The 1153433-nt window shown below is 39.2% G+C and overlaps 5 protein-coding genes across 7 annotated transcripts; 2 read left to right on the top strand and 3 right to left on the bottom strand.

Annotated features, from left to right (window-relative positions):
• Positions 1 to 256990: 256990 nt before the first annotated feature.
• Positions 256991 to 257656, bottom strand: LOC308622723 (large ribosomal subunit protein uL13-like). The gene has a single exon (XM_081244356.1). It carries the CDS (start codon positions 257446 to 257448, stop codon positions 257020 to 257022), a length of 429 nt encoding a protein of 142 aa, XP_081100482.1. The 5' UTR covers positions 257449 to 257656; the 3' UTR covers positions 256991 to 257019.
• A 96255-nt stretch (positions 257657 to 353911) lies between these two features.
• On the bottom strand, positions 353912 to 1015312 carry SUGCT (succinyl-CoA:glutarate-CoA transferase). 2 transcript variants are annotated; one of them, XM_081244435.1, is made up of 14 exons: positions 1015182 to 1015312; positions 1005406 to 1005457; positions 1004663 to 1004736; positions 1000550 to 1000635; positions 999637 to 999687; positions 993563 to 993683; positions 955213 to 955304; positions 933255 to 933398; positions 891584 to 891679; positions 792976 to 793047; positions 781979 to 782076; positions 737194 to 737296; positions 458958 to 459021; positions 353912 to 356186 (listed from the first exon to the last, which is right to left on the bottom strand). In XM_081244435.1, exons 1-14 carry the CDS (start codon positions 1015279 to 1015281, stop codon positions 356023 to 356025), a joined length of 1317 nt encoding a protein of 438 aa, XP_081100561.1. In that variant the 5' UTR covers positions 1015282 to 1015312; the 3' UTR covers positions 353912 to 356022. The 2 variants fall into 2 exon arrangements, with proteins under 2 accessions (XP_081100561.1, XP_081100562.1); XM_081244436.1 differs by lacking the exon at positions 353912 to 356186 and adding an exon at positions 433141 to 433190.
• Positions 861791 to 862376, top strand: LOC308622283 (dolichyl-diphosphooligosaccharide--protein glycosyltransferase subunit TMEM258-like). The gene has a single exon (XM_081243648.1). It carries the CDS (start codon positions 861802 to 861804, stop codon positions 862039 to 862041), a length of 240 nt encoding a protein of 79 aa, XP_081099774.1. The 5' UTR covers positions 861791 to 861801; the 3' UTR covers positions 862042 to 862376.
• A 156-nt stretch (positions 1015313 to 1015468) lies between the features above and the next one.
• Positions 1015469 to 1019255, top strand: MPLKIP (M-phase specific PLK1 interacting protein). Its single transcript, XM_081244366.1, has 2 exons — positions 1015469 to 1016111; positions 1017141 to 1019255. Exons 1-2 carry the CDS (start codon positions 1015773 to 1015775, stop codon positions 1017339 to 1017341), a joined length of 540 nt encoding a protein of 179 aa, XP_081100492.1. The 5' UTR covers positions 1015469 to 1015772; the 3' UTR covers positions 1017342 to 1019255.
• Positions 1019256 to 1041082: 21827 nt separating this feature from the next.
• On the bottom strand, positions 1041083 to 1153161 carry CDK13 (cyclin dependent kinase 13). Of its 2 annotated transcripts, none has more exons than XM_081244907.1 (14): positions 1151834 to 1153161; positions 1122983 to 1123645; positions 1117199 to 1117369; positions 1115672 to 1115811; positions 1113409 to 1113579; positions 1081553 to 1081742; positions 1080131 to 1080187; positions 1068201 to 1068302; positions 1068030 to 1068107; positions 1055436 to 1055552; positions 1054725 to 1054856; positions 1048723 to 1048928; positions 1044786 to 1045238; positions 1041083 to 1044141 (listed from the first exon to the last, which is right to left on the bottom strand). In XM_081244907.1, exons 1-14 carry the CDS (start codon positions 1153063 to 1153065, stop codon positions 1043291 to 1043293), a joined length of 4563 nt encoding a protein of 1520 aa, XP_081101033.1. In that variant the 5' UTR covers positions 1153066 to 1153161; the 3' UTR covers positions 1041083 to 1043290. The 2 variants fall into 2 exon arrangements, with proteins under 2 accessions (XP_081101033.1, XP_081101034.1); XM_081244908.1 differs by having other exon boundaries at positions 1041085 to 1044141; positions 1044786 to 1045058.
• Positions 1153162 to 1153433: the final 272 nt, after the last annotated feature.

Genomic DNA, 1153433 nt, shown 5'->3' with positions numbered 1-1153433 from the left:
TGCAAGCATAATACCAGGCACTGGGGAGACAGTGGCAACAAGGTGAATGCTGACCCCGGCTCACAGCTCTCAGCGCAGGCAAGACTGCTGTAAAATAAGCAGTCACAACACAGTGAGATGTTGTGATAAGGATGCCTGGGCATTATGAAAGCATAGAAGAGAGGGATTCAAATAGGATGTGGCATTTAGAATCCAGAGGATAAACAGTAGTTAATTAGATGAAGAGAAAGAGGAAGCATTCCAGAAATACAGAAGAGCAAATAGAAGCCCAGAAGTGTGAACAAGAGAAAGACTTCACTACATCTAAGGGGAAAAAAGAAAAAAAAAAACCAAAACTAAAAACATCTGGGCCCAACTGAGAGAGAAAGTGAGCAAAGCTGAGACAGGCAAAGTTGGCTATGGCCAGGTCAGGATAACTTTGTTAAATTAAAGTATTTGAAACACATCCTGTGGATGGTGGGAAATTAAGTGCCCTGTCTGCGCGCGCGCGAGCGCGCGCGCGCGTGCGTGCGTGCGTGCGTGCGTGCGTGTGTGTGTGTGTGGCAGGGGGTGGGGACCAGGCAGGGAGGTGAGAGTGTCAGATTTGCTTGACAGGATTAGAACTCTATTTTAGGAAATGGATTGGAATTCAGGAGACCAGCCCTAGGGTGATGGCGGTAGAGAGGTGGGCTGACATAGGATTGTGATGTAGAATGCTTCAGAGCAAGCAAGTTGTACCTACTTGTGCAGATCAGGGTCCAACACCAACACAGGTGAAGTTTCCTCTAGACCCATGGTCCTTCTCCTGGGGTCTTACTGGTCCATGGACAGTGTGGGGAGGGGAGTCTGTAACCCCCTGTGAAGCCTCAATGACACGTTGCTATAGCATCTATCTCCCTCTGCCCTTTGCATTGTGTGGTCTGGGGGTGGGGTGTATCTGTTGGTGTGGTTTTTCTTTTTCTCCTGCGAATGTTCAAATCTGTTCTGTACTACTAGGAACTTAGTTTGGCTTGTAGAGATAGACTCAAAAAAAGAGCCTGGGGAGCTACCAAGCTTCACCCCCCATTTCTGCAGAACAGAGCCATCAATAACCTGGACGGCCAATGGGAGGAAACGCATGACCGGGGGCCTGGTTCTGAGCTGAGTCTTGGTGAAACAGAGCTGACAGATGCCACTGCTTTCTGCCAAACGCCCATTCCAACCCCATCAGTGCATCATGTAGGGATGAGCGTGCAAGAATCACGCTGAAAACAAAGGCAGCTGGAGGCCCGCCCGCAGGCTGGTGCATGGCTGTGCTCGCTCCAGGGTGGGCTGGGCTGGGCAGTCTAGTCTGGTCCAGTCTGGCCTCATACCCTCCTGGCCCCCTGCACCGAGTGAGGCCAATGGCAGGGGCCCTGCAGCTGGCCTGCCTCTATTGGAGGACAGCGTAAGGAAGATCAGGCACTTGGCCTTAGACACAGAGGCCCTGCAAACAAGTATACCCCGGGCAAGTGACAGAGGTTATTCATAGGAGCCCGGAAGAGGCAAGTCCATCTAAGTCTGCAAGTGTTTAAACACAGATACTGAGCACAGCAGGTTGCCATGAAAAAGAGAGATATTAAAAGCAACTTTATGTTTGTCCATTTGAAATTCCCTACTGACTCTCAGTACGGCTGACTTGCTGCTGGCCCGGGAGGGTGGCCTTCCCAGGCAGCTTATGCCCATGCAGCCCGGGGCTGGGAGTTATTAGAGGCAGAGTGGAAGGCTTTCATCTTCCACGACTGTTCATTAACACACCGTTAGCACCCTGTAGTCCACTTGCGTGCGCCTCTCTGGTCCCAAACAGAGGGCAGATGGCATGTCACTCCCCAAGGGACTCCAGGCTTCACCTCGCTCAGCTTTATCCACTGAGCTCCGAGATCTGGAGAGGAGTCTGCTGTGCTTTTCCAGCAGTCCCCGGGGCTGCAGAGAGGCAGTTTTGGAATCCCTACATAGCAACCTGCTAAGGGGTGGGGGCTTGATCCACACAGGCTCTCCCTGGAAGGAATGATGTTCCAGATCTACTGCCTGCCGTGGAGCCTGTCCACAGCCGTGGGGCGGGAGGTGAGGGTTGCGGCGGGGCCGGAGCCGGACCTGGGCTGGGGGGAGTCGGGGTTGGGGGAGTCTGTGTGCCAGAGGCTGCCCAGCTGCCTGGCCCCTTGTGGGCTGGGGCGCATCCCCCAGATCTGCTAAGCTCTCTCTCCCTTTCCTATCAGCACTGCTGTGCTGTCAGAGATAGTGGAGACAGGGCAATCAAGACGCTGATAGCAAAGCAAGGACATTAGGGCCACCACGGCAGAGGTGTGAATAGCATGACCTGGAGGAGGCTGAAGCAGAACAGGTAACAGTCAGAGCAAACTCAGTAGATGCCAGAAGCTCCACCCACTCTCACGCAGAGCGGCCAGTGAGGATTTGGGGGTTTCCTAAACAGGGCAGGACCTCGAAAGAATGCTGATAAGGGGCCTATCGCGGAGCGGCAGGGAGGGTCATTTAGTCTGGGTCTCACATTTAGATGTGTGATTTTATCTCCAAATGAACCTGTTTATCTAGTCACTGATACAGTGACCAAGTTGAAAGAAGATGTTCTTTAAAACTCATCCCATTAACAGATTCTCTCTCTCTCTCTCTGTATACACACACACACACACACACACACACACACATGTATATATATATCTCCTCCAGTGCATGCAAAGTCCATATTTTCATAAGTCTTGGGCTAACTTATAAATAGCATAATATACTTCATTTTGTTTTTTGAAATTACTAATTTGCTAAATGTAAGCATGGAAAATGGCCCGCAGTTTGTACAACACTCTGTTGGTATATCTTCCTCTTTTAATATACCCGGAGGGTCAAGAGTGGAAGTTACTGATGTCTCTCTTGAACCCTGAGAGATCCTGGTAATTCCTCCTTCCTACTCCCCCGAAATAAATTAGACATTTTTCATTGTATTCAAAATTAAGGTAATACCCATCTATATTTAGAACTAACCAACTAATGCATTAGTTGTGAATCTGAAAACACCAACTTGTGACCAACTTAGCACAAAGCTGACCTATCCCTGTATGGTGTGGTGGGAAGATCACTGGAAATAGAAACAAAACAAGACACATCTGTTCTGGCCCTGGCTTTGCCAGCTACCCAGGTGTTTGTGTAGGTGACGTCATTATGCTTCCCTGGGCCCCAGTTTTCTCACCTAGGAGATGATGCTGCAAATACACCACAGGGAAGGAGTAAATTAACTTAATGTGAAACCCCTTGCATGGGACTTGGCACACGGATGCTAGTTTCCCCCACTTTTTCCATTTCTGGAACTCAGTTTTCTGTAAGATGGTGGCTTTTCAAATTTTAACACCCTTCTATTTTCACCGATAATTGATTTTATCTATTTTAATTAATACTAGAAATACCAAAAAGAAATCCAACTGCTGCATTGATTGCAGTGATTTTTTTTTCCCTCTGTGCCACAGATGATGCTACCCATCCATGGTTCCCTAAAGGCAGGGAATTTCCGAAGGAGATCCTAATCTATGAAATTATAGCCATAGCCCATACACCAAAGGCAGAAATGATCCTCCCATACAGGGGCAATCCCCAGAGGTCACTCCCATCAGAAAACAAGTTCTGATCAAGTCCTCCTCCCACCCGGCCTTACCCGGCAAAATCCTGGGTAATCCTCAAGGCCTACCTCAGAAGTTTCCTTCTGTCACAGGCCTTTGTGCTCACCCTCTTCAGAAGTAAATGCCCTCCCGTTCAAACCAGTAGCACCCTACGGGGTATCACTGGTGATAGCCAGTGATGACATGTAGGCTCTGGCTGGTGTAGGTGAGTGCTTGGAGAAGGGACCAGCACTCACCTTGGTTCCTGTGACACCTTCTCCTTGCTTCCCTCCACACTGCACACTGCTCCTGCAGTACACCTCCAAGGATTAGCTGTCTCCAGGCCTGCAGATCAAGAGAAATACAATGAGGGTCAAAAATAAGAAACAGGGCTTCCCTGGTGGCGCAGTGGTTGAGAGTCCGCCTGCCGATGCAGGGTACACGGGTTCGTGCCCCGGTCCGGGAAGATCCCACATGCCGTGGAGCGGCTGGGCCCGTGAGCCATGGCCGCTGAGCCTGCACGTCCGGAGCCTGTGCTCCGCAACGGGAGAGGCCACAACAGTGAGAGGCCCGCGTACCGCAAAAAAAAAATTAAAAAAAAAAAAAAGAAACATATAAGTACTTTTTTCAGCTTTATTTATTAATTGACAAATAAAATTGTAAGATATTTAAAGTGCACATGATGGTGATTTGATATATGTATACATTGTGGAAGGATTCCCACTAGTTCAGTAACTGGTTACATCCATCACCTCACATATTTATCTTTTTTTTTTTTTGGTAAGAACATTTAAGTTACTGTCTTAGCAAATTTCAATTACATAATGTGTTATCAACTACAGTCACCATGTTATACGTTAGATCCTCAGAATTATTCATGGTACAATTGAAAGTTTATATCCTTTTACCAACCTCTCCCTACTTCCCCCAGCCCCAGCACCTGGCCTCCACTTTTTAATCCCTGTTTCTATGAATTTGACTTTTTCTTTTCTAGATTCCACATATAAGCGATACCATGCAGTATTCATTTTTCTCAGTCTGGCAACATATATAATTTAAACATATGCAATGTCATGATGGCTTTATTAGGATAGAGAAAATGTGATGCAGTAAACTTTTCTACAACGACGTACAAATAACCTATTGATAGCAGGCGCAAGAGAAAGGATGTTTCCTGTTTGTAGGTTCAACACTAAAGAGGCCAAGATAGATTATAAACTATACGTGTACTTTTTTAAGAGTGCAAGGTGTTGGGGCTTCCCTGGTGGCGCAGTGGTTGGGAGTCCGCCTGCCAATGCAGGGGACACGGGTTCGTGCCCCAGTCCGGGAAGATCCCACGTGCCACAGAGCGGCTGGGCCCGTGAGCCATGGCTGCTGAGCCTGCGTGTCCGGAGCCTGTGCTCCACAGTGGGAGAGGCCGCAGCAGTGAGAGGCCCGCGTACCGCAGGAAAAAAAAAAAAAAAAAAACGAGTGCAAGGTGTTAATTAAAAGCACTATTGCATAAACGGTTAGAATAAATGAGACATTTCAAGTAAGGAAGATAAACGAGTGAAGGAGAGACAAGTGAGATTGCGACAGAGGGACAGATACAATTTACTGACGTAAAAGATACTCACTGAATAAAGCCCAACCTTTCCACTTTTGTGTTTAGAAAAGAGGGTAGAAGCCAGAAATGGACATATGGTGTCCCCAAGGAGGAGAGGAGACAGATGCACTCTAAGTCATGCTTTTGATACAACAGGTGATCAAGAAATTTATAATTTTTTGAATTAATAACCAAGACAACTCCAAGGCCAGAGAGAAAACGTTCGCAGCATTTTGAAGGCAATGGCGAAAGACAAAAGACTATCAACCTTATGAGAAAAAGTCAAAGTTTAACACCTGGAAAAAACATCATTCCTTTAACCCTGAAGGCACAGCAGACTTTGTAGAAAAAGTCCCTTTGGGGTGTGGAGTCTCGTACCCCTTCCCCTATTTCTCTAGTCAGGAGACCAGGGCCAACTCTTACAGGACTTGAAGACCAGCCAAACTGTCATTTTGACCATAGTGAGAGGGAACGAGGGAGGGCTGGGGTGGGGGCGTGGCAGGGGGAGAGTGTCCCAGGGTTTAAGGAAGATTGAAAAGACAAACGAGAGAGAAGGGGGCTGCAGAAAGCGGAAGAGAGAGCCTTTGGAAAGAATGGGATTGACTGGGAAAGTGCAATGCTTCGCTATGGGGCTTCCTGGGGATGCAGAGCATGAAATAAAGAGAAGTATTTACATTAAAAACAATACGTAACATGTCTGTCAACTACCCGAAATGTATGCCACCACCATTTTAGGGGATGTTTGTCATCTTAAAAGTACCTACAGCTGCCTGGGAGGTCCCAGGGCCTGAGCATGGAGTGCATGACCCTCCAAGCTTCAACCTAGCTCCGTGAGCAGGGAGTCTTGTTTACCCCCATTTTCCAAATGCAAAGTAAGAGAAAGCTATCAAGAATTATGAGGAGATGGGCCTCCCTGGTGGCACAGTGGTTGAGAGTCCGTCTGCCGATGCAGGGGACACGGGTTCGTGCCCCGGTCTGGGAAGATCCCACATGCCGTGGAGCGGCTGGGCCCGTGAGCCATGGCCGCTGAGCCTGCACGTCCAGAGCCTGTGCTCCGCAACGGGGGAGGCCACAACAGTGAGAGGCCCACGTATCCCAAAAAAATAAATAAATAAAATAAGAATTATGAGGAGAGAATTCCTAAAATGTCCCTCTCTGGCATTTGCAGGTAACTGGACATTCATTCAAAGCCCCAGAAATCAGTGTGACCAGACCCAGTCTACCTTCAGAATCTGTGCATCCGGGGCATTGCCTCTTACAGGTCACGTCCAGCCTGGCTGCTCCAAGGCAGGGAGAGGTTATGCACACACACTTGAGTACCTTGAGGTGAAATATCACCAGTTTTTTCTTTTTTTTTTTTTTTTTTTTTTTTTTTTTTGCGTTATGCGGGCCTCTCACTGTTGTAGCCTCTTCCGCTGTGGAGCACAGGCTCCGGACGGACGCGCAGGCTCAGCGGCCATGGCTCACGGGCCCAGCCGCTCCGCGGCATGTGGGATCTTCCCGGACCGGGGCACGAACCCGTGTCCCCTGCATCGGCAGGCGGACTCTCAACCACTGCGCCACCAGGGAGGCCCTATCACCAGTTTTAAGTAGAGAGAGGGAAAGGTGATGCCTAAACTCCCCTTGCCCTGTTCCTACCTGAATTTCTGGCGGCACTGAGAGAACAAGGATGAGTAAGCACCTCCTACCTTGTAGGAAAGTAGTTCTCCACCCTGGCAATCATCAGAATCCCCGAGGAACATAAAAACCCCCGATTCTCAGGCCCTCGTGCAGAAGCTCAGAGGCACCAAGTCAGGAAGGCGAAGGCAAGGAATGTGTATTCTGAAGAGCGAAGAGGTGATTCTGACACCGAGTCATGTTTGTGAACAAAACCGCAGTCCCGGGGACAAGCTGAGAACAACGTTAACTTCAGTGAAATTAAACAACAAAAACTGTGTTTTTTCCAACTGAGCATGACCCGCAGTATCAAAGGGGAAGGTAAGAGCTGACATGTCTCAGCTGCTGAGTTTGTTCGAGGCACTGAGGTAAGCACTTTATATAGATTCCCTCATTTAACTGTGATGATAAATTTATGAGGTACTACAACTATTATCCCTCTTTTACCAATGACGCAACCAGAGCTTAAAGAAGTTCAGTCATTTGGCCAAGGTTAACCATTAATTACATTCAAAATATTCAAGGGAATAGAAATAAAACCTGAAAGGGACTAGTAAAGCATCTGTGAAATTGAGACCGACTCTTCCATTAATCTGAGTTTTTTTTTTTTTTTTTGCGGTACATGGGCCTCTCACTGTTGTGGCCTCTCCCGTTGCGGAGCACAGGCTCCGGATGCACAGGCTCAGCGGCCATGGCTCACGGGCATAGCCGCTCCGCGGCATGTGGGATCTTCCCGGACCGGGGCACGAACCCGTGTCCCCTGCATCGGCAGGCAGACTCTCAACCACTGCGCCACCAGGGAAGCCCCTAATCTGAGTTTTTGAGGCACATTCTTGAACTCCAGTTATTGAATCTAACCAAAGGTTGGATTTCTCCATTTGTAAGGTGGGTGCAGACTGACCTCATTCTCTGCAATAAGCTTGCCTTCTTGAGATGGTTCAGAAGAGTAGAGGGTACACTTTATGGTGTTTGAAAGGCATTTATGCAAAAGCCTGGTCTGAAGTCAAGTAAATTTCATCTGAGAACAACCCTGGTTTAAACTAAAGCAAAAGAAGTGAAACATTGACCTTGTTTGGAGGACTGGTTAGATAATCACACTTTGGAAATCTTGTTTTGATGACTTTAAAAAAGGTAGCAGAACCGATCCCTAGTTGACCAAGTACGTGTTTATCCCGTTAGATTTAAGTGGGTTCTAAAGGCTTGAAATCAAGTATTTCCTAGCTGAGAATGGTGCTTAGGGAGGGTTGTCTTGGCAATGAGAAGATTTCCTAATGTAACCCCAAATCTGTAAAGCTATAAATAGATCATGCCTTAATACCACCAGCACTTTGCTTGAAAAAGGGCTAAATAGGTGCTATTTACTAGAGGACAAATTTCCAAGCAATGACAAATAAAACAGCAGCCCCTCCACATTCTGTGGCATCTCCTTAGGAATTCCAGTGGCCTCTAATCCATCAGATCCTAAGTTACGTTGGCTAAGAACGCCATCCTCCAAGGTAGGGTTTTGGCAACTGGAACAAAGCCAGTGAATACTTGTAATAGCCCACTTCAGAGAGCAGATAGAAGCTAAAATTTACTGGAAGCTTCCTTGGAATAGACAAATCCTTTGGAAAGGTAAAACTAGTCCAGTAAAAAAATAAAATAATAAATAATACTAATTTGGTTAAGCTAAGGTAGAGCAGAAAGTTTTCTGCAGTCTAGAAGTCTGGAAATGTTGACTGACACCAGGGAGCCTGAGGATTTTTCAAGAGATAAGCCCAAGGATGAGTCCCCTGCCATGGTATTTATTCCTATTTACTGTATTTAAAAATACAATAAATTACACCTTTTTTCATTCCCAAGTTGCTAACAGAGATGCCAGAGACATTTGATGTTAAAGGTGATATCATTTTTGCAGCATTGTGGTCGAGAAACATGAGCTTTGGAATCAAGCAGATGCATCTGTTGTTTTTTTTTTTAATTCTAGATTTTACCCCTTCAAATGTGTACATTTATGGTTATTTACTTCTCTAACAGTTAATCATCTGATCTGTGAAAAGAGACAATAATACAGAGTTATTTAGGGTTCTGATACAGCAATGCCTGTGATGTGGCTATACATTGCTGGCAATTAGTAGATGCTCAATAAACATCAGTTGCCTTCTGTGGTTTCCTGAGCTGCTTCCTCTTCCATTTTACCAACACTGCTGCCCGCCACCCCAGCTAGATACCACATCTGAGGGCTCCAGAAAAAAAGAACTGCGTGTGCTCCTGAGGTTTCAGGCCTATGGAAATAGTAACAGAATTAAATGAGGTGACAAATTTGAACTGGGTCTGAGCAAAGATATTCTCCTGCAAAAGCTTCCGTTTCATTTTCCTCCCATCTCAAATTACTCAGAAAAGTTGCTTTTGGTTACAGTATAACACTTGGAATTTTTAACATTTAATGTTTAGTTAACATTCAGCCATGTTTAAGTCATCTCTGGGATAAATATATGTATATATATTTTCAAGCATTTTAAAATAAGTGTGATACGTTTTACTTCTCACAACTTTTAACATATGTTATTCAACTTTGCTTTCATAATTCATCTTCTTCTGAAAAAGAGAAGGAAAAAAATTACCTTAGGACTGAGACAAGACAAGCAAAACTTCCACTCTAGGAAAATAATATTAGATTTGACATAAATTAGATGCTTGCCAGTAACTCAACCACACCTGTCAAATAAGACGTTAAAGTATGAAATAGAATATTAACAAAAAGTCAGTTTCGCTAGTGATTTAGCATAAGATTTAACTGTGTTGTAACCGAAAGGAAGCGGAGTCTGAAGGCAGATCTGTTTTAGTTGGAGAAATATATATCCCTCTTAAAAAGAGATTTACCAATGGAATTTTCACTGTACTTTTCTCCAAGTAGCCTTTGGAAATAAAGAAAAAATGTAGCTCATTTCCCTGCAAAAAGAGTACTTAGTTTACAGTGCTCTCATTTAGCAACACCCTTCAAAAGTTACTGAGTACAAGTAAAAACAAGTAAAAATACAAACAAGAAAACAATCCCAACACAATGTGATACAGGCTTCTATAATTTTATCTGTGATCCCGTGGGATTAGCTCTGAGGACACCTGACCCAGGGCACAGTGAGAACTTGAATATTTCAGGTCATTTCCAAACACATTTTTGTTACTCCTGAACTGGGGCTTCATTCCCCTAGGACATACAACCAGCGTTTCTCAAGCTTCAACATGCATATGAATCACCTGGGGATCTTGTTAATATGCAGATTCTGATTCCATATGTCTGCATGGGACCTGAGAATTTTGCATTTCTTTTATTTATATTTTATATTAGAGTATAGTTGGTTAACAATGTTGTGTCAGTTTCAGGTGTACAGCAAAGTGATTCAGTTGTATATATACATGTATCTATTCTTTTTCAAGTTCTTTTCCCATCTAGGTTATTACAGAACATTGAGCAGAGTTCCCTGTGCTATACAGTAGGTCCTTGTTGGATATCTATTTTAAATATAGTAGTGTGTACATGTCAATCCCAAACTCCCAATTTATCCATTTCTTATCAGCTCCCAGATGATGCTGATGCTTCTGCTTTCTTGACCACACTTGGAGTAGCAGGGGTGTAAACCGCACTGCTGACTTATGCCTGCCGTTATAGCCTCTCCTAGAATTTGTCCCCAATGTTCTAAAATAGCATAGAAAAATTTGTCAAATACAGGCAGGCTTGTGTTAGTAAATAAGTCTTAGTAATATTAACAATGGGAAAAAAATGCTATTCATTTATTTTTCTCTTTGTTTCTACAAATGTGTGACCTTCAAATACAGGAGGCAAGTTGGCCAAGTGAACTACATTCTTTTTACCAGGGTTTTTTACTCCTTTGGGTTTTCACTTCAAGCCACATGTACTATGCCCAGCACTATTTTTCTCCGCAGATTTCCTTGTTTGTGCTGGGATGACAAGCCAGATTTGCTTTAAAATATTAGGTAAAAGCTAAAGTAAGTGTTGACTTTAAGAAAACATTGGGATTTACTGATACAAAGCCTCCATACCCCTTTGGAAGGAGATATATAAACAGACACAATGCTTTTGAAGAGCAATCTGGTAATATAAGCCACACAATTTTTTTTACCTTTTGTGCTAAAGACATCCCAAAATATACAGGAAAGCTTTCTACACAAAAAATGTTCACTGCAATGGTATTATCACTCACAGCAGAAATTTGGAAACACGCCAAAGTTCAAAAAATTATGTAATGGTGAAATGTGATTTCACACAACCACTTAAAGGAATATTATTTGGTTTCTGAAAAATGTTTTTGAAGCAGTTCTTACAACTTGTAAAATACAGTATCACATTAAGAAAAATGTAGTATCATATAGGCAGTTTTCACAGTTATGAGAAAAGAAAAAATGCCCATGTATACAGATATACGTTCTCTGTGATATGTGGCGCAGCTTAATTGCACAATCCCCGAGAGTGTCGATGGAGCAGCAGTTTATGTGGATGGTGCTTCCTGGGGTGGCAACTGAGGTAGCAACCCTGTTTAGAACCTATAGAGGGAAAGAGTCTGAAATGAGCACACCAGACATCAGCAGTCTTTTGTCTTTGGAAGATTATATGACGGTTTATTTTTTTCCCTTGATTTTCCGTATTTTTCTATAAAGAGCCTGCTTCCTTTCATAAGTGAAAACAATAACAACAATGATATTGAAAATTAAAGACAGACCTGACAGTTTGTTCTCCCATCTTTTCTTTGCTGGATTTCCCTCTCAAAGAACATCAAAATGCATTCTACAGATCTTATATGGTAATGATTGTTGATGTTCATTTAAATAAATTGGAGGGGGTTTTCCCCTTTATTTTTCTTTTATCCCTAAAGACACACGGCGTAAGACTGGATCTTTTTTCTCTGGATTATGGTGAAAAAACTTGATTGAGTCCTAGCTATGTGACAAGCACACAGAAGAGTGTTTCCAAGGCTGATCTCATGTAATCTCAGTTTTGTATTGTAGGTAATACTATCATCACCAGTTTCTAGACCAGGAAGGAAAAAAATATATATACTCACTGGTTTGACCATTCTCTCCTGACTTTTTCATTTTATTTCCCTCTGGATAATGGTGGGTGGGAGGTCACATTAAAAGGGTGAGTCTGGGGGAAAAGGTTGCTGAGGAATCTTACGTGTTTTAAGAAATTAAGACACGGAATTCCCTGGCAGTCCAGTGTTAGGACTTGGCGCTTTCTCTGCTGAGGACACAGGTTTGATCCCTGGTCGGGGAACTAAGATCCCACAAGCTTTGCGGCATGGCCAGAAAAAAATGTATTAATTAAAAATAAATGAATAAAAATTTAAAAAAAAAGAAATTAAGCCTCACTCTACAAGAACAAAAGAAGTTGTTTCTAGCCAGAGAGGATCAAGGAGAGTAAAGGAATTGTTCAAAAGGAGTTTGTTTGAAATTCTTTTGAACAATATCACAGCCTGATATTGATATTGTTGAGAGAGCTGGACTTGAAGACAGAAGACAAGTGTTCAAATCTCAGCTCGCTTCTTACTAGCTATGAGATCATAGACAAGTCCCTAAACTTTCTGAAGCTTAGTGCCTTTAGAAGGTTTCTTGGAAGCTCAGAGGAGGCGACAGGACAGAAGTATCTCTCCGAGGTCACTGTGATCCGCACCCTCCTCTATACATTGTGGATTTGCAGCAAGTATCTTACCTGACCAACAGTCTAAAACTTAGCATTCAGTGGTAATGAGAGGTCTAGATGAGGGGGTATCAACAGTGAAAACAGGGAGTGTGTGAGTTCTCTGAGGGAAGGAGGGTCAGCAGGAGGGCTGAGACCAAGAACAGTGTGGTCCTTGGGGAGCGCTCTCCCTGTTAGGGGCCTTGATGGAGAAACTACGAACTGAGAAGAAATGTATCATATTTTCAGTGGCTTTCAGAAAAACCACCCCGAGGAAAAACGAAGACAGAGGACTGAATGCAAGTAAAAGAGGGAGAAAGCCCTAGAATCAGGAGACCTGGAGATCAGTTAGGTCTGCACACTATAACACTGGGGGACTCTGAGTTAGTCATTCTGCTGATCCAGGCCCCAGCTTCTTCGTCTGCAGAGGAGACTAAGGCATCTATAAATTCACTGTTAGCTTCATGGTTTTGTCATGCTTGCATTTCTGGAACTTGTTGTCCAATAGTGTTATAAGAGGATCAATACAAAATATCTGGGGCATAGTTGGGAGAGCTCATGTGCCAGTTGTGAGAGCCTCTGAACACCAGTGACGTTTCTATCGTAATTAGTTATATGGGGAAAGTTATAAACTCACTTTCCCCAGGTAGAACATTTGGAGGATCCAATGATCTTGAGGGATCAGCGGATCCACTAACTCCAAACTAAGTTAATCTGTGCCCTTTGGCAAGGAAGGAAGCCATTGGTCATAGAAGGAAGGGATGCAGTACAACAGGGGGGACAGGTGTTCCAGGTCCTTAAATAGAGGCAGCTCTTAAGGAAAAATGAAAGGAGAAAGGTTTTACTTCGACCAGAGGAAAGGGTCAAAATCAAAGAAGGATTTTTATACAGTGGAATAGCCTGTGCGTATAGGAAAGGAGGAAGCAAGGGAAGTGCTTTCAGAAAGGAAGGAGGTGGAAGACTGAGCTTCCTGACAGCAGGGGTGCTTTTTGTTCACCAGGGTCAGAGAGCCTGCACCACAGCAGACATACCTAAGTACTTGTTTAGTGAATGAAGATGGTCAAGAGGGCATTGAATGTAAGCAGGACTCCTTAAAAAACTATAAAATTGTCTCTTGCAATCCAGATAGATAGAGAAACAGAAAAAAAAAATTGGGAGTAGTAAGGAGGAAAATCCTAACAACTTAAATGATCAGATAAGGTAACCAAGATAAGTCCCCTAAGAGCAGACAGACTACAGAACAGGAAGTCACAGATAAATCCCCTTATTCTCCTATATTGATTGACTGGACATTTATCTCTTTACTGTTTGGAAGAGGCAGAAACCTTTGGCAGAGCGGAGGATAATTAAAGTCCCAAGAGAAAATTATGTTCCACGAGGCCTCCATCCGAACCTCCACTGATCTCATTTCATAAACCTATTTCTATTGGTAAGAGTCTGAACACGGATAGTGGCAGGATTTCAAAGTGAAAGGCTAGAGCAGAAAGTGGGCAGAGGATACTTCTAGAAGATTTGTTTAAGCCATGGAAACTTTGGACTGAGCCCGCTTTTCTTCATCTCAAAGACCAAGTCCATGAATGCCTCAGTCTCTTGAATGCTCTTGCCTGTATCATTCTATACGCTCTTACTAGTTGGCCAGCAAGAGGAATCTCCTTATATAAGATGCGTATTTTCAACTGGCTTTCATGACTAGAGTATTGCCATAAAAATGTCCTATCCCTTTTTGCTTGGAAAGTTAAATAAAATGTTCCTTAAAAAAAAGGTTCCTTAAGCATTTCTTCTCTGAAAGTATCTTTCAATAATTATTTCATCATATTGACTGAAAGAATTTAAATAAATCTTCTTAAGATTTAATTTAACTTGTAAGCCTGAATTCAAATTTAAAACTCAGCACATCTCTGCTTTTTATTAACACAGAGATGATCTGTGAGATTCAAAATTCCGTTTTACTTTCTTTTTATCAGCTACATTCTTAAAAAACAGAAAATTTACTGAAGTCCAGAGCTCTGCCCTTCTGATTTCTAAATTTAGCTGCCGGGTTTAGAAGAATTTGCATACTCTTGAATAAATGCCAGTGAAGGGGGAAAGTGGTTTAGTAAAACTACTTATATGCAGGGCTCCTCCTAAAGTGCCCTGTGAATAGCTTTTATTAAGCAAGATTAAAATTGCTCATTATCCCAAAATAACTCCGGTGCATGTGATGTTATAAAAAAAGCATACACCGTAATCAATTTGACATTTTTGGAATTTCGAAAGGTAATTAGGCTCTCCTTCTTAAAAAAAAATCTGCTATTGTGAGCATTTCCAGTGAAGCATAATCCTCGTTTTCATAGATCCTGAAGCTTGCATTAGCTTATCTCTAAAGGCACTGATGCTAGTACATGGTCAAATACAGGGGAATTCACCTTTAAAGGGCAGAGTGATGACACAAGCTAGAAGGATATTTGAGGATAGACACTTGGGAAATTCACCACAGATGCCATTCACAGGTCTATCCCAGCATGCTGTGATTAAATGTTGGCTCTAGAGTTCAATATTCCTGGAATCAAATCTAACCCGCATACTAGAATATAGCCACCGGAAAGCTACTTTGCTTCTCTTGTCTCAGTTTTCTCCTCTATAAAAGAAGGATGATAACTAAAGGAGCCATATGTCCCAGTTTGCCATTGAGAATACCTATTTATGCTTGTTGTCAGGAGTAATTATTAGTAGTAAGTTCTTTCAACTCTGAAAAGTGTCCTGATCGGCATGATAAATTAGTAGCTAACTCTAATGCAAACCCTGGTGGGGTTGTTAGGAGGATCCGCTCAGCACGAGTCCTGGCACATAACCAGTACTGAACATATCCTGTGAAATAGGGACCATCGTGCTTGCCTCCCTCCTAAATCTATGGTGAGGACCAAAATGATACTCCATACAAAAGACTATGGCATACTATAAGTGCTCAATAAATATTTTTGTTAGTACTCATTTTGTGGTATTTTACTTATCCTGAAGTAACTGTGAGTATGGAGTTCACACATAGCTAGAAAATTGGAATTAGTCATAAAGACTTAGAGATGGAATTACAGATGATCTTCTAGATGATGTGTGCACCCATTCCCAGGTCCAGCAGGTCCACGACAGATGGGCATCTTTAGCTGGAGAGGGTCTCTATCCAGAGTCTGAACCAAATGTTCAAAATGCCTTAAATCTAAAAAAGTGAAGGAACTCCATCTGCTCCATGTCTTGTTAGCAGACCTGAACAGCGAGGTGGTCAGTCCTGATTCAGACGGAGTATGGCGGAGAAGCTCAGCTCTTTGGATCGTAACCTAGGTGTTCTTCTCACTGGTCATCATTATGTCAGATGAATTTACATATCTTTAAATAAAATGAATGTTAAAGACTGCAGCTTAAAAATAACCGTGTGGACTCTTTCAGTCTCTGGTCTGGCATGTAAGGAGCTAGGAAGTCATCACTCCATCCTAACTACAGGTAAAAAAAAAAAACTGAACGAAATGATAGATCAAAAACTCCTTTTAGGTCCATCAAACAAATCAAGTCACAGGGCAAACCACTGTCCCCCCCAATGAGAGACAGAGAGGAGGACAGACAGAATCACAACTAATCAGAGCAGAAACCCATGAGCAGGGGCAGCCGCGGGAACCAGTCCTGGAGGAGGAGAGCCTGGCCTGTGACTGAGGAATTGCTAGAGGCTCAGGCTGGACATTCGTGAGAGTTGTGAACTCTAGTGGGAGTTCATGTGAAATGCATGACTGTAAAACCCCTAGAGGATAACAGGAGGAAACTTAGATGACTTAGGGTATGGTGATGACTTTTCAATACAACACCAAAGGCACCACCCATGAGAGAAATAATCTGTAAGCTAGATGACATAACATGAAAACTGCTCTGCTAAACACACTGTGATGGGACTGAGAAGACAAGCTACAGACTGGGAGAAAATATTTGCAAAACACATATCTGGAAAAGGACAGTTATCCAAAATACATAAAGAACTCTTCAACTCAACTTCTTACAATAAGAAAGTTAAAGTTTGTATTTTACCTTCACCTATACCTTCTCCGATGCTTTTCCTTTCTTCATGCAGATCCCAGTTTCTGATGTCATTTTCCTTCCCTCTGAAGAACTCCTTTTAACATTTCTTGCAACCCAGGTCTACTGACAACAAATCCCTTCAATTTTTGTTTGTCCGAGAAAGTCTTTATTCGTCCTTCCCTTTTGAATGATAATTTCTCAGGGTACAGAAACCTAGTTGGTTGTTTTTTGCTTTTGTTTTTGTTTTTCTCTCAACACTTTATTAATTTCACTCCAATCTGTTCTTGCCTGCATGATTTTCAAGGAAAAGTCAGATGTAATTCTTATCATTGCTCCTCTATAGGTAAGGCATTTTCTTCTCTGGCTTCTTTCAAGATTTTTTTCTTTATATTTGATTTTCTGAGGTTTGAATATGATATGTTTAGGTTTTGGTTTTTTGTGCGTCCTCTGAGCTTCCTGGAACTGTGGTTTGTGTCTGACATTAATTATCAGTCATTATTGCTTTAAATATTTCTTCTGCAACTTTCTCTTTTTTCTCCCACTTGTGCTTACATTACACATATGTTACACCTTCTGTAGTTGTCCCACAGTTCTTGGATATCCTGTTCCATTGCCTTTTTAAATTCTTTTTTCTCTTTGTGTTTCCATTTTCCAGCCCAGATGTAGCTAAGTAACTACAGAGTGAGGAAGGGTCTAGGGATTCCAAGTTTGGAATCTTCCACCTGGAGATGTGGGATGAAGCTCCAGGAAGTCAAGAGGAAGGAGGCTTGGGGGGTTCTCCCATTGATGGAAAGGGTCATGACAGATGGTAAAAGCATACAACTCAGAACATGAAGATTGATGAGTGATACCCAGTCTCTCCTGTCCACCGTCACCCTCAAACACTCATATATTTTCCATAATTAACTTTTGCTAAAATATATATGGACATGTGTGCTTACATTAATACAGCCATCACCAACAGATCTCCTTAATTCTGTACAAATATCAAACATAAATTCACATAAATGTGAAATTATTCAGCTTCCCCCTTTTTAATGTGTGAAGACTGGACTAGAATAATCTGATTTCTTAGGACTATGAAATGGAAAGTCTATCTTTTGGAGACAAGGAAACTAAATCCCCAAGGTTACGTTTCATGCACAAAGCCATGAAGCTGGCTAGTTACAGTTGGGACTAAATGCAGAGTTCCTGACCCTCAGTCCAGATGCCTTTTTCCTGCACCAAAAATTGCTTTAACTCCTCACCACACACTGCCTACGGACACAACTGAAAACACCAGTACATTGTATTATCATTCAGAAAATTAGATGCTGATGTTCTCAAGGATCTCATTCAACAGGCAATACATTTTTTTTAAAGTAAAAGCTGATGTGACTTATTGTAATTAGCTAATGCGTCTGAGCCTATCATTCCTCTGTCAGACCCTCAGGCTGAATCGCTTGTGTTTTCAAGTTTTGTCATACAGCTGGTTCTACAGGAATTGCATGTTTCATGGGAGAAATGAGTTTTTGTTTTCATGTAGGGAAAGTAGGCTGATTTTCTCTCTCAGCATCCCAGGAATGGATGCATGTTGTCAGCTGGAGCAGAGAGAGTGCAAAGGATAGAGATTGCTGGAGGAGCTGGGCCTCAGGAGGCAAAACTGAAGGACATTGAGAGATTCCATTTACTCTAAGGGGGAAGTCTACGTTTTACATTTTTGCATGACTTCCAATTGTGCAAATGTTCTGGGTTGACTTTTTCTTTTTGGAAATCACCTATTAACTTCATACAGCCCTTAATTGACACCTTCAGTGTTGTTGACATGTCTTGGCAGGAAAGATGTATTCTAAGCTATGTATTTTGTAGTGAGCGGCTCAAGTTATAAACTGGGAAAGGTCAGTGGTCCTTGGTCTGTTACTAACTTCCACGCTCAGCTTCGGTGTTATGATTCCTTTGCAAATGCTTAGGAGGCATCTGTGTGTCAGACACCACATGGTAGGCGAACATTCTAGACCTCAATAAAGACTCAAATTGAACTCAACATTTCCTCCCAAATCTGTTCCATGTCCATGTTTGGTGTTTTAAGAAATGGCATTGCCAGTTACCCATTTCCTAAGCCAGAAACTTCCACGTGACCTTTGACTCTCATTCAACTCATCAATGATCAAGTCCCCTCGGTTCCATCACCTAAATATCCTTCAATTCCATCCACTCCTGTCCTCCACTGCCTCATCCTCCCTATGGGCCGAGACCATTTCTTCCTTGTGTTGCAAAATGACCAAAGCCAATGTCATGTTTAGCCTTCAGTGGTGACACTGAAAGGCTGTGCTCCTGGAAAACGGGAATGGTTAAGAAAGCACCTCACTTTTATTTTTGAAAATTCGCCCACCCTTTCATCTTCCACAAAACTTCAAAGGACCACCCCCTGCCCTGCATAGCCCAAGATAAGTCTGGTCTCCATCCTTCCTCAAGAATCCCAAAGTAGATGATTCCCTGTTCACTTGCCTTTATAAAACCCCAGGCTTTCTTCCTTTTCTTTGAAAATTTCCTCATGAATGAAAGTTCTCCCTATTGCAATAGCCCAAATAAAATCATCTCCCCAACTGTCCAGTGCATTTTTTTTCTTTCACAGTGGTTAGAAGTGTTAGGGGACCATTGACTGAAACTGCCCGCATTGGCCAGGCAAGACACTAACCACTTGCATGAATTGTCTTGCAACAAGAGGTCCCGATAAGGAACACGGTGCTGTTGCCGCCGAAAACTAACCAGGAGAATTCGGGAGGGGCCCAAAGGAGGGAGGAGACGCCAGCCCATAATATGTCCTGCCAACCTCCCAGAATCCTTCTCGCTGGAATCCATCTTGGCTGAGAGATGCATGAACCATCAGGAAGGGCCCTGAGTCAGACCAGATATGGGCCAAGCAAGATGACTGGCCAGAGACAACCCGGAAACTAACCCCCTCACCACAAAACCTGAGACCGCCAGCCACGTGGCAGAGCGGTCCTCCTGGGTTCCCTTACGCTGCTGCTCTCCTCCTGGGCGCCCCGTCCCGGTCAAGTCTCTTGCTTTGTCAGCCCGTGTGTCTCCTCAGACAATTCATTGCTGAGTGGTAGACAAGAGCCCACTCTCAGACCCTGGAAGGGGTTCCCCTTCCTGCAAGAGAAGTAGGGGAGAGCATACACTCATGGACAGAAATGTAACCATGAAAGTTAGTCTCATCTTGGACACTGCCCCACACACAAGCATTTATCAGCACACAGGGATAGAAACTGCCATTCCACCTGCCTGTGGGGTTGGTGGAGCTCCGGTCTCTGCCCCCGAGGCCCCCTAAATTTGCCCTGATGAAAGGCTCTCCAGAGACACATATGACAGTACTGTAGTGTCAGGATCTAGCCTGGTAAGGTAAGAAAATCCTCAGGGAATCATGGGAACACAGGTTCATCAGACCAGGGCCCCTCTGAAGGGTTTCAAGGCTGGGTTCGCGGGGTTCCTGCATCCTTCAAGAAGGCCAATCCGTCTATTTGAACACTGCTCATTTCAAGGATGAAAATTATTTCTATTGTTCCCTATACTAATTATCCAATCCTCCAGGGCAGGTCAAATAGTTGTAAATGGAATCTGTAGTGGCTGGTGTCTTTCATATGCTAACTACTGCCCCTCCAAGAGTGTTCATTCCTTGTTAAAGGGGTTCAGCGGTCAGTTAACCACACTCAGAGGTTAACAGATACTTTTGGCTCATGGGCAAGGTGAGCGCTGAAGTATTTCCAGATAAATTACAGGCAATATAATCATCTAGGTCACTGCAGAAATGTTCTGAGATCCTTACTTCCAGGATTGTACCTCTTTAAGTCATTCACATTGTAGCTGGAGAATGTTTTTCAAAATCACATATCTGATCTGTCTTCAGTGACTGCTGAATGATCTGAGGATAAATTCCAAACTGCACAAATGCATATAAGGCCCTGAATGATTTAGCCCCTATTTATCTTTCCAAGCTCACCTCCAACCACGTCCCTTTTCTGGGCCTCTGTCCACACTGCCATAGCGCCCCAGCTCCCAAACGACCCCAATCCCCCGATCCACCCACCCATGCTGTTTGCCCTCAGATGTATCTCTTGCCCTTCCCCTGCTCTGCTCTGTAGTGCAGTAGATTCCCCCATCCCTTGGTACCTCACAGGCTGTGGTTCTGGGGGGTTTCCCGCTCGGTTCAGCCTTTGGGATCAGTGCTGGGCGACAGAAAGGCTAGGAAGTATCCCCCCTCTGTCTCTGCCGGGGAGGGCAAGTCTGGCGGAAGATGCCTCTCTTTCTTAGCTTAAGCTTCGCTAGCACAGGCCTGGGTGATTCCAGGCTCCTCCCAGTGATCCGGGCCCTTGGGCTCCAGCAACACTGGTTCTTCCCTTTGAAACGGGATTGTGGCTCCCTGCTGCTGCTAGCCTCTGGGATATAGCGCCCTCCATGGGGTGGCTTCTCAGCCTCTCCCACCTCTTAGAGAACTAATTCCCCACGTTAAAGTCCCTCTGCTGACACATGTACATAAACAAACGTTTCTTATGTTCCTTATTGGCTTTGAGCAACTGCCCAATGATGTAATTTGGTTCTTTGACCAGCGTAGCAAATTTTCATCCATAAAGGACCTAGATGTAAATCAGGGAAAGTCTGTGGAATTCCAACGGTGGTTATTGCCAACTACCAGTCACCCCTCCCGCGGGCCCAGCCACGCTGAACTGTTTTGGTTTCTCAAACACACAAAGGTTGTGTCATCTGCTTCTCTCCATCCCCATCACTATCGCTCTGACCCAAGCCACCATCAGTTCTCTTTGGGTTACCCCACTACCGTCAAAGACCTCCCTCCATGTGCTTTTCCAACTGCCCACACTGTCGTTCAAGATGGTAATTTAACCATAAAAAACTCTCCTGCTTAGATCCCTCTGGTTGACTTGACCCTGTCCTCAGAATAAAATCTCAACCCCGTCACCTGGTCAAATGCTTGGGCTCTGCTCAAGACTCTGACCTCACTTTCTACTGCGATCCTTGGTGTTCTGCAAGGTCTGTGCCTGGAAAGCCCTCCTCCCTCACATCTGTTCATGGTTGGCTCCATCTCACAACTGAAGTCTCAGCTCAATGTCACCTCCTCCAAGGAGTCTTCTCTGACCACTCTCATGAGAGCAGCTTCCTTCCAATCACTCCCCCTCCCCTGTTTGTCTTCATGGCAATGATCATCATCCAACATGATTTGTTTCTTTGGAGACACTAAAAGTGAGCTCCAAACATATCTTAGTTACCTAATCCATCTCCATCTCTCTGGCAGGCAGAGCAATCCCTGCGGCATAGTAGGGACTCCACATATATTTGCTGAATAAAGGAGTACATGGCAGGCACGGTGAAAAATGCCAGTGAGATTAACTCACTGTCACCTTCACAGCGACCCAATGAGGTAGGTGTCCCACTTTCCCATTTTAGAGAGTGTAAGCAGACAGCCCATGTCACAGGGCCAGTGAGGGGTGGGCCTGGGCTCTGACTCAGGAAATCTAGCTGCAGAACCAGGCTGATAACTTGTATGTTACACTGCCTCTTACCACGACGCAATCTCTTAGAAAATATTTTAAATGACAATGAGTAACAAAACTATGAAGTAGAATCTAACATGTTGCTCTCATAGTGCAATTAACCCCACCAAGGTTACAATCAGAGTTCGTCTCTACCCAGACAGATATGAACATGATCAGGCAATGCCAACCACTTCCTCTCCCTGGGGGCCAGGCAGCTTCTTTTGACAGTCTTTGTATGGTACACCTCAATTTTAGAAAAGTAAAAACGTGGGGGAAAAACACATATACTTTAGGGGCATGAAATACAGGCATCAACAATGCTTTGTAAAATGTAAAGAATCCAAAATATTATTAAGAATAACAATCAAGGTAAGACAATAGATTACAATGGTTACTATATGATATTACATCATTATCAGACTATGCATTCGACTTTATTGGAAGGGTAAGATGAGAGGCAGTATCTTTACCTGAAATATGATACATTCTATATCTTTTCCTTTTCTTTTTTTTTTTTTTTGGCCGAGCTGCAGCTTGTGGGATCTTAGTTCCCTGACCAGTGATTAAACCCATGCCCTCAGCAGTGAAACCTCAGAGTCCTACTCACTGGACCACCAGGGAATTTCTGGACACATTCTGTATCTTAATCTCTGACCATCTGAGGGATAATTCATAGCTACATCCATTTTCTACAAGGTCACAACTCTTCAGTTATATGCCTGAAGAAACATTAATTGATCTTTTCTCATTTTCCTCTCCCTCCAATACTTTATCTCTACCAGAGCTAATTATAATATTATAATTATATATAATTATATACAAGTTTATATATAAATATACACATTTTATATTTAAATATGAAATATACAAGAAATATACAAGTTTCTCCTCAAACTTGTTTTAAATTAGCTACATTCCCAATCATTTATAAATGACATGATTTCAAGAAGGAAGTAAAGCTAGATAGGGGAAAAATGGTATCTTCCCCTTTAAAAGTATAGTAATAGGTTTTTGGAAATGGTCCCAAAGAGATTTCACAACATATATTACTGTCAACAATCATCCATAGGAAAGAGTCCTAATTATCTTCACCTTTGATCTTAAGAAAATGTTTTTTCTCACTATTTCTCCACACACACACACCGAACCCAATGAACATTGCTCACAATGCATGGGAAGTGACTCAGAATTCTCAGAAGATGCCAGATCCAGAAATGCAGTTTCCGCAAGATAACTGTCCCTCACTGTCTTAGTCCATTTGGACTGCTACAACAAAATGCCACATACTAGGTAGCTTATTTATAGACAGCAGAAATGTGTTTCTCACAGCTCTAGGGGCTGCAAAGTCCAAGATCAAGGTGCCAACGTGGCTGTGTTTTGGTGAGGGTCCCCCTTTTCCTTGTTAGCAGGCACCTCTCTCCTTGTCCTCACCTGGTGGAATGCGCAAGGGGGGTCTGTGGGGTCTCTTTTATAAGAACACTAATCCCATTCATGAGGGCCTCGCTCTCAAGACCTAAGCACCTCTCTAGAGCCTCATCTCCAAATACCATTACGATGGGCATCAGGATTCAACATTTGAATTTGAGGGGGACGCAAACATTCAGACCAGAGCACTCATTGAGACAAAGAGGAAAGGTGCCACTTCAACACTCAGTTTGCTTAGGAATCATCATAGTGGTGAATAGGTTTGTTCTCCACCATTGCTTTTCTCTGCTCTAAACGTTGTACATTAATGTTAATGTTGGCATGTGGAGACGTGCTTTAGTACTTAAAACCCTTAACACAAATGGTAAACCCTTAACACAAATGGTAAACACAGAAATTAAGTATAGTTTATCTGCAGTACTCCAGGTGGCTGGTTCAAGTCCGTTCCTGGACTGTGTAAATGGAAAAGACCAAACGCCGGTTCGGATTCAAAGAACTGTCCATGGGCCATGCTGACCTTATTCCTCGGCATCTGTCCTTCCCAAAACACCTGTCTTATCTTCTCACATAGGTGTAATCCTTTCTAGTACCCTTGACTTTTCTAGAAAGCAAGTCACCAACTTCTTCCATCAGAATACAAGATTTTTTAAAATTAATTTTTATTGGAGTATAGTTGGATTTACAATGTTGTATCAGTTTCTGCTTAGAGCAGTGAATCAGTTATACATACACATCTATCCATTCTTTTGTAGATTCTTTCCAGTACCCTTGACTTTTCCAGAAAGCAAGTCACCAACTCTTTCCATCAGAATACAAGATTTTTTTTTTAAATTATTCTAGCATTTCCTCTAAGATTCACCAATCCTCCCTCCCGACAATTGCCTGTGACCTCAAAAACCCACCTAGGCATAGGATATCACCTTTAGGGTTTTTCTTCCTGGCTAGCAGGGATAGAAATGGAGTGAAAGGTACAGCAGGAAAAAGTTCAGGAAGCTTACAGTCTCCACCGCATGCACATTTGAAAGCAAAGGGTTTAACAGTTTCTTGAGCAAACAATTTCCCTTCCCATCATTGTTCTGGGATTACCAGGATTTACCTGCTTTATCCTTATCTCCTGTGCTTCAGCAGGCTAATGTGAGTCATATTTACAAGGATAAAGTAATGGAGATGCATAGATATTAGGGATGTGTGTGTGTGTGTGTGTGTGTGTGTGTGTGTGTGTGTGTGTGTGTGTGTGTGTGTGTGTGTGTGTGTGTTGGGATGTATACAAAGTTTTCATTGTCTAGGAGTATGTTTTAGAAAATGTGATCTTGGGCAAATGGCAGACTTTGGTAAAATCCCTGTGGCTTTGCAGTTACATAACGTGTGTCTTTACGTATATTCTGCCAAGATTACCTGCTGAGATGACTTGTCATGCACTTTTATATTTTTGTACTCTATCTTATTCCACAAAGGAGTTGAGGAAGATAATTGAACATTTTAAGGAAGGAATCCATGTAAAATATTTCCTTTTTTACCTCTTCAGTGCTTTCTGGAAGCAGCTCTTCAGCAGAGTGGGGGATTATTGTAGAAACGTAGGATTCAGGGTGTATAGTGACTCAATTTTGCTCTCCTCTTTCACTACTTCCAAAGAGAATTTCAGATAAATAGCAATGACTGAAAGATGACAAAAGGGCAGAGCTGGCCAAGCTAATCTCTTAATTCTATATAATGACCCAAATGGTAGAAGCATCACTAATCTGACTTCCAGGGACTCTTACTAGAGCACATCTACTCTTAAGGTCCCACCAGCCTCAGCAGCCTTTCTCATCCACTCTCTGGACATCACTTTAGAAAATGCAACTAGAGCAGAGGTTATGTGACTCAGCTGGCATGAAGCTGTCTTTGTATCTGTAGGAAGCCCTTCATTTAGTAAAGAACAAGGGAAAGATAATGGCTTGAATTCCACTGCCCGCCAGATTGCTAACTTTACTCCACGTTGACCTGCCTAGAGTGAAAGTTCCTGTATGGAGCTACCGGGGGTGGTGGTGGTGGTGGTGGTGGTGGTGGTGGTGGTGGTGGTGGTGGTGGTGGTGGTGGTGGTGGTGGTGGTGGTGGTGGTGGTGGTGGTGGTGGTGTGTGTGTGTGTGTGTGTGTGTGTGTGTGTGTGTGTGTTTTTCAGGGCAATCTAAGCTCCCATGTTCCATTCACTATGCTTTTATTTTACTAAAAAGAAAAAATAGTATCTACTTACTTTTTAAATCAGTCCGTCACTTAACTATTAACACCAGAAAGTGGGAATTATTTCATGTTTGTCTGCATCTTCAGGCCTAACGGGATACCGGCATTCCACAAATATTTGTTGGAGGGAAAAGAGGGAGCTAGGAAGAAGGTAAAAAAGAGAAATTGTTAGGAAATACACATTAATGACAGAAGGTGACAAAGTCTATAGCAACGAACTGTTCTAAGATGATAATATAGGAGTTTCAAAAGTTACTTGTTGATATAATTAATTGTTGGTATACTTAATTCATCGCCCTTTCATGCAGAAGTAGTACTGGGTCCGAGGTAGTTTATTGATTTATTTAAGTGTCTACAATGTTCCAGGCACTGTTGCAGGCAGTGGAGATAGGGTGGTAAGCAAAACATTCCAGGTCCCTTCTCCGAATGAGACAATTCAGTGAAATGACATGAATAATCAATAAGGAAATATACAAACAAACATGGTGATAAGTGTCCCAAAGGCAATACAAATGGTAATAGGATGAAGGGTGGGTGTTGGTGGTGGTGGATTGTTGAGAGATCAAGGGGCACGAGCTACTTCAGATAAGGTAACTAGGTAGACCTCAGGAAGTAGTGTCTTCTGAGCACAAATTCAGAGGCAGAGAACAGGCAACCAGGGTGCTATCTGCGGGGAGAGCTTCCTGGGCAAAAAGTAAAGGCTCTGAGGGGCAGAGATGCAGGATCTGAAATAGGGCAAGAGCATGTGAAGCAACATGGGTGAAGGGGAAGTGTTCTAGGAGACAGGGTCAGATCCTAGAAAGCCACGGAGCCCATGGTGAGAAGTGTAGAGATTCATATTCATGTTGATATTCTTCATTGTTTAATTATTATCCATCTGATCTTCCACACCCATGGCTTATACCATTCCCAAGTTTCCGTTCCTCTCTCTAGTCTTGGGGGCATCTCTGGAACAGTCTTTCTGTTGGCATTCTTTCTTTTTTTCAATTTTTATTGAAGTACAGTTGATTTACAATGTTGTGTTAGTTTCAGGTGTACAGCAAAGTGAATCAGTTGTATGTATACATATATCCACTCTTTTTTAGATTCTTTTCCCATGTAGGCCATTACAGAGTATTGAGTTGAGTTCCCTGTGCTATACAATAGGTCCTTATTAGTTATCTATTTTACATATTCTTTCAGACACACCAGACAAAGTGTTATTCCCCACTCTCCCAACTGGGCTATTCCATCTTCAAATGCTACCCAATCACTAAGCAATTTAACATGTATGGAGCTGCTCCTATAGGATAAATTAATATGCAGCCGCACACTTCCCTAGATCGTGTTTCACAGTAATCTTTGTTGAAATACATAAATATTAGATGCATGAGAGGGATAATGGAAATTACTTTCAGGCAAGTACCTAGCTTCCATATTAGCAATAGGAAAAAGTTACGCATGTAAGTTGAGACACTCCAATTTATTTGGAGAAATTTTTTTCTATGGGTTGCTGGAAATAATAACCTTCAACAGCAATAGAACCACTTAGAGAAACTGCGAAGAGAATGACATATTTTCAGGATAAACTTGATTTGATACAATACATTTCGAAATGTCCATTTTAAGTATCTGCTGGAAAACTCTCGAGACAGCAAACGATGCAGGAATGCTTTTAGCTACTGCCTGCTCAGCCTGGCTCCTTTAAGCTGCTTTCTCCAGGAGAATCTCTCTTTTGGTGGCTGTTACCTGCTCATCACATGGACCCCATTTGGAAGCCTGGCTGGGACAGTCATCAGAAATAAAGAGGGCAGGATGCACAACAGCCATTTGGAAAAGTCAGGAAGGTGGTGTACAGGTCAGGAGTGGAAAATGGGAAGGTAAAATGGTCAGACTTTTTCCAACAATCAGACCATGGCAGTCAGCATTACAGGTATGTGAAGTACATGTAAAAAAAACCAACCGAACAAACAAAAAAACAAAACGAAAGTGGAGGAGGCTCTCATCAGAGTTATCTCTTTTTAAACAATATGTGTTATTTTCCTTATAACATAGCTAATACACAAGCATGCATTATATAGTTTTTTATTGTTGTTATTCTACAGAATTGGAATCACACTATACACAAAACTCTGTAGTAACTACTTTATCACTTAAGGATTTAATATGAGCATTTCCCCCATATAATTCAATATTTATCTATATTATTTTAATGATTTTATGAAATTCTGCTTGTTGACATTTATTTAACCAATTCCTTATGGCTGAATATTTAGATTTTTTTTCAAGTTTTCCAGTTACACATTACACTGTGTTAAGAATCTTGGCACGTGTTTTGATCATTTCCTTGAAACCAACTTTCAGGTGTTGAATTTCTGGTCAAGATTCAGTAGAGATCCACTGCGAGAGTTTTCTTCCTAGGTACAGGCTGTTCAGTAAATCTCAACTGATTACACCAATAATGTTTCAGGCTGTAGAACAAACAGATAAACTCAGAAAAGCAGTATTGAAAGAGCAGGTGAGAAATAAGAAAATAGCCCAGGTCCTGCTCCAGTGGGGCTCCTCAGAGATAACCAGAAAGACACCCACCAACGACTAGATAAAATCAGATGGCTACAGCTGTCCAAAGGCAAGAGAAAAGGTAACACTGCCCAACAGACCTCCAGGTCCGTTATAGCAACATACATTTACACCAGAGGTGTACAGAGATGCTCATTTCCTCACATTTCTGCCCAAACTTCGCTATCAATTTAAAAATCTTCACTTAGTGTTTTAATTTACATTTAGTTGATCACTAATGAGGTCATTAGTGAGGTCATTTCAGTATATATATTGAAATATATATATTTTTCTATTATGCACATTTTTCTATTATGTTGGTCTTTTCTTACTGATTAGAAGAGCTCTGTTATTATGTTGCAAATATATTATTTTCCTTCTAATTTTTATGAGGTTTTTTTGTTTTGCATAAACATTATTTATGTGGCTATCTTTTTTCATTATAGTCTCCTAATTTCATTTTTTGCTGAGATAAGCCCTTATTGCTCCCAGAATAACATACTTAGATTTATATCTAGTCATTTTTATGGTTCTATTTTTTTATATTTAACTCTTTAATTCATTTTGATTGTACTGCTCTAATTTTACTATTTTGCAAATAGCTAGCCAATAGTTCTAGCATCATTTACTGTGAAAATTTTTCCCTGCTGCTGTGAAGCCCTCCCACCATGATATTTTAAGCGAGCATATGTACTCAGGCCTGGCTGGATTTTCCATGATGCCTTACAGACTTGTCTACTCTGAAGCCAGAACCACACCTTGGTCTGCTCTTGGTTTAGTCTACTTTCCGCTTGGATAAATAGTGTGCTAGAAATGGGTCTTTCAAACTGACTCCCTTATCTGCCACCTTTTTCTGCCTTCTAATCTGAAGAATGGATCATGCAATGCTTCCTGACTTGTTCAGGGAGGGAAGAGATGGGGGAAAGTGTGAGAAGAAAAGGAAAGGAATTAACATTTTTTGAGTATTTACTTCATGCTTTGCACAATGCTGCATATAATAAATTTTTTTTTTCTTTTTGCGGTACACAGGCCTCTCACTGTTGTGGCCTCTCCCATTGCGGAGCACAGGCTCCGGACACGCAGGCTCAGCGGCCATGGCTCACGGGGCCCAGCCGCTCCGCGGCATGTGGGATCTTCCCGGACCGGGGCACGAACCCGTGTCCCCTGCATCGGCAGGCGGACTCTCAACCACTGTGCCACCAGGGAAGCCCCTAATAAATCTTTTTAATCTTGATAACAGTAACAATATCCTCCTCCCTATTTTGCCAATTAGGAAATCGCCCTTTAGAGAGGTTAATTTACCCAAGATCACACAATGAATAAGTGGAAGAATTAGGATTCAAACTAAAATCTATCTGATTTCAACTTTCATGCAACCCTACAGAGACGTAGCGAAAAGAGTGGGAGAAGGGGGCCGATGTCCCTGGATGCTGGTCCATGAAGGAGTGTGAGGATAGAGTCATTGCCAGCTCTAGTGCCATTGCAGGGAGAGGGCTCAGAGCCATGACACTGTTTCCAGATGCCATTTGCCCTTGCTGTGCCAGCGTCTTGCCACTGTATTACACAAAGACAGGGTGTTGTACCCACATGGTAAAATTAGAGTTCAGGGCTTCCCTGGTGGCGCAGTGGTTGAGAGTCCGCCTACCGATGCAGGGGACACGGGTTCGTGCCCCAGTCCGGGAAGATCCCACATGCCATGGAGCGGCTGGGCCCGTGAGCCATGGCCGCTGAGCCTGCACGTCCGGAGCCTGTGCTCCACAACGGGAGAGGCCACAACAGTGAGAGGCCCGCGTACCGCAAAAAAAAAAAAAAAAAATTAGAGTTCATTTCCAGCAGCCCCACCCCCATGCCCTGTCCCCTTCCCAAATATGTTTTCTTTTTATTAAACTGATAAATGCATATATTTTTATTAACATATTTTCCCAGATTCAAATCAAAATAACTACTGTATAGTAACTAGATTAGTGTGTATTTTATTTACAACACTGTATGCACTTAAAATTTTTGCTATATCCTAAAACAGGTCTGCATGATAGAGCAAATTAGTTTATCATTACATCTATGTAACAAGAAAAAGGCAACACCAGAACAGTGAAAAGGAAACAAGTGTTTTCCTTTTAATCTGCCATAGTCTTAGAAACTTCCTACCACTATACCCAGACCTTTACGTTTAGGCTCTGTCTCCTGTCTCCTGAAACATTTCTTTTATGTTTAGGCTCTGTCTCTGTTTTACTTGATGACCAGGTGGGGCTGGAGGGAAACCTTGGCCTTAGCTATGTGGCTTTGGGTAGTGTTTTTTTTTTTTTTTTTAAATATCACTGAGCCTCAAGTATTTTACCTGTAAAGTAAGAATAAGAGTAATAGTTCCTACCTTGTGAGGATAAGAGAAATCATGAAATAAAGTGCTTGGAGCATGTCTCACTAGTAAAGGGTTCAATTCACATTAATTACTGTTACCACCATTATTATTATGTATTGTTCCCATGAAAAATGAGAACAAAGCTATGAAAGAATGGGGTGCTGGATAGATAAAGGCATTAGAGACAAGCGTTAAAGGAGTCTGGCAGCGTAAGAACAATGTGGAGTTGTAAGATCTTAAAAAACAGGTGTAAATTATGCGTGTAGGGCTCAGGAAGAGAGACCAGGAGAGAAAGCAGAAGGAATGGGCCGCCTGAAGCTAGAAGTCCTCTCTCTCTAAATTTTCCTAAGCCCGATGTCTAACAAAAGAGGAAAAGTTTTGACTACCTCCAAAAAGACCCAGTCCCTTCTCTTCTGGGATTTGAAATCACTACTGTCTGTCCTTAGGAAGCTGATCCGGAGTCTGGGAAGCAGTGGGGAGGGAGGCAGAAAAGCACGAGACGCACCTCTACACATCCATTCATGCTTCACGCCTTCATTCAGCAAACGTTCATTAGAGAGTGTGAAAAGGAGGTGATAAGCTGATGTAAAAGTCACAGGAGACCCTGACTATAGGACAACCTAGTGGGAAAGAATGAGAAAATAACTAGGCAATTAGATACAGTGCAAAAACTTGTATGATATGTGCAGTCAGGGATGGAAGGGGACTCCTACAGAGGGCATTCACCCAGCATTGAAGAGTCAGACAAGGTATCAGAGGCTGAGTCTCAAGGAAGAACAGTGGAAACCAGGAGTAAGCGGCCAGGCGTGGCATTCCAGGCAGTGGAGCAATCGTGTTCAAAGGCTTGGATGCAGGAGTGATCAAGGCCACTGGAGGAATTAGGAATGAAATGCAAGTCATTATTATGGCTGGAAACTAGCGCGGGAGGCGCAAGAATGGTGAAAGGTAAGACTTGATCACAAGTGTATGGGAACAGCTCATAAAGGCTCCTGTGGACAAAGCGGATGGGCTGGGCCTGAACACAAGGATCATGGATCACGTCTAATTATTTCTGCTGAAAGGACGGCGGCAGCAGCCTTGGTGCATTATTGTAGAGTACAAGTTTTTTGACTAGTACAGTGGTTTAGTTTTTGACACCCCATTAGTCATTCTGAAGTTCTAAAATAACCTATTAATGTGTCCTGAGGAATAAGCCAGAAGGATTGAACTGTAGCTAGAGCCAGAGGTGAACTTGAACACCAACCTAGTGCCATTAAAAAAAAACCATTTTCATTGGTATCTTGAGAAAGAAAGCAAGAAAGCTCTGGGTTGCTTTGGTAGAGAGCTTCAAAACCCTTTCCCTGAAATGAGGAAACGCCAAGAGATAAAAGCCAGCTCAAATCTGGCCAATCAACACATATTAATCCTATGGCTTGTGAGCGGTGATCTCACTGTAAAATATACCAATAATTCATCTCAGGGAATTATCTTTCAGCAGGAAGTCAAAACTGCACATGTTTTCAGTATGTACTTTTTGAAAGAGGAAGAGGGAAAGAAAATATAAAAGTTAAAAGGGAGGAAAGAAAGAGACAAAGAAAGAAAAGAAAGAGAAAGAGGAAGGAAGGGAAAAAGGAAAGAAGGAAGGAAGGAAGGAAAGGTAGATCTGTATGTATTCAGTCTTGGTGAGGTTGGCACTTAAAATTCGAGCAGTGTTTTCGGTAATGAACATAACGTTTGAACATATTCTATAGTCCCCACAAAATATGGAGTTCAGCAGTTCCTCCCAGACCCCAAGGTTTACATGAAACCCACAGATGTCGCAAGGAATCAAAGGGTCTCATCCCCAAATACTTAAGGTGTTCTTCCTATTGAAGTGTACCCTGTAATATTCAGTGGGTTCCTCTGTTAGGCTGGTGGGAAGGACTCATTGTAATTGTTGGGTTATCAGCCTATTTAGGGGCCGGCTGTCCTCCACCAAATTCCTCTGAGTCAAAGAGGAAGTGACACAGTAACAGGAAAATGTCTTCTTGTAAATTTCTTTAAGCACAGACATGCTTTTCGAAGGCTAATTACAAACATCTCAACCTGTGGGTTATTGACTATTTCAAAATAAATTTAATAGAGAAATGTTTATCATTGTCCTAAAGTCATCTTCTAAAAGAGATGATCACAGAAATGACTCCTGTTTTGAGATTTTTGATTACAAGAAAGAGACTCAGTAAAGTTGCCCCAGAAAGAGGGTTTTCTCGTATAGTTATGCTAGGCTATCAGGAATCTCATTCCTCAATCTCAATCTCATGTGGAACCCAGGGTTGGGAAAGCCAAGCATCTAGGATTTATGAAAAAAAAAAAAAATTTGCAAGGGACCTGGGCCAGATGACTTGAGGACCAGCACTCTAGCACTCTACTATGAACTACCCTGAAATTCCCCTTTGTATTTCCTTAACCCTGTGTTTATTTGCTTCTCCTTTTGCTACCAGTTCAGTGATTTATTTCATCATTTCTTAGAGAGAAAAATCTGATTTGCTACTTCTATTACGTAAGAAAAATATTTTTTATAAAGTCTCTGTCTACAAGAAAATTCTATAGCTAAACACACACACACCAATTAGCAAAACATCTCTTGCATATTTTAATGCATAAAATAATTAAAATTGAAACTTCGCACTGGTGAGCCTCTTAAAAAATTGCACATAGCTTCCCCCATAAAATTCTGTAATGCGTAAGTGACTGTGCCAGGTGGGGTACAACACACTGTAAAGGTAACTGAACAGTTCTTAGGCAAGTTGACTCTTTTTCTTACTTTTGAGGTCTTAGAGACGTGCAGAGAATTCCCTTAATGAATTTATTTTCTTGTCCTGATAGAGTATACAAATTGCAGGAATATTTAATAATTGTGTTATTTGTTTGGTGTTGCTACAAATATTTTACTGTGTTATAGTTTTGCTTATATGGTATATTCTATGTATGCTGGAAGGTACTGTATTAGGTTGGATGGTATTTTAATTTTTTCTTGGTGAGGGAGGGAGCAGTATGAAGTATTTATTATTGATATGAAGGATATAAAGGCTGCTGGGAATTGGGGGTCAGAGGAACCCCTGGACTTTCTGGTTTGAGAAAGAACATGATTCTTAACCCTGCCCTGCTGATTCTAAGTACAGGTTTCCCCCGAGATCTGCAAGCAGGATGTTCTTATAAAACCTTTCGTAAGTCGAAGTGGCAGAAAGCAAAGAAGCAGTTACCTTAGGACACATCTTGCTAACAGATGCATAGAGTAAAACGAGACAAAGCACAGATGCTCTCACAGGCACAGTTCAAAGCTATGGCGGCTTGATGCTGAGTGTACTTCCTAAAGAAGGAGCTTGGTGGTGCCACTCTCGCTGCTCAGGGCATGTGCTGCCTCTGTTAATGCTTGCTGCAAAACAGATGCCGACGCTATTTTCAATTTTCACCTTTTTTTTGTAAACGTGAAAAGTCTCTTTGGATTTCTATTCGTGAAACATGTAATAAAGTAGGTCCTTCGTAAAAGTGAAGTGGCATAAAGCCGGGGATGCGTGCAATTGGAAACTGTCAGGAAGAAAACATAAAGATCCTACAGTGAACTCGCAAAAGGGATGGAGGTCTTAGATGCAACTTGGCCTCTGCCTTAGTCTTGTGGCCAAGAGGCAGAGTAATTCCAAGTTTTCAGAGAGTGGATTTGGAAACTGATCGTGACGCTGTGCTCCTGGGGGCTGGCTTGGCCCCGAGGCAGGGGCTGCGGGAGAGAACCTGGAGGGCTGCCACGAGGGGACCCAGGCCAACTTGCTGTGGAGCACCAAGGAGGGGCGCTCCTCCACCCTCGTACCCACAAGAACCACTGTGGCCTTGACGGGGAGCAACTCTGACTGCGGCAGCACCAGGCACCAAGATCTCAGCTCCAAACATGCGGGCTCAGAGATGACCACTGACAATGGCTGTAACAAATAAGGACTGAGCAGTTCTGCTTCACATGGAAGCAAGGGTGAATGACTCCCAGATTCATCTGAGTGGCAAGAAGAAGCTGACTAGTTTCTTGGTATTCTGAAACATTAAGGGCTTTATTTCCTAAAAATTGGTGTGGAAAGGAAAGAAGAAGAGAGGATGAGTCCAAATGAGCTTGAATTGCCGCCGAGCTGGTCCATGGGAGCTCACTGATGTTTACATGGGTCACTACAGGGAGGCCCTATTTTGCACCCCACAGCGTAACACGAGGTAACCCCGCTAACAGGCAGCAAATAAACGCTGATGCTGTGCACTGTAAGCTCATCTCATTGTGTCTCAAGATTCCTGGGAACCTAGAAAGACAAACTCACCAGAAGTCTAAATAAACGGAAATGTGGTGATGTCAGTGGAGTTAAGCATTTTAGACTATGTGATGGGGAAACAAAAAGTATGAGCCTGGATTTGCTGAAGGTATTTGAAAGTTTCACTGCATTATTAGGACACCGAGATTATTTATCAAACGGCCCTAATTATTACAAATCTGTCTCGCATATTACATGCTCTCATAGTATGCTAGAATTTTCCCAGGAGTCGTATCCTATGATTTTTACTCATTTATAGTGAACTGAACCATTAACTTTTAAAGGACTTTCTGTAAAAATTTATATAGCTAATTATTCATTTTGTGGATAGCTCATTCGTTCTCTTCCTTATTACATACTCATTACTTACGAGTTGATCAAAAGATGAGCAATAAAATGTAGAGACCACAGAACAATGGTTCTTGAATTGCAGTTCTCTAAAAGTCACCTAAGAGCTTTTCATTAATGCATAGTCACCCATTTTCTGCTTCCTTCCCAGTCCCCAATACCTGTAGAGACCTGACACTGTGGTCCTGGTAAAAGGGTAAGGATTCTGTAGTTTAAATAAACACCCCAGGTGGACTCTGATCCAGGTGCTCCCAGGACAGTGCTTGGAAAAAACATACCAGAGAACTTTGATTAAATAGCTTTAACAGCTCTGCTATAAAGTTTAGTGAGAAAACAGGGTAAGGAATTCCTTAGCCTTGTATTTTTGTATAAGGTTATGCATGCCCTTGTTATCTCCAAAACCAGGTAGGAAAACTGAGGTATGAAAAAATTAGTGGTTATTTAAATGATACAGAGATACCCTTGTGGGCAGAAGAAGAGAACTGCAGCCTGCGCTTTCTGGGGCCCCCCAAGCCTTACACAATATAAACTTCATACACAATAGGATGACAACCAAGTGTAGATCATCTTATTTTAGTTGGCTACAGTGAAGCCCATTCAGTCCTGCTCAAATGTCATGTGGTAATACATCCTCAATAAAAATAACAGCTGCATATCTCCTATCTTGATGTCTGTAACCCCTTGTTACAGAGCATTATAAAGTGAGACTGGAGCCTTCTGTACTACAAATGAGAGGGTTTGCTTAAGAAAGAATTACAACTCTTTAATTAATCATACTCTGGTTCCACTTTCTACCTGGAGCACTAGATCTCATTGTTTTCAAAATATTGGTCTATAGTTCTGAGAACAGAAGCAGAATTTTAGAATTTCTGCTCACATATCAAGTGTATCAGCACCTTGGTGCCCTCCAGAAGTAATCCAGCATTTGATTATACTTCCCTCAGATATTTAGACACTTTCTTTGCCCATGCTGCTTAAACAACTCTGGTTGCAACAATAACTGGATCTACTGAGGCCAATTAATAGGTACATAACTCTCCAGGCTGCAAGAGAACTAGGCGAGGCCTTATGTACTTCAGCAAGGATTGCATTGGAAAATATTTTTATTGCTTTTCATTGCATTAAATCTGGAATAATTTTTTGGGGGGGACATGGGCTGTGGCATGAGTGGTGGTCTTCATCTTTCATAATCACTAAATTTAATTTATATTTATTCATTAATTCACAAAGCAGGAAATAGGATTTTTTTTTAACTAGCTCAAATTTCTGGATATTTCCTTTCCTCTTTATTCATCCAACAATCCAGAAGATTTCTGGTTCTTCAAATAGAATTATACCATCTTTTAAGCTTAAGTTTAGAGAGTGGATGGGAAGACATTTTTCAACCGTTGCCTAATTTAAAGATGTTCTGACACAGTATTTTGCTTACTTATTTAGATTTTGGTTGCATACTTAAAAATTAATTCAGTTATCACAGTCTGAGGCCAAAAGATATTTCACATTGCCTATTACTTAAGTGGAATCCAATAATGTTTGGTTACTGAATAAAAGAACTATGAGAATGAACCAAATTTGTAATAGTAAAGTAATTGGTGTGTGGTATACTGCTTCCATGGAAATTATGTCATTTTCCAGTGCATAAAATACAGTCTTTTCTTAGGGTCCTCCATGTGAAAAAAGAAAATGATGTTAGAATGCAGAAACAACAGGCTTGCTTGCTTATTTTTATATCCAGAATCATGGTTTACAGGAAAAGAAGACAGTGAACACTGGGAATCAGCGCAGATTCCCAAAGCACACCTTGGTAATTCTGAGACCCCTCCCCTCAAAATATTCTGCATAAATTAATGCACAAAGAATTCTGAATGTATTTCTGTGTTCCCTGGAAAATAAAGTCAATCTCCTATAGCCAAAACCACAAATGGAATGGTCAGTAATATGCAAACAGGGAAGGGGAAGATTGTTCTGAAGGCACATTCTTTTGTCAGAGCTGTGATTCCAAGATTAAACCTTCTGCTGGCCTCAAGATGGAAAAGCTACCTTTGAACATTTCCTATTAGGCAGAGACCTTTGAACATTTCCTATTAGGCAGAGACCTTTTAGAAGGTCCAGGATTAGGATTTAGATTGTTCCAGGATGATAGCATTGTCTGCTTTCTGGCAGAAGCAAATACAAATCATATCTATAATTAGGCCTCAGGAGTCCCAGAGATTAAATTATATTCAGTGCACACAATGAAAAAGACACTGTGACTGGGGTCAGGAGAAATCACAATGGATCTAAATCTCCAAAAATTTTCTAAAGCAAAATATAAGATTATGATAATTGCTAAAATTATAAAATAAAATTTTATAAAATTATTCTGAAAAAATGATTAATGATGATTTGAATTTAATGAATGGACAAGGAGCAAATAACTATTAAAAAAAAAAGTCCAAATAGGTTTGGAAAAAGAACCATAAAGAAGTGTTATACCTGAAACATAAATTGAATTAAAAAGTCAACTGGTGAATTATACAGCAAATTAGACATAGCTGAAAAGAGAATTAGAGAACTTTAAGATCAATTTTAATAGATCATCCAGAATACAGCAAAAAACAGGTAAGGAGATGAATTACATGAAGGATATTAACAGGCATTAGAGAGAGAATGATGAAGTCTAAGCAAAGTATTGAAATAGTGGCCTGGTTCCTCCTGATGCTTATAATAAAATGAGAGAAGGGAGAAATGATTTACAGACGAAATTGTTCAGAATAAAAAGAAGCAAAGCTTAAAGATTTCAAAAATTATCAGCCTAACCATACTGTAAAAAACGCAAAACTGTAGCTGAACGAGAACACTAAAGGTGTGGCCAATGACTGTTTCATAAGGTGATGAGTACAGATCAGCCATGTCCACAGACTCCAGGAGTTATTCTCCAAGATGACAGAAGAATGACCTGGGAAGATAGTTCAGCGATCTGAGGTGCTGCCATTTCCATCACAGGCTCAGAGTGTATAAGCCCAGGGAGCAGAACGGCTTCAAAAAGGGGGCCCATGCTCTCTCTTTCAACAGGCCAGAAGTCCTCCACCCGAAGTTGGTGGGGCAGGGCTGCCCAGAGCCATGGGGTCCCACCCAGAAGAGGAAGGTGGCTGTAAGAAGCTTCAGTGACTTAGGGAAGAAACAGGAGAGAAGAAGAGAAGTTGATGATTTATATAGGAAGGGATGAGCATAGGGATATTATTAAACTTAGAAATTAGGTTTGGGGTTGACACAGAAGATGGTTGGAAGATTTTAATGAAAGAATTATCATAAAGCAGCTAGATAAAAATGGTTCACAACCAGTATTTTCAAATGACTAAAAAGAGGCACAGATAATTGAGCTACAGTGAAAGATAGGAATACAGAATGGAAATAAAAGTTCTGCAGTTAGATATTCCACATTATGAGGGACTGTAACTCAAAGTACTGTGGAACCTCTAGGTGGTGGAGATTGGTGTCATGCCAAGGAAAGAGGCCACCGGTCCATTGGTTACCAAATCTATCTGTAGTTCTAACACTTCCATCCACTCCTCCAAAACCGTGCCTTGGGACTCAGGCCCCTTCTCAGGAACCCAAGTTAGAATCAAACTCTTTTTTGATCTACTCCCAACTCTTTGACCAAAATAATTTTCATCTAGTCTGGAGTAGGAAAAAGTAGGTCCTGGTTGATTTTTGTGTTCTTTCAAATTTATTGATCAGTGCCTGAATCTCAGATTCAAGACTAAATTCCACACAATTGAATACTTACAGCAATGAAAATTAACTATCTACAATTACATAGAGCAAGGTAGATAAATCTCACAAATAATGTTGAGTAAAATAAAATACTACTATATGCAGTAATTTATGTGGAATATTTTGAGAGGAGGGGTCTCAGAATTGCCAAGGTGTGCTTTGGGAATCTGTGCTGGTTCCCAGTGTTCACTGTCTTCTTTTCCTTTTGCATGTAAACCATGATTCTGGATATAAAAATAAGCATGCAAGCTTGTTGTTTCTGCATTCTAACATACATGCACATACATGTATGATTTCATTTATATGAAGTACAAAAACAGGCAAAATTAGTCTTGGCTATTTGAAGTAATTTAGCCTCGGGAGAGTATAAGAACTTCTGGCATAGTGGTATGTTTTCTAAGGCTTAGCCAGTGTTAACTCCGAATTCCTGAATGCAGCCATTCAGCACTCTCCATCTGTAAGGAGTGGGTGGATAGGTGAGCTAAGGCAGTTCTCTAGGCTTTCAAGGCGTGGAAAGGTTGCAAAGAATTCAGCGGTTTTGTGTGTTTGGTTGAGAGGACATTTCTGTTGCTGGAAGTGCCAGTGGGTATACAGAGACTGGAATCTGGGTGAAGATGAAGCCATGGGTATGGTCCTCCAGAGTACAGGCAAATGGCCAGGACCAGGGCCCTAACAGTGTATGCCAGGATATTTTTGCTCCAAGTCAGGGGCCATCGGTTCTTCCTAAGAGGTCACTAACCTGATTATTAATCAAACAATTCCCTTAGAGAGCAGGAATGTGCAAATACCCAGAGGACCCCATGGGCATCCAATGTAGATCTGAAGATTATTTTATTCCTATCATTATGGGTCACCGAAAGCCACACTGTGAGCCCAGATGCTAGATATAAGCCCAGGTGTAAGGAGAGGAAATCAGAAAGACTGTGCATTTTACCTAAAGAGCTGTGCATTTATCTGTGTTTAAGGGATTGCAATGGATTAATTTTATTGCTTTGGATGGCTTTGGGCTGAAATCTAGATGTTTTTTGCTTTTTTTTTCTTAACTGATGACTGGGGCAGGGGAGGGGAAGCCACCTAAGAGAGATACAAGAGTTAAAGACTGAAAAAAGAGACCCATTTTCTTTGCATACCTGAGTAAAGTGAGAGAAAATGTGTGTCTCCATTTCACCTGAAAAGTCCTTTCCTAAAGGCTGGGCCAGCTCAGCAAGACAGTCAACATGAGAGAAGCAGAGATTAGCATTCTAACTAACTTAGACGTGACACAGGGAAAGCAGGTCCCTCTCTGTGGGTCACAGTCCTGAGAGCCTTCTGTCACATGGCTGTTGACTGTCTCCCTGCTCAGTGTCCATGTCTCAGGAGGGGAGGGGGTCTAATCACCAAAGTACAGGGAAGTGCTGATTCTCTAGTCCTAGTTCAGCCTCCATTCAGTGAGATCCGTGGGTTCTAGATTCTTGACTAGGTAACCACTGAAGTTGGTATTTTTTCAAACAAGTGTGAAATTTTCTTCAAGATAGGACATCCTAAATAGATACAGTGTCTCCTACTAGCATGGCCCTTGTTTTATCATTTTGAAGCAATTACTGTGCCTTTTCTGGCTTTGTCGGAACTTGGAAAAACAAATGCACACACCACTGTAGCATATTATTTCCACCTTGAATTATCCACTTGTTAACTTTAGTCACTAAATATTATGGGTTTGGTCATGAATCCTCTTCTATAGTCTCACCGGCACCACTTTGCCCTGCATCTTCCCTAATCCACCTTCTTATTGCTCCCTATCCTTTCCCACTGTTTTCGAAACCACAGTTTCCCTGTAGAGGGTTCTCTTTAACCTTTACTAACCTCTGTTCCATCTACTTCCCGGATTTAAGTGAGTTGACTCTCCCTTGGTGACACCATGTCCCTCAAAGCAGCTTAATCTCCCACAACCACATATCTCTCAATTAAGGGATGAGATTGACCAGCTCCCTCTTCCCCTTTGATGCTGTACCCCATCACCCCGCATCGTGCTCAGTCCCTGTTTTCTTGAGATCCTGTTTTCCAGTAGAAGCCTCTCTCACCCTTCCATGGACACACTTTCTAGAGCTTGTGCTCATCTACTGCAGACTTAGAGGTTCACAGCCTCCCTCCTGCCCATTCCCACCATCACTCAGGGAAGGTCTACAAGACCAACACACACAGTTCCTTCATATCCTTAACTTCAAACATTTTCTCCTTTCATCTTTGGCAGGACTAGAGCTCCCGTCCTCACACAAAACCCCTTTCTCTGACTATGATCATCCATTTTTACAGTTATCTTCCTCCTTTATTTTCACTACATCTAACCAAGTCACTCGGGTGACCCCAAGAGTAAGCACTACCTCACGTTTTGTGCCGTAGGCACCTCACTTACCTCACCCTAGTCCCAGCTACGATCCTATTTCACCCGGATTGTCAGGCTACTTTCCTTCTGTTTCACTTCTAGGCAAACCTCTCACTCAAAATCAACCCAGCTGCCTGCCTTCTCTGCTTCTTCATCTCCTGCTGGAGATAAACTACTCAACTGCACATATTGAATTCACTAAAAATTCAACATTTCCAACCTGAACTGAGTCCTCAGTGTTGTCACACTTCTGAGGATGGGTGTGAGTTCACGCGGCCATTCCCCACAGTGGCTATGTCCCAGCTCCCCCTTCCCTCAGCCCACTCACCCCACCCTGGGATGGTCTTGCTTTCTACTTGGCCGAAACGTAGAAGCTTGCAGTTGAGAATTCCATCAGCTTCCTTCCCCCTTTCCATCTGTGCACCCCTGTGGAAGGACAGACATTCTTCCTTGTGTCACGGTGACAGGTACACAGCACTTGGTTCTCCAAGTGTGCTTGCTGCCACTTGTGATGCTCCCTGTGCACCCTGCCACTTAGCTGTCCTTTCCCAGCAACTCCAGTGGCAGAGCTTTCCTGGATTCCATGACTGACAGTGTCTTTTCCCACTCAACACGCTTTGGCAAAAGGTAATTTAACTGCCTATAATTCCAAACACCATTTTCACGCCGATGGTTTCCAAATGTATATTGCTGTCCTAAATCTCTTGATTTCACGTTCCTGGGCCGCAACGTGCTCCATCGGTACTAACTTACTGTAACAGGCCGCCTAAGGTCTGCACGTGCTGCTTCCTCCCCCTAGAATCTCCTCTTCTTACTACACTCCCTTTATCTACATAACTCCTGTTTCTAAGACACTTTATTCAACGGCACACCTCTGGATCACCTGCCTCTTCTATGGCTGTTCTTGGAAACTGTGCATCGCCCTGTGAGAGCACCCATCACTGTGTGTTCATGAGCTGATTCCTCACCAGGAGTTAAGCTTGTTGAGGACAGGCGTATGTTCAGTACCTAGAAGAAGGTCTCATTCCTACTAGACATCCCATATACATTTTGAAGTGAATTAATAAATTAATGAACAAGGGAGCTTACTAACCATGAGCCTTTCGCCCAGGCCTTTGAACTCAGACCAGTGTTCACTTAAGTGTAAAACAGAAAAAAATAGTACTTTCTGATACTTAGTAAAAAGATTATCATGTCATTAAATGGGGGAAACCATGTGAAAGTACTTTGTGAGTAGCACAGTTGCTTCACAGATGTGGAGCAAAATATGGCATTGCTATGTTTACCTTCATAGGAGATTTTTTTTCACATCATCATGGTTTGTAATGATGACATCATTTTCAAGTGTCTCAATTTTGAGGCCATGTAGCCAAGGAGCTGCAAAATTAGATCACAGAATTATTCAATAATGAACTTGCCAACTTATGTTTTTGTAGGGTATTAACTGAGCATACTGGAAAGCTGAGCCCTACAAATCATAGCAGAAATAACCCCACATGTGAATCATTAATGTTTACTGTTTTTAATAAAGGATTATAAAAGAGATTTTAGGTTTTGTTAGGAAAAGATCAATTTTCTTCAAGTTTAACAAAATCTAAATCTATTAGAATTAAAACTCTGGAAAGAATACATTTTATGTTTAGCAAATCATAACTATTTTATGACATGATTATCTTGAGAGTCATTGAGATACTTTTATAATTCTTTGCAGTTTAAATTTAATGGGCCATGGATCTTACTTCAGAAATTTTACAGCTTATTCTTTTGACTTTTCTATGAATCAGTTGCTTATATATATTGTTACAATCTTTGCTTGTGAGGCTTTCAATTTTTTCACTAAAATAACCTAAGGAGAATTTTTAAAACTAAAATTATGTATAAAAGAAATTGATTAAGTGCCTTATTCCTTATTTTAAGAATAATAAAATGTAAATGTATCAGTAATCCTTTTCAGTTTGATTCTTTTTATTGAGCACTTATAATTATTGAGTAAGATACAGCTCCTTCCCTGCTAGCATTTACTAAGGAAAATTAACTTTGGAGCTTTCATGGAGTTCGTAATATATCAAGAGAAACAAATCTATTTTTAACTACCTATAAGTCAAATGTACTATGGAAAAGGTATAACAAATAAAGTTCTTTGGAAGGAAGAAAAAGTAATAGTTCTGCCTAGAGAAACTGAAAAGTCTCAGGCAGTGATTACTTTTAAAATGATTTCTGAAGGCAGCATAGGCATTTTGGAACCAGAAGAGGAGCTTTCAAGATATAAGAAATTTCTAGAACTAAAGTATGAGGGTATAAAAGGATGTGGTATGTTTGTAAAAATGACAGACTGCTATACTTAGAGCAGTAGTTTTCAAACTTCAGCACACAGGCTTGTTGAACCCCAGACAGCTGATTCAGTAGCTGTGGGGTAGGGCTTGAGAATTTGCATTTCTAACAAATTCCCAGGTGATGCAGATGTGGCTGTTTTGGTAGGACAGCGACTATACTTGATAAAAGTTGATACTGTCCAAGAATTTTAGAAGACCAGGTTAAAAAAAAAGAAAACGGTTGTAGCCAAATTATAAAGATACTCGATATACGAGCTCAGGCATTTGTTTTAGCTAATTGGAAACGCAGGATTGAAACTGTATTTTACAATAGACTGGAGTTGGGAAAGCCCGTAGGCCATTGAAATAAATGGCCTAGTTGTTAATAGGGGATTAGATGGGAAAGCCATCAAGGATAGATGGCTGACAGGGCCTTGTAATTTCTTGACTTTGGAAAAATGGGAGGAAGAGTCTTAGCATTTTTGTGAGTCTTAGCATTGGTTACCTGGGGATTTGGCCATTCACCAAGTTAGGAGCCCCAGGAGCAGGCACAACCTCCGGACTAGGGGTGGGTGCAGGGCAAGGGGAGGGGACTGAGAATGTGATAGGACTAATTTTAAGGTGCTAAAGCACACCCAAGGACAGGGGCCAAAGAATTACTTGGAAATTTGTGTCTCGAATTCAGAAGAGTTGGAAGGAGGTCTGATGGATATGCATGTCAGAAATAAGGAAAGTCAGGAGAGTGGGTGAGATTTCCCAGGGAAATATTGTGATCAGGAAGAGGGGAGGATTAAAAAAATAAATCCAAGGACTACCCAAAAAGCACACGGAAGAAGCCAATGTGGGCTTCAGAGCCTGGAACTTTCCAAATGTTGATAAAATATGAACTTAATATTTTGAAACAAAAGAAATTTTTTTTTGTGCTGGCTATCTATAAAATTTGGGGAATTTTCCTGAAATCTGGTATCAGTATACTTTCTTCCCATTACCCTGTTGAATGTAAGCATGCTTTTCTGAGTGTTTGTGGACTTGCTATAATACATTCTGTTCAAAAACACAGAAGAATTTTTAATTGAGGTTAGAGAGATTAGGAGGCTTGTTAAGCTATGCCAAGATATAAAGCCCTAAAAGTTTTTAAGCAGAGGATGACATCTTGAAACATTTGTTTAACAAGATCTTTTTGGCCCTTGGAGAGGAGAATGGATCTTGGAATGTGGATTGGATACAGGGAGACATCTGGCTTAGAATACGTTGGTGGAAGTAGAGAAGTGGTGAATGAAATGAAGGGGTACTAGAGATGTATAATTGACCACCTCGCATTTGGATGCACTTGAGATGTGGAGAAAGTGAGACGTTAAGAATAGCTTCTTAGTTTCACCAAATGTAAAACAGATAGCTAGTGGGAAGCAGCCGCATAGCACAGGGAGATCAGCTCTGTGCTTTGTGACCACCTACAGGGGTGGGATAGGGAGGGTGGGAGGGAGGCTCAAGAGGGAGGGGAAGGGCCTCCCTGGTGGCGCAGTGGTTGAGAGTCCGCCTGCCGATGCAGGGGATACGGGTTCGTGCCCCGGTCTGGGAGGATCCCATATGCCGCGGAGCGGCTGGGCCCGTGAGCCATGGCCGCTGGGCCTGTGCATCCGGAGCCTGTGCTCCGCAATGGGAGAGGCCACAACAGTGAGAGGCCCGCATACCGCAAAAAAAAAAGAAAAAAAAAAAAAAAAAGAGGGAGGGGATATGGGGATATATGTATACATATAGCTGATTCACTTTGTTATAAAGCAGAAACTAACACACCATTATAAATCAATTATACTCCAATAAAGATGTTTAAAAAAAAAGACTGTTAAAAAAAGAATAGCTTCTTAGTTTCTTATTTGAGGAATCAGATGGAGAGTACCACCACTGAGTGAAATGTAGGGAAGAAAAAGGTCTAGTTGACTGAGGTGAGTATAGAGACAGAACTGAGGATTAATGTAAAATGTTCAATCTGTTTTCTGAATCTCAATTGAAAGAACTATTTCAACATTACAAGGTTATCCATGAACTGTTATAAAATAACATGGAAAAAAAAACCAGGCAAATTCAGGTATGAACTTAAGTATATATTTTGACTTTAAATATTTCAATGGAAAATAAAACTTTAAAAATTTACTTGACCTCTTTTACCTATTTCACTTTTCAAGAATTGTGGGGAACATGGGAATTTTGATTAATTTGAGAACTTTTAGGCCTAGTCTACATATGTACAGTATAAGAAACTTTTAAAAATGGTAAGACTAAAGCTAAAGTCAAACTCCGGAATTTGTTAAGTTTTTCTTGATGATTTGAAAATGTCCAAATGAATGAGCATCTGATCCCTTCAGGAAGCCTGATGATAACACAGGAGAATTATTCACTCAGAACGAAAGCTCCAGAATGCGTTAGGAGCAGTTGGAAGCAGATACAATTACATCAGGTGAAGTTCTTTCATGACTGCTGGAGTTGCTCCGAGGTGAAAGAGAAATGCAGAAACTTGGGACTCCAGATGGCAGGAGATCTATTTTTAGGCCAACAGAAACTTATATTTGGTTGGGGCACTTAATAGAATGAGTAGCAGAAATGTGTTGAAAACGTAATTTATACCTGCATTTGAGAGTTCAGCATGGAGCAGATGGGAGCAGGTGCCATGGAAACAGTGTAGGTCAGCCAGCAAGCAGAAAAGAAAGGGAAAAGAGCAAATATTTTAGTGACAAGTTACTCTGAAATTTTGGATTTTCTTAATCCTTGCTGAGATATTTAGAAGTAAAAAAAGTGGAAGTAACCAGTATATAGGAAATTTCATTCTATGCTGGAAAAAAAAATTCTAATGTAAGTCAATTATTTAAAACTTAAGACTCACCTTCCCAAGGGAAAGAAATTTTTTTAAGTTATAATGGTGGTTAGATTTTCAGGCTAGTCAACAAAAAGCTCCTTTAATAACTGCTGATCTATTTTACTGTGAGTCTGAAGTTAGGTTCCTGGAAGCAAGAGATCCTGGAGAAGATGAAGAAGAGGAAGAAAAAGAGAAAAAAGGGAAGTCCTTTTGCTTTTCCAAGTGCATTTTTTTTTAATGGAAAAACTGAGAAACATCTCTCTCCAGGGCCACTCTCTATAGCCCATACTAATAGCTCAAACATCCGCAAGACTGTGTGGCTCCCACTCAAGTCTGCTTTTCTCACCTGTTCCAACGGGTTTAGGTATCTCCTCTCTCTGTGCCTGTCGAGTCCCTTTCTCCCAAGAGACAGAGCTGAGGCCCATCCAGGCATCATGACAGCTGAGAGCACATGGGATTTGAAATGAGAAAATCTGGGTTTAGCTATTGGCTATAAGTCATATGAAATTTAGAATTTGGGTGCCATCTCAAACGCTCTGCTTCTGTTTGTTTACACATTAAAAACAAAGTTGTGACTAATTTTAACATCACAGATTAGGGTGAGAACTTACTGAAAAACAAAACAATGTAAAAGTGAATTGCAAGGTGGAAACTGTAGGGTGCAAAAATTGTTAGTGTTGTTATCAAATTTTATATTAAGAAAAAAGTTGATTGAGCTAAATTATCTAAATGTGTGAATTTCTAAAGAGCCGACTCTAAAGGCTACAAGGTATGGATCTGTTTGATTTGTCAAAAAAATTTTTTAACCAGAATAAATATCTAGTTAATGAAATTTTAGGACTGAAATTAACTGAAGTGAAAAAAGAAGTTAGAGGAGAAGGTATTTTTAGCTACTGAGATCCTGCCAGGAAGTATACCACTGTGGTTACTAAATTTCCCTCTGCATAAAATTGGACTGATTGTACCTGCTTCTTGCCTACCTGCCAACATTTTGAGGCAAAGTTTGTACGTGTGTGTGAAAATACTTGGCACCCTTAATAGTAACTGAGCTATGTTATTGTTACTATTCAAGTTCATTTACCATCAAATTTAAAATCAGATGTCTGAAAAACTCAGATTAGATACAAAATATTTTACTACTCTGTAATATTAAAATTTATATTTTCAAGGTGATAGTAAGCATCATTGCAAAGTGTTTCTGATGGTTTATCGCTTACTTGTATGATTTAGTACTTTAACCAGGGGATAGGGTTGTCATCAAGCTGGGTAAGTAAGAATTATGCTTCTGCTAAGTACAGCACTTAAATTCCTGTCCCACAGAACCACGGGCACTTCATTTCCATTCTTCCTGTGCTTCTTTCCTCATCTTAAGAAAGAAAGAAATAGAAAAATGATGCTACACTTAGGAAAACCTGGTCTCTTGTAGGAAAACAAAAAATCCAAACTGGCTTGCAAGGTAACAGAACCAAAAACTGAAGGGAAAAGAGAGTGATTTTCCAAGATCACTAGAAGTCTGTTTTAAAGCTAAGTTGCAACAGGAAGGAAGCTGCGATTTCAAATAGGGCTTTAAAGTTAAGGATCCAATCCAAACTGTATTACTGTGAAGATCCTATTGTGATGGTAATGACATGGTACGTGGGAAGTGGTGGTTTTACTTGGAATGGAGAGAGAAAGAAACTTGCCATGATTGATGTACCATATGAGGGTCAAACCACAAAATCACTAACTTGCTGACTGTCCAACTAAGTGAAATTGGGTTGCTTATTTTCCTAAGAATTCCAAGTTTTGTATATATGTCTGTGTTTGTGGGACTACTTCAGAAATTGAATGCAGTTTCTTTGTGGGGGAGGGGTGTTATAATTAACATTAGAGTCACTTTCTATGGGTTTATGAGGGGTCACTAATCCGAATTAGAATTGTCCACTCACCAGTGCAATGGAAGACCACCCAAGTGGTCTTCCTTGGTTTGTGCTAAGTTTCCTACATTTTAGCAACAGCCTATTGAAGGTAGCTAATGGGAGATTATGTGTCACCAATACAAGTGTTTCACAATTTGGCTTGGGATCCAAAAGAAATAAATTTGAGGTTCCATTATTTTCAGAGCATTTATAAGACATTACTAGAACCATTACGAGGGTTAAGTATCTTTTTCATATTTCATATTCATTTTAACCTTTCCAAGCAAATTAAAGTGTATGAACACATGTGAAGGTGAGCCATAGCAGTAGCAAGTGCTTCTGAAGGATGCTCCTGGACATCCTTTCTGAGTGAAACAGGGGAGACTGGTGGTTGAATAAAGAAGGGGTCAGCATTTTTCTAAAGAACCATCATCACCAGGCTTGTAGTGCTCACTAAAGAGAGAAATGTAAGCTCGGGTTTCTCAATCCAAGATGACTGAATTTTACCAGATATGTTAACGTTCTGGTAAAATGAAAGAGCCTTCAAATAAACAAATAAATAAATCAAGATTGCATTTTACTTTCTGGGGAAAATGGCTAGGCTTCGACTGAAAAAAAAATTACTAAATATAAAATAACTCATCTTTCCAAAAGAGGGACTTAAAATCAGATCTAAGACTCTTTTAACTTTTTCCAGAATTCTTAGGAATCCACTTTTCATCAGCTCCAAAAGAACAGTTCTTTGAGAATACACTGGTGCAGACTTTTCTGAAACACAATAACCATTTCTTTCAAAATAATTTAAAACAGTTAGGCACCAATATAATGAACTATAATGGAATAAAAATTAAGAAGTCTTTGAAAATCTAATGTCTTTAATTGATTTTAATTTCTTTAGAGGCATGAAATAACAGTTAATAGAGAACTTGCTATTTAGTATTTAATGAAACAAAGCGATCATCTTGAACTTTTCAATTTCCTGTTAATACGTTTTGAATTTTGAAAAGCTTGAAAAATGCTTAATAGCTTACATCATCTTTTCTCAATGAGGGTTCCTCTTCTGAATCACAGAATACAGAAACTGAATGTAGTGACAATTTCCTCGATTCTGTCAAGGATGGTACATACTAATATTGTTCTTCATCTTCAGAGAAAAGTTAATTCATTACATACAATGCATAATTTATAGTTCTTAATGCTTAATTTTCTCCTGGGGTTATATTTTAACTGGCTTCTTATTGGGGTCTTCTGTGGCACTATTTCATTTTTTAAATTAATGAATTAATTTTTTTTTTATTTAGGCGTAAGTCACATACAACATTATGTTAGTTTCAGGTGTACTGAAACTCTCATCAAAGTTGGTATAGAGGGGACTTAACATAATAAAGGTCATTTATGACAAATACACAGCTAACATCATCAGTGGTGAAAAGCTGAAAGCTCTTCCTCTAAAATCAGAAACAAGAGAAGGATTCCCACTATCTTTGATAACTTTAAATGGAGTATAACCGATAAAAATATTGAACGTTATACACCTCAAACTAATATTGTAAATCAACTATACCTCATTTTAAAATAAATGAATAAATAAGAAAATATTGCTTGAAAAAATAAAAATAAAGAGGACGACTCTACTTTCTACAGTTTATCATGTACATTCATACTCCAGCTTTAATTAAAGTGGATTTATATCAGAAACAGTTTTAGAATTAGAGGCAAAGAGCTGAAAGGGACTTTGAAGATTATGAAATAACTAAATTTATCTCTTATGATTTCTTTTCTCACAAAGGCCACTTTGAAGGGATTAATATTTTAGGTAGCAATGTGCTCAATTTATGAAAATTATCTGTGCAAAGTGTTAATTTATAGATTTCCTTATCCATCACTGCAAAAACCAAGTTATTCAAAAATAGGTTAATTGTGCCCAACAGAAGGCAGACATTTGTTCTTTAACCTTCAATTTACTAAGAATCTTGAGATTGATCAAATGGGTACAACCAAGAAATGATGATTTTGATTTCCTTTTCATTGGGAGAACCCAGAATAAGGCTGGAAGCCTGAAATTGTAACAGAAACAATGGGGAATGTTCAAAAAATTATTCCTAAAAATTAGCAATTTTGATGATGGAGTCCAGATTGTGGGTATATTAACAGACAAAATGTACATATATAATAATAATGTAAACATTTTCTTTGCACATTCTTATATGTCATTCAAAGAATCCTTAATACTTCTCTGTTTTTTAAGGAAAAATTAAAATATAATTACTGTTATGTGGTGCTACAGTCTAATACTTTATAACAATTTGTTTAAAATGATGAAATGTTTCACCACAAATTAACAGTAACCCCCAAAATGTGAATGAATAAGCAAGATTTTTTCTTGCCTAACTTTATTCAAAAGCTTTACAACTTAAAGCTCAAGAATTAAACATCTGGAGTCTGATTTTTTTTTAAAATGAAGAGTTCACTATTCCATTCCTGTCTATGGCAGAGTAGTTTGCATCAGACACCAGTCCTCCTGCTGAGGACAACTAGAATAACTGGATAAAATATTTAAAAATATATGAAACATCATAGAGCTTTCAGGGCAAGACAACTTGAGGGAGCAAGGGACACATGGGGAGGTGAGCCCAATAGTCAAGTTTGCTTTCCCCTGGAGGCATTTGCTGATTCTCCAGCAACAGGCTAAGAGATAGAAAAGTACAGTGGGAGCATTCAGAGCCGCATTAGTATGGGAAGTCAGAACTGGAGTTCAGGGCCCAACAAAGAGTAGGCATTCTGGTGATTTTCCCAGGCTTTTGTTTCACACACAATAGTAGTAAGGAGTAACTTAAAGAAAAGGGCACATGGTGAATTCACCAAAATAGACCACATGCTGGACCATAAAACAAGGCTCAATGAATTTCAAAGAATCGATATCATATGGAGTGTGTTCTTTGTCCACAATTAGAAATCAATAACAATAAAATAACTAAAGAAAACTCAAGTATTGGAAATTAAACAGCTCTAAATAATCCATGAGAAAAATAATATGATAAATTATAAAATATTTTGAACTGAAGGATAATGAAAATATAGCATATCAACATTTGCATTTTTATTGCTTTTAATTGCTTTACAATTATATATTGTACATGTATATATATATTGTATATATACATACATACATATATATACATATATATATATATAACTGAATCACTGTGCTGTACACCTGAAACCAACACAACATTGTAAATCAACTATACTTCAATAAAAAAGAAAGAAAATATCTGCCTATCTCTAAGTGACCAAATATTTGCTTATATTTTCCCTTAAAAAGCATATGGTTTTAGATTTTGTGTTTAGGTCTCTGATCCATCTTAAATTATTTATGTGTGTGATATGAGGTAGGAATGCATATCCACTTATTCTCACACCATTTGTTGAAAAGACTTTCCTTTCCCCCATCAAATTGCCTTGCTGTCATTGTCAAAAATCTAGTGACGGGGCTTCCCTGGTGGCGCAGTGGTTGAGAGTCCACCTGCCGATGCAGGGGACACGGGTTCATGCCCCAGTCCGGGAAGATTCCACATGCCCCGGAGCGGCTGGGCCCATGAGCCATGGTCGCTGAGCCTGCGTGTCCGAAGCCTGTGCTCCGCAACGGGAGAGGCCACAACAGTGAGAGGCCCGCGTACCACAAAAAAAAAAAAAAAGAATTCTGATAATCCAATAATAAAAAGACAAATACCACTATCAAAAATATGGGCAATGATTTAAACATACATTTAACAAAAGAACATAAATAGCCAATAAGCAAAAGTGTTCAACAATATTTGTCATCAAGGAAAAGCAAATTAAAACAATGAGATACTACAACATATCCACAAGAATGGCTAAAAAAAAGTAATAATAAAAAATGATGACAACACTAAACACTGGTGAGTCTGTAGAGTGGCTGGAACTCTCAGACGTTGGTGGGGATGTACAATGGGCAACAATTTTTGAAAAACAGTGACATGTTTTTATTAAAGTAAACATCGTAATTCCACTCCTAGGTATTTTGCTCAAGAACAATGAAAATATGTTTATAAAAAAGACTCGTATGAGAATTTTCACAGCAGCTATATGTATCATAACCAAAAACTAGAAACAACTCAGGTGTCCATCGATAGGAGAATGGATCAACAGACTGTGATATAGTCATACAATGAAATGTTACTGAGAAATGAAAAAGAAAAAAGTACACAAAAAACATGGATGAGTCTCAAAAACAGTATGCTGAGTGAAAGGAGCCTTAGACGAAAAGGTATAAAACTCTAGAACAGACAAAACAAATCTATGGTGGAAAAATCAAAACAGTGGTTGACTGTGAGAGGGTAGGGACGGGGGTTGACTGAGAAGCATGAGGGAACATTCTTTGGAAAACACAGGTGTATGTATTTGTCAAAACTCAGTGAATTTACACTTAATATTTAGCATTTTATTGTATAAATATTATATCAAAAGAAAAAATACATAAAAAAGAACTTTATTTAATTAAAAAAATCTAATTATTTAGAGAAAAGTATATTAATGTGTGTAATTTACTTTTAAACGCACCAAAGAAATCCCATGGATTAGTGAAATGATGAGGATGCAGATCAATGGATATGTGATATTAATAAAGCAAGTGTAGTAAAATACTCGTATTAGCATCTACATGGTATGTATACAAGTTTGCACTACAAAATTCTTTCAGCTTTGCTGGATATGTGAAAAAATATAACAAAATGTTGGAAAAAATGAAGGCAAAATAATGTCATTTTCACACACACACACACACACACACACACACACACACACACACACACACACACACACACCACACCACAATTTACCACCAATAGACTTCACTAAATAAATTAGTAGGGGAAATTCTGAGACAGAAAGAAAATGATCCAGGTTGGAAGCATGGAAATTCAGGAAGGAAAGAGTGCAACAGAACAGGTCACTATTTGGATAAACCTAAACTATCACTGACTGAGAAAACGATATACGTGAAATGACTACATGAAACAACAGTGTTCAAGGCAGAACTGGAGTGAGTGGATTTAAAATGTTCTAAGATTCTTTCATATATTTGGTAACAGCACCAATTTATATTGGACTAAGTCAAAGTTACATTTCATAACATCTAGGGTAAACACTGTATTAGTTTCCTAGGACTGCCATAACAAATTACCACAAACTGGGTGTCTTAAAGCAGCAGCAATTTATTCTCTCATGATTCTGGAAGTTAGGAGACCAAAATAAGGTACTGGCTGAGCCATGTTCCCTCTGAAATCTCCAGGGAAGAATCCTTCCCCATCTCTTCCAGCTTCTGGTGGCTCCTGACAATCCTTGATGTCTCTCAGCTTGTGGTGGCATTACTCCAATCTCTGCCTGCATTGTCACATGGAGCTCTTCCCTTGTGTCTCTTTGTGTGTCTTCTCTTCTTATAAGGACAGCAACCATTGGATTTAGGGCCCACCATGATCCAGTATGACCTCATGTTAACTAATTACCTCTGCAAAGACACTATTTTCAAATAAGGCCAAATTCTGAGGTTCTGCATGGATGTGAATTTTGGGGAAACACTTACCAACCCACTCCAAGCACTAAACGAAAAGGAAAATATGTAACGAGCTAATAAAGAGGGAAATGTAAAATATAAAATACTTGTTAACCCAAAAGAAGTAAAGAGAAGAGATTAAAAGAGCTATTAGCAAATGGATAAATAGGAGATAGGAAGATAGGGGATTTAAATGTCAAATATCAGTAATTATATCAAATGGAAATTGACTAGACATTCCCATTTGAAACAAAGATTTTCAGACTAGGGGAAAATCTCAATTACATGTAGAGTTAAATTATCTGAAACAACTGCATTAAGGGCAGAACTGTTGTCAGTGGAGTTACATGAAATATAAGAATACAGAATGTAAAAAAATAAATAAATAAAAAATAAAAATTTTTTTAATTAAAAAAAGAATACAGAATGTTTGAGAGTAAAAGGATAAACAAAATACGATGTAAACACTAATCAGAAGAAAGCTAATATTGCTACACTAATATCAGACAAAGTAGCCTTTAAGACAAGAAGCATTATTAGAGATAGAGATATATTTCATAATAATGAAAGGATCAACTCACCAAGAGGATAAAAAACATTCTAAATGTACAGGCATATAATAATATAACCTCAAACATGTAAAGTAAAATTTAAAGAACTTTAGGACTTATACAGAAATTAATGATCTATACATCTCAGTAACTGATGAAAAAAAGACAAAAAAATCAGTGAAGATATAGAAGATTTGAAGAACACAATTAACTAACTTGAACAAATTGACACTTATAGAACAATGCAACCAGTGGTTGCAGTATACTTATTCTTTTCAAGACCACTTGGAACATTCACCAAAATTGCAGGGTCATAGCAGTGATCAAAAGATTTCAAAGTACTGAACTCATCTATGAAATGTACTCTGAATACAGTGAAATTAAATGAGAAGCCAATATAAAATGATAACTAGAAAATCTCTAATATTTAGAAATTGAACAGAATTATAATTTGTGATTCAAAAAGGCAATCTAAGTAGAAGCTAAGTAATATTTCAAAATGAAGTGAATGATAATGCAGCCATGACATAAAATTTGTGGAATACAGGTAAAGTGAAGGAAATGTTTCCTTAGAATACAGAATACAGTCCTACCTCAAGAAATGTTTCCTTAGAAGGAAATGGAACCTTTATTTATTGGCATGTATTAGTCATTTAGAAAAACTGAAATCAATAAAGAAGTAAGAAGAAAGAGAGGAAGAAAATACAGAAGAAAGAAGCAGAAAGTAATAAACTAGAAAACAAACATTCAATAGAGAAGAGTACCAAAAGGCTAGTAAATTAATAACATTTATAAAGCTTCGGCAAGATCGAGAATAAAAGAGAAAATACAAATTACCCATGTCAGAGATAATATAAAGAGAAACATTACTAGATCCTACTGACATTACAAAAATCAAAAAAAGGATATTACTTTTTTGCCAATAAATTTGAAAAGTTAAAAAAATGGACAAATTCCTAGAAAAACACAACTGTGAAACTGTCACAAAAAGAAATAGAAAATCTGTATAATTCTATATCTATTAAAGAAATTGAATCTGTAATTTAAAACTTTCCTACAAAGAAACTGAAGGTCCAGATGGCATCACAAGTGAATTTATCCAAATTTTACAAAAACAGGAAATAGAAAAAGAGAGAACACTTCCAATTCATTTTATAAGGCCAGCATAACCTTGATACAAAAACCTGAAAGGATATTTATGAGAGAGGAAATTGCAGGCCAATGTCTATCAGGAATACAGTTGCAAAATCTCACTGAAAATATTAGTAAAGTGAAGCTTGCTATACATAAAAAGGGAACTAGGTCATGACTCAGAAGTTTTATTCCAGCAATATGATGTTCATTAAACACATAGTCAATTGATGTACTTATCACATTCAGAATATAAAGAAAAAAAATCATATCATCTCAGTAAGTGGATCAGATTTAATAACAATTCATGATTTAGTTGAAAAAAATTTCTTAGCAAACTAGAAACAGAAGAGAACTTCTGTAATTGATTTTTTAAAAATCTACAAAAGGGCTTCCCTGGTGGCACAGTAGTTGAGAGTCCGCCTGCCAATGCAGGGGACACGGGTTCGTGCCCCAGTCCAGGAGGATGCCACATGCTGCGGAGCGGCTGGGCCCGTTGAGCCATGGCTGCTGAGCCTGTGCGTCCAGAGCCTGTGCTCCGCAACGGGAGAGGCCACGACAGTGAGAGGCCTGCGTACCGAAAAAAAAAAACCCTACAGCAAATATTAAATTTAATGGTAAACTATTCAAATCCCCGCCCCCCTCCATCCCAGAGGTCAAGAGTGGAACAAGGATAGTCCCATCTCTTCTGTTCAACATTTTTCTAAATATCCTAGTTAATGCAAGAAAGAAAGACAAAGAAACAAAAGGTATAAAAATTGGAAAGAAATAAATAAAACTATTATTTGTAGACAACTTGAATATAGAATATCTAAATAAACTATTTTATTTAGTAAGCGAATACTACAACCTTGCTGGACACAAGATTCAAAAATTAATAATATTTTAAAATAAACCATTCCTAAATAAACAATTAGAAAATGCAATTTGAAGACAAAATTAACACTCACCTGGCACCTCTACACATCAAATATTAGGAATAAATTTAACAAAAGATATGAAGACCCTCCATATAGTAAAGTGTAAAACATTATTGAGAGATAGAAAAATAATACCTAAATAAGTGGAATAAATGTACTCTGCATGAATCAGAAGAGCTATTATTTCACAGATGCAGACTGCTCCCAAATAAATCTATAGATTCAATGCAGTCCTAATCAAAATCTCAGAAGACTTTTCTTTCAATGAAAATTGATAAATTAATTATAATATTTATGTGGAAATGTGGTAAAGTGGCAAATATTGGACCAAGATTAGACCAGATATTCTAGAAGAAGAATAAAGTCAAAGGATTTACACTAACACATATTCAAAATTAACATAAAGGAATAATAATTAAAAGTGTGGTACTGGTGCAAAATTAGACAAATAGACCGATGGAACAGAAGAGAGAATCTAGGACACCCACCCATATGTGGATACCTGATTTATGGTAAAGATGGCATTTCAGAGTGAAAGAACAGTCTTTGCAATAAATGATACTTGGTCAATTGGATTCCCAAATAGAAAAACAAATGATTCTTGATCACTACCTCGTACCATAAACAAAGAAATCAATTACAATAGATTGCTCATCCAAATGTGAAAGGTGAAACAATGCAGCTTCTAGAAAATAACATAGATCATTTTATAATCTCAGGAAAGCAAAGATTTTTAAGATAGAATGTAAAATGCAGTACATAAAAGAAAAGATTAATAAGTTGGACTGTAAAAACTACTATTAATAAGAACTACTATACTATTTATCAAAATACACTTAGAATGAAGAGGCAAATGGCTGGAGAATACCTGTAATGTGTATATAATATAACAGACATATCTAGTATATACTGAAGAACTATAAATCAATAAGAATGTATGGATAACTCAATTTTACAACTGCATTGAGTAATGACCAACACTGATTTATTTTTTTTAAAGCACTAAGGAGGAATAGGAATAGTCTCTTCACAGAAAAGGATATCTAGTTTGCCAGTAAACATAGGAAAAAGTGTTCAACCTCAAACATAAGGGAAATGAAAACAAAACCATGGTAAGATGCTAGTATGTCCCCATCAGAATGACTAAAATTTAAAAACTTAACAATCCAAAATGTTGAGGAGGATGAAGCACCTAGAATTCCCATAAACTGCTATGTGGAGTATAAACTGTTGCAACCACCTGGAAAATTGAAAGTACCTACTAATGTTAAATATGTACATGACACAGCAATTCCATCTATAGATATGTACCCAACAGAAATGCCTTAAAAATGCACCAAAAAATCATGAAGAATGTTCTTGACAGAACTATTCATAACAGCTAAAAGCTAGGAAAAAAAATGTACTGTCCATGAAAAAAATAGAATGGGTAAATAAATTGTGGGATTATATAATCAAATACTTGATAATAATGAAAACCAATAACTTACCACTACACCTAACATGCATGAATTTCCCAAACATAATGGTGAACAGAAATGTCAGATACAAAAGGCTACATGATGAATGATTCCATTTATATAAATGTCTAAAAGAGGAAGCACTAATCTATGGTGTTAGAAGTAAAGATAATGGTTATTTGAGAGAGACGAGGTTACAGTGACTGAAGGGGTTTTTAAGGATGATGATGTTCTAGTTTTTGCTCTGGATGGTACTTACTCAGCTATGATCACTGTGAAACTACACAAGCTGCACACAAATGACTTGCACACAACTCAAGCTGCACACAGATGAGTTGTATATATTTCTGAATCTATTTCGTAGTTCAATAAGAAGTTTACTTAAAAAATAAAAATTAAATCCATAAATAATGCATTTTCAAAATACTTTTCTGTCACTTTCCCAAGTCTTTAAACTGCTTGGATATAAGTAGACTTGTTTCTTTTTTTTTTTTTCTTTTATTTAAAATTACCTTCAGACTTAAAGCAAATATATTCCTTGAAATTTGAAAATGAAAGTTGTAAATTGATACAGCCACTATGGAGAACAGTACAGAGGTTCCTTAAAAAACTAAAAATAGAATTACCATATGACCCAGCAATCCCACTCCTGGGCATATACCCAAAGAAAACCATAATTCAAAAGGACACATGCACCCCAATGTTCATCGAAGCACTATTTACAATAGCCAGGACATGGAAGCAACCTAAATGCCCACCGACAGACGATCAGATAAAGAAGATGTGGTACATATATACAATGGAATATTACTCAGCCATAGAAAGGAATGAAGTTGGGTCATTTGTAGAGACACAGATGGACCTAGAGACAGTCATAGAGTGAAGTAAGTCAGAAAGAGAAAAACAAATATTATATATTAACGCATATATGTGGAATCTAGGAAAATGGTACAGACGAACTGGTATGCAAGGCAGAAACAGAGACACAGATGTAGAGAACAAACGTATGGACACCAAGGGGGGAAAGTGGGGATGGTGGTGGTGGTGGTGGTATGAATTGGGAGATTGGGATTGACGTATATACACTAATATGTATAAAATAGATAACTAATAAGAACGTGCTGTATAAAATAAAATAAAATACAAAAAAAAAGAATTAACTAAATTCTTAGTATAGAATGAATTCCACTACTAGTTGCTTATATATGGATCTCAAATATTTCTAAGTAATATTTTGTCGTGGATTTTTTTCTCATTGATGTTGTTATTTTCTATGTTTTGTCACATTACAGAATAAAAGGTATTTAAAATGGAAAACAAAAAAGTTAACATCGTCTGCACAGTTCTTGAGGAATCCAATTAATCCAATTAAAAATGAAATGAAAACTTCTCATTTGGTTTCACTTTCCCATCTTGCATTAATACAACTGTCATGGTTTATTCCTTGTTAGCTATTCACTATTCTCCCTATTCTGTTTCTGCAGCCCAGTTAGACTTTTTTTCTTTCTTCAGTTGAAGTTTAGACCCTGCCCCATCCAAACCCTTTAGAATTTGTCTGAAATCCTTGAAAAAGGATGCTGGAAGGTGATGACTTTTGCTCTGGGTTTATCTGTATTTCTTTCTTAGGTGCATGGCAGACAGTCTGGTGGCGAGAAGGTTGGTTGATTTTTTAAGAAGTTTCAGATCTAGACTAGTCCACCACCAAAGACTAAATATTCCTAATTAATGTCTATAATGCATTGCATAGTAGTAAAAGAATATGTCCTGTACAATTATTCTCTAGAACTGAAATTCTCAAACTTTTTGGTCTCAGAACCTCTTCACACTCTTAAAAATTATAAAGGACCCCTAGGAAGCTTTGGTTTATGTGGTTTATATCTATCAATATTTACCATGTTAGAAACTGAGAAATTTTAAATATATACATATAAATTATTTTTAAAATAGCAATAATATACTCATTACATCTCAACATATGCAACACATGTTGATGGAAAATGATTGTTTTTCAAAACAAAAGTGAAAAAAGTTAACATTGTTTTACATTTTCACAAATCTCTTTAATGTCTGGCTCAGTAGAAGACAGCTGGATTCTCATGTCTGCTTCTGCATTCAATCTGTTGAGATGTAACATATCATGAAGTTTTTAGAAAACTTCACTGTATCCACATGAGTGATTGAGAGTGAAAAAGGCAAATAACGTCATATATTGTAATGAAAATAGGTTTGGCCTCGAGGATACCCGGAAAAGGTCTTCAGGACCCCCAGGGATCCTCAGACACTAGGACTTGATCTAGAAAATTTGTCATATTTCTTTTTTGACTACTGTATTTCGTCAATTTTTATAAATGTTCCATGTGGTGTTGAAAAAAAAAGGTATTGTAGGAAATTACGCCTGTAATGTAATTAATATAAATGTAATATCAATTATTTAAATATAATCTGAAATAAGTTTGCTGACCTTTGATTTATAAATCAAAGGTCTGCAAACTATGACCAGTTTTTGTATGGCCTTTGAGCTGATTATGGCTTTACATTTTTTAAAGGATTGTTAACACACACACACACACACACACACACACAGACGCATATGTAGCAGAGACCATACATGGCCTGCAAAGCCTGAAATATTTGCTATCTGACTCTTTACAGAAAGTCTGCAGACCCCTAAATAAACTACCAATTGTATTACTCAGATCAGGTATAAGCATATATATTTTTTCTGCTGCTTGGCAAAATTTTAAAAAATATCAGTTTGTTAAAAGTCTCCCAGTATGAATATGAGTTTTATGGCATCTAAAAAGTTTTAAGTTTCGTATGTTTTGACAAGTAGAGTTTTTTCCACTTCTATCCTTGAATTTTATTTGTTCCGATTTTAATATTGTCACTTAAGTTTTTAATATTCCTCCATTTTTTAATGTGTCTCTTGTAAAATATGTTGTTGGATTGTATATTTTAATATAATCTGAGAGTATCTGACTTTAAGTGGGTTCATCTGGTTCATTCATATTTGTTGTACAAGTAATATTTGCTCTTTCTTCAGTCATCTCAGTATCTCACACTCGTTTTTAAATTTACTTTCTAACTTTAACCATCTGCAATGCATGTTCTTTGATTTTCTTAATTCTCTACTAATTTGTAAGGCATATGACCCATTGTAATACAATTAGTAGTTACTAATATCCATGCAAATACTTAAAGCACCAATGTGAAGAGTAAAACTATCTATTCAAGAAATCCAAGTAAATGAGAAATAAAAATTGCAATAGCTCCCATTAATTGTCAGGGTCTGTGCAAAGCATTTGCATAAATCAGCTCATTTAATCCTTAGAGAAGTCCTTTGAGTAGGTTCTTCTGAACAGATGAGGGTTCATGGGGCTTAAGTAAACTGTCTGCAGCCACCCTTCCAGTAAGTGGCTGATGTGGAAGTCAAAGACTGTCTGGCGGCCTCTCCAGACCCACCATTAGCTATATACTTTGGGCTCTTGCCAAGCTGGGCAGTCTGTCCCAGAGAGCCCAACAGGCTGGCTCTTCCCTTGCTGCAATATTTTCTCCCATTCTACCCAGTCTAGAAGGAGTTATGGTGGATTGTGTCTGTGAGATCCACTGCTCCCACAGAAACACTTGTGGACTCCTTAGAAGTGTTGAACAGGTTCACAAAACATCCCAGAGAACTTGGGAGGAAGCTCTAGGGTTTTAGGTCTGATGGGGGCCAGAAAGGATGGTTATTCTGAGCTCTCAACACACCATTGTCCTTTAAACTCCAAATTCAAGCTACACATCTGTGTGGCCCCTGCCACCTTATTGGCCCATTTTAAGAGGGCCTTACTGGCCCTCTTAGAACAAAGGTGTTCAAATTTGCAGTATCTACCTATGTCCAAGATCTCTGTTTCTTAGTATTTTATTTTATAACATGTGGTTTTCCCTTCTTTCTCTTTTAGACCATAACCTACTTAGCATTCAAATATGCCTTAAAAAAAAATCCCACAGCATTCTAAATTCACATGGAGCCAAATAGTTTATAAATGTTCTTGTCTGACTACTCCTTATAATTTTTAAGATAATAAGAAATAAATGGTGTTAACATATAGCTTGAATTTTGTCATAAAGTCAACCCAAAGATGAAAGGACAGATTATGTCATTTACATTCTTTGTCATCCACTTGAATCATCCATAACTTTTTCAAACAGCCTACACTTGGCATTGATCCATGCAGATCCTTCAGTGGGATGGAGGAAAAGGCACCTGAGAGGTGCTGACTCACATGCTGCTCCGAGCAGCAGGCTGGCATAAGCCAGCAGGGTGGAAATGGAAGGCCTTGGCCACCCAGCAGGAGGAGCACCTATGTGCCTGCTTAGTCTTCTGCATCCAGCCCGACGTCCAGGCAGCCTCACCTCTTGTGTAAACAGAGCAATGGAAGCCTACTAGCTAATCCTTCAAGGCTCTGGCTCTTTTCGCCCTGATCGATGAAAGTAAAATTCTGTACAACAGAGTATGGAACTTTAGATCATGTATTATGGCTACAAATCACCCCTATTTTAAAAGAAACAGCAAAGGCTAGTAGGAAAGAGCTTCAGGGTTGTGGTTGGCTTGAATCTCGGTTTTGACGTTTATTAACTATGAGATTCCCTTGTGCCTCGGTTTTTCCATCTCTAAAATGGAGTAATAATAGCCCCTACCTCACAGGGTGGTTGTGAGGATTGAATAAGTTGATACATGCAAATTACTTCACGTCAGCAACATGGTGAACATTTAGCAGAAGACACAGCCATATCATTATCTTTATTTCTATTACACTTTTATTGCTTCTTCACCTCTACCCTCTTCTCCTCCTCCTGCCTGTCCCCGTCACCTGATTTTCTCAGTGACTTAATTTTTTACGTGATCTTTGTTAAGTGGCCTCATACCCTCGAGAGCAAGATGGTTTTACCAATACATTCTTACAATAAAGAGAAGGAAGGAAGGGGGAAGGAGAGAGAGGGGAAGAGAGGAAGAGAGAAAGGGAAGAAGAAAAGGGGAGGATTGTGTATGGAATTATTCAGGGCAGAACTTTCACTTACTGTTTATTTAAGGTCCTCCACTCCCTAACTTTCTTATCTAAACCCTCTGGTCTCCTGCAAAGAAGGGAGTGTGATCCCTTGAAACATAGGACCCTGCCTCCTGGGACATCTCTTCTATCTCTGGCCACAGTGCCCTGCTTTTGCCTTTCCTCAGAGGCCACACTTGATGTGTATTTGGTCACTCCTCCATCTCTAATTGACCAAGAATTCTGTCCCAGTCTCAGGATCATTCTCCAGCAAGCACTAGGCAGTCATCACCCGTCAGAGCTGGCCTGTGACATAGAGCAAAGACACCGTGGCCACCTTCCCATCTTGGTCATCCCAGGAAGCCTACTCCTCCTCTGGCCTCCCTTATGGTTTTAACCTTATTAAACACTTTGGAGAGGGAGCTCATGATTCTCTCTGCACACTTGACTTAAAGCAGAGTCTGGCTGGAGTGGGGTCGAAATGCAAGCATCACTGGAAGGAGCTCCGCAGAGACAATTAATATTTACACCCTGCTCCTTTCCATAAAGGATTTGTGGACTCTGATTAATTATTACTAATAAAGTTTTGGAAACCAGCACATCTCCCCAAAATGAGCGTACATATAATTATTTTGCCTTTGAAAAAGGGAGTCATGGAATAAAGAGACTGAAGTTCACTAGTAAAGATAACATGATTGACAGGGAGGGTGGGAGGGAGGGAGACGCAAGAGGGAAGAGATATGGGAACCTATGTATACGTATAACTGATTCACTTTGTTATAAAGCAGAAGCTAACACACCATTGTAAAGCAATTATACTCCAATAAAGATGTTAAAAAAATAAATAAATAAAATAAAAGTTTACCTTGGAAATTCTTTAAAATAAATAAATGAATGACATGATTGATGACCATGACATATTTCATATTGAATACTCTGTGTAGCTTTGGGGCCACGAATCCCAACAGCCTGGGAGTGACAGCTACTCAATTTTAGGAATCAGTCAGCAAGCATCATACTAGGCAGAATCTGATGTGGGTACCTGACATTTAATGCTGTGTAAACGAGCCAGAGGGCTCAGGAATCGCTTCTCTAGCTGTGTGACTTTTAACGAGTCATTTGATCTTTCTACTTCAAAATCTTCTTTTCTGTAAAAGGAGGGAGATATTCGAAGAAATCACTAAGAAACCTTCCTTTCTGGGATTTGACCCTTATAAATCCCACATTACAATTTTAATCATATATCTGTTAAGTTGATTGACATTCTTTAAAGAGATATTTGAAACTTTTTCTGAGCACCTCTTCCCTCCTTCCCTTAATTTCCAACTCTGTAACAGCTTTAACTCTAAGAATAGAACACGGCATTGAAATGAGCTGTATACTTCTGCATTTACATGGAAAAATTCTTATAGTGGTTTTATTTGCCTTGTGTGGCTAGATACTTAGCCCTTTAATTTCAAGGCAATAATTCATCCATTTTATTCAGTGATGAGACAAGTGTGTATCTGATTCTTTAATTACAGTCACAAGGGACACCATTCCAACTGAGCTCTGCTTCCTACTGAGAGGCCATGTTTTTTCCCTGCAAGATTATACGTGAACAATGGTTACTGAATTAAGTGAAATCACAGAGTCCCTAAAAATAGATACAGGTATATTTCTTTCTACTTGCACCTCATCTACACCTTAGCGGTTCTTCTTACAGGCATTAACTTGCTGTGGTTGATCCTTTATAGAGGTTCTTGATTTGGTTCTTCCTTAAAATTATCCTCAGGAGAAAAATACCAGAGAAACCTGAAGGTTGCGAATTAACTCAAGCATAGTATCTTTCTCCTGCTGTAACTGCCACTTGCTAACTTCCCAATTAATTCTTCGCACCCGCCCTCCACCCACCTACACCCTTGCATATGATCTTAGTTATTTGACACAATCTACTAGAATCAGTATAGTAGCACCTTGATTAGTATTCACAGTAATTGCTATTCCACAGATCCTTAGTAGAATGTACTTATTTTCTTCCAGCAAATTTTCAGGTTGCTTAAGGTCAAGCCCATTTCAATGCAGGAGGAGGTATTTAATAAACACCTTATCCTTAGACACAAATAATTCTTTGCTTTGTCGAGGTTTAATTCCTCAAATTGCATTCTATGTGGAAGGACCACATAAAAGGGATCATTGTTTAAAGGGTACAAGGTGAGTTGGTGAAAAAAAAAAAAGAAAAAGACTGGGAGACTGGGATGATCTCTGACCCAGCAGCAAAGAAGTTCTGAAATGTGGAAGTGCTTCTCCACTGGAAAAGCCTAATTCTCCATTAGTGGATGACAAAAGAGATTTGGAAGGAATTATTTTTTCTAGGGGGGGTCCAGTCCCTCTGCTTCAACATAATCACAAAAATGCCCAAATAAATGTGTGAATACATACACATGGGCACAGAGGGCAGTAACTCAGAACTACAGCAAATATGTCCACAGAATAATTCTACTTTTGATGCATTAGGAAGCAAGCATTTTAAAGACTTTTGTCTTATTTGACTTTCTATCCCCATTCTCTATCATGGTTTCTGTAAATGGTGGTCAAAATACATGTCACTAAGTAAAGATTAATAACAATAACTAAGCATTTTAATCACTCGCCTTTATTTAATATAATACTAATAAAATGCTAAAAGGTATATATTTTTACTACCCTTATTTTATAGAGAAGGAAACTGAGATTTAAAATAATAGTTTACTTGTCTGAGGTCTGTCCCCACCAGAGACCATGATCACTTAAATCACTAAGACTACCTTTTTCCAAGGTGCTTCCATGAAAACTACATTTTCCAAAAGATTTTCTTATAGTCATTGGAAATTGAAGGCTTCTGCTATTCTCATTTTAAAGGCTTGTAAAAGAGGCAAAAGAGTAACTAGATAAATTCCATACACATCCAGCAAAAATTAGATGGAAAAGAACATCATTTTATGTTTTGTCTCAATGCTCATTCCATAGGATTGGAATTGAAACAGTCCTTCCCCCCATTGTACTGAATATTTTATTAATAACTGCTGTAGGCTCAGTTGAATCACTGGCCTTTGTCAGATTTTCCCAGATCTCGTCTTGTCTTCGCTGGCTCTCATTTTGAGCCTATGATTTCAATTGATTAGGCGGTACTTTGTTGTCTTTTAGGAAGATCATACGACAGGCAATAACAAGTACAGTATTGCACAGAGTGGAGCCTACTGCTGCTTTCTCCTCTGCCATATTAGCCATTTGTTATATTTCCTGTGTTGACAGTTGAAACCCTAAAGGGTCAGCCTTTACAAACTTATATTTACTGTTCATTCATCTCAGCAGTTTATAAAAAGGGTTATTCCTGAATAATTCAATGTAAAAACCTGAGCTAAACTTGGGAGAAAAGACTACTACTGGGGTGGTAAGCTGCCTGATTTGGTTACACACAGCATAGGAAAAAATAAACCAAATATACTTCGTAATTTCCCTCTAAAAGTCGTTTCTTTCCTTTACAGAAATAAAAATTTGCCTATAATATATTCCTGCTGGGCACTCTGTTGTCTTGTGTCACTCAAAAACAATACTCAGTTTGTCTCACCTGCAGAGATTTATAGATTAATCTTTAAATTTCTGGTTAGAAATTCATATATGTGAGTGAAATGCATGTTGGCCTTTGGCTTTTCATTAAATATTTTTTCTGATTATAAACAATTATATTCTCATTCTGGAAAATATGGGAAGTGCAAAAAAGAATAAAGTAGGAAAAGAGACAAGTTATAATTCTTTCAATTTGTTGGACTATTTAAAATGAAATCTCAGATTGCTTCAGTGGGAAAAGAGGAATTCTAGAAGTAAAGACAGAGATTTTTTTTTGTCTGAGGTAGAGGAACCAAATTAGTAAGTGGAACTCAAAGAAGTATTTATTTCACATGGAATCAAGAGTCAGAAGGGTGAGCAGAATAAACGTCATTACATACAATAGAGTTATTTGGGGCTTTGCAGAATCCAGGCCCTGCTCTTGGCCACCAGCATCACCAGCAATGAGAGAGTTGGTCAAAACCAACAGTGGGTTGGAAATACCTATATCCTGGTATAGCACTTTGAAATCCACAAATCACAAATAACTGACATTATTTCATCCTCTAACAATGCCATGAAATAGAATTTATTATCCTTTTAGAGATAAGAACACTGAGTCTCAGAGAGGTTAAATGGCTTTACCAAAGCCACAGACTGATAAATGATCAAATCAGGAATACAAACTAGGTCTTCTGACCCTTGGACTAGTGATTGTTCTGTTAGATTTGGCTGCGTCTATAGAATGATGATGATGATAATCACAGTTGTGATAAAGCCAACATTTCTTGAGCTCTTATTATGTGCTTGGCACTGTTCTAAATGCTTTACATGCATTAATTCATTCAATAACACGATGGAATAATCCCCCTAAAGTTCACAGTACAAAATTCTTTCTGCGTTTACAAATATGTAATTCCCCTTGGCATTGTGCAAAGTTATCACCTTCACGGTTCTGGAATCCAGAGAATTTATGCTAGATTGTGTGAAATGCTAGACAGAAGCATGGAAGAAGCAGATGGCCACCCTCAGGCCTAGGAAGGAGAAAATGGACCCTGACTAGGGAGGGAAATCAGTATTATTTCATACAATGAAAAGGCTGACTCACATTCCAAACAAAGTAAACCTAGCATTTTTATCATCTTTCTCTAACTTGGAGCTATCGGAGAGTACAGTTGTCTTTAAATTTGATTACAGATAAAGTCAGTTTGCAGAGGATTAGTGATATTTCATTACTTTGAAATTCTTGTTCAGTTGTTTCTATGCAAAGCATTTATTGAGGAATAATATGTGAGTTTTATTTTAGCAAAAACAGCAAAATTTAGTTTTAGTCATGGGTAATAGATGTATACATAAAACCAAAACTACTCTGTAAAATATCTGTTGAAATGTCTTCAATTTTTTTTTTCCTTCTTTTGTTCCCGGCCCAGAGAGTTCTTACAGAGCCTTTGTAAGTAGGTTTACCATCTGTATGAGACACCTGTTGTGTCCAGTTTCACATCCATCCAGCCCACCTTTTCTCCAAACCTTGCTATGGAAACCAGCTGCTATCAGGTGTACCTGGTCCGACAACACCACAAATCTCTCACTTTTTGATCACAGCACAGATGTTGTGGAAACCTGCCTGGCATGTGCCTGGCAGCAACCTGGTTATACAAACGACTCAGCACTCTTGACCAAGAGTGTGGGTGTGTGTGTCTTCTATTGTGCAGGTGGGCAATTCTGAAGCAAACTCTGCAAGGCTCCTCCGAGGGTCCTGATGGAAGGGAGTCCCAGTTGCCCTCAGGGTGACCAACAGGAGAGCACTTATTTTTCTTTGCACTGGCTTGAACCCTTTCCGTGGTTCACTCTCCCCAGCCTCCACTCCGGTTCCTTGGAATCACTTCCTAAAATAAACTACGTGTACACAATCCTTGGCTCCAGCTCTGCTTTCTGGGGGACCCCAGACTAAGACAGTCAGTTTTGCAAGTGGCCCTAGAAAACAGACCCTCAGGATGAGGTTTGGATTAGGATCTCTTCCCGGTCAGATGGTGGTTAAGAGCTGCATTGCTGATACAGCCTCCTGGGAATACTCTGGGCCTGCAGTAGCCGCACAATTCCTAAGACTCTCAGGGTGGCCAAAGGGAAGAAGGTACGGTTAATAGGTGAAGCCATAGCCTACGGCGCTTGAATAGTACTGTAGCAGAGATCATCAAAGGACTGTGGAGTTGCCTGGCCTCCCTCAGTTGCTTTTCAAACCTTAAACAATATAAATAAAATGACTCAAGATAGCCAACAATCAACTCTAAACATGCCGTCAAATCAGAAGGTCTCCATGGTAGCATTTTAAGAGATCTTCATTTGTGTAGCTACAAGGCAGGCTGATGATTTAATTATAATGGTAGCCAAACAATAAAAGAGATTGAATATACCTCCTCAATAGGCCACACAGGCAAAATCAGCCCGAGGAGGAAAAGAGTAGAATCCTAAGATCTAGGATGGGGAAAATTGGGTGGATGAGCCTGAACAAAGTGAACTTCCAGATTCCCCTGTACCCTCTGGGAGCTCAAGGGCACAGGGCATATGTCATCCACTACAATTACAATGTATAATCTCCTGCCCAGTTTCCAGACCTAAGGCAGTTCACAGACACAAACCCCTTGGCTTAAGGGAGAGTTAGTCCCCTTGAGAAAGGACCTGCCATGACATCAAAAGTATGTACAATAAATATAGCCCCAATCCTTCCCAAAGGCCATGTGTCCCTAGAATAAATAATTTGGGACTCAAAGGGTAGGAGTAGGATTGGTCCCTCTCACCATGACTCCTGTGACCTCTCTACCTGTGTCCCACCTGTGGAATGTACACTCCCACCTCCTACTTTAGGGTCTCTGGGGTCAGGGAGAAATACTTCCACCTGGGGATACTCACCTAAGGCTGTGACTGCTGCCTGGTCATTTGTGGCCCAACGTGCCAACAGAGCAGCAAACCAAGAAAGGAGTTGCCATACTGGGGCGGGTAACTGACTCCTATTACCACAAAGAGCAAGAGTTGCTATGGCACAGTGAAGGCACGAAGCCTCTAGCTGCTTCCAGGCCTAACAACAACTGTAAACGGCCAATTGTAGCAACCTCGGTCAGACACGTGCCTGGCAAAGAGATTCAACATATAGGGATGAAGGTCTATGTCTCTCTACCTGGGAAGCAGTACAGATCTGCTGAACTGCTGGGCAAGAAGGAGGGAAACCTAGAATAAGCAGTGCTGTCGGGAGAGAGCGATGAGCACTTTCAGGGCTGGGGGGAGCGAGGAGATGGAGCTTTTGCTGCATCGACCTTCCTGTGACAAGGCTTTCCACAGAAAGTCGCTGGCTGCCTCCTGGAAGACTTGATAATGGTTTGCGCTTCATGGAGGGCACAGGTGGCTTTGGGCGGTGCAAAGTATGGCCACTACTGGCCTCTCTTGTGTGCCAGGGCCTCCTGTCTTCAAGGCCCATCTCTCACCATCACCATCACAATTGCACTAACTTTGCACAGACACGACCTGACTTCAGCCCACCTCAGATGCACCTCTTAGCTCTGGTTTTCTGCCTGGAGCTACTCTGATGCTGTGAGATGGTACTTCCTGGGGAGCTCTTTGGAATTCACCCACACCCAGCCCAGAATTGTGAGAGAGTTAATGTAATGCGGGGCAACACTTAATAAGTGGGGGAAGGGCAAGCTGTGGATAAATGCTCCACCTTCCCTCCCCTTGAACTATGGCTCAGGTCTGAGCCATAGTTCAGCAGCCACCTCAGAAAGTCCTGGCCCTGCCAGGTCAACCCTTGTTGACCTCCGTGGTAACGAATCCAAGAACAGACCCTTGTTGGTTTTACTTTCTTCCTTGTTTTATTCTTCCCTGTGCCTCACTCCTGATCCCTGGGATCACCTCCCCCAGAACCAACTACCTTCATGCAAACCTCTGTCTACTCTCAGCCAAGGGGGTACCCAGGTTAAGACACCACTTAATATATTGCGTTATGTCCTGTGTTAAGTGATACCAACCCAGAAGTAATAGCAATATGTTTATGCCAAATTCAATTTTCCTGATAGGGGGCACCCTACCACACACACTGTCCTTAAATCAAACTCTTAAGGTATCTTTGCATCTTTTTCATTTTAAACTGTAAGTGGGAATTTTTTTAGATGGGTTTTTATGGGTGCAAGAACCAACGGTTAAAGAAGTTCCTATGGATCACAGGTGGAGCCTTATCCTTTGGATCACTGAATCATGGGTCTCAGATAGTCAGGTGTCTGAGGCTGCCTTTCATCTGCTATAGATCGGCCCTAGCTCCCCTCTGTAAAATAGACAACTAGGGTTTGCTGACTCAAACTGGCATGGCTTGGAATCTGCTGGCTAAGGATCACATAATTTCATAGGTGAGCTTGAAATCACTGTGCAAGACAATAACAGAGAAAGAAATAGCTTTTCTTAAATATTCTGCCCTGCACAAGATTATTTAAATTTTTTTCAATGCAACAAAATATGGCAGATAAGAACAGGTGTGCTGAGATGGGAAAGAAGCAAAAAATGCTAGAGCAAATTTTTTTTCTTTTTATTATTATTGCATTCAGGGCTCAGCGTAAACTTGTGCTTTTAATAGCATAATGAGATAGCTCATGAAGGCCCACATTTTGTTTCTTGAAAATTTTCTCCTAAGTGTTGCTAAAAACTAGAAAAAAAATATTTTTCTTCTCAGATTTTGCCTTCTTAGAACCTACTTTCTGACATAACTTACCAGACAAGCAAAACAGGTATTTTTCTTAAAAGCTTCCCTCCCCATCCAGAACTGTCATGCCGGTCACATTATGCCACCTCCGAGAATGTCTTGGAGGTGCTGATGTGGGTCACAGGGGCATCATATAATAGAATCAATGGGCAGTTATTTGTACCTAGGTTACTTGAGGTAAGGTCACTTGAGACAGGATGGTAACTAACGATTCAGTAGAGATCAGGTAGGGGAATTACCCATGAAATTGAACTTGTCCACTATAAGAAAGCATATATTACAATCAAAATTTATGAACTGAGAAATTAGTCAGCTATTTTATTACTTTCCTAGGGCTACCGTAACAAACCGAGTGGCTTAAAACAACAGAAATTTGTTCTCTCACAGTTCTGGGGTCCAGAAGTCCAAAATCAAGGTGTCAGCAGGGCCAGGCTCTCTGATGCTTCTAGGGGAGGATACCTCCTTGCCTCCTCCAGTTTCTGGTAGCCCCAGGCACTCCTTGGCTGTGATAACATCACTCCAATCTCTGCCTCCGTCATCACTTAGCTGTCTTCTCTCTTCATGTCTCTGCATCACCTTCCCTCGGTGCATGTCTGTGTCCAAATTTCCCCTTCTTTTAAGAACACCAGTCATATTGGATGAGCACCCACCCTAATGACCTCATCTTAACTAATTACATCTGCAATGACCCTGTTTCTAAAAAAGGTCACATTTAGAGGTACTGAGGGTTAGGATTTCAGCATATCTTTTGGGGGCGACACAGTTCAACCCATAACAGGTGTAATCTTTGCAAGCATCTTAGAAACAATCCTGCAGTTTCAACTTCTCACAGTGAACTGCTCCCAACTTGGGAGGACTCCATTGTTCACGTGAGAGGCTCTACGTGAGGCCATACTGAAGGGCCACGGGAATGCCGGGAAGTAGGTACTAGGACTGCCCTTGCTCTTGAGCTCATGTGCTACCTGGCAGCTCTACCCAATGTAATAGAGACCATTCGATTGATACAATAACTTGTATTTTCTTACAAGAGAACAAATATTACTACAAGTTCACTTCTAATTCCTCATCTCTTGTCTTTTGTGTGGCTTTTGCATCAGCTACACTTTACTGCCAGTGGATCTAATGATAAACAGAAATCACAAATAATGTGATGGCATTCTGAAGAGGAAGAAAAATTTCAGTAAAGTTGTTTTATGATTGAATAAATATATGTAAGTATTTACAAATATGTATTGAGTGCCCATTATATTCAGAGACTTACTGATCATTTTTCCAGATACTACGCTGGGGGCTGGGGATGCAATAGAGAACAAGATTTACGATTCTTACCCAAATGGAGCTTTGTGCCTATTAATTATCTTGCTCCTTTTAATGCTGCATCAAGACAGCAGAGTTTCAAGGTGGACTGGCTGGACATTAGTACCCATGGACAAACACAGAGTTACCAGAATGTCTGTGAATTCAGATTTTGAAAGATGAATTTCAGTGAAAAAGAAACTTAAAGCATCTTGTTGATACAAACTGTCATAATGTTTGTATTTATGATACGGTCACTTCAATTTCGTTTTTTCCACTGGATCTCATTCACAATGAGTTCCTTAGGGTATAAATGGTAGTGAATACTCACTTGGAGACAATGGGATTTCTTACTGAGATCACAGAGGTCTTTAGTAGAATGTATTAGGTATGCAGTCATAACAGAGAGAAAGAAATATGCACTAAATCCAAACTCAACTTTAACACTAAAGAAGCAACAGGAATCACCATTTGACAACTTGCTGAAAGATTTCTGAATGACCCAAACCAGTCTGAAATGCAGTGGAACTTAGAAATAACACCATGATAAGCTGTAAAAAGGATACTTCGAAAATATGTATATGTATGAATTTATGTATATCTATTTATAATAAATATATACACATATTATGTACATATGCGCATTATATATATACACACACACACACATCTATGGGGTTGTAAGGGGCCAATTCTCAGAAAACATGCAAATAAGGTCATGGCCTATTCTTTTCTTTCCCAGTGTTGTCAAAAATTGTCTTCTTGCTCTAGAGTTGAATAGAGCTTGATATATTTTTTTTTTCAGAAAATTCCTGGGCTCAAGCAAGCAGTGTTAGGTGTCCAGATCCCCTTTAGAAGAATTATTTACTAAAGAATAATTGAGATCACTGCAATGCACCCAGAAACAGTAAATATGAACTGTTCTGATATACTGTCAGATACATATCCTTACCCTCTGATTCAGCTTATTGGGGAAGCAGTGTGAATAGGGTGACTAGGCTTTCCAGGGAAGTTTGCTTGGGGCAGTCCTGGTTTATGCTTGTTGCCCTGGCATAACTGTCAGTAGCACCCTGTTTTACTTCTAAAAGTGTCCTGGTCTGAACAATAAATTATTGGTTACCCAATAGACACAGAATCTGAAGACAAACTGTTAGATTTATCTAACAGATCTGTCTAAAATTCCACCTCATCCACACATCAAACAGGTCAATTAAACTCTAAACCTCAGTTTCCTCGTCGGTAAACTATAAATACTCTTAGTAACAATCTTTACTTCCTAGTGTTGTTATAAGGATTACATGCATTGATTAATAAGTACCTGGCACTGCGCGTAGTTCACTGTTACTGCCCAATAAATACTAGCTGTTATTTTTATCATCACTGCATGATGCTGTCCTGATTTAAAACAGGGAGCACAGGAGCCCATCTCCCATTCCAAAGCCACGTCTTAGAGCTGTACCTCTACCCTCCAAGTGCAGCCACCATTCTGGGTCTCTCTTTTAGTGTGTCCCCAAAGGATTTACAACCTGGATCTCTTTCCTTTGTCAGAAGTGAAGCCACTTGGCTTCTCTTCCAGATCTAGTTCTAAGCATGTCACTTTCAAATTAAACCCCATCATTGCCCACTAGTTTTAAACTGAATTTTTGAAAATAGCTTATCGTTAGATTTCACAGGAAGTCGCATCCGTCACTCTGGGATTGCCAAGAAGGAGGGTGCTGGAACTATTCCTAATCTGTCTTCTGTTCTTTTCTGAGTGGGCATTCATGCTTGTACAGACTGTGCCTTGGCCAGGAAGGCTTACCTCTGCTGGGAAGGTTAGGTGGGAAAGCAGTGAAATTGTAGCTGGGAGCGGATGCCAGTGCGGCAGTGGCACGACGATCCAGCAATATCAGAGTTCCCGCCGAGAGAGATGGCGGTGGAAATGACGCTTTAATTGTCCTCAACACTGCAGCTCAGTTCATGGAGAACAGAAAACTGTTCTTTAAACAGATGGCAAACCTGTCCATCCATAACCAGGCATTTAATGAGATAAAACAGAGCAGCCAGGGCTGTAGGTGTGTGAGTCCAGACCATTTTGGAAGACATCAATTTAATTGCTCTTCTATTTTTGTGAAAGCTGTTCCCAGATGCCTTCCTTACCCTCTATGCTACCTTCCTTCTTTATTTTTATCTTTCCTGCCTTTCTGGTGTTTGGATCACAATCAGATGGACGGTTTCCCTTCCTGACTCCCAGGGCCATAGGTTTTAAATCACGAGCATAATTGGGGCAGCCTGGTGAAGCTGAAGGCATATGGACTCTGATGCCAGAGAGACCTGGGTGTGAATCTCTGCTCATTTAGTGGAAGTTTCCTTTTCTAGAACATAATGATAGCACTTTCGTGAAGTTTGAAAAATGCCATATATGAAAACAATATCAAGTATAGTTCCTAACCCTTAGTGGGTGTTCCATAAAAAAAAACAAAAAACAAAAAACAAACAAAACAGTGGCTGCCATTATTACTATGCCCAACTTTTCTTACATGATGTTGAAGTTAGGCTCTCCTAAGCTGCTCTTCTCAATTTATTTCAGGCCTTCAGCATAAGGGTCATGCCCAAGGAAATACAATTATATGGTACTCATGACCACTTCATTACGTCTACTCACTGTCCCATCCGAATCTCTCCTGCCCCTGTGCAAAAGCTTTGCCCTTTGTACTGCCTCATGGAGGATCCCACTAGTTGATCCCAACCAGTGACTTAAGTTCTATATATTCAATTCAAAACAATTAGGTTCATTTCTATGAATGTCTACATGTGTAAAAACTGAATGCTACAGAGGCAGTGAGCTGGGCATATGTCATGGCCCCTGCCTTTCAGGTGTTACCTGTGAAATAGTTACACCTGAATAAATGTATAAAATGATCCTCTCTTGAGAAAAAAACAAGATTCTCTCTTGGATAAATAGTTCTGTTTCTATTCTGTCCTTGGATGTCTTATAGTCCCTGTGGTACCCTGTGATGTCTGTGAAGTACGAGCATCATTTCTGAAACAGTCTAGTAGCAGTTTCTGGAGAAGAAGCTCTTCCATCGTGGAGCTTTAGTACAGCTAGGAACAGAATAACTTAGCTATACCCTATTTTCCAAAGCTTAAAAATGAAATTATAAAGTAAACCAGAAGTTGAAAAGGAAAGAAAAAGTGATAACATGTGACAGTTAGCTGGGTGCCCATCTGGGAAGAACTAGGCTGAAAATGGAGCACAGGTCAAGGTCAGGAGTCAGCTGGGTAAAAGCCTGAACCACAAGGAGCGGAAGTGGGAGAGGGAGGGGACCTAGGGTTCAAGGCTGTTTGACCATGAGTGGCTCAGTGCCTGCAGATTCTATAGTGTTGTTATCCCACAAGAAGGCAAACTGGCAGCAGGGATGCCCCCTGGGCAGGTGAGACAGCAACGGGAGGGAAGCGTGCAACACAGGTGGCACGTCAGCTCTGCATGGTTTGGACAGTGGGCTGCTGCCAGACTCCTTTTTGAACATCTGTCCACTGACCTGGCAGATGTGCCACTGCTGGTCTTCATTAGGTGCTACGCACAGGGGGCGTCCAACCCAGAACAAGCCCCACCGTCCACTGCTGGTGAAGGTGGCCTCTCCCTCCCCCTGGTTTGCACCATCTCTTTAACTAGCAAAGCAGCACCCTATCATAAGGTTCTGATTTAAGAGATGACTTCATTTTAGCAATAGTGAGTGCTGTAGATAAGATATTTAAAAGCCTTATGGTTTTATTAACATTTTAAGAGTTCAAAGAATTATAGCTTTTAACATTCAGATTTTTTTCTTTTTTATGTTTTAGTTTAGGGAAGGGATTTGGGTATATGTCCTCTCTTTCAAATCCTGATCTAAACCAAACAAGAGAACCTTCCTCACACTAATTAGCTATAGCTTTATCTTAACAGTTTTAGGTTAATGATGAATTCTCTGTGAAATGGGATGGCTTTTTGCCCTAAAGCTAAGAGGAACCAGACCCAAACGCAAATGCTTTTAGGGACCAGACACCTATATAAACGGCAGAGTTTAAGGGCAATAGGGAATGGTAGAGGTGGTGGTGAAACAAAGGAATGCAGGCCCCACCTAAGGAGATTCAAATGCAACTTTTTTTTTTTTTAACGTGAAAAATAAAACTCTTCTGCAGGCTACATTTGATCAAAGGCTTTCATTTGCAAACCGTGCTTAAACGATTCGATATATTGCTTACAATCTCAATTTTTATTGCTAGGCATTTTGAAGCTTTGTTTATAAAACACATGTTGGTTCCTTTTCAAAATTCTCTTATTTCAGTAGATCCAACTTAACTTTCATAAATTTAGAACTATTTTTGCAAATCTCTATATGACCTCCTTTGTTTCCACTGACTTTACTTTTTCAGACTGAAATGTGGGGTATAGCCGGTTGAGTAGAAGCACAGTAGGCTCCGAGACATCTTGCTTGATTATATATATTCCAGTATTTGAAATTTACTTGAGAGCATAAGGTACACACATCTCAACACTGAGCAAATTCATTTATTAAACTGTTACTTTTCTGTTAACTCTTAATTCACCAAACACTTAAAGAATATCTTCTATGTGAGGTACATAGTTTTCAGGTGACTTTTATTCTACAATGAATATACAATGTGGTAAGAAATACAATGTGGTAAGTTCTATAAAGGAGGACTGGATAATTTGATATGATTAAATAAGAGGTATTTTTTTTGCCAGTTTGCCAGCCTGGCAAGTGGGAGAAAAATTGCCCATTCTACAGAAAATTCTGTAAAGCAACATCTTAGCATAAAAAATTTGGTTCAACTCTTGGTCTTCATGCATAACCCTTATTTGTAATGGAAATTGGTGTTGTGGTTTCCAAGACTGAGTGCATAGGATAGTTTCAGAGGTTAGGCACTGCTTTGGAAAGATCATGAGATATTCTACCCCAGTACCTAGAACAGTACCTAGCACACTGATTATAGATACTCAATCAGTATTTGTTGAATAACTAGGTGAACGGATCATTCAAGGTTCAGTTAAGAGGACTGGAGAGCTTTGTCTTGCTTTTGACACATGAAGCCCCTGAGGAATATGTGGGCAGTACTCACAGTGTCTGATATACATCACTGAGCTCACCAGGCTGTTTCCATGTGTGAAGAGAGATCTCTGCAATCACCTGACTCCAATTATAGGCAGATGGTCAGTGACAAACATGAGTTTACGGGGGAGTTCATTCTTCCCCTTTGGATAACTTGCAGTGTTTCATCTTATGAAATAAAACTCACTGACTGGCATTAGATTCTTCAGTGCATCCCAGAATGGCCATTTTAAGCACAGTGTGCATCGGAGTTTTAGAGTGGCAGGGCTCATTCAGTTACTTTGTGTTTGAAATTGCATTGACAAGGTCTATGCTTTCTGAATTTCCTTGTTGAAGATAATATTTGGCTTATCACAATACTAACAGGTAGTACCCGGTAGTCAGTAACAATAAGAGATATATGATATTGACCGCACTATATGTTATAGCTACAAAGCACATAGTTGTGGATCCCAGCCTGTCAGGAGATAGTTTAGATCCCAAACATTCTGTCCTGGCCTCCTCACACTATTAACATTAATTGTCATTGGCTGAGCACTATTCTTTGTGAGGCCCATGTCAGGGGCTTCATTTGCATTGTCTCTCATGTTAAAGGTGGCTCTTGCTATACACAGGTTAAGATGAAAGAGCTGATGTACAAAGAGAAAAGTGCCTTGCCCCAAATCACGTACAAAGGGTCAAAGTCCTTGGGCACATGTGCATTTCATTGATTTTGTCTTTGGTTTCAAGTCCAGAAAGTATGGTTACTCTGTATTTCATTTACTAAGACTTACTTTATCACACATAGTTACAGCACTATAAAAGGTAAAAAATAAAACAGAAATTAAGGGGAAAAAAAGCACAATAGGAGCCCACCACAGTCCTACCCTGGTGTTTACACTTACAGGCACAGAGACCTTCTGTCAGTTTTCTCCACACGAAACGCTTTTCACTTTCACACGTGTTGTTCCTTCTGCCTGGAGCACTGTTCCCTAAATAATCACCATCTTCCTATGACACCCCAATCTAAATCAGGTCACCCATTCATTTTTCCTCGGTACCCTGTAATTTTTCTTTAGAGCACGTTCTACAGTTTTAGTTGGTATTTAATTTTGTGTTTATTTCGTTCATGCTCATTTCTCCCACAAAGGTAGGAACCACATTTGTTCATGTCTTAGTCAGCTGTTATAACAAAATATCATAGACGGGGTGGAAGAGACATTTACTTTTCACAGCTCTGGAGGCTGGAAAATCTGAGATCAGGGTATTAGCACGGTTGGGTTCTGGTGAGAGCCCTCTTGCTGCGTCCTCACATGACAAAGAGAGAGGGAGAGAGAGAAAGCTCTTTGATCTCTTCTTATAAGGGCACTAATCCTATCACAAGGATCCCACCCTCATGATCTCATCCAAACCTAATTACCTCCCAAAGGCCTCACCTCCAAATATCATCATGTAGGGGATTAGGGTTGCAGCATAGGAACTTGAGAAGGCATACCTCAGTCCATAGCAGTTCACACAGGACAGTGTTTACTACCATAACACAGGTTCTCAATATTTACTGAATGAATGAATTAAAAACGTCCAGAGATCTCTATGTCCCTTTGAAAGTTGCTAAATTACAACTGGAATCCAGAACAGGGGGAGTGCTCCACCAACAAAGTAAATAAGTCTTTAAGCCAAGAGGTAAGTTCAGGAGCTGCTGAGAAACCAAGGCGACAAGTGAAAGAGCTAGGACAGCAATGCTTAGAGAACTCTGAAGTGAACACCAGTGTAACAGTGGGTTACAGCCCACCGCTGGGGCTACCACGGTGAAGATCTGACTTTTTCTTTGTCTTCTCTCTCAAGCAGGGCTAGCTACGTGATTTGTGGGGCTCAAAGCAAAAAAAGAATGCAGGACTCCTTGTTCAAAAAACAGGGGAAAGTGCCATTAAAAGTACTAAAATATAACGCCCTTTCCTTTTGTCGATGGTCTCTCTCAACTTGTTTTATTTTCATTTGCTATTTAATTTTGTTTGTTTGTTTGTGTTTTTTTAGAAAGGGTTTTTTTTTGGCTGCACTGTGAGGCATGCACGATCCTACTTCCCCAACCAGGGATCAAACCCATGTCTACTGCAGTGGAAGCGTGGATTCTTAACCACTGGACCACCAGGAAAGTCCCTTAATGTTGTTTTAAGGTAAAAAAAAATTAAACATTTTAATTATTAGCATGAATTTTACCACTGAGCAGAGTTTTAGATGTAAATATCAGAGCATTTAACTCCTACTTGAAATCACCAAAATTAGACAATTCATATTCTGTACCTTGTATGTGCACATGTATTTCACTCTTACCAGCACTGCAGAAACACTGCACAAAACCAGCTCAACTATTTTTATTTTATTTTGTGGTAAGTGCGCACTTGACCAACACTCTCCACCTCTGGCTTATGGATGAGTACGGAAGGACAGAAAGGAAAGAGATCAGAAGGTTGCCCTATTTTCCCCTCTCCTTCAATGTCATCACTTTCAGTGTATGTGGTTGGCTACTACAAGGAAGTACCAGGGCTAAGAAAGGATACACTAGGATTCCTTGGTTGGCTGTGCCTTAGAATGCAATTGCCTTCTTTCTGGTTTGAACAGAACACATGGGCTCTCGGGGATGTCAGTGTCTCCCCTTAGTTGTAAACATAACATACCCACCTTGTCCACACAATGAGCCTCACCAAACCCCTACACATTGGGATTCTGTGCTCATGAGGCATCCAAATGCTACAGGTGAATGAGGTGGTAAGGAACTCACCATCATGCTCCACTGTCCCCCTGGACTGACTTAACAAAACAGAAGTTCATAGTCAACAGTGACAGGAAGGGAAGAGCAGGAGAAGATGGTGGAGGGAGGTGGGTGGGGAAGGGAGGACCCAGACTAAGCCTGTTGTCTGAAATCCCATGTATTCTTCCTTCTGTGTCTCCATTTTTTCCCCGATCATTTTTCATTTTTCAGTGGAGATACTTCCTCCCTGAATCACACTGTTCAAAGGCAGCCTGCAATGGCCAGAAGAAGCCGCTACCTTTGGCCCACTTTTCTAGCTAAGATCAATAAGGCAGTGGCGGTCACGGGGACAGGGCACCCAGGAGCTGGCTGCTCCCCGTGGTCTTATACACAAGACTTTCGCCCTTTGTGGAGCCACTCATCTTCACTTAATGGCTTAAACTGTTTCTTTTTTTTTAAAGGTCACGTGAATTTAGGCATTAAACAAATTGCCAGATTAGCCAACATCAAAACCATTTTTTCCTAACAACAACAAAGGCTCTTGTACCTAACACCCCTAAATAAAGACGTACTTTAAATTAAACATAGATGGTTTAAAAATTTTGCCTATAAATAATTATCATTGATAATTATCCCTCACCAGAAACTAAAGAATTGGTATGTTTCCCATGTATAAACACTGACAACTACTCTATTTGCACAAAGAGCGTTACACAAGCAGAAATAGTTTCATTATTTAAATATTATTAAGAAAATCCTTTCAAAATAAAGGATTCCACTGTACTTTATATCACATGAAAATGTAAGGTAGCATGTGCAAACTGTTTAAAGTGCTTGTTAAAGATTCTTATAATAAGAAAGGCTGGGAAAAATAGAGTCACATCTTATCAAAACAATCTAAGAAATCTTAAGAATGCTGCTTTTCTAGTAATACATAAATATACACGAACATGAGCAAGAATCCAAGTAAAGAAACAGTTCTTATTCATAGGATTGACAGTTTTATTATTACACCAGCCTGAAATAACATATAATGGTGTGTGAGTGTGCACTGGAGTTTCTAAAAGCAGCTTTTAAGATAGGCTTAATGTGAGAAGGGTTCAACTTTCTTCTTTAAATTCTGGAGGATGGGGTCTCCTGGGGATAAAGGGGAAAAGTGGAGATAAACTTTTAATGCAATCTCTATTCTTGCCACAATTTGTTGTATTTATTTGTTCAGCTCTATTTATTGTGTAGCCGCCATATGCCAGGTCCTGTGGATACAGTGAGGGCCTTGACAAATACACACTCAGCCTTCAGGAAGCTCAGAGCACAGGCCAGAAATAGTCTAGCACAGAGAACGTCACAGGGAAGTAAAAGGTATTTAGGAACACTTGGTGGGGGACCCTAGCAAGAGCAAGGGTTGGGGGGGTGGTCAGAGAAGTCTTCCAGGAGGAAGAAACATCAAAATTAAGGGCCCTGGGATAAGTGAGACGTGACCAGGTCTGCAATGGGGGAGTGGAGAATGCTGAATCAGCAGAAATCCTGAGAAATTCTTTCAGGACCTGGTTTCCCCAATTTTTATTAATCATGAGCTGAGGCTCCTTTTAGATGATTTGAAGAAATCTCTAGGACTGAAAAAACTAAGTGCCTGTTATGATTGTTCTTGCATCAGTTTGAATTTTGAATGTGTGTAAATAATGATGAGGTTGAATCAGAGAGGTAAACCAGCTGGGCACCTTTAATGGGGACCAGTAAGAACCACAGCCACACCCAAAGAGCTGCACAAAAAGGAAGTGTGGTGTCTCTTCTTTGGGCCATGCTTTTGGGCGCTAGGGAATGCCATCCTTTCTGGGTGAGGGAGCTGGCAATAAAAGTAGGTTATGAGTTGGACCTGGATGTGTGTACAGGAGGGGTTTTTTCTTGATGTTATATACATCCAGAGGAACCTAAGACACACCTGTATTGAGGTGTGTGACTGTATTAGTCAGGGCTCTCTGGAGAAACAGAACCAATAGGGTGTACATGAGGAGATTTATTATAGGTAATGGCTCACACAATTATGGAGACTGAGAAGTCCTGCAAGATGGAGAACCAGGAAAACTGGGGGTATAATTCAGTCTGAGACTGAAGGCCTGAGAACCAGGAGTGCTTATGTCTGAAGGAAGGAGAAGATGGCTGTCCAAGCACAAAGAGCAACTTCACCCTTCCTCAGCCTTTTGCTCTATTCAGGCCTTCAACTGACTGACTGATGCCCACCGCACTGGGGAAGGTGGTTTTCTTTACTCAGTCTACCTATTTGACGCTAATCTCTTTCAGAAACATCCTCACAGATACACCCAGAAATGTTTTACCAGTTATCTGGGCATCCCTGAGTCCAATCAAGATGACATAAAATTAATCAGCACAATGATCCAACTGCCAACCATTGACCATCAGGTACTGTATTCCAGGCAGAGGGAATAACATATTAAAAGACCCAGAGGCTAAGAGGCACCACCATCTCCAGGTGACACGAAGTACTTAAATAAGGGTGGGCTAAGTATAAGGCAGCAAATGGTGAAGGGTGAGTCACAGAGTAACCAGCACGATTTCAAATGTGTTGAGATGTTAGAATGCTGGAAATGGAAAGCCATTTAATACTCTAAGTAATGAAATGATATCATCAGATTTGCCTTTTCAGAAGAATACTCTGGCTGCAAAGTGAAGGCTAGATTTAAGTGAAGGCAAGATGGAAGGAAGAAAAGTAATTTATCAAGGAGATGCGAGTGGCCCAGAGCTGGGAGTGGCAGTGGAGATCTTGGACTGATGCACCTTGGTGATTTACCAGATGTGTGTCTCTGGGTGTGTGTGTGTGTGTGTGTGTGTGTGTGTGTGTAGTAAAAAAGAGAGAGGTAAGGTTGACTCCTATGTTTACTGTTATGAGAACTGGGTGAATGGCTGGTGCAATCACCAAAAACAAAAAAAAGGAATATAGAAAGAGAAGTTAATGTGTATAGGGTTATTCCAGAGGTTATTACTACATCTTACATGTCTCCTTGTATGAGAAATGGAACTGAGTGTTGCCTGAATAATGACCATAGCCATTTGAAGGGAGTGTTTTGGAAAATAAAAACATCTGTAAGGGAGAATGCACTTAGATATTTGTTGCTGAAAGTCACTCTGACCTTGACTTCAATCCTTCCCACATCAACATCCATTCCCAATCCCACCCACCTAAATCTTGTCCTTCCTTTTGGAGCTCTAGGTATGAATCTAACTACTATGAAACATGGCAGCGCCTTTGAAAGGAGCCAGCTGGCTACTTCTTTCTCCAATGTAAAGCATAATGGACCTCCAAGGACAACAAAGTTCAAACAGATCTAAGCAAAAGATTAAGACTCAACCAAAGCCTTTGTTACTCATTTTATTAATATTCCTTTTTTTTAATACCAAAACTTAGGCCTAATGTCCTGAGAAGGGAAGATTCATGCATATACCCTTAATATTAAAAAGCATTTTTTGGATCAACTGGCAAGAAAGTATTGTCATAACAACATCACTAATAATGATAATAATTTTATCTGCCTTTATTTATTGTCTACTATGTGCTAGTTGCTTCTTGAACATTATTTCTATACTCATATAAACCCTACATGTTTATTATCTCCATTTGCCAGATGAGCAATTGAGAGCAACACTAAGTGGACCACAAAGGGAGTGCAGACCTTCAATTTGGTCTCCTTTCTATGGTCTAACCAATTACCTATACCTATAAGATAGTAAGAGCATATTTTGGAAATAAACCATTTGAAGTAAATAGATGTGGGCAGTGCTTTGGGCTCTGTCTTAATCTTTCCCTCAAGCCTAGGAGTTTTGACATAAAAGGTTCATGACTGTTTAGCTATGAATAGACCACAATTTATTTTTTTTTCACCTGTTGATGGACATTTGGAATGATCTATTGATATTTAACATATTTTAACATGATATTGATTTTTATCATAATATTTAACAACAACATATTAAATATCCATATGTTGTTAAATATTCATTCCATTTTATTGCTGAATTGTATTCCACTGTATGAATATTCCACAATTTCCTGGTCAATGGGCAGCTTTCTTGCATGCAGTGATTTTAGGCCCAGGTCTTTTCATTCTGTGGTGTCACAAAATAAATAGGTTTGATGCCTATGCATTGAGTTGGCAAACAGATGTAGAGAATGTAGAGGTCTATAGTCACCTCGGCCCAGAAATAACCCCTTCTCACACACATACTCCACTGGTGAGAAATACTCATGTGCCCTCTCCTCAATGCAAGTGTGTTGGAAAATGTAGCTGATTGGACAGCTGCTTCCCACCATACTCTATACTATGTAAAGAGGAGGTTGAGATTGGTGGACAGTTTTATGTCACTGTCATGGATGTTTAACCCATCAATCTTTTCCTTTAAAGTTTTTAACTTTGGAGTCATGTTTAAAAAATAGTTCTTCTTTGGGGCTTCCCTGGTGGCGCAGTGGTTGGGAGTCCGCCTACCGATGCAGGGGACACGGGTTCGTGCCCCGGTCTGGGAGGATCCCACGTGCCGCGGAGCGGCTGGGCCCGTGAGCCATGGCCGCTGAGCCTGAGCGTCTGGAGCCTGTGCTCCGCAACGGGAGAGGCCACAACAGTGAGAGGCCCGCGTACTGCAAAAAAAAAAAAAAAAAAAAAAAAAAAAAAAAAAAAAAATAGTTCTTCACTCAGGAATTAGAGAAACATTTGTCAATATTCTTCTAACATTTACATCTTTTTAAACCAGGTAGCCTAACCTTAACACCATCCAATCTCCCCATTAATATGAAAGCGCACTTTAATCAAATACTAAAATAATTCTTGGGCTTCCCAGGTGGCCCAGTGGTTAAGAATCCACTTAACCCTGCCAACGCAGGGCACACGGGTTCGAGCCCTGGTCCGGGAAGATCACACATGCCACGCAGCAACTAAGCTCGTGGACCACAACTACTGAGCCTGAGCTCTAGAGTCCGCGAGCCACAACTACTGAATCCTGCGTGCCTAGAGCCTGTGCTCCGCAACAAGAAGCCACTGCAGTGAGAAGCCCGCACACCGCAACGAACAGTAGCCCCCACTCGCCGCAACTAGAGAAAGCCCGCCCGCAACAACGAAGAGCCAATGCAGCCAAAAATATATATAAATGAATAAATAAATTTTAAATACTGAAAAATAAATAAAATAGAAGAATTCTAACACACACACTTGGCACCCTTTATGAACTTGACTGTGTTCTATTTCACTTTAGTCTTGGGCTCATACCAGCCCTTGAATATTTTAATTATAAAAGTTCTGTAATTAAAAAAAAATTCTCTGTGCCTCTCCCTCCAAAATTAGTCTTATTCTTTCAAAAAAAAAACCTTTCCCATCATATGCTCATTTATACATCAACATAAGTACCTCTCCAAATCTCTCCCTCAATCCTAAAATAATCACAGAAGAGTTTAGTTAGCAGATAGATAGATACATACATACATATATACATACATACATGACAGATAAACAGATCATAGACACATTTGGAGGATAACTCATATATTTTCAATGTTGATTTTTCTCATTTAGGAGCTTGATGTTGATATTCAAGTTTTCTTATCTGTCCCTCATTATGCTTTCAACATTACAAACCTGGTAAATATTAAATAAATACTTGCTGAATGGATCATATTACCATACGGTGCACACCTCTCATTAGATTATTCCTAGGTATTTTATATTATACTTTCGTTGCTTAATAAAAATATCTTTTTCTATTATAGATTTAAACTGGTTATTGCTAGTATATGAGAAAGCTAATCACTTAGAAGAAATGTATTATGTTGTAAAACTTTCATGACTGAGAACGTGTTTCTGTTGCTTTCATAAATGAATGATAGTTTCAATGGATATAGAATTCTAGGTCGAGAATATTTTCTTTTCACTGAAAACTACAGACATGACTCATACTATCTAATAATATTTGTTACTGAGATGTCTGAGGTCAACTGGATTTTTCTCTCATTTTGTTTAGCAACTTATTTTTCTTTCCCTGTTGGATGCTTATAGAATTTTTACATTATCAGAAATTAAAATATGTTTATGTCCAATTCCTTCATTAATTTTTTTCCTCTGTCATAACCTAAAAATCAAATTTTTAACTCAGGGAATTTTTTTCAATGATTTAATAATTTTTGCTCCTTTTTCACGTGCCTTGTGAATAATATGAATTTCTATTATAAATATGTTGATCTCCTAGGTATTTCCTCCTTGTCTCTATCTTTTCTCCATAATAATTATCTCATACTTTTCCTCTAAGCTACAGGAAATTTTTCAGTATTTGACTATTATTTCACTATTTTGTTGAAGTAGTGAATCTATGCTTCACTGCCTCTATTATATTTTAACTTGGGAAATTTAAAAAATCTGAAGTCAAGTTTTACTTTATATAATTGATGTAGTTTAGCATCAGTTAAGAAAATAATTCAGTATATTTTAAAAAACATTTTACTATTAATCTTCTAGTAAGTTTATTTCCTGGGGTGGGAGTGGTGATTGAATATTTCCTCTAAATTCCTTATACTAGTGCCTGTGTTTGGAACTAATAAATGTTTCCCTAAATGTTATTTTTATAACTTAAAGTTTGTTCCCTTCTACCAACATCTCTCTATCTTCCCTACCCCCAGCCCCTGGCAAAGTTCAACTTTTTTTTTTTTTTTTAGATTCTACATTTAAGTGGTACCATGAGGTATCTGCCTTCCTCTGAGGATCTAATATATAACACGATAACTATAGTTGGTAACACTGTATTGCATAATTGAAGTGTGCTAAGATTAAAATTTAAATGTTCTCACCAAAAAAAAAAAAATCTGAGGTGATGGAGGCATTAACTCAGTGGGGGGAATCCTTTCACAATGAATAATGTATCAAATTGTTATGCTGTACACTTTAAATATCTTACAAATTTATTTGTCTATTATACCTCAAAAAAGCTGGGGAGGGGGGAGAATGATTTTTTTTTCCTTGCAGTTTACTCATCCTTTAAATGGTAATCCCTGCTTGTTTAGTTCTGTTACTTAACACGAGTTGAAACAGAAATTGTCCCAGGACACAACTTACAGTTCCAAACAAAAGCAGAGGGGCTTTACTTTTAACAGCTTAATTGTATTCAAAGTCCATTTTCTATCTGTGATTAGTAGAGAGGGAACCGTAACCAGAAGATCCACGCTGTGACTTATATATGGTGGGAACCCGGAGTTAGCTGCGTACCACCCACTTCTCTAACTGGTGTGACTGCCTTAGTGACGTGTACAAGCTCCCACTTCACTCAACAGGCCTTCCTCACCAAATAAAGTCAGAGCTTCCACTTCCTAAAGTTCTGGCTAAAGGAAGGTTACACTAATCTTGTTTTATAATCATATTTTTTTCAGTAGCCCAAAAATAGCTGGGACATTTCTCCCTTTCTCTAATTGTAGACAACTGCTCTTAAATGGAGCTCACTGTCTCAATGTTACATTTTAGTTAGGGCACCATCCAGGCAAAGTGTAGGCAGGCTGAGGGCCAGGGCCTGCAGTTCTGAGGATGGTAACTGTAAAGCCTCAAGTTCCCTTCTGGCCTTCCCTGGCTTACTGTCATCTCCATCTCCCTTCTCTCTTACTCTTAAGGGTACCTGTGGATTTCTGTCCTTCTAAGTCCCACATAGGTTCTTCCTTTGCATGAGATAGAAGTCAGGCTGGTTGATTTTCACCTAGGTTAGGGCTCACCTGGATTCTATATTCCTGAATTCCCTCCAACTTTCTCTTTTGTGAATAGTGGGTATCCTTTCTTTTCTTCTTTTCTTTGTTTTCTTTCTTTCTTTTCTCTTCCTCTTCTGAGTGCCCAATCTGAGGTTTCTCTGTTTTTTCTAATGGAGAGATCAGAGAAGAAGGTGCTAAATATGTGTCATCAAATTATTATGTTGAACCGGAAGTCTACATGTCTGTATTAGTTTTCATATTCTAGTCCCATTAGCTTTAAATAGAGGAAGAATTTTATACCATGAATCTGAAGAAAAGAAGGAAAAAGAAAGATGGGAGGGAGGGAGGGAGGAAGGAAAGGAAGGAAAGGAAGGAAGGAAGGAAGGAAGGACCCAGACAGCAAAGCTCTCGAAACACCACACTGACCGGTGAATTTACAATGGCTAACTTTTTCTAACTGACAATAGTTAGACAGCCTATTAAAGCAGTGGAGGACACCTGGTAATATTAAAACATTTTGAAGGAAAAGTAACAGTAAAAAGAAATGTACTAACGTATGTCTAATTTCACTATCCAAGATAAACCCTTCAATCCACCAGATTCATCCTCTGGGTTTACAGCAGACCAAAGTCAACACTGACCTTTGAGAAACCTCATGTCGATGCCTTTGGTCTTTGTGGAAAACACTGGAGTAGCTTTAATTTAAAAGTTTCTCTGTCCACAGCACAATAACTTGTTAAGGTGCTGCAGACCAAGTCAACCCCTCCAGCTTTACAATACCATCTTTTAGGTTGTAAAACTGCCCTTGAAAATGGCTGGAGCAATTCTGGGCACTCTTATCAGCTCTCGTGGCCTGTTGGCATGAGAACTCTTGGAAGACAGATTGGTGTCCTGCAGCAGTTCACTGTGCTGGATGGACTCAATCCCTCCCCGGCACTCTCTCCAGCTGTCCTCCCTTCACACATGGCTACCTGGCCCTGCCCCCGGAGCTCTTCCTGCATTCCCAGTTACCTGGTATACCCTTCATTCGCTTGCCGTTTAAAGAGTTCCCGTATTAAAGAGTCAAATGAAATAAATCCTCTCAAAGTTTACTTGCAAACAAACAACACCCCTAAAAGGTTAAGTTCCAAATAGTTTACTACAGTATACTATGATGCAGATATCAAAAATGCTAATGAAGGGATTTTTAATGTACAATTATAATGATATGGGGAAATTCTGCAACATAAAGCAAAAATAAAAGGTTTACAGGGAAGTATATAATATTATATCAACTGTGGAAAAGGAAAATGTATTCAAAAAAGAACGAAAGAGAGTATACTAAAATGCTAATAGTTGTTGCCTCAGTATGGTAGCATTATGCATGATGGTTTTATTCCTTTATAAATATCTCCATATTTCTATAAAATGCATCTTCTTGGACAATTTGTATTTTTTAATGATTTAATCACTTCAGTTTTTAATAACTTGAAATGTCAAGTGGATCACAGCACTTTATAAAATTGTCTACATAGTATGATTTCAACTAAAAATAATGTATAGATGACTTGATGAAAATATGGGAAAATGTTAATAGGCAATCTCTTCTCTAGGTGAGATAATGAGTGATTGCTATTTCATTTCAAAGTTTTTCAGACTGGGCACACTGGTGGTATATTAAGTTTGATATTAGAAAATAATGCCTAAGGCAAAGGAGAAACAAGAAAACTGCTATGTTCCTAATACTCCTAGTAAACCAGTGTGCTACAAATACTTTGGATAAAAGTTAAGAGTTGTTTTCAGAAATTAAAGATATTAGCTTCACATATTTCAAGATAACATATTTCACATTCCCAGTTCACAAGTAGCAAATAGTTTCTCAAAAATATTTTTACCTCAAAGTGAAGTCAACTGAAATGAGGGGAAATCCTGTGAGAAAATTAAAAACAAATAAAAATAGAAAAGGTCTAGCCAAAGGTTCATCATAAAACAAGGATTCTGGCAGGACTCTGAAATGGAATGAGAAGGTTCATGAATATACACCTAAAGTCCAGGGCCCCCACTGCCTTCTTCTTCCACTGTTTTTTGTTTGTTTGTTTGTTTACAGCCTTTGGGAAGACATTTTGATCCACAGAGGCAAGTGAAGAATTGGATCTTTTAATTCTTTCTGCAGTGGAGATGGGTATGCTCGCTGCTTTCTCAGTCCAGGGAATTCATTGTTAAGGAACTGTGTATGTACGGTATCACCTGGAGAGGTATGGTGGTATGTTTCTTGGTGGGTGAATGACCTGAATTAGGAAATTCTGTTGCTATTACGAAAAGGAGAAGTGTGACTATCTTCCAGTAGAGTCATCAAGCCATCCAAATTAGACTTTAATCCAGACATTTGCAAAAATCTGTGTTGACTTGATGGTTCGTGTGGAACTATACGCAGCCTCTATCTAAAACAAAAGGAACAGCTGATTTATCCATTCAGGAAGAATAAGACATGATATTCAGAGGATGAAGATAAAATTCAAACAAATACCTATACTAGAGGACACCAGGCTTGGACCATAACTTCACTATGTCTATGCAAAGCAGGAAAGGAGAAAATAAATATTGAATCTACTTCTGTATCTTGTCATACCCTCAACCCTCCATGTAAAGAAATTAAGATCTTTATTCCACTCTCAGTAATTTCTTTTGGAAAAGAGATGCTTTAAGAAAATACTGGCAGTAAAGCTAAAACTTCTTTTTCATCTCCAATGAGAATTTGTTTCATGATTAATTTTGAACCATGTGACTCTAAATTGTTCTTTTATTTTTGTGTGTTCTTTTTAAAAAAGGAATTAATACATTTAGACATAGGAAAATACAACAAATCACATTTTACTATTCTCTGCATTCATACACAGCACGTTATTTTTTTTCAATTTCAAGGACAATTCACCATCAAAACATATAAATATTTAAACACATATAGACCCAAATAATGAAACTAACAATGCAAACATTAATTAATGTGCATATCCTACACACTTAAAGTTCCCCACCCCTTGAAGTGTATTGTCATTTATCTTGCATATTATTATAAATTAGAAAACTTAGTATGCCTTAACTTTTTTTCAAATTGGAGAACTTTATGGAGGGAATATTATGAAACATTAAGTGTACAACAGAGTGTATGATTTTTATTGCCAGAATAATCTGTTCACTTGCTTCAAAATTGCCAATTTTCAGCTGAAGATCTTAAGGGAGCTCAAGGTGGCTTTTTCTGTTATACTTTTAACAAAAGTCAGAAAAAAAACCCAAAACAAAACCATGAAACCTTCAATACTTTCAAGCTCAAATTTCAGCCCACTGTTTATTTTTCTTTGTGCTCCCACTGCGCTAGTTAAACAAAGAGCTTGACATTCAAAGCTGGTTTGGGAAAAGAGAGGGCACAGCCAGTTGGGATTTGGCCCAACTACCAATAAATATGGAAGATAACAGTCATCTTAACGGCTTTCATTATGACTTTATATTCATTCACTAAACTTTTCAAGATAGTAAAATGAATTTATGGGGAAAGGGAAAAAAGAAAATCTCACAATTATCCTATTTAGTGTTTAGGTTAGAGAAATTATACCTATTTGAAAGCAAAAACTTTAAATTATTATATTTCAAAATCCATTAGTTTCCAAAGAAGAATCTTCATTATACTGTTCATTTTCAAATTGAATCCAACTGCTCTACATTTCTCCTTAATACACTTTTCTATTTTATACCCCACCCCAAAAATGTCAGAAATATACTCAAATAAATAATTTAGGAAGCTTTTTAATCTCTCTTAAGAGTTTGTGTTAAATTTAGATAAACATAATAATATTTGTGAAACATTTCATCTAGAGAAGCTACACATTTTCATGACTCCATTTTAGTTCTATAATTTTTATTTCAATATTTTAAAATAAAATGCTGAATTAAAAATTAATATATTATTATTTAAACATTTAAATGATATAGAAGTTTTTTTTAAAAGTTCCTATCCCTCATCTCTTCTCCCCTCAAATCTACGAGTTGGGTGTGTGTCTTGTCACATCTCCTTTTATAATATAGAAACATACAGAAACACACACACACACACACACACAGATGGGGTATGGATCTTTATAGACAGTGCTTTACATCTGATCTGTAACTTAATTTCTTCTTCTTTTATCCTTTCATCATGGACATTCTTCTGTAACAGAATAAATAGAGCAACCCTATTCTTCTCAACAGAGGTCATGTATTCCATTTTAGGACTGTACCAGGATTTATTTAACCAAACCCTTATTGATGAGCAAGTCAGTTTTACTCTTAAACAAGTACACATGCATATCTATAAGTCACACCACATGAAATAGTCTTAAAAAAAAAATTAAGCCCTCCTGCTTCTCCTCCAAAAGATCATCCATTTTAAACAGTTTCTGGTTTTTTTTTAGACTTTTGATGGTTAACATTATAACTTTTAAACAATAAATTTACATGTGTTACTTTATGTGTTACTTGACACAGTGTTAATTTTCTTTAATTAAAGTGAATCATTTAGCACACTTACAACTACCCCTTGCTTTGCTTCCCCTTTGTCTTCATTTTATTATTTTTATATTGTTAAACTTTGTAACTTTTATATTGTTTTGATAAACACAGTGAAGTCTTCCCTGCCAGTGTTTAAAGTGAGTCTAAGATCCAAAGGCAGTGAGACAGGATCTGTGGTACTTTGACAGAGTGTGGCTTATTTGCTGCAGAGCCATATGGTGTGATGGGCCCATGAGAAGAGAACTCGGTCCTTGGTGCATGCACACAATTTTTCCAAACGTTAAGGTCCAAACGGCTCTTCTCTAAGTTTGTTTTAGCTCTCTGGGCTGAATTCAGGTTTAATGGTAAGATGACAAAGATGACAGAGCTCAGAAGCTGTGTGACCCACAGGTAAGCCCTTCTGTTTTCTGGGCCTTGTTCTCATTTACAGACAGAGAGAAACTAGTCTGCCTCTGCTAGCTTCAGCATTTTAATATTCTGAATTATTGAATATCACCTAGAAATGTGTTGCAGGTACAATGACACTGCAGCCCTAAAAGCAGAGTTCTAACAGCAGAACTTAATTCCACTTTTCTAAGTGACCCTAAGTGATTGCCAAAGACATGTTCTCCTTAATGCCTCCGCCATTTTAGTCCTTGGAGATATTTTGAAAATATGAGGCCATCACCTTTAATGGCCTCATTGGGTTTTTTGGTCTGTTTGTCTGTTTTGCTGAAAAGAAGAACACTCCTATTAAATCCTAGTGTGTGCACTTTAAAATGTAAAATTATCGTTTACCCTTTCCACGATAATCAGAGCTAACAATATAGATGAAGTAATACGTTGTACTAAACAGAGCAAACAATGTTTCGTCCGCACTTTTACACCTACAGCCTAGAATCGTTGTCATTTCTCTCTCTCTCTAATCGTTGTGGGATTAGCACTGGAGATGAAAGATGGTGGTTCAAAAGTCTGGATTGGGGCATACCAAGCAGTTACACATGTAACCCAACCAGGGCCTGTATGCAGAGTCTTCCAGCCATTCTATCAGGTCAGGAATCTTTCCTGGTAGATCTATCGCTGCTGATGTGCTTTTGACACTTCCCTCTCTCTTTCCTCACGGTGGGGGCGGGTGCCAACCCAACACTTTGGCCTTATCAGCCCCCACGGATGCTGCTCAGTGACTCTTCCTGCCAGTTCTGGCTCAGCGATTGGGCCAGGTGGAGAGCGGGAGGTAGAACAGAGCTGAGCCACACCAGAGTCCCAGCAAGGATGATCAGGAGGCAGGTGGCCATAGGAAAGGAGGAAGCCTCTGCACGGGCAGGGGTGGCAAGGAAGAGACAGAACCCGTTATTGCAAATTAGCAGGGTCTGGCCTCAGATGCTGCTGAAGTGAGAGAGAGGGGAAGAAGCTGGTGGGGAAAAGTGGAAGGAGAAAATAAAAAGGTCAAAAACTATCACAGGGAAGCATAAGAAAAATGGAAACCAGAAAAAGAGACATTTCTGCAACTGAAGAAATGTCAACCTCAGATATTGTGAATATAGTAAAAGCATTCTTCTCCGTGGCCCATTTATGCTTACACTAACATTGTTTTAACATGAAATTAGAGGTAAAGGGAGAGACCAGCTCCAGGAGGGAAATATGTACCAGTCTTGGTTATGACAGACTATTGGTTCAGGCCTTATTTAAATTCGTAAACCGTGGCTGAAAATACCTAATTTGCCTTCTTCCCTGAATTGTTAATGATTTCAATGAGTTGTTAAATATTCAGATACTTGGTAAACTCTAAAACATTCTACTGCTTGATGTAATGGCTCATCACTGCTTGATTTTATCATTAACAATATTTAATGGGCTTCTCTTTCACTCTTCCAATCTCATTTGAACCACTTTTGGAAGATTCTTTTCTTTCATTAATTATAGGATATTTGGACTCATATTTTTCTCATAGGAGGAACTGAGATTTATAATCCCATAAGGCCAGATAACTTTCATCTGCTCTAGTTACTATCAGTAGAAATGATATAAAGTTGTAACCTAATTCAATTCAAACATCCCTATCTATATTCAATCAAAATTTCTTGATGCTATGTATCTTTGAAGGATTCCTTTTTCTCTGACCAAACTGCCCAGAACAAAGGAAAGCAAAATAAGGAAAGATAAAATATATATTGTTTAAATGTATATTAGAGTGCAGTGCCAGAGCTGAGAGTGACTTTGGGGAACAACTAGGTCAATGCTCCTTGAACTTTAATTTGAGATGGGTCATCTAAAGATCTTGGTAAAATCAGATTCTGATTTGGAAAGCCCAGGGTGGGGCAAGACTGCAGTTTTAACAAATACCCAGGTGTGCTGATACTGTAGGTCTTTGAGAGGCAAGAATCTATTACAGTGGTAATCAAAGATTTTGAGTTGCAGAACACTTTCTTTTAATAAAATCTGATAAAACAACTAAAATCACACCTGTGCACACTAAAGCAACGGTAGGAGGCCCAGAGACCTGGCTGTCCTCCCACAGTCCCCAGGGGCTTTTGAGTCATTTTCTAAGCACTTTCATGGAAGATCTTAAAATCTGTGGAACATGATATGAAACTCACAGGCTAATCTAAAAAATTTGTTTAATCATAAGAAAAGTGTCTCAGGAGAGTTTAAATACCAATAAATGAAATCATAAGATTCTCTCTATCCATACATATATATCCAATAGACATACACAAAACATTCACACGAAGGCATGTGTACAGGCACTCCAGAGAACGGTTGCTGCTTTTCAGCATCCAAACTCTATTTGGAGGAAGCAAACCAGAAGATTTAAAGCTGACAGTGTCTCTCTCTATCCCTTGGCAGGTAAGCTGAGAGCAAGTGACCAAGATTCAGCCAATCACAAAAGCTCATTCCAGGGACGTCAGACCTAGATGGAATGAAGCTAAAATTCAGAAACAGCTATTAATCATTCATGGTGGTGACACTTGGAAGCAAAAGTTCAAGAATGGTGGTTTGAGGAGTTACTACTCCAGGTTAATCATGGGAAATGATTGTAAGAAAAACAGAGTGACCAACATGATGAAAGTAAAGAAATGTAACAAGTGGAACAAATAGAATATAAAAAAGTGAGAGAGCAGAAGAGCTTAAGATGATTGGAAGAAGGGTTTCATATTGGTAAGTACACAGGAATGAGGCTCACATTTGGGTTGGACAGGCTAGCCCAGCTGCTACAGGGGCTTCAGGGGCACAACACTTTGGATAGTCTCTAAACTCCATGAGGGCTGGATTTTACCCACAAACCTTTGCAAAAGGTAAGTCTTTAATATTTGCCAAATGAATGACTGATAGATACACATCCAAACAAACATATATTCAGTATTTCTTATCTGGTGCCATTTACAAACATGCAGGATAATAAGTAGAAGTTCACAAGGTGAGATTAGGACACTGACTACAATATCACCATGAACTTCAAAAGTAAAAAGAAATGAAGTTAGAAAAATCCTTCCTAAAATTTCTATGACTTTTTGACTACTGCTGGTAAAATTATGGAGAACTGTGGAACGGGAATGTATTTCCGCTTCCTTTAAGAAGCTTTCCAAATGAAAGGAAATAGAAAACTATCAAATTTGAAATAAAGACAAATGGTTGCTAAGGAATTAAAGGGACAAGATCACTGTGTTTAGTTTTTGGAAAGGGGAGTGAGCTTGGGCCAGAAGTAAAAATTCATCAAATTTTAGTCATGTTTATTTACTTATGATTTTCATTTTTATTTTAATGATTTCATTAAAAATTTTTGGTTTCCTTGTTATTTGTATGTTTTCAGATTTGTTTCTTAGGTACCCAAGTCTTCTTTGTTTCTTTTACTGTTTATAGTTTGAAAATCATTTTTCCCAACTAATGGTTAATTTACATGTAGAATACCTTTATAGGTATTTATTTAATTCTATATCTTTACCACTTCAAAAATAAAATACATGGATTTGAGAATCCCCCACCCACACACATAAAATGAAACATTTTGCAAGCAATTATTCACACTCCTACTCTAAGATTTTGTTGGTGTTATTTGGAATTTCATACCCAGAATATTATCATTTTTTTTTAACATTTTTAGTTTCTTTTGGAAGAATTACTTAAATGTTTTTCTATTGTTTTTAACTTCTCACCACATTAACAACAGAGATTTAAATATTGATTCTTTGATTGGTTTCAATTACTCACTACCCTTCTTTTTACAACACAGTCTAATCCCCATTGGTTTTAATTATTCACCATATTTTCTTTTATAATACATAATCCTCATTATTTACTTTTTTAGTTTGATTCATTCCTCAGTCAGCTGGAATACTTTTTCAAGTTTTTTTTTTTTTTTCAGAAAAGGAATGTGGGTAAAAACATTTGGAGTCCTTTTATGTCTATTATTATGACTCTATTGCTTTCAAATATGAATGATAGCCTGTCTGGCTATAACATTCTTGGGTTTCAATATGTTTCTCAAGAGTCTTGTGTTCGTTTCTCTTCCGTATTTTTCAAATTGTGGAGAGTCTGATGTCAACTTGAATTTTTTCCTTTTATAAACAAACTTCCTCCCCTGTCATCTTGATGCTTTAATTTTTCTTTAATTCAGGATTTTCTTCATCATAGTTTTAGATAAATGGTTTTCCCTGAGTTTTAAGTCCCCACCACCAAGAAAACATTCTACCATTATTTCTTTGGGAATTGCTTTTCCCGTAACTGCACTGTTTTCTCCTGTATGTATCTTTGACTTCTTAGGGATGCCCTTTATATTTCTGATTAGTACATTTATCTCCTTAATTCTTTTACTCTAAATTCTGGGACATTTTCTCAATCTGGTATAGTAAGTCACTGATGCAGTTTCCTGGAATATTCAACATATATTTTTTGTTTTCATGCCATAACCAGCCCTTGTTGATCATCCTTTTCATATGAAAGCTATCTTTTCTGATAGGTGCCTTGTTTGGAGACACAATAGCTCCCTGAAATCACAAAAATTTTTTTTAATATTTTCATTCATTTCTTGCAGTAAATCTGTTCCATAGATTTGGAGAAGCATTTATTCTTCCACAGGTTTTCTGCTCTTGGATTACTGGCTATATATTAGATATCTGGTCACCTTTCTCTTTGTTCATCTTTACAGTTTGTTTATATTTTTCTATTTTGTTTTATTTTGCAGTACTAAGAGAGTAAGGTGGTAACTGTAAAATACACTGTGCTACTCTCATACACCAAATCAGTGGGAAAATAAAAGTATAGGTTTGCAGTAGATTTATTTTGTCACTTCAGACTTTCTCTTGACTGTGGGATAAAGGACAGTTCAAGGTCAACCATGCCAGTCATCTCTATTTCAGAGGATGTATTCACTGTGACTCTTGCTGGAGACCCTTTCTCTAAGTTGCATGACTACGTCCATTAGGCACTGGATGAAGCAGCACATGTTACAAAGCATGATGTCAATGGCACACACTTCTGAGAGAGAACACTGCACGTGTGTGTCAGGGAGCTAGTATCACTGCACTTTCTCAGGGATATCAGTACTGCCCACTCACTTCGCAGCAGCTCAGCTTTGCTCAGGTACCTGTTGCAAACTTCCTGAAGCCTGTGGGGTTTTCCCATCATCTCAGACTCTTGTTCCTCAGGCAGAATTCTCTATTGCATCTGTTGACTCATAGATTGATCAGTCCTATCTCAATCCTGTCTCTCCTCACTGTGTTTTATGAAAATTCTCCTAAGTATCTGACGTGAAAATGTTATCTTCCCCTCGCTTTTAGTACTTTATGGGTTTTATTCAATTTGTATATCTTTTTAGTCATCTTAATTCTAAGTGGATGAGTTAGACAGTAGATGAAGATTTCCATCTTTTTTTTTTTTTTGCGGTATGCGGGCCTCTCACTGTTGTGGCCTCTCCCGTTGCAGAGCACAGGCTCTGGATGCGTAGGCTCAGCGGCCATGGCTCACGGGCCCAACCACTCCATGGCATGTGGGATCTTCCCAGACCGGGGCACGAACCCGTGTCCCCTGCATCGGCAGGCGGACTCTCAATCACTGCGCCACCAGGGAAGCCCAAGATTTCCATCTTTATCCTGAGTTTCTTGCTTCTCACTTTTTTTTTTCACATTTCTGACAGTATGAAAACAAACTAATGCTATTTTATTTTTAAAGCTGATCAGTGAACTTCTGAGATTAAACTGGGATCCTGAAATCAGCTCTGTCCAATAGAACTTTCTGCAATGAAGGGAATGTTCTTCTGATCTGTTCAATTCAGAAGCCACCACTAGGCTCATATAGTTATTGAGCACTTGCAATGTGGCTCATGCAACTGAGACACTGAATTTTAAATTTTATTTAATTTGAATTTAAATAGCCACATGCATCAAGCAGTTAGTGTATTAGATAGCTCAGTCCTAGGTAAACATCAATTAAGTTTCAACATCTGAAACTGGAAGTCCTAGGCCCCACACTAAACTTATAAAATCATAATCTTGGGTGTGTTCGCATGGGGGGGATACATTTTTTAAAAGTTCTCTCCATGATTCTTAATGTGCACTAAGATAGTCTTAGATGGTAGGTTTGATACGAGGAATAATGGAAATGAGACTTGGAAGGGTAATGACCTTGTGTTCTACGGAGCTTTAATACAAACTAAGTAACAATGAGTTGTGAACATTAGAAGCTTGACTACAAAATACTAAACCTTTACCACTGTCCCCCTACCTTATCTGAGACAGACGTTGCCTGTCAATCACTGTGGACTTTTCTATGCAACCCACAAACAGAATCCTCCTCAAACAGGATCTTGCAACCCCTGAGGATCAGTCCCAGAGGAGAATCATGTTTGCTATAAAGATCAGGGGTCTACAAATCTTTTCTGTAAAAGGCCAGATAGTAAATGTTTTAGGTGCTGTGGTCCATATGCTCTTTGTCACAACTCATTTTTTCAATGGAGCATGAAAGCTGTCATAGACAATACATAAAAATGCGTGACTGTGTTCTAATAAAACTTTATGCATAGTGAAGTTCAAACTGTATATAATTTTCCCATATAATGAAGTATTCTTTTTTACTTTTTCAACCATTTAAAAATATAAAAACTATTCTTAGCTCTTAGGCATAAATAAACAAGCATTGGGCTGGATTTGGTCCCCGGTGGGAGTTTGCCAACTCTCATCTAAATGGCAGCTAAGGTCTCTTCCATTTCTAATATTTTATGAGTCAAAGCCTTTTTGCTAAATATTTCCTAGAGTAGGACATTAGTATAATACTTGGTGGCTCTTTACGTCTTCTTATAACATAATATCAGGATCTGCACAATTCAGTATACAAAACACAGACATAATAGTGATAACTTCCTATGGGAAAATCTCTACAACATGAGTGATTAATGTGAATATACGTATGAAGGCAAATATAGCGATGTCTTAGCTTTTTGCCCTTCAACTTGCTTAAAAAATTTAAACATTTTCAAGTAAATGTCTACTGAATTTTATTCCAACAAAACTTTTAATTTGAAAATACTCTAGTCACGCTATTTTTTTTAAAGAACCAACATTCTATTTACATCTAAATTGCAGTTATGTTCTAAGTTAGAACAATATTTATTTCTACAAATCTACTACTAATTTTAGTTAACATTTAACTTCTTTCTATGCATTTAAAGTGGATGAATAAGTAACAAAAGCAAAAGCTTCTTAGGGACCTGCTAGGAGATCACTGTGAGGAGTGTTCCCCAAACATCAGCTGCTATCACCCAATGACCCCCATTCACCATCCTACCCCCAACCTATGTGACTCATGTTTCTAGGTCAGAAAGTGTTATTGTGATTGAGCATCAATCTCAGCAGGGCTCTGAGTTCGGGAACAACATACACTTCACATTTCCCAAACACCTAAACGTTACGCTTTGGTTATTTGTTTACCATTACTATTATTGCTGCCCATATATTTTATACTTTTCATATTTCATTTATTACACAATCAAGATAAGAGAAGACAGTTAAACATCAATATAGGATTCTAAAGCATTCAAATTGTAAAAATAAGGACACTCTACTCTTTTTCAACTAGTATTGCAGATTTTTAAATTTTGTTTTGATTGTTTTTCTAATAAAGACTTGAAACACATTCTCACACATATTGGGAGGTCAATAATAATTTTTTTATAAAGATTGCCTTCTTTTGAAAGCTTCTATTTTCTTAACTTCTAGACTTGAATTTTATTTTGCTTGTTTCTTTTTTATATATATACTACTATGTTGAATGCAGTTTCAGAAGTCTTCCCTACCTAATACTCTTGATTCCAACTTATTTAATAAAATCTTCTTCCCAAATAAATGGGAAATTACTAGCAACCTCTGACTGGGTTGTTAATTACTATCCTGGGGCCAAGTTGATGTAGCATTGTCAACAATACTAAAATACAAAACCAAATACACACACACACACACAAACTGACCTACAGATCTTAAAATAAATATACTAAAGTTAAATAAAGAAAACATTTCATTATACTTGTGAGTCAGCATCTTTCTTCAGTAAAATTTGCTAAAAGACTAAAAATGAAAAAAAAAACTTCATTAGAAGGAAAATACAGAAGCAACACTTCTCTCCATGAATTTCAGACAAAAAATATGTAAGCATTATATAAAAATAAGAGGAAGAAATGGCAATATATTTTAAATAAAATGCTTAATGTTTTGCCCTATCCTGTTTAATCTACAAGATGATATTTAAAGGGGAAATATAAGAACTTTATAGCTAAAAGAGACTTTAAAAATCCCTTTATTTTATAGCTAAGAAGCCAAGTCTGGAAAACGATGTGTTCATTAGCAGTAGGATCAGTACAGGAACACTTACAAGGTAGTTTTTTAACCTGCCTGTGGTGGTGAGTTCCATTAAAATGATTTGATTTCAAGTGGCTTCTCTGGGGTCACTTATAAGTTTGATATAAAAAACAGCTCACATTTATAGTACATCTGCTGTATATATTACTTGTAGGCTGAGATCACCAGTATGTTAGTATTTCACCCTAAGGCCCAATATATAAGTAGCAACACTCATACAGAATTATTTTACTATTTTAGCCATCAGTGGGTAGAGAACTATGAACAAATGACAACCATTCATCGTCATCTATTTCAATTTTGTTCTTACAACAGAAAATACACATTGCTACACACCAGTGTGCCTGACACGGATGACAAAGACTACGAGAGTATTTTCACTTAGGTAACAGGTATGGTTAAGTCAACACTTATTAACTGGGGAAAAGGAACAGACTTCGGAGTCTGAAATATCCAGGTCCAAAGCAAATGGTTCCCAGTACAGCCTATGGGCTCATGAATCTCTTTTCCTACATGTCAAACAAATTTATAATAACAGATAATATAGTACTATTTGTGAAGATGAATGATACAAGATAAAATACCTGGTAGAGTACCTGAAGTAATATTCACTTAACGACAGTATTCTTTCTCCCGTCTGTTACTCCCTATAGGAGGTCCTGTAGTAATTTCCTAAATATTACCATTTTGGTCTGACAGAATTATTACAACTTTACATGCTTAACTGCTACAGTTACTGAAACAAGGATGATATATAATTGCTGAATTATAAAACCATTAGCCCAAGAGATTAAAAACCATCACACGAAACTCAAACTTCTCATCTCTCAAGACCACAGAGCTGAAGTAGAGTGGGTGATTTCCCTTCTGTATCTTATGAGAAGCACAGAAATAGAAGTTTGGAAGAGTCAGACTTCAGACTTCTGGTGAAATGAAACTAGTAGGCTACTTTTCTTTTTTTGTCTTTGCAGAAAGAAGAGGTTGGGGATTTGTGCTCTAACAGCTCCTTCAGTGACTCTCTAGAAAGCCGTGGGTAAAGAATTTGAAAATCTAACTTGAAAGGGAAATAATATGAATAATAATAATATGAACATGCAATAAATAAGTAGCCTTGACTTACACACCAACCCTGACAGCTATTATTAGACCCCACTGGTTAATTAGACAAACATATTTGGCTAATTTCCGGTCAAATTTACCATCAGTGTCAACACATTTGGATAATCCTAAAAGGCTGGGAATTTACAAGTCATAAACATTTAACAAAATAGCTAAGCTTCTTAAAATACTTTTCCCATCTGTGTTAAACCACAGAAAATCTAACCGGAACAGCATTATATCCCCCAGCCTACACAAGTTTTTATTAGAGATAGTAAGTCACTTAGAACTCTATGCTTTAAAGTGTAGGGGGAGCAACACAACACAACAAAAATAAAAATAAAAAAAAAACCAACTTTGACCCAACTTCTATTACTTTTTTTTTTAAGTTTCTTAGAAGTTTTATTCATTTAGGAGCAAGTTTATTTTTATCTGTAAATGTTTTTTCACTGTCTCCCTTCAAACCATCATCTGCATTGTGAAGCCTGGCCTTTCCCCTGACGACCTAGTTACCCCATCAGTTCTCTTATGGATACTCTTATTCCCCTGCTCTGCTTAATGCACTAGAAGTCTGGGCCTTGCTCCCCGGTGCAGCTTTCTGATTACTGATCGGTTCTCATCGTTTCACTTTTCTACACTGGAAGTCCACAGGATTTATTTTTGTCAGCCTCTTCACCAGCGTTTATCATCCTTCACCACTCACCATCACCCTCCTCAACCATCTCTTTGCCTGATTCATTACCTTCTGCTCCTTTCCTTTTGTCATCACTAGTGACTTAAACATGACAGTGGATATTCTGACTCACTGCTGTGTACCTTCCTCCACTTTTTTGACCTTCCATTCCGGCAACCTCAGCCTTTAGCGAGTCCAGTCATATCCTGTGGATCCTGACCCAACGCCTCCAAGAACCCAAACATTCTTATCTTCTCTGGGCGTGAGCTGATTATAGATCACACAACCCTTTATCTCCATTTCTTGAGACACTTTTGCTTTTGCTGAACTCTCTAATTACTCAATTTCTAATGATCCCCACCAGTGATGCCTCTTGCCAGTTGGGGCTCTCTGGTCAGTCACTTCAATACTGCCCTCCCTGACAAATGAGGCACCAGATTTCTAGGCCTCCACTCACACACACATTGCTTTTCTCAATGTTTTATTGCTTATGTTCCCAAAGGATGAGTGTCTACGGGGTTCTGTCCTGGTCTTCCCAAAGTGCGCCATCGCCATGGAGCTCAGCTTGATGGGAGAGTGGGAAGGAAGATGCCCTTCTACTCACTGCTCTGAATACCCCCTTTGTCACTTAGTACTCAGAGTGACAGGATTTTAGGCTCAAAGTTCCACATTTTTCCCTCCCATGAACAAACTCATTTGCTAAGACACTTCTCCAGGAGACACCTCCCACCACATACACACAAACTACACACACTTATACACACTAAGCTAACAATCCCTTATTATCAACAACAACAACATAAGCAACAGTCTTCCATCCCATAAACTCTCCACAAAATAGCTTCCCTGGGGCTTCCCTGGTGGTGCAGTGGTTGAGAGTCCGCCTGCCAATGCAGGGGACACAGGTTCGTGCCCCATTCCGGGAAGATCCCACATGCTGCAGAGCAGCTGGGCCCGTGGGCCATGGCCGCTGAGCTTGCGCGTCCAGAGCCTGTGCTCCGCAACGGGAGAGGCCACAACAGTGAGAGGCCCGCGTACCGCAAAAAAAAATTTTTTTTTAAATACTAAAAAACAGACTCCCTGCCACAACTCCCCAAGAAGCTTTCGTTTGCTCCGTTCATACTGACATTGCATTTCTGTTTTTCTGGAGAACCACTGCCCCCCTACACACACACACACACACACACACACACACACACACACACGGAAAAAAATACTATGTCCCCAAATAGATTTTTAAAATATCTATTTGGCCTTCCTATTATACTAAATGCCAGCCACTGAGTACAAACTAATTGCTTTCCCTAGCATTAGTTAATCCATCATAAGGGTATAAAAATTCCATGAGTCAAAACAGATTCGTGGTTCCCAATCATAGCAATTCTGACTTAGTAGGTCTGGAGTGGGGACTTGACTCTGCATTTTCATAAGCACCCAACCTGCTTCTGATTCATGCTTTTTAGAATACTGCTTACCACACCCCAGCTGTTGTTGCTTGAGGACTAGCTTGAATGAGACATCAACCAATAGGAACCATAATACCATGGGTCTGCTCTTTGGGACATTTGTGCCATATGCCAACCACCCACCAGATTTATGATAGGAAGGCCTTCTAGAAGACCAACTTCCTTACATTCCTTTGAATGTTGCAGTAGACGAAGCAACTCTACTAACATCAGACTAGCCAACTCTATAAACGCATGGCTGACCCCAACCATGTCCCTACCAAGCTCCCCTTCCTCTGCTTTCTATGGCACAAACAGCACGAATAGAGGTTGAGACTGAGCTCACCGTAAAATTTCCTCTGTATGTCACAGTGATATAGTGATATATTATGTGCTTCTTTCTGATGTTTATGATTCTATTCACAGCTCAAATATTATTGCATTTATTAGAACATTCAAAATAATATTTAAAATAATGGCAATGATGAACTACCTCTTTTCTTACTGACATTATTCTTCCTTAAAAAGAGCTTACTTGTAGTGCACAAAGCACTACTTTGATAACACTTGTATCAAAACATCATGGGGTTCTTGTTAAATAATCAGATTCCTGGGTCCCATTAAATGGTCTTAAAATACTCTCCGGAAATCTGGAAATCTGCACTTTAGTACATACTCTCTGGTGGCTCCAATACCCACACAAAGCTCCCTGTGCCAGCGCCAGCCTCTTACTACTAATCAGAATCACCTGCAGAACTTTTATAACCTATTCAAGCTCATCCCTGGACTTAAAAATCAAAATCTCATGGGATGGAGAGAAAAAGAAGATGCTGTTGGAAGAAGCTCTTCAGATGACTTTTTTTTTTTTTAAAGTATGAAATTCAGGCCGAAGATTGAGTTAGTAAAACTTTCAGTTTGTGGCACATTATCATTGTTGACCTGTGCAAGGCCCCCTTTTGTTTGGTTTGATTTACTTTTTCCCCCTTCAAACCACTAGCCCTTCTCCCATTTCATGTCCTTTGATATGTATGGTTATTGTAAAATATATAGGGTTGTTTTGCGGCCTATGAACTTTTAATTTGCATAAATATAACACATGATAGATTTTTTCCTACTGTTTTCATTCAATAATGTTTTTAACAGTTACACATGTTGTTGCATGTTCAGAGTAATTCATTTGCTAATCAGTTTCTCACTGTCCTGAGGGATTACACAGCATGCATTCGCATCAAAGACATTTCATTTATCCATGTATCCACGTCCCTGAGGAGCGACATCCAGGTCGCCTCCAGTGACCCACCACCATAAACAAAGAGAAATAAGCATTTCACTGGACAACATGCTGTGTTATGACAATTTTTCATGCTTAGTTTAACCGAGAACTGCTGGATTGCCCCCCAGACTGGCTTCATGTGTTTACATACCTACTAGCAAGTAAGGCTGAGCACTTCATGTACCTGTTAGTTACTCAAGACTCCCTCTTAGGAATCACCTATCCATATATATGGACCACTATTCTATTTGATCATGTATTTTTCTCTTTTTCATTTTCTTTTTTTCTTTAAACCGTTTTATTGAGGCTATGACTGACATACAAAAAAGCTGTACATAGGGGCTTCCCTGGTGGCGCTGTGGTTGAGAGTCCACCTGCCGATGCAGGGGACACGGGTTCGTGCCCAGGTCTGGGAGGATCCCACATGCCGCGGAGCGGCTGGGCCTGTGAGCCATGGCCGCTGGGCCTGCACGTCCGGAGCCTGTGCTCCGCAACGGGAGAGGCCACAACAGTGAGAGGCCTGCGTACCACAAAAAAAAAAAAAAAAAAAAAAAAGCTGTACATATTTAATGTGTATAGCTTGATGTGTTTGGAAATAAATATATATCATAAAACCACACTACAATCTATGCTGTAAACATATTCATCACCTCCAAAAGTTTTCTCTGCCCTATTTATTACCATTTTTTGTGACAAAAACACTTAACATAAGATCTACCTTCTTGGCAAAAATTTAAGTGTACAATACAGTAGTATTATTAACTGTAGGCTCTACGCTGTACAGGAGATCTCCAGGACTTATTCATCTTGCGCAACTGAAACTTTGTACCCTTTCATTAATACCTCCCCGTTTCCCCCTCCCCCAGCCCCTGGCAACTACCATTCTATTCTCTGCTTCTATGAGTTTGACTATTTTAGATGCCTTAGGTAAGTGGTATAATGCAGTATTTTTCCTTCTGTATCTGGCTTATTTCACTTAGTGTACTGACCTCCAGGTTCATCCATGGGGTTGGAAATGGCAGGATTTCCTTTTTTAAGGCTGAATAATATTCTACTATATGTATACATTACATTTTAAAGAATAAATTTCTTTGCATGTGTGAATTTGTTAGTTTTGTATGTTGCAAATACCACTGCAATGTGCCATGTCTGTTTGCTTTGCCTACATTGATGTGATTAAACAGAAATTCTGAATATTATGACAAATACATCTTTTTCTCCCTTTAGTGTTTGTGCATTTGGGTTCGTTAAGATGTTTAAAGAGTCCTTCTCCACACCAAGATACAAAACCATTAGCTTATAAATTTTTTTAGACTGATATTTTTATCCATCATCTTTAAATATTTAATTCTCCTGTGCTTTTTCTCTCACTTAATGGAATAGTCTAAACTTATGTTTCTTTATAAAGTGAGGCAGTTTCAACACTCCTAAGTAAGCCACACTTTCTCTCTTGAGTTTTGTGCTATCTACTTCATATACTAAGTTTCCACACGGACACAGATCTATTTCACCATGAGTTGTGTGTTCCTGTGCCAACATTTTATCAATAAGACTTTACAGCTTGTCTTAAATCCTTGTGGTGCACGTCATCTTTCTCTGTCCTACCTTTTAAAAACGGATCTAGTTATTTGTGATTCTGTGTCATGTATATGAATTTTACAGTGAGTATGTAGAGTTCTTAAAAACATCCTATCATAGTTTTTATTAGAACTGACATGAATTTACAGATGCATCAGTATTAATTCATTCCACCCATGAACATGCTATTCCTTTCCATTTATTCATTCTTTTCTGTTGTTCAATGTATTTTTAAGTTTATTTCTTACTTGCTTTACACATGAGTTATGATATATTTTCTATTCTATTTATTATGATACTACTGCTGGAATAGCCGAACAGTTAATATTTCTCAGTTAATCTTGTGTATATGGTTATTTTGCTGACCTGTTATTTCTAAAGGTTGTCTGATGCGTTTGAGGGATTTTCTTTGGTAAATGATCATATAGTCTATTCATAAGTAGAGTCTGCATCATCCCTTCAGATATTTACCTCCTATTCCTTTTTCTCATCTTATTGTCTTGTCCAGGACTTTTGAAAACATCTTGAATGAAAGTGATCATAATGGGCATCTTCATCTGGTCTCACATTATAAAGTAAATTCTTTCATACTTTCTTGAGTTAAATGTTTGACCCAAGTTTTTGATACAAGGCTTTATTAACATAAAGGATGGTTTTCTTTTGTCTCTGATTTTTATTATAAATATGTTATTTAATCAAATTTTATTAAATGTGTTTTTTTCTCAATTTTTAAGATAATCATGTGTTCTTTCATGGACCATTAGTGTGGGAAATCATGTTGATTGCTTTTTGATGACCAAACATACTTGCCTTCTTGGGATAAACCTGAAGGTGATATATTGCAATATTATATATAATCATAAATATATATACTTAGAATAATATATTATAAACGTATGTGTAAAACATATGTGATATGTATTATACAGAAGATATAGACTACAATACAGATTAAATAAGCTAACCTTTATGTAGCATTTTGCCTGTATTTTAATAAATGAAATGGACTCTACATTTTGTTTCCCTATATTAACTTATCTTCTGTTGGTATCAAAGTAATACAAGTCACGTAAAATAAGTTGAGAAATTCTCCCTATCTACGTATTTTTTAAAAACAACTTGTATAAAATAAACATTATCTGATCCTTGGAAATTTGAAAGAACATATATAAAATTAACACCTGAGCTTCTGCATTAGCAACAAAGGAGGTTGAATAGTATTTCCATTTATTTAATGGCTTTTCTCTTTTTTTCTTGTGCCACGTTGGCAATATTATGATAAAGATACATATTTTAACAAGATTTTAAAATATATTTTCATATAATTGTTCACAGAATTTTTACTTTAAAACTATTATACATATAGTTATTTTCTTTTTAATTGTTTTTATATTTTTACCTTCTACCTTTTTTCTTCAATGCCAGATTTTTCCATCTTATTTATCTTAAAAAAAGAAGAACCTAGGGGTAAAACGGGAATAAAGACACAGACCTACTTGAGAATGGACTTGTGGATATGGGGAGGGGGAAGGGTAAGCTGTGACAAAGCGAAAGAGAGGCATGGACATATATACACTACCAAACGTAAGGTAGATAGATAGTGGGAAGCAGCCGCAGAGCACAGGGAGATCAGCTCGGTGCTTTGTGACCGCCTGGAGGGGTGGGATGGGGAGGGTGGGAGGGAGGGAGATGCATGAGGGAAGGGATGTGGGAACAGATGTATATGTATGACTGATTCACTTTGTTATAAAGCAGAAACCAATAAAAAAAAAAAAAAACTCCAGATTTTTCTTTAATCTTCCCTATTGTTTTTATTCTCTATGTCATTAATTTCTGCTATTATATTTAATATTGTTTCTGATATCTTTGGATTTATGGTGAAACACTTTCTCCCACTGAGTTGAACGCTTTGCTCATTTACTTTCCATATTTCTTCCTTTTGGATAAGTATATTTAATACTTTCAGTTTTTCCCTATGTGCTTCTTTAACTGTATCTAGGAAATCTTGATAGATTTTCATTCATAAAAATAATTTTGTCATTTTTAATGGTTTCTTTCACAAAAATGTTATTAAATAGTATAATTTTTAGTTTTTAAGCCATTATTTCATTATTGATATCTAATTTTATTGCCTTAAGTTTAGAAAATAGTCTGTATGATGTTGATAGCATACAACACAGTTTATGTATGCAGGGGGAGGGGTTACATGAGTGCTCAAAAATAATATGAAACCTCTGTTGAATATAAATTTCCCTATATATTTATCAGTTAAAGATCTATTACCTTGTTCTATTTGATAACCTTGAGTACTTTTTTGTATTTTTGATCTTTGTGTTTGATGTTCCTAAATTTCATTTTAATAGATTCCCCCTGCCCCCTTTAGCAATACTCTTTCACTCTCTAAGTCATTTTGACCTGAGGGCATTTCATTTTTCCTAAATTATGGTAAAATCTCTATGATTAGTTTGACAATTAATTCCTTTCTTCTACTTATTTTAATCTCATTTTAAGACTTCTATTATATGAATGCTGACAACTCTGCCTTTATCCTTCCTATCTCTTAAATTTTATTTAAAAATTTCCATCTCTTTCTCCTTTCTTGTTGGCTCCTATAATAGTTTATTCATCTGATTTTACAGAAACTTATTTGTTCAGTGGCTGTATCCATTCTACTATTCAATGACTTTTTATTGTTTCTAATCTACTATGCCATTTCATACTTAATTTTTCCAATTGGCTCTTGATAACTATTCACGTGTTTCTTTTTATCAATATCCTTTCTTACCTCTTTAAGAAACTTTCTGACTTTAAAAAGTTACTCTCTCTAGACGATTCTTCATGGGGATAGGTTGTTTAGTTTTTTATGCCTCTCAAAGGAGTTGTATTACTCAGGGGTTTGGTTATTATTCCCTAGGATCTCATATTTCCTTACCTGGCAGTATACACCCGTAGGGAGGGACTGAAGTCCAGAACTGAACTTATTGCCCCTTCCAATAAGTTTAGGGGTGTGTGTATCAGGGCTCATTGAAAAAAGCCCATCATGAAAGTCTGGGTTCATTGTTCTTTATCGAACAGACCCCCAGCCGATGGCCCTGCCGCACAGAAAATTCCTATATCCCCATATGGAAACTGCTTCCTCCCCAAAGCTACACCCCTCGCTTCTAATCACTTAAGACTTTGGTGTGGATGGGGAGGAATAAAGGAAGGAATACTCATGAGTTGACTGGGCTACTTGCTGTAATCCACAACAGTGCAGGGAACAATCCCTGGACCGCCCTTGGGAAGTGTGGCCTGTGTTCTATCTCACAGTAGCACAGGAAAGGACGTTTGCCCTGTGATGTGTGTGGAAAGGCGGTTTGTAGACAAACACACACACATAAATGCAATGAAAAGGTCTAACCCCTTGGGCTCCTAGACTTTCTTCCTCCTGGGTTGCTGCATCACCCTTTGCCCAATCCCATCTTCTCTTTCCTAGGGGTCTCTCAGGATGTAGCAATATGTCTCTTGGTTTTATGGCATCGATATTATTTGCAGCATCTACAAGAAGGGAATCAGAGGGCTATATTTGTTCGCTATCTTGCCAGAGACTAAAATCTATTCCCAGGTATTTCTGATAGGTATATTTCCCTCCATGTTGAAAATCTTTAATCTAATCTTTGTCCACTACAAACAATTTTGGCTATTAGTTTACAATAGATGGTGTTTCTTTTATTAAAATATGTATCAATGTGCTTTTGTAATTACCTGAAATCAATGTTTTTTTAAGGAATGTATATGTATTTTTTCAAGGCATCTATAGGAACTTTATGCAGATTGCATTATATTGACAGGGTCTCATATCTAAACATCAATATTACTGGATATATTTTATTTGATTATGGTGGATCATTCTTTTACTGTGTATTATTTACTTTTGCATGTTTCATTTAAGGCTTTCTTATCTACTTTTGTAAGTGAAATTTATCTCTATTTTCTCAAATTATTTTTATGGAATATTATTATTTAATAAATTGTCACATTTTCATCCAGGAATAAAAGAGATGACCACCTATAACTTTCCCTCAAATGTTGAAGGAATTAACCAGTTAATCCATCTGTGGATTGGACTACATGAGATTTCCAATATCCAACTAGTTTTGACCAGGAAAACAGACATTTCATATGTTTTTATCCACATGAATATTAGAGGGAACACTCCCTATAGTTCTCATCAAGTTTTTACTTCACTGGGAGTAAACACTGATATACCGCTATATCATTTTGATTAAATGGAAAAGCATTCTTAATTTCTTTCCCAAACCTAACACACATATTTGGAATGATATACAGATGTATACTTTAAGAACAGTTCTAGAAAAATTAAAAAAACCTATCCTTTTACTTACTAATCTTCTGGCCTATGATGTTCTAGACGAACAACACAGAAAAATTAAGTTTCATCTAAATATTGTTTGTCTTGTTTATTCCAGTCTTTCTTTCAAGGCAAAGTACATGGGAAAAACAAAATAAAACAGTGAACCAAGAATTCATGGGAGAGTCTTTTGAGTTCATTTTCTGGATGAGTGTTTCTCTACCCGAGCACCAGAACAGAGGAGCTTCCAGGAAGTTAGAGAATTGAAAAATAGGGAGAAAGAATGAGTCACAAGAGGGTCTTACCTTTTACTAAGAGGGAGATTGGATAAAAGATTTGGAAAATCACTGCAACTTACATATATGTGTGCAGTTATCATGGACTATTCTATTTCTCAAATGAAGCATGTACTATAATTATTTTGTGAGGCTATGAAACTCTAGAAATAAATAACATTAAAATGCCACAGGTTGTGTTAAAGTAAAATAATATATTTATCATAAATTAAACTGCATGATAGAAATTTGGGGATTTTAGTGATGAAGTACCCTTGGATAGAGTCCAGTATAGGCCTTCTACATAAAACATGTTTCAAAAGTGAAAGATAGAACAGTTAAGTTTCCAGGGCAAAGTATCGAAAAACTGTATGTGACCCCTGTGTTAACCTCAATTTGCTCTGTGTATAGAGGACAATTTTAAAAGGTAAGATAGTGGAGACAACTAAGTATTCACCCATCGTACCGTCAGAAAATACATTTCAGAATGTACTCACTGATTCCAGGATGGTTCAGGCTCATTAGAGCTAAGTCTCTGTTTGAGAAACCCTCCTCTCTGTGAACTTTGTTCTTGCTCTCCCTGTGGTTATGATGGCTCCCAGCCCTCCTGTGCTGAGAATCCACATCTATTGCTGCTTTCATGACCTGTTTCAAAGCTCATGTTTTAAAGAAGGATCTCCTAAATATCCCCTCCACCAAAAAATATATATATATATTTCCTACCCTATTGACAACTCTCAGGTAAGAAAGTTGATTATAATTCCTAGGAGAGTGAGCCATGCCCTTTAGAGTCCACAAAATTCTCTCTCACTTCTTAACTGTTCATTACTAGAGACCCTTTTGTGCATTAGACATCACCCTCTCCTTGAAATCCTCTTTTGAAAATACAAGTATCTGGAGAAGGTCAAACACGAGACCCTTAATACTTTAGTATGGATAAGATTGGACTATGTCCCTTTGGCCCAGCGGTCTCATCAGAGTTTTAGGTGCAAAGAGGAGAGAATGGATGGTCAAAGAAAAGGGAGACAAAGTCTAGAGTGAGATCACCTCACCATTTTCTTTCCTTTGGCCTTCCTAATTTTGCGCATAACTATATTCTGGTTTAGTGTGAAAAGTAAGATTGTGGGGTCTCTTGTTAAACTGCCTAGGTTCAAAATGAGGCTCTACTGCTTCCTGTATTTGTGACTTTGGGAAAAGTACTTCATTTTTCTATCCCACGGTTTCCTCATTTGTAGAATGAAAACAATGTACCTATCTCACAGAGTTGCTGTGAGCATTAAATGATGCAGTGCATATAAACTCTTAGGACACTGCAGGGCACAGAATCAACACTCAACATTACCTTCCTTTGCTTTTCTCTACCTTGTCTCATTCAAAAAGCGCAGCTCTCAGAACCAGGGTCCTGATGTTTAATGGACTCACAGTTGAAATCTCACTTGCCTCTCTCTTTATATATAATAATCCACACATTCATCAGTGACTAGGACAGCTATTGCCTAGGACACCTGTCCTGCTTCTTTGTGAGCATAGTTTCCTAAAGATCAAGACCTCTGTTAAGTCACAGTCTGGTTGTTATTAGTTCAAGACAGTGAGAAACTTGAGAGGAAGTGCTTCATTTACTTCAATATCTCAGTGCCCCACACAGCATCTGGAAAATGATAATCATGCGAAATGCTGGATTGAAAATATATTATTGGGATAAGAACAGTAACACTTGGGGTTTACCTTGATAATACCATCTCTCTGATAAACTGGAAGCATTCTATAAACCTTGCCAACTATAGTATATAATACTTGTTTCACATGGGTTTGAACTGGGAAATTATTCCCATTTAGGACAAAAAAAAAGACATTTATTAAATGACACTAGGTGATAGGCAGTGTGCCCAGTGTTTGGGAATTATGAAAAAATGAAAGACACAGTTCCTCCCTCTCTTAAGTACAACTGGGGCTCCAGTCCTTAAGTACAACACTTTTCTCTACCTGGTCTTAGGGCACCACTCTCCTTTCTCCATGTTATCTCACAGTGAGAATGATTTCATAATCACATATACAAGTTTTGTTCACACCTGATGGCAAAACTTATCAAGACTTTTCTTAATGCTGTTTGATTCTATTTTTTCTTACCATGAATAGCAATAGCCTCCTAATAACACTTGCTATGTAATTTGCAACAGTAACACTTGCTACATAAAGGCCGTTACCCTCAATCAAAAAGATAAAAACAAGTAGGAGTTAAATCATTATCTTTTCTTTAAATTGTGTGGTGTTATACAACCTCTGAACAACAGGGCTATCCATACTTTGCCCACTTTCTTATACCAATCATATGTGTAAAAATCTTATTTATCTATTTATTTATTTGGTTGTGCTTAATTAACATTTGTATGAGTTTATTCTGAGCTTTTCCTGGTACCATCCTTAGGGCCACAGAGCACTTTCTGGCCTTCTTTGGTGGTTAAATACACATTTTCTTTTGAAATCTGAGTTCATAGAAAATCTTCTTCCCAGAAGCCATGTGCTCTAAATGATCTTTCAGCTTTCTAGTGAGAACTGGAATGACATGATCATCTATTTCCCAAGGTCCTCCTCATTTCCTAATCACCAGCCACTGAAGGACAGTGGATCCCACAGTATGGACTCTGAAGCCAGAGTTTCCATTCTGACTCCCTGCATTAATAACTACTGCCTATCACACAGTTATAAATCTCTCTGAGTCTTTACTTCCTCATCAGAAAAATAGGGCTAATAAGTGCTTCTTCAGTTAGATTCTAAGAAGACTTGGTGATGAATGGCTGAGTCGCTTTGCTGTGCACCTGAAGCTATCACAACATTGTTAGTCAGCTATACTCCAGTATAAAATTCAAAAATTAAAAAAAAAACAACAACACGAAGCCTTGGTGAGATGATGGCTATAGAAAACTTGGAAGAGTCTGATGAATGTGAGCTCTTCCATCCCATTTTGTTGACTAGACTCAAGGCCAGAGTAACCATTCACCTGTGGATCCTTCGGCTCTTCAGTCATAAAAGATTCTTCTGGGTACTCAAGAATATATCAACTGCTCAGTATTTAGAAGAACGACATTGCCAACAGAAGACTAATTTCAATTCCAAAAGCATTTTGCTGTAATCTAAGGGGGATTCAAAGATGAGAGAGAGAAGGTTTCTGACACTAACAGCCTGAATACTTGAGTTATAATCTACATGAGTAAAGCATCAGCTGTATCTCCTCTCTGTCCCGCTCTCTCTCTCTCTCTCTCTCTCTCTCTCAGCAGTCTGTGGCAACATCATTTATTTTTATCTCTCCTCTCATTTGTCCATATCCATTTAGAACACTGTTTAACATATCAATGTACTTTTAATGCCAATGCACTTTGTACGTTAGATCTCTTTTCTTAAGACAGATTTCACCTCCTTTTACACTGCCGTCATATACCCCTAAGACTCAGGCCACCAAACCTCGGTGATAGCCATGATAGGGATTTTACTTATGTAAAACTGACTATATTAATCCAACGCCAGATGCCGAGTGGTTCATATCAAAACCCAAAGTGACAATTTAGCCTCAATGGGGTTATACAGGTGCCGAAGGTGAATGTCATAAAGTGACAAAAGGAGGCAAATGTCATAAAGTGATGAAGGAGGCAGAAATATATCTAAGAGAAGATGAAATCAGTGACATGGGGCAAGAGACCACAATGAGTGAGGAGGGGGAGATAGAAGAATAAAGGGTACAGTGCTAAAGCTGAATAGGAGAGCAAATAACCAAGTCACCAGGCTAAAGAGATGAACCAGGAAAAACACTGTCATCACAAGTTGAGGGCTCAGGGGAACTATGAAGTCAGAAGGAAATCAGGCACACAGGAGTGAGAACTGGTCAGAGGAATTAAAGAGATCAAGATTTTAAGACAAATCAGATACTTTCTGAGGTAGCCTCTTTACTAATCCCCCATTCCACCCAGTTTTTAAGGGGTACTACTCCAGACTCACTGAGGACTTGTATGAGTCCCGACGAGCTCAGCCTTAAGTATGCATACCGCCCACGAACTATCTACAGCACTTCTGAGAAGTGCACTGTAATGTCCCATTATACATCTTTGGTTGTAATTCACCTGCCTTCACAAATTTTCAAGACCTGCTTGATGAGTTTGGGATAAAGTGGATCTCACATCAAGTGGACCTCAGCTAATAACACAGTAGAGTTGTTAAGAAGTGAACATAATCACAGATACTTCTAATATTAATATAAATTTACAAACCAGATAATAGAACTCCTGGAACTTATGGTTTTCAAATCTTACTTAGAGTTCTTTGTGAATTTTTGGGCTGTGCCTTTAAGGAATCTTTGAGAAACTGAAAAAAGACCACCAGAATGGTGAAAGCCCTGCACATTATTTTATAATTGAAATGTCTGATGGACCTGGTTTTTATTGAAGATATTGAAAGGAGACAGGCTAGCTGATCTTGATATTTGGAATATTCACCTGTTAATAGAACAGATTTATTCTGTGGTATGTCAGAAGGCAGGACTGGGGGAGAAAAGAATGAACATTATAAGGAAGGAGATTAGAGATTTATACATCAGCAATACAGATATCAAATCTTTCCAACAAAGCCTGATGCCTTGAGAAAGTGTGCATTCTCAATTTAGTCTTCAGCTCAACATCTCTCCTTAAAGTTCTTATACATGCCTTCAAAGAGGCCAGGTGCTGCACTAAAAATAGACATTCTGATTTCTAGTAACTAACCCTTATTATCTTTACTCTCAACTATCATTTCAGCTCTTGCCTTACTCTTCATACAGTTTTGGGTATTTTTTTTTCTTCCCAGCTACAATTTTTCTCTTCTTGACAAAAATGATTATTCTTCCCTCAGACTCCTCCAAGTTTGACCCATCAACCCTGTCACCACTCCCCTCCAATCCACATTTGGCATTCAAGCAGAAAAAAGGAAACTACATATCAGAAATTATATAAAAAGAGCTCGCACTTAACAAGAAATTTAACACCTAGGATTTATAATCCCTTTCAAAGGTAGGACACACTGTCTTATAAAATACATTTAAATTACTGCCATCTCTAGAAAAACACATTTCTTTCTTCTGGGAGAATACTTGAAGAGAAAATCTTTAAATTTTTAGTTGTTTCAACCAAAGTAAAATTATATTTTACTTTGTGGATTGAGGATTAACAAGGCAACAGATGAAAATATATTAGGATTTTTTTATTGATGGCATGGTGATTCCACAGAGGCTGAACACTGCTGAGCAGGGATTTTCGGTCTTCTTTGGCATTCATTTTCACAAGTAAAGCACATGCACTTTATAAATAATATTTAAAGCAAAGATTGTGAATAAAATACACTACTGAGCCCTTGCTCACTTGCAGTCTGGTCTGCTTTCTTGTGTTGGGGTAATGGGGTGGGATTCGAATGACTATAATGGCACTGCATTCAATCCTGGACAAGGGAGCTTGTTTCTGTCGTGTGTGGTAGTGGGGAAAAAATGAAGGTATTATCCTTGCTTTAGCTCAGATCACCAACTATCTGTGTCACCTTAAAACAACCCATTATACTCACTGACACCGTTTAAATAAGGGATCTGTTTAAATCAAGGTAATCTAGGGTCCCCAAAAAGCTACAGAAACTATGGGAGGAAGGACGGACTGGGAGTTTGGGATCAGCAGATGCAAAATATTATATACGGAACGGATGAACAACAAGGTCCTACCTCATAGCACAGGGAACTATATTCAATATCCTATGATAAACCATAACAGAAAAGAATATGAAAAAGAATGTATGTATATGTATAACTGAATCACTTTGCTGTACACCAGAAATTAACACATTGTAAATCAACTATACTTCAATTTTTTTTTTTTTTTTTTTTGGCGGTACGCAGGCCTCTCACAGTTGCGGCCTCTCCCGCTGCGGAGCACAGGCTCCGGACGCGCACGCTCAGCGGCCATGGCTCATGGGCTGAGCCGCTCCACGGCATGTGGGATCTTCCCGGCCCAGGGCACGAACCCGCGTCCCCTGCATCAGCAGGCCGACTCTCAACCACTGCGCAACCAGGGAAGCCCTATACTTCACTTTTAAAAAATTAAAAAAAAAAAAAGACAAGAAGAAACCGTGGGAGGAGGCCAAGCAAGCCAAGCAGGGCAGGTGGAGAGGCAGAGACACTAACCTTTACCTTGCAGCTTCCAAGGCGCCAGTGGGGTCCCCCGGACTTGGTTTGCAAGAGTTAAGGGCCCGTCCGCAGGTCACCTGACAACGCTTGGTGAAGCCCCGGGGAAGCCCCAGAGCCAACGGGAAACAAAAGCCCTACACAGCAGCCCCCGCGGGAGAGGCTGGGCGGAAGCGCAAGGCCTGCCGGGACGGAAGTGGGCGGGCACCGGGCTTGCCGGGAGGCGCTGCACCTGGTAGGCTTTTTTGTTGTAAGCTTTTTTGTTGACTTGGTGCCAGGGAGTTCGTGGTTTGTTCCAGGTCGGCTGAAGCTGCCTGGGGAGCTGGACTGTGAGCGCAAGCCTAGCAAGCAGACTGCAGCTCTGAGTTCGTTGGCCTTGCGAGCAGGCGTCCCCCGGGGGGGAACCGTGACAGCAGCGGCACCCGTGGTTGACCGCTGCTGGATGAAGCCTCGAAGCACGGGGACTTGGTGGCCTTAGTCTCCTGCGCGCATCCCTGACTGCGCGGGTCTCGAAGCTGTCATCAGGCAGGCCGAAAGCAAACTGCTCGGAGCCCCGTAACAGGTGCTGCTCCACATCCTGCTCTGGTCCATGGGCCTGGGGAGGAAACATTTTCTGTATTTACGGTCTCTTCTGGAAGCTCTTGCATGACACCAGATTCACATATCTTGGGACAGAAATAATCAGCAGTCGTAGGATATTGCCAGCTGAGCAGCAGTGACAAAAGGACCATCCTGACTGTGGGGTTACCTAGGCCCTGGCTGCACCGCCTCTGTATTCAAAAGCCCTTCTAGAAAGTACTAGTGATGTATCTTGAAAAGCACTTGGTACTTCTCGGTCATAACCCACCAATCTACATAAGGAGATGTGGATATAAAAAGTTGGAGAAGAAATGAAAACGATTGGAAAGAAAAGAGTACACTTAAAGTTTAAGGAAGCAGATATGCAGAAGTAAGCAGTATGATGCGTCCAAGAAACAAACGGCACGAAGAAAAGTACCTCTCCTAGTCTCCTCTGCAACGCTTCACTTACACCCCAAAGGAAATACTAGGCTTTCTGTAGTATGCATTCACCGGGGCATTTGCACAACAATCTGTATGAATTTAGCCTATAGCATCTACAAAGGATGAAGAGTTAGGGACCAATTATAGTGGGAATTTCCTGTCAGACTCATTCTGCTTTCTCTGTGTTTTGTTTAGCTTTTGTTTGTTTGTTTGTTTGTTTTGCATATGGGTAGCCAGAAGCGGCACACATGTGTGTGCATATAGCTGAATGATTCATCTGCTGGAGCTGCTACAACTAATATTTTTAATGAAACAATTATTTATTGTGGTTAGCATTTGGCTTTAGTCAGGTGATGAGAAATGAGATAAATCTTCCAGTAAAGCCTATATTTTGAAATCCTGCCCCTGGGATTAGAGAGAGAGGATACAAACTTGCAAAATGCATAGAGGTTGGTAATGTACCTGCCTCCACCTTTTTATTCACTGTTCATGATTCTGGCTTTTCACATGGGCTCTAAATAAGTGTTTCCTCTTGCTGGCTGACTTAGCCTTGTTTGAACAACTTGTGAGCACAGAGGAAAACATTACAGTGAATTGAAAACGCATGAGCTGTTCAATAATATTTAATACCATATGTGGTTCTGTTAAGACACATTTGGGACAAAATTTCTGGTTCTGTCCTGTTTCCATTGTTAATTTCCTTAACAATGTGTCATTATTTATGTCGGTTACACCCCTTACCCTCAAAGGTCTTAGCTGACTTAGAAAATGAGTAATAGGTAGGGTAAGTAGAACTTCTCAGAAAAAGACCTGCATTTTTCATAGATGAAAAACACAACTATCTTTGGACATCTTCAGTAATTTAAAAAGTACACCCCACTGGTTGAGGAAAATAATTTAAATGATGGCCGCAAGCATGTTTAGACATTGGAGCATGAGGCAAGTTTAAAGGAATTGCAAAATAAGCTCTTAAGTTTTTATTTTTATTTTTACAAAGTTGGTTTTTTTTTTTCAATTAAATACTCCCTGTCCTGCACCCCACTCCACCTCATTTTCAGAATGTTCTCTTGCAGTGACAGTTAGCAGTGCAGTTAGTTATGGCCAAGGGGCTAACAAAATATTCCACTGGGGTTTTAGGAGCTTAATTTGTGGCATAAATCTCTGTTCTCAGGCCTGTGGTCTCAGACCCCACAAGGTTGTCAAGTGGTGCCAGAGGGCAGTAGGACTTAGTTATAAGTTTTAACTTTTATATCATTTAACATGACTCTAAGACAATTGTTTTCCACTGGATTTCAGATGAAGCTGGTAGTTCCTCAGGAGTCCCGCATATGGGTTTCCGTTAATCTTAGTAACAGGCTCAAATCCTTTTACATTCATGCTTTGTCTGCATCTGCAGCAGGGTGACGGTGGATGGAACAAATTACTCTTATTGTTTCCTGATAGCCTTGCTCATTACAAACTCTTCCATAAAAGATGGCATCTTGTGGGTGGGATTTGTAAAAAAGACAAAATAGGAATGGCTTAAAGAGATGTTGTATTAAAATACCTTTTTGTAGAAAGATCTTTGTGCGTGTGTCAGGGTAAGGTGTTAACATAAGGATTACTGAGGTCAACTTAGATATAGAGAACTTCACCTTTTATGGGTTTATAGTTCTATGCATTTTATAAGGCATATATTACATAAGGCAAAATCTGTCCTTTTTAGTGACTAGTTGCAAGCACAAGTTTTTACAAACATGAACAGTCATGTAGCACTCCTGAAATCAAGCTATAGAATATTTCTATTGATACCAAAAAAGTTTTCTTGTTCCCCTCTGTAGTCAATTCCCTTCTCTTACCCTACACGGTAACAACCACTGATCTGAGTTTTGCCCCTATAGTTTTGCCTCTTCCAGAAAGTCCTATCAATGAATTAAACATGTATGTAGCCTTTTGTGTCTGGCTTCTTTCAGTAAGCATGAAGTTTTTGAGATTCCTCCATGTTTTTACATGTGTCACTAGTTCCTTATTTCTTTTGAGTATCATTCCATTTTATGGGTATATATTTACACACATACACTTTTGTGTGGATGTACCACAATTTGTTTATTTCCTTACTAATAGATGGACTTTTCAGTTATTACTAGTTTTTGGTTATTATGAAGAAAAAGACTATAAACATTCACATACAGGTTTTTGTGTGGACAAATGTTTTCATTTACCTTATATAAAATACCTAGAAGTGGGATTGGTAGATTGTGTAATTGTATATTTCACATTATAATAGGCTGCCAGACTTTTCCACCATGGCTGAACCTTGCTGGTGATTGTATTCCACCCAGCAAGGTATGAGCATACCAGTTGCTCCAGATCTTCACCAGGGCTCGATATTGTCATGTTTGGGAAGTGTGTGTGTGTGTGGGGGGGTGTGTTTAATTTGCCGTTCAATGTGTGTAGTTATATTTCTTTACAGTTTCAGTTAAATTTGCCTAATGACTAATGATGCTTTATATGTGTCTAAGTGTGTCTATGTATAACGATGATATATATGCATGCATATATTTATTTAGGGCAAGTGTTACGATGCACATACTGTTTTACACAATGAGGACATGTTTCATAATCCCACCTTGGGGGATTGAGTTTGACACAGTGGGAAAAGTGAGGACTTTGGAATTGGGCAGATAAGGGTTTGAATTCTGAGCTGTGTCACAGGGACAGGGACCACATGTTATTCACCCCTATATCCCTCTTGTTGAACGCCATCTGGCTCGAGGTCAGTACCACTGCCTGGTACCTTGGCAGTGTTGTACCTACAGCCTGAAGGTTGGTAGAAGGAAACCATGGTTTGTCACGGGACTGACAACAGCCAGTGTTTGGACATTTAAACTTATGTTTTATCAGAGGATTAATGTTTCGTGTCAGGTTTACGTTCTCTCTAGCTGTTGTTTATGTACTCAGTTTGGCAAACTTAGCTGCAGAGCTCCACGAGGCTGTGGGAGAGTGTATATTTGTCCTTGCTCAAGCCAAGAGCACATGTAGTTCTGCTGCCCCTAAACTCAAGTAGCCCAGGTATTCCAGGGAAACCTGCCCTTTGAGATAAAGGATGAAACTGACTCAAACCCTAATCTATAAGCAGAGGGAGCTTGGATTTTGCTGATTCATTTTGATTTATGAACTATCATTGCTATACCATGTATGCTCTTCCTTTGTCAAACAACAAAACAAACCACATAAAAGCAGGTAGTAGACATCCCCATGCTCATAAAAATTCCTGTTTCTTCAAATTCAGTCCAGCATCCTGGTTTTCTGCCCAGATTTCTTTCTTCTGCCTATCTATCTAAACTAAATAAAACAGCAAAACTTTCTCTTATGAAAACCAAAATGTTTCCATTTTCTTATAAAGATTATCTTTTCTCTTTGTTCTTACCTCTCTTGTACAGCAATTTCCATTTCTGTGATTCTGGTTCTAGACTTCATCATTTCTTTTAAGACTTTCCTATAGCCCCTTATTTACATCCTTTTAATATGACCAGGTGTCTTTCTAAAGTATAGTCACAGACTCCTTGGGGGGAGAGGGGATGCCTCATGTCCCTTGCTTATAAAATAATTACAAGTTTCTTGCTATTAAAATCTAAAATCCTTCACATCTGGCCACAGATTAACTTTTTCCAATGAACTTTTAACTTAAATATGTGAAAATAATTCAAAACTCTTAAAGTATGTCCCTGAGCTACTTCATTTTGTGAGTTTAAGACCAACATTTCCAAATGCCTTAGAGCTATTCCTCATGAATGTCTCTTACAAACACTTCAAGATCAAAATGGCCCAAATCATATTAATCATTTTTGTTATTTTATCCTCCTAAAACAATCCTCTAAGGATTAGTAAATGATAGACACGTTATAAATAGAGATAAGTATAACGTGACGGTGAGCACATAAACAGAGTTTGCTTCCTAATGGCCCCGGAATGAATAGCTATGGGAATTGAAGGCATTCTGATATGATTAACTAGAATATTTCTTGTTGGATCTTGCATATTTGGGGGTGGGAAGAGTTATCTGGTTAAGCAGATCTAAAATTTTTATCATTGATTGATTGATTGAAACTGAAATTATGTAATTTGCCACTTAATGCTAGGTCCGGAAGCATCACTTGAGTGGCCTTTCTGAAGTAAGCGAGCGACAGGCAAGTTGTTTTGCATTGCTTTAATACACGGGTGTTATAGCTTGACAAATGATATCCTTCTCAATACTCCTTTTATGCAGAGCTCGTTGCTGGGTGTGAATTTGCATAGGAACGAAGGAACCTCCCAGGAACACATGGATGGAGACCGCAACTCCTTCTATTTTGAGTTTCTATATTATTAGATATTTTCTGAATGATTTCAATACATGCAAATGAAATTCCTTGCCAGGAAATGAGTACCTTCCCATGTGCCTCACCCCTCCCCAACCTAAAAGGATGACAAAAGGAGATGGTGGGGTCTTATGATGGAAGGAAAGGAGTGTGGACTGAAGATGGGCCTCAAAGCCAGAGGCTACCTTGTCTGTTGAGTGAGGAGGTTGGTCTGCATGTGACATATGACTGAGTCCTAACTCCTCTTGTGACCCAGCTATGCTGATATAGTGGTTTGTTTGGCAACAGTGGCAGAGCCCCAGGTACCATGGAATGTAAATTAATGAGGTAACATACAGTGATGATCAAGCACATGGAGTGTGTAGCCGATTGCTGACCTCAAAATCCATTTGGGGCAAGCTACTTGTCCATACCTCAGTTGACTCACCAGTAATATGAGAATATTAATATTACATATTTCCTAAGATTGTGAAGAGGATTAAGTGACTTATTATTTATAAACTGCTTAGAATAGTCTCTTGTTCATAGTAAGTGCCATATAGGTGCTTGTTAAATAAAATGAAATCTCAGGAAGACAGTGGCATATCAACCTTGATCAACTATGTCAGTGGTCGAACTGTCCTCTCTCTAGAAACTAGATTTGTTTCATGGAGATGAAAATATCTAACACTTCAGTTACCTAATATATAAGACATTGTTCTCCTAAAATACAGTTTCATTTTAAGTTTGTTTCCTTGTATATACCTGGATATTTTTAAAATTAGAATACAAAATAGCTCTGTTGTTTTATGTAAAAATCCATAACTGAGTATCCTCTGACAATTCAAACAATTTTTCCCAGTAATGGTTTTTAAACCAATTATACAGATGTAAATAAAATGTAAATGTTTTGATAGTGTTACACAAGGCTGTAGTCTTTGTGTGTACAAGTAGTCACATGTATGTAAGTCTGGCAAGTTGCAATCCCTGTTTATAATCAACACCAGAATAACACCAGAATAAAAAGGTAGACTGTTGCAGAGTCCTACCCTATTAGAAATGGCATATCACATTAATTCTTCTCTCGTTTTGTGGCCTGAAACTAGACATCGTCCCATTTCGTTAATCTCAATAGATTCTGTCAGACATTTGGTCATCCCCTTTCACTAAAACTAAAAACTACGTTTCATTTTTTAAAAATGCATTGTTGGCCTCTCCCAGTAACCATGATGAAATGGCAACACCAAGGAAATAAAGCAGCATTAGCAAATTCAAACACAGGGTTTCCTTTAATTGCTTCAGGGATCTGAAAGACTAAAAGAACTATTGTATCCCTAGACAAGGTTGGCCTCTTTAGGAAAAAGCCAGGGACTTAAATAATGAGATTTCTGCCCTTGGTACTCCTTCTCAGCAGATCATTGTTATAAAATCAAGCAGGATATCTTTTACACCTGAAATGTAAATGAAATGACATGTTATTTTTGCAAAATATGAGTGCTTTATCTAAATTATAGCTAACACATCTTTTACTAACTCACTTATCCACGGGTCATTAAACAGTTTAGATCTTTGGAATATGACCACAGATATGAAATTAAACAAAAAGGTGACCAATAACAACCACAAAGTTCATAATCTTTTTTGTTCAGGTCCCCATCGAGTCCTACTTTAAATCTAATTCCAACAAGTTTGAGAGACTGACTTCTCAACCCATGCAGATTAGAATTTGTGTGTTTTAGGAGGGTAAGGCCAGAAGACATAAGTGTAGTCAGGTCATCACCTGCTTGGCTTTGACGATACTGGAAAACCATAAAAAACATACAGCATCTCATGAAAAACATGAAGTCATTCAGTTCAAGGGTAAGTAGCTATTTATATTTCAATAATACTAAAGAATATTCTACTGAACAGATATTTTTGAGTCATTAAAAATAGGTTATTTTTAACACATTTTAGGAAGTTTCCATTTAAAAATATTTAATGGAATAAATTAAATATTTATGTGAGGGTGCTTACAGTGGTAAACTCATATAACTGAAAAATCCACTTATGTCCAGCAGCTCATTCTCTGTGGCTATTTCGTATCTGTGGTTCTAACCTAGAAACACCATAAAACATACTCATCTAATTTTTCCTAATATTTTATCCCCATTTTTAAGTCAGAAAATATAGGAATAAGATCTATATCATATAGAATAAGCTGAATTCAAGTCTAAGAGTTCATGAAATTATTTTAGAAAGACTCTGTTTATCTAGAATTTCAACTATTTTCAGTGTCACAAAAGAAAGCAAAAAGGGCTTCCCTGGTGGTGCAGTGGTTGAGAGTCCGCCTGCCGATGCAGGGGACACGGGTTCGTGCCCCAGTCCGTGAAAATCCCACATGCCGCGGAACGGCTGGGCCCGTGAGCCACGGCCACTGAGCCTGCGCGTCCGGAGCCTGTGCTCCGCAACAGGAGAGGCTGCAACAGTGAAAGGCCTGCGTACCGCAAAAAAAAAAAAAAAAAAAAAAAGAGCAAGAAGATGAAAGGTGATTTTTCCTTCCTCTACCACCTGATATTCATTTTGCAACTAATTCATACAGTCATCACTCAGTGTCTTGGGGAACTGGTTCCAGGACCTCTGCAGATACCAGAATCCGTGGATGCTCAAGTCCCTTATATAAAAATGGCATAGCATTTGCATATAACCTACGCATATTCTCCCATATACTTTAAATCATCTCTAGATTACTTATAATGCCTAATACAATATAAATGCTATGTAAATAGTTGTAAATACAATGTAAATGTTATGTAAATAATTGCTGTTGTGCAGCAAATTCAAGTTTTCCTTTTTGGAACTTTCTGGAAGTTTTTTTTCCTGAACATTTTCTATCCTTGGTCAGTTGAATTTGAGGATGCAGAACCTGTGCATACAGAGAGCCAGCTGTAATTGAGAGGCTCTGTGTAGTGCTTTATTCTTCCTCTAAACTTACCCTTGCTTGATAGAACAGAAAAACTTGAAAAGGTGCACCTTAAGTGCAGAGACAGCTAGAAGCATGGGAGCTAAAAAGGAAACCAATTCCTAGAACATACCAGAAAGAATGATGTGAATGAAGTGATGACAATGGGGGACATTTATCAACTGAAACCATATTTCAAAGATTATGCCTCAATAATATAAATTAGTACTGGCATGCCCAATTTTTGTATGGCTGAGGAAAACTTCACAAATTCAGTTGCCAACCTATCACAAACTAGTACAAGTAATATATATGTCCTCCACCAGTGTACATTTGCAAATAGCACTCCAAAAAGTTCAAGGGCAAGACAATGCAAACTGGTGATGCATTCAGATATGCCATTGGCCTTATCATTGCTCTAACGTCTCACAAGTATCCTTATTACATCTAGGTAGTATTTCTTTCCTAGAGTCAGTTATGGCCTTTAGAACACAAATGAACATCAGTAGACAGTAAACTCGTTTTGTAAAATTTAAAATTGTTCCTCTCTCAGGATATGAAATTATCCTATACAAAGTACTTGAGACTCATCAAATTAACCCTTGACACTCGTACAAGCGTGATAATCACATGTCCTTTCTCTATTGACATTTTGAGTGTACTTGAAGAGAACACAAAAGGTGATTTGAACTGTGAGACCAGTGGTATATAGTCTCATCATACCACTTGCATTCTGAAAGATGATTTTGATTTTAGTTTTTATTACTTTGTTAATGTTTCCATTTATGGGATTTTCATTGTTTGGGATTAAACTTAAGGATTTTTTTAGGCATTTACAACTGATTTGTTGGAGATGGTTAAATTTGACTGCAGGGAGTCCACATGAAAATTTCTCCTTAGAATTTGTATGAAGTTTATATTTGATTATAATTTTAATGTCTTTAACCTTTAACAGCACAAGCTGCCAGCCTAAGAAGAATGTTTTACATCATGGGGTCATTGAGTAGACTGTAGAGTTTCATTAGTACAAGCCTTGGGTAAAACTGGAATAGGTGACATTTGGCTTTGCTATTCATAATCTCATCTTTTTTTTTTTTTTTTGCTTTCTCTGAAACTTGGTACAGCTGGTATTCCTTCTGGCCTCGAGCACCCCTGTGTGATCTCCTTCTTTCTATCGACCCATACTTGTTGCCTTAGGAAACGTCTGATTTCAGTTTTCATCTCTTTGTATGAATTTAGGTCTAGGTGTTACTCACATTGTGGAGGCAAAATTGATTGATTGGTCTCCTACTTAAAGTATTTCAGGCATCACTGAAGGTGGGAGGGAGGCAGAGGGCCTTCCCAGTGACCTAGGGGTAAGGTCAGCCTTGATGTCATGAGCTCAGGTAGTCCAAGGGGGAAAAATTAAAAAGAAGGAAATCTGAACCAAACTTATCAAATATTAATGAGTTTGGTAGAACTAAATTTTTTCACAGAATTTATTGCACTAACCTTGGCAGGCTGAAAGTCAGTTTCTGATTTATTTCTTTCCTGTTCAGACGTTAATTTGATTCAGGCAAACTATTTTGCAAACCACCCAGCATTTCTATGTTTTCAAAGTGAAATTAATCATCCTTTCCACGTGCCCATCCTTAGGCTATCACTGTGCTAAGGACACTGGTCAAGGAGTGCTTTTACAAATCCCCGAGTCAGGTGTGGCTACATGTGTGCAGTAGAGATCAGTGAGGAAAAAATTAATGGCTGGAGGAGAATATGACATCGTCATCATTAGGAAAATGTTGGTCAAATAACCTATTTTGTCTTTACATAACCAGCTGCTTTGCATAATTAGGTAGTATCTTAAAATACATATTACATGAAAAGATTATTCTGATAAATTTATAAAAGTCTGGATCTGATCCTTTTACCTCACTGATCTGAATTCTTCGTAAACTAAGCCCAGCCTCCATTTTCAGCCTCACCTCTGGACACAATTTAGTCATACTTATTTATTTGAGTCCATGCTTCTCAAACGAGGTGGAATGGCATAAACTCTGAGGTAGCCAGGACAACACAAAATTTATGAAGTAACCTGGACACACACAAAACCCAAGGGACGCACTTGATACATCTTCCCAGAGCTTCAAATATTCCTCAAGGAGACATTGATTCAGGTGGCAAGCAATTTTAAAACATTATCTGTAAACAAATACCGGTGAAGTTTGGACTAGAATTCCAGATACTAATCTTTACTAATTTTTAAAATAAAGCAAAAAACGTCAAAGAAATTCTACTTTGGTAAGATTATTTCCATCCTGACCCTAATCTCGCATAAAAACTTTCACTCTATTCTTTAGCGGTATTTAGGAACAGATATCTGAGAAGTACTTCATTAGCTCCACCAGATTATTCACAGCTTCCAGAACATTCCAGATGCTTGCTTGCCTCTTTACCTTTGCTCATAAGTTCCTTCTATTTAGAACCCTTGCCCCATCTCATTTCTCTTGAGAATCCTTACTAAAGCATTGGGACTGGATCAAAAATGTTTTCTTTTCTTTTTTTTTTTTTAACGTTCCTTGAATACATCCCATCCTAATTTACAAAATAAACCTTTCTAGCCCCTTAGCATTTTAATGGACAACCATTATTATATATATATTATACTGTATTATAGTTACATACTTATTTCAATTTCTTTCCTTAGACTTGAGAGAATTTTAAGAGAAAGGACCATGACTTTCTGGTTCCTTAGATCTTTTATAGCATCTGTGTCAAGCATATATCAGGTGTTTCTTGAATGAGTAATGAGTTTGCTTAATCTAATAACAGTGGCATATATATTGGTTCTCACACATGGTGGCTTCTGTGAGACTTTAGTTAATGTATTTAAAGGTAGCAAATATTTCGAAATCAGACCTGGGTTTGAATCCCAGCTCTGCTAGTTCTTATTTGTGTGAATTTGGGAAATCATTTAATTTATCTAAACCTCAGTTTCTTCATGTTCAAAATGGGGATAATAATAACTCCCTCGTGGTGTGGTTGTATGGATTCTGAAATGCTCCATGCAAAATGTCTGGCACCTAGTAGGTGCTAAATATTGTTTCCTCCTCCAGACCTATCAATCCCTGCCTACATGATATAATTTGAAGAGTGATGAATAAACTCCTAGCTCTATAATCACCCAATCCCAATGAGTCGGAGTCTCAGAAACCACGGTCAGGAGAGGGAGTGGGCTGGTTGAGTCGAAGACTGGGCAATTGGGACAAAGGGATGAAGTAAATGAAATATCACGTCTACAGTGGAAGGTACAACGTAGGAACAAATCCAAAGCTGAAGATCTACGAGTGAGCATCCTGACCGACTATAGATCCTAAACAAGACGGAATGCGTTGAATGGAGGAGCAGGTCTGCAGGTGCCCTGTGAAGCATCAGTAGGGGTAGGCGGTCAACTTTGCTTGGAGCAGCTTTCACTGACCCCACGAGAAGAGAGAGGGTCTGTTAAAGCTTTTGAGATATTTAAAGACTTACCCAAAATACCTCCCCAAAGCTTTGAATCTCCACCCACCGTATTTCCTCCCTGGGTGATTTGTGGAAATGGCCACTTTTTTAACCTGAATTAGTCAAATCTGGCAGAAGAGCAACTTGGCATTTGACCAGAGATTGTTGTATCAGATTTAAAGACATGACGACAATGCCTGCTGTCAGTCGAGCGGAAAGCAGGAGCTTGATGGGATAAGAAAGAGGATGGGTAAATTTTGAGAGAAAAGGAAGTGGGGGGATAATTAAAAATGAGACATTGTCTAGATTCCGTTGGGATAGTATCCAGCTATGAGATACACAGTGACTACCCAGAGGAGCTGAAAGGAGAAGGCTGTAGGATTGTGCAACTGCAGACAGGCGCTGGGAACATCGCGTCACGTCACATCAGAGGGCCTCGTCAGGGCCCTCTCACTTCCTGCAAGCCCTTGTGAGGCTGGGAGCCTCTGCTTGGACCCCAATCCACCATTCATCTGGTTGAAAATAAGAGGACTTGTTTATCCACTCAGTGGGAGTGGATTAAAAGAGTTCATAGTGGGTTTCTGAAGGATCATTCCCACACGTTACTGTCCTTTCTCCCTACTGTCTGTCAGATAAAGCCGCGCTGTAGCCAGTTTGGTGTAATCCTATGTCTGCCCTTCTCCTCTCTCTGCTCTTTCATTCACGTCCTCTTTTCCCTCCATCCCCCTCCTGCTTCACAACAGTGCCACACAGAGAGCACCGCAAGATGACGCTGTGTTTTCCAAACACCAGGGCACGAAATGGTATGTAGAGCAGCAGTTCTCTTTTCAGACTTTCCCTTGCCCTAACTTCACACCCTGAGTTCCTCTTTATCCTTTACCCATTTACGCTAATCCCGTGGTTTTAATAGAAGGTTCACTGACATCTGATATTTAAATGTTCCTTCTTGAAAATATGTAAATGTCAGCTGATTAATGTAATTAAAGTAAAGCTCATGGGCACCACTTTGGAACTGGATAAAAATATTCTTATCCAACAGAATAAGGATAAGCTTGCTTGTTAACCACCAGTTCTCTTAGGAACATGTTCCCGCATGGGATCTCTGTAACTGGTGTGGTTCTTTTGGTTTGAGGCAGAGATGCTTTAAGGTATCATGTTGAGCCATGAAGGATCAGTTACCCAGAAGAACTAAGGGGAATATACGGTGTCTTTGTCATTGACACCCAGGCTAAAGTCAGGGAACAGTTCAATAAAACTAATTAATGCTGATTTGATTCCACCTACAAATGTCACTGGCATAGTATTTGCGGTCATCTTAAGAAAATGTAGTCATTCCAAGCATGGAAAAGCAAAATAGAGTACTTGTGAATTAAATAGCAAAGTAATTTAATAAGATATGATTCTTGAAAACACATTTGCTGAAAAATTCCATAATGTTACATAGAATTTAGTCATAACTTGGCACGATTCTAAACAATCACTGACTTATTAGCTTCAAAAGACGTTTACGGGGTCATCTACTTGAACTCCTGCTCTTCAGCCACAGACGTACCCAAGATAGCTCGTTTTCTAGCATTCTGCTAAGCATATTTGAGACCAGAGATTTTGCAGTTTTGCTTGTGTAAAACAGTGTGAGGTGGCTGAGTCATCCCTTGACTTTACTGAATAGCAGTGGATCTGCGCCACAGAGGTTGGAAGCGGTCTGCTCCCTCCCAGCTGCAGAAAATAGCAGGAAGGAGAATGAGCTGCAAAACAGGAGAAGGCCAGGTGGGGCTAACCCTGTGGAAAAGGCTGAGTTTGACTTGAGTTGCTGAAGTTTATTACTTGGGAGTGTTAGGAGCATGCTTGGCATTTATCAGGGATTGCTTGATCTGCTTTAAATATCTGAGCACTGCCACCCACCATTACTACTACCCACTGTCATTGGGGGATGTGGTTCCACACCCCGGCAGCTCATGCCTGTTGTTTATAATTTCGTGAAATTACTGAAAATTGCGATTTGGATCACTGGGTCTTTACCGGTCGCTTGAAATTCTTCCTGCAAGGGGATCTTGGTTCAGTTTGTGTGACCGTGACCTCCGAGTGTCCCACGACAGCCTCGATACTGTACAACAAGGCTTCTTCGTCCTTCTTGGAGGAGAGCCTCCTCGTGAACATGAGGAACACTGTATATATATATATATTTATGTATATACAGGATACACGGAAAACTATGCAGACAGTTCCAGGAGGTGTGCAGACCCCTTGGTATCAGCCCGTTGGTCAATATCTGAGTCACCTCGGGCCACTGACGTTACAGAAAGTAGCAAGTGCAACTGGCCAGACTGAAGACCTCACATTTTCTTTCTCTTTCTCTCTTTCTTTTTTTCTTTCTTTCTCTGATTTTAGAAACAGCACCACCAGGAGCAGGGACTTTCGCATATACAGTAAAAATGTACAGTATCTTCAATGCAAAGTTGGACAGGTGCCAACCCCCTCCCCCTCCCCACCCAGAAGCATCTTCATTTGAATTTAAAGGGGTGGATGAGTGACAGCAAGACTCTGTTCTCCTTCTGACAGGGCTTTGGCAGATCATTGGTTGTCATCAAACCTATTCCATTTCTTGCTCCCTGCCAGGAATTCCACCTACATGCCTGATGGCAATTAGTCCCTCGTAGGTGCTAATGAATAAAACGCAGCACGTAGACTTCACGAGGATGAAAAAGCCTACGATCCAGATCCAGAGAGTCACTCCAAGTATCAGTCCCCCACGCCGGTCCCCCGTCAGCTGTCGCTCTCACCCTGCCCGGCACGTGCTGTGCCAGGGCCGGCAAGCCCGCCCCTCCTCTGCGCACTTGGGCACGGGGAGTAGAAGGACACAACTCAGCAGAAAGCACGATTTTAGAACCTCAAGTGTTAACCTGTTTTTCTGTTGCTGTCACAGGCCATGATGCTACCAGTTTAGGACAGTCTGTGTTGGGGCATGCGAGCTGAATCTCCAAACCAAAAATGCTTTAGAAGAAGCATTTAGAGACCTCGTCAGAGAGCATTCTGCACTGGGTGGGTTTCGGGGCTTGTATTATCAGTGGTTCCCAAGACTTGCTGATAATCAGACATCTCTAAGCAGCCTTTAAAAGTACAGATTCCTTGGCCCTGTCTCTGGAGAGTCTCTGCCGGGAGGTCTAGGATAGAGTCTGAGAATCTAACTTTTAAAAAAAATCTTCCCAGGTGAATCTGATACTCATGCCGGGATCGATAGTCTGGGATTAGATGAGCTCTTGTATCCCATCTACCTGGAAAACTCCAGGACTAGGTGTTGATTGAAAGATTCTCAAAGATTGTGCTCACCATTCGTCTGCACCTTTACTATGTTTTGGTGTTTAAAACGAGCAAAACAATTCTCTTCTGTAATGTGACCACCTATCAGATATAAATCAATGTTCAAAAATTATTTTTAAATGAAGCTGTAGGTGATTTTTAATTTTTTAATACTCTTATTATAATTTCTAAATTTTATAACTTTACTGAAAAATGAACATGTATTTTTTTTAATAATAAAAGCTCAACAAATGTTATTTTTAAAGATCTGTCTGCATCCCAACAGAAGCTAATTTGTTCACAGAGAAAACTATATTTTAGTACTGTTGGTGTCTTTTAAATCCTATGTGTTTTGACTTATGCATTTAAAAATATTGCTTAGAAAAGGGGATTATAGACCTCACCAGACTGTCACTTAGATAGTCCAACTTAAAAAAAAAATGTTAAGGACCCCGATACACCAAAGACCAGTTTGTTATTCATATTTCGCATGTACACAAACATTGTCTTTCTAGGATCTCAAAATATGTTATCAAACAATTGCAGCTAAAAAGCCTTGCAGTGACACACATGCTTGCAGTTTGGTCTCCTCTGATGGTAGCAAACCAAAGAAAGTGACGAGAAAGAAATTTTTCTTCTAGTTTTCATGGGCTCCAAAAGTTAACATAGTTTGAATAGGATTCCCTGGAGCATTTAAACTCCATCATGTTTATCAGAAAGAGAACTTAATCCAAACCCTTTGAGGTTTGTTCTTCTCTAGTCAATATCTATTACAGCAAAACAATCATGGTTCTAAAGTATAACAGTGAAGCGAGGAAGAAAAGAGAGATTTTTCTCTCTGATAGTGAAATGGGCAGGTGCAGTTGAAACTGGAAGGCCATAATTAAAACATTGTTCAGAGGAGGCATGGTAGAGGTTCATGCAAGACTGCACAAATCCTCCCCTGCCCCACACGGACGAGTTCAAGGTTTTGGCAGGAAAGGAAGCCGAAGGTGCACTGCCATTCAAGAAACAGAGTCCTGGAGCCTGAACTTTAGTACCCTTGAGGGACACATGGAAGAAATTCTACACTGCTGGACCTACAAAATTGGCATGTTTAAATCCATACATTTTGAACCACCTAAGAAAGGAAAGGAAAACAAACCTTTTTAATTGAACATAGAGTTATGTGGCAGGACTTATGCATATAGTAGGTTTTCAAAGCTCTAATGGAATAAATATTATTATTTCTAACATATAGATGGGAAATTAAGCCTAGTTGCATAACTTGTCCAATGTCAGAATCAAATATGTTTTATTTTTTACTGGCTGAATTATAGGATGGACATTGACTACATCTGTATATGATCAGATTAGAACATGCAGACTGAGAAAAGTGATGAGAACAACATTGGAAAATTCCTGGCACATCCTCTCAACTCATACCTGAGGCAGATCTTGTAAATCGATCACCGCGTTTTTTTTCCTTTCTGGCCCAGAAATGTGCCCAATGAAACATTCAAGGAAATCACTACAGATCAACTAGAGTTAGCACATGGGTAACACCTACAGCCAGGGCAGCCAAGAGCGGTAGGCAGGGTGAGACCCTAGAGAAGGTAGTCAAGGGCTGGTTGATGGAGCCCCGATTTCTAGCCTCTTCCCCAGGCTCCATGGAGGGGCAATTCCATAGCAACTCTGTACACTCCTTAAAAGATCACCTAAGTAACTGAGAAGATATTATCCTCTGATAATAGTTTATTGTGTTAGCTGTTCCACTGAATCATTTACAGGCTCTACATTCAAAGGAAATAGACTGCTTTAACACAAAGGATTTAATCTCTGTGGAAGAAATGACTTACTCCTTGACTAGAGGTTAAGGCAGCTTTCTTTCCTTCTATTTTTTATTATTATTTTTTTAAATTTGGTGGAGCATTCCCACATCCCTCGTGGGTAGCTGCCTCCTCTGCATATGGGTAAAACAGCTGTCCTTTGTTATGACACAGGCCCTCACAGTGTCATGGGTTAAGACTGGTGGGAGTTGACTGAGAACTTTGAACACCGATGATGGGTGGAGGCTACTAGTAGTTCTGGGCCAGGTAATATTTTGCCAGGGTTCAAAGCCAGAAGGCCAAGACTTTTGACCTGGACCACCATCTTTCAGGCTGCAGGCCAAGGATTGCTGAGGCCTAATATAGGCAGGGAGTCAATCAGGAGAACTTAAGAGGGAAAAAAAAAAAAAGAGATTCTGCCTTTGCTTAGTTCTCCAGATTGGCTCTCCAGATGGCCCTCTTTTCTCTGGTAAATTATGCAACAAGCTGCTTCAGCCGAGTTTTGCAGACCTGGATGATCTTGAACTGATTTCAACAAGCGGGCGGACTTGTAGGGTTGCAGGGCTTTCTCCTAGTCCTTTCATCTGAGGAAGAACACTGGGGAAAGAAAGCCAGACAATTTCTGGCACCAGTCATAGAAACAGAGCAATAAACATACAGAAGCACCATTGCTGTATGTCCGCCTTCATAAAAGAAATGATTTTGAAGAAGCTAAGAGGCTGTCTCATTAGGCAAGGTTAGAGTTCATCATGATTACTCCACAAAGAGGAATTTGGCCTTGCAAATTCTCACTAATGAAATGCCAGAATCGTTCTCCAGTAATATTGCTGGAATGGAACACGAAGAAGGGTTGCTTGTCAACATAAAGAGGTATGAGGGTCTCACTCTCTGCTGTTATTAACATGTCCTGGAACCAAAATCAAGAGTGCATGCAAATGAGCCTCTGATGATTTCTTTCATTCGGAGAATGTCTCCTTCCATCGTACCCTCCTGATTGAGGCAAAATGGATTAGCGCCTCAAGCCCTGGGACTGCTCTGAGTGCTGAGGAAGGCGAGGTGGGGAGAGGCCACTCTGTGCCGTCCCACCCCCAGAAGCAGAATCGCAGCCCTGACACAGCTTCTTCCTGTCCCTGCACTGGAGAGTAGAGGCACTGGGACCAGATTTGCCACTGAGCAGGGAGGACGGCAGAGTGAGAACAGGAGGGAGAGTCAACAGACCAGGTGGCAGGGGGAGCAGATGGGTAGGTGGTGGCTGAGCTCAAACTACAAAGTGAAGAGTTTCAGGAAAGAGGAACAACCCACTAAGAGCAACTTGGGAACTAAAATGAAAGAGGAAACAAGTAGAAGATTCCATGGCAAAAAAAAATGTTTGAGATGATGAAAGTGTATAAAAGCCAAATTACAATCCACCCAGTCATCCATTCAAAGCTTGTTAGGCACCTTTCAGACCCTGCACTGTGTGTTGGAAGGCAAATAGGAACAAGATACGGTCCCTGCTCATAGTCTTGGTACCTAGGTAAGACCTTTAAAGGAGAATTAAAATATGATGTGATAAACTGCCTAAAGAGAAACATCAGGTGATAGAGGGACACAGAGGGAAGAGTGACTCAACGGGTGAAGGTTACAGGAAACGCAACAGAAGAGGAGTTACTTGAGTTGGAGCATGAAGTTGATCAGGGTTTCCCAGATGACAAGGGGGAGAGAGCATTCTCAGCAAAGGGAGCGGCAAGGCAATGGCATGGATGAATGGGTGGAAGACCCCACTCGAGGGTGAGACAGTGGTACTTCTGAGACAGTGATACTGCCTGAGAACAGGCTGTGGAGACAGGAAGTGGTCATCCAAGAATATGGAAGCAGGCTAGTACCAGCCTTACATGTCATGCTAGGAACTTTGGGTTTTCCTTTGATAGTATAGCACATTTGGAAGAGTTGGAAAGATAAAGTGATAAGTTTACTTAGTAGAGGGTAAGAGAAGGTAGGAAGGGAAAGGATTAATGAGTGTTTAAATTCTGGTTCCCCAAACCAGAGCTTCCTTAGTTTCCCTCCAAGCTTAAAGCCAATAAATACCGAGTAGAGTGCAGCCTGATCAATTTACTGACTCCAAATATAACTCACAGCTGATTTCATTATTAGTTATGCTTCTGAGAAGGACCACTGTAACCAAAGAGTGGAGACAATGCTAGTGTGAATAATTACTATTTATTTATTCAAACACTATTTCTAGGAACACATTCTACAGGCCAAGCACTGTGCCTGGCACCGGTTAAATTATGAAGAACATTACAATTGTGTTCTGTGACGTCTTGAAGCTTTTGTTGAAAAGGGAAAAACAATAAACATGTAAGTAAATACATAATTATAAATCATGATACATCAAATGAAGGAAAAGACCAGAAAACCAAAAGAGAAAATAACAGGGTAGAGGGAGAGGACCAATTTTACATGATATGTGAGTAGGAGTTTCATGAAAAGGGTAAGGTTGTAGGAGGTGGAAGGAGAAGGGTGTGTGATAGAATGAGTGAGATGACGTTGGAGAAATAGTGAGAACCAAAGTAGGCATGGACTTGTAGGCAGCTTAAGGGGATAGTCTATTATTCTCCATGGAATTGAAAACCATTAAATGGGATGCTTTAAGTTTTTTAAAGATCACTCTGGCAGTGGTGTAAATGGATCAGAGGAAGGAAAGGTTAGAGGTGGAGAACACCAGCTAGAGGGCAGTGGTCTAGGGAAGAGAAAACAATCGCTTAGAAAAGAGTTGCTCACGGAGATCAGAAAAGCAGATGAGTATGAGTATTTCTGAGGATCCAATTAGAAAAAGCAACTAGAAAGCACTCTAAAGTAGAGGAAATGTAATCTATGGAGTTGCTTGTCAGGCAATGGAAGAGCTAAGCCAATAGGGGAGAGTGAGACAACCTTGAGCTTAAACAAGACACTTTCATTCTTCTTAGCGAGAGGGACCAGGAGAGAAGGTGGCACCACTGGAGCTCCTGGGCTAGAATCACCTGCTTGAAAGTTGGAGCCATTGCAAAGATGCCACCTATCATGGGGTGGAGGAAGAAATACCCTTTTCTCTCCCTTCTTCCTGTTCTCCATTATCCTATCAATGCCCTCCATTTATGCAACACAGCCAGAAGCCATCTGGCATGGGATCTTGGAAACATAATTTTCAGGGCTCAATACCCTATAGTAGAGAACAGAGAAGATAAAAGATAAAGAGTGACTCTGAGTGCAAATAGACCCAGGACTGGTATAATATGATACTTGCATTTTAAGGTAGAATTGACATGACTTGGTGATGAGTAAGGAGTAGGGAGATGAGCAGGGAAGAAATGTCAAGAATGGTCGCTAGGTTTTTGGCTTGAGCAACTGGTACCATATGCAGAACGAGGAAGAAGTGGGAGAGAAGTAGATTTGGTGAGGAAGAGTATAAAAAAATTTCAGTTTGGGAGGGGTCAAGTGTAAGATGCCCATTAGATGTATATTCAAGAAGCCATTTAAATCAGGAAGTTGAAGTTATAGATCTTGAGCTCAAAAGAGAAGTCAGAGCTTTTGGTTTCGAAGTCGTCAACATTTAGGTTGTATTTACGGCCATGAATATCAATGAGGTCACCAAGGGAGAGAACTTAAAATAAAAAGATGGCTAGGACTTACCCCCATGAAGCCCACCATTTAGAGGGCAGACACAGGAGGAGGAATAGAAAAGGAGATGGGGAAGCCCATGTTACCAAAACAAACAAAAAAACCCTACCACTCTTTTTTTCTTTCCCAAGAGCAAGTATATTTATTTTATGATAACATAAGAATGTCAGACAGGTCACTTTACAGTTATATTTTATAATAAGAACAATAAACTAGAACTTAAGTTAAATGAAATTCTTAATATGAAATAATTCTGAGAATTACCATAAATCTTTCATTATAAAGTCTTCTGTAAAGAGTGTGATACTAAAATTTCATGTATAGCTTCATCTTTCCAAGGAATAGTTTGTAGAAGGAAATACTGAGAATAGCATACATGTATTTAGTACATTACTATTTTCAAGGCACTTAAAATTTTTTTAATTGATGTAAACAACAGTCCAGTGAGATATTTTTACCTCTCATTTTATAGATGATAAAGTTCAAGAGTGATAATATGTGGAGAATCACCATAATTTACTACTCTTTTCCATTTTAATCGATCAGAATATTTTATTTATTTGCATTTTAATATTATGCTGCAGTCTTATAAACAGATAAATATCCATTCACTGTGATAAGCAGTAAAAAATAAAGGTTGCATAGGTAGTATTCCTTGGGAGAATGACAGAATTATAAAGAACCTTAATGAGCTAATTCAGTTTTTAATCTCTATTTATGGGACTGTTCTAAATAGCAGTTTTTCCATGTATGCAAGATAATTTAGCTTATAATCAAAGATAAAAGTAAGCTGCATTTTTTCCATTATTTCAGATAGCAAATAATATTGAGAACATTCAGTGTAAGGTAAAATAGAGCTGAGGCACATTGAATGAGAAGGTATGTATTTTCATTTAGTCAATCAACGGAATCAACCTTCAAAGCAGGTGAAATTGTACTATATGAAACCAACCCCTACCACCCTTGACAGCAAAATGCCTTCTGGCTACAAGCTACTTTTCTGCTCCCTTTTTAAGCAGAATTTCTTGATTCGGTTGTCTTTACTCACTATCTCCAATCCTTCTACTCACGTCCTATCCTGAGCTCTCTCTGCCCAGGCTCTTACCCCCATGGCCTCCACCGCAACTGATTATGTCGAAGTCATTAACAACTTTCACATTTCTAAGTATGCATCAATCCTCAGTTGATCTTACTTGACCTACCATTTGGCTGACCACTTCACTTATAAGAATGAAAGGTGGTACTATTAATAACTATGCGAAGACAACAGGCATGATAGAAGACTGTGCTGGGCAAACCACGACCTGTAGTCTTCCTGTCTACCAGCAGCAGTAAACACAGGTTTTCACCCCCTGCCTGATGTATGTGTCTTACTTGGCTTTCAATGCGCCACATCTCGTTTTCTTACTGCCCCATTGTCAGTTGTTCTCAGTCTCCTGTGATGTTTCTCTCATCCACCAAACCACTTTGGAGGGCACTCCAAAGTGGCCCCAGACTTCTTTTCCTCTCTATCAAAACCCATTTGCTTGGTGATCTCATCCAATAGCCTTGCTTTCAGAGCTATCCGTGTGCTAGTGTCTCTCAGATGTATCTCTCTAGTTCGAAAATCTCTCCAAACAGAAATATTCAATTACACTGATATACCATCTCTACAACCAAAAACTCTGAACGGCCTCCCCAAACTTGTTTTGTGATCCTTCCCGTTTCAGCTAATGCAAATCTGTGCTGCTTTTGTACAGGTCAAAAAGCTTGGAGTCATCCTTAACTTCTTTCTCTCTCTTTTTCACAGCCACATCTAACCCATCAAGAAATTCCAGCATCTGTACCTCCAGGTATTTTCAGAATCCAGATGCTTCTTACCACATCTACCATAACCACCCTGGTCCAATGACTGAACAACGGTATCCACCTCCTCGCTCCTGTCCCTGTCCGCAGGTACTCTTCTCAGCTGGCTTTTGCCAGAGTGATTCTGCGAAACAAGTTGAATCGTGTCACTTATATGCTCAAAATAATCCAGATTTCTATGTCACTTAGAATACAAAGCCAAATTCCTAACAAAAAGCCTACCAAGCCCCCAAATAACATTTCTTCTCACCACCTTGTCCTCGTCCCTGATGTTGCCTTCTTCTCCTTGCTGGTCCTCGACAAGCCAGGAGTGCTTCTGACACTGGGCATCTGCTCTGGCTATTCCCTCGGCCTGAACAGGTCTCCCACCGTTTACTCACGTGACCCCTCCTGCAACTTTTTTGCTCAAATATCACTTCAGTGAGGTCTTCCCTAAACTCCCTTCTCGAAATTGAACGCCTTCATGCCTCTTCCTAGTTTTTTTCTCTTTTACCCTTATCATTATCTAATATACTGTACATTTTTGTATCTATTTTATCGTTTGTCTCCCCACACTGGAATACAAGCTCTATGAGGTTGGAGTTTTTATCAGTGTTATTTACTGCTACATCCTAGCTCTTGGAATATAATGTAGAGTATAAACTCGCTAAATATTCGTTAAATAACGATGAGTAAGAAGAGCGGGTCATAGAAAAAAAGAAAACCAGGAGGGGATTGTGTTACAAAAGCCAAGAGAAGGGAGTGTTTCACAGAGAATAGCGTGATCAATGGCATCTAGTGCTGTTGAGACATCTCCTGACATGAGATTTGACATCATGTAGTTCCCCAATTATCAATGTATTGGAAAGAGAAGTTTCAGCGAAAAGATGGAGGAAGAATACAGGCTGGTGGGAGATACAGACTGGAGCTTGATACAGACTGGAGTCGTGCAGATTGAGTGGGAGATGATAAAGGGGATATACTTCAGCGCACACAGCCAAGAAGCCTGACAGTGACAGAGCAGGGGAGGGGGATGAAGATGAGACAAACCAATGCCATCATCAGAACCCAATTCGCCAAGTTCCAAAACAAAGAACTTTCTCTGATGCTTGATCTATCCAATCATAAAGTCCTAACAACTGAATCTCAATTCAATTCACTTCCATTTCAATTGTTAGAAAGACCTCTCAATCCTACTCTTTCTTTCTGCTGTCATAGTTCCAACTCTTATTTTAAGAGTATTTCAATAGATTCCTTACCGTCAGTAAATGAGCTAGCCTCAGGCTCATCACATGTTTGGAGTTCCCCTCAGGGGAATTAAATAGGCTATGATCACAAGATTAACAGAAGTAAGAACTGAAGAAAATGGACCAGAATAGCAGGGCTAATCTTCGAGCTCTAACTCCATCAACCCAACAGTCCAAAACCACGTACAAAGAGGTGCATCAAATTTAGGTCCAACCCTTACCTAGATCAATAATCAGTGGATAATGAGCGCAGGGAAAATTGGGTGTGGTATCCAGAGTTCCAGGTGGCAGCTCTTCTCTGTATGTGGTGACTCTGCAAGCCACGGTAGGGCATTCAAGTAAAGAAGTGAGAATACTGGTTGCATGGTGTATCCCTAGATAAAAAGAAACTAACAGGAGTACATGGAGAGCTGATGACATGGAACGATGAAATGGGTACCAGAGAATAGAAAGAAAAGAGTGAATGGACACCTAGAGCTTGAACAGAGATTTCAGGCACAGATGGGTCCTGTGGGATGAAGGTAGACGGGGAGACTGTAAATCCTGGCTCTCGCCGGCACAGGACTCCAGGAGCAGGGCAGCAGGATATTTTCAGACCCTATTTTCTGAGGCAAGGAGACTCTCAGTGTATCCCCTGGTCTAGTTTTCATTGAACCAGGCTCTGACCTGGTGGAAAACCTAATCATGGATGCTGAGCTTGGGCTGCAGCAGGCTGGGGCTGACACTTGTCTTCACACCCTTCATGCTCTCCTTTAGTTCCATTCCGCCCTCTTCCGGGGACGCTAGAGTTCCCTTCCTCAGGCACATTCTGATCACACCACTTTTGTGACATCAGTCCCTTAATCATTTTCCATTTCACAGCCTGAGTCTAACTTAGCTTTCAAACCTTCATGCCCTCCCTGCCCTCATTTCCTAATCATGCAGAAAGGGCCACTCTTTACCTCATTAAGCTCATCTAATGCCTTTGCTACTGCCGTTCCCACTGTTGCAAGGCTTCTCCTTTTCCATTCTCTACCAGACAGACTCCTTCCTATTCATGCGTCAAAGTCCAGTTTACCATGTTTCTTCCCCAACCATATATATTCATGTTACTAATGAAGGACTACATCAAGTGCCATAGACTACAAGCACGTGTCTTAACACTTGAAATAATTGCTCAGTGTTTTTTTTAAATAACATTTTAAAGCTCTGAAAATGAAATGACCCAGATAAAAGTTGCAATAGAAACACTAGCGTGTAGCATCATCTTGTACTCAGGCGTTTATGCGACACAGCATGTCATGAGACCGTGGTCCCATATTTTTAAACTCATTTTTTAAAAAGACATCTTTGGAACTCATTCACAGCATCCCTGGCCTTTGTCTTAGGTGAGGGATGGGTATGTTTAAAACACTAGTTCTCAACTGGGGGTGATGTTTGTTATGCAGGGGACATTTGACAATGTCTGGAGAGATGTTTGACTGTTGCAACTGGGGAAGGGAATGCTACTGGCATCTCGTGCATACAGTCTAAAGATGCTGCCAACATTAAGTTGTTATGGAGTCATTTATCTTAAAGAGAGCTTTGAGAAGCCTGGAATGAGCGCCGTATAGGGACAGCTTCTGCCTGACGCAGAGGAGGGAGCAAAGTGGAGTCAGATGCATGAGAGCCGCTGACTGGGGCAGGAGGTGGCCCCAAGTGGACACTGCCAAACACAGCACTCCACAGAGCTCAGCTGGGAAACCACTAACGTGGTGAAAAGAAGATGGGGGTTTAATTCATTTAGATCTGTGTTATAATCCTGAATCCACCACTTAGTAATTTCATAAATTTGGCTAAGCTCTTTAATCTTACCAAGTCTTCGTTTTCTCCTCTGAAAAAGAAGAATGACCATGATCACTTCACGAGGTCATTGTGGAGGTTCAATAGAATGTTTGTAAAACTAAGCCATTGCCTAGGAAATGGTGCTTAATATTTTAAAATTTGTTTTAAAATAAATTCTTTCCATACTAAAGAATGCCGCAGTTAGCCCCAGAAATACTGACTGAAAGCTCGTTGAAGTTTGAAGTTTATGATTATAAGTTTCACTTTTACCATTTAAACTATTAAGAAAGACTTTATAGCAGTATTATTTTTAAAAGGAAGACATTTCAAAATCTACAATTTATAGGACTGCCCATTTACCAAAACAATCGACAAATTTTAAAAATAATGATTGATTGCATATTTCTACAAAGCAGAGGCGTGTGAGCTATTAAAAATATGTACTGTAGACACACAAAGTATGAATGTAGATGTTATTGTAAGAGTGGGGCAGTAGACATCTATTGTTTCGCTTTCCTAGACTAGCGTACACCTTTCTGCTGGGAAATCTTTCTTCCACTTTAACTCTGGGGTGTAAACAGGAGCTTCTCTTGGTTTATAAATCCTTCCCCCTCACCCACTGTTTATTGTTCCACGGGAAAACGTATAATCCAAGCTGGAATGATATTCTTGTCACCCTCCAGCTTTTCTGTACAGGTATGGACTCCAGATCCATATTATACCAATAAAGTCCTTTCCTGGGATTTTTGAGCTTGAGATCAGAGAGAGAAAAAGCAAGTCTTAACTCTCTCTGGTGGTGAAATTGGAACATATAAATCAGCAGGTGGATTTCCTTCAATCTGAGAAAATGAAATAGGAAGCAGAGTTGTGGGCATGTGTGTATACTGTGCTGGGTGATAGGAACAGTGAAAGACTTCTTCATTCCAGGCGTACATCTGAGGCCTGGCTGTGCACCCAGCCAAACGCCCTGCCTTTCCCCACGTGTGGGTGTGGGTCAAGGAGTTCTCCCCTTGGCCTAATCTCGTTCTATTTGGATTTCTGTCACCTAAAACCATAGAAGTCTTTACTAATTCAAGTGAGTTAGGCTTAGTCAAAAAATAAAAAAATAAAAAATACTCTCTCTCTGCAAGTATCTAACTGGAGGTTACTATAGTGAAGGCTGAAAGAGTAAAAGATTTCTTCAGATAAACTACAGTTTATAAGTTACAAGTTAGTTGTGGAAACTTTAAAAAGTTAAATAGATTAGTTAATCTATGTAAGTTTTAAGTTCAGTCAGGAGACAGAAACTACCCCGGTTTTTTTTTTTTGGTTTTTTTTTTGTGGTACATGGGCCTCTCACTGTTGTGGCCTCTCCCGTTGCAGAGCACAGGCTCCAGATGCGCAGGCTCAGCGGCCATGGCTCACGGGCCCAGCCACTCCGTGGCATGTGGGATCTTCCCGGACCAGGGCACGAACCCGTGTCCCCTGCATCAGAAGTCGGACTCTCAACCACTGCGCCAAGAGGGAAGCCCAACCCCAGTTATTTTAACAGAGAGAATCCAGTGTAAAAAGTTGTTAGTTATGTGTGAAAGAACTAAAAGAGTGAAAGGAGAATTCTAAGGTATCATGAGATGGCTACTGCAGGAAATAGCCGCTGCCCACAGGGCTGGGGGAACCAAGGGAAGGTGGGAATTATTAACACTTCCAAGCATAGAGGAGCAGCGTGCTGGGGCCAGAAGCCAGGCCTTTGAGAAGGTGTCCCTCAGCTAGTGCTGGTGCCTCTGAGGGGGCTTCGTGAGACATACTCTGTCAGTGTAGGAAACACTGCCAGCTAGATTCAGCTCCTGCTCCAGTCCACTGTCACTGCTGGGGTGAAGAAGCATTGCTCCGGTGACACTCACTGACAGGGAAAACAAGCCCTGCAGCCTTGCCGTCCCCTTCTAGCTTTCTCTATCAACAGAGGCTAATATGGAGCCCACTGACAGGCAGAAATGCACTTTCAGAGTCCCAGGCCCTGAACACAAAGCTGATCACAGAAGATGGGTTTGGAGCTGGGGGACAAGAGCTTAATAATTGGCAGTCTATGAGGATGATGAAATGTATGTCAGCAGAATTTGGGGCATATTATTGACACTAGTCTGAGAAGAACATTCCCTGAAAAGGAGTCGTTGTTTATTAAAAATTGTTTCTCTTCTTGCGGTGAAAATTCAATCTCATGAGGCCGCTGTTAGAGGTGCCAAGGTCTTGCCCCTCCCCAGGGAAACACGAGTCATTTGTCTCCATTAGGGCCCGTGTGATGCCATCAGGTCACCTTCCCAAGTTCTAGCTGTAATTATTCACTTCCAGTCTGTTCCCTGCAATTCAGATTCACCTTTTTCTCTTTCATCCTTTGCCTTCATAGAATGTCTTTTTCAGCTGTTGTCTACCTTGAAAACCCAACACATATTCTTTTCCCTTTGGGAGCATTTTCCAAACTAAAGTGATTTTTCTGCCTTCTTAGTTCCTAGTACGTTTTCTATGTTTTTCCTTCTTTTTTTTTTTTTTTTTTTTTTTTTTTTACAAATAATGGTGATATGCTTGGTAATGTGGCTGAGGTCCATAGCCAGGCTCAGATCTCTCTGAACTAGAGAAAAAATTGGAAGGAACTGGAAGGAAATGTGAAGGAATTGGTGGGGAAAACTTGTGGCCTGGGCAGAAAGGCTCACCAGGCAGTCTGCATCCCGTGGTGGGACTAGGAAGTGAAGCTGAAGCAATCCGCTCTCACTGGTACCAAGTGCCCTGTTCACCTCCAAGCTCTTGTACCTTAGGCATAGGACACTAATAAACAATCTCCAGTTCCTAACTGTTCTTGAGGAAGAATGTAAGGCTAACCTGCTGATCCAAGTTTGCTTTAATTCCAGGACTGGGCATGTTTAAGGCTGTGCTTGAGTATCATTATGGGCTTCTGGAGTTTGGCTAAATTTGACATTGCTTAGATTAGACAATGCTTTGTATCCTCATAGGTCTTTACCTAGTTCTTTAATAAGCTACTATGTGTAAAGGAATTATATCCAATCTTTCCTATGAAGATCTGCCTCCCCTATGGATTGAGAAAGAGACTTCTAATCTTTTACCAGTTCTGTTCCAGGACTGAAACTAAATTAGATCTGGATAAAATCTGAGATATTATCATATTTATATGGAATCCCCACAGTTGACTATGAACCAGACCATAATTACCAAAGACGTTCTACTCATGGTAGAATCTAGAAACTATATAGAGGGGCAAAAAGTTCTACACATAAACACTGCATTCTTCCTGGAATAAATCCTTCCCATGGAAAGATTTCTTGTGACAGGTGATAACAGTCTTCCCCAATTACTTGTAAAAGTAAGTTGACAGTACAAAATTTCTTTTGAAGATACTCTATTAAGTACATCTCAACCAATGTTTACTGTCAAGCCAGGAATTTATGCCAGACAGGTAGAATCATTTTCCTTTATAAACCTATTATTAGCATCAGATAGACAAGCAGGCTGCTAAAAGAGTTTTCATTAGCATTTGCACATTACCAAGAGACAAATATTTTATCTCCTATTCCCTCCATATATAATTCCCAGTGAAAAATATAACTACTATTTATTATGCCGTGTACCAAAGCCTGTGCTAAATGGTTTATGCTTGTATTTGACACTAAGATCAAATACTTAAATGGGTTGAAATCCATGACCTTTGATAATTTTCAGGCCATGTACTTTATGTCAAGTGTGTTCACAGTTCATTGCTTTTGCTCGAAATATTTATTGAATGCAGTGATTCCCTCTTATTTCCTTGGTTTCTCCTTTCTAGGCAAGCAGCGAGTAGTGAAATGAGGAAAGATGGTTTCAAAACATACAAAACCTGTTCCTTGTGTAGATACAGCTTAAAGAATATAAACAGATGGGTTTCTCCCACAAGGACAGGTCATCATACCATCAGGGGAAAATGAGTTGGCTGCTGCTGAGTTAAGAAGCAATGAAGTCATTGCTATGCACATAATTAAAATGTGATATTTCAAGAGGAGTGAATCCAAGGAGGAAAAAAAGAAAAATTTCAGATAATACATACCGTGGTTGTGGTTTTGAATTAATATGTGCCTGGGTGCAGAAGAAGTAATGCAAACAAATGCCAGCCATTAAAAATAGGCAAAATAGGGCTTCCCTGGTGGCGCAGTGGTTGAGAGTCCGCCTGCCGATGCAGGCAACACAGGTTCGTGCCCCGGTCCGGGAAGATCCCACATGCCGCGGAGCGGCTGGGCCAGTGAGCCATGGCCGCTGAGCCTGCACGTCCGGAGCCTGTGCTCCGCACCGGGAGAGGCCACAGCACTGAGAGGCCGGCGTACCGCAAAAAAAAAAAAAAAGGCAAAATAACAATACATTTAACTAGTAACCTTTTCCACCCCACCTTCCTCAACATACACCCTTAAAGCTAATATTATTTACTTTTGCTAAGCTCCTTTGAACTATATAAATGTTGTTAGCAGACTGGATTTAGGACAGGTAGAATTGCTTGATGCACACCATTTTGCTGTCTAATAGAAGCCGTAGTCCGGACATAATAAGACAAACCAATCCAGAAAACATGCATCCAGTTCACGCCCCTCTTGATGTTGCAATGACAGCTCTTGCATCTATATCTGAATGACTAAATGGACCCATTTAGAAAAGAAGCTCTTCTTGTCATAGCCGTTATCTGGCTTACACAGGTATTCTCCTTTCTAAGCAGACTTAGGCCTAAATAAAGAAAAGAACACTATAGGATTTTGAACAATGGATCCTGTGCCCTTCCTGTCCAGGAAGCTGCCTAGTGAGGAGAAAACAGCAGATGCACAAGCAACTGTTATCTTGGGTAAAAGAGATGCTTTTCTTGGGACCATATCAGTTTCATGTTTATAGCTCCTTAGAAGGCTATATCTATATGATGACAGGCTTTCTGGTGAAAGCTGAGAAATTCAGTTGCAAATCTGAATGCTACAAAATGTGTGGCTATTTGGCAACGGAAGGATCAAACATCTGGATCTTTGACTCAGTTTTTCCATTTTCACCCAATATTTTCATATCGTGAAAAACACCAATTAAAAAAAGCAGCCAATCTGGTGTTTTGGCTTTCTTAACAGCCAATTTGTATCTCAGAATGGTTGGACCAATTGATTGTTCTGCTTTACATGGCCAAACTGAACAGATCAAGATAAAAATAGTTGGTTAGGTAGCTGTTCCGATTTATTTCAATTGATATACTGGTATTGTGAACTCTAGCTAAGTGCTTTACAAATGCAAAATAATTTCTGACATCTCAGAATTCAGTAATCTATCAGGATGTAGATAATTGTCATTTCTCTCCAGTTCTCCAGATAAAGAAATGGCACCAGGAGTAACATGATTTTCTTTGGGAAAAACACGAGTCGGTGTGTTCATTCTCTGTTAGAACTTGTGTGTTCCTCTCTCCGTGGGGCCTCAAACTGTCCAAATGAGACCAAACTACACATGAGTATTCACAGACAGCACACTACAGTTTACTTCTGAGGCTCTGAGGAATAGAATTACTGCAAGGCTAAAAAAAGAAAAGACAGAAAAGTAAGAGAAATTGTATTGAAATTCTGTTTTACAGAGTGTACTATGTTGGAGTTTCCAAATATTCTAATTCTGGAGACTAGCCTACATTTTTTCAGGCTATCAATGTTAATATACTAAATGCATTTCATTTAGGAAATTAAGGGGTATGTAGATCAGGATAGAAATTATTGAGGTTATGATACACTTTATGTACAATTTCACTTGAGTAATACTAGGTCTAATATTAAAGTGGTAAGAGCCCTAGTCAGGGAATAGATTGTTTTTGGTAACATTTACATAATCAGGAAATGTTTTAAAAAGAAATGTAATTTATATACCTAAGTAATTCACCTTTGCATTATATATGCCATTCTTTTCCAGTAAAGATCACCTAGATCTACAAATACGAGTATAACCATTTTTGTAGGCCGGCATCTAGGTTTCCATATGATGATGATTCTATAGCTGCCTTCAAGATGACATTTTTTTTCCTTCTGGCAAGGAATATGATGCTATGGAAAGATTAAAAAAGAAAAAAATACTAAGTCAAAGAATAAAATTGAAATAATATTTAAGGAAAATTATTTTCTTTCCATGTATTTTTAAATTTTACAGCTTTCAAAATAACCCAGCATACAGTACCCCTCAGATTGACTGACTCATCTCCATGTCCACACACTTTCTTTAAAAACAGAAAAATCATTTTTGAAAATGATCAAAACATAACATTTTGCTGGAACAGATGCCGTGCCTGCGCTCTGTGCCACATTTTTGTAGTATTTAAAATGAATGTTTCAGTTTTAAACACCACGGCATGACTAATCGCCAGTGAGGAGGAAAGGAAGGTCCCAGAGGAGTCAAAGCTGGGGTCCTCCTGTACCCCATTTGTGAGAAACACTGTAGCTCTGGTCTGTGTGCACCTGGCACATGTCCGAGGGCCGCCCTTCTCATGCTTTCTTCCCAGCAAGAAGTGTTTGTGAAAATTTGACTATCTTGAGATTCAAAGAAAAGGGGGCATTTTTTAAATATCTCTGACTGATATGCATTTTGGGGGGATCTGTTTGTAATTTAATTTTGCATCTCTTATTATATTCCATGCATCCTTTTAAGTACCATCTGAATTTTTACTTTTCAGGATATACTCTGAATCTCAATTTAGCATAATATCCCAATTTATATGTGCTTTGCCAGCAAAGTATTAACAATGGTCGTTTTCCCTTTTAAAATTGGCCTGATTTGGAAGATAAATTATGTCGTGACCCAAAGTACAAAGAGTCTCTGTCCAGGAAAAAAAATACACGGTACATTATTTTTCTTGTTACATTTTTTATGTTAGTGGATTTAGTGATGGATGGATAAAAATAGATGACACGTTAAATCAGGCTTCTCCACATTTCTACAAGTTTGGAAGACCGGCTATGTGATCTTTTACATTTCACCAGGGTAAAAGATCAATAGGGCTCTGCCCTCTAATATTCTGCTGATTGTCATATTATAGTTGACTCCTGTGACTGGCACAGTGGCTTTCCTCTTCTTCTCTCACTTCCAGCTCCACATGCATGCCTCTGAAACCCGAGGAATCATGGAAGAAAACGTTTTCCAAGTAAAGGTTTTATAGGTCACTGTAGCATGTTAGGATCATATGGATATCCCAACCATGATGACAGCAATAATAAGTATTCTTCAGTATCAGGCTGTGTGCAGCAGGACTAAAGACCTCCTTCTATTTATTAATAAATATTTTGCTCATTTCTCATCTTAACACACATGTAGGTTTTGGCCTGCTATGAGCTCCAGAGTTTTTTGTTTGTTGGTTGGTTTTGTTTTTGTGGGATTTTTGTTTGTCTGTTTTGTCCTCATGGAGTTACTCAAATTCTGTATCTTCTGGTCTTTGATGGGAAATGTGGGATTCAGGGAGGGACACAATCAGACAATTCTGTCCCAATTTTTATATGTTTCTAAATGTGTAAGGCAAAATCTAGGATCTACCATTATGCTATGCCAGTCCACTGGAATCTTGTCATAATTATTAAGAGTTAATTGACTAACAAGGTTTCAATGGAAATATGGGCAGAATGTGGGTGCATTTCATGATCCACAGTGTTGCAATTAGTGACAAACCACCGATACTTCATCTTCCTTACATAAAGTGTTCGTCTAACCTTGTGTCTAGAGTATTTGTCAGGGACTCAATCACACATTACATAATACCATATTTTCCAGAGAGGAGTCATGGCTCACACCCTCAGGGCAATATTGTGAATGTATAGAAGGGATATAGCCAGGTGTGGAGCCAGACAGGGATGGGGGCTATGCATTCATATTTCTTTACATCATCCTGATTTATCATTTTGGGGAAAGTTCTATTTAAGTGGATTCTTGAATAGCACAAGAAACCCTATGTCTCTCCCTAATGGATGGTATTTATAAATGAGGAAAGGGTTGATCATAAGATAGAATATGGAAATGGAGAAATCGTCAAAACATTAACCTAAGCAGAAACTACCTAACTCTATTGTTCCCACTGAAGCTCTGCAATGTAAAATGATCAATACATTTCTAGAAAGTATTTACATTTCATTTATTTTGTTTTCTTTTCTTTTTGTTTTTTGCGGTACGCAGGCCTCTCACTGTTGTGGCCTCTCCCGTTGCGGAGCACAGGCTCCGGATGCGCAGGCCCGGCAGCCATGGCTCACGGGCCCAGCCGCTCCACGGCATGTGGGATCCCCCCAGACCGGGGCACGAACCCATGTCCCCTGCATTGGCAGGCGGACTCTCAACCACTGCGCCACCAGGGAAGCCCTGTTTTCTTTTTTATACTAGAAAAGCTTTGGGAAGCTTATACATGTACTATATGCAAGAGGAAGTCAGGAGGACTAAAAAATATGACTCTTGGGCATCTAATGACCTAAAATGCTGTTGAGAGTCAGCAATTTGAACTTATTATGGGGGTAAATAATTATTTGATAAATAGTGTCACATGAGAACATGTCACATATATTTGAGACTATCTCAGGTATTCCAGGATATCTCATATATTCCAGAATTATAACGATTTCTAATATTTTATTTCATTCTTTCATAGGTGCCTTTTCATCAGATGAACATTTTTTTTGGATTAGAAAATATAATCACAGTTAATGTAGCTTGGAAACCTTAAAGGCATCTAGAGAACAATTACATTAATGAATATGTGCATGTTTAGTAAACGCTTCAAGAAAGATAAGAAATAAGTTGGGACTTAAAGAATTACTGATTGGTTCAAGGGGAAAAGCTGAATATTTCAGGCAGTTAGAACAGAACAAGGAGGACCTAGGAAACTGTGAGATGGTAAGAACAGTAGTTGACAAAGTCAGGGATTAGGGAGTGGAGGAAAATAAGGTTGGATGGACGGGAATTCTGGAAGATCTTTAAAATGAAGTAATGCAGGAAAGATTTGCCTTGGGGACCACCCCATGCTTTGATCAAGAAAAGTGACCACCTACTGTTGGACTTAGAAAGGTTGGTCTGATGGTGATGTGGAATAAAGCAGGGAAAGGGCAGAGTTGGGCATCCAGGCCAGAAATTAGTGTAATAATCTAGTTATGAAGTGACAAAGACCTCAATAGCTAATTTTTCTTTTCAGTCATACATAGATACTTTGCTGTTGACTTATAACAGCCCGGCGTAATCAGTCACCTCACTCAACAGACACAGGGTTGAGTGAAGGCAGTTTCTAAAAACCGAACCACCTCCTAGCAGTGAGGGGGCTCTAGCCTGCAGCATTTCCAATCATATTGGACCACAACACTTTTGTTCCATGTAGCATATCCTGGGACCAGGGGGCCACTGAACATAGTAAGAAAGGCTTGTATATGCAAATAAAAGAATGCAATATAGTCTCGTGTGTGATATGGAATATAGATAAAATATAAAGATATATGGACATATAATTTCATTAGGATGGAATCATTTCATAACTGCAAGGAATTCAAGTAATTCAACCTTTGCTAATTGCCTTGGCTTTAAGGCTTGTCAGAATTCTTCTGCTCATTAAATTCATCATCTCTCCTTATGAGGGAGCATTGAGGACTCCAGTGAAGTGGTTCACCCACTCACAGCCCCCAAATCAGGCTGTTCATCATCTGAGTGTTTTTCTTCAAGCACACAAAGACACTATTTTCTTCTGGGTAGGGGCTTCCCCTGACCTCCCACCCACCCCTGTTAGGTAGGGAGTCATCCCCAGAGAGATGTGTCATTCTTGGAACGGAACATCCCTTGGCGAAGATTCACTGAGTAATCATTCAGCTAGAAGCATAAATCTACCCTGAGGGTCGGAGAAACCCATAGTGCATGAGAATAATGGGCAAAGGGAATTACATTCCAGGCTATTAAAATAGACACAGACACTGAAATGAATGTGCTGAGATGAAACAAAGGGAATTCTCCAAAATTCAAACATGGAACTCTGGGTGATCAACTCTTGCCTGGGTCGTGATTAACTCTTCAGTCCCTCAGGAAGAGATCATTCTTGCCTTTTACTCAGTACAGCAAGGTGGTTGATCTACCCTGAGCCATTTTCTGTTGACTTCATGGAGCCCATAGGGAACACAAGCTTTCTTCCTTTCCCTCTTTCCTTTCTTCCCTGCTCCCCTTCCATTTGTGGCTATCACGTTGACCCTGAAAAAGACATTAGACAAAGGATTAGTCAGAACTCAGGATTCTCTGGTGAGTCAGAGCAGCCTACCTGCAGCCAGACAGGCCTGGGGCAGAGAGCAGAGTTGGCACCAGCCCTGCTCTGTAGGTTGGAACAGGAGCAGAGAGAGCTGTCCTTGCTGCAGAGGCTGGCGGGGAAGTTACTGCTGGGTGGGCTAGGCACAGGCCCAACAGGGATCAACGTGTTCCCGTCACGATTCAGACAGACGCCTGGCACCAGGGGGTTCCAAGCTGGAGCCACCCAACAGGTGGGCAGAGCATGGCTCAGAAATTCAGACTGGCCAGGGGCTTGATTATTAAAAAGACAGGATATGGAAGGAGGGAGAACATGGACCTCTGGTCTCATTTGCCTCCCTTCTAGCTATGGGATTAGGCAAATTACTTAACCTTTCTGAACCTCCGTTTCAAATAATGTTACTAAGGCTTTTATTATTTAAGGGTGAAATGAAATAATAAAAATATCTAACATTTATTCAGCACTAACTATATGTTAGGTACTGTGCAAAGAGCCTGCTATGTATAATCATATTTAATCCCCATGGCCAACCTATGGGATAAATGTCACGATTATCTCCATTTCATATGTGAGGAAACTAATACTCAGGTCATCAGCTGATAAGGGATTAATCCAGATCTGGCTTCAAGGACCAAGAGTTTAGCCAAATGTATATCCCCTCTGAAAAATCTAACTCCCCTACCACAGCTATAGGGGTTGGGGATGATGTTCCTGGCCCAAGTTCCTAGTGTACAACTCCAGTGCTTGGGGTGAGAGAGAGAGCAAGATCATAGCAAGGCTCTGGTCTTCTTCTGAGCCCAGAGAGAGAGAGCTGGGGCCCTGCTCAGTTTGTTGGAAAGGGCACCAAAAACAAAGTTCACCTTATAAACTGTAGCACATAGAAAGGACTTGAGCACTAGGGGCCATCAATAGAAATCAGTCTTCAAAATGGGGTGCCATGTGTGTGGGCAGGTAGCAAAGGTGGAGCTCAGGGATCAGCCCTGGGGCAGTGGCCCTGGATTATCATCCAACACAATCAAGGAAATTAGGAAAGAGTAGCATAGACTGCTACATGGAAGGTAATTGAATCCTAACGCCCAGGTCAGGAGGCATGGGAAATGTGGGACAGGATAGGGTCAGTATCAGTTCAAGAGCTGGAGCTGGACTGAGCTTGCAGGTTTGGGATATCAGCAGACTCCTGTGGATTAAATCTAGATGGTACAACATTAAAATTTATTCAGGTTATTTCTTTAATATTATCATGTGTGATTTAGTGTAGTGTGCTGTAGTGTAGTATATTATAGTGCAAAATGGTGATAACAGAGTAGTACAGTAGTGTGTGGTGTGATGTAGTATTGTGCTGTGTGGTATAGTTTGTTGCAGGATCATATAGTACAGCATAAGGTGTAACACGGTAGTGTAGTGTATTGTAGTGTAGAGTAGCGCAGTGTAGTACAGAGCAGCATTCTGCTGTATCATGTGCTGTAGCGTAGTTTGTTGTAGTAGACTGTAATGTCATGCAGTGAAAGAACCACTGAGCTAGAAGTCAGGAAACTTAAGTTCTCATCTTTTCTGTGCCATTAGTAGCTGTATGGCCCTTGGATAGATCACTTAGCCCTTTTTGGCTGTAGTTTCTTGTAACATGTAAAATGGGGAGGTTGGAAAAGATGATCTTGAAGGTCAGTTCTGAAACATCCCACAGCTTGGTCTTACTCATGAGACCTCTAACAACTTTATTTTCTGCCAAGATTTAGAGGTTGCTTAAACAGACTTTCCCCAAGTTTAGAATGCCAGATAATGTTCCTGGAAGAAAGTAGAAAAGGAAAAAGCCCATAAATAGATTTTAGTACCAATCTAACATTAGGAACTAAATTAAATGAAAGGTTAACTTATTGCAATCCAATTCTGGTCATAATTCTTTGTGAAGTGAAAGGCATTCTTAGCCAAAATACTGGGAGGTCTGGGTAGCTGGAAACCAGCTCCAGAGAGTTTCCTTTGTTATACCCTTGGTACAAGCACAACTGCAGTACCTGGAGGTAAGCAATCAATTTGGTCAAAATTGCTGGACCAGATGATCCTACCTGTTATCAGTAGTCAATTTTAACTGATTTATCCGCCAGAAGAAGTATGAATTCTGTACAACATTTTCAACTGAATTATTAATTGATCTAAAAATAAATGTACAAGTTTTAAAGTTAAATCATGTGAAGAGGCTTATTGAAAAACATAGAGGTTCTTTGTCTTACTCCTTTTCCCTTGCTCTAGTCCTCCTGCCCCAAAGCACCCACTTTTGACTGTTTCATCTATTACTTCTGGTATTTACACATTTTCATATTTATTAAATAATGTTATAGTACTCTCTTTTGATTCATCAATTGTAAACATTATCTGTTGACTTCCTGTGTTGATAGATTAGGCTTTAACTCTCTAACACCAACATTCCTTCTGGGTCCCACACTCATAACTTAGTACCATATTTTGAGATTGAATCAATATTCAGTGTTAACATTATTATGCCCCAGAAAATAGGGTGTACTGTGATTCCATTTCCTTCCTTCCTTTTGTTTTTCCTTAATACAGGCCTTATTTTTGTTAATTTTCTTTGTATGTATTGTTAATTGTTTAAACATCTTCCAAAAACTTGTCTGTGAAGACTAATTTTTCACAAGGTAGATCACATCAGTTATCTTTCAATGCCTTGTTCTGTTTTGTTTTGTTTTGAGACATCTCTAGGTCTGTTTCATAAGTGTCACCCTGGGACTTCCCTTTGTCCTTCATCCTTAGAATTCCCTTTCTCCTTATTTGGGCTTCCTGTTCCCTGTGTCTCATGATGCCGTCTGTAATGACATGCTCCTTTGTTTTGAAGGAGCAATTCCTTTAGCCATTCTGTCAGATTACAAATATAGTCTTAGAGCAGGTATCATGATGATAACATGCCCTCGACACACCTGCCTTTTGAGTCACAGCGTTCTAATTTAGACTGATTTCTTCAGTTCTGGGGACCCTTTTGTCATCCTGGAATTTCCCTTCTTCATCATTATGAATATTTCCTTGCTTCTCTTCTGTGTTGACTTGTCTGTTGTCTGAATCCTTTTTCTACCTATTTATAGATTACTACCTCCTCTGGTGGAGAACTTCTTCCATTAGCTTCCTGAAAAAAAGGTACAAGGGAGGCAAAATATTTGAGACCTTGAATGTTTGAAAATGACTTTATTTTTACCCATACAATTGATTGATAGTTTGGCTAGGTATAGAATCCTAACAGGGAATTTCTTTTGCTTCAGAAGTTTAAAGAAATTACTCTATCACTTTCTTGCTTTCAATCTGATCTAGAAAAGTCAGATTCCATTTTGATTATTGATCCTTTATGTGTATTTCATTTTTTTCTCTCTGGAGGCTTCTAAAACTGCTGGTTTTGTTCTTTTTCCTGGAAGAGTTCCTTAACTTAATTTTCTAACCCACAATTGAGTTTTTCCATTTCTGCTATCTATAATGTTTTTAATTTCCAAGAGATATTTTTTGTTCTATGAATAAACACACACACACACACACACACAGAGTTGATCCTCCTTATTCACAGAATTTGTAGTGGCACTTCTGTGATCATTCATAGATGTGTAGAACTTCAAGAAAATTTGAGTAAGTGATGCACACATTCCCAGCTGAGGTCAAAAAAGGTGATACTTTGCCTTCTTTTTTCAGCTCTCATACCGTAAACAAGTGTCCTTTTCATGGTATAACTAGTGCCTCATATTCCACATTTTTGTGCTTTTTGTTGCTTATGTACTGATCAGTTGATGAAAATGTTGTCAGAGGCTCAAAGGAGTCTAAACCTGTATTTTCCCCTAGGGAACAATGATTCAGTATTCTCTACTTCAAAGTTGTAGTGACATTACAGAATATAGCCACCACTAATAATGAGAATAAACTGTATATATAATATAATATATGTCTGTGTGTGTATGTGTATTAATATAGTTTTCTTCTCCCTGCATAGTCTCTGTTTCTTCCAAGTTGCTTTTATTCTTCAATGTTAAGTGCCTCCTTGGTTATTTGATAGTATTTAGTTTCTTGATCATGATAAAAGTGAAAAACTAATAAGACGATTACATTCTCAGAGTGTGTGTGGAATCATGTTGACTTTGAGCTTCACTTTTTTTGAAAAACCAAAGTATGTCAATATCCTTACAGTTATTTTTGGTTGGTCAGATTATCTAGAGATTACTTCTTTCAAAGAGTATACTCTTTCAGTTTTATGCATAATTGTAAAACTTTTCACCTCAATTTCCCTTTTCAAAATAAACCCTTAGAAAAAATAAAAAGGACAGATAAAAATTTAAACAATGATGCTTCCCTGGTGGTGCAGTGGTTGAGAGTCCACCTGCCGATTCAGGGGACACAGGTTCGTGCCCCGGTACGGGAAGATCCCACATGCCGCGGAGTAGCTGGGGCCGTGAGCCATGGCTGCTGAGCCTGCACGTCCGGAGCCTGTGCTCCACAACAGGAGAGGCCACAACAGTGAGAGGCCCGCATACCACACACAAAAAAAAAATTTAAACAATGAATAAGTTCTTTGCAGTATAGTCATTTTGAGAAACTGTCAACAGCCTATATTCTCAATGATCAATTAAATAAGAAGAACATACAAAAAATTTCCAGTGGAATGTTACACAACCATCAACTATTATATTTACAAAGAAATGTTAACATTGAAACAAATGCTTATCTTATAATAAAAACAAAGAGAACAATGTAAAATATGGTGGGATCTAAACAATGCCAGAATACATGTATAGATGGAGTTACGTCTAAATAGTAGGATTATGAGTGACTTTTATGCTTTTCTGTGTGTTTCATCATTTATTTAGCAAGTTTCCTACCATAAGCATGCTTTAAAAAGAAGAAAAGTTTATATCTAAGAACTAAGTGCTAATAGTAGTCTGCTTTCCTTTACTCCCAGTTTTCTATAGGACATATTAGTAACCAGAACTAGGGTTAGCAACCATCTTGGTTTGCTTGGAACTAAGAGATTTCTCAGGATGTGGGTATTTCATTGCTAAAACTGGGACAGCTCTGGGCACACTGATTGCTGGTCACCTTATAACCAAAACCCTTAATGGCAGAAATATATGGCAACATGTAAACTTGTTTTGAAAACTGGATTATATTCTTCTAAATATGCAAAAACAATAAAAATCTGTTAACTCTGCACAGAAATCAAGTTTCATTGAATTATACTTACAAACACATTCAAGATTGCCTAAAAATTATAGCATCAAATATTTGGATTTGTGAAAGTTTAATTGTATTTTATGTTTTACTTTCTTTTATATTTGGTTGTATTTTATAGTTAACTGACAGAGAGGGACTATGTTGTATTGTGTAATGCTAGAAAAAGTTGGGAGCTTGCCTCCCTCTTGACTTCTTCTCCATTTCCTTCTTCTTTGCTCCATCCACCCAATTCCAAAGTCCGTTCCTACGGTCTCTTCATCTATACTCTTATCAGTGACCCAAAGCTATAGCTTCAGGTCTCACCTTTACACAGAGTCTCTCAAATTTATCCTTTCTTCTGATTTCCAGTATTTAATTTTCATCTCTATATTTCCTGTCATTTATCATATCCCAAACTACTTTTCCCTCCCCGAGTCACCAAGACCCTGCAATTCTCCATGCAAATTAATCACTCTACCAACATTCAGGTTACCATCCATTTTCATTCATTCTATCCCCTCACCATTCCCAAAGCAATCTATTGCTAAGTCTTGCAGATTTTAACTTCATAATATCTCTCTTCTGTGTCTATTTTGATAATTCCAGACTTTTTTGGCCACTGAGTGGTACTTTTAATATAGCCTCTAGCACTACTAGGAAGGCAAGCGTTTTGTTCTTTTAAATAGTCAGATGCCCATACATTACTGTCTCTCCAGGTTCAGCAAAGTCTTCCTGCATCCCTGACCTCTTGTGTTTCTGAACTTGACTTCTATACTCCAATCTAATTTTTATATCCACACCAGTCAGTGCTGGGCGTATCTCTGACCTTTGCTTTGCCCTTCTACTTTGCCAATGTTTCCTGTACTATACTTTAGACAAACAAAATGTAGTTCTGTGGACACAATCTATGCCTCTACTTGCCACCTGGATGCATGCCAGACCTTGCTTGCCTGAGTATATCAGAAACGTGCAAAGGACACCAGGAGACTTTCAGGATTTCCCATGTACTTTACCCATATATGAAAGTCAGGAAGATACATTCTCATCCTCTTTCCATTGGATCCTAGAGCAGGAGGAATATTAAGGATACAAAGAGGCTCCTGACAGAGCAGTAGAGTCCCTTCTTGAAAGAGATCCAGAGGTATTTGGAGATCCTTCTAAGTGGCAAATTTTCAACTAAGCTCCATCAAAGGTAAATCTCAAGCCAAAAGGATACTACTATTTTTTGCCTCTTTTTTTTTTAACATCTTTATTGGAGTATAATTGCTTTACAATGGTGTGTTAGTTTCTGCTTTATAACAAAGTGAATCAGCTATACATATACATACATCTCCTTACCTCCTCCTTCTTGCATCTCCCACCCTCCCTATCCCACCCCTCTAGGTGGACACAAGGCACCGGGCTGATCTCCCTGTGTTATGCAGCTGCTTCCGCTAGCTACCTATTTTACATTTGGTAGTGTATATATGTCCATGCCACTCTTTCACTTCGTCCCAGCTTACCCTTCCCCCTCCCCATGTCCTCAAGTTCATTCTCTACGTCTCTGTCTTTATTCCTGTCCTGCCCCTAGGTTCCTCATGACCTTTTTTTTTTTTTTAGATTTATAGCACCTAAAGCAGAAGTCATACCAGCAGAGTTAGGTGAATCACTACCTCCAATGAAATAACTTGGTCTATGAAACTCTGAAGCATATCATGTTGGAAGGGAGTCACAGCACTTCATAAAGTCTCTTACCTGTGAACCTGGTACCCATGATTAGCTCATTTGGTCGCCTCAGATAGAGAAAACATGTAACACTTGTATTGAGATGTCAGGATCAAGCTATGAGTCTGATTCCCAAGGGTACATACAGAAAAATCTTGCATGCATGGCAAATACAGAAGTGGTTTTCAACAGGACATTTTTTAAAAAGTAGTGGAACTCTTTCTTTAACAATTTTATTTGAAATCAAAATGTAAAGCAAAATTGGAATTATGTGCTTAACGCTGGTTAGGCATCTCTTGGTAGATTCTATTATAGCCTTTGGAGAACTCTAGTGTTCTAGGAAATTATAATTTGAAATAAATCATAATAAAGATAATCTTTGTCCACATTTCCATAGAGGAAAAATTACATATGCAACTGTACCCAAAATTAACTCTGCCCCCTTTCTCTAAATATCTTAATGATGAGTTCATGATGACTTGGATTTAATGTGCTTAAGCTGATTGGGTTGGTGGCCTAAGGCACTATTCAAACCCCCCAAATCTAAGTTGATGGGTCTTCATTGACCTATACAATGGCATAGACATAGATGCACAACCTCAGGGTCTGTGTGAGGAGTAAGAAAACCTCGGTCCTAGTGCTTTCAGATTATCCCCATGTGCATACAACAATCAAACATTTTTTTCCATAACAATAGACTGGCTTATTATTTGCAGAAACTGAGGATTGGGAGGGAGGGAGACACAAGAGGGAAGAGATATGGGAACATATGTATATGTATAACTGATTCACTTTGTTATAAAGCAGAAACTAACACACCATTGTAAAGCAATTATACTCCAATAAAGATGTAAAAAAAAAAGAAAACACCTTGTTTTACCACAGAATACTTTTCACCAAAGAAATATCCAAACTTTCAATTTCTGTAGAATTGATGTCAGGTAACAAGAGTAGAGTGTACTTGTTGCTCAGTTTTAGACTCTTAGAAATGCCCTTGCACTTTGCTTTTTAAGTAAGGAAGAAAATTTTGTGCCTTGTTCCAGAAATTGAATTTCTTTCTTTCCTTCAGTTCTTCCTTGCCATACCAACAAATGGCATATCTTTAGAAAATAGGAAAACATAGGAGTCTTCTCCTGAGAGATTGCCTACAACTTATAAAAGTTCAGTGATGTCTACAATTTATAAAAGTTCAGTGATATCTTTTATCAAGTCGGCCAAATCACCCCTGTTTGTATCTGTAAATTCTGGACATGAGTCAACAAGTTATTGTGTAGACTTGGATAACTGACCAAATAAAATGTGAATTCAAAGCCCCTTTTAATTCAATTGCCCACTGATTTCTTCCTCAATTCTTAGAGCTGATGATCCCATAAACATAATTAGTAACTTCTTTTCATTTAAATTCTACTTTAATTTTAATGTCAACAAGTCAGCAGCCCTTTCTTATTAATGTAGTTCGTTCCAGAATAAAATATAAATATCCTTTGCAGAACAGGATGTTAAAACTAAAATTTCTGCTGAAGTGACAAGATTCAGTCTTGAATCTCAAAATGAAGGACCACACCAAAATGCAGAACTCATAAAGGAACTTATGGAGAACCAATCCCACAATACCTTCATCAAACTAAGGCCAGAAAGGGGGAATCGGAGTAAGTAAAGGAGTTTTGAGGCCTTGTCTTTCAAGAGAATTGTTATGTGGCTGAGCCACTTCCAACCTTAAGGGGATTTGTTGGGGAGGTGGGGGTCTGGGAGTGGGATGTTGCTGCTTACTCTGCCTCACTTCTAGAGCCATATGAAGAGCTTGAAGCATGTTCTTGGAATATAGGTTCCTCTTGGATTGCAGCCTTTATTCATGCCTGAGAAGGCTGTATGAAGGAAGCAGTTTAAAATGGTTTATGGCAGGAAAGAGAGAGAATAGAAGACTGCATGTGGGAAGGACTCTCATTCATTCCAGGGCAAATGGTGTGAGAGGTTTTCTCAAGTACCACACAGAAAAGAGAAGTCCTAGAGCTATCTAAGTCCTACTTGAGAGGATGCTTGGAAGGAAGGAGATTCATCAAAAGAGAATGCATGGAAAGGACCCCCTGAGAACCATCATCTGAGTGGGAAGGGGCCTGCTTACCAGTCACCGGCTGAATAAAATTTGGGGGGAAAGGAGAGAAAAGGCTAACCACCCCCCTTCCCAGATGGTAGGTGGTTGTCCAATATAGGCCTTAACAGGAGGACGGGATGGAGGCGTCTAATCTTAGAATGAAAACTGAAATTATAATTGTTGTCTTAACCTGGACGTTCTAATTTCTCAATTGGCCGGTTTGCAATTTAAAGTGATTTTAGGTCTGCCTGTGACCCAGGATTGACTGGAAAAGTCTTGGTAGTAGAAGAAACAACCCCTTACCCCCAATAAACTTTAAAAGAGCAAAGGGAGACAAAGCAAAGTTGCATTTGATTACATTTTGGTTGCATTTTGGTCATGACTTTTCACATATTAATTTATATTTGGATTGTTGAACTCAATTCAATGAATATTTATTAAGTCCTTACTACAAGGAAAATTAATATTGTTTAGTTAAAAAAAAGGGGGGTGTTCTTTAGGGTCAGAAAACCTGCCTTTGAATGCCAGACTTTCACCTAACTCACAGTATTGTCCCAAGGAACTTGACTCCTCAGAGCCTCAGTTTCCTTGTCTGTTGACAGGAAAATAAATTGAGATTATTTTGAGGATTGAGTGGGATAGTGGAAAGACCAACAACTTCTTGGTATTTTGGAAAGTGCATTAAATGGTCACTCTATAACACATAGTCCTAGGTATGTACTCTTTAAGTGGGCTCAAAGAAAGAATACTGGTATTTGTATCAAGAGATCATTTCTTTGTAATTTTGAACAAGTTCTTTCTTGTCTTTGGAGGAATTACTTTTCAAATGCATTAATTAAGCAGTCTGCAGACTCCTCTCCACAGTCATATAAGGACAGATATACACAGAATAACAGTAATCGTCAGTCATATTAATACTGGTTAGCCACAATGACACACACCTCTGAAATGGTTATTCAAAAAGAAATGTTAGAAAATATCTTTTTAAACACATGTCTCATAATAATGACTACATCTTGAGTAGTGCCTAAAATAGACTGACCGTGTACTTTTTTAGTGTCTAAAAAACGTAGATTCAGCACATCCAAAACCTCAAATGACTTATTCCAGTCTGTTGAAACCCCCGTCAGTGAAAAACCACTCATACTTTGGTGAAGGATGAGCCTACAAATTCTGCTTATTTTCTTCTACATTTAAGATCCTGAGCTATAACTGTGTGAACATTAAGATGACTAATACAGACTCCCTGGTCCTCAAGGAACTTAACAACAGGGTTGGGTAAACACAGCCCTGATGAACACAGTTACAAAGAAAGACATTTTATGCCAAATTCCAGGGTGGGGTGAGGTGACAGGGAGGCAGGTAAGAAAGTACGACAAAAGTTCTAAAAGAGTCAGGCAATTATCATCCAAACTAACCATCTCTGGTCTCCACCTCATGCTTTATAATTATATGGTCCTCTGGCCCCTCCCCAGCTAGCAGTTTCCAAAAGACGGTAGAAATGCTCCACTGTGGATGACGTCATCGTTTGGCATTGCTCACTACACTTGCAAGCTAGCTGGGACAAGGAATGTGATCTAGCCCTGTCAGGAGGATGCTGTACTTTCTCTGACCTGACTGAATACTTCACGGTCCTCAGGCCCCTTTTTCATCCCTGGCCATCTCCACACACTTTTAATCATAGTATGACAAGACTCACTAACCATAATTCATATGTAGCCCCATCAATCCCTTATAGGGGGCTGCAGTACCTTCCATTTACACTCATTCAGACTCTTTCTGGTTCCCAGTCTTCTCTTTATACTGTTTATTCTCAATCTGTGCTGGAGACTTGGGAATTTATTTTTCCAGTTCCTCAGAACTCTTTCTGTCCTAATGCCGCTAAGCTTTATATAGTTCCTTTCTCTAGAACTTTGACCCTGTCTTCATTATTTGACATTTCTTCACATGGAATTTCATCAGCCAGTTATCAGAATATGTTTCCATTTGTCTTTTCACATCATCCTGAATTTTACCACTGGTCTCCTCTGTAGGGATCTAATTCTTTACTTTCATCACCCTATTACAAATAACTTTCGTTGGGCAAAGTTATTCAGTAAGAACACATTTAAACGTGCCCTTATTCCTCCTAGCAATCACTTTCCATCTTTCTTTCTATATTTAGAAAAGTCAACAAAAAATTAACCTCCTCCAAAGGCAATAGCATGTTCTATATATTTATGTGCAAATGCAAAGATTGCTCCTTAAATGTACCTGCTATCCTTAGGCATCATTCTCCCAGAGAACAAAATTCAAAGGAGTGTCTTTGGGGATACCATTTTTAAAAGGGTCATCAAAAACTGTATGTCTCCTTCCCTTGAATACTTTATTATAACCACTTTTCAGTAATTTATTCATTCATGGGTGCCCCTAATTTGCATCAAAGTATTAACTCCTTTCTTGATTCATTAAAGCTCTGATACCATCTCTAACCCCTTACCAGCATTTGACACAGTTGAACACTGGCCTTGGCTTCTTTAACACCACACACATCTATTAGTCCTCATACCTCCCAACCACTCTTTCTTAATCTTTTGCTGGTTCCTTCTTCTCTATCTAACTTGAATGATGAAGTCCTTGGGGTTTAGGTCTGGACCTATTTTCTATCCACATTTCCCCCCTTGATGTTTTCATCTTATCTCATAGCTTTAGATACCATCCATATGACTATATCTATCAAAGTAATATCTGAATCTCTCCTCTGAGCTTTTTAAAATTGAAGTATAGTTAATTTATAATACTATATTAGTTTCAGTTGTACAACATAGTGATTCAATATTTTTACAAATTAGAGTCCATTTAAAGTTAGTATAAAATATTGGCTATATTCCCAGTTCTGTACATTACATACTTGTATCTTATTTATTTTATACCTACTAGTTTGTACCTCTTAATCCCCTTCCCCTTTAATTCCCTCTTCCTAGAAAACTCTTCCCATAGTTCTTCTTATGAATGGGTTATTTTCATATTTTAGGTCTTAACTCAGATATTACTTCCTCAGAGAATGTTCAGTGATTATCCTATTCTTCTTACTAGCACTTATCACTATCTTGTACAAGAAGAAAAACCACATGATAATGTCAATAGATACAGAAATAGAATTTGGCAAAATACAACATCCATTCATAATAAAAACTTCAACAAACTAGGAATTGAAGGGAATTTCCTCAGCTTGATAAAGAATATCTACAAAAAACTTACAGCTAACACCATACTTAATGGTGAGAAACTAGAAACCTTCCCATTAAGGTCAGGAACTAAGCAAGGATTTCCCCTCTTTCTACTCTTTCAACATTGTAATTGAAGTCCTAGCTAATGTAACAAGACAAGAAAAGGAAATAAAAGTTATACAGATTGGGAAGGAAAAAAAAACTTTCTTCACAGATGACATGATCATCTATGTAGAAAATCTGAAAGAATTTTTAAAAAAAGAAAAAAAAAACCTCCTGAAATTAGTTAAGACATTATAGCAAGGTTGTAGGATACAAGGTTAATATATAAAAAATAAAAGTCAATTGCTTTCTAATATTTACATCACTAATGAAAAAGTGGAATTTGGAATTAAAACACAATGTCATTTACATTAGCACCCACAAGGTGAAATACTTACGTATAAATCTAACAAAATATGTAAAAGATCTATATGAGGAAAACTACAAAACTCTGATGAAAGAAATTGAGAAAGAACTAAATAAATGGAGAGATATTCCATGTTCATGAATAGGAATACTTAACATTTTCAAAATATCAGATCTTCCCAGCTTAATCTATAGATTCACTGCCATCCCAAAATCCCAGAAAGTTATTTTGTAGACATAGACAAACTGAGTTTAACATTTGTATGGAGAAGTAAAAGACCCAGAATAGCCAACATAATGTAGAAGAAGAACAAAATTGGAGAACTGGCAGTACCTGACTTTAAGACTTACTATGTAGTCAACTGAACTTTGACAAAGGAACAAAGGCAATACAGTTGAAAAACAGATAGTCTTGTCAGAAAACTGTGCTGAAATGACTGAACAACCACAAGCAAAAAAAAAGAAAAAGTATCTAGACACAAACATTACAGCCCTCACAAAAATTTACCCAAAATGGATCATAGACCTAAATGTAAAATGCAAAAACTATAAAAATCCTAGAAGATAACATAGGAGAAAATCTAGATGACAATGAGTATGGTGATGACTTTTTAGATACAACACCCAAAGGCACAATCCATAAAAGAAATAATTGATAAGCTAGACTTTATTAAAATTAAAAATTTGCTCTGTGAAATACATAGTGAAGAGAGTGTGAAGATAAGCCACAGACTCAGAGAAAATATTTGCAAGAGACACATTGGACTTTATCCAAAATACACAAAAATACTCTTATAACTCAACAATAAGAATATGAACAACCCAATTAAAATGGGCAAAATATCTGAACAGACACCTCATCATAGAATATACACAGATGGAAAATAAGCATATGGTAAGCTTCTCAACATCATATCTCAGGGAATTTCAAAGTAAAATAAGATCTTGCTATACACCTATTAGAATGGCCAAAATCCAAAACACTGAAAATGCCAAATGCGGTCAAGGATGTGGAGCAACAAGAACTCTTATTCATTGCTAGTGGGAATTCAAAATGCACTGCCAGGGCTTCCCTGGTGGCGCAGTGGTTGAGAGTCCGCCTGCCGATGCAGGGGACACAGGTTCGTGCCCCGGTCTGGGAGGATCCCACATGCCGCGGAGCAGCTGGGCCCGTGAGCCATGGCCGCTGAGCCTGCGCATCCGGAGCCTGTGCTCTGCAACGGGAGAGGCCGCAGCGGTGAGAGGCCCGTGTAACGCAAATAAATAAATAAAATAAAAATAAAAGTTATATTTGAACATGTTAGAATACAATTTAGAAATAGTGTTTTCCAGTTTGGAAGTAGTATGATCCAAACTGTAGTTGACAAAAGTAGTAATAATAATGGCCCTAACATGTCTCTAAGAAATTACTGTTTGAGTCTCAATGGCTTGGTCATTAATTTTTAAAATCCTTCTTATATGTTGCAACATTATGTGTACTTTTAACGTACAATTTATTTTGGGATTTTCAAAGTCTGTAAACCATTTAATGAAAAACATGAAACATAACAAATACAACAGTCAAACAACATTTTAAAACAAACGTTCTTTGAGGAAAGAAAAAAAGTTGAATTACTTTATATAGTAATTTACTTTTAAAGCAACTCTGTAGTAACTAATACCAGTCATTTAACTGAAACTATTAATTGAATCAAAGAGAGGAAAAGGACCGTGAAGAGACATTTATGTCAGGTCAATTCTTCCAGATCGTAGGTTTAAAATATTAATTCAACAATCAATTTTTTTCACAAGGAAATTGAAATGCTTGACAATTCAGTTACTTTAGGCCCTGTTTGAAGTCTTGTGTGGTCTGAATTTGTGTGGCCATTCATCAATAAGATGATTCATCAGTGGTTTTAGCTTCCAACACACCAGAAGATTTTAACTTGGGCATTGCTAAGAGTTACTCATAAAGCTGGCTTCTCTACTCTGTAAAGGAACGGAAACTGAGAATACAACCTTTATTTTATTATGTAGCTATAATTTCTTACATACTGGTGGCTTTAAAATTTTCATTTAGAAGAATAAATTGTATCTAGTGGGTCTCAGTCAGGGTTCAGTTTATATAGGGAGTTAGCAAAAGAAAGAGATGAATCTTTCAGAAATCCAGAAAGTAGGTTGAAGGTAGTAGTGAGGACCTTTGACAAGAACTGATGAAACAAACTTCTCATCCTGAGCTTCCCTGATGCTGTTTCCCCAACATATTTTAATAATGCAAATCCATCGAGGGCTAGTTCTTAAAGTTTTTCTTCCTTCTGAAAAAGTTGTTGCATTACAAGTTTGATACCCACTGGTCCAATTAATAAATCTGCAAATAATTGCTTTTATTTATTTTTGGTTATCTGTGCACTCAGGATGTATTTGTTTGATTTTTAATATAATTGAAGAAAATAATCCACTCCTAGGTAGCTTTAAATTGACAGGGCATGGACACAACATAGAAAATTTAAATCTTCTACTAGGGCTTCAAGTTTAATTATATAATTGAATGCCTTTGTTAAATGATCAATAAGTCATCCATTTATAGTTCACTCTAGTCTATTTGACAAAGGAAAATTACATAATAGAGTTCCTTCTGGCTTGTGAATCCTCCTCTTAAACCATAAGCAGCCTTACTGACAGACAGACAACATAGGAATGCACAAACCCTCTTTGTGGAAACTACCATGGCAATTTCTAGCAAACAGAGACACATTTGTATCTGGAAGGTACTAGCAATACGTGTCAGTCTGACCTCTTTCTCTAGTCTCCTACATAGTTGGGCTTGGAACGAATCCCCAGCTGTGTTATGGCTGTAGTACTTCTAATAGTTTGGCTTATGAGGTACATTTTTAAAGTGGGCTGCAGGCTTCCCTCCAGACAGACTTTTAGAGCATTAGAAGAATCCCAGAGCATCCCACACTTCACAGTCCCTCACCAAGGGCCAGGTCCTTCAAAAGAGGTATGGCACAGGGCTCTCGTGAATGTCCAAAAGAGGTTCCTCAGAGCCTGAGGAGGACAGGGGCCTCAGGGATTGGTCAGACAATGGCACCATGGATCAAGTGTGCCTTAGTCAGAGGGTAATTACATCACACAAAGCAGTGAATGAGGAAAAGCTCAGAAAACAACAATTTGCACGAATAACATGGAGATTTTTAAAATAGATTACCCAAACTGCTTTTGAGGATTGAATGGGAAAATGTGTTCATTAACATCCTGCAGGGTGTGTGTGCGGGTGCGTGCACATGCGTGGATGTATATGAATTTAGGTGTTATTAATATATTATTGGAAATGTATTGTCCTCCAGGATAAACTGGTCACTCATGAGGAGATATTCAATGAATAGTTGATAGACATATCAGAATCAAAGTTAGATCTAGTATTGTAGTAGATAAAGTTAGTAATAGTAGATAGTAGATAAAGTTATAGGATTGGATTAGATCACCAAATGAGAAAATATGGAGACTATCTAAAAAGAGTACCAAAAAAAAAGGAAGAGTACCTATGAGGATTGCAAGAGGCTTCATGTAGGAAGTGACATCTGAATTTAGACGTGAAATACTGATAATATATCAGTAGGCAGAGAGGTCAGAAAGGAAATTTCTGGCAAAATATTCAAATGTAGGAATATGTACTCAACGTTCAAGGAAGAGAAAACTGCAATTTGGAAAGTACACAGGCTGTACAGAGGCTGTATTCAAACATACTGGTGTAAAGTTAGGTTGAGGGAAAATGCCATACTTGTCCTATTAAGGTAGAGCTATTTTAAAGATTTGTTCATGCTACGACCAGTTAATATAAAAAATAGAGATATAAGGGGAAGAGAGGAGAACAGAGGAAATACAGAAAAAGATAATATATGAAATAAGAACTGGATAGTAGAAGGGAGAGAAAGACTCTAGAGGAACAGAGAAAACTAAACAATGAGACAGACAGGCTGAGATAAAGGAGAGCCTCTGGGAATTTAAGATTAGCATTCGAGGCCCCGCCCTGGTGCTGTGCTGGACATGAGGTCCTTGGCCATGTAGAGCATCTATTAATGACTGGTTAGGCATGGCTGTCGGACGGCTCTCCTCCTTAACTCGAGTCTCTCCTCTGCCTGATATAACTGTGTAAACACCACAACCTCTAAGAGAGTCATTCTTGTCTGCACTGAAGCAGAGGTGACCACGGCAGGAAAAACAACAGAGTGAAGTAAGTCAGAAAGAGAAAGACAAATACTGTATGCTAACACATATATATGGAATTTAAGAAAAAAAAATGTCATGAAGAACATAGGGGTAAGACAGGAATAAAGACACAGACCTACTAGAGAACGGACTGGAGGATATGGGGAGGGGGAAGGGTAAGCTGTGACAAAGTGAAAGAGCGGCATGGACATATATACACTACCAAACGTAAGGTAGATAGCTAGTGGGAAGCAGCCGCATAGCACAGGGAGATCAGCTCGGTGCTTTGTGACCGCCTGGAGGGGTGGGATAGGGAGGGTGGGAGGGAGACGCAAAAGGGAGGGGATATGGAAACATATGTATATGTATAACTGATTAAATTTGTTATAAAGAAAAAAATAAAAATAAATAAATAAATAAATAAATAAATAAGAAAAAAGAAAAAAAAAGAAAAACAAGTCTGAAGGTCAAGTCTGGCTCCTCATCCACAGGTTCCTCATCAAATACTAAACAGACTCGAAAGTTAGCAGTTTTGGGGTTTCCCAGGTGGCACAGTGGTTGAGAGTCCGCCTGCCGATGCAGGGGACACAGGTTCGTGTCCCGGTCCGGGAAGATCCCACATGCCGCGGAGCGACTGGGCCCGTGAGCCATGGCCACTGAGCCTGCGCGTCCGGAGCCTGTGCTCCACAACAGGAGAGGCCACAGCAGCGAGAGGCCCGCGTACTGCAAAAAAAAAAAAAAAAAAGTTAGCAGTTTTACCCAAATGACAGACAGTCTGTCCTTCCCTGTAGGAAAGAAATCTCAACCTCCAAAAGATGAAAAGAAAATTCCTTTTGCAGTATGTGTACCCTGGCTAGTCAAGGATAATAACTATTGCCTATACTTTACTCTATGGCACACAAAGAGAAGATTCACCAGCAGATTACACATGGATATTCTTGTCTTGTCACCAGTAGAGTCTCCATCTCTGGACCTCAAGTTAAAGCTGCCACATCCCTTTTCGTTGTTGTTGTTATTCCCATACACTGTGCTGGACCATGGGAAGCACTGTGTTCTGACCAACTCCAGACTGCCTAGTCTGCAGTCTGGGCAGCGTAGGGTCTGCTAGACCCAGTAATGTCATCCCCCTGTAGTTGGTGCAACTGGAGATGGGGCTCTTATCTGTGAACTTGTGTAATCCCAAGATTCAATTCACCTGATTCATTTCTGTGCTGTGTTTTCCAAACTTACTTCTCTTTGCAGGTTATTGAGACTCAGAAAAGCAGACTTTTGCTTAACGGATTACACTGAATAATAACTCTAGTCTAGTTTGCTTTCACAGAGTTAATCTTATCACATTTCACACCAATTACAAATGGTTACTCACAATTGCAGCATTCTTCCCATCCCTAAACTACAGGACAGTTTCACACTTCTCCTGATAAGTTATTTCTCTAGCAGGCCAAAATACAAAGTTCCGAGGGCCTTAAGACTGTGGATTGCCCTGTCTTTTTGAACTAGGAGGGAGTGGGTGGGGCTAGAGAGAATTTTCTGAGTGTTTTCTAAGTACCAGGCAATGAAGTAGGCTCAGTGCATATTTTATCTCATTGAATCCTCACAACTCTGCAAAGAATATATCATTATACTTATTTTATGATAAAATGGATCCTTTATAGGTTGATTAACTTGCCAAAGATTTTACAGCTAGAAAGAATATGCTCATCAGTAAAGATCAGAAATCTTTATGATGTTATCTCAGGATTCTGAATCTAGAAGCAAGGCTAGAGTTGAACAACCCCACAAAACAGGGACACCCAAACCCAGGATACCTTCTTTTGTGTGTGTGTGTGTGTGTGTGTGTGTGTTCTTGTTCTTTGGGATTCTTGTGCTGCAAACCCACAAGTTTTCTTAATATATACAAGTCTCTTTAGTTACTGGGGGAAGAAATTTCTTTATCAAGTAATCCAATATTTCAGAAAGCTTATTTGGGACTATTTGCCATAAGCCAATTTGTGTTTTTCAGGCTTCCTGACCTTGTGAGTAAATATTATTGAATTTGAATGTGTTAAAATTCTTATTGTGTATTCCCATTTTTAACTATCTGTGTGGTGCATATATTCCCTGAAGGTCAGATTTCTATGTGGTCCATATATTCCCTGATGGTCAGATTTTGGACTTTCATATGGCAGCTCTCCCTCACAGACCCTTCCAAAAATCAAACAAACACAGAAACAAACAAATAAATCTTACATTTTACTGCACTAACTTCTCAGTGGGCTTTCCCACCTATTTTCTCATCAGCTCTCCACAAATTCTTGAGAGATAAATACGAGCTTCCAACCAAAAGACAAAGACCTGCCCTGTCCATTTTCACCTGCGGTTGAAGTATAATTAGGGTGCCACTTATGCAAAATGAACTTGGTACAGAGTTCCAAATACAATACATTTTAAGGGGGAAAAAAAAGCCACTGATTTCTAATTTCTGAACGTTCCCAAGCTCTCAATTACTGAATTCATCAGAAGCCCCAAACTGCCCAGCCCTGAAACCATGACCTTGGGCGTGAGGGAAGCTGGGTTGTTGTTGGTAACTGGACGTGTGTTTTTTCCACATGCTTTTCTCAAATCACAACCTGACATGGCTTGATGTTCAAAATCATCATTGGCCTTCCTCAAACCCAGAGCACTCATCCTCCAATGTGTAGCTTTTTAGCAGCGGAAATAATAGTGCTAGGAATAATTTATTCATTCCAATAATCCCAGTGATTTTTCCATACATCATCTCAATTACTCAATTGTCTGCTTGTTAATCAGACTAGCTTCTCTCCAAGTGTGGCCTGGGGGTAGCTGTGGGTCCCTGAAATTCTATAGAAGATCCTTGCAGTCAAAACTTTTGCTTAATAATAATAAGGCATTATTTGTCTTTTTAAATTCTCATTTTCTGAAGAGTGTACAGTGGAGTTTTCTAGAGACTGCTAGAAAACCAATAGCAAAACAGATTGAATACAGAAGCAGATATAAGAACCTAGTGGTCTTCTATTAAGGAAGACATTGAAGAGATTTTGAAAAATGTAAAATCTATTTTTGTTTTCGAACATATAGTTTCTTAAAAATATGTTATTTATGTTAACATGGGATAGGTTTATTATTGTTATTTTAATAAATTATTAAACATTTTAGAATTTCTTCAGCTTTAATTTCTAATATGGTAACTATATAATTCATATAAACAAAAGCTCTTTTTAAGAGTGCAAAGTGGTCCTGAGACCAGAGAGTTTGAGAACCCCTGATCTTAGACCAAGGTAAATAATTTCTTGTCAAGGAAGGAGCCAAAAACTTGATATGAGTCTGATTAACTTTTTTTTAGAAATTTTATTGATAAAGAAGCCAGAACAATGATATCTGGAAAAACTACTCCTGTCTCCACTGCCAGCTTCCAAATACTTCCTCCTGAGTCTAAACAAACTGCTTTTGCATACTCTTTCCTAAACCCCATCCTTGTAAATATATACATTCGCTCTGATGCCTCACTGTTGGAAGAAAGTAATTTCTTTTTACACACACACACACACACACACACACACACCCTTATAAACATAATTCTCTACTTTCCTCTTGTAACTTTTCTCAGCACTCAGCTTTGTAGGTCAAGGGTTCACTGTTAGGACTTGACTTGCACCCATTCCTTATACCACCGGAGAAAATAAGGCAAGATTCAGGGGGAAAAAAAAAACTATTGAACAGTGCATAGAGGAGGGGATTTGGAACACCACAAAGTCCTTTTATTCTTGCCATTTGCACCAGACACTCTATCAGTTCACACCAACTGTGGACTTGCAGAAGGGCTGATCTTCTTTCTCTGTGACCCAGCAATAATGGCCTGCTCGCCTCTCTTACCCTCTCTCTCAGAACCTGGGAGAGAACAATGCAGCATTCTGGAGGTGTCAGGTAGCAGCTAGAGCTTGCCAACATGCTTGACACCTGAGTCCTCTAGTGATGGATACAGTAACTCCTCCTTTGGAGGTGGCCAACTCACTGGTGCCTGGAGACATATGGTGACTTCTTCCCTGCCAAAGAAACCAAGCCCCTGTGCCAGGGACTTAGCCAACCAGTGCTGACTCTCAGGCCTTCCTTCCCAGGGGACGATAAGTGAGCACCCCCCGGCATTGTTGTTTGTTCGGAGTCCAGCAGCCCTCTCTGGGCCCCCGGGTATCACCGTGTCAGGCACACAGAAAAGGAGAGAATTCGATCGATTGATAGGAGAGACATGATAGAGAGGGCAGCATCCTTCTCTGATCTCTCTGCCGATAGGAGAAGCAACACAGTGGCGCCCACGTTCTGCTCCAGCAAGTCAGCCCCGTAGGCCAGCTCAGGAAAGGGGGCGCAAAGCAAAGGGCCTGCTGCTCTCGGGGGTTAAGTGACTTCAAGTTTCATCACTCCGTGCCATAGCGAGAGATTTATGCCAGCCTGGGTCATTTTTCCCTGGAGTTCCTGAGGACGCTTGGGATCCCTTCCTTTTTTTTTTTTTCTTCTTTCTTTTAAATTTTCTTATTTGTTTCATCAAGGAAAATTAAAAATCTGCATATGGTTTTTAGAAAATCAAGCAAGTACAGAAAGTTATAAAATGATTGTAAGTATCCCATATTCCAGTACCCAACTTTTATTTTTCTACCCCTGGTGGCTACAACTAATAATTTTTTGTATCTAGGAAACAACAGTATGTGTGTGTGTGTGTGTGTGTGTGTGTGTCTCCCCACAGCACAATGATTAATAGTCCACAGTGCAGGATTTAGACTTACACTGCCTCGTTTTGAATACTGGCTCCATCATTTGCTAAGACCCTGGGTAATTTACTTTGGCATTCTGACTCACAGATGGCCTACCTTTTAGAGTTATTTAAGCGTGTAAAGGGCTTAAAATAGTACCTGGCACATAGTCATAATTAAATAAGTGCTGGGCATTATTACTTATTATTATTAATACAATTAATATAATTATTATTTACATATAACTCCTTTTAAAAAATTTACACATAAACATGATACTTTTAACTTTGTTTTATTTTTTCATCAAAATGAAATAGCTACAAGATATTTCCATGTAAGCACAGATCTGCTTTATCCTCTTGAAATAGCTACATGGCCTTTTATTGTATGCATTTACACTTCAAAAATTTAATTAGACTTCTATTGACTGGCATTTGGGAGTTTCCAGTTTTTTTCTATTATAGACAATGTTTGGAAAATTATTAATGTATCTCAGTGGTAAATTTCTAGCAGTGGGATGATATGGTCAAAGAATAAATGTATTTTTTAAATTACTTTTTCATTTTTAGCATTTGAAATTTTAATCTATTTGGAATTTATTTTTGGTAAGCTGTGAGGTAGGGATTCAGTCTTGTTTTCTTCCAGATTGATGACCAATTATGCAAATTTTATTAAATAAAACATCCTTTCCTCACTGAATTGAAAGCTTATTTGTTATATATTAAATTCTGGATATTTTTTGAAAATGATATGTTTCAGGTGTATAGTGTTATAATTTGACATCTGTATACACTACTGTATACACTACAGTGTATATACAGTATATACACTACAGTATGTACACTGTAGTGTATATACTGTATACACTACATACTATATGACGATGACTGTATCATCGTCACAAACCTAGTTACCGTTCGTCACCACACAGTTCACCTCCTTTACCCATTTCACCCACACCCCATCCCCTTCTCCTCACTAATATGATTTCTGTATCTATGAGTTGGTTTTTGTTTTATTTTATTTGTTTGTTTTGTTTTTTAGATTCCACATAAGAGTGAAATCATATAGTATTTGTCTTTTCCCTTCTGACTTCACTTAATATGATACCTTCAAGGTCCATCCATGTTGTTGCAAAAGGCATGATTTCGTTCTTTTTTATGGCTGAGCTGTATTCCATTATTGTATATATACCACATCTCCTTTATCCATTCATCCGTCAGTGGACACTTAGGTTGTTTCCATATCTTAGCTATTGTAAGTAATTCTGCAATGAACATGGGGGTGCATGTATCTTTTTGAATCAGTGTTGCTGTGTTCTTCAGATAAATATGAAGAAGTGAAATAGCTGGGTCATATGGTAGTTTTATTCTTAATTTTTTGAGGACTCTCCATACTGTTTTCCATAGTGGCTTCACCAATTTACAATTTACAATCCCACCAACAGGGTATGAGTGTTCCCTTTTATCCACATGCTTTTCTTTTTCTTTTTCTTTTTTTGTTGCGGTACGCGGGCCTCTCACTGTTGTGGCCTCTCCCGTTGCGGAGCACAGGCTCCGGACATGCAGGCTCAGCGGCCATGGCTCACGGGCCCAGCCACTCCGCGGCATGTGGGATCCTCCCGGACCGGGGCACGAACCCGTGTCCCCTGCATCGGCAGGCGGACTCTCAACCACTGCGCCACCAAGGAAGTCCCACATGCTTTTATTTCTTGTCTTTTCAATAATAGCCATTCTAACAGGTGTGAGATGATATCTCACTGTGGTTCTGATTTGCATTTCCCTAATAATTAGTGATGTTGAATATCTGGGTCTGTTTTTAATCTTTATTCTATTTCAATGATCTATATTGTTATTCTTATACACCATTTTCATCAGATGGTAAATACATTTAAAAAGATTATAAGTTATGCCAATGCCTTTAGTCAACAATGTGTTTTAGTATTGTTTTAAAAATTTATCTTTTAATTTCACTTTTTATATTTTTATTATACACTAGTATTTTATATAATGTTTAGTATTTTCCTTGATAGGGTCATGATTGGGATTTCTGCTTATAAAGATTGTTTGCACTCCTATACACACACACATTATAGATGTATATATCTCCCACAAATTGTCTTCTAGATCTTTTGTGAATTTATTTTTGTGTGTACCAGTTTTTAAGGAACTGATATTTCTTTTGGTATAAGACCTCACAGGTCTTCTTCACAAGCATTTTTTTGTGTTTGAAATGTCCAGCCTGTTCTTAACATTGTTTATTGACTATTTTGTCTTTTTAATACTGATTTGGAATTCCGGAATTGTCAAATACTGAAATCCACATGTTTACATGATCTCCAGTATCAAAATGAATTCATTATGAGAGCTTCACAATATGATTAATATCTGGTTTGATGGATATTACCTTCTTTCTGTTTTTCTGCATAATTTTGGTAACTATTCTTGCACATTGGATTTTTTCCAGATGCAGTTTAGTATCATTTTCTTAATTTCCCTAGCAGAAAAAAAAAAAAAAACAGGTATCAAACTGTGAGTCGTTTAAACAAATCAAATTGTATAGGTTGGGTATTAAGATTATCAAAGTGTGTGATCCCTATAAAATACAGTCTGAGCATGTCTCTTCTCTGCTCACAACCCTTCTAGGGCCCCTGTCTCATTCAGGCTGCAAGCCAGAGTTGTACTTGGCCAAGGGACCTGATGTGGTTCACTCCTGGCTGTCTCTCTCAACCCATCTCTGGTAACTTTCTCTCTTACTCCACACCAACCATTTGGGCCTGCTTGCTGTATTTAAACACCTGAATCCTCTCTCACTTCAAGGACTTTGCACATGACTTGCATCCTTGCTTCCTTTGGTCACAACTTTAGATGCCACCAGTCAGTGAGGCCTTCCCTGACCATCCGGCCATGCTGTTTGAAAGAACACACTTTTAGGCAAACCTTCAGCACTCTATCTCCATCCGCTGCTTTACACCTCTTCACAGCACTCATCCGCATCACTTATGGTATACTGTCTGTCTCCGCTCACTAGATCCCCCTCCATGAGGTCAGGGACTTTTGTCTGTTTTGTTCACTGCTGTCCCTCCTAGGCCTAGAACAGTGCTTGATGTATACCAGATCCTCAGTAAATACTTTTTGAGTGAGTGAATGAATAAATGAATGAATCTTTTCAAAATTCAGTGTCCCTATTCAAGACATGATATGGTTTAACACTTGAGTTTTCTTTCAAGTCCTGTACTTACATAAAAATATATAATTCCTATTTTTCTATTGTACAGGAAACATTTTTTCCAATCTATTTTTAAGTGGGTATCATTTGCACCTAGAAAGGCTATTGATTTTTTTGAGTTTTAATTTTGTAAATAGCTCCTTATTAAATGATATCATTCTAATCATTTTTCAATTCATTCTCTTGAGTTTTCTAAGTATCAGTAGTATATTATGCAAATAATGATAATTTTTGCATCTGTACTCCAATTATTATACCTGATTTATATGTATTCCTTAATTACCTTAGCTACTATTTACAGAAAATGTTAAATATGGTAGTTATAGAGGGCATCCCTGTCTTGATTCTTAGTAAGAATGCTTCTAGGTATTTCATCTTTAACATGGTGGTGGCTTTTTGTTGCAGGTATTTATACATATACATATACAAATACCCACATGCATGTACACACAGAGAATGTCACAGGAGTATCCATTGAGTTCTTTCAGTGCTCCTTTTTTTAAATTAACATGTAAAGTTGAATTTTATTAAATTATATTTTGATATATTTGAAATAATTATGTTTTTACCTTTTAATCTATTTATATGATGAATTATATGATTCATTCTTGAGGAAAAGCTATTCGATTATGCTGTATTTTTCTTTCAAGGTGGTGTTGAATTTTATTTGCTAATGTTTTAAGATCCTTGAATTCATATTTATAAATGAAATTGATCCCTAGAGTATATTTTCTCTACCATTTATTGGGTTTTTGATTTCAAATATATCACTTATCTTTATATTAGTTACTGCTTTCTAAAATTGTTTTAATCCCATTTTTTTCTGCATTCTTTCATTGATCCTTGCTTACTAATTTTCAATGGAGTCCATTTGGTTCTTGATATTTCTGATTTATTTAGTGATTTTGTAATTGGTTTTTTTTGATCCTGTATTTGTTTCCTTAGCTTTGAAATTGTATTCTGTTGTTTTAATGTTTTGTTCTTGATGTCTTTCATTTTTAAAACTTTTTGTTCTGTTTAAGTTCCAGAAAGAAAAACACTCATTTCAGGGAATTTCCAGCCAGTTCCTGGCTGGTATCATCTTACAGAATGCAAGCATTACCTGTCTTAGGCCTACTTTTCCTTTCCTCCATACTTAGCGCAGCAGAATTTTTGCGTAGTTACCATCAGTGGTGTGTGAAGCTGATTCATAAGTGTCAAATCTTCACATCTCTTCCCAACTTCACATTCAGTGATGTCACCTTGGCAGGTTGAATTGACTATGGTGGGAGTATTTACCCCATGGCAATTGGCAAATGTTACATATTGCTTTTTTTCCCCCCAGAAAGCCTATTGTTAAAACATTTACCAGCATGATCCTAGTTACCATAATATAGACATTAATACCATATAACCAGTTACCATAATATTTCTTTTCACCTCATTTATTATGAGCAAGGTCTAACGTCTATTAGATCTTTGTTCTGATAACATGCAGATGAATTCTCCTGGACATTCTGTCACCTTTTCTTGACTTTGTCCTTAGAGCTTCACTTTGGAGTCAGGATAGTGTGTGTTTTCTTGAACTTTACTTCTCTTCCCCAAGAGTTTGGAGGGAGTAAGAGAAGGCGGCGCTTTTCTCCCTCAATAAGCCACTGTGCCTGGAAGCCTGATCTTTGCTACGCCTCCACCAGCTTGGTTAAGGGGTGTGCGATAGGGTTCACTTCCCCTGGCCTGGGGCCTCTCCTCATCCTGTGTGAGTTACCTCCCAGTACAGAAGTCCCTTCTTCCACACCCCTTCAAGGTGGATCCTTAGAAAGGTATGTAATCTGCTCTCAATGTTCCCCTCCTCTGCTTTACCCACAGATCTCAAGCAGCTTTCCCCTCTCCCTCCCAGCAAATTGAGGAGTCTTGCCCAGCTTTTTGCTTTTTGACCTCAGGTGAGATTCTGGAGTGTTAAAGAGGGTCTTCTAATTTTTCAGAGCATTCTTCTTTCTCCCCATCTCCTGCCTAAATACCTACACAATCCCTCTTGTCTAAGTCTCTCTTGGTTGGGCGATATTCATGAAGTTTTATTCTGGGTTTTTTCAAATCTTTTCCCAAGACTAACTCTGAGGGTCATGACTAAGAGGCACATCAATTTCCAAAACTGCTTATCTGTTTTGCTCTTTCCTCATTCATAACTTTGCAAAGATTATGACCTAAAGTTGTGCCCTTTTTTTTTTCTGTAAGGTTTTGTGTATGTTTGATGCTGTGTACTCACTTTGAGTTCATTTTGTTACATTTTAGTAAATAGATATTATATGATCTTTTTTCTCTTTACCATATTTCCTGCCTGAAATCTCCTCCTTCTGGCCCCATTTTTTGATTATACTTGTCAAAGAAAAATATGATATGATATTAATAATGTTATTGAGTGTGTAATATAGAAATGGATGAGCATTTTTCTTACCATTCTCCATTTACTCAAATAGGGCTGATTCAAGTTCAAGAAAAACTGTGGCTTCCGGTTACATGCATATTGACTGGTTTTAATTCACAAAAGCCTTTCAAGTGACTATGAAATTCAGATTGGATTGGAATTGTTTTGTGGGGAAAACAATAGTTCATTAACTGTGTGTGATAAGATATTAGGAATTACATTTAGTTATTTTAGACAACATGAAAAGCGACCAATCTAGTATCTACTAAACCTACCTTGAAATGCACATATTTAGATCAAGTGATTTTTATGTCAAAAGTACAATTATGTATTTACAAGATATAGGTAAACACTTGCGACAGTTCTGCTCATTCCATTTCCCTTGACCAAGTTTGCAAATTTTGTAAGGATCAGAAAACCTAAAGATGCTAGTTTCCATTGCTATCAAGGCAGGCAAGACCTGTAAGCATTGCCCTAAATAATCTTTGGTACCTAGTAAAATTGGGCAGATCAAAACAAATTCTACAACAACAGAAATTTTGTACTGAATTCTCTGTCTTATACTGGAAGAGAATAAAATGATAAGCAGAGCGATTTGAAATTAGTCCACCGACCCTGAGAAGTTTGATCAACATGTGCTGGGACCTGCTTTCGATCAAGCTCTACATATCTTGTATCCTTTAATTATCATGACAACTCTGAGGTGCAGGTGTCAGGATCCCCATTTGACAAGTATGGAAATGGAGGCCCAGAGAAGTGGTGGAACTTACTGTAGATCACAGGGCTAATAAGGAGTGTTGGCAGACTTTTGGTTTAAGTCTGAACCCTTTTGGTTGTTCTATAATGCTTCCCCAAGCAGTCAAGAACACTCCATCCTTGGAAACTGCAATTACTCTCAAGAATGAATTACTTAGTTCTTGTCTCTGTGGCCTCAGAGAGTCAGACCTACGGCCACTGTAGTTGGTAGGACTTGTTCTTTAGATGCTATCTGGAGGCTGTGAGGGAGATAAAAAGTAGTCAGCAAGAGTTAATGTCAATGACAACGGACAAGGACAATTGACCTTATAACCTTGTTTTCATAGACTCACTGAATCTTTACAAAAGCAGCCAAACTAATGAAAACAGAAACTTTGTACCTTTTGTCAATGTCTGAAGCATGCACACTTCTCCGCCATGCAGGTAATGTCATGAAAGTTCACACAAGAATCATATATGACTATTTAGGTCAAGTGCCAGACTTAAGAAGTGGGTGTAAAAAGGAAAGAAACAAAATAAAACCAACCCTTCATTGTATTATTTTACCTCTATACTACTCTCCATTCGATATAGCTAATCTTGTTCATAAAATTTACTGCTTTAAATAAATGAATTATTCAAATGTTAGTCAAACTAAGTTAATTTTGGTCTATTGGTGCAAAAAAGACAGTTGTGTCCATAACAAACATGTGCACCTACCATGTACTTGGAACAAAGGACACGAGGTGAAAATGACATTTCACTGTTCTTCAGGATCACCTCTACATGTAAAAATACAGGAAAATTGTCCTTCTGTTGTTTGAAGAGAATTGATTTTTATCTTGCCTCCTCTCTCTAAAAGGATAATAATGCTCAGTGTGTGACAAGGAGAAACAGAGAAATATCAGTACTCTGAGAGTGGGTTGCCATGAAAAGTTGGCTTCCAATAACTTGATTAGAGAAACATGGAGGAAAAGCCAGATGTGGAGTCTTGAATACTTAATGGGGAATCCCACTGCTCCCTCCAGTCAGAGAGCAAGACTGAGCCAGATTTAAAGCCTGAGGGAGAGAGCCAGGGGGTCAAGGCACAGGGAGGTCTGGCCCAAAGAGCCCAGAGGATGACGACAGGATGGAGGAAATATCTGCACAGAACAGATACACCCTAAAACAGTCATCATACATTTAGCGTCTCTATTTAGGATGACCTCTTATTAAAACATTCAGGCTCTCTAGGGAAGCTCATAGACTCAGAAGAGGTATTGCTTTATTCTAGACCGAAGTCTGAACTGTTACTTGAGGGTCATTGAGAATACATTACAAGGGTGTCATCTATTCCAATGTTTTCATAATTTTCCCCCTATGCAAGGTTGACTGGGATAAAATCTAGACATAAAGGTAATGACCATATAGAGAAGGGAACAAGTTAGCTATTACCTTGCTCATTTGTTGGATAAAAACAAAAGTATCAGTGATTTCTGGCCATAAAACATGCCTTCTGATCTAAATTTTCTAAATTTGTTTTCCCTAAAATGTCAGTTTATGAAAAATTCACGTCCAAGTTCGTCTATGTAGATTTACAAGGACTTTGAGTGTTAAGATTGATGTAAAATTTTGAAAAACATTAAAACGATGACAACTTTCTAGTTCCTGACAACTGGAACTTATTCAGCACAGGTTTATTTTTATTTATTTATTTTTGTTGTTGTTGTAGGCGGGCCTCTCACTGTTGTGGCCTCTCTCCCCTTGCGGAGCACAGGCTCCGGATGCGCAGGCTCAGCAGCCATGGCTCACGGGCCCAGCCGCTCCGCAACATGTGGGATCTTCCCGGACCGGGGCATGAACCCGTGTCCCCTGCATTGGCAGGCGGACTCCCAACCACTGCGCCACCAGGGAAGCCCAGCACAGGTTTATTTTGATGAGGATATTTACTTGTGATGAGTGCTAATTATAAAAGAATAAAATTCAATCTCATTTGTAATGGGTTTAAAAATGTCATTAAGTGCAGGCATTTTCTCTCATTTCCTTCAGTGAGAGGGAGAAAACTATTTTCCTTTAGGTATGTTAAAATTATAGCCACTTGCCTTGATCCAATTGCAATCTCATGGACCAACTGCTGATCAGAAAGAGCATTTTTGGTGCCCACAATGCCTGATTCTGATTGATTCCAAAGACACTATTACAACCTAAGATTCTGATAAAATGTGCACATGGTCAGGTTTTAAGAATATTGAATTCTGACAATCCACTAGCCTCGATGAAGTGGGCATTAGCCTGAGGAAAATCAGACTCTTTCCAGTGAAAACATAATCAATCTCTTCGGTCACTGATAGAGCAAATAACCAGATGTTGATTTCCAAATTTCAACTTATTTGTAGACAGACCTGAACTTCATTGGAATATTCTGTTGAGGCCAAAGACCAGGGGGAAATCTCCTGAAAACAAACAACAAACAAATACAGTCCTTGTAATGATAAGAAAATATACAAGAAGCATTTTTTTTTCAAGCCTAGGCAAACAGATATATAGAAAAGGTATGGTGATTTTAGAAGTAACCTTATTCAGATTCGTGATGGTTTGAGATCCTTGGATGACCCTTAGTAGGTACAAAAATAAATAAATAAACAGGGAGGAAATACAACTTTAGGAGCTATTTGAAGCACCTTTATTTGAAGTTATTACTATTACAATTCAAGATGTCAAATGCCAAAAGACATAAATTCAACATAAAGTTCAGCTATCATGTAGTTGTCCCAAAGGTTAAGAGAGAGTGGCTTATCTGTAAATGAAGAAACCGTGAGGACTGTATAGCTTTTCTTGTTTTGTTTTGTTTTGTTTTTCTTTTAAAACATTACTGAGTTACATGCAGTATAGCTTTGGCTTGTGGGAGGGAACGCCAATGTGATACTTGTTCTGCCTCAAAATGCTTTTTGGATGACTTCCTAACTCCTCCTTTACTCCTATACATTTGGCATTAATTGTGCTTAAGGTTTTGGATGAAGCAGGAACCCAGAAGGGACATTAAGTTGTATCACTCAATAAAGCATTCTCTGTTCAGCCTGATGCATGGCCTTCTGGATCTTGGTGGGGTCACTGTTGGAATATCAAGGTCTGTCTGTCCTGGGATAGCAGGAGCCATAGGAGAGCCAAGATGGAGACCTTCAAGTACTGGGCCACATGGGCAAACTTGCAACTCTCTTGATTGGGAAAAAATAGCTCAAACTTGGCTATTGGAACAGCAGATCCAGTTGGCCTGAGGAACAGCAGATCCCTGGTGCCTTCTTCGAAGTGCTTTCCACCTTTAATTTAGATATTTCAAGGGAAATTTAATCCATATGTTTTGGATTCATTTGGACTTAACTCATAAATATGCTTCATCAAGTACTGCCAAGCTCTGTGTTCACCAGAATCAAGTAGTTTCATGGGACAATAGTGCAGAAGGAGGAAACTTGATATACAAGGGTCCATCACCCAAACAAGGAAAAGAAACCCTCTGGTTCAAACCACTATCTATAAATAATCTTAGAGCAGTAATTTACCCTCCAACACTGTCATGGTAAAATAAACCACTTATGACTGCATGGGGCACATACAAGTACACATACAATACATATATGCCCTTTCCCAGAGAAGTATCACAACACGTGGTCTTTCTCATCATCAGTTCCAGAAAAGTTAACGACTCTAAGAAGGAAATAGAGGGACCTACCTATTTTAGCAGCTTTTAAAGTCCTCGCAGACTCTTTTCTCAGTGTATCTCACTTTATGTCTCTTGCTTTTCTGTCTCTGTCTCTGTCATTACATAAGACTGGGGCTCTGCCAGGCCACAGGCTGAGACCCCTTTTACCTTCTGTGTATTTCTATTGGGTCAGATAATTTTGACCAACTTTACTTTCCCCAATATAAAGTGATATTATATCATTGAATATGCTTTCTTCCAAACTAAATCTCCCTTGCTCTGAGATGATTTTACAGCTTCCTAGGGGGCTGTGCCCTGCAGGCTAAGAATCCTTGTGTGGTCACTGCTCAGAAGAATGCAAAGGAGAGTGGCTCAGTGAGAAGTGTATCATAGTCCCTCCCCATTCATTATTTTCCTCTAAATATTAAAATGTTATAGGTTCAAGATGACCAGCTTCTATGTACTTTTAAACAAAAACTGTATTTCGGAGCAATATGTGATTTTAATATTCTCTGTGCTATAACGTCTGTGTTCAGAGTTTTCAAAAATAAAGAAAGGGAATTCATGGCCCATTTCCAAATCAGTTCAAATTTCTTGTGCCAATGGCACCTAATACCTCAAAGGATCCGAGGGCATCTAATAACCAAATACACTTCAGGTAGTAGAGAAGCCTTTGGCAGGGTTGTTATCTTCACATTCTCATATTATAGAAAGTGAAAGGGGAGAGAATAGTGCAGGGTGATATGTCAGATGGGATTCCCAGATTCACGCACACTGAATTCTCACTTTTCAGTGAAGATGGACAGTCGTGCCATGATGGACAAAGCCCAGCAGTGCAGAGTTAAGTTGGCCTGGGTTAATGTTCTCATAGGCCACATTCCCTGAGCATTTCTTACCTAAGACAGTGCAACAACAATTATGATGTCTGTTGGTTAGAAAGTCTGATGACATAGATGAATAATAATCAGATTGGACAATTAGATATTAATGTAAAATATTATATAACTATCTTTTAAAATGCATAGCATCTTACTCTAAATGTCCAAAGATTTTTGCCTTGTACAAAAGAATAACACTGCACATTTCCCCTTTCACAAGAAAGGACTATACATCTTTTTTTTTTAAGATTTTTTTTTATGTGAACCATTTTTAAACTCTTTATTGAATTTGTGCTTTTTTGTTTGTTTTGCATTTTTGAATTTTCTTTTATTTATTTTTTATAAAGCACGTTCTTATTAGTTATTCATTTTATACATATTAGTGTATATATGTCAATCCAAGTCTCCCAATTCATCACACCACCACCACATCCCCCCCGCTTGGTGTCCATACGTTTGTTCTCTACATCTGTGTCCCTATTTCTGCCCTGCAGACCGGTTCATCTGTACCATTTTTCTAGGTTCCACATATATGTGTTAATATATGATATTTGTTTTTCTCTTTCTGACTTACTTCACTCTGTATGACAGTCTCTAGGTCCATCCACGTCTCTACAAATGACCTAATTTCATTCCTTTTTATGGCTGAGTAATATTCCATTGTATATATATACCACATATATTTGAATCTGTTACAATATTACTTCTGTTTTATGTTTTGGTTTTTTAGCTGTGAGGCATGTGGGATCTTAGCTCCCTGACCAGGGATCGAACCTGCACCCACTGCGTTGGAAGGCAAAGTCTTAACCACTGAACCGCCGGAGAAGTCCCAGGACTATACATCTTTTATTTTCAAGCTGGAGCAAGAAAACAGGTTCAAAACAACACAGAATCAACTCACATTGTTCTTTTCCTTAGTCAGAGCGTGTATCAGATGATGCTCATTTTCCTCCCCTGTGCACTTTTACAGTCAGAAACCCTGGTAGTGAATCTTCGAGGGGCCAACACGGAAACGGTGCTTTGCCTACAACCCTAAATCCTTCCTGGTGGGTGTGGTGATTTGCTGAGGTATAACAAGCTTTCAAGAAAAGGAAAGACAAAAGATGAAAGGGAGAAGAGAAACCAAGTAAGTAAAGAATGTTGACTGGTTTCCTAGCTGGTGAGAGCCACCAAATCCCTTTCCTGGTTCCAATGCAAGACAAACAGATTCACAAGGAAGGAATTGTACCTAGCAGCGGACTGAGGCAGTCTTAGCCTGCACAGCCAAACCCGCTCAGAATCTTGGCCAGCTTACCTGGGTTACTTCACCAGCCCCATCTACCTCCTTCTCCACCCACAGCCTCCAGGCATTAAACTGCTTCTGAGCAGCTGAGCTCAGCCCTACCCTAAGCCACACAAAGCAGCCATCTGCACATCGCCATGTCACCAGTAAACCCTTCACAGTGCATCGGTGTCATCACGGTTGGCAATCACACTCCTATGTCTTTCAAAGGGCAGTTTCAGCTTCTAAAATTTAATTTTCTAATTTTTGCAACACATCTGTGAGGTAGGGAGATCCAAGGTATTTCCCTCTAATTGAATTTTTCACGTGTTAAAGGCGATTAGAAGTGGTTTCCATTCAACCTTGTGTGGGTTTCCCTTTTTAATACTCAGAAATGCCACAAATATATTATGATTGAATAAGGTGGGATGTCTCCCCTCAACTGAGGTGGATTTCCCTGGAGAGAGGCTCCTGTTAAGGCCAAGTGCCATTCTAAACTGGGAGGCACTACATTTAGTGTCTGCTCTAGTTCCTTTTCGAGGATTACCAGAGAAGAGGGGCCTTTGTGGAGAATGCTGGGGGTGGAGACGTAGTGCCAGAAGGAATAAGGTCTGGGGAGCTCTTAGGAGAAAACGGGGGAGCTGCAACCTACTAGCTCAACAAGGAAATAGCACCATCAATAAAGAATCACGATGGGAAAGATTTTAGAAAACCTGGGAACCCATGCAACTTTGATTTTATGCCCCTTGTGCTTGTATTGGGATCAGCAATTGAATCCTTGTCCTGCAGGAGACCCAGCACTGAGTCGGGAAGCTGGGGAGACCACGCCGCAGCCCACAGCCCTATGTTGAGCCACAGCTCGCCGAGGTTCTCCTCAAAGCAGACAATATCCCAATTCATCACTGGAATTGACATATATACACTAATATGTATAAAATGGATGACTAATAAGAACCTGCTGTATAAAAAAAGTAAATAAAATTAAATTAAAAAATTTTTTTTAAAAGCGGACAATTTCTAAGAGGAATGCCAAGTGAGCCCTGAGCCAGAGAAGCAACTCAGGCTAAAAGCAGACTGAGCTGTGGGGTTCTAGGACCCTCAGTTTTATAGTGTGACTGGTGCAGAGTCGCCATCACACTGAAAGGAGGTAAAAGCCCAGTGGGTTGTGGAGCGTGGAGAAACAACACCCTTCTTGGTCAGAAGAAAACCAATTATTTCAGGTCTTCAGTCCTGGGAGGTTTCAAGCTATTAAAGCAGACACTTGATGCGTATGTCCATCTGGACTCCATCCTTGCTCTTTTGGTAATAGCACCTTTATTTTCCCTGTGGAAACTCTCCCCCATTCTCAGCCCACCCCACTCCGTCTCGGTGTAGACAAGTACCCCAGCCTCAGTCAGTTAATGCTGCTGGGCAACAGTGATGGGTAAAGGCTGGAGCATGTGAACGATTTGGGATCAAAGAGAGAATTGCTTAAGACTGTGTCAGCTGTTGGTAAAGAAAAGCTCCGTTCCCCTTGGACTTGTACCTGTGAGGCTGAAAGTCTGAAGTTTCAGGAACTAGGCAAGGTAAAACTGAATCCTCCTGACGTCCTTTGGGTTCCTGAATCAACTCTGCTCCTGGACTTTCCAGGTAAGCAATCAGAAATAGTTCTTTTTCTGTTTCAGCTGGGTGCAGTCTGGTTTTCCATCACATGCACCTAGACATCCTAATACAGAACAGCATCAAGTTTAAAAAAAAAGAGCTGGGGGGACTAGTACAAAAGCATAAAATTAAAAAATGAGCAAGCAGATTAATTTAACTAGAGTGAGGGTCCATATAGGAGAGTAATGAGAAAACCATATGATCGTCTCAATAGATACTGAAAATGCATTGGACAGACTCCAACACCATATGTGATTTTTTTAAAACAAAAGACTTAAGGAGAAATGGATGGCTACTTCCTTATCATAATCAGGAACATCTATTTTAAACATCATACTTAGTGATGAAACCGTAAAGGCGTTCTAATTAAAATTAGCCACAAAACGAGGTAGATAGATAGAACAACAATTTATAGATTTGATATTTGCACAAATTCCTGAAATGATTATTTTTCTTCTTTTTTCTTGGAACTTTACCAAATGGTTTTAAAGTTCATGGGGAAAAAAAGCAGATGAGAACCGCTAAGACTTACTCTAAAAGATATTAAAATATATTTTAGTACAACAACAATACAAATGGTATATTACGGTATAAAAATTGACTGTAAAATGTATCAATGGGATTGTTCAATAAATTTGGTTTATGAAATTGATGATTTGGCAGGAAATGAAGTTAACTTTTATTTATTAAATATTTAATATTTAGCTGAACTTGCAATAAGTACAAACTTTCTAAAATTAAAAGAAATAGAAAAATAGGAAAGACAAGAATGTACAGGAAGATATTGCACAGGAAATGATTAGTAAGTTACCTGGGCTATATACAACACATCCTAGGAAGACATAGATAAACATCAAACTGGAGAAAAGAATTACAACAAATATCTGAAGCTTAATATTCTTCATATATAAACATTTTTTTCCAATTCAATAAAGAAAATATGTATTTACTAACAGAATCCTAACTAAAGGAGATGAGATGATCATTCTCAGGGCAAGAGATAAATTGTAAATGATCAATACAGGAAACAGGAACTCCTGCAATCTGCTAAAGGGAAAGAAAACTGTTTAAACCTTCCTGGAAAGCAATTAGGTCATGAGTATCAAGAACCTTAAAGAGTTCAGACTTTTTGACCCAGTGATTCTGCTGTAGGATGCATCCTGGGGATACAATCAGAGGTCTAAACACGCCAGTAAGAACAAGATAGTTCAGGGTGGCTTTACGTAAAACAACAAAAATGGACCCAACTGAATAAATAAATTTTAATACATCCATTTCAATTTTTAAAAAATCACAAATATATTTTCTAACAATTTTTGAAAGTTATATAATTTGTAACATTATAAAGAATATTATTTATTAAATGTAGGTGATATAATTATAGGTTATTTTCATTACTATGAAAGTTTTTTTCAGATTCTACATATAAGTGAAATCATATGGTATTTGCTTTTCTCTGTCTTATTTACTTAGCATAATGCCCTTGAGGTCCATCCATGTTGCTGCAAATGGCATTATTTCATTCTTCTTTATGGCTGAGTAATATTCCATTGTATATATATACCACGTCTTCTTTATCCATTCATCTGTTGATGGGCACTTGGTTTTTTCCATATCTTGTCTATTGAAAATAATGCTGCAGTGAACATAGGGGTGCATATTTCTTTTCTAATTAGTGTTTTTGTTTTCTTTGGATAAAAACTCAGGAGTGGAATTGCTGTATCTTATGGTAGTTCTACTTTTAATTTTTTGAAGAATCTCCATTCTGTTTTCCATAGTGGCTGCACCAATTTACATTCCTACCAACAGTACATGAGGCTTTCCTTTTCTCTATATCTTCACCAACACTTGATCCTCTGACTTCATTCATTTTATAGCTGAAAGTTTTTACCCTTTTACCAACCTCTCCTTATTTCCACCACCTCCCACCCCTAGCAACTACTTTTCTACTCTCTATTTCTAAGTTTGACGTTTTTTGTCTTTGTTTTTAGAATTCACATATAAGTGGTAGTGTGCAGCATTTGTCTTTCTCTGTCTGGCTTATTTCACTCAGCACAATGCCCTCCAGTTCTATCCATATGGCAAATGACAGGATTTCCTTCTTTCTCATGGCTGAATAATATTCCATTTTACATATATACACACACACACACTTCTTTATCCATTCACTAGGTTGTTTTCTATTGTGAATAATACTGCAATGAACATGGGGGTGCAGATATCTCTTCAATATCCTGTTTTCACTTCCTTTGGGTATATACTCAGAAGTGAGATTGCTGGACTATATGGTAGTTCTATTTTTAATTTTTTGAGTAACTTCCCTACTGTTTTCCCTAGTGGCTGCACCAATTTACATTCCCACCAACAGAGCACAGGGTTCTCTTTGCTCCATATCCTCACCCACGCTTGTTCTCTCCTGTCTTTTTATTTATTTATTTATTTATTTATTTATTTTGTGGTACGCAGGCCTCTCACTGCTGTGGCCTCTCCCATTGCAGAGCACAGGCTCCAGATGCGCAGGCCCAGCGACCATGGCTCACGGGCCCAGCCGCTCCGCGGCATGTGGGACCTTCCCAGACCGGGGCACGAACCCGTGTCCCCTGCATCGCCAGGCGGACTCTCAACCACTGTGCCACCAGGGAAGCCCTCTCCTGTCTTTTTGATGATATCCATCCATCAGGTGTGAGGTGATACCTCACTGTGTCTCTGATTTGCGTTTCCCTGATGATTGGTGATGCTGCGCACCTTTTCACGTACCTGTTGGCCATTTGTATGTCTTCTTTGAAAAAAAATGCTATTCATTTCCTCTGCCCATTTTTTTTTTTCAGTACGCGGGCCTCTCACTGCTGTGGTCTCTCCCGTTGCGGAGCACAGGCTCCGGACGTGCAGGCTCAGCGGCCATGGCTCACGGGCCCAGCTACTCCGCAGCACGTGGGATCTTCACCGACCAGGGCAGGAACCCGTGTCCCCTGCATTGGCAGGCGTATTCTCAACCACTGTGCCACCAGGGAAGCCCTGCTCCGCCCATTTTTTAATTGGGTTTTTAGGGGGTTTTATTTGCAATTGAGTTGTATGAATTCTTTATATATTTTGGATATCAACCACTTATCAGATATGTGATTTGCAAATATCTTCTATTCAGTAGGTTACCTTTTCATTTTGCTGCTGGTTTTCTTCACCGTGCAAACGAACAGACAAAACAGAAACAGACACCTAGATAGAGAACAAACTGGTGGTTGCCAGAGGGGGAGGGGTGGTAGGGAGATGGACAATATAGGTGAAGAGAATTAAGAGGTACAAACTCCCAGCTACAAAAGAAATAAGTCACAGAGATGTACTGTGCTCATAGGGAATGTAGTTGATACAACTTTGTATGGTGACAGATAGTAACTGTTTTTATTGCAGTGATCATTTCATAATGTACAGAAATATTGAATCCCTATTCTGTACACCCAAAATCAATGTAATATTGTATGTTAATTATAACTAAACTAAAAAATATTTTAGTTTTTTTTAATTAAAGGAAGATCAGGAAGGAATATAAAAGGCAAAACTGTAGTTAGTCATTTTAGATTGTCTCCTATTAATATAACAACCTAAAAGTGTCAGGATTTTTTATTTCCTTAATCAAATTATACATTGATTATACATAAATGTGTGAATTTTCTATGGCATGCATTTTTACTTTTCATAAATTGGATTTATTAAACATACAGATAGTCATACTTTTATATATTTTATTTAAAGTTAACCTCAAATTAAAAATGTCTTTTTCAGAGACATAATTTGAGATAGGATCACCAAGGTCAGTTACACATGAATTTTTAATGTGGATTATTTCTGTCACCTTAACGATAAAGGAGGGAGGGAAGGAATCACTCTTCTTCCAGAGGTCTCCTGATAACTGTGCTTAGACAGCATCTATGGGCTAAAAGATTAAAGATTTAAACTTTGAAATTAAGTGTCTTAAGTGTTTAACTCTCTCATAATATGTGATATCCTATTGGGTATTCATTCATTCAGTTAATCTGTAGGTGTATTAGCTAAACAAATGCTTTAACCTTTCTAAGCCTCAGTTTCATCATCTGTAAAATGGGAATTATGTGACACTATCAACGTCTAAAAGAGTGCCTGGTCACAGCAAGCACTGTGGACTCCAGCTCTGCTGACTCTCACTGGCATCCCTGGCCGATAGCAGCGCCACACGGCAGGTCAGAGAAGTAGGGCAGCGTGGTGCCAGCTCTGTGGCTGGGCCCACGTCCCAGATCTTCTTCTGCCCAGGCTGTGTTTCATTTCAGAAGAACATGACCTGGACACGCTCAGGGCAGAGGCATCTGTCCAAGTGGCTCTGATGGTTGGCCCCATGGTTAGAAATGCATTCTTTTGTAAGCCTTGTGAATCATTTACTGATAGCAGTAGTAGGTAAGGAATTCCCACGCTTGTTGCGCAGGTATTGTCTGTCACTCAAACACAAGGCCAGTGTACGTGAAGACAATTCACACCCTGGTTGCCATTGTTGGTCTTGCTTCATAATGGCCTAAAGTTTAGAATAATCTGAAGTTGAGAATGTGCTGTATTAACTGCTAGCAAACTACCTACCCAAGCGTGCAGGCATACTGCCTTGGGCCCTTTCCTGCATGTGGCCTGGGGCTGGGCTTTGGACTGGGCGGCTCTGATGGACAGAGGGAAGAACTTTGTTTTCTAAGTGATTCGATTTTTAAAGAAAGTTTTTGCTAACAATGCTACCTTATATTCCAGGAACAAGTGCCAGTATTAATGTAATCTTTAGGCAGGTGCCATTGCCCATGGTGTGTTTACTTTCCTACAAGTCCCTTTTTATTTTATTTTATTTTATTTTTTTCCGGTACGCGGTTCTCTCACTGTTGTGGCCTCTCCCGTTGCGGAGCACAGGCTCCGGATGCGCAGGCTCAGCAACCATGGCTCACGGGCCCAGCCGCTCCGCGGCATGTGGGATCTTCCTGGACCGGGGCACGAACCCATGTCACCTGCATCGGCAGGCGGACTCTCAACCACTGCGCCACCAGGGAAGCCCCAAGTCCCTTTTTAAGACCTCCAACTGAAGCACTGTTTTCAATAAGTTAGAGACTAAAACCACTTCCTCTGTTAAAATGCAAATACACATGGGGTGGGCAAAAGACATAGTATACCCTGTCTATGGTTCCTACCTTCCTGAGGACAGTTTCTGAGAGCAGGCTTCCTGGGGCGAGTGGTGCTAGTCTCTGGACAAGAGGAAATGGTGAGGAGGTAGCCCACCACTGGGGAGGGACATTGGGAGGGAGCTGAAGACCTTGCCCTTTATCTCCCATGGCTGCTCCAGGCCACACTTTGCAGCACAGGGCACAGGGGTGTAGCCCCCTCTGCATGCACCCCCTCTCGGGGGCTCCACCCGTTTCATCTCTGTCCCTCCGTGACCCATAGCAAGCCTTAGGGATGTTTGTAGGTTCTTCCTCATGGTTGAAGACATTTTCTTATTTCCTTCATAAAACCGGACGCTTGCACATCTTGGTCCCTGCCTAAGCTAGAGTTAAGGAAGCAAAATAAAAGGTCCCCTGACACTTTCATCACATCTGGGTCAGAGACAAAGTGGGGAAGAGTGTTAAGAGTGCCACACATCGGCAAGTCCCAGTATTATAGTAATCTCACTTTCTGTTTTCTCTAAAATTTGTTGAAACTTTTCCAGATTTACCGGCATAGACGATCACCTCATGGGCTGACCTTCTCCTGCCACGCTGGAGGCTGGGCAAGGGGAGTGACTTCCCAGAGAAGAGGCTGCCCTTTAGCCAAGGTCCATTGCTGCTAAGTTGTCCAGGAAATGGCCATTGCAGTAGGTGCTTTTTGAACTTTTTCATGTCCCATCAGCATCTTGATACCAGCACAGTTGGGGGCTTTTAAATATACCCGGTGGATAGGTAACTTATTCCCTTTTTCAAACTCAGATACTCTTGGCTACTCACTGTAAACTAAATACTTCTCTCCTTGGAAACCTCAGAATAGTTCTGTGTGATATCAAACGCCTATGCTGGGAAAAACAGGAACAAACAAAGCCATAAGGGACTGCCTTTGAAATGGAGCCTGGGAACCCATCAACCACACTGAGTATTTGTTTGCTTTCCTTGTTTCCCCAGAACTCACCTGGAGGCAACAGCCTGTACTTTGTCGTTTGTTGGGTTGAGGCGGGGCAAGGGAAAGGAGGCACTTTGGCTGGCTTGTCAAAGCATCCCCAACAGGAGACTGTTTTAAAAGTTCCTATCTTAAGTAACCCTCCACCTGCTGTTCCTTTCATTGGGGGACATGCCAAGGGCTGCGGCTGACTCAGCTTGGGCCCAATTCTTCTGTCATTACTTAAACCCAAAGTTCCTGGTTCCCTGGCTTTGGTGGGGAGTTTGCCCACACAGAGAGGGTAGGGACAGCACCCTGGCTAGGACTGGCTTTGCGTTAGGTGCGTCTGAGGCTCTCATTTTCCTCTGTGAGCTCTAATTTCTGGCGTCAAAGGAAGGAAGGAAGCAAGGAGTTCTCTTTTCCAGAAGCAGTCCAGTTGAGGACACATAGATCCTATGTCACTCAAGCAGGAGGGTGGAGAAGGGGACACTGACTCTCCTCCCTTGATAATGGAACAAGAGGCAGTCTTTTGAACCTTTCAGGTGAGAGCAGATGTAGTCCAGTCCCTCTAGTTGGGAGCTACTTCTTATAAGGATGAGAAAGGAAGGGACTGTTTTGGGGGTTTTTTTAAATTTTTAAATTTTTTTTATTTTTTTATGCTGAAGTATAGTTGATTTACAATGTTGTGTTAGTTTCAGGTGTACAGCAAAGTGTGTCAGTCATACATATACAGATACCTATTCATTTTCAAATTCTTTTCCCGTATAGGTTTTTACAGCGTATTGAGTAGAGTTCCCTGAGCTATACAGTAGGTCCTTGTTGGTTATCTCTTTTAAATATAGTAGTGTGTATCTGTGAATCCAAAACCCCTAATTTATCCCTTCCCCCCATCTTTCCCCTTCGGTAACTGTAAGTTTGTTTTAGAAGCCGGTGAGTCTGCTTCTGTTTTGTAAATAAGTTCATTTGTATCATTTTTTAGATTCCACATATAAGTGATATCATATGATATTTGTCTTTCCCTTTCTGACTTACTTCACTTAGTATGATCATCTCTAGGTCCATCCATGTTGCTGCAAATAGCATTTTTCCATTCTTTTGCATGGCTGAGTAATATTCCACTGTATATTTGCCTATCAAGAGATGAATGGATATAGAAGATGTGGGAAGGGACCATTCTTTACCAGGGTTTGAAATGCCATATAGGACAAAGCACAGACCTGGCTACCTGTGATTTTCTCTACTCCAGGGCTCTGCCATCAGGGTGCTGTGTTGTCTCCCTATCGCTGCAGTCAAGTCATCAAGTTACTATGTAGCTTGGGTTCAAACTCCCCAAGGAATGATCTCGTTAGTCACCATCTAGTATAGAGTGTCCTGTTGACCAGAGCTTCTCCCTCGTCTGCCAGTTGGCTGACCTCTATCTAGATGGCTGCCTTTGGCCCCGATGCCCATCCCTGGCCCACAGGTGAGACCAGGTAGTGGGACCACATGGTATGCTTCATCTGTGCATGAGGGATTGCCATGGCTCATGGCCTTGGATGGGGCTATAAGTGTGGCAAGCAGTCGGTATCATATTTTGCCCTGCAGAGGCAGTGTTGAGGTGGTGGTGGTGTGGGAAAGGGTGGTTGTTTGCTAAATACTCTAAATAATTTGAGGCACCAAAAGTTTGGCTTTGGTTCTCCTCTCATGGTCACGTGAAAGTAAGATGAGGAGCATTTTCCTAATTCCTGGGAGGGACCCTTAGCCGCTTTGGCATATGGGGAATTTACCACAGAGCTAAGCTTCAGCACCCCAAGGATGTCAGTGTCTCATGGTGAATGTGGCCCGTAGGAGGGATCCAAGGGAGTGAAAGAGGTGATACTGGACGAGCCAACGCAGGAGAGGGCTAGGCTACTGGGCGGTTGAAGCCTGATGAGAATGGACTGTGAGAACATATGGAAACCCTACAATGACTCTAAGACTTGATTGTGGGGCCTTTTGGGAAAGGCTGGGGCCCTAAACCGGCAGGGGTAAGAGGAGCCACTAAAACATGTTCTATGATAAGGAAAAGGACAAGAAAAAGTCCAAAGAAAAGGAGTAGGGAAAGAAAGAAAAATGAACTAAGGGGTAAGAACTTCAGCTTTGTGCTGTGTAGGAATCAGCAGGCAGTTCTGAGATTTCATTCACTCAGGAGTTTAGAAAGAGATCCAAAATAAAGCCCAACCCAAGAGCAATTACTGTCACTCTTAGAGCAGTGAAGAGACCCAAGAGGTCATATATACATCATGCCAGGTGGGGAGCCAGCGTGAGTGAAGTTATAAGGAAAGTGCCATAAAGTGAAGGCTTGGGGCTAAAAATGGTGAGAGCTTTAGAGCTGGAATTGGCAGAGAACTCGTGTTGTAATCCTGTGTCTTGTGGAGCAAACCGACTTGCCAGCCCAGTTGAAATCATATTCCATTATATGAGCTGCTGGCCTGCAATTGTGCACTCTAGACATTGACGTCTTGACTATAATCACCATGCCAACCCACCAGGCCATGTGTTTGCCTGTAAAAATACCTGCAAGTGTTCCTTAACTTGAGGTCTTATGGCAGTAAAAGAAGAGATCTGTTGAATTATATTTTAATATACTAGTCAATGCAATTAATATATACTATAAATCATTCAATGATTTTTTTAAAGTGGCTCTAGGGCTTCCCTGGTGGCGCAGTGGTTGGGAGTCCGCCTGGCGATGCAGGGGACACGGGTTCGTGCCCCGGTCTGGGAAGATCCCACATGCCGCGGAGCGGCTGGGCCCGTGAGCCATGGCCGCTGAGCCTGCGCATCCGGAGCCTGTGCTCCGCAGCGGGAGAGGCCACAGCAGTGAGAGGCCCGCGTACCTCAAAAAAAAAAAAAAAAAAAGAAAGAAAAAGTGGTAAAAGTGGCTCTAGTATAAATTTGCAGTTTTTCTTTACTTAGGAGCTGTTGGGGATGGTCTGCTCTCAAGCTCTGCTGACTTTCCTCCACCTATGCGGTGCTCTTCTTAACAAGTAGATCTTTAATCAAGACTCCGTTTTATTGTGTCAGGTCTTTTCCTCATAATTCCTGCTGACGAAGTTGCTCCAAGTTAACTTTCAGGACAGTCTTCATCAGGAATGGCTAATACTTTTTCTTCCTGCCAATCCCATCTGGAAATATTGACCATCTACTCTGCTTGGGGCCCTAGGGGTTGGCATTCTCTCCATTTCCCCTCCAGCTCTTCCTCTTTCTGTGTGGTTCCAAATTAGCCCTGAGTTTCCTGCTTTGTATTCTCTGCCGTTGGTGGCCATGGAACGAGTTAAGTTCTGCCCCTTGGGTTAGGTCAGAGCATCCCTGATATTAAACAGAAATACGAACTTGATGCCCTTTTTTGTGTAATGCTGGCAGGAATCCCCTCAATAACTGTAACTCGGGAATTGTTTCTGTTGAGCCACTTTATACCTCCTTTAGTGAAGGTGTTAGTTATTTGAGCTTTAAAGAGGTCCAAGCTCTTCTACCACCACCCCCCATCCCCAAATATTATACGTAGTTACTGAAATGTTCCATACACACGTCCCATTATAAGGACTACTGCTGCCTACGCCACCACTCCAACCATCATCACCACAAATTTGCTACCTTATACTTGGATATTACTTCACAGTTTTCAAGGTACTTTCACAATCTCTACCCTGTTTGATCTGCACAACCTCCTATGACCTACTCATAGCACCTGTTATTACTCTTTTTCCAAGTGAAGATCCTGAAGGTTACATGTCCCAGGGTCACGACTTGGCCCAAGAGCACACGGCCAGTAAGTGGCAGAGCTGGAAAAAACCAGATGCTCGAGGCATTCACAGTGCTCAGAGTCCCTCCATAGTTTAATGTCTTCCCCATCATTTGCCCAGCTCCGGAGAGAGCTGCTCTCTCAGCGCTGGGAACATGAAGTTTGAAAAGGATCTGAGAAATTAATCTACATATGCTAACATTCACTGCTGATAAGTTTCAACATGTCACCCCTCTCAAGGACATTGCATTTTAATGAGCTTCATTCGGTTATATAAGGTGAAGGAATACTTCCCCAAATATAAAATTGCAGGCATCAATGAGAAGTTAGCCAGGGACGTATTGGTGGAAAACGGGAACGTTCTGACATCCCTCAAATCACGTAATGTCCAGGATCCCCATCTGAAGAACTCCCTCCCTGTTCTTCACGAGGCTGCCCCACCGGGGAGGTGTGGATGTACGCACCTGCCAGGAGCTTGGATACAGGCCTCCGGCTTCCTTTCCGGCCATGCATGGTAGGGTCTGTGTTTGTCTTGAGCTCACTCCTCGAACACACATTGGCTCTTCTCGCGCACTCTCCCCAGTGCACTTTTGCTCCAGGGCTTGTCACACCGGCTGCTGTCATAGCTCTGACCATGAGAAGCAGCAGCCCGGTGACCCAAACCTTGGTGCGGTGGCAAGCAGCAAGGGTTAACCGGTTTTGCACGAAGCGAGCCTGGCTCAACCCTGTGAATCGCTTTTTCACATTTGCTGCTTGTTGATAACCCAAGCCCATCTGCTGCGCAAGTAACGATCAGCCGCTCCTGTTTCAGATGTCAACCGCCCCAGCTGTTGCTCTCTCTCTGTAAACATGAAGGGGGGAAGCAATTACCACAATATTAATATTCTGGCTTGATTTTCTCTATGCAGCGAAATGAAGACTGATGAATTCCCCTTGGGGCCCACCGTCACTTCAGCCCCGCACAGAGCACACCTACGCAGCGTAGCGCAGGCTATCGCCTCCCAGGAAGGCCCAGGTGAACCTCGGAGCTTCTGCCGTGACCCTGGCCACCTGGAAATGCCAAGGTGAACGTGGTGCATGCAGGGAAAATTGATGAGCCGCTTGGATCGTGCAGGGCTCTGAGAGTGAAGTCTACGTTGAAGTTAGGGAATGAGGCTTAAAGATACCCCATGTAGCTCGGGATGACTCTTAGATCTGTTTTGATAGAGATTCCAAGAGTCATAATTTCTTCCATCAGCATTCTTTGGTTTAAAGTAAATGTCAGACAAAAGCTATCATCAAGAACATGTTTCCCTCTCTGGTTTTTCACTGCCATCCCGAGGCAACAGGAACTGGAATGATCTGACTCATCAAGAAAGCTTTCTTCATTATTTCCTGAATTTGTATTAAGCATCAGCACATCCTCCCTCGGTCATAGGCAGGCACCCAAGCACCTCGTATGCGGAGCTCCGAGATACAAAATTTAATGTGGACCGTTTCCTGCCCTCCTCAGACTTCATACTGCCTGATACTGGGGCAAGAACTTTATTTATTTTTTTTTAGGCCATACGGCATGTGGGATCTTATTTCCCTGACCACAGATCAAAACCGTGCCCCCTGCAGGGGAAGTACAGAGTCTTAAACATTGGACCACCAGGGAAGTCCCAGGGGTAAGCACTTTACAAAAGAGGTGGAATCAGAATCGGTCTGCCTGGCTTCAGTTCTTGGCTCTGCTGCTGTCCATGTGTGACCTCGAGGTCCATGACCTGCTGGTGCCTCAGTTTCCTCATTTATGAGATGAGGATTGCACCGTTGAGAGGATTAAAGGAGTTGATAGGCATGCAGTGTTTAGAACAGGCCCTGGCCACACTCAGTGACGTATACATGTTGCTGTTGTGCTGCTTCTCATATCTGAAAGGGATTTTGTGGGATGGTGTCTGGGTGCAGGTACCGGGAAGGCCCCAGAGAAGAAGCATGTGTAAGCCATGCCTCAGACAAATGAACTCAAGAGAAGAAGAGAGGGTTTCCCTGGTGGCGCAGTGGTTGAGAGTCCGCCTGGCGATGCAGGGGACACGGGTTCGTGCCCCGGTCCGGGAAGATCCCACATGTCGCGGAGTGGCTGGGCCCGTGAGCCATGGCCACTGAGCCTGCGCGTCCGGAGCCTGTGCTCCGCAACGGGAGAGGCCACCACAGTGAGAGGCCCGCGTACCGCAAAAAAAAAAAAAAAAGAAAAAAGAGTAGAAGAGAAACTGAAGACCACAGAAAACACATGGACATAGTGATGAAGGAATAAAAGTTCTCAGTATGTTCGAAATTAATTAAGTCACCCAGGGGACAAGAGAGAGTTGGGTGCATGGAGGCAGGAAAGTGAGCTAGGGTGAGCAGGGGATTTAAGTTTGGAATAGATTAGAAAAGACCCCGAGTGATAAACCAAGGAATTGGGAAGTGTTCTTATAAGGAATGGGAAGCCTTGGTAAGTTTCTAAGAAAATAACCTAAATAAATTCATATTTTGAAAAACTGTAGGAGCAGGCAGTTCGCAAGACTAAAATGGCAAAAGCACGGGGAGACTCCTGCCGGGTAAGTCAAGGCGGGGTCTGACCCAGGGCAGCAGAGTGCAGACAAGTGGACAGGGCAATGACCAGAGGGCCGAGGGGGTGAGCGAGAAGTTCAAACAGAAGCAGACCGTGAGGCTCAAGGTCCTGGCACGTGGGAGGAGGGAGACCCCCCTGCTGGCTTAGAGGACACAGGAGGACGATGTGAGTAGCAGTGGGACTCCCCTGGGGGCTGACGTGGCATTCTTGGTCACTGTGGGGGATTCCTGAGGTGCTCAAAGGCAGGGAGCAGGGCCTTCCCTGCAGCTGTACTTGAACAAGCCGCTTCTCCCCCCAGTGGCAGGTGTGAGGCCTGAGATTCCACCCCCCTCCCAACGGAGTCAGCCAAGCACTGCCTTGCGAAGGGAGGGAATCCTAACAGACTCTTCTTAGGCATGGAAGTTTGCTCAGCTTATTCTAGCTTGCTGTAAGAGTCCTGCATTTTATAATGGACAGTCTTATTTCACGAAGCAGCTTCTTCTGGTATATGTGCACGTGTGTATGTGTGTGTGCCAGAACACAGGTGTGCATGGGTGCACATGCATGTGTATGTGTGTGTGAGGAGAGGGAGTGGGTCCAATAAGAAGAGTCGAATTTGCCTGATAAAGTGTCGTGGGCTTCTAACCCCATCCTCTCACCCATCCCACTGCTCTGGAATCTCGTTAATGGTGACTCGATTCTTTCTTTCTGTTCAGCGTAGCCGTACGCACCACAGTGGGGAACGACTGTGGGTAGAACACCTTCCCTCTCAACAAGACAGCTCTGTGACCTTGAGCGGGTTACGTGCTGTACCTGGCTTCCTCGCATATACATGATGATAACTGCAAGGGTTGTAAGTAGTATTGTAAGGATTGAATAAAATAAGGCAGGAAAGCCTCACATCTGCTAAGTGCAAAGTAAACGTAAGCTGTTATCGTTGTGACAGGATGCTGACAAACTGACACGGCTCACGGTCAGGGGTGGGGTCCGACAGGGCGCCTTCTCACCCCAGGCCATGCTGTGTGCTGGAGAAGCCTGCAGTTCCAGTTCCGCCCCTGCAATGCCTGTACCCCTCTGTGCCTGAGCTTCCCTTTGTGCAAAATGGATATGCTGACCACGCACCTTCTGCATCGACTTACTGTGCACATGAAATTGTGTAAAGTGGTGAGAATGGTGCCTGGCGTCTAATAGGTACTACTGATATTTAAGTTTAGCTGCTGATACTTCTAAAGTAGAGGAAAGGCAGAGACAAGGGGACTGGTGTGAGGGAAGGTGTCATTGGTCCTGTCATTGAAGATCAGCTTTTCTGATGACCAGGCCCGAGGACACAGCAGGACCCTAGCTGTCCCTGGAACTGGCGTGCTGTGACTATAGGCTTGGTAGGCTGTCCTTCTAGCGTCGTTTCCAAACTGGAACTAGAAACAACTCCCAAAGTACCCTGCCAGAACATTGTAGGTTGTCTCACCATGATGACTTGGAGGGGATGGCATTCCTTTGGATCTATGAATTCAAATTTCTCTTTTTAATTGAAGTAGAGTTGATCTACAATGTTGTGTTAATGTGATTAATGTTGTGTAAAGACATTCAGTTATACATACATATACATTCTTTTCTCAAATATATTTATTAAATATTACATTCCTACCCAGTCACCACTTTTTAAAGAGTTAAGAACAAGATGGGAAGGGGCTTCCCTGGTGGCACAGTGGTCGGGAGTCCGCCTGCCGATGCAGGGACACGGGTTCGTGCCCCGGTCCGGGAAGATCCCACATGCCGCGGAGCGGCTGGGCCCCTGTGCCGTGGCCGCTGAGCCTGCGCGTCCGGAGCCTGTGCTCCACAATGGGAGAGGCCACAACAGTGAGAGGCCCACGTACCACAAAAAAAAAAAAAAAGAACAAGATGGGAAGAAGAAGAGACACATGAAGCTAGCCCCAGGCCTAAGAGTTGCTGCTTGCCTGTGAACATGGGTGTCCCATTTTGAGAAATCCCAATGCACATCAATCAAAAGCTGCTAATCTTGTAAAAAAAATAAAAAGGAGTGTAGTTTTCTGGAAAAAGAGTGAAGAGAATCAACATTTGCACTATCAAAGGATTCTTTGCTTCAGGGGGAAAAGAAACCACAAAGAAAGAAAGAAAAGAAAAAAAATAAGTAAAAAAAAAAATTGAAAAGGATTCCCCACATGGTCTGTTTAAATGGTATCCTTTCTTGGTGAATTTCAACCCTGATTCAATTTGCAAATATTGGATTTATACTGCAGTGCATAAACCATATGTTCCTGAGGAGGATTAAAAACGTGTAAAGTGAGGTACCCCTGTAGGAACGATATTTAGGAGAAATTAAAACAAACCAGAGAAAAGGAGCACGTTCCTTTGTAAAGAAATCGGGTAATTGAACTCAGAGTATGTGAGCTTAAACATCAGCTGAAAAACAGCTGCTCTTCAGAGGAGGATGAGCCAAAAGAGTGAGGCTGGGAGGAAGTTGAGATGAGAACTGTTTAGTTCTTTAATGCTCCTGTGTGTGGATAAAAGGGTGAGAAGGAGGGGATCTTCTTTGGCCCCAGCAGTGGTTCCAAGCAGTTCTAGAAGCTTCTGCCTCCCTGAATATGATCTTCCTGCATGGCGGTTGGAGTGGAGGACCAGGGTCACACACATGGAGCAGTGATGTAGCAGGGTCAGCGGGTCAGGCACCTGTGAAGCCGCAGCCATAATACATTCTTCAGAAGCTGCTTTTTGACTTAATCGAGCACAATTTTCCATCCCATATGTGCAAAGCATTTCATCCATTAGCATCTTCTTGGCTCCTTTGGGCTTCTTTCTTTCCATTCAAACAAAAAAAAAATCAAAAAAATCAAAACTCCCCATACTTCAACTCATCACACACAAATATTTTGCTTCTGAAATCCACTCCATTTTCTCCTTGACGACTGGCATGTTTTAACCTGTAGAGGTTCAACCGCCCTCATCTGCTTTTGATTAATGCAAGTTCCCTCTTTCCTGGGTCTGAACCCAATCACATTAAACAAGGTACTTTGCTAAGTGTTCTGAGGCATAACAAGGGATCATGAACAGCTGTCTTAAAGGAGCTTACATTTTAATTTAATGTAATTTAACTTTAATTTAATTTCCATGTAACTGCCTGTCTGATTTTCTCAATTTCTACCGTAGAGTACCCCCTCCAAAAAAGAAAAAAAAACACCAAATGCTTCTAGAAACTTGCAAACTGACACTTTAACTCTTGTGTAGTTGGGGAAGGTGGGGAATACGTGCATCTATGTGAGTATGTGTGCACTCACACACACACAAAGATGCACGGATATCCAAAGTAACAACCTCAGATTCTATGTGGTAACCATGCTTTACTTAATTTTTAATTTTAAAAAATAATTTTTTTAGCTAGGAAATGCTGAGCAGCACTTTCCTTGAAATGGTACTTTGCAGTTAACCAAATGAATGACATAGATTGTCTTTTTTTTTATACCCCCTTCACCTATTTCTCTGACCCTGCCCCCCACCTCTGGCAACCACCAATCTGTTCTCCGTACCTGTGAGTTTGGCTTTTGTGTGTTTGTTTGTTTTTTTTTTAAAGTTTGTTCTTTTTTTTTTTTAAGATTCCAGACATAGCAAAGAGCACACGGTATTTGTCTTTCTCTGTCTGACTTACTTCACTTAGCATAATGGGCTCAAGGTCCATCCACATTGTCACAAATGGCAAGATTTCGCTCCTTTTTATGGCTGAATAATATTCTACTGTGTGTGTGTGTGTGTATATATATATACACACACACACACATTTTCTTTATCCATTCATTTGTCAATGGATACTTAGGTTGTTTCTATATCTTGGCTATTGCAATAAACACAGGGGTGTATTTTATCTTTTCAAGTTAGTGTTTTCTTTTTTTTTCTGATAAATACCCAAAAGTGAAATTGCTAGGTCCTATGGTAGATCTATTTTCAATTTTTTGAGGAATCTCAATACTGTTTTTGACAGCGACTGTACTGTTTTACATTCCCACCAACAGTGCATAACAGCTTCCTTTCCTCCACATCCTAACCAACATTTGTTAATTCTTGTCTTTTTGGTAATAGTCATTCTAACCAGTATAAGGTAATATCTCATTGTGGTTTTAATTTGCATTCCAGGTAACTGACAATGTTGAGCATATTTTCATGTACCTGTTGGCCACCTGTATGTCTTTTTCTGAAAAATGTCTATTCCAATCTTCTATTTTTTAATTGGATTTTTTTCTTCTTTTTGCTACTGAGTTGTATGAGTTATTTATATATTTTGGATATTAGCCCCTTAACATATAAATGATTTGAAAATTTTTTCTCCCACTCAGTAAGTTGCATTTTCATTTTGTTGATGGTTTCCTTTGTTGTGCAGAAGCTTTTTAGTATGATGTAGTCCCACTTATTTATTTTTGCTTTTATTGCTTTCACTTTTGGTGTCACATTAAAAAAAAAAATCACTGCCAAGACCATACTGCCTATGTTTTCTTCTAGAAGTTCTATGGTTTCAAATCTTACATTCAAGTCTTTCATACATTTTGAGTTAATTTTTGTATATGGTGTAAGATAGTGATCCAGTTTCAGTCTTTTGCATGTGACTGTTCAGTTTCCCTAACACCGTTTATTGAAAAGAATGTCTTTTCCCCATTATATACTTGGCTCCTTTGTTGTAAATTAATTGGCCATATATTCATGGGTTTATTTCTGGGCTCTCTGTTCTGTTCCATTGATCTATGTGTCTGTTTGTTATGCCAATACCAGTCTATTGTTGTGATCATGCTTTACTTTAAACAATAACAACATTTTTTGGGATCTAGAATGAAAGGGCCTTTGACCTCAAGACCACATGTAGCCAAGATGTAACTGACCATGGTGAAGATGATTTCAAAGGGGTAAATGCTGGACACAGGAAGAGTAGCAAAGGGCACTGTTGCAGTTGTGCAAGAGTGAAATGACAATGACCTAAACAAGAAAATGATTGTGGGAAGGGAATGGAGTCAAGATATATTCAAAGGTAAATTTGTAGGACTTGGTAGTTCCATGGATTGGGGGGGATAAGCAAAGTTTTGAGTCTCCGTTCACTCCCTTTTATCTGACCAGATTGTTAGGAAGATGGCATTGATGTTCATGGAGATACAGAACTCATGGACTGGAACAGGTATGGGGTGGAAACAGAATGAATTAAGTGTGGGACAAATTACATTGGAGATTACCATGGGAATTCCAAGTATATATACAGCCAGCCCTCATATATGTCGAGGAGTCTGAAGCTGAAAGGAGAAATCCCTGCTGGAAAGCAGAAGAATGACCCATCAGAGAGGTGAGTAAAATCATGTAAGTCAACAACAGAGCAAGGATTAAGGAAGGGTGAGTGGACAACTATGTCGAGAAGCATGGGTATCCCGTAGACAGGGATTGGGACATATCCACTAGATCTGGCAAAACGGTGGTTCTCCCCAGGCAGCTGCTGTGACATGTTGAGAAAGAAGACAGCAGAGGAGAGTTTGGGAGTTGGTAGAAGGCTGTTAGGCAAGTGGCCGTGACTGTAGCCACACAGATCATCACAGTAATCTTGGCGTTTGTTCTGCAACTGCATGGCCTTTAGTTACAAAAGGGATTAGAAAAGCTTGGGAGGCTGTGTAAAGGCAAATCCACGTGAATGCCCAGGAAATGCACTGAGTACAGAGCATCATTCTAGTCTCTGGTTTCATCCTAAACCTGTCTCTGTCGAAGACACACGTACACGGCCAGATATGTGTGCCCCAAGAACGTGAAAGGACTCAGATTCTTTTCAATGTAGAAAGGTAAGAATTTTAAAGATCAATACACATTGATGATCCTAGGAACATCAATGCATTTACAAAGCTCTCTCTCCCCCGCTTTCCTGGCTGTTGGATAGCAGGTTGGTAGATGACTAATACCAGCATTTTCAGGTGACAGAAGATGTAATCGAATGGTCAGGAATCCTTTATTTACAGTTACGAGGCATGAGAAGTGATATTCAGAGATGGCTTGAACTCCAGAGCCTCACTTGTGTGCAAGAGATTTTGCAGGGATATCGATTCAACTCAGTTTCTCTACCAAACTCAGTCTCTACAAATCCTTGGATCCTTTAAAATGTAGATTAAGCAGTTCTAACATATGACAGAATTATAGAGCAACTCTGTATTTAAAAACATCTCTCTGAACAGGCTGAGCTTTATTTTCAGAGAGTATGTGGTCAGTACTTCCTGTAGCAGTTGTGATGCCTGTGTGTTGATATACCCATGTGTGTTGGCTGGTTCCCTGGGTACACAGCAGGGACTTAGAAAATGTGTCGGGTGGTTCGTGGAAGGTGTGCATTTCTGAACACCTGGCTAGGGTGAGATGTAGTCCACAGCTATAGATCAACACTTCAGACCTTCTCTGTAACCCCAGATTCCCCCCCCATACCCCAGTCAGGATGACAGCTGCTGGTTGGTTCTCCTCCCATCTGAAGTGTAAGTCTCCTTCACCCATGGCTAGATGTACCCACTCACCAATTTCTGCCCCTCACAGGAACTATAAAAAAGCTCATAAAAATACAGGTGACTTAAGTGTGTGTCTCAGTTACTAGTTTTGTCTCTTGACCTCCTTGATCTGTTGAGCTTTGGGACCTTTGCCCACCTTTGCTAGATGACCTCTGACTCCTTCTAGGTAGAAGCAGCTCATCCCAGTGGTGGAGAATGTGGCCTCTGGCACTGCCTGGGCTGACTTTCTAGCTCTGCCACCTCCTATCTTTGTGCTGCGGGCAAATTGCCTAGCCTCTCTGTGCCCTGGTTTCCCAGGATCTAAACTGGAGCTAACAGTAGAACCTCTCATCTGGTTATTATGAAGGTTAAATTAGTTAATACATGTTATGTGGCTGGAAGAGTGCCAAGCACATGGCAGACAGTCTCTAGAGGCACTGTAGGTGTGGAGTTGTGGTTATTACCTAGTGCTCTAAGCTTCTCGGTGTACAGCTCCCCATTTCTGACCCGTGGGGTGGCCGAGGGAGGAGCCCTGTGGAGCCTGGGACTGGGTGTCAGCTGGCCTCGCTGCTGGCCGCCGACGGCACAATGCACACTTGAGCCACAGGTTCTCAGGCAGCTCTCAGCAGAGACAAATGTTCACTTGGGGCTCAGAATTGCTCTCCTGACTGAAAGGAGGTGCAAAGAAGAGGAAATTCAAATCATTGTTCCCCTCAAATTATCTTTTATTGTACGGTGTTTGCTGATCCTTTGAGTTTTTTTATTTACTCTCTCCTGACCCACTCCACTTCTAGGGGAAAAGAGAATTTCAGAGATGTTGTAGGATTGAGCAGGGGTGAGACACATAACAGGAAGACATGTGTCCTTCAGTTACGAGTCTTAATTTGTGAAACTTTTTTCATTTACACCAGTTTCTTAACCCTCAGACAACTGGCGTCACCCATTCTTGGATGAAACTGCTCCCTCCCCATCACTGGAGAGGACCAAGTCCAGGTGTCCCCAGTGATCTTCACAAGAAGTATAGGTGAGAGCCACCCTCCAACAGAACTCCCAAGCTGCAGGTCCCTGGTGAACCCAGACATATGTCCCTGTGGATATCCAAGCACAGAAGGCCTTTGGTGGGAAGACACCAACATCAGCAAGCCCTAGGAAGGAAAAGGAAATCTGTCTTTTCTTACTATAACTCACAGGCCCTTCTGGTAAAGGGAAATGATGGTCCAGGTAGCCTTGGAGACATTGCTGATAACAGAGCCAACAGGCTGGGGACACAAAACTTAGTAGTGGCTGCAGCAACAACAATGGCAGCTTGATTTATTGAACATTTACTATGTGCCCGCCATTGTGTTTAGTGCTTTATATGCATCATCCCACTTCATCCTCTCAAACCCCTCCTGTAGATGTTATCTAGTGAGAGACAACATCTAGTGTAGATGTCTCTTAGTGGTGGCTAAGAGGACAGGCTCTGGGGTGGGGTTTCTCAACCTCAGCACTGTTGACATTTGGAGCTGAGTAATTCCTGGTTGTGGGGACTGTCCTGTACATTGTAGGATGTTAAGCAACGTCCCTTACTCAACCCTGTAAATACCAGTAATATCCCTCCCCTGTCCCAGTCGTCACAGCCAAAAATGTCTCTAGACATTGTCAAATGTCCCCTGGGGAGCAAAGTTACCCCTGGTGAAGGATCACGGCTCTAGACTCTCAGAAAAAGAACAGAGAATCCTAGCTCCAACACTACTGGTATGGCTGTGGCTTAGTTTCCTCATTGGCAAATGTACACACCACATATTTTTTAAAATGTAACTGAAATAATTTCCGTATCATGCTTAGAACAGCACCTGGCCCAAAGGAAGTTTCAGTCGATGTTAGCTCCTTTAATTACTTGAAGTTTTACCTTTCGATATATTTTTGTAAACAGATGGAGAAACTGAGACTCAGAGAAGTTAAATAACTTATTACATTCTCAGCGGAGGTGTGGCTGAGCCAGGTTCAAATCCAGACCATCTGCCATCAGAGTCACATGCCCCCAACCTGGCTCTCCTGCAGGGTAAGTTTGGAGTCAGCCAGGCTGTAAACTGTCCAGCCAATGGCTCGGGGCTGGCTGCCTGGGGTCCTAGTGGGACACAAGCCCTGGAGCCTGGTGACTCTCCCTGACAGCAGGAGGGGCCGCAATGGCCCGAGCAGCTCAGCCAAGGCGGCCACTGCAGTTCCCTGGCCTTTGACATTGTTTGTCGGCATCACAAGTGGCCGCTATCAGGGATTACTATTTGCGTATCCGTGAATCACAGTATGCCAGATTCATAAGGGCCAGATGTCACAGCTGACCCAGACGAGGCCCTCAGACAGATCCCACGCGTTTCATGTGTCAGGCCTATATCCATTCATAAAACAGCTCCCTTCCAATCCCCAAATATAAGTCTTGAGAAAAAAAATTCAAAGTTGGATGTGCAATTCTGAGACTAGTTGCAATTGATTTCCAGACCTCACCCCGCTCCACCATCCCCAGCCCTGCAATCATCTTACACTTTTAATTCTGGGTTAATTTTTCCATGATTCAAAGCAGAAAGAGGGGCATGGTATCCATCATTCAACCCCAGAAAAGGAAAGAGGAATTCAAAGACATATGTAGGTGAACATAGCATAATATTATTTTTGCTGTTGCTAGTGTTAAAGCTACAGAAATAATTTGTGGTTGGACTCAGGGGAGATGTGTCACTAACACCCTTCCCTCTTTTTCTTTTCTGTTTTTTTTTTTTAAACTGTTTTTCGAACCACTTTCTCAGAAGCACAGCTGAGAACCCCTTAAAAACACACACACGCATTCACACCAGTCTCAGGAGTTCGAGGGGTCTGGAGTAAGGATGTGAGAGGTTCAAGTCGGCTGCCCCTGTTAAAAATTACAGCTGCACCAAAGATGATACAGAATATCAACCCAGGGCTCAGGAAACTCGTCTGGTTCTCAGGAATGAGAAAACGCATCTGTGCTGGATCAGACAGAAGGTGGAGGGTCAGGCTTCCCTCTCCCGTCACCACTCTGTTCAGAAAGAAAGGTCAGGGAGATGCCCACCGTGTCTGGTAGCATCCTGGTGGCTGGGTGCAGTCGAAACACAATGTCTGTCATTCATGAGTGGTCAAAAGACAGGGACGCATTTAAAAAAACAAAATATGCGTGAAAAATCAACCTGGCGTTTAGTGTTACTCGGTTTTCGTTTCCACTTTTTGATTTCCTCCAGGGGCTGAAATTTAATCTCTCTTTTAGCAAACTGGAGCTGGCTCCTTCTCTCCCTCTGGCTTTTTCTCCCCAGTGGGCCCTCAATGGCTATCCCACAGATACACTCAGCTGATTAGGAAGCCTGTGCATTGTCACCAAGACCTGTTGTCACCAAGGAAATGTGTTGGGGCAGGTGCTTTCCATCCACCCCTCCGCACACCTTCAGCCCTGCTGACCCTGCTAGTCTTCAGGTTCAGCACTTGTCAGGTGCTGACAGAGAAGGCATCCCTTTACAAAACACACCCACCCTGGGGTGCCCGTGCGTGCGAGCCTGTGTGCGTGCACCTGTGTGTCCCGCTGTCCCACAAGGTTCCACATTTCCCATGGGTCCCACTAGCGCAGGAGTCGAAGTGACACGGCCTCAGTAGCTGTTCTAAGAAACTCTGGCCAAGGGCTAAGCTTGCCCCTCTTCTGAGGGTGTGTCCCCCCGGACATTCCTCCCCTCCCCAAGAGGCACTTTTGGTGAGACAGCACAAACACCCTCACCCACTGTGCCCCCGCCCCTTGGCTTGATGACCTACATTACTGGCGAGCACAGAGTCATTTCTTAGTTTAACTCACATCCGGTTAGACACAGAGATATTTGTTAAGGCTACTTTGTGGCGGGTAAGAATACATCAGGGGTCACTGCAAATCCATTCCGAATCAGTCTCACAGGCCAACCCCACAGAGAGCCAGAAGGAGGAAATGACTCACTCTCCGAGTCCATTGCTGTCTGTAATTCCTGAGACTCTCTCCTGGCGGAGAGAGCCAGGGGCCGTCGCCGAGGTTCTGCTGCTACTTGAAATCAAGTCCTGCCTCTAACAGCACCCGTGCCCCCCGCTTTGCAGAGGAAGGCCCTGTCCTAATGGCATGTGTCTACACCCTGCCATTCTTGGATTGGACGAAGAGTGAACAGAAACAGCTTTCCCACCTGCTCACTTTCCTGATCACCCTTAGAATGTCCGTTGTTGAAATAAGGTAGATTTAGTACATTGATAGCAAGTGCGAATCACACATTTTCCCCAACTCACAATACTTCAGCTCTATTGTTTTCGGGCAAACTGATAGATTAAGTTGGAACTGTATAATCATGATACACCATCCTTCGTTGGCCAAAACTTAGATTTCTTTACTCACTTGTCTCTCCAACAACCTACCCATTCATTGGAAAACACGTTAAGTGCAGGATCTGCCGGAAACAGTGAGACCCAGGGCACGGACATGAAGACACAGTCCCCGTCGCTGATGGGTTGGCCGGGTGGAAGGAATTGTTAGAGAAATGACCTTTTAGGGAGGAAAAAGTAGCCTGAAAAAGAAGTCTAAGAATAAAAATTTGAGGCATGGGGGGGATTACAGGGAAGAGTATAATGTGTCCAGAATATGCACTATGCTAAGTGCATCCTGGGCATTAATTAAGTAAATCATCTCTTAATCACATGTTGTGTCAGTCAGTACAAGAGTCAGGCAGATAGTATGCTCATATTTTCATACTTCAGGGCCTCAAAGAAAATAAGTGACACTTTTAGGAAACAGAGGTTATGACAGTCACGGCCAATAAGAGATCTTTCATCATATCTATTTGGTCCTGGGAGAAAAGTCTGAACCACTGGCTCAGCACAGGGCTGTCCTTCCATCCCTGGACAGGACGGGTATACAACCAGATTTCCCAACCTCAAAGGACTGCTGTAAATAGTAGATAAAATATATGATTCTAGGACAAAGCCGGGAGCCCAGTCTGTACTTGGAGCACAGGAGTTGTGGATTGTGGACAGTAAAGGGTGTTTCTAACTTCACTGGTGCATCAGGATCACATGGAGGCTTCTTAAAACAGATGGCTGCCCCCTCTGCCCCCCAGGAGTTTCTGCTTCTGTAGGTCTGGAGAAGGCCAGGACGTTAGCATCCTTGGGCGATGCTGCTGGTCCAAGGACTGCTCCGTGGGGACACCCACACTGGGCCACAGTGCCTTTCTGTGCTGTGTCACTTGACATACCCACTCTGAGCCTTTACTTCCTTCTGCAACTGTAGACTCAGAGAGAGGGAGTTGATAAACTCATCCAGGGAAAAGATTCAGACAAGCCATTAATTTACTACCTATTACTTAATATAAATGAGGAAAGTCCAAGGGTAGAACTCATTTCAGGAGCTTTCGGTCATGAAGTGGAAAAGGGCTTGGAGGAAGGAAGGATTGATAATGCTTTTGAAATCGTACCTCTCCTCTAGGTGAGATGACTGGAAGTCTGAGAATTTCTTGGCTAATAAAATGTAGTCAATATTCCTACGTAGCAAAAAGATCACTGCCTTCACCTGGCCCATGAATACCGCAGAATTCAAGTCCCTTTTTCATCTGTTCTTCTTTCTCCCTCCCCCTCCCCTCCCCACCTAGGAGAGTACTGCCCTGGGCACTCCAGAACAGCTTTGACTGACCCTTTTGCAATAGACAAAGCATCAGTTATCGTGACATCCAACCCAGCATGGACAAGTTGCCACTGGTGGTAGGTCAAATACATTCCTCAAAATTTGATGCTTCCTCTTGAAGGTCTAAATATTAAGGTTTAAGAACAGAAAACCCTAACCCCAGTCTGTCACTCAAGGATCCTGCGATTGCCGAGCGGAGGTTTAGAAAAGAAGCTGAGACTTATTTTCTGGGAAACCACCACTATTCCAGCAAAAGCCACAGCATAGTGAGAACTTCTGAGTAAAACTAGGAAATACCAGCTATGGAAAGAAATGGCAGTATGTTGACCATACATGTAAATAATTTCCTGCCCCCCCTCCCCCGCCAGCCATCATCTCCAGGGGAAAATAAGCACATCTGTGTGGGAGAGTGTCTGCCTTCTTCTGAGCACAGGTCAGGAGCCAAGTCAGTTAGGAGAGCCCCATGGAAGCACAAGATACACAGCTTCGAGACATCACTGGCCTCTCTCTCAAGTACAGCAATCGCCAGGGATGGTCCACAAGGTACACTCCTTCCTGGCATGAGACCTTCCACATAGACCTCATTTCCAGTTGGCCCTCAATGGCGTGTGTTCATGAATATTAATAAAGGAACAAACATTTATTGAGCACCTTCGACGTACTAGACTTTGTGCTAAGTACCTTACACATAGTAATATCTTATTTAATCCTCACTCCAACCCTGCAAGGAATGTTCTACATTACCAGATGAAGCATAGGCTTAACCAAGGTCGAGCCACCTACTGAACATTAGTGATGTGATAAGATTCAATCCTGGACCTGCTTGAGGCAGAACAGCATCCAGCCATTGCTATCAACAAAAGACCTGTCTTTTCGTTTTTTTTTTTTTTTAAATTATGTTAAAATACACATAGTAGGGCTTCCCTGGTGGCGCAGTGGTTGAGAGTCCGCCTGCCGATGCAGGGGACACGGGTTCGTGCCCCGGTCCGGGAAGATCCCACATGCCGCAGAGCGGCTGGGCCCGTGAGCCATGGCCGCTGAGCCTGCGCATCCAGAGCCTGTGCTCCACAACGGGAGAGGCCACAGCAGTGAGAGGCCCGCATACCACAAAAAAAAAAAAAAAAAAAAACCACATAGTATAAAATTTACCATCTCTGCTGTGTTTAAGTGTTCAGTAGTGTTAAGTGTATTGTTGGGCAATCAATCTCCAGAACTTTTTAATCTTGCAAAACTGAAATGTTCTACCCACTAAACAACAACTCCCCATCCTCCCTCCCCGCATCCCCTGGCAACCACCATTCTACTCTTTGTCTCTAGGATTTTGACTACTCTAGGGACTTCATGTAAGTGAAATCTTACAATAATTATCTTTTTGTGATGGGCTTATTTCACTGCACATAATGTCTGCAGATTTCATCCACGTTGTAGCATGTGTCAGGATTTCCTTCCTTCTTAAGGCTGAATAATATTCTATTATATGTACATATCACATTTTGTTTATCCATTCATCTATGAATGGACACTTGGATTGCTTCTTTCTTTTGGCTATCATGAATAATGCTTCTGTAAACATCTGTGTGAAAATAGCTCTTCCAGACCCTGCTCTAATTTTTTTCTGGATATATATCCAGAAGTGGAATTTCTGGATCATTCGATGATTCTATTTTTAATTTTTTGAGGAACTGCAGTTCTGTTTTTCATAGAGGCTGCACCATTTCACATTCTCACCAACAGTGCACAAAGGTTCCAATTTGTCCATGTCTTTGCCTATGCTTGTTATTTTCTAATGGGTGTGAGGTGTTATCTTGTGGTTTTGATTTGCATTTCCTTAATAATTAGCGATGCTAAGCATCTTTTCATATGGTTGTTGTATATCTTCTTTGGAGTAATGTCTATTAAAATTTGTTGCCTATTTTCAAATCAGGTTATGTGTTTTATTTGTTGTTTCATTTTAGAAGTTGTTTATATATTCTGGATATCAAACCCTTATCAGATATATTACTTGCAAATATTTTCTCTCATTCCATAGGCTGTTTTTCACTCTGTTGGTTGTGTCCTTTGATACACTGAAGTTTTAAATTTGAATATAGTCCAGTTTATTTTTTCTTTTATTATTGTGCTTTTGATGTCGAATCCAAGAAATCATTGTCGAATCCAAGAAATCATTGTCAAATCCAATGTCGTAAATATTTTCCCCATGTCTCCTCTAAGAGTTTTATAGCCTTAGGTCTTATGTTTAGGCCTTTGGTCCATTTTCAGTTACTTTTTGTATATGTGTAAAGTAAGGGTCCAACTCCATTCTTTTTCATGTGCCTATCCAGTTTTCCCAGCATTGTCCTCTCCCTACTGGATGGTCTTAGCATCCTTATAGAAAATTATTTGACCATATATGCAAAGGTTTCTTTCTGGTGTCCCTCTTCTATTCCATTGGTCTATACGTCTGTCTTTGTTCCAGTACCACACTATTTTGATCACTGTAACTTTGTAATGAGTTTTGAAAGTCAAGAAGTGTGAGACCTCCAATTTTGTTCTTGGTGAAGGTTGCTTTGTCTATCAAAAGACCTGTTTTGAAGAGATAATAATAATAATGACCATTTATTATTAAAAATCCAGAAAGGGAATGGAGTTCTTAAACATACAAACTGTTTTGCTTGCTTAGGATCAATGAGTATAGATGTCAGAACCATCTTTCAGTTTAAGAGGATCACGTTTTATAAGAATTTGAAAATGTCCCCTCCTTCATAAGTTAGGTCAACTGACTTTAGAATTAGCCCTGCCTTGTCCCCTGTCTTATCCCTACTCTCCTGGCTACTCAGGGTCCTGGTTGAGTTTCTTGTTATTTGAGCTGCTCTGGATGGAAGCTGCACTATATTCCCAGCCTCAAAATTGGGAGTCCAAGAGCAGCAGGGCAGAGGAGATCAGTAGTAAACAGAAGGAGATTTGTGGAAGCTCCATAGAGGGTTGGGGCAGTTCAAAAAACAATGGAGTTCCCTCTCCAGTTTTCAGTTTAGAGGCAGAGGGTTAAAGCCTGACAGAACAAAAACACCAAATTCCGTAGGAAATACCTGTTTCAGTCCAAGGCACTGTGGCTGGATATGTGGCATGGAGGTGGAAACCTTTTCTCCTTCCTTAAAAAAAATACAATCGAAGAAATATGAGAAAAGCCAATACTGTTAGCGCATTGGAAGAGAGTGGTGGAAGAGAGTCCATGGGAGCCTGGAGACCAGTGGTAATGCCAGAGCTGAGGAAACATGAGCAAAAAGACAAGAACAGCAGTGATGGGAATAAAAGAAACCCAGTGGTGGTTACAGAGATGTCCCAGGGTCCCAGTGCTAACCCTAAGTATGGTCCTAATGCACCAGCAGGCTCCCTAAGGTAGCCTGAGGCAAACGGTGGAGCGTCACTCTGCTCCATAACTCTCCCACCCCCGGAAGCTCTCTCCTTCCCAAGTATTCCCTGTTCATCAGCACTGTGGTCTCTCCTTCCAAGATACCCTTGGCTTCTAAATAAACCCTCTCCTCCCCCCACCTCAACCCTTAACAAACGTTAGACACGTGTGCACATGCACACACACACACACACATACACACGTGACTCTCCCTTTTTCCTGCCTTGAGCCTGGTCTCACAAGCACCTGCTCCCCGGGTGTCGCTCACCCAGGGGATGCTAAAGATTGTCTGTCAATGGCAAACACTTGATTGACAGGTGGTCTCGGGATGCCTTCACTTGGATAAGCCAGAGAGGCATGGGGGACTTTGAATTAGAACAGGGATCTCTGACTCTGCTCAATGTATGTGGCAGCCTGGATGCGAGGGGAGTCTGGGGGAGAATGGACACATGCATATGTTGGGCTGGGGCACTTTGCTGTGCACCTGAAACTGTCACCACATGGTTAATGGGCTGCACCCCAATATAAAATAGAAAGTTAAAAAGAAAAGAACAGGGGTCTCTGGTGGAGAAAGAGTTGCCAAGAAAGAAATGAGCAACATGATAGCGGTAAAGTAAAATAATAGAACATATTTAAAAGAACTGAATAATTATGCTGTAAAGAGCCATTTGTATTTCCCTGCTCCACCTCACACGGGTCCTGTGTACTGTGTCGTTTAAGTCTGATAAGTGCACTGCACGGTAAATGCTACCATCTTCAGTTTGCTGAGGATGAAACTGAAGAGAAGAGAGAGGAGGCCCATATGCTCTCTTTTATGGAAACTATGAGGTCGGGTCTGAGCGGCGGAGATCTGGCCTCCTTTGATTAACCTGTTCTCCTTCTGTGGATAGACCCAGCTTTGGGGGAGTTCAGTCTGGGTTGATTAAAGCACAGGCATGCTGCACAGGTCTCTGCCACTGTTGAGAGAGGCGACTTCTCTCCCTCTTCTTTCTGAAACCCTTGTTGATCACAGAAGGGGTAAGTCCACAACTACTGAGTAAAATATGCCTGCTTGGTCTATTCAGAGCAGTGTCATTCGTGTCCCACGTACGAATAGGTGTGAGGGGCGTACCCTGAGGGGTCAGAGACAAGAAGCCTCACCTGGGCTTTTGGCCAAGGTGCCATTTTTGAGGGTTAACTTCTCAGGGCCTCAGTTTACTGTCTGCAGCATGGTGGAGGTGAGGGAAGAATATGGGAAAAGCAACACCCAGAAGGCATCAGGGGGAAGTCTCCAGGAGTCCCTCAACACCCCCAAACAGCCCTGCAGCAACCCTTTGCTCTCATCCAGGACCCACAGAAGGGGAAGAACGGAGGGAAGAGGGACTCCTGGAGACTTCCCCCGATGCCTTCTGGGTGCTGCTTTTCCTTTATCCTTCCCTCACCTCCACCTCCCTTTCCTCCTGTGCCAGCAACGGGCTGGCATCCTGATGACCTGGGCTGTATAATCCTCAAGGTCTTCTCCCAACCCTTCCCTCTCGCCCCCCAGTTCAGGACTTCTTGGGAAGAAAAATACAAGGATAAGAAGAACCGTTCACCTCCCTTGCAGGGTGTGTATGGATTATAAGATAATTCTTTTCCTTTCCTGTGTTCTGAGTGACCCGACAACATTCCTTCATAGCAACTGCACTTTTATATGGATTAAGAACCAAATGTTGAAAACACAACAGAAAAAGGAATCTTATTGCAGTTTCCAATATCTGACCTGCCAAGAACCAGGAGCTTCAGGGAAGCTAAATCAATTACTTAAGAAGTTTCCATCTTTTCAGCTTTTCTCAAGAAAAGTTGGAGGGAGCCTCCAACCTATCTTTCCAAAAAAAAAAAAAAAAAAAGTGCACACACGGCAGTGAACGGATAACAAAGGCATTTCCACCAATTCCACACTGGATGGGAGGGCCTGCCTAGAGATTTGCCAAGAACACCGAAGCCAACTCCAGAAATCTTCCTGGGATTGCAGTTGAAATAGCTCTCTTGATTAGTGAACTTTCCCAGGTTGGTTAAGAAATTTGCACTGTTCCCCTGTCAGCAAACTCAATTTTTTGGAATTCAGCACTTTGAAGCAAAAAAAAAAAAAAAGATCTAAGGACATGGAGTGTATTGTCTTCTTTCTAGAATCTTATTGAAAATGTGTGTTTTCTCACTTTTTAATTAATTTTTATTGGAGTCTAGTTGCTTTACAATGTTGTGTTAGTTTCTACTGTGCAGCAAAGGGAATCTGCTATATGTATACATATATCCCCTCTTTTTTGGATTTCCTTCCCATTTAGGTCACCACAGAGCACTGAGTAGAGTTCCCTGTGCTCTACAGTCGGTTCTCATTACTTATCTATTTTCTACATAGTATCAATAGTGTATATATGTCAATCCCAATCTCCCAATTCATCTCACCGCCTCCCTTTCCCCTATTTTGTCATTTTTAAAAAGCTGCATTCTACCCAATGCAATTCACCCAATGTTTGTCGAATGTCTAAGTGTGTCCGGTTTGTTGAACGCCTGATGTGAAAATTCAGAGATTCAATGTGAATTCAGGAGCTCACGATGTAGAGGGGAAGGCAGCCTGCAAAGGGAGATCTGTGGAGGTAAGGAATCCATGCTTCAAGGAAGGGAGTGTCTCTGTGGGGAAAAATGAGTCTGCTTCAGGGAGTCAGGACAGACTGGAGAAAAAGGATGAAGATGGATGCCCCTGGCTGGCAAGGGGAAGAAGTCATTCCCAAGTGAAGGGGCTTCCTTTGTGCCTCCAATTTGACGTACTTTATCTCTGTTCATCCACACACACCAGGTGGGTTTCCGGTCTTACAGAATTAGTCTTTCCATGTTATGAGTGAGGAAACAGAGGCAACGAGGGACGGTTACGTGTCCAGGGTTACAAAACCGTAAACCACGGTTTGCACAGGCGTCTAAGTCACAGTCTGGGAGTTAGATCTAGATGGAGGCCAACAGGCTTTGGTCAGAGGTGAAAGGAATGAATTCTGCTCTGAATACATCAAGGTCGAGGTATACGTAGGAATAGATTAGCTAGAAATAAGGACTGGGATTGGAAGAGAGTTGGGGGCGAGATTCAGGAGCATGGGCAGGTTGGTGACAGCTGGGGCATGTGTGAGAGTGAGTGAAATTGTCCCGGGCCGGCATGTGGTGAGAAAAGCATTTGCAGATAGAACCCCAGGGCAACAGGAAGAGCCCAAAGACGGACAGAGAAAATGGGGGAGCGGCTGAAGTAGTAAAAAGAGAGACAAAGCCATGGAAACCAAGACAGAGGAGAGTCTTCAGGAATGAACAGGGCCAGCAAATGCCATAAATGCTGCCAAGAGCTTACACGGGATGACAGCCGCCATTCGATTTGGCACTTGGAAGGTTATCGGGGACTTTCGTAGCAGGACTTTCAGTAGAGTACCGAGGGAAGAAGACAGGGGAGGACCTGGCAAGGAGGAAAGTGGGACAAGAGAGCAAAACTGGTTCTGCTCCATTTGTGGGTCTCCTTCAAGGTGGAGGAATTTTAAGAAAGTTGGCATGCAGAAGGCAGGCTGTCCGTGAAGAAGAAAGGGTTCTGGGGTAACGTAGAGGCCAAAGGTTTGAGAAGGAACAGAACCCCAAAGGGAATGGCGTAGAAGTCAGCCTTGGAGAGATAAGAGGTGATGCAAGCAAGTGTGAAAGGTACTCAGGGAACAGCCCTGCCTGCTGCGAGCTGGTGGCGGGAGCCTATGATGAGAACGAGGAATCTTTACCTTTATGTGTGTGTGTATGGCAGCACCGCGCGGCATGTGGGATCTCAGTTCCCCGACCAGGGATGGGACCCGCACTGCCTGCATTGTCAGGGCGGAGTCTTAACCACTGGACTCCCAAGGAAGTCCCAGAGAATGACCAGTCTTATAGGGCCAGCGAGGCATGGAGCTACTGAGGAAGATGGGACTTACAGGAATGAAGAAGTGCAGTGGGAGGCTGTCAGAGGCAGGTGAGATCGAGAAAGAATAACATCTGGTGTCCTGATAGCCATGGGGGAGACAGTGAAATGCCAGCAGAGACAGAGAAGTGACTTTCTGTGCCAATCGATATGGGATGCTCCCGCCAGAAACACCAAGGAGTGAAGCACATTTTACATTATACCCAGTATCCTCCGTGGATGAAGACAGGAATGTGCATGCTAAGAAAAACAATTTAAGTAGATAATTTTTTCAGACACATTCTATGTGCCCAGGACTGTGTTAATAGCTTTATATATATGGGCTATTTAAATTTTCCCAGTATGAATTGTTGCGGATGTTACCTCCAGTTTACAAATAAGGAAACTGAGGTTTTGTTAAGAAACCTGCCTCAGATCATCAAACTGGTTTGTCAGAACCAGATTTAGAACCCAGGTCTGTCTGTCTCATAACAGCACGCTCTTAAATATTACCTTTTTCCTGATGTAGAGAGATTGCTGACATAAATTGTCACAAAAGGTTTGATAGTTACAAAACCTTTCTAGAAAGGGGCTTTAATGTGATTACCCTCCTGATGCGGTGGACATGAGCTGTTCATCCATCACTTGTTCACCCACGCACTCGTCCATTCATTCGTTCATTAATTCCGCAGACATGTATTTCTTTGAGCATCTATAATAAGCCTGACATCAGGCACGTCAGCAAAGATCCCCATGTGAAGGAGACCTGATTCCTCCCTGGAGGAGCTTTCAGCCTCAGAGCAAACATGTACCACAAAGATGTCCACTTCTCTATGGTAGGCAGCATGCGGGAAGACGTTGTTTGCACCTAGGGGCACCGAGGGCAAAAGGTGGCCTTTCCTGAAGGTCAGAAAAGATTCAGAGAGGAAGTGGCCGGATCTGAGTGTCAGTGGTGAGTCAGTGTTGTGTGGACTCCCCTTGGGGCTGGGACCGGGAGCAGGGCAGGCAGGGGCAGTCCTGTGAGAGGAGGCTTGGGGCCAGGAACAGCGTAGCATGTGGAGCCACAAAAAGCCCAAGTGGGCTAGAGTGAGTTCTCAAGCATCAAGAAGCTGCCCTCTTCCTGATTTTTTGATATACCAGCATGCACCTGCATAAGTATCTGAGGACTATATTTATCTATGCCACCTCTTTAAAAATAATCTAGCTTCAAATTTAAAAAATCCACAAAATTGCTGTTTTGATCCGTGGTTATTTATTCTTTTGTAAGATGTTAAAGTAAAAAAATATCCATTGGTATATCTTACAAACCACCTGTCGTGTGCATAATAAAGTATGAACCCCCTTTGAGAGCATAGAGATGAGAGTCCAGATTGAAGGGTTCTTAAACTTTCAGGGCTCACAGAGCACTTGGAGAGTATAATGGAAACGATGTAACCCTGTGGGTACTAGCACACACCCTCACGTGTGGTATTTTGCATGTTATTTAAGAAAGTAGTGGGGGACTTCCCTGGAGGTCCAGTGGTTAAGACTTTGCCTTCCAATCACTGCAGGGGGTGTGAGGTCGATCCATGGTTGGGGAGCTAAAACCCCACATGACTTGCGATCAAAAAACCAAAACATAAAACAAGCAATATTGCAAGAAATTCAATAAAGACTTTAAAAATGGTCCACACACAAACACAAAAATCTTAAAAAAAAAAGAAGGGAGGGGGGCAGTGGTTCCTGGATGAGAGGTCGGGGTACCCTGCTGTAGGAGTAGGCGGGATGCAATATGAATGGTCGTGCTAAAGCCTGAAAGAGCAAAGCTGAATCCACCTGCTCTTCCTCTTATTTGGATCCCAGGAGGCCACCTGGTTGCACTCAATAGCCAGAGGTATCATTTCAGAAACTTTGTCATCTCAGCAACAGGAAAACGGCAGCCTTAAGAGGTCCAGGCAAAACTGCTGTATAGTGCAGGGTTCCCAGCTCGGTGCTCTGTGGTGACTTAGATGGATGGGATCGGGGAGGAGGGAGGTGCAAGAGGGAGGGGAGATATGTATACGTGTAGCTGATTCACTTCGCTGTACAGCAGAAACTAACACAACATTGTAAAGCAACTATACCCCAATTAAGAAAAAAAAAATGCAACATCAGCCTCGGCCTGTGAAGGTGGGGACTTCAGCCCTCTACTGGCTGAAGGGAAAGACTGAGTTAGCCCAGCAGGCAGCTCGTGGCAAAAGAAAAAAAGGAAGCCACCGAGGTGCACAAGCAGGGCCACTGCCCCCAGGCACGAGCAGGGAGGTAGGGGCTTGGCAAGCCGAGCTGAGAGGCAGGGAGAGAGAAACTGTAGCCACCAACCAAGAGCAGAGCGACGCTCTTCAGTCTCTTAGCTCCATTGCTGTGGCCGGGGCCCCATTAAGTGATGCCTCCCAGCATCCACAGAGAGAGGGCCAGACAACAAGTAATGCTTGTCTTCCGCTGGCCAAACAAGTCCACTAGCCGGCCACTCTGCCTCCCCCAAAAGGCCAGAGAAGGGCCCGACGGAAGGAAGAAGGAAGAAAGAAAAGCAGCAAAGAAGGATCGAGGGACACGCAGAAGAATGTGTCTGCTGCTGCTTCAAATGTGGCACCGCTTAAGCTCCCAACGCGGGAGCCAAGAGCTCCTGTTAAATGGTGAGTCAACAAAAAGCTCAGCTCGTCCAGGGACCCAATTACCCTCCACTTGGTGCCCGGGAAGGCCCAATTAATCCTCATTAGCTCGGCTTCGGTGGGGCTCTGAGGGCTCTTGGCCCCTCCAGCTCCAGCCCGTGTTGTGGTCCTGGCTCCAAGCACCCCACTGTGAACCATGTTTTCTCAAAGCTCACACTCGGCTTAAAACTCTTGCTGGTTTGACCCAAGAAAAAAGAGCCCGTGGCCCAGAGGTAATGAACTGTTCTAAGTCTGTCTCATCTTTCTCTAAAATAAGAATTCTGTCGACTGCACGAATATGACACGAATCAAGACATGCCACGCCCCCTGTCCCTTGCATACACTTACACACTCAGTCTCCTGAATGCACATGATTTGATTCTGAGTGAGAAGCTGGACCCTGTCGATATAGCCTAATTTAAATGCTTTAAGCAAAATGAATAGTATCATTAAATGGCTTCTGCCTCTTGTGTTCTGTTGGTTTAACACCTATGATGATAAGTTTGCAGCCCTTAAGCTAAGCAGACAATTCAGTACTAACATCCTGACCCTGGAAGGTACAAGGACAGGATTGACAGGTCCAGACCTCTGCAGGGATGGACACTTTGTCTTCTGACAGTTTCATCCTTTCATTTTAGTATTCTCATCCCCCACCCCACTGCCCATTTTCTTTTCCCACATTCCTTATTCGCAACCCCCAGCCGTGCCCCCCGCCCTGGCTCGATTTCAGTTTCCCGTTCCTCAAACCTTGCTCTCAGGCGGGGACCAGCTTATTCACACAGAGTCATCACAGGCCCACCGTGGGTCAGAGGTCCCTGAAGTCTGATCCCGGGACCGCCTGCAGCTGAAACACGTGGTGCGTGTCAACAGTTTAAATCCTGGGCTCCACTCATGAATCACAATTTCCAGGAGTGGGAAATCGAAATAAGCATTGTAATTGTTTCCCAGGTTATTCCTCTGCGTACACACACAAACACACACACACACACGTGAAAAAACCGCTAAGATACAACATTTGGCCTCCCGGGGCTATACGAGAAGTTTGTAAATCATACAGACTTGGCACTTCCAGGACAAGGAATGCTCTAAGAGTTGGTCTCAGCTGGGAGATGTACGTACATGTGTGGATGATAGAGTTCCTGCTGTGTATGTGAGCTTCTCACATCCAGTTCTCCACAAAAGGCCAACTGGAGAAGTTCAAGTGGCCATACCTCATCGTCCAAAGGCCAAAAGAGGGAGCTGGTACGGTAAGAGTGAAAGGGGGAAAGGAATGCTGGCAAAGGGAGATGAGACAGGAGGGATGAGGGGGAAAAGGTCTGTACTTGTTGATCTGATTTCCTGCAACTTCTGAACATGTATTAGTAGGATGTCCCCACCGTGGTGGGATTAAGTGGGCCTTGAGTATTGAATGACTAGACGTTGGGGCCCTGCTCATTTCCTTTGCCCCATGTACATTAGGCCACACAAAATAGAAGCTCAAATCTGGGACTGTCCCCTCCCCTCCCCTCCCCCATTCAAATACACTCACTTCAGGAGCCTGGAGATGAAGCCCTGTGTCATTTAGAAACTGGGTTCTTCATGGAACACAAATCAGTCTGCTGTGGCTTAACCAGTTTCTTTTCCTCATTCGATGATACAGCTGCAGGTAGGGGCTGCCACATGTTTAAAATCCAAGGCTCCTTCTGTCTTTCTGACCTGCCTTCCTTAGAATGCAGCCCCGTCCTTACGGCGGTTGTATCCTCACCTTCCCTCTGTATTCCAGGCCAAAAGAGGCAAAGGGAAAGCACGAGGAGGAAAGGTGCCACTTCTCTCAGGAAAACCCAACTTCCCCTGAATCCCCAGAAATCTGCTTCTCACTGGTGAGAACTGCCTGCAATAGCCACCTCAGTCGCAAGGGAATGTGACAAAGGGAGCTCTTATTTTAAAAATCTGGAACATTGTCTCCTTGAATAACATTGGGATGCTTTAGTAAGGAAGAAAAGACACCTGGATACTGACGAGGTAAGCAGTGTGTGCCCCACGCCTAGAGACACAGTTTATCTGGGGAAGCTGACTCTTCTCTGATGTGTATTTGCTTGTCCTCACAGCTATGACCTGAATAGCAGGAATACTAAGCTCCTTCCCTCTTTACATAATCCCCCAGCTTTTAACATGTGCCTCAAGCTCCTTGAGCCTAATTTTAGGTTCATTCAATTTGTTCTTTGGTTGAGACCCTACTTGGTGTCAGGCTTAAGGCCTCACCCAGTGGGCACGATGGGGTGAAGCTGTCTTCTGCTGTCATGCAGCTTGCATTGCAGCAGAGGGAGGGAGACACAAGGACAGGTGGGTACCACACAGAGAGAGCAGAGCCATGACAAGGGAAGTAAATGATGCAGCGGGGACACACAATATGGTGGGACATTCAACCCATGACGGGTGAGGGAGATGCTCAGAGGGTAGTAAAGAGGGTAATGGAGATGAGAGGGTGGATTTTTCTAGGCGGAATGGCCAGCCTCTTTTAAAGGATGTAGGGGACGAATGCTGGTCTTCTGGAACGTTTTGAAGTTCAGAATGTCTGAAATATTGCCTGCAATGCAAGGGCAGGCAGTCAGGCGAGAGGTAGGCAAGGGTCAGGTCACGGTGACCTTGTTGGGGCAGCATGCGCATCCGATGAAGGGCTTGAAGCAGAAGTCACAGATGGCCACAGAAGGTCACACTGCAATCTCTCTCAATTCTGGTAGCCTGTCCGGGAAGGACTGGTTTCACTGCCTTTAATCAGTCAGTTCCGATAACACCATTCTAAATGGTTTCCATCTTATTTGGTGAAATAACTGGGTGGAGAACAGATGATTTTATTTTTCAGTCTTTTATGGTAGGTACCGTGTAGACTCAGCTTCTAAAATGTATGAATCGGAGAGACCAGATCACACTGCCAGTGTGCTCTCTGGCCTGTGACATCTAAAGCCACTTCACTGAGCCATCGACACTTAGCATAAACTGTTGGCCTAGGACCTACTGTCGTGTTAAGAATCCTCCCCTGCGAGCCAGCACTACAGCGCTCCCCGACTACCTCCTTCCCTTGCCCTCACCAGCCCCTCCCAAGCCCCTCCCACAACTCGGTAGGCAACTAGCTGCTTCCGGCCAATGAAGACTCACCTTGGAATTAACCCAGTTTCTCTTCTGATCATAAGTGCAGAGCCAAACAGAAATGTCAGCGTACGTTCAGAACTCCTTCTATGTGATTGACCTAGGATGGAAATCGGGGTGGTATTGAAAATCCTTAGATACTGAATGAAGAGACAAACAGGACAGCATCTGGAAACCTACTTTTCTGAATTTCTCAGCAGGAAAAAAAATGAAGGGAGAGATGGGAGGAGAGAGTTAAGCGTGCCAGGAAATAAAGCAGGTATTTATTGGCTGCTTCGTCCTTTGTAACCACCATCTTCACACACACACCCCAGCCTTTATGTATGTTTGCACTCGTCCAGCAGATGAGCGATCCGAAGTTCAGAGAGGTTAAATGAAATCCTAAAGGATGAAGGCCCACGTCGCCCACATCATCCACCCCCTCCAATGAGAAAGGCTTTAAAATGGAAACCCAATTTGTGTACTCTCTAAGAAAACCAAGTAGGACCAGAAGACCTCAAATCAACCTGAAGATCCTAATAATATAAAACAGTCTTCACAAAACTTATGTTCACACAAAAGCCTGCGCATGAGTGTCTATAGCAGCTTTATTCATAATTGCCAGAAATTGGTAGCAACCGAGATATCCTTTAATAGGTGGATGGCTCAACTGTGGTCCAACCGTGCAGTGGGGTGTTATTCAGAAATAAAAGGAAATGAGTCATCAAGTCATGCAAAGACATGGAAGGACCTTAAATGCCTATTACTAAGTGAAAGAAGCCAGTGCAAAAAGGGTACCATCTATATGAGTCTAACTATATGACATTCTGCAAAAGGCAAAACTATAGAGACAGGAAAGAGATCAGTGGTTGCCAGGAGTTGGGGGGAGGGATGCATAGGTGGAACACAGGGGATTTTTAGGGCAGTGAACCCATTCTGTATGATACTGTAATGATGGATACGTGACAGCAGACATTTGTCAAGACCCAAAGAATGCCCAACACGAGGGTGGACCCTAATGTCTTCTTTGGACTTCAGTTAATAACAATGTATCAACATTGGTTCATCAATTATCATAAATGTCCCACGTGTCAATAACAGGAGAAACTGGGACTGGGGAGAGAGTACATAGGAAGTCTGCGTACTTTCGGTGCAATTTTTCTGAAAACCTAAAACTTCTCTGAAAAATAAAGTCTATTCAAAAAAAGTCTCTGGTATGAGTTTTTCCTGGAAGGATGACGCAGGAGCTTCAGATGCTGGTGGTGGACCTGGCAGAGGCGGGGGCTTCACAAGCTAAGGGACAGTTTCATGGACATCCATTCACTCAGTCGCAGCCTAACACTGCTTACTCGGGAGGGTCGATAAGTCCCCTGCAGAATCTGGAGGTAAGCTCTCCCCTCTGACTTGGCGGTGTTCTAGCATGTGACTAGGAATTTTCAAGGAGACATGACCCCATTGTCTGTGCAAACAAATAGCACTGTCCTCATAAGTGTAACATTTTGAGTGAGGTGACTCATGCTTACGTCAGAGTCTTCAGATGACTGGGTTTTCAGGTCATCCCACGGCATGGAGGCTGGCTGGCTGGCCGAGGAGTCTTCATGGGGGCTTCCACATCCCTGGGGACCCCAGGGGAGGAGGGCAAGAGGAAAGGCTGACAGAAACGGGCTGCAAACAGTCAGAAAAGCTAACCCTGTGATCCATTGTCTGAGAGACATGCCGAAAATGTGACTGTGGTGCTGCTGTGTCCTCTGAGCATAGATCTTCTCTGGGGACATGCTAAGAAGAATACAGGCTACCACTACCGAGGACTGAACCTTCAGCACTTCAATAAGCCCACAAGGGAGGCACCAGTGATAACCCGATGCTATAGGTGAGGAGACCAGGGCTCACAGAGGTAAAGGGGCAGGCCTAAGGCACCCACCTGGGCTCACAGAGGTGAAGGGACAGGTCTAAGGCACCCACCTGGGCTCACAGAGGTGAAGGGAAAGGACTAAGGCACCCACCTGGGCTCACAGAGGTGAAGGGAAAGGCCTAAGGGACCCACCTGGGCTCACGGAGGTGAAGGGAAAGGCCTAAGGCACCCACCTGGGCTCACGGAGGTGGAGGGAAAGGCCTAAGTCACCCACCTGGGCTCACGGAGGTGGAGGGACAGGACTAAGGCACCCACCTGGGCTCACGGAGGAGAAGGGAAAGGTCTAAGGCACCCACCTGGGCCCTCAGAGGTGAAGGGAAAGGCCTAAGGCACCCACCTGGGCTCCCAGAGGTGAAGGGAAAGGCCTAGGGCACCCACCTGGGCTCACAGAGGTGAAAGGGCAGGCCTAACGTACCCAGCCAGAGCACACTCTGGGTGCCTGTCTCCAGAGCTGGAGAGCTGAGTGGATTAGACATATTGATTTCCGCATTAGTAACCCAGCATGGCCCGTGATGAGTTTAGTCCTCTCGGGGATTATTTAGCGTTCCACAGAAACAGGAAATCCTAATGCTTTTCTTTTTCTGAGGCCTTTCTTAGACCTCCTCTGCTTCCTCTGTTCCATGCTAGTTTTCCCCACATATCTAGGCTCTCAGCCTCAGAAGAACGAAAGCTTATCCCCTTTCTCTTGGCTTCTAGGTCTACTGCTGTAACAGAGGTACCCTCCACACTGAATTTAGGGGCAGGAGAAAGGGTCCAGACATGCGAGGCCCCTGCCTGGACTGCCTGGCAGCCTGTGCCCGAATCATCCACCAAAGGCTTCCCAAGTGCCGGATTCAGAGCTAAGCGTTTTTCATGCAGGATCTCATCTCATCCCCGAAGCCTTATGATGAAGATCCCAATATCACCCCCGTTGCCACAGATGTGGAAAGTGAGGCTTGGAGAGGTGAACTGCCTTGCAAAGGGCAGAAGGCATAGCAGCACTGAGTTGACTACGTTCCAGACTTTTTTTTTTCAATCTGCCTCTTTTTAAACTTTCTATTTTCTATTGGAGTACAGTTGATTCACAATGTCATGTTAGTTTCAGGTGAACAGCAACGTGATTCAGTGATACATATACATGCTCCAGATGCTTGAGTCCCACGTGTGATAATGTGTATCTACTCAATGTAAGCAGACCAAGGAGGAATGTCAGGCTTTCATATCACAGACTCTCTGTGGTCTTTAGAGGACATTAAAAAAATCAAAGACGTCCCTGTTATGTCTATTTTCTTCTAATGTTTTCCCAGTGGGAGTTCGAGACGGCTCCACGGGAGACAACTGCATTATATTCCCCAGGAGCCCCGCAGCATGTCAAGGGTGACGTTGCCATTGCCCCGAATGTCCCCGATTCCCTCATGACCACAGAGCACAGTGTGTGCAAAACACACGGACAAACTTCCTGTATATTTTCCCCCTCCATTCCAGGCACGCTTCTTATACCACAGAATGCTATGTATACCCAGGAATTAATGAGTCTGCAAAGGGGAACTCCCCCTTCCCCCAATATAATACAAGCTTCAAACCTAGGCAGCCACAAGGCAGGATTAGCCTTTTTCTGCTCACGAGCACGACAGAGCCACCAAGACCAGGAGCACCAAAGCCCTGCGCCCGTCTTCAGCCCTGCCCCGGGAGAGGTCTTCCTTCTAGAACTGGTCCCTCCACTCATGGCACCCAGACCCATCCTTTCCTCCTTTCCCTGGGATTCTTGCCTTAAAATTCCCCCAAGAAGTCTACAGAAGGCCGTGGCAAAGGATGAAGCCTGGAGATTTTTAGAGGACCAGCCCTTTAAGGCCCTAGGTGGAAGGCCTGAACTTCTTTTTCCAGAATTGCTTCAGCTTCCAAAAGTGAACCTCTGCTGGGTTCTGGAAATAATATTAATCTTTTTTAAAAAAACACTTTTCAAGTATAAAACCTAAGAATCAGATACTCAGTATCTATGAAAGCCAGCATTAGGAAGGTGCCTTTGATATGGATACGGACTGTACAAGATTTTCCGCCTAGGTGTGTGTGTTAATGCTGTGTACATACAATCAGATCGTGTTTACCTAAATACACCCCAAATAATTGCTTCTGAAATACCATAACTGTATTTCTTCTTCGACTTTTACTTTAAGTTCTTGTCGTGAGTTTCACTGAAGATAGACAGAATTAGCATGTCAAAATCAAACTGAATGCAGTCTTTTGCCCCAGACACCAAAGTTTCCCAGAGCTCCGTGGCTGAAGGACAGCTTTTCCCCAAACCCTCTTTAGTGCTACAGAGATGGATCTGAAAGATCAAAGCTGTAAAATGGAGGCAGCCAGTGCAGATACCGGCAGAGACCTAGCAAGTAATGTAAACGGGAGATGCCATGTGAGTGTCAGTAGCAGTGGTGACCAGGAGAGGAACGAAGGCCTTTAGACACAGGCCGTCACCACTCAGTTGGTGCCACGAGCAGCCTCGGCTACGTGATATGAAGGGCCCAGTGCAAAATGACAATGCAGGGGGCTTTGTTAAGACAGCAACAGCGGAGCATGAAACCAAGCACGGGGCCCTTCTCAGTGCGGGACAGAGTGTGACCATTGCAGGTCAGGGGGCCCAGAAAGCCAGCCCTGGCCACACGGGTATGTCAGGCCAAGTTGACAACAGCAGCGCACAGAGACTAGAGCTTGCTCGCTTCTTGAGACCTTTAAACCCAGATGAAGGCCCAGCCTGGATGTTGTAGGAGGTGGCCTGGCCTGCTGAGGGGTCAGCACTCAAGGGCCCCATCCTCTGCTGCCTTTCTTGGGGTCCACCCCTCCACCGCTACCACCTGCTTCCAGACTTACCAGTGCAAACCTGTTCAGAGAGCCTGAGCTCAGCTGCACCTGAGTCTTTGATAACCTGGCAAGGAACTTTTCCAAAAGCTGCGGGCACATAGGTAGACTCAGGGTAGAGACCTAATACCTCTTCCTTTCTCGTCCTTCCATTCTGAAACAGAATGCATGTCTTTCTTACAACCATAGTATTAAATGTTTTCACCTTTTTTTATAACTCGTTGTATATTTAACTTTTTGTTTATTTTATAATTTGTTATTAATGTTTCATTTTAAAATTTTTATGCGTTGATTCTCTTAAACTTGCAAAAGAATTACATTTCAAATAGAATATACAGACCTCCAAGTATATTTAACCTTAGATTGAATAAATGCTGGCATCTGACCTATTTCTTTCAGATCCATATCTTTGTTTTAAGAAGGAAATCTTACAGATATATTTGAAATGTTCCATATACCCCTCTTTTACCCAGAATTAACCACAGTCTTGAAGTTTTTATAACTTTCCCATCAAAGGTTTTATGTTTTGACACTTAAGGAGATGTATAGTATTATTTTCTTTTTCTGTTTAATTTACCAAAATCATATATTTGCAAGTTGTTTTGTTATTCCCTCAACGTAGAATAGATCTATGTTGATACAGTAGGTCAAGGAGTATTCATTTTAACTGCTGTTTAGTAAGCCCCTATATATATGAAGGATAATTTATTGATGCCTCATGTATGAGTCTTTCTGTTTCCTTCTGATTTTTCGTTGTTTTGAACAATGTGCAGTGAGGGTCCTGCTATTTGGGTCTCGTGCGAGCAGGTACATTTCTCAAGGATCTGTATCTAGTGGTAGAGTCTGAACATCTGCAAGTTGGGAGCAGCTTGGTGATATCCACCAGGGGCTGTTCCCATTTACTCCCCACGTCAGATCTGAGAATTCCCAAACCTCACATCCTCGCCCACACTTGTTATGATGAGACACTATTTTTTTGTCCAGCCAGTGGGTGTGAAGAGACACTTCATTGCTGACTGAATCTCCATTTCCCTGTCACTGATGGGATTGATATGTATTTCCATATATGTATTGGTCACTAGGGTTTTCTCTTCTGCTAAACACTTATTTATATCCTTTGTCACTTTTTTAAAAAGTGGATTGTTTTCTCTCTTTTACTACTGTGAGGGAGTTCTTTATATTCTGAATATGGATTCTTTGTTGGTTGTATGAGTAGCAAATATCTTTTCGTGGTCTGTGGTTTGCTTTTTCACTTTGGATTGCCTTGTGTTATACAGAGGATTTTAATTTGAATGTCACTAAATGTATCATTCTTTGTTTTTACCATTTGTGATTTATGTGTCTTGTTTAGGGAATTCTTCTCTAATTCATGGGTATAAAGATATTCTCCAATGTGTTCTTTTGTTTAAACTTAACTTCATAATTTTATATGGATTATTAAGTCTTTGTCCATAAGCATGTATTTTTTTTAATTGTGGTAAAATACACATAAGAGAAAATTTAGCATCTCTCCAATATAGTCTTTGAAACATTTCAAAGTTTGCTCTCCATATTTATGTCTTTAATCCTCCTGGAATGTAATTTTCTGTATTACAGAAATAGGTAATATTTCTATTAGGTAGGATGTAATATTTCTGAGTTAGTATTTCTAACATTTTTTTTCCAAATGGAGTTTTCTCAGGATTATCTGTTTAATAGCACATTCTGTCTCCACTTACTTGTAATGCCATTTCTGTCATATGTCAATTTCACGTATGTGTATGTTGTCTTTCCTTGATCAACTTGTCTGTTTCTTCACTAATACCCTGCTGTTTTAATTGTCATAACTTGATCATGATTACTGATACCAAATAAGGCAAGTTCATCTTTGTATTGTTAGGATGTTTTGGGCTGCACTAATACTGGCATAAGAAATGGGGTTTTATAAAATGCCATATAATAATAAGTCTGAAGGAAAATGGCTAGTGCTACTTCCAACCTTCACTTTCTCATGAAGTCCCATTCAAAGACAGGACAAGGGGTGGAGGCTTAAAAGGCATCCCTTGATTTTTATTAAGAAAAAACTATCCTTTCCCAGAAGCCCTGGTAGGGATTGCTCTTTACATGCCATTGCTCAGTTGCAGGTGAAATAGACAGCCATCCACCTGTGCCTGGCAAAGAGAAATAAGATTGCAATAATCGACATATTATTGTGGCTTTGTCCATCTCTCCTTGTAATTCTGTTGTCCTCTTTTTTTTTTTTTTTTTTTTTTTTTTTGCGGTACGCGGGCTTCTCACTGTTGTGGCCTCTCCCATTGCGGAGCACAGGCTCCGGACGCGCAGGCTCAGCGGCCATGGCTCACGGGCCCAGCCGCTCCGTGGCGTGTGGGATCCTCCCGGACCAGAGCACGAACACGTGTCCCCTGCATCGGCAGGCGGACTCTCAACCACTGCGCCACCAGGGAAGCCCCCTTGCCTTTACTTTTTCTTGTACTTTTCCTTTCCTCTCATCTATTGGGGTTAAAAAAATACATATTCTATTTCTATGTTTATAGGTTTATCTTAAAATTTTAATAAGTATATTTAATGCAGCAAATTAATATTTTTACTTTTGTCCCAAACATTACAAGGAACTCAAAATCCAATAGTTGTATGGAGTATCCCCCATCCTCTATGGTGTTATTTTCTAGCATATTAGTTCCACCTTGCTTTTAAGGCTCTCTCAAAATTGTTTTTAAAAATATTTTTAACGGTCAGTACTCTTTAGCCTTTCCTCCCATTTTAACAATCCTTTGCTCACCACTGCTTTTTTGCATCCTACTCCTCATTCCAGGGTTAATTTTCTTCTAATTTGATCACACTCTTAGGTAGTTATCTCATCAAACATCTTTAAAGAAATAAGTTCCGCTCATTGTTTGTCAGAAAATGTCTTTATTTTGCCTTTTTTCTTGAATAGAACTTTAGCTACTTGTAGAATCCTACACTGACAGTTGTTTGCAACATAAGGTTATTTAGCACTTTGGAGATATTATCCCATGGTCTTCAGATCTTTATTTTTGGTGATAAGAAGTTCATCAGTCCAATTATCATTCTTTTATTTAAAATATCTTTTTTATTTTCTAGCTATTCTTAAGACCTTCTCCTTGTCTTTGCTGTTCCATAGCTCCACTACAATGTGTCTAAGTGAGGATTTTGTTTTAATCTATCCTGCTTAGGATTCACTGGGACTCCTACATCTGAGAATTGATGTGTTTCACAAATTCTGGGAAATCCTTTGCCATCCTTTTGAATGTTGCCTCTCTTCATTCTATTTTTTCTTTCTGAAATTTTATTTTTATTTTTTTTTTAATTTCCACATTCTAGTATTTTATTTTATTTTTTACTTTTGGCCATGTTGCACGGCATGTGGGATCTTAGTGCCCCAACTGTGGGATCAGACCCACAACCCCTGCATTAGAAGCACAGAGTCTTAACCACTGGACTACCAGGGAAGTCCCCCATTCTGAAATTTTAATTTGACATATTTTAGACTGCCTAAATCTATCCTGCTTATTGCTTAACTTCCCTTTTACCTTTCAGGTATTTCCAGATGCTGTATTACAAGTAATTTCCCAGATTTTATATTTTTGTTTGTTGATTCTCTTTCTACTATATTTAATGTGGTCTTTAGTCTATCCTTTGAATTTTTTTTATTGTATTTTTTCTCTTTGTAGGAAGAAGCTCAATTAGTTCTTTTGTTTAATTAGATTGTTCTTTTACACAACGTCATGTCTTTCATCATATTTTCTATTTTTTTAAATAAAATATCTAATAATTTTAGATAATCTTGTTTTCTGGTTTCTTTCAGATTGCTCTATTTCTTCTGGCTCTTGGAGGGAGGGGAGGCATTCATCCTCTTTTGACTGTCCCTGTTGACTTTCCTGTGGTGAGTAATTATTTGTATTATGTGCAATGTTTTCCTTCCAAGTATATCTTGACATTTTTCAGATTGGCATGTTTTCTCCTGAATGGTGATTTCTTACATAGAAAGTAACTCATTGTCTGATTCTAGCAACGTGTAGACCCAAACTATTGCAGACCCACCTTCAACTACAAACATACAAAAATTTTGGATAAACTATAACAACAGCACAGTTTTAAAAACCTATCTGAGAGGGAAGAATAGAAGGCATCTCTTTTTTCTCTGTAAGTCGCTTTAGCCCTGAGTCCTTAATGGTTTTGTGTTTTCAAGATACCCAAACATTCCACCTGGGCAAGAGCAGCTTTCACGTTAATTTCTGAGTTGAGATTCTGCACTAGCTACAAGTGTTAATTTGATTGTCACTGTGCATGTGGCAGGCTGGACACATTTCTTTCTTTTTCTGTTCTTCCCTGAGCCCTGGGCAGAGCAAGCTTGGTGCAGCATGCCAGGTTGGTCCTGGTGGTTTTTCTGTGAAGGTCTTTCACAGAGCGAGTAACCTTCTAGGGTTCAATGCCAGTCTCAATTCAAGCACCATGCCTCATGGGGCCAAAGTCCACGTTTCCTGTCAAGGTGTGAGCACTAGTATTTCCGCCCATGAATGGTAGGACACCTTTCTAAATCTAATTACCCCACTACCACATCAGGCTGCCTCTACGTTAGGTCTGTGCTGGCCGGGAGTTCTCTTTTCATTTCTGGCAACTAGAGACTCATTTTAATATTTATTTGTTCCCCTTGATATGTTTTAGAAACTGCTGTGTTGTTATAACTTATCCAGAATTCTTATGTTGTGGCGAAAGGTGCAATAGTTCAGTGCTCCATGTTGCTAGAACCACTCGGTGCTCTATTTTCTGTGTGAGACATCACTGCTCAGGGAAAAGAATCGCCAACCTATAATTACTTTTATAGAAGCTTATTAAAACATTGAATTTTCATAATGAAGAAAACCTGGAAATACATATGTGAGTGTGTCAGAATGACATCTACACCTCCAGGTAAGAAAAGTGTTCTCCATTGCATCAGTCACTTTTACCTTTTGTGTCTTAGTCCATGGCCACGTGGTTTTAAACCTGTGTTTCGATAATGAAACTTTTCAAAATTAACATATGGAACCACACTTTTGCTAAACTATTTACTTCTCATTTCTTGTTTCCAGGTTTAGTTTAATATTATCCTTCACTTCAGCTACCATACTTTGTAGAAAATGCGTTCTCTTGCACAGCCAAAGAAATGTAAAACAAAAATGACACACACACATGTCCCCAAAGTATCCATCTGTTCATTCACCCTTCTGGAATTTAGGAATTTTTTCATATACTAGGATGGAGACTTTTCCCCTTTAAGACTCATATATTTGATATTTTGTGGGACCTGGTAAATCCATAACATAACCTGAGATAAGTTCCAGGGAGTAAGATAACATTTGTTATTTACAATCCATTCAATCCCCTTGACAATTGAGTGTTATTTTCACTCTAAGAGAAATGGTAAAACGAATGAGAATGAAAATTAAGTGCTGGGAGTTGGCAAAATAGGACTCTTATGTTGGTGAATATTGAACACAGGGAGAATGACAAGTGACAGCCAGCTAGGAATTATATTTCATGGGAAGGTACTTCATAGCCAAATATAGACAGAGGAGATTACTGCTCATTGAAATCCTGTTTTGAAATATTCCTTAAGATTGTTAAAAGATGTGTTTGTTTTCCTATAGCCAAAGCCCCCAGAAAACCCATAGCAGTTCTATTCCTTGCACTGTTCAAGACAGGAACCGTTACCAATAACACCCCCTCAGCCAGAAACTATATTTACTGAATCAACCCTAATTACAGCTTTAGCTGAGGTTGTGAGGTCAAGAGAAGCAGTCACATCTTTCTCAGAAGGAAAACATGAGGTTGGAAAATTTGATCTGCAGAATTTGTTTTCCCACCCCAAGTATAGGGGATCTATCCAAATATACAAATAATGGTGCGTTTTCAGTTCTCTCTTGTAATCCTGAAAACTACAAAAACAGCATTAAGGCAGCTGCTAATATATGAACAGGTTGGATCTCTGAAATGCATTCATAAGTATAGGAACAAGAATGAAGGGAAAACCAGCTCAAAAACTGGGTGACAATTTAGTCCTTTGAGAGTCACATTGTAAATCAACCCAGAGGGATCAGGGTCAGGAGAGCAAAGTCGCTTTAAGACGGCAGAACTTGAAGGTTCCAGTGTATCTATGACAAGTGCATGCATGGATGACCTGTAAATTGTTGTGATTTGGCAATTTGTTGCTAAAGTTTTCATCATGAATCTTAACCTCGATCCAGTAACCTGGCAAGTTGTGCTAAAGAGATCCTTAAAGATATACAAAGTAATCACAGCAGTGTTGTTTATAGAGAAAAATAAAAAATAACCAAAGGTCAATGATGTTGGTTAAAGAATTGTTAATACTTGTTCACAATTATTTGTAATTGTTAATAATTTCAAAATCGTGTTACAATATAGTGCATGCAACCCAGGGAAATTCTTCAGTTAGCATCTTTATTTTTGTCTTCCACAGCTTCTCCCGACTTTATTAGGTAGGGGGAATTCTCCAGATGGAAACTTAGGGAGCCCCATGGTTTTGGTTTTTGTTTTGTTTTGTTTTGTTTTTGCGGTATGCGGGCCTCTCACTGTTGTGGTCTCTCCCATGGCAGAGCGCAGGCTCCGCGGCCATGGCTCACGGGCCCAGCCGCTCCGCGGCATGTGGGATCTTCCCGGACCGGGGCACGAACCCGTGTCCCCTGCATCGGCCGGCGGACTCTCAACCACTGCGTCACCAGGGAAGTCCGGGAGCCCCATGTTTTGTTTTGTTTTGTTTTAACCATTCTTAGCATGTAATTCTCAAATCTTAGCACCTGGTTGTTTTTTTTTTTTTTTTAGCACCTGGTTTTAATATAAAACTTCTCTATCTAACTCGGACCCTCTGCAGGCAAAACGTCTGGAAGGGCTGGTGGTTCTTACTCATTCTCCACTCTGTGTCCTCACTTTCCCCCATTTTCCTGACCTGTTCAGGGTTTTGGTCGGGGGGTGGGCAGGAGGAGGGAACAGGAGAGCTTCTGACTGGCTCTGTAATGAGAGGAGCCCTTCTCTTGGAGCCCGTTTGGAGGTCGAAGCTCTCTTTCTCTGGTCGGCCCTTTGCTGGCCTTTCCTGAGACCCACCCACTGGACTCGCTGAATTGCATTTCTCTTGATGGTGTCATGTGTTCCTACCACTCGGCCACTCTTTGCACAGCAGCCCACTAGACAGAGACTTTATAAAGTCCCAAGGCCCCCAGGAAGTCCTCTTGGGCTGCATTACAGATGGTCTGACCAGCTCTCCCTGACTATGAGGCCACCTCTGGTCCATAAGAAACATCCACCTTCCTTGGCTCTGAGGGCAGGTAGGCTCAGCCAAGTGCATCTAGCCCAGCTCCGCTTTTAAGTTTTCCAAGCAAAAGTCAGACATCAGCCTAGTGTATCTCCCCCACAGAGGAGAACACATATCAAATCAATTCTGAGCAGTCCTTGAAGCTTTTCTCTTTTAATCAAGAACTTGATGTGGAATGGAAAGCATCCCAGTCCCCATATTGGGATGCGGATTCTTATAGCTTCCTAACTGCTCTATTCATTGAAGTCTTTCTAAAACCTTTCTCGATCTCCATGCTTGTCTCTTTATATGCTTGATGTGAGGAAGGGGCCTAAGAACTATGAAACTCATTTTTTAACATCCCCTTTGAAATCCCCACCATGTGGAATGTCTTATTTTCACTCCTTGTCTTTGCCATGCGTTGCATATCTGTATCTCAGTGGAAACTTCATGCCACATCTGGGGATGTGAACGGTCCTTATCCAATCACTCCAGCCCCTTTGATAATGTCAGTGTCGAAGCTTTGGGGGAGACTTTGTGTATAGAAAGGGAATTCCTGAAGTTAAGTTTGTGGGAAAGGTCTTTAGTCAACTGAACTCTTTTGTTAGAGGGAAAAAAAAGTGAAGAATATGATTTCTGTTTGTGAGAGGGGGAAAGCAAAAACAGATTGGGAAGAGGGGAGAAAGTGCGTGGCTGAGTAACGTGGCTTAAAGACCAATGATCCCTAAGGAAAAGGATGTCTAATATTCAAGTGTAATGGCCTTCACACCCTGAACTTGAAGTCGGCTACGCATCAAAAAAATCCTTGTTTGGATGATTTGTTGTTACTCACCGATCAAGGAGAGAGCCTTATTTCCACATTTGGGTCTGTGGCCAAAGCAAAATAAAGGAGCAGCTGTAAGCTGAAGAGTGGAGAATGGAATTGAGAAGAAGCAGGAAGTTAGAGTCACAGGTGATCATTAGAATGTGAGACCCTGGGAAGTTGCCAAAATCCCGAGGAAAGCAATGAAATGAAAGACCAAGGCATCTTATCTAGATAATAAGGAGCAGAGAGACCCAGTTGACATCTGGCTTGTGCATACAAGTGTACATATTAAAATGTCTGGAAGATGTTAACTGTGGTTATGGCAGAATGGTGGGATTATAAAAGATCATTATTTTCTTCTTCATTTTTTTTCCACTAATATATGTTTCTTAGATTCTTCTACGATATTTTTGTAATTAGAAAAAAAGCAAAGTTGAGTTTAAAGGAAAAATAAAAGAAAAAATATGAATCAGAACCAGGTGAGTCAGGGAGACAGGAATCCATGGGCTCTACCTTGGCAAGTCCATTCTAGACGTAATGACCTGTTGGCCATTACACATTTAAATGTAAAACAGTATATTTCTATTTTGTTTTACATATGCGTCAGTCTCTGAGATTAGGTAACATGCATCCATCCTGAAGGTACTTACCAAACAATAAAAATAAAGACAAATAGTAATTTTCAAAAATGTATTTCCCTGAAGAGCCAAGAAAGCTAAGGAACAAACATCAAACTGTAGTGACTTCAATAAGGAAAATGTTCTCTTACGGGGCCGTTGGATAGCCAACTATAACCTTTCCCAAGATACGTCTTGGTGGGTGTTGGGAAGGTGGGGACATTTTGTCCCCTAAGAAGAAAGCCAGGCATAGTGGTAGGGCTGGTCCTCGGGTTCCAACCTGGCGATGGCTCTCTGATTTTCACAGAACCTCCCTCCACGTGTCTACTGTTTCCTAAGGGGTATAGAGGGGGAGGGTGGCTGCTTAGGGGGCAGGTCTTCCAAAGGTCATGGCAGCTGGTAGCCGAGGCTGTAGGTGCCAATGGGCAGAATTGTTTGCAAAGCTAGTGCTGCTTGTAAACAAGAGTGGTCCCCAGGTAACCACACTTGGAGAGATGAGGTACATCTTGCCTTGTGTATGGAAAGGTCTTACTCTCCACCTCGATCAGAAATATAGGCTTAGGAGGGGACATGCCAGTGCCCTGGCTCCTCCTGGAAAAGGGCCTTGGGTTAGGTGAGTAGACTCTCCTTTACTAGGGAATCCTAACAGATGGAGAGAAAAGGAGAAGAAAGGGGGGAGGAGAGCGGTAGAGAGGTGTCACTGGTTCAGTCTAATAAAAAAAAGTAGGTTGACAGAAGTGACACCCAGATAATACAGTGGTACAAGGTTGGGCTCTGGAGTCTGACTGCTTGAAGCTGAATCGTGGCCTTGCCACTTAATGACCAAGAACACATTTCTTTCTTTTTTTTCATTTTTCTTTTTTAAATTTTTATTAGAGTATAGTTAACGTACAATGTTGTGTTACTGTTGTACAGCAAAGTGAATCAGTTATACATATACATATATCCACTCTTTTTAGATTCTTTTCCCATACAGGTCATTACAGAGTATTGAGTTGAGTTCCCTGTGCTACATAGTAGGTCCCTGTTAGTTATCTATTTTATATAGAGTAGTGTGTATATGTCAATCCCAATCTCCCAATTTATCCCTACCCCCTTTCCTCCCTGCTAACCACAGATTGTTTTCTATATATGTGACTCTATTTCTGTTTTGTAAATAAGTTTATTTGAACCATGTTTTTAGATTCCACATATAAGCAATATCATATGATATTTGTCCTTCTCTGCCCGACTGACTTCACTCGGTATGACAATCTCCAGGTCCATCCATGTTGCTGCAAATGGCACTATATCGTTGCCCTTTATGGCTGAGTCATATTCCACCACACATATGTACCACATCCTCTCGGTCCATTCCTCTGTCGAGGGACCCCTAAGTTGCCCATGACCTGGCCATTGTAAATAGTGCTGCAATGAACATTAGGGTGCATGCATCCCTTCGATTTATGGTTTTCTCTGGCTATGTGCCCAGGAGTGGGATTGCTGGATCGTATGGGAGCTCTATTTTCAGTTTTCTAAGGAACCTCCACACTCTTCTCCATAGTGGCTGCACCAGTTCACATTAAAGAACACGTTTCTTAACCACACTCATTTGTGAAATGGGGGTCATCAGGGGGCCAGTCTAACAGGTTACTATGAACATTAGATCAGCTATTGCAGGAAAGCACTTACCACGGTGCTCAGCACAGAGTACGTGGTGGATGAATGTCAGCTCTGAGGACAGGTGTTAAGGCCTGTGGGTGGGCAGTCATAAATCTCTCTCTGCACCCACCCCTCTACCCCACTTCCTGACTTGCTTTCCCTCCTGGGTCCTCGCTTGTTGACCACCAGGCACCAATCTTCTTGTTTCTTATCTGAGATTGGTGTTCTTGATTTAATGAAAATCATCAGGTTTAGCCTATTCAGTCAATACTAAGCTGACAGGTCACCCAGACGTTTTGCACTGGTCTCCACCAGCCAGGAAGAGGGATAACTATACAGGCTGTTTTTAATTTAATCCACTCAACAAGCTCCTCAAATAGGTATTATTATTATTAGTCTATTTTTATAAAATGTGTAAACCAAGGCTCAGATAGGATAACTTACCTAAACACACATAGGAAAAATAACCCAAACTGTTTTTTTCTAATTTCAAGATGAGTGTCTAATTTTTGAAAATAAGACTGGAAAAAGATAGGTTCTTTCTTCTTTTCTCTTCTCTATGAATATGTGAAAAAAAACCCAAAATTATTTAACTTACCACTTTTTGAGTGTAACTTTATCTAAATGCCGTTGAAGAATCACTAGTTCCACAAGAAGTTAATGCATAATAGACAAGAAAGGGAAAAAGAAAAATGAAAACAAAACAAATTTCCAGGTCAGAGCAATTTGGGTGATGTTGGGTTAAACCAAATGAGAAAAATTGATTTACTGTGGGAGTTCTCAGACTCTTCCACATGTAGATCTCCAGAACTGTGGTATGAAATACTATATTACCCAAACTATTCTGGGGAGTTTTAAATAGGAAATCTTTTTTTTTTTAACGGGAAATCTTTCTGGATTAGTATTCCTTTGTAGTTCTAATCTATTACCATTTGGTGAAATTTTCAAGTATATTTGACAAATTCTGTACAGAACATTTTGAGATGATGTGGAAAAGGGGCAAAATATGATGAAAATAAGTTTCTGTGTAAGTTACTGTTGTTAATAATAGAGTTCGTGATATGAAAATCTAAAAGTAGTGATCCCAGTGAAAACCAGGGGAGAGGTTTCCTGAATCCTGTGCGTGTGTATGCGTATGCATGTGTGTCTAAGGATATGTTTGTGTGTTTTAGCACAGAAGTATAAGAGCTTTTAATTTTTGCATTATCTATTGTTTTGGTCCATGTTCTTAGAGGAACAGGAAGCATGGTATTAATAAGGTAATACAAGAATTGTTCTTGAGACATGATCGCTCTGAGATGAGGAAAGGTAGAGGGAACAGGTGTAAGTAAATAAATGACTGTAAGGAGAAGACCAGAGTAATAATTTCTCAGTAGACAAAGTGGTTTTTCATGGCTATGGCAGGAAAACAGCTGTTGTAGGGTTTCCTGGCACTCACTTCTTAAAAATTTTAAACAAACTTAAAAAAATTTTTTAAACAGTTTTAGATTTATAGAAAAGTTATGAAGGTGGTACAGAGAGTCCCCACATGCCCCAGACCCAGATTCCACTATTATTAGCATCTTACACGTGTATGATACACTTGTCACAATTAGTGAACAAATACTGATGCCTTGTTATTAACTAGAGTCCACACTGTATTCAAATTCCCTTAGTTTCTATTTAAAGTCCTTTTCCAGGATCCCACCCCGGACACCACATTACATTTACCTGTCATATCACTTTGGGCTCTTCTTGGCTGTGACAGTTCCTCAGACTTTCCTTGTTTTTGATGACTTTGACAGCTTTAAGGAGTCCTAGTTAGGCATTCTGTAGAATATCCCTCAATTGGGAATTGTCTGATGTTTTTCTCATGATTAGTCGGGGGTTATGGGTTTGGGGGAGGAAAACCTCACAGATCAATTCATTCTCATCACATCATATTTTTAAAGCTGCCAAAGAGATGGTGGCAAAGACTATGTGTTCACCAAAACCTGTTTCTATTTTTACCTAAGCACATAGCTAGCCTACATCTGTTAGCCTCCTTTGCTAAGTGAGGTCATGAACCCGGGCTCTAGCTAACAGAATCCCCAAGCTTTAACCACAAAAAGTGTTCCATGGATTTTCCATATTATTTCCTCATTCCTCACCTGCCGGTCTAATGCAAAGACTTCAGAGGAGGACTCTGAGACCCTGGGAAATGGCAGAACAGTGCGGATGAAGGATCCTGGGTCCCTGAATGACCCCGTGGAGCATAGCCCCAAGTGGCTTGCAGTATACTGGGATGGGAATAAGAAGTTAACTTTCATTAAACCACTGAGGTTTGGGGACTGTAAGAAACAGAAGCTAACCCTCCCTGAATCATATAGAGATGATCAGGGTGAAGCTCTATGCTGGTCACAAGATTGAGAAGAATTCATTTTTGAGTAAAACCCCTTCTCCTTTGTCCATCTGGCCAGTCAGGGTGTTTTCATAAAGAACCAGTCTTGGGCTTCCCTGGTGGCGCAGTGGTTGAGAGTCCGCCTGCCGATGCAGGGGACACGGGTTCGTGCCCCGGTCCGGGAAGATCCCACATGCCGTGGAGCGGCTGGGCCCGTGAGCCATGGCCGCTGAGCCTGCGCGTCCAGAGCCTGTGCTCCGCAACGGGAGAGGCCCCGATGGTGAGAGGCCCGTGTACGGCAAAAAAAAAAAAAAAAAAAAAAAAAAAAAGAACCAGTCTTATGAGTACCCATTCCCTTTAACAACAAGTCCTTCCTGTCTGGAGGACTCCCTGAAACACCAGATCTTGGAAACCGTCCTAACTGAATGCAGACACCGGGCTGAGAAGGGGTCTCTGCCCTGAGGGCTTGCTTCCTGGCAGACACACTCCCACTGCCACACACAGCCTGGGGACGTTTTGTGTGGTGAACTGTTGGCCTTCAAGGGAGGAAGCAGGAAAGAGATTTGGGGAGGTATGTGTAAATGGATTCCTGGGTTAAAATAGACAAATCTAGAAATAAAGTCACTCTGAATGTGTTTCCCACACAGCAGAGAGTTCACACTGGGTCTGCCATTGTCTCTGGGAGTTCATTGTCTGAAAGGCTCCACCAGGAATGGCCCATGGACAGTCCTGTTACCTCAGCACAGTTGAATAGAAATGGCCTGATGCCAGTGTCACTTGAAGGATAGGAAACTGAAACATCCATTCATCCCTACCTAGTTCTCCAAACCTGAGCGCTACTAAGAATCATCTGGGGAGCACTTAAAAATCTACAATTTAGGGCTCTACTTTCAAAGGTTCTGACTCACAAGGTCTGGAGCAGCGCCTGGGAATCTACACTGTAAAAACACTACAGGAGGTAATGATCAGCCAAGTTTGAAAATCTCTGATCACAACCGTTCTCAGTAATCATCTACACTAATTTATTTTGCTGCATCAATCGCTTAAAATCAGCATGTGTACACACACACTCACACACACACAAGCGTGCACACGCCATCAAACCATGCAAAGCAAAAAGCCTCCATTCACGCCACTATCAATTAATCAGTCTTCTTTCTGAGACAAGAGGCTCTTATTTGAGTTCCAGCTCTAATTCACTGTCCGTCTTTTCACTCCTGACTCCTTCAATGACCACCAGACTGCTGGGGAGAAAAAGTCTTCTCAGTGTTAAGGATCCACATCAATATCTCCTGTAATTGTATCTCTCCTTTAATTAAAAAGTTCTGCTTGCAATAATACTTGTCTTTTTGTTAAAAAAAAGAAATTCACAATTCTGGGAATCCCCTGGCAGTCCAGTTGTTAGGACTCCGTGCTTCCACTGCTGGGGGCCCGGGTCCGATCCCTGGTTGGGGAACTAAGACCCTGCAAGCTGCATGGCACAGCCAAAAATTAAAAAAAAAAAAATTTAAATTAAAGAACCCCACAGTTCTCAGCTATGTTATGGGAAATGAATAGATTTCCAGCATATGCCATGCGTGGGCTCATCTATGCTCCACATTTTCATTTGGTCCCAATTTCTCCAACCTGCTTCTCTGGGTGCTGTGAACCTTGTCAGATCCCTAAGGTATTACGTCTGCCATCTTCCTCCACCTACCAGTAAAAGAAATCTGATGATGAAAACAGAAAGGGAATTCAGAAAGCTGAGTAAAAATTTTCTTAGGGATCCTGTGGGACCGTGCAACTGTCCCTAGTTTCATTTTCCCTTGTTTAAAAAAAAACACCTCTTTAGTCATCGGTTCAAACTGATTCCTGGGATTAATGTCAAGTTTGGTAGCTTTTCCCTTCAGGGATTATCACCTCCAGCCTGGCAAGCACATCCCCAAGTCCTCTCAGTAGCCTGGAAGAAACTGGAACCCACCAGGAGAGGCTGGGATTCTTTTACAGTTTTCAGATCCGTCTTATCAATACTTATCATGGTTTTCCAGTATGAAAGTGGTGCAAACTGAGGTGCAAGTAAAATGCCCCTTCTCGCTTCTTAAATCTGATGTGAGACTGATGGGGCGGCCGTGAATTAATTAATAAAAATATCTGATGTTTCTTTTTTAAACGGTAGCTAATATATGTAATGATCAAACTTTTATTAAAGAGTCACCGGACGTTCCACCAGAATATTGGCCATTTCAACTCAATCCATTCACCACGTCGTCCACCCCAACACACACACGCACACACACATACACACACACGTACTCATATACAGCCACTTATAATTTTTTTGGAAACAATTAGATTCCCATGCAGTTGCAAAACTTCACAGAGAGATCCCGTGTACCCTTCATCCAGTTTGCCCCAATGTTTTTGTTTTATGTAACCACAGTTCAGTATTAAAACCAGGAAACTGGCATGGGTACGATGTTGTTACACACACTTTAAAAATATATATATTATTATCTGCTTCTCCAGGCAAAGGCTCCTTCTCAGAAGCCGCTGACTTTCGCCAAATCAGTATCAAGTCACAACTGCCCTCCCGTGTGAACCCAGGTTGGTGGATTCAGTCAAACGTTTTGGTTTGTCTTGGAATTAGATGACGGTTCCCCCAATTTAAAAAAATCCCCAAAGGGAAAAAAAAATCATCAAGCTAATTTCACATGGTGTGTGCTCCAGTTATCCGTTGTTGTGTAAGAAACCACCCCCAAATGGAGTAACTTAACCACATTTATTTTGCTCATAAATCTGCGAATGGGACAGGATTTGGTGGGGACAGTTGATCTCCGCCCATCTGGATGAGTCCCTCTCGGCTGGGAGGCTGGCTGCACCTGACACGGGCGAGGGCAGCGTGAAGGTGGGGCGCGGGGTCCTCTGAAAGCTCCCTCGGCCCTCTGGAAGTTTACTGCTTCAGCTGAGAAAAGTCAGAGAGCTGGGAGCTGGACCCCTGCGCTTCGCGGGCACGGCTCCCTCTGCAGTGTGGTCTCTCCTCAGGTTGCCTCCAGCACAGCAGCTTCAGGGAGGGTGTACTTCTTTTTTTTTTTTTTTTTTTTTTAATTTTTATTGGAGTACAGTTGCTTTACAACGTTGTGTTAGTTTCTGCTGTACAGCAAAGTGAATCAGCTATGCCTATACACATATCCCCTCTTTCTTGGATTTGCTTCCCATTTAGGTCACCACAGAGCATTGAGTAGAGTTCCCTGTGCTATACAGTAGGGTCTCATTAGTTATCTCTTTGATACAGAGTAGTGTGTGTAATATAGGTCAATCCCCATCTCCCAATCCAACCCACCCCCCCTTTCCCCCTTGGTATCCATAAGTTTGTTCTCTACATCTGTGTCTCTACCTCTGCTTTGCAAATAAGTTCATCTGTACCACTTTTCTAGATTCCACATATAAGTGATATTATGTGGTATTTGCTTTTCTCTTTCTGACTTACTTCACTCTGTATGACAGTCTGTAGGTCTGTCCACGTCTCTGCGAATGGCACTATTTCATTCCTCTTTATGGCTAAGTAGTACTCCATTGTATGTATGTACCACATCTTCTTTACCCATTCCTCTGTTGGTGGACACTTAGGCTGCTTCCATGACCTGACTATTGTAAACAGTGCTGCAATGAACATTGGGGTGCATGTCTCTTTTTGAATTATGGTTTTCTCTGGGTATATGCCCAGGAGTGGCATTGCTGAGTCATCCGGTAACTCTATTTTTAGTTTTTTGAGGAGCCTCCATACTGTTCTCCATATCGGCTGCAATTTACATTCCCACCCACAGTGTAGGAGGGTTCCCTATTTCAGGGAGGGTGTACTCCTTACATATCAGCTCAGGGTTCCCAAGACATGTGGGAGAGAGGCTGAAAGAGAGAGAGAGAGAGAGAGAGAGAGAGAGCGAGAGAAGCCGTAAGCTCTTAATGGTGCAGCCTCAGAAGTCATGTAGCCTCACATCCATGATGTTTTATTCATTGGGGTAGTTACAAAAAGGCACACTTTCAAAGACAGGGGATTTAGACCTCACCTTTTGTTGAAGCGTTGCAAAGTTTTGGAAGAGCGTGTGAGACCAGAAATGTTGTTGTGAGAGAGTAGGAGGATAAACAAACCAGTGGGAAAAAAAATCTAAAGAGATGTTTCTCTTTTTTTTCAAAGCAAATAACCTATGTCATGATCAAAATTTTATTAGGTAGCCCCTTGAAATTCTGTCAGAATATTTGCCTTCCTCCATTAGCTCATAACTACAGTCACAAACACACACGCACATGCACATGCACACACACGTTTACACACATGAACAGACAAAGCTTGATGATTTCAGAGCAGATAGAGACCAAGAAACCATGGCATTGAGTGTGCTGAGTCCAGGCAAATGATATTTACACACACATCCAAATTTGAAGAGAAAATGTATTTCTTTAGGTTTCAGACACTGTAATAGATATAAAGCAAAAATGAAAACCCGTTGCAAAGCTCTAAAAAACAAAAATACATGCATATGTATACCTATGCACACATGCACACAGACATCACTTTTTTTTTCTATTACTGTATTTTTATCTCTGTCCTCAGCCAAAGCTTCCTTCTCAGAAGTCAGAACTGACTCACTGTCTGTCCATGAATCCAACATCAAGACACTACTGTCGGGACTTCCCTGGTGGTCCAGTGGTTAAGAATCCACCTTCCAATGCAGGGAACACAGGTTGGATCCCTGGTCAGACAGCTAAGATCCTGCATGCCATGGGGCAACTAAGCACATGCACTCTAAGGCTGGCGTGCCACAACTGGAGAGCCCGTGCTCCGTGACACAGCCAAATACATAAATAAATATTTTTTAATGTATACTTAAAAAAAAAAAAAAAGAAAAGACACTCTTGTCCCCTGATGTGGACTCAGGCTGGTGGGTTCAGCCAAATTGTTTTTGGTTTGTCTATGATCTGGGCTGTGGCTCCCAGGAGAAGGAACTGGAATCATTAAACTAATTTCACATGATGTACTAAGAAGAACACAGTACCACATGAAGGAGGTGAGTGATTAGTTTACCAAGCCATCCAGCCCTATGTAAATGACCTGTGATAAATGACTGGTCAGCCAAAGGAGCAGAAATCATGTAGTATTTCCACAGTTTGTAGTGAAATGCCATTCGTGTTTATCATTGTTATGAAACAGCGCAGTCAACTGCATGGGACAAAACTTTCTGCAATCACAGAAGTGACTTTTTGGTTAAAAAAACAAAATCACAGTATAAGATTTTATCAGACATTCTTTACTTGGATTATCAATGGTGGCTTGCAGATGGCCTTAGTGTGCTGACAGCCGTGTAATCCGCTTATACAGATATTTACAAGAGTTCTGAATGTGGAAATACTTAAACAAGGTCGAGCTCTTTTGCCTTTTATTGAGAATTTTCATCGTAGATCCTGAGAGTCAAAGAGTACACCCACAGCTTCATCATGATACATTTCCTGATACATTTCCTGACTTCGCATTCTTTTACTGGATTTTTCTTTCAGTTTCTCTGGATTTAAGAGTAGTGTAATTGAATGGACAATCTTCTCACCTAAAACCTACATGAATCTTAGGGTAGCCCTGTCCAGAGAGAAGTGAAGTAACCACAGTATAAATGAGGCATTTGGATAGACTAATGCTTCTTGTAAGTCAAGATTATCTAATTTACCATCAAAGGCCCCAGCTAGCTGTCACTTATCATTTTTTGAGCACTTGCCATGGGCAGGTGCCATGCTGACAACTTTAGGTAACATTGCCTCTTTGATAATGACACATTTCTGTGCAGCTGGTATTATTATTCCCATTCTACAGGTAAAGAATCTGAAGCTCCTAAAGACTGAGGAACTTGACCAGGGCCACAGACACCTGGAGCCAGGTTGAACCCAGATTCGTCAGATGTGAACCTTTGCCCTAAGTCAGGCTAGTGTCCTGCCCTTGACAGAGACTGAAAAACTACACAGAAAGGCAATAAGGAGCTTTCGAGGTGATGGGAAGAGGCAGTGGAGGGTGAGCTAATCAAGTCTGGACCCTCCTGAGGAGTATAAGAAAATACTTACGAGTGATGGAAAGCTCATTGAACTAGCGCGGGAGGGTCCCTAGGCCCTGGAAAGAGGCTGGTTCTGAGAAATTTCCACACTTGAGAAGCTGGGGAATCATTATTTTTCCAGCTGAATGGCAAAGAACTGCGGTTCTAACTGTTCTTGATTTGGCTTTGCCAGTTATTGGTTGACCTGGGGCTGCACTCAAGAAAGATTCAAGAGTGGAGTATGAAGTAAAACAGGGAAAGAACATAAAACATAATTGATGAAAGGAACTGGGTGTCATTCAGGGAAAAGACAGTAGCTCCGAAGTCATATTGTAAAGCAGACAAACAAGCTGATCTGAGGTTGGACACAGCAGAAATTCTCCCACCGATGCATTCCCAGGGACTTCTATTTGTGTGCACAAGTGTACATCTGTGAGTCTGAGTCCCCATGGTTGGATAGCAGTGGGTGGGTCTGCAGCAATTCTTGTAAACTGTCCAAGTTCCATTGGCAGGGGGGTGGGACTACTTGTGCTGCTTCCTGTCCCAGGGGATTACAGTCATGCCCTCACCTCTAATTTTCTCACCTCTGATTTGATCTTATCTACTTTGCTCCAAATCTTCTGACACAGAGCTTCTCAAACTTTCACGTGCTTATGAATCATTTGGGAAAGATTGTGAAAGTGCAGAGTCTTCCTTAGTAAGTCGAGGGTGAGGTCAAAGTTGCTGTATTTCTCAGAAGCCCCTGGGGGTTATGGATGCCCCTGTTGGGGAACCACACTTTGAGTCACGGGGTTCTAAACAGTGACATCGTCCTAGCACAGGAGGATGAGGATGGTGACTGTCTCAAGAAAGCAGCATTTTTCTCTGCCTTCCCACTCTTGTTGGGCCGCTATACACCATTTTCTAGAGGTTCTAATTTGTGGCGAAGGCTGAGGAAAGGAAAGGCAGTAGGTGCCACAGTCCTGGTCTTGCTCTCTGTCCAGTGCTGCTTTCTCTCCCATCCTCTCTTTGTCTGATCCCATCTGGATGGCTGGCTTTCCTTCCTCTCCAGAGGGAATTCCACTCAAACAGCTGCTTCCTCCTGTGTCTCAAGCAGTGTTCTTACAGAAGCGTTAGACTCTAGAGCTTGGAATCGAGCATGCAAAATCAGGTGGCCTAGCCTTCCACCCTCATTAGGGGGATGTCTAAACCATTCAAAGGGAGAGAGATGCCTATTTTCCTCACCCAAACCACCATCTTTTTTTTTTTTTTATCCTTCTTAGCCGTTCATATTTTCAAACATTGGCGCAGGCCTTTGTTCAGCTGGAGACTTGGCCATCAAGACCACATTTGGATTAATTTGGTTCCAGGTCAAACAGTCCAACTTCACACATTTATCCCATGCTTTCCTAATGCTATTGAATGACACATCATTTTATTTTTCCCTTTGTTTTTCTCTTTCAACTAATTTATTTAATGGGTCCAAAATGGGGGATTAGACCATAAAAACATGTGGTATCCTAATTGGAGTTTGAAAATGTGTAAACATGGCCCTTCAGTGGCTTCGTGTTACCATCTGGACCAAATAGAAACTTCTGGCCCTTGATTCCAACTTGCCTCCATTTGCTCCACCTTGGTGCCCCATCTCATGTGTTCCTTCTCTCCAGGGTCTCTCTGCTCCAGCAAAGCTGGGCTTCTGATTTTTCAAAACCCATTTCTCAATTTCTGCCTCAAGGCCTCTGCCTGAATTAGTCTACAGAGGTGGAGCAAGTTTCCACTCTCCATTCTCTACACCTTTCAGAAGGGTTTTCAGATCTCAGCTCAAGATTGATGCCTCTAGGAATATTTCCAAAATCAACCCCGACCACTCTTCAACCTTCTGTGATCCCTAGTCCATTTCAGTGCCTTCTGATTATTTTGGCAGAATGTGTGTTCTACTCGTATATATTTATGTGGCTCACTGAGTTCTTAACAGACGCTAACTTCATGCTTCTTATGTGCTGGGTACTAATCCAGGTGCTGGGGTCACAGTGAACAAGCAGGCAACGTTCTTTTTTTCTTTTTTTTTTCTTTTTTTTTTGTTTTTTGCGGTACGCGGGCCTCTCACTGTTGTGGCCTCTCCCGTTGCAGAGCACAGGCTCTGGACGCGCAGGCTCAGCAGCCATGGCTCATGGGCCCAGCCGCTCCGTGGCATGTGGGATCTTCCCAGACTGGGGTATGAACCTGTGTCCCCTGCATGGGCAGTCAGACTCTCAACCACTGCGCCACCAGGGAAGCCCCAGGCAACGTTCTTAATATCGAAGAGTTTACATTCAGATTTCCAAAGGTGGAGAATGAGCCAAAAACAAATAAATAAACAATAATTTCAGGTGGTGAAGAGTACTTGCTGTTGGGTGGTATAAGTCTATGGGGCTGGGTTAGGGTTAGTAAGTCAGTTTACTTTTGCTGAACTCTCTGAATGCACTTTACAAAAACCTTTCACATACTGAGCAAACACTTGTAGACTCACTTTATGTAGATGTGCACATTCCAGTTTGCATGTGAATAAAACATGTTGGACCAGGTCTCAGGGGAAGGTTCTTCACGAGGCCATCCATGCCTGGGAAAATGTCACTGAGGAGACTGACCACTGATTTCACTGGTGAGAAAGGGCCATGCTATCGTTTTCAGTGTAGCCCAGAGTTTCACAAACTTTAATTTCTCATTAGTTTTCCAAACTTTAATCAGATTTATCTGGGGTACTTGTTAATACTCCAGATGATTCTAGTGCAATTGAACTTTGGACCACATAATTAAACACTGTGTTATAGCAATTTAATTGATAACAATCAGGACACGGAGATGGATGAATGGATGGGTGTAAGGATGGAAGGAAAGGTGGATGCCTGGGTGACCCAAAGATCTTTAAGCTGTAAGTTGGAAGCTGAATTCAGGGGGCATGTGATACAACATACGCTCATGACTCTACCTTTATCTGTCCTGTGGCTCTATGCCTGTGATTTGGGAAGGTGAGCTCAATTCAGTCTCCTTTCTCTAATTTTCGTGAAGAAAGAGCTTATTCTTTGAGCCCCAAATATAAAAAAAAAACTGGTTTAAACAGGGTGTGTGAAATGTAATCTTTCATTCAATTGCCCGTCACTTACTATAGTACTTGCATTTTTTGGAACCACATTTCCCACCCCCCCAGACAAGTCACTTTTAAGTCATGTCCAATTTTGCTAGTATAACAAGATATTTAATACCATGGGAATCAGAGGAAGCTTCATATTCTAACAAGACCCATAAAGAAACCATCACACATTAGGACCAGAAACTACACTTTAGGGTGTCTGAGAGGCAGTGGGATGGTCCCACTGCCGCCAAGCACCATCCTACCAGGCCCTCCCCAGTCTAGAGAAGATGGCTTAGTAAGGGCGATGTGGGAATTACAGTGCACTGGTACCAGTCTGTTCTCGCCCTAACCAAGGGGCTGGGAAGAGTATGTTTCCACTTCTGAAACAAAGTGAGGTGGGGGGGGCTCCAGAAGAGTCATTTATAATGACTGGGGTACTTGCAATAAAGGGAAATTGACATTTCATTCTTTAATTGGAGGCCTTCTGAACCTCCAAAGATGTCAGACCTTCCCTTAGGATGTTTCCATTGAAGAGTGGCTGCTAGAGCTCTTGGGGGAGCTTGATGTGTAGCCCTGAGGGGTGGCAAAGCATGTAGGAATATGCAATCTGTGACCCTCTTTTTAAAATATTTTTAAAGATTTTTTTGATGTGGACCATTTTTTTAAAAGTGTTTATTGAATTTGTTACAATATTGTTTCTGCTTTATGTTTTGGCTTCTTGGCTGCCAGCCACGTGGGATCCCAGCTCCCTGACCAGGGATTCAACCAGCAATGCCCCACAACATTGGAAGGTGAAGTCCTAACCACTGGACCGCCAGGGAAGTCCCTGACCTTCTTTCAGCCTAGAAATTTCTGAAGGCTTGAGTATCAGAACTTGGAGGAACTGTGGTGGAAATACCTGGGAAGGGCAGGATGATCCCCAGCCCACCTAGTTTTCTTCCATTCTTGGATGATGTGAAAGAGGACCCCTGCCTTTCATTGGCTCCACCTGAGGGAGCCCAGATAGTAGTGGAGGTGCTGGGTGCAGGAGCCCTGGGATTCCTTCAATAGTCACCAAGTCAAGACCTGGGATGGAGGGCTAATGGCAGACAAGGCTGAATTGGGGAGGGTGGGGGGGAAGCTTAAAAACCCACATACTCCACCCGTGGGGAAACCACTAGTAGTAGATGGGACCAGGAAGAATCAGAACAATGTCCAGAGGTACCTCTCTCCCAAGAGTGAGTGGACATGTAAGGAAGGATTCTTGAGTGCCCTAGCCCTGCTTCAGGCTCCTAAGTATCTAGGTCTAGAGGAAGAAGAGGACAGCATTGATCCAGAGCCAGATCTTGCCCCCCATCCTCTTTCTAAACAGTCAGAGTCGCAGCTCTAGCTGTAAATTGGATATGCAATTAAGGGTTTAAATTAAGCCACACTAAGTTTTAATTACCAAATGTGACCAGGAAGTTATGGAATACACCCAAGATTTTGTTAAGGGAGAAGAAAATAGTGGCTTCTACATAGCACAATTGAACACAGAGATTTAAACAAAAAATACACACGGCTATTGCATTTTTCTTTGGATCTCAGTTGCAACTCCTTCAAGACCCCATTGTCACAGAAGGCTTTATTGAAAGCAATTTTCATGCTCTCATGGTCCAATCATCCAAGAATGTTTACTTCCCTTTTCTTTGCCTGACTTTTTGCGTACTTCTGGGATTGCATAATGCACTTTCATTCATTGATCACCCCATATTTAATCTTTCTTTAAAAGTTCAAAGTCAAGGGCTTCCCTGGTGGTGCAGTGGTTGAGAGTCTGCCTGCCGATACAGGGGACACGGGTTCGTGCCCCGGTCCGGGAAGATCCCACGTGCCACGGAGCGGCTGGGCCCGTGAGCCATGGCCGCTGAGCCTGCGCGTCTGGAGCCTGTGCTCCGCAACGGGAGAGGCCACAGCAGTGAGAGGCCACAGCAGTGAGAGGCCCGTGTACCAAAAAAAAAAAAAAAAAAAAAAAAGTTCAAAGTCAAGTATTTGGTCATTTGCAAGAGAATCTATCTGGCATTGAAGGCTAGGGCTCCAGAGTGAGGGGATTAGAAGACAAGCCACAGCACTACATCCGGTTCCCTGGGTGATATCCTAAGGCATGCACACAGCAGAAATGATGCTCCAGCCAGACTCAGAGAGAAGTGCGTGAGGCCCCATTCTGAGCTCATGCTTGAGTTGACCTTTTGTTTATATTTAGTCACTCTTGTATATACTTAGCTTTATTCTGGATTAAGGAGGCCTTGACTTGATGTAAAGTGCTTTTAGAAAAGTCTTTTCAATGAGGGCAATCTCCACTGATCAAACCAGACTGTGCAGACTGATCAGTAGGTTAACAGTAAGTCAGGTTAGTGGACAACTTGAGACACGAGACCCACCCTTTATTTTTATCTGATGATTCTGTGCGAAAATCTTTGTTTTATTGTTACCAAAGTTAAAAAGGAAAAAAATATGTTTGAAAATGAAATTGTATTTGTGTTTCTATTCTTTAATTTAAAAAATAGATTATGAATCTCTAATTCTAATATTTTTCCAGATCAATAAAATAATATTTTTTTCCAGGAGCCTCTCTGAGGCTCCTCTTCTTTGAATTTATGTCAGGTGTCTAACAAACTAATGAAGATGCATGTTATAATGGATCCCTTCACTTCAGTGGATGATGATGTAACTTTCAGAAATCATTCCACCATCTTAGAATAGTCATTCTTTTTTTTTTTTTTTCTTTAAAAATAATTTATTAGTTTTGGAGCACAAAATACAGGGAAGACACAAGGGCAATGCCTGTGACGCCTTGGGCCATACTTCCCTTCCATGAAGGCCTTTTAGAACCCCAACTCGTGCTGCCCACGCATTCTCTCACATCCTAACAGCTGCAGAGTATAGTACCTGACCATGCGGGAAGCTTAGACTCCCTGTAAGCGTCGTGAATGACCCTTCCAATTAGGTCTTCCAGCTCACTTTTGCCAGTATGGCAACAGCACTGGTTGTTCGAACTGTTCATGTCCTAAAACTCTCATGAATGAATACGTCACAGGCAAATTCTGCCTGCACAGCCCTTACGACTGTCTATGCTTTTAAAAAGGCCTTTCTCAAACAGCAGTGGCTAAGGCGCCTTCGCTATACCCAGTCTTCTAAGCCCCAGGCTGCCTGTGGCACCTGGATGGCACCCCTGGGGGTCCCCCACATCCTAGGGTGGCGATGGAGGAAGGGCAGGCCAGGCCAAGCATGAAGAAGAAACAGTCAATTTTATTGGGCTCAGACTAAGAATCCATGGGTCTTGAGGACCTCTGTGAATCGGTCGATTTTCTTCTCTATGTTCTTTTCGGCCTGCTTCCGTAGCCTCATGAGCTGCTTCTTTTTCCGGTAGTGGATCTTGGCCTTCTCCTTTCTCTTCTCCTCCAGTGTAGCCGTTACTGCCTGGTACTTCCAGCCAACCTCATGAGCCAGGCGCCCTAGGTAGGCAAACTTCCGTGTAGGCTTCAGACGCACAACCTTGAGGGTGGCAGGAACCACCATCCGCTTTTTCTTGTCGTAGGGTGGCGGGATCCTATCAAACACCTTGAGGCGGTCCAGAGCGGCCTGGCCTCGCTTGGTCTTGTGGGGCAGCATGCCTCGCACTGTCCGCCAGAAGATGCGGCTGGGGGCTCGGAAGTGGTAGGGGCCACGGGAGGGGTTGGTGTTCATCCGCTTGCGGAGGAATGCCAGGTACTTCAACTTGTTTCTATAGAAATTGCCAGAAATGTTGATGCCCTCACAGCGCACAACCACCACCTTTCAACCCAGAAGCACCTGCTTAGCCACGATGGCCGCCAGGCGGCCCGGGAGATGGCCTCGGCCATCGAGAACCAGGACCTGCCCCTCCGCCATCTTCGGCAGCTGCCTGGGAAAGAAGAATAGTCATTCTTGAATCAGCCAAGATATTCAGTCAATAAGCGCCATTCCATGTGATCATTACTATGACTGCCAAACTGTGCAATCTTAAAAGGTAGGGAGAAAAAAAAAAGCAAGAAGGGTGAATATCCAGGATAAGACCAGGTATTTTGGGGCAGGAGGCTTTTCAGGTAGACTGGTCAGGTTCTACCTAAGTCCATTCCTATCTGGAAGTCTTTATCATTGTCTTAAACCTGGAGTCAACGACCATCATCCCCTTGAGAGTCTGAAACCTGAAACAAGCATATTTCTTTAAGCACCTTTGCAAAACTGCTTAATTTTCCATGAGAGCTCATTGCCTTGACCTGGCTCCTGGAATTCAAGAAAAGGGTGGAAAGTCGAGTCCAATAAATGAATAACTTTCAGGAACTTCAAACTTCATTATTTCTGATGGCAACCCAACGCGTTTTCCATTGTAAAAACCGGGGGGGGGGGGAAAGGCCAGGTATTTTGTGCTCAAGTAGCTCTTTCTAAGCGAATGAGCACACGCAGCCCTCTTTACCCTGGTTGAGAGCCTCACATTCTATATCTTGTTGGCTCAGACCGTCTTTGTTTCAAGTCCAGCCCCTGGTTGAGGGTCAGCTAACAAAAGACAGAATGAGGTTCAAATTCTTTAATTAGTTTTGTCAGTGATTCTCTGTGGTTGGCAAATAAAAGAAATACTTTCTGGGAGATCAGGTTCTCACACTGGAACTTTGGACAGGATAAAGCACTTGAAAGGCCAAGATCATTTTCAGCCCATTGTCCTAGCCTGTCTCTGAACTGGGCTTTTGCTAAGGAGCTTTGGAGCCAAAATTTTTATGTCATCCCCAAAATCATGGCCCACAGGTACCAGTAAGAATCTCTCCTTCAGAGACCTGCCATCTCAGAAGGGCTTCATGAAACAGTGAACTCCATGAGCCAATTGGGAGAAAAACAGTTTTTGTTGGTGAAGGTTTGTGAATGAGCACAGTCTGGGATACAGATTTCCTGAAATGCTCAGAGGTCGAGTCCTCCAAAGTGAGAGCGCTTACAGCAGGATGAAGGCAGCTCACCAAGGCTGCTGAAACTCGCTTAGTTAGAAGTCAATGTTGAAGGTGGAGGAAAAAAAAAAAAAAAAAAGGAAAGAAAAACTTTCAAAGAAGCATCTTTGGCATGACCATGCCCTTTCATACCAGAAAGTTCTATTCTTTAAACTCGATGTAGGTCCTTCTACGACTAACCACATACCCTGATACAAAGGCAACGACTAACCTTAAAACTATGCAACTTCCTTGATATGGCCATGTCCCGAGACAGAAATTCTTCGTATAGCACAGGATATAAACAGGATTCCAGTTTTATCTCAAAAATGGGACACTGCAAATTCAGGCAAAACCCACAAAGGAGAAGTGACCATGTCTTTCCGGCTTATGCAGCAGCTGGAGCATGTCTGGAAGGAACCACACCCGCTGCCTCTTCTCTGACTCATCCCCCTCCTCCCTCGTTAGGGAATACCCGCCTCACTTCCTGAGCAGGAATAGGTTTCATACGGAGGCACCTATTCTCTGCCCTCTGCGTCGGGGCACGGGGCAGGGAGAAGGTGTTCAATCTTAGGGTGACAAGTAATTTCACAAATGTCTCTCTTGGGCAGTCTGACTTTCCTCTAAAGGCCTCTAACAAACCCAGATCATACATTCAGTTGAGAGGGAAGTACTTGATTTCAGTTGAGGGGGAAGCATTTGATTTTCCTTTGAACTTGACTGTCTAGGGAAAAAAAATGTAATTCCTTGGCTAAAATAAGGGTACAAATGAACTTATCCACAAAACAGAAATAGAGTCACAGATGTAGAAAACAAACTTATGGTTAGCAGGGGGTAAGGAAGGGAGGGATAAATTGGGAGATTGAGACTGACATATACACACTACTATATATAAAATAGAAAACTAATAAGGATCTACTGTATAGCACAGGGAACTCTGCTCAATACTCTTTAATTACCAATATGGGGAAAGAATCTAAAAAAAAGAGAGGATATGTGTATAACTGATTCACTTTGCTGTACACCTGAAACTAACACATTATAAATCAACTACACTCCAATAAATTTTTTTAAAAAAAGTAATTCCTTGGGAGTATCACTTCTCTGACTTGAGGCACCAGATGACTCTCAAAACCATCTTGGGACCACATGGTGTTCGCTGAATGAGAAATTCAAATATCAAGACAGAATACAAGAGCAAAGAGAGAATAGAGAAAGTGGGCATTTGTTTACCACTTTTGGAGCAAACGCTCATCAATACCTGTTTCTCCCACTGGAGATACGTATTTTACGTGACCATCAGGGCTGCGTCCACCGAGGTCACCCACATCATGTCATCCGTAAGTTCCATTCCCGACCTGCCGTATCTTGGGAGTTTTCTTCCCAGTGGAAGGGAACTTGTTTTAGGCACTTGTTTTATATTCAGAGGAACACTGAGATACAGGTGATTTCTTTTCACAAGGGCAAAGCACTACACATGTAACTTGTAGAATATTCAACTGCATGGTGACTTTTCTGTGTTATTATCTGCCTCTTAATCCAACACACTGGACAAACGTTCCCAGAGGGCAGAGAAGACAGAACTTGTAGCTCACTGATGGGCCCTGACAGCTCTCCTCTTCTGTACCCTGCCCGCTGGGCCTCTGGTTATATCCGCAACGGTTACTTTCTGAACCCAGTGGTATTTGTGACTCTGCCCACGATGTCACCCGTGACTGATGTCTGCACATCAGGCCGGCCTCTTGGCTGCAACAATTACCTCCCTGTGCCCCAGTTCGGCAGCAGGGTTGGAAGTTTTCGTGCTGGGTCTTTTAAATTATTTCTTCTGCCTCCCCTGCTTTGGATTGCTCGAAAAAATAGCAACTAACAACAGTAAGGCTGTCTTAAATTTGCCCAAAAGAAATTGCCTGGGACTTTTCAGAGGCCACATTCAATTTATGAATAAATGAAATGGATCTTCTCGACCAGCCATGACAATAAGCACTGGCCTACATATTCAGGGCCTGAAAGAAGTTGAGGCAATGGGCCTAATGAGAAGCAGTCAGCGAGTCTAATGAGAATCAGACAGAAGGCCTAATGAGACATTTAACATGCTCTCCCTCTCCCTCCTCTTTTGTTCGGTTTTCATGGGAATCTGTGTTTGGGGAGCTCAGTTGCACTGGCTACAACAGATACATATGGCCCTAGTGGGGTGATCCAGGAAACAGTAGAAAGGCATGGGGATGGCCAGGGATGGGGGGAGGGTGAACTTGGAAAATATACCCCCAGGCCATGATAATGTGGCAGGGCGGTGGGTGGGGGTGGTTACTTATATTTTAATTGTATCTATGCCTTTTCCAGAATACCATAGAGTCATTGAGCTATTGGTGATGATACAGTGAACAGGCAGAGATTTCAATCTCATTACATCACTGCTTAGAGAGAAATAAAGAGGAAAAAAGTATGCAGGGCTGTTTCTGCGGCTCACTGTCGCCATTCAGAGAACAACGACTGGAATGTAGGTGCTGCACACAGGGGGATGCCCGGAATGGAGTCCTGATGAGGCAACGTTCCGTGGAACACTAGGTATTTTCATGTGTTGACCTTGGATGGAGGTGGCAGCTAGAGAAATAGCAGGAGCACAGCCCTTCCTGAGTTACAGCTCTGTGTGTCAGTTACCTGTGCTGGCGGTATGCAAAGGAAATACGTATGTGTCCGAGCCACCGTTTGAAATGTTGTCTGACCCACGGATCTATCGGTTTTGCAGTATAGCTTGGCTTTGACAGAGTAGGCAAGGTTTCTGTCTCATGATGTAGCTTGCAAGCCCAAGAAACGTGCACTGGTCCTTGTTGCCTGCCTATCCCCTGACAGTCTCTGTGGATACACGTACTCTTTGTTTTATTTGCTTGCCCCAGTTCATGGTTGAAATGCAACTCCATCCCTCTCTCTAGCCACCTATTTATTTATTTATGACAACTCTTCTTTTGCTTGTCAAGGTCTAACTTCCACTGGCCCACCTATATCTTGAGTTAAGGATCTGAAAGTAAATGACACAGTCTTGTTCTTTGGTGGCGCCACCTAGTGGCCTCACATGGCAACACAGTCTCAGCAGTTAAACGACTAAGGATTTCGAGATCCGATTATCACCTGGGTTAGTGGGGGGGGGGGCAGAGCAGATGTGCACCAGCCTTTATACGTTCCAGGTACCAGGCTCCGAATGCACGTATTTCAGCTTTTTAAAAACTTTACAAAAATTCTATGGAGTAGATGATATTATTCCTGAAACGCGGCTGTTCATATTACCTAAAATTTCCTATGGGTAGAGGACTGTGCTAGGTGCTTTACATAACATTGCCTTGTTTTTCCTAATAATGATATTATGAGGTGTGACTTACGTGGTCTTTTGAGTCTAATTGCTTGGATCTGTAATGGGCTCCAGCCCCTGCTTGCTGTGTGACCTTGAACAAATTACTTCTCTGTACCTATAGTAACAGCGATATAGTAATAGTACACATCTCATACAGTAAGCCCTTGTAAAGTGTTTTAAAAGTGTCTGACACATAGTAAGCATTCAATATGTACCAGCTAGTACTAGTTTCAATAATAGCAGCCACAGCTACTGCCTCAGTGCAACTAAACATTGCTGGACAAAACCCCCACTATAATGACTGGTCTCATACACTTCATGTCCATAAATCTCAAGTGGACACTCCACAGTGCTAGACCATCCTACATGGATTTGCTTTCCATGTTCACTTTTAAATTCCCCCAAACAACTATTTCCCACCCCTCTAGCCTCATATCATGTACATCATGACCACTTCCACACTCAGCTGATGAACTGGCCTCATTATTGAGAAAACAATTAGCTAAGAGCTTTTTCATTTATCCCCAGCCATATCTGCTGACCTACCTGTTCTCCGCCCTCTGTCTCTGATAAGGGATGAAGTTCCCATTCCCATCAAATGGTAAGGGCTCCAGTCACACACACCTGGATCTCATGTCCTCTAGTCTTTTCAAAGACTTGGCTCCTGTGTCTGCTAAATCATCACAATTTCCCTTTCTCCTGGATCACTGCCATCAGCATACAAACATGCAACCTTAAAATAATCCTGCCTCGAGGCTAAACCCCCTCCAGTTAACTCCCATTTTCTGCTCCCTGTTGTCCTAGATACAACAAGGATAAAAAACAATTCATTCTAATTAGACCTCTATTTCCACCAAATCCATCAGTCTGCCTTGGTCAAGGTCACCCATGACCTCTATGCCACCAAATCCATTGGCGGCCTCTCTCTCCTGGCTTTACCTCTCAGCAGAATTTAATGCATCTTCCCTGAGTTGCTGGGACACCAAGCTCGCTCTCCTGCTTTCACTCCCTACTCACCCACCTTCTCAGAGTAACCTTCATGTGTGGATGGGCTCACCTGAGGGCTCCATCCTAGCCCTCTTCTATCTCTATCTGTATCTTTAACTCGGGAAATTCATCCAGATTCATCGCCTTAAATATCACTTTCATAAAAGTTGAAACAAGATCTCCCCAGTCCTGCCTTTCCTTGGAACTCCAGATTCAGATACCTCCTCCTGACTTGTCATTTCCATTGGAAATATACTGGGACCTCAAACTGCCACAACAATAATTTTGATACCATCTTCAAACATGGTCCTTGTCCAGTTTTTTTTTTTAAATCGTTTGATCTTTGGTCTTTTTTGTCAGTAAGCAGCATGACTGTTGACCAGTTTGTCATGTCAAAAGCCTGGGAACCTCTAGGAGGAGACTTTGATGCTTCTTTTCCTTTCTCAGCCTTAAAAACATGCTCTGCTTCTGCCCATGGATCTCTACATGGACATTTCCCACTAGCAAAACCCAATCATTCCTTACATGGCAGCCAAAGTGTGTCTCCTAACTTAGCCTGATCTCATCCCACACACTTACAATCTACTAGCCACACAGCAGCTACAGACATTATCTGAAAATATAAATCGGATCACTTCCATCACTTCTCTCCTTTAAATCTATCCGATGGCTTCCTTTCACATTGTAACTTAGCCCACATTTCTCACTCTGGCTTTCAAAACACAACAGAGCAGAGTATCTTTAAGAAAAATGACATGAGGCTTCTCCTTAATTCTGAGAGTTCTCCAGTAACTTTCCAACAAATTCCTTTCTTAACCTAAGTTAGCCGGAGTCTTAGTTGCTTACAGTTGAAGAACTATAATTATATAACCTTGGACTAGAATTACACTGAATGTCTGGCTCTTCATAGGAAAACGTTTGGGATGTGGGTAAATTATGGACCTATCAACCAGACTGTGTACGTGCGTGCGTGTGTGTGTGTGTGTGTGTGTGAATGTGATGAGAATGTACACAGGCACTCAAACTTAATAAGAACTTGTTGAATTGCTTTGAATTTGACTTATAATTTCTCTATGAAATCTGCCTTCTCCCAAACCTCAAAAACAAAACAAAACAAAACAAAACCCTCCCATCTTGTCCTGGAGAGGAAAAGAACCAGCAAATAAAGGCCTTTAGTATGAGACTAGGGCACAAGAGGCACGTTGCCGAGGGCCCACGATACTTTTAGGAGCCCTCAAAAATGTTCTACGTTCTTTTTAATCAGAAGAAAAACATAATATAATAATAATGAATATATAATACTGAATACAACTTGTATTATATTCATCTTTATACTAAAGCAGTCATAAAGTATAATTTTTACTATTTTTTGTGGGGGAAGGGGTCCCTGAAGGCAAATATGCTGGAAAGGCCCCCATGAAGGTCACACTATAGTCCTGTTCCTGGAAGCCTTGCTCTCTGCAGAAAAGATTGGGGAAGAGGCTTCAGGATTTCTGGTCCCACTTGAATTTCACTGATTGGGGAAGGCCAAATGAAACCCAAATGGACACAGAGCAGCAAAAATAGCAGGTTTCCGCTACATTTGTTTTGTTTTTGTTTAACAGACACTTATCTAAAGCTCACTGGACGCAAGACACTATTCTAATTGCTTTTCAATCACTAAGTCATGTAATCTACTGTCTCCTAGGTGAACATGAAGTGAGTATCAAACACCTTCGCTTAACCTTTGCTAGGCTACCTCCTTGTCAAGGTGGATGTTCTTCCAGGACCGAAAGGAATGTAAACACAGAATTTTGTAACTGCAATGTAGCAGGTGTGAAATAGCTGAAAAGCAACAACCAAAAAACTGTTTTTAAGCTTAAGATATAGTGTCCAGTGTTGACATACTTATAATGTCCTCAGTGGTGTTCATCTTGTTTCAGGAAAACAGAAAGAAAAGAAAGAAAGAAAGAGAGAAAGAAGAAAGGAAGAAAGAAAGAAGGAAGGAAGGAAGGAAGGAAGGGTGAGCTGTGAGCAATCTGGGAGTATCTTGTGTCTTTCAAGGAGCTCCCTCCCCCTAGAAGATGTCCTCCAACCTACCTTAATGAAGACCAATCTCCAAGTTTTCCCCAAATATGAGGTCAAGTTAAACATGTGTCACTTCAGCAGGTCACAGCACAGCAGTGTCTGTCACCCCGCATTCTCTGGAGGTATGCCCGTAACGTGTCATATTCACATTGGGTTTATATGTACATGTGTCAGTGCCCATCAGTGATTAAATTAACTGTTACAAAAACGTAAATGTGATCCTTTTGTAGTCTTTTTCTTTTCTTTTCAATGAATTCCTCTCAGTGAAATTTCAAGCTGAAGCATCATTTGAAGCTGTGCTAAAGAGAGATCACCTGAGCTTTTGTGAAGTCCACAGTGAACCAGACTTGCTCTGGCTGGAGAACCTGATGGGAAGAAGCTCTTTGTAGACCGTCCCATCTCAATCATTGATGCTCAAAAAACCAGGGGGCTTTCTAGAAGATCCCAACCCTCAGGCTCTACCCAGACTGATTAAATCAGAGTCTTCAGGATTGTACCTGGGCATCAACTTCTCTAAAAGCTCCCTAGGCTATGCTGATATGCAGCCAGAATTCAGAAAAAAACACTGATTTCTGTTTTGTAAATAAGTTCATTTGTACCATTTTTTTAGATTCCACACATAAGCGATATCACATGATACTTGTCTTCCTCCATCTGACTTATTTCACTCAGTATGACAATCTCTAGGTCTGTCCGTGTTCTGCAAATAGCACTATTTTGCTATTTTTTTTATTGCTGAGTAATATTCCATTGTATATATACACCAAATCTTCTTTATCCATTCACCTGTCAATGGATGTTTAGGCTGCTTCCATGTTCTGGCTACTGTAAATAGTGCTACAAAGAACATTTTTTAAATTATGGTTTTCTCCAGATATATGCCCCAAAACAGAAACAGAGTCACAGATATGGAAAACAAACTTGTGGTTACCAAGAGGGAAAGGGGGGGGTGGTAAATTGGGAGATTGGGATTGACACATATACACTACTGTATGTAAAATAGATAACTAATAAGGACCTACTGTATGGCACAGGGAGAGAAAAAACAAACAAACAAAAAGCACTGATTTCATACCAACTGAGTACTAGGACTACGAACATCCCAGCCCTTTGTATCAGTGGGGTGCTGTACAGCTGTGACCTCTTCCAGGTAACCCTACGTTTCTCTGTCTTTATTCTGGGATGACTTTTTAATTTAAAGTGATTATCTACTCAACTCACTAATCCTAGTTTCAAAGTCATTTGGGAATTAGATCTTCATTGAAAAACTGTCTAGAACTGCAGAAGGGCTACTGAGAGCCCAGGGCTGGATCCCAGGACAACTGAGAGGTCCCCTAGGAGTCAGGATTGAAGTGGTCATTCATCAAGACACCAAGGGCAGCATCACCAGAAGGGTAGTCTGCACCATTGTCAAGGCAGGGAATAAAGCAAGTCAAGGGATCAACGCCAAGAATACTGGTTTAGGGGGAAAGTGAAGATAATCATTTCTGTCCAAAAAAGATTTCTTGAGGACCTACTGTGTTCCAGATATTGGGCCAGGCATTGTAGGTACAATCCTACTGTCTAGGAGCTGAGAGTTTAAGGAGGAGATATCATCAAATAATTTCAAAATTACATGGGAAGTTATGAGCAGAGTGAGAAAGGATATTTGGTCCCAAGTGATGCATGTGAGTAGAACTTCTAGAACATACAACCTTATGCAATCCTTGAGAAGTGAATGTCAGTGAAGCAAGTCAGAGATGCCCAGGAAGTGGACAAAGAAAGGGCCAGGTGAGAGATGGTGGGACCAGGACTGGACCAGTGCCATTGTGGTGAAGGTTGGTGTGAATGAGCAGAGTCAGTCAAGTCATCAGAACTTCAGGACTGATTGGATGTGTGGCTTGAGTGGGAGAGAGTAGACTCTAAATAAAAAAAGTCAGGCGCTGGGAGAATGTTGCTCTCAGGACATGGATTTTGAAATGGGTGGAGACGGGCAGTCTAAGATAAAGGCTATGAACCACATGAGGGTTGGGGTGCCAGTTTTTAATGGGGTACCAGCTGTGTGGCTCAGGATGGTGCAGCCTTGAGTGGTTAAGCTGGATGGGGCGTCTGCAGAGAGTGAGGTGGAAAGCTAGGTGCCTGTGTCCTTCACTTTGATTCTGTACTTTACTCATCACATTGACAGTTGGAATTAGTATTTTCCTAATTCAATTATTTTTGTAAATCCCCATCGGTCTGATGATTGATTACAGGTGACTATAAACTAAGAAATGATGGAGCATGGCTTAGCCTCCCCTTTCTCCTTCCCTCAGCAAACCAGAGCCCTGGAAAATCTTGGGGTTGCCTTGGGAAACGAAATGCACTCTAGACGAGGAGCTGAAGGAAGGTGGAACATTTAAATTAACCTCCAGTGGAAACCCCAGCCTACTTGTTATGGTCATTCTTGGCACCAAAGGCCTCCCATATTGGCTCAAATCCAGTAACACAAAAATGGTAAAGTTGCAGGACAGAAAGTTGGCATGGACCCTGTGGTGATTTCCCTGTCCCACTGACTCCCCTGCCTTGGAATTCTGTCTAGACTTGGCTTCAAGGCACATTCCTTCAGCTTTCAGTAGGCAGAGGTGTCCGGCTCTTGCAATGTGTACATAATTTTAAAAGAGCTAAGAACAGGCTCTCAACCACTGCTTTCTTTCTTTCTTTTTTTTTTTTCAACCACTGCTTTCTAAAGGTCAAATCTCACTGCTCCAAGTGTGAGCGGGAAACACAAATATATTCCAGATCACACAGCCCACAGGTGCAGAAGCAGAGTGCTGCAAATTTCATGTGCAGACTGGCGGGGTCCTTTCTTTGAGTCTCCAGATGCACAGGGAATGTTTTATGTACAGGAAGACAGAGGCTACACTGGGACAGCTGGGCTTTGGAGAAAAAAAGTATGGACATGTAGTTAACTCTACCACAAATCCCCATATTCAAGCCACCAAGATAGGAGGGAGAAAGGAAGCATGCAGGGGGATTTCATCCACACATTCATTCCAAAAATGTGGAGTGTTTACTATATGTCAGACATTTTCCAAAGATATTTTCCTGCCTGTGACACAGTTGCTCACACTAGAGAAATGTGTTTCTTGCCACTTAGAAATCACTATGCAATTCAGGGAGTTAGAAGATGGGCATACCGTTTGCCTTTGATTTATGACATCACCAGGAAAGTGATTTTATGACTTTCTTTTTATCTAACTAAGCTAGTCACTTTTCGTAAATGCCCTGGAGAGAAACATACCCTGAGAAGTGGGTTTCACAAACGAAGCAACCTGCCTGAAGGAGGTTGGGAAATGTTTAATTGAAGTGCAATTATTGGCCTCTCTTGTTCTCGATGAAGAATTGCCAGGAGGCTCTTGCCATGGACAGCCATGCTCTTCAAATTCTCCACAAATAGAAATGCAAACCATTTTATGTGATGGTTATAGTAGTGATGATGATAATGATGATGATGATGATGATGATGATGATGGTAGAACAGGCTAAGGAAAATATTGAAGGAGGTAAGAAGAGTGAGAAAAAAGCACAATAATCTAAAACAGTAAGGTGAGGGCAATGTTCGTGGACACTGATACCGGGGTATCATTCATTCAGAGATATTTACTGGGCACCTATTATTTTCAGGTCATGCTAGGTGGTGGGGATATAATAATAAACAAAGAAGTGGTGGGGATATAATAATAAACAAAGAAATCAGACTTTCATGGAACTTGCATTATAGTGATGGAAGAGAGAAAATAGAAACAAAACAAAACATAGGATGCCAATTGCTGAGATAGAGGAAGAGGTACGGGGGAGGCCATGTGTGTACATGTCTAGGGGTGGGTGTTAATTTGTTTAATGGTGTTGAAGAAAGAGACGCCTAGAAGATAACATTTCAGCTGATTCCAATGGCTAAAGGGAAGAGTCATTCTTTGGGCAAACAGAGCTGATTCTTTGACTTCCTCAGCATTTCTTTTCCTAGACTTGGAGCTGAGCTGGTGTACCCTTCATGTTCAGTATCCTCAGTTTCATAGGGGACATCTTTTGATTGTGGGACCGGGTGGACTGAAACACAGGGAGAATTTACAACCAGTGCCTACCTTCTGTGCTCTCCTCTGGCCACGTCCCAGATCTCCTGCTCTGTATGCTACATAGTTTCTGAGCTATTCCCTGCTTCTTCCAAAAATGTCAAGAAACCTATCCAGAGCTTGTGCACCAATCTCTTCAAAATAAGGCCATGGGGTTTGTTAATTCAGGTCAAGGAGCTGGAAAAGAATAATGGTAGGAAGCTGGCAGGCTTCCAGAGTGGGTGTAACTCTTTGGGAGAAGTGGGCCGTGAATACTTTCTTTGTTCTTTTCCCTCCTTACATTGGATTGGGTGTGTGTGTGGGGGTATTTTCATTTTTAGTATCAATGATATGGAAGAAACTGGACTCCATCCTCTTACTTGAATGTGCCTTGTTAAAGTGGGTAGATGGCTTTACCTTTAAGCTAAATGCACCCTGCACACAATTTGGAGTCTGGCCTTGGCTGTCCCTGTCCTGATTAGCGTCCCAACCTTGGGGGCAGGAGTGACCACACCATGTGAAAAAGGATGGTACACGACAGATTTCCTGAGCAGCGTACACACCTTTCTCTCCGCTTTGCCCCTTCCTCGGGTATATTTAGGTCCCACCTAATTAGATTTTAGAGTCTAGGACATAATTCTATAGTCAGGCAATTGGGTAGCTAAGCTGCTTTAGAACCCTTGTCTCAATAATCCTTTATAATTGTATAATGTTTTATTTGTTTGTCAAAGTTCTCTCCTATTTTCTCACTTGTTCTTCACAGTAGGGTTGTTAGAAAGCTTGTGCTATTTGAAAATCTCTGTTTTACAGATGAAAACTCTGGTCTCAGGGAAGCTGGGTTGCTAGTCCAAGGACATGAGAAGGTCACTTGGGAGCCCTGAGTGACACCTAGTTCTTCCGACCCTGAATCTGTTGCTCTTCAACTGCATCTTAAATGTATGGAACCCTGGGATTGGATCTTGGCCACAGGTGAAAATTCTTGCCAGTGGGAAACAAGTCACCTTCTTACCTACCTTCTACCCGGGGAGTGATTTGATCTCCCTGTACTCACAAAGGAAACTGCAGATGAAGCTGTTTCCTGTGCAGTGAGATGTGAACATCCAACAATGGTGAGAACTGGTGACACCGAGAGCCTCTCGTTTCCCACCTCTCCTCCAAAGAAACCCTCCACCCAGGGCTTGGCCACAATTCCACCAATGCTTTCTGACTCAGGAGCTCCACTGCCGAAGGAGTTTCCAGTTAAGCTACACAGGATAAGCAGAGGCGATGGGGCATCCCCTTCACCTGCCATGATTAAGCTTTGTCCTCTATGCAGTGAGCAAACATAGCACACAGAATACTGAACACATCCAGGAGTGCCATGTCGTGGGTGGCAGGGAGGGCTTCTAGGGAGCGAAAATAAGGGCGATGAGGTCCAGCTTCACTCGTGACCCAGAACCTGACTACACAAGTGCTCCACAAACCAGCCCATCAGCATCACCAGGAGGTGGGGACTAGAAATGCAGAAACTCAGGCTTCTTCTGCAGCCTCTGGAATTGGAACCTGCATTTTAACAAGATCCCCCAGCCTTGACTCCTCATCCTGTCCCCTCTGTCTCCCTCACTTTCTCTCTCTCCCCTTACTCCTCTGTTATCTTGGTGTCTGTCCGTCTAACTCATGACACTTTAGCTCTGGAATATACTTCTGGAATTCTTGCAACTTGCAGATGTTTTCTTTCCCCTCTTTATAGACAGAGAACACTTCACTAGGGTTAAACTGCCAGTAGGCGTGACTGTGCCTTTGTCTGGTTCACTGCAGAGCCAGATCTCTTCCCTCAATGACCAGAACTCTTCCATACAAGGCCTCTCTGGCCCACTCTTTCCAGGGAAGCCTTTTCAGAACAAGGGAAAAGCAGTTTCTTCAACTGTAAAACTATCTGCTTCACAGGGTTGTGGTAATGACTAGAAATTCTACACATGGAGCATCTAGCCCGGTGCCTGAAAAAAACAATGTCCTCAATAACTGACAGATTATTGCAGTGGAGATAGGGGAATGTGAATCATACCTGGGGTGGACTTTTGCCGTAAAGCTACACAACATCCAAATCTTCTTAGTATTTTGAAGGAACCATGGGGGAGAAGAGGAAGGCTCACCTTCCACTATGGAGGTTCTACGGGAGGGTCCCTGTGTGTCGGGGGGTGGGGAGGAGAGGGGGCAGTGGACACGTGGTATAACTCAACCAATCAAAACCTCTGCCTGGGGCTCTGAATCTGGAAGTGACTGGCCGCAGGGGCACGCCCAGCACCCATCCCATCGGCCCACAGGAGGAAGCTTTCCTCCGTCAGGTCAGAGCTCCCCCTCCGTGGTCACAACATGGCTGAGGGAACTTCAAAGTTCACCACTTCAAACACCATCCAAAGAAAGAAAGGCCCTTGCGATATCCACTTGTCCTGGGGTCCGTTATCACTCATTGGCCCAGATTGTTTCGTTCCCATTATTATACTGATCACGGGGCTGAAGGTGAAAGCACTGACAGATATAAACCACTTAGGGCACAGTCCTAGGACTGCAGGTGGGGTCTTTCCACCCAATCTCACAGCTCAACAAGAGGAAATAAGTCCCCTCTCACCCTCACCCCCGACCCCAAATCAATAAGGATACAAAAGGTGAAATGAGGATATATGCTGAGGAGGAAACCAAAAAACCTCTACAAAAATTAAAACTGTGCTAAAAATATTTTTATGGACAAGGTCGTATATTAACTGGAAAAAAAATCAAGTCGTAAAAACAGGATTTTCAGCATTCTTCTGTTTCTTTAATTATCTATCTATAAAACAGGATATATAAAAGAATGCTAAGAATAATAGGCTTATGGGAGATTTTTATTTTATTCCTGATGCTTATCTCAATCTTTTACTTTTTTTCTCTATAACAAACATATTTTTAAACACAAACTTTATTTCTTTAGCATCATTATTATCCTCAACATCAGTATCCACATTTTAGGACCCATCCAGTTCTACAGTATTGTATAAAATTAGTTTTGGGTTTTTTTTTTTGGTATTTTACTTTTTTTTGCCTTTTAAAAAAATTTATTGGAGTGTAATTGATTTACAATGTTGTGCTAGTTTCTGCTGTACAGCAAACTGAACCAGTTATACATATACCTGTACATATTTCCACTCTTTTAAAGATTTTTTCCCCATGTAGGCCATTACAGAGTACTGAGTAGAGTTCCCTGTGCTATACAATAGGTTCTTATTAGTTATCCATTTTATATATAGTAGTGTGTATATGTCAATCCCAATCTCCCAATTTATCCCTCACCCGCTCTTACCCCTGGTAACCATAGTTTGTTTTCTATATCTGTAACTCTATTTGTTTTGGGGCATATACTGGGAGAAAACCATATTTCAAAAAGATACATGCACCCCAATATTCATTGCAGCATTATTTACAATAGCCAGGACATGGAAGCAACCTAAATGTCCATCAACAGAGGAATGGATAAAGATGTCATACATATACACAATGGAATATTACTCAGCCATAAAAAAGAATGGAATAATGCCATTTGCAGCAACATGGACCTAGAGATTATCATACTGACTGAAGTAAGTCAGACAGAGAAAGACAAATAGCATATGATATCGCTTATACGTGGAATCTAAAAAAAGGGTACAAATAAAATCAGTTTTGTTGAAACATCTCTTTGGGATGTTATTTTCTCAGTAGCTTAGTCCCTTCTACAAAAGATGCCTTCAAGGAAAGCACATCTTCTTTTAGAAAAACGAAACCCAGAACCTGTTAGCCCTAGAAGGAGAATCTTCTACATGGGGGAGGGGTGATGAGGCAATTAAGTCTGCCTTCCTTTCCCTGGGATCTGCCCTTCCGTAAGGCCTCATCCCCACCTACCACGTCCACGGTGCTCTTAGACTTGAACACTTGTGCTCATGTTCAAACTAAACAACTGTTCATAGTTGCCTCTTTGCATAGCTGAAAACATGCTGGAAATTTTACAAAGAAAATAAAAGAATTTACCAATGAATGACAAAAAAATGAATAAACCCAAAACACCATGATGCTATTACACATACCCAGCTCTTTAGGGAGGAGAGATGGCGCTCACACAAGTTAAACCATCTAGAACAAGAGGGTGGCATCCTACTCCCTGGATCCACCCCAGCTTTCTCCAAGCTTCCTTTTCTGTTCTTGAGAGGGAGAGAGAGAGAGAGGTTTCAAAGTGTTTCAATTAACCTCTCAGTTATAAGAATGGCTTCCACATAGGCCACAGAACATCAACAAAAGTATTTATTTTATTTCTATTGGCTCCTCTGAGGGGATAATAAATAAAATGTAGAATTATGATTCCTGCTCTAAGAAGCTTACCATTTCCAGTGGGAATATCCAGCAAATGCCTGTAATTCTCGTTGGAGCCCCAAGAAGGAAGCATGGAAATGTTCTCCATTTATCACTGGGCTCATGGTTGGACGGTCTGTCTCCTGATCACTGCTTCCTCGACTCATACCTGACCCTTACAAACCAGGTGTAGTGGCATCTCTTCCACGAAGACTTCTCTGATCCCCTGCTCCAAAATCATAGGATTCCTTTTCTTCTGAATTCTCCACATATACTGTGCTTTTCTTGGGAGACATTTCACAGTTTAATAAAACGATTCCTCACTGGGGGAAAGAATGGGGGGGACACACCCTCTGAGAAGCATAAAATCATAGTGACAAGAACAATAAATGCCCTGTATTGAGAACTTATAACCTGGAATAATATAATAAGTCTTTTCACAGTATCTCACTTAGTGATAACATCATATATGCTTCAAAATGATTATGTAACTCATCAAAATCACACAGAGAGAAGGTCCCATGTTTTAACTCCTGTCTGTTTTATTTATTCCAAAGGCCCTGGTTTGAATCACCGATTCCTCCTGAGAGTTTTCAAACGCCTCCCCAGACCTCCTCTCCTTCCACCCCTCCAGCCTAGGCTGTGGCCAGCACGTCAGGTCCGTACACACTTTGTCAACCAGTGGGTTCTCGGGCTTGGTGGCAGGGCTGCCTTCTGCTCAGATGCTGAGCTGAAACAAGACTGAAGACCAAGTTTAGATCCTATTCATCTACCTTGTCCCTCCTGCTGGGTTTGTACCCCTGCAGGGAAACCTTTTTTCATCTATCTGCCACCTTCCACATCCACCAGCCCTGTGGAGTCTAGAACAATGTCTCACTCCTATCATTTCTGTATTTTTTTTTTAAAGGTGTCACATTTTATTTATTTATTTATTATCTTTGGCTGTGTTGGGTCCTCGTTTCTGTGCGAGGGCTCTCTCTAGTTGCGGCGAGTGGGGTCCACTCTTCATCGCAGTGCGCAGGCCTCTCACCGCTGCGGCCCCTCCTGCTGCGGAGCACAGGCTCCAGACGCGCAGGCTCAGCAGCTGCGGCTCACGGGTCCAGTCGCTCCGCGGCATGCGGGATCCTCCCAGACCAGGGCCCGAACCCGCGTCCCCTGCATTAGCAGGCAGACGCTCAACCACTGCGCCACCAGGGAAGCCCCTGTATGAGTTTTTTAACTAACGTTTTTGAGTATGGGAAAGAACACAGAATAAACAGATTATGGAAGTGAAAATAATGTCAAGTGCATGTGATAAAGTTTACCAGGGAAAGAGAGGCTTCCTGGAGGAGGTGATATTTTTCATTTCTTTTGGCTGGGAGGATGCTGACTTAGGAGAGATGAAGAGGAATGGCAGCCTAGTTGGGGAGGATCGCGTAATGGCCTGATGTAAAACATTTCTCGATGTTGATGAGAAATGATGGTGCTGATAGAGTTCCTGTGACCACAGAACAGATGAGCAAGAACATTTAATTCTGGGAATTTCTGTTTTCCATCCCAGGGATTATTCCTTGGGCCATTATCGCTTCAGTGGATGAAGGTACTGGCTAAAAATAGGCTACTAATGTTTTCCTTAGAATTACAGCACACGTCAGAAGAGACTAATGACCCAACGCTGCACTGTTTTCTTTTCATTTCAGTTGGCCTCAAACAAATAAACCCGATAAATATTATCACAGTCACATATGCTCATTAAGGGTTATAGTCAGTGGCTATGTTTGTTTTACTGTGTAATAGATGATGAAACCATGGTGATGAGTGGAGTAAGCTGGGTTGGTTTTCATATTTTCCCATCTTAACACTGGAGGCTGGCTCATTGTTTTTTTTTTTCACTGGCTTGTATTAGAAATAGAACAGCTTACTAAAATACTTATTCATTTTGACATGTCTTAATGCAGTCCACACTCACATCTTCCAATCTACTTCAATGATACATGATAGATGTTTGAAAGTGGTCCTTAAATATAGCGTTGAATGGGAAATAAGTACTTCCAGGGGGTGGACAACCGGTGTAAAAGCTTTCTGTTAAGAATTAGTATTCTTTAATAACTTATTAATTATCCATAACTGAGGATTTTGTTCTTAATCATTTTATGGGTTAGAGAACAAAATTTGGCTCATGCTATATAAAATTTATGTTCTAAAAAGTCAAGATATACTGTACTGGCTTACTGTCCTTTTTCTTTTTTTTTAGATTTCAGGCCAGTAGAAGAAAATAAGCACCGCAATTATTTCCTAATGAAAATACTACACATTTTCCTATCAGATCCTTATGGCCTTCATATTTTTAAGGAGACTGTGAAAAACGGTGTCTTCTCATTCCTCCATAAATTCTTTCCAAAATGGTAAAATTGTACCTGTAATCTGGCTGTCTGTAAAGTCTCCTGTCCCCTTCTTGCTCTAATTCATTATTCTGTCAACAGAGTGGTCTTTCTAAAATACAATCCGATCACGTCCCTCTCCAGGTGAAAACCTTCAGTGGTTCACCATTAACGTAATCCAAGCCCCTTGCAGGACATATATGAATATGACTATTCATATCATTGCCTCTTTTAGCTCCTTTTAAAATTCTCCTTTCACTCTGTTATTACTCCCTTCCTATGTAATTCACAGTCATCCTGAACTCTGTATGTCCTAAAACTTGCAAACTTTTGCCCTTCAGCCTACAAATAAACTCCCACTTAAAGTTCTGGTTAAATTCTCATTACCACTCCACTCAAATGCAACTTCTATGATTTTTTTTTCACCTTTACCCCCAAACATCTAGTCATTCCCTTCTCTGTGCTCCTCTAATACATTCTTCAGGCGTTCATAACATATTTCCATCACCCTGCATTTTCATTATGTTTTAATGTCTACTTTCCCCCAGCCACACCTCTACACCCCCTGCTGAGGATTTTGTCTTTTTTGTAAGTAAAAGCTCAACACTGACACAATTGCTGGCCCCAAGCAGGTCCTCCATAAATGTCCAGTTACAGCACAATTAAATGAATGAATCACAAACCACCTCTCATGAGGAAGAAACACACCCAGAACATATGCCTTTTAATGCCCTGATACTAGTTGCTGTTCCAGACAGGAGTTCCAGACCAAAGCCAGAGACATGGTTCTGAAAAGTGTCCAGGGAGCTTTAGTTTCTACTTAAAACCACGTGTGCCCAAGAGAGCATCAGGGGTGATTACTTGAATGACGCCCACCTCCCAACTTTGTCCACATTAAAGTGGCGTGAACACATACACTGTCTTCTTTGAAAAAGTTCCTTTGAGTCTCTGCTGAGAAGTATTCATTTAGAAGAAGAAAGGGTGATTAGCATGTCACCAACCAGACAACAGGGACTGTATGTTCAGCAGCCACTTCCACAGGGATTCAGGCCTGTGGTTAATTTCCAAACAGATTTCAGGGACCTGATTTGGGAGGTGAGGTACGATCTTATGGGGAAGGCTGCATAAGGCCAGAGAAATGGTGTCACACTTGACATTGATAAGGGTGCCACCAACATCATCCAAATCTTCTCTGCAGTTATACACTCAATGCCATTTTAAAATGGTAACAACCATCAGAATATAGCTACAGAAACACAGGATGACACAGATGAAAACCTTAGAGATAAATTTGTCAATACCCTTTATTATTCAGATGTGGACATAATAGTTTAGAAACAAGTTCTATCTGCATAAACTACTTGGGATATGGAGAAAAAAATTAGGTGAAAATAATACATAGAGGTGGCAATTTGACGGAGTGGACAGGCCACAAGTTCTGGGGTCAGATCATCCTGGGTTCACCTCTTACCACCTGTCTGGCCATAGGCAAGTTACTTAACCTCTTCAAGCCTCAGTGTCTTCAACTGTAAAAAGTACATCCTGCTATTTACTTCACAGGGTTGTGGTAATGACTAGAGATTCTACACATGGAGCATCTAGCCCAGTGCCTGAAAAAAACAGATGTCCTCAATAACTGACAGATTACTGCAGTGGAGACAGGGGAATGTGAATCATACCTGGGGTGGACTTTTGCCATAAAGCTACACAACATCCAAATCTTCTTAGTATTTTGAAGGAACCATGGGGGAGAAGAGGAAGGCTCACCTTCCACTATGGAGGTTCTACGGGAGGGTCCCTGTGTGTGGGGGGGAGAGGGGGTAGTGGACACATGGTAGAACTCAACTAATCAGAACCTCTGCCTGGGGCTATGAATCTGGAAGTGACTGGCCGCAGGGGCACCGCCCAGCACCCTCACCAGTCTCCTGCCCTGACCGCATCCTGTATGAGGACTGGCTATCCGGACCCCTTTGGTTCCTAGCTATGCTCTGAGTCTGACATTTCCAGGAGCTCTCTGATCTCCTCCAGCAAATTCCTCATTTGTTTAAGTTAAATCAACTTGATTTCTATTTCTGACTAGTAAGACTCTCACTATCGATACAATTCCGATAGAGGCAGACCGATTCTTACCAATCTATTTACCGCCTGCTGTTAACACACTTTGCACTATATCATTTTCTCAGTTATAACCACGTATTGATTTTCTGTGTTCATGGAGGAAGAGTAGTCTACAAAAATGAGAAATCGGGAGATTAGGATTGACATATACACTCTACTATATAAAAAAAAAGATAATAAGGACCTACAATATAGCACAGGAAACTCTGCTCAATATTCTGTAATGACCTATATGGGAAAAGAATCTAAAAAAGAGTGGATATATGTACAGGTATATGTATAACTGGTTCACTTTGGTGTACAGCAGAAACTAACATAACATTGTAAGTCACCTACACTCCAATAAAAATTAATTTAAAAAAATGAGAAACTGTGAATGAACCACAAAGTTTACTTTGAGTCACAAAATGAAGTCATTATATATACAAACCTAGGCCGAGAGCATCTTTGTATTCTCTGAGTTCAAGGGTCTGATCGAAATGGCAGTGGGAGTGGGAAAGGAGAAGCCCAAAATATCCAGTCTCACTGAGTGAGAGCCAGTTACAAAAGACATGGTCATCTAGAGCAGACATCACCTTGCGCTAAGTAACCAGTGATTCTCCAATGTTTTTAAGTTGGAGGGAAATATATGACAGATGTGTTGGCGCTAGAAACAATAAAAACAGCTCCTTAAATCACCAAGGGGGGGGGCGGTGAGAAGGTAACACAATACAGGATAAATCAGGAGGGAGTGGGCAGGACTGTCTGTTATGGTTGAGGGTAGCAAGGGGATGATGTGGTTGGTAGCAGTAAACAAGCTTGGCGGGGAGGAAGTCTTGGACCACAAGCATCAACCAAAGCAGAAAACTGTCCTGAACCCCACCCTGAAGGAAAAAGATATACAACTAGGGAACACAAGAGGGATAAAATGCTAACGGAAACTCACATGGGGCAATAACATTAAAGCACATACAAATAAATTTAATAAAACATAGGGAGGGAAATAATCACTCAGTATCCTGTGCTGAGTTCCCTGGTGGCGGTGGTTCTCAGCATCTAGGGTACATCGGGATGATCTGAGTTAAAAATGCAGATTCCTGGGCCTCTTGCCCAATAGGGGCTGCTATAATGCTTTTTGTGGGGGGCCTCGGATGTGTATTTTTAACCAGTTCAGAAGTGCTTCTAGTGCAGGTAGCATTACTTGCTCCAATCGCAGATAAGCCCGGAAAGTTTTCTTAGTTTCAATAGGTACAATGTCAGGTTCATATTGTCCTGGGGTCGGGGGGCAAGGCTGCCTTTACGTCAGTTTCAAAGATCAGGATTGCCACCCAGCTGCACCCTCACAGATTGCCACGTGGGTGGGCTTACCCCACTGATCCCTGGAGGTGACGCTGCCTCTTCCGTGGGCTGGAGTGAAGCATCAAACCAAAGAGGATGATTCTCGAGCTTTAAGAGCTAATGAATTTGCCTTGCTAGGTTTTGAACCTGTTTGGGACCTGTCAGCCACTTCTTCCTTCTAACTTCTCCCTTTTGAAATGGGACTGTCTATCTTCTTCCTGTCCCACCGATGTATTGTGGATGCATGTAACTTGTCTGGTTTCACAAATTCACACTGGAAAAGAATTGTTTCTTTTCTTTTCTTTTTTTTTTTGGCCTCACCGCACGGCATGTGGGATCTTAGTTTGCTCCTTGACCAGGGATGGAACCTGCGCCCCCTGCATTGGAAGTGCAGAGTCTTAACCACTGGACCGCCAGGGAAGTCCCTGGAGAAGAATTTTGCCTCCAGATGAATTGTGCCTGAAGTCTCACCCGTATCTGGTTTAGGTGACATTTAGGTGAGACTTTGGGAATTAGACTTTAGAGTGGATGCTGGAAGGAGGTAAGACTTTGGGGGCTATTGGGGTGGAAAGAATGTATTTTGCATATGAAAAGGTTGTGATTTTGAGGAGCTGGGGCAGAATATTACAGACGGAATGTTTACGTCCCCCTGAAATTCATGTGTTAAAGCCCTAACACCCAATGTGATGGTATGTGGAGATAGGGCCTTTGGGAGGTAGTTAGGGTTACATGAGATCATGAGGATGAGGCCCTTATGGTGGGATTAGTGCCCTTGTAAGAAGAGACATCAGAGCACTAGTTCTCTCCCTCTCTCCCTCTCTCTCTCTATCTCTCTTTCTCTCTTCCATGTGAGGACACAATGAGAAAACAGCCATCTACAAGCCAGGAAGAAGAACTTCACCAGAACCTGTCCATCTTGATCTCAGAACTGTGAGAAATAAATTTCTGTTGTTTACCATAAATTGCCATCCAGTCTATGGTATTTTCATATGGCAGTTCAAGCAGACTAAGACACATACCTAGGAAATGGTTGAGTTGGGATTTGAACCCAGAAGTCTGATTTGAGGACTTTTCCCTCGACCAACGACACTAGACTTTCAATAACCCTTTTTGCCAAAAGATATCTAGGAAGCAAGCCTTATCTTTTCTTAGAGTATGTTTCAGTCTCCAACATTTCCTTTATACCAAGGGATAGAGAAAAGTGTGACTTGATTGAAGGTTCCAGGTGCTAGGATTTAGTCTTCCTTCTGTAGCTCAGTGGCGGGACAGAAACTCCCCCACCTTTCCCCTCATGAAGCTGTGTAGACAGGCCACCAAGGGAAGGAGCAACTGAATCTCTCACTACAGGACTCGACCATGTCACCAACACCTGTGCTGAAATGAAGTTTCACCAGAGGCAGCCTGGCCCCCAAGGGGACCGCATAGCTGCCGTAAATCCAGGAGGGCCCACGGATGACACATACTCCAAGCAACGCATCAGACCACTGTGCACTGACCTCCTGTGGTCTGCTAAGTAGGGAGCACTTGGAGAAAACACAAATATACAGTTAGGTATAAAGGTAAAGCATTTTGCAACAGCATTCCTGGTCTTTAGATTAACAAGTACAATATATCAGGTTCACAGGTATTTGGGGGCCAGATTTGCATCTTGGTAAAGAGTTGGTGCATGGTTATAGGGTGGTGTGATGAACATCTTGGAAGATGTTCATTGAGTATTTATTGAGTGAATGAATGAGATGAAAGTCTCTGTGACAAGAGCTGAGCTATCCCTGTTCGTGCCAGGATGTGGCAGTCCCCTCCTGTGACCCCTGACAGGAGTCAAAGGAGCCTGGAGAGTGAGCACTGCCTGACTTGGCCCCTGGTCGACCTCTCGGTGACACTTGGGCTGGAGGGCAAAGAGAAAGGTGTTGCCGCCAATCAGGGCCACGGCGTGCATCCACATGCAGTGCAGGGGTGCACCTGGGGGCTGAGGACCAGCCTGCGTGCCACGTGCCAGCCGTGTGCCCTGGCTCAGCTGCCTCAGTCTGAAAAGGGATGCTTTCTAGTCAGTCTGCCAAGAGCTGGGAGCCTTTGGAAATCCACACAAAGACACAGTAGGACCATCCAGGACCCTGTCAATAACCCAGGGGAGTGCAGACCAGCAAGCCAGGTGGGAGCAGAAAGAACTTGAGTCTCAGGATGGCTGAGGTTTAAGGGTCAAGTGGCCAGCCCATCAGGCTGCAGAGCTAGCCTTTAGAGCACAGAAGGACAGCAGCCAGATCCAACATTAAAACTTCCCACAGAGGCAGGAGTTGGTGGCACTGAGTAGGAGTTCTCTGGTCACTTTAATGCACTCTGACCCTACATAATTTGGAGAGAAAAGCAAACACCAAGGGAACCAGAGAAACAAGACAAAGGAGAGTAACCTTGTCTTATTTCTCTATCAAAAACAACATGCTGATTGGAAGGGGTGGTTTCCATTTCTGGTCAGAGTAGCAGCTTCATAAGTTTGGGTCCTCCTCCCCCCCTCCCCCATCAACCCTAAGCATCTTGTCACCAAAGCATCCCTCCTTCCTTTACTTTATATTCCTTTTCCCATGGGCACAGATGGACCCAGGGAAAATGAGCACATGCAAGTTATGAATTTGCAAAGACTCATGACAGACTTTAAATAATCTACCCCAAGGGAAAACTAAGAGGATGGAAACATGTGCAAGGACGTTGCCATTCTTTCTAGTAGTAGTGCTCCGTCCGGTCCCTTCAACCTCGTAGCTTCGTTCTCTGGGAGACAGATCAGCAGCTCCCTCCTGCAGATGGTCTATTGCGTTTGCTGTTATTAGCGACATTGCAACCTGTTCCCTTTTCTCTCCCTCCCAGCAGCAGCCAGAGTATCGACCAGTCGGCCCTTGAAAGAGGAAAGCTGTTCCAGGCATGAGTCTGCGGTGGGTTGTCTGTGCGTCCAGGCCTCTGCCTCGTACTCACTCCATCCTGATGGGGGCAGGAGGTGGAAACATTGCTAGACAGTCTGTTTCTGAAAAGGATCAACCTGCTGCTGAAAGATTTATCGTGGGGGAACTGTGAGGCAGGAGAAGGCCTTGACTTGAGCCAAAATTGGTCATTCAGAGTTCATTCTGTAACCTGATCATTTATTTATATTTTATGCACCTTCTCCCAAGGAGAAGAGGATGCATGTGGGCCCATGACCTCATTGAATGTAGCGTGGTCAAGTGACTATCTCACCGGACAGCCTGTTAGAGACTTTTGTGTGCAACTCCTTGGAAAGTTGCTTTAACCCTTTGGGTCCTGTGTGAGCTCCAATGAGCAGGGGAAGATCAGGTTTTGCCTTCTCTACTCACATACACTACAAATGATGATACACAGCTCTTGGTTCCAGCAGATGCATGCTCTAGACACAAATGTATCTCTCCCCCTCCACTCCTGAAAGAGGACATGGCTGGTGAGAAGTGACAGAGCCTGGAAAAACCGAAGACGGGTTGTGGGAAAGAAGATTCTTTTTGTAAATATTAATGGCCTATGTTCTCGTGAGATCACATTCAGTGACATGAAACATATCAATGGCTGGCAAAGGTAGTCACAACTTGGCACTGTTCTGGAAATCATAACGACACCTTCTCTGTCCACAAAGCTTTAGGCCTGTCAGAGTGTGCTTATTCCATTTCTATCCATGGGTATTTCTGGTCTTACTTCACGCAGGAGACAATGGACGTCTAAGGAATGAGCTGCCCAAAGTCATTGGCCAGAGCTGGGATGCGAGCTTGTTTTTGGGTGCTAAGACCAGAGCTCTGTTCTTCAAGATCCCTAAAACCACCTCAGGAGGATACTGAGGGCAATCAGTAGCCTCAGGAAGCAATCTTGGAAGAAGCTGCTTGCCATTCCCATTCACCCCCTCAAGGTTAGGTGGACCCCCTGGCTGGCTCCCTGATTCAAAATGACCCTCCTTCTCTGAGAATAGCCATCAATTCATCAGGTGACCCCCTGCCCCTACAAATGAACCATCCAACTCTGACCCTCAGCTAGAAGGCCCCCTAATCATGATTAGTTCACATTGGGAGGGACACCTCATCCTGGGTTGGCTATTTAGGTTGGAACAAGGTGACACAGACTTGGGCTTCCATGGAACTTATTTAAGGCTGAGAAGGGAATGCCCATAATCTCTTATTGCTGAATCTCAGAAGCCACTCTTATCTCCCTGTCTCCAAGTCTCGTTTGGGGTTCCCCAAAAGCTTCCTCTTCTTCCTGGAGATTGTGTGGAAGACAGTGGAGGTTGGTTCAGTCAACACACATTCTCAACCAAGTCCTTCCTTGCATATGTCTTGTTCTTGCATCTAAGGGGAGCTATACTGTGGAGTTCTGGCCAAGCAGATGTAGGCACTACTCCCTGGGCTGGATTATGGGATCCAAAATAAAAAGGCAAAGATGTGCCCTTCCCATTTCTGGCTGACTGGGAAGCAGATGTTATGCCTAGAGGGGCAGAAACCATCTGGAAAACAGCTTTTTTAAAAAGCTGCACAGCTGAAAGATCACTGAATCAGGATATCAGTGGAAAGCCTACCGTAGACTTATAACATATATAGTAAGGGAAATACAACTATTAGTTTACTACCTTGTGAGTTGGGTATTCTGAGATCTACAAAAAGAAGAAGCAGCTTCTTGAGCTTAGAACTAATAGAACCTTGCAATCCCTTTTAAACATAGCAAACTGACTTAAATGATCTGAATATCTCAACTGTGACATGGGGACCAAGGAAGCCATCCATATGTAGAGATCCAGTGGAACACACTGTGTATCTAAGAAGGATGGTCCCTGAGATGACTGCTCCTACATTTTCATTCCTTTACAGATTGCAACTCGATGAAGGTATCCTGGTCAGGCTTCTTTAGGCTATTTGAAAAGAAATGTATAAAAAACCTTGGGTAAAAAAGGTTATTGTGAATATAGAAGAAATGTGGAATGATCTGGAAAACTGACCAGACACTGTAGTCAGTTTACATTCCATTTACTGCCCATTCATTCATTCATTCATGGATTTATTCATCTTGCAACTAATGTTTATTGACCACAAATAGTAATGCCAGGTTCACAGATTCATGGTAAATATGGTTTATCCCCTTTCAGAAAACTTTAACGTCTAGATCTGAAGGCAGATGATCCAGCAATTACTTCCTAAAAAGTCTGATGAGCATCTGGGTAGTTGGGATCTGCATATGTTTCATAGAAAAATGGAAAAATAGCTCAGCACGGCTAAGAACAAAAACTTTGAGCCCGCATCATCACCTTATTTATTTATTTATTTTTTGGCTCACCTAGCTTTTGTGCTTTCCCAAGAAAAGATTTGAGAGGATTGGTTTGAGACCAGTCAGGGTGAAATGCCAATCTTGGAAGGATTCCCTCCTGCCCAGTCATGGTGGCTGTTTCTGGAGTGTTTACATGACTTTGCCAGAGCTGCTCCAGCTGCCATAACAAAATACCACAGCCTGTGTGGCTTCAACAACAGAAACGTCTTTTCTCACAGTTCTGAATATCAGAAGTCCCAGATCAAGGTCGGGCAGGTTAAAGTTCTGGTGAGAACTCTCTTTCTGATTTGCAGACAGATGCCTTTTTGCTGTGGTCTTACATGGTGGAGAGAGAAAGCACTGGTATCTCTCCTCCTTCTTATAAAGGCACCAACCTTGTCAGATTAGGGCCCTACCCCATGACCTCATTTAACCTTTTTCACTTCCTCTCAGGCTCTATCTCCAAATACAGTCACATGGTGAGTTAGGGCTCTAATGTATGAGTATTAGGGGCGGGGGGACAGAAACATTCAGTCCATAACAATGACTGATTCTTCCTGCCTGGGGAACATTCTTTATGGACATTACCGCAAGATCAGGAAGAAAGTTGGGGCCAATTTTCTTCAAACGTGGCTCTTTAGGTACAATGGACTTTTCCTTCAAACATTTCAGTAGGAAAGGATGTGCTTCCCTGGTGGGCGGACACAAATAAACCACCTGGAGGGCACAGTCCTCAGGGTCTCTTCCCTGCAGAGCATCCAGCTTATCCACATTAAGGAGATACCACATATGGCCAACAGGTATTTCAAATGATGTGTCCTGATGTGCCAGGACACGCATGGCAAACCATGGAGAGTCACTGCTGGCCGAGGGGCTGGGTGTAGGGGGTGGATTAAGGAGAGGGGCACCCCGTAGAATACAAAATGTGCCTGAGGATCTACACTTGAGTCTCACACACATAAATAAAAGCCAGGGCTTCTAAGGTGGTTCTCTAATTGAGGTCAGGGTTAGAGATTCGCATGCTCGTTTGACAGAAGAGGAAACCAAAAAGAAGTGAATACACCAAAGTCATGGGAAGAGTCTGTGATAACAACAGAGTTTCCCATATGGCCCAGACCACTGCAGCCACTACCAGGACGCATGTACCAGGGTCCTCGCCCAGGGGAGGCTTTGATCCAAGGACAAACCTTCCATCCTTCCTGATGTAACAAACCTTCCTGATGTAACTCTCTGATGGTTCAGTCTTGATTTTAGCAGTGTTAGCTACTGCTCTAGGGTCCTCTCCCGAAGTTTTCCTACATATTAAAGACAACACACCTAGAAAAGAGGGAGCACTTTCAGCAATAAAATTCAGATTGGCATAGACCAAGAGCCCCCAGGGAAGGATAGTAAAAGAGTAAGAATTGTATATTTCTACATCTGTTCCCAATGAGATTTATGTCAAATATTTTTATTATTTAACAAAAGCAATCCAAAGAATTATTTTGTTTTTCAGGATGCCTTGAAATGTCATTAAAATTCACCTACAAGCGCACAGATACAACATACCACCATGTCTGCAGGGTTAGATCAAATGAGAAAACAGAGCCCTGGGCCTCCTGAATAGGAAGAGACTTGACCTGCTACAGGCAGGGTAGGGTGCGGGGAGGAGATGCTGTTGCTTATCTTAGCATTTCTGTTCCCACCAACCTGGGGCAAGCAACCTATTTTCAGCTTGACACCAATCAGGAAACGGCTCTGCTAAAATATCTCCCCTGTTAATACGAGACATATCCCTGGAAAAGTGGAGAACACCAACATGGGCCTGAGCGCTCAGATGAGAGGAAGTCATGGGAAACGCAACAGTCATTTCACAGAACACAATTGAGAAAGCAAACCTGCAAGAGGAAGTTTCTAGAAGGTCATCTGGTAACAAGTACAGAATTTCTACAGCAGTGCAAACTCTTTGGTTGAGTGATTTCATTCCTCTGTATTTACCCTAAAGATATTTTTCCGTCCTTTTTTTTTTGGGGGGGGGGTCGTGCTGAGCAGCTTGCGGGGATCTTAATTCCCTGACCAGGAATTGAACCCGGGCCCTCCGCAGTGAAAGTGCCAAGTGCTAACCACTGGACTGCCAGGGAATTCCCTCCTAAAGATTTTTTTTTTTGCGGTACGTGGACCTCTCACTGTTGTGGCCTCTCCCATTGCGGAGCACAGGCTCTGGACGCACAGGCTCAGCGGCCATGGCTCACGGGCCCAGCCGCTCCGCGGCATGTGGGATCTTCCTGGACCGGGGCACGAACCCATGTCCCCTGCATCGGCAGGCGGACTCTCAACCACTGCACCACCAGGGAAGCCCCTAAAGATATTTTTAAATGTATAGGAAAGGATGCTTATTGTTCAGAGACAGTCCTTCACCGTTCTCTCGTGCTCCTGCACACCTTGCTCGGTATGCCAAGAATGCAAAATCCTTACCACTCTTTACCCAGGCCATTTCTCAGACTTGCACTTAAAACAAGTGACCTCGAAGGATGAGGTAACGTCTCCTCCAGGGCTTGCTTACTGCTTACCCAGCAGAAGTAGATTCCCTAAGCTCGATATTCCACAGCTGTAATGCCAACCCACCACAAGCACAGTATCCATCTGGGTCCATGAAATCACTGCTGTGGGGTTTGGGGGCCAATGGAACCAATGGAACCAATGCCAGGCTGATAGTCCTGCTGTCTGTTGTGCTGTAGGTAATAAAGTTCCTCGTCTCTGATCCAGGAGTCTTGTGTCATCTGCCAGCATCCACAAGACAGCAACAAGCTTACTTCTGAGCTGGTAAGTAGGGTAAAATCAAATTCCAAACCTGACACTTAAGACAGTCTTGTTTAGTAAAAAACAATGAAACTAAATGGCTCCAAGGAAAAACTGATGAGGTTAATTATGGTACATATGTACCCAAAGTATGATGCAGGCATTTAAAATGACCTCAAGTTGCATATTGATTGACATGGAAATAATATAACAATTTATTTTTGAGTGGAAACAAAAAAACACTTGAGGCATCGTGCTAAGTGAAATAATCCAGACAGAGAAAATCAAATTCTGCATTGCATCACCTATATGTGGATTCTAAAAAAAAAAAAAAAAAAAAACAAACAAAAAAAAAACTCACAGAAACAGAGAGTAGAAAAGTAGTTGCAGGAGCTGGGCGTTGGCAGGAAATAGGGAGAGGTTGGTACGAGTGCACAAACTTTCAGCTACAAGATGAATGAGGTCTGAGGATCCAACGTAAAACATGGTGACTATGGTTGACAGCACTGTATCATGTTCTCACACGCAAAAAAAAGATAAATATGTGAGGTGATGGGTGTGTTCATTACCTAGATGGGGGAAGCGCTTGCCTAATGTATATGTGTACCGAATCTCCACAACGTACACTTTAAATATCTTATAATTTTATACGTCAATTATCCCTCAGTAAAGCTGAAATTAAAAAAGACGATCTGCCACCACTATGAATTATACCATAATTCATCCACAAAGTCTGAGAGTCGGCCCTCAATCTTGCTGACTCATGGCTACGTGGATCCTTTTAAAATCCCTTCGGTGCCTCCCTTCCGGCTCTGGCCCGATCTAGGTCCTCCCCAGCATCTTCCTGGAGATTACAATCATCTTTGAACTGGTCTCTGTCTCCATTCCACATCTCCCTAGCCCATCTATAACTCTGCTGCTACATTAATTTTTCTTAAAAAAAAAAAAAAGCCCACAAATCAGAGCATGTCACTTAAAAAAATTTTTTTATTGTGGTTAAAAGTCACATAATATAAAACATACCATTTTAACCATATATAACTGTACAGCTCAGTGCATGTCCTTCTTTTGCTTCAAATACTTCAGGGCCTCCCAACTACTGACAAAAAGTCCCCCGTCATCTGCTCCTGCCGGCCTCACCGAGTTTCTCTGATGTTGTCCCCCTCGCTCGGCCCCCCAGATTCATTCCTTTTGATTCCTTGCCCCTTCTTTATGGAATGCCCCACCCCGACCCTGTTAGGCAAACGCTTATTTCAAGATTCAGCTCCTCCGGGGAAGTGTGTCAGAACTACCGCCCCAAGTTGAAATCCCTTCTCCTTGGAGTCCCAACGAGATCCTATGCAAATTCATCAAAACACTTACCAGGGGTTTCCCTGGTGGCGCAGTGGTTAAGAATCCGCCTGCCAATGCAGAGGACACGGGTTCGAGCCCTGGTCCGGGAAGATCCCACGTGCCGCAGAGCAATGAAGCGCATGTGCCACAACTACTGAGCCTGCGCGCTACAGCCCGTGCTCCGCAACAAGAGAAGCCACCACAATGAGAAGCCCGCGCAACAGCAATGAAGAGTAGCCCCCGCTCACTGCAACTAAAGAAAGCCCACGCACAGCAACGAAGGCCCACGCACAGCAACGAAGACCCAACGCAGTCAAAAAAAAAAAAAAAAAAACCCAAACTTACTATCCTGTGTCCTATCTTTCTCTCTTATTGGCTTGTGAGCTCTCTGAGGGCAGAGACCACATCTTATTTATATTTCTATCATCCACATCTAGTCTACTCTGGACACAAAAAGACTATTTATACATAAACAAAAAAAATACAGTGAAAACTTCAGAGCCCGAGTTCACTCATACTATCAAATCTTAATTCTGAAAAGTTCTAAGTTGAGGACCCCACCTGATGGACCCACTGTGCTGCCATCAATATTTTGCTGCCCGGAAAGGAAGAAAGCAGGTGACTCCTACCTGCAAAGAATGTTGCTCTGGAAATATTTGTTTCTGTCTGACACAGGATGGCCTCCTCTGCTGCCATTAGAGGGAGAACGAACACCTTGGCAAAGTCGACATCCCTGGGACAAAAGCCATGGGGAAAAACTGACCCTGTAATGGCATACTATGCGTCATGAGATTATCTTAGGAACTAAGCATACTAAGATGCTTTAAGCCTTTTCAATAATTTATTATTAATGAAAACATTCAAAGACAGAAACAAATGGCAACCCGGGCAGATCAAAGCAGGTGTGGGAAATAGAACAAGCAAAAGCCTTCAGACAGAATGAGTGATCCAATAGGATGTGAGCCTGAAACTGGACAGCAGGTTTCTAGATTCCATTGAAAACGTATCATTTGGGACTGGACTCTAAAACACGGACCAAATGTAAGTTTGAACTATACTTCTTCAGGATGACCCTTTATCTGAAGCAGAGCATCATATAGCAGTGCTTCCTAAAAGGTTTTAAAACATCAAGACAGATCCTGTGATAGGCCTTGATAAGCCATTTCTAGCACGAGGATTTTTGCCGAGAAAGGCTCTGCAACAGCCAGTGGCGTTTACAGAGCTCCCTCTTAAGTCAGGAGCAGGACAAGCCATCCTGACACCCATGTTGCCCTGAGCTGGCCCCTCAGCTGGTTAGAGCAGGAGCTGGAAGGAAGGCATAACAGAGGGGCTGCTGGAAGGGACTGGGTCTCTGGGGGTGGCCAAGGACCCACAGGGCTACAAGCAGGCCACCAGAGAGGCTCACGAGGCGAGCTTTAAACTCCCTTAGGCCTCCATATTGGCAGCACTTAAAGTAGGAGTCTTCCCACGACCTGCAGCGGGGCTATGGCAGCCAGCCCTTGAAGATGGAGCAGCAGCAGCCTTCTTGCTACTTGAGGTTTTGCTTCCAAAAACGCTTTTGCTCACCCTGCTTTGGATTCCTCCATCTTGGTTTACTAAACATTGAGTCCTGAATCCTCACTCTACCTTTAGCGAGCACAGCCTTTCGCCTTATCATCAGCATGACTTCTTTTCCCACAAGCCCTGGAGGACTTTGTTTGGTTATCTGAAGTCCCTTTTGGCCTCAGGAGCTGCCCCTCACCTCTGAGGTGGTCTCATCAAGGTTGGAAACTCCACACTGCATCAGTTCCTCAGCTACCCAGAGCGAGAAGCACCCTCCGAACCACATATACAGAAGTAGCATATTTCACTGATGGTGACTAACGGTGCTACTGCGGTCTGAGCTCAGCCATGACAACAGGAGGAGACTGACCTTGAAGCACTTGTCACAGCTGACACAGCAAGCTCAGTGCCATTCTTTGATCCAGAGTTACGGGCACATGAAGAGGATGGTTCAGTTTGTGACCTAGTCTGTGAGTGTTGTAAATGATTTGTTGCACAAGGGTTTATTTCATAAACAGGTCAGAGATATTTAGATTATCTTACCCTATGTCGTTCATTCTAGTCTCACAAAAGTAGGTAAATAAGACTCAGAGATAGGGACAGAAAGAGGAATTTGTTCCAACCCTTATCAGGTCCATTGTTCATAGAATAGCATGTGTTTCACTTGGAAATTTCCTTAATGAAAGAGGGAAAAAAAATGGGTGGGTTATAGAGAAATCTATTGAAATTATTAAAATCACGCTCCACAGATTAGAAATAAACATTGTATCCATTTTTTCTTCATTTGATTTAAGTCGTAGGCTCTATACTAGGGAAGAAAAAGCGGGGGAGTGTCTTTTTGTGGTTATTTAATGTATTTCTAGATGAGAAATCACTGTATTTTATTTCCAGAAATTCCCATCATTTGGGAAAAGTTCTTCAAAGCTGCATAGCCAGAATTTATACAAGTATATCGTCGACTTCATTTTGATTGAGGGTGGGGATGTATGAGATCGGGAAATGGGGAGGAGGCTATTTTATTTTAATTGCTTGGGTGGGAGCGGATCTGGTTATCAGTTTCCTATGAGATGCGCTCCGTGCTGAGGGGTTCTTGCTTGTCATCGTCATTCAATGGAGATTCTGCGCTTCTCTCATGACTTACACATGAACTTAGTGACTTACAATAACACTTTGTGATCCAATCTCAACTTGCTCTTTTCCATCTGTGACAAGGATAACATTCCCAGCTCTGGGGGGCCTGGCAGCACCTTTCCCCTGCCAGTGAGACTGAGCTCTGACCCGTGCAGAAGCAGCAACTACAGGAGGGAGAGCACAGGACTCAACAGTAACAGGAGAGATTGCCCAGGGCATGTCCATTTTCACCCCACTTGGGCAACATGTAGCTTGTCTGAGTAACTCCTAAGTTGTGCTCCACGGACATTGAGCTTGGAGAAGGATATGCTCGGTCACGTCCAGGGTCATGGGATGCTAAGCACCAAACTTTCCAAAAGATGGCAGAAGGGAGGTACTACCAGATCTGATGGATCCACAAGTTCATTTTTCTAGATAACAGATAAGGAGCTAAGTGAAACATCTCTGGTCTGGTTGAAACAGCTTCTAGGACAGCTTCATATGTTTTCTCTCCATTTGTTCCTTCAGAAACTTTTTCAGCCAAACCATGAACCTCTTTCCAACATAGAGCAGTCATATTGCTCTGTGGTTAAGTTAAACTTTTGATCACTCCTTTATAAAGTCCTTAACTTCTGAAGGGGTGAAAGAGGACAACTCATTACCAGTAAGAAAATATTCCTGTCATAGGATCACTAATGGATGCCCAGAGGATGATGCAAAACCGTGTTGCTTGTTTATTAGTTTGTTTTCAATGTTTCCATTGATGTAGAATCCTCCTTGTGAGTCCTTTCTCTCCTGTTCTCTCTTCAGAGTCTTTGTGCTCTGCTTCCTTCTTCCCAGAACCCTGCCTCCCACGTAGTTGTCCAATTCACTTTTCCACCTGTAAAGTCTCCATCAAAAATTCAGGGTCCTATTCGTCTTTTAGGTTCTTCAAAATTAAAACGCTTATGATAAACCTTTGTCTTGTTAATACTACCCCACTTTTTTTTTTTTTTTTTTGCGGTACGCGGGCCTCTCACCGTTGTGGCCTCTCCCATTGCGGAGCACAGGCTCCGGACGCGCAGGCTCAGCGGCCATGGCTCACGGGCCCAGCCGCTCCATGGCATGTGGGATCTTCCCGGACCGGGGCACGAACCCGTGTCCCCTGCATCGGCAGGCGAACTCTCAACCACTGTGCCACCAGGGAAGCCCAATACTACCCACTTCTTATTGCACGACCTTGATGTTCTCTGCAAATACATCTCTATTCTCTATTCTCTGACAAAAAAGAAAGAAAAGTTTCTGAGTAAGAGAGCGTTGGAAAAGGAAAGGAAAAGGAAAAGGGAAAGGAAGGGAAAGGAAAAGAAAGGAAAGGAAAGGACAGGAAAGGAAAGGAAAGAAGGAGCGAAGAGAAAAAAGGAAAGAAAAGAAAAAGGGGAGTGACAATAGGGGGAAAACTCTGTTCTGTGACATTTGAAACTAGGCCATTACCGTGACTAAATTCTTATAATTTTTTTGATTTTCAGACACTGTTTTTTTCATAGTATCTGCAAATTAGTGACGTTGAGCTAATATAAATAACTTTTCTTTTTCATTTTTTATTCTTTATTTTAAAATGAAGGATTCAATCTCTGATAGTAGCTGCATAGACTATCTGATTCTATATCAGTTCTTTCAAAAGGGTGTAATATGTCTTTCAGAAGTAGAATTGACAAATTCCTGAAACTTAAATCTACCAAAACACAAAAGTGTTTTTTTTATTTTATCTACTGTGTTTTTTTTTTTGTTTGTTTTTTTTTTGGTACCTGGGACTCTCACTGTTGTGGCCTCTCCTATTGCGGAGCACAGGCTCCGGATGCACAGGCTCAGCAGCCATGGCTCATGGGCCCAGCTGCTCCGTGGCATGTGATATCTTCCCAGACCGGGGCACAAACCGGTGTCCCCTGCATCGGCAGGCGGACTCTCAACCACTGCGCCACCAGGGAAGCCCATCTACTGTGTTTTAATGTAGATATATAATACTTTAAAAGAAACACCATATGCAGCTCAATTAATATGATTCATAGTGTTGTCATTAGAAATTGGCCAATAATTATGTTGAGGTGAAACAATCTTTACTTTGAAAATGACCAAACATTGTTCTACTTTTTAACAATAGTAATGTATCTCTGCCTCTTTTCTCAGAGTAATTGATGAGGGTAAGACTAAAATAAATAAATTCACGAAGAAAGGAAAAAGAGAAAGAAAGAAGGAACAATGATAAAAGAATGAAAATACAATGGCCACATGGGCTCATATAGCCACACACATAAAACTTTGGCTTGAAGTCCCCGGGCAGCCAAAGCAAAGAAAGGGAGATATGGTTTGATTATTAGATAAGAAGAAATGTACTAGTTCCTCAGGGAAGCAAATGTGTTTTTCTTGTATTAATTTCACAAGGAACTCATGCTGGTGGGGTCTCATCTGGGGGACACTGAGAGATGAGTTCTACAGGCAAGGACGCCACAGAGAGTCCCCCTTAAAAATCGAGGGTACAGCATTAAAACACAACCTAATTTAGGCAATTTTTAAACCCAAGTGTGAAGCTTTCTGTCCGCCAGCTTGAGTGAAGGCACTAATGGAGTGCTTAACCTTTAGACACTCTTGCTGAGACTAGATCACAGGCGGTTTACTATTGCCTTTCCAGTGCGGGTGTGGAAGGCCAGCGATGTGAAGAGATAGTTGAAAGCAGATCCATGGTCTAGACCAGAGAAACTCAACCAACCACATTCGGGACTCTTACCACCAACCACATCCGGCTCTCCGGCAGCTGTTCCACTCATCCATGGCTGCCCCACCCCACCGGAGTTAGGCCCTAGGGGTAAATATGGACACAACTTCTCATGGGGAGTTATTTCCAGCATATAAAGGATTGAGTATGCGCCTTCTGCAAACAAGGAAGAGCATATTCTTGGGGCCTGTGCAGTGGGGATCATCCCTGTGGAGCTGCAGAGACTGAGACTGGAACAGCTCTAGGGGACGAAGCATCCTCACCCAGTGCTGCACACCACTGATGATGTTTTACAAAGTGAGCTTTGTCATGCAGGGTGACTGGGTCCCAACCAGAGGGGGCCAAGTGCCTATGACATTTGAGGCACTTTCCTAGGCTGGGCTTTCCTCAACCCCTCCCCAGAATCTGGGTCTCAGAGCCTACCCTCTCACTGGTCAGCACAGCCAACACTGACGTCCCCACAAAGATCGGATATACTTCTGCTTTTAGGATGTAATACAGTGTTTAAAATCAAGTTTAAATTTTAGTAAGTTTCCATCTGTTTCCCTTCATATACTGTCCTTTCGACCTAAATGGGGATTTTTGCACCCCAAAAGACCTTCCCAACCAAGAACTAGATAAGCAAGATCCATGTTTATTCAGACATAGTGAGACAAATCTTTTTCAATCTATGGATGGTTCACTGATAGGAAATGAATAGGGAAGTTAGTAAGACACTTCAATATCTTCACGACGACAAGAAATACTGCATAGAGTATGAAAACCTTTCTGAGAATTCCTAAAACCACTTGTTTGATTTGTCATTTAGTGGGCTGAGAGACATTGCTTCAAGGTGAAGGAAAAATAGTTGCTCTGGACAAGTCCAGGAAAGCTCTCCTGGTCTGAATCAGGATAGATCAGCTTCATGTAAATGTGATCTAAACCTGCATTTGACATCTCTTCAAGGGATCAAAATACTGAACAGCATAAAACGTTGCTGGGTTTGTCTTCACTTATTTTTAACTTCTATCCTGATGCTTTGGAATGGCTTCTAGATCATCTAGATGCACATGCCCTGCCAGAAAGAATGAAGAGAACGGACACACACTAAGGATTGCATATAACCAGAATGAGCTGTACTAGACTATTGATATATGCAAGTAATATTTCCCCATATTTATCCCATAGAGTGCCATTTAACATTATTAAATTTTGTATGCAAAAGCATTTGGAAAGGAGTGTTCCATTTAATTCAACACAGCTCTCCTTAAGGAGAACAACACACAAACATTTTCCCCTACAAATTGGCTCCAGGTAAGGGATGAAAGCATATCCTACTGTTCAGGCTTCCAGGGACAATTCTGGAGACACATTCTTAAAAGTGGAGGAAAAAAATTGATGTCAAAAAGCTATCTAATTGGAGCCTAATATTGAAGTAAACTGTGCATTAGTTGCATTGGAAAAAGTAAAAATCAATGAAGAACATCTCTGTCTCATTAGGAAGCTGATTTGGGAGGCGACACAGTCTTGCTCAGTGGGCAGAGGACCTTGGTGACAGCCTGCACTTGGCCAGCCAACACTATATTTATATCTGCTAAAAACATCTCTCACTTCTGGGTACACAAACTGAAATACTTGAAAATGAAACAAGTGTAATACGTACGTGTGGGAATAATTCAAATAATTACGAACTGGGTACAATTTGAAATCGTATAACTTAGAATAAAGAACTTGTGGAAATTTCCAGCAAAGGTGCCATAGATGCTTAAAGTACAATCCCTTTGGTTTGGTCAGTTTCTTCTTGGCCATTATTAGAAGGGGAGGAAGCTGGAAATACACTCATCTCCAGATGATCCTCCTGGAAACCTGCCTAAAAGGGCAACATGTAGATTTGAAAATAAACAGGCTGAGGCCGATTAGGGTAGAAAAGTTTCCAGGAGCTGATCTGTGACATTTCTATCTAACAAGAACATTGAACTCTGCCATGTTCCTTATCGAAAGTCAACCTGGAGCTATTGTGTGATCTGCCCAGGAAGGGCCAAGTCACCCACCTATTTCCCATCGAAAAGCATGCTATTTTCATTACATTGACGGTGGACTTTTCAACTTAGAACTCCTCAGCAGTCATGCAAGTGTGCTGCCACCCGAGCAAAACTCACTATTTTCTTGAGTGTTGCTGTTGTTGTTATTGTTGTTATAGTTGTGTGTCTTTGTGTATCAGTATGTGTGTGTGTGTGTGTGTGTGTGTGTGTGTGTATGTCTTTGAAGGAATCCACATGGTAGGGGCTGGGAATTCTTGGGGAGGAATCTATTGAACTGGGTGTCACTCAACTTGAAAGATCTGGAGACACCAACTGGCCACTTGAGGAAAGAGGACGGCAAGCACCCAGCTCGGTTCTGTCTTAGGTTCTATTGTATTTGAAGCAAGTATAGAAGAGCTGGAGTCTTCTGAGTCCTCCCCTGTCTCTTCAGCAATAAAAGGTGGGAGAAGAAGGCCATCCTAGCAGAAGCCAAGGCCAGGGAGTGGAATGACTGATAACAAAGGAGAAAAGCAAGAGACAGACGACAGGGTCCTGGAGGCACCATGGAGTCCTCAGTGAGGGACCTCTTGGTCACACTTCTTCATCTTCTTTGGAGGGCAGGGAGGGGTGTTGTGTATGAACCCATCTGCCTTCAGAGTCTTCACTTGGAGAGCACCAGTATGTAGACAAGAAGTTCAGCCTTTGAAAAAGAGTTAACTTGGACTTGGTAAACTATTTCAGTTTGAAGCCATTCAAGATTTTTTTTTTTTGGCCTCGCTTCCTGGCTTGTGGGATCTCAGTTCACCCCAGGGATTGAAAACAGGCCACGGCAGTGAAAGCCTGGAATCCTAACCACTAGGCCACCAGGGAACTTCCACCATTCAAGGTTTTGCAACTATTTCTAAATACTTTTTCACTATGTAATTGAAAGTGACCTGATATGGGGGACGTGGGGAGAATTCATCCATTTACAGTAAACCCGGATAGCGGCATTTCCTAATATCATCTGTGTGTACATAGTATCTTTCCCTTCTAAGAGAGCATCCAAATCTTCCAAGAATAAACATTCACCTTCAAAAATCCTTAGGGTAAGTTAATACTTTTCAGATGTGCCAGCTCACATGTCATATCACCATTGATATGTGTGTGACTGCTGCTGAACACTCACTGAAACACATATATATGTGTGCGAACTGATGCATTAAAGTTCTGGAGGAGAAGCAGTGTGCTAGTATGGTAGTATATACATAATAAAATATAATACTGAAAATTTCATTTAGAAAAAGAGAAAAGAATTCCCTGGTGGTCCAGTGGTTAGGACTCTGTGCTTCCACTGCAGGGGGCACGGGTTCCACCCCTGGCTGGGGAACTAAGAGAGACCCTACATGCCACATGGCATGGCCAAAAAAAATTAAAATAAAATACAAAAAGAGAAAATATGTAGAGGCATTGGAAAGATTGGAAGAAGAACAAATGGAAAGAGACACTCCAAACTTCTCCAAGTTGATGTACCATATATTTGTAATGTTTCTCTTTAAAATAAGTATTTTTAGTGCCACTAAAGATCAGTCCTCTGAATTTCCAACGTCTTTTAGATTCATGGGGCACTTGAAAGTATTACAGTATCTGGAAAGCTTGTGTATTGTGCAAGACTTTCTCGGGTTTCAAACAGTATTGTCTGGGCCTGGAAGCAAAATGGAGTATCCTTCTGATGGCACTAGTGGGACCCTCCTTGCAAATACTGATGTCATTATGTACAATGGCAGCTGCAAGAATAAATTTAGATGGGAACAAAAGACTGACATGAACACAAAATCTATATATCTCAAGTCTCAGCTCCCAAAGAAATAGCCAAGACCACTATGAGGAACAACCTTTGAGGTGGGGAGTGCAGATGAGGTGCTATGCCCTTTTGTGGGTAGTTGTTTTTCCCCACCACACGAAGGGCTCAGAATCTAATGGTTATCACTGGCCGTTGAGCAATGGGACATCAAAGGTTTCTGGGGGAGTAGAGTTACTGCCAGATTTGACACTAAATCTGTTTGTGGGTCATAGTCCAGTGTGAGTGACATGACCAACAGAATGATGGAGAAAGTTATCCATTAAATGTTGCGTTAGTGATCTATCTTGCCACTACCTTGGAACACAATCACAGGTGGCAATTCTTTTAAAAATTATAGCCGTGTTGGTAATTTCATGTGTAGAAGGAATGACATGACTATAACAAGTAGATAAACTATAAACACTATTTTCTGTTTCACATTCAGACTTGTGCAACGTCACAGTACATGAGGACCTCCAAGACATCCATGGGGTTGCTTTGTAGAAGCAAACTAGCCTAAGGGTATGTCTGTACTTGGCCAAACACAGAATGAGAAAGGATTAGCCACTTTTTTGCGGTCTTCAAAATGGCAATGGAGGCTTCACTGGCTAAAGAAGAGGCTGTCTTGCTGCATACTGGATAGGATAAAAGCTCAGACATTCCTGCTCTTATTCTTTATTCTACCAAGAAACTGTGAATGAACTTGATGCTCTACAGAAGCAAGAAGAGATATAACAATTATAAACACATGCACATACAATCAGAGCCCTAGAATACATAAAACAAAAACTGACATAGCTAAAGGGAAGAACATACAATTCATCAATAATGGTTGGAGACTTTGATACAACACTTTCAATAATGGTTACAACAACTACAAAGAAGAATAATGAGAATATAGAAGATTTCAATAACACTGTAAACTGACTAGATCTAACAGACAACTATAGACGTCACCCAGCAACAGCAGAACACATATTATTCTCATTAGCCAGACTTATCAAGAAAAAAAGGGAGAAGACTCAAATCAATAGAATTAGAAATGAAAAGGGAGAAGTAACAACTGACACTGCAGAAATACAAAGGATCATGAGAGATTACTACAAGCAACTATATGCCAATAAAATGGACAGCCTGGAAGAAATGGAAAAATTCTTAGAAATGCACAAACTTCCGAGACTGAACCAGGAAGAAATAGAAAATATGAACAGACCAATCACAAGCACTGAAATTGAAACTGTGATTAAAAATCTTCCAACAAACAAAAGCCCAGGACTAGACGGCTTCACAGGCGAATTCTATCAAACATTTAGAGAATAGCTAACACCTATCCTTCTCAAACTCTTCCAAAATATAGCAGAGGGAGGAACAATCCCAAACTCATTCTATGAGGCCACCATCACCCTGATACCAAAACCAGACAAAGATGTCACAAAGAAAGAAAATAACAGGCCAATATCACTGATGAATATAGACGCAAAAATCCTCAACAAAATACTAGCAAACAGAATCCAACAACACATTAAAAGGATCATACACTATGATCAAGTGGGGTTTATCCCAGGAATGCAAGGATTCTTCAACATACACAAATCAACCAACGTGATACACCATATTAACAAGTTGAAGGAGAAAAACCATATGATCATCTCAATAGATGGAGAAAAAGCTTTCGACAAAATTCAACACCCATTTATGATAAAAACCCTTCAGAAAGTAGGCATAGAGGGAACTTTCCTCAACATAATAAAGGCCATATATGACAAACCCAGAGCCAACATCGTCCTCAATGGTGAAAAACTGAAACCATTTCCACTAAGATCAGGAACAAGACAAGGTTGCCCACTCTCACCACTATCATTCAACATAGTTTTGGAAGTTTTAGCCACAGCAATCAGAGAAGAAAAAGAAATAAAAGGAATCCAAATCGGAAAAGAAGAAGTAAAGCTGTCACTGTTTGCAGATGACACGATACTATACATAGAGAATCCTAAAGATGCTACCAGAAAACTACTAGAGCTAATCAACGAATTTGGTAAAGTAGGATACAAAATTAATGCACAGAAATCTCTGGCATTCCTATACACTAATGTTGAAAAATCTGAAAGTGAAATTGAGAAAACACTCCCATTTACCACTGCAACAAAAAGAATAAAATATCTAGGAATAAACCTACATAAGGAGACAAAAGACCTGTATGCAGAAAATTATAAGACACTGATGAAAGAAATTAAAGATGTACAAATAGAGGGAGAGATATACCATGTTCTTGGATTGGAAGAATCAACACTGTGAAAATGACTCTCCTATCCAAAGCAATCTACAGATTCAATGCAATCCCTATCAAACTACCAATGGCATTTTTCACAGAACTAGAACAAAAAATTTCACAATTTGTATGGAAACACAAAAGACCCCGAATAGCCAAAGCAATCTTGAGAAAGAAAAATGGAGCTGGGGGAATCAGGCTCCCTGACTTCAGACTATACTACAAAACTACAGTAATCAAGACAGTATGGTACTGGCACAAAAACAGAAATATAGATCAATGGAACAGGATAGAAAGCCCAGAGATAAACCCACGCACATGTGGTTACCTTATCTTTGATAAAGCAGGCAAGAATATACAGTGGAGAAAAGACAGCCTCTTCAATAAGTGGTGCAGGGAAAACGGGACAGCTACATGTAAAAGAATGAAATTAGAACACTCCATAACACCACACACAAAAATAAACTCAAAATGGATTAAAGACCTAAATATAAGACCAGACACCATCAAACTCTTAGAGGAAAACATAGGCAGAACACTCTATGACATAAAACACAGCAAGATCCTTTTTAACCCACCTCCTAGAGAAATGGAAATAAAAACAAAGATAAACAAATGGGACCTAATGAAACTTAAAAGCTTTTGCACAGCAAAGGAAACCATAAACAAGTCGAAAAGACAACCCTCAGAATGGGAGAAAATATTTGCAAATGAAGCAACTGACAAAGGATTAATCTCCAAAATTTACAAGCAGCTCATGCAGCTCAACATAAAATAAACAAACAACCCAATCCAAAAATGGGCAGAAGACCTAAATAGACATTTCTCTAAAGAAGATATACAGATTGCCAACAAACACATGAAAGAATGCTCAACATCATTAATCATTAGAGAAATGCAAATCAAAACTACAATGAGATATCATCTCACACTGGTCAGAATGGCCATCATCAAAAAATCTACAAACAATAAATGCTGGAGAGGGTGTGGAGAAAAGGGAACACTCTTGCACTGTTGGTGGGAATGTGAATTGGTACAGCCACTATGGAGAACAGTATGGAGGTTCCTTAAAAAACTAAAAATAGAACTACCATATGACCCAGCAATCCCACTGCTGGGCATATACCCTGAGAAAACCATAATTCAAAAAGAGTCATGTACCACAATGTTCATTGCAGCTCTATTTACAATAGCCAGGACATGGAAGCAACCTAAGTGTCCATCAGCAGATGAATGGATAAAGAAGATATGGCACATATATACAATGGAATATTACTCAGCCATAAAAAGGAACAAAACTGAGTTATTTGTACTGAGGTAGATGGACCTAGAGACTGTCATACAGAGTGAAGTAAGTCAGAAAGAGAAAAACAAATACCGTATTCTGACACATATATACGGAATCTAAAAAAAGAAAACAGTCAGAAGAACCTAGGGGCAAGACGGGAATAAAGATGTAGACCTACTAGAGAATGGACTTGAGGATATGGGGAGGGGGAGGGGTAAGCTGTGACAAAGTGAGAGAGTGGCATGGACATATATACACTACCAAACGTAAAATAGATAGCTAGTGGGAAGCAGCCGCATAGCACAGAGAGATCAGCTCGGTGCTTTGTGACCACCTAGAGGGGTGGGATAGGGAGGGTGGGAGGGAGGGAGATGCAAGAGGGAAGAGATATGGGGACATATGTATATGTATAACTGATTCACTTTGTTATAAAGCAGAAACTGACACACCATTATAAAGCAATTATACTCTAATAAAGATGTTTAAAAAAAAAAAGAGAGAATGCAAAAAACCCCAGAAAATTCTACAGGATACATCATGTTAGGCTATAAAAGGAGTCACAAAAAATGTAAAAAGATTGAAATCATATAAAATATAACATTCCATAGAATGAAATAAAGTAGGAATCAATAACAAAGAAATTTGAAAAATTACAAAATATGTGAAAATAAAACAACACCCTCTTAAACAATCAATGGGGCAAAGAAGAAATCACCGGGGAAATTAGAAAATATTTTGAGATGAGTGAAAACAAAAATACATTTCAAAATATATGAGATACAGCTAAAACAGTATGTAGAAGAAAATGTATAGTTCTAAACACATATATTTAAAAAGGAGAAAATCTCAAATCAATAACCTAACTTTCTATCTTAAGAAAGTATCAGTGGGGCTTCCCTGGCGGTCCAGTGGTTAAGACTCTGCGCTGCCATGGCAGGGGGCACGGGTTTGATTGCTGGTTGGGGAACTAAGATCCTGAATGCCGCAGGGCACGGCAAAAAATAAAATAAAATAAAATAAAATAAAGGATTGAAAGGAGCAAACTAAATCAAAGCAAGAAGGAGGAGGAAAATATTAAATAATAGAACCTAAATAAATGAAATGGAAAACAGAAGAATAATAGAAAAACCAACAAAGCTAAAAGTTGGTTTTTTGAAAAGATCAACAAATATGATAAACTTTTAGCTAGACAGGCCAATAATAAAAGAGAATTACTAAATTACTCCAATTACTAAAATCAGGAGTGAGGAAGGGGGCATTACTACTGATCTTAGAGAAAGAAAAAAGGATTTTAAGGGAGCACTATAAACGACTGTATGACAACACTTTATATAATTTAGATGAAATAAGCAAATTCCTAGAAAGATACAAACTATCAAAACTGAATCAAGGAATCAAGAAGAAATAGCCTAACAGTTCTAGAGGCTGGGAAGTGTAAGATCAAGGTGCCAGTCAATTCAGCTCCTGGTGAGAGCTCTCTTCTTGACTTGTAAATGGTTGCCTTCTCACTGTGTCCTCACAGGGCAGAGAAAACCAGCAAGATCTCTCATGTCTCTTCTTATAAGGACATCAATCTCATCGTGAGCATCTCACCCTCATGAGATCTTATCACTTATCACCTCATCTAACTCTTATCACTTCTCAAAGGTCCCATCTCTAAATGTTATCGCATTGGGGGCTAAGCCTACAACATATGAATTTTGGATGGACACAAACATTTAGTCCATGATGCAAAACAAACTACTTGAATCTAGAAAATTTCTGATTGCCTTTATCCCCACTTTTCATTTTTGCTCTTTCACATTCTTCTGGTTTCTATCAGCAATTTCAGGAAATCACCTGATCCACTATCTATAAAGAGCCCATAAAGAGGAATTCTGTGGATGTTTGGCTGAGTAACACCAAACAAAGAGTCTAAGAAAAAGACAGTGTTACTCAATTCTCAAGAGCTCTTTTCTGTTTACCATTATAAGCTAAGAAGTATAAGCCTCATGATTCCCATTATTATTATTGAAATATTGAGTAACAGCATGGTCCTGTTTAGAAACAGTCAAACTGTATTAGATAGTATTTACTCAGCATTAACTAGCTACTGTTAGTTCTTAATTAGAAGAATGAGCAATGGAGTGGAAATTTTTAAATGATAATTCATCCAATGTTCATTTTGTTAGGCTTGAGTATTAGGCTCCCTGAATTCTGTGCTTCATGGAAAACACCAAAGTTGCACTGTGAAGAGGCCATTTTGGAGGCAATAAGAAGCCATCTAGTTTCATTATCTTGGTTTCTGGTGCAGCTACTCCGTCCGCTCCACTCTGAACTGGAGGTCTGCCAGTCTCACACAAAGCACAAACCCCAAAGAGCTATTCTTGCTCATGAGTGCGTTTGTTGAGTTCTATCTGAAGGGCTTTGCAGTAAAGAGAATGGTAACACTTGGAATAAATGGTGCTAATATAACAGGAAAGTTGAAAGCATGCTGTGGTTTGTCACAATGGTTATCTCTGGGAAGATAATATAGATGCGGATAACTGAGGGAAATGAATGCATTGTGATTGCATCTATTAAGTGTATTAAAGGGTAAGTCAAACAAGGCTCATTCCTTTCCCTGAAGCAATTCAAATTGCAGAAGTCATGCAGAAACCAGGCTTTACATGGGGGAATACCAGGTGGGTTCATCCCGTAAGATGAAAAACCATTCTCAGTGTGAAAGTTAAAAAAAAAAAAAAAACTTTAATAAAAGAGTCAGGATGCACTTAAGCAAAAATAAAATGATTCCAAGGGAAAGTCTTGGAATCATAAGCTCACTCATAACCCAGAGACATCACCAATTAAGCTTGGCAAGCTGTGGTCTGCTACAGTTCTCTTCCTCCTTGAAACAGAGACCACAAAGATTTCTGGGCATAAACACTAAACTTAGAGAAACTTACACGTGGTCCACAAGGACTATTCATAGCAGCATACTGTCCACGTGACTGGAGAATGGATAAATAAATTATGATGTTACGACAGAATATTATATAGCAGTAAAAATAAGTGCGCATATAACACCATGATAGCATCTTAGAAACTGTGAGTGCAGAAGGTTCACCTTGACTTTACCAAAGTATTGATGGCACAGAATTAATAAGCAACAGGCACTCTCCATGTTTCCTTCCTCTGTTCACATCACCTAGAGAGACTAATGCATTTCTTGGGCACGTAGACTGAGTTTTACGCAAGGCTGTGTATTCGAGCCCCAGAGGTGGTCTTCCCTACTAAATGTGCCCTGTAATGGCACCGAGGTGAAGCAGAGAGCTGAGGTCCTTGGACCTGGGCTGATGGCTGATGGGCTAATCCTCCCATCCAGTCCAGGGGGATATTCCTGAAGGGTTTAAACTTGGCTGAAGGCCAAGTGAGGAAGTTTATCACCAACAGGGAAAAGCCTCCATTCACAGTTCAGGGAGATCAGGGTCCACAGCCTCAAGAGTGACTTGACTGAGTGAAGATTAGAAGAGAGACCAGGATTCACTTAAGCAGAAAACGTAACTCAAAATGGGATATGCAATGCCAAATGCCAGATTATTTTAAGGATGCAGGCAACAGTGTTGGACTAGAGAAAACTGCAGATTTACAGGAGAGATTTATGGTCCCAAAGAAGAACCTTGACCAGTCAACGCTCGTGTCTAGGAAAAGGGCAGATTGAAGAGCCTTTGGTTTTTTTCTGAAGCTAGAAATTATAACAAGTATTTTCTTCCTCTTTGGATTAAAGTAAAAGCACATGCTTCTTTTACCATCATTTATTGACGGTAAGTCTCTGGCTAAGTTCTTTATATGTATATGTGCTGTGGATGAATGAATGAATGAATGATGCAAAAATGTGGTTCATTATCACCAATGAGCAAACTAAAGTCACTTTGACTTAGAATTTGAGTCAAAACTGCTTAATGACCTTGATTTTCTGATTCTTCAGAGCATTTTCCAGACCAAATATCTCTTTCATGGATTATCTTCAACATACAAAGCACGCAATTCTCTGATGGCTTCTGGCAGTCACTTTTTGCTAAGCAACTCTCATGTTTTTAATAGATACATGTATAACTGAGTCAATTTGCCATACACCTGAAACTAATACAACATTGTTAACCAACTATACTCCAATATAAAATAAAAAGTTTAAAAAAATAAAAAATCCAGGCAGGGGACCAGGGGTTCTGAGTTCCCAGATGGAGACCCCACAGGGTACACATCCTGAAGGAAACATTACTTATCTCTTTCTTTTCTTTCTACACACCCTCAGGCTAAGGAGTTTTCTTAAACTCCTTATATAGAGGCTCCAACTGAATCTCAAGTGTACCTGCCATGCTGTCTACCTCCCACCCTGGCTCACTTTCTGACCTTTCCGAGATCACGTATGAAATGACCTTGTACCAGAGTGCCTGCTCCGGGTCTATCAGTAGCCAAGGGCTGGGACTTCCATGACAGCTCAGGAAGCAGATCTCCCACTGGTAATTACTTCATGTTGCCCATGCCTGTGTAAAGCAGGCAAAAAGCAGTAAATAGCAATGGGACACACAGGGGAAGTAGAGGCCTATAAGGGCAGCTACATGTTCATTTTGCTGCAAGGTAAACGCTACTCATTGTTATCAGCAAGTTGCTAACTCCAACTTGGGGCAAGGGGCAAGGGGCAAGGGGCAAGGGGCAAGGGCACCTTTCTATTGATCAACTCCAAGCTCACTAAGCTTCTCCTTGAATCCTGCTCATTTGGGGATGAGACGAAACATACCGGCGGGTTCTTTCCAGGGAAGAGGCAGTCATGGTGGACTTGGAGACAGTGAGGAAAGCCAGAGTTCTTTGCTTCTTTACAAGCAGGCGTGTGATTTCAGTTTTGCCCGAGGCTGTTGTCTCCAGCTCCTGAGTGAAGACTAAGAACTCTGCCCCAGGAGTCAGTACCTGACCACCAAGGTGTGAACTCAAGGCGGGCTCCAAGAGCCACCTGACAGAGAAGGAGGGCGTTTCCTTCTGAAGTGCCCAGGTCTTCGAAAAGGGCTGAAGAGTTTCCTGATATCTGGGCTGGGGTGCTGGTGCTTCTTCCACCAGGGGCTCAGGTGGATGACATCTTTACCGCTGGTCAATTCCACAGAGACTCTGGGGTACGTGGCAATCATTTCACTAAGCCCCAAAGGGATCCCTGGGAGACGTATAGTCCAATTCAGAGAAAAGTTAACCTTATTCATCAAAGAGCCCTACACCCCTCTAAACCCTGGCATAAAAACCAAGGGTCTCCCCTCACAGGTGTGCCTAACCAAGAGGAAACAATTCAGGTGATAGCAAGCTTTTCTTCTTTTTATCATATCTGAGCTAATACTGGAACACCTCGAGTCTCCTTTGAATTTGCAAATTAACTGACTCTAGTGTGGTTTATATTCATATTGATCACTTCTCCAGGTTGAAGTGGAAAAGACGGTAATATCAGATTTTAATAAATGTCTGGGGCCTATTGTGAAGTTGCTCTTTTTTCCAGTCTAAAACCTTCCTTCATCTGATAATCATAAACACACACACACACACACACACACACACACACACGTCTCCCTTTCCAGCTGGGGCCCCTGCGAGTCAGGAGGGTACAACCACCACAACTCCTGGAAGCTTCTGGAAACAAAGGCCTCTGCAGCAGATGCTGGCTGGGGAAAGCGGAGGCATTTGCTCCTGCTCTTGGGCCCTGACTGGGTCCTTCTTTGCCCCTGGAGAAAGTCTAGTCTCCAGAACCACTATGCATGTGGGCGTCGGCTCAGGAGAAGGGGCACCGAGCCCAGGCTCTCTCTAGTGCCGTGGAGATTCTATTCCAGAGGCCTTGTAATTCCTCTTCCCCAGGACCTTTTTAACTCAGACAGATGCCAACAACTTTGAACTTTAGAAACACAGCGTTCAAGGACCCGTGCCTCCTGGCTCTTAGGAGGGATCTGCTTTCCACGTGCAAATGTACCCACCATTCTTTGTAACAACAACTCTTGGGAGAAAATAAACAAAAATAACAATTCCACCTTGCTAGCACCTACTAAAGCGAGTCTTGCAGGCATTCATGTTTTCGGCTTATGTTAGTGCATTTCCACCCATATCTCTAGAGCGCTGGCATTGGAAGTGCCAATATTGCCAGACCTTTGGTGGGAGATGCATGCACAGAGGCTGCCCCTGAGGTCCCCAACCAGGAACAGTGACCCTGAGGTCCACACCAAGCTGTCCACTTCCGGCCTGGTTCCTTCTTCAGAGGGGCTCGGAGCAGGAGTGCTCATCAGAGAAACAGGACTGCAATTCAATTACCAACCGAATGAACATGTTTGACTTTTCTGTTCTAAATTTCTTTCCAAGACTTTCAGAAAACAAAGCTATTAAGTATTTCAATCTTAAAGCTGCTGATTTTTCATTTACCTCTTGGCCACATCTTCTCACACTTTCTCTTCCTCTCTCTAATAACATCTGAAAAGCTGCCATCCTTTCTCTTCCACCTGAGGATTCCGGGACATCCCTGAGAGGAAACAGAAGATCTGCCAGTTAGCAACTGGGGCTGATGATTTTCTTGCAGAGACAGGGCAAGAATAGTGGACGAGGGAGGAGAAGCAAAACCATCTCACCTGCCCAACAACGACAGCAGCAAAAGTGAAGCCCAGTTCATGCCCGAGGATCTGACAAAATCCCCTGCAGACAGGAAGTCACTGTCAGATAGGCTGCGTGAGGGTGCATCGCTCCAGCCACTCCGGGAGGAAAAGTCCCATCCTCTCCTTCAGCCCTTTCCTTTTGGCAATATCAGCAGGTTGAAGGCAGGTGGCAACCAATGTTGAACTTTCTCCGGCTTCTCGTGACCTTCTTGTCAATCTCATTCACAGTCGCTGTTTGTCCTGCACGTGGCATACTTCCCCCACAGATGCGGCCACACCAAAGAAAGAAGTCTTTGTCACAGCAGGGGATGTGCCAGAGCTCTACACTTAGGAATCAAGAGTGACCAAGACATGGTTCCTTCCCCTGAAAAAAAACAACCATCTAGCAGGTGAGCTGGACCCATACGTCATTTCAATGCCAGGTCATAAGTGGCTGAATTCTAGAATGCCTAGGACACTGTGAGGTCCCATGGAAGGACCTTTAACCCAGAAGAGGAGGTGGGGGAAGGTAGTCGAGGACAAAAGTCAAGCACCAGAGAAGGTGCCCCTAGGCTGAGTTGTACAGGACAAGTAGGGGACATTGTAAGAAAAGCCATGGGGGAAGAGAGGAGCAGGACCTGCAGAAGATGAATTCAGAGAATCAGGGGAGGCCGGACTGTGGAGAGCTGAATGCATTCTGGGGCGGGCAGGGCTTTGTAAGTGAGGTAACAGGGAGTCACTGAGGTTTTGCATGAGGAAGTGAGATGGTCAGATGGATCCTTCTAGCAGGAATCTGGAAAATGAATCTGGGGGGACGGCCGGTGGTCGAGAACGCTGGGACGAGAACTGTCAATCAGTTATTACAATATCTGTGGCTAAGAGGTAATAAAAAGTGACTTAAGAACCCCTAGGGATGGGGTTATTTATGAGGTAAAATTAATAGGACTTTTTGAGTGATTACATGGAAAATCGAGGCGATGGAGGATGCAAAAGTAACTCCCGGGTGAGTGACTAGATGGATGATGGCCCCCAGCAATAGCATAGAGAAAGGAGACGGAAACTGACTTTGAAGGAAATGAGAACATCAGGCAGATTGTGTTGGGAGTTCCCAGGGGACTTCCCGGCGGATGGCTGGTAGGCACGGGGCATAGGAGTGTGGGGCTTGAAGAGAGGTCATAGTGACAGAAATAAATGTGTGAGTCATCCGCACCTAAGAGGGGGATGAGGGCATGCGATTCAATGACTCACTCAGGAATGAGGAGAGGGGAAAGGAAAAACTCTGGAAAACCTCAACAGTGAGGCCCAACGCTTTCCATTCCTCTGAATTAAATCAGAGTGTTTAGGGTCACTTTTGTCCCATCGCCAATTTGGGGGGACTTTTTCATCTATTCAGAACCCCGCCCCCAGGCATCTGATCTTTCTGACAATGCAAAGAAAACAAAAGATTTGCACCAAACAATAGTATAAGAGATTAAAAGCATTACCCCTCCTTGTGAAATTTAGACTCTAAGGGACTATGGCTGGTTGAGTATTTTAATGCCGAGGAATGAACCAGTAAGAATGAAATTTCAGGTGTAAAGTTTTGAAGGCAAGGTGGGCAGCAAGGGGTACATTCCCTCTCCTCTCCATTCTTGCCCCATCCTTTTATTCCAACCTTCTCCTTCCAGGATTCTGGTCTCATTCAGGGGATGCTGTGCATTTCACCCTGGAGAACAGTTGCAAGGTCTGTCAGAGGGAAGTGTCTCTAATACAAGTAAATCATTCTCATGCTAATTTGGGTCTCTTCTGGTAAGCATAGCCTTGATGCTAAAATAAACTAATAGAGTTTCTATATTATTCCCCTTTTTTTTCTTTTTTTAATTATTAGTTTCTGCTTTATAACAAAGTGAATCAGTCATACATATACATCTGTTCCCACATCCCTTCCCTCTTGCGTCTCCCTCCCTCCCACCCTCCCTATCCCCTTCTTACTAAAGATTTCAGGAGGGTGGGGTTATGTGGTGGAGACTATTATTTTCCATCCAATTTCATTCTCTTCTCTCTAGGCTCATGGCTAGTCAACACTTCCCACTTCCCCTGGCAATGACCAACTGACTAGGTCCTCTCCAATGGAAAGAGCCTGACACTCCTGCACATAGACCTTCCAGGATGTGGACAGGCTTCTCCTGCCCCCACTGCAGGTAGAGCCTGGGCATGGCTAGACCTCAGACTCTACCGTGCAGACGATGACAAGACCCTAAGGAACAGTGTAGTCACAAGATGAAAGAAATCTGGGTGCCTGCTTGGATCCCACTGACCTTGAACTCTCACCTTGAACTTTAGAGAAAAACAAACTTTCTGTTCGTTGAGTCTCTATATTTGGAATATCTTTGCCAAAGCAGCCTACCTCCCCTAACTAATGGAAGATAGAGGTAGTAGGTACGAAATGGGTAATAAAACCAAGATCTCCTCCTTCCTTTCAGAGGAGACTGGTCATTAAAAGAAATTATAGAGAACACTGGAAGGCCGTTTAATAATGATTAGGTGTCAAAGATATAAAGAAAGTTTACCAGATATGTGATAGCCATGCATTTTTGTCTGAAGTTGTCCCTGTGTGGGGCTAATGCTTCTCAACTCAGAGGAAGAGAAACGGAAATTGTATGATGGAGAAGCTCTTGATGTTCCTCAATGAAGCCTTTGAATAACTGTTTGAGTAACTGCTTTGCTTATTGTTGTGCCGGGTATTTCCAGGCTATTCTCAGTACTTGACAAATTCAGTCTCTGAATTTCTACTGTCTTTTCTGACTCCTTCTGTACTTGAACCAATAGCTTGTGCCTTTTTCATTCTTAGTGATGGTCAAATATGTGTCTTACATCCTACAACTATTCCAGACTCCTTAGGGTTTTGTCAATAGCTTCATATATGGATATTTTAAAAGTATATTATCTGTGTATACAACGAAACAAATGAATAATAAATGTTAAAAACCTATACTGTATCACACTCAAAAAGTACCAGTAGCATGTCTCATCTTTGCTGACACATATATACAGACACCAAATGGTGGCATGCAATAAAAATGACAGCCCACTGGTTCAATAACAGAACCATTCCAGGCTGGACGTAGCTTTGGTTTTGAGAGCGTGCCATGACTCACATGATGTTAGCAAGATTCGGTTTATTTCTCTTTATCTGCTTGGCTCTATTCTCAAAAGGACTCTTCTCTCATTGTCACAAGATGTCAGAAGCTCATGGGGCTGCATAATCTTAGGTTCGAATCCAGTGGTAACTCATAAGGGTCTTCCCTAGCCTTCTCAGAGCCCTGGGATTTACTTTAATTGGATTTGTTCTGGTCATATCCATCCCTAAATCAACCACTGTGACCAGAATGCAACACAGTGATTGGATTAGGCCTCCATTCCTAGGGCTGTAAATGGATCCATGCCCAGACTGTGTGGACTGAGAGAGAGGAAGGAGTGGGCCCCAAACAAAATATTAGGTCTGTTCCTGAAAAAAGCAGAAACAGGTAATAAACAAACAACAACCCTCTACTATGATACACTTCTTAGCTGTCCAACATTCATACACAATCTTAGTACTACTGTGTGTATATATACATATTTTTTTTCTTTCTTTAATGTCTACATTAACATACTCAGTCCCCAGAAAAAGAAATTAAAGTCTCATTTGAAGGCCTGAACCCCACTTCAGGTTTGGGTTACTGGGTGATGTGCAGTCCTCACAGCCAGGGACCCAACACACGCAATACAATACTGGAGAAAGAACAGAAAGCCAGAGTGGGTGGGAAACATTAGTAGTCACTGCTTCATTGCACATATAAACTTCTGTTTTATTTACTCATGTCATTCTATAACGTTGGGACATAGTAGGTAACTAGTGTCTGTTGAATGAATGAATGAATGAATGAATACTCAGCTGGACAGGAAGAGAAAGGACTTCCTGTCCCAGCAGTGGGAATGAGTACTTGCTCAGCTGGTCTAGCCATCCCTGTTCTTCTCTCTGAGGGTGACTCCAGTCCTTTGCCTTAGTGGCCAATCTCTCTGCCCTTTGATAGAACCTTCCTGATCTATTGTCCTCTGTGGCCATATCTTGCAATGGCATTGATGAAAATACCCCCACATAAGCCCATTTTTTTGTTGCTATTTCTCAGATCTGAGGGCTTTCTTAGAAACTAAACATTCATAAACAGTGGTTCTGGTTCCTCCTTTAGAAATGTTTTAGGTTTTACCCAGTTCCAAACAGAACTGCATAGGCTAGTATCCAAAGTCAGAGATCTTGTTGGGTCATGGTCCTTTAAATTGGAAACCCACTGGAGAATTCCTGTTTCTCAGGAATAGGATAGGTGCTCTTTCCACCCCTGAAGTCCTTCCTTTAGTAACCTTCATCTTTGTGCTGCCCCAGAACAATCTGAAACAATTGTTGAGGTAAGAAGACTCCTCTGGCACTCAGGCAGCAACCACACATGCCTTATCAGCGTGGATCATCATCCTCTTTGTCATGTAGGAAACATACAACAGGAAGAGCTTGGCAGTGATATGAAAACAGGTTTGCCTCATATTCTAATAATAACTTATGATATGGTTCCTACCTTTCTGACTTGCTTTGCACTAACTTTTGATCAGGGTAGAGAGTAAACTTTACTAACCCCACAAAGATCCAGAGTATCCAATTCTCAACTTTCTTTTTTTGTTTATTTTATATTGGAGTATAGTTGATTAATAATGTTGTTAGTTTCAGGTGTACGGCAAAGGGATTCAGTTATACATATACGTGTATCTATTCTTTTTATTATTATTATTATTATTTAGTTAGTTAGTTTTGGCTGTGTTGGGTCTTCGTTGCTGTGCGTGGGCTTCTCATTGCAGTGGCTTCTCTTGTTGCAGAGAATGGGCTCTAGGTGCGTGGGCTTCAGTAGTTGTGGCACGTGGGCTCAGTAGTTGTGGCTCACGGGCTCTAGAGCACAGGCTCAGTAGTTGTGGCGCACGGGCCTAGTTGCTCTGCGGCATGTCGGATCTTCCTGGACCAGGGCTCAAACCCGTTTCCCCTGCATTGGTAAGCAGATTCCCAACCACTGCGCCACCAGGAAAGTCCCTCTATTTTTTTTAAAGTTCTTTTCCCATTTAGGTTACTACAGAATATTGAGCAGAGTTCCCTGGGCTATACAGTAGTTCCTTGTTGATTATCTACTTTATATATAGCAGTGTGTACATGTCAATCCCAACTTTCTTATTCTACAGCTTTCATGCAGAAGGTCATCTTTCAGCAAAATTGCCCTTTCCTTCATTTTTGATTTCAGATGCACCAGCTTCAACATATTTTTTTTTTTAATTCTGGTGGGACCTTTATTTGTATTTTTTAAAAGGCCACTAAAAGTGGTTCACGTGTTCTAATATCCTGAATTTCTCCCACCAACTCCCCAGTGAAGCATCTGTAGGCATCTGGTCTGAGGTCCAAGATGCAGCAGTTTAAGAGACGGCTCCCCTACTGAATAACTTGGTTCGCCCGTTCCCTGACGTGAATAAGTTCTTAGTGCTTTACACTGTTGACTCAGCTCATCATTTTCATAATTTAGGTCTGTTACTTACTATGCCTCACTCCTGGTTTCTGTGTCAGTCAAGATAGTATCTGTGCTTAAGTTCCTAAATATAAAGTATAACAAGTAAACACATTAATCGACTCACAAAACTTGAGAGCCCAGAAGAAAGTATGGCTTTGCATATGACTTAAAAAAAGTGAGTCCTTGTCCCAGCTTTAGCAACCTGTCCTAAGACACACCAGTCACCGTGACAAAGGGAAAGCAATGTGCTCTCTGGGTCACGTGCTGGACTCCCACTCTTGGGATGAGGGCAGTACCCTCCCCAGACACTCAGGACTGAAGGGGCGGGAGGGGAGAATCCCTGGATGAAAACTGGATATGTGGAAATAGCAGTGTTGCCTGGGTTAACTCAAGAAAGAGCTAAAAAAATAATAACCAGAAAAAAAAAACTCTAACAGTTCTTTCAGTCTCTTTTTTCAAACGACTTTCTGTGATAGTTTGAATTATTATTATTATTTAATTATTTTGTTCAGCAAATATTTCTTTCTTTCCCTTTCCCGTGTGGGTGAAGTTTATTTTCCTGCCCCACTGGTGCTTAGCTTGGCCCTATGTTTTCCTGTTGCTAATGGAATGTCGGTGGACAGGTCTTCAACAAGTTTGTGCATTTTGGTTTGGCTCTTCTGCTTTGGGAATCTTCCATGAAAAGAGCCTGCTGCAGATAGAGAGGCCCTTGCAGCCTGGATTCCAGAATAAACACAGGTACAGAGGACCTGAATCCAACTCACAGTGCCAGAGGAGCCCGTTTTAGATCAGCGGCGGTCAGCCTGCAGGACTGTGAGCAGGAGGGCAAAGGCTGGCGTTATCAGCTGCCGAGCCTTGAAAGAATCATGCAGTATTATTTTGGCAATAGCTCATTCAGACATTCTCGCAGTAGATGTACCTGAATTTCTTTCTAAAAGCAGAAATCTGTTAGGAATATGGGACAAAGGAATTTATCTTGAAGTTGCCTTTACAGAGCAAGGACACTGTTCTTATTCAGATTGTATATTTACTTGGGGCAAGCTAGTTGAGATTTGGAGATGGTGTGATGGTCTTAGTTCTAAAGTGTACATTCTTTTCCACTCTAACATTGCTGGACCAGGATGTGTTATAAAATCAATGTGCATGTGGCCTTGTGGTCGATGAGAGAGTTTCTTCATTTCCTCAGCCCCACCCTCGGTGTTGCGTCCTTGAAAGGTAGTATCTTGCAGCCCAGCAACTCAGAAGAACAATAGGGTTGGCAGGGCTGGAGCAGATCAAGGGTGTGCTTCCAGACCAGGGCGTCAAGTGTTTAAAAAGCATCATTCAATATTGATAGAGTACAAGTTAACTGAAAGCAATGGAGCATTCTGTTGTGAAAATGAAAGTCCGCATTGGAATATGGTGAAGTCACCTTTTTTGGAAAATATGCTTAATGGCCTGAGTGTAGTCTTTCAGAATCCAGGTTACTGTATCATGTAGTAACAGAGCAATTATTTTCAATTTGGAAATTTTTCAGAACAATTCTTACCAACTGGCCATCTTGACCATAAAAGCAAGCGTGGCCCCATCCAGCATGGGAAATCGCACCATATCAGTTCATGATAGATGGGGCTACTTCGTCCTTGCCTCATGAAAGTTGGAGATTGTCAACCGAAAATTTTCATTTTAGTTTATCTGATATTAAGCTGCTCCTTTTGATTCTAGCTAGTCAACAGTTTCAGCTGCTGAAGTTTTCCCATGGAACAATGTTATAATTAGTTGGATAATTGGAAGTTGTGTTCCTGACCAAGGACTCAGAAGCAAATAAATCATAGATATAACCAACAATATGTCATACGAGCAAGATACAGTTACCAGAAACCTCCAGAATCATTTGAATGAGTAAAATTATGATCCCAGGCCCATAAAATGGGCAGGGATTTACAAATAACATAAAATACAGGCCTAATGTACCATAAATATGGCCAATCTGAAACCAATAGAAAGATAGCTATTGTAAACATTGAATTAAGACCTTCGTAGGATAATGTGTATGGCCTGGGTCCTCAAGGAAAGAAAAGCAATTTCTCACAGTAAGTTTAACCAATGCATTCTTTATTCCTCCGTAAATTCTGCTGCTGTAAATATGTCAAATAAAAGCCAATATTGTTTCTTGAAATGCAAGACCTTGGGGAAGACTGCTTAGGACAAAATACCAACAGATCTTAAATTTTAATTATTGATATGCTCATCTATCTCCATATATAATTAGCTGGCTCGTGGGACATGTGTGAGCATGTGCGCGCACACACACACACACACACCCTCCCTCCTCCATAATTCCTTTAGTGTCCATCTCTAAACATTGGAATGTGAGAAACAACACCAAGAAAACTCCTTTTGATGGTTCCTTCACACCAGCGGTTCTTAATTAACATGAATTTTCTTGATATTGAGTACGTCTGGAGACATTTTTGGTTGTCAAAACTGGTTGGTTCTACTGGCATCTAGTTGGTAGAGGCCAGGGATGCTGACAAATAACCGACCACGCACAGGGCAGTCCCCTATAACAAGGACTTGTCTGGCTCTAAATGTCAGTGTTGCCAAAGTTGAAAGACCCTGCTTTATACAAAGGTTCATACTGTAGAAGAAAGGTGGATTCAGCCAGTCAGCTTACTTGGATAATTCTTTTTTTTTTTTTTTGCGGTACACGGGCCTCTCACTGTTGTGGCCTCTCCCGTTGTGGAGCACAGGTTCTGGACGCGCAGGCTCAGCAGCCATGGCTCACGGACCCAGCCACCCTGCAGCATGTGGGATCTTCCCGGACCGGGGCACGAACCCGTGTCCCCTGCATCGGCAGGCGGACTCTCAGCCACTGCGCCACCAGGGAAGCCCACTTGGATAATTCTTGACCATCTATCTTATTGCTCAGCAGGAAGTGTCACTCATCAGTAGCCCTATCACAGTTAACGTGCAAAGAAAGCAGGAAACTGGATTATTTTGTTCATCACAGTGATCTTAGCCCAGTGTCTGGCATGTTAAGGTGGTTTAACGAATATTTGTTAAGTAACGGAATAAATGGATGGGAAGAGGATGAAAGAGTAAGAAAGAAAGGAGGAAGGGGGAAAAAAGGAAGTGGATGGTGTTGGGACCAAAGTTTGCTCGATTTTAGTGAACTTGCTTCCCTCTCCTTTACTGTCTTTCAGAAAATCAATAGGCACAGGTTCAGCTAACAGTTATTGTTTACTAATTACTGCCATTAATGGCATATCATATTTAACTTATTGTGTTAGTAGTAATTAAAGGACTATTATTGACAATCACTATACAATGGTTCTTGTAGCAGTTCACAAATTGAAGATTTTTAAATAATGTCATTGACTTTTTTTTTTTTTTTTCCTGGTAGGCGGGCCTCTCACTGCTGTGGCCTCTCCCATCGCAGAGCACAGGCTCCGGACACGCAGGCTCAGTGACCATGGTTCACAGGCCCCGCCGCTCCGCGGCATGTGGGATCTTCCCGGACCGGGGCATGAACCCGTGTCCCCTGCATCGGCAGGCAGACTCTCAACCACTGCGCCACCAGGGAAGCCCTGTCATTGACTTTTAATGGTACTCAAAATTTAGAAGATTATTTTCAAAAGAGCAATCACAACATCTAAAGAACCTAGGACTTCAAGTTTTTGGCAGGTTGTTGGTTTGTTTTGCGTTGTTTTGCTTTGTTGTTTATCCTCTTTGGTCTTCTGGGTTTTCCCCAGCCATAAGCAATATCCTGGCAAAAGAGTCACCCTGGCTACTTTGAGGGAAGTGTACAGGAAAAACTGGAAAATTATGCCTGCTAGCCATCTCACAGGGAAGGGGCTGGAATGGGGAGGGGGACACAATGATATATATTAATAAAGTCCAGGCTTATTTTTAACACCTATTAACAGAATGCCTTCCTTCTTTCCCTAAATCACAATCCAGTGTCAGCATGGTCTCTGTCACAAGAAAACAACCAAAAACTAATAAACAAAACCCCACAAGTTTCTCTGTCAAGGCATTTTGACTTTGTTCAGGGCCTACCGTAGTTTCTATGTGTAAAAGTCAGTCATTAAATAAATGCTAAACTATTGAATGTATTTGGGATCTACCACGTGCCATCGGCTATACTGGGTACTGGACGCAGAGGGGTAAAGAGTAAGCAGGGAAACATGGATCACCATAAATAATGCAGCGCTGACCCACAGCTGGAAGAGCAGGTGAGCACATTTGGAAGGCGATACAGCAAAGGCTGATTAGAACCGTCAAGTCCACCAAAAGAACTGCATCCGTCAGCGCACCAAAATTCTTGGTCAACATTTGGCACACAGATAGTTATTCTGACCTCCTATCCCCTCTAAATGCCCTTATGTCGCCTCTCAGTTTGCATTCCAACCACACTTTAAAAACATGAATCAACTGTCAAGTTTATATCTCATTATAAAAATGGGCCACATTTTTATAGGCAGGCATCTCAATGTCTCTTAAACCCAACACGTGATAAGTCAACGCTTTTCTGCAGATAGCAAATAGCAACCTAAGTTTATAATTCTTGCTACCCTCCATTAAAAGTTCATCTTCTCAGCCTGGGCATTTTGCCATTTTTCTCATATTTTGACCTAACATCCATCATCCTTGGTCTTAATTTTCTGTCTACAGTTTAAGATATATTTGTGGTTAAGCCTATGATTGCTTCCTGTCTCAGAGGCTTCATCTATTCAATGGGCCCTTTATAGGCCATGGAAGAGCACGTTCCATGTTGAACACACACAAAAAACCTCAACAACAACCAACAAAAACCAAAACACTGGACATCCAGGTTAGTACAAGAGCAGCTGGATTAGATCGAAATTTTCCAACTCTGGATGCTTCTCTTCTTGTCACGAGCTTCCAACAAGGAAACTGAAAAGATGAATTGCCTCTTCTGGAAACGTCCCTGATAAAGGCACTCGATGAGTCCAAACTACCTCATCACCTTGGAAGGTGCCAGAATAACCAGACAAGTGGTCTCGTCAAAATCTCTCATGAAATATCTGGAAGCAGGTAATAAGGAGAAAACAGAATTCCAGATGAAGTTATACAGAAAGAAAAGCCAAGCAAAGGCAACCACGAGTGCAGGAGAATTAGGATGTTTCAGCATAAATTTCCCTCCCTCCCTCTCCTTTCTGGGATGTTGCAGTGAGGTCAGCAGCTCACACCTCTGCCGTCTTCATGTTTCATTGCATCTAGTGACCGGCTCTGACTGTCATAAAATAAAGCAACACTCAGCAAGTGCACACTGGCCCACGGCCCGAGACCAGGAGCTGAGTGAACCCAGGGTGACATGCAGCTGCCCCGTGAGGTAGTAAGTCAAAGAAGCAGGTGGAGCGACATCCCGTTTGTCCAAGTCACACTCGGAAAGCAAACCCAGTGTCCAGCAGCTTTGCTCCCAAGTGATCTATGGCTTTCCAGACCTCAGCCTGCCCTGGGCAGAGCCCTGGTCCAGGTGACCCGAGGAGGAACTGTTGATTTTGGAAAAGGCTGGGGCCGTATTTCTGCCACAACAAATGATCGGGTCTCCACTCTCTTTGACTTAATAAAAATGTTATTACTATGCTTGCAGTACATGTTCATTTTAGAAAAAACACATAATAAAGAAAAAAGAATAAGTGACCACCCAGACATAGTTTTGTGGGATTATTCCGTTCCAAAGATTTTTTTCTGCCTAAGACAGACCAGTGTATATTCTCCAAAACTGGAACCATACTATCCAGAGTACTTTTTTAAAATGTAAATAAAACATATATACAGAAAAGTGCATTAAAAAGTGAACAACTCAATACAATCCCTATTACGTTGTAAATTCTTCCTTCTTTAATAATTCATTGTGGTTTCTACAGCTACAAACAGTCCACTGGGTTTTAACAGCCATTTGATATTTAATTAGAGGGATCTTCCAACACTTGCTTAACCAATTTTTTGGTCCATATTTTTTAAATGAGTTTCCTGATGATGCCTTTCCCATTTTCCTCTTAGACTGAGGTTGAGTGTGAGTCTTTTTCTTACTGAGTTATATACATATCTTACAAAAAAATAGTTACTTCTGAACATTTTGAAAATATAAAATAATGAAACTAGACTTCTATTTATTAAAGTTAAGAATTAAAAGTAAGAATTGACTCTCCCTCATAAGATAAATTAATTAACAACGTTTTCTTGCTTTACTCTTTCAGTTGTGGTGAGGATGCCAGACTTTTATCTCAGATTATAGTTGTAAAATGCAGTGTGTCTCAAGCATCGTCCACATACCCTTCTCATCTTGACACAATCCCGAGTCAAAGATCCCATCCAGAAATAACATCGTGGTTAACGGAATGGGCTGTGATGTTAAACAAATCTGGATTCGAGCTCTTTCTGTGACCTACTAGCCATGTGACATTGGCAATATAATGTACTGAATCTCAGTTTCAGTTTTTTCAGCTGTGAAATGGGAAGAGTAATAACGCCGATTTCATAGGGTTTTTGTGAGCATTAGATGAGGCAACTTGCATAAAAATAATAAGGGCTACATGACAACTACATTTAGGCACAGCTTTACAGTCATAATGCCTGACATGGAATGATAACTTAATACTCGGTGGCTGTATTACACTCGTATTATTACACCTGTTCTTCATGGGCTCTAATGATTAGAATGAGAAATTCCAAGCCCAGGGAGGTAAAAGCTAGATTAAGCACCACCTGCTATAGAACTTTGTCTCAGTGACATCGATTTCTGTCTGGGAGTGCGACACAGAACATGCTAGTAGGTAGGCTAGGTCAGGGTGCAGAGATTGCATTTCTGAGCTGAGAAAGCATCTAATCTTCAGTGTGCTCAGGAAGGAGTGCAGAAGCCAGGAAAGCTCCTGATCACACACCAGAAAGCCAAGTCCCCACTCTCACAAGTCTCTCTCTCTCTCTCTCTCTCTCACACACACACACACACACACACACGCACACACTCATACTTAGGACAAATGTTTCTCCTGATGAATAGATCCTTACTTCCAACAAAGAAAATATTTAACAATTGTATTCCTATTAGAAGTTTCTTTATAACTGAACTTCTAACTCCACAAATTTACCATTTTACAGAGATTGAAGTTGAAAGTGATGACATTATTTATCCACAAAAAAAAATACTGTCATCTAGGACTTGGAGGGCATTATCCTCAGTGAAATAAGTCAGACAGAGAAAAACAAATACTGAACGGTCTCACTTCTATGTGGAATCTTAAATTAAAAAAAAAAACTCATAGTAAATGAGTAGAATGGTGATTGCCAGGGGTTGGGGCATGGGGGAGAGGAGGAGAGGTTGGTCAAAGGATGAAAAGTTCCAGTTATAAGATGAGTAGATTCTGGGGATCTAATATTCAGCATGGTGACTATAGTGAACGATATTGTATTATATACTTGGAAGTTGCTGAAAGCGTAGATCTGAAATGTTCTCACCACACACAGAAAAGTGTAATTACATGGGCTTATGGATGTGTTAACTAAACTTAATTTGGTAACCATTTCATAATCTATATGTGCAGCAAATCAGCACGTTGTACACCTTAAACTTACAGAATATTCTATGTCCATTATATTTTTTAAAATTGGAGTATAATTCCATTATATCTTAATAAAGCTGGAAAACATCAAAAAAATAAAAATAAAAATAAATAAAGCTAACTCACACAGATCTAAAACTTCTCTCTACCCTTTTTATTCCTTTCTGTTACTCTGAGCTTTATTTTCAGCACATGGTAGGAATTTTTATTATTTATTTTATTTTGAAATTTTATAGCTGTTCATTGATAGCAATTCATGGGCAGAAAGGACCCCTTTAAAAAATGTAAAGTCTCATTTTTGCTTTCAGGTGAGCAAACTTAGACTGAAACTTACTAAATATCTGGCCCAACTTCTAAGAGGAAATATCTGAGCATTTATCTGGTTCTGGAATACAGCATAGAAAATTGTTTATGTTCATAGTTAAAATGTTTAGTACTTCTAAATATGTATAATTTTGGTTTTGCCTTTGTTTTCTGGAATAGGCCCACTGAAAAAGATATATCTGTTACATAAAATCATAAATGTTTAAACTCAATAATTCTACTTTTATTCCATTTTATATTAAACAATTATCTCTATCTATAGATCATTTAACATTGTTTTATTCTACTTTAATTACATTTGTTTAATTATACATTTTAAAACGAAGTTCAAGTTTAGTTATGGTTATTATTATTTATGTTTAATAATAAGCATTATTGAGGATTGAAAAATAAAATAAAAATAAATAAAAATGCCATCTTCCACTGTTACTCAGGCAAACCTGGCTGAAATGATAAACCTAAAATGTTTTAATTGTCTTATACTAACCCTGGATATCAGTGTTATCAAAGACTAGAATATGAAGCTAAAAATAAGAAAGGGGTTACTATATATATTGTTTTTTCTCCAATCCAAAATCTCTATCCTGTACCTGAAGACAATAGTATATGTCTTCATCTTCCAAATAAAAAAAATGTATTGTGGTAATATATATTAACATGAAATTGCTCATTTTTAAGTTAAGGGGCATTCACACTGTCGGGCAACCATCACCACCATCCATCTCCAGAATTTATTTTATCTTTCCAGACTGAAACGCTGTACCCCTTAAACAATACCTCCCCATTCCTCCCTCTCCCGCAGCCCCTGGCAACCACCATCCTACTTTCTGTCTCTATGAATTTGACTATTCTATATACCCTATAGAAGTGGAATCGTACAATAGCAAAGAATGTTTTTAACTGCAGTGTAATTATCTTAATTTTAGTACAGTTAACCAAGTAAATTATGTCCTTTAAACTATAGGATCAACCCATCCTTGGTACATATACAAAGACCTCATGGTTTGGCAATGGAATCTAAGCCTCGGCCTGATGGGGACCTGCTTCCATCAGGCAAACACAAAGCCCCTTTCTTTACCCTATTTAGTTGAACCCTAAACAGTCTGACTGGCGTTCTGGGTTCTGCCTATATACTTTGTGTTTCTGATGGTGCAAACTCAGTCATAAAAAAACATCTACAGTACTCGCTTTAAAAGTACTTGCTGCCACTTAACTGTAAACAGACTTGTAATTTGGCTGTAAAAATTCACGACTTGCTGAAAGGAGCTATAATAAAGTCATAATGATTGCTGGTGTGAGCACCGTCGGAGAGGCTGTGAATGGTTGGCTGGCCACGAAGCATGGTACGTCCGCTGGAAGCTGGGCGAAGAGTGGGTGACAGCCACACGGGACTGCCCTTAGAGAGGTTCACCTTTCCCGTGATCTTCAATGCCCACCTATACCAAGCGCTAATGAGTTCATGGTCGTTGGCAACATGGGTCAACACGATCAGCCTTATTGGGGGGACAGAGGCTCCCTTCAAGACCCTCGAGTCCTTTGAACACTGATCTTTCTTTTTGACAAAAGGATGTGGAGCAACATTTGGAAATGAAGGCTAGAGATGGAGGCCATTTCATGCTAAAAACTGTTCTGATTGGGAGTCTAGATGCCATCCTTCACCTTTTGTGTGACGAAAGAAAGCTTCTCCTTTCTCCAGGGATTGCCAGAGGAAGGTTTAGCCAAGAAAGAAGGTTATTTCTATTTTTTCTGAGGTGGGGGAGATATAACCAAAATGCAAATTGTGTCAGAAGTGACTTCAGGACCGGAAGTGACCTGATACCAGGGGGCCTGTGTCTGCCGTGCAGGCTTGGTGTCCAAGTAAGTTCTCATAATGAATCTCAGTCTTAACAGACCAGAGTCTGAACAGAGCTACAATCTCACCAAGACCACCGCTCTCTTCCTTCCCTGGAGCTCTTTTCTCCCCTTCTCAACTCTATCTCTCTCTCACTTTCTGTGAGTCTCTACCCAGGGGACAGTGTGGACGTGGGGTCCCCTGCACTGGGAGCTGTCCCTCAGGTGACACTCGTTCTGGCTGACGCCCATATAGATTTACTTCTCACCCCAGATACAGCTGCATAGCCCTTCAGAGGAGGAGAGTTTGACTAAAGAAAACGGCTGCCTTGGGACTTCCCTGGTGGTGCAGTGGTTAAGAATCCGCCTGCCAATGCAGGGGACACGGGTTCGAGCCCTGGTCCGGGAAGATCCCACATGCCACGGAGCAACTAAGCCTGTGCTCCACAGCTACTATCCATTTCTCACTAGTGACCTCCCCAGCCATTGGTCACTGAAGTCTGTGGGTGACTATCCCAATTCTTTGTAACCAAGCTGTGCTTACAATTCACGTCAGAGCTGGAAGTCATTTGGAATACCTACTCTGTAATGGACTTCAAGCTTCCCAAAGCCAAATAGAATATGAATCACAAGATGAAACACCTGAAACAGCAAGGTCAGAGTCGGGACACCCTCCCCCATCCCACCCCTAAAACACACACACACGCACACACACACACACACACATCCTTCCAAATGTATTTATTTCTTTATGCCCAATGGGCCAAATATAAATAATCTCTGGACTTATTATTATATGTATATTTGCCCTCGTTTATCATGTTGAATTGCATGTGCTTTTGAAAACCACCTAAAATCCTTTGAGGAAAAATAATGTACAGGCCAATCACCTCCTAAATGAAAAATCGACAAGGTGCCATTTTTCTGGCGAAGGACCCCCCCACCCCTGCCCTGCGGTTCGCACTCTGTCCCGAGTTCCTTCAGCTCTCTTGGAAGCAAGCTTCTCTGCTCCCCGTGGTTTCATGCACACAGGTGGTTTCCTGAGAGGACCCCATGCTCTCCGTGGATGAGGGCCCTCGTATTTCTTCTGCATTTTTCTCAGGGTCCCTTGGCACCGACCCAGCCCAGGCCTGGGCCAGGAATATTCCTTTGATAACCAAACAAGCTCTATCGTTTTAGCCAGCCAGATCTGCAGAATGACCTCTGGAGATCAACAGCATCAAAAACTAGTTTTCTTTCACATCTACTGGGCCCACGGTCATGCTTTAAGTAACAGTTGTTGAGGACTAAGTGAGCATCTTTGAAGCAGGTGGTGGTGAGTGAGACATCAGCATGAGTCTGGGCAGCCTGCTTCACAAAGGCCACTTTCCCCAGAGAAAGCACTGTTCTTTCCAGTGTCCTGGGCCACCAGGGGACTAGTTAAGTATGGGAATTCCCAGCTCCCCTCAGGGCCTGATGCAGAAGGCCCATGCTGGGTTCAGGAGTCTGTAGGGTTAAGAAGTCATCCGTCTGATTCTAAGCCGGGTTTTCCCAGCAAAACGGGTTAAGGATAAAGAGTAGCTTGGAAGGAAAGTCCTGTCCTCCTGGGAAGATGACACCTCCACCCCCAAGCCTGATGCCGTCAGAGCTGGGCAGGAGGTGGGTGCTCTAACCAACTCCACTGCCATTGCCCGGTATGAGCTTGGATCCGTCACTTCCTCTTCACGGTTGTAAGATGAACAAAACAACTGTCCACATTAACCTCCAGCAGGGCACACATAAGGCTGGACGTGGAGAAAAACTTAACAGTTTCTTCATGAAAACCAAAATCTCTCCTTTACCGTGAAAACACACTACAGAAACGCAAGAAAGATGAAAACTCAAATGAGCATTATTCACTCTCATTTCAAATAGGATGCTAACCAAATGCACACTCAATAGCCCTGCAACACCTGATGTCTGCAGGATCCAAACTTCTCTATCTGCAAATCGCTGAGAGGCGAGAGTGCGCAGTAGAGGCTGAGGCTTTGGTGACGGATGGACGTGGGGTGACCCCAGCCACAGCTTTTCCTCACTGCAGGGACCTTGACAAGCTACTTAACCTCTCAGGGGCCTTGGTTTTCTCACCTGCAAAACGGGAGCGATAAAGCCAACCCTCTTGGGAGGAGAGAGGAGATACGATGCCAGTATAAGAAACAGAGGTGACCAATGCCAAGAAAGAAGTGCAAATAAGCGATGAGCTTCCCCAAGAAGCTGTGAGCTCGTGAAGTCCGGGGCCCTGACAACTGTGTGCATTTTGGTCCTCCCGGTGGCTGACAGGACGCCGGAGGTGAGGAAGGAACTCTGGCAGATTGCACTGGCTACACCCCAGGCTAAGTGTTTCATGGGCACCATCTCACTTAATCCACCCAACTAGTTCACCTTACAGACAAGGTTTAGTAATCTGTCCAACATGGTGGAACATGGCCGTGAACTCCAGATTCAAAATCTGAACTACAGGTTTGCATGGGGGCAGAGAGGGGCCGGAGGAAGAAAAAGCTGGGGGCTTGAAGATGGCTTCACAGACACCATGGTGTTTGCCCTGGACCTTGCAGGACAGCAAGATTTGAGACGAGCAGAGATGGGGAGAGGATTTAAGGAGAAGCACAAGCCAACTTGGCAGAGCTAGAAAGCACAGCCTGTCCCGTGAGGACTCTCTCCTCCTGGTGGACGCAGGGCGGCAGCTCCACAATGACAGAGGCTGTGGTCCCCGTGCTGCTGTGATCCCCAGCCCTTGGGGGCAGCTGATGTGGAAGCTCCTCCTTGACTAGGCTGCCCTTTGTCTTCTGAATCAGGCTTAGTTTCTGCTTTGGAGCAGAGTGATATGTAACAGGGCACACAGCCGGGCTCGGGGAGGGAGGTACCAGGTTAAAGACTCAATTTCCTGGCCTCGCCACTCTGCGTCACCCTTTTTAATGACATTTCAACATGGAGAGGGTTTCTAGTTTGTTTGTTTGTTTCCCTCTTTAAATTAAACATACAGTAGGTGTTTTGTGTTTAATTTCCTTAAGAAAAAAGTGTATTATGGGGGTGAAATGTTTAAAAAAAACGTAGCAGGGAGTCTTGGAAGTTTATAAAAACTGTATTGTGTGCTCAAAGGACTGGGGTTACCTTTTGGGAGCCTTTTCATTCTCTCGGGAACGCCCACAATGTAGTCTTATGAGTTTTGTTTGTGGTTGTATTTGCGCCTTCATTCTTTCTCTCCTTTTCGGCCAGTGCGTTTAGTCACGCCCTGAGTCGCTGGTCTTTTTATGTGCTTCTCCGAGGTTCGCTGCTGACACAATAGCCCGGAGCCAGCAGGCTTTGGAGCCACTTCTGTTCCATCACGTCATTACCTTCACACGGTGTATTTATAGCAGCCGGGGTGCCAAGGGGGGCTTGGAGGCGGACGGAGGTCTAGGACGGGTAGGGAGGGCCTCACAGAGCACTTCTGTACTGCCCATCAGGCTGGGAGGGGGCCAGGGGTGCCAGTCTGTCTGCAGAGAGAAGGGCGGAGCTACACACTGTCCAGCTCTCCCACCCTGCCCCTCAGAGCCCGGGGTGCTGTCAGAGTGGCTGGGAGGCCACAGCTGGGGAGGAGCGGTAGGGGGGGACCTTGTGGAGGGGGGCAGGCCTGGCTCTGGACCCCTTCCCTGGCCCCCAGTGAGAGCCACTCCACTTTGATCTGACCCGTTATGGAAGTTCTAATTTTGTTTGCAGAAAGTCTTCTTCATTTACCTAAAAGGTTTGTCCCTTATCTATGGGAACTCTCCTCTCCTAAGAAATGAACCATCTCAGGGCCCCCTGAGGCATCACCAAGTTTGCTCTCTGGCCCTCCGCACCCCCTACTCCATCCCCTTCTCTGCTTCCCGCCCTTGAAATCCTCCAGGCCTTGTCCCTCACTGAAGGCTCTTGGTGACCTGCTGCAACGGTCCCCCATGGGCTCACTGCTTCTAGGAGATACAACCCACTCTCCCCAGACACTGGAGTGATCATTCTACAACACAGCTTAGATCCTGTCCCCAAACCGGGTGAAGCCCCTCTGCGGCTCAGCCACCTCCTAGAAGGTCAAGACCCATCACATTCACACAGACCCAGGGGCCTGCACACTCTGAGCCTTGCTCGCCTCTCCAGCTGCTCCTCCACCTCCCCCTCATCCCCCAGTATGGCAACCTCACGGACCCTTTACTGACCCAGTGATTGATACGTATTTATTGAGCAACTGTTATGTGCCTGGCATGCTGTCCATGCTGAATGAGAAATGGAAAGATGCCCGCCCGCATGGAGCTTGCCTTCCACAGGAGAAAAGGGGCAGAGACATGACCACACACATCAAATGGTCGGCAGGTGTTTCACAGAAAGCAAGGTAGGGGAGAAGAGAGGGGCCATTTAGTATAGGGTGTGAGACTAGGACTCTTTGGGCAGATAACCTGTGAGCAGAGACCTGACAGGTGAGCAGCTAGGACAGGATCTGGGGAGGCAGCATTCTGGGGGCCCAGAAACTGGAGATGAGGCCAGGGAGGTGCGCGGGGTTAGAGCCAGGGCAGACGGTTAGGATTTTGTCCGACTGTGAAAGGAAACTATGGGAGCGTTGGAAGCAATTTCCATTTTTTCAAGACGGCCCCCCTCCAAGTTGCTGTGTGGACCAAAGTGATAGAGGGGGATGGGGGAGGGGTGGCCTATTCAGGACCCCAGGCCTTTGCACCAAGGGGAGGGAAGCGTGGGGAAGAGGCTTCACAGCCCCGCTTCCTTCCCACCTCTGCCCACTGGCGATTTCAGAAGAGAGGAGCTTGCGCCCAGGAATGAATGGGAAGTAAGAGCGAGGGGAGAGATCCTTCCTGAAGTTTTGCTGGGAAAAGGCCCCGTGAAACAGGGCTGTGTCCAGCAGGCAATAGCAGAGTCAAAGGAGGTCCGCTCACTGATTCATTGGCTGGAGGAGATGTTGGTGATGGTGAGATGTACTACGTGTACACGTGGGATTCCACAGCAAGGGATCTGAGTCTGTGAGGCCAGGAGTCCCCTCCCAGGCCCCCAGGAAGTGTGAGGAGTGGGGTGTGAGGCCTGGCCATCGCTCTGTTTCTGCTTCTGAAGACAGTGAGGGCTCGTGGTCAGACAGCGCAAGGGTCCCCAGGACCCCTCGTGTCAGGATTGCGGTGCTCAGAGACAAGGTATGAGCATCCCAGGGCCCTGTTTCCCAGCCCACTCCTCTCAGGAAGGCCGGCCCCACAGAGCACACAGCCCTCAAGTCTGAAACTAGCTGTGCTCCCAGGGAGCCCTGCAGGCCATGTGCTTCCAGACCACCTAGCCCAGCCAGAAGCCACAGATCGATGGCCCCTGCTTTCCAGATGTCCCCCCCGGGGCCACGGTGGCCGGTCAATCCACCTACAGGTCAGGCAGGGACCGCATCCCTGCCCACTGGGCTCCGCGCTGCCAACGCGGCCTGTGGACCTGCCTCAGGTCGCGGCTTAACGCCGGGATCTCCCAGCTCCCTCCGTCACAGTGTCACAGTCAAGCTCTAGCGCGACTGCATGTCCTTCCCTGCATTTTCTTTGTGCCAGAATAAAATCAGTCAAATGAAACAATCATGGGGCATCAGGCCACAGGCTGTTTGTCTCAGCCTAACTCACTCTGACAGCCTGGGGAGGAGGGCCGCAGCCAGGGCTCAGGGTCCGGGAGCAGAAGTGGCTGCCGCCCTGCCCCAGCTGGATGCGTTCAGTACGTGCAGGCTGGGTCACAGGGCTCTGCTCAGGCTTCCTCCGGGCACCTCGCCCCTCCTGGGCCGCCCCAACTCCAGCAGAGGCAGTGAGCAGGCCCATCTGGGCTGTACCTTCTTCCCTCTGAGGTCCGGGAATGCACAGGTCACCCCATCCACCCATCCATCCATCCATCCATCAGGTCCCTGCTGAGATATTCCCAGCTGCCATCCCTAAAGGGCACCTGGCCTTCAATATTCTGTGACAGGGTTTTCAAGAAACCTATGTCCCTGCTTTAAAGCACAAGGCTGAGAATGTCATTCGTCGTTGCGTCCTATGCAAATCAAGCTTATCTGGACCGTCCGAAAACAGTGCTGCCACCCTCACGTTGGGTGTCTCTCTACTCTGTGGTTCGAACTGCATGGAGAGCCATTTCTGTATCTTCCCAGAGCCTCTCAGTCCACACTGTGGGCAGAGGAGGAGAGGAGGGCTGCTGTGGGCCAAGAGACTTGGATTTAAGAGCAAGGAAGCCCCCATTTCAACCCCAGCTATGCCACTTCCAGGATCAAATAAGATGCTTAGTGCCAAACGCTTAGATCCATGCCTTCCCAGCGAGCACTTAGGGCACCTGGTCCTGCGAGAGGCCGGCCACGTGGGAAGGCACTGGCCCCTCCCACTTCCGGGTGCCACACCCCCTTGCTTTTCATCCAAACTCTCTGAACGCTTCTTTTCCGTGTCCTTTGCCTCCTCCTCCTAAACGTGAAATTTCGGAGGTACTGGGAGTGAGTCCCAGAGCTCTGTCCCTTTCCTCTCCCCTGGGAAGCTCAGCCCTCCCACTTTTGTGCCTTCAGCCCACACCGCTCCTGAGACACCAAAAGGTCCTGGACAAACAAATGCCTCCTTGAGACACCACTGAAATGTCTCAAAAACAGAACTCATTATTCTCCTGCCAAAGCAGATCCTCAAGGCATATATTCCATTTCAGTCAATAACCACACTCACGGCCTGATGGCTGCATCTAGAAACTTAACAGATTGTCTCGATGCCACCCTCTCTGTCTTCACTACTCTTCTAATCCATTATTGAACTCTGTGGTCCTAGACCTAAACTAAATTTGAATCTAGACTTGTCCACATGACCCCCGCCGCGACCCTCTTGGCAATCTAGATGATCATCACCTCTTCTTCCGAGCAACGCAGTAGCTTCCCAGCTGAGTTCCAGGTTCTGCTACCACTCAGCCCAGCTTCCAAACAAGTGTGGTCTTTCTTTCTCAAAAGTCAGATCATGTCACTCAGCCACTTCAGCGCCCCCCGCCCCGATAACTTCCTCATTATACATAGAATTCAGTTCACATTACTCTCCAGGACTTGGGATGCTCTATAGCATCCAGCCTTTGCTTTGCTCTTCAACTTCATCCCAAGCCACTCTCCCCACCACTAGCTATGCCCAGTCTCCCCTGGTCCTCTGTCCCACCTCGAGGTGACAATCCGAACCCACCTCTGCATGACTCTATCATGCACTGTCTTAGCTGTTGCATTATTTTGCCTCATTTACAAGCATGGCTTTCTCTCCCACGTCCCTTGAGACTCATCTTCACATATCCTAGGCCTCCACGCCATATGATACACTGACACTTTTTGGACAGTGCACTGTTAATAGGCTGGTTTCTTATTGTGCTTCCGTAAAGTCTTTTAGAAGGGGAAAAAAAAAAAAAAGGTGGGGGCTTCCCTGGTGGCGCAGTGGTTGAAAGTCCGCCTGCTGATGCAGGGGACACAGGTTCGTGCCCTGGTCTGGGAGGATCCCACATGCCGCGGAGTGGCTGGGCCTGTGAGCCATGGCCGCTGAGCCTGCGCGTCTGGAGCCTGTGCTCCGCAACGGGAGAGGCCGCAACAGTGAGAGGCCCACATACCGCAAAAAAAAAGAAAAAAAAAAAAAAGAGGTGAAGGTCCTTCCACAACAGCATTAACATTTTGTTGTAATGAGAAAAAGTCGGGAAATTGATATCTAAATGTTCTCAGCACCAACATTAGTTTAAATTCTCATCCACACCCTTGGCCGAGGCAGGCCACACCAAGACAAGTCATCCTGCCCTTTGGAGCCCATTCATTAGAGAAGGGAAGTGTTTACATGGCCTCCAAATGATATAATGATTGCCTTCCCTCCCAGCAGGTCTCACCCTGTCTCAGGAAGACATCAGGGGTCAGCACCAGGCCGGGCTCCAGGCTGATGAGTCACACTGGGAGAAGGCCAATCATCACAGGAGGAAGGTTGTCTCCAGAGGACTGAAGAAAGGAAATGGTACCTTTCCCTTGGAGGACTGAGGTGGAGTCTGACCTCAGTCTGATGCCATGGAAAACCACCTGGTCTGTCTGGCTGGGGATCCAGGAAGGGGAACGGGGGTCCCCAGAGAGGAAGACTCAAAGGCCAGGGTCTAGCCAGGGCTCTTAGGAAATCTTCACTGCCAGGTCTCTGAGGAGCTCAGGTGAGGCAGGTGTTGGGAATACTGACCCGTCTTATTTTTTTCCATTTGTAGGTCTGGTTGCATGAAAAGCAGGCAGAAGTGGTGGACAAGTGTACTTCGGAGAAGGCAGTAGAGGGGTGAGGCCAACAAGCTCTGGTTCTTCTCCAAGCCAGTACCTCTGCTATGGCACCCTTGAAGGACCATTGAATCAAGTGGTGAAAAGTCTAGAGCTTACTTATATGATTGTCTCTTCTTCCTCCGATGCTGTGACCATCACCACCACCTGAACACCGTCTTCACTGCTCCACACCCCCTCCACTACCATCACTACCACCAGCTACCCTTCAGTGCCACTGAATTATTTGGCAGGTACCATTCAAGGTGCTTTGTGTTTACTTTTCATTTAATGTATCTTTAATAATGAGGAAACCAAGGTCTAGAGAATTCAGGCAACCTGACCACGGTCTATATCATGCAAGTGCAGAGCTGGGATTCTCACCCAGGTGTGTCTAACACCAGGGCTGTGCTCTCAACAGCTGTACCAGATGGAAGATTCCCTTCAGGGCAGAAAAGAAAGGTCCAGAGGAACAAGCAAACAACCATAAAGCAAAGGCCAGTCCTACTCCAGGCCTCTCCCGTTCCCAGTCACGGCTCTCCTGCTACTCATTCACATGTTCAGTGACTCCATGCCACCCTTTAGAATGACCAGTTGTCTTCCTGTCCCTTGGGGCCATCTCTCCCTTGCCCATTTCTACCAAGCAAAAGGTGCTCACCATGTTTCTACTGGTCTAAATGGCCGCGGCCATTCTTGCATCCTCAGCAGGTCGCTGTGACCTCTGTTGGAAAATTTCAGGAAAGAATAATTCCTTTCACAAAAGCTCCCCACCATCTAGCATAGCAGGAAGCACGAGCTAAATCTTAAAAGTTGAGGAGTGAACCAAGCTGACGGGCATCCGCCAGCCTCAGCTGTCCGCTGAGCTGGGACTGCACAGTCCGAGGGAAGGCCCATCTCTCCAGGAATCCCAAAGCATTTGTTCCCTCACTGGAAGGTGACGGGCGAGGGAAAAACAGACAAGTCAGGAAGCCTAGAATTTCATTTTCAATCATGAACTGCAAAGAGTTAATGTTGACACAGACCCTTCCAGGGAGATAAAGAGTCTGTGGAAGGTTCCTGAGTCTTTTCTCTGCCTATGCCAGCAATGAAAGAGAGGATCGGCCAGGTAGCAGCTCCTGTTGCTGCCTTGGAAAATTTTCCAGTGGGCTTATCAGGCATAAACATCTTGGAATGAGTCTGATCCCAGTTAACCAAATGTCAGGAAAGCCAAACATAAAACTTGCCTAGGGTAGGGATTCCTTGACAGTCAGATTTTTTTTTCACTAGGGTTACAAGAGAGAGGATGTGAAAGGAAAGCCCAGTCTGATTTTAAGAGTCATAATCATAGTATGCCTCTCTCTGGAACACAGAACTTTTCTGCTATTGAAGCTCCTGGAAACTGAACAAACTGGAGACCATGTCTGTGGCTGTGTGTCTTGCTTCCGCAGTCGGGTGCCAGGTCAGTGGGACCCTCCCTGGGGTAAGCAGACAAGGTTTTTCTGTCCTTTCCGGGCTGAGGAAGAACTACATCAACTGCCTTAGAGTTATAGGAAAAGCTGACACAGAGAGGTTCAGACACGTTTCTAAGGTCACACAGAATCTATGTCAGAACAAAGATGCGATCTTAAGGCAGTTGGACTCCAGGGTCTATGCGATTAACTTCCATGTAATGTTACCTCTGGATCAAAGAAACTCTCAGTGGAATTGCTGAATCCCACATCCTTAAGGTCCTTAAGTCACACATGGAGTTGAGGAATAAATAGCAGCTGAGTGACCAGGGCCAAGGTCCCAAACCACCAGAGGCATGCTGCTTTGATTCCAAATACACATGGGAAAGGTCTTCACCTCTTGCATCTCATGAGCTGGATGGATACCTAATTAACAAGCCTGTGCTGTTAACAAGCCAGCATGGAGAGGCCTAGTGAACTGACCACACAAACTCAAGTTGGGGATGCCAAGTTCTGATTGCCGTGGTGTAACCTCTTGCTTTCAGTGAGGCAAGACAGCTGAGCCACGAGGAGGAGACTCAGAGAGCGAATTGTGATGATAATTCTCACTGGGCACTCTGTTGTCTGAGCTAAGGGCTAGGTAGTAAAAAAAAAGCTCTGCTGAGAAGGAGCAAACCAAACGATCCATATAATCTAGGAGGGTGGAAAAGGGCCAGGGAGATACGGGTCCAATTTTTTGAGGCCCCAAACCATAGGGAATCCTTCTAAGAAATAGCCAAGGACAAATGAGTGGTTCTAGAATAAATGAAGTAAGATGAAACTGGTTTTACCTGCTAAAACACCAATTCTGATCACTCCTTTTTCTCCTCTTTAAAATTAGACCAAGAAATCGGCGACTTTATTGTTCCGTTTATGCAACAAAATGGATACAACTTCAAAAAGGCCAATGTTCCCCTGTAGCATCTTTATTATTTTTAAGTCAACTTTAACCCGAATTCAGTGGGAAGCAGATTTTACATGCCCTTGGTGTGACTAACCCTCTAAGTGCCTTATTGTTTGTTCTGATAGTGAGCACATCTACGTTCGCCTTCTGTTTATGACACTGGGGATCTTGAGAGCTCACTCAGACACACACGCACACACCCTTGATGTGTGCTACAAATAATGTAAATGCTACAGTGATCATTGGGTATTGCCTTCCATAGGGGGAAAGAGGATCAGTTTTCACTGGAGGAAATGGCTAACGCGGCTAGGATGGTCCATTTATAACCCGACCATAAAGAAATCCCATCAGTTGATTATGCTCCGCAGAACAACTGGGTCATTTTGCCTACTTTGAACTAGGAGTAAATAGAACTTTATGTAAAATTGTTTCTACTGGCCAGACTTCAAGAACTTAAAGTTTAGTGTTTGATATTTCATAATCTTCATAAATTAATGAATTTCTCCCCCACCCCCCGGCCCTAGTTTCAGCCTGATGGATCATCCCCTGATGCCTGGAGGGTAACAGGAGAACTTCCTGTTGGTGGCAGGTCTAGCCAGTTGCTTTCATCTCTACAAGGACGTTTCAGAGCTTCCAAGACTTTGTCTAAAAGGAAACTTGGAAGCAAGCAAAGGTGTGAGAAAAGAAACCCTTCTCAGGGATTTAGACAATAATTAGAATCAGTGTTGGTTTACTTAGCAAACCAAGTGACTCTCTTTCTCTGCTGGTTTTGCATCTACCTTTTTACTACATTAGCCCTTAATGTTGCCTTAGATTATGCCACTTCCCAAGGCTTCCCAACTCAGTTTTTCCTCCTGCTCTTTCTGCAGTCGACTTTCCTTAAAGTGGGGGCGAGGACCTCAGAATAAACACAATCCTTTTAACAACAAGGTTCCATCTTGACTCTCTCCAGGACCACCCTATTTTGGAGAAGCCAGTGTCAACTTCCACATGGAAAAGAATGTCTGGAAAAGACATCCGAGGTTATCTTCCAGCCCGCTGCTTTACTTGGCATGACTAGAGTCATTGCAACTCTCATGTTAAGAAAGGGCCTGACAATATCCTCTTTCATATCGGGACACAGGGCCTCCAGCAGGTCCAAGCTAAAGCAAGAGAAGGAGCATTTGATAGGCAATAAAGTCGACTGTCATTCAGAGGATCCAGTCTCCTAAACCCCATAAACAGGTGCCTGAGTCACAAGAGAGGAAGCAGTGGGTGCAACTGGAGAGGGCTGTTTCCCTCAAATCCCTGAAAATCACTGAGTGCCCAACAGAGTAGCTTTTCTATTTGTGTAATAAAATGGAACATAAGTATGGAGGAAAGGAATTCTTCCTACTTAGAAGGAGATCGGGGCAGCACATCAGGGAGTTCAGAGAATATAGCAGAGCTGTGTTCTTCAGGAGTGGCAGGTGATGGTTTCAAAGCAGCCAAGGCTTTGGGTGACGGGTCATGAGTGAATGACGGATACCTCCATGTTTCTGAGAACATGGGAGAGCATGTTATCCCATAAAACATGGGAATAGTTTCAGGGTACTTTAGAGGAAACTAAAGGTCCCATAGTGGACGATGGGAGGAAGAAAAGGGTAGAGGTTATGTTCATTATGCTTTTCAATCCCAGTTTTATATCTTACATACTTGTACAACTTGGCATAAAAATCATTCTACATGGCTTCTAAGAACTGAAGGCTTGAAGGTCATTCTCCCTTGGGTCAACAAGAGGTTCATGGCCAGGGGGACTGTCCATGGCTTCATCATAATCCAGTCTCCTCCAGAACAGAGGGAGAATCTAACTGGCTACCTTTGTGCCATCATAACAGAACCTCTATCAGCTGGACTTCTTTGTCCTGTCATGAAACACTGGTTCGGCACAGGTCACAGAATCATAAACCGTTAGCGCTGGAAGGTACCCAAGAGATCCTCTGGCTCAATGATTTCTAAACTGTTTTTAGTAAAATTTTTTCAAATGAAATTTTTCTTACACCTAAAAATATAAAATAAATACAGTAGCTATAATTCAATATGGCAGTTTGATCATAACTTTTTATTATTCCTATCTAATAAATAAAGATGGATTTAATTAGGGAAAAAATCATTTTACAGTCACCAATGAAACAATGGATCTAGGCAATAATCATAAATAGATGCTGAAAACCTAAGATGGGAGGTTGATGGGGAACTTTTCAATGGAAGGATTAATTCAACTGAGCCCAGGGGTCAAATTTAGCCTTAGAAAAAGTGGGTTAATCAACTATATTGTGACTTCAGAAGGTGGCGTGACAGGAAGTATGTACAAAAAGTATCTATGAAGTACTCTTGCCTAAAAAATATTGAACCCTAATCTAATTAATCCTAAATATCGGTTTCCAGGACATAAAAAATAAATCAAGCAATACCATGAGGAAGCAATCAGCTAAACTCAGACTGTAGGACAGTCTGGCTTAGTTTCTCTACTTGATCAAAGGCATGTGCAGTGGACTTTATTATTTCCCAAATATTCATTCCCCCTTCCTGTAAGAGGAAGGATTATACATTTGTCAGAAGATCATACGTTCATGCCTACTGCCTTTTGGCTGGCCACCCTCCTGGTGGAACTGTATACCTTCCTGCCCCACCAATCTTGACGGGGCCTCATGACTTGCCTTGGCCAATGGCAAATGAGGAAAAGAGACTATGTCATGTCTAATTAAAGCTTTGTCCATCACTGCATGATCAGCTATGTTGCCCTTTCACTTCTGCCACAAGAACATCCTTACACAAACAGCCTGGGTCCCAGAATAAGAAGACCCATGGAGAGAGGCTGAGTCACTGTCAAAACTCTGAATACAATGTACAGTGTGAGCCAGAAAGAAAAACCTGTAACCTTTTTTTGTTATAGACATTGAGATTTGGGGGTTATTTGTTACCATGTGAAGCTGATAAATTTAATACCACACACACACACACACACACACACTCACACACACAAAGAGGAACTGTTACAGAATAAAAGAAACTTAATAAATGTAGTCATTGAAGACATGTTGTGGACCATGATTGGACCTCAATTAAAATAACTCAATCTATAAAATTATCTGGGGATAACTGAAGCACTTTGGATAATGTTTGTGTACTATGTAGTATTAAGGAGTTATTGTTAATATTTTTAGGTGTGAGAATGCTCATATATGCATGTATTTCTCAGGTAGAGATGTATACTGGGGTATTTATGGGTCAAATGGTATGGTGTCTGGGTTTTCTTTTGAATATTCCAAGAAACAATAGTAAGGGAATAGATAAAATGTTCACAAAATACTGATAATAGTTGAAGCTGGGTAATGAGCACATAGAGGTTAATTATACCATTATCTCTAATTTTATGTATATTTTAAAATATTCCTTACAAATAAGTTTTAGATCATATCAAATAAGTTAAAGGGCATTAACAAACAATGGCAGACAAGACATGATGGGAGTCCCCTGTAGACAAAAAATTCCAAAATTTCTGGACGATGTAGTGTTTGGAAGAGTGGTTATTTAGAAAGTAAAGTTGAGAAAGCATCATTCATGTGTGTGTGTGTGTGTGTGTGTGTGTGTGTGTTGGGGATTGGCAGAGAAGAGTATCCTTAAAATGAGTGTGACTTAAAAAAAAAATGGGTGTGACAACAATGGGTGTGAGAGAGTCTACAAAAGCAACAGTTTATAACATCCACCCACCCACACACCTACAAACAGAATGAATAATGCCTGATAAAGTGTTTGTCTGCCAGGTGAAAAACAGGCTTCCAAACCAAAACAAAACCTGCTAATGTAGGCACTGATGCCCAAGAGCAAAGCACTCCAAAATCTGGCATTTTCAGGTCATGGTCAGCTCTCCACATATTCACCCTAAAGTAGAGCCTAACAGTTAGACAGTCATCCCTGCCCAGAGGAAGACCAACCAGGTCACCACTGCTTCATTCATAAATGTGAGCAGACTACTAAGGATCTCACTGTCCAACTGGAGAGAATGTGCAGCATGACAGAGATAAACACGGAGGCAAAATGACGCAAGAGAAAACAGAAATAATTCGGAAACAGAGGACAATTTGTTTCTAAAAAAGGAAAAACTTTTGATGAACAGTCTTCGGAGATTTGAAACAAGATGGCATCCAGAAAACAAGAATAGGTTTCAATGAAAAAGGAAAAGTCAGAGACAAAGCAAGTACTGTTAGAAATTAAAATGCAACTTTAACCCTCAGATAAGAAAAGATAAAAGAAGATAATGTAGGCCCTACCAGAAAAGAAAGAGAAATAGGATACTCTCCATCACTGGGAAGGTGAAGGAAGTACTGGGACACACAGAAGAGGGATAAAACTAAGTGAATAAGAGGAGGGTGGAATAGCCATTTATCTGTGAGAACAATGGACACCAGAGCTTTGTTTAGATATTTGGTGTTTTCATCATGTCTGGTGTGTCACCATGCATTTTCAGAAAATATGGCACACACATGTGCAGAAACAATTTAACGTGATGAGCATACTGTAGAAATGTTAAGCCAAACAAGAGTCAGTATCATAAGAAGTAAATCCTCGAGTATCTAATAACTCAGCCAGGCTTTTCTTTCTAGATGCGAAAATCTCAAAGTCTAGCCTCTATATTAATGGTGAGCACTTGGTATAGAAAGGTTAAGGTTCCAAAAAAAAATCTAAAATTCTCTCACATTGAAGTCAAGTCCCTAGAGAAATTTCTGTGATCTTAGTTTTGAAAGTTGGCTGTTTTTGGAGGAGAGTTATGTTTGAAATTTGTGTAAAATGAAAAAAGTTACATATTGAGAAAAACTCTACTCACACCCTCCGCCACCACCCCCCGACTCACGGAGTACACATTCATGCCTGCCGTACATTACTGAAAATCCACAAAACATGTCAAAATTACTTTCACACAGGCTTTGTCTAAAAATGCTTATCAAAGTGTGTGAACCCACTTGGTAATGTCTGGGAAGAAAACATCCAGTGATAGACCTTGAAATCGCATGTGATTTCCAGTCAACACACACAAACCCAGACACACATGTGGATACGACACGGAAGATATTTTCTAGAAGCTCTTGCTAAATTGTTTATTACATTTTATCTGAAGATCATTTCAAGTTTTGAAGACAAGCCGCAACTCAAGAGAAACTTTGTTCAACTGAGACCATCCTTTAGCCAAAGGAGGCTTCAAGCTGGTTAAAATGATCAATATACAAAAGGAAGTTATCCCTTAAAAAAGAAATCACAAGTAGCCCTCAACTTTAAACGTTTTTGAACTTCATCCAGGCTCTAATTTAAAAAGAGGTTGGGAATCCCTGTATATATTGAAGAAGAGAATGTTTTTTATGAATTCTGGGGGAGGGTACTGTCAGAAAAGGAATGGCTGACCCAGGGGAAGTTAGAAGGCTGACAACGTGGAATCCTGGAATGGCTCCCCCGCAATGGCTCCAGGAAACACAGGCCCCTCCAGAAGCAGCACAGACAGTGTCTGTTCACAGTGGGGACCCTGGTGCTGAGCAGCATTTGTCAAGAGTGGCAGCCCTGGGAGGGACGCACGCTCACAAATTCATTCCGCGCAATGACTCACTAACCCAACCCAAAGGGCTTTACTACCCCAGCAAACTAAGTCCACCTTCCACGGGCCTGAGACAACCTATATGGAGTTCACAGAGGAATGTCTGATTTACGGTGGTGAAGCTTTCTTTCCTTCTCAAATAGAGCTCCAGCCTGCTGGGAGGAAAGAAGCCAAATAAAACACTTTCTGTATGTAGACTTCTAAGTCACAGGTGGCATCGGGCGCTTAGTTATGTCTTCAGCTTGGTACAGACACATAATCCCCTTCCCTTTAATGTGTTAAAAAAGACTTCCTAGAAATTCAAACATGCCCAGCCTGTACATTTTTCTTGTTTTTTTTCCTGTGGAATAAATTGACAGACAGCTTGACTCTAGCATAATGTTTAAGAGAGTGGGGTTCCTGAGTACAAATGACAGCTCCAATGCATAAGTGCTCCATGACTTTTGGAAATTTGCTTCAGCAATCTAATTCTCAGTTTCCTCCCCTGAGAAATGTGGATGAAGGTCGTATCAACCTTGAACAGTTACTATGAGGATTAATTGAGATAATCTTCGTAAGTTAAAATATTCCCCTGCCCAGAGGTATTGTGGCTGCAAACAACGGAAATAGTAACTCAAACTGGCTAAAACAATAACTAAATGTGTGTTTCATACAGGCTGGAATCCAGAAGAGCAGGCTTCCAGCACAAAATGATTGACAACTTGATGGATTGTCAAAAACCTAGGTTCTTTCCCTCTGCCGTATGCTATTCTTGGCATTGGTTCATCCCAAAGCTGCTTCCTCTCCTGGTCACATTTTGGCTTCCTATGGCAAGTAGGACTACATTATTTCTTATTCATATTCAATAAAAAAGGGCAAGGTAAACCTTGCAGAAGCTTCCAGTAGAATTCTCTCATCCCATTGGCTAGAATTGGATCACAAGCCCATCCTAAAATAATCAGTGGAAGTAGAACAGGATCACCATGACCAGAATAAAGTCATCTTTGGAGAAGAAAAGGATGTAGGGAAAGATCATTTAAATACCTGTAAAGGTTGCTTCTTATTAGCATTATTGTCCATGTTATGTTGCCCCTATGGTTTTACAGACAGTTTTTCCAAAGATGCAACTGGCTATTGCTTCAAAGGTCTTGAAATAGAAAATGGATTTGTGTGTGTGTGTGTGTCACTTCAGGTTTACTTCCAGTAGTGGTCTAAAGTGATGCTTAAGAAAGATTCTGAGACGCCACCTATGCCAGGGAGGGGAAGGTAAAACAATCAGTTACAGGAATTGGCCAAGGGTGCAAGATATGGCATCATCAATGCCAAGGGTAGAACTGAACAGCTGGGCATGTCCACTTGCATTCTTTCTCTGCCACTTTTTAACCTTTAGAACACACAGGACTACCTCTTCAAGACTTTCAGCCTAAAACCAGGAGTGCATCTTCACCACTGAAGAATGAGTTTGACAGAATAGCTGGTCTCCCATATTTCTGAGAGTGTGAGCTTTCTCAGCAGACCAGTTCAACAATATTCACTGAGCACTAATTCAGCTTCCTATTTTGTGCCAGGTGCTTAGCAGAATCCAAAAGAAGTGCAAGACACAAACTCTGTCCTTAAGAAATGTTCAACCTATCTCGGAAAAGAAAGCACATGGACAGTCCAGTGTTAAATAGCAGAACAAGGCAACCTAGAATTCAGGGTCCAAGGAAATTGCTAGAGCCATTTTAACTGGCCATGACTAAACTAACCAGGGTGAATCCCATAATTAACTGCAGCGCTGTTGTGCAGATTGGCATATGGGCTCGGCCTCAATCTGTACTAGGGACTGGTACTTTCCACGGAGCAGGCAGACAGATGGCCTCAGAGTTTTTCAGACTTTGCGTCAATGTCTCCCATGCGCTAACTGTAATCACAACCTTGACTTTATATAAATACATCTTCTTCCAGAGAAGGATGAATCCTGAAGCCTGATGAGGTGGTAAGTTTCTAGAACTCTGAAAGTGTGGCAGTGGTTTCTCAAGGCTCTATCTTCCAACAAACCCTCCGGATTCACAGCTCGAATATGATTGATCTGATCTAATTGGCTCTGTACCCTTGGCCCTAGAGAATATATTACATAGAGAATATATTGGAAATCACAAATACGTGATTGCCCATCCCGATGCTGTGGGTTTACAACCTATGCGGAGCAGCTAAGTCTGATAAAAATGTATTGAGTAATAATAACAAACTGGGCTTCCCTGGTGGCGCAGTGGTTGAGAGTCCACCTGCCGATGCAGGGGACGTGGGTTCGTGCCCAGGTCTGAGAAGATCCCACATGCCGCGGAGCGGCTGGGCCCGTGAGCCATGGCCGCTGAGCCTGCATGTCCGGAGCCTGCGCTCCGCAACGGGAGAGGCCACAACAGTGAGAGGCCCACGTACCGCAAAAAAAAATAAATAAATAAAATAACAATAACATTTACTCACCAACAGACAATTAATTCTGAGCACTGGATAGACAAGAAGGGACATGCTATAAAACTAGGGAAATGTATTTCTGGTTTATAAGGAATTCAAAATCTGATTAAGCTGATACGACATAGATGTATGGAACACTATGTATAAAGCAACATATAAGACGTCCACCTCTGGTCCAGGCCCTTACTGACTCACAGTCAGATCATGGCAGTCACTCCCTCTGGAACCAGTCCTTTTATAATCCGTGTGCTCTATCATATCCACAGGGCCATCTTTCCAAAGTACAGCGGTGGGCAAGTCACTTCCTTGTTGGAACAACTACGTGGCATCCCAGCGCCCACCAAAAAATTACCCTCCGGGCTCTCCAGTCCTCCAGCTGCCCTCTAATATCTGCTCCTCTCCAGTCTTCCAGTCTATTGCCAATAGAGCAGCCCTCTTTCACTAAATTCATTTACTCAAGATCTCTATTTCCAAATATGTCATGGCTGCCCTGCCTCCAAGGCTTGCTCACCTGTGCATATAATACTCTTCCTGCCTTTACTTATTTAAGTCTCATTCTTCTTTCTTTAAAGAGGAAAATCTGTTTCCTACCTCATTACTTTCCTAAACACACTGGATTACAGAGATCATTCCCTCCTCTAAACTCCAATAGCACTGGCATTTCTTAGGTAGCACTGTGAGTCATTGTGCATCAGTCTTATATAAGGGTCTTGCCTTCCCATCTGGGTTTCCAGTTCCTGGATGTTTAGTGCCTTGTCCCAATCCTATCTGCCCAAAGCTTAACAAACACAAGATCTTCAACAGTGTTGTCGATGGCAACATAAAGTCAGGCACTGACTATGGAGCCAGGTAATCAGTTACGATCAGAATGGACTAGAATGAATTTTAAAAAGCCTTACTAGGCAGGTGACTTTGCAAACTGCGTTTGGAAGAAAGGACAGGAATGGCAGAAGGGCAAGCAAGAAGGGTGTGGGTTAAAGTGGAGGTGGTGGCCGTGGGAAGGAACGGGTGGATCTGAGAGCCTGACCGTGCTCTGATGGTTGAGTAAAATCAACAGATGGGTCCGGAAGTCTGGGGTCCACAGGCCCTTCCCTTTGCATATCTTCTAGGTGTAACTTGCTTAGGGCCATAGAGGTGACAATGAGGGCCAAGAAAAAGTCATCATCGAGGCTTACATTCTATCTTATGACCTTTAAATGTGCTGCTTTATTTAATTCTTTGAAATATTATTTCCTCGGGTGACGTAACTTTTTCCAATGGGAAACTCGTTCCTGAGTTGTTTGCTGCTCATTTTAACCTTGTCAGAACAATTGGGCAGAAGTGCAAACGCTGATTACTGTTTTGCACACATACTTATTCTGCTTTTCATGTCCTTGGGTCCCCCTCGAAAACTCCACGTTGTAGCAAAGACCCTGTGACATTCCTATCTAGGTTTTCAGGGGTGTCAGGGGATATCACGGGGCATGTGCTGCTCAAGGGGTCAGCTGGGTTCCACTGAGGCTGAGACTGAGATCCAGTCCACTAGGTCTGACCTGAGATCTTTCCCATGCAGAACATTTCAACCTCAATCTCACCTCGATTCTTCCTAGAGTAGCTGTCTACTGGGTCCATACAGCAAAGAGAGGAAGATGTGCCAAGGAATGTGTGGATTATATCCTACTTATTTGTTAACTTTGCAAACTTTCTACTACTCTACAGTTCTGAATCACCAGACACCCGAAAGGGGTCCTCTTAATTCCTCATTTAAAGTGTCTTTCTTCTTTAAACAGTATTATTCAAACCTGTCCATCAGTTTTGTCTGTATGTATGGCATTCTCCATTCATCCACAGTATGACCCTAAATGAAAGAACCACGGAATGCAAGAACTTGCAATCTCAGAAGGATCTCAGAGATCATCTCATCAAAGCCCCTTACTCTGTAGAGTCACCTACGGCCCCGGAGGGGAACACGGCCTGGCCACTCTCACCTGAGCATCTTACAGTTCTCTGTATTCTATTATGGACTAATACTTTTCTCCTACAATTTGACCTGTGTCCTTAATGCAACTGCCATTGTGAAGAACACCTGTGTTCCCTCCGTTAACGAGAATGTCTTGCTCCCTCTACTATAGAAGCGCACTTACTGTAAGAAGTCAAAACAAGGATTTCACATTTCCATCAAAAAAAAAAAAGAAAGAAAACACAGGTAGGCTTTATCTGGAGATCATATTATAGCTCAGTGAGCCCAATTCCCTCCTCTCTTAGACTTACATAATGTAAAAGAAAAAAAAGGACAAAGGGCTGATGAGTCAGACACCTGCTCTTCTCTCAAGCATCAGCTTCCTTCAGAACAGTGTTTTGCAACAGCGTTACTATTAGTATTTCAGGTGAACAATTCTTTGTTGGGGGCTGTGCATTGCTTGTGTTTATCACCATCCCTAGCCTCTGCTCACTCCCTCACCAGGAGCGCACTATCCTTGTGCTGCCCCCGTTATGAGAACCAAAAATGTCTCCAGACCTTGTTAAATGTCCCATGGTGGAAAAGCTGATCCCATCCTTCTTGAGAACCAGAGGGTCTAGAACACACCATGTATGAGGAGGTGACTCTGAGGGGTCCTTTCAGAAGGTTCTTGTCAGTATTTGTGTTCCAAAGGCTCCCACCCGCCAACTCTGACATCACTGCTATCATTTCCACCCTGGACTCCCACAAAGAGACCAACACACAGCAGGCAACTCAGTCCCTTTTTCTTCATAATGCCTCCTCACAGGGCTATACAGGTGTATCACACTTAACAGTGGAGATAACTGATGAAAATCATCACGTCGAAAGGTCAAAATTGAAAGTCACATATTAAAAAATGACTTTTGGCCATAATCTAATGGGGAACTGTATTTGTGATCTATCGCTGTATCACAAATTGCCCCAAATGAAAGCTAACCTAACCTATTAAAAATAAAGCTGAAACAACAAATATGTATTATTTCACACAGTTTCTGAGGGCTGGGAATCTGGGTAAGCTGCACGGTTCTGAGATGTCGGTAAGCTGTTGGCTAGGGTTGCAGTCATTGTCAGGCTGTACTAAGGCCGGAGGATCTGCTTCCAAACTCACTCGTGTGGTTCTTGGATTCACTTCCTCATTGGTTGTTGGACAGAAGCTTTAGTTCTTTGTCACGTGGGACTCTACAAAGGGATGCCTCACTCCATGGCAACTGGCTTTCCCCCAAAGTGAGCGACAGAGAGAGACAGAGACAGAGAGAGGCAGAATAGATGCTTTAGTTTTTTTATACCCTCATCTGGGAAGTGACGCACCATCCCCTCTGCTCTATGCTGTTGTGTCCACAGACCACCCTTGGTACAACATGGGAAAGAACAGCGCAAAAGTGTGAAGCAGGGGTGAGGCTCACTGGGGTGCCAGCTTAGAGGCTGCCTACTGTGGAAACCCCTCAGTAACTTAAATCTTTCTGGAGTTTAAGCTCTTCCCAGATTGAGAACATGACAATTTCTGATCATAAGTATCCTCAGTTTCACCTGAGGATGGGAAGGAATGTGCATCTGGTCAGAACAATGACCTGGGGCACCACATCATCTAAAGGAACACATTCCGTTCCTTACAGGACAATAGTGGGTCAATTCATTTTAGAAGAATTTGCAACCAAAGCAGGTTTTTGGTTGCCCTCTTTCAATAGGAAAAAATAATTTAAAAACCATAGCACTTATTATTCGTTATTTCAATTAATCACAGTGCTGTAAGAACATCAAGGTATAAGTAGCAAGGCCTTTCCAGATCCATGGTAAAATAAAGGGCATCAAGCTTAGCCTCCTATAAGAGATGGTCTCTGATCTGTCTCCTGGCCAAACACAGACTTGTGAGAAGGACTCTGAAAGCACTCAAGTAATAATGGAGGATCCAATGGCCTCTGGTCCCTCATGCCCTTCCTATGTGCTATTCTGTGGATGGTAACTTGACAGTAAGCTGAGGGGAACATCCTCAAGCCCTGTCTTCCCATCACTATAGCTGCATGCTCCTCCCCATGGCTCAGCTTTCACTCCAGAAGGAGCTGATGTTCCCAGAGGCTGGGCACAGTGGAAATCATAATAAAAAGATTGTGATGCTAAAAAAAAAAAATCTCTTCATCAAACAACATTTAATATTGAGATCCTTCTCTGAGTTAGAACTTTGCTTATAACAAACCACGTCACAACAGTGGAATAAAACCACCTTAGTATATGCGGGTCAGAAATGTGGGTAAGGCTCAGCTGGGCCATTCTTCTGCTCCACGGGGCAGTGGCTGCTGTCGATTACTCAGTTGTATTCATGTGATTGCAGAGGTGGGGTGGAAGTCTGGGAGAGATTCACTCACATATCTGGTATCTTTGGGCTCCTCCAAGTGGCTGCTCTCTGAAGAGAGTGGGCATGGGTATCACAGGATTCCTCAAAGGATAGTGGCCAGAGGCCTTTCATGGTGGTCGATTTCCAAGAGCAAAAGAGGATGATGCTAAACCTCTTCAAGGCTCAGCCTAGAATTGGCACTGTATCACGTCTACCCCATTCTGTTGGTCAAAATGAGTCACTTTTGAAAAGTTCTCTCATGTCAAACCCCCTTTGTGCTTAAAAATCTCTGGCCTAATATCTTTGACTTCTAGACCCAGACTTAAAGGACTCATGTGATTAGGTCAGACCCACCCAGACAATCTACCTATCTTATGGTCAACTGATTTTGGACCTTAATTATAGCTGCAAAATCCTTCCACAGCAGTACTTAGATTAGTGTTTGACTGAATAACTAGGAGAAAGTATGTGTACATCAGGGGCTGGGAATCTTGGGGACTATAGAATTCTGCCTCCCAAAGTGAGACAACTGGTAACATTTGCATAATGTTTGTACATTAATTAATAGTATTGTATCAACGTTAATTTGCTGGCTTAGCTAATTTTGTACATTGGTTACATAAAATGTTAATATTAGTGGAAACTAGGTGAGCAGTATATGGGAATTCTAAGTATTATTTTAATAGTTTTTGTAAATATAAAATTATTTTAAATAAAAAGTTCAAAAAAAAAAGCAAGTCACCAGACCAGCCCAGGTTCCAGGGGAAGGAAAATAAAGTGCATCTTTTGATAGGAAGAGAGGCATGTGCCTATCAGGAAGGAGGAATTGATGGTGACCATCTTTGAAAAGTGTTTATTACAGGCACTATGAGTTAAAAAAAGAATGAACATAACCAGTTCTTCTCTCATAGAACATGTAATCTGGTGAGTGAGAGAATGTCTAGTGGACAGATATTTACTGTGTGTCTCCTATAGAGTAAGCATCATGGTAATCACTGGAGATGCAGTGGTGACTAAGATACCCACAATATTACAGTTAATAGGAAAGAGCAATTGGTGACTAGTAATTATAACTCAGTGTGTGATAACTGTTATGGTCAGATAAATACAGAGGCCTGAGATGGCAAACAAGATGCAGAAATCACTTCCAATTGTGGAGATCAGAAAACGCTTCGTTCTTGGGTTAAGACAAACACCAAGATGTACTCCCCTCTCCCCTCCACTCCAACGCTGTGAAATTGCTCCAAACAAATCGAGAGAAGTTATCTGTATGGTTCACTGCTGTATCTTTCATTTGGGGGGAATTACATTTTTCACTGAATTTGCTTATAGAGTAGAATTTTACACAAATGAGTATTTTCCTACTAATAAAAATTGTAATTCACGCTGGAGTCATATACATCATCCTAGATATCTGTCGTACTTCTTTCATCTGTCCAAGGAGAATCTGAAATTTCATTGGAAATGGGTGTCACTCGTTTCCTGACGTTCAGTACCTCTAATAAGCTATCCTTTGTTTACACTGATGTCTCTCTCTCTCCAGGTCTAGGTTTCAGCAGTGTGCTGGTTGTTCTCTAGGGCACTAAATGGTGCCCCCTACGTGGTTAAGTCCAAGTGTTCTAGGCTCTATCATTTTCCCCAGCAACGGCCTTTGGGAGATCTGCTTTTGACCTACTTCTTCAGCAACCTTATGGCTCCACTGAACCTTTAGAAAGATTCACAAATGGCATGCTATCTCTGTAAATTCATACACAGAAAAATCTTCTGGAGTGGGGGGAACATTTTCAGGTCCTCTTTGGTAGACGTATATGTTCTTAGGATGTTTAACCGTTGAAAAACTGTGATATCTCCCTGAGACGGCAGCCTGAGGAGACCTTCCTGAGGGTTTTGCTGACAGTGTTTGAGTTAAGCTGATCCTTTTGGGAACCCTGTTATTTCTAGAGCATTTGCAAAGGTTGAAATGAATGGATTAGGGTCTTTCTGCTCCTGATATGTCTTGCCCTTTACCCCTTTGAAGAACCCGAAGTCCTGGGGTGCATGAGCTTTAGGGACACAATGTGAGGGTAGTGTCCGTGGTAATGATGGCAGGGTACCACTTAGTCACACGGAAGGTGATGGAGCAGAGGGCCTGTGAGTGTGTCCACTTTAACATGATGACCTCCATCTTTTTCTTCTTTTTTCGTGGCTATGCCATGCAGCATGTGGGATCTTAGTTCCCCGACCAGGGATCGAACCCGTGCCCCCTGCAGTGGAAGCGTGGAGTCTTAACCACTGGACCATCAGGGAAGCCCCGACCTCCATCTTCAGGCAGTAGCCTTCAGGGCTTCCCAGGCTCATTGAATAAGTGCATTAGTACACATAAATCTATTAGGATACTGCTTTACATATAAGACCTTAACAGATACTGTTGTTGGTGTCATTATAATTATTTATTATTATTAAGCATCAAATTTAACCCCAGTCACAGAACTCATAAGCAGATCTTCCAGCATTGCTGAACTACATCTATCATGTATCCTAAGAGAGAGAGAGAGAGGAAAAAACAGAATATAATAAGAGCTCTTATTTCACGCGGATGCAGAGTAAGTCTACTTCAACTTTGCACAGGAAATGAAAGGTACTAACTCTACCAGCAGAATCCTCTTCCTCCCCCAGCTGGGCCTATTCTAGCTCTGACTGTTCATTCTCCCAAGTTAAAAAACCTTCCCCCAGAAATGTACCCACACAGAGGCCCACCAAGCTACTCATTTCACCACGTCACCTGGGTCGTATGAGTGTAGCTGCACAAACTGATGAGTTTTGATCACTGTCATCTCTGCAGGGTTTTGTCGGTGACTTCAGCTAACTGAATCACTTAGCGAGGCCTGAGCACCACCTCTGCTCGCGTGCTGGGCCCGCATCCTTTCACTTAGGTTTTCCCAGAAAGTAAATTTGGAGAACCAGACAAATGTTTGATGCAGAAGATGGGAAACAGGGGCCCAGAGATGGAAACCCTAGTGACTGGATATTTCCAACTCTGTCATATTTTTTAAGAATGGAACACTTTCCCATTTGCACAGCTCAGCAAATCAAGCTGAGAAGATTCAGGGTCCTGGGTCACTGGGCACTGTTTCCAGAGGTGACCTGTGGGTCACTGCATTTCTGTTTTGCCCCCTCACCTGTGTCAATGCCATTGCAAGCGTTTGGCTATCTATAATGACAATCCTGGAAATATAGTTCATTTTCTACCCCCCCAAATAGTGAATCTTTAGCAGTCCCCCCAAAATAGACGCTACAATTTTCTTGACCCTCTGAGAAGAAAGAACACAATAATATCCATTAGTAGTATATTTCAAAGCTTTGATCAAGAACAGCCAGGAAGTCCTTTGTAAAACCTATAAACATAAATCCAAGTCTACTGGGGTGAATGTGTGTCACACATGTTGCCATGTCCCATACCAAGAGATGCTACGGCAATCCGAATTTTTCTCTAGGTTCAGAAAGAGGTAAAGGGGCGGACAGAAAGATATTTTCCTGTGGCCGTTTTACATTAATTTCTTTCCTCTCAGTTGTGAGTTCTGAAGCTATGTCTTGCTTCATGGGCAGCGTTTGTGCACAAGTTCTGGGTGAGAGCAAGTTGTGCTCATTCTGCAGACGAGTAGCAAGAAAGCTTTGCTCCTCCAATCTCTGTGGTCAAGAGCCAAAGAAACCAATACGAGTTGAACAGACTGTCATGTGGTTCATTTGCAAATAAAAAGAAAGGGGTGGGGGAAGAAAGGAGGGGTGCATCTGAGTGTTTTTCATCCTGTTGAAAGAATAAAGCAAAGGGAACTGTGAGGACCCAGGCTCCCTATTTCACAGATGGCAAAACCAAGGTGGAGAAGGTACCGCCTTTCTGGAGGCCGTTTGACAGCAGTGATTAGGGGCAAACTACTAATCCCCCTTGAAGGCCGAGTAGCTGCCTTCTCCAAGAAAAAGCAAGAAACAAAGGGACTTCCCTGGTGGTCCAGTGGTTAAGACTCCATGCATTTCCACTGTAGGGGGCACAGGTTCAATCCCTGGTTGGGGAACTAAGATCCCACATGTGGCAAGGCCAAAAAAACAAAAGAAAAGAAAAAGCCAGAAACAAAGGCCAAGGCTGAGTGCTGGAGCAGAACCATGAACCTTCATGCCCTCCTTCCCCTTTCTCTGACGAAAACTCAGTCACAACAGCAAGACCCAGGCTGTCACAGAGTCTAGTCTCTGCTCTGTATTACATTTTATTCATCTATGTTTTTCTTAGCACTGGGGGCATGTGACAGGTAGCAAGCCCAAGGGCTCTGCCCCAGACTGGGGTGACATCTGGAACACTACTTCACTTCGTTCCCTGAGTTTTGAGGGAGAAGGAGAGGCAGCCAGTTATTCAGGGCTCACCCCGCCCATGGATTAAGCCAAAATCGCTTGTGGAGCTGAAGTCATGGCCAGAATTACCACTAGTTATCTTCCAGATCACTGAGCAAGTCCTATTTTTCTCGAGGTCAGTGGTGGCTTTTGGTGTCCATGCTTATGTAACATGGACAAAAAGAAAAAAAGAGAGAAAGAAGCGGAGGAGGAGGGAGAGGAAGATAAAGGAGAGGGAGAAAGAAAACATTACTATAGAGGAAGGATGGGGAAAAAGTGAAAAGTCAAAAAGGAAGTGGAAATAAAAAAAGAGAAAGTAGAAAAAAATGGACTTACAGGGAGGTGTCAATTAGTCACTCTGCATGGCAGTGGTTCTCCTGTCATTTTAGACTTTCAAACCAAGGAAGAGCAGCCTCCATCTTAGTTTCCTATTGGTGCTGTAACAAAATATCACAAACGCCGTGCCTTAAAACAGCACAAATTTATTATCTTACAGTTCTGGAGATCAGAAGTCCAAAATGAGTCCAAAATAGGTCTCACTGGACTAAAATCAAGCAGGACTGCTTTCCTTCTAGAGGCTCTAAGGGAGAATCCTTTCTTTTTTTGCATTTTTCATCTTCTAGAAGATGCCTACGTTCCTTCATTCATTTCCATTTTCAAATCCCGTAACAATCGGAAAAGTCCTTCTCCCATCATGTAACTCTGACACTGACTCTTCCACACTTAAAGGCCCCTGTGATTGTATCAGGCCCACCAGGAAAATCCAGGATAATCTCCTTATTTTAAGGTCCGCTGATTAGCAACCTTAATTCCCTCTTGCCATGGAAGGTGACACTATCCACAGGTTCTGGGAATTAGGACATGGGCCTCTTTGGTGCGCCTCTTATTAAAAAAAAAAAAGATACAAATGACCTTATTTACAAAACAGAAACAGACTCACAGACTTAAAGAATGAACTTATGGTTACCAGGAGGCCAGGAGGGAAGGGTGGGGGGGGGTATAGATTGGGATTGACATAATATACACACTGCTCTATATAAAACAGACAACCAACAGGGACCTACTGTACAGCACAGGGAACTCTACTCAACATTCTGTGATAACCTATATGAGAAAAGAATCTGAAAAAGAATGGATATATGTATAAGTGAATCACTTGGCTGTACACCTGAAACTAACACAACACGGTTAATCAGCTATGCTGCAATATAAAATAAAAATTTAAAAAAATGTTGCAAAGGGTCAGGAGGCTGGGTAGTCCCTTTAATGTTAAGATCTTAAAGAATGGGAAAAAAGAACTATTTCTCCAGAAAAAAAAATCTGAGGTGGGTGAGTTCCGTTTCCTGGGTAGCATTTGAGTTTCTCCCAGTGCCCATCCTCCCTTCTTGGCATTCACACATCAGGTCAGGCTGGGCTCACACTGGGATGGGCTCCCCAGGGTCCCCAGGGCCAACACACCCTTGGGTCTGCCTGACCTGGGCGTGCTCTCTCCTCCCTTCCTCCTCATCAAATTCACTTATTCCAACTCTCCTCCCTTTAAGACTCACATTCTCTCCCCCTAGTGTGTAGAAAAAATATATGGTTTCAAAGTATTTGCATTTATTTGTCAATAATACGTTAACTTCCTACAGTGATACTAAAAGACACGGTTTTGAATCGGCTTTGGGGGAAACGTGTCTGTTGGAGGTGCTTATACTCCACGAATCTCACCACATAAACCTGTCCTGCATAGAGCCAGCCTAGTTTAAAAGTTCAGGTCCATTTGTGCCCCGAAGATAGCCTGGTATGTCTACACAGAGAAACCATTTAAGCATCATATGAGAGTAGGGATTTATAAAACACTGAACCCTGGTCTTTCTCTACTAGGATTGTAAGAAGTAACACAATTTTATCCTGATGTCTGAGAAAAGTTCTACATTTCCCCTGTGATGTGTTTTCTATTTTCCCAACAGCTGTTTGAAATGGAATTATGTACCTTTTTTCCAGAACCTTTTCATGCTCCTTATCAAATAATGATTGCACCACCAAATAGAGAGGGAAAAGAAGTGAGCTTGACCTTCTGGCCTCCTAAGTGGCATTGATACTGCAATCAAGGTGAACAACCATTTTCTGCAGGCATCTCGTGTCTGAAGAATCTCATAAATTTAAGGACTCAGTATAGCGGACATTCCCCCATGGACAGAAGCAAATGCAAGAAGAATCTATTAATCTTGGGGGAATGGCCAGGGCCGGGGATGGAGGGTGAGGACTGTCCTTTCCTTCCCTCCCGTCTCCTTTGCCACATGAGCTGTGAGAGCAGAGGCAGACGATCTGAACCTAACGTTCTTTCTCAGCACCTGCTGGCCCAGGATCTGGAGAACGGGTCCTGTGGATAAAGGCAGCATTGAGCCACATGGCACAGTGACAAGCGAGACTCACATCCATAAAAGCAGGCCACATGCCAACGTCATGGGACCAAAGAGTCAGTGGTGAGCTATCAAATTCAGGTGAGATGCAAGCAGGTGTGAATTTCTGTGCAAAAGGCTGAAAGCAGGGGTCTTCAAGGCTCATGCAAAAGCCCCCCACTGTGGGGTTATCTAAGAGGTTAACCCCACATAGTCTAATAGTCTAATGAGCTAGTATGAAATAACCTATGTGACACCTCCTTTGTTTTTCTGTTTTTTTTTTTTTTAAATCATGATTGGGCTTCTAACTCCTAGTAGATGGACCGAACACGAAAGAACACCAAGTAACCCGGGGGAGTCACACAAAACTGGTCAATGTTCATTTCTCTTCTTCTGGGGAAACATTCAGCATATCAGAATGCAAGATGGAAAATATCATGCTTGATTAACCAGAAAATCATGGCAGCAGAAAGTTTATGAAAAAAATCAAGGGAAGGAGACCAGTTGCTCGTGGACACACATAATGATTAACCCGCGAAGTTTCAAAGCACTTTCTAGGCCAACCTCAGACACAAATCTGCCAGAAGGTAGGCCTTGACACAAAGGGAACTGGAGCATATGGTATCTTTTGTGTGTGTGTGTGTGGTATGCGGGCCTCTCACAGTTGTGGCCTCTCCCCTTGCGGAGCACAGGCTCCGGACACGCAGGCTCAGGGGCCATGGCTCATGGGCCCAGCTGCTCCTCAGCATGTGGGATCTTCCCAGATCAGGGCACGAACCCATGTCCCCTGCATTGGCAGGTGGACTCTCAACCACTGCGCCACCAGGGAAGCCCGAGCATATGGTATCTTAATAGTATGTTTGGCTTTGGAAATGCATAAGATAATAGGTCCTGATAATTAAAACAGCACATTATTTATACGTGTAACTTGATCTGGGACATGTTGCTAGAAATTTTAGCAAGCACAGTGTTTCTTGCAGGACTAATTATCTATCTGAACTTGAAATATATTCTAAATTACTTCTCTCACTAAATCAGTTGGGTAAGTGCTATCTGTTGGGTAATGAACAGGTTCAAAGTTCTCCTGGATCGTTCTGAGGTGTGTAGGTGGAAATCTGGACAGCTACATATATGATTACACTGGAGACGGTCTCCAACGGCAACTCTGCTGTGGACCAAGACTGCACAATCAATCAACCGTGATTGATTTCAAGGTTTTAGAGGCATTTTGTGACCCTCTCTGAAGGATCAACATCCTGCTACATATGACGACCCGGATATTTAAGGGTTATTGTTCAGTAACCAAGTAATTTGCATTTCAAGACATCTACTTGGATCACTAGGAGAAATGGTGGAGAAACGTCTTTCAAGGTATGTGTTTTGCCAATTCTCTGTCATCCAGCCTTTTACCATTTTCATTACTAATTGTATATACATGGAAGAATTTCATTTAGATGTCTGGCCTGAAGTGAATGTCTCCAAATATATATCCACAAATTAGCCACTGGGGGAAAAGTACTGAAGAAGGTTTCAAATTACCCTTGCATGATGAAATTCTAACTAGTGGGATAACAGCAGGAGTTCTTCAGAATAAGTTGTCCACAAAGAGGAAAGCAGAGAGGACAATAAGTGTTTCAAGAATTAGTAGGCATTCTTCTAAAAGGTCCCAGGAGGCCTCATGAGAAGACCAACTTCCTATTTATTTGGAGTCCTTGATTCTACAAACATATTGGGGCTTACAGCATGCATAAATGGCTTGAATCTCTCCAATAAAAAAGAACCCATAAGAAAACTAGCTCTAAATCACAGTTTGAAAAATGAACATCTGTAATTTAATTTTCAGTGACCACTTGGCATGTAATGACATGGCTTTAAGATATATGTGCCTAACAGCGTGAATTGTGTTCATATGAGGATACTGATCATGGGGTCATCTGATTCCTTGGTCTGTACCTGGGCTTGGGTGATTGGCAGTCTGAGTGACAATTCATCCTGGAACATATAGGCAAATCAGTTACCACCTTCTGGACAGAAGATGTTTCTATATTTCGAATTCACTGACAAATACTTAAATGCAAATACTTAATATTAAGGCATGGTATGTTCTTCTACAGTGGATACTCAGATCACAAAGAAATATTTTCCTTTCATTCTCCAATTTATCATTATTTAGACGTTATTTAATACCGAGATCGTCATCTGACATTCATTTAAAAATGTGTTGCATTTGTACTTGGCTCAAAATAAGGTACCAATTAAGGAACCACTCTTCACCCCCTACATCCCAAAATTCATTGGTGGAGACTGATTTTCTGCCATGTCTCATGAAATAATCAAAGAAATACAACATAAAGCCATTATTTACCCCCATGGGGGAGAATGGAGCTCAGTTTTATAATGGACATTAACAAATTCCATGGTTTAAATTACAGATTAACAAAGGGTTCATGAGCTCAAAATTAAGTTATTCTGTTTAAAATCAATCACTGAGACTGTCATTCTGCTTATTGCTTTGACTTCCTAACAAAGGTTTAAATGAGGACTTTATGTGCAAGTAAAGAATGTCAAGAGATCTGCTCTTTTTCAGACCTGCGTGGGCTGGAGGGGCAAACGTTTAGGCTATTAACGTAATTAGAATGAGGAATGTATTTTTCCAGAAAAAAAAAATCTTCACCCCCCCCAAAAAAAATCCCACAAATCCACAATTAATCTATTATCTGGGGGGAAATAGTAAGGAATCAAAGGTAGGGTACGTTTAGAAAGCACTAGATTCACTGATACCAGAGCCATTCTGGAGACGCCAGGCAGGAAATCTGGAATTTCTCTAACTTTTCAGTGGCAGGCACCAGAATTGGGGAGAAGGGTCCAGAAAGGCTATTTTGCCTTTGCTAGCAAAATGCATTCAAACTGTGGTTTTGCAAAAAAGCATATTTCCTTTGTCACTCAACCTCATGTTGGGTCACCACTCCAGCGCTGAGCAGCTCTGTGATGGCCCTGTCATCGTATCTGAGGACCTCCCTCAGGATGTGCGTCGTGTGCTGCCCAAGCAGGGGGGGCGGGCTGGCCTCTGACATCTTTAACTCACTGTATCTCACAGCTGGGCCTGTCAAAGGGGGAGGAAAGCAGGAAACCTGTTAATGACTAACCCTCAGAAATTCATTACCCAAGCAGCCTGGGGTGTTTGCGATGAATGCCAGGAATATCACTGCCAGTTACACCCTTGCAGATGGACCATCATTTTGGAAAGAACTGCATTTGCACACATGGCTTTTCTTGACTTAGCTTTATCCAACTGTGCAGTGGTCATCTGACCTGCTCACCACCATGCAGGGGGCCACATGGGTGCGCCTGGCCTGTCACAAAGACTCACAGGGGTAGGTCACTCAACTGAGTTGACTTTCTGGGTCCCAGAGAACAGTGGCCATGGGTACACAGTGTCTCTCTGAAGCTGGAAATCTGACCCCAGGTGAAGGTAACACAAAGTTTTACTACTCAGCATCTACTGTAGGGTTCCAAGATTCAGTTCAACAGACCACAGATCAACTACACCTCAGCCAGACCCTGGGTGAAGACTTTAGGTGGTAGAAGAGGTTATGGGTACAAGCTTCATTGTCAGAGAGACTTCTGTTTGGATATCAGCTCTTCTACTTTTGAGCAGCACCATCTCGGACTAATTACTTAACGTCTCTGAGCCTCATGTTCTGCAACTAAACTGGGTATGATAAAGTTTACCACATAGACTTGATGTAAGGATTTAAATGAGATAATGGACAGAAAGCACGAAGTAAGCATCCCCTAACCCACAACAATGCACAAAACCTGCCGGCCACTATGACGACAAAAGCTGCCCCATCACCTCCCTTGATGCTTTTCAGTGCAAGGGGAAAAGGATGTTTATTGTCAGCTCTTTGCTGAGCACTGAGCCACTGCAAACAGGGTAACTCAAGAAATGCTTTCAACACCTGTTGGGGATGCATTTTATCATCCCCAATCTTCACATAACGACACTAAAGTCCCCAAAGCTAATAAGGTTTTTGCTCAAGGTCACATGGCTAATAATTAATAGCACCAGGAAGCAAATCCATGTCCACCTGAGCTGTCTCACATTGAAGACCATGTACTTTCCATAACCTTAGCAGCCTCGTCTTGCTTCTCACTCTTCCATGGACAAGCTGGGGAACATGCTGTTTCAACAGATTTTACTTTTGTTGCCTCATTCAATAACTGGTATTTATGTTGGCTGTCCTTTACATCTCACTTGATTAGGCTTCGGGAAAACAAATTAGGGAGTCACAAGGAGACTACAAAACAGTACATTTCTATCTCATAAAAATTCTTCCAGCCTCCTCTCGATTTGGGGAGCTCATAGGAAGAACAAATAAAACCAAAGCACATGTGGGTAACAGAATGTCAGTCAGTAAAGCAGCAACTGTGCTCCCGGGTCTCCGGAGAATTCCATTCAGAAAAGGTCATGTTGAGGAAGCCATTGCTGATGGAGAGAGAGAGGACACAGACCTCCTAAAACCATCAAGCCGCCCCTTTCTGTCACAACCCATACCACCCACTACAGATAAACGGCAACTTCCAACTGATTCCACAGTTTTCCTTCTCTGAAGCTCAGGGAAATTCCTTTTTTCCCCCCTTCTCACACTTCCTTTCAAATGCTCCAGCGTATGACTGTGTTTTCACGGGTTGGTCCCTTTTCAGGAAAGGAGCACACATTGGGAAGCAGTGTCCCCTATGCTCCCGGGAAAGCTGATAATTTGGTGTTTTAGGGATGTGTTCCATTTTGACATTAACCATGGTTTTCATCTAAAACTTGTCTTTCAAGAGAAGGACTCTGCTGAGCGAATACAAGGCTGAAGTCGAAGTCATGTATGTGGTTTTTTCCTAACTGGATGACCCGAAGCAAGACGATCAACTGGAAGATAGTCACTTGACTATTCAGGAATCTGGGTTGAAACACAGCTACCATTTACTGCTATTGCTGCTGCTGCCAGGAGTATTAGCAGTGGTAGCTACCGTTTCCTAAGAATCTAGGATGTGCCAGTCACTGTGCCAAAGGTTTTACATACATGATCTCCTATAATCCTCACGGCAATCCTGTATGGATGTTGACGGAGGTTTAAGGTAAAAGGGTTAAAGTTAGGATCCAGGTTAGAAAATGAGAATAACTTGCCCAACATCATACAGCTAGGAAGCTGTCAGTTTCCAAGTCCAGGTCTGTTGGGTTTAGGAACTTGGAGTTTTGTTAAAAAAAGAATGGGTTGAGGTGAAATTCACATAACATAAAATTCACCATTTTCAAGTGAACTATTCAGTGGCATTTAATACATTTGCAATGCTGTGTGACTACCACCTCTATCTAGTTCCAAAATATTTCCATTGCTCCTGAAACGGAGTAGGACCCTACCTGTGGTCCCTGCCCCCCATGTCCTCCGCCTGCCTTTTGTCTGTGGAAAAACTTTAACCAAAGAATAAGTTTAATCAGAGAAATGAGAAAATGCAGAAACAAAGGAAAACCGTACAACAAGACTAAATAATAATAGTTTAGTCATTAAGCGTAGTTAAGGACCTTTCGTTCCTTCTCAAGGGCTATAGATAATATCCTGAGCCCTATCCTGTGAGCTGTCTTATAGACACTGAAACCCCATCAGGTGGAAGAAGTTAACTACGTGATGGCCAGACTGTAGCCATGACATTAGCTGCCACAATTCCAAGAACTGGCCTCAAGGAAATGGGAACAAACCGACCCTGGAACTGAAGATTAACTGTACTTAAAACAACCAGGATGACGCTGGTCAGACCAGCGATGACCGATTTCAAGATGACTGTCAGAGCTGGCTGTGCTGTTTCTGCACGTAGCCCCTTCCTTCAACCTATAAAAGCTCTTGCCCCCTGATTGTGAGGGGTGGAGTCGGCCTTTGGATAGGCATCCGCCCTCTCCTGCACGGCCCCCAGTCGCCGGCAACCAAAATAAGGCAAACTTTCCTTTCTGCCAACCTTGCCTCTTTATTGGCGAGCAGCCAGACCCCACCTTCAGTTGCACTCTCACTAAAACCCTCATCCCTTAAGCAGTTTCTCTCAATTCTCCCCTCCCCTCATGCCCCTGGCAACCACTAACCTTCTTTCTGTCTCTAGGGATTTCTCTATTCTGGATATTCCATATCAATGAAATCATACAGTATGTGGCCTTTAGTGTCTGGTGTCCTCCACTTAGCATAATGTTTTTGAGATTCATCCACACTGGAGTACTGTGGTATTGGTACTGAGAACTTGGACTTTTTTTTTTTTTTTTTTTTTTTTTTGCGGTATGCGGGCCTCTCACTGTTGTGGCCTCTCCCGTTGTGGAGCACAGGCTCCGGACGTGCAGGCTCAACGGCCATGGCTCACGGGCCCAGCCGCTCCGCGGCATGTGGGATCTTCCCGGACCGGGGAACGAACCCATGTCCCCTGCATCAGCAGGCAGACTCTCAACCACTGCGCCACCAGGGAAGCCCGAGAACTTGGACTTTTAACCTCCCTGCAGGGATGATGTATAAGGGAATTCTTCAGGTCCAGCCATAGGAAAGGGCAGTTCAACTTGTGTCACCCTCACTATGCACCCTCCTTCCTTGGGAGCTTCCAGATCCACACCGAACACTGTGCTACCAAGTTTGGGATGAAGGGCATTTAACACTTTGCACAAAAAAATCTTCGAGAATTTAGGTTAGTGGAATGGTATTACTTGGTAATTTTTAGACTTGCTAGGATAAAGACACCTGGAAGATACTATATATTTGGAAAGCTTAGGCTTCTTTAAATAAATATAAGTTACTAAGTAAGCCATATTGCAGTTTATGAAATTGTATATCCTTTTTCATATGCCCCTTCAGAAACCAGGTATTTTGCATATGATTGATTTTAGAAAGATTCTGAAGCTGCGGTTTGTCCACGTAATTTAATATCAGAGTATGGTATAGGTATCTGTACTGTACTGGCAGTTTTCACATTGTAATTTCCTATACGTTTCTTAAATACAGCAGTGCTCCCTTATCTGTAGGGGATAGTTTCCAAGACCCCCTGTGGATGCCTAAAACCACAGATAATGTCAAAGCCTATGTATACTCTTTTTTCTTATCCATACATACTTATGATAAAGTTTAATTTATAAATGAGGCACAGTAAGTGATGAACAACTATAACTACTGATAACATAGAACAATGATAACAATATACTATAATAAAAGTTATGTAAAAGTGGGCTCTCAAAATATCTTACTGTACATACGTAATGCTTTTTCCATCTTAACTAAGCACCTATGACATGCTGTGGCCTTAACTTTTGCAGTTTGAGGTGTGACGGCAAAACGAGCACAAATTTCTTTTTCCTTCTTCACAATCTCACGGATAGAAGATTCGCTCTTACTGTAGAGCTCAGCGACCTCAGCTTACAGTTCATTTTTCTTTCCTTATTAAGGTGAGAACTTTCACCTTTTCACTTAAAAGAAGCTCTTTACAGCTTCCCTTTGGCATATCCAAATTGCCAGCATCACTACTCTTGTGCTTTGGGAACATTATTCAGTAAAATAAGGGTCACCTGAACACATGGGCTGCCACTGACAGACAGTCAATCTGATAACCTAGATGGCTACTAAGTGACTAACGGGTGGATACGCTGGACAGAGGGATGATCCAAGGGACAGAGGGGGATGGCAGGAGAGTTCATCACTCTCCTCAGAATGGCACACAATTTAAAATTTATGAATGATTTTTTTCCAGAATTTTCTGTTTAATAGTTTTGGACCACGGTTGACAACAGGTAACTGAAACTTTGGAAAGTGAACCTGGGGATGGTGCAGAGTGAGGAGGTACTGTGGAGGACCATTTTGCCACGTGGTTCATAAGAAACAGAAATTTACAGTCCCTTACAAATATACATAGGCGTGCACCGTGAGACAAGGAAGGCGATATCTAGATCCCAGAGAAAGCTAAGCTCTCATGGGTCCATTGATTGAATCCCGTCCTTGTAACCCTGTGCAATAATCCTATGGACCTGGGATGTCCCTCCCAGTCTAGGCTTTGCATGAAGGGTTCTTCAACTATTTGTTTCAAGAAGTAGAACATGTTTGACATAATTATTTACATCTAAGGTCCAGAAAGAATGATCTGATTTTCTGTTTAAAAAAGAAGATGAGCGGATAAGTCACGTGGTTCTTAAATTACTTTCTGGCAAAGCAATATCTACACCCGCATATGCTTTCAAACACTCGAAAGCTGTGTGATCTTGAGAATTCTTAAAAGTCACTGAGTCTCAGTCTATCGATTTCTAAACTGAGGTTGGCAGTACCTATGGAGGATTGGTTTGAGCAGTTGGGTAATACAGTATGGGTAATAACATCAGTAATAATCAAAGAAATGTGTATGAAGATACTGAGCCCCAATTTTGTTTATAAAACTAGCAAACCATCTTGTGGATGTCATCTTAGTGTGTGTTTAAGACGTCCGTGATTGGGACTTCCCTGGTGGTGCAGTGGTTGGGAGTCCGCCTGCCCATGCAGGGGACCTGGGTTCGAGCCCTGCTCTGGGAAGGTCCCATATGCCGTGGACCAACTAAGCCCGTGCGCCACAACTACTGAAGCCTGTGCGCCACAACTACTGAAGCCTGTGTGCCTAGAGCCCACGCTCCGCAACGAGAAGCCACCGCAACGAGAAGCCCGCGCACCGCAACGAAGAGTAGCCCCCGCTCGCCGCAACTAGAGAAAGCCCGTGAGCAGCAACGAAGACCCAACGCAGCCAAAAACAATAAATAAAAAAAAAAGAGGTCTGTGATCGGTAGGAATGCAAATTGGTGCAATCCTTCTGGAGGGAAATTTGTCAACTCAACATCAAGAGTTTTAAAAGTGTTCACACACTTAGATGGAGAAATCCTCTTAAAAAAATTTTTTCTATGGATGTAATCAGGAATATCGACAAATTTTATTGGCAAGGATCTAAATAAACAACTTTCTAAATCTCCTTAATACTCTTAATACCTCTCTCCTTCCCACAAGGCTTTCTAACACACAGCCTGTGAGGGTTCTTTGTGGGGCGTTCTGAACTTAAAAAAAAAAGAAAGAAAACTTTTCCATCTTTTCTTAGCTTCCAAAGGTTACCTTGTTAAGAGTAGGTGTTTAGCAATCATTCCCTCATGTACTGTCCTCAAAGGCCTATCTCTAACCGCTTCCTTCCAGATAAAGAGGTCAAATAGTTGTAATACTGAAAAACAATTAGGAAAATATGTCCAAAACGTTGGCACTGGTTTAATAAATTACAGTACATCTAAATGATGGCAAACTGTACTATAATTTCAAGTTGTGTATTCTGGGGCTGTGAACAGCCATAACTGCCTTCACTCTCTCCTGATAAACCACTGAAATAAAAGTACACGAGTTAAACAAACCAACATAAAACTTCATATGAAGGAAAAGGATGGGAGAGAGCATCACTAGTGAATGGGATATTCCAACAAATTTAAGAATGACATGGATGGGATCATGTTGATGGGGAAAAGAGGTAGAGAAAGCTGAAGCACAGACTATTCTACAAGGACACTGAGAGGAAGTCGATGCCAGTTGGTCTATTTCACCTCCCCAAGAGCCTCTTTTTTAAAAATTTAATTTAATTAATTTATTTTTTTAATATTTTTGGCCACTCTGTGCATGGTTTGCGGAATCCTAGCTCCCCGACCAGGGATCGCACCCACACCCTTGGCAGTGAAATCGCCAAGTCCTAACCACTGGACCACTGGGGAATTCCTGAGCCTCTTTTCTTAAAATCAATGGTTAAGAGAGAGACAGATCTTAGACTAGAAGTAGGGCTGAAAGCAGAAGGATTAAACGCCTCAATATAGACCAGTCTCACTGGTTTCTACTAGAAACTAGAAGAAAGTGAAGCTTGCTTTCAAATTTCTAAACTGAAATGACGTTAAACCTAGAATTGTACATCCAGTCAAATGACTAATCAAATATGAAGGTATTTTCAAACTCTCAAAGATTAAACTTACTAAGTATGTTTCTTGAAGTTGACTCCAGTAAAATACTGGAGTAAATGAAATAAGAGGAAAATTTTGGTACGCATTGAGGACCAACCAAGAAGTGTAGGGAAGGAAGGTCCCAGAACGACAGCTTGGACAAGGTAGAGATGGAGAAGGACAGAGATCTTCAAAACGGGGAGACTAAGGAGGCAAAAGAGCCTTAACTGTATAATCAGTATGACTGAGAGGTTGGAAAAAGTAAAATAACGAGATAAAGCTACATACACAAGAAAAAATATAAGAACTAGGAACTCTAGAAAAAAACAAAATTTGCCTAAGAAAATCATATTCAAATATGAAGCAAATTACAATGTGGCAAGATTTTAAGTAATTGATGGAATATAAGTAAAGAAAATCCATTTGACTTTGATGCCAAGAACATTCAAGAAGCACTTATTGGGCCTCCCTGGTGGCGCAGTGGTTGAGAGTCCGCCTGCCGATGCAGGGGATACGGGTTCGTGCCCCGGTCTGGGAGGATCCCATATGCTGCGGAGCGGCTGGGCCCGTGAGCCATGGCCGCTGGGCCTGCGCATCCGGAGCCTGTGCTCCGCAACGGGAGAGGCCACAACAGTGAGAGGCCCGCATACCGCAAAAAGAAAAAAAAAAAAAAAAAAAAAAAAGAAGCACTTATTATCTGTGTATCCTCTATAATGCCACAAAGCATAGTGCATTAGATTGTCTATTAGTTGCTGTATGCCCTATGCAGGCAGGAAAATGCCAACTGTATTTGCTAATTGGCCCTCAATGCCTTTTGTGGTCCTTCTAATGAAGATAACAGCAAGCATCTTCTCTTGAACGCTTGTGATGACTGTGGACTCTGCTTTTTATTTGCATTATCTCACTGGACTTTCCAACTTATAAAATAGAGAGCATTATAACTCGCATTTTACAGATCAAGAAATTGAGACCCTTTAAAGGGTTAGTTTGTCTAAGGTTACCCAGCTAAGTAAGAGATAGAACCAGGACAAAACGTCCTATACGTCAGACTCCACGGTCCATGCTCTGTCATTCAATACAAATGTGTTGAACTAATTATTGCTAACAATTAAAGATATTTGAATAAATACTATTTATATTATTTTATTAATTCATTTATCCACTAATTTATTCTACATATAATTTGTGAGTATCCCTGTGTCAAGATCTGAGCTATATAATCTAGATATATGCTAGCAAACAAAATGTATCTAGACCCTTCTTTCATGGAATTTACATTCTGATTCGGAAGACAGACAAATAGGCAAACAAATAAATAGTTTTAATTTGATAGAAATTACTAAATGAGTAGAAACCTAGCTGAAAAGAGGAGAATATTGCAGGCATGGTGGAGAGGGGTCACGGAGTAGTAAAGGACTACGGTAAGTCCCCTACATCCGAACCTTCAATTTGTGAACTTTCAAAGATGCGAACGTGCCCCTGGATGCCAGCTGTTGTACTGGACTACTGTACTTTTCAAGGTACTGTACCGTCAGATTAAAAATGTTTATTTTTGTGTTTGTTTTTTATGTGTTATTTGTGTGAAAAGTATTATAAACCTATTACAGTACTACAGAGCTGACTGTGTTAGTTGGGTACCTAGGCTAACTTGTGTGAACAGGCTTGATGTTCAAGGCACTGAAAAAAGTTCCAGCGTGGCTCAAACATCATTTGGTAGTTTCTAGATGACGTTGGAGGGAGAGGCACAGGGATTTATAGGCTATGGTAGTAAACTTGGATCCTATTCTGAGTTCACTGGGAAGCAGCTGGGGCTTTAAGCAGAGCAGTGACAAGACTTAAATAATCCCGTTGCTGGGCAGAGAATGCGATCAAATGAGCTTGGAGGCTGTTCTGGGGAGATCAGAGGAGGAGATGATGGTGGCCTAGACTAGGATGGTGCTTACAGAATTTAAGAAAAGTGGATGCATTTGAGAGCTATTTGGTGATAGAATGAGAGGGCTTGCTGATGAAGTAAAAGGCCCACCCAAGGTAGTTGAGGAGGGAGGGAGAAGGATCAAAGGAGAACTCCTCTTTCTGAGTTAAGTAACTGGTGAGGCCATTTACCAGATGCAGAAGGCTGAATGGATTCACAGACAAGCCTGGGTGGAAGCAGAAGTCACATTCTTTTTGAAGATGCTGTTTGACTTGCCAATGAGATATCTGAGGAGAGAAGCCTTTAGCTATGCAAGTCTGGAATTCAGGGAAGAGTTTGGGCCAGGATATGTAAATTTAGAGGTCATTTACCATTTAAATGTCTTCATTCCAAAGCAGTATATTTCCAAGGCAATTGTATTTATTCCAACATCTCTGATGCTGAGGTTTTAAATTCGTTATTTAGGCAGCCTCTCCTCTATTATCTAAGTTCTATATCAAGATCTACTGCATCAAAATGGTTTGTGTCCCCAGGAAGCAAATTAAATGAATGAAAAATTAATCTGTATAGCTCATAAGTTCGGAGATAAGTGCACTTCTTGCAAAGAGGAATTCTTGGCCTTGAACAGACACATCTCCACTGACTTGAGGGGTAGAAATTAGGGCAGTTTTACTTGTGAAAGAACTGTGGACTCTGTGCTCACAGAAAGAGGCAGAGAAAGAAACGCAGAGTTCTCTGAGACTGAGTCATAGATACTTAGGGATTACCAAAGGTGTGGATGTTTTTCATCTGCATTAATAAAGGCAATCAAACCAAAAAATGCTGAAAAGAAATGCACACCACAGCAATCTCCAGCACATCAGCTGGTACCAAAGCTGGAACCCCAAGTGCTGTCCTTGTGAGGAGTCTACTTAGTCTAAGGATTGGTGGGCAAAGCCCTCACCAGGAAGGGGCTTGAGTGGCACAGCTTGTGGGTTAGACCCACTTCTCCATGAGGACTGTGTGTGAACTGCCCTTGGTCCCTCAGGAAGTGTGTCAGATTCTAGGAAAGTGACAATGCCTTTGACCTCAACTTCTGCGTATGCCCGTTCTTGGGAGGCTGAACTAATAAACCTCCAGGAACCCATAGGTCAAGAGCTGGAGGCTGACAAAATGCAAAGGTAGACGAGGAGGAACCTGCCCCAGTCTCTAGTCATACACGATGACATTGGTAACTACTACTTAGTGAGCCCTTACTGTATACCAGGCCTGGGGCGAAGAGTTTTGTATTTGTTAATCTAATTTGATCCCCACAATAACCTCAGAGAGTTTTTGCATTTATCAGTGCCTTTTATTCCTATATCACAGAAGAGGAACATGCAGCTCAGAGAGGTTATGAAACATGTACAAGGGCACACAGCACACAGCAGACGCACATATAGATCTGCTGATTACATAGCCATTGTTTTCGAGAAGTGACATGGCAAGAGGGTTAAGAGCGTGGGTTTGGGGAGCCAGAGGGTCTAGATTCACATCCTGGCTCTGCCATGTATTGAGTGTATCTCCTTGGGTAATTTACTTAATCACCTGTGCCTCAGCATCTTTCTCTGTACAATGGGGATGAAAATGGTCCCTTCCATATAAAGTTGTGAGGATTTTTAGAACTTCTTAGAACAGAACCGAGCACACAACAAGCACTCAATACATGCTAGCTGCTGTTGTTACCTTTCCTTCTTTGCTGCAGTGCTGACCTTAGCAACCTAGATTCCTTAAGTAGAGCCTTGGTCACCTGTTAATTTCAGGCTTCTACTTCCCAGAACATGGACAAGTGAGCTGCATTTCAGATTCATTACAGCAAGTTAGGGATAAAAGCCTTAACTTTTAAAAATCTTTAACAGTCAAGGATAAGATTATTTAAAGGAAAAGGAAAAGGGAGGAAGGAACTCTTTTTAAAAAAAAATCAATTCTATTCATTCATTTTAGTTAAGGGCAGCTTTTTTTGTCTTCAAATACTAATTTTAAAAAAAGTTTTATTTTATATTGGAGTATAGTTGATTAACAATGTCATGTTAGTTTCAGGTATACAGCAAAGTGATTCAGTTATACATATACATGTATCTATTCTTTTTCAAATTCTTTTCCCATTTAGGTTATTATAGAATATTGAGCAGAGTGCCCTGTGCTATAAGGAAGGAAACTTTTCTTAAGCACGTCAGACATAAGAAGCACTTTTCAAATGTTTATTTCATGTATTCCTCACTTCAACCCCTTGAGATAGGTATGTTTTCCTCTTCCTACAGATAACAAAAGGGAGGCTAAGGAAGGTTGAATGATTACCTGATCATCTGATAAGTACATATTTACTAACTCCAACAGCATCATAACATACACCAGAAATTAATTTTATACTCTCTTGAATTTTAACTAGTTATGTTAAAAGGAACTTTGGAAACATGGGACTTATTTTACTTACTTAACGAACACTTACTCTGTGCCAAACACTATTATATGTGCTTTGCACATTTGATTCATTCAGCCCAGAAGGTACTACTATGATCCCCATTTGTAAAATTGGGAAAACTGAGCAACACAGCAGGGAAGTCACAGAGCTAAAAGGGTCGCAGAGCTAAAAGGAGCTGAGCCAGGATTCCAAGCCAGAGAGTTTTGCTCCAAATCCCGAACCTTTGCCAATGGGCCACGCTGCTTCCCAGTAAAAAAGGAAAAAGCAAAAGAAGAGAATTATCTAAGCTGGAAAATAAACTCGGGGTCTTGGAGTAGAACATGCCAAGGAGTAGAACATGCCAGCCTCAGATTTTGTCTTCTGACAGTCTATTCCCTCTGTATTTCTAGATCACAGTTCTACCAGATTTCTTATGCAATAGGTACTCATTACTACTTCATCTTTTCACATTAATTTGTCATACTCCGCCTATTTTGCTGTAGGAGGTCCTGGAAACACAGCAGCATCGATACGTTCTGATTTCTCATGTTTCTGAGTCAGGCAATGCTCTCCAAAGCGTTCCTCTACCCACCCCAAAAGGAATGAAGCCTTCACTGTGTTCTCTGTGGAAAGTTATCTGGTTCAAGACACAGCGAGGGCCCAGTTCCTGGTGTGCCAGAAAATTCCTCAGACTAGCCCTGTGTCGTGTTTTCCATCTGTGGTTTGAGGCCCTTCGGTAACAAGACCCTGACTATTCTGTCTCATCTCTTCTTAGAAACCTTCCACGATTCTCTTAGGCTGAAAAGGGAATCTACCCCATATATGCAAACATCCCAAGCTACTCTAACTATACACAGAGTTTGAGCTACGTTTCTATAATCCAGACCAACTTAATAATGTAAACAGTTTCAGGAAACAGAGGTAGCCAAAAACATGTGGGAAACCATAATGAATATTCAAGTAATGGGAACATAATATCACATCATCATGAGGGAAAGGACCTCAACCGTCCTTTTTTCCAGAACTCCATGCACCTTCCATCTTCATGATGCATTTCTAAAGTGATGAAACAACTTATGGCTCAACCTCACAGCAAACTGGCAAAGGATCAGCACTAAGGGTTAAATTAATTAACATCGCTGGCCAGTCCAATCATAATGGAGGAGAGAATGAATACAATTAAAACTAAGTGTGCGGGTCTTTTCATTTGTTGGTGTTTTTAATGTCTGATATGGATGTCAACTTTTTTAAAAAATTAAGAATACTTAAAAGCAAACATCTGTTTCATAATATATGAAATGCTATATCAAAAGTTTTTATTTTGACTTCTTTGGCCTATTGCTAAGATACGTACTATAGATACCATTTAATCTTCAAGGCTTACTAGTGTAATAAGAAGCCAAACTTCATTTCACTGAAAATAATGATAGCTCCAGTACCAAGTTATTTCACAATTTCCCCTCCACTGCTTGAACTCATCATCATAACAATAACAATATTTTTTATATGGTGCCTCTCAGCCATAGCATCCAGGGCGCCAAATGGAGCCATACAGTTAGAACACATTAAACCCATTAGATGTGAGATAAAAACAGATAAAGCCATTTCAACTAGCATGGAAGAGTGAAAAAAGGCCATAGAGAATAAAAATGGCTTTGGACATCTTGAACAGAAGGACTCAATCGATGGCACTGCTTATATGGTCCGGCATCCCAGAAACTCGAGGCAACATGTGGTGTGTACCACCAACTCGGACGAGTCACCCAGTCTTGCCCAGGGTTCAGAAGCACCATATATCACTACTGCTGTAACAGACTTTAATTCATTATTTTGGAGCTCAATAAAGATGCCTCAAGCCCCACTACCTATGAGGTAAGAGTATATTTTCAACTATGTCTATGGTCCTGTGGTAGTCATCAGTGTTCATCAGATGTCCAGTTTCCACCTTCCAGGGCCACGATAGTGTGACATGTCCTGATCCCTTTGTGTGAGGCCATGGGATTGGCCAACAAATTGTGAATGGGAGGTATGTGTATGCCCCACCTCCAGGCCAGAACACTCAATGCTGAGGTAAGCCCTTCCAGGTCTCTCTGGTATAACAACTCCACCTTGCAAACCCTGATGAACATGGGATGTGAGCAAGGAATCTACTTGTGTTGTTTTAAGCCAATGTTATTCGGGAACTGTTACTACAGCATGACCTAGCTTATGGAGACTGATTCTATGCCTCAATTTTAAAACAGAGACCGATTTGCCTGAACCAGATGAGAGACTCATTCATCTAGTCCCTCAGCACTTCTTTGAAAAGCATTCAGTTCAGATGTTCCAAATACTTTGAAACTCTCATTTTGTGTGAAGTCAATTGTGACCAGTGGAATGATGAGAACAGCTATTATTTATTGAGTACTTACATGTGTTAGGCATTTGGTGGAATGCTTTTCATATATTATCTTGTTTGATAGACTAAATGACTTTTAAAAGTAGGACAATTATTATACCGTTTTATCAACAAAGGAAAGTGGGGTTAAGTAACGTTATCAAAACAACACAGTCAGTCAACTAAAGAATTTTGTTAGAATTGAGGCTGGCTAAATACAAAGTGCATGCTCGTTAACACTAGGATATATTTCCTCTCTGCATAATGTGGAAGAAAATCTGTTCGCATATCAGTGGCTGAATAAATACCATTCTTTGGCAGATGGTGTTATAAAGCAGTACTGTATTATAAATACTTATATATTTCATGATTGCTAATCCATTAAGGCATTTATCTTTCATTTGATAAAGAAACAGGGTAACTTGCATTTGATTTATCTATCTTGTTCCAACCCACTGAAATGTCATAGTAGATTATCCATTTCCTGCTGGAAAAAATATACGGCCCATAAGGAAATGCTATTTATATTCATTAGTGAACAGGCCATCTCCCCTCAAAGTGTGCTCCCCCAACTTTCAGCTGAGGTCTCTGAAAAATGTCAGGTTGGAAGAAACTACCCCCTGAATGCTTCTTTCCAACATTTGTGTTTGCTTCTAATTATTTTCAACACTTCTGAAAACGCTAGGAAGGGTGAAGAAACACCTTGCTGACAATGCGCTCTTTGCCAAAATAATCAATCCTCCAGCTTCTTTTGCTTTTTCTAAAATTCTAATATTCAATACAAGCTCTTTGGGCACATTCCCAAGATTTTGTTTGGTTCAACTTCACCATGGAAAACAAAATTGGTTCAGCTGAAGTCTGTAGCCAGACCGTTTTAAGCTTCATAGACCTTCAAAGTGGTGACCTTCTCCTCACCCCCTCTGCCTCTGTGCTCCATTAAGGAAAATACCGGAAGAAGTTTCCAGGCAGAGAAGCCAGATTGCATTTCGGTTCAATTTTGAGAGGAGGAACTGAACAGAGCTGGAGCAGGTAGTTATTTGTGGCTCCTACCTCAAATGAGCTTTGAAAAGTTCTTCTGTAAACCTTGGAAGGTCTTTTTTAATTTAATAAAAATTGCCTGTGCTTCTTAGCCTTTTATCGTAAAGGAGTGAGTCTTATATCTAGCATATTTTTTTCTTTTCCAGGAGTTTCTTAGATCACACAAATCACAATCACAGCCCAGGCAAATAGAGGATCAAGAAAATTAGGTCCTCAAATCTGCTGCTGGGAAAATGGGGGTGCTCATTATTTGTCACAGGAATTGATCTTAGTTTTTCTCTTTCACTTTGTCTCTGCAGTCCAGATGGAAAGGCTTTAGGAGAAGGTCCTTTCCCTCTATGCCCCTATTTCCATTTTGGCATCACCAGCCTCTCAACAACAGCATCCTAATCCTCAGCCTTCCCTTTGAGACCCTGTTACGCCAGTGGTCCTGTCTCTGAAATGTCTCTCACACATCCCCACACTTCTGATCTTTTCTGCCACCTCCTTGGCCCAAAGACTCTGAAATAGGAGGACCACTTGTCTAATCTTTTTCCCCAGCTGTTCCCTCCAGGCAACCTGCCCTCATTCCGCCTTGGACTGGATGCTATGCGGGTCCCTGTGCCCACCTAGAAGGCGTCTCAGGTTGGCGATCCTCAAACCCAATTATTCTGAAAGTTCCGTTCAGGCTAACTTGATGCTGAGCCTTTCCTTTTTTTCACAGTGCAAAGGAACAGCTCTCTTCTCTGACTCCCTGTAACATCTGATCTGCTTCTCCTTTACGGTGTATCTCCATGTCTAATAGTATTGCCTCCTGTGATCTTTTTTGAGACCATAATCAATGTTTTGCTCATCTTCCATCCCCCACTGCACCTACCACACGGTGAGTGTTCAGTAAATAATTAGTGGAAGGATTAGACCAAAAAACCCTAACATATTCCTATATTAGGAAATGAGACTACTAGAAATACGTGAAATACAGAAGGAAAGAGACATTAAGACTTGCCAATTAATATATTTTGCCCTAGGCATCTAAATGGAGTCATCTTGACTCTTCTCTTCCTCTCACATCCCATTACCAACCCATCGGCAAATCCTTCTGGTTCTACCTTCAAAATATATACAGAATCCACCACTTTTTACAACCAGCCTATTCCTGGCCACCATCACATCTTGCCTGGATTTCTGTGAGAGCCCCCTACCAGGTCTCCCTGCCTGCAGGCTTCCCTGCAGTGTATTCTCAACAAGGCAGCTGCAGTCACCCTTTAAAAACATAATTCAGATCAAGCCACTCCTCTGCTCAAAATTCTGCAAAGTTATACCTTTGTAATTTTTGATGGCTCAGAATTTTGTTGAAGGATAGCCATCTCTCCTCCATAACTGTAAAAAACATTTTCATATTTGGTTTATAAACCCCAAACAGAATGATGGATCCAATTAACTTTTTTCATTTCTGTATCATCTGTTTCCTTGTAAGCACTTTTATATACACACCAGACTTCAGGATTTGTCCACTTATGTACCATATCAAGTGAATTTTGGTGCACAAACATCAAAAAAAAAATTCTGCAAAGCTTTCCCTGTTTGACTCTTGACAGTGGGCTCTGAGATTCCAAATAACCTTCTAACCTCCCCACTAAGCAGGTATCCCTGTGACCTCCCCTCCTGCATTCCTGCCCTTACTGACTCTGGTCCACCGTGCTGGTTTTCTTAACCAGGCACGCTCATCCTTAAGGGGCTCTGCCCAGCTCTTCTTTCTGCTTGGAACATTCTTCTTTCTGACATCTACATAGATTGTTTCCTCAAATCCACCAAGCCTTCACGCAGTGAGGTCTACCCTAACTAACGACCACCTGTAACAGGTCTACCTGCCCTGCTGACCCTGTCACTTCCCATCACCCTCACTCCGCTCTACTTCCTCTTTCTTCCATAGTACTTTTCAAATCTGTCTGCCATTCTTTGTCTCCCTCTGCTAGAATGTAAGCTTTACGATGTCAGGGAGCTACGACTGTTTTCCTCAACAATATATTTGCTGAATGCAAATGTATGAAGGAATAAGTGAGTGCTTTAGTCCTAAATTCAGTTCTCAGGTTTCTTAAACAATGAGGTCATACCCTCAGACCGCAAGATTCTAGAAGAAGAAATCTTGTCAAATAGACCCAAAAGTAAGGTGAAGCAGTGTTACTGACTATGAACCAAAATAGTCACATGGAAGCAGAAAAGTGTTCAATGAAATGTGTCTGTTCTCACTGCAGCTGGTCTATGCAATTGTGCAACTTGCATGTATGTTACCCATGAGGACAGACACCTGCAACATCCTAAAGATGGAACATTCCAGCAGCTGTGTGGCATTTTTGAGTACAGAGATTCATATCACAGATTGGACGAAAACAGGTGTTCAGGAGAATTATTAAGCTCCATGAGGGCAGGAATCATATCTGTCTTGTTTGCACTGTCTAGAAGCCAGTAACTTGGGATGCTCAATACATATTTGTTGTGTGAGTGTAGGAATAAAGAGAAAGGATCCCTATTATTTTCAGAAATAAACAAGGCAGTAAAAAGTAATTTTGCTATTCACACAAAGGAAGGTTTTACCACCTGGATGCTGGTACAATGATACCAAATTTTACCTCAATTTAATTTGTTTAGAAGTTAATTTTTTATTATGACAATAATATGGGGGACTCTATGAACACTGTAAAATAGCTCAGAAAACACTGTCAGACTTAAAAAATGGTTTATTATTCCTTCTTGGAAAGACAGAAGTTCTTTTGGATTTTTAATGACTGCTTTTCTGTTTCGAAAACGTAAGTCTTGGTTTTTATTTATATGAGACTATAATTTTTACAATTGCACGTTAATTTAATTTTGTTTCCCATGTTCCTCTTTGTCAGTGGGTGTTGTGAATTTCACATAATAATAATAATACATGTCTGTTGTGGCGTACAAACACTTTCCTATTTATTGTTTCTTTCCTTTCCCACATGCTCCTCATTAGCTATTTAGAGTCTTACTTACAAAATGCCCTGCTGACTCTCTTGCACATGAATTCTGTGGTTACTCTTTCCTGGTATCTTTCGAATTATTTAAAAGCATTTAACAACAGTAAAAAGGGCTAATAACTATTGAATATCTGAAATGTTGTTTTCGTTTTTTACAGTTGCACTGTAAATTTGAAGAGAGTCATTGACTTTTTATATATTAATTAAATGCATGAGTAATATTCTTTCCCCTCATGGAGCTCTTTGCACAGTTTCCAAGAACACAAACTTGGTTCTCTTCTTCCGCTAAGGGTAGGGCTGGCTATTGTCTATGAAATATGTTAGGATATCCTCAGTACATGCTGAGTGAGCAGACATTCTTACCACATTGGAACTTCATTAATTTTGCCTGAGTAACGATCCAGCTTAAGTAAATGAAAAATATGAAACCTATCATTTCTTACAAATAAATGAAACTAGGCCAGAGATGTCTTGTAAATCCATAGTAAAACTTCCTTAATAATATACACAAGTGGATTGTAATGAATAAATCAATTCTTTGCCCACAAAAGGTACTTCTTTGTTTCAGCATGCTTATTTTTAGGAGCAGTTGAAGCATTTCCTGTGTAATCATAATTAAGCCAATAATTCGTTCAGGAACTTTTTTTTAAAAAACAAGATAGCACAAAGATAAACCTCAAAATTATCATCTAAATATCTAAATGGTCATATATTCCAAATTAATGAGAACCAAATTTAAAATGTTACTGTTCTTAGGTCTCTAAGTTCACAAGGTCCATAAAACCAGGCCTGGTCCCAGATAATGATTTGTAGATTATCATGAATAAGAAGGTCCTTGATGAGCAGTGATATAGGAATAATTTATCATCTGTATCCTTAAAAAAATAAATCAGAAATACTCCAGTGAAAAGGTTTCTACATGACATTCTGAATCCCGGAGAAAAAGTCTAAACAATAATAAGTTTAAGAGTCCTCCCTGGATTAAACTTTCTCTGAAAGTTTTTGTACCTTAAAATGACATGAAGGGGTATAAAACAGTTTATGTGAGGAAAGAGACTATTTTTGTTCACTAGAAAAGGATTTGGAGGTGAAACTCTATATAAAGAATATTATGGACTTGAAAACATCCAAATACATGATATATATTTTAAGGAGAACTACAATTTTGTTTCCTATGAAACAGAACATTCAAAAAACCTTTAAGTGGCCACTCTAAAGTGAGTCCAATTGCCCAGCCCAGTGGTATGATGGCGAATGTGTAGTAAACCGCACAAAACATGTCTGAGAAAGTCCTGAGCATCTTCTTGGGCAAAATCCAGAAAAGAGGAGCATCTCCAAATTCCTGTTTTCTTTAGAAAGAAGAGGTGTGCTTGTTTACTCCACCCTTTGTTGGTCAAAGCCATTCTACCAGAGACAAGACAGATGCCTCAGTGCCTTGGGGTTTGTCAAAGTGTGAAAAAAGGGCTTCCTACCTCAACTTTCCAGCTTGACAAGTCACAAGTGCATATTGATGGGCCTGGCCTTATACCTAGTACATCAGAATCTTTGGGAGTAAGGCTTGTTATCTGAAATGGAATAAGCATTGAACTTGAATCACTAAAGTGGAAAGCCTTGCTACTTCCTAGCTTTGTGGATTTGGGCAAATTACTTAACCTCTTTCAGCATCAGTGTCCTCATCTATAACATGGGGGTCATAACCGTATCTAGTTCATAGGCTAGTTTGGAGAATCAAATGAGAAAATGCCTGCCAAGCACTTAACCCAAGCACCTATTAAGCCCTTGCAAACTGTTAATTCTTCTAATTCGTCCTGTTGTAATTAACATCACAGGGTCTGAGGGGCAGGGGCAATGAGAACTGAGTTTCTGCTTCATGATGGCTAGCAGTGATTCAAACTCATGCTTAGGATCTAGTCTGAATTTTAGTACAAAGAGACTCTTTCTAAAGGGAGGCTGTTTACTTCACCATTAGGAAATGGACAGTGAAATCTTAAAAATGTATTACATAAAAGAAATACCTTAGATTTTCATTTCTGACCTCTTTCCTCCCAAGTCCTTCCTCTTGCAACTAAAAAACTCTGGACATAAGGCAACAAAAAGTATAGGAAACAAGAATATGACTGCCAAGAGATCTTGAGACTTGAGGAACAACACTGAGGAGATTTTTCTGGGTTTCTTTGTGGCCTCCCATACATCCTGGACGGGACACTACAGAATCCACCAGCCCAAAACCACCAACAGACATAGACTAAATAAATGCCAACAAAAGCCTATTCCTCCTAGCCAAAAGACTAGGAAAAGGGTGGCCTAATGAACCCTAAACATTTTTTGTCAATATCTGCTGTACTCTGGCCAAACACCAATGAGGGAGACCCCTCTAGCTTCATGGTTCCAGTGGAGCCAAGCAGAGAGCTGATCTTCTATCCTACCAGCCTCACCCTAATCCCACAGAAGCAGGCAGTGGCTCTCTGATTTCCCAGCTCTGTAATGTCACCAAGACCAAGGGTGAGCAAATCTCTTATTTCCCATCCAATAGGGCAGATGGTAATCTACTTACTCTGCCAGGATAGTGTCATGGAAATCTGGAAGTGAGCTGAGTGGGGTTGGGAAACCCAGTGGGAAGCTGACCATACACACCAACTTGGCCTTCATGCTATTCCTCAACAGGGGGATAGCCTGCTTAAAAAAGGGGAGACTGACTAGGATACAAAATCTCAGAATACAATGTCCAAAATGTCCCAGATGCAACTGCAAATAACTCATTATAACCACAACCAGCAAAATCATAACTTGAATGAGAGAAGGCAATCACCAGGTGCTGATGCCAAGATAAACCAGATGTTGGAATTATCTGACAAGGATCATAAAGCAGACATCATAAAAATGCTTCATAAATAATCATGGGTTCTCTTGAAACAAATGAAAAAATATAAAACTCAGCAAAAATAGAAATCATGGAAAAGAACCAAAAGGAAATTGTAGAACTAAAAGACACAATAAGCAAAATAAAAAAAACTTAACTGATGTGCTCAACAGCAGAGTGGAGATGACAGAGGACAGAGTCAGTGAACTTGAAACCAAATCAACAGAATTTATCAATCTAACAACACAGAGAAAATGTTTTTGAAAAAATGAAGAGAGAATCAGGACAATAACAAAAGAGTTAACATTTCTATCATTGGAGTCTCAGAAGAAGAGAGGGAAAGAGTGGGATGCTTTGAAAAAGTATTCAAACAAATAATGGACAAAACTTTCCAAATTTGGCGAAAAACACAAGTTTATAGCTGTAAGAATTTGAACAAACTTCCAATAGGACAAATCCATAGAAACTCATGCCAAGACACATCATAATTAAACTTCTGAAAACAAAAGACAAAAAAAAAAAAACCCTTGAAAACAATCAGAAAAAAAAAAACACATTACCTATAAGGAAAAAACAATTCAAATGACGGGATTTATCATCAGAAACCGCAGAGGACAGGAGAAAGTGGCACATTTAAAAATTACTGAAAGAAAAGAACTGTCTACTGTAAATTCTATATCTGGCAAAAAAATATCCTTAAGAAATGAAGAGGAAATCAAGACGTTCTCAGATGAAGGAAAACTAAAAGAGTTTGTTAGTAACAAACCTACCCTTAAAAAATAGCTAAAGGAAATTCTTTTAACAGAAAGGAAATAATAACAAAAGGAGACTTTGAGCTTCAGAAAGGAAAGAAGAATATCCGAATGGGTAAAAATAGGGGTAAATATACAGATAGTCCCCAATTTACTGTGGTTTGACTTACTTACAATTTTCCAACTTTACAATGGTGTGAAAGTGATATGTATTCAGTACAAACCGCACTTTGAGTTTTGAATTTTGATCTTTTTCCTGGCTAGCAATACATGATACAATAGTCTTTTGTGATGCTGGGCAGTGGCAGCGAGTCACAGCCCCCAGTCAGCCACACAATCATGAGGGTGAACAATCAAGACATTAACAACCATTCTGTACCCATGCAAAATTAAAGGACTTAAATGGAGTGAAGAACTTGTAAAATGTCAACACAAGTAGGCTGTGATAAGTTATGTATACATTACATAATACCTAAAGCAACCAGTTTAAATATTCTATACAAAGATATACTCTAAGTAAATGAAAGCAGAATTCTGAAGATGTTCAAATAACTCACAGAAAGGCAAGAGAAGAGAAACAGCAAAAACAGAGAAAAAAATTCTTAAGCTGTAACATATCCCTAATTACGTAAATGTAAATGGTCTCAACTCACCAATTAAAAGACAGAGATTGGCAGAAAGGATAAAAAAATGCTGACTATTAGAAACTCATTTCAGATTTAATAACAGAGGTAAGTTGAAAGTAAAAGGTTGGATATATATCATGAAAATACTCCTTTAAACAAAAGCAGTTGACTATAGTAATATCAGACAAGGTAGACTTTAGAGCAGAGAAAATTACTAGATACAAAAAAGGAAATTACAGTAAAGATGAAAGAATCAATTCAACAGAAATACATAAGAATCCTAAATGTGTATACACCAAACAACAGAGCAGCAATTACACAAAGCAAAAACTGATGCTACTAAAAAGAGAAATGAACAAATACACAATTGCAGTTGAAGACTTCAACATTCCAATCTCATAAATTGATAGAACTAAACAGAAGATCAGCAAGGATATAGAATTGAACAACTCAATCAACCAATGTACCTATATTAACATATATAGAACATTCCACCCAATAGGAGCAGAATATACATTTGAACATTAATAGGTTCAATCCACCATACCAACAGGTTAAAGAAGAAAAATGTTACAATAACATCAATTCACATAGAGAAAAGCATTAGACAAAATCCAACACCTATTTGTGAAAAAAATTCCTAGCAAAATAGAAATACAATATACATCCTCAACCTGATAAAGAGCATTTGCAAAACCCAACAGCTAACATCATTTTTATGGTAAAAGACTGAATACTTTCTTCTAAGATTAGGAACAAGGAAAGATGTCTCCTCTTACCACCTTATTTGACAAAGTACTCTAAGTTCTAACCATCATAATAAGGCAAGAAAAAGAAGTAAAAAGCATGTGAGTTAGAAAGAAATAAATAAAACTGTCCCTCTTTGCAGATGACATGGTTGTCTATGTAAAAAATCCCAAGTAATCTACAAACAAACCAAACAAAAACCTCTCAGAACTAATAAGTGAGTTCAGCAATGTTGCAGGATACAACATAAATACACAAAAAGTAATCACATTTCTATGTATTAACAAGGAAAATGTGGAAACTAAAACACAATAATGTTTCCAATCACTCCAAAGAAAATAAACTTAACAAGTAAACTCAACTTGTACAGAATAACTATGCTGAAAATTACAAAATGCTGATGAAGAAATCACAGAAGAACTAAGTAAATGGAGAGATATACTGTGTTCGTGAACTGGAAGACAATACAGTAAAGGTGTCAATTCTCCTTAAATTGATATTTGTGTTCCATGCAATCCCTATAGAAATCCAAGAAAGTTTTTTTTGTTTTGTTTTGTTTTGTAAACACAGGCAAGCATACTCTAAATTTTATGTGGAAAAGTAAAATATCTAGAATAGCTGAAACAATTTTGAAAGAGTGAAGTGAAAGGAATCACTCTCCCCACTCTTAAGTATTATATATAGCTATAATAAAGACAGTGTGGTATTAGTGGAGAGATAGAAACATAAGTCAATGGAAATAGAGAATCCAGAAATAGACCCATACAAACATGACCAACTGATGTTTGAAAAAGCTGCAAAATCAATTAAATAGGAGAAAGATGGCCTTTTCAACAAATGGTGCTGGAGCAACTGGCTATTACAGGCAGCCTAACCTCAACCTCAACCTAACCTCAACACTCTATAAAAATTAACTTAACATAAGTCACAGAAATAAATGTAAAATGTGAAACTATAAAACTCAGAATAAACACTTAAAAAAAATCTTTGGGACCTAGAACTGGGTGAATAGGTCTTGACACCAAAAGTAAAATTCACAAAAGGAAAAACTGATAAATTGGACCACATCAAAATTATTATTTTTTTCCTTGAAAGACCATGTTAAGAGGATGAAAAGACAAACTACAGACTTGGAAAAAACAGTTGCAAACCAAATATTGACAAACTGAAAAACAGGAAATATCAAACAATTCAATTAGAAAATGAGCAAAAGACATTTCATAGAAGAAAATATATAGGTGGCTAATAAGCACATGCAAAGATGTTCAATATAATCAGTTATCATGTAGATGTAAATGAAAACTGCATCAGAATGACCAAAATAAAGAATAGTGATAGCACCAAATCCTGGTGATGATGCAGAAAAATTGAATCGCTCATACACTGCTGGCCGAAATGTGAACTGTTAACACTCACTCTGGAAAAAAAGTATGACAGGTTTCTTTCAAAAGTATACATACATTTACCATATGATCCAGCTACTGTACTATTGTACTCCTGGACATTTATCCCAGAAAAATTACAATTGGTGTTCATCCAGAAATCTGTTTGCAAATGTTCAAAACAGCTTTATTTGTAATAGCAAAAGCTGAAAATAACCCAAATGTCCTTCAACAGGTGAAGAGTTAAACACTGTTACATCCATTCCATGGACTATTATTCAGCAATAAAATGAATGAAGTACTGATACAAGCAACAGCTTGGATGGATCTCAAGGAATTTATGCTGAGTAAAAAAAGGCAAAATCAAAAAGTTACATACTGTATGCCTCCATTTATAGAACATTCTTGAAATGACAAAACTATATAGATGGAGCGGGACAAAATTCTTGAAATGACAAAACTGTATAGAAGCATGAAGGGTGGGAAATGGCAGTACCTATAAAGAGTAGCATGAGGGATCCTTGTGATGGAGCTGTTGTTTTGGCCATTGTGGTGGTCACATGAATCTACATGTGTGATAAAACTGCACAGAATTAAACACACACACATACTAACGAGTCATGTAAACTGGTGAAATCTGAATATGATCAGTGAATTGTATTAGTGTTAGTTTCCTGTCTATAATTTTGCCTCATAGTTATGTTAGGTGTTATCACTGGGGGAAACTGGATGAAGGAATTATTTCTTACAATTTCATATAAATCTACAATTATCTTAAAATAAAAAATTTTAAAAGCCGTAAAAAGACAATGAAAACAAACAAAAGCAATAACTTACATTTGATTAGTGATTTTCATTTTTTTTTTACTACAAATTATTTCCTATATAACTCCACATCTCAAGAAAATGGAAGATACTAATGATTTCTTGCCAATAGAAGATACTGGATATTTCTCTAACCTAACTGGGTGGATCCTGAAATTGGGGCATGAAGAAGTAATTTTTCTGGACCAGAGGGCTTAATAATAGGTCAATGAAGATGTACATCAAACCAAGAATAAACTTTGCTTTGAATCCAAAAAGATGTTTATTTTTTCAAAAAATTTGAAACCATATGAGAATATACAATACAACCATCAAATATGTTCTCCTGCTGAATTGTTGGGAAGCCTTGGGGGATGCCTACCATGTCATACAAATCTGGTCATACTGGGTTGGGGGCAGTTAATGCAGGTCCTTTCTTGGAAACACTCTTTCTGAAGATCTGGCAGCAAAATGTGGGTGCTGTCAGAAGGAAGGTACTAACAGAACTTAACATTCAGTTAACTTAATATGGATTGCAGAACTTCTGCAATCAATATTTCAACATGCAAGAAACGAGGGAAGGTGTTTTGAAGCAGATGATAAAAAAATTGGAAGAACTTAGGAAATATTCAGAAGCAATATAAAAAATAATAGTCCACATTTAGTAATCTGAAAATTAGACATTAATTCTGTTATACATTTGCTTTTAAATTTTTCAGTGAATCTGGATGAGACAAAGGACCAAATTCCAAAGCTGTTACAGGAGAAATGGGAGAAAAAGACAATATTTGGACCTATACTGCCCAGTATCATAACAACCAGCTCCATGTGGGGACTTAAATTTAAAACTAAATAAAATTAAAATCCAGTGCCTCTATTGGACTAGCAAATTTCCAGTGCTCAGTAGTCACATGTAGCTAGTGGCTACCATATTGGACAGTGCAGAAAACATTTTCATCATCTCAATAAAGTATTGAGCAACCCCAATCTAGATAACTTTTAAAAATACTACAAAGCTCCAAAACTTTTTAAAAGGACACAATTTTACAAAATGGCACCTCCCTAGAAGCACACCCATGGCCTAGAAGAGCAGCATTGGAAAGGACCCTAATAACATCATGTCAAGACATCTGTCATACGCTTGAATCTTTCTGATTGTTCAGTTTATGTTCCAATATCTTTTTCTATAGCAAATAATTGTTATTTTCTTCATTCTTTTTCAAGTTAAAAGAAACATTTCTGTTCTTTAAAACTATTCTAGGGCTTTAAGTCTTTCATCACCTTGGCTCTTCACTGCTGGATTCCCATCTGAATTCCAATTTCTCTTCATCTCTAATCAAATATCCTGTATCAAAATTAAATGCATGTTTCAGGTGCTCAGAATATGAAAGATTTGTCTTTTCCCTTATTCTAGATATTATACCTCTATGTTTACAGACTAAAATCAAATGGTATCTTTTAGTAACCCCACCAATCAGTTTATTTGCACTGAGTTTTCAGTCAAATAAAACCCTGCAATAGGGTTAATGTGGACATTGCTCTAGCTAATTGAAATTTTTTGGTATTCGAATTCTAATAATGTCTCCATGAAGTGGGCCACCTGCATACTTGTGAATACTTCAGGTGCCAAATTCAATTAATGTCATTGGTTTTGTAACAGATGCAAATTTATGGCCTCCTACATCTTTCCTGATGTAACTGATAAAAATGTTGACAACAGGAACCGAGGATATATCCTTGGAAAACTCTCACCATCACCCACCCCTAGCCCCCAAATCATCACAGTTTGGATCCAACCATCCTCAACTTAGTTGGACTCTAATAGTATCCAATCCATTCTTCTCTGTTTTAGTCACAGACTTTCCTGGTAATCGAGATTTTTTACTGAATTTCCTACAACATATGTTACCTTTTCCAGAAATTTAAAAACAGACACTGAAATTTTTTTTTTTTTAGTTTAAGAAAAATAAGAGGCTTTTACAGCCCAAAAGACAACTCATCAACCCTGGAGAACAGAGGATGCACTTAAGAGTCTTGGCACCCCAGAGCGGGCAACTGTCACATTTTATGTTAAAACAATTCTGAGAACAATTTCTAACGATCCTACTGATTCTCAAACATTAATAAAGGTGAGGTCCTGCTAATCCTCTTGTACAAAACTATCTGAACTGGCGGTAGGAGAGTACGCACTGCCTCCACCACTGTCCAGCTGGGATGTTTTAGAACCAAATCTCTTATTGACTCATTCAGTCTAGAGACAAATCGAGCAGCTGATCACATGATGTAGCATGTGCCACCATCCTGAAAGGCATGGTTGTAGAGAAACATTGCAGGACACCATTATTTTTAACATTTCTCCAGCTTGAAAATGGTTTGTGTCCATGACTTCAGTTTTCAAAAGACACAATGCAGTCTGGGACTTTAAGAGAATGTGGCTAATTAACTAATAAGTTTATGAACACATGTTGAAGTGGCCAAGCACTAACTAGGTTGCATTCTCCTACAGAAAATAGTCATTTAAAAGGAGTCAAGCAAGTCGATGTTTACTTTCCACATAGAATTTTGCATCACAAACTGGAGAGAAATAATTCTGCAGGTAGGAAAAAAATGCTTTCCCAATAGGAAAGCTTCTTGAGTTCTTAATGTTTCTTGCTCTGTCCGGGGTCTTGGAATACAAACTATCTCAATTCAACATTCTTACATTTGGAGTTTGGATAAAGATTTGTTTTTCCTCCAAGAATCTGCAACTAAAATGTGATCTGTTTGATTATTATTTGGAGGATTAAAAACAAAAAGGACTAGGTATTAGAGTCTCCTCTAGCAGGACAACAAAGAAAAAATAGGCTGTTGGAAAGGGAGATTCTGCTAAAGGGAGAACATGCAGCCAACAGAGCACAACGTTGTGTGTTCTGAGGCAACCACGGCAAGTAGACGTGGAGGACCGGAGGTAGAGTGGCCGGAAATGGAGATGGTCTGGAACAAATGGGGTGTCTAGGCCGAAATCTTCCTCTTCAGATAATTCTCTGTTGCTAGGGGTGCTTGAAAAAAACCACAGTGGATGGATGGAAGTTTGTGCATGTCCCTCCCTTCTTTGTTTTGTGTCAGAGCAAAGAATACTGAAGTTTTGGAGACCGTGTGTTCTACTGTGTGTTCTACCGTGTAATGCTAGATATAATACTAATATAGCATTGAACGGGGTAGAAAGTGTTTTCACACGCATATCATAACAACAGATGCTCAGAGTGACCCTGTGGAGTTAAGGGTGATTAGTATTCTTCCCACTTAACGTTAAAGGAAAATAAGGCTCTGAGAGGCTATGTGTTGCCTAGAGTCCCCAGTTAAGGAAGGAGAGCAAGGACTAGGGCCTTAGGATGGATACCTGTTCTGGGTACTTTTCGTGACTCTGCACTGCCACCCACATCATCAGAGCTTTCCAGAGATGTCAGGACATACACAGGGAACAGTCCCACATCGGCCATGCTCCCGACTTACTGTTCACATTCTGTCATGACTCAGCCTGCTCAGGTCACTGTACCACATGACAGAAGACCCTCCAACACATTCTGGGCCCTGAAACTGGAGCCACTACTACACATGGGTTCTAAGCGCAGCCTACTGCCCTGCCAGAGGACCCTACTTTGGGAACCCTCTTTGGCTCTTGGAGCCCTTTACTCCCCCATCCTTCAAAGGTCCAGTATCCTCCACCACCCGAGGCTGACAGACAAGCAGCCCTGTTGAATCCAGCTGGGCTGCGGGCGGTGGCAAGGAGCATCTTGCCCAGAGATAGGAGCACAAGCTGAATAATGTGAAGAGAAGTGTCCTTGGTGTCCCCATTTGGAACTCAAAAGCCTATTTTCCCACAGAATCGATGTGACGGATGCTGACTGGCTAGCGAACTTCAATAATTCTGGAGGATCTAGTAGTATCTTGGTTGGACATTACACAGAGTTTCATGGATGACCCCAAGACCCCATCCATCATTGATAATATTGTTTCTAAGGGGAAATGTGTTTCGAGTTTCACATGACAACCCTTCCAAAGAAGTTCTAGCAAACAAACCCATTTGCAAGTCGGGCACCATCTGTCTTCCAGTACTGGCTGTTCTCCCACTTGTTCCCCTTGACATAACCTGTGTTCTCACGTCCAACTTCTGGGTGGCCCACGAAAACTACTGCTCCTCTGAGACTGCAGCAGGTGTAAGCAATGAGTAGAAGGTGAAAGTTCTGGGGAAAGGTCTCCGCAGTAGAGGGAGGGAGTGAGGAGAGGGGAGAAGACAGAGTTGGACTCATTCACGGGACAGCAACGAGGGATCAGTAAGCCTGCGATGTTGACAGGCTACGGAGACGGCCTTTTACGGGAATTAAAATGGAACTGTTAGGCAAGCAGGATGCATGTCATTAAGAAAGCACAGGCTGTGGATGAGGCAGGCCTGGGGTACATTCTGTCACTGAGGGAGAATGGTCATTTTAAGCTAAATATTTAACCTCTCAGAAGATTCCATTTTCTCATCTCTAAAATGGAGATAATGCTTACTTCTCAGAGTATTCGTGAAGATCATAATAATTTTGTAAATGTGACCAGCACAAGCCCTGGCAGCAGACAGCAGGGATGTTACTTTTTCTAGCTTTCCTTGAGAGATGCAGTGTGATGCAGGGGAAGATTAGAGTAAAAAGGAATGGGTTCGAATTCCACTCTGGAATGGGGACCAGTGAGAGCCTGTGGACATCCTCTGAGTGTCAGTCACCTGTGCTGCTCCAACAGGACTTCCTCAGAGGGCTTTGGTGGCTAGTAAATGAATTAATGTGTGTGTGAATGCCTGCCACCAGCTGGTGCTTGAGAAGGATTATGTGTTCAACATTTCAACAACTGTGTGTTGACTGCCCAACTATGATCTAGAAAAATGATTCTGGAGTGTGGGGAAAGAAAGCCACAGCCTGTTATGTTAGATGGGTGGCAGGGAAGTTTCTCTGAATAGATGAGATTTGAGCAGAGACCTGAAATGGATAGAGGGAGAAAGAGAGAGAGAGAGGTAAAGAGAAAGAGAGCCATGAAAATATCTAGGTAAAAGGATTTCCCTGGCAGTCCAGTAGTTAAGACTTCGTGCTTCCAATGCAGGGAGCACAGGTTTGATCCCATGGTGCAGCGTGGCCAAGAAAGAAAAAACTAAATAAAAAATAAATAAAATAAAGAAAAAATCTAGGCAGACCCTGGAGCGTGGGGAAGGGCGCAGGTCTGGAACAGACACTGTGGAAGCCTCAGCAGGGTAATGGTCTGAAAGGCAGGGACCAGACCCGGTTGTCTGAGGAGTGGAAATAGAGAAAAGGGAAGAGGACTGAGCCACGCTGGGGCAGCATTAAAGGTCTGCAGTTGGAGGGGACGCACTCCATCAGTGGAAATTAGCAGAAGGGACCCATTCTAACTAAAGGTCTGCATGTTTCTTTTGGTTCTTGCTTTTGTTTTCTTTTAACTAAAAAAAAAAAAAAAAAATGAAGCATTTCAAACATACTGAACACCAAAAATAAAATGACTGACACTCTATCCCAATTTGTAATTTGTGAACACTTTGCTATATTCATTTCAAATGCAGCAGAAGTCACGCCCTTCCAGCCCGCCCCCGCCCCCCACCTTTCCTTTCCAGAGGCTTCAGTGAGCCAATGAGCCTGGCATGTGGAAAGTTCTCAGTCAAGGTCAGGTACAGTGATGCTGGTGAGGAGTGACATGGTTGTTACCGTTATGATGACACTGGTGTGGATCCTTCTCATGCAATTTCTACCTTTTATTACATAAATATATCTTCATGACAATGTATAGTACAGTTTGGTGTGGTTTTTGAAATTAACATAAATCGTTGGTTTTTGGACTATATTGTTTTGTAACTGGCTTTTTAAAACTCAATACTGTGTTCTTTCTTGAGATGTCTTTTTTTTTTTTTTTTTTGGCCGTGCTGCGCAGCATGTAGGATCTTAGTTTCCCAACCAGGGACCGAACCCGTGCCCCCTGCAGTGGAAGCATGGAGTCTTAACCACTGGACCGCCAGGGAAGGCCCGAGATGTCATTTCTTAATCTATTAAGTCAGACACAGTTTAGGAAATAAGAGGAAGAGGAGGAGGAAACAAACTCTGCAAAGGGAGTAACATGAGGAAGCTTTGGAAATCCCAACAGACACACCAGCTCCCCAGCACCTTGTCCATCCCTTCATTCTTTTCCTTCCTCCTTAATTGTGTAGCTATTTCAGGGGAAGGGGGTCTCACTCAATGTTGAAGCCATATTAAATGCTAGCTTCACAAGCACTCAAGCCAGGAAGGAACCCTGAAGACTACGTGGTCCCACAGCCCCCAACTCGCTCCACTGCCCAAGCCCCAACTGTTACTTGGCCTTCCCTAATCAACAGAAATTGACTAGAGGCCAGACAAGAAATGCAGGCAAGGCTTTACTGGGGTCCCTGCTGCAGCAGGGGGGAGCGAGAACAAACCACAGGTTCCCCTGCTTGCTTGCCCCCTGAAGGGGGTGCAAGCTTGTTTCTTATATGGGGTGAGGGTAGGGGTGTGTCCAGGGGTCTGTCCAGAGGGATGGCTTGGGTGTTTTGCCCACCCCTTAGGTGGTGGTGCGTGCAGGGGGCACACGCGGTGCCCTGCTTTTGCTCCCCACACCGTTTTTTGTTCCATGCCCTTCAAAAGTGGCAGCTGGTTTTTTTGGTGTCTTTGTATCTTTTGGGTCCAGAATTTGCCCCAGCTGGGCATGCACGCAGTTATTTTTAGTCCCATACAGTTTCTTTGTATTTTGTTCTCCAGGAGAGGTGTGTCCAGGTGCAAGTATTTGCAGCAAAGGGTCCCAGATCCCAGCCTGTCTCATGACAAAGAGCCATACAGTGGGTGACCCAGTCCTCACCCCAAGGCGTTTCTTGTGCTAGAGCAGCTTCATTTTACCCATGAATTGACGAACACACTCACTTCTGCCAGGGAAGTAAAACTGAACATAGAAGCGATACTTGCTGGTTACTGTTATTTTTCTGCTCTCTCATATTCCAATTATCTGTTGTATTTTTATTTCAGAGTCTTCATAGAACAGGCAATGTTTGGATTTCAGCTCCAGAGAGATGTGGGGAGACAGAGGGCACATTCCACATAAGGATCCAGGCATGAACTTCCAAGTGGCAGTTTGACCCTTGCCGTCGTGGAGCTTAAGCTGGAGGACAGGACTAGTTTCCAAGCCCCTGCTGCCAACATGCATTGGAACGAACGGCAACCTCTGCGCTGGGGGTATCAAAGCAGCGCCGAGAGACAAGCGAGCCCCTCTGTGGCGGGATGGTATCCACGGTGTGGCGGAGTTTTGTTGCTCTTGCTCTTGTGAAGTTCAAGTTCTTGTGGCTTTTTCCCTTTTGCCAGCCTTGCTTGGGCCCCAAGGAGAGTTGGATGGTAAAGTCTCCCTTGAGGGCAGGCTGGGCATGAGAGCTTTTAACATGTTAATTGACTAGAGAAAAGCCCCGGATGCCCCAAATCAGAATCAGCTTGAAGCTGGTGAGCAGAGAATCAGCACTTTGGCCCCTAAATATGAGCAGCTCCATGGGCCCCTAGCCTGTACTAGCCCAGACTGTACCCGCCCCTTTGCTCCCTCCCTCCTGCCAAGCCACTTAAGGCTTCTCGCCCTTTTCCTGAGGCTCCAACCTTAAAGCTGCAGGTGCCTGATTCCAGTGGGATCTTCCCACCAAGGAATGTCTCCGAGCCAAGCAGCACCTGCCTCCCATCCACCCTATCACCTCTGGTCCTTTGCCACATGCACTTGTGGGTTTCATCTGACCTTGCACCCTGACTTCACTCCAGAATCTGTGTCTTTGTGTTTTTCTTTCCTATGTTTTTCTTTCTCTCCTGTTTACTGTGGCCCAAGCTCTGGAGCTTCTTCCTTTGTCTGTATGAAGGGGGAGCTCCTTCTAAGTCCCCTGTTTTGTTTTTAAATTATGTATGACACAAAGATGCGTCCAAAAGAAAAATAAGACAGGAGAATCTAGTGGATTTGGTGGGGGAGAGGTGAAGAAAAGCAAACTTGCATCCCATTTTCCCAAACCTTGACCATATTTCTTTTCTTGGCCACATTCTCAGTTACTCACCAAAGTCCACTTATTTGTGCCTTAAGGGATAGGCAAAGATGCCTTCCTGCTCAGCACGTACTTAATACTTAAAAGAAATACCCTTTCTTTGTCTGGTGAGGTACTTGTTGCCAGCAGTGGAAAGTCAGGGCACCCAAGAGGCAAACTCTCTGGAAACCCAGGGCCAATTCCTCTGAAGATGGACGCCTTGTGGGTGATTCAAAAACAACCCAAGTCCGAATGAACTGCATTCCCCACATACTGTTCAAAGAATAATTCTTTCTCTTGAGCTGTGTACTTTCTGAAAACCATTTCTCTGGCCCGCAGCAGGCCTGGGCTTTGGTTGTGAGGCCCAGAGGTCTAGCTTCTTCACCCAACGCTTGCAAAATATTTATAGCAAATTCAAATACCTTCCATAGATTACTCTGATTCTCTGACTGATTTCTCCGCCAGCTGTTCTCTGCCTGATTCATTGTGCAGATTTCTTCCTAGTGTAGTGGATATTCCCTAGTTACCTACCATAATACTAGGTCTTACAGGTGTAGAGCATGTTTGTAATGCTTGTTCATACACTCTCAGGGAAAAAAAATCATAAAATACAATCTTATGTGTAATTTTCCTGAATACTAAGTGCTTTGCCCTAAACTTTAAGATAGTGTATCAGTTGAAGGATGCCAGGAATGACTTCACCCCGTGTACATGTACCTGTTATAAATTATATTCATTTTAAAATTAATTTCAAAGCCAGCTGTTATTGTTGCTAAAAGTAATCTCTGATGGTATGCTTTAGCAACTACCATTTAAAACTTAGAGACAACTAGCTGAGCAATCTGAGGATTTAAAAATACACAGCCTCTGGATTGCTTATTATGGTTTTACATTTTGAGTGTAAGTTTCCTTCTTAATTATGTTGTCTGCAGCACTTAATAAAATGAACTTTTATGGAAAAGAAGGAAATACATATACATAATGTTGGAACTTCTGAGTGATTTATTTTTCCTTATTTTTTCTACCACACTCATTTAATTATCTCTACAGCAATGCTACAATTGAAAGGCTGGTTCCTATTCCACGGGGGTTTGTTGGTAGTTCTAACTGGCAATGCAAGTACCTATGCCATCTTAATCCAAGGAGACAGCTCCTCTAACTGGAAGGTTCTCTGTTTTGACCATCAGAGATCTGGGCAGGATGGGGTACCTTCCCTAACTTACTCAATGAGCCGAGTCAACTCTGACAGTCAGAGCTGGGAGGAAGTATCTCCTTCAAAGTGAACACACATTGAATTCCACCCACCATTTTCCCTTATTCATGGGGAGTGGTAGTACTTTTGAAAAGTCAGGTTTTTCTTTTTTCCTTTTTGAATGTAATTGACATAATGAATATATGTAATATGAAAGATAAGAAAGAAAGAAAGGAAGGAAGAAATGAAGGAAAGAAAGAAGAAAGAAGGAAAGAAAGGAAGGAAGGAAGGAAGGAAGGAAGGAAGGAAGGAAGAAAGAAAGAAAGAAAGAAAGAAAGAAAGAAAGAAAGAAAGAAAGAAAGAAAGAAAGAAAGAAAGAAAGAAAAAGAAAGGAAGAAAGAAAGGGGCTTCCCTGGTGGTGCAGTGGTTAAGAATCTGCCTGCCAATGCAGGGGACACGGGTTCTACCCCTGGTCCGGGAGGATCCCACATGCCGCGGAGCAACTGGGCCCATGCGCCACAACTACTGAGCCTGTGCTCTAGAGCCTAGCCTTCAAGCCACAACTACTGAGCCTGCGTGCCTAGAGCCCTGCTCCGCAACAAAAGAAGCCTCCGCAGTGAGAAGCTCACGAACTACAATGAAGAGTAGCCCCCTGTCACCTCAACTAGAGGAAGCCTGCATGCAGCAATGAAGACCCAACACAGCCAAAAATAAAATAAAGTAAATAAATTTTTAAAAAAAGAAAGAAAGGGAAAGAGGGAGGGAGGGAAGAAAGAGGGAAAGAAGAAGGAATCTTCAGCTTACGTTACTCATTTCAAATTAGGTTTCCTCAGAAAATCTGAAACTTTAAAAATCTTCACTCAAGTCACAGAGAGATACAAATAATAAGTATATAGATTCAAACTCTTCTATGTAATGCTAAAAACGAGGCAGCCAATGCTCCAACAAGGGCAAGACCTCACCCGTCTCATGAGTCTTATCACTGTTCATTTTAGCTTGACAAAAGCATGACCACATGTCAAAGACAATGCCATATGTTCACCAAAAACAATTTAGTTTCATCCTGGGCATACAGGAAGCTACATTTCCCAGTTTTTTTTGGCATTTAGCTTTGGGCCACGAGTTTGAATTCTATCCAGTTCCATACAAAACAAGTGAGGGTTTTGTATGCCACTTCCAGAGCTGGCTACCAGCCTCTCTCCTCTCTGCCCCTTTAATAGTAACCAGGGGACCACATATTGAAGGTGGATAAGAAGAGCCTCGATGCCTGAAAGACTGCATGAGATGATGTCATTTTCCCCATCACCACACTGGACTATAACAGGGGCAAACAAGAAATAATTATTTGAGACTAGGGGTTGTTTATTATAGCAGCTAGCACTATTGCCCCAATAATGCACACCATGTTCTACCACAGATGTTCTCTGTGTTGTTGATTTCCTGCCTCACCCGTAGTTATCATTTTATGATAAAAAAAAATAGGAAAACTACTTCATCCACACAAGTGCTTCTCCCTACCTGATGTTTTTCCTCTTTTTCTTTCCTTCGTCCTTGGCTTCCCAACACACACACACACACAGACACACACACACACACACATCTTTACCTTTACACACCCCTTTTCAGTTTTGAATTGGTATGCAGGCTTGTCAGCAAAGATTTCTTGGGCTTTCAGAACATCAATCAGCTTCATAGCTATAGGCAAAGTTCTTTCCTTAGGGAACACTTTTGTATAAAGCAAGGGATATATTTTGCTTTCTCCAGTCAGAGTAAAGTTAAGGATGTAGCTAGCTACTTGTCATAAGCCTGAATAAGAGGGAGAAATTTTCTACTCACCGCTCACTGTCATTTTCTCTTTCTAACTTCTACTTCCCCTGAATTATAGATTAATCTAGCAATTACCCAGTGATCCCCACTTTAACATTGAGTTCTTTTAGGAAAAGGACCAATGCTTACTCCCCTTTTATCCTCAGTACTTGGCACCTACTAGGTGCTCAATAAATGTTGGCTATTCTTTAATGATAACATTATAAATCAGGAAACAAATCAGTTTTAACTCTATCAAGAGGAATTAAGACAATTTCATGGGACTAGGACAGCTGTCTGGCCCTTCTCATGGTTATTTGAAGCGCAGATCTGAAACTGAAAGGAAATGAAATTTTAAATATAAATACCACTTTTTAATTCACCTTCAAATGACTTCTCTTTCTTTTTCTCTTCTCTCAAAAGAAAGAGAAGAAGGAGGAGGAAGACAAGCAGAAAGACAAAGAGGAGAAGAAGGAAAAGAAAGAAAAGGAAAGGAGACTTCTAAGAGGCTCATTTTCTTCTCCAAGCAGAAAATGGAGGTCTCAAATGCTTACAAAATCTGCCGCTTCCATCTCACATTTACAGTCAGCAGTGAAGTAGAGATAGGTGGAGGAAATGAAAAACTACAGGAGTGGAAATTGCGTTTGCCGAGTACAAATGTAAAACTCCAGTTTCCACCTTCATTCTCTGGTGTTAGTTTTTGAAATCCCCATAGTAGGAAATCCACTTGAAATATGTTTGCCTTTGGATCTATTTTTAAATGAAAAAATCTTAGTGCTTCTGGTATATGTATGTACTACAGACAGTCTTAACCTAAGACATTAAGAGAGAAGCCTGGGGGCAATTTATCAATGACAGAGCCCAACACCAGAAGAGAAATTCTAATGGCTTTTTAACAAAGGTTCTATTTTTAAGACCTAATTGGCTTATCCACAGGGATTATTTCTGGTATTAAAATTTTCAAAAAGAGATTGCTCCAAGAAATTCAGACAGGATGTATGGTAAAAATCATCACTAAGGTGATACAACAGCAGTAAATATTTATTGATGCAAAATAAGAAGCTCTGGAATATCTGGGGACTTGCCTGCTATTGTTGTGAGTTATGAGAGACATCACAACCAAGGCCTGCTTTTGTTTTTCTTCTTGCAGCCAGAGAAATAAACGCAACCCTGAGAGTCATCAGAACATCCAAGGGGACTCAGGACCTGTCCCTTGGGAATAGTTGGTCACACTCCTGCCTACAGATTCCTTCAGCTTCCCAGTCTTGCTCTTTTCCTATTCCCTTTAGTCCTCCTAGCTGCCCACTGGCAGGGTATTTCTCCATGTCTTTAACACACTCACTTCTCCATTTTAGCCCTTCTTCATTTTGCTCTCAGAATTTCTCCACACCCAGTCATATCTGGCTGCCTCAGATAGGTGAGTCCACCGGGGAGTGTAAATATGGATCAAGTGAACGACGGTACTCTGCCAGGTTCCCTTCCAGCTCCTTAGGGACCCTGGTCTATTAATCACCTTCTCCCCTGTATATGCACCCTTTGTTTCTCTCTACTCGTTTTTCCTATTACAAGTATCTTCTATCTTAAAAGACAATCTTGTCTTGGAAGCATATATCCTATTAGCTCTGGTACTGTATCTTCCTACCTTTCTTCCCACAAAGACTGGTCTATATTCCCTGTCCCTACTAGCTCACTTCCCATTAACTCCTCAACCTACTAAAATCCAAAACCCGGCTTCTGTCTCCACCATTCCATTGAAGCTACTCCCCTTGGTAGACCAATACTTCCACATTACCAATGTCCACGGTACTAAAGAAGAGGCTTTAAAACAGGAAGCATCTTCCAGATCCACTGCCGCTTGCTGAAGAAAGCAGTTCTTTGTGGTTCTTTATGTAGAGGTAGTTCATATTGTGGGTACCACATTACCTTGCCTCCTGGCTACAGCTGACCCCAGGGGGTGGGTGTATACCAGTGATCCAAAGACTACCAATCTATAGACTAAGAGGTCCCTGTCTAATTAGAAACATGGGGATGAATTAGTCCAACTGGAATCTGTCCTTGAAAGCCTGGTCTAGAGATGGAAAATGGCAGTGCAGCCAAAGCATGCAGACCTCCACAGACAGCCAAAGAGTTAGGTTGATGGCAGGCAGCCTAAAAGAGAGATCATGAAGCATCTCCTACACAAAGGGATTGTGGAACCTTCTCTATGTTCCCATAGTTTTTTTTCAGGAGGCAACAAGATATCCTGAGTGCAAGAGTTTATTTGTATCTTGAATGGACGTCTAGTTTCTGGACTGTCTTCCATGCTCTACGAGGCCTGACTTTACTGGAGTTCCTATTCTCCCTAAACCTGGTTGCATAACTAGGGTTCCTGTCTACTTCATTTTCCTGAGTGTGTACTTACAATAAAGCCACTATTGCTGCATAAAATTTGAAGGAACATAGTCTTTGGTAGCAAAAAGCCCACATAAGTAATAGAGACATCCAGCAGACATTATCTTATGTCTGTGATATTTGACTCTGCTGATCACTACCTCCTTCTAGAACTTCTTTTTCCCTTGGCTTATGTACAATTCTTCTTGGTATTCGAATTCTATGGCTCTGTCTTTTCTTTCTTCACTATCTCTATTTCCTCATTTCAGCCCTTAAAAATGGTTATTCCTCAGGCATACCATGATCCACTTTTTTTTGTTTTTTTGCGGTACGTGGGCCTCTCACTGCTGCGGCCTCTCCCATTGCGGAGCACAGGCTCCGGACGCGCAGGCTCGGCGGCCATGGCTCACGGGCCCAGCCGCTCCGTGGCATGTGGGATCTTCCCAGACCGGGGCACGAACCCGTGTGCCCTGCATCGGCAGGTGGACTCTCAACCACTGCGCCACCAGGGAAGCCCATGATCCACTTTTCTTAAATCTATCAATATATACTATCTCTCTTAAGAAGTACATACATTATTCAGTCATAAAAAAAAGAATGAAATAATGCCATTTTTAGCAACATGGATGGACCTAGAGATTATCATACTAAGTGAAGTAAGTCACACAGAGAAAGACAAATACCATATGACACCACTTATATGTGGAATCTAAAATATGACACAGGGACTTCCCTGGTGGGGCAGTGATTGGGAGTCCACCTGCCGGGGCAGGGGACACGGGTTTGAGCCCTGGTCCAGGAGGATCACACATGCCACACAGCACCTGGGCCGGTGTGCCACAACTACTGAGCCAGCGCTCTACAGCCCGCGAGCCACAACTACTGAGCCCACGTGCTACAACTGCTGAAACCCGCGTGCCTAGAGCCTGTGCTGTGCAACGGGAGAGGCCACCACAATGAGAAGCGCGTGCACCTCGGCAAGGAGTGGCCCCTGCTTGCCGCAACTAGAGAAAGCCTGCATGCAGCAGCAAGGACCCAACACAGCCAAAAATAAATAAATTTATTTAAAAAAATAAATAAAATACGACACAAATGAACTTATTTACAAAACAGAAATAGACTCACAAACTTATGATTACCAAAGGGGTTACTGGAAGGAGGGGAGATAAATTATGAGTTTGGGATTAACATATGCACACTACTATACACAAAATAGATAAACAACAAGGACCTACTGTATAGCACAGGCAACCATATTTAATATCTTGTAATAACCTATAATGCAAAAGAATCTGAAAAAGAATATATGTGTGTGTGTACGTATAACTGAATCATTGTTATACACTTAAAACTAACACAACATTGTAAATTAACTACAGTTTAATTAAAAAATAAGTAAAAGTAAAAAAAAAGAGTACATACATACATAGTCATGGCTCCAACCTCCATTTAAATCCTAATGACAGCTGCTTGCTGGACAACTTATCTTCATGGCATGTCACACAAGATCCTCCAGTTCCACATGGTGAGAACCAAGGTCACCACGATTTTGCACAAAATACCTCTTTGTCTTGAATTCCTTCCATTAACAGATGATACCCTTGTTATCCTAAGAGCCCCAGCCAGTAACACAATTCTAAATACAACACAGGCTCTTTATTTATTTATTTACTTGTTGGCCATGCCACGTGGCATGCGGGATCTTAGTTCCCCAACCAGGGATGGAACCCATGCCCCCTGCAGTGGAAGCGTGGAGTTCTAACCACTGGACCACCAGGAAGTCCACTCCATGCTTTAGTTACTTTCCAATAGATCTTTACCCCGGCCCTCCTCCACTGCTGCCTCGCTCTGGTTCTTCTCCCCTGAGCCCCCCTTGATCATTGCTCCTGCTGGGTACTCCCACTGTGCCTTCTGTATACCTTCCACAGCATCAACCTGCTATACTGACAGCTGTTGGCTTCCCCATCTGCCTCTGTTAAGACTGCAAGTTCCTCGTGGGTAAAGATCCAGGTTTAGTCACATTTGTACTTCTACCACTGAGCACAATGCTGGCACACTACAGGTACATATTAATGTTGAGTAGATAATAAATAAATGACTAAACAAATAAAAAGTCAGACTTGCCTGCACTGTTCCAGCCTCCTAACTGCATCAAAACCCATTCAACTAAAACTGGGAAATGTAATATTGAACAACAGAGGGGTTAGCTCTGTCGACTGAAAAAAATGCATAACCTAAAAGTTGAGAATTATGTTTTATTTGGTGGTCTTTCTGAGGACTTCAAGCCTGGGAAGCAGCCTCTCAGATAGCTCTGAGGGATTGCTCCAAAGGGGTAACGGAGGATCCAGGATATACATGGGGTTGTGCATCAAAGACCAGGCAGTGGGAACATCAAAAGATTACTGTTAATTAAAGAAAATCAGACATCGCAAGTTAAGGAATTTAGCGCTTTTCTATGTATGGAAAGATGCAAGAGTCTGGGTTCATTGAAATCATTCCTTTGGTGTGCAGCTTAGGTATCTAGGGCCGGTATCATGTTCCTTCCCATCCTGAGTCCCCTCAGGGCCACTGCTGCAGGTGGCTGCAGTGGCTGAGGGCTTGTGCGGCAGACATATTTCTTCTGTAGTTCATAATCTCCAAACCTCTCCCCTCAGAAGGGCCTCTCTTCTCAAAAGACACTAGAAGACAAACACGTCCTCCTGACTCCCATCCCTCCCCTTCTCAGAGTTTCTCCTTACAAGACCTTCATGCAGCTCTTATTTGACTTATGTGGGGACTCCTACCAAACAGGGCGTGGCTCTGAAGTTAATGGCCACGGCTAATACTGTAGAGCTGTGATGACCTCACTCGTCAAGGTTCTGTTCATTCCATATGTAGGGAGGACCTTTACTTTTGCACACAGTGGGGTTGCTGAAGAATGGCCTTAACAACCTCCTTAGTCTTAACACTTGACCTGTTTGTCTTCATGGACCATTGGTTCAAAAGGAAGGATTTGTGAAAGAGCTTGAGGAACCAAATACTAGTATGATGCCTCTTTACGTAAGTTAATCCTAGACTCTGTTGATGGTAGGAAATCCAGTTACCTTTTGCTGTGTGTGTGTGTGTGTGTGTGTGAGAGAGAGAGAGAGAGAGAAAGAAAGAAAGAGAGAAAGGAAGGAAGGAAGGAAGGAAAGAAGGAAGGGGGAGGGAGGGAGGGAGAGAGAATACATGTACACACACAAATGCACTTGTATGTGTAGAATAAAATATAGAGTCACCATTGTCCATTTTGATCTGCCCACACTAACAGAAAAAGGTATTAGCATATATGGTGGAGAAAAATAGATTTATATAAAATTTTACATGAAAAACTATAGATGGGAAAAATAATATGAGCTAAAATTTATTTAACACTTATAATATTCAGACACTAGTAAGAACTTTACAAGCATTATCTTTTAAAATTCTTATAACAACCTTGTTTATAGATAAGAAAACTGAGCCTTTGATGTAGTTGAGTCACTTGGCAAAGTAACAGAACCAGGATTTAAAATTAGGTGGATTCATCTTCAAATCATGTTTCAACAGCTATAACATGCTGCTGATCAAATTTACCTTATCAAGTCCAACTTGCTAAGTTTCCAGATAACAAAACTGAGGCCCAAAGGTGTGAAGCAGCTTGTCCAAGGTCACACAGTTGGTTAGGGACAGAGTCAGGACTAGGCATGATCTACCTATGGGTAGCTTGCCTTGCCATGGAAATATGTGATTCCTGAAGACAGATAACAATGAATAAGAAAGAAAAGTCTGGGAAGTGAGCAAAATAAAGTCAGATGCTTTCCGCTTCTGCCTGACTTTGGGATGGCCTGCATTCTGTTTCCTATAAAATTGCCAAGAGACAACAATTACACTCATGGGAAGGAAAAACAGTCTGTTTGAATGACACATACAAGAGATATTTTTGCATAAAAGCAGGGAATTGGGCCACTTACAGCCTCTTAAAGATCAAAAGGCCCTTGGAAGAATGTTCTTCCTCACCACCAGCTCCTTATCCCAACCCACAGCTGACTGACTTCCTTATTAGGCTTGGAGAATGGAAGGGCAAAGAATTTAAACCAACTAGGCCTTGTGAAGCTCAGAAGAGTCAGGTTTGGGGAATGGAGGCAATGTCCCCTGGGAGCATGGCTGGAAGTAGACCGTTTGGGCCATGAGGGTGGAGACGGTGCCCAAGCACATGGATGCCTCTGTATTCAGACCTGGCTGAACACAGTCCTCTCAAATCTAAGGCTTCCTAGTTTTCTAGATAGCCTTCCCACTTGTCCGAGACCCCAGGCTTCTGCTGCAGGCTATCTGATATCCTCCACTTACAGGTGAGGCTGGGAGCCAGTCTTCAAGAAAGGAGTCCTTCCAATGCTCCCAGGAATTAGGCAGCTCTCTGGGATCTGGAATCCACTGCTAAGCCTACTCCAGTGCTTTCCCTTGCTGGCAGACAGGGTAAGGACAGGGTAGCCTAGGGACGTGTCCAGTATAGCTATATGGCCCTTCCACCCTTTCATCAAAACTCAAACTGCCCCCAAGTTAGCCTCTTCATGGTACTGAGCTTCTGTCTGGCTGTCCAGCTCCCTCCCATAGACCCTTCCTCAAGGGCTACTATCCTTTCCTAAATCTCAGCTCATTGACTAAGTTTTAGTTATATGACCTGGTCCTTGGGCAGTCTGCTTACTTCTGCTGAGAAACTGAGTAGCTTCCTCCAGACTCTGCCTGCCTTGGCATTGTGCTCTCCACAGATGCTTCCTCCTCAGTGGCCCTGGTTTATTGAAAATCTATCAGGTGAGGCCTCAAATCAAGATTTACCATTCTATAGCATTAGGCATCAAATAATATCTGTCTTTTGAAAATGCTAATAGAACTGGCCTGTGGGTTGTAAATGATTCTCTCCAATTTGTGAGATTATAAAGAAACAGTTACTGCACCCGCTGCTAAGCTCCCATGACTTCTACTACTACCATTACTAATTACCATCCTTTGGATGATGGGCATTGTGCTAAGTGCTTTACATGCATGAACTCATTTAATCTTTACAACTTTAAGAGGTAGGTAGTGGATATCCATCTTATTTCCATTTGGCAGATCAGGAAACTGATATATAAATGTTGAAGTGGTTCTACATGGAGTATAGGTTAGGAGTCTTCTGAGATATTCATCATCTCATCCCTTAAGGCAGCTGGGCCAGACTCTCTGGCCTCTGCCTCAAGCAGCCCCAATTGTTTACTCCAGGGTTCTTACCCCAGCATCTGTACAAATATGATCATTTTTAAACATATTCCATGACATTAAAAATGTTGTGAAGCCTTAGCTTAAGCAACTTGGTTAAGTGGTAGAGCCACTCTGAATTCGAATCTGTGGAAATCAGAACCTGAGCTCAAGACAAACATTCATAATGATTTTTTTCCTAGTGAAACAAATAAAAGGGGAGGGAGTAATAAAACCAAGATATAATTCTCCAAGGATGAGTATAAGAGAGCAAGATTAATCAGAATCACCATAGTTTCAGTAATTTTATGAAATTGAGAGAAAAGAGTGACAAAGTCCAGAAAAGAGAGGAAAATCAGGTTGAAGAGGGAGGTTACAGTGATGGTGGTCGAGAGGAGAAGGCTAAACCTGTCTTGAATAGAATCTCGGTACTCAAAGAGTTCCTCAGGAATAAATTACACTCAACGTTCATAGAAGCATGGACAGGATAAAACAGATTTAAAACAGGGTGGACTTTGTGGTGAACATCTGTTAAGTCTTGACCACGAGTCTGATGAAACCCTGAAACTGACTCTTCAGGACCACCTGGAATCCTTTGAGAACAAAACCCTGTCAATACTGCAGGGTTTAGACACCCTCCTTCTTAAAAGCTGGAATTTAGTCCAAAATCTCTAGCCCTAGGTACTTATAAACTTGAAATTTCTTTAAGCTTTTAGTTTTATTCTATAGACAAAAGATCTCATTAAACTTAATGGTTTTCACTTGGATGCTTGATATTTTTGAGGGTTTGGAAGTATATCTATTCGTTGCTTCTCAGGAGGTTCCCCAAGTGCTTTCCACTATGCATGTGCTGTCTCAAGGAGCCTTTTCTTCTCACTGCTCTACACTTCTGGTGTTTGTCTCTGAGGCTCCTTAGATAACATTACACACACACACACACACACACACACACACACAATGACTCGAGACCAAGTCAGAGCAACACCCTATTTTATGTTACTGCAACAGCTTGATAATACACATGGGACCATTTACTATGTTCAAAAGCAAAGCACTAGCATTTTTATATTAAAAACAAATCCAAAGGAATATGTGCTCTTTTCACAAGGACATGAAACAAATGACAGCTGCCATTAAGTCAACTGCACAGAAGAACTATTGATTCCTGACAGCAGAGGCATTAACAGTTTCCTAGGCTGGATTCACGTTTGGATGATACCAAAGTGATTGCACCCCAAATGGTTTCCAAGAACTTGAACTTTATAAGAAAAGCTTCGAGAAGGTTCAAACCAGTCTCAGTGTCTTTGTCGTACCCTCATGGGCACAAGAGCTTGCATATACCCCTCTCTGCATAAAAGCAAGTCTCGTTGCTTTTAAGGTGTGGTCAGGTTGGGGGTCAGCTTGAGTTGAAGTGGAGAACCCCAAACATATTTTGGCTTCCAGACAGGAAACCAGCAAATGGGTTTTTTTCTAACTAAACCCAAGTAAGAAGAATGTTCATGTCTGTTTTGATGAATGAGTTATTCAGAAGCAGTGAGTTCATCTGTTTTGGCATCCAGAAATTGGTGAAGGCCCACAAAAATAGTGAACAATGCCTTTCTAGCTTTGTGCCTCAACCCAAACAGTATGTTACATGCAGCCAGCCAGATTCTACCCGTGGACATACCAGGGTGAGTCCCACTGTAGCCAATGAAAATTATGTGAGAATTTCTGGGGGGCAGAGTTCAGCTAGGGAGCTATGCACGAGGATCCAAGGACAGGGTTTGAGCCCAGAACTTAGCTCAATGGGTTGGATGCATGGGCCTTTAAAGACAATGCCTTTTTTCTTTGCAGTCTATTAACTAGCATGCTTCATGCAGGCATGGGAAAACTGATCCAGGAGCCAGTGAACCCTAAAACTGTCCAACTGTCTGAAGTCATACTACAACAAGACAGAGTCATTTTACTTCTGATGCGTGCTTTCGTGTAGACATATCTAAGCTGACCACAAATAAAAGTGAAAACAGATCCAGAGTAAGTACAGTAAACAATGGAAAACAAATGGATTCTGGAGTTCAGATGACAAGACTGGTTTCGTATGCCCCCATATTTTGCCTTTTTTTCCCCTAAAACTGTTTTCTTAGCATTTCTAGCATTATTAATGGAATTAAATTATTCCACATGGGTGCAGAATCAGTCCCATGGTGCCAACATTTGTTTTCTGCACTCCAGCTGGGAGAAACACGGCACTTCCATGACAGTGGCCCTGATCTTTTATTACGGCAATTTAGGACTCGGTGTTTACCCATGGGAAGGTGGGCATCATTTGGAACACATAAATGACAAGGACTTTGTTTGTGAATACCTTATCATGTTTTCTAACAGATGCTTTCACTTAAGATATTCACTCCTTGAATCCCCACAATGTTGATTACACTGAAAGAATGTGTTTGTTTGTCTGAGAAGGGCAACTGCCCGGACAGTCATGTTCTTAAGAAGAAGAAGGAGGACAATCCCACTCTTGCCCCCCTTAAATATAGAAATAGATGCAGGGCGAGGTGCAGTATCCCCTGGATTCCTCCTCTTAAAGTTCACATTATCTAAGAAATACTTATTAAGCATCTTTTACGTGCCAGGTACTTTTCTAGATGCTAGAGAGATAGCAATTAATTAAAAAATTACCAAGTGTCCTCTCTCATGGAGCCTACATTCTATTTGGTGTGGAGAAAATAAACGAATATATCAATACTTCATTGTTCAATTCAGCATTTGCTTAAATTTTTGTTCAGCATCTCTTCTCTAGTTTTAAGTCCAATGTTAGATTTCTGCACTAGGTGTATAATGCTGCCAAAATGTGTAAGGTTTTGGAATGCAGGATGAGGTCCAGGTGCCTTTCTTTTCCAGGCAGTCATCAATTCCTAAATGATTATGATCAGCATCTTTGAAACAATGAATAAAATACTATTGTCTCAAAATCCCATGTTCCATTTAGTCACTCTACTATATGGATTAAATTCCGTGCAGTGAAGTGGATCCTTTTAAATGACTAGATAGAAAAAGTCATAGAAATCACTCTTTTCTTCCTCTTCCGAAAGCAAATGTAATCAATGCACTACTCTGCCCACTATGAATTGTCATAATATGCTTTATACTCTCAAATAAAACTAGCATTTAAAAAATACCAAATGCGATAGCATGAATGTGCCAAAAATGGTTTTCAATTTACTATACGATTTTCTTTAGAACTACTGCTTGATTTCTTTCGGTTCACCTAAAACAAATCTCTCCCTAGGTGCATGATTATATTGTGTATGTGACTATTTTAAATAGCTGGCAAAAAAATTAATGATAATAGTGTCTACTATTTTTAATAGTTCAAAAATCTTATTTTGGAAGATACTCTTGTTTCCTTCTCGAGGATGGAATAAGAAGACACGACGTGAGGGAAGGAAGGACCACAGGAAATGTGATTTCATTAAGATTTAAATGAAAATGTGTCTTTCTGAGGCATATGGCAGGTAGTTAACGACACAGGCTTTGGAGTCAGAAAAAATTGGCTTGACTCCTGCTACACCAGTTGTATAATTTTAGGCATAGTTGAACCTCTCTAAGATCAATCTTCCCATCAGTAAAATGAGAACATTTTTCTTATAGAGATAGCAGTTGTGAGGGTAAAATGGAACAATATCAAATGGAGGACTTAGAGCAAGGTCTGGCATGTCTGTAAGTACTCTATACATGGTAGCTGCTTGTTATTATTATTATAATCAGAAATATTGTTATTTTATTTTACTATTACATGATCAAGTAGAGAATCTTGCTTGATCTTGACCACATGCAGCAAGGAGACGAAGAAAAAGAATGAAGTATAATAGAAAAGTTTTGTCTTCCAAAACAAAATTACAATTGAAAATAAAAATTGATATTTTTATTATATCTCGCTGTGATCAACAACCTGGACTAAATATCTTTTTAAAAGAAACATGAACCAATTTCTAACTTCCCATAATCAGGGAGTGAAAGTTAACATGTTTAAATGGAAAACCATAAGTAATCTTTTAATTTCATTCGAATTTCTTATTGTAGCCAACACGAAATAGAACAAAACAATAAATGAAATCCAGTCATTTATAGATCTTCTGGTGCAAAGTGGGCTGAACTCTGAATAGGAAATAGGGCAAATGGTTACACTGAACGTCCCCACTTTGAGCTTCAAATTCACAAGAAGTTGGCTCTTCAATATTGTGCTTTCTACCAGCTAGCCGTGAAAGAATGTGCTACCCTAGTGATGCAAAGGATGCTCAGTGGTTTTATGGTGGGTATTTTTAATGAGCCTGATGAAATGTACAGCTTCTGTATATCCCCACTTGATGGGAGTTGGGTTATCCTCTTGGTTCCCCAGTGGGTCTCAGAGAGGAAGCTCTTCTGCTTACTACTTGGAATCACTAGGACACATTGGGGGAAGGTGTTTACATGGCTTTAAAAATGACAAAGGGGAACTCGGAAGGATTTTATAGTCTGAACAGAAAACCTAATCCATAATGAAGGAAAGGGGGGATCAGAATAGACAGTAAATGTAGACCCATCAGTAGAAAGAGGCTTTTGAAGTTTTAAAATGCTATTTTGGTGATGATCAAATTGAGAAGTCAGAAAGGAGACAATCTGAAAGTGCGTGACCGCGTGTGTGTGTGTGTGTGTGTGTGTGTGTGTGTGTGAGTGCTGACACCACTGAGGAAATTTCCATAGGGGATAGAGAAAAAATTCATTCACCCATTCTCTACAACCCTGCCTCTCACAGCATATCTTCAAGTCATTTGTCTGGTCTAGTTTGAAATGACTAAGTGATGGGGTTTCCAAAATGTTCCCAGAGAGACTATTCCACAGTCTACAAAATTTCACTGTTTCCTCTTATTTAGCTTAATTTTACTCCACTTCAATTCACTGTTTCTATTCAAGGGGAAAAAAAAAGGAAGCCTGTTCTTTAAATTCATGTCATAGGAAACAGTTTCTGTTTTCTTTTCGTTTTAATGATTGGGTTTCTCTGAGGCTATGCCTAACGTTTGCTAGAAGGGATACAAGACTATAAGCCAGTTCTTTTCTGGTTCAAAAGAGCTGTATTGGCTCACGTGTGAGGTCAAATCCTCATCGAGCTCAATTGTGAGGGCATTTTTAGTTGCATCTACCCTGGCTCACAGGGGCCTGAAGAACATCTGATAAACCATACATTACATAACATCTTTAGGGTTGTTTTTTTCCCCATTCCTATGCCCAAGATACATAAATAAGAGTTTAAAGTTCAGCCCAATTTGAAATGTCCACAAGCTTTCATTTCTAAACTTACTTCCTCAGAGGAGCACACTGACATCTGCTGTGCCAACCTCTCTTGAAAAAAAATCAAGTCTTCATTTTCCTGGTTAAGATCTTAGACTATTGCCAGCTTCTTCAAACCCCTTCCCTCACTGCCCAAGTGAAACCTGCCCAGGAAGATGAACTTGAGTTCTACAAAGTTTCTTATCTAGGACACCTCCGGAAGACAGGGGAGAGGTTTAGGATACAATTTTAGTTTCTTTCCATCCTCTCTGAAATAAACCAAGCCTGTGAGTACAAGGCACAGGTCTCTAATGAAATATATCTCAGGCGCCCTCAAGATGCTCTGAATTGATGGGAGTGATTACATGAATGTAGACCCCAGGCTCCAAGACATGCTAGATCAGAAACTCCTGCAAATGGGGACAAAGCTAATAAATGCCCTAGGGGATGTGTATGCACGCTCAAGCACGAGGACCTTGATGGAGTCAACCTTTTTGACTCCATCCAGGAGAATGTTTAGAAACTTTTGATATTTATGCACTTCCTTACATGTGTTGTCTTTCCCCTTTCCCCTATGTATACTCACAATGGAACCATCCTCCATGCGGACAGCTGATCTGGTTCACATGAAATGCAGACAACCAGAACTGTGGGACTGCTCTAGGTCAGCCTAGCAAGGGAGTTGGGAACATGAAGCCAGCTGCCACTCACTGAACTTGAATCCAGTTGCCACTTACTGGCTGTGTGACCTTGGCCATGCCGTCTAACTGCCTCTGTCTTGGTTTCCTCACCTCTCGGATAGTAGTAATAATAGCACCTACCTCATGGGCTAGTTTAAGGACTATATGATTCACTTAATTAATATTTGTAAAGGGCTTAAAATAAAGCCTGAGATACAGTAAACCACTCTCTATAATTGCAGACACGGTAAATTTAGGACTCTGTGGTTTCAACTTCTGTACACAGTATAGCACCATCTGTAAACCCTGTATACCTTCTTGGGTAGAAAATAAAGAAATAGAGAAATTTGAATCTATGGTGAGCAGTGGCAGAAAAAAAAAAAAAAAAGAAAGAAACGTTGGTCTCTGTGGAATCTAGCCGGAACAGCAAAAGACCTTACAAGAACATGAGTGCAACGCCCCAGACCACAGACACCCTCAGACAAGGCCACCCCTACCGTTCAGGGCAGAGAACATTAGCAAGAGGCTGCCAGATAGCTCAGACCCCACCACCATGTAAAGGAGAGGAGTACGTCCTGCTTTCTGGCTGGGTAGGCAAGAATGAATCTTTGGACACTCATGACAAAGACTCCTGAATGTCAGAAATGAAAACCAATGTCTGCCTGGAGCACAGTGTCATTTTCGAGGCCCACGGTGACTAAAGCCACCCTCGCACTTGTGCTAAGAAAGAATGTTCCTTTGGACAAAAAGATTCTGAAGAAAATCTTGCTGATTGTCCGGAAGAGAGTCCTTCCTAAGTTTGTTACCTGGCTTTGTCTGTGACAGGTTTGCGATGGTAATGACTTTTTCGCGGCAGGTATTCAGTATTCTGCTTGTTTCACAAACTTCCTTCACTGTGTTTCGCAAGCTACTGCCAAGGGTAAGGCTTCTCCATGCCAGGTTTTCTGAAAAATTAATAAATCTACGGCCATAATCCTTACTGCCTCAACTGACAAATGTAATAAACGACAGGATACAAAACCCAGGTTTCCTAATGGGATTGCTTTCCCCTATTTTTTTTTTTTTCTGTTTTTGACAAGTTTTACAGAGTAGCACTTCTGGGACGTGGTCAAGTGCTATAAACCTAATCCTTAGCAATTTCCTCCTTAGCTCAAATAATCTAAATATTTTATTAATGGTAAAGGGTTTCACGTGTCAACTATCAACCAACCCACCCTGGTCTATCTCTTGCCTCTGTCTCTGCTTCTGGTTGTTTTGATAATTTCCTTTAAAAAAACATACTTCTGTCAATATTTCAAACAAAACGCACAGGATATTTTTCATACCCTTTCTTTAGAAGTTTTCAAAATTAGCACGCTATTCCTAAGCACATCTATCAAAATGTTGCAATAACCTTGATGTCGGTTAAAATGAAAACGTATTGGTTTAAGTGTGTGGATGAGTCAGAGGGCCAATTCCAGGAGATCCAAAGGGCTTTATGGTGCACAAAGGGAAGGGGGCGGGTGGCTCCAGACTCCCTGCTTGGGAGAAGCAGTTCTGGCAATATTTCGGGACTTTGGAGATGTGGCTGGAGATGGATTTGGGCCCAGGATCTACTCTGCCTTGTAGGAGTCCCTTTGTCCAAGATGGCTGTGGGCATCCTCTAGTAGAGCAAAGCTATTCATCCACGTAGTCAACAGCCATCTTCCTATAGCAAAGATCTGCAGAGATATACAATGGTGCTAGGGTAGCATGTAATAAGGAATGACAAGTTATTACCTATTTGTGAACCTAACGTTTTGGGGGTAGAGTCCATTTAACAAAAATATTTTTTTAAACAAAAGAGAAAGCAACATTTATTACTAAGTGCTATGTCAGCCAGTGTTTGAGGAACTTAGATATTTTAGCTCCTTGGATCCACATGATAATTATGATAATTCTGTGAGATAAGTTCATTTCCCTCACTTTAAGGTAAGGATTATGATGCTCAGAGAGATTAAGTAGCGTTCACAAGGCATGTAGGATAAAGAGAAAATAAATGGTGGTATTTGAACCCTATAGCATTAGAGAAAACAATGTATGTTTATTTAAAATCCAAGATACCCAAACACTTTGGAATCCTACCCACTAGCACTAGGAGGTATTGTTTGCTAAAACGGATTAAAATTCACTTCTTATTTTGATTAAAGCTATGTTAGCAAGTGATGAATGCTGACTTTACCTTTTACTACAGTTAACTTAAAATTTTTTCCTATATCTTCTCACTATCTTAATGTTCTGCCTCAGCAATCCTAAATACATAGTTTTCTTTTATTTATGTTTATTCATTTGTACAGATCTCAAAGTAACTCACAAAAAGGAGTGCACCACATAAAACAACAGAATTTGTATCAAAGGTGCCAGAGTCATTTGTCATAATTAATTAATCTTAGCACACTCATTCATTCGACATACGCATTAATTGATCCAAGCTTTATGCAAGGAGCTCGGGATAAAAGATAAATAGAATACGGGTTTACACTCAAGAAAGTCACTGGCTAGAGAGGAAGACATAATAGCAAGTTATTATTATAACACAGTTTGATAACTGCTAGGAAGTGTAAGGAGTGTAAGGCAGCTTGGCGAATCTGTGTGTGGCTGGGGATTCCGTCAAAGTTGCTGATGCTTGAATTTTGAAGGAGGGATTACAGCTTTCCTGGTGTGCACTCCAAGCAGAGGAAATAACATGAAGCCATGCATCTGCACAATGCTGCAAATATGTCTGAGTGGCTAATGCATGCAGCAAGAGTTTGGGAGTGGGGCAAGACAGGCAAGGAAGGTGGACAGGGTCCTGCTTATGAAGTCTTTGTACTCTAGGCTACGGCATTTGAATTCTGACCTGTAGGTCAAGGGTATACAGGGGGCCAATCTAATATTGAGAGGCCCAGAATCTTAAAAGTACCTACCACTTATTTGCATCACTTCTTCTAAGCAAAGCAACAACTGGCCATTCCTTCCGGGATCCATGTTTTTTATCGTGTGATCCTGGGAGCTTGAAAACAATAGACTGGGTTGGGAATCAGTGCCTGACTCAAACCAGTGGATATGAGAAAGTCCATTCGCCTACCAGGTAGATAGGATGGGAAATTTAGGGATGGAGAGGAAGGGATCGATTTGAGAGGTGTATAGGACTTGGAACTGAGGATTCTGTTGACCAGATGGATGTGGGGATTGAGGGGAAAGAAGCAGTTTAGGATGGCTGCAAAGTTTCTAGTGACAGTGACTGATAGGACCCATAATTCAGAGACTACACACAGGAAGAGGAAGGGATTTCAGAGGACAGATGACCCATGTAATCTGAGAGATCTTGAGTTAGGAAACCGAAATAACTGAGTTGTATATTATGAAGAGAGTGGTTATATTTTCCAAATGAAAAACTGGTTTATAAGGACCTGCCTAGGATGCAGGGTTTTTTGTGAGAAAATAGGGAGGTACATATTTCAACTTGGGCTATTACGAGAGCCCACTGCTGTGTACTTTAAATTAAATACTGATATCAAAGGTCAGTTTCATAGTTTAAAAAATCAGTTCATGTTGTGCTATTTCATAAACACTAACCTAAAATGCATAGGATTAAACTGTGCCTCACCTACTCTGCTCTCTATCCTATCAGACATAGGGAAAGTTATCACAGGACTTAAATGAGACCCCTCAGTTTGCCCTGTCGGCTACAGATTGAGGAAACTTAGTCATGACCAGTAGAAAATGCTTTTGCAGAAATGTCCTGATCCACTTACAACTTTGCTCATACCCCAGCCAACCCTGGCTCTACCGTGCCTTGCTCTTCGGACGTTCAGCTTCCAGGCTGCCCATGGCTCATCCCCAGGGACCAGCCAGGGGCTCATCCATTGCTGCTCTCCACTCACCACCATCCTCTCTTTTCAGCACTTGCCTCGCGCCCAAACTGCTGGGGTTACCAGTTGGCACCAGGCTTTCACTGGTTCACTGACTTTGAGTCACTGCATAAAGTCAAACTCTTTCTCCAAAATGGCAAAGATATAAAAAAAGATATGAACTGTAGCCACACCTGCTGTAGAAGGCAATACAGCTTTGTGATGAAGACCGGGGCTATGGTGTCAGAAAAAAAAAGTTGGGTTCAAATCCCTGATCTGCCATTTATGGTGTAAGATTTTGAACATGTTACTTTAGCTTGGTAGTTCTCTAAGCCTCATTTATAAAATAGGGATAATGATGATAGAAGCAGCCTCCTACCTTTGATGTACAAATACAATAATACGATGATATATGACCACTGCCTAACCTGGTACCTAGCAGAGAGTAAAAGTTCAATATCTCTTCTTCACTTCCTCTTCTGTTTTCTCATTATTATGAATTCTGCAGAATATGCTTCCTATTAATGCAAAAATCTACCAAGTTGCCACTGTACAAAACACCTTCTCAGAAATGCTGAGGTCACTCCCTACCTTTCAATTAGAAGTTCTCTCCTTAAAACATCTATAATGTTTTCATCCCCCTGGAATCTCTTTGTATATATCCACTTGTTTACATGGGTTTATGGCTAAATGGGACACCAACCAATTGGATTCCAAACCCAATACTCACCCTCATTGTCCTATTTCAATGCTATTAGACATCGTTTACTATTTAGTGGACTCAAGGCACCATCTTTTTTTTTTTTTCCCTGAAAAGTATTTTTGGTACACAGACAAACAGAGAAAGGGAAATTCTGAAAGGAAAGAATTTTGAGGTCTAGGATCCAAAGGGGTTATTATAAACAACTAAGAGTGTTTAACAACAACAAAAAAAGAAACATTTAAAAGAAGTCAAAAAATTACCTCGACAGGACCCTTTTCATTTATATTGCTTCAAGTAAAAGATCACATATTCAAAATGTTCCTATTAATTTTCATACACTGCACTCACTCAGAGTGCTTGACTATTTCGCTTCATAATGTTTTGGCACAAAAATGTAAATAACATTGCACTTCACCTTCCCAAGTTCCCACAGTCCATTTTCTGGGTAATAGAGGGAAGAATACACTAACAGTCAGAAACTGTGCACATTCTGTTGGTTGGAATCCAAAAGTAGTTTTTAAAAAAGTTTTCTGTCACAACTTATTCTTGGGAGTTTGCTCCCTGCCAACTAAAAACTATGATTTTCAGGAGAGCACAAACCCTCTTAAAAATCAGACAAGATGACAATATCTCTGCATTGATTTGAATGGGAACCCTATTAAAATATCAATTTTCTACTGCAGGTCAAGACCTGGAACCCCTGCTTTTCTACTTCAGATTTTATTTTCCTTAAGAACTTCTGGAGCGTTCTTATTTAGCTGTTTTTGGGAATGACGCCAATGTTCCTGTCACTTACTGAAAGAAGACAGGCTCTAAAAGCATCTCAATTTGAGGATGGGGTACTATTGGAAATAGTAGCTACTTACAGAATGTTCCATTGTCATAATAAAGAGGAAGGGAAAGTTAGAAGAACTGGGTTCTAGTCTTGATTCTGCTATCAACTACTTCTTTGGTCTTAGGGAGGTCCTGCCAGCTTTCCTCAAGTGGCTCCGGAAGTACACCCATCCTATGAGTTACCCTACTCTCAAAGATGCACATGCATATTACACACAATTTCCTCACTAAGGAAATCTATAACTTTGTTTAACTCAATGTTTCCCAAGCTTATTTGACCATGTAATTACAGATTAGTATTCCACAGAACTCACTTTGGAAAGTATTATTTTAGGTATATATTTACTCGATAGAAAAAAAAATAAGGGTATTAGAAAAGATGTACAGGCACACCTTGTTTTATTGCTCTCTGCCTTATTGCACTTTGAAGATAAAGTGTTTTTTACAAATTGAAGTCTGTGGCATCCCTGCATTGTCAGATGATGGTTAGCAATTTTTAGCAATAATGTATTTTTTAATTAAGGTATTTTTATTGTTTTTTTAGACATAATGCTATTTCATATTTAATAGACTACTGTATAGTGTAAACATAATTTTGACATGCACTGGAAACCAAAAAAACCCCGTGTGCTTCACTTTATTGTGATATTTGCTTTGCTGCAGTGGTCTGGAATTGAACCTCCAATGTATGTCCATATATTAAGATTTCTGTAAACTTTTGCATTGCTTGATTGCTCAAAATGTCTGTGGCATGAAATGAGAATTGGAGAATGAAAAAAATCTTTTAATTAAATTTTAAAAAGGACATGGAACTTCTGGTTATGGAAATAAGGTGGATTAACTATCATGAAAAACCTTTTGATAAAAGATATTTTTAAATGTTAGGATATATTTTTTAAATAGTTTACATGTATGGCTGAGTTAACAAGAAAGGACAAGAAATCCTTTGGTGGGGGGTAGGGAGGACCCAATAAACAGAGAAAATCATAAAAAGTTAATTCAGTGAATTCTGAAGCCAGCAGCTGCCCCAAGAACATTTACCATTGCTTACTGTCCTACAGTTGTGGTATAAATGACCACTAAATAATAGAAGACATAGCCTAAGGGTTGTACAAGGTGAGAAGTCATATTTGGGCCCCATATTCCATAAAGCTGAGATCCACCCAAACTGTTATAAGCTCAATAAAATGGTTAATTAGCAATAAAATTCCACCTCACATGGCACAATGGCAAGCAAGATTCTATGTCTCATTCTGATGAATATTAATAAAATAATTTCCTTGAGAATGTATAACCACAAGTCAGTCCTCATACAGGTTTGAAGCTTGAATTCATACCATTTTGACAGTCACAAAAACTATAAGGTGAAATGTAGTTTAAAGAGTCATTAGGTTTGAAGTGCCATATGTCTATCAGAATCCAATACAAAGGAAAGTGCTCTCAATCTAGGCCTCAAAGAATTCCAACAAAGTCCCAATGAACATAACACACAAAACATACCTGAAAATAAGAGAGCAAAACAAGCAAACAAGAGATATTCAGTTATTTTAGATATTAGATTATCAGGTGCAGTATATAAACATGTTTAAAGGAATAAAAGGGATAATCAAAGTTATCAGAAAAAAGCAAAAGTCTATAAGAATGATCAGAAGTATTTGAAAACATACCTCCTAAAAGTGAAAAATAAAATCATTAAATTAAAAACTCAGTGGAAAAATTAAACATCATTAGACACAGCTGAAGAGGCATTTAGTCAATTGCAAAACAGAACTGATGATACTACTCAGCATACAATGGAAGGAACAAAGAATTTAAAAATATGAAAGAGAAGTTAAAAGACATGACAGATAAAGTGTTAAGGGTTAACACACATCTAATTGGAGCTCCAGAAGGAGAGGATATAGAGTCAACATTGGAAGAATTTTCCAGAATTGGTGAAAGACATGACTTCTCAGATTCAGGAAGCCTAACAAATTCCAAGATAATAATAAAAAAATCAATAAATCCATATTCAGACACAGCTCAGTAAAACTGAAAGAAAAAAAAGGCCAAGAAAAAAGTTTATATTGAGCAATAGAGAAAGAGAAAAATTCCTGCAAAGGAACACAGATAGCCGACTTCTCAAGAGCAAAACATGAAGCCAGTCTTTTTTAGTTTCTTTTCCCATGTAGGCAATTACAGAGTATTGAGCAGAGTTCCCTGTGCTATACAGTAGGTCCTTATTAGTTATCTATTTTATATATAGTAGTGTGTATATGCCAATCCCAATCTCCCAATTTATCCCTCACCACCACTGACTCCTGGTAACCATAAGTTTTCTACATCTATGACTCTACTTCTGTCTTGTAAATAAGTTCATTTATACCCTTTTTTAATATACTTGTGTGTATAGCTGACTCACTTTGCTGGACAACTGAAACGAACACAACACTGTAAATCAACTCTACTGCAATAAAATTTTTTAAAAAAGTGAAGCTAAGGGTATGCTACTAGTCGGTGCAAATGACCACATAAAATATTCTGCAATCATGAAAACAAAGTAAAGCAAACAAGAAGCTGATCAGTCAAGTGACTAACTAGAGAGAGGATATCATTAATGTTAAGGGTAGGGCCGTCACTCATCATTTCTGAATGGAAGTCTCTAGGGAAGGGAGCAGTGCACTATTGACCACATCGAAGTTGCCACTGCCACTTCCTACTTTTGCTGCCGTTGCCCCCTTCACCTCTCCTACAAAGTCAGAAATATTATTGTTACTCAATTAGAAATTCCATCTAGGGCCATATATATGAGTATAACACAGGCAAATCTAGTAGTTCACTAAATCTAATTATGGCTTTTTAAAAAATCAGTATAAAGAAGCACATCTGAAATATCCCATAGAGATAGAGTTTAAGCTGGTGGTTCCCAAACACATCTATACAGCAGAACCATCCAGGGAGTGTTTTTAAAAATGTGAATAGCTGTACCATACCTACTCCACTGAATCAGAATCCCAAGCACAGGAATCATACTTTTAAAAAGCTCTCCGGGTGATCTTTATACACTGACAGATTTGAACATTGTTGGTCTAAGTGAATTCCAGCCAGGTCCAGCCTTGTGCTTCAAAGACCCAGAACCTGGTTCTTATCAGCTCTCTGTCCCAAGAAAGCAGATACACTCAAAATCAAACTGGCTTTAAGGCTGAAATAGACACCAGACTGCCACTCCTTAATGTATACAGCTGTCACATGGAGCACACATATTCATGTTTTCATGATTGGCTCATCCTCCATCTATAGTCAACTACATGGAAACAAAATTAGAAGAAGAGGCTCTATCAATCTGCAACAGCAACCATGGTCACACGGACCAGATAGCTACCTTAAGTCCATATATTCCATCAGCATATTTTCTTTTGGGGAATTGATAGGTTGCTCGTGAATGCAGAATCTGGACAAGGGGAGTTAGGTCAATTGAAGATCCCTTGAAATATTTCTCTCACCAAAGGGATGGTTTTCAATACAAGCTCAGAATATTCAAGTCTGTTGACAATGACCAGTGTTGTGGACAAGGTCAATGGCTTCAGGAGCCTCCTGACAATTGGGCTGATGGTACTTGGACGGGACTGTGATGGGCACAGGTGACATTGCCTCTGTAAAACACCCTAGCTCACCACTCTAGCCCTGTTTCGGATGAAAATTTTTTTAATATACATTGCTCTTATCTATTCTAAGACAGGAGCACATGTTCATATTTCTAAAGTCATGATGTGTCTAAAGATAGATGTATAGATTTAATGTGACTTAAAAAAAATCACATCAGTGCAGCTCTGGCCACCAGATAGGAACTCTTTCTTCCATTGTAATTGAAAAATTTCCTGTAATGCCTTCTATTTACCCATCTCGGGTCAACCCTTAACCAGTCAAGTGTGGCCAGAGGGGCAGGATCAAATTGGTTGCTCACAATCTCCATGTATGGGGGAGGAATTTCCCCAGAAAAATGAGAGACTAGACCAACAAGACAGAGAAGTAAGATAGAAGTGTGTAAGGCCAAATAGGTGCTGTGTTCACAGTATTCTTAATTCCAAAGGCAGCATCTGTCAGAAACAAACCAATTCATTAAAGTAACATGTTTATAAGAGCAGGGTGGCAGCCCAGGTGAGATCTTAAATATATTTTTAGATTGTTTTAACAGTGGAAATTTGAACTGAGATAAGACAAAATGTAAATCCAGGAATAATATTTCCATTTTTTATTCCTTCCTGCCTTTATTAAACATTGGCCTTGATTGCAAAAACTTGCCAACATTCTACTGTTTGTTTACATGGGACCTATGGAAACAGTATTAAGAAATTTATTCCTTCAAACTACCATCTTGCCCTGAAACAATTCTAATGTGCAACATTATGGTTACTCTTTCAAGCATATCAACTTGATCTAGTTAGCAAGCCTTACAGACCTCTGATCACTAAAGTAAATCCACAGTCTCTGCATTTATGGAATAAAATATCCAGCATGAAATGGCAGTTCCTGGAAACAGATCAGTTAGAACGATGGTTAAGCAAACTAGCCAGTAAAAACATTCGCTGATTTTTAATAATTTTGTTTCCATCTTTAAGCAAAATTACTCGTCTATGTTGTATAGACAGTAAAGAGTTACACAAATAGTTTACAGTAACGGTTATTTGATGAAGACAAACTTATGTTACCCTAATTTTAATCCAGTGGTCTTACCTTTATCATAACAACTTTTATTTTCTTAATTGAAAAGATATATTTTATGTAAACAGCAAATGCATTTTCTGTCAAATATTATTAATGTCTTATAAATAAGGTTTATGAATTTTGTAAGAGAAAAGATTTTTGTTTGGCTTTTGAACAATCTTTGCAAAATAGCTTTCTCTGCTCTTTTGACATCTGTTAGCATCTCCATATCCTGGAAGCATTAAGTGTATTATGTTTTCAGCTGGAAACAAATCTCAGGCACCTCATTTTATAAATCCTTTCAATCATTCGTAATATTCTTTGACTAGCAAATAAAAGGATGGCATCAGAAGAGCAATTTAGTTCATTGCTTATAGGTGGAAGTAATGACCATCAGTCATTGTCTGAGGACAGAATACAATACTCTATCTAAAACAGATCACACTCATATATTTTTTCATCACCCTATAAGTTGGAGTGCTCCTGAAAAAATCACCGATGATATCTCAAATTTATATTTTTCCAAGGTAAAGTGATCAGAGTTGTGCACATAAGATGTAGTGACATAATATTCTTGAATTATTTCACTATTGCATTGAAATTAATTTTATTTGTCTGAAAATAATTTCTACTGCCCATCCTGTTATTCTATTATCCATTGGAATTGTTCTTTAAATCTGAATTAGAACTTCAGAGCAAAGATATTTTAATAAAATCCTTCTCTTTATATGTTGGCTTTTTACTAAGTATTTGGTTTTTCATATTAGTATATATCTAAAAGTTGTGCAACAAGCAGTGCAAATTCAATGATGGAGAAATTACTTGCAGTACATTTTATCTTCCTCATATATATATATATATATATATATATATATATACAGATAAATCTTATTTTGAAGGCAGTCTTTGGGATCAGCCATTTCTGACCTTTAACTTTACCTCCGGCATTTACTAATCAAGGGAACTTGAACACTTTCCTCACCTTTCTGAGCATTGTTCTTTACTCATTTGTTCAATGTGGAAATCACACTCACCACACATTGAGTTTTATGGGGATTAGGTAAGTTGATCAGTATAATACCTAGTGCAGTGCTTTGAAACAAAGGGTACAGGATAAAAATCAGTTTCTTTCTGGGACCTCCCTGGAGGTCCAGTAGTTAAGACTTGGCCTTCCAATGCAGGGGGTGCAGGTTCAATCCCTGGTTGGGGAGCTAAGATCCCACATCCCTCGTGGCCAGAAAACCAAAACATAAAACAGAAGCAATATTGTAACACATTCAATAAAGACTTTAAAAAATGGTCCACATCAAAAAAAAATCCGTTTCTTTCTATATTTTAATCAATAGAATTATAATATAAAATAGACATTTTCTCTTTAGAATTCTCTATTTTGGGGGGCTTTTTAAGAAGCAAGTGACCTAACTCAAAACGTAACTCATGCCCCTCTCCTCTGGCAACCACCAGTTTGTTCTCTGTTTCTATGAGTCTGTTTCTGTTTTGTTTTGGGAGACAGGCAAAATAAGTGAAGAAGATTAGGAGGTATAGACTTCCAGATGAAAAAGAGGTATCTTCGCCAATGGTTCCAGCAAGAATTCCAGAATTTTCTCTGATTATCTTATCTGGTTATGTGTCTAACCCTGAACTAAATTCTTTGGCCAGGAGACTTCAATAGACTCATGATTCCTCATTGACCAAGGGAGAAGGTAGCAGCCCTACCTGAACCATGATGAGAAGGAAGAAACATGAGAGCGACAACTGGGAAGTAAAAGCTGACACAAATGTGAGAAATGCCTGAATGTGAATATACACCCCATCCCACACAGAGATTCATCTGAAGAGAATGGAAACTTTATAGGCTCAATATGTTTTATCATTTCGATTTGGTCCTTCTTTATATGTTCTGTTTCTTTGCATAGATGTTCTATGTCATTGCTAAGATTTCCTACTTTTTCCTTGGTTTCAAGTGTTTTGCAATTGCTTGTTGAAGCATTTTTATGATGGCTGCTTTAAAACCTATGTCAGATAATTCCAACATCTGTGCCTCTTCAGTGCTGGCGTCTGTTGATTGTCTTATTCAAGTTGAGATTTTCCTCATTCTTGGGATGCAGAGTAATTTTTTATTGTATCCTAGACCATCACGGGTATTACGAGACTCTAGATGTTATTTAAATGTTATGGCAGGGGAAAGGAGGTACTGCTTCATTACTTCAAGGTGGTGGTGGAAGCCCATATTCCCCTCTTGGTCTCCATTGACACCTTGTGGTGATGGCGGCAAAAGAGATGGGAGAAAGCTCCTCAGTACTGCTAAGCAGGGGTGGAAGTTCAAGTTCCCACTAGGCCTCTGCAGATACCACTCTGGCATAGAAAAAAGAGTGCCTGGTTACTCCTATCCATGTAGCTTCCAGTGACATGGCAGGTGGAACGGGTGGCTTACCATTACTGGAAGATAATTAAAGTTCAGGCTTTCTACCTGGCCTCCTCTGACACCACTCCAGCATGGATGAGGAAGAATGCCTTGTTACCACTGGGTGGGAATGGAGGTCCATGTTCCTCATGGGTCTCCACTTTCACCATGGGGGCTGTCTTCATTACAGCCAGGCAGGAATGAAGGTCCAGGCACCCTTCCTGGCCTTCTCTGACACCAACCTATTATGGGTGTGTGCTGTGGAAAGGCTCTCATTTCAGCTGGGTAAGGCAGAACTCTAGGCCTCCTACTTTGTCTTTCCTGACAGAGGTGGGAGTGGGATTGTGTGTGTGTGTATGTGTGTGTAGTTGAGTGAAGTAGGGAGGTTATTGTCGAAAAGCCCGAAAAGTCTTCTGTCATTCTGATCTGCACCTTTTCTAGTCCTTTGGCAAAAGAGAACAGGCATTTCTTGGGGCTTGTTTTTTTCGTTTTTTTGTGGGATTTTTTTCTTAGAATTATTTGGTTGCCAGCTTCTTCAACACCCCACTGGGGATACATGAGGCAAAAAGAAATCCCAGGGAACTCACTGCCATGTCGATCCTTGGGTCCCTAGATCCCTAGCTGGTTTGCCTTCTTTTTGCCACCTTTTAGTCTTCTTATGTTTATCTCTAATATTCACTTTTCTCTGAGATTTTGGCCCCTTAATCCAGACTGCCTTAAGAATCCCTAAACTCAAACCCAGTAAAACTGGTGAAAGCTCTAAGTAACCACTTTCTGGTGGGCTTCTATGCTGTGCATCAAAAATGGTACTTTCTTGGGCGGGCAAAATGAACCAGTGTATAGGTGTCACTTTAGTACATTTCCCTTCCTTTTGAGATGTTGACCCTTGAAGTCCTAGCTTTCTTGGTAGTTCCTCAGTGCTTTTCAAACAGATTTTTTAAATTTACCAAACATTTTTATTATTTTTATTATTCAATTGAGGGTTGGTAGACTACAAGCTATTTTTCCCATTACCAGAAATGGAACTCTCAGATATGTCCAAAGGGTGTTTATATAGCATTGTACCTGGTATTTTCTTTCTTTGCACCTGCCCTGGGCTAATAAATTAATACTGATGGTGAAGGCCACAGTTAGACAGATTCCATTTGTAAAGTTTACTGGGAAATGAATAAGATGTTTACTAATGGGTTAGTAGGTATTTCCTATGGCTGATATTCAGCTTGTGTGCACTGGTACATCCATACTGGTTACTAAAATATCAATATGTTAATTACTCAATAATTGTTGCCTTCTATACCTCCTTGGGATCCCACTGAACTTTCTAATGATCCAAAATATAAAGGTCTAACAGCTGATCAGGATGCACCTTCAACAGTACTGCTCTGATGTCAAGGCTAGTATCCTACCATTTTTGATGAGGGTCCAGGCTTAGCTGTTGTTAAGTATTTTGAATACCACTCCTACGTACACATGAGCCATGTTTGTTTTTTCTTTTGTTGTAGGGATTAATTCTATTTTCCTCTTGGTTATTTCCATAGAGAATTGTTTGGCACGGCTTTTTCATTTATTTGAATGATATGCAACAATATAATTAGCAAAAATATTCAGAATTGTTTCTGCTAGTGAACTCTATTTTAATTTCTAGTCTATGAATATCTTTACCTTTCATTAACATAATTAAAATCAAACCTAATTGCCAGGTTAAGCCAAATAACTCCTGATAAGGCCAGCCTCACAGCTGAGATAATTTTTTCTTGTTAATCAAAAATGCTATGCTGAACACATGAAAATAAGAACACTCTATAACACATCTTACAGAAAATAATCGTTGCAAATTCATTAATAGTGGCCATCTTTATTTTTCTATTATTCACAGTAATTACTTCTCAAACTGTGGTCTCAGTGTGTTAGTGTCATTATGCTTCTGTGATAACATGCTCAAGTTTCACAAGAACATATGAGAATTTTGTGTTGTGTTTCCTACCAGCCTTAATCAATATTTCGCTTATTAACTTTCTATAGGGAGATTCAAGGCATTCATTAAGCTAAATTATTTTGCTTTGAACTAAAATACAAGCAGAAGCCTAAGTAATGATTTTGCTAAATTGTAATGCAGTGGCAAAATCTCTGCTCCCTCATATTTTTTCACTCTGAAACTGACCCATTTAGAGGATATTGCATGCAATATTTTAATGCCTTAATTTTTAAAATTTTTTTCTTCATATGCAACTTTGGAAATGGTGCCATGCACTGCAAGTAAAAGGGCAAAGTGCTTATATATATGTATTACTAGTGCCCACTTTTTTTCACTATTGTGAAAAAAAGCCTTGGAGGCTTTTCTTGGACCTACCTCAAGTTCCTGGTTACTAATTGGGTGCAAAGAAATCTCAATATCAAATTTATACTGTCTAACTAGGACTAAACTTCTTTGTGACTGACATATCTGAAACTACTGTAATGATTGGGTTACTAGATACAGGAAGACTGCCAGCTGGTCGGAATTCATTTCATTGAGCTAATTTAGTCATGCTTCCTACCCCTAAAGAATTAGTGAAAAACAGGTAGTCAGACCAAGTGACCTGAGAACAGCCCTCTTGTCCGTGGACAATAAAGCAGTTTATGCTTCCTTATAGACGAAACAGTTCATATCAATTTTGTACACATTCTGGTTCACTTTGAGAGGCAGTTTTCAGCTGATAAAATGTACACAGAAAATGCAAAATTTATCAGTATCAGGGGGCCTGGGGAGAATGGCAATGGCAGGAATTGACAGACTAAAACCACCTAGCTGTTGGCCATGATTAGAAATGTGAATGTTCCCTTCTAATTGGTCTCTACAAACATATTTTGCTATCAAGATGTAATATGCAATATTACCTTGTCTTTATGGGATCCTATAGATAGATGTATGTTAATATTATTGATTTCTGACAGTAAGTAAAGCTTTATTTATTTTAGAGTGAGGAAGTGGAAGCTCAGCCTAATTGGTGACTTGCTCAAGGTAACAAAACACGTAAGTAGAAAAGCCAGGTTCTAACTCTTAGTTCAATGTCCTTTCCATTTGACCACAGTCTGAGTAATACCTGCATATACTCTAATCACATCTAATAATGCTGTTCCAATAATTAACAAGGAATTTCTAAGTCATTTCAGTATTACATTCATAATTGTTTTAAACTTATTTTTTTTCCTCAGTCCTTTTTACAGAAAAGATGAACTAGACAGAGGTCAAAGAAGGGGCACCCTCTGGTCTAAGCGATCAGGAATTCCCAGGGTATTAATAAGGGATTAGTCTATGAGAATTCCTCCCCAAAGCAAGTGAATCTAGTCCTCCGAATTTAATCTTTAGTAATGTAGGATTTTAATGATATAAAAGTGTTAGAAATAGCTGTGAGAAGAGAATGACCTAAGCAGTGCTGAATGGTCCACTTGAAACACTGAAAATGAGAATGACAAGAATGCTGTTAGCCCTGTCCAAGGGAGACATCATCAGAGGAGCTTAAGTCTCAGATAACTACAAAGACACACCGATGAGTGGAGCAGAAATAATCTTTCACAAGGTTCTGAGATCACTCTCCCCCAACAACTGCTCTAAACTATCTGCTTCTATTTGCTCTGAAACCAGGCTCAAACCATTTTGCTAATACCAACTTGCCATACTAGGTTTTTAGACTAGGAAGAAGGTGCTAAAGGCATGGATAGAAATATCCAAGCATTGTAAAAGGCTTTTCCTGCTCAACAATTTAATACATGTTCATTCAACAAGCACTGATTGAATCACACACCCATGCTCAGCGCTGAGGCATCAAAATAAAATAAAATAAAGATACCATTGCCCTTTACAAGCTTAGAATCTAACTGGCTTTTTGGTGCAAATTACTTTTATGTAATTTTAAAAGGTATGAATCAATTTTTCTCAAGCCCTAAAACCTCCTGTGTGAGTAAATCATAGCGATCCAGGTTGAATAACTGAGGAAAGCTCTGAGAGGTTCAGAGGCGAGAGCAAATCTAGCATCCCACCCTAAATATACTGACATTCAGTCATATCCACATCAACACTGGTATGTCTTCTCAATAATTCACCAAGGGCCATTTCCTTTAGTAGGACATAGTCAGGGGCCTTCAGAAGTTAGCACCGAACAGAGAGTCTACCACAAGGAAGGGGCATCTTACTACCCGTCCTGGGCACGCCTTACTGACTTTCTCTTTAGTGCCCTAAAATAGACATGAACCAATTAGTTTTGTTCATTAGTTTCAGCTAACACTGGCTGAAACTGTCTGAAGTTTCCTTCCTCAATATTACAGAAGAACAAAGGAGAAATAAGAATATTAAACATTCAAAGTTTTTTATTCTTACCATTTTCCTTGGAGAATATTTTATTTTATTTTTCATTTTTGTTGTCATTTTGTTATTTTCAGCTTTTCTTCTCTCTGTTTTTTTTTAATTTTTTTTATTGAATTATAGTTGATACACACAGACAAGCTGATTAGGAAAAGCTTTCTGACTGTGTCAGAGCCAGTTGGCCTGTGGGGTTTGAAAGTCCTATCCCCTTCTATATGGGATTCCCTGAAAAAGGGGTGACTACTTAGACCCCAAGAACTAAAGTAACTCCACCACCAAGGAAGCCCAACGTCCCCTTCCTAACACCAGCTGGCCTCCACACGTAAGCTTCAGAAAGTTGTCCCCACCCAGAGTTTTTAACAAAAGACACAATTTCCATTCCAATTTCTAGCTGGAGGTCTGACTAATCATTGATACCAGGAAGAAATCCCTGATCAAGATGAACTTTCCTCAGGGCAGAAGCAACCAAAACCCGTATCTTACAACAGCACTGGAACCACACAGCCCTGGTGTGGGAAGAGCTACACATGGGAACTTATCCCCTCACTCATTCCTGTTGACCATTTCCCTTTTCCACAAAGGCATGGTAGGGAAGGAAAAGGCAACTGGTTGTTAGAAAGACTAAATAAAGGAGGAGAATGAAAGTGCTTGAGTTTGCTGGACATCCCAAGGTACTGGGGTAAAAAGAATCTTCATCATGAATTAACTGTTCTTCCAGCTTCCTGTTGCTCTTGCTAAACGAGAATGTGGCAATGTCATGAGATGGATTTAGTCTGGGAAGGGGCAAAGAATGAGGCCCATGGCACTACTTTTAACCTTGACAACAATGAATTTTTTTCTGGATTCTCCTTATTATGTTCAGACTCAATGAACCTGTGTGCCAATCCAAACACATGCAGCCCTCAAATTCTTTTTTCTAGACTTTTTCTAGTGCTTTAGTGTGAAATTAAAAGCAATGATCGAAATTTGGTGGCTGCAGGGGCACTTCTGCTAAAGATTTTGTTTGAATCCTTTGGTTAGGAAAGGAAGGAAACTTACAAATCTCATGTATTTACTGTTTAGCTTCTTTATGCCATACACCACAGACAATAACCAAAATAAACTGGTGATGATACCTGAAAATTTTTGCATAGGTTTATCTTACTAGACTGTCTGAAAGTGAAAAGAAAGAAAACAAAGCAAAAATATTTATACTGGCAATAAAAGTATGAGAAAACTAAAGAATTAGAAGTTATTGATGAATTGGTGAAGCACACTTAAAAAGTATGGATATAAAAAAATAAAAATAAGGATATAAAGGATACAGTAGCACTATGTAAAACTCTGATAAATGTGTATTGAGAAAAAATAATACTTTAAACTTTCTAGGAAAAACAATGTTCTATTTATTTATACTGTACTTCTAAAAAATACGGTATATACCTTTTTCTCTTGTTTTTCTGGAAATATTTTTTTTCTAAATGTGAAAGTAATATTGTAAATATTTAGAAAAAAATACTGAATAAAATTAAAAAGTTAAAAATTACCCATAATCTTGCCACCCAGAAAGAGTTGTTATCTTTAACATCATAACATTATTTTTGATATTTTGATGTATTTCCTTCTTCTAGACTTTTTTGGGGAAGGCATAAACATTATACCAATTATACAAAAGCTTGAATATTACATACAATCTAAAACTTGAGTTTTAGACAAATAACAAGCTCTAACACCTTGATAGGAAAGAAGATTAAAATAAAAGAGACATAACTACCATTTGATGTTAAAAAGTCAGCTAAGGAAGCTAAGGAAGTAGTCTTGCCTGCGAAGCTGGTAGACTTGCTAATTCAGTGGTAGGGAAACAATTGCTAACTCGTTACTGTACGTTCCTCATTACTGTACGTTCCACTTGGGCCACATTAGCCCTGAAATTTTAAAGAATTCCATTCATTCTCAGAAAACATTTATTCTTTCTGTTTCGGTCTGAACTCACACAACTACTGGTATGCCAAAGCCTCAACCCATGCTGTAACTCAACACTCCACTATAGTACATATATGTGTATATATATACACACAAATATATGTGTGTATAAGTATATATGTTATGTAATATGTCTATGTACATGTACTACACATATGTGCATAGGTATATGTATATGTGTGTATGTGTGTATATATATATATATATATATATATATATATATATATATATATACCCTGTACCAGAAACCAGAACATTTTATTAGAGTTTGTTTCTTAGTCCTGGCTCATCCCTAGTGCTGGTGGACAACTGAAGCATTTTTCCTGAGCCTGAAGATTCGATTGTTATGTAAGTTTTATTATGATAACATGGCTATCATTGTATTAAAGGAGTAAAGGTTATCAATTCTGATGATGTCCTTTTAATTCCAAGGGAGTGTAAGATGAAATGTATTGTCAGAAGCCCAAGGCTAAAAATATGCAGTCAGAAAGCCTTGAGAATAACTATCTTGGGTATATATAAACAACACTGCTACATTATGTGCATAACTAAAGAGAAACAGCTAGCTGATACCACTTCAAGGAGAAGGAGACTATAACTGTACATGGAGAAGAAAAACTGAGATGAGCTCTCTTCAAAAGCCCATGTGACACCAAAAATAAGTAGCAAAGTCTTTAACATGAGGAACCCAATGCCCAAAGAATGCAGCAAGATAAAATCAGTGATGTTGTACTTTCTTTTTTCTTGTGGTGAACTTCATCCTCGGAAATATTTCCCTTCTTCCATTTCGAAGATTTATAATGTAATCCGTTATGCTTTAATGAACTTCAAACTGTTTCCCCAAAATGTTTAAAACTTTTCTACGTTGGTGTTTTTAAATTTTTTAAAGACAAGAAAATTTAAAAAAAATAGAAAAGAAAAGAAAAAACCCACACTAGGAACTCCAAGTCCTGCCAATTTTTCCTTCCTGCCAAGTCCTATTAGTATAAATGAAGGGTTTATTTTAAGAAATGCCTGATAAATTACTCTACACAATCAGTAATGAGGGTACTGTCAGCAAAGGAGAATCATTTCCAAAATTTTCCTTGGCATTAAGGAGCTAGAGCCTTCTAAGCTCAAACTGGGTTATGTGGCCCCAGCCCCTGTGGACTCCATAAATCTCTCCCTTCTCCTCAGAGGATAGAGGAGTGGGCTGATATGTGTAACTACCGAGGTTTCTCTGTGTCAGCTTACGGTTTCTGAAAACTGCAACGAAACACGGTCATTTTCAAACTTTCCCCGTCAACAGTTTCTACCACTCTTCAGTGTTCCTTTTCTTCTTGGGCTTTGCCCCAGAGGAAAATATTAAAGACCTTAGGTTTTTATAGTAAAATGAAAAATACAGGCCAGGATGAAACAGAAAACAGCATGCTGTAAAAAGGAAAGGGGCAAAGAGCTTCATATTTCTTTTAGGCCATAAACATTCACTCGGTGCCCAGTTCATACCTGATGTGACTTCAGAGAAATACAAGGGTAGTGATGTAGAGACCACAAGTCACTACTCAAACGTAAGAGCAAAGGAGGGCAACAAAGGACCACTTCTTTTGGAAAAAGGAAGAAAGAAAAATGCATCAGTTAAAGAATCTGTGGATAACGAAAACCACGATGGTTACCAGTCAACAATGGGGGTCGAGAATCATCTTCATGGCGTCTCCGCAGCCCCCCCATGGCTCTCTGCTCCTCTTTACTCAACCAGAGTGTGAAACCCATTGTATTTTTACTAATGAAAACCCTGAACCGAGAGATCAGAAATAAGAGACATGCAGTGGTATCCTCTATCCCTAAACACTAATGGAAAACTCCCTTGTCTTAAAGTTTTATTTTTCTAAAGGGAGAAATAGGTGGATGTTCTTTTTGATTAATTATGGCAGCAACCCCCTACAAAGCTGTTGGGGGATGAGGAGTTTAAAGTTTGGAGTCTGTTATCTGTAAAGCTTTTTTGTGCTCTTTAGAGGAATAGCATTATAAAAGTTAATGTGCAAATAAAATAAACAAATACCTCCAGGCCTTGCCCACCCATGAGCAATGCAGACTGGTCCCCCTCAGTTTTCCTTGGCCCACTTATAAATCCCCCAGTGATGGGCTTCCAGTACTTTTGCTGTAAGACTATTTTCCAGCCACCGACTAAAAGACTTCCACTTACTCTTAGCAGCATCTGTATAATGTTTGTGGTGACCCTGCATCAAAATCTTGTTAGGCCTCCAAGTAGGAGACCAAAGTGTTTCACACAATTTATACTACTCATATTTTGTATTTAATATGTTTAAACACTAGGATCGGAGTTCAGCGTTTAATGCAATGCAGTCTGTACACAAGCTGACTAAATTACAGATGAACAGAGGAGATGCTGCATACTTCCTCCAATCTTATAGCAAGAGGAAAGATACCAGCTCTTCTTAGGAAATATTTATAAGTTCCAAGCATTCTTAGCATCATTAATTGCAAACCTCACAATGGTCCTTAGAGGTCATCGAGAGGAACTGATTCCCATTTTGCAGATGAGGAAACTGAGACCTGGAAAGAGGCTGGGTGACGTTTTCAAAGGTAAGGTCAGAAACAGAGACAGAACAAGCAGGACGCAGCAGGATCTCAGACCCCTGAGCCATCCCGCCTGATCTGTTTCTCCAAGGATGCTGCTCACAGGCTCACAGTGTTACTTACCTCCTCTTCTCAAGGTAGGGGTGGGAGTATTGGTCAATGTCCATGTTAACATTTCTTAGGAGGCTGGAAGGAGGCCAAAGGGGCTGGATAAATGGCCTGTAATCATGGCTTGACTTGTACTTGGTAAAAGCCATCCAGAAAATAACAGTGGAGTGGAAAATCTCCTCCTTAACCAAGACTCTCAGCCTCATCTTACCTACCACAGAAACATGTTCCTACAAAAAAAGAAAACTTACTTCTCAGGTCTGATCCCTAGTTGCTACTAACATCATGTATCGTTAATTAGAAAGGTCAGGGTAAGAAAAGCATAAGCTTTTTACCAAGCAGGTCCACAATATTAATTAATATTCCTCAGCCTCCAAGCCTACGATCCACTGATTATTTTCTGATCTTTGACAGAGTGTACAGCAGAATGTAGAGTCCTTTCTTTGTAGTCCCCCCTTACCTTTGGGTGACAGAGGGCATTCCTAGATCATTAAATTATGAGATAAGCCAATGGCAATACTTACAGGAAAAATGAGTGCTTCTGAAAGGATTCTATCTCAGCCAGAGGAAAAACATAGTGAAGATGGATGTAAATTTCACATGGTCTAAATTTCTAAACGTAACTTTAAACCTACTGTCAACCCTCTGGAGCCAGCTTTGGAAGCGGCTGGCTCCTGTACTGTTACACTCTTCCCCAGGCAAATCCAATTGATTCTTACGATTCTAATTCTGGCCTTGGTCATTCTATCCTCATACCTGTAAGGGCGCTGGGAGCACTGGTACCCTGAAGAGGCTGCAGAGGCAGCTATGATGTGTATGGTCTGATTCTGCAACCTCTGGCCATAGCTGATTAAACCAATAGAGCCCTGACTCAAGGGGAGCTAAGGGGTCTCCGTCTGTGTGACATTATGATCAGTGGGTCGGCTTGGAAAAGATAAGTGGTCTAAAGTCCTCTCTGTGGAATCAGAGGTGGGAAACTAAGCCTTGCAACTAACAGGTAGTGGTAGGCGGAGCTGGGGTGGCCATCTGCTGGATTTATGAGTGGAGAGTGACTACGGATGCACAGAGGAAGCCAGGTGGGAAAGGGAGAGGAGGGTGAGGGCATGATGATTCAGAGAGACAGAGATGCCAGGGTGCTACAGCTCAGCTTCTGCCCTTGCTGAAGCTGGTCATTCAGCTTCTCCCACGCACAAACTTTCAATAAATCCTGCTTCCCGTGAGGCAACTTAAGTGCATGTCTGTTTCTTGTAACCAAAAGAACCTTGAGAAGAACAAAGGCCCCCAAGGAAATGATTAAATACCTTATGGGATAGTCCAACCTTTGCATCCAGCAACAGGCACACACAGCTCTCCCCAGGCCCAGGGCAACGTCGGGACTCCTGGAAGAGGGTGCCCCCTAGTGCAGCTCCTGGTTGCTTAGACTACTTCAAGCCACTTGGTCATTCTTCCTCTCAAGTTAACAAGAAGTGTCACTGAAATGTAATACTACTCATACTTAGATTAAAAGATGACAAAAACAAAGCCAATGGATACGAAAAGAAATCCCACCAAGGAGACACAGATAGGGATATAGCTATTAGTTTTGGATCTGATATCTTTTTACTCTAAGACTTAACAAGAATGTTAAGGGGTTAATTTTACCATTTCCTAAGGAGTACTCCTGATGTTCGTGGAAAAGGTAGCGGCGCCCCATCTGATGCACACCTCCATATGTGCCTTTGTGTTCAAACTCAGGAGAAAAAAAAAATAAGTAGGACCAATCCCTAGAGATGAATATCTGGGTCCAGGCACAAGGATATGAGATCTGTGAGTGTTTGGTGAGCGTGAATCCAAGCAACCTGTCCCGATGAAGTGTAACAAAAAGCCATCTACAGTGGAAAAGCAAATACTTCCTTATCCTTGCCTCTGCTAGTGAGATTTTTAACTCAAAACTTCATTTCTTCACAAGGTATTTTCCACAGATGAGCTCCCCATGACACCCTTCAAGAACTTTTAAGAACTTTAGGGCCTTCTCAGTGGATTTCTACTCTACTACAAAGTATCTTTTCATTAAGGTTTCGGAGTGCTCCCTGAGGAGGAAAATCTGTTTACCTTGGTGTTTATTACACAGAGCATGGTTCCACGAATGGCAAATGGATTTTACCCTGCATGCCAACTCCAAATGATTGTTTGAGCCCTGTGCAAAGAAAGGTTCTTTAAAGCCAAATGGCCTCTATGTTTGGTAAGAAAGAACCCAGGATCGATTAGCAATGTCCGGCACAGGCATGGGATGGAAAAGAGCCAGCGTGCTAGAAACTGATCACCTTTAGTTTACACCTTAAATGTATCGGCAAGTGTTTGATTTAGCACACTGCATTTTCGAGCTGAGCCCAAAACTTTTCTGCTTCGACTTTCCCTTCCAGATAGAGGTGCTGACATTCAAAACTAAAATAATATACAGAAAATAACATTGATATGAAATGTTGCCTCTAAGTTCTGAAAAAGTAACAGTAACCAATTAATAACTGGAAACTTCCAGAAGAATATGAAAACTCAAATCCAAGAAGATTTTTCTCATGATTTGAAAGAATCATATGCCAGTTAAAGAGAAATAACCATAAAACTGAGAAAAATAAAAAGTAATGATGTAATAAACTTGGGCTTAAGTCCTAAAAAAACTCAAAAATTCTCTCACTCCAAGGCTAAGTTCTCCCTTCAGAAAAAAAAAAGTGTTTTTTTTTCTTTTTTCCTTATTTTGATAATTGAGAAACTGAGGCATAGTGAAAAGGAAAAACTGATTCAAAGGCCCTGATGTGAATCAGTAGCAGATTCTGGGCATAGAATATAAGACCTGATTTGTAGCTGACTTGTTTTAGCTCTCAGACACCTGGATTCCACGGCTGACTTTGACAGAACAGGATGAAGGCAACCGCTGGGCACCTCCTTGAAAACTGCAATATGGCCCGGCAGGAGACTGGCAAAGGTTCATGGTGGGCGGGGCTCAGGTGAGTGGTCAGGAAATTACTGGTCTGAAGGACAGTATATCTCAACTGAATAGAGTCTTCAGAACAGAAACTTTAGAACCAGGAAAAGAAGTGCAGTAACAATTCCAGAAGCTGAACCATTTCTGAAAGCCTCATCTGTGTTCAAAATATGTATCAAGCACCTCCCTCTGACATTATATGATGACTTGATTCTATGTTGCTGCTTCTTTAAAGGAACTGGGAAGACTGCACCTATACTGGCTTATTTATACTTTCATGAGACGGGATAAAGTACAGAAATAATCCACTTACTTTACACTTAAGCCGGAGACAGTTTAATATCTTCGGCTTGCCCTCGGAAAGGATAAAGTGCATCTGTCTAAAATCAGACCAGATTCTCCCCACCGGAAAAGGAAAGCAAAAGGTTGGTACAGTGCAGTGATTACAGAATCAGACTCACTTCAGTTGGAATACTGGTCCTGCACCTCACCAGCTGTGTGACCTTAAACATATCCTTAATCTGAACCCTGGTTTCCGAATCCCTAAAGCAAAGAAAATAGTATCTACCTTGCAAGATGAAAGAATATTTTTTAAATAGTGTATGTTAAGCATCTGATCCAGTGTCTGACAGAGAGTGCTCAATGCATAGTAACTATTAGCATAGAGATGTAACTCTTAGTATTGTCAACTGAGAATGCTTGTGGATGTTCGCTTTTCAGGAAGAGAAACTGGGACTCCATGTCCTGCCAAAGCCTTCAGGTATAAGTCAGTGGTTACACCTACTTGTAAGTCAGGTATGTAATTGGACCAAGGACACCCCACTCATTATGAGCACAGATCATTAGAATGTGCTGGCCCTTAAGACCACCTCCTTTTAGTACAAGTTACATTAATGGTTATTGATGGTAAAGTAGGTTATTTTCAAAACCTTCAGAGGTATTCAGGCAACTCTTATGGCTATTAAATAAATGTTTTTGTTTTTTTTTTCTGTTTGCTTTTGCTATCTCTTCCTTGCAGAAACAAACCCCAGTAATACCACAGTTGAAATTGCATGGTATGGGACTTCCCTGGTGGCTCAGTGGTTAAGAATCCACCCGCCAATGCAGGAGACACGGGTTCGAGCCCTGGTCCAGAAAGATCCCACATGCCACGGAGCAACTAAGCCTGTGCGCCACAACTACAGAGCCTGCATTCTAGAGCCCACAAGCCACAACTACTAAGCCCGAGTGCCACAACTACTAAAGCCTGTGCGCCACAACTACAGAGCCTGCACTCTAGAGCCCACAAGCCACAACTACTAAGCCCGAGTGCCACAACTACTAAAGCCTGTGCGCCTGGAGCCCGTGCTCCGCAACAAGAGAAGCCACCACAATGAGAAGGCCATGTACTGCAATGAAGAGTAGCCCCTGCTCACCACAACTAGAGAAAGCCTGTGCACAGCAGTGAAGACCCAACACAGCCAAAAATAAAATTAATTAATTAATTAATTTAAAAAAAAGAAATTGCATGGTATGGCAAGCTGTTACCAAAAATAAGTATCAAATTGTGAAATATGTGAAATACGCATTTTCCCAAAACAAGCATTTGGTCCATTTGAAGCACCAAATTGTCTTGCAATTTAAAAGCTGTGAACCATTTTATTTAACTTTTCCTCCCTTCTTTCCTGAATGTTACTAACAGGAGAACACTAATGACCACGAAAATTCAAGATACTTAACATCTTGAGGATCAGGACAAATTTGTGTTTTTTGCCAAAATGCCTTAGTTGTTATATTTCACAATTGCAGTATTTGGGGTAATTGAAAGTATGAAATTTGTAGGAAAAACCAACATAAAATCAAAACCCAGAAGTCTTTTCAAGGCTTTATAATCTGTATTCAAATACCATCAACACCAGAAATAATTGTTAGGAAATTTAATTGCATTTGGGCAAGACAGTGTCTTTGACCTACAGGTTCTATGTGAGCATCTAAAAAACCAAAATGTAGCAAAAATCCACATGATCAGCTGTCTCCCCATCTCTATAATGAGATGAGAAAATGCCAAATTAATTTCCTGGAACAACTGGCATCTGGGAAACTTTTAGGGTTAATGTTTAACATCTATTCCTAAAAGGCAACACACACACACACACACACACACACACACACACACACACACACACACATATATATATACACACAGATATATATTAAATAATCTATATAGTATTTGTGAATCATCTTAACTTCATATAATACTTATATATAAATATGATATTTATAATATGTAATATATTGTTGTACTTATTGAGCTCTCTTTTATATAAATTAGAGCAAATCTTTCAGTTTTTGTTTTGCCTGCTACTTTTGAAGGCATTCTTTTGGCAACAATAATGTTTGGGCATTCACTAGATAATTTAAATCTACTTTATAGAACTCCTTATCACCCCTGTGACTTGTGGAAGGATTGTTTTGTAACCTTTGATAAAAGGGAAGGAAGACTGATTTCCAAAACTCTGAAATAATCACAAACTTTACCCAATTTTGGTGAGTCTTAAATTAGGGGAAAAAAAAAAAACCCAAGTGTAACAAAAGAAAGATTTCATTTCCCAGATGAATTAGGCAGTATTGTGGAATCCTAAAATCTAAGGTAGTACATTTGCCCTCACTAAAAGTTGTTCAACACATTTCTGTACAAAACAGATTTATAGCATCCATTTTCACTCTGATTTCCTGTCTCTCTGTCCATCCACCAAGCAAGTATTTGGAAGACTACAATGGCTATGTGGAGTGTTTTAAGAGTTGACCTAGGAAGTGAGCACCCCTCTGGGAGCAATTTGATTGGTTAATAGTAGTTCTGAGCCCCATATGTGAATCTTTATGACCGCACAGCTTCAGGAATGAATTACTTGACCTCAACTTTCTCCATAGGGGTGCACACCTTAATTTTCCACACTAATTTTCAAATGGAATTACAAAAACACTTTACTTATCTAGAGGTCAACTATTCTACAAACTTAACTACCTGGAACACAGACAAAAAGCAAGGAAAAAAGTCTCTGCGCAGCCAAAAGTGATGTCATAAAAACCCACAGATTTTCCCCATCATAGTTTCATTTACCTGGATTTTATTTACAGTTCTGATCACTATACTGAAGTTGTTTTTGAACCTGCAGCAGATAGGAAGAAACAATTCATGAGGGCAAAAGAGGGACTGTTTGAAGCATTAAAGTAAGAACAATATGCTAATTTTAAAAAGCACTAATTTAAGATTATAGCAAAAGGACAAACAACCACATATGCCTCCTAAGTCTATGAAGACATCACTTATTTAAAACATAATAATTAGCATTCTTAATGATTATAAAAACAGAAATTTTTTCATTTTATTCAAACCACATTAATTAAGAAAGCCAAGCAAGCATTTAGTCATTTTATAAAATTTCATCGAATAAGAAAAACACTTCAAAAGGATTATCAAAAAGGATAAGCTCTGGTGATTTATCTGTCGTCCATCAATTGATAAATCTATACAGGATATTCACCTCTGTACAATAACTCATTCCCTCAGGGGGGGAAAAAAAAGATTTTTAAAGGCCAAAAGCTAAATTAATTACAGTAGATCGAATTACTGAATTTGGAAAAAGCATATCTATCCAGTGCTGGATGATCTAATAGTAATTTAAAGAAATGTTTTTTGTGAACTCAAACATGGAAATCTTTTTTTTAAACCAGAAGCACGTTTTCCTCCAAAGAATAAAGGCTTTTATCTACAAACCACAGGAACTTGAAACAATCTGCAAGGCTTGAGTATGGGCTAATACTCAGCAGGTGGTAACAGGAAAATCCGAACCACAGCCAGAAACTGAGCTTTCAGGAAGAGTAAGTTGCCCTCTTCCCTAGTCTTACATGCTTTTGGTGTGGAAAGGGAGGAAGAAGGGAGAGGTGAGGGGACCTACATCCTGCTGAGGATGGAGAAGCAGGCTATGTACGGCCGACTCCAGGGAGTGAAATGAGCACTACTAATAATCATGCTGAGACAACAGGCGTACATTGAGACAGTCCCAGGCAAACTAGAACATATGGTCACCCTAATTTTAAGGAGCAAGTTGAAAAATACTCTGCTAATTAACTGTACTCTAACAATTCTTGAGGTAGGGGATCGTGGAAACATATGAACAGGTAATTGACAAAAGAATTCCATAGAATACCCTAAAAAATGGTCTCCCGGATTCTTATGGTCATTCAGTCATTCCCTCAGTTAACCTGAGTTGATAGCTACTGTAACACATTACCATTTTCAATAAAATCTCTCTTCCCTACTAGATTACAAGTTGTTTCTTTCTTTCTTTCTTTCTTTTTTGCAGTACGCGGGCCTCTCTGTTATGGCCTCTCCCGCTGCGGAGCACAGGCTCCGGACTCGCAGGCTCAGCGGCCATGGCTCACGGGCCCAGCCGCTCCGCAGCATGTGGGATCCTCCCGGACCGGGGCACGAACCCCCGTCCCCTGCATCGTCAGGTGGACTCTCAACCACTGCGCCACCAGGGAAGCCCACTAGATTACAAGTTTTTAAGAGCAAGTATCATGTCTTTTTTTTTTTTATTACATTGACTTTCAAGTCTGGTGTATTTTATTTCTTCAGTAGATGATAAATATCTGTTAATGATCAAAAGAGTATCCTTAAGAAAAATGAAGACCTATATACTGAGGACAATAATGACACTTCTACTGTCCCATCTAATCTTAATCTTACTAGGGTCAAACTAGTTGTTTGAGCTGAAAGAGTGCTATAGGATTCTAGATTTCTCCAGACCATAGTACCTTTCTAGTATTTATGATCTCATGACACTGTTAAAGCACATTTCAGAAAAGAGGGATATCAGAAGAAAGATCGCTAGAAACAAAATTATGTATTTTTATCACTCAACAGATTTTTACTCAATAAATTTATCAGTCTCCCTCTTAACTGGATAGTGTTACAGTTACCTACATAATTTGGTTACATTAATACAGATTAGGGTCCACATGCAATCTGCTGCATTTTAATGGATTAAACTGACATAAACTTCCCTTGATCACATTTTTTTCTAAACTATCTTTACAGGGAAAAGTGAGTGGGAATGTAAAGGAAATCTAAGTATAGTATCACCACCCCCTTCTCCATGGGGGATAAGTTCCAAGACCCCCAATGGATGCCTCAAACCTCAGACAGTACCAAACCCGATGTATATTATGTTTTTTCCCTATACATACATACCTATGATAAAGTTTAATTTATAAATTGGGCACAATAAGAGATTAACAATAATAAGAGGGCTTCCCTGGTGGCGCAGTGGTTGAGAATCTGCCCGCCAAGGCGGAGCGCGTGGGTTCGAGCCCTGGTCCGGGAGGATCCCACGCGTCGCAGAGCAACTGAGCCTGTGTGTTGCAACTGCTGAGCCTGCGCTCTGGAGCCCGTGAGACACAACTGCTGAACCTGAGTGCCACGGCTGCTGAGGCCCGCACGCCTGGAGCCTGTGCTCCACAGCAGGAGAGGCCAACGTGGTGAAAGACCCCCGGTTGCCACAACTAAAGAAAGGCCTGTGCGTGGCATTGAAGACCCAACACAGCCAAAAATAAAATAGATAATTAAATAAATAAATTTAAAAAAAATTTACACTTAAAAAAAAACAATAAATAAAATAGAATGATTATAACAACATACTGTAATAAAAGTTATGCGAAAGTAGTCTCTCTCAAAATGTCTTATTGTACAAATTGAATCCCTTTTCTACCTTAATTGTGGCCATAAATTTTGCAGTTTGAGGTGTGACAGAAAAACTAGGAAGAATTTCTTTTTCCTGCACAATTTCATGAATAAAAGATTCGCTCTTACTGTAGATCTTAGCAACCTCAACGAACCTTTTTTTTTCTTATTAATTCGAGAACTTTGAACTTTTCACTTAAAGGAAGCACTTTAGGCTTTCTCTTTGGCATATCCGAATTGCCAGGATCACACGCTTGTGCTTTGGGGCCATTATTAAGTAACCTAAGGGTCACTTGAACAAAAGCACTACAATACGAGGACAGTGGATCTGATAACCAAGACGCTACCAAGTACGGAGCAGGATACGCTGGACAAAGGGGTGAGTCACATCCCGGGCAGGATGAAGCAGGATGGCACGAGATTTCATCACTCTACTCATAGACTAGCACTCAGTTTAAAACGTATCAACTGTGCAGGGAACTCCCTGGCAGTTCAGTGGTTAAGACTCCACGCTTCCACTACAGGGGGCACGGGTTCAACCCCAGGTCAGGGAACTAAGATCCCACATGCTGCACGGTGAGCCAAAAAACAAAAAACAACCCAAATAAGTATGAATTATTTATTTCTAGAATTTTTCATTTGATATTTATCGACTTCGGTTGACTGCAGGTAACTGAAACTGTGGAAAGTGAAACAGATAAGGGGGTACTACTGTATGTCTTGTCATATGCAGAATTCTAACTTTTAGAATCATAAAATACACACACACGGCTACATTGGCTATATGTTTGGATGTACACTCTATTAAATAATTTCCTAGGAATTGCTGCAAAACTATTTTAAGAGCATAAAATACAGTACAGCTTAAATTAAAGTATCTCCTCAAATCTCAAAATTTCTGGGATGCTGCCATCTGAAAACTCTGGGGTTAATTTATTCATTTGCTCAATATAAATAAATTTTAATAGCTACTTTGCTAGGCAATACAGTGACAAAAACAGAGTTCCTGCCTCAAATCGTTCACATTCTCATGTGAGAGACAGCCAAGGTAACAAAGGCATTTGACGCAGGTAAAGTATTCACAGGATGTATGGGAGCACAGAGCAGGAACAACTAACACAGTTGGGGTTAGGAACATCTTCTCAGAACAGGAACCACATAATCTGAGTTTTAAGTGATAGTGAGACAGATAATAGTTTGTTGTCAATTAATATCCCTTTCTTTCTTCCACAGAAATAGAGTATCTGGTTTTTAGTATGGTCAATGCCACCCCTCACCCCAAGATAAAAACTACATTACCCAGCCTCTTTCCAAGTGACTAAGTACTTGTTAATGTATGTGAGTAGAGGTATAATTTGATAGCTTTCAGGAACCTTCCCCCAGAAGACAGCTGGAATGTGCTCCTTTTCCTCTTTGTGCTTTCCTCCATCTTTCTGCCTGGAATATAGATGTGATGGCTGGAGCTCTAAACACTATCTTGTACTATGAAGACTAAGACATACTGTAGGGGAGGCACAGCAATGAGCTGGAAGAAGCCTGACTTCCTGTGGACATCCCAGAGCTGAGATGCCACACCAGTGCCTAACTGTCGTCTTCTGAATTGTCACAGGAGAGAATTAAAGTTCTATTTAATAACGTTGTTATCTGGGGTCTCTGATATAGCTAAACATAATCCTGATGGAGATGAGTAGAAGTTATCTAGACAAAACAGAATATAAAAGCCATTCACTACAGAGGAAACAACACGTGCAAAATAACAGAGGCAAAGGAGCACGGTGCTTTAAGGAAACTTGTGAAGTTCAGCATGACAGGGGTTCAGGAAGGAAACAGATTGGGCAAGTAGCAGGCTTGATCATCATGCTAAGAAGTTTGGATTTAATTACACATGCATAGAAGTCATTCCAACACATAAGTAAATTAAAAAGGAAAAATTCCATTATAAAGGAGTAACTTTACATAAGGCTCAATCTAAGAACCTACAACTGGTATTGGGGGAGGAGAGGGAGACGGCTATATTTCTTTCACTGATGTATGTATTTTGGCCTTGGCTAGCTTGTTTAGAGCTCAAATAAAATTCCAAACGCAGTCTAGAGGAAGGTAGGTATATTCGTTTCCTGTTGTCACTGTAACAAACGATCTCAAAATGAGTGGCTTAAAACAACCCAAATTTATTTTCTTACATTTCTGGAGGTCAGGAGTCTGAAATGAGCCTCATCAGGGTAAGGTCAAGGTGTGGGCAGAGCTACATTCTTTCTGGAGGCTCTAGCAGAGCCTTTTCCAGCTTCTAGTGGCGGCCTGCATTCCTTGGCTTGTGGCCCATTCCTTCATCTTCAAAGCACATCCCTCCAACCTCTGCTTCCACCATCACATCGTCTCCTCTGACTCCAATCCCTCCTGACTCCCTCTTATAAAACTATCCTGAGGATATTCCAGGATAATCTCCCTAACTCAAGATCCTTAACTGAATCACATCTGCAAAGTCCTTTTTGCCATATAAAGTAACATTCACACGTTCCAGGAATTAGGACATGGGCATGTTTGGGGACTACTGTTCAGCCTACTACACAGCAGGGAATCAGGCAAAAAATTCAGATTACAAAATGGAAAATTCACTCACTTTAAAAGCCATTTAGGTCAATTCTCTACTCTATACTTAAATATAACATTCCCGCTAAGGCCCCACCCACTGTCTGCTTTGATTGAACTCTACACTTACTGCCATGTTCACTATCTGTCCAGGAATTCTACACTCCCCTCTCCCCTTTTTCTTTACGGCTCCACAAGTAAAAAGTTTGTCCTTATTTTGAGCCCAATTCCCTACCCTATAACATCTCACAGTCTCAGCTCTGTCCTCCGGAGGCATATGCCTTGCTAAGTTAACCACTGTATCCGAGATGTCTAATAAACTTGCCCAGGGCAGGACGTGAGTTCAAGGTCCTCCCTCTGCTGGCTGCTCTCTCCTTAAAGAACAATTTGTCACACATGCCTCCCCCATCAAGGTACACTGTGCAGTAGTCTGACAGTGCAGGGTGCTGATGTTTGTTTGGATGCATGATTAGGCGTTTACATACAAAAGGAATGTCATAAACAGATTAGGGGTATTATGAATGTGTCACCAGCAGCATAAAACATAATGAACGTGAAGGTGTTTGGATTGTAATATGGCAAACGCAACATTATTTGAAAGTAAATAAACTGTAGGGCTCGGTTTTTAAGCATCCAGCGTGGTCTTCATAGCAAATATTCTTTTAAAGAGCACCATTCGGTCTTGGTCATATTGAACACTTCCTCGAAATGACGACAGAAAGATAGGGTGGTGTATGGGTTCTTTAAAACATATTGGTTGTTGGCATCTAGCTATCCAAATAAACTGAACAGATTTCTGGGTGGCTTTGCCCTCTGGTCAAAAGATGACTCCCATCGAGTGGCCTAGGAAAGCTAAAACTTCACCTTGACATCCTTCAGAGAGAAGCCACTCTTGTCCAGGTGGCTATTAAGGACCCCAGGAAACTCCTGGGGACTGGTTCAGGGTGCAGGAAACAGCCTTGAACTCCTGCACTGACTGCCGCGATCCCTCCAGGAGCAGTTTCTGCCTCTTCCACTGAAGCTGAGGAAGTTCTGAGAAATAGCTTGTTAAGCAGCTAGAGGCCAGTGCCTCTGAACTCTACTGAACAGAGAGGAAAACGCTCAGGATGAGCTGGAAGCAGGTTCTGGGTGATGTTCTGCTTGGCTTTCTGTCCCTTGATCCTCTTCCCCCACTTCTGCAAACTCTGGGGACTGTGCTCAGAAGATGCAGAGCTGGTCCAGTCCTCACTGCGTGCTGCACCCATCACTTGCTCGACTTTGTCCTGAAGCCAAGTCTTGCCTTTTTTTTTTTTTTTTTTTTTTGGCGGTACGCGGGCCTCTCACTGCTGTGGCCTCTCCCACTGCGGAGCACAGGCTCCGGACGCGCAGGCTCAGTGGCCATGGCTCACGGGCCCAGCTGCTCCGCGACATGTGGGATCTTCCCGGACCGGGGCACGAACCCGTGTCCCCTGCATCGGCAGGTGGACTCTCAACCACTGCGCCACCAGGGAAGCCCAAGTCTTGCCTTTTGCTCAAGTTCTGAAGAGTAGTTTCTGCCTTCTCCCCGGGAGCTTCGTTCTGTCCTTAAAACCATTCTGGCCACCTTGTCCTTCCAGAATCTGGGAAAATCGATGATTCCACCTTGCTCTTGCCTTCTTCCTTCTTATGCCAGGATTTGAGTTCTGCTCCTGAGCTCCAGCCCTGTGGCTGAGGCCTTGCCAAGCAGAAGGATCTACCTGAGGTCCACTGCATACTGTTTGCTAGGGTTCTGTGATGTTCCTTGAACCTACAATCTCTGTTTGTGTGTTTTCTCAGGGCCCCTTGCCATCTCTTGGTAAATCGACACCGTATTTACCAGTTATCATGTCCCTCCTGATGGGTTGGCATGCTCTGCATTGCCCGTGGACAGGCTGTCCCCTGCCATTCCGCTGACCCACACCAGTGAATGTGTCCAGGTCCAAGTTCTTACATCATTGGGCTGCTCTATCCTGCTAGGGCGACCAACCCTGTCACTCTGCTCTGTGGTTTGATATAAGACCCAGGGATCAATGAGCGATCCTTCGGATTAATGGCATTTTTCAAAATGCACCATTAAGATAGTTTTTGGAGTGCTAAGGCTTAGGAATACCATACACTTTTCTTTTATAACACATGATTATATAATTCTCTTTTATAACACATGTGGTGTGATGAATTGGGAGATTGGGATTGACATGTATACACTGATGTGTATAAAATGGATGACTAATAAGAAAAAATAAAAAGTAAATAAACATACACAGGTTATTTGTGAGTTAAAAAAACAAAACAAAACACATGATTTACATTCTAGATGCACATCTTGTGTGTATGGAAGTATATAAGGAGGGTTTTTTGTTTTCCAAGTAGAGGAATCAATATTATACTTTTTATTAGAAAATTCTATGAAGAGACCATCTATGTTATTAAAAACAAAAAAGATAGGTTAATTTCTACTAATCTATTTGTTTTTACCCCTATCGTTTAGGTGAACTTTTCTCTTTGCAAAATAAAGACTTAAAGGTCTTAACTCACTGAAACATTTTCAAAAGCACCTAATAAGTAAATAAGGCAGACAATACATATTCAAACATTTCTTACTTTAGTGGTAGAGATGTTGCTATTATACAATGATCATTATTAAAATAAGGTCTCCCTTAAGTACAGACTCCAGTTTTCATGCCTACACTACTATGCCCAGTCCGTTGTCTCCAGCTAACATAACTAAATTTTCCCCGGCACAAAGTAGACCTCGTATATATAATAACAAGAATAACTGACATTTGCATAATACTTAAAATATTTAACACAACACTTTCAAATACGTCACATAAATACACATACACTTCAAATTGGGTATATTAGCCAGAAGTATAGGATTGGATTACTTCTATTAAAAATATGTATATGTATATATGTATATCCAATAAAAGTATGTATATCCACTAAAGTCTAAAACGGACAGATTTTCCAGACAAAGACAAATATCCCAGGATATCACTTATATGTGAAATCTAAGAAAATGATACAAATGAACTTATGTACAAAACAGAAACAGACTCACAGACACAGAAAACAAACTTATGGTTACCAAAGGGTCGGGGGGGAGGGATAAATTAGGAGGTTGGGATTGACATACACACACTACTATATATAAAACAGATAATCAACAAGGAGGTACTGTATAGCACAGGAAACTCTACTTAATACTCTCTAATGACCTATATGGGAAAAGAATCTGAAAAAGAATAGATATATATATATGTATGACTAAATCACTTTGTTGTACACCTGAAACTAACACAACATTGTAAATCAAATATACTCCAAAATAAAATAAAATTTTTAAAAATTAAAAAAATTTAAAAAGATATTTAAAAAACTGACAGATTTTCAAATAATCAGTAGTCCTAATAGAGTGTTATAGGGGGAAAAATATGTTTCAAAGGCTTAATTCTCACTAACGTATTGAGATTTACATTTTTATTAGAAAAACAAAAGTAAATTGACCTTAGAATTCACAGAAATGTAGATTTGGGGGGAGAAAAAAACCCAACAGGCATTAATACCTATAATGTAAAAATATAAAACTGAATTTTGTTGTAACACCAGGATCGGCACCAGAATTTGTCTGTGGATGGTACAGATTGCTTTTTCTACACTTTTTGGGGGGTCATGGTTTCAACCGCCTTTTAGATTTCAACCATCTATTACACTGCAAAGATACAAAGTTATAACAGAGTTCCATGTGTTTAAATAGAAGAGCACTGAGATAAACTTCTCCCTTTTTCCCAGCTCACACGAACGTTTAAATGTTGACATTCCCATTCATATATGTGAAGTATCGAATAAGGGTAAAGAAGAGCGGTCCAAAGAAAATACATGGCTGAAAACTTAGAGGGTGATGCTTGATATTCAGGGAAAGCACTGGAAGAGGCTGGGTTGTCAGAGCATTGCCCTGCATATAGGAGAAGGTGCACTGGTTGACAGAAGTGGAAGATTTAGACCATTTCAGAAACTGTTCACATATGTGTATCCACTCTAGTTTTCCCTCATGGATTCCAGGTTTTTTTTCCCCTTTATTTGCCTTTCTTTAGTCTTCTTTGTTATTACCTCCTGTGCTCCTTTACATAAAGACAATGGAAACCAATGATAAACTGGAGTCAAAGTTGCTTTTTACATTGGTTTGGAAATCTCTGATTTTATCTAAAGTTAATTTTTCTTTTGGCTCAAATATTCAAATAGATGATATGAAGGCCTAAAAGTAAGTTATTTTCTATTTCAGGGGAGAGAGACACACGGTTTTTGTTTTCTTTTTTAAAACATCCTGCCCCTGAAAGCATCTGTATCCAACTCTGCATCCCAGGCACAGGGTTTGAGGGATGACGGAATGCAAAGAGCCCAAGGATCATCTTCAAGCAAAGTTGGGTTCAGTTTTGTTTTGTTTTTTAATGAAAAGAATCCAGTGTCATAGAGAGCATCTTGGTATTTCAACTGGAATGGCTACCTTTGGTTTGGAGTTCCTGTAGCTTTGGTTTGATTTAAGACCAGTGTGTTTAAATGACACCTCTTTTGTTTTTCTTGGACTTACTGGAAAATTTCACAATTCAAGATGTAGGAAAATAGAACAGAAAGAAAACTGTCTGTAATTCACTGCAAATGAAGGGACATTAATTAAAACTCATGGATCTCAAATGTCAAATATGGAGTAAGCCGTCACTTACTTACACTTTCTGAGGACTCAGGGACCCTACTGCTATACCCAGGCAAAAGATACTGAGGAAAACCTTGGTGCCATTCTGAGTATAACTTGAGCTACCATAAGCACAAAGAATAATATATCTACAAAACAGAAATAGAGCCATATATGTAGAAAACAAACTTATGGTTACTAGGGAGGAAAGGGGAGAAGGGATAAATTGGGAGATTGGGACCGACATCTACACACAACTATATGTAAAATAGATAGCTAATAAGAACCTACTGCGTAGCACAGGGAACTCTACTTAATACTTTGTAATGACCTATATGGGAAAAGAAACTAAAAAAGAGTGGATATATGTATATGTATAACTGATTTGCTTTGCTGTACAGCAGAAACTAACACAACATCGTAAATCAACTACACTGCAATAAAAGTTTTTAAAAATAAATAAAACTGGAATAATAAGTTCTCTCCTCCGGAAGAGCATGCTGCCACAACCCGTGGTCTGCTTTAAAGAGCTGGGTGAGAGTCCCAGCTGTAATCTTGCTCATGTCCAAGAAATTGACAGCTCACCTTCAACTCCAGGCCACAGAGGGAGGAAATAGGACTGGGGTTACTTCCACGGGAAGTGTTGACAGGGTAAAGGCCTAACCGGTTCAATTCAGTGAAACGGCTCCAATTAAATTTCATTTAAAAACACAATCTTCAGGATTATATTGTCTTGTTTTTAAAGTCTACTCCACCCTACTCTCTTGAATGATTCCAGAAGAATTGTTTAAGTAACTTATTTTTTTTAACCTTCCTGTCAGATCTGGTTTTTCCATCAGTCTTAATATACCGTTTATATAGTTTTTTTAAGAAAAGAAGAAAGCATTATAAAGATAGCCAAACAAGATGATATATATCATCTCTGCTAAGGTCCTGCTATGGAACTGAGTTCCTTAAGTTTGAAATGCGTTCCATGAATGTAAAAGACATAAGCAGTCAGTCTTGATGGCTAAAAAAGGCGAATGAGGTAACAGCCGCACGGATGGCTGTTTGTCTCAAATGTCCTATAACTAGGAATGTGAAATTAATTTTTTTTCAATCTACATTCTCTCTATTGAAGGAAAATGCTCTTCAGTGGTAAGCTGAGGTTAGGTGTTTAAATTAAAATTTGAGTTGTCATTTCCATGCTTGTCATTTGGGAACTTCTTACTGAAATAACAACGATACCAAGGTGCATATTTCCTCAATTTCCTGTAAAACTCTTGCATGCAGGATGCCACTTTGCATCTTCTAATCGAGTCTACTGGATTTATCTCCCCCTGCTGTATGTGTGCTGCAGGACAGTTGGAAAGAGGGCTTACCCGAGGCCTGCTATTGTGACAGCTGGTGGCTTTGGCATTTTCGTATAAACATGCAAGCCGAAGAGAAATTTCTCCTTTATAGTTGGCCCCATTTCCCCCTTCCTGGGACATTCCACAATGCCACCAACAATGAAGTGCTCAGAAAGGAGGAATTGTTTCTGTTTATGTGAAAATCGATCTGAACTCCGTGAGGCAAAGGAAGGAATAACGAAAAGCTTCAAAGACCACAGAGAGAAGTTATAATCAAATCTGGACGCTGTTTCTGAGATCTGACAGAGCTGCTCCATACACCCGCTCTGAATGCGCAGGGAGCTATAGGACCAACTGCCTTTGCGTCTAGCCCTGCCTGCTGCATTCCCTGCATCGCCCTGGCCAAGCTGCTTGGTGAAGCTGAGCCATGGCCCTGCCTGGGTTAAGTGCGGGTAATGCTCCTAGCGACCACCCAACTCTCAATCACAAGCGAAGCGCCTCACACGCTAAGCCACTGGTCACAAGCTTATAAAAGCGATGACCGAAGAAGCCTTCAGAAGGCAACAAGAGGACATGGATGTTTGAGTCACTCAGAGTTGAATGCAAACTCACTGCCACTTACTGGGGTCGTGTGGCCTCGGTCAGGTTACATGATTTCTCCGAGGCTCAGTTTGCTCATCTGTAAAATGGGGATGCTAGTGTCTCTCTCAGAGTGTCCATAGGAAGATTAGCATCTATATAGGTAAAGCACCTACATGCAGAGTCACGGAGAGTTTGCTAGTTTCATCAAGTGCCCTTGATGGTAACTATCCTGACTACGCTTTCCGTCATAAGCTGTATCTCCACACACAGTGTAACAGAATGCACAGATTTTCTAGGATTCTTACCAGCCAGGATATTACTATAATTCAGCTTAAGGGAAAACACATGTAGAGGCTTGAAGCAATCCTAAGTGTGTTACCATCTCACAACATCCTGGAGCAAATTAAATATCGTGCTCTATTCTTCAACTTCTGCCCCTAGGAAACATGAAATATATGCATCCTTTTTAAAGGAAAAAAAAAATGTTGACACCAGGATATAAGAAAGAAAAGTTTCATCCTGTATCTTTATCCAAATAACTCCACTGACTTCCGCTGTGATGGCAGTCGAATCACCCTTACGGGTAAATACTGTTGCCCTGATAGGCTTCAATTCAAGCTTCCCTTTTGGTGCTTAAAGCCCATTTCTTCTCATCTGCCACATTAGGCAATTAATTGGGTCTTTAGAGGCAGCTATCATACACCCCACTGTCATTGCTACTCAGTCATACATCTTAAATTCTCCACATCTTGCTACTTAAACCCTACCCCTTAATCACCTCATCATCTTTGTCACATTTAAAAAATTTCCTTCCACTTAATCAACTCCATTTTCTAAGCTAGAGTACGAACAATTGTGCAGGATTCTACTAAAGCAGCTTTCCTGAGGCTCAATGAAGAGGAAGCATTTTCTTCTTAAGTGATTTCTTTAGATCCCAGGATAGTTTTTGCTTCTAGTGCAAGAGCATCACCATGTGAGCTGTTCCTGATCTGCACTTCGGTGTTGCCCTCAATCCATTTCCATTTTTAATGCCTTTGAACAAGGCTCTCACGGGTGGAGGCTGCACCAGCTTGAAGTAAAGGTGCCCCACTCCCACTACAGACACTCAGCCACCCAGACACCCCCGTGGCCGTGCTCCTGGCCGACCCTCTCCTGCCCGGTGTTCATGGGTGTTCAGCCCTCACAGGAGAAAGAAACCCCTCCTGATATTCTTCAGGACCCTTGGTCCCTTGAGCTAAGAAACAAGAAAAACTTCTGATCCTCAGAAGATGGGCAGCTTTCTATTTTGGCTTCCCTACCCTTTTGTTAGTGTCAACTAGCCAATTTCTCCAGTGAATGACTGTTACAACCTGTTCCATGTGGCTCCAAGGGACACACGTGCTCAGTGGAGTGACCTACAAAATGCTTTTCCATGGGATCTGAGTAAGAGCTCTGGAAAGAAAAGGGCACCACTGTCAAGTAACTTCAGGAAACATGACATCTCCCTCTTGGAGACTCCAAGCTATCTTAGAACGTTCATGGATCTGAGAAATGCCAAGGTAAAGAAAATCCATGGACCTTTGTTTAAGGCAGTTTCCCAAAGGTGTTGGACAAGAGAGTCATTTCTTGGTGAGACAACTATGAGGACGTCAAGAAGCTGTAGTGTGTGCAGAGTGTATTTTGGAAATGCAGCACCGTTTTGTGGTCTTGCTCTCATTCCCCCTAAACAAGCCGTTACGTTCTCATCTGTAGTCTCTGAATCATTTTCACCTGCACAATCTGTCTAGCACAGTGCTGTTTCTGGAGGATGCTCTCACACTGCTGTGGTCTCCACTGTACACGCTGTGTACAACACATTTATCCAAGAGCTTCAAAGCTGGTTTGGCCCTACACACAGATCTGGCAGCGACGGTCCAGGGTTCCCTGGTCCCCACTGCACTTCATTTGATTGGTCACTGTCAAACGCCCCATTAGACGAGCTCCTTGTCAGTCAGCACTTGGCCCAGAGTAGGTACTAGATAAATGTTCAGTGAAAGAATGATTTGTTTTACTGTATTTCTTAGAGAAATATGCATGATTATTTCAATGTCCCATGTTTGAAAAATAACTAACAATGTGGCTAGTTTTATTTTCCCCCAAGAGTTGTGGCTACTGTAGACACTGCTGAGAGTTTATTAATTATCTACAACGTGTTCCACTTACTCCTACCTGCTGGGTCCTTGGCATGTATTGTTATTTAATTATCGTAATTATCTTCAGTGTTTGATCTCCATATTGCAGAGAAGACAGATGTCACTGAGACAGGTCAGGAAGGCTGATCAGGAAGGCCTAGTATCGCCAATCATTTCTGGCAGAGCTGAGTTTGTACTCAGGTCTCCCTGACGGAGCCTAAATGCACTCCTCTCTACACCACACATATACGCCCCATGCACATGGGAAAACAGCATAGAAGTTCGCTAATTTTTTCTAGTAATCATATATTTTATTGCGGTAATATATATAACACAAAATTTATCATTTCAACCTTTTTTCATGTGCGCAATTCAGGGGCATTAAGTGCATTCACACTGTTGTGAGACCATCGCCGCCATCCATCTCCAGAACTTTTCCATCTTCCCCAACTGAGACTTTTCACCCATTAAACCCTAACTCTCCATTCCTCCCCCACCCAGACCTGCGGAACCACACTTCTACTTTCTGTCTCTATGACTTTAACTACTCTAGGTCCCTCATATAAGTGGAATTGTACAGAATTTGTCACTAATTTTTTTTTTTTTTTTTGGCAGCACCGTGTGGCATGCAGGATCTTAGTTTCTCAGCCAGGGACCAAACCCGTGCCCGCTGCAGTAGAAGCACTGAGTCCTATCCACTGGACCGCCAGGGAAGTCCCTAATTTTTAAATTCCTGCTCTGGCCATAGTATCAACCACTCACTTGGAAAAAATATCACTTTAACGTTCTTGTACCAGCACAACACTGTTTGCAGGTTAATTAAAGTTGCTTGAAGGGAACTGGCTTTAACTTGAAAATAAAACCAGCCCCCAGTGAGCAAGAAGAAATTTGCCCACATATACCAGTGCCACAAAAAGATCACTGCAAAGATGAGAAATCTGGGTAAGTCAGCGTGGCGCTTAACGTCACGGGTCTTTTGATGATTGAAACCTGCATATATGCCGCAAATATTTTTCTTCCCCCCCCCCACTTTCAAACTGCTTTTCTGTTAATGTGTGAAAACAGCACAACTTGAGGGAAATGTAATCCACAAGTTTTGGTGCGTTTACACTTATATGCTCTTGAGAATATCGAAATGGCCTAACAATATATTTTCTGATGGCTTTTTTTTTTCATAGAAACACAATAATAGACTAAAACCAAACTTAATCCCCAAAGGATGGAGGCTCAATCAAAGTTTAAATTCTTGAATTTTAACATTCTTAAATAAATTTCCAAGCTCCTCTTTAAATAAAACATTTAAAATATGTTAATCAGCCTTTAGACTAGAGACTAAAGTTGTAAGATAAAAAACTCAATAAGTGGCTCAACCTTCCTTTTGGGCTCAACTTGAGGAGACAGTAGGAAATAGGAAAAAGACAACAGATTTCAGAGATACTCAGATCTGGGTTCCCATTGGTGCTGCAACACTTAGCAAGTCTCAATGTTCTCAACTGTAAAATGGGCGTAATAATGTACGGCTTACTGGATCTTCCTAGAGATTAAACAAATCGTATGCATAAAGGGCTCGGGGGTGGGGAGAGAGAGAGAGAGAGAGGACTACTCAACAGATGTTCACTTACATTCCCTTGTTTCAAATTTGAATGTTCCACAGCAATGAAGCTATTAAAATCTATTCACAAAATACCTTATATGCAGTATTGTAAATTACATTTTTCTTTTAAACTGAAAGAATGCAAAAATCAATCTCATCAAAGCAAGACGAGGCACTAAAAGGTGAAGTCAGTTACTTAAGTTCATGTATCAACTTGAAGGCCCAGCAACCAAGAGAATGCAGTTTCTGAAGAGTTTATGGGAGGTAAACTGTTGAGGATATCCTTTAAGTCTATATGGGATAGTATTTCTCTAGCTTTTTGTGGCTGCAGCATCTTGTTGATGCTTTTATCTCACTATACACGCTTCTGAAATCCCCCAAATGTCTTGTACTACCTTTTTTTCATTTTTAATCTAATTAAAATTAGGTTTTCTCTTAATTGCTTGAAAAGCATATGGCTTCTTGCAATAAGCTGGAGTCTAGGGTTCATTGGAACACTTTCAACAGACACAGGGTTCTGAGTAGTTTTGACTAACGGGTCACCCACCCTGAGAGTCACGTGGCCACAGTGACTTACATGATGCTCTGATGAAGGACACGTTGGGGAGCATTTCAAGGCCCCTCACCCCTCCCCCTCTAGGCCGTGTACTAATCTTACGCAAAGGATGAGCCCAGGGACACGGTGACTGCTAATGCCATACCAGATAAAGATATGACTATAGGGGGATACGGTCCCAAAAAAGTCGGTACACAGCTAACACAGAGAAGACAGCATTCGCTCCTGCTGACAAGGAGATAAGCAATGAATTTCAAGACCCAGCTCAATGCCAAATAAATCCTTAAGGTTTGGAGGTGATGGCATAAGTGGGATATTGCACATGACCCCTTGGTTAGGTTAAAATATCTGAAGGTTCTTATTTAACCCTTTTACTACCATTTCTTCACCTCCACCAACACTTACTAATATTTACAGTACAGTGTGTGCCTCTTCAAAATTAAACTATAATCCTTTGAAATAAGAAGATAGCTAACTCTACTGATATTTTCTCTGGCTAAGTCTTCTTAACAGGAGTAAATCTTGACACCTTAAGGAACCATACTTAAAGAAAACAACTTTCCCCTGGGACTCAGCCCACTTGTCATCTCTTCATGGACCACAGAGTCCCTACCTGGCAATGCTGGAGGACAGCAAAGCCATTCCTCTCTCAGAGAGGACTAAAATGACCCCTTCTCCAACCCTAAATAAACCCGGCAATGAGGTCAAGCAACTCCTCCCAGCTGAAGCCCACTTGGAGGCAAAGTTAATGTCACTTCCTAATTATCCAAGTTAATTCCACAACATGGAAGTCCAAACTGGAAGATAATTTCAAGCCTTTTGTATTTAGCTATTACATAGTATCCGATTCTACTTCTCCAGCCAGTTTACTTGCTTAATTACATTAAATTAATTTATTCTTTAAAAATCTAGCATAAAGTCAGTATTTAAATTAGATCCAGAAAAAGACTTCTCTGGATACCCAATGAAAGCTGGCAGCAGCGAGTACAGCAAGGACTCAAGAATTGATCCCAGAAAATGTCTGATCCACCTTTTAAGACGAAAATGACAAAAAATGCTTTATCATCATTGAGACTTCCACTCTTCCTGTGCTTCCTGTGGCTTTTTATTTTTGTTTTTATTTTGCGTTGATTTCTGTGTTTGGGGTGACATTCAGTGGTCTACTCAGATGATGTCAAATACACCTCTAACCTCAAGGGTCATTCTGCATAGTGATACTTGAGAAAACACCCCAAACAATGTAGAAGTCCAATTAAGTATGCACCCAGGAAAATTCTTTAGCCATATTTAGAAATATGAATTTCTAAGAGTGAAAACAACTCTGCACCCCAGAACTTCATTGATAACTTAGGACTGATTTGGAAGATGAGTTTCCGGCCTTTTGGTCAGATGCACTTATCTTAGCACCTAGGTTGATGAAGATGGTTGAAGAGGAACAACTGAGATCTTGGCCACCTTCCCAGTCCCGAGTAACAGGAACGTGACTTCCCTGAGCGTGAAAGTCTAGCTCTCACGGAATATTTCTTCCTCATGGCACAGATAAGCATCGTTGATGGAGATCCCTAAGTCATATCAGCGATGGTAACTTGGCTCTTAGGGCTTCTCCAGTTCCTGATGGAAAGACATTCCTGGGGATGCTATTCACTCCTCCTGTTTCCTCCCTGCTCTCCTAGGAAGGAAAGTCACTCTGGCTATTCATTTCTCACTGAACAATGTCTATGACCCCGCCTCACGGGATCGGGATTTCCAGGGAAGGCTGCAGGCACTCTGTCAAATCACCTGAGAATACGCTGATTTATTTAACTCTCAGGGCATTGCTGTGGGTTAAGGGTTTAATCAAGTTAAAAATAATTGAGGACTTTGAGAAGTACCATGGCTAGTCTATTCAAAAATCCACTTCCCTGCCAACTCTCTCTCATTCTGTTGACAGACTATAGACCCTTCTTTTCATCTCTTTCCTCTTTTTTACAGCTTAGCCTGGTCCCTGAAGGAGTATGATCCTTCTAGAACATAGATTATGCACTATACACAATGTGAAAACTTTGCACACTCTTCCTGTTGTCATCTGAAAGATTTTTCTACCTGGAAGAAATAACTTAACTCACCTTTCACTCTCAGATTGGTTTTACTTAGAATTCCTTATGAGAACCAACATATTTAAACTTTATGGAGGAAGATAAGCTGAAACTTTTGTGCCTCTTTAATTTGTCTTTTTCCCTAGTAAGATTTGTGACAGCTTTCCCCATTGCTGTTATCCGTTATTGAAATTTAACTAAACTTTGAGGATTTGTGATTTCAGAAGCATCATCTAATTTTCTATGTAAAGGGGGAAAAAAAGCTAAAAGTAACAGGGAAAGCTGAAGGCGTGTATAGCACAGAAGAGGAAGATCTGTAACCACTAGGTGGTCACTCCATTTAGTATATGTACTTCAAACTAGAAACAAACTAAAGAAGTAAAATAGATCTCTTTCAGATAGCTTCCGCAGGTAGTCAATCTGTTCATAAAAAAATGCATACTGCTTTAAATTGCCACAAATCATCATTTTAGTTATTTTTCATCTAGTAGTTTTTTATCCTAACCATCATCCAGAAAATGTCTGTTAGGTACTTCCTTGGTACAGAGGGTGCTGGTTAGAGTTAAAGTGACAGCCTCTTTGCCCTTCAGGAGCTTTACAAAAGAAAGGTGTCTTAGATCATCACTTATAAAAAGTCTTGCAAAACATTCGGAAATACAGTATGTTAGATAATCAAATAAAGGAGTACATTCAGCTTCTTAAAAAGCCACTATAAAAATCCAAATGTCAATATTCGAATACTTTGGTTTGAGCTACATTAATTCATAGTGGTGACTGTTCTTCCTGTATCCAATGCCCACTAGTGAAAAATTGTTGCAGGTTCCAAATACGAATATTAAAATACTGTGGGGAAAAACTTAAGAAAAGTTTTATTTAAAAGAACTTAGAGCTGCTTTCTGAAAACACAGATCAAGGGACCAGCAGGCAAGGGTAATTCAATTTAAAATCATTTTGCACGATAGAAGACGGCTTCCCTCTCACAGCCCTGACACACTCACCACTCAAATACTCCCCAGAAGTGCTGGTGGAATCAAATGACCACCATGCACATTTACGGGGAGGTATTGGTAAAAGGTTATGGTGAGAAACTAGAGGTATGCATCAAACTCTATTTCAGTGACATCCTTTGAAGTTTGGAACTCAGCACCAAGGCCGTTCTGGCATCTACACAGTACCCGGAAGGAAAACGTGTTCCTTTCTGGCTAAAAGGCCAACAGCCAGTGGTATTATAAGAAGATGCAAATGGTGAATGGCTCAGTGGAAAGTGGCAGTCCTTTGGAATGTGATAACTAGTGTAAGATCTTCCCACTAAAATCACAAATAAGGTGATGTTTATATGATGGCCCATCTCTTATTGAGGAAATGTGGTATGACCTTCAATGTCCTTCTTACTTCTGTAATTAACAAATGAGAATTTTATCAATTTCACAGTTTAAAATTCAGGACATTAGAAGTTTTATACAAATTTTCAATGGAGTTAGAAGCATTTTAGAAATTACACCTAAAAGCAGTCAGTGAGAACACCTGCCAAGCCAGGTTTGAGATTCCTCCCAACCTCCTCCTCTGGGTCCCACTTCACCCCCAGATAGTAGAGACCTGAGACCTCAGCATAGATCTCCTTTACATTTTGATCTGTTTGTAATGTGATCATTAGCTCTGCCTGAGGTCTTATTCTCCTGGCCTCTGGCTACCTCTCCAGGGTCATCTCCATTCCTGCCCTTTCTCAGCTCCTCCAGCACCACGCTCAGCACCTCCCCGTCCCTCCCTCAGCCCACACCAGTTTGGCCCAGCTGACAACTGGTCGTAGGTCACGTGTCTGCTTACATTTCATTCACAGGGACACCTTTCCTGATCCCACGCTCTAGGTGAGGTCTCCCTCATCTGTGCTTTCAGGCCATCCTGCTGTTGCCTCTGGTTCTCCACGGAAACGCCCATCTCACTTTTCTGAATTTATTATTCAGAATAACAAAAAAATTCCCTGGCAAACTGTAAGCTCCATGAGTGACTGGGCCCGTCCTGGATACAACCCTAACACCAGAGCTTCATATAACGTATGGGACACGGTAGGTTTAGTGAGTTAACTTGTGTGTGTGAGCGTGGGTTTGTGGAAGGTTTTAGCACTCAACCAGGTTACCTTAGTTAATTATGAGCAAATTAGTAGAGTGTGCCCACTGTGCTGACACTTCTGTCACTAATCCAATGGTGAGCCAGAACGACTGACTGACTACTCCACTCACCAGGGACTCAGAGAACACCAGATTACTTAAGCTGGGCAAAGAGAGATATGATGCATCTTCTCATTTATATTCCAATTAATAACTAGTTTTCTTTGTATCTTTCTACCTTTAACTGTAAAATAGGATTTAAAGGTCGAATGAGAGAGTAGTTTAATAAACAATGTTTGAAAAAAGAATGATAGTATTAGCGGAACTACATCTCGTATTTAGAGATAATTCATGACTATTAACTAGTTTGCATGCTTTAACTATGACACGTATGTACAGAAATGAAACTTCTTTCTTAACTGTTTACTAGAGATTGGAGGTGGTGGGAAACGATATGAAAAGGGAGCATGTTACAATAGATATAAATTAATAAAGGAGATAGTTTGGACTATACTACTTGGTTTATTATTTTAATATTGGTAATGGTTACAAATATTGGAACAATGTATTAAGTGCTGACAATAATTATTTAAGTAGCAAAAAGAAATTTTGAAAAGGTAAATGATTTCCTGTTCCTGTTCAAAGTATCTTCAACATTGGTGGACGAGCACCTTTAAGGTTTTAATCAATTAGCACTCTCCTATACAGGAACTCTAATGTGAGAATCTGAGGGAATGCTGTGGATTTATACATCTCTCAAAAAGGTGCCATAAATACTGTTCTCCAAGAGACAAATTTCTCATAATGACTACGATGGAAAATCCTTCAGGCAAATTAGTGCAACATGTAGAAAATTCAGTGCTGTTCACAAGAGATTCATGAATAACAAAGGTAATATAAATAAGTAGTTTTAATTATGATTTTCACTGTAAATATAAAGATGCAGACATATATGTAAATCAGCAGAACGACATTTAATGAATCCAAACAGTGCAGCATAAACACCACTTTTAACTCCACCCATCCTTCCTGTTTTGGCAGATTCGCCTCACTGAGGCATTGTGGGAGAATCTGAGTTATTTCTACAGCATCCATGAGGTTCCCAGTGAGGACACACCTCACAGAAAAAGGCGGAACTATCATCCGTAAATAATATCAATGAAAAGGACAAACCAAAGGAAAATTTTAACTTATTTACTGACGAATTCTCTTTGCATTTAATATATCATCCTGTCTGAGTGGTCTCTTACGGGGATACACTGAACTAGGAGATACGATAGCAATTTCTTATCTTATGTCTATGAGCAGAATTGTCTCTCCCCTTCATGGGGAGTCCGGATGTGCTGCCCTCAAAAGACACTCAGATACTAATTCCAAAAATAATCTAAACACATCCATTTCATCTCAAATCTGAGACTTCCTTTGTTGGTAATTCTATAGAGAGAATATAAGGTCAGTCAATAAGATAGACATACCAAAAAGATGCCTAAGCCCTATAAAAATTAAAGAAACAAAAACAAAAATTTCCAAAAGGAGATTAAAAAGAGATTGCTTAGACCTGAGAATTATATTGTAGTCAATTGAATTTGGGGCCTTCGTTATTTACCCCTCCCTCTGCCCATGTCTTCATCATGTAACTTTACAGTTTCTCTTAAAAAGAGAGATATATTTTCCCCAACCCCATGTAGCCTAACACTTGCTTTGGCCAATGAGTTGTGGGCAGAAGGGTCTGTTAGTTCTGCAAAAGCTCTTAAGTGGCATTGGGGTTTCTGTTTGCCTTCTTGCTCTTCTGGCATTGCCATGAGAAGAAATGAGAGGCACATGGAGCAGAACTGGGCCTAACTCACACTGGAACCAAGTCCAGCCAGACCTGCATCTAGAAGCAAAGCCACCCAGGCAAGTCCAGCCTAGATCAGTCGTCTACCATCCAATCCACATGCACGGAATAAATACATGCTTATGCTTGAATGTTACTGAGACTTTTGTGGTTATTTGTTACACAGCATTATTGTGAGAATAGCTAATTGATACACATACATTAAAGTGAGCAAAAGAGGTATGCATTCTCCTTTAGGAGTCTGAAAAAATATTTCCTTCTTGATTAATTGTTTATTTATTTACCAAGGAAAGTCAGTAAATGCACATCTGACTGATAGAGAGTTACGGATGTATCCAATGAGTTCATTCTAGATTGGCCTCTGACTTACTTTTTTCCTTACTATCATGCTAATAACTGTTATTAACTTTCAAATGTTTACCTTATTCTCTCATGTGTTGGGGATACCAATGTGGTATGACCTCATCTGTAAACTTGTGGAATTAAATTAGATCAGTGTTTCTTGAATTATTCTTTAGGGACCCATGGTTCCAAAGAGGTGTTTGGAGGAGTATAGCATGATGAAAGCAGGGGAAAAAAGGTAAAGAGTTGGAGTGCTAACTTATCAATTGCAAAATTCGACTTTGACCTGTTTTAGATAGTTAGACTTCATTTGAGAAATCAGTTCCACTGTTTAAAAATTAAAGTTAAAAACTACTGGACAAAATGCTTTTTAAAGTCTTCTCATACTGAAAGCACTATAATCACATTTTTTGCTTTGACTACCCCCTTCTCTTTCTCGCTATTACCATGTCCTTAATTTCAGATGCTGACTGTCACCTGAAGTCTTGTAATAACTTCCTAACTTGACTCCCTGCTTTAAGTTACAAGTTGTGTCATTTCACTCCTAGGCTTAAAACTAGAGTAAAACTAAACCTAGTGGGGCCTTGAGGCTCTGCTTCTCTCTTCAGTCTCCATTCCTGCCCCTCTTTCCTCACTACTTATTTATTTATTATTTAATTTTTAATTTTTTAATTTTTTAATCTTTATTGGAGTATAATTGCTTTACAATGGTGTGTTAGTTTCTGCTGTACAACAAACAAAGTGAATCAGCTATATGCATACATATATCCCCATATTCCCTCCCTCTTGAGCCTCTCTCCCACCCTCCTTATCCCACCCCTGTAAGGTCATCACAAAGCATCGAGCTGATCTCCCTGTGCTATGCAACAGCTTCCACTGTTGCACTTTACATTTTACATTTGGTAGTGTATATATGTCAACGCTACTCTCTCACTTTGTCCCAGCTTCCCCTTCCCTCCCGTGTCCTCAAGCCCGTTCTCTACATCTGCATCTTTATTCCTGCCCTGCCACTAGGTTCATCAGTACCGTTTCTTAAGATTCCATATATGTGAGTTAGCATACGGTATTTGTTTTTCTCTTTCTGACTGACTTCACTCTGTATGACAGACTCTAGGCCCATCCACCTCATTACAAATAACTCAATTTCGTTCCTTTTTTATGGCTGAGTAATATTCCATTGTATATATGTGCCATGTCTTCTTTATCCATTCATCTGTCGATGGACATTTAGGTAGCTTCCATGTCCTGGCTACTGTAAATAGTGCTGCAATGAACATTGTGGTGCCTGACTCTTTTTGAATTATGGTTTTCTCAGGGTATATGCCCACTAGTGGGATTGCTGGGTCATATGGTAGTTCTATTTTTAGGTTTTTAAGGAACCTCCAAACTGTTCTCCACAGTGGCTGCACTAATTTACATTCCCACCAACAGTGTAGGAGGGTTCCCTTTTCTCCTCACCCTCTCCAGCATTTATTGTTTCTAGATTTTTTGATGATGGCCATTCTGACCGGTGAGAGATGATAATTCATTGTGGTTTTGCATTTCTCTTAGTGATGTTGAGCATCTTTTCATGTGTTTGTTGGCCATCTGTACGTCTTCTGTGGAGAAATCTTTCCTAACTTTCTGTTCTCGTTTAAAGCATACCCAGCTCTTTCCCACCTCAGAGCCTTCTTATAAGCTGGTCCCTCTGCTCGAATGCTCTTCCCCTATTCTTCAATGTCAACTTCTAACTCTCCTTCAATTCTCAGTGTTCAAGTCATCCTCTCAGAGAGGCTTTTTCTGATCAACCTAAACTATCACAGGTCCCTCTATCCCCATTACTCTCTATGATGCACACTGTTCATACCCCTTCTTTGCACTTATCATGACCTACAGTTATAGGAACATTTGTTGGTTGCTTTTATTATATGACTTTCCATTGAGTATGAGCTTCATGTGGCCAAGGGCCAAGTTACCTGGTTTATTTTTGCATTCCCAGGACCCAGAGCCTGGCACATAGTACATACTCAATAATATAAATGAATAAATGACTTTCTTAGCTTTTATCAACATGTTCTTTTCCCACTGCTTTTCTATGTCATATAGCATTTCCCTGTTAACATGTGATCCCAGTTTCTGATATGCTTATACCTGCTCTCTCTCTTAGTTACCTCCCTTAATTCATGTATAACGTTCCTTATACTCCTGAATATCAGAACTTTCTCCTTCAATTTGCTTTATTCATCATACTTCCTTCCTCTCATTCTTTTTGTTGGCCAGTGGCCATGATCTGATCTGTTCTAGGACATTATTATCCAGCTGATCCCAAATCTTACAATTAGGTTATACCCACAACCAACTTAACAATAGCAGTTATTCAAGAAATGAGATCTGATACCTATAGAAGTAAATACTTCTGTCATTTGACAGACATGACTGAGGGATTTGGGAAATACCCAAATTTCAAGCAAGGCGACCAGGATATAGTTTCAGGAAAACAATGACCAAAGTTATATTCTAACTAATTTCCTCATTCTCTGTCAGAAGAAGAGAAAAAAAAATGTGTATGATTTGTGTATAGCCTAGAAAATAGGGATGCAATGGACAAGAATGTGGAGTGTCTTTCTAGCAATGATCAGAGTAGAGGCAGCAGATCTGAGGAACGGTAATGTCACGATCACTAGAGAAGTGCAGTCTGTTGGGGCCAATAGGTCGATCATAAGCTCTCACTACAATTTGGATGCTCTGAGAGTCAGGCCTGAGGTTTCTCCCTAGAAGTGAAAAACCTGGCACTTTGGCTTAAGGCCAAAATGTCTTCAGTGAGTTTGTCTGATATGAGTCAAGTTACAAAAATTCAATATATTCTGAGTTTACTGAAAACATTTAGTTTCTTGATCGACAAAGCTAAGATCCATACCTTAAACCACAGTTCAGAAAAAAAAAAAAAAAGAAAAAAAAATGCCCTGGCCTGAGCAGTCAGTAGCCTTGCTTGGACACCACCTCTATGGTGCCTGGCTTTCTTTCTCATTCTCATACAAACCAAGCGTAATTTCAGAACATTTTCCATATCTATCACCATCTATCTGTTGGCCATAAAGCACTTGTGTGAGTACGTGATTCCACAGAATGGAGTTAGGTAATACAAGCATTTTTTTGTCACCCAGACAATCAGAGAGAAGACACAAGTCCACAGCCTCAGCAAACACACTTGTGGGTATGATTCTAGGGTTCCCCTTTTATCCAAAATGAAAAGTTTAGATAATGTCTAGACAAGTTGTTTGGAGGGTCATCAGCTACTTGCAGTGATCAGCACAAGGAACAAGTTCATGAAGGAAGGAGTTACGAAAAATAAAAATTTTCAAACCTGGGATTGATATCTTCCCCACAGTCGGATGTTTCATCTCCATAATGAGGCCATTGTGCAACACCTTAAAATGTAAAAACAGAAAGAAAAATAACTTACAAAGTAAAATTATCTTCAATCTCAAGGAATATGCAAAGCCACCTGTTCAATCCATTGAAGAAAGATATTGTGAAACAGATTTTTTTAAACATCTTTATTGGAGTATAATTGCTTTACAATGGTGTGTTAGTTGCTGCTGTATAACAAAGTGAATCAGCTCTATGTATACATATATCCCCATATCCCCTCCCTCTTGCGTCTCCCTCCCACCCTCCCTATCCCACCCCTCTGGGTGCTCACAAAGCACCGAGCTGATCTCTCTGTGCTATGTGGCTGCTTCCCACTAGCTACCTATTTTTCATTTGGTAGTGTATATATGTCCATGCCACTCTCTCACTTGAAATGTTACTTTGAAAGTAAATATTTGAGGTTAAAATGTTTCCATCTTATATGAAACCCAGTGAAGCCAAAAAGAATTAGAAGACTCAGGGCTAGCAAACTTGACTTTTATAAAGTCTTCCCACTCTTAAAAATGTTATCTGCTCCTAAATATAGGGTATGAGTTCCCCCCTTTCATCTATGCTTGATCCTCTGAATATTAAAGCTCAGCCTTCTCCTGCATGACCTCATAGCAGGATGGGGCCAAGGTCAACTGCAGAAGGACAGGATGGGAGGAACCAGGAACTGGAACAGAAGAGCTCTGGAAGTTTATTCAGTGGAAGGGATGGGGAGTCAGTCCAGTTTGAAAGGTGAATCAGAGTATCCAGAAGGCCCAGTGACTGTGGGAAGTAGATCAGAGCTGCTGTGACAAGCAATGAGCAGAGACAGCTGACAGGGAGTACAGCGTAGGACCAGGTCAGAGGCCTGAGCAGGAGACTGAAACCAGAGATGTTCCCAGTGGTAACAAGACCTTACTCATAAGACTAGCTTTCATAACTAGGACTCCACTACCCTGGAGTCAGGGGGATGGAGACAACTGAGAAAACAAAAAGCCAGGAACCCCATCCTAGAGGGCTGATTCGATCTCATGCATTGGACCAGGATAGGTATTTGGTGTCCCATCAAGAACACAAGGTAGACTTGACCTCGGGGTTAAGACTCAAGGCAGTTACTAGGACAGGGACATTCTAGCAGAGCCCAACCAACAGAAATGTGACTTGATGCTGAATTGCTCGGCTACTGAAACAGAGCTACTGAAATCCTTGGCACCGGAGTTTAAATCCTTTAAACTACATAAATCCTTGGCTGTAGTTTTTCCCAGGGGGTGGGCAGGAAAAGAAAATCTGCCAGAGATCAAGTACCCTCCAGCTGTAGGTAAAGGATGAGATGAGGGTATGGAACTAGATTCTAGAACATAAAACATGAATTACTGGAGGCAAAATGTCTGTCATACACAAAGGGAAATGCTACAGAGTTGTCTTCTTTTGTTAGTTTAGTTTTTAACAACTGGAGGCTACCTGAGTATACTGTCTCAAAGAACGCCCAAATTCAGTGTTTTATTACTATTACTGGATCTTCAGTGAGACACATATAGGTGACTTACATATGAACAGTGCTTCACCTGTACTATCTACCAAATGCAGAGCTTCTCTCTTCCCGTTCCATACAAAGAAGTATTTCAGTGGCCCAGAGAACTTGTGGACCACAATTTCATGCTAATACCCCAAAGAGTAGCAGCAGTAATGGTTCTCTAGCATTTGGAGCCTCAGGTAAAAGCAAGATCTGCACATGCCTATCCTATCATAATCTTGCCACAGAGCAAAAGAGCATGAAATAAATAAACCAATAAAAATGTTTTCTCACTTGGAATACTCAGGGAGAGAGGACAGATTTCTTGGCTTTTATCCACTTCTGGTGAGCTTCTTGATGACGTTATGGAATAAGCCATCCATACGACAACCTCCTGGATGACTTTTTAAGGTTAGAACTGTAACTCTGCTATGGCTAAATATCCTGGCTTCCACTGTTTTCTTTGGGCACGGTCACCACTTTGGGGGCAATGCTCTTTACACGACCACGTCAAATCTCCCCATTATGGGTGATGCCACACCATAGGAGATCTTTCCAGGGATGCCTTGCCTTTCTTTTGGAATTGCCAGTTTTGCACCCAAGAGCTGGCCAGAGAAAATTCTTGCCGGCGTTCGAGCTGTGCTATAATTTAATTCTGGTGTGCCTCATTCTCAGCACCCGCCCAGCACAGCCTCCTCCTTCGTGGGGGTGAGGGCTAAAAGCCAACGCGAGGTGCTAAATCTCAGTTCTACTGAGGACAGGAACAAAAATACCACGCTAAATTTCACTCGAAACAATTATCTGCACACTGAATCATTCTTCTCTTCTCGTATCTCTGTTGCCCTCCTGACTACCTCTTTGTAATAACGCTGCAGTGCTACTCACAAAAGACAAAAGTGAGTGTTCTCAGCTAAATATAACTTAACCGATAGTGTTAAAATTAATTAACGCTGAATTTTAATCATGTAGCAAACGTTAAGTGTCAAACGTGAAGGGGTAGTTGTTAAAGGTCAAGGGACATATGTCAAAGTTTGTAAAGCAAAAGCTAGCAGTTGATTGAAGTTTTTCATGGAAGCAGCTTAAGGAGTGCAGTTCCTTCAGCCCTAAGCCTCACTGCTGTCTATAGGTGATATTCCCAATATGAAACTTTCTTATCTAACTGGATCAATTCCTTTGCATTGACAATTGTTCAGTTTTAAGCAGAAATGCAAATTCTTCTTACGCTTGAAAGGAAGGTAACTGCAGCCTCTCATTTGCTGTAGTATTTTATACAATTATGAGGCAAATGGGCTAGTCTGAGCTCCCATCTTCAGAAAGAATTGACTTATCTCCCTGCTTGGTTGCCACCCACCTTTTTCTGTGAAGTCTGAGGTCCATCAAATTCCATTGGCTTTCTTCATGAATCAGGTCAGATTATCTCAGAACAACTGAGGCTGTGGCACTGCTGTCCCTGGAAACCCTGCCTGATGACTCGGAACCTTGGAAAACTCTCCAGCCTTGTTTGTGGGGCAAGTCCTGCTCTGCTCAGAACCCAGGCAGTCTGTCTGGATTTTCACATAACTCTCTCCCGCTGCACTTCAGGCCTGTGTCGCATCCTGACTTCACGGGAAATGCAGGAACTGCCACTTGTCACCATTTGTATAACATTTCTTTGGGAATAGTTACTAAATGTTTCCTTTTCCTTTTCTCATCCAGGTGCAGTGCCCCATTCTCTACTACCTTAACCAAGAAATTCAAATGTAAAGTGCTTCTTTTTCTGACCATTAACAGCAGAATGGGGACCTCAGGCTTAGGGACCTCAAACTGCCATTTTCCTTGAAGGAAATTTCATGCCTGGAACCACAGTCTGGCCATTCAGGATAGTCTTTGTTTCATAATTAGTTATTTTAAAATAAGGCAAGGGGCCTCCCAAGAACTCCGATGTGGACTTTGTCCTTCTCTTACTTATTTTATCCTCCTTCGGTCTTTCATGGATCGGTAGCTCTTCTAACTTTCATTTCTTCTTGAAATTTCAAAAGCCTATTCTTGACAAGAATAGAATTGTAGACACTTCACCCATCTTTCTAGCAAAGTATCAGGCCTATTTAAAATAAGGTCTCTCTTCTTCAAGAGTTTAACAGATTGACAGCCTAATGACAGAGTCAAATGGTAATGTATTAATGATGGGGGGGAAGAGAAAAATGTATACCTTAAAGCAATGTAGGAAATAAAATTTTAAGTGGAAGTGAGAAAGTCTTTTTATAAAATCCTATGGCAGGAATGGCAGCAAAAAGTCTGTAATACAGCAGTAGCAAGAAAAAAAAAGTTGAAAAAAACAAAAATCAATACTAACTATATAAGCAGTGAAAATCTCTACGGAAAGCAAGAGATCTGAGTCCAGAGTAGAATTAGCAAGCCATATTCAAATAAAAAGAGTGCTAGCATTAAAAGATGGACACAAATGATATGGGTGAAGACCTTATCAAAAATCAATGGGGGGCTTCCCTGGTGGTGCAATGGTTAGGAATCCGCCTGCCAGTGCAGGGGACACAGGTTCCATCCCTGGTCCAGGGAGATCCCACATGCCGTGGAGCAACTAAGCCCATGCACCACAACTACTGAGCCTGCGCTCTAGAGCCCGCGCGCCACAACTACTGAGCCCGTACACCACAACAACTGAAGCCCGCGTGCTCTAGGGCCCATGCTCTGCAACAAGAGAAGCCACCACAAGTGAGAAGCCCGCGCACCACAATGAAGAGTAAGCCCGCACTCGCCACAACTAGAGGAAGCCCATGCGCAGCAACAAAGACCCAACATGCCAAAAAAAAAAAATCAATGTAATACCCTCAATGACATTAACAATGATGCACAAAAGATAATCGATCTATCCATTCACTATGAATAGAGACATGACCTATCAATTCAATTTGACAAACATCATAGAGCACCTACATACTAGACGATATGGAAGGGCTGAGACTAAAAACGATGAATGAACTGGCATTCAAAGTGCCTATAATTGGAAGGTAGGCAATGAGACTTGAGCCAATTTTATAACAGTGTACATTCCATAATGAAGGAGTAATATGCAATGAGCAAAAAGTAAGTAACTCTGTCTACTTTGGAAGGAAGCTGAGGTTGTAGGTCAAGGAGGTCAGTAAAAGTCACAGAAGAAGATATTGAAATAAAACATGAGGTTGACAATTACAATGATAAGTATAATAATGGCAGCTATTGCTCAACAAAACTCCTTAAGGGTCAGGCATTGTGTTAGGGGCTAAAAGTTACCTCTTAGTGAGAGGATTAACTAGACTAGGTAGAATTACTATCACCTGCATTTCCACTGATAAAGTGATGGAAGCCTAAAGAGGGTAAATACTTGCCCAAGGTTTCATAATTAATAAGTGGCTGACCTTGGATTATAATTTAGGTGTATCTGATCCTAAACTCTTAGCTAGCTGGACACATAGTAAAAGAAAAAAATAGACGAGCATAATTTGATTTACCATTAAAATAACTAGCTGATGTGGTCAATTCTGTAAAACAAATCAGTCAGTTCATTGCGGGGAGGGGAAAGGTAATCCGCCAAATGGCTGGCTTTGCACCATGCAGCCCAATTAATTAATGAACTGAACTGTTCCCTTCTAGGTAGCCAAGGATAGTCTGGCTCCCACAGAAACAAAGGCTGTGGAAAGAGGAAGGATTTTGGTCCCAGCCTAGTGCAGATGTTGAAGGGGACAGACCTAGAGGGTGACCTTGGGCAAGACACAAGTTCTGTGAGGCTCAGAACCCTCCTCAGTCAAAAGGGGGCAATGATACCTGTATCTCAGGAATTTGTAAGGATTAAGTGAGATGAGGAGTGTAGAGCAGTGAGCATGGTGCCTTGGGCAGAGTAAGCTCAAAATAAATGGCAACTGTTTATCATTATTGATAGACTAGGTTAAACTCTGGCTCCACCAAGGATGAGCTGTGTGGCTTTGGGGTACATTCACTCATGCAACAAACAAACGTTAAATGTATTCACGGTCATGAATAATAATAAGTATTAAATGCATATTAATGTGCTGGACATTGTTAAGTGCTAAGGAAAAACTGGGTCACAGAACAAGCAAGGTCCTTGCCCTCAAAAAGCTTATAGGCCTGTAAGGGAGACTTCTGAATTAAATGATGCACACTGGTCTATTATTATTATATAATATCTGTTTAGTTCTCTGTTATATTTCCAGTGCCTTGAACATTATCTGGCACTAACTGGTAGATGCTCAACAGTATTTTATAGGATCTATTGAATTAAATTTATTTATTTATTTGTTTGTTTGTTTAATTAAGTAGCAAGTAGCTCCTCCTGGTTTCTTCATTATATGGGTGGAGGAGTGGTAGGGAGTTCTCTGTTTTAAGCCTTTAATAAATACCTAAAGTTCTCTAGACACAGAACTATTTTACTGGGTTTCCAAAACATGTTCACTTTTAAGAACTTAGTTATTAAGTCCCATTGTTGCCCTGCAATTCCCTCAGTTTCCTAAAGCTTTCCAGGTGATCTTGAATCTGTCCTAGATACTGCACATTCCAGAGGCCATGCTGAAGAAGCTCTGCAAGGATCATGGCCATTAACCATGAAGAAAACCCAGAAAGGGTGACCTATGAATTCAGCAGAAACAATGGGCACGCACATTATACATGTACAGTCAATCTGCCACACTGAAGACAATAATCATAGCGTTCTAATTCGTTGGGAAAACTCAGAAAACCATTTTCAAAATATGCAATAGTAGGCTCCCCTGGTGGCGCAGTGGTTGAGAGTCTGCCTGCCGATGCAGGGGACACGGGTTCGTGCCATGGTCCGGAGGATCCCACATGCCATGGAGCGGCTGAGCCCGTGAGCCATGGCTGCTGAGCCTGCGTGTCCACAGCCTGTGCTCCGCAATGGGAGAGGCCACAACAGTGAGAGGCCCGCGTACCGCAAAAAAAAAAAAAAAAAAGCAATAGTATCTTAGGAAGCAAAAGAAGCACTGGAGTAATCTCATTTATTGTATAGTATATTTTATCAATGTAGTCATTCCTTTAGCTCAACAGAAAACAACCTTGGAATAATACTTGAAAAGTTACATAATCAAAGGCATAACTTACAATTAACCAGTTAAAAGTTAATTCAACTGTTACTGAAAACTATGACTACAAAAAATGCAAAAATAACATATAAATTCATTAAAGAATTGACATGTAATCTCCTAACTTTACTTACATAATGGAAATCAGATTTAAATGCTGACATTTTCGGTTTTCTTATTTCTTTTGAAACAACTACTGTAATCTTTTTGCTGGTGCTAATAATGCATACGACTCAGACTTTTCCTTCTTTTCTCTAATTAAAAATATGAATACTAATCATCCAAAGAGGTATTATAACATATATTATTGTTGGAGTGCTAACAAAATGAACACCCATGCACCCAACACCCAGCTTCAGAAACAGAACATCACCAAAATGTTTAAAGCCCCAAGTTTGTCCCAGTTCCTCCCTCCTCTATCACCAAATAATCACTCTCCTAAATTTTTTATCATTTCCTTACTTTTTAAATATTTGTACTCCATATTCATTTTCTCGAACAATTTAGTGCTTGTTTCCACCTATTTATAACATGTATATCAGTGAAATCCTGAGTGTGTATTCTTCTCTGATTTGCTTTTTCTCTTAACATTGTTAGTGAGATTCATCTATTTTGAAGCTTGTGGCCATGGAACAATTATGGCCATTAATGTAAAGTATACTAGTATACAAATGTATCGTAATGTATTAATTCATTCTGCTCTTACGCTGTTTCCAGTTATTTCACCATGCAAGCAATGCTGCTATTAACCCATCTCTTCATGCAACATATACCTAGAGCTAGAATGGCAAAGACTTAGAGCACATGCATCTCAACTTGTTAGGTAATTTCAACTTATTTTTCTAATTGGTTTACCAACCATTCCCACCAGCAATGAATATTATTTTCAGTTGCTTTACATCCTTAGCAAAACTTGATATCATCAGAGTGCCAGTCTAATCACTGTGAAATGTTATCTTATTGAGGCTTTAGAGTGTATTTTCTGTTTTTTTTTTTTTTCGCGGTACGTGGGCCTCTGACTGTTGTGGCCTCTCCCGTTGCGGAGCACAGGCTCCGGATGGGCAGGCCCAGCGGCCATGGCTCACGGGCCCAGCTGCTCCACGGCATGTGGGATCTTCCCGGACCGGGGCACGAACCCGTGTCCCCCTGCATCGGCAGGCGGACTCTCAACCACTGCACCACCAGGGAAGCCCTAGATTGTATTTTCTTGATTACCAATAAGGTTGAGTATATTTTCCCTGCTTAATAGCTATTTATATTTCTTCAGTGAAACACTTGTTCAAGTCGTTTGCATGTTTTTCTATTGGCTTAATTATTTTTTTCTCATTTATTCATAGAGTTCTTTACATATTCCAGTTATGAATCCCTCATTGGAACAAAAATTGAAAATATTACGGCTTTATTTCTCACTCACTTGCTGATGAAAGAAATCAAAGAGGACTTAAATAAATGGAGAAGCGTACCATGTTCTTGGACTGGAAAACTCAAGACAGTAAAGATGTCAGTTCTCCTCAGATTTATCTATAGGTTTACGCAATTCTTACCAAAATCCCAGCAAAGTTTTTTGTGTATATAAAGAAGCTTATTCTAAAATTTATTTGGAAAGACACAGGACCCAGAATAGCTTAAATAAGAATAAAGTGAAAGGGGGGGCTTCCCTCATGGCGCAGTGGCTGGGAGTCTGCCTGCTGATGCAGGGGACACGGGTTCGTGCCCCGGTCCAGGAGGATCCCACATGCCGCGGAGCGGCTGGGCCCGTGAGCCATGGCCGCTGAGCCTGCGTGTCCGGAGCCTGTGCTCCGTAACAGGAGAGGCCACAGCAGTGAGAGGCCAGCGTACCGCAAAAAAAACACCAAAACAAACAAACAAACAAAAAAAGTGAAAGGGAATCAGTCTACCTGATATTAAGGTATACTATATAGTTGCTATATACTTTAAGAGAGTATGGTATTGGCAGAGGGATGAACACATAAATCAATGGAACAGAATAGATGTCAGACATATATCCACACAAATATGCCCAAATAATACCTGACAAAGGTGTAAAGGAAGAAGGATAGACTCCTCAACAAGTGGTATTGGAACAATTAGGAAGAAAAAAAACAAAAAAACACCCCAACCTAAATCTCATCTCATAACTCATACAAAAGTTAATTCAAAGTGGATCATGGACTTCACTGAATAATTTAAAACTATAAAATTTAGAAAGGAATCTTTGGTATTGCTCTACAAAAGATCATGTTAAGGGGATGAAAAAAGCTAAGACTAGGAGAAATATTTGCAAGCAATATATCTGATAAAGGACTAATATCTGGTATATATATAAAGAATTCTTACAACTTAAGAGTAAAAAGCAATCTAATTAGAAAACAGGCAAAAGGCATAAACAGACATTCCATTAAAGAGGCTATACTGATGGTAAATAAGCACATGAAAAGATGTTCAATATCATTAACCATTAGAGAGTTGCAAACTAAAAGCACAAGGAGATATGACTATACATCTATCAGAATGGCCACGATTTTTTAAAGTGACAGCAAATATTGGCAAAGAGAAACTGGATCACTCATACATTTCTGGCGAGAATGTAAAATGGGATAGCCTTTGTGGAAAACAGCTTGGCAGTTTTTTAAAAAGTAAACGTGCAGCTGCATACGACCCAGCAGTTGCATTCCTGAGCATTTCTCCTTGATAAAGTCAAAGTTATGTTCATACAAAAAACTGCACTTCAATGTTCATAGAGCTTTATTTGTAATAGCCAAAAATCGGAAACAACACAGATGTCCTTCAACCAGTGAATCATTAAGCCAACTGCAGTACATCCATAGTATGAAATACTCGCAGACGATGAAAAGGAACAGACTAGACGATGAAAAGGAACAGACTATTGACTCATACAGCAACCTGTATGAATCTTGAGGGAATTATGCTGAGTGAAAATGGCCAGCCCCCAAGGGTTACATAGTATATAATTCCATTTACATAGCAGTCTTGAAATAATAAAATTCTAGAAATAGAGAATAGATTAGTGGTCAAGGTTAGTGGAGAGATGGGAGTGGAGGAGAGGAAGGTGGGTGTGGCTTTAAAAAGGCAACAAGAGGGATTCTTGTGATGGAACTGTTCTGTATCTTGACTGTATCAATGTCAATATCCTGGTTGGGATGTTGTAAGATAGTTTTGCAAGATGTTACCCTTCCCAGAACCAGGGTAAATGGTGCATGAGATCTCTCTGTATTATTTCTTACAACTGCATGAGAATCTACAATTTTCTCAAAATAAAAAGTTTTATTTTCAGATGTTTTAAATTTGGATTTCCATAGTTTGTTTTTTGAAAAACTGAATTGAATTTTGTGTATAACCTGAAGAGGAATTTGATTTCGTTTTTTCCCTTAGAACAATTTTGAGCAGTCCTTTTTTCCTTATGAATCTGCAATACTAGCTCTGTTGCAGATCATTTCTACACATGTTGGGCTCTTTGTCCTGTACTAAGGGTCTGTTTGTCTGCCCTGCTGCAGACACCACACTGACTAAATCACTGTAGATTTATTGTAAGTACCAGTGTTTCATTTATCAAGGTTCTCACCCCACCCCTGCCTTATCCTTTGTTTTCAGGGATTCCTGGCCCTTTACTCTTCTCTATAAATTTTAACGTCAACCTGTCAAGTTCCAGGAAAACCCCATTGGGCAGAAATAATAACCTTACAATGTTACTGTACTCCCCATTAAACATTTACTTTAATAATTTCCATTTATTTAAGTCATTTTTAATATTTTTATAAAGTATAAGCATTTTTCCATAAAGGATTTACACATTTTTCATTAGCTTTATCCCTAACAAAAACAATCTATTTTAGCTGATACAGTAAAATGAATCGTTTTTTAATAGAAAACTTTGTTTATTGCTAGCATATAGAAATGAAATTAACTTTAAAATTTTGATTTTATATCTGGCAAACACTCTTTTTTTTTTTTCTTTTTCTTTGGCTGCTTTGGGTCTTCATTACTATGTGCAGGCTTCCTCTAGTTGCTGAGAGCAGGGGCTACTCTTCGTTGCAGTGTGCAGGCTTCTCATTGCGGTGGCTTCTCTTGTTGCGGAGCACGGGCTCTAGGTGCGTAGGCTTCAGTAGTTGCAGCACACGGGCTCAGTAGTTGCGGCACGTGGGCCCTAGAGTGCACGGGCTTCAGTAGTTTTGGCTCACGGGCTCTAGAGCACAGGCTGAGTAGTTGTGGCACACAGGCTTAGTTGCTCTGTGGCACGTGGGATCTTCCCAGACCAGGGATGGAACCCATGTCCCGTGCACTGGAGGGTGGATTCTTAACCACTGCACCACCAGAGAAGTCCTAAACACTCTTATTAATTTGTAGATTCTGTTAGATTTTCTACAAAATTAATTATATTATCTCTGAATAATTATAGTTTTGGTTTTCCGTTCTAATTCTTATAACTTTTATTTGGTTTTTTTATATTGCTGGCTAGGACTTCCAGTAAATTGGTGGAGTCTTAGTAGAAAGCATTTTTATCTTTTTCCCAGTTTTAAAGGAAATACACTTAATGTTTCATCATTATGTTTGCACCAAGGTATTGTAGGCACACTTTATTAGGTTAAGAAATCTATTCCTAGTTTGTTGAAAACTTGTATCATAGATGTTGACTTTCATAAAATTATCTTAATCCATTTATTAAGAGGATCATATAATTTTCTCCATTAATCTGTTAACATGAGGAATTAACTAATTTTCTAATATTGAACCAAACTTACATTTCAAGAACAAATGAATTTTTGAGTTCTGTTTGCTAAGGTTTTGTTTAAAATTTTCTTGTATCTATTGCCATGAGATTGGCCTGCAATTTTCCTTCCTTGTATTGACCTTGTTTAATTTTAGTATCAAGAGTAACTTTAATTCATAAAGGGAGCTACAGTAATCCTCCTTTTCCTATTTTCTGAAAGTGTTTATATAAGCTTGGAATTAACTGGCCCTTCCTTCAATACCTGGTGGAAACTTACCTACAAACCACCTGGAACTGGTGTTTTATTAGTGAGAATGTTTTTAATTATCAATGTCTTCTTTTAATCATACAGGGCAATTCAAATGTTCTATTTTTTCTTGAATAAGTTTCAATAATACATATTTTGCAAGCAATTTACCACTCCACCAACTTGTCAAATTTACTGTCTTAAAATTGTTTATTACTTGTCATATAATTTTAGAATTCTTATATCTTTCTGGTGAATTGAAATTTGTATTATTATGCAGTTACTTGTTGCAGACTAATGCATTTTTTATACATCTTTATTGGAGTATAACTGCTTCACAATGCTGTATTAGTTTCTGTTGTACAACAAAGTGAATCAGCTATATGTGTACATATATCCCCATATCCCCTCCCTCTTGAGTCTCCCTCCCACCCTCCCTATCCCACCCCTCTAGGTCATCGCAAAGCACCGAGCTGATCTCCCCGTGCTATACACTGCTTCCCACTAGCTATCTACTTTACACTGGGTAGTGTATATATGGCGATGCTACTCTCACTTTCCCCAGCTTCCCCCCTCACCCACGCCATGTCCTCAAGTCCATTCTCTACATCTGCATCTTTATTCCTGCCCTGCCACTAGGTTCATCAGTACCATTTTTTTTTAGATTCCATGTAAGTAGTGTTTTAAAGTTATACTAGCTTAATTTTGGTTTCTATTTTCTTCATATGTCATTTTATGCCTATACAGTCAACCTTTCTAAGTTTTAGGTGTGTCTCTTGAAAATAGAAAAATCACAGTCTTTATTTTATTTTTTCTTTGTCTTTTAACTGGAGGATTTCACGCATTTACATGAATTGAGGTTACTAAAATGTTTGAATTCATTTCTAGCATCTTAGTGCCTCCATGTGTCCCACAATTAAAAGAAAAGTCCCATTTTGCCTTGTTTGAGATTTCCCATATTTCCTAGTTTGAAGATATATATCTGTACTTTCACTATTCTTTTCCTCTAGAAATTTTAACATGCATATTTAACTGAATAAAACAGAAATTTGACCAACACCAATCCAGTTATCCTCATGCCAAATTACATGCCAGTTGTTCTCAGATTTTCGCAGTTCCTGGTATGTGTCTCAGTAATTTTTTCACAATGCTCCTAGGCAAAAAAGAAGAATCTTTTGTTTTGTTTATTAAGTGATTGTGTCAAAACAACTTAACACATATTTGTGTCCTAATAACTTAGTAGCCATTTGAAAAAAGCAACAGACATAAATTGAAAGGAAAGGCACGGCACAACTTCTCAGATCTTGGAATAAAATTGAATACTTTCACTCTCATTTCCTGTTTCATATTGATTTTATCTTGGTACTTTTTTTTTCACAGAAACATCCATCCAAAAATGCAGTTTCAAAAAGAAATAATGTAATCAAAAGGAACGTAGTACAATTCAACACTGAAACCATAAACTGCCTTGAGCTAGCATTCCATGCTGTACAATAGATATTGCTGTGTCCCTTAGAAAATGTTAACATCTTCTGGTACCCCTGTGCATTTATGGGGATGCCACAGGTGCCTCAGTATATAGATTGGGAACAACAATTATATGTTATTGTTCAAAATTTGGGTTCTATCTCTTTTTTTAATTCAAAAATTAGACAGTATTAATATTGTTTTCAATGTTTTTAACTTACTTCATGTCTACCAGATTTTTTGCTCATTTTTTTTTTTAAATCATAGGACTTCTTTCCATGGTTGCATTCCCTCTTCCTGTAGGATAGTCATTAGAATTTCCATAGTCATCTGTTTATAGTAAATTCCCTTGGTTTTTATCTTCTTAGAAGTTACATTATTTTGCTCTCATTCTGAAAGATAGCTCTACTGGTTACACATTTCTAAGCTGATGGTTCTTTTCTTTTGGCACCTTGATGATATTATTCCACAGTCACGTGGTTTTCATCATTGTTTCAAGAAGTTGGCTGTTGGGGCTTCCCTGGTGGCACAGTGGTTGAGAGTCCGCCTGCCGAAGCAGGGGACACGGGTTCATGCCCCGGTCCGGGAAGATCCCACATGCCGCGGAGCGGCTGGGCCCGTGAGCCATGGCCGCTGGGCCTGCGCGTCTGGAGCCTGTACTCTGCAATGGGAGAGGCCACAACAGTGAGAGGCCTGCGTACCGCAAAAACAACAACAACAACAACAACAAAAAGAAGTCGGCTGTTGGTCTAATTGCCATTCCTTTGTACGTACAGATCTACCTCGACTTAACGAGGCAGTTATGTCCTGATAAAGTCACCAGAAGTCACAAATGCATTTAATACACCTAACCTACCAAGCATCACAGCTGAGCCTCGCCTACCTTAAACATGCTCAGAACGCTTACGTTAGCCTACGGCTGGGCAAAATCTTCTAACATATTGCCAGATTTGTAATACAGGGTTGAATGTTTCATGTAATTTATTGAATACTGAAAGTGAAATACAGAATGGTTGCCTGGGTACAGAATGGTTTTAAGCCTCTTGGTTGTTCACCCTTGAGATCTAGTGGCTGACTGGGAGCTGTTTGCTGCCGTGGCCCTGAATCACAAGAGAGTATCTACTGCATATCACTGGCCCAAGAAAAGTTCAAAAAGTCAAAATTCAAAGTACATTTTCTATTGAATGCCTATCACTTTCATACCATGATAAATTGAAAAATCTTAAGTCTAACCCTAGTAAGTTGAGAACAAGTCTGTAATCTGGTTCCCCAGCCCCCATCCCCCTCCCCCCATGGCTCTGGGTGATTGAAAAATCTGCTCTATGTTTTTGGTTTTCTACCATCTTTCTAGGCCTCAATTGCTTTTTTATTTCATCTAATTTTTATGTAATCAATTGTGCCTTCAATACTTCATGAATCTGAGGAATTAGGTCTTCAAAAGTTCTGGAAAATTCTCAACTATGATCAAATATTGCCTCTACCCATATACTCTCTATCGTCTCCTGGAACTCCAATCAGATATACATTAGCTAGATATCAGACTTGATCACTCTTATACGTACTCTCTCTTCTTTGTCTCTCTGGGTTGAGTTCTAATTAACCTATTCATATCTATGTACCAGATCACAAATTCTCTCTTATGCTGTGTCTAATCTACCATTTAATGTGTCTGCTGTTCAGCTATGCTTTATCCAGAGATGATTTGCATTTGTTTCATCCAAGTGAAGCACCAGCAAAATGGGACCACATTAAATTAAACTTCACGCTTATAGATTTAGAGGTCCTGAATGGAATTAATTCCTGCCTTATATGCAGGACAGTAGGTATGTGTCTAAGACATCTCATGAGAGATTTTTTTCTCTCCATCTCTCCTGCAGAAGCCAAAGTCAAACAGGCCAGAATCCCTACTGTTTCCGTCTTCAGTCTTCCACACAGGTTTTAAATTTATTTTGTTGTTGTTGTTTTTTTCACCTAGTTCACCCACTGAGAATGTTGACTTTTGGATGTTCAAGTTTTATTCCGAAATCCAACTCCCCACCTAGTGTGTGATTCAGGATTTCTGTCCTATCCCCATTTCTTATGACCCGGGAAGTTCAAGTTCTAAGCCCATAGGTATCAGTCAGTGTACATTTCCATGCATGTGTGTCTTCTAATGACTTCTGTACCAGCAGGTTTTCTCTGCTCACATACGCCTCTACTTTGACAGAAACAGAGGTTCTTATGATTGTCATCATGTCTTCTCTAAGCTACACTTTTCAGGCTTAATTTGCTACTCCAAACTTTCCTAATATTAATTAGCCTGGGGAATAAGAAAAATAACTATTAAATGAAAGAGAATATAATATAATCCAGTGAAATATAAAGGTGATTTATGAACTTTAAAGTCAGGATATTAGAAGTCCAGACTTATGTCATGTATTTTTTATTTTTTGGCTGCACCTCGAGGCATGCAGGGATCTTAGTTCCCCGACCAGGGATCGAACTCATGCCCCCTGCAATGGAAGCACGGAGACTTAACCACTGGACCGCCAGGGAAGTCCCCAGACTTACATCCTCCTTGGCACTGGGACGTTTAATGAAATTATCCCAGAACCAGTTGCTATCAACTTTGGTGAAAGTTGAGAAAGTATTCTTTTCCCTCCAGCACAGGGGCCTGCAAAGCCCTATAAAAGGAACCATTCCAAGAGGTGATCAGCAGGGTGATTGTGTGTGCTGTCTTCACTTAGCATGAACCAAATAATTCCTTCTTTTTTAGGAATTATTCAACTGCCCCAGGGAGAAGTGAGTTTTGATTAGTTCTAAGAACGTGTCAGGAGGCTGTGAATGTATCATCTTTCTTGCTGGATTTAGCCCTCTGCCCCCAGGACACTCTAAAGATGCTCGGCAAAGTTCGGGTGTCCACCCCAGGATGCATCACCTGACCTGCTTTATTTAGTGAAATAGTTCTTGATCTTATTCAATATCGTGCAAGTAAACAGTTTTCTTATTAATATCCATTAGTCGATCAAGAAATCATCCCTTAAATGTGAATCACTGCCAACCACTCTCCTCTTTCAGAGAACAAAGTAAGAGAGTGTGAGAAGGGAAAAAGTCAGTTGGATGAAAATATAGCACGACCATAAAAAATTATGTGGACCCTCTGAGTGGGCAGTGTTTTCTAAGTGACGTGTCAAGGTTAGACGGTGTAAGCAGCATGCGTGTAAAGAAAGGACAGGGGTGAGTGTGAGGACATAGCCCTGCCTACCTCATACGGGGCAATGTGCATGCCCTGTCTCATTTTATCCGTACAGAAGCCGAGTGACATAGGTGTTATTATCTCCATTTCTTAGATGAAGAGACAGACTTGGGAAGGTAAAATGACTTGATTAAGATCATAAATAGAGGGAAAACGTGGCTCACCCATGTCTCTCTGACGGCAGAGCCTACACTCTTTCTATCAATTATGCTGTCTCTTAAGTGTTCAATACCACTTCCCACTACAGTAAGATTCTAGTGTTCCTGATCTGGGTCCCACACAGATATAAGGGGAAGGAATCATTGGGGGCACCAAATATTCCAAGTGATTAAGCAATGTGTCATTTCTTCTGTTGGCTTGAGTGCTACCTAGAAGCTCGGGTATAGTAAGATGCAAGTAATATTTTATTGGGGGCTTCCTTTCTGCCTCCTTGATGGTAGTGTGTTGTAAACTCCACTTGGGATCTAGTGACAATAAGACATCTCCTTATTTGGAGTTGTAAAGTGTTCCCTTAGTAAGTCCACCGGAATATGAAGGACAGCAGGGTGTAACAGAGCATCAGCATCTGCTTCCTTAACAATTTCTTCTTTAATAAAGTCATGCGTGCCAAATGTGTTTAAGACTCGTTATCACTCTTTACACAGTATGATATAAGTTTAACCAGGAAAGGTTTTCAGCATCAGGAAACCACAGAGGAAATGATGTGGCACACACGATATCTAAACAGCCACAAAGCAGAACACCAGTTGATAAATGTGATTATCCAGTCCTCTACCATGAGGAAGCAATATCATGTGTTTACTTTAAGTCAGACGTTCCAGAGAACCACAGCCACCCAAGAGGCAATCAAGTGACAGTCCTATGGCTCCAGAAAGATCATGGATGCTGCATACCACATCCTCCGTGTACCTGATTCATCAATCACAAAATCAGCTCAGGTTCAGAAGACAACAGAACTGTTATGATAATTAGCATGTCTCTAAGCACAAACCACTAAGGTGGTGGTTCTAAAATTCACTGAATTCTGTGTTTTCATTTTATATTTTGGTTTGGTTTTCACGGGAACTTGTGTTGTGTTTCACGGGAACTTGGTGGGGAAATATCTTGCTTGATGCAGGCGGACGAGCGTTTGCTCTAGGGCAAGAGATTAGGAGAACTATTTTAGGAAGGAGCCTGGATGACTATGGGTGGGGGGATGATATTGATCCGTGTGAGAAGGGCCACTGGTAACTTTGTGGGCAACTGACCCTTGGAATACACCAAGAGATTTTTATCATCCAGAAAGGGCTGAGTCATACATACACACACACACACACACACACACACACAATTTTGGCTTGAATTAGCTGGAGCGTGGGATGGAGGGCTAGGGATGGTCATACACAGAAACTGAAACAGAAGAGACATGGACCCATTCGAGAGTTAGGCCTGAGCCCCTTTTAGACACATTTGTTTTCCCAGCTGACTTTTTGCATCCAGTGGCTCATAATTTCAATCACACATTATCAACCTGCCTTACAGGCACATTTTTCAGCCTGGATCACAGCACGGTCACATCTCAATGGAGCAGCCAGAAAAGTGGTTCTTGCCTCTGCTTTGCTTAACTTGAGTATCATGGGAAACACTGTCTTATAATCCTAGCTGTGTGATCCATCTTCCTATTTATAACCTGGCTTTATCTTTTGGAATTGACACTTGACACTACTATCCTGATTTGGTCATTTTGCTTCTGCTCACAACGAAGACTTTCCTTTAAGCTGAGCCCTGTGGTCAAATACACATCTTGTTTTTAGCCCAGTCATTGAAACAAACCTTATATTGTATGTAGTAGCCACTCAAAGATATAGTCCTAATGCCTGGAACTTGTCAATGTTACCTTATTTGGAAAAAAAGAGTCTTTGCAGATGTGATTAAATGAAAGATTTTAAAATGGCAAAATTACCCTGGATTATCCAGGAGGGCCCCAAATGCTATCACAAGTGTCCTTGTAAGAGAGAGGCAAGAGGAGACAACACCAACACACCTACGAGGAGGTGACAATGTGACCAGAGAGGCTGAAAATGCAGTGAAGTGGCCACAAGCCAAAGAACACCTGGAGCTGCCAGAAGCTGGGAGAGGCAGGGAAGATTCTCCCCTACCGTTGTCAGAGGGCCTGGGCTTTGTGCCAGACACCTTGGACCTAGAACTGTGAAAGAATAAATATTGTGCTTTAAGCCATCCAGTTTGTGGTAATCTGATACAACAGCCCTAAAATACACAGTACCTCTCTCTTGAGTTAATCCAGATACACCGTCAGGAGCTAGAATTCTCAGTTTAGTTCATGCACCCCAATCTGAACATCAAAATTTTGCCTGATCTTTATAAATCTCATTTATAAAGCCAAATGAGACTCAGAGTTTCTACATAAAGGAGACAGGAATATTTTGATCGGCATGCAGCCATGCTTCAATCAACTAGGTGGTATTTGACTGAAATTATTTTCATGAAGGAATATTTTTTAATCCTATTTTTGCACACTTTTGGTACTAGCTTTGTCACTTTCAATAACCTGATAGAAACTTAAACCTACATACTATTTCCACCTCAAGTATTTCTTTCTTCCACTTCAGTGATTTGTTTATGCAAATTACCTGACCTCAGGTACAGGTTGGTGCTTTGTGGGGGAATGTGCACCATATAAACGAAGATGCTTATTACCCTCACTATTTTGGGTCATTTGTAGGATGCAGTTGTTTTCTGATGACTTGCAAATATTGACTTTCTCAAGTTTTTCCTCAGTGTATGAAGGCATGATTTGAGATGACTGTATCAGATATTTATAAAGTCTTAGACAGCTTTTGGCACACAGTAAGCCTTAAATACATTTAGCTGTAATTATTATTATTGTTGTTATTATTTTGTTATATAAAGCCTTCTTAATGAAGCTGTCTCCCTTGGGTAACAAACCCATGAATTGGACGTACAGAACAGCATTCTAGTGAAACAGCTATATTCTGAGGTGTCGTATTTTACTTACATAAGGTAAAAAAATATATATATTCAAAGAAGTTGTAAAGCCTCCTTTTTTCCCATAGGTGAGGCCTTCAGGAAACTCCTTTTTTCTTTAAGCTCCATTTAATCCTAAACAAATATACTTAATAGGAGAAAAGCCATGCTAGTTAAACATAAGCAATAAGATACTATATGCCTAAAGCAACAATGAAATACCATATTTTATTGGCAACCTTTGTAAATATGTATATTCTTAAACAAGGAGGTACCTTTCAAGGGTGAAGGGAGACACATAATTTTCACCTTGAAGGTAGAGATCTGAATGTATATATCTTTTTGAGAAGGTTTTAGTCTATATCTATATGAAGAACTTAAAAAAATACACCATTTGACCAAGTAATCCTAATTCTGTGCCTCTGTTCTAAACAAACAGTTTTTTAAAAGGAAAAAAGCCTTACACATAAAAATGTTCACCTCAGCCCATTGTAGCATTATCAAATTGGTAATAACCTAAATCTTCAAATACAGAATAATAAATAACCATACAAATATATAGGCAGCTATTAAAATTATGTTCACAAAATTGTTTAATGACACAGGAAAGTTAAAAATTCAGGATACAAATTTGTATGAAGAGAGTCCCAAATAATAAGGGAAAACAAAGAATGGAAGGAAATATACCTCACTTATTTTGTACACACGTGTCTAGAACCTCAGCATTCCTAGGGTATGCAAAATTCTCTCTCTGCCTATTGTAATGAAATATTTCATCTTTATGACTCATGCAGAACTAGATAAAAAGGTTATATTAAATTTACAGTGACACTGTCAAGAATCAAAGTTTGAAAACCTCAGTTCTCACCTGAACAGGATGACTAATTTGGAAGAAACCACACCTATGTGGAAGAATATGGTATTTCTTGCTGAGCCCCAGCACAGCTATCAGATATGAAGGGCATAACTGAATGTTTTCAATGGAATGGTCTGCCTTTGTCAAAGCAGGAGTGTAGGATGAAAAAGAACTCTAAAGGCCCTTGGGACTCACCTAAATGAAAAGTGCTTACGAAAGAGGAGAGCAGTCCAGTGGGCCAGATTCTATTGCTGAAGATGAAGAAGGTTGCCTGGAAAATAGTTTCCAAAATGTTGCAGCTTTATATCCACTGAGACTTTGCATTCTGGGAACGAGATTTTGCATTCAAAAATGAATTCATATCTCTTGGATAAGCCAAAGAATAACTTCCAGGGGACAGCAATAATAAATTTCCTACTAAAGAAATCATGGCATGGAAAAGTATACTTGCGAAAGGCAAAAAGAATCTCAAAGGTCATGCAATCCTCGTATGGAAAGTTACTGCCTTAGCTAACAGTGAGCAAAGCAGTCACTAACAATAACACGATACCATCCTACTAATCCATTATTCAGTATTTGACAGCCCGCGGGGGCCTCACCTGTTTCTCCAAACCCAATCTACACAGTCAGTGCAGCCCTTCAGTCACACATACTGTACTGTCTCAAGAGCTTTGCTTAAGCACCTCATCCATCTCTCACCTGTCATGCAAGTGTTGTGCCTTGTTTATATATCATTCTTTGTTTTCTTAGTGCACAGGCTTTTGGCTGTAAGCATTAAACCCTCCCCTGATGATCCAACTTGTTCCTCGCATGGAAATGCCTATTCCAAGCAGCACCTGTGTAGTTCATTGTAGTGTGTACCACCATGGTGGTGGCGAGCCAACCCAACACGAAGGTCCTCCAGAAAAAAACCCTGGCAACTCCGCTGGTAGATTACTGCATGGTTGTGGAGCCTCAGCTTCTCTTTTACCCCGCTCTAAAGGTAATCTCACTCCATGAACTATTATGCTGGAATATAAGATGTTGACCTTCATAGACATCTAAAAAAGAGTTTAGTAACTGGGGCGTGCAGATTAGTCTGTATTAGGTAACAACTGCCAGTATTTAATAAGTGCTTACTGTGTGCCACGCATTTTGCATGGATTATTTCCTTTCACTGTCTGTTAGCCCCATTTTACAGACAAAGAAACTGAGGTGCAGAGTCTATGTAATTTGTTCATGTCACCCAGCCAGTTTAAATGGCAGAGCTGGGATATGAATTGAGAGCGCCTGGTGCCAGAGCCAAAGCTGCCAACCCCTGTTCTATACTGTCTTCCACTTACTGCCTTCCTGACTATAAAGTTAGCTATTATTTTTCACCAGGAGTTGCTTGCTGCCCCTCTCTGTGAAGTTCTATACTCTCCTTACTCCCTCTGGTGGGTTCCTTGCCTAAAACATTTATTGCCACAAATCAACACCGTCAAAGGGTTTGTGGTAGTAGAAAATGGAGGAAAATCCAGTTTCTCCATGGAAAGAGTCTGGGACTCCCATCAAGAGCACAGCAATTCTGGGAACTAGAGACCTGGATTAAGTCTGTGGAGAAGTAGGATTGTAAGGTAGGTATAAACGATTAATTATAGGATTCAAGCGATTATCTCTAGGAGGGAGCATATCAGCCAAGCACTAGGACAGAAAGTTCTGGTAAATTCTAAGAGTTAAAAGAGAGAGAAGAAACAAATGGAAAGGTTTGGAAAGGCTGTGGGAAAGGACACGTCTCTACTCCATCGTCTTCCACGCCTCTTAGTGTGTCATACTGGTCACCTACTTTTACAAAGAAAAGTCTAAAGAGACTAGATCTTAATTATTCACACCACACACACAAAAAGAAATGATAATTATGTGACATGTTAGAGGTGTTAGCTAACACTACAATGGCAATCAGAGTGTCATATATAAATGCACCAAATCAACATGTAGTACACCTTAAATAAATGTTATGTCAAATATATTTCAAATAGAAATGAAAATAAATAAAACAAGATCAGATTTTTTTAAAGAAAGAAAAGAAAAAAGTGAGCAAGCAGGAACTCAAAAGATTAAAAGATTAAAAATGGGTTAAGACTTCTAAGCTGGTCCCTCTCTACCAGGACAGAAAATGAATTGTATCATTTAGGTATTAGCATTCTAAGAAGAAAGTTTCAGATCATACGTAGCTGTAACAGAATACTCTAAAGAAAGGTCTCCCATTTTTCGATCATCCATTCATTCATTTACTCATTCACTCCTTCATTTACTTAGGCTGAAGTGTGCTCTTGATCAGTGCTTCAAACCCTAGCATGCATAAGATACCCTGGAGAGCTGGTTTAGAAGATTTACATTTCTGAGACTACCTTCCTAACACGCTCCCAGGTGACGCTGTTGCTGCCAGAATACACCTTGAGTAGCAAAACTCTATATAACTGCATGAGAAGACCACTGGATGTGCACATCCTGGGAGGGGAAACAAGGCCAGGCTGTAGTGACCGGGGGAAACCGGAGCTGGAAGGAGTCCACAACAGCTCCCATCCGAGAAGGCACTGCTCTGGTCAAGCACTTCTCTCAACCACTCTAAGTCCTTTTAGAGTTTTAACAGGGCTGTAAAAATGGGCTACTGGCAAATGCAGCCAAAGGCGTTTTTATCGTGGCAGAATAGATGTTTAAAAGGATTTTCCTTTTGTTTTCTCAAACCTTAAATAAAATGAGTTTGTTAATATTTTATCTGTCTCCAATTTGTGTTTTTTGTAAATAAAGGATATCGAGTTGATTCCAATAGAAGTCTGGCTTTCATGCATATGAGAGAAACATACATATGTTTTGTATGTATAAATTTTATATATACATATATATACATATACTCTGTATAACATGTCACATGCATAATAAACATATATATTACACATACAATACCTATTCAAATTGCATTGTACTGACTTCAGAGGAGAGATTAGTAAACCACTTGCTGTACTTGGATCTCAGATTCCAAGCCATTGCATTCAGCCAGCCCCAGATCTTCTTAATAGGAGAGAGGAAGGACCAAGTATGCCACATAGACACAAATAGGCTCAGATGTGGCAAAAGCCATCTGTGTCATGTCCTCCCACTTGCTAGTGCTCCCATATGAACAAATCCTCCTTGTATGTTTTGATTTCTCAGGTTAAGAGAACAACATAGTCAATCATGTGCTCATTTTTTTGCCTCACTTGAGAGTTAAGTCTAGCGCTCAAGGGATCTCATCCCAGGCCCTGGCCCTTGGAATAAATATCTTCTCATTTTCTTTGCATGGTGTCTGGTCTTTTTCTTATTTTAATTTTGTTTTGTTGCCCATGTGTTTTGTTACCAACTGCCTTGAATCCTTTAAGGAAATAGACAGGAAATACATAAATATTGATGCATTTGTTGATTCACCAACAGCTGCCAAGTGTCTATTAAGTGATAGGTACTGGGAATGAAGAGGGGGAAGTTCTCCTATCATGAAAATGCAAAGAGAAAATAGATGATTGCAATGTGTAGTGGTTAAGGGATCAATATCCTCAATGTATGTCTCAAGTAATGGGATATAGTATGTTATTCAATAAAAGGAAAATCAGTTATTATATTGTTTGTCTGAAGGAACACGGTCAAATAAATGTAGACTTCCACATGTGAGCTTTTTAGAACTAGAATCCAAGCATCTTTTAGGAACACCTACTTTTCTCTGTCTTCAATGGAGCACCATTTTTATAAAGTGCACAAAACTATTAAAATGAATATGCGTATGATCTTTGTAGTTCCCTCTCTGAGCCAAGAAGCTTCAAAATGATGACCTTCTAGGAAAGAGGATTAAACTATCCGTTTGGTCTGTTTGGATCAGTTTCCCAAGTGATAGATGTAAAGTAGTACCTTTCAGGGATTTGCGATTTGTTTTAGGTCAGCTTGAGGAGGCTTTAAAAATGCTAAGAGGATTTTTTTTTTTTTTTTGCGGTACGCGGGCCTCTCACTGTTGTGGCCTCTCCCGTTGCGGAGCACAGGCTCCGGACGCGCAGGCTCAGCGGCCATGGCTCACGGGAGCAGCCGCTCCGCGGCATGTGGGATCCTCCCGCACCGGGGCACGAATCTGTGTCCCCTGCATCGGCAGGCGGACTCTCAACCACTGCACCACCAGGGAAGCCCTTAAGAGGATTTTTGATTGTTTTGTTTTGCTTTGTGAGGGCCAACCTAATCACAGCTGGTTTAAGCATGGCCAACTTAATCATTGCTGGTTTAAGCAAGGCTAACCTAATCACCACTGGTTTAAGTGAGGCTAACACCAAAGTCCCTCAGGAACGGACACACTAGCTGTCTCTGTCTGCACTCATCCGCCAGGAATCTTACACGTTTGATTCACACTTGTACTCTGGTGCATTGCTCTCATGCCCAAGCCTGTGCATTCTAGTATGCTGAAAACCGCATGAAGACTTGGATTCACTTTTTCCTTAACTTTCATTTGTCTCATTCATCAGATGAAGGAATCAATAAATAAGTCACTGAGTCTTGCCCATCATTCATTGGCTGTCAATCCAGGAAGAAGCAACTCTACGTGGTTGGTCACTAAGAGTGATATTGTGAGCCCAGGTGTCTCTCCGCTAATGCTACTTGCTGAAATGAAGCCATCATCAAGGTTTATGTACAAAATAAAGGGTGAGCCCTCCCCAAATCTGACTTACTTTCCTCATGAAGTTAATTCCTTGTAAGGAGAAACTCTTGCCTTGGCAGGACAGTTGCACATAGCCTGCGTTCCAGACTCACCAGCTGTACAAGGGGTGAAACTTCTGTGCCCAGGGTTGTGGGGAACAGCACACTCTCTGGCCCTTTGCCACACCCTGGCCCAGGGCCTTCACAGCATCCATACTACAACTCATCAGATCCAAGAGAGACCTGCAATGATCCTGCCTCCAGAAGGGGACCATGAGCATCTTAAGAAAATGCAGATTCATCAGAGCTCCTTCAGGGCCACTATAGCTGGAGTGGAGAAACGGGTGGTTTTAGAATGGTCATTCCATCTTCTGTCTCTGTTGATGCGACTCCAAAACAACCAGTGGAAAAGTGAGAATTTCATTTTCATGCAATTGGTTTGACTGCTTGGTTGGAATTGACTATATTTGGTCTAAAACTGACTGTTTTCTCACTGAATGAGCCAACATTCCCAAGGAACATTTAAATGAGCTCTGTCGTCACAGCATGGGAATGGCTGAGCCCTGCACCAAGGTCTATTTTCACTTGATTATATGTGTACTTATTATACAAAAATAGAGCAAAAGTATGATTCTGCCAAGAGACTCTCCTACATTATAGTATAAGAGTGAGCTACGGTTTCTTTAAATTGAAGGGCTGCATGATTGTTTTCACAGCTGTCAGCCTTCTTTCTGTTTAATTTTTTTCCCAATTGGTGTTATTCATTGTGGTTAATATTTAGGAGAATTTACTGGTAGCAAAATGTGCGTGTTGGCAACCCAAAAGAGGAAGTCCTCAACTCTGTCAATTTATGGTGCATGGAATTGTTCATATAAAATAAAAATTGACTGGGAAAATGACCCCAAACACAGGCCAGCTTTCTTTGTATTTAAGTGGATAGGTTTTCTTGGTCATAGGCTTCTACAAGGCCTGCTTTCATCCTGGAACAGAATTATATATGCAGTTCTAAAATCTCTCATGAAAGGGCAGTCTTGAAATGCTTCCAACTCTAGAAGTCTCATTGGGAATCGTATTTTCTACCTCAAGCTACCCAGAACAAAATTTCAAAAGCCTCCACCCGTTCACAGATTGTACACATATGCCTGAACAGTGATAGGAGAAACTTGATCCCCACTGTAGCAACTGCAAACCAGAGGACACTCCTCTGAGGCAAAGAATGTCCGGGTTATAGGAATGGAATGAAGCCGCTGAAGAAGGTGGTCAGTTATGGAATGTTCTGTGCATAAGTATGTCCATTAACTAAGAAATGAACTGAAATTACTAATGGATTTCATAATGGCCACCAAGCAGCTGCCAGTTGGCTATAGCTTGGTGACAGATGGTAGTGACTGATCTGGACTAGATTTGACCTAGAGATAGTCCATCATTTATTAAATTGTAGTCCCAAATAAATTCCCTGCATTGCAGCATTTCACCATTATGTCTCACAGTGAGATGCACTAATAGCATTCCTTATCTGCCACTGCTGTTGCAGACAGCAAACTATTCAAATGGCTTCCATGTAACACTCAGTGAAGAAAGTCCGTAATGCCTCTCAAGAGATGGAGAAAAAAATGCAGCTTGAATGAGTGCCACTTGAGAGAGGTATAGGATAAAATGAAAGCACCATTTTGTGCTAATCTGGTTTGTTACCTCCCAGCACCAAGATTTACCCCTCAGCTTTTTTTTTTTTAAATCAAAGCGTTCTCATTTACACAGCAACTGACAGGTAGTGATTGTTTAGGTTCTGCTTTCACCCATCAACACATCCTCAGAGTGAAGAAAGCTGCTGCAGACCGGCTCCAGGACCTGCCTATTTAGGGCTCTTGCATAAACAGTCACTCAAGAGGGCACATCAAAAGCCCCAATTACTGTCACCAGACTCACTGTTGGAGTATTTGGGAAAATGAACCTTAGCTGTGCTTTTGGAAGCTCAAGTTCATAAAGACCAGGAGGGAAAAAATTTCTATTGCTATAAATCCAGGTAGAACCTAGAAAGACATAGAGAAAATACAGGTCTGTTTTAAAATCTTTTATGTAACATTTGATAGACCTTCCTTTGTGTTGTCAAAACACCATGTAGCTTCTTGTTCTATTTCAAAGATGACAGGTAAAAGAAGAGCTTTAATATAAGATATATGCATTCAAGAAGCAAAATGTAAAATAGATAAGTGGTATTTGGTCACAGTAAGGTTATGTTTTACTTGTGTCAAAGAAAGAGAATACTACTATTAACAAAGCTTACACTTAACACATTACCCTAATCTTTTTATTAAAAAAAAAACCCAAAAAAACATTTCTTGTTTAGCTGGAAGAAGCCTGAGTAATAAATGCTATAGTGTCTGTTCTCACACGTGTCCACTGAAAGGCCCCAAACGGTAGAGAGGAATAAACAGGGATCCCTCAAAGATTTTGAGGAAAATCCTACAGGGGCTGACCATGGATAAAATTTCTTTGTAATCTCACACCTTACCCTAAAACTGTATTCAAATTTTGCATTTGACTCTACTGCATATCCATTTTTCTATGGATTAAAAAAATACTATTTAACATTACCTCACTATATAAAATGAATGCACCAAGCAGTTGTGACATCTTTATCCTATAGCCTTGTGAACCCCTGCGACATCCTCTTGTACCTCTGGATATTTCTGTGCCAAACTTTGACAAACAGAGATCTAACCCAAGTTGCTCAGTTGATAGAAAATACTCGAGCCCCAAGAGTTGGTGACTTAACCAAGTCACATGACTCGAAAATCACATGAGATTAAGTGACTTGCCCAAGGTCACACATAGCAGTATAGAGACTGGAATCTAGATTTACGACTGTCACACCAGCATTGCATGTGCCTTGTGTGGTAACCAAAGGCTGCCTCGAACATTTCATCTGAGCTTGCGTGTCCTTGCACTAGAACCCCATTCCTTCCTATTTCAGGAGCTTGATTGCCTCTTGCCTCAACTTGCCCATCAGGTTTTCTTATTTATCCCAATTCTCCCTCTGTATTCACCCAATTCTCAATCTCATTCTGCTTTCAGGTTTTCTGTTGTGGTCTTTGGTAACTCTTTGCCTGACCCAGTTTTCAGCTTTGCTGTTCTTGAATCGGTGGCTTGTAGAGGTTCCATACATCTTGAGGCCCCCTGACACATGGCTCTTCAGGGCCAGCTCCAGCTGGACATGTTAACAAAGGGAACAAAGCGGGAAGAACAAGAGGAACCAAAAGCTCCCAAGGGAGATTAGAAATGGAGAAATCGCCTGGATGCAAACACCAGACAGCTAGAGCAGCAGAAAAGTTCATGATAATGATGATGATGATGATGATGATGACAGTGACAGATGAAGCAAAGAGCCTGGAACAGACTGGGAAGTAGACTGGGATACAGAGTACTGGAGACAGGGAAGGGAAAGAATTGCCAGACAGTCTCAGAAAGAATAGCATGAGCAAAGGCCCACATGCCAGAGAGCAGGGTACAGCCAATGCCCTAATGGAAGCCCTGCCTGGTAGAAGGCAGAATGGGATGGAGTCAGTGGGGGAAGACGAGCTTAGGAGGCTGACAAGTGTCAGATCATGTATGGCTTTGTAGGCTGTGTTAGGGAGTTTGGACATTATCCTAAGGACAATGAAGGGATATTAAAAAGTTTAAACATGCAGTAACTCAGTGAAATTTGCATTTTAGGAATGCTGCCGAGGAATTCTCCAGATCAACCTTAATTGCTGAAGGAACCATATTCAATCACCTTTTCAAAGTGGTCTCCTTTCATATCAATGGGTTGTTTTTTTCTTTAAAATTTTATATTATATAGTCTTTGAGAAGGAAGGAATATTTCTGTAGTCTCTAATATTATAAGAATTTGTTCCCAGAGTTTGTGGCAATAGTGTGGAAAGTGGCTCAAACACAAGTATGTGGAATCCATTTCAATAAGTGTTATTTAAAATACTCAAAGTTCTTTCACCGAAAAAAAATGTCACTGCAGGATCACTTAAAAATGTTTACATAGGGCTTCCCTGGTGGCGCAGTGGTTGAGAGTCTGCCTGCCAATGCAGGAGACGTGGGTTCGTGCCCCGGTCCGGGAAGATCTCACATGTCGCGGAGTGGCTGGGCCCGTGAGCCATGGCCGCTGGGCCTGCACGTCCGGAGCCTGTGCTCCGCAATGGGAGAGGCCACAACAGTGAGAGGCCCGCGTACCGCAAAAAAAAAAAAAAAAAAGTTTACGTATATACCTAAATCTCCAAACTGCAGATAGCAATTTTAAATAGAAGACCAAAAGCTGTACTATTATTAACCAGCCAGAAAACCTAGCAGTTCATTTATCAGAGGAAAAAAAGTGTATAAATGCTTGACAGATGAAGGCAATAGCCATAATGTTATGACTTTATTTGAATTACATTATATAGACAAAGCATGCCGACCCATCGGCCTCAAGTTACTACCCGGTTACTTATGGTAACAGATATTTTCCTCATTATTAATAATACCAAATCTCAAATAAGTATCACAACATGAAAAACAGATGTGAAAATGTGACAAAGTCAGGTTACATCAAATACTTATAAATTTTTAAGCGCCTGGTTACTTCCCAAGAATTGTTTCTGAACATTTTCACAAGATTTTGTTGGATTTGGTTGCAGGGGTTAGAGTCTTAATACGTACAAAAGACACAAATACGAACTTGACTTGTTATTAATCAAAGTAGCAATAAAACAGGGAGAAACTAGTTTTTATACCAGAAGGCTCACTACTTTGCAGGCAATATGATTTTACACAAATGACCGAAATCAAGGGCATAGTTTATATTTTTAGTTTTATAACTTTCATTTGTATTCTCCCCTTAAAATTTCAAATAATTTTAAATTATTAAAGGCATGACTCTCATTTTAAGTAGAAAATAACTTTTCATTATTATATAGTTATAGATGATAGTTTTCAAAATATATAAATAAAAAAGAGGATATAGGGCCTCCCTGGTGGCGCAGTGGTTGAGAGTCCGCCTGCCGATGCAGGGGATACGGGTTCGTGCCCCGGTCTGGGAGGATCCCATATGCCGTGGAGCGGCTGGGCCTGTGAGCCGTGGCCGCTGGGCCTGCGCATCCGGAGCCTGTGCTCCGCGACAGGAGAGGCCACAACAGTGAGAGGCCCGCATACCGCAAAAAGAAAAAAAAAAAAAAAGAGGATATAACCAAAATATATAAATAAAATCAAAATATATAAATAAAATCAAAATATATAAAAAAGAGGAAATTAGAATTCTCCTTATGGCACCACCCTCAGTAACCACCTCAAATAGAAAGTTAGTTTCAGGTTTCTTTTCTCTGTATTCATATATATATATTTTTTTTTCTTGGAGAAATGGAATCAAACCAGCAAAGATCTTTCCATGCCAATTAATCTTCATCAACAGCATCATTTTTAATGACTGAAACAGTGCCCTGATGTAGATATGCTATAGTTTGTTTAACTAATCACTGATTCCTGAACACAAATCATTCCAATGTTTTGGTTTTATAAACATTATGGCAATGAACAAATATGTAGCTTAATCTTTCTACACATTCTTGATTATTTCCTCAGCGTAAATTCCAAGAAGTAAAATCTGTGGGTCAAAAGGATGCATGTTTTAAAAACTTTGGTACATAACTGCTAAATTGCAGCCAGAAAGATTGTACTGTTACCTTCACACTGGAGGTGAGTAAATGACATTTTTCTGTCATGTTGGTTTTTTTCTAGTTTGCTACCATACTTTCTTGATACCAAGAGGCACATTTTCTCATCCTTAAAAACAAGTCACATTTTACAATTGATGGCATATCATATTTGTTAATTCTGTTTTTTATTTTTTTCCTTTCTGGTGATACTTACAATGTTGTATCATATTATCAATGTCTTAAGTGTCACAAAATTTAGTATTTGCCTTCATACGTGTGGCTAGGTTTAACAGATACACAGAAGATTTTAGTTTTTATATAGTCCAATAGTGTCTTCATTAGCTGTCATGCTCATGATTTCTCTGATTTTGTGTAATAGTCACCTGTGTTTCCTCCTGTTATTATATTTTGCATTTAAATCTTTAATAAACTTGAAAATTACTTTTTCACAAATGAATTAGCCAATTACCCTAATGTTTACTGAATAAATCAATTTTGCACATATATCACCAAGCTTATTCTATATGGATATTAATAATTCCTATAATTTCAATGTCTCAAACACAACCATTTAATAGATTTTCATTGATTGATTAATTAAATTTGTAGAAACAATTTGTAGAGGTTGCTCTAGGTTAAGGTTTTGAACTCACAGTTTAGGGCTTCTGAAGGGACTCTGGTTTTAGGGGTCAAAAGCCAATCGGCCATTTTGACTCCCTGACCTATCACTGCTTCACTCACATAATATATAATAGGACCCAGCAAACTGAAAACTAATGTTCCCCCTTGTCGGCATCCATTCTTCTGGCCAACCGGAGTCAGTCAGGAGGGCTTACTGTGCAGGGCTGGAAAGTCTCTGCTTTCAGTACTCAACAAAACTCCACAGGAATGGATTGAGAGCCCACCAGGGCAACATGCTAAAGTCAGAACACACCCCTCACCCCGACCAGCAGCTGCATTCATGAGTTCATCTTTTACGATGCCTGCATCCAGGCGGTGTGCTCAACTAACCTTTGATGAGCAGCTATTCTGTGCCTCGAATTAATGACAGGCAGATAGGTCTGAAAATGTTTCTCAGAGACCCGCCAGTAAAGTGCTATAAAATCCAGTCCTTAGTTTACTAATGTACAATGGGAGAACAAAGGAGTAAACAGTGGTCCAAGAGGAAGGGAGGAGAACAGAAAAACCACATGGAAGAGGAATCTGAGAGAATCAGAGAAATCTGAAGATGCAGAGTAGGGATATGAGAGCTGGGAACACCTTAACATGTAGATATGGGGTCTGTATCAGCAGGCTGTTTGGTTGAGGAAACTGCAAGCTGACCTGTGGGCTTGGGCACTGAAATGACAGTGAGGGTTAGGGTTAAGTTGGGGGAAACTGAAAAAGAATCAGATAGAAGATACTGTGAAGAGGTGAAATTAGGACTTGATAACTGATTGAATATGGAAAGGAAGGGACGGAGAGAAGTGTGGGCAGATTATCCATTTAGTAGCTTGTATGCTTGAGAACATGCTTGGACCCATCCACCGAGACAGAAAACACAGGAGGAGGGGCAAAGATACACTCCGTTTTAGACGTGTTGAGTTTGAGCCGCTGAGGCAGATATATCGTGGTAGCTGTGCTCAGCTCACAGTTGGGTATCTGGGGCTCAGGAGAGAGTCAGTCACATCCAACTGTAAATTACTTTAGCTCACTTGCTTTCCTAGTGAGAGCACCCTTGAGAAATGAGAGTTGAGCTTTTTTGCTTGTTTGTTTGTTTTGTGGGAAGCAGAATCCATGGATGGAGTAGACATTGGGTTCCCAAAAGGCAGGAGAGGGGAGGTCAGAAAACAGGAGAAGGGGCTTTAGGAAGGCGACAAAAGCAAGCCAACTGCCCTTTGCAATTGTGCAAATTAGGCCACAGATGCGAAATTTCCCCATCTCATCCCCCCCATCCATCAACACCCCTGTCGTGTTTGCTGTGCTGTCCATAAACTACTCATTCTTCGCTGTACAAATGAAATGAGTAAGTGCTCAAGAATGACCTCTTTGTACTAGGTTAGTCTGTTTGAAGAACAAAAGAGAGATTTTTTAAAAGATACTGTTTCAATAGTATTAAAAGTGTGATTTTCATAATCCAAGTCACACCCCTGTAATTCTTCTTTTTCAAGACAATCTTAGCTCCTGGCAGGTGGAAGGAGGAGGCATCTTCACAGCTCAGTAGGTGTACAGACCTGTGATTTGCGACCCGATTTCTGGAATATGATATAACTCCTCTGTGAATTCGATTTTTCTCCCGTTAAAGTAAGTCAGAAGTAACACTATCCAGGGTGGGAGTTTCGATTGATAAATTGCCTTCACGAAAGGAGGAAAGGATGGATGGGAGCTGTGCAAGTATTAAGTATTTCACATACATATTAGTTTTATATATTATCCTGTGCTGTTTGACTTGTAAAAATTCAAAGATTTTCTCGCTTCCTCCAGGGTGTTACAATTGGCTTTAAACAGGTCCAGAGTTAAATTTGCTTCTGAGAACAAGTGTTAATGTCACTTAATTGATAACAGCCAATGTGAACCTTATTATTCAAGACCTATGCATTACTAAATGGTTTCATTAAATAATGGAGAAGAACTTTAAAAAGGAAAACAAAGAAAACCCACACAAGCACATGGTTTTCATTTGGGGAGTTAGGGCTGGAGAAAGGCTCAGCTCTGAGGCTGACTTCATGGCTTCGGGCAACACTGGGAGATTAAACAGAAACTACAGCGGAGCCATAGCTCTCGGTTTTCAGAGACACTGAACGCAGTATATGACAAACCTCAGGAAATCTTTTGTCTTTTTGGAGTGGGGGGAGAGTGAGTAGCTGTATTTCTTTTTTGTTTTGTTTTGTTTTCGATAATTAATGTTAGCTAAATAGTTTCACCACGGGAAGTGAAATAAAGTTTAAAATATTTCTTAGTTTAATAACTTTGGATAGTTTTCTACTGGCAAAAGGGAGGTGGATACCAAATTACATCCCCTTATGTGGTCAAAATGCCCCCCTTCTGAAAGAGGAAAGAGAATATGAAGAAAAATATAAAGCATGAGGGTCGGGGGAGAGGTAGGGGTTTGAGAAGCTGGAGTTTGAAGGAATAACTGTTTGAAAAAATAATTCAAACAGTTCTATACACAACGGATACTTCCCAGAAAAATACTCCAACTGACCACCGCTAGATACCTAAGTCCAGAGCAGGACCACATGTGCCACAGGATATGAAAATAGAATGACTTCCACCTCTGTTCTGGTTAAGACCAAACAAAGGTGAACACAAAATAACAGGCTGCTGTGGTTCTAGACCACCTTTGTAGGACCTGCAAGGAGGTAGCAAAAATTAGCTTCGTAACTCTTAACAGCCACCAATGAAATGTTGGCGAGTGATGGTGTTTATTGTAATAATACCCTCTGGCCCTGTAAAAATCCTCTTTCCCTCAAGCTTAATAAGAGAGGTTTAAATAAGACAACTAAGAAAAGAGGAAAGGTTTATTATACCTGCTGGGTTCAGAGGCTGTGGCTGAGGAAACGCTAACAGATCAGGTGCAGGGAAGGCACTGTTTGAGCTAAGGGACCCGTGGTCAGATTTTCTGGGTGGGAGACTCTGAGAGTAATTCATGAAAGCACATCATGAGAGGGTCAGCTTTGAGCTGTCTCCAGGCCCGGAAGGTCTACACCAGATCATCCAACACCAGTCAAGTGAGGCCTTTTCTGCCCTGCTCTGTCCTTAGGTCTCTCTCCTGGCAAGAATGAGGGTCAGGGGATAAATGACAGGTGAGGAAAGGCAACCGAAGCCAGCCGTGCGTCCCTCTTCTGTCCCCCGCCCCAGCGGACTTCTGAATCAAAGTGGGCCAGGGCTAGGGGGGATATAAGAGTTATCGTTTTAAAATAAGTTCAGAGATATTAATATTCCACTGTAACTGACACAGGAATTACATTTTAGATTAATCTTGTGATTGCAAGCAATGTGGGAGACTTCTTAGTAGCAGGTCACTGAAAAAGTGATGGGATCTTCCCAAGAGGCAATGGCAGGAAAACCCAAGGGTTTAAAAAGCACAGAGGTGTGACATCTGCTCCTAAGTTTAACTCTAGGGAGATGTGAGGCCTGCAAATGCCAAGGGCTCCACTGGGTCAGAGCCTCCATCCTGTGAATGAGGCACATTCAGAGGCTCAATGTTGAAACTGCGATTCAACGTACTTTTTTGCAAGGATACCATATAACTAGTAGTTATAATACATACTTACATTTTAGTATACGGCCAGAATTTCTCTACAAGTAAGAGTTGCATACTCAAACCAAGTTTTATATGATCCTAAATTCTCTTTTTCTCTACACAGGCAATGGGTAGTTTTCCTTCCACACTGCTTTATGCTATGGGGGCTTTTACGTAACATCCTACCACAAATTAGGAGGAGAAATCAACTGATTTAGGCTACATAATGTCAGATACACACTGCTTTCCAGTTCTGGCTGAGGAAAAGCAATATGCTTTATTTGACTAGAAAATATAGCTGATTTGTTCTTATAAAATTACTTGTGGCTAAAAGGAGGTAGGTTATATTTTTCACCAGACCTCACTAACCTCCTTCTCTGTTAGTATCCCCCTTTTAGCAAAGAGCATATCCTAAAAGTTACAAGATGATTGTCTAGCAATCAGTATAAAATAATTTGAATACTCAATCATTGATTCATCATGTCAAATCCCTATTTACCAGGCAAAGTAGCTACAGTCTATAAAATTGGTGTGGACTGGAATGTTTGTCCCGCCCCCCCCCCGCCGCCACGATTCCCATGTTGAAATCCTAACCTCTGATGTGGTGGTATTAGGAGGTGAGGCCTTTGGGAGATACCTATGTCATGAGAGTGGAGCCCGCACGAGGGAGATTAGTGTCCTTATAAGAAGAGATATGGGAAGCAGCCGCATAGCACAGGGAGATCAGCTCGGTGCTTTGTGACCACCTAGAGGGGTGGGATAGGGAGGGTGGGAGGGAGACGCAAGAGGGAAGAGATATGGGGACATATGTATATGTATAACTGATTCACTTTGTTGTAAAGCAGAAACTAACACACCATTGTAAAGTAATTATACTCCAATAAAGATGTAAAAAATAATAATAAAAAAGAAGAGATACAGGAGAGCAGCTTCCTTACTCTGCTCTCTCTGCCATGTGAGGGTACAAAGATGACCCTCTGCAAACCAGGCAGTGGGTCTGACCAGACACAGGATCTGCCAGTACCTTGATCTTGGACTTCCAGCCTCCAGAACTGTGAGAAATAAATGCCTGTTGTTTAAGCCGCCTAGTCTGTGGCGTTTTTGTTACAGAAGCCTGAGCTAAGACGTTCACATAGAGGGCAACAAAGTCAAAGTCAATGTCAAGTGCCAGCTCCTCCCCTTGAGACTGGGCCACCTTGTAGGTCAGGTAGGCTTGCTGAGGCTGTGTCCTCCCTTCGATGTGGGCCTCTCTTACAGGGCCATGGTAAGGACCCCTGCCATATGGTGAGGACTACCTATACGTAAACCAGGAACCTCCCCTGCACACGTCAAGGTCTGAGTCCCTTCAGGGTAAGTGAGAAAGATGAGATTGGATATTGTGCCCAAAGGGTTCACAAGCTTCCCATCTCGTTGGGGATACAAAGAGACATTTAAACACCACCCAGATAAAAACTGAATTCACAAAACAGTGTCAATTCCAATAAGTGGCTCAAAGAGTGAGTGCTAGGATTCCACAGGAGGAAGTGAAGGACATGAGGAGCAGTGTTCGGGTTTCAAACGACGGGGATGCAGAGCTTGGTGAGGGGGCTGAATTGGCAAAGAGGAACAGGCATGGGAATGTTTAGTATGGACGTTGCAAACTGGTGGCTCAGTTGTAAGATTTCACAACAAAATCTGATTTCGAGCTTCTCTTCTAAACACAGATTCTTCTAAACACAGAGGCTGAGTCTGAGTTGCCCCCAGAAGAGGAGGTGTGCCACCCTCTAGCTCCCCGCAGCAGTCTCCAGCTGAGCTTCTCCCACCCTTCGGCCTCCCCTTACCAGTGGTCCCTGACTGGACCTTTTAGATACCTGGGATTGGTATCCTCTGAGTTAGAAATGCCACTGACCTTGTTGAACAGCGATCCTAACCTGACTGAACACCAACCTACCCAGGCAACCACCAGCTACTTCCTCTTCCTCTCTGCACCCCATTCCACTGGCAGGAACTCATATTCTAACACCTCAAGGGGTGCGTTCCACACTCTAAACATAGAGAAACTATAGGCAAAGCTTGAATTTATTTTAGATGGCATCTTTGCAAACAAAAATTCTTAAAGGAAATTTTCTTAAATTAAGATCCCACCGGAAAAGAGAACCAAATGATAATAAAAGCTCTGATGGGGACTAGGGCTGAATTTCCAATAAATTGCTGATTATTAGCTAGGCTTCCCCACTCGAATAAAAGTATCTTGTTTTAGAATCTTTTTTTTTTTCCTGGACTAGAAAGTTTTTCTTATCCTTCTTTCTTCAAGCATGATTTTAGAAATCTCTCTTAATCTCTCTCTCTCTCTCTCTCTCTCTCTCACACACACACACACACACACACACACACATCCCTGAAACCATTCCTTTTATCAAGATCTAGAGGAATGAGGATGGAGGAGGAGTGAAGTAGAAGAGAACCTCCAAAGATAAAGACTCTAGCGTAGAACAGTAAGCCTCACCCCCTTCGGTGACCCTTACTCATCAGCTATAAAAGAGAGGCTGGCACTGTATCTTACTCTTTCCATCAACTGTGAGATGGATCACAAGTAATTTGTTCCTGTAGAATAAAAATGTACTAATAACTTGTTTCTACATAAATAAACAAAAGCAAAGTTAAGATTATGTTTGTAGCAATGTATTTCTGTCTTGCATTCGACAACACTTTCTGGAATGGGAAAGAGGTGTCCCACCTTACAGCTAACACTCAGAGAGTGTTTTAGAACTCGGGGAGAGATGGCAGTTAACAGTGAGACGTAAAACTTTGAAGAGAGGAACAATACCTACAAAGTATTTCGTAGAAAGTTTGCCGAACGTGATGTAGTGGACATACACCCCTTCCCCTTCTCAAGAAAATGTCAGTAAACATTTATGTGACTTCCAATGCCTTCTGGAGTTAAGATTTGGGTTTCTTTGTCTGAGGATGACTTCAAGGAAATCTTCAATGTGATACATTCTCAAAGTTGTTCCCCCATCCCTGACTAGCATCAGCAAAACCTGGGAACTTAGCCCCACCCCAGATATGTATCAGAAATTCTTGGATGGGGCCCAGCAATATGTATGTTAAGTAGCCCTCCAAGTGATTTAGATGCATGCTGAAGCCTGAGAACTACTACTATAATCTAGAGCGAGTAGCCATTATGGAGGACCCGTGTGTAGTGGAGACGCTGGTGTCCAGCCATACAGACCCCCTTGACCAGCCAGTGCACCCATCCTCTGGCTGCTTTGAGTAGTAAAGCTGAGCACTTCGTCCTGTGGCTTTTTCCAGGGATTTACCCGTGGCTGACAGAATGAGGAGAGATGGCTGGGAAGCCACCTACCCGCCACCCTCACCCCTGGGGCAGCCAGTGACCAACTGACATAAGAAACTGAAACTGGACCCTTTGAAGGGCAGGACAGCTCATGCCTGTGAGTCCTGTGCTTCAGGCCAAAGCTAGACTTTACCTAAGACCACATCCTTCTCCTCCCCTATCTTGCCCTCTTCACTCTCTCACAGGGTTTGCCTAAAGACTACTCCCTCATTAAATCAGTGCACCCAAATCCCTTTCTCACATTCTGCTTCTAGGGAACCAGACTAAGACATTATTAAATGATTAGAAGTGATTGCAAAGCTTGTCTTAGGGCCACGACAGGTGGGAGTAGTTAACGTTTAGTGAGGAAAGGAGTGCCTAAATAGGAGATACCCATAGGAGTCTAAGTATACCAAACTATACTTGGTTTCAGCTCAGTAAATAAGGTTGAAAAATGATGAACCAAATGATCTCTACTGACCATTCAATTCCTAAAAGGTATGTGTCATGACAATCCCTGGTAGTCAGTAAGAGATACTTAGTGTACAATTTTATTTGTGTTCAACTGTATGAAGAGAAAGGACAAGAAGTCTTAAGAGGGGTTGGCATTCATGTTCACTGACATAAAACAACTCATTCAACAAATATTTATTGAGCCCCTATGTGCCAGGCACTGGGGCTTCCACAGTAAACTCTACGAGCAAAGTCTCTACCCTGAGGGAGCGTCCATCGTGATGAGGGAGATAAGCAATAAACAGATAAATACACGTAATCTGATGTGAAAGAGTGAGAAATATTAGGAAGAAAAGCAAAGCAGGGGAAGGGGATAGAGGGTGGTAACTCGGGGGGAGGGCAGGAAGCTCACCAAGGAGGAGATACCTGAGCAGGTACTTCAGTGCAGTAGGAGAGTCATGGGAGTGTTCCAGACAGAAGCAGCAGCAAGTGTAAAGACCCTGGCGGGGGCTCAGTTAGTGAGGAAGACAGTGGCAGGAGGTGAGTTCAGGAGGTAGCCAGGACCCTGACCATGTACGGGCTGGTAGGTCATAGTACAAACAGGGTGTGGTGGGAAGCCCTCAGAGGTTCTGAGCAGGTGGTCGCATGATGGGACTTCAGTTTGAAAAGTCTGTCCTTATAGAGAAGAGGCTGAAGACAGACAAAAGAATCAGAGACCACAGGTAAGAGGACACTGCAGTGTTGACTCGACAAGACTGAGACGAAGACTTAACATCTTCCAGGCAAGTTTACTTACCTAATTAATCATTTACTTTTTTAAAAGATTTATTTATTATTTATTTGTTTATTTATTTTTGGCTACATCGGGTCTTAGTTGCGGCACACGGGCTCTTTGTTGTGGCACACAGGCTTCTCTCTAGTTGTAGCGCACAAGCTCAGTAGTTGTGGCTTGCGGGCTCTAGAGCACAGGCTCAGTAGTTGTGGCACGTGGGCTTAGTTGCCCCGCGGCACGTGGGATCTTAGTTCCTTGACCAGGGATCGAACCCGTGTACCCTGCACTGGAAGGCGGATTCTTTACCACTGGACCACTGGCTCACCAGAGAAGTCCCTAATCATTTACCTCTTTAATTCAGTGAGAGCTCTGAATGGCCCTCCAAGACGTGCACACTCTAGGCAAATCTCCTTCCTTCTTTACCACAAGCTGGAATGGAAAGGAAGGATTTACGAAGGCATTGAGTCTCAGCCATCCAGACTGAGTTAGGAACAGGACATCATTAAAGTACTTTCTGTGCTTTAATGACCCAGGAAGCGTTTCAGTCCTGGTCCCCCATGATGACATTAGCTCGCTTATATTTCATAAAACAGCTCCCTGCTTCCTATCGTTGGGTGGATACTGTGAAGTTTTGGTTAGTTTCACTGAGACCAAGTCCTATTCTCTAAAGCCACAATGTAAGGAACAATTTATTTCCATCTCATTTTATTCAAAGTACATAAATATTATTAAACAATACCATGAAAGAAGACATTTGATATCATCTATGCTAAAAGCTAAAAATTTCTATTTCATTTTTTGCTTCCAATAACATCTATTCTTTGCTAAAATTTTACTGTCAGTTTTTAAATGCATGGAAAAAAGATTTCATTTACAATTTATAATCCAGAGAGTTTTAACAGAGGAAGTCAATTCTTCAGAAAGGAACAAAAACCCACCAGAGCTTACTTAGAAACAATATTTAAGGCGTACATCCGTGGAGATTTCTAATACTTCTCTTCTAAGTGGAATTCAATTTTCCCATTTGTAAGCATCCTGGTGTTGGTGGTTGTGGAGTATGTGCCTGTGCTCAGGTGGTTTAGGGAAAATGAGAAGAATGAAGGTGCTGGTTTTAAAATTAAACCTGAATCTTTAACATGCCTTAAGGATTGTGTCCAAAAAGAAATTGCTTTCCTTGGGACGAAAGGTACTATCTCACCATTCAAATGCAAAGCACCAGAGGTTTATTTATACCTTCTCCATGATTTGTTTCCCAGATTTAGCTTTCTACAAGCACTTCCTTCAGGAAAACACACACTTTTACTTTCTTGCAGCCCAATTTCCTGTAGGAGTGCCTCTTTAGGAAATGATAATCACAGCATCATTCCTGCGTTTTATAGTGACAACTTAGAAGCAAAACACTCATATATGCATATACAAAACACCTCCCAAAACAAAATGAGGATGAAGCAGGAAAAAAGAGAATAAAGATATTTTCTTCTTTTCCCAAACTGCTTTTTTTTTTAAGAGGAGTTATTGCAGTATTTTCATAGATTACATTGGGATTTCAAATCTATACCCTTCATTTAAAGGCAGATTCTTCCTATAGTGTAAGACAGATTCATGTAATCTGAGTCACTATTAGAGTTTGGTTCAAAGAAGCTCTACCTTAGGCAATTATAGAATACCCAGGGCTGCTCTTGGTGCTGGTGTGTTCCAAGGTGAAGATGAACAATGAGGGTGAGTAGTTTTCTAGGTGTCAGAGCTGTGTCATGACCACAATCTTTGTAACAACTCTCTGAAGGAATAGGAATCTGACCTAAGTGAGAGTCTCTGGGGCTGTATCCACAAAAGGAAAAAGAGCGGGCAGCAGGGTTACATAGCCTAGCTTTCTCAACACAGAGCTATCATACAAAGCTATCTTGTAAACCCCTGACAGTGTTGTGGTTTCCTCTAGATTAAGCCTTAGCAAGATCCTGAGAGACAGCTGCCCACTGGGGGTGGTCTTAGGAACAAGGCAAGCTGTCCTGCTGAATGAATATTACTACCAATAGAAGAAGCTACTGCCATGAAAACACCACCCAGGGAGGAAAGAGGAAGTTTCCGATTATTGATTGCTACAGACTGAATGCATGTGTCCCCCCCCCACCAAATTCATTTCAAAACCTAATCCTCAGTGTGATGGTATACAGAGGTGGGGCCTTTGGGAGGTGATTAAGTCATGAGGGTGGAGCCCTCAGGAATGGGATGAGTGCCCTCGTAAAAGAGGCCTAAAGAGCTTCTTCTCCTCTTCTGCCCTGTAAGGACAGTGAAACCATGGCAGTCTATGAACAAAGAAGTGGGCCCTCACCAGACACTGAATCTGCTGGTGCCTTGATCTTGGACTTCTTAGCTTCTAGAACTGTGAGAAATAATTTCTGTTATTTATAAGATACCCAGTTTATATACTTTTTGTTACAGCGGCCTAAATGGACTAAGACATTGATCATCAACTTCAACCTCACTCTAATAACAACCATATTTTCCCTCAATTCTAAGACTCTATCATGCTGACCTTTCAAGAAGGAATAAGAAATACCATCAAGATTGAAGGCACTTACCAATATAAATAAAGACATATTTGCCATAAATAAAGAAAATATTATATTGTTGGAAATCATAATGATCATAAAAATATTAGACTACATTGAGCCATTCCTAGGCTATATATCCAAAGGCAACAAAAGGAAAAATAAACAAATGGGGCTACAAAAGGAAAAATAAACAAGGGGGGGCTACATCAAACTACAAAGTATCAGCAAAGGAAACTATCAACAAAACGAAAAGGCAACCTATGGAATGGGAGAAAATATTTGCAAATCACATATCTGATAAGGCGTTAATATCCAAAATATATAAAGAATCCATACAACTCAACAGCAAAACAAACAAAGAAAAAAACAATTTGATTCAAAAATGAGCAAAAGATCTGAACAGATATTTTGCCAAAGAAGACATACAGATGGCCAACAGGTACGTGAAAAGATGCTCAACATCACTAATCACCAGGGAAATGCAAATCAAAACCACAATGAGATATCATTTCACGTCTGTTAGAATGGCTATTATCAGAAAGATAAGAAATAACAAGTGTTGGCAAGGATGTGAAGAAAAGGGAACCCTTGTGCACTGTTGGGGGGAATGTAAATTGGTGCAGCCACTACGGAAAACATTATGAAAGTTCCTTTAAAAATTAAAAATAGAATGACCATATGATCCAGCAATTTCACTTCTGGGCATTTATCCAGAGAAAATGAAAACACTAAATTGAAAAGATATATGCACCTCCACGTTCATTGCAGCATTGTTTACAATAGTCAAGATATGGAAACAAGTTAAGTGTTGATGGATAAATGGCTAAAGAAGTTGTGGTATACCTCTTGCATTGCTGGTGGGAATGTAAATTGATACAGCCACTATGGAGAACAGTATGGAGGTTCCTTAAAAAACTAAAAATAGAACTACCATATAACCCAGCAATCCCACTACTGGGCATATACCCAGAGAAAACCATAAGTCAAAAAGAGTCATGTATCACAATGTTCACTGCAGCACTATTTACAATAGCCAGGACATGGAAGCAACCTAAGTGTCCATTGACAGATGAATGGATAAAGAAGACATGGCACATATATACAATGGAATATTACTCAGCCATAAAAAGGAACAAAATTGAGTTATTTGTAGTGAGGTGGATGGACCTAGAGTCTGTCATACAGAGTGAAGTCAGTCAGAAAGAGAAAAACAAATACCATATGCTAACACATATATACAGAATCTAAAAAAAAAAAAAAAGTTCTGAAGAACCTAGGGGCAGGACAGGAATAAAGATACAGATGTAGAGAATGGACTTGAGGACACAGGGAGGGGGAAGGGTAAGCTGGGATGAAGTGAGAGAGTGGCATGGACTTATATACACTACCAAATGTAAAATAGATAGCTAGTGGGAAGCAGCTGCATAGCACAGGGAGATCAGCTCAGTGCTTTGTGACCACCTAGAGGTGTGGGATAGGGCGGGTGGGAGGGAGACGCAAGAGGGAGGGGATATGGGGGTATATGTATATGTATAGCTGATTCACTTTGTTATAAAGCAGAAACTAACACAACATTGTAAAGCATTTATACTCCAATAAAGATATTTAAAAAAAAGTTGTGGTATATATACAATGGAATATTATTCAGTCGTAAAAAAGAAGGAAATCCTGCCATTTGTGACAACATAGATGGTCTTCAAGGGCATATGCTAAATGAAATAAGTCAAACAGAGAAAGACAAATACCATATGATCTCACATGTGGAATCTTACATAAACAAATGAACAAACAAACAAAAAACAAGCTCATAGATACAGAGAACAGATTGGTGGTTGCCAGAGGTGGGGTGGGCAAAAATGGGTAAAGGGATTCAAAAGGACAAACTTCCAGTTATAAAACAAATGTCATGGGGATGTAACGTGCAGCATGGTGACTGCAGTTAACAATACTGTGTTGCATATTTGACAGCTGTTATGAGAATAGATCTTAAAAGTTCTCATCACAAGAAAAAACAATCTGCAACTATGTATGGTGACAGATGTTACCTGGACGTATTGTGGTGATCCTCTCACAATAGGTACAGATATTGAATCATTATGGGGTACATCTGAAACTAATACAATGTTGTATGTCATTTATACTTCAATAAAAAGAGAATAAAAAGAATTACATGTAAATAAATAAATAAATGAAATACACTGCCTCCTTTAACCTTCATAAGAATTATAACCCTGAGACAGATACAAGTTTTCTCATTTTACAGATGAGGAAGTTGAGCCTGAAGAAAAATGAAGGAAATTAAGAAAAGTGATGGAACCTTGAGTTTTGTGACTCTGAACTCATGCCCAGTCCCTTCTGAGTTTCTGAGATGTGCTACCCTAAAAGGGAGACACCAGTAGGTGCAGCAGGTGGTCCATCCCTCCCTGCTGTACCAATGAGACTCATGGATAAATTCAAAGAAATAAAGGCAATCATTTCACAACAATAGCACAGTTAAGTAGCCCAAGACCTTGATGTAAGCTCTATTGTTGCTCATGGCATAAAAATCAAATCCCACTTCTGCCATGACCCAAATTTTAGGAGGTAATGTAGTAAATTGGAAGAACAATTGCCCTGAGCTCTGAAAGATCTGGGGTTTATAATCATTCAGTGCTGGAATATAAGGGTGAAATTTCTAATTAGTGTCAAATGATGATCTATAAAATAAATGGCTCTGAGAAAATTAGAAATTAGAAGATAGATTCTCTACCTCTCAATAACACCAAAATAAATTCCAGATGAATCAAAACATTTTGAATAAAAATGAAAGCATAAAAAGCTTTGTGATGATGGAATAATTTTGCATCTTGACTGGAGTGATCATTACATGAATCTACACATGTGATAAAGTGGCACAGAATTATGCACACACATTGTACCAATTCCTGATGTTAATAGTGTGCTACAATTATGTAAAATGTAACCTTTGGGGGAAGTTGGGTGAAGGGTACACAGGACTCCTCTGTACTATTTTTAAAACTTCTGGTGAAGCTCTATCTCAAAAAAGAAAACAAAAATAAAAATAAAAATTGAACATAATCATAAAAGAAATAGAATAAGGTAAAACTGAGTGGCTGAACTTGATGTAGGCAAGGAAGAATTCATTTTTTAATTGATAAATTTAACTGCATAAAAATTGGAAATTTCTGAATGTCCAAAAATACAAACTGGAAAGGCAAACATTAAGATGTTTTCGCCATAGCTGACAAATGAGGGTTTAGAAGTACTAATATGATTTATATAGTGGTTAAAAGTGTGGACTCTGGAGCCAGACTGCTAGGGTTAAAATTATGACTCTTATCACTTGATAGCTGTGTGACTTTAAGTAAGTTACCCTCACTGACCTTCAACTTTACCATCTGTGAAACAGTATCTGGAACACAGTATCTGAATAGTATCTGGAACATAGTAACATGTGCAGTATTAGCTGAATTAGTTGTTGCTGTTATAATAGATACAATTCAGTACAAAAAAAAGATAAATCCTTCTGTGATGCCAGGCTTTCTGCTATTCAGGATCTGGCTGGCTAAACTCATTCTGGATAAGACGGACAGACTGTCCTGATATAAAGAAATCCTCAGGCTGAGTCAGGCCTGGACATTTATCCCAATAGCTGATGATCTGTATTAAGTGACCTCTCCCCTGTGGTGACCTGTGAGCTGGATCTCTTCTCTCTTCGACGTGTGCACCTCTGTGGTTATGCATCCACTTCTCTTCTCGTGCTGTGCCTCTAGTCCACTGTAATTTCGTAACAGGATAATTGTAAGAGGCCCCTGGTGTCAATAACCAGGGTCGTCACCTGCACACTCCCATACATTAGCTCTGTTAACCCTCACAGTGTCCTTAGGTAGATACTACTACTATCTCCATTTAGAGAAAAGATGGTAACTCACAGAAGTCACTGACTTGACCAAGATCACATAGCCAGCAAGTAGTAGCACCTAAGCTCAAAACCACTTTTTTCTAGCATGGGCTCTTGGACAACCTTCTTGACTCCTGACTTTTTTCTTGCTGTTTCTTGTCAGTGTTCCGGAAAGTAATACACACCATACAAGTCTCATCTGGACAAGTCAGCTGCTCCTACAGTTGGGTCACACTCTATACAGGAAGACACGTTGCTTTCTGTGCTCTTACGATGTTTTAGAGCTCTGTCTCCCCAAATAGATTGGAGGCTCACAGAGTACAGGGACCACGTGGTGACATTATCTGGTACCCACGCAAAACAATTAGTGCCATGGCCTGTAAATTCAGATCGTTGGCCCCCAAATCTGGAACAGTGTTTTAAAAAGATGATCCATGTTTCTGTTTGAGAAACTCTTGTGTGTATGAATGACCACCTGGGATTATGAGTATGGAAGCCTGAGTGTCAGGTACCCTGCCTGATACTAAGAAAGAGGAAGAGGATTTGCTTTATTGCCAGCTCCTGGGGCCAAGAACAAAACTTTTGTAAAATCACTATTTAGTGTGACCTTGGGCAAGTGGATAAACTTTACTGGATCTCTCTTTGCACAATGTAAAAGGAATCTATCCCTTTGCAGGAAATCTACTCTATAAGATGGTACCTCCAATCCTTCCAATTGCCAAATAAATTTGAGTATCTATAGAGAGAAAGGGGAAGGTGGGAGGAGAAGGGGGCTCAAAAAACACATTCTGAGGGAATGCCATGGACCAGTGTAGAGCTTCACGTGTGCTGAGCTCTCCAGGGCAAAATTATTTGAAAGAACCATGTCAGTTGGACCCAGGCAATAACCACCACGCATAGAGGAGACAGGCCGACACAGGTATACGTACACATATTCCCCCCCACACACACGTACAGAATGTATACTTCTCCTGTTACAATACTCGATGTGGGTATCATTTAGATGCTTTTCCTTGGGATAACAAAAGCGGGGGCAGGAATGTTAGAATGGCTGTTATGCGCACAGAACAGAACCAACCTCTAGTCAAAATCTTCTTGCACAGCATGTGGGCTGATTTAAGAGTAGCATGGTTTTTGACTGTAAAAGAATCCCATGTTTAGCTCTGGTTTATAGGTGAGGGCCCTGCAGGATAAGAAAGCAGCCCAGAAAAATGCATTTCAGTGATCTTTTATTGAGCTGGAAATCCCACACTGGAGCTAGCAGGGTATTAATAAGAACGAACACCTTACCCACAGTTCTCTCAACCCCGGAAGCGTGAAACAGACTCAATTTGATAAATTACTATGAAACTGAAAGCAGCTTTACAGTAGGCTGACCCTTAAAATAGAAGGTTAAAGTGAGGTGGACTCAGTGCCTTTAAAATACGCATAAATCTAATGTACCAACACCACACGCTCGACACTGCTGATCACACAGGAGGAAAATGAGGATGGACGCCCATCAGCCAAGAAGCTGAGAAGGTAATTTGAAGCTCTTAGAGGTAATGAATAATGATTTAACTTGGCTGTCTTGACTTTGATGTTTTTATGGAAAAAGTCACATGAAAATGTGTTTTCTACTCCATTATTTCCCTCCTCTGAAACCGTGCCAAGTTTCTTTCACATTAGAAAAAAATATCTCAACAGAATGAAAGGTTAGAAACTTGATTTTAAATTTCTCCTTACTTGTTCTAACGGCCTGCCTGCCCATCCAGCCCAAGTAGTAAGATGCAAAAGAGACCTATCTGGTCACTGATAATTATCTCTTTATGGCCACCTAGGCAATCCGAGGCAAGCCAGCTGCCTTCAAATTGCCCTGCGTCCTGCAGAATTCTCAGGCTTTTGGTGGCGGTGAGGGTTTTTTGGGGAAGCTAGTCCTTGGCTGGTTTTAAAGAAAGGCTAATGACAGAGAGAGAGTCGCATCCTGTGATGATGTAGCCCAGGTGGATCTCACCCTAATCTCTGAGTTTCTTCTGCATTTTGACTGCTTCACCTTGGCAAGTCTGTGTCAGCTAAGGGTTATAACTGTGGCCCAGAGGTACAGTAGGGGCTCTGAACCCGAGGCTGAGTTTCTAGAACACATCTCCCACTAACTCACTGTTTGGCTCCAGGCCATACATAAATTCTTCTACAGGTCAGTTTCCTCTGCTGCAAGGTAGAGGGAAGCTCCCACTTACCTACTTCACAGAGCTTCTCAGGGGAGATATAATGAATCGAAGTGGCAGACCATGCTACATTTTTAGAATTGCTCTAAAGATTCTCAAGAGTCGAAAACAAACAGCTACTAAACGCTGCTCACGAGATGAAATATGGTAGAATGCAGATCTGGAAATTCACCTTCTACCGATGCTGAAATGGCTCGAGGACTTTGAACAGCTCCTTCAATCTCTACGTATCTCTCTATTTCCCTAAATAAACTGGCATTTTTCAGATGATCATCTGGAAAATGCTCTGCATACAGCCGGCATATAATCAGTGTTTTCCAGGATACCTATCTTTCGAAAAGCAGGTAGCAGCTACCTCTCTGGAAAGTGCAGTGTTACTCTCTGGAGCAGCCGGCCTGCCCTGCAGTGCTCTTCACAGCTGCCCACACCTCTGAACACTGGAGTGAGCGGGGGATGAGCTCAGCTTTCAGAAGTGGCTGGAGTGGCTGAGATAGCGGTACCCTGCCACACTCACGTCCCAGGACAAGTTCAGCCAAAGCCACATTGAAAGGTGGTTGCTTAATGTCGGCAGAACTTTCCAGGAGGCACCAAATGAGGGTGCGTGGGTAGGGGAGTGGGCAACTGTGTCATAAATGGAAAAATCCAAACACATGTTTCCTGTCCTCATATTTAAAATCTCTGAGGGAAGAGAAAGCTGGCCTCAGAGGCCTGGGGCTTTCCTGAAGAAACTATCAAAGGAAAGAATGATAAAAAAGAACCATAGTTTTAGCAGGATCACGACCAACCAAACCAAAGAAGGGCAAGAGAAGGCTCCCCCTCAACCCCAACCTTTGCTTATAATTTTCAGACTGGATCTGCTCTAGGAATCTCCTCAGAAGAGATGTCAGGTTCGGTTTAGTTTCTGGGATGCTTCTTTTCCTCAATAACTGATTATAGTGGTACCTGGTCTTCTCATGCTCCCACTATAGATCCATCTAAGAAGCTCAATAAGAATCAACGGGGACTTCCCTGGCAGCCCAGCAGGTAAGGTTTTGCCTTCCAACGCAGGGGGTGCGGGTTCGATCCCTGGTTGGGGAGCTAAGATCCCACATGCCTCGCGGCCAAAAAACCCCAAAAAACAGAAGCAGTATTGTAACAAATTCAATAAAGACTTTAAAAACGGTCCACATTAAAAAAAAATCTTAAAAAAAAAAAGAATCAATGACTTCGTTTTGCCTCACACACCTCCTAGTGATTCTAACAAAATGTCCTGCCTGTTCAGCAAGTACCCCTTGCTATCTCAAATCAGGAAAGAAACTGATTCAAACAGAGGCTATAACTTAGACATAAAACCGTCAATAGAGTCAATGAATACATTTCTTTCACTTGATTTCCAGGACCAGGGAAAGTCATGAAGCATTCCCTCTGAGATATGTCAATTCTCAGTCACAACAAAAATACGAATAATTGATTTGAAGCAGAACAAGTGGAAAGTTGTCCAAAATACTCAGACAGCATGATTGGCCTATTTCCTTCAGCATTCCAACGTACTCAAGCACTAGTCTGTTGGGAAGGTTTCCACAGTGAATACCCTGAATAGATTCAATGCTTCATTTCTCATTTCAAGATCACTTAAGTCCTTTAATGTAAGATTCTACTCAAGTAAGGCCTGAAAAACCCATCAGTTAAGAAAAAGCTAAGTTCTCCTGGATGCTTTAAGAGTCTCCAGTCCTAAGGTGGGACCGGGGACGTGAGTGCAGGCCCACTTAGCTAAAGCACGTACGCTGCATAATTTAAAACACAGCGTGTAAGGAAGCCCTTCAAGAGGCTCCAATCATCTTCAGAGTACCAGGAATTGCATTTGACTCACAAAATTTAGAATCGTCCATCCACACCATCTTCTTCTCGTCCATGTTCTACCCTCCTCTGTGAATCGAGAGGCACGTGCAGCTGCCGACAGCAACCACACAGATTTCTCCAATGAAGCAAATCCCAGCAAAAAATGAAAAAAAAAAAAAATTCCAGGAACACTCCCAGAATTTAGTGGTTCAGGGGTTAAATCAAAGAGCCTGGGTTCCAATCCTGATTCTGCTGACAATTAAACAATGAAGAGGATGTAAGCACCCTTTATATATTTCCAGTTCGATAACATGAAGCAACATATGTGACCTTCATAACAAACCTCTGAGCGAGAAGGGAAGTCTCTGGCATCCCGAACTGACAGATGAGCAAGGCAGCCTCTGAGGTCTGCATGACTTGCCAAAGGTCCTATTTCAATCTCGGCAGAGCTGTTGCCATACACAGCCTTCTTGCTGGGTGCCCATCCCGTGTGGCCTGAGCTCTCTGTCTCCCCAGGTCACTACTGCTCTCACTTGCACACACATACCTACTCACTCTCCACCCTCCGCACCCCTAGAAGCTGGTCTCACCACACCAGGCACTGTCACTCAGTCATTTGTGTACTTATCTTGTGTTCCTAAAGGTTGGAAACCTCGCTGAGGACAAGGAACCTGTGAGGCCCATCTTTGGTGGTCAGAGGAGGTGGTACCACATCTTGTATGCAGCATGTGCCCCATAAATATCTGGCAAATTGAGCCAAATGTAACCAATCTCATAAAATTGCAAAACAGGTCAATTGTGTGCATCCCATATCCTGTAACCTCTTGTTCTCAACCTCAACTCCTACCTATCAAAACCTACTCAGAGATCTTTCAAATACACTAAAAATACCTTGTGACTGAGAAGAACTTAAAATGTGGTACACCACTGTAGATAATGAACTTGAATCTAAATGGATGTGGCTCTACGAATTCCAAGCATAGCCTGAAAGTCAGAGACGACTTGGAAGTGTTAGGGCTTTCCCAGCAGGCCAGAAATCACACTGAGAACACAGTGGCACTTCATTCAGCCTGTGCCAAAATCACAGGCATCTACAGTCACCCACCTTGGTTTTCTTCATCTATGAGTTGAAAAGTATGAGTCACAAACTGTTGGAAGTATTTTTAACTCACCAATTATTTGGATAGTAAAATGCAGTGTTTCAACCCTGACTGAATGCTAGAGCCAATCTCAGCAACCAATTAGACAGAGTTGACTTTGAAATCAAAGTAAAAGTCCAAGCGACAAAGAGTAAACTATTTAAAAAGATGATGTTGATATCCTGAAATGTGTAACACAAAGCATCTGTGAACACTCCACGCAAATCACGGGGTATAACTGCTTCTCATTTTTTTTTAACATCTTTATTGGAATATAATTGCTTTACAATGGTGTGTTAGTTTCAGGTGTATAACAAAGTGAATCACATATACGTATACACATATATCCCCATATCCTCTCCCTCTTGCGTCTCCCTCCCACCCTCCCTATCCCACCCCTCTAGGTGGTCACAAAGCACCGAGCTGATCTCACTGTGCTATGCGGCTGCTTCCCACTAGCTATTGATTTTACATTTGGTAGTGTATATATGTCCATGCCACTCTCTCACTTCGTCCCAGCTTACCCTTCCCCCTCCCCATGTCCGTGTTAGCATACGGTATTTGTTTTTCTCTTTCTGACTGACTTCACTCTGTATGACAGACTCTAGGCCCATCCACCTCAAATAACTCAATTTCATTTCCTTTTATGTCTGAGTAATATTCCATTGTATATATGTGCCACATCTCCTTTATCCATTCATCTGGCGATGGGCAGTTAGGTTGCTTCCATGTCCTGGCTATTGTAAATAGAGCTGCAATGAACACTGTGGTACATGACTCTTTTGGAATTATGGTTTTCTCAGGGTATATGCCCAGTAATGGGATTGCTGGGTCATACGGTAGTTCTATTTTTAGTTTTTTAAGGAACCTCCATACAACATCAACAAAACAAACAACCGAATCCAAAACTGCGCATTGACAATAGACATTTCTCCAAAGAAGATATACATATTGCCAACAAACACATGAAAGGATGCTCAACATCACTAATCATTAGAGAAATGCAAATCAAACTACAATGAGGTATCACCTCACAGCAGTCAGAATGGCCACCATAAAATGTCTACAAACAATAAATGCTGGAGAGGGTGTGGAGAAGAGGGAACCTTCTTGCACTGTTGCTGGGAATATAAATTGATGCAGCCCCTATGCTCCTTCCTCTTTGACGTGGACCATGTGAACAGGCCCAGTCGTGAAGCAGGCAACACCCTGAGCTCCTTCTCAGCCCTGAGCTTGTGTTCCAGTTACAAATGGACACGCTAAGCCGTCTGCATACCATCCTGAAGATTCCCAAGACTCAGATCCTCAAGGCAAGTCCACCCTCTAGCCTCAGCCTTTCTGCTTACACTCTGAGCCATCCATCCTGCCCCTGCCACCTCCTCCCTGGCACCTCCAGCAGCCTCGGTTCAGGCTGCCAGAACCTGCGACTCTCATCGCAGCGGCCTCTGAGCCACCAGCACCCCTGCCCCAGCCGTGCCGTGCTGGCCGGCGTCTCCTCACAGCTCTGTCGCCATCTCCAGGACTCACTCATGCTGCACCTCACCTGGAAGCCCCACCCCAGTAACTGCCACTCCCCCTCCAAGGCTCAGCCCGCACCACCGGCAAGTCTCTACTGACGCCGCCGCAAGGCTGAGTTGGAATCCCTTCCTCTCTGTTTTCTGAAAATCCTGGACATACACCGAGCACAGCATTTACGACGCTGACTAGTACTTCCTCTTAACTTCTCTACCTTGTGTCCTCGGAGATCCTGCAAGGGGCCGGCACGTTGTGAGCACCAAGGAAAAAACTCGTTGGCTGACTGATTAATCGAATAAACTGACAGCAATGAGGTGCAGTCACAGCCATCGCCTCGGACCACTGGGAAGAAACGGCCGCAAGTTGTCCGAGATGTTCCTGTTCCTCAGTGCCTAGCACAGAGCCTGGTTAGCCGTTAGTTAAATGAAACTGAACCACATAATTCCTGCCTTGCCTGCTTTATTCATTCGACCATGATTATTGATCATCTACTAAATACATGTATTTCACTAAGCACTGTGGAAGCAACAGCCAGGTAAGCCAAGGGTTTAGAGGTGTAATGGATTCATAAACAGAGAAGTCATAGAGGTCGAAGTGAAATGCCAAGTATTCTTTGCAGGGGGAATAAGAATGGTTTAGCTACAGAGATGAGTTCTGAGGCAGATCTTAGATGATGAGTACAGGGATATACACTTTTTCTGAGCCTTTTAGCTGTGTGTGTGTGCGTGTGTCAGTGTGTGCGTGCACACGCGTGTATTTTGGATATCTGCTACTACCACCTGCAAAGTACCCTGGTATGAATATTTATGCAAATGTTAATTACACACTATAATCTAAAACTCCCCTTGTTTATTTTCTGCCAATACCATGTCCTTTTGCATGTCTAACATTTTAGCTGTTCTTCGGATGACAGTTGTTTTACATTCCACAGATCCTGGTTCACCATCCCTGAACTGCTTCCTCTCCAGAGCCCTGTTAATCTCTCATGTTTATTATCATTTTTTCAGCTGCAGTCATTGTGGACAGTCGTGTTTTCCCCACAGTAATAAATATTCATGTATTTATGAAGTAATGAAGAGTGGATGTCAAGTCAGGAGCGAATGAAACACAACATTAGATGGATTAGCATTCTCACACCTTCCTAGAGACTCAATTGCTTCAGACAAGAGGCCGAAAGTTTGGAGGCTTTGATAATGACTACAGGATGGGAAGAAAAATAAAAGTTACAGTTGGCTAGTTATGGCTCTGGGTGTCATTTCTATTTCACAATAGGAAATGGGTAGGAAGTCTTTTCATATTATTTAATTTATCCTTTGGAGACTGAGATGGTCTACTTACCCCAAACATAAGATATAGTCTGGGTAGTGAGAACTAGAGTCCTCCTAGGAAATGAGGGGTTGCCTGCAATGGGGGCTCCTAGTTTGAACTCAGACCCATACCTCTGACCTCAGACCTCCACTCAAAGGCACCTACTGGCTCAGAGACAGCTACTGTAGGGACACAAGTGTATGTTTCTGTTTCTATGATTCCTGTCTGATGGTGTGTGAAGATTAATGCAGAGTTCGTTTAAGAAAGCTTTGAAATATTAACAGATATTTGCTGGACACGGGTGCATCCAGGTGTGCACACACAGTGTACTAAGCAGATGTTCATTAGACGTATGATATTAGACAGAAAAAAGAAAAGAAGAACAAGGATGGTTTGATGGAGTAGTAGTGGTATAGGGTATTAGATAAATACTTGGTACTTGGAAAAGATTTGTAGTCCTACCTCTGCCACTTACTAGCTGGGTGACCTTTGGAAAGCCACTCAACCTCTCTGGGCCTTAGTTTCATCATGTCCTTAATGCAACGCTTCTTACCTGGAGGCAGTTTCACGGGGGCCATTGGAGTGCAGATGGAAATTTCAACCCCCTTCAGTAATACCTCGTAAGTACTCATCTTATGGCCAATGTTGACCTTAATCTCTCCTGAAACCAAGACTTAGATCATAAAACAAAGGGGTGGTCAGCACAAATGTGTGCTGATTTTCAAGCCAGAGCCACTAGAACTGACCACGTGACTCACTAGCGTTGGACCATCCTACCCCACAAAATATTTCTAGGCATATGGTCCAGATTCTTCCTGCTACTTCTTGAGGCCAGGTGCTAATTTTATCTTAGAAAGTGCAGCACCATTTCCTAGGCAGTGATATCTTCTGAAAGGAGAGATCTGGCCACCGAACAATTCTGGTCAAGGATTGTTTTATGTCTTCTTTGGTTTTTTTGTTTAACAAGACCAAAAGAGGACAAATTCACATCTTTCTCACCGACTTAATCAAGGGCAAGGTTCTAGTGAGAGACCAGCAAGAACAATGTGGAAATTGTTCACTCACAATGTGAATCATTTTCAGACAATTCCCAGAAAATCTGGGATAAGTTAGGTGTAAGAGAGATAGATGACAGTATGTGGAAAACTTTATTTATGAATGTTAATAAAATTTCTATTGCAAAGGAAATACTAGAGACAAAACTGAAAAGCCCTACATTGAGAAGTGAAGCTTATTCCAGCCTGACTCTGAGATGCAAGCAAGCCAAAGACCGATTCATTAAGTGCCAAGTTCAAGAGAGGGATGGCAGGCTACAGCCACAGCTGGAGACGTTCTCCTCTGCAGGGTTTTGCCAAGAGCCGGGTCACATGCTTTGCAAACCACGACAGATATGTAGGGCAGCCCTGACACCCTCGCGGAACTTCCCCCACGTCAGAGTTTTGCAGCAGGGAAACAACTTGGTAGGCTGTGGATGAAAGGCAATCTTCCTCATTCACACTTGGGGCCTCTGACAGAAACTTTCAAAAACACAAAACAACAGCGGCAGCTTGTCAAATTCAAGATTTTAATTCTTACAACATCTGGAGATCCCTTTTGAGGACAATGGCTGATACAACCAGAATGGACTTGAACTTATATAAATATGCGCCCCGAGAAATATCCAGATCCATGTTCGTTATACAATGGATACTGACACCTCTCATTTGTTTGAGCTGTGGGAATGTTTTCCAAAAGTAGGATGCGAACACAGCAGGATGATGTTTTTTGTGATGGCTTGATATACTGACTTCTATTTTCCACAGGTTGGGATAAAATCATTTTTAAACAGTAACTGAAAGAAGTACCACTCCTTAGAACTTTCCAAGGGATGGAAAGGGTAACTTTTAGCTGTGTATATGTAACTGGGATTTGTGAAGAACTGAATATCAGTTAAAGTGGCATCAAGGTTAAGATGAGGGTTTCAAAATTCTAATACTGAGGAAGACAGTGAACATCAGGTTTGAATTTCTTTTTTTAAAAAAAAGGTTTTCTTTAGCTAGCTAACCTTTATTCCATGATTATACCTTCCAGCAAATGTGCCCAATGCTCTACACTCCTTGGTAAGTCCAAAGGTCTGTGTTCAAATCCCAGCTCTGATATTTGTGTGACTTTGGGAAACTTATTTAAGCTCTCTGGCCCTCAGCTTCCTCGTTGGCTAAATGGGGATGATAATGGTATCTGCCTTATGTGGTCATTGTTTTAAAAATTAAATGAGTGAATTCATGTAAAGCATTTCGAAAGAGCGGGACCTGGTATGTTTTAAGAGTTCTATCAATTCTAGCCCTCATTATCTAATTTCATCTCCACACAGACTTGATGAGGTAAGTACTATCCACCACTCTCATCTCACAGATGAGGAAAGTGAGGATTTGACAGGTAAATTAAGTTGCCCAAGGTCAGACAGCTCAGAAGGGGTACAGCCAGTTCTTGAAATCTCTCTCTCAAAGCTCAAGCTTGCAAGCACTCACTCTATAATAGATTTGGGAAAATAACTGTGAAGAGCAAGGGTTGGTCTTTCCTACTAAAGGAAATAAGAGCTGCTAGGGCAGAGACTAGGAATGTTCTTCGTTCGGTAAGTAGCTCTCCATAACCCTCCAGGGGCATCTACAATGCCTTTCCTCTCCCCAAAGCACTTATAATAGGAGTGAAAAGGTTTGATTATAAAGACGAACCCTATCAAAACTTTTCTTCCTTCAATTTCACCAGGTCATTTCTTAACACTCAGCAAAAGCATGAATATCTGAACGCCATTCTCCTCTCCTTCCCCAACAAACTTCTCGTCACAATTAAGTCTGTTGTCGGTAGAATTCTGCCAACTGAGTCAACTTCAGCTGACTTCTGGGTGGAGGCAAAGAGGCCTAGCAGGCTCTTGCAGAATTTTTAAGTGAAGGTTAGTGCTGGTGCCTGAGCCCTATTTGTACCTGCCCTTCTGGAACCCTCTCTCCTCTATCACTCTCCCTTCCACACCTCCTCCCTCCCCAATACACAACACCCATCCCCAATACACAACACCCATCCCCTATACACAACACCCATCCCCAATACAAGCTCTATGAATTGTTCTTGGGTTAATGAAAGTGTCCATTGTGGTAGCATAATCACGACATAGACAAATTTTTCAGCTCTGTTTTTCTCATCCAGTTTCCCCTCAGTGAAGGTTCCCATTCTTAGTACACATTAAAAGAGACCTTTGGCATTTTCCGTGACTTTGCCGTGGAAGTCCATAAATCAGGACCTTCAAGCTTTCAAATTTTTGCTTTTGCTGTTCTTATTTCCTAGACCTGAAATATCTTTTTTTCCCTACCCTGTCCTCCACCTCTTTGCCTTCTTAACTTGGCAAACTCCTACCCCTACTGCAAGGGGAAGACAAACGTCTTGCTGTCACTGCAGTTTTCCTAGACCACGTGAACATGTGTCCCCTGCAAGGCAAAACTGTGACCTTCTTTGCATTCTTCAATTGCTCACAATCCTATAGCATTAACACACTGTTTCATAACCTTTCCCTATTTAGCACCTAGTATAGTCTTGAGATATAATAAACACTCCGTAGGGTTTATTGAAAAAGACCACTAAAGTGTGACTAAGATAGATGAAGCAGAGATGGTATAGTGAGAAAGAGTATAATTTTTGATATCAGAGAGATATAGGTTTAAATTCTGGTTCTACCACCTCCTAGCTATGTGATGGCAAGACCTACCTCTATGAACCTCTGTTTCTTCATCTATGAAAAGACAGTAGAATTAAATAAGAAAGGGATATAAACATTTTTGCTGCATGGTGCCCACTTAAAGTTTTGTGTCCCTCTTGGCTTTTGTGTACATTATCTTCTCTTTGTAACCCTCCTCCCATCTCCGCCCCCACCCCGTTTCTTCTTCTTAGAACAGACGAATGCCGCTGTTGAAAGTCTGGATAAAGGGGAATTATAATGACATGTTATAGGACAGTCCCTCTAAACAGAGTCCAGAAGGGAGAGACCCATCTGACTTGACTACCACAAACCTGATATCAAGGATGGCCCTAGTATGAAGATGAAGGTAGTGTTCTTAAGCAGTGGACTTTAATGATTTCTGGCCCCATGGACAAAATCAAAATCATCACCACTATGGAGCAGACATAGCAGGAGATCTTGGTTTGGCTCCATAAAATGTAGTGCATCTAACATGGTTATGCTGACTCCACACTCCCCGGAAATCTGGACCTGTCTTCTGGGGAGAATTATGGATCCTAATGACTGTGCCCCTTTCCGCACTCCTATGGCTGTGATATTTCACAATCAGAAAGCAGCATGGCTTCTGATTATGATCTGGCTGTGAGGAGAAAATCTCTGGTCCTATTTCAATCCTAGAGACAAGAAAAAAAGTCTTTCACATAAATTAATCATTTTTCTGGAGTCTACCACAGATGCATATACAGTGCATCTCAGCATGAGACAATACTGATTGACTTTAAACACAAAAATGATCTCTTGCATCTTCAAGGAGGCTCTAGATCACTCTAGGACTTCATTAAATTTTGTTTTATTTCTCCTGTTCCTATGGACTCCATGTGTATTCTTTGAGATCCTTAGCACTCCAACAGAAGAGAGCCCCAAACTCTGTTTTTCCTAGGTCCTCATCTTCTGCCCCCAAGAGGAAAAGGAGAGCCAGATGCAAAAGACCCAAGTATATACGGTCTTTATGGACTCTTGCCTTTGCCACTGGAGGAGAAACAGACCTTGTCAGTGACTTACGGTCAAAATCTTTAGGTCCTCCTAAAGACTCCAGCTTAAACGTTTATATGAATCAATCTCTCTTACTAGTCCATTAATGTGGCTTACAGCAAGACCTATGAAAATGAAGCTTTTCAACAATTAATGTATAACCTAATCAGCCATTAGAAGTCAGCACTTAAGAAAGATAATATTTGATTTATAGAGCACATATAAGGGTGACTAGGAAGAAAGTCTAAAGTCTAAAACATTTTCTTGTTCTAAACTTTTTTGAACAGAAGTCAACTCATGTCACAAAAATGTTCATATTCATATATATGATGATACTGTAAATACAAGTTTTAAAAAGAGCTGTAAGGCAATAGTTGCAGACAACCAAATTGTAACCATTAGGTTTACCATGTTGGCCTAAGTCCCAAGCTCTACATGTTTTCGGCATCGTTTTTTTGACTCAACAATAAGGGCACAAACGTGAATATTTTGTTGCTATTCCAAATGCATAAGAGAACAAATCCATTTATCTAAATATGAATTTGAAACTCTTTGGAGTGTGGTGGCCATATGCACCAATCCTTAGAAAGTAAAAGCAAAATATTAATTTCCCTTTCTGTTGGAACACTTGAGGTTTCTGACATGAGGAACTGATCCTATTAAGTGGTAATTTACAGTGGCTACTTATTGCTTAAATGTGGAAAATCCACAGGGGTAAATCATGGGAATTAAGGAAGAGAGTACCGTGAGTAAAATAATATGCACAGCTAATCCTCATCATTCATTCTGTACCATTCTCCCCCATCCAATTCCCCATCCACTTCTTCACCTTCCACTCCATCCATCTGATTCCCCGACTCCTCAATTAAATGAGAAATGAATGCCTGGTGAAGTTTGCTACAAGAATTTGAGTTGCACCAACAGACCTGGTCTATTTATAAGAAATGAGCTTTCTGCCATGGTCTCCGAGAAAGATCCCTGCCTTTGCTATATGAGGCCCTTCACAGAGTGAAAAGGAAAGAGCTATGGATCAAGGGAAAATTTTGTCTTTATGAAAGCCAGCAGGCCAGTAGCAGAAAGGCTCCATCTGAAATCTAAGACAGGTATTCCATTAAGTTTGTTAAATTATCTCATTAGGAAATCACTCATAATAATCTTCATTGTCCTTTGAGAGTGACATTCTAAACAAACTATGCTGCTCTCTCTTTGCTTGGAAATGTATGATTTTTTTAAAAAAAATTCAGATGTCAAAGATAAAATACTGCCTCCCCATTATCTTCATTTTCCCCGGAACTTGAAGGTTCATCACTTGCCATTAATTGGACAGTTAAATCTTCTCTAGAACAATAAGATGTCTGCCCTAGCAAAGGCTTCTTTTTCAATTACTTGATAGGCCTAAAATGAGTAAACAGAGAGAAAAATGCAGGGCAGTGGAAACTGGAATACATATTGATTGATTTGTGGCTTTCTGAGCAAATCTTAGATATGTTTTCAAAGAAACACCAAGTTGAGTCTTTGCTTCATGGAATTACATAAGTTTCTTCCTTTCCTTCATTCACTGACAAATTATATACTCAGGCCCCGCAGTCCTATAAGTTAGCCTTTAAATAAATCCATTTAATTTCAAAATTCCATAGTGGGACTTCAGAATGTTTATGCCCCCCAAAGTTTCTTTAAAATATGAATAGAGAATTTAAATAATCTCATCCACAAATGTCATTTTAATTTATTTATATCATATAAATTATTATATGATAATATAATGTATATTATATACTATGTGTTACTTACATATAAATTATTTTTTAACTCAAGAAGAATAAAATTTCATTATAGGAGATTTGGAAAATGCATAAAAATTTTTTTAAAAAGGGAATAGCTACTCATAATCTCTTTCCCAAACACAAAGAGTGTTAATATTTGAATATATTTCCTTCCAAACTTTTTTATTTTCGCATATTAACTTTACTATAATTGTGGTCAAAGTGTGCTAGAAATTTTGTATCTTACTATCTCCTCTTAAATATTATATACTTTAATGGTTTGATGATAATGTATTATTTAATACAACCATTTTGGGGCTTTGGGAGTTATTTTAAATTTTTTTATTATTAATGGTATCTTGGAGACAAACATAATTTCAAGATAAATAAAAGTTCCATAGCAACTATTCCAGTGATTGGGAACAATACCTGTTTTTTTATTTATTGGGGCAAATCGGAACTCAGAAGCAAAATGGCTAGTAGGTCTTAAATCATCTCACTTTAGATGTCTGGCCACAGTGACCCTTTTTGGACCCTGCAGATTCAGCTGAAATTCTGGTAAAAGAGGGAGACTGGGTCTCTAATGCCATCTATTGCAATACAGACATAAGCAAGAAGGCTCACTCTATGGGACCAAGATTCATTGTACCATGGAACTCCAAAGGTCTTTACTTACATAGCAGTAATATATACCCACCATAGCCTTAAGAATTCTACTAAGATTTTTGCATTTCTATGACACCTTCTGGGTTAAGTCTTAACATCTCAAATGTTTAATAAACTTTACTGAGGGACAAATGGCTCCATATTACCGAATCAGTTCCTCAGTAAATAAGTTGATGGACAAAAATGAAACAAAACAAAACAAAACAAACAAAAACACTTCTGGGCCTGTAACTCCAAACATACACAAAAGAAATGGATAATTTATCTTCTCCACTTCCAAGTACAGCCACCTCCCCTCTGCTTGAGACTTGTTGACTTGTAGAATCTGGAAGATCCTCTGGGAAGGCCCTCAGAGGATCCTTACGGGAGAGTGCCAAAGAGCTTGTCAAAAGTCTTGTGAGGTATGTGTGGGTAAAAATAATCGAAAGTAGAGGCTGATGCTTGCTTCTCATCTAGTTATTACTGAAGGAGGGAGGTCTGCAGCGGCCCATATCAACAGAGCACGAAGCAACTGCAGTGTAGTATGGTGTTGGCTGGAAGAAAAAAGTGTAGGCACCCCCATTCCAGTTCCCCATGGGAATCTGAAGCTGTGGAAGAGGAACTCAGTTGTTGCTGAGCTGCTCAAGAAGGAACACAGAGGTTAGAGGAGCTGTGAGAGCTCTGGGGCTCCCAAGAGGACACCAAAAGAGAAACAAGGAGGCAACGCAGGTAGAAAAAGGATTGGGGTGACATCAACTACTGGTACGGCTAGAGGGAAATGAATTTGCCACGGTGAGGGGGAGCTGGAGTAAAGTTGAAAGTCACCACAAGATATCACAACCACTACATCAGCAGAGTCCATCTGTCAGTGAAAGTAAGGTAGTGAAAGTAAGATAGAACCAGATACAAGAATACCTGCTCACAACCACCAAGTGTCCACTGATGTCATATCTCTGCTTTCCCATCTCTCCTCCTCCACCAATGGAGCCAGGCCTTGCCTGGAGAGGGACAATTAGACATGGTAGGTGGAACACACACATGTTTACTATTACTCCCTTCTAATTCTCCACAAAAACGATCGTAAAGGAATTTTTTAAAGGATAGACTTAGAAGGACAAAGAGAACAGGAGAGAAAGTGACATAAAATAAGAGATGGTAGCAACACTGAGTAAGCTGAAAATGCAGTGGATGAGTGGTCATTAACTTAGAGATGGGAAAAAGCTAAAACTATGGATTAGAGGGTGGGGTACAGTGAGAAACAAGCCAGGTTAAGCTGAAAACATCCAAATCCTGGAACTCAAGGCACCAGCAACCTCCAAAAAGTGGGGCTGTGGGGTAAAGCTGAAAACAAGAGCATTTGTAGATGGTTGACTCTTGACTGCCTCTCCTCGTACTTTCTGGAAAGGGTGACACCATCCACAGCTGAGGACAAAAGAGATAGTCCATGCAGGAAACTAGGCAATTCAATAAAAAATCTGCACGGCCATCATGAGATTCCCTAGCCTCCTTCCCCCGCTTTGCTCATAGAACACAGACACCCAGGCTTAAACCCCATAGGCAGAGATTTGTAAGATTTCTCTCTAGAGAACTGAACAGACCAAGGACCTAGATCTGTTGATGCTGATATTTGGAGCCCCTCAATGAAAAAGCCTTCTTATCAGCCTATACTCAAGAAGCTACCCATCAACAAGGCTTCCAGTCAGCTTTTTACTGTCACATTCTTCAAACTTAATGGTTACCAGGGGATAAGGGGGAGAAGTGATAAACTGGGAGACTGGATTGACATATACATAGTACTTTATATAAAATAGATAACTAATAAGAACCTGCTGTATAGCACAGGGAACTCTGCTCAGTACTCTGTAATGGCCCATATAGGAAAAGAATCTTTAAAAAAAAAAAAAAGAGGGGATATATGTATATGTATAACTGATTCACTTTGCTGTACACCTGAAACTAACACAATATTGTAAATCAACTGTACTCCAATAAAATTTTTTTTAAAAATAGATAGCAACTGCTATCTTTCTATGCACCAAGCATCATTCCAAGCACATTTTAATTTTTTACACAAATTATTTCATTTAATGCTGTACGCATTTAATGTTTTGCACATATACAAATAAATTTATTTAATCATCATAAAAACTATACGGTAAGTACCGTTATCATCCTCATTTCTTCAAGTAGGAAACTGAGATATGTAAACACTAAAGTAACTTGCTCAAGGTTACAAGCTACAAGGTAGTTTGTATGGCCAGTTTCACAAACTTTCAATATGGATCCAGAGCCCATGCTTCTAATCTCTACAACATACTACCCCCAAATGAAAGCAGAGACAAAGTCAAGGAAAAAAGAAAAAAGGGAAACAATGAAAACAGGCAACTAGGGATCAGAAGAAAAGGGTAAGTCAACTGTAACACATTTACTCAATTTACTCATTGCATACATTAAAAAACAAAAGAAAACAAAACAAAAACCAGAAAACCAAGATGTTCTCTCAGTCAATGAACAAGAGAATATGGGGGCAGAAGATTCAATACATGTAACAGAACTGTAGCATTAAAAGACAATAATAGAAAACAGGAGAGAAAACGAAGACAACCTATCTAGAAAAGAACTGTGGTGATACAGTTGCCAAAGAAATATATAAGAAAACTTCCTGATTGAATGAGTTCATGAATATCCAACTAGCTTAATCAATGACAAAGGATTCACATTAAGAAATATCACTAACAAGACAACCTACTGAATGGGAGAAAATACTGGCAAATGACATGGGTGATAACAGGTTAATACCCAAAATATATAAACAGCTCATACAACTCATTATCAAAAAAACAAAGAACCTGATTTAAAAATGAACAGAAGAAATGAACAGACATTTTTCCAAAGAAGATATACAGATGGCCAACAGGCACATGGAAAGATACTCAACATCGCTAATCATCAGAGAAAGGCAAATCAAAACCACAATGAGATATACCTCATACCTGTCAGAATGGCTATTATGAAAATGTCTACAAATAACAAATGTTGGAGAGGATGCGAAGAGAGGAACCTCCTACACTGTAGCTGGGAACGTAACTTGGTGCAGCCACTATGGAGAACAGTATGGAGGTTCCTCAAAAAACTAAAAATAGAACTACCAGATGATCTAGCAATTCCACTTCTGAGTATAGATCTGAAGAAAACAAAAACACTAACTCAAAAAGATATATTCATCCTTTATATTCATTATGCTAGTTGGATATTCATGAACTCATTCAATCTGGAATGCATATATCACTGCAGCACTACTTATAATAGCCAAGACATGGAAGCAACCTAAGTGTCCATCAATGGATAAATGGATGAAGAAAATGTGGTATATATATACAGTGGAATATTACTCAGCCATAAAAAATATGAAATTCTGCCGTTCGCAACAACATGGATGGACCTAGAGAGTATTAAGTTAGTGAAATAAGTCAGAGGAAGAAAAATACTCTGTATGATCACTTTTCGTGGAATCTAAAAAATGAAACGAATATATATAATGAAACAGACTTACAGAGAGAGAGAACAAACCAGTGAAAGAGGGAAGTGCAGGGGGCAGATAGGGCTGTGGGATGAAGAGATACAAAGTGCTATGTATAAAATAGATAAGGAACAAGGCTACATTGTATAGCACAGGGAAACATAGCCATGGTTTTGTAATACGGTTAGATGGAGTATAAACTATAAACGTACTGAATCACAGAGCTATACACATGAAAGTATTACAGTATTGTAAATCAACTATATTTCAACTAAAATAAATAAATAAATAAAGCATTAGAAAAGAACAACCTGGGAATGCATATATCTTTCCAATATCTTCTTTCATTTCCTTTAGATATATACCCAGAAGTAAAATTGCTGGATCATATGGTAGTTCTACTTTTAATTTTTTGAGTACTCTCCATACTGCTTTTCATAGTGGCTGCACTGCACCAATTTACATTCCTGCTAACCATGCACAAGGGCTCCCCTTTCACCACATCCTCACCAACACTTGTTCTCTCTCATATTCTTGATGATAGCCATCCTAACAGGTGTGAGGTGATATTTCATCATGGTTTTGATTTACATTTCCCTGAGGATGAGTAATACTGAGCATCTTTTCATGACCTCTTTCTTAACTAGAACATCAAAACCATTTGGAATTTACACAGAGTAAGTGGGAAATTGCTTTTATTAAAATTTCCAATCACTGAAAAAGTCCAGGATTTTTTCTCAAGCAGAAAAATCATCTACAGTAAATTCTGAAAGAATAAATCATTGATATAAAGCAAGGAAAGTAAACTGACAAACTACAAAATAAAAAGATTCCTATTTCCACCCCTGACATGTTACAAGGTCTAAACTCTGCTGAAATAATAACGGTAACAGAAATGGAATTGATTCTTTCAATTTTCACACTATATATTGACTCTTCATTTTCAGATCTTCTTTCTCCTTTTGGAGACATCAAAAAATCAGAATGAAATAATACGAGGTCTACATTCACAAAATGAACGAAGAGTAAAAACTATTTCAAGCTAGATTAAAAAACATACAAACAAAAAACAAAACAAAAAAACTTCCCTTCCTCCTCCCAGGGAGAGTAAAGGGATTTTTTTTTTCTCCTTTGCCTCAGTTTTTTTTTTTTTTAAGAGAATTTATTTTTTATTTTATTTATTTATTTATCTTTTGGCTACTCCATATGGCATGTGGGATCTTAGTTCCCTGACGAGGGATCTAACCCGTGCCCCCTGCAGTGGAAGCGTGGAGTCTTAACCACTGGACCACCAGGTTAGTCCCTGTCTCAGTTTTCTATGTAACTCCCTCAAGGTCCCCAGTACGTGGGGTGTACTATAGACAAGGATCAGGATGTTTTGAGGTTAATGTCTCAGAGGAAGTCTTCAGTTGTCCTTTGCTAGTGGAAAGGTGCACACACTTAAAGTTTTGCTTAAGTTTAAAGAAAATGCAAGGGCTTTTCTAATGTAAGTGTGAATGTTACCTCATGTTGAATGGGTCATGGTAATAAATTGGACATGGTTCTTCATCTCATTAGTCATTACTGTCTCTAGAGCCTCATTTACTGTACTACTACTTTAGTACCAGACTGTCACCCCCAGACAGAATGACCTTGACTATACTGCCACGCATCCCAGATTTGGATCTGGGCACCACGGCCTCCATAACCAAAGAGAGCATACAAAATGCAGAATGGGAGATATGTGATTCCCGATCATAAATGTCAAAATGCCCTCCAGATCAGTTTACCAATGTGAAATATGGAATTTTTTCCCTATAAAACTTCATGAAACAAGGAGTAGTTATATCCTTTGTTGGAGGTGGGGAATATAATTACCTTTGACAATAGGATGTATCCTGGGGCCTTCAAAGCAAAACTATTATGCCTTTTATTTTTCTTTTACGTTTTTTTTTTTGTGTGTGTGTGCAATCCTCTCTTAAACATTTGGTCTACAGATGGATAGACCTGTGATTTTAAATGGCCTAATGAGCCTCAGACAGACTTCTAAGTAACACTCATGAATAAGCCAAAGAGAGTCTCAGATGCTAACATTTACCATACTAAGAACTTCTTTTCTGTTTGCAGATCTTTTTCCCTTTTAAAAAGTTAACACTTATTGAGCATAATATATCCTGAATCTTTCGCAGGTGTTAAGCAGCTGACTTTAATTTTTTAAAGAACCAAATCCATCTATTACCAAACCAAAAAAAATTAGCTCTATTTATTTAGGTTATTTTGACAGTAAATCCTTCCTCTCTAGTCTGTCCTAGGAAAACGATTGCATTTCTCTGTAAAAATAAACTTTCCGTGAAGATTAAGACATGAGCTCATGTGGACTTACTCCTTAAAAAACTGAAGGGTCCAAAATGTGACATTACATTTTCTTTTCTCTAACCCTTTAATTCAGGATGGAGGGACACAAATCAGCAATACTGGCTTAAAAATGAAATAGTATATCTTTCTATAATGGCACGAAATGCTATGGCATGGCAAGTGGCTTTAAGTTAAGGCATTGTCTAGACTGGATGTGAAATCCCCAACATGGGAGAACACTGCAGTAAGAAGGGATCAATCACAGGAGAGCAAATGAGGTTTGGAAAAAGGAGGGGAAAATTAACAAAGACAAACTAAATTTTAATTCATGAAAGGTTTGACCTTGGACTCAGGACTCTACCCTAACATCTGGGCTTTTTTTTTTTATCATAAATTTGTCAATGTTTTTGCTATTTTACCAACTGGTTATCTTCCGCTGTCTAAGCCAAAGTGTCCTCTGCCTTCAGTCACTAAAATAGGGACTAAGTCAACAAAATAGGAGCAAAATAGAAACAGCTGCCTGGAGTACTACTCATTGTTAAAAAGGACCTTGACTTCATTGAAGGGACTGGCATAATAAAGGGTAGTTGGTGAAATGGGATGCAGACTTGACCAGTTTTCCAATGAGTTGCTGCTCTGATATTATAACTTTCTTTTAAAGTATTACAGCATGGACAGGTGATGTATCCATGTGGGTTCATTTTCATCTATACCCTTGGGCTGGTCATCTGTGCTAATCAGGAGTACACACTCCAGGGTGGTTAGCTAGCATGGGAAACATCTTAATCAAAAGACAACTCCAGGGCTTCCCTGGTGGCGCAGTGGTTGGGAGTCCGCCTGCCGATGCAGGGGACACGGGTTCGTGCCCTGGTCCGGGAAGATCCCACATGCCGCGGAGCAGCTGGGCCCGTGAGCCATGGCCACTGAGCCTGCGCATCTGGAGCCTGTGCTCCGCAACGGGAGAGGCCACAGCAGTGAGAGGCCCGCGTACCACCAAAAAAAAAAAAAAAAAAGACAACTCCAGATACAATTATCACAAGAGAGTCCTCAGCTATCTCCAAATCTGATAAATACCAGGGGCTTTGTTCATTAGCAGGACGGATACTTTTTAAAAAATAGAAATATTCTTGAATCAATGAAATTAGTGGCAAGATGTGTGATAGAAATATTGTAATGGCATTTCTACCTTCCCATAAATGAGGTTTAGGAATTTGGTAAAAGCTCAGTTGTCTAAACTCTTTAGAATGGTGGCCTTGGCTCTCTGAAGAAGTCTTGTGTCCAGCCTCTGATTTGAAAAAGCACTGGTCACCACTTTCTGGAACTACAGGCCAGGTTAACCAGAAATCACTTAAAATTTATGAATAACCAAATTGGCTAAGGTCCTTTAACAACAGTGGTCAAGAGACCTTCCTAAAAACCTGGGGCAAGCAAACCAAACTGGTTACAGTGTGGGATTAATTGGATCAAAATACTTATATTTTCTTCATGTCAGAAAAAACATTTGTCTGTCCGTGTCTCATATAGATATACCATATGAGCAGATTACCCCAGGAAAAAATAAAAATAATTCACACCACTCACTCTGTGTTATTGCAGTGGAAATTTTTCTTATTCTTTTGTTAAAAAATCCCCCAGTGATGTCTGGCTTTTTTCAGTGAATTTACTCAGGAAGGGAAAGAAGGATTTCCCATCGATACCCTGTTTGTAGATTGTTTTCTTTCATTTGGTGACTGGTGGTTCAGAAGGATTTTCCTGGTGAAGTAAGGAGGTATGGAAATTTTTTCTTGACAGCTAAACTCTAGATCAAGCCTTTTGTTTACTTCATCACACATTCATTCATTCCTGCTCATGGATAGGGAGCAAAGAAAGTGGTAAAAAAAAAAAAAAAAAAAAAAGGTCTCCATGGTTGCCAATAAAACAGTGTGAAGCAGGAGATAAAATAGGAGCAGTACCTTATATTTTTGCTGCTGTGGCAGCCTGTCTCCAAGATAGCAACCAATGATCCTTGCCTTCTGGTATTCATGCACTTATGTGGTTTCCTCCCATATTTTGAGGGCTGACCTGCATCATCAATAGAATACTATAGAAATAATGGTGTGTGAACTGAGAGCAGATCATAAAAGATACTGCAGCTTCTGCTTTGACCTCTTGAATCTTTTTCTCTGGGAAGCCAGTCGCCATGCCCTGGGGAGAGGCTTACTGGAGAGGAACAGAAACCTACCACTAATAGCCCGCACCAATTTGCTGGCCATGTTTCTGGATTATCTTGAAAGCAGACCATGCAACCCCAGTCAAACTTTCAGATGACTAGAGCCCAGGCCAACAAGTAACCACAAACTCATGAGAGACTCCAAGGCAAAACCAGCCATCTGGGCTTCCCTGGTGGCGCAGTGATTGAGAGTCCGCCTGCCGATGCAGGGGACACGGGTTCGTGCCCCGGTCCGGGAGGATCCCACATGCCGCGGAGCAGCTGGGCCCGTGAGCCATGGCCCCTGAGCCTGCGCGTCCGGAGCCTGTGCTCCGCAACGGGAGAGGCCACAACAGTGAGAGGCCCGCGTACCGCAAAAACAAAAAAACAAAAACAAAAACAAAACCAGCCATCTAAGCTGCTCCTGAATTCCTGACCTACAGAAACCATTTATTTGTTTTTTTTTTTTTTTAAAGGACTGTTATTATTTCCAGTTTTTTTTTAATTTTTTTTTTTAAACCCACATTTGTTTATTTATTTATTTTTGGCTATGTTGGTTCTTCGCTTCTGTGCGAGGGCTTTCTCTAGTTGTGGCAAGCGGGCACTCTTCATCGCGGTGCGCGGGCCTCTCACTATCGAGGCCTCTTTTGTTGCTGGAGCACAGGCTCCAGATGCGCAGGCTCAGTAGCTGTGGCTCACAGGCCCAGTTGTTCCGTGGCATGTGGGATCTTCCCAGACCAGGGCTCGAACCCGTGTCCCCTGCATTAGCAGGCAGATTCTCAACCACTGCGCCACCAGGGAAGCCCCAGAAACCATTTATTTTGTTTAAAGTCACTATATTTTGGAGTAATTTGTTACGTAGCAATAGATGACTAATACAGCTGCTAACCCAACAGCATTTTAAATAAACATTTTATTTTGACTGTCATACACTGTAGAGATTTTAAAAAGCAAGATGCTAATTTTCTTATTAGCCTCGCTTATAGCTACAAGCAGCCCAGGAACCAATTTTGACCAATGAGACATAAGGAGAAGTTTACTAAGGTAGTTTTCTTATAAAAGGAACCATTACAAAGAGAGAGTTCACTTACACAGCTCCTGTCCCCATGTTTCTGCTTTGAAAATAATGTCTTGAAGCTCAGGCAGCTTTCTTATAGCTGGGCTGCAGTAGGCACGAGAATGAAAAACTAATAGCAAAGGACTGTGGGGCAAACAGGAGAGAGCTTAGGTTCCCGATAACACTGCTGTCTAGGTGAACTAGTGCTGGCTACATCCTACCACCTTGGTAGGTGATTAAAATAAACCCTATTTTTATAGCACTACTAGCTGGGGTTTCTATTACTTGCAGCTGACAGTATTCCTAATTGATGCAGACTCTGAATCGAAGAGGGAGTGCTTTAAATAACAGAGCCTAAAATGTTGAATTGGCTGATGAGAAGGGAGAGGACAACAGGCTATGAGGTTCCAAGTATTCCTGTTTGGAAAGAGGATTACTTTGGTTATACATTGATGAAGCATTTGTTTTAACTGTTGCCTGTTGGGATGCCTACTGAAGAAAATATGTAGTATTAGGGGAAAATGTAGAAAAACTGGTTGTAATAGCTTATTTTTCCAAGCACCCTATTTCTGCATTTTTCAAAATGTTTGAAAAACTCACATGGGGAGGTGAGTAACTTTTCTGGGCACTTTATGGCATGGCATGTCAAATAGTAAGAACTTTTACACACACACACACACACACACACACACACTGAGTGGTCAGGTCCTTCTGATGGCTTTGGGTTTGTATGCTTGGTTTACATACAGTCTTTGTATGAAACTAAATAGGCGACTTTAAAACATGAGGTATTTTTCTCCTTTTGGCATTCCTCTGTTTTGATAAATACCAGTCAAGTAAACTTTTTGTAAATTCTGATTTATACTTTTCCTATTTAGCCCATGAATGGGAAATAAAAGTTGGCAGGCATAAGAGCTCATGAAACATATTTCATTTTTTGCTCTACAATAAAATAACAATCATTAGAAGAGTAATAGTGGGCTTCCCTGGTGGCACAGTGGTTAAGAATCCTCCTGCCAATGCCAGGGACATGGGTTTGAGCCCTGGTCCGGGAAGATCCCACATGCCGCGGAGCAACTAAGCCCATGAGCCACAACTACTGAGCCCACACTCTAGAGCCCGCAAGCCACAACTACTGAGCCTGTGCTCTAGAGCCCGCATGCCACAACTACAGAAGCCCGCATGCCTAGAGCCTGTGCTCTGCAATGAGAGAAGCCACTGCAATGAGAAGCCCGCGCACCACAACAAAGAGTAGCCCCCATTCGCCACAACTAGAGAAAGCCCGCGCACAGCAATGAAGAAAAGTAATAGTAACCATATATCAATCCTGTACTGTTTTAAAGCACATTATATGCATTATTTTATCCAATCTTCACAACAACTCTATAAGTTTTAACAGTCCTTTTTGCCAAATGAGAAAACTGAGGATGCTTACAAACTAAGCCCAGCCATCATGTGGCTCCAGACTTCTGCTCATATCATTATGCTCTAATTCCTCCTAATGTTTCTGTTACTGTTAATTCTATTGCTTGAATATTTCTCAAGGTTGTCTCCTTCCCTGATGGCCTCAACCTCCTCACTGGTCTCCTTGGCTCTCCTCCAATCTGACTGCAGCCACAGATGTCTTTCTCGAGTCTATACTTGCTCATGTTTACACACTGTCGTTTAAAGAATTAAGTCAAAGCTCCTTGACAGGGCACTTCTGAGTTCTGTGTCACTCACCCTTTACTTGCCCCCCAGCCTCTACTCTGCATTCCTCCCTGTTCTGACACCTCTTTATACCTCCTCTTAATACTCATTTGATGTCCTATCCATGCTGGGTTTCTCCCACTTACCTAAGCTTTTTCTGTCCCAGACTTTTGCAGTCAATGCCGCCTCTGCCTGGGGCACTACCTCTGACTCTTCTGGTCTGAACTCTCACAGGCTTTTCCTCTTAGACATCACTTCTGAAGCACCTTGTGCTTCTGTAAATTTCAGTCCTCACTGGCTTGTCTCTCTCTTAGCTTGAATGTATAAATAATTTTCACCACCGTGCTCCCGGTGTTCAATATAGGTTCAAGTCATTCATTCTTAAAAAAAAAAAAAATGCTTGCACCCTCATTTAAATAAAAATTGACCAAGACACAGCCCATTCCAAAGAGTGAACAACTGCTAAGGAACAAAAGTGAAGCTGTACTCCATCCACTGATTTATATTACAACTAGCACCATCTTATCAAAGTAAAACTTTGTTGGCACACTGCGTGCTACCCACACATATAAACAACATTCTGCTAGTTTCACAGATACAGCAAAGATCCCAGGCACCTGGCCTAACTAAACTTGCACATTTAACTAGTCATTCTCCTTGTAAAATATACCAAATTTTCTACACAAGAGAATGTATGTGTATATAGCCAATGTACATTTTATACATGTATTATGGAACATATGGAATTACACATTAGAATATTTTATATATATAATTATATAGTCTCTATATATAATTAATTATAATTCTCTAACAGAACAGAGTCCCTTTCAATGTTAGAGTTATGTTAGCCTAATTCATGTCCTCTCTCACCTTCCTAAATTCTCTGAGTAGACCAGATTCAATCAAAACTTGCTTTCCCAATACTTAGTATCCCACTGCCACCTTCTACTCCATGGGTGAGAGAACACCTCCTCTTTGTCTAATAAATCACCAATTTAATTTTCTATAGTTCTTACTATCACCAATACAGATTCTAATACTGCTATGTACTTAAATATTTCTTGAAAACTATCCCTATATCAACACCCTCAAAAAAAATTAACCTGGATCTCCCCTTATCTATTTTTTAATGATAGTCATTTTTTAAAATTCCCCTGTTTAAGATTTATTTTAATTTTTTATTTCCCATTGGATGAAGCTATTCTTTCTCAGAAATTCAAGCATGTCCACAGAGGCCAGAATTTTGGGTCTCCATCCAACTTCTTTCCTTCTGTGCTTGATGGACATCCTCTGTGGCTATCAAATGGTTCACTATTATCTTTGGTTTTCGTAAGTGTTTGTCTTTTCTTATGTCTTCATGAGTATCTGAGTTAGGAAAGGGCATATCACGAAATGTAAATATGATGCCATTTTGAAATGAAAGGCCCTGCCTGTCCTTCAAGGATCTCTCCTTCTGCCGTAGGTGGCACTAACCAGCTGTATTTCTTGGAAGAGAAGTGACAAATTAGGCAACAGGGCACTTGGCACGGCAAGGTAAACAAAGTTTCCACAGACTATCTCCTGTGGTCACAGTCTCCATTTTATTCAGTCACTCCGTATAGAACATTCACTCCTCCTAGGAAGAAATAGCATTCAGTACTTTAGTAACAAACTTGTTCTTTCAGAAAAAGAAAGAACAGCCTCACATCTTAAGCCTTTTACATTTCTTCCCTTGATAATACAGTTTAATTTTTAACTACTCTTCCTCTCCAAACAAATTTCAGTAGAACTTTTGAAGTTTAAAATCTGTGACTGGTTTTCATTGTTGTTACTATTGTGGTTGTTTGTTATTGTTGGGTTATTTTTTTGAATTTTATTTTATTTATTTTTTTGTACAGCAGCAGGTCCTTATTAGTGATCAGTTTTATACACATCAGTGTATACATGTCAATCCCAATCTCCCAATTCATCCCACCACCACCCCGCCCCCGCCACTTTCCCCCCTTGGTGTCCATACGTTTGTTCTCTACATCTATGTCTCTATTTCTGCCCTGCAAACTGGTTCATCTGTTGTTTTAAGTGACTTTGGCAGGAAATCAGTTTGGGGAGTAGAAAAGGTATCTAGAAAGATATCTGTAATATCTTCTAAGGTAGCTAAAACTTGTGCAAAATTGGGGGAGGAATTATTTATCTCCAATAAGATTAATAAAATCACAATGCATACAATTTGGGGCACTGAAACATAAAATTGGCTCCAAAGCACAGGTAATTTTGTTTCAAAGACCAGCTATTGTTAATAATATTGCAATGAATCTGTGTTTGCAAATATTTCATTGAGATAACTGTTTTCAATTATTTTGAATATATACCCAGAAGTGGGATTGCTGGATCATATTCTATTTTTAATATTTTGAGGAACTGCCATATTATTTTCCAAAACAGCTGCACCATTTTACATTCCCAGCAGCAGTGCATGAGGGTTATAATTTCTCCACATCCTTACCAAAACTGGTTATTTTCTGGTGTTTTGATAGTAGCCATCCTCCTGGGTGTGAGGTGATACCAGCTGTCGGTTTGATTTGCATTTCCCTGATGTTGAGCATCTTTCATATGTGTGTTGACATCTGTATATCTTCTTGGGGAAATGTCTATTCAAGTCCATTGCCCATTATTTGGTTATTGGGTTACTCGGGTTTTTGCTGCTGAGTTGTAGGAGCTTAAAATGAACATTTTTCCATGTCATTTGTATATCATCTTAGATGAAGTATCTGTTCATGTCTTTTGCCCATTTTCTAATCAGATTTTTTTTACTGTGGTATAGAAAATTTTTGTTTGTTTGTTTGCTTGTTACTAGGAGTATTAGTCCTTTGTCAGTTATGTGGATTGCAAATATTTTCTCCCATTCTGTAGCTTGTCTTTCATCCTCTCAACAGGGTACTTCAGAGAGTAAAGTTCCTAATTTTGATGAAATTCATCTTACCATTTTCTCCCTTTATGGATTGTGCTTTTATGTCAAGTCTAAGAACTCTTTGCCGAGTCCTAGATCCCGAAGATTGTCTCCTGTTTTCCTAAAAGTCTTAATAGTTTAATGTCTTACATTTAAACCTGTGATACATTTCGAGTTAAATTGTTGTATAAGGTAGACAGGTTTATTTTGTTTGTTTATTTGTTTATTTGCCTATGGATGTCCAATTTATCCAGAACCATTTGTTGAAAAGGTCATCTTTCTTCTATGAATTGATTTTGCATCTTTGTCAAAAATTAGTTTGGCATATTTAGGGGGGTCTATTTCTGGGTTCTTTCTTCTGTTCCATTGATGTATGTTGTCCCTCTTCCAATTCCACACAGTCTTTATTACTGTAGCTATATACGTCTTGAAATTGGGTAGATTAATTTCCCCCACTGTATTATTCTTTTACAAAACTGTTTTAGCTAGTCTATATCCTGTGCCTTTAAACTTAAAATTTAAAAGAAGTTTGTCTGTAACCTGTTGGTTTTTTGGGTATTTTTTTTTTTTTTTTTTTTGCGGTACGCGGGCCTCTCACTGTTGTGGCCTCTCCCATTGCAGAGCACAGGCTCCGGACGTGCAGGCTCAGCAGCCATGGCTCACGGGCCCAGCCACTCCGCAGCATGTGGGATCTTCCCGGACCGGGGCACGAACCCGTATCCCCTGCATCGGCAGGAGGACTCTCAACCACTGCGCCACCAGGGAAGCCCACTTGCTGGGATTTTGATAGGAATTGCATTTAACCTATACAGTCGTCCCTCAGTATCTGCACGGGATTGGTTTTAGGACCCCTCGCAGATACCAAAATCCAAGGATTTCTACATATTGCTGAATTCCATTTACGAATATTTTTAAAATATTTTTTTACTTCTATATTCATGAGGAATACTGATCTGTAGTTTTCTTTTCTGTACTGTCTTGTCTGGTTTTGGTAGCTGAGTAAAACTAGCATCATAAAATGAACTGCAGTGTACACTATCCTCTTTTAATTTCTGACAGAGATTGTGTAACATTAGGGTTCTTTTTTAAACAGTTCCTTGGGGGAGTTTTAAAATTATGACTTCTGTTTCATTAACTGTTATAGGGCTATTCAAATTATCTATTTGATTATTTAATTATTTTTATTGGGTGAGTTGTGATAGTTTGTGTTTATTGAAGAAGTGGTCCTTTCCATCTAATTGTCAAGTTTATATTCATACAGTTGTTCATAGTATTCCTTTATTATCCTTTTGGTGATGTCTGCAGGGTCTGCAGTAATATCCATTCTTGATATTACACATTTCTGTCTTCTTTCTTTTTATCTTTGTCTGGTTTGTTGAGGTTTATCAATTTTATTAGTCTTTTAAAGAACCAGCTCTTTGTTTCAATGATTTTCTCTATTGCCTTTTCTATTTTTAATTTCATTGATTTCTGCTCTCACCTTTATTAATTCCTTGCTTCTGCATCTGTTTTGCTTTTTTCCTAGGTTCTTGAGGTGGGAGCTTAGCTTATTGATGTGAGACTTTTTTTTTTTCTGATGTTTGCATTTAGTGCTAAAAATTTCCCTCTCAGTGCTGCTTTAGCTGCATCCTGCAAATTTTGGTACACTGTATTTTCATTTTCACTGTGTTCAGTTTTTTGTTTGTTTGTTTTTTACTTCTCTTGAGATTTCCTCTTTTATCCATGGATGATTTACTTATTTACAAGTGTGTTGCTTAGTCTTCCAGTGCTTGGAGAGTTTTCTATTATCTTCCTGCTATTGATTTCTAGTTTAATTTCATTGTGGTCAGAAAGTACACTCTATGATTTCAATTCTTTTAAATTTGTTGAGGTTTTTCTTGTGGTCCAGGGAATAGTCTATATTGGTATACGTTCTGGGGACACTTGAAAAAAATATGTATTCTGCTACTGTTGGATGTCAGTTACATACTATTGGTTGATGGTGTTGTTGAGTTCTTCTATTTCCTTGCTGGTTTTCTGTCCAGTTGTTCTACAGGTTACTGGGAAAGGAGTGTTGAAATCTCCTACTATCATTATAAATTTGAGTATTTCTCTTTTCAGTTCTATCAGTTTTAACTCACGTATTTTGCACTCTGTTTCCTGTTGCTTACCCATTTAAATTTGCTATCTCTTCTTGATGTATATACCCTTTTATCATTATATAATACCCCACTGTGCCCTGATACTTTGCTTCACTCTTAAGTTGACTTTATTTGGATATTAATATAGTCACTCTTGCTTTCTTTTGATTAATGTTTTCAAAATAACTTTTCCAATCCTTTTACTTTCAACTTACAAATTTTATTATATTTGAAGTGAGTTTCTTGTAGATAGTCATGTTTTTTAATCTGCTCTGCCAATCTTTATTTTTTAATTGGTGTATTTCAACCATTTACCTACAATGTAGTTTTTTTATATTTTAGGACTTGAGTCTACCCTTTTGTTTTGTGTTTTCTGTTTTTCTCTATTTCTTTTTCCTGCCTTCCTGTGTGTTACTTGTATATTTTTAAAAATTGTATTTTGGTTTAGATATGGTGTTTTTATTGTATCTCTTTATATAGCTTAGCTATAGTGTTTTTGAACTGCATCTCTTTATATAGATATTTAAGTGGTTGTTCTAGTTATTATACATGCCTATTTTTAACTGTCCACAGGTATTGTCATTTTGCCAGTTTAAATGTAGAAACTTACTACCCTTTACATCTCGTTACCCTCTTTTGTTTATAATGGTCTTACTTAGTTCCTCTACATATTGATACATTTAGAACCAGCTCAGTGTCTGAATTTTTGCTTTAACACTCAACCATAATTCAGAAAATTCCAGAGAAATCTAGTGTATTTACCCCTATTTTTACTTACCATGTTCTTTCTTCCTTCCTTATGTTCCAAGATTTCTCCTCCCCCCTCCTCCAACTTTCATTTTTATTTAGAGAGTTTCCTTTAGTTATTATTTTAGGGTAGGTCTGTTAGTGACAAATTTCTCTTAGGTTTTTTCAGCTGAAGATGTCTCTATTTTCCCTTCATTCCTGAAGGATTTATAGGAGGTTCTGGGTTGACAATTCTTTTCTTTTAGCACTTGAAAATTATTGTGCCAATTCTTTCTTGGCGTCTATGACTTCTGATGAGAAATCTTCTGACATTTGAATTGTTTTTTTCTCTATAGGTGAGGTGTCATTATTTTATGGTTGCTTTGAAGATTTTTTTCTATGTCTTTAGTTTTCAGAATTATGATGTGTTTGGCATGGATTTCTTTGTTTTTGTTCTTCAAGATTTGCTTAACTTCTTAAATCTCTACATTTATGTCTCTCACCAAATCTGGGAAGTTTTTAGTTATTATTTCTTCCAGTACTTTTTCAGCCTCACCCTTTTTATTCTGTACTTCCAGGATGCCAATAACAGGAGTGTTAAATCCCACAGGTCCCTGAGGCTCTGTTCACTTTTTTTTTCCAGTCTATTTTCTCTCTGTTTTTCATATGAGGTGATTTCTAACATTCCATCTTAAAGTTTATTGATTTTTTTCTCTGGCCCCTCCACTCTGCTGTTGACTCCATCCACTAAGGGTTTTTTAAAAAAAATATTTTATTATTTTTAGTTCCAAAATGTCCACTGGGTTCTTTTTTATATCTTCTATATCTTTGCTGAGACTTTCCACACCTTTGCTTAGACTTTCTTTTTCTTTCGTTTCAAGCATTTCATAATAGCTAGTTCAAGCATTTTAATTATGGCTGCTTTAAAATATTTGTCAGGTAATTCCAGCATCTCTGTCATCTCAGTTTTGGCATCTACTGATTGTCTTTTTTCATTAACCTTGAGATATCCCTAGTTCTTGGTATGATGAGTGATTAAAACCTGTGCAATTTGAGTATTATGTTATGAAATTCTGGATCTTATTTAAACCTTCTGTGTTAGCTGGCTTTATTTACTCTCTTTCAGGAAAACCCTTTCCTCTCCTCCCTCCCTTCCTTCTTTCCTTTTTACTGTATTTATGTATTTATCAGCATATGGAACGTTAAAATGAATTGAATTATTAAGTCCAAGACATTTCACATAACCCTCTCCTACTCTGCAAAAGCCCAGCAGTTTGGAAGGGAATAATCCCACCTTTAGCTTCAGAGGTTAGCCTCCTTTAGCCTAAGCCATTTTCAGGTGCCCCTCTGCCCTTATCCGCATTAAAGATTTGGGAACAGGCACATAAGCCAGTCTTAAACCTTTCAGCACCTAGTGACTCTCAGGCCTTAGCTATAGTTTATTAGAAATGTCCTAATTGGCCCAGTCAGACTAAAGCAAAGCACCCTCCTTCTCCTCTGAAGATGACTTAGGAAACATGCAGCCATAATTGCTGCCGGCAGCAGCTCTGTGACCTTGAAGAAAGTCTTCTGAGGACAAAACAAACATATGGAGAACAGAGACTCAAAGTCCAAGCCCTGATTCACCACACCCAGGGCCCACACTGTGCAGGATTTTCAGTTACTTAAGTCAATAAATCAGTAGTTCTCATCCCTGGCTGTCCATTAGATTCCTCTGGGAAGCTTATGGATACCTGAGACCCATCCTGTTTAAGTGTTCTGAGCTAAGCCCCTGGCATTTATATTTTTTAAAAGCTCCCCAGATGATTCTAACACTCCTCCAAGGCTGAGAACCACTATAATCAATCCTCTTTATTGTTGACGACTACTGAGTTAGGTTTTCCCTTACTTGCTCTTGAAAGCATTCTAACTCCATATTTCCAAAATTTAACATGCATAAAAAAATCACTTGATGATTTTCTTAAAATGCAGATTCTTATTCATGGCTCTACAGTGAGTATTAGTTTGCTAGGGCTACTATAACAAAGTACCACAGCTGAGTGGCTTTAAAAAAGAAATGTATTCAAATTCTGGCATCTAGAAGTCAAAAATCAAGGGGTTGGTAGGGTTGGTTCCTCCCAAGGACTCTGAGGAAAGGATCTGTTCCAGGCCTCTCTGCCTGGCTTGTAGGCAGCATCTTTCCTCTATGCATGTCTCTCTGTGTCCAAATCTCCCCTATTATTAGGATACCAGTCATATTAGATTAGGACCTACCTTAATTACCTGATTTGGACTTGATTACCTCTGTAAAGACTCTATTCCAAATAAGGTCACAGTCTGATGTTCTGGGGGTTAGGATTTCATATAAGAATTTTGGTGAGACACAGTTTTCATCCAAAATGGGTGGGGATTGATTATTTGCATTTCTAATGAACCTCCAACTGATGGTCATACTGTTGGCCCATGGATCACACTTTGAATAGCAAGGTCCTACCTGATATGCTCCATATGCTTAAGACTGAGCGGAATTGAAGCCCTGCTGTATTCCAAGATGAATGGCCTTGCATCTACCTGAGGCATAACCAGCTAGTGGGCAGAATGCTAGAAATGGACTACTGGTCATGGATGTGGTATGGATTAATTTAAGAACACATGTACAAGAGACCACCCCACTCACAGAGGGTCTCCTCTAAGAGAGCTAGATGGGAGGAGGACCTTTAAGTAACCAAACACATATAAATTCACTGTACCAAAAGGTCAGAAATACTTTTCTCTTGATGACTTTAAAAATAATACTTTTACATAACTTTCTTTTTTCACAAATTTTTCAATATTTTTTGAAATATGTATGTATTATATTAATAAGTGGAAAGAAATGTTATTTTTAAAAGAATTATCCTTAATTAAAAAGTAAACAAACGGAAGCAATAACATCGACCGGTTCTGTATCTTTATGAAACAGGGCAGTGATTCTTTGCTGCAGTATTGGAGAGACCCTGGTATGCTAATGTTTTGCCATTGTTTGGACATGATGCTGAAGTTTTATTAATGTCACTTAAAGTACTAAAGTTTTCCTGTTTTCTATGTATGGAAACCAAGACTACTGCTCATGTGAGATTTTTGGTCATAAATTTGAAGTGAGTCTGGTCAGTGAAGTTGCATGTTTTCTCACTAGCCATGTTCAGCTTCACAGATACAGTTGTGACATAAGTAGACAGTTGGATTTACCCAGACTTGGGGTTTTGCCAGTCAAATACAATGAAAGGAGAGAGAAGTAAGGAACATGAGATTGCAAGAAATGTCATACTGCTGGGCAATGGAATCCCGCCAGTAGGCAGAGAAGTGAAGGCACAAGGAGCATAAGGAACAGCTGAAAAGAGACACAGTTGAAATGTTAGTGGGAGAGTTCTCAGGGAGAACTGAGGGAGTGAGCTAGAAACACAGGAGGTGATGGTCATTCTGGGTTGTTTTTATGAAATCAAGTTTTCTGAAGTGGTACAACCTCTAGGATATCACTGCCTGAGTGAGGTGCCAACAGGTGATGGTAGAGATCATGGAAGCCAAAGAGATCAAAGAACAGAGAACCCTGCGTGTTGTTTGAATTATCTGTTTGGGTGTGGAAACTGCTAAAAATAAAAGGAAAAGTGGTCACGAGTGAGACAATGACCCAAATGCTGACATCTTCAATAGGTAAGAGGGGCCAGGAGGCCAACAGATGACAAGAGAAAGGGCTAAGAGTAATAAAGTCTGATGACATGCACGTCAAAGACAGAAGAGGGAAAGACAATTTAGAAGCAGAAGACAGACAAAGGTGATACCTACCTGGACTTCTAGCCCGGCTATATGTGGAGTAGGCAGAAATCAGAGCTATCGTTGGACAGGCCTTGGAAGAGAGGCAGTGTGCTCAGGAGACAGCCAGGTTGGGTTCTAGTCAGAGCAAGAAAGGGAAGGGAACTTTCCAAGCAAAGGCTGAGACTGTGGGGAAGTTGATGATGAGAGATCACGATGGGGAAGTCAGGAGAGTGAGGGAGCAGAGTGTGGCAAGTGGGACGAGACTGAGACGTCACAGAGCAGTGGCAGAGGTGGAAGGTGGGGAGTTCTGAAGGAGACTGAGGACGTGAGGGCTGATGGGACCGGTCTTGGGTGTGTGCACTCAGTGACGGGCAAGCCCAGGAGGCCTGTGGCTGCCAGATACTACAGCCCAGGGAATGTGGTCCAATACCTACGGCGGGGGGGGGCTCTTTCCCAGAACATCCGGCTGTGCTCTGCTCACAGGTATCCTGCTTCACATGTGTGTGCCATGTTAGATTTGTGAATGCCGTCCTATGACAGCAATGACTAGCTGTCTACCGAAGGTTCATACTCTCCTTTCTTATTGTAGGATGAGAAGCAGCTTCCTAACCTGGGACTACATGTCCCAGATACCTCCCCTCACCCCAACCCTGTGAAATTAGATGGAGGCATGAAATAGGTGCAGCTAAGTTCTGGACAATATGAACAGGAGTGATGCATGTCACTGCAGGCCTGACCCACAAATACTTCTTTCCCGTGCTTTCAGTCTTATCCCGTTCACTGGTTGAATGTAAAGGTCATGGTGACACTGCAGGCCTCCTATTAAATACGGCAGAGCCTTTCTCAGCCTGAAGGACTATATACAGCAAGTCTTCTGATAAGGAGACTTTATGTGAGAACAATATAAATTTATGCTGAATAAGCCCCTAAAGTTTCAGGGTTTATTTACTACAGCAGCTATTGTTACTTTGACCAATATGTATCTAACATGTGTCTCATAATTGGACCCAGAGACCTCTTCAAAAATTTACTAGGATGCAGTGTCCCTACCACACACCAACCATGATCCCATACCCCCTTCCTAGCTCATGTAAGGAGAGAACTAAGAAAAGGTGGGAGTTGAATGCCGGTTTTATGAGGAGTACAGCATATCTAGGGAGAAGGAGAGATAGGTATGCCCCACACCCATAGCCAAGAGAGAAAAAAGTAAATATGTGAGGTGATGGATGTGTGAATTAATTCCACAGTGGGAATCCTTGCACAATGTGTGTGTGTATACATATCTCAAATCGTCATGTTGTACACTTTAAATAAATTACAAATTTATTTGTCAATTATACCCCAATAAAGCTTAAAAAAATATAAGATATCTGCCTCTGCTATTCCTCCTGCATGACCCCAACAGATAAGGATCTAAGTCTAGAAGAGGGTGGGAAGAAGGTAAATCACACCGTTCCACTCTAAAGGAGAAGTCTAGCCTGTGACAGGAGAAAGACAAGGCTTTAAATTGAGTATGGCGTTAGACTAATATTTAAAAAAACTGGAAATATTTGGAGTCATTCCAGTATGATGTTAAGAGATGGGAAAGTAGGAGAGGGGTCCAACAGAACAGCTTGTAAAAATCAAGACCATTTTCTGTTTCCATCTCAATGAGTTGAGATTCCTCAATATAGAGGTGATACATCATATAGTCATTCTGACTTGTAACTATTCAGAGGTTAATACAGAAATACCATATAGAAGAAGTACGTAGAAGTCAATAGATAGAAGTGTATGGGTTAACTGAAGACTTGATACATACTAATAGAGGGACAATGTGTTTGACTGCCATTTGGGGCTTTAGAATTTTGAATAGTGGTGGTGTTGTGCAGTAGGTCACTGGGTTTGTTGTTAATAGACCGAGGATCTCATCCCAGCTCTATCACTTAAGAGCTACAAGAGCTTTACAAGTCACCTATCCTCTTTGACCTTAGTTCCTTCCTCTGGAAAGTGGGGATTATGAAAATCTACTTCATGAGATTACTAATTAAAATGTACTAGGGCCTAATTGAACACTTGATATAGAATATGCAGTCCTGAGAGACACTTAAAGCAGAATTTGATAACTGGACATTTATATAAATGGTAGGATAGTTTTTATTCTAACCTTGTTGTCAATGTCAAATACAGAACAGATACAGTACTGACATAGTACTACCATGACCAAATTATTCCTGGGCTGACAACAACAATGGAAATGGTCCCTTCCTGACTCAGCAAAGGGGAGAAAAAGCATGATAAACACACACACACAGACACACACAGACACACACACAAGTCTATAACAGTTATACATATACATATAACTATTTTCATGGAAAATTGATTTATAGCTTTAAAGAAAAAAAATAGCCTTAAAACCATGTAACCCCTAATGCATCCTTTCCCTAAAGCCATAAACACACCTCTGGTTATCCCGTCCAACAAAAATATACCACAGCAGGTGGAGTCACAAAGAAGTAAATGGTTTCAATCTTTTCATTCATTTTAGTCTATTCCCTCAACAAAAACTTCAACCTGCAGGTGCATGCAGCATACTTCTGCAATGACAAGAGCAGTGTATCTTTGTAACCGGGGCTTTGCCTAATGATGTGTGAACTAAATGTTAACTGCAGCAAAATGACTCCAAGCCAAGAAAGCCCCCATCGAGGGTCTCGCCTGGAAGAGTGGATAAGCCACAGGAACACACCAGAGTAGGGTTGGATCTTTGGTCCCTGGGAGATCACCATTACTTTCCTTACCTTCACGTTCTAATGTTTTGAGGGCAGTGTGTGAATTAAATTGGAATTTTCAGTTTGCAGACATTCCTCACTTGAGGGTCCAAATTTGATTTCAGGCTGGAAACGAGCATCTAAATGAGTTTGAGAGAGGAGTAGGTTTTAAGATAAATCAAACCAGTCAAAGTAAAACACTAACCAATTATCGTAGGGAAGCAGTTTCACATCTGGAACTGGTTATACGTGGAACAGAAGGAAGAGTTTTCTTAGGACAGTTGGTTTAATTATATTTTTAAAACAAGAAAGAGTAACCTAGGAATTCCAGCTTATCTCAAATGCAAACAGGTCTCCTGTGCTAGTGAATAATATTTGTTTATCATTTCAACAAGAATCATTAGTACTCTATCCATAAGAGGTTTCTATCAGTTGTTGATCAACAAAGGCAAATTTTCAAATGGCCCTTTGAGGTGCACAATTTGTCTGGGAGTTTTTGTATATTAGGGTCAAATCTAGGTGTTCAGACATCTTGTCTCTTTTAAAAATGAAAAGATGCTGTGAGCAGAAGCATGGTTTTGGCATCAGACTGACCTAGATTTTAATTTTATTAGCTGTGTGACTTTGGGAATGTTACTTAATCTATCTTTATCTTTTCCTTATCTGGGAAATGGGAATAATTCCTATCTTGAAGAGATCTCTGTTCTGGTTATTACATTAAATCATATAGCATATGTAAAACACCTAATGATTATGGGACTACGTGGCTATAAAAAGTATTCCACAAAAGTTAACTCTCTTGACTCTCCCTTTCTCTCTTTCCTCTATTCTTTATTAAATTATTTTTCTAAAAGCAATACATTTTTTGGCAAATACAATGAGACAGGAGGTTATATGTTCCCTATGTCTTAAAATTTCAGTAGCATAGCCCAAAAGAATACAAGAAATGAAACACACACATAGTTTTCAAAGTATTTGCCTTTGGATATCTCAGAAAAGTTTATCACTGTAGTGAAAGGCATTTCATGGAATGTATCCCCTGACATGTATTTTTATGACTAGCAAATTGTACCTTTATGCTTTCTCCACTGCCTACCCCCAACCCACCAAAAATTGTCCATAGTGGCATATAACAATTTTTGATTCACCAAAAATCAAGGCCATCTCAGGGCCCTGGGGTTACAATACATCTTGGAACTGCCTTTGTAATCCATCTCTTTCGAACATTCGGGGTTACAAGTGGACAAGGTGGCAAACGAATACTTTGCCCAGCGTGGAGGACGGAATTCTGCTTTGCAGTGAAGAAGTTTAGTGTAGCTAAGAAAGATGCTGAAAAGCAATGTTTTACTCTTGAGGAGCAGGTTATGCTCTTTCAAATGAAACTCAACCAGAACATGTATATCACATTAACACCAGTGAATGGAAAAGAGAGAAAGGTCAAGGATATAACCATATTTGTGAAGGCCTCGTGACATGGGTCGTTTTTATTGCCTTTCCCTTAAGTTTTTCTGAGGTTGATAATACATTTCATGAAATTAATAGTAATCTTGAATCCTTTCTATTTTCCCCACTTGAGTCCAGGTGCAGGAGCAACGAGGATGAGTTCGGGGACTGAGAGTGACCCAGTGCTGTTGCTGGGACCAAGGAGATCAGGGTGACAAGTCAAGATGGTATCAAAAACACCAGATGCTACCGACCCAAAGTGGTGGAACAATGCATCCGAAGTATCAAAAGAAAAGAGAGATGTTTGTCCACATTTTGAAACCCCTAAGGACAGTTCTCAGGCACTCAGACTCGGTCTTTGTGTGTATGATGCACAGAGTGCGGGACGAGATGGAGTCGAGACTTAAATGACATGCGAGAGAAGGGAGCCGCTTGATGTGGTTGAGCATTTGCTCTCCTTACACTCTGTTCTGTTTATAAACATTCCAGCTATGTGAATAATAAAGAGCCAAGCCCAGGCCTTTGTCATCCCTCCCTGATCTTTCTGGTACCGAAGGGGCTCCGGAGGAGGTGTTGAGTTTTTGTGTGCTAAAGCTTGTCAAGGGCACATCAAAATGTAATAATGAAATCAACTACCAGACAGATTGGATGGCAGATTTTGGCAGCTAACAGGGAGCTTTCTCGTTATAGGACGTGCAAGCTTGTGGGCTGCACTGCAATTAGAAATGAATTTTTTTCTTCTTTGCCTGAGCTCTTCTTATACTTTTCATTCTCATAAGTGACAACAGCAAAAGACTACTTCTCACTCCCTAATGCACTCTATCCATCTCCGTGTTGCTGAAGTGACTGGTATCTTAGCATCAAATTTTAAAACATCCAATCAGTGTTCTTCAGTGTTTAAGAGACCGTGATACTTCAAGGAAAAGTCAGGGATATACTGCTTAAACTAATTCTCTTGAATTTTTTCTGTGGGTGCAAAATATCCTTTTGGTACTTTTTGTAATTGTGGTGGTGGTGGTTTTAACCATATGTCTCCAGTAGGAAAGCAAGATCTTTGTTTCTTAACAGCTGATGTGTACTTGCTACTGTGTCACACAGGAGTCCATAATACTGGTAGTGACAACTAAATCATTTCCACAGAAGCTAATTATAGCATTCGGGAAGGGAAAAGCAACACTAATTTTCTGCCACTTAATAGTCAGATTTCACGTGAAACAACCGAGTGAACCAGGTCAACCTGTTTTTCAGAGGTTAAAAGTGGGACACCCAAAGTGGTAAAGCATTTCCCCCGAGATTTAGAGCCTAGCTGGGCCAACATTAGGAATACATGCAACGGATCAGGCGACTCCCAGATTATCCCGGTTGTTGAAACCATAAACAATCCTGGAAAGGAGTGGAATAGGAGCTGAAGGTGAGGGGAAAGGAGAGAGGTGATTGAATTCAGCCTTTTAAATAGGCTCAAGGACTGTCCATTCATGAGTCAGCTACCATCTTAAGCCACTGAGCCCAACAGGAAGGTTGATGTAGCCAACTATTACGAAGAGGAGATGTAGAGAACAAATGTATGGACACCAAGTTGGGGTAAGGCGGGGTAGGATGAATTGGGAGATTGGGATTGACATGTATACACTATTGATACTATGTATAAAATAGATAAACTAATGAGAACCTACTGTATAGCACAGGGAACTCTACTCAGTGCTCTGTGGTGACCTAAATGGGAAGGAAATCCAAGAAAGAGGGGATATATGTATACATATAGCTGATTCACTTTCCTGTACAGTAGAAACTAACACAACATTGTTAAGCAACTAGACTCCAATAAAAATTTATAAAAAAAAAAAGAAAGAGGAGGTAATGGACAATAAAGTCACAATGCAGTTTATGTTTTTCTTTTTTAAAGAGGATCAGAGGTTTCAATTTTAGTCAACAACAACAACAAAACCTCAAGAATTGGATTGTAAATCCTTAAGAGATAAGAAGAACTAAAGAGAGGAACTAGCCCCCATATTTATCTCTCTTTTTATTTTACTGGGAGTGAGAGGAAATTTATTTACATATCCAAGATTTCTTTGAATCAGCAACAATTTTTTAATGCATTTAATATGTACCGGGTGCTATACCAGTTTCTGGGATTACAGAGGTAAACTAGAAACCTCCTCTGCCAAGCCACGATCAAGTAAAAGTAATGAGGAGATAGAGGTGCCGAAACCAACTCATGCACAAAGATGGAATTACTATGTCTCCTCTTCATGGAAACGAAGCTGGAGCTGAGTCTTGAACAAGCATTTTCAAGACAAACTTGAATGAAAGGACATAATAAGCAGAGGGAAAAACACCAGTCAAAGCAAAGAGGGTTGGAGTACAGCGTGACGAATGAGGCTGGAGACTCGGGCAGATATGAGATTTTGAAGAAGATCAAATATTCCATGACAAGGAGTTTGGATAGAAAGAACATTCAGGGGCTTTAAGAAGAGGATGACATGATCTATGCCTTTTATTAAGAGCTGTAGGCAGCACTGTAGCAAACGCATTGAAGAGGCTAGTATTATTATATCAATACAGATTTTTCTTTCAAAACAATGTTTGGTAGCAGCCACTAGTGCAATTCCCCTAACTTATTTCCATGAAAACATAGCAAAAGTAAAAATACACCTAAAACCAGTATCAAGAGACAATGTCCAAATCTAAGAAAACGGGCAATAATTAGAAGATAGTCGAGCTAGAGTGAGATATGCCTATCTCCCTAACATCTCCCCAATATTCTACTGCAGCCAGAGACTGAAAACCAGAAAGCCATGGTAGTAAACATAGGGGGAGAAGGTCTAGAGGTAGAATTGTAAATTTTGGAACACAGGTATAGACACAACTCTGGGATCACAAATGTTATAGTGTTTCATGTATTTAATCAATTCATAAAACCAGAAAAAGAAGGCAGGGAAGAAGCCAGCTGTTCCTTCGATGGGACAGAGGTTCATTATAATTTAAGCCTGTTATGAAATGGGAGACAAATACATAAACCTGCCCTCCATGTGCACAACTAAGAAATCAATTTGGTCTCGGGGTATATAAAGGAAATTCTAGTTGTCTTGTTCACTGAAAAATACTGAGTCATGACCCTTGTTTGAAAATAAGTGAGAGGAAAACCAATATGGAGAAAATAATTTTCAGAAAAAGGGAGGAAAACAATAGTACCCACGAGATAGGAAAGAACAAAACACTTCATAACATTGATTTCTAGGCTGAGAAGAAATTTCAAGAAAATGTTTGATTTCCTCAATGGAAGACAAGAAGACAACTATGAATAGGAACAAATAATCTTAAGGAAACAACAGGCTAAAATAAAAAGATAAAAGGACAAAATTAAAAGGGTAGCAACAAAATGAAAAAATATCGCAAGGACACTAAAATCACATATAAAATTAAAATAATATTTAAATTGGCACTGAGGGTAGGGCAGAAGCAATGACACAAAAAACTCAAATAAATTATGTGGTGGTGGGCATTGAAGTTTTTTTAGTACAAAGGAAAAAACCAAGCAGAAAGAAGGAAATGAGAGCTACAGATGATCAAAATTATAAAGCCAACTTGAGGCTGAAAGGTGTTTCTGAAAAAAAGGATGAAATGAAAGAAAAGCAGCAATAATCAAAGATATAAGAAGATAAGGTTTCCTTGAGATGAAGAAAGACCTGTGTAACCAGATTGCAATGGGTGACAGTTTATAGTTCACAGGAAAACAGATGAAAAATTCCATGCCTAGGCACATCCTGATAACATTTTTAAAGTAAAAATTAGGTGACAAAAACTCCAAGTTCAGGAATACAAAGCAACAAATTTTGATCACTCTTAGCAATATCCTTTGCGATGTTAAATACAAAATGACACTGGAGGAACACCTAATTTATTGCTAATATTTGGTTAAAACATGTCCATGTAATCCCTGCTAACCATTTCTGCCAGAAACAGGTTATAAGAGGAAGCAGAACATTTCCCCCAGAAGCATATGCCCAACAGCAGTCTAAACCCTCAGCTTCCTGTAAAAGATCTCAGGTGATTCAGACTTCCTCAAAAGTATAATTTTAAAACATTATCTATGAGCAGAGAGCTAAAACCAAGATGTGGTAGGAAACCTCTAAGATGGCCTCTGATGATCCCCATCTCCTGGTATATGTGCTTTTGTGGAATCGCCTCTCCTTGAACATAGATTGAATTTAGTTATGCCTTTCCAATGCATTAAATGTGACAGAGGTAGCAGAATGATACCTCCAAGATTAAGTTACAAAAGACTTGGCTTCTGTCTTGGGATCTCCCATTTTCTCCCTCCCTGAGGATTCCTGCTGCGATGTTGTAACCTGCGCAGTTGAGAAGACCACTGGCAAGGAACTGAGACAGGCCACCATCCAAGAGCCTATGAGAAATTCAGACCCTCAATCCAACAATTTATGAGGAAATCAACCCTGACAACAAAACTCAGCCCACCAGTAGCCTTCAGATGAGAATGTAGCCCTGACTAGCGTGTCAACTGCAGTCTTGTGAAAGTCCTTGAGCTAGAGGCACCAATTAGACTATGCCCAGATTCCTGACACAAGAACTGCAATAAGAAATGATTGTTGTTTTAACACATTTTTCACTGGAGACGTATTATGGCCACAGGCATTAGTTTCTGCAAAAGTCCCCTGGTCAATAACGTGTTGAACCACAAAGTGTTGGGTAATTTGTTCTGCAGCAGTAGGTAACCAATATATAACAAGTTGATACTGAGCAAAGAATAAGAAGATAGAAAGTAAATCTTTGACTGGTCTCTGGGTCACTTCGTGTTCTGAAATTTCTACCATATGGCCTAGTTTTAAGTAACAGAAAATGAGTCTTGCTCTTGAGACAGGAGTCACCTCTGATCTCAGCAAGCACTTAATACAAGCCCATCAAGTCTCTGACCATGGGCTACACAGACTAACCCATTAATTAATACATCAATCAACCTATCTTTGATACTAAAATAAAATGTACAATAAAATCTTAAAATAGAAGATATAATTAATGTAGAACATCAGGTCTAATCTAGGTCTAAATCTAATTAGGTCTAAAACCTCAGAATTTATTTGGAAGGCCTGATAGCACAGGGGCAGAGAACATAGCTCCAGGAGTAGAAGACACTTGTCTGCGTGATGGCTCCAGGAAGGACACCTAATGACCTTGGGAAAACTCCATAATCTCTCAACGCTGCAGTCTCCTCCCCTGTAAAGCAGAGATATGCTATTACACGTATAGCACTAGAGCACGTTACTTACTCAGTAAATGTGAGGTATTGTCACTCTATTTTAAGGGCTAACAATGGAAAAGGGAAAAAGTAAATTTGCTCAACTCCTAATCTCAAGTATAGGCAACTCAAATACTGTTGTTTCAATCTGAATTCTGACAATTTGAAAAATGTAGGTCAAGAATGGTTTGGAAAATTGTAAAGGTAATAGAATATAGATATTTCAAAACACTGGAGAAGACAGAAGCAAATAAAAAGACCCCCCCCAAAAATGTAGGACAGGAAGCATATAAAAACATCAAATAAATCAAAGACATTAGACTAAATATATTAATGATAGTAACAAATGAAAATTAGATTAAGCCCTCCAACTTTTTTAAGGAAAATGTTTTTCAAATTCAGTCAAAAAACAAAATATTACTACTGTATTCATTTCCTAGGGCTGCTGAAGTAAATTGCCACAAACTGGGTGCCTTACTACAACAGAAGTGCATTCCGTCACAGTTCTGGAGGCCAGCACAGGGTGAGCACTGTCTAGAAAGAGTCCACCCTTGCGTCTCTCTAGCTTCTGGTGGCTGCCTGCACTCCTCGGCCTCCCCGTCTTGTAGTTGCAGCTCCCTGATCCCTGCCCCCATCTCCAGGTGGGCATCTTTCCTCTGTGCATGTGACTCTGTTTCTAAATCTCTCTCTCTTTATAAGGACACTAATCATTAGATTTAGGGCCAACCTAATCTAGTATGACTTCATCTTAACTCTAGTATGTCTAAAGATCTTATTTCCAAAGGAGGTCACATTCACAGGTACCAAGGGTTAGGAATTCAACATATCTTTTAGGGGACAGTTCAACCCAGAGCAGCTATGTGCTATTTACAAAAGCACACCTAAAAGTAATCAGAAACAATTAGAATATGTGACAATAAGGAGATAGCCAAATTAGCATATATTCATATAATAAAATATTCAAAACCTACTAAATATGCAAATATTTTCTCCCATTCTGGGGGTTGTCTTAGTTACAAAACATAAACAGACTCACAGACTTAGAGAAGGAATTTATGGTTACCAGGGGGTAAGGGTTGGGGAGGAGGGATAGTTAGGGAGTCTGGGATTGACAGGTACACACGGCTATATTTAAAATGGATAACCGACAAGGACCTACTGTACAGCACAGGGAACTCTGCTCAATATTATGTAACAACCTAAATGGGAAAAGAATTTGAAAAAGAATAGATACATGTATATGTATAACCGAATCACTTTGCTGTACATCTGAAACTAACACAACATTGTTAATCAACTAGACTCCAATATAAAATTAAAAGTTAAAAAAAATCCTACTAAAAATCAGATTATGGAAGAATAATTAATATGTGAGAAAATGTTAGTGATATGATATAAAGTATATTAAAATATAAATAGTTAAGTAGGTAAAGAGATATAATAACTTCAAATCATCTATGTACATATATATATACATAGAAAAATACCTTAGAGGAAATGCACTAAAATATTAATAGTGGTCAACACAGGTTGGTAGGATGAGAGGTAATTTTTTTATCATCTTCATAATTTGCTATACTTTCAATATTTTCTTACAGTTAGAATAATTTTTTTAGACTTTCTTAATCTGTTTTTCTTTTTAACAGGAAAAGTAAAGTATATTTTTCATAACCATCTTCAGATGGCTGTGGATATGCTTGCGTGTTTTTTGAAGGAATTTAATGAACCTCCAGGACTGGATGGGATGTGGAGTGGTTGTAAATTTACAAGCAATGTTGAGATCACACAGCAAATAACCAGGGTTTACAGTCAGAATATGGTACTTCCTGACAGTGTGAACTTGGGCAAATAACCTAACCTCTCTGCGTCTCAGAGTCCTAACCTCTAAGCTGGAAATAGAATAGGACGCTATTTAGGACATCAGAACATTATTTTAGCAAAGTTTTTCCTAATATATTCAACAAACATGACAGGTCAGTGGCTTTCCATCTACAACTGGGCCAGCAGTTTCATAAGGTATATCTGATAGTGTTAGTAGGAATAGAAGTGGTGGTAGTAATACTGAATCTTCTAGATAGTCCACACGTATATCCTAATTGAGTGTATTTCCCTAAAATGCAGTATGATGACTTTAATGACACACAAGACATAGAGGTCCTAAAGTGATTGTACAGGTCCCCCCGCCCCTCCCCTAGCAAACACACAGGTTAAGTCGGATACATCTCCCAGTATTATTTGATATCCTTCAAGTGCCTTGATCTTCTAATGATTTAATGTTATAGACTTTCAGTTACTTGTCCAGCCCCTAGCGAAACAGGCCACAGAAGGTGCTTGAAGGCCCTGATATTACCATTTCCTATCTGTTCCTGCCTTGCCCTGTCAAACTGCAGGTGCTGAAGGCCTGGGACCTCAGCCCCGCCCGGCCTGCTGACTGGTGTGCTCAGAGCACTCTCCGCAGGAGCAGGGCAGTCTGGCGTTTGCTCACTGCACTAGCAGAGGCAGAGATGCTCAGTTTCGGAGTCAGCACCACCACCTTCCTCACCCTGACCCACTCCGGGTTAAATAATTCAATCATGTAACAAACATTCACAGAATACAAGGACCTGTATGAGATACTGAACAAAATAGCACCTGCCCTCCCGGAGCTGAGTGAATGAAAGTGCTAAACGAATACAGAATTACGCATGGTGATGAGCAGCTCGAAGGAAATAACAGGGTGCAAAGAAAGGGAAAAAAAAACAGAAAGAGGTGACCCAGCTAGGCTGGGGAAGACGGAAGGCCTCTTGAAGGAGGTGACAATGAAATAAAAACCTCAATGATGAGAGGAACAAGCTAGGCAAAGTGTTGGGGTCGGGAGAGGTTAGGGAATGTTGGCTCAGGGTCCTGAATGGGAAAGCAACAGATGAGTTCAAATAATAGAAATGAAACCAGCCTAGCGGTTCAGGGCAAGGAAGAAAGATATGGGTATGGGTTAGATAAACAGAGGCCAGATCTCAGAGTTTGGTCTCGTGGGGCACAGTTAGAAATACATTTTGATTCTGTTTTGACTGTAAGAAGAAGGCACTGATAGGTTTTAAGCAAGGGAACAACAGTTAAACGGTTATTCAAATTATATTTTTAGAAGATTGACTACTTTCCAGAATATAGACAGAAAATAGAAAGGAGTGGAAATGAGGGGACCAATAAGGAGATTAAGTTCCATATGAAGTGTAATTAAGCCTCCAACTAGTGTGGTGGCAAAGAAATGGATGCATTTGAGCTTTAGGCTGGGCAAAAAATGACAGAGCTTGCTACTCCTTTGTACATTGGGAAGAGGAAGGAACCAATGGGCACTGCTGGATTCTTGCTTGAGCAAAATGGCTGGATGGTAGGGCCACTGACTGAGGGGAGGACAGACTTGGAGAAAATCTTCTTGGGGGGCTGCTGGTGATGGAGTTGAAAATAGGGATGACAGCTGAGTTTTCCAAATGTGATATTTGAAATACCTGGAAACCTAGTATCCACAGGGAAATGAAGGAGGCAGTTAGACATACACATCTAGAACTGAGATGGGGGGGTCTGAGCTCAAGATGAAAACGTGAAAGCTGGTCCATGCCAGAACTGCCCAGACCTTGTGCGACAGTTCCCACCTCGACCAGAGCCTTGGCCTGAACGCCAGCTTGGTGGCCTGGGGGACTGACCTCCCACCCACTCCTCCTCACCGAGGTGGAGGCCCTGCAGCCCACTGAGGTCTACCCTTGGATCCCGCTGGGTTTCCCCTCATGCTGACTGAACTGACCTAGAGACGCCCTGCCAGGATTCCAGACCCCAGATCTGCCTCCTCTGATCTGGATCCAGCCTGGACCGGACCACATGCCTGCACTTTATCAGGGGCTTGCATTTTAAATGAGATGGTGGAAAGGCAGTGCCTCTCGGCAGGAGATAAATCACAGTGTTTGAGGGATGTGAGGGTGGGAAAAATCTTGGGATGGATGGTCTCCTTTGTGTTCCACTGAACAGATGTACGCTCATGCGGTGTGAATGGAGGGGTATACGAGAAACGTAGCCCTGAGAGTATTTCTTTCTTGCCACGTAGTCCCTGGCCCTTTGTACACAGCTGGCCCTCCCACACCACACAGCAACCAGGAGAGAGAAGAGAGCCACGGTCAACAGCACCAGGCCTTGGAGTTCCTTCAGGACCATCTTCTCCCTTGCCCTCCAGATCAATGACTCCCCGTCTTGCTGACCAGATCCCTGAGGGTGGGAAGGGCACTTTGGGCAGAGACCATAGGAGGGAAGGCACAGAGTTGAGACACAGCCTGTGTGAGAGCCTCAGTGTCCCTCTACACTAACGTATGTGCTGACTTGGTGACTTAGACGGAAAGGAGCAGGACATATAGCATGTGGTAGCAACTGCGGCCAGAACAAGGTTGACTCACATTGGTTCCAATGCATTAAAAAGCCCTGTGTCATTCTGACTGGTGTGAGGTGACACCTCATTGTAGTTTTGATTTGCATTTCTCTAATAATTACTGATGTTGAGCATCCTTTCATGTGTTTGTTGGCAATCTGTGTATCTTCTTTGGAGAAATGTCTATTTAGGTCTTCTGCCCTTTTTGGATTGGGTTGTTTGTTTTTCTGATATTGAGCTGCATGAGCTGCTTGTATATTTTGGAGATTAATCCTTTGTCGGTTGCTCCGTTTGCAAATATTTTCTCCCATTCTGAGGGTTGTCTTTTCGTCTTGTTTATGGTTTCCTTCGCTGTGCAAAAACTTTTAAGTTTCATTAGGTCCCATTTGTTTATTTTTGTTTTTATTTCACTTTCTCTAGGAGGTGGGGCAAAAAGGATCTTGCTGTGATTTATGTCATAGAGTGTTCTGCCTATGTTTTCCTCTAAGAGTTTGATAGTGTCTGGCCTTACATTTAGGTCTTTAATCCATTTTGAGTTTATTTTTGTGTATGGTGTTAGGGAGTGTTCTAATTTCATTCTTTTACATGTAGCTGTCCAGTTTTCCCAGCACCATTTATTGAAGAGTTTTTTCTCCATTGTATATTCTTGCCTCCTTTATCAAAGATAAGGTGACCATATGTGCGTGGGTTTATCTCTGGGCTTTCTATTCTGTTCCATTGATCTATATTTCTGGTTTTGTGCCAGTACCATACTGTCTGGATTACTGTAACTACCAACAATAAATGCTGGAGAGGGTGTGGAGAAAAGGGAACCCTCTTGCGCTGTTGATGGGAATATAAATTGACACAGCCACTATGGAGAACAGTATGGAGGTTCCTTAAAAAACTAACAATAGAACTACCATACGACCCAGCAATCCCACTACTGGGCATATACCCTGAGAAAACCATAATTCAAAAGGAGTCATGTACCACAATGTTCACTGCAGCTCTGTTCACAATAGCCAGGACATGGAAGCAACCTAAGTATCCATCGACCAATGAATGGATAAAGAAGATGTGGCACACATATACGATGGAATATTACTCAGCCATAAAAAGAAACGAAATTGAGTTATTTGTAATGAGGTGGATGGACCTAGAGACTGTCATACAGAGTGAAGTCAGTCAGAAAGAGAAAAGCAAATACCATATGCTAACACATATATATGGAATCTAAAAAAGAAAAAAATGTTCTGAAGAACCTAGGGGCAGGACAGGAATAGAGATGCAGATGTAGAGAATGGACTTGAGGACACGGGGAGGGGATAGGGTAAGCTGGGACGAAGTGAGAGAGTGGCATGGACATATATACACTACCAAGTGTAAAATAGATAGCTAGTGGGAAGCAGCCGCAGAGCACAGGGAGATCAGCTCAGTGCTTTGTGACCACCTAGAGGGGTGGGATAGGGAGGGTGGGAGAGAGACGCAAGAGGGAGGGGAAATGGGGATATATGTATATGTATAGTTGATTCACTTTGTTATACAGCAGAAACTAACACACCATTGTGAAGCAATTAGACTCCAATAAAGATGTTAACAAAAAAAAAGCCCTGCGTCCACTGGCTCTCTCAGTGAAGAGACAAAGGAACGGATGGCAGGGGCTTCCTCCTGGAGCTGCAAACTTCATGCCAGGAGGCACATTTCCCTGACAGCTTGCAACTGGCAGGCACATCTGCTCGTGACGGAACAGAGAAAGGGATCCTGAGATGAAAGGGTTCTGCATGTCTGAGCACAGAACACTGTGCTTGAGCCAGTTGCTCTTGTCAACCAAGACTGAACTCCCTGCTTTCTGGTAAAGACCCGATCCACCTATGATAGTTCACCAGGCTGTGAATTAAATTGAACTGCAGGCAATGTGAGAAAAGCAAGGCACCAAGACAGAAGAGTGCAGTCAGTAATGAGACTGACTTATTAACCCAATGTGCAATTATTGTGCACCAGGTGTAGGCACAGCCCAGAACAAAAGAGGCAGTAAGTAAGGAGGGAGGAGGTGCATAGCAGGACAGGTTCTTAATCTAGACACGGAAGCCACTGCTCTACAGGTCAAGAGATTGGTGGGGCAGTGGGGAGATGGGCTCTCTACTGGGGAAATCTAGAATTAATAGCCAAGAGGTAGGACTTAGTTTGTTGGAGTTTCTCCAAGGAAATTTCCTCCATCTCCCGTCACTCCTACAGGTTCAGAGAAATGGATACAGGAGTCACACCAGGATCGGTCTGTCAGCTTTATTACCGGTAAAGCTGCGTCAGGCAAGTACCTGAGGTCACAGTCAGGCACCCATCCCAAACTGCAGGTTTTCCCCATACCCATCCCAAACTGCAGGTTTTCCCCAATGCAGGGTCACAGCCTACCCCATCCGGTTGCCACAAGGGGCAAAGAACAAACCTCGCCTGTAAGCAGACTGGGCTGACAGCAAGAAAACCCAGGGGGGCTGAGCCACACGAAGTCAGTGACTCTCCCCCAGTCAGGCAATCAAATAAGTCCCCCTCTCCTTTGGGAAGGGTCTGGAAGGAAGTTCTGAAAGTTTCCTCCCTTCCCAGTATTTCCAGAAGGACAGATGTTTCTATTTTATGGGCCTCAGTAGGGATGCCTGGAAAAGGAAGAAAATTACTCTCCTTGCAATGTACTGGCATATACTGTCAGATTGTACATTTTGATATTTAGGGGAAAAATTCTAATTCCTCAGTGAGCCAGAAGAAGGCCTAAAGATCATTTGGTCCAGTGGTCTTCAAATTTTTTTTTTCTTTTAGTTGCTGAACTCTTTCTTCGAATATAAAACACAAAAGACAGAGCTGCTCTGGCTGAAAAGTAAGAGGTGTGGAAAACCCAGGCTGGACCAATGAGGATGGCTCACCCTCCCCAGCAGCCATCCAAAGGTAACTCAAGAGGATCCCTAGGACTTCCCGCTGTAGTTTCTAAACCTCTGAAATGGCTTACTATGCTAGGAAAATGCTAACTAGAGAAGTTACATGACTGCCCAAACTGTGCAGCTGAGTCAGTGGTGAAGATGGAACTACTGGAATCCATCATGGTATCCTGCACCTCGACAAGGGCTTGAAAATAACACAGAGAGTTTCAACTCACGTGGAAGCGATCTTTATTAGTACTGGTCTCATTTCTTTTTCTACTATCATACATCTCATCTACGAATGTCCACTGGTCTTAGCAGAGGCTATACTTAGCAGAGTTCACACTGAACACCGCCATTGCTGCTGACAGAGATCTTTACCAAAGGGTAAATAATCATCATCAGGATGATTCAACTGAAGGAAAAAGGATAAAAGGAGCTTCTGGGGTGACCTCCAGCACTATCGCTTGAATGTGTCTTTCTGTCTCCCCTTCCCAGAAGGGACCAGTCAACAAAGGTAACAGATGTTTGTCACAATAGACAGCTGCTGCTTAGAACTGACTGTCCCCACTGTAACCCTGGCCCTCCATGAGAAAGGGGTGGTGAAGGGGGTATTTCCAAACCAGAAGGATAAAACCTATTTGGCTAGTGAAGACAGAATTAGGTGGAATCATGAAATCAAGTGAAATGAAAACATTGAATCATATACAATTTTATAAATTATAAATGGCTAAATACTGGCTCTTTTATGTGTTTCAACCTGTATTTCACTGGTCGGATCCCCAACCAACTTGGACCTCCCAGTATGCCAGGCAATACACTCTGGTCCATGTTCATCCCCGATTCTACTTCTTAACTTAGGACGAGGACCAGAAACAATGGTGTGGCCTTTGATGTTAGGTTACGTGTGTTCCACCAAGGATAACTGTGCATGTCAGAGGCATCCTCTCATGCCCTTCCTCTCCCTAACACTGGTTCCTGTCCATCCCCCTCTTTCCCCTGACCCTCAGTTCATGCCCACACACCTGCATCAGAGACTGCACCAAGACCACCAACTGATTTCATACCGATTACTGAATGCTTACAATGCAGAGCAACTTTCACTACTGTTAGAGGTCACAGAAGAGCCAGGAACCAGAGTTAGAATCTCTGCATTTGATCACTTGCCCTTCCCAAGAATATTCTCAAAAGTATGTAAGAACATGCTTATTTCTATTATCCCTCTCTTAATTATATCCAGGGCATAATCCTTGCAAAGCACATGCACGGTTTAACCACCACTCTGTGAGCGTCAGGGGAAATCACATCATCACATGTTAGCAAGCCAGAATATCACTATTACTAAACTTACTTTACAAAACAAAGTGGGGGTAAAAACCAGGGGAAGGGAACCTCGAACATCAAACAGGATTGACGGGCTTATCATCATTGCGCTACATTACAGGGTGACCTCCGCAGACTGGAAATTGGGTTACATCAACAAACCTTTCACTTTAAAGTGTGAGATGAAAGAGTGCCTCCCCTCACATTTGCAGTATTACTGGCTCAGGTTTAAAGAAAGTATGCAGCCAGGTACGCGTGTCACATTTCAATCTGTGATATTGACATGGATGTGAAAACCCAAGCCTTTGAAACTGAGCCTTTCATATGTCGAACAAAAACCTGAAACGCACTCTGCTGCAAAGACCTGAAGGAGAGAGAAGGTAAGATGATAAAGGGGAAACCTTTACACATGAAACATTTCTGAATTCTCCTGCCATGGGCCGTAACTCAAGTCTGCTAATGTAGAGCTTACTTCAGATAATTGATGTTGGTTTGTTTGGTTTTCCTCAATATCAAGGCTTACCTGCCTTGAAAAGATTCCAAAACGTCAGCGATGTGTGGCCAAAGTAAGGAAAATTATTTAACAGAACCAGCCTTCCTTAAGATCAATTCAGTTATAGTCCCTGAGTGCCACCCACCCAATAGAACCATCTTGTCGTTTATTTGTTTAGCTAAACTGGTTTCTACGGTATTGCCTCAGCAAACCCCCAAGCAAGCAGTGAAGAGCTCATATTCTGTATGCACGCTTCACTAACCCTCTGCCAATGACCTCTGTATTTTTTCTACAGTATTCCAAAAGGAAAACGTCTCTGCCTTGTACTTTAAGTGTTTTACTAGTATTGTATTTTTGACCTAGAGGTTAACAGATACCAAGCCATATAGCACATCCTCTGGCTTAATCAATAGGTACATATATAGGAAACAGAGGAAATACAGACAGAGGATGTCTTAACTGCCCATAAATCATTTTAAGCAAGGTCCTAAATTCTGCCCAGTCATGACCTTCAGGTGAAGGTAAAGGAAGGGTTAACAGATATATCACAAAGAGCCTTTGAACTCCTTGTAAACAGGAATGAAAGGCGACCTGCTAGTAGGTGATGATGCAAAACAACAGTAAAACACAAAGATGCCCTAATATTTTTAAAACCTTGAACACATCTCCAGCCCCAGGTCTTTCCTTGGCTTCCGGCCAAGGAAACAGAACCCTAGGATGCATTACCCTTCCTAATTCTTCATAGTCTGCTTCATTTGGCAAAGGGCCTAAACCTAACCACAACAGTTAAAAAGAAAGGCTTACATTCTACTATAAAACATACAAATCATGAAATGTATACAACTAACAAAAACAGCCTCAGCACTACTTGATGAGAGGAATTTTGTGGGTTTTTTTTTTTTTTTAATTCGGCATTCCAGTAATGTGAAACCACTGTTTAAGGTAGAAAACCATTTTTCAATCTCAGGAAACATCGTTACTAACTGCCAAAAGTCAATCCATATAATAAGAACTATTTGCTAATGCTGAACACCTGCATTTTTATAGATAGCCTCTCAGGACAGCTGTAGCCAAGTCTTCGAGTCTACTGATACAGCAGCTGAGCAAAGACACAAAATTTGTAGATAAGAATGCTTGCTGAATTAGCCATGCATGCATCTTTACTAAGTCTGGTGTATTTATTGGTGGACTCTGATCGTCATTAGATACAATAAAGAACATACAAAATATGTCCAGGATAAGGATCCCAGCTGCTAAAAGCTTACAGCTTGAGGTGGTAGGATACACAAATCAAAACATACTAAAGGTATAAACATATATCATGCTTATGGAAGCCATGTGTAAATATTTATTTCACTTCCCATGGTTAGTTTTAGCTTTTTTGGTTTCACTGTTTGATTTTCTGACTTACTAGGTATAATGGAAAAAGACAGCCACCAGAAGTTGGAAGGAAGGGCTCATTAAGAAGGTGCAGGGCTTCCCTGGTGACACAGTGGTTCAGAATCCGCCGCCGATGCAGGGGACATGGGTTCGAGCCCTGGTCTGGGAAGATCCCACATGCCGTGGAGCAACTAAGCCCGTGTGCCACAACTATTGAGCCTGTGCTCTAGAGCCTGCAAGCCACAACTACTGAGCCCGTGCGCCACAACTACTGAAGCCCATGTGCCTGGAGCTCGTGCTCTGCAACAAGAGAAGCCACCGTGAAGAGAAGCCCATGCACCGCAATGAAGAGTAGCCCCTGCTTGCCACAGCTAGAGAAAGCCGGCACACAGCAACGAAGACCCAATGCAGCCAAAAATAAATAAATAAAATAAATAAATTTATTTTAAAAAAAGAGGGTGCACACGTTGCTTTATATTCTTCTGAAATGAGGACTTTCTAGCAAGCATCTTAAGGAGAGTTTACACATTCTCACATACTTGTTCAAACACAGTGATGTTGAATCATTATAGCTTTTTCACTGCAGTGGTCTCTTCTAACCAATAAAACAAGAACCAGAGAAAGAAGATTTTCATGCTATTATTACAAATAATAAAAACATTTATTCAGCACCTACTAAGAACCAGAAATGGAATGAAGTCCTTTATAAACACTGTCTTTAATTCTTACAGCATCTGTATCATGCTGCTTCTTTTGCCAACATTTAGTTAGCACTGACCTTTTGCCAGGCACTGTACTGGAAATGGAGTAGTTAGTAGAGTAGATGTAGTCCTGCCCTCACAGTTTACAATCTTGCCAGGAAGACATATATACAAGGAGTACTAGCAAGGGAAACGGGTTATTAAGGAAGAGCAGAGCATGCCGGGGAACACAGGCTAAACCTGGCCAAATGGGTCCAATGCTGTAAACTGCACCAGAAGAGTCAGAAGAAAACTTGCTGAGTCATCACATTCATCCCCAGAACTTTAAGTCAGCCCACTGTTCACTCAATTCAACCTTTATATCTTGACATTTCTATTTAAATAGAATACCACGCAATCAGTTTTCTCTGGTTGACTGTGATTTCAGCATGTTAGTAAGGTGAGAGGTACTGGAAGAGCTCTTAAATGCAAAGAAAAGAATAACTGACCTTTCTTGCCTTGGATTTCAAATTTTTCTAATGCCCTCCTCTCTAGCACACATCCTACCTTTATCGCCAAAGCAATCTGTTACCTCCTCTCCCTTCACCCAACCATGACACTTTTATCTCCATCACCCTTCTCCAAGGTTCTCTTACACCCCATGAACAGCATCCCTGCTCCATCCTCTTCCTAATACACATCCCATTTCCCCTCCTCCCTTACTGACCTCTAGAGCACCTCTGCACACTAGGATTGAACGACTCCCAAAGGCAGAAAGGACAAATTCATATAATTCTCTGGTACTAGGTCTTTGCCTCACTTGAAGCAGAAAAGAACTTTTCTGGAAGCAGTCTAATGCAGCTTTCACCACTTTGGGACATGTGCTCAGTCATTTTGGTCTTAAGATTTTTTCAAAAGCAGACACCAGCAAAGTGCCAAGATTAACACCAAGTGCCAAACTAACCAGAGTTCTTCGACATGCACATGATGGATGATCAATCACATGGGAGTGATCCAGTCATAGCTTCTCCTACTCTCTTCTGTCGAGAAAGCATTGCAGAATGCATGTGAGTAATGTTATTAAAGGGAAAACCTTGAATCTGCTTTTTTAAATAAACCACTCTAAAATTTCACTTAACTAGTAGTAACAATTATCTATGCTTACAACACACCTTACAACTAAGACGTCGTGGTTACAAACCTGTCACCAAAAATAATTGCAAGAGGTTTGAAGACAAGGACTAGTTACCTTGCCTTCTAAAGGCAACTGACTTGCTTTTAAGGCAATTTACTATATGGTAGAGGTAAACTTCCAAAATAAAGACACACATCAGCTTTTTTTTATGGCACATGATCTGAAGGCACGCGTAGGTCTGATAAAATATAACACATGTGTGCAAGTATTTACCCCGTAGCATTTTCTGAGAAATTCAAGCAGTATCACCACAAATACCAGTAATGCTATCAAATACTTCCAAAAACTCCAAAACAGTCAGAAGGAGGAATACTATGAAACTGAGCCCGAAGTTTTCCTTTCCACATTGGCTGATTGTGTTCAGTTTTACATCTACTAAACCTTTCCTTTTAAAGAATCTTCCGACCACTATATTGCATTCTCAAAGGAGTACATTTCATGCTGTTAGCATAATAATCAATTAGTTAGCAGGAGGATGTTATCACTGCTGTAAAACTAAGAAACCACAGAGGTAACATATTAGAACATTTGTTGGGGTCCTCAGTTAGTAGCAAAACAGGAAGAAACCAAGCTCTGGCATTCCTAATAAAGAACCATCCCAATTCTTTCAATAAAGAATTGAAATGGGGACAGCCACTTTTCTAAGGGTAGTGAGCCATGTGCTGTGGTAGCTTACTAACTAAGGTCTGACATTAAGGAATTAACCACAAATATACCAGAAAGTCATTTCTGATTCTGGGAATGGCCTAGGGTCTAGAGCCATACAAAAGATCCCAGGGCTGACTGCCCACCTCCATTCACTATTAAATACTTTTTTCTATTACTTTTCAGAGATGCTGCTTCCTATATCGCAGCCACGCTCCTCCTTGATACCAGACACTGAATTCAAATGTTTCGGTGGAGGTGCCAGGTGTCACAGGCCTATAAAGGTTCTGGGCCTGCTGCTCACTGGGTGGTCAGTCTTAACACAGTGCTCACGAAGTCCCAGTGCAATTCTGTGAGTCACTGAGCCTATTTGGCTTTTCCTGCCCTTGATGAATAGAAAGAGGAAGCTGGGTTTAAAAAGTTGAAAATCTCGGGCTTCCCTGGTGGCACAGTGGTTGGGAGTCCGCCTGCTGATGCAGGGGACACGGGTTCGTGCCCCGGTCTGGGAAGATCCCACATGCCACGGAGCGGCTGGGCCCGTGAGCCATGGCCACTGAGCCTGCGTGTCCGGAGCCTGTGCTCCGCAACGGGAGAGGCCACAACAGTGAGAGGCCCACGTACCACAAAAAAAAAAAAAAAAAAAAAAAGTTGAAAATCTCCATTATAACTTCCCTGTTAGTGAGTTCTCCCTGGAATGAAACAAAATTTCACTCATCAAACATAAATGGAAAACATGTGCTTCATCAGGCATCCTTACCTATTATAAGTAGCTCCCCTGTTGGGTTGCTCACCAAATAAAATTGGAAATAGCTTATTCCAAACTTTTCTAGATCTTATAGCCCAGTGCTAGCAAAAGTCAGCACTCCTTTCATTAGTAGTATTTGCCTTTGCGAAATCCCTGCCAGGAAAAGGAGGGGTTAGGAGTTCATACCTTTCATGAATACTTTGGGGACATACATGTATTCAGAAGGAATATTTAAAATACATTAAGACCAAAAGTCAGGCACTGATTAATTAGAATGGGTGCAGACTATGTTATTGTGGCGGTAAAATATACATAACGTAAAATTTACCCTTTTAACCATTTTAAGTATACAATTCAGTGACATTGAGTACATTCACAATGTTGTGCAACCATCACTACTATTATTTCCAGAACTTTTTTAGCATCCCCAAAAGAAACTCTATAGCTCTTAAACAAAAACTCCCCAGTCTCCCCTCACTCCCAGCCCCTGGTAATCTCTACTTTATTTTGTGTCTCTACGAACTTGCCTACTCTATGTACCTCATGTAAGGACTATAGGGGTTTTAATGTCTATCATTCTTTGATACTCCTGCTCATCAAAAGGTGAGTCTAACTTGAATATGGATCTGTCTTAGTGACTCACTTCTAATTAACAGAATGAGTTAAAAGTGGCCTTGAGGAAACCATAATTCGAAAAGATACGTGCATCCCAAAGTTCACTGCAGCACTATTTACAACAGCCAGGACATGGAAGTAACTTAAATGTCCATCAACAGAAGAATGGATAAAGAAGATGTGGCACATATATACAATGGAATACTACTCAGCCATAAAAGAAGAAAAAAATAATGCCATTTGCAGCAACATGGATGGACCTAGAGATTGTCATACTGAGGGAAGTAGGTGAGACACAGAAAGACCAATATCATATGATATTGCTTATATGTGGAATCTAAAAAAACGGGTACAAATGAACTCATTTACAAAACATAAGTAGAGTCACAGATGTAGCAAACAAACTTATGGTTAACAGGGGATAAGGGGGGAGGGATAATTTGGGAGATCGTGATTGACATATACACAGTACAATATATAAAATAGATAACTAATAAGAACCTACTGTATAGCACAGGGAACTCTACTGAATACTCTGTAATGGCCTATATGGGAAAAGAAACTAAAAAAAAAAAGAGTGGATATATGTGTATGTATAACTGATTCACTTTGCTGTACACCTGAAACTAACACAGCATTGTACATCAACCATACTCCAATAAAAATTTAAATAAATAAATAAAAGTGGCCTTTGGTGACTTCAAGCCTAGGTCACAAAGACCATGCAGTTTCCACCTGGCTTCCTCTCTGTCTCTTGGCCTTGGAATCCAGCTGCCATCCTCCGAAGAAGCCAAGCAGCCACATGGAAAGATCAAGTATAGGTATTCTGGCCACGGCCCCAGCTGAAGTCCCAGCCAATAGCCATCATCAACCACCAGACATGTGAGCGAGTCTTTAGATAATTCCAGCCCCCAGCGTTGGAGCCACCCCAGCTGACACCAAGGGAGACAGAGCTAAGCTGGCCTCGTCGGACCCTCCCCACACTTCAAAGTCATGAGAAAGATAAATGGTTTAATCGTTCTATGTCACTAAAGTGTGAGGTAGTTTGTCATGCAGCAATAGGTAATTGAAATACCAACCAATCAGGGTCAGTGCTGGCCAGTAACATCACATAGGTGTATATCAGCTGAATATCCGTCCTCCAAGTCTCCCATAAAATAGATCAAGCAAAAAAATCAGAAACTCACTCCAGGGACTCTTGGAGACAAGATGGCTTCCGAATGTTCAATTAAATGAGTTCACAGTAACTTAGACCAAAGTTAAGGAAGGAAGGAATCAACAGTCTTGAATGAACTAGTGATACCTGAGTATCTGCACAATAGCTAGTAATATTCAAACCTTGGGAGAAAATTAGAAAATATTTAACTGAGCATTAGATATATTCATATTATTGATGAATACATATAATTATGAGAGAAAACATCAACGATGAGAGAAAACAGTGCATAGAAAACTAATCCACTGGCAAAATCAAAGTGTATTTCTCCTTGATAAGAAAACAAAATTCAGATTTTGGCTATTTTAATCACATGCCCCTTAACTTAATAAATATTGTTGAGAAAATAGGTTAATAGATGATCGTGGTGGCAGAAAGAGAGATAATACAAACAAACTCTGTCCTGGCAACAATATGGCTAAAAGAAAAAAATTAATGTTTCAAAATATTACTTCAACTTAAAGCTTCCATAAAATGTGTTTACAAGTAGACTTTTGTTATTTTGTGTTAATTTAACCTGATTGGCACTCTGTGCTTTTTCTAGCTATGAACTCATGGCTTTCTTCAGTTCTAGAAAATTCTTAGCTGTTATTTGTTGTATATTGTCTTTTCTTCATTCTATCTTCTGGAACTCTTATTAAAAATATATTTAAATGTCTCAATTCATCCTGACTCTTCTCTTTCATATTTTTCATTTATTCCTTCTTTCTTTTCTTTTCTTTCTTCCCTTCCTTCCTTCCTTTCTCAATATTCTACGTAACCTACTCAGTTCTATTTCCCATTTCATTAACCATTGCTTCTACTGTGTCCAATCTATTTATTCTCTTCATTGGAGTATGTTTTTTTCAGTTTTTAATCTATACAAAAAATTCATTTTCAAGATTTCGAATGGGTTCTTAGATGCATTTATCCACACTAGTTTCAAATTTTTTGATTTTTTTATTCACAATTTCGAATTACTGTTTAATTTAGATACTAGTCCTTTTTTATTCTTTCAAAGATATATAAAATAATTCTATTGAAATCATTTGACAAATGCTTGATTATTTCTAATTCCTCAAGTGTAATTTCTCCCACTCGTTGGGTACACTTGCTATCTTTCATAATCTTGAATTTCTACATAGTCTTAAATTTGGGCTTTGTGAGTTCTTCTTGCCAGGGAAATTTTATTTGTTATGTTTGTTTGCTTTTATCCCTTCCTAAACTCACATTTGTATAGTGAGCAGTTTCACCACTGCCTCAGCCTGACCCGAGAGTCCACAGCTCAGAACTAGGTCTTATGCTAGAAGCTTGGGACATTGCCCAATGGGGAGCTGACAGTCCCAGTCTGCGTAGTAGCAAATGAAGTCATTATTGGAAAAGCCACTGGAATGAGCAACTAGCTCTGCTTCCTCTCCTTGCATGTCATTTCTAATTCAGCCAACATCATGGAGGGCATGGGCCCCTGTGCCTCACCATGGTGGGTACATTTTTTAGTACCGCATGGGGCTTGGACTACTGGGCCTGCTCCCACTTTCCAGTTTCAGTGTCCTGGGTACTTCAGCTCCTGCTCACCACGTGGATTTGCATTCTATTTTTGTTCATCAGAGAGTTTTATTTTAAATTCTGCTTTTAGTGAAACTCTGCTTTAAAAAAAAAGTTTTTTTTTTCAATTTTCTCTGTTCCAAATGAATGGGGAGGTACACCCATTCTGTCATCTTGACCACAGAAGAAAAAAATTAGGATAAAAGGAATTCTGTTCTTTTCCTCAATTTTGAATGAAAATCCCTGTAATTTTCATAGTTAAAAATTTCACCCTTATCATGAAGAGAAGGTAAAGTGAGCCTACCACTGCATAAAATATTTGCTCTGAAAATACTACTATGAAGCAAGTGTTCTAGGTAACGCAGGGATCTGACGAATATTTGATTCAGTACTAGTACTACCAAAATACGTGTGCATATTTATGCAAAAGCAGAGGACATGTAACACACGTTACATCCTCACATGGGAAATAAACCTTTTGCAGATCTCCACAGCTCTGTTTAGGAGCCTTTAAATCTTTTGAATTACTGAGTTTTGCTTTTTATTTCCAATTTAATTTAATTTTTTATTTTTTATTGATTGATTATTTATTTATTTTGGCCACACTATGAGGCCTGTGGGACCTTAGTTCCCCAGCCAGGGATTGAACCAGGGCCCTCAGCAGTGAAAGCACGGAGTCCTAACCACAGGACCACCAGAGAATTCCCTATTTTTTTAATATAAATTTTAAAGGTTACTTTCCATTTAAAGTTATTACCAAATATTGGCTATATTCCCCGTGTTGCACAATACATCCTTGAGCTTACCTTACACACAGGTTTGTACCTCTCACTCCCCTCCCCAACTTGTTTATTGGGCCCTCCCATACTGGTAACCACTAGTTTGTTCTCTGTATGTGTGAGTCTGCTTCTTTTTTTGTCATATTCACTAGTTTGTTGTATTTTTTAGTGAATTTTGCTTTAGATTCATAGCATAAACAAGCTCCTAGGCAAGTGACAACTGGCTCTTCAGCTCTTCTAGTTTTCAAAGACAAGTTCTGATTGTCTGATTTTGCACCAAGTATCATTTTCCTGGCTGGAGGTGCAGATGATTCAACACATACACTGACAACAGACTTCATATAAACACTTGTCTACATGTCAGTTCAACGGGAGCAAACTTTAATACGTTCAAAAACTCTGAGCTGAGTCAGTCCATTTCAGTGTAGGCTTGTCTTTCTACAAAAAGGTCAGATTCTGCATATGGGACGTTGCATTTATAGAAAGTTTATTTTCTTTAAAAGGGAGAAATTCTCTTTTAATCCTTACTATTAAGTATTAAAGAGATTTGAAAGAAAAAAACAGATACTTTTGATTTCAATTTTATTAAAATATGTCTTTACAGGAACTCAGAGGCAAAGTTACTGAGTACCTTCACCGGGTGATACAAAGAATGTGTAAGACACAATTCTTCCTCTAGCTGATTTTATAATATTTACAATATAGTTGTTTTATAATATGTGAAGAAACCCTTATAAATCTGTCTCTCTCTGATTCTCCCCCTCTCTCTCTCCCTCCTCCCCTCCCCTTCATGGTTTTTGAAGATATTCTCCTAGAGATACACTTAAAAAAAAAAAAGTTCCCTTAGCTGAAGAAAACGCTCTTTACAATGCAGTCTGTATCCAGTTTTATGAAATGTGCAGGTTATTAACACTAATTTTAGCAGAATTTATAAATACTATTGTCCTTCAATTTCAAGAGAACTCGTAAACTAGTCATTGTTGTTTAATATTTCTAAATGAGAGATTCTAAATCTCTTTTATGAGGCAGAAAAAAAATCATACTTTCAAAAATTTGTGTGACACAGTTAACATTCATTAAATGTTTTTTGAATAAATTAACATGATTTTATACAACCTGTGTGGAAACAGCTACATAACTTAATATTTTTCTTCTTGCTCAAGCATAGAAGGGCAAGAAAGTCAGAAGAAAAGAATTGATGGGGGTGGCTCTACATTTTTTAAAAATTTTTATTGGAGTGTAGTTGCTTTACAATGTTGCGTTAGTTTCTGCTGTACAGCAAAGTGAATCAGCTATACATATACATATATCCCCTCACTTTTGGACTTCCTTCCCATTTAGGGCACCACAGAGCATTGAGTAGAGTTCCCTGTGCTACACAGTAGGTTCTCCTTAGTGTTCTATTTTATACATAGTATCAATAGTGTATATATGACAATCCCAATCTCCCAGTTCATCCCACCTCCCCCTTTCCCCCTTGGTATCTGTGTCTCTATTTCTGCTTTGTAAATAAGATCGAATATGCCAATTTTTTCAGATTCCACATATATGTGTTAATATATGATATTTGTCTTTCTCTGACTTACTTCACACTATTTACAGTAGCCAGGACATGGAAACAACCTAAATGTCCATCAACAGAGGAATGGATAAAGAAGATGTGGTACATATATACAACGGAGTATTACTCAGCCATAAAAAGGAATGAAATTGGGTCATTTGTAGAAATATGGATGGACCTAGAGACTGTCATACAGAGTGAAGTAAGCTCCACATTTCTTTTTCATGTTTGCCTAGTTTCTCTTCATGCTGAGTGAGGATGACTAGGAAGTGAAACGTGAATTGCAGAAGGACAAATGCTTGAACAGTAACACCCGTGGCCATCTCAGAGCACCTAAGAGGGGACTCAGAGGTAGAAGCTTCAGCTGAGAAAGTTTGGCATTTACTAGCCATAAGCTTTATGCCAGGCCCAAGATAAAAGGGCATAATTCTCATCTTTTAGCAAAAGGCAAGCAAAAGAGTATATCAGAGCTTCACTAATAGATGTTTTTCTAAAGAGGATAGTCAAATGGCCAACAAGTACATGAAAAGGTACTTGACATCACTAATTATTAGGGAAATGCAAATCAACCACAGTGAGATATCACCTCACAACTGTTAGAACGGCCATCATCAAAGAAACAAACAAAAAAACAAAAACAAAACAAGAGAATAACAAATGCTAGTGAGAATGTGGAGAAAAGGGAACCCTTGTGCACTGGTGCTGGGAATGCAAATTGGTGCAGCCACTATAGAAAACAGTATGGAATTTCCTCAAAAAATTAAAACTAGAACTACCAGATTATCTGGCAATTCCACTTTGGAGATATATCCAAAGGTAACAAAATCACTATCCCAAAGATATCTGCACCTCCACATTCATTGCAGTATTATTTACAATAGCCAAGACATGGAAACAACCTAAGAGTCCATCAGTGAATAAATGGATAAAGAAAATGTGAATCCAGCCATAAAAAGCAGGAAGAAGTTCTGCCATCTGCAACAATATGTATTGACCTTAAGAACATTATGCTAAGTGAAATAAGTCAGACAGAGAAAGACAAAAACTGTGTGATCTCACTTATATGTGGAATCTAAAAAAACAAGCTCATAGAAAAAGAGATTTTGTGGTTGCCAGAAGTGGGAGGTGCTGGATGGGGAAATTGGGTGAAGGCAGCAAAAGTTACAAGCTTCCAGCTATAAGGCTGTATATTTGAAAGTTGCTAAGAGACTAGATCTTAAAAGTTCTCATGACAAAGAAAAAAAAATTTGTAATTATGTGAGGTGATGGACGTTAACTAAACTTGTGGTAATCATTTCACAATATATATGTGTATCAAATCATTATGTTGTACACCTTAAACCAATATAATGTTATATATCAAATGTATCTCAATCAAACTGGGGAAAAAATTCAAGAAAAGGAAAAAAAAAGGCTTTGCTGTGATGCTGACATATGGCCAAGAATGGAGGGGGACTTCTATCCCAAGAGGAAATCAGTCTCAGGCTCAGATGGATTGTCCTGAGTATCTAGTGGTACTAACTTTATTACACACATACTTATGAAAAGCACCATTCCAGGGATACTGTGATGAATAAGGTCCTCCTTCCTTGGAGCTAGCATTCCAGTAAAACAGTTAGAAAGGACTCTGGGCTGTGGGCATTTGCAGGGGGTAAGGTCAGAGTCTAAAGAAAGAAGCCAGTAACTTCAACAACCATGCTGGGTTAAGAGTCAAAGGTGGGTGCAAATGGGGGATAACTCCAAGTTCTCAAAGGAAAAAGTTCAAATCCCTGTAGAAATAAAGCAGACCTCTATTTTCCTAGAGAAAAGAGAAAGCCCTGTCCACAAGCAAGGGAATCTCAACTCAGTGGTCTTCTCACTATGTCTGTCATACTCTACCTGGAATTTTGAGATAGAACTGGTCTTAGGTCTCAGAAGTGGTGGACATCTACAAGAAGAATCTCATCCAAGAAATCCATGGTACTACCTTCCTGATTACAAACAGAAAAAGTCTAAAATCCAATCACTTTATCCCTCCCACAGTTACCCAGATCCAAATTCAGGCACAGTGTTTCCGATCATGAAAGGGCTCTTTTGCCAACATGTAGGCCAACTACTGATTTGGTTCTTTGATGAGTAAAAACAACCCCTTGAAGGTTCAATCTGTAAAACTAAATCTAAACAGCTGGTGACCGGACAACAAATGTCCCAGGGTAATCTCATCCAGGATGCACATTACATTAAAAGACCCATTAACATGCATATACAGCCAAAGTTAGGAAGAAAAAGTGTTATTAAACATAAATCAGGAGTGCCTGTTTAAGGCTAAATGGTTTCTTGTTACATAAAAACAGTGCTGAGAGAAACCCAGAGTCATCCAGAGTAAAGCTGCACAAGACACCTAGGTTACAATAGAGCGCTCGTGATAACAAATACTGTTTCCTAGTTCCACTCCGTTGTTCTTTTCTACCATCCTAGATCACGGGGTTATGAAGACAGGAGACAGTGAAGTGAAATAAAACAACTCTGGACTTTGGACAGATTTGGGTGTGAATGTCAAGGTAACCACTTGCTAGATAACCTGGGTCAAATTACACAACCACTCTGAGCCTCAATTTTCTAATCTGTAAAAGAGAGATATTAATGACTATCTCAGAGGAGTTTCACGTGAAACAAATGAGATCCCCTCTCTCCCTCTCTCTCTTTCTCTCTCCCTCAGACACACACATCCACATATCCACACATGCACACCCCGAACAGTTAATTAATTCCCATTCTGTTAGCTCTGAATCTTGTGTGTACGCTATTACACAACTTTCAACATATCTGTTATAAATTTGCCTTCTCTACTAAACCAAGAGCTCTTTGGGGACGGAACATATATCTCATTATCTTTCTGTCAAGAGGATTCAGAAAGGTCTTAGCATAGAGCAGGTACTCAAAAAAAAAGTTCCTTTTTGGTTCTGTTTTTCTAACATTCACTGTGTCCATGTCACAAGAGCCCTCTCCTCCATTTAAGAAAGGAAATGAGAACAAGAGAAAGACAGTACCTGAGTTCCAATATCACAATTGTGCACATGCAAGATCCTTTTATCACAAATGATGTTACAGTGAGAGATCTTTTATTTCTAGCTTCTGCTTATCCTTGTCTTGTGGTTACTCCTTTCTAAGAAATAGTATCTTGGTTCTCAGATACTGGGTTGAGCAACTGTGGACAGAGAGCAGGTATTTTATCACATAAACAGAAGAAGCAGGAGATAATGAAGAAGCAGATCTCCTCCCCCACTTCCTGAGTGGAGCAGGACAAGGGGTTTCCTTCTTCAGTGTGACCTGACAGGTCGCTGGCATCAGACGACTCTAGGTTTGGTCTGAGAAACAGCTACTGGAGGAGCGAAAGGGAAGAGCAGGTGAAGTCAGGGAGTTGCTGGCAGAGCAGGGGTTTCCTGACAGCACAAAGAAGTGGGTAGAGGAAATTTGGGGAAGCACAAAGTGTAGGACTGAGCTGACCAACTGAGGGGGAGGTAAGGGCCGTTCTGTGCCTAAGTGTAGGTTTAAGTGGAGAAGCAGGAAGCCGGAAGTCAGGGGGAATAGAGGCAGGCTACCCCTGAAATCTTCCTCCCCTGAAGTGCTGGGGTTTGATTTCCCCCATTGAAATTGGCCTCAAAACTTTAGAGATGTTTTTCCTCAAACTCTGCAGCTTCTCATTCTAACTCTGCAGTTCACAAAATGGAGCTCTGCTTGTGGACTGACAGATCTTTTGAAGGGTCATTACATATTTTACATGTAATATCAATTTTATATTTGGATAAAATATATAATCCAGATTTCAAGATTGATAACTCTTGATACATACATAATCTGACAGATGAGGCAGTCGAACTCTCATCAGTAATTCTGAGCAATAACTTTCCTGGCTCAATCTCAAATAAAATAACTTGATTCTCCACTCAGTTACTACAGACTATGTGACTGTGGACAACACGGTCAAGGTCAAGGTCAAGGACAACCTTCTCAAGGTCCTTCAAAATTGACCCCCTCCTCCTTCCATGCCACACAGGATTCCTGGAGGTCCCCCAAATCATGTTCATAGCTGGAGTTTTGAAGTCCCTCTACCTCCTGACAAATTGAGTCTACCTTCAAGGCCGTCCTCAACGGTCTTCATCTGAGCACACTGAGGGCCCTTGGGAAGAGAGGAACAGAGAATCTTCTCTCTGCCCTTGGTTTATCACTTACTCTCTATATGAGGGACTCTGATTTCAAATGATTGGCTGAATTATTTAGATCTCACATGTCCTGAAGGGTGGCACACAAGGTTCTTTCTTTCTGGACAAATATATAGTTCACTGATTTAAACCACAAAAGTTATGCTCAGTAAACATCAGGCTGTGTGTTGGGCTGGGCTTCTGTTCCTGATCTTATGGAGATCACCGTTTAGTAGAAAATGATTAAACAGTTGGGGAAATGGAAAATCATACTGTGATGAGGCGAGTACTACGATAGAGAAAACTAAAGGGTGCTGAGAGATGATATGGAAGGAACAAGTCCCAAGCAGAGTGGTCAGGAAGGGAGGAGGGAGTGGCTCTGGAGCAGCATCTTCAGGGTGAGGACACCTGGGGCAGCAGGAGCAGGGGGGTGGTGATCCCTGGGCCATGGATGGAGAGCGTACACTCTGGGACCAGACGCCAATCCATAGGAACACAGCATGGGCAGTGAGAGGAAAAGAGGTGATTACAGAGGAGCGAGACGAGGGTTTTCGGTTTTGTTCTGGAATACTGAACTCCATCCCGTGTATAGCTGGAAGCTGTTGGGGGACGGCTGTAATTGGAGAGACCTCTTAGGATGCTATTGTTATAAAATGTGAGAAGCGATGAAGGCCTAAATGAAGCAGTGACAGTGAGAGTAAAGAAGGGAGGGTGGATTCAAGGAAGCTAGTTTAAAAGTTCTCTCTGGGGAATTCCCTGGCATTCCAGTGATTAGGACTCGGGGCTTTCACTGCCACAGTCCCGGGTTCAATCCCTGGTTGGGGAACTAAGATCCCACAAGCTGTGTAGCCATCAAGGTTCTCTCTGTATAACTTAATGACAGGTTGAATGCGGGGGCTAAGAGACAGCCAGGTCAAGGGTGACCTCTTTGTTTCTGACCTGAATGACTGTTATTGGTGAGCTACAGAAAGAAAGGCAGATTCAGGAGGTGAGAGATGGAAAGATTATGAGTTTAGTTTGGCTCATGTTTGAGGTCTTGTGGAGCAACCAAGGCAGAATTTCCAGATGACACATGACTACATGTGTCTGGCCTATAGTAGAGACAATTGGACTGAAAACAAGAATACTGGAAATGCTGGCATATATGTGGCTGCTGAGCTCTGTTTAGAAGCAAAAGAAGAATATATAGAATAAGAAGTAGGTCGTGTATGTTATGACTATGATGGAAATCTATTAAGAGATATTCAGAAGCCAGAATCCTAAACTTTGTCTTGCCACCGAATTCCCAAGCTCTACCCTTTACCCTCAAACTCCCATCACGAGTTCCTCAAGGAAATACAAGCTTAGAGGTCAAGAACTAAGATGAGGCCAAAGTGTATGCTTTCCCACTGTAACCCTCCACCACTATACCTTCACCAGTGTAGAAAGTCTCTGGGTGAGTGAAACTGGACCATCCATGCTCTAAAATCAGAGGCAGATGCAAAGGATCTACAACACATACAAGAAGCTGAGAGGCAGCTTAGTCCATTTGCCCTAAACTGAAACACAAGTCTCAGTCCTCTGTAACTGACCACTCTGGCGTCAAGGAAAACTGTGTCAAAGGAAAGGCAAACTGAGGTAAACAAGAGGACAAAGCAAGGGGTTTTGCCATGGTCTAGAATAGAGACTGTTTAATCCAGACACCAAGGTATTCTCAGGATAAGGTATTTCCCTAGCAGTAATGGCTCCAAACCCATATTGCTCCCAGTTTCATGGGAGGAAGAGAGGGATTGTCTAAGGGTAATAATTAAGAGATAGAGAGTGAGAGGCTCCCCTGCACGTGGTTCTAATAAATGTCATTGCCCTTGATCCCACTTAATCATCCCTCTTCCTTGGGGATGAAGTTAGGAGTCAGAAGTTACTAAGACTTGCCAAGAGCTCCCACTGAACCCAAAAGACCAAACAAAGGATGCTGATAAATATCTAAATTTTAGGAACTGACAAAACAAAGAGGAACTTTTAAGGAGGTGCCTGAGAAGGAAGACTAAAGGGGCAGAAGGAAAAGTACAAGAGAGTGTACATTTCTAGAAATCATGAGAGGGTAGAATTTAGAAAGGAGAAGTAGTCAAGAGTATAAAATGCAACTGGATATGACAACTACAAGGGTCATCCGTGGCCTGAGAGTAAATGGTTTTCAGTGGAGTACTATAGGACCAGAACCTCTGACAGTGGCAAACAGGAAGGCACACAATTCTTATATATGCTAAGATCTGCATGGGTTAGAGCATGAATTGAGAATTCCACTTTTACATGACAGCTAACCAGCAGTCCTCAGAACTGGCTAATGGCCAAGATATAACAGAATTCTCAGCTAAGTTAGAAGGTACCTCAATAACATGGTCTTTGCTTAGTTAGTGCCCAGATGGCTCATTTGAGTTTCTGACCACCAGATGGTGAAGTATCACAAGAGTGTTCTAGTTTTTGATGAGCTGTGAACCTATACATTCTCCTTTCCTGCTTACCATTTGGACAAATGTGGGTTAGTATTTCTTTTGGAGCTGTAGATGAATAAACATTTTTATCTTAAATTTCATGCTAAACAAAGATGAGAAGATAAAAGAAGGCCCCATAGGACATCAAACTCAACATGTCCAAAACACACACACACACACACCAGCAAAGAGGCAGAAAGAAACAGAGAAAACAAATTTCACAATCTGGTATTAGATTAAAATAAAATACCTACATTAAAGTTACAGTAATATTAATTTTGTTAGATGGTTTGAGTCCTAGATTCAAGTCCTGGCTGGGCCACTTACCAGGTATGGATGTTGGGCAAGTTACTTATTCTCTCTTAGTTTCAGTTTCCTTTTTGGTGAAATGGGATGATAATAATAATATCAAACTCATAGAATTGTAAGAATTAAGTTTAAGAACACAGACATATAGCATGACTCCTGGTGCAAAGTAAGGGCTCAATAAATGTTATCTACTCTAATTATTATGACACTCAGAATCTGGCTGGGCCTCCAGTGGATCATTATGGACCTCAATACTAATTATAGCATATGTACTATTCGAGATAATTTGCACTCATAGAACACACATAACATAAACACCTATACATATGCATATACATGTGTGTAACAAGATAGTTTCTCCAAAAAGTCAGTCTCCACATTATAAAGAGCTTCAATCTAAAAATATATTGATACGAATGTTCTTTGATCCTAGAAATGTTTTTCCCCTCACAGAAACACTGACTACAATAAAATAATCACAGAATTCTAGGACCCAAATTAACTTTATAAACAATGATACTTAGGAAAATGTAATAAAGTGAAGTGAAAATATTCAAGCTCCAAGGGAATTACTGGATGCTGAGAATATATTGGTCCAAGATCTATTCTAACTCTCTTCTAGTTATCAAGAGACTGAAGAGTTAAAACTTGGGGGGAAAAATCCAAGACAGTCTTGTAATTACGGGTCCAGGCAAGACTTAGTTCTTAGTTTTCACCAGTCAGATGAACTTACATGAAACGCCTAGGAATCTGACAACTGTGCTGGGGAGTGAGGTTTAAGAACCAATACCGTAGAGTGAGGTTTGAGAACCAAACAGAGAGTAAATGTCAACATTTTTACAACTATTCACTTTCAGAGCTAATTTAGAACCTGAAAAGAGAAAGACCACTTTATCTAGGACACACGTTCCCTTCTGGCTTGCAGTTATTGATGCTAAAAGGAGCAGGATTTGCTGTCAGGTGAGATTTCTCCATTCACGGTGACAGGAACCCTTGTGCAAGCCAGAGAGCCTGCAGGCTGCGATTGTTTCATCTGACGGGAACCACCGACTTAAGGAGAAATTAAACGGCATCCTCTGATGATTCAATCCTATCTGCCTGATCAGTGCTTCTAGAGAAGCACAGTGGGGATGTTTTGCGCTTCTGGTTGAGAAAAGACACATGCACCCCAATATTCATTGAAGCATAATTTACAACAGCAAGGTCATGGAAGCAACCTAAATGCCCATCAACAGACAAATGGATAAAGAAGATGTGGCACATATATACAGTGGAATATTACTCAGCCATAGAAAGTAATGAAATTGGGTCATTCGTAGAGAGGTGGATGGACCTAGAGATTGTCATACAGAGTGAAGTAAGTCAGAAAGAGAAAAACAAATATCACATATTAACGCATATATGTGGAATCTAGAAAAATGGTAAGGATGAACTGGTTTGCAAGGCAGAAATAGAGACACAGATGTAGAGAACAAACATATGGACACCAAAGGGGGAAAGGCGGGGGGGGGGATGAATTGGGAGATTGGGATTGACATATATATCACTAATATGTATAAAATAGATAACTAATGAGAACCTGCTGTATAGCACAGGGAACTCCACTGTTCAGTAGAAACTAACACAATACTGTAAAACAACTATACCCCAATCAAAAATAAATAAATACATAAATGAAAAGAAGAAATCTGCCAAATCATTGGGTTGGTACTAACCACCCAGCCTCACTGTGGTGAGCACCTTGCCTTTGAACGAGCCCATTTAAGCAACAAAGCACAGTATATTTGGATATAAAATCATTCAATATAGTCAATGCTGATAATATAAAAATCCAAAATCTAGAAGTCAGTAAACTGCTATATTCCAATGAACACAGGCACATGATTTCCCTTTGGGGATGTGAGAACCATGCTCACTCCTTCATACATTTAGAGAGACGATGTGCCACCAACCCTGCAGAGGACTTCCTCTCATGGGGCTTGAAGCCACCTCCATCTCTTGTCTACATGTTTTTCAATCTTCACCAAAAGTAGGAGCTGGATAACAGGCCTTTTCCTCTTGGCATTTAGAAAGAGCTCTATTTTCATTTCTTTTTTTAATATGTAAATAAATCTTTATTTCATTAAAGTACCCCCAACTTTTTTTCCAGCTCAAAATGGGCCTTCCTAAGTGTGTGGGTTTTTAAAAAAATTTTATTGGAGTATAGTTGATTCACAATGTTGTGTTACTTTCTGCTGTACAGCAAATTGAATCAGCTATACGTATACATATATCCACTCTTTTTTAGATTCTTTTCCCATATAGATCATTACTGAGTATTGAGTAGAGTTCCCTGTGCTATACAGTAGGTCCAAGCAATTATACGCCAATAAAATGAACAACTTAGAAGAAAAGGACAAAACTTAGAAAGGTACGACCTTCCAAGACTGAACCAGGAAGAAAGGGAAAATATGAACAGATCAATCACAAGTACTGAAATTGAAACTATGATTTAAAAACTTCCTACAAACAAAAGCCCAGGACCAGATGGCTTCACAGGCGACTCCTATCAAACATTCAGAGAAGAGTTAATCCTTCACAAACTATTCCAAAAAATTGCAGAGGAAGGAACACTCCCAAGCTCATTTTATGAGGCCATTACCACTCTGATACCAAAATCAGACACAGATATCACAAAAAAAGGAAATCACAGGCCAATATCACTGATGAATATAGATACAAAAATCCTCAACAAAACACTAGCAAGCCGAATCCAACAACACATTAAAAGGATCATATACCACAAACAAGTAGGATTTATCCCCGGGATGCAAGGATTCTTCAGTGTACGTAAATCAATCAGTGAGATACAGCATATTAACAAACTGAAGAATGAAAACCATATGATCATTTCATCTCTTATTGTAAGAAAAATGTATGTTCTCTAAGGAGAACTGGAAAAGTAGAATATATTCATCACATCACCTTCCTTCCACTTCTAGTGTTGAAACTATCTGATATTTTGAACAAATACTAAGAAAATAGGCTGATGGGAGAATTTCAACTAGTAATATAAAGGGAAAGAAACTGATATTTATTGAGCATTTTCTGAATGCCAAGCACTATGGTAGGGAAGTAGGTATTAAGGGAAGATCAGCAAATGGTCACGGGACACACAAGAAGATGTCGAACCAGGATTAGGCCCGTGACTGGGCCCTTTCCCTATGAGCTCACTCATTGTTGTTGAAAAGGAAAAAAAAAAAGAATGTTTACTTAAGCACATTTCATTTAGAAATACAGATATCCAAATATACACTTAACATGACTTGCAGATTAAGCTCCGTTCTTTGCTGGATACTGGAAAAAACACATATTCCCAGAAGGGAGCTGAAAATAGTTGCATCCCTCAAATTCTATGAGAGGCTCTCAGGAGCCAGAAAAATGACACGGAGCCTGAGGAACTGCCCCAGGGGAGCAAGGAGGCCAGAAGGAGGACTAGAACATTTAGGAAGAGAAGTGTTCTTTTGACCACTAGGTAGTTGAGTAGCGCAGTACTGTAGAGAAGAAGAGCTTGGAAGTGTCAGTGCCTGGCCCAAGCAGGACCCACTGCCTTCTAACTCTGTGCCCTTTGGGCAAGTTGCTTAACCTCTTTTATCACTTAAAAGAAAATATAAATATGTACTTCACAGAATGTGAACATTGTTTTCTTTTTTAATTTTTATTGGGGTATAGTTGATTTACAATGTTGTGTTAGTTTCAGGTGTACAGCAAAGTGAATCAGCTTATACATATACATATATCCACTCTTTTTTAGACTCCTTATATAGGTTATTACAGAATAGTGAGCAGAGTTCCCTGTGCTATACAGTAGGTTCTTATTAGTTTTCTATTTTACATATAGTAGTGTGTATATATAAATCCCAATCTCCCAATTTACCCTTCCCCTGCCTTCCCTGCTTGGTAAGTATAAGTTTGTTTTCTACATCTGTGACTCTTTCTGTTTTGTAAATAAGTTCAATTAAATTAAAATTGTGAAGTTCTTAGCACAGGGTCTGATGCTGAGCACCTGCTTAATAAATCGTTTTTATCACCCTTAGTAGTAAATGTTCAAGAAAAAGACAAATTGTTTACCTGCACTTCACACAAGACCCTGATTCTTCTCCAACAAGGGTGATAGCTAGCCTCTGGTTTGGGTCTGCTGTTCTGCCTGGTTCTATCCCTCCCATAGAGCTATACTGTGTTCATGTAGCTGGGGGGAACCTCATCTCAATAGCGGACACCAGGGTTCCTCCTGGAGAGAAATCTGTCTTTGTTTAGAAAAATACCCTAATAAGTTGTTTGGGGTAGAAAAGGTGAGGTTCTGGGAGACATGGTTAAGAAAGAGGCAGCAAACAAACCCTAGCTGAAGAGCAGCCAGGGATTCTGAATTGAGGGATGACAAGAAGAGAGGGAGGGGGTTGAATGGGTAGGAGTGGGGGAGGGAGTGGGAGGGGGAGAGGAGCTGAGAGGGCTGGACTTGGGGTGGCAAAGGAATGCAGCCAATAGGAACCTTCTGGTGGCAAAGTGGCGTAAGAATGTTTACGAACAAGGATGCCTCATACTCTGCTTAAAGGTTTTGCTGGGATATAAACCCTCTCCTGTTGCCTGCAGGTCTGCGTTACGGAAGAGTGCCATGTGGGTGTGAGCTGGGGGTGAAGCGGGGATGCTGGTTCAGGGAAAAGGATGGCGTTCCCCTTGGGGTCAGCATGGAGCACCGGGAGGGAGCAAAGTGGCTGGGGGAGATAAGATGCAGGAGGTCAAGAATTCACCAGGAATTGGGAGAACTGGGTCGAGAATGTGCAGAAATCTAGAGGATGGCACTGGAACCTTCCAGGAGATGTGAAATGGGGGATTGAGACAATTTTATTTAAATCTCAAAGGACAGGGCAAACTCAGAGACAAGGACGACCTCGGCTAACATCTGAGTCACATTAGCAATTCCAGATCAGGGGGCGGGCGGGGCGGGAGATAAGAAAGCACTATGATAAGTGGGATTGTAGAAAGCAGTAATTTTCAAGGCTTGTTTGTATTTTACAGAGAACGTTTTTTCTTCATATGAAACATTATTTGGAAGTCCAGTGTGAAAACAAATAAAAGATCATCTGTTCAGCTTGGTGTGTGTGTGCAGATGCGTGCGTGCGTGCGTGCGTGTGTGTGTGTATGTAAGAGAGAGAGAAGAAAGAGGGGAGAGGCAGAGCCATATCTACTTGCTTCCTCCACTTTCCATTCTCCTCTCACACATATCGCAGTTCTTCCCGTGATTGGGGTCTAAGCATCATGGTTTTAAAACCATATATAAAGGTGCACCTGACTATTTTTCAAAGAAGGAGCGCATGAGGTAAGCAAGCAGGTCTCAAATCAGACAGCCTTTACTCCCTGTGTGAGTCTAGACAAATTACCTTGACACGTTTTTGTTCTTCATCCACAGAGTGGGTATTTAAAAGACCTCACAGGATGAGTGGGATGATTAAATGCAAAATTATGCATAAAGTATATTAAAAAGTGCTTAACCATTACTGTTACTGTAATACACTTTCTTTGCACAGGAATAATAAGCAGGTGGTTTATCAAACAATTTCCAGGTTGGCAATTACCCAAAAGAGATCTCAGTAGAGAGACGGTCCACAGCGAAAAGGAAGCTACTTGGGAGACACACCAGGGGTGGGGGGCTCTGCGGCAGCCTCAAACCGAGGGGAGAGTGAGGGAATCTCCAAGGGGAAGGAAGGTCCTCCACCCCACAAGAGTAACCACTGACACCACGCCAAGCCAGAGGGCGTCTGATTTATAACACACAACCTAAGTTAACTCCACTAATTGTTCAACTCAAGTCCACTGGATTGACTTACTAAGAACCACATGCTGACTCTTCTTAGTATTTTAAAGGACGCTTAATTATCGTTAGCAGAAATAAACTGACTAAAATATCAAAACCCAATGTCCAGTGAGACATGAGCCTTGAGACAGAAGGCAGAACAAAATATCAGTGAGAAAAAAATATTCACGACTCTACTGCTCCAGCTTTATTCTAAAATGTGGAAAGAGCAATTATCAGGAATCTAAAAGTTCCTTACAAAACATAATTTTCTCTCGTGCCACCCCACCAAATTCTTTTTTTTTTTTTTTTTTTGCGGTACGCGGGCCTCTCACCACTGTGGCCTCTCCCGTTGCAGAGTGAGGCTCCGGACGCGCAGCCTCAGAGGCCATGGCTCACGGGCCCAGCCGCTCCGCGGCACGTGGGATCCTCCCAGACCGGGGCACAAACCCGCGTGCCCTGCATCGGCAGGCGGATTCCCAACCACTGCGCCACCAGGGAAGCCCCCCACCAAATTCTTGATCACACACTGGGACGTATGTGCGTGTGTTCCCAAAACTTAAAAGACACATATTATGTGAGCAAATAATCTTCTAACAAAGTCCAAAGTCCATGTTTCCTATAAAAAAAAATTCTCAGAATTGTATTGCTTTTAAAAAAATTTATTAATCATTTTCTATAAAAGATGTTAAAAAGTAGATGGGGCTTCCCTGGTGGCGCAGTGGTTGAGAGTCCGCCTGCTGATGCAGGGGACGCGGGTTCGTGCCCCAGTCCAGGAAGATCCCACATGCTGCGGAGCGGCTGGGCCTGTGAGCCATGGCCGCTGAGCCTGCACGTCCGGAGCCTGTGCTCCGCAACGGAAGAGGCCACAACAGTGAGAGGCCCGCGTACCGCAAAAAAAAAAAAAAAAAAAAAAAAGTAGATGGAGTATAAAAATGATTTGTGTAGGCTCATAAAACAAACTACTTTGTAGAATGCAGAAAAATGAGAGAGAAATTTAGCCCTCTTCTATTTACAGTAGCCATGTGAAATCCAGGGCAGAGTCCACTTCTGCACAATTCACACTGCCCAGGCAATTCAGTTCTGTGGGGTATGTATTTGGGGACAAAGTTTGGAATCCTGGGGAGGGCTGAAATAGAATAGCACTGCTGATGTGTTTTTGGAAAGAAAAGTAAGACAGTAGTACCAAGACTTGGGAAAACAGCCCATAGTAAGACTCTGGAGTCCCTGGTACGGGGAGGTGGGCAAATGGAGAAAGAGAGTTAAAAGCCTGAAGGATAATGAAGTGTAGCCTTCCCTTGTGGAACCAAGGAGTGGTTCCATATGTCTTTATTGGCAGGCAGATTTCTAGAAAATCCTGTTATCGAGCATCAGAGAGTTTGGACGGAGATCAAATGAATTGCCCAAGGTCACACGCTGTGTCAGGGCAGACCCAGAGTTAGAACTCTTAGCCCTGAAGTTTCCAATCTATTGCTTGGCTCCCTAAACCACAAATGCTTGTCAAGGAAAAAGTCTCCCTAGAGCCGAGGCAACACAGCTGGAGAATATTAACCCATAAGTTTAAAACAGACAGGATTTCACTGCATCACAGATCCATAACCTCTTTTGGTGGATACATGGGGAAAGCTGGAGGGCAAGGGGCTGGGGGGACAGGAATGGCTGAGAAAACAGAGAAGCTAAATGAGGTGATCAGATAGTCCTACATCAAACCATCACCCTTCAAACACACACACACACACACACACCACATTCTATTAAACGTTCCCGGTTGAAAAAACTGAAAATACTTGTTTGAGAGAAGAATCATTGCTTTAGAATAAGTCATTGGTGTGTGTGTATGTGTGTGTGTTTTCCTTAAACCCAGAAAAAAAGACTCCTATTAGGTCAATAATTAGTTCTGATCAATTAGAAGATGAAAACAAATGAAACGAAACGAAACAAAATGAAACGTGAAGGCAGTGAAGTCTAAGACCATTGAAAAAAGTACCTTTCACTTTCTGAATGATCTCCTTGTATTTTTTGGACTATAAGCCTTGGGTTTGCATCCTTTCTTGGCCATTAACTCCACTGAGAACTTGATTAAAGCTATGGTCCTCTCCCAGGGAATAGTTTATGGACTCATACTCACAAGTTTAATATTAAAATTTTAGGAGTTCAAAGATTCCTTAAGTCAAAGAACCCCCTTATGAGAAGTCCTGTTGTAAGAGGCTTTGCAATGCTCAGAGGAAGATGTGAATGGCATTGACTGGTCCACTGGTTTCCAAAAACTTGTCCATGAGCCAGCTGCCTCGTGTCACATAGGTCACTTGTTAAAAATACAGATATCTGAATATCTTCCAGATCCTAACAGATCTGAATTGGGGGGGGGCGGCTACAGGGGTGGAGCAGGTGCCATAGGAACCAGTGTTTTAACAAACGTTCCAGATGATTCTGATACACAGTCAGACTTGAGAACCACTGCTTTGGACAGTTGCTTAGTGATGCTATTACCTATTTGGAAACTGAATGTGATAAAGGTGACAGAAGTTGGAAGAGAGGTGTGTAAGAATAGTGATCATATTTTCCATTCCTAATTTGGGACTAATGGCCTAACAATGGCAAAAATATTTGAAATCTGGCCCATCCTAGGAAATCTGGGACATATGGTCATCATGATATAAGATGAAAAATGTCTGAGAAATCACTGCTTTAAAGATAAGATGACCAGATGGTCTACATTAAGACGGAAAGTTCCATCATTTGATTTCACATCCTGCATCTCTGATTTTCCCTTGCCTGTTACCTTCTCCTCAAGCTATCGAGGCACCTTCTTCCTTTTATCACCAGATTTCTCTAACTGCTCCATATGTCAGGAAACCACACTCTAGCCCCTTCTGATCAGCCTCAGGGCTGATGTGCAGGTCAAGACCAGCCTCCCCTGTTCTCCTTTGCTTTATAAGCAAAAGCCCCAGAGATTTAACCTAGTTCCTTCTCCTTAGGTAGCTACTTCCACCCACTCTACCCTTGAGACTCTGTTCTCTCAAGAAACGAGCAAAAGAGCAAAATGCAGCTCAGCATCCCCAGCTGACTCCCTGAGAGTATTCACACCAGCCCAGTTTTATCACTGATCATTACAAGGAGAAAGTCAGGAAAAATGAAAATAACAAACACAGAAAAGTTCCCTCGTTTACAGTGATCTTCCTGTTGTATTCACTGGGCTATAACTGCTGATTTCTTTATGTATCTTAAATTTCTTGCTTCCCATTTATTTCTCAACCTGTTATGATAATAAATATTATAATCATAATTATATAGAAAATATATATTATATAAATAAATATAATAAAATTGTCTTAGAAAATAGAATGAATAAAAACACAAAATAAATTGTTGGTGCATACTTATAGAACTGTTTTACTGGGACTTCTCTGGAGGTCCAGTGGTTAAGACTCCACATTCCCAACGCAGGGGGCCTGAGTTCGATCCCTAGTCAGGGGACTAGATCCTGCATGCATGCCGCAACTAAGAGCACGCATGCCGTAGCCAAGATATTACACGCAGCAATGAAGATCCTGCGTGCCACAGCTAAGACCAGGTGCAGCCAAATAAATAAATAAATATTAAAAAAAAGAAAAAGAACTGTTTGACTCACTGTTTCAGAAGCAGCAAAAGGAAATGGGCTGCAAAACACAAAACATACTCCTCACTGGACTTACCATAGTGGTTTGCCGTATGATACATACTGAAATTAGATGCTGAATTAAACCAAAAAATTCAAAGACTAATACAAGAAAGAGCTTACTATGAATGTGTCCACTTAAAAATAGACATTTCTCCCAGCATTTTGCCACCTTGTTCCTCGTGCTACTTACTTAGCTAATAGTGACTAAAGCAGTCCTGTAAATTAATGTAAACAATCTATTTGAGTTTGAAATGATTATTTTTATCATTATCATTATTACAGCCATTCATTAAGTGCTATGTTAAAAGCTGTAATCTATGTTATCTCACATAATTTTTTCTAAAAAGTTTGTGAAGTAGGTACTAGCTTCCCACATTTTAGAGAAGTGGAAAATGAGGCCCAGAGAGATTAAATATGTGAGCAAAGTCACGCAAATTCAGTGTGCTTGAACTAGTGTTGTATTTACCAACCGACTCTTTGGGGTCAGGGGAGAGTTCTGGTTTGTAATATTTGCTGCTTCCCATGGTGTAAATACTCCCAGCAAGGGATTTCAAACTGCCAAGGTGATGTCACTGAACATGGAGTTGGAAAAAGATGCGCATGGTCCCATCTTGTCAGCTATGACATCGGCCCCAGCACACCATGGCTTGAATCCAGGACAACCTTATTCAAAAAGTGCTAATTCATTCGTTGCAGCATTCCTGTGATCATACATGAGTTTGGAAATTGGACACTGGCCATGTCTCTATCCTGACAGTACCAAACAATCTGTAGAAGATGGCATATTTTTTCATTCACTGAAAAGGTAAAATATAGAAGAAAACCACCAAATTACCCTGTTGTTACTGTATAAAGACAGAATCAAATGTGAAAACTCTGTGGACAACTTTGAAAACTGAAGTGGAAGTAATAGAGCCAAGAAACATCATATAAAGTATGATAAGTCTACTAATGGAAAATATCAGCATTCTTTGCATTTTTTCCCAAAACAAAACGTTATAATCCAATAAAGAGAAGTCATACTACCCAGTCCTCAGCTGTAACACCCAGGGATTTTTTCCTTTGTTTCTTTCATCTGTATACCACACTGTGCTAAAATCATTCAAATGTCTTTTACTGGTTACTTTCCAAAATACCCTAATATTCATCTTCTAGGGCAAAAGTTATAAATCAAGTCAATGTCTACAATCCCAGTCTAACTCACGACTACTAATGAAAGAGAAAGGAGAAAAGCATATCTACCTTTTGAAAGATGAGCCTAAGTCATCCATAAGTGACTTTTCCCAAATAAAAAGACAGAAGAGTAGAGGAAAAGGCACGTCTCCAACATCAACTTTAACACCAATCATTACCCTGGTGAACTCACAAATTCATCACAAATGAATTTGAGGGAAAGGAATTTTTAAAAGGCTTTGCTTGGCTGAAAAAATCTATGAGATAAAAGGTAAGAATTACTTTATGTATGATTATAAAGCTAAAATGAATCTTCCTTCTATAACAGATTCCATAAACCATATCATGAAAATATGTTCTCTTATATGTTAAACATTTCAAAAAAAATCATAAACCTGATGGGAAGACCACTTATTATTAATGTATAAAGACTGGCAAATAAAAAAAAAATCATAAAATTGTCAGAAATGATTTGCTTTGAGATTTTAATATAAAATGTTGAAGTACTCTAAATGAAGAAAAAACAAGAAAAATTAATAGACGAATATCATTTGGCCATGTGAAATACAAAATTTATTCTCTCAGCCATTTGTCAGGAAAGTTCTTCCATTTTAAATATACTGGGCAAAATATATAGGATGGAAGAAAATAATACAAATAATAAATATTAAAGAATTAACAGACAAGACAGAAGGAGTTATGACTAATAATTTAGCAGTTTCAATAATTTAACAAAATTTAGTAGTTTCAGTAACTTAATAAAAAGTAGCTCTATTAAAATGAGAATGCAAGAAGAAGGCCCAGCAGTATCTTTGACGCATGGGTTCTTATAGAAGCAAACATGCCCACAGGCCTTTATAAATGACAGAATTTCCTCTCTGAAAGGATATTTGGAAGGCATCCCAAAGACTTACCTAATCAAAGTGGAATCTCCACAGGATCCCTGGCCAGGGTGGGCAAGTTGGTAGAGGGGCAGGGGGCTTGGGGGAAGTGGGAAGAGACCCCTGTCTACCTCAACACTGGCCCTGATAGAAAATCTGCCATCTCTGGGACACATTCTGACGTTAAACACTAATTACAAGATGTGTATACATTCAGAATACTGGTCCTAATTATGCCTCCTAGAAGACAGAAGACAAGCAATGGAAAGAATATAAGATTTAGAAACAGAACAATCAGACTCAAATTCTGATGTCATCGCCATTAACAAGGATAGGCCAAATCGTTTAGATGCTGAGCCTCTGTTTCTTCATCGGCAAAGCAGTGACATAAATAGCTACCTAGAAAGATTATGAAGATCAAATGAGATAGTTATGAAACGTGCTTTATAAACTGGAAGTTGCCATATAAATGACAGATAATGTGAACTCCAACAATTACTTCTTACTATTTCCATTTATTTGACAGTCCCTAAATTATTTGAAAATAGCTACCAAATGCCACCAAGGGTATCTGATGGGAGATAATTTCATGTTCAAATCAGAATGTATCAAAACATGTATCAAAACCAGCCTAGCTGTCACCTCTTAAGTGTTTCAGTTTGTTAACGATAACAGAGTCGTTTGGCCATGTACAGTTCTGAGACGGCAGTATGCCTACCACTTCAGTGATGCACATGGTTACAGTCAAGGTCTGGTTAGATTCTGATATATTCTGGCAATAAAGCATTTCCTGTTGGATTAGATGTACAGTGTGAGAGGAAGAGTCAAGTGTGGTTCTAAGACTTCTGGCCTGAGCAACTGGAAAGATGAAGTTGTCATTTAACAGAGGAAGTGAGGAAGGAAGCCTGTGGACACAGCAGGTCTAGTGAGAAGATCAGTTAAATTTGAGATGTTAATTAGACAACTCCAAAGAGATGTCAAGTAGTACTCCTACAAAATAGGAATGAAAAGACCTATTAGAAAGACATTAGTGGTATATAATGTTGAAGCCTGCTCAAGAGTTCTTTGAAAATAATTCTTGAGATGTTAGCTTTGCAATAGGCCTTAGAAAACAATGGGTCAAAATTAAAACAGGAAATCAGTGGCAATCTCCAAGAACAATGCCTTCTAGAAAAAGAATGTAATGGATTACAAGAAATACACGGTGCAATCAAGGAGCAGCGTTACAAAAAGTAGAAATATATATTTTTTCTCTCAAGTATGTAACAGAAAGGCAACTAAAAACCGGAAGACAAATATGATCTGAGACAACCTAACATAGTAAATACAAAAAACCTGAAGGAAGACATGATTTTGAGCAATTGGTACAATGTAAGAAATAATAATTTACTTGGCATTTCTTGAACAGCACAGAGGGGATGTCAGTGAAACCATCAAGAAGAAAATACAGTCATAGTTTTCCACTAAAAAAATATATATGTAGTTATTGATTTTCAATATTTACAATCAATTTATAGGCAAAGACCAAAAGGTTATGAAATTTCTGAGATATTTTGACTGAAGTCTTCCAAGATTTTAAAACTTAACTCTTTAATACCACTAACAGTTATTTTGATACATGGTATCCTTAGAGAGGATCTACAGTTAATTTTTTAAGTAGCCAAGTTTCTTTTTTTCCTTGAAGAGCTGGTCAGTGAATAATAACTTTTTTTTTCAAGAACTCTAACCAGTTGAATTTATATCTCAATTTTACTGGACATCTGAGCTCTTTTACCATGAGAATCAAAACTTCTTCTTTAAAAAAATATGTCAAAAGCATACATTTCATGGGCAAACTTCAGATAGCACAAAAGTAAAAAGCTTCAAGCTTGAGAGAATCCTTGGAAGAGATCTTATTCAAAGCCCAGGACTAGATGACCTTTCAATGCTTTCATCTAACCTTGATCATCTAAGGGTTTTCATTACGACCCATATGACAAAGGTGTTCTAGACATTAAAATGGTGTTCATCCATCTTTTAAAGACAGAATTCCAGGCTTTAGGAATGACTTCTTCAAAATAGTAAGAAGTATGTAGACGCAAATGCCTTTGGAATTTTTTTTTCAAATATTAAGCAAGAAGTTAAAAAGAAGTTGAAAAATAAAGTCTGAGTTAAAAAAAAGACATAATATTCATTTGCCTGTAGCATGATATGAAAAAGGTCATAAATATTCCTGACCTTCAATCTGCTAAAGATAGGCTTTTCATATTTGAAGTGGAAGTATTTACTATCTGGGTTCATTTATATGCAAATGAAAAATCTAGATTTTTGCCATGACAACCAACATTAATCATATAAAAATGTGTTGCTCCCAAGCCCACAACATTCAAAATGGAACGTCACCTGAAGCTTTCAACTCCCCTCAAGGTGAAAGGTGGAAAGGGGGGCCACACCCACTTCTACTGAAGACTTTTGCTCAAGGACCATAAGAGCCCTTAGTCCACTGCTACCTCCAGGGTCTTTCCTCTTCCTATTAATTGCACAGTGATGTAGTCCACAACATGTTTGAAAGGGACTATTTATTCCTGAAATAATTTTCTTCTTCTCTGAGGGTAACTAGGTTTGTATTCCTATTCCATCATTTACTAGCTCTTGGATCTGGTGCAAATCACTTGAACTTTAGCCTTGATTTTCTCAAAACTAATTTATCATACCTAATTCTTAGGTTTCTTTAAAGAATAAAGAAGATAGCATATGTAAATATGTAAATGTATTATACAGTATCTGGTACATAATAGGCATTTAATAAATATTAACTGTATTCTGCAGTCATATATTTATATTTTTGACATTTTAGATAGTGATCCTGAAATCAAAAGTATACAGAGACCTTTGCAGGAAAAGAAACTGCTCCCATTTCTAAGAGTTAATTAAGGGCATCAATTAAGCCCTAATGATATTAAACATCTTAAATGGTATGGGTGACTTTCAAGAAAGCAAATTCTTCTATATCTCCAGCAATAACGATTTGCTTTACTTTCCATGCAGAGAAGGGCCTCACTCTTTAAATGTGAAAGCATGTTGTGTACAATCAATAGAACAAAGCTGAAGTGGGGAGGAAGACTCAATTTTTAAAATAAAGTTTTTATTTGTAATGAGGTGGATGGACCTAGAGTATGTCATACAGAATGAAGTAAGACAGAAAGAGAAAAACAAATACTGGATGCTAACGCACATATATGGAATCTAAAAAAACGGGTACTGATGAACCTAGGTGCAGGGCAGGAATAAAGACACAGATGTAGAGAATGGACTTAAGGACACGGTGGGGAAGGGGAAGCTGGGATGAAGTGAGAGAGTAGCACTGACATATATACACTGCCAAATATAAAATGGATGGCTAGTGGGAAGCAGCCGCATAGCACAGGGAGATCAGCTCAGTGACCACCTAGAGGGGTGGGATAAGGAGGGTGGGAGGGAGACACAAGAGGGAGGAGATAAGGGGATATATGTATACGTATAGCTGATTCACTTTGTTATACAACAGAAACTAACACACCATTGTAAAGCAATTATACTCCAATAAAGATATAAAAAAATAAAATAAAGTTTATACTAGGTCTTATTATTATACATAGCAATCTAAAAATTGTATTTGCTCCCAGATGATCTTTACGTGTTCCCTAAACAATCAAGAATTACAGAATACCACAGAACCCACATTGCCATACTCTAAGGAACCTAAGAGGTCATGTATTCTGCCCAACCTCTTTGAACAGATGAGAAGTCAAAGACTAGGCAGATGAAGTTCACTCCACAAACAGGTGTTGGGTACCTGCTCTGTTTCAGTCAGGGAGCCCATCTAGGTCTGAACTTAACAAGGTCACCAAGACCTTCTGATTTCCCGTCCCCTATTCTTCTAGAGTACCCATAACCTGAGAGCAAAAATTAAATTTATTCTCACCTAAGAATTAAAGGGCGCAGATTAAAACACCACCATAATAAGTCATCCTGTTTACTACAGTACTAGGATTAAGAGGTTCTGGAAAAATGGTTTTCTGGGTACCTAAGGATGTCCAGAAATATTTTTGTTTTAATCCCTATTATAAAAAATTATCAGTAATTGACTAATCTATATTGGACTGCCTTGCATTTGTAAAAAGAAAGAGGAGGAGGAAGAATAAGAGGAGGGGGCACAGGTCGGGGAGGGGGAAAAAGAACATCTTTGAGGATTGAGGAGCTTATAGTACCCTCGGCAACCTGACTGTAAATAGGGTACGTAAACTAGTAGATTAGATTTCTGATGGATGCAGGATTCAGTATAGAATTAGAGAGTGTTTTTAAGTTTATTCTGTTTTTCTTTTTTCTCATTTTCCTTTTTTGTCATTTCCTCAAGTTTGATACAAAGGAAAAACACTTTAGTAAGTTCTGAGTTTAGGATTTTCTTGTTGTTGATAAGCTGTGGTATGATATTTATTTAATCTTTTAAAAATAACAGCACAATTGCCATTAAGCTGTGGCCACCTTTCCTTATTTTTGTCTATGAAAATGACTACTGTATAAACTAGCGTTTCCCAAAGCATGGCCCTCAAACATTAACTGTAAGACGTTGCAAGAAATAAAGATGCCAGTCAAATAAACAGAGCTTATGATCATCTCTTGGAGACTGACATGTTCATTGGGTTAGTAAAGGCTCTACAAATTCCAGCAGAAGAGAAACCTGGTTATGTTGCATATGCCAGTGCTTCCCAAACTAATGTAAAAAATTGCACGTTTTCAGCAGAGTATCTATTAACATCCTCTTAAGTGCCATTGTACAAAACAGACCGAGGAAGAAGGCTGTAGCCGCGTGGAAACCTGTTGTATTCTTGAATGTAGAACTCAACAAAAGGAAGAGAAAGCAAGAAAAATGTAGCAACGCCCCTTAAAGTCAACTGGGTAACGGAATGGGTTTTGAAACAAACACTGCCTTGGGTTTGTGTATGGTTTTTGGTTTATCTTTTTCCTTCCTTCCCAGGGATATCCCCTGAAGGAAACTGTGGGCTTTCAGACAGCAGAGACTGTAAAAATCTTAGGCATATGAATTAGCATAGATAAGGTGTTCAAAATCCAATGGAAATAACTTAAAAATTAATTAAATCAAAACTATAACCTATAGCATTCACTACTGTACTATTTAGAAATACTGGGTGCATGATGGGACTGGGAGGGAAGAGCAAATGTGCGTGTCAGCTGTTGCAAGAAGCCTACACCACTTGGCTTATCCTCCAAGAACAAAAGAATCAAAGACGAGAAAGGCATAGTGTCAAGAAGTCATCATGTGTGCTTTTTTAAAAAAAATTAATATTTTTTCAGTATAGTTGATTTACAATGTTGTTAGTTTCTGCTGTACAGCAAAGTGAATCAGTTATACACATACATATATCCACTCTTTTTTAGATTCTTTTCCCATATTACAGAGTATTGAGTAGAGTTCCCTGTGCTATTCAGTAGGTTCTTATTATTTATCTATTTTATATATAGTCATGTGTATATGTCAACTCCAATCTCCCAATTTAGTTTCCCCCCATTTCCCCCTTGGTAATTATAGGTTTGATGTTTTCTACATCATCTCTGACTCTGTTTCTGTTTCGTAGATAAGTTCATTTGTGTCATACTTTAGTTTCCACGTATAAGCTATATCATACGATATTTGTCTTTGTCTGACCTACTTCACTCACTATGACACTCTCTAGGTGTGCTCTTTGTCACTGTGTGTGTTCTTTGTCATTCTCTCTCTTCTCAGTCTACCCCAGGTCTGGAAAATAGTCATGATGGGGCTAAGTGAACTCTGATGGAAATAAACTGCCTAAACACAATTTCTAAGGGCCCAAAATAAATGTAGCAATCATTCTGGCATTTTCATCCGGTGCTCCCACTATCAACTCCAGCTGTGTAAGCAGCTTCATCGTGTCCTTCCTAAAGCCCTATGATAATAGCCCACGCTCTGACTTTCAGTGTAAGACAGTCACACACACAGACTTTCAGAGGGAGTCTGGTACAGCTTATAGAAGTATTCGTTGAATTTGGCTCCCAGGATTTAATCTGTGACTCTAAAATTCAAAGTATAATTGTGAATTACAAACGTAATTTTATTTCTAATAGCCATAATAATGTTAGCTAATCTTATTTGAATGCTACCATATGCCAGGCACTATACAAAGAGCTTTAGATAGGTTTTTCTCCTTTAATCGTCACGGCAGCCCTGTAGACATAATCATCCCCATTGTACAGATGAGAAACCCAAAGCACAGAGAGTTCAGGTAAATTTCCCAAGATTGCACAGCTATCAATAACTCTTTACAGATTCGCGGAGATGATATTCCAGTCTAGGCAGACTAACTCCAGATGGTTTCCTCTAAACCCTGATAACATGCTGCTTCCCATAAGTAAAGCAAAAGCTTCAGTTCTGATTGGCCAATGGAGCAAGTAAAATATGAAAGACTAATTCATAAAGGTCCTGGTTTTTCTTGCTTGTGTGGTGGTTGAGTGTGTGCTCTGGAGCACGACTGCCTCAGTTCAAAGCCCTGCTCTGCCTCTAAACAGCTGTATGCCTGTGAGCAAGAAGTTAACCTTACTAAAGTCTCAGTCTCCTCATCTGTAACATAAGGATAATAATAACGAGCATTTATAGAGTACTTACTATATGCCATGCATTTCATATACTTTGCATATACTAATATATTTAATTCTATGAAGTGGGAACTGTTATTATCCTTAATGATACTTCAGTAATGGTAGAATTAAAGGTTTTAACACATGTAAAGAACTTTGAATGATGCCTGACATACCATAATCGATCAATGTTAGCCATCAAACGTATCACCACATACACTGAAACCTCATAACATATTATTACAATCATAATCATCATCATAACAGCATCAGAGGGATGCTGCACAAAACCAGTGGTATATTATTTTTTAAAAGGAGGGGGTAATCTAGGTCTCCAGCAATGCTTTACAATATAAATTTATAAAATAATAACAATAAAAAATGACTAAGAAGGCAGCTCTATGCTAGTGGTTAAAGCAGCAGCTCTGCATACTGGCTGCCCAGATTGGAAGATCACCTTTGCTACTTAACAGCTGTGTGACTTTGGGCAAGTGGTTTACCCTGTCTGTGCCTCAGTTTATTCACCTGTAAAATGGAGATAATAAAAATGCCTGCCCTTAGAGAGTTGCAAAATGAAGATAATAATAATATTTGCTTTCTAAGATTATGAGGTTTAAATGAGATAATATATGTAGCATATTTATAAAAAAGCTTGGCAGACACTCAAAAAACAGCTAGTAGTAGTACTATCACTACTATCATTACAACTACTGCTGTGCAGTTCTACTACATAACTCAGTATATCTTGTGACTGTTTTCCTCATAGGATTATTGCCCCAAGAGAAACAACGGGGCACATATGACATAGGGATAGCATTTGATTTAAAATAAACCCAACACTATGAATGAAGATCCAATATCTCCATTTCCTGAACTTTGCAAAATGACATCCAGTATGTTTTGGTTCTCTTTCAATCACATCTCAAAATCAGTGATTTAAAATGGAAAACTTCCTAGGGTGTTATTCTTAATAAGTCATTACCAACCACCATGATATTGCACAGGGATATAAATGACACTTTAAAGAAAACTGAATTTACTGATAAATTATGGTAATTGTTTTACTTGAACAAGGGAATAACTGTTCACAGCTTCACAGTCTAATAGCCTTTTCATTTTCAATGTTGGAAAAGCAATTATACCTCAAAGCATATGGTCATTCTGGAGTTTAATTACTAAATCTGATGTACCTTGATTATATAAAAGTATGAGAAAACGAGAATGTACAGCAAGTATACATAAAGGTGTCCATGTGTACTGTTAACAAGGGGACATCAAGGCCTCGTGGGGAACCAAGCATGCTTAGGGGAAATGTCTAAAAAGCACGGCCTTCCCTAAAATCTACTTCCTTCCCCAGCCTTCCCAGTTTTGGATCAGGGGAGGAGTGTTGATCCAGACGGTAACTCTGACCTGTACTCAGTTGCTTTGAGAATTACCATAATTAATCTTAAACTGACATGGGGCAACACTGAGGCTCACAATGGAATTTGAAGCCAGGAGCACGAATAAATCCCCTTGACCCAAGGAGGCACACATACTAAGCTGTTAAAAATCAGGATTATTCTTCAAACCAGCACTCTGATCCCAAGGGAAGCCCAGAAATCATGGGGATTTGCTGGTCTCTTCTAAGAATACCCCATTTCCAAACACTCAGTTTGGGATGTGCCAAAACAAATGCCTTTTCCAAGACAGAGCAGATGAGGGAGGTGTAAACTGACCCAGGTTTTTCTTACCCATTACAAGTCAAATGTCTGGCTCATTTTGGAACTAGATCTCTTCTAACAAAAGAGTTAACTAGATTTTTTTCTTATTTATTTATTTGTTTGTTTGTTTGTTTATTTATTATATGAATACTCCCCCCTACTCAAAAAACTTTATGAGATCACTAATAAAAAACACATTTTAAACATCAGGGCCAAAACAACTAAGACCCCAGCTAAAATATCACAAGGCGAACATAATTTGGACGACAGATTCAGTTTTAAGCTTCCTGATGTTCAATGCAAGAAGGACAAAAGGTCTCCAAGAATTAAGTTAAAGGCACTGAAGATAAACAGCCAGATTTAAATGATTATTCCAAAATTACAGGTCAGACTATTCCAGCGAATGTGTGTCTACTTAAGACTCACAGACCTATGCTACATTAATTGTTTCAGAGCAACATCCTGTTGCCCTTTCCCTTAGAAAAACCTCTAGATTCTATAGAAGGATGGTCTCCACAGACAATATTTCAGTTCTTAAGATAGGTCGATGTTTTTATTTTAAACCAAAGACATGGATTATTACCAAGTAATGGCCACTATATTGCCAATATTGCACTCTTACTTTGCTAAAAACGAAACAAAAACAAAACAAATGAAACAAAAAACTCCCTGTTTTGTACTGTGGACTTATCAAGATTTCAGAAAGAGATCAGTTCTCATTAGTTAGTCCACTGTATTTGCATGGCAAAAGTTCAGTAAATGTGCTGAGTCAAATTAGGCCCAATTCTTCAGGTATCAGATATATTATTATAAGCCACAGCTGTTCTTTTCATGTTATTTATTAAGGGTTTTAAGTGAAATTTTAGAAGTGTTCATATTTATAAAATAAAGTGTATGAAAGAATAAAATCATTGTAATATATATTTTGTAAGGAAGAAGGAAAAGAATTTAACATGTAGTGAAAAACTACCCTGTATCTCATTCTGGTCTCTAATATTTACATACATTATCTAATTTACTCCCCACAATACAGACATAATTTGGAGATATTATGGGTTCGATTCCAGACCAGTACAATAAACTGAATACTGCAATAAAGTGAGTTTCAAATTTTTCGGTTTCTCAATGCACAAAAAATTATGTTTACATTATACTGTAGTCTATTCAGTGTGCAACAGCATTAGTACTTTTAAAATGTACATACCTTGAGCCCTTGTGGCTGATGAGAGAGTCAGGAAGATGCTCATGGGCGTGGACCTGCAGCGGGTCTTTAAAGGACTGGTAAGAAGGGTGACGGCCTGGCAGGAGACCGTCGTCCCCGTGATCGTATCTTGTGGCTTATATTAGGCACTTGGTTCCTTCATTGACAGACACCCTGGGACTTTAGGAGGCGAATGGTCCCCTCCTGGAGTGCCACCTCAGCCGTGTGGACACCGACGGCTCAGGAGAGCCAGAGAAGGCATATTTTCTTAGGTCACATACTAAAACATAAGCCATGTGGCTGACAGGGTCCTGGTGCTCCGGCTGGGTATCAGGCCTGAGCCTCTGAGGTAAGAGAGCGGAGTTCAGGACATTGGTCCACCAGAGACGTCCTGGCCCCCTGTAATATCAATCAGCGAGAGCTCTCCCGGAGATCTCCATCTCAATGCTAAGACCCAGCTCCACCCAACGACCAGCAAGCTCCAGTGCTGGACACCCCACGCCAAACAATTAGCAAGACAGGAACACAACCACACCCATTAGAAGAGAGGCTGCCTAAAATCATAAGTTCACAGACACCCCAAAACGCACCAATGGATGCAGCCCTGCCCACCAGAAAGACAAGATCCAGCCACACCCACCAGAACACAGGCACCAGTCCCCTCCACCAGGAAGCTTACACAACCCACTGAACCAACCTCACCCACTGGGGGCAGCCACCAAAAACAACGGGAACTACAAACCTGCAGCCTGTGAAAAGGAGACCCCAAGCACAGTAAGTTAAGAAAAATGAGAAGACAGAGAAACACACAGCAGATGAAGGAGCAAGGTAAAAAAAACCCACCAGACCAAACAAATGAAGAGGAAATAGGCAGTCTACCTGAAAAAGAATTCAGAATAATGATAGTAAAGATGATCCAAAATCTTGGAAATAGAATGGAGAAAATACAAGAAATGTTTAACAAGTACCTAGAAGAACTAAAGAGCAAACAAACAATGGTGAACAACACAATAAATGAAATTAAAAATTCTCTAGAAGGAAGCAATAGCAGAATAACTGAGGCAGAAGAACAGATAAGTGACCTGGAAGAAAAAATAGTGGAAATAACTACTGCAGAGCAGAATAAAGAAAAAAGAATGAAAAGAATTGAGGACAGTCTCAGAGACCTCTGGGACAACGTTAAACGCACCAACATTCGAATTATAGGGGTCCAAGAAGAAGAGAAAAAGAAAGGGTCTGAGAAAATATTTGAAGAAATTATAGTTGAAAACTTCCATAGTATGGGAAAGGAAATAGTCAATCAAGTCCAGGAAGCACAGGGAGTCCCATACAGGATAAATCCAAGGAGAAAAACGCCAAGACACATATTAATCAAACTATCAGGACAGGAAAAAAGACACAGATGTAGAGAATGGAGTTGAGGACACAGGGAGGGGGAAGGGTGAGCTGGGATGAAGTGAGAGAGTAACATTGACATATATACACTACCAAATGTAAAATAGATAGCTAGTGGGAAGCAGCTGCATAGCACAGGGAGATCAACTTTGTACTTTGTGACTATCTACAGGGATGGGATAAGGAGGGTGGGAGGAGACGAAATAGGGAGGATATACGTATGCATATAGCTGATTCACTTTGTTATACAGCAGAAACTAACACAACATTGTAAAGCAATTATACTCCAATAAAGATATTAAAAAAATTAAATACAAAGAAAAAATATTAAAAGCAGCAAGGGGGAAGCAACAAACAACATACAAGGGAATCCCCATAAGGTTTACAGCTAATCTTTCAGCAGAAACTCTGCAAGCCACAAGGGAGTGGCAGGACATATTTAAAGTGATGAAAGGGAAAAATCTACAACCAAGATTACCCTACCCAGCAAGGATCTCATTCAGATTCGATGGAGAAATTAAAATCTTTACAGAGAAGCAAAAGCTAAGAGAACTCAGCACCACCAAACCAGCTTTACAACAAATGCTAAAGGAACTTCTCTAGGCAGGAAACATAAGAGAAGATAAAGACCTACAATAACAAACCCAAAACAATTTTAAAAAATGGTAATAGGAACATACATATTGATAATTACCTTAAATGTAAATGGATTAAATGCTCCCACCAAAAGACTGGTTGAATGGATACAAAAACAAGACCCATATATATGCTGTCTACAAGAGACCCACTTCAGACCTAGGGACACATACAGACTGAAAGTGAGGGGATGCAAAAAGATATTCCATGCAAATGGAAATCAAAAGAAAGCAGGAATAGCAATCCTCGTATCAGACAAAATTGACTTTAAAAGAAAGACTATTACAAAAGACAAAGAAGGACACCATATAATGATCAAGGGATCAATCTAAGAAGAAGATATAACAATGGTAAATATTTATGTACCCAACACAGGAGCACATCAATACATAAGGCAAATGCTAACAGCCATAAAAGGGGAAATCAACAGTAACACAATCATAGTAGGGGACTTTAACACCCCAATTTCACCAATGGACAGATCATCCAAAATGAAAATAAATAAGGAATCACAAGCTTTAAATGACACATTACAGAAGATGGACTTAATTGATATTTATAGGACATTCTATCCACAAACAACAGAATACACTTTCTTCTTAAGTGCTCATGGAACATTCTCCAGGATAGATCATATCTTGGGTCACAAATCAAGCATTGGTAAATTTAAGAAAACGGAAATCATATCAAGTATCTTTTCTGACCACAGCGCTATGAAACTAGATGTCAATTTCAGGAAAAAAACTCTGAAAAATAGTAACACATGGAGGCTAAACAATATGCCCATTTATGATAAAAACTCTCCAGAAAGTAGGCATAGAGGGAACTTACCTCAACATAATAAAGGCCATATATGACAAACCCACAGCCACCATCATCCTCAATGGTGAAAAACTGAAACCATTTCCTCTGAAATCAGGAACAAGACAAGGATGCCCACTCTCACCACTATTATTCAACATAGTTTTGGAAGTTTTAGCCACAGCAATCAGAGAAGAAAACAGATAAAAGGAATCCAAACCAGAAAAGAAGAAGTAAAGCTGTCACTGTTTGCAGATGACATGGTGCTATACATAGAGAATCCTAAAGACGCTACCAGAAAACTACTAGAGCTAATCAAAGAATTTGGTAAAGTAGCAGGATACAAAATTAATGCATAGAAATCGCTGGCATTCTTATATACTAATGATGAAAAATCTGAAAGAGAAATTAAGGAAACACTCCCATTTACCATTACAACAAAAAGAGTAAAATGCCTAGGAATAAAGCTACCTAAGGAGACAAAAGACCTGTATGCAGAAAACTATAAGACAAGGATGAAAGAAATTAAAGATGATACAAACAGATGGAGAGATATACCATGTTCTTGGATTGGAAGAATCAACATTGTGAAAATGACTATACTACCCAAAGCAATCTATAGATTCAACACAATCCCTATCAAACTACCAGTGGCATTTTTCACAGAACTAGAACAAAAAATTTCACCATTTGTATGGAAACACAAAAAACCCTGAATAGCCAAAGCAATCTTTGGCTGAGACAGAAAAATGGAGCTGGAGGAATCAGGCTCCCTAACTTCAGACTATACTACAAAGCTACAGTAATCAAGACAGTATGGTACTGGCACAAAAACAGAAATATAGATCGATGGAACAGGATAGAAAGCCAGAGATAAACCCATGCACATATGGTCACCTTAATTTTGATAAAGGAGGCAAGAATATAAAATTGAGAGAAGACAGCCTCTTCAGTAAGTGGTGCAGGGAAAACTAGAAAGCTACATGTGAAAGAATGAAATTAGAATAGTTCCTAACATCATACACAAAAATAAACTCAAAATGGATTAAAGACCTAAATGTAAGGCCAGACACTATAAAACTCTTAGAGGAAAACATAGGAAGAACACTCTTTGACATAAATCACAGCAAGATCCTTTTTGACCCACCTCCTAGAGAAATGGAAATAAAAACACAAATAAACAAATGGGACCTAATGAAATTTAAAAGCTTTTGCAAAGCAAAGGAAACCATAAACAAGATGAAAAGACAACCCTCAGAATGGGAGAAAGTATTTGCAAATGAAGGACAGAGGATTAATCTCCAAACTATACAAGCAGTCCATGCAGCTCAATATCAAAAAAAACCAACAACCCAATCCAAAAATGGGCAGAAGATCTAAATAGACATTTCTCCAAAAGAAGATATACAGATTGCCAACAAACACATGAAAGGATGCTCAGCATCACTAATCATTAGAGAAACACAAATCGAAACTACAATGCGGTATCACCTCACACCAGTCAGAATGGCCATCATCAGAAAATCTACAAACAACAAATGCTCGAGAGGGTGTGGAGAAAAGGGAACCCTCTTGCACCGTTGGTGGGAATGTAAATTGATACAGCCACTATGGAGAACAGTATGGAGGTTCCTTAAAAAACTAAAAATAGAACTACCATACGACCCAGTAATCCCACTACTGGGCATATACCCTGAGAAAACCATAATTCAAAAAGAGTCATGTACCACAATGTTCATTGCAGCATTATTTACAATAGCCAGCACATGGAAGGAACTTAAGTGTCCTTCGATAGATAAACAGATAAAGAAGATGTGGCACATATATACAACGGAATATTACTCAGCCATAAAAAGAAATGAAATTGAGTCATTTGTAGTGAGGCGGATGGACCTAGAGTCTGTCATACAGAGTGAAGTAAGTCAGGAAAAGAAAACCAAATACCGTATGCTAACACATATATATGGAATCTAAAAAAAAAAAAAAAAAGGTTCTGAAGAACCTAGGGGCAGGACAGGAATAGAGACGCAGATGTAGAGAATGGACTTGAGGACACAGGGAGTTGGAAGGGTAAGCTGGGATGAAGTGAGAGAGTGTCATGGACATATAGACACTACCAAATGTAAAATAGATAGCTAGTGGGAAGCAGCTGCATCGCATGGGGAGATCAGGTCGGTGCTTTGTCACCACCTAGAGGGGTGTGAGGGAGACGCAAGAGGGAGGAGATATGGGGATGTATGTATATGTAGAGATGATTCACTTCGTTATACAGCAGAAACTAACACAACATTGTAAAGCAATTATACCCCAATAAAGATGTGTAAAAAAAATAAAATATACATACCTTAATTTTAAAATACTTTATTGCTAAAAAATGCTATCCATCATCTGAGCCTTCAGCAAGTCGTTATCTTTTTGCTAGTGGAGGGAGGGTCTTGCTTTGATGTTGATGACTGATCAAATGGTGGTTGCTGAAGGTTGGTGTGGCTGTGGTCACTTTGGTTTTTTTAAATTTATTTTTTTATTTTATTTATTTTTGGCTGTGTTGGGTCTTCATTGCTGCGTGTGGGTTTTCTCTAGTTGCAGCGAGAGGGGGCTACTCTCTGTTGTGCTGCACGGGCTTCTCACTGCGGTGGCTTGTCTTGTTGCAGAGCACGGGCTCTAGGCATGTGGGCTTCAGTAGTTGTGGCACATGGGCTCAGGAGTTGTGGTACGTGGTCTCAGTAGCTCTGGCTCGCGGGCTCTAGAGTGCAGGCTCAGTAGTTGTGGTGCATGGGCTTAGTTGCTCTGTGACATGTGGGATCTTCCCGGACCAGGGGCTCAAACCCATGTCCCCTGCATTAGCAGGAGGATTCTTAACCACTGCACCACCAGGGAAGCCCCTGCAACTTCTTAAAATAAGACAGCAGTGAAGTCTGCTGCATCAGTGACTCCTCCTTTCACGAATGATTTCTCTGGAGCAGGCAACACTGTTTGACAGCATTTTACTCACAGTAGTACTCCTTTCAAAATTGCAGTCAATCCTCTCAAACCCTGGCTCTGCTTTACAACTAAGTTTATATAATATTCTAAATCTTTCATTGTCATTTCAACCACCTTCACAGCATCTTCATCAGGAATAGATTCCATCTCAAGAAACTGCTTTCTTTGCTCATCCATAAGAAGCAACTCCCCATCCGTTGAAGTTTTATCATGAGATTACAGCAATTCAGTCACATCTCCAGGCTCCACTTCTAGTTCTAGTTCTCTTGCTATTTCCACCACATCTGCAATTAAGTCTTGAATCCCTCAAAGTCATCCATGAGGGTTGGAAGCAACTTCTTCCAAATTCCTATTAATGTTGATATTTTGACCTCTTCCCATGAATCACAAATGCTCTTAACAGCATCTAGAATGGTGACTCCTTCCCAGCAGGTTTTCAACTGACTTTGCCTGGATCCATCAGAGGAATCATTATCTATGGCAGCTATAGCCTTATGAAATGTACTTCTTAAATAATGACTTGAAAGTTGAAATTGCTCCTTGGTCCATGGGCTGCAGAATGGTTATTGTGTGCTAAGGCAGGCATGAAAACAACATTAATCTCATTGTTCATCTCCATCAGAGCTCTTGGGTGACCAGATGCACTGTCAACGTGCAGTAATATTTTGAAAGAAATCTTTTTTTTCCAAGCAATAGGTCTCAACAGTGGGCTTAAAATATTCAGTAAAGCATGTCATAAGCAGATGAGCTGTCATCCATGCTTTGCTGTTCCGTTTATAGATCAAGGAGTAGATTTAGCACAATTCTTAAGGACCTTAGAATTTTTGGAATGGTAAATGAGCACTGGCTTCAACTTAAAGTTGCATTAGCCCCCAACAGAAGAGTCAGCCTGTCCTTTGAAGCTTTGAAGCCAGGCACAGACTCTTCCTCTCTAGCCATGAAAGTCCTAGATGGCATCTTTTTCCAATAATAAGGCTGTTTTGTCTACATTGAAAATCTGTTGTTTTGTGTGACCACCTTCATTGATTATCTTAGCAAGTTCTTCTGGATAACTTGCTGTAGCTTCTATATCAGGACTTGCTGCTTGTACTTTACGTTAGAGACAGCTTCTTTCCTTAAGCCTCATGAACCAGCCTCTGCTGCTTTTCTCCTGTAGTTTTCTCACCTCTTCCAGCCTTCATAGAGTTGAAGAGAGTTAGGGCCTTGCCCTGGATTAGGCTTTGGCTTAAGGGAATGTTGTGGCTGGTGTGATCTGCTACCTAAACCACTAAAATTTCTCCACATCAGCAATAATGATGTTTTACTTTCTAATCATTTGTGTGTTCGCTGGAGTAGACATTTTAAATTTCCTTCAAGAACTTTTCCTTTGAGTTCACAACTTGGCTCACTGTATGGGGCAAGAAGCCTAGCTTTCAGTCTATCTCAGCTCTCCATGTACCTTACTCACTAAGCTTTATCATTTCTAGCTGTTGACTTAAAGTGAGGGACGTGAGACTCTTCCTTTCACTTGAAGACTTAGAGGTCACTGTAGGGTTATTAATTGGCCCAATTTCTACATTTTTGTGTCCTGGGGAATAGGGAGGCCAGAGAAGAGGGAGAGAGACAGGGGCCTGGCCAATTGGGGGAGCAGTCAGAACACACACAACATTTATCAGTTAAGTTCACCGTCAGATACGGGCACTGTTCCTGGCACCCAGAAACAGTTACTACAGTAATATCAAAGATTACTGATCAAGGACCACCACAACAAATATAATAATAATGAAAAGGTTTGAAATATTGTGAGAATTACTGAAATGTGACACAGAGACACTAAGTGAACGTATGTTGTTGGAAAAATGGTGCCAGTAGACTTGTTCGATGTAGGGTTGCTGCAAACCTTCAATCTGTGAAAAACACAATATCTGGAAACATAACAGAGCATAGTGCAATGAAAGGAGTTACGCCTATGAGTCTACTGTGTAGACACTATCATTACCATTGTTTAACAAATAAGGAACCAATGCTCAGAGATTCAATAATTTAATCAAGATCACAGAGCCAGCAAGAGAAAATGACTCCATATATATGTCATTGTGAAGCTCATGTTATTCCCAGCATTCTCAAAAGAACTCTCACATAGCAGGGCACGTGATAGTAGGCCCATTTTCTAAGTGAGGAAACCAAAAATCAGAAAGTCAAACTGCCTTTCTAGTGTACGCTGGAGCCGGAACTAGAAGTTACAGTTTTCCTACCACATCACAGTTGGTATGATCTAAGGAGAATAATTTGTAAGAGTGGTTTCATTGATAGAAAGTCTGCAACATTCTGAAGACAGAGCTTAAGTTAATAAATAAAAATAATGTGTTTTCTTTCTTTCTTTTTTTTTTTTCCTACCCTTTTTGGCTCATTGGTAAATAGACTTTGTAAATTTATTTTATTAGTGAATTCAACTATTGCACTAAAAGTACAAAGGGATATAATTGAGATAAACTAAAAACAAAATAAATGAACTAAAAATATACCATTTTCACAAGGGAAACCACAATTTTCTAGGCTACATTCCCTAGAGCTAGAGAATATACTTTTAATGAGCTTTGAGTAATCACATAAATTGAAAACCTAACCTTGTAATGCCTGATAGTGATCTAAACTACTTAGCTGTGTTTTGTATTATACCACAAAACAGTGGTTTGTTCACGAAATGTAACAAAATATCATGTGTTATTCATACTTTGGCCTTAGGCTTACATGTGTTGAAACCATAATCCCCGATGTATTTCAGAGTATGTTTGGACAACCAAAGTTACTCTATGAAAATGACCCAAAAGAAAAACCCTATTCCATTAAAAACACAAATTGCTAAGAGTTAAATATTTAAGTATTGCTTAGAGTGTATAAAGAAAATTTTAAATATAGTGCTCATTTTTCCCACTTAAAAAAACAAAAAAGGAACATTCAGGAACCATACAGGAAAGTTGTAAATTAGCTATATCCTGATCTACTTCATATATGTTGCATTATGTAACGTGGAAGAAACGAGGTACTACTACATCCCAACAAAGAACTGCTTGATAGCAAGAGCTTCAGATTCAGAGAGAAAGGGGTTACCCTGGCTGCTAATATGGAAGACTTGTCAGGGTAATGTCAAGGGTTAACATTAAACATCACAGTTTGGAGGTTCTCAAGTCAAGATACCTGAAGCCCATCTTGGGGATGTTTGTGGACATTATTTAGGCTGTAAATTCTCCAAGGGCAGTGCTGTCATAGTTAAGAATGTGAACAATGGGATCAGAAACTACATTTGAATCCCAGTTCTGTAATTCACGAGGTCCATGACCTTCGGAAAATCACTTCACCTCTCTGAGCCTTAATTTCCTCTTTTCTTATATACTCAATACTCAAATACTACTCACTTCCCTCACTGGGTTGGGAGGATTAAAAGAGATGGCATATGTAAAATACTTACCAAATATCCTAGCAGCTAGTAAGGACTCAAGTTTTAGCTACTATTATTATTATTATTATTATTATTATTTTATGAATAATCATTGTGTTCTTAGTACCTAACACAATGCCCATAAATATTAAGGAATAAATAATGTTTGCAAACTGAACTGAGCTTTGTGGCCAAGAGTTTGAAATCTTACACTACTCCACTTAATTACAAAGGAAACCTTTAAAGCACCATTATTCAAACTCTGGGAAATATTGGGTTGGTCATCAAATAAGACTGGGAAATCTAAGTTAAACAAAATCAGTATTTTCTTTCCCGCAGAACTTCTCAGAGCCTTTAATGTGACGATATGAGTTATGAATCCTCTAAAGAGGTATAACATACAGCCTTCAGTGCTTCTTAAATTTACTGTACAGTTTCCTCATCTAGAAAACATAAGATTTTACAGTATGATTTCTAAATTCCTCCCTCCTTGTCGAGAGGTTAGAATTATAGGCATTTTTTAGAACTAGTTATGTGTATGAGTATAGATAAAAAATGAATGCTGATTCCCCCTTGAGATCAGAACAAATTAGATCTTTTTCCATTTTCCCATTCCAAAGCCCACCCTAAATGAACATGATCTTTGACACTTATCACATATATAACTTAATACTGGCTTTAACCTGAATAGACCAAGTTCATGGAGAGTTTATTTTTCAGTTGTTTCTCATTTAATATGATTTTTTGAAAACATACATTGACATTAAATCCAAGATATTAAAGCTAACAAACTCCACAATGAAGACTCAATCATGTAGGAGTACCTTAAAAAACAAATAAGCTTACTTCTGAATAGATTTCTCATTAAGATCAAATGTTACCCAAATCCACATCCTTGAAAACATTTGACATTTAAAAACCAGGTAATGAAATTGTCACTTTACTGAGTAAAAGAGAAGCATGAGATGCTCCAATTTTGCCTGTCCCCCTCTCTCCACACGGAGACTCTTCTTGGCATTCTCACTGATTCCTCGGGCTCCATGTGGTGAGTCCCAAATCTCCCCCATTAGCCATTTTCTCTCTTTAAGCTCAAGACCCATACCCATATTTAGTGCGTATCCTTACATGCAGTCACCTCAAATTCAAAGTGAAACACATAATTGCTACGAATCATTTTCTGCTCACCCTGGTATCACTGCCGGATCCACTACTCATGTTTTCCTTCCTTCTTCTATCTTCCTCATCTTCCATATCTCATCAGTTTCCACCTCCGTTTTCCAGTTAATCCTTTTCCCTGGATCCCCACTCTCATTCTTTTTTCTTTTCTACTCCAATAGTTTGTTAAATAGCCTCCTACTTTTTGGTATTTTGACATTCCCTCAGCCACTATCCTTCTACCTTCCCGAGATATTTCTAAAATGAAGAGCAGTCGTTATACTCTCCTGGTTACAATGCTTCCATGACTTCCCATCTCCAGCTGTACAAAATCCAATCTGCTTAGCATGCTAGATAAGGCCCTTCACAAGCTGGCTCTAAACAACCACTCTAGCCTCGCTCCACTCTCTTCTCCATTTCTTGGGCTCCAGACTCTCAAGAGACTCTGCCTTTCTCCTTTTTTTTTTTTTTTCTTTTTTGCAATTGTAATCGCTGAATAAATATAAATTTATTTTATGATTTAATGTAGCATTTCAAAACAGTTCCCATTATCGTTAGTCGCCATTATAATTATACATTTCCCCCTAGAACTATTTATTTATTTTTTGAATGAATTCAATTTTTTTTCCTTTTTCTAACTTTCAATTTTATATTGAAGTACACTTGATTAACAATGTTGTGATGGTTTCAGGTGTACAGCAAAGTGATTCAATTATACATATACATGTATCTATTCTTTTTCAAATTCTTTTCCCATTTAGGTTGTTATACAATACTGAGCAGTAGGTCCTTGTTGGTTATCTAATTTAAATATAGCAGTGTGTATACATGTCAATCCCATGCCTTTCCTGAGTCACACTCAGTACTATTCTTTCTCCGCCACCTACTGTCTGCTATGTCCCACTTTGTCCAACAGGCAAACGCACAAACATCTCTCAGGATTTACCTCTCCCATCCTACCAAGTATATCTTAACTTCTGCACCTTTGTAGTGCTGTGACCCAGACCTTTGCGTTTCCCCAACAACTGGTGCCTTTTCTTATTAGTGTCTTTTTATGTTGAGAGTCTCAAAGTCCCACTCTAAACGGAGCTTCTCGAGATTCTAGGCATCTCTTTCATCCCCCATCTCCCAGTGTCTTACACAACCCTGCACGGTGCCTGGTATAGATAATGTTTGCTGAATGACAAAAATAAATAAATAAACACATGAAATTCAAATACAATTTTAAGCCCTGAAATTGGAAGATGAAGGTTAAAAAGAACTACGTTAAACGTAAGGAAAAGTGTTCAAATATGTCAAAAATCTTGTACTCCCCCCAAAACGTGACTTTTGTTCAATAGAAGGTGTGAGTTAATAGGTGATTCTCCTTGTGATTCCAATTACTCTGAACACAAAGACATACACTTTGGTGTAATAGCGCCGTTGAACTGAATGCCATTAGAACAAGATTAAAGCCACATTGGGCACAGAAAGGAAACTGGTGCGTATGGAGTCGACCGGCGTAGAACATAAAATGAGTTTGTGTCTGTTTATTTGCTCAGATTAGACTTGAAATTACACTAAACAACTCAAGTCTCTGTTTTCATGACCACCTGTTTTTTTTTTCATGATGCACCAGCAGAGCATCGCCCCTGAGAAGAAAATCCGCCCCTGCGTTGGCAAAACCTTGAACTCCATTAGGCCAGGTGCTGCGCGGCGGCCGCAGGTGTTGCTCTGCCCAGCAGAGGGCGCGCCGCCCCCAACACCGAGCAAGGCGGGTCAAGGAAGCCGGCGAAGCCAGGGTGAAGTTCAAGAAACCAAAGCCTCGGAATCCGGGTCAGCGCGCTGACCTCCTGTCCTCGCCTGCTCCCTGGCACTCTGTTCTGTTCTTCCCACTCACAATGAGGTGTCAGTGAACTTCCAGATCTCAGGCACACCAGTTTTGGAGCAAATGGGGAGAGGGCAAAGGGGAGGCTGTTCACGTAGGGGCGTGACAATTTCTTGGAAACTTTAACTCACTTCTACTGAGCATCGCAGCTACAGAAAGCATCCCAAACTGGTTCTATCATACATTCGGGTTCCTCCCTCCTAAGAGTGAATAGGGGAGCACAGAAGTGGAGGCTTTCAAAATGCCCCTCCCCCCAACTCGAAGGAAAATGATTTTCTGCCCTTAATGATTTAGTTCGACATTTTAGGCATCAGAAGGATAACATTAAGGTTGTCAGGCTATTATAAGGCTGAATGGGGGTAAACTCCTTCCCCTAAATATATATTTACATTTTATGAGGGGTAACTAGTATAAGAGGAGAAAAAAATACTACATCCTCTCACATCCTAAAGACAGATGCTTCTGGTGTCCAACTTAAGAGTAAGGGCCACTGATCTCGAAAGGCAAACTAAAAAATACAAAATAAACCAGATTCATGTGGCTCTCAAGGAACGCACAAGTGTCCTTTCTGTGCTTTATTTGAGGAGAACAAAGCAACATCACAGTCCTTATGGGGAGCTCGTCTGTCTGCTCTGTTAACCCCAAAATGCGTTGAGAGGAAGCAGAGAGCAAGGGCTACTTGTTAACACTCAGAAAGGGCACACGGATTCCCTTTGTTATACAGCAGAAACTAACACATCACTGTAAAGCAATTATACTCCAATAAAGACGTTAAAAATAATAAAATAAAATAAAAAGAAAGGGCACACGGAGTAGTGTCTTATCCCTTCAAAATACACCTCAGGCAGAGAGGAGAAGTCTTCATAGAATCTTACCCCTGCATTGAGGAGCCTCCGTCCCCTCCTGGGCAAGGGTCTAGGAGCAGAATGGGAAGTGACTGTTGGAAGGCTGTGGGTGCTTCCGGCTGCCTGGAGGACAGAGTAGGGAGCTGGGGAGTGGTGAAGGTGAAGCCTGGCGTAACTCACTGTAAATCATGCTAAGGGGTGTGATTACATCTTGATGCCATAAGAAGCCATTGAAGAATTTTAAACGGGGAGTGACATGATTAGATTTTCATGGTGGGAAGATCACTCTAGAAATAGCAGATAGTGGGGCAGGCTTATACAGACCAAATATGAAATGCTCAATCCGATGTCATGCTTATTAATTAGGATAAGGCATAGCAAGATCATGGATTGGTTTTTGAAGAACAAAACATACCAAATAAGAGTGGGGACTTTCTTCCATTTCTAGTCCACTTGCCTTACCCTCAACCCAAGTCCCCATGCTTTGCACAAGCTTAAGGGCCACCATTTATACAGACCACAAGGCCTAGACCCACTTAAACTCAGAATAAAATCTCAAGCGAACCGACTTGCAATCCTACTTTCCAATTATAAAAGTATCATTTGTTATACAGGAATTTAATTTACTCTCACAAATATTTTTGGAGCAGCTACTGTGTTGAAACCATCGTACAAGACTCTGCTGGGAACTCTGAGGTTAATAAAATGCAATCTCTTTCTTCTAGAAACTCACAGACTACCTCAAATCAAGTAAAAAGGAAAACACTTTTTTTAAATGTGTTATCTTGGGCAAATAAAAATACGAATGCAAGTACTTTTTGTTATTATGCATTTGTAAAATATATTCATATGTATCTAAGCTCTTTTAGTCTCTAACACCCAATTCTCCAAGCATAAACATACAGTTTGAATTTAGGAAAATCAAATTTAAATCAATATTTTTTCTACATTCTTAGGTTGTATTTCTCCTAAAAATAGAGGCTGGATATTCTAAAAGCACATCACACCAAGTATGAGAATAACGAAATGAAAAATGTATCTAATTTCTCCTAGAATTTAAATTTCTCCTAGAATTTAAGAAGCTCAGACTATAGTTCTTTTCTTTCGGACCTACTTATGCTTAAAATGATGTCAGCCCACTTGCTCTGAAATCCCATCACTACTGCTGGTCTGAAAAGCAGCCACCTGGAGCATTAGGGAGACTCCTGTCATTTCCACCAAGCAAGTGGGCAAATCCTAAGGCCACTGTTCTGTTGTGAAGGATGCTGGGACTACTATAAATAATGTCTAGAAGGGGATTGTTAATACTGTAAGGGAGTGAGAGTGGACCTAGAAATAACTGAAGTGCATGACAAAAAGAATGAGATATCTCAGAAGGGAAGGAAATAGTTCTAAGTAGGTTCTCATGAGGCCACTCTGACTTCCTACTGCTTCAATGACTCAGGCTTTGGGTGTGTTTGTTTGTTTGTTTGTTTGTTTGTTCATTTTTCCCCATGCCTGGAGTAAGTCTATACCCATAGCTTGAGGGTAGACCTACAATTTAATCCTGTATTATAGTAGACAACATTGAGGGAGAGAGAAAATCTACTTCACTCAACAAAGTTGAGCTGAGACTATTTAAGGTGAAACCATGCTTAAGATCCTAAGTATTGTTATAGGAAGAGGACTTCAAAATAATGACATAAATTAACATTTTTAGCTCCAGTACAAAATTGAAATAGTTTGTTTATAAAAGGCCAAAGGAACTATTTCTAATTAGATATGCTAGATGCTTTAAAATGAAAACTTTCAGGCAAAGGGCAATTCTGGATTTTTAAATACACTTTGAATTTGGCCATTTGAATGTTTAGGTCTTATTTTGTGTGATATTTTATAGGCCAGGGCTTTCTTCGACAGGGCTGGTGTCATTCAATACTGGAAGGGAAAAGGGTGAGGTTACTGTGATATCATGGAATTTTGTAATAATGAACCACAATGTGAAGCCAGGGTTTTGTGTGGTTAACATCGTTATTTCCATAACAGACTCAAAACCTTCAGAAAAATGCTTCTAAGTAGTATTATTTTGTCACTCAGAAATCCATTGCACTAATAGCACACAGATTTGTGGCAAAGACATATGTGCTTGCTGGTTACAGTCCACAAGGGAGCCTGGTGTCCGCAGGTCCATGATTTCTCTTGTGGTTCCTGATCAGATGAGCTAGGAGCTTCAGTCAGCACAACGAGACAGAAGATAAACTTGAGTAACAGGGAATTTTTAACGTGTACCTCCAGACGTCGAACACTACATATTCCTGATTTGTGTAATTATTACCCTGGAAGCTACGTTCTTCCTTTTGTATCATCTGAGTGCAGGACCTTACACATGGCTTGAATGTGCTTGTTTCCCTACTACCATGAGCAGTTTTGAATTTCATGTAAATATGTGACCTAAAAAACATAGCCCCCTTCTCCTCTTCCTTTCTAGAACTGACATCAGGTTCATAGAGTTCCATTTATGTCGCTATATTAGAATGACAGTGGTACATGTCACGTTTCAACCAAAAAATACTGGAACAAAATATTTAACATAGGTACTGAAAAATGCACTTAAATACCACCTATATCAAAGTAAAAATGGATTTCTTTGAACTGTCTTTCATTAGAGGATTTTGAGCACCATCCTCACCCCATGGACATATCTTATGAATGCTTATTCAATGGAACCTAATCCACAAGACTTATGAGGAAAAAAACATCTCTAATCTTGATTCTTTAGAAATTCTGAATGTGTACGTCCGTCCCCTTGACCAAGAAAAGAAAAGTGGTTTACTCTGACTTTAATGAATTCTATTTTTTCCCAAAATGTTTGAGGCTTGATTTTTCCAATCACAGAGGAAGTCAAGTATTTAGTGTCCTGTGTCTCTGGCCAGAGAAAAAGGAACAGGGATTTTTACAACTTTATCTCCTAAACTGATGTGAAAGCCCTAGAGATTCAGCTGATGCACAGAGGTTCTCTTGTAAAACTTCTGACATTTACAAAATTAATACCTTGGATGACATGCTGCAAAGACGTGGTCACATCAGCCTTGACAACCCATTCATCTAGCGACAAGGATGCACTGGATTCTGAGGGAGGCATTTTCAACATGTGCACTTCAGCTTGGTTAAAAAAAGACATGCAATGAAGTAACTTTTTTTATAGGTGCAGGGATCCAGCTTGAGTCTAAATTGGGGTTTACACATAACTGATGAATGGATGGATAAGAACTCTGGCATTTATACTTGTGTTGGAATTTTTTTGCTTTTATTTGTTTGTTTGGAGGGCGGGTTCCTGAAAATGAATAATAAAATGATTTTGTGTACATGTCCAGGAAGGGACTGTGACAGGCAGAACAGTCTCTAGTCTCTTGCAAGTACAGCTCCCAATACCAGTCCTGCAGAAAGAAGGACTGCAGGTAAAGCTCATAGGGTGCTTTCTTTGATGGGCACAAGGAATTTGCTCCAGGGCCCAACAGACAAAATATAACGTCAGAGAGGAAGAGAGACATTCTCCTCACTGTGTGCAGCCCAGTATAGCTTTCCCCACAAGGGGACATGCAGGGATCCCAACACCACAGTCACCCTGAAGAAAGAGCTTGAAGAGTGCGTGGTGCCGGCTCTTCTGATACAGACACCAGTATTCCTATAGCAGCCCTGGCACTGCCTCTAACTGACTTCCTGGGGTTTGGTCCCCAACAAGGGGGCCTGGGCTAGAGTGGGAAAAATAAGAAAGGACTGTTTAAGCACTATTTACAACAGCCAAGACATGGAAGCAATTTAAATGTCCATCGAGAGATGAATGGATAGATGATGTGGTGTACAGACACACACACACACACACACACACACACACAGTGGAATATTACTCAGCTATAAAAAAGAATGACATAATGCCATCTGCAGCAACATGGATGGACCTAGAGATTATCATAGTAAGTGAAGTAAGCCAGACAGAGAAAGACAAATATATGATATCACTTATATGTTGAATCAAAAATATGATACAAATGAACTTATTTGCAAAACAGAAACAGACTCACTGACATAGAAAACAAACTTATGCTTAACCAAAGGGGAAGGTGTGGGGAGGGATAAATTAGGAGTCTGGGATTAGCAGATACAAACTACTATATATAAAATAAATAAACAACAAGGTCCTACTGTATAGCACAGGGAACTAGATTCAATATCCTGTAATAAACCATAATGGAAAAGAATATGAAAAAGAACATATACCTATATCTATATCTATATATAATTGAATTACTTTGCTGTACACCAGAAACTAACACAACATTGTAAATCAACTATACTTCAATTTAAAAAAAAAAAAAGAAGAAGAAAAAAAAGAAAAGACTGCTTAAGGGTGGGCCTCTTAAGAAACCTGGAGTTATACTAGTGAGCAGCGATGATACTACAATTTATTAGTTTCATCCACAAGCTGGTAAGCCTAGGGAAACGGTTCAGAAATCAAAAACAATTGGACTTTAAGTTTGTTTCTAGAAGGAACAAGAGAGTCTTGAAGAAGAAAATCAGATGGGCACTTTGGGGTAAGAGAAAGAAGACTTGCAATCAATAAGATTACTTGTATTACTCAGAATCATGCTCATACAGGAAATCTTGTAAAACAAACCCTTCCGGCGGGGACTGAGCCTCCTTCTGAGGGACTGGCTTTGGTGCTGAAGTTAAAATGACCCCCAAAGCAAAAGCAAGTAAACCACTGCAATTTGGTGTAAACAGCATAGCTATCAACTAACCTCCCACACTTCATTTCCTCAACATTAAATAAAGACATTCCTACCTCTCCAATTTATAGTCAACAATCTAATTTCCTAATTAATGAGAATCCACAAGCTACCCACAAACTTCTCAGAACATTTCCCCGACCCCGTGGTATGCTGTGGTGAGGAGAACAACTGGCGGCAAGCAAATCTCAAGCACCAGACTCTGAGGCTTCCCTTAAAGTGCTGGTTTCAAACCTCCCTTTCTTCCGTCTGACTGCAAAGCAGGGCTGCTTCCTGTGGCAACTGAAGTGGGCAGCAGGAACCAGAGACAGCATTTTGTTCAGAAGGGAGTGAGGAGGAAGGTGAGCCACTTGGGTTTCTCTTACGATCCCATCTCGACAGCCACCATCATCTTTAGAATTGTGGGTGGAAAAGGATACAGTCCTGGAGATGGAGATGATTCTCTTTAGAAATCACTATTCCTTTATGAGTATTTGGAAAGTCCAACATGCTTCCTCCCTCCAACTCAGTTTAAAGAGAATACTCTCAGTTCTAGAAGTCATGTATCACATGTGAGAGGTTTGAAAATTGGTACCCTATACACAACAATGCTGGGTTTGGGATGACGGCTGTCATTTACTGGTCGAAGTTACCATCTTACATCACCTTCTTTACCATCTTGTTTTCCAAATAATATCCTACAGTTATTTCTTACTCCCTGCGTATCCCAATAAGCTCCTTTCCAAATGGATGTCTCATCAGAGCCCCACCTGCCCAGCCACTCTGGGTTCACTATTTCCCTAACACTTTCATGTCTACAAGAACAGTCCCAAAACACTGATCAGAGACTTCCTAGTGAGATTTATCATTCTTCCTGTATATGACAATTCTATCGAGCATTTTGTTTCTAACTTTTCAAAATTTTTGAATCGCTTTATACTAATATAGCCATAATTATGATACAATTTCATGAATGTAAGTAAAATTTTCCTTTAGTTAATTCGCCATTTTATTTGTTTTGTGATATTTAATAATGATTTATTTTGGTTTTGCACATTTATGAGATGAGGAAGAACTTTGCATATCACCACTGGTGAGTTTTAACCAGAATTAGAATTTTTAAAACTGAGTGCTAAAATACCCTTTACAAATCATATCATTCAGTAAGTAAAGAACCAAAAGCCTAAAGCTGCACTGTGCAATATGATATTACCAGCTGTAGCGTACCTGAAATACAGCTAGTCCAAACTGAGATGTGTCTTAAGTTTAAACTACACACTGAGTTTTGAAAACTTAGTACAAACAAAAGAATATAAAACACCTCATTAATAAAGTTTATACTGATTACATGTTGAAGTGATAATAGTTTGCTCATATTAGATTAAATAAAATATATTATCAATATTAAAAAAAAACAGTCCCTCTTCCTGTAATGCCTTTCTCCAGTTTCCTACTAGAAAAAAGAAATCACATACTTTGAGGCTCAAACCAATGATCACTTCTATGAAGTGGAAAAATAAGAAAAGTATTTCCTATATCAGTCAGGATAGGTTAGATTATGCTACAGTAACAACAACCCCAAATCTCAGTGGCTTACAACAACAAAGATTCCTTTCTTTCCCAGGCTAAATGACAACTTTGGGTCAGGAGTGGACTCTCCTCCACTTAATCACTCAGGGATCCAGGTTGATGGAGAAGCAGCATCTCCAGCATTTAACACTCCACTGTGCCAAAGAGAATGAGAACTCTGTAGGGTCTCAGACCAGGTATTAAATGCTTTGGCCTGAAAATGACAGCCTCTGTTCACACTTTGGTCAGATCTAGTCACACGGTCCCATCCCACTATAAGAAAGCCAGGAAGTACAATTCCACCAATGTCACCAGGAGGCAGAAAGCTGGGAATATTTGGTAAACAGCACCGATGATTACCACATGACCTTATTTGCACCCCAAGCTTGTAAAGTAGTTAATACTTGTTACAATAAATTGAATTAGATTTTACTGAAACAGGTTTTCCTACTGATTTAGTTTGAATTAATAAAATGCACGTTGTTTATCGATGTCATAGGAGTCTCTGTATCCAGTCTGAAAGATTCTAGAAAAACCTATTTGAACCTGAAGGGACACACTGCACAATTACACCTCTAAGAGCTTTTGCTAAGGAAGCCAGGACAGACCAGTTCCTTGTTTGATAAATATGTTGGGAAAAATTAATTCAACTCTTAACAATCATATATTCATAAGTTAATAATTTTTTTTCAAAGGAAGCAGTCTGATGAAAAATAAAGGTTGATTAGAATAACAAAAAGATATAAGATCTAATTCCTCACCTTCTACCTACTTGCTGTTTAACTTAAAAGAGTCTCATAAGCTCCTATGCTTCAGTTTTTCTATCCAGAAATGGATAGCATTAATTCATCCAAGTAACAAATATTCATTTAACATCCACTGGATACAGGCACTTGGCTGCACTGTTAATACAGCGATTAAGAGGCAAAACTGCATGATCCTTGACCTCATGAATTTTATAATCTGTTTACCACTAGTGATCAAACTTGGTTCTAAATAATGGAATGTGGTAATACAGGTGTGGATAAACATAACAGGAAAATTACTAAGACTTTCACTAATCTGTTCAATGCACTGGTACATGAGCCCCCATGGGGAGGTAATGGGAAACGTAAAAGATAGGAAAATGAACACTTTAATAGCTAAATAGAATAGCTGAGAGAAGATCTCAACCATCCCTGACTACTGGACCTCAAGCAGGCAATGAAACATATGTCCAAGTATTAAAAAATAGGTAAAGTTGAAGCTGTCAGTGGGGGGGCCCTGCATGGAGGTGAAGCCTTATGTTTCCTTGGCTAGCCCATAGGGCCTTAAAGAGCTCTCCTTTGATCTCCTAGGTATTTGACTTAGAATAATTTGTGCGTATTTAAAGAATTCAATTTCCTAAACAAACTAGGAAAACTTAACACTGGCAGCCACAACATGCGACATTACCAAAATGCTCTTGATACGCTGACAAAAGCCGTTGGAGAATTGTGTCTGTGCCTCTGTGGTCCTTTGACTCTCGGTAGTATACCAATGTGGCTTCCAAGGACGTGGTGTACTCACAATGCCTACTGTGGTCTTATTTTTTAGCTATTTTTATTGGAAAGAGTGAGTAAACTATTAAAATACAAAGGATCCTTTTAAAGCCACAAAGGAAATGTGCAAAAAGCCATGAAAAGAATAAGAGATGATTTCTAAATTGAACAGTTGGTTTTATTAACAATAACAAGAAAGTAACTCACACAGTTCATAAGTCCTCCCAGATGAGACATCTGTGGGATTCTCTGGTCTGAAAAAGAAGCTTAGCTTATAAACATGTCAGCCATGTTCTGAATAAAATGAAGATTTCACACTATGTGGGAATGTGACCATTTGCCCTTAAATGTGTCCAGGATCTAGTGTTATTTTAAGCTGCTTTTCCTTCCAATTATTTGTCCTATTTAGGACATTTTCCCATCAACTTTATGCAGGGGAAAGGTACCAGTAACTGCTTTTGATGAATATAAATAGTTTAAGCTACTAAGCTTAAGATCATAGGTTATCAACCATTGGTACAAATTCTAAATCCTACCCAGCTCACAAGTATAAATAGTCACAGGTATAAACAGGTATAAATATAAAAATGTTTTAACATTTGTTGGCAAAGGCCATCTCTATATTCTGGTTTCCACATTTCACGTTTAATGAGTTGTGGTCGCTGAGTGATTTGGAAGAAGAGAGTGGTGGGTGATATAGCTGTAGTTGGTTCCTAACATTATGTTGAAAATTTATTGTATTCTTCTTTTTATGGCAAAAAAAAGAAAAAAGAAAAAGGAAAAAAGTAAAAGAAAAGAAAAAGTAGAGGGGGTATCTAGTAGCCCATTGAGATACAGAGCATGAAGGGAGTTGCTGAAAGTTCCCAAAGTTTCTCTTTTTCCAGGCCCCTGTCCAAGAAGTACTGTGAGGACTTGTCCTCTGACTCTTTTTTTAAATTAATTTTTATTGAAGTATAGTTGATTTATGATGTTGTGTTAGTTTCTGCTGTACAGCAAAGTGAATCAGTTATGCATATACATATATCCACTCTTTTTTAGATTTTTTCCCATATAGGCCATTACAGAGTATTGAGTAGAGCTCCCTGTGCTATACAGTAGGTTCTTATTAGCTACCTGTTTTATATGTAGTAGTGTGTATGTGTCCTCTGCTTCTTAAATGTTGTCAGTCTGATCAATCTCAACTTGCCAAGTAACGACTCCCCACTTTCTACAAAGTGCTTTTCTCCACAGGCTCTCCTCCACTCACTTCTCTGCTCAAGGCATTAATGGATCATAATAATATATTATAGCAGAAATTAAAGAAGCACAATACATTTCCTGAAGCCTCCACAGATGGAAAGGTGGAATGGAAAGAATGCAGCCTATAGCGTCATCCAGATCCATCCCTTCATAGCATTACGACGTAGGCCAAATAACTTCACCTTTTTTAGGCACTCATTTTCATCAACTATAATATGCAGGATAACGGTTTCATCAGAGAGTTGAGGCAGATAATATATATTTAAAAGCACCTGCCTAGCTCACTGTAAGCTTTAAAATTTTTGGTCTCTTCCTTAGAATATTAAGTACATGGAGAATAGGGTTTTTTTTCCTAATATCTGATAAAAATTCCTTTTTTTTTTCATTATCAATGCCAATGGCTGCTCTAAAGCAAAAATGATTCAATGATGAGACAGAAAAAGGAAACTGTCGATAAATTACTCCTAGGAGAAAAGATGCTTTAAAGATGTGATCTTCTTTCTAAACCTAGCAGAGTGGCCTGAGGAGTTGTTGAGGTGGACTTGGGGAAGCCCAAGCCAACGAGACTTTGGGTTGCTGACCCGACTTAAACCAACACAGCTGTACTTTGTTCTATTTTATATTGGCCACATATAAACATTGGATTTAAGAAATGCACCAGGTAATTCCCTGGTGGCACGGTGGTTAAGAATCTGCCTTCCGATGCAGAGGACATAGGTTTGATACCTGGACCGGGAAGATCCCACATGCCACGGAGCAACTAAGTTTGTGTGCCACAACTACTGAGCCTGCGCTCTAGAGTCTGCGCACCACAACTACTGTAGCCTGCACACTCTATGGCCTGCGTGCTGCAACTACTGAGCCTGCGTGCTGCAACTACTGAAGCCCATGTGCCTAGAGCCCATGCTACGCAACAAGAGAAGCCACCGCAATGAGAAGCCCGCATGCCACAATGAAGAGTAGTCCCTGCTCGCTACAACTAGAGAAAGCCTGCGTGCAGCAATGGAGACCCAATGTGGCCAAAAAATAAATAAAATTTAAAAAAAAAAAGAAAAGAAATGCACCAGTGATGGCCTACTTATGATTTTCTTGTTGGTGCCACACAGGTCCTGACTGTAATCCTGTGAACAGAGAAGGGGTTTCCCAGAAGGGTACAGCTGTTCTCACTATGAATAACCCTGGGAAAGTTTCATAGTAGGGCAGGTAAATCTGGGGTCAATGTTTGACCCAGATTCCCAGCCTGGAGGCCTGAGTGGTTTTGGCAGTGGAGGATTAGCTACGCCTGCCTTGTCGGGGAGGCTGAGAGAGGTCAGCAGCTGGCCTGGAAAGAGTCTGGGCTGGATCTGGATTTGTGCTGCTATTGAGAGTTATTTTCCTGTGTTGTATTCTCCCTCTGTTATCCCCAAATCTTTTATATGTCTCATACAAAGTGATAGGGTAGGCTCTGATGGACTGGGGTGATTTAGCTAAGGACCTGTGTCCACATGTGAGAAAAGCAATACAATGTCTTTCTTTGGAAACTAAAGTGTGGAGTAGTAGTCATTGTCACTGGGAAAAGACACCTAGCCTTGCACACTCTCCCAAGGCAACCATTTGGTGACTTGAAGAGTCTGAACTAGATAAACAGAAAACTAAAGGGGGTGAATAAAAAATGTTGCCTAAAATCACAGTCTTGAGGATACACACACACATACACACACACACACACACTTAAATAATTCTATGAGATTACTGAACAGAGTGAAAAGTCACAATGACACCGATTACTGGTTTGTATCAGTTCAAAAGCAATTTTATTTATATTATTTTAATTAGATCACTATGAAACTTTGTTATATGTAGACGTAGAAATTTAATTATATATTTATTTGTAGTGCAACAGAATTATTTCCTAGCTAGCAAAAACATCAGACTTCAGTTTTCTCTGCAAATGTATGCATTGTACTACTCAGGATTCTAGGAAAAAATGGCAGACAAATGACTGAAAGATAAAATCAAGGTAAAAAATAATAACATTTGTTCAGTGCTTTAAGGCCAGCAAAGCATCTTCATATTCATTATTTCAGATTCCACATTAGTAAATGCAGTCTATTCTTAGAAAACAAACTTATGATTACCAAAGGGGAAAGATGGGAGGGGGGATAAATTGGGAGTTTGGGATTAACATACACACACTACTATATGTAAAGTAGATAACCAACAAGGACCTATTGTATAGCACAGGGAACTCCACTCAGTATTCTGAGATAATCTAAATGGGAAAAGAATTTGAAAAAGAATAGATACATATATATGTATAATTGAATCACTTTGCTGTACACCTGAAACTAATGCAACATTGTTAATCAACTATACTCCAATATAAAATAAAATTTTTTTAAATTATCTATCATATGTTAATAAAATAAAATAATAAGGTGTTCACCAAAAAAAGTAAATGCAGTCTGTTCAAAGAATAATACATCCTGTAATTTATGCTTTCCCTAATAAGAATATTTTAAGATTAATCAGGATTATTTAACTATTATTATATATGATGCTAATAAAGCTTGAACCTGGAGAAATGCTAACGGCAGAAAACCAAGAAAAATGCTTAAATCGTAATTGTTAATTAATCTTGTTTATAGTTCTTTATTAAGATTAATCACTCTTTGAGCATGAAACCCCAAGCATTAGATATGTGACTATGGGAAAGTTACTTAACTACTATGTATATCACCTCTTCAGTTATAAAACAGAGATAACCCCTAACCTGCTCATAGACAATGGAGTGGGCTGTAAAATATTTTGACATCCTCTCTGCCTGAAAATTACACATATCTATGGTTTTATGAACACACAACAAAATGAGTGAAGACAGAGTCTCATAAGCCTTTTAGATGATTAATTCTGCATGACAGTTTTCTTGGAAATATTACAGGAGGAAATAAGTATATGCAAAAAGATATCCATTGTACTATTGTCTCATACAGTGGTTTTATTGTAAAGACAAGAATTACATTATGCATAGGGAAATTTTAAAGTAAGCTTTCAAAAGGGCTGATGACTTCATATGGTACTTATTTTTCACTTAAATAAAAGGAAAATGGGATAAAGCAAATAACATCCTACCATTCAGGTCTAATTAAAATATCTCTTCCTCTTTCACCTCCACCCTCTTTCCCATGCCGATGGCAAATAAACACCAAGTTGAATAAACGTTTACTGTGTCAATTCATGTTAAATACAAATTTAACTGCTTTAGACAAACACACACACACACACACGTTTCTTTTGAGTCTTCAATTCCTACATCGTTTTTCTGTTATGTGTGTATATACATATCATAAATATGAAGATATGTTTAGACACAAAAAAATTTAGAATTATTTATTTTTCAAAATAGCCTGAGTCAGAATAACCAACCATATCCCCACCTGCCTTTGTGAAAATAAACTTGGATCTACTTGTAAGCCTTTCTTTCCTTTTCAGTCAAGTTTACTGAAGTGTAATTTACATATAGTAAAATTCACCCTTTATAGGTCACAGTTCTATGAGTTTTGACAAATGCATAATCATGTAACCACCACTACAATCAAAATATAGAATGTTTTCATCACCCCCGCCCAAATTCTCGTTTCACTGTAGTCAATCCCCCCTTTAGCACCAGCTCACGGCAGCCACTGATCTGTCTTCTGTCCCTATAATTTTACCTTTCCTGGAATGTCATATAAATGGAATCATACAGTATGTAGCCTTTCACATCTGGCTTCTTTCACTTAGCATTATGCATTTGAGATTCATCCATGCTGTTACAGTTATTTCTAGTTCTATTACTTTTTATATTACTTAGCAGTATTCCATTGATTGGATGTATCCTGTTGTTTACCCATTTACCAGACGAAGGACATTTGGGCTATTTTCCACTTTCAAGTCTTTCTTAACATGTCAGAGCATGAGACAATACAGTATGTCCGTATAAGAGCTTAGGTTTTTAAGCCAGACAGACTTTAGTTCAAATCCCAGGTCAGCCATATGTTAAAGTGCACCTTTGGGCAAATTACTTTTATTTTCTGAGTCATAATATTGTGAAGATTAAATTAGCATGTGACTTGTAGTGTCAATAAGTAGCTGCTATTATTATTACTATGATCTCTAGTTCTCAAACTCTGCTTTACTTCAGGTCTTCAAATTGATCCTGAACATAACATCTTTAATTACCTCAGAGCTTCTGCTCTATCCTTTCACTTAAAATATATCTCCCCTTCCTTCTGCTTCCCATCTTCAAGACCCAAGTGCATCTTCCTCCATGAGAACTTTTCCAACTAATAGTCCACATTTACCTTTCCATTCTCCACATTCCTGTAGCATGCACTATTCCATCTGGTAGCCACTACCCATACATGGCTTTTTAAATTTTAAATTAATTAGTTAAATAAATTTAATCCAACTCTTCAGTCACGGTAGCCACCTTTCAAGTGCTCAGCAGGAAAATGTGGCTAATGGCTACCATATTGCACAGTGAAGATAAAGAGTATTTCAATCCTCACAGAAAGTTCTATTGGACAGCACTACTCAATATTCAAAACTGTATAGTTCCATTTAGAACTAGGCTATAGGAAATGGAAGATGGTGGAGGAGTGAGACGTGTAGATTGCCTTCCTTCCCACAAATACATCAGAAATACATCTAAATGTGGAACAACTCCTACAGAACACCTACTGAACGCTGGCAGAAGACCTCAGACCTCCTAAAAGGCAAGAAACTCCCCACGTACCTGGGTAGGGCAAAAGAAAAAACAGAGACAAAAGAATAGGGATGGGACCTGCACCAGTGGGAGGGAGCTGTGAAGGAGGAAAGGTTTCCACACACTAGGAAGGCCCTTCGTGGGCAGAGACTGTGGGTGGCAGAGGGTGGAAGCTTCAGAGCCGTGGAGGAGAGCGCAGCAACAGGGGTGCAGAGGGCAAAGCAGAGAGATTCCCGCAGGGAAGACCGGTGCCGACCGGCACTCACCAGCCCGAGAGGCTTGTCTGCTCACCTGCCGGGGCGGGGGGGTGGGGGGCTGGGAGCTGAGGCTCGGGCTTCGGAGGTCAGATCCCAGGGAGAGGACTGGGGTTGGCAGCATGAACACAACCTGAAGGGGGCTAGTGTGCCACGGCTAGCTGGGAGGGAGTCCTGGAGAAAGTCTGGAGCTGGCGAAGAGGCAACAGACCATTGTTTTGGGGTGCGCGAGGAGAGGGGATTCAGAGCACTGCTAAACGAGCTCCAGAGACGGGTGCGAGCTACGGCTATAAACGCGGACCCCAGAGATGGGCATGGGATGCTAAGGCTGCTGCTGCCGCCAGCAAGAAGCCTGTGTGCAAGCACAGGTCACTATTCACACCTCCCCTCCCAGAGCCTGTGCAGCCCGCCACTGCCAAGGTCCCATGACCCAGGGACAACTTCCCCGGGAGAACACATGGCACATTTCAGGCTGTTGCAATGTCATGCTGGCCTCTGCAGCTGCAGGCGTGCCCTGCATCCATACCCCTCCTCCCCCCCAGCCTGAGTGAGCCAGAGCCCCCGAATCAGCTGCTCCTTTAACCCCATCCTGTCCAGGCAGGGAACAGACGTCCTCAGGCCACCTACATGCAGAGGCGGGTCCAAATCCAAAGCTGAACCCCAGGACCTGTTCAAACAAAGAAGAGGAAGGGAAATCTCTCCCAGCAGCCTCAGGAGCAGCAGATGATATCTCCACGATCATCTTGATGTACCCTGCCTCTGTGGAATACCAGAATAGACAATGAATCATACCAAATTGAGGCGGTAGACTTTGGGAGCAATGATATATATATATTTTTTTCTTTTTCTCTTTTAGTGGGTATGTATGTGTATGCTTCTTTGTGTGATTTTCTCTGTACAGCTTTGCTTTTACCATTTGTCCTAAGGTTCTGTCTGTCCGTATTTTGCTTGTTTGTTTGTTTCTTTAGGTATAATCTTTAGCACTTGTTATCATTGGTGGATTTGTTTTTTGGTATGGTTGCTATCTTCTTTCTTTCTTTCTTTTTTCTAATAACTTTTTAATTTTTTAAATTTTAAATAATTACTTTTTATTTAGTAACTTATTTTATTTTTTTCTTTCTTTCTTTCTTTTTTTCTCTTTTCTTCTGGGTTGTGTGGCTGACACTGTCTTGGTGCTCTGGTCGGGTATCAGGCCTGTGCCTCTGAGGTGGGGTACCTGAGTTCAGGACATTGGTCCACCTGAGACCTCCCAGCTCCACATTATATCAAACAGCAAAAGCTCTCCCAGAGATCTCCATCTCAACACTAAGACCCAGCTCCACTCAACAACCAGCAAGCTCCAGTGCTGGACACCCTATGCCAAACAACTAGCAAGATAGGAACACAACCCCACCCATTAGAAGAGAGGCTGCCTAAAATCATAATAAGGTCACAGACACCCCAGAGGTCCTGCCCATCAGAAAGACAAGATCTGGCTTCATCCACCAGAACACAAGCACTAGTCCCCTCCAGCAGGAACCTACAAAACCCACTGAACCGACCTTAGCCACTGGTGGCAGACACCAAAAACAATGGGAACTACGAACGTGCAGCCTGCGAAAAGGAAACCCCAAACACAATGAGTTAAGCAAAATGAGAAGACAGAGAAACACACAGCAGATGAAGGAGCAAGGTAAAAACCCACCAGACCAAACAAATGAAGAGGAAATAGGCAGTCTACCTGAAAAAGAATTCAGAGTAATGATAGTAAAGATGATCCAAAATCTTGGAAATAGAATGGAGAAAATACAAGAAATGTTTAACAAGGACCTAGAAGACCTAAACAGCAAACAATGATGAACAGCACAATAAATGAAATTAAAAATTCTCTAGAAGGAATCAATAGCAGAATAACTGAAGCAGAAGAACAGAGAAGTGACCTGGAAGATAAAATAGTGGAAGTAACTACTGCAGAGCAGAATAAAGAAAAGAGAATGAAAAGAATTGAGGACAGTCTCAGAGACCTCTGGGACAACATTAAACACACCAACAATCGAATTATAGGGGTCCCAGAACAAGAAGAGAAAAAGAAAGGGACTGAGAACATATTTGAAAAGATTATAGTTGAAAACTTCCTTAATATGGTAAAGGAAATAGTTAATCAAGGCCAGGAAGCACAGAGAGTCCCATACAGGATAAACCCAAGGAGAAACACGCCAAGACACATATAAATCAAACTATCAAAAATTAAATACAAAGAAAAAATATTAAAAGCAGCATGGGAAAAACAACAAATAACATACAAGGGAATCCCCATAAGGTTAACAGCTTATCTTTCAGCAGAAACTCTGCAAGCCAGAAGGGATTTGAAGGACATATTTAAAGTGATGAAAGGGAAAAACCTACAACCAAGATTACTCTATCCAGCAAGGATCTCATTCAGATTCGATGAAGAAATTAAAACCTGTACAGACAAGCAAAAGTTAAGAGACTTCAACACCACCAAAGGAGCTTTACAACAAATGCTAAAGGAACTTCTCTAGGCAGGAAACACAAGAGAAAGAAAAGACCTACAATAACAAACCCAAAAGAATTAAGAAAATGGTAATAGGAACATACATGTTGATAATTACCTTAAATGTAAATGGATTAAATGCTCCAAGCAAAAGACACAGACTGGCTGAATGGATACAAAAATAAGACGCTATAAATGCTGTCTACAAGGGACCCACTTCAGACCTAGGGACACATACAGACTCAAAGTAAAGGGAAGGAAAAAGATATCCCATGCAAATGGAAATCAAAAGAAAGCTAGAGTAGCAATACTCATTTCAGACAAAATTGACTTTAAAAGAAAGACTATTACAAGAGGCAAAGAAGGACACTACATAATGATCAAGGCATCAATCCAGAAGAAGATATAACAATTGTAAATATTTATGCACCCAACATAGGAGCACCTCAATACATAAGGCAAATGCTAACAGCCATAAAAGGGGAAATCGACAGTAACACAATCATAGTAGGGAACTTTTAACACCCCACTTTCACCAATGGACAGATCATCCAAAATGAAAATAAATAAGGAAACACAAACTTTAAATGATACATTAAACAAGATGGATTTAATTGATATTTATAGGACATTCCATCCAAAAACAACAGAATAAACTTTCTTCTCAAGTGCTCATGGAACATTCTCCAGGACAGATCATATCTTGGGTCACAAATCAAGCCTTGGTAAATTTTTAAAAACTGATATCATACCAAGTATCTTTTCCAACCACAAATGCTATGAGACTAGATATCAATTACAGGAAAAAATCTGTAAAAGATACAAACACATGGAGGCTAAACAATATACTACTAAAGAACCAAGAGATCACTGAAGAAATCAAAGAGGAAATCAAAAAATGCCTAGAAACAAATGACAATGAAAACACTACGACCCAAAACCAACGGGATGCAGAAAAAGCAGTTCTCAGAGGGAAGTTCATAGCAATACAATCCTACCTCAAGAAATAAGTAAAATCTCAAATAAACAACCTAACCTTACACTTAAAGCAATTAGAGAAAGACAAACAAAAAACCCTCAAAGTTAGCAGGAAGAAAGAAATCATAAAGATCAGGTCAGAAATAAATGAAGAAGAAATGGAAGAAACAATAGCAAAGATCAATAACACTAAAAGCTGGTTCTTTGAGAAGATAATCAAAATTAATAAACCATTAGCCAGACTCATCAAGAAAAAAAGGGAGACGACTCAAATCAATAGAATGAGAAATGAAAAAGGAGAAATAACAACTGACACTGCAGAAATACAAAGGATCATGAGAGATTACTACAAGCAACTATATGCCAATAAAATGGACAACCTGGAAGAAATGGACAAATTCTTAGAAAAGCACAACCTTCTGAGACTGAACCAGGAAGAAATATAAAAAGACCAATCATAAACCCTGAAATTGAGACTGTGATTAAAAATCTTCCAAAAAACAAAAGCCCAGGATCAGAGGGCTTCACAGGCGAATTCTATCAAACATTTAGAGAAGAGCTAACACCTATCCTTCTCAAACTCTTCCAAAATATAGCAGAGGGAGGAACACTACCAAACTCATTCTATGAGGCCACCATCACCCTGATACCAAAACCAGACAAAGATGTCACAAAGAAAGAAAACTACAGGCCAATATCACTGATGAACATAGATGCAAAAATCCTCAACAAACCACTAGCAAACAGAATCCAACAGCACATTAAAAGGATTAAGTGTGGTTTATCCCAGGAATGGAAGGATTCCTCAACATATACAAATCAATCAAGGTGATACAGCATATTAACAAACTGAACGATAAAAACCATATGATCATCTCAACAGATGCAGAAAAATCTTTTGACAAATTCAACACCCATTTGTGATAAACCCTCCAGAAAGCAGACATAGAGGGAACTTACCTCAATATAATAAAGGCCATATATGACAAACCCACAGCCACCATCGTCCTCAATGGTGAAAAACTGAAACCATTTCCACTAAGATCAGGAACAAGACAAGGTTGCCCACTCTCACCACTGTTATTCAACATAGTTTTGGAAGTTTTAGCCACAGCAATCAGAGAAGAAAACAAATAAAGGGAATCCAAATTGGAAAAGAAGAAGTAAAGTTGTCACTGTTTGCAGATGACATGATACTATACATAGACAATCCTAAAGACGCTATCAGAAAACTGCTAGAGCTAATCCATGAATTTGGTAAAGTAGCAGGATACAAAATAAATGCACAGAAATCTCTTGCATTCCTGTACACTAATGATGAAAAATCTGAAAGAAAAATTAAGGAAACACTCCCATTTACCATTACAACAAAAAGAATAAAGTATCTAGGAATAAACCTATCTAAGGAGACAGAAGACCTGTATGCAAGAAACTATAAGACACTGATGAAAGAAATTAAAGATGATACAAATAGATGGAGAGATATATAATGTTCTTGGATTGGAAGAATCAACATTGTGAAAATGACTATACTGCCCAAAGCAATCTACAGATTCAATGCAATCCCTATCAAACTACCAATGGCATTTTTCACAGAACTAGAACAAAAAATCTCACAATTTGTATGGAAACACAAAAGACCGCGAATAGCCAAAGCAATCCTGAGAAAGAAAAACAGAGCTGGAGGAATCAGGCTCCCTGACTTCAGACTATACTACAAAGCTACAGTAATCAAGACAGTATGGTACTGGCACAGAAACAGAAATATAGATCAATGGAACAGGATAGAAAGCCCAGAGATAAACCCATGCACATATGGTCACCTTATTTTTGATAAAGGAGGCAAGAATATATAATGGAGAAAAGACAGCCTGTTCAGCAAGTGGTGCTGGGAAAACTGGACAGCTACATGTAAAAGAATGAAATTAGAACACTCCCTAACACCATACACAAAAATAAACTCAAATGGATTAAAGACCTAAATGTAAGGTCAGACACTATCAAACTCTTAGAGGAAAACATAGGCAGAACACTCTATGACATAAATCACAGCAAAATCCTTTTTGACCCACCTCCTAGAGTAATGAAAATAAAAACAAAAATAAACAAATGATACCTAATGAAACATAAAAGCTTTTGCACAGCAAAGGAACTATAAACAAGTTGAAAAGACAACCTTCAGAATGGGAGAAAATATTTGCAAATGGAGCAACTGACAAAGGATTATTAATCTCCAAAATATACAAGCAGCTCATGCAGCTCAATATCAAAAAAACAGACAACCCAATCCAAAAATGGGCAGAAGACCTAAACAGACATTTCGCCAAAGAAGATATACAGATTGCCAACAAACACATGAAAGAATGCTCAACATCACTAATCATTAGAGAAATGCAAATCAAAACTACAATGAGGTATCACCTCACACCAGTCAGAATGGCCATCATCAAAATATCTACAAACAATAAATGCTGGAGAGGGTGTGGAGAAAAGGGAACCCTCTTGCACTGTTGGTTGGAATGTAAATGGATACACCCACTATGGAGAATAGTATGGAGGTTCCTTAAAAAACTAAAAATAGAACTACCATATGACCCAGCAATCCCACTACTGGGCATATACCCTGAGAAAACCATAATTCAAAAAGAGTCATGTACCAAATGTTCATTGCAGCTCTATTTACAATAGCCAGGACATGGAAGCAACCTAAGTGTACATCAACAGATGAATGGATAAAGAAGATGTGGCACATATATACAATGGAATATTAGTCAATCATAAAAAGAAACGAAATTGAGTTATTTGTAGTGAGGTGGATGGACCTAGAGTCTGTCATACAGAGTGAAGTAAGTCAGGAAGAGAAAAACAAATACCATATGCTAATACACATATATGGAATCCAAGAAAAAAAAAAAAAACAAAAAATGGTTCTGAAGAACCTAGGGGCAGGACAGGAATAGAGACGCAGATGTAGAAAATGGACTTGAGGACATGGGGAGGGGTATGGGTAAGCTAGGACGAAGTGAGAGAGTGGCATGGACATATATACACTACCAAATGTAAAATAGATAGCTAGTGGGAAGCAGCCGCATAGCACAGGGAGATTAGCTCGATGCTTTTTGACCACCTAGAGGGGTGGCATAGGGAGGATGGGAGGGAGACACAAGAAGGAGGAGATATGGGGATATATGTATACGTATGGCTGATTCACTTTGCTATAAAGCAGAAAGTAACACACCATTGTAAAGCATCCAATAAAGATGTAAACAAAACAAAACAAAACAGGTTATATTATATAGTCATAGTCTCAGTTTTTCTGTGCACACAGTCTTATATTCCATCCAAAGCTAATTAGCAGACATGGAGCAGATCTTCTGTGCCAGACACTCTGCCAAGAACTGAGGATGTTTAGACCGGCCTTCTAAGAGCTTATCATCATATGAACATTAAGCAATGATGCATCATCTTTCAGGTGATCTTTAGCCACCTGGACAACAAATGCTGAAGGAATTTAAAAGAAGAAATGATTACCAAGGTCTGGCGGGTAGAGAAGTGGATCATTGCAAGTTTAGGACATATATGAGAAGGAATATTCCAGGTAGGTGGAAGAGTGGGCAGAACCCTATCTGATACTTTTAGTATGCTGCTTTAGATGCTTTCCAGAGCATCAGGTACAGTGCTAGACACAGAGGGACATAACTAACACATTTGAGAGTGGAGGAACCAAATGATAAGGAACAGGAATAAATACAGGTAGTCAAGTTACAGAGGGTGACACATGACAGACAGTCATGTGATGAGGATCCAAAAACCAGATACTCAAAGCAGTAAGGGCAGATTGGCAAAGGTAGGTATAGAGCAAATCCAGAGGCAGGGGCTAAGAAGCAAAGTCAAGTCAGGTTGAAAGAAATGAATAGATGAATAGAGAATAGGCAATCAAAGTGATACTGAGATAAACACAGGCTGAAGAAGGAAGGCAGTGTCCAAAGGTTAGCACAATGCAGCCAGAAATAACTCATCACCAGAGAGATTGAAGGATGAGAGAACGAGTGCCCATACAGGAGGCCAGACTGGGGAATGCAGCCAGTTTGGAAACACTGTTCTAGCTATCTTTTATTCCTGATGGCTCCACGTGGGATGGTTTATCTTCCTGTCTCAAATGCTCAAATGACATATGGAAGTCATATAAATCTTTTGGATAGGCTGTGTTTATCGGCTAAAGGCAAGATAGCTGAAGTCTTCATATGAATATTTTAAAATTAAGCACAAAGGTAAAAATCTGCAAAAAAGTATACTGAAATGTGAGGTAAAAAGTAACACGCTTAGGTTTACTGGCTTTCTGCAAGGCCCTAACTGCCCTAATGGTGTCCCTCCATTTTCCATTGCCTTAGTTGGGCTTATATTTGGCTCGAGTGATCTGCTCAAGAAGCTGGTTACAGAGACATGGTTTCAATTGCTCGTTGTTGGATTCCACCACGTGTGTTTTGCCAAAAGATTGAAAGAGTCACAGAACAGTGTTCTTCCTGGCTTTGTCTAAAGTTAAAGGAATATCAAAGAAAGTATGAACTTTTTAAAGACTAAACCTTTGATGAGAAATCAGATGTGTTTTTAGAGGAAAAGGCAATAAAACAACAACAACAAAACTCAGCAGCTGTAGCACAGTCAATTCTGAATGATCTGCACACTACATGTTTCAAGAATCAATCCACATACTATATCATTTACCCCTCAGGCACAAGGCCATGACTCACTGTCTGAAACCACAATGCTTGTAGAATCTTCAGAGCTTCTAGAATAACCACACTTGGTCCAAGTCAGCAAAGGACAGGAAGCCCATTAAGAATTCCCCATTTTCCCCACTACAGTCTACAACCAGGAGAAGCTACCTACGCCACTGGCAACTGGTGCCTGGATCATTCCAATCACATCTACTCAGGGAGGATTCTGGGAACTGCTGGCGGGTGACTTGAAAGACAAACCATCAAAGTCAGTTTAAATATTATGAAAGGATTAAGCCGTGATATCATCTGCAATGTACTTGCATTAGAAGACCCTGGTTTTTGAATTTCGCAGTTAGACAAGGACGTCAGCAGTCCCTCCCAAAAGGGAGCAGAATGCCATGTTATCCTGGGAAGCCAGAGTCACTGCTGTTACACCAGAGACAGATCTATAATGGTAGGAGAAAAGCAACCAGCATAAAGATTCTGCCACAGACGCATGGTACTGTAAATAGCACACCAGATTTAGATCAAGATCCATATTCGAATCCTAGCTTAGTATAATCCCTTAATTTCTCCTGTCATCAGCTTATTCATCTGTAAAATGGGATAACACATCCCTTAACGACTTTGGTGGGGTTTTGTTACAATCAAATGAGGTAATGGCTGGGAAAATGCTTTGTAATCTGCAGATCACTATGCACACGGGAGCCATTATCTGGTCTTTCTCCCTAAAATGCTGTTCCTTGGAACTCACTTAGCCTGGGGTTTTCCAACTGCACTTCTAAAAGAGCATTTTTGGAGCTACTCAAATGAAGACTTACACAAAATATGAGTATCTGTTTTCTGCTTCTTTTTCTCTGATCCAAGGAACTTGCTTCCTTTCACAGATTTAGCTCTTTATGTCATTAACTAAATTTAAATCATGCCTAAAGACTTACTTGTTTGGCATCACAGTTTCATATCCTGTTTGGTTTAATTTTTTAAATTCTTTTGTAAAGCACTCCAAGATGTTTGCATGAAGATCATTCAACAAACGGAAGCCTCTCTTGAATACACACACAAGGACACACCCACATCGAGGGGAAGAAACATAATACAGATTTTTGTTAACACGGTAAAACAAGTCTACAGAAAACAGTTCCTAAAATTACATTTGCTGCAACACTGTATGGCCATTTCTTGGCTGAGAGATCCTTAACTCCCTCAAAACCAACTGGGAAGGATAATGTGATCTTCTAGAACCCAAGTCCACCAAAGCATACAGACAGAAGATATCAGGGTACAGTTCAACATAGACACAGTATTTTCCATGAAGCAGGCATCCTGGCAAGAGAATATTCCCTAGTGTTTCACCATTTATCAAGAGACTAACCATCAGGTCCTGAACTGTGTTACATAAGCACAATACCCTTATTGTTAGCAGCTGTTCATTGGTCAGCATTGCACAACTGACCAGGTGCATGGCAGGATGGAGTTTTGTCTTTATCCAAAGATTCAGGGTAGCTGGGCTCACGACTTGTTCAATGATGGTGAAACATTGGTTCCAAGCCATCAGGATTACTATAGCCTTTAAGGTACTTTGCCAATTTACACATATGGGGTAGAAATTAAAGCATGCTGCAGATACAAAAAGAGCCATTGGTTTAATTTGGAAACATTCTTTTTGATTTTGTATGTTTAAGAATTGATTTTAAGCTTAATTGTCTGGATGTTTAGGAAAAATCATTGACTCAGTGTCACTAAAGGTCATCAGACAATTCTAGGGAAGGTATATTTTGAATTATCAATGGCAAGGATGTTTGATTTTTAAATGATCACTTTAAGATAAATATATAATGCTAAAATGTGTTTATTAGAAGAATCAAGGAAAGATTTATCCATGTAGAACTGTTTCAGAGCACAAGAAAAATCCATCTTCTAAAGTCAAGAAAAAAAATTATTTCACTTTAAATTAACCATGAAAGTTCAGGTTTTCATATTAAGACAGGAATTTCCGGGCTATTTTTTTCACCTTTTCTCTTTACTTGGTTTTGAGTTTTTCAAAATATATCTTTCTTTACTGGTATACCTCTTCATTTAATGAACCTGTTTTCGAAAGTTTCAGATAACCAGTTAACTGTTATTTAAGAGTAATAACGTTGTAAAGTAAGTTATAGAGCTGCCAATTTTTGTGTTCAATAAATTGTATTTTCCTAGTGAGTAAGTTTTTTGTTTTTGTGTTGGTTTAGTTTTCTAGTAAGTTATATCTATCTATAAAATAGAGCTGTAAGTTGATGCAGGCTCTATGGAAAACAGTATGGGGGTTCCTCAGAAAACTAAAAATAGAATTACTATATGATCCAGCAATCCTACTCCTGGGCATATATCCGGACAAAACCATAATTCAAAAAGATATATGCACCCCTATGTTCATAGTGGCACTATTCACAATAGACAAATCTTGGAAACAACCTAAATGTCCACTGACAGATGAATGGATAAAGAAGATGTGGTGTGTATATATACATACACATACACACACACACACACACACACACACACAATGGAATACTACTCAGCCGTAAAAGAATGACATTAATGCCACTTGCAGCAACATGGATGCAACTAGAGATTATCATACTAAGTGAGATAAGTCAGAAAGAGAAAGATGAATATCATATGATATCACTTATATGTGGAATCTAAAATATGGCACAAATGAACCTATCTACGTAACAGAAACAGACTCACAGACATAGAGAACAGACTTGTGGTTGCCAAGAGGGACAGGGGGTGGGGGAGGGATGAACTGGGAGTTTGGGGCTAGTAGCTGCAGACGATTACATACAGAATGGATAAACAACAAGGTCGTCCTACTGTATAGCACAGGGAACTAGATTCAGTATCCTGGGATAAACCATAATGGAAAAGAATATAAAAAAGAATGTATGTATGTGTATAACTGAGTCACTCTGCTGTACAGCAGAAATTAACACAACATTATAAATCAACTATACTTCAATAAAAAAATAAATTAAATTAAATAGAGCTAACCTAAGGTTTTTTGAGGGAAAAAAATGACAATATCTAGGAAAGATTAATAATATCAGATTATAGAAAATGCCATATACTGACATCATTAAATCACTGTTCTCCTAACCTTTTTGGATAGAGAGCTAATATATACTAAGCATGTGCTCTGTGACAGGCATGGAACTGAGACATGTGCCCAACGCAAGAGCTACCATCAGTCTCCCCAACGTAGAGATGAAGGAACTGAGGCAAAGGGTTTAGAGAAAGCTGGAGACACCTGACTCCAGACACTTGCTCTTACCCAGCAACCTAATTTTGTCTTTGCAGCAATAACTGGCGGAGAGGAACAGGACTTCAATAAAAGTCCTTTGCTGTAGCAGTATAAACAGATTCTATCTCAACATTTGGGCCACAGTGGATCTTCAGGACAGATGAAAAACTAGTATCCACAAAAAGAGGACTACCAAGTATTTGAATTATGAATTATGTTTGCAGCACTTTTATTAATGAAAAACACTCTTAAGACCCTGTGGCTTGACCATACTGTTTAGTGGCAAATAGTGACTAAACTTTGGTTCTGGTTGTGAACTCTAATAATGGCATTCAAATACATCATTGTTGAGAGACACTTAAACCATTACACAATTTGTTAATAGGTCCTCAATTAGGAAGTGACATTTAGATTCTATCAGTGAAGTGTACACTTCACAATCCTGCCAGTGTGGCCGTTTTGAAGGGGATGACTCCATTTTCAGACCAGACTGTAGGTGTAGGTTTATAGCCTGTGATGATCTATTTTCCATGTAAGTAAAATAAGCATGTTTTTATGTTTGCTTATTGTTTCCGGAAGGAATCTCTTCTAGTGACTTTCCCTCTTTATGCTTATAAAGAATGGTGTATGTTTGTTTAGGACTGGAATTTATAATAGGTTCTGTGAGAGATTGCGTGTGTGTCCCTGTTCAGTACTTTCAGTACCAAACTGTAAAGAAGAAAGGTTATGTTTCCTGAAGTTTTGTTACCCTAGATTAGACATGCAACAGGAGGAACATTCACTTCTGTGCCTGATGGTTTCTTGTCTTTAGTTTCATGGACTAGTCTTTACAAACATGGAGGTGATTTGGGAAGCTTCAAGATTCTCTCCGCTTACTTTCCAGGTGGACTTCTCCTTCCCCTACTGTAAATGGCAGGCTGAGCAGAACCTCCCTAAATTTGGTCCTATTTGTACTACACCTTGCAGAAATTATTCAAATATTCTAGCCTGTGGGTTTTCCTATTTCTGATTTCCTGTGCACATACAGTATTTTACTCGATATGCATCAGGAAACAGATTATACACACACATCATTTGGGAGGCAGGGTATTAAATGTGTGGGATAAAATCACAATTTTGAAATAAAAATAAAGTAGTCCCCTTTTAGGCTTCCTCCACAATTACCATATTTTAGGAGAAAAATTCATTTCTATATCTTTCTCCAAGAATACAATAAAACTAAAACAAGTTACTGTCCATCTTCTTCCTTTAGTTTTGAGAGTAAAACATAAAGTATGAGAGAGTTACAGATTTTCTGGAAACTCTGGAATGTAAAGTTCTCTTTGGCTGGCTGACTCCCTCTAGGCTTAAATGTCCTTTAGCTGCCCTGCCCCGTCCCCCATTTAAATTATATCCCCACATCCGTCTCTCCTTGCACCCTTTTCAATCAAGTAACAGCATTCCTGTAATTATAAAGTGTAAAATGCCTTGCCTCCTCTACTTAATTGTAAACTTAAAAAGAAAGTGTAACCATTACATACCCAGTGCCCATCACAGTCCCTGGCACATAATAAATATGGATTACATTAATGATTAAATAAAGAGGAAAATAAACAACAGGTTTTTTTTTTAACGAGGCTGTTTAAAGAAATAGTCTTAATTGCATTATCCTTTGCTAGTGCAAGTACGATTTCATACAAATCCACAATTACAAATTCATCAAGAAATATCATGTGCCTCCCTCCTGACCCATCACATTTGAATGCCTTTGCTTTGTGGAGTCACAGTGGGCTGATTTCTTACTTCAGCTCTAAACAAAGCACAGGGCAGGACTAGATACACCTCCTAGGATGTTTTGGGATTCTGGTCGGGCCTTTAGCAGAGTGGCTTGGGTATCCGGCCTACCCAGCAATTTAAAAGACAATGTAATGAGGTAGATGTTATACCTGGACAAACTACAAGTCTTCTAGCATTTTCACTGAACTTTTTTCACTAAAACATAAATATTTTAAATGCTTATAGGGCACCTTTTCAAGTAGAACAGTCGCTACCTTTTGGCAAACCAAGAGTCTGTCATCGCATTTAGACAGAAAACCAACAGACAGATATACGATATACACCATACATGGGAAACTATGTCTTGTTCGCACTCAGGTTTCAATTTACTAATGGATTTCTCTTTGTACGTTTTTTGTTTGTTTGTTTTTGTTTTGTTTTGTTTTGTTTTTTGGTACGCGGGCCTCTCACTGTTGTGGCCTCTCCCACCGCGGAGCACAGGCTCCGGATGCGCAGGCTCAGCAGCCATGGCTCACAGGCCCAGCCGCTCCGCAGCATGCGGGATCCTCCCGGACTGGGGCACGAACCCGTGTCCCCTGCATCGGCAGGCGGACTCTCAACCACTGCGCCACCAGGGAAGCCCTCTCTTTGTAAGTTTGTATTACAGAAACAAAGCTCTAGACTAAGCTTTTCTAATGGCTTAATAATTAAAGATGTAATAAATCTAGATAAGCTAGTCAAAGCTGAGGTTTGTTCCCTTATGGTGTCGACAATGACCATAAGTTTGCTTCATAAGTTATGTAGAAAAGTATCCCTTTCGTCTTGACCCAGAGAGGTGAATTCTCTCAGGAGGAAAGAGAGCATGAAGAAGTGCTAACTCCACCTAACCCCGAAGCCACTCTGCTCCAGTCCGGGCAGAACTAAGGTCAGCAAAAAGCGACTACTTGCTTCGGCCTTGGGTTAGCTGAAGTCCATTAGACTTTGCACACGGATCACCATTTGGCCTGCAACGCTCTAGTCCTGATCTCCAAACTGAGCTCCCCCTTCACTGCAATTTCTGCTGTCGAGATTTAGTCACTGTCTTCTGACTAAACCCTCTAGAATCTAGACACTCCATGTGCTAAGGCATCCCCACACCATTTATGTCTGTTTCCATAAAAATGGATGAGTGTACACTTGTTTATGTGTTTTCTCTGTGTGTGTTCTTGGGCCCTTTCATCATGTGTCTGTCTGGCTGAACTGAGGGACTGCAGAGTACTTCCTGCAGCCCAACCACAGCAGGAAGGCTCGGCTCCCTTCTTGGACCTCCAGGAGGATGCCACCGAGGCCCTGCTGTGCGGGGGAGGAAGCTGCACTGTCTCACGGCTCCTTGGTAGCGCTCTGCAGCAAGGGAAGGCTAAAGGAATTGCAGAGCCCTGAAACCACAGCTCAGGTTGTTATGAGGCAGGGTTACAATGTCATTTCAGTTTCTACAAATCACGGAGTCTCTTAAACCATGTGAATGTGTTGCTGATACTACAATGAAAAGAAGAGATGCTAAGTGGCAGTCTTTATAGGGTGAAATGTTTCCCCTTTATTTGTTTAACTGTTTACTTCTCTGAGGTTCTAACAGAATAATACAAAATGTTAACAAAAAAATGTAGTCCACTAGGTTGTGAGTTCTATGAAGGCAGAGGGCACTATATTTGGGGGGCAGGGGTCGTCATTGTTACTGTATTTGTTGTTCATTAGTGTACGATCCCTGGGCCCTAACACAGTGCTTGGTACGTCGCAGGCCTAAATTGATATGTATCAAGTGCTTACATGTTCTAGGATCCATTCTGAGACCTGAGGATATAGTGAAAAACAAGACAGAGCTCTTGCTTTCATGAGCTTATATTCTATTTGGGGGTAGGAAATAGAAAATAAACAAATAGAGAATTCAATAAAGAAGAAAATATCAAAAAGTAGTATGTGCTATTAGAAGTTGTTAGAGAGAGGGGCTGAGGAACGAATTTAGATGGAGTGGGTAGGATGGGTCCTTTTCCCTGAATGACAGCCAGGAGAAGATCACAATACTTCTCAATTTGTCTGCCCATGGGAATGACTTGGGGAGTTAAGGAATCAGAGACTCTGATTCCACTGGGCTTAGGTGGTGGGCCTGGGCATCGGTATTGTTTAAATGTCCCCAAGCCAACTCTGAATGGTCAGTCAGGAATGAGAGCCACTGAAGAGGAAGTGCCTTCCAGGCAAAGAAAGAACTAATACAAAAGCCTTCCCACGGGACTCAGCGATGATTAATAAACCTCTGATGAGAATCACCTAGAGAGCTTTTAAACATCCAGATGCTGTTACCACACCCTAAACCCATTAAATAAAGACTCTAGGGCTGGGAGGGCCAAGCATCAGTGTCTTGGAAAATTTCTCAGGAGATTCCAATGTACAACTAAGTGTGTCTGACTTAGGGTGACCAGTCATGCTGGTTTGCCCAGGACAGAGGGATTTCCAGGGATGTGAGACTTTTAGTGATTAAAATGGAGCTGTCCCTGGTAAACCAGAATGGTTGATCACTCTAGTTAGACAAGTGGTTCTCAAAGAATGGTCCTAGTGAGTCAGAAACGCTGGGGGTGAGGATGTGCAGGCAACAATCTGTGTTTTAAGAGACCTTCCACATCATGGAAGCTAAAGTTTAAGAACCACTACATTAGGGCAAAAGAAAACTCTGTGTCTACAATACAGATACAGTTAAAGAAGCACACACTGGTAAGAAGAGTGAATGAAGGAAGGGAGAGATGAATGAATGAATGAACTCACCAGGATATCTTCTAATAATGCCCCTACTATGGGGTGAATATTAAAGTCTCTTTGGATTTTATGAACATGTAAGCCAGTTGAAAGGCATATTGTGCTCAAGCAATAAAACAAATGTTCATAGTTTTTAAACAATCAGAAGCAAAAAGAAAAAAAAAATCAGCATAAGGCTCAAACTGCTGTGAAACTCCTAAGAATAGAGTACCTTGTTAATAGAATGCCGAAAGAAAACTACTCATAGTCCGAAAATGTGTACTTGTTACAATCTCCTGAAAGAAATCAGAAATGAGAAGCACTCTGTCTTGCCATCAAGGCTGCCTTAGTACTAGAAATGCGGTGGCTTAATCCATCGCTCTCCACTCCCAACTCAAGCGTTTGACTTCTGCCAAGCAGGTGGTGAGGCCAGCAGGAGTCAAGCAGGACCTCGGGGATGTCATACTATAGATACGTAAAAGGGATTGCTCCTCTTTGGACCCTCTTGCTTCTCTGGCGATCAAACATGGAAAGTCTCTGGACTTGATTCTGAAAAGCTGGGCCTACTGGGATCCTTGGAGCCCAAGATACTGAGGAGTACTGAACAGGTAGGTGGAAGTGGTCTCCCACTGAGGCTGACAGACAGTGTGGAAACCAGGAAACAGAGAGGCTTTCTGGTGTCTGGACATGAAACTCACCATCTGCTTGGTGCTGCACTGAGATCAGAGGCAACCTGCCCTCTACCATTCCTACGCCCACAACTGCTTGTGTTACCCTAACCAGAGGATTTAAAAAACAAAACCAAAAAGCACCATAATCTCTAAATTTAAAAATTTGTTATGTAAATTGAAGGAGAGGTTGGTCTCTGTTGAGAGTCAAATTAGTAGCCTAGAAAATCAAAGAGAAAACACACGAAGAGATAGAAATTATGAGAGAAGGATAAGTCAACTAAAGACAAATCCAGGGACGCTTAACATCTGAATAATGGGACTGGGGGTCAGGGGAGGGACAGTAAGGAGCAGGAACTAATAGAGGAAAAATAGTTACTAAACAACAACAAAAAAATCCTCCAAGAGGAAGAAAGCCTTGAAAGAGTCCACTGAGTTTTAAATAAAATTGATGATAAAATACATTTAGACACATACTACTAAAAATTCTTTAAATCCAAGACTTAAAAACAAAATTTTATATTCTTCCAGATTGAAACAACAGTTTCTTTAAAAAAAAAAAAAAGATCAGACATGTATCAGACTTCTTAAAGTTGGAAGTTGGAAGACAATAAAATAATATCTATAGATTATCTAAAGTAACAAACTGCAAGCCAAAGAACCTCCACTTATTATTAGGCTGGAAATAAATTCATATCTTTAGATATGTAAATATTCAGATAACAAATGAGCTATACATCCAACTAAAGAAAATACTCAAAAAAAAAATCCACTGAAACAATAAATATGAACAGAAGCCTCAAGAGAAGATTAAGAAAGGAGGAAACATTAATGAGAAATAAATACACACAAACAAATATATATATTTATACACATATGTTATACACATATAATTAAATCTGTGGATAATGATACATTGACAGACTGTCTAAAAATGTATAAAACACATGCTAAATAAGGACTACTGACTAGGAATGTAATGTACAGTATGATAAACATAATGAGCACTGCTGTATGTCATACATGAAAGCTGTTAAAAGAGTAAATCCTAAGAATTCTCATCACGAGGGGAAAAAATGCTCTTTTTCTTTTATTTTGTATCTATTTGAGATGATGGATGTTCACTAAACTAACTGTGATGATCATTTCATGGTGTACGTAAGTTAAATCATTATGCTGTACACCTTAAACTTAGTGCTGTATGTCAATTATGTCTCAATAAAACTGGAAGGGAAAAAATAATAAACAAAAATAAGGAAATAAATAAATACTCCTGAGATAAGAGATCTACCATGAGAGAAATTTTAATAAATTCCAGAACTTAAAATTTTACGTTAGCTCAGTACAACCTAGAGTTCAGGGTAAGGATATATGGAGAAGAGGAATAGATAGTAAAGGTTTTCTATAGGCTTTATTCATCTACCTAGAAGAATAGAGTATATTGGTAAAAGAAACTTTGGTATCTTGATTTCATGTGGTAATCGAGGAATACATATAAGATTATGAGTACTGGAAAGTGAAGACAACTATTAGTGGAATAGGAAACTAAGAAAAGGGAATAAAGTAAATAAATTATGACAGAAAATTAGCATAAATTTTTCAAAATGGGAAAAGGAAATAAATATTAAATGTAAAGTAAAATAGGGGAAATACTACTAAATATATCAGTGGTAAAATAAATATGAATGGCCATGATTCTCCCAATTAAAAAGAGACTGACAGATTTGATTTTTTATTTTATTAAAAAAATTTTTTAACAGCTTTATTGGAGTATGATTGCTTTACAATGGTGTGTTAGCTTCTGCTTTATAACAAAGTGAATCAGCTGTACATATACATATATCCCCATATCTCTTCCCTCTTGCATCTCCCTCCCTGCCACCCTCCCTATCCCACCCCACTAGGTGGTCACAAAGCACCTAGCTGATCTCCCTGTGCTATGTGGCTGCTTCCCACTAGCTATCGATTTTACATTTGGTAGTGTATATATGTCCATGCCACTCTCTCTCACTTTGTCCCAGCTTACCCATACCCCTCCCCATGTCCTCAAGTCCATTCTCTAGTAGGTCTGCGTCTTTATTCCCATCCTGCCCCTAGGTTCTTCATAACCATTTTTATTTTTTTAGATTCCATATATATGTGTTAGCATATGGTAAATTTTTTTCTCTTTCTGACTTACTTCACTCTGTATAACAGACTCTAGGTCCATCCACCTCACTACAAATAACTCAATTTTGTTTCTGTTTATGGCTGAGTTCGATTTTTTAAAATTAAAACAAAGCAATAAAGATTTAATATAAATAAATGAACAAAAAGATAGGCAAATGCAAATAAAAAGAAGGAAGAAGTATCAATATTAATATAAAAATATGGTGAACATAATGACAGGAAAATTTAGTTTTAAAAAATATATGAATAACGGGATTCCCTGGTGGCACAGTGGTTGAGAGTCCGCCTGCCGATGCAGGGGACGCGGGTTCGTGCCCCGGTCCGGGAAGATCCCACATGCCGCGGAGCGGCTAGGCCCGTGAGTCATGGCCGCTGAGCCTGTGTGTCCGGAGCCTGTGCTCCGCAACGGGAGAGGCCACAACAGTGAGAGGCCCCCGTACCGCAAAAAAAAAAAAAATATATATATATATATACCAATCATGAATCTGGATATATGAAACCACAACATAACTAAATATTTAAAGCAAAAGAACAGAAACAAATAAACAAATAAAAAATGGTCAGATCCATGAGAGGAGGATAAAACTCTCATAGAAAACTTACAGTCTCAGTCTTACTGGCCTGGAGAGCCAGAGGACAGAACACAGGGAAACTACAGCTACTGGAAAGTGAAGGGAGATCCGAGAAAGGAGAGAGCCAGAAAGCGGGAGCCCATAAACCTGACCTCATGAGTGACGACCCCGAACTATGCATATAGCACTGACAGTTGAGGCTAAGAACTGAACCAAGATTTGAGATGCAAAGGAGACAGGGTTTGCGGTTTGAATCTAGCAAAATTCAGCACCTGTTTTTAAAAATCAGCACTCTTAAAAAAAAAAAAATCAGCACTCTTCAGGGGAGTATACCAAAATAGAGTCTCTACTACAGATCATTCACAATGACCAGAAAACAATCCAAATTTACTCAATATACACCTTCTCCCACCCCAAAAAAAGATTTTTTAAGGAAAATACAACATTTTTAAGAGAAAGAAACGAACAATGGAAATGACTCAGATATTAGAACTAACATTCTGAGAGGTTCCCACTCGATCTTCCTTCCTCTCTCCTTCGCTCAGGGTAGACGTGCACGAGTCTGAACAGCTCTCCCAGCCTTGCCCAGCTCCTGCTCTATCCTCTCTCACAGGTGCTTTGTCTGCTAGAAGCCTTGTAAATTCAGTCTCACCTTGGTGTCTGCTTCTCTGAGGACCCAGTTACACAACTGATCTGAGAAATCTAAACCCCTGAACCGATGCCCTGGTGATGATTCTCAGACTTTGGTGCTCTTGACACTTGCAGGTCTTATGAGAACACAGATTGCTAGGCCCTACCTGAGACATTTTGACACTGAATTTGCATGTCTAATAACTTTCCAGGTGATCCTCATGTCACTGGGGCCACACTTTGAGAACCACTAGACTACATTTCACTCCCCTTGGCCCCAGGGCAACAGGATGATCAGGGAGCTCACCAATGATATTTCCAAATGTGACTGTATGGTTTCCAAACCATGTCCTGAAGAAATCTGATGCTTGGGGATCTGCTATAGGAGGAAAGGTGATGCTTAGGAGGCCGGTGTCCACCCCTCTCCCCTACCTCAACCAAAACAACTCTTAAAACCTGTTTTATATATTGACCCTTCATTTGATAAAAGAGTTCAACTGATGAGAAATATATTTGCAAACAATGGCTCTAACAAAACTCAGCCAAGCCTTTGCCTTTAAAATGAGGACAATACTGACAACTCCTTCCTTCTGGTCTGGCTCACTACCTGTACTACACTGCCCAGCAGCTATTCTGAACAGCCTTCCCCTATGACCTCATTCTAACTTTCACATTCTAGGTCCGCAATAACACTCAGGTCTCCAAGAGCCTTCTGGTTTCCCTGATTCACATGTTCTCTGCTCTCAATAGACTGGAAGTAGCTTTCTTAGAAGCTTTTAAACCCTATCTGAGAAGCATTTTCCTCTGGTGAGGACAGACCTCTTTATCTTCTTTCTCCCTTGCCTTTTCAAAACCTGCCACTCTCATTTGACAGCCGCAAGGCAGAAGACAAAATAAAGTTAATAACCAAGAGCTGCAAAGCTGCTAACATTCCACCTTCAAGCTGCTGCTCTACCAAAGATCAACACTTTTCATTTGTTTTAATCTTTTTAAACACATTCCTGCTCTGCCACTAGAGCTGAGTTGCTCAAAAAGCTAAATGAAATTTATGATCCTTATTTTTTATTTTTATGTAAATAAAAGGGCCCATCTTTTACTGTTCAGTACTAATTGACAAATGCTCAACACGAGCAAACACTGAATTATAAAAGACTGAGTGTTCAGCAATATTGTCTAGTTTTCACAACCCAGGACAAGCATTACACATGACATAACTATTCGGGTACAGGTGATTCAACTTGAGGAAACCTAAGAGATTTTTAACTTTTCTTCCTCTTTACTATTCTATATATGGCCACTTAAAGAACCGATAGGACTTCTGAGATTAAAAGAAGGAAAGAAAATGAGTTGACATTTATGTTTGATACTGACTAGAAGTTCTGACAAAGAATTTAGTGGGAAGAAGTAACAGGACAACTTCTATGTTTTGGACCAACTATCAACTCAAATGTCATCTCCTCTTCTCTGTGATCCTTAGATAATTAAGAGCTATCTTCCAGGGGTTAGAATACTGAACTCATTCCTATTAAAAAAAAATACCGATGGTAAGAAGTTAACTCAGACAAGTTGTACATGAAAATAAAGGCAGCAATAACAAAGAAGACTGAGGGAGACTTAGTCCCCTTCTTTCAAAAGTATAATAGTTTAGACATTTTTCATATGGATGGCGGTGACTTTTGAACAAATGTATGCGAGGCAGACAATCCAAAGAATTACCCGCAAGCTTCCAAACTTTCTCCCAACTCCCCCTCAACTACCGACCACTCTTCTACCTTGTTGAAGTATCAGACATACTGAAAAAAAGTGCTTAATGAGATAAGGATGGATGTAATGAGGGGAGAAAAAAATCTTGAACATTAATTCCAATGACTGGGTTTGAATTTCAGATTCAACCACTCAGTAAACTCAAGATATGCACTCATTGCATTTCAGTTTCTATATCTATACATAGAGTAGGACAACTTAACTTCCCAGGACTGCTGTGAGGATTTAATGGGATGATATCTATAGGAGCAACTCCTATGGTTATTTGTAATACTAGGTGCTCAATCAATGTCAGTTAATTGAAAGTAAAAACCGATTCACCCATAATCTGTGGGGAGAGTGAACTAATAGGACCTCCTTCAAGATGACATACATGTTCAGAAACGTAATTAGGAATAAAAGTTAAAGGGGATTAGAGTTATTTACAAGTTTGTCCTATAAAGAATTCCATTTTTCTATATTATGGAAATGGGGATAAAGAGATACAAATGAATGAATGAATGAATGAATGAATAAATAAATAGATATAACACAATGTAAACAGTGCTCATAGCCACACACACACGAACAGTTGCTAGGGTACACAGAAAGGACAAGCTGCCGGGGGTGAGGGGAGGTGACTGTCCGGAGAAGGCTTTACTTGGCACAGAGACATGCAGAGGACTTGAGCCTTGGTTATAAGTGAGTTCATCAGACAGATGTGGTGAGAGGAGGGGGCTGGGGGGAGAGCAGTGAGCATACCACACAGAAATCGTGTGTTCATATAACATATGATTTCAGAATTATATAATTTCATAAATTCACCATGAAAAACAAGAAGAAGGAAACATCATAGGTGGATAAGACAAGCCCATTTATTACGTATAATTTTAAGTGGAAGAAAACAGGTGAAGTACGACATAGGAATAAAGCTCTCAGATCACGTGGTCCAGGGCAAAGAGCACCAGGAGTTCAATGGTCTGGTTCAAGTCGAGCCCTACCAGCCACCACCTGTGTGATCTGGGGTAAATCTCTTCAAAGGCTGAACCTCAGTGTTCTCATCTCTGAAAACTGAGAGTTGGCTTAGCAGGTCATTAAAGTATCTGTCATCTCTATAAACCCTAGGACACAATGAAAATTGAAGCCCCATTTTTACATACCTATTAATAAAAACAGATCAGTAAAGCATCTAGCTCTTATTTTAAAAAAAACTGCTGTTTTGAAAACTCACTTCACAGTACAAAAAAATTACATACACATAAAGTTTATGTGTGTATGTGTATGTCATGGCTTACTACTTAAGGGAAAAATAGACTGGATTAAGTCACACCTGGTTAAGGTGGAAGGGGTGGGAGAGAAGGGAAGGAAAAGGAATTTGAAATGTCTGCAGACCTCATTAGTGCCCTGATACCAAATGATTCAAGGACATCTTTGGCTTTGATTCAAACAGTTATTCTGTTCCGAATAACATGACGACAATCTAAAGATCCACAGCTGAACTCTGGAAAATCTTGTCTCATTTTTTCTGTAATAAAAGTAACAAATTTGCTGTATAGGTTGTAGGACACAAGACCATTTCAGAAAGAATCCTGTCAAAGCCCAGGGCTCAGAGGACCTGCTTTACGCAAGTTTGGTAAAAGATGTGATTTGTTTTTAAGTTGCTCTGGTATTAAGAAAGGCTGAGCAAGCAGTTTGGAGAGGTCACAGCTCAAGTTAAAACAAAAAGTGAACATCTGTGCTCACACATTGTGATGGGGCGCATTTTTGTTACTCTAATCTTCCTCAGTCTCGGGGTTTCTCAGACCACTCTCCAAACAACGCAGAGGACAGATCTCTTCATCAAGATGAATCACTTACCCACATGGCTTACTTATATCCTGTCTCCTCTTGTTTCACAGAAGTTTGATGCCACAATGGATGCTACCAATGACACCACTTGATTTTGAAATCAGGGGACATACCAGATCTTTCTCAGACACAACCTTTATTCTTCATTAATCACAGCATCACTGAAATCTAAAGCCAGCGGGGACCTCACACATCATCGATTCAGCCACTTATTCTTAAGGAAGAGTTAATAATTTAAACACCACAGTAATATGATGAGATTAAAATCATACATTTCTTCCAGAAGTGTTAAGCGTTTTTCCCAGATGCCTTTTTCCCCTGCTGCTCTTTAAACTAAAGATAATCCCCATTAAGTTTGGGCACAGATTAATTCAGTAAATAATGCCGCTACTTCCTCATGATGTTCAGGGATTGTTGTAACACAAATGTACCTGCGATCCTTACAAGGCCTTCTACTCCAGCTCCTCATCTTTCCTTCCTTGATCCCCATGAAGCTCTCCAGAATCGTCTGACCACTGATGAATGAACCCCAAGCCATTTGAGAGCCAGTGATCCCCCAATATTTCTAGGAATAAATTTACTTTTCAAATATAGACTATAAACCTGATGGATTTTTCGTTGGGGAGACAAAAGAAATATTTTTGCTGCTGCCCAACCAATAAATGTTCTATAGCCCCCCACATACACACACCCTGAATTTTTAGAGGCAATTTTCTACATGAAAATTTGCATGCACAGTGTAAACTTTTGGGCTTTCCTCCTGGAAAGCCAATTTCTCATACACCTTCCAACAAACACTGACCACATCCTGACCAAAGCTTAAGTACTGTGTAATGCTAAGCAGACCTGGGCCTGCAGGAAATAAGATGCCACATTCAGGACAGCTGTCAGCACTTGCGCAGCACCCAGCCTTCCACACATTCCTCCCCTGCAATTAGCCAGAAGTGAGGTTAGGAGGTAAGCAGCCAGCTTCTGATCCCCAAAACAAGGGAGAAAGTCACTGGATTGCTTTTTTGCAAATACTTTGCTGAGGTTGACCACTGGCTGAAACTATTTCATTTCTATGTAAGTGCTGCTTACTAACCCATTTCTCCTGAGACAGCTGAAGATCATCTTACACATTCCTACATAATCCCAGAGAATTCTAGAATACCACAAATTCACGCCTTATTTTTAAGAAATTGGTGCCTGACAAAAGCTTTTCTGAAGACCAAAAAGCATCTAGATGATGAATCCTGATGTGTTTAGCAAAGGCTCAAGTCCAGATTCAAGCCAATGGATTTTATTCATTTATGTATTCACTCAATGAGCATCTTCTTGATCATCTAATTTGCTCAAAATACTGTGGCAAATGCTGAAGTTGATGTGAAAATAGAAGAAACAGCTTCTCCCCTCAAAGTGTTAATAGCTGTGTGTCCATGTACAACTGTGCACTCCTGTGTGCAGAAAGTTTAGCCTAGAATTTTGGGATAGGAAAATAATTACATGCATTTCCAAACTGCAGAAATCATTAGACATGGAACGCAAAACTCCAATTTTCACTTGAGCTCCCATTTTCTCACAATGTATTTTGTAGTCAGATGAAGAAAAATGTAATAGAATAGATGATTTATAGTTAAATATTGATACTCATTTAGATAGTGATCCTCAACACTTTAACTGTTTAGTTTCTCTTAGTCAATATTAATGCATTGGGGGTGCTATTATTTAAAGAAGTAGTTAACACTTCCAGATAATTAAAATGTGGTAAGCTTAGCTACGGAAAACAACAAATGCAATTAATTTTTAAAGATCTTTTATAAAACCATTATAGACTGAATTACCAACTGAAAGGGCACTGATGTGGTGTTTTGGTCATTAATCAGCTTTTATACAGGACACTGAGGTCTAGAAGGAAAGCGGTCCATTTATAAAAGCATATAGATTTTGCCCAGAGGAGACTGTTTATGCTCCAAATTCATGGCTTTTTTACTCTCACTTTTAGACACAATTCTAATTAGTCCGGTTATGTGATTCTTCAACCCAACAGAAAGCAAATTAGAAAGAAAAGAAGATCAAGTCACCAGAATCAGATGCAATAATTGCTGCAAAGTCAAAGAATGAACAACAATGAAGGAAGAAGTAAGAGGAAATGACGTCAGAACACCACAAAATAAAGACATCACACACATCACAAAATGTACAGCAGCCTGGTGACATTAAATTAAGGACAACAGCCCTATGCACATTAAGAACCCCTCAAGTTTAACTGCATTTCAGTCTATCACTTGCACTCTCTCGTTCCATTCTCCTCCTCCCTCACCAAGGTCTAACCACCCTCTTCCTCAGTTCTGCAAACTTGCAAAGGTCTTTCCCACCTGAGGGCTTTGCTCACACTGTTCTCTCTGCTTGGAACTCTTTTCTCCCCATCATTCACATCCTCTTTCTTGAAGACTCAGTTTATACGATAACTGTCACTGGATGGGCACTTAGCAAATATGTGTTGAATAAATTAATAAAAGAATAAATATCAATTATGTTAACCCTGTGTCTTTCAGAAAAAGCTATCTTTAGTATATTCTAGCTAAAAAGCAAAGAGTGAAATATATACAGTATGTCCACCAAAAATGTTTACAGTGAATCAGTCTCAAGAATAAAAGCAGTAGCAACTCCAGGTAACTAGAAAACTTCTATTTTCTGAAACCTAATATAATCGCCACTGAGCCACTATTCCAATGCAGTCATTTCTCTTGAAACCTGCACTTTCCTTACTATGCAAGCAAGGTTTGATGAGAGTGTAGTGATGCAGCCTTCATTTTTATGGAAGCAAGCTACACATCATTAACTCTGGACACCATACTTCATATATTGGGGGGAAAATAACTGCATAAATGTCTGCCTATTAATTTTTTCAAATAATTAAATGAAAAACAATATTCACTTTATGATTTAGGGATTAAAGTTTTAATAAGATTAAAAGCTTTCTGATGCCATTTTCTGTTCTGAATAGACCACAGGTCAAAGTGATCAGATGGTTTGATTGTTTTTTATAACGTAACTCTCAACTATCAGTGAATTAATCCAAAGTTCATTTTTTTATGATCTTTCCACATTCAGATAATTGAGATCTTACAGAAGAAATTCAAACCCACATTTGTATCCTCTCAATGATTTGTCAGTCCAAGTTGCTCAGTTCACAAGTCTAAGGAAGATTCCTCTCTGCCCTAGCTGTGCCAATTCAACCCAGAATGGGAAACATTGAGTTCTGACACCCTTAAGAGCTACCAAGATTTTGTGATGGAAATGAAGCTGACAGTTCTGTCAGGGATGTGAGAATCAGAATCAGATCCAGCTCATTCCTGCAGAGATGTGCTGGCTCTAAGGACCTGAAGATAATAAAAGCAAGTTTGGTGGGTAAAATGAGCAGATACAAGTCAAAGACACACGGGAAGAGATACTGAACAAAAGGGTGATTTTTCACATCTTACCGATTGGGTGAACGGTGACTTTGCCAAAGGTTCTGCAGCCCCTGGAAGCAAAGGAAGGGGTAGGTGTTTGCTTAGGGTTCTGCTGCTTTCAAGCTAAACTTCCTGCCCCCTAAATCTCATCTCCCTTATTTGGTATGTCAGGTAATGGAGTTACATGTCCCTGGTAGTATAAATGTCCTACGATGAGGCTTTTCATGATCCAAAGTCCCATTACTCCCATAAATTAAATATCTGATTTTTTAAAAGTCATCTTGGGCCAATACATATATTCCCTGCAATCTCTTAAACAACCTTCAAGGTAGATGCTATTATTTATGTTTTGCAGATGAGAAAAACTGAGAATCAAAGAAAAAAGTTAACTTACCCAAGATCACACAGCTAGTAAGTAGGAGAGTCAGGATTTAAACCCACATTCTTCAGAACTACACTACTCTCTTGCCTTCTGTTGTTGCTGATAGAATTCCCTCACTGAGAAATTTAAGTGTTTTCTGCTAAAGGAAGACATATTCCTTTTATAAAATGTCAATTAAAGAAAATCTCCACATACATACGTAAAACACTTCTGTAAGCTTGACATCCATAAATAATAACTTTACTTGAGAAAATGTCCTGGGTTTCCCAAGAGCCTTATCATGTCTACAATGCCATTGCCCAGCCCATGTCTGAAAATGCCATGTCTCATGCTGATGCCCTGCAAGGGCAACATTGCTGGCCTGCAAAGGTGACATTGCTGGCAATGGCGGCATTGAAGCAGCCAACCTCTGGGAGCTGAGAAGCAAATTCTCTTTAAAAGGGTTTTTGAGGCAACTGCTAGAACAGATTTTTATTTTCTTTAAGTTTTGTTCAAGAAAGACCTTTAAGATAAGGAGAGACTCCTTTACAAAAAAACGTTACAGATTTCTAGTTTTGGGTTTTGCATTTGCTTTTGTCCCTGGCCTGGAGGGGTGTGTGTGTGTGTGTGTGTGTGTGTGTGTGTGTGTGTGTGTGTGTGTGTGTGTGTGTGTGTGTGTGTGTGTGTGTGTGTGTGTGTGTGTGTGTGTGTGTGTGTGTGTGTGTGTGTGTGTGTGTGTGTGTGTGTGTGTGTGTGTAAGACTGATAAGATAAATAAATATATTTACTGATAGATAAATAGTCTTACACATATACTTATTGTGTACCCAGTTGATTAATTTAAAAATGAAGAAATGTGGTCCAACATCACAAAACAGCCATTTGACTAACTTTCCACTGAGTTAAAATGCTAGTTTGTCCATTATACCCAGAGAGATGTGATCTTTCTCCCTGGTGAAATAAAAGAAATACAGATTTTAGGGTCTTGCCTCACCATGTAGCCTCTCTCAGAGGCTATGTCATCATTTGCAATGCAGAAATCTCTAAAACCCCAACTTCAGAAAGTTACATCGAGGCTCAAATGAAATTATTTGTGTGAAGACCTTCTGTAAATGACAAAGTCCAATAAGCCCTCATATTAGCCAGTGTCTTATCTAACTCAAAACCTACCTTTTTATACTATCATAAGAGATTCCTCTCAGCAAAAGTCTCTGTGCCTTCATATTAGCCAGTGTCTTATCTAACTCAAAACCTACCTTTTTATACTATCATAGGAGATTCCTCTCAGCAAAAGTCTCTGTACCTTCAAAAGGTTGTGGTGTTGCTGAATTTGACATTGCTTTTGATATTTTACATTTGGGAATATCTTTTTTCCCCAGGAGTCACCATGATCCTGATCTGAAGACACAAATAATTTGGAGAAGCCTACTTGCAGGTGTGGTGGCTTCTATGCTCCTGCACAAGGGTGAGAAGCTACCTTACAGTGTATTAGAATGTTGGCCAAAGGAAGAAGAGAGGGTGAGAATGACTTTGAAAGCAAGACAGACTTAAACTGGATTGATGTTCCCTGAGTCACTTCCTTCAAGGCTCTCACGTTAAGATCAGTTGGACAAAAGGCCTAATGACCAGTAGGAGGAAGTATGATGTCCATATTTAAATGCCCAGAGTGCAGGAGGAAAACTCTATTCATGTTGCATTAATATTTTCAGTAACTTTTCAGATAATATCTAGGCCTATAATGATTACAGTGTGGTTAGGAAATGAACAGTAATGAACACTGTTGAATCATTTCATCTTCTAAGAAAAACATCAAGAACAAAGTCTAATGATTATCCCTAGCAAGTAAAATATTGCAGACCACAAAATAGTTTGCCATTCTAATCCATTTCAGGCATAAACAAACACATACTTGCATGTACACACACATACCCCTACACGGAAACCATCGTCAAAAGCTGAAAGAGTTAATTTAGGCCTTGGAGACAACCGGCTTTAAGTACTGGTTCAAAAGCTCTTAAATAGCAGAAAAATCAATACACTTTTATCAGACTTCAGTGTTTATAGAAGCAATACGAAACAGGATTTTGTTAAATGTATATATTATGCCAGATCAAACTGTAAGTTAAAACATCTGTGTCCAAGTTAATCTCAGATACAGCATGGAGATTATTTGAATTGTGTGTTTCCTTTTGCGACCTTTTTAGATGTGGCTTTTGGGGGGTACAGATGGGGAATAATTTTCTTAAGCTTTTAGTTGCCTGCAACAGTGCCAACAGTTGAACATAACAGCAATACTTTTTTAAGTTACCCAGATGAATAACAAAAAAAGAAAGAAAACCCCTTTAGTAATTTCAAAATAGTGTTGCATAGGGAATCTTAAGAAATAAATTATAGACACATAAATATAGGTATGTGCATCTAAGATTGCTATAGGCTATCCATGACATAAAATTTTCAATTAAAACCACTTTTATGAGCAATAATCACATTCTGAAAAGGCATACACAACTTGCTAGTGGATTATACTACTTCCCCGATGAAACAAACCTTGAAACATAGGCAAATAGAATGTACTTAGTTTAACATGCACCAATGTTTTTAACACAATAAAGTCTATGGAAAATGTCTTATACTAAAGTCCTTAGTTCTTGTTTGGAGGAGACAAGAAAACAAGAACTGAAGTTGATGGAAGCTTTCCTTTCTTAGATCTGTTTTTAAGGGATCAGACATCTGTAAATCAAATCCATTTTGACTGAAACAATAAATTTGATTCTATTCTGAAATTTCATTTCAAAAGTGTAAGAGAGATATGCATGGGACCCCTCAAGGTTAATGACAAGCCTGGTCTCTGAAATATGTCAGGAACACATTAGCACCATGTAAAAATAACAGCAGAGCCAAACCAAAGTCACAATGGCCAAATATCCCAAAAACAGGGCTCTAGGACAGGAACTTGCAGATCTAATATTAGTTGTATCTTCGGTAGGTAACTAAGACTTCTTATGATTAAATTCCCTTAATGAGTATTTTTGGTATAGTAATGCTATTCCGTCTTTGTTTAGTTGGACAAAAGACATGAACCCAAGATTAAGAAGCAGAGTCATTCGACAATCTACAAATACTGATTAAATATATATTATGCCCAGGCTCTGTTTTAGGTGTTAATAATATAATGAACAAAATAAAATACCTGACTTTATGGAGTTTATATTTATATTCTAGTGGAGAGAAAGTCCACACTCAGTATACATATAACAGCAGGTGATGATGAGTGCTATGAAAAAAGATGAAGAAAAGGGAGCAGAGAATAAAGGAGTACTAGTACCATGTCAGGTAAAGCCTTCCTGTTGAGGTGACGTTTGAGCAGAGCCCCAAATAAAATGAGGGAATAAGCCCCACGGATGTCTGTAGAAACAAGTATTCCATACAGACAGAACAGCAAATACAGGATTCCTAAACATGAGCTTGCTTAGTTTGCTTGAGGAACATCAAGCAGGTCAGTGGCGCTGGAGCAGAGTGACAAAGCTGGACAGAGGTAGGAAATAAGGTGAGAGAAGTAACCTGGGCGAGATGGTGTTCAACCTTGGAAACCCTGCTGATTGTGATGGAAAGCCATCAGAGGATCTGAGCAGAGAAGGGGTGTGAGGATCGTGGTATGCAAAGACTAGCACAGGCCACATCAGCTTCTACCTAAAGCAGAACTATGAAATCCTCAGCACAACACATAAAACAGTGCCTAGCATATAACAGATGATCAATAAACATGTGTTGAATGAAAGAAAAAAATGAACCAATATAGGATATGGTGGTGACAGCCTATGCCCCAATAAAAACTTATTCACCATTTGACCTTTATTCCTTTAATCAAAACCACGTTCCCAAGCCTGCACTCCAGAGCCCACGAGCCACAACTACTGAGCCCGTGTGCCTAGAGCCCATGCTCCACAACAAGAGAAGCCACTGCAGTGAGAAGCCCACGCACCGCAACGAAGAGTAGCTCCCGCTCGCCGCAACTAGAGAAAGCCCGCGCGCAGCAACAAAGAGCCAACGCGGCCAAAAAATAAAATAAAATAAAAACTTTAAAAAATGTGGTAACCCTATTATCTGTATCAATTCTCTAACTCAGGGCTAGCAAACTGCAGTCCTGACATCAAATCCAGCTGCTGCCTGTTTTTGTAAATAAAGTTTTATTGGGCTTCCCTGGTGGCGCAGTGGTTGAGAGTCCGCCTGCCGGTGAAGGGGACGTGGGTTCGTGCCCTGGTCCGGGAAGATCCCACATGCCGTGGAGCGGCTGGGCCCATGAGCCATGGCCGCTGAGCCTGCGCGTCCGGAGCCTGTGCTCCGCAACGGGAGAGGCCACAACAGTGAGAGGCCCCGTGTACCGCAAAAAAAAAATAAATAAATAAATAAAGTTTTATTGGAACCCAGCCACACCCATTTGTTTTGTATTGTCTATAGATGCTTTTGTTCTACTACAACAGAGTTAAGTTGCAACAGAATAACTGAAACAAAGACTGTACGGCCTGCAAAGCCTAAAATATTTACAATCCGGCTGAGCCTTTACAGAAGAAGTTTGCTGACCACTCCCTCCCTCCAATCTAATTTGCAGAAGAAAAGTACTATGTATCTGTCCAACTATCGCGCTTCTTCCACCTTTATCTTGGCTTGGTTAGGTTTTTAATTGTCATGGTATGAGTTTCCAAACCAATGAGTCCATATTAAATTATTAAAGGTTTAGGAATACACCACAGTTTTGTTTTGTTTTGCATTTTGCTTTATTTAGCCTCAGTTGTAAGGTGGTATCTTCAAGGTGCTGACAGACACAAGAGACAGTAGGTAACTGCAGCCTAGTGGAAATAGTTCTGATTTGAGGAATAATCTAGAAAAGTCTATCCAGTGTACCCAGATTCCTACTATGAATTCTGAGGATGGATACCACCAAGCTTATCTCTTCAGCATCCTGGAGAGAGCGCTTTCTAATTTGCTCTAAATACCTGCCAGCAGCTGTCCACAACCCTGCTTCTTGGATCATGTTCTAAAGTAACTGTCAGTTCTTTAATTATCGAAATTGATTCCATGCTTCCACTTGGAATGTAGAAAGCCACAAGAAGTCCTTACCCTCATAATGAGAAAACCCAAAAAATTTACAATGATTTTTCTTGAGCACATCTCAGAGCTGAACTAGCAAGGCAACCAGATGAACCAATTTCCAAAGAATTGACAAGCCCTTCGAAGGAGAAATGGGTCATAGAAACTATTTCTCCTTTGGCAGAGCATAGGAGGAAGGGGTGACGGCCATAAAAGCAGCTAGGAAGAAAACAGCTAAAATTTTAACAAATCATTCAAGTCCAAGGACAGGATGGAAGCCACAGATAAGGACCAGAGGCTGGAGAGAGCCCTTCCAGTGGCACGTGCATGCAATTGGTATCAGCTGCCAGTAGGGGGCGAGCATTAAACCCCACTCACTTCCCTGGACCCTTCTCTCCTAAGAGGTAAAAAAGCCTTAAGCTCCCAAGAGAAGGGCAGGAAATGCTTGGGCTACCAGAGCAAAGGCCAAGATGCATACTTCCAATATATTCCACTCTAACCTCAAATTCAACATGCCCAAACCAGAACTCATTTTCTTTCTCTCAAACCTCTACTATATTCCCTAACAACAAACAGCGCTGCCACCCACCCAGTTAGCACACCACAAACTGTGGAATTCATCAGGACTCCTCTGTGGCCTTCATTCCTCACAGTGAAATTGGTTCTTCTTCCTAAACATCTCTCAGACCTAAAAAGGACAGCCTTTTAATTCCCACTGTTAGGATTTAGTTCCAACTCTCACAATCCTCTCCAAGCCTGTTAAAATAGCTTCTTATCCAATATTGGTATCTTCAGTTTCCTCAGCTTCTGCTCATACAACATTGATCAATTTCTGCCCCTTCTTGAAATTTTTTAGTTTCTCCATATCCTACAAGATGAAGTCCAAACTCCTCAGCACGGCAGGAAACACAGGGCCCATCCTGAACGCCCTGTCCAGCCACACTGAATGAATTACCATCACACCAACATCCTGCACCCTTTACACCTCAGTGCTTTATATGGGTCACTTGCTCATCCTAGAATGTTCTTTCCTGCCTTTCCTACCTGGTAACCTTGCATTCACCTTTTAAGTTGAAGCGTCTACTCCTCTGTGCAACCTTCCCTGTGCTTCCCTGTGGCTGAGCACACCTCCCCCAGCCCTGATGTGCTACCTGTTACCTCCTCGGCTAAGTTATGACGCTCTCAGAGCAGAACGGTTGATGCCACTGTGTCTTATTCCTGTCAGTAACTTCAGCTCCTTGCACAATTCCTGGCACACAGTAGATGTTCAGTATGTGGGCTGACTAAATCTTAAGCCAAAAGTGAAGACACAGACAGGACAACTCTTTCCACGTCTCACTTTCTTCTTCTTTTTTTTTAAAGGATTAGATTGATTGATTGATTTTTGGCTGCGTTGGGTCTTTGTTGCTGTGCACGGGCTTTCTCTAGTTGCGGCGAGCGGGGCTACTCTTCGTTGCGGTGTGCGGGCTTCTCATTGCGGTGGCTTCTCTTGCTGTGGAGCACGGGCTCTAGGCCCGCGGGCTTCAGTAGTTGTGGCACACGGGCTAAGCAGTTGTGGCTCACGGGCTCTAGAGTGCAGGCTCAGTAGTTGTGGCGCACGGGCTTAGTTGCTCCGCGGCATGTGGGATCTTCCCGGACCAGGGCTCGAACCCGTGTCCTCTGCATTGGCAGGAGGATTCTTAACCACTGTGCCACCAGGGAAGTCCCTCACTTTCAATAAATGATTGACTGTTAATGATTAGTACTACCAATGAGAGGGAACTCAGTTCTCCATATCAAATGAAATACATTCTTCTGTTTCTACTTAGACCTTCTGAAGGAGATTTAAGGAAAAGGGAGCTGAACTTCCTCATTCCATTTAGAGAAGAGAAAACACCAATAAAGGCTTTTATAGATGTTTTTTGACACTCCAGCCTTTGGTAAAATAGATGCGCTTCATCATGGTGGCATGGCATTGCTAGAGTTCTGTAGCAAGCTGCTTTTACTTACTTGGGCAAAAAGGCTTGTATCTAGGTCTTACCCATTTGTGAGTAATTTCTGCAGGATACATGTTCAGTGACAGCATTCCTGAGTCTAAATACTGGCAATGCTTTAAAGAAAGGACAGTGTGGTGATAATTTCAAGTGTTGCATATTTGTTTCAACAAATTTCAAAACATTTCCCAAGCGATTTTAAAGAAAGTCACCAAGTATGTTTAACAAACATATGGAATGCTAATTTTGTTGTGATGCTATACTCTAATACAGTAAGAAACAGATTTTTCATAAAATCAGCAGATTTGCAAACACTAATTAAGAAACATTGAAAACTATCAAGGTCAATTTAAAAATCCATTTGAAAACAAATATTACTTGTCTTGTTAGTTCTAGTAATTTCCCACTAGGGATTCACTGCACATCAACAAACTTCCACTGTGCAAGTTTTTCAAGAAAGGTAAATAAATAAAGGTTTACTTTCAACTGTCAATACAAAGCCAACCAGTGAGGTTTGGAGGGTTGGGTGGAAATAACCAATTTGCCTCTATCAGTATAATCTCTAATCAGGAATCTAAGATCCTTGGGGTATAGGATTTCCACTTAACTTAAGATACATCAGTCCTAAGAGACTTTCCACGAGTTCTGTGCCTGCCATAGGGGAGTATGCTCTGATACTGTTAACTCTGTGTGTGAGAATGATTCTCTGCCTTGTGTGAAAAGAGCAAGGAATGCTAAGAAACCACTTGTACAAGTTACACTTCAATGCTGCCTTTTGCCCTGTGGCCATTCCTTTTTCTGTCTCTCTGTCCATTGACCATGTCATTGTTCGTAAGGTTCTCCACCCAAAAAGTGGGAGGAATGTATATATAAGTATACACATATGTATGCACGCATGTATCGTGTGTGTGTGTGTGTGTCACTTTCCAAATGCTCAGATTTTAACCAGTGGGTACTGACTAAGCATTCACGTGGTCAACCTAGGTATATGTACCACTCATCACTTGTCAGACTTAACTCCACACACAAGGGATGGACAGATGTATTATATTTACACTCTTCAAGAACAGATCCACCAGTAACATCAACCTGTTTTAAACAGTATAATTTACAACACACCACCCTTTCACCTAAGAACCCTAGACCAACAACAGAAGAAAAGCTGATGTGAATCCAAGTAGCAAATATAATATGACATATCCAAAGGCCAAAACTTTTTGTATTAGTTTGATATAGTATCGTTCCGTCTCTTTGATACCTTGTCTCGTTTCAGAAAAGATTTCAAGTAGTTTTGTGTGAAATAAATGTGAGACTGGCTGAAGTTTGGAAAGTTGTTAAATGGACTTTGGCCTTTTGTTCCCATTATATTCCTTTTGAGGAAATTTGATGTAAAATAACGTAGATTTGAATGAGTCAGTCTTCTGTCCCACAGACTCCCAGCACTGCCCAAGTGAAGATCAAAAAGTCTTAAGATAAAGATGTACAAAGTAGGAGAGGCAAAGGCAAGAATATGTCAGAGTAAATGTCATGGAGATTTGTCAAATGTCGTCTGATTTCCTTGAGGAACAGCACCTCACAAACAAATGCACCTTCTCTTTTTCTTCCTTCTTTCATTTCACTTCACTATTTATGATAAAATGAGGAGAATCTGAGGCTACGGGCTGGGAAGGACCATCTTAACCAATGAGTGATTGAATTTATTCTTGTGTGATTGAATTTATTCTTACGTCTAGGGCTCCTGCCTATAGATACAGAGCACAGCAACTGAGACACAGACATTGGAAGTTTTAAAACACTATTTATTGCTAAGTCTAAAACACTCAAATACCATAGTACAGTGACTGCCAAATCTGAATTAGAGTTTGTGGGGTTTTTAAAAGGTACTCTTCAGGGGAACATTTCAGCTCTATGGAGAGGTGTGATACATAAGAAGATGGAGTATCTGGCTGGAGACCAATTTGCCTATGAGCCCAAACCAAGTGGACTCACATGGATAGCTTTTATAAAATCATAAACGGTAAAGCTGAAGAAAACTCTAGGCTGGGACTGCTTTATGGCATCAGTAATTAAACCGGACTCACTGCACTCGTGGGGTTACTGCAAATTCTGACTAAACTTAAAGAATTTTCAAATAATCTAACTATTCCTTTATTTATTCATGTTTATCCACAGTGTTCTTTTGTTTCTCTGCTTTTAATTGGATGTTTAAAACTTTACAGCTCTTCAGAAACTTTGTTTAAATTCTCACAGACAATTTACATGTACTTCTTTTGTGCGAGAGAAAAGAAATATTACTGAGACAGATATCAAAGTCCCAGAGGCAGAACAGCAATAACAAAATGAAAGACTAGAATTAATGCATTCTTTTTTACTCTGGTATAATATATATAACATAAAATTTACTATTTTAACCATTTTTAAGTATACAGCTGCATTAAGTGCATTCGCCATGTTGTACAAACATCACCACTATTTATTTCCAAAACTTTTTCAATGATTCTAAATAGAAACTCTGTACCCATTAAACAATAACTCTTTGACCATGAAATAATAACTCCCCACTCCTTCCCCTCCTAACCTCTACTCTACTTTCTGTCTCTATGAATTTGCCTATTCTAGGTACCTCATAAATGGAATCATACAATATTTATACTTTGGTGTCTGACATTTCACTTAGCATAATGTTTTCGAAGTTCATTCACATTGTAGCATGTTTCAGAATCTCATTCCTTTTTATGGCTGAATAATATTCTATCATATACAACATTTTGTTCATACGTTCACCTGTTGATGGACACGGGTTGTTTCCACCTTTTGGCTATCGTGAATAATGCTGCTGTGCTCATTGGTGTGCAAATATTTGAGTGTTTGCTTTCAAGTCTTTGGGATATATAACTAGGAGTGGAATTACTGGATCATATGATAATTCTATGTTTGGTTTTTTGAAAAAACTGCTATACTGTTTCCACAGCAGCTGCACCATTTTACATTCCCAGTTAGCATGAGGGTCCCAATTTCTCCACATGTTCACCAACATTTGTTACTTTCTATTTTGTTTGTTTACAATAGTCATCCTAATGGGTGTGAAGTGGTATCTCATTGTGGTTCTGATTTACATTTCTCTAATGACTAATAATGTTGAGCATGTTTTCATCTGTTTATAGACCATTTGTATATCTTCTTCAGAGAAATGTCTATTCAAGTCCTTTTTTGAATTGGGTTGTTTCTTTGTTGTTGAGTTGTACGTGTTCTTTACATATTCTGGATGTTAATCCTTATCAAATATATGATTTTCAAATCAGCATTTACTCTGTGCCAGGAAACATTTTAAGTGCTTTACAAATATTGATATATTGAATCCTCATAACAACCCAGTGAAGTACCATTTTAATTTCATTTTATGGATAAAGAAACTGAAGCACAAAAAGGTTAAAGCCCAAGGTCTCACAGCCAGTGACTGGTAGAACTGGGACTTACACTCAGACAGTCTGGCTCCAGGGTCCATGCTCCTAACTATGACGCTGTACATCTTTTCAAGCACTCATTCATTCAACAAGCACTTACACAACACCTTCCAAGCGATTTATTAAGGAAGTGCTCCCAGGAGAAACCCTTTAAGGGAATAAGAAAAGCGGGATACAGAAAGGGAAGAAGCCAAAAAAGGGTTTGATTTCAGGTGAGGCCCCTGCCTCAGCCTGATCCTGTGAGTGCTGTGGAGCTTCCAAGGCAAGGGAGCTGAGCTTGCATACTGCTGCATCAGTCACTGAGCTAGAGGTCACTCTGCTAGGGATGTAAACTCCCAGACAATCCCAGCTCTCCACATGTCTGAGTGAAGCGGCTCTAGTAGTTCAAGTTCAGTCCTCTGAAGAAAGGTACAGTTCAAGTTGCTAGGGACAAAGTGTGCAGAAGCTGGAGGATGGATACACAGAAGTGGTCAAGTGGATCCAAAGGAATCTGGGTAAAGAACCAGCAGAACCTTCTGTGTGTAAGGCACTGTACTGTACTGAGCATGTGAAGAAGCAAGATAAATGAGACTAATACGTTTGCCTTCAAAACGTTTATATGTTGGTAGCAAAGCCAAGACATGTACCCTTTATACAGAATTGATGGCAGTAAATAGTATAAGAGGGCAAACACACTGCTAAGAAACTGGAGAGAAGAGACCATACAACAACTGTTTTATGCCCTGGCTGAGGGAATCGTAAAAGATCATTGAAGAGGTAGCCTTTGACCTGTGTGTTACAAATGGCAAGACCTGGGGAAAGCCTTCAAGATCAGTCACACTACATGTGCAGCCACACAGAGGTAGGAAGAGACAGACAGTGCTCAGCAACGCTGTACTTCCAAACGTAATGCATTCCCAAAAAAGGGTTAGAAATGCGAAATCTCAGGCCCCACCGAGACCTACTTTATCAGACGTTCAGGGATGGGGTCCAGCGGTCTGTTTTAACAAGACCAGCAGGCGACTCTGACGCACGCTCCCACTGGAGAGACACTGTTGTCCCACCCCCTGGACTACAGCCGGGGGAAAGCGCAACTGAGCTGCATGTGTACCAGGCCACCTGTGGCCCTGCTGCCTGCCCAAACCATACCCTCCCACTCCCTCTCTGGAGTGAGTAACAGCAAGGCATGAAAGTGGACTCGATGAAGGGACAGCCATGCCGAAGAGCAGCCTTTTGTGATCAACAGGCTTAAGGCCCAGGTGATTCAGAGTTCCATGAGGCCCATTCAGTGAGAAAACACATTACAGAGAGGAACACTTTCATTGATCAGAGGGGAGAGTGTGGACCACCACGAGAGCCATCTTCCCCATCCATCTCCTGGAAGTTCTAGAAGTTCTTGCTCTTCCTCCTTCCTTGAGGACTGGGCCAGCTCCAGGGGCTCACAAATACCCACCTTACTCCAGAAGATGATAGGCTAATGGTTTATGCCAACGGGGGATGAGGACAGGCAGCACCACCAAAGTTTGAAATCACGTATCAAACACCATTTAGGAGACCAGGTCATTCCTACAGACATGAGGAAGTGATTCATTCGAAGAGACCATGAATATGTAATATGTAAAAGTATACTTTATGAAAGAATAGCATAGTTTAGTGGGACAGGACATACAGAAAGGAGTCATGGAAATATGATTTGGGAGGACAGGCATCCTAGGTCAAAGTGAGGAACCATTGGTCCTGGGAGTGAAACGAACAGAGACTGAGCTTTAGGTAAGTGTCCTGGAAGAAGAGAAATCTCTTAGGAGGCTCAGAAGCAGAACTATGGAAAGGTAGAAAAATATATGAGAAATTGACAAATATTTGGCTAAAGAAAGATAGGGGACAGTTTTCTGCAGATTGCAGTTATCAATAAATATGATAAACCTCTTCTACTGAAATCTGATTTTTTTTGGCTGAAACAGAAAATTTATCCTTACCCTCAAAACAATGGTCATTAAAATCATCCACCCAGCAAAACACAGTACAGAGAAGCTGTAGCCATACATATGCTGATTCACTTTCATATTTATCATAGAAGAGTTCTAAAACATGGACAAGCTAAATGATTCCCAGTGTCTTTAAGACAAATACATGCAATCACACTTTCAGCTTAAACCTACAAATACACTCATTCCCTCACAAAGTTGGCAGGTTATAAATCAACAAAATGCTACTTGACGTGCCACTAAACTCTCCAGATCTGTTGTTAGGATAGGTTTAGAGAAACCATTCCCGCTCGGAGTTAGACATGGTCTTATTATTGGCTCATCATAAAAAAGTTAACAACTGCATAGTGTTTATAATTTAACAATAATAGCGAATATTTATTGAGTGCTTACTATGTGCCAGGCCATATGCTCTTTACATGCTTTACATCATTTATTGCTGAGGCACAGAGAATTAATTGAAATGCCCAAGGTTACACAGCTTTTACACAGGAGAGTCAGAATTCAAGTCCACATCTGCTGACTCCAGAGCCAGAGTTCAAAGTACTAAGCAATGTCTCTTTACACATGATCTCTTTTCATTTAATCTTCCTAAAAATACTTTACAGTAGTCATTATCACCATTCTACAGGTGAGGAAGATGAGACCCAAAGAAGTTAAGTGTCAAGTTCAACAAGAGTCCACCAGGAAGACCTAACCAGAGTTATCTATTCCCAGGGCATTCTGCTCTACTACCTGCGACAGGAGTTACTCTGATTGGGGGCGTCCTCAGTATTCCTAAAACATACCAATATTTTCTGAGAAAGAAGTAGAACATTTGAAATACAGCGTAGCTGAGAGCACTGAAGATGGGACGTGCAGACACATACACATACACATACACACACACACACACATAATGTGGCAGCTTAGTAAAGGTAACAGTGGTGTGGGAAGAGTCTACACTTAGCTTTCCACCATCATTAATGTAAATATATATTTGTATAAATATATACAGCTATATATGTATATAGATATAGGTAAATATATAGACACCTGTTTTCAGAAAGAACTGAGTAATCACATGGACTAGCTGTGATTTCTAAAAATCCATGGAGGAATTATTATCTGTTACTATAAAACATAATCATCTTGATAAAGAAAGCATTAAGCATTTACAATGGCTTCAAACAAGCGCTGCATCGTTCAGCCTCAGCTTTCCTGGTCTTATTCTACATGATGCAACATCTCAGAGACAACATCAATCTAGAGAACAATCATATAAATTTTGCTAACTAAATAAAGGCCTTTTGTGTTATCTGCATGTAATTTTTCTAAAAGAATCATTCCTCATAGTTAATTCCTACTTATTCCCTAACTTGAGGCCATTCCCCCAATCCATCTCTCCCTTTCTTTAAGGCACCAATATTCATTTTGAAGAGAATTATAACATGACAATAAACACTGCAAGGTATTCTTTAATATCTGGAATACAAGCCCGAAGGTATTACCCATCCAATTACTTCCATAAACTCTTGTTGCCGTTATGAACACTGTTTGTCAATATTGTTTTAAACAAAATGCATTCGAAAGTAAATTATCTCTGCTCCCAACACAAACAGAGATACTTCATCCCCACTCTTCAGGAGAAAAGCCAGAACCATCTCAAACCCTGAATACGGAATGACAGATGTGAGCGCAGGTGGGTACAAAGTCTGCAATCACAGCCACAGCTTCATATAAACAGAAATCAGTATTTCCCAAGTCCTGTGATTAGGTCAGGAAATCTCAAATCCCTGAACCAATTGATTAATACGACTATGATGGCTTCAGGAAACAAAGCAAGGGGGGTGGTTGGATGAGGCTGTGCAACAGAGGTCGGACTTAAACATAATTTGCCCTTTTCCTTCCGTGCCTTCGGGGAAAGTGTGATGGAAGACGTTACCCAGATAGCAGCCTCTGTGTCCGGGCAAAGTTCTAGGTTATCATTTATGTATCCTTCTTGGACTTTGATCTGACAAAGAAAATGAGTGGAGCAAGCCGGGCAAACCCCCAGCGCCTGGTAATCGTGACGGATGAACACAGGGTTGAACAGTTCCATCTGCCCTGGCAGGCCAGCACCAGGCCCCGTGTGATCTATTTGCAGCGTGAGCCCAGGTGTAGGGACCAGGCTCCAGGCTCGCCACGTGCAGGCCTGGCCGTTAACCGATGTGAGCGTCGGGGAACTTATGAGAAAGCATGCAACATGAACGTCAGTCAGGAAATGGTTACAAATTAGAAAAAGAAAGAGGAATCCTGGGCAAAGGGGCCTCTTATGCCACAGTAATAAAAGTAACTTCCTCTTTTCCCTAGTTTCAGAACCACAGAGTAGAATTCTCTCCATATGAAATTCCTTACAAGTCACATGCTGCACTAAACCACTGCCTGTCCCCTTCAATGTACTCACAGGATAGTCACATAGAAACAGATGTTCTGGCTTTGCTATCAGGCTGTGAAGGGAAACTGTCCCTGTGACATGGGAAACGGTGACCTATGACCTCTCTAGAACAATTCTCAAGCACCTCAAAGATGCTTTTGGCCTCTAGACAATCTGCATCCTGAATGTTTGATAAAGCTCTCCAAGATCCTGTAGCTCAAGTTTAATGACTCTGATAAAGTGTGTATGTGAGCTAAAGTGGCCCCTCACAGCTGGCAAACCAGGGGTGACGCTGACCTGTGAAATAACAGTCTTTCTGTCATTCTCAGGCTGGCTAACTGAGCACCACTGCAGTGCATTAGCTTCCTGGGCTGGGTCATAAGTATTCACTCTCTTATCTGTGTTCTCAAGATTATTTGTATGTGCCTATATTATGGCACTCATCCTGTCCCACTGTAATCACCCATATTTATGTTTGTGACTCCAACTAGACTGTTACTTCTTGTGGACAGAAAGTATGTCTTCTACTGCCTCGAATCCACAGAACCTAGCACATACAGTATCCCATTCATGTACGTTCAGTGAATGAATGAATATACTTCAGTCTGAATTGTCAATATTTATTATGACCTAGCAAAATATACATTTGTTTCTCTTTCTATCTATTTTAGATTGTATACTTCCTTGTGATTTAATGAAACCATTTTTCTGTTTACAAACCTTGTGAGAGAAAACTTACATATGTTTTAACGTTATATGTGAGTATAGGTTGAATATGTTTATACAGGTGATAGTATTCCTGGTAGCATTCAGCCCAGAAGTCAATTCTTTCCCTCCAAAGAGACGGAATATTTGGAGGGAAAATAAAAAGGACTTCAAATTCAGCAGAAGCTGTGGGGAATAGGAGGGCAAGAAAGTTGTAATCCATAAAAACAAAAGTGGCCCAAGCGAACAATCAGGAGGGGGTCCTAGGAGTGCCTATTAGCCAAAGAGCATGCCCGCTTGAATGCAGAGGGCCTGAGACAGCGGAGCGAGGGCCTCCAGGCAGCAAGCCACTGCAGAGACACAGGACACTGCAGCCTGATGAAATGGAGCAGGCTGCCACGGGAGGAAAAAAGCGCAGGGGAGGCAAGAAAAGGAAACAGGCCAAATGAGTAAAAGAGAAAGCAAGAGGAAGGGAAATGCTCCAGTGAGACTTTCAAGCCAGATCAGGAGAGCTCTAGTAACACAGTAAATAGGTCCTGAGAAAAAAAAAGGTGAAATGTATGGCAACCTTGCAAAACATCTAGAGCACCTTGCAGGACAGCAAGAGAGAGCATGAGGGTAACAGGGAACAGGAAAGGAACAATGACTTTTCTGGCTACAGTTGGAGGCCAAAGAGAAGTATGTTAGTATATGTGTATTCGTCTGTAATGCTCAAATAATCACTTAGTAAATTTAATGTTTTCTCCATAGCGTAAGATTACATGGTTCTCAACTGAATCTTTATTGGTTACAAGTCTCAGGGTAAGACCGCTGTTAGGATATTGTTATTATAACAAATGCCTCAGTGTGAGGGCCACAATAGCCATCCTCTCTCCAAGCAGGAATAAACAGTTCTTGCCTGGATCTGCCTCTGCTCCTGCCTTCCTGTCCAAGAGTAGAAGAGGTGGAATGGAGCAGAATTTGTCCCCCAAAGCAAACGCAACCTCATAAAATATAAGTATTAAGAGAAGATGAAATCCAGACTGTCAGATATCGGGAATACTTAGTACCACTAGCCACACCTACCATACAAATACTCCCTTCTTATAAAAAGAGATGCAACCAATAGCAAAGGAGAAGTTGTAAGACATTGATATCCCATAAAACTACTGGAAGACCCAAAGTCACAGAGGAAATCCAGGACAGTGTAAACTCAATTAAAGTGTCCCTTCATCAGGCAATAGAGCCACTATTATAGATAACCATTTTTTCCAAATAACCATATTTTATTGAGAAATAATTGACATACATCACTGTATAGTTTAAAGTGTACGGCACGAAGGTTTGACTTACATATATTGTGAAATGATTACCAAAATAGGTTTGGTAAACATCCATCATCTCATATAGATACAGTAAAAAGAAAATTTTTTCCTTGTGATGAGAACTCTTAGGACAACTTTCTTATACATCATTAAGCAATGTTAAACTACAGTCATCAAACTGTACATTACATCCCTAGTACTTATGTATCTTATAACTAGAAGTTTGTACCTTTAACCACCTTCCTTCAGTGCGCCCCCCTCCGTGCCCTGCCTCTGGTAAACGCAAATCTGATCTCTTTTCTATGAGTTTGGTGGCATTGTTTTTGTTTCCTAGGTTCCACATATAAGTGAGATCATATAGTACTTGTCTATCTCTGTCTGACATTTCACTTAGCATAATGCCTTCAAGGTCCATCCATGTTGTCACAAACGGTAGGAGCTCCTTATTTTTTATGACTGAATAATATTCAATGGTATATATATTATATATACATCTCAGAACTTCTTTATCCATTTATCCATTAATGGACACTTAGGTTGTTTCCATGTCTTAGCTATTGTAAATAACACTGCTATGAACGTGGGGGTGCACATATCTTTTCAAGTTAGTATTTTCGGTTCCTTTGGATATATTCCCATAAGTGAAACCACTGGATCGTACGGTAGTTCTATTTTTAATTTTCTGAGGATCCTCCATACTGTTTTTCACAGTGGCTGCACCAATTTACGGTCTCACCAGCAGTGCACAAGGGTTCCCTTTTATCCATATTCATACGAGCATTTGCTATCTCTTGTCTTTTTGTTGATGGCCATTCTAACAGGTGTGAAGGGATATTATCTCATTGTGGTTTTAAGCTGCATTTCCCTCATGAGTAGTGATGTTGAACATCTTTTCATGGACCTTGTGGCCATTTGTATATATTCTTTGGAAAAATGTCTATTCAGGTCCTGTGAGCATTTTTAATTGGATTATTTGGGGGGGTTTGCTATTGAGTTGTATGAGCTCTTTATTTATTTTGGAAATTAACCCCTTATCAAATATATGGTTTGGAAAATTTTTTTTCCCATTCTGTAGGTTGTCTTTTCAATTTATGACTGTGGGTAGTCATCCTAAACTATTGTTTGTAAAGACTCTCAACTGTTCTCTCACCTCAAGTGTCTAGTCCTTGCAGTCTATCTTCTGTGACAAAGTCAGAGTAGTTATCCTAAGAGAAACCCAATGATGCCATCCCCTGCTTAAAATCCTCTCCTCATTGCCTGCAATACCTATAGAATGAATTCTGAGCTACTGAGGGTGGCGCTGAACATTCCTCAGAATCGACTGCAATCTACTTTTCCAGTTTTATCTTCTAACACTTTCCTCCTCCATCATCCCTTTTTTTTTATGCTAAACTAGACTCTTCAACGTTGCAGGAACAAATATGTATTTTCAGATGTTCATACTTCCCCTTCGTCCCATCTCCACATTTATAATTCACTTCCTACAACTCACACACCAAGATCCTACCGTTCAAGGTCCTGCTTAAATGTCTTTTCCTCAATTAATCTTTCCTCAGTCCTCTTAGTCACAATAATTGTTCTTGCCTATATCTTTGAATAACATGACATTAATGGCTAATTACATCACCACAGGAAATTGACATACTAGAGAGTTGTGTGTGTCCAAACTTCCAGCTGGATCATAAACTCCTTAGGCAGAAGTACACTAATGATGATCTTTACATTTTTCTACTAAACAAAATTTCAGCCAGGTGCTTGCATTTCTTTAATGCTTGCTCTACTTGCATACTCAATTTAAATTTAGAGATCATTCCAAGGCTTATTAGGGTATATCCTTAGTTATTACAAAAAGTGCTCTATTTTTAGAACACAATATTTTCTATCCATAATTCATTAATCAAGTCTATAGAAAGTCTAGATCAGACCAAATATCGAGTAAAAGCCCAAACAATAAAATGACAGTGAATGTCTTATTTACAAAGGGCCACATCCATGTCATTAATTAAATGGAACAATTTTCTCACAGAACATCATACCAGGGCAAGCACAAGAGTGTCCCAAATAATTGTGTATCTATTGTATATGACCTGGATTGTTAGCTATATGTTTACATGTGGAAATAGTGTCTCTTGGGTTTCATTGCACTTTCAAACATAACCATTGCAATAATCTACACAAACTGCTCAATAACATGTGTCAGTTGACAGAAAGATTGAGAACCTTACTATTTACATTTAAATTGTCTTGTGGGCTATCAAATTTTCAAAGCTGAGAAAAACTATACGAGATAATTTCTTTAGGTTTTAGACTATGAAACTGAAAATAGTCTAACAATCCACAATAAATTTACTAACAACTCAAATCAATTACTATATATTTGCTTATGCATACACAAAAATATAAAATACAATTCTTCCGTTTAAGAAGCTGATAGCTAATTTGGAGGACTAAAATTCACACGTGAAAAAAGAAAAGAATACAAGGCAATATAAAACTGAGGTCCCTGAATTAGATTTGTTTAAGAAACATGTAGAAATCATAGTTAGAATTAGAAGGTGAAAATGAGGCAAAAGAGTTCAGAGTTATTAGGATAAAGTAAATTAAAATTCACCTGTAAGTATACAAAATTAATGCACAGAAATCTCTTGCATCCCTATACACTAATGATGAAAAATCTGAAAGTGAAATTAAGAAAACAGTTCCATTTACCACTGCAACAAAAAGAATAAAATATCTAGGAATAAACCTACCTAAGGAGACAAAAGAACTCTATGCAGAAAATTATAAGACACTGATGAAAGGAATTAAAGATGATACAAATAGATGGAGAGATATACCATGTTCTTGGATTGGAAGAATTAACATTGTGAAAATGACTCTACTATCCAAAGCAATCTACAGATTCAATGCAATCCCTATCAAACTACCACTGGCATTTTTCACAGATCTACAACAAAACATTTCACAATTTGTATGGAAACACAAAAGACCCCAAATAGCCAAAGCAATGTTGAGAAAGAAAAACGGAGCTGGAGGAATCAGGCTCCCTGACTTCAGACTATACTACACAGCTACAGTAATCAAGACAGTATGGTACTGGCACAAAAACAGAAATATAGATCAATGGAACAGAATAGAAAGCCCAGAGATAAACACATGCATATATGGTCACCTTATCTTTGATAAAGGAGGCAAAAATACACAATGGAGAAAAGACAGCCTCTTCAATAAGTGGTGCTGGGAACACTGGACAGCTACATGTAAAAGGATGAAATTAGAACACTCCCTAACACCATACACAAAAATAAACTCTAAATGGATTAAAGACCTAAATGTAAGGCCAGAAACTATACAACTCTTAAAGGAATAGGCAGAACCCTCTATGACATAAATCACAGCAAGACCCTTTTTGACTCACCTCCTAGAGAAATGGAAATAAAAACAAAAATAAACAAATGGGACCTAATGAAATATAAAAGCTTTTGCACAGCAAAGGAAACCATAAACAAGACCAAAAGACAACCCTCAGAATGGGAGAAAATATTTGCAAATGAAGCAACTAGCAAAGGATTAATCTCCAAAATTTACAAGCAGCTCATGCAGCTCAATATCCAAAAAAAAAAACAACCCAACCCAAAAATGGGCAGAAGACCTAAATAGATATTTCTCCAAAGAAGATATACAGATTGCCAACAAACACATGAAAGAACGCTCAACATCATTAATCATTAGAGAAATGCAAATCAAAACTACAATGAGATATCATCTCACAGCAGTCAGAATGGCCATCATCAAAAAGTCTACAAACAATAAATGCTGGAGAGGGTGTGGAGAAAAGGGAACCCTCTTGCACCGCTGGTGGGAATGTAGATTAATACAGCCACTATGGAGAACAGTATGGAGGTTCCTTAAAAAACTAAAAATAGAACTACCATATGACCCAGCAATCCCACTACTGGGCATATACCCTGAGAAAACCATAATTCAAAAGGAGTCATGTACTACAATGTTCATTGCAGCTCTATTTACAATAGCCAGGACATGGAAGCAACCTAAGTGTACATCAACAGATGAATTAATGGATAAAGAAGATGTGGCACATATATACAATGGAACATTACTCAGCCATAAAAAGAAACGAAATTGAGTTATTTGTAGTGAGGTGGATGGACCTAGAGTCTGTCAGACAGAGTGAAGTAAGTCAGAAAGAGAAAAACAAATACCATATGGTAACATATATATATGGAATCTAAAAAAAAAGGTCACCAAGAACTTAGGGGTAAGATGGGAATAAAGACGCAGACCTACTAGAGAATAGACTTGAGTATATGGGGAGGGGGAAGGGTAAGCTTGGACAAAGTGAGAGAGTGGCATGGACATATATACACTACCAAATGTAAAATCGATAGCTAGTGGGAAGCAGCCACATAGCACAGGGAGATCAACTCAGTGCTTTGTGACCACTTAGAGGGGTGGGATAGGGAGGGTGGGAGACGCAAGAGGGAAGAGATATGGGGATTTACGTATATGTATAACTGATTCACTATGTTATAAAGCAGAAACTAACACACCATTGTAAAGCAATTATACTCCAATAATGGTGTTAAAAAATTCACCTGTAAGAGTTTTTTCTAAAAGAATAATTATACATGTGCACAAAGCTGCATGTGCAAAGTTGTATCTCAGCATAAAATGGAAATAATCTTGGTAACCAGGGGCTGAATTACTTAACAAATTATTGGACATCCATAAAACAAATAGAGTTGACCCTTCAACAACTCGAGGGTTAGGGGCACCAGCCCACCCACAATGTAAAATCCACATATAACATTACAGTTGGCCCTCCATGCCTGAGATTCCACATCCACGGATTCAACTAACCACGGTTTGTTTAGTACTGTAGTACATATTTATTGAAAAATATTTACAGGTAAGTGGACTCGTGCAGTTCAAACTGGTGTTTGTCAAGGGTCAACTGTACTATGAAATAATTTAAAATAACCCTTTCATAGGTATAGGTGTATGTGAATGGAAAATGATAATATATCAGAATAAGCATTATATATAACATTTTATAAAGCTAATTACACACATGAAAGCCTAAAAAGCTATTAAAGAGGTTACCTCTGATTCTTGAATTAAGGAAAATATTTATTTCCTTCTTTTGTTGATCTCTATTATCTGCATTTTTATGGTAAACATGCATTTCTTTTATAATAAGAAAAATAAACACCAAAAGGGTTTCTTAGTACCTCAGAGCAATCTGGCACTCAAAGTCAGCATTCCCTCCTCTTTCTGTGTCCAAGAGAAGATCTAAAAAGATTAAAGTCCATGAGAAAGTTTTGAAATGAATAAAATGCTCTACTAAAAAGAAAAAAAGAAGACAGCCATTTTAACTTCTTAAGGAAGGCACGACAGTTAACTTTATGTGTCAACTTGACTGGACCACGAGGTGCCCAAATATTTGTTCAAACATTAATCGGAGCATGTCTGTGAGGAAGTTTTTGGATGATGTTAACATTTGAATCCACAGACTGAATAAAGCAGATTGCTCTCCTTAATGTGGGTGGCCCTCATCCAATCGAGACCTGAATAAAACAAAAAGGCTAAGCAGGTGGGAACTTCGCCTGCCTGGTAGTTTGAGCTGAGACCTTGGTCTTCTCTTGCCCTCATACTAGAACTTACACTATTGTCTCTCCTGATTCTCAGGCCTTCAGACTCAGGCTGGAACTACATGACTGGACTTCTTGGGTCTCCAGCTTGCCAATTGCAACCCTTGGGACTTCTCAGCCCCCATAATTATGTGAGTCAATTGCTTATTTTATTTATGTGTTTATTTATTTATTTATATCCATCTGTCTATCTCCTACTGGTTCTGTTTCTCTAGAGAACCCTGAATAATGCAGATAAGGGCTATTTAATTTTTAAATATGCTTAAAGAAGGTTAATCTTACAGTTGTGTGCAGGATGGACTAGAGTTGGGGAAGGCCAGAGGCTAAGAATCCAGCTGGAAAGATGGCTGCAGAAAGTGGGTAAAAATGATGAGAGGATGGAAGACGGCCAGGGATGAAGCCAGTGAGAAAGCGAAGCTTTTGGTGCTCAGAGAATCAATAGGACTGAGTTCTAATTCTAGAAGGGCTATTATGCCCTGGAGTAAGTAAGTCACTTCCCCTCTCTAAGACTCTGATTCTCGCCATCTATAAAAGTGATTTGTTTACACCAGAAATCCTCCAGGGTCCTTTTCTGTTCTATAAATCTAAGGTTCTATTATGATAGGAAACAATATTTAGATGCTTTTATTCAAACTGTGAATACACTGGCTTAACTTTGTTCTTATACTATACTGAATATTCCATCAGTGCTCAATAAATAATACATTAAGCAAGCTCTTTTGGACATCACGGTTTAATTGTAAGGCCTGGAAATGCCCTGCCTTTTGGCAAAGTCTTTGCAATATCAATTACTTTATTAACTTTGCAAACATATAATGGAAAAATGGGCACATTACTTTGAAACAGGCCTGTTTTAATCCAATCCTCTTTCTTAATCATGGAAAAAGCCAATTTAGAGGAATAACACATTTCATATCAGATAATTTATTTATAATGAAACATTAAGTCACTTTAGGACTTGATGCAATTTGAAGTTATTGCACAAGCATTAGGTGAGGTTCCAGTAGACCAGACAGTCATGCCAGTTTGATATGTGTGCATTCCCTTCCCATAGGTCTGCTCTGCTTAATGGCCTCCTATATCTGAGCCTAAGCTAGCTTAGGAGGAAAAAGCCTTAACTTTATTCCAAATAGGAATCTCATGTCAAAGTTGAGAAGCGCTTGAGTACTGTATCTGAAGATTAACTTCCTCGGATGTTGAAATTCATGTGAGCCATATTATATATGAATCTTATATATAAAATAAGATTATATAAAATTCTTATATATCAAATTCTATCTATGAATTTTATAGATACTCATGGTTAAGCCCATCTGATCACATTAGGACAATCTTACAAACAAATCACTAGGCCACAGAAGAAGTAATAAACCCACAGAGAGTGCACTGCCTCGCCCACATTCACCACCACCACCTTCATCCAAATCATAGTTTTCTGGGTATTTCCTGAGTCAGAAGTTTGAAAGAACACACCCATGATTCTTCTGTGGCTAGCATACTACTTAGTTATTCTCCGTATGCCTGGAAAAATCAACAGAAAAAAAGAAAGGTGGAAAAAGGGACGGCACACTAAATCTCTTTTCAGCCTGTTGCCTGATCTCTTAGAACGTGGACAAATGGACCAGTCCTTCCTTTCATAAAGTCCTTTTCCTTCCTTTGTCTTGGGTGCTTTTTCTTTTTTTACAACTAAATCTGGATCTAACAGCATTTAATGTCCTGAAGCTTTCAGGTAAGGCCATATTTTACATCATATTTTATTTCTGGTCTTGGCAGTAAACTTGGAATTAGCTATTAAGTCCGGATTTCTCATCTAGTCAACTCCAGGAAAAAGTACAATAGAGAAAGGAAGAAAGAGCCAGAGACCCTGACCAACAGGAACTATATTAAACCAGAAGAAAAGTATTCTAGTTGTGATCCAATAGAAAAGAAAAAAGAGAGGCTCAACATTTCCATCATCAAATGAGGACTCCTTCCAGGGGAGGGGCTCCGTGGTGAACCTTTCCCTGACTTTTATCCAGGAATACTGAATATGTCATGACTCCTTTCAACTCTACCTCCTCATTCCATGCTATTAATTGAGGTTTAATGTGCTCTAACCTATTATTTCTAAAGAGGGAGAAAAAGGAGAATTTCTTCCAAAACTCTCTGGTTCTCCATCCCCACCTGCCTTCATTTATAAAACAAGCCATCTAAATCTCTCAGGCTATTTTTCCACCAGCTTGTTTATAACGTGGTAATGATTATGCTAATACCAGCTGGGAATACATCTATGTGGACCTGCTGTGTAAGGGTGTGGAGTGGGGCAGGGCTCTATAAGTGCCTGAGGAGAACAATTCAATAAAATTATACTACATGTGTAGCCCTTTTCCCATATTTACTAGTTTGTTGTAAGATCCTTCTCAAATGGGAAATAGACCATGTTTCCTTTGCAGAGGGATAGTTATTGAATAACGAAGACCATGTGTTCTGCTACATCTTATTCGTCTGAGCACTCTGTAGCTATTTTCTAAACCAAATTAATAACAGTATACTAAAGTTATTTCCCCAGTGAAAACTTTTGGCTACCAACGGTGTCAGTATATGCACCGCACTGTCCCCAGGAGCACAGGTAATCACAAGGCGACCAAGTCCATGGTGCATCCAAGCGAGGAGAATGCAGCTTTCATGGTATGCAAGGGAAAACGACACCCTCTAATTAAATAATACCGTTTATACAAGCCATAGAGTATTACATCACTTTCGCTACAAAGAGAAGAGAATGTGAAATTTCAGAAAAGACAGATAGTTATTTAATGTGTAACTTGTCACCACGGTCAGCTTCAGCATAATAAAATGCACATGGAAAAATCGCTTGCAGCAAGCCCCTTGCATAGCAGATTCTTGCTTCATCTGTGTTCGAGGGTGAGTGTATGTCTCTGAAGGAAATGATATCTCTCCTTTGCTCACACACACACACTTGCTGCACAGTGAACTTCAAATAGCAGTTCAGAGATGTGTCTGCTGGATGCTGGGGGCACAGAGGCAAGAGGCTGGCAGTGAGCCTCCTGTGTGGTAGGAGAAGCAGCAAATACCTCCTTCCTGCAGATCAAGGAAATGCACATCCACATGACAGCTAAACACTGGAGAAGCCGGTATGTGTACAAACTGCTCTTTTTTATTTTTACCCCCAAGAGCCAAGTAAATTGTAAGCAAAGACAATACAGTTCTGGTAGCAAACTGATCACAAAAGGGATTTCCAATTTTTCTACTACTTTATTCCAAATGACAGTACCTCCTTACCCAGGATGATTTTTGCCACATCAATGCAAGGGCATTTTTCAGCACCCAAACTTGGAAGAAAACAGAATCCTATTCTTTCAACAAAACTTTCAATGAATGTTGCCACGGATGGAGGTTTTGTAACATGTTCCTATTTCAAATAGGGTGCTTTTGTTCCCAATCCAATATATAAGCATATATGCTTATTATTCCAATGCACTCTATAAAATCCCGATTGCGGGAGATTTTAGTTCCATTTGGACATCACAACTCAAACATTCAATTCATTCCACAGCACGTTCTCTCTCTCCAACTAAAAATTCTTTCTGTTGTTTCGGATGTAAACTTAAAATGTTAATTATAATTCACACATGAGAAATCTTTGTAACAGTTGGAATCAGAAATAGTAAGGGTTAATGGTTCAGTCCAGCAGATAAACTTTTGCAGGTTTCCATCTGAAAGTCATAACATAACCTTTTATTCTGTGTGTCATTGGTACAGAAGGTTTTTCAAGGCAGAGTTCTTCAAACTGCAAGATGTTAAACAGATGTACTGCAGAGTCTTCTAGGTCTAAACTAAGAAGAGTCTGTTTTCAGTCTGTGTGTGGAGTCCTCCATTTGTTTTATTCTTTTATAAAGATCTTCAGGTTTGGGTATCTCTTCTAATTATCTTGTTATTGTTTCTTAAGCTGCATGTTTGTTTAGAACCAGATTTTAAAACATACTCTTTTTGAACTAAATAAGAAATATTAATTTAAATTTTGCCATTTAAGAGCATGTTTTAGCAGGAAGATTCTGCTTCCTATAGCAGGTGCTGGAAGCCCAACCCCAGATGTTGCGATGTGTAAATAGCAAAGGAAGAATTTGAGAAATGGGTAGAGATGCAAGAAAGAGGAAGGCATAAATGAAAAACAGACCTTTTGAAACTTCAGGTCTCATAGGCTATCACTAAAAGCCCCTTCTAAACATTTTGGCTTTTGTTTTCATAACAGTTTCTCATGCTGCAAATGTCACTTTCCAAAATGTGGGAACAGTCATAGCCATTGGCCTGGCTATTCATTTCCAACAAACCAAATATATCCCTATATCGACCAGAATGAGATGTCCTATATTCCAGTTCAGTAAGCTAAGGCAAGGAACCCTGTCTTATTGATGTGGCCATTTCTCCCATCTTTAACTGCATTGAAGTCTGGAGTTTAACAGTATCAAGGCAGCATGATAAATAGGGTTCTCTGTAGCCTAACCCTCTGCCTTTGTAGTTGAAAGGCCGTTTTGCCCCTTTTGTTCTAACCCATTTGTTACTTGGAGGGGTTTCAGAAGGCATGGCTCTAACAGGGTTAGCAGGGTGCTTCTAAATGTTCTCTCCTGACGTAGCTGGATGTTGGCACTGGCCCCACCATCGTTTCAATGAGAGACACATGAGCAGAAAGGCCTTTATAAAAAATACGGGCAGCTTCCTTCTCGAACATCCTTTTGCTATCAAATTAATCAGCAGTAAGGGATAATTAAAGCCATGCATAGCATAGGGCTGAGTTTGGACTACTTTAACCACTTCACTACCCAGGCCCCTCTGCATCTACCCTGACAGAGAAATAGAGAGCATGGCCGTGAAAGGAAGTCTAGCATACGGGTTAAGAGCACAGGCTCTGGGGTCAAATATAACTGGCTTTTCGTCATGACCAGCACTTATAGGATGTGTGGCTGGAAGGTTACTTACCTCTTTAAGACATGGTTTCCCCATCTGTAAAGATGGTGATGATGATAGTGGTGGTGGCAGTGATGAGTAGATTATAGATGTGATATGGCCATTGTGAGGATTAATTAGGAAAGATGCATAAAGGACTCAGCAAACAGCCTCACACTTAGTCCTACAGGTTAGCTATTATTGCATTGCCGCACCTGTACCCTTTGTTCCAACCAAAGTGACCCCCTCTCTCCTCACTGAACCCTTGGCCCCCGCCACTGTATTGCTAAGCATTTGCTGGTCCTGATCCTTTTCCCTGGAAGGCTCTCATCATACGTCCCAATATGTACTACCTGTACCAGCATCCCATCTTTTCCAATCTCTGTCCAAATGTACCCATCCTTCAAGACACAGATCAAATGCCACTTCCTCATGAAATATTTCCTGAACTCTTCAAGTTCTGGCCTTTTACTGCTTTGAATCCCCATGATTTTTGTTAGTTCTGCTGTAGAGGGTTGAATTGAACATAATACTCATTTACTATCACAAATTATAATCATTGCTTCATGGATAGTCCCTGAATTATATTTATTTTCCCTTTTATTCCCAATCCCCATTCCTAGTCTCCTCTTCCCATAGGAAGACATTCTAATATACTAAGTTTGTATGTTTTTATTAATAGTTATTCTTGGAAAAGATGTATTGTTTTTATGCACACACAAACTTATTTAAATGAATACTGTGATCGATTTCATTCTGGTTCTTCTACTTCTCCATGCTCTTTTGTGATCCTTCTGTGTTGCTATGGGTATTTCTAACTGCTGCATAATACTCTATGATGTGCATTGCCTACATGTTACCCACACTCTTGACAATGAACTCCTGGCCACCAGAAAAGAATATCTTCATACATGACCCCTCATGGACTTGTTTGGGAATTGTTATTGGGATATAACCAAACAGTAGAATTGCAGGGTCACAGAGTAAGTCCCCTACATACAAACGAGTTCTGTTCTGAGACCATGTTCATAAGTCCAATTTGCTCCTAAGTCCAGTTAAGTTAGCCTAGGTACCCAACTAACACAATCGGCTATATAGTACTGTACTGTAATAGGTTTATAATACTTTTCACACAAATAATATGTAAAAAAACAAACACAAAAAATAAAACATTTTTAATCTTACAGTACAGTACCTTGAAAAGTACAGCAGTGCAGTACAAAGCTGGCTACAGGGGCTGGCACCAAGTGAACAGGAAAGAAGAGTTACTGACTGGAGGAGGGAGAGGAGGTGGGAGATGGTAGAGCTGCAGGATCGTCAGCAATAGGGGACGGAGGGCCAGCTGCAATTTCACTCATGCCTGACGTTGATGGAACGCATGTTCACATCTTCGAAAGTTTGCAAATTGAAGGTTCATATGTAGGGGACTTGCGTAATAGGTAAGCCTTATTGACCAAGTACCGTCAAACCAGTCTCCAGAATGTCTGCACTAATATGCACTCTCAACAGAGGTGTACACTGGCCTCTACATACCCACATCTCTGCCAACATGTGGCTCTATCCAGCCTTCTAAGTCTTGCTACTTTATTCAGTGTAAACTGACATCATTGTTTTCCCTTGCATCTCTCTGCTTACTAATGCATTTACTCTTCATGGTTCTATTTTTCTTGGGCATTTGGCTTACATAGCCTGAAGATTTTTCACCTGAAACTCTTGTCTTTCCTCCTCGCTCTCTGCAGGATCATAAATTCCTTTAAGGTAGGAGCATAATTATTTTTCTAATTTTTGCACACAATAGAGAGCCTACCGTAGCACCTGAAGAAAGACATAAAACATGTACACAACAATAAACTGAAAGCATGGGAGTATGTGTGGATAGGAACAGTTACAGAGAAAATGAGTGCTTTGAAATCTAAAATAAGAGGGATACGGTTCATCCTTTTCTTGCTAAGACTGTGATTCCCCTTGGTCAGCTGAACTGAAAATGACAGCACCCATTTACTACCTCAAACACCATAGTGAAGGGTAGGAAGAAGCTGCTAATATGCTGATTCTCAAGTGGAGATTCTACTGTGACATCTACAATCAGTCCCCCATGATCAGATGTGCAAGTGCATTCCCTTCATTACTCACTTCAAGGACCTAATGGAAATTACACTGGCAGCTTCATCTTAGGAACCCCCAAAGCCCTGCTTTTAAATACAAGATACAAAATCTGGTTAAGAAGATTCACCTGTTTGCCAACATTAATTTGCCCTAGAGAGTAGGTAGGTATTTACCTAGTAGCCCATGCAGATAGCTATGCTTTCTATAACTTTCCTGATAAGGGTAGAGCAACAATGGTCTCACACTTAATTAACTCTACCATCATGCACACTTGCTTGATTAACATCATGAAAGCTGACAAGCCACACAGCATGATGATCAAGAACAAGGTCTTTGGAGTCAGACTGACCTGGTTAGAATTATGACTCTGTCACATGCCAGCTATGTTACTTTTTTATTTCTTCTGCCATCAGTTTCTTCATTTGCAAAATGTGAACAATGAGACTGGCTTTATAGGTCTATTGTAATAACCAAATGAAACAATGGTATAGTACTTGATAAATGGAAGCAATTTTATTATGCTTATCATTCCCCCAACCTATTCTACACTATCAGGATGAAAGCAATAGATGAAAGTATGCTACTAACATATGAAATAAGTCTTGGAAAGAAAGGTCTATGCGTGTGATAAATGATTAAGTGAGAGGTTTTCCTTGCAAAGTTGAATTGTATTTGCTGCAGTGGGGAAAATACACTATCTTAAGAAAGATTTGGTTCTAGTTTGAGTCCCAGCTATACCACTTCCATGCTGTGTGAGATTAAGCAAGTAAGTCCCTTGACCTCAAACCAGTATGCAGACTGCTCTCAATAGGGAAAATACTATCTACTCTGCAGACACACTGTAAAAATTTGATGTGATAATAAATGGGAAAGAACTTTGCAAACTGCAAAACAGCATCCATAAAACATGTTCAATATCATTGGTTTCCAAAGTCTGACAGCACCTTGGTTATTATTGGCACTTAGTTGGTGCTCAAAACAATAATCTATTCCATGATTCAAAATGTCAGAAGCATTTTTCTAGGGATTAAATAATGTTGGTAAAATTTTTTATCTTTCACCTTATCGTTGAGAACTTTCATTTAGAACTTTGGAAATCAGAAGATTCTACATAACATTTGAGACAAAAGGAAAGAAACCACCATTTCCCTAACTCTATAAGGACTAACAAGAGAAATGCATCTCTTTAGTGCCAGTGAAGAATTTTGCTTCTCTAGACCAATTGTTTACTTTAATCTTATGAAAATCCTGATGCTTGTAAGTGATCTGGTTTCCTTCTTTTTGCTGGCTGCTAGAAATCTCAGAATGAAATTTGAGATCACTTCTGAATGTGTCAGGCTACACAGCATTTTATATTTTGTGTTCCCACCTCTTTGTAGACGTACTGTAGTTTGCCTACACATATTCTTCTTTGCCCAGATTTTCCTACTTGCTCTTTCATCTTCTTGAGCAAGGAAATTAAAATAAATAAACAGGGCTTCCCTGGTGGCACAGTGGCTGAGAGTCCGCCTGCCGTTGCAGGGGACACGGGTTCGTGCCCCGGTCCGGGAAGATCCCACATGCCGTGGAGTGGCTGGGCCCGTGAGCCATGGCCGCTGAGCCTGTGCTCCGCAACGGGAGAGGCCACAACGGTGAGAGGCCCGCATACCGCAAAAATAAATAATAAATAAATAAACAGAACAATCTCAATGACTAGGGAGAAGTGAGTTTGGGGCTTCACTTTAGAGCTTTTTAAAGGAGAGCCATCCTTTATCTGTGTGTGTTGCTCCTACCCCTGGGCAGAACCAAAGCATCTCACTCAATCTTTCTTCATTTGCACACCCACTTTACACAGACAGGGGTCTTATATATTCAGTCTTCGCTCAAGAAAATGTCTCTGGTGAAATTTTAATGCTTACTGCTTACCATTCCTTTGTGTCTTCAGCACCTAGCCTTAATCTTTGCTTTGGTTTTTGTGGAGAAGCGTTTCTTGAAAACATTACCCAGACTATCAGCTTTCATATTCTAATCTTTAATATTCTGAACTACCTTTAAAACTAAACCTACCTTGCCTACATGCAGTGCTTATATAACAGTGGTTCTTACTTTGTTTTACAGAGCTTCAACCTCTAACTAGGAACTTAGAGGGCAAAATGCCCTGCTCTAATTAAAAAACCAAAACCAAAAACAACTTTGGTGACCGGAACTGTAACCTTATCTAGTTAAGTATATTTCAGGAAGGAGGGGAGAGAATATTTTGACTGTGAAGATCAAGTCATAAGCCTTCATTTTCTACTGTAGGCTGTACACAAATTTTAAACTTTTTATATTGTTTTATATCTTCCATACCAGGATATTTATTTGGTAATCAGTAATAATCCTAACAGTTTCATCCTTCAAACTGTTCTCAAAAATAGTTTCAAAATCCAAGTATTAAAAATTAATACTAAATGGATAAATATGTTCATTACCTTGATTGTGGTGATGGTTTCTTATGTCAAAAATGTCAATGCTAAATGATGCAAAAATAATAGTTATCATTGTCATTAATCATAGTAATAAATTTGAACTACCAAAACACAGCATGGTGTGCTTTGCCATAGATGTATTTTCTTACTTGACTTATTATAAGAGCAACATCAATAATACAATTAAATTGATCACCTACAGATGAATGCTGTTGAGGCTATAAAGGGATTAAAGTAATTCTGGTAAAGGAAACGATATATTTTGTAGGTATCCTTGGTCATTAGTCTAACAACAGGAAGAAAAGAAATTCAAATATATTCAATGGGGCACATTAAATGACTCATGATGATTAATCATATAAGACATATATATTATTTTCCAAACTTCCCCAAATAGAAATTCTCTTGTTCATAACACAGTCTGAAGTTAGGCTTATGCTACTATGTTTTGACTTTTAAAAAATCTCTTTAAGAATATTAAATTTTCACTATCTGGTAGTTTCCCATTTATATTAAACATTATTAGAAAAAGTGTTAATAGTCATTTGGATTATACGAAATTCAAAATCTTCAAGGTCTCTGTTAAGACGCCAGTACATGTGAATGTTAAAGGGACCTCACAATGAAGAATTTATAATGCTTTATCTATTCAGAGCTGTATAACCACAAAAATTATTTCTCAAACAAGCACATATGATTTAGTCTCCATCCACATCTAACATTCTAATGCATATTTGTTTTCTACTGTTTATAAATTACTCACTCTAAACACCAGAGTGGCACATGGTGTGTATTTAGAATTATATTGAACTAGTTAGTGACTACTTGGTTAATAAGAGTGAAGCTTTCAGAATTAATGAAAAAAGCCTTAAAAGTACTCAACTAATTCACAAGAAAAACTCCTGATAAGCTTTAATTGTAGACTTTATAGTTTTATTCCAAATTTTAACAAAAATATGAAGAATACCAGTTTTGGGTTTTGTTTTGTAATGGTAAGGCAAATATTTCCCATCAGATTCAGTGGCCAGATTTGATAGGAAATGTAGCTTTCCTGCACCTGGGGCTCCATAGTCTGCCACACTGCTTTGGCAAAAGAAAAGTACTATTCCCAAAGGGACACAGGCTTATAGGTAGGATGGTATGGAACTGCAGCAGGAGAAAGAGGCTATTTTCTCAAAAATGTAGAAAGACAAGGACCCTGGTGACATTACTTGAACCCCTAAATGCAACCATTCCTGAAACCAGAGTGACTCCCAGACATTAGCAATGGTGTGAATCTATAGCTTCATTTTTTTTTTTGGTCTTTAATCTATTTTGAATTGGATTTTGGTCACTAACAACTGAAAGAGTCTAAGATGTCAGTGGGGTTTTTTGGGGGTTTTTTTGGGTTTTTTAGATTTTGTGGTTTATGTCCTATTGTTCTGTCAGATGTCATCTAGTGCATAACTTAGACCTTTAGAATCTTCTGATGTTAATTTGCTGGAAAACGAGATAATCTTGTCTCAAATGCATAAAGTAAAGCTAACCAGGCACATAAAAGGGTCTAAGAAAGTCTCCTTTAAGAGAAATGTATCAGCTTCTCTCTTCTCCCCAGGCTGAGAAAGACATCCCTCCTCACAGCTCCCATAGCAGCACCACATGGAAACTAGTGACTTTCATATCTGTAAATTCCTTGGGGACCAGGACCAGGTCTTTCATCTCTGTATCCCCAGAGCCCAACCAGATACTTAACAGGTAGCATGCCTTCAGGAAATGCTAGTTAAATTAATGGGTCTCAGCATCACCCAGCTAACTACCTCCCTGGCCCTAGTTGGCTAGCTCACCTCCAATTCTGAGAACAGCCACTCCAAAACTTCCCATCCCCACATCCCTCACGATTGCGTGCTTCTCCTCTGACCATTCACGAATAATTTTTCCTCCTACTTAATTGAGAAAATGAACAAAGCAGGAATTCCCTCTGCTTCCTGTCCCTTCACCTTTAATCCACCTCCCTCTCTTCTTCCTGGCAGTCTCAGAGTATAAGATACCCTTTCTCCTTGGTTCAGAATATAGCTCTTCCCATTTCCTTCATGTTCAAGATCTTACGCAATTTCTTATACTCTTTCTTTCTCTAGAATATGCAACCTCTTCCTCCTCACTGTTAATGCCTTCTCTGAAATGTGCAAGTCTCCCTATCTTTGGTCCAACATCCTCCTTTAATTATCCCTATGACCTTCCATTTACAGCCAAGCTTCTGGAAAGATCAATGCAACTGGTTTCCTCACTCCTATGAACACTTAGACCCATTCCACTAGGGTTCTGCCTCTCCCATTCCACGGACACCCACACAAACAACATTTGCTGGCACTGGAACAATTCTGCAAATTTATCTCCTCCAAGAATTCGATCTTTAGTAAATGATTTGGGGTTCTTATTAACTTTAGTTACTTGGCAATAATGTTAAAATAAAAGTCTGAGTTATAATGTTTCACAGAAATGGGTAAGTCAAGCCATAGTGCTAATGGCAATTGGGTGAAACAACTGCATGTTTTGTTCATAGAGATCTGGCATCAAGGTATTCATAGAGAACACTGCTGTTTTAAGCCTGGATTCTGCATACAGCGTGAAATTCAAAAAATTAAGTGATACTATATGTAAGAATTTATCTCAAGTAATAAAAATTTAAACACAAAATATATTTTAAAGCATTTTACTATTTAAATAGATAAATGATAATTGGGATACTACACTTAAATCAATACAAATGTGTCCTGCCATCAAAAATTTAATCTACAGAGGAGCAGCACTCACAAATCATTGAAAATATTCATTAAGTACACAAATAAGTATATTAAAAATAACTGCAGTTTTGGAGTGAATTCCTTTGTGATCAACTGTCACCAATAAATTATAAAAATATGTTAAGAAAAACAGAGAGTAGGTGAACTCATGGTTTGCAAACATCTTATTTCTCGAAAACATGTTTACCATTAACATGGCATAAATAATTTTTCAACTCTGACTAAAAGCTTTTGGAAATTATTGGAATGAAAGATAAAGAAAATCATTTTAACTTAAGACTTAGTGATTGGATTCTTACAAATATGTCCAAATTCAATATGAAATCATTGGTATAACAAATTCTTATTGAATACTGTTAATGAGATTAATGTCCTTCAGTTTATTCAGTATCAGATATGACAATAGGCAGTCCACCACAAAAACAGAATCTAGTTGTGTAAGATACATTCAGTCGGCATCAGCAGCCATCTTAAACAGAAATTGTGGAGAACAGTGAAATTGTCTTACATAGGTTTTTTCTTTTTTCTAATTGCACCAATTCAAAGTTACTTTTCTAAAAATTTAAATCAGGCCTAACATCATACCATTAACACATGTAGACATTTTGCTGCAAATTTAAGTGTATGTATTCTGTTATACATATCCTTTGGATTTAGAAGTGATAAACTTTTCAGAGGAAATGGTAATTAAAGAACTGAAAACTGTCCCCACTACTATCAATTCTTTACATGCATCTGCAAAATGATTAGCCATTTTCAAAACATCGAAAAATAGAGATCAATAATGTGCAAGAAACACAGATTCAAAAATCCTCAACAATATACTAGCAAACAGAATCCAACAGAACATTAAAAGGATCATACACCATGATAAAGTGGGGTTTATCCCTGGAATGCAAGGATTCTTCAATATACGCAAATCAATCGACGTGATACACCATATTAACAAATTGAAGGAGAAAACCCATATGATCATCTCAATAGATGCAGAAAACGCTTTCGACAAAATTCAACACCTCTTTATGATAAAAACCCTCCAGAAGCAAACATAGAGGGAACTTTCCTCAACACAATAAAGGCCATATATGACAAACCCACAGCCAACATCATTCTCAATGGTGAAAAACTGAAACCATTTCCACTAAGATCAGGAACAAGACAAGTCTGCCCACTCTCACCACTATTATTCAACATAGTTTTGGAAGTTGTAGCCACAGCAATCAGAGAAGAAAAAGAAACAAAAGGAATCCAAATCGGAAAAGAAGAAGTAAAACTGTCACTGTTTGATACTATACATAGAGAGTCCTAAAGATGCTACCAGAAAACTACTAGAGCTAATCAATGAATTTGGTAAAGTAGCAGGATACAAAATTAATGCATAGAAATCGCTGGCATTACTATACACTAATGCTGAAAAATCTGAACGTGAAATAAAGAAAACAGTCCCATTTACCACTGCAACAAAAAGAATAAAATACCTAGGAATAAACCTACCTAAGGAGACACAAGACCTGTATGCAGAAAACTATAAGACATGGATGAAAGAACTTAAAGATGATACAAACAGATGGAGAGATATACCATGTTCTTGGATTGGAAGAATCAATATTGTGAAAATGACAATACTACCCAAAGCAATCTACAGATTCAACACAATCTCTATCAAACTACCAGTGGCATTTTTCACAGAACTAGAACAAAAAATTTCACCATTTATATGGCAACACAAAAAACCCTGAATAGCCAAAGCAATCTTTGGCTGAGAAAGAAAAATGGAGCTGGAGGAATCAGGCTCCCTAACTTCAGACTATACTACAAAGCTACAGTAATCAAGGAAGTATGGTACTGGCACAAAAACAGAAATATAGATCAATGGAACAGGATAGAAAGCCCAGAGATAAACCCATGCACATATGGTCACCTTAGTTTTGATAAAGGAGGCAAGAATACACAATGGAGAAAAGACAGCCTCTTCAGTAAGTGGTGCTGGGAACACTGGACAGCTACATGTAAAACAATGAAATTAGAACACTCCCTATCACCATACACAAAAATAAACTCTAAATGGATTAAAGACCTAAATGTAAGGCCAGACACTGTCAAACTCTTAGAGGAAAACATAGGTAGAACACTCTATGACATAAATCACAGCAAGATCCTTTTTGACTCACCTCCTAGAGAAATGGAAATAAAAACAAAAATAAACAAATGGGACCTAATGAAACTTAAAAGCTTTTGCACAGCAGAGGAAACCATAAACAAGACAAAAAGACAACCCTCAGAGTGGGAGAAAATATTTGCAAATGAAGCAACCGACAAAGGATTAATCTCCAAAATATACAAGCAGCTCATGCAGCTCAATATCAGAAAAACAAACAACCCAATCCAAAAATGGGCAGAATACCTAAACAGACATTTCTCCAAAGATATACAGATTGCCAACAAACACATGAAAGGATGCTCAACATCACTAATCATTAGAGAAATACAAATCAAAACTACAATGAGGTATCACCTCACACCAGTCAGAATGGCCATCATCAAAATGTCTACAAACAATAAATGCTGGAGAGGGTGTGGAGAAAAGGGAACCCTTTTGCACTCTTGGTGGGAATGTAAATTAACATAGTCACTATGGAGAACAGTATGGAGGTTCCTTAAAAAACTAAAAATAGAACTACCATATGACCCCGGAATCCCACTACTGGACATATACCCTGAGAAAACCATAATTCAAAAGGAGTCATGTACCACAATGTTCATTGCAGCTCTATTTACAATAGCCAGGGCATGGAAGCAACCTAAGTGTCCATCGACTGATGAATCGATAAAGAAGATGTGGCACAAATCTACAATGGAATATTACTCAGCCATAAAAAGAAATGAAACTGAGTTATTTGTATTGAGGTGGATGGACCTAGAGCCTGTCATACAGACTGAAGTAAGTCAGAACGAGAGAAACAAATACCGTATGCTAACATATATATGGAATCTAAAAAAAAGAAAAGAAAAAAATGGTTCTGAAGAACCTAGGTGCAGAACGGGAATAAAGACGCAGATGTAGAGAACAGACTTGAGGACACGGGGAGGGGGAAGGTTAAGCTGGGACAAAGTGAGAGAGTGGCATGGACTAATATATAATACCAAATGTAAAATAGCTAGTAGGAAGCAGCCGCCTAGCACAGGGAGATCAGCTTGGTGCTTTATGACCACCTAGAGGGGTGGGATAGGGAGGGTGGGAGGGAGATGCAAGAGGGAGGCGATATTCTGATGTATGTATACATATAGCTGATTCACTTTGTTATAAAGCAGAAACTAACATACCATTGTAAAGCAATTATACTCCAATAAAGATGATTTAAAAATAAATAAATAAATAACGTGCAAGAAGCTACGTAATTTTTAAAAACATGTTAGACTTGCACTACGGTGCATTACTGGGTGTGACTGAAATGTTTCCAAAGGTTATCGAAACAATGGATTTGTAGAAAATGATTTTTCAATCAAATAAATAGGTGGCTGGTAAATCACAGGATTTGATGATACTGCTTTGTAAATCTGAATTTACATTTGGTTTAAAAATTTTTTATCATATGCTAAGTTACAAGAATTCTTTCTAAAGAGATTAAACATAGAATTACAGAATTTTCTTTACTCTTAAAAGTAGAAGTGGTTTCAAAATAGATTTGCCAAAGGGTGAAAAATATATCAAAAAATATTCTCCAAATGCATAAAAATCAATAAAACCTTCAGCTAGAGAGGATAAGATTATAAATTTTTTACTTATACCTTTCTCCATATGTTTCATAGAAAGATAAATACTGATATTTAATTACTATTCTAAAACTGTATTGCTTAGATTAGATTCAATATTATTAAATTGAAATTTACATTTTGAGGTCAATAATTTGAGCAAAATAAAAGGAACTTCAGAGATATTTTTTTGTTTGTTTTGTTTGTTATTTTTTTTTTGCCACGCCACATGGCTTGCGGGGATCTTTGTTCCCCCACCAGGGATCAAACCCGGCCCTGGCCATGAAAGTGCGGTGTCCTAACCACTGGACCACAAGGGAATTCCCCAGAGCTACTCTTTAAAAGAAATAAACACTTGAACAATTGAGGATGTGCAAAAATTTTATAGATGATGCAAACATGATTCCCAGATTTTAATTTTATTGTTCAACATAAAATTAATTAATTTTTTAATGGTTGAATCATCTTTCTATACTCTGGTTCTTTATTTAATACAAACTTTATAACACTGCTCCTTGCATTTCATGGCTATTACGTGGTATATTACTTTAGCTTCTAGTGTTATTTAGTAACTCATGTTCTATTCTCAATTACCCAAAAACATTTTTGGAGTGGAAGGAAGGGTTTATCAAGAGATTTAGTAACCCTCACAAATTTTAAAAAGCAGGAACTGTTAACCTTAACCAACTAAACTGAACTAAAATACCACAGTTCTATTCATCCGCACAAGCAGAGAGACTAATGATGTGGTACTGATTTAATTTCATCGTAATTAAAATATTGTGTTTAAAATTCACATGTTAAACATTATAGGTCTGAAAGCTTTATTGTTCTGGAACAAAATGCTGATACTACCATTTGGATGACATGATGGAATCAGTATGTTACTTTATGAAAATCCTCCCTTAATATTAAAAAAAAAAGTTGTCAAATGTTAACATGAAATGTCTTCTAAAACCTCTTGCATGCTTACTTAGGATCAACTTTGGAGAATTCAACACTACAGATTAAAAGTAATCTGAGGCCACCCACAAAAACACATAAATACACACACACATATACACACACACACACACTCAGTTTGTGGTGCCACACTGGAAATGTTTGTTAATTTTTCATGCTTTATTGGGTCCCTTTAAATAACCTTGTTACGTATTAAAAAAATATATATATATATAAGGAATCCTATAGGTTCCCTCCCTCCATTTCAGATAAATTACATACATACATACACCTGGCTAAAGCCTAACATGGACCTCTCCTAGGGAGAATGGGCCCTAGGTTAATCAATGTGCCCTTAAAAAAGATTATTTCATATGTATGGTCCCCAAAGAAGCATAAGACATGGGTGAATTTTGTTTTGTCTTGAGTTCTAAAATAAATTCTTTTAATGTTTCTGCTGTTGTAAAGTCACTGTAAGACATTAAACCATTCAGTAGTATTGGATCCTTATTCCTGAAGAAATTAAGCAATGATTTTGACCAACCTCATATAATAAAAATCCAAATGAGGTCACCCTTCCAGTCTGTCCTATCCTTTAGGCCTGTTCCCTCAGCTATCTGATCTCACCTCCGAGGCTTCTGGACAAGTGGGCATTCAGAAAGACTAAACTAAGTACTGTTCCATACATGTGGTAGAAACAGTTTTAAAATATCTCATGCTCAATACAAACTATAAGCATATGGCTATGGAGGTAGATAGGAACTTCTTGCCTGTTACAATAAGAGCAACAACTATTACTATTATTCATACATTTTTTATCATCTTTATTGGAGTATAATTGCTTTACAATGGTGTGTTAGTTTCTGCTTTACAACAAAGTAAATCAGTTATATATATACATATGTGCCCATATCTCTTCCCTCTTGCATCTCCCTCCCTCCCACCCTCCCTATCCCACCCCTCCAGGCGGTCACAAAGCACCCAGCTGCTCTCCCTGTGCTATGCAGCTGCTTCCCACTAGCTGTCCACTTTACGCTTGGTAGTGTATACATGTCCCTGCCACTCTCACTTCACCCCAGCTTTTGAGTAGTTTATCTAAATAGCATTGTTCACAACCACAATGCAATTCTAATTCAGTACTCGCTCACATTTTATGACTGATCATATTTTATGACAGATAATACTGTTAAAAACAAAAGTGGCCATTGAGAAGTCCAATAACTCCTTTGCTGTGGTAGTGAGAAAAGCACTGGATCTGTGGTCAGAAGATCCAACTCTGCTGCTTACTGTGTGGCCATAGGCAAGATGCTTAAGCTTCCCAAGTCTGTTTCCTCATCTATAACACAGGCATGACACCACCTACCTGACAGAGTTCTTGGGAGGTTAATCTCGAGATAGTTTATGATCTGGCTTCCACCCTACTTTTCAACTCTCATATCTAGCCACTTCCTCAACATGCATCTTATGTTCTGGTCACTTCAAAGTCTTTGAGATTCTCTAAAGGTGTCATCTTCATTCTTCCCCTTTGTTTTGAATGCCTTCTTCCTCCATTTACTTAGATAATATGGATTCACTCATTAACACTCAAGGAACCCTTCCCTGACCACCTCCAAGTTGAATGAGCTCATCCTCTAGGCCCCAAGATCAACCTGTACAAATCTTTATCCTAATATTTACCTGTTTATTGGTCCAACTCCCTGACTACTCTCTACATTGCTTGAATTCCTAAATTACGCCTTCCGTCTCAACATGTACCTAGCACATGTAACCCATAGTGGAAAAAAAACTGGATTATGACTAAATGAATGCATAACATAACACAGCAGAATTGAGCTTAGTTATTTGCGATAGAGTAGGAATTCAGTGTAGGTTAGCTGAGTCTGAAATGTAAGCCCTCAGAGATGATGGGTCCTATGGATCACCATGATGTAACTTCATTTTCGTGACTTAAACTTCTGAAAAATAACCACCCGTGGTCCTGAGATAGGTTTTATAAAGAAAATGAAAAGCATCATCAAATGAATACCACATATGGTCAGCACACTCTGTGAAGAATATTTTTTCTTGTTTGTATCGTTAGCATCAAGAACTTTCAGCATACAAATCCCATGAAACAGGCAAACTGACACACAAGACTTCAATATACCACAAAGCTAAATTGTAAGCATGCTTTTCTCAAGTTTCAGTGTGGTCATTGAATTCGACTGCTTAGCAGTAGTAGCTGAAGGGTTATATACACTTCCTGCTTTGGTCAGCTTGATTCTTTATTAAAACAATTATATCTTCATGTCAAAAAATACATACTATGTTTTGAATAACAGTAAAGGCATAGGAAGAAAACTGATTCCAAATAGTCATCTTCTGTGGCTAAAAATTACAGAACAAACTACTCCCAACTTGCTATGTGATAATTAGAACTGTTCAAAAGGAACAAAAATTAGCAAGAAAGCAAGAAACAAATAAACCTTAAGAGTGAATCACAGTCCTTCTAGGTATAAACAAATGCATCATTGAGCTTCTTGAATTAGGGAACTAGTTGACAAAAGAGGCAGACTGCAGGCAGATGATTATGTGGGCAAAAATATGCAGGATAGGATTTAAAGGAGAGAAATTGGAGTCAGGTGAACAATTAGGTTAAAAATCTCCAGACACTAGGATTCTGGGGGCGTGTGGTCCACACTGGGCTGAATGAACTGTGTTTATAAACTGTCCCATTTCCAGACCTTGGAAAACACAAACTTTTATGTACTTTTGAACACAGAATGATTATCTTAACTAATACTTTCTGTAGTGGGGATGAAATTTATATTCTACAACTCACTTTACTTTCTATCCCTGATTATATTTTCTTTACAAGCCTCATTCTTACTGATGGCAAAACAAGAATTTTTTAACTTGACAGTTAAAAGGAAATCATTCTTTTTCCTCTTCCTTCTTCCCAAGACAGTGTTGTCTGTGTGAAGAGGAGCAACTGGTTCCTTTATCCTCTGGGTTCTCTCTGGCTTCTGCTGAGATGTCCTGTAATTTGCCCAGTCTACTGGGAATCCTCTGCTAGTGACACTGATTTCCCTGGCTTGGATTTTTATGGTGTTAGGTTGACACCAACTGTTGTTGACCATGGAGCTTGCCACTGTGCCTTGGTGGTGAGGTCTCCACGTTCTGCATCCTCCCAGGATAGGGATAGTGGAGAGGGAATGGGGAAGAAGAAGCCTTCAGCTGATCTCTCTGCTGCACTGTGCAGGATGCAGGACTCCACCCACGTACCCTCAGCCTCTCCCATCAGTCATTGGTCCTCTACCAGTCCAGCGTCATGCTGGACATTTTGCCATGACAAACGTTCTGCCACCTCCCAGGCTTTTCCCAAGTAAATGGGAGTACCGACTTTCAATGTTCTTGAACTCAGACACATCTATAAATATTTTACTTCTCCCCTCCCAGTTTCAAGATGCCACCTTAAGGTGGTAGGATACAGAGCTGAAGGTATTCTGTCAGCTTTCTTGACCTTCTTCTCTTGCAATGATTCTCTCCAGTCCTGGGAGGTTTTGTCCTTCCCGTGTTATGGGAACTTCCCATATGTTCTGACCTGTTCTCTGCTCTGTTCTGCTTCATGATCCCCACTCCAAATTCTGATTTATAAGCAAATCATAACACACATCTGTTTTTTTTTTCTTTCTCAAAAAAGAATGGCTTTTGCAAGCAAAAGGTGCTTACTTCAAGACTATCATCTTGCTATGGATGTGACCAATTCTATTTGAAAGTTCAAAGCCGAATGATGATTGTATTGTTCTCAGCTGGGTCATTCCTCCCCCAAAAGTAATGGATATTATTGATTTAATAAGTTGGAAGACCCAAGGAACAAGTAGAAACTTGGGTTTATAAGTAATCTAGACCCACTATTTTAGTCTCTCCAAAATATCTTCCATGTGCATCTCAAGTCCAAATATACAGTTCAGAAAAATTCCTTTATGTGAAGCTATATTTAACTTGAGCCATTCTTAAGTTTCAATATAATTTAAAAATTACCCTTTTTCATACAAACTTTTCATTCATCAGAGAAAAGAGAACAAAAATAAAAATCACAGATCCTTTCTCATTAAGCAAAAGAATCTAAACTCTACCAGCCTAAAAGAATTTTCTGTTGTCAACGTATGGGGAAATTATTGTGATGGAACGTGGTTTCTAATATGTAGAAATATAACCCATGACCAAAATATCACATACTCAGTTTTCATAAACATGGGTCTGATTTTATAATATTTAAGCCATTTTAAGTCTGAACCATTCCCAAATGATAATTCTAAATAGCAATTTACACTGAAGTTGTCATAATCTTCTCTCTTCTGGGGAAATAGTCAATCAAGCAAGGAAGTCCACTCAAGGTAAATAGTAAAGGCTAACATTGATTATGCCTATTATGTGCCAGGAACTCTTCTAAGGACATCAATGTACTATTTCTTCTCTTTCAAGGGAAGTATACTCATAATCTTGATTTTACAAACTAGGAAATGAAGGCACAGAAAGGCTTAGTAGGTTTCTCAACATCACTCAATGAATAAGCACTAGAGTCAGAATTTGAAGCCAGGCAAACTCACCCCTAGTCTTTACATCCAACCACTAATCTGTGCTGCCTCATAGGTAAAGGACATGTGGGGGGCATTGAGTTTAAACTGCAAAAAGGAAAGAACTAGGCACAAAAGACTCTGCTGTCTTTACAAGGACAAAAGAAAGGACTAAGATTCCATATTTAGAGCTGGCATGCCAAATAACTCCCAGAACCATATGTTCCATATGACCCAATCATTGGGTCTTTCATTTCTGATCATTTGACATTTTTAAGCATGAATCATCTAATGAAAAAATTACAGGGCTTTCTTTTGAACACATTGTTTATTTGTCACCAAGAGATCTCAGATATACTTTCAACAAATTCCTGCTATAAAGGAAAGACTACATACCCTCATGAATGGCACAATCCAAAAAAAGAAATTATTTAAAACAGCTCTAACGCCGTTTCTCAATTTCCTACTTTGGGAAATGACAGCAGTGTCTCCCTTTCAACACTGCCTTCTAGTCCGTGTAAAAAGAAATAAACCATCCCCACATGCTCATATTTGGTGTTTACTTTTCCGTCAGTCATCTAAAATGGGACGCGGGAAAAGGGATGTGTCTGTCTCTGTTAGAAAGAGAAGAAAAGTGAAGGAAAGAAAATCTAACGCAACAAGAGAGTTGCCAGATTTGAAACTGATTGAAAGAGTTTTGTGTCACCAAACATTTTTCAAAGACCTATCAATCTGCAACTCTTTTTATAAACCAACCTGTAATGACTGGTGTTTCCACACATTTTCTTCACACAGTTGCTTCTGCGTTTGGCAGTGCCTTTGATTTGAAAAGAATTTCAAACTTTAGATGATCACACAGAACCTTTTTGGCATCATGGAAAAGAATATTTAGATCATAATGACTTAAAGGAATGTAAGCTAGAGTTCCAAGTAGTTTAAACTTTCATTACAGAGATGCCGAAAGCCACATTGCTGTGCTTACAAGTATAAGTGATGCCACTTGTAACTCTGACTAATTAAATGAGAATTAAAAAGGGTGAGAAAAAAAGCACAGATTAAAATTACTATTAAATGACAAATATACATTCTACAGTATATCAAATACCAAGATAGACCCAAACACCATCATAATGTTCCTATTCACATCTTCTGGCATCAAGGGAAGTCCACCTTGGAAAAACCAACAAATCCTTAAAATAACAGAAAAGTGCCAGCACTAACAGTGGTACACTTAGTAATCCCTGGGAAAATTCAAAGAAAGTGGAGTAATGAAATTTGTCACCTGCTGACTGGTTTCTGCTGCTTCAGAAAACAAAGTGTACAGCAGACTGGGTTCAGGATGTACAGCCAGAAGAGAATGGAATTCCTAACTGCAAAGAAACTGAATCCATTATGAATACAAATCTCATTCCCCTCTTCCCACCCCCAAAACCACTGGTTCTCAAAAATTCAGCCCACAACCAGCAGCATCAACATCATCTGAGAACTTGTCAGAGTTCGCAGGCCCCAACTAAGACCAACTGAATAAAAAATGCTGGGGATGAGGCCTAGTAACCTGTGTTTTCATAAACCCTAAAGATGATTTTAATGCACACTAAAGTTTGAGATCCACTGCCTTAAACATCACAACCTGATCAGTAAAAAAGTAGAGATGCCCTTCTTCCGTCTGAATCCTAATAGTAATAAAAATCACAATTATTGAGAGCTTACTATGAGCAAAGTACGCTTCATGACACATTACTTGTATCTGCTCATTTAATCCTTATGCAACCCTATTAACTACTACGCCCATGCAACTCATTAGCTAGACAGGACACAGTGAAACTAAGTTACTGAGAAAAGACAGTGCTATTATAAGAAGAATGAGTTTCTTTAATGTACATTTATCAATAGCAAAGGAAGCATAAACACTAGGAAGCCTGAAAAGAAAATTCTTATGTAGCTTTTTTTTTTGCGGTATGTGGGCCTCTCACTGTTGTGGCCTCTTCCGTTGCGGAGCACAGGCTCCGGACGCACAGGCCCAGCGGCCATGGCTCACAGGCCCAGCCGCTCCGCGGCATGTGGGATCCTCCCGGACCGGGGCACGAACCCGTGTCCCCTGCATCGGCAGGCGGACTCTCAACCACTGCGCCACCAGGGAAGCCCTCTTATGTAGCTTTAAAGCAACTTTCACTGGTAAAAAATCTTCATAAAAATTTGAAATTTCTCTTGATAGACGAACAGGTCGAGGTCTAGTTTTTTTCATGAATTAACTTCTTGAAACAGTTCCAGTCTGATATCCTTCATTATGGTCCAGAATGTGAACTGGACTGAGTCCAGCTAGCCAGCTGCACTGAATAGTTTGGTCACAAGTAAGATGGAAGATATTGCAACCAGATTGTTCTCAGGTCTGACCAGCACAAAGTTCAAACACCATCTTTTATGACCCTGCTCTCATCCTCTCAGCCTTGTATAATCAATGGATATTCTTAGCATCAGCGGACAGGAAATATAAAGGAACTCAAGATATAAAACATGATTGTGTCTAAGTGTTTAAATGACAGCTAAAATCAGGAAATACACAGCTGCCTCTTTTTTATTTCCTTATTTAGTTATATTACCTCTTCCAGTAACCCAGGTTTGAATCTTTGTGTGTCTCCTTGAGCACTCCTCTTTCTTCACTCTCTCATCCAAATCACTAAAGCCTAAAATTATTTGTTCAGACTCTTCTATATGTCACTTTCTTTCCATTCCAACTTCCCCTACTTTATCTCAGGCTCTTATCACCCCATGCTAGATTACCAAAATGTTCTCTTAATCTCTTTGTCCCCTATATTTATTATGGAGACCACTGTCAAATAAAGGCGCTTTGAACATGATGCTTCCTTGCTCTAAAACCCATCAGAAATACTCCATTACTGACAGGGTAAAGTCTAAACTCCTTAAACATAAATATAAACATCTTCACAGCCTGGCTCCAGCTTTATCTCCAACTGTTTCCTTATGTGAATCCTAAACACGAATCACAGTTCTATGGTCACTGTCTCTAAAACACGTCATGAACGTTCCAGCAACTCTTCTCCAGCCCCGGCCACAGCTTCAGACAAAAGATAATAGATGTAAAATGCTAAAGGGAGAATAGCCATTAAAGCAGAGAATAAAGTCTGTTTACTAGCCAGGATTTAATTATAGATCAGAGCTTCCAATTTGATTATTCTGCTATATGGAATTTACAACTGTAAGGAAAAAAAAATAAGTGTCTAAAAGTCTAACAGAGGTCTTCGGTTAACCTACATAATAGCATTTGGATTAAATATTAAGCAAGTGCTATTCCAGATGCCAAGGATAAACACATTTATAAGGGAAGAGGCTCCAGAGGCTCACTGAAGCACTCTCCTTTCTCTCTGCATAAAACTGCTGCTAGAGCCACAGTTCCTGGGATTTGACCAAATTCACTGCTGAAGGAATAGGAATTCCTGTTTGTCCTTAGGAAATAACCCTCCAACTATAAAAACCATTCAACTGAGTCCTTCGAATATAACTATTAAAAAACTAGGAAGAGAGGACCTTCAAGATGGTGGAGGAGTAAGATGTGCAGATGACCTTCCTCCCCACAAATACATCAGAAATACATCTACATGTGGAACAACTCCTGCAGAATACCTACTGAACGCTGACAGAAGACCTCAGACCTCCCAAAAGGGAAGAAACTCCCCACATACCTGGGTAGGGCAAAAGAAAAAAGAATAAACAGAGACAAAAGAATAGGGACGGGACCTGCACCAGTGGGAGGGAGCCGTGAAGGAGGAAAGGGTTCCACACACTAGGAAGACCCTTCACTGACGAGACGGGGGCGGTGGGCAGGAGGGAAGTTTCGGAGCCACGGAGGAGAGCGCAGCACGAGGGATGCAGAGAGCAAAGCGGAGAGATTCCAGCACAGAGGATCGGTGCCGAGCAGCACTCACCAGCCCGAGAGGCTTGTCTGCTCACCCGCCGGGACGGGCGGGGGCTGGGAGCTGAGGCTCGGGCTTCGGAGGTCGGATCCCAGGGAGAGGACTGGGGTTGGCTGCGTGAACACAGCCTAAAGGGGGCTAGTGCACCACAGCTAGCCGGGAGGGAATCCAGGAAAAGGTCTGGACCTGCCTAAAGGCAAGAGACCATTGTTTCAGAGAGCATGAGGAGAGGGGATTCAGAGCACCGCCTAAACGAGCTCCAGAGATGGGCGCGAGCCACGGGTATCAGCGCGGACCCCAGAGACGGGTAAGAAACGCTAAGGCTGCTGCCGCCGCCGCCAAGAAGCCTGTGTGCGAGCACAGGTCACTCTCCACACCTCCCCTCCCGGAAGCCTGTGCAGCCCGTCACTGCCAGGGCCCCGTGATCCAGGGACACCTTCCCCAGGAGAACACACAGCACGCCTCAGGCTGGTGCAACGTCATGCTGGCCTCTACTGCCCCAGTCTCGCCCCGCCTCTGTACCTATCCCTCCCTCTCTCGGGCCTGAGTGAGCCAGAGCCCCCGAATCAGCTACTGCTCCTTTAACGCCCTCCTGTCTGGGTGAAGAACAGATGCCAGAGGGCAACCTACATGCAGAGGCAGGGCCAAATCAAAAGCTGAACCTCAGGAGAGCTGTGTGAACAAAGAAGAGAAAGGGAAATTTATCCGTGCAGCCTCAGGAACAGCAGATTAAAACTCCACAATCAACTTCGATGTACCCTGCGCATCTGTGGAATACCTGAATAGACAACAAATCATCCCAAAACTGAGGCAATGGACTTTGGGAGCAACTGCAGACTTGGAGTTTGCTGTATGTGACTGACCAGTTTCTGATTTTTATGTTTATCTTAGTTTAGTTTTTAGCGCTTGTTATCATTAGTGGACTTGATTATTGCTTTGGTTGCTTCCTTCCTTTTTTAAAAAAATTACTTTTTAATTTTAATATTTTCTTAATTTTTTATTTTAATAAATTTATTTTTTTTTAATTTTTTTTATTTTTTGCTTTATAACAAATTTAATCAGTTATACATATACATATGTTCCCATATCCCCTCCCTTTTGTGTCTCCCTCCCACCCTCCCTATCCCACCCCTCCAGGCGGTCACAAAGCACCGAGCTGATCTCCCTGTGCTTTGCGGCTGCAATAAATTTATTTTATTATTTTCTTATTTGCTTTCTTTTGTTTTCTCCCTTTTCTCCTGAGCCATGTGGCTGACAGGGTCTTGGTGCTCCAGCCGGCTGTCAGGCCTGAGGCTCTGAGGTGGGAGAGCAGAGTTCAGGACACTGGTCCACCTGAGACCTCCCAGCTCCACATAATATCAAACGGCAAAAGGTCTCCCAGAGATCTCCATCTCAACGCTAAGACCCAGCTCCACTCAACGACCAGCAAGCTACAGTGATGGACACCTTATGCCAAACAACTAGCAAGACAGGAACACAACCCCACCCATTAGCAGAGAGGCTGCCTAAAATCATAGTAAGTTCACAGACACCCAAAAACACACCACCAGATGTGGTCCTGCCCACCAGAAAGACAAGATCCAGCCTCATCTACCAGAACACAAGACCAGTCCCCTCCACCAGGAAGCTTACACAACCCACTGAATCAACTTTACCCACTGGGGGCAGACACCATAAACAACAGGAACTACGAACCTTCAGCCTGCTAAAAGGAGACCCCAAACACAGTAAGATAAGCAAAATGAGAAGACAGAGAAATATGCAGGAGATGAAGGAGTAAGGTAAAAGCCCACCAGACCAAAAAAATGAAGAGGAAATAGGCAGAATTCCTGAAAAAGAATTCAGAGTAATGATAGTAAAGATGATCCAAAATCTTGGAAATAGAATGGAGAAAATACAAGAAACGTTTGTTTAATAAGGACCTAGAAGAACTAAAAAGTAAACAAACAATGATAAACAACACAATAAATGAAATTAAAAATTCTCTAGGAGGAATCAATAGCAGAATAACTGATGCAGAAGAACGGACAAGTGATCTGGAAGATAAAATAGTGGCAATAACCACCGCAAAGCAGAATAAAGAAAAAAGAATGAAAAGAATTGAGGACAGTCTCAGACACCTCTGGGACAACATAAAATGTACCAACATTCGAATTATGGGAGTCCCAGAAGAAGAAGAGAAAAAGAAGGGGACTGAGAAAATATTTGAAGAGATTATACTTGAAAACTTCCCTAATATGGGAAAGGAAATAGTCAATCAAGTCCAGGAAGCACAGAGAGCTCCATACAGGATAAATCCAAGGAGAAACAAGACAAGACACATCTTAATCAAATTATCAAAAATTAAATACAAAGACAAAATATTGAAAGCAGCAAGGGAAAAGCAACAAATAACATACAAGGGAATCCCCATAAGGTTAACAGCTGATCTTTCAGCAGAAAATCTACAAGCCAGAAGCAAGTGGCAAGAAATATTTAAAGTGATGAAAGGGAAAAACCTACAACCAAGAATACTCTACCCAGCAAGGATCTCATTCAGATTCAATGGAGAGATTAAAAACTTTACAGACAAGCAAAAGCTAAAAGAATTCAGCACCACCAAACCAGCTTTACAACAAATTCTAAAGGAACTTCTCTAGGCAGGAAACACAAGAGAAGGAAAGACCTACAATGACAAACCCAATACAATTAAGAAAATGGTAATAGGAACATACATATTGATAATTACCTTAAATGTAAGATGGATTAAATTCTCCAACCAAAAGAATAGACTGGCTGAATGGATACAAAAACTAGACCCATATATATGCTGTCTACAAGAGACCCACTTCAGACCTAGGGACAAATACAGACTGAAAGTGAGGGGATGGAAAAAGATATTCCATGCAAATGGAAATCAAAAGAAAGCTGGAGTAGCAATCCTCATATCAGATAAAATAGACTTAAAAATAAAGACTATTACAAGAGACAAAGAAGGATACTACATAATGATCAAGGGATCAATCCAAGAAGAAGATAAAACATTTGTAAATATTTATGCACCCAACATAGGAGCACCTCAATACATAAGGCAAATGCTAACAGCCATAAAAGGGGAAATCAACAGTAACACAAAAACAGTAGGGGACTTCAATACCCCACTTTCACCAAAAGACAGATCACCCAAAATGAAAATAAATAAGGAAATACAAGCTTTAAATGACAAATTAAACAAGATGGATTTAATTGATATTTATACGACATTCCATCCAAAAACAACGGAATACACTTTCTTCTCAAGTGCTCATGGAACATTCTCCAGGATAGATCATATCTTGGATCACAAATCAAGCCTTGGTAAATTTAGGAAAATTGAAATTGTATCAAGTATCTTTTCCCACCATGACACTATGAGACTAGATATGAATTTCAGGAAAAAAACTGTGAAAAATACAAACACATGGAGGCTAAAAAATATGCTACTAAATAACCAAGAGATCACTGAAGCAATCAAAGAGGAAATCGAAAAAATCTAGAAACAGTGACAAAGAAAACACAATGACCCAAAACCTATGGGATGCAGCAAAAGCGGTTCTAAGAGGGAAGTTTATAGCAATACAATCCTACCTCAAGAAACAAGAAAAATCTCAAATAAACAACCTAGTATTACACCTAAAGCAATCAGAGAAAGAAGAACAAAAACCCCCAAGATTAGCAGATGGAAAGAAATCATAAAGAACAGATCAGAAATAAATCAAAAAGAAATGAAGGAAACAATAGCAAAGATCAATAAAACTAAAGCTGGTTCTCTGAGTAGATAAACAAAATTGATAAACCATTAGCCAGACTCATCAGAAAAAAAAGGAGAAGACAGATCAACAGAATTAGAAATGAAAAAGAAGCAACAACTGACACTGCAGAAATACAAAGGATCTTGAGAGATTACTACAAGCAACTCTATGCCAATAAAATGGACAACCTGGAAGAAATGGACAAATTCTTAGAAAAACACAACCTTCTGAGACTGAATGAGGAAGAAATAGATAATATAAACAGACCATTCACAAGCACTGAAATTGAAACTGTGATTAAAAATCTTCCAGCAAACAAAAGCCCAGGACCAGATGGCTTCACAGGCAAATTCTATCAAACATTTAAAAAAGAGCTAACACCTATCCTTTTCAAACTCTTCCAAAATATAGCAGAGGGAGGAACACTCGCAAACTCATTCTGTGAGAACACCACCACCCTGATACCCAAACCAGACTAGATGTCACAAAAAGAGAAAACTACAGGCCAATATCACTAATGAACATAGATGCAAAAATCCTCAACAAAATACTAGCAAACAGAATCCAACAGAACATTAAAAGGATCATACACCATGATCAAGTGGGGTTTATCCCAGGAATGCAAGGATGGAAGGAGGTCATGAGCCAAGGAATGTCGGCACTTTATAGTAACTGGATAAGGCAAGGAAATGGATTCTCCTTTAGAGCCTCCAACTGATTTTAGCCCAGCGAGACCTATTTCAGACTTCAGACCTCCAGGATTATAAGATAATATATTTGTATTGTTTTAAGCCATTATGTGAAATTTTGTTTTAGCAATAATAGAAAACTAATACAATCAGATACTGTATTAGGTGATAAAAATACTAAGATAGCTTTTTGCCTTTGAGATCACAGTTCTTTCAGTGGAGGAAATAGATAGAAATTATAATTCTTAAGATAGATGTTAAATGTCAAGGTATAAGACTTTCTGATTCTTTTAAATTATGCATAATTTCATTATATCTGCTGATACTCTCACGTTAGAAATCTGTAGATGTTCCAGATGCCTGTGTGTTAAATAAAATTGATTTGGGGAGTTTGATATTATTGATTGAAGGAAATAAAACTTACAACTTTGTTCTAAATATCTCAGTCTTTGCCATTAGAACATTCTTCATGTCCTTCTGAATTCTATTGATAATGTTATAAATTATTTATTATTGAAATAGGGATAAAAAGGGACAAATTTTCTATATTTCATTGTCAGCTTTACTTAACAGTTTGGCAGACATTAATTATGACACATCACTGAGCATTTGTGCATAAAATAGTTTATGTCATATTTTTTAATCCTGAAATTTTTAGAAAGTAAGCAAAATGTTTGTGTCAGTTGGAATTTCTTAAATGGGATTTAATCAATAAACAACATGGGAATTTACTACTGAGGAAGAGAATTGCTGGCACTGCCCACGGGTGTTTAGAGCCTCACAACAGTAGTGTGAACCAGTAGGCAGCAGAGACAGAAAATGACTTGTAAATAGGCAAATAGGAAGAACTGTTTTAGCTTGTAATTTGGGGGTTTTTCCTACAGCACCAGCAAGTAGGCCTACTAGTCAACCAAAACTCAGAGGGAACAGGGCAGCTCAGTCTAGACACTCCCTTCATGGAAAATTTCAAATATTTATGAGATGTTTTCCTTCGGGGTACATTTACTATATCCTACACCAAGTTTTCTCCGAATTAAATTGTTTCCATGAGACTTTCAATATCAGTTAGGGTCAAGTCAGAAGACAGAAATCATACTGTTCCTCTTTTCAGAGACAATCTAATTAGAAGAATTCTCCACCGAAGCTGTTAGCTAGGTAACTGAACAGATAAAAAGGGAACTCTAAGGCGTTCCAAAGGTAGCAACTACAGGAAGCAGTTACCACTCCTAGGACTAGGGGAAACAATTGCTAGAAATTGTTAGGGATTGACATATATATACAATTGATACTATGTATAAAATAGATCATTAATGAGACCCTACTCTATAGCACAGGGAACTCTACTCAGTGCTCCGTGGTGACCTAAATGGGAAGGCAATCCAAAGAAGAGGGGATGTATGTACATGTACAGGTGATTCACTTTGCTGTACAGCAGAAACTAACACAACATTGTAAAGCAACTATGCTCCAATAAAATTTTTTTTAATTAGAAAAAAAATAGAAATTTTTAGAATTATCAAACTTAGAACCTGAGAGGATGGGGCGATGGAGCTAAAACTCAGATCTCTGAGCAGTGCTGGAGAGTTACAGCTGGTTTCTCTGAGACAGGACATTTTGAAGTTAATTCTGCAAGTGTTGGGAAAACCTCAAGCTTAATTTAGCTGCTGCCACCTGGAAGAACTGCTGCTGCCAGGTTGAAAAAGTGCTGTTGGGGCAATGATTATGGGGAACCACAAATGAACCGGAGTCCCCGGAAAGAAAGCAGAAAAAAAATAGGAAAGAGAAGGTCTTTCCTTCCTCTCTCTACCTTGCTGACTCCCTCTAGTGCCTCCTCTAAGAGTCCAACAGGGAGTCAGGTTGCAAAGTAGAAACGTGGTTTAGAATCCCAACTCCAGCCTCACCAAGCAGTATATATTAGAAGGGCAGATATGCAGCTGAGAAACGACTTAGTAACTGGTCCGCTGCTTTTGACAACTCCTATCCGTGAATACCTTTTCAAAAACAACAACAACTCTACTCAATGTTTCCAGTTAAAAAGCTGGATGCAAATGAAGACATGCTTTCTCCAAACTCAGTGGAGACAAAAATCTCAAAAATCATGGTATCCATCCCTGTGCAACGTTTATTCCCCAAAATGAGTCAATCCCCTTTGAATTTTCTCTTACCTAGCATTAAATGGAAAATAATCTCTGAAAAGCTATAAATTAAGAAAAAGACAGAAGAAAGTTAATATATACAAATATATATGTATATTCATACAAACATGAAAAACAAGCAAAGAGGAAAATATACATAGCTGCTACAGTCACATTTATGTAACTGGTCAGGAGCCTGTCACTGATATTTATAACTTCCTTTTTTCACTATCTATTGAACATGGAAGTACTAAGAGGCTCCTAAGAGAATGTCCTGGGTTTCAGACATAGTTTTCCCTGCCCCCATTCTGTGGTACTGACTCTATTTTCCCTTAGTGTTCAGGATCAATTACCCCAGCCAACACTAACCACACTGGTTCAGCGAAGCCTGTTGCTTCAGTGGGATTCAGAGAATCCCCAAATAGTCTGGTGGCAGTCTCATCTTCCATTCAATGAATTATTACTGCATCACCTGGTAGAGGCATTCTTTCCTTAGGAAACAAGATCATCAAAACAGCAGAGCTTAAAGTGGTGGAGAGAGCAGCAAAAATTCTGAGAATGTATATTATTAGATATTATAGTAATTTATAATGGTATCTACTTACAGAACTCCATGGATTATTCAAAGATATGTGAACTCACCCAGCGACAGTGAGTGGTACATAAGAGGCACTAAACAAATAGTAATTAGTAGTAGTGACAATAGTAGTAAGTATAATAATAGCTTACATTTATTAGGCCTTATTGTGGACCAGATACTGGACTAAGAAATATTTATGTTATCTCATTTAATCATCCCAACAACCCTACGATTGCCAAGATTATAATCACCATTTTACAAATGAGGAAACCAAGGTTTAGAGAAGAGTGACTTGTTCAAGATTACACAACTAGTGACAGAGACAGCTACTGATTCCAAAAGCCATGTGCTTGATTAGTAAGGAAAGAGACAGGAGAAAGGGAGGGAGGGAAGGAGGGTGAAAACAAGAGACGGAAGTCCTTGAAATTAAATTGTTCAATTAGTAATGGCAATACTCTTGATCTGAAAGACTGTGCGACAATAAATTCACATGTACCCCCCCCTTAAATGCAGAACAAGTGAAACAAGAGAATTGCTTCTATCCTGACCACTCCCAGTTTTACTTTTATCATATTTTCCCTAATCTAGGTTTTTCACCTATATTCCTCAGAGCATGACAATTCCAGGTATTTTAAATCCTTTATCCACTCTTGCAACAAAATTATTTACTACTTCTGGGTTGAAATCTTGTTTTAGAACCAAAATATTAGCAATTATAACTGAAGTTATCCAATCTGAAGGATAACTATAAGAGAATGTGTTGCCTTTATACTTTTCCATCCTTTCTCCTGCAATGTAAATTGTGGTAATAAACACCTCCTTCAGCGACTCTGCGTCAACTTCTGAGGGCAAAATGATACCCTGATTCAAGTTATTTTACCTGGGATACTTTGGTCCACAAACCGGAAGTACTACAGAAGTGAGAGCACAGATGGGGTGGCGAATTCCTCATCTCAAATTTGGTTTGTCCAGGCCAGGAATTTGTTCTGCTCTCCTTCCTACTGAGCAAATGACTTGGAAGAGTCCTAGTTGTTTAAATTTTGTAACATTTTCTTAAAAATATAATGACTGATATTTTTCCAGAGTCCTTTCATATCCATTATTTCACTTGATCTCATGATAACCTTGGGAGATCAATATTATCACCATTTCACAAATCACAAAGCTGAGGTTTACAGGGGTAGACTTACTCAAGATTGTAGGACTGAAACTCAGATTTTCTCACCCAAATTTCTTCCAAACCATGAAAGCCCCTAGAAAGTTTAACTTTAATTGGTACCAGAATTTCTTCAACCTGTCTCATCTCTAGCCTTTTTAATTATATCAACACTAAATGCTGACAATTATAGGCATTTTAGTGTTGTAAGAATATTATGTCTCTTTTTAGTACTTTGTTTTTATTCCACATGTCTAGGAAACTTGCTATTGCTATCCCTCCCTAAATACAAATTGGGTGACAATCCTAATTTGGACTTTTCTTTTTCTTCTAGCTCAATAAAAAAAAATTTCTTTTGATTATTCTTTCTGTCTATATTAAGTAAGCCGATTTCCCACTTTTTATTCGCAAACTTTAAAATTAGAAGCTATTCAGCTTCCTTTTCAAAAAATTAGTCTAAATTCTAAAGCATCATATAGTATAACAGAGTCACATGCTATTGGTAACTGTCATTTACTCAGTACCTGAAATGAATGAACAGTTGAATGAGTTTTTCAACAAAGTTGAAGTTTGTTGGACACCTTTACAAACCATCCTAATTCTGCACTAGAGTTTCATCAAATTCACACTGCCTCTGTCTTGGCAATGTAAACCTCCCCTACTGGAAGGAAAATCCATTTGTATTATTAAGCAAAATAATTTTTTATTATAAGCAAATAAAACTTATCAATAGCCTGTCATCATTTATGGATTGACCCCATTATAACACTTTTTATTATAAATTCTACTCTTCTAACAATTTATTTAAGAGATTTAACTCAGACATATGCTGTCAGGATTTTCTCAACCTTTTCCTATCCTCAGCTCAAAGAATTTTTTGTATCTACTCTCTGTATAGCATCTTATGACACGTCTTACACAGTGTCGTTTCATTGTATTTTTGTTTAATTATTTAAATTGTCTACTTTGAAATACTTTCAGACATTCAGAGTTGCAAAAATAGTTACAAAGTTTCTGTGTACTCTTTACCTAGCTCCTTCTAATGCTAACCTCTTACATAACCATGGTACAATTGTCAAAACTAAGAAACTAATATTGGTATGACACTATTAAGTGAACTATAGACTTTATTCAGATTTCACCAACTTTCCCACTAATGTCTTTTCCTATACCAGAGTCTAATTCCACATTACTAAATTACTATTATTATTACTATTATTATTACTACTGGTGATGTTACTGGGACTACAGAGTTAACATGTCTTCCAGTTCTTTCTGCTGTAAAGTTATTACTCTTCATATTGTAATTAATGAACATTTGGAGGGGAGAATGGTGATGTATTGCAAATATCATGTTACTCATTAAACACTTACCCACTAACTTAAGCACTCACTGGTGGATTTTGCCTACAGTAATCATTACTGTGATGTTCTAATGGTGATTTTCTATTTCCTTCATTCCTTCTACACTTATTAACCAGACTACTTTTGTAAAGAAGACTTGTCCCTTATCACCCATTTATTTATTTACTCATTTATTACGCCAACATAAAAAATGGATATTTATTTTATTATTTGAGTTGTAATTCAAATAATTTTGTGTTTTTTGCTGTTGTTTGAATCATTTCTTGTTCAATTTGTTCTAACTTTGGCTGCTGGGAGTTCTTTCAGGTTAGCTCCTATATCCTTTTGATGTCCCCATAGTTGTTTTTTTTTTTTTTTTTAGCATTTCCTTATTTTCTGGCATCACCAGACATCCAAGCTTATCTTAGATTTTTCCTGTGCAAGCCCTGGAATCAACTACTACTCCAAGAAGCTCTGATACTTTTTAATAGGAGAATGATATTTAGAAAGCAAGACCTGGAAGTTAAGTATGTTCAGGACTACTGGGGAATCACTGCTTCCAGGACATCATGTGTATGCATATTAACCAATGCATGCACACATATCTATATTTACTTCTGTATCTATGTATCTGTGTATATTAAGAACACATGGATTGATACTGATATCTCTGATTTCAATCCAGCACCACATGTCATTCTATTATTCCTACGATGGTTAGTGATAACCTCTTTTACAACATAAAAAACCTGGCTTTCATTATCTACAATATATTTACTTATTTGTTCAACCCTAATATACATGCAAAGTAGTTTGAGAATCGCTAACCCATGCCCATTTGAAAAACAAACTTACCAACTACATAGAGTACATTGTTTGTATGTGATAATTTTTGTCTTTACCCTTACAGTATCCAGTCAAAACACCATTTCCCAAAGTTTTAGGTCAGCTCCTTTCCTCCCTACCCCTTTCAGTGTAGTTATGTCATTCACTTGTCACAGTCTAGATTGCATCTTGGGTTTTTTTGACATGCTGGTTGATTTTTTATTAACGCACATACTCTTTACAGTGTAGAGTTGAATGGATATTGACAAATGCATAAAGTCCTGTATTGACCATTGTAGTACCATACAGAACAGTTCAATAACCTCCAAAATTCCCTCGTGCTGCCCCCACTCTACCCCCACTCTTAACCATTAATCTGTTTCCCAAATCTATACTTTTGCTTTTCCTGGGATGCTATATAAGTAGAATTATATAATATGCGGCCTTTTGTGCCTGGCTTCCTTCACATAGCAACATGCACTTAAACTTCGGCAGGTATGTTGGGGAGGGGGGAGGGTGGTATTTGGTGACTTCCAGAATGATGACATGAGGAGCTCCACAGATCCACTCCTCAGGGAAACAACCACAGCTGGTGAAAATCATTACCAAAAACAACCACTGAAAGTTTGTATAAATTATCCTAAAAACATAAAGCAAAGGAAGAAATATTTTTTCAATAAAATCTACTAAATCTCAGTAAGAACAGAAAAATTCTGTGGCACTTGAACCACAACTTCACCAACTCCCCTTTCTTAGTGGCTCCTGAAATCAGCAAGATAGAAGCTCTACTCCGAGTGGTTGCATTCAACAACATGGGGTTCCTGATCCACCCACCCAGCTCCCAGTCAAGGGCTAAGGTGTCTCTTCAGAAAATGCATGCGAACAGCACTTCTCACCTCCTACTCCATCCCCCAGCTCAGTATTGCAGAGTCTCTGCTTCAGGCAAGAACTTTAGAGGTCCAGGGCGGTCTTCTTCCACCCAGCAAAGACCCATAGACCAGAGGCTCTACCTCAGGTATGACAGGCCAAGGATATTGAGATCCCAGTTACTCTTTTCATAGCTTGATCATAGAATAGAGGTTCCATACTGGGAAAGGCAAACAAAGAAGACCAGAAGCTACCACTCCCACCCAGTGCCCCGCTCACAAAGCAGGGGTGTCACTCTGAGAGAAGTGACCACTGTCCCTGTCTCCAACTCCAGAGCAGTGCCTCAGAGACTTCACCTGACGAGAGAAGAAGGCAATAAGAACAGAAAGCTCAAGAGTTCTCCCAAAGGAACTGACTGTATTTGGCAAGAGTATGGGGAAGTTCATGAGTAAGGATGCTCTCCAAAACAATAGAGATTTGCTGGTAAGCAATTAATAGGAGGCTAGTAGCTACATGAAAGAAAAAAAAAAAAAAGTAAACTGAAAGCCAGCTTATTTACCAGCAAGTACCAGGGAAAAAGAAAGCTAAGTAGATCCCTCCTGTGATCAGGACTGGCCTCTGCAAAGACTGGCCTCAAAAACCATCCCTGCAAAGGGGGACCAATTTAATTGGATCATACTGTGGAGTTATTTATGCTCAAGGGCATTGCTAAAAACAATACAGGAGGGCTTCCCTGGTGGCGCAGTGGTTGAGAGTCCGCCTGCCGAGGCAGGGGACACGGGTTTGTGCCCCGGTCCGGGAAGATCCCACATGCTGCGGAGCGGCTGGGCCCGTGAGCCATGGCCGCTGAGCTTGTGCGTCCGGAGCCTGTGCTCCGCAACGGGAGAGGCCGCAACAGTGAGAGGCCCGCGTACCGCAAAAAGAAAAAAAAAAAAAAAAACCAAAAACAATACAGGAACAACCTGGAAATTAATGGAGCCTAACAGCAGGCTGGGGATGTGATAACAACAGAGGCTTTAGAAGAGATGAAGGAGAGGCAAAGAGAGCTCTGCTAAAACCACTGTAATCCCAGGGTGACTCCTACACAGGTCTGAGGTTATGCCTTCTGAATGGAAACATTAGAGGCCAACTCTGGGCGGGGGGTGGGGGGGGCAGGGGGAAGACCTCAATAAAACCAGTCCAGGAAAGTCATTAAACAACTAAACAAGAAGCATTGCAGAGGGCTGGTGGGGGACTCCATATCCAAAGTTGCTACGATACCTTATCTAAAATGTCTAGTTTTCAACAAAAATAATGAGACACGCAAAGAAACATGAAAATGTGACTCATACACAAGAAAAAGAGCAGGTAACAGAAACTGCTTGTGAGAGTATTCAATTGTCAAACTTAATGGATAAAGACTTCAAAATAGCCTTATAAGTATATTCAGAAAACTAAAGGAAACCATGCTTAACGAATTATAGGAAAGAATGATGAAAACGTCTTGCCAAATAGAGAATATCAATAAAGAAAAAGAAATTATTTTAAAAGGACCAAATAAAAATTGTGGAGTTGAAAAGTAAAATAACTAAAATAAAATATTCACTAGAGGGGCTAAAAAGTAAATTTGAACTGGGAGAAGAAAGAATCAGCAAACTTGAAGATAGGTTGATAGAGATTATGCAATCTGAGAAACAGTGAAAAAATAATGAAAAAAAAGGACAGTAAGAAGTGCAATACTATTAAGTTCACCAACACAGGCATAATGAGAGAACCAGGGAAAAGGAGAGAAATAAGAACACAAAAATGTTTAAATAATGGCTAAAATTTCCCAAATTTGATAAAAAACATTAATCTACACATCCAAGAAGCTCAATGAGCTCCATGTAGGATAAATGTAAAGAGATCCACACCCAAACACATCCTAATCAAATTGCTGAAAACCAGAAAGAAAGAGAAACTCTTGAAATCAAGAGAAAAACAACTTGGAACACAAAGGGGACACCAGTAAGACTGGCAGCTGACTTCTCACCAGAAACAATCGTATGCCAGAAGGCAGTGGATGCTATATTGAAAGTTTTGAAAAGTTCTGAAAGAAAAAAACTGTGAGTCAAGAATTTTACATACAAAAAAAGTATCTTCAAGAAATGTGATGAATTATAGACATTCCCAGATAAACAAAAACTGAGAGAATGTGTTGCTAACACACCTGCCTTACAAGACATATTAAAAATTCTTCAAGCCCATGTGAAAAAAATAGAGCACTAGTAAAGACAAATGTGAAAATATAAAAGACATAACAAATATACACTTCTTCTTCCTTCTCTTAACTAATTAAAAAAAATTGTACCTATACATATATGAGGCCAACTCATTATATAAGTTTTCAACTCATTATATAAGGCCAGTATTACCCTGAAACCAACACCAGACAAGACATAACAGGAAAACTACAGACTAATATCTCTTATGAATATAGACAAAACAAATTCTCAACAAAATACTAGCAAACCAAACACAGCAGCACATAAAAAGGATTATATACCATGACTAAGTGCAATTTATCCCACGAATGCAAGTTTGGTTTGACAGCTGAAAAATCAATTAATGTGATACAACATGTCAATTTAAAAAAAAAGATCATTTCGACAGATACAGAAAACCAACACATCTTTATGATAAAAGCATTCAACAACAAATTCAAAGTAACTGCCTCATCCTAATAAAAGGCATCTATGAAAAGACCACAGCAAATGTTATACCTAATGGTGAAAGACTGAACGCTTTGCCCCTTAGGTCAGGAACAGACAAGGATGCCTGCTCTTGCTACTTCTATTCAACACTGTACCAGAGGTTCCATCCAGGGAATTCTAGCAAAACTTGAGAAGGAAACCATCCAGATTGGACTGGAAGATGACATGATCTCATATATAGAAAAATCCCAAAGAATCCCCATCCTTCCAAAAAGAAATGTTATTAAAACAAATAAATGCATTCAGCAAGATTGAAGGATACAGATCAATATACAAAAGTCTTTTTTATCTCCATGTGATAGTAATTAAAAATACGAAAGTAAAATTAAGAAACCAATTACATTTACAATATCATCAAAAAGAAAAGGATATTCAGGTAAAATTTAACAAAGAAATACAAGACTCATACAATAAAAACTACAAAATATTTTTGAAATAAAGAAGACTAAATAAATGCAAAGATATCCATCTTCACGAATCAGAAGATTTAATATTACTAAAATGGCAATACTACCAAATTGATCTGCAGATTTAACACAATTCCTTTCAAAATCCCAATAGACTAGCAGAAATTGGCAAGATACTCCTAAAATTCATATGAAAATGCAAAGGACCTGGAAAAACAAAACAGCCTTCTAAAAGAAAACCATAGTTGGAGTACTCACACTTCTTCATTTCAAAACTATGACAAAACTACAGTTCAAGACAGCGTGGTAATGGCAAAAGGACAGATATACAGACCAATGGAACATAAATAAAGCCTCACATTTACTGCAAAATAATTCTCAACAAGGGTGCCAGAAAATTCAATGAGAGAAAGAACAGTCTTTCAAAAACTGGTTTTGTACCATTGGTTATCCATATGCAAATGAAAAGAGTTAGACTCCTACCTCACCCTATATGCAAAAATCACCTCAAAATAGATCAGGGAATTAAATATAAAAGGTGAAACTATAAAATTTTTAGAAGAAAATATAATCATAAATATTTATGTCCTTGGATTAGGCAATAGTTTCTTTGATATGACACCCAAAATAAAAACAAAAGAAAAAATAGATAAATGAGACTTCACCAGAATTAAAAGCATTTGTGCTTTAAAGAACACCATCAAGAAAATAAAAAGACAACCCACAGAATGAAAGAAAATATTTGCAAGTCATATATTTGATTAAGAACTTGTATCCAGAAGATGTAAAGAACTCTTTGAACTCAATAATAATAGACAAATAACCCAATTTTTAAACAGGCAAAATATTTGAATGGACATTTATCCAAAGTAGACATACAAATGGCCAATAATCACTTTAGAATATTTTTAACATCATTATCCTTAGTGAGATGCAAATCAAAACTACAATGAGATACCACTTCATACCCAGTAATGTGGCTGTAAAGAGGAAGGAAGGAACAAAAGAATGAAGGAAGGAAGGAGGAAGGGAGGGGGGAGGGAACGAGGGAGGGAGGAAAAGAAGGACAGAAATAAATAAGGAAAGATAGATAATAAGTGTTGGCAAGAATGTGGAGAAATTGGAACCTTCACACATTGCTTGTGGGATTGTAAAAGAGGGCAGCCACTTTGGAAAAAAGTTTAGCAGTTCCTCAAAAAGCTAAACATAGAGTTACCATATGATCCAGCAATTCCACTACTTGGTATATACCCAGTGATATAAAGCCTTATGTCTTCACAAAGCTTATATATGAATTTACAATAAAAGCAATATTCATAATAGCCAAATGTGGATATAACCCAAATGTCCATCAACTGATGATTGGATAAGTAAAATGTGGTATACCTATACAATGGAATACTATTCAGCCATATAAAGCAATGAAGTACTGACACATACTACAACATGGAAGAACCTTGAAAACATTATGCTAAGTAAAATAAACCACTCAAATAAGGACACATGTCAAATGATTCCATTTATATGAAATGTAACAGAAAGGCAAATCCATAGAAACAGAAAGTATATTAGTGGTTACCAGGGGCTGGGGGAAGGAAAAATGGGGAGTGAATGCTTATGGGGTTTCTACCAGGGGTTACGAAAATGTCCTGAAATTAGACACTGGTGATGGTTGCACAATTCTGTGAATGGGCTAAAAAACATGGATTTATACTTTAAAAGGGTAATTTTACAGTATGTGAACAATATTTCAATAAAGCTGCCATTTTTTTTAAAGTCACATACTGTATGATTCCATTTATATAACATTCTTGAAAGGACAAAATTATAGTGATGGAAGACAAATTAGGAATGAGGCAGTTGTGGTAGCATAATGGAGATCTTTATGGTTATGGAACAGTTCGGTGTCTTGACTGTGTTCATGGATACATAAATCTACGTACTTGTGTATTAAAATGGCATAGAACTGTATACATACACTGTACTAAAGTCAGACTCCTGGTTTTGTTATTATACTATAATTATGTAAGATGAAATCATTGGGAGAAACTAAGTGAGGAGTCCACAGGACCTCTCTGTACCATCTTTGCAACTCCCTGTGAATCTAACTATTTCAAAATAAAAAAGGAAAAAAATTTCTCAACTCCAGTGATCTTCAAATCTCATCTTTATCAACAATAGCCTAATTATTAACTTAGCTCCCCATGAGTTCCTTAATACCCAAAATTTATACCCTGGGAAATAGATATAACATATTAAAGGCTTTGAAGCAAATACGTTTCTCATAGCAAAGAAATAACTTGGTCTCCTGTTTATTAATTAGTCTTATATTTGCTTAGAGTCAACCAAGTATTGCTATTCTTTCTCTCCATTGTTTAGCACACTAATTTGCACACAGTTGGCACTCATAAAATATTTGATCATGAATGAATTCTGAATCTTCAGGTCTCAGACAACAAACTGAGCTCCATTTCAATACTATAAAGCCTAGTCTAAAGGTAACATCAACATTGTTTAGGGAATCTTCTTTTTTCCATATTTAAAGGCTTCATTTTTTAGAGTAGTTTTAGGTTTACAGTAAAACTGAGAGGAAAACAGAGTTCCCAGGTACCCCAACTCCCACACATGCATAGTCTCCCCCATTATCAACATCTGCCACCAGAGTCCCACTGCTGCAACTGAAGAACTGACAATGACACATCATCATCATAACCATCTAAGGCATCTTCTTTTCCAAGTCCAAGTTTCTCAGACTCTGAAAAAATATAATCCTTATTTAATTGTACTTCTAATATAGTTTGTATATACTTCTCTGAGCCTCTATACCTTGCAGCTATCACTAACTGTGTGAGAATTTTCTAATTTAAATAAACCCTAGATGCATTCATAAACTTTTTCGGGATAAAAGTTAACTTTTTCAATGACACGATGGCATTGTATGCCTTGGGTCAGAGGATCCCAGAGTACAGAATGGCATCATGCTTAGCCTGTGTCTGCCCCTGCATACGGGTGTCCCCACACAGTCAGGTCCTGGCTTCCCCCTGCTTTAGTGACAATTTGAGAATAAGTAAAATGGAGCTCCATGGGACTAGGAACTGAATCTTATCTTGGGGAAAGCTCTTTAAAACAGATTTCACAATCCAAGATGGCTAGGAGTAGAGCTTAGAATGGGATATGTCAGTCCAGTTGCAGTTCAATAAATACCATTCCCCATCATGCCCGCACACATCTATATATTAACGTAGCTGACTTCCTGTAACCTGGGGCGTACTTCTTCCCAGTGCTTGTTCACTGGTCATATATAGCTTGATTAATACCCGAATTAGAGTTGATGAGAGGTTCAGTCCCAGATTTCTGGCTGACAAGGTATAAAACAAAGAAAGAATAGCTATAATGATTAAGTTCCCATTAACTCTGACAATGTATTTTTTTGGTAGGCTGTGTCAAATATGGCTTGAACCTTAGAACTTCTACTTTCTTTTTTTTGCTGTACACGGGCCTCTCACTGTTGTGGCCTCTCCCGTTGCGGAGCACAGGCTCCGGACGCGCAGGCTCAGCAGCCATGGCTCACGGGCCCAGCCTCTCCGCGGCATGTGGGATCCTCCCGGACCAGGGCACGAACCCGTGTCCGCTGCATCGGCAGGCGGACTCTCAACCACTGCGCCACCAGGGGAGCCCCAGAACTTCTACTTTCTATACTGAATCTCTACTCTGGGACTAACAGACACGACATATGTCATATGTAGGTGTGCACAGGCATACCTACATCCTACATTCTCCTGGGCTTCAGAGCTACCCAGGATCACCAGAATACACTGCTGCTGGTAAGAGTACGTCTGCTGCAATTCCAAGAGCTAGCATCATACTACATGTTCTGACAAACAGATTGGATACAGATCAAACCCTTCAGCATGGCATAAAGTATTCCACAAAACGACTCTTGGGTTCTCCATTTTCACCTCCTACCATATCTCATTCACACTCTATGCTCCAGCCATAACACACCACCTGCCCTTCTCACATTTCCCCAGGCATTTTTCCCATATCCCATTTCCTTGCTTGGTTGCTGCTTCTGCCTGAAATACCTTCCATTCCACTATGGCATTTTCCAGAAAACATCTAATCATCTTAAAAAACTAATCAATAAAAATTGCCTTCATTTTAAACACTTTATATGCACTATCTTCTCTCATTGAAATATTAAAAAAAAGATGAGGTCAAAATCATTAAAACCTCTATTTTATACAGGAGGAAACTGAGGCATATGAGGGTTGAGTAATGCCCAAAGTCATACAGTGAATAAGTGGCAGAGCCCAAATAAAAGTCAGGTCTGCTTATCTAACAATATAAACTGCATACACCTTTTTTTCAGTTTGGTAGGAGTTTTCTATCTTATCCTTTGCCCATTTTTGTCATGTTTCTAAATTAAATTCATAATTTATTTGTGGAAAAAAAAAAAGTCAGGTCTGTCACAACTAGAAAGACCATGTTCATAACCATGACATTCTCCCCTCTCCAAAGCATTCTACATTTCTACAGTACAAGCCTTGCGGAATCTTCTAAAAATCCAGATATCCTTAACTCCATACTGACTTGTGTTATCAGAATCCCTGATGCTAGAGCTCCAGGAACTAGGTTTGGAAAAGTTCCCCAGGTGACTCTAATGCACATCCTGTTTGAGAATCACTGCCTGATGATATAAAAGGGCTTACAACAACTATTGACACTTAGTGTACCACTAAGAAACTGGATAGCTTCTGAAACCAATTGTGAAAATTTAACCATTTTTCATAAAAGTTAAACGAGACATATCTATTTTGCAAAAATGAGAATCTGTAGAGAAGTATTTCCAAGAGTAACTGCATTCTGGTAACATTTTAATTACATTTTATAAATTAGCAAAAATCTGTTTTCTAAAGAAAAATGAATTTAAATTATCTTTCATTTAAATTCTTGACAAGGGATCAACTACAGTTGTGTTGAAAAGATCTGAACATTTGATTGCGTGTGTTGCTGTCTTAGTGGTCCTCAGGCATCAGAAATAAAATCTCAACTATGATGCAGAAATATCAATAATAGTTCAGGCTTCATACTACTCAGAGTCTCACGTCCCTGAACAGCAAAGAGAGAATTATTATAATCAGTCAATTTGAAATGTGAGAAAAACAAATGCAATGGCATATAAGAGCCCTCTGATATTTTGATAAGCATTGTTTTTAAATGATGGACACCTGAGAAGCAATAAAACTTGAAATTTTATTTTGCATGTTCTACAGAGGACTCCCCTTTGACACTTCACACTTTCATTTTTTTAATGCAAGGCTCTTTACCTTTGTATTTATACAATGTGAGGTATTTGAAACAAAATTTCTGTGTTTTTTTTTTTACTTTTTATTTTGAAATAATTTTAGGTGGACAGAAAAGTTGCAAAGCACGATTCTCAAATACTCATCACCTGTCTTCTGATATTAACATATCAGATGTTAATATCAGATGTTTGGTTATCAAAAGCAAAAAATTAAAATCGAAACAATATCACTCACTGACCTAGAGACTTGGAATTTGGACAAGTGTCACACAAATGCCCTTTTCTCTGGACCAGGATACAATCTAGGATCCCACATTGCAAATAATTGTCATATTTTTTTAGCATTCTCCAATCTAGGACAGTTCCTCAGTCTTTGTCTTGCATAACCTTGACACTTTGGAAGAGCACTGGTCAGGCATTTTATAGAATCTCTCAATCTGAGTTGGTCAGATATTTTCCCACAATTAGATTTGGGGCAAGAAAGCGACGCTAACGAAAGATTCATGATGTTGTCAGATCTTATTACTGGTGCTACTAACTTGAATCACTTGGTTAAGCTGATGTCAGTAAGAGTTCCCCACGGTGAAGTTCCTAGTTTTTCTTTATAACTGAGAAGATAAAGAGATACATTGAGATTATACAAATATCCTCTTGTCCACCATAGTTTTAGTACCCTTCCACAGTTCCTTGTTGCAATAATAATTACTGTGATGTTTACCTAAAGATAATTTCCTATTTCCCTCATTCTTTTATGTTTATTAGTTGAAATTCTACAGTCTAAAGAGTTCTTTGCATTCTTCCACATTTACTGACTGATTCAATTATTTATTTGTATCAGTATGGAGTCATGGATATTTATTTTATTCTGTGGATTATAGTCCATTACTATAATTATCTTATATTTGTTTTGTTATTCAAATTGTCCTGCGTTGGCTACTGGGGCCTCTCTGAACTTGGCTCGTTTGTATTAATGCCTTTGCCACAGGTTCCCATCATTATGTGGGCACTTCCTGACTTCCTAGCACCACAGGAGGTCCCAGCTTTGTATTATATTGGCCGTGAAAATTGGTGAATGATTTAGTACTGCTCAGAAACAAGAAAACAGACTCTTTCTTAAAAAAACTTTTGCTCCGTCTCCCTGACCACTTCAGGCTCTGATACCTTACTCCTCTTTCTGAGAATTCTGTTTTCCTTCAGACTCCAAAACACTGCATTTGCCAGAGAATGCTGAATAAGTGCTAGGTAACTGTCAAATGACCAACACAGAAAATTGACATTTAAGGAAAATAGTTTAAGGACAACCTAACCACTCATTCCCATAGGTCAGAAGACGTTCTTTCTTTCCTGTAGCAGGAAACACTTCACTTTAACAAAAAAGTAAACAAAATCCCAATATATGAAGAATTCAAAAGCAATAATGTATTAATCTAAATATATTCATATAAATGTTCGAAACTATAACATCTGCTTACCTGACAATCACTATAAAATTTGGAGTCCACTCTAGTTCCAGTTATTTATTAACCTCTTCATTCAATTTTATTTCTATATTTTGTTTTGATTAGACATTTCCTGAAAATTCTAATTTGCATTGAAAAGTAGTTACAAAGTACATGAACTTTTTGAGTTACTTCAACTTAACAACTGTGTTAGGATTCTCTTCAAGAAAAATGATCTAGAAACTTTTTTTTAAATATTAAGAAACGTTTGCTTTAAAGTTGAAATGTTCAGGTTCCAGGTACTATGAAGAAATAAGTATACTCTACATTGTCTCCCACTGAATGCAGCTATAAAACCTGGACAGAATAAATGAAGCAGCTTTTTAAGGACTCAAAAGTCAACAGCAGCAGATAGAGAGGGGAAGAACAGAATTCAAATACCACCATATAAGTGGAAAGTTTATCAGTTTTTTTTTTTACTGTTGTATCCCCAGGTCTGAACCCATCACATAGGAAACAAACTGAGCACTGGGACGCTGCTATAGATAAATGTTTGTGCACCCCTGGCCAAATTCATACATTGAAACCTAGTCCTCCAGTGGGATAGTATTTGGAGTTGGAGTCCTGGGGAGGTGATTAGTTCAAGAGAATGGAGCCCTCAAGAATGGGATTAACATCCTTATAAAAGAGACCTCAGAGAGCTCCCTCACCCCTTCCACCATGAGAGGATCAAGTGAAAAAAATGGCCGCCTATGAACCAAGAAGTGGGTTCTCATCAGATCGTGAATATGCCAGTGCCTTGATCTCGGGTTTCCCAGCTTCCAGAAATGTGACAAATAAATTTCTGTTGTTTATTAGTAACCCTATCAATGGTATTTTTGTTCTAGCAGCCAGAATGAAAATAGGTGCAGACAAAGAAAGCTCCAGGAGAAGCCTCCTAGTTCTGGCTCAAGGAATAGGAAAGGGAATGCATAACACTCAAAGAGAGTGTGGAAATCTCCTGGTTTTTGCTTTCTTTTATCCATTTCCCTACCCCAGCTCTCAGGAAGTACTGAGGCGAAAGTGGTAGGAGCAGCTTTGACTAGAAGAGGCAATGGGAACCAGCAAAAGCCAAAATCCAAAGAAAGGGGAACGCCCCTTTAAGTTTGATGGAACAGCAGTTCAAAAAGTGGAGTTAAATCCATTGTTCTTTTCCTCTCTCTGTCTGGCTGCCACCTGGTCCCAAAGACAGGGGCAGTTATGGAAGTGCACAGGAGAACAGGATAACGAAAGCCATAGCATTCTGGCCAGAAGACCAAAAAGAGGCACCCCAGGGAACTGGAAATTACCAAGGAGGTCATGAGAAAGAAACTTGGGAATATAACTGCATAAGGCTGTTTATGAATTCCTGGGCATATGCACATACTGAATTCAACAAACCACACTTTGAGAATAGAACTAACAGATACAACACCACCCAGATCTCAGGCTGGCTATTAGGTGGTGAATACACATCACAGATTTGGATAGCTCTACGGAAGTTTGGAAAACTGAAGTGACATTAGAACCATGGCCCACAGAAAGCTAATCAGAACATGTAGCCTGAGCCCAATCACCTTGAAACCGCCAAGTGTGATATTCTGACTCAGTGGCTTATGCCTGCCCAGGAGTGATCACTAGGTAAAAGATAAAAACAAGTGGAACCAATCTGAGCTGGCACATCAGAAGCTGTGAACTGCTGATAAAAAGACTTCACAGAATTAGCACAGCCAAATCACTGTTGTGACCTAGTAAGCAACAAACAAAACAACCTCTGGGGTAGGGGGATCTAAAATGTCCAGATATCAACCAAAAATTATGAAACATGCAAAGAAACAGTAAACTGTGTCCAATACACAGAAAGAAAGAGCTGGCAATAGAAACTGCCTTTGAAGAGGCCCAGATGGTGGACTTAGCAGAAAAAAACTTCAAAGCAACTATTATAAACATGATGGAAGAACAAAAGGAAACCATGCTTAAAGAATTAAAGGAAGATATGAAGATAATGTCTCATCAAAGAGATAATATCAATAAAGAGATAGAAATATTCAAATTATTAAAAGGAATCAAATGGATATTCTGGAGTTGAAAAGTACAATAACTGAAATGAAAAATTCACTTGAGGGGCTCAACCATATATTTGAATTATAAGAAGAAAGAATCAGCAAACTCAAACTCAGAGGTAGACTAATAGAAATTATTCAATCTGAATTTCAGAAAGAAAAAATAATTAAGAAAACTAAACAAAGTTTCAGAGAAATGTGAGACACCATTAAGTGCACCAAAATACACATAATTGGGGTACCAGAAGAAGAAAAAGATGAATCAAAGAAATAATAACTTAAAACTTCACAAATTTTATGAAAAACATTAATCTACCATCCAAGAAGCTCAATGAACTCTAAGTAGGATACATGTAAAGAGATCAACACAGACACATCATACTCAAAATGTTCAAAGACAAAGAGAAGGGCTTCCCTGGTGGCGCAGTGGTTGAAAATCTGCCTGCTAACGCAGGGGACACGGGTTCAAGCCCTGGTCTGAGAGGATCCCACATGCTACTGAGCAACTAGGCCCGTGAGCCACAACTACTGAGGCTGCGCATCTGGAGCTTGTGCTCCGCAGCAAGAGAGGCCGCGTTAGTGAGAGGCCCGCACACCGCGATGAAAAGTGGCCCCCGCTTGCCCCAACTAGAGAAAGCCCTCACACAGAAACGAAGACCCAGCACAGCAAAAATAAATTAATTAATAAACTCCTACCCCCAACATCTTCTTAAAAAAAAAAAAAAAGACAAAGAGAAAACCCTGAAAAGAGCAAAAGAAAGATAACATCACATAAAGGGAACCCAATAAGATTAACATATAACATCTCATCAGACACCATGGGAATTAGAAGGCAGTGAAGCAACATACTCAAAATGCTGAAAGTAAAAACTATCAAACAAGAATATTGTATCCAGCAAAACTATCCTTCACAAATGAAGGCAAACTAAAGATAATCCCAGATAAACAAAAGCTGAGAGAATTTGTTGGTAGAAGACTTATATTACACTGAACACCAAAGAAAATTATTTAGGATGAAAGTAAATGACCCATACAGCACTACGAATCCACACACTGACACACATAAAGCATACCAGTTAGATAATCATGTAGGCATTTACAAACAACAGTGCAACTGCATATTTCTTTTCCTTCCTTCTCTTGACTTATTTAAAAGGCTACTGCAATAAACAGCATGTATAAAAGTGTACTGTTGAACCCATAACATACAGAAATGTAATCTACTTCACAATAAAGAGCACAAGGGAGGTGAATACAAGCAAAAAATATGTGTTGGAGTAAGGAAAGGACATCAAATCCAACTTAAATCTAGAACTCAGGTCAATGAGAAGAAATTAAGAGGATAAAATAGCATACATAAAATTAATATTAAAAATTCTATAAATATAAATTAGCTCTCATTTCTTTCATCAGTTTCCTTGAAAGACTTAATATTATACAACATTTATAGAGTAACAATTATAACTGTATTGCTGAGTTTATAATATACATACATATCTATAGGAGTTACATAGGAGTAAAGTTTCCATATTTCACTGTAACTAAGTTGGTATAAAACTGAAGTCAAACCTGATAAGTTAAGATACACATTATAGGCCTAGAGAAACTAATAAAAAAATTTCAAAAATATCATCAAATAGCACTAAAAGAATTAAAATGTTACATTAGAAAATACCCACTTAATGCAAATGAAAGCAATGAAAAGGAAATAGAAAAATAAACACATGAAACACACAGAAAGCAAATGTCAGCTGGAAATCCTATCCCATCAATAATAACAGTGAGTGTGAATGGCTTAAACAATTCAATCAGGTTCTTTCAGAAGATAAACAAAACTGATAAACCATTAGCCAGACGCATCAAGAAAAAAAGGGAAAAGACTCAAATCAATAGAATTAGAAGTGAAAAAGGAGAAGTAACAACTAACACTACAGAAATACAAAGGATCATGAGAGATTACTGCAAGCAACTATATGCCAATAAAATGGACAACCTGGAAGAAATGGACAAATTCTTAGAAAAGCACAACCTTCTGAGACTGAACCAGGAAGAAATAGAAAATATAAAAAGACCAATCACAAGCACTGAAATTGAAACTGTGATTAAAAATCTTCCAACAAAAACCCAAGACCAGATGGCTTCGCAGGTAAATTCTATCAAACATTTAGAGAAGAGCTAACATCTATCCTTCTCAAACTCTTCCAAAATATAGCAGAGGGAGGAACACTCCCAAACTCATTCTAAGAGGCCATCATCACCCTGATACCAAAACCAGACAAAGATGTCACCAAAAAAGAAACCTACAGACCAATATCACTGATGAACATAGATGCAAAAATCCTCAACAAAACACTAGCAAACAGAATCCAACAGCACATTAAATGGATCATACACCATGATCAAGTGGGGTTTATCCCAGGATTGCAAGGGGATTCTTCAATATATGCAAATCAATCAGTGTGATAAACCATATTAACAAATTGAAGGAGAAAACCCATATGATCATCTCAATAGATGCAGAAAAAGCTTTCGACAAAATTCACACCCATTTATGATAAAAACCCTCCAGAAAGTAGGCATAGGGGGAACTCACCTCAACATAATAAAGGTCATATAAGACAAACCCACAGCCAACATCATTCTCAATGGTGAAAAACTGAAATCATTTCGACTAAGATCATGAACAAGACAAGGTTGCCCACTCTCACCACTATTATTCAACATAGTTTTGGAAGTTTCAGCCACAGCAATCAGAGAAAAAAAAAGAAATAAAAGGAATCCAAATCAGAAAAGAAGAAGTAAAACTGTCACTGTTTGCAGATGACATGACACTATACATAGAGAATCCTAAAGATGCTACCAGAAAACTACTAGAGCTAATCAATGAATTTGGTAAAGTAGCAGGATACAAAATTAATGCACAGAATCTCTGGCATTCCTATAAACTAATGATGAAAAATCTGAAAGAGAAATTAAGGAAACACTCCCATTTACCACTGCAACAAAAAGAATAAAATACCTAGGAATAAACCTACCTAAGGAGACACAAGACCTGTATGCAGAAAACTATAAGACACGGATGAAAGAAATTAAAGATGATACAAACAGATGGAGAGATATACCATGTTCTTGGATTGCAACAATCAACATTGTGAAAATGACTATACTGCCCAAAGCAATCTACAGATTCAGTGCAATCCCTATCGAACTACCACTGGCATTTTTCACAGAACTAGAACAAAAAATTTCACAACTTGTATGGAAACACAAAAGACCCCGAATAGCCAAAGCAATCTTGAGAAAGAAAAATGGAGCTGGAGGAATCAGGCTCCCTGACTTCAGACTATACTACAAAGATACAGCAATCAAGACAGTATGGTACTGGCACAAAAACAGAAATATAGATCAATGGAACAGGATAGAAAGCCCAGAGATAAACTCATGCATACATGGTCACCTTATCTTTGATAAAGGAGGCAAGAATATACAATGGAGAAAAGACAGCCTCTTCAATAAGTGGTGCTGGGAACCCTGGACAGCTACATGTAAAACAATGAAATTAGAACACTCCGTAACACCAAACACAAAAATAAACTCAAAATGGATTAAAGACCTAAATGTAAGGCCAGACACTATCAAACTCTTCGAGGAAAACATAGGCAGAACACTCTATGACATAAATCACAGCAAAATCCTTTTTGACTCACCTCCTAGAGAAATGGAAATAAAAACAAAAATAAACAAATGGGACCTAATGAAACTTAAAAGCTTTTGCACAGCAAAGGAAACCATAAACAAGACAAAAAGACAACCCTCAGAATGAGAGAAAATATTTGCAAACGGAGCAACTGACAAAGGATTAATCTCCAAAATATTCAAGCAGCTCATGCATCTCAAGATCAAAAAAACAAACAACCCAATCCAAAAATGGGCAGAATACCTAAATAGACATTTCTCCAAAGAAGATATATAGATTGCCAACAAACACATGAAAGGATCGTCAATGTCACTAATCATTAGAGAAATGCAAATCAAAACTACAATGAGGTATCACCTCACACCAGTCAGAATGGCCATTATCAAAATGTCTACAAACAATAAATGCTGGAGAGGGTGTGGAAAAAAGGGAACCTTCTTGTACTGTTGGTAGGAATGTAAACTGATACAGCCACTATGGAGAACAGCATAGAGGTTCCTTAAAAAACTAAAAACAGAGCTACCATATGACTCAGCAATCCCACTACTGGGCATATACCATGAGAAAACCATAATTCAAGAAGAGTCATGTACCACAATGTTCATTGCAGCTCTATTTACAATAGCCAGGACATGGAAGCAACCTAAGTGTCCATCGACAGATGAATGGATAAAGAAGATGTGGCACATATATAGAATGGAATATTACTCAGCCATAAATAGAAATGAAATTGAGTTATTTGTAGTGAGGTGGATGGACCTAGAGTCTGTCATACAGAGTGAAGTCAGAAAGAGAAAAATACCGTATGCTAACACATATATATGGAATCTAAAAAAAAAAAAAAAAAAAAGTGGTTCTGAAGAACCTAGAGGTATGACAGGAATAAATACACAGACGTAGGGAATGGACTTGAGGACACAGGGAGGGTGAAGGTTAAGCTGGGACGAAGTGAGAGAGTGGCATGGACATATATACACTACCAAATGTAAAACAGATAGCTAGTGGGAAGCAGCCACATAGTACAGGGAGATCAGCTCGATGCTTTGTGTTCACCTAGAGGGGTGGGATAGGGAGGGTCGGAGGGAAATGCAAGAGGGAGGGGATATTGGGATATACATATATGTATAGCTGATTCACTTTTTTTTTTTTTTTGCAGTACACGGGCCTCTCACTGTTGTGGCCTCTCCCGTTGCACAGTACAGGCTCCGGACGCACAGGCTCAGCGGCCATGGCTCACGGGCCCAGCCACTCCACAGCATGTGGGATCCTCCCGAACCGGGGCACGAACCCTTGTCCCCTGCATCGGCAGGTGGACTCTCAACCACTGCACCACCAGGGAAGCCCTGATTCACTGTTTTATACTAAAACACCATTAGAAAGCAATTATACTCCAATAAAGATGTTAAAAAAATAAAATTCAATCAAAAAGCAGATATTTGCCAATTGGATTTAAAAAATGTGAGAGATACATACTACATACTATCTATGTGAGAGATACTTTAGATTCAAACATGCAAACAGGCTGAAAATAAAAGGATGGAAAAAGATGTACAATGCAAACCACAACCATAAAAGAGAATGGGTGGTTATATTAAAAAATATATATATATTAATATCAGAAATATCAGAAAATAGATATTAAAACAAAACATGTTATAGAAGTAAAGAGAGAGACATGACGATAAAAGGGACAATCCATCAGGAAGATATAACAATGATAAGCATATATGCACATAACAACAGAGCCCGAAATTACATGAAGCAAAAACTGACTGAAAGGTTAGACAGACAATGCAACAGTACGAGGTGGAAAAGTCAACACCCAACTTTCCATAATGGATATAATGACTGGGCAGAAGATCAGCAAGGAAATACAAGAGTTAAACAATGGTATAAACAAGACCTAATAGACATCTACAGAATACTTCAACAAAATATGCATTCTTCTTAAGAACACATGGAACATTCTGCAGATCGATTCTATGCTAGGGCATAACATAAGCCTCCATAAATTTGAAGAAGTTGAAATCACACAAAGTATGTTTTTCAAACACAGTGAATATAATTAGAAATCAAACTTAGAAAGTTTGAGAAATTCACACAAATATGAAAATTAATCAAGACATTCTTTAATCAAACTTCTGAAATTAACCTTTCTTTAGTGGCCAATGGATTTTGAACAACAGTGCCAAGAAAATTCAATGGGAAAAGAATAATGTTTTCAACAAATGATGCTGGGACAATGAGATAAATTCATACACACACACACACACACACACACACACACACACACACACACACACACACACACATACTCAAAATGGATCATAGACCTGAATATAAGACTTAAAAATTGTAAAACTCTTATAAGAAAATATAGATGTAAATATTCATTTCCTTAGATTAGTCAATGGTTTCTTAGTACAACACCTAAAGCACACTGACAAAAATAAAAGAGATAAATTGCAAATTCAGGGTGCATTTTTAACTGCTGAGTTCTGAAAGAATGTAGAACTCCATTCCAAGATCCCTTTAGGTGACAAATACACCATTTTGTATCTGTTCCTCCTTCATTATCAATCATTTTAGATAAGTTCTTAAAATATCAATAGTGCTCAGTCCTTGTCAATCATCATTCATGTTCAGTACTACCAACAGTACAACTAGAATGTTTCTAATGTATGTAAATAACTACAGTAAATGATACTTAGAAGTATCTTTATGGGCAAAGGGAGTCAAAAAGTACAAACTTCCAGCTGTAAAATAAATAAGTCATGGAGATGTAATGTACAGCATGGGGAGGATAGTTAATAAGCTGTATATTTGAAAGTTGCTAAGAAAGTAGATCTTAAAAGCTCTCATCATAAGAAAGAAAAATTTTAACTAAGGATGGTGATGGATTTTAAATTGATTTATTGTGATGATCATTTCACGCTATATACAAATATCTAATGTTGTACATTTGAAACTAATATAATGTTATATGCCAATTACACCTTAATAAACAAGTATTTTCATTTGAATACATATGTGAAATCATAGCATTCCGTATTGGCATCTGTTTTAACTATTTAAAAATAACAAAAATTCATTTTAAATTTCCACTTAAGAAACTATTTAAGCTATGGGAATATTTAAACCCTTTATTTTCCTGATTACAAAGTAACATACGATTGTTTTAAAGAAAATAGTTTTACAAATTTAAGATCATACAATATACACAATTTTGTATGCTGCATTTTTATTTTTATAAATGAACACTTTCCATGTCATTCCTCAAAACCATGAGATAAAGGCAATATATTGTTCCATTGTATTGATAAACTTCAAATTATTTAATGTATACTTCTATTAAAAATGGGCAAAGGACTTGAGTAGACATTTTTCCAAAGTAGACACACAAATGGCCAACAGGTACATGAAAAAGTACACAACATCACTAATCATCAGACAAATGCAAATCAAAACCACAGTGAGATATCACTTCACACCTGTTAGTATGTCTATCATGAAAACGACAAGAGAGAACAAATGCTGACATGGATGTGGAGAAAAGGGAACCCTGTGCTCTGCTGATGGGAATGTACATTTGTACAGCCACTATGGAAGACAGTATGGAAGCTCCTCACTGTGATTTTTTTTGGCACTTTCCTAAGATTACTCTTTCTTGATTTCTATTTTTTACTCATCAAAATAATAAATTATGTCTTTGGCTTGAAAGTTCAAGGCTTGGTAGAAGTCAATGCTTATACTATGAATCTCTACTCTGAAATAGGAGATAAGTGGAGCCTGATGAATAAACTGTGAGAAAGAGGAGAGACAGAGAAAATAACTTTTGCCAAAAATAAAAAAAAAGTCTTTAGACTTTCTCAGATCACAAATATCTTCAAAATTACTGAACAAAGTTGAAACCCTCCATTAAATTCCTCTTAATCATTGAGAAGGAATTTATTAGTAATATGATAAGCTAATTACAAAGAGTATTTAAAAGGATAAAGAGTTCTTTGGTAAATTTCATGATTAAGACATTTTGCAAGTCTTTGTCAGATTTTAAGCTTTTGTTAATTAATTAAATAGGAGAATCTCATGATGCTTTATACCTATCATTTCTTGCTACTAAAAATACCCAGAGCATTTTTGTGTAACTCTTCTGTGACACTGGACACTTTCTACCTTAAACTGGACTGTGCAACCTCCCTGAATGCTTAATAGTTTCATCTTTGTCCTATTGCTTCACTGTTTTCCATCATACCTCCCCTGGACAAATACCTAATACAAGACCATACAGGACTTCCCTGGTGGCACAGTGGTTAAGAATCCACCTACCAATGCAGGGGACAGGGTTCGATCCCTGGTCCAGGAAGATCCCACATGCCGTGGAGCAACTAAGCCCGTGCACCACAACTACTGAGTCTGCGCTCTAGAGCCCACATGCCACAACTACTGAGCCCACATGCTAACTACTGAAGCCTGCGGGCCTAGAGCCCATGCTCCGCAACAAGAGAAGCCACCGCAATGAGAAGCCTGCGCACCGCAGAGAAGAGTAGCCCCTGCTCGCCGCAACTAGAGAAAGCCTGCGTGCAGCCACAAGACCCATCACAGCCAAAAATAAAAAAAATTAAAAGACCATACATATATAGCAGGCCAACAATTACTATTTGCTGAACAAATAACTGAGTGACTGACTGAATGAAAAAGTGACTACAGTCTCCTCTGCCCTGAACCATGCCTTTCATGAAAATATCAAAAAGAGAGACTTTTTTTCTTTAACATAAATTCTATTACCTTTTCTCTATCAAGTCAATCAGGTAATGTCCAAGGCATTCCAGTTAGATATCTAAATACGTAAGTGTGATAGCTTAAAAAAACCCGATGCATCCAAATTTCCTAGGTATACATAAAGAATGAACATAGAATGCCAGTAATGTAATACTAAGACCTTAACTTTTATTTGACATTTCAATAGGTTTCCTCTTACATGATAATGCATGAGTTTTTTTTTGTATTACGATTCTTTTCAACACAACAAAATAAAATTGGATATTACTGTCTTATATTTTATATTTTAATATAAAATTGAATCCTTAAACTTTCAATTTTTATTTCATTTAATCACTTACATATGAAACAGATTATTTTTTCCAAAACTGAAAATATTATACCCAGGTATCACAAAACAAAATGTCTGAATGTGTTCACTATCTGAAATGTGTCATATATACTCAGAGATATACATAAATTTTATTTTTATATCTCTTTTGTCTACTAGGAATTATTTCCAGACATACTGTTTTACCTCAGATCTTCGTCAACTGTTTTCCAGTTACAGGAAGCACTGTATGTATGTATTTCCCAGCAGTATTAGAAACAAGGATATAATTTTGCTTGATTTGTATAACCCTCCCAGGGCTATGCAACTCCATTTCAATAAATATTAACTAATGTCATTCAAAAGGCAATCTTTAAAATGCATCAGTAATGCATGTGTGTATGTGTATGTATGTGTGTGCATGTGTGCACATGCATGCCTGCATGTGTAAGGTAGAAAGGGCTTGAAAAATAGCTCTGTATTTTGGGGAGCTTCTGACACTTACTATATGAATCCTGAAGGCTTTTTCCCCCCAGATGCTCAGATATTTTGCCAAAATGTGCTAAAACAAAGTCACTTGGAGAATATGAGCTAGCCTAGAGATTAATAAAGCCTCCAACTTCACAGGCTTCCACAAATAATGATATGAAAACAACAGATAATTTTAAGCTATCAAATATTTCAAGACTTCACTCTGTTTCTATGACATATTTATCCCATACGAAAGATTGGCTACAGTAGTTATAATGGCCTTCTGGGACAGGAAGAATAAGGTTTCTGTAGAAAATGTTAAATTAATCTTGATCATGATGCAAAGTTAAGGAAGGGTTGTTAAGGGCTGGCTTGCTGCCACAGGGTGGGGTTTTATTTTGGTATCCTTTTAGAGTCTGCAGGTGTTTGGCACCAGTTAAAATCAGGGCCAGCTGTGATATTTCAGTTCTGATATTTCCCTCCCAATAGTTCTCAGAAGTGATGCTTCAGGGTGATGTCTTACACCTGATGGATTCAACTTGTGTGGTATAAATGTGAAGACTCTGTTAAATAACACCAGTTTTGCGACACCCTTTGCCCTCTCTTCCTCACCCACAGGTCATGGCATCAAGGAGAAAGAAAAACATTAATCAGAGGTTCAGTCACTCATATACACATATATTTTTTAATTGAGCAACTCATTCAAAAATGGTGATACACTAGAACCGCCAAATTTATGGTCTTGAGCAAAATAGAAAAAGCAGGATAACACATTCTCTTTTGATTCTCATGGCAGATAATGATGCTTTTAAACCCTCTCAGTGGTGAGATCCATACCTATTTTTGCAGGAATTTGAATAGTTTCTATTAAAAGCTGCATTTTCTTTTAAGTTTGTTTGGGCTGGAAAACCTCAAACCACAATGTATTTCATGCACATGTTCCCAAGGGTATGTTAAATAGGACCATACTGAGGTCATCTAGTAAGTTTTTTAAACTTTTTAAGAATTCCTTTAATGTACTACACAATCTTGGCCTGATTAAAAGAAGATATTTTAAGAAAGCACTTGGAAACATGACTATTAAAATCTATATGCAGATAATCTATATTATACTTCCACAATGCACAGAGTTTTCCACAGATAATTTATCATTGAGGGAGAAAAAACAATAAAACTACCACTAAAAGGGTTTTGGATCAAAATTTCTCAGAGATATCAGTAAATACAGACCAAAATCTCCTGTAGTATTGCTGATTGACTTAACAGTGTATGCCTGCAGGATCATTTTAACTGTGCAAAGGTCTGCAGCATATAATCAGAGGATAAAAGGTAGACACCCTTGCATCTATCCAAGAAAAAAAGAATCATTTGTTGTTTCGGTTGAGTCAAAAAGGCAAGTTTTCTCGGAACATGAGACTATGAGGAAATTATTTTGGTTAGGAACAGTTTCGACCATCAAGCAAATTTTTGTTGTCTACCACGTTCAAACCACAGATGAAACATAAATGGTCCACTTGATAAGTAGGCCCACAGAAAATTCTCTCCTGCTCTTTGATGCTTCTAATCTTTTTTTTTTTCTTTTTTTGGTTAGACATACCCCTTTTCACTTCATCAAAGTCTCACTTCCTGCGCCATGTTCCAGGCCTTGTACTTCACCCAAATCAATTTTCAGCTGAACTAGCAGCTGTGCTGGCACGGCGCACATGGAGAGCTGGGCCACGGGCGCCAGCGGTGCGGTCCCACATCTGAACAGAAGTGGCCGGTTCCATGTACCCAGGGCCAAGAAACTCCACAGCTCATCAGGGGAAAAACAAGGGAGGACACCTTGAACGGAAATCATACTTTTACGGAAGACAAAAAGATTTTCAGTAATCAGAAAAATTACTGAAGGGCTGAGAACTTCTTGGCACAAAGTCTGAAGACGGATTTTCTTGAAAGGATATTAGACCTTGATTTTAAGCTAATGATCCGCATCCCTGCAGCTACACTGGATTTGCCTCTATCCACTAAATAATAAGTAAAAGAAAGTGTTTTTTAATAAAAATATAACCATAAAAGGCACCATAACCAGAGCTATTACCATTTTCTAAACTTTTACCATCTAGCAATCCCTCCTATGTGCCTTTGATAAACATTGTCACATTTAACACTTACAATATAGAGAAAAGATTCTATTTCTTCACTTTACCATTGAGGAAACCAAAGCCTAGAAAACAACTGCCCAACACTTCTGACTCCATGGTCTTACTACTGTATTATGCTTTAGTCTCTGGAGCTTTCCAACCAAAGGCTTCTCAGCGAGCTCTACAGATAGAGTCTTTCAGTCCCACACAGGGGGACACAGTAGCCACTTGATCATTTGGAAACCTATACTTTACAGAGTTAACCAACTCACTCATCCACTGATTCATGCATCAATGACATTTTATTGGGTACCTGCTACTTAAGTCAACTTAGAATTTATTTTTCAGAAAGGAAAATAATTACTAAATTCATGATAAATCCCTAGCAACTGGAACATAGTAAATACAATTAAAAGTTTGTCAAGTGAACTTTCAGGGTAGTTCTTTTTTAGATGTCATCTTAAGGTACTTTTTAAAAATAATTTATTTTATACAATTTTTTTTTAACTCCCTGATTTTTTCAGCTTCTACATTCCTTTCAAAATACATAATGATAGGGAATTCCTTCTAAAAGAGCCAAACACTCCCAGGCATAGGGGAAAGATGGTGCCCTTACCTCTTGTGCCAAACAGTCCTACGTACAATTGCCATAGTCATCTTTGCTTATTTTTACTTTTTTCAACTTTTTATTTTATATTGAAGTACAGTTGATTAACAATGTTGTGTTACTTTCAGGTGTATAACAAAGTGATTCAGTTATACATATACATGTATCTATTCCTTTTCAAATTCTTTTCCTGATTAGGTTGTTACAGAATATTGAGCAGTGTTCCCTGTGCCATACAGTAGGTCCTTGTACTAATATTACGCTGCTCTCTAGTCTTTCTAAAAATCCAGATAATTTCATACACACATTTTGGTGTTTAAATTCCAAAGAAGAATGAAATGGTATATAAAAGAGACCAAGTCTACGCTATTGTCAATAACTATCACTGTACGATTAAGAATTTTTGATGTTAGAATTGTAACAATTAGAATCTACTTTTTGGTGGATAAGAAGGCAGTTTTCAAAGACTTTTGGGGTAGTAGGAAAAGTTGGTATCCTGACTTAGAATATCACTATTCTCCATTTGAAAAATTGCTTAAGAACTTAAATAAGCCATAGACCAATAATAGAAACTTCCTGCAGGTCCAAAAGAGTTGAGATACAAAAAAATTAAAGTAATTAAAGTGAGCTACAAGGGAAAATTGGGAATGAAAATCCTAATTACCCAATATTCAATCCGAACCAGTCTATAAAGTATACAATTTTAAGAGTGGGACCTTGGATCCTTGTTTATCAAAGCCTAAAAAATAAGTAACACTTGAATATATCTAATAATTTTTTAAATAACATTTTTTGCTTTGGTGCCTTTATTCCTGATGAAACACAGAGCCAAGAGAAATGCTAATGGAAAAACTCTCAGGAATTCTCTCTAGAGAAATGTGCCCTCAAATTGAGTTAAACAGGAAGTCCTACACACCTTGGTTCTGCTTTTAAGCAGGAAAATAATGGTGAAACCCACCCATTCCCCTACAACAGCTTAAAGCCAAAGCTTGAAGTGACAAAACTGGCCCTCTGGTCTATTACATTCAGGGTGCACACACTGCTACCTCATCACAAGGAATCACCAGCATTAATCACTGATGTAGTGGGGACCCTTTCACAAAGACTCAGTCCACGTCAAGTGGGCCACCTTTTCTCCAATTCTTATTGACCATTCTTTCATTAGGAACAAAGTGTTGCCATACTCACAATCTTGGCAGAAAAAAATAGCACAGAGCAGAAATCCTGCATTCATTCACCTGTTTTTCTCCAGTAAATATTATAATCACTGAATTGAACACAGTTCAATTATCCTTTAAACAGATATTCATGTAATATGAAGGTACCAAAGTTAGAATTAGGTCAGTTTTCTCCCTTAAAAAAGTATATTCCATTTTCAACAATTCATTTCAAAGAAAAATCTACCACTATAAAAAATGAAAAGAATAAAGAGAAAAACTATAATTTTGAAATGACGGAAGCTGACAGATACATGAATAATCACAGTGAAAGTTTCAGAGAAAAAGGCAGTCCCTCTACATTGTGGGATTAATATGTGAATCTGAGAAATGGTAAATTGCTTGCAGTGATACTGATTAAAGTAATAAAATCAAAACTTATTATTTTGACATTATCTCAAAATAATCATTTGAACAATGTTATAGAAGAAATATTTTTTCAGATGATCCTTATTTCTGTACCCCAAAGAGTCTGTAAGCAATGTACAGCACAAATCTCTATTCAAGTACATTTATTCTTCACGAATAATGCACATTAATCAAAGCATATAAAAGCCTCTCATCATCAGAATTAATGATGACTTGCTTTGTACATTTTAAGACAGCCATACGATGAGAGGGGGACTATAACTGTGAAGGTCCTCCCATTTCTTTCTGCAGAGAATGATCTCTGAGTGCCTGACTCCAACCTTTCAATTGTCTATATTTCTATTTTTCAGGAAAAACACATGCCCTGACCTTGGATACTTTATGGCTGCTGAAGAAATATGTTCGATCAGATATATATAAAAGTATGATTGTAGGCTGCCAGTGCTAAATTCTGATTATTTTTATTTCAGACCCACACTTTAACGTAAGAGTAAAAAATCACGTGATGTGACTTAAGCTCAAGATCAATGGCTAATGTACACTTATATGAATCAGTTTGGATAGAAAAGAGAGGCAAATTCTTGTGGTTTTAACCGAAACATACTAAAAATTTCAAAAAACAAACCTGGGGTTCTGCAAACACATTCTTCATGTTGTTAATTGGGCCATATGGGACTCCACTGCCTTCAAAGAGGTGTAACCACTTGCTGGTCATTTCTTCTTCAAACCTAGGAAGAGACCAAAAAAGGATGCACTTTTATACTCTAAAGAATGTTAACACAACCTGTTTTCTCCTGTGGCCCTCTTTGAAAGCAACTGATAATGACAAAAACATGTTTCTTTAACTTTCCTTGTGCCTAGTTTTGAGAGAATGTTGCCAATATGAAACAACTTGAGTTGCCCTGTAAGTGATAAGAATAGCCACTCCCATCCCCTTGTTTGCAAATCCACCATTAGAGTTAAAATTCCTCCTATTTCTGACCCTATGAACTTTTTGACAGAGAGACCCTTGGAGAAGAGAGATTATGTAGAAAATGGTATTAACTGAGCTTCAAGTGTGGTATTGAGCACTTGATGAATTTAATGATGATAATATAATGTTACCGAAGTTTTGAGCATAACGTCATTTTGCAGTGTTTTTTAGGTCTCAGGCAATAGTACATGAGGTTAAGATAGACACAGATATGCTAAATTATTCCTCAAAACAAAAAATAAACTAATGAATTGGTTTTAATAGAAAGCTGTATGTTTTACCTCCATTACTCTTAAAGCACAACAGAATTAACAGCCACAACTACTGGCCTAAAAAAAACCTTAATTACTTATTTACTTGCACTGTGGTTTACTAATTAGAACAAATGGAGACATGTAAAGACTAATACCTCAATTTAGCCAACAACCCTCAAATTCATCCAAGTCCTTTACCTCTGTTTTATTTTTACTATAATTTAAAATTGGACTTCACAGACACAAAAGCTTATTTGATTTCCTTTCTTTTTTCTATTAGGTTTTAAGGAAAGGAGACCTAATTCATTCATGAGATTTACTGTTTTTTAGTTCTCTGTTAAGACAGAGCACAGAAACAAAATCTTGGATCCTCAAAGACAAATCAACACTCATAGTTTGTAATATATGAAGAATTTGACAACTGCTAATTGTTAAAATAGCAAACTATTTTTAGGTAAGTAATAATCTAGGTTAAAAGAAATTTTTAAAAAGCGTTAGCTATAGTAAATTATTGGCAGCAAGTAAAATGCTTCACTAATATGGGAGGGCTAGTGGAAGTATAGTAGAAATAGTTAATATTCATGGGCTTCTATTCAGCTCTCTCAGACATAGCTAGAATTAATTTCAGATCAGCAGATTCTATGGGAATTTATGTCAGAGAAATGCACTTTTCCCACTATTTAAAAAAAACATTAAGAAGTGTCAATACTTTGAGAACACTTCTCTAATTGCCATCTAATAAAAAGAAAAGAGAAGTTTGAATTAACATACTCTCTAAAAGACAGACTACTATATGAACAACTATGTTCAATCATATGAATTTTTTACATAAGAATCTGGTAAAAATTTTAATGAAGGTAGTATACATTTCACTAGGAATATAATTAATCCTATTCACACATCCACTTATTCTATAACCACCTAAGGAGCACCTACTCTACACCAGGCATTGATTTTTGTCTTTAAAAATAATGCCTTCCCTTTTCTTTCCATTATGATAAAGATTTTTCATTATACACATTAATTATGGCCCAGTAATGTTAACTATCCCTATTTAGTATACAATAAAATACTTCACTTCTAAATATTGAAAAATATTCTTTCATGGGAACACCACAATGCAAGATTATGTTTTGAATTAGTCAGTTCTTCGCATCCACATTTTCTTTTCAATGACTATTAAAGTCATCTCCTGGCCGAGACTTGCTAAGATATATATAGATTTATATCACCAGAATGATATATGTTGAAAGAATAAAAGAGGTACTTTGAACCTGGAGCCTTTTCAATCAGGGTGTTAATTATTTAAGTTTTCATAAACAGAGTGTTATAATGGTTACTCTGATGAATTTTCAAGACATAAATTTATCACCACTGGACTCACCCAAGTGGCCTGAAAGATCCGCACAGAAAATGCATGTCAATATCTAAACAAACCCATAGCTGCAGGCTTGCCAACAGAAAACTCAGGGGAATAGTTGAAGTTTTAGTATTTATATAAGCTTTTCACCACTGGGCAAAAGAGAGGGATTTATTTCATGTTATGGAAAACAACGGATGCACTCTGGATATGAGACTGGGGAGAGAGGCAGCGTCTGGAGCTACAGTTGTGACCACTGTTTGTGTATTTGAGTGGGTGTGGGCGTGGAAGTGTTCACAAATGCCTTAAACTCAATCAGTCAGAGACGAACATCACTGCATTCCGTTACTCCCAGAGGATACATCCATCATTTTCTTCTGAAAATCTATCTCTTGATCTAAATCTGATGTAGAATCCTTTCCTTTATCTACGCAAGAAAAGCTGTAAGTGCTTGTTTTTATGAACCACAAAAATTCTGCTAAAAAAAAAATGGAAAGAGCTGATTTAACTCACTCAGGGCAACAGAATCCTGAAAATAAGACAAGAAGGGTGTCCCTGGATCCAGTGTAGTGAGCCTCGAAGCTAGGGCCTCCTCTGGGAAGTTCCTTGGAGACTCATAAAACAATTCAGACTTAATTGTAAACTTATTAAATCAACCCATATATTTAATTCTAGATTTTTGTTGAATTCACTTGATGCTGAATGGTTATTATTAATCAGATTACATCATTTAGGCCGATGAAACACTGCTGCTTAAAGATAGACTTGAGTTTCAATTTCTTAACATGAAAATTTAACTTAGAAAACGAACCAAAAGTTCTTCTCTTTTGAGAATGGATTAAAGTTGCAGCCAAATCCAAGGCCAGAGAGCAACTAATAAGAGATCCATGCCATGAAGGTGGGAGTTGGAAATAATTATAACATTAATGATTAATAAATGCTGGTCATTAATTGTTTGATCTATATTTTGTAGATTTTATCCTCACAGCACATTATAAGGTAAGTATTATCCTCCTTTGACCAATAGGAAACTCAGGTTTGGAGAAATTAACTTGCTCAAATTCATATAGCTTCCCCCACCCCAACTTTTTTGAGGTACAATTGACAAATAAAAATCATATGTATTTAATTTGTACAACATGATTTTTTAAGGTGAGCAATGTGATGATTTAACATACGTATACATTGTGAAATGATGACCACTATCACAGTTACTATTTGTGTGTGTGTGGTGAGAACACTTAGGAACTACTCTCAGCAAATTTTAAGTATTTGATACAGTATTATTACCTATAATCACAATACTGTACATTCGATTCTCAGAACTTTTCATCTTATAGCTGAAAGTTTGTACCCTTTGACCAGCATCTCCCAATCTCCCGCACACCCTAGCCCCTGGCAACCACCGTTCTACACTCTCGTTCTATGAGTTTGACTTTTTTTAGATTCCACACTTAAGTGGGATCATGCAGTATCTGTATTCCTGTGTCTGGCTTATTTCGCTCAGCACTAAGATGCTTCTTCATTTTCATCCTATATATCTCATGATATGTCTCTTTACATTAATACTTATTCATTCCTGATGCTTTTAGCAAGAGGGTTTTTTTTGTGCCAGTCATGGGGATTACAACGATAAAAAAAAAAAGACAGTCATCGTATTCAGAGATCATATAGTCTAATGGAGAACAGAGCTATCGAAATTTATGAATTACAATGCAGGATGCTGAGACAAAAATATGAATGAACAACTTCCAGTCGAAGCACCAAAGAGGGAGACCTGCACTGGGCCTGGGGAGTCAGGAAAGCATTCAAAAATGAGGTGAGGGCTTCCCTGGTGGTGTAGTGGTTGAGAGTCCACCTGCCGATGCAGGGGACACGGGTTCGTGCCCCAGTCCAGGAAGATCCCACATGCCGCGGAGCAGCTAGGCCCGTGAGCCATGGCCGCTGAGCCTGCACGTCCGGAGCCTGTGCTCCGCAACGGGAGAGGCCACAGCAGTGAGAGGCCCGCGTACCACAAAAAAAAAAAAAAAAAATGAGGTGACATTTGAGCCCGGTGTTGAAGGATGAGTTAGAATTTTTCACGTGAAAGGTGGGAAGAAGGATCTTCCAGGCAGAAAAAGCAATGTGTACAAAGACTCAATCTGGAAAGAATCTGAAATCTCCTGTGCCTTGAGAGGCAAAAGAGGAAATGGAAAAGGGAGGTTAGAACCAAGACTGTGAGGCATCTGGTGAGCTATGCTAAGGATATTGGATTTCCACTGGCAATGAGGAACCCAGAGAGATCTTTCAGTAGGGGACTGACATAATCAGCATTGATACAGAGAAGGGAAGAATATCGATGAGACTAGAGAAAAAGAAACTTGACAGGAGGCACCATGCTGTCTCCCTCTGATGCTTCTTAAACCTGCCTCTCCATCAATATCTTCCATATTACTGTCAACCAGAAATAATAAGTTTTCATTTGAAAAAATAAGTTTTCCAGGCATTCTTACCCTTTTTTGTTACTATCCTATTTATGTTTCCAATCTATCGTTACTGCTTGAGCCTCTGATATATGACTTGCCCACCAACACCTTTTCTTACCCAGTCTCTAAGGGTCTCCAGTGACCACTTGGGTCTGTCAATATTCTGTTCATAGTCCTCAGCCTACCTGCTTTCTGTGCAGTACTTGACGCTGTTGACTATCTTATCTTTAGGTCCTATGATACCTTCTTGGATTTTTAATACCTCTTTGGCCATTTCTGTTTTTTTTAATTAATTCTTTTACCTTTTCCTTCCAGTCCCAATATTCTTCATTTTCTTTTAAGCACTTAAGTAATCCTTTCATCTCTATGCAGATGATACCCAAATCTATTATTTCTAGCCCTGACCTCAGTTCCCCTTTTCTAGTTACCATAGCATATTTCCACTCAGATGTAGTATCGTCCCCATAAACACGACTTGCCCATGGATGATTAAAATTTCCATTTGCCCCATAAACCTAATATTCTCCCTTGCCTGAACTCAAACCCTTGGCTAAATCTGGAACTCCTTCTTCTCATCATTTATCATTACACATAATTGTCCTGTAGAATCAACTTTTCAAAAGTTAAGTTTTATTCCTCTATTCCCACTATTACCATCACAGTTCAAGCCCTTGATTCATCACACATGGACTATGGCAATAGTTGATTAAAAACTTACTGCCTCCAATTTTCCCCCTTTCCATAAATCACTCATTTTAGATACGTCTCAAATCTGTCCAACTATTTCCTTCCCCAAGATCATTACCTTCTCTCACACTAGGGACACAGACGTTTTCTTGACTGTTATAGCCCCATAACTTAAAATATAGTTGGCACTCAATATTTGCTAAATGAATGAATATATGACTATTTGGGAAGAATAAGAGGGTCTTGTTTGTTTGCCTGGTGCACAGCAAGCCAAACGCTGAGACGATGAGGTTTGCAGCATAGAAGGGGTTTATTCCTGAGGCATCCAAGTCAGGAGACGGGAAAAGTCTCAAATCTGTCTCCCTGAAGGCGAGGGGCTGGGGATATTTATGGTATAAAAACTGAGGCAGGGGGAGCATGGAGAAAGGTAATTTGAGATAAGAAAAAGGAGAGGCAATCATTGCTCTGTGCAGATGCAACCAAGCCACAGGTTTCTTCATGGGAGACATGCTCAGAAAACAGCAGCACTAGCATGTTGTGAGGGTGGAGATTTTGGCCCTCAGACATCACAAGGTCACCGAATGGACATTTGCACATGCCCAGATGGAGGGTGGGAGCTCTTAACCAGTCTTGATTAATCATCTCAAGCTCAAACTGGACACAGCTGACTCCAAGTTCCTAAAAAACAATAACTTGGGCAAACATCCTATTGCCCAGGCTATGTGACCCTTGGAGGACATACAAGCTTTTATAGAAACAATCAAAGTAAGCCTAACCAGTGAAGGCAGGTCACAATTCACCATTTATCAATGGCTAACTGATAACTACCCTCGGTTTCATCTCAATCACATTAGCTTGAATTAGTGGGGTGGAGTATCTTCTCCTAAAACCTTGCTGAGACTAGTTTTATTCAGATACTGAGGGTGGGAGAAGGAAGACAGTTTGAGGCTCTTAGCTTTAAATGTAATATCACAGCACCTCCTCTTCCTTCTTCTTCTACACTGGTCTCTAAGTTCTGTATAGAAGTATGTCTTATGGAAAATAGATCGCTAGTTCCCAAAGATCAATTTACAAGTAAATGCTTCAGACATAATGTTTCAATTTAGGGACTTCCTATGATCCAGAGAATCATAAGATCCCAGGGATTCAGAGGATCTTAAAAATCATCTATTGTTTTCTATGATCCTATAAAGTCATTGTATTATGTATATTGAAAATATTTCTAGTAATAGGGACCATACTGGCAGTTGTTACTGGAAGTATTCAAACACAAGAAGTGTGCTACAACAGAACAGACACGAGATGTGGATAGATTTGGGATTGAGTCACAGCCCCAGCACCTCCTATCTATATGACCTTAATAAAAATATCAATTAAAAACGTTCACAATTTTTTTCAAATCAAAGCAAACATTTATTAAACATTTACCGATTGCAAGGCTCTGTGCTAAGCAGTTTACACACATTATTTCATTTAATTCTCATAACAATCCCATTAGGTAGGCACCATTATCATGCTCATTTTAAAGATGAGCAAACTGAGATTTAGAGAGTTTAAGTAGCCTTTTTAACTCGTATCAACATGAAGTAGTCAAGCTAGAAGACTATCCTGAGTCCAGAGCTCATGCGTTAACCATCGCTTTCTACTGCCTGACCCTGGGCAGCAGAGTACAGGAGAGCAGATCAGACAAAGTTTTGTGAGTGATGTGCTGCTGAAGACCTGGCCGACAAAGGGCTTGAAAAGGCAGTACAGCACCTTAGTGCTACTGTTAACTGAGAGCCTTTTATAATATGTACTGGACACCACAAGAAATACTTGGCATATATTATTTCTTGTCCTCATAGTCCCATGAGGTGAGGTTTATGATCCTCATGATTGAGGAAATCAGGGCACAGAGAAGTTGAGCAGAAGTGTATGGATCAGAAGGCTCAAAGCTATAAGCTGGTGAGGTCTTGAACTGGTCTTTGTCTGTGCTCCTTCAGTAGGGTAGACCCACTAGATGTCAGCGTCAATCCAGTCAAATCTAGCACACAGTGCCACCCTTAGGCCATTGGCAATGCAGCTACTGTTCGCCCCAGAGCTGGGGGAGGAAGGGAGGTTAACTCTGTACTGAGCTGTCTGGGTTCCAGCTATTCGTGACTTCCTTCCCACCAACAACTGATCAACCCTGTGGTCTGATAAGGTCTCATAATATTGGCCACCAGTTTTTAATCTCAGCCTTTCAAGAATTCTATGAGAAAGGACTCATTACTCTTATTTTGAAGATGAAAAACTTGAGACTCACACTCAAGTCCACATTTCAGGCTCAGAGCTCATCTCACTATAATACACTGTTGCCATTTATAAAACATAATCAATAAATAAAATTTATTGAAAAGACAAGCCTGATTTTTAATCCTAAACTCACCTAACTTTGTGACCATGAGTAAATTGTTTCACTTCTCTGAGCTCCAATTTTCTCTTCTGTTCTAAGGAAATTATAATCAGTTGTAAATTGCTTAGCACATCACCTAGCGTGTAGTAAGTACTCAAAATGGTATTTACTTAGTTGTAAGGTCACATAACAAAAATGAATACAATAATAAAATATGTCTATAACTTCAAATCCAAGGAAGGAATTTTAACAATTTATATAGCAACTCTTATTTCTTGCTGATCATAGCTCAAATATTTTCTGGTTATAAAGGTCTAAGCATACTAATATCAAATCATTCCTATGTTGTACACCTAAAACTAATAATATATAATATATATCAATAAGATCTCCATTCTAAAAATTTAAGTCTAAGCTTTTGGGAGTTCTAAAATATATTAGCATGTTACTTTGTTGTTGTTTATTCATTTCTTATTCTAGAAAATATCAGTGTTTGCAATGAAGCCTCTAGGGGATTGGTGATGACACCAGTGTCGGGAATCCCAATCAGCCTTCATTACACTTAGAGATCCCACAGGAGGGAGTGATAATACAGAGATTTCAAACTAGGCAGGGAGTAATAAAATAAACACATTTTACCAGGCTAACAATCAGTATGGTTGAAACAGTTTAAAGAGGTACCAACATCAATATAGCTTGTGGAAAAGCCACAGAAGTTAAAGATCTTGTATTTTTGCCTCATTCTAATGGTTAAGACAAAGTCCAAGGCTTCGATTCCTATCAGTGCTAAAAGAAAATGCCTGCTATGGCTCATGCTGTGTCCTTACCTGGACAAAGCCTCATTTCCCTAAAAGGCCCAGGGTGCTCCCTGGACAAAATCTGGTGCCTTCCTAGAGGGATGGAATAGGGAGGGTGGGAGGGAGACGCAAGATGGAGGGGATATGGGGATATAGGTACACATATAGCTGATTCACTTTGTTATACAGCAGCAACTAACACAACATTGTAAAGCAATTATACTCCAATAAAGATGTTAAAAAAAAAAGTCAATGACAGCAACTTGGAGCAAATGAAAGGTTTTCTTTACCCTTATCTCTTGCTAGACTTTATGAGATGCTCAATGACACGTTCCTCCATGACTTTTCAAGTTCCCGGAGCAGAAAATAGGGTAAGTGTGGGGCAAAAATGAAATCATATCCCTCTTGGCTTCATGAACTCTTCCCCACTTTTGGGTCAGAACAGAAATGGATTTCAAGGATAAACTATTTATGGAGATTCTTTGGTAATATTCTAAATCTTTGAATCCTGGCATTTTCCCACATACAAATTCAGGGCTCCAATTTGGAGTCTAGTCAGTTGTCTTTTCATAGAGGTTTTATAGGAAAATTCAAATGTAACATACTAACATATTAGAATATGACTTTATGTTACAAAAGTATTCTTTAATTCACACAACGATTTCTTCATATAATTGGAAATATGAATCAACTTTCAAAAAAGTTTTGTATATTTATGCATAAGTAGAAAGGTACACCTGTCTTGTTGCTATACTATCTCTATGGTAGAGTTGTGGACTTGACAACTACAGAGTTCTGAAAATAAGTTTGGATGTTTATACACCCGAAACCCAAAACCCATCAATCTTTTTAAATTTGCACATACTAGTTCCATCCCCTTAAACAAATAAAATACAACTACAATGGTGGACTTCCCTATTAGACCATGAGGGTGTCTCTCCAGGATAGTGGAGACAAAGCTCTCCTAACACACCACCTTCTTGATATACAGAAAACTAGACCCAGAAAATTGTGTCTTTAAATTCAAAATAATTTTGTGAAAAACCCAGAAAGCTAAATAAATATCTTGCAGAGACTTAACAAAAACATTGGAGAATTACAAAATCCATTACTCTGTAAGCCAGTGAGAAGTGAATACAAAACTTTGGAAAGACATACTGTCCATATAACATAAAAGTTTTGGGATGAGTTTATGTCAATATCATAGCAATGCTTCCCAAAGACTTTTTTTTTTTTAATTATGGTTGTTTCTGAAGTATTCTTCTTCTCCAAGTACTGTCTATTTTACTCAATGTCTCTTTTCTTCTTTTTTGGCCAACCCATGTGGCATGCAGGATCTTAGTTCCCAACCCCAGGGATCAAATCCGGGCCCCCTGCAGTGGAAGTGCAGAGTCCTAACCAGGGAATTCCCCCCCAAGATTTTTAAAAGAAAATTTAGGAGTATTAGCCACTAGAGTTAGTTTATAGCACAGGGAGATCAGCTCGGTGCTTTGTGACCACCTAGAGGGGTAGGATAAGGAGGGTAGGAGGGAGACGCAAGAGGGAGGAGATATGGGGCTATATGTGTATATATATAGCTGATTCACTTTGTTATACAGCAGAAACTAACACACCATTGTAAAGCAATTATACTCCAAAAAAGATGTTAAAAAAATAAAAAGATAGTAAGCAAAAATACAGGTAAATACAAAAAAAAATTAAACTTATTTATTGGGCTTCCCTGGTGGCGCAGTGGTTGAGGGTCCGCCTGCCGATGCAGGGGACGCGGGTTCGTGCCCCGGTCTGGGAGGATCCCACGTGCCGCGGAGCGGCTGGGCCCGTGAGCCATGGCCTCTGAGCCTGCGCGTCTGGAGCCTGCGCTCCGCAACGGGAAAGGCCACAACAGTGAGAGGCCCGCGTACCGCAAAAAGGAAAAAAAAAAAAAAACTTATTTATTTTACTGTTGTGAAATATTTCAAATATGCCAAAAAGTGTAGGAATAGAAAAGTATAGAGAAGAAAATAACATAAATACTTATGTGTCCTCACCCACTCACATTGTTAATGAATCTTAGCATATTTGCTTCATATCTTTAAGAAACAAAATGTTACAGACACAGGCAAAGCCCCCTTTTGTGCCTCTCCTTGACCTTTTTTCCCCTTTTTCTTCATGTCAGAAGTAACCACCATCCTAGAGATCTTGTGCATCTCTCTGTTCATGCTACTGCACTTATATTACATATGTGTGTGTCTGTTTAGATGAATCCATAGGCATTATAAAGTATCAAGCTGTGTGTTTTTAACCCTTACACTGTAACTTGCTATTCTTATTGAACATTTTAATTTCAAGATCTATACATATGCATGCATATAGATTTGACTCATTTATTTTACCCACTGGGCACATCCCTGTGTGAATATTCCACAATTTATCTTTTCTCCTATTAATGATCAATTGTTTCCAATTTCCTACTATTGTATACAATGCTTCAACGGAACCTTATACATTTCTCTGTTTGGTCATATGGGATTGATTCCCCAAGGTATATATAGAGGTAGAACCGCTGAGTCATAAAGCAGGCACATTGTCAGCTGTCTTCGATTTTGCCAAATTGCTCTGTGATGTGGTTGATGTCAATATCTGCTTCTACCATGCTCCATATTCTCACCAACTTTTACGGTCAGAAAAAGTTTTGCCAATCAGATAGAGGTGGAATGGCATCTCATGGTTACTTTAAGCTGTATTTCTCCCAACTGGAGAAATTAAGCATCTTTTCATAAGCTTAAGGGCTATTAGACTTTTGTTTTTCTTTTGTTTCTTTCCTCTTTATATCCTTTGCCCCTTTTTCAGATGAATTGCTTTTCTTTCCTTATTGACTTATAAGAACATTTGCATAATCTAGATACAAATCCTTTATTAGTTACATGCATTGCAAATTTCTTCTCCTAGACTATAACTTGTCTTTTGGCTTATCAGTATTTATTTTTTCATATAGAAAAAATTAACTTTAATGTAGACAAATTATGATTCTTTTTTTTTTTTTTTTTTTTTTTGCGGTACGCGGGCCTCTCACTGTTGTGGCCTCTCCCCTTGCGGAGCACAGGCTCCGGACGCGCAGGCTCAGCAGCCATGGCTCAGGGGCCCAGCCGCTCCGCGGCATGTGGGATCTTCCCGGACCGGGGCACGAACCCGTGTCCCCTGCATCGGCAGGCGGACTCTCAACCACTGTGCCACCAGGGAAGCCCCAAATTATGATTCTTGTCCTTTAAGGTTTTTGGTTTTTGTGTTGGTTTAAGAAATAGTATCTAGCTCATAACTTTGTCATGAGGAATTAGATGAATTAATACTTTGAAGGTATTTAGAACAGTGTAATTGTACAATTAAGTGGTACATAAGTGTTAAATAAATAATACTACACTAACATTTCTGGGGAGGCAAACTTGGCAGGAAGAGGAAGAAACTAGAATAGAAGTTATAGAAACAAAAATTTGGTACATTCCATAAATATATTGCCTATAGGAAATGTGTCTTTGGACAAATCTGAGTAAACCCAAACCAAACCAGTGGGATTCCATAACAACCAGGCTGGAGTCTACAATGCAGCAACTATAAATAGGCCTGTGACACTTCTATAACCCACAGAGAAACAGCTGGAATTTGTTGGTCGGCGTTTCTACCATAAACAGAATCACAGATTTAATATTTCCTGTAATTTCCTTAGACCTTATTTCCTCTTAGGAATTTATCTCTACATATTACTAATAAATTATGGTTAAAGTTATCTTTTTTTTTTCCCGCTAGTATTCACTAGCTCTCTCCTTTGTCTGCATGTCGATTCACAGGCCACACAAAAGATGGTGAAAGAGTCCATCCAGGGACTCCAACCACTGCTTTCTAGTGCAGGGTCATTATGGACTTTTCATACAACTTGCTCTTAAATACAACAGGACACTTACTAAGCTGATCAGCCACTATGTCTTACGAGTCAGACTAATTATTATTACCACATTAATAATTTGAGTCCATACTAATGATCACTCACAGTTCCAAAACATGTTCTGCTTTGCACAGATTTTAAATGAAGAGTGGATCATATCTGATAATGGTTTGGCCTGACCAGCACTGCTGTGACTGCCCCTACAACCTCAACGGCATCACTGCAAATATGATGCGGGAAAGTTGCCTACAATGCCAAGGTCCAGCAATACCTCACACCAGGGCTCTTTATATCAAAAAATAAGCCTCTTGAATCAAGATCTCTTTGTAAAAGACTACTAATAGGGACTTCCCTGGTGGCACAGTGGTTGGGACTCCACCTGCCAATGCAAGGGACATGGGTTCGAACCCTGGTCCGGGAAGATCCCACATGCCACAGGGCAGCTAAGCCCGTGCGCCACAACTACTGAGCCCACGCTCTAGAGCCCGCGAGCCACAACTACTGAGCCCACGTGCCACAACTACTGAAGCCTGTGTGCTCTAGGGCCTGTGCTTCACAACAAGAGAAGCCACTGCAATGAGAAGCCCACGCACCACAATGAAGAGTAGCCCCCTCTCGCTGCAGCTAGAGAAAGCCCGTGCGCAGCAATGAAGACCCAATGCAGCCAAAAATAAATAAGTAAAAGTAAATAAATTTATTTTTAAAAAAAGACTACTAATAAAGCAATACATAATTACTGCAGAAAAATATTTAGATGTCAACAGGCACAAAAGAAGACACAAAATCAACTATAACCTTACCACACAGAAATAATTTTGGTTTAAGCATATCCTTTAGCATTTTGTATGAATTTATATTTCTTAAAAATTTTAGAGATCACATGGTTTTTTCCCCTTTTTACTGTGTTAAAATGTGCATAACATAAAATTTACCATCCTAACCATTTCAAGTGTACAGTCAGTGGTATTAAATACATTCACATTGTTGTGCAGCCATCACCACCACCTGTCCCCATAACTCTTTTCATCTTGTAAAACTGAAATTCTATACCTATTAAACAATAAATCCCCATTCTTCCCTTCCCCCGATCCCTGGCAACCACTATTATACTTTCTGTCTCTATGATTTTGACTACTCTAAGTACCTCTTATAAGTGGAATCATACAATATGTGTCTTAACATAATGTCTTCAAGGTTCATTCACATTGTAGCATATTTTCTTCCTTTTTAAGGCTGAATAAAAATTACAAGACATTGCTGAAAGAAATTAGACATAAGTAAGTGGAAACATGCCATGTTCATGGATTGGAAGACTTAATATTGTTAAGATGTCAATTTACGCAAAGCAACCTATAGATTCAATGGAATCCCTAAAACCCCAATGACGATTTTTTGCAGAAATAGAAAAACCAATCCTAAAATTCAATACACAACCTCAAGAGACCCCAAATAGCAAAAACAATCCTGAAAAAAAAAAAAAACTAGAGGACTCACACTTTGTTATTTCAAAACTTACCACAAAGCTACAGTAATCAAAAGGGTATGGTATTGGCATAAAGACAGATATACAGACTAATGGAAAAGAAGAGGGAGCCCAGAAATGAACCCACACATTTATGGTCCAGTGATTTCTGACAAGAGTGCCAAAGCCATTCAATGGGGGAAAGGACAGTTTTTTCAACAAATGATGCTGGGAAAACTGATATAGTATATCTACATGCAAAAGAATGAAGAATTTGGACCCTTACCTAACACCATATACAAAAATTAAGGCAAAATGCTTAAACTAACGCTTTTGATTATCTGTGTATCTTGTTTTATAAAATGCCTGATTATATTCTTCCAACAATTATATATTGAGTTTTCCTTTTTTTATTAATGTGTAAAAGGTCTTTTATATTAAGAATGTTGGACCAGTTTTGTATTGATATTTACCTTAAACTTTTATTTATAGTCTACAGAATTCTTAGAATAATTCTGGTTCTCAAGGACATAGGTGATAATAGAATTAGAATATCCCATAATTACTCATTTGCTTTATTCTACAGCACATAAATAATAATCTCAGAATAACTATCTTAATCCTACCAAAACCAGTTATGATTCTGTAAAAAATTTTGATTATGCTACCCCACTTCTGCCCTCATGCTTAACATACCATATTTATGTTTCTACATGGTCAGAATATATAGCCACTGCATATTATCCTCTTTCCCTATGATTCTCATTTACATATATATACATATATATATATATATATATATATATAGCTCACCACCAGTCATTAGGTCATTATCTCTCAGTCATTTTCCTTATCTGAAGCTTATCCTTTAGCAGATTAGTCAATGCTTGCATATTAACAACAATCTGTATCCTTTCTACTTGAAAGTCAGATTTGGTGGTTATAAAAATCCTTGGTTTTCTTTCTTTCAGTGTCTTAAAAATATTACTCCCTTTTTTTCTGGCAAAAAGTGTTGCTCCTGAAAAAACCTCATAATTTAATGTTCTTTCCCTTGTAAGTTATGTGTTCTTTTTGCCTAAATGCCTGAAAGATTTTTTTTCTTTAAAGTCCAATAATTTTACTCTGTCTTACTATGCTTTAGCATTGATTTAGGGGGGGAGTCAGTTTTCTCAGATACATGGTGGACTATTTCATTTTTATTTTCAGTAGCTTCAAATCCTTTACTTTTTTAATTCCATGAAGTTTCCTCAAATTTTAGTGACTATCTAAAAAGTGTGGAAACATAGATAATATTATTATGGTTTTATATATTGAAAATGTCTCTTATAACATTATGTATATTAGCTGATGCTTCCAGAAATTATAGACATCCTAGTGTTTCTAGTATTTGTTCTGTTCCCTGCTTTGGTTTTGTTCCTCTGAAACTCCTATTATTCATGTGGTAGATTTTTGTCACTCTCTTCAACATTTGACACTTTTCCTCCAATTCTTTTTTGAAATATATTTTTCCACTACCTTTTAATTTTTTTAATTGTCTTTATTTTCACTCTCTATTTTCCTGAAGAATTATCTCTTGTCGATTCACTCTTGTGTGCCTTCTAATTTAATCTTGATTTTTTTTTCTTTTGTGTCTTAATACTTTCTTGAGATCTTTTGCTTAATTTCTGTGTTTTTCTAATTCTTAGTCAAGCTCGTTTTTTTAATGTCCTATATCATTTTGAATTTTTTTGTTCATTTTTATCTATTGTATAGGCATGTCGTTATGGCATGTTTTCATTACCTATAGAAATATTATTCTGTTTATTCCCTTTTTTAATTCTTATAATAACTTTGTGTGCGATTTGATCTCAGCACTTTTCTCTTGCTTTTTCTTTTTTATGTAAAATTAGTTTTCCTGAACTTTTAGAAGAAGGCTTGGCTCAAATAGCCTTGCTAACTTCATAGAAATCTTTCTTAGGTTTGTGTGTGTGTGTGTGTGTGCGTGTGTGTGTAGTGTTAAAGAAATATATGGTAGGCTTACTTTTACAAATTTCCTGGCTCTATTCACCTCTGTCACTTTTATCTGTATCTTCTCTGTCCTTATCTCTCTTATCCATACCCTGCTGCAATTTTTACTTCACTCCCTGCAGTTTCTCAATGTGAAGCCCTCTCCTGGAGGGTGGTTTTCAAGAATTCATAGAGGCTATACTGCCCCAGTCTCTTCAGATGTTCCCAGAGACCCCCTGCACTCACCGCCTAGTTTTAGTTGCTATTCTCAGAATTGCCCTGTGCTTTCCAAAGAATATCTGTAGATGATTTTGGACACCTCTATTTTTTCTCTTACAAACGCTGATATTGTTCAGATCGCATGGCTTTTGATGGTTTGTTCCCACTCACTTATACTTTGGAATTCAAGAGGATTCCTTGTCATATTTTGTTTTCCATGTTTTTCTCATTTTGTTCACTAAAATGTAGCTCTATTTTTAAGGAGAGGTTTGGAAAGATCCAAAAACTATCTACCACAGCCACCACCAACTTCCCAGAAGTTCAAGGCTATTATTTTAAGAAAATTGTACAGGCTTCCTTACAGACACTAATAAGGTGCCATTTTGAGCTCAAAAAACAATCATTTATAATTCAATTTGTATTCCTTTTCCTGGGCCAAGTTTAACCTCTTATCTCCTGACCAACACGCATCTTTTCATTACTTCCTTGCAGTCTTGCACTGGATTAAAACGTATCACCCGAGTGATTTATGAGGTCCACCTCTTCTAGTTCCCAAAAGCCACTTAAAATACACATTTAGACCATCAGCATCATATCAAACATAATCTAACTACAAGTATATGGTAATAGGAAGCAACACACCATTAAATGCAAGCCTGCAACTTCTCCTTCATTTTCCTGTTTCAAAATCCTGTTTTTAATATGTCTCCACTGAATTTAATTTAAATATATTAAACAAAGGAAATTTTCAAGTGAAGTATGAAAATCTACTGCTTCACAAATCTACCCATTTTCTCATCTGGTGTCTTCATGAATAGCCTTACAAAAAAGAACATTATTTTGTTACTGTACATAATACACTAACATGAAAACGGCATAAAGAAAAAGTTATAGGCTATACAATGCTATTTCTGATTTCAAAGGATCCCAGAGGCGGAATGAATTTTTCTGGCAATTTCCTCCAATCTTTGAAACCCAGAAGAGTGGTCATCCAACATGCTTTGGCAGGCATACAGTAGAGGAGGTTCTCAGCCAGGAAAGACAGTACTTTCAGAAGCAACTCACCTCATATTTGGGAATCTCTTCATAAGAATTCCAGCTTCCCAATCTTTCTGCGCTTTCTCATTTTCCCTAATTCCACTCACACTAGTCTCCTTTCCCGGTTAGAGATTCTAAGATCCCTTCCGGGTAAGAACCAGTGCTGTAAATGTTAGCACAAATGTTCACATTCATCCTAGAATCTGCCCCTGGAAACTTCCTACTATTGATCCTTGCTGAGTCCTGAGGAGCCTCATGTTCTTCCCCATAACAGTGCTTCAGTATTTTAAAACAACAGCCATGCCCTTCTAAAAAGTCCTCTCTTATATAATTTAACCAACCCATAGCTCACACATCAACAGAAGAAATATTTCATTCAAAGGGAAAAGATGAAAATAAGTCAAAACAAGGAAACAAGCTCAATCTCACTTATAATTTAAGAAATGCAAGTTAAAATATTTGAGGTATCATTAGATACTGTAAGAAATGGCAAAAATTAATGGTTACATATTACTGAGGTATTACAAATTAACACAAGTTTTCTTGAAAACAATTGGTTAAGAAGTAATAAGAACTATAAATCTGTTCATTCAGTTTGAATGACTCCATTTGTACACTAATAACCAAATCAAAGACTTCAATAGCAGCAAAAACATTTTATAAACCCTAAATGCCTAGAAAATAGCAAAATACCTTCGTATGCTGCAGAATATTTATAGAACAGATTAGTATACAAGCAACTTAAAGTAAATATATAGCCAATATACACTGAACGCTTTATATAATATACACAAAAATACTTTAGCAAATGCAAAAACAGAACTCACAATTATATGTGCATATAATTATATCTAATTGTGTATATACATTAACAAAACTCCAGAAACAATTTGGCAAGATATAAATAGAACTAAATGTTCATCACATTCTCTTTCTTTTCAAGATTTTTCAAACCCTTAACAACAACAACAAAAAAGCAAGCAGATTTGATTAAAGCAGTCTCATGGCTTCATAGAGCATATGGGGATTTCTGTAAGTACTACAGGACAGGAAATGAGTCTGGCTTGTTCCCTGTTATAGCCTTTTACCAGGACAGAGCCTGACATTTGACAGTTGACATTTATATGGCATATACTATGTGCCAGACACTATTTTAAGCACTTAACATAGATTATACATTTAATACAACAACCCTATATCCATAAATACTATCGTTGTTTCCATCTGATAGATGAGGAGCCTAAAGCACAGACAGGTTTAAGTGACTTGCCAAGACCACACCTTTAGTAAGAGATTAGAACGTAAATAGTATGAGCTCCAAAACCCAAGCTCTTCCCATCCTCCTCCCATGCTACACCACCTCAATAAATGAGGTGAGTAATAAAAGGTGGCTTGAATATATGCATATCTGGATGAATGGATGGATGGCTTGATCGAGCAATGGATAAATGAGTTATTTGGGTTTAGTCTCTTGGAACCTGGGAAAGGACACTGATATATTGAGCACCTTCTCCACTTTGGCACGTGCCAGGTGCTTTCATAAATTACCTCGCTAAATCACAGTAATAATTTTGCAAGTTTGCATGATTATTGCCCGTTTTTGAATACGAGGAAACTGGGTTTTGCTCAGTAGATGTTGAATATTGGAAGAGTAACCGTGGGACTCAAAGTGATGCTTGACAGAGTGGGAGCTCAATATACATTTGTGGAATGAAGGACTTTAAAGTACCTTTTTTAATACTGAGAAAGGGAAGTAGTATAATTAGTTAGCCAATATGGTTTTCTTAGAGGAAAATCACACCAAGCCAATCTCATTTTTTTTTTTTTTGATTAGGTTCTAAACAGGCATGTGAGAGAAATACAACGGGCAAGTGTTCCTGGATTTCAACAAGGCTACTAACAAGGTCATTCAAAATATCTTCATGGATAAGATGGAGAAAATGTAGTTTGTATAATGATGTAATTGTGTGAATTGGAAACCAGAAAGTTCAGTTTCAGTCTTGGGGAGTAAGGGTGGTTCCTGTTGTTGAAGCTAAATGAGGGTTTGGATGATGTCATGTTGGTCAGATTTGTGAATAACAAGAAGCTGGTAAAGACAGCTATCAAGTTGGTTTCAACGGAGCCAATTTTGTTTTAAACAAAATTAATTAAAAACGTACGCAAGTCCAAAAATAATAAATGCACAAAGAGAAACAAGGCTTAGGAGCCGCCAAGATTTTTTTTTAAAGGACGTTTTTGTGGTTACTTAATACAAGTCAACATGCCACATGGCTGCCAAATAAGAGTGAACACAAACTTCAACAGAACTCTGTTACTCAAATTAACTAGCACCCCACTATACTGCCACCCAGCGAAATTCCTACAATAAGTAATACTTATCAAGTGTTTGCCATATGCCAGGTGCTCTGCTGAGGGCTTTACCTATATTTACTCATTTAATTCTCTCAATAATTCTAGAGGTAAGGATTATTATTACCCCCAATTTACAGATGAAAAAAATATGAAACACAAAAGTCATACAACTTGCCTAATATCTCATAACTAATAAGCCAGGGCAAATATTGAAAGATGAACAGTCTAACTGGAGCTTCAACTTATCTTAACCACAATTCTATTCAGTCTTTCAGGCCCTCTGACACGAATAGTTGTAGAGGCTGTAGACGGTGCACTCCACGTGCCCTTAACCAACAGGAATGAGCTCTACAGCAGCTATAGACAGTTTCAGCCTGCTGACAGCTTCCCATCTCAAATGCCTGCACCTCTTCATCATCTGTGGGCTTCTCCAATACCATGAAAGTTTGCTAGGCTGCACCCTCCTCTGCCTCACTTTCCTCCTTGCTGATTGTACTTCCTGAGATCATTTCCCTAATAAATTACTTGTACCCAAGTCCCTGGATCAGGGTCTGCTTTTGGGGAAAGCCAACCTAAGATACCACTTAGGTTGAATAAGTGGTTAGTGAACCTACTAACTTTAAGTAAGTATTTACTTAATTTAATTACTTTAAGAATTTAAATAATTTATAAAGCATACCATAGATAGCTCTGGCATTAAATATACATTCTTTGACTGTTCTATGTTCTGAGCTACACTAGAGCATGACTTGGAGGAAAATAAAAGGTACTAACATGATTTTCCTGTAAGCCACCAACCAAACCCAAAGGCAGCTGAGAAAGAAAGAAAAGGGAAAATGGCAAAATAATGGGAGAGGAATATGAGACAGGAACTTTGAATTTAACCATTATAACTCAAGTAAAATTTAGGTCTTTGCCCACCCATGGACTCCCAGTGCCAAATTATAAAACTGGCTCATTCTCAAGAATATTTCTGAGAGGGGAAGTCCTTAATGCCTTAATTCATTTTCTTTTGGATATGCTCAAAGGAAGTTACTGGTAGTTAGAAATGTAAATCAAACTGGGCTGGTAAAACTGGAAAACCATTTCTTGGTCGTTGGTTAAATCATGCTACCATTTGTTACTACATTTGTAGATCACAGTCCTAGCCTTCTAATTCCAGGAGTACTTTCAGGAGGTGGTAGAAACTGCCATTGATAAGTCAGTAATGCTAGGGTGCTGCTATCTTACAGAATGAACAATTCAGACTTAGAAACACTTTGGAAATGGGAAAAACAAAGGCTACTTAAGGAGGTATCCTAAATGCGATCTTACTTTTTAGCTATTTTATTATACTGGAAAATAGTATTTTAATAATTGAATGTCACATGCAACTGCTATTGTTGCCTGAGAAAAATAAGGTAACCGATTATCATAAAATTATTGACAATTCTCAAATATACAGCTTTTGCATGTACATGTTGCTTTAAGATGCTTCATATGGTTACAGTTAAAATAAGTATGTAAGTTTTATTGAACAATACAGTAAACAACCACAAAAGGCATGCGTAAATTGTTAGTAGATTCCGCTACTTATGGCAGAATTCATTGGTGGACTGTGTTTCATCAAAACATTCTCTTTCCCACTGAAAAATGAAAAGTTTTGTAGCACGCAAACAAAAGACGTGGGCCTTTTTCTTCTTACCAAGTTTGCCCTTTCCCTCACCATAAGTCAAAGCAAGAAAATATACAACTTTCGCAATGAATTTATGAAGGAGAAAACTACAACTGAAAACGAGTGAAAAGTATAGGACATTATGATAAAAGTTTAGGTATTTATCCACAATAACATAAAAGTTAGAAAAATATCAGAAATACCTTTGATTTTGATATTCACACTAAAAGAAATTAAGAACATAAATTAATTGACAAGAAATATTTCCCTAAATAGCATAAACTTCTTACATTTATTTTGACCTCTGTGGTCTGTGCTGTTCTTGGCCCTTAATGACCTAAAGTTTATAATAAAATCTCTCGTATGTCTACCAACTAGGTCAGAGCGCAGATTTTTTTTTTTTGTGGCTATTTTTGGTATCATGTTGTTTGCACTCTTAAAAATGGGTGTGTACTGCAAAGTTATTTCTTAGTTTTATCCATTTATTGATCATTAATATGTTCATATTAGAAAATTTGAAAAACAGAAAGAAATATAAGGATGTGAAAACAAATCTTACTTATAATTCTATCCAGAGACAACCACGGTTAATATTTAACTATGCAGCTGATCTTCAAACATGCAGAGGTTAGGGGCACTGACCTTGTGCGCAGTCGAAAATCCAAGTATAACCTAGAGTGGGCCCTCCCTATAAGCAGTTCCTTCATGTCCTCAGTTCTGCATCTGTGGACTCGACCAACCGTGGATCATGTAGAACTACAGTATTTACTATTGAAAAAATCCACATATAAGTGGATATGCACAGTTCCAATCTGTGTTGTTCAACAGTGCTTTCTCTTTTGCTGTTATTCCTTCTAGTTGTCATTGTTAATATAGTTTATAACTTTGCCTTTTCAAATTAATATTATATAATAAACATTTTCCTTCCTATGAAAAATTATCAGTAAATTTAATTTTTGGTGAATGTACAATATTCCAAAGTATTTACTTGTTTCCCTAATGCTAGGTGTTTATGTGCTTTGCAGTATTTCATTATTGTGTACAACTCTGCACGTGTATTTATCTTGATTCCTCTAAAGTGTTTTACTAGGACATCATGGATGAATATTTTGAAATAGAATTGCTGAGTCAGTAAGAATGAACACTTTAAAGCTCTATATGTCTATTGTCCAATTGCTTTCTCCTCAGCAGAGTATGAACCTATGTCTTACCACACATTAGGCAACATTAATTGTTTATATTTACTAAATATTTGAATGATTAAAAAGAGGCAAAACCTATTTGTACCATTTTTATTTGCATATATTTAATTACTAGTAACACCAAATACTTTTTCATATTTGACACCAGGATTTCAGCTTTTACAAATTACTTCTTCAAGTTAATCTATTGTAGGTTTTTTTCTGATCTTTTTTTTTGTAAAATAGCTACCATTACCTTTAGTTATTGTTGGAAATATTTTCCCTACTTTGTTGGGATTTTTTTCAATTTATTTATGGTGTTTTAACACTAGAGTTGTTCTAATATATAGTGGGGATTGTCCTCTCCAGTAATTTTTAATAATTTATTTAGTCAATTTATTCTCAAGATAAACTTTAGAATTTATTAAATTGCAAAAATAACCCTGTTGAAATGGTATTTGGATTTTGGTAAACTATCAATAATAAGAAAAATTGACATCTTAACAATATTTAGTCTTCCTAGTCAAGAAATTTTTATAGTTTTTTTTCAGGTAAATCCCATACATATCTTGTTACTATTTTCTCTAGGTGTTTCATATTTGATGTTGCTACTTTTAACCATGTATGGAATCTCTCTCCTTCATTAAATTTTTGGATTAAATAGGCAAGTACTATTTTCTATACACTGACTTTGCATTTGGTCACAAGCTTAGCTCTGTTGTAAATTTTTCTTAAAAATATAACTCTTGGGCTTCCCTGGTGGCGCAGTGGTTGAGAGTCCGCCTGTCAATGCGGGGGACACGGGTTCGTGCCCCGGTCCGGGAAGATCCCACATACCGCAGAGCGGCTGGGCCCGTGAGCCATGTCCGCTGAGCCTGCGCGTCCGGAGCCTGTGCTCCGCAACAGGAGAGGCCACAACAGTGAGAGGCCTGCGTACCACGAAAAAAAAGAAAAAAAAGACCTGGTGCAGCCTAAATAAATAAATAAATATTTAAAATATATATATATATAACTCTTTTAATTTTATATGCAGTATTATTTTTTAATACTTTCTTTCTTAGTGAATCATTTTCATAAACAAGCTACACTTGGTAGTACACATTCAGAGACCAACTTTATTCTCTCTCCCAATCTCCAACCCACTCTCTGGATTTAGTATTTCCCAAACCCTGGATAAAATTTGGGAAAGATCCCACAGTCTTTCCAATCTGTCTTAGGTAATGAATGCATAGTCCTTTTGCTCTGGTATTAAAATAATGTAGTCCAGTCCAAGAACTACATAATTCTACTCTAGTGTAATAAAACAGTAAAAGTCAGAACTCCTACGCAAGATCAAGTCCTAGGTTTTCTATAACTTTCATACCCAAGATAAGCTCTACTTAAATGCAGTGATTTATTCTTTCAATATAATATTATATTCTACCTGATACCACTTTAGTACATATTTCTCTAAATCAGATTAGATTAGATACTCTGATTTCCCAAACTGTGTTCCAAGGCACACTAGGATCCCTTGACATGCTAACAGGAGTTAGGATTCGTGGAGTAGGGAGGAGAAAGAGACTTTCGCTGGCCACATAAGCTTAGAAACCACTGCCTGCTACATTTCTCCAAAGAGATTCATAATACACATTAGCAAATTATTTGTCTTCAGTGTGAATCTGCACTGGCCTCATGACTCATTTTGAGTATAGAAATGTGATGGAAGAGACACTGTGCAAGTTCTAGAGCCAACACCTCAAGAGGCCCTGTCACTTCTGCCTTTGCCTTTTGAACCAGTGTCCAAAGATCACCGTGTAGGAAAGCATCTCTAGCCTGACAGGTGAAAAAGATGAGGAAGGCATCCAAGTCACTCCCTGTGGCCAGGGGCCAACCCCAACCCATCAAATGAGAGAGCCCATCCTGGGCTTTCCGGCCCGGCTAACCATCTAACTGAAAACAATCACATAAATGGGCTCCTCCAAATCCAGCAGAACCACCCAGTCAACCCTCAGAATCACAAAGAAATAATAAATCACTGTTGTTTCGAAACAGGGGTTAGAAAACTGTGACCCATGGGCCACATTTTAGTCCACCTCTTTTTGTGAAACCCTTGAGCCAAAAATGAATTTTAGAAGTGATGTCATTAAGATGGTGATATAGATTGTTCCTGACTTCACTCCCCCTCACCGGAAGAACAACTAACAACTATTCAAGAACAAGACACCAATGAGAGAATTCTAGAGTCTGAAGCACTCACCGGTACCACAGAGACCAAGACAGACTGCATTAGAAGAATAAGAGAAGCAGCTGTACACTGACCACACTGCCCCTCTCCCAGGCCAGTGCAGCACCACACAAAGAGGTCTCTCCTGAGCCTCTGGATCCTTCAGTGGGAAAGAGAGCTGGGGAGACAACCAACCCCGACCCCAGCATTGCTGGTTGCTTTGCAGGAGTCCCTACTTCGATCTCACACCACGGGGACTGCAGGGGAATCTTCAGGCCACAGCCACTGGGAATCTGACTGTGATGAAGAAGGGGGAGGGGCTTGCAACAACCAGCACACTGATCTGGGCAGACTGAGCTCATACCTGCAGTGCTCACATAGTAATCCCAACCAGATGCCTTGCTCATCCGCAGAACCAAGTCAGGGGTGTGCTCTGACCAGGAAATTCAGAGGGGTGCAGATCTGTCTGATTCATATCCTCATATGAGGAGTTTGCCCATGCCCAGGCAAGGATCTGAATCACAACCCCATGCACTGTGGAGAGTGTCTTTGGCCCCATCTGACCAGAAGGGCTGGCAACAACTCCTGGAAGCTGTGCAGCAGGCAGAGCTAATCACCCCCAGAGCAAAACCCGTGTGGAGCATCCCCATGTTATGCACAGGCAGGGGCATTCATTCATAACTAAGGCTGAGAGCAGCTCCTCCCAGAGGGAGGAGACCCTGTTTAGGAAATTGAGGGTATCCCAGAGCTAGCCCTCCCCTTCCTGCCCAGGTAAGGGAGCTGAGATATAGCCCCACTTGCTGTGGAGTGTCCTCTGTCCCCATCTGACCAGAAGGGATGGTGACAACTCCTGGAAGCTTTGTGGCCCAGCAGTACTCAAGCCAAGAGTGAGGAGATAGAGCTGACAGTTTATAGAAAAAGCCAGTGACCCTGTTCTGTCAAGGAACTTGGGGTGTGGGTAGGTTTGAGTTAAGACAGCAAAAAACTTTACCAGCTTAGGGCTTCCCCAGTGGCGCAGTGGTTAAGAATCCACCTGCCAATGCAGGGGACATGGGTTCGAGCCCTGGGCTGGGAAGATCCCACATGCCCAGAGCAACTAAGCCCGTGTGCCACCACTACTGAGCCTGCTCTCTAGAGCCCACGAGCCACAACTACTGAAGCCCATGCACCCAGAGCCTGTGCTCCGCAACAAGAGAAGCCATCACGGGCTTCCCTGGTGGAGCAGTGGTTGAGAATCTGCCTGCTAATGCAGGGGACATGGGTTCGAGCCCTGGTCTGGGAGGATCCCACATGCCACGGAGCAACTAGGCCCATGAGCCACAACTACTGAGCCTGCGCACCTGGAGCCTGTGCTCCACAAAGAGAGAGGCCGCGATAGTGAGAAGTCCATGCACCATGATGAAGAGTGGCCCCCGCTTGCCACAACTAGAGAAAGCCCTCACACAGAAATGAAGACCCAACATAGCAAAAATAAATAAAACTCCTACCCCCAACATCTTCTTTAAAAAAAAAAAAAAGAGAGAGAGAGAGAGAAGCCACTGCAATGAGAAGCCTGCGCACTGAAACAAAGAGTAGCCCCCGCTCACCACAACTAGAGAGAGACCATGCGCAGCAACGAAGACCCAACATGGCCAAAATAAATTAAATAAATAAATAAATTTATTTATTAAAAAAAAAAAAAAAAAAAAAAAAGCTTTACCAGCTTCAGAGTTGCCTCTCTCACTGCACCCAGGCAGGGAATCTAATTCATAGCCCTGCTCATTACTGAATACAGCCTTCAGCCTGTCCAACCAGGGAACCTAAACAAAACACATGAGAAGCTGCACAGCCTATTCAACAGCCCTATGTACATTAGTTCTTGAATAGAAAGCACAGTCCATGGCTTCCCCCACGTGCAGAGCAAAACTGGTGGTCTCACCTGACCAGGGAATTCAGTGCACACTCTGGCCTGATTTGAGTCCTCAAACAACAAGCTTTACAGTCCCTGGGTCCTGTCCTGCTGCCCTGCCAGGGCACGGAAGCTAATTTATACCCCCATTTACTACTGAATACTGTACCCAGTCCCAACCAACTAGTAAGCTTTACCAGAGAATCCAGACAACTGCAGAGTCCATCCTACAGCCTCATTTGGGTAGGAAACCAAGTCAGTAGTCCTATCTAACTCTTATTAGCCAGTGGAACACACCACCATCCCCATTCTCAGAATTGGAACAGTTGCCTTGCCCCAAAACAGACCATCATATCAGGCCCCAACTGCCCAAGAACATTACCAGCAACACACCCAGAAACCCAAATTGAGCTAACTGGTGAAGAACTGTCTCTGCCAAAGCAAATCTTTGAAGTCTGGAAGAGAACCCTGACTACTCAAATGCACAGATACCAGCATAAGGAATCAAAGGTCATGAAAAATCAGGTAAATATGACACCACCAAAGGAAATTGAAAAAACTCTAATAACTGACCCTTAAAAATTGAAGAAATATGAACTGTCAAAGAATTCAGAACAGTCCTCTTAAGGAAGTTTAGTAATCTACAAGAAAATACAGACAGACAACTAACCAAAATTAAGAAAACAATGCATGAACAAAAGAAGAAGTTCAACAAGGAAATAGCAAGCATCAAACAACAAAACAAAACACAGAAATACTAGAGTTGAAAAATATAATAACTAAACTGAAGAATTCAACAGAGTTTCAAAAATAGACCTGACCATGCAGAAGAAATAATCAACAACCTGGAGGAAAAGACATTGGAAATTACCCATTCAAAAAAGCAAAAGGAAAACAAAAATGAAAAAGAATGACAGGGCAGAGGAGCTTCAAGATGGCGGAAGAGTAAGATGCAGAGATCACCTTCCTCCCCACAGATACACCAGAAATACATCTACATGTGGAACAACTCCTTCACAACACCTACTGAACGCTGGCAGAAGACCTCAGACCTCCCAAAAGACAAGAAACTCCTCACGTACCTGGGTAGGGCAAAAGAAAAGAGAAAAACAGAGACAAAAGAATAGGGACTGGACCCGCACCAGTGGGAGGGAGCTGTGAAGGAGGAAAGGTTTCCACACACTAGGAAGGCCCTTCGCGGGCGGAGACTGCGGGTGGCGGAGGGGGGAAGCTTCGGAGCCACGGAGGAGAGCACAGCCACAGGGGTGCGGAGGGCAAAGCGGAGAGATTCCCGCATGGAGGATCGGTGCCGACCGGCACTCACCAGCCCGAGAGGCTTGTCTGCTCATCCGCTGGAGCGGGCGGGGGCTGGGAGCTGAGGCTTGGGCTTTGGAGGTCGGATCCCAGGGAGAGGACTGGGGTTGGCGGCATGAACACAGCCTGAAGGGGGCCAGTGCTCCACAGCTAACCGGGAGGGAGTCCGGGGAAAAGTCTGGAGCTGCCTAAGAGGCAAGAGACCATTGTTTCGGGGTGCGCGAGGAGGGGGGATTCAGAGCGCCGCCTAAACGAGCTCCAGAGACAGGCGCGAGCCGCGGGCTATCAGCGCGGACCCCAGAGACGGGTATGGGACGCTCAGGCTGCTGCTACTGCCACCAAGAAGCCTTCTATGCCTTTAGAAACTAGAAAAAGAAGGACAGACTGAGGCCAAAATTAGCAGAAGAAAGAAAATACTAAAGATTAGAGCAGAAGTAAATGAAAGAGAAAAAAAAAAAGAAAAAAGTGAACCAAAGTACGAGTTGGTTCTTTGAAAAGATAAACAAAATTGAAAAACCCTTAGCTAGACTAACCACGGCAAAAAGAGAAAGGAACCAAATCAACAAAATTATAAATGAAAAACTGAGACATTACAACTGATGCCACAGAAATTCAAAGGATCATAAGAGGCTACGATAGTCAAATATATGCCAACAAACTGGACAACCTGGAAGAAATGGAAAAACATTTCTGAGAAACATATAACTTACCAAGACTAAATCAAGAATAAATAGAATGTCTGAATAAACCAATTACTACTATGGAGATTGAGTTAGTAATAAAAAATCTCCCAACAAAGAAAAGCTCAGGACCAGGTGGCTTCACTGGTAAATTTTACCAAACATTTAAAGAAGAATTAACACCAATCTTTCCCAAACTCTTCCAAAAAATAAAAGGGGAGGGAACACTCTCAAACTCATTTTATGAGGCCAGCATTACCCTGATACTAGAACCAGAAACTGATACTACTAGGAAAGAAAACTACAGGGCAATATCCCTCATGAAAACAAATGAAAAACGTCTCAAAAAATACTAGCAAACTGAATTCAGCAGCACATTAAAAGGACCATACACCATGATCAAGTGGGACTTATCCATGGCATGTAAAGATGGTTCAATATATGCAGATCAATCAATGTGATAGAAAAAGAATCATATGATCATCTCAATAGATGCAGAAAAGCATTTGACAAAATCAACATCCATTTATGATAAAAACTCCCAACAAATTAGACATAGAAGGAACATATTTCAACATAATAAAGGCCATAAATGACAAGCCCACAGTTAACATCATCTCTTATGGTGAAAAGTTGAACGCTTTTCTTCTAAGATCAGGAACAAGACACGGGTGCCCACTCTCACCACTCTTATTCAACAAAGTACTTAACTAAAGTCTTAACTAAAGCAATCAGGCAAGAGAAAGAAATAAAAGGTATTGGAATTGGAAAGGATGTAGTAAAAGTGTCTACCTTTGTAGATAACATAATTTTACATATAGAAAATCCTAAAGACTCAACCAAAAAAACTGTTAGATCTAATCAACGAATTCAGTAATTTTAAAGGATACAAAATTAACAGTCAAAAATCAGTAGTAGGCTTCCCTGGTGGCACAGGGGTTGAGAGTCCGCCTGCCGATGCAGGGGACACGGGTTCGTGCCCCGGTCCGGGAAGATCCCACATGCCGTGGAGCAGCTAGGCCCATGAGCCATGGACGCTGAGCCTGTGCTTCCGGAGCCTGTGCTCCACAACGGGAGAGGCCACAACAATGAGAGGCCCGCTTACCGCAAAAAAAAAAAAAAAATCAGTAGTGTTCTCTACACTAACAATGAATTTTTAAAAAAAGAAATAAAGAAATTAATCCCATTTACAATAGGATCAAAAACAATAAAATACTTAGGAATAAATTTAACTGAAGAGGAGAAAGATCTCTGCTCTGAAAACTACAAGGCACTAATGAAAACAATGAAGACACAAATAAATGGAAAGGTATTCTATGTTCGTGAATTGAAAGAATTAATATTGCTAAAATGTCAATACTATCAAAAGCCATCTATAGATTCAATTCAATTCCTATTGATATTTCAATTGCATTTTTTACAGAAGTAGAAAAATACTTCTAAAATTTACATGGAGCCATAAAAAATGCTGAGTAGCCAAAGAAATCCTGAGAAAGAAGATCAAAGCAGGAGGCATCATACTTCCTGATTTCAGACAATGCTATAAAGCTATAGTCATCAAAGCAATATGGTACTGGCATAAAAACAGAGAAATAGACCAATGGAATAGAATGCAAAGCCCAGAAATAAATCCAAGCATATACAGTTGACTAATATTTCACAAGAGAGCCAAGAATACTCAGTGAAGAAGAGACAGGTTTTTAAATAAATGAAACTGGGATAATTGGATATTCACATGTAAAAGAATGAACTGGATCTGTATCTTACACCCACTCACAAAAATTAGCTCAATATGGATTAAAGACTTAAATGTAAGACCTGAAACCATGAAACTTCTAGATAAAATAAAGCTCCTTGACATGAGTCTTGGTAATGATTTTTTGGATATGACACCTAAAGTACAAGCAACAATATCAAAAATAATAGAAAAATGGTACAGGTGAACCTATTTGCAGGGCAGATACAGAGACGCAGATGTAGAGAAAAAGCATGTGGACACAGGGGTGAAGGGGACAGTGGGACGAATTGGGAGATTAGGATTGACATATATACACTACCATGTGTAAAACAGACAGCTAGTGGTAACTTGCTGTATAGCACAGGGAGCTCAGCTCGCTGCTCCATGATGACCCAGATGGGTGGGATTGGTGGGCGGGGGGGAGGTAGGAGGGAGGTCCAAGAAGGAGAGGATATATGACATATAGCTGATTCACTTTGTTGTACAGCAGAAACTAACACAACATTGCAAAGCAATTATACTCCAATAAAATAAAATAAACAAGTGGGACTACATCAAATTAAAATGCTTCTGCACTGCAAAAGAAACCATCAACAAAGTGAAAAGACAACCTATGGAATGGGAAAAAAAATTTGTAAACCATATACATGAAAATGGGTCAATACCTAAAATATATAAATAATTAATTAAATTCAACAGCAAAAAAACCCAAATAACCTAATTTATAAATGGGCAAAGGACCTTAATAGACATCCCTCCAAAGAAGACCCATAGATGGCCTGCAGACACATGAAAAGATACTCAGCATCACTAACCATCAGGGAAATGCAAATTAAAACCACAATGAGATATCACCTCATGCTTGATAGAATGGCCATCATCAAAAAGAAAGAGATAACAAATGCTGGCATAGTTGTGGAGAAAAGGGAACTCTTGTGGACTGTTGGTGGGAATGTAAATTGGTACAGCACTATGGAAAACAGTATGGAGGATCCTCAAAAAATTAATAATAGAACTATCACATTCCAGATCTGGGATTATATCCAAAGGAAATGAAAACACTAACTTGAAAAGATATCTACATCCCCATGTTCATAGCAGCATCATTTGCTATAGCCGAGGCTTGGAAAAAATGTGTCCATCAATGGATAAATGGATAAATAAATTGTGGTATACACAATCAATGGAATATTATTCAGCCATAAAAAGTGAGAAAGTCTTACCATTTGTGAAAACATGGGTGGACTCTGAAGGCGTTATGCTAAGTGAAATAAGTCAGACGGAGAAAGACAAATACCGTATGATCTCACGTATATGCAGTACTAAAAAAAACAAAAACAAACAAACAAAAAAAAAAAAACCTCATAGAAAAAGAGATCAGACTTGTGGTTACCAGAAGCAAAGAGTAAGAGGAAGGGAGATTGGAAGAAGGTGGTCAAAAGGTACAAATTTCCAGTTATAAAATAAACAAATACTAGGGATGTAATATACAAGGCAACATGGTGACTATAGCTAACACTGCTATATATGATATGTAGGAAAATTGTTAAGAGAGTGAATTCTGTGAGTTTTCAAGAAAAAAATGGATTTTACATTTTTAAACGATTGAAAGAAATCAAAAGAATAATATCTCGTAATGCATCAAAAATGTATGAAATTCAACTTTCAATGTCCATAGATAGAGTCCTTTTGGAATACAGTCACACTCACTCATTTAAGTATTGTCTATGGTTGCCATCTCGCTACAACAGTAGAGTTAAGTAGCTATGATGAAGACCACAAGGTCCACAAAGCCTGAAGTATTTACTATCTAACTCTTCATAGAAAATGTTTTCAGACACATTTTAAAACAGTCAGTTTTAGGATGATTTGCTATACCACAACTGTTAACTATGATTTAAAATTTTTCATCCCATATTAAATTTTTTGGCTTACATGCTGTGCTTTATAGTTATATCTATGCTTGTATATTTAAATTTGTTATTAATTTTTAGAATATTTCATTGTGGTTAGTTTTTCTTTCTTGAAGCTTACTAATATTTTCTCTGTAGCCTAGTCTGTAATCAGTGTTTGTAAATGTTCCATAGACACTAAAAAAGAATATGTGCTGTTAGCAGGGTATGCAGTGTGACATATGTCTACTACCGCCACCTCATTAAATATGCTAAATAAATCCTCTTTTTATTTACCTATATTAGAAAATAGTTAAATTATTACAAAATGATTATGTCTCTCACCGTTTCTGTTTCTAAAAGTTCTAAATTTCTATATTTTAGAATTTATTTCTATATTCTAATGTGTTTAAAAATAGCTTGGAACCACCAATTACTCTTATTTTCCAAATATAGTATATATCAATGGCCACCAAAAAGGGCCAATCCCAGAGCCACAAAGATCCAGGCCAGCATTCTGATTTTCCTTTTTTGTTTCCCTTCATTAAATTGAACAGAGTGCTGAGACTTAAATAAACTCAGACATTCCAATGTCTGGATTTTTCTTTTTCCAAAGTTAGCAAATGAGAAAAGAAAAACAATTCACAATAGAGGGAAGAAAAATCATTAAGAAAGAAAAATGCAAACTTATAAATTGAAAGATTAAAAGTTGTGTGTGTGTGTGTGTGTTTGGGTTGGGGGGCGTGCAGAATGTTCACTTAATTTCTTTTCCTACCTAGGATTATTCTAAATACAAAATTTCTAGTTAGAGAAAAGGGAAATAAGTGATTGCCCCAGGAGTACTGTGGAAAAAGGAATCAGGAGATTCCAATTTGAGCCTCACACACCAGTGAGCTGTGTGATACTGGGGAAAACATATTAAACCAGAACTAAGGTAGGTCCAGTCTGGCTTTGGAAGCAGTGAGCAGCTTGCCAAAACTACTGTGGATTGTCCAGGTGAAGATGGCCAGGAGCAGCTGGTCGCTAGGGAATGTTCCAGGATGCTGGACAGCTGGTGGAAATCAAGGCTCAGCAGGGATGTCAGCTGTCAGCACGGGGAGAGAGGTGGAGTCAGCTCTCACTAGAAACATCAGTTGATGTCAGATCAAAGGCCCAAGGAAGGCCTACGCTGGAAAGCTGAAGCTAAGAAGAGATAAGAATAGAACCCAAGTGGGGGCAAAGTAGTTGCAGAACAGAACTCAGTCTGAGCCAAAGGCAGGCAGGAAATTGGGCAGGGCAGGAATGAGTCTGGGAGTCTACGGAGCAAACCAAGTGTCAGGAGACGGAGTCAAACTCCAGATTCTCCATCCAATTCAAAAGTCAAGGGCAAAAGAAGGTCAGCCAGCAAAGTCTGGAGAGCTGTGCCTACACCCTCCCAAAAGGAAGGCCTTTCGAGTTGGCCTTGTGGAATCTCCCACCAGATTTCAAGGGGTCTGTGGCCATGATGCTGTTAAACTCTAAGTTCTTACACATAGGAAGGGGTTAAGTTCAATGATATCCCAGGTTCTATCCAGCTCCCCAAGTGTTTAGGGCTCTAACATTCTATAAATCTAAAAATATACATTAAGTTCCAAAGGAGAAATGAGGGTATTAAATGTTTTATTCAGGGAAACAGAGTTTACTGGACTCCCTCCCGCCACCATCCTCACCCCCCTGCACATACATATAAATATCCCACCACTACCACCTAATTCTTTCTACTAAAAGGCAGTGTGGAATGTTTTATAGCCCTTCTGGAAAAAAGGAGGGGGAGAGAAGGAGTGGGATGACATTCCATTCCATCCTGACTCACTTAAAGATATCATTAGATTCTCAGTCACAAAGAATTCTCTTAACAGGGTAGAAAGAGCCCTGGTCACGAGGAGCTTGCTTGGAGTTGCAGTGGTTCCCTTTGCATTCTGTAAGCCAAAAGGGATGCATTCCAGGGCTGTGTTTCTTTCATTCTTTTCCCCTCCAGGCTGATTTTATAGTAACAACAAATAGCCACTTAAATCTATCTCCAAATAACCAACATTAAGAAAATGTACCACATAAAATATAGACATTTTACAAGGGACCATCTATTAGCTGATAATGGCAGAGCTGCCCTGGAATGCAAAAGAAAACAAATGTGACCCTCACCAAACGTCAGATCCATTTATCCAAATCAGCCCTCTACAGTGGATCCCAGATAAACCTACAATGATATGATTCAAAGCATTATGAAAGATTGGGGGGAAGGTTACAATAAACTAAATATGTAGGTTGAGGATATATAAAAATCACGTGAAATGCAGCCTCATAAGATACTAATAGTAGGCAGGAAAAAAAAAAAAAGGCTGGCAGAAAAGATTTTAAAATGTGATCATATGGGAAAGAGAATATTAGACCAACAAAAAAGTTTCCGTGGGAGAAAACAATAAGTTTCTCTACGTATATTAAAAACATATAGACATGGGAGAGTCGATGGTTGCCAGGTTTAGAGGGGAGGAATTAATCCGGGTTAAAAGAGACTCCCATAGCCTCCCAGCCCAGGCAAAAGTGTCAGTGAGGGGAACTTAATTTTTGGGGCTCCTGACTGCTCTCAGCCTTCATTCTGCTTTTCACTCACCTTAGGCAGGGCTTTGATGATTTCTCCACTTTCCCCATATTAAAATCTAGTCTGAGGAAAGGGCCTGGGGAATTTTATTTACTCTAAGGAATAAGACTACATGTTTTAACACCCCCCCACCTCTGTGCTGTTTGAAGCTTAAGAGTGGACAAACTTTTAAGCCCTTAAAATCTATAATTGCAGAATTCCTGAAATCAGCAAACTATGTGTAAGGAAGGGTTATATTCCATGGAACAGAGGTTCCTCCCAGTCCTTCTAAATTACATCATATAGGTGTCCACTGATAAAATCCTCCCTGTTCTCTAAGCAAACCACTTGTTCAATGAAGCCTTCCTGCAAGTAGCTAAAACCCACCTAGGAAAGTGATAAGTGATATCCATGTATTATTTAATTGTAAAAGAGTTCAAATTGTGAATGACAGGATAAGGACAGGAAGATGGAGGCATGGAAGGCAGGCAGGAGGGAGGGCTGAAATGGGGATTTAAGATGGGGGGTAGGAGAAGGGGCAAGAGATAGAGGGTTGTCTGAGATGAAATATGTGGTAGTTTTATTTTCCACTAAAAATGAAAATTAAGGATATTATAGATATTATTTAAGAGAAAAGTAAAGTCAACAATTTTTAGGAAGGCCAAAGATACCCATTAAAACTTTGAAAAACTTAACCATAAAAATGACACAGGAGAACTCATGGATGTATTTTATTTCAGAGTTCAAAGCCCCTGACTGAAGCTTTTCATAGTCTATTAACACAGCATAGCAACTCAGGAACACACGAAAGTGCTTCATTCTTTATGAGGGTACAACCACAAATGCATGGAATAATTTAAGTGGAATGTTCACAAGTTCCAAATTCATTGCCCACACTGAGAAACAGTGTTTCTTGAAAGGGAATAGTATATGAACTATTAAGGTCCACTTTGGGTTTGAAAAAAAAAAAAAGAACTATTAATAGCCTTTATTAGGAGCACTGTACAAAGTTAAATGTATTCCTGAGTCTTATGAGCTATTTTTAATTTTTTTAAGAAGTTGAACAGAAATCATTTGTTTAGCTGCAAAAAGGTCATACAGGCCAACTAGAATGTCATGCTTTACTTCTGCTAGAATTAAATCAAATCAGTACAATAACACTAGTTATATCGTCCTAATCAGGATCTGATTGGCAGTTAAATGAAACTTTATTAAATAAAAATTGTGGAAGGTAATTCATATAATAATTACAGTTTGGGAGAGGAAAATCTCTCAAAACTTGGCATCCATGAATAAAAAAATGATATAGGAGAACTCTGATGGCAAAAAATGTGGGAAATGTAATTTCTGATTCTTGAGGATTGAGATTCTCCTCAAATATACTGAGCACTGTTGTTTGCTGAGGGCTATGCTGGCTGCCTTCATGCCTGTTCTGTTTTTTAATTCTCACAGTGATGCAGGTATTCTTATACGTACCGTATATATGAGAACCTGAGGCTCAGAGAAATCAGAGGATCTGCTCAAGACCACAGAGTTAATGGAAGGCTCTGGTTTCAAATTCAGACCTTCTGACATTCTGTGATCATAATACAGGCCTCCTGGGTTAGTTTAGAAAAAGTTCTCATTTCTAGCTACCACTGCTCTCCTCTTTTTATTCTGACCTGACATTGGGTCTCTTCCCTTTGGCCAGTTTGCCAAACTGGGATGGCTTTGCCCATCACTGGTTCATACATTCACTAACTGAAAGAACATCTAGCGCCAGGGACCCAAACAGGCACCAGAAATAAAATCAAAAAAGGCAGTCTCTTACCATGTGCATGGTCTCTTACGATGTGTCAATGTAGGCTGATCAGTTATAATCAGTGTACCACTCTGGTGAGGGATGTTGGTAGTGGGGAGGCTGGGGGAGAGGGCAGGGGTTGGGGGGTAGCAGAGGGTACATGGGAACTCTCTGTACCTTCCTCTCAGTTTTGCTATGAGCGTAAGACTGCTCTAAAAAAACTGTCTCTAAAAACAAAGATAGTCTCTGCCTTAAGAAGTTGACTGCTGCGTCAAGGTGGAGGATGAATGACAGCTGAACGCAATAGATGCTTTGATTCAGCAACATAGGAGGGGCCACTTTAAACAGACAAATGAGACGCAGGAAGAGCTCCCAAAACTTGTGCTCATTTTAAAGGACTAGTAGCAGCCAGTGAGATGAAGAAGCTTCATCATTTTAGTGAAAAGCAATGAGCCTGTGGGAAGACACAGCAGATTAAAAGAACAGGCCAAATTATAAGATGGTTCTAAGGCAAAAGTGGGAGATGCAATTACATGTGTTAAGATAAATAGTTTAAACTTTATCTTAAAAGCTGTGGAGACTCCCTGAAAGACCTAGGCAGGGAAGTGGAATGACCAAATTTGTCTGATGGAACCAAGATGTCAGTTTTTAAAAATTAACATTATATTTAGGCATCTTTGAAGTCACAAGCCCTCCATGAACAGCCCAAGAATGCTCCAGGTCCAACTCTCCAATATTCTGAACAAGTATATTAAAAATAACTTGACACCAAATTTAAAGAGGTGAAGCTCTTTAATAAGTTCTGGATTCAATTCAACAAATGTCTGTTTAGCACCTCTGTTTAGAAGGCTCTGAACTACAGCATTTAATTTCACAGTATTTTAATACAGTAAACTGTGAAAATAAGTAGATATTCAATTGCATACCAGAAACTTGACTTCAGAAAAACCAGATCATTCAAAACCAAAAATAATTATTTATTTTACTAAAGGTATTGCCACAGTACTTTATTTTTTCTAAATAGTTCATATGTGGGGTTTTTTTTTTTCACATCTTTATTGGAGTACAAATGCTTTACAATGTTGTGTTAGTTTCTGCTGTACAACAAACTGAATCAGCTATACGTATACATATATCCCCTCCCTCTTGGGCCTCCCTCCCACCCTCCCTATCCCACCCCTCTAGGTCATCACAAAGCACTGAGCTGATCTCCCTGTGCTATGCAGCAGCTTCCCACTAGCTATCTGTTTTACATTTGGTAGTGTACATATGTCCATGCCACTCTCTCACTTCGTCCCAGCTTCGCCTCACCACCCACCCCCGTGCCCTCGAGTCTGTTCTCAATGTCTGCATCCTTATTCCTGCCCTACCACTAGTTTCATCAGTACCGCTTTTTAAAATTCCATATATATGTGTTAGCATACGGTATTTGTTTTTCTCTTTCTGACTGACTTCACTCTGTAGGACAGACTCTAGGTCCATCCACCTCACTACAAATAACTCAATTTCATTCCTTTTTATAACTGAGTAATATTCTATTGTATATATGTGCCACATCTTCTTTATCCAGTCATCTGTTGATGGACACTTAGGTTGCTTCCATGTCTGGCTATTGTAAATAGAGCTGCAATGAACATTGTGGTACATGACTCTTTTGGAATTATGGTTTTCTCAGGGTATATGCCCAGTAGTGGGATTGCTGGGTCGTATGGTAGTTCTATTTTTAGTTTTTTAAGGAACCTCCATACTGCTCTCCATAGTGGTTGTATCAATTTACATTCCCACCAGCAGTGCAAGGGGGTTCCCTTTTCTCCACACCCTCTCCAGCATTTATTGTTTGTAGATTTTTTGATGATGGCCGTTCTGACTAGTGAGATGATACCTCATTGTGGTTTTGATTTGCATTTCTCTAATGATTAGTGATGCTGCACATCTTTTCATGTATTTGTTGGCCATCTGCATGTCTTCTTTGGAGAAATGTCTATTTAGGTCTTCCAACCATTTGGTGTTGAATTTTGTCAAAAGCTTTTTCTGCATCTATTGAGATGATCATATGGTTTTTATTCTTTAATTTGTTAATATGGTATATCACATTGATTGATTTGCATATATTGAAGAATCCTTGCATCCCACTTGATCACGGTGTATGATCCTTTTAATGTATTGTTGGATTCTGTTTGCTAGTATTTTGTTGAGGATCTTTGCGACTATATTCATCAGTGATATTGGTCTATGGAGGCTTAACAGTGCACTGCTAAATAACCAAGAGATCACTGAAGAAATCAAAGAGGAAATCAAAAAATACCGAGAAACAAATGACAATGAAAACACAATGATTCAAAACCTATGGGATGTAGCAAAAGCAGTTATAAGAGGGAAGTTCATAGCCATTCAAGCTCACCTCAAGAAACATGAAAAATCTCAAATAAACAATCTAACCTTACACCTAAAGCAAGAAGAACAGAGAAAACCCGAAGTTAGTAGAAGGAAAGAAATCATAAAGATCAGAGCAGAAAGAAATGAAATAGAAACAAAGAAAACAATAGCAAAGATCCATAAAACTAAAAGCTGGTTCTTTGAGAAGAAAAACAAAATTGATAAACCTTTAGCCAGACTCATCAAGAAAAAAAGGGAGAGGACTCAAATCAATAAAATTAGAAATGAAAAAGGAGAGATTACAACTGACACTGCAGAAATACAAAAGATCATTAGAGACTACTACAAGCAACTATATGCCAATAAAATGGACAACCTGGAAGAAATGGACTAATTCTTGGAAAAGTACAACCTTCCAAGATTGACCCAGGAAGAATTAGAAAATATAAACAGACCAATCACAGGTAATGAAATTGAAACTGTAATTAAAATCTTCCAACAAATAGAAGTCCAGGACCAGATGGCTTCACAGGTGAATTCTATCAGACATTTAGAGAAGAGTTAACACCTATCCTTCCAAACTCCTCCAAAAAATAGCGGAGGGAGGAACACCCCCAAACTCATTCTACGAGGCCACCATTACCCTGATACCAAAACCAGACAAAGATATCACAAGAAAATTATAGACCAATATCCTGATGAACATAGATGCCACAGTACTTTAAAAGGTAAATTTGGGCTTCCCTGGTGGCGCAGTGGTTGAGAATCTGCCTGCCAATGCAGGGGATACGGGTTTGAGCCCTGGTCTGGGAAGATCCCACGTGCCGCGGAGCAACTAGGCCCGTGAGCCACAACTACTGAGCCTGCGCGTCTGGAGCCTGTGCTCTGCAACAAGAGAGGCCGCGACAGTGAGAGGCCCGCGCACCGCGATGAAGAGTGGCCCCCGCTTGCCACAACTGGAGAAAGCCCTCGCACAGAAAGGAAGACCCAATACAGTCAAAAATAAATAAATTAATTAAAAAAAAAAAAAAAGGTAAATTTGTCTCACACTGTTAGTTTTATTTATGACAACTTGGGTAACCAACATTTTAGGAATGCCTTCACTAGGACTATACTGACATATGCTTCCCTAACATGTAGCATTTTTCAAAAAGCAATTTAAAAGTTGTCATCAGTTTCTCTCCAAGCTTTTTTTTCTTCTCCTATGATTTATTTTTTCCTCCGTATAAAATTACACTCAGTTTGATATTTCCTCCTTTGATGTGAACTTTTTTCCTCACCTGCCTAATTTTATTCGTCCTTTAAGACTCATCTCAACTGGAAAAAAAAAAAAAAAGACTCACCTCAGCTGGCATTGTCTGCAGGAAAGCCTTCCCTGACTTGCCCAGATTGAGGTAGTCGCCCCTTCTCTGGCCTCCCACCACCCTGTGCATATGTGTATAGTGGCACTTCACACACACTACTTAATTCATTGCTTTACTTGTTTGTTTTCCTACTTAGACCAAGAGCCACCTCATCTTTCATCTCTGTATCTGCAGGACAAAGGCACACAGTCAGTGGCCATTAACGTTGATGAAGAGAGGAAGCAGGAGGAATAAAATGAATTGTATTTCTATTTTCCCTATTATTTCTCTTTTCCTTCATCCTCATTTCATGTCTTCCTATTATTTCTCCCCAACTACTAATACATCATCATAATCCTTCTCTTCTTAGTACCAATACACATCATGATTTTTAGTCTCTCCCGCGAGGTCTAAACTATTGCAAAAATGCTGGTCCTGTGTGTGTGGGTCGCACAGGTTGAGGAGTTTGTTGCTCCTTAGCTTTGCAAAGGAGGGGTTTGTTGTAACAGACCCTGCATTAGTCTCGATTTTATCTTTTCTTCTGTGTTTTAGCTGGGGACTTTGAACATGCTTTAGTTTTGCCTCGTTTTTGGTCTTAGCAGCTGGGTAAACAGACTTTCTGAAACACCCTGGACAAAATGGCAAGTTCAAGGGGAAAGTCTTCCACCTTTAAATTAAAAAAAAAAAAAATCTTGTTCACGGCCACAGTTGGGGAATAGTAACACCTGAGAGCACTTGAGAGGGATTGTGTTTGTGCTGGCTATGGAAAACACTGCTGATGACAAAAACATGCAGCTGCCTTTCCACGTGAGGCCGACCACTCTCAGAGAGCAGCATCAAACTGAATTTAGCAAGAGTGACAGAAAAGTGAGGTAAATGACTAACATTTCTGGTAGGCACTTTCTAAAGAGTCTATGAATTGCAGAGGAGAATGCAAAGAGAATCACCTGATTCTAAAACACTTAAATGAATGCTTGCCATGGGCAGGAAAGTTACTTTGGGAAATTACTCAGGAAATTAATCAAAACTTAGGAAACATACTTTGGAAGGAAGATTTTGAAACACAAGAGGGAAGCTTTATGTGTATTTAGGAGAGCAAACTTTGTAAAAATCCATAAATGCTTCTGTTTTCACTTTTGGATATCGAATTGGATGAAAGGGGTGCGACGTTTTGTTTTGCTTTTTAAGGAACACCATGAGTCCATCATTATTAGAGTTTTTTTTAAAGTTGTCTGAAGTGCAAATTCACTCTCACAAATCCCTCTACATTTTTATGTATTTTAAAGATTTTCCAAAATAGAAATATAGGCTGAGGAAAGTGTCTATGAGCATTAAAGGTAAGTTTTATGATATAACATTTAATAGCAGACAACAGGGAAAAACATGGTATATTCACACGGTAATGTAGCTACTGTTACAAAAAATATGCTTTTCTATAGAAATGACAGGAAAACCACACACAAAAAACTGTAGCATGTGCACTGTAATATGCTCACAAAAAGACAGAAAGACAATAAGTTATTAACAGGCACAGACTGTAGCTGCAATACTTCTGTAAAGCAAAATTTACAAAAAGTTTATATGAAAAATACGGACAACTAGCTTCTTAGGCATATCAAAACACATGTTTTTATGGAAGAGGTCTTAAAGAAAAGTCTTCTAGAACGTCTACAAGGTTTACTCTAATGGAAGTCCAGGCAGGCAGGGAGTTTAGTTTTGTTTTGTTTTTGAAGCCATCTTCCTTGTGCCCAGAACAGTCACTGGCACATAGTAGGTAGTCAATAAATACGTGTTAAATAGATGAGTAAGAGAAGGAACAAATGAGAAGCATGCTCGATGGAAACTCTTGAGTCCCTAGGTCTCTTCAGGTGTGGAAGGAAGTTTTTGCTGGTTCTAAGTTGCTGGAAAACTTCAAACTCTATTAGGTTGCGTATTCCCTTCAAGACCTCTCTTCAGGGTGGGGGGGAATGGGTGAAGGTGCTCAAAAGGCACAAACTTTCAGTTTTAAGATAAATAGGTCCTGAGGATGTTATGTGCAGCATGGTGACTATAGTTAATACTACTGTATTGTATATTTGACAGTTGCTAAGAGAGTAGATCTGAAAAGTTCTCATCACAAGGGACGAAAAAGATTTGTAACTGTGAGGTGACAGATGTTAACTTACTAGGGTAATCATTTCAGAATATATACATATATCAAATCATTATTTGTGTGCCTTAAACTAATGCAACATTATATGTCAATTATATCTCAATAAAACTGGAAGGAAAAAAAAAAAAGACCTATCATCAGGTTACACCGAAAACAGAAGTTGTTGACAAGCTAACTCATTTTATGGACAAAAAATGTCCTTTGTTTCACAAGTTTCAGAAACTCCTTTATCATAAACTCTATTATAACTTTTACAGCATGACTTTCCTGCCATCTCCCCCTACTCTCTCCCTCTGGACACACCTCCCTATATTATTCCTTTATATTGGGAAAAGGTGGAAAGGAAAGGTCATGTCAGGTTGTGGAAGGCCATGATGTCAGAATAAAATGACCAGATTTGATCATGTAATTAATATGGAGCCATTAATGTTTTGAATATTAGAAAAACATAAAATCATATCATGAAAATGAGACATTTTACAACATTCACAGAGACTTCTGAAAGCCCAACACTTAACGGTACTAGTGAATCCGGGGATATTTATTCAGAAAAACAAATGATAAGGTTATCAATGGGACTGAATCAATATCCTAATCTTCCCTGGTCACCATTGTTTGATCCACCGTGGAGAAGAGACCTGAGCTGGAAGATACTGTAGAAATGCATCCCACAAGACACCACCAAAACACGTCCACACACCAGCCCAAGAGAGCAGGGACCCTGGCCTCTGAGCACCCAAGGGCCTCTCTGTGGTCTGTGTTTTAACAGCAGGATGATGATGAAGGGAACTCCCTTATCAAGTTTCCTCTCTTAAGACTACCCTCTAGTCTCTTCTTTACAAGTTTGATTCCTCTTAAGTCTGAATAAAGACATAAGAACCTATGGGTTCCGAAATGCTCAAACTCCCACTTCTGGGTATATAAGAGGAGAAAGAAGAAGGTCTTAGGTTATTTAATTCACCCCAAAAAGAGAAATTTGAAATTAAACTGTTACAGATGCCGCTAGAAGTCTGTCCACAATAGAATTCTATAACAGAATTTAGCAAGGAATACAGGTTTTAGGACACAGGAAACCAGTAATTTAACTCTGTGGTTCTTAAAGTTAGAAGAGTGTTGGCAACTCAATAACAAGATGACACATATCTGCCTATAGGTTTTGTATTTTTCTTGGGTCCACTCTTCTCACAGCATGGATATGAGTTATTTAGACTCTCAAAGAGCTTTTGATAAGGTTCTCACAAGTGCCTGTTATTGAAACTTGGTAACCATGGTGTGAAAGGAAAAAGTCATATCAATGAATTAAATGAATCAAAAACTGCTTGAGAGGCAAAGAGGCAAAAAGCAGAGATAAAGGGCCAATTCTCATGGGGTGAAATGTTAATGACTGAGGGCTCTCCGGCTTTGCAGTAGAATCCAAGTTTTATTTAACTAATGACCAAGAAAGGGGAGCCCAATTCTCATTCCCCTCTTCTCTGCATATCAGTCCCACACACAGAGGCCCCATTGATTGAAGGAGGAGAGACAGGCAGCGTAGAGAAGAAGTGCTTAAAATCCAGGAAAAAGCAAATAGGTAATGAATGCAGACTCATGTAGAGATCCCCAAAGGAGAAGGGAAGAGGAATAAACATAACATTAGCAAAAGTTTTTTTCTAAGAACTTTCGCTTGTTTGTTAGTTTTTTAATACAATTTTTAAAGGTTACACTCCATTTCGTTATTACAAAATATTGGCCATATTCCCCGTGTTGTACACTACATCCTTGTAGCCTATCTTACACCCTATAGTTTGTACCTCCCACTCTCCTACCCCTATATTGTCCCTCCCCCACCTCCCCACTGGTACTCAGTTTGTTCTTGATATCTGTGAGTCTAAGAACTTTGATATATCTATGCTACATGGAAACACAAGGGCATTTTCAAAAGACAAGATATTATATTTGAACAAAAGTCCTTAATTTATTGGTTTGATGAGAGCAAATGTTCATACTGAAGAACGGTTCACATGGGCATTGAGATCCACAAAAACCACAATCTATTCCTACAGATGAGAAGTTAGATGTAAACAAAAGTGAAACTGATAGGAAAGAGTAAGAATTGTTAACTTTTTCTGAGGCAAACTTGAAAAATTGATACAGGTTTGAACAAAAGTATAACCTGACATGAATGGAATAATTTGAAAATCAAATACTCTAATTGGTCAGCATTAATCCTTTATGACTCAACCTGCCATTTTCAAAACATCATCATGACAAACTACACAGAGAGGCTCAGAAAAGCTCTTGACTGAACCTCCCTTATCTCAGTTTCCTTATCTGTAAAATGGAAATAATAGAACTTCCCTCACGGGATGATTATAAGGGTTAAATGAGATCATGTATGTAGAGCGATTCATACAGTAAATGTAAAAAATGATGTTGAATTATTAGTTAGTATTTATGATAGACTAAACCCAAACACATGCCACAGAGAAGCAACTAATGCAAGCTATTGTGATGTTCTTATTTGTATCATTGTTATGATGCAATACTTAGTAAGACATGTGAAATACTTTCAAACGCTTTCAAACAAAGAAAAACATAGCTTTAAAATATATTTCCACTAACCAATTTTGTAAAATGAAAGATAATTATAAGTTAATCTAAATAAGCCAAAAAGAGCACCACAAAATGCCAGATAAATGCTAATAACATATTAATTCTTAAAGGTACAAACAGTAGAGCCAAGCTTACCGTGTCGATAGTAATTTAATAAGCTCTTTTCTATTCTGTACCCGAAGGTGGTTAGTTCTATACCTGGAATCATCAATCAGTTCAGGCAAATTCAAGATCTAAAAGGGAAAGAGAATTTTAAAGTGTAATTCACAAAATTTTTGTGTACCTGCCTGTGGGTACTAGTGTTCAGGACCTACCACTCCATCCTCAAGACCATTCCTTGCTGGTCTTTATACTTCTTAACACAAGGATATATAGAGGGAAGGATCATGAGATTAGGATGGGTCATGCTGGTGACTGGTTTTCTCATTTATAAGAAGTTTTTACTACATTTAAGCATGTGCCTACATACAGGAAAACAAAAAAACATTTATCAGACCCCCCATAATATCTTGTAGCCATTTATGAGAATATAGGAAAAGAGTTATCAGATTCCCACAGTAAGTCTTATCTAGAGGAAACAGAGATAGAGGTACAAATTGGGTAAAACTGACCTAATTCTAAGAACCAATGACATAAGTGCAAGTCTGCACTTACATGAAGCTCATAATCAACATATATCTTGTAGGTACATTCACTTATTTGTTCCACATGTAAATAAAATAGTATTATCTGTCCCAGTAGTCCTATCCAGGATGTTGTACAAGGTGCTAAAATAAAGGGGAAGCATACACACTTGCCCCAAATGCTCACCGTTAAAACAATGTCAAATTAAAAGATACTCCTCCTATAGAAGTGTCCCTATTTTTCTTTACTATGACTCCCTGAAGGAATAACAAATAGAAGTGCTTTTATATTCTTCCTCTTTTGCTCCTCCTCAGTAAAGAGAAAATCTATCCTGGAAGTCCCAGCGGGCATCTTGCAATTTTAACAAGACCATAATGAAAGTACCAAGTGGATTTGGAATGGAAAAGAGTTTTAAAAAGAATGTGTGGAGGCAGAGTTTGGCAGTTGTGTTGGAAAGTCAGAAGGAGCATTTATGGGCTAGGGGCAGGCCATGTAGCCCACAGAAAGCTTCTCTACCTCTACTAATGTATTTGCCTTAAATATAAACACTTAATGGTTTCATTTGTTTCCCACAGTTTAAATAAAGTCAATCCATTAATCATCTTACAAAGGAGAGAGAAGTGAAGAAGATGCCCTGAAGTAAAGAGAGCATCTCAATGGTGTAATTTCTCTTTCACATGTTTCACTTATTCATTTCCTTTAGGAATAATAAAGATTTTAAAAAGTGACACCACATACAGTGCCCTTTCTAGAAACCTCCCTGTCACCACACCTGATCCAAGAATTGGCCTCAAGGCTTATCCAGGAATCAAAACACACCCTCCTCCACCAAGAGTGAATAAGTCATTTCAAGAAAAAGCAAGTGCCTTCACTAGATCACACGTTAAATTTATACATGTGGCCTCACCCAGAATACACTGTAAGCTACATAAAAACCTACTCAGTGTTTGCACTCAATGGTAACTGGGGTGCACTCATGTCTCCTTCTCTGAATATGACTTACTGGACCTCTTTTCTCTTTGAAAGTTGGTGTTAAATAGTGGGTAAAGTAATTATCCTTCTGTCTTCAACTATGCCAGCATTCAAAATGTTTCTAGAGAGACTGCTTTAAGAGCTGTGGTCATAACCATGCTTTAGGTGCTTGAAAGAGAATGCTGCCTGGGACAAAATGAAACAATGTAAGTGAAAGTGCTTGACATATTAAGCATTAAGTAAATGTGAAATATTCCAAGTAGGTACTGTTTCTCCCCAAAGAGATACTAAAGCATGTGTTTGTTCAAAAAAGAAGGATGGGAAAGAAGGGAGAATGTAGGGGAGATTATCTACTTAACTTTCATTTCTTAAGGATATTTCTATTGGATATAGAATTCTGCAGTTACAGTTCTTTCCTTTTGGCCCTTTAAACACGTTGTACCACTTCTCTCTGGGCTCTGTAGTTTCTGACAGGAAACCTGCAGTCAATTGAGTCAGTGTTCCCCCAAATGTATCAATAATACGTCATTCTCTCTGGGTGCTTTCAAATGCTTTTTCCTGGTCTTTAGTTTTCAGCAGTAATATTTTGATGTGCTTGGGCATGGATTTATTTGGATTTATCTTATTTGGGGTTTGCTGAAATTATTAAATCTGTATGTTTTTAATCTTTCACCAAATTTGGGAAGTTTTCAGCCATCGTTTCTTCAATGGCTTCAATTTTTTTCAGTCTGTTCTCTTTCTTCTCTCCTTCTGGGACTACAGGGACATAAATATTAGATTTTTTTGTTATTGTCCCACAGGTCCCTGAGTATCTGTTCTTTCTTTCATTTTGGGGAGAGGACTATCTTTTTTTTCCTTTCTGACGTTCAGACTGAATAATTTCTATTTATCCATCTTCAAGTTCCTTAACTGTTTCCCCTGTCACCTCCATTGTGCTACTGAGCTCATTCAGTGAGGTGTTTGTTCCTATATTTGGTTGCTGTATTTTTCAGTTCTAAAATGTCCATTTGATTCTTCTTCAAATCTTCTATTTCTTTTCTGGACATTTCTACTTTTCTATTTATTTTAAGTGTCTGCGATGCTTGTTGGAGTATCTTTATAATGGCTGTTTTAAAGTTTTCATGAGTTAGTTTCCACATCTGTATCATCTTGGCATTGGCATTTATTGATCGTCTTTTCTCATGCAGGTTCTGGTTCTTCATATGCTGAGTAATTTGGGATTGTATCCTGGATATTTTGAATATTATAAGCCTCTGAGTCTTGTTTACATCCTACAGGAAATTTCTGTTGTTATTGTTTTTAGCAAGCAGTTCACCTGGTTAAGTTCAGTCTGCAAGTCCCAACTCACCTTCTATGTGCTTTGGTTCTACTGTTAGTTCAGTTTTCAAAGCCTTTGCAATTGCTTTTTGAACCTGTGCCCTACTTAATGGTCATGCTGCAACCTGGGAAGTTGTCTATTTGTTAATAGTTCTCAACGTCTTGGGTGTCCTGATTAGGACCAGATCAATGCATGTGCAGCTCAGGGGTGAGCTCAGGAGTTCACAAACAACTTCACGGATCCCTTTCTGAAGCTTTTCCCTCTCTGCAACCTCTTTCCAGTTCCCTAGAGCTCCCCTCTAGTTACCCTACTCCCCAGCATACTTCCAGGGCAGAGGCCAGTCAGTGGGAGGGCAGAGGAAAAAGCATCAAGGATTTACCCCTCTCTTTTGGGATCACAGCTTAGTGATGAAAGAAAGGTCCCCTTCCTCAGAGTTTTGGCTGCTGCTCACCCGCCGCTGCCGCTACAGGACTGCTTGGAGGCTGGGGTGTGAGAAAATGAGAGGACAAAAAGGGAGGACGTCCACACTCTCTCTGACATTAGACTCCACTTTTATGCTCCTCACACCAGGAATGAGGCATCTCCTGGAACTCAGCTCTGTTCCCTGGTGCCCACTGCCAGGTTTCAGGCTGTGTTCATGGAAAGGAATAATCAGAGGGAAAAACCGGTAAGCTTACTGCCAGTTTAGAGGTATTTCAAATTCTGGTATTCCTTCCCAATTTTCCTGCTATTACTTACTTTTCACAGTCCTCATACAGATGTTCCATGCATTCTGTACAGGTTTTATCACTGTGTTCCGTGGGTGAGACAGGGAGAAATGTGCTTACTCCATTTTACCCAGAAACAGAATCTCCACACCTAATTGCTAGAAAGACCACTTATTAAGTTCATGCTGTGAGCCAGGGACTGTACTAAGTGTTTTACTTATCTAATCTAACTTTTTAAAAAAAAACCAAAAGTTATATATTAGTATAGTTGTGTATTATAACCTTCATTTTTATCATGAGGACACTGATGCTTAGCAAAGATTAAGTACCTTGCCAGAGATCACCTGACTGGTTTCAAGACTCCCAGAATGCCCTAGAATTAAAATGTCCTCAGACCACCTGCTCTAAAATCAACTATAGGGCTTGTTAAAATTGAAGTTTCCTGTGCTCCACCTCACCTATTAAGTCAAAATCTTTGGGACAGGGGCTCAAGGAGATTTCCTATGCATGCTAAAGTTGAGAACCAATGTATATTGCCTCCAATAAAAGAAACTTTCAGTCTATATGACTTTTAAAAGGATGTCAGTGTATTTCAAATAGGAATACCCATTAGTGTTGGCATCAATCAGCTTAAAATAGCTTACATGTGCGCATGTTCCCTACCCTTCCGTATCATGTTAAGGGACATAAAATAGGGTTTGTTATAAGCCAAGGTTCACTTTATATGCGAGAAGATGTTCTGAAGCCCAAGCCTTGAACCCAAAGCTCTCACTGCCACTCTAATCCCTGACAGTAAGGGTATTCTAATAGGGCCCCTCCCAATGGAGTTTTTAGTCAACCAGTATATCAAACTCTCTTTTGGAAAGAGATTGGGCATAAGTAAATTCTACTCATTTGTCACAAACAATACTGCCACATTTCTCCCCAGGAGGCAGAGGAGCCCTGTCTTTCATGATGGACTTTACGTGGCAAAAGAATAATTTTGATAGGCTCATTGTCTAACTTGGGGTCCTCCACTTCTACAAGGCCAGCCTGAACGATAATACCCTCCGTAATAGACACAGCTGAATAAAAAATACCTAGAAAAAGCTCGCTCACTATATATGGGAAGGGGGAGAACCTTGCATCAAATAAGGAAACAGATGATTTTTTTTTTCCTTAGAAAAGGTTTTTAGAACAAGTTTACATGTAAGGGTATAATTATGAAGGTGAAAAACTCAATCAGATTGCAACGTTTGCTGAAGATGCCTAGTAAATGATGTAGATAACATTAAAATCTTGTACACATAAAACTTTCCTTCTGAGGATCTCAAAGAGTTTTATAGACATTGCCTTAATGGCTCATAACAGGGATTATCATTCCTAACTCACATATGGGAAAAACAAGGTCAAGTATGCCATTCTCCAAGGCCCTCTGCTAGTCTCCTTTTTAAAAAATGTGTCATAACACACCATAACAATAAGTCATATTTTAGTACTAAAACTGATGGCAAATATTCTGCTTTGAAATAAAAATCTTTTTCAAAAAAACGTTCTTATGGATATTTATGAGGAAGTTCAAAAGTTTTAAATTGATCATCAGTAATGAATCAAAAATAAAAAGAATTCAGTGCAGCTATTTTCAACAGTGAAGAATATGTCAACCAGTAATTTCTACCCCCTCCCCACCCTGATTCTGGAGAGAGAAAACTCCAAAACATATGGCCCAGGAAGAAAATCTGTCCTTGTTTATAGCAATGAACTGGCTTTTACATCTCTGCAGCTAGAGTACGCAAATGACTTCACAGGCAACGGCTTCCGTATGTTTTATATTTTTAACATTGACCGTTCATAATAAAGGTTCTTTGATCCCAGATCAAATGTTTGAATCAATTTTCTCTACACTTACTCAGAGTAACCATTATAAAAGCTCCCCTCTTTCCCACCTCAGATGTTCCAGCCCTTCCTGCAATTGGAACTATCTCCATTTGTCACCTTCTCTGCGGTACTTCCCACCCCTTTGCTGTGGTTTTTAGCTGTGCTCGTTAACCTCTCATACAAAAGAGGCATAGAAATAAGTAATTTTTGTACATAATAAGTTAACTGCAGTAAATAAGGTTCCTCTAAGGAATTCACAGGCATCTTTATTAAAACTGAAAGCTCATGGTACAAGGAAAAAGAAAACCTTTCCCAACCAGTAAAAAATCCTCAACAGGTAAGGCCTTTCCCTACATGTAAGAAAAATAAACTTTTATATATATATATATATATATATATATATATATATATATACACACAGTTAAACTAGATTATTTGCCTGGGATTAGAACTCTAAAAAGTGAACTGAAAACTAGAGCCTTAAATAAAAACAAAAGACCAGAGTCTGGATAAATAATAAAAACATCAAATTGGGCTTCCCTGGTGGCGCAGTGGTTGAGAGTCCTCCTGCCGATGCAGGGGACACGGGTTCGTGCCCCAGTCCAGGAGGATCCCACATGCCGCAGAGCGGCTGGGCCCGTGAGCCATGGCCGCTGAGCCTGCGCGTCCAGAGCCTGTGCTCCGCAATGGGAGAGGGCACAACAGTGAGAGGCCCGCGTACCACAAAAAAAAAAAAAAAAAATCAAATTGAAAAAAAATGTCCAAGCAATGCTAAAAATTGAGTATATCTTCAACATAAAATTACTTTAAATAATTCCAAGGTCTTTATTTAAGGCCTTGTTTAGGGCCTTAACATTTGTTGTTTCTTGTCTTTTTCATAATAGCCATTCTGGACAGGTGAGGTGAGATCTCACTGTGGTTTTTATTTGCATTTCCCTGATGATTTGAGATGTTGAGCACCTTTTTTTTTTTTTTTTTTTTACTTACTACTATAAAGGATACAACTCCGGAATAGCCAAATGGAAGAGATGCACAGGGCAAGGTATGCGGTGGGAGGGTGCAGAGCTTCCATGCTCCACTACCCTGCCATCACCTTGCTGTCTTCACCAGAAGCTCTCTGAATCTTAGAGTTCAAAGGTTTTCATAGAGCTCAATCTCCAGTCCCCTCTCCCTTTACTGGAGGTTCGTAGGTGGGGCTAAAATTTCTAACCCTCTAATCACTTGGTCTTCCTGGGGACCAACCTATCCTGGGGCTATCTAGGGACCCCACCCTAAGTCACCTCAGTAGCATAAGCTCAGGTGTGATTGAAAGGAGCTTGTTGTGAATAACAAAAAACACTTCCATCATTCAGGAAATTTCGAGGGTTTTAGGAACTCTGTGTAAGAAATCGGGGACAAAGCCTAAATGTATTTTTGTATTTTACCACTTCATAGAAGTAGAAAGAAAAACTCACTTCTATCCTACCACCCAAATATGGTCTGTATTAGCATTATGGAATACTTCCAGGCTTTTTTGTGAATTTTGAGTACTATATTTATATTAGCATGGCAAACATTTTTTGCTAATATTTATATTGAAAAAACTTATCGCTATTGCTTTATGAATGTCACTCAGATCTCATCTTAATGTTATTTCTTCAGAGAGACTTTCCCCTGACAACCCAGCCACTATTTTAACACAGTAGCCTATTTTAATTCTCTGCATGGCACTTACCATGGATCGTTTTGGAGTTTTGTTTATTTATTTATTGTCACTCTCCCACTGAGCATCTTTCATGTACCTGTCAGCCATCTATATGTCTTCTTTGGAAAACTGTCTATTCAGAACTTCTGCCGATTTTTTAATTGGCTTGTGTGGGTTTTTGCTATTGAGTTGTATGAATTCTTTACCTATTTTGGGTATTAACCTATAATCAGATATATGATTTACAAATATTTTCTGCCATTCAGTATGTTGCCTTTTCATTTTGTCAATGATTTCCTTTGCTGTGCAGAATCTTTTTACTTTGATGTAGTCCCACTTGTTTATTTTTGCTTTTATTGCCTTTGTTTTTGCCAATAAATCTTCACCAAGGCTGATGTCAAGGAGCTTACCACCTATGTTTTCGTCTAAGGGTTTTATGGTTTCAGGTCTTATATTGAAGCCTTTATTCTATTTTGAGTTAATTTTTGTATATGATATAAGATAGTGGTCCAGTTTAATTCATTTGCGTATGACTGTCTATTTCCCACCACTATTTATGGAAGAGATTGTCCTTTCCCCATTGTATATTCTTGGCTCCTTTGTCATGAATTAACTGACCACATATGAGTGAATTTAGTTTCGGCTCTCTATTCTGTCCCATTGATCTGTGTGTCCATTTTTATGCTAATGACATACTGTTTTGATTACTATAGCTTTGTAATATAGTTTGAAATCCAGGAGCATGATGCCTTCTCCCTGTTCTTCCTTGTTCTTCTTTCTCAAGATTACTTTGGCTATTTAGGGTCTTTTGTGGTTCCATACAAATTTTATAATTGTTCTATTCCTGTAAAAAATGCCACTGGAATTTTGATAGGGATTGCACAGAATCTATAGATGGCTTTTGATAGTACTGACATTTTAACAGTATTAATTCTTCCAATCCATGAGGACAGAATATCTTTTCATAATATCTTTTCATTTATTTGTGTCTCCTTTAATTTCTTTCATCAATGTCTTAAAATTTTCAGTGTATGGGTCTCTCACTTCCATGGCTAAATTTATCCCTAGGTATTTTATTCTTTTTGGTGCAATTGTAAGTGAGGTTGTTTTCTTAATTTCCATTTCTGGTAGTTTGTTATTAGTGTACAGAGACACAATAGATTTTTGTATATTGATTTTTATATCATACAACTTTGCTGAATTCATTTACTGTTCCAATAGATTTTTGGTGGAATCTTTAGGATTTTCTAACTATAAAGTCACGTAATCTGCAAGTAGAAACAATTTTACTTCTTCCTTCCCAGTTCTGATAACTTTTCTTTCTTTTCCTTGCCTTGATTGCTCTAGCTAGGACTTCCAATTCTATGTTGAGTAACTTTGGTGAGAGTGGGCATCCTTGTCTTGTTCCTGATCTTAGAGGAAAAGCTTTCAACCTTTCACCACGAAACATGATGTTAGCTGTAGGCCTGTCATATATGGCCTTTATTATGTTGAAATATGTTCCTTCTATACTTAATCTAAGAGTTTTTTATTATGAATATTGAATTTGTCAAATACTTTTTCTATGCCTATTGAGATGATCATGATTCCTTTCATTCTAATAATATGATATATCACATTGATTGATTTGTGTTGTGTTGAAACATCCTTGACTCCCAGAAATAAACCCCACTTGATGATGGTGTAAGATCCTTTTAATGTATTGTTGAATTAAGTTTGCTAATATTTTGTTGAATTTTCACCTCTGTGTTCATTAGGGACATTGGCCTGTAGTTTTCTTTTCTTGTGGTGTCCTTGCTGGGTTTTGGCCTGTAGTTTTCTTTTCTTGTGGTGTCCTTGCTGGGTTTGGTATCACAGTAATGCTGACCTTGTAAAATGAATCTGGAAGTGTTCCCTCCTCTTCTATTTTTGGAAGAGTTTGAGAATGACTGGCACTAATTCTTCTTTGAATGTTTGGCAGAATTTTCCAATCTGGTCCTATACTTTTGTTTGTTGGGAGGTTTCTGATTACTAATTCAATCTCCTTACTAGTAAGCAGTCTCTTCAGATTTTCTATTTCTTCATAATTCAGTCTTGGAATGTTGTACATTTCTAGGAATTTATTCATTTCTTCTAAGTTGTCCAATTTGTTGGCATATAATTGTCCATAATAGTCCCTTGCAATCCTTTGTATTTCTGTGGTATCAATTATGACACCTCCTCTTTCATTTCTGATTTTTTTTTGAACCTAGCTAAAGGTTTGTCAATTTTGTTTACCTTTCAAAGAACCAGCTCTCAGTTTCACTGATCTTTTCTATTGTCTTCTTAGTCTCTATTTCATTTATTTCCACTCTGCTCTTTGTTATTTTCTTCCTTCTACTAACTTTGGGCTTTGTTTGTTCTTCTTTCTCTAGTTCCTTGAGGTGAAAACGTAGGTTGTTTATTTGAGGTTTTTCTTGTTTCTTGAGGTAGCCATCTATCGCTATGAACTTCCCTCTTACAACTGCTTTTACTGCAACCCATAAGTTTTGGTATGTTGGATTTCCATTTTCATTTGTCTCAAAGGATTTTTTTAATTTCTTTTAATTTCTGCATTGATCCAGTCATTTTTATAGTTGCATGTTGTTTAATCTCCACACATTTGTGATTTTCCAGTTTTTTTCTTGTAATTGGTTTCTAGTTTCATACCTTTGTGGTCAGAAAAGATGCTTGATATGATTTCAATATTCTTAAATTTATTAAGACTTGTTTTGTGGCCTGACATATGATTTATCCTGGAGTATGCTCCATGGGCACTTGAGAAAGAATGTGTATTCTGTTGCTTTTAGATGGACTGTTTTTTATATACCTGTTTAGTCCATCTGGTCTAACTTAAGACCAATGTTTCCTTATTAATTACCTGTCTGGATGATCTATCCATTCATGTAAGTGGGGTAGTAAAGTCCCATACTATTATTGTATTGATGTCTAGTTCTTCCTTTAGCTCTGTTAATATTTGCTTTCTATATTTATGTGTTCCTATGCTGGGTGTGTAAATATTTACAAATGTTATATACTCTTGTTGGACTGACCCCTTTATCAGTATACAATGCCCTTTTTTGTCTCTTATCACAAAAGTCTATTTTGTTGGATACAAGTATTGCTACCAGAGCTTTGTTTTGGTTTCCATTTGTATGAAATACTTTTTACATACCTTCACTTTCAGTCTGTGTGTGTCCTTACATCTGAAGTGAGTCTCCTGTAGGCAGCATACATATGGGTCTTGTGTTTTTAATCTATTCATCTACTCCATGTCTTTTGAATGGTGAATTTAGTCCATTTACATTTAAAGTAATTATTGATAGGTATGTACTTATTGCCATTTTGTTAATTGTATTCTGATTGTTTTCTAGTTCCTCTGTTCCTTTCTTTTTCTCAGAAAAAAAATCCCGGCATTAAAAATCCCTTTAAAATGACTTTTTCCTTTTTGTTTGGACTAGTAGGTCAATTTTTAGTATAAATTAAGCTACTATGATTCTTCATTTAAAAATACAGCCAGGGCTTCCCTGGTGGCGCAGTGGTTGGGAGTCCGCCTGCCAATGCAGGGGACACGGGTTCGTGCCCCAGTCCGAGAGGATCCCACGTGCCGTGGAGCGGCTGGGCCCGTGAGCCATGGCCGCTGAGCCTGCGCGTCCGGAGCCTGTGCTCCGCAACGGGAGAGGCCACAGCAGTGAGAGGCCTGCGTACCACAAAAAAATTTAAAATAAAATAAAATAAAATAAATAAAAATAAAAATACAGCCAGATACATCAATTTTACAAAACCAGAGTGCTAATTTAGACCCTGTCCTTAGCATTTGTAAGCACAGAAAAAGCATACTTTTAGGTGCTAACACAGGGAGTCTTGAGTATACACTTAGCAACATTGTTCTAGGCAAAACTGAATTTTCCTGGCTTTGTGCAAAATGAGTTGTTGCATATATTATCCACCCATCCCAAATATTATAGATTACCTTGCACACAGTAGCAAACTGTTGGTTATTTCCTGCTCCGACTACAAGATATCCATCCTTGGTTTTAAAAGCCTAAAATAAATACATACATACATAAATATATAATTTTACATATTGAGAATACCACAAAAATTGTCTTTAATTTTTCAAACTTTTATATAGAATCCTTGTTCTAAAGTAATGTTATTAGTTAAATCAATATCAACTAATTAGTATATATTTCTCTTATATTTGCATAGTTGTCATTTGAGGTTTTCAAAGCACTTCCTATCTCTTCCACTAACTGTTATATCATTGGAAGCAGGGGGGGAAATGTGTGACTTAGAAAAATAAAGAAAATACTGGATTTTTATTATAATTCATAACATCAAATTCTATATTCATTATAGTATGGATTAATGTTGGATTTTCCCAAAACTCTGTTTTTTGTTTGTTTCGTTTTTCTCATAGGGCAAAAAGAATGATGGTACATTGTTTTCTACAAAGCATATGAAGAATCCATGGAAAAAAGGAAGGAAATAAGGGAGGGAGGAGAGAAGGAGGGAAGAAAGGAGAGTGGGGTGGAAGGAAGATGAGTAATGGTGCTATATTTTTGTCTTTGAAAATCTTAGATATAAGCTTTTGGGTAATTTTCACTTTCTAGTAAGTGAAAAATGACACACCTGGACCTCGTGTGGCCTTAGGTACCTGAGAATGCCTGTTCCTTTTAGGAGACATGTTCATTTGGTAAAAGCCAGAGACATATTAGTAACTGATGCCTCCACCTCCCATAGCCTTAGCCCCATGGAGTACTTTGCAGCCCTCCCTGATCCACATCTGATCACAGGGATGGTCAGAGGAAACAAATTTTACCCTTAGAAGGCCTCATTCCTGCTTTCTTTAAGTAAATGAGTTGCTTTAGTTTCCTCTCTATGTAAAACTTGCTCTGTATCTTCAACTACTTTTTCTTCACTTACTCCTGACTCTGAGAAAGATAACTTCTATCTTCCTTGACATATCTTACTCCTAGGCTAATGACCTTAGCTTTACCTTCACTCACATCCTTCAGAATCCTGCTCAATAAACTTTTATGTCTTCATTTCCACTGGATCCTTTTCTTCTGCTTACATGTAAGCTTGTGCTTACACTAAAAGTAAAATTTGTGGCTTCCCTGGTGGTGCGGTGATTAAGAATCCACCTGCCAATGCAGGGGACACGTGTTCGAGCCCTGGTCCAGGAAGATCCCACATGCCGCAGAGCAACCAAGCCCGTGCGCCACAACTACTGAGCCTGTGCTCTAGAGCCTGCGTGTCACAACTACTGAGCCCACGAGCCTAGAGCCCATGCTATGCAACAAGAGAAGCCACCGCAATGAGAAGCCCATGCACCGCAATGAAGAGTAGCCCCCACTCACCGCAACTAGAGAAAGCCCGCACGTAGCAACAAAGACCCAATGCAGCCAAAAATAAATAAATAAAAATTTTAAATAAATAAATAAAATAAAATAAAATTTGCATCAATCCTGACACCCCTCTCAAGCTATCTTGAAATTTTCTCCCTTCCCTCTATCTCTAAATAATATTAAAGTGCCAGTTCTTCACCAACCACCACATTCCAATGCCCTTTGTCATCAGGATTCTTATCCTAACACTACACTGAAATAATTCTTTCTTGACCCCTCTGTATTATTTGGTACTGTTAACCATACCCTCCTTCAGGAAACTGTCTTGTCTCTAGGCTTTGTCTGGGTTCATCTCCAATCTCTCTGACATGTTTTCCACATGCCCCTTTTACAGGATTATCTTCTCCTAACCTTCAGCATTACTTAAGCATCTGTATTTGGTCTTTTACTTCACTTGCTTCTTATGGTAGCCACTAGCCACATGTGAGTATTAAATTTAAATAGACTAAAATTAAATCAGCCAGTCACAAAAGACTACAAATTGTGATTCCATTTATATGAAATGTCCAAAATGGGCAAATCAATGGAGACAGAAATATTAGTGCCTGCCTAGGGCTGAGGAAGTTGGGGAAATTTGGAAAGTGACTGCACTAGTACCGGCTTTCTTACTGAGGCAATGAAAATGTTCTAAAATTCACTGTGGTAATGGCTGTACAACTCTGTGAATGCACTAAAAACCACTGAATTGTACAGCTTCAATGGATGAATTGTATGGTATGTGAATTATATATCAATAAAGCTGTTATTAAGAAAAATTAACAGTTCAGTTACACTGACATACTAGCTACATGTCAACCATTCAATAGCTATATGTGGCTAGTGGGTGCCATGTGAGACAGTCCAGATAGAGAACATCACAGAAAGTTCTGTAGTACAGTGTAGGTAGACTCAGTTGGTTGACTGTATTTTTTTTCTTTTATTCTTCCTATATACTATGTGGTATCTGAAGAATGTGAGGCAATTAATAAATGGTTATAAAATGTTAATAAATCACTCAAATGATTGCTTCCATATAATAGAGTTGTGGCTAAAATGGATCTCAAGCAAAACATTATAATCGGGTTTTATTTTATTTACATTTTTGCTTGATTTGGAAATTAATGCTACTGAGATATTACATGAACTATTTTAAATGTTTGTATTCCCTTATCCACCAGGCAAGGGAATATAAAAGCAAAATCAGTGTTATACCTAATGCATTAGTGTTTCTTAAACTGCAGAAAGGAGGCCTACAACAGAGCTATGAGTGAGGACAAGGATTTTGAGCAGAGATGTCTCAACAAACCATTGATAATTACAAAGTTACACGGGTTGTTTGTTGGCTTTCTTTTTTATGGGGGAAGGGTGAGTTGGGGAGTGGATAAGTAATGTGAAGTAACAAATGTGTGTTGCCAAGTATAACATAAAGAAAGGTTTTCAAAATTTTGGATCAGTGACATGTTCGATGAGTTTACATTTTGGGGGGTGTTCATTTCCTTTTAATTAATAAAGAAGTGCCTGTTTCTTCCTTAAGCCTGAACCATAACATGAAACATATTTTTACCAATATAATTTTGTTTTTAATTTTAAGCAGAGGTAATTAGTTAATGACCATTGGAAAGTAAATACTGAATAGCAGCTCAGCCACCAGGATATAATTAGACTAAGGTTCACCAAGTAGATTTGTTAGGATGAAGGTAAGATTATGAGTTCTTTACATAATTATTTGTTCCCTGTTATTATTGCTACAGTGTTTACTTAATAAATATATTTTAAGTAAGAATTTTAAAGTACTATATTTTGCTATATACTGAATGTTTATATCCTCCTCAAATTCATAGGTTGAAATCCTAACCCCCCAGTGTGCAAGAACACAGCCATCTCTGAACCCGGGAGTAAGCCCTCACAAGACATCAAATCTGCCAGCACCTTGATCTTGGACTTCCTAGCCTTGAGAACTGTCAAGAAATAATGAAATAAGAAATAAATGTCTGCTGTTTTAGCCACCCAGTCTATGGCATTCTGTTATAGCATCCCAAATGGACTAAGAAATTGGTACTGAGAAATGGAGTGCTGTAACAAATACCTAAAAATGGGGGAGCAGCTTTAAAACTGGGTAATGGGTAGAAGCTGGAAGAGTTTTGAGGTGCATGCTAGAAAAAGTCTGCATTGCCGTGACTGGACTCTTAGGGGCAATTCTGTTGAAAGCTCAGAAATAAAAGAGAGTTGTAGAGAAAGCCTCAATCTTCTCAGAGAATACCTAGGTAATGCTGAACAGAATGTTGGTAGAATGCTAGGCGTAAAACTCATATTGATAAGGTCACAGATAGAAATGAAGAACATGATACTGGAAACTGGAGGAAAGGTGATCTTTGTTATAAAGTGGCAAAGAACTTAGTTGAATTGTGTTCATGTTCTAGCGTTTTGTAGAAGGTAGAACTTGCAAGTGATGAAACTGGATATTTAACTTAAGCTATTTCTAAGCAAAATATTGAAGGTGTGACTTGGCTCCTCCTGACTACAATATAAATAAATATAAATATAGTGCAAGTTAAAGACAAGCAAAGAGGAAGCAGAAATGAAAGATTTGGAAAATTCTCAGCCCATCAATACTGTAAAAAATGAGAAAGTATGGTCAGAAGGAAACACTAAGGGGATGGCCAAGTGGCTGTTTAAGGAGATGTCCTTCAGTAGGTGAATGGGTAATGCACTGTTATACGTCCAGAAAACGGAATATTTTTCAGCACTGAAAAGAAATGAGCTATCAAGCCATGAGAAGACACGGAGGAAACTTAAATGCATATTACTAGGAAGCTAATCCGAAAAGGCTACATACTGTATGATTCTCAACTATACGACAATCTGGAAAAGGCAAAACTATGGACACAGCAAAAAGATATCAGTAGTTGTCAGAGATTGTGGGGAGGGAAAGATGAATATGCACAGTATAGAGAATTTACAGGGCAGTGAAAATACTCTGTATGATACTACAATGGTGGATAAGTGTCACTTGTCTAAATCCATAGAATGGACAACACCAAGTGTGAACCCTAATGTAAACTATGAATTTTGGATGATTATAATATGTCAATGCAGTTATACAAATTTTACATGTGGAGGCTGTGCATGTGTAGGGGGAGGAGATATATGGGAAATTTTCTATACTTTCTGTTCAATCTGGAACCTAAAACTGCTCTAAAAAATTAATTTAAAAAAAAGAAAAGCAAGAAGCATCCTCGTGGTGGTGATAAAGTTCTGTATCTCTATGTCAATATCCCGGTTGTGATATCGCACTAGAGTTTTGCAAGATGTTACCAATGGGATAAACTGGGTAAAGGGTACACAGGCTCTATCTCTACTATTTCTTAAAATACACGTGAATCTACGATTATTTCAAAGTTGTTCTTAATTAATTTTTTTAAAAGATGATGGCGTATTAGATTAGGGCCCTGACAACAGAGGAGGAAGAAAATGGGTTCAAGAAATATTTAGGTGTAAAATCTACTCATTTGGTAATCTACTAGTTGGTAATGACTTGAATATGATGGTTAAGAGTTGAAGGCTGAGGAAGAAGAAGGTGTCATGGGTAACATTTAGGATTCTGAAGAACTTCTGAGATACTCCAGTGGAAATTTCAAGTGAGCAGGACTTGGGGACCAGATGAAAGGCTGAACTGTAGATAAAACTTGGGAGTCACTGGCTTATAATCTATAAGTGAAGCTATCACACAGATGAAGTCATTTAGGAAGAGAGTTCAGACTGTAGAGCGGGAAAAAAAGGGAGCCAAGGGATAGTCTGAAGGCCACCCCCATTTGAAGCCGAGGCAGAAGAGGAGTTAGCCAGGGAATAAGATGAGGACTGAAGAATGCCCACAAGGTGGTCTTTCATCAACTCAGCAAGTGCTGTGCTGGTGTCACAAAGTGGACAGAATGCAGCTTGAAATGGATCAAGGATTAAGGAACAGTTACGGAGATGGAGAGAGAACATGTGAACATCTGTTTGAGAAGTCTGACTGTGAAGGGGGAGAATAAGCAAAAGACTGAGAACACAGGATGGGCACGGGTGCAGATACAGGTCCCCGTGATGGTCTGGTGATGGGAGGTTGAGGAAGTTCCCGGTGCTTCTATATGCTTGTGAACTAAGGGGTGAAGTCATCAGCTGAGAGCAGCGCTGGGATAAATGAGACTGGAAGACCAAAAAGAGTGGAGACGTTCTGATGTATCGTTGAAGAGAAAGGGACAGAAAAGTGGCAAGATAAGCATAACTGGAATGCTGAAGTGCTGAGAGCCCAAATGAGTGATTTTCTCCATCGTCTCTGTTTCAGACATAGAATAAATGGATATTTGCATTCTCTAGTGTTTTGTCAGATGGGTATGACAAAAGATACAGGTGTAGGAAAATTAGAAAACTAGCCAGAAGGTTATTGAACCATGAGCTATGGACTATCTAGATATGGAAGAAGGTGGTAGAGATAGGAGGAGGTTATGGATAGGACAAAGGGAGAGGTGTAAGTGGATAAGAAATCCTGATGAAGTCAAAGACCAACCATAGTGGGAGTAGTTGAACATGCACGGTGGAAGACAGGAGACTACGGATGGTCAAAATGTACAACGCTTCATTTAGTGTTTACTGAAGCGAAGCAGTTTCAGTGTGAAGTGAGAGCTACGGTGTGAGGTGAATAGAATAGTTGCTGATAAAAGGTAAGGACACAATAAATATCATTATGATTAAATAGTTACTAATATGCTGGTTCCTACATAAACGGAACTCCCTAGTGCATTCTAAGCCTTTGGATCTTGATTCCTGGGCCCTTATCCACTCTGCAAACTCTCTTACCTCATTGCCTTGGTCACCTCACTCCCCATACCAGGCAAGATTAGTGACCACATGCTATACACACACACACCTCTAGCAGGTTTTGCATCACAGGGAGAACTCAAATCAAAAGCATCAGACTGGCCCGCAAACACTCAGGGCTGGGATGTTTCTCTTGTAAAGAATTTAAGCCTCAAGAGGAAAGAAACAATTGCTACTGCATGAAATGATGAGAGGAGGGGGAGCAGGTGTCTGTAGTTTTGAAAGGACAGGCCAACATCAAGCCTTTCCTCATAGGAGCCCAGATTTCATTCTTCCTGAGAAAATAAACACCTCTCGTTGAGAGCTGTGCTTATTCAAGGGTGACAAGTTGCACTGGTAGGGAGACCACACCAACTGCATGGTTTCCTTCACATTCTAGTCATAATCAACCCCTTCTCCTCGGTAGAAAGGTGGTTTTCAGGCTGAGAAAATACTGATGGAACAAGGGATTAGATATCCCAAGGAAACTGCACAACTTACGAGCACATTGGGAGACATGTAAAGAGGACACAGGGGTTCAAAGTTTAGTTCCTGTAGTTAGAGCAGTTTCAGAGGTAAAACGTGACCACGCCTGGGAAACTGAAGGGGAGAGATGTAACATACAGGGGTAGAGAATACTGAGCAGACATGAGAGCAGAGAAGTAAGAGGGTCAGTCGGGAATTCCCGCCGCTCTTGAAGTTGCTATTGATCCCCAGATACTCTGCTTTCTGAGCCTCCAGCCACGCTAACCTGCTCTGACGACGTCTTCATTATTGAGCTGACAGAACTACAGAGGGACTTCTAGAAGTTCTGCATCAACTCAATATAATATCAGACGGTCAAATGGGAAAAGGAAAAGAGGAACTTCCTCCGTCACCCTCTCAAACTACCCTATCGGTGCATCAGTAGTTTCTCTGATCTATAAAAGGTACGTACAGTCGGTAGTGTGTCTGCTTCAAAAACAAGAGCACAAACTTCAAACCCTCCTGGAGCTACTTAATTTTTAACAAGATTTTCTTCCACAAAAGGTAACCATTGCTAAATGACTTCAGCATCCACTGGAAAGAGACATTCCATGAAGTTTAACTCATGGCCATGAGAATGTTTTCTGGAATGTCAAGAAGTTACTGACTTTGGGTCTGTGCTAGTACATCGTGACAAATTTAGAGCACTATTTCCTACCACTAACAGTTCAGTTCACCTTATGGCTGAGCCAGATGGCAATGAGGCACAAACTGCTTACAGCTCAAGAACAGTGTCATCTATGGGACGGGACTGTGCAAAGTGGGAAAGGAGCCCGGGAGGCCCTAATTTCACCTACTACCTACTTCTCTACACATTTTTTCACGGGGAATAAGCAGTTTTGAACACCCATTTCTAAATACTAAATACAAGCCCTTGTCCTGAATTCTAGAATAGCTTTGAAAGCAATATTATGTCCTGATTTCCTGCCACCCCAGATCCAGGTCAGGATTTTCCAATACCATAGGAAGTCTGAATGTTCCTTGAGGTCCTTCAAATCAATTAAATCCCATTTCAAATCAAAAATATTTAGAATTTTCAATCACTCATTATTTGATAGTAGGTATGGAGGCAAGGGCAAGAAAGGAAATGGAAACTGTCCTATTTTGTATCTTCTTCACAAATTATCAGTGGATATTATTTTTCTTAAAAAACAAGTCCTTTGTGAGGAAAGCCAGCTGTTATTCAAGAAGGCAGCCATCGTGTATCTTGGGCATAATGTACAATGGCACATGGGGTTGCTTTTCCTGGAAAGTATGGGTTAGAAACCAGTTTTGATGATTCTGAATTGACTGTTTTATAAATTGATTGTTTTAAGCCAGATTGTTTAGAAGAGCCTGCCAAAAGCACCTACTATTTAACGGAAAGTAACAAAAATTTCTGGACAAGAGTCCACACTGATTTTTCAGGAGCACTTCAAGGTAAAAATTCCTTGACTGTGTTAAGCATTTTTTAAGTGCTCTTTGTTTTATCTCCAACATGTTACAACAGTCATAGTTCCGTACTAGTAATGTACCATACATGAGAATATCATTTCTGATAATGAGCCTACATTTATCTAAGACTAGTTAAAAGCATTCATAGGCTAGAACTTTATTCAGGCTGTCACCGTAACAGTTCACCTTCAAGCAAAAAATATAGCTAGAACAGAATATTAACCACAGTTACAATAAGAATATTATTGTAAAGTGGATTATAGAGTGGATTGCCAATAAGATTTTTGAAACATATTTTAACTCCATCATGTCTCAAGATTTATCAATGATAAAACGTAAGGCACACACGGTGAGACTGGGATTAGGGGAGAGGCCTGACATTAGACCTACCCACTAGGCCTGAAGAGGCACTGGGGTACGGGTCCAGTTGAAAGTGGAATTTCAGCCCAGAGTATAGAATGTGTGAATAAGCATGGCTTAGGAAGGCATTTGGCGAGATAAAGTATGGGGGTATAGGGAGGGAATGGAGTAAGAAATTTTGACAGACTAATTCTTGAAAGTCTGACAGTAGGCAGTCGGCTCCTGAGATTTACAGGCAGAGGCTGCAGGATCCCAGTTATGGGAATGAGGTTCAGAGACTTGCCTCCAAATTCCCACATGAAGAATTGTGAAAGAAAGCCAAAGGGTGGAGGGATAGTAACCAGGTAGTTAACTAGATGAGAACCTCAGAGAATACAAGCAAAAGCAGAAGCCCAAGCCTTTGAACAAAGACATATGAAGCAATGACAGTGACATCAGGTGAGCATGGGAGTCTGGCTGGCAGATAAGAACTCAGAGCCTGCTGCAGCTACACCAAGCATCTAGGACAATATTTGGCATAACAGAAGCTTAATACATTTTATTAAATCAAAGCCGATGTATTAATGCTCAATCACAGCAAACCAAGCAATTCAAGAAATACTAGACAGTATACAAAAGGCTTGCTGGCAAAACTAGGAAACATGAAGTAGGAAAGAGGAGGAAGTGTCAGGGACCCAAAGGTGAGGACTCACTGAGAATGACAAACATACTCAGAATTGATTCCCACAACAAACTTCCTTCTTCGCAGGTTATTGCCTAAGTTTAAGGGTGAAGGTAAGTTTAAAGGGAGATGGAGACTATAATTCCATTAGGAGTTCTGGATGTAGCCTGTAGTTGGAACAGTGCAAGACTCAGTCCCCCTAATTAAGTACTTATTCATTCTACCATGGTCAAAGTTTAGCCCATTCACAAGACAGCCTTCCCATTTTCAGAGGCCATTTAGTTGGCCTGAAAGATCTCTTCCTTTACCTCCCTAACACTCAAAGCCAAGGGTTTCTTAATCCACTGTGGTGTTTGGAGGCAAGGAAGTTGTTATCCTATAGGACGGTGAGGAGAAATCTCCTAGCATCTCGCCACAGGGCAGGACCATCAAGGATGCATTCATACTGCCATCACCTCCAACCATCAATTCCATCATCATCACCCCAAACTGGCACCCATAGCAGATGTTGCTATGTAACTCTGGCACTCTGTCTTGAAGCATATAGGATCAGCCTTAGTATTTTTTCCAACCAATAACCCAGAGAGCTACTACCAAATAATTGAACATTAACTGGAAGTAAAATTTCTTTTGCATCCAAATATAAAATGGGTTCCTGTACAGAGGCTTGGAATCTAAAGTATACAGGTTCGCAAAACATCTTTGGGCTTGGCCCAAAGGTCATGGGAAGAGCTAATGGCTACTCAACTTATGCAGTGAAGAATAAGTGCCTAGGGTAAGGCCCGGCTGACTCACAGGAACAAGTGAAATGTAGTCCTCATGGGATAACCAAGTATCTTAAACAAGTTAACCACAGGGTCCAAAGAAGCTTAGAGGAAGGCTCCATCTTAAATATTTATAGACATCTCTAACTAAGGAAAGTGATGGAAAAGGTGGTAGGCTGCAAGCAGCTGGCAGGACCTTGATGAGATGGCCACATTCCAGGATCTGAACCAGTTCTTTAAAGGACTCATTCCTTCTTCTGTGTGATCAGGACCTGGGAGCCCAACCCAGGCCATCTGTCATGCATGTGAGATTAAGGTAGAGACCAGAATGATGAATTGCTACTGTAGTGAGAAATAACTATATTAGAGGCCAGAATCTTTGAAGACTCAATGATCAATGAATTCTCTCCCTGGGAAGCTAAAAATCAGAAGGCAAAATTAACAGAATTGAGCATGGATTAATTATTTCTTGTCTCAAGTCCTTAGGAATCTGGAAACTGAGTGAAGCCTGAATCTGTCGATGGAAAGGTCAGTAGGCCCTTCTGTGTGTGCCTCTAAGAAGCAGGGAAAAACGAGCCCAGGCTTTTCAGCGGAGGGAGTCGTGCTGAATTGCTGGAGGACTGAAGTCTCAAAATGTGCCTCAACTATTTCCATTTCATGACATACAAGAAAAAACAATATGTACTCTGAATATTATTCTGTACATTCCTGTTTCAATCACTGGTGACCCAAAAGCATTGGACTCACTCACATGGGCACATACACCACAACTGAGGTCATGGGAGTGTTATGCAAGGTTCTTTTGCATCAAAATTTAGACCAACTAGGAAGTTGTCCCTTCCAAAGTAATTTAACATCAGAGCCATTAGAAGCATTCTTCCAAAACAACCTGAAAAAAATTTTTCAGTAAGTCCTTCCAGTAGGTCAAAAGGTGAAGAAAGCAATAATTCTTTTCTCATCTCCATAACCACTTAAGAAAAGGTATTTGGTATTTCTATGACCCCTGCCAACATTAACAGGTCATATTAGCTAAAAGGTCAGGGGTTACAGGAGATTGTTTTATTTCAGAGTTTATTCTGTTTGAATAATTGTTTCATTTCAGTTCCTCTGGGAGCTAGTTAAGCATTTTTATGCATAATAGAATGTGCTGGAAATAATTTACCATTGCTTGTCTTCTCAAACACTAAAACTCTTCATCTCAATTACGGTAAATGTTTAATTTCCACTCCTCCCTCAACACCCCCGAAGAAGCAGCTCTGTACATGGTGTGACCGACGACTCCTCATCCCTGGTTGACGAGACTCATGTGGATACTACTCCCAAGCCAGCCAATAGATTCACCGATCAGGAATCAATTACATCAGCTTGATAATTCAGAAGGCCACTTGGGGGTGGGGCTCGAATGACCATATGAGGCTTAAGTAAGTAAGTAAGAAAGCCTCAGAAAGACTAAAACTGAGACAAAAGACCAGACTACACCAAAGAAACAGCAAAGGACTAAGCAACTGCCGCATGCCCGATGGCATCCTGATTCTCATGAAATGGAACTGTACTTTCCTTTCTGCAAAATCTCTGTAGCTTTACAATAACCTCCCTTTATCCACCACCCCCATCCCTGTTTATGAGTTAGTTTGACTGCATTTCTGCTTGTTAGAACCAAAAAAGATTTAATCCTAGATTTCCTAAACTGTGCTATATGATGCAAATTCAGGGTCAGTATGTGACTGAAGTTCTCCTGCACACTGGAGTTTGGGGGAGTAGTGAACAAGAAGGCTGGGTCTATATCTTAAGGACTTATGATCTGTTTGCTCCACACAGGGCCTGACATATAGGAGGATCTCATATTTATTTGAAAATGTTTCTTTACAGAAGATTTTAAGCCAGCATTTCCCAAATTAGTTTCACAAAACACTGTTCTGTAGGGTGTTAATAACAATGTTCCCTCTGTTTTTCTGTCTCAGCACCACACACACAAAACTTTTCTTCACTTGAATAAGTTTGAGAAATGCAAGCTCAACAGCTTTTTTACTCTACTTTTCAAAACCCTTAATGTGCTAACAAATTTATGAATCTCCAAAAGGGGCCTAGAATTTTAAAAAAGGAGTTTGCCAAATTAGTTTGATCATGAAACTCTTTTTGGTAAGAATGCCAATTAATTTTTCCCAGAAGAGTGTTCCACAGAAAAGTTTAAAAAGGGCCAGGCAAACTGTCAGGCCTATACAGAAGCAAGGACCCTGCTGACATCCAGAAGAATATATAGAGTGTGACCTTTCATTTTCTTCAGTGTTGTTTCACAAATTAACTGATATATTTAAAGTTTGATTTAATATTATCCCCTAAAGAATAAACTATGTTTGCAATGTTATACAAGTCCCTAAATGAAGGCTTTGGCTAAACGCCAAGAGAATGCTGATTTATTTTGCCTTAATCCATATTTTCCAACCAATAAAGTCCCGTTTTTTAAATATGATAGCTAATTATTTAGACAGGGTGTCTTTTTAAAAATGATCATGAAATCTCATTCATCAGGTGTTCTGAGAAGAAAATGACATTTGCGAAGACCAAATAATTGAAGTTCTTCAGGAACTTCCCTCTACATGTTGTTCAATTAATATTCAGTTTTTAATTACCTAACTGGATATAATAAATTATTTTGCTCTCAGATAGTAGTCTGTCTCTGCTTCCATTTCCTACCATTCATTCATTCCTCCCTTCCTTGCCTGGGATGGCTCCTATTCAGCACTTCACCAAATCTACTCTCAACTGACATCTTAATCACAGCATTTTTTTCTCAAAGTCCTCACTTTTTTTGATCTCCTTGCCCCTCCTAACCACCCTCTCCTGTTTTACCCTGGAGAGAAACTATGCAATCTTCCTTCCTTCCAATCCAATTCCTCCTACTCTGTGGGATTTCTGTGCTTTTCTCCTCAGTCTCTTTCTTCTCCTTCAGCTCTGTGACCTCACTCACTCCCAGAGATTGAACCATGACTTCTACAGGAATTCTCTTTGTAACACTGACCCACTTCCAAATTCTTGTCCTAAATTTTTCAAAGTTGGTAATCAAAAGTGAACCACTTAACTACCATCTAAACCAGGACTGTGACAGGTTAGAAAACCACTTGGGGAACACCATGATAAAGCTGGAACACATAAAGGGTAAAAGTGTAATGAGAAAGACCCACTCATGAGAAAAGGTGGGAGGAAAAAAGACTTCCCTGAATAATCTGAATCATGGCTTTTCCTTAAAGAGGTTCAAATCTATCAGTAGGGTCTGAAAAGCAAAAGCCAAAACACTGGTCCCTGCTTTCCATTAGGTCCCTTAGGGTGCCATGCTAGAAGTAAATACAAACTCTATTTAGAAGGACACCCTCAACCTAAATTGAAAAGGATTTACACTGAGATAGCCCAATTATCTTTGAGCCCACAATCCAACATTACACAATATACAAGGAAATAAGCTACTATGAGCAGGAGTTGGCAGAAACAATAAAGAGCAGAATCAGAATCACAAGATCTTCAACTAATGGTGTTTCCAGATAGAAAACATAAAATAACCATGGCTAAAATGTTTTTTAAAATGAGCAGTAGATTCAAACATATGAGAAAAGTATAAGTTACTCTCAAAAAAGGTACATTTTTTAAAGAGCAAAACAGAATTTTTAAAAATAAAAATATAATTGATATTTAAAACTCAATGGACAGGTTACAGAGCATATCAGAAAGCTGAAAGAATTGCTGCCTGGAATAGAGGTTTTAAAAATTAGCTAGAATTCAGCATAAAAAAGAAGATATCAAAAACGTAAAAGTGATATTAAGAGACAAGGAGGTTAAAATTAAAGCACCCAAATGGAGTTATAGATGGAGAGAACAGAGAAAATGAGGGGAATGCTATATATGAAAAGATAATGCCTGAGAATTAATTCTGTAAACTCAATGGATCCCAAGTGGGACAAAGAAGAAGAAACGTACATCTAGATAAACCATAATAAAACTGAAGAATATCGGGCTTCCCTGGTGGCGCAGTGGTTGAGAGTCCACCTGCCGATGCAGGGGACACGGGTTCGTGCCCCGGTCCGGGAAGATCCCACATGCCGCAGAGCAGCTAGGCCCGTGAGCCATGGCCCCTGAGCCTGTGTGTCTGGAGCCTGTGCTCCGCAAGGGGAGAGGCCACAACAGTGAGAGGCCCGCGTACCGCAAAAAAAAAAAAAAAAAAAACTGAAGAATATCAAAGACAAAATAAGAATGTTACAATCATCCAAACAAAAAGATAATCTGTCCTTTTTAAGAATATCATTTAGATCGGTAGCAGAAACCTCTATAGCAATAAGAGAAGTCAGGTGATAATTCTGAGATACAGGATTTCTTTTCAACATAAAAGTTTATACCTAACTAAAATATTCTTAAAGAATAATCTTGAAATAAAGTCATTTTCAGTCTAATAAAGTCCGAGAGAGTTTATCACCACCAGATCCTCACCAAAGCAATTTCTAAAAAAATATGCTTTAGAAAGAAGGAAATTAAACCTAGAAAGAATGAGATACAAAAGGGAATGGTGAGAAAATAAAATAAAATATAGTATTTGAGTGAGTCTAAAACACTAATATTAAAATAATAATAATAATAATTAGTAAGGCAGTAATGGGGATGAACCACTAAGATCTCCCTTCAAGAGAGAACCTGATGCGGGGTGACATCAGCAAGATGGCAGAATAGGAAGCCCCAGATCCTCTTTCCCTCAACAACAGTGCATAGACCAATTCCCTTTGTGAGAAATCCAAAAAATGGTTAAGAGGCTCCTGCATGCCAGGTCCCCAGGCAAGTGTGAAACCAGTCACATCAAAGACAGTAGGAAAATGTGTGGCACTCGTCTGCCATACCCCCCCAACCCTTACTCAGTGCATCATTATTGGGAGAAAACTCCCAGTTGCTGGCTTCTTCCTGGGGAGGGAAAGAGAAGACTGAGACGTACAGCCACTGTGCAGACTTTATGAGATGCTGCCTGAGAGACGAGGTTTCTGTCTCACTTGTCTCAGAGAACTTACAGGACACAGTATACTCTAGACGCCTGAGGGCTGCTGACAAAAAAAAAGAGAGAGAGAGAGAACTGGGTGGCATCTACTATTCCAGAAGATCCACAGTATGACAGACAGAGGTGTACACGAAGTGGCCTCTCACTCAAACAGCGAAAGAGATGAGTAAAGTATGCATCCAATATTCCAGCTCTTCAGGGGGCTGCTTAAGCAACTGGTTTCTGCCTCTCCAGTCTCAGAGCACTTATGTGACACAACATACACTAGATACCTGGGGGATGCTGAGAATAAAAGAGAGCTGGGAGTTTGCTGCACATCTAGAGAACCTACAGTACTGCAAACAGACACCAGAGGGAGGAAGAGATTATGAGATCCTGAAAAGAGAAAGTGCAGTCCAGGGAAGATGCATCCACCAAAAAGGTTTAAAAGGCCTCCAGAATCTCTAGCTAGGCTGATTGGTAAACGTCTTTCCCTTTACAGAGCAGGCACATAAAGACTGGAAAGTGGCTGTGGTTTTTCAAATGCATGGATCCCAGCACAAAGTTGTAAGGCACATGAAGAAACGGAAGCATGGCCCAATCAAAGGAACAAAATTATTCTACAGAAAACGACCCTAAAAAAAAAGGTTGCTGTGAATTACTTGACAAAGAATTCTAAATAGCCATCATAAAGATGTTTGATGAGCTCAGGGAAACTATGCATGAATAAAATGAGACTATCATTAAAGAGACAGAAAATACAAAGAACTAAAATGAAATTTTGGAGCTGAAGAATACAGTAGCTGATTGAAAAAATTCACTAGTTTGTTGTTCACTAAGTTAACCAATAGCAGAGTTAACCAGACAGAAGAAAGAATCAGTGAACTCAAAGATGAGCCATTTTAAATTATCCAGTCACAGGAGCAAAAAGAAAAAAGAATGAAGAAAGCATAAGGGACTTACGAGACACAATAAAGCAGACCAATATACACATGTGGGAGTCCCAGAAAGAAAACAGAGAAAGGTGCAGAAGGACTATCGGGAGAAATAATGGTTAAAAACTTCCCAAATCCAGGGCTTCCCTGGTGGCGCAGTGGTTAAGAATCCGCCTGCCAATGCAGAGGACACCGGTTCGAGCCCTGGTCCAGGAAGATCCCACATGCCACGGAGCAACTAAGCCCATACATCACAACTACTGAGCCTGCACTCTAGAGCCTGTGAGCCACAACTACCGAAGCTCGTGCACCTAGAGCTCATGCTCCACAACAGTAGAAGCCACCACAATGAGAAGCCCGTGCACCGCAATGAAGAGTAGCCCCTGCTCTCTGCAACTAGAGAAATCCCGTGTGCAGCAACAAAGACCCAATGCAGCCAAAACTAAATTAATTAAAAAAAAAAAAAAACTTCCCAAATCTGGGGGAAGAAATGGATATCTAGATTCAAGAAGCCAAAAAAACCTCAACTAGAATGAACCTAAAGAAGCAAGTCCTTCCCTATCAGTAATTACTCAAAATATAAATGGATTAATCCCTCCCATCAAAGGCATAGAGTGGCTGAATGGATAAATTCCAAACCGAAGTTCAAGATAGAAAAAAAGAATATTATTTATTGACTTCTCTGTGAATTCACTAATTCTCTCTTGCTGTGTACAAACTGTGGTTAAATTTATCTAGTGGGTTTGACTGTCAGATATATTTTGGTACTCTTTAATGCCTATTAATTCATTTCATATTTCTGTTCAAATATCCTATCTTTTTATCATCATTTTGTCCATCTTTTCCTCTATTTTTTAACATACTAATCATGATTAATTTTGAAGTCCTTGTCCATTAATTCCAGTATCTGGATCATCTCTGTGTCTGCTTCAATTGATTATTTTATACCTTCCTTACCAGTCACTTTTTCCAGCTTTTTCACATGTCTACAAATGTGTCTGTTAAACGTTATAAAGGATATATTGCAAAGGTTTGGGATTATGTTAACTTCCTATAAAATTCTGGGATGTTTCTGTTAAGTTTTGTTCTGATAGGCAGGTTGAATTACTTAAAAGAGCACCTTGATCTCATCAAGAATTGGCTTTAGCCTTTGTTAAGGTTGGTCTATTTCAGTATTGTCCTTACTCCTAGACTTTGGTCCTTACTCAGAGGGTGTAGTCTTTCCAGGTTCCCAAGATAACAGTACAAAGTATTGACAAAGCCTACTTTTAGCAGAGCACATCACAATTTATAAAGAATTTTCATAGATGTTATTTTATTTCATCAGACAGGTTCTCTTACTAAGAGAACTAAAAGAAAGGATTCAGCACATACCACAAAACATCCAAAAGTTCTCCAGAAATAATAAACTATTCCTTGTCCCAGAATATTTATTCAAGTCACCAGTATTCATTCATTCGATATATATCTATTGTTGACCTACTATATCTTCTTCTGGGTAATATATTAGGCACAGGGGGAGACAAATATGAATAATATACTCTCAAAAATTCTAATGTAAAAGCTTATGATCTTGTGAATAAAAGGAGAAATGAGGGCTGACAGAACCGAAATGTCTTCCGTCTCATTTGGTTTCAACATTTTCTTTTCATGGTTGTATTCTGGCTTACAAATAACATACAAATAAATGTTTCTTATTATTGGTGAATTTATTTGTGTCTTCTCTATTAATCTTTAATGCACAGGCTTGGCATACATCATGCCCATATGATTTACCCCCTCCAGCTGCTTCAGGTTGCACAGATTTCCCACAAAACTCCATGAACAAAAGACAGAAATTAAGATGTATAAAGAGCTTAGAAAAAAACAAGTATTTCTAAGTCTATTGGAATATATCAGAAATTTATGGTGGGGACAAATTTGTTGCTCAGGTTTTTGGAGTTCAAAAAATGGAATTTTAAATGGCCTTATTGAAACCTAGAGCCACATTTTAGAACTAAACTGTAAATACAGCTGTAGCCAGTCATCATATCAGTTAAAAACTCATTTTGAAGCAGCAGAAAAAAAAAAATCTTTAGAAAATGTCGTATCTAGGGGCTTCCCTGGTGGCGCAGTGGTTAAGAATCCACCTGCCAATGCAGGGGACACGGGTTCGAGCCCTGGTCAGGGAATATCCCACATGCCGTGGAGCAAATAAGCCCGTGTGCCACAACTACTGAGCCTGCGCGCTAGAGCCTGCAAGCCACAACTACTGAGCCCACATGCCAGAACTACTGAAGCTCGTGTGCTTAGAGCCCATGCTCCACAACAAGAGAAGCCACTGCAATGAGAAGCCCATGCACCGCAACAAAGTGTAGCCCCCACTCACTGCAACTAGAGAAAGCCCGCATGCAGCAACAAAGACCTAACAGCCAAAAATAAATAAATAAATAAATTTATTTTTTAAAAAAAGAAAGAAAATGTCATATCTAAAAGAAGATGTCTACTGGTCATCAATGATAAGTTTTAAAGTAGCTAGTAACAATAGATATTAACTTGGTGTTATTTAACAGTTAGCTTTGTATAAGAGTCCAGGAGGGAAGGCCACCAATGATCTTTGAATCTAGTCAGGATAAGGTCAGTGAAATTTGTCTTACACTCTGAATCTCTTTTGAGTCTGGGATGTACCCAGCTCACTTGTATACACTGGAAAGCATAATATTTCCTGTGTTGAACTCCTTGAAAATACTAAATACCCACCTTGTTGCCCTGCTCAGGGAACAGGTTTCTGTCTCAATTTCTCTACTACGTACCTCTTTTATCTGTTCAGACTAGAATGTTATCCTAAATTGTGAGTGACTTTTCCAGGACTCTGAGAACCTAATAAGTTCTCTAAGTACTTCTGTCTCATGGGATAGAATTTTCTCCCTGTAACAGATCTCCCACCACGAAGAGACTGATCACTTGGGATTATAGCAATAGCTATTCTTTACTAAGTGGTTATATTCGTGCCAGAGTGGTTATATTCGTGCCAGACTCTATGCTAAATTCATTTCATGAATTACCTTGCTTATCAGCACATCCGTAAAATGTAGATAGTATTATTATAAAGTTACTGTAGAGGAAACTGAAGCCCTGAAAGATAAGCAACTTCCTCAAGCTATTAGTTAGCAGAGCCTCCCTGGAGCTAAGGTGCTACTGCTTTTCTGACTTTGAATATACCACCCCACTACTTCGATATCTACCTGATGCTTGTCTTTCTGGTTCAACCTGACATCCTTAGATAATTATTACCTGATCATAACCAAGATCATAATATCCTTTATAAACGGTGTATGGATCCATTCAGGAAATTTCACAAGGGCCAGCCTCTGCCACCCAGGTAAGGGTCCCTTACTTTAAGCCTTACCCAATCTTTTCCTTCAGCTATATGCTGAATGTCACACATATGTATGCTGAGGGTCACTTTGTAGAGCCCCAGTGCCACCTCTCCTAAGTAATAAAAGCCTCAATTTTGTCCGGATCCAGTTGTCATTTCTCGCCCCTGAATGTTCGGTCTTGGAGACAAAAGACCTAGATTCTGCTACTAACTTACTATACAGCCTTAGGCAATCACTTAAACTTGTCAGGTCACAGTTCCCTCACTTATAAATTTAGGGTGTTGGACTGGTCCCTTCCAGCTATTAAATTCTGTGATTTTAAGATCAAACATGAAATCCTGATAGGAGGACTGTAATAAAACAATGAAAAAGAAAGAAAATGGTCTGGTCTAGAAGATCTTGCTTATTTTATTATGAGTGTTTGGGGCTATTTTATATATGTTTACATGCACTTAGAGACATTTAAAATGAGGACATTTTATAAGGTAAGAAACAAGAAAGCCCTCACACACATGAGATGTAAAATGTAGCTCCAGAGTTCACAACACCCTCATCATGTATAAATAGAACATAGCATTTACAACCACTTACTCTGCAATATATTTCTTTTGGCTGAGAGGTAATGTCAGCTACCTGAGCTTCTGAGAACACTAACCTTCATTCTTTATGTTGCTGAGTAAAGTAATACTACTTTGTAAAGACATAGTGTCCTTAGGCACTCAATCTAATTATTACTGTGGGTTTGTTTTTGTTGTTGTTGGTTTGTTTTTGTAAATAATTATAATTGTCCCATTCATCAAGCACCCACTATTGGGTCTGACTCTATGCTTGGTAATTTACATGCATAATCTCATTCTTCCAACAAGCCTGCAAAACATATATGACTATCCCACTTTACTCATAAGAAAATCAGGTCTCAGAGAGTACAACAGCTTAGCTAAACACTGTTAAATAAGAAACCAAGACAAGAACCCAAGTGTGTTGGGCTCCGCTCTGCCATTCTTCTCAAAGTAACTTAAATCTGCTTGCTATTTAAATAATAATAGTAGTAAAGTTTATTGAATCCTTATTGTGGAATAATGCTTGTAAGGGTCCCAGCAATCTTTTCAGTTAGACACTATTATTATCTCCATTTTACAGGTATGGAAACTGAAGCATAGAGAAGTTAAGTAATTTGCCCAGAGTTACACAGTTTTAAAAGATCAATGCTTTCAAACCCCTTCCCACAAACCACCTACAATGTGGCAGAAGCTCTAGGTCTAGAGGGAAAGTACTCATTTCTTCTCAAGTTTCACAAATTGATATGTAAGATGATTAGACTGATAAGGAAATTATTATAGAGTCTCAAATCACGGAATTCTTCCACATCTACTATTTTGCCACACTTCTACACATATATCAAGTATGTATAAAAAGAAATTACCTTCCAACCTTGCACATGTTCGCACATTCCTGTCACCATCTCAACTGATTCAGTTCCCCACACCTTGCTTCCCTTCTTTATGAAAACTACGTAGGCAAGTTTCTCTGCCCATACCAGTAAGGCCAGCGAGGATGATGATGATGTTATCTTTTTTTTTCATTTGCATTTGATTTTTATTGAAACATAATTGATTTATAATGTTTCAAGTGTCAGCAAAGTGATTCAGTTTTATATATATACACACACACACACACACACATACACACACACACATATATATGTTCTTTTTCAGATTCTTTTCTATTATAGGCTATTACAAGATACTGAATATAGTTCCCTGTGCTATACAGTAGAACCTTGTTGCTTATCTATTTTATATATAGTAGTGTGTATCTGTTAATCCCAAATGCAGATTTATCCCTCTCCACCTTTCCCCTTTGGTAACCATAAGTTTGTTTTCTATGTCTGTGAGTCTATTTCTGTTTTGTAAATAAGTTCATTTGTACCTTTTTTAAAGATTCCACATATAAGTGATATCATATGATAATTGCCTTTCTCTGTCTGACTTACTTCACTTAGTATAATAATCTCTAGGTCCACCCATGTTGCTGCAAATGGCACTATTTCATTCTTTTTTATAGCTGAATAATATTCTATTGTGTATATATACCTCATCTTTATCCAGTCATCTGTCAATGGACATTTAGTTGCTTCCATGTCTTGGCTATTGTAAATAGTGCTGCCATGAACACTGGGGCGCATGTATCTTTTCAAATTAGAGTTTTCTCCAGCTATATGCCCAGGAGTGGGATTGCTGGATCATATGGTAACTCTATTTTTAGTTTTCTGAGGAACCTCCATACTGTTCTCCACAGTGGCTGCACCAATTTACATTCCCACCAATAGTGTAGGAGGGTTCCCTTTCGATTATGATATCTTTTAAATTCTTTCATGCTCAGCTATTTCTAACATTTGACACACTATCCCACCATGGCAGAGCATACTTTAACATTTAAATGTCAAAAAAATAATTTATGAGGGATAGTGCAGTTGATCACCTAAGACTTGTTTTTACTTACTGAAAATTGAGTGTAAGTAGTCTGGTACCAGCCCAAATAGAGACACATAACAAATATTTTGTCCAAGAAATGAGAAAAACTTCAAAATAGGGAGCATAAATAATATATGGCCAGTTGTAAAATATGTTTTAAATATCATTAATTCCAAATAAACTCCTTGATGCTGTAAACATACACTGTGCTAGAGTGTTTAAATATATATACACAGAATCAAATTCTCCACTGCAATATTAATTTTCCATTACCTTTTCAATAGTATCCTATGAAAACATACACATATTCAAGACGGATACTTTATAATAGTAACACACTGGAGCCAGTGTAATGAGGTTTATGTCAGTATTTCCATTTAAGCTACTTTTTTCAGTAGGCTAATGACTGGACCATAAAAATGCAGTTAAATGAAATCTGGCATGTGTGTTCTTAGTAAGTAACATTTTTAAAAGTGAAAAGAAAGAAAAAAGCAACTGTTGACCATTTAGAAGATTTTTTTTTCAATTATTTTGAGGAGCAGGTACTGCTCCTCAAAAGTTAAACCGAAAGTTAAACCAAAGAAAGTTAAACCAAAGCTTTTAGCAATTAGATTTATAAATATATTTTGAAAGTTTGTTGCTAAATATAGTCTTATCTTTTTCTACAAAATAATCTGTGATTTCAGGTACTTTGATATACATGTTCTTACCAGATATGACATGGCTCAGCAGAAACATTAATCTTTTTCTCCAGTCACTAGCCACAGTATTTGGGCGTCTAGGCATTCCTAGAAGGGGAGTATGCCAAAGAGTAATGGAATTAAATGTGAAATGGTACTCCACTTAAGTGTTTACCTGGCTATCTGTTGACAGAGTTGGAAATATGGGCCAGGCATCAAAGACACATAGGTTAAGGTGACAGCTCTGTTGTTTGCTACTTTGTGCGACCCAGGCAAGGTATCTAACCTCTCTGTGCCTCAGGCATCCCATTTTTAATCTGATAATAATAGTACCTATCTCATAGGATTCATTCATTCACAAAATTGAGCACCTACTGGGGCAAACAGCTATAAACTAGACTTCTTGGAACTTGCGTTATTCAAACACAGTTTATGGCCTTCTTAAATCATGGAAAGCTCTCAGAATAAGTACTAGTGATTCTTAGTGATTACATGTTCTAGAAAGGCTGTTTGTTTTCACTCTGGTTAGTTCGTTAAGACAGCAGGGATGAGGTGCAATGAACAGTCTTAAATCTCACTGATTATTTGGCTATTGCAGAACATCTGCTTAGTGTAAATGAGATAAGGTAGCAAATCTACCCAAAGCACCTGATGTTTAATATAACTAATATTCACTGAGCATCTACTTTATTTAAGGACAGTGCCAAAGATCATATTCAGTATAAATTGACTGGAGTGCCTTGAAGAGATACAACTCCAAGTGTAGGATTCTTTTTTTTTTTTTTTGGAGTGTAATTGCTTTACAATGTTGTGTTAGTTTCTGCCGCACAGTGAAGTGAATCAGCCATACGCGTACACACATCCTCTCCCTCTTGGACCTACCTCCCCCTCCAGCCCACCCAACTAGGCCATCACAAAGCACCAAGCTGAGCTCCCTGTGCTATACAGCATGTTCCCACTAGCTATCTATTTTACACGTGGTAGTGTATTTATGTCAAACCTAATCTCCCAGTTCATCCCACCCTCCCCTTCCCCTGCTGTGTCCACAGATCCATTCTCTCAAGTGTAGGATTTTGATGTGAAGAGAAAAGAATGAATTCTAGGGACTTCCCTGGTGATCCAGTGGTTAAGAATCCGCCTTCCAATGCAGGGGACACGGGTTTGACCCCTGGTCGGGGAACTAAGATCCCATATGCCGCGGGGCAACTAAGCCTGTGCGCCTCAACTACTGAGCCCGCCTGCTCTGGAGCCTGTGCACCACAACTAGAGAAGCCTGCATGCCACAACGAAGATCCCACATGCCGCAACTAAGACCTGATGCAGCCAAATAAATATTAAAAAAAAAAAAAGACAAACAGTATGAATTCTACATAAAGGAAAAAAAGACATATGCTAATACAGCACGGAAAATAGCCAGGAACTAACTGTCACAAAGGGTTCAAAGGTAGTGGAAAATGAGTCTGAACAAGAAATTATAGGCCAAATTGTGAAAATCCCAAGAAAGTGATTACACATGATTCAATGAAAGATGTTGACAGTTTTTCCAAAGGTTTAAATGATTAAATGAGATAATACATATGGTAACTTTTAGCACAGTGCCTGCCACTTACTAACCACTAAAAAAATACTGGCAAACAAATAATTTATTACAAATTTAATTACACCCCATTCTTAACACTAACAAAATACTACCAACATAAACGGAATCATGCAACATATTTCTAGCCCCTCCCCACCTGCTCCCACCATCTTGTATATTATAAATTTAAGACTAATTTAGAAGCATTAAAATCCATTTTAATTGTATTCCACCAACTTCCAGGAATCAAAAGAAAAGGTACCAAGAGTTCTTCAGGTCACCTAGACCTGGTCTTGATAAAGGAACAAATAACACAAGCGGTAGATATTAGAATTCAAATGTTAGGCACCAGATCACCAAAACATGGTCAATATTTTAATATCTAAGGGAGAGAGCTGGGGCAAGACTAAGGGCTCAAGGTTAGAAGAACAGAGCTCTTCTCTGAGAACTGCTCAGAAGGACCTGCCACTTTCTGTGAATGAGTCACAATTCAGTGCTAGTGCACAGTCTTAGGGATGGTGACAAGTATCAGCTGTGGGGAATTCTCAAGGAAGCACTTCCTGACCTCCTTAGAAAGCAGGATCATTCTTAACGGTGTGGCGCAACATTAGGTCTCCAGTGCCTGGCACACAGTAGGTAATCAGTAAGGGACAGATGACAAAACAAATCAACAGGCACATGGAATTAGGGCCAATCATCCTTCCAGACTGAGGGCAGGAGGAATGGTGAGCCTGGATTCTGGTAAAGTACCCTGGAGCCTGGTCTGGTCAGGACAAGAGGTAAATTGTCACTTGCCCTTGGGCACTCAATGCGAATGTTGATGATGCTAGAGGTGAGGTACTGGGGAGAAGACAAAAGAAAAGGCAGGCAACAGATCTCCAGGAACTTGACAGTAAGATGGAGACTCAGATAATTAGATGAAGGTGGAAAGGAGAAGGTTAACGCTAGAAAAAAATCCCCAGACCTGCAAAGGATAGCTCCTAAAGATCTTTGAAGGGTCCAGAGGTCTCAGTGGGTTGATATGCATCTAGTATTATAGTTCTCTAGCTGGGTGGATAAGATAGACTTTGCAGATGCAAAGATGGGGGAAGATAAAGAAGGGGACTCCAAGAGAGAGCATAGGGTGGAAACTGAACAAATGGATCAGATAAGAACAATGGATTGATAAGAACATAGGTTAAATAAAGGAAATACCGAAAATACGGTCAGAAAAAAGTCTTGGATTCTTTAACAGCTTCCGGGTTATGGAAGCTGGATTTTAATCAATAACCCTTACAGAGCCTCTGTAAATTCGCGAGCAGGAGAGAGACCTGATCAGAGCTCTGCTTCCAGGTTCAAGAGAGTATATATTAGAAAAAAAGAGGAAAGGGTGTGGCTTGTATAATGGTTCCAGGCAAATGAAAATTAGATAATAAGGTAGGGTGGTGTCCATGGAAATGGTGATGCAAATCACAGCAGCACAAAGAGCCAGTAGAAGAATCTCCCCCATAGTACACTTAGAGACCTCAAACGAAATGTGCAGACATAATCTTTGTAAAAGGCAATTGACATAATTTGATCTGACTCCTGCCCACCTGTATACCTCCGTTTCCCATCATTGCTCTTGAAAAACTTTTACCGCAGAAAGGAGCAGCAATACACCCCATCTAGTTACCTACCCACTTAACTTCACAGAATGCTATTACTTGTCATCAGAATGTCCTACCCCTACCCTCTTCATTTATCCACTCTTTCTCATGTTTCAGAGTTCACCTCAGCATCTGATTTCCCTAAAGTTCTCTGATCTCCCTGCAGTCCATATACTCCCATAGCAGCCCTCCATATCTCTACCGTGGTGCCTACCGCGTGCTAAGTGTCGATTCAGGTTTTCTGTTCTCCCTGGTTAGGAGCACAGGCTCCTGTTTCTGCAATTTACCAGCTACATAGCATCCTTGGGCCTCCTCTCTTCTGTGAAATGCAGAGAATATCTATTGTACCTCACAGGAATACTGCAAGAAGTATATGGAACAATAAGTGGGAACTGATTAATACAGTGACTGGCATGGCGGAAGTATTGAATAATACAGCTCTTTCATTAACTCTTCTTGTGCACTGCAGATTAAACAATGAAGCAGACCAGGCTACTTGCCTGAGGTGACCCCCCAAATCAATGACCAGACAGACTTTCTACCAAGACCTCAGTCTCTCCACCCCCTTGCTTCCAGATATGCCTCTTGGCACTGGACCTCCTCAACAGTGGATCTAGACTGTAAATTCACAAGGAGACATGCAAGCTCTTGAATCAATTCCTCCTTTCCTCCCACAGATATCACACAAGAAAAAATGCAAAGAGAGAGCTACCTAAAGCACAAACTGAACTTAGCATATCTTTGTGGCCAGAAAAAAAATCGGGGGAAAGTAGCTTTTTACAGACTAATAATTATAACTCTCCTCCCTTCCCTTCTAATTCAAGCCAAAATTATATATTTTCTTCCTGTAATAAGTCAGGTGATTCACGAGTATATTGGGGATTCTGTCGAGGCTTAGAGTTGCCTAAGCAATACTGTGGTTAATTAAGTAAAGGGAAAAAAATTAAATTCCTGCTATCAGATCTCTCTCTGCATTAGTTTTTAGTACCTTTGTCATCAGCCAAAGAAATTCAATCAGCAAAACCCATGAAGAACTATCCATTTACAATATCCATTTGCAATATGTAAACATGAACCTTGCCTTTTGTTCCATTCAACAGGAACTCACTGCTCCATGAATGACCACATTCCGTTATGATTCTGCTGCATCTCATTACACCAAAAAACAGTTAACATACTTTACACTGATGTTCTTCTTTAAAATTATATCTCTTGCCATAATAACTTCCAAATATATTTACAGGACTCTACTGTAGGCAGACTAAGGCAAAGAATTAAGCATCATTTCAGGACCCTGGAGAATGTTAAAAATTCTGGTTAGAAAAGTATTAACAGTTTATGGGTTCCAACACTTAACAAGGCATTGTAATTTCTTTTCACTATTTCAGAATTAAGTTGTCCAACACTCAGAGAGCAAATGGAAAAATGTCACTTCCTCTGTTTTACAAATGAGAAAACTAAAAAAGACAATGCTCTTCATTTAAAGAACCTCTTGGTAACTGACAGGTTATACAAATAATGCTGTCACTATCTATCCAGATCACACCTCACTTACTATAATCTGCCTGCCTATAACACCTGCCCCCAAAGTGGCTTAGTCCTCTACCACGGGATCCCAATCTTACCATAGTTGGTGGGAGTTAAAAAATGGCACTTGACCAGTGACAGCTCATCCAGAGGCTAGCCAGTGGCCTATGCCTGACCAAAACTTTGAGCTGGTCCAACCTCATTAGTCTCCCAAACACTTGATACTGGGAAAAGAAGAGAGTGAGCCATTTAAGAAGCTGGTAGTAAAAATATGCTATGAAAGTGAGTCAGGGACATGTCAAGGCAACAATACATGCACCCCAAAATAAGAAAGGGGCAAAAACAATACTGAGTAGTTGGTAAGGAAGCCAATCAGTGGGGATCACGATACCATCCAAAGAGAAGCAGAGAGGCAGAGGGACCAGTTCCCAGAGAAGACCAAGTTCCTGAGACTTCCAGTCTGTGAATCCTTACAATAAACTTCCTTTTACAGAGTAGCTCTCTGCTTGCAATCAGAAACATAGTGACTTCTGCCATAGTGTCTACTGGATAATTAGTACAACTCTTCCAGAATTAAAAAAAAAGAAAGAAAGAAAAGAAGAAAGACTATTTCACAGGAATGTAAAATACAAAACCATAACCAAAGGGAAGAATTTGTTCTGTTTAAACATCAAGAATATATACAAATTTAGGGTTAGATTGACAAAAATATATATATATATATATTTGTCTTAAACCAGTTGATACCACATGAAGCTTGAGGCTCATATGAAATACACAATGCTTATGAGATATATTATTTTTCTCCGCTGCATAATAAATTACTATTAACTTAGTGGCTTAAAACAACACTCACTTATTATTTGACAGTTTCTGTATGGCAAAGGTCTGGGCACGGCTGGTATTGGCAGAGGATTCGATACATAAATCGATGGAACAGAATGGAGAATCCAGAAACAGACCCCCACAAACATATTCAACTGACTTTTGAAAAAAGTACAAAAGCAGTTCAGTGGAGGAATGACAGCTCTTTCCACAAAAGGTCTGGTGCAATTAGACGTCCATAGGTCAAAAAAAGAAAGAAAAAAGAAAAAGAATCTCAGACTTTATATAAAAATTAACTCAAAATGGATCATGGACTTAAATGCAAAACATAAAATGTAGAAAATAGCATATAATAAAACTTTCAGGATCTAGGGCTTGGCAAAAATTTCTTAGGCTTGACACCAAAATCACAATCTATAAAAGGAAATATTGACAAATTGAACCTCAAAATTAAAAGCGTTTGCTCTAAGAAAGACCCTGTTAAGAGAATAAAAAGGCAAACTGCAAAGTGTGTGAAAACATTTGCAAACTACATATCTGGGAGCTCTTCAAAATTCAACAGTAAAAATAAATAAGTAAATCACACAATCAAAAGAGAAAATGGGCAAAAGACAAGAGACATTAAAGAAGATCTACATATGCAAATAAGCATATGAAAAGATATTCAACATCATTAGTGACTACAGAAATGCAGATTGAAACCACAATGAGATATCTCTACTAATCTATCAGAATGGCTAAAATTGAAAAATGGTGCTCACAGCAAATGCTGGTAAGGAGGAAGGGATTCTAGACCACTCATGCATTGTTTGTGGGAATGTAAAATGATACAGTCTCTCTGGAAAATAGTTCAGCCACTTCTTACAAAACTAGGCATGCCACTACCATACATCCTAAAACTGCACTCCTGGACATTTATCCCTGAGGAATGAACACTTAGGTTCACAAAGAAATCTGAATGAATGTTCTCTTAGCAGCTTTATTCATAATAGCCAAAGACCAGAAATAACCCAGATGACCTTCAAAGGGTGAATGGTTAAAAAAATTGTAGTATACTCACACCATGGACTACTACTCAGAAATAAAAAGGAGTAAAGTATAGATAGATGTAATAACTTGAATGAATCACCAAGGAATTATGCATAATGAAAAAAGCCAATTCTGAAAGTCACATACCATATGATTCTATTTATATAATATTCTTGAAATGACAAAATGAAGACAAAAAAGTAAATGTCAGAAATAATAGATGATACAAAATTATATTTTGGGACTTCCCTGGTGCTCCAGCGGTTAAGACTCCATGCTCCCAATGCAGGGGGACTGGGTTCGATCCCTGGTCAGGGAAATAGATCCCGCATGTCGCAACTAAAAGATCTGGCGTGCTGCAACTAAAAGATATGGCATGCCGCAACTAGAAGATCCCACATGCCGCAACTAAGACTGGTGCAGTCAAATAAATAAATAAATTTTTTAAATTATATTTTTAGATAAATATTTTATACCCAGAAAACTCAAAAGACCCTAAAATTAAAGCTACTATAATTCATAAGTTAATTTGATAAGGTGACTAGGTATGTTATACACAGAATCAACATTTTATACCTAACAAACACCATTCAGATATTAAAATAGAAAAAAATTGCTATTCACAGAAGGAAAAAAAACTATGTAGTTATAAAATTTTATTCTTAAATACAAAATCAGATTTGAACAAGTAGATAGGCAAACTATGTCCTTGGAAAGGAAGATTTTATGCCAAAATACTATAAATGTATATCCTTCAAAAAGCATATACTTTGAAAATAATCCATTTGAATTACAATCATTTTGAATTATGTTAAAATGATTTTAATATTCAAATGGAAGAATAAATGTCTAAGAAGAGAAAAAATATGAAAACAATTTTAAGTTGAGGACTTCCCTAACCATCTACTAAAACCTACTAAAATATCATCTTAAACAAGAAATACACAAATAATTTAGTGGAATGGAAGAGGATGAGTAGTAGTTCCCAATATATACAAGAAGTTAATATGACGGAGAATTTTAATTTAGTAAGAAAAATCTATTTATTCATAATGCTGTCAAAACTATCCATTTGTAAGTAAATTAAGTTGGATTTTAGTTCCCATCATAGAAAGAAACATATTTCAAATGGGGTAAAGATACAATTGTAAAACATAAAACAAAAATAGAGTAAAATTTAGGGAAATAAATGTTGGGTAGAACTTTCAATCAAAGCCTTTTTAATCAAAGGTAGAAAATCCAGAAGTTCTAGGAGAAAAACCAGACACATTTCACTATATAAAAAAATAAACACAGTCAAAGATGAAAAATGGATTGGAAAAATATTAAATAAAATATTATTAATATAAGAAGATTTCTATATATTGGTAAAGAAAATATGAAAATGGATTGGAAAATACTACATATTAAAAATTTAATAAAATATCAGTAGTAGTAGTAGAAGATTTCTACATACTGACAAAGAAAATATAAAAGCAAACAAAAAGATATATGAATAGGAAAAGCAAATATCCAATAAACATATACAAAGAGAGTCAAACTCAATAAGGGTCAGAGGACTAACTATTAAAACAGCAGTGCTCTTCAATTTCTTACCCATTCAGTTGGCAAAAAATTTTAAGGGTGGTAACATCCAGTATTAGAGAAAAGTAAAAGTGGGATAAGAGCATTTTCATATACTGTTGGCAAAAATGTGAATTGTGGGACTTCCCTGGTGGTCCAGCGGTTAAGACTCTGTGCTGGGCTTCCCTGGTGGCGCAGTGGTTGAGAGTCCGCCTGCTGATGCAGGGGACACGGGTTCGTGCCCTGGTCCGGGAAGATCCCACATGCCGCGGAGTGGCTAGGCCTGTGAGCCATGGCTGCTGAGCCTGCGCGTCTGGAGCCTGTGCTCCGCAATGGGAGAGGCCACAACAGTGAGAGGCCCGCGTACCGCAAAAAAAAAAAAAAAAAAAAAAAAAACCCAAAAAAAGACTCTGTGCTCCCAGGGCAGGGGGCCCGGGTTCTACCCCTGGTCAGGGAGCTAGATCCCGCATGCCACAACTAAGACCCAATGAAGCCAAATAAATAAATAAATAAATATTTTTTTAAAATGTGAATTGCTTCTTCATTCCCTTAGTTATGACAATACCACTCCTGATAATCTTTCCTGCAGACGTAATAGCCATAGTTTATTCATATATAAAAGAATGTTTATTGCAGCATTATAGTGGGAAAAATGGAAACAATATACTGTCCATCAATAGAGGAATAAATCATGTTACATCCAAGCCTTGAATTATTATGCAACTATTACAAAAGAATGTCTTGGAAATTTTCATGATGTACCAAATAAGTATTAATACCCTTTCTTTCCATTTATCCATACAATAAAGAAAATTGTAATTCATTGCTGTGATTTATATTTATTTGATTACTAATGATACTAAATGGCTTTTTCATGGTCTTATTAGCCATCTGTATTTTCTTTTTTTATGAATTATCTCTTAATGTTGCTCATTTTTCTGTTTGAACTTTCATACTTTCCTTATTGGTTTACAAAAATTCTTTATACATAAGGACTCACTCTTTGACCATCAAATCATGTTATAAACATTTTTATTCACCATATAATTGTATATGGAGTGAGCTTCCTCACATACAGATGTTATACACATTTTTAAATAGTTAAATCTATCAGTAATTTAATTTGCCCTCGTACTGGACTTAAAATGTACATTGCCACCCAAAGTGTACAGAAATACTTTACCATATATTTTTCAAGTAATCATAAAGTTTTATATTTTTTTACATGTAAATCTTTAATCCATCTGGAGTTTATTTTGGTGGATGAAGTGAGTTAGGAATCTGACTCTCCCATTGAAGTAGGGCTTTTGCCTGAAACAGCAGGCAGGAGCTCCAGGAAGGAGGTCAGACATAGCCAAACAGTACTTCTGAGGGGAAGCCAGGAGGTAAAGACCTAGCTATGGAAAGCTGACCCACAGCACAGCAGTTTCCCCATGTACAGAGAATAAACCAAGCAGAGGAAATTTCCTGCTTGGATGTCCCTTGCTTCCAACTTCTTCCAGATTGCTGGGGCACTAATATAAATTTACCCTACCCACCATTCAACTGTAGCTTTTAGGAAAGGATCCTAACATCTTACAAGAGAATATTAACAAAACCCAAAAAGAATCCACCCATGATATTTATTGGCAAAAACAAAATCAGAATAAATCTTTTTCATTTAAGTATGTATAAATAGGGCTTCCCTGGTGGCGCAGTGGTTGAGAGTCCGCCTGCCGATGCAGGGGACACGGGTTTGTGCCCCGGTCCGGGAAGATCCCACATGCCGTGGAGCAGCTTGGCGCATGAGCCATGGCCGCTGGGCCTGCGCGTCTGGAGCCTGTGCTCCGCAAGGGGAGAGGCCACAACAGTGAGAGGCCCGCGTACCGCAAAAAAAAAAAAGTATAAATATAAAGATGAAATGATGCCCATAAAGATATTATATCCTACCAAGGGAAATAAATACAGCATGTAAGAGGTAAAGAGAATATTTTAATGTAACTATGGCAGGAAACATAAGTAAATTTAAGAAACCATTTATCTATGCTCTCAAGGAAATCAAAGAAAACTGTGCACTCTGAACAAAAGGAGTAAAGATGAACTAAGAAAAACACTTATACAAAAAAAGGAAATTGATAGATTCACTAAAAGGATGTAGGGAGGAAATAAAGAATGCCTTTAATAGAATTTAAAATTACACTAAAATTTGTAAAGGTCAGACTCTAAACTGCAGAAAATCTAATAAGTCATGCAGAAGACAAACTTATAAACCTACCTAACACTGTTCAAAGAAAGGGACAAAAATAGTAAAATGGTCAAAAATGATAAAAAATTATGGAAGATATAAAATGGAGATTCAATATATAAATAATGTATTTTATTAAAGAAGAAATCTAAACAAATGATACAAAAGTATCTAATATTGCATGAAAAGCTTCACTTAAAAGAATAGTTGTTACTGTTTTTATTTTTTATTCTTATCTTGGAAGAATGAAGAGAGGAGAATAAGCATCAGCTAGTTTTACAAACTACAACTACTCTGATCAACAACAAGAATTTTTGTCTTGGTCAGCACATTAGGCCACTAAAAGATTTTAGTTCCTGCTTAGACTTTGTCTTCCTAACAAGATAAAATAGATGCACCAGCAAGAATTAAGCACTCTATTTTGAGTCAAACTTAGGAGAAAAAAAAGCCAATGAGAGGACAGTGGTTTCTGACGTGATAGTCATGAGGACTTTGGACAACCAGCAGAGCCTCTGGTCTAATAGACAAGATTTTGTGGATTGAGAACACTATAAAAGGAATAATCAGACATGAAACCCTACCGGTGCCCTCTGATTTCCACTTTAGAACAAGAAATCATTTACATTGTGTTTGCCATCAACAATGCCCAACCAGAGGAACAGCATTTGAGCACTTGAACAGGGTTAGGAAAAGTAGATGAGGTTTGGGGAAAGGGGGTGGGAAGAATACCCTGCCATATTTTTGTCCATGATACCCAGTAAATTTCCTTTTATAAATGTCTGATTCATTGGCTTATGTCAGTGGGTTAGGGAAAAGTGAGCCATTTTGCCCAGTCTATATTCTTGTAGCTTAATCAGCATTTTTCTGTAACAAATAAAATTACTGAGCTGAATAAAAATCTGTATCTGCTAACCAAAAAACTCCACCCTATATAGGACACAGCTAAATAAACCTAGATAAAACCTGATAAATATTTTTAATAGTCTTAAGAAAAGTATTTTTTAAAACAGAAGATTGGCCTAGATCACGTCTTCACAATACTACATATGGAGTAAAATATACAGCCTTTTAATGGGGAAAGGCTGCTTCTCAAGAATTCTATATCCAGACAAACTTTCACTCACTTATAAAGACAACAGAAATATATTATCAGATATGTAAGGGCTTATAAAATATACCACCCATGTATGCTGGAGGAAAAATAAAATGCTTGGAGGCATATTTCAGTCATGGACAGGTTAAGTAAGACAAAATAACTCATGATATGCAAACAGTGCTATAAAAGAAATGGGAATGAGTATTGCCACCACTTAATCTCAGAATTACATCCAAATAGATTCTAAAATATAAATAGAAAAACGAATAATTATTATTGAAATAAAAGATACATGAGTTAAAAATAGCAATTTAAGTAGTAACTGAGATCAAATAAAATATGCAAACAAAAATCTGGAAGTTGTGGGGTAATGAAAGTAAAAGAATGCAAATTCTTTCGATTCACATCAAGGGAGACAATATGGTTTGTTTCATAATGTGGGTAATTAGAAAAGTATATTTTCAAGTAAGGTTTTTTTAAAACAGAACAACAGTCTTTAGAGCAAATACAGACCCACTAAATTACTAGAAAGAACAAAAAGGCAAAACAGCAATGTTTCAAAAGACACAAAAGAAAGGAAACAGCAGAAAAGATTTTCATAAATTCAAATCACATATGTGAGTAAAATGAAATATATCAGTAATATACAAGTAAGTATTCAAAGAAAAAAACTGCATCTCTTTGCCTGTATGCAGCTTAAAGTTGATAAAGAAAAATGGTTGTATTGAACTCCTCTACAGATGTGAAGGAATGGAGTACTAGAGTCAAGCAAATTTTCTGCAGATTATCACAAATCCATGAGCTGAGTAACTGCAGTAACACAAATCATTGTGTTTCTGGGTCTGATGTAGTTCCTTTCCTGCCTAATTTCGAATTAGTGAAGAGAAATAATAAGTCATCAAATTACGAGCTACTGTGTAAAAGAAAAAGGGGGTTTGTGGATGCTGAGGTGATTCAGTTCCTTCTTACAGAAGTATTAATTTGCCCCTACACTAGAAACACAGCATCTTAGTGGGTAGGTCTTTTTCTTAAGCCTCCATGGCTCCTTAGATTGGGTTGTTATTAGAAGTACACTAAAACACTGTAGTTTAAAAAATGAAAATAGTTCTATAATCAAGGTGTGTTGATGTATTCTAAAGCTAGTAAACTTACCTAACTTTTTGATTGCCCTTCTTTGGATGCTTCCCTTGTAGTGGGTTTTCTTCCATTAATGGTGAATTCTTCTGTTTAATTAGGATACAATATATTTCACACAAATAATTAACCTTGCCAATACAGTGGTTTTTTTCATACCAAAACACGTATTAACAATCTTGGAAATTTTGGGCATTAACTACAAAACATTTTAGCTTACATGCCAGATTCTACATTATTTTTCTTCTTTTGAAAGAAACTCAGCTATTTCAAGTTTTATCTTTATTCCCTTCTCTAAATGTTATTATTAAAGTATCTAGACAGCTCTTTCAGAAGGGCTCCATATTGTTTGAAGACTATATTCAGGGTAGTCCTAGCCTCTTTCAAAATATTCTGAATAACTACGGGCAGAAGAGCCCCAGTGCCAACTAATCAAAAAGCAAAAAGCAAGGCATGTTGGAAATGTAGTACTTGAACTATTCACTATCTAAGTGTTATCGGTGTATCCTATGTAAATGGAAGCTGAACTTGAAACCTGGTGCTTTTAACTAGGCACAAATTAAATGTCCTCTCACTGCAAGCACAGCACACCTATACCTCTAAAAGTATAATGCAGTGACATTTTAGTGAATAGGCCGTTTTGAACACTTGTTCCTTGGGGTGTTTATTGAAGCTTTATGGAAACTACTGATGTTTCCTTAGTATCCTTAAAGTTATGTCCAGGCTTTAAAAAGTTTCTCCGTAGGAGAGAAATGGTATTTATACCATGTTTTTAAATCCTCTGAGATGAGACATCTTAGCTGCTTTCCAGGCTTTTAAACTATTAAGCCACTCAACTTGCCTACATGTTACTGGAAATACTTTTAAAGCTTGTGATGTGGTCATCTAGAAAGGCTTTTTGGGGAAACTTCACAGTCCCAGTGTCATTGCCATACAGCTTCATTAGAATTCTTGAACCACAGCTGAAATGAGGCTATTATTTTTTAGTTCCCCCAGACACCATTTAGAACTTTAAAACTAAAGGTGGTAGGTAAAAACTTAAGGAGTCTTAAAAAAAAAAAAAAAAAAAAAAACTTAAAGAGTCTTTCCATTATCTTAGGTTGCAGAAAACTTTGTAGTTTTTGAGGTTTAACACATTGTATCTCCCTAAATTAACATTAATCACTATGCTAATGAGCATGTAAAACATTCATTTGCATTGATGTATTTTGTACCTCCCTCCATTAAAAGTATAACAGCCGGGGCTTCCCTGGTGGCGCAGTGGTTGAGAGTCCGCCTGCCGATGCAGGGGACACAGGTTCGTGCCCCGGTCCGGGAAGATCCCACATGCCGCGGAGCGGCTGGGCCCGTGAGCCATGGCCGCTGAGCCTGCGCGTCCGGAGCCTGTGCTCCGCAACGGGAGAGGCCACAACAGTGAGAGGCCTGCGTACAGCAAAAAAAAAAAAAGTATAACAGCCAAAAAATTAATTAATTAAATAAAATAAAAAGCATATCTAAATCAAAATTATTTGCAAAAATTTAAAATAAATATAAGAATAATAACAATAATAGCAAATACTTATATAGTGCTTAGTATGCTCTAGGCACTATCACAGGCATTTTATATTTACTTACTCATTTCAATCCTCAAAACATCCCCATTTTATAGATTACAAAACTGAGGCATAAACTGGTTAATCAACTTGCCTGTAGTTATATAGGAATTAAGTGCCACAGCCATGATATACACTGATAACCAGGAGCATCTGTCACTTAAAAGAAAGGAGTATTAAAAAGTATTTAAAAGTAACTGTATTTAAAAGAAAGCATTTAAAAGAAACTGTAATGGGAAAGTTACTTTCAAGTCAAAGGACTCCTCTAGAAACATTGTCCTATAAAAAAGAAAGACATCACCTTCAATTTACCTCCTAATTTTTTTTTACATAATGACTACCAAAAGATTACAGGAAAGTACATTTGATTTGAATGACTTAGAAAAGTTTCCTAGCATCAAAATCAACAAATCATTAGTATCCTTCCAAGGAAAATAGGTAAAACAGGACTAAAGAAAACATCTGAACCCAGGGGTAGGTTAGTGAGTTATGGTAATAGAAGACTATTCCGACCTCACTAGGGAACGAATCGGATGGCTCTTATTTCAGAGAAAGTTTCCTGTTTTAAGCTAATATAGTCTAGTTTAGAAGAAATACAAATGAAAATGCTCTTCCAGTCTATGTTACCAATTCTTCTGTGTGCATTGAGAAATAAACTGGGGGGTAGGGGGTGGAGTAAAAAAAGAGCACTCCTGTTACCTATATTCCTGTAAAAGCCTTCTAAAAGCTCAGACCTGCCAAATTCTTTTGCTGAAGATTGCCAAAATTGAACGAGGAAAGATCAAAATCAAAGTATTGTCAATGTTTTCCATTCTTCAGTACTTATAGACTGAAATCAATGTAACTTTTTAATTCTTTTTTTGGCATGGTCTTCTTAAGTTCTGAAGCTATTTCTATCCTTTTATGACTTAAACTGAACCACTTTTAAAATATATATCAGACAATAAATAATGACATTCATTTTGTTTTTTAATTTTTGCCACATTTTAGTACACACAAAATTTTATGTCTTCATCAACTTAAAAGATATATGATTAAATGAATGTTTACCTTTATTTCAGATAATATACTGACAAATGCTTTCTGACTTTTATTGTTTTAATAAAACAAAATAACTGGAACAGTTTTAAAACTTTAAAAGCCATTTCATCCAGCCCTTGAAATTATCACATAGCTACATTTATTGTATTTTTATTCAGAGCCAAGTAACTCAGGAAAAAATGTGGCTTGAATCACCAAAGAGATGTTGACAGCAAAGTTTTATCTTATGACATTAAGGTAAATTGTAAGTATTTTTCTATACACTTATGAATTTGAATTCTCATTTTCATTCATATTTCCTGTTTTCTTTGCTGTCTTTCAAAAGAAGGTCTTAAAGCTCCTTTTGTTCTTTTCTTTCTTCAAAAAAAATGTATTTAAGGGATTCCCTGGTGGCGCAGTGGTTGAGAGTCCGCCTGCTGATGCAGGGGACACAGGTTCGTGCCCCGGTCTGGGAAGATCCCACATGCTGCGGAGCGGTTGGGCCCGTGAGCCATGACCGCTGAGCCTACGCATCCGGAGCCTATGCTCCACAGCAGGAGAGGCCACAACAGTGAGAGGTTTGCGTACCACAAAAAAAAAAAAAAAAAAAAAAGTAAGTTTTTATTTTTGTGAGGTAGACTTTTTCAACATTTGTTTTAAACCAAGAACATAGACTATCATTGTATTACCCAGTTTTCTGTCCATATGTATAATTTAAAGCTCAGCAAAAATAGCAAATGAAAAAGAGAGGGATCCTTTGTTTCTATTCCCAAGCCAAATGATCATTGTAAAAATTCAGAATTCTCTAAGCTGTCATTGAATATGAATGAGCACCTAAAAAATCAGTATATTTTGCTATATTATTTACTCTTTAAAAAACTTCTCAATAGACTAGGACAGATTTTTGGCATATTTATCCCTGAGCTATATTTTTCTAACCAAGTTACAATATTCTGAATAAAAGAGATTTGTATAAATTAACTCAGAATTGAACAAATCCTAAACAGATTAGCTCTCTAGTGAACCTAAATAAACCACTTTACTTTCCTAATGGCATCACAGTTAAAATTTGCTGTGAGAGCATTACAGGATTTCATAAATTGTAAAGGATATTCCCTGATTGTTAAAATTGTTAATTTTATAAAATATTTTCTATAATAAGACACATCGATATTATAAGAAGCAAAGCAAATGTGCTCTGTAATACTTGAAACATTACATATTCAAATGCTAATTTTAAAGCAGGAAACATCTTATCTTAATGGTAATGAAAAAGGAAAAGACATTATCCTCATTATAAAAATGGAGAAATTGAGGTTCATAGTCATATAACACATCTCCTATCACCCTTATATCACCTATCACTTTAAAACCAGCATAAAACACTGAATGCATTGTGTTCACCTGGGGATAAGGTCACTGCATCCTCACAACTGGGACTCTCTTACTCCCTACGGCCCTGTGACTCGGTATCAACAGACTGATGCCATAGCCTTGTCTGAACAGTCCAGGAGGAGGCCCTTCTATTAAACTCTTCTGCTGCTCTTGGGGACATGCTGGGGGCACTGAGGGGGGGAAGCAGCTCTCATATCTTTGATCTCCTACGTGGCTTGCAGAAAGGGGATGAGGTTTAGTGTTGGGTTTTAGGTGATGAAGAGGCCTAGAAATTAAACTACATACCCCAACTCAGCATACCACAGAGCTTTGCTGTGGTGTTTTAGACTAAAGCCCAGCTAATTCTATAAAGATACCAGAATTGGGAACAGGTACCACTGAGTCCCAGCACTGCTAAGGCACATTCATCTATCAGCAGTACAGACCTGGCAGAGCATGGGATGATCCTAAAGAGTCTCTGTTGGCCTAGAAAGTATTTTTCTCTATGAGAAGTTATGTTGTCAAGACACCAGAACATCAGAATCCCCTTTATGTGCAAAGATAGACCAACAAATGCAACTAGAGACCTCTCCCAAAGGAATGTCTTCCTCAGACCAAGGAGGACAAAGAAGAACAACAAAGATCACTGCTGAGGTACCCACTCCTATGTAAGGTGCCAAGAGCCTTGCCTGGCTTCCTAATGAGAAAGACCAACGTCACTTTCCCTCTTTTACATGATTTTTATCATGTCACTTCCCCTCTTTTATCATGGAACAGTAGCTCTGTAAGGAACTTCAATGGCTCTAATTCTTCATCTCTCTGATGAGAAAACTTGGCCCTAGTGAAATTCAGCAACTTGAACAAGGTCACCCAGTCAGAGGTAGAGCTTCCTGAGACACAGGCAGGGGGAGACACAGGCAGGGGCTCTCCCACTGCACAGAGCAGTGCTCCTGTGTCTGCCTCAGTTCCTAAGTGACCTGTACCCATGCATTTTGCATTGGGACCCTGAATGAAGCCAGGGCAGCTCCTCACCTGATCCCTGCCTTATCTCCTTTTCCTGTGTTGCTAAAACCTGAAAAAGACAACTCACAAAAGAAAAGAAATAAGTAGCCAAGACCAGAATGCATGATTCCATCTAGATTGATTACCTTTCATCAGCCAGCAAGCTAGTCAAAAAGAATCTCCAGGAGCAGATGCTGCTTCGAAAATTAATCTTCAAAGAGATTAAAAGGGCACGTTCACACGGTAAACTCAACCTGTTTGCCACATAGATAGAGAAAACAGGAAAACATGCTTCCCATCAAACTGTGTCAAATGAGTTCCATTCCCCTATGAAGAAACTGAGTAGAAATAACTTATGAATCATCTAAGCACATCAAAACCAGAGGCAAGGGCAGACTCAGATAGAGATGAAAAGTCTTAGCTACTCTGACCTGTGTTCAGGTCACAGTGACCTGTTTGGATTGTGTAAACATTCCTCCTGAATCTTAGAATGGCTCCTGCATTTTTATGACTGTGTAACTTTTCCCTTTTTTGCCCAACATACTCACAGTTTAAAATATAGTTAATGTTCCTTCTTTGCAAACACTATTCCTCTGTACCTTTAGGCTTGCAAAAGGGACAAAAGTCAATGTTCCTGAAAGTGTTATCACTGCTTTTAATACAATGAGATAAATAAGTTGTACCACATCCAAATATGTGATGGATAAAACACTAGCCAGCTTCATTCAGCATGACAAGTCTTGTCTTATTTATTAGTGAAAAAGACTTGCATGGGACTCTTTACTTACTGACAGAAGGATTTTTATATTAGTTGGCTTATCTATTTCCTTGTTTTTTACGCCAGGTCGGCAGCAAAAGCACTTGCATTTTTGTACAAAACCTAACAAAATTATGGAAAATGACAGCAAGAAGAAAATTATTGTGCTTAACATATAGTTTATAGTCCTCTACTTCCCGAAGGAAAAAACAGAAGGAAGGTGGAAAAATACACGTAAGAATGAACATAGGAAGTGAGGGATATGGTTACAGTTTAAAATGTAACACAGATATAGAGACCAGATAATGCCTCTATGCATACAATCATGCCTCTAGCCCTTTGGAACTTGCAAAGTACAATGTGAACTTTCCAGTAAACTCTCTGGTGTTCCCACCTAAATCCATGGAAGACAGTAGTCCCCATCACTAAAACCACGCATAAATCAGCAAGTTGGCAGTACTTGTTCTGGAGAGTACAGGGCTTAGGCTGTTTGGAGACTGAACTTCCTCTCACCCTAAGGAGGGTGGATCCTACCTGATCACGATGAAGCAATGAGACAGAATTTTTTAAAAGCTTAGAAGACAGAGACAGACAGACAGATATTTTACTTCCAGAACCATTTAAAGTATTGTAGCTCTTCATAAAATGCATATATGGATTCCCATCCCAACACATTTAGGCTAGATACATTCTCAAAAGTGGATTTTTAGGAAAGAACAGAAAGAAAGTAGGTGATAAACAATATCTGCAAAACAAAGAAAAATGTCACTGTCTTTGTATGAGTACATTGTTACTGCGCTTTATTTTTCTACCTTATCATCAGTTTTACTCCAGGGAAGTTTACAAAAAGAAAAAAGAAAATATGTGCTTCTCACAACAAAAGCTGCCTGTCTTAATTGAAGCAGGTGATTTCCAGGCCACAGGGTGTCAGAAAGCACAGTAAGAGCTGGCTGCTTGGTCTTCTATGTCAGCCATGAACTGAGCTCCATAACCTTCTCTATTTACTCATCTAAAAAACGAAAACAGATTATACTAAATTGTGTCTAATGTCTCAACCAGCTCAACAGAAAGACTGAGGCAGAATCACAGAATGCTTCATAGCACAGGCTCTAGATTCTTAGATTAAGTGTAATAAAAGCCCAAGTAGGTTTTTTGACCAGCTGGTAATGAGGAAAAATTCTCCTTTTTATGACCAGACATTCTAATTTTTTAAAAATAGATATGTGAGATATGGGCTAGGCCAAAAGGAAAAAAAAAAAAAACAGCCAGTTATCTTTTCTTAATCTCAGAACTTAAGAAAAATAATTCAGGATTGACAAGAAGGAGTAAATCATGGTTAAAGATTAACATTAAAATGAAATAAGGGTGTAAGACAAAAGTACTTTAGCAACTTCAAAGGGATGAATTAGACTGTCTTTTTATTTTCATTTTATTTTATTTTTTTGGCCACTCGGCGAGGCTTGGGAGATCTCAGTTCCCCTATCAGGGATTAAACCCGGGTCCTGGCAATGACAGCGCCAGGTCCTAACCACTGGACTGCCAGAGAATTCCCTAGGCTGCTTTTTTGATGAATACCTGTATTGGAGACTTTCATCTGGCTCGGTTCAAACCCATCCAAGTACCTCTCCACCCCCACCAATGCCCTGGAGTACAGCTTCATACCCTTCATCTCTGGGGATTGGGTTGATGTGATGTGTGGTATGTGTAGCAAAGGACACTGAGAAGTGGGTTGCCACCTAGGTAAGTAGAGCAGGAAGTAAGCAAACTATGGAGGCACAGAAATGCATCACATGACACCAGCTGAAAGTCAAAGGAAGACATGCTGGCAGGAGGTGAGGTTCTCACTAAATGCCAATTAGAAGAGCAATTCATGCAAAGTCCTTGCCACTTCCAACACATTAATAAATTCTGCTCCGATGCAGACTACAGTTGGCTCCCAAGAGAATCCCATGAGAATGGGTGCTGGGCAACCTCTAGATATAAACTGTGCTCCTGTTCTTGAGCCCTATCTAAGAGCCCTATCTCCTCATTCCACCCTTTTCCATTTCTCCCACCAACTCAGGGAATCTTATCTAGTTTTGGTGATGAGAAGCCTTACTCCAGTTCCATTCTTCTTTCTTGTGGCAAAGCTACCTCAGCTTTTTCTGGGAAACCATCCTTCTCCCACTGTCAATTCAAGCACTTGGGTAAAACTGACTTTATTCCTTGAGAATCAAAGCAAGATCATGAATTAAAATAAGTTAATCTTCCTACACAAACTCTTTTCAGAAAATAGAGGCAGAGGGAACACTTCCCAACTAATTTTATGAGGCCAGCTTTACCCTGATACCAAAACCAGATAAAGATATTACAAAAAATATATAACAAACGAATATCACTCAAGAACACAGACATAAAAATTAAACATACACACATTATATTCAGCAACTTATAAAATAAATCCAAAACATCATGACCTTTTAGGGTTTATGCCAGGAATCAAGGTGAAATTCACTAACATAATTCACCATGCTAACAGAATAAAGAAGAAAATTCACATAATATCTTAATTGATGCAGAAAAGCATTTAAGAAAATTCAGCACCAATTCATGACTTTTAAAAAAATTCTCAGCAAACTAGGAATAGAAGGGGACTTCCTGAATCTGATAGATGAAATCAATGAAAAACCTACAACTAACACCATGCTTTATGGTGAAACACTAAACCATTTTCCTCAGTCATCAGGAAAAAGCTAGGATGCCTGCTCTTACTCTTTCTATTCAGCATTATACTGCGGCGGACCTAGCCACTGCCGTAAATCAAGAAAAAGAAACCAATGACATACAGATTGGAAAGGAGAAAGTAAAATAAGTTAATGTGCTCACTTATGTTTGGAAGTGGACATATGACCCAAATCTGACTAATGAGGTTCAACTCCTGATTTTGAGTATAACTCTCTTTCTGCTGTGCTATCTTTTATTGTGGTGAAGAGACCCTCAAGCTTCTGGAGCCCATAATACAGTCTGAAAATAGAACCACTCCATTAGGTACAGGGCCTAAGAAGGATCCTAGTGACATCAAGCCATGAATCAAGCTGGTTTGAGAGTAGTTCTATCACTGGGCCATTCAGTTATATGAAACAATAAATTATCTTTTTGGCATAAGACAATGTGAGTTATCACCTAAGAGTCATAATTTTTCTCATATCTTCTTTCATACCTTAAATCCCCTCAGGGGTTAGACTTTTGAATTCTTTTGCTGCTATATTTTTCTTGCCTGAAGGTTGACTATAAATCTAACTTGAATAGGTAAAATAACAACACAAAAATCAGTATATATAAATATTATCCTGCCACACGTGTGATAAATAAATGTAATTGATGAAAAGAAAATTTTAAATCAAAGTCAGTCCTCTGTAAACCTCTTCATCAATGTAAAAGAGTGACAGTGTAGATTCATCTTGTTATACTCCTTCTAGATTCACCTTCCATACTACAACAGCAGTGGAGTGGCGATCAGACATGGCAAATCTGTGCAATGCAGATATATAAGACATTTATTTTATTTTTACTGATTATCACCAAATTCATCAGGAAATATGAGAAGTATGCAGTATAGTACATATTACATTTCAAGCATGAAGGCTCAATATAATTCTTTTATCTACAACCCAGGATTATCTCTTTATAAGTCCATCCCTTGTTCACTGCACAAATTCTTCCCAGACCCCTCCAAAAATCCTTCTCCAAAATGATGCTAACTAAACTACATTCTTCCCACTCTGATTACACTATGCTTGTTTTACCTGTGGCTACTGTCACTATAAAATTATTAATATGAAGATTGAACCTCATAATTGAAGTAATTTATTCTTTGCTAAGACCTTAGCTCTACTTGATCAGACTGTCTTAGGATGGGCTAACCCAGAGAAAGACCCTATTTGTTACATGATCCCAGAAAACACAAATTAGGGAGAAATAAAAGTGAGATCGGGATGGGAGAAAAGCAAATAAAGAACATGTTAATGATCAGGTTACTGCTGTGGCCAACTGAGACTCAATCCCACCGGGGACTTACTGACAAATCACATACAATATACCTCCGAATTACCTTACTGAGGAACCGAGAAGGTGGAATATTTGGAACCAAGAAGGTGGAATATTTACCCACTGACTGTCATCCTTCACTGGTTGAGGGGTGCCCACGGGCGCCTTAACTCCATGGCATTTCTGAGCTGCCTTGTGTAAGTTAAGCAAGCATGTATGACATGGAAGTAGGGGCCTGAGGCAAAAAATCAGAGAGACACAGATGCTTGGGCTGGGAAGCTGTCAGTGACTATAGGAACTTTCTACCACACACAGAACTCAAAAGTAGATGGAAGAATGGAATGTCAACAGCATTGGTTACACAGTCCAACTGAGCTTGCAAGTTACCTCATCCTTGTGATCACAGAAATACCAACATTCTTCTGTCTCCTCCTCCTTAGGATCTCATGGATTTCTCTACAGTCTCCACATGCCTCTTCATTCACCTTCCTAACACATTATATTTCAACTTCTAACACAGATATAACTCCCACATTAAATATAACACATTCCCCTTTGATCAATATTCTCCAAAAGATAAAAGAAACTTTACTTGATATAAACCGTCCCTTTTTTAACCAGTCTACTTTTAGTCTTCTCAAGAATGATCTTCTTGAGGAAACGGGAGCATTAACTTCCAAGAGTTTCAAGAATAAAGAAGACATGGTTCCAGCTCTCCAGCTGCCTAGCAAAGGAAAGATGTCAAGGTCACAAATAACTAAAACATAAGGCAGAATGAGCTAAGTGCCATAAGAGAGGTACATACAAAGTGCTTTGGGGGCTCAATGGAGATAAATATCGCGTCTAGTTGGCAGGATCAGGAAGGATACGTGAATGAGGGGTTTGTGAGCTGAGCTCTGAAGGACGGATGGGATTTTGTCAGTAAAAGGTGGCTACAGGGCTTTCTAAATATAGAGAATATTATAAGCCAAGCTCCAACCACAGAAAAATGCATGCTCCTTTGAGAAACAGTCCGGTTTGGCTGAAGCAGAATGTATACATCACAGAGGTGTACTGGGAGATATGGCTAGAAAAGTCTACTCTGCATGTATTTTTAACCCTTTCAGTAATCTATCATCAGAGCTTTCAACATTTAAAAGTGGCATGATGTTACTATCTCTTGTGGTAAGGTCTACCAGTTGCGTATTATTTTTTAATACCAGGTTACTATTCATATTTTGAAATTTCTACAAGGTCAAACTTGTTGAAAGCAAATGTAGGAAGTCAGAAGGGGATCATTCCCTTAAGGTCATTTAAGGATAGCATTAAATTTTAAAAGCCTACGATCTATTTTGTCTTTCTTTGTCCAAATACTGCTCAAAGGACAAAGTGATAGCCTGTATTTTACAAAAGAGGTGGAATGAGGTAATAAAAAAAGATGAATGAATAAAATAAGTCAACATCTAATGTTCTCAACAGGTGCCTGAATCTACACATATATGTGAGTTTAAAAGGAAATTAGCCAAAGTAAATAACGTGGGCAATCAATATTAAACACATTTGTATGCATGTGGTTTTTCTCCCACATCCTGGGGGAATTAACATTTTACACTTGCTACAGTTCCATTATTAATCTTATTCTTACCAGAGTCAAATGGGAAGTAAACCTGCTGAAGTGTAATAACTGAAGCTAAAAGGAAATTCTTTCTTTCTTACAGAATAATATTTTAATTCAGCTTGAGGACTGTTGTAAACAGTCCTAATAGTTGTTTTGTCAACCCACAAATACACAGTCTTAGTCTAGCTCTTATGAACACACAATAGCATGAGTTAATCTACATCAGAATATCAATTAGTACTTTTCAGAGTACACTCCCATATATTTAATCTTTAGAATAATTCTGGAAAGAAAATTGGTCTAAAAAACATATCCTCATTTTGATTAAAAAAGCAAGGTTCAAAAAAAGTTAATAGGCTTCCTCACGTCCAAGTTGTAACGTAGTGTGTTGAGTCCCACTTGAACTTTCTTTCCAACTTAACCTGAGTGTGGAAAGCAAGACTTTGCTAAATAATTCACTTTTTTAATCTGTGCAATGAAAGAAAAGGTGGGGGTCACTTCTTTTAGGAATGGGCTCATTAGGAGGGTATGAGCTAGTCTGCAGACATGTAATATTCTTCCACGATTTCCATGGCTGTTCTCCCGCAAAGCTAGGCTAAGATGACCTCTTACACGTTCTTGGTTGTAGTTCTCTGGAGTCTCAATAAAGTCCTCATTAGAGACTATTGATTAAATTCAAGGTGTTTCTTAAGAAAAGTCTGGCCCTGCCACCAAGAACCGCAGTTTGCCTGGTCTGTATGAAGACAGATCTCTGTATATGTGCTGGAATATAGATTAAACCTTCCTTTTAATAACAGAATGTCAATGTTCTACTTGTGTCTCTAAGCCCTAAAACCAGTCTATCTGAATTGTTAAGCAATTCAGAACACCTGGACGACAGCTTCTTACCACAGACTTCTCCTTAAATGCTCTCTAACTTTCATTAAAAGGTCACAGAGACAACAGGGAGGGATGAAGAGGATTCTCTATTTTCTGAGCTGAGTGGGAATGAGATAGTATGGTCTACAGCAGATTAATGATTCTCAAAATTGCATACAATTTACTTCGGAATCTTATTAAAATGCAGATTCTGATTCAGCAGAACTCACTCAAGGCTCAAAATTCTGCATTTCTAACTCCCTTTGAGGTGATACCAACGCTGTCGGTTCAGGACCACACTCTGAGCAGCAAAGGTGCTCAGAGGGACCTGCAAACTGCAGGCTACACCTGTATGACCCATGAGCTAATGGAAATCAAAAGAAAAATAGTATTTCATGACATGTGAAAATTATATAGAATTCACATTTCAGGGTCCATAAATAAAGTTTTATTGAAACATACCCTTGCTCTACTTATGTATTATCTATGGCTCCTTTTTCTGAGCTATGACAGAGTTGAGTAGTTGTAATAGAGACTGTGTAGCCCAAAAAGGCTAGAATATTTCCTAAGTGGCCCTTTACAGAAAACATTTCTGACCACCGGTCTAGAGCAGTGGCTCTTAACACTGGCTGCATAGTCAAATCACCTGGGAGCTTTAAAAAATATTTATGACCTTCTACCACACAATATCAGTCAATCCAGAAGCTCATGGGGTGATCCTGGCATCATTTTTTTAAAACTCTCCAAGTGATTCCTATGAGCAGTCATGTTCAAAAACCACGGATCTAAAGGAAATATCCCCTTCCTACCCCTGTCTCAGCATCTATAAACAAAGTCACCAAAGTCAAAGCTTAAGGTCCAAGTCCTCAACTATTCACAGCTTGTTCCTGCACAACCACTCGGAACTAAGATACAGTCCCTAGCACAAGTCTTTGGGGATTTTTTATTGCTCTTCTTAACTCCAGCACTTCAAAACTAGTAAGAACCTTCACTACTCTCTTCAGCTCTCACCACATTTATTTTCAAGAATTATCATTGCTTCCTTCTTCCTCCGGATGGCTGAAACCAGCAGGTGTGTTGTCATTGGACTGTCTAATGCACGTGACCTATAAGTGATCTACAAGTGTATCCATCATGATTCCTTTCTTTCTGTAAAGGAATGGTCCTATAAACCCATGCGGGTCCATGTCTCTTTACTCAGGCCCTAGGGCCTCATCTGGGACCTGCACATTGGTCATACCTTCCTCTGTATCTTCAACCTCTCCCTCTCAGTGGCCTCCTTTCCCACATCCTAGAAAACTGCTAAATTCTACTCACTCCCCTCCATAAAAAAAATAAGTAAAGATTCACCTTTAGCTACTACTCAATCTTTTCCATTTATCAACCAAAATACTTGAAACAGAATTCCTTACTTGCCATCTCAATTCCCAGCCTAACATTTACTTTTAAACCCAATGTGTCATAGTTTCCCGCAACACTATTCTATTAGATCTCTTCTTGCAAAAATCAAGTTATCCATGTTGCCTAATTTAGTGGACATTTTTCAACCTTTATCTCATAACACTGCTCTACAGCACTGCCACCCATTTATCATTTTCTTGAAATTGTGTCTCTGATACCACACACTGTTGGTTCACCATATCTCTGATTACTCTTGTTCTGTCTCCTTGGTAGGCTCCCCTTTCTTCACCCAGGTAACCCAGCGGTCCACCTGCAGCCCACTATTCTCACTTGTACCATGACCTCAGTCACTCTAAAAGTTGCACCTACCATAAAGGTTTATGATTCCTAAGCCTGACTCCACCTCAAGTCCCTGCCCAGAATGTCAGATTCATACAGTCAACTTCTACTGACTGTCACCACTTGGCTGTACCAAACCCAATATGCCCCAAACAAAACTCATTTTATCCTCTGCCTGCCCCTCTTCCTGTATTTCTCTGTCTTAATTGGTAACTCTACAATCCACCCAGGTACATAGGCTGGAAATCTGGTACTTATTGTTTACTCCTTCATCTCCTCATCACCCAGAGCCAATAAGCACCATCAGATTCTGCACATTTATCTCTTAATTACAACTCAGATGGGTCCCCTACTACAATGAACCTAATCTAAAGTCTTCAGCATCTTTCACATGGAAGACTGAAACTGCCCCCCCCACCACCAGTTTTGTCTCCTAAAAGCATCTCCTTACCCATTCGAGAGGGATTTATCTGCAACACAAATGAACTATGTCAGTTAAATGCCTGAGACCTGTCAGTGTCTCTCTATCTTATAATATCACGCTTAAGCTCCTCAACATAGATTCCCCAAAATTTGGACCTTACCTCTCTGGCATCATCCCCTGTCTCACTTAATACTCTTAGTACACTGCAAGTAACAGCAATAGGATCCCCTATTTGCAGAACCCTCTACCTGCAATTCCTTTCTTCTCCCCCCGTACTCCCCTACCCCTTCACAAATACCTTTAGCTGATTCATATACTTTAAGACTCAAGTCTCCCAGGTTTGGCTGTGTCCACCTCTGTACGTCCACAATAGCCTGTGCATTTCTATATTATTCATATCATAAGGCAGTAGCTAAGAGAACCTGCTAATGACAGAGATCTGGATTCAAACCAGCGCTCCAACATTTGCCAACATTCTTACCTAAAAAAATCATATAACGTCTTTAACACCTCATTTCCTTCATGTGTAAAATATTTACTTTACTGCTTTGTCAGTGAATTAGTGAGGCACAATGCTTAAGATATAAACTGGCACAAAGTAAGAACCCAATAAGTTAGAATTTTAGTTGTTATTATCAATGTTTTTGTTGATTTTAAAATCAGAACACAAAACTATGATGTGTGCTCAGTAATTCTTCAAAAGTCTTACTTTTGCAAAGGAATCTTTATCAACGTAAGTTAGCCTTTTTAGTGTTCACAAATATCTCTCCCTTACAAAAAGAAATTATCTGAATACTTTAATAAAACAATAAAAAGAAAAAAAGTCTAACAATGACTTGCCGATGAAAAGATACAGGAGCAGTAGTATTTCTCACAATAAATGAATATCTCAAACATGTTTTTAAAGTTCTTACTTGGTAAAAACACATCCTAAGAACTATAGATGACTTTCTGGGGAAGTAATTATCCCTTTTATTAAATTATTATGAATTATCCACACATGAACTAGGAGATCCTGCTTTTAGTTTACTTCAGAGCATGATAATGTGAAAAAATAAAATGTGATGTTCTGAAAGAACATCTGTTAATTTTTTAAATGTTAAAACATTCTGAATTTTGTTTTTCCAGTGATTTGTATTGAAATGGATTTCAATTCCAAAACCAAAATTTTCTCATTATATCTTAAGCCTGTCCATTACCCTAAGGAAAATAAAATGCAATCTATACCATAGTGCCCACCTGCCTGCTTCATTAAATAATGCCTGTAATTACAGTATATTTTTCAGGAGTGTGTAAGGAGGACCCAACAAATATATTCCAGGTGTGGACTCTACTCAGCAAACAACCAGATTCATTTTTATTTCAGTCTTAATATTGTGGTAATTTTTATTAGATTTCTACTTCGTTTTTCTACTTTCAGTTGAAAGCAGTGTGCAGGCATGTAGGGGACGAAACTCGGCACGATACCAACGGAGGCTTTTACAATTAGATGCGCCCAAACCCCTTCCTACACCACATCTAGGAAGAGGGTACTTCTTTCTGTACCTGCCGCCAATTTCAACTCACCCACTGACAGGCTGTTTCCTTAGGCAATGAAAAAACTCCTTAAGTCTCCTATTTCTCCTCTGTGAAATGGGGATAATAATGCCCACCACAGAACGGTAACTCGCATAGTGCCTGGACACATTAATAGTATCCCCTTCCACAACACTTACTGAGTGCAAGCAGGGTTCTAGGCACTTTACATATATTAATTCCTCTAATCCTTTAACAGCCCCATGTGACAGGCACTATTATCATCCTCCTGTAGCAGATGAGAAGCCATCTGTCAATTACAGTTCTCATTATTTCACAAGACAACAGGACCAGATAAACAGGGATTAGCACTAACCACTCCAGGGGGTTCAGTAAGGGAAATAAAACCTAATGCCCTACGACAGCCACTGCATGGAGTGAATTAACTTCGCTTCCATCAAACTGGAAAGTACTATCCACAGGAGAATTAACAAAAAATAGTAGCTCAAGTAGTTTTTTGGCTTCCATTGCTTAGTAGAGGAGCCCCAATAGAGAAAAGGCAGTACAACCCTCAACCCTGTCGAACTGCTCTCTGCCTTTGCCTCCATGTTACCAATAGCCATATGTCCTATTTGCTCAAATTACAGAGCTCCGATTCCCTGTGGTAAAGAAATCAAACCTTAGAAGTCAGACAGGAACATTTGTTTTTGAAGGAAATGTGATACAAAATCTATGTTTAGCGACACGGTGTGATAATTTGTTGAGATATTAGTTAGCTTTTTGATTTTGCTGCTACTGAATAACCCAAGAGTGAAGCAACATTGAGTAGTTCTTATTTTCTATTTCTCGTTATACTCCACCCCTACCTTCTGAGAAGATGGCCAGACTTTCCACACTCCCTTGCCACAGGTAGGCTGCAAGGCTCAAGCAGAAGTGGCCTGAAGAGAACCTCCCTTCCTTGCTAGAGTTTTCCAAAAGCCTTGTGCTATGGAGACAAAAAGAAGCCACTGCATTTGGGGTGAGACTGGAGGATAAAGGTGGGGACAGGTGTGGCACAGAGCAAGAGGAAGAAAAAGATTGCCCCCAGCTTAAGGGAGAGCTGGAGGTCTGTGGGACCTTCAGAGAAGGGACCCACAGCTTCCCCCTTGCAGACTTCCAGGAAGGAAGTTCCAACTCCATAGGAAACAACAGCAAAGTCACCCTACAAGCATGGCTCCATTCAGAGCACCTGAGTCCACCTGGGTCCCCACATACTAGGTCACACAATAATCCCAACACCATCAGATTCCAAGGGACTGGCTGGGGAGATAAAAGTAGGTCCATTACGGGCTCAACCAAGGGGCTTTGGAAAGGCAGGGAAGGCTTTATTCACTCCGTGTGACTCTCACTGTCACAGTGAGTGAGAGCCGTGGATGCTAAAAACACTCTGCAGTGTACAGCACCACAAAAGCTGTTCCACCAGATGCCAGTACACTCTGTCGAGAGAAACTGGTAAACAATGGGCATCAAGGGGGAAACGGATTTGGACTAAAAGGCCAAGGATTGCCCTCGAGCACTGTTCTGTGCAACCCCCCGTGATCTCGTCTGCACAACTTTGGAAGAGTGGGGGTCCCCGCATGACTGAGAATGAACTCCGTTCAAGCTGGTGGGATTGGAGCTTAGAGTCAGAATTAGGTTGACCGAAAAGAAATAAGTAACATGGCATTTCTTATACACCGGAGCTTAATGAGAAGACAGATATGACCCATAGATATTTCATTTTTAAGAATACAGTGTCAGGGACTTTCTGAAAGCATGATAAGCTCTCGCTCATCCTGCCTCCTGCACACTCCTGAAGATGCACTGCATTTTGCACTGTAATGGTTCTGAAGGTGACTTTCCAGACTGCATCTGTGTCCTAGTTCAATGAAGAAAAATCCAAGCCATCCTTCTTGTCCCTAAGAGAACATCCATATTTCTTTGTGCTGACTTTTTTATGAAAATGGAAGCAGTGATTATATTTTTAAAGTTTATTTTTAAGCTATTTTATTTATAATCAATAAAATATGGTTAAGCATCTGTATATGCATCCATCCCATCTAACAATTGTTACATGTCAGGAGAAGACTGGCAAGAAAGAACTTTGGCAACACTATATAAAGTGACACAAATTATTACTTCACGAGAAATGTCCACACATCACATTAAAAGTGAAGTAAACAGCCACATGCATTTTTTAAAAAATAGAATTAGAAAGAGATGTGAAGCATTTTCAACTTTTGTAGAAAAATTAGTTGGAGGAAAGGAATAAAACATCATTTATATAGCACCTTCTCTGAAAGTGAAGAAAACCATTACAGGATATAATTAATCTTGAGGCCTCTCTGCTAAAAGGAAAGAAGGGGCAACATGATCCCTTTTGGGAGAAGCAGCACAAGTTCAGATTACTCGCCTAAGGCAGTGATTGGTGGAGATGGCGTCAAAATCCTACATGAAGATTAAGACGCTTGTGAAATCCCATTCTCTTACAAGCACTACACCTTTTTAAAAGATAACACTCATTGAACGCTATGTACAAGTCACGCTGCTTTATTCTTTTTTTTAATTTTTATTGGAGTATGGTTGCTTTACAATGTTGTGTTAGCCTCTGTTGCACAACAAAACGAATCAGCCATACACATACAGATATCCCCTCCCTTTTGGACTTCCCTCCCATTTAGGTTACCACAGTGCATTAGGCAGAGTTCCCTGTGCTATACAGTATGTTCCCATCAGCTGTCTATTTTATACATAGCATCAATAATGTATATGTGTCAATCCGTCTCCCAATTCCTCCCTCCCCACCCCTTTCCCCCTTGGTATCCATACATTTGTTCTCTACGTCTAGGTCTCTATTTCTGCTTTGCAAATAAGATCATCTATACCATTTTTCTAGATTCCACATATATGCATTAGCATACAGTATTTGCTTTTCTCTTTCTGACTTACTTCACTCTGTATGACAGTCTCTAGGTCCATCCATGTCTCTACAAATGACCCAATTTCGTTCCTTTTTATGGCTGAGTAATATTCCATTATAGATATGTGCCACATCTTCTTTATCCATTTCTCTGTTGATGGACATTTAGGTTGCTTCCATGTCCTGGCTATTGTAAATAGTGCTGCTATGAACATTAGGGTACATGTGTTTTTTTGAATTATGGTTTTCTCTGGGTATGTGCCCAGTAGTGGGATTGCTGGGTCATATGGTAGTTCTATTTTTAGTTTTTTAAGGAACCTCCATACTGTTTTCCATAGGGGCTGTATCAATTTACATTCCCACCAACACTGTACGAGGATTCCCTTTTCTCCACACCCTCTCCAGCATTTATTGTTTGTAGATTTTTTGATGACGGCCATTTTGACTGGTGTGAGGTGATAACTCACTGTAGTTTTGATTTGCAGCATTTCTCTAATAATTAGTGATGTTGAGCATCTTTTCATACAAATCACTATGCTTTAAATACTCTTCTCACTTAAATCTTGCTGCAATCCAAAGAGACAGATGTAATTTTCCTCATTTCACAGTTGGAGAAACTGAGGGCAGTGACATTAAGTAGTTTACATAGGATCACCCAGCAAACAAGTACTGACAGAATTCCAACCAGAACTGTTGGACTCAAAGCCTATGCTCCCAGGCATGAGTCCTCCTTCTCTCTTTACCCCTCACACAGTGAAGAGACTGTATGCATTTCAGAACTAATACTGATTATTCCTAGTAGCCATCAAGGACTCTGGCAGTGACAAAGCATGAACTGATAGGACATATTTTCAACTTCCTTGAAATGCTATGATCATGGAAAAGAATCCTGGCTTTATCTTCCATGCTACTCAATACCCTTCCCCTATCATTAATACTAATCATGCTTTATTTTAAGGTATAACATGTCTTCCCTGTCAGACTATAAGACTCTTGAGGACAGAAAGTGTTCACCATCATTTATCACTAGTCTCAACACCTAAGCACAGTGCCTGGCACACAGTAGGTTCTCAATAAAACTTGGTTGAATGAATGAATGAAGGTGCCAGGGCAGCCTTGTGAGCTAAGGAAAGCACGGCACAGTGGTGGCACCTGGCTCAGTAAGACTTCATTGTCAACTGCTGGATCATGAGTGACTTGTAGAGAATCTATGGTCAAAGGAGACAAAGCAAGAGCAGGGGTCAACAGTAACTAAAGCCCCACCTACCTACAAAGCCTTTGAAAACTCTTTACTAATGGCTACCCCCCCAACCTAGGCATGAAACACTCACACTTGATTTCTCCATGCTTTGAACATCACACTTACTTCCATCTTTAAGTTGCATATATTCATCTTTGTATCACCAGAGCACCATACAGCACCTACATACTCAACTTTTCTCTATCTTCTACCCAATGTACTTAGCACTGACCAACAGCTACTATTAGTTTATGCCCCTTTTTATAATGGCTCTCTTGTATCCATAGTTTTTATCCACAATCAAGCTGTAACTCATATCCCAAATTTATTTCCCACTATCCCTCCCTTCACCTGTTTTAGTGTCATCTGAAGAGAACTATACCTGCTGATGCCCTGACAACTTTCTTGCCTTTGCTCATGCAGTATATTTTGCACCAAATGCCCTTCATTTTCACACCTGAGCCCAGTTCAACTATCATTTCCTCTAGGAAGGCTTCACAAACTCATTCCAAATGGACATAACCCTTTCCTCATCTCAATTCCCACATTTTATCTGTATTTTTTTGTTGACAGACGTAACTTTACTCTGTAAATTCAGATATTGCTTTATATTCTCAACTAGATGGTAAGCTCCCTAAAGGCAAAGGCCATACATCATTCACTTCTTTATCTTCCACATCAAGTGGAACAGGGCCTTCTACATAGTGGCTGCTTTATAAATTGAGTGAATAAAGGAATGAAAAAAAGGTTAAGTGCATTTTTTGTTCAGTTATGCTTAAGTCTTGAATCTGGCTTAACGAAAATAGCATTACTCATCCATACATCATAAATCCTAATTCAGTTTTTCTCATAAACTAGCTATGAAATTCAGGCTGGTTACTCCACGGGTTCGAGTTTCCTCACCTGAAGAAAAGATGAACTACAGCTGATCTTTCAGGCCATTACCAATATGTAAAAATATGACAGTGTAAAATATGTGGATAATCCCAAGCAGAGGAAACACAATTCCCCTTACCTTTGTCTAGTAAATTTCAGTCTTTCTTCAGAGTTCCACTCATCACCACTTCTCCAGAAAAATTTCCCTGATGACCAGGACTACATCAAACCCTGCCACATAGCACTCACACAGCACCATAAACCTCCACTTTGCAGGATTTACCATACCTATCATTTTTGTTTCTATGATTATTTAATTAAAGTCTATCCCTACTCATCCCCTGTATATTCAATAAGATGAATGAATGAGTGTAATCTGTTTTAGAATATAAGGTTTTACAAAGCAAAAACATTTTTTTCAGTAGTTCTCTTTGTAGTTATATAATCACATACGTTTCAGCACTTAAATATTTTCCAAAGATGATGGACAAAGCTAGGTGGTCACAACTTCAAAGAGTTAACATGGTTTTCAAAGAACCTAGCTTGTCATTTCATCAAAGTTTATATGTTCAAAGAATATGGTCTCCAATAGACTTTTTTTTGGCCATGCTGAGTGGCATGCAGGATCTCAGTTGCCCAACCAGGGACTGAGCCCGTGTCCCCTGCACTGGAAGCGTGGGGTCTTAACCACTGAACCACCAGGAAAGTCCCTCTGATAGGCTTATTTCTAAATGGGATATCTCTTTTGTTTTATTTCAGCTCTTTCTTATTTTTATCTGTACTTTTTTTCTCTATTCTAAAGAAATTTATCTATAAAACAACTCATCCCATGTGTTTTCTTGGATCATTAGTTAGGTAAAAATACCAATTTACAGATTCTTTTTATGATGTACAAAGTAAGCCCCCTAATATGAGCAGGAAAAACAAGAATGTTTCTTTGTAAACAGCTACAATTTAATATTTGATTTTTTTTTTTTTTTGGCGGTACGCGGGCCTCTCACTGCTGTGGCCTCTCCCGTTGCGGACCACAGGCTCCGGACGCGCAGCCCCAGCGGCCATGGCTCACGGGCCCAGCCGCTCTGCGGCATGTGGGACCCTCCCAGACCGGGGCACGAACCCGTGTCCCCTGCATCGGCAGGCGGACTCTCAACCACTGCGCCACCAGGGAAGCCCTATATTTGATTTTTTTAAATCAACAAACAGAAGTTTAAAAGATTTAAGAATTAATTAAATATCAATGACATCATATCTTTTTTAACATCTTTATTGGAGTATAATTGCTTTACAATGGTGTGTTAGTTTCTGCTTTATAACAAAGTGAATCAGTTATACATATACGTATGTCCCCATATCTCTTCCCTCTTACGTCTCCCTCCCTCCCACCCTCCCTATCCCACCCCTCTAGGTGGAATGACAACATCTTTTAACACTGCAAATCTTCAATGTGAATAAGGAAAGTCTAAAACTTATCTTAATGATAAAACTAATCCAAGCAGTAGGAAATAAAATCTGAAATGCTTTCCTTGATATAAACATCTGAAACTTATTGGTTTATTTTTCTTTATCCCATGAATACTTTTGAATTAACACAAATACATTTGATTTAACAAGCTGTAACATTTTATACCTCTCTAACTCCACACAAACCATTATAGTTAGTACTATAATTATGAGTTAAAGGTATGACCTTAGACACAAAGCCAAAGCTCTCTATCTTCTTTCACGTGCTCCTTTCTGTACACTTGGGGGGTATTCCTTTCCATAAAAAGGAGAAACTGACTGAAACTAGTGACACATGACCTCTTCCTATCCAATAAAGTGGAGTGCCCAATCCTTGAGAGTGATGTTCCCTCAAGGGATGACACAGCATGAGCTAAGCTCACTTCCACCTTAAAATAGGTTTTCACTTTTTTAATCACATGTATAAACATGTGAAGGATAAACCTACAAGCAATAAAATTCTATTCCTGACAACATAAGTCTGAAAGTCACCAGATCATGCAAGATCCTGAAAAACATATTCATTCTATCAGAAAAGCCACATGCTCTTAAAACAGGTTATATAGAGACATAGGAAAATAAATATACTAAAGAGCAATGATTATTTTTTCAAATAATTTAGGTGTTTTTTGAAAAATAAAAACAGCACTATTAAATAAAAATTATTACTGTATGTCTTAATTATCACACTCAAGAAATTTTTAGAGTTATACAAACACACACACCCCCGATGGTAGGAACTACAATTACACCAGTTCTGCATAGTCGGCAGCACTTGGCATGATGCGTTGGATGAGTAAGTTAAGTTCATTGACTCCTTCTAAAATAACTGGCCAGGGCTTCTCTGGTGGCGCAGTGATTAAGAATCCGCCTGCCAATGCAGGGGACACGGGCTCAAGCTCTGGTCTAGTCTAGGAAGACCCCACATGCCGTGGATCAACTAAGCCCGTGCACCACAACTACTGAGCCTGAGCTCTAGAGTCCGCGAGCCACAACTACTGAGCGCACAGGCCACAACTACTGAAGCCCGCATACCTGAAGCCCATGCTCCGCAGCAGGAGAGGCCACTGTAATGAGAGGCCCATACACGGCAACTAATAGTAGCCCCCGCTCACGGCAACTAGAGAGAGCCCACGTGCAGCAACGAAGACCCAAAACACAGCCAAAAATTTTAAAAAATAAAATAAGATACTATAACCGTCCAATGAAAAAAATATAAAATATATATAAGCACAAATCACTGACATGAAAAAAGACCACTCGTTGTTTGGTTACTTAAACAAAACTGACATTTTTCCAGAGGTTATGTAGGTATATGGTTTGATGGGATTTTTGTGTGTCCATCTGTTTGCGATTTTTAATGATTAGGATTTTTAGTACAGTGGGAGAGATGGGGGGATGATATGATATGGACTTGCCGATATATTCCTTATTAAAGTTTGTTTGTTTTGGTTTTTTTGGCTGCGTCGGGTCTTAGTTGCGGCACGCGGGATCTTCGTTGAGGTGTGCGGGATCTTTCGTTGTGGCATGCGGCTTGCCTCTAGTTGTGGCATGTGGGTTTTCTCTCTCTAGCTGTGGCACGTGGGCTCCAGGGTGCGTGAGAATGTATTAAGTTTTATTACATCCATACTAGCTAGAATGGGTCTAGGGTGTCTCCTAAGACATAGAAACAATCTCATCACACTGATTTGGAAATTACTGAATTCTGTATTTTTTTCTGAACAACGAGTCAACAAATATAGGGTTTTTTTCTTTTTTTTACAAAAGCAAAAATGGCAATGCTTTATAGCCGGTTTTCAAAAGAACTGGACTTTTAAAAAACAAAATTTTAAAGGTTTCATAATCACATTTTAATATTTTACCCATGTGAACAAAAGATCAAAGTATTATAAGACTTGGGCAAAAAAGCCTAAGTAATACAACTCTCTTATAATATCCCTGCAAAAGTGAGCTAAAAATACAATTTACATATTATCAAAAGTTTCTTATTAATATTATTATTACTACTACTATTACTACCACAACTACTACTACTACTATTACAGCCCGCCACACTCAGGAGCACACAGACCTGCAGCATAATACTATCATAAAAATCAAACTGACTCTTGAAGAAGCAAAGGATTCAATGAACCTAAAGAGGTAAAAGAAAATGAATTCTATCTCTCACTCTTCTCAACACATTCTACTGTACTCCAGCTACTGAGAATAGATATTAATACATCTTTCATGCAGATAGCATTGTTTCAGTAGCACAAACTAGGTGTGATCACAGTAAGCAACGGGTCTTACTAACTAATTACAAGCCAGAAAAGAAAGGATACACACTCGTTTTTCTAAAACCAACATTCTCATTTAATAGACATTTACTAAAGTAAATAATTCTATATCATTTCAGGGGAAGACAGTAAAAAGAAAGAAGCGAGTCATACAACCTCTACCCCAAAAACCTAATAATATAAATACAAAAAAGGAAAAGAATCAAAAAAGAAAGGGGGAGAGAATGGAGTTGTAGAAACAAAGTTTTTGTATAATATTGAAACTAAGTTACTATTAACATGAACTAGATTTTTATAAGCTAAAATATTCATTGTAGCAGGATAACCACTAAGAAAATAACTCAAAAGAATATAACTTTTAAAGGAAGGACTTAAAATGGTACACTAGAAAATATCTATTTAACAAAAGCCACATGTTTAGAAAATGCTTGTTCAACTAAGTCATTGAAATTCAGACTTTTTAAAAAAACACCGGATTTGTCACACCAGACTCATCTGCAGGCTGAATTCAGTCCATGAACCACTCTTTCAGTTTGTGACATCCCTGGTTCTACAGATCTAGATTTTGCCTTTCCTTTAAGGCTTTCAAGTACTACTTCTCCCATTAAAATTGTGATGATCCCCTCAATTTGGATTAATACTTTGCCTCTGTCTCCACTTGATGGAAAGAAAAAGTAAAGAATATGGAGCCAGAGGATTTGGGATAAATCTATCTGCTCATCTATGATTTAAGGTAATTAATACCTCTGAACCTCAATTTTCTCATCTGTAAAATGAAGATAACAACACCTACCTCCCAAGGTCATTTTGAAAGTTGGATCGAAAATACATGTAAAAAGCACCATACAAATATTAACTCAGACTATAATTCCTGATTTTCCTCATCTTCATCCCAGAAAGTGGCTTTCACTCATGGGCGAGACTAATATTCCTCTTTTCTCAGTCCTATATGAGCACTTGCCCAACAAAGTGCCTGACGCACTATTAATATTTTGCCTTATGGGTTTATATGCATCTCTAAGTATGGTGCCATGTAACTCTGTTGCTTCACTAAGAATTTCAAGTCTTACTTCACAGCAAAAAAAATAAGAAATGACAAAATATTAACCAGAACATCTTTGTATTTGACCAGATAACAGATGGGGTCCTAGTTATATATGCCAATAACAGCAGACATAAAAAGAAAAAATTAATACAGCTATTTGGTACCTACCTTTATGAACTCTTTATGATAATTCAACTTGCAAATAATTTTTATCTATGGAATATGTGAAACACCCTCACAGATTTCTATTATTCCTGTCATTGACTCATTTCTATTAAAACTGAGTTATCTTGTCAAAACTCCTGAAAATACTTTCCAAAATTAATTTGCCACAAACAGAATGAGTCAATCAGAGATAAATCACCTGTTTATCTCTGCTGTTACTTACAAAAATAAACTTGCACTCAACTTCCAATATCAAGGACAATCAGAAATACACATATAGAGACAGAATGAAGCCCTCAGTATCTTCCTAATTTGAATTGAAGGACTTCCTAGTATTATATTCCTTCCTTAGGAGTACATACTCTCCCACTGAAAATTCTCACATGTCAAAATGAGTGTCCTCAAATTATGAGGGTATTATTAACTTAAAAGTAATTTTTAAATATCATAATGCTTTCCAGGGATAAAAATCTATAAAGCTTTAGAGTTACTTTTCACTGATCTAAAATTGATATAAATCATTCTATTATAGCAAAGTGGAAAACGTGTATTTCTAGAATCTTCAACTTCTCCATACAAAGTATAAGAAGGAAAAAAAATGTAGCTTCCTAATTTAACTTTAAATCCCATCATCTAGGAATTTATACTATCATAGTTTTACCCCTTTGGACTTCACTGGTAGTAATTTTCACCTACGAATTCTCTGAAATTGTTTAGTAATAATTATTGCTATGACATACAATTAAACCACATGATATGTTTTTTATACACAGTATAAATCTGGATTCTTAGAGCTAGCTCTTGCAAACTAATAACCCTCTGTATATATATATTTATGCTATGACTTCTTTTATGAAAAATCAATATGAATTTGAGATTATGAATTCTTGGGCGCAGTATATCTAGGTTTCTTGCATTAAACTTTGCAGTTATTTGATCAAGAATGTACCTGGTCCTCACAGTCACATCTGTCCCTGTGTTTCAGACATATATTAACTTTTCATGTAAATAAGAGTTTTTCATGGGATAATCTGTTCTCTTAGCATTCTCTGTGATCTTTAGGTTTCTCTTTAAAGGTTTATATAGATGTATGGTTTATTTGTCTGAATTAATTTTACAGATTTTTCCATTGACTTAAAAAATTAATTCTATTAAGAATTAAAATAACATTTGAATGGTGTTTTCCAGCTGAGAAATATATATGTACCAGGAAAATCAGAAGAAGCAAAGCTCTGAAGGATATCCCTATTCAAATGGTAAATAATGTATAAAGAGCTCAAAGGAAAAAAGTGCTTAAGACCAGTCATGGCACAATTTAAAAAATCAGAGTAATGCATTTAGTGTGAAAATAAGAGAAAAATACAAAAAGAGTGAATCATTCAGTATATTTCAACAGCCAGTTTTACTCATCAATTGCAAAGTGCTTTGTGAACATTAATTCATCAAAGATGTAGGGTCTAAGATGTGCAGTACATTTTGTAATGGCCTCAATCGGTCTTCAAAATTCCAGATAACTAATAAGAAAGAGAGACACCTGACAGATGATGTTACCAACACTGTCTCTGTGTGAATCTGTCGGCTCTTCAACTCTTATTTCATTACTGGACTTGTAAGACAACAGGAAGAGCCTCAGAAAAATAAAACCCCCAAACAAAACTTGAAATAAAAACCTCAAGCCAGTAAGACCACATCAAAAACATACACACAAACTTAGGTCTCATTTGAAGGATGTGTTGTGTAATCTTGATATTAAAAAAACAAAGCACATTGTACTCCTTAAGTTATACTATTTTTAACACACATATATACACACCCCCAAGCAAATAACTGTTTCCTGTTTACTTAAAACAATTATGAAGGATTTCCTGTAAACATGATTTTTAAATTAGAAGAAAATCAGAAGATTCTCTTCCTCCTATACCTCAGGAAATGAAATGGACTTTTAAAAATAATCTTTTCAAATATCAGCACAATGTTGAGTGTTATCTCTGAGCAGTGACAATTAAAATACTAAGGAAACAATATCAACAGTCTTTAATGACTGAAAACATCTTCTAAAAATATTAAATTTAACGAATCTCTGGTGCATAGCTGAGATTTCTTTGTAATATTTTCAAACAATGTGCAATATTTTGGCAAGTTCCCAAACCTGCTCATTTAGCAGGAGTAAACAAAATATAATTAATTCATTTTCTCTATTTTTTAATAACTTTTAGGAAGTTGAAGTGCATAGGAAATCATGCTTTGCCTTCATCTGACTCCACAGCTGCATTCCTTAAAATTCATTACTGATTTTCTTTTGTGCAGTAAAAAACCTTTCCAACTCTACACTCACCTGGCGTCACCATTTACTATGTGCTCACCAGCTGTAGAAGAAATTCAAATAACAAATCAAACAAAGCACTGAATGAAAAGCATAAAAAAGAGTTCCTGTCTCATCCTGTACTGTATTCAACTTCTGCAGTCACTGAAAGTAACCAGTCAACATTTACTGAGCAGTTTTGATTTGCAGCAATAAACCTTGTTCAAGTAACAAAAAGAGAGAGACAGAGAGAATGCAAACTGGATAAGTCACAGCTGAGGACTGGTCAAATGGTCAAATGGAATCTTCTTTTCTGGTATTTTTTTCTAAATGTTCATAATAGTGAAAAGAATTAGCATAAATGAAATGTTCATGGTCTTTTGAGTCGGGACTACCTAGCTCTGTGCCATTTGTTACATGTCTCTGAGCAAGTCATATAACTTCTCTGAGCATCAGTTTATCCCCCTGTAAAATAATAATAATAATAATAAATTGTGCACAATGTTACTGAGAGCTCATTAAGATGAAGTGTTTAACATACCATAGGTGCTCGATAAATTAACACTAAGCTTGTTATTGTTAGTTTAAAGCATAGAGTGCTCACATTTTTGCATGAATGCAAGTTATAGCTGAGGTGCTTCATAAAAATATATTTTCTTATTAAAAAGTAATATGCTTAAATTGTAGAAATATTTAGAAAAACACCAAGAAGCAAAAAGAAGAAAAACGAAAATTATCCCAAATCTTAAAACTGAGATTACCACAGTTAACATTTACGTGTATCTCCACTTTGTGTGTGTGCAGTGGTTCTCAAATACCACTCTGCAGTGCAGTGCTAGTGTCACTGAATATGAACTACCTGGAGAACTTATTAAAAGTAGACACCCGGGCTTCCCTGGTGGCGCAGTGGTTGAGAGTCCGCCTGCCGATGCAGGGGACATGGGTTCGTGCCCCAGTCCGGGAAGATCCCACATGCCGCGGAGCGGCTGAGCTCGTGAGCCATGGCCGCTGAGCCTGCGCGTCCGGAGCCTGTGCTCCGCAACGGGAGAGGTCACAAGAGTGAGAGGCCCGCGTACCGCAAAAAAAAAAAAAAGTAGACACCCAGGCTCCAACCAAAAGTTCTAATTCAGTAAGCCTAAAACCCAGGAATCTGCATTTTGCAAAGGTCTCCAGATGATTTTGAAAACGAGCCAAGTTGGGAAAATAGACTTCCTTCCATTCTGTGGTTGCCTAGTTCTGAATAGTGGTAAATTAGAATTGATACTAGCTTCAGCTATAGATATGTGGCTGGTGAAGAGAAAGTCTGAACTTGAGGCAACTACAGACAAAAGATGATAACTCTGTGCAATCATCATATCGACCTCAGTATAAGATAAACATTCCAGTCAGGATAAAACAAGAAAGAATACGGAGCTCAGAATACAACCAATCAAGGACAATGGATCCATTCATTTACTCATTCATTTATTTTTTTCAAGAAAATATGTACTGAGAGCCCCCTGGGTACCAGACTCTGTGCTATATCTGGGGGTACAAGAACAAGCAAAACAGACCCAGCCCTTGCTCTTACTAAATTTATAATCTATTGAGACAGATCATGAACATCAAACAAATAATCACAAAAATAAACACATACCATACAGACTAAAGTTTTACAATGGGATATTGGACTCAGCAGGGAAGAGCAAGAAGCATGGAAGTGCGGTCAGGGAAGACTTCCTGAGAAGTTGACATTAGAGATAAAATCTGAAGGCTAAGTAGGAGTTTACCAGGTGAAGAGAGGCAGCAGAGAGTATTCCAGGGAGATGGAAAACATGGCATGAACAAAGGCTTAGGGGCTGAAAGGGGAGTGACTCATCTGAGGAAGCGAAAGAGGCAATTTACCTGGAGTGCAGTAAAGAAGGAAGAGAACGGTGGGAGATGACGATGGGCTAGGAAGGAAAGACAGGTCATGCAAGACAGGAAAGCCAAGTTAAGGGTTAGCTCTTTAATCCTTGTGATGCAAGAATGGAAGCAGGGAGACAAGAAAGAGAGATGATGGACAAGAGTGCGGGCAGCAGTGATGGAGGTAAGTGGACGTAAAAGGAGAAATTTAAGAGGTATTAAGGAGAAATATCTTTGCCTCACTTAAAAATTTACATTAATAATTTACATTACATTTATTTTTACTCTTACCTACTATTAATGGCAAATGATGCTGGTTCTATCACCTGGAAGTAAAGTAACATTTTTTTTAATAAGGGGGGGGGGGTTGGTGCTATTTAGTGAGTGGGTTTTTTGTTTGTTTGTTTTTTGGTGTTGCTTAGTGAGTTAGTAAATATCTCAGTGCCAGAGTTGTTTTAATAGAGGGGTTTCTTTGCATTTTTGCTTTTTATTTTTTAAAACTGGAACTGTTTTCATATACTATTAGACTAAGTTATATTTTACAAATAAAATGACTAAGAGCACATTCTAATCCCATCACATAGGTCAAAATTACATTTGTTTTCTGGAATTAGATAGTAGTGATAGTCGTACAACCTTATGAATATACTAAAAACCACTGAATTGTACCTTTTAAAATTCATTTTTAAAAAATGAATTTTATGGCATATGAATCACATCTCAATTTTTAAAAACTACATTGTTGCTTCCAGACTTAAGTTTCTACTTTCAACTTTTCTCCTATGTTGGATGTGATCATTGTTAACACTAACAGCTATATATACTATACTATTTTTTTGAGAGTTTCTTTTTCTTTTTTAATTTATTTATTTATTTATTTTGGCTGCGTTGGGTCTTTGTTGCTGCGCACGGGCTTTCTCTAGTTGTGATGAGTGGGGGCTACTCTTCATTGCAGTGCGCGGGCTTCTCACTGCGGTGGCTTCCCTTGTTGTGGAGCACAGACTCTAAGTGCATGGGCTTCAGTACTCAGTAGTTGTGGCGCACGGGCTTAGTTGCTCCACGGCATGTGGGATCTTCCCAGACCAGAGCTCGAATCCGTGTCCCCTGCATTGGCAGGCTGATTCTTAACCACTCTGCCATCAGGGAAGTCTTATACTATACTATTATACTACAGCTGCTATACTATAATAGAGAAAGATAAATGTATGTATATATGGAGAAAGACAGAAAGAGCAGATACATACATGAATTCCTTTCCCAATCTCCCTTCTCTGGCATGAGACTCAGTACCAGAATCTTTAACCATAGCAGTCATCTTCATCCTTATACATCCCAGGAGGAACACTTTAGTTGGTAGTGATGGACACTTTGGAGAACTATGATGATTGTTTGGTTGGCTGGTTGGTTGGTTCTTGAACTTCTCAACTCTCTGAGTCAAGCATATATGATGCAGCTACAACTGATGCTCCTGAAGGGTAGTGTTTCCTTGAACTCCATGGCAGCCCAGCTGTCTTAACTTTCCTCTCTGGCCTTATCCTTAAATGTCGTGGTCCTCCATATTCTTTACTGGGATCTCTTCTCACTCTAGGCCAGTGTTTCGCAAACATTGCCCCAGGTCATCCTAGAGCAGTTCAGTCAGAATTTCTGGGGGTAGTTCTTAGGCATCAGGATTTTTTTTTTTTAAGTTCTCCAAGTGATTCCAATGTGCAGTCAGGAAAGAAAACCCCTGCTCCTCATCCCCCCCCCCAATAATCTCATCCACTCAGTCATTTTAATTATCATCTTTATTCCAATAACTTACAAATCTGTATCTCTAGTTCCCACCACCTTGGTCATTCAAAATAAAATAACCACTAAACCACAGAATAAAATTTCATTTTTTTAATCGACACACAATTTTAAGATATGTTGAAGTTTAAGTTATTTCTTTCTAGACTTTTCTAATTTTCTCTCTCTTTTTTGAGGGGTGAAGAACCTGTGCTTTTTTCGTATCCCAAAAAACTGATTAGACTCCCTCCTGGGAAATGGAACACGTGCTAACGCGCCTTTCCAAAACTGCAGACATCTGGCGGCGGGGGGTGGGGGGGGGTCTCAATTCAGAGGTCCCATAGGCACTAAAAGAAATCAATATGCCTGCAAAAGAATTCATCATTTTCCCATGTCCCCAGACAAAACCTGCTCTTCCTCTCACCGAATGACCAGCAACTAAAGTAAAAAACGTGGGAATCAGGATTTAATCCTCCATCTTTCACATCCTCACCCTCAGTTATTGGCCAAGTAATATAATTCTAAACCTTTAATAGATCATGAATCTGTTTGCTTTCTCTCCATCCCCATGGCCACTGTGTTCTGTTGCCTGGGGTACCACAACACCCTCTGAACTGGTCTCCTTGCCCACAGTCTTTACTTGCTCTGCACTACTACCAAAATAATATTTCTAAACACAAATGTTTTTTGTGTACTTAAAACCTTTCAGAGGCTCCTTCCACCCTTAGGATAGTGTCTGCATTTCATGACATGGTTTCCAAGGTCCTTAGAAACCTCTCCAGATGCCTTCACTGCTCCTGCTGCTGCTAGAACCGTCCCCTCATCACTCCTTCACCTCGCTTCAGCAGAGATTTCTTTCTTCGGGGAAATCTTCTCTAGTCTCCCAAAGCCAGGTTAGGTGCCCCCTCCACTCATGGCCATGTCACCATGCAATTACTCTGTTACTGCATCAGTCGCTAACTTGACTGTCTCCCCCACTACAAGTGAGCGCCTCAGAAGCAGAGGCAATGTCTTATTCTTCATGGTTGCCCATGCTTGGCGTGCTGTAAGTGCTCAGTATTTGTTGAAATAAACAATGAATGAATGAATAATAGCCATTGTAGTCCTCGCAAATCTCATTAGTGAAATCTGCATTTACCCTCTCCAAGCAACGTTAGGATTCAAGAAAAATAGTTGTTAAAAAGAAGTCTTGCTCACACATGCACAGCAGAGCCATGCGTTATCCTGTGGATATTAAAAGGCTGGAGTTCTGCCCCTAGGTGCAGCAGAGACTAACGCAACACTGTAAAGCAATTATACTCCAATAAAGATGTAAAAAAAAAAGGCTGGAGTTCATTCCTCCAACATTTGTAAGTAGTTACTGTTCACTCTGTCCATAATAAGCTTGTATTATGCAGTGTCAACAGTCACCTAGTCATCTTAAATTAAGAAACATTACAGTATGAAATCTGTCATTTAATATAAATAACAGCTACCATTACCATTCTGTAAGCACTGTGCTCAGCAGCTGACACATATTGTCTCATTTAATCTCCACAATCAAGCTCTGAAGTAGATCATTTTACAGCTTCTCAGAGGAAGAAACCAAGGCTTGTAAAGGGTAAGCACCTAGACTCCAACAATACGGTTAGGATGTGTTAGCCAGTATCCCACCCTTATAGCAGAAACATAAACCGAACATGAAACTTGTACTTAATATTGCCATGTCATGTCCAATCTTGCTCTAGTAAGTGACAGAACACAAAGTTAAGGCTGCTGGGGTGAGAAACACCTCCGAGTTGATAAATCGGTGTGTATCCATGGAACATAGCCCCATGCCAGAGAGGATGCTTGAAAGCTCACTGAGGACCCTGTGCCCAGCAAAATGGAGTTTGAGGCCCTGAGCAGATACACCAGCCCAGTGAACCCGGCTGTCTTCCCCCATCTGACCGTGGTGCTGTTGGCCACTGACACGTTCTTCACCGCCTGGTTCTTAGTTTATGAGGTCACCTCCACCAAATACACTTGGGATATCTACAAAAAGCTCCTCATATCTTCGGTGGCCTCACTCTTCATGGGCTTTGGAGTCCTCTTCCCGCTGCTCTGGGTCGGCATCTACGTATGAGCTCCCAAGGGTCCCAACCAGGCGGCTTAACTGAATCTCTGCTTTTGTAAATCATTTATTTTACTATGCTGGAAGTGTCCCACCTGTCACTCACAATAAAGGCAGATGTGTGACCAAAAAAAAAAAAAAAAAAAAGCTTACTGAGTTCTTTGAGTGCAATGTAAATGAGTTTGAAAATATAGTATAAAATGTACCTCTGGTTAACAATCATATGTCCCACATTTACCATATCTTAGAGATTCCTGAAAGTCCATATTAATTGGGGAGGGGGGTCTTTGGTTAAATAGTCTAGCATATTAAAATAGCTAAAATATACTGAGTTCACCCTCCTGAAAAATGCAATTAGCTACTAGCTTCTTTGGCTTGAAAACCTTGTCTTGTTGAAAATTCTTTCATTTTCTCCACATAACTTTTTAAAGGAATTTAATTATAAAATCCAACTGTAAAGAAACTTATTGAAATAGCCTGCAGATTGTTTTATTTGCTACACCTCCCTCACATCTTAATTAAGCAAAATAATATTAGCTCTCCAGTTATTATTACATAAATTAGTAACCTGGCCAAAATGATTCCCAGCTACTAAACACTACAAGCTCCTCGGGACTAGCCTCTCTCTATTTTAATGGCTTTAAGATTAAACAATTCATTTTAATCTCACTATCTTTAGGATCCCATATATTGTGTAAGATATACAGTAAATCAATCATTCATTCATTTCATTCATCCAATAGACCTTTATAGGCTTATTATATGCCAGAAATTGTCTTCTACTTCCTCAAAAAAATACTTACTGAGCATCTATGTGGTGGGGATTTAATGGTAAACAAGATAGCCATGGTTTCCTAACTTTGTATGCCAAGTCCTAAGGCAGGACCTAGACATCTGTATTTTTTGGTGTCTCTGAGATTTTACTAATTATCATAGATTAGCGATTGTCAGTAGCAAGAGTCAGCAAACAATGGCCTGAAGGCCAAATCCAGCCTGCTGCCCATTTTCATAGGACCACAGAGAAGAATTATCTTTATATATTTACATATTTTTTAAAAATCAAAAGAAAAATATTTCATAATAGATGAAAATTATATGAAATTCAAATTTCAGTGTACATAAGTTTTATTAGAACATGATCATCTGATTACATCTATGTCTGCTTTTGCACTACAAAAGTTTAGTTGTTGTCTAAATGTCCATTGACAGATGAATGGATAGAGAAGATGTGGTATATATATAATGGAATACTGCTCAGCCATGAAAAAGAATGAAATAATGCCATTTGCAGCAACATGGATGGACCTACAGATTGTCATACTAAGTGAAGTCAGTCATACAGAGAAAGACAAATATCATATGATATCACTTATATGTGAAATCTAAAATATGATACAAATGAACTTATTTACAAAACAGAAACACACTCACAGACATACAAAACAAATTTATGGTTACCAACGGGGAAAGGGGGTGGGAGAAGGATAAATTAGGGGTTTGGGATTAACAGATACAAGCTACTATATACAAACTACTATACATGAACAACAAGGTCCTACTGTATAGCAGAGGGAACTATATTCAATAACTTGTAATAAACCATAATGAAAAAGAATATATATATATACATATATATATGAATCACTTTATTGTACACCAGAAATTCACACATTGTAAATCAACTATACTTCAATAAAAAAATAAAAAATTAAATTAAAAAAGTTTATTGGTTGTGATAGAGGCCACAGGTGGCTCTTTCACTCTCACTGCTTTGAACACCTACTTGTTGTACTATGAATCACAGTGATGCAGTTATAACTTAACAGCATTTCAAATGTCATGTGTATTACCTTACCATAATTTTTTTTTATTATCAGTGCATACCCATCATACCAAAACAAGAGGAGAAGTGTGCCATACTTTCAGCACACACTGGAAGATGCACCATGCTGTTACTGAATTAGATGACAAAGCACTTTATTATTCAATGACACTCTATCTGTACTAAAAGAATACAATATATGCCAGATTAAGCACTCATCACAGTATTCCCAACTCACAGAAAATCCAGTGGGCAGGAAATATTACAAAGTCAAAACAGACTATTTCATCACAGCAGAATTTCTTCACAGAAGTAAAAAATAAATAAATAAATAACAATGAGACTGCAACCAAAGTGAGTTTGTAGGTGGTTCACTTGTTAGCCAAGCAAGGAAGGACATTTACCAATGGTAACTTAATTAAGTCATGTTTGATTGCAGCAGCTGAAGCAATGGGTCCAGAGAAAATAAACTTGTTTAGTCTTGGTAAGAACAGTTGTTCAAAGAGTTGAAGACACTGGGAGCAATATCAATATAGTCAATTTAAAAATGAGACAAATTATTTTGAGAGGTTTCCCTTGGCTTTGGTGAGATGACAGATGTCATGGATACTGCTCAGTTGTTCTTTATACCAGGAGCCAATGCCAATTTTGAAGTGACTGAAGAATTAGCCTATATGAAAGGCTGCACAAAACAGCTACAAACAAGAATAGTCACATGAATTGTAAAAAAAACAATAATTCAATACAACTTAAGTGGAATCTGCTAAGATGTGTTACAACTTAGGGTGGTAAAATTATGTGTGGAGCAAAAAAAGACTTGGCTGGACAAAGTTACAGAGCTTGTAAAGATGTACGGTTAAAGTCTATGGTTATTCACTGTATTATTCATCAGAAATTCACGGAGGTTATTCACTGAGGAAAATATTTGAATCTCTCATGTGACATTAAACCAATAGTGTTAATAGTAACCTTCATCTGCTCTGTGAGCTTAACCATTGTTAGTCCTATGAAGTTTTCTCAGAAACAGAAGCTGAACAGCCTGACTCATTCTACCACACAGCAATTCTACGGCTTAACAGTATAAAGTTTTACTGTGATTTTTTTTAAGCTCAGGGTCAGGAATGAGTCTTTTCTGAAGTAAAAAAAAAAAAAACAACCCAACCCCCAACCACTACCATTGACCACTGAATAGCTTCGGAAATTAGCTTTTCCTGTGGACTTGATAATCTTTTTCAATGAATTCTACCTAAAATTACAAGGCAAAACAGCACATACATGCCAAATTTTTATAACAGTAAAGTCATTTCAATGACAATTAATGTTAAGTCATTTCAATGAAAACTAATGTTGTTTGAATCAAAAGTAAGGTTGGGCTACTTTACATATTTCCCATGATGGCAAAGGTTAAAAAAAATAGTGAGATTTCATTCCCACACAAATTTACAGCAGATATATTTTGTGAGCTCAAACCACAGCAATGTTTTTCAGACTTCGATGCAAGTGCAAAGGAAATTTCCATATTTCAAAATCCTTTTAACTGTGCAATTAAGGAGCTTCCACCTGACTTTCCATTCTAAGTGATTAATCTGCAATATAATGACATGTAAAAGGAAAACATCAGGAGAAAAAAATCTAATAAATCCTATAAATGCCTTCCAGGCAATGAATATGCTCAATTAAAATCAGAAGCTTGTGGATTGATAGCACTATTCGGCAACACCTTACTGTGTGAAAAGACATTTTCAAAGATGAAATATGTAAATTCTTATTACAGGTCAGCATTAAGCGATAAACATTTGCAATCAATTCTGATGACGGGGAACAATGCCTTTGCACCCCAATTAAGTGAAATGTTATCCCCCTCAAAAATAATTCTACTTTTCTCATTCGCAAATCTGTATTACCAAAAAAACTGTTCTCAATTAGTATTATTTTAATTTAATCAATCAAAATCTTGTTGAAATTTTTCTCTCATATCGTATAAGTACTTACATAGCATCTTCAACTTCACCTCTTGACCTCCAAAGCCTAAATTTGCCTTTTACCAAAAAAGTTGGCCAACCCTTGCTCAGGAGAGTTAGTAGTAAAGCACCCCGCAATCTCCAAGGAGCAGTAACTGTTTATATTTTCCAAAAGTAGAATAGGTTACAAAAGTATAAAAATAAAAAATGGTCACAGATTATAACTGATATAAATTTAAAACTCGTAAGTATAACCTTGACTAAAAGAGGAACAAGAGACAATATACCTCCTAAGACTCTTACCAAAAGATTCCGACACAGATTATGACTTTAGGAATGACGAAGAAAGAACCTACTAAGGTTCAATGGGGCTCACAGCCTCCACAAAGACTCCGGGGTCCCACTCATGGTTGAAAATCCAGGGATTCCAAGTAACAAAGAGAAGGTAAGCAGAATCTAGTGGCCTGGAAATTAGGGTCCTCCCCATTTATGTGAGCACCATGCTCATCTCCTGGATTTATATGCAACTCAAAGGAGAAGGCAGGCACCAAAATAATGGCTGAAATACAATTTACCAAGATGGGGTAAAGGTTCAGAGCCAAATCTGAGTTAATGTAAAAAAAAAAAAAATTACATTTGTGGACAAGAGTCATAACTCCTATGTGGCATGGCCAACTTCCTAACCACGTGAGGATTGAATGGAGTAAATTATGTATTTAACAAAGTGCCTGTCCCCAAAAGTCTTAGCTATTTATTAATATTTATCCAGCCTGCTTCTGGATAAATCTCCTGCTTCTACTCTCCTTTCCCATTTCTGCCTCCTGCGCTCCTTGTCATTCCCCAGAGTTGCCAATCATCTTTTACATTTCTGTACGTCAGTACATCATATTCCTTCTCCCTGAAATTAACATTTGTCCCTTATCTCCTGGTTATTTTACTTTACCTTCAACCTCCATCCTTTCTCAGCCTGCTCTGCCCTGCTCGGTGCTCTGGACACTGACCCAATGGGCTGCAGTCCCAGTTCCCTTGCCAGCTGACTTTTCATTAGGTTTAGCCAAAGGGAGGCACCAATGGGAAGAGAAAGAGTTCACAGAATTTCTTCGCAGCTCCCTCATAGCTTAGGCACTGTACCTCTGGAAGTAGCCAGCTGTCTCCACGACTACAGTGTCAACCAGGCAGTGCCTCTTCTGCAGTTTCAGCTCTCATTGGCCTCCAAGAACTCTACTTCCTTCTTGTCCCTTTGGCCCTATGGAGAGATAATAGTCTCCCTCTTTTCCTACCTCTTTATCTGTTCTTTGTCCTCTGCCTCACTGTTGTATGAACTATCCATTTGAACTATCACGGCTGAATTTGTCTTCTGCTGACCCTCTGATTGATAAATCTGCCTAGAGCATTCTTATTCAGCCTTCTGCATTCAGTTTGAATAGATGCACCTCTATGAAACCCTATTTGACAACATTTTCCCCAGGATGAGCTGGGTACTCTCCCCTGTTGGTTTTCTTCTCACACTTACTTCATCACATTGTGATTGATTTTACATATCCCCAATAGACAGTCAGCTCCTTAAGAAACAGAATCATATCTTGTTTACTGATAAATCTCTGGCACCTTACATGTAGTATGGAGAAAGGGTGAGAGGAAAAAACTGTAAATATCCTTATTTATTCTTTGACAGGGATCAAGGCAGAAAAGAGCTGGAAAATGTCCTAAAATAAGAAATATATCTATCAATAGGGCTACCCAGCCTGGTCTTATTTATTTTCCTCAATGTAGCTCTTTTTCTTTTTTTTTCTTTTTTCTTTTTTGAAGATCTAATCGGCTTTATTAGGCAATTCATGAACGGGGCAGCATCTTATTTAGCAGCTAGAAGGGTGTTCCCAGTGGTTGTACAAAGTGGAAGTTTTTTTTTTAATTGAGGTATAGCTGATTTACAACAAGTTTCATGTGTACAACACAGTGATTCACAATTTTTAAAGATTATACTCCATTTATAGTTATTATAAAATATTGGCTATATTCCCTGTGCTGTACAATATATCCTTGTAGCTTATTCATTTTATACATAGTACTTTGTACCTTAATTTCCTACCCCTATCCTCCCCTTCCCCCTTTCCTCTCCCCACTGGTAACCACTACTTTGTTTTATATATCTGTGAGTCGGTTTATTTTATGTTATATTCACCAGTTTATTTCATTTCTTAGATTCCACATATAAGTGATAACATATGGTATTTTTCTTTCTCTGCCTGACTTATTTCACCAAGCATAATGCCCTCCAAGTCCATCCATGTTGTTGCAAATGGTAAAATTTCACTCTTTTTATGGCTGAGTAGTATTCCATTGTGTGTATATACACCACGTCTTCTTTATCCATTCATCTACTGATGGATACTTAGGTTGCTTCCATATCTTAGCAAGTGTAAATACTGCTGCTCTGAACACTGGGATGTTCATATTAGTGCTTTTGTTTTCTTCGGAGATATACCAAGGAGTGGAATTGCTGGATCATACAGTAGTTCTATTTTTAGTTTTTTGAGGAACCTCCATACTCTTTTCCACAGTGGCCGCACCAATTTACCTTCCTACCAACAGTGCACAAGGGTTCCTTTTCCTCCACATTCTTGCCAACATTTGCTATTTGTGGTCTTTTTGGTGTCTGCCATTCTGACAGGTGTGAGGTGATATCTCCTGGTGGTTTTGATTTGTATTACTCTGATTATTAGTGATGTTGAGCATCTTTTCATGCGCCTGTTGGCCATCTGTATGTTTTCTTTGAGAAAATGTCTATTCAGGTCTTCTGTCCATTTTTCAATTGGGCTGTTCATTTTTTGGATATTGAGTTGTATGAGCTGTTTATATATGGAGATTGATCCCTTGTCGGTTGCATCATTTGCAAACCTTTTCTCCCATTCAGCAGGCTGTCTTTTTGTTTTGTCAAAGGTTTCCTTTGCTGTGCAAAAACTCTTAAGTTTAATTAGGTCCTATTTGCTTATTTTTGCTTTTCTTTCCTTTGCCTTAGGAAACAGATCCAAGAAAATATTGCTACGATGTACCTCAGAGTATTCTGTCTATGTTTTCTTCTAGAGTTTTATGGTTTCCAGTCTTACATTTAGGTCTTTAATCTATTTTGAGTTTATTTTTGTATATGATGTGAGAAAAGGTCCTAATTTCGTTCCTCCATGTGTAGCTTCCAGTTTTTCCAGCATGACTTATTGAAGAGACTGTCTTTTCTCCATTGTAAACTCTGGCTTCCTGTGTTTGATTAATTGACCATAACTGTGTGGGTTTATTTCTGGGCTCTCTATTCTGTTCCATTGATATATGTGTTTGGTTTTGTGCCAGTATCATACTGTTTTGGTTACTGTAGCTTTGTAATATAATCTGAAGTCAGGAAGAATGATATCTCCAGCTCTGTTTTCTTTCTCAAGATTATTTTGGCTATTTGGGGTCTTTTTTGTTTCCATACAAATCTTTAAATTATTTGTTCTAGTTCTTTGAAAAATGCTATTGATATTTTGATAGGGATTTCACTGAATCAGTAGACTGCCTTGGGTAGTACTGTTTTTTTCACAATAATAATTCTTCCAATCCATGAATATGGTATATCTTTCCATCTGTGTGGCACTTTTTTCTAAAAATTCTTTCTCAGGATCTCAAAACAAATATAAAAATGAAAGCAGAAAATAGCGATAGACACCAAAAGAGCTTCAACAGGAGCCTGAGACAAACCTAGTATCTCCAATTTTGTCAGAAGTTAGTGACTGAAGCAGAAAAAAAGAAAGAGATGGGGAAAAAAGGATTCAGATACATTCATGTTTGATATTGATGAAGCCGATGATAGTTGTCATATTTCTTGTACTTAAGATGTTGTAACATTAAGATGAATTAATAGAAAATCTCAAATTTTATATCATATGTGGCAAAAACAAAAAATCCAAGTCTATCAAAAAAAAACCTAACAAAATGTATCTTGAAATGACTAAGATATAAAAGCAGAAAAATTGATACCAGTTTTGCTTAGAAACTCAGTTTATCTTTACTACAAGAGAAATTATCTTTACTATAAGAGTTATTTACTACAAGAATAAATATCTGAACCCAATTTCAGAAAACTGATTTGGGTTTTTTGTTGTTGTTTGTGTTTGTTTTGTTTTGTTTTTACCCATTCATTAGGTATCCTTCAAGCTCAGTGTGCACACAAATTACCTAGGGATCTTATTACAATGAAGACTGATTCACTAAGTGTGAGATGGGATCTGAGATCCTGCACTTCCATCAAGCTCCCAGGTGAGACCTATGTTGCTGGTCTGTTAGCACACTTAGAGTACTCAGACAAATCCTTATGAAAAAACAATCTGTTCCTGCTCTTATGGTTTCATTTTAGAAATGTTTCCAAAGGCTTGGCTGCATCAGAATCACCTGGCAGCTTGGGAAACCACAGATTCTTGTATTTTGACTGTGGTGGTAGTACACATGTGGTAACATTGTGTAGAACTAAAGACATACACATAAGTGCATGTAAAAATACTGAAATTGGATCTCTGCATTATTTCTTCCAAATGCATGTGAATCTACAATTATCTCATAACAACAACAAAGAAAAACACAGTAAATCCCCCACAAAACACAGATTGCTAGGCTCTATCCCCAGAGTTTCTGATTCAATAGATCTGGGATGGTGCCTGATAATTCACATTTCTAACAAGTTGCCAGGTGATGCAGCAAGTTTAGAGACCACACTTTGAAAACCACTGATGTCAAATAATGGTTTTCTTCTCTGGCTGCACATTAGAATCACCTGGGGAACTTTTTGAAAACTCTCAATGCCCAGTCCCATCACAGAACAATGAAACAATAATTTCTGGACATGAAACTTGAGTATTTATATTTTTAAAAGGCTTCTTGGATGATTTCAATGTGAAGCTAAGATTGAGAACCACTAATATAAAAATTTAAATCTCCATTTCCACAATCATAATCCCTGTCATTTCTGAAAGAGGTACAAGTGTAGCAAATTCTTCATAGGTTTAAAAAATAAAGACAGAAAATAAAAGATGAGTTGACAAAGCTGCCATTAAATAGAACTATGTTTTTATCCCAAACTCTAAATGTGATGTCAGCTAGTCATTAAAGACTGCTTACAAATGTTTTGTTAACAAAATTAAGAGGTTTTCTAAAAACAGCATGTGGAACTCTGATCACAGTTATTACCTAACTCAAAAGGGTGCTATGTGAATTAACAAGATAATGCTTATAAAAGCTTGGAGAATCTTGGAAGGATAGTGAAAAAAAGACAATCACACTATTATTAGTACATTATGCTGAATCCCAAAATAAAGCTAATAATTCTTTCAAGGAAACAGTAACACAATTTGTTTACTTTTTAAAAGGGGGTAAATAAACATATATTTTCATGTGGAATCATAAAAATTTGACCAACAGAGATAAATTATTGTCATATATCAGGGTGGAAAATACTTTTTAAGCATAAAAACAATAAAAGAGGTCAAAAAAGAAAAATTATCAAATTTAATATCTATACATAACATTTTGTACATTACAAACCTAAATAGGATTTTAAAACAGACTGGGAAAGAGTAGTTACAACAACTGTGAGATGGACATGATACTGTCAACCTGCAAGAAGCTCATAAGAAGACTCACACCACAACAAAGAACACAGGTAATTCATTACTTATTTAATAAACGAGAAAAACATTCATAATCACTAATAATGTAACAAATGAAAATAAAACAATGAGTATGATTCACCTACCAGATAGGCAAAGATTTTTTTAAACGATGTGTAACTTATAAGTAAGAAGTTGACATGAAAAGTATTATCTGTTACTCTTCCTAGATCCCCATTTAAATGGATTTATTTATTTATTTAGTCATTAATTTTTATATATTAGAAATTATTTTAAAAAGAAGAATAAGGACAGTACTGGAATAAAGGACACTGGAAGAGAAATGTTAAGGATTTTCTGCCAAGTATATTCTAAATGAACCAAAATAAATGAAATCACTGGAGATCCACAGAAAACTCACAACTTGAAAACAACATTGATAAAAATATAAGAAGATCTTGTTAAGGACTGAGATGATGATACAACAGGTGGGGAGCAAGGGGTACAGCCTTCATTTGCAACTAAGAATAAGCAATATTTGAAAGCAGGGCTTGGGGAGGAAGCCCCAGAATTTGTGCACTGACACCATCGAAGAAAAGGAACAAGAATGAAATTGAAGAGACATAATAAATAAGAAGGACAGATAGAGACCCAAAATAAAGATAATTTGGTATTTCTAAAAATAGATAAAAAGATAATGGAAGTTCACCTTCCTAATTTTAAAAAATTGTAAATTTAAAAGACTCAAAACATTGATAAATGAAGACCATCCTAAAAATATTCTGCTACAAATTTTAAGAAAAAGAAATCACCATTTTGATAAAGATGAGATTCTTTAAAAAAAAGAACCTGAGTTAAATTGAAGTAAGAAAAAGAGGATCAATCATCAAACACACAAAATTAGAGAGACCTGGTGACAAATAGAGGTGATTCATAAAACAAGAGAAAACATATTTAGAGCAATGATCATTAATTAAGCCAAATACCTGAATAGACAAATAACTATTAGAAACTAAAACTTACCCCCAAGAAAAGGCACTGCAACCAGATAGTTTTTTGAAAAGATTTCTTTCATCAACACTCAAAGAAAATATACTTCTTCTGTTACATAAAGAAGTACAACTTCAACACTGCTAAGAGACTAGCTCTTAATGTACTCACTACAAAAAAAGAATGATAATTATGTGACATCATAGAGGTGTTGGCTAACACTAACTATGGTGGTGATCACATTGCAATATGTAAATCCATCAAATCAACACATCATACCCCTTAAACTTACACAATATTGTATGTAAATTATATCTAAATATATAAATAATTTAAAAAGAAGATAAAAATGAAATTCAAAACAATAAAAATGGAAAAGTGCCTAATTTGATCCCAAAATCTAGCACTGCCCTCATACTACAACCTAAAACACAATAAAGAAAACTAATGACTCTTTGAAAAACATGTAAAAAATTTAAGCACAATGCTACCAAAATAGATAAGCAGCATTTAAAAAGAAAAATAAACTGTGATTGAAGACAACTGGTCCCGGAAATATTTGAATAACTCAATATTAAGAAATCTATTATACTAATACATTAATCAGTAAGTGAGAGAGAAAATTCTTGCAAAACAATGTATATGTTTAATGCAATTCCTAATAAAACATTAAAGGGATTTTTTCACTCGAAAAAATAATTTTACCTATTTTGAAAGAAGTCACCAACAAAAATATCTAAGTAAAAGATAAAAAGGAAAAACAAGGGGTAGATGTTCGCCACAGAATGTTAGAGCACAGGGCTTCCCTGGTGGCGTAGTGGTTGAGAGTCTGCCTGCTGATGCAGGGGACATGGGTTCGTGCCCCGGTCTGGGAAGATCCCACATGCCACGGCGCGGCTTTGCCCATGAGCCATGGCCGTTCAGCCTGCGTGTCCGGAGCCTGTGCTCCGCAATGGGAGAGGCCACAACAGTGAGAGGCCCACATACCGCAAAAAAAAAAAAAAAAATGTTAGAGCACATTATGAGTCACAGAGTAACACAGATTTGAGAGGAGATAAGAGTACAGAGAATAGAGAGGTCAGAAAAAAGTCCAACATATGTAAATTTAATATATGATAAAATTAACACTTTGAACAGTGGACAAAGAATAAATTGTTTAATTAAATATTCTGAAATAATTAGTATATTATTAAGAGAGAAAAAATTGTTAAAATTTACTTCATATTACATACCAAAATAAATTATAGATGAATTTTAAACTCAAAAAATGGGAAAACAAAAGTATAACTGTAATGGGAAAAAATTAATTACTCTAAAAATATAAATTTTAAAGAAAAGTGATGGATTTGATTACATTTTAAAAAATCAAAATATTCTACATAAATTAAACCACCACATATAAAATTCACATGCAAATAACATCAGAAAAAATATTACAACTGTATATCAAAAGATTAATACCCTCAACATATGAAAAGTTTTACAAATCAATAAGAGATTAACTCCACAAATGGTTAACTGAACAAAACATGCAAATGAATTCACTAGCCAATCACCAACAGAAAAATCGCAGCACAAAGAAAGCGGAGCAGGTAAACCTCTAGGGTTGGGCTAGAGTATGGCACAGTCACAAACAGCAAGTGCTGACAACAGCTAGAAAGGGTGTGACAGGACACTAAGAGCTGAAACAGGAAAGATAAGCAGAGGACAGATCCCTTCTATGACATGTTAAGGAGTTTACATTTAAACTCAAGTGACAAAGATGTGCCATTGATGCTTTTCAATGAGATCAGGGACAATAATCAAATACAAAAATTAAATCCATACAAACTTTTAGAAAAACCCACGGGGTAATTTCCATCTTGTATTTTCTAAAAAATCTTTGACAGAGTTATACACACGTCTATTCAACACAGCCTCATTTTTAACACATGGGACATTAAAAATCACGTTTCTGAAGGATCCTTAATATGACAGATGTACCGGATAAAGAAAAACTGAAGATATATTTACATTTATATGTGTATACATATACATACATATACACATCTCTACAAATCTAGGAATGCAAATAAACACACAGATAGATATACACATATATACAGAAACAGATGCACACACACATAAAAAAGAGAAAGACCTGACTGGAAAAAAATGCACACAAATTTTAGTAGCAGTTATATTATCTCTTGAATGGCGGATTTCAGCTAATTTTTCTTCTTTAATTTTATTATCTATAAAAATTAACGTTAAGTTATCAAAAGGGTCTACAACATATACTCAAATATTTATAAAAGTCTAAGTACAGCCTATGAGGTAGATGCTATTTTATATCACTTTTACAGCTGAGAAGCTGAGGCATAGAGAAGTTACATAACTTTCTCACTGGCATACAACCAGAAAATCGTGGAACCTAAATTCAAACCTAGACAATCTGGCTACATAGTCTGCTTTTAACCACTACCCTATCATTCCTTTCTCTATGTTAGGAATGAAAACAAAAAACAAAACAATGGGTACAACAAAGTTGTTCTTTTTAAATTATGAGACAATATGCTTAACTTTATGACAATAAATTAGAGTACTTAGAATACAAGGGCAAAGTTCTAATAAAATATAACTCAATAAAACTGACTTAAAAAGAAATAGAAAGTTTGTATAGATCTTTAACCAAAAAATAAGTCTGTAACTTAAAATCCATCCATCCAAAAACCATTAAGCCCATATGGTCTAACAGATTGTTTTCACCAAACTTTTAATACGCAGATAATTCTAACCTTCTAGAGAACAGAAAAGTAATGGATAGTCCCTATCTCATTTTATGAGACTTACATAATAACATAAAAACCAAAACCAAACAAGAACAATATGAGAGAAGAAAATTCTGAGCCAGCTTACTTATGAAAATTGATGTAAAAATCCTATATGAAACTCTGGAAAAATAAATTGATAAGTGTGGAAAAACAATACATTATTACCGATGGGTTCTCCTGGGAATGAAAAGATGATGTGATATTAGAAAATCTATTTATATAATTCAGTTTCTAGCAATACCAGGCAAAGTTGAAGATACACACACCTATGACCCAGAAATTCTACTCTCAATTATAGATTTCAGAGAATTTCAGACATATGAACAAAAAAAAATGTATAGGAATGCTCATAGCAATGTTATAAAAGTAAAAAAATTGGAAACAATACATACATCTTTCAACAGGTGAATGGTTAACAAATCATGTCATACTGAAGGAATGGAATAATGCAAGGCATGAAAAATGCATGTATTAGAACTACACGTATTAATACATATAAAACTCATAAAAATTAGGTTGAAAGAAAAGAAGGCAATTTTCAGAATGCTGTATCAGTACATTATTTATGTAAGTTTTAAAAATATGTGAAACAGTACTAGATAGTCTATAAAGATGTATACCTATGTAATACAAGGATCAAAGTATTCATGATATTGATAACACCAGATTTGGGATGGTGTTCATCCCTCTATGGCAGAGGAAAGGGAATGAGAGGTCATCTGGATGCATTCTTCCATCCATGCTTTGTACACACCTGGTCGTGGAATGCTCAAGCCCTCTCTTCCCCATTCTCCCTTCTTCACCTAGCAAACTCTACTCAGTCTTCAAGATTAAGATCAAATTTTATTTCCTATTGGAAGTCTTTTCTGACTCCCTGGGTTACTTGCTCTTCTGGGCTCCCACAGTTCTCTGTACAAATCACAATTAAAGCAGTAATCACATAAATTATTTGTATATCAAAATCCTGTCTTCCCTGCTGTGGCTCCTTAAATGAATTCTGGAGGATACCACTAAAAGAAATTCAATTAAATTCAGCAAATACCTCATTAGAGAGAAGTATTATGAGCCTGACCCTTGGCTGAGTGCTATGTTGCTAAACACATTATATGGTTCCTGCCTTCAAAAAGATTACATTTACAAAAGGGGGGAAAGGACAAAACAATGTATGTAAAACTTTTAGAGAACTACGCAATCAATCAAACACTAGTGTGTATTAGGTAAAGAGGAAAGAGAAATTGTTGAGGGTCATGAAGGAAGTGGAATTCAAGCTGGAACTTTGAGAAAGGAAAAGGCCAATGGAGAAATATAGAGTGATGCTGATCGGGTCTTTGGAGACACTTTACAACCAGGGTCAGCTAACTTTTTCGGTAAAGGGCTCATTGTAAATATTTTCAGCTTTGCAGGACATACAGTCTCTGCCAAGACTCTTCTGTTATAGCACAATAGCAGACGTAGATAATACATAATCAAAGGAGTGTGACTACGATTTCATAAAACTTTATTAATGAACACTAAAATTTAAGCTTCACATAATTTTCATGAGTTACAAAATTTTTTTCTTCATTTGATTTTTCTTAACTATTTCAAAATGTAAAAACTATTCTTGGGTTTCCCTGTGGCCCAGTGGTTAAGAATCTGCCTGCCAATGCAGGGGACACGGGTTCGAGCCCTGGTCCGGGAAGATCCCACTTGCCACGGAGCAACTAAGCCCATGTGCCACAGCTACTTAGCCTGTGCTCTAGAGCCCGCGAGCCACAACTACTGAAACCCGTGTGCCTAGAGCCCGTGCTCCACAACAAGAGAAGCCACCGCAGTGAGAAGCCCGTGCACCGCATGGAAGAGTAGCCCCCGCTCACCACAACTAGAGAAAGCCCGCATGCAGCAATGAAGACCCAACGCAGCCAAAAATAAATAAATAAAATCAATAAATTTATTTTTTTAAAAAACTACTCTTAGCTCACGTGCCACATAAAATCAGGCACAGGATGGATTTGGTCCATGGGCCATGGTTTGCCAACCGCTGCTCTAAAGGACTAGCAGCTGCAATACAGAAAATAAAATAAATCAGCCTGAGGGTGGGATCAGTATTAAAAACTGGTAATGGATGCTAAACAAGGGAAGGTGAAGATAGGCCTGCATAGTAAGGGCCGTACAAATATCAAGGTAAAATAAACATACTAATAAATAATGCAAACAGAAATATCAATGAGGCAAAGTTCTATGAAGTCATGTGGGCAGAAATACATCCCACCTTATATTCCTCATCCTCATCCATAAAATAAGAGGTTCTGAATGAGTGATCTCTCAAGTCCCCTTTCTTCTCTGTTACTCTGTTGCCTACAAATCACAAGAAAGGTAGCTTTCAACTAAGTATAAAGTCCTTAGTGACAATTAGAGCTGTTCAAAAATTAAATTTTCTCCCCTGTAAGAAGCAAGTTCCTTGTAGCTGAGTTGGAGAGAAGATAGATCACCATCTTCCTATACCAAGTTAGAGCCTGAATGATTTGGTCCAACCAGGAGACTCTACTTCCATCATGTCCCCCCTGATACTACATTCAGGGCTTGCCACGGACCACCGTACTAGGCAATTTCACATATATTCAATTTGGTCCTCACAAAAACCCTTTAAAGATTGAGTCAGGATTTGAAACTAGGTCTTTCTCATACAATCAAAACCAAAAGAATGCAGAGGCACAATGGTTTTGCTTCAAGTGCACCTTTGGTTTCACAACCTTCCAACTTTCACTGGCCTATTCAGAAGGATGCAACTATTGATACAAGGACTCCAAATTCCTTTCCTGGTCCCTAAAGGAAAGCAGGTTTCTAAATAATTCAGAGCCCATAGTTTTACAAGTTTAGTTTGGTTTCTTTTTCCCTAAATTGGCAGCACTGCTTACATTACTCAGCCTCCCTGCCACTTTCTTGTCCACTTATATGATCTTTCAAAAGCTTATTCCTATTGAGCTATAATTTCACTAGCCAAAGGAGCTTAGTCCTGCACCCTCAGGTATTTCATCGTGTACATACTCTTCTAAATGATCTATAAATATGTATAATAACGAAGTCCAGCCGAAACCCCTGGAGGCGCCTCACTGTTTACATGTCTCCATCAACAGCAGGCTCATACACCCTACGTTTTGTTTCCTCTGCTGATACCTATGTGTGACAAAATCTTCCTCCTAATACCATGGTAACACAATTTGGAATAGCTTTGTTGTGAAACTTTCTAACTGACTCCTTGAAAGTCTAAACAAATTACATTTGTTGTTTTTTTCCTGGTGCTTATTTACCTCTTCAAACAATCCAGCATGTCATAGAAAACAGACGACTTTCCTCCATTCATTATACCAAGTAGTCAATGATCCTACCACTTTTGCAGTCCACCAGTATGAATGAGATTCACCAATAGACTGTAGGGTGTCCTCATTAGAAAGGAAGCAAGAGTGGAATTCACTCATACTGAAGAGTGAGTACAAGACTTATTTTGCATTTTGGTCAATTTATTCCCTTGAGTTTCTTTAGCCCTTTATAATGGATGCCATAAAGTTTCAGCAATTTACTTATATCCAGCATGTCGATCAGGTAGAACATCCTGTTCCCTGACCACTATTTGATCTAATACTATATCTCTCACCTCTTTGCTTCAAAAGACATGATGACAGAGGAAATTTTTATGTTTCAACAAAGACCAAAGCAAAGAGTTCATTGAGCCCCTAGATCTCCTTTCTTCCCCATGAGCACGTCTTTTGCACCCTGATCATCAAGCAGTCCCATAGAGTTTCCAAGTGACCTTCTGCCTTTCATGTATAAAAAAGCTTTTATTTCTGGATTGCAGTCTTTTCTGTGCTGTTTCTTGAATTCCTTTACAGTCTGACTGGCTTCTTATTTACACCTGACCTGTCACACTTTGAGGCATTCCCTGTTCTCACTTGAATAATCTTTTGCCTACTTTTTCCCCTTGTATTTGCTTCTTTTACTTTATGAGATGGATGCAAAAGTTTTTATAGGAGCTCCTAATCTTTGGTATGTGACATATTTTCCTGCCCTACCGCTAATGTGTTTAAAGCATTTCCAGGTTTCCTACAAGTTACAGACTTCTTAAAATATTACTTTCAATTTTAACTTAAAGCACACATTGATTTGACCACAGTTCCATTTTCTAAAACCAAGTAATAAGGTAACGGAATTTTTTTTCTTTCACTCCCCTTCAGAAGGTTGAATGTAATTGAGTTGTGAGCATTATTACAATAGTCACAGATAATTTCTTACACCAATCCCTGTCTAATCTTAGGCCCAAGTCCAGTATAATTCCTTTCCCTCCTTAATTCTAAAACTTCTTCCCCTACGAAGCAGACATCTGTGTGAGATCTTTCAGTCTCAGGGTACGATTTCCCTCGTAATTACTATTTGGTCTAATTTTCTGGTGTTATCAATAGAATTTCGATATCCTGACCCTAATTCAGTTGGTCTTTGGCAGGAATCCAGGGATGGGTCCCAAGAGGTCTGAGAAGCTCCTGAAATCATGTGCAAAATCATGCATGTATGATTGTATGAATCATGCATGTATATGGGTATGTGTACTTTTCTGAGCAAGGATTCCATAGTTCCCATCAGCTTCTCAAAGTAACTCTGAGCAAAAGGAAAGAAAGAAAAAATGTTTCAAAGCCACTGGTCCTTAATATCTCTAAATATATTCTTATTAGTGAGCATGAATTTCTCATCCTCAGTGAATTTCTTTGTCCAGCATTATTTTGTAATTTTCATTTACTGCTTTTATTATACTTATTCTGTTTTCATCATTTCTATATATAAAATGTCATAATCCCATCAGCTCATCCATCCCTAAGAGTCCTATAGATTTCCTAACTCTGCAGTACCAGTTCTCACTAGTTTCTACATTTTCTCCTTCTATCAAGCCTGTGAAAACCAAATGGAACTGTGATCCTTACCTACCACCAATCATTCTATCCACTCTGTTTTATACTAGAGTTTACATGCATTTAAACACTTGGGGCTTTGCTTTTCTACAAAACTGTCAACTTCCTGTTTACATGGATGGAGAGTGTCGCCATCCCCACCTTCACCCAGTACACCACAGAACCCCCTTCTCCTCTCCCTCCTTCTTCCAGCCACCACCACCACCACCACCACCCTAGCGAGTCTCTGTCAGATGGGGTCTCATGCTTCCTCTGCATTTATCAACTTTCTCCCAATTTTTAGGTTAAACTGTAAACTGCCACTTAACAGATTCACTATACACAGAGCCCATTTTCTGGCCCCCCATATTAACACAACACCTCAATGCACCATTATATTTGCTGAACAAACCTCAGATTCTTTTGCAATCTACACAGTAACACCATTATAAGTTTTGTTCCCTACCCCCCAGCTTCTTCGAACTGGGACTGACCTTACTGATTTGACTCCTTGCAATGGAAACAAGAATGATATGGTAGGAAGAAAAGAATAATCCATACCCCTTTTAAGGTTTTTTTTGAGAAAGTATTTTGAACAATTATCAAAAATATATATTAAAGTTAACTTTGTTAAAACAAACAAACAAAAAAAACTAATGCAGACTCCAAAAGTCTAGCAAGAAGAATAAGAGTCTATTTTTAAGATACAGAGTGCTCCTAATTCTGTAATATTTTCTATCCTCCTCTGTTTGAGGTAGCACATTAACACTATTGCGGTTACATTGAAATCTCCATTGTTCTCCATCAACAGAACACTATCAAATCAAACCACAGGGCAGCTTATGCTGGAACTGCAAAAACTCCTACAAGGGTGTTTTCAGGATGAAAGATCTCCTCGGACCGTCTCACAGTAGCTTTCTGACGCTGTTGCTAAACCAGGTAATGTTCCAGTGACCCCCCAAGATATGAGTTACAGCTATTTGAAGTCTAGAGGTCCTCTCTGAACCAGAAAGGTCATTCCAAAGCAGTAAAGGTAATGAAGAGCAGGCAATCCGGAATTTGCACGGCAAAAATCCAATTGAGATTTCAGTGTGTGGCTTCCAGTTTGTTTCTCTTGAGAAATAATGGTTAAATTGGTGAATAGGACCATGGTTCAGCCTGTGATATGGCTGTACTGACAATACTAACAGTGCTAACTGTGCTCAGTTCTGGTGAACTTGACCACCACTTTATGACACTGAGGGGAATCTTCATTGAGGATTCCAGGGTGGGTTGTAAAGATCCTAGGGTGGGTTCTCTCCTTGTTGCAGTGCTGGGATCAACGTCCCCCCTACCACTCTGCATGGTACTGATCTGCTCCCCATCCACTCGTCTCTCTCACACACACACACACACACACACACACACACACACAAGTATTTGCCAGGCAGAGGGAAAGGACAGCTCCTTGACTTGGATCTGTCCTCTGCTGGAGAAAAAGTGTAGGAACAAGGGCTCCTGCCACAGTTGGTGGACTGCGTTTTAACAACCGAGAGATGGAGACAAGAACTATAGGATTGGGGTCTGTGGGATGGGTACAATATGGGGATAACAGCTACCATCTGCTGAACATACACCACGTGTCTGACTCTAGGCCACGTACTTTATATGCACTGTCTCACTAAATCATCACCACTGCCCATGAGGCAGGTAGGATCATCCCTATTTTACAAATGAAGACACTGAGGCTCGGTGAAATGAAGCAATTCGCCCAAGGTCTGTCTGACTCCAAAGCCCATGCTTTTAAACAATACATCTAAAGTACGCTGCTAGATCTGGTAGCATCTGCGGTCTTAGCAGCATCAGTTGAAAAGGAAACCCAACAGTGATGGGGATGGTGGGGTAAAATCCTATCAACTTGCAGAAGTAGAAATTTAGACCGTGGCTAGGAATGGGAAATGAGCATTTCAGGCTTGTTTTCCATAATTTAGATACTACTTTAAAAAATGAAATTGATTCTCCGTAAAATGCTTGAAAATTAATTCTGCTCCTGGTCATTAGAAATCACCTCATAATAAACGATGTTGCAAAAAAGGATTCTAAAGAGTCAGGGTAAATACTATGGCCACCTTAATTATTTGGAACAAAGGAAAGTTATATTTAAGCTAAAACCGTGTTTTCACATCAATAAGAATATTTACTAGACTGAAATCAAATTAAACATTTTTTACTCATTTAGTGATATTATAAATTATAAATGCCCCTGCCACACACCAAGAAGAGGAAATACACACAAAAAACAGTCACAAAACACACCTAAGTGCACACACACACACACACACACACAACCTGCCACTTTACTACTTGTTTGCTACCCTTGTTAACTGAAACAGATGAAAAACCACATCAGACTCAGAGGGAGGAGAATTTTGCAAGAGATTGATTTATTTCAAGAACTAACTTTTCTCAAGCTGGGCATCCGGCAAAAAATTGGGTAGTCTAAAGCATAGTCCTTAACCTTTTCACCTCTCATTCCTAATATTCAGACCTAACCAGTGGTTAACAGGACTTGTCCTAGGGGTCTCATATATCTCTGAAAGTCCATCATCTCCCTCTGGACCTTACTTTATCTGTAAATGTCCCTTATATCCATCTTCATGGCTGAAGCCAACGCCCTTCAAGGTTACACTTGGGACATTTCTTTCTAAGCAGAAGTGGCCTTTTTTGTAAAACCGCCCCTGAGACACCCCAAGAATTCAGAAAGGGATGCCCTTCCTCCAACAATCACACAGAGGTTGATGCTAATTTCAGGATACAGCCTTGCTTCCTTTCTGCTCTCAGCCATTTCTACAGAGATCAAACCTGTACGTTTATTCTGCGTCACCGTGCTGAGCAGGCCAGGATGCTGTTCTCTCGGTGAGTCAGTCAGTCAGAGCGACTGCAGCATAGTCTGTGCTAAGGTTATATAATGACAGAACTAACCCAAGCAACAGGAGGCTTGAAGGAGTGCTAATTCCACAAAATGAAAATCATTCCCAGGCATCTCTCTCCAGGACTGTGAACCAGAAAGGGTAGTTTCACCTTAAATAATCAACGTGTATATCAGTAGCTCTAAGGATGGGGAGGAAATCACCTAATAACGTGTTCATATTCACAGATTCTTCTAAGTCCTCACTGAAAAAAAAAAAAGAAGAAGAAGAAAAAAAAAGACTTTCCATTACCAGGTTACAAGAGTGACATCTAGTGGACCCATAATGCAATGACCAAAGGGATTTCACAGGCATACTTGAGAGCAGGGCTTCTCAAAATCTAATGTGAAAACACATCACTTGGGGATCTTGTTAAAAAGCAGATTCTGGTTCAGTAGAATAAACGAGACTCTCATTTCCAGCAAGCTTCCAGGTAATGCCTATGCCACTGCTCCATGGCGCGGCAAAGACCTAGAGCATTTCACACCAGCTTTTACCCTCAGGAAAGAAGAGAGGAAAGGGACACTTGAGAATCATTTCCAGGTTAAAATAAGGTCAAATGAATTATTAACATGATTTTTCAAAAAAAAAAAAAAGTTCCTATTTCACTAGCCCCACTCAGTATACACACTTAGCATCTCCTGTCTAAGCAGAGTCCTTGCACCAGTACCCCTTTCCCTAAATGCCAGAAACAAAACTAGGATGGAAAAGAGCATACTTCACAGCCATATTTATATATGTGGACATGATGTGCTCAAGTCTCCAACACAGGTTCACTTCAAAACTTAACATCGTATAGTTTTTCTTCCACTGTATGATTTTATTTGCCCAATATTGAATTATATTATAACAGTAATTTATACCATATCAGAACTCAGTTCTTTTTCCCCCAGGTAGCCTGCACCTGAACAGGGAGGCATCAGGGTATTGTATCAGCGCTCAGCACTCCTCCTCAGAATTTCAACAACACTTGCCCTGGACACGCCTAAGAACGGAACAGGATGTATAACTACATCCAAGTACAACTGTTTCCAGAATCCAGTCCGTGATTTACTTGAGCCAAAGAGCCTTGACCTCCACGCAGAGTCACCAGGCCAGACTCTCAGCTGGGAGGTAATGTGTGTGCTCCCCCACAGAGGACCTCTGCCAGGCATCACACCAACTCCTGCCAAGGCCTCCAGCTCAGCTGGATTAGACCCTTTAATAAAGGTTCTAGGTCACAGTTCTAGGAACCACCAACATCAAGGAAAACGAGTCTCTCTTTTCCCAAACACACCACAAACATGTACAAAACCTACTGTCTAGTCCTGTAGAATCCTTCAGTACAAGTCCGTTGACCTAGGACAAATAATCATTTTTAACCAGTGGACCCCGTATTTCAAACAAACAAAAAGTGGAGCTGTTCTGGTTGAAATGAGGTTGGAACACTGGAGATCTGCCTATGTGGCCTCTCCCCCCACCCCATACCCCTGAATGTCCACTTCTTGCCACCTGGACCTCCAGACTCACAGAGATACCATTTGAAAACCAGAAACTAGGAGTCTCACAAGAGCTAAGGCCGTCCCGAGCTCCCAGCCTGCTCCAAGAAGGTACTGCTCTCATTCATTACACAGATGGAGCGAGAGATAGCTGTTTCACTATGAGTTGACTTAATTATGATTCTAATACAATTTTAGCATAGGCAATCAAAGGATTTCTTCAGAAGATGTGCAACCTGATTTCCTGAATGAAATTAAGTCATAATTAAGGATCTCAGTAATGAGTAAACAACAGAATTGTTTATACCTCTTCAATTGCTCTTGGCAGTCCTAAAGGGGAAATTATGTAGAGGAAAAGGTCACATAATTCTTCCTCACAAGTGGGATGAAGATAAAAAACGAAACTAAACAAGTCAGTTTAAGTAAGTAGCATCACATCATCTGCCTATTATAGTATAGTTCCCCTGCCTGGGTTAGAATCCCAGCTACACACTTATATGTGACCTTGGGCAAGTTATTTAACCTCTCTGTGCCTCATCTGAAAGTGAGGATAATAGCTTTGCCTATTTCACAGGGTTGCTGTGAGGATGGAATTAATATATATAAAGTACTTAATAACTGACACATAGCAATCATTCAATAAATGTTATCGCTGTGATTATAATGGTTATTATTAATACAATGTTATTAAATCAATAATATTAATATTCTTACTTCACTGAATATTCAAAATGGCATTTTATTCTTTGGGGTAATTTTAGCCAAACTTGATAGGCATAAACAACATACAATCCTATCAATTATCCATATATAACAAGAAGAATATTGAGAATCCCAGAGAAGCTGATAAGATCCTAAAGGAATTTCAGATTTATTCCTTGAGATACATTGTCTTTCCTTGTGCCTCTTTCTATTTTACCTCTTAGTGAAATGCATTAAAAAGACCATATTTGTCAACTGAAGGCAATACTGATTTTCTAAAAATCACAATGGTTTTTGCAGTCATACATATGTTTATTCTTTGTGTAATATGCTCTCCTTAAACATAATGTTGCCTAATTTATTTTAAATTTAGGGATTTTATTTGAAATCAAAGAAAGCTGAAGGTTTTCTAGGGAGAAGCAGAGAGGGTGGCAGCTATCATGCCAGTAGCTAGCATGTCTGCTCTAATTTTATCTGCCTGTTGGACTGCCCCATTACCTATATTCTTAGGACTGAGACAAAATCCTAGCCAACTGGTTTCAAAGTAACCAGGATCTTCAAGTAAATGATTTTGTTTTGTTTTAACAAGAATTCTAAATTCATAAGGATTAAGACAAATATAAGCTCTAAAGCAAATAATCAAAAGCTACTTGGACAAAACCTTTAGAACAAAAGGGGCAGGGAAAATTCAGACAATTCATGCCTTAAATTAAAAAAAAAAAAAAAACTGAATATTCTAACTTGTCAGTCAGTGCTAAGTAATCCAAAAGTTTGCAGAAACCTCTGAGACAGAATCTAATGTATTTGCTGTCACCTGCACTTTTGTTCCCAATAAAAAATCTTCAGGTATTTTTTTTACTGGTTAGAGATTATCAAAGTTCATTGCAATCTTAAGGTTATAAGAACAGATGTTCAGAATATTCTGTAGTTCTCTCACTTTTAAAAACTGAAAGAGAAATCTCCACAATTTTTGGCTCTCAAAAGGGTAGGTATGTATCTTTTACAGAAACAGGTTCCCATCTTGTGGACTCCTCAGAGAATACTTCTGAAAATCATTTTTACCATGTTTCATTTAGTTAAGTATGAAATTATGCTAAATCTCGATTTACTAATAAACACATCAGTAAACTAGAAGCCCTATTCCCTTTGACAACTGAGTGGTGGTGTTATATATGATTCTCCTCAAACTGTATTTCTTTCAATAATGCTACATTTGAGCAATGGCTCAATACTACAATTTCTAAAAAATATCTGAGAACAGTTTTTTTTTTTAATAGAAAAGTAGCACAGTACATTGCCCTCCTTTTCGTTTTTTGTTTTTTAAAGAAAGAAATTAAAGTGGAAATTCCATTAAGAAAGAAAATCAGCTATGTCTCTTTATTTATTCTGCCCCTAAGCTGCCATGGATAGTTTTTATAGGGACTATTTCATAGTTTCCTAGAAACTATTTCACAAAGTTATAATTATTACTTCAACTACAGAAATAATAACAGGAGCCACCTTCCACCACATGTTTACTAGAGTCAGGTACTACACAAAACACTTAGCACACACTATCTCATTTAACTCCATCAATGAACATGGAAACAACTATCATCATCACCTTTTTGCATAGGAAGCAGCTAACACTAGGGATATTAAAAGACTTGTCCAAGATTTCGCAGCCATGAAGTGGCAAAGCCAAGTTATGAGCCCTCAGGCCTGTCTGACACCAAAGCTCAAAGCCTCTCAGCTGTGCTTGCTATATCGCCTCTGAGTTCATTGAAATCAAGGGCCTAGTTTTTCCTCATTTGGAAGCCTTCCGGAACTAAAACAGTGCCTACTCCATAGGGGGCTCAAGAACTGTTGCTTATTTATCAGGAGTCATTTGAAAGCATGAATGAAAACAGGGTAGAGGGAAACCTACAGTTGCCGCATAGCTCAGAATGCAAATATAGTTCCATAGCCAGGTCACTTACTAGGTTTGGGACCCTCTAAAATCATAATAAATAGGTCATTTGTCAGAGATGATGGAAACAGATCAGAAGAATTCTATCTGCCAAAGAAACTAAAAGACAGGTAGCTACAATGTGTCAAGCACCAAAAGAACCACTAGTTCTGATATAGTGAGAAAGGAAACAAGTTTTGAAAACTTAAAACCATGGTTCCAATCCGGGCCCTTTGATTTTCTAGCTATAGCCATAGGAGAGTTGGTTCACCTCTCTTAATGTCCCTTTCATCCATATAAAATGAGAAAGAAAAATATACATATATGTAGATATATATTCCAGTTACATGATATGTGTTCAATGGAAGCCAGCATGTTTATTATTACTCTTATTATCAATGCATCAATTAAATAAGATGTGCAATGTAATCATATGCTTGTTTAAACTGTACTTGCAAACTTCAGCAAATGAATGCTTTACTGCTACTATGGTACAAAGAAAAAGTCACACAAGAAACAGATGTATATCATTCACATTTTGGCTTTTTAAAACATCCTTAACATGGGTTAAAAGAAAAAGATTCCCAAGGTTACCTAATCTGCTATGATTTAACAGCATTTTGATGTTTTTCTAAGGAATGATAGCAAAGTGCTGTATCTCTTCAAACTTGGAATTTACTGCCTGTCTCAGTCTCTGCTTATGCCAAATTAAATACACAGTATAAGGTCCCTACCAGAAATAACATAGCACAGTTTCCTGCTCTATTCCTTGGCTGAATGAGCCCAAACTGAAGAAAGGGAGACATGGTTTTATTTAATCATCTGAATAATTATTTTCTTCACTCTCTTGAATCGGAAGCTCTCGGTGGGGGAGGGGAAAGTTTGAAAGAAATCACCATGTGAATTATCAGGCCATTTAAAGGAACAATTCTCTTTGAAGGCCCTACATTTGAAAGGCTCAAGAGAAAGCTTAAGAAGAGTATTCTTATTAATGAACTGCCCAGAAAGTCAGCGTCCCCTGCTAGTCCGCTGCACTCAAACTCCTGAGGCTTCAGAGTGCTGTAAAGTCTCTTTACCTGTGAGGTACAAATGGCACTGCAGAATAGAGGTTGCAGTGTTTCCTTCCAGCAGACACCACCCAAAACTTTCGAAGAGTTTTGTCCTATAAATAAGAGCACGAAGAAATGGGATGGTAAATGGAATAAGACATGCCCCAGAGTTGGGGGGTTAGGGTATGGGGGGGCGATGTCCAAGGCTGTTTTTTTTTAAAGTGAAGGACGTGATCATATATTTAACCACTGACAGATAATACAGGTGATGGAAGAGATCGAGTGCAGGAGCAACGCCTTTAAATCGGCAAAGTGTGGAAAGGGACAGTTCATTCACTGTGGTAGGAGGAAGTGAAGTTTGAGAGTTATGGTAGAAAAAAAAATGCAGCAGTTCTCTTCTGGTTGCATCAATTTTTAGTGTCATATGAGACAAAGTCTTTGCCTAAGGATGAGGAGAGAGGAGGAAGACTTGAAGAGAGAGAAGATGTGAAATAATCATATCAGAGAGAGAAGATAAATATGTAGATAAATGTGGCAAGATTGCTGAGTAAGGCTGGGGAGAGACAGCCATGAACATAACATGGTGGTTATGTTTTTCCCCCAGTCATATTCACTGCTTCAGTCAGGCACGGAATAGATGGACTATTAAATCCAAACAGCACTGGGATTTGCCAGTGAAATATAAATGAGATGGTGCAGTCATCAATAATAAGAAAGTCTAGGTCTACAATCTTATCGTTGTCATGGGCAGCATCAACATCACCTGGAATCAGAATCGGCATCTTAACGGGGTTTCCAAATGATTCATGTGCATGTTTAAGAGAAATAAGTGTGGGGAAGACAACTGAAATAGGAAAAGATCATGAAGAGCGATAGGAGGCTATGAGCAGCCAGGCTGTTGCTTTGGTCCTCGATGTGTATCATGTTAGTCATATATCTAAAGAGGGGTGGCCACACTGATAACTGCACATATACGTAATAAACAAAATATATTCTTTTTGAAGACCAGCTGCTTTCTCTGCACTCTCCTCTCCAGTCCCTAAAACACTCCTGTCTTTACAAATATAATTGTTTGAAGGGTTGAGAAACATTGAACTAATATGAATGCATTAAAAATATTAACATGAGCATTATGTAGTGATCAATCCCTTGGGCTAGGCACTTCTCAGGGGCAAAACCCACTGATAATGGGAACAAAAGGAGCACTGGAATCAAAAATTCCTTTTAAAAATCTGAATTCTCAGAAGAGCCTCTACTAAGATGTTCAAGCAGCAAAATGCTTATCTCAATTCTGTATACTTTGTTTAATTTACTCATTTTCAAAAAGGTGGCAGCCAAAGAGCAGGGAGGAAAGAGCGCAAGTGGATAATCAACCCGAGAAGTTAAGAACTGCATGTATACAGGGACTTCCCTGGCGGTCCAGTGGTTAAGACTCCGTGCTTCCACTGCAGGGGGCACAGGTTCGATCCCGGTTGGGGAACTAAGATCCCACATGCTGTACAGAGCGGCCAAAAAAGAAAAAAAAAAAAAATGCATGTATACAAAATAACACACAAATCAAGGAGCACTACTTTTCAAAAATTTTCATTTCATGCATGTGAGGTCCTTGGTCCCCAGAATCCTTCAGAGTTCAATAAAATTGAGAAGGGAGAGGGATGGACTGGGAATTTGTGGTTCGTAGATGCAAACTATTTTCATTTAGAATGGATAAACAAGGTCCTACTGTATAGCATAGGGAACTATATCCAACCTCCTGGGATAAACCATAATGGAAAAGAATATGAAGAAGAATGTCTATATGTGTAAAACTGAGTCACTTTGCTGTACAGCAGAGACTGGCACAACATTGTAAATCAACTCTACTTCAATTAAAATATAAAAATTGAAGAGAGTGAGGTGGCCACTGTAACTAATTCCTGAGACCATCAGAGTCTTCCATTATAGGCTTTCAGCCCAAAACTCAGACAACTCAAATGAGATGCAAAGCTTTAATTATTGTAGAAAACTGAATTATAACTGCCCTGTAATTCACCCATAAATATATTTCCCAAATCTATTTAAAAAATTGAAAACAGACCGGGGTCTACAAACATATCTAGGCTCCATCTTGGTACACTAGCTTCATTCAAGCTAAATGTGCATTTGTTCCTTAATCACAGTGCTGAACCCGTTCTCCATCAAGAGGAAACAAATTAATTCTGGGCTTTTGAGGAAAGACCCTAGTAGATCTTCTTTTATTTCTTACAGATTATAAAGCTGCAATCAACTAGATCAAACAAGCACAGTGTCCATTTTACATAACTGGGGCAATTCAAGAAGGAAAAGCACATTTCTGTCTTCAATGAAAAGAAACACACACACACATACACACATATACACAGAGTCTCCCATATCTTTTACCTATAATAAAAATAGCCAATGACTCTAAATTTCTTTTGACCTCACAGTGAAATAATTGAGAGCACACCCAAGATGCCAGAGCTCTCGGTATAAACACCCAGGAGGGATACTGAGGTCTACACAAAACATTTTTTAAAGACATTCTGTTTTTTAAAATAAGCAAAAAATAGACTATAAACGTTATACTTGAACATACTGAATACCTCCCTATGTGACATGATTTGGAACTTTACTGTAAAGCCTTCTGACTCACAGATACTTTCTCCATACTCATCAAAAACTGAAGCCTGAACTTCCAACATTTGAGATGAATTCCCATGGTTTCCAACATTGTCCTCTGTTGAAAAGGTTGAAGAGGAGTTTTTGTTTTTATTTTTGAAAAGTCATAGTTTCTTCACATATTCATCCACACTAGCCAAAGTCAAGAATTTCTGAGGACAAGTTTAGACACTTAATAAAGAACAGCAGTTCCTGAACCATCTGCTTTGCTCAAGAACTGAAGATCTGTCACACGCAAATTTTCATTTTCCTCCAACCCTGTGAGAATATTATTGTCAGCTGGGGTAGGTAACATTTGGTTTTTAATTGACATGGCGAACAAACCAGGCTTTATAAAATGGGTACAATCAGTGCGTCTTTTGGGTGAAAAAAATAAAAGCAAACCATCATCTGAGTCTAAAAGTCACTCACTTTCAGCAAGTTCTTTTGATCCATTCAAGTGTCCTGTTACTAATCTTCTGAGGAAGAAATGTGCAAAACACAGAATTTGAAGTGAATAACAGAACCTTGTTATAGTCAAACAAAGATATATGACAGAAAACCCTGTAAGTCTTTTTTTAAAAAGGAATCATCTCTCAAACTCAGATCATACAGAACTGCAGATTCTAATAGACTGATCCTATATTGCTGTATTCTTACCTGGTAAGGAACAATACTTCCGTGAGCTGTGCCCCAGCGCCGCGCTTCCTCTTGGCCAATAAGATAATTCGCAGCGACGTGAGTCAAACATGCCACCTACGAGAAGAAGAAGAAAAAAAAAAGCTACTTTATCTATACTCATAAACAGAAGGTTACAATAGGAATATTCTCGTTTGATTTCACTTCATGTCATTGTGAAGGAAAAAGGAGAGAGAAAAAATTGTCTTGCTTGGTTAGAAAATATGCAGGAAACCACACTTTCATCATACAAAGAAAAGAAGAGCAGTATTACATTATTGCGTGAGACTAAGTACTGAGTAACGAACGGTCAATTGAGAAATAAAAACACGGAAACACTCAGCTCCTGAAAAGATCACCTGAAGGCAGAGGTTAACCCAACGGATGGGACCCTGGTCCAGCCTTTAGCATCGAAGCCATTGCAAAATACATCAGCAACTAGTACATTCCCTTCCCCTTTTACTTTCCATCAAGATGACACAAAAAGAGCCTGCATCATCACTGAGCAGGTGAACTAGTCAGGAGCCACATTCCTCTAAACTTCTCATAACACGAAAAAATAATAATAATAAACCTCTATTTTGTTTAAGTCAGTTTAATCAAGTTTTCTGTTCCTTGTTGCCCAAAGCATTCTTACTGGCACAGAGGATCAAGATTACTTAACTTTTTTTAATTCATTAGTGAATCAGTCTCATTTAAACAAAAATTACTGTACCTCTTTCAACTTGGTCCTAGGATCATATCCTCATTATTATACTTGCTTCAGGTTTCAAGAACTACAGATCTATTAAAGGGGTCATCTAAAACTGTAGGGTCAACCTCTGACTCTTGCAGTATTTCATATATAGGTCTTAAAAACCTACAATAATTCAATTCCATATGAGGATAACGACTTGATTCCTGGTCGTCTGCCACAAAGGGCTTATGTTCCAATGACTATCCATGCCTCCAAGGGCCCAGAACTATAGAAAGGAGGTGACCAAATAACAACTTTCCATAGTTTCCAGAAAAAAGCTTCTGGCCTCACAGCATCATCATGATCTAACAGGCGTTGGCTTTTCTCATTCTATTATCATCAGATGCGATTAGGAATCTACCAAGCCAGCAAGTCAAACATCCCAAATGGAGACTGGCTCCTGGAGCGGCTCAAAGGGTGACTTTTCAGGGCTTGGTGCTGCAACCTGTCCTTGCCCTCTACCTAGCATGGCAGATGTGCCTCCTACAAGGGCCGTCAATGGGGCTCAGCCTGGATGAATCTCCTTGCAGCAGCAGCCATTCTCCTTTACTTTTTCCTTGGGATTTACACTCACTTTTATGTTCATTTACTGCTTTGTTGAAATTGGAACTGCCTTATGGCAGCTGGTTTGGCTATACTGCCCAGGTGGCAAAACTAATAAACTCTGAGTCATCCACTTCTGGACCTCCATCTGGTCTTGGGCATTTGAACCATGGAGCATTCCAGGGCTGCCTGGGGCTGCCTGGTGCTAATCATCATTTCACAGATCACTTCTGTGTCTTTCAAAATGGAAAATCAAATCAACATTTTGTAGTAAAAATGTACTGGATGGGAAGTCCAGATTCATGGTTCCTAATTTCTGTCAACCTCTAGTTGTACAACTGTAGGTATTTAACTTAACCACATTGACCTTCAGACACTTTCTCTATAAAATCTTGGGCATTTGACCTAAACCAATTGTTTTCAGACTTTTTTTTAAAAAAAGCATAACTCCTGTATCAAACCAAATAATGCACAGACAATACATAAGAAGATAATACCCCACATGGTCTGGCTGAAGTAGAGGCAAGCCTACAATGCCACCCTAGGAAATGTGAACACAGAACACAATTTGCAGATTAGTAAATGGTCTTAAATTTGCTTCCAAGGTCTATACTTCTGACTCTGTTCTTCTTCTTAACAATATAGCAGATAAAAAGCTACCAGGGATGCAACAGTAGTTATCTTCCCATGAAGGCTCTTCCTGAAACTGGGGAAATTTTCTCAAGTCTGAGGTTTTACTGTAAGAAAGGTGTTTCTTTGATCTAGCCATGTTGGCAAGGGGGGAATTGTCCCTTTCAAAAAGCCTAGTGAAAGTCACTCTCTAAGGAGCTCTGGTGCTACTGGAGGCCAATAATTCACATTAATAAAGGTAATTCTTTGCAAGCAAAAAGTCACAAGGGGCTTGGTATTTCCACTTTTCTAATTTCAAAGTCAAGTGATAGTCAACAGGCCAAAAACAGCAAGGACTGCAGGAAGTAGTGGGCTGACTGGATGGTTACAGGTTAACGTGTAGCTCCTAGATTGATCTGAAATGGTTTCCAGGGGTGGGAATGGGCCGGATGCTAGGCTAAAGGTCAGCCTAGCTGCCTCATTTCTTGCCCACTACTTCATTCTTTCTTCTCAATTTTGACTTTGGTGTTTCTGACCCTGCCTTGAAAAGCTGTCTTTGACAACTGTTGAATAAAAACAGCCCCATTTCGAGTGAGTTTGAATGAAGGGTCAGAATTCATCTCACAGATTGTTTCCAAATGGAAGATCATACCCATTTTCTCCACACAATGGTAGCTCATGAAAACAAAAAGCATTTCAGAACTAGCAGGCTCCCACTGGGCAGGAAGGTTAAATAAGATTTTACGCCAGTTGCCATCCAAGAAAAAACAAAGTGTGATTTGTCAGTGATGACTCAGAGGCAAAGTTGGTGGGGGGGAATTCTCTTTTAAAAAAGAGAGCAACAGGGCCAAACTTAGCAACCCAATGTTTAAAAGGAGCATTACAGATCTGAAAGTAATCTATTTACAAAGACATATTTTTAAGGCAGGAGAAGGGGGAAAAAGTCAACAGCTATGACATGATTATGTATGAAAAATCAGAGGCTTCTTGGCAATTAATGACCAATTTTCCACAAATCAAAAGAATGCAGGATGTGACTTTTAGGTTAATAAGTACATACTGTATACCTATTCTAAATATTGCATTAGATCGTTACTTTCATCCCCTAAACTTAAGCTCATTATTTCATCATGTGGATGCCATATAATTTACTCAGAATGTTGCCTTTATACGGTTTCATCTAAATAAAAAAGCCAACTTTGGTTTAATAATAATCATTCTGACAGCAAAATTATTATTTTAGATAACATAGTGGGTCCTGATATTCTTTGTGTCTAACCAGGAAACCAGTGGGGTTGTCAAAGTGGATCTCAAAGGGCACAGCCCTAAAAGGCTTGAGGAAGAATATGCCCAATTGTTTCCCAAAGCGTCCTCATGGTGTCCATCACCTCGTTTTACCTCTACCTAATGAAGATCAAGCTGCAATAACATAATCTTTCATCTCCAAAAGGACAACCAAGTATCACAGGTAAAATGGGGAAAACAAGATCAGAAGTATGGTCCGTTGCATCAAAATGGGTAATTTTTTCCCTCCTGCTTCTTTTCATATATTCTGGCCTCCAACTAAGCTAGACTAAACACCAATCGTGATCGCTTCTGCACCTGCCTAAATCTGCATCCTCTCTTCAAAGTCCATTTCCACATCGCTGTTTCACTAAGTCCCCACATCACCCAAGCAAAAAAATATTTTCCCTGCCTCTGAACAAATACAACACCTTAATTTGTCTGTCTCCTGACTTTTGCACTTTCACAGTCGGCTACATACTACAATAGAATTATAAGATTATTTCCCTTCCCCTGCCCCCGCCTTTCCCCTAAACTAGAAAGACCTAAATCAGTAGTTCCTAAACCTAGTGGTACATCACAATCACCTGGGGAATTCCTGGACCCCATCCAGACCTACTGACTCAGACTGGAGCCTGGGAAGAAATAAATGAACCAATGTACCATTAATTGTACACAGATTTGAGAACCAAAGCCGTAGGAAACTCCAGTCAAACTCCTTAACGTTACAGATAGATAAATAAAGGAACAGAGAAGGTAAGCAATTTATCTGATGTCACGTTGTTGGCTAGTGGCAGAACTTCACTCCAACTATAGCGCCTTCCTCCGTGCTACAATATTATTCAATCATTCCTTTTAAATTGGGAACTATTTCAGGGTAAGAATTATGTATTATAAACCCTTTGTATGTACTCAGCAGCTAAAATAGAACTTGCACACTAATATTTTCTAAAGAGTGAATGAAAACAGTAATTACTATTTATTTATTCAACAAATACTGAATGTTGCTTTGCTTGAGGCATTATGCTAGGTGCTGGCTATACATAAGTAAATGAAAAAGAGGTAGTCCTGCCCACTTTGGACTTAAGAATAGTGGAGAAGACAACTAAACAAACAGTCATAGGAACTGCCATGGGGAGAGGAGATGGAGGAGAACTTTAAAAACAAAGAGAATAACATGTGTGAAAGCCCTAAGGCAGGAAAGAGACTGGCATATAGGAAGAAAAAAAAAAAAACTGAAAGTAGACCAGTGCAACTGAAGCATGGCAAGAAAGAGACAGGAAATGAAGTTGGAGAGGTTTACAGAGGCCAGACCATGCCAGTCCTTGCAGATCATGGTAAAGAATTGTTCTTTGCACATCTTTCGGATGATCATTTTAAAATCACAAATCATATCATGTCATCCTTCTACTTAAAACTCATCGGGCTTCCCACTTAAAATGATGCAACAGAAGAATACAGTGGGAAAATGTTCACAAACTTTTTTAAACTTTTTTAGAACAGTTTTAGATTTATAGAAAAAATACCGATACTACAGAGAGTTTCCATATACAACACACCCAGTTTCCCTATCATTAACATCTTACATCAATGTTATACATATTTTACAATTAAAAAACTAATATTGATGAATTATTATTAAAGTGCATATGTTCAAATATCTTTCATTTTAACTTAATGTCCTTTTTCTGTTCCAAGATCCTCATCCACATTATGTTTATGCCTCCTTAGGTTCCTCTCGGCAGTAACAATTTATCATACATTCCTTGTTTTTGATGATCTTGACAGTTTTGAAGACTACTGATCAGGTATTTTGTAGAATATTCCTCACTGGGATTTTTTTTTTATGTTTTTCAAATAATGAGACTGGGGTTATGGATTTCAAGAAGGAAGACGATAAAAGTAAAGTGCCATTTTCAACACAGCATATCAAAGGTACATACTATCAACATGATTTATCACTGTTGGTATTGACCTTGATCACCTGGCGAGGTAATGTTAGTAAGATTTCTCCACTGTCAAATCACTCTTTTTTCCTCCCCCTGTCCACACTGTACTCTTTGGAAGGAAGTCACCACGCACAGTCTACACTTAAGGTGTGGGGAGTTATGCTCCTCCTTCCTGAGGGCAGTGTCTACATAAACCATCTGGAATTCTTCCGCACAGGAGATTTGTCCCTTCTTTCCTTTTTTTTGTGGTACGCAGGCCTCTCACTGTTGTGGCCTCTCCCGTTGTGGAGCACAGGCTCCGGATGCGCAGGCTCAGCGGCCATGGCTCACGGGCCCAGCCACTCCGCGGCATGTGGGATCTTCCCGGACTGGGGCACGAACCCGTGTCCCCTGCATCGGCAGGCAGACTCTCAACCACTGCGCCACCAGGGAAGCCGTTTCCTATTTATTTATTCATTCAATCACATTTATTTATATCAGCACAGACTCAGGGATATTCATTTTATACTTCGGGTTATAATACAATACTACTGTATTTTATTGTTCAAATCATTCCAGTTTTGGCCATTGGGAGCTCTTCAGTTGGCTCCTGTGCCCCTCTGACATACACCCCATCATCATGTGTTTTTTTGTTTTCAGCACTTCCTTGCATTGTGGCACTACAAGATGCTCCAGGCTCATCTTTATATTTTCTGTTGCAGTCTTACAAGAAAGCATAAAGAGAAGAGGAGCCATGCAGTTAAAAAAAGGAACTAATATTTATTTCAGTGTAGACGAGAACCACATTCATTCACTCAGTTATTCAAAAATCTTCATATTGCACCTCCTACATGCCAGGAACTCTTCTAAGGCACAGGGATACGGCAGTGAACAGGACAGATATTGGTCACACTTGCATGAAGCCCACATTCTAGTGTAAGATACATTCAGATATAAACAAGAAAATATCAGGAAATAATAATTAATGTGAAGAAAATGAAATGATCACAGAGAGGGCTCTTCTAGACTAGCAGGTTAGTAAAGGCCTCTTCGACAATATTACATCTTATCTGAGACCTGGAGAAGGCACGTGAAAATCTAGGGAAAACTTTTCTAGGCAACAAGATCAACCAATTAAAAGACTGCCTTGTGGTCAAAAGCTTACCATATTTAGAAACAGAAGGAAGCTCACTGTAGCTGGAACACAGTAAGTACAAGAGGCGGTAGTATAAAGTGAGGTCGGGGAGGTACGCAAGGGCCGGATCACATGGGTCCTTACAGGCCTGGCAAGGACCTGGGATATTAGTCTAAGTGTCATGGGAAGCCATTGATTTATATAATTAGGTCAACTGGTTCTTACATGGAGTATAAAGAGGCAATGAATGAAACCAAATTATCTTACATGACGTAGGTATTACAACTTCCATTTGACAGATGGGAAAACTAAGCCTAGGGAGATTAAGTATCTTGTCTAGATCTCACAGTTGGTGAAGAGCAAAACTATGACTCACACTCAGATACTCTACCCTCTAAGCCATCCTTACACCGCTGCCTCCTGTCTATTTAACCTCTCTGCTCCCAGCCCCTCTCACCCTAGGAGTGCCCAGCTTTACGTCTGTGTCCTATATATACTCTTGACGTCACATTTTATATTCCCTGCTGGGCCCCGCAAATGCCTGGAGTAGTCTAGAAGCCCTCCACAGTCACTCAGCTGTCCTCTGCATGTGCTTAGAAAGCATGTCATTCACTGAATCGATTAATTCTCCTTACGTTCTTCTGCTCAACCTCACTCATTTACTAACTGTAAAACATTTTCTGGGAGAAATATGTTTAAAGGGAAATTAAGAGGCTAGCATTCACGGAGAATACACCTTTCAAGATGGAAAATTCTTCAAAAAGAGCCTTCATCAGAGTGTTTGAGGTCCTGACATCTCTCTTTTTCATCTTGATTCCATTACTTTGTATGTCAAACTTCCTATGCAATTTAATCTGCTTTGCTTTGTCCCTCATACCTTAAGGTAGACTAATTTCTTCAGAACCACTAAGGACCAATGAGGAAAAACATTGAGGAGTAGAGAAGGTATTTTGGCTATCTCAGGTTGAAAGGAGAATAAGAGTTCTACCTATTTATACTACATTTATCATTTTACTTACTAATGATCAAAACTAATACTTACTAAGCACTTATTGTGCACTGTTCTAAGCATTTTATGTGAAATATCTCATTTAATCCTCATAGCAACTATATGAGAGACATGTTCTGATGAACCCATTTTACAAATGAGAAAACTGAGGCATGGAGCAGGTTAGTAATCTGCCCAAGGTTATGGACCTAGTAAATGGACAAGCCAGGACCTGAACTCAGCTACTCTGGATTCTGGCATTCTATACTAAATTACGTGCAGAATCAGACTCCTTAGGATTTCTGAGTGGCCCTGATCCTGGAAAAGTTTTATAGGACTGGTTTTACTTGGTTTTAAAAAAAAAGTGATTAAGCATCCTTTTCAATTAAGTAAACATCTACAGATAAGTTTGATCTTAATTATTACAGAACAGTTAAAGTAGTACTCATTCAAAGTTTTCTGCTTTGCTACAACTATGCCTTGGCTTCTATTCCAATGTAATTAGAAATAACCTTCAACCTACAAACATTTTACCTGTAAACACCAATAAGCCAGTAGAGCTGTTATGTAAATTTTAAATCTCTACTTTTATTTACTTAGCAAAAAGAAACATATTACCATATCCTTCTCTTCATGGCAATTTTTTAACTTAATGAAAGAAACACACACATTTCACATTCCTCTGAATTATCACTAACGATAGTCAAAGCATATTGATGTTTACTTTATATACTGAACTCAAAAGAAAAACATATTTGCATTACACTCAGAATAATTTTGCCAATCCATCTGAATGAAAATCAGACATATGAGGAAACTGGATATCAAATGCCAGAAGGTAAGACCAGACAGCAAAGAGAGACAGAATTTCAAAAGCATGTTTAGGATAATACATCAAACATATTTTTTACCATGAACCACTGACCCAGTCAATCATTTGACTGAAAAAGTGTGATGAGTAAGTGAAAATGTAGAAAAGTAACATTTAGTGACATGATTTACTTATTTATCCCTATGATGGCATGTCTTCAGTTTCAAACATCTTCTTCAAATATGATTCCACATTTTAAATAACTTGGTTCTTTAAATATCTGTTTTTAGAATAAAATAATACACTGTTCTGCAACACTAGTTTTTAAAAGAAGTTCAAAGAATGAAGTTACTTTTATTTACTGTTTCCTTCAGGCATTTAACAGATATTTAATAAGTACTTATTACACACAAAGCACTCTGTCAGGTACAGTGGAAGATCCCCAAATCAATAAAACAGTTTCATCTCTCAGTAAGGTTAAAATCTATCATTCAAAATAGAAATATTTAGTTCCACAGAGACTTTTCTTTAAAAAATCAAGTAGAGATAAAAAAAAGTGACATTTGAGCAGTCCCTTCAATAAAGGGAATTTAGCCTTGCAAACACAAGGAAAAGGACCTTCCGTATGAAAGAAATACCGTGTGCAATGTCACAGCAGAGATAGACAAGTATTGGGAGTTTTTTTAGTGAATACATGAATGAATCAACGAATGGAAATAAAAACTGAAAAAAGGCATTATATTTGATGACCAGGAAATCATAAATGCTCATTAAGATGCAATATCAATAAAGCAGTGGAAACAAAAGCCAGATTCAAGGGGGCTAAGAAAATGAAAAGAATGTGGGAGGTGAAAGAATATTTTAGAGGCTTGTGTAAAGGTCTGGGAAGGAGAGAGACTGGACAGTAGCTCAAACAGGTGAGCAGGAAGACAGAGGTTTTATGTTTGAAGATGGGGGGGAAAAACCCTGAAACTCATTTAATTATGCAAGAAAAAAGAATAACTGAAAGTGTGTTGTCTTAAGCAAGGTGTAAGAGGACAAGAAAGAAAATACACGTGAATGGGTTATGGTTTAAAATACCATCTCCCAGTGAGGTCTTCGCTAACTCACTCAGATGGGGTCGTTTCCTCTTCTCTCTGTCCATTAGTATTAATAAAATGGAAGCTTCGGGAGGGAAAGAACTTGTCCGATGTGTTTGATGCTCTCTCCCCAGCAGTAGGAACATAATCTGAGACATACTATAGGCATGCAGTCATTATTAGTTAAACTGGTAAATAAAGGAAGGAATGATACAGTTTTCCTCTAATTTTGGAGTAGAATCTTAATGAAGAAGGAGAAATCTTTCAGGTGAAAAGGAGGAAAGTTGGATGCAATCCCCACAGAAAAGCAGAACAGGAGGAGGCATCTTCGTAGAAGGAGAAGGACAGGCTGGTATTTGCCTCTTCCTCTAAATCCTGCCTCTGTGCAATGGAGTCACACAGAGCAAGTCCATTCATCTTTTTACCATACACCAAATGGATAAACACAGAGGCTGAGTTGCCTGAGGCCTCACATTCAGAGTGAGGAAAGCAACAAAGATGGGTTAGTAACAACAATGGAATCCTCAGTAGTCAAGACCTCATTGAGCTAAAAGTGAGTATATGATTATGCAAAAGATTCATGGATGCGTAGAGAAACAAAATAACTCTTCCCTTAAGTCAGAATTGGCCTAGGAATGGGGGTGGGGTGAGTCTGTAACAGGAGGACCAATAGGTTCTTCGAGGAAGCACTAGGCAATTCAGTTCAGAGGTCAAAACGTTGAATAAAGGTTGACTCCCAAATTTCACAATCTGTATGGAAACACGAAAGACCCCGACTACCCAAAGCAATCTTGAGAAAGAAAAACAGAGCTGGAGGAATCAGGCTCCCTGACTTCAGACTATACTACAAAGCTACAGTAATCAGGACAGTATGGTACTGGCACAAAAACAGAACTATAGATCAATGGAACAGGATAGAAAGCCCAGAGATAAACCCACACACATATGGTCAGCTTATCTTTGATAAAGGAGGCAAGGATATACAATGGAAAAAAGACAGCCTCTTCAATAAGTGGTGCTGGGAACACTGGACAGCCATGTGTAAAAGAATGATATTAGAACACTCCCTAACACCATACACAAAGATAAACACGAAATGGATTAGAGATCTAAATATAAGGCCAGACACTATAAAACTCTTAGAGGAAAACACAGGCAGAACACTCTTTGACATAAATCACAGCAAGATCCTTTCTGACCCACCTCCTAGAGAAAGTGAAATAAAAACAAAAATAAACAAATGGGAACTAATGAAACTTAAAAGCTTTTGCACAGCAAAAGAGACCATGAACAAGATGAAAAGACAGCTCTCAGAATAGGAGAAAGTATTTGCAAATGAAGCAACTGACAAAAGATTAAACTCCAAAATAGACAAGCAGCTCATGCAGCTCAATATCAAAAAAACAAACAACCCAATCCAAAAAAGGGCAGAACACCTAAATAGACATTTCTCCAAAGATATACAGATTGCCAACAAACACATGAAAGGATACTCACATCACTAACCATTAGAGAAATGCAAATCAAAACTACAGTGAGGTATCACCTCACACCGGTCAGAATGGCCATCATCAAAAAATCTACAAACAATAAATGCTGGAGAGGGTATAGAGAAAAGGGAACCCTCTTGCACTGTCGTGAGAATGTATATTGGTACAGCCACTATGGAGGTTCCTTAAAAAACTACAAATAGAACTACCATACGACCCAGCAATCCCACTACTGGGCATATACCCTGAGAAAACCATAATTCAAAAAGAGTCATGTACCACAATGTTCACTGCAGCTCTATTTACAATAGCCAGGACATGGAAGCAACCTAAGTGTCCATCGACAGAGGAATGGATAAAGGAGATGTGGCACATATCTACAATGGAATATTACTCAGCCATAAAAAGAAAGGAAACTGAGTTATTTGTAGTGAGGTGGATGGTCCTAGAGTCTGTCATACAGAGTGAAGTAAGTCAGAAAGAGAAAAACAAATACCGTATGCTAACACATATATATGGAATCTTAAAAAAAAAAGGTTCTGAAGAACCTAGGGGCAGGACAGGAATAATGACGCAGATGTAGAGAATGGACTCGAGGACCTGGGGAGGGGGAAGGTTAGCTGGGAGAAAGTGAGAGAGTGGCATGGTCATATATACACTACCAAATGTAAAACAGATAGCTAGTGGGAAGCAGCTGCACAGCACAGGGAGATCAGCCCAGTGCTTTGTGACCACCTAGAGGAGTGGGATAGGGAGGCTGGGAAGGAGACGCAAGAGGGAGGGGATATGGGGATATATGTATATGTATAGCTGATTCACTTTGTTATACAGCAGCAACTAACACAACACTGCAAAGCAATTATACTCCAATGAAGATGCTAAAAAAAAAAAAAAGGGTGACTCCCACTGACCCTGTATATTTCCTTCATTGTTCCCTGGAGCCCAGGATGCTTGTTCTACAGAAGGTTGTGCTCATTTTGGGAAGAGCTCCCTACACTTTGTTTAGTTATGCAAGTTCAGGTTACCTTCTCCAATTCTCTATTTTGTCACATTTTTCCTCTAGTTCTGATAACCTCTGACTTTATGTCCTGGTGACCTTCTGTCACTGGAACCTGGAGGGTATTAACTCAATGAAATAAGTCAGACAGAGAAAGACAAATACTGTATGTTATTACTTATATGTGGAATCTAAGAAATAAAACAAACTAGTGAATATAACGAAAAAGAAACATAGTCACAGATATATAGAGAACAAACTAGTGGTTACCAGTGGGGAGAGAGAAAGGGGGAGGGACAAGATAAGAGTAAGGGATTAAGAGGTACAAACTTCTATGCATGAAATAAATAAGCTACAGGATATATTGTACAGCACAGGGAATACAGCCAATATTTTATGATAACTATAAATGGAGTATAATCTATAAAAATTTTGAATCACTGTGCTATACACCTGAAACTAATATAATATTGTAAATAAACTATACCTCAATTAAAAAAAAGCCTTCCCCATCTCAATATTAAAAGAAAAACCTTTTGCATTTTCTTCTAAATATAGATTTTCTCATATCCAGGAGATGGAAAGGACTACATACCTTTGGGATTATACTTACTTTTATATCCTGATTTTTACACTTAATGAGAATTTCCTCATATTTGTATATATTCCTTAGAGCTTAATTTTAAATGCCAAAAGAAAAAAGGGAAATTAGCCATTAAAGGCAATATCAGCAGAGGAACTGGAGTGGACATTGTAATGCAAAGGGTTAGGAAAAGCAGGAAGCAGAAACCTCAAATACAAATAATATGTTAAGTTTGGCAGTGAAAGGGGGAAAGAGATAGAACAATAGCTGGAATGCATAGCCAAATCACCAAAAAGGGTGTAAATGAAGATTGTTCTGATGTTACCTTTTCCAGGGTATACAGACTTTAATAGAAAATTAATGAAAGCCCAAAAACCTTGGAGCTAAAGGAATTAATCTCTCTTAGTGGAATTTCAGGCATCTTCCCAAGTTCATGGGAGAAAGATTTTATAATCAAGGGAGGCATTTTCCTAGAAACTTTAAGTCACAGAACTATATAAAACAACCCTGAATATAACAACAGTTTATAAACCAAGCCTCGGCATGAGAACAAAATTAACTAACTTACACACTCTGCCTACATCTGATCGTTCTGAGTGACTAAAATCTAAGAATGTCAAAGTGAATCTGATGATGATTTTTGTCTGGCCATGTCACACTGCACTGCTCTCCTGAGCTTCTGTGGAATGGTTCCCAGAATAACAGGGAAGACTCACTAGAATGCAATACATAATTAAGTTCTTTACTGGTGACTCTTCTTAAAGTGACCTCATGGGAGTTCTGGGGAAAGGTGCAAAGCCAGGTGTGGATTAGGACAAGAAATCATGTCAGTGATCAAATGACTCAGCAGGTAAAATATGTATTATGTCACTGCACTTCAAGCAAAAATTCATGCAATGAATACAGATACGCAGTGGCAAGGACTGCCCTGTTAATTAACAGAAACCAACTCAGTGATGAAAAACAACAACTCTAAGAAAAGCAAAAGAAAGAAAACATATTCTATACTTTATATACTATTTCTGTTTTATTTGGAAGTTTAAAAAATCTTGTATTTACATTTCATTTTTTCATCCAGGAAGTATTTACTGAGTGACTACTTTGTTCAGGCAGTGTGTGAGGTACCGGGTATACAGTGGTGAAAAGAGACGGATTCTCTGCCTTCATGGAACAGAGTCTAGTGAGAAGACACACAGCAAACACGCTAAAGCCCAGCGATGTGAGGAGTTTAGGGGCAGAAATGTGATTGGAACCAGGCCTAGGGGACTTAGCTCAAAGTGGAGTTTGCAGGACAAGCACATTCTTTTCACACTTTCTCGACCCCTCCTCCTACCAACACACACAAAATGGTTTGGCAAATATAACAGTCATCTTTACTAATTTGGGAGTCACTTCACAGGAACAGAAACAATGAGAATATTTCACTATATTTACACAAACACTTGGCCAATCTCTCCTCTGTTCTAATACATCTCAGCAAAGATGAAAATCAAGTCAACTGATTTTAGAACCTCACTAATTTATATCACAGTCAGAACTCATCAACAACAGCCCACATGGCACAGGTTAGATGGCTTTTAAGATCTAAGCTGCAAATTGCAGATGAGTTTGGGCTTTTCAACATCACCTCTAAGAGACCTCAAAGGTACACCAACATAATCAGCCTTTGATGATACACTGTATCATATATCCGTAGTCTCACATGTCTCTAATTCAGCACATTTGCATATGATCTGCATTCTAACATATCCACAAATATGTTCTTATATGCTAGAAGACTGTAATATGATAGAGCCCTTTAGGAGTCATTCTTCTTTGTTGTGTCAATTCTCATGTTCATCAGACAATGATCATTCTCCCAGCCACATCCTCCACCTACGCCTTAACCACAACTGGAGGGCTAGACACTTCTGAAGAGGGCATAGTCTCTGAGCCTTTTTGATATCCTCAGCAGTCTGGTGGAAAGAAATTTGGATCCTGAGTCAACAGGCCTGAGTCTCAGTCTCAGCTTATTAGCCCCTTACTGCAAGGTCCTGAGTCAAGTTTGCAACACATCACTAACTTCCTCATAGCTCTGTTTGTGACTTCAAAACAATATTGTAAAAGTGCTTTGAAAACACTCAAAAGTGTGAATAATGAAAAATTATCATTTAAAAAACATATTATCCAAGCAAATACAGGCCAAACAGCAAACATAGGGTTTTATGACACAACAATTTAGTAATTTCAATTAATTAGATTGGTGTTTTCCATCTTTCACTGATACAAATAATCCATCTAGGAAAAACAACTCCCACAGACTGCAAACCAGGTTAGTCAGCTTTAGAAATTCCAAGTATATTTATTGTTTTTATTAATCAAAGAAGAATTTCTGAACTGCAAATTTTTTACCTTTTACAAATATTAAACACACATTAAAACACAATTGGTGGGCTTCCCTGGTGGCGCAGTGGTTGAGAGTCTGCCTGCCAATGCAGGGGACACGGGTTTGTGCCCCGGTCCGGGAAGATCCCACATGCCGCGGAGCGGCTGGGCCCGTGAGCCATGGCCGCTGAGCCTGCACGTCCGGAGCCTGTGCTCCGCAATGGGAGAGGCCACAACAGTGAGAGGACCGCGTACCGCAAAAAAAACAACAAAACACAATTGGTTTAGAAAAATACCAGTGGAACCACTGATTAAACATCTGCAGTTTGACTATAAAGTAGCGAAATTTGATTTCTTTTTTTTAAATTAATTTACTTATTGGTTTGTTTTTATTTTTGGCTGTGTTGGGGCTTCATTGCTGCGTGCGGGCTTTCTCTAGTTGCGCGCGGGCTTTCTCTAGTTGCAGTGAGTGAGGGCTACTCTTCATTGCGGTGCGCAGACTTCTCCTTGTTGTGGCTTCTCTTGTTGCGGAACACAGGCTCTAGGCACGCGGGCTCAGTAGTTGTGGCTCGTGGGCTCAGTAGTTGTGGCTTGCGGGCTCTTGAGCACAGGCTCGGTAGTTGTGGCGCACGGGCTTAGTTGCTCCGCGGCACGTGGGATCTTCCCGGACCAGGGTTCGAACCCGTGTCCCCTGCATTGGCAGGCAGATCCTTAACCACTGTGCCACCAGGGAAGCCCCAAAATTTGATTTCTAATAAGATTTCTAAGACAAGTGCTATCAGTTTGCCTCCAAAGGTGGTAGGTTGGCAGCCCAATGAGCATGATTCAGTTCATTAATGTGTTTTGTTTGGCCTACACAGTATTTCAAAAATTGAAAGGTTTTATATACAAATTCAGATTTCTTGCATCAAAAAATGCAAATCTGGCTACTCTAGTGGTGGAGAAGGCTTATACTGGCCCATGAGAGCAACTGCTAATATCTCTTCCAAGCATGTTCAGTAACAATCACATTAGAGGCTTGAAATGAGCTATGTAGGAATATTTACACCACGAGAATTGGCAAATGCTATAGATCACAGCTTTTTTTTTCTTTAAGAAAGCTAGTTAAATACTTACAAGCACACCCTACACTTGGGACCATAATCTCACAGGGCAACAACTGGCTGGACTGAGTAGTAACTATGCCCTCAGATAGGATGTGGACTTTTTAGTCCATATCCACCACTATTCCCTGTTGTTTTTTGTCTGGCTTAGTTCACTCATTTTAATTGCCTGCCCCACATATTTAAGCATTTGATTTTGCAACTCCTGGTTTACAGTCACACTCTTTTCAATAAAACTCTTAGATGATAACAAAGAAAAAAAGCCAAGTCACTGTGCTTGCTTGATAATTAAAAACAAAGAGCAGGCTTAAATTCAACACTGTTGAACAAACTGAAATACCATCTTTAGATTCCTTTTTCTCCCTTTTCTAACCATTGTGTTATTTAAGTAAAAAAGAACATTGTAACAGATTTCAAGTCATAAATTGAGCAGTTAGCAAAATGAATATTTTTAAAAGATAAAAATATTATTTAATTGTATATCCTTAAACAAAATATGAAAAACTGAGAATTTTTATTTCTAGAGGTAAAATCATCATTGCTTCTCAAAACTATGAAGTCTTTTTTGGTTTGTCTGAAGACCTTGTATGGATATTTGATGGAAATCTTGAAAACCTGGGCAGAAAAATTCCTACACAAGGCAAACCTTCGATTAAATGACTCTACTCTGTCAATAAGAATGTCTGAATATGAAACCAGATATGATAGCGGACAGGAAAATTCCCTTTCATGTCACATTACATGGATTCATACACAGAGGACTGCTGCCTAGCCTGCCCTAATACGTAGGTCTGTGCTTCCAAAGACAATAACACTTTCATTTATCACTCCCTTCCCTTGGGGCAAGAGTATCATAGTCCCACCCACTACAAGAAAAGCATTTTCCCAAAACCACTTCCAAGGTCCCAAGAACAAAAATAAAAGACAAAAAATTAAGGAAAGAACACAGACCAATGGAAGGTCCTGAAACAGTTCCAGTCAACGGGTTTTGTATTTCTGGACACTGTCTTCGCAGTAATCACTACCAACAAAAGGAAGGGGCCATGTGAGCATTTGTCAGGAGTCTCTGTCTCAACACACCACTTTTAAAATTCTATCTTTCCACCTCGAGCTCCCGCTAAATTTGTTTTCAGTCTCAGACCTACTTTAGCTTGGTTACTGGTCTTTTCTTTTTTTCAAGATGCTCAAAAATAACAAATATTTGGACTTCTAGGCTAGCCCCAAAATTATAATAAGGCCATTTTTACAGTGGTGAGAAAACAAGATTAAAGAAATAGAAAGAATGGAAAGAAGGAAGGGAGGGAGAAAGGGAAGGAAAGAAAAAAAAGGACAGAAAGCATGTTTTGAGCTAACATGAGAGAAAGGGACACAGTTTTAAAAAGAGTAAGAGGAAAGCAACTGTCCTGTGTCCTTTTAGATTGCTCTTAATGTAAAGTTTGGGGGTAGAATCCAAATACTGATATTACTGATCCTCTTGTAAAAATGTTGCCTCTAATCGTTTGCACACTCCTATGTACATTAGACAGTCTCGAGTGAACACAGGAAAGCTCAAGAAACGATCCAGATGAAGTCAAGAGGAGTTTGCGATAGTACCAAAAACAAAACAAAGGAAAACAATAGCAGAAAGAAAAAGAGTTTTACCTGTATTCGGTAAAGTACCAGCTACACTGATTTATGTCGAGCCTTTCTTCAGCGTATTGATTTTTACCGATTTAAAGCTAAAGGCCTAGACCTCAGTTACCTCAAGAATAACTGAGTTCTTTTAGAAGAACTTGAGGTGAACCAGAGTACTTTTACTCAAAATTCTCAGGTTTGTACCGCAGCTGACTAGCAAAGAAGTATTTCCTGGATGTATAACGAGTTATCTCAGTTCTCCGCCTAGTCTAAAGCACCAGCCAGCATCCATGGGCCTCACATGCATATTTACAATAAGCAATATGTCATCGGTATTTTTAACTTAATTTTGGTTGAGGCATTTTAACATATACATTCCCTCAACTTAAAAAAAAAAAAAAAGCAGTAGCAAAGTAAGACTTTTATTTTTTAATGTTTACATTCTAAATAATTGCAATAGGTCATCAAAAGTAAAGCCTTTGGGGTAAAAGAAATCAGTCTCTGCTGCAACCAGCATGCTTGTCTGTCAGTATATGCAGGGTTAAGGAATGTAGTAATACGGTGAGAGTGTGCTGAAAGGGGGGCTGAAGGAAAAGGAACAAAAAAGGTGGAGACAATGGTAATAATAATATAACAATAACAGCTAACACTTACTTAGTGCTGACTATGTAGTGGGCACTGCTGTAAGCACTTTACATATATAAACCCATTTTAATCTTCATAGCAATCCAGGAGGCAAACACTGCCATCATCCCCATTTAATGAATGAGGAAACTGAGGCACAGAGCCCATTTCAAGATTTGCCCAAGGGCCTCAACCACTTAGTAGCATATTGAGGATTTAAACTAGTCTGAGAGTCCATGTTCCTAACCACTATCCCAGAGGCCTGAAGAGGAAAGTTATCAATGGTAAGAAGTTAATTCAACAATAAGGTTAAAATTAAGTTTAAAAAAAACAACAACAACTGAGGTTTTACCTTATAGAGAAAAATATATATGTTGCACGCAGATTAAAATGTTCTACCTAATAAATACAATATAAATTTAACAGGTACTTGGCAACAGATAACAAAGGCAATGACAAACATTAGAATGAATATAAGAAGCCTTCTCCAGAAAGATGTGAGCACAGTATTTTAACCACCCAAGAGGTCCTACTTCTAGTGCATCTCGTGAGCCCGCAGTGCCACCCAGTGATAGTCGAGGTGAACCACGTGTGTATCCTCTTCTGCAAGTTTCCATAATCTTTTCTATAACTAATACAGAACTTTCACATAAAAAAGGAAACTTGGATTAGTAATAACCTATCTTTTATTTTACTATAACTTTTTTCCAAATTGCCCTTACATTTAAATTTCCTCTCCATTATTTCTTAACATATGACTGTGACAAGACCAACCAAAACTATTAACTTGAGGGCTGAGAGAGCTTGCTTGCTGAAAATTTAGAAGAGTATTTCAGTTTCCCCAAGAAATCATTCAAAATATTTGTTTACAGCATTTCATTCACCCAGTGAGTACATAACGTTGTCACCATATATGGTATTTCAGTGTTTCCTAATATAACCTTTCAGTTACTGGAGTATGGAGTTCAGAGCAGCCAGTGAGGAGGGCTGAAAACACCTGCTCCAAACAGCAAAGCAAAATGTGAGCAGGTCCCCCATCAGCAAGCAGTACCTGCACTATGGAACCTCCAAAAAGAAACAGATGCAGCAATTAGGCACGTGGTAGAGGAGGGAAGCGGGTGGGGGTCAGGAGGGAAGCTAGGCAAGCATCAAGCAAGACAAAATGTATCTATAGACCTAAATAGACAGGTGATCACTTTTAAAAAATTCTCCTACAGGGAACAGTTACATTATGAAAACTGAATTCTAAAGTTTAGTTTTCATCCCAAACCATAACATTACAACTGATTATACTACTAAGACAAAATAAGACAGGGCTATATATCCCTGGAAGGAATTCAAGAAAGATTCATCACTGAGTTCTTCTATTAAGATTTTTTTCTGAAATAGTCACCAAATATTTAATAGTAGTTATTGCTAAGGAGTAGAATGACAAAAAAACTTTGAGTTACCAAGTTACACATTTGTATATTTTTGGCATTGTTTTCCAAACATGTATTTCTTTTGTTAAAAGTGTGGAAAAGTCCTGTGCTCCACTGTATTATAATCATTAGGAAGAAACCCTGAACAGTAAGACACTTGTCTCTACTTTCTATATATCCCTTATACATTTCAATCATTGTGCAACTGATATTTTTACATACACTAATAAAACACAGCTTTTGCTTAAATTAAAATAATACCCTTCACCACAGAACTACTTACAAATCTAATTATTTTATAAAGTATATTTGTCAATTAGCAGCTAAGCTAGCTTTTAAATTCTTTCATTTTTAAAATGCCGTGATTGATAACATGTCTATGGGAGTAAACATGATTAAAAAGACAAATATGTGAACTTTGATCACCAGTATATGAGAAGTGGAGTCTTGAGGTTCATTTCTGTGGTCTCTGAAATGTCTCTCTGCAACTGTTTCCCTTCAAGTCAAGGGTTGAAGACGACGAGTTCACACACTCCTAGAGACTGCAAGTCCCATTGACAAATCAGCTGCTGAATTGCAGTTAGTCCATATCATCATTGCTAAAGTTGTGTTCAATGTACCATATAGTCATAAAGCTGTAGGCCCCTTGGGACCCTGTAGAGCAAAACCTCAAATACAGTGATGCCCATAACTAAATCCACAGGAACCAGCCAAGAAAGTTGTTACAAATATGACTTGAGTCTTGAGTAAAAATTATTTGGGGATCTTTAATGCTATTTAATTTTAAGAGTATCGGGACGACATATGATAGGGATACACCTTGCAAGTTTACTCTAAGACACACCTTCTTTTCAAATTGCGACCCACAGGTCTACTGCATCAAAGTCACCTGGGATGCTGCTTCGAAGTGGCAGACTCCTGAGTCCTGTCCCAGACCCACTGGATCTGAATGCTTGAGGGTGAGGCCCAGGAATCTGTTTTTTTCCAAAGCTTGTTGGACTCTTACACACCTATTAGAATGGCCAAAATCCAGAACACTGACAATACCAAATGCTGGTGACCATGTGGAGCTACAGGAATTCTCACTCATTGCTGGCTGGAATGCAAGATGGTGCAGCCACTTGGGAAGACAGTTCAGTGGTTTCTTATAAAACTAAACATAATCTCACCATATGATCTGGCTATCACACTATTGATATTTACCCAAAAGGAGTTGAAAACTATGCCACTCAAAAACCTACACATGGATGTTTATAGTCGTTTTTTTTCATAGTTACCAGAACTTTGGTACATACAGACACTGGAATATTATACAGCACTGAAAACCAATAAGCTATCAAGCCATGAAAAGACATGGAGGGAACTTAAATGCATATTACTAAGTGAAAGAAGCCAGTCTGAAAAGACTACATACTGTATGATTCCAACTATACGACTTCCTGGAAAAGACAAAACTTTCGAGACAGTATAAAGATTAGTGGTTGTCTGGGTGTCACGTGAAGGGGAAAGCAGAAAGGAATAGATAAGAACAGAGAATGTTTAGGGCAATGAAAATATTCTGTATGAGTCTATAATGATGGATATATGTCATTACACTTTTAAGCAAACCCACAGAATGCACAACACCAAGAGTGAACCCTAAGGTAAACTACAGGCTTTGGGTGATTATGATGTGTCAATGTAGGTTCATCCTTGGTAAAAAATGTACCATTCTGGTGAATGATGCCAATACACTGTGGTGAGTGTAGACTATTCATGTGTGGTGCAGCGGATATATGAGAAATCTCTGTATGTTCCTCTCCATGTGGTGGTAAAGCTAAAACTGCTCTAGAAAATTAAGTTTAAAAAAAAAGCTCACTGGTAACACTCATACACCATAAGTTTGGGAATCATATTATCGAACAGCAATTCTCAAACATTGCTGAACATTAGAATCATCTGGAGAGCTTTGAAAAATCCCAGTGCCCAGGCCATGCCCCATACTAATTAAACCAGAATCGCTTGGGGTGGGACAAGAGCAGCAGTTTTTGAAACTTCCCAGATGATTCCAACGCACAGCCAAGTTTAATCATCAGTGTTATAAGGCCTCAAAGTGCAATTTAGAGAACAAATTCAGACTTCCTGGGTGTCAAGCAACACTCAATTTGAGATTTTTAACAATAACAACAACAACAAAAATGTTTACTACCCAGTTCGTCATGGTGGCAACAAAAAAGACCTAATTAAGATGCCATAAAAAAATAACATTAAGTAAGAATTAAACATGGAAAAATCCTCATTACCAATAAGACAACAGGCAAAAAGAGGGGGGTGGGCTTCTCTGGTGGTGCAGTGGTTAAGAATCTGCCTGCCAATGCAGGGGACACGGGTTTGAGCCCTGGTCTGGGAAGATCCCACATGCCACGGAGTAACTGAGCCTGTGCACCACAGCTACTGAGCCTGCACTCTAGAGCCCATGAGCCACAACTACTGAAGCCTGCGTGCCTAGAGCCTGTGCTCCGCAACAAGAGAAGCCACCGCAATGAGAAGCCTGCTCACCGCAACGAAGAGTAGGACCCGCTCACTGCAGCTAGAGAAAGCCCACACACAGCAACAAAGACCCAACAGAGCCAAAAATAAATAAATAAATTTATAAAGAAAAAAAGAAAAGTGTGGCTCAGTTTTAGGAAGAATTGACTGAACTGAAAACAAACTATCCCACCAAGAAGACACAGTGTTCTTGGAATTTTAGAGATAACTATATGGATTCTAGAGCTGCCCAAAATTTCTGGCAACTGCCTCTCAACAATGTTTTAATCCTGTGCCCCTATGAAAATCCACCTAAAATATAAAATTGTTGAAAAATCATTGATGGAAAGCTTGAATAAGAAGTGATATGGACCTTCACTTGTACAGAACATGAGTTTTTTTTAATATTAATGAAAATTTATATATAAAACCCAAACTTTCGAGATAGCTTCATCCACCAGAGGGCAGACAGCAGAAGCAAGAAAAACTACAGTCCTGCAGTCTGTGCAATGAAAAGCACATTCACAGAAAGATAGACAAGATGAAAAGGCAGAGGACTATGTACCAGATGAAGGAACAAGGTAAAACCCCAGAAAAACAACTAAATGAAGTGGAGATAGGCAACCTTCCAAAAAAATAATTCAGAATAACAATAGTGAAGTTGATCCAGGACCTCGGAAAAAGAATGGAGCCAAAGATTGAGAAGATGCAAGAAATGTTTAAGAAAGACCTAGAAGAATTAAAGAACAAACACCTAGAAGAAATAAAGAACAAACAGAGATGAGCAATACAATAACTGAAATGAAAAATACACTAGAAAGAATCAATAGCAGAATAACTGACACAGAAGAACGCATAAGTGACCTGGAAGACAGAATAGTGGAATTCACTGCCGCAGAACAGAATAAAGAAAAAAGAATGAAAAGAAATGAAGACAGCCTAAGAGACATCTGGGACAATATTAAACACACCAACATTCGCATTATAGAGCTCCCAGCAGGAGAAGAGAGAGAAAGGACCCGAGAAAATATCTGCAGAGATTATAATACTCAAAAACTTCCTTCACATGGTAAAGGAAATAGCCACTTCCAAGTCCAGGAAGCGCAGAGAGTCCAAGGCAGGATAAACCCAAGGAGAAACATGCCCAGACACATAGTAATCAAAGTGACAAAAATTAAAGACAGAGAAAAATTATTAAAAGCAACAAGGGAAAAATGAAAAATAACATACAAGGGAACTCCCATAAGGTTAACAGCTGATTTCTCAGCAGAAACTTTACAAGCCAGTAGGGAGTGGCACAATATATTTAAAGTGATGAAAAGGAAGAACCTACACCAAGATTACTCTACCCAGCAAGGATCTTATTCAATTCGACAGAGAAATCAAGAGCTTTACAGACAAGCAAAAGCTAAAAGAATTCAGCACCAACAAACCATCTCTACAACAAATGCTAAAGGAACTTCTCTAAGTGGGAAACACAAGAGAAGAAAAGGACCTACAAAAATAAACCCAAAACAAGAAAATAGAAATAGGAACATACATATCGATAATTACCTTAAATGTGATTGGATTAAACGCTCCAACCAAAAGACACAGGCTTGCTGAATGGATACAAAAACAAGACCCATATATATGCTGTCTACAAGAGACCCACTTCAGACCTAGGGACACTAACAGACTGAAAGTAAAGGGAAGGAAAAAGATACTCCATGCAAATGGAAATCAAAAGAAAGCTGGAGTAGCAATATTCATATCAGATAAAATAAACTTTAAAATGAAGAATGTTACAAGAGACAAGGAAGGACACTATGTAATGCTCAAGGGATCAATCCAAGAAGATGATCTAACAATTATAAATATATATGCACCCAACATAGAAGCACCTCAATACATAAGGCAACTGCTAACAGCTCTAAAACAGGAAATTGATGGTAACACAATAAGAGTGGGGGACTTAAACACCTCACTTACATCAATGGACAAATCATCCAAACAGAAAATTAATACGGAAAAACAAGTTTTAGGTGACCCAATAGACCAGATAGATTTAATTGATATTTATAGGATTTTCCATCCAAAAACAGAAGATTACACTTTCTTCTCAAGTGCACACGGAACATTCTCCAAGATAGATCACATCTTGGGTTACAAATCAAGCCTCAGTAGATTTAAGAAAATTGAAATCATATCAAGCATCTTTTCTGACCACAATGCTGTAAGATTAGAAATCAATTACAGGGAAAAAAACATAAAAAACACAAACACATGGAGGCTAAACAATACGTTACTAAATAACCAAGAGATCACTGAAGAACTCAAAGAGGAAATCAATAAATACGTAGAGACAAATGACAATGAAAACACGACGATGCAAAACCTATGGGATGCAGCAAAAGCAGTTCTAAGGGGGAAGTTTATAGCAATACAAGCTTACCTCAAGAAACAAGAAAAATCTCAAACAATCTAACGTTACACCTAAAGGACCTAGAGACAGAAGAACAAACAAAACCCGAAGTTAGCAGAAGGAAAGAAATCATCAAGATCAGAGCAGAAATAAATGAAATAGAAACAAAGAAAACAATAGCAAAGATCAATAAAACTAACAGCTAGTTCTTTGAGAAGATAAACAAAATTGATAAACCTTTACCCAGACTCATCAAGAAAAAGACGGAGAGGACTCCAATCAATAAAATTAGAAATGAAAAAGAAGAAGTTACAACAGGACACCACAGAACTACAAAGAATCATAATAGACTACTGCAAGCAACTCTATGCCAATAAAATGGACAACCTGGAAGAAATGGACAAATTCTTAGAAAGGTATAACCTTCCAGGACTGAACCAGGAAGAAATAGAAAATATAAACAGACCAATCACAAGTAATGAAATTGACACTGTGGTTAAAAATCTTCCAACAAACAAAAGTCCAGGACCAGATGGCTTCAAGGGTGAATTCTATCAAACATTTAGGAAAGAGCTAACACCCATCCTTCCCAAACTCTTCCAAAAAAATTGCAGAGGAAGGAATACTCCCAAACTCATTCTACGAGGCCACCATCACCCTGATACCAAAACCAGACAAAGATACTACAAAAAAAGAAAATTACAGACCAATATCACTGATGAATACAGATGCAAAAATCCTCAACAAAATACTAGCAAACAGGGCTTCCCTGGTGGTGCAGTGGTTGAGAGTCCGCCTGCCGATGCAGGGGACACGGGTTCGTGCCCCGGTCCGGGAAGATCCCACATGCCGCGGAGTGGCTGAGCCTGTGAGCCATGGCCGCTGAGACTGCGCGTCCGGAGCCTGTGCTCCTCAATGGGAGAGGCCACAACAGTGAAATTGCCACAACGGAAGAGGCCACAATGGGAGAGGCCCGCGTACAAAAAAAAAAAAAAAAAAAAATACTAGCAAACAGAATCCAACAACACATTAAAAGGATCATACACCATGATCAAGTGGGATTTATCCCAGAGATATAAGGATCCTTCAATATATGCATGTCAATCAATGTGATACGCCATACTAACAAACTGAAGAATAAAACCCATATGATCATCTCAGTAGATGCAGAAAAAGCTTTTGACAAAATTCAACACCCATTTATGATAAAAAACTCTCCAGAAAGTGGGCAAAGAGAGAACCTACCTGAACAAAATAAAGGCCATATACGACAAACCCACAGCAAACATCATTGTGAATGGTGAAAAACTGAAAGCACTTCCTCTAAGATCAGGAACAAGACAAGGATGTCCGCTCTCGCCACTCTTATTCAACATAGGTTTGGAAGTCCTAGCCACGGCAATCAGAGAAGAAAAGGAAATAAAAGGAATACAAATTGGAAAAGAAGTAAAACTGTCACTGTTTGCAGATGACATGATACTATGCATAGATAATCCTACAGAGGCCACCAGAAAACTACTAGAGCTAATCAATGAATGTGAAAGTTGCAGGATACAAAATTAATGCACAGAAATCTCTTGCATTCCTATACACTAACAACGAAAGATCAGAAAGAGAAATTAAGGAAACAACCCCATTCACCATTGCAACAGAAAGAATGAAATACCTAGGAATAAACCTACCTAAGGAGGTAAAAGACCTGTACTCAGAAAACTATGAGACACTGATGAAAGAAATCAAAAATGACACAAACAGATGGAGCGATATACCATGTTCTTGGATTGGAAGAGTCAATATTGTGAAAATGACTATACTACCCAAAGCAATCTACAGATTCAATACAATCCCTATCAAATTACCAATGGCATTTTTTACAGAACTGGAACAGAAATTCTTAAAATTTGTATGGAGACACAAAAGACCCCGAATAGCCAGAGCAATCTTGAGGGAAAAAAACAAGAGCTGGAGGAATCAGACTCCCTGACTTCAGACTATATTACAAAGCTACAGTAATAAAGACAATCCAGTACTGGCACAAAAACAGAAATATAGATCAATGGAACAGAATAGAAAGCCCAGAGATAAACCCACGCACATATGGTCACCTTATTTTTGATAAAGCAGGCAAGAATATACAATGGAGAAAAGACAGCCTCTTCAATAAGTGGTGCTGGGAAAACTGGACAGCTACATGTAATAGAATGAAATCAGAACACTCACTAACACCATATACAAAAATAAGCTCAAAAGACCTTAATGTAAGGCTGGACACGATAAAACTCTTAGAGGAAAACATAGGCAGAACACTCTTTGGCATAAATCACAGCAAGATATTTTTTGACCCACCTCAAAGATAAACAAATGGGACCTAATGAAACTTAAAAGCTTTTGCACAGCAAAAGAAACCATAAATAAGATGAAAAGACAACACTCAGAATGGGAGAAAATATTTGCAAACGAAGCAACTGACAAAGGATTAATCTCCAAAATATATAAATAGCTCATAGAGCTCAATATTAAAAAAAAAAAACAATAAAAAAATAGGCAGAAGACCTAAATAGACGTTTCTCCAAAGAAAACATACAGATGGCCAAGAAGCACATGAAAAGCTGCTCAATATCACTAATTATCAGAGAAATGCAAACAAAACCACAATGAGGTATCACCTCACACTGGTCAGAATAGCCATCATCAAAAACTCTACAAACAATAAATGCTGGAGAGGGTGTGGAGAAAAGGGAAACTTCTTGCAGTGTTGGTGGGAATGTAAATTGATATAGCCACTACGGAGAACAGTATGGAGGTTCCTTAAAAAACTAAAAATAGAACTACCGTACGACCCAGCAATCCCACTACTGGGCATATACACTGAGAAAACCATAATTCAAAAAGACACATGCACCCCAATGTTCATTGCAGCACTATTTACAATAGCCAGGTCATGGAAGCAACCTAAATGCACATCAACAGATGAATGGATAAAGAAGATGTGGTACATATATACAATGGAATATTACTCAGCCATTTAAAGGAACAAAATTGGGTCATTTATAGAGACGTGGATGGACCTAGAGACTGTCATACAGAGTGAAATAAGTCAGAAAGAGAATACCAAATATCATATATTAATTCATATATGTGGAATCTAGAAAAATGGTACAGATGAACTGGTTTGCAAGGCAGAAATAGACACACAGATGTAGAGAACAAATGTATGGACACCAAGAGGGGAAGGGGGGATGGTGGGATGAATTGGGCGATTGGGATTGACATATATACACTAATATGTATAAAATAGATAACTAATAAGAACTTGCTGTATAAAAAATAAAATAAAATAAAATTCAAAATAAATAAATAGAACCCACACTTTCTATAGCCACTTCCACCTGCTAAGGTGGTGAATTAGCTGGCTGAGGTGGAAATACCAACTGGAGCAAACAAGAGGCTAGCCAAAAACTGAAAAGGAAACACTGGGTAAAGAGATGTCCACAGGGAATATTGGAAAGCTCCAACATATTCCTGGGAATCTAGAAGGCCACATGCATGTGCAGAGCTGTGTGCATGCACAAGAGCGACCCAAGAAGGCCTAATATTTTACTTATAGCCGACCTTGAGGTTCTGCACAAGCATGAGTGAAAGAAGAGTTGTAAACTCTGTCCCAACACACACAGTGTCTCAGCAAAGGCGAAGAAATACATTGGTTCAAAGCAGTTAAGAAATTCTATGCCTAATCATCAGCTGACCACTAAGCTAACTGAACACAGTGGCTTCAAAAGACAAAGAATAAAGACTTTATAAAATTCATTCAGAAAAGTCACTAAACAGAAAAACAACAACAATGAATAGCAACAACAATGAAACCTTGAGCATGGGAGAAATCTGAACTCCAAAGTTTCAACACTCTATTATTTAAAATATCCAGTTTTCAACCACACACAAAAAGATTATGAAACATGCAAAGAAACAGGAAAGTATGACCATTCATAGGGGAAAAAAAGGCAGACAATAGAAACTGTCTCTGAGAAAGCCTGGTGTTGTACCTAATAAAGACTTTATTTTTTTAAATATTTATTTATTTATTTATTCGGCTGCACTGGGTCTTAGTTGCAGCATGAGAGTTCTTTGTTGCCGTGTGCAGGATTTTTGTTGCGGCATGCGGGATCTTTAGTTGCAGCATGTGGGATCTAGTTCCCTGACCAGGGATCAAACCCAGGCCCCCTGTATTGGGAGCACGGAGTCTTTTTTTTTTTTTTTTATAATTGTTAGTTAACTTTTTTTTTTAACATCTTTATTGGAGTAGAATTGCTTTACAATGTTGTGTTAGTTTCTGCTTTATAACAAAGTGAACCAGCTATACATATACATATATCCCCATATCTCCTCCCTCTTGCCTCTCCCTCCCACCCCCTCTATCCCACCCCTCTAGGTGGTCACAAAGCACCGAGCTGATCTCCCTGTGCGATGCAGCTGCTTCCCACTAGCTATCTATTTTACATTTGGTAGTGTATATATGTCCATGCCACTCTCTCACTTCGTTCCAGCTTACTCTTCCGCCTCCCCATGACAGAGACAATCTTGAAGGTAGCAAAATAGAAGCAACTCATCACACGCAACAGATCCTCAATAGATGAGCACCTTAATTCTCACAAAAAATCATAGATGCCAGTCAGCAGTGGAATAACATATACAAAATGCTAGGGGATGGGTGGAAGAACGTCAACCAAGAATTCTATACCTGGCAAAACTATTCTTCAAAAATAAAGATGAAATTAAGACATTCCTAGATAAACAAAAAAGGAAGGATTTGTTACAAGCAAACCTGCCCAATAAGAAATACCAAAGGGCTGAAATGAAAAACAAAAAACACTAGACAGTAACACAAATCCACACAAAGAAATAAAGAGAAGCAGTAAAACTAACTAAAATAAGTAAGTATAAAAGACAGTATAAATGTACTTTGTTTATAAATATTTTCTTCTCCTACCTGATTTTTAAAATAACTGAAGAGAGCTATAGTGGTAAACCTGTGTTGATGGGCATACAGTGTATAAAGACGTAATTTGTATGACAATAATAGCACAAAGAGGAAGGGAGGGAACAAAGCTATACTATAACAAAGCAAAGTTTTTACATGCTGTTCAAATGATGTTGGTATTAATCTAAACTAGACTGCTTTAGATTAAAATGTTAATTGTAACTCCCAGGGCAATACTAAGAAAATACGGAAAATACATGTGGGCGCACGTGCACATGTGCACACATAAACACGCAATGGGAATTAAAACAGTACACTAGAAAATAACTATTCAACAATAAAAAGGCATTAATGGAGGGACAGAGAAATACAAAAGACACAGGACGTAGAAAACAATAGCAAAATGGCAAAGAAACAAAGCACAGATTGGCAGAATATGTTACAAAAATTTATCCAACTATATTCTGCCTATAAAAGACATATTTTAGATTCAAAGACACAAAGAGATCAAAAGTAAAAATATGAAAAAAAATATACCATGTGTAATGGGCTGAATTGTGTCTCTCCCAAAATCCGTATGTTGAAGTCCTAACCCCAGCATCCCAGAATGCGCCAAAATTTGGAGATAGGGTCTTTCAAGATGTAATTAAGTTAAAATGACATCACTAGGATGTGCCCTAATCCAGTATGACTGATGTCTTTACAAGAAGAGAATATTTGTATTCAGATATATACAGAAGGAAGATGATGTGAAAACATGGGGAATGATAGCCATTGGCAAGCCAAGGAGAGAGGCCTGGAACCGTTCCTTCCCTCATGGCCCTCAGAAGAAGTTAACCCTGACAGCACCTTGATCTTAAAGTTCTTAGAGTTCAACCCTCCAGAACTGTGAGAAAATAAATCCTCGTTGCTTAAGACACCCAGTCTATGTAACTTTGTTATGGCAGCCCTAGCAAATAATATACCATAAAAATGGTCACCAAAAACAGACTGAGAATATCAGAAAAAATAGACTTTGTGGCAAAAATCGTTACTAGAAGCAAATTACGTTTTATACATTTATAATACATTTATATAATTATAATAAGTTATAATAAGAATTATATAATAATATATAATAATTATAATATTATAACAATAGTACATTCTATAATAATAAAGTGGTCCATTTATCAATAAGACATAACAATTATAAACATATACGTACCTAACAGCAGAGCACCAAAAAACATGAAGCAAAACTGACAGAACTGAAGGAAGCAAAAAACAATCCAACAATAAGAGATGGAAACTTAAATATACCATTTTCAATAATAGGTATAGCAACTAGGCAGAAAATCAACCAAGAAATAGAAGACTTGAAATGCAAAAATGCAAATCAAAACCACTTCAGACCCACTATAATAGCTAAAGTAAAAATTATGGGGAATAGCAAGTGTTGACAGGAGTGTGAAAAAACTATAAACCTAATAAATTGCTGGTGGGATTGTAAAATAGTGAAGCTGTTTTAGAAAAAAATTGACAGCTCCTCAAATGTTACACAAAACTTTACCATATACACCAACTAGACCAAAGAAACATCTATATAACACTCCACAACATCAGCAGAATACACATTCTTCTCTAGCACACCTGGACCATCCTCCAAGACAGACCAAAAACAAGGCTCAGTAGATGTAAAAGGACTGAAAATACATAATGAATGTTGTCCAACTACAATGGAATGAAGTAAGAAATTAAAAATAGAAGGGTATTTGGGAAATTCACAAACAGGTGGAAATTAAACAACACATTCCTAACAACCAATGGATCAAAGAAGAAATCTCAAAGAAAATTAGGAAGTGATTTGAGATGACTGAAACAAAACACAACATACAGTAACTTATGAGATGAAGCTAAAACAGTTCTTAGAGGGAAATTTATAACTGAAAACAACTATATTAAAAAAGAAAAGGACCTCAAATCAATAACCTAACACTCCTCCTTAAGATACTACAAAAAGAAAAGCAAACTAAACCTAAAACCAGCAAAAGAAATGAACTATTAAAGATAAAAGTGGAATAAATGAAATATAGAGTATAGGAAAACAATAGAGAAAAATCAATGAAATCCAAAGTTGGTTTGTTGGAAAGATCAACAAAATTAACAAACCTTAAGCTAGACTCACCAAGAAAAAGATAAAGAAGACTCATTTACTAAAATCATGAATAAAAGAGGGAATATTTGTACTGACCTTACAGAAATAGAAAGGATTCCATGAGAATACTATGAACAATCATATGCCAATAAATTAAATAACCTAAATGAAATGGATAAATTCCTACAAAGATACAAATTACTGAAACTGACTAAATAATAAATAGAAAAACTGAATAGACATATAACAAGTAGAAAGATTGAATTAATAATCATAAAACTTAACAAAAAAAAGCAGCAGCCCAGACTTTTTTAGCTTCACTGGTGAATTCTACCAAATAATTAAAGAATTCGTACCAATTCTTCACCAATTCTTCCAAAAACTAGAAAAGGAGAAAACACCTCATTCTATGAGGTATCTTTCTGATACCAAAAACCAAGAAAACTATCACAAAAAAAGAAAATTATGGAGCAATTCTCCTTTTTGAATACAGACCCCAAAATTCTTAGCAACATACAAGCAAACTAAATATAGCAACTTTACCAAGAATTATAAAGCATAACCAAGTGAGATTTTCCCAAGGATTACAAAATTGGTTCAATATACAAAAATCAATATCAATTGTTAATCAATGTTAATTAATCAATAATCAAATAACACATTAATAGGATAAGTGACACAAACCAATTAATGATCTCAGTAGTTACAGAAATAGCATTTGCCAAAATCCAACACCCTTTCATCATACTAGTGGTGAAAAACTGAACTTTTTGCCCTGAAATCAGGAAAAAGAAAAGGATGTCTGTTCTTGACACTTCTATTCAACACTGTACTTGGGTTCTTTCTATTCAGGGCAATGAGGCAAGAAAAAGAAATGAAAGGTGTTCATGCCAGAAAGAAAGAAGAAAAACTATCTCTATTCACAGATGACATGGCCTTGTATACAGAAAATCCTATAGTATCCACTAAAATATTCTTAGAACTAAAAACACAAGCCCAGCAAGGTTGCAAGATACAGAGCAATATACAGTCGTTATGTTAAGCTCCATTGCTCAGTGCTGACCACATTACTTATCAAAATCATCCTCCCAAAAGACAAGTCAAGATTTGTTATATTTGTACACTCCTCTTAAAAGCTAAAACATATTCCCCAGTCATCCTTATTCACCATAACACTGCCAAGAATAACAGCATGCTTGGCACTGGGCACTCAATAAACACTTAAGTGAATAAATAAATGAATGAATGAATACTGGGAGCACCTTATACCCTTAAGGATAAGTATAATACAGTCTCTGGATCCAGACTGAGTTCAGGTCCCAACTCTGCTATTTACTGGCTGTGTGACATAGGGCAAGTTACAGTGTTATTCTACGCCTCTGCTTCCTCCTCAGTAAAATGGGAATAATAAAACTGTTGGGGAAATAAATCAGTTAATATATGCAATGTGCTTAGAACTGTGTTTAGTATATAAAGTAAATGTTACCTAAGTTTTATTATGTTTTTAAAGTCACTCTCAATGATTCAACTTTGGAGAATATAAACAGCCTATACAATACAGCATCTACTCCAAGGTCAGCAAGTTCATAGCACTCTCCCAATGTTGCACCTTTATATTATTATTGTTAATAATCACAGCACTCCTTTTCCAGAAACTGTCTCAACCTTCTCAATACCAGTCTCCAGTCAGCCCAAGAGGCAGAAAAGACTAACATTGTTTGCCGTTCTGTGTTGCTTCTACTATCATTCTACAGAAACTTCTGCTCTACAGGCTTGATCTAGTACCCTGCCAATAAATTCACTCCCCACAAAAAAGAACAGTACTCTAACTGACTTCTAACAGGCCTACTAGTCATAGAATATTGGATTATTATTTAAATTAAATGTTACACCTCATGTTTGCTCTTCAGATGAGTATTAATAAATGGCCAGATTTACTGCTAATGCCAACTTCTAAGGAATGTTTTTCACTGGGCTTTTTGTCAGTGCCTAGAACATGCCAAGTTTTGTCCTGCTTCAGGCTTTTGCATTAACTGTTCTCTCCATCTGGAACATCTTGCCCTGGCTAACAGAAGTGTCCCTGCTATCTTTATGAAACTGTTGCATATCCTTATGCAAATTTATCACTATTACTTGTTTATTGTCTGTATATACAACTACAATGTAAATTCCATGGGGCAGGAAACTTGCTGGCTTGTTTATCATTTATTGTATAATCTGGCATAAGAAACAAGTGCGGATGGATGGAAAGATGGATAATGGATGGATGATGGATGGATTCCGTGAGTGCAGATTCAACTTAATTTCTTAGTCCCTAAAGTGAGTATCAATAGGTTTAAAAAATAGAGACCAAAATCATAACTTTAAAGTGAAAATATATTTAGTATATGGCATTTACCATAATGGAAAAGTAAACTAAGCATATAAAAATGGCTGAAACCAAAGCAGTTTCCTTTTAGCCCTCAATTAACTAAAAAATGAAATCAACCAGAATATCAAAATTTCTAAGCGCTTCAGCTAATCAAGATCTTATTTTACATTGGTGGTATATAATGACTCTAGGCTACGGAAAAAAATTAAAAATTATTCGGCATTATGCCTCATACACATTCTGTGAAGAACCAAAGTGATTTCCCTGGAAATTAAATCTCAGTCACCATGCTTGCTGCCAGTGGTTTACTTATCCTTTAGCTGCAATGATGACATAATAGTTGGGGCCAAATAGATTCCACTGGGAATCAGTTGGTCCATAACTTAGGACAGGTAAAGAGTCACCATTAATTAGCAAATATATAAGGATGTAATTACTACATTTTATTCTACATAAAATTTTCTGACCCTAGAAAGTACCAAGATGAAGGTGGAAGTGATTAACTTAGCAACAAAAACAAACTGTTCTACTCTAGTAATAGAGAACAGAGATGATTCTAAGACTGTTAAACCCACCTTTAGGAACAGTCAATTAAGTTCACTATTCTACAAGATCCTTCAAAGACAAAATCTAAGTTCGGGGAATATCCATCAACACCAATGGCTCTTTCTCCTCCTATTTCTTTTATATCTTTATCTTACTTATGTTTCTATTTTTCAGAACATTTTGAAAGCACCAAATTGTTTTAAAGTATCTAATGAGAATTAAATTAGATCACAATGAAATTTGTCTTCTGGTTTTATTCTATTCTCCTTTGAGATATTCTCCCACTAGTAATTATCAATTATTACAAGTTAAAACCCCTGGTTTCCCTCATTATGGCTCATGTCATATAAAAATATGACATGTCCACGAATATAACTAAAGATTTCAGTTATATAAAACCAGAGCATCCTCTCAATACACTTATATTTTGCTGAATCTTCTTTAAAAAAAAATAGTGAACCATGTTTTGTAATGCAGTCAACTTGTATTCAATCCAACCAATAGTATAAAATAATAACAGAAAATAATAGATTATCTAAAATCTTTGCAGTTTTCTTCGGAAGTCATCTGATTTTTCATTTTTTGTGTGTGTCTTTTATCTACCTACTTACTCATCTTAATATTAGTTAAATTTTAATATTCATATATCCCCTGAAATTAAATTGATAGAGCAGTGGGAGGCCTTAGAGAATTAAAGAACTGAAGTTAGACGAGGATTAAAAATTGGCCACAAGTAACTAAAGACTGTCAGGCTGGCATGAGCCTTCCAGACAGGAATGCATTAGGCTCCTCAGGGAAATTCAAATGCAAATTTGTAGTTCCAAGATTTCTTCAACTTTCTGATATTATCCTTTTTTTTTTTTTTTCTTCCTCTCCCTACTCCAGTCTCTCAACTTCTTTGGTCACAGACTGCTGCTTCTCCATCTTTCCACCCTCTATTAACCCTTCAGGATAATCTTAACTTTCAGCTTCCACTTCCTTCCTGTATACAGGATTGTCTTTCCTCACAGATTGGGACATTTGAGACTGTTCTCAAGGTAATTCTTCCGGAGCTGACTTATTAATTAGGTAGAGTGCCTAAGGCCCACAATACTTTAGGGGTACACAAAAATGTTTTAATTTTAATTTATTTTAAAATCTGAAGAAAAAATGAATATGTAATACCAGTAAACACACAATAATTAGTTATATTCATCTTTATATGAATGCAGTTATAAATATAATTCTTAACATTTTTATGGAGGAAAGGACCCATAAAGGCAAAATTTTCTAGGGCTCACAGAAATCTTAATAGCCCTTGAATTCTTCTGAGTCAGCCCAGCCTTACATCCCTCCCCAGTCAAAACTGGTGCATTCTAGCCTCATGGGTAAGACCCAGACCAGAGGTGACTATAAAGTATTTATTTCAAAATCTGATTTATGGTGATGGTTGAAAAATTCAGTAAATTCACTAAAAACTGTTAAACGGTCACCCCTGAAATAGGATGAATTTTATGATATGTAAAATATAACTCAATAAATTTTTAAAGGTATAGATTAAATAGGAAATGCAAAACCACAGGTGTATCTAAAGACACAAAGGTATCAGATTATTATACTTGTTTGAATTCAAAAGTTTATCCATAAAAATGTGCTATAATAATAAGTTAAAATCTCATCTACCCTAAATATGAACAATCTACAAACAAGGAAAGTAAGGTGAAATAAAAAATTCCAAAACATTCTATATGTGAAAATAATTATAGAAGTTTGGTGCTAAAAAAAACTAACTCATTGTAGTAGTAATTAGGGGAGCCTGGTTGCAATTAAGTACAGGAAGGATATTAAAACTTTCAAAAGATATTTCTGTAAGCCACAACAGAAGAATAAGAGCAACAGAATAATTGGAACCACATCCAAACCCACTTCCTTGTTATTTACCAATATCATGTAAAGAATACTGTTTAGATGCTGACATTAGACAATCTTCAGTTGACAACTTTAAATCACATTAAGACTAAGAAAAAAAAATCAAAGAATTTTATGACAAGGGTTAAAAGTTTATAGCCTTGAAACTACAAAAAATTTGGTGCCCACTACCAACCACATCCCGACAACTGTCATGTCTCTAGGGTGAAATGGTCTTGTTGTGGTTGAGGCAATCATTTCTGAGTTAATTATTAGCTACTATTCAAATCGAGTGTAATTTGTCTATTGTACATTAGATCACTTCTAAGAGAGGGGGTACAAAATTTCATTTTTAGCAACTGATACTGAATGTTATAATCATTCATTTGTCATCAGATGCAATACAATCAAAATGAGTAGAAAACTATGTTTTTTACCACTGCATGAAATGGCAGTCATTTTCCAGGCAGCTGAAGTTAAGTTCAAATGTTATCTGCTTAATGCAAGTGAACATTTATATAAAAAAAAGAAAATGAATACATTTTTTAAAAGGTGAAGTTTCCTATTACGTTACTTTGAAAAGTATCTAGAAATAGCACTTCCCATTTACATAAAGCAGATTTTAATCATTTTGTGGTTTGGTTTTTAGATCTAAAATCTACAAATGTTATCTTAAATTGACAAACTAAGTTAAGTTAGTCAAGATTTCTCTAATATGAAAAGATATAATAATTATGATAAAATCATGTCAATAACCATCTTTTTAATCTCAGCATATTTCTAACATTGTGAAATATTTTTTCAATAACCTAATAAAATTAATGCTACTCATCAGTAGTACACTTTCTAACAGACAAAGAATTTGCCATATCCTTTGTTGCACTAGAACTTCAAAACAACCCACTATGTTAGTATAGTGAACATCTGTTGATTGGCTCCCCATTATCCTTTTCCCCTTCCTCTGGCCAAAAAATAACTCCACCATTCTTCAAGGAAATCATCTCTCCCCAGTCAAAGCCATGTGGTCTGGGTGGAGTTAACCCTGTCCCTTGCATCAGGAATGGCTTAAGCCAATCAATACACTTTATCTTTCAGGACTCATTAATTGGTTCAGGAATAGTTCACTTAACCCAGTCACTTAACAGTCACAGTCTTGTGTTCTGGGACTTCTAGGAAAGGGCACTTCCTTTCTCTTCCATGGGAACTACTGAACAATTCAGAAACTTTCCTGGGTGGTACAGTGGAAGGATGTAAGATCTGGAACAAGAATTGCTAAAACTTTAGCTCCTCACAATGAAGAATGGAGAAAAGGGGAGAGACAAGGAGAAAGGAATGAAAACAGGAAAGAAAGACAAACAAACAAACAAAAAAAAGACAGAGAAAAGAGATGCCCAAGGCTAGAGAAGCACACATGAGAAGAAAAGAGAGAGTCCAGAGCCAAAGAATAGGGCAGAGGCAAAGGATCAACAAAAAATGGAGCTTAGGCTGTAGTGGGTTCAGAGAATGAAAAGGCTTTTATCACCCATTGTGTTGCACTTCAGGAAGGCTTCAGCATAAATTATTACCTGTACCACTGCCCTTTGAAACTCTGTAACACTGCTCACAGCTCAGGGGTTATTATGAATGTGGCAACGGTAGCAGTATCCAAGGAGACATAGTCTTTGGTTGAAAGACCATCACCTAACAGAAGCCTTAAAAAGTTAAAATCCAGATTCCTAAGCATGATATGTGAGGCCCAACCACATTCTGCAACCCCGTTAGGGAAACAGAGGGAACTATATATCACCTCCAACTCTCCCATACAACTTGGCTGCCCCTACTACTAAACTTTGAAGAGCTATGTCACCTCCCACTCCAAGCTACCTAGCACAGAGCCTGGGATACAGTTAGTGCTCAGTGGACTAAAGCTGAAACAAAAAATCCAGTCATCCCATGACTCCAAATGCTATTTTTTCTCAAAATTCTCATATTTCAAAAAAAACACACTTGTCCATCAGGTTAAAGTCCATGATGGCTTTCACTCAGTGGATCTAAACATGATTAGATAATGACCCAGAAAAGCCCACTTTGTTGCACGACCTTACTGTAGCTCTTGGCATGCTTTTGGGAGGTGGGGGCAGTCTTACTATGTGTTTCCTTATTACTGAATGCTCTTTTGCTTCCCCTGCCTCTTACTCAATTTGCCTTCTCCCCTTTAGCTTCACCACAGGAAAGCTGGAGCTTGCCTGTCCCTCCATGTCAAAGCTTTTCCTTCATTACGCAGGGGAAAGAGAATGATTCAGGATGTCAGAAACCAGAGGTCTTGTGGTGACTCTGCTGCTCAAGTAGGTCAACCTCTCCTAGCCTCAGTTTTCTTATAAGTAAAATGAGAATAGAAATACCTGATCTACCTACGTACCTCCAATGATAATTATGAGAGCAAAATAAAATAGTAGATGTGTAAGTGCAAAGCTCTAAAATAAGGCATAACAGATTTTTATTGTTAAAAGGTAGTTAATGACAATGGCCAAGATATAGAAACAATGTAATTGTCCATCAGTGGATGGAGAGATAAAGAAAATGTGGTATGTACATACACTGGAATATTATCCATTCATAAAAAAGAAAGAAATCTCGCCATCTGCAACAACATAGATGGATCTTGAGGGCATTACACTAAGTGAAATAAGTCAGACAGAGAAAGACAAGTACCATGTGATCTCACTTATATATAACATCTAAAATTTTTATTTAAAAAATATACCAAATTCATAGCTACAGAGAACAGATTGGTGATTGCCAGAGGTGAGGGATAGGGCATGGGCAAAGTGGGTGAAGGGCGTCAAAAGGTATAAACTTGTAATAATAAAATAAATGTCACGGGGATGTAATGTACAGCATGGTGACTACAGTTAATAACACTATACTGCATATTTGATAGTTGCTAAAAGAGTAGATCTTAAAAGTTATCACAAGAGGGGCTTCCCTGGTGGCGCAGTGGTTGGGAGTCCGCCTGCCGATGCAGGGGACACGCATCCGGAGCCTGTGCTCCACAACGGGAGAGGCCACAGCAGTGAGAGGCCCACGTACCACAAAAAAAAAAAAAAAAAAAAAAAAAAGTTATCACAAGAAAAAAAAATTTTTGTAACTATATATGGTGATGGATGCTAACTAGACTTATTGAGATGACCATTTCACAATACATACAAATACCGGATCATTATGTTTGCACCTGAAACTAATATAATGCTATATGTCAATTATAAAAAGGTAGCTAATGAGCCTTAAATACACTAATAATTTTAGCTACCTTTGACTGGGTTAGCTACAGCACAATAGGCTAAATCACTGCTACCATGTTTGCCAAAAGCAAATCATTTCATCATTTGTTGTTTATCGAGGACTTATCCTAAGTCGATGATTTCCTACTTTTTTCTAATTTTCCCTAAGCAAGTTTAAGGGTTATGAGGCATACCCATTGGTAACAGTGGTTCTCTGATTGATCTCCAAAGATTGTTAGACCTGCTTTTTGACAAATACTGGGCTGGGCTTTGAGGATACCGCTGTAAGCAAGAACAAACATTATTCCTGCACACATGGAACTTACAGCCTCAAGGAGCAGCATGAACAACAAATATAGACACACAACCAAAGTGTGCATGAGTTTGCATTTACTGTACCCTCACTTTGAAACAGCCCTACCAGTGATTCCACCCACCTCCATGCCCACCCCCATGGAACCACACACCTCCAGATTGTGAATCATTGTGTTAGGTGCTAGAAGAGAATTCAACTCTATAATACTCTACAAGAGAATTTTTTCCAAAGCTAATTAATTCATCATTGACATATTATAAGAAAAGCAATCTGGGTAGAGATCTGAAGACCTAAGCAGAGCCCCAAATACAGGACCAGCTACATAATTTGTGAGTACTGGTGCAAAATGAAAAATGTAGGGCCTCTCATTCAAAAAAGATTAAGAATTCCAAGGCAGTGACAGCAGAGCATTTAAATTAAGCCTAGTGCCTTCTGTGACTGCACAGGTGACACACCTATGAAATCTTCACGGCTTCCATATTTACTGGATGTGCAATTTTACCCAATCACTTAACCTACCTCAGGTTCCTTACAGCTATAAAATTAGGGGAGGAAGGAACAAACTTTCAGCTTCTTCCCAGACCTGACATCTGCTTCTCTGTTAAGAAGAGAGATCATTCATTTGGAGAGAGAGTTCTTTTAGCCTTTTATTATAACCATTAAAACCCTGACTATGACTCAAAGCTAGTGTTGAAAACTCATGAATAGTATTTCACCTTCAATCGTATTAATGTTTTTTTACTTCTACGCACTACCTTAATTTTGTCTAAAAGAAAAAAACCTCCAAAGCAGAGTTCCAAGATTACTATTTTCCCATGTATGCCATTTAAATCTGAAATTCCCAACTGAGGTCTTTGTCTATGAAGTAATTTTTCCCACAGTAAAATGTCTCCTTGTACAAGTAAGATATTTTGTTTTTTTCCCCTCCTTGAAAAATTACCTATTCAAAATCAACTTCCACATATGGTACAGCATCTAGGTCTGATCCAGTGAAAAGGAGGCAAAGAGTCAATCTGGGAGTAAGTTAACCCTTTTATTCCACCAGCTTAGTATTTAGTATAACGTAACTGACAGCTATCTAAGCCAAGGGTTCTTAATCTGGAGCTTATGGTAAAAATTTTGGGAAGTAATTAACTTGAACGGAAAAAAAATTATATCTTTATTTTCATCAACCTCTAACTAAAATTTAGCATTTTTTTCAATTATGAATGTAGACAACAAACCACAGGAGTATTAGCAGTACCTAAGTATGACTTGATCACCAGTACATATTCTACATATTTTCTTATATTATAGTTGTAGATATCTCAAAATATTATTCATGCTCAACATTACCTCAAAATTGCAACAGTTATTGAATCCACTAACAGATATCCTGTTTTAATGTATTAATAAAACATCACATGTACTATTATAACACAAAATTGGTTTTTACATTGAAATAACTACATTTCAATATAATTGGCTCCCTCTATAATCCTAAGTATCTCATTCTATGCATTTAAAAACATAATTCTGAGGAAAGGTCCACAGACTTCACCAGATTACCCAAAGGGTCCATAGCACAAAAAAGATGAATAAACTCTGGTAAAAAGAAGTTACAGAGCTCGCATGACAATGAAATAGAAACAACTGTACTCCTGTCTCAAAAACAGTAATAGACCTATTCTAATAAAAACAGTCTTTAAAATTCTGGTTCAACAGCAATGTCTACATTATAACAAAATCTTCGTGGTCCATTTATTTTAATATGACAATATCAAGGACACCAAAACAGAACAGCTTTTGCTGTTGTTGTTTTGTTTTTTGGGGGGTGGGGGAAATTCTGTTGTTTTGTTTTTTGTTTTTGCACATGGGACCACAGGATTTGGTATGAAAAAGTGTAACAGAGATACATGTTTTTATGCCACTATCTAAAATGTTATTTGGATTGGTACCTGGGATGACAGTAGGTTACAATCAATGAACAGTCCTTTTCCGGTTTTATATCTTTGTATCAATCCAGCCATAATGGCTCCATATGCATAAAGGCCAGTGGCAAGATCAGTCATGGCCACTCCTGGACGAACTGGATCTCCATCCTGATTTGAGGGTTAGGTTGAGAAAAACAGAGAAACTGAAAATTAAAACCATCATATGAGTTCACAAATATCCTAAGGTCAAATAAAAGAAAGAATTGTATATCATGTGCACACATACATACACACACAAGAAATACAACAAATTGCTGTTGTGGATATCTGTTGGTGGTAAGGATATATTTACATTTGCTGTATATTTATTATTTTTCTGAACCCACCCCCTACCAACCAAACTAAACCAAACCAAATGAAATAAAAGACTTTTAAAAACATGTCTAAAGTTCCTTCTTAATCTATTTTGCATTATTTATACCAAAAAAAGTAAATAAGTGAATTTGAATTTAAATGAGTTAATCTGTTGGAGAGGAAAGAGTTAAAGAAGTATTTTTTTTCTTGTTGGCTTAGGAGGTTCTCCCAGGAAAGAAGAGGGCAGAAGACCTGGTCTAATCTCCTTATAAGCGTGCTAATAACTGGCAAATACACTAATGGTATTTGCTTTAAAAAAAAAAAAAAACAGACAGTATTTATATATAAAAGGCTTTTAGCAGGATACTCCTGCTTTAGAATTACTACGGTGAAGAAACCTAGCATCTATAGATTTATGGGGCATAAGGCATGAGCTATGCAACTATCTGGGTATAAAATGGAAATGTTCCAATAGCCCATCAGTTTAGTGTAATATGAGGTAACCCATGAACTCCATTTCAGATCTTATCTACTGCTCTGGGGTTGAGAATTTTGTTATTGTGAGAAGAAAGGCACTGGGGGCTTATCTCAATGTCCAGGAGCTCCTTCTGCTTCTCCTGTGCCTTTTTATTGCTTGAATCCTTAAAATTACAAGTAAAGCTTGATACCGATTCATGTCGGTCTTATTGACAATCCAATCCTTGACCCATATGTAAAGATATTAGAACAGTACCAGGCAAACAGTAAGTGCCCTATAAAAATTAGCTATCAAATTTTTCATCAACATTATTATTAATCATTGCTGTATCAGATAGTTCCTATTTTTCACTACCTTGAATTCTGCCAAGTCTTTCATTGCACATAATGCCTAAAAAACCTATATTTCACCTAGTTGATCTATTCATTCATTCACTTCCTTATTCATTAATTCCAGCTGTTGTTCAGTCATTTTCAGAAGCTAATTTTTCCTTTTCTGAAGCCCATACATAAACTATGTTAATCATCTTACAAGACAGCTAAATTTGTTTAAAGCAAGTGAGACTGTATAGCGACTAAACTATTTTTCCCTGCTTTTCAACACAATGTCAAGGAAGATAGTGCCATAAAAATTGGAAACTTCTGGGGGCCTTCTAACTATTATTATTGGAAAAACTTGTAGTGGCGTGAATCCATAAATTTAAAATTAATACCGTCATTTGGATTTAAGATTATTTAATGTATTAAAAGTGAGAGGTAAGTTCAAATTTAAGTTTATAGAAATCATCTGCTTTCTTACTGTAATATTAATATAATCACATTTCTTGAGAAGTTTTCTATACTTCTCAGACCAGTAGGAACAAATCATATAATAAATCCTTTATATTACATTTTAAGTCTCCTGAAAAACAGAGACTATACCCAATATTCTAAAAATATCAATACATTATCCAGAATAATAGCATGACATGTATGAACATTAAATAAATATTGTCATCCATATATTAGAGACAACATTGTCACTGTTAAAAATGACCATTTGTGCCAAATATGTTCAGTGAAATACTAATTTAAAGAGGCTTGCTAACACACTTTAGATTCAAAGATATAAATAGGCTGAAAATAAAAGCATGAGAAAGGATATATCATGCAAACAGCAGCCATAAGAATGCTTGAGTGGCTATACTAATAGCAGACAAATAAACTTAAAACAAAAAAAGCTCTAGAGAAAAAGAGAGAGATTTTATAATGGAAAAGGTCAATGCATCAAGAAGATGTAACAATTAAAATCATACATGCACCCAAAAATTGAACCACCAAAATACAAAAAGCAAAAGTGACAGATTTGAAGGGAGAAATAAATCCTTCATGAATAACAGTAGGGATGTCAATACTGAAAAGTGAATAGTGAGCAGCACAACTAGATAGAGGATCAAAAAAGAAATAAAAAATTTAAACAACATCATAAACCAAGTATACCTAATAGATATAAAATGCACATTCTCAAGAGCACATGGAACATTCTCTAGGACAGACCATATCCTAGGCCAGAAAACAAGCTAAAATAAATTTTAAATGAGTGAGTTCATACAAAATATATTCTCAGATCACAATGAAATGAAATTAGAATCAATAACGGGCATATTTGAGAAACTCAAAAATATGTGGACAGTAAACAACGTACTCAAAAATTGGTGAAAAGAATGCAAAAGAATGAAGCTGGACTCCCTCCTCACACTATATATAAAATTAACTCTAAATGGACCATAGACCTAAATGTAAGAGCTAAAACTATAAAACAAAAGAAAATATAGGAGTAAATCCTCATGATCTTCAACTTGGCATTGATTTCTTAGATATGACACCTAATAGCAACAAAAGAAAAAAGATAAGTGGTACATCATGAAAATAAAACTCACATGTGTTTCAAAGTAAATGATCAAGGAAATGAATAGATAAAAAATGGGAGAAAGTTTTTGCAAATCACATATCTGATAAGGAACTTATAAACAGAATTTATAAAGAATACTTACAACTCAAAAGGAAGACAAATAACCCTTTTTTAAATGGGCAAAGAATTGAATAGACATTTCTCCAAAGAAGATCTACAAATGGTCATTGAGCACATGAAAAGATGTTCAGCATCATTAGCCATCAGGGAAATGCACATGAAAACCACAATGTGCTTATAACTCAAAACAATAAAGACAACCCAATTAAAATATAAGCAGAGGGTTTAAATACACATTTCTCCAAAGAAGATATACCAATGGCTAATAAGCACATTGAAAGACGCTCAACATCATTAGTCACGGGGGAAATGCAAATCAAAACCACAACGAGATATCACATCACACCCACTAGAATGGCTTTCATGAAAAAGAGAAATGATAACAAGTGTTAGCAGGGATGTGAAAAAAATCGAAACTCATATGCCACTAGTAGGATTGTAAAATGGTGTAGTCACTGTGGAAAAAGACTGGCAGTTCCTCAAAAACTTAGATATAGAGTTACCATATGACCCAGAAACTTCACTTCTAGGTATATACCCAAGAGTATGAAAACATATGTTCTCCCAAGAAACATATGCACAAATTTCCATAGCAGCATTATTCACAATATCCTAAGAGTGGAAGAAACCCAAATGTCCATCAACTGGTAAATGGATAAATAAAGTGTGGTACAGCCAGATGACGGGATATTTCAGGCAATAAAAACAGAGTACTAATACATACTACAACATGGAAGAATTCTGAAAACAGTATGCTAAGAGAAAGACCAGTCACAAAATGTCACATATTATACAGTATCATTTTTATGAAACATCCATAATAGGCAAAACCACAGAGAGAAAAAGTAGAACTGGGGGCTGGGGGCAAGTAGGAATAGGGAGTACTGCTAATGGGCCTGGGGTTTCTTCTGGGGATGATGAAAATGTTCTAAAGTTGATTGCACACCTCTGTGAATATACTAAAAAACACTGAATTGGGGTTTCCCTGGTGACGCAGTGGTTGAGAGTCCGCCTGCCAATGCAGAGGACACGGGTTCGTGCCCCGGTCCAGGAAGATCCCACATGCTGTGGAGCGGCTGGGCCTGTGAGCCATGGCCGCTGAGCCTGTGCGTCCAGAGCCTGTGCTCCGCAACTGGAGAGGCCACAACAGTGAGAGGCCCGCGTACTGCAAAAAAAAAAAAAAAAAAAAAAACACTGAATTGTACACTTTAAATGGGTGAATTATACGGTATATGAATTATATCTCCATAAAGCTGTTTTATTTTTTAAATACCATTATAATGCTGGTAATTAAAGCAGAAAAATAGAAATAAATAAAAATAAATTTAAAAAATCTTTTTAAAGGCCTGCTAAAGAACATGTATTTAGTGGGAACTCTAGAAGTTACATTTCATTCAAGGCTGCTTGGTGGCGATAATTAAAGAAGATGTACCATTTGTATTCTATTGTAATTCAGAGATGACTATGCTCATACTTTGGAAATCCCTTATAATCATATTCCTGTCATCTAAGAATTGTCAGCATGCCAGAGGAATAAGAAAGTGAAAATAAATTACCATTTAGTAAGCAGAAAATCCCACAGAGAACCACATTGTGGCTGTGAAGTGACTAGGTCTTCCCAGGTGCAATCAGGCAGAATCAGAGAAGGGGCTGTGTGTTCTCATGGAATCAAACTCCCCTTTCCCATCTGGAGCTCCACAGGAGCCCTAATGCCGTGACAGTACTAACCAATGTGCCTCTTCTCCTCAAATCTGGGATAAATGGGGCGGTACTTTTTATGTCAATGGGTATAGGAATTCATCACTCACAATCTTCAGCAAAAATATATTTGAGGAAAAATGGGTAACTGACCTTGTTAAGCAATACGCCCTAGAATCTCATCATAGTTTGTTGGAAGAAGTGGATTTAAACTTATAAGTAGGCTTTTGGAAATGAAGTAAAATTTTTATTTTATTAAATTTTAATTCTAGAAATCAATAGTAGAATTTTGTTTTTCATGGTCACTTAGAAACTGCTTTAAGTGTATTCGGTTCTTTTGATAAGTTAATGTAACCTTTTTGTAAGAGCAATTTATGATGATTTTCCTATAAAACTAAAATGAGTGTGCCTCTCATCAACAAAAGTACAAGAAAAAGAAGATTCTACTTAAGAGTTAAGACACAGAGTTATAGTTAGAGGACAAAGTATAATATAAAAATATTAAGAGTCTTCCCGATCATTCACTTTACATATTCATTTGTGTATCTCTCCATTCTCACTGTTTCAATGTTATTTTCATCTATTTTCTCATCCCCCATTCTTTCATGTTTTCAAAAACTCATTACAGGTAAAACCTGAACATTAGTGGAAAAACTAGGGAAGTCTGAAAAAAATGTGGGGTTTGGTTAATAGAATCATACCAGTGTTAATTTCTTAGTTTTGATCATTGTACTATGATTTTGTAAAGTGTTAACATTAGAGGAAACTGGATGAAGGGTATAGGAACTTTCTGTACTATGTCTGCAACTCTTCTGTAAGTACAAAATTGTTTTAAAATTTTAAAGTTGATAAGTAGAACCTGAATTAATTCTTTGGAAAATAAAGTTTGACAATTTCAAAATGGTTTTTATTTTTAGAAAAGTATGCAATCTCTAAAGAAGGGGAAAAAAATAGGTAACCACCTAGAAAGGTGTTCATTTGTTTCCTTTACATCACAATCTCCTAAATTATAAAATTAAGAATTTAAAAAGTTTATTTCCCCAACACAATTTAAGACTGTTTTAACATTTCATTCATTTCTCCATATCTATTCTCACTACTTTCAGAGTTTGCCAAATGAATGAAAAAGAAAAATGACGTGTTTTTCTAAGTTATTCATTAAAACCTCATCTGGTTAAAAAGTACATAAGAAACTTTAAATCGGTTCTGGCACACGTTCAATAAAGAGGCATGAATTTGAAAAGTCACCAAGAATTTTTCTCCTTAATCATATTACTCAACCTAATTACTTCATAAAACAACAAAAAATGTTAAAACTTTTTTAAAGTAGTTGGCTTCATTTTCAAAATAAAAAGTTATTGTTAAATATGTCCATGTCTCTATGTCATATTTTTATTTCAAAATGAGGCATTCACTATATAAATGTAATCTACAGAAAATTTTGTTTTTACTCTAGGGCACATGAATTTTTTAATGATCTATTTTCCGAAATATGAATTCTTCTACTATTTACTAACTGCATAACCTTTGGCAAGTTCTTAGCCTTTGTTAGTTTTTTTGTCAATTGTAAAATCTTGCTAATAAAAAAATCAACCTCATCAGTTGGTATGAAGATTAAATAAGAAAAGGTGTACAAAAAAACTTTTTATGAATGTAAAAGGCTGCACAAATGTGACTTTTTCAAGATACTTGGTGTAGTGCTCTAGAAGACCCATCAGAAAGGTGTGACAGGGGCTCAGGGGAGAGAGCCAAGATGGGAACCTCAATCAAGGACAGAGGAAAGAGGGAACGGATGTATTCAAGAGATACTTAGAAATTTGAATTCATAGACTTGGATTATTGATTGGGTGAGGGAGGGGTTAAATTAAATCAATTGGGGGGAAATCAATAGGAAATTAAGCTTCTTAATATGACAGTAATATTTTGATTATGAAAGCCACCATAAGTATGACTTGCAGCCCTAGTTAGGAAAAGTATCTTTAGTAGAAATAGAAAGAGCAGCACAGAGAACAAAAGGTGGTATATTCACATCAAAGAAGGGTTTTAGCGACACCACAGTCACTGCCTTCACACTTGATGAGCACAGACTCTGGAACTACACAGTATCTGAACCTTCTGTTCCAAGCACAAAATCTACTCGAGCCATTCACTGATGCTAAAGAATATGCTTTTAGCACAGTTACATACAAATTTTCACAGAGTAACACTTCCCCTACATGAAGGAAGTTCTGTTGAATGGCTAAAACACGGAACTCAAAGCTGTAAATTCTACTAGTAGGTGCCTTCACTTTTTCACCTATAAATAGACATAACAAAATCTATCACCTATGTGCCTCAGTGACATTATGGAGTCCTCCAACCTAAATCACATATTTTTAGAACTTGAAAGGATCCTATAGTTAAGTCCCCGTATCAATGGAGGCAGAGAAGCAGGAAAGTATACAGTTGTTAAGAGATCAGTCTCTGCTACTTACCGGCAAACAGATCCCTGGTAAGACAGAGAAAAGAGAGCTAGCATTGTAATGCACTTCATTTAGGCTAACAGTGTTGCACAATACCAACAAGAGAAAGTCTTTAGAATGTTCACCTAGAGCCTGGAAGAGGAAGATCATTTTTCTTAATCACATCCTGAAAGGCTCAAAGTTCCACCCCACCTCCCACCCACACACCTCCTTCTCAGCCTCGACAGAGCACAAGTCAGAAGCCACAAACACAAGAAATTGGGATTCCAGAAGGAGGGAAGTTAAGAAAGATTTAAGAAGATGAGGGAGAGAAGAGTCCATCCTCCTGATGCACCTGCCACACCAGATAGGCGACTCAACAGAAAACGTAACAAATTGACTTGTGCCATTCTCTGGATCCCACGTGGATGCTTGCTGACCTAATACTAAGAATTTCTTTCTGATAATAAATTAAAACTTTCTACCCTTCCAAACATTAAAGGTACAACTTAGAGGTATCAGACTTAAGGAAGGCAAAATTCTATACTGCACTTTAAAACCAGTACCTAACTTTTTGCACAACGCTTAGGAGCAAGCAATCCTTGTTACAGATGAGGAACAGCAAGGTTACCTAAATATCGTAAGATGTTACAAGCGTTTAGCAGCTAAGTCGGAAGGAGACCCCAAGTGACCCTGAGTCCACTGCCTCTACCACATTACTGGATTCAATTACCTTCCTTAAGGTTTCATGACCAGGTCTGGATACTTAACTATTTTGTATTTAGTAAACCACTAAGAAGCTAGCTTCGGGTCTCCTGCATGTCCATAATGTCATGTACAACTTCATGCTCTTCAAAGTGCTTTAACATATGCTGTTACATTTAACTCTCAATAAGAATTCTGTAAGTACCAATAGTATCTCCATCTTACAGATTATGAAAGAAACATTTAGATGATGAATTAACTTGTCAAAGTCACAGAGAGCAAATGGTACAACTAGAACTGGAACTCAGAAATTCTGACCCCAAAGCTTCTGATCTTTTCACTACCACCTTGCCTCCATGAATAATTCCAATATTCATCATCTCTCCTTTACAGACAATCACTAGAAAGCAAAAATTTTAAATGAGTGAGTTGATTTGTCATTTCTACAACTACAATTAAGAAATAATCAGTTTTGATATGGGTTGGTTTGTTCTACAAAATTTAAGTGAATGGCAAGCAATCGAATGCATCTACAGAAAAACATGCTTTTACCACTCTGAAAAACGTAAACCAAAACCTTTTTCAGAAAATAACTGGAAGAACCCATTCACTGGGAGCCTGCTAAATTAAAAAGGTAGACAAAACTGGGAATTCCCTGGCGGTCCAGTGGTTAAGACTTCCACTGCATGGAACACAGGTTCGATCCCTGGTCAGGGAAATAAGATCGTTCATGCTGCACAGCACGGCCAAAAACAACAACAACAGCAACAGCAACATCATAAATAAATAAATAAATAAATATAAAAATTTATTTTAAAATTTAAAAAATTTTTGTAGACAAAACTACAAATTTTCAAAGATCCCTTAACACACCAAACATACTATTTTCTTGTCCAGAGATTAAATACCATCTAAATTATTCTGAGTTAGCTCCCACAGTGAGATGCCCAAAATATCATCTAGCCTGGCTGTCCTCTTGAGTTTAAATAGGGTTAGACTGAGAGAAAATGGAATGGATGGTTGGGGAATTGTGATATTTTAAGGGATGGCCTAAGAAACTATTTGAAAAGTTATTTTGCTTCTTTCCATGTTGTTCTTCAAGAAAAAGTTTCCTAGTTATACTTTCTGTGCTACAGCTTTCAGTGCTAATGAATCAGAGAAAAGCAAAAACAAATCTAAACATCAATGTCTCTAAGTTCTGAGACAAAACAACTTTCACACCCACTAAGATCAGCATATAGTCAATCCTATATTTAACAGGCCTCCTCTGAACTCAGTCTTACATATTCCAGAAGTAGCTCCAGACCTTTATAAGAGTTGTCTATTTCTGGTATGATTTAGGTAAGCCATACCTAGAAGCAACAAAACAGATGAACTCTTGAGGATGTTCCCTGTCCTATAATTTTACCTATTTCATTTAATTTTCATTTCTCATCAATAAATGATGTCTCAAAGAACTACACTATGGATTTTGAATGCAATTACTTTTGAATGAAAAATCTTTCTACACCAGTGTTACAAGTTATCCAATACAGTGCTTCCTGAACCCTCCAAGATAAACTGGATAGAATCATTCTGTGTAGTTGTGGTGGCTACATGCATGGAGTTGCCAGAATAAGCCAAATAAATGCAGATGATCTGGTTTAAAGAATTATTTTAGTCTTATTTAGTTATGACAAAAATTAGATGGAACCAGTGACCTATTAAGGCCAGTCTTGGAACACAATAATAAACCATCAGCACATAGGAGAACATTTAACTTTCTGCTGTCTAGGGCAGTACATTTGTTTCATCCAAATGGATTATCAAGTCATTAAGATACAAGTTTTAAAAGGTGGAAAACATATCCTTTTTTACTTGCTCAAAATTGCTATCTAATGTATCAAGAGATAGCTTTTCTGTTCCTTTCATTCTGGTTCTCTCTTTGATAATTAGGTTCAGACACTAAGAGTAGAAAATGTTTATATTGAGATCATAAAGCTTAGTCCATAACCAATTTTTGCCACAGGCAAAGCCAAGAAAAGATCATTTAAAGCTACAAAAAGTCCATTGTTACTAGCAGATTTCTCCACCAAGTGGAAAGACTGTGCCTAAATCCCACCTGCTCTTTACGTAGCATTGCAGCATGTTGAGAGACTGTGACAGATTGTATTTTCCAAAGATGGCTGCAATATCCCCTTCCACATGCCCTTTTAGTACCTTAACGTTCCCTGCCCCCATCAACAGATGGAGTCTAATTCCTTTCTCCTTCATTCTGCGTGGGTTTGTGACATGCTTGTAACCAATAAAATTTTGCAGAAGGGTTACAGCATGACCTCCACAACTATGTCATAGAACATATGTATTGGTGACTTTGCCTTGTTTACTGGAACACTTGTGTTAGTGGAGCCCTGAGCCCCCATATAAACAGTCTGACTGCTCTAAGGCCACATACTGTAAGGAAGCTCAAAACTAGCCCATGCAGAGAGATGATGTGAAAAAGTCCTGAGATTAGATGGGGAGATGCCTGGCAGCCCCAAACTGCTCCAACCCCCACTGTTCCTGCTTTGATTGCAACTGCTTGAGAAACCCCAAGCCAGAACCACCCAACTGAGCCCTTCCCAAACTCCTGACCCATGGAAACTATGAGAGTTCATAAAATGATTGCTCTTGGTTTTTTTTGTTTTTTTTTTAGATGTTGGGGGTAGGAGTTTATTAATTTATTTTATTTATTTTTGCTGTGTTGGGTCTTCATATCTGTGGGAGGGCTTTCTCTAGTTGTGGCAAGCGGGGGCTACTCTTCATCACGGTGAGCGGGCCTCTCACTATCGCGGCCTCTCGTTGCGGAGGACAGGCTCCAGACGCGCAGGCTCAGTAGTTGTGGCTCACAGGCCCAGTTGCTCCGCGGCATGCGGGATCCTCCCAGACCAGGGCTCGAACCCGTGTCCCCTGCATTAGCAGGCAGATTCTCAACCACTGCACCACCAGGGAAGCCCTGATTGCTCTTGTTTTAAGTCACTAAGTTTCAAGGTGATTTTTTACACAATAATTATTAGCAGAATAGAGATCAAGGCTTACAAATGACCAAGAAGAAAACTAGCCTACAATGCAGAAGGAATACCTGGGAAATAAAAGGATATAAACTACAGTTCTTATCCCAGTTTTAGGTGTTCCAAGATCCCTCTGAAACTATATGCAAAAATTCTGTATGTTAATTTCCTAGAAGACGTTTGATAGCTTTCATCAAATCCTCAAAGAAGTCTATGACTCTTTTAAGATATATTAAAAATTGATTTATAATTTTGGAGAAGACTTTGCAACTAGTTTGGATGACTGAAGCAAACAATGAATGGGAAGGTATGATAAGAAATGAGGCTGAAAAGACAGTCTCATCAAGAAGTGGTGCTGGGAAAACTGAACAGCTACATGTAAAAGAATGAAATTAGAACACTCCCTAACACCATACACAAAAATAAACTCAAAATGGATTAGAGACCTAAATGTAAGGCTGGACACTATAAAACTCTTAGAAGAAAACACAGGAAGAACACTCTTCGACATAAGTCACAGCAAGATCCTTTTTGATCCACCTCCTAGAGTAATGGAAATAAAAACAAAAATAAACAAATGGGACCTAATGAAACTTAAAAGCTTTTGCAAAGCAAAGGAAACTACAAACAAGATGAAAAGACAACCCTCAGAATGGGAGAAAATATTTGCAAACAAATCAACAGACAAAGGATTCATCTCCAAGATATATAAACAGCTCATGCAGCGCAATATTAAAAAAACAAACAATCCAATCCAAAAATGGGCAGAAGACCTAAATAGACATTTCTCCAAAGAAGACATACAGATGGCCAAGAAGCACATGAAAAGCTGCTCAACATCACTAATCATTAGAGAAATGCAAATCAAAACTACAGTGAGGTATATCACCTCACACCAGTTAGAATGGGCATCATCAGAAAATCTACAAACAACAAATACTGGAGAGGGTGTGGAGAAAAGGGAACCCTCTTACACTGTTGGTGGGAATGTAAATTGATACAGCCACTATGGAGAACAGTATGGAGGTTCCTTAAAAAACTAAAAATAGAATTACCATACAACCCAGCAATCCCACTACTGGGCATATACCCTGAGTAAACCATAATTCAAAAAGACACATGTACCCCAATGTTCATTGCAGCACTATTTACAATAGCCAGGTCATGGAGGCAACCTAAATGCCCATCGACAGACAAATAGATAAAGAAGATGTCGTACATATATACAATGGAATATTACTCAGCCATAAAAAGGAATGAAATTGGGTCATTTGTAGAGACATGGATGGATCTAGAGACTGTAATACAGAGTAAAGTAAGTCAGAAAGAGAAAAACAAATATCATATATTAACGCATATATGTGGAACCTAGAAAAATGGTACAGATGAACTGGTTTGCAGGGCAGAAATAGAGACACAGATGCAGAGAACAAACGTATGGACACTAAGGGGGGAAAGTGGCGGGCAGGGATGGTGGTGGTGTGATGAATTGGGAGATTAGGATTGACATGTATACACTAATATGTAGAAAATGGAGAACTAATAAGAACCTGCTGTATAAAAAAATAAATAAAATAAAAATTAAAAAAAGAAAGAAATGAGGCTGGATAGCAACCAAAGACAAATCATGAAGGCCTAATATTATATATCTAATGAGGTTAGGTTTATTTGTTTATTTGCTTCCCTAACTATGATAGAAAATAACTGAAAGGTTTCCAGAAAAATAAAGTTCCAAGGTCAGTTTTATTGAATACAAATTAAATATCACTGGCATCACTTTGTAGATTAGAGAGGAGTCATAAGAATCATAAGGTTTGAGAGTTGAGGCAGGGAACCAAGGAGAAAATTACTGCAATTATTCATGAAAAAGATCAGAGGCCAAACTAAGTCAACAGCAGTAGGAATGAGAAGATGGAACAAGTGGTCACAAGAGTTAGAACGCAGAACCCAGACTTAGTGAATGTTTGGACAGAAGTTTAAGTTTCTGAGTTTGGGTTAATAGTTCAATTGAGATAGGATAAAGGAAAAGAAAAATAAGTCTGCTGAACTGGTTTTTTGTTTGTTCAGTTTAAGGAGTATATCCAATCAAGAGTTGAATATGCAAACCTAAAACCCAAGGGAAAAAGAACTAGGTGAAAGATACAAATTCGAGAGCCAAAACATTATGTGTGGTAGTTAGAACCACGCTAGGTTTGAGATATTATCTAGGAGGAACATATTGAACAGTGCTACCCAATAGAAATATAAGGTGAGCAAAATAAAAAGTACATATGTAGGGTCTTCCCTGGTGGCGCAGTGGTTGAGAGTTCGCCTGCCAATTCAGGGGACCCGGGTTCGTGCCCCGGTCCGGGAAGATCCCACATGCCGTGGAGCGGCTGGGCCCGTGAGCCATGGCCACAGAGCCTGCGCATCCGGAGCCTGTGCTCCACAACGGGAGAGGCCACAACAGTGAGAGGCCCACGTACTACCAAAAAAAAAAAAAAAAAGTGAGATAAGAAAGGAAAAGTAAGTCAGACAGAGGAAGACAAGTATATGATATCGCTTATATGTGTAATCTAAAAGAAAAATGATACAAATGACCTTATTTACAAAACAGAAACAGACTCACAGACTTCAAGAATGAACTTATGGTTACTGGGGGGAAAATGTGGGGGGAGGAATAGATTGGAAGTTTGAGATTGACATGCACACACTGCTATATTTAAAACAGATAACCAATAAGGACCTACTGTAAAAAATAAATAAATAAACAAACAGAAAGGAAAAGTATCCACTGTAGCTTCCAATTAAGAGGTCACTGGTAACCCTCCCAAGAGCAATTTCATTGGTGAGGGGGCTATGGAAGCCAGAATGCAATGGATGGAGAAAAGAAACAGAAACCACATGCCCTTTTTTCACAAGGTAGTAACAGTACCTCTTATTACTTAAACCAGTGATTCCAAAACCAGGTGGATTATCAGAATCACTCAGAAGGCTTTTCAAGAATACAGATATACAAGTAACACCATCCCAGGTTTCTGTTTCATTAGGTCTAAGACATGGGAATTTATGTATCATTTAGAGTTGTCTAAGCAATTCTAAAGACTTCTGGTATATAGTAAAATCAGAATCAGTGTGCCTAAACCTGAAAATCCTTAATTCAATCAGGCTCTGAAAGCCTTGTAGGATTACATCCCATAGTTCTGTAGTGAAAAGTTTCTCAACATTTCTTATCCCTCAGGACAGGAATTATGATTTACTAGCACAAATGTTAGCTTTATTACAAGTTCAAAGTTCTTTTCCAGTGACCATGACTTCAGGCCAAGTATTTATTATTTTTGCACTTGCTTATCCTCAGTCTATAAAAGGAATGACTTAGAGATGACTAAAAGTACATCTGGCTCTACTTAAAGGCATCGTTTTTACACAGATTTAAATATTAATCCTCCTAATATTTTAGAACTTTTCATGCCAAAAGTGCAGAAGTCTCCTCCTCCTTGAACATGCAATGAAAGACAGAAATTAAACTATTTTCTCAAAAGTTAACGTGGAAACTATTCCTCAGTTACAACTAAACAGGGTTATGGTTCTCGACAGCCAGTCCAGGGGGCAACATGGGTGAGAAGAACATGGCTCAGAACTAAGACTAACTGAGCTAAACCTTATTTCCCTTTAGTTCTTCAAAGCTGCACAATTGCCCTTTCAGGGACCTCTTTAACCTCCTCCTTTATAGTCACTTCACCCTGATTTTACTTAGATAAAAATGCTTGAGTGTAGAATACACATTGTGATTTGTCATGCAGTCCAATCTCCTAGAGAAGTTACTAACTCAGAATTTAAGCTCTCATTAACTTTCCATCAAAAGTCTCTATGGTTCATACAGCCACTCAAGAGGCTCTGCATTTTCCTTTTTACTGTGTAAAATGACAGTATGAATTAAACAGTACATCCTTGACTAGCCAATCTTTCCTACAAAAGAACTTTTAAAAAAGAGAAAGAAATTCTATTGTATTAGTTTCCAAAATAAAACAGTACATAAAGACTCCTGAAGCTGAAAAACTCTCAAAGGATCATTTGGTCCAACTTCCTGCCTTTAGGCAGGTAAATTTCTAAATCATCCAGGAAGATGCTTATCCCTCTCTCCTTAAAGATCTCCAGAGGAAACAGAGCAATTATTGAGTATCTAATACATGCCGGGCATGCACCAGAAAGGGAAAAGGAACTAGCATTATTTCCCAGGTGTTTGCCTACACATTATCTCATCTAATCTGAGTACATTTTCCAGGACGTGTGTTAGTACTCTCATTTTTACAAATGAAAAAAACAAGGTTCAGAGATGTCATGTGGGACTGGGATTTCAAGCCAGGACAGGATCTTCCCCTCTGCCATGCTAACAGAAACCACATGACCTGTTTCTTCATGCATGGCAAGGTTCAATACCCTGATGGTCCAAAAGCTCTTCACTTAGCTAACTAAAATATCTTCTCTGATATGAGCTCATTTTCTCTTATTCATTGTTCTATGAACAATAAAAATAACTCTTCCACGTCCTCCCCAAAACAGATGAAAACGGCACTCAAATCATTTCTTTGCCTTATCTATGGCAAACAAATCCAGTCCCTATAGACTTTCTTACTGGAGAAACTATTTTATATCCCTGGGATAATTTTGGCCATTCTTTTTAGGATTTTCTCTGATTATAACACTTTTTCAAAGCATGATGACTCAAAACAAACACAATGATCTCAAAAGTGACCACTTACTGAGATAGGAAAAAAAAAAAGAGGGGGAGGTTTTTTCTTTCATAAGATTCAGAAAGCAAAAACATTAGGAAGAAACTTGTTTAAATGACTTTTAATCGTTACCTCAAGCTGAATGTTTTTTCCAAATATTTTTTACCATATTTTTCCAGTCACAACCCCAAAATTCCCTATTCACATTTTCTGAGTATGAGGCTTACATGAAGTGTTCCACCCAACAGAAGACTCTCTTTTTATTTTTAAGTATGTCCCTTAAAGAACTCCAAAAGGAATCTCAAATGCTATAGCTATTGTTACATGTATCAACCTGTTATTATCAAACTGAAGTTGAATCCTTAAAGATTCCAAATTCATATATAACAAATAATCAATGAGCACCAACTCTGTAGTGGATCTGTGTTATACTCTAGGGATATAAAAAAGCATCCCAAAGACACTCCTTGAATTCAGGCACTTACATTCCAAAGTCAGAGACAGATCGACATACAATAAGCAACATAATGAAAATTACATTGGAGAATAGAGAAAGAAGTGGCAAATTTTCCCTAAGGAAGCTAAGAAAAAAAACAAGTCATAAAAGATGAACAAAAGTCCTGTGTATCTAGTTAAGGCTTTCAATAGGGGCACTACTGGCATTTTGGAGGTGACATTCTAGATTCATGAGCCTGTCCCATACCTTAAGGATGTTTACTCATCTCTACCCCAGCACTAAATGCCAGTATAACCCAACCATCCCACACATCATTTTAAAACTCCCCTGGAGTGGGGGTGAAGATGACTATCCACAGATGAAAACCATTGCTAGAGCACAGGATACCTCAGGCTCAGAAATGACCTAAGAAATAAGTAGGTTAGGGACTTCCCTGGTGGTCCAGTGGTTGAGAATCCACCTTCCAATGCAGGGGACGCAGGTTCGATCCCTGGTCGGGGAACTAAGATCCCACGTCCCGCAGAGCAACTAAGCCTGTGCGCCGCAACTACTGAGCATGTGAGCCACAACTAGAGAGCCTAAGTGCCACAGCTACAGAGCCCATGTGCTCTGGAGCCCGCACGCCACAACTAGAGAGCCCGCACGCCACAACTAGAGAGAGGAGCACACGCACCACAACGAAAGATCCCGCATGCCTCAACAAGGATCCCACGTCCTGCAACTGAGACCCCACGCAGCCAAAACTAAAATAAATAAATATTTTTTTAAAAAGAACCACTTATTTAAAAAAAAAAAAAGATGGGGAAGACTATTGTGCTTGTTTTTCAGTAGAACATCTCTGAAAGGATGCAAAAGAAAAATGATAGCATTGACTGTCTCTGAGGAGAAGCAGGTGAACTGAGGACAGAGGGAAGGAGATTTACATTGTAAACTCAGATACAGAGTGACAAAGACAAACCTGGTTATTATATAGAGAGCTCTCTTTCACTCTTAAAAGAGTCCTGATTTGTATGATAAATTATATAGTCAACATACTTGTTTCTTGTAGATTTAGCATTATATGAATGTATTACCTCTTCAAAAATACAAACTAAATACAATACAGTGCTTTTGGATAGCAATGTAAGACTATTTTCCTTTTGTGTAATTGTTTGCGTGTCCTTAGTTTTTAAAGGGGGAGATAAATATCTAAGAAGCATCGCTTGTAAACTTGATGTAATCCATCCTGCACATATGGACCAAACTAATCTTATGAAGCAAAGCTTTCATCATGTCACTCCCCTTCTGAAAAACCTCCCTAACTTCACTGTGAGCAAATAACATCTCAATTTCTTGGCTTGACCTTGAAGACTTTCCAAAGCACGGCCTTAATCAAGTTTCCCCCACTACTCTGAAACTTTAACTCTCAGCTCTTCCGTGGCTGGCCTATTGCTCTTCTTTAGGTATGCTTGATTCCCTTCTACTTCCCTATCTTTGTTCACTCTGCAATCTCCACTAGGAATGCCTCAAGCCATCTGAATCCTATTCACCTTTCCAGGTACCATTCAACTCAAATCCCACCACCTTTTTGAAATCCCACTCTGAGCCACATTTATATTTTACTTGTAGTAAGTTATAGTGATTTCTCTCCAACAGATTCCATGTAGGCCATAAATTAGATTTTGAAGATTTTATTAATTAAATTAAAAAAAATTTTTGAAGAGCATCTGTTATACGGGGCACAAGGACATAAAGTTGAAGAAGAGGCTTTCCCTACCTTGGAAGCTCGCACAGAAATAGCTGACAACTGGCACCATACCCCTTGCCCTCACACATCTACCCCTCCTGGCTGCTTGCAAAAAACTTACCTCGTTGTCAGCGTCACATATGCAGACACACACACACCCAAACACTCACCCACACACATACACACACATTCCCCAGCCCCAGGCCTCTAGCATCATAAAACTCAAGGGCTTTCAAAGGCTGTTTATTCCCAAGAAAGGATTAGAAACTCTCTATCTTGCTGTTCTCTATATTGCCTGCTACATAATGTTCCACTTAATTTTATGCAGTTTTCTATCATTTTCTAACTTTTCCATGAGTATGTATCTAATCTAGTCAATCAAATTATTACTTTTAGAGTAACTTATTAAATTCTTTATGGTATGTAAAACAATACTATTCACATATGGTCAATACATCTTTTTCATTGATTGATATAATCCTTGATGTTTAAATGTAAGGTGAATTATTACTTAGAACATGTATTACATATGTCTGAGCCATTTGCTTTCCAGAATCTCTCATACTCATTGGTTTCATTCTCAATACTTTCTCCATATTCCCTATGCATTAAAAAAATTAGATAGATGAGAGATAGATAGATAGGTAGATAGATAGATAGATAGATGATATCCCTTTTGAGTAATAACTGGTTAGCATAGAGCCATGAACATAAAAAATAATGGAACATCATTTTATTTGGAGCACAAGACTCTAATTTAAACATAATATATAGACCGTAACAAGTCATTAACTTCTGTCAGTCTGTGCAAAGGGATTTTTAATAATAACACCTCTCATAATGTTTCCAAGTGCGATCCACAACCATCTCCAACAGAAGTGCTTGGGGCCATCATTAAATATGCGTATTTGTGGGCTCTACCCACAAATCAGTATCTCTGAGGGTGGAACTGAGGAATCTACAGATATACCAAGCAATTGCTGATTCTTATGGGTACTACATTACATTATACATGTTTATACTCTTACATTCTACAAAAGACATTTATTTTCTCTTTACAGTATCTGGAAGAGGAGCTGTGTGAACATCACTTCCAGATGCACTTCACCGAAGGAGAGAAGCTATACGATATGTTCCAGATCACAGCGCACAGTGCCAAGTATTCATTTATTCATTCATTCAGCATTTATTTATTGAGTGCTTAGAAAGTGCCAGGCTCTGTTCTAGGCAATGAGATACCACAGTGAGCAAGCAAAGACCATGGTCTTATGAGGCTTATACCCTCCTGGTGCCCCTTTCAGGCAGCCAGGTAAACATTACACAGGAGTGAATGAGACACAGTCAGGCCTCCAGACTCTTAGTTGACTGCTTTCTCACTCCACCAAATGGTCTATTCACTACAGTGCAACATATCATATCAATAGCAAGCATAAGCAAGATGCAAATACAATACAAATCAGGCTTCATTCTTCAGGCAGCATGGAGAGTGGCTATAGTACAGAAGGTACTATATATAGCTAGAAGATGTAAAGCACACTGGGCTCAAAGCATGGCTTTAGCATTTTACATACCTGGGCACCCTGTACAAGTTACCTAAGCCCTTAAGCTTGTTACAGAATTTATCATTACCTACACCTGGAAGGATCAATGTAAGAATGAAAACGTAAAAGCACATGGAAAACATCGCGCATGGGTCTCTCACAGTGTAGGTACTCAACGCCAGTTCTCTTTTCTCCATTATCAAATCTGAATTATATCCAACAATACCACAGCATTACCCAAAGGCTAGATTTTAGATTTAGTTGGAGGTAACTGTAACTAGTTTGTTTAAATCTCACCATAAAGACTACTTTCATAGATTTTATCCTATATTACACATTTAGCTGATGCCCCTTTGGGATAAAAATAATATTATGAGTCCACTACAGAAAAACCATGCATTTTGAGTTTTCTCATCATAATAATAGTCTATACTTTGGGAACATCACTCATTTTCCAGGCAGAAATATATTAGATCATCACTAAAAACATGTATATACGATAAAGTACCTTTCCGTCTCTTCAAACTCTTAACTAATATAGCAGGTCCATAAACAATAAGTTCCCTGCATCTCCAACCTCACTCTTCCTCTTCTTTGCTAGCTCACAATAATCCAATGAGACTAGCTCCTCAAACCCACCAGACTCTCCAGCATTTAGATGTCATGCATGGTGTTGCCCTAGAGTCACCAGGTTAGTGCTTAATTGCATCCCACCTTAAATATCTGGCCCTCAGAGAAGCCTTTCCTGACCAACCATCCTGACAACATTAGGCTGCACTGAACAGGGTGAGGAAGCCTGGGTTCCAATCAGTCATCTGACAACATGGAGTTACGCTACAGCACAGATACACAGCTGGGCAGGTAGATAAAACTTCATACGCAACATGATATAACTGGCAACAGTGCATCAGCATTGGCTGGTTAAAAATATTAGCCAGGGCTCTCAGAGGTGAGCCCTCCTGCGGAACCTCTGCTGAGAGGCTTAGTGAACTGTCATATGCTGCTGATATCAGGGGGAAACAACTCCTTAAAGGAGGACTCCCAGCATGGACTGATTCTCTTCAGGCTGCTTTTATCCTTTGCTGTCAAACCACATTTTGCAGAATCCCTGGAAGTATTAAAATGGCCTGAGGCACACTGTTACATACGTCAGTAGCATCCTGTAATCTTCTTTAGAGCTCTTTTTACTTGTTTAATATTTCTTTTCTGTTAGTGTTTGTCTTCTCCACTTAAGGACCGTGCCTACCTGTTGCCTGTTTAATTCCCAGTAACTGCCATAGTAGCCAGCATACAGAGGATTCCCTCTGTATATGTACAATAACCATTCATTGGGTGGATGAATTGAGAAGTGAGAGATGTGTCCGTGTGAAAGAAACACAGTATATGGAAGCCGAGTTTATTTAATGTAATACACGTGAAGTACCTAAAATAATGCTTGGCACATAGTAAGCATGCAATTAGTGTTGTTGTTATTTGTTAGCCAGGACAAAAATCTCCTGAGGATAATACAAGAGGTGAGTTACTGACTGATAAATAATATGGTTGAGCACACGCTGTGTGGTTACCCCTGTCAGAATACAGCGCAGTGTACTAAAGGAGTAAGCTTTCACCTCATCCACCTCAGGTGTTTTTGAGTTAATTCATTTTAATATTTGAATATACAAATTTAAAAGTCCCATATCTTTTCACATATTCACAATTGAGTACAATGCTATTAAATAAAACCACTCACAAAAATAATGTCTTGACCATATAAGTATCTCTATGGGAAAGAGCAAAGAGATGTATATCCATGCTTCATTCTCTCAATGGATAGAAAGAAAATTGGTGTCCTTGAATATTGTAAGGAAAAGCCACACACATTCTTTCTAAGACTTGTGAAAATGAAACAAAGAAAGAAAGTACAAAAGACCATATATTTTAAGTCACTGAAATCCCAACACCTACTTTAAAATAATAAAAAGAAGTAAAATCTGTAAAAGATATAAAAGACTTGAGGTCATTCTGCCTCATTTTATCCCAACACTGCAGCAATATTTCCTGAAGAATTAACTGAAGAAAGTGGTTCAGGGAAGGAATACCTACTGGAAAAAGTTTTTTAAGGCTATCAATCTAATTTGTTTTGGAAGTGGATTTTTTTAGTATTTTTATTTACTAAGCTTTCACACTTTTTTTTTACTTTATTTAACGGCCTGTTTAGTTTTCCCCAAGAGTCCATTTTCTAAGAGTCTTTGATCTAACCATCCACATTTTGGTCATCTATATATACTTTTGGGGAACTTCCTATCACCAATGGAGAAGGAATGTGGTTATAAAATCAAATAATTATTTCACTGTCAGAATCTAATGCATTAACAATCAGACACAACTATGTCCGAGCATTAAGTAACAATTTTAAAATAAACAACCACTTATAATACTCCAGAGGGAAAAAGAAACCCTCCACTATGTATATACATCAAATGAAAGTACTCTGGTAGAAATGGGCATCCACGGACTAGTCTAGTCAGCCATTCTACTTCACACGAGGAATATTCCTAAGTCACACAAAGGTGCCTTTACTAAGCTTGAATGATATAATATATATGGAAAATGTGTTCACCACTTGATCTATTGCTTCTTGCTAAAAAGGTTGTTCTTTTCCATGGGGCCATAATGACATTAAGCCTCAATTACATTCATAATAAACATTTCCATTTTTAACGTCATTCACTTTCCGTGTTTTTTTCCTAAAATTAACTCATATTTAAGCCTATGGGGTTAGTAAAGATGAAAATCTCTTTGGAATAAATAGGGGAAAAAATATGAATATTCTAAAGAAGGATACCTACCTCAGGCCCTGTGATGTGCATCAGACCAGAAATAGCAGAGGCAACAGCGTCGTACCCAGCTCGCTGAGACAGTGGACCTGTCTGACCATACCCTAAGACAACAAGAATAGATATATTCAGCACCACCCAGGGAGAGCAACAGTACAATAGTGTGTTAAAACCATCTGTATCTAGAAATCCTACAGCATTTTGTTACTATTGGGTCTATACTATCCCTTGAAGGAGGCTGTAAAATTTAATTATGGTGTTATACCCCAGAAGGTTGCAAACTGGTGACTCGTGGGCCAGATCCCCATTGTACAAATGTTTTGTCTGGCCCGAAGAGTGTTTTGAAATGTTTTTACTTAGTTTCCAACATTTAAGGATCAGGAGATAGCACATAATATACAAATTTCTGGCTTTTCTTGAAAACCAGAAAATACATTCAAAACTAGGCTCACATCCTCACATGGCAATAAATTAGAGTTGAGTAATAGTTCTTCCCTTTACACAGGGCATAAATTCTCCAATTTGCCGCACTCTGCACCCCTCCTTAATCCTTTATGCTTCAGTCTGATTCAATCACTAACTGACCTTCCAGACTCCAATAGGTATTTGCTACTCCTGCTGTATACAAAACAATATACAAAGTAAAACAAAACAATGTCTCCCTAGGTTCTATTTACATATTTTTTCAAGTATGCAAAGAAAATATAAATGATAATTTAAAATTTGAACATAAATAGAATTAATACATCTCCTGCCAGTGTTTTTTTAGGATTACAAAGAGAAGGTGAAGGTGTCACTTTTTTTTGCCACCAGCAAAAATTAAAAGAACATAAAGGGACTTCCCTGGTGGTCCAGTGGTTAAGACTCCACATTCCCAATGCAGGGGGCCCAGGTTCAATCCCTGGTCAGGGAACTAGATCCCACATGCTGCAACTAAGAGCCCACGTGCTGCAACTAAAAGATTCCGCATGCCGCATCAAAGACCCAGCACAGCCAAATAAATAAATAAATATTTTTAAAATAAAAGGAAAGAAAAGAACATAAAAATATTTTATCCTGCTCTCCTCAGTCCTGGTGCTTATTGTTGGATAATAAAGGTTATATGAAGAGCTACATAACTCTGTCTCCAAATCTCCAGCAACCTGGAACACTCTCCCTCTATTTCACTCCATATATGTACATACCTCACTCCCTCACATCCTCCAACTCTGCACTGAAATGTCTCCTTACTAGAGAGGTCTTCCCTGAAGAACTTTTATGAAAGATCACTCTCACTTTTCACTCTTAAGCCCCCTTACCTCATTACATTTGACTTCACACCTCTTATCACCACAAGATATATAATATAGTTTATTTATTTATTTTCTGTATCCTCCCTACTCAAAGGTATGCTCTAAAGAGTTTTTCCTATTTAATTTACTGCTGTATGGCCAGCATCTAGAATAGAATTCAGTAACGGTTACCAAATGAATAAATGAATGAGTACTGGTTATATAAAAACAATTATCTTTAAAAAACAAATTAATAAAGAAACTAAAGAGGCTTTTTTTCTGTTTTGTTTTGTTTTTGACCAAAATGATGATATAGGAGGCCAATTTCCTCCTCCCATGGACACAGTGATTGTACAGCTACACACAAAGCACTTCTCTCTGAGAGAAATCTGGGAACTGAGAAACTAGAGAAACCCAGATGAATGACTCCTATACACTGGGCAACAGAGACAATACCCATATCAAAACTGGTAGGAAAGGCTGAGACACTCTCATCATAAACCTCACTCCAGGCATAGAACCATACAATTAGGAGGAAACCCCAAACTCAGGGATGAGGAACAGGCAGTACGGACACCTAGTGTCCCAACCTTTAAGGCTCCCACCTGAGAAACAGACCCCTAAAACTCCTATCTCTGATAGCCAGCATTCATGAGTCCTATAGGACTACGGCAAACAAAAGAAGTTACTGATAGGATCATAAGCACTAACCACAACTATCCCCCCAGGTCTCAGGACTGAAGGAGCAGCAAAAACATCCATCTCCCAGTCTTTCCCTGGAAAGGGTCTGACTTCATACTTACAAGCTGTTGCCTAAGGATCTAGACACTAATTGACAACATCTAACTGATCCTACCTGGAACCTGAAAGAATCAGTGGGCACTTACCCCACTTTCTCCATCCAGCTCACTCCAACAATAAAACCAGGTCACCATCATCTCTCTAGAAGGACCTTCTACACATGTCTCGTGCCCCACCTTCTGCAGCTACCACCTGGGAGATGGGCCCCCAGATCACCTGTCTCTGACTGTCAACAGTTAACAAGTCCCACTGGACTATAGCAAACAAATAAGCAGTTTGTAGTGGGCTCAGGGCTCAGTGCAAGGGAGAAGACAAAAAGCCTACCTCCCAGTTTCTCCCCAGAAAGTGCCTGATGGCATACTTTCCCAGCTGTTGCCTGAGGGTCTGGCTTCTAATCAGCCTGTATCTAAGTGCTGACTACAATCATCCCCTTTGGAACTTAGATGGGTCTTCTCATACCCTCAACTACTAAAAGGCATGAAGAAGGACAGTGGCTTGGATAGTCACAAAGGTTTGAGAGGCATCCAGGAATTCAGGCTGGGTTGATTAACAGGATTCATCTCCTACACAAGACCATACTCTCAAGACTGAAAGAGGTGCTGTTTAGCTAATGCACAAAAACCGACACAAGAATTCAAGGAAAATGAAGAAAGAAGGGAATATGTTCCAAACAAGAGAACAATATAAATCTCCATAAACCAACCTTAATGAAACAGAGAAAAGTGAGTTCAAAATAATGCTCAGAAAGATGCTCACAGAGGTCAGGAAAGCAATGCATGAACAAAGTGAGAATTTCAACAGAGACTGACGATATTACAAAGTACCAAACAGAAAGTATACAGATAAAGAATAAAATAACTGAACTGAAAAATTCAATAGAAAGGTTCAACAGCAGACTAGATCAAGTGGAAAAAAGAGTCAGTGAATTAGAAGACAGAGCAGTGGAATACATCCACTCAGTGAAGAAAAAAGAAAAAAGACTAAAAAAGGAGTGAAGATAGCTTAAGAGACTTATAGCGCACTAAAAAATGGGTCAATATACACATTATAAGGATCCTAGAAGACAGGGGGGACCTTATTCAAAGAAATAATGGCTGAAAACTTCCCTAACCTGGGGGAAAAAAACAGACATCCAAATCTAGGCAGCCCAAGAAGTACCAAATGTGATGAATCTAAAGAAATTCACACCCAGACATTATAATTAAATTGTCAAAGACAAAAACCTTAAAAGCAGCAACAGAAAAGCAACTTGTTACATACAAGGGAACCTTCATAAGACTATCAGTGGATTCTACAATAACCTTGCAGGTCAGAAGGCAGTGGGATGAGACATTCAAAGTGCTGAAAGGAAATAAAAAAGACTGCCAAACAAGAATACTCTACCCAACAAAACAGTCCTTCAGAATTGAAAGAGAGATAAAGAGTTTCCAGACAAACAAAAGCTGAAGGAATTTATCACCACTAGACCGGTCTTACAAGACATGTTAAAGGGATTTCTTCAAGCTGAAACAAAAGGATGCTAATTAGTAACATTAAAACATATGAAAGTATAAAACTCACTGGTACAGATAAATATATGGTTAAATTCAGAATACTCGAATATTGTAATGGTGGTGGGTAAATCACTTATAACTCTGGTATAAAGATTAAAATTAAAAATATTAACACCACCTATAACTACAATAATTTGTTAATGAATACACAATATTAAAAAGATTTAAATTGTGACATCAAAGGCATCAAATGTTGGAGAAGAGTGTAAAAATGTAGAATCTTCTTATACATTTGAAGTTAGGTTGTTATCAGCTTAAAACAGACTATTTTAGCTATAAGATATTTTATGTAAGCCTCATGGTAACACAGTGCAAAACCTATAGTAGAAACACAAAAGAGAAAGAGAAAGAAATCTCAGCATACCACTACAGAAAATCATCAAATCACAAAGGAAGAAAAACAAGAGGGAAAGAAAGGAACAAAGAAATGACAAAACAACCAGAAAACAAAATGGCAATAGTAAATCCATAACTATCAATAATTACTTTAAATGTACATGGACTAAATTTTCCAATCAAAAGACACAAAGTGGCTAAATGGATAAAATGAACAAGACCCAACTATATGCTGCCTACAAGAGATTCACTTCAGCTTTAAGGACACAGACTGAAAGTGAAGGCATGGAAAAAGATACTCCATGCAAATGGAAACCAAAAGAAAGCAGAGGTATCTATACTTATATCAGATAAGGTAGACTTTAGGACAAAGACTAAAATAAGAGACAAAGAAGGTCTTTATATTGATATAATGATAAAAGGGTCAGTCTAACAAGAAGATATAATATTTGTAAATATTTATGCACCCAGCAGAGAAGCACCTAGATATATAAAGCAAATATTAACAGACCTGAAGGGAGAAATAGACAGCAATACAATAACAGTAGGGTACTTCAATAACTCACTTTCAACAATGGCTAGATCATCTAAACAGAAAATAATAAGGAAATATTGAACTTAAACTACATGTTAAACCAGATGGATTTAACAAACATTTACAGAACATTCATCCATCAGCAGCAAAATACACATTTCTTCTCAAGCACACATGGAACCGTCTGAGAATAAATCATGTGCCACAAAACAAGTCTTAATAAACTTAATAAGACCGAAGTCATGTCAAGCATATTTTCTGACCACAATGGTACGAAACTAGAAATCAATTACAAGAAGAAAAGTAGAAAATTCACAAATATATAGAGATTAAACAACACGTTACTGAACAACCAATGCGTCAAAGAAGGAATCAAAACATAAATTAAAAAATTCTTTGAGTCAAATGAAAATGGAAATACAACCTACCTAAATTATGGGATGCAGCAAAAGCAGTTCTAAGGGCAAAGTTCATATGATGAACTCCTACATCAAGAAACAAAAAAGATCTCCAATAAACAACCTAACTTTGTACCTCAAGTAACCAGAAAAACAAGAACAAATGAAGCCCAAAGTTACTAGAAGGAAGAAAATATCAAAGAACAGAAAAGAAATAAATAAAAGAGAGACTAAAAATACAATAGAAAAGATCAATGAAACTAAGAGCTGGTTCTTTGAAAAGGTAAACAAAATTGGCAAACCTTTAGTTAGACTCACCAAAAAAAGAGAGCAAGAACTCAAGTAAATAAAATCAGAAATGAAAGAGATGTTACAACTGACACCATAGAAATACAAAGAATCAAAACAGACTACTATGAACAATTATACACCAACAAATTGGACAACCTAGGAGAAATGGATAGATTTCTAGAAACTTCAAGACTGAATCATGAAGAAACAGAAAATCTGAACAGATCAATTACTGGTAAGGAGATTAAGTCAGTAATCCAAAACCACCCAACAAACAAATGTCTAAGACCAGAGGCTTCACTAGTGAATTCTACAAAATATTTAAAGAATTTCTATTCCAGAGCAGCTAGTTTATAGCTGTAAAGGGCATCCTAGACCAGACTTCCAGTCTTGAACACAATGGCTTTTAAACCACCAGTATCCCCAGCATAAAACAGGCCTCCAGGAGCAGAGAGAAGCTCCGCCGTAAGGCAGGAACACTAAGTGCTAGTGAACCACCTGCTATCTCAACAGGAAGTCAAGAGAATGAATTAGCTTCAGTCCACTCTAGGTAGAGAATATCAGGAGCTCAGGCTTCTGGCCAGGAGCCCAAATGCCTCAAATGAGACAAAGAGAGGCCCCTCACCCATCAGCACAACTCTAAATGAAGTCTTCTAAACAAAGGCCTGCAGGAAAACATGCTCAAAAAAATGAGCAGTTTGCTAAATAAAAAGGCACCATAATACTTGCCTTGTGATACAAATTCGCTTGTTCAGCTTACAACAAGGGGGAGGCACAAATATCCTAATTACTTTAAATTACCGCTTCCAAGCATTTCTATTAAAGAGAAATATAAATAGTTACTCTCACGGAGGCAGTACGGCATAGTGAATAAGAGGATGAGTTTTAGGATTGAAAAAAATCTGAATTGAAATTATAGCTCTGCTAACTACTAAATCTTCAACAATTCATTTAATCTCCCTGAGCCTCAATGTCCACAGTATTCACATTTATCTCATAGATATATTATGAGGATTCAATTTGATAACACAGCATAAGCGAAGTACATTTTACATTGAGAGCTAAATATACTTAGTTAATAAATGTGCATTGATTAATATACTAATAACATAGTAGCTTGCCCTTTCCACAAAATACTGAGAATAACAAAAATTGCCTTGAGGTATGTTTAAATGATGAGGAGAATAAATATTCTAAGCATTGCAATTATGTTGTTTAACAACCCATTAAAATTGAAAGTTTTTGTACTTGGAAACTAGCACATGTTCATTTGAGAAAAGAAACTTGATAATAATAACATATATTTTTGGTAATATGAGTCAAAAATTATTCCACCTTTCACCTTACACTTGCCTTAACTACTTAAATACTGACAACCAATACCACAATCAACAAATATTTATAACAATAAATTAAAAAATTTGAAACAGGACACTGACATTACCAAAATGGTATTTTGCAAAGATTACTCTGGTGGCAATGTGAAGACTGAATCATTTTTTAATAATTTAACAAAGAGCTGAAAAAATGGTAAGCACAGGATCCACAGAGTTCTTTTTAATTTTATTTTTAGTTTTACAATTCCAAAAAAGACCATGATCAAAATCCAAATTACAGAGGAAAAATTTAAGCATGTTAGTTCTATTTTATATTCAAGTAAGGAAGGTAAGGAAAACCAAGGAGGTTATGGAAAATCAGAGAGGAACACCTCTCTCTCTCTCTCCTCTCTCTCTCCACTACCCCACCCCCTTACTCACCCACATTCATTTTAAGGAGCAATCTCGCCATCTTGTGGCTTTTACGAACACTGACTATAAACCAAAACTTGAACTTCCAGACATAGGTAAAAAATGCAAGGGAAGGAAACTAAATGGAAAAGATTTCTTGTCTTTTAATATTTGCCCTGAATACCAGATGCTCTGGCCTGCCCACTCCTGGTTTCACTCATTTTTCTTCTTAATCATGTCTAACTTTTTGTTTCCCTTTTCTCCTTAACCAAAACAGGAGTATGCTTAAAGTTAGTATCATTCCAGCAGCTATAGAAACTCCAAAAATAGATTGTTTACCTGAAAAGAGAACAGAAGCAATAAAATATTTTACAGTAAATAATGTAATCCTTCCAAATGTATACAAATATCTGGACTTCTTTCCCTGATTATTTTCTAGGGTATAGATTGTTTCTGAATTTTGTTTCTGAATTAAAAGATTATAAACTCAATGCATTTTATTTTTTAAAAATATTTATTTTCTTATCTGTCCACTGAAAAGGCCTAGAAGCAAAGACTAACCCAGCAGCAGTGAGGGTCACCAGTATCCAGATGGTGGTCTCTAAATGCCATCTTCCACTAAAAGAAATTAAGATTCCTTGGGGAAATGGTTGATTACAGGATAGGGCAGGAAATGTACAAAATGCACCTGGAATATATTGTTATACCAGAAATCAAAGAAGCTATCAGACTATTACTCATGTCAAGAGTATGCAGAAGCCAACTTAAAAAGGCCTCCACTGGCCAAAGATGAGACCATTTTGAGTATCAGTAAGGATAACAGCTGCAGTGGACTGAAACAACAAATATGTTAAATTCTCTGAGTTCCTAATGATATTTTTTTAATCATTAGTCACCCTTGGAAGATACTAGGGAATAAATTCATTATTATGACAATTGGTAAATAGAAAGAATTTGCATCTATCCTGCCTTTCCTTAATGATCTATATTCAGGGTAATCAGACAGTTGATGAAGGGAACATTATTTTTCTGGAAGTGTTCCAATCAATATATGAAGAAGGAATGGCAGAATCAGGGTGTCATCATTTTGTAACTCCTAATGGATTAACAGATCTAGGCAATCACCAGCAATGGCTGCTAACATCACAAACAAGAGCAATAGCCAGCCCATGTGCTCCAGGGGAACTACACACCACCTTCTATGACATATTCTTGACCAAAAAAAAAAAAAAAACTCAAACCAAAATCTGAGCAAACCTATAGATATGTCAATTTGTAAATAATAACAATGACAAAAATTAAACAACATGGGAATGTAATCAGCAAAATTCAACCTACCCAACAGGACAAAGTGGGTTTTTTTAAACAAATTTTAAGAAAAAAGAGATTGAGAAGCAACTATAAATTAAAGGAAATTTAAGAGACATATCAATCAACCGCAATGATTAGACTTCATTTGGATCCCAATTCAAATTAACAAACTATAAAAAGAAAGAGAGAGAGAATTGGGAAAATCTGAACATCAACTGCATATCTGATGATATTAAGGAATTATAGGGGTTTTTTAATTTACATGTGATGATACTGGGTGTTTATGCTTTAAAAAGAGTCCTTTTCTTTTAAACATATTCTGAAATATTTAGAAATGAAATGATATGAAGTCTGAGATTTGCTTTTAAGTAATCAGGGGAGGGAGAATAGGTGGGGTTGTAGGCAAAATAAGATTGGCCATGAGTTGATAATTATTAAGCTGGATAATGTGCACCTCAAGAGCCATTATACTATTCATTCTACTTCTATATAACCTTAAAATTTTCCACCATAAAATGCCAAAAAACAAATAAATTTAAGAATGGCATGCAAATTTCATTTTGTATGTCTAAAAGTACCCCAAGGAATATTAAAGCTGAACGGACCTGGGGCAAAAATTCTTGCTTTACCGATGAGAAAACTGAGGCCCACAGAGGTTAAGTGACTTGTCTAAAGTCATAAAGCCAGTCAATAGCAAAACTAGAACACTGAAGTTTTCAGTTTCCCAATCTGGTTCTCCTTCATCTGAACAGGATGTCCGAAGACTCTTAGCCACTTTCTACTTTCTACTTTATAGGATTAATTCAGAAACAAATTCAAGACCCAGTCTCAATAAATGTTTTTGGTTTTTCTAATTTGCGTGCTTTGTTTTGTAGACATCTCCCTTATCATACCTTTTTCCTCCACTGTGACAATTAAATGAGACATTTAGTAAATGGGCCAAGGTTTCACATTCCTATGGCTTTTCACTCAACTTTTTCAATTGGCATTGTGAAAAACCTTCCTGTTGATTTGAAAGATCCCCCACAATCATACCTCACGTTTAATAGGGTTTGTCCTTCTGTCACATGCATAAGGATTTAGAGTCTCACAGTCACACCCTGTTTTGGTGGATTATTTTTTCTTTTTCCCTCAGGTCACAGATACAGCATTTTTAACTGTAAGATACGTACCTTTCTACATGCAAGATTACAAAACTAACCTCAGCAGGATTCATTGAGATTCCTGTAAACCTCAATAGGGCAAGAGACCCCGCTGCAAACATGCTAACCAATTAAAACTAACACTTAACCAAGGACTCCATAAAGCAAGAGTGGTAATTTAGGGTGATGGCGGTAATAATAATGATAATAATAATAGTTAACATGTACAGAGCATTTGCTATGTTCCAGGAACTGTGCTGGTGCTTTGTAGGTGTCATCCGATTTAAGTCTCACAAGAATTACATGAGTGAGGTAAATGTTATTATCCTATTTGAATTACTACTGAGAAAAATGAGGCTCTGAGAGATTAAGTGCCTTACCCAAGGTCACAAAGCTACTTGCTGTGATTCTGTAACTAATTATTGACGTTTTGACACTCATTACAATGTAACCATTTTTGAAAAATATTTCCGTGAGTATTAATAGTTTACACATTGTTCAAAGACCAAAAATGTGCTTATATGGTTTGCTACCTCAATAACCTATGAAATTAGATCCCCCAATCTCTATCACAGAGAGGCAGCAAAATTGGTTGATTAATCGTACAGCACCTAAAACATCTGAAATACTAATAAGTATGTGTTCCTAGTCAGAAAAGGCAAATAAATTTGAAAATTAAGCAGTATTACTACAATGCAGCAAAAAGCAGCATACTAAGAAAAAATGCTTATACTGATGATAGCTGGTAATACAGAATTACCACTTTTTTATGATATCCAATTTGATGATACTAATATTTAAAAATATATTTTGTTTGACAATTGCTTCTTATGCATAGGTTTCATTTTTCCCAACTAGTTAGTATAACACTAAGCAGACAGTGGAAACTTAATAAATACTCATCAGCTGACTGGTGCATATTTTTGTATTTTATACTATTTCATGCATGCCTATGATATTCTTCACATAAACTATCAAAATAAATGTTTTTTTACAGGGCAGACAAGAGTAAGGGGTAATTGGGTGTCAAGATACTATCTTGCTTATAATATACAGTGTGTTTTTTACGGAAAAGAAATAAAAAGTCTTCAAAACTCTCATCATCCAAACAGTCTACAATTGCAAAAGCTTTGGCGATCATGCCAAAGCATCCCGCTAAAAGTGACTTTAACGACATGCCCAATCATGTAAGTACACATACACGCACACACACACACACAGACACAGATTATCCTAAATCTCAGAACTTATTCAAATAGGAAGGGAAAAAACTATTATAAATCACAATGATATAATGAAAATAAATTGCAGAATCTGCCCTTAAATTAAGAATTCAAATATATTTTCATAGAATCTATTCGAAAGAAACTACTAGGAGTTACATCTACATTCCAAGAGACAATATTTTGTACAAGATGAATGCAGCTCACATTCTGACAGATGCCCCATAAAATTATTAAAGAATAAAGAGAATTACCATTTTATATATTTTTCATTTTCAGGAGAAAAATCAAATTTTAAATGACATAAATATAAAACATGAGTAGATAAAATAGGAGCAGAAAAGAAAATAAAAACCCAGCCAGACTCTCACATAAAACCAATTCCCTATAGCTGATTCCCACACTCCAAATAGCAGCACTACGTCAGCCTATGAAGGGACATTTTAGGCAAAGAACACAGAAATGTTCAGTACTGACCTCTTTACAGAGACTAAACATCATCTCAAATCAAATCCAGATAAATGGATAACTCAATTGAGTAACAAATTAACAAGAATCACCTTTAGCCTTGTTCCACTGCCAAGAGAAAAGTACTCAATTAAGCATAGTCTACATCTTTATTTAATAGAGAACAATGAAAAAAAAGAATAAACGTGACCCAAGTGAGAATGCTATCAAACAAAATCCAGTAATCTTTGAACTGCCCAAAGTTGGGAACAAAGTCTTTCCAAAAATGCAGACTTCTGAGTAAGCAGTGCTTCCTGAGTAAGCAAATACACATAGTTACACCAAAGCCAAAAACAGAGAAATAAATAACATGAAGCCAGGAAAAACAGTATAACATGTAATGATGCTGGGTAAAATAATCACTTGTAGGATAAACTAATGGGTTTTAAAAGTTTGCAGTTATGAGCACATCTAGTGCTCAGATCTTGGTTCTTAAATACGATTCGCCCCTCAATGGAACCAGGGCTCCTTGGAGAAATGGTTAATTCCAGGCTTGGGGGAAGGGGTGTGGGGGAGGACCTAAATAAATGTGGAGTATCTTGTGCCAAAAATTAAGAAAGTGCTCAAAGGATGATGAGGACATATCAAAAATATACAAGGGATAGTTTGAAGGTGTTCCCAGTGGCCAAATCTGGACAATTTGAGCATCAAAAAAAACCATGATAGTAAAGGATTGTAACTGATTCAATAACATATGAATAAAAGAGTCCAAACTGATATAAATAAGTAAATAAATAAAGGAAAGAGAGAGCTCTCCCTTGTAGTAAAAAAGTCAGTTCATAAATGTAAAAGAAATGGTGGAATTAGAAAATCACTATTTAACAACATCATAATAATAGTAAACTCAGGCAAAAATCATCAATGTATGATAAAAACAGTGGAGACAGTTTGAGCAAGTAAGAGAATATTTACATAGTCTTAAAAGTATAGCCCCCCTGCCAACACTATATTCTTTTAACTGTAACAGGTAAAACAATAACTTTACACTGGAGAAACCTAGCAGACACCATCTTAACCCAATCATCACAGTTACATTGCTAGCAACAGACAGCTTGTGTTACCCGATACAATGCACCGAGGAGAACTCAGCATTACTTCTGTGGCATGACTATCAAAAGTACTTAACCTGAATCTACTCATATGGAAACATGAGAAAAATCCAAATTGAGGAGCATTCTACTCAATAACTGACCTGCACGCTTCAAAAAATCTCAAACCATGAACTACACAGAAAGACCCAAGAACCACAAAGAAAAACCCAGATTAAAGGAGGCTAACGTGACATGACAATCGAATACAATGCAGAGTTGGGGTTTTCCTTTGCTATACAGGACTTAATTGAAACAACTGACAAATTATCAATAAGGTCTGTAAATTATATACTAATATTGTTTCAGTATTCATTTACTGATTTTGGTAATTGTACTCCGGCTACGTAACAGAATTCCATTTTTTTATAAAATACAAACTGAAAAATGAAGGGGTGAAAAGGCATCACATGTCTGTGTCTTATACGGTACATAAAAAATGTAAGTAGATTAGATAGATGATACAGATGATAGGTAGGTAGGTAGATAGATACATGGCTAGATACACAGATACAAGCAGAAAGGATAAAGCAACACTATTTGTATATCCACATCCGTGGAATAATAGACTATACAAGTAATTAGTTAGAACAGGAACCTGAAAACCATTCAACTTGCCCCCATGTTCGAGGAAGGAGAGGAAGAGGGTGAGGGGAAGCAGCAGCAGCAAAGGCAGCATAGCTGACATTTCCTGAAGACTTCCTAAACGCCAACCACGTCACATACATTGTCTCATTGAATCCTCACAAGAAGCCCTAGAAGTTGCAGGTAAGACCACTGCACTTGGGAAGGTTAACTAACTTATCCAAAGTCACCTAAGTTCTAAGTGGTGGAGCCAATACTTCAACCAATCTACAGGGGACAACGCCCCCACCTCTCTTTGCCCTGGCTGAATCGAAACAGTTCCACCTTTATCTGTGTTGGGTCTCTATGTAAGATATTTGAAGAAAAGGTGTGATAACCTCAGAATACTAGATTACACTCTTCTCCCTCACGATGTTCCTGGCTGCACTTAGAGCATCACTTAAGAAGACACAAGACTAAGGTTATAAAGAGATCAAGGCAAGCTAATTAAAGCTGCTCACCAACTCTAGGGCCTTAAAGCAAAACTTGAGAAAGGAAAAGAGCACTGACCACAGTGCTCAGATCCCAAATAGGAACCGGGATGGTCATTTCATGTCTAATAAGTTAGTTACAACAGTGCGTTCCACTAATATTGATTGGATAAATAGCTACTGAATATCAACTATGTGGAAATAGTATTTTCAAGAAAATCAGTAGCACTTGGGAAAAACCATGAGTGCCCAATAGTGACAGAATACAGCTCTCTGTAGCTCCCCATTTGCTCAGGTTCTAATGCCTGCATGGTTGGTCAGAACTGGAGGGGTGTGAGGAAAAGAAGAGGTATGGTCAGCAAGAAAGGTCTTACTTAACTGGTACTATCATGGTGAGTTAGTTTGGTTGCTCTCTGGGCTTGACAGGAGTTTAAAGCCTACTTGTTACATGGGGCACTTTACTGGGTTCTTCAAAGACCTCCCCCACCCCATCAGTGGGCATCTCTCACCTCCAGGGTGAATCTATCTTTTTTCCAGCTGATCACTTTTGAGTCCTTCCTCAGTCCCAGGTGTCATCAGCACCACCAGCTTCCTCCTGATCTCTTGGACAGGGTCTTAACCACACAATGTTTTTCTCTTTCTCACCCTGATCCGCAGGACAGCAGTGGCTTCCCAAACCACAGCCCTCCAGACATCCTCTGGCTCTCTAAATATCGCAGGCATGAATCACATATCATCTACTATCTACCAAGCTCTGGGGAACAAAAACCAAATCCTCCCAGAGGTTCCACTGAAGGCTCCTTCTCTTGGCTTGAGGTTATACATTTTATAGAACTATTTCTTTTGAAACTATAAATGTTTGATAAACAATTTTCATTTAAAAATGACTATGGAGAACCAAGATGGCGGAGTAGAAGGATGTGCTCTCACTCCCTCTCGTGAGAACACCAAAATCACAACTAGCTGCTGGACCATCATCGACAGGAAGACACTGGAACTCACCAAAAAAGATACCCCACATCCAAAGACAAAGGAGAAGCCACAATGAGACGGTAGGAGGGGTGCAATCACACTAAAATCAAACCCTATGACTGCTGGGTGGGTGACTCACAGACTGGAGAACACTTATACCACAGAAGTCCATCCACTGGAGTGAAGGTTCTGAGCCCCACATCAGGCTTCCCAACCTGGGGGTCTGGCAACGGTAGGAGGAATTCCTAGAGAATCAGAATTTCAAGCCTAGTGGGATTTGACTGCAGGACTTCGCCAGGACTGGGGGAACAGAGACTCCACTCTTGGAGGGCACACACAAAGTAGCGTGCGCATCAGGACCCAGGGGAAGGAGCAGTGATGCCAGGGGAGACAGAACCAGACCTACCTGCTAGTGTTGGAGGGTCTCCTGCAGAGGCAGGGGGTGGCTGTGGCTCACTGTGGGGACAAGGACACTGGCAGCAGAAGTTCTGGGAAGTACTCCTTGGTGTGAGCCCTCCCAGAGTCCAACATTAGCCCCACCAAAGAGCCCAGGTAGGCTCCAGTGTTGGGTTGCCTCAGGCCAAACAACCAACAGGGAGGGAACCCAGGCCCACCCATTAGCAGACAAGGAGATTAAACTTTTACTGAGCTCTGCCCACCAGAGAAACAGTCAGCTCTACCCACCACCAGTCCCTCCCATCAGGAAGCTTGCACAAGCCTCTTAGATAGCCTCATCCAACAAAGGGCAGACAGCAGAAGCAAGAAGAACTACAATCCTGCAGCCTGTGGAACAAAAACCACATTCACAGAAAGATAGACAAGATGAAAAGGCAGAGGGCTATGTACCAGATGAAGGAACAAGATAAAACCCCAGAAAAACAACTAAATGAAGTGGAGATAGGCAACCTTCCAGAAAAAGAATTCAGAATAATGATAGTGAAGATGATCCAGGACCTCGGAAAAAGAATGGAGGCAAAGATCGAGAAGATGCAAGAAATGTTTAACAAAGACCTAGAAGAATTAAAGAACAAACAAACAGAGATGAACAATACAATAACTGAAATGAAAACTACACTAAAAGGAATCAATAGCAGAATAACTGAGGCAGAAGAACGGATAAGTGACCTGGAAGACAGAATGGTGGAATTCACTGCTGCGGAACAGAACAGAATAAAGAAAAAAGAATGAAAAGAAAGGAAGACAGACTAAGAGACCTCTGGGACAACATTAAATGCAACAACATTCGTATTATATGGGTCCCAGAAGGAGAAGAGAGAGAGAAAGGACCAGAGAAAATATCTGAAGAGATTATAATCGAAAACTTACCTAATATGGGAAAGGAAATAGCCACCCAACTCCAGGAAGCACAGAGAGTCCCATACAGAATGAACCCAAGAAGAAACACACTGAGACACATAGTAATCAAATTGGCAAAAATTAAAGACAAAGTAAACTTATTGAAAGCAGCAAGGGAAAAATGACAAATAACATACAAGGGAACTCCCATAAGGTTAACAGCTGATTTCTCAGCAGAAACTCTACAAGCCACAAGGGAGTGGCATGATATACTTAAAGTGATGAAAGGGAAAAACCTACAACCAAGATTACTCTATCCAGCAAGGATCTCATTCAGATTCGACAGAGAAATCAAAAGCTTTACAGACAAGCAAAAGCTAAGAGAATTCAGCACCACCAAACCAGCTCTACAACAAATGCTAAAGGAACTTCTCTAAGTGGAAAACACAAGAGAAGAAAAGAACCTACCAAAACAAACCCAGAACAATTAAGAAAATGGTCATAGGAACATACATATCGATAATTACCTTAAACGTGAATGGATCAAATGCTCCAACCAAAAGACACAGGCTTACTGAATGGATACAAAAACAAGACACATATATATGCTGTCTACAAGAGACCCACTTCAGACCTAGGGACATATACAGCCTGAAAGTCAGGGGATGGAAAAAGATATTCCATGCAAATGGAAATCAAAAGAAAGCTAGAGTAGCAATACTCATATCAGATAAAATAGACTTTAAAATAAAGAATGTTTCAAGTGACAAGGAAGAACACTACATAATGATCAAGGGATCACTCCAAGAAGAAGATATAACAATTATAAATATATATGCACCCAACATAGGAGCACCTCAATACATAAGGCAACTGCTAACAGCTATAAAAGAGGAAATCGACAGAAACACAATAATAGTGGGGGATTTTAACACCTCACTTACACCAATGGACAGATCATCCAAAATGAAAATAAATAAGGAAACAGAAGCTTTAAATGACACAATACACCAGATAGATTTAATTCATATTTATAGGACATTCCATCCAAAAGCAGCATATTACATTTTCTTCTCAAGTGCACACTGAACATTCCCCAGGATAGATCACATCTTGTGTCACAAATCAAGCCCCAGTAAATTTAACAAAATTGAAATCATATCAAGCATCTTTTCTGACCACAACATTATGAGATTAGAAATGAATTACAGGGAAAAAAATGTAAAAAACACAAATACATGGAGGCTAAACAATACATTACTAAATAACCAAGAGATCACTGAAGAAATCAAAGAGGAAATCAAAAAATACCTAGAGACAAATGACAATGAAAATACGATGATTCAAAACCTAGGGGATGCAGCAAAAGCAGTTCTAAGAGGGAAGTTTATAGCTATTCAAGCCTACCTCAAGAAGCAAGAAAAATCTCAAGTAAACAATCTAACGTTACACCTAAAGGAACTAGAGAAAGAAAACAAACAAAACCCAAAGTTAGCAGAAGGAAAGAAATCATAAAGATCAGAGCAGAAATAAATGAAATAGAAACAAAGAAAACAATAGCAAAGATCAATAAAACTAAAAGCTGGTTCTTTGAGAAGAAAAACAAAATTGATAAACCATTAGCCAGACTCATCAAGAAAAAGAGGGAGAGGACTCAAATCAATAAAATGAGAAATGAAAAAGGAGAAGTTACAACAGACACCGCAGAAACACAGAGAATCCTTAGAGACTACTACAAGCAACTCTATGCCAATAAAATGGACAACCTGGAAAAAATGGACAAATTCTTAGAAAGGTATAACCTTCCAAGACTGAACCAGGAAGAAATAGAAAATATGAACAGACCAATCACAAGCACTAAAATTGACACTGTGATTAAAAATCTTCCAACAAACAGAAGTCCAGGACCAGATGGCTTCATAGGTGAATTCTATCAAACATTTAGAGAAGAGCTAACACCCATCCTTCTCAAACTCTTCCAAAAAATTGCAGAGGAAGGAACACTCCCAAACTCATTCTATGAGGTCACCACCACCCTGATACCGAAACCAGACAAAGATCCTACGAAAAAAGAAAATTACAGACCAATATCACTGATAAATATGGATGCAAAAATCCTCAACAAAATACTAGCAAAGAGAATCCAACAACACATTAAAAGGATCATACACCACGATCAAGTGGGATTTATCCCAGGGATGCAAGGATTCTTCAATATACACAAATCAATCAATGTGATACATCATATTAACAAATTGAAGAATAAAAACTATATGATCATCTCAATAAATGCAGAAAAACCTTTGACAAAATTCAACACCAATTTATGATACAAACTCTCCAGAAAGTGGGCACAGAGGGAATCTACCTCAACATAATAAAGGCCATATACAACAAACCCACAGCAAACATCATTCTCAATGGTGAAAAACTGAAAGCATTTCCTCTAAGTTCAGGAACAAGACAAGCATGTCCACTCTCACCACTATTATTCAACATAGTTTTGAAGTCCTAGCCACAGCAATCAGAGAAGAAAAAGAAATAAAAGGAATACAAATTGGAAAAGAAGTAAAGCTGTCACTGTTTGCAGATAACATGATACTATACATAGAGAATCCTAAAGATGCCACCAAAAAACTACTAGAGCTAATCAATGGATTTGGTAAAGTTGCAGGATACAAAATTAATGCACAGAAATCTCTTGCATTCCTATACACTAAAGGTAAAAAATCTGAAAGAGAAATTAAGGAAACAGTCCCACTTACCACTGCAACAAAAAGAATAAAATACCTAGGAATAAACCTACTTAGGGACACAAAAGACCTGTATGCAAAAAACTATAAGACACTGTTGAAAGAAATTAAAGATGATACAAACAGATGGAAAGATATACCACATTCTTGGATTGGAAGAATCAATATTGTGAAAATGACTATACTACCCAGAACAATCTACAGATTCAATGTAATCCCTATCAAATTAACAATGCCATTTTTTACAGAACTAGAACAAAAATTTTTTTAATTTGTATGGAGACACAAAAGACCCCAAATAGCCAAAGCAGTCTTGAGGGAAAAAAACAGAGCTGGAAGAATCAGCCTCCCTGACTTCAGACTATACTACAAAGCTACAGTAATCAAGACAATATGGTACTGGCACAAAAACAGAAATATAGATCAATGGAACAGGATAGAAAGCCCAGAGATAAACCCACGCACCTATGGTCAACTGATCTATGACAAAGGAGGCAAGGATATACAATGGAGAAAAGACAGTCTCTTCAATAAGTGGTGCTGGGAAAACTGGACAGGGACATGTAAAAGGATGAGATTAGATCATTCCCTAACACCATACACAAAAATAAGCTCAAAATGGATTAAAGACCTAAATGTAAGGCCAGAAACTATCAAACTCTTAGAGGAAAACATAGGCAGAACACTCTATGACATAAATCACAGCAAGATCCTTTTGGACCCACCTCCTAGAGAAATGGAAATAAAAACAAAGATAAACAAATGGGACCTAATGAAACTTCAAAGCTTTTGCACAGCGAAGGAAACCATAAAGAAGACCAAAAGACAACCCTCAGAATGGGAGAAAATATTTGCAAATGAAGCAACTGACAAAGGATTAATCTCCAAAATTTATAAACAGCTCATGCAGCTTAATAGCAAAAAAACAAACAACCCAATCCAAAAATGGGCAGAAGACTTAAATAGGCATTTCTCCAAAGAAGATATACAGACTGCCAACAAACACATGAAAGAATGCTCAACATCATTAATCATTAGAGAAATGCAAATCAAAACAGAATGAGGGGGCTTCCCTGGTGGCGCAGTGGTTGAGAGTCCGCCTGCCGATGCAGGGGACACGGGTTCGTGCCCCGGTCTGGGAAGATCCCACATGCCGCGGAGCGGCTGGGCCCGTGAGCCATGGCTGCTGAGCCTGCGCATCCGGAGCCTGTGCTCTGCAAGGGGAGAGGCCACAACAGTGAGAGGCCCGCCTACCGCAAAAAAAAAAAAAAAAAAAAAAACAGAATGAGATATCATCTCACACCAGTCAGAATGGCCATCATCAAAAAATCTACAAACAATAAATGCTGGAGAGGGTGTAGAGAAAAGGGAACCCTCTTGCACTGCTGGTGGGAATGTGAATTGGTACAGCCACTATGGAGAACAGTATGGAGGTTCCTTAAAAAACTAAAAATAGAACTACCATATGATCCAGCAATCCCACTACTAGGCATATACCCTGAGAAAACCATAATTCAAAAAGAGACATGTACCAAAATGTTCATTGCAGCTCTATTCACAGTAGCCCAGAGCTGGAAACAACCTAAGTGTCCATCATCGGATGAATGGATAAAGAAGATGTGGCACATATATACAATGGAATACTACTCAGCCATAAAAAGAAACGAAATTGAGCTATTTGTAATGAGGTGGATAGACCTAGAGTCTGTCATACAGAGTGAAGTAAGTCAGAAAGAGAAAGACAAATACCGTATGCTAACACATATATATGGAATTAAAAAAAAAAATGTCATGAAGAACCTAGGGGGAAAACGGGAATAAAGACACAGACCTACTTGAGAATGGACTTGAGGATATGGGGAGGGGGAAGGGTAAGCTGTGATAAAGCGAAAGAGAGGCATGGACATATATACACTACCAAAGGTAAGGTAGATAGATAGTGGGAAGCAGCCGCAGAGCACAGGGAGATCAGCTCAGTGCTTTGTGACCGCCTGGAGGGGTGGGATGGGGAGGGTGGGAGGGAGGGAGATGCATGAGGGAAGGGATGTGGGAACAGATGTATATGTATGACTGATTCACTTTGTTATAAAGCAGAAACTAATTTAAAAAAAAAAGAATGGGCATCATCAGAAAATCTACAAACAACAAATACTGGAGAGGGTGTGGAGAAAAGGGAACCCTCTTGCACTGTTGCTGGGAATGTAAATTGATACAGCCACTATGGAGAACAGCATGGAGGTTCCTTAAAAAACTAAAAATAGAATTACCATATGATCCAGCAATCCCACTACTGGGCATATACCCAGAGAAAACTATAATTCAAAAAGACACATGAACGCCAATGTTTAATGCAGCACTATTTACAATATCCAGGTCATGGAAGCAACCTAAATGCCCATCGACAGACAAATGGATAAAGAAGTTGTGGTACATATATACAATGGAATATTAGTCAGCCAGAAAAAGGAATGAAATTGGGTCATTTGTTGAGACATGGATGGATCTAGAGACTGTAATACAGAGTGAAGTAAGTCAGAAAGAGAAAAACAAATATCGTATATTAACGCATATATGTGGAACCTAGAAAAATGGTATAGATGAACCGGTTTGCAGGGCAGAAATTGAGACACAGATGTAGAGAACAAACGTATGGACACCAAGGGGGGAAAGCCGCAGGGGGGTGGGGGGATGGGGTGATTAATTGGGTGACTGGGATTGACATGTATACACTTATGTGTATAAAATTGATGACTAATAAGAACCTGCTACATAAAAAAAAATTTTCCAATGTATTTATGAACGTGGAATGGAAAAATTTGTTTTTTCAATCCCTATTGTAGTATATGGTAAAGCATTAATTTTGTTTTAGTTGGGCTCTGTCTTCATGGTCCCTTGTAAAATATTTTCTGTTAACTTCTTTACTTGAGTCCTTATGCCTCAGTTTTTGTTGAATAATAAATTATCTGTCATTGTAAAAAAAAAAATGACTATGGAAAAATGCACCAAATCTTATGTAGTTATCTCAGGGTGGTGCCACTGTATCTCATAATTATTTTCTTTATAGTCCTCTTCATGTTAAGGTTGCATCACTTCTGTAGCTTCCATTTGCGCTCTTATTTAATCCTTACAATAACATTTTAGGGGGAGGCACCAGCATCACTGTCCCCATTTTACAGCCAGCCAACACAGGTTAAAAGAGATTAAATTACTTGACCTAAGCTACATAACCAACGATGATGGGACTGGAAATTCAACCCAGGTCCTCTGACCACCAAGCCTTTGCTTTCCATTATGTAATCTCATGAAAAAGAGTTTATGACTAGGATATACCCAATATAAAACTTATATAACACAATCTGAAATATACTTAGTGACTTCATGTCCTTAATATCTATAGAATAATTTGCAGTTCTGAAAGAATTTTTATGAATTACATCTCAGACTCACTAGCAGCCTATGAAGTAAGCAGGACAAATTTATTCCCATTTTAGAGATAAGGACATTTAGGCTCAGATCGGTGTAATGATGTCTCGAGGTCACATGGCACTATAATACAAGTCTCATAAAACCTTGTTGAACGCTCTCAATTATGTTGCATGATATTTTTTATAATTGATAAGCAATTAATATTGATACCATGATTACAAGATTTGCCTATATATAAATTATGCCAATTATGTATTATTTTATATGAGATAATATATAATAAATGCTTAGCACCATGTCTCATACATAGTAAACACTCAATAAATATTAGATATTATTTCATATAGCCAAGCCAAATGTAAAGTTTTTCATGTTTCCATTTCTGCCTACTTCTGTAAGCCTTTTCATTGTAGAGAATTACTTTCATTCTTGGGAATGTGGGCACAGGACTCAGATTCCTGGCTTTTACATCATAATGTATTTTCTAACCTAAGTATCCTCAGGGCCTACACTCAAAAGGGAACAAATATAAAGTACTTTTTTTTCTGTCTATTCTGTTGTGTCATCCTGCCTTCCAGCCATGAATACCAAATGCCTTAAATCTGGGACCTGCAAATTTCTTCCATTAAAGGCCAGACAGAAAATATTTTTTAGACTTTTCGGGGTTTGGGGGTCTCTGCTGGCAACTACTGATCTCTGCTATTGCAATGCAAAAGCAATCATAGACAATATGTAAACAAATGGACGTGGCTGTGTTCCAATAAAACTTTATTTTTTACAAGAGACAGCTGGTCATATTTGGCCCACAGGCACTTCCAGCCCCCTGCTCTAGATAAGCGAGTCTGAGAACTGCAAGGAATCCAATGAAATGTCGGGAGTGCGGAGGTGGGAGAGGTAGGGCCATGAGAGGGAAATGTATTTTAACATACTGCCTCTCCACACCTGTGTCTCACAATCTGAGATTCCTCCTGTGCCTTGTCCCACTTGTGCCCCACTACCTTCACCTGAGGAGTGTCTAGGCCACATTGTCCTTTGTTCAATGCTTTTCTAATTAGAATTTGATTGTTTTAGATAACTTTGTGACTCAAGATAGTCAAAATAATGGACCAAATAGCTTATGTCCAGTAATCCCCATGACCTTCAGGAGTAATAAGTAGTTCAAGTCCAAATGACAGATCAGATATGAAATGGCAGAGGGATTAGAGGGCAGAAGTATGTCGTATCCCACTGAAAGAAGTAAAAGACCCACAGAAACACTGAAGACAACGACGGAGGACTTTGTTCTTCACAATTGATACTGTGTACCTTCAACTAAACACTGATAGGTAAAAGCTCTAAATGAGGGTATTTTTGTGGACATGTACACATTAGTGTAGTCACTGCCTCCATATGCTGGGTTAGAAACAGAACTGAAGGTATGTGGAAGGCAAGGGCCCAAGTTACTGTCGGAGAAATAGAATAAACAATTCAAAATACAAAGGTGGTAACTGAACAAATAAGATTCTGGGTGTATGTAACTGAGGTGAGAGCATGTCCCACACTACCATCGTGGCTTTCCTCGGAGAGCTGCAAGAAACATGATTGAAGTTTCTGACTGGAGTAGGAGAAATGTGCCCTCCTAGAAATATTTGGGACTGTAAAATTTCATTTCTCAGATTGAAATTTTTAAAATAATTATAATATTTTTATTTTGAAGTAAAATCAGCAATTCTCATAGAACTCTCATTATTATAACTGTTCATCCTAACAGGCAATTCTTCTCTTCAGAAAGAATTCATTTAAATTCTCTTTCCTCAGTCCTTTGAGTATTTCCTAGACAATGTTAGGAACACGAAATTATTTACAACAGAATGATAAATGTAGGGTGAATAGCAATAAGAATCTAAAGATTAGCATATGGAGTAAGATTTTGACCAAAACAACAAAAAAACCCTGGTATTTTAGTCAATATTTAGTATTAAGCAAATGACAACTATAAGCTAATCCCATCAGATTGAAAAGAAATAAAAGACAAAAAGGGCTTTTAATTTATACATACATGAATCAATTGATTATTAAACAAAGGAGTGTTTTATATATTCAATACCTAGTCATCAAATATTTGTATTTGTAGACCACTATTTAAAACACAGTACAAACAACATTTTCTTGTGGTTGTGACATAGTAATTAGAATTTCACAGTACACTTTGTAGTTTAGACTAGCCTTCTTTTTTTACTTTTTAAATTTTTTCTTTTTTTTTCAACTTTAATTTTTTTGATCATGATAAAGTATACATAACACAAAATTTACCATTTTAACCATTTTTAAGTGTACAGTGCAGTGGTTCTCACATTGTCACTACTATTCATTTCTAAAACTTTTTCATCTTCCCAACTGACACTCTGCATCCGTTAAACAGTAACTCCCCATTTTTCTTTCCCCCAAGCCTCTAACAATCATCATTCTATCTTCTATCTCTACGAATCTGACTACTCTAGGTAGCTCATAGAAGTGGAGTAATACAGTATTTGTCCTGTTGTGACTGGCTTATTTCACTTGGCATAATGTCTTCAAGGTTCATCCATGTTGCAGCCTGTGTCAGAATTCCCTTCCTTTTCAAGGCTAAATAATATCCCATTGTATGTATAACACATTTTATTTATCCATTTATCCACTGATGGACACTTGGGTTGCTTCCAACTTTTGACTCTTTGAATAATGCTGTTAGGAACATAATGCAAACATCTGTTGAAGTACTTGCTTTCAATTCTTTTGGATATATAATCAAAAGTGGAACTGCTGAATTATATGGTAATTCTATGTTTAATTTTTTGAAGAACCCCCTATGTGGCTTACACCATTTCCCATTCCTACCAACAGTGAACAAGGGTTCCAATTTTTCCACATCCTCACCAACACTGTTAACTTTTGGTTTTTTGATAGTAGCTATCCCAGTGGGTATGAAGTGGTATCTGATTGTGGTTTTGATTTGCATTTCCCTAATAATTAGAAATGTTGAGTATCTTTTCATGTGCTCATTGGCAATGTGTATATTCTCTCTGGAGAAATGTGTTCACATCCTTGACCCGTTTTTTTTTTTTTTTTTTTTTTGCAGTACACAGGCCTCTCACTGCTGTGGCCTCCTCCCGTTGCAGAGCACAGGCTCCGGACGCACAGGCTCAGCGGCCATGGCTCATGGGCCCAGCCGCTCCGTGGCATGTGGGATCTTCCTGGACTGGGGCACGAATCCGTGTCCCCGGCATCAGCAGGCGGACTCTCAACCACTGCGCCACCAGGGAAGTCCCCTTGACCCATTTTTTAATCAGACTGTTTATTAGTCTTTCTTATAACCAAATGTTTACCAAATTTTTTAAACTTTGTTATTTTTCACTTGATAAATTTTTGTGAATTTTATGTTCTTTACAAAATGAATTCACTTATTCCACAATCTGATATTCTATCAACATCCCTTATCTTTCAGGGTGTATAACTGTTACTTACTCAACATACTTCGACCTTTGTGAAGCTACTATGGTTCAACTAAGGGCTGAAAGTTGTAGTACTGCACTAATGCTGGCTTGGAAGGCCATCCAAAGAATGAAAAAATTAATTAGCATTCATGAAATAAATGCTATCTAAATTTTATCTAACATTCTTTTTTTTATCCTTTTAAGCATAACATTTCTTCCTATCTAGCACTGCTTCTTTAATTTGTGGATTTATATCCCAGACCTATTACCATAAGGGGAAACAATTTAGTTTTGATGACAGGATTTTTGGACTGTGGCTAAGTCTTGGCATGTTTATCTGGCACGATCTATGAAACAATTGATTTGTGAAGGTTTTGAAATAACTACTGCTTTGACATTAACTAACATTGTCATCTTTTTCCCTTTTGTTGGCCCCAAGTGGTTCTTTGAACTGGGAACCAATATATCCATATATTAGAAATCAGAGACCAAAGGTGAAACCAACTGATTCTAGATTTATACCATATTTCTAGGCTCAGGTTATCTCTTTGCTTTTAGAATTTTAAAGCATTGAGAAAACAACTCAAGTTCCTTTTCAAGTCATGGGTTTCTCTTTTATCGATCAATGGTACGAGAGAAATGAAAGTGTCTGAGAACTGAAGAAGCTCAAACACATATTCATGTATAAAATTGTGTCATGAGATGGTGCTCACTGCATATCCCTAATTATACCCAGCAGAGATCTTTTAAGAACAGCAATTTTGTCTCTTTCAGCATAATGGGGAATCATTTTATCCATGTTCCAGTCCAGTAGATTTTCTTAATCCCAAGGAAAATTAACATAATGTTCCTTATACCCAGTAACAATTCAGTATCAGCTTTAAAGTGGGATTTGCTATTGGGAAAAAATATTTATTTAGAAATTATGTATATGGAAATGACTGACCTTTTTCATTTGTGTCTAAATAATTTAAAATGTATACAAAATTAGTCAAAACACTTTTAGTTTACTAAATATTATCTTTTCATACTTAAAAATTTCGAACACAGATATCTCAGGTTTACTCTACTTAATGTTATTCTTTACTACCTGAAAAACATATTTCTTCAACAAACTTTGAGTTAAAGAATGTTCAAATAGGACTCTCTTGCCTCAGTTTCAGCTGAGGCTTCAAACCCAAAAAGAATGCCATAAGTGCCAGAACACCAATGCAGGTCATGCTAAAAGACTATGAAACCAGTTTTGCTGCTCTTAGCTTACCATCCATTTCAGGGTATGTGAGAAAAGCTGGAAAGATAAATGAGACCTTTAGCATGAATTTCCTTACAAAGAGTTGTTAGCCATAAAGATGGCCAGCAGGCACATGAAAAGATGCTCAACATCACTAATTATTAGAGAAATGCAAATAAAAACTTCAATGAGGTACCACGTCACACCGGTCAGAATCGCCATTATTAAAAGACTACAAGTAACAAATGCTGGAGAGATTGTGAAGAAAAAGGAACCCTCCCTACACTGTTGGTAGGAATGTAAATTGGTGCAGCCACTATGGAAAACAGTATGGATGTTCCTCAAAAAACTAACAATAGAGATGCCATATGATCAAGCAATCCCACTCCTGGGCATATATGTGGACAAGACTATAATTCAAAAAGTTACATACACCCCTATGTTCACAGCAGCACTATTCACAATAGCCAAGACATGAAAACAACCTTTATCCAGATGAATGGATAAAGAAGATGTGGTACATATATACATTGGAATACTACTCAGCCATAAGAAAGAATAAAATAATGCCACTGGGAGGTACCTGGATGGACCTAGAGATTATCATACTAAATGAAGTAAATCAGAAAGAGAAAGACAAATACTGTATGATAATCACTTGCATGCGGAGTCTAAAATATGACACAAAAAGGATCTTGCTGTGATTTATGTCATAGAGTGTTCTGCCTATGTTTTCCTCTAAGAGTTTGATAGTGTCTGGCTTTACATTTAGGTCTTTAATCCATTTTGAGTTTATTTTTCTGTATGGTGTTAGGGAGTGTTCTAATTTCATTCTTTTACATGTGGCTGTCCAGTTTTCCCAGCATCACTTATTGAAGAGACTGTCTTTTCTCCACTGTATATTCTTGCCTCCTTTATCAAAGATAAGGTGACCATATATGCGTGGGTTTATGCCAACAAACACATGAAAGAATGCTCAACATCATTAATCATTAGAGAAATGCAAATCAAAACTACAATGAGATATCATCTCACACCAGTCAGAATGGCCATCATCAAAAAATCTACAAACAATAAATGCTGGAGAGGGTGTGGAGAAAAGGGAACCCTCTTGCACTGTTGGTGGGAATGTAAATTGATACAGCCACTATGGAAAACAGTATGGAGGTTCCTTAAAAAACTAAAAATAAAACTACCATACAACCCAGCAATCCCACTACTGGGCATATACCCTGAGAAAACCATAATTCAAAAAGAGTCATGTATCAAAAAATGTTCATTGCAGCTCTATTTACAATAGCCAGGACATGGAAGCAACCTAAGTGTCCATCAACAGATGAATGGATAAAGAACATGTGGCACATATATACAATGGAATATTACTCACCCATAAAAAGAAAGGAAATTGAGTTATTTCTAGTGAGGTGGATGGACCTAGAGTCTGTCATACAGAGTGAAGTCAGTCAGAAAGAGAAAAACAAATACCATATGCTAACACATATATATGGAATCTAAAAAAAGGTCATGAAGAACCTAGGCGTAAGACAGGAATAAAGACATAGACCTACTAGAGAATGGACTTGAGGATATGGGGAGGGGAAGGGTAAGCTGGGACAAAGTGAGGGAGTGGCATGGACATATATACACTACCAAACGTAAAATAGATTGCTAGTGGGAAGCAGCCGCATAGCACAGGGAGATCAGCTCGGTGGTTTGTGACCACCTAGAGGGGTGGGATAGGGAGGGTGGGAGGGAGGGAGGCACAAGAGGGAAGAGATATGGGACATATGTATAGGTATAACTGATACACTTTGTTATAAAGCAGAAACTAACACACCATTTTAAAGCAACTGTACTCCAATAAAGATGTTTAAAAAAAAAGGGGTTATACAGCAGAAACTAACACAACATTGTAAAGCAATTATACTCCAATAAGGATATTAAAAAAGAAAAAATAAAATAAATAAATAATATGACACAAATGAACTTTCCTACGAAACAGAAACAGACTCACAGACATAGAGAACAGACTTGTGGTTGTCAAGGGGGAGGGGGGTGGGAGAGGAAAGGATTGGGAGTTTGGGATTAGCAGATGTAAAATATTATATAGAGAATGGATAAACAACAAGGTCCTGCTGTATAGCTCAGGGAACTATATTCAGTATCTTGTGATAAACCGTAACGGAAAAGAATATGAAAAAGAATGTGTATATATATATATATATATATATATATATATATATATATATATATATATATATATATGTATGTATAACTGAATCACTTTGCTGCTCAGCAGAAATTAACCCAACATTGTAAAACAACTATACTTCAATAAAATAAATTTTAAAAAATAAAAGAAAGAGTTGTCAGCATGCTGTGCATTTCACCCTGCCATAGGGTAGGGGCAAACTGCTTCCTCTTTACTTCAAGCCACATGAGGGACACTTCAAAAAAAGCATCTGAGGTCTGGGCCTATAGTTTAGGAATATGAAAGTACATAAGGACTGGACATGTGCCTAAAAAAGTACCAAAAGCAAGAGGCTATGGTTACATCAGTGTAAGGCAGCAGAACTGAAAGATTTGGGAGTAAACTTCACTCCCAATGCTGAGGAAGAGCAAGGAGGAGTTTTCCCCATGGGCTAAGTGGGCCAACAGGAGAGCAGAACTAGCTCATTGTAAAAGGAATTCTATTAACATACACACACTACTGTATATAAAATAGATCATCAACAAGGACCTACTGTAGAGCACAGGGAACTCTACTCAGTATCTTGTACTAATAATGGAATGTTCCTATAACAGAAAAGAATGTGAAAAAGAATACATATATATATATATATATACACACACACACACATATAACTGATTCACTTTGCTGTACACCTTACACTAACACAACATGGTAAATCAACTATACTGCAATTAAAAAATTACAGGGCCTCCCTGGTGGCGCAGTGGTTGAGAGTCCGCCTGCCGATGCAGGGGATACGAGTTCGTGCCCCGGTCTGGGAGGATCCCATATGCCGCGGAGCGGCTGGGCCCGTGAGCCATGGCCTCTGGGCCTGCGCGTCCGGAGCCTGTGCTCCGCAACGGGAGAGGCCACAACAGTGAGAGGCCCGCATACCGCAAAAAGAAAAAAAAAAAAAAAAAAATTACAAAAATTAGGGTTTCCCTGGTGGTGCAGTGGTTGGGAGTCTGCCTGCCGATGCAGGGGACACGGGTTCGTGCCCCTGTCCGGAAAGATCCCACATGCCGTGGAGCGACCGGGCCCGTGAGCCACGGTCGCTGGGCCTGAGCGTCCGGAGCCTGTGCTCCGCAACGGGAGAGGCCACAACAGTGAGAGGCCCGCATACCGCAAAAAAAAAAAAAAAAAAAAAAAAAAAAAAAATTAAAAAAATTAAAAAAGGAATTCTAGGGCTTCCCTGGTGGCGCAGCGGTTGAGAGTCTGCCTGCCGATGCAGGGGACACAGGTTCGTGCCCCCGTCCGGGAAGATCACACGTGCTGCGGAGCGGCTGGGCCCATGAGCCATGGCTGCTGAGCCTGCGTGTCCGGAGCCTGTGCTCCGCAATGGGGGAGGCCACAGCAGTGAGAGGCCCGCGTACCGCAAAAAAAAATAAAATAAAATAAAAAAGGAATTCTATCCATGAGGGCTGCCTATAGGACAAAGTGACCTTGACCTGAACAGGTGGCCTCTGTATACATAAGACCGCACAAAGCCAAGGACTAAAGAGGGAGAACTACAGTCTGAAGTCTCTGAGGAGCCTACAAAGCTCCCCATAGTACAATTTGCCACCAACTGAGCTTCAGGCACACGGTAGGCCGCAATGCAGGGCCCAACTACCCCCATCAAGCAGAAGCTCTTTTATACCCATTAACTCACTCTCTTCCCTAAGAGGGCCTGACTCTGAAGGAATCACAAAGAGAAGCTAGCAACGGGGAAGAGATGGATCATGGAGGAATGAAGAAACTATCCTCTTCCAACACACACACACACACACACACTCCACACACACACACACTCTCTCTCTCTCTCTCTCTCTCTCTCTTCAGGTTTCCAAGAAGTCAGGACAAGTTGGAGAAAGGGAAAAGTCATAAATTGTACAAGAGTCTGAAGTTTTGACTTTAGATTGGACTGGAATTTGTAATACTTGAAATAAAATAATCCGAAAAAATGTCTGTAGGACTTTCCTGGGATTTCACCAGTGAGCAAGGAAAATGAGTCAGGAGTGCAGGCTTGCAGAGGTAGGGTGGGAAAGAATAAAGTTTCTGCTTACACTCCACTGAGTCCAACTTGTACAACACATCTGTTATATGTGTAAGGGTAAAAAGAAGTATTTAAAGATAAAAAGATTATGCCCTTGGGGGATAAAATGAAGGCATAAAGTCACTTTCTGGAGTCTGTCCATGTCTACAGACAAAATATAATCTCAGTCCCTAGTTTTATGGGCTGTGCTTTGAAATCTTGTATTTATGTGCTCAGTTTCTCTTCCCCTGCAGAGACGGTGTCATTGTTTAAACAATGAGTTTGGTACGAAATGGTAAATATGTTAAACCACACTTTTTTTAGGGATCACTGACTATAAAGTTGGACAGATGACCACAACACTCCAAAATTCTGGGCAAAAAAATGTTCTGTTAGAAGGGGAGACGACAGAGACATCTATAATTTAGACCCGTAGTTTCCAGTTATTTTGACTGTGAGGACCTCTTTTAATGTCGTGTCTGTAACTGATTGTTTATTCAATCTAGAAAGGATGCTTAATGAACTAAACTGGACTATTATTTTTAGAGGTTAAAAACAACTTGCCCATTGTTATTCCATTTGACTTAGTTCTGATTCTTTCTCTTTCTTCCTTCCTTCCTCCCTCTCTCACTCCCTTCTTTCCTTCCTTCCTTCTTTCCTTCCTTTCCTTCTTCCCTCCTTCCCTTTTGTCCTCTCTCCCTCCTTCCCTCCCTTTCTTATTTTTCTCCCCTTCAAAATTTTTATGGGTTTGGAGTACAGGCAGATTTCTAATTATTCTTTTTTAAAAGACATGGTTATGTGATGAATATGTAGAAAATGATGAAAATATACATATACACAGACTAACTCACTCCATAAGAATCCAAGTGCAGCAGTGTTTTGTTTTGTATTATCGTTGCCATGATATAGTGTTGGATGTAGTTGCTAGATGATTTGCCATATCCATCTGGGCTCATCATTCTCTGTTATTGACTCTGAAACACCATGGGAGCCTTTAGTAATCTAAAGAAATTTTATCTTAATAGCTACTCTCTCAAACATGAACCTTATTTCAAGACCAATGTTTATAATGAAATTCTTCAATGAGACAATCAGTATTTGATTCCCACCTCTTTCAAAGATCATTTTTGGTGTAATTTGAATCATATCCCTCTGCTGCTCAAACCGCTTCCAGCACACCATGGCACCTGCACACCTCTATGCAGTGTCTTCTCAAGCATGCTGTTCCCAGTTATTGGTATTCAAGGCACACTGGCTTTCTCTTAGGCCTTTAAAGATAGCGTGATCTTTCCTACCTCTGCACGTGGTGTTCTCTCTGCCTGAATCACTCCTCCCCTTGCTCTTTGCATGGCTGGCTCCTTCTCATACTTTAAGTCTATTAAATGTTACCTCCCCAGACAGGACTTCCTTGACCATCCCATTTACTTACGCATCCCCTGCTCTACTAACCTCCACTCCAGTACCCTGTTTGATTCTTTCATGACAGCACAATTTGTTAGTACATGCCATACTCTCTTCTTAACCTGGTTATGCAGTGTGTCTCACACTAGGCTGTAAGCTCCTTAAAGGCAGGAACCATGTCTGCATTGTTCACTCTGTACACTCAACACAGCCAGGAATCTACAGAAGCTCAAGACACATGTACTGGAGTGGTGGGGGTGAGGGGCAGACAAAGGAAAGGAATGAGAAAGGAAGGGATGATGTGGGCATTTCTGAATCATTTGCTATTGTTATTTCAAGCATAAAAGGGTATTCAGAATGGGGCTTCCCTGGTGGATGCAGGGGACACGGGTTCGAGCCCTGGTCCAGGGAAATCCCACATGCCGCGGAGCAACGAAGCCCGTGCACCACAACTACTGAGCCTGCACTCTAGAGCCTGCGAGCCACAACTACTGAAGCCTGCGCTCTAGAGCCTGCGAGCCACAACTACTGAGCCTGCGTGCCACAACTACTGAGCCCATGTGCCACAACTACTGAGCCCACACTCCGCAACAAGAGAAGCCACCACAGTGAGAAGCTCGTGCACCACAACGAAGAGTAGACCCCGCTCGCTGCAACTAGAGAAAGCCCGCGCACAGCAACGAAGACCCAACACAGCCAAAAATAAATAAATAAATAAGGGTATACAGAATAACATAACAAATACTCATGCACCTGCCAGCTGGTTATGTGGCAAATATAGCTGAAGTCCTGTGTGTGTCCCTGTCCCCCTTCCCTCCCTCCCCACTCCCCAGGGGTAATCATTCTCTTGAGTTTAGTATTTTTCATTACTATGAGTATTTTTATATTTTACTCACATACAAGTAAACTACCAAAAAATATATATTTTATATAATTTTAACTCTGTATGAATAATATCATTCTGTATATCATCTTTTGTAACTTGTTCTCAAAAATTAAAAAACTGCTTTGCAAACTACTTTCCTTAAAAAAAAAGACGAGGGCCTCCCTGGTGGCGCAGTGGTTGAGAGTCCGCCTGCCGATGCAGGGGATACGGGTTCGTGCCCCGGTCTGGGAGGATCCCATATGCCGCGGAGCGGCTGGGCCCGTGAGCCATGGCCGCTGGGCCTGCGCATCCGGAGCCTGTGCTCCGCAACGGGAGAGGCCACAAGAGTGAGAGGCCCGCATACCGCAAAAAGAAAAAAAAAAAAAAAAAAAGACGAGAAATTTTATTTAAAGGGTAAACACCATGTTCCTACCACAAAATTAGTTTAGTAAATAACATAATGTAATGTTTATCCTTTTTGAAAGAAAGAGTAATGAAGTTAACATGAAGAAAAAAAGTAAATTCTTTAAAATGTGGTAGCATTCTTATTGCTAAGTGTGTATAATTAATAACATGCACAGAAGACATGAAGGAAGAAGATAAAAGTTTAAATTAAATTGCTAAGGAAAATATCATGGTACTTCTAAAAGTATAGAAAGGTAGAGAATGGTCACTTTGAAAAAAAAAATACTTTGAAAAAATATAGATATGTTCTTTCAGAGATTCTCTCCACCCAGTGGTACACAGGAAACACTACAGTTTTCTCAAAAAGGAATTCGTAGTGAATTCTATTGATAGCTTTTTAAACACTGCCCCCTAATGTTCATATTCAGCTCCTTCTGAAATGACAAGAGGACCGTGCTAATAAAAATAATCAGGTCCTTCCTTCCTTGTGATCAGTGTAGCAGTTTTGTCCTGTAGACCAGATTTCACAGACTGAGGCAGTCTCAGCCACACAACGGTCAGAATGCATTAGAGTAAACTCCCAACCACTCCAAGGTTACTCTCATCAGCAGTAAGGGCAACATGTGAGTGAGAACAGACCATTTGGGCTTGGAAAGCACGGACAAGACATCAATACCACTGGGAAACATCAGAAAAGTCTAGGATCCCAATAATAACATGTGCAACTGTAGACTAATCTAATCAGTCTTATTAAAAAAAACAAACATTGATTACCAAGAATATCAAACTTCTAAAAAAAAGAGAGATGGCCCTTGCTTTATATACACACAAACTCATGACTCACAAATGACGGCTGCTTCCAAAAGAATCCGTTGAAATTTAGACTCCCTGATGAGCAACTCTGTTCATGACTCCAACCGCTGCCAATATGATCCACAACAAATGAAAGAGAATAACAAAAATATATATTCTCAAGGAGACCTGTTCAGTGTCTTGTAATCACAAAGTCCATGTCATCACTTAACAATGATACATGTCTAAACAGAGAAAGCGTAGAAGCACTTAATACCAAGTCAAGAAGCCTGAGTTTTAAACCCATTTGCCATTTAATAGCTGTGTGACCTTAGGTCCCTCAGCTGTTCTGGGTCTGCTTCCTTATCAGGAAATAAAGGAGAGCTGTGTGAATGTTTTTCTAAGGATTGTCAGGAGGTGGGGATACACAGGATTCTAGAATAAAGAGCGCTGCTTTTTCAGACTACACATGCCTCTCCCCATCACCCCTTCATGCCCCATCCCTATTACCGAAAAGCATATGATACTCCCATTTTCCCCTTAGCTGAGAACTACTGAGAACTATAATCTATCTCTAAGGGCCTTTGCCACACTAAAATGTTAATACAGGATCTGAGAACTGGAAGAAAACTTAAGAGATTCTCCAGTCACAAGACAAGGCCCAGAAGAACTTTTGATTCTAACCGTAGTTAGATACAGATGTGAAACTTTGGGGAAGTGTGAGGCTTCCCAAGTGGATTAGCATTTCATTTAGCTGGATGATGTGATGAAATACATTATTATTCCCAATCTTCACCCTTCCCGGATCCCATGCCCTTTTCAATGCAACTTTGTAGTTCCTGCCACTAGAGTATTATATTTAACCACCTCTTGGTATTAGGCTTGGCCATATGACTTGCCTTGACCAAATGAATACTAGCAGATGTGATGTGAGCAGAGAGAGGCTTTAAACGTGCTTGTGAGATTAAGTTTGTTCTCTTGTGCTCTTGCCTTTCACTATAAGGAGAACACGTACTTGGTAGCCACTGGTCCAAGGAGTGTAAGACACGTGCAGAGCAGACCTGCAACTTGGAGCCAAACCTAACGAGTCTAGATCAGCTGAATCCCAGCCAATCCACATTTATGACAATGAGAAATAAATACTTACTGTCATGTAAGATTTTGCATTTGTTAGTTATGCAGAATTTTTATGGTTATAGGGTAATTCAGAAGATAATAGTTCACCTATTTTAATATTTTAGACCTCAGCATTTCCACTAGATTGTGAGATTCTAAGGATAAATCTCTCTCTCTCTCACACACATATAAGTATTCGATACACAGACACAAAAACAAAAGTGTGATTACAGATCTATGTAATAGTACATCTGAAAAAGTCAGATCTAGTGGCAAAGATCTACTATGTACAGAACCTATCTCTCATGCTGTTCAGTAGAGAAGTTAATGATCACTGGGCTCTTTGATCTAAATCTAAAATAGTAACAATTGTCCAAATATTGCAATTATAGCTTATTTTATATGAAAATACCACCACAAAGACAATTATACCATGAAAAGCACTATTTATACTAAAGTAATGTGTCACAAAGTATTATAATATCTCAATTAACCTGAATGCACAGAAATAGGAGTATTTTGTTTCTTATAATTTTACGAATAACAAACATTTTTAAGATAACATTTTTGTGGCTTTTATAGTAAAACAAGATTTTCAGATACCTATTTTAAGATAAATTTACTGAAATATAAGGAGTAAAGTTTTTGTTTGGTTCCCTTTTAAAATATTTTTTAAATGTACTAGTTTCCTTACTGCCTTAGGAAAAAACCTAATGCATAGGGACCTAATGACAATAAGTGAATATTTACTTCATGGTACGGACTCTCTTGGTACCTTAAAGCAATGACCATTACGTTAGTGCTATGGATGAACTACATAAGAAATAACAGATTAGGCCAGCTATGCCCTAACCCCAGGCTATCCTCTGAAAGTTTCTTTGGAAAATGTAAACATAACATTTACCACTTACACTTATCTCTGAAAAGTACAATGCAAAAAAAAAAAAAAAAAAAAAAAAGGCAGCTATTAAAAACTCTTTAGCCAAGTTCTGATTATTCATTCATTGAGGTAAGAAACTCCCTACCATGTGCTCTATACTGTGTGCTGAACAAGAGCCTGAAGGATAGTGGGGGAGACAGACAAGAGTAAACCATGGTAGAAAACAGCCAACCCAGTCTTCAGGGATCGAGAGAAAAAGTCTGCACAGAAGCAATGACATCCAAGGTGAGATCTAAAGGACAAAGACAGAGTTACCAGGTGTGGCAGGGGATTAGTGTTACAAGCAACGGGAACATCGTGTGTAAAGCCTCTGCCGTGAGAGCGAGGGTGATGCATTTAGGAGATGCGAGTAATTCAGGTCCATAAGTGCTTTATGCTTTATGCTTTTCTGCTTAAACTGTCTATGAAAATAAACCCTTTCCTCACTTCGCCTCCGGGTTCTCCTCCCACCTCACTGACGATTCCTTCACGACTTCTTTCACTGCGTCATCATCGTCTCCTAAACATCTACTCATGGGAGTGCATCAGGCTCAGCCACTCAGACTCGCCTTTTTCTATCTACACTCACCCTGTAAAAGATGAAATACAGGCTTCAAATACCATGTATTTGCTCATAACTATAAAATTTTACATATCCTGACTCTTAGATCCAAGCCCTTGCTCTACATTTCAAGCTAGACCTGGACTTGACATTCCAAGTCCAAATGTGATGTTCTCCCTCCCAAAGCTTCTTTCCAAAGTCCTACTCGACTCTGTAAACAGCAATTCTTCTAATCGCTCAGGCCAAAACCCTAGAGACATCCTTAACTCTAGTCTTTCTCTGATACTCACATCTCATCCATCTGCAAACCTTACCCCCTTTTCTCGAAAACATTCAGAATTCTATCACTCTTTAACTACCTCGACCACTGCTACTCTAATTCAAGCCCCCATCATCTCTACCCTGGACTATTTCAATAGCTTTGTAATTGTTCTCCCACTACCCTTGTACTCGACAGTCTATTCTTAACACAGTAGCTAGAGTGATCCTTTTTAAAATGTCAGATCGCATCATTCCTCTGCTTAAAACTCTCCATTAGCTTACAATCTTACTCGAAGTAAAAGCCTAATTCCTTAAGAGCAGCCCACAAGCCCTAACTAACCATTATCTCTCTGATTTTCTTCCTACTACATTCCCCCTCACTCACTCTGTTTCAGCCATCCTTGCTGGTCCTCAAACAGGCCCAACACAGTCTTGCCCCAGGTCCTTCGCACTTGCTGTTCCCCTTGCCCGAAACCCTCATTGCCAATAATGATACGATTCACTCCTTTACTTCATTCAGGTCTCGGCTTAAATGTCCCCTTTATCAATGAAGCCTTGTCTCACCTCCCAGTATAAAATAGACCCTCCTCACCTCATCCCCCTTGCCCTGTTTAGTTTCTCTCTTTTGACCTTATCACTACTGCACTCAATTTCAAAAAACAAAACACAAAAGAATGTGTTTACTTATTTACTATCTATCTCCCTAACCTAGAATGTAAATCTGCTGGAGAGCATCGATATGTATTATTCATTGCCGTATCTCAGAAGCTTAGAATACTGCCTGGCAGATCACAGGTCTGCAGTATATATTTGGTGGATGAATTTAAAAAATATGAAAATCTTATAAATTATTCTGACAAAACCTATTAATGTAACTTTCTATTTTAAGAATAACTTTTTAATACTGTATCCCTAATTAATACCTAAATGCTTATAAACTATGTAAAGATAACTAATACAATGACTTTTTTCCCTTTAGCCTAAAGACATACTTATACACACACAAACACACAAACAGAGTTCACCATCAAGCGCTGAACAATCTAAAAGACTTTATAGCACTCTTTTCCTTCAGTTGGCTTTAGCACTTTTGAATATATTGAAGCAGTATGTTGAGATCCTATGTTATCTTAAAGCCAATTAATATTTCACCTGTAATTCTACATATAAGTTAATAATAGTACCTTGTCAGTATTTGTGAAATATCAATAGGAAAATTAGCAAAACTACAGGCAGACAATTCACAGAAGAAATATGAAAAATGTTCATTTAGGTTAATGTTCTTTAGTGATTTTCAACAACCTGAAATGGCTTGGCAGGGAGGGAGAGCAGAACCACCTCAAGAAAACCAACACTAGCGAGAAGTTTCTTATATACACAGAAACTGGAAAACCTCGCCGCTGACGAGGGTGTGGTGCTGAAATACCTGTGATGGAACAGTAGACCATGTGAGGCGCTACCACGTCTATATCTTCATAGCCCAGTCCCATTGCAGACAATTTGCCAGGGACATAGTTTTCCACAAATACATCACAAACAGCTGCAAGCTGAAAGAAGAGGTGAAGATGAGTCAGACTTCTTAAGGGACTTCCCAGCTTTCAACAAATCCCCACATGATAGAATTCTGATTTCAGTAAACACAATTGATCCTCGCTTTGTAAAAGCCCAGAAAAATCACAGGAAAAGTAGAATTACAAAGTATTCTTAGATAAACACAAAGGCTCTGGTCAACTACTTGAGGTATTACTGCCAGTAAAACAATGGCTATTAAAATTTTCAGTTACTACCATGGTATTAAGTGGATTCTGCTTACATTAAATGTAAGAAATATCTAGGCTACATGGTCTATCAAAATATATTCTCAGAAGTTTAGGTAAAAAAATTAGAATATAAGTACATAAAATATATGAAAAATATCTTTTAACCCCTTTAAAATAAAACCAAATACAATGTCTTTACTACTCCATCCTTATTATGTAATATTCCTCATTATGACATGTACATATAGGCACTTAACTCATGTAAACATGATTCTGAATTGCTTTCACACTTTCCAGATGCTTTCTTTCCAAAGAGTTTTATATGTATTTAATGAACCATTAAAAAAAAAAACTGCTAAACTATAACCCAGTAAATCAGTAACTGTCAGAAACAAAACCCCAACTCTGATTCCCAGATCACTGCAATAAGCCATCGTAAACCTTAATCTTAAAATTCTTTCCAAATTTCAATTGTGACTACATATCTTTTGAAAAGTCATCACAAAAATTGTACTAGGTCATCCAGAAAAATTCATTACAGTAATTCTTAAACATATCCAAGTGCCTAACAACTATTCAATAATTTTTTAATTGCCATGTTGACATAGATATATTCTCACACATCAAACTAATGTAATAGAATAAGACTCTGGACCAGGGGTGGGCAAACATTTTTCATAAAATGTCAAAAAGTAAATATTTTAGCCTTTTCAGGCCACATACATTCCCTGTCACATGTTCTTTATTTTTCTTTAACACACAAAAAGAAAAGTGTGATTTTAAAAAAAAAATCTTTAAAAAATGTAAAAAATGTTAAAAAATGTAAAAAATGTAAAAAATCTTTAAAAATGTAAAATTCACCATTAGTCCATGGGCTGTGCGAAAACAAACTTGATTTGGCCCACACAGTCTGCCAACCTCTGCTCTAGATGGAAAATAACTGAATTTACATAAACTTTAGAAGGAAACATGTAAATAGAGTGCCTGTTTGTTATTGTGTCACCAAATTTGGAGTGTATACATGGAACTGTTTGACTTAACAAAATTTAGGGGAAGGAGATCTTAGGAGGCATCTCAGGGAAATAAGCTGTTATCCTCCAGAGCTCCTGAAACTGAGGTATCAGGGGCCCAGTTGACCACCTGTCAGAAGAGGAATGATATTTGTATTTTTAGATTTCTATACCATCATAAATCACATTTCAATTCACATAAAGTATTCAGATGGATCACAAACAAATTCACTGTTTCAATAAGAAAATAAATATAATGAATAAGTTATATTAATAGAAAAGTATTCAGAATGTATAAACAAAAAACATTAAAAAACAATATACATGGTATTATCTCATGTTTATTGGAAAAAATGAGTATACAAGGACATAAAAAGGTTTGATATGATACACTAAAATGTTAATCTTTTTGCCCATTAGCAGATACTACTTGTATAGCAACAGAAAAAAAATTTAAGCTAAAAAGAGGTGTGCTCAGAGTACCATGTAGTATGACTCTCCGAAGTTATAAGAAAAATATGGAAAAGTTGAATTTAGAAGCTAAAGACTTTCACTGATAAAGATGCCCAGTAGCTTTTTATTATTACCCAAGAACTCAATATGTATGCATTATGATACTTATTGATAAAATATCCCTAGAAAAGTGTATAGCGCAGAAGTTATTCTTTGCTCCATTTTATAAATATTTATTTTAAATAAACACATACTATCTATTTACTAGATACTGATTCTTAGCGAGTCTGCCATCCAACATATTCTCCCTCCCTCTCTCTTTCGGCATATTTACCCATTTCAAGATCACGTATGTTCCCTAAAGCGTTAACTAAGGCATTCGTTAAAAGTCTAAGCAGTGCAGTGCTGAAATCAGAGACATCACAAACCTCCCTGAGTTATGTGGATCTCCACACAAGTAATATACAAGTCAACTGCTTCAGTGGAGACCAAACATTTATCACATTTCCCTGATACAAGGATCTACTAGGAAATAAAGTGAGGGGGGAGAAAAGACTTGTTCCCAGTTTTGCTGGTGATCACCTCTTCCTCATCTTGGCTCTCACAGATCACCTAATAATCTATTCTAGAATCTTACCCACAATAAGAAACAAGCACAATTCTGCATGTTAGAGAACTCATCATCTTTTTCTTTTCTTCTGGGAAAAAAAAATTTAGGAACAGACTGGATGAGCAAGATCAGAAATAGAGGGGAGGTGACGATAATAATTTATCAGTAAAAAAAAAATCATAAAATAATTTTTAAATGTTTGTCAAAGAATGTCCTTACTCTTAGATGTATTCTGCAGTCAAATGCTCCTCCCCCTGAGCTATACCCCCCAGGAGATGTCTCCTGAAGGATTTAAGGACAAAGTTTCATATCTTTCACTTACTTTCAAATAGTTCAAAATCAGACACACACATACCACATGTATTCATATGTAAATAAACAAATATAGCAAAACCTTAAAACTGTTGCATCTAGGCATAGGGTAAATAAGAGTTCATTATACTACTTTTTCCATTTTTCTGTATGTTTGAATTTTTCATAATAAGATGTTGGAGGAAAATAAAACCCATGACACTGCTCTATTGGCCATGATTCACACCCACAATATGGATACTGTCACTGTAAACTAATTAACATAGAGAATTATTTGAAATATAGATGACGTGTTAGGAAGTTATCAAATCATATTGCCATGAAAATACATAGACTTTTCTAAGCAGAGCTTTCTTTTTTACACAACCTATTTTTGGTTAGCCTGGTTGACAAAGGAGTCATACTTTTTGGAGCTCTCATGTATCTAGCTGACTGCTTTGTATAATACTCTGGAACTGTATCTATAAACTAGACTCATTAGATTAGCAATCATAGCCACCAAGTTCTGAATACAAAGGTTGTTTTGCTACTCTTAAGACCAAAAGAGAAATCCATGCCAGAAAGAATAAAAAGACTAGGCAAAAAATAACTTTTCCTCTAGGCAGTAAGATATATAACTTATGAACTGTATAACTAGCTGAAAGCAATAGATATGAAAAATGACTGCAGACAATCTATTAAAGTTTAATATGAGTTGAAATGTACTTTATTGTTATCAGACATGAAGAGAAACCATGCCCATAATGAAACAATTTAAAACTGTTACAATCTGGTGGAGGACACAGGCAGGATCCAAAGAGAGTGAGAAAGATGTCCCCGCAAATTCATTTCTTTTGGTTAGAATTATACATGTAGGCCTAAAATACTCCAACGTACACTGATGTCTTAGGAGCAAGAGTTATGAATTCCACCTAACACTGCCCCATTGAAAAACCCTAATGAACTTGTAAAGTATTTGTTAAATCAAATCTGAAACCTTCACTATTCAGGATAAAATATCAAAATGTTCTGAAATGGAAGCAAATAAGCAGGAACTGTAAACACTGAAGGTGGAACTGAGAAACATAAACCAGAAAGAGAAGAATTAAGAACAATCTCCTAGATGATTCATCATCATCACCATCATCATCATCATAATAACAACTACTGAAAAGATAAAAAGAAGGGCCTGAGAATGAAGACAATGGGAGTTGAGTCCAAGATGAGGGTCGCTGCCATAGAAAGACAAGGCAGGGTGGGCTTCCCTGGTGGCACAGTGGTTGAGAATCCACCTGCCAATGCAGGGGACACGGGTTCGAGCCCTGGTCTGGGAAGATCCCACATGCCGTGGAGCAGCTAAGCCCGTGCGCCACAACTACTGAACCTGTGCTCTAGAGCCCGCGAGCCACAACTGAGCCCACATGCCACAACTACTGAAGCCTGCGTGCGTAGAGCCAGTGCTCCGCAACAAGAAAAGCCACTGCAATGAGAAGGTTGCGCACCGCAACAAAGAGTAGCCCCAGCCTGCCGCAACTAGAGAAAGCCCGGACGCAGCAACGAAGACCCAATGCAGCCAAAAAGAAAAAAATAAAATAAATAAATGTATTAAAAAAAAAACAAGGCAAGGCAATAATAACAAAGAACAATATAGAAAAATCATATTAAGTTGCAACTGAAAAAGAAAAAAACAAGCAAATAAACCTAACTTATGCTATAGAAAAGATGTAGGAAAACAGGACAGTGAGATCAGGACAATTATCAAGCTTTGGGTTCAACATATATCTAGTAAAATTCTAAATTTGCTGGACTGATCCAACAGAACCAGAGCGGATGATCACTGATTCTGATCTTAATAATTAGAAGACGTTATTTTTCAATCAGCCAGATGATAAGAAGCATCAGAGCAATGAAGCTAAAATTGGTACTTTGTTATAAAACAAATTTGGGGATTTGATTTACATCCATTACATTTGACTTCAATTTTTTTTAAAATTTATTTTATTTATTTATTTATGACTGTGTTGGGTCTTCGCCACTGCGCATGGGCTCTCTCCAGCTGTGGTGAGCGGGGGCACGGGCCTCTCATTGCAGTGGCCTCTCCTGCTGCAGAGCGCGGGCTCTAAGTGCGGCTTCAGTAGCTGTGGCTCGCGGGCTCTAGAGCACAGGCTCAGTAGTTGTGGCGCATGGGCCCAGCCACTCCGCGGCATGTGGGATCCTCCTGGGCCAGGGCTCGAACCCGTGTCCCCTGCCTTGGCAGGCGGATTCTTAACCACAGCGCCACCAGGGAAGCCCTAGACTTCAAACTTTAACAAGTATGGCAGGGCTTCCCTGGTGGCGCAGTGGTTGAGAGTCCGCTTGCTGATACAGGGGACACGGGTTCGTGCCCCGGCCCGGGAAGATCCCACATGCTGCGGAGCGGCTGGGCCCATGAGCCATGGCCGCTAAGCCTGCATGTCCGGAGCCTGTGCTCCGCAACAGGGGAGGCCACGACAGTGAGAGGCCTGCGTACCGCAAAAAAAAAAAAAAAAAAAAAAAACAAGTATGGCAAACAAGTTTTATCTCACATGATGAATCCACCTTCATGTGCACCGGGAACAATAATAATAGTTAATGCTGAATGAGTGCTGACTATGACTATGGCAGGCACCCTTCCTCACATTTTACACAATATTAACTCAATTCTAACAACCCTAAGAAGTAGGTATTATTACTGTCTCCATTTTGCTAATAAGGGAACTGAGGCATAAAGAAGTTAAGTAACCTGCCTGAAGTCACATGGCTAGTAAGTAAAGAAGGCAGGATTTGAATCCCAGCAGTAGAACACTGGAGTATGCCCCTAACCATTGTGCTGGCCCCTCAAGGAAAGATGCCAAGATCAGGTCTGCACACATCAGCCATCTGAATAAGTGTTAGAAAAATCTTGGGCTCTACAGTGATGTAGACCTAGGGTACAAATTTCAGCTCTTCCCTTTACTAGCTATGTGATCTGTAGACAATCACTCAAGCCCCTTGAGACTCATTTCACCTCTTGTGAAAATGAGGATATAATACTTCATTTACAAGGAAAATTCTGAAGATTTGAGAAGATAATACAAATAAAGTACCCAGGCCTAAGATCTGATGCAGGGCAGGCACTCAGTCAATGGACACTAGTGCCATAACTGAACACTCTGACACTATGGAGAAATGTTAAACACAATATACCAGAAATTATAAAGCAAATTATACTTAGTATAAAAACGAAGTTAAACTCAAATGGCATTTAAAGCAAAATTTCAGATTGCCAATGAAATAATGTTTTAAAACATTTTTACTCATATTCAAATTCCTAATTACAACCCAGGTGACAAGATGCCTTCTATAGAGCATACTGTACCTCTTTGATGATTTTCACCCCTTTTGGATCCTTGATATTAACAGCTATACTCTAAAAATTAAAAATATATATATTAAAATAGTATCTTAAAAATTTTTCTTATTGCTGACAGTTCAATAAGAGAGCCATTCATATTATAGATTTCTCCTCTTAAAGTAAATGCATTTTCCTCATGAAGAAACATTTAAATAATTTTTACTGATTTTATTTTCAATTCAGATATGTTAGGATGATAGTAAGGATTATAGTAAAAAAATTTCAAATAATAATACCAAATGTAGGCAATTAGTAATCTCCAAAAGAATAACAAATGTAACAAATCAAGTGATTCCTCACTTTAGTAAAATCATTTCCATTAAAAACCATTATAAATTCTCAAAAAATGTTTTAAGTTAGTAGAGAAGGAAAATTAATAAAAAGCTCTACTGTTTCTACTTGGTAACTGGTGAATGAATAAAATAAAATAACATTCCACCTTATTGGGAATATTACTTATATCTACAAAAAGGGGTAGAAATAAACAAGCCACAATGATATCAAAAGTTTTGTTATTACAAGAGAATCACACAGGGCTTCCCTGGTGGCACAGTGGTTAACAATCTGCCTGCCAATGCAGGGGACACGGGTTCGAGCCCTGGTCCAGGAAGATCCCACATGCCACGGAGCAACTAAGCCCCTGAGCCACAACTACTGAGCCCGTGCACCTAAAGCCCGTGCTCCGCAACAAGAGAAGCCACTGCAATGAGAAGCCCGCGCACCGCAACGAAGAGTAGCCCCCGCTCACCGTGACTAGAGAAAGCCCGCGTGCAGCAACGAAGACCCAAGGCAGCCAAAAATAAATAAATAAATAAATAATTTTTTTTTTTAAAGAGAGAATTACACAAAGAAAGCAAAAAGGGGATAATATTCTTACTTTTTTATTTCGGTTAACACTGAGAAAATAAGTACTTTCTGTCCCCACAAAAGGTGGACCCCAAGTTCGTGTATCATCACCAGCTCCTGAAAATAATAGTATGAACTATGTAACCTTGAAACATCATGAGACATTTCAAATCAACAGGCTTACTCATATGTAAGTTCACAGATGCCTAAACAAGATCAGCGGAATTAGCAACCTAAAGTGGCCTTGGGACCTTGTTAGGACTGCCCAAACTCTTTAAGGCTAAAAGCTCGTGTAAATCACTAAATCCTCCCATAGCTTCTTTCACTAAAATCCATCCCTGAAAGTCAAAATCCAGAAGGGAACATCCTACTGGCAGTCTTTAGATTTAATAAATGGCAAGTCTGAGGGGGAAAAAAATTACTCTCCTACTTCAACAAACAAGTCAGCTCTTTCAGTGTTTTTAGCATTAAATGTGCAAACAAAATGTTGGGTCTACAAAATATTTTTGTTAAATATAATTTAAATCAGGATAATGATAAGTAAGTCTTTATGATAAAGTGGTATCTGAGGCTAGGTATAAAACAATGATAAATAACTCTATTTTTAAAATTCTGTAGCAATAAATCAGAAAAAGCAAAATAAGCTACTGAATAGTAAATGTCAATAATTTAAGATGCTATTTAGAATAAAGTTTTAGAAGTCTAGGTCTTGCTTCAAAGTAAAAGTTTAAAAACATAAAAAATAGGGTATTTTATTCTAAACATCTACTTCAAATGATTCTGAAAAGTACTTGTGTTTGATTCAAAGATAACACTATCAAGTTACAGAAAAAAAGTTTTCTTTGCACAAAAAGCAAACAATGTAGATGGAGCTCAGAAGTGAATCAACAATTAATAGGCACAAATTAGTATTACTTAAATTAAGATTTTTATGAGTTCTGATTAAATATTGATATTAGAAACTAATCACTACCTAAGTATTACTAGCCCCCCAATAAGAGAGAATTTGTGAATATGGGTTCAAGTTTAAATTCTAATCTCATTTAAATGATATAATTAATTTATTAGCCCATTAGACTTTACCCACTGAAACTGATCAAGAAAAACAGACACAGCCTTTTAGAAAACAAAACAGAAGCTAAAGAATAGACTCCTTTACTTAAAAACAAAAAACTAAAAACCTCACAAGAGAAAGAGAGAACACAGGACAGAGGAGAAAAGAAGCATTAGTTCTAACTGGGGATGAACTGATAAACAACACAAAGCAATAAACAGTAAGTATCAAACTGAACAGCATGCTCAAAACGTCAGGGGAAAAAATAAACTACAAGAATCCACAAAGACAACCTCCTAGTAATAAACCGGTTATAGGCTTCACGGAAAAATGTATGTGTGAATCTGGATCTTCAAGATCAGACAGGACCTCCCAGAGGCAGGAGAGAGTCCAGCCACATCCATTTTTTCCAAAGTCTCAATACATTAAATTAAAAAAAATTTTTGTTTTTAAGAGAGCAATGTCAAGATAAGGCCAAAAGTAGACAGCTTATTTTAAATGTTTACATTCATCTCTTGGGTGGAAATAATGTCAGAAATCTAAACTGGAGGCCTACATGGCTTTCCTGCCCCACCTGGTCCTGGTGTATAACCTGGGTTTAAGAGACGCGGAAGGATAGGATATGTGCTGACGGCCCATGAAATGAAATAAAGGTTAAAGGTCACAAACTGGTAAAACTGGCAATTTGAGAGACATGTTTTATTTGACCCACACACAACTTAAAGTTTTTAACTATCTGCCATGATTTCAAAATCTAGAGATAGTATAAAAATTCAGACTGCCTTTCTTATATGATATTTCAACACATTCATCCATTCAGCAAATAGTTATTGGGTGCCTACTATGTCACAAACACTGCTCTCTGCAGAGCAGACACAGCAGTGAACAAAGACCAACATCCCTGCCTGGGTATGCCTGCCTCCTGGTGACAACCCTGGAATAACAGCAGCATCATTGGTTGCCCAGCCCCCTTCATTCATTTAGGTTACCTGCCTGGCCCTGCAGGCATAGCATTTACACCCACCGAAAGACTCTAAAAAGAGAAGAAAAAAATATACTTAAGCTTGATATGCTCTTTGATTACTCAAATAAGAATAATCTAAGTCCCAAGTCAGAAAACTACAACAAAATTTAATTTAAGAACTGAGGAAGTGGACACTAAAAGAGACTGAAACGTGAAAATACTGCCAAGGGACTTTTCTTCATGTCTGTTGAATAACTATCTCGAAAAAACAAAATACATAATATGAACATTAAAACGTACTGAGCAAAAGGGTTAAAGGAGAGAGACCAATTAGTAAGAAAAAGAGCAATGAACATCTGCTAGGAACAAAGCTTGATGCCTAGTGTATGGCTATGGGACATAATAAAGGCCTAGACTGAGGAAAGGGTCCCCCAGGGTGGAGATGAAAAAGTACAAAGGAGAAACAGGACTAAGCAAACAGGGAGTAGTGATTTCTAAAATTAATAAAGTCATTCCCTCAGTATTCATGAGGGACTGCCTCCAGCACCCGCTGAGGACACCAAAATTGGCAGATGTTCAAGTCCCATAATTGGCCCTCCATATCCACCAGTACAGCACCCGCAGATTCAACCAATCGCAGATCATAAAAGTATCATAAAAGCCAATCTGTGGCTGGCTAAATCCATAAATGCAGAACCCGTGGATACGAAGGGCCAACTGTACAAATATTTAACCTAGTGATCAAATGAAATAGCAACAGAAATTAGATTGGCTATTCCATCTAGAAATGGAAGACCCAATGCTTGAAATTAGAAAGTATGTGGTATTAAAACTGGATAGCAATGTGAAAATTAGAAGTTTTGTGGTACCTGTAAAAGAAAAAAAAAGATGTTCAGCTAGAAAGTAAACATTATTCAGCATGTATCCAGCAATGACCAAAAGCGATAAATATCACTGACTGGATAAATGAAGCATTATCTCTGGAAAGCAGAATTCACCAGGCTCTTCTATCACCTGGAGCCTGACAAGCACAGGGCCAGATAAATATAATATAAAATATATAACACTCCCCATGCTGATCAGAGAATCTTCTGCTAACTGCTTTGGCCTCTTAAGAAGATCTATGTAGCAGAAAGCTGAATCTTCTAGATCATGTGTTCTACTTTATAGCGTTTAATCACTTACGGTAAATTAATATGTTGATGTAATTATAAACTAGTCTCTTATGGGTCTTATAGATACATGCACACTATTCAAGCCTAGACCATTTTCACTAATTTGGGAATTCTGTTCCAGATCCATAAGCAACATATCTTGAAGAATAAATAATAATGCTAATTTCTTGCCTTCTCTTCGTCCCCCAGTGAGGGAAGGTGGCCAGGCCCACTCTAACCTCAGTCTCAGCAGCAAGGCTTGTGTGGGGCTCAGGAGGGCCAGGATCAGAGCTGAGTGTCTGGATATTCCTTACTAGCTGTGTGACCGTGGACAAATCCCGTGACCTCTCTGTGTCTCTGTGTTCTTATTTATAATCTAGGAATAATAACAGCTCACAGGCTGTTGTAAAGACTGAATAAATTAATACGGGCAAAGTGCTTAGAATTGTGCCTGGCACTAACTGTTGTTAGCATCATCATTATTTACGTGTTGCACGTCAGTTTCTACCAGAGGCTTCCAGGTGCATGTGAAGGACCTGGCTTAGGCCTTAGCCCTTGGCACGTATAAAGAGTAGAAAGAGATCTAATATTAGTATAGGTTCAGAGGAAAATAAAGAAAGGAGAAGGGAAAATAATCACTTCATTTCAATTCTCTCCTCATCCCACATACAGGTACATGGACATTTAAAGAACTATTAAAAATATTTATTAGTTTGTTTCTATGTTTTAAAGAGAGCAGTAGTTTTGGGCTTCCCTGGTGGCACAGTGGTTGAGAGTCCGCCTGCTGATGCAGGGGACACGGGTTCATGCCCCGGTCCGGGAAGATCCCACATGCCGCAGAGCAGCTGGGCCTGTGAGCCATGGCCGCTGAGCCTGCACGTCCAGAGCCTGTGCTCTGCAACGGGAGGGGCCACAGCGGTGAGAGGCTCGCGTACCGCAAAAAAAAAAAAAAAAAAAGAGCAGTAGTTTTACCTGGTCTTTCCACTTTTATAACTTCTGCTCCAAGATCTCCTAAATTCATAGTAGCAAAAGGTCCCGCCAGTACTCTACAATGTTAACAATGATAGATAAATTCATTACCATCTTTAAGATTTTTATATTAATTCTTTTCTTAATAGTCCATCAACATAGACAAGCTCATATAATGCGAGTAAGAATTAAAATTGTTAAAACTGTTCAAAAAAGTGATTTGGCCATATGTATCAAGAGCTTTAAAAAGTATATTCCCTTTGATGCAGTAATTCTACTTCCAGAATTCTATCCTAAGGAAGAAACTGAACGATTTCCTGAGGCAAAGATTTATGTACAAGGAAGTCTCTCATTTATAATATAAAAACACTGGGGGATGACTAAGTAATTATGTGACAACTATATACTGTAATAAAATATCTTTTATTTTTTGTTGAATTTTGAATGACATGGAAAAATACTCAAAATATAACATTATGTTTAAAATGTGGATAAACCTGTAATTTCAATATGGTTCCAATTTTTATTTTCAAAAGTTATATATAAATATGCAGATTGGAAAGAAATGTATAAGTATTATACTAATTGTCTCGTAGAATGATGAAATTGCAGGAAAGTTTCTTGGTTTTTCTTTCCAAAATTTCAATGATAAGCTTATAAACACCTTCCTATAATCCAAGAAATAAATGTCTTTTTAAAGAAGGGGGAAAACTCAATCACCAAAACACAGGTGAACCAATACAAACCTTGTTAGATCCAGAATTCTTACACCCTCCAATGGCTTCATATTGTCAGTATCTGGCAAAGACAGAAAATACTTAAATTGATTACTAATTGTCAGAAGGAATAATGCAGAATTCTTCATATTCTTAGTAATATCTATTACTACCAAATAAATAAATTTTCCTTCACATTTCTGCTTTATATACAACACAGAAACCTTGACCCAGTCCAACGAAATCAATCGGTAAAAATTAAAGCCTCTAAGACCAGATTATTCCCAATTTAATAAAGTCCAAAGCTACACTTAAGATAGTCTGTCTAATGAAAAATTTTTAAATGGGACAAACTAATGAAAAATTTAAAAATGGGGGGACAGGGTGTATAGGCTGAGCACAGAGGGTTTTTAGGACACTGAAAATACTCCGTATACTGTAATGATGGATACATGTCATTACACATTTGTCCAAACCCAGAATTGAGAAACAGAACTTTCCATTACCTGAAAGTTTTCTCCTGCCCTTTGCAAACTACCTCTCCCTCCATCCTCAACCTCAGGCAACCATGGATCTGCTTTCTGTCATTTTAGTTTGCATTTCCTAGAATTTTATATAAATGAAATCATACACTATGTACCCTTTTTGTGTCTGGCTTCTTTCATTCAGCATTATGATATTGAGACTCATCCACGTTGTTGCATTTTTTTTTAAGATGTTAGGGGTAGGAGTTTATTAATTAATTTATTTATTTTTGCTGTGTTGGGTCTTCGTTTCTGTGTGAGGGCTTTCTCTAGTTGTGGCAAGCGGGGGCCACTCTTCATCGCGGTGCGCAGGCCTCTCACTGTCGCGGCCTCTCTTATTGTGGAGCACAGGCTCCAGACGCGCAGGCTCAGTAGTTGTGGCTCACGGGCCTAGTTGCTCTGCGGCATGTGGGATCCTCCCAGACCAGGGCTCGAACCCGTGTCCCCTGCATTAGCAGGCAGATTCTCAACCACTGCGCCACCAGGGAAGCCCAACGTTATTGCATTTTTATGAGTAGTATCCTACTCTATGGATATACCACATTTGTTTATCCATTCAGCTGTTGATGGACACTGGGTTGGTTCCAGTTTTAGGTTACAGTGGATCAAGCTACTATGAACATTTGTGTACAAGTCCGTGTGTGGACATGTTTTCATTTCTCTTGAGTAAATACCTAGTGGAATGGCTGGGTAATATGGTAAGTTTATGCTTAACTTTCTAAGAAACTGTCAAACAGACTTCCAAAGTGTTTGTACAACAGCGCGAGTTCTAGAAACTCCACATCCTCACAACGCTAGGTACTGTTAATCTTTTAAAGGTTAGCCATTCTAATGCGTATATGATGTTTCTCTGTGGTTTTAACTTGCATTTCCCTGTTGACTAATGCTGTTAAAAATCTTTTCATGTAATAACAGGCCATTCATATATCTTCTATTGTGAATTGCCTCACTGCTTTTATTTTTTTAACTTTTTATCTTATATTGGAGTATAGTTGATTAACAATGTTGTGATAGTTTCAGGTGTACAGCAAAGTGACTGAGTTACACATATACATGCATCTATTCTTTTTCACATTCTTTTCCCATTTAGGTTGTTACATAATATTGAGCAGAGTTCCCTGTGCTATACAGTAGGTCCTTGTTGGTTACCCATTTTAAATATTACAGTGTGTACATGTCAATCCCAAACTCCCTAACTACCCCTTCCCCTGCCTCACTGTTTTTAATACTGAAGCAAAATATTCAAAACAGTGCAAAAATCCACCAACAGGTGAAACGTTAAGTAAGCACCGGCACATCCATATAAAAAAATACTGTGCCGATGTCAAGTAAAATGAGACATTTACATACCCTGACATGTAAAGTTCACCAAGATATATTCCTAAGTTAAAAAATAAATCAAGCTGTAGAATAGAATGTATAATATGATCCTATATTTGTAAAGATACATAATAATATTAATAATACATGGTATTTCTAGGAGCATTCATAAAATTCTACTGGTGGTTAAATCTTGCGGTAAGAATTTATGGAGAACTTTCACTAGCTAAGTTATTTATTTCTGTAATTTTGCTTAACTGTGATTAAGTGTATAATCAGCAAAAAAGAAAAGACAAAGGAAAATCAAAAAGTGAAAACATAAAGAACAAAATGAGAGAGAAAACAAGATATTTTAGAGAAAATAAAACATAGAAAAAGACCTCAAATGTGAGAAGATATTTTGACATCATTAGGAATTAATGGACAAGTAATTCTTTATGTTACATAAGACTCCAAAACTACTGGTCTTATGTACTCATCTCTTTTGGGGCCCTTGTTTTATTTCAAATGATGCAGGAAATATATTTAGAAGTCTCTTCAACCCATAAATCTCATTTCATTATAAATCTATAAAGAGGAGTCTATATTTCTCTACCAATATCAACTCACAACCATAATAAATTTTGTTTAATGACACAAAACTTTTCAAATGAATTAATTTAACATCAGGCAATAGAATTTTACTTTTATTATCTGAGAAGATAACCAGAAAGGACTTCTAGAGCACAATTAAGTCAAAATCAATTAATGAGTTTTAAACAGTTAAGAGCATAAACCCTGGAGACTGACTGGATTTAATCCTCTGCTTCACTACTTACTACCCTAGTGACCTTGACCAAGGTAACTTCACTTCTCTGAGCTTCAGTTTCCTCATTTGAAACACCTATATCATAGAGCTTGCAAGGATTAAATGGAACGTTGTATGTAAAGTGCATAGTACACTTCCTGGCACATGGTAAATGCTCACTAAAAATCAACAATTGTTGTTATCATCATCGTCATCATTGTATTATACAGTCACAATATCCATTAAAGTAGATAATCCAGATTTGAAAACAAAAGAAAAACACATGACTCATGATTATTTCAAAGAACAGAAAATAACATATATGATTCTCAATACTCTATACTTTAAAAAGATATCTACAGCCATATTTTGCCTGTTTGTGAAAGACCAGAATAGGCTGATTACAGGGGGAAAAAACAGTTGAAAAGAGCATCTATTATAACATAATTTGTTAAGATATACTGAGCAGCTAGTATATTGCTCTAACTTATTTGGCCTCTAGGATGGAAAGCTATTATGATGATCACAGCTGAGTAACCATATAAAGCAGTTTAACTACAATGAAGTTGCCATCAAATCTATGCTTGCCAGAGCTGCTTCTAGGAACTCCCCTGGTATTTGGCCCTAAGGTTTCCACAACACAAAGAAACTTCAGCAGCACCAGAGTAGATATAATTGACAGATGCCCACACAAGTAGCTCATCTGTATGACAGCAATCATGGCATCCCTCCCCCACGGTACTAGTCAACTACTGAGGCATTAAAAAAAAAAAAGTCATCATAAAACAAACTGATCGAATATCACTATGAAATAGTGATTTAAGAGTCCGTGCTTCCACTGCAGGGGGCGCAGGTTCGATCCCAGGTGGGGGAACTAAGATCCGGCATGCTGCATGGCAGGGCCAAAAACAATAAAGAAACAAGCCCATGATTTGTTTTCAACAGCTTCCAATGGGTAATTCTGACAAGCAGGAGATGTCTAGAGGGAATTTAGGATGCTTTCTGTGAAGGGCTACAGAGCCCTCCCAGGAACTTCTCTTTAAGGAGTAAAGATAAAAATTATTCTCTAAGGCTTTTAGAGTTTTGGGGGATGGAGAAAGGAGATGAAGAGCATGCTTCCAAGGACAGAGGAAGGTCTTAAGGTGACCTAGCCATGTTCATGTTATAAACTCTTTCAAACTTTTCACACATTTCATCAAACTGTCCACCAGAAAGGCAGTATTAACATATACTGGCACCAGCAGTATATGAAAAGAGTGTTCTCCACCATCTTCCATAACCCTGCATACGATCACTTGGTTTGGGGAGCATATTGTTTACTTGTTTGTTGTAAATTTAACAGTTACAAATTTGCATGCTACCACCATTTTAATTTGCATTTATTTAATGACCTCTAAATTACATTGTTTTTAATACTTGCTCTTTTTCTTCTCAAAAATAATCTATTCTTCTTGTTGGCCCATACTTCTACAGGCGTGTTTATCTTTTTTCTTATTAATTTGTATGGATTCTTCGTGTAATAAGAATATTAACCTTTTATGAGTCATAATTAGCAAAAGTAATTTTTCTTTATCTGCTGTTTGGTTTTTTAGATGGTTTTGGAATTTCACTTTCAAAAAATCATTTCTTTTACTTTCTGCCTTTGCTATTGTTTCAGGGTTCCTTCAGACTACCCACACCTTCAGTGAGTTGCTAAAAGGACTCAGCACATAGTTGTATTCATGACTAAAGGTTTATTACAGCAAAATGATATATGACCCAATCAGTCAGTGAAAAAGACGGGCAGAGTCTGGAAAAATCCATGCACAGGCTTCTTATGTTCTCTCCCTCCCATGAGGGGCCACGCCAAGCTTCTTTTGTTGCTTCTTTCTCCAGCAACAAAAAAAATTCAGTTAACATGTGCAATGTTTCTGCTCAGGGAAGTCTATTACGGACCCAGAATCCAAAGGTTTTATTGAGGGCTTTTCACATAGGCACTCTCTGCTCATCATGCACCAAAATTCTGGACTCCCAGAAGAAAAGCAGGTGCTCACCATAAATCCATAAATCACACTGATTGTACAAATCATCTAGGCACCCTTATTAATTAGGAAGCAGTTCGAGTGCCAAGTTCCCAGATGCCAAACAAGGGCCACACTTGTAAGAAGGTCTTTCTAAAGATAGCAGCCTGAGGCCTGCTATGTTAACTCTTTTCTGTACAGGTATTATGGTTTTCCAACCCCACATTATATAAATACTCATGTATAGTTGGTTTTCCCTTTTAAAAAGCTTTTATTTTCCGATTTGAAGATTTAAAGTATGTGAGGTTTATTTTTTTCTATATATATATTAAGTATTTGCTTCTTAGATAAGAGACTAATATTTTTTCTTGCCTTCTATTTTCCTAAACATTTCAGGTTTTCTACAAAAGGTACATATTGTTTTTACAATTGGAAAAATACAAAGATACCAGTTCTGGCGACATTCAAATTTTACTTACTCCTTTTAAAACAAACATTTGTGTCTGGAAAAGAATAATCATACTTTTACATTTTTCTTCATGTCAAAGTATTCTCTCAACAATTTTATTATTTTCAATGAAAACTTTTATAAGTGTGAGTTAATGCATTAACACTTGCATTACCCATGGGTGAAGAATAGTAGTCTAAAAGAAATAAATATGTATAATACTTTTCACCTGTGCTTGACTACTATGGACGGTGGATACATGCTTAGAATTGAAAAGAAGATCATTAACAGTAGTTTGGCTCTCAGAGGCAAAAACAAGTTACTTCTAATACCTGCTTTATCAATGAGAACATTACATAAGTGATAGTTAAGTGGTCTACTGCATTCAAGGCAGGCCTCACCGTATCAGTAAATGAGCTAATCAATCCCAGAGATGCCTTTACTATTCTACGACTGACAGCCTTCAACATGGAACAGCTGACAACAGAACCTATATAAGGAAAACTGAGGTAACCTGAAAGGCTTCAGGAAATATTAAGACAAAGCTTATGCTCTAAGTATACATACAGTAGGCCCTCTGTATCTGTGGGTTCCCCAACTGCAGACTCAACCAGCAGTGTACCAAAACTATTTGGGAGAAGAAAGTGCCAAGAAATTCCAAAAAGCACGATTTGAATATGCTGCACCTCCCTCAACTATTTACATAGCAGTTGTACCGTATTGTCAACTATTTACATATCATTTATATTGTACCAGATATTATAAGTAATATGGAGATGATTTTAGGTATACACAGGTTGTGTAGTTATATGCAAATACTAAACCATTTTATAGTAAGGGACTTGAGCACCCTCAGTTTTTGGTATCCAAAGGGGGTTCCTGGAACCAATCCCCTGCAGATACCGAGGGATGACTGTACAAACATTTCTAGGGCTCCCTTCAGCAGCACATATACTAAAATCGGAACAAAAATTTCTATACATAGAAACTATTAAATACATTCTTCTGTCCTAAGAAGTGCTTTCATCATCAAAAATACATTTTTGGGGGGACTTCCCTGGTGGTTCAGTGGTTAAGACTCTGTGTTTCCAACACAGGGGGTCGCGGGTTCGATCCCTGGTCAGGGAACTAAGATTCTATAGGCCGTGTGGCATGGCAAAAAAAAAAAAAAAAATATATATATATATATATATATATGTTTTTAGTATCTATATGTATTCAAAACCATGAGTTTTTGAAGCAGAGATCAGAGTTCTATTACTTACATCAAGAAATGCACCATTTTTCCCACACCTAATATGCCACAGGCGTCATGAGAGCTGGTGGACTAGGCGTGCACATCCAAGGACTGAACCACAGGAAAGGTCCCCAAAATTATAAATCTATTAGTTTGTATGGGATAGCTGCCCAGCAGCCACCTTCCCCCAAGAAAAGCAGAGAAAGCTTATCTCCCTAATGTAAGCAAATTCTCCTTTGGAAGAAAAGGGGATGGTCCCTGGGTTCTAACCCTTTGGAATATAAATAAATGTCTCCAGGGGGAAAGATAAACTTCCCTGGGTTTACAATCTCAATCTTGGGAATGTCTCCAAGGCTCTGAGTTTTATACCCCTTTGAAATATAAACATAAACTTCCTGAGAGTTCTCTAACAATCATTTCAGTCATCCTTTAACTTCCAAGGCTTGCCCTTTAACCCAGGCTCTAGTTTCCTTGGCTTAGAAAGCCCTGACCATGCAGAAACATGAAAATATTTACTCCTTGGTAATAAGTAGTAAAACTAACCAAAGTAGGGCTTCCCTGGTGGCGCAGTGGTTGGGAGTCCACCTGCCAATGCAGGGGATGCGGGTTCGTGCCCCGGTCCGGGAGGATCCCACATGCCGCGGAGTGGCTGGGCCCGTGGGCCATGGCCGCTGGGCTTGCGCGTCCGGAGCCTGTGCTCCGCAATGGGAGAGGCCACAACAGTGGGAGGCCCGCGTGCCGGAAAAAAAAAAAAAAAAAAAACTAGCCAAAGTATTTACTTTTGCAGCACTCATTAATACCTGACAGCTACCTAAAATATTGGCTTTCAAACCCTTTCTGGAGAGCCCTAGGAATTCCTTAGCAGTGCCCCAGAAGTGTCTTTTCAGGGAGGCAGTTAAAGTAGGGGACAGAGGGAGCAGCTACGAGACCCCAATTCCTGCTTCAAACACAAAGACTTCTGCTCTCATAAAGGCTCTACAAAAAAAAAAAAAAAAAAAAAAAAAAAATTTGTTTAATCTACTGAAAAAAGACACACCAAAAAATCTTAGGTAACCCAAATAAAGATCCTCAGTCTTATAGAAATAGACAAGGCCCCATTTTCACTTACACTTAAATTTCCTTAGTGGTACTCTTACTTGTATTCATGCAAAACTTATAAAACATGCACCACCACAAAGTTAACCAATTAATCTGGGGGCTCCCCATATAACTCATGGGAACTGAGAAAGTTCCTGACGTTTTGCCTGTTGATGTCCTCTGTGTACAATGCCACTTGAAGACAGCACCTAGCCACTGACAGTGTCTTCAATAAAAGCACTATCCTACTGAGGATCCTGTTTTCTAATGCTGGTCCTCCCTAAAGAGTGCTGCAATTCTCTTTTTGTGGGAACAATACCTGTGTTACTCACAAAAATGTTAACGTGCTCTTTTCTCTCCACAGGAGTCAGACTTAGTTCATGGGGCAGCCACCAAACTCTCATATACATCATCCCAATTCACTTTTCTATTCCCAGGTAATGCAACATAAAACTTCCTTCATCTCTCTTCCCCTGAACTCACCACCATATAAATAACCAACACAAGTATGTATCCGGGGACCTCAGACCCACCAGTTCAGGCAGCCAGACTGCAATTCCCAGGTTAATACTCAAGAAGATTCTAGCTACATTCACAAAAGTTCAATACTAAGGTTGTATCTACCAATCTCTAAATATCTAAAATAATATGCTACGTGGTACCACTATCAGAATTTTACATGTTTATCTATTGCATTTTTCAAAGGACGGACTGAGTGTCAATTCATATTTCTTTACCTAGGAAAAAAGACAACTGCCTGGGATTCAAGAAGCCTGAGTTCTGGTCCCACATCCATTTGCTATGTGAATTCAAGCAAGTCACTTCACTTTTCTTGGACAATTTCTCATCTGTGAAAAGGCAAGTTGCCTATTCTCAGAAGTGATCCAAGTGGAATCTGGAGTTTTCACATAATTGTTAAGAATGTACTCTTCCTCAATCCTCATATATACCTGAAAACATGATGACAGGCACACTGTCATGTGCAATCTACCTGTCAAAATCTACCTCCCCCGTTTCTAATGCAAGTTCATATGTGTAGAAGATAGCAGTGTATCACTATAGGAAAGAGCATTCCAAAAGTGTAAGGCAAGTAAAATGACAACTTACAGTACTTCACTCAATTCTGTAAAACATTTGCCAGTTATTTAAAAATTAACAAAGGTAATTTTGATCCCTGCCACCCTCATTTTTCTGCTCCCTCCCCCCAATATGTAGATTAGTTGATGATATTAAAGGGGGCATTATAGGTGAGAATCACTGACCAATATGATGTGACCCACTCATTCATTCAATAAATATCTGACAGCTCAATTACCAGGCATTAAGCTAAGCACCAAAGACAATGTCCAGAAAGGTGCTTAGCTTTGGCCAGGACAAAAGTATATAATAAAGTGAATAATCTGGGATCCCCGGGCCTTAACTGCATCACAAAGCCTTGATGGCATTATCCTGCCTTGATTGATTCTACAACTTGTATCTAAAGGAAAAGCTTGATGAACCGAATTCCCTCAGAACAAACAACCACAGAAAAGTGTGTATCTCCATTCATCAAGGATGGAAGCTGAGAAAACATCCCATTCTGCGGCTTGCCACATCACAGAATGTGTCAAATGGACAGTGAGGAGTGGCACCTGCAAGAAGGTTCACAGGCTGAAAAGCACAGGTCCAGGCTACCCATCAGGCTATGATTAAATGAGTCCGAAAATTCTTTAAGATTCTGTTTCCTACAAGATGATTTCAAGACTCACAGTGGACTATCATTCCCAGATTCGGAGGGTGTAAAGAAAGTTCTAGAAAACTGGAGTAAATCTAAATTTCATCTTCTAAATAAAATTCTGAGACAGGTATTCGGTACAAAGGTGGGTTTATACATTAGGGGTCATTCTTGAATGATCACACTCTTCTTTTTAACCAAAAGTCTGTGAAACGATCGCTATTTTAAGCGCTTTAGCCAAATGTTCCTCCTTTTGAAAATCAGGCTCTCTGCTTCCTAACCAACTCGCCTACCCGCTTGCATTTAACAAGAACAAGGAAGGGAGTAAAGCCCGGCCTCTGCGAGCCCAGCCTCGCCCCCGAGTTATTTAAAGTGCAGTCTGAAACCCTTCCTGAAATGTGGCTGGGGGTGCATTTTTCAAGGTATTTAAACTTGGGGGACGAGGGGGGAGGAGTAAGGGAGAGAGGCGAGTCAGCCCAGTAGGACCGCGCAGGGGCCGGACCCAGGCCCGGACGCCGGGCAGGGTGACCACGGGGCGACCGCGGAGCCAGGGCAAGGGGAGACGCGAAAGGCCAAAGGGCGGGCGGAGGGGGCAGCGGATACTTCTGGAAAGCGCGGCGCTCTCCTCGGGATGCCGCCGGAGTGGGGAGGCTGGGGCTGGGGTCCCTTTTGCCGCCCGGACCGAGTCTCGGAGGATACCTGACTGCGGGCGGCCGGTCCACAGCCCTCTCCCGCCGCCCCGGCGGGAGAGAAGGCCGGTTCTCCGCAGAGCCGCGACCCTCGCTAGCGTCGCCAGCATCGCAAACCCCTCTGAAATCCTCGCTCCCTGCGTGAGGGGAGAACGAAGTGCGCGCGCGACCCGCAGCCACTAGGGGCGCCCGCGGACACCTCGGTCTCCGCCCCCCGCCAGGTGGGAGGGGCCCGGCCCTGCCGAGCGCTCCGGGCCCCCCTCCATCCGCTCGGCAGGAGTCTAGTCCGTCAGTCAGTGTCAACCAAAGCCCGCGACACTGCAAAGGCCATTGCTTGGACCCAGCAATGGGATTCGCCCTTTCCTTTATCCTTTTTCTTCCTCCTTCCTTCACTTAAATCAGCTGAATCTGTACCCAATTCGATAACCTACTTATCCCGCCGCCCCAAAGGAACCTTTGTGAGGCCGGAACCAATGTGCTCTATGGGGCTGGCGGGCGGAGGACTGTTTTGGTGTAGGACCACCAAGTGTCTGTGAACGTTAGGTCGCGACAGTTCCGGCGGGAGAACGCGCCAGTGAGGTACTCGTCTTCGTCTTTTGAGATGCACCGACAGAATTTCCGACCCCCGACTCCTCCTTGCCCCGGCCCGGGTGTAGGAGGTTGGGGTAGCGGGAGCAGCTTCCGGGGTACCCCGGGCGGAGGCGGAGCGCGGCCGCCATCCCCGCGGGACGGGTACGGGAGTCCACACCACACGCCGCCGTACGGGCCCAGGTCTAGGCCCTACGGGAGCAGCCACTCTCCGCGACACGGCGGCAGCTTCCCTGGGGGCCGGTTCGGGTCTCCGTCCCCTGGCGGCTACCCTGGCAACTACTCCAAGTCCCCCGCGGGGTCCCAGCAGCAATTCGGCTACTCCCCAGGGCAGCAGCAGACCCACCCCCAGGTAATAATAGCCAGCGTTTGCCGAGCTCTTACTGTATGGCAGGCATGGTACTAATAATCCCTTTGCGTGGATTATTTTGAATCCTCTATGAAGTGAGATACTATCGTTAGCCCCATGTCGCAGATGAATAAACTGAGGCTCAGAGAAGTTAAGTATAACTTTCTTTAGGATGCTCTAAAAAGTTGCAGAGCTGTACTTTGTTTCTATAGTCCTCCTGCTTTTTTAGCCAGTACACTGCCGCTCGAACACATTTCCCTAATTCCCTCTCCTTCGTCAGGGGCCTGGCCAGTTCGTTGCAGTAAATTATTCTGAGTCCCCGGTCTCCAAGGAGGAAAAAAAGCGAATGAATCCCCAGCATAGAGCTCATCTCTGGGGTTACAGGCTAGTGCCATCATCCTACTGATGGCACCTTTTCCCTTTTTTTTTTTTCTTCTGCTGTTGCTGGCACCTTTTCCCTTTTTTTCTTTTTTTTTTTTTTCCTTTTGGCCTTAGTTTTTCAACTACATTGGCTTCTGCTCTAAGGCTTCTTTCTGGTATGTCTAGGATACTGTGGTTTACATCTTAAATAAGCTTGGTAGTTTTCCAACTTATGCTAAACCAAACCCATCCCTTTGAGTGTGGAGCTAATGAGATGGGAGGGTTCTAGAAATTTTGAAGCTGTAGGGTTAAAAAAAAAAAAAAAAGGTTTAATTTGCTTCCAGAAGCAATAGGGAAATACTGAGGGAAGACTACAGTACAAGTAATTTATTACTTCATCACCAGTTTATAGTTTGGGAAAGTTATTACATTAGAAACCCAAAAGGATCTGAAGTGACAGTGGGCATAAGACTATCAATAAATTAGTATATCAAATAGGTTTAAATACTTTTTTAAAACACTAGATTGAAGGAAGCATGGACTTTGCAAGTGAACGTATTTGGGTTCAAGACACAACTTTTAACTAGCAGTGTGATCCCCTCTAGCCTCTAAAGAAAAAGTACCAGTTACCTCTACTAAATGTCTTTTTAACTGATGATTTTTTTTCTAAAGGGTTCTCCAAGGACATCTACACCATTTGGATCAGGGCGTGGTAGAGAAAAGAGAATGTCTAATGAGTTGGAAAGTTATTTCAAGCCTTCAATGCTTGAAGACCCTTGGGCTGGCCTAGAACCAGTATCTGTAGTGGATATAAGCCAACAATACAGCAATACTCAAACATTCACAGGCAAAAAAGGAAGATACTTTTGTTAACATTTCTGAAATTCAACTGGAAGCTTCATTTGTCAGGAACATCTTGGACAAAACTTTTGCTTGTAATTAAGTTGAACCCTAACATGGTGACTTTGAATAATTAGTTGTGTCTTCCTTCATCATACCAAGTTTTTTTGGTGTTAGAGAAGACATATGGTAGGATAATTTGCAATATTTAGCTCTCTGGAAGTGCCTACCAATTTTAGAAGATTGACAGTTTCCAAATACTTAACATTCTTGGTTATATGATGGACATTTGTCTTTTAATGTTTTTCCAGTGTTTCAAAATAAAACATTTTGTCTTTCTAGCTATATTGTGCTTTTGTCATATGCCAAAAAATTATTAAAATAATGCTTTGTAATCACATAGTTAGAATTCGTAACTATATATTTTGCATACTACTTTTGAAAATGAAATAGACTGTCCTTTGTCCTGTAGACAGTTCTATATTTGTTCATAGGGAAAGGGGGTAAAGGAAAAGAATAAAGGAGATTTCTATTCATATTATAATCATTGTTCTGCATGCATATTTTATGTAATGCTTTTGTAAAAATGCATTGAAACTTGATTGAGAGTTACAGAAACCCGCTTAAGCTTAAATAAAAAAAAGTATTCATACCCTTTATACTCATTTAACTGCAGAGGACAAGGATAGACCTACTTCTTGCATAGCTATATTAAAGAAGTCTGCGTCTGAAATTCTCTACTCCACATTTCTCAGTATTGTGGAGTCATTTTCTCTTGAGGCCCAGGAAGATGGCTACTAGCAGTCTTAAGTCACTTCCATTGTGAAGAGAACATTTCCCAGCTCTGTCAATCTCAGTGAAGACAGATTGGCCATGCTTAGGTCATATTTTAGAGTCTTAATCCAATAACTATGATCAAGGCAGTGTGGCATGATTAGCTTGGACATGGATTCACCCCTACAATGAGGCAGGGTCCCATGGTCTTCAGCCCCACCAGGCCTCCCTGGATTAAGAAAGGCTTTCCAAAGGAAGGAATGCTATGTACCTATACCTACAGTAATGGAGAGAAAAATGAAAATGTTGGGGATTTTCATTTTCCCCAACTGTCTTATAACATTCAGGCTTTTTAGATATTTTAGGGTCACAATATATGATGAAAGTATAGCTAAAATTTTGTTTAAACATTCCCAGAAAGAAAGCTTTAAAAGTGAAAAGGTTACACCACCTATTTGAGCCATAACCACTTCTATTTGTATGTTAAGTTTTTTCACAGAGGCAAAACAGAAAATGAAAAGGGAAGGATTTTAGATTAATAAAAGCTCCATGACACCCAGGACTACTACTACCAGTTACTAGCTTGGTGAATTATTTAACTTCTCTGTGCCTCAATTTTCTTATATATAGAATGAAAAAGTTAACAGTACCCATGTCATAGAGGTGTTGTGTTTGAGGATTAAATGGGTTTACATGTGTGAAAATTCTTAGGCCAGAGCCTGGCACATAGTAAGCACTCTAAATGGTAGCTGTTACTTTCTCACTTACCCCTATATCCTCAGCTCTTAGAATGATGCCTGGAAAATAGTAGGTGCTTAATAAATATTTGGTGAGTGGATGCAGACATTCTGATTATAACTACTATATTGCTCTGCCTTTATTTCCTATATATAAAGAGAATAGTAATTTTTCCCCCAGTGTTTTAAAGGGAATGTCCTTATTTTCTAACATCTTGTCTTTCTAGATGATTTGAGGTCATGATGTATGATGAAAATTAGAGCAAGTACAATACTTTTGCATACGTTTTATTGAACTTAATAGGTAAGAAATATTATCTCTAGGAAGTGACATTTAGAAATAATTATTAAGCCATTGCTTGGAGATCACTGGATTATTGGCAAAAATAAAAAAGGAAGTCAAGAAAGGTTTTATGCTAATGTATTCGTATCATATTTGGAAAACATTCAAATTATAATTGTTCTAATGGCTTATGTGTATTTTATTTTACTACTTTATAAGTGTAATGTTAAACAACTAAATGTAAAATTTGTCTTCTGCCAAGTTACCAACATCTTCCAGAGGTCTGACCTTTCTGATTTTAAGAGAAACATTTTTGTCCTCAGGAAAGATACATTGCTTTATTGCTCTGGTTGGTAGTGTATATAGTTATCAAAGGTCTTTCGACATTGATATTGGTTTGTTTATATTACTAGCCTATTTTTGTTCAGCTGAGTGAAAGGAATTGATCATTCTTTTAAATGAAAAATGATTTTTTAAATTGTTCCAGAATACACATTTTTACCTCCGCAGAGATGCTAAATAACTGTGTTAGGGAAATTTATAGTTAAGTATGCATCTTAAATATTTATATAATTAAAGAATGGAAGTATAATCTATAGCTGGATTTTCAAACACGGGTGTTTATACTTCTGGGAGTATTTAACTGTAAAGGCAAAGATAGCTTTAAGGGGATTTTGATCCAGATCCTCAAATCCCAAATGCACTCTTTAGTTTAAATGATGTGCTTAAAGAACATTTGCATGATCAGTGGATTATGCCAGTTCTCTTTTTTTCCCTTCTGCCTTTTCATAATTACCCTTCTCCCACTTGACAGAAGAAACCTATGGCAGGTTGTGTTTTTCAAAAATGATGCCAACAATATTTCAGGTCCCTCAGACTCTTCCAGAACCTTGCCTCTACCTCATCAAGATAGAGAGTTATGTCCCTGCCCTTTGAACTCAAGCAGACTGCCCAAGGAAGTACGGTGGAAGTTAACGTATTTTCATCACAGGTGAAGTGTGGTCTTAGAAATGAGTTATGTTGGCCCATGTGGAGATATTCAGAACTCAGATGTGTTGTCAAGTAGGGAGATAGAGTGATGACAGTTTTTGTTTATAGGTCTTGCCTTTTTTGTCTCCTGACTATACAAAAATCATTTTTCCTGTGGGTGAATCATGTGAAATCAAAGAGCATGAACATAATATGAAGGGAAAGGCACTTTATTTTTAGGAAACAATGAAAAAGTTGCTTGCCTCATTTATCTTAGAATATTTAAGATTGGTATACAAGCATGATGGGTTTTGGTGAATCTGCTGTCAAGCAAACTGTCTTTTCCCCATTTTCAATAATGATAAAGAACCTGATGAATATGTCTCAGACCTGTCTTAATAGCATAATTTGCATGATTTCAAGGAGGAAGAAGTTAAAATTTCCATGTTTCTTTCTGACATATTAACCTTACATCTTAAAGTTAAAAGATCATATTTCAGAGGTAAGTTCATGATTTTTATATTTTCTAGAGCATTTTTCAGATTCTTAGGAGAAACATTTTTATTATCCTTTGCCAGTTCATTATTAGATTCTATAAATCCATATTAATTTTTTACCTGACCCAAGTCTCCTGCTTATTGTCTCTGAGCCATTTCTCTGTTTTATTTTTCATTCCTACTATGTGTTTAGTTTAAATTAACAGAAATATATTGTGGATTTTACTGTAAATAAAACACATGATAGTCTTAAGTATACGTTGTATAAACCCAGAACTTAGTAGTGACCCAACATCTTTTCTTTTTTGCTCTTAATTTCCACAGTCTAATTTTTCATCTAACCTAAGAAACTATTATTTATAATTATATATAATCCATTATATACCACTTAGTAAAAACACTGCCAACTAAACTATAATATGCTGTCAACTATAATATACATCCCAATTTCAGAGATGTTAAAATGTACATCTTAGTTTGATAAAATACCATAAACAATACTTGTAAAAGCAGAACATGTATTTACGTATAGGTTTGGGTGTAAATGTCCACAAAACATAGTCGAGGACAGTGCATTTAACTTTGGAAAACCAGCTTTACTTAGTTAGGATTAATTCTTCCTTCTCAGGTATTTATATTCTGTTCTCTAATCTATGTAGAATTATCCTCAATAATTATGTGGAATTTATGGGGGTGTTTATACTCAGAGTTGTCTTAATTTTAGGCTCCATAAACAAGATGACTGTCAGTGAAAAAGTTATAGATAAGTCTCAGTAAAGCCTTTGGTTAACTTTCCAAGGATATGAGAAAGAAAATGGCCTGAACAACAAGGTCTTCAGTGAGGGTGGTTTTTCAATTCTTTGTTTTCAACAAAATTGAAGAAAACTTAATCAGATTGTTAGTTAAAGATCATTAAAAATAATTTGATGATCAGTTTATTATTTTTGGCATATAACTTAAAAGGTGTACAAGAATTAAGTGACATCACTATAACAAAAGTCTGTCCCTTTTTACTTGTATGCGTAAATGAGTTTTCTCAGCATTTATATCTATCGTTTAAAAATAGTAATAAAATTAATGTCTCATTCTAGCAATTAGCAGTATTTATGGTGTTTTTATTGTTTAAATAGTAATGATAATCCAGATAACAGATAACTTCAATACTTTGTAGTTCATAGCCATTGGAAATGGGTTTTTTTATTTCCAAAATATTTTTTAATTTCAGTAAATGTATTTTTCATACATTTTTGAGAAACAGATGTATGACAAGATATTAGTAAAGGACTTTCAAGCATTACACTATTACAATGAGATAAAAATTACGTGGGAAAGTAAAATGGAAATATGAGTTGGGAATAAAATAGTGTAAAATTTCCTACTGTGTTAAGGAGTGTTTTTAGATAGCAAATTACTGTGATAATTAGATTCAGTTGGATTCTTTAATAATGTAATGGTTTAGCTTAAAACATCAATGTTACTGAAATGACTTCCTTTGCAATTTTTGAAACTTACAATAAAAGTGTATTTATGTTGACTTGAAAAATATAAAAGGGTACATCACTTTTCAAAATTAGGGAATGTATGACTAAAATCTTTAAAGCTCTCAAATCATCAGAGGAGGGAGAAAGAGGAATATAGTAAACCATAAATCCAAGAGAAGTCAGGAGAAGAAGTAAATGACAGCAGTAAGTCCAAATATTCCAGTAATAACAATGAATCTTACAAAAGTAAAATCTTAAAAGGCAGATTTTCAGATTGGATTAGATAGATGGAATCAATCTATTTGTTGGTTTAGAAAAGATAACGTCTAAAATAAAAAGCTATAAAAAGATTGAAATTCACAATCACAGTGGGGATTTTAGCACATTTCTACTAGACATGGATATAGCAAGCAGATGTAGAATTTGTAGGGATATGAAGAACTGGTATATAAAATAGAAATTATATATTTATATACAATACACCTTTTTTCAAGTACACAAGTATATAATAAATTTTTTATAAGTGTTCTAAATCACAAAGACTGCAAATTTCAAAGAGTTGATTGATAGGCAGATCATGTTTTCTGACCAAAATGTTCAATAAATTTAAAAACAAAAAGTACCCTCAAAAAAATAAGTCAGTGAAACAAGGCAAAGCTATAGAGATTGTCAACAAAAAAGCCTATTCCTTGGATTAACTAAAGTCGATAAAGATTGATGAAAAGGGAGTTCCCTGGTGGCCTAGTGGTTAGGATTCCATGCCTACCCTGCTGTGGCCCAGGCTCAGTCCCTGGTCGGGGAACTGAGATCCCTCAAGTCGCACTGTGGAGCCAAAAAAAAAAGATTGATGAAAAAAAGGACAAAAGGAAAAATATAAACAATGTTAACCTTTGGTGTAACATCAGGAACTATGCTTAAAAAAAAGAACTACAGTAGGAAAACAGTGATGGAATCACCTAGAAGGATAGTGCAAGGATCATCATACTTTTGTTTTCTTTGCATTGCCCTAAATCCTGCATCATCTTTAAAGAAGGGATAAAAGAAGTCTAGGGACACAATCTCTGTAAATGATTTTTTAAGCTTTTATTTGGGCACAATTAAGAATTTGGCATTTTTCATTTTTCACCCATAATGGCAAAGAAAAGAAAATTAGGTATTTCATGATTATTAAACTAATCAGCACTCTGGTCTCTTATAAGCAAACTCTCAGACTATAAATTTTCAGATGATAATATCCTAGAAAAATTTTTCTCAAATTCAAGAATCAATGAGTGAACAATATATTTCTAAGGATGAAAGAATTATGATATTCTCCTTTACTCAGTCATCCAAAAGGAAAGACTTCATAACAGAACTTTGTGACGAACATCTTTTATGTTTGTTAATCAGAATTGTAGGTAGACAAATACTAAAGGCAGGTGTGTATTCAGAATTGATTAAAAGGAAATAGATGATGTAAAAGTGAAAAATCAGTTGGATTTACCATTCTGATTGGTGTTTATAAATCTGAAAGTGAAAGTGTTTTGCAATTATGAAGCAAAAAGAAATGACCATCCTTTCCTTAACAAAAATATAACATCATAGTTCTTAAATGTATTGCATTTTGAAGATGCAAGTGTAAAAAGAACAAGAAGTAATAATAAACTAAAGCCCATTATAGATATATTTAAACTCTGGAATCAAGGTTCATAAGATGAATATATTCTAAGTTTGTGACAGTAGATGAACACCTATTTATGTTTGAGATGCTACCCATCTTATGTATTAAATACTTCCAAAACCACGAAAATACTGAATAAAAATTTGGGTTTTCTATGTTTACATTCTTATTAAGATGTCTAACAAACTTCTTTCTAACTATCTATTCTCTACATTTTGCTAAATAACTTTAAATGTTTTTAAAAATTAAAAGGGTCCATTGGACGCAGATGACAAATGATGACTAATTTTTTCTGGTATACTGATGATTAAATGAAGAAGTCATATTAGTACCAATAAAGGCTTTGAAAGTCACGCAAACACAGGATGACCAACTTTACACCAGAGTATTTGAAAGCATAGATGAAATGTGTTATATTTTTAAAAAATATTGACATTATCAGTATTGACTCAAAAAGGAATAGAAAGTCAGAATAAACCAATAACCATGAGAGAGACTGAGTTGATAATCATGAGTACTCCCCACAGATGATACAGACTTACTAAGCCTTCATGAAATACTTAATTCCTGTATTATAAAAACTTTCGGTTAAAAACTTTTGGTTAAAAAGTATCCAGCACATCTTACACCTGTGGTATTAACTGATCTCAAACCAGGCCAAGGACAGTATAAATGGAAATTATAGATCATTTCACTTATGTACATAGTTGCTAAAAATCCTAAACAAGATATGACAATTCAGCAGTTGCTCACAAACAAACCAAAAAAGAACTGATAGGGTTTATCTCAGCATTGCAGTGATGGCTCAGCATCTGGAAATTTATTTCTATAATACATCTTATTGATTAAAGGAAAACATCTATACTAATAACTCGGTAGATGAAGAAAAAGCATTGCTTAAAATTAAATACGCAGAAGTCTTCCAGAAGTGGGAAAGGAAGATATCTGAAGTGTGAAAGTTACAAAGGAAGAGATGAAACTGATCTTATGTACAGATAATATTACTGTCTGTACAACTCCAAGGGAGGCAAAATTTTTTGAACTATTATTCTGGATCCAAGAAAAATATACAATTACAGCATTCCTACACATCAGTCAAAAAAATGTAATAAAATGCCTCAGCCTCCAAATAGCAATCTGCAATAAATCTCAGTGGGAAGGGGGTTGGGGGAGACAACAGGGAAAATTACAAAGCATTTTTTAAGAACTTCTTAAAAAGCACAACTAAATAGGGAGATATTATTCATAGATGGAAAGATACAATATTGTACATATGTCCATTCTCCCTAAATCTATAAATTCAACTCCAATCGAATCTCAAAATAAGTTTTGTGGACCTTACAAAATGATTCCAGTATTTATATGGAAGGGAAAAGTGTCAAGATTAGTCATAAAAATGTTGAAGAAGAAAAATGTAAGCAGGCTTGCTCTACCAGATAAAGAAACTTGTAAATCTAATGACTGATTGGTGTAAGAGTAAACAGACTAAAGAAACAAAAATAGAGAACTCAGAAACAAATTTATATATATATAAAAACTTGATATTAATATAGCACTACAAATGAGTGGGGAAAGGACAGATAATAAGTGGTAATAGGTCAGTTTTTTGTGATTATGAAAAAAATTATAAGCCCCAATTAATGCAATTGAGACTTGTCTAAAATTGTACAGAATAGGATGTAATGAGAAAGCTTTCTAAGACTGTCAGAACTACTTTGGGGAATGCAAATATGTTTAGAGGTTTTTTTTAAAGGTCAGAGAATATTTACATAGCAGTTACCATAAAATCTAGGTTAAATGTACTTATGTGTTTACTCAGAAGGACAAAGACTACTCCTATAACATTCTTAGATTTATATTTAATATTGTCCTCCAAGTATTGTAACCTGTCAACATGAGATGATAGAAAAGGAAACTTTAAAAAATATTTGTGCATAAAATTTATGTTTACTTAGAGTTGTTATAGTAGGTTGAATTTGCTCATGAACTTTGTATAATAACCTGCTGTCCATGACCTCATTGTTTTTATACTTAACTGTATTAAAAGAATTATGCACCATACACAAGTGGGATTTCAGGTGTGCAAGGCTGGGTCAACATTCGGAAATCAATTACTGTAATCCATCACATCAACAGACTAAAGAAGACAAATCATATGATCTTATCAATACATGCAGAAAGAGCACTTGACCAAATCCAGCACCCATTCATGATTAAAACTCAGCAATCTTGGAATAGAAGGGGCCTTCCTTAACTTGATAAAAAATATCTACAAGAAACCTACAGCTAATATCATACTAAATAGAAACTAAATGCTTTTCCACCAAGATCAGGAACAGGGCATGGATGTCCCCTCTTACCACTGCTTTTCAACATAATACTGCAATATGATGCAATATCATGCTAATGCAATGCAATAAAACCAAAAAAAGGAAGTAAAAGGTAAAGAATGAGAAGGAAGAAATAAAACATTTACAGATGACATGATTGTGTAGAAAATCACAAAGAAAAAAGAAAAGAAAAAACCTGGAAGCAGGATTAAGCAGTTATAGTTACAGCAAGGTTTCAGTATACAAAGTTAATATACAAAAGGCAATCACTTTCTTATATACCAGCAATGAACAATTTGAATTTGAAACTTAAAATCCAGTACCGGGCTTCTCTGGTGGCGCAGCGGTTGACAGTCCGCCTGCCGATGCAGGGGACGTGGGTTCGTGCCCCGGTCCGGGAGGATCCCGCATGCCGCGGAGCGGCTGGGCCCGTGAGCCATGGTCGCTGGGCCTTCGTGTCTGGAGCCTGTGCTCTGCGACAGGAGAGGCCATAACAGTGAGAGGCCCGCATACTGCAAAAAAAAAAAAAAAAAAAAAAAACCAGTACCACTTACATTAGCACCAAAGAAAAACAAACAAACCTTAGGTATAAATCTTAACAAAATATGTGTAAGATCTATATAAGGACAACTACAAAACTGGTGAAAGAAAAAAATTTTTTTAAATGGAGATATCCCCTGTACATGGATAGGAAGACTCAATACTGTCAAGATATTCTTCCCTACTTGCATTATAGATTCTACACAATTTCAATCAAAACTGCAGGAAGTTATTTTATGGATATTGACAAATTTATTCTAAAGTTTAATTGTAAAGGCAGAAGACCCAAAATAGCCAACACAACATTGAGAAGAACATAGTTGCATGACTGACACTACCAGATGTCAACTTACTATAAAGCTACAGTAACCTGGACCACGTGGTATTAGTGAAAGAACAGACAACTAGGTCAATGGAACAGAATACAGAGACCATAAATAGACCCACAAAAATGTAGTCAACTGATCTTTGACAAAGGATCAAGGCAATTCAATGAATAAAGGATAGTCTTTTCAACAAATGGTGCTGGAACAACTGGAAATCTACATGCAAAAAAAAAGTGAATCTGGACATAGACCTTACACCTTTCACAAAATAAACTTGAATCAGAGACCTAAATGTAAAACACAAACCTATAAAGAAGATACATAGAAAATTTAGGTAACCTTCAGTTTAGTGATGACTTTTTTACATACATCACTAAAAGCATGATCCATAAAAGAAAAAATAAGTTGGACTTCATTAAAACTGAAAATTTCTGTTATGCAAAAGATGCTGTTAGGAGAATGAAAAGATAAGCCACAGGTGGCGAGAAAATATTTGCAAAACAATGAGATACCATTGTTACTATGGTTAAGTCCAAAGGCAAAAATCCAAAACACCGACAACACCAAATGCTGACAGGATGTGGAGCAACATGAACTTTCATTGCTGGTGGGAATGCGAGATGGTGTAGCCAATTTGGAAGACAGTTTGGCAATTTCTTAGAAAACTAAACATACTCTTTCTTACCAAACAACCTAGCAATCTCATTCCTTGTTATTTACCCAGATGAGTTGAAAATATTTGTCCACACAAAAACCAGCACACAAATGTTGATAACAGTTTTATTCATAATTGCAAAACTTGGAAGCAGCCAACAAGTCAAGTCCTTCAGTAGGTAAATGGATAAACAAACTGGTAGATCCATACAATGGAATGTTATTCAGCAATTAAAAAAAAAAAGTTATCAAGTCACAAAAAGTCATAGAAGGCCCTTAAAAGCATAACACTAAGTCCAAGAAGCTGAACTGAAAAGGCTACATACTATATAATTCCAACATTTGACAGTCGGAAAACACAAAACTACAAAAACAGTAAAGATATGAATGCCAGAAGTTGCGAGGGGTGGATAAGTGGAGGGAGGGATGAACAGGTAGACCACAGGGGATTTTTAGGGCAGTGAAACTATTCTCTTATGGTACTGTAATGGTGGATACATGTCATTATACATTTGCCCAAACCCATAGAATGTACAACACACTACAGAGTCTACTCTGTGATTTTAGTTAATCGTGTCAATAATGGTTCATCAATTGTACCAAATGCGCAACTAATGCAAGGTGTCTATAACAGAGGAAACTGGAAGTGGGAGGAGAATGAGAGGGTATGGGGGAGCTCTCTGTATTTCCTCCTCATTTTTCTGTAAACACGAACTGCTCAGAAAAATAAAGTCTACTGATTTTTTAAAATTTGTTTTGCTCCAGCTTCTCTGTGGAAAACAGAATAGAAGATTGACAGAGTAGATTCCCAAAGACCATTCAGTAAACTACTGAAATAGGGTCAGAGATGGTTGTGCATTACATTAAGGTAATGACAGTAGAGCTGGAAATGGACGGTTCCAGGCATAAGAAGGTTGAAGGTATTAATCCTGTCGTTTCTCTCTGTGTGAGAGGAAGTATAATTCCTTCTTTGTTTTTCTCTCAGTCCTTATGTATAATCTGTGTTAAATATTTGTATATGCCAATGCCACAGATTGAACTGTCACTATAATCCTTTAATTCTGTATACTTTTAAGTATACATTTGTAAAAATTATTCAATACAAATTATTTTAAAAATTATGTATATAGTAAGTACTTAAATTGGTCCTCAACTTTCATTTCACCTTCCATTTGGAAAGATTAGAAAAAAAAATTTTTTTTTTGAATGCCCTGACTCCCTTGCACCCACAGAGTTCTGAATATAAATTCACGCTTTCCAATTAGAGGCACTTAAGATTTAGAAAACAAAAGTGAGTCAGAGGCCGTCTTCAATTGGCTTCTGGCTGTCACCAGTGGTTAGGAAGGTTGCAGTTTTCCTGAGATTCCAGTGTTCGTTTGCCAGCTTGCTAGGTGTCTCCAGCTTCTTGATCTAATTCTCTAGTTCCTCATTGCAGCTTCATTTGTCTTCCTGTTGTCTGGATGCTGTTGCTGGTGGTGGGGTCTTCCAGTTTTAGCCTGGCCTTTGATGCAGTAGCCTCTCTAGTGGACTACTTTCTGTATTTTCAGAGAGCATTCCAGAAGGCCCAACTCAGATCCTGCTCCTTCAGGCTTTCCAGTGGTTTTGTCATAACCTGAATGTCTGTCCCTTCCCACTTAATACTTACAGTGAATTTTGTTTTATGCCTTGAACCCCGATTGATTAAATATATCACAATCTATAGAGATGTTAAAAGTAAAAATTTATCTGTTATCTGGAAATCCCTGTTTGTTTTTGGAAAGAGGAATGAGAAATGGGAAGAGAAAAACACAGGGATGTCCTGTGAGGCTGAAGTTGTTAAATTTCAGACCAACTTGCATTACATTAGTGTACAATATCAATGAATATCTGGGCCACATAGAATACCCAAATCTTGATGGGTCACTAACTTTTTGATAGTTAAGAAATAAATAAAAATAAAGAATAATTAAATAAATAAGAAAGTAATGAAAGAAATGACATCAAACCCAATGCTTATGAGGCTAGATAATAATAGGAGTTCAAAGGAAACTGCCAGAGTTTTATTTTTCTTTAGGCGAGCACATTATCTGGGATAAATGTATTTGGTTGGGTTTTATGACTCCAGCACTCAAATTTCATTTCTTTTTTTTTTACTTTATAATTAGGGTAAGCTTTCATCATAAAATATCAACATGACTTTCTTTGGTTTTGTTTTGATTTTATCAAATGACTCTTAAACATATCTGTAATTTGATGATGCAAAAGCAACATTGAAATAAATATTGCATATTACCTTTCCCTTTGGTCTTTAAAATTGTTATTAATCCTTTGAAAGTCAGAATCCCTAATGTTATTGAAGCATCTTCAACATTCAGCTACCAGAGAGGACTGAAGGGGCAAGAGGAAACACTTGCCATCTTTTTCCTAGCTCTCATTACATGTGAAAGAAGCTGAGAAATTACTCACTTTTTATATTTGTACTAACTTAATGCCCAATACAGAAGTGCAGTGTTGCCAGATTTTCCCATTTTTTAAATAACTGGCAGAAATCTGGACTTTTTTACACAAACCCTCCCAGTTTTAAACTAATTTTTTTAATGTTTAAGCACTGAATCAAACAAAACTACCTATAAGCTGAATCCCAACCCTGGATCACCAGTTTAAGATCTTTGTTCTGAGTAATTAACAGAAAAATGTGCACATTTTTAGTAAATGCTTTTTATAAATTTATTAGACCAGGGTTCTCGGGGGGGGGGGTTGCTTTTTAAGATGGGACTGGAAACAATTGAGTAAATTTCGTAAATATTCCCATTATATGTAGATACAAAGGAATTCTTGTTGGCTGACATTCTACATATTAGGGCCATTTTGCAATTCAACCGTTTATTGGGAATGAATGTGATTATTTTTTTAATGTAATTAACACCACATGAGCCTATAGAGTATGGGATGAGATTGCTGTTGAAGGATACTATTATATTACAAACCCTGAATTTAAAGTAATGGCAGATTTCTTCTCAAACTTTGGCACTACGCTGTAATCATTTTAAGTTTATGACCCTAGGAAATGAACTGGACTAAAATTCAAAGCTTTAGGGAGAAGATGTTAAGAAAATAAATAGTTTCTACATTGCTAGAGTTTTATCTCAAAAGCCACACATTTTCATGCCTATCTTTCAAGAAAAATTCTATATACTGTCATGAGCAAAGTGTTTATCACTTTACAGCTATATGGCATTCGTTTAAAAAAAAAAAGAAAACTTTTGGGTCTCAGTCTATAACTTGAATTGATTAAATCATCTGACTAACTGAACAAGGTAAATTAAAATTACTAAGGTTTCTTTGTCTGCTTTTCTTTATCATAGATACTTCCTAAGACAGCAGTTCTGGTTAACATTTGCTACTTCTGATGATGGAAATAATGTTTGTTCCTGGTGAAAAACTCAAACAATTCAGAAATGTGTAAAGCAGAATGTGAAAATCTCTTGTAACCCCAGTCCAGTTAACGGCTTAAATCTTTCAAAAGATTTTATATGCAAAAACAAATCCTTTTTTAAAAAAAAGGTGTCATACTAGATGAGCAGTTTTGCAGTACCCCACTACAGTTAAGTTTTGTACTAGTCTATATTCCATCAAGCTGCAAGGTTCAGAAACTCCACCGTAAATTGACTTATACAGCAAACATATTTTATTGACAAAGTCTAGGTCCTGTCTGGACAGAGGAGCTAAGATGCTTTCTCTTGGGTTTGCTGTCTCTTGCTGTTTGTTCTTCTCTTGTCTTGGTCCCATTTTCCAGCAGACTCTTGCCTCATGATTACAGTAAGACTGATACAATCCCTCTTAGCAACCCCAGTGGAAAGGAGAGATTCTAGCTTCTTAACAGTGTTCCAAGAGTCTTGGAATTGAGTCTTACTGGCACTGATTGAGTCATATGTCCATCCCTGAATCTGCAACTGTGACCAAGAGAATGTGGTGTTTGTCGATCAGTGGGTCAAGCCTGGGGCACTTGCCATCACAGAAGGAGAGGTAAAGTTAGTAGTCCCCTCTGAACCACAGAGACTGAAAGTAGAAGGACGCATAGTTTCCTAATAGAAAGCAGAATATTATTGACAAAGGGGGAATGAATGCTAAGTATGAAAAGACATTCCACCTCCCAGCAGCCCAAGTTCCATATATAGGCTTCCTTCTATACACGTTTTTTTGTAGTTTTTTTGGTTTTGTTTTGTTTTTACTTTATATTTTGAATGTTAGATTTACAGATAAGTTGTGAAGATAGTACAGAGAGTTCCCATATAGCCTTCACACAACGTTGCCTGGTATTAACATCTTGCATAACCATAGTACATTTGTTAAAACTGAGAATACTAAACTAAAACTAAAATGCAGACTTTATTTAGATTTCATCAGTCTTTCCAACAATGATCTCTTTTCTGTTCCAGAATCCAACCCAGGATTCCACATTGCATTTAGCATAGATACACTTCTTAAAAATAGTCACACCTCATAAAATGTAACTATCTAATATATATGTATGACAAAACATCTCCTTATAAAGAAAACTCAGAGTCTCATTATTCATTCATATTGGAGTTCAGAACTCTGGATGATTTGTATTTCTCTTTTCCATTCTAGATATAGCACAACTCACTATGGCAAACTATGGCTAAATTATACACTCAATCAATTCCACCATACTTAATATGCAGTGATAGAAAGAAAACAGGGTAATTGCAGTTGAAAGGAGGAGGAGGAAGACAAAGACATGAAGGGGAGGAGGAGAAGGAAGGGAGGGAGAGGGAGGGAAGAGAGAAAAAGGAAGGAAGGAAGAGAAAAAAGGAGGGAAGGAAGAGAGAGAAAAGAAAGAAGGCAAAGAAAAGAAAAAAGAAACTTCCATTAGGATGGGAGACAAATGAAAACATACAGTGGTCACCATATACATGTAACATATCCTAATTGAGAAGAATAGCAAAGACTCCCTGTCTTGGCAGTAAAGTGAGGTTTTTGATCAGCTGTGGTTCTCCTCTCTGAATCCCCTCTGTCCTTGTTATATGACCATATCTTAGATGCTCACTGAGGAGTCTTTTTCCTTCAAGTGACTGCCACTCTTTAGCAACCTACTTCTTGTTCTTATGAAGTGTTCTGCTATTCTAGAACTGATTGACTTAATTTTGTTCCATTTTATTCTCTTACTTGATATACTCTTATAATTCTGCTTCCAGTGAAGGCTTTCCCTTCTAAGTGCATTCCTTTATCTTGCATATAAAGGGATATATTTATTATATATCTGTATTTGTTCATTAAATATTGAGCTTTTTCTAGGTGCTAGGAGTAGAGAAGAACAAAACAAAACTCTGGCCCCCTTAGAACTTATATGGAAAAAAATTGTTAATGCCATAGAGAAAGTTGAGCTGGAAGGAACTTCTTTGTTTGGCAAGAGATTTTTCTAGGAATACGGATAGTTTGTCCATAGTAACAGGAAAGAAGTGAATGAAATGAAGACAGTTAGTGAAAGGTGGGGGTGATACAGTAGGAACTTTGGTATTTCTCTCATTTATTTCTGTATCTGTGGAAATAGGGAACAAAGTCACCAACTGAAAGTGAGAATGGGGGAGTATTATGGGCTGAATTGTGTCCCCTCAAAATTTACATGTTTAAGTCCTAACCCTCAGTACCTCACAATGTAACTATATTTGGAGATAAGGTCGTTTAAAAGGTTATTAAGTTAAAATGAGGCCCTTGGACTTCCCTGGTGGCGCAGTGGTTGGGAGTCCGCCTGCCAATGCAGGGGACGCGGGTTCGTGCCCCGGTCCGGGGGGGATCCCATGTGCCGCGGAGCGGCTGGGCCCGTGAGCCATGGCCGCTGAGCCTGCGCGTCCGGAGCCTGTGCTCCGCAACGGGAGAGGCCACAACAGTAGGAGGCCCACGTACTGCAAAAAAAACAAACAAAACATGAGGCCCTTGATGTGGGCCCTAATCCAATGACTGATTTCCTTATAAGAAGAGGAAATTTGGATACACAGACATGAGACATGCACTCACACAGAGGAAAGACTATGTGAGGACACAGCAAGAATGCTGCCTTGGCAGCTCTAGCAAACTAATACAGGAAGGAAATACTGGAGATTTGAGTAGAGAAGAAAAAAGTATTAAATGATCATGTGGGAAAACGAGAGAATGAAAAGTATGAGGTAATTATGCTTTACTTTATCAAAGATGCCATTGATTGTAAGACACACTATTTTTTAGGTAACACTAAAAAGGGGAAAACTCTACCAATTAAAGTATGACATACCATAGTGGCATATATAAGACACATCCTCATTTCAGAGATATTAAGTGTGAAAATCTATGCTTTAGAACTGATGAACCATGGTAGTATAACTGTTGGGTAGCCTTAAGGGCCCATGTGAGATTAGTGATCATGAAGTAAAGTGAAACTAGTGGGCATGGTTGAGTGTTTTTCCAGCAATGTTCAGCTGCATGGATGCAGACAGTGGATTTAAACCTTGGGGATGTTGGGTCTGAACAGTTTTGGCTTTTTCACATGAATACAGGAAAGCAAGAGCGTGACAAGGCCGTTGCAGATGTGTATAAGGGAGTGAGAAAGGTGGTTGGAGTAAGAGTATCAGAGTGGGCTGCAAACTTGGGTGGGGGGAGGGTGGTTCCAGCGTAGGGTAAGTATTGTGCTTGAATTGAGATTTGCAGGGGTCATGGAACTCGTGGCCATAAAGTCGAGGGTATGACAAGGACATGAGTAGCTGAGATGAGGCGGAGGATAAGACCATTGGAGGAGCGGCAGAGAAACAGAGAAGCCAAGATTTTAAGGATCATCCACACGGATGCTGAAATCAAGATAAGAAATAGGGCAGTGATAGTGAGCCAGGAATTAAAATCTTCAAAGAATGGCGGGGAGGGTGAAAGGGGAAGGACAGGTCAGAGGTCAGTAAATAACTGCAGCAGGGAGGCATGAGTGAAGCAGTCTGATGACACAAGCAGCAAATCTCCAGAGTTTTAAAGCAGCAACAAGAACAGTCTGAAAGTGAAAATGAACATCAAAAAGGACACTTAACTAGATTCCAGGCCCAGTGGTCCAAGGGAGAAAAAACAGCCATCACTTGAGAAGGCCGCAGGGCAGTCAGTCCCCTCATGGAAGAGCTAGATTTCAGTCAAAGCAAGAAGGCCGAGGGAACACCACTATTCCCTAACACACTGAGGATGGAATTCTAAGGTCAAAGTTGTTTCCCTTAGACTTTGCAGAAACTTTTAGCATCCAGTGTTAATGGTGAGGGGGTGTGGTGCCAGTATGATTCTCTGTCTTTTGCAGACAATCTGTTTTTATTTTCTCAGTATACAATAAATAAATGTAAAGTTCCAATAAAATTTAAAATTCTGAGAAATTATTTTGACGTATATCAAGTGTGACTCTCATCATACATCTTGCTTTGCATTCCGTGGATCTCTTCAATACAAGATTCATGTCTTTTTCAACTCTGGAAAGTTTTCTTCTAGTATTTCTTTATGTATCTCCATTCTACCTGTTCTCTTTTTGCAACCCCTATCAGATGAATATTGGGATATCTAGATCTAGCCTCCATTTCTCAATTTTCCCTTTAAACTTTTATTTAATTTTTTAGTAGTGAATTTTAGGGAGGATCATTCCCAGCATCACTCAGCTTGATATTCAGGCTCACTAATTTGATCTTCAGCTGTGGATATTCTATTTTACAGCCCATCCACTTTTTGTTTGTTTACAATCATGTTTTTAACATCCAAGAACACTGATCCTTACTTTGTCAGCCTTTTTTTAGATGAATGCCTAATAATAATTACAAGTGACTCTCCAACATTGCTTCGACCTTGGTCTAAGTCAGTCATGGTAATCCCATTCCTCTTTTTGGTGACTGATTTGGCAACCTTTTTATAGGAGACAGTCTATAGCAACTCTTATATAACTTCTGAAGTTATTCATTCAAGAAACAGGTGTATGTCTTTGAAATATTTAAAGCTGAGTAGAAAAGTCTGTATACACATTACAAATCAACAGAAGGCCTCAAAATACAAATTTCTAAAAAAGAGAGAAAGAAAACCAGTTTTAGCAAAAGATTAAAAACAAAGCCAGCAAGGTAGCATTAAAAAGGGGGGGGGGGCAAGCAGAGACAGTGTGAAATAAACTCACAGGAAGACCAATTGTAGTAATATTAAAACTGGACCTAGTAGAATTAAAAGTTTTAAAAGCTTGAATAAATGGAATAGAGATTAAGTAGTTATGAACCTGTATGTGCTGAATATAGCACTGAATATATAAAGCAAAAAGAATTAGACATGTAAGGAAAAATACGTTAATAGCAGTATAAGAATTTATTTTACATTTCTCACTCCTTGAGAAATAAGATATAGAGAATCTTACCAGTGTGTAATAATATTGATTTAATGCTTATATGACAAATTATATCAAATGACATACTTATCCTAAAGAAATATTTACAAAATTTGCTTGGCAGACTTAAAAGAAACCCTTAATAAATTCCCCAAAGCAGACTACATACACTGACTATATGTAACAGAAAATCTGTTATTAACAAAAAAATAAAATATAAAATATATCCAACGACCTGGAAATTGAAACACACTATTCTAAATAATCCTTGGATCAAACAAGCAATCAAATTTGCAACCACTAAATATTATGAAAACACAACATTCTTAACCTACTGGATGGAAGCAAAGAAATAATCAGAGAATTCATAGCATTAAAATGGTTTCTTTTAGAATTGAAAGGAAGAAAAACAAATGGACCAATTATTCAACTCAAGAGGTAGGGATAAATAAGGGAAGTAGAAGAAAAGAATCAAAATCAAACTGTTAAAATAAATAAGAAGTAAACGATAGATTTTTATTCCCTGGTGGTGAGAGGACAGAGGTAGAATGGGGCAAATCCTAACTAGTCTAATCAGGGAAAAGAGAAAAAACACACAAAGGATATGTAACAATAGATGATAATGTTTTTAAAACACTGAGATTATTAAGTACAACTGTATGCTAAAAACATTTTAAATATAAGATGGACTATATGATGAATTTCAGAAAAAATAAAATTACCAACATTTACTCAAGAAACAGAACCCTGAAAAGATCAAGGACACATGAGGAAATGGAGAAACAGTGAAAGAATCACCTTCAAGAAAAAAGTCAGGTGTATTTGGATATAAATAAAACAGGATCAACTTCAAAAAAAAAATCATTCTCAGGACACATAAGCCATTCTAAGTCAAATAAAACACAAGTTTTCCAGTTTCTTCTGTAACACTATCAAAACCTATTAAAACTAGACTTACCTCATAAACATAACTACAAAATACTAAATACAGGGTTAGTCAATAGAATACAGCAGTATTTCTAATGAATGGCTCAGTATTAGATTCTACTAATATAACTGGTGCCTATCATCAATAGATCAAAGGAGAAAATGCTTTACAATGAAAAAGCATTTAAAAAAATTTAACATCTAATCATGATAAATGGGCTTCATGAATATTCTTAACATAATAAACTATTCTATTTCTAATCTATAGCTTAAATTATACATGAGTGAAATACTAAAAAATTAAGATGTTCGTAAAATCAGAAACAAGAATGCCCATTATCATATTCAATCAACTGAAAACTATTAGAAATAATAGAAGTAATGTGGCCAGTTTTTAAAAAATGACAGCTTTCCTATATAAGCAGACTAGTTTAAAATATTATTTATAACAATATGAAGAGCCCATTTCTAGAAGCAAAAACAAAAAAAAATTTTTTGAAAACTCTTAAAAAAACCAACATATCAGAACTACAGTAAGGAAACTTTCAGCACTTTTAATGAGGAACATGCAAAAAACCACCAACCCAAACAAAAACAAACAACAAAACCCACACTAATTTAAACACTTAATATGTTTCTAGTTAAAATCCTAAAAGGATACTTGGTGAAAGTGATCAAAGTGATTCAGAAAGTCCCAAGGAAAAACAGGCAGAAATAGACAAGCTTTGAAACAATGGACAATTAAATTACGTTCCATCTTAAATACTGTCGCCTGCTATGTGCTACACGTAGTTTATGAAGATATAATACAAATGTACTTCTAACCAGAAGAGAAATATCAGGGTGGAACATAACTGAAAAGCCCAGAAACAGAACCAAATAAGACAGATGACATTTTAAAACTATGGATAGGATGAACTATTTAACAAATGCTGTTGGCATAGTTAGTATAGCCATTCAGAAAAAGTATAAAGTTGGATCCTTACTTCACAACATTTAGCAAAATAAATTCTAGAACAGTTTAGAATTAAGTGTAAAAGCAGAAAGCCAGAGAAGTAAAATAAAATTGTGTAAAAAGTAAAATAACCTTGGACTACGGAAAACTTTTCTAAGGAGAAACCAAAAGGAAAAGATGAATAGATTCGACTACATGTACCTATTAAATTTTCCTTTATCAAAACACCACAGTATTTTTAAGATTATAGTTCACAAAGGGCTACCTACCTTCTATAAAAAGCTCTTCAAAGCAACAGAGAGGAAATACCTAATAGCTAAACATATGAATAGTTAATAAACAAGACACCCAGCTAGCATGTATATAAATTTCACTGCTAATCAGAGAAATACAAATTAAAACAAGATGACTTCTCATCTGTCAAAATGGCAAAGATTTAAAATGCTTAAATACCCAGCATAACTAAATGAAAAGGGAAAGTAATAGGAATGTAAAACTTGCAAACCTTTCCTGAGGGCTATATGGATATAGCAAAAGTTTAGATGGGCACTCTTTAGGTCAGCAACTCCAAGGAAATTACGTACATTTGTGTGTTTGTACTTACGCAGATTTTCCTCACATTGTTATTTATAACAGAAAAGTTAGAAATATCTTGTGTCCAGCAATGAGGAGTTGTTAAGTTTTGGTTCTTCTATAAAGGAGTAATTTACAATCACTAAAAAGAGGACGGAATTTAATTACTGACATAGAAGGATGTCCACAAAATATTATTAAATGAAAAACTCTAATTACAAAGCTATGGGTAGTATAATCCCACTGTTTTAAGAAAAGACATCCATCACACACACAATATTAATGGTGGTTATCTCTGGATGTGTTCCTACATTTTCGAATATGTACAAAAAGGAAAAAAGAAGGGTTCCAGGTTTAAAGCGTTGTCTATAAAGCATGACACAGCGGTTGTAACAAGTGCTTATCCTCATCAGATAAGATTATTTCTAAGAGTCTGTTCTGTATATGAGCAAGAAGAAAACAAGGATAAAAATAGCCTGGATTTTTAGGGCAGTTTATTTACAGACTATCAAATACAGTCTTTTTTCTTTTGTTAAACAAATGGCTTATATTAAACACATTAGATTTAGGAGTTATGAGACTTTACTAAAAATTCTTGCAAAAAAGAACACCTTTACAACAAATTAACTTAATTGTGAAAAAAATTAAAGTGTGATTCACTACAGAGCCTCATTTTCAATGCGGAATTTTCAGTAAGAAAAAAAATTTTTAATGGGACATTTGATATGGTGAAAGGAATAAGACCCCCAAAGTGTTAGTCTACACAATTCAAAGAGCAAGTTCTTTTCTCATATGATCAAAATTTTGTTTTCCCCACCTTCAACTAGATCCCTTGATAGCTTTTCTCTTAATAGCTTTTATTTTTAATTAAACTAGAAACAGTTTAAGAAATTATCTGGAGAGGCCTTTGGTAAATGACAAACCATTGCTCCCCTTATAAACCGCTTAAAACTATAAAAACTTGAAAGAATTTAAAAGCAGTGTTTGCAGGCCTGCTGATATGGACCTTGCTCCTACAAACAAAAAATATGTTTAAGTGAAAGATTCAGTCTTATTATCTAATTGTTAGATATTTAGGTAACCATTGTTTTAAAAAAAGAAAATGAGGCACCTCCTTTTTAAAGACTATCCATATATGAAACAAACAGCCTCTACAGGGTCCTAATTAAGTTTTCTAAAATTTTATTTCCCTGTTTTTTCTGAAGCCTTTTTTTAAGTTGACTTTTCAAAGCCATCTGTGTTAAACTAGCTGTTCAGTATTCTAAATTTAATTATTTTATTTTACTATAACACTGGTAAGTATTTTAAGTCAATTTTCTCATTAAAAAGTTAAGTATTTACTACAGAATTTAGTTATGGCTTAGAGGAACAACCCTGGTAATCCATCTAAATCTCATTTTTCTTAGCTGTAAAGTGAAGAGATGGACCAGATGATTTTAGATTTTTGGGACATCCTGTTCAGACTTTTAAAATATCAAAATCATTATCCCAGGGAATCAGTAGACCTTTATTCAAATCTATTTCAGCTTTACCTTTAAAAAAAAGGGGGGGGGGCGCTCAGGAGAAAAATCACCTAAAATTGGATTAAGTTCATAGCAAATACAGCAAAACTTTAACTCAGAAGAACCAGAAAGATTAGTTTGGAAGCATTTAACCCATGTACCTTCCATTTTTCTCAAGAAGTCTTGATACTTCTTACAAATTGGCCTACTGTAAACTGGCCAGCTCCAACTTAAATTTTGTTTTCATCAATGAGTTTCCAATTGTTCTATTTCTTTCCAGAACTTTCTCTATTCAAATTTGACTTTAAAATTTTACACATTTTCATCTTACTTTCACTTAGGTATAATTTAGATACAGCTCAAGAGTAGCAAGTACTATTAGCTTCTCCACTTTTTAAATATTCTTGCTCACTGTCAGCCCACTAGAAGTAGGATTTAAAGCCTTTCATGTTGATTGATGTACCCCAAGTACTAGAATAGTACCTGGCACTTGGTAGGCACTGAATATATATTTACTGAAGGAGTGAAGCTCTGAATCACAGCTAAAGCACTATCTTAATTCACATTCCACAAACTATTTTAATCAATAAACCCTTAAAATGAGTCTTAAAATTTCATGGGTGACAGCAACTCTCTAACAAATAATGAAGACTTGGGGAACATGAGTTGCATGCAGAAAAAGCTGCTTTATCAAGAAATACATAAGGGAATTTCACATGGGAGATAATAAATAGTTTCTTCTTTTGGTAGGTCCAATCTTTTTCTATTTTCATCTTCTCATTTGCAATCTGACTTACCTGTTTCTTTCCAAAAAAACTTAAGTAACATTTTATGTTCCTTAAATTTCACCCAAGAATACTCAGTGATTACTGCAGTTATTATAACATACAGAATTAGTGATTTCCCAACCCTGTTCTGTTCATTAATCCAAATTTACTTCAGTATTAAATGATATGAAAGGATGCATTAAGATTTTTACTACCATATTTCATCAACTTTAAGAAACATTCTTTCATGTAACATCTCTGAACTTGGGAAGTATCTTACAATTGATGTATCTTAGCCTTGAGTTGTGGTTTAACTGGAAACACTTTTCCTAACTAGTGCATAAAATATTGTTGTCTCACAATCAATGCTGTCTCAGGGTATTATTAGGAGCTATAGTTCAAATCTTCAATTTCAAGCAACAATTTCCTTGTCCTCCCAGCCACTCTCCCAACATAAATACGTAACTGAAATGTTAGGAAAAACTATCCAAACACAGTTCAATTTTATATAAAATATTTAATTTTTAAAACACAGGCTATTCATGTCACATAAATATCTTCAATTTTAGGTTAGCTGCTATGGTCAGCAGAATTATCAAGTGTGACTATTAAGAATAACTTAGATACTGTCACTTATAGGAAAGTCTAAAGCTCTATGACTCACCATATTAAAATTCCAGATACTTGAATACTGTAGCTATTTTGCTAAATTTCAAAATATTTCTTCACTTCCTGCAATGTAGTTTTATTATAAGTTGTTAGTATTCAATATTCAAATAAAAGCAAAATAATTTTTCTTCCATTCATTTCTTTCTCCCCAACAAAAATTCCATCAAAAGACATCAACTCATTTTATAGCAGTAAAATGGTGAATTATTCACTTTAAACTATTCTTACTGTTACCAAACTATAATGCTTCCCATGTACTGTTTTGAAATGAAGGTTCACAAGTCAGATAGAGGGCACAGGATTAAAAGACTGACTTTAGAACTGGAGCCATTTCCATTTGGTAACAGTTGTTCCAATTTAAGATTCCAATCAAAAAATAAGTTACCAGGAGAACAGTTAAAACAAAACGGTGAGTTGGCACAGCTCTCCTTTCCAGAGTCTGTTTTGCCATTTAGTGCTAATGGCAACACTGGTTGTTTACCTTTGGTTCCTTTCTAGGATTATTATAATGGTATGTGTGTTTGAGTGCACACACAAAGTTAGTTAAACTTGACACCATTACAGTTGAAATAAGGGTTATCCATCATTCTAAAATGGACTAAAATAAAGTTACTCTAGGTGTGGCAGAAGTTGTAGTAAACCTCATAGAAAGTGAGAGGAGAGAGAATAAGAGGGTTTTTTTGCACTACTTTTTCTTTTTACTTCAGTAAATTCAACCTAACCAATGTTTCTAGTTAACGAGTAAAATGAACAGTTAACTTCGTCTTAAAATGGCAACTGTATAACTTAAAATATGGTGTTCGCCATCCCTCCCTCCATGAACTTTAACAGAATTATGCCAATTCTGTTATTAAGCCTTGTTTCTATGCTACTGCCCTCCAATTATGCATGGCAAAAGGAAACAGGGACAATGTGGCAGCCTGAAAGAAAATGGTACTCTAAAATTCTCATTTAGCTATTATTTTCAACCATTTAAATGACACAACTTTTCAGAACTTTTTCTCAGAAGTAACAAAAGGTACTGTTGGGAGTTGGACTCCCCTTCTTTGCTCTCACTCCCCTATCAAGAGAAGGTGGTAGTGGAAGGTAACACAACCCAAAGAAAAGGAGAAAGTGTGATAGGCAGAGGGAATGAACCTAACAGGAACCGAGCAGGCAGCCCCTAGACACTTGAGAGCTCCCTGTCTCTTCAATACAATGCATTGATTCCCTTTAGTAGACAAATGGGTGTAAAGGTTAACTACTTTCTCAGACCTTAAGCTTACCTGTTAAGGCACTTACTTACCCTCCCCACCCCACCCATATTTTTCATATAAAACCCGCTATTTCATTTGAATGCATTTTGCTAGGCTATGATAATCTGCAAAATAAAACAAAAATAACGTTGACCATTTTTTTTTATAAAACTGTTGCATCAAGAGAAAGGTTGTGTTTTATTTTCTGAAATGAGCACAAAGTACACCTTTCACAATAACACTGAAAGCAGGTGCAAAGACTGACAGTGACCTTTGACTAAAGGTAGCTTTGTAAAAAGAAAAATACCAAATAAATCAGTGCCCTTTCTGATTGTTGTAAAACTGGAGGGGGGGAGGGGTTGTTTATTTGTTACATAAAAGTTGGTCCAAACTTACAAAAAAGCACAAATGTGCATAGTTCAGAAGATCTGCAAGAGGGCCATAAAAGACTTTTATGTCCCTAAGATTAGCATCCACTTAAAACTGCAAGAATACAAAATAAAATTGTTAACTAGAATTTGTGAAGATGTACAATCAATAGATCTAGTTTTTTAGAACAGCATGAATTTAAGCAAAGGTGGTTTTTTTTGTCTTTTTTTTTAAACTATTGTATGCAAGACCCTTTTCCACATAAAAATAAAGCTGTTGTTGAATTAATATTATTCAAGTCTCTTGGATCGCTGCCTTAAACTGCAGCTAGAAAAGTCTTTCCAGATAAAAATGATGTGCCTGAGGAAAAACAGATACTCAGTATGGTAACCCTCTGCCTCGACCTCTGCCAGCTGATGTGCTAATGTGTCCCCTGTATCCTTGTGAATACCCAGGTCCTTGGGCAGGAGAAGTCCAGGTCTGTCCATGCATGAGGCCAGGACCACCTGGGTTTTCCTGTAAGTTACCACCATAGTTATAGTTGTGCATCTTTGCTGGCAAAGGATGAGTACTCTCTGGCCCTGTGGAAGGGTCACTGCTGTTTGCCAGGACTGCAATGGGGCCATGGCTATATTCAAATCTATGGTCCTTGTCTCCACTAAACAACATGGGACCTGTATTGAGGTAAATGTCTCCATATCCAGCTACTGAACTGGGAAATGACTCGGAAAAGGCAGAAGGCTGAGGTGGACCACCAGAATGAGATGAAGTAGTACTGTAGTTATCCAAGGCCTGAATATCTGAGTTCCCAATGAAGCTACGTCGTTCCAATGGTGGGGCAGAGGCGCCTCCTAGACCATCGCTGCTAACATACGGAGCAGAAGAGAAAGAGGAGGGTCCAAAACTGTCCTTGTAGTCTGAAGGGGGTACGTAAGTGTCTCCTGCTTGGTAGTCAACGCCACTTTCTCTTTTGGGATCATCCTGGGGCTGATGCTGAGCAAGTAGCTGTAACAGGGCTGCTTTCACTCCAGCATGAGGGTCAGTTAACGAAGAACTAGTGGTGGGTACATGCTGGTTTTCTGTCCGATAATCTAGATCTTCTTCAGTGACTGGTGGTGGTTCAGGTGGCTCGGGAGGTCGCTGATCAGGAGGCAGAATACGAGGCCGATCAGGTTCTGGCGTGAGCTCCAATATCCTCATGTCTTGGTGCTGGATGAGGTCATCTTGCCCTAAGTGAAACAAGGCAAAAAAAGAGAGTCGAAAGTTACCATGGAAAACAAAAATTTCAAAATAGTTAATGTTTTCTAAAGAGCATTAGAAGTTCTATCTCTGGCAAAAAAAAAAAAAAAAAAAACCACACACACAAAACAAACAAACAAAAAAACCCAACCAAACAAACAAAAACAACCCAAAAGTCAAATGAAAAAGAAAAAGGTATATGTAAGTATTAAAATACCGCCTGCTACCATTTGAGTCTATGGTGACAGAAAAATTTTGTTGTATTTGACTTTTCAAAGGCATCTCACATGTACCTATTTACTGCCTGAAGAACAAAAGCTACTGTATACATAAAGTTTCTGCCTTGGTCAATCATCCTGTTGCAACTGGAGTGAAAAGATGATTTCTTAACCATAGGTTCACATGAGAAACGTTGAGAGCATTCATAATGAATTCTATCACCCACAGATAATTCGTTAAGGAATCAACTCCTAGGAGTACACAGACTAAGAAACCAACCTATAACCAGTGACGTGAGAATTTTCAGGACATCTCCTAGCAAAGCTACTAAACACTATGCATTATAGCTAATCATCAACAGCAAGAAAACAGTGTGAATGCAGCCGTGTTAGTGGTCTGCTATCTGTACACTCACCCGACGCCGGAGTGCTAGGTTCTGGAGGTGGCCTGAGTTGTAATGACGCTTCATGTCCCGATCCATTTTCCCTCTCTTCCAGTAGCACATCTTTCTGCTTTGACTGCTGAGCCTTTATTAACTGAGTCAACAGAACTGCAAATGCACTCTGCACAGCCGCCTGGGCAGCATCAGTCTCCACTTTAGGCTGGACATTCTGAGAAGAAGGCTGAATTCCTCCCAGCGGTTTCGAAGACTCCTGTTGTGGTGTTGATGGATCTGTCTGTTTTTCACCTGTTGCCAAAATTCCAGCAGGAAGGTTTATTTTATTTAGCTGCTGTTGAGTCTCAGAGTTTACCTTAATGTTCAACACTTGGACAAAATCAGCCATACTAACACTTGTTTTAGTTTGTAGTAGGTTTAGTAGGATTGCCAATTCACTGTGGTTTAACTGCTGTCCAGGGCCTGTTTTTACTAAAGACAAAACGTGTATTAATTAGAATTGCCATGATTCACAGCTCTCCCCACCCCACAGAATGGCTCTGTATTACCCTATTAAAATGTACATTCGTGGGACAGTGTTTGAGAAATACTGTGAAAAGGGAATCTCTTTCTAGTTCAATTTCATGTACATTTAAGATGTAACGGCACATAAATTAAAACAAAAAAAGAACTGCAGTGCCTTTTGAATAAATTATCTTTAAGGGTAAATACTTCGGAAGGAAAACCAAGACCACCATTAGAACCCCATACTATAGACATGACCAGGAAATAGCACCTGAGAATGGGTACTGGATGATGATCATGAAGACGACGACGACGACGACGATGACGACTACAATTTTAGGCTCCTTTCTGAGCATTTTATATCCTTTATTCCTCACAACAACCTTATAAGGCATGCTTTATTATTGGCCCCATTTTTTTTTACTGAAGAAGAAAATGACATCCAGAGTGACTAAATAACTTGCTCAAGGTCACAAACTCTGTAAGTGGCAGAGTTGAGATTTGAACCCAGGTATTCTGATTCCAGAGTCTGAACTCTTTTTTTTTTTTTTATAAATTTTATTTATTTATTTATTTATTTTTGGCTGTTTGGGGTCTTCACTGCTGTGTGTGGCCTCTCTCTAGTTGCGGTGCACGGGCTTCTCATTGCGGTGGCTTCTCCTGTTGTGGAACACGGGCTCTAGATGCGCAGGCTACAGTAGCTGTGGCTCACGGGCTCTAGAGCGCAGGCTCAGTAATTGTGGCGCATGGGCTTAGTTGCTCTGTGGCACGTGGGATCTTCCCGGACCAGGGCTTGAACCCGTGTCCCCTACATTGGCAGGCGGATTCTTAACCAATGCGCCACCAGGGAAGTCCCCAGAGTCTGAACTCTTAACCACTCCCTGTACTGCTTATATAAAATAACATGTATTTTCTAAAAACCTAACCTTATCTTTGCAGTAAATTCAAACTGGGAATTTGTAGACTGTCTGATATAATGTCTTTTATTCAAACTGCTTTTTTTAAAGTTAAGCACTCTTGGTAAATTAGGAACTACTACAGAAGCATGCTTATCGTGTACATATAAGGTGGCATTAATTCATGACCACAAAAACAGTTGTTTTTCTTTTTCTAATTTTCAGTTTAGACTTGTGATGGTTTACGTAGGTTCTTGTGCAAGTTTATCTGAGTCATACATAACAAGGCTCAAATGTACATAATACTATATAAGCTAAGTGATAATACAGATACTGATAAGCAATTTCCATAACCACAGATGACAGACTAATAGTACTCCAAGATGAAAAAGTGATGATTAATGCTTTTTTAAAATATATTCTCTCTTTATATATTTTGAGATACTTTTTATTACTTCTTAATATTTTTAGAATAATTCACAACAAACTCTTGCAAGTTCCTCTTGTGATCCACAGGTATTAATAAGGAACCATGCTTGTTTGCTACACCCCAAGTGCCAGTTTTCCTCATTTTCCCTTTCATTTCTCTATTAACAGAGGTAGTCTCCATGTGAGCTCAGAGAAGTACACTTTAACTGTGGTGTCTCATCTACACAGAAGGGGCATTTTTATTTCATGGCACTTATTGATGATGTAGAAAATGGAGCAAAGAGGATTCATTCCTATTTCAAAAAACTAGAACCCTGGGCTTCCCTGGTGGCACAAGTGGTTGAGAGTCCGCCTGCCAATGCAGGGGACACGGGTTCGTGCCCCGGTCCGAGAAGATCCCACATGCCGCAGAGCGGCTGGGCCCGTGAGCCATGGCCGCTGAGCCTGTGCGTCTGGAGCCTGTGCTCCGCAACGGGAGAGGCCACAACAGTGAGAGGCCCACGTGCCACAAAAAAAAAAAAAAAAAAAAAAAAAACAAAACTAGAACCCTCACTTCTTAATAGTGACAGTTTGAAAAGAGAAGGGAAGGAGGGAGGGAGGGATAAAATGAAATTCTAAAATTAACAGAGTTTCAAATATGCAAAAGCTAAGAAACAATAAGAAAATGAGCCCAGAATTCATTTTTTACCAGCTAAAATAGAGTAAAATAACTACTCTCTATTCCACTAGGCTTCCTAGTGGAATAAGGACATCAGTTCCATGAAGAGAAGCAGAAATAAACACCTGGTAGTCTTATTAAGGAATATGACAACTGTTGCCTGGGACAAGTGACCACCATCCAAACTTCCTTTTACAACCATCTCAAATCCTTTTTCAGTAGTAGATGGTATATAAAACAGGTGACATAAACACAAACCAAGATAACTTCTTGTTGCTTCTGTCTTTCTCCAAATTTTACATATTTTTACCATGAAGAGAAATAATACTGAACTTGATATAGACAACCCTCACTTTGTACAACAAATAAATGTGTTTTCTCCTAAGCTACATATACATCAAATATTTTCATGTACAAGAGGAATTTACTATTTCAAGAAACTCTGAAGAATACTTTTGAACAACAAATAACAATTAATTTTGGTTTTTAAAGTAACATGTATTATTAGCACTTTAATGTAGTCTGACCAAGGTCAACTCTAAGCTTGTAGACTACATGGGAAAGCATTAAGGTAATCTTTCTCAAGCTTTCTCAGCTAATCTACATTCAACCACCAAAAGTTCAATCTGATCCACAGATCTGTTTTAATCACCTAACTGATCAGTCAATACTTACTCATCTCTTAATAAGTTTTCATGTTTAATAAAACACCACCTCCACACATACATGTATTTATTTCTTATCATCTCTGTCTTCATAAAAACATTAAAGCTGAATGCTTTCTGGATTCTTGAGGCAAAATGAGGGAGTGGATTCCATTTTTTTAAAAGTCGTTAACTAAATGAGAGAATGAATTTAACAGCACTTCTGACAACATTGAAGAGGTTCGTTCCTCATGAAGAAGCTTACTCTTATAACAGATTGAGTCAGACGAAGAAATTTAACTTTCCCCAAAATACCCTTCTTCATCATACTTCAAGTCACTTTTGGCACAATATCAGATTCCAGTCTGAAATTCTATAATATATTGGGAAATATATTAAAAGTGACCTGAGGACATTACAAACAGTATGAAAGAGCTTCTACTCTGATTCCTGGCTGTTTTCCTTTATCTTTCTTCTTACTCCTGAAAAGCATCCACAGACATTCAATGCTGAGCCTCACAGAATAGTGTCAGTAAAAGACCTACTGACTCTTGCACTAGGGAAAAAAAGAAAACAGAGAAACCTGACCCATCACTAATCATATGTAATTTGATGCCTTCTTTATAAATTAATCTTACCTTGAGATTGCTTAATATTGTGGTGCCGGTAGCAGTGAAACATCTGTACTGGCACAACTGAATAACAAGGAAATGTTGAATTCAGTGTTCAACTTTTAGCCACAAGTGCTTTAACACTACAGCAATATAATTAACGCCAGCCACAAAACAATGTGAAGAAAATCAACCCATGGAAGCATTACTGACCAGGTGCTACATTCGAGTTGCCCTGAGATTTCAGTTGTGAAGACGGCAGCACACCCTGAGGCGTGTTAGCTCTGCTGTCATCCATGCCCAGAGACAAGTCCTTTCTGGGGGCTTTAATTGTGGAAACATCATCAGTCATGCCCATCTGCTTCTGTCTTCTTCGCTTTTTACTCCATAACTCATGACAATCTTGCCATAAAGGAAGGCTGGGAAAAAAAGTATTAAACTGTTTGTCAATGGCATTTCTTAACAACAACAACAACAAAATGATAGTATTTACTACATAGCCCCAAAGCTGCCACCCCCATTCCCCCACAAGTCATTCTTGAAGATTTCACACACAGGCTTTGTAAACTCCTCCAACACAAATCACCCTTAATGACCCCCTCCTTCAGGGCTTCACCTATACAAACAATTTTTCTGTGGCTTCTGGATAATCAATGCATAATAACTTATTAAAACTATGAATGATGAATATATGTTCACAAAAATAGGTTACTATTAGCCTTGGTGCAATCTTTTAAAGCCAATTATTATCATAGTACAACATACATTGAATAGGACATGGGAAAAAAAAGGTGAAAAATATGCCACTTGCAGGAACTAGACACGGAACTAAAAAGTAGCAAAGGCTAGGACATAAATTTGCGAAAAATCTTCTAGTACAAGCTTTTTACTTTTTGAGACCCTCTTATTTGCTTCTATAGTCAAATGCTCTAGAATTAAACTGATGCTACAGAGGAGTTTCAAAAATAGATTGTAATCCAGGTTCATCAATCATCGAGAGTTCTGAATAACTAGCAACTACCAAAGTTATCCATAATTCTAAAACAATTCTACCTCGTGTAATTTCACAAAACTGAAACACTGCAGAATAACTTTTGTTTAAAGAAAGACAAATATTTGATTTATAAATATTTTCTTCTTACCCTAATAAAAAAATCCAGTGGGAAGTTACTATGATATCTATTTTAAAGATAAGAAAATTGAGGCTTGGAAAGGTTAATAAACTTGCCCAGAATATCTACAAATTCCCTTAAGCAGCCCCAACCTGGTCTTCAACCTGGATATGTTTACCTCTAGGGATACATGAAGACTTTCTGAAGGAGTCTACCTGGGATTATTCTAAAAGAAATTCCATATCCGTATGTCCTCTTTCCTAAAATGGATCTTTGAGAAGGGCCTGCATGTTCAGAAAGTTCTTTCACACGTCTTCTTTCACAATTAGTCTTATCTCATGTTATAAAATAAAGGCATATGCAACAATATGGTCAAATCTTAGCAATATAATATTAAGTGAAAAAAAGTCATTCCCAACAGATTACAAACAGCATGACACTCTTTCGTAAAATTAAAAGCAACTAAAATTGTAAAATATAACTTTTTATGAGTACATATAGATGGCAACAAAAGTATATACAAAAGAAAACAGGGATGATGGTTACCTCAGGTGGAGGAAGGCAAGGGGATAGGTCGTGGGCGGAGAGGGTATGATATGAGTAAAGTAGGTTATTGTCAAGATTCTAGCTTTTATTTGGTAAGCTCATGGCTGCTTATTAACATCATTTAAAATAACTAATTAAATTAAGTAACTAAAAGAAAAAAAGAGAGCCATGCATGGACTAATGATGAGTGACACAAGGATTATGATTAAACCAAGTCTATGCACCTGAGGTCCAAAAACAAAACAAAGGCATACCTCTCAGCCATCTTACTATGGTGCATTGCCTCAGCGTGTAAAAACCTCCTGGAGTAACAAACAAAGGGACAATTTGAAATATTGATATTGGGAAGCTTTAAGGCATCAAAAACCTGCCAAAGACTTTCCTGTGTGTGTGTGTGTGTGTGTGTGTGTGTGTGTATTACAAGATGTGTAACCTTAGCCTCTGTTGGGGTTATTCTGAATTCAGACATACTGCAGTATTGCAGAGTGGGGGGACTGGAGTGATTTCACTTTTTTCCCATCCTGATGTTCAAGGAATGCATTGCTCTTGTGGGAGAGTCCCACGAGAATAAAGCAAAGAAATCCACTAAAAAGGGCTTCTGTTCCCTCCCACAATTAAGATGTTAAGAGATTCTTTATGGATGATCTCAACAGTAGGAAAGATAAACATTACCTAACAAATAGCTAAACAGGATAGAGAGGTTAGTGATGCTGACTATTAGATGTACCAGGAATGTTTCCAGGACAACCAAATTTTTAATGTGTTCTTTTCTAAAGGTTCAAATACCAGCTCAGCCTCTTACTTATTGTGTCTCATAGGCAAGTAACTTGACCTCAGTGCCTCAGTTTGCTTATCTTTAAAAATGGGGTTAACAAGACAATCTACCTTGTGGAGTTCAGGTAATATATGTTAACACATGTAAGTGCTTGGACAGTGCCTCTCATATAGTAAGAATTATATTCATGTTTCATCATTCAGCAAGGTAGTTTAAAAGTATTTTTTATCATATCATATCATGAAATATTTATTCCAATTATAGTTGATCATATTTATCTTATGAATTGTTTAATACTTTTAAGAAAAAATAAAATTATAGACAAGCTGCTGGCCTAATTCACTTCTTAGCAATACATACTCTTTTCATTAAGTACATTAAAAAAGTGTGACAGGACATCTAATAAAATTAATGGAGTTTTTTTTATTACCCCACTCATTTGCTTATTCCTAAAAAAACTGATAACGAGTTTAATACACACAGCTATTTCCCAAAGGAATACCAATGCCTTTCTTCATAGTCCTTACCTTCACATTTTATAATTTTAACTACCCATTACATATGACAAAATGAGATGTTATATTGTTTATATAATTTTTTATTTAAATATCACATCAATATCACTATAATTTCAACCTGATTGCTTTAGTGATGTACTTAACAAAGATATACCATAATTTATTGCTGGTTTACAGAATGTTTACCAAAATGTGTACTAACATGTTTATTTTTAATGCAAAAGTACAGTCGGGTGTGTTCTCATAAAAGTTAAGTGAATTTAGGTGATGTGTTTGACAATATGAACAGAATTTCCTATTATGTGGCAAACATTTTCCATAAATTGAATGGGATACATCTACAGTTCCAAGATTTTGACAAAAGCATATATTTTTTAAGTGTAATAAGAAACACAATTTAGCAAATGGATTGGTTAAGTAGTAGCACTGAAATTACATGTTGACTTCCTAACCTCTTCTAAGTATACTGGATTAAGAAAGTGTGAGTAAAAGAAAAAGCAACAAGTATAAGAAGAAGTCATGTAATAAATACTGGTAAAGCTTCTTTGGTTTATTTTCTTAAAATTTGAAAAAAAAAAGATTAATGGCTGGATAAGAAATCTTTGGCAAGTCATGTGGTTTCCAATTCTTTACTGTCACGAAAATTAGAGAAAGAATCTTAAGTTGACATCTGAAAGGTCATTAAAATAATTTTTGATGACAGAGCACTGTGATTTTGGGGACATAATGTGGAAGAAGTTCAAAGAACTCAGTGATTGAACTATGACAAAACTCCATCCAGTCTCAAATGCTTATTTAGAAGAGTACTTACAAAAATGTTTAAATTACAATTAATGTGGAACTATATCTCACTCTAGAATAAGTAATATTAATTAATGGATATGCAAATTACTTGAGGAAAAAAATCTCAGCGCTATTTCATTAAGGCTGCATCTCCAACAAAATTTACTAATTTTTTTCTTTTTTTTTTAACTGAAATGCGCACTACTAATACATGCACAATAATTTAATCAAGAAAAAAGAGCTTTGTAGTCAGAGGAAATTTTTAAATTAAATTTCCATTTATATACATATATTTGTTTTAAAGAAGTATTATAGGGTAATCAATAAAATACTTTCAAGCATAAATATATGCTACATTAAAAACGTGCAGAAGCAATGTAAGTTCACACACACACACACACACACAAAAACCCAATGGTGTCCAATTGTTGAAGAGTTTGTTCATACATTTTCTGAGTGAATGTTGATGAATATCAAATGCTAAGGTATTTTGATTCCACTAAATACATTTACAAGATGATGTAACTGCTCTATTTTAAAGTGTCTACACTTATACACTGAAAATTATACCTTTTGCAACTATTTGAACCCTTGATTTTAAAAATTTAGATGTCTATTTAAAATGTGTTCAATACAGTTTTACCAGAATTCTTTCATGTGGACCACTTAAACCAAGATATCAATTTAGTACTACCAATAATGGGAGAAAAATGACATTATATTCCTCTTGATGTGATACAGCAGGAAGCACATATCACTACCCTAGGTAGAATTCTTGCCAAAAAAACAAAGAAACACTAATTACTAATCATGAGGAAGTAGTTAAAGTCAGACTGTAGAATGCTTTACAAAACAGCTAGCTCTTCAAAAATGTCAATGTCATAAGAAGTCTTCCCCAGAGACTGAAGAGACATAACAACTAAATGAAATGTGTGAGCCTGGAATAAATTCTTCATCCAAAAAAACCCAAACCAAAACCCAAGCAAAACAAACAGAAAAACAGACTACAAAGGAAACTACTGTGCCAACTAGAGAAATCTGAATATAAACTATTAGCTAACACAATGTTAAATTTCTTATGCTTTATAATGATATTGTAGTTATACAGAATAAAGTCCCAGTTCTTATAGATAACATGGTGAATTATTTATAAGTGAAATGTCATTCCCACAATATAATATGCAAATAGTTCAGAAAAAAAGATATGGAGTGATAAATCAAATGTGTCCAAATTTTAGTTAAGTGTTGAATCTAGATGAGCATATGACTGCTCATTGTAATATTCTTCCTATTTTTCTGTATAGAGTTGAAATTTCTCCAAATCAAAAGTTAAAAAAAATTCTTTAAAGGGGTACTAAAGCCAAAGTTTCAAGACTGCTGATATATACTGATAAGCAAAAAAAATCCATGAAACAATTCAACAGTGAATGATTCAGGTCCCTCAACATGTCAGATGATAGATCCTTTTTGGCTTCCAAATCATCTCACAAAGGCTATTCACATACAATTCAGTAAAATCTAAAGCCAAATATGATGGTCTCATAGAACTATAATAAGACCAATCTAACTAATTAAGTGGAAGAGCCAGGATTTGAACTCCAAATCCCATGTCTGTTCCTTCACAATATGCTAATTGTTATTACATGGACACATTTTATTATTATAGGGACAGGCTTGTTTTTGTGACACTCATCATTTTTAAAATTACTAAGAAAATCTCTACAAACTTTCTAGATCCTATCAAGGAGAACCAAATAGACTGCTCTGTCCCCTTCCCCAAATCAATCCTAGAGACATTACAGGAGCCACAAGGGAGTGAAGGTTCAAGAACCCAGCCATTCTGACACCCAGACTCTGCATTCCCTGCCTCCTGACACCCACCTCCCACCATCAGACAGTAGACTCATTCCATACAGGCTTTTGACACTAATATTTTTATTCAATGATAAGAATTTTCTACTGTAGAGTCTGCTAAGGAGTATTTCAGAACCTCTTTTTGTTATAGAACTAACTTGAATTTGAGAGCTGGCTTCACCCTTTACTAGATTTGTATTCTTGGGCAAGTTTCTTAACCTCTCTGAGCCTGCTTCCTTCTCTGTAAAATGGTGATAATACTCACCTGTTAAGATTATAAAGATTAATGTAATACATGAGAAATGCTTAGCATAGCACTCAAAATTTTAGCTAAGCAACTAGTGTTGGCAGAAACAGCACTACAAGAGCAGCAGCAATAACATTTTTTTAGGGTGGAAATATATTAACAAAATTAACTAGAGGAAGGCTGCTTTTGCTAGTACTATGGTTAGCTGAACATAAAGCAAGGCTCTGCATTCTAGATGTGCAAATTATGTACACTATTGCCATTCTATTCCTTTTGATTTATTCTCTTTTGACTTAACTAATCATGGAATAGCTTTTGATAGCTACATAATGATGTTATTAATATTGTCCACATTCTGCATATAGTAAAAAGTCACTTACTCTGGTGGAGGCATTTTTGAGGGTTCCACATCCCGTAGGAACTCACACTGAAGAGCCTGCTCTGCAGTGCAGCGCTTACTAGGATCCAAGGCGAGCATGTAATCAAATAAGTCTAGTGCAGCTGCAGGAATACTGGCATGAGAGGATTACAAAAGTCATGCATGTTCTTTGACTCAAGCTTAATGTTTCTTTAGGAGCTTATTTTAAATATTAGCATTTTATAACATGTTTGTGATACTTTATTCCAGTAAGTTCCAAATATTCCTTTAAAGAAATATTTATTTTTACATAATTTTATAATTATTATTCTAAATAATTTGAAATTTGGCAAACAATAGTATATTTTACTGCTCTATGGGCAATTTGCTATTTTAACATAAATTAAAAACTTAACAGAATAGTTTCCTACAACAAAGTAAAAAACTCAGTTCAAGTATCTTGTAAGCAGTTTCATTAACATTTTAAATGGTATTATTAAACTTCTTTCAGGTAAACACTAAATCAAACACATAACTCCAAAGCACTGATTTCATAATGATGGTGAAATGGCAATTTGCATGTAGCAAAGGGAACTCAAAATTAAATGACATAGAAGAATTGTGATAGGTCGACCTTAGGTCAACAGAGGCTACAGTGACATTTAGAATTCTCATGAAATAACTTAAAAAAAAAAATCAACGCAATATGGATGTTTAAGCATCCCCTTCTTACAAAACAAATTCTTCTCTTAACTTTCGACGATATTGCTTCTTTGGTTTCATGGTGTTGAAATATGGTAGTTTGATTACATCAGGCCACACTGCAGGACATGGACTTCCACATATACGGCTGAACAACACACAAAAAGAAGTAAATCAATATAAACTACACAGAAAAAATCATACATACAACTGCTATACAAAACATCAACTCATTTTTAAATATACAAATATTGAAGTCCTGATACAATGTATACTAGTTTCATTAAATATTTTAGTCATCCCAAATCAATTACTTGCTTTAAGAATTCAATTTATTTTCAGTGAATGCTTCCAACACTCCAAACATTCCAATTCCTAGAAAGAAAACTTCATATCTGCAAAATCAAATCTTAAAAACACAGGCAACATTCAAAATATGTTGAGCATATTTTGAACCAAAATTTAAAATTTTTATGCCAATAAACTGAGGAACTAGAGTTTAGTATATGTCTTTCCCTGGTTTTATAGGTACCTAATCATCACCTCTTATGAATATAAGGAAGTTTGCAATAATAGCAGAAAAGATTTCCTACACTGAAGAAGCTAACTGAACTATAGACTGCTGCTGTTCGATCAACAGGAGGAGCCTAAAAGTCACATTCCTGAAACATAGTTCTTCAATTTCAGTAGTGCCTCTGATTTCAAGGTATTTAGAAATTTTAACTGCTTTACTCTCTATCTATATCTTGAAATCCCTCATTATTTTTATATTAATTAGTAAGTCCTTGTTATGGTAAACTGAAGAAATGCTATAACAAATAGATAGCTCTGGCTGGTAAACATTTAAAACTAATGTTCTGGTAATATGTAGATGAAAAATTGGTTAAATATGCTTAACTTGAGTATACTGAATCTCAAGAATAAATGTACATTTTATATAAAATTATCAGCTAGTCTTCAAATAGAAAAAGAAAACGTCCATGCATCACTGACTAAAAGTAAAAATATTCCATATATACATAAATATAAACACATGCACCAATGTACATAAGCAAGTGACAAAGTTGCCAGACATCCTTTAGCGGAGCTTAAGAACACTATGTCGGAACCACTCTCTCACTTTTGTATACTACATAATATACCCAAGTAACCAGATGAATATAATCAATCCCTGGCAGATTTATGTGCACCATAACAGAAGTATAAAATATAATGGAATAAAGAAAATGAGGGATACTTTCAACTACAGAAATACAAGAAAACGTACTCAAGTTAGAGAAGAGGTGCAGAATTTTGCCTACAACTCAAAGGATAAGTAAACAATAGACAGGTGGGAAAGGGAATAAGAGAACTACGTTACTGGCAAAGATTAGTGCATAGGCAAAGTCATGGAAGTAGCAAAGTATAAACATTTGTGGGAGGAAGACTAAGGAAATCAGTATAGGTGGAATTTAGGGCTAAGGGACATTTAGTTGGAAGCATTAGACAGGGGCCATACAATACAGTTTCAAGAGGCAGTCTGCCTAACTGTAATGAAGATAGACTTTGAAAACAAACTTTAGAACTGAATCCTGTCTGTGGTATTGGTGAAATTGCATTGCTTACAATCTGTTGCTCTTTTGTAAAATGGGCATTAATTTTACTTTGGACCTGTGAAATTAAATGAGCTAACACCTGGCTCATTAATAGCCTTATAATAAAAATCAGTTTCAGTACCTCTTAGCTGAAGAGTTTTAATTTTTTTATGTGTTCTGGGAAGACAGTTGAGTGGGGAAGTTATCTAATTGGTAGCAGCATACAGGATGAAATAGACATTCTAAGACAGGGAAGTTTTAGAAATTAGGTAGGCAGACATGACAGCAGTTGATAATTGCACATTGGCAAAATCAGTGCCTGATGGTCAATTACCTATATCCCAAATCACTTACTGAAGACATTTTGAAATGCATCGTATGCTAAATCCCTAAATATCTGAGGTCTGTTTTGAGAATCTATTTTGATTTACTGATTTATCTACTCGGGTGTCAGTATCATATGATATCTTTACATTTTTTATAAGACTTACAGGACAAACCCCTCTAACTACTCATTCCTCTAATTATTCTTTTCAGTATTTCCTTATAGATGAATTGTAGAATCAATACTGTCACACTCCAAAAGTAAGAGAATCCTGTTGGGATTCCACTGCTGCTCTGAATTTATCAATTTAGAAAGGACTGCTATCTTTACAAAGCTTAATATTTCCATTTTTATACTTCCTTTGGTTTTATACAGGCATACCTCATTTTACTGTGCTTTGTAGATTTTTTTTTTTTTTTCAAACTTCAGGTTTGTGGTAACCGTGTGTCAGAAAGTCTATTGGTGCCATTTTTCCAACAGCATTTACTCACTTTGTGTCTCTGTGTCACATTCTGGTAATTCTCACAGTATTTCAAACCCTCCATCAGCCAAAAGACTACAACTTGCCAAAGGCTCAAATGATGGTTAGTATTTTTAGCAATACAGTATTTTAAAATTAGGGTATACACACATAATGCTATTGCACACCTAACAGACTACAGTATAGTGTAAACATAACTTTATATGCACTGGAAAACCAAAAAATTTGTGTGACTCACTTTATTTTGATATTTGCTTTATTGTGGTAGTCTACAACCAAACCTGCAATATCTCCAAGGTATACTTATAAATTTCTTCAATTAGACCTTATATATTTCCTTTTATGGGTTTTACTTTTTGCTTTTTGAATGTGTTCCTATCCCTATTATATTTCCTAAGCAATAACTAGAAGAGTTTTGTTATAGGAAATGGTTGACATTTGACATAAAACATTTAGATCGCCATCTGAGATCCTATGGTTCCTAACATAGTTTTAACAGTTGTTTGTTTGAGGCTTTCCAGGTTTATTATCATCACCTATAATCACAATTCATCTACATTTTTCAAACATGTATTCCTCTTTATCATCATGGTATGCTACATTATGTGGCAATTTCCGAACAATGTTAAAATGCTAATCATGCCACACAATATTAGGTAATTTTGTTTGGTTTCTGATTTTAATGGGAGTACTTTCATTGTTTACAACTGGGAAAGATGATAACTTTTAGTTTGAGAAACACAACACATAGTCAAGATATTCACAGACACATACAAATTCACATATACCTCCTGCTTAGAAAGCATTGATTTCTTCCTTTTGACTATGGGTTTTATTTTTGTGGCTTTTAAATTTTAAAAGGATACTTCTTTAGTTCTATCAGTTTGATTTTTAGAAACTCTATTATAATCATCACCTGCATTTCCTTCCCTGAGTTACTAATGTCATGAATTATATTTATGACATTAGTAAGAGATTAAGAGATTTTCGAATATTTAGTCATCCATACATTCAAAAGAGGAATACCACTTGGGCCTAATCAAAGTACTGTTATTTTAGTGTAATACTGTATTCTACTTTTTAGTTGGTATACATCAACAGTTTGCAAAAATGGGGTCCAAAGACCACTCAGTGTCCCCTAGACCCTTCAGGGGTCTGGAAGGCCAAAGGTATTATTAAGACATTATTTATACTTTTCAATGTGTTGACTTTGCACTGATGGTTTTAAGCCAGTAGTGGGTAAAACTACTGGCACCTTAGCATGACTTGAGGCAGTGGCACCAGACTATTAGCAGTAAATACTCTTCACTACCACACAATCTTGGTGGGGAGAGAGGGGGACAGTTTCACTTAAGAAGGTACTTGTTGAAGCAGTAAAAATTATTATTAAACCCTTATACTTGAGTACGTATCTTTTCAATATTCTTAGTAATGAAATAGAAAATACTCATAAAGCACTTCAGTTGCACAACAAAGTGATAGTTATCTTGAGAAGCACTTGTGCAATTATTTGAGTTACAAGCTGAAGTAGCTGCTTTTTTCATGAACCACCATTTTTACCTGCAAAAACAACTAACAAACTATGGTCATTCATACTTGGGTATTTGCCAGACATTTTCTTAAACAGGAACAAAGTCAGCTTATTACTTCAAGGAAGACAATTGCAGCATTTACTGTCAATTATAAAATTCAAGCTTTCAGGAGAAAATCAGAATACTAGAAGACTTATATCTACACCATGAACTTGACAGCTTCAAAATAAATACCTAAAGGCATTTCTAATGAGATTAGTGGTCATAACAAATACTATAAAATGAAATGTTACACTTTAGAAGATCTGCTCAATTCAGTGATCCAATATTATCAAATGACCAATACATAATATTATAAAATCATCACAGGTAAAAGATCTATTCAGAGTGTAAGATAAACCAATGGATTTCAATATATCAGCGTACAAAATCTGTGGTTACAGACTGCACATTACAACTAACCTGTAAAAAAAAACTGCCACTTACTGAAGTTTCAAGGAAGAACATGCACAATTATCTGAAAAGACTATTGAAAACAGCATATCACAGATGTTTAAGCCAGACATTAAAAGATTTATAAAAATGTGAAACAATGCTATTCATTTCACCAACACTTATTTTAGTTCGGGAAATATAAACTTTTTACAATTAAAATGTTATGTTAATATATTGTTTTAAAATGAATTCATAAATATTTTTACTTCTTAGTTTTAAATTTCAATACATAGAATCAACATAAACAAGCTCCTGGTATCTTTCACAATGTTTAAGAGTATAAAGAAGAGACCGAAAAGATTAAGAAGTACAAGTCTAAACAAATTTTTACGCTATTGATTTATGAGGGTATACATGCTTCACTTTTTAAAATATGGGAACTTTCCTTCTTTTCCTATATTCTGGAACAACCAAAGCCTATGCCTTTAAAGTTGTAAAAATTTTACCTGTGTGACCTGAGGCTTTGTGCATGTGTGCGGGGACTTCTTCTCATTCCAAATCTACTTTTAATTTCTTCCATGATTGTTTTTTATTCCATAAGCAATATACATTGTGTGATATAAAGGTTCTTTCACTGGCTGCCAGAACACTTAGAGTTAAAAGTGTTACTCTCATGTAAAAACATTTTTGCTCTCATTCATCCCTTTTTTGTCCCCACCTATGTTTTTCTCTCTCTTTGCCATTACTTTTAATTCATGCTACTTCTTATCACAAAATTTTTGTAATCTGCCTAAAGTATTTTCTGGAACCAGGTAAAGTACAAATAACTTGACCACTGTAATGTAAAGCTCTTTAAGACAGATTCTCATTAGGATTACCATCCTTGATCCATTTATATGTATTTGTACAATGTAGACCCTAGAACTCATCATTCCTGGGGCTTTAGATTGGGGAAACATTCCAGCATTACCACAAATAAGATGAGGGGAAGAAGTAAATATGGACCAGGAAACACATTAGTTTTTACAATCCTAAGCACATTATTTGTCCTGTTTTACTTCCGAAGAAAGAAACTTATAGCATTATGGAACTTACCCTAAGTCACAAGAGCAGGAAGTAGCTGCCTGTAAGATCCCAAAGCCTGCCCCTTTAGTATACTCTGCCACCTCCTTCAAATCAAGGAGACGTGTCTCTTTTACCAGAAACGTCCTTTTTTTCTTCATGTTTTAAAAATAATTAATGCTACAAAATCAAAATTGAAGCATCTTTTTTGTATTATTATAAATATTTGATATCTTACCAAAACCCAAAGACATTTTGAAACATATAAAGTAGAAAGTAAAACAGTCCCTTTTCCCTAACCCTCTCACAAGTCCATGTTCAGATTAACAATTCCAGACTCTTTTGATGTGTTTAATTTGTCTCACCCATGTGGGATCAAACCAAACACAGCCTTCTGTAAAACTGCTCTTTTCACGTGACAGTGTTGCTTTTGCATATCAACATCTCCAGATCTACCATTTCCTTTTTAGTAACTGTACAGTATGCCACTAACTGGATGGCTTGAGCTTTCTTTTTGTTTCCCATACAGTTCCCTAAGTGACTTAACATGTCCATAAAATAATCCAAACACACTCATGCCCCCCCGCAGGATCATGACTCTGCTGTTCACTCAGCTCTCTGCTCAGATGGTACCTATGGGAGAGATTTTCCCTGGCTCCATACACAGCGCTTCCTGCTATCCTTTTCTATCCCCTGCGCTCATCACCACCTGATGTATTTTATTAATCTGTTTGTTTTCTCTGTCTCCCCCAACAAGAAAGCAGAAACAGCTGTGTGCCAGTTACTAGGCACCCAACCTCCACTGCATCCTCAGTACTGGTAACTGGTACACAACCAGCAATCAATAAATACTATTCAATTAACTCCCTGATTTGAAATGTCTACTGTATTATATTCTAAGGTCCATATGAACTTTGTTTACTTCTGAATTTCCCATATAGTTGTACTAATGCATCTGTGTATCTTGTGCCAGTACAAAATGGTTTTAGTTACTAAAATTTTGATTTAACATAGATATGCCAAATTGTCCTTATTTTTTAAGAATTGTCCTAGCTATTTTCAGGTTCATGCCTCCAGATAAACATTAAAATCAACTGTTGTTTTAAAAAAGTCTTTTGAAATTCTCAATAGGACTATAATGACTAATATACGATGAAGTGCCATCTTAAAAAAAGGGGGGGGGGCAGGCAGAACCCAGGGCACGCAGATCTAATAGTGCCTGGTTCAGGTTCTTCTCCCTAAGGATGGCGGCTTCCACAGCGTCCCGGGTTTTACCCCACTCATCTTGAGAAGGCTTCCGCGCATCCTGGAGGAGGGCACAGCCACAGCACTGGTTTTGCACTTTCAAGAGACACTGGGCGCCCTCACACTTCTCCTTGGACAACTGGCGAAAAAAGTGGCTCACACCGTCCAGAGTCACACTGCTGCTGCCGAAATAGAAGCCCAGAGAGAGCCGTGTGGCTGACAGAGTCTTGGTGCTCCGGCCGGGTGTCAGGCCTGTGCCTCTGAGGTGGGAGAGCCGAGTTCAGCACACTGGTCCACAAGAGACCTCCCAGCTCCACGCAATATCAAACGGCAAAAGCTCTCCCAGAGATCTCCATCTCAACGCTAAGACCCAGCTTCACTCAACGACCAGCAAGCTCCAGTGCTGGACACCCTATGCCAAACAACTAGCAAGATAGGAACACATCCCCACCCATTAGAAGAGAGGCTGCATAAAATCATAACAAGGTCACAGACACCCCAAAACACACCACCGGACGTGGTCCTGCCCACGAGAAAGACAAGATCCAGCCTCATCCACCAGAACACAGGCACTAGTCCCCTCCACCAGGAAGCCTACACAACCCACTGAACCAACCTTAGCCACTGGGGACAGACACCAAAAACAACAGGAACTACGAACCTGCAGGCTGTGAAAAGGAGACCCCCAAACACACTAAGTTAAGTCTAAGTCAATAAAACTAAAAGCTGGTTCTTTCAGAACATAAACAAAATTGATAAACCATTAGCCAGACTCATCAAGAAAAAAAGGGAGAAGACTCAAATCAACAGAATTAGAAATGAAAAAGGAGAAGTAACAACTGACACTGCCGAAATACAAAAGATCATGAGAGATTACTACAAGCAACTATATGCCAATGAAATGGACAACCTGGAAGACATGGACAAATTCTTAGAAATGCACAACCTTCCGAGGATGAACCAGGAAGAAATAGAAAATAAGAACAGACCAATCACAAGCACTGAAATTGAAACTGTGATTTAAAATCTTCCAACAAACCAAAGCCCAGAACCAGATGGCTTCACAGGTGAATTCTATCAAATATTTAAAGAAGAGCTAACACCTATCCTTCTCAAACGCTTCCAAAATATAGCAGAGGGAGGAACACTCCCCAACTCATTCTATGAGGCCACCATCACCCTGATACCAAAACCAGACAAAGATGTCACAAAGAAAGAAAACTACAGGCCAATATCACTGATGAACACAGATGCAAAAATCCTCAACAAAATACTAGCAAACAGAATCCAACAGCACATTAAAAGGATCATACACCATGATCAAATGGGGTTTATCCCAGAAATCCAAGGATTCTTCAATATATGCAAATCAATCAATGTAATACACCGTATTAACAAATTGAAGGATTAAAAACCATATGATCATCTCAATAGATGGAGAAAAAGCTTTCGACAAAATTCAACACCGATTTATGATAAAAACCCTCCAGAAAGCAGGCACAGAGGGAACTTTCAACATAATAAAGGCCATATATGACAAACCCACAGCCAACATCATCCTCAATGGTGAAAAACTGAAAGCATTTCCACTAAGATCAGGAACAAGACAAGGTTGCCCACTCTCACCACTCTTATTCAACATAGTTTTGGAAGTTTTAGCCACAGCAATCAGAGAAGAAAAGGAAATAAAAGGAATCCAAATCAGAAAAGAAGTAAAGCTGTCACTGCTTGCAGATGACATGATACTATATATAGAGAATCCTAAAGATGCTACCAGAAAACTACTAAAGCTAATCAATGAAATTTGGTAAAGTAGCAGGATACAAAACTAATGCACAGAAATCTCTGGCACTCCTGTACACTAATGATGAAAAATCTGAAAGTGAAATCAAGAAAACACTCCCATTTACCACTGAAACAAAAAGAATAAAATATCTAGGAATAAACCTACCTAAGGAGACAAAAGACCTGCATGCAGAAAACTGTAAGACACTGATGAAAGAAATTAAAGATGATATAAATAGATGGAGAGATACCATGTTCTTGGATTGGAAGAATCAACATTGTGAAAATGAGAATACTACCCAAAGCAATCTACAGATTCAATGCAATCCCTATCAAACTACCACTGGCATTTTTCACAGAACTAGAACAAAAAATTTCACCATTTGTATGGAAATACAAAAGACCCCGAATAGCCAGAGCAATCTTGAGAAAGAAAAACGGAGCTGGAGGAATCAGGCTCCCTGGCTTCAGACTATACTACAAAGCTACAGTAATCAAGACAGTATGGTACTGGCACAAAAGCAGAAATATACATCCACAGAACAGGACAGAAAGCCCAGAGATAAACCCATGCACATAAGGTCACCTTATTTTTGATAAAGGAGGCAAGAATATACAATGAAGAAAAGACAGTCTCTTCAATAAGTGGTGCTGGGAAAACTGGACAGCTACATGTAAAAGAATGAAATTAGAACACTCCCTAATACCATACACAAAAATAAACTCAAAATGGATTAAAGCCCTAAATGTAAGGCCAGACACTATCAAACTCGTAGAGGAAAACATAGGCAGAACACTCTATGACATACATCACAGCAAGATCCTTTTTGACCCACCTCCTAGAGAAAGGGAAATAAAAACAAAAATAAACAAACGGGACCTAATGAAACATAAAAAGCTTTTGCACAGCAAAGGAAACCATAAACAAGATGAAAAGACGACCCACAGAATGGGAGAAAATATTTCCAAATGAAGCACCTGACGAAGGACTAATCTCCAAAATTTACAAGCAGCTCATGCAGCTCAATATCAAAAAAACAAACAACCCAATCCAAAAATGGGCAGAAGACCTAAATAGACATTTCTCCAAAGAAGATATACAGATTTCCAACAAACACATGAAAGAATGCTCAACATCACTAAATCATTAGAGAAATGCAAATCAAAACTACAATGAGGTATCACCTCACACCAGTCAGAATGGCCATCATCAAAAAATCTATAAACAATGGATGCTGAAGAGGGTGTGGAGAAAAAGGAACCCTCTTGCACTGTTGGTGGGAATGTAAACTGATACAGCCACTATGGAGAACAGTATGGAGGTTCCTTAAAAAACTACAAATAGAACTACCATATGACCCAGCAATCCCACTGTTGGGCATATACCCTGAGAAAACCATAATTCAAAAAGAGTCATGTACCACAATGTTCATCGAAGCTCTATTTACAATAGCCAGGACATGGAAGCAACCTAAGTGTCCACTGACAGATGAATGGATAAAGAAGATGTGGCACATATATACAATGGAATATTACTCAGCCATAAAAATAAACAAAATTGAGTTATTTGTAGTGAGGTGGATGGACACAGAGTCTGTCATACAGAGTGAAATAAGTCAGAAAGAGAAAAACAAATACCATATGGTAACACATATATATGGAATCTAAAGAAATAAAATGGTTATGAAGAACCGAGGGTCAGGACAGGATCAAAGATGCAGATGTAGAGAATGGACTGGAGGGCACGGGGAGGGGGAAGGGTATGCTGGGATGAAGTGAGAGAGTGGCATGGACTTATATATACTACCAAAATAGATAGCTAGTGGGAAGCAGCCGCATAGCACAGGGAGATCAGCTCGGCGGTTTGTGACCACCTAGAAGGGTGGGATAGGGAGGGTGGGAGGGAGACGCAAGAGGGAGGAGATATGGGGATATACGTATATGCACAGCGGATTCACTTTGTTATAAAGCAGAAACTAACACACCATTGTAAAGCAATTATACTCCAATAAAGATGTTTAAAAAAAAGGCTTCCTAGCCAAAAATGAGATATGCCTCTCCAACACTTATTCAAATCTTCTTTACAATTTTAGGTGAAACATTACAGTTTTCAATATTCCTGGAGTATATATGGTGGTGGTTTTGTTAAACATGCTCTCCACTCCCTATGTTTCTAACTGGTTATTACTGGTACATAGTCTTTAAAGGCTATTGCTTTAGAAATTTTTTATTCAAGGAATTTCAGGTGATTTCCTTGCACGCTGCATGTATGCAATGCTATCAGATACAAATTATGATAGTATACCTTTTATTGGGTTCACTTTTCTAACACTACTAGTTAACTAGTTAGTGCTTCTAAAACACTCTTAAAATGATACTGCTAGTCAATTTTTTCTCATTCTTGCCTTTACTTCTAGTATTTCACCACTAAATATTATTTAGTCCGTTTGTGATACATATTTTATTGTGTTAAAGAAATATGCCTCTACACTTAACTAGCAGTTTATAATTTCAGCAAATGCCTACTCAACACTATCAAGATAGACATATTATTTTACGTCTATTAAAATGATGAATTATAATAATGGAATTCCTAAAACTAAAACATTCTTGTATTCTTAAGATGACCCTACTTGACTCTGCAAGTTAATTTTTAATAAAACATTACATACTACTGGCTAATCACTCCTTTTAGAAATTTTGTATTAATATTCTGCAGAAATTTTTCATGCTGTCTTTGTTAATTCTTGGTGTTTGTGTCATACCAACTAAAAGTTCCAGGAAGTTTTATTTCCTACATAGTATAGAGAATTGGTTATAAGTTTAGATAGTAAGGTAAAACTATCTAGATTCAAATCTCAATTTTGCCACTTGCTAGTTGTATGACTCTGAGCAAATTCTTCACCTCTGTAAGGTTCAGTTTTCTTAACTATAAAAACAAGACACAACTTAACTGAAGTAATTCAGGTGAAATTCCTAAAACAATACTTGTATCATGTATAAACGAAATAAATACTAACATCATTAATAGAAACCCTTAGTATCCAATACAATTAGGAACAATAGTTGGCTAACTGAAAAAATGGGTTAGAGAAAATCATTACCAAAAAAAAAAAAGAAAGAAAAAGAAAGATACACAGATACATGATTTAAACATTTTATTTTGACTAAAAATGTATAAATGTGCATTTATTTCCCAACTTTCTGACACAGGGCCATGGCCTTCTCTTTCATCAGAGGACTCACTGAATGGGATTCTACATTAGCCAACTCTGTTAAGTCTTTGCAAAGCACTGCATCTGTCTATAGTTAATTAAACAACATATGTACAATAATAAAATGTTTGTATACAAAATGGGAAACTACCTCTTGGTCGTCATACTCTTCAACTGGTGGAATAAATACGTAGTCTTACTATAGAGTGGTAATCTACTAGCTGCAAGTATTCAGCTTGCTATGTTATCAAGCTAGTATTATTTACAGATGGAATGTAGAGCAGCAATTAGTCCAATACCTCTGCTGAAGGGAAGGTTCACAGTACATGGGTATGTATGTGCCTTATACCAATATCTTCCTTGAAAATTCTCATCCATATTTTGAAACACTCATGCACATCTTACAAGTTGCAAATTAATATTATTATATATGGAAACCAAAGCTCTTTTATAAAAAAGAAATTTATTTAAAATATTAGATAAAGAGAGAGATGATTAACACGTAAGTCCTATGACCTAGGTCCTATAATAGGCTCCAAATAATGAAGACCTATGCTAGTGAGTACATAGATGTATTTTGGTGTGTCTGCATACACATATACATATAAACACATGTGCATATACATATGTAAAAGAGTATTTCTTTAAAATATCCCCAAACATTAATTCTTCCATACTGCCACACTCCAAAAAAAACAGAATCTACCATTCATTCTCTCCCCCCTCATATTCATTCCTCCTTCCCAGTCTTATCTTTAGGGACTCAAACACATTAATCTAATCACAAAATATCTAGGGACTTTAAGATCCTTAATTTTACTTGAACAATTATCAGAGCGCCTGCATTCTAGTTTCTCCTCCATTCAGCAATCATCAGCCTTCAACAGAAACATGATGTTCTCCTAGAAACACAAGCGTGAAAAAATTTTAATTTCCTACAGATATTACAAATATTAAAATCACAAGCTTACCTTATTAATTCTAGTTGTGCAAGCTCCTGATTTGCTTGAAATATAGGTTTTTTAGTGAAGAGTTCACCAAGGATACATCTAATGGGAAAAATATCCACCATTACCAAATGGTATGATTTTACTTCACTACCAAGTTTCAAGTAAATTAACCAGTCAATAAGCCTATCTTACCCACAGCTCCATACATCAATAGCTGGTGTGTATCTTTCTTCTCCCAGCAGCAGTTCAGGTGGACGGTACCATAAAGTGATGACCTTGTTGGTATATGGACGACTAAAAAACACAGAAAGCACTCTTTAGAGCTAGTATGTGTTAGAATAAGAGAAAATCTTCTAAGAAATATTATTTTGCCTAATCAAAGCAATCCTACAATCCTAACTAAAACTACTTTCATCTGCCTACAGACATGCTATGACATCTAATATATGATCATAAAATACATCTGAAAGCAATGTGATTACCTGAAAAATTCCCTTAATATATAAAAATTAAAAGTTGTTGGCTCCTTTTAACTGTAATACGGTCAAAGAAAGATCTTTATATCAACTGTTGGCATTGATGATTTTGACCAAATCTGGCAAATCACTAATGTATGGCAAGATACAGTTCAAACTGTAACCACCACCTAACAAAAGTTTTCAACTGGGCATATCTTTCCTTGGCAATATTTCATTGATTTTAACCCACTTTGGTATGTGACTAGAAAGTACAGAAATGTAGACTGTAGTAGTTCGGGTCTACTCTGCCAGGAACCACTAATGATAGGGAAGATACTTTATCAGATGATTCCTTTGTCACCTTCTGACAATGAGGACATACGTATATATACTACTACCACTTTGTCATGGAAGATATTATCTAGTAAGCTGTATAAGTGTTTTCACTCCTCCGAGAATGATCCTGTTGTAGCTGACTCACATGAGTAAAGACGGTCTAAGAAGTTAGAGGTAGTTCTTCGACTGTTCTGTGTGATCACGTATGTCTTTAGGTCAATTCTAAACTTCTCTTCCTTTCCAAATATCCTCCAAATCACAAGGATGCAAAGGCTATATCACAGGAAATTTCCCAGAATGGCTGTATTCCAAGCCCAGTTACCTGAGGTTGGCTTGGACTCGGACCAGTTTGGGGAAGGAAAAAAAGGAGCATATAATTTATAAAGCAATTCCCTCTTGCCAACTGTAGGTCTGAAGTTCCAGGCAGCCTAAGACCTGAGTAGCCTGCTCCCACACTGCCAAATTTCTCCAAATAATTTAAACACTTAGACTGTAAGCCATTGAGGACACCACAGCATTACCACAGATAGGACTATAGTAACAGTGTGCCAAAGTCAGGAAAAAAGGATACTTGACTTTGGTATAAATTGTGAAAAGAGAAGATAGTCTAAGAAGTATGTTTTCGATAGCCAACTAGGATTAGATTTTTCTAACATTATTAAATTACTTTTCTTAGCGATTTTTGCTTGTTTTCACTAGCATCACTTATCTTCACATAACGAGGAAATCTTTTAAACTCTAGCTATTCTAATTAAGCTGGATGTAATCATTTAAAAATATGTTCACCTCTTTATGTCTTAACACCTTTTAAATTTGAAATTCCTTCCCATTTTTCTCATTCAAGCCTATACCTCCTTTAAAACATGGTGAAAGACCCATCTCCATAAAGTCTAATCTTTTATTAACAACAGATTTATTTTTAAAGAAAGATTTGTTTTCATATTCTTAAATTTACACCATACTTACCACTGTAATGAACTATTTTGTTTTCTCTATGTTCCCAAAAAATCAAAAGACCTCAGAGACCATTCTTTATTATGAAAAAAATAGTACCCCCACACTAAGCCCAGAACAATGTTGGGCATAGGTCAGACCTTTTACTGTATATGGCCCTGCAACTTTAGGTGACATACATGAATTAGCTGGGTGGGGGAACAAAGTCTGGGAAAATTATGATAAGTAGTTTTCTAAAACATTTCAAAGGTCTATGAGTATGTGAAACCTATGGTCTTGCTACTAAGGTATAACTAGGTATCTACAGTCTCAAGAAAAATGTTTAAATTAATGTAAATCTGTCAGTAAATAGTTAATTTTTTATCTTTTTATGTTTAGAAATGTTTTAAAATATATTTTTAAAAAATAAAAGTCTGCTGTATTATGTGGAGAAATTACACAAATTAAGATTAGTAAATTTTATATTTAAATAAAAGATTATTTTATATGTGTGTTAAAAAGAAACAACAGATCCAAAATGGAGTTACTTGTGTAACTCCCACACCAGCAAACCAAGACTTACTACCTAACCTAACTGCAGATTCAGCCCCTCCCAGGACAGGCATCTTAATCAATCGGTCTGGAATTTCCTGGTCAGCACTATCGAGGTCACCTGCCACACAGACCCCTCCCATCCCTTAAAGGAAAGTGACCTTGCCAATCTGCTTTCTGCTAGTATAACTTTCTTGTCCCTGCCCCCTTCTGCCTTTAAAAACCTTCCATTTTGTATAGCTCCTCAGAGCTCCCTTCTACTTACTAGGTGGGATGTGGCCTGATTCAGGAAGTGTTTAATAAAACCAATTAGATCTTCGAATTTACTCAGTTGAATTTTGGTTTTTAACCATATTATATATCAAGTTCTAGGCAACATTTAGAACACAGTCATCTTTTTAGCAGTTAAAATTAGACTAGTTCACTTTTTCATTAACTTTCATCAAATTCAGAAGTGAAAATATTTAGTACATTTTCAAAAATGATTAAACATAGAACTAAATGAACTACACTTCTAAGTGTACAGCAAAAGTACTTAATATATACCAATTAATAGCTTTTCCAAATATATCCAAATGCTCAGTTTCTGTCAGAAGAAAAATAAGAACTACGTAAAGACTGGAAACATTCAACAGTAAAATTTGACATAGAAAGCTCAATTTTAAAACACTAATATAACCTCTAACTTGTGGAAATTCTTTCATTTATGAAGTAAATAAATATTCAAACTGATATATATTTTTTGTAAAACAAAGTACCATCCCAACATTTCTCTTTACAATCAATGAAATATCAACAGAATAGAGATCAAAGATTATCTGCTCAGTAATAGATTCCAACACTTTGCCCTTCAGCGGAGGTGTGACGTGATAATGGTCTTCCCTACCCTACACACCACAAGGAGCACTGCCTTAAAGGTATATCCCCAGGCTGGCAGGCAGCTCAGCCTCCTGTCTGGTCTGAATAGGTAAAAGGCAAACAGATGATCGGAGCAAGATTTTAGATATTTGGAGATTCTGGATAATCCAAATTAAAATTCACAAACCACAGTTGATAACTCTGTTAAAGACCATTCTAAGAAATGAAAAAAACACCATATAATAGGAAATACCTAAATTAGCTTTAAAATGCTTCACTTTTCCAACAATACATAAAGTCTACACTTATTTTAGAGCATAACTTATATTTTTGAGAAAAACATGGAAAGAGTTCAGCTAACTAAATTCATAGTATGCCCAAATGCCATGTCTCCTTCAGAATCCACTACGTAAACACCTACCAAAACTACAAAAGAAATTTGGGACCTATTTTTAATACCAACCCAACTTCTAAGGTCAAAAACCCAGGAGTCATCCTTGTTTCCTTTCTCCTTCAAATCTCACATCTAATCTATCAACAACTTCTGTCAACTCTACATCCAAATAGGTCCTAAATGCAACCATTTCCCACGATTTCAAGGAAATCTGAGCCACTACCAACTTTTAGTCGGAGCCACTATTATCTTTTTTCTGGTACTACTGCAACAGTCTCTTAATTAGTTTCCTGGTCTCGATCTCTAGCTTTCCTCCCCCACTTATAAGCATAAAACCAAGTCATATCAGTTAGTTGCTTAAACTGTCCAATGATCTCCCACTGCAACTAAATAAAATTTATACTTTACCTCAGGTGATAAGACTATACCCTGGAGTATCTCACTTCCTATTTTTACACTGGGCAACATCTTGGCCCCCTTAAACTTTCCAAGTCTGTTTCCAGGCCTTGCAGTTGCTGAGTTCCTTCTACTTGGAATGTTATCTGCCTAGGTCTTCATTAAGTTATCCTCTTCTCATCACTCAGGTCTTAGCTCACTTTTACTTCTCAAAGAATTCTATCCTAACTGCCTTAGCCAAAATTAGCCAAGCAGCCACCCCCAAGCTCATAGTGTCCTTACAGAAACTATTTTATTTGCTTTGTAGCACTTGGCACTTTAAATTCTTTCCGCTATCCAACAGGTTCGTTGTCTACCTTCTTTCATGACTATGTAATGAGACCAGGGATTGATCTGTCTTTCATATCTCTACTACGCAGCCAATAGGTATTACCTAGGTCAGTGTCTGGCATACAGTAAGTACTTATCAATATTTTTTAATCAACTGATTTATGCCATAACTACATAACAATAAACACAGTCTTTTCCCTCATGCCCTTTCCCCATTCCCTTCTAATTTTACCCTACTTTCCTCCTTTTGATTTTTTCTCAGAAAAATGACTTAAATTTCTGTACCATAACATTGCTACAGAAAAACATAAGTAATTTTTTTCCAACTGATGTTACCTTAGGATCACTTGCGTATTCCTATTACACATGCAAATTTAGAGGTCTTATAAGTACCTGTATTTTAACATATCCAAAAGGAAATTTATATCTTCTGCCATAAACCTGATTCCCGTTTCCTGTCTCAGCAAACAGCATCACAGTTTATGGCAGAGATTGCTAAGCTGTCTTCTAAAATCTGTTCTTCCCTTCTTCAATGGGAGCTGCCCACCTACACTACATTTCCCACCCTCACTGCAGTTAGGTGTGGCCACATGACCAAGTTCTCGCCAATGGAACGTGAACACAGGTGCCATTTCTTGGCCTGGCTCGTAACACCCCTCCCTCCTCTTTTCTAGCTTCTAGCTGACAGACATGGTGATAGACTTGGAAAGCATGTGAAGAAAGGCAGCAAATCTTCCAATCTGGATCCTTAAATGACTGTATGAAGCAGAGTCACCATTTGATCAAACAATATGGTGAAATATTATCAATTGTGCAGCAAGGTAAAGTAACAACTGCTCCAGATTACTGAGTGAGAAATATAAACTTCTTATTCTTTAAGCCACTGAATTTTGAGGTTCTCTTTGTTTTAAGTTTAGCTTCTCCTAATTAATAAACCATTTATACAATTCCTTAAGCAGAAATCTTACTGTAGGGGTAAAGGCAGGATGTGTCTACCAACACAATAGTCAACCATCAAGTTCTAACTATTCTATATCTTATGATATAATTCATCTCCATCTTTCTAACACCTATGCCTAGTTAAAGCCATAATTATCCTACCTAGGTTTTGTTTTGTTTTTTTTAATAATCACTACTTTTTTTTTGATGTGGACCATTTTTAAAGTCTTTATTGAATTTGTTACAAAATTGCTTCTCTTTGATGTTTTGGTTTTTCGGCCACAAGGCATGTGGGATCTTAGCTCCCCGACCAAGGATCAAACCCGCACCCCCTGTAATAGAAGGCGAAGTCTTAACCGCTGGACAGCCAGGGAAGTAAGTCCCCCATATCCTACCTAGGTTTATTGCAACCCCTTTCTAACTGACTGCCCTTGCTTGCAGACTTACAAGGTCAATCTACTTTCCAAAGTGCAGTCAAAGTGATAGTATAAAATAAAATGCCAATGTTTACACCTTCAATACACACTGCTGCCTCTGGGAGAATATCCACACAAGACCTACAAAATTATTACTTGGCTCTTGCTCTGCCCGCACTGAACTATCAGTTCCCTGAGAAGGCTGAGCAAATGCTCATTTTCTAGAGCTAGGAGATAGAGCCAGGGAGAGAACAGAGCTGGCAAAAAAACTTTCAAGAAGATAGTGCTGCAGTAATTATGTTTTAAAGGTTTTAAATTTTTTTTTTTTTTTGCGGTATGCGGGCCTCTCACTGTTGTGGCCTCTCCCGTTGCGGAGCACAGGCTCCGGAACGCACAGGCTCAGCGGCCATGGCTCACGGGCCCAGCCGCTCCATGGCATGTGGGATCTTCCCGGACCGGGACACGAACCTGTGTCCCCATCGGCAGGCGGACTCTCAACCACTGCGCCACCAGGGAAGCCCTAAATAAGCTTTTTAATGTACTTTTCAAAGTTAACACTGACAAAAGACAATGAAAATGATGGTTTTATTAAACTCAAGGGAAAATTCATGATAATTTACTCAAAATTTTTACAAAATAGGTGCCATACCTAACTTTTTTCCTTAGTGCTTAATGAGGAAAAAGCAAACACTGAGAAAGTATGCAGACAGAAGGACTTTAATCATAAAAGAACATTCCAAGGTGGGTGGAGTTAGCAGAGAATAAAGCCAATCTCAAATCACCCAATTCAATATTCGTTTATAGTATTATGAAGAAAATATTCCACGGTATGATTAGGTTGTTGTGTTTACCAATGTAAAGACAGAAGTATAAGACACTGAAACTGTTTTGAAACTAGGACATTTAAATCCCAAGAAAACTAAAGTACCGATGTAATAATGAAAATAGATCATCCAAAGTTAGACAGATAAATAAAATCCAGAATCCTCAAAATTGAACATTTAGGACTTGGGCTACTAGGTTTGGCTACCCACTGTCAACATCCTAAAGACGGTCCTGTTTACATCCAAAGAGAAAACACAAACTGATGTGACATCACACATGCGATGTTTTTTTTTTTTCTTTCATGAACTAAAAAAAAAATTACATTATTGAGATATCTACCCAGTCTTTTCACAAAAAACAAATTCATCCCTACTGAAAAAGAAACAGGATGGAAAAACATATAGTGAGGTTCTTAGGTGTTACAGAATAAATTAATACTTTAAAAAGAAAACCCTAAGAATAGAAAAATAACCACTCCAATTTATTCCCACAATTAAAGTTAAATCCCAAGCAATAATTCCATAACCTAGCAAAACACACACACATAAAATCCCTCTGACATTAAATTAGAAAAAGAAAACAGTAACTCCAACAAGCTGTTCCTCTTGGACGGCTAGAAACTACCTTTGTAAAAATCCAGAAATAATGGTCTCGACATTAAATATTCTGAATTTCAACTTCTACTGAATATCTTCGTCTGTAAATAAGTCTCATTAAGTTTTTGAAAAGAAAGCAGACACTATTTCTTTGTCTACTAGGGAAGTGGCACCACCACCAGCAATACTTCTTTTATTTTTCAAACCTTCTACTTTAATGTGGTTAACAAGATATTAAAGTGTAAAGTCTCATAAAACTTTCATGAAATCTCAGGTAACGTTAAATATTTGATGCTATCAAAATATTTTGCATTTATAGACTTTATTAGATACATGAGGAGCTTTAAGGGAGATTCAGAAATGGAAATATCACACAACTTTCTAGAAGACTAAATGAGCATACTTCATTTGGCAAAAATAAAATATAATATTTGAAGGGCCAACAATTAATATTAATATAATTAATATAACATTTGAAGGATCAGACTTAAACGAGCAGTTACTATGAATGTGTTTTATGCTTTAAGGCATATAAAACACAAAAGTTTAAAATAATGATCCCTGTCTTTAAAATAACTACAATCCTAGATGTAGTGAAAAGACAAGAACAAAAGTAAAAAGACCAGCACCAAGGAGGCAATTTTAATTCTGAATATAATTTCATCTAGTCCCTGGACAAGCAGCAAGAGGTAATTCTTCCATTCACACCCTACATAGGTTTGGGAAAATTTAGTTTTGGTTTTAATGGCAATTTTATGAAAAGCCACTAGATGGCGATATTGCCTTCAAAAATGTTTAAAAAGCTATTTTGTTCACTGTAACTCAGAACCACGAAAGAAATGCTTTCCAATACACTATAAATATCTTAGAGATTTGAAATCCTTCATCTTAAAGTTGAGAATAATGACATACAGAGATATTAAGTGACTTGTCCAATATTTCACAACTGGTAAAATGAAAATGCCAGGACTAGAGCCAAAGTTTCTTGATTTAGGCCTTAGGATTTTGAGTTCCTTCCATTAAAAAAGTAAATGTGTTAAGTTAGTTTCTTCTCTAGAAAGTGAAATTAATTTCAACTTACATGTAAAGTGCATATTTTTTCATATGAGACGGTCACATAAAGAGAAAAAGATACTCCATTACTTGGAAAAGCATTGTAGCTAAGACTTTGGTAAAATAAAAACTCAGAAGAGGATTTATCATTGTGGCTAAAAGTCTTGGGGAAAGATGGACTTAAAACAGCTACTAGGGCTTCCCTGGTGGCGCACTGGTTGAGAGTCCGCCTGCCGATGCAGGGGACACGGGTTCGTGCCCCGGTCTGGGAAGATCCCACATGCCGCTGAGCGGCTAGGCCCGTGAGCCATGGCTGCTGAGCCTGCGCGTCCGGAGCCTGTGCTCCGCAACGGGAGAGGCCACAACAGTGAGACGCCCGCGTACCGCAAAAAAAAAAAAAAAAAAAAAAAAAAAAAAAAAAAAAAAAAAAAAAAACAGCTACTAAAAAACTGAACAGGGCTTCCCTGGTGGCGCAGTGGTTGAGAGTCCGCCTGCCGATGCAGGGGATACGGGTTCGTGCCCCGGTCTGGGAGGATCCCACATGCCGCGGAGCGGCTGGGCCCGTGAGCCATGGCTGTTGAGCCTGCGCGTCCGGAGCCTGTGCTCCGCAGCGGGAGAGGCCACAACAGTGAGAGGCCCGCATACCGCAAAAAAAAAAAAAAAAACTGAACAGATATGAAGAAATGAGGCAAAAACCTCTGTTCTCAAGTTCTATATTTCCCAAGGCCAAATAGAGCAAAGCATGAATACTGATGTTCAAAACAAGAAAATAATTCTTCAAGTTTAAAGGAGTCATTTTCCCCCCTAATTTTAGCCCAGTGGTTCTCCTTTCCTCTATTGTAGCACACATGACAGAGGAGATCCATACTGGTCACCCACAACCCCATGCTCAATTCCTACATACCAGCTGTAGTTCCATCAAGTTTTCCTCATATTCAAAAAAGATATACCGGGACTTCCCTGGTGGTGCAGTGGTGAAGAATCCACCTGCCAATGCAGGGGACACGGGTTCGATCCCTGGCGTGGGAAGATCCCACATGCCATGGAGCCACTAAGCCCGTGCACCACAGCTACTGAGTCTGCGCTCTAGGGCCCGTGAGTCACAACTACTGAGCCCATGTGCCACAACTACTGAAGCCCGTGCACCTAGAGCCTGTGCTCTGCAACAAGAGAAGCCACCGCAATGAGAAGCCCACGCACTGCAATCAAGAGCAGCCCCCGCTCACTGCAACTAGAGAAAGCCCGGGCGCAGCAACAAAGACCCAGCGTAGCCAAAAATAAAAATTAATTATTTTAAAAAAAAGATATACCAAATCAAATAAGTGAGAGAGATGTAATTGATGCTATTACAGTGATAAGCTGAAATCTGCTCTATTTTGAAAAAAACAAGAAACCCTACAATAATTTCTTGAACACTTCATTCTACCTGTAATAGCTAATTACTTAGAAAATACTTCAAAAAATATTTGGGGGCTTCCCTGGTGGCGCAGTGGTTGAGAGTCCGCCTGCTGATGCAGGGGACACGGGTTCGTGCCCTGGTCCGGGAAGATCCCACATGCCGCGGAGCGGCTGGGCCCGTGAGCCATGGTCACGGAGCCTGCGCGTCCGGAGCCTGTGCTCCGCAACGGGAGAGGCCACAACAGTGAGAGGCCTGCGTATCGCAAAAAAAAAAAATATTTGGATGGGGGTATTATGGTTTCTTTCTGCTTATAATAACAAAGAAATATGGATGGAAATCATTTGCTGTATGTTTATTTCAAGAAATATCTAGAAAACTTAGGATAATACAGTGAATCTGCTAAAGGCAGTGAATTTCAGTATGTTATTAAAATTTACTAGAACAGTATATGTATTTTAAAGTCATTCTATTAAATTAAGCCTACTTCTCTGATTTTAAAGAAATTGGAATTATTCGAATCTGAAAAAGAGTAGTTTTAAAGACATACATAACCCTGAAGGAAAGGATATTTGCTTATAAAACAAAATGATATACCAAGTTTTTAACTTACAAATTTGATTAAGCAGAAAATTTCAGTATACATTACCTGAAGATGCAAAGTTATGGGATTTTAAATTTCCTACTTCCTTAAGTTTAAAATTCTTATATCAATTCAGCAAGGCAATGGGGACCAAGGTTCAGTGAACACGCCACACCCCTGACACTCCATTGAAACCCAACATTCCATTTTAAAAGAGAAAAAAAAATCAATGGGAAAATGGATTTTGACATATAAAATCTGGCTCTACAGTCAGCTCTTCTGGAACATATCTATTCCAACGTGAACAAATATCTGCATAAAAAGAATCTATGAGATGGAAAATGGTAATTTAGCTGTTCTCCATCTCCACTGAAACCTAACATGAAAACAAGAAGAAAGGGATTTATAGTCAAAGTATGATAGACATATACTTCTATTAAGAAAGGATAACCAAACTACAGTGAAATCTCAGTTAACCAGCTAAGCAGGTAGAATCCTTAATTAAGAAGAATTGCCCCCTAAAGAATAGTCATTGAAATTTAGTCATTCAAAAAGTATACTTCAAGTGAAGTTTTGGGTTAAGTATACTTAAGGACCAATTTATTTTTTTCCTTGAAATTCTACCGAAAGGCAGTATTATACACAATGGAAAGAATAAATAATTGGGAGTTGGAAACTTTGAGCTATACACTCTTGATGATACTAACAAATATTTTTGGATCTTTCAAGTCACTCAACCCTTTCTAGGTCTCTGTTTTCTCAAACGCAAAATGAGGGTTAGAGCTGTTAAGCTCTAGAACAACTTCAAACAAACAAACAAGCAAAAACATACAACCTTTTCTTAAAATAAAATATTAATTAGAAGTGTAGTAAGTTAAATAAAGGCCGAAAAACTCTGGCTAAAGTAGGTATAGGGGACTGGAGCCCTGTCCATAACAAGCTGTCCATACCACAGTCTGAGTTTAACAGAACTCTAATGTATCCAAAACATACCATTTAAAAACCTCTAAACACTAAAAATTATTTTCAGAATTATGTCACAGGCGCTGCAAGATTAAAAAACAAACAAAGTTTTCACTCTTAAAAAAAAATTCAAAAAGGGGATTTTTTTTCAACTAACCAGAAACTGGCAAAGATTCAGTGAACATAAATAACTATTGCTAAGAATTCCAATTAACTGATATTTTATTATATCCAATTATGATTATACTAAATAAATTAGAGAACTGTCATAAGGAATTTATACATATATGTATATATATTATATATAAAGAAATAATGCTGCCTGACAAGAAAGGAATGGGCTAATAAACTGGAGATATTAAACCCAGTTAATTTCATAGTTTATATAAAATTCCCTACTTCACAAAAATACTTTATTTTGAAATTCCGTATTATTCTTCTAAGAATAATCCTAATAAGACAAATCAATTTCACTACCATCAGGCACAAAATGAGCCAAGTGGGATACGAATCCCTAACTTTAGCCACAGAAGTTCCACATAAAGAAGTTATACACTGAACTTCCTCACAATAGTTTGTTTAAATAAAAGGTTCTAGGGAGTTTAAAACAAACACACATCTATACATAGATATAACTACAGTTAAAAAAAAGTTTTAAGTAAGTCCAAAATAATAATTAAAACAAAATATACAAGTTTAAACATGTAACATAAAAAGCATTTACTAAGGTTTTTCATTAAACACAAAAATTACAAACATCTTAATGTCTGGACATGCATTAGAAATTTAAGCATGAATTTTAATTAAAAATTCCTAAGTTCATTTAAGAAACATTTTAAATGGCACATTTTAAAAGAAATTATATTTACCTCTAAGTATGAAAAAATCTATTATTTTTACATTGATTTAATGTATAAAATTTTGTAATTAAAATAGTCAACCCAACATGGTATAAAACTTCATTATTTTATGTATTTAACCATGAAAAGAAAATTTCCCTTTTGTTAAAAAATAAACTATCAATATGGTATTCTTAATATAGCTTCTAAAACTGGTCACTAATGTCTATAATATTCATTTGAAAATATTCTTACCTTTCTTCTGAGCTATACAACCGAGCAAGTCCAAAATCTGCAAGTTTTATCTGCCCTCTGGTGGAAGGAAGATAAAATGAACAAAAAATATTAGTCTACTCTGAATTGATCTTACATATTCATGTTCTATTCCTAGAACTAACCAAAAATTCACTGATATAACTGAAACTTCGATTATACTGCAGTACCCAAGGTTCTACAGGAAAAGGCAAATAGATAAACTCACAACAATATAAGGCAAAAATTAGTACTTTTCTTTGGATAATTTCAGCTACTATTACACTATACTGTTGTTATATTATTATGATATATATACTATATTATTATATATAGTAATAATAGTACTAATATAACAGTTTCTCAGTACTATTCAGTTCCTATTTAGAAAAGTACACTTCAATGAAAATAAAACAAAATGAGGTAATTCATACTACTTTAGTAATAAGACAAATTATTTGTTCAATTCCAGACAATAATGCGCAAGAAATGAATCACATCATTTTAAATTTATGTTTAACTTTCCAGTTCTTAAGAGTGACATGGTGCTCTACAGAACACCTTCTACTAACTAAAATCAGGACCAGGCATGCCTCACTTAAACCAACAAATAGTACCAATTACAAGAGAATTATCAGAGTTCAGATTATGCTGTCAGTGAAATATTTAACATAAGCTTAGAATATGTATGTATGTATGTACGTGCATATACACTTCAAAAAAAGTTCACTTTAAAACTGTGATGACTGTTTTTTAAAAAAATTCCAAATTAAAAAAGATGCTAAAACCTATTCTTAACCTAAAACTGAAATCACATAATTAATTATTAGAAGAACCATTCACATTATTTGGAAGACTATCAAATGAGAGGGTCAACTAAGTATTTTGGTTGGGGGGGGTGCCTATAATCTTTATTACTTCCCTCCCTCCCTGCCCCCCCATGGAGGTATGACAGCTGTTACTGAGCAACAACAACAAAAGAAAAGGAGTGGTTAAGTAGTTTGCCCAAGGTCACTTAAACTAATATATGGTTTATGTATACTAGTATATTGATTCAAACTATTATGTGGATTCAAACTCAGGTCTTTATGACTCGAAAACCCCTATTTATATAAGGTCAAAGGGACTGTAAAGTTCTTTAGAGGTTTGATCCAATTAATCCTATTAAATTGCTTGGATTGAGGGGATGGATGGAACTTCAACAAGTCAACTAAGTATTATTTTACATACATTACAAACTATTATTGGAAGTTAATTAACTGAAGTATGTTTAACACAACTTCAGACGTAGCCCAAGCTGTAATATTGATTTTGTTAAAATAGTCTGAGCAATAAAAACCTAAATTTTAAATCTTTTTAACAGAATCAAGGTATACATTATAAAAGACTAATTTTAAATATATATATATCAAACTCATATCATACCTATTATTTAGAAGAATATTTGAACACTTAATATCTCGATGCAAAAAGTTCTTCTTATGACAATAATCCAGACCTTCCATGAGCTGTCTCATAAATGACTTTATGTGATTTTCATTAAAATGAACCAAGCCTGATTCCAGTAGTCCCATCAGATCATGGTCCATATATTCAAACACCAGATAAAATGCACCTAAGGACAACAATTAATACATTAAAGATTTTGTTCTTACAACTTTTCTATAGGTTCAGAGTTTTTAAAAAATAAAATGCTGGGGAGAAAATTAATCCTTGAAAAGAACTGCTACTTCTGTCATTTAATAATGTTCATCCTCTTCTCTCTGAATTTAATATCAATACCATCCCAAGGAACTATCTAGCCAGTTTTCTTCTCCCAAAGAAAACTGCTATGATATAAAATCAACACTGCTAATTTCCACACTGCATGGTTTCTGGGTATGATTGATGTAAAATAAATTCTTAGCTGTTTTACATATTGAACAAATTGTCTCTCAGCAGAAGCTGAATAAAATCTGTATAGTTCATTAAAGAAAATTTAAAGATGTTATAAGAATTACTTTTAATAAAAAAAAAAAGAGTCTGGGCCCAGTCGGGCTTTAGATGACTTCTATTAAGTTTTCAATAAACATATAATTTAATTCTTTTATACAGCTCCAGAACATTTGAAAGCATACAAATTACAACTTTATTTTATAATACCGGCTTATTAATCCTGCTACTAAAACCTAAAATAGCACATAGCACATACACAACATACATACAATAGATTCAAAATTCCTAAATGAAACTTGCACAAATTGAATATCTACAAATATCTCAATCAGGCAGCTTAATTTATTAATTCAAGAATGGAAAAGCTAATAAAATTCAATATATCTATCTTTCAAAGTAAAAAAGTTATCAATATGCCAAAAAAAGGCATCTGAAGAAAGTTCATGATCAGTCTGTGATTAAAAACAGAGCAAAGGGAATTCCCTGGCGGTCCAGTGGTTAGGACACAGCGCTTTCACAGCGGGGCCCAGGTTTGATCCCTGGTCCAGGGGATCCTGCAAGCTGTGTGGCACGGCCAAAAAAAAAAACAGAACAGAGCAAAGATTTCACAGAAAACTTGGAATAGAAAGATTCTTTCCTAAAAGTTTATAATGGTACCTCTCTGAAACCAACAACTATTGTTATATTTAATAGTAAAATGCCAGATGCTGTACACAAGACAAGAATGTTCATTATTACTAACTATTCTAGAAGTTAGTAAGTAAAATTAAAAACAAAGTATAAATACTGAAAGTGACAAAAACTTGATTATTGGTAGATGAGATGACGATTCTAAAAGATCCAAAAGAAAAAAAAAAAGTAGCTGCGTTAGAAAAAAATCATACACAAAAAAGAAAAGACTTTATATAAGCCAGCAACAATTAGAAATTAAAATTAGAAACAATTAGAAAGTAAAATTTAAATGACTCTGCAATAGAAAAAGAAATACTACAAACAACTAGGAATAAACTTAAACAATTATACAAATTTATTAAGGATTCACCAAATTGTAAAATTCTGTATTTTAATGCAATTTCAGTAAAAGGACCAATGATTTGTTATTTCTTTTGCTGAAAGAACACTTAACTTGAGAAACTAATTCTAAAGTTCACATTGAAGAAAACAAAACCAGAGTATCAACCAAAACGTTTCTGAAAATAAACATTTACCCTACCAGAAATTAATATGACCTACTGTACTATTGGGACAAACAGAAAAATGCATATAATATATACCAGAAAAAAAAATCCCAAATACTTACCTACTAACTATGGAAACAGCCATTTTAAATCAGTGAAGGAAAAAAAGAGGCAGAATAGTACTGGGACAAACGTGTAACCCCAAAGGCAGATTGGGAATTATACCAAAAACAAACCTATTAAAAAACTGACAAATTTCACTAAATAAAAATTTAGAAACACATGTGTAAGAAATAAATATGAAATAGAGGTAAAAGGCAAATAAATGACAAGCTGAAGAAACCTATTTGCAACATAACAGATTAATTTTCTTAACATAAAACAAAGTCTTGGGGCTTCCCTGGTGGTGCAGTGGTTGAGAGTCCGCCTGCCAATGCAGGGGACACAGGTTCGAGCCCCGGTCCGGGAGGATCCCACATGCCGCAGAGCGGCTGGGCCCGTGGGCCATGGCCGCTGAGCCTGCGCATCCGGAGCCTGTGCTCCACAGTGGGAGAGGCCACAACAGTGAGAGGCCCGTGTACCGCAAAAACAAAAACAAAAACAAAAAACAAAGTCTTACAAATCAGTACCAAAAGGGACCAGTACTACAAGAGAAAATGAAAAACCAAAATAACTGTCAATATACGAAAAATGCCTATGTACTTAATCTCACTATTAATCAAAATATACAAATCAAACAATATACCACTTTAAACTAAAGGGAAAATATTTCAAAAGAAAAACTACACGGTATTAACAAAGGTGTGAGATAAATAGACACTATTATATAGTGCCAGTAGTAAACTGGTGTATTTATAAAATATAATTTGGCAACATGCACCCAAAGCTTTAACAATCATGTACCCCTTTTACATAGCAAGGGCTTTTATAGATATTTAGCACAAGGAGATAAAAGATAGAAAAGATTTATCTATAGGCATGTTCACAAAAACCAATATAATAATAAAATACCTAAAAACATTAAGCAAAAAACCAAAACCAAATAAACAAACAAATGGGTTATTATGGTTCACCTATACCACACCATGCACTTTGAAAAACACTGTAGAGGTACGATATTGATATGGAAATATATTGATGATATTGAGTTTAATGTAGATTAACAAAGATTGTGTATTTGATCCATCTATCTCACTATCTTTGATGTTATTAAGTAACACAGTTACACACAGTATCTAGAGTAGCACAGCCCAATACAACTGCTACTAGCTACGTGTGGCAACTGAACACTTGAAATGTGGCTAGTCCAAATGTGCCTGAAGTGTAAAATGTACATGGGATTTCAAAAACTTACTACAACTAAAAAAAAATAAAATATCTTGATAATTTGTTATATTGGTTACATATTGGAATAATCTATTGATATACTGGGTTAAATAAAAATATTATTAAAATGAACAGAGCTTTAAACAATGAGACTAACCGATTATTTTAAATTAAAATATAATGTCTTGCATTCTGTTTCTATTAGACAGTGCTGAATTAGAGTAAGAATTGAAACAGAAGAGCTGAAACTATCTCTGCATGCAGACGACCTGAATGTCTGTTCTCTGCAAGGACATATACGTCCAATTTAAAAAACTGTTAAAAACAGCGACACAATTTAGAAAAACAGCAGAAATAAAACATACAGTAGTCATTGGGCTTCCCTGGTGGCGCAGTGGTTAAGAAACCGCCTGCCACACGGGTTCGAGCCCTGGTCCGGGAAGATTCCACATGCCATGGAGCAACTAAGTCCGTGCGCCACAACTACTAAGCCTGCGCTCTAGAACCCGTGAGCCACAACTACTGAAGCCCCCATGCCTAGAGCCTGTGCTCCGCAACAAGAGAAGCCACTGCAATGAGAATCCTGTGCACCTCTATGAAGAGTAGCACCTGCTCTCCGCAACTAGAGAAAAGCCCGCACACAGCAATGAAGACCCAACGCAGCCAAAAATAAAAAAATAATAAAATAAAATTTTTTAAAAGATCTAAAAAAATAAAACATACAGTAGTCATTAACATAACTACCAGTTAAAAGAAAAAAATGGAGGTCCCATTTATAATAAATAAATTTTTTTTAATTTAAGAAATGTGCAAAATACTTCAGAGATAAATTACAAAACACTTTTAAAAGGCAAAAAACTATAAATGAAAAAAATGGATACATTCTTAGGAAGGCTCAACATGACAAAGATTTTCCCTAAGTAATTTATAAATTAAACAAAGCTCTATTTTTAAAAATACCTTGTTTTCTTCCTACAATTAGATAAGCTGACATTATATCCACATAGGAAAATAACTAAGTAAGAATAGCAAGGAAAATATCTGAAAGAGAAAGGCGGGGTGGGCACTAGGCTCTAGCAGCCCAGACAGTTTACGACAGAATAGTGAATTCCTATAATTAAAAAGTGTGATACTGCGAAAGGAACATGGAATAAAACAGAAATCCAGAATTATACCCAGGTATATATGGAACTTTAGTAAATGATAAAGATGGCATCATATTAATTCAGTGGGAGAAAAGATCAACTTAGTATAAATCAGCAATATTGGGACAACGTGAATAGCCAGATAGAAATAGTTAAAACTGGTCTGTTCCTCACAACATATATACCAGCATAAAAAGCAAATGAACCAGTTCTAAATATAAAAAATAAAACCATGAAAGTATTTTTTTAAACATGAATTCCTTAATAAACTCAGAGTGGGGAAAACTATCCTAACTAGGAATCAAACCAAGATGCAACAGGGGAAAAGGGGGAAAAGACTGATAATGTGACTATGTAAAAACAAAAATCTACTGAGTGGCTGAAAACACTGTAAGCAAATTTAGAAAAATATAGCAAACTGGCAAAAAATCATTAGCAACTTATTCCAGATAAATTTAAAAAGCCTCTCTAAATTGAAAAGAAGAAGATTAATAACCACACAGAAAAGTGGGCAAAAGACAGAGATAACCCAGACCACACCCCCGCCCCCCCCCACACACAAGCAGTAGCCAACTGCCCTTAAACCAATGGAAAGTCGCTTAGCCTTGCTCATAATAAAAATTTATTTCTCAAGCTAAAACTTCACCACAATAACAAACTGACAACAACTCAAATGTATGACACCAGACTCTAATGGCAAAGCTGTAAGGAACACTCTCATACACTGCTAGGAATTTGGCAATATCTAGCTAGCTTAATCATATTTAGCATTTCCATTTCTGTTTGACCTAACAAGCCCAATTCTAGGGGCCTGTCCCAACAATTCACTGACAAAAATACAAGATGGTGTAGGCAGAGAGCTATTCAAAGCAGCATTATTTCTAATAGCAAAAGACTGGAAACAATGCAAGCATCTATCAGTGGGAGACTAATGGAATAAACTATGATACATCCACACAGCAGAGTACTGTGTAGCCATATTTATCTACTGATATGGAGTAATTTTCAGTATATATAATTAAATGAAAAGAACCAGGAACAGTAGAGCAGTTATTAATATGACATCTTTTATATAAAAGGGGGAGGGTGAATATGTAGCAAAGAAAAGCTGTAAGGATGAACACTTAAAAAAAAAAGGGTGTCCCTGGGTAAGGGAGAGAACTGGAAAAAAGGAATGAAAATGAGACTACTCTGAATGTGCCCTGCTTTACAGTTTTGAGTTTGGAACCATGTAAATGTTTCACATGATTAACTATACAGCATCAAACTGAAAAGGTTAAAAAAACAGTACCTGAAAAATTAGAAACAGATGAACCTACATGTGTATCAAACCGTCTATATTAACATTAACTGATTATGGTATTCTGACTATATTATCCCTAGTGGGGCTTATGCTAAGGACAAAAAGAACCAATAAGAAATCTTAAACTGCATTCAGTAGTCTTCTTAGTAATTAACATTAACATTGCTATCTTGAGATTATTCTATGTATATTGTAGGACAATGCTAATTTCTTAGGAACCAAGGTTTTTAGTATTAAAAAAAAAGACAAGTATAGGATCAAAAATTTATAAATCCTTCACTTTTAATTTTAAATTAAAATCATTTACAGTAGCCAGCCTCTAAGGTGACCCCAGTAATTTTCATCTGCTGGTATCCATGCCGTCCATTCAAGGATGGCCTGTGTGACCAACAGAATATTGAAGACGTGGTAATGTCACTGACCACCAAGGCTAGGTCATAAAGATATTGCAGCTTCCATCTTATTTTCCTGGATCATTTGCCCCGAGAGAAGCCAGCCACCAAGCTGTCAGAAAAGTCAAGCAACACTTTTGAAAGGCCCGTGCTAAGAAGAACTGAGACCTCCCCTCAACAGTGGAACTACAGTTTGCTAGTGTGAGGGAGCCACCCTGGAGTAGATTCTCCCAAGCCTAGTTACACCTTCTAGTGACTACAGCTCCAGTCAACATCTCACTGCAATCTCATGAGAGAATCCAAGCCAAAACCGCCCAGCCAAGATGCTCCCAAATTCCTGCCCAGAGAAACTGTAAGAGATAATAGCTTCCAGCATCACCTCTGAAGTACAATTGCCAAAGAAGTGAACTTATATCTAAATAATCATCTAGATCTAACTTCCATTTATAGGAAATATCAGGGTTAGAAGAACAAGCTACCCGCCACCAAAAGGAAGCATCTGTCAAATCCAAATTGTGGTCTACAACAAATAAAGGAGTAAAATTTTTAAAAGGCAAGAGTGAATACTGTAGATTACAACAGACTTAAGATAATAATTAACCACATACAATGTGCAGATTTCTTGTTTGCATCCTGATTCAAAGAAAGCCAACTATTAAAAATATTTTTGAGACAACTACATGAATTTAAATATGGACAGTTAGATAATATTATAAAATTGCCAATTTTGTTAGGTAGGCCTCTTTCTTGTCTTTTTTAACATAATAGCAATTTCATTATAGATTATAGGTAGATAATCAAGAATTTATGTTTACAATATAATGCATGGGATTCACTCAAAAATAACCCAGCAAAATAAAAAGAAGTCAGGGGAGAGAAATAAACAAGATTAGCAAAATGTGATAACTGCTAAATGTGAGGGATGGGGACACTGGGATTCATCATGCCATCTTCTCTACTTTTAAGTATTTTTGAACATTTCAGTAATAGTGAATTTTTTAAATGTCGGAAACAAAACTAAATAAATGAAAATTTTAGAAGGCATTCAAATTATGCTGAATTAAGGGATATATTTATTGTTCCCATATTTTTTATTTCTATCGAGGTTGTATATTTACGTAGTTTTAAGCAATGTTTTCAAACTGGGGGTCATGAAATCAGTTTAGTAGGTCATGATCTGCATTTCAAAAAGTTTTTTCTATTGCTTGATATTTTTTCCTACGTTGTATTTAAACATTAATAAAATCATACGTAATAATATTTTTTATATAGCATGCCAAGTAAAATTTCACTTTGGTAGGAATTTATATACATACATATGCTTAGAAAAATGTCCAATATCAAAATTGTAAGAGCAGTTTATCTCTGTGTGAGCAGATGGGTGATTTTTACTTTCTTCTTATGCTGCCATTTTCTGACTTTTCTACAAGGAGCACAACTAATAATTTCTAAATATATTAACAACTGTGCCTAATATACACATTTATAAGGAAAAAACAAATAACCCAAATGAAAGAAATGGCAATATCACAAATAAAGATGCAAATAGGAAATCAAAATTGTAAACATATGTAAGATGCTTCAGACCTCACTAGTAATCAGGAAAGTACTAATCAAAGAAACAATGAGAAACCATTTTCACCTATCAGATTGGCAATATCCAGTGATGTCCAAATGAAAGGAAACTCATACACTGCTACAATTTTTTGGCAAAGTATGCTGACAAAAGAAAGTATCCCTTGACTTGAATATCCCACTTTTGGAAGTAACCTAAGGAAATACCAGCACCAGTATGCAAGTATACATGTATAAGCACATTTCTAGCAGTATTGTTTGTAATGGAAAAAAGATGGGGAAAATTGAGTGCCCATCAAGGGATAATGGTTGAATAAGCCCAGTATATCCATACCATGGCATATTATGCAGCTAGATAAAAGAAACTTTTATCACCTAGACATGTGTTGTATTCCTTAATAAGAAAAGTAAAATACAGAATTAAAAAAAACAAAACCACAATTAGCATAGAGGACTTATGGTTTCTCGTCCAACAGTATGGAGTTTGGAAGTCACCACACCCATCCTCACAATGAGAAAACAGCAAAACAAACTAAAAATCAACAGTTCTTCTTAGATCCATCAGAGACTGAAGTCACAGAGCAAAGCACTGCCCCCAAAATTGGTAAGAGAGACAGGCAGATACAGAGAATCACCAGTTCCCCAGAGCAGAGGCCCAGAAGCAGAAACCTCCACAAGAACCATTACCTTGGTAGGAAAACCTAAACTGTAATTGACAAATTGCTAGAGGCTCAGCGTGAACAAGTTTAAGAGTTAAAAACTCCAGGGGTTCCAGTCTTAGGGAAGCCCCCACCACCACCTTTTGTGAGTTTTATCACCAGGAACCCTACCAGCTTATCACACTGAAGATCAGAGATAAATCAAGTTGTTCTTCCAGCAAGGGGAGAGGAAAAACAGTTATGATGAAATACACCCAAAGCATTCTGTTCTTTAACAAGGTCTGCCCTCAAGAGAAACTATTTTACCAGAGCCTAACCAACTGGGGTTCAGTAAGAGCCTTATCAGCCTGGCAAAGAGGAAAGATCCAACTCCAGAACACTCTAGCCTTTGACTTAGGGGAAAGAAACACTGAACTCCAGCACCTTTTAGCATTCCTGTCTCACTTCAGAGGGAAAAGAAACAAGAAAACTGATAAACATGTCTGAAGGATATAGGCTCACTAAAAAACTGAGACCAAATCACAGGACTACAGAACACTTCCCCTCCCCCCATAACTTACCATCATATATAATAACAGGGTACAACATCTGAAAGAACTGCATATCTCAGACCTTATTTAAGAAGTCTCCAGAGAAACCAAAAGACAACAGGGGAGGAAATCTTAGCCTCTGACACAGCTTCAGCAAACAATAAACACAACCTAACTGCTAGCCAGATAAACATAAAACCTTACACTAAAGGCCGATTTATCTCAGTTTATTTTATCCAATACCTCTTATCTGCCTTTCAATGAAAAATTACAAGGCATGCTAAAACATAGTCTGAAGAGAAAAAGCAAGCATTAGGGAGATTCAGATATAGAAGAGAAATTGGAATTATCAAACCAGGAATTTTTAAGTAACTATGATTAATGTTCTAAGGGCTCTAATGGAAAAAATAGACAATATGCAAGAACAGATGGGTATTGTAAGCAGAAAAATGGAAATTCTAAGAAACAACCAAAAGGAAATGACAGAAATCAAAAACACTGTAACAGAAATAAAGAATGCCTTTGATGGGCTCATCAATACACCAGACATAGGCGAGCAAAGAATCAGTGAGCTTGAAGATATGTCAAAAGGAACTTCCAAAAGCTGAAATGCAAAGGAAAATAAAAAGAGAAAAAAAGAATATCCAGAATGTGGGACAATTACAACATACATGTAAATGGGAATACTAGAATCAAAGGGGGAAGGGAGGAAGGAAGGAAGGGAAGGAGGGAGGGAGGGAGGACAGAAAAAATACTAAAAGTAATAATGACTGAAATTTCCCCAAATGATAAATATCAAACCACAGATCCAGGAAACTTAAAGAATATAAAAGCGGATAAATATTAAAACATCTACACCTAGGTATATCACATTCAAACTACTGAGAATCAAAGACAAAAAGAAAATCTTGATAGAAGCCAGAAGGAAAAAAAACAGCTTACCTTTACAATAGCAAAGATAAAATATATACTGGATTTCTCCTCGGACACCATACAAGCAAGAAGAGATTGAAATGAAATATTTAAAGTGTTGAAAGAAAAAACCTACCAACTTAAATGTAGGTAAAATAAAATCTTCATTTTTCTTATTGATTGACCAAACAGTTAACAGTCTGTTCAAAATAATAATAGCAAAAATGCATTCACTGGGGCTTCCCTGGTGGCGCAGTGGTTGAGAGTCCACCTGCCGATGCAGGGGACACGGGTTCGTGCCCCGGTCCGGGAAGATCCCACATGCCGCGGAGCAGCTAGGCCCGTAAGCCATGGCCGCTGAGCCTGCACGTCCGGAGCCTGTGCTCTGCAACGGGAGAGGCCACAACAGTGACAGGCCCGCGTACCGCAAAAAAAAAAAAAAAAAAAGAAAAAAGAAAAAAAAATGCTTTCACTGAGTATAGCTTGTGGATAAGTAAAATGAAAACCAATGTTATAAGGGATGGGATGGAGGAAATGGGAATACTCTGTTATGAGGTACCTATACAACCTAAAGTAGCATAATGTTATTTTTTTTTAATTTATTTAATTTATTTTATTTCTGGCCACACTGGGTCTTCACTGTTGTGCGTGGGCTTTCTCTAGTTGTGGCGAGCAGGGGCTACTCTTCATTGTTGTGCGCAGGCTTCTCATTGCAGTGGCTTCTCTTGTTGTGGAGCAGGGGCTCTAGGCATGCGGGCTTCACTAGTTGTGGTGCACGGGCTCAGTAGTTGTGGCTTGTGGGCTCTAGAGAGCAGGCTCAGTAGTTGTGGTGCATGGGCTTAGTTGCTCTGTGGCATGTGGGATCTTCCCAGACCAGGGCTCAAACCCACATCCCCTGTATTGGCAGGTGGATTCTTAACCACTGTGCCACCAGGGAAGCCCAAAAGTAGTAAAATGTTATTTTAAAGAGGACTTGGACAAATTGTAAATGTATATTGCAAACACAAGGGCAACAACTAAATAAAAATTTTAAAAGAAGAATAGTTGATATGCTCAGAAAAGAGAAGAAATAGAGTCATATAAAAAGACTAAGACAGGGCTTCCCTGGTGGCGCAGTGGTTTAAAGTCCGCCTGCCGATGCGGGGGACACGGGTTCGTGCCCCGGGCCGGGAAGATCCCACATGCCGCAGAGCGGCTGGGCCCGTGAGCCATGGCCGCTGAGCCTGCGCGTCCGGAGCCTGTGCTCTGCAACGGGAGAGGCTGCAATAGTGAGAGGCCCGCGTACCGCAAAAAAAAAAAAAAAAAAAAAAAAAAAAAAAGACTAAGACAAAAGAAGGCAGAAAAAGAGAAGAAAAACAAGCAAGGGCAACTAACAGAAAACATAACAAATACAGTAGATAATAATCCAACTATATCAACAAGTACTTTAAATGCCAACAGTCTAAAATACACCAATTAAAACACACAGAATGTTAGAGTGAATTAAAAAAAGAAAAGAAAAAAAGACCCAATTGTACAATGCCTACAAGAAATCCACTTTAAATATAAAGACAGAGTAATAAAAGCAAAAGAAAGCAGGAGTAACTATATTAAATTTCAGACAGAGCAGACTTAAGAGCAAAAGAAGTTATGAGGAATAAAGAGGAGCAGTACATAATGATAAAGGAGTCGATTCTCCAGGAAGACATAACAAGCTTTAATGTGTATACTCCTAAAAACGGTGTCAAAACATGTTAGGAAAAAACTTATAGACCTGCACAAATAGATAAATTCACTACTACAGTTGGAGACTTCAAGACTCCTCTAACATTAATTGACAAATGCAATAGGAAGAAATCAGTAAGAATGTATTTAAACAGCACCATCAATCAACTGGATCTAATTTATAACTATATTAATATTTCAACAACAGCAGAATACATCTTCTCAACTTCCCATGAAACATTCACTAAGACAGACCACAGTCACAGGCATAAAACACACCTAAACCAATTTAAAAGATCAGAAATCATACAAAGTATGCTAATAGAATTAAACTAGAAATCAGTAACAGAAAGATAGCTGGAAAACTGCAAAATACTTTTTAAATTTTTTTCTAAATAACACGTGGGTTAAACAAGAAGTCTAAAAATAAATTTTTAAATATTTTGAAGTACATAAAAATAAAAACGCAATTTACCAAAGTACATGGAATACAACAAAACTATTGCTTAGGGGAAAATTACAGCACTGAATACACGTATTAGAAAAGAAGACCTGGGCCTCCCTGGTGGCGCAGTGGTTGACGGTCTGCCTGCCGATGCAGGAGATGCGGGTTCGTGCCCCGGTCTGGGAAGATCCCACATGCCGTGGAGCGGCTGGGCCCGTGAGCCATGGCCGCTAAGCCTGCGCGACCGGAGCCTGTGCTCCGCAACGGGAGAGGCCACAACAGTGAGAGGCCCACGTACCACAAAAAAAAAAAAAAAGAAAAGAAGACCTAAAATCAGTAACCTACACATCCACTTTAGGAAACCAGAAAAACAGCAAAGTAAGCAGAAGAGAATAATAAAAATTGGAACAGAAATCAAAGATATTGAAAATGGGAAATCAAGAGGAAAAAAAAAGTCAGTGAAACCGAAAACTAATTCTCTGAAAAGAACAATATAATTGGTAAGCCTCTAGCCAGGTTAACTAAGGAAAAAATTACTAATATCAGAAATGAAAGATAGGACATCACTATTGCACCCCAAAGCATTAAAAGCATAGTAAAGGAATATATGAACAACTTTATGCTGACAAATTTTATATTCTAGATGAAATGAACCAATAATTTGAAAGACACAATCTATCAAAACTCACACAATGAGAAATAGATAAGCTGAATAGGCCCAAATCTATTAAAGAAAATGAATCAATAATAGCCTTCGAAAACAGAAAGCACCAGGCCCAGATGGCTTTACTGGTGAATTCCATCAAACATTTAAGGAAGAAATTGTACCAGTTCTCTACAATCTCTTCCAGAAAATACAAAGAGACAGACTACTTCCTAACTCATTCTATAAGGCCAGCATTACTCTAATACCAAAACCAGACAACTGATCTTCAACAACAGAGCAAAGGCGCTTTGGTACGAAAGGGAAAGTCTTCAATAAATGCTGCTTAACAAGCGGACACAGACATGCCGGGAAAAACAAAAAAAATTCAAATCTAGATACAGACCTTACACACTTCACAAAAATTAACTCAAAATGGATCACAGACCTAAGGGCAAAATGCAAAACTAAAAAACTCCTGGAAGATAACAAGGAAGAAAACCCAGGTGATCCTGGGCTTGACAATGACACCAAAATCACAATCTGGAAAAAAGAAATGGTGTGCTTGTGAAAGAAGCTGGAGTTGATTAAAATTAAAAACTTCAGCTCTACAAAAGACACCATTAAGAGAACGAAAAGACAAGCCAGACTGGAGAAAATCTTATAAAACACATATCTGATAAAGGACTGATGTACAACATATACAAAGAAACCCTAAAACTCAACAACAAGAAAACAAAAAGCCCAATTAAAAAAATGAGCAAAAGATCTGAAAAGATACGTCACCAAAGAGAAGACACAGATGGCAAATAAGTATACGAAAAGATTATCCACATCATATTTCAACAGAGAATGGCAAATTAAGATAACCATGGGATACCATACATACTTATCAGAATGAAAAAATCCATAACAATGACAATGCCAAATGCTGGTGAGGATATGGAACAGCAAACTCTCATTCATTGCTTGTGGGAATGCAAGATCATACAGCCACTTTTCAAGACAGTTTGAAGTTTCTTACAAAAGCAAACATACTCTTACCATACAATCCAGCAATCACACTCCTTGACATCTACCCAAAGAGGCTGAAAACTTATATTTACACCAAAACTTGCACATGAATGTTTATAGCTGCTTTATTCATAACTGTCAAAACTTGGAAGCAACCAAGACCTCAGCAGGTGAATGGATAAATACACCGTGGTACATCCAGACAATGGAATATTGATCAGCACTAAAAAGAAATGAGGTATGAAGCCATGAGAATCCATAGAGCAAACTTAAATGCATATTACTAAGTGAAAGAAGCAAATATGAAAAGGCTACATACTGTATGTTTCCAACTTTGATGATATTCTGGAAAAGGTAAAACTATGGAGACAGTTAAAAAATCAAGTGTTTACTGGGGTTGGGGGTGGGAGTGGGCAAGGAATAGGTAGAACACAGGATTTTTAAGACAGTGAAAGTGTGTGTGTGTGTGTGTGTGTGTGTGTTCCTGTCAGATTCTCTGTGGGGCTTTCTATGCCTCTTGTCTTTATCTCTCTTTCTCTGTGTCCCCGTCTGTGGATCTATCAGACTGTGTTTTTGTTGGACTCTGTATCCCCGCTTGACTGACTGCCTGACTGACTCTCTCTCTCTCTCTCTCTCAGTTTATATATTTAAATGTATGTTTTTATTATTTCTATTTCCATTTTTGTGCATAGACAACGGTCTTGAAGGATATATAACAGGCTGTTAACCCTGGCTGGGCTGGGCAAAGTAGCAAGAGAAATGGGAAATTAATTTTTTTTTTTGGCTGTGTTGGATCTTCTTCGTTTGGGCTTTCTCTAGTTGCGGGGAGTGGGGGCTACTTTTTGTTGCGGTGCTCAAGGTGGTTGCTGCAGCAATAGCCCCTTCTTGCTCTTGGGCTCACACCTCGCAAGTAAGAGGACCTCACTAAATACGTGAGATCTCAGGAAAAGTCTCAGCCTCGCGACAGAAAGACTGTAAGGCTCTAACTGGCCAGACCTGAATGACATGCATCTCGGGAGCTAGAAGTGAAGTCAGTTCCACAGTTACATGGACTAAGAAGAGAAAAAAGCTGGAACCTCAAAAACAAAAACAAAAAGCTCAAGGTTATTATATGAAGAAAATAGAAAGTAGGGTAAATTGGTGGTAGTGGACACCAAAACATGTCCAATACAATATCTACCCCAAAGTAGGGCCAATATCAAGCTATATTCATGAAGCTGAGTTTTTCAAGTTATACTAAATCTAGAACATCATGTCAAATTCCAATTCCCTTTTAGAAAACTCATGTAAAGCCAGAGACAAATAACAAAAAAGCCTTCTGAAGTACAAAAATCATTCAATTCCTGTTACTACCCCAAGTATCTGTAAAAATGGACAAATCTTATGAGTGTATAACAGTTGTTAGAAAATCCCTTTATACACTAAAATGACCCCAAATCCCCAAATCGGAAGTCTGGTACCTGAAAACCTAGGAGTGAAATGAACTTAAATCCTATGAACAAGTCCAATGATGGAAGACAAGTCAGTAAATAACTATTACGTTCACTAAAATAAAACACTAAAGTCAGAACATTAAAAAAAGAGGATATCAATGCAACTTTCCACATCCTAAATTAAAAATGGTCAATAATTCCATTACCTTTATAACTCAGCATGTTTGGCTGCCAATTCCCACCTGTCCTACAGATACAGACTAACTTAAATGAAAAAAAAAAAATGTGTGTAACCTTTATTTTGCTCAGCAGAGCAGGTATTTCTCAATCTTCTTACATAATACTCTAGTGTCTTCAGATTTCACGTAAAGCCAATGAATCAACCTCTATATAACTCAGCTATCTCTTTCTCGCCACGTAAGCTCCTGAGTTCTGAAAGTGGTAGTTTCTTTCCTTTTTATGATATTCTAATTTGGGTACATTTTATGTTAAGCAGGTTAAGTAGGTTCTTGGCAACCCTCCTGCTGGTTACTGGTTTACAGATATGCAGGCATAAGTACATCTTCAAAGAGCCATGGGAAGCCAGGATGTCTCTCACCAGATACGAACAACTGCCTCTCCAAGCCATACTACAGTGAGAATGAAACAGACAGTATGGATAGCATAACTTGGGTCTCTGGTGACATCCTTAAGCCATTGAATCAACTTACCCTAAAGCCTGCCCAATCTCTGGACCTCTTCCTACGAAAGCTAAGAGACTTCCACAGTTTAAACCATTCCAATTGGATTTTCTGTTACTCTGCTGAAATCACTCTAGTACAAGTGAGATGGCTAATTTTATGTGTCATCTTAGCTACACTATAGTACCCAGATGATTGGTCAAAACCAATCTAGATGTTGTGTAAAGGTATTTTTAGATTTAATTAACATTTAAATCAGGAGACTTTGAGGAGAGCTTAAATGTGGGTGGGCTTCATCCAATCATTTGAAGTCTTAAGAGAAAGGACTGAGTTCACTTAAAGAAGAAGGAATTGTGCTCCAGACTGTCTTTGAACTCAAGACTGCAACATCAACTCCTGCCAGAATTTCCAGCTTGCCAGTAGGCCTTACAAATGACAGACTTGCCAGCCTCTACAATCATGTGACCCAATTCCTTAAAATCAATCTCTCTGTATATATGTATATATCCTAATGGTTTTACTTCTTGAAGCAATAAGCTCAATAGTTTTCCTTAAGTTTATTACATTTTAAAGAACAAAAATTTTTTTACAGATTTGATATATTAGTTGACAATAATAAACTGCACATATTCAGAAGGTATACTTTAAATAGTTTTCACACACCTGTGAGACTGTGGCTACAATTAAGATACTGAACACATCTATCACCCCAACAGGTTTCCTAGTACTCCCAGAATATATCTATCTGTAAAACAAAAATTGGAATAAACTTTATATATTCCTTTCTAAACTTTTTTCAGTTCATAATATAGAGGGTAAACAATTTTCCTTATTATCATTTAACTTTTACATAATTTTAATAGCTATATGGTATTTCACAGTAATAATATGCCATAATTCTGTTTAATAATCCTTTACTGTTAGATGATTAAGTTGTTTCCAACATTCTGCTACTTATAAGCAATGCTATGAAGAAGTCTCATAGCTACATCTATGTAAAGTCATGATTACTTCCTTATATGCTTCTAAAAATAGAATTGCTAATTTACAAGACACATTACCTTCTAAGAAATATTATAATATCAACGTCAAATATGTACAGAGCATTTAGTATGTGCCACATACCCTACCATGCCCTTAAACACTCTCTGAAAGTTATACCAATTTTCACTCTCAAGCATTACATAAATATACCCATCTATGGTCTATACACTGACCAAGATTTTTTAAAAATCCTTGCCCTTCTCCAAATAAACCTCAATGTAATTCCAGTCAAATCTCCACTGATAAGTTTTCACAGCTCATATCCATCTAAATGCATGAAAATACGCAAGATCTTCTCTTAAGGGGGGAGAGGAGAGGAGACCCTTATCTACAGAAATTAAAAGGTAATATAAGGTTGCAATAATTGAAACAAAGTGATATGGCCGCAGGACATGCAAAAGGATCAGTAAAACAGGAGAGCCCAGAACATATGGTAACTTGATTAAAGACAGCATAAGAGAATAAAATGAAAACAATTTAAATATCTAAAATTTTTGAACTAGAATAGAAGTTGAAAAAAATACAGAAAAATATTCTTTTAATTTTCCAAAAGGCTAAGCATCAGACAAACCACTTTCCCTCAAAAAGCCCCAAAACTGACAGAATGACCATATACAAGATTTAAATTAACAAAGAACAGAGAAAAAGGGCAAGCAACAAAAAGGAGAAAAATTATCTATGATATGTGAAACACATGAAGCATTAATATCCATATTTTGGATATCTCTCCAGTTGGTAAGAAAATGCCAAAGGAAGAGGCACTTCACAGAAGAAATGGAAAAAACATGAAAAAAATATTTAACTTCACAAGTAATAATAAAAAAAAGTATTAATTTCTCTTATGAGTTGGACAAAAAATGTAAAATCAATAATGTACTGCGATTCAGTAAACTAGCCATTCACACAAAATTGTAATGAGTATGTAAACTGGTATAAGCTTTCTTATAAGTTAATTGGGCTATAATTAGTAACATAAAAAAGAATTGTATCATTTAACCTAACAACTCCACTTTTAAGAATGTATCTACAGGGCTTCCCTGGTGGCTCAGTGGTTAAGAATCCGCCTGCCAATGCAGGGGACACAGGTTCGATCCCTGGCCTGGGAAGATCCCACATACCACGGAGCAACTAAGACCGTGCGCCACAACTACTGAGCCTGCGCTCTAGACCCCACACGCCACAACTACTGAGCCCACGCGCCACAACTACTGAAACCCGTGTGCCTAGAGCCCGTGCTCTGCAACGAGAAGCCATCACAATGAGAAGCCCGCACACTGCAACGAAGAGTAGCCCCTGCTCACCGCAACTAGAGAAAGCCTGTGTGCAGCAATGAAGACCCAACAAAGCCAAAAATAAAAACAAATAAATTAATTTTTAAAAAAAGAATGTATCTACAGAAAGACTCAAAGAAATACACACAGATTTACATTTAATGATGTTTGATAAAGCACTGATTTTAATAAAAGCTAAAAACCAATAACCTAAAGACCCATTTACGGGGAAAGTCTAGTAAAATAAAATATATCCAAATTACAAAACTACAGGGACTTCCTTGATGGTCCAGTGATTAAGAATCTGCCTTCCAATGCAGGGGACACGGGTTCGATCCCTGGTCAGGGAACTAAGACCCCACATGCCAATGGGCAACTAAGCCCATGTGCTCTAGAGCCCACACACCACAGCTAGAGAGAAGCCCCACAAGGCACAACGGAGAGCCCACACGCCACAACGAAAGATCCCGCATGCCACAACTAAGACCTGATGCAGCCAAAAAAATAAAAAAATAAATAATTTAAAATAAGTAAATAAATAAATTCACATTAGAATTTAAAAAAAAACAAACTACAAAACACTATCTTGGTTTTTTTAAATGGCTGCATGATACACAAAATGTCTATTTTACAGAACATTGCATATGATGTCCTCAACTCTGTAAAAATTAATGATTAAACAAGGTGAATACTTGTTTTTCACAAAAAAATGTCTGAGAAGAAACTAAAGAAGAGGGAGCCGCTGGTGTCTCTTCATTGTTGGCCAAATGTCAGAGCATCTATACATATGTCTCTCGTCTACCCATTTATGTTTTTTATTTCTACGTGTCCAGGGCTTTATTTCAACCAGATATGTTATTTTTATAATTCTAAAAAGTATCAGGTAAGAGAAGTTCTTTTAAAAACACTCCCAGTTTTTGACAGGTAAAAAATATGTTGTACTTAAATTATGTTTCCTTTAACTACAGTGAGGCTGAATATTTTTGCTAATATTTACTGGAAATTATTGGTTTTTTGTTCCTTGTTCATGTCCTTTTCTGAGCTATAAAGGAGGACTGTGCCTATGTATTAAAAAGGACATTTGTGCCACAGATATTTCTTTTTAACATGAGATATACCTCTAAAGGTATGACACATGGCATAATACCCTCCAAATTCTAACATCTGATTTTCAACAAAATTCTACACATAAACTAAAAAAAATAAGAAATCTGAAAGTCTTACATAGTAACTGCATGAAAGATCAACTATTATATTAAGTCTCTTCTATAACATATCATATTAAGAGTGCTAGTACATAGCACTCTAGTACTCTAGAGTACTCTAGTACTCTAGTACTAGCATATTAAGACATGCTAGTATGTAGGCTGACTTTATGGTAAGCATAAAGAATGGTAAACTACTACAGAGGTGAAAATACTTCACATATTATCTCATTTAAGCTTCACAATTACTCGAAAAGTATTATTATCTCCTTGTAACACACAAGACATAGAGACGCTAACTAATTTGCCCATTATCACACACCTACAAAATGGCAAAAGTGAAACAATCCCCCAGCCTGCGTGTCCCATCCTCTTTATGCCATGAAGAAAAAGGGGTTATTCGCTTCCTCAGAGAGGGCTCAAAAACCACAGGGCGATATAACAGCTGTCTTTTATTTCAGTGCCCTACATGGTAATGATGCCCTACGTGGCGCTCCGCCACTTCCACCCCGCACCACCTGCCTTTCCCCACCACAGAATTTAGCAGAATTCTTTCTCCTTATTGATGGTCATAGCAATCTATGGCTTCTGCAACTGGCATCTGTCCTACTGTCTGATATTGAGTTTCACACTCCTGACTTCCTTTTCGCTGCCTGGGTTTGATCAACCAATGAACTCACTTTTTAACTTCTGGTGGGTTAACCAATCAATCACAGCTAGTCAGACGTGACAAGGTTTTCACCCTTCTTGACAACTTTCAGAAATAGCGACTACTTCTAAGCTTTCAGGAAAAAGTTTCTTTATTTTTAACTTCTGGGTCAGCACCATTCCTGATATATGATATCCACAAAATAAAATTTCACTAAAGAACTAAAACTGAAATATTCATTTTTCCCAAACATCCACCCTCTCTACTTAATTATTAAAAATTATTATATAATTGATCTATTTCTGCCCTCACAATCAATCTACCACCAAGCTATAATAACAGTAAACTTTACTGTGTGCTTACTATGTGCAATATTCTAACCTAAGTGCTTCACACAGTTTATCTCATTTGATAACAACAAACCTATGAGTTAGGTACTGTTATTCCGTTTTCCAGATGAGGAAAACAGAGAGTACGTAATCATGGAAGAAGCAAGAATTCCAACTATACTCTTAACCATTATACATAGTTCCCATTACTATTACCTTACCACATCTGCCCAAAAATAACATATTTCTTGTTCAGCTATTCAGGAAATAGTGGCAGGGAAAAGGAACCCCCACCCCCTTCCATTTCCACTTACCCCTTACCTACTGTCCTACAGATTCCTTTTAAACTCCTGACAATCCTTTCGTCATAGATCGTATCTCCTGACAGGCACCTACACATTCTGATCTATATTCTTTACCTCTAAATTTCAACACATGATGCTAACTCTGTATTTCCTTGTAACCCAAAGGAGGAAGTCATTACTAGTTAAGATTTTAATTTTTTTCCTTTAAAAGCATTATTTGCTATATTTTATTGATGTAACTAAAGCACCTTCCTATAACTTTTACTGATCATGCAAAATTCATAATCATGAAAGGTTCATTTAGTTATTCTGGAACACACTACAATCTGTTTCATAAATATTTTTCTCCTCAATTCAACTCAACAAACAATTTTTGATCAGTAACCTAAGAAACACATGGAGAGCAAGAAAACCAGATGGCAGGATAGTTTTTATGTAAATCACTCAAAAGATGAACATTTGTACTAGGTAAAAAAAAAAAAAAACATTAAAATCAATTAAGAAAAACACTGATACTCTAATTTAAAAATGGGCAGAGGACACAAAAGGTAATATATGGATAAAGAAATATAAATGGCCTCTACACAGAAAACTGTTCAGTCAACCTGCATAGTAATAAAAATAATTACTAAAAAGATTGAATACTATTTTTACTTATTAGATTGCCAAAGATCAAATAAAATCACTATAAACATTGGTCAAAACACTATTTTTTTTGGAAAAAAGTGCAAGTTAATATTTTGGTTCCTCTGCATAGTATTTAAGGTCAAACATCATTTTTGGTCCTAACCTACCTTTCCAGCCTCATCTTCTATAAAAGACCCTGTCCCTCCCCACAATACTTATCCCTCTCAATTTATATAGTATTTTTATCAAAATTCTTGGGAGCTAGTTGGGGTTTTCTTGTCGTAAGTAACATCTTTAATGTACTCATAGTCATCCAACCATCACAACGAATTTTTGAAAATTTTCATCACCTCAAAAAAACGTCATACCCAATTAGCAGTCACTCTCCATTTCCAAGCCCCTCCCCAAGTCTCCTGCAACCACCAATCTACTTTCTATCTCTCTCGATTTGCCTTTTCTGGACATCTTATATAAACAGAATCATACATCATATTTTGTAACTGGCTTCTTTCACTTGGCATAATATTTTTAAGGTTCATCCATGTTGCAGCATGTATCAATCAGTATTTCCTTTCCATTTTTAAAACTAGTGGTAAAATAAAAATAAAATCTACCATCTTAACTATATTTAAATGTACCGTTTAGTGGCGTTAAGCTTATTTACACTGTTGTGCAACCATCACCACCATCTGTTTCCAGAATTCTTTTCATCTTTCAGAAATGAAATTCTGCAACCATTAAACAATAAATACTTCCCCATTCTCACCTCCCTCCCTGGTAACCACCATTCAACTTTCTGTCTCTATGAATCTGACTACCTCAGGTACCTCATAGAAGTGAAATCACACAATCTTGGTCCTTTTGTGACTGGCTTATTTCACTTAGCATAATGTCCTCAAGGTTCAACCATGTTGTAGCATATGTCAGAATCCTCTCCTTTTCTAAGACTGAATAATACTTTATTACATATAAATATTTTGCTTATCAATACATGAATCCAAGGACACTTGGGTTGCCTTCCCCTTTCGGGTACTGTGAATGCTGCTGCTGTAAGCATGGGGTACAAAATCTCTTGAAGATGCTGCTTTCAATTCTTTTGAGTATAAACCCAAAGGTGGAAATGCCGGATCATATGGTATCGTAATTCTATTGTTAATTTTTTGAGGAATAGTCGTTATCATTTTCCATAGCAGCTTTACTGTTGCAGATTCCCACTGGCAAAGAACAAGGGTTCCAATTTCTCCACATCTTGTCACTTGTTATTTTGTTGTTTTTTTTACTTTTGTGATAATAGCCTAAATTTTTTTTTTTTGCACGGGGCTGCATTGGGTCTTCATTGTTGCACATGGGTTTTGTCTAGTTGCAGCAAGCAGGGGCTGCTCTCTGTTGCAGTGCGCAGGCTTCACTGTGGTGGCTTGTCTTGTTGCAGAGTACGGGTTTCAGTACTTGTGGCGTGCGGGCTTCAGTAGTTGTGGCTCACGAGCTCTAGAGCGCAGGCTCAGTAGTTATGGCACACAGGCTTAGTTGCTCTGCGGCATGTGGGATCTTCTGGACCAGAGATCGAACCCGTGTCTGCTGCATTGGCAGGCGGATTCTTAACCACTGCACCACCAGGGAAGCCCAAGATTGTAGTTTAGATCACTGTGATATGGGACTATATATAAACAAGATTGGCCGTGAGTTGATGATTGTTAAAGGTGGGCAGTGGGTACATGGAGTGTTATTTCACTATACCATTTTTAAATTTATGTATATGTTTGATATTTTACATAATACTTTTAAAATTACATAAAGCAAATAAACCTTTCTCTGCAAAAACCAATGTTGGAATTTTCATAAGAGCTGCACTGAATCTGTAAGATCACTTTGAGTAGTACTGATACCTTAACACTATTAAGTCTTCTAATCCATAAACACAAATATCTGTAATTTATTGGTATCATCCTTAACTTCTTGTTTTGTAATTTTCAGTGTACAATACTTTCATTTCCTTGATTAACTTATTCCAAAGTATTTTATTCTTTTTGATGCTACTGTAAATGGAATTGTTTTCATTTCTTATTCAGATTTTTCACTGTTAAGAGTATAGAAACACAACTGATTTTTGCATGTTAATTTCGTTTCCTGCTACTTTGCTGAATTCATTTATTAATTCTAACTTTGTGTGTGTGTATGTGAAATCTTTAGGGTTTTACACATAAGACCATTCTGTCTATGAACAGACGTAATTTTATTTCTTCCTTTCTAATCTGGGCATCTATTCTTTGTCTTGCTTATTTGCTCTGAGTAGGACTTCCAGCACTACTGTGAACAGAAGCAACCAAAGCAGGTACAGGTATCCCCCATTTCTGGAAAGTTCGCTTTATGCCAGTTTGCTGTTATGACAGACCTACATTAGTATCTGTTTTTGTTAACCAAAAGAAATCAGAGGAATTTTGCTTTACAAAAGAAAGGTAAAAAGCAAAAATAGCATTCAGTGTTGATTTTGCAGTGAGCTGTTAATAGAGGTAGCATGTACCCTAAGCAGTGAGAGTGGCACTACCAAGCCCCCTCCCTGGCAACTACGCTCAGCATCAAGCCATCATAACTTTGAACTGTGTCTGTGAGCACCTGTGCTTTATTTCAATTTATTTTGTGATTCCATTAGCAAGATGTGTCCTAAGGTAATTGCTTCTTCCCTTTATGCCATTTGAGCTAACAAAGGGTTTCACAAGAACACTCTATTTTCGGATAGCTTGGGAAAACTATATCCTTGTCTTCCACCTGACTTTAGAAAAGTTTTTAGTCTTTCACCACTAAGTATGATGTTAGCTGTGGACTTTTCATATATGGCCTTTAATATGTTGATGCAGTTTCCTTCTATTCCTAGTTTGTTGAGTGTTTTTATCATGAAAGTGCGTTAAACTTTGTCAAATGCTTTTTCTGTCTCTACTGAGATCATCATGTAGATTTTTCCCCTTCACTGTAATAAAGTAGTATATTACATTGATTGATTTTCATATATTGAATCATCTTTGCATTCCGAGAATAAATCTCACTTGGTCATAATGTATAATCCTTTTAATACACTGCTGAATTTAGTCTGCTGAATATTAATCAGAAAAGTTATTGGTCTATAGATTTCTTATCTTGTAGTCTTTGCCTAGGTTTGGTACCAGAGTAATGCTGGCCTTATAAAATGAGTTTGAAGTGTTTTGGAATAGTCTGGAGAGGACTGGTGTTAATTCTTCATTAAAAATTTGGTAGAATTCACCAGTAAGACCACCTGGTACTGGGCTTTTTTTGTTGGAGATTTTTTATTACAGAGTCATCTCTTTACTGGTCTGTTCAGATTTTCTTTTTCTTCATGATTCTTGGTAGGTTGTGTGTTTCTACAAATGTGTCCAGTTCATGTAAGTTATCCAATTTGTTGGTGTAAGTACTTCAGTCCTTTTAATGGCAGAATAATATTCAACTGTATGGATATACCAGATTTTGTTTATCTATTCATCAACAGATTGACATTTGGGTTGTTTACACTTTGGGACTACTGTGAATTATCCTGCTATGAACATTGGTATCAAGTTGTTGTGTGGACATGTTTTTATTTCTCTTGGATATATCCTTAAGAGTAGAAGTTCTAGGTCGCATGGTATCCACACATAACATTCTGAAGAAATGTCAGGCTGTTTTCCAAAGTAGCTGTAACATTTTACAATCTCACCAGTAATGTATGAGTCTTCCAATCTCTCCACATCTTCCCCAACACTCGTTAATACTTCTCCTTTTTATTATGGCCGTCTGACAGTGTGTATAAGACGGTATCTCATTGTGGTTTTGACCTGCATTTCCCTAATGGCTATGATACTGAACATCTTTTCATATGCTTATTGGCCATTTGCATATCTTCTTTGGAGAAATGTCTTTTGAGATCCTTTGCTTACTTCTTAAACAGGCTATCTTTTTTATTATATAGTTGTAAGAGTTCTTCATATATTATAGAGACAAGCCCCTTAGATACATGATTTATAAATATTTTCTCCCATTCTGAGTTGTCTTTTCACTTTCCCAATGGTGTCCACCAAAACACAGAAGTTTTAAATTTTGAGGAAGTCCAATATATTTTTTTCCTTTAGTTTCTGCTTTTTTTGTCATAACTAAGAAGGCTTTGGAGGGACTTCCCTGGTGATTCTGTGGTTAAGATGCCACACTCCCAATATAGGGGGCCTGGGTTCAATCCCTGGTCAGGGAACTAGATCCCGCATGCCACAACTAAGAGCCCGCATGCCGCAACTAGAAGATCCCACATGCCGCAACTAAGACATGGCACAGCCAAATAAATAATAAAATTAATAAATAAATATTTTCAAAAAGAAGAAAAAAAAGAAGGCTTTGGCTAATCCAACATCATGAAAATGTACTCCTACATTTTCTTCTAAGAGTTTTGTGATTTTAGCTCTTATATTTAGATCACTGATCCATTTTAGTTAATTACTGTGTATGATGTGAGAAAGGGATCCAATTTCATTCTTTTGCATGTGTATATCCACTTGACCCAGCATTGATTGTTGAAAAGCCTGTTCTTTTCCATTGACTTGTGCTGGTATCGTCATCAAAAATCAACTGACCATAAACATGAGGGTTGGTTTCTAAACCCTCAATTCTATTCCATTCTAGTTTTGTAGTAAGATTTGAGATCACTATGTGTGAGTCCTCCAATTTTGTTTTTCTAAATTTTTTGACAATTTACCTCTTGAATTTTCATATGAATCTTAAGATCAGCTTGTCAGTTTCTGAAAAGAAGCTAGCTGGGATTCTGAGAGAGACTGCATTGAATATGTAGATCAATTTGGGGAGTAGTATGCATCTGATCCATGAACATGTAATGTCTTTCCATTTATTTAGGTCTTCTTTAATTTTTTTTAATGATATTTTGTAGCTTTCAAGGTACAAAGCCTTACACTTCTTTTGTCAATTTACTCCTAGATATTTTATTCTTTTTACTGCTATTATAAATTAAAGTTTTCTTAATTTCACTTTAGATTGTTCACTGCTAGTGTACAGAACTACAACAGATTTAGGTATATTGATTTTGTATCCTGACACCTTGCTGAACTCATTTATTAGTTCTAAGAGTTTTTTAGTGGATTACATAGAATTCTATATTGTGTGTATGTACACACATACACACACATACACACACAAATTGATCAGAGATAGTTTTACTTCTTCCTTTCCAATTGGTTACCTTTTATTTCATTTTCTTACCTTATTTCTCTGGCAATGTTGAACAGAAGTGGCAAGAGCAGACATCCTTATTTTTCATAGAGGCCCTTTAACAAGTTGAGGCAGTTCCCTTCTATTCCTAGTCTGTTCTATTCCTGCCCTACACTTGAGAGTGTAAACTGGCACAACCCTTCTAGAAAACAACTTGATAATATGTGTTAAGAAATTTCAAAGTTCAAATCCTCTGACCTAATAATCCCATTTCTATAATCAATTTAAGGGAATAATCAGATGTGAATAAAAGTTTTATGCAAAAGGACATTAGAATGGAAGGAAATCTGGTTCCAATGTCTATGGACTCACTGACTGCTAGGATTATATATGCCCATTATACAGGACCTTTATCATTCACTACGTCACTCACTACTTCATTTCTCACCAAACCTATAATTCAGAATTCGTTAGGACTTTTTCTAGCAGATAAAGTCCCTTGTTTGGTTAAAGGTATATGAATAGCTACAAATCACTGCTAGAATTTCCCAATATAACACTTCAATATAGAAAACAGTAGCTGAAATGCCTTGAAAGAACCTAAATATGCAACAATGGAGGAATGAAATATGGTCCATCCAAGTGACATATTATTCCAATAAAAAAGCATGTTATTAATGAAAGAAGCAGAACCTCAGCTTGGGAATAAATAATCATAAATATGAGAGAAGACACATTAGGAAAAATATAGAAAATTTTAATAGTGATAATATCTGGGTCATTTTATTTTCCAAATTTATAACAATAAACACCACTTTTATAATCAAGAAAAGAAAGTCTAACATTTTTCTTTCTCCTTCCCTGCCCCACTCAAAAAAAGTTACTAATTCTACTACTGCTGCACAAAAAGAGGGTATAGGATCTTAAAACTATGCATCCCTGACCTAGAGCCTTAACTGGAAACTTCACATAAAATATTAGATACAAATAAATTGTACAACTGAGACTAAGTTTTATCTTTTACATGACAAAATGAATAACATAATATAGGCAGCCCTCATATATAAAAAATTTAAACTTACAAGTGACTTTCCATCCTGCCTCAACATGCTGCTGGAGGCCCCACCATCACAGGAAAATTTTATCTTTAATAAAATAACCTGCAAGTTCACTTCTTTTTTAAGGTAGGAAAAAAAAAAAAAAAAAAAAAAAAGAAGACACAGTACACAGTTGGTAAGTACAGACTCCTTAACAAAGTTCTCTTGCTTATTTGGTAGATCCCTCAGCCTGCATTAAATTTTTTCTCTTTTTTTGAAACTCACCACCTACAACTGAAATTCTGGCAATTACAGATTAACACAGTTAACAATAAGGGAAAACTTCTGGGCAGAAAAAAGCCTGTCATTCATATATTAGTCTGATTTAGTTCTAGCAAGTACTGATCCACCTGGTTCCCAGAAACTCGGTTGAGTCGGGGACCAGATTTTTTTTTTTTTTACCTTGTATATCTTAAGCACTATTCATTAGAACTTGCTGATTTGATGAAAATGTTCTAGCTGCACTATCCAAAATGCAGTCAGTAGTAATGTATAACTACAGAGCACCTGAAATGTGGATAATGCAACTAAGGAACTGAACTTTTAATTTTATTTAATTTTAATTAATTTAAATTTAAATAAACATATTGCCTAGTGGCTACTGTATTGGCCAGCCCAAGTCTAGAACTGGCACAATAAACATGTATGGAAAGAACAAACAAATCAATCAACAATGCTCTCATCACAAAACCCACAAAATATTAGCAGTTCTATATTATGGGAATGAATTCAGATTTTTAAGAAAATGAGACAGGGAAGATAATTTTGAAGGAAGACTTTGTTTTAAGGGATATGCCAATTTTTCATTGCCTCATAAAACACGTTATGACAATTATGAATTAGAATGGCCTCCTCTCTACTTATCCAAATAGCACCCATCTTTAACTTTCTATCTACTCCACAGAACATTCTCACCTCTGTATTTCATTCATTCATTTATTCAAAATTTAATGATAACCTACTGTGTGCTGCACACTATGAACACAAAGTAGAATAAAACTCAGTCTCTGTCCTCAGGCAGGCACTTCAATAGGAATAAAATATAAAAACATAATGACTAAGTTAAAATAGAAAATATCGTTATAGAACTGTGTATAACCTGGAATGCAAGCATAGGGGAGCACCATGTGAGAATCAAGAGATTATAGAGGAAGTGACACTTAAGACTGCTTCCCTCAACCATATAATGACACTCTGCCATAAGCATTACTATAGAAAACTGTTTTATTGATTTTTAGAAAAATTCCAAATTAAAAGATTACTCAAATTCCCTCATTAAACCAACACTAGTATTGAGAGCATTACAGCTAACTTAATTTGTGCAAAGTAATTTTAATACTGGTTTTTGTTACCCAGGATATTATGTTAATTTTAAGTACCAAAATACTATTTTGTTGTAGTGATACCATTATTTCAGTGTTTGTTTCATCTGAATACTAAATATTTACATTTTGATATGGAGATCAATGACTAACGTTTTACTTTATACTGCATATAACTGCAAAACAAAAAGTGTCCTCTACCCAGAGAATTATAAACTGCATTAAAATTTTTCATTGAATATTATTACATTCATTCAGAAATTATTTTTCTGTAAATTCATAATCCTCAGTGGAAAGAAGAAAATAACAAAGCAAAGCTTCTGTTGCAAAATGATTGTCTAGTTCAAAGACCTTATGAACAGGGAAGTATGAACACAAGACCACTGAAATTAATACAAGTAACTGCATCCCACGTAGAAACTAAAGACCTAGAGGTATAGGAAATGTTTTCTTATACCTCTCACTAACAATAAAAAGACTGAGAAACAGACAAAATAGTTCAAAGATTCCCTCAAAGAGAATAAAAAGAAATGGAACTGCTTGAAGATGAAAACATTAGGAATAAAATTTAGAATTAGTTTGTCTGTCTCGCCTGCATTCCCTCGATTATTTCAGAGGAAGCTCCTTCAGCATCTATAGGTTCCTGCACAAAAATATACCCATGGTGAAACCACTTAACCCTGTTTTCTTAAGGCCACTGTGGTGGAAAGTGGGAAGACTGGTCAGGCAAAACCTCACTAATGAATAAAGCAACATTCAGGCAGAGAGCTAGAAAATGAGAAATTTGCCTTTTAAATCGCGCGTGTGTGCGTGCGTGTGTGTGTGTGTGTGTGTGTGTGTGTGTGTTGGGGCTGGAGAGGTGTATGCCCAGTGTAAAGAAAGGCTTCAGGGCAGAGAAGTGCACTGGCATATCTGATGACTCAAACGAGGGATGTGAATGGAGTTTGGTGAGCAATGAGAAAAACTGATTGGGGTTGAGGTTGGAGAAATAAACAGGGATGTGATCACACAGATCAGTAAAACAGAGGTCCAGGGTATGTGGAGGAAAAGCAACTATATTAATTTGGCTATAGAACAAGATTAATGAAAAACAGTATTTGCACACCACCCTCATGCATAAAATCTTAATTTAATTCTTACTACACAGTAAGAGAAATAATGTTTCCCTTTAATGGGTAAAGAAATAACAGGCTCAGAAGGGCTAAAGGCCTTGCTGAAAAGCTAAGTCTCTAATCCCAGACATTCCAACCCAAGTCAAACAGGTAACCTTTCTACTACACAATAAGAAGTAGTGAAAAATAACATGAAAAAGACAAACCCAGTTCAAAGTCAGACTAAGAAATATGGGCTTTATTATGGGAAAAAAACTAATGGAAGTTATATCAATTAAAAAGATGATTCTGATGATCTCCACAGGGCATACAGAATACTTTCAAACAGAGGTTCCTTCATAAAAAATGGTTACCATACATAACAACAATCATTTTTCTACTGTGTTCCCCAGAAGAATAAGATGGTGGATGTTTATAGCTGGGGATGGGAGGAGGCTAAGCACCATGTTCAGTCAGAACATACCTACTTTTTAATCTGTTTTATGTTAGGTTTAGTTTCAAAAAGAATTCTGCTCTTTGAAAACCACTGACTATAAGGGAGTCAACCTTAGTTCCAAAATCTTACACTAAAGATCTAAAACCTGCTGGAGGTAGAGCATTTCTTTCACCCTTCAAATACCCTATGTTAACTACTTTAAAAAGCACACTAATTTCTTTTCAGCTTTTTTTTTGCTAAAAGCCAACAATATACCACTATAGATTATCAAAAGCAATTTCAGGTTGACATTTTTGCCACCATACTTTTAGAAATAATACATATGCCTACCACAAAGTTTCCTTGTATGTTGAAGCATTATAACATTAAAAATGTAAGGTAAATATATTCTAATACTACTATAAACTGCTTCTAAATCACTAAAAAATAAAGACTAAAAATTACATATTGAGGCCCCCCCAAAAAAATATTGCTAGTGAATACTTCATCTGTAATACCAATAAGTATGATGTTACCTAGGTGACTCGAAAACCAGTAAAGTAAAATATGTAAAATAATTCTTCAACTCAACTATTTTAAAATAGTTTGACAATCCAATCAAAAAATGGGGGTTGAGGGCGGGAATGAATTGGGAGATTGGGATTGACATATATACACTAATATGTATAAAATAGATAATTAATAAGAACCTGCTGTATAAAAAAATAAAATTCAAAAACATAAATTAAAAAAATAGTTTGACAACCCAATCAAAAAATGGGCAGAAGACCTAAACAGACATTTCTCCAAAGAAGACATACAGATGGCCAACAGGCATGTGAAAAGACGCTCAACATCGCTAATTATTAGAGAAAAGCAAATCAAAACTACAGTGAGGTACCACCTCATACCAGTTCAAAATGGCCATCATTAAAGACTCTACAAATAACAAATTGCTAGAGAGGGTGTGGAGAAAAGGGAACCCTCCTACACTGTTGGTAGGAATGTATATTGGTGCAGCCACTATGGAAAACAGTATGGAGGCTCCTCAAAAAACTAAAAACTGAAGTTGCCATATGATCCTGCAATCCCACTCCTGGACATATATCCAGACAAAACTATAATTCAAAAAGATACATGCACCCCAGTGTTCACAGAAGCACTATTTACAATAGCCAAGACATGGAAACAACCTAAATGTCCACTAACAGATGAATGCATAAAGAAGATGTGGTACATACATACAATGGAATACTACTCAGCCATAAAAAAGAATGAAATAATTCCATTTGCAGTAACATGGATGGACCTAGAAACTATTATACTAAATAAGTCAGACAAATATCATATGATATCTCTGATATGTGGAATCTAAAATATGACACAAGTGAACTTACCTACAAAACAGAAACAGACTCACAGACATAAAAAATAGACTTGTGGTTGCCAAGGAGGATGGAAGGCAGAGGGAGGGATAGATCGGGAATTTGGGATTAGCAGATGCAAACTATTACAAATATAATGAATAAACAACAAGGTCCTACTTTATAGCACAGGGAACTATATTCAATATCCTGTGATAAACCATAATGGAAAAGAATATGAAAAAGAATATATATACGTAAAACTGAATCACTTCACTGTACAGAAATTAATACAACATTGTAAATCAACTATAGTTCAATAAAATAAATTTAAAAAAATTTTTAATAGAGTTTGATATTAAGGCAATATTTTTAATATACCTAATAAATACTCAAATGGTCAATATCAAAATCTATAAGTTAGCAAAATCATGAATACACAGAATTGGTTATGTAAATATGCACACATACCTTTATCCTTCTTAAAATCCAAAGCATCTTCTTTATCGGTCACTATTTCCTTCATATTGATAATACTCTGGTGGGTAAGCTGCCGGAGAATTTTAATTTCTCGAATTGCTGTAATGGGAAAGCCTTCCTTTTCATTATCCAGGCGTACTTTTTTTAAGGCTACCATTTCTCCTATTAGAAAAGTAAATAAAATCAGGTTACCAGCTGACAAAACTAAGTAACATTTTAAATTTTTACTTTATTTTTTAATATTTTTTTAATTTTTATTTTTTCTTTTCAGCTGCACCAGGTAGTTTGCGGGAATCTTAGTTCCCCGACCACGGATCAAATCCGTGCCCCCTGCAGTAGAAGCGTGGAGTACTAACCACTGGACCAGCAGGGAATTCCCTAAATTTTTATTTTAATTCATAATTTCAGTTCCTACCTCTTGAACTTACAAACCACAAAATATATCTTAGTTTCCAATATACCAAATTATAATGTTTATGGTTCAAAAAGTCTCTGGTTAAACAAATTAAGGGGTATTTATCAAACTATGGAATATTATACAACTGTTAAAAAGGATAAAGTAGGTCTATATGTACTGTTATTTTATACTAAGATATATTAAATGAAAAAAGCTAGATAACGAAGAGTAGATATATTACACTGCCATTTTTTAAAAAGTGAAGAGGGGAGGCTAAATATACCTAATACGCTTATACATGCACAAAACCTCTCTGAACAGATGAGAAAACTCTGGACATTGTGCAGATAAGAAAACATGCTCAGATATATTAACTGTCCAAAGATGCCCAGTTACCCAAGTAGTAAAACTGGGATTCAAAATCTGGTTTAGCTCTCTCAAAACTATGTGCTCTTCCCACAACACTAAATGGCCTCATAACTTACATATGAGTGAGTTTTGTATCAGATAATCTAAATATTGAAACACCCACAAATCCTATTATAAGAAAAAATTCACTGTAATAGAAGTTTGTTCATTCCATGTCTTTGTAGGGAAAAAAAAAGGAATTCTGTACGTACAAATTTTCCAAAGGAAGGACGTTTTTCCTTTTAATCATTAAAAATTACTTGATTTTTTTAATAGAAATCTAAAATGTATGATTCCTTGTTTTATAATTTAATCTCTTTTGATAATGCAGAATCATGATAAATATTACTTTATTGCTGCATGCTATAACTGCCTTCAGAGTTTCTATGCATAAGGTAGCCTCGCTTATACTAAGCGCCCTCAAACACCTACGCTATTTTATCTATTTGTTTACTTCAACAAGAAATTATAAATAAAGATTAAACACTGACTCTAAGCACTATTTATTAGTAAAATACATGGCGTCTAACACAGTTACTTTTTCCTCTGCCCCAAGTTTAAAACTTTCTCTCAGGGGACTTCCCTGGTGGCCCAGTGGTTAAGAATCTGCCTTCCGGGGCTTCCCTGGTGGCGCAGTGGTTAAGAATCCCCCTGCCAATGCAGGGCACATGGGTCCGAGCCCTGCTCCAGGAAGATGCCACATGCCACGGAGCAACTAAGCCCGTGCACCACAACTACTGAGCCTACGCTCTAGGACCCGTGAGCCACGACTCCTGAAGCCCGCACGCCTACAGCCCATGCTCCGCAACAAGAGAAGCTACCGCAATGAGAAGCCCACACACCGCAACGAAGGGTAGCCCCTCTCATCGCAACTAGAGAAAGCCCGCGCGCAGCAACGAAGACCCAATGCAGCCAAAAATAAATAAATAAATAAATAAATTTTATTAAAAACAAAAAAAAAGAAGAAGAATCCGCCTTCCAATTGGGGAACTAAGATCCCACATGCCATGGGGCAACTGAGCCCGCGTGCCCCAACTACTGAGCCTGCGTGCTCTGGAGCCCACACACCACAACTAGAGACCCCGTGTGCCGCAACTACTGAGCTCACATGCTCTGGAGCCTGAGCGCCACAACCAAAGACAAGCCTGCATGCCACAACAAAGAGCCCACGCGCCACAATGAAAGATTCCACGTGCCGCAACGAAGATCCCAATGCAGCCAAAACAAAACAAAACAAAAAAACATATATGTATATACACCCCATTACATGTACCCATATCTTACATAAGTGCATATATAAAATGAAACAAAAAACAAGATGAAACAATAGCATGATAAATTCAAATTTAACTTTTTTTTCTGAAAATTCCTCAAGTTATACATTAGAAGAGAAACCTGAATTAAGCACATTCCATAGGCCCAAAGATCCAAAGCATTTGGCATTCTTACCAGTGTCTTTATCCCTGGCCTTGTAAACTTGTCCATAGGTACCTTCTCCAATAATTCCGATGATATCAAATTTATCCACGCAGCGTTTTCCCCAGTCAATGTCTTTTTCTTTGATTTCACCATAGCGAGGCCCACATATTCTATCAAATATAGTTCTGAAGTTTTTATATACAATCAAGCAAAGTGAATAAACTGTTTAATACTCAATATCCACCCTCCATACCCAATCTTAAATCATTTATTTCCCCTCACCCTTGCATATTTGTGATCATCCAAGATAGGCAACACTGTGAGGTGGTATTATAAATTATCATGAAAGTCAAGGTATTTCTCCATACTGACTCTCCTTCTGTAGACTAACACTTACAGTGGGAAAGAGAAGTAATAAAGTTTGTATGAAGGACTTTCAGAAATACCATATAATTTTTCAGCGAGGGGACAAAACCAACACTGGTTCAAAGATTCAAAGTTCTCTAAATAACCTCCAGAGTATTTTTTCATTCATTGACAACGTGTATATATTTATCTGCTTTCAAAAACCAGAAGTTTAATAATGAACATTACCAAAAATCTAACTATAAAGCATATTGACAAATTTAGACTTATGGCTAGATAAAATTATTTTAAAAATGGAAGCACCAGAAAGATTTTCAGTCTAGGAGAGTATAAAAATATTATCAACCCTTAGGAATCTATACTTTAAGTATGTATTATATATAACAAATATTTGATATTCTTCAAAAAGATATGTAATTCTGTAGTATCTTAATATTCTGGCAGGTAAGAGAATTTAAGTAAAGGAATAAAGCTACAATACTCAAGGAGAGACTATTTTACAAGTTTTCTAGCTTTCTACTCCACACTAGAAAATCACCTCATATTCTTATACTAGACACTACCTGAAACAGCAATTCTAAAACCAGATCTAACTCAAAGTCTTACTTACACTTTCCCTTGGTTAAGTAGAAGTAAAAAAAGGAATCATCATTCTCCCTCTGTCCTTAACTGATGAACAGGTTTCAAGGGAAACAGTTATCTCTAGGCACTTACTTGAAACTAATTTAGGATACAGATTTCAAACCTTCTTCCACTCCACCTCTTGCAAAATCAAGAATGCATTTAGTTATGGGAGCAAATGGAGCTAAAAGCAAAGGAAAACATAGCAGCTTGCCCATTACTAATTTTGTTTGGGCTCACTGAATGCTGATTTCCACCTTGCCCAATTTCAATATTTGTTTTTTAAATACCTTAATTATAGAAATTTTCTTCAACATATATCTCAAGAAATTAATACATTACAAACTGAGAGAGAAAATTTAATTTGGTTTTATTAGTCATTTTGAATAAATACTCAGGCAATTATGAAAAAAATTTTTTCAAAGCTCCAATAAAAGTTATTCATATACTTAAGTTGAAAGAATAAATACACTTTTTATTATTTTGAATCTTAATTTTGGATTTTATGATTTTATGATGATCCGGAATCTCTCTGTCCAATTTAAGAGCAGGTAGAAAGTAAGCACATACTTAGGCCTCCTTTTACTATGTAACTGTGTTGCTGTTTTCTTTTCCTCTGGACTCTTTGAGAGATCATCTCCTCCTGGTAGCTCAGGGGGCAGTGGTAAATCAGCAAGTAAACATCGTAGTTTCTTTTCTACTTCTTTTTTAACTGCTTTTACTGAAATATTTCCTCGTAAGCTAAAAAGAAAGGAGTCAGACAAATAAAACACAAAAATTTATTTCATCGAGAAATAAAAATGCATTTATATAGCACACAATGGCAAAAGACTAAACTGAGTTTCTTTACTTTCCAGCTAAAATAATATACTATATTCAACTGCAAAAATATAAAATTTGGGGGCAAAAATGATACAGAATTAGATAAACACTAAGGAAATCTGAACAAAGTATGGACTTTAGTTACTAATAATGTATGAATATTGGTTCATTAATTGTAACAAATGTATCATACTAATAATGCTAGATGTTAATAATGAAGAAACTGAATGGAGGGTATATGGGAACCCTCTGTAATATCATTATAACTTTTTTGTAAATCTAAAACTGTTCTAAAATATAGTCTATTTTTTAAAAAGATGTAGAATTACTATAAAACTGTAAATTAAAACTGAAAGTCAACTAGTCATGCTTTATGGGAAAATTCATTAGTTTTATAATAGCATTTGGTTTGAGTCTGGTAGAGAGACAAAAAGCTATTTTGTTGTAAGAAATGAATAAACCACATGCTATTATTTATCTGCTCCATTTAAATAACTACAAAGAACAAATTTAGCTTCATCCCTTTTCAGAATTAATTTTTCCTGAATTGGACAATGATTCTTTAAAAATTTTTTTAAGGCTCTAGCTTATCAGAATTACAGGTGAAAATTAAGCTCAGTTAGTTTTATACTTTTTTGAATGTATTAAGAGCTCTGATTTTTTAAACTATATCTTAACCTGGTAATTGATTATTTTAAACCTCCCAGACACTACAAAATCTGTTTAACAATATAACATGTTGAAAGAGAATATTATAATGATAATAAAATTTGGACTTCACATACTTTCATAGCAGTTATGAGTCCCAGAATTAAAAACTAGTGAAACTACACTGCTGTGGTCAGAAGCTACTAATGATGTTAACAATATAAATCATTTCATTTTAATTATAACTTCTCCTACTCATGTTGGACTTTAATATTATTGTACAATACACAGTCTTTTAATATCATCTGATAAAAACTATTTATCAATAAAATTGTGACTTTTCTTCACAACCCCGTGTTACTAGAAAGTAATCTTCAATAGGGAAAACAAGCTCAAAGGGAAATTGGATTGCAGTTTTATTTTTATACTAATGGTGTCATATAGCCCACTTTTCAGTTTTCATGTCCCTCCATTCAACAAATATTCATTATACACGTCTATGTGCTACGTATTACATAGGCACTATAGTTTAACAACAAAAACAATTCACAAATACATTAAGATACATACAGTTCCTCTCAGAAAGGAGGTTACAGTCTTTTGGAGGACATCAGAAAGCAGCAGGATAAAGTACTGTACAGACTAATTTCCAGAGTACTATGGTACTAAAGGGTAGCTAACTCAGGACTGAAAGACAGTAAAAGCTTCTTTCTAGAAAAGGTACCACTTGAACTCTGTCTGAAAATAATTCTATTTAAAATAATTTATTTAGAGAACTGTAGTCTCTAACTTGTAATTAGAACTCAGTCCAAAATTTGCATTTGTCCAAAAATTCAAATCAATGGGGGGGGGGAGACTAGAAGTCTTAATTTTACTTATAATTTAACATTTAAAAGACTGCCTATATTCAAATATATCATTATATGAACTACCAAAGTCAGCAAGGCTCCCAGACTTAAGAGAAATGAAATATTAGTTTCCAAAAATAACACTACATAATTAAAAACATTATATTTTCACTGAATACCTGCAATAACCAAATAGGGTATGTGATGAGTTTTTTAAAGTCTCCATATACTACAAAAACAAAAAACAACAAAATGCCTTAACCAGAAATGTATAAGACCAAGAGAAGAAAATTAAAACATATGGCTGATGAACATAAAACTAGACCAGAATGAATGAAAAGAAATGATGTTTTCATATGGGAAACTGTAATCCTGTAAATCTGTCAGTCTCCAAATTAATCATTGCATTTAACCAAGTCCCAAACAAAAATCAAGCAAGACAAGCCAAATGATCATAAAATCTGTCTAAGAATAAAGGCAAAAAATGCCAACACTGGGCCCAAGTTCATTCATAGCAGTGCTGAAGTTGAGGCTGAATGGCCGGGTTATTCACTAACCAGTAATTTACTCCATCCCTTTACTTTTACATTACCTGCCTACTCCTATAATAGAAATCTGACTTTGAGAGCCAACATACTATGCACCTAAAGAAGTTAAAACAAAAAGGTATTGGCAAAGAAATAATAAAACATGTTAATAGAAAATAGAGTCCAGAAACACACAGATATCTATAAGAATTTTTATATATGGCACCACAAATCAGTGAGATAGATTATTCAATAAATGACATTAGCAACAACTGATCTATTAGTCCATGGGGTGATGCGGGAGAGCACATAATCAGACCATGTCTTTCTTCTACATGTAATAACCAAAAACAAATTTCTGTGAGATGTGAGTTAACTTTTAAAAATGTTTTAAACCTCTAAGTTTTAAAGGAAAAATTATAGATCCAACTACATTCAAAACGACAAACACCCATGTAGCCAAAAACAAAAATAAGTCTCAAAGACAAGCAACAGGCTGTGAGAGGCACAGGTCAAGATCCCTAACATAAGCAGTACCTATAAATCAATTAGAAAAAGGATAATAATCTTAAGGAAAAGTCAGTATAAAACATGAACAAGCAATTCACTGAAAAAAAAAGCTAACAAGTGTTTAGAAAGATGCTATATCTCAAAAACCAGAAAAATGCAAAATTAATCACATATTTTGAAGACTTTCAACATTTCAAAATTGGCAATATTTAGTGTTAGTTGAAGCAATTTCATATACTTGGGTGCATAAATTGGTACACAATCTTACTAAGATACAATTTGGCAGTTTCCATCAAATTTTTAAATGTGGGTATTTTGACCTCACAACTATCCTATAAAAATTGCTCACATGTACATAAAATATTAATGTATAAGGAGAATTTAATAGCAAACAATTATAAATCTAAGTATCCATTAACCAACAGAATAGTTAATAAGGGAGTGATGCATCCACTTCCATGTATAGGAATATTGAACCTATCTCCACCAACCTGGGAAGATCTCCAACACATTAAATTAAAAAAAAAAAAAAGAAGTGAAGGAATATTATGCATGGTATGATCCTAATTATTTTTAAATGATTTATTAAATGTAAACATATAGTTAACAGTCTATCTTATGATTTTCGGAGGGTAATGGATTCCAGGGCTGGGAGAGAAGCAAAGTTCAAAGTAAGCCTAAAAGATATTGTTTGGCTAGGAAGCAAGGAAGCGCTCAAAAATAAAATGAGTCATATCAAAAGGACAAAGGAGGTAGCATAAAGGAGTTCCCACTGGCCAAATTTCAGACAATCAAATTTGGAGCATCAAAAAGAAGAGTGGCTCAATGTTCATTGCAGCTCTATTTACAAGACAGGACATGGAAGCAACCTAAGTGTCCACTGACAGAGGAACGGATAAAGAAGATGTGGCACATATATACAATGGAATATTACTCAGCCATAAAAAGAAACGAAATTGAGTTATTTGTAGTAAGGTGGATAGACTGAGAGTGTGTCATACAGAGTGAAGTAAGTCAGAAAGAGAAAAACAAATACTGTATGCCAACACATATATATGGAATCTAAAAAAGAAAAAAAAATGGTTCTGATGAACCTAGGGGCAGGACAGGAATAGAGATGCAGATGTAGAGAATGGACTTGAGGACACGGGGAGGGGGAAGGGTAAGCTGGGAAAAAGTGAGAGTGGCATGGACATATATACACTACCAAATGTAAAATAGTTGGCTAGTGGGAAGCAGCTGCACAGCGCAGGGAGATCAGCTCGGTGCTTTGTGACCACCTAGAAGGGTGGGATAGGGAGGGTGGGAGGGTGACGCAAGAGAGAGGGGATATGGGGACATATGTATACGTATAGCTGATTCACTTTGTTATAAAGCAGAAACTGACACACCACTGTAAAGCAATTATACTCCAATAAAGATGTTAAAATATATATATAATAAAATTATTTAAAAAAAGAAGAGTGGCTATAAGTGATGTTGAATCAATCTTTGGCCACACATGTCAGTAGTAGTACTCAGGAGTCTTAAAAATCTTCAATATGCTTGAAACACACAAACACTTTCAAAGCAAAAAGAGCAAAGACACAATAAAAGAGAAAAGACAGAAAAGAAGGTGGGTCAAAAAAATTTTTTTAATGGCCAAGTATGAAATGTGCCACCATCTTGTTAAAAACAGACGCACAAAGAATATCCTACTTAATAAGCAGTCACCTGGTCACATCCTGAGTTCTTAAAAACATCACCACTAAAAATTTACCCCTGAAGCACATATGAAAAATAAAGTAGAGAACAACCAGTCTCACTGGTCCAGAATCACTAGATTCTCAGCAACTGGTTTATTCTCACTAATGAAGTGACTCAATTCTGCATTCATGCCTCTCTGTCTTGGACAGCCCATTGAAGGACTCATCAAAATTACAAATCACTACTGTTATGACCCTTTGGTGTTCCCAGAGAACAGTCAAACCTGCAAATATCACAATTAGAATACTATAACTGGATAACACCTGATCAAATTGGATGGGGTCCCTCAGCAACATTTTTGATTGTAGAAAAAAGATGCCTCAGAGGGCATGAAACACAGAAATTATATTCAATACTTTATTTTCTGTTTGTTTTAAATTATAAAATGGTCATAATGCTAGCCAAAGTGAGCACTTGAAAGACCTGCCCACATGGAACTTCTATCCACTTGTTTTCAAATTCTCAGATGTCAGCTAGGAAAACTGACCATATAGTTGCTTTTAAACAAAAAGGGGAAGGGGAGGGGAACAGCTATAATTTCTTCATAAAAATAAGAAAGAAAAAGGTTAAGTCAACTGGCAAATATCACACAACAGCATAAAGCTTCTATCCTAGCATACATTTGAGAAACATTCTTAGAACTGCATTTACATTTACTCTTACCTTCATCCTCTTAAAAATGTTTCAAAATAAAGTACAAGCCACACCCCCAACATTCACAGCAGAAATGTGTAAACAATTTAAAGGAAAGCATAAAAGCATAAACACATTTCCGTAATATGTAATTAATCTCTAACTGCAAAAAATTAAGTCAATAAAACACTAAAAAGTGATGTATTCATAAAGCCACCTAAAGTAATAAATTTATAAGGCCAATGAAAACACTTAGAATAACCAAGAGACATGCCATTATCAACCAGGACAGACTTTCTCATAAAATGTCCTGTCTCCGGTAGTATCACCAAGGAATACTCAGCCAAAGAAAATACCAACATTTCTAATTCTCAAATTCAAGCTGAAACATACATTGTATCCCATGACAATGGCAATTTTTACCTGGAATTCTTAGCATAAGCTATAATTTTTTCATACTACAAGCCATGTGCTTCATTTTAAGTTGTACACAATAAAGAAAATTAATTCACTTACTAACAGTCATTATAAAATTTTTTTGGTGGGGGTCAAATAATTTCTCATTTCAAACTTAGATTTTTTTTCTTTAAACAGTCACTGACAAAATTGTTTGCACTTACCTATCAGCATCTTTATCTTCAGGCAGCATGGGAGGCAAAGGTAAGGGTGGTAAGGTAGAGGTCACTAAAGCCACATGTTGTTGCTCCTTCTCCTTGGCTCCTATGCTTGGTGTAAGTGGTTTGGTTTTCTCTTTAAGAGATACTGGCTCCTCCTTTGTAACAGCAGATTTACCCTCCTTTCCAACTACAACTGCTTTCTTGGTGGCTTTATCTACAATCAAATTATTATCCACCTTTGTTACCTGAAGAGGTGGCTTTGTTTTTGCCTTGTCATTTTTTAAAGTTCCACCACTTGAGGGAGAAGGTGCATGCTCAATTTTAAGTTTCTTCACATCCTTCACGTGGTTGGTTTGTGATGCACTGGCACCAGTTTCTGTGTTCCCCTTGGTAGGTGTAGAAGTGTTTGAAGCTTTGGCAGCTTTGGCAGCAGCCTCAGCAGCCTTAGCTGCTTCTGCAGCTTTCGCTGCCTCTGCAGCTCGTGCTGCCTCTGCAGCTCGTGCTTTTTTATTCTTGTTCAATTCAGCTGCCAGGCTACTCTTCAGAGTTAGTGTGCTAGGAGAAATGCTAGAATGACGACTTCTGGATCTAGACAATCTGTGCCTGCTACGAGATCTTGAATGCCTAGATGAATATGGGCTTCTGCTTCGGGATTTGGCAGACCGTCTGGTGGAAGATAATTAAGGTTTAGTCAGTAACTCAGAAAAGTTCAGTTTGAAGTGTACAAAAACTCCTAACTTGAGCCTGTGAAATGAAATAGAAATTACTTAATTTCAAAATCATAATATAGTTTTTGTGAGAGAATTTTTAAAAAGCAGAAAGTGCTTTTAAGTAGAATATTAACTGCTGGTTGTACTTTTCCTGACAATAGACTCAATGCTTGATCTCAGTCTGGCCTACAAATGCTCAAAGATGAGGCTGGATGAAAGTAGATCTCTATGAACAGAAGTACTGTAAGAATGAGGAGGAAACACTATGACGAGGCACTACTATTGCTGTCTCAAGAAAACAGAAGCAGTCAGCAAGGAAACCACCAATGACAGAAGTAGCAGGGTGAAGTCTGGCCAAACTTTTACCAGGGAGACAATTTCTACAACTCAAAAGCTCCCCATGCATAAGTTCAGGAGTAAGTAGTGCTCCGTCTACACCAAGGGTGAAAAAAACGAAACCTGTCATTAGGCAGTAAGAAAAAGTCTAAATCTTGGGAACTCTCTAACAATGACTGTTCATTTCACTTCTCAAAAATCACTGGAAAACACAAAAAGTAACATATATTCAAAAGTATGGTGGCAACCAAAGTGTCTATGAAACAAATGCAGCACAGCACCAAGAGAAATGAAGCTGAGCTTTTCAAATCCACACCTTATCAAAACTTTTAAAAAATATAAGACCACGGCACTATTAGAGTACTTTGACATATTTGATATGGTTCACTTAATGCTCACATCAACCCCAGTAAAGTATTTGCAGTTTGTAGATAAAACTTGAATCTAAACTACTACCTGAAGTCAAATCCCAATCTCATCAGTAGCTGTACTGGTTATTATCTTACTGCCACTACCCCATCCCTCCAGTACTCTTCTGCCCTACCCTGTGCCCAAAGGAGGCTGACCTCAACAGATGCATCTTCTGGGTTCCAGTGCTATCCATCACTGGCAGATCAGAAGGCAGCGAAAAGCTGGATTATTGCTTTCCAGCTCCCTCCTTCCTACTGGTCACATTTTGTGGCAGAAGCTCTGTCCCTCTACCACCTTGGCTCCTGTCAGGCACCGCCTTCTCCACAGCTCTCACCAGGCTCTAATAACACTATATTTTCCTTGCCCCTTCGAGCTTCCCTCTGTAACTAACGAAAACATCCCTTGCCAGTTTTCTCAATCCACCTCTATCTCTATAGTCCTCCATTAAAGTTTCTTAAACCATCTGAGTTGGATTCTGTTACCTTCTAGAACCTAACTGTATGCCAGATCTTAAACCCAGATCTTTTGATTCTAAAGTAGGCAGAGTCACATTCAACACATTAACACACTACCATGGAGATAGTTCTTATTGAAATTTTGTATGGGGATTTGGTAAATGAAGCAAAGAGATTCCTAAGAACCCATAATTAAAGTGGGAAGAGAAAAGGGAGAACTAAAAATTTTTGTTTATATTTGGCATTAATATATTATGTAATATATACATATATATTATCCAATACATTTTACAATTCTAGTATGAAGAAAAACTGATGGTTAGATTTAGGATAAACTCAAATACAAATTCAACCTCTCCCTCATTCTTTCAGAAATATTTCAAAATGTACATAGGGCCAATTAGTGTTCAGCACTGAGCTAGTGTTTCAAACCCCATACTTTACATAAAGTATTTATGTAACATTATTTTAAGTTAACAGGAACACTGGTTTAGTAAACATTTTAATCTAATGCTTAACATTAAATATTCATATACATCAATCATTAAAATCATCAATGAGCTTACAACTATTCATGGAAATGAGAGGAAATGTTTAGCTAAATATAAAGTAATAAGTTGGTTGTAAAATATCTTGGATAACTTTAATATAGGAACAAAAAGTGTCGTAATATGAAACACTTGGCCACACTTTTAATTTCCTTTGCCTTCAGAATCTTGGACCTCAAAATAAGTCTGCTATGTCAAGTTTCTATCCCCTGATCAGATAATAATGAGAAGTAGAAAGGTACATAGCATGAGAAAGCAAAGAGACTGTAGTCTCATCAGAGGTAACAGCACAGAACTTTTCTTAAATTAACTTTCCCACACTAGCAAGATTCTGGTCATCAGCTTCATAAAACACAGAAATTATATTTAACTAAGAAATTTATAATCAGTAAACTTTACTTAAGAAAACAGATACAAAGATAAAATCCCAACACAATTAACTCCTCTGGCCTATTAAATTCTTATTCTCTTCTGCACAGAATCTAGATAAGGAAGTTATCAGTAAAGACAAAAATTTTTGACCTATAAAATACATATTTCAGAAATGACATTTTTATGGTATTTGATCCCTAAACCAACTGAAATTCTTCTAGACACACACTCCATTCTTCTCCAATTTTTCTATTTCTCTTCAGAAGTTCCTTAACTTTTCAAATTTCCTGCCCTAGTAAACTTGTATTCTCTCAGGTATTACATATTTGCTAATCAATTTCAATTACATATTTACTATTTATAACAAACATATTTTGAGGATCTAAAATTAAATAAAAACACAAAACTCAAGTTTAGGTTATTTTTACTAATGATCTAACACTTCAGCCATACAAAGTTATGAGAGTAAGAGAGAAGTGGATCTCTAAGACTACATAATGAATTATGTCATGTCTTATAAAAAGAACTTAAATGGATAGGAGATAGCACATCTTTGTTTTATAGGTAAGATTTCTCTTCTTTTTAAAAATGTTTTTTCTAATATTTCTGTGCTGTAAAATTTACAGTGACCATATATTAGCTGTTTCTTGTTTGTTTTTAATGTTTTTAAGATGTTACAGAATCACGGGGCTTCCCTGGTGGCGCAGTGGTTAAGAATCTGCCTGCCAATGCAGGGGACACAGGTTCAAGCCCTGGCCCGGGAAGATCCCACATGCTGCGGAGCAACTAAGCCCATGCGCCACAACTACTGAGCCTGCACTCTAGAGCCCGCGAGCCACAACTACTGCAGCTGCATGCCACAACTACTGAAGCCCACATGCCTAGAGCCCGTGTTCCGCAACAAGAGAAGCCACCACAATGAGAAGCCTGCACACCGCAATGAAGAGTAGCTCCCACTTGCCACAACTAGAGAAAGCCCGTGCACAGCAACAAAGACCCAACACAGCCATAAATAAATAAATTTTTTAATTAAAAAAAAAAAGAAGTTACAGAATCTTTTTAGAAGCTTTCCCAAATTCATACAACTCAAATCAGAACCAGGGGGCTTCCCTGGTGGCACAGTGGTTAAGAATCCGCCTGCCAATGAAGGAGACACAGGTTCGAGCCCTGGTCCAGGAATACTCCACATGCCACAGAGCAACTAAGCCCGTGTGCCACAACTACTGAGCCTGTGTGCCACAACTACCGAGCCTGCGTGCCACAACTACTGAAGCCGGCACACCTAGAGCCTGTGCTCTACAACAAGAGAAGCCACCACAATGAGAAGCCTGCGCAGTGCAACGAAGAGTAGCCCCCACTCGCCGCAACTAGAGAAAGCCTGCGCCCAGCAATGAAAACCCAATGCAGCCAAATATAAATAATAGATAAATTTATTAAAAAAAAAAAAAAAAGCAGAACCAGGATAAAAAGCCAGTATCTAAAACCCAACTGGTTAGTGCTCACTGTTAATTCGGTTAGTGTTCCTTAGAGAGAGAGCATGGTGTACTGTTCACTCAACTATATCACACAATCTCTCCAAGAGCCCAGGTCTTCTGCAATTGTGCCTAATAAGCAAACATTGATTCTTAAAATTTTTACTATAATAATATTCAATCCCTCATTATATAAAATAATATGTAACAGCAGTATCCAATAGAACTTTCTGGGATGGTGGAAACGTTCAATACATGTGATGTCTCCTATGGTAGTCACTATTCACAATATTTTTTAGCCTAATTTTTCTACCCTGCTTATTTCACATGCTAATAGTAGCTATGTCCATTCAAAAACTTGTTGCTAAGCCCCCCATAAAGGTATGAAAGTGCTTCCCATGCAAGGATGGTTCAACATACACAAATCAATAAATGTGATATACCACATTAATAAAATGAAGGATAAAAATCATATGAGTATCTCAACAGATGCAGAAAAAGCGTTTGATAAAATTCAACATCCTTTCACTATAAAAACAAAACATACGGTTACTAGAGGGGAAAGGGGGGAGGGATAAATTGGGAGATTGGGATTGACATATACACACTAATATATATATAAAACAGGTAACTAATAAGGACCTACTGTATAGCACAGGGAACTCTATTCAATACTCTGTAATGACCTACATGGGAAAAGAATCTAAAAAACAGTAGATATATGTGTATGTATAACTGATTCATTTTGCTGTACAGCAGAAACTAACACAATATTGTAAATCAACTATACTCCAATAAAAAAATTTTAATAAAATAAAATAAATAAAAATAAAAACTAAACAGATTGGGCACAGAAGGAACACACCTCAACACAATAAACACTATATAGGACAAGCCCACAGCTAATATTATACTCAACAGTGAAAAACTGAAAACTTTTCTCTAAGATCAGGAATAAGATAATGATGTCCACTCTTACAACTTTTATCCAACACAGTATTGGAAGTCCTAGCCAGAGCAATTAGGCAAGAAAAAGAAATAAAAGGTATCAAAATCAGAAAGTAAAAAGGAAAATGTTCTTTGTTTGCAGATGACATGAACTTACAGACAGAAAACCTTTAAAGACTCCACCAAACACCTGTTAGAATAAACAATTTCAGTAAAGTTACAGGATACAAAATCAGTATAAAAAATCAGTTGTGTTTCTATACACTAATGACAAACTATTGGAAAGACAAAGTAAGAAAACAATCCCATTTATAACAGTATCAAAAAGAATAAAGTACTTCAGAATAAATTTAACCAAAGAGGTGAAAGAAATTGAAACAGAAATATACGGAAAGATATTCCATGCTCATGGACTGGAAGAATTATTAAAATGTCCATACTACCCAAAGTAATCTACAAATTAAATGGAATCCCTATCAAAATTCCAGTGGCATTTTTCACAAAAATAGGAAAAAACCCTAAAATTCATATGGAACCACAAAAGACCCTGAACAGCAAGAGCAATCTTGAAAAAGAAGAACAGAGCTAGAGGCATCAACTTTCTGATTTCAAACTATATTACAAAGTTACCGTAATCAAAACAGTATGAGACATGGACCAATGGAACAAAATGGAGAGTCCATAAATAAACCCATGCACATATAGCCAATTAATTTTCTACAAAGGAGTCAAGAATATACAATGAGGAAAGGATGATCTCTTCAATAAATGGCATTGGAAAAGCTGGATAGTTATACGCAAAAGAATAAGACTGGGCCCCTATTTTATACCATATACAAAAATCAACTCAAAATGGATTAAAGACTTGAACATAAGATGTGAAACCATAAAACTCCTAGAAGAAAAAGAAGGGGGTAAACTCTTTGATACTGATCTTAGCAAAGGTTTATCAAAAGCAAAAATAAACAAGTGGGACTACATCAAACTAAAAAACTTATGCACAGGGCCTCCCTGGTGGCGCAGTGGTTGAGAGTCCGCCTGCCGATGCAGGGGATACGGGTTCGTGCCCCGGTCCGGGAGGATCCCATATGCCGCGGAGCGGCTGGGCCCGTGGGCCATGGCCGCTGGGCCTGCGCGTCCGGAGCCTGTGCTCCGCAGCGGGAGAGGCCACAACAGTGAGAGGCCCGCATACCGCAAAAAAAAAAAAAAAAAAAAAAAAAACTTATGCACAGCAAAGGAAACCACCAACAAAACAGAAAATCAACCTATAGAATGGGAGAAAATATTTTTGATAAGGAGTTTATATCCAAAATATACAAGGGGGATTCCCCTGGTGGTCCAGTGGTAAAGAATCCGCCTCACAATGCAGGGGATATGGGTTTGATCCCTGGCCAGGAAGCTGGGATCCCACATGAAGGAGGGCAACTAAGCTCGCGCACCTCAACTAGAGAGCCTGTGTGTCGCAAACTACAGCGCCCACGCGCTCTGGAACCCGCGCGCCACAACTACAGAGCCCACGTGCCCTGTAGCCTGTGTGCCACAACTAGAGAAGAGAAAACCCACACGCCACAACTAGTGAGAAGCCCACGCGATGCAACAAAGATCCCGCATGCCGCAACTAAGACCCAATGCAGCCAAAAATAAATAAATAAATAAATCTCAAAATATACAAGAAACTCATACAACTCAGAGAGCAAAAAAAGCAAATAAACCAATTAAAAAGTGGGCAAAGGGGACTTCCCTGGTGGTCCGGTGGTTGAGACTCTGCACTTCCAATGCAGGGAGTGCAGGTTCAATTCCTGATCAGGGAACTAGGACCCCACATACCATGCGGCACAGCCAAAAATTAATTAATTAGTTAATTTTAAAAAACATTTGTTTAAAAAAAAAGTGGGCAAAGGACCTGAAGAGACTTTGCAACACATCCAAATGGCTAACAGGTACCTGAAAAGGTGCTCAATATCACTAATCATCAGGGAAATGCAATTCCACAATGAGATACCTCCACCCACCTGCTTGAATGTTTAGTATCAAAAGGCAAGAGATAACAAATGCTGGTGAGAATGTAGAGAAAAGGGAACCCTGGTACACTGTTGTTAGGAATGTAAATTGACACAGCCACCATAGAAAACCATGTGGAAGCGAATCTAGAAGTCAAAAATAGAACTACTGGCAATCCACCTCTGGGCATATATCCAGAGGATATGAAATCACTATCTCAAAGAAATATCTGTACCGGCATACCACCACAATAAAGCAAATTTTCAATAAAGTCACACAAACTTTTTGGTTTCCCAGCACATAAAAAGCTATGTTTACACCATACTATAGTCTATTAAGTGTGCAATAGCATTATGCCTAAAAAAACAATGTACATACCTTACTTTTAAAAATTAATGCTGTTGGGAAAATGGCACCAACAGACTTGTTCAATGCAGGGTTGCCACAAACCTTCAGTTTGTAAAAAACAGTGTCTGAGAAGCACAATAAAACAAGATATGCCTGTACCCCCATGTTCACTGCAGTACTATTCATAAGAGCCAAGATATGGAAACAATCTAAGTGTTTATGAACAGATGAATGGATAAAGAAAATGTGGGCATGTGTTTAATATTATGCAGCCTTAAAAAAAGAAGGAAATCCTGCCATTTGTGACAACACAGATGAACCTGGAGAGTGTTATGCTACGTGAAATAAGCCAGGAAAGACAAATACTGCATGGTATCACTTATATGTGGAATCTTAAAAAAAAAAAAAAAAAAAGTCAAACTCAAAGGAAGAGAGAAGAGAAGGGTGATTGCCAGGGGCTAGAGGGTGGGGGAAATGGGGACAGGTTGGTAAAAAGGTACAAATTTCAGTTTTAAGATGAATAAGGTCAGGACTTCGCTGGTGGCACAGTGGGTAAGACTCCGTGCTCCCAATGCAGGGGGCCTGGCTTCAATCCCAGGGCAGCGAACTAGATCCCCACATGCATGCTGCAACTAAGAGTTTGAATGCCACAACTAAGTAGCCCACGTGCTGCAACTAAGGAGCTGGCAAGCCGCAACTAAGGAGTCCTGGAGCTGCAACTGAGGAGCCTGCCTGCCACAACTTAGACCCAGTGCAACCAACTAAATAAATATTTTTTAAAAAGATGAATAAGGTCTAAGAACCTAATGTATATAACATGGTGATTATAGCTGACAACACAGTGTTGTATAATTAGAATTAATTTTCTAAGAGAGTTGAACTTAAGTATTCTTGCCTCCCCCCAAAAAAAGAGGTAAATATGTGAGGTGATGAATGTGTTAACTTGATTGTGGGAAGCCTCTCACAATGTATACATATATCAAGTCATCACTGTGGACACCTGAAATATATTACAATTTTATTTGTCAATTATATCTCAACAAACTGGGGGGTGGGGGGGAATGATTCCCAAAGAGAAAACAAGCACTAAATAAATATAACGTGGTATTATTTTTCAAAAACCGGTCTCTCTCAATCATCCCTTTCAGTCACTCTCTCAGTCAAAACTCTAAATATTGCTGTAAAATTTGCCATGCATTAGTATTATAACAGCTCTATTAAGTTTAACAGTACTATGGCAGCCTCTTAAATTTACCCCTTGTTTCAAAACTAATCTGTATCTAATCCAGACTTACATGCAAAGTGAACACCTTCCTCTAAAATCTGCTCCCTGCCATTCTGTATTTTTAATTTCACCACTCTCCTCTACCCATTTACCCAGCTTAGAAATCTTCCCAGTTTTCTGCTGCCCATACCACATGCCATCAACTGTCTCATTTTATTGATTCTAACTCTACATTCCCTTACATCCATTAATTCCCTGTATGTTTCCTATTCCTGCTGTAAAAAATTATCCACAGATTTAGCGGCTTAAACAACACAAATGTATTATCTTATAGTTCTGGAAGTCAGAAGTCCAAAATCAGTCTCACTGGGCTAAGATCAACACGTCACCAGGGCTTTGTTCCTTCTACAGTCTCTTGGGAAAATCTGTTTCCTTGCCCTTTCCAGCTTCTAAAGACTGTCCGTTCCTTGGTTCATGGTCCCACATCAACTGACTTTGGTTCATGGTCCTTCCATCATCACATTTCCCCTCTGCCTCTGCTTCTATCATCACATGGCCTTTTCTGACCCTGACTTTCCTGCTTCCTTTTACAAAGACCTTGTGTTTACATAGGACCTACAATCCAGGATAATCTCTCCATCTCCAGATTCCTATTTTAATCTACAAAGGTCCCTTTTGCCAAGTAAAGTAACATATCACAGGTTCACATGGACATCTCTGAGGGGGCCATTATTCACATCTTCCTCTTCTATTCTCAAGGCCACTGTTCTATTTCAGACCTCATTACCTCTCCTCTAGGTTACCTTATCATCTTAAAAATAACTGATCTCTTTAAATCAAATCTCTCCTTGCCCCAATTATTTCTACAGACACCATAACCACACTAATCCTCACTTTTCAGTGATTATTACATGTCTCAAATTCACTCACTTTCCTTCTCTTTTTAGTAACTATTCCAAACCTTCACACCTTCTTCAAGCTCACAACATTCCCAGTCTTTTCTTAAAATCACTTTTTAACAGAAAAAAACAAAGGTTATCGGGCATGTTTCCTGCCTGCAAACTTTTTTTTTTTTTTTTGGCTGCATTGGGTCTTTGTTGCTGCATGCGCGCAGGCTTTCTCTAGCTGCGGCGAGCGGGGGCTACTCTTCGTTGTGGTGCGCGGGTCTCTCACTGCAGTAGCTTCTCTTGTTGCGGAGCATGGGCTCTAGGCATGCGGGCTTCAATAGTTGTGGCACGTGGGCTCAGTAGTTGTGGCTCGCGGGCTCTAGAGCACAGGCTCAGTAGTTGTGGCATGTGGGCTTAGTTGCTCCACCCTGCCTGCAAACTTAATCCATATCTCCATCCACTTTATATTCCACCTGATCTCAGAGCAGAGATGGTCCTCTTTCTATCTAAGACTAACTCTTGTAATAATACTTTCAATCCCATATTCTTTAGATCCTTACTTCAGAGTTTGGCCCACAAACCAAAGCAGCATCAGCTTCATCCGGGAGTTTATGAGAAATGCTGTATCTCAGGCCCCAACCCAGATCTTCTGATTCAGAATCTGCATTTCAACAAAATCCCCATTATAGTTTGAGATGCTCTATGCTAGGCTCCTCTATGGCTACTCCATTACTTGTGACTTCAACCTTTTGCTGTCTATTCACTATTTCCCCTCAGGAAATAAGTAACTCAAGACTCTAAGATCTTTAAAAACAGACAAGAAAAAACAAGCAATAAATGGTACCTTGATATTGTATCTTTATCTCTCCTTCCAATTACAGCCAAATTCTCATCCACCCCACATACTCCTCAAACCACTCTAATCTGGCTTATATGTCCTCACTGTAATTACTGAGGTGACCAATGACCTACCTCTGGAGGAAAAATAAAGGGAAAAAGAAAGAAAAATATCAATCTCTATGATGACCCCTAAAAAACACTTTCTAACCACTTCCACGACCGTTTTTCCCTGATGGTTTTTTTACTTCTGTGGCCGTTTCTCAGAGCCCCTTACGGCTCCTCTTCTTCATTACACCCATTCTCCCACATCCCCATGATAACTGAATTCATACGTAGGTATGGCTTAAATTATCCCCTCAACATTGATTACCCCCCCCGGCCGAAGTCATCCTCTACCCCTCCCAATTATCCTAAATGCACCTTCAACACAATACAGCTGAGGCTATTAGGCTTCCTCTCCAAATCCACCCCCTTTCTCCTTAAATATACCCTATTCTCAGGCAATGGTATCCACTGAAGTAGCAGAAATCCAGAAGTCATTCTATATTCCACCTGATCCCTTTCCTCCCTTCTCCCATATCCAACTGATCTCCAACTCCTGTCAATTCTACATCTCAAGCAATGTCTCCAATTTTCGAGGCTCTTTATCCCCTTGGCTACTATTTCACATGAGGTCCTACCTCATCTTTTACTTTGCCCAGTGTAATAGTCTCCTTACCAGTTTCCCCACCTCGAGTCTCTACCTTTTCCAATTTACTGCCACCTGAATCTTTCAGTTACCCTCTATCAAAATTCTTCATAGCCTTGCACTGCACATAAAACCTTGTCCAGCCATCCCAAAGCACATAAAGTGCCAGGTCTAGAATGTTTCTCTCATGTTCCTCTCTTTCCCTATTTTATCTGCTAAGCAAAGGGATACTTCATAGCTAAGCACAAATGTCTACCACACCTCTATAAAGCCTCCCCTTATGATGCCAGGCAGCTGCAGATGTTCCTGAACTATGATCCTACAACACTTCATTCACATTTCATTAAAATAATAATCTGTCTTCCCCAACTAAACTGAGATCACTGAATTCTCATAGCCCTGACTAGCACAGACCTGGCACTGGCAGATGCTCAATAAATACTTGCTGGTAGTATTCCTACTGAATAGAATTCACCTTCCGTAGTCTAATATTAACGTGCTGCATAATCTGTCTGGTCCTAACCTACTTTTCCTTATCAAGTTCTGAATTTGCCTAATGCTCCACACCATTACTCCCACAGATTGACCCACTGAGATTATCTTCTTCTCCTCCATCTTCTACTGAAGTCCTATCCACCTTTCAAGGCCTAGTTCAAGAGTCCTTCCTTCTTCATAAAGCCGTACCACCAACGCCAAGAAAAAAGCAAGCTCTCCTTTCTTTGAATCCCTATGGCACCTTATCTGCGTCCGTCTTAAGATCTTTATCATTCGTAACATTGCACTTTAGATATTACCACATTATCTACTAGACTATATCCTCTGTAAGGAGCAAACACCAGATCTAATTCATTTTTGTATCACTCCACAGCCCTTAAAGTAAGAACACACAGATGGTGGTCTTTTATTAAATAAACAAGCATACCACACTGAACCCCACAGTTTACAAAATACTTTTATAGGCATTTTTCATTCGACTTGCTCTTTATATCAACCAAGGCATAGAGAAAGCAGATGGAAGAACTAAGATAAAGAGGGTCAAGAAATTTACTTAGAGGCCAGAAGCTATGAAAAGGTAGAGTCAATACTCAAGAGCAAGTCTTCCAGTTCAAAGCCAGGCATTATTTATTACTACCACACCATACTACACCCTTCCCCTCCATTTATTTAATTCTTATCTGTCTTTATGGGCCTTCTCATTTGCTGAAATCATATAACACTTGTTACATACTGCCTTGTATTTTATGTCTTTGTTTTTTAAAAACATAAATTGGATTATACCACACCTTCGCCTAACACCCTCCAATGGCTTCTCAATGCATTTAGAATAAAATAAAAATCTTTTTTGTGATCCACAAAACCCAAATTGCCTCTCATCTTTATTATACCCTCCTTCACTCACTAGGCTCCAGCCACACAAGCCTCTTTTCTGAGTCTTCAAAGGGTCATGCTTTGCAACCTAAATGTCCATCAACAGATGAACTGATAAAGAAGATGAGGTAGGGGCTTCCCTGGTGGTGCAGTGGTTGACAGTCCGCCTGCCGATGCAGGGGACACGGGTTCGTGCCCCGGTCCGGGAAAATCCCACATGCTGCGGAGCAGCTGGGCCCGTGAGCCATGGCCGCTGAGCCTGCGTGTCCGGAGCCTGTGCTCCGCAACAGGAGAGGCCACAACAGTGAGAGGCCCGTGTACCACAAAAAAAAAAAAGAAGATGAGGTATATACAATAGAATATTACTCAGCCATAAAAAAGAATGAAATAAGGCCATTTGCAGCAGCATGGATGGACCTAGAGCTGATCATACTAAGTGAGGTTAAGTCAGAAAAAGAAAGACAAACATATGATATCACTTATATGCGATCTTAAAAAAAATGATACAAATGAACTTATTTACAAAACAGAAACAGAGTCATAGACATTGAAAGCAAACTACCAAAGGGGAAAGGGAGGGGAGGGATAAATTGGGAGTTTGGGATTAACAGATACACGCTACTGTATATAAAACAGATAAACAATAAGGACCTACTGTATAACACAGGGAACTATATTCAGTATCTTATAATAAGCTATAATGGAAAAGAATCTGAATGAGAACAGATATATAGAGATAGAGATAGAGACAGAGATGTGTAACAGAATCACTTTGCTGTACACCTGAAACTAACACAGCATTGTAAATAAATACTTCAATTTTTTAAAAAATGAGAAAAAAGAAAATGAAAGTCACACTTCTTCTTGATTTGATACCTTAAAACATTGTTTTTTATCTTCCTGGGATGCTTAGATCATCACATAGCTGACGCTTGTCATTTAGGTCTCCATTTAATTATCAACTTCATAGTGAGGTTGATAAATTAGAAAGATAAATTAGCACATATACACCCCTCTTCTCCACCAATGTCTTATTTACCACTATAACCCCAGTGCCTAAAACTATGTCTGGCATATAATAAGAGGTTAAAAGATATTTACTGAAGTGCTTAATAAAAGTAAAGAACAAGTCATCTACTTCTCTGAAAGTCTGCAAATACTAGCAGAATGCTTTGGGTAACTGATACCCAGCTAGTTAACTAATAGGCATAGGTCCACTGATAAAATTCTACTTAAACTAAGAAGATTTAGGAGACAGAATTATATTTAGTTAACTAGCTTCTTCATATAAACATTGAGATAAATTTATTATTTTTATTGACAACCAAACATTTTACATCCATTATCCCACAGGGACTTAATAAGCAAAACTAATTTTTCTAATGTAAAACTATATTTATTCCTTCTTTTTAATAACTAGAGGGTCTTCTTGATTAAAAAAATAATTCAGTCACAGAAGAAATACAAATGGCCATTTAAGAAATTTAAACGTTGTCTCCTCTCTGGTAACCAGAAAAGGCAAAATAAAATGTTGGTAATAAATTTATAACCATCACAGTGGCAAAAAGAAAAATTCTGAAAACATCAAGTATTCACCAGAATTTAGAGAAACAGTCACTCATATAAATTATCAGAGGGAATATAAAATTGCTAACTAAGCCTTTTTAAAAAAGGCAATTCGGTAGTACCTATCAAATGCTTTTGATCTGCAACTTCATTTATAAGAACATATCCTACAAAAACACTTCCAAATGTGTCAAAACTTATCACTCAGATATCCCTTAAAGGACTGTTTGTAATATAAGAAAAAAACAAAAAAAAGCTTAGTGCCCAACAGCTGATGGTTAAATAAAGCCTGATAGATTTCATTATGGAATTCCATGTAGCCGTTTGGAAAGATCTTCAAATCATACTGTTAAAAAAAAAAAGTAAAAAACAACACTTATGGCATAATAACATTCTTAATGTTTATGTGTATATATGTTTGTATGTAAGTATATATGCAGAAAAAGGATGTATACCAATCTATTTAAAAGGTTATATATTTGGAAGGAAATGGGAATGAAAAGGGCATAAAGGGTAGCTTTCACATCTTGCTACACCTTTGTACAGTTTTCAAGCTTTCATATGTTTTAAATATAAAAAGAGTATAGGTTAAAAAAAGTCACACAATTTCATTGTATAAAACTGAAAAATGCAGAAAAATTTAAGGATAAACACCAACAGAAAACTTTAAAGATGAACACTACCAGAAATCACTACAAACCAGAATGTATGGTATTTTACAATATTACTTTCTTTAATAAAAGTGAAAAAAGTTGTATCAATTTATTTACTCCAGTACACCAACTGCTTAACTCCAAAGAATTAAATTTAGAAAATCATGTATGCTTAAGTAACACTAAAGGAAACACTATCAATATTAATGCATATATTTTCCATAATGAAACATATTTCATATGTTTCTTCCAGCATAGTCTATGAGGAAACTGATGTGGCCAATCACTACGCACATACTACAAAACAGGAGACTTCCTCTTTTCCTAGCCCATAGGACAATAGTGGATAATTACACAGGCTTGTGTATAAAGGACACCATAAGCCAATAGTGGATAATTACACAGGCTTGTGTATAAAGGACAACCAAAGCATCTGGAATTTTTCTGACACCAAAAATTAGACTCTGAGGGAAACAACTTTAATCAAAAAATAAAACAAAGGCATTTATGAAAAATTCACAACTAAAATCATTTTGTGGAGAAAGACTAAATGTTTTCCATACCTAATCAGGAACAAGGCAAGGTAGTCCAATTTCACCTCTTCTAATCAACACTGAACTTGAAATTCTAGCTGTTATAATTAGGCAAGAAAAAGAACTAGACCAGGGGAAAATAAAGAAATAAAACATTCTCTATTTGCAGATAACATATCTTGTATATAGAATATCCTAAGGAATTCACTAAAAAACTATTAGAACTAATAAGTCAGCAAGATGGCAGGATACATGATCAATATAGAAAAATCCTCTGTAGGGAATTCCCTAGCAGTCCAGTGGTTAGGACTCAGCACTTTCACTGCCAGGGCCCGGGGTTCAATCCCTGGTCAGGGAACTAAGATCCTGAAAGATGCGCGGAGCAGCCAAAAAAAAAAAAAAAAAAAACACTACTGTAGTTCTACACAGTAGCAATGGACAATCAAAATTTACTTACAAAACAAGGTCCTACTGTATTGCACAGGGAACTACTAATTCAATATCCTATGATAAACCATAATAGAAAAGAATATGGAAAAGAATATATATATATCTATAACTAAGTAACTGCTGTACAGCAGAAATTAACACATTGTAAATCAACTATACTGCAATACAATTTTTTTTAATTTACCCCCAAAAATTTAACTTACAATAATAATTCCCATTGCAATAGCCTTAAATAGAATACCTAAGAATAAATTTAACAAAAGAAGTGCAAGGATTGTAGCTACAACAAAAAACACCATTGAAAATACTTAAAAACACCATTGAAAATACTAAAGAAAATCTAAATAAACAGAAAGACATTCCATGTTCAGGTATTAGATGACTTAAATTATTAAGATGGTAATACTCCCAAACTGATCTCTAGATTCAATGCAATCCCTATGAAAATCCTTAACTGCCTTTTTTGCACAAATTGGCAAGCTGATCCTAAAATTTGTGTGGAAGTGCAAAGGATATCCCCACCACCCTCCCCTGCCCCACAAAAAAAAGACAAAAAACACAAAGTCAAAGCAATCTAAAAGAGAAAATTTGGAAGGTTCATACTTCCTGATTTCAAAAATTACTGCAAAGTTAGAATAATCAAGACTGTGTCACACTGGCATAAGAATGGCCATGTAAATCAATGGAATAGAACTGAGAGTCCACAAAATTAACTAAAAATAAATCGAAGATCAAGATGTAAGAACTAAAACTATAAAACTCTTAGGAGAAAATATAAGAACAAATCTTTGTGACTTTTAATTAGGTAAAGCCTTCTTAGGTATGATACCAAAGCACAGCAACAAAAAGAAAAATTAACTAGACTTCATCAAAATTTAAAACTTTTGTACTTAACAGACATCAACAAAGTGATACAACAGGAGAAAATATTTGCAAATCAAGTATCTCTACCATAAGTTATTTATCTGCCCCCCTATTCAGAGTACTTAGGTTGTTTCCAGTTTTCGTTATTAGGTAGGAATTACTCATTCCATTTTACAAGTAGAAAGACTAGGGCTCAAAAAGGATAAGTAAATAACTTGCTTGATATTGCTCTGCTACAAAAGCACCAGAGTTAGCGCCTACATTCACATCTGTATTATTTCTAAGTCTTTGCTTTTTCCTTTATACTGTATCTCTACCCAGACAACCCAAGGCACAAGATCTGCCAACCACATAGTTGTCTTTTGGTTGTTCTGTTGACCGCTGCCCTAGGAATTCTTTTTTCTTCTTCTTCTTTTGGGTCCATAAACAATGTCTCAAAAGCTAAGTGACTTGTCCAAAGTTATACTGCTACAATAGCCCAAGTGGTTGCCAACAAGGTACTTGTGGAAGACTCCATTTCTTTGTACTAAATTAAAGTTGACTCTCCCAAACACAAGAGTTTGTCTCTCTAGGAGAAGGAGAAATGTTGCAAGTCATATTAAGGGACTTGGATCCAGAATATATAAAGAACTCTTAAGATTCAACAATAAGAAGGCAACCAGCTTTTAAAATAGGTAGAGGATTTGAATAAACATTTCCCCCCAAAAGATATACAAATGGCCAATAAACACATGAAATTAGTCATTAGGGAAATGAAATCAAAAGCACAATAAGATAGCACTTTACACATAAGGATGTCTATGATTAAAAAAAACAACTATTGTCAAGGATGTGGAAAAACCGGAACTCTAACATACTGCTGGTTGGAATATAAAAATTGATGCTGCCACTCTGACAAATAGTTTGGCAGTTTCTTAAAATGTTAAACATAAGCTTACCAGATGACTCAGAAATTCCACACTTAAGTATATACTCAAGATAAATAAAAACATATCTCCATGCAAAAACTGTACACAAGTGTTCAAAGGAGCATTATTCATAACAGACCAAAGTGTAAACAACCCACGTATCCATCAACTGATGGTAAAATATGGTATATCCATATAATGGAACACTACTTTGCTAAAAATGGAATGAAGTACTGATACATGCTACAACATATATGAACCTTAGAAACATTAAGTTTAATGAAAAAAGCCAGGCACAGAAAACCATAAACTGTATGATTCCATTTATACGAAATGTCCAGAAAAGGCAAGACCATAGAAACAAGAAAGTAGATTGGCGGTTGTCAGAGACTTGGGGAGGTGGGAATGCAGAGTGACTACCACGGAGTTTCTTTCAGGTTTGATAAAATGTTCTAAAATTAGTGGCAATGGTTGCACAACTCTGTATACACTAAAGACCACTGATTGTACTATTTAAAATAAAAGTAAATTGTACAGTTATTTCAAAAACTAGAAAAAGTAAATAACGTAACACTGAAATGTTTCGTGTTTATTCTAAAAGTGTATTTCCTTTCCTTTATGTTCCTAATGGAACACTGAAAGTTAAAAAAAAAAAAAAAAAGACAGATGGCTGACTTTCTGCAGATTTGCTCCGGCAAACAAGTTCTAATCCACTGAGCATAACCCTGTCTTCATGTTTCACTGAATCATGTCTTGAGACGTGTTTTTTTGGGGTTTTTTTTTTTTGCGGTACACAGGCCTCTCACTGCTGTGGCCTCTCCCGTTGCCGAGCACAGGCTCCGGACACGCAGGCTCAGCGGCCAAGGGTCATGGGCCTAGCTGCTCCGCAGCATGTGGGATCTTCCCGGACTGGGGCACGAACCCGTGTCCCCTGCATCGGCAGGAGGACTCTCAACCACTGTGCCACCAGGGAAGCCCTTGACACGTGTTTTTGAAGAGAGAAAAAGGAAAGATGGTGAGAATAGCACAGGAAGGGCTTAATACTTGATTTGCACGAAGGCACATACTTTTGATTAGTCTAACTCTAGTCATCATGAATTTATTCATAGGCCAATATTAGACCCTGGTAATAGCAAAATTTATTGCAGTTCTATACACTAGCAATGGACACTCAAAATTAAATTACAAAAATACCCATTATAATAGCCTTAAAAAATACCTAGGAATTTTAAAAAGTAGTTCAAGGACTGTACCCTGAAACACTTTTTAAAAATTGAAAAGATTAAGGAAAATCTAAATAAATGGAAAGACATTCCATTTTCATGTATAAGATGAGAACATTATTAAGATAGGAATACTCTCAAATTAATCTCCAGATTCAATGCAATCCCTGTGAAATTGTTTAAATTCTGAGGTACTGATATTTTATTATCCAAATCAATTTAATATTATTTGTCAGGTATCTATCACCTATAGATACAACAGGTGGCAGGTGCTTAAGAGACACTAAGATTAAAAAAGAAAACTCATGGAACTTAAAATCCAGTGGCTGGGGCTTCCCCGGTGGCACAGTGGTTAAGAATCTGCCTGCCAATTCAGGGGAGACGGGTTCAAGCCCTGGTCCAGGAAGATCCCACATGCCATGGAGCAACGAAGCCCATGCACCACATCTACTGAAGCCCGCGTGCTCTAGAGCCCGCGAACCACAACGAAGAGTAGCCTCCGCTCGCCACAACTAGAGAAAGCCCACGCACAGCGACGAAGACCCAAAACAGCCAAAAATAATAAATAAATAAATAAAAACAAATGTTTTTAAAAATCCAGTGGCTGAAACAAAAACAAATTATGACAGAAACTCTCATCAAACTACGCAAACCAGGAGTGAAATAAGTCAAAGTACCCAGGGGGAAAAATACATATATACAGAATTCCATACCTAGCAAAAATATCTTTCACAATGGAGACTTCTTCAGACAGACAAAACAGCAGACCTGCTAAAAGAAATGTTCAAAGCCATCCCTCTGGCCAGAGAAAAATATTACGTTAAAGTTTGGGGGCTTCCCTGGTGGCGCAGTGGTTGAGAGTCCACCTGCCGATGCAGGGGACACGGGTTCGTGTCCCGGTCCGGGAGGATCCCACATGCCGCGGAGCGGCTGGGCCCGTGAGCCATGGCCGCTGAGCCTGCGCGTCCGGAGCCTGTGCTCCGCAACGAGAGAGGCCACAACAGTGAGAGGCTCGCGTACCACAAAAAAAAAAAAAAAAAAAAAATTGGATCTACACAAAGGAAAGAGAAATGTTTGAAAAGGTATGTATAAAAGTAGGTAAATACTTTTCTCATTTTATATTTCATGTCTACACATAACATACATAAGTTATACATATGTAGAAATAAAACATGACAAGAACAGTACAAAAGACAAGAAGAAGAAAATGGAGGTATGTTCTTGTAATGTTATATTATACATGAAGGTAGACTGTGATAAATTAAAGATGTATATTACAAAACCAAGGATGTATAAGCACAGGGAACTATTTTCAATATCTCATAATAACCTATAATGAAAAAGTATATATAAGTTACTGAATCACTTCACTGTACACCAGAAACACAACACTGTAAATCAACTATACTTCAATTAAAAAAAAAAAAAAAAGTTAAAAAAAAATCCAAGGAGAAAAACACCTGTGAACATGAGTTAGGCAAAGTTTGAGGGCACAGGCGATGACAAAGAACACAAATCATAAAAGAAAAAATTGCCAAATGAGATTTCATGAAAATTTAAAACTTCTGCTTTTGAAATTACTCTTAAGGAAAGGTGTGCCGGTGGCTCACCTTTGCAAAACATGTATCTGATAAAGAGTTTGTATCCAGAATATCTACAGAACTCAATGAGACAAACAACCCAATTCATAAAGAATATGGACAAAACATTTTAAGACACTTTTCAAAAGACATGAAGAGCAAATAAGCATACAGAAAGATGCTCAACATTATTAGTCATTAGGGAATTGCAAATAAAACCACAATGATATACCACTATACCTCTACTAGAACAGCTAAAGTCAAAGACTGACAAAAACTGAAGTCTCAGTGAGAATGTGAAGCAACTGGAATGCTCATACACGGCTGACTAGAACGCAAAATGGTACAGCCATTTTAGAAAACAGGCTGGCATTTTCTTATAAAGTCAAACATTCACTTAACCATACAACACAGTAGTCCCACCCCTAATTTGCTCACAAATAATAAGAGCAAAAGATCTATATTCAAATGTTCACAGCAGCTTTGTTCATAACATCTCAAAACTGGAAACAACTCAATTGTTTATCAACTGGGTAACAGGATAAGCAAATTGCAGTATATTCATAAATGGAATATGACTCAGCAATAAAAAGGAACAAACTACTCGAACATGCAACATCATCAGTGAATCTCAAAAGTGGGCTAAGCGAAAGGCAGACAACAAAGATTACATACCATATAATTGCATTTATATGACATCAAGAAAGGTAAGACTAATGTGACAGAAAGTAAATAGGTGGTTGCCAAGGACCACAGGTAAGAGTAGGGGACGGACTGCAAAGAGGCACAGGGAACTTTTGGGGCAATAGAAATGTTCCAGTTATCATGACTGTGGTGATTCATCAAACCCATTTAATTGTACACTTAAAACTGGTGAACTGTACTATATGTAAAGTTATACCTCAATAAAACTAGTTTTTAAAATGAATGAATGAAACGTCCAATATACAGGGGTGGGGGTGGAGAACTCTAATTAATCCAACCCTGGATATAATAAGTATTCATAAAAGTGATCTCAGGGCAATAAGCATTAAGAGAAATCACTTTGGGATGAGATTAATGAAGACTTCATAGATAAGATGACACATGAACTACGGTTGAAAAAATGGACAAGTAGGATTGGCCAATTGAGGGTAGGGCATAAACTAACGTACAGGGGGCTTACAACTCCATGTTTTTAAAATGGTAAGGAGTCCAGTTTGCATTGTCATCAACACAAACAGTGAGAAATAAGGTTATTTTGGGTCAGTCTATGGTGGAAAATCTTAAATGCCCAGTTCAAGAATATGCCTCTGTAAAAATGTTTTACAAAAAAATGACAGAATCAAAGTGGTATTTTGAGATTAATTTGAATGCAGAAAACAGGAAGGGCTCAAAGAGGAAAAGCCCAAATGCAATCAGAATCAACAATAAGGATGTAAGCTACAGAGTTTCGAACTAAATAAGAGTTTCGAACAAAATAAAAGGGCTTCCCTGGTGGCACAGTGGTTAAGAATCCACCTGTCAATGTAGGGGACACAGGTTCAAGCCCTGGTCCAGGAAGATTCACATGCCATGGAGCAACTAAGCCCGTGCACAACTACTGAGCCTGCACTCTAGAGCCTGTGAGCCACAACTACTGAGCCCACATGCCACAACTACTGAAGCCCACGTGCCTAGAGCCCGTGCTCTGCAATAAGAGAAGCCACCGCAATGAGAAGCCCACGCACCGCAACAAAGAGTAGCCCCTGCTCGCTGCAACTAGAGAAGGCCTGCGCACAGCAATGAAAACCCAACGCAGCCAAAAATAATTAATTTTTTTTAAAAAAGAGTAGACCAAAGACCATTACAGAAGGACAAATTAGAACAAGCAATTCAGGAGAACTCAGGAGGGAGAGGAGAGAAGGTTTTACTAAGAAGGTTTTACTAAGAGAAGGTTTTACTAAGGTAAAGGTACTAACCTTTTCCTAAGGTTACTAAGAAGGTTTTACTAAGGTTAACTAAGGTTTTGGCACTGGATGCTTTGGAGAAACTACTGCCACTTAAAACACGTGTGCACGCACACACAAATCAAAAAGTTCTTAAAACTAGACGTTACACAAACAAGGTTAAAAGACTCACAAAAATACTAATACCACAAAAAACACTTAATACCTAATACAAAGAGCTCTTACAAATTAGAAAAACATCAAATAATGAATCAAGAAATGAGAACATCCAACATACAGATGAAAAGAACGGCAGCCTTATTAGATATTAAAGAAACACAAATGAAAAAATATAACAGGACATCTGACAACTCCAAGTGATCATGGGACTGAAGAAACAGGCATTCTCACACTGTTGGGAAATATAAATTAGTAAAACCCTTCTAAAAGGGCAATATGACAGTGTATCAGAACTATAAACCTGTAAACCATTTTTGACCCCAGCAATTTTATACCTAGGAAATCCAATCTAGAGGAGATAATGGGCAAATGCACACAAAAATTCTGCGACAGATTTATAAACATAGAAAAAAATAAAAAAATAAGAATCTAGCAAAATGGACTTCGCCGAAGAAGTTATGGTATATCCATACAACAGAATACTAGGAGCCAATATAAAGAATATACTATGGAGTACAGGGTACAAAATAGCATTGTAGTATGTTATGTAAAATCTTATGTCCTTATGCATATACACATAGAAGTCTAGAAGAATGTTCATCAAAATGTCACGGGGATGATCATCTCAGGTAGCTGGATTCAAAGGGACTTTTAATCTCATACTTTTCTGCACTAACAAAATTTCTATCATGAGCCTCTATTATTCTTTGTAGCTATGTGAAAAATAATGAAGAGCAATATCAGAAAAAGAAATGACTCCAAGAGAAGTGAAATAATTAATTTAATGGTGGATAAATTAAGTTTGAAGTGTCAATAAAATACTTCAGTGAAAGTATCCCTATGCAACTGAAAATGCAAAAAACGGAAAAGAAACAGAAAATGGGCATGCAGCCCATTAACTACTTTCGTTTTCAGTTCCTCTCAGCACCTTTTTCATTTCCATTTTATGCAAATTCCAATTTTTAACCTAGACTTTAATCCTCTAACCTACATTTATTTTCCAAATATATTAAGAACACTAGATTCTACCATAATTTGCATGTGCAGAAATTCAAGGAACAAAATCACTGCGAATAAGTAATACTTTTCATAATACTTTTGCTTCCAACACCCACTTTAAAGTTTACAGATATCTACATATGAAACAAAGCCAACCGAAAACAAAAATAACAACAAACACTTAAGTGATATTCATAGAAAACATACAGAATAAGAGAAAAGATTTAAATGACCATAAATATGAATATTAAGCAACATTAATTTTCCGCTGGTTTCTCAAAAATAGCTATTAATTTTTCAGAGTCAGGAAATAAAAGCTTGACATACAGTCTACTCAGAAAATTTTCACCAAGAAAAACAGATCATTTATCTTGATCATACAACAGAGTACAAATATAAATACTAAGTCTGAATTTATTCTTTTTTTTTTTTTTTTTTGGCAGCGCTGGGCAGGCAGCATGTGGGATCTTACTTCCCGGACCAGGGATGGAACCTGTGCCCCCTGCATTGGAAATGCAGAGTCTTAACCACTGGACTGCCAGGGAAGTCCCTGAATTTATCCTGTTCACACTAAAAATGACTCCCAGCATCCTTGACTCATTCCAGTAAAGCATGAGCTAGAAGGGGGAGGTTCTTAAATTTTCTCCTTATAAATCAAAACAATTAGTTCCCCCATCCTAGAGTATACGTAAACCAAAACAGCAACTAAATTTAGAGATACAACTGGCATTTATGCAAAAGCTGGTTTGCATTAATCTGCAGACAAAAATACTCAAATTAATTCAACCACTAATAAATACACTTTGGAATCTGTCCTCTAGGAGCTTACAATCTCGTAGGGAAAACACAAACTTTTAAAAGCTCTACAGCAAAGATAAACCAAAGTGCCATAGGAATATAAGAAAAGGAATTAACTTTTTCTGGATGAATGGAGTAAAGGTCTCAAGATGGTGGAATTTGAGCTGGGTTTTGAACGCAAAGCTGGAGGCAGAGAAGAGGAAAAAAGGCATTTCCAGCTAAAAGGACAGCAAAAGGAAAAATGTAGAGAAATAAAAGTGCCTCTAAAAACAGAACTCTGATACAATGGGACCAGATATAAAAGGCATTACCTGACAATGCATTAGAAAATGTGAACTTAATTAATGGAAGTGATACAATCTAAACAAAATTTTCAGCAAACTCTCCTGAATGAAGAATGAATTGAGAAGAAAAGAATAACAGGAAGTCTGATTACAAATGAGGGCCTGAACTAAGGGACTGGAAATGGAATAAATATTAGTGTTAGAACAAAAATGTGATAGAGAACGAGTAGATGTACATGTCAGGCAAGGTTGGGTCAGAGAAGCAGCAAAACACAAGCCCATCTTGGGAATGAGAGAATTACAGTTGGGAGACTTAAGACAGTTCATTTAAATTCCCATTCCTTCTGAGTGTCTCTGCATTTATCCAACTATCCTGTATTTTTAACACTTTTGTAAAGCATTTTAAGAATTCAATTCATCTAGGGATATTCATGACTTATTTCCAGTAAGTACATATCAAATCAGTATTTTATGAGTAATAGCTTTTTTAAAATTCTGGAATGTCTTCATTTCATATATTTTTGAGCACTAGTTTTTAGGACAAAACACTAAATAATCCACAACAAGAGATACCGCGTATCATATGCAAGTGAATACTAATAAATTCATTTAAATTTCCATCTAGGGTATGCCCATTTTTAGATTCTCAGGGTCTCAATATTATTCCATTACAGAGGTTTCTGCTGCTTCTTGGTAGAAGAGAACTTCCACAGGTTCAGAGAGAGAAATCAATTATATATAACAATTTATTGTACTGATTGTAACTGGTCTGACTTGAGTGACTTCAGACCAAGACATCCCATTGCAAAACAACCCTCAATAACTATTATTAGTGTCTTCAAAAAATGTTTTCAGGGGCTTCCCTGGTGGCGCAGTGGTTGAGAGTCCGCTTGCCAATGCAGGGGACACGGGTTCGTGCCCCGGTCCAGGAAGATCCCACGTGCCGCAGAGCGGCTGGGCCCGTGAGCCATGGCCGCTAAGCCTGCGCGTCCGGAGTCTGTGCTCCGCAATGGGAGAAGCCACAACAGTGAGAGGCCCGCGAACCACAAAGAAAAAAAAAAAATGTTTTTAGCCTCCTATTCATAAAACCTACAAATTAAAAGACAAAATGAGCTGAAAGAACCTTTAGAATAATTTGGTTTTTTTCATCTTCAAAATGCTGCAAAGATGGCCAGGAAACAGAAATTAACGCATAAATATCCAAACGGGGTGAATTTTAGCAAAACAGATCATTAAGTGAGGTGGTCAGCTCCCCTGAACCCCATGTGAGGTTCAATACAGCACAATATCAAGAGCTTGTACTTCAGAATCAGCCCAGGGTTTGAATCCAAGCTGACCTTGGAACAAATCACTTAACTTAAATCACTTAACTTAACTTAACAAATCACTTAACTTTTTAGAGCTTCCGTTTCCCAATCTATCAACAGGAATGTTCCAACCACAACATGGGTTTTGGAGGTGAATATATGTTAAGTATTTGTCAATGCCTGGCATTCAGTAAAACCTGAATGTCAGTACTCCTGCCTCTCGTTCTGAACAGCCCCTCTCTTCAGTCCACCTGTACATTTATTATAAGGCCAATCAGCAGAATTATATGACTTCTCACATCCCAACAGTCAAGTAGCAAAGAAAATACGGTAACCCGGTTATACAGGGGAAAAAGGAAAGCTAAGAAGGGACTTGATGAAAAGCATGAGCAGCAGAGGGCTGAAGATTCAGATGGTGGCAAAGAGCAGGTTGTGAAGTAGAAGTCAATAGAATAGAGAGGATTTATTCTAGGAACTAACACAGAGAAAATCTTCTTTCCATGGTCTCAATACCATTTTGAATGTGCATGCAATTCCTTAAAAGTATCTACAGTGACAATTCATTCATATATAAGCTCCATGTGGGCTGGAAAAAGACCACTCTGCTATTTCCTATAGCAAAACACACAGTCTCTATTAAATCCTTACATATCCAGGCCCACAATATTTCACATGCTCAATAAACGCCATCATCCCTTCCTTCACCCATTCAACAATTACTGAGTCTACTTGTGCCAGATACTACATTGAGCACTAGGAATACAACACAAATCTTCTTTTTTTCCCTTTAAAAAAAAATCAGCTTTATTGAGATGTAATTTAAGTACAGCAAAATTCACCAATTTTAAGTGTACATAAAACACAAATTTTCATTTAATCTTTGGAATAATCCAAAAAAAAAAAAGTATTTCGCTGTTACAGTTTAGGAAACTGAGTCTCCAAGGGTGTTGCTAAGACACTGGGCAAACCAGAATACATGGAATTCTAATGGAATAAGCTGTCTCAAAGTAACATCTTCCCACCTCTAGATGTATACAGGCACACAACCAAAAGGCTGGATGTCAGGAATGTTGGCCAAAATATTCTAAAGCTTCTTCCAAATCCAACCACTTAGAAACACTGGTGGTCAATACAGACACCAGGAAAAGATTCAGTAACGAATGGTCCTCTAGAACGCAAGCCTCATGAGGGCAAGGACCTTGTCTCTCTTCATTGCTATATTCCAGTCCTTAAAACAGTATCTGGCATATAATACGTGCTCAATAAATATTTGCTAAATACAAATAATCCCAAATGCACATACCACTGCTCTGAAATAAATATAAAATACACAGCACTATCAGATAATAAAGGACCTCACTGAAGTATCCAGCAACTAAAAGGCCTGATAAACACAAAATCCATTCCTAAAATTGCATCATACACTTAAAATTGCTATCTAAAGCACTGAAACTTTGACCTACTCCGTCAAAAACAAATTCATCTGCAAAAAATGCAAGCCTTTTGGCAAACTTATTTTAATTAAGTAAAATATAAACTCGTACAAGACACAGAAGCTAGATATGGTGAAATGAGTTTTCAATGTTGATAGTCTTTGCTTAAGGCATCAACTAGCATTGAAAGTGTGCTTGAACCCTGCAAGAATGAAGAGATTTATACAGCTGGTTTGGTTTAAAGACAAACACACACGGATCTCCACTCGCATCACATCTTTACACTTACTAGGCTGATGCTTCAAAGAGATCTAATTTTACTGGTACACATGTTGTATTGAGATTCAACATAACCGTGCTTAGAGGTACTCAGCAGCTGCTGGGCATTACTGAAAAGTAAAACCAATAGGAAAAAACAACGGATGCAAACAATTCGTAATACCCTAAACTATAAGGCCTAGAATTTCTAGACATCTAAAAGAATTTAAGAACCTGTAATATCCTCAGAAGTTACTTTTAATTCATTTTGCTTAACAGATAAATATATATCAATGCACACACCGTTTTTGGAGAACAGCATTATATAACAGGCAAGGCATTAACAGCTGTATTAAAGATTTACTCCAATTTCACTAGATTAAAGTATACCTTTCAAAGATATCTGAACAAAGATCCTGACACTTAAAGGTCTAGTTAACTTTAAAGTAAGTGTAAACAGTAATTTAAAGTACTAGCAGATAGTGTGATAGTTTAAGAAACGTCCAGTACTAAGCCATTCACTCGGTGGCTACACTGGATTACACCAACTAGCTTATGTTTATATTACGTTATTAGCAACTGGGTGTCACCACAAACCAACACAGAAACCACAATCTCATCATTTTTTTCTACTTTTTAAAATCATGACTTTGGAAGATCAGGTAAAAAAAAAAAAACTATTCCACACAAGAATACCATAAAATGAGTATCTTCCTTATCTTACGAATTAAGAACCGTAAGCTTTTTCACATATTGAAAGAATGAACTTGACAGAAAGGCTGCTTTTCCCACCGCTATACTAATCATATGAAACATTTGCAACCCACATCTAACTCTGACATCAGCACCTGGCGCCGATTCTCCTTTACAAATGCTTACTCCCTAAACTGCAATCCACTCCTAAGTCTCCAGCAACGAAACCTGTTCGGAGGGCTTTCAAAACTGTGACAAATCACCCTCCAGGCTGACCCAAAGCAACTGCGCTGGAAAAGCAAAGAGCAGTTTAGAGAAACCCGTTTAAATGGATTAACGCAACGTTTAAAACGGTGAACCCTTCCCCAGAACCCTTCCCCGCCAGAGCGAGGAGAAACTCTGCCGGACCTGTTGCTTTGTCCCCTCCGAAGCCCCCACAAGGTGCTCGGGGCGCGCGAAAACGCCCCTCCCCACCGGAAGCCCCGTGCCAGGTGCGGTTTTCTCGCCTCGCCGGCCAACTGGAATGCTGCAGCGCCCCATCGCCTCTTGCCCTGCCTCCGGGGCTCTGGCCGGCCCAGCCCGAGACAGACGCCGGGACGCCGGACTCACCTGATCACAGGGCTGTAGGGGCTCCGGGAGCGGCGCCAGCTGCTGCTGCTGTATGGGCTGGGGGACACGTCGCCACCCCGCTCGTAGGAGCTGTGCCGGCTGTAGCTGGGGGAGCGGCGGCGGCTGTAGGGGCTCGGGGAGCGGGCAAGACGCCGCGAGTAGGGGCTGCTGCCGCCTCCCGCCGGGCTGGGGGACTTGCGGCTCCTCAGGCTCTGCGAGGCCCTGTGGGACACCGGGCTGTCGTCCCGGCCTCCCAGCGGGCTCAGGGACCGCTGCCGCCGCCTGTAGGCCTTGGGCTCGGTCTTGTCCTCCCGGTAGGCCTTGGGCGGCTCCTTGTAGGCCGACGGCGGCTCCTTGGACGACTTAGTCCGGCTCCGGTGGGCCTTCGGGTCTCGGTCCTTGCGGCTGCTACTGCTGCTGGACGTAGCCGAGGCGCTTTTCCGGCGGCCGCCGCTGCTGCTGCTGCTCCCGCTTTTGGCGGCCTCGGCCCGCTCCTCGCCGCCGTGGCCGTGGCGGCTGCGGGACTTGGAGGCCTCGCCGCCGCCGCCGCCGCCGCCGCCGCCGCGCTGCCCGTCCCGCCGCCGGTGCTCGCGGTGGCGGTCCTTGCTGCGGCCGCTGCTGCTGCGGCGGTCCCGGCGGGGCCTGCGCTCCGACCCCTCCCCGCGCCGCTGGGTGCCGGAGGAGGAGGCCGGACTCCCGCCGCTGCCTCCCGTTCCCCCGGCAGCCGTCGCCGCCGTTGCCGCGCTGGCCCCCCCCAGCAGCAGCCCCTGCTCGGACTGGGAGCTTACATCCTCGTACTCCACCAGCGGGGTCACACCCCCGCCGCTACTAGCACCGCCACCGCCGTCCTGCTGCGGCTGGGGCAGCGAGAAGACCCGACGCTTCTCCGCCTCCTGCCCGGCGCGGGGCCCGCGGCGCCGCTTCTGCCGCCCTCCTGCGCGCCTCTTGCCTCTCGCCAGCCGCTTGACCTCCAGAGGGGGGCCCGGGCTGAAGCAAGAGGAGGAGGCCGCGGCGGCGGCGGCTGCGGCGGCGGCCGTGCCGGGAGCAGCCAGGAAGAGCAGAGGCGGCGGGGGCGGCGGCGGTTGCAGGAGCTGCGGCTGCAGGAGCGGCAACAGCAGCGGCGGCTGCTGAGGGGACAGGAATCGCCTCCGCTTGCGGCGTTCCTCCAACTTCTTCTCCGCCCAGCTCAAGCCCCCGCCTCCCCCCAGCGCCGTGTCCGAGCTGCTCGGCATCGCCTAGAGCCCGCCGCAGAGCGCGGCGCGGGTGCGGCCTCCTCCCGGGTCAGATTCTGGCCATCTCCCCCGCCGGAAACGGGAACGGCGGCGGCGGTGGCGGAGGGACACCGAGCACCAGGGCCGGCCGGGAGACGCGCCACGATAATCCGGGTCGGGACTCGGGTCCCTGGATTCCAGATCACAGTGGGGTACGCAGCGGCCTCCGGGCCCGAGGGAAGCAAGGAATTCGGGCGGAGGAGCTCCCGATCGTGCTCGTCTTCCTAGCCTCGGCAGCAAAAACACCAGATGCGCCGGACGCTGACCTGCGGGGGAGTCCGGAGTCCTCCAAGTGCCCCCGGGGGTGGGGGAGAGCGACCTCGGCCGCG

The sequence above is a fragment of the Mesoplodon bidens genome (assembly GCF_964165515.1).
Source record: "Mesoplodon bidens genome assembly, chromosome: 9".
Lineage (NCBI taxonomy): Eukaryota > Metazoa > Chordata > Mammalia > Artiodactyla > Ziphiidae > Mesoplodon > Mesoplodon bidens.
This window is presented reverse-complemented; position numbering and strand designations above follow the sequence as displayed.

Bases quoted from the DNA above. Each gene is read 5' to 3' on its own strand.
- LOC308622723 (XM_081244356.1), bottom strand. From the start codon at position 257,448: ATGAACACCAACCCCTCCCGTGGCCCCTACCACTTCCGAGCCCCCAGC.
- LOC308622283 (XM_081243648.1), top strand. From the start codon at position 861,802: ATGGAGTTTGAGGCCCTGAGCAGATACACCAGCCCAGTGAACCCGGCT.
- SUGCT (XM_081244435.1), bottom strand. From the start codon at position 1,015,281: ATGCTGGCGACGCTAGCGAGGGTCGCGGCTCTGCGGAGAACCGGCCTT. The intron at 1,000,636-1,004,662 runs GTAAAACTACTG...TATTATTTTCAG, and splicing joins TATAAAAGTGGAAAGACCAG to GAGCTGGTGATGATACACGA. The intron at 782,077-792,975 runs GTAATCTATAAT...TTTCCCTTTTAG, and splicing joins AGTTTGCTACTGTGTGCAAG to ATCTTGAATTTGCCTGAACT.
- MPLKIP (XM_081244366.1), top strand. From the start codon at position 1,015,773: ATGCACCGACAGAATTTCCGACCCCCGACTCCTCCTTGCCCCGGCCCG. The intron at 1,016,112-1,017,140 runs GTAATAATAGCC...TTTTTTCTAAAG, and splicing joins AGCAGCAGACCCACCCCCAG to GGTTCTCCAAGGACATCTAC.
- CDK13 (XM_081244907.1), bottom strand. From the start codon at position 1,153,065: ATGCCGAGCAGCTCGGACACGGCGCTGGGGGGAGGCGGGGGCTTGAGC. The intron at 1,081,743-1,113,408 runs GTATGTGTGCAT...TGTTGTCCTTAG, and splicing joins GGATTTTAAGAAGGATAAAG to GTGCATTTTATCTGGTGTTT. The intron at 1,080,188-1,081,552 runs GTATGATATGAG...TCCTTCCACCAG, and splicing joins AATATTCTTCTAAATAATAG to AGGGCAGATAAAACTTGCAG.